General features: G+C 35.3%; 63 protein-coding genes and 10 non-coding genes across 118 annotated transcripts; 36 read left to right on the top strand and 37 right to left on the bottom strand.

The window, feature by feature from the left end:
* Positions 1-4,212: 4,212 nt before the first annotated feature.
* On the bottom strand, positions 4,213-4,996 carry LOC142980085 (uncharacterized). Its single transcript, XM_076125384.1, has 2 exons — positions 4,817-4,996; positions 4,213-4,617 (listed from the first exon to the last, which is right to left on the bottom strand). Exons 1-2 carry the CDS (start codon positions 4,830-4,832, stop codon positions 4,313-4,315), a joined length of 321 nt encoding a protein of 106 aa, XP_075981499.1. The 5' UTR covers positions 4,833-4,996; the 3' UTR covers positions 4,213-4,312.
* Positions 4,997-5,310: 314 nt separating this feature from the next.
* LOC142980117 (uncharacterized) lies at positions 5,311-6,820 on the bottom strand. The gene is made up of 3 exons (XM_076125425.1): positions 6,685-6,820; positions 6,264-6,303; positions 5,311-5,865 (listed from the first exon to the last, which is right to left on the bottom strand). Exons 1-3 carry the CDS (start codon positions 6,697-6,699, stop codon positions 5,390-5,392), a joined length of 531 nt encoding a protein of 176 aa, XP_075981540.1. The 5' UTR covers positions 6,700-6,820; the 3' UTR covers positions 5,311-5,389.
* Positions 6,821-15,341: 8,521 nt separating this feature from the next.
* Positions 15,342-17,728, top strand: LOC142979925 (uncharacterized). Its single transcript, XM_076125161.1, has 5 exons — positions 15,342-15,400; positions 15,780-15,969; positions 16,330-16,619; positions 16,925-17,145; positions 17,567-17,728. Exons 1-5 carry the CDS (start codon positions 15,374-15,376, stop codon positions 17,631-17,633), a joined length of 795 nt encoding a protein of 264 aa, XP_075981276.1. The 5' UTR covers positions 15,342-15,373; the 3' UTR covers positions 17,634-17,728.
* Positions 17,729-18,892: 1,164 nt separating this feature from the next.
* On the top strand, positions 18,893-20,620 carry LOC142979916 (uncharacterized). Its single transcript, XM_076125146.1, has 3 exons — positions 18,893-19,007; positions 19,291-19,333; positions 19,503-20,620. The coding sequence occupies exons 1-3, from the start codon at positions 18,993-18,995 to the stop codon at positions 20,423-20,425; spliced, it is 981 nt and encodes a 326-aa protein (XP_075981261.1). The 5' UTR covers positions 18,893-18,992; the 3' UTR covers positions 20,426-20,620.
* A 442-nt stretch (positions 20,621-21,062) lies between these two features.
* Positions 21,063-22,977, top strand: LOC142979918 (uncharacterized). 2 transcript variants are annotated; one of them, XM_076125148.1, is made up of 4 exons: positions 21,063-21,381; positions 22,096-22,135; positions 22,540-22,818; positions 22,855-22,977. In XM_076125148.1, exons 1-4 carry the CDS (start codon positions 21,370-21,372, stop codon positions 22,917-22,919), a joined length of 396 nt encoding a protein of 131 aa, XP_075981263.1. In that variant the 5' UTR covers positions 21,063-21,369; the 3' UTR covers positions 22,920-22,977. The 2 variants fall into 2 exon arrangements, with proteins under 2 accessions (XP_075981263.1, XP_075981262.1); XM_076125147.1 differs by having other exon boundaries at positions 21,064-21,381; positions 22,540-22,977.
* A 1,073-nt stretch (positions 22,978-24,050) lies between these two features.
* LOC142979853 (uncharacterized) lies at positions 24,051-25,597 on the top strand. Its single transcript, XM_076125060.1, has 3 exons — positions 24,051-24,169; positions 24,603-24,642; positions 25,149-25,597. The coding sequence occupies exons 1-3, from the start codon at positions 24,158-24,160 to the stop codon at positions 25,523-25,525; spliced, it is 429 nt and encodes a 142-aa protein (XP_075981175.1). The 5' UTR covers positions 24,051-24,157; the 3' UTR covers positions 25,526-25,597.
* Positions 25,598-34,069: 8,472 nt separating this feature from the next.
* Positions 34,070-39,019, top strand: LOC142979854 (uncharacterized). Of its 5 annotated transcripts, XM_076125061.1 has the most exons (12): positions 34,087-34,214; positions 34,902-34,944; positions 35,219-35,230; positions 36,620-36,658; positions 36,768-36,797; positions 36,970-37,002; positions 37,388-37,423; positions 37,992-38,024; positions 38,209-38,229; positions 38,475-38,495; positions 38,580-38,612; positions 38,898-39,019. In XM_076125061.1, exons 1-12 carry the CDS (start codon positions 34,194-34,196, stop codon positions 38,927-38,929), a joined length of 354 nt encoding a protein of 117 aa, XP_075981176.1. In that variant the 5' UTR covers positions 34,087-34,193; the 3' UTR covers positions 38,930-39,019. The 5 variants fall into 5 exon arrangements, with proteins under 5 accessions (XP_075981181.1, XP_075981179.1, XP_075981180.1 ...); XM_076125064.1 differs by lacking the exon at positions 36,970-37,002 and having other exon boundaries at positions 34,074-34,214; XM_076125063.1 differs by lacking the exon at positions 35,219-35,230 and having other exon boundaries at positions 34,088-34,214.
* A 1,735-nt stretch (positions 39,020-40,754) lies between these two features.
* On the bottom strand, positions 40,755-47,601 carry LOC142979846 (uncharacterized). Of its 18 annotated transcripts, XM_076125037.1 has the most exons (16): positions 47,444-47,599; positions 46,145-46,187; positions 45,767-45,796; positions 45,649-45,681; positions 45,376-45,411; positions 44,519-44,554; positions 44,235-44,270; positions 43,993-44,028; positions 43,489-43,524; positions 42,917-42,952; positions 42,803-42,832; positions 42,626-42,661; positions 42,059-42,073; positions 41,270-41,779; positions 41,148-41,183; positions 40,755-40,848 (listed from the first exon to the last, which is right to left on the bottom strand). In XM_076125037.1, exons 1-14 carry the CDS (start codon positions 47,456-47,458, stop codon positions 41,670-41,672), a joined length of 528 nt encoding a protein of 175 aa, XP_075981152.1. In that variant the 5' UTR covers positions 47,459-47,599; the 3' UTR covers positions 40,755-40,848; positions 41,148-41,183; positions 41,270-41,669. The 18 variants fall into 18 exon arrangements, with proteins under 18 accessions (XP_075981152.1, XP_075981158.1, XP_075981156.1 ...); XM_076125043.1 differs by lacking the exon at positions 42,917-42,952 and having other exon boundaries at positions 47,444-47,600; XM_076125041.1 differs by lacking the exon at positions 43,489-43,524 and having other exon boundaries at positions 47,444-47,600.
* Positions 47,602-49,091: 1,490 nt separating this feature from the next.
* On the top strand, positions 49,092-50,593 carry Ufsp1 (UFM1 specific peptidase 1). Its single transcript, XM_076125127.1, has 4 exons — positions 49,092-49,245; positions 49,347-49,517; positions 49,702-49,911; positions 50,251-50,593. The coding sequence occupies exons 1-4, from the start codon at positions 49,123-49,125 to the stop codon at positions 50,392-50,394; spliced, it is 648 nt and encodes a 215-aa protein (XP_075981242.1). The 5' UTR covers positions 49,092-49,122; the 3' UTR covers positions 50,395-50,593.
* A 2-nt stretch (positions 50,594-50,595) lies between these two features.
* On the bottom strand, positions 50,596-114,814 carry Dhc98D (Dynein heavy chain at 89D). Its single transcript, XM_076125512.1, has 91 exons — positions 114,523-114,814; positions 113,940-114,143; positions 113,665-113,697; positions 113,120-113,248; positions 112,614-112,669; positions 112,067-112,297; positions 111,621-111,752; positions 111,363-111,433; positions 111,070-111,145; positions 110,670-110,776; positions 110,084-110,267; positions 109,628-109,774; positions 109,439-109,531; positions 106,755-106,945; positions 106,191-106,389; positions 105,499-105,746; positions 104,988-105,132; positions 104,592-104,705; positions 104,104-104,284; positions 103,536-103,688; positions 102,409-102,491; positions 102,209-102,335; positions 101,777-102,019; positions 101,202-101,371; positions 100,648-100,835; positions 100,198-100,359; positions 99,681-99,881; positions 99,082-99,373; positions 98,483-98,641; positions 97,891-98,127; positions 97,301-97,554; positions 95,782-95,930; positions 95,469-95,578; positions 94,961-95,139; positions 93,952-94,147; positions 93,607-93,704; positions 93,350-93,485; positions 93,026-93,112; positions 92,684-92,826; positions 92,207-92,385; positions 90,766-90,948; positions 90,092-90,217; positions 89,539-89,792; positions 88,996-89,184; positions 88,488-88,660; positions 87,986-88,151; positions 87,278-87,436; positions 86,947-87,041; positions 86,421-86,678; positions 84,806-84,965; positions 84,186-84,284; positions 83,209-83,332; positions 82,401-82,585; positions 81,995-82,087; positions 80,408-80,560; positions 78,503-78,658; positions 77,873-78,043; positions 76,500-76,688; positions 76,156-76,291; positions 75,465-75,562; positions 74,920-75,045; positions 74,271-74,448; positions 73,093-73,223; positions 72,539-72,681; positions 72,035-72,127; positions 71,853-71,955; positions 71,196-71,393; positions 70,432-70,576; positions 69,664-69,881; positions 68,909-69,114; positions 67,827-68,345; positions 67,416-67,563; positions 66,971-67,106; positions 66,520-66,674; positions 65,853-66,071; positions 65,287-65,451; positions 64,816-64,924; positions 64,252-64,415; positions 63,465-63,560; positions 62,912-63,090; positions 62,364-62,523; positions 61,685-61,886; positions 60,296-60,438; positions 59,884-60,042; positions 59,345-59,516; positions 58,855-58,986; positions 57,582-57,741; positions 54,018-54,237; positions 52,859-53,038; positions 52,367-52,513; positions 50,596-51,369 (listed from the first exon to the last, which is right to left on the bottom strand). Exons 1-91 carry the CDS (start codon positions 114,812-114,814, stop codon positions 51,223-51,225), a joined length of 14,799 nt encoding a protein of 4,932 aa, XP_075981627.1. The 3' UTR covers positions 50,596-51,222.
* Positions 73,331-73,403, bottom strand: TRNAA-AGC (transfer RNA alanine (anticodon AGC)). The gene has a single exon. It is a non-coding gene; the product is annotated as a tRNA-Ala (tRNA).
* TRNAA-AGC (transfer RNA alanine (anticodon AGC)) lies at positions 77,208-77,280 on the top strand. The gene has a single exon. It is a non-coding gene; the product is annotated as a tRNA-Ala (tRNA).
* TRNAA-AGC (transfer RNA alanine (anticodon AGC)) lies at positions 77,377-77,449 on the top strand. Its single transcript has one exon. It is a non-coding gene; the product is annotated as a tRNA-Ala (tRNA).
* On the bottom strand, positions 79,107-79,179 carry TRNAA-AGC (transfer RNA alanine (anticodon AGC)). The gene has a single exon. It is a non-coding gene; the product is annotated as a tRNA-Ala (tRNA).
* Positions 79,812-79,884, top strand: TRNAA-AGC (transfer RNA alanine (anticodon AGC)). The gene has a single exon. It is a non-coding gene; the product is annotated as a tRNA-Ala (tRNA).
* On the top strand, positions 79,982-80,054 carry TRNAA-AGC (transfer RNA alanine (anticodon AGC)). Its single transcript has one exon. It is a non-coding gene; the product is annotated as a tRNA-Ala (tRNA).
* On the bottom strand, positions 81,329-81,401 carry TRNAA-AGC (transfer RNA alanine (anticodon AGC)). Its single transcript has one exon. It is a non-coding gene; the product is annotated as a tRNA-Ala (tRNA).
* Positions 81,737-81,855, bottom strand: LOC142980310 (5S ribosomal RNA). Its single transcript, XR_012959865.1, has one exon. It is a non-coding gene; the product is annotated as a 5S ribosomal RNA (ribosomal RNA).
* On the top strand, positions 83,049-83,167 carry LOC142980322 (5S ribosomal RNA). Its single transcript, XR_012959876.1, has one exon. It is a non-coding gene; the product is annotated as a 5S ribosomal RNA (ribosomal RNA).
* Positions 83,572-83,644, bottom strand: TRNAA-AGC (transfer RNA alanine (anticodon AGC)). Its single transcript has one exon. It is a non-coding gene; the product is annotated as a tRNA-Ala (tRNA).
* Positions 114,815-115,663: 849 nt separating the features above from the next.
* On the bottom strand, positions 115,664-134,278 carry LOC142980028 (uncharacterized). Its single transcript, XM_076125299.1, has 3 exons — positions 134,101-134,278; positions 119,761-119,934; positions 115,664-119,648 (listed from the first exon to the last, which is right to left on the bottom strand). Exons 1-3 carry the CDS (start codon positions 134,120-134,122, stop codon positions 116,029-116,031), a joined length of 3,816 nt encoding a protein of 1,271 aa, XP_075981414.1. The 5' UTR covers positions 134,123-134,278; the 3' UTR covers positions 115,664-116,028.
* A 13,057-nt stretch (positions 134,279-147,335) lies between these two features.
* On the bottom strand, positions 147,336-149,414 carry LOC142979827 (uncharacterized). Its single transcript, XM_076125015.1, has 3 exons — positions 148,941-149,414; positions 148,269-148,498; positions 147,336-147,768 (listed from the first exon to the last, which is right to left on the bottom strand). Exons 1-3 carry the CDS (start codon positions 149,154-149,156, stop codon positions 147,366-147,368), a joined length of 849 nt encoding a protein of 282 aa, XP_075981130.1. The 5' UTR covers positions 149,157-149,414; the 3' UTR covers positions 147,336-147,365.
* A 645-nt stretch (positions 149,415-150,059) lies between these two features.
* Positions 150,060-151,933, bottom strand: LOC142979978 (uncharacterized). The gene is made up of 3 exons (XM_076125227.1): positions 151,564-151,933; positions 150,843-151,081; positions 150,060-150,518 (listed from the first exon to the last, which is right to left on the bottom strand). Exons 1-3 carry the CDS (start codon positions 151,792-151,794, stop codon positions 150,104-150,106), a joined length of 885 nt encoding a protein of 294 aa, XP_075981342.1. The 5' UTR covers positions 151,795-151,933; the 3' UTR covers positions 150,060-150,103.
* Positions 151,934-220,305: 68,372 nt separating this feature from the next.
* LOC142980178 (uncharacterized) lies at positions 220,306-235,220 on the bottom strand. Its single transcript, XM_076125511.1, has 3 exons — positions 232,859-235,220; positions 230,795-231,628; positions 220,306-220,454 (listed from the first exon to the last, which is right to left on the bottom strand). Exons 1-3 carry the CDS (start codon positions 235,218-235,220, stop codon positions 220,306-220,308), a joined length of 3,345 nt encoding a protein of 1,114 aa, XP_075981626.1.
* A 35,614-nt stretch (positions 235,221-270,834) lies between these two features.
* On the top strand, positions 270,835-354,202 carry Ptp36E (protein tyrosine phosphatase 36E). Of its 3 annotated transcripts, none has more exons than XM_076125309.1 (16): positions 270,835-271,360; positions 316,483-316,506; positions 336,699-336,817; positions 342,988-343,075; positions 346,220-346,296; positions 348,672-348,806; positions 350,720-350,857; positions 351,473-351,639; positions 351,925-352,060; positions 352,391-352,637; positions 352,849-352,925; positions 353,002-353,133; positions 353,247-353,375; positions 353,456-353,643; positions 353,727-353,862; positions 353,951-354,202. In XM_076125309.1, exons 1-16 carry the CDS (start codon positions 271,165-271,167, stop codon positions 354,029-354,031), a joined length of 2,070 nt encoding a protein of 689 aa, XP_075981424.1. In that variant the 5' UTR covers positions 270,835-271,164; the 3' UTR covers positions 354,032-354,202. The 3 variants fall into 3 exon arrangements, with proteins under 3 accessions (XP_075981424.1, XP_075981423.1, XP_075981425.1); XM_076125308.1 differs by having other exon boundaries at positions 352,388-352,637; positions 353,951-354,201; XM_076125310.1 differs by lacking the exon at positions 316,483-316,506 and having other exon boundaries at positions 352,388-352,637; positions 353,951-354,201.
* An 8,503-nt stretch (positions 354,203-362,705) lies between these two features.
* LOC142980106 (uncharacterized) lies at positions 362,706-363,846 on the bottom strand. Its single transcript, XM_076125414.1, has 2 exons — positions 363,709-363,846; positions 362,706-363,183 (listed from the first exon to the last, which is right to left on the bottom strand). The coding sequence occupies exons 1-2, from the start codon at positions 363,829-363,831 to the stop codon at positions 362,761-362,763; spliced, it is 546 nt and encodes a 181-aa protein (XP_075981529.1). The 5' UTR covers positions 363,832-363,846; the 3' UTR covers positions 362,706-362,760.
* A 16,636-nt stretch (positions 363,847-380,482) lies between these two features.
* On the top strand, positions 380,483-385,439 carry LOC142979879 (putative inorganic phosphate cotransporter). Its single transcript, XM_076125097.1, has 11 exons — positions 380,483-380,594; positions 381,011-381,312; positions 381,577-381,756; positions 381,980-382,118; positions 382,354-382,571; positions 383,266-383,415; positions 383,671-383,803; positions 383,981-384,099; positions 384,520-384,639; positions 384,917-385,040; positions 385,332-385,439. The coding sequence occupies exons 1-11, from the start codon at positions 380,528-380,530 to the stop codon at positions 385,394-385,396; spliced, it is 1,617 nt and encodes a 538-aa protein (XP_075981212.1). The 5' UTR covers positions 380,483-380,527; the 3' UTR covers positions 385,397-385,439.
* Positions 385,440-387,827: 2,388 nt separating this feature from the next.
* LOC142979839 (putative inorganic phosphate cotransporter) lies at positions 387,828-394,686 on the top strand. Its single transcript, XM_076125030.1, has 11 exons — positions 387,828-387,956; positions 388,269-388,576; positions 388,863-389,042; positions 389,662-389,800; positions 390,778-390,995; positions 391,410-391,559; positions 391,906-392,038; positions 392,849-392,967; positions 393,448-393,567; positions 394,191-394,314; positions 394,565-394,686. The coding sequence occupies exons 1-11, from the start codon at positions 387,890-387,892 to the stop codon at positions 394,621-394,623; spliced, it is 1,617 nt and encodes a 538-aa protein (XP_075981145.1). The 5' UTR covers positions 387,828-387,889; the 3' UTR covers positions 394,624-394,686.
* A 17,390-nt stretch (positions 394,687-412,076) lies between these two features.
* On the bottom strand, positions 412,077-415,106 carry LOC142980019 (carboxylic ester hydrolase-like). The gene is made up of 3 exons (XM_076125285.1): positions 414,826-415,106; positions 412,983-414,265; positions 412,077-412,437 (listed from the first exon to the last, which is right to left on the bottom strand). Exons 1-3 carry the CDS (start codon positions 415,021-415,023, stop codon positions 412,239-412,241), a joined length of 1,680 nt encoding a protein of 559 aa, XP_075981400.1. The 5' UTR covers positions 415,024-415,106; the 3' UTR covers positions 412,077-412,238.
* A 556-nt stretch (positions 415,107-415,662) lies between these two features.
* LOC142980177 (uncharacterized) lies at positions 415,663-423,027 on the top strand. The gene is made up of 6 exons (XM_076125510.1): positions 415,663-415,901; positions 416,228-417,567; positions 418,103-418,315; positions 420,038-420,236; positions 420,865-422,228; positions 422,495-423,027. Exons 1-6 carry the CDS (start codon positions 415,701-415,703, stop codon positions 422,691-422,693), a joined length of 3,516 nt encoding a protein of 1,171 aa, XP_075981625.1. The 5' UTR covers positions 415,663-415,700; the 3' UTR covers positions 422,694-423,027.
* A 640-nt stretch (positions 423,028-423,667) lies between these two features.
* On the top strand, positions 423,668-426,064 carry LOC142979801 (venom carboxylesterase-6-like). Its single transcript, XM_076124978.1, has 3 exons — positions 423,668-423,939; positions 424,188-425,521; positions 425,731-426,064. Exons 1-3 carry the CDS (start codon positions 423,748-423,750, stop codon positions 425,951-425,953), a joined length of 1,749 nt encoding a protein of 582 aa, XP_075981093.1. The 5' UTR covers positions 423,668-423,747; the 3' UTR covers positions 425,954-426,064.
* A 10,199-nt stretch (positions 426,065-436,263) lies between these two features.
* On the top strand, positions 436,264-483,265 carry Aldh-III (Aldehyde dehydrogenase type III). Of its 5 annotated transcripts, XM_076124761.1 has the most exons (12): positions 436,264-436,275; positions 437,116-437,299; positions 459,040-459,080; positions 462,271-462,510; positions 470,776-470,997; positions 473,388-473,551; positions 474,307-474,537; positions 475,007-475,210; positions 476,503-476,618; positions 478,926-479,061; positions 479,520-479,670; positions 482,028-483,265. In XM_076124761.1, exons 2-12 carry the CDS (start codon positions 437,125-437,127, stop codon positions 482,046-482,048), a joined length of 1,701 nt encoding a protein of 566 aa, XP_075980876.1. In that variant the 5' UTR covers positions 436,264-436,275; positions 437,116-437,124; the 3' UTR covers positions 482,049-483,265. The 5 variants fall into 5 exon arrangements, with proteins under 5 accessions (XP_075980876.1, XP_075980877.1, XP_075980875.1 ...); XM_076124762.1 differs by lacking the exons at positions 436,264-436,275; positions 476,503-476,618 and adding an exon at positions 478,121-478,236; XM_076124760.1 differs by lacking the exon at positions 436,264-436,275.
* A 2,208-nt stretch (positions 483,266-485,473) lies between these two features.
* Rho1 (ras-like GTP-binding protein Rho1) lies at positions 485,474-486,883 on the top strand. Of its 2 annotated transcripts, none has more exons than XM_076125545.1 (2): positions 485,474-485,630; positions 485,843-486,883. In XM_076125545.1, the coding sequence occupies exon 2, from the start codon at positions 485,848-485,850 to the stop codon at positions 486,424-486,426; it is 579 nt and encodes a 192-aa protein (XP_075981660.1). In that variant the 5' UTR covers positions 485,474-485,630; positions 485,843-485,847; the 3' UTR covers positions 486,427-486,883. The 2 variants fall into 2 exon arrangements, with proteins under 2 accessions (XP_075981660.1, XP_075981659.1); XM_076125544.1 differs by having other exon boundaries at positions 485,552-485,710.
* Positions 486,884-487,023: 140 nt separating this feature from the next.
* Positions 487,024-493,071, bottom strand: LOC142980208 (polynucleotide 5'-hydroxyl-kinase nol9). The gene is made up of 6 exons (XM_076125543.1): positions 492,979-493,071; positions 491,161-492,877; positions 490,788-491,004; positions 489,942-490,415; positions 488,156-488,322; positions 487,024-487,572 (listed from the first exon to the last, which is right to left on the bottom strand). Exons 2-6 carry the CDS (start codon positions 492,854-492,856, stop codon positions 487,316-487,318), a joined length of 2,811 nt encoding a protein of 936 aa, XP_075981658.1. The 5' UTR covers positions 492,857-492,877; positions 492,979-493,071; the 3' UTR covers positions 487,024-487,315.
* Positions 493,072-493,878: 807 nt separating this feature from the next.
* Positions 493,879-498,212, bottom strand: blw (ATP synthase subunit alpha blw, mitochondrial). The gene is made up of 9 exons (XM_076125596.1): positions 498,050-498,212; positions 497,527-497,658; positions 496,871-496,984; positions 496,166-496,430; positions 495,723-495,947; positions 495,189-495,453; positions 494,828-495,047; positions 494,482-494,649; positions 493,879-494,379 (listed from the first exon to the last, which is right to left on the bottom strand). Exons 1-9 carry the CDS (start codon positions 498,113-498,115, stop codon positions 494,164-494,166), a joined length of 1,671 nt encoding a protein of 556 aa, XP_075981711.1. The 5' UTR covers positions 498,116-498,212; the 3' UTR covers positions 493,879-494,163.
* Positions 498,213-498,818: 606 nt separating this feature from the next.
* LOC142980065 (PX domain-containing protein kinase-like protein) lies at positions 498,819-510,096 on the top strand. Its single transcript, XM_076125347.1, has 11 exons — positions 498,819-499,058; positions 499,341-499,529; positions 499,901-499,997; positions 502,654-502,760; positions 503,726-503,842; positions 504,211-504,454; positions 504,959-505,201; positions 505,581-505,804; positions 506,134-506,214; positions 506,323-506,422; positions 506,915-510,096. The coding sequence occupies exons 1-11, from the start codon at positions 498,957-498,959 to the stop codon at positions 507,082-507,084; spliced, it is 1,674 nt and encodes a 557-aa protein (XP_075981462.1). The 5' UTR covers positions 498,819-498,956; the 3' UTR covers positions 507,085-510,096.
* Positions 510,097-510,101: 5 nt separating this feature from the next.
* Positions 510,102-536,058, bottom strand: LOC142980064 (uncharacterized). 2 transcript variants are annotated; one of them, XM_076125345.1, is made up of 23 exons: positions 530,704-536,058; positions 530,172-530,376; positions 529,512-529,802; positions 528,063-528,196; positions 527,574-527,711; positions 527,152-527,248; positions 526,823-526,918; positions 526,322-526,459; positions 525,537-525,677; positions 525,088-525,207; positions 524,661-524,687; positions 523,945-524,333; positions 523,232-523,581; positions 522,413-522,596; positions 521,628-521,798; positions 518,674-518,845; positions 518,205-518,326; positions 517,487-517,686; positions 516,058-517,406; positions 515,576-515,823; positions 513,906-515,246; positions 513,426-513,544; positions 510,102-512,515 (listed from the first exon to the last, which is right to left on the bottom strand). In XM_076125345.1, exons 1-23 carry the CDS (start codon positions 535,911-535,913, stop codon positions 512,457-512,459), a joined length of 11,301 nt encoding a protein of 3,766 aa, XP_075981460.1. In that variant the 5' UTR covers positions 535,914-536,058; the 3' UTR covers positions 510,102-512,456. The 2 variants fall into 2 exon arrangements, with proteins under 2 accessions (XP_075981460.1, XP_075981461.1); XM_076125346.1 differs by lacking the exon at positions 524,661-524,687.
* A 338-nt stretch (positions 536,059-536,396) lies between these two features.
* Rich (Guanine nucleotide exchange factor subunit Rich) lies at positions 536,397-569,049 on the top strand. 2 transcript variants are annotated; one of them, XM_076125628.1, is made up of 26 exons: positions 536,397-536,689; positions 537,216-537,323; positions 538,491-538,640; positions 540,783-540,966; positions 541,478-541,611; positions 542,776-542,867; positions 543,159-543,275; positions 543,789-543,945; positions 544,189-544,302; positions 544,564-544,827; positions 545,294-545,462; positions 545,858-546,049; positions 546,486-546,640; positions 547,102-547,173; positions 558,987-559,230; positions 559,480-559,589; positions 559,804-560,031; positions 560,800-560,943; positions 561,820-561,934; positions 562,341-562,465; positions 562,666-562,841; positions 563,146-563,426; positions 563,696-563,816; positions 563,980-564,126; positions 564,553-564,741; positions 565,103-569,049. In XM_076125628.1, the coding sequence occupies exons 1-26, from the start codon at positions 536,549-536,551 to the stop codon at positions 565,422-565,424; spliced, it is 4,251 nt and encodes a 1,416-aa protein (XP_075981743.1). In that variant the 5' UTR covers positions 536,397-536,548; the 3' UTR covers positions 565,425-569,049. The 2 variants fall into 2 exon arrangements, with proteins under 2 accessions (XP_075981743.1, XP_075981742.1); XM_076125627.1 differs by having other exon boundaries at positions 540,762-540,966.
* LOC142980271 (uncharacterized) lies at positions 548,439-550,606 on the bottom strand. The gene is made up of 3 exons (XM_076125630.1): positions 550,456-550,606; positions 549,544-549,639; positions 548,439-549,300 (listed from the first exon to the last, which is right to left on the bottom strand). Exons 1-3 carry the CDS (start codon positions 550,471-550,473, stop codon positions 548,635-548,637), a joined length of 780 nt encoding a protein of 259 aa, XP_075981745.1. The 5' UTR covers positions 550,474-550,606; the 3' UTR covers positions 548,439-548,634.
* LOC142980272 (larval cuticle protein A3A-like) lies at positions 552,728-554,060 on the bottom strand. 2 transcript variants are annotated; one of them, XM_076125633.1, is made up of 3 exons: positions 553,976-554,060; positions 553,570-553,644; positions 552,728-553,482 (listed from the first exon to the last, which is right to left on the bottom strand). In XM_076125633.1, exons 1-3 carry the CDS (start codon positions 553,991-553,993, stop codon positions 552,964-552,966), a joined length of 612 nt encoding a protein of 203 aa, XP_075981748.1. In that variant the 5' UTR covers positions 553,994-554,060; the 3' UTR covers positions 552,728-552,963. The 2 variants fall into 2 exon arrangements, with proteins under 2 accessions (XP_075981748.1, XP_075981746.1); XM_076125631.1 differs by having other exon boundaries at positions 553,567-553,644; positions 553,976-554,054.
* On the bottom strand, positions 554,501-556,497 carry LOC142980270 (uncharacterized). The gene is made up of 4 exons (XM_076125629.1): positions 556,338-556,497; positions 556,149-556,256; positions 555,977-556,073; positions 554,501-555,898 (listed from the first exon to the last, which is right to left on the bottom strand). Exons 1-4 carry the CDS (start codon positions 556,416-556,418, stop codon positions 554,691-554,693), a joined length of 1,494 nt encoding a protein of 497 aa, XP_075981744.1. The 5' UTR covers positions 556,419-556,497; the 3' UTR covers positions 554,501-554,690.
* Positions 569,050-569,916: 867 nt separating the features above from the next.
* Positions 569,917-587,744, top strand: BicD (Microtubule-associated protein Bicaudal D). 2 transcript variants are annotated; one of them, XM_076124789.1, is made up of 12 exons: positions 569,917-570,288; positions 571,878-572,018; positions 577,367-577,591; positions 578,723-578,960; positions 580,192-580,355; positions 581,132-581,275; positions 581,644-581,908; positions 582,184-582,324; positions 582,545-582,724; positions 583,961-584,218; positions 584,457-584,623; positions 584,696-587,744. In XM_076124789.1, exons 1-12 carry the CDS (start codon positions 570,073-570,075, stop codon positions 584,768-584,770), a joined length of 2,214 nt encoding a protein of 737 aa, XP_075980904.1. In that variant the 5' UTR covers positions 569,917-570,072; the 3' UTR covers positions 584,771-587,744. The 2 variants fall into 2 exon arrangements, with proteins under 2 accessions (XP_075980904.1, XP_075980905.1); XM_076124790.1 differs by lacking the exons at positions 569,917-570,288; positions 571,878-572,018 and adding an exon at positions 573,146-573,598.
* A 147-nt stretch (positions 587,745-587,891) lies between these two features.
* On the bottom strand, positions 587,892-608,126 carry muskelin (muskelin 1). Of its 3 annotated transcripts, none has more exons than XM_076125204.1 (15): positions 607,991-608,126; positions 607,569-607,781; positions 604,414-604,615; positions 602,270-602,462; positions 601,763-601,938; positions 601,175-601,346; positions 600,590-600,776; positions 600,272-600,311; positions 599,611-599,774; positions 599,023-599,161; positions 598,527-598,718; positions 597,753-597,911; positions 597,154-597,408; positions 595,642-595,797; positions 587,892-595,363 (listed from the first exon to the last, which is right to left on the bottom strand). In XM_076125204.1, the coding sequence occupies exons 1-15, from the start codon at positions 608,068-608,070 to the stop codon at positions 595,124-595,126; spliced, it is 2,568 nt and encodes an 855-aa protein (XP_075981319.1). In that variant the 5' UTR covers positions 608,071-608,126; the 3' UTR covers positions 587,892-595,123. The 3 variants fall into 3 exon arrangements, with proteins under 3 accessions (XP_075981319.1, XP_075981320.1, XP_075981321.1); XM_076125205.1 differs by having other exon boundaries at positions 601,175-601,295; XM_076125206.1 differs by having other exon boundaries at positions 601,175-601,280.
* A 300-nt stretch (positions 608,127-608,426) lies between these two features.
* Positions 608,427-609,755, top strand: LOC142979798 (ATP-dependent (S)-NAD(P)H-hydrate dehydratase-like). Its single transcript, XM_076124974.1, has 2 exons — positions 608,427-608,873; positions 608,978-609,755. The coding sequence occupies exons 1-2, from the start codon at positions 608,616-608,618 to the stop codon at positions 609,716-609,718; spliced, it is 999 nt and encodes a 332-aa protein (XP_075981089.1). The 5' UTR covers positions 608,427-608,615; the 3' UTR covers positions 609,719-609,755.
* An 897-nt stretch (positions 609,756-610,652) lies between these two features.
* On the top strand, positions 610,653-625,750 carry LOC142979779 (protein FAM91A1). Its single transcript, XM_076124943.1, has 19 exons — positions 610,653-610,844; positions 610,996-611,080; positions 611,668-611,775; positions 612,181-612,282; positions 613,267-613,448; positions 613,977-614,077; positions 614,554-614,731; positions 615,455-615,588; positions 615,971-616,070; positions 616,189-616,296; positions 616,693-616,779; positions 617,801-617,979; positions 619,169-619,335; positions 619,719-619,964; positions 620,299-620,445; positions 620,660-621,288; positions 621,521-621,624; positions 621,779-621,848; positions 622,127-625,750. Exons 1-19 carry the CDS (start codon positions 610,773-610,775, stop codon positions 622,235-622,237), a joined length of 2,910 nt encoding a protein of 969 aa, XP_075981058.1. The 5' UTR covers positions 610,653-610,772; the 3' UTR covers positions 622,238-625,750.
* Positions 625,751-626,942: 1,192 nt separating this feature from the next.
* On the top strand, positions 626,943-639,055 carry LOC142979940 (BAG family molecular chaperone regulator 2). Its single transcript, XM_076125179.1, has 4 exons — positions 626,943-627,341; positions 628,114-628,256; positions 628,645-628,757; positions 635,291-639,055. The coding sequence occupies exons 1-4, from the start codon at positions 627,238-627,240 to the stop codon at positions 635,528-635,530; spliced, it is 600 nt and encodes a 199-aa protein (XP_075981294.1). The 5' UTR covers positions 626,943-627,237; the 3' UTR covers positions 635,531-639,055.
* A 316-nt stretch (positions 639,056-639,371) lies between these two features.
* Rab23 (RAS oncogene family member Rab23) lies at positions 639,372-684,155 on the bottom strand. 2 transcript variants are annotated; one of them, XM_076124992.1, is made up of 7 exons: positions 683,867-684,155; positions 671,632-671,679; positions 645,992-646,189; positions 643,278-643,440; positions 641,595-641,674; positions 640,819-640,997; positions 639,372-640,384 (listed from the first exon to the last, which is right to left on the bottom strand). In XM_076124992.1, exons 2-7 carry the CDS (start codon positions 671,655-671,657, stop codon positions 640,275-640,277), a joined length of 756 nt encoding a protein of 251 aa, XP_075981107.1. In that variant the 5' UTR covers positions 671,658-671,679; positions 683,867-684,155; the 3' UTR covers positions 639,372-640,274. The 2 variants fall into 2 exon arrangements, with proteins under 2 accessions (XP_075981107.1, XP_075981109.1); XM_076124994.1 differs by lacking the exon at positions 671,632-671,679 and having other exon boundaries at positions 683,867-684,152.
* Positions 641,788-642,588, bottom strand: LOC142979809 (uncharacterized). The gene has a single exon (XM_076124995.1). The coding sequence runs from the start codon at positions 642,438-642,440 to the stop codon at positions 641,862-641,864; it is 579 nt and encodes a 192-aa protein (XP_075981110.1). The 5' UTR covers positions 642,441-642,588; the 3' UTR covers positions 641,788-641,861.
* A 481-nt stretch (positions 684,156-684,636) lies between the features above and the next one.
* On the top strand, positions 684,637-700,024 carry Usp14 (ubiquitin specific protease 14). The gene is made up of 11 exons (XM_076124947.1): positions 684,637-684,776; positions 686,733-686,911; positions 688,410-688,517; positions 688,839-688,953; positions 689,361-689,616; positions 690,424-690,580; positions 696,231-696,296; positions 696,707-696,889; positions 697,310-697,421; positions 697,910-698,089; positions 698,665-700,024. The coding sequence occupies exons 1-11, from the start codon at positions 684,761-684,763 to the stop codon at positions 698,793-698,795; spliced, it is 1,503 nt and encodes a 500-aa protein (XP_075981062.1). The 5' UTR covers positions 684,637-684,760; the 3' UTR covers positions 698,796-700,024.
* snky (ubiquitin protein ligase sneaky) lies at positions 699,360-709,928 on the top strand. Its single transcript, XM_076125509.1, has 11 exons — positions 699,360-699,387; positions 701,123-701,242; positions 701,613-701,784; positions 705,290-705,430; positions 705,952-706,213; positions 706,487-706,609; positions 707,158-707,409; positions 707,854-708,066; positions 708,775-708,983; positions 709,250-709,354; positions 709,599-709,928. Exons 1-11 carry the CDS (start codon positions 699,360-699,362, stop codon positions 709,906-709,908), a joined length of 1,935 nt encoding a protein of 644 aa, XP_075981624.1. The 3' UTR covers positions 709,909-709,928.
* Positions 709,929-710,091: 163 nt separating this feature from the next.
* Positions 710,092-713,151, bottom strand: LOC142980129 (uncharacterized). Its single transcript, XM_076125438.1, has 5 exons — positions 712,968-713,151; positions 712,323-712,432; positions 711,903-712,048; positions 711,353-711,467; positions 710,092-710,431 (listed from the first exon to the last, which is right to left on the bottom strand). The coding sequence occupies exons 1-5, from the start codon at positions 713,074-713,076 to the stop codon at positions 710,282-710,284; spliced, it is 630 nt and encodes a 209-aa protein (XP_075981553.1). The 5' UTR covers positions 713,077-713,151; the 3' UTR covers positions 710,092-710,281.
* A 198-nt stretch (positions 713,152-713,349) lies between these two features.
* wech (tripartite motif containing 71 protein wech) lies at positions 713,350-733,312 on the bottom strand. Its single transcript, XM_076124933.1, has 2 exons — positions 732,959-733,312; positions 713,350-721,259 (listed from the first exon to the last, which is right to left on the bottom strand). The coding sequence occupies exon 2, from the start codon at positions 721,228-721,230 to the stop codon at positions 718,900-718,902; it is 2,331 nt and encodes a 776-aa protein (XP_075981048.1). The 5' UTR covers positions 721,231-721,259; positions 732,959-733,312; the 3' UTR covers positions 713,350-718,899.
* A 278-nt stretch (positions 733,313-733,590) lies between these two features.
* dpa (disc proliferation abnormal) lies at positions 733,591-743,443 on the top strand. Its single transcript, XM_076125301.1, has 16 exons — positions 733,591-733,857; positions 734,140-734,265; positions 734,623-734,786; positions 736,783-736,950; positions 737,431-737,529; positions 737,670-737,802; positions 738,334-738,576; positions 738,928-739,156; positions 739,454-739,648; positions 739,942-740,118; positions 740,326-740,413; positions 740,639-740,799; positions 741,298-741,421; positions 742,040-742,281; positions 742,645-742,855; positions 743,247-743,443. Exons 1-16 carry the CDS (start codon positions 733,725-733,727, stop codon positions 743,340-743,342), a joined length of 2,589 nt encoding a protein of 862 aa, XP_075981416.1. The 5' UTR covers positions 733,591-733,724; the 3' UTR covers positions 743,343-743,443.
* LOC142980031 (uncharacterized) lies at positions 735,518-736,650 on the bottom strand. The gene is made up of 2 exons (XM_076125302.1): positions 736,063-736,650; positions 735,518-735,728 (listed from the first exon to the last, which is right to left on the bottom strand). Exons 1-2 carry the CDS (start codon positions 736,348-736,350, stop codon positions 735,528-735,530), a joined length of 489 nt encoding a protein of 162 aa, XP_075981417.1. The 5' UTR covers positions 736,351-736,650; the 3' UTR covers positions 735,518-735,527.
* A 729-nt stretch (positions 743,444-744,172) lies between the features above and the next one.
* Positions 744,173-757,330, bottom strand: puml (pummelig). Of its 6 annotated transcripts, none has more exons than XM_076124948.1 (9): positions 757,133-757,311; positions 756,873-756,992; positions 755,583-755,630; positions 753,632-753,708; positions 749,166-749,372; positions 747,709-747,883; positions 746,644-746,916; positions 745,911-746,097; positions 744,173-744,854 (listed from the first exon to the last, which is right to left on the bottom strand). In XM_076124948.1, the coding sequence occupies exons 2-9, from the start codon at positions 756,956-756,958 to the stop codon at positions 744,660-744,662; spliced, it is 1,248 nt and encodes a 415-aa protein (XP_075981063.1). In that variant the 5' UTR covers positions 756,959-756,992; positions 757,133-757,311; the 3' UTR covers positions 744,173-744,659. The 6 variants fall into 6 exon arrangements, with proteins under 6 accessions (XP_075981063.1, XP_075981067.1, XP_075981066.1 ...); XM_076124952.1 differs by lacking the exon at positions 756,873-756,992 and adding an exon at positions 756,168-756,206; XM_076124951.1 differs by lacking the exon at positions 756,873-756,992 and having other exon boundaries at positions 757,133-757,330.
* Positions 757,331-757,760: 430 nt separating this feature from the next.
* LOC142979822 (BBSome complex member BBS2-like) lies at positions 757,761-762,844 on the top strand. The gene is made up of 11 exons (XM_076125011.1): positions 757,761-757,930; positions 758,109-758,286; positions 758,506-758,735; positions 758,867-759,049; positions 759,143-759,347; positions 759,519-759,766; positions 759,905-760,090; positions 760,272-760,649; positions 762,250-762,413; positions 762,494-762,642; positions 762,707-762,844. The coding sequence occupies exons 1-11, from the start codon at positions 757,802-757,804 to the stop codon at positions 762,805-762,807; spliced, it is 2,151 nt and encodes a 716-aa protein (XP_075981126.1). The 5' UTR covers positions 757,761-757,801; the 3' UTR covers positions 762,808-762,844.
* On the bottom strand, positions 760,943-762,116 carry Aos1 (SUMO1 activating enzyme subunit 1). Its single transcript, XM_076125012.1, has one exon. It carries the CDS (start codon positions 762,031-762,033, stop codon positions 761,011-761,013), a length of 1,023 nt encoding a protein of 340 aa, XP_075981127.1. The 5' UTR covers positions 762,034-762,116; the 3' UTR covers positions 760,943-761,010.
* Positions 762,845-763,080: 236 nt separating the features above from the next.
* Positions 763,081-767,058, bottom strand: Orc1 (origin recognition complex subunit 1). The gene is made up of 9 exons (XM_076125010.1): positions 766,880-767,058; positions 766,563-766,803; positions 765,457-766,369; positions 765,243-765,339; positions 764,796-764,968; positions 764,574-764,671; positions 764,123-764,385; positions 763,648-763,846; positions 763,081-763,338 (listed from the first exon to the last, which is right to left on the bottom strand). The coding sequence occupies exons 1-9, from the start codon at positions 766,972-766,974 to the stop codon at positions 763,081-763,083; spliced, it is 2,337 nt and encodes a 778-aa protein (XP_075981125.1). The 5' UTR covers positions 766,975-767,058.
* A 453-nt stretch (positions 767,059-767,511) lies between these two features.
* On the top strand, positions 767,512-769,565 carry Aatf (Apoptosis antagonizing transcription factor). Its single transcript, XM_076125305.1, has 2 exons — positions 767,512-768,423; positions 768,643-769,565. The coding sequence occupies exons 1-2, from the start codon at positions 767,585-767,587 to the stop codon at positions 769,535-769,537; spliced, it is 1,734 nt and encodes a 577-aa protein (XP_075981420.1). The 5' UTR covers positions 767,512-767,584; the 3' UTR covers positions 769,538-769,565.
* A 7,402-nt stretch (positions 769,566-776,967) lies between these two features.
* AkhR (Adipokinetic hormone receptor) lies at positions 776,968-883,824 on the top strand. Of its 3 annotated transcripts, none has more exons than XM_076124817.1 (9): positions 776,968-777,226; positions 833,586-833,628; positions 865,164-865,478; positions 869,176-869,324; positions 871,751-871,894; positions 880,347-880,507; positions 881,539-881,659; positions 882,053-882,197; positions 882,643-883,824. In XM_076124817.1, the coding sequence occupies exons 3-9, from the start codon at positions 865,218-865,220 to the stop codon at positions 882,853-882,855; spliced, it is 1,194 nt and encodes a 397-aa protein (XP_075980932.1). In that variant the 5' UTR covers positions 776,968-777,226; positions 833,586-833,628; positions 865,164-865,217; the 3' UTR covers positions 882,856-883,824. The 3 variants fall into 3 exon arrangements, with proteins under 3 accessions (XP_075980932.1, XP_075980930.1, XP_075980931.1); XM_076124815.1 differs by having other exon boundaries at positions 882,053-882,209; XM_076124816.1 differs by lacking the exon at positions 833,586-833,628 and having other exon boundaries at positions 882,053-882,209.
* Positions 883,825-883,844: 20 nt separating this feature from the next.
* Positions 883,845-911,218, bottom strand: Eaat1 (Excitatory amino acid transporter 1). Its single transcript, XM_076124814.1, has 9 exons — positions 911,076-911,218; positions 901,359-901,641; positions 900,945-901,124; positions 892,014-892,105; positions 891,420-891,603; positions 890,767-891,000; positions 889,276-889,467; positions 888,536-888,670; positions 883,845-886,827 (listed from the first exon to the last, which is right to left on the bottom strand). Exons 2-9 carry the CDS (start codon positions 901,622-901,624, stop codon positions 886,665-886,667), a joined length of 1,446 nt encoding a protein of 481 aa, XP_075980929.1. The 5' UTR covers positions 901,625-901,641; positions 911,076-911,218; the 3' UTR covers positions 883,845-886,664.
* A 2,765-nt stretch (positions 911,219-913,983) lies between these two features.
* LOC142980236 (STAGA complex 65 subunit gamma-like) lies at positions 913,984-915,372 on the top strand. Its single transcript, XM_076125573.1, has one exon. It carries the CDS (start codon positions 914,193-914,195, stop codon positions 915,252-915,254), a length of 1,062 nt encoding a protein of 353 aa, XP_075981688.1. The 5' UTR covers positions 913,984-914,192; the 3' UTR covers positions 915,255-915,372.
* A 377-nt stretch (positions 915,373-915,749) lies between these two features.
* On the bottom strand, positions 915,750-918,790 carry Cks30A (Cyclin-dependent kinase subunit 30A). Its single transcript, XM_076125578.1, has 3 exons — positions 918,519-918,790; positions 917,581-917,708; positions 915,750-916,896 (listed from the first exon to the last, which is right to left on the bottom strand). The coding sequence occupies exons 1-3, from the start codon at positions 918,575-918,577 to the stop codon at positions 916,841-916,843; spliced, it is 243 nt and encodes an 80-aa protein (XP_075981693.1). The 5' UTR covers positions 918,578-918,790; the 3' UTR covers positions 915,750-916,840.
* Positions 918,791-919,174: 384 nt separating this feature from the next.
* LOC142980235 (uncharacterized) lies at positions 919,175-921,310 on the bottom strand. Its single transcript, XM_076125572.1, has 5 exons — positions 920,987-921,310; positions 920,521-920,918; positions 920,199-920,316; positions 919,835-919,992; positions 919,175-919,598 (listed from the first exon to the last, which is right to left on the bottom strand). The coding sequence occupies exons 1-5, from the start codon at positions 921,098-921,100 to the stop codon at positions 919,304-919,306; spliced, it is 1,083 nt and encodes a 360-aa protein (XP_075981687.1). The 5' UTR covers positions 921,101-921,310; the 3' UTR covers positions 919,175-919,303.
* A 136-nt stretch (positions 921,311-921,446) lies between these two features.
* LOC142980237 (glutathione S-transferase 1-like) lies at positions 921,447-923,249 on the top strand. The gene is made up of 3 exons (XM_076125575.1): positions 921,447-921,910; positions 922,077-922,244; positions 922,470-923,249. The coding sequence occupies exons 1-3, from the start codon at positions 921,569-921,571 to the stop codon at positions 922,602-922,604; spliced, it is 645 nt and encodes a 214-aa protein (XP_075981690.1). The 5' UTR covers positions 921,447-921,568; the 3' UTR covers positions 922,605-923,249.
* Positions 923,250-924,342: 1,093 nt separating this feature from the next.
* HemK2 (HemK methyltransferase 2) lies at positions 924,343-926,052 on the bottom strand. Its single transcript, XM_076125576.1, has one exon. It carries the CDS (start codon positions 926,050-926,052, stop codon positions 925,432-925,434), a length of 621 nt encoding a protein of 206 aa, XP_075981691.1. The 3' UTR covers positions 924,343-925,431.
* A 4-nt stretch (positions 926,053-926,056) lies between these two features.
* Snapin (SNAP associated protein) lies at positions 926,057-927,177 on the bottom strand. The gene is made up of 3 exons (XM_076125577.1): positions 926,901-927,177; positions 926,520-926,685; positions 926,057-926,191 (listed from the first exon to the last, which is right to left on the bottom strand). Exons 1-3 carry the CDS (start codon positions 927,047-927,049, stop codon positions 926,057-926,059), a joined length of 450 nt encoding a protein of 149 aa, XP_075981692.1. The 5' UTR covers positions 927,050-927,177.
* Positions 927,178-927,704: 527 nt separating this feature from the next.
* LOC142980281 (uncharacterized) lies at positions 927,705-932,445 on the bottom strand. The gene is made up of 12 exons (XM_076125649.1): positions 932,235-932,445; positions 931,953-932,125; positions 931,429-931,560; positions 931,115-931,324; positions 930,753-931,031; positions 930,523-930,676; positions 930,302-930,441; positions 929,267-930,228; positions 929,015-929,189; positions 928,733-928,931; positions 928,441-928,665; positions 927,705-928,362 (listed from the first exon to the last, which is right to left on the bottom strand). Exons 1-12 carry the CDS (start codon positions 932,259-932,261, stop codon positions 928,159-928,161), a joined length of 2,880 nt encoding a protein of 959 aa, XP_075981764.1. The 5' UTR covers positions 932,262-932,445; the 3' UTR covers positions 927,705-928,158.
* On the top strand, positions 932,441-934,133 carry LOC142980280 (lanC-like protein 3 homolog). Its single transcript, XM_076125648.1, has 2 exons — positions 932,441-932,532; positions 932,830-934,133. The coding sequence occupies exon 2, from the start codon at positions 932,847-932,849 to the stop codon at positions 934,068-934,070; it is 1,224 nt and encodes a 407-aa protein (XP_075981763.1). The 5' UTR covers positions 932,441-932,532; positions 932,830-932,846; the 3' UTR covers positions 934,071-934,133.
* A 133-nt stretch (positions 934,134-934,266) lies between these two features.
* On the top strand, positions 934,267-938,692 carry LOC142980279 (ionotropic receptor 75a-like). The gene is made up of 6 exons (XM_076125647.1): positions 934,267-935,394; positions 935,619-935,786; positions 936,095-936,315; positions 936,665-936,876; positions 937,290-937,561; positions 937,960-938,692. Exons 1-6 carry the CDS (start codon positions 934,697-934,699, stop codon positions 938,195-938,197), a joined length of 1,809 nt encoding a protein of 602 aa, XP_075981762.1. The 5' UTR covers positions 934,267-934,696; the 3' UTR covers positions 938,198-938,692.
* casp (Fas associated factor casp) lies at positions 938,688-952,191 on the bottom strand. 2 transcript variants are annotated; one of them, XM_076125645.1, is made up of 17 exons: positions 952,063-952,191; positions 951,586-951,654; positions 949,990-950,116; positions 949,007-949,132; positions 948,328-948,499; positions 947,795-947,939; positions 947,417-947,542; positions 946,734-946,769; positions 946,096-946,216; positions 945,659-945,804; positions 945,144-945,298; positions 944,465-944,601; positions 941,943-942,105; positions 941,740-941,836; positions 941,304-941,438; positions 940,712-940,789; positions 938,688-940,514 (listed from the first exon to the last, which is right to left on the bottom strand). In XM_076125645.1, exons 1-17 carry the CDS (start codon positions 952,099-952,101, stop codon positions 940,434-940,436), a joined length of 1,953 nt encoding a protein of 650 aa, XP_075981760.1. In that variant the 5' UTR covers positions 952,102-952,191; the 3' UTR covers positions 938,688-940,433. The 2 variants fall into 2 exon arrangements, with proteins under 2 accessions (XP_075981760.1, XP_075981761.1); XM_076125646.1 differs by lacking the exon at positions 946,734-946,769.
* A 988-nt stretch (positions 952,192-953,179) lies between these two features.
* Tsp (Thrombospondin) lies at positions 953,180-986,152 on the top strand. 2 transcript variants are annotated; one of them, XM_076124806.1, is made up of 21 exons: positions 953,180-953,338; positions 953,583-953,666; positions 970,325-970,495; positions 971,604-971,800; positions 973,152-973,437; positions 973,780-973,956; positions 975,493-975,609; positions 975,865-975,981; positions 976,363-976,482; positions 976,800-976,988; positions 977,308-977,543; positions 977,892-978,044; positions 978,328-978,534; positions 979,832-980,000; positions 980,372-980,549; positions 981,382-981,557; positions 981,883-981,988; positions 982,501-982,710; positions 983,171-983,354; positions 985,322-985,559; positions 985,888-986,152. In XM_076124806.1, the coding sequence occupies exons 2-21, from the start codon at positions 953,585-953,587 to the stop codon at positions 985,965-985,967; spliced, it is 3,393 nt and encodes a 1,130-aa protein (XP_075980921.1). In that variant the 5' UTR covers positions 953,180-953,338; positions 953,583-953,584; the 3' UTR covers positions 985,968-986,152. The 2 variants fall into 2 exon arrangements, with proteins under 2 accessions (XP_075980921.1, XP_075980922.1); XM_076124807.1 differs by having other exon boundaries at positions 953,202-953,338; positions 953,580-953,666.
* Positions 986,153-986,452: 300 nt separating this feature from the next.
* Positions 986,453-987,045, top strand: LOC142980187 (uncharacterized). The gene has a single exon (XM_076125521.1). It carries the CDS (start codon positions 986,500-986,502, stop codon positions 987,025-987,027), a length of 528 nt encoding a protein of 175 aa, XP_075981636.1. The 5' UTR covers positions 986,453-986,499; the 3' UTR covers positions 987,028-987,045.
* The last annotated feature ends 851 nt before the right edge of the window (positions 987,046-987,896 follow it).

Below are 987,896 nucleotides of genomic sequence, written 5' to 3'. Positions count from 1 at the left end.
TTATCCCTGTCATATATGCATTATTACCGTATAAACTTTTATTGCATTTGATTAAAAGCCAAGTGCCTAAATTTCAGCCAGATACTTTTATCACGGATTTCGAAATAAGTGCCATATCAGCTACCCGCTGTGTATTTCCTGAATCGAAAACTCGTGGTTGTTTATTTCATTTTGCACAGGCAGTTTGGAGAAAGGCTAAGAAGCTTCATTTGACAAAATCGAATGTAAATAAAGGTCATATTAAGAGATGCATCGCGCTGGCATATTTGCCCAAACAATATCAATTGGATGGTTGGTTGTACATTTTGGGGGAATGTTTGAATAAAAAAGACCAGAATATAGCAAATTTCAACCATTATTTTGAGGCCACATGGCTAAAAAATAGTGCTTGCTTATCAGATACTTGGTGTTTCCATAATCATACCTATAAAACGAATAATGTCACGGAATCCTGGAACTCACGTTTGAATAAAAAAATTAGACCAAAGCCAAACATTGCAGTACTCTTGAAGGCTTTGATTAAAGACGCAAATTACTACTTAGCATTGTGGGAAAAAAATATGTGCGTGTGCTCTGAGGGCCACTCTCTCGAATTTCTTTGAAAACATGTTCAGGATTTAGTGAACATTCCCAAAGAATTGTGAAAGTTGGAACCAGATTTTGTGAAAATCAAATAAGGGAATTATGGGCTTTAAAGTTGGACCCTCAATCCGCACATAGAGGATTGAGGGTCCACTTGTACCGGATAAACTAAGGGCACTAAAGAAAAAGTCTTTACGCCAAAATGTAAGATAATGCCAAGCAAAAATTGCGGACACAAGAAATTACAAGAAAAACATTGTATTATTTTCCATACCTGCGTTCAAAATGGACCCTCACGTGGAAAGATTATTACGCTTATAATAACAAAACCATTAACTTTTGGCTACTCTTTGAAACCCTATATTATAGTATATAAATTGTGACATTTTGTGAAAGAAATAACAGATCACGATATCATGTTGGTTAGGAAAATTATCACCTAGTTAAAATTCGGACCCTCAGTCGTCCACTTTTTGGTTTTCGTTTTGTTTCGCTTAACGTATGATAGCTAACAAAAACACAAAATTATCTCCTTTTGTAGAGAAAAAAATGTGCTACAAATACAGTACCATTGGTTAATAAAAACATCTTTTATTGTATAAGAAAATCAATTTTAATTTAGTATGAAAATAATGAAATAGGGTGACAACATTTTGCATAACTTACTAAAAATTATTACTAAAAATAGCTTTTTCAGAATGTTTTTTTTTAAATGTCTAAAATTTGTAATGGAAGCAGCGTTGGACTTCATTTTCATTTATTTTGAGTTTGATTTCCTTGAACGCGAGTGTCTTGCTTGTACAAAGATACGATTGCACACAGTGGCGGATTTGCCCTAAGGCCCAGTAGGCCCAGGCCTAGGGCGGCACTTCGTGACAAACAATCGGGCAACTGCGAGTCGGACTCGCGCACGATGGGTTCGGAGAAACGTAGAAGCCCACCAGATTTAGAAATAATGTATAGAGCATTGAGGCAATTCCGACAGGCGGACAACACACAACGAAACGGCCCTCATGGTTGTTTTTTGGGGATTTTTACTGGATCGCATTAACGCCACAAGTAAAAAACTTCAGAGTGTGGATATTGACATTACCATTGTCATAGAACTGTACATTTTGTTGGAGAAACAAGAGAAAAATTCGATTATTTCGAGTTAAAAGCCAGTAAACTGTCCTTCGTGCAGGAATATGAAAAAGATTTTCGACGCGTTCGAAAGCGTAAGCTGCTTCCTGGTGAAATAAATACAGGTGAAGAGACGGAACACAAAAGTGGCCGAGAAAATTTTAGAATAAATACCTTTTTGGTAATAATTGACACATTGTCAGAAGAACTAAAAAGGCGCCGGGATGCATATAAACTGCTCTATGATAAATTTTACTTTATTATTAACCTGACGAATCTAAGCATCTCAGAAGTCGAAGAGAAGGCCAAAGCATTGAAAATAATTTATCCTACTAACTTAGAAGAAAATTTTACAGAAGAATGTCTTCATTTTCGTTCTCACTGCAGCATAAAAAATGAGGAGCGAAAGCGTGCAGTCAGTTTATTGAAATGGTTACGAACTGAAGGTCTTGAAATCATTTACCCAAACGTGGACGTTGCTCTTCGTATGTGTGTGTGTACACCTGCCAGTAACTGTACAGGAGAAAGATCGTTTTCTTGTTTGCGCAGAGTCAAAAACTATTTACGCACCACAATGACGGAGCAGAGGTTAAACGATCTTGCCCTGCTTAACATAGAAGCTGATTTTTTAACCTAATTAGATTGCGAAGATTTGATAAATAATTTTGCTGCGCTTAAGTGCAGACGAGTTGTGTAACATTACGTAATACAACTAAGTAAACAATTAAGTAATAAATCCTATGACCTTTTCAAATGTTTTATTGATGTAAGTATCTAATCATCCCTAAAACCTCGGAAAATACTTATTATAAACTAGCAGCTTATAGTTAACATTAATTAATTTGTTTAAACAATTAAAAGACTGGATATAGTTAGTCAATTCTTTATCGTCAATAAAGAACTATGTGTCCAGTCTACATGTATGATGGGTTCTGAAAAAGGGGCGGCACAGGGCATGGGGCCTATAGCGGCTAGGACTGCAAATCCGCCACTGATTGCACATTAAATATTTATAAATGCATTAACGTAATTATCACTGTTACATAGAACTCGCAACAAATCCTTATCACCAATCACTTCCGATGCACTCACATAAACGATATTGCTTACTAAACTAATAGCGACTATCGTGCACCACAAAAACATCACTCAGAATTAACACTACATTAAAAATTAAAGGTGGGCAAAAACAAAATTAATGTCACCCTACCCACATACATTAATAGTCAATTCAGTGTAAATTAAAATTTGTTGTTTTAACGTAATTATTATTATTAACAAATTATATCAATTTGTTGCACATTTTTTTCCACAAAAGGAGACAATTTTGTGTTTTTGTTAGCTATCATACGTTAAGCGAAACAAAACGAAAACCAAAAAGTGGACGACTGAGGGTCCGAATTTTAACTAGGTGATAATTTTTAACCAACATGATATCGTGATCTGTTATTTCTTTCACAAAATGTCACAATTTATATACTATAATATAGGGTTTCAAAGAGTAGCCAAAAGTTAATGGTTTTGTTATTATAAGCGTAATAATCTTTCCACGTGAGGGCCCATTTTGAACGCAGGTATGGAAAATAATACAATGTTTTTCTTGTAATTTCTTGTGTCCGCAATTTTTGCTTGGCATTATCTTACATTTTGGCGTAAAGACTTTTTCTTTACTGCCCTTAGTTTATCCGGTACAAGTGGACCCTCAATCCTCTATGTGCGGATTGAGGGTCCAACTTTAAAGCCCATAATTCCCTTATTTGATTTTCACAAAATCTGGTTCCAACTTTCACAATTCTTTGGGAATGTTCACTAAATCCTGAACATGTTTTTAAAGAAATTCGAGAGAGTGGCCCTCAGAGCACACGCACATAAAAAAATAAATATATCACAAAGCGAACAAATGAGGCTTTCCTGCAACAGAAAGTTATCGAATATGCAATCCGGGAGTTAGTCGATTCTGAAATTTCGATAGGACACTGCATTGAAAAACTGAAAAGATAAAATCGTCCTTTTAATTTTAACAATAATTCGATGAAGTACTTGATTAAATTAAACTTAAATAATTAGCAAATTTGCAGCCGACTGTGCAATTTATTTTATTGTTATTATGTTAAATTATGTTTTTATATGTCGCAATGATATTTGATGATAATAAGAAATAAAACGTTATGTTCAAGTTAATTATTATTAATCAGGTGATTCAACCACCTCTAAAATGTATGAGTAGTAGTAAACTCACACATTCACCGAGTGAAACTTCCATTGAAAATAAAGGTCCGTAGTTAACTCACTCATGTGTGAGATTCTTAGCATGTGAGTAGACTCCTAAGTCTTCTGCAACGGGACAACTGGCACCAAAACAGTGTCACTTGTACCGCCACGAGACAAGTGAGACAAAATAGCGCCAGTTGTCACTTAAGGGGACTATTTAGTGGGAAAGACCCGATTTGTGCATAGAAGTGCGATTTGCTCAATGTGTAAATAAAACATTCAATAGATACAATAGTTTATTCAAAAGGGACCAACGCTACCTTGATTGTACATGACGCTCTATATTCCACGGGACAATAATCACAAATTAAACATTCAATTTCAGACTATTGCGAGATCACTGGCCATAGCTCTGCTGGTAACCCTGGCCTTGTTGATAGCCTTGTTGTCCTCCGTACCCACTCTGGCCTTGACTTTGGGTGTAACCTCCTTGGCTCTGGCTCATTCCACTTGTTTGCATTCCATTATGAGGTTGGGCGAACCCACCCTGGGCGCCGGCGAAACCACCTTGCATGCCAGGGTTTTGGCTAAATCCTTGCATTCCTGCGCCGAATCCTGCTCCTCCAAAGTTACCGCCACCGAAACCGCCAAAGTTACCACCGAAGCCGCCTGGGCCACCAAATCCTTGGCTACCGCCGAAACCTGTGACAAAAGAAACAGTCATTGTCATAATGCCACAAATGAGTTTTACACTTTTTGGCACTATACACATACCTCAGAACTGTGTAGAATGAAATAGACGCAGCCAATATAGCAACAATATAATACGTGATACGCTGCGTCTATTTGACAGGGCTCTAGAAATACAGCTTACTGTAAAATAAATATGCTTATTTCTTACCTCCGAATCCAAACATGTTTGCAGGAAAAGAATATTACTCCGATATTAAAATACTTATGAAAATTGACACTAAGCTTGGCTTATACTTATTTTTCTAGAATAATACAATATTTTATTTTTATAGATTTTATGCAAATTAAGTGACTTGTTTTTCTCGCGAATTTTGAAATAATACTGAATTGAAAACCGTTCTGACTGTATTGTTGAAAATTTGAAATTTGTATTGAGAAGAACGTTTTAGTTTTTATTTATATGCCGTTGTTGTGCCTACCAGCTCTATCTTTTGGGTAAAAGAAGATTTTAACTATTGTATTTTTATTATTATTTGGCTTTTAGGTAAGTAACAAAGATTTAAATGTCCATTCTTCCCTACTTTTTGGTACTCATCCCTTGTAAGTTTAGAGGCGGCCTTTTTCAGAACGCAGTAGGTACTCAAAACCAACTTATCATAGATTATACTTAGATATAACGTAGGATACAATAAACAACACAAGTTTTATTAAAATTATTTAATTCTAACAGAACTATAAATAATGTAGTCTTCAGTACTTTTTAAATTTACTCTTAATAAGTTTAATAGTGTCCGCCGTATCCTCCGTGGTGGCTGCCGCCGTGTCCTCCGTAGCCGCCATGGCCGCCCTTGTTTCCATGGCTTCCATGACCTTGGCTTTCGTGGCTGTCATATTCACTTTCGCTGCTATCGTATCCACCTTGACCATGGTGACCTTGGTTACCGCCGTAGCCGCCATGACTTCCACCATGTGTGTTGCCGAATCCAGAACCGTGTGTGCTGAAAGCTCCTCCTTGACTGAAGCCAGTTTGACCGTGTCCATGGCCATGTTGTTGCCCGTGCTGTTGTCCGTGTTGTTGCCCATGTTGTTGTCCATGTTGTTGCCCATGTTGTTGCCCGTGTTGTTGTCCATGCTGCTCATGTTTGTTGTAACTGTCATGATGTTCCGGCTTCTTGTGGTGGTCATAGTCGTGTTGTTCATAGTCGTGGTGGTCGTGACCGCCGCCGTGGCCGTAACCTCCGTAGCCGCCCGCGGAAGCTGAGGAATTATTGACAGATTAGTTTTGATACCGCTGAGTAATTTTCGTACTTTACAAAGATTTAATTGTTCGTGCTAAACTTCTACAGATTTATAGATTTTGTAATTGAAGTGGGTTTGTACATTTGTAATCAGCTGTACAATTGTGCAATATCATGCAATATAATATCCTACCTAAAGGCGTATTCGATAACACAAAATTTTAGTTGTTCTAATAGAATTTTTTTAATAACTAGGTAAGTTTGACGAAAAAATTGAAATTTGGGAATCGTTATGAGCATTTCTAAGGGTGGGTAACTGTCCGAAGAGGTTATAATAGATAGGGCCTTCGCTGATACTCCAGACTTACGCCTAAAGCTGGAAGAATAATCTGTATAGAATAAAGAATATCTATTTACCTGTAGATGCCATCACGGCAACTAGCGCCAAAGAGACAATCTGAAAAATAATAAAAAACAGTTTTTGAATTGGATTAATAAGTTGAGTTTTTGGATTAATAATACAAAATTTAAGCCGTTAGCTTTTATGCTCCTGATGTAACTGTAAAATATTGTAATACAATGTATATTTAGCGCTATAAAACACATAAAACAGAAATTTGATGTTTTCTATTTGGGGAAAAAATCTTTGTTGCAAGTTAAATAACTTTATTATTAGTTACTTAAACGTAAATTAATTGCGAGATAATTCGTGAATATTAAATTGATCCCACATAAAACAAAAACATTTGATTTAAGATGAAATAGACAAAGCATCTAGCTCACTCAAGAGATTTTTTAATAAACAAAATATACGGAAATAATCTTTAAGAATACTTACAATAATCTTGTTCATGTTTAAAGCTTAATATCACAATACGAACGCACGCACCACCTCCTCAAGACTGTGTCCTTGGTGGACCAGCCATTACTTATATACGAAGGTTCAAACTGACCACAAACCACCTCTGCTGACCCCACATGACACCGAATTGTTATAATCCTGTTGCCAATATATGTTACGGTTTTATGGTAAATCAGTATTTTGGTTAAACGGCACGTTAAAGAAGGAAAAGTTTAGAGCAGCCTCGAGAGGTTTTATCTCGACAAAAGAAAAGGCAGTCATATCGTTACCCGTATTGTTATCCGAAGGTGCAGGTATAGGTGTATGAAATACGCTCACATATTTTTATCCTTAATAACGTTAGTCACATGCAATAGAGGGCGAGCCTATTGCCATTCATCGGGCAGTGGGCAGTGGGCACGTTATCATACTCCGGGAGTCCGGGTAGTTTAAGTTGGCACCTTGCAGGTTCAAACCTGAGGCAACACACTCATGACTTTTTTGTGTGGTGGACTCAGGACCTAACCCCTTAACTTTTGTTTTTTGGCGTTTGGGAAAAGACCCTTACCCTGCAGTGGGACAGTAATGGGTTAAAAAAAGAGCTCCTAGAGGTAGACAAGATACTACCCTTAGAAGCGGTCAAATGTCAGAGCAGTCAGTGTTTATGAATAGTAAAACATTAATAGCAGTCTTTGTATTAATTTACTAAATTAATTTTGTACCGTAACACCAAATAGTTAACATCATAGTCTGGTTATGCAAATGAATTAATAAATATAAAAAAGTGATACCTAGGAGTTATACAGGTTCTTCACATCAGCGGTTACGGAAAATAAGTCAAAACATGAATTTTGTTTGTTGTTTTTGATTTCTGATGATCGCCGTATCTGATTTTGAATTAGTGACGTAAATTTATGTATAAAACTTCTCTTCTATTTTATAAATCTGGGAGGTAAAAGGGGAACTACAAGTGGAAAAGATTTGCTTCTTCAATCCACTTGGTAACAACATAAGATTTTACTTCCAGGTACTGTTTTATTGCTGCTGAGATACAAGCTATGAGCTTAGCGCAGGGACTGCTGCAAACACTACCTTACCTGTACGTGTTCAAGAAAGACTTGAATGAATATTTTTTTTTATATTTCACCCAGTAATCTAAGTTTGTGAGCACCCAAAAATAGTTTTTTTAAACCCACTGCAGGGCTAGGACTCCCCCAAGGGAACGAGAGAGGATTTGGCTCTTAAATCTACCACGTTGCTGGCTAATTGCGGGTCGAGGACCTTACATATTTTACTCTTTGTTAATAAATAAATACATACAGTTTTTAGCACTTTTACATTATAAGTACTTATTTAAGGAATGTATGTTGACTTACTATTGTTTACGTTACAGCTATCCATTCAATACTACATTGTTTTTGTTTTGCACATACCTCAACTAGTTATATACTATATCGGTATCGGTACCTACAAGTGACTTTTAAATGTCATACACGAGAAAATAATTCCTGAATTCTGTTATTTCCAGACTTGGTTAAATAACATAAATAAATAAGTACTATTTATTATTTTATTTTATGTAGCAAAATATAATTATCCACAAGCGTGCTTTATTACCTTCTATAAAATATCGGCTGTCCAGTTTTAGATTAGATTATCGCAGGCTTCCTTTAATCTTTTTAGATCATTTTCTTTACCGAATAGGTTTGTGATACACCCTAATATGTTCCTGTCCCGACATAAGCTTAAATATTTTTAAAAGATAAGGTCAAAAGTTCACATAAAATACTTATGTTGTTTATGACAGTTTTATTTTGCTCAAAATTAAAAAAAATGCGGTCTTTTTTTAACGTGTAATCATAATATTCCAAATTAATAAATCAAATTATATCTTCTTAATTGTTATATTATAGAAAAAGTATTTTGTATCGTAATTTAACATCTTTTAGTTAATCGAATAATTCGACTCTTATAATGATTGCCTCATTGCGTGACCTTAGAATTGATTCCGTGATCTAGTGATTATGGCGGCTCACATAAATTAATATAGCTATAATTAAATATACAATTACCAAAACAAATCTTATAAAAACATAGGTCGTTGCGGTTGTATCGTTTCCTCTTCTACCTTTGAAATCAGACGTGTCTTACACTGGAAGGTGTATATGTTTAGGAATCCAGATTATTAAAATAAGGACGTTTTATAACCCATAACCTAAATTGAATAATACATTTTAAACTTACCTAAGTGTCATCGAGATACATAAAAACATGAGTTTCCCAAAACTCGATGTTGTCTTGTTTATTGTATTGTTTTATTGCTGTTTTCTGAGAATTCTTTGCAGTTTTAGAAATGAACTGTTACGGAAAATTACAGAAAGTGTGTTTCTAACATATCCCGAGATAATGACAAAAGTATTTAAGTCAAGAACTTGCCTATTAAAGCAGAGTGTGTGTTTCTTACCTATAAGTTTCCTGAACGTACCTACCGGTATACGTTGAATAGTGGCTTTAAAAAATATTGTCTCATATGTCATGTCCGTTTCAAAACTTATCAACTACGGGTTATTTTATTGTATTACAATAAATATTTTTCAATGAAACTAAAAATTACACTGTCACAAAGAAGGAGTGTGGTTTCAGATAACCTTCATGCAAATAAAAATTGTGCAAAATACAAAATCTGGTAAAATGTCGGTAGGTAGGTATATATATAATATATCTCTCGACTGGTATGTTCTATTTGGCTACAATATCGATATAATATCGACCCTAATAACCACAATTTATAAAACAATGTCAATGATGTTTAGAATACAAAAGTCAAGGATAAGTACCTTGTTTATCGATTTTTAACTAAATGTGTGTCAGTTTAAGTCGGTTGTATTATATACCTACTCGTGCTTAAAGGGTTGATGATGATAATTTCTGCCGCATAATGTTGTTGTTCTTTTTCGTTTGATTAGTCCATTACTGCCTCACTGCTGGACAAGGGTCTCCTTCCGAACAATGGAGGGATTCGGCGTAGAGCTCACCACGCTGGCCGAGTGCGGGTTGAGGACTTTGCATGCATCAAAGGCATGCAAGGTTTCAGTATATTTTCCTTCACCAAGAATGAAATTAATCGTTTATTGGACCATTATGTGTAATACAAGATTTAAAATATTTACTTATTTATTTAAATATATATGTTAAAATATAGGTATATTTATGAAAACGTGATTAAACTCGATGGACGAGTTGTACCGGTAATCGTAGCCGGCCTATTACGCAAGGGTTCAGAGGGTAAGCATATTTATGATAATAAATAAACAATCAATACAAATAGTTTGTTTTAAATTTATTTACTAGATTCAGTCATTGTCTCACTCAAATAATAAAGCCAGCTTCTGACGATGTACTGTATATTACATCTTGAATTACAGTGTAAACATCAATCGCGGGATGTCATTGTATATATTATATCTCAAGATGTAATATACTATCTGACCCGCGCAACTTCGCTTGCGTCACATAAGAGAGAATGGGTCATATTTTTTTCCTCGTCTTTGTAACATTTTTTACTGGTACTCTGCTCCTGTTGGTCGTATCGTGATGTTATATAGCCTTCCTCAATAAATAGCCTATCCAACAGTAAAAGATTTTTTCAATTTGCATCTGTAGTTCCTGAGCTTAGCGCGTTCAAACAAAAAAAACTCTTCAGCTTAATAATAATTAGTATATTAGTATAGATATCCCATGCTTATGTTAATGTTTGCATATGAAAAATGAATGTAGAAATTCAGATTAAATAAAATTAAATGTTTGAGCAAAAATATCTTTCAGGTATGTGTCACATAGTAAAATAATATATTTACAAAAATACTTAAGGATGTATTAATACAACTATACCTAACATATGTCGTTTATGCAATAACTATGAGCTTCTATCTAGGTTTAACAAAAATTAAATACTCTTTGGAGTAAGTTCTTAAGTGTGAAGCATTAGACTTCAAAGCGTTGCAGTCCATTTAGAAGTTGTTCAAAATCTAGTTTCACCAAACTTGTTATTGATGATTCATTAATCACTGTTTTTTTTATTTCATTATAATATTACAAGCAACAAATTAATCTTTTGCTTGATATTTTTTTCTTTTTGCACATTTTGTAGCCATTACACAACCTAGCAGACAAAATATGACATTCAATCATGATCAATATGAATTCGTCAGCCATGAAATAAAACTTTTGCGGACTCACGAATGGTATAGTAGAATCAACATGTCTCCATTTTCGTTAGCTTAAATTCCCTGGTAGCGTGGAGTATCTGTTCGTACTGTACTGCTTGGCCATTTTCCTCATATTCCTTCTAACACTATTCTCAGGGTATTTAAAATATGGATAATATGCTCCCAACTTCCTATTGTAAACTAAATAAGGTGGTAAATTATAGTTTCCATAAGCAGCTTTAGTCCAACCACGGGAATAAGCACTTCTTTTTATTTTCTTGTTGTGGTTTTCTATGTGGCCATGTTTATTCGCTCTGTCTATGGATGATGTGTGCTTTTTTATTTTTCTAGCGTCCACTGTACTGGCCGATAATATGGCGATTATGACTGTGATTAGTAAAATCTGAAAAATAAATTAATTGCATATTTAAATTTGAAGAATATAATTTTAATAGATGCAATTTTACGTTCGAAAAAACAACTGCATGGAATAAAAATACAAAAAAATATATTGGTAGAATACTCCTTCTAAAGAGGGGTTACAATGAATACTAAATTATCGTGTGGTTTTTGCTTTATTTATCTCACGTTTCAGAAAATCCATATTTGTTACGGCAAAAATTGATAGGCAAATTAAAAATTATAAGTATAACAAACTAAAAGATTATAAATATGCATTCGTTCCTTCTAATAATATTAAGTCTCGATTTTACCACTTGATAAGCAGCTGATAGCTTATCAAATGAATTTTTGACAGGTTCTATACATTTGATGTCACTTTAACAAGCAGATAGGTTATCCGACACTTATAAGAGAAATGTGAAACTGTTACTAAGCGTAATTACGATTAAGTTTGCCTACCTTTATCAAAAAGAGCCTTAGATTATCCATTACTTGGTGTCTTATCAACAATAGTAAATTAAACTGTTCTATCACACAAGATACTTGGCTACTGACACTAAAGTAGGTACTTTCTTCCGACGTCTGTGTTGTGAAAATATATTGAACTTGACTTTCTTATTTATAGCTAGACGTGCAAAGTTGCTCTGCAGGACACAAGATATATTGAGTCGATGTTAGAGCTAATAAAATTTGAACACAGTTATCTCGTATAGATTTTTTTCAGCTGTCTTCTTGTTAAAATACTTGCTTGAATGATTGCGAACAAGTACCTATGTACTATAGTTGATATTAAACTTACAAACCAACGACCAACAATGATCTGTCCAACAACGATGTTCGGATTGTGTTAGAGGTAAAACGTCTGGATGTTATCAATTAAGATAAGAAAGAGATACATCAAAGACCTTACCAGGGATTAGAACAGCTTTGACACTAGGTTGACCATACGATAAAATAAAAAATATAGATCGGCCAATTTTAATTGAAATTGGCAATGGTGTAGCAGGTTTATTATGTCATACATATCGTACATATTATATCTACGTACTAAATACGGTCCTTATACCAAAAATCTCGTTATACCATTATTATATTATACTGAAAAAACATTAATATATCAAGGTTTTTATTAAAACACCTGTTACCAAACCGGTTGAATTTTGCACATAAGCAAATTGACGATTATCATTAATGAACTACTGTAATTATGATTAGAGATTAGTTTACATCATAATAATGTAATTTATAAGTGATTTTATATTCATTTATGTTTTAGTTTTAATTAAGGGATATTTTGAATATCAAAATATTCGTAAAACAATATGGCAAATTAGTAGAATAGTCCCCGATTATAATATTTTGCCTCATTTTGGACATGCGCTTGGTCTTGATTTTTTATTTTTGATCTCGCTTTTTTATTGCTCTCTAATCCCTATCCTATTAGTTATAGCGTGACGTTATGTAGCCTATAAAAGAAAATAATGATAAGGACATTATAACATAAGACATTTTCTAATTGTAACTTATTAGGAAATAAATGTAAATTATAATGAAGAGTACTCTTTACTCACTCTGCTCACTCTTCTTTATAAATTTTAGAATTATTTAGTATTATTTAGCAATATATGATTTAGTAATAGTTGATTACTATATGTATAAAATCACAAAATAATAGTAAAATATCCTTAATAAAGTAGGCAGTTAGTAGGCATAGATATCTATCAGTTTAATAGGTATTTTATTCAACGTTCTCATTACAAAATAGATTATAATAATAAAACACTCAATGCTATGATTGTTTAATGTAAATAAACACGAGGCGTCAATTGACTTCTGACATCATTTATCAAGAATTTGAGAATGTTTATAAACAAATTATAGATTATTGGAATTGTTTATAAGATCGTGTTATCAATTTTCTTCCTATTTATTTATTTAATACCTATTGAATTACTACTATTGGTTATTAAAAATGACAATCTTAAGGCGATTATCATACAATCCATGAGGTTCATATACAAAAAGGGTTGTCATAAAATTAAATAACAAGCGTTATATAGGTAGAGGTGCATTTAAAATGTTCGTGTCACGAAATAGGGGGGCGAGCCTATTGCCCTATACCGGGCACCTTACCAGACTGCTGACTACTATTGAGAATAATTTCATATGAATTAGAAAAATACCAATAGAACTGTTCGACCAGGGAATTAAACTCGAAAGCACCTCAGCATTGCATATACTACCGTCTACGCCACTAAGGATGTAACAATATCAGTGCAGCGGGGACCTAGCCGGTGGGTCGAACGTTTTCATCGACTCCAATGGGTTTTCCTGGAGAAAAAAAAAGGATGTAACAATTTTTTGTACCCGGATTAGAATCATGAGTGAGCAGTCTTGGGAGATTAATATTAATAAACGAGAAGCTACAAATTTTGTTGCGACTCTACGCCTTTTCACGGTAACAGTTGAACAATTAGCGTATACCTGCGAGTTCCATGACTAACCCACTGCCACGGTTACACCAATAAAAAGATGCATGACACGATTATTTAGACAAACATAACATCTAGTTTTATATCTGCACTTGTATTCCGTTGTATGGTTCAATTTGACATGAGACTCCCTCATTGAGGTGAGTAATAAGAAAAGGGCTCTAATATTGAAAAAAGAAACAGAAAGAATGGTTTCTACTCCATGGTTTGTGAATAGAATTAGGTATGGTCATGTGTATACTGTCACAGAAGCATTTTTATTACGAAAAATTGTTAAATTACTACTCTACGTTAACTTCAAAGCAATTTTATAGTCACAGCGTTTTGATTGTTGACCAATAGCAAATACACGTGAATTTTTACATGTTTGAAGTTGCATACGAAGTTTGACAAAATAAATTTACTCTCTGGAAGTAAAAAACTGCGGTTGAGCGATCTTATACCATTGCGAATGGTTAACAAGGCCCTTAACCTCCTATACCTGTACAGAAATTTCGTATTTATCTAAGATCATAAAATAAATCGCCGTCCAGCTTCAAGATCATGGGTGGATTACAAAATCAGGAGAAGAGGCATTTTCTCTATATTAATTAGCTTTGGTAACTCATCTTTTGGTGCGTTATTCTGATCGAGTATCACGAGTAGATTATGTCAAATTTTATGCACAAGAAACTGCAATGTCATCACACCTTTTAACTCATCTCACAAACTGATGCCTAAATCATAATCTCTTATACTTACTTAAGATACAAGTACATGTTTGGTACATTGTTCACCAACATCCAACGTTTCGGTATCGACTCGGCACTGAACTCCATATCGGCGAGTTAAGCTAAACAATAACATAATATCCGTGTTTACAGATAAAAAATATAGCGATAGGTTTGTACCTACATGAGGTGCTATTGTAAGTTAAATGCATGTGAAAGTATGTTTGTTTGTCCTTCCACATGAAAACTGCTGAATTTATTTGGATAAAATTTGGCAGCTGAGTGCTTTAGGTACTCTGTGGGCGGATTTGCAAGCATAAATTTATTAGATTTAAGATTTCATAGATTGTTTTTTTATCCTAAACAAAGTCCTGATTATGTCTTACATAGAGTATCGCAATAATATTGTAGAATCATACATAGTATAGATCACCTGCTCCATTTTGTACAAAAAAGGCTCATCGAGCTAAGAACCCAGTTAAATTTTCCCGGCAATTCGGAGAGACTAATAAAATCACAGATAATCACGAGAGAGCACATTTCTGAGATGAGATGTGAGGTATATTATATCAGACTAGCAAGGACTATTTTAGCGGAAAAAATCGTCCCAAGTCAAATAATTCAACTTGTCTTCGAAAATTCCGCTATAGCCGAAAGACCACGTGGACGCCTAATGGCATTATTGTCATTAAAATATTTGCACTTATTACGTAAACTGTACAACATAGTTCAGGCATAATCCTAATTACCTGGACTCATTTACTAAGTATCTCGTTATTTTTGCAATAGTTTTGTATAAAATAGCTTTTTTGATGGCAGACAGTATCAGTTACCATCAGCTGTTCTATTACATCGTTACTACTTCTCATTGAAGATGGATTTCAAACTTTTGTTTGTTTCGGTAAGTCTTTAATTTCCATTTATTTCATTACTTCTATCAATCTAGTGTAAAGTCTTCCTTCTTTATATTCTTTTTGGTGTTTTAAAGACACTTGAGAGAAACTAAACGTGTCCTTGTTTCCTTTGAAAGACATTTATAATTACTTTTAACCACCGCTGAATAAATATCGGTTAGCTTATCAAATGAAATATTGACTGATTCTGTGCTACATTAACTGTCACTTAATCTACGCTTTATCTAATGAATAGTTTATTCAATAAGCCGTGAAACTGGCCACTTGTACTACTTGATTACAGGTCATACACTACTTAATTTTAGTATTTATATTAAGCAACCAGCAGTTCATAAAATATTCTACATCATTACTTTCTTTCTCCAGGTCGCTTGCCTTGCGTTCCTCATCCCACAAAGCAATGCAGGACAGATCGGGACCATCAAGTCAGCAGCAAAGAACACTGTGTCGGATATCGTCTCAATTGTACCTAAGATGGTGAAGGCAAAGAGCGCCGCTGTTGTGAAAGCTGCTGCTGACATCGCTTCTATCATTACTACTGGAATGGGACTTAAAAGTATGTATCTTTTCAAAATTTATAAAAATCCTGTGGATAGATGACTATCACCTATCATTTATTATCATTTATTTATACATTAAGCATCATTTGACCAAACAGTAAAGGATATTTATTTGAGCATAACGTGTCCTTGTTGTCAGTAAAGAGGGTTTGAGTAATGATTCAAAGGGTTCCAGGGATAAATAAAGATTAACACGGAAAAAAAAGATTTTACAATATTGATTTACTGCAATATTACTATTTTCGATATATTAAGTATATCGACTTAGCAACCATAATCAATTTGCCTACTCATTGCTTTAAGACACATTCGTTCCCATATTTCTGGGCCCTACTTAATTTTTTTTTCTCCCGCAGTTCGAGCGCTAGCACAAGCCTCTTCCTCCGTCAAAGGCGCCATGGCTGACGGGGTAATCGCCATCGGTGATAGCATATCTAATGCCGGCAACTCGATCGTGGCAGCTAAGCTCGGTGCTGGCTCCACTAACGGTAGAATCACGGTCAAGACTCCCGTCGTCGAGGAGGTCAAAGTAGAACGTCCTGTCATCGTGGAAGAGGTGCAGGTGAAGAACCCGACCGTGGTTGAAGAGATCGAGGTCATGAGCCCGGTGCTGCAAGAAGAGGTTGTTGCTGTGCCTTGTGAACAGGTCAGTTTAAACCTTTCGAAACTAAATGTCTTTGATATGGGTGACTAAGAACGTTTTAATTGAAATTTCTGTTATACTCAAAATATTTTCACTCAAAATGCTTGATTTCAAATCCGTTATCGTGTGATCGGTGATCAAAGGAATAAACCAGTTAACTATTTGTACATAACTGAAAATACTAGACTAAATTCAAGAAAAAAGAAAACAAAAATGTTACAAGAAAAAAAAGAAAATTACTGTTTAATTAACTTAAAGTGGCATATAAATCCCCAAGAAACAATACTTTATTTTGAATATGTTTCCAGGAGGTCATCGAAGTGGATTCCTTCCCCATCAGCTCGGTCCAGCTCCGTGTTCAGCCTCCCCGCGTGCCAGTGATCGAGCCTTCCCCCCGGTTCTCCTTCGTGGCCAACAAGGCGTCTTCCGTGTGGAACTTGCTCATGAACGCAGCCAGATCGAAGGTCAACTCTGTAGGAAACCTCTTCAATGTTTTCAACGCGCCTATTCGTTCTGGACCTGTTTATGAGTAAGTATCGAAGAAAGCTGTTCTTTAAAATTATATTAGTCAAATTTCAAGGTTTAAAATGTATTTTTTTTATTTCTGGTAGAACAATCTCCACAGCACACATTGTGGTTGCTGGCTTAATAAGAATGTTTCACTTCAATATTGAATTCAGATTCATCTCATAGCTAACCCTTTTTCAATGAGCTATATTGTTAGATTATGTTGTCTGGATGTCCGAACGTCTGAACCAGTTGATTGATTACAGTTATGTAGGTAATATTGACTGTGCTTCAATGAGCACGTAAAGCCGTCGTCGGGCTTGGTTGTCAATCAGCGGACTAATTACACGCTGAGTACACCTTCAATTAGCGTATTATACAAGAACCACTACTCATACTCCACTTTGTAGCAAACTAACGTGTTGGTGTTTGTTCTTCTGCAGGATCGTAGAGAGACCGCGTGTGTACGAAGGACCACTGATCGAGACATTCAAAATCGAGAAAAAGTGAATATCAACTGGCCACCTGTAAATAACAATTGTATTTAATAAAAAAATATAAAATACTTTTTTTTCTTATTGCTACGTTTTATGAACACACTCCCCAAGTACCTACAGGCCTACATATTGCGTTGAACTGTTTTTATTGATCTACTTTTTATACCGCCGATATTCCTACAATGTGTCTATAAATATGTATTATTTTTACTAATCCGTGTCTATCGATACGGTAGATCAGCTCACTCAACAATAACATGAAAAAATACAATATTGATTTACAGCCCACTCAGGCCACTTATCAACTAATCGTTTTGTAAAATCACATTGCTCAACTGAATACAAATGACACGCAATGGGAACGACTACTGACTTTTTACAGACACTGGCGGGTACTGGCATTTTATTAACATCCACTACGACGTAATCCTAGCTATATGCTGTTTGATATGTAGTTCTTGAACGAATACGTCGCACGTGACGACGAGTCAAGCCTGTTTACTTAAAGTCCAAGATGTCTGAACGTAGCACGAAGTTTCATGCAACAGTAACAATGTTTACATCAGTAAATCGATAATTGGGGCTCTCATTAGCATATGAATTAACGAAGAATTGTTCGATTTGTAGATGAACTGAAATCATTTGACACGTAAATTGGTATTAAAATGAATCCGGGAATCAATTGCGTAATCTTATTTTCTGTTTTGGTATAGGAAAGGATGTGATCGTAATCCTGAGTTTCTCTTGTAATATACATATGTATAGATCTTAAGTCTCAAGGAGCAGGAGCGGCGATCATGTTACGACGGCATGCTTTTTGTAATAAATAATAAACAACATGCTAGTTCGAGCAAAGACATAATGTAATTTTATAATGGATGTTTCAAGAACAGAATTATTTTTTCACAAACTTCTTCGATTTGCTTGAATAGTCCTACTGTAACAGGATAGGTGTGTACGGACTACAATGTAATAGAACTGGTAGTTCATAAATAAGCATTTGTGAACATTATTCATGATATTATTTTAATAACTTCTTTACAAAAATATGCCATGTCTTCTTATAGTTGTTATGAAGATATTGTAGCACGCGTTGTGGGCAAGGGAAACGCCGCGCATCCGACATGGTCTGATATCTCCCCGAGTGGGTACGATTGTGTACTAACATGTACCAACCGACGCACATTGTAGTTTTTGCAAAGTACCTAATGATATTCAAATAGAGCGGCTTCGACCGACTATTTAGCATTGTTAATTCGATGTTAATAATTTTCGGTGCAGTATAAAAGTGCACGCAATTCAGCAATAGGCACTAATTACAGTTTACAGTCCATTTGGTGGTGTCGAAGCAGCAGCAAACAATATTGTAGCGATGTCTCCACTTACGGTAAGATGAGAAGTCATCAAATAAATAATAATATTACGATACATAATAATAAGATTTGACAATAAAATAATGGCTTAACAACATAAATAATTGTTCATCAGATATATAAAAATAAAACAGACGCAATAGTTGGTGAAATCTTACAAAAAAAATCTATCAAATCCTGCTCGAAGGTTTTTTCTGGACATCTCCTGAGAATAAACCTATAAAGAAGTCCTAAAATGATTCAATTGAAAAATATATTTCAAGTAAATGTGAGACAAATACATCTTCATCGTTTCAGATTCTCTTTGTCATCGCCGTGGCGTATGAAGTTGTTGGAGAGGGTAAGATATCGATTCTTTATTTAATGGTATATTATAATTTAATAGGAAAATTATGAATACATAGGAAAGAGAGAATATCTCTCTGACCGAATCTGAGATCTTCATTTACGTGAAATATTATAGAATATTGAATCAAAATGATCACTAATTTGAACTATATCTTAAATAGGAAAAGTAGCAGATTCGCGTGCCGAACAGTCTGGCATCATCGCACCAGTGATCGCAGGAGGCCATCTCGGAGGCCATCTCGGAGGCCACCTCGGAGGTTACGGTGGTCTGGCGGGCGCTGGCCTCGCGGGCGCTGCCATCGCAGCTGGCCCAGGTGTCATCGGCGGCGGCGGCCTCATCGGTGGACCTGGAATCGTCGCCGGCCCCGGCATCGTCGCTGGCCCCGCTATTGTCGGCCCGGCTATCGGCTCCGCCACTGCTCTTAACAATGCCGGATCCGTCGGCGCCGCTCAACTGAGTGCCATCCAGAACGCTCAAGCCGTCCAGGTCGCCCAGATCGCTAACTCCGCCGCCGCCGCCATCCAGGGTGCTCGTGTAACAGAGGCTGCGGCCCGCGCTGGTCAGGCTCACGCCATTAACAACGCTGCGGCTCTGGACGCCGCTCGTGTCGCCAACATCCAGCGCGCTCAGGCCGCCGCCTGGGAAAACGCGAGAGCCGCCGAAGCCGCCAGACGCGCCGCCGCCGCCAGTGCTTCTGAAGTAGCCCGCGCCGTCGAGGCCGAACGTTTGGCCAACGCCGCCCGTGTGCAGGCCATCGCTATCGCCAACACTCGCGCCGTTGAAGCAGCGCGCATCGCCAACGCTGCCCGCGCCCAGGCCGCCGCCGTCGCCACTAGCGCCGCTCAAGCTCAAGCCGTTGCCGACGCAGTCGCCAGGAACGCTCAGGATGGTGCTCTTCTCCTCGGAGGTGGCGGTGCCCTGGTCGGCACTGGTGGCGCTGTTGTTGCGGCCGGTCCCGCGGTAGCTGTCGGAGGTCTCGGTCTCGGAGGTCTGGGCGGTCTCGGGCTCGGCGGTCTCGGCTACGCCGGCGGCTACGGCTACGGTGGTCTGGGACTCGGAGGCGGCAAGTTGATCCACCACTAGACAACGGTGAATCGACCAAGTGATGATACCCCATTGTCTTAGACAAATAGATATCTACATCCATTTCGCTTTCTTCAATAGAAATGGTTAGCGGCAGATCTTATGAGATTTTGGACTGATCAAAACATAATGTAAATATTGTAAATTCGCAATTAAGTCTGTCTTATAATAAAACGTTAGCAAGAATCGAGATAATTCTTTTATTAATTCAACCAACATAAATAAATCCTTCACACAATCGATACACCTCACCAGCTCACATCCGATCCCTGGTTTCAATCGTTATTCGTGCTTTCATGACCTCACCTTTAATGCAGGAAATAAGTAATAAAAGTGATGCAATTGTAATTACAATCATAATTATAAATATTATAATTTATGTTAAACAGATTTCGAGTTGCATCCAACAACCGTTCTATCGTCGCTGTACTAACCAAGATATGGCATAAATTACGTAATTATTCCCGATGCCCAACTAAAAACATAATGAAACTGAAATTATATAGGTAACCATCACCATATTGCATGAATTCATTTATTCAGTTTTTCTAAATAACTACATTCGTCTAGATATTTATGATCTATACCTTAGTGATGAATGTACGTTTGATTTTCTTTATCCAAATAACTATAAAATTATTTTATTTTATACACTGCAATAAAATCAGTCGTGTAAAAAGAACTATTTTAAACAACACCTTCGGTTTCTAAGTTTCCATGAATTTCTTACCGCAAAAATATACTATGAATGTAAACAAATTAGATTATTTCTAAGAATATTGATGATATAATTATATTTATTGTTTATTTTTTAACTATCGTTTGGACGAAATATCTCAACGAAAAGAAAAAAAAACGCGATAACAATTTGGTATATAAGTCGTTACGTCCATCTTTCAGGCATACATTTACTCGTCAACTGTGATATTCTGCATATTAGCAAAATGGCATTTAAGGTAAGAGTTACATTTATATTATTTCATGTTATGTTTTATCATTTTAAAACCATGCTCTTATTGCTAGAACTAAAGATATTATCACTCAATTCTTCACTACCCAATAGGGAATGCCTTAAAAATGATTATGTGTCAATTTTTTTTCTATAACTGATTAATGAAAAAATTAAAACTCTGTTTGAAACAATGAAAACATCTCTACTCTCTGGTCGTAGTATTTTATTGGAAAGAGTTCGTTCTGTTTCCATTCTTGTAGATTACTTCACCACCAAAGAACCAGATTTAAATTAATTTTATTCCGGAGTCCACCAACAGACACCACTGGTTAAACCACCTTTGAAATATTTAGTTTCTTATTTTTTTGATGGCCATGACCAGGAAATTCCTAAGTCTACATTTATGTAGTCTATTATAATTATATCCTTCCCTAACTTCTTCTTGACAATTTCTTAACCGTTTTGTTAACTATTTAATAAGTTCAGTTGAATATAACCCAACCCTTACTTAATTCCTTCTATTTATTCTTATTTAGATGTTGCTGTGTAGCTCGGTGTTAAAAGTTCAAAATTCATATGCTAGATAGCATATTTTATGGCATCTTACTCATAAACTTTGAATGATCTTTACACTCATAGTCAAACATCAGTGAAACAAATCAGGCAACAATAGCATAACATTATAATATAAGATATTAAAAATATATATTTTCTACAGATTGCTTGCGTGGTGCTGGTTTTGGTTGTAGCCTGCTACGGTAAGTCATTAATTAACGTTATTCCTAGGACTAGTAATTTATTATAAGCTCGGCACTCGCATAGAAATCTGCTATTCTCAGCGGCTCCTTAGATTACCATCAGAAAGGTCTTAGATTTACATTATACAAGAGAAAGCGTTAATGAGAAGGTATAAGTTATCTTCAATTTCTGTATAATCAGTTTTTAATTTAATTTAATAACACTAAAATCTACTACGAGTACCGTTGGTATCTATAATTTTCTCATAAAAAAACGTAATATAACAAGAAACCTATTATGAACGTTTATAATCTTTTCAAAATTTGGAAAGATGTAATGAGTTAAGCATTATATTCCTGTATTTTTTGTAATAGGTTGAAATTGAATTAAACTGATTTACTTAATTAATGTCTATTTAAACCAGGTATACCTCAGTACGGTAGCCAGGGAGGCTATGGCGGTGGTCACGGCGGCGGTCAGGGCGGCTTTGGAGGCGGTCAAGGCGGTCAGGGTGGCTTCGGTGGTGGTCAAGGTGGTCAGGGTGGCTTCGGTGGTGGTCACGGCGGTCAGGGAGGCTTTGGAGGCGGCCACGGTGACCAAGGTGGTCAGGGCGGTTTCGGAGGAGGTCACGGTGGGCAAGGCGGATACGGAGGCCAGGGTGGATTTGGGGGCGGCCAGGGCGGTGGTCAAGGAGGCCAGGGAGGTTACGGAGGCCAGGGAGGGTATGGAGGCCAAGGAGGGTACGGAGGCGGCCATGGTCATGGGCAAGGAGGACAGGGCGGCTACCAACAACACGGATACTAAATTTGACTGGACTAGATGATGAGAACTCTTTCCTAATATACCTAATGTTTTTTTTTTACTTAAGACTTTTATTGATCCTGGTCTTTTATGTCTGTCTGTTATCTGCATCGCCTATTTAAGACATTGCTGTAGATATAAAAGGTTATTTTCTCCTATATTAGCTATATTAAAACTACGGTATAGTTAAAGGGGTATTTAACAAGGTATTTGACTAGCTTCCGAAGCTTTGAAACATTTCCTTTTAAATAGAAATGTGTTACATAAAGAAACAACATATGGGGCCAGCAATACTAAATAACATAGGTATTTGAAGCAAAGTCAAATAAATTGCCTTTGACATAGAGTCTGTCATGTTTTTAATCTAGGCGTGTCCCTAAATACATTATCAGATAATCAAAGAGAACACATAGTCGCTATAGTTCTTTGTGACAATGAGAGATTTTGCCGAAGCCATATTTATTTTCTACTCATCGGAATGGTTCTACCTACTATATACAAATTATTTAATTATAGACCATATATCATATTATTCATTCGCATGTTGCATGTTACATACTCTAGTAAAAACGCAACTTGCAGATAAATTGTTGAAGGCGCTACGGTATTGTTCCACAAAATAACCGTAGGCGCTTTTTTCATGTGATGAAATGTTTTCTTTATTTTATTTTTATTATTTATTAACAATTGATTACGATTACGTAAACAGTTGTATTTATTTCCTCTCGCCAAAATTTAAAGACACTCGGCTCAATCCAAGCTCAATTTAGTCCACAATTGGTTAAAATTAATAATTATATAAATAGGTACGAAGTATACGAAAATTGGCAATATACAAGATATTGCCAATTTTCAAATAAATTTTAAAGCTAAAGATAAATATTAATATATTTCACATAATATACCCTATTGTACATTTTTGTAAATGGTAACGCTGGCAGTGGAAAGCTATGTGTGTGGCCTTTGCCCAGTAGTGGGACGAAACAGGCTCATATTAATTATTTTATTAGATCTTGGTTTTTATGTGTTTAGAAATATAACGCGCAAGTAAATAAATTAGATGGATTCGTAGAAGATCGATAACATAATATTATTGTTTATATTAGAAGCTATTTCCATAACGATAGGGTCAGATGCATACACTACATGTTACAGATAAGTGTTTGTATATAAGTTAGGTCTCTGCAGTTGTTATGCACTTAGACTTCAAGTGTGGAATCTTATACTGAAAGAGGAAAGTCATGGCGATTAAGGTGAGTGATTCTTTCTAATTTTTTTTCCCGACTTCAAAAAAGAAGGAAGTACAATATTCGAATTATTGTTTTTTATGTTTGCTAACTTTATCAAAAATGGTGCCATTCTTTATCAAAGACTAATGTAGATTTTATTGTACGAATAGGTTCTAGGATCTATCAGTTCAAGGACCTTACAATTATTTAATATAGTTCGTATTCGTACTCGTTATTCTGAGCCGAGGTCTGAGTCTGAGTGAGTCTGATTCTTTTAAGAAACAAATGTTTGTGTGGCCTTCAGGTAGTCCAAGATTATTTTAGACCTAGTTATTCATTAAGTCTATAATTTTTGCGAAGCTTCAGTCTCAAAAAATACATTTTTTTTCAATAACATTACGAATATAAATCAGAAAATACATTTTTTGATGTAATATAATAATATTGTGTTTATCAGATCCTGTGTTTGGTTGTGGCTCTGGCTGTAGTCTGCTACGGTGAGTTTGACATCTCTATATCTACTTATTTGTAGTCTTTAGCATCGTAATTCCTATTATATTTAGTAAGGGCATTTTTAAATTTGTATTTGCTTAATGTGGAGTTGGTGGTTAATCTAGGGTCAAAGTTCTTTAAGCCGTCCAAAAGCGTTTGTAACGGTTTAATATCTGGTATCTTATTAGACAACAATGTCTGTAGGTACTAACTATTGCTAAACTCATAGTTTACCGACCGCTGACAACAAATTGCTATAAACCCTTTATAATTTCAGTAACATTACAAATTCCGGCTGTCGTTAATTTAATACCCTCTATTTATTGACTACTCAAATAAATGTGACTACAATTTTTCTGTAAACCCAAAAAGATTAAGAAAGGTTTATAAAAAAATATTATTTATGTGGTAATCGTAATTTCAAGTACCACCTTAAATGCACCACCGAGTAAGACGCGACGAAGATAACTTAATTGTAAAAGAAAAACTGACAGTTTAACTCTACATTCAGGTCATCCAGGGTACGGAGGTCACAGTGACCAGGGTTCCTTCGGCGGCGGCCACGGTGGCCAGGGTGGGTACGGTGACCAGGGCTCTTTTGGTGGTGGCCACGGAAGCCAGGGGGGATATGGCAGTGCTGGGGGACCAAGTGGATTCGGCAGCAGTAGCGGCGGAGGTCGTGGCGGTCCAGGAGGATTCGGAAGTAGTGGGGGTCAAAGCGGTTTCGGCAGCAATGGGGGTCATGGCGGATACGGCGGCAGCGGGGGTCAAAACGGATTCGGCAGCAATGGGGGTCATGGCTCATTTGGCAGCAGTGGAGGAGATAATGGATTCGGCAGAACTGGGGGTCAGGAGCACCGCGGTGGATACCAGCAACACGGATACTAACTATTAAGACGTATGTACATATCAAGATTATGACTTAGAAATAAATTCGTCCTATTTATACATACAGACATATTTATTGACGTACTTATTTATTTTTTAACCAACTTCGAAAAAAGAGGTTTTCAGTTTGACCAGTATGAATGGCTAAATCCGATGCACACGATTATCACGCGTTTGACTGAACCTATTTTGATACGGTTTCAGTATTTATACATACATTTGTAATAACAGAGGCTAAAGGCTCCGACTGGTTACGCGGCTTGTCTGCGACAGTTCGTTCCTGGTATTCGAGCGGTAGTGGTGTGGTATTGGCGGCTATGCGCGGCACTGTGTGCTGTCCCTTTAAGTAGATATTCCCGACGTATGTTTAGCAAAATCACTTTCTTCATAAACTTTATAATATTCTAATCTTAAGAACTAGTTACGGTTAAGTGTCAAATAGCCATGATAGTTAAAGTAACAGCAAATGTGCGTAATCAGATAAAATAATGTTTAAACGTTGTAGAAGTTATCTACTAAAGGTTATAACTTGCTCTAAAATTTATGAGACTCTAATGACCTCTTGTCACGCGAGTATAAGTTATAGATGCTTATTTATATACATATAGTCGTGTATACAATACAAGCTATACCTACCTACAGAATATAAAATGTAGCAACTACAAAAGGGTTCTTAGAGACAATTGACGGCAGGCAGGCGAGGTGTAGAAAAAACCAGCCAAATACCCGTTGTCCAATAAACACAAAATAAAACAAGTGAACATTTTCTTAAACTACTTTAATGCTAAATCAACGTCCGCCACGAGCCCAGCTGGGGTCGATGCCCTGGCTGGGCATGCCACCGCCGTGGGGACCAGCGAAGCCACTGTCGGGTACGAAGCCTCCTTGGCTGGGCACGCCACCACCGTTGGGACCAGCGAAGCCACTGTCATAATGGAAGCCACCCTGGTCGGGCATGCCACCTCCTTGCTCGCTGGCGAAACCACTGTCAGGTACGAAGTCTTGAGGAAAAGCTGTCAAAAAATAGGTTTTTACGTTATTTATGACATTCTCTTACTTCTACAAGCTACTTACCCCCAGTTTCTGAGCACACTTAGCGGTAGTTTATCTATTCTATAGCGTTTAAACTCATATAAAAAGAAACGCTATTGAATAGATAAACTACCGCTAAATGTGCTCAGAAACCGGGGGTGAGTAATAGAGTTTGATGAGTTTCGTAAGCCTCGGGGGCCCTTGGCACTATCATTGGGTTCGGACGGTATCTTTGTGACTCATAATAGGTCAGGTGCTTTCTTTTCTTCTTCATTTGATCGATTTATCAACCTGTAGTTACGCCTTTGGTCACCTTGCAATGCAAGGATTTAACAAACATAGGTAATGAATGGTCACCAAATACAATTTTTTGTGGAATAGACAAATATTTGTTTTGTGTAGAAATCATATTTCGAGGTCTTACTTCACCATGAAAATTTATTTAATTTATTCTATAATAACAAAAAACTGAGTTCATGTAATAAATAAAGAATTCAGTACCGGGTGTTATCATAAGCAAATGTAACTTACCGGAGCAGACCACGGCGAGGGCCAGGACCAAGCAAGTCACCTGAAAAGTCACAAGTAAACAGTTAAGTCATGTCAAAAGCATGGTAGCTTGAACATCTTTGACGATTGAATTATTTATACAAAAGAAGTAAAACAAATAACCAAAACAGAATAAGGAAAAGCTACCTAATAAAATCATAAATACGCTACGAGTACTTTTTACATAATAGAATTAAAATTGGCATAGAGGTTTTATTATTAACGCCGTAATAAAAACAATGGACACATATTATAAGTATAGGATACACAAAGTATAAAAAACGACAACAGCAAACGAATAAAAAATACACAATCGAGACAAAACATACCTTGAGAGACATCTTGTGTTGATTTTGTTAAGCGTCGCGTTCAAACAACTAATAATATTTGTGTTCGAAAATTCGGCGAGCTCGCTTATATAAGTATTCGGCAGATATATTATGTGTATATGTACTTGTATTACTAGATAGGAGGGAATCTTATCAGTCCGGTTTGTGCGTCTGACCCTGCGCAGATGATCCGTGCACACACGCCACATAAAGATGACAGATACCACAAAAAAAAAACAAACTAGATTATCTTTTCGCTGGAAAAGCGAGAAATTGTATCTATGGTGGCTTGTGTTTTGCGCGGGAAAAGTTACAAGTAAGAGGTGGCGAGCGATATTTAGTGTCTCTATTGCCATATAGTTTGGTTGGTATATTCCCAGTTGTCCCTTCTACGCTGTCACTCCGGTGTGACAACTGGAAATAAAAGTAGGAAGAAAATTAGAGAATCGTTGTTGGAGTTGGAAGAAAAATAGGTTCTTAGATAAATCTGGACTTAACAAACTGCAATTACAAAGTGTGAATGTTGTAAATATAATAATAGATATTAAACTGAAGTAAAATTGCTGTAATCATAAATTTGTGAATTTTCTGTGAACTGATTCAGTGAGCAGGAATGTTATCTGGATTTTTATCATTTGACTGACGTTAAGAACAATTTTAGGTATCTATTTGTTAGTCATCAGAAGAACAACAATAATTTTCAAATGGTCAAACTATTAGGTATTGTCTTTTAATACAGATATATTGTAAGAAATAAAGGAAAATATAGAGTTTTAAATAGAAGCAGATCCTGAAACATTGAAGTAAGAAGAGATAAAGCATCGATTCTTGGAAGAAAACAAACACGATATCAGTATTTTGGCCGTAAGACCAAATTACCAAATAAATATTCATGATAACCTTTAAAAAAAAACAAAGTTGTTATGCTATTAAGATATTTCGGAATAGATGACCAGATAAAACTATTTTGGTCTGTTAAAGTAACTTTAATGAAAGCTGCAGATGTTTGGTAGTGGATCGCCCTTTGATACAAACTTTCTGATTAATGCTATTTAAATCGTAACTCCAAGTCCGAATCCAACTTCAACATACATATGTAGAAGAAAAGCTAAGCTGATGATGTCACGCAAGACCGATGACAATTCACTTGCACAGATTTTTTTTGATAAAAAATGCAAACACAAACTTATCTTGAGAAGAGATGATTTCAATTTTTAAGATATTATTCCGATCATTGATAAAATTGTGGGCTGAGAATAGGTACGTAGAGTATAAGTCAGGTTTCTTTTACGAAGAATAAAAATAAACTAGCCACAGATGAAATAAAAATGTTAACAATAAATAATGATAACTATCAAAAACGCAAAGGTAAACAGTTGCAACTGAATTTATTAACTTAAAATTACAATAATGTTATTACATCATTCAAATAATATGGCGTATCGTGCTTTTGGAAACCGTAGACTTTTTATTAGTTCTTCGGTTCTTGAGGGGGTTTAGCGTCAGGTTTGTCTCCCTTTGGTGGTTGGCCTCCAGGTTGTGGGCCGTCGGCGTGAGGTCCGTCTGGATGCTGTGCGTCAGGGTGCTGAGGGTGGCCGGGAGGAGGCATCTGAGGGTGCTGGCCCTCCTTCTGCTCCGTACCCTTCATGTTCTGCGGTATCTCGGCACAGGCAGCCATTGCTACCAGCACCACAAGGCATGCGAATATCTGTAATTGGGATTTGTATGAAATATATTCACATACTAAACTTATAAGCTTATGCCTGCGCGTATTTTTGAAAAACAAAGCGGTAAGAAGTGTTTATAACAGAAATTTTCGCAATATTTATAAATAAATGACCAAGTCGATCTATTTGTTTTAAAGGTATTTTTTTTAAATTGGCATGATAATAACATACGTAATAACTTAAGACAGAAGGTCCTTTAAGTAGAGACTAAATAGATTAATCGACTTGGTATTATATAGATCTCACAACTTTTTACGGCGAGACTTGAGGTTTTTACAGAAATGTTTTTGATGGCATCTCACTTCTTTTTGTAGAGCGAACATAAGTTCAATTTGTATAGAAAGACGTTTTTTTTTCATAATTCAACATATTTTCTTATGGGAATGTTGTTCAGTTTCATGGACTAAACACCCTTACCCACCCTTTACCCCCTCCCGTTATGCCTCATATAGTAGGTACCTATTTACACCTATTTATTTTATTTTCTACAGTAATAATAATTCATTAACTGCAAATGTAACCTTGTAATCTTATACATTTATATGGGATTACAAAGTTATTGTTGCAGTTGGTGTATTTAGAAAACTGGACCGAAATTAGAAAATATTAGATTTTTCCCATGATTAAGACACTAAAGCCTATTTGTATTCTAAATTTTAGGCTTCTTAGTCTGCTAGAAGTACCTTAGACTTTTGATGATCGGTGAGTCAGTGAGTCAGTGAATCAGTGAGTGACAAAAATCAAAATTTTAACAAGTTGTCATTCTTAAACTACTGGTTCAAATTGACTGAAATTTTAAATATACCGTGTTTATACAATGACTGATTAGTTGCTGAAAATCCAGGCTTCTTGTTTTATCCACAACGAAATTATAGGGGTGTCAAAAATAGCCCGAATTGCTTCGAGAAAAGGATGTTACGGCCGTGCCGCTTTTTTTTTGCTCGACTTGCGGGGGCACTTCCGTGCCCCCAGATTTCCTCGAAGTAAGTAGTTTAATTAATACTATAGAAGTTCCTGTACATTCTACCAGCAATAGACCAGTAAAAGACGTTCTTTAAAATTAAATTAAATTTCGCTCATGATTATAAATATTATAAGCTGACAAGTTTACAGAAATTTCATTCGAAATTGCAGAAATTAAATCAATAATTCTCAAGGTATCTTAATAACAAAATGACGGAAAAAGGAACTTACCCCAAGGCGAGACATTTTCCAATATTATTTTTACACGTTTAACCGATGACTAACTTCTGGAGCGTATCTCGTCTTCTTATATCAGCTTTCTACAGATGCTGGAGTCATCAATCGTGGGATAATCTGCTAATAATTACATTCATGAAAGGAAAAAAGCCGTCGACATTGAAACTACAATAGCAAGTTCTAGGATACAAGCAACAATTAACAATCTAGATGTCAATCAGAATTCCTATAATAAGCAATTATTTAATTTACGCGTAAGTACGTTATACATATTTATTGGTGAACAATAGATGAGGAAAATATACGAGAAAAACTTCTTAAAACTACTTGAGAAAATGTCTATGCTAAGTGATTTTTTGCTGGTGGTAATGTGTAATACAAGTGCGTCATAGCACTTATAACAGTAGTGCATAGGAATCGCTCGAGATCCGTTTGTTGAACAAGTTGAGTTATCACGCGATACGGATACAATTAGCGTGTCGCATGTGACTGTGGTAATATTGAATTGGAACATGATACATCCATATTCACAATGAAATTAAAATTATTCTTGTAACTTGTTAGCTTCACTTGGATCCCAGCGCTAAGTTTTGAGATCCTCTAAAATCCACCTCAAAGGCATCATGATTTACTACAAGAGGATATTTCTAGAGGTTCATGTTTCAAAGACTTTTAGGCATTGTTTTCATCTGCATTATCAGAAAAATCATTGCAGAGTATTTGTCGTTTCTTTACTGAATCATGAGCTCTGCGTTTGAAGAATTTTCGCGGCTTCTTTATAACATCAATTTACCTATTATCATTTTTACTCCGACAATATAGAGCAACTCCGAGATGAGGAAGGGTGACTACCCCCTAGAGCGTTCAGGTACTGACCGTCACCTCACCTTGAGGTGCCCTGCAGGTTTATTAATGCTTGGTACATTTCACTTCATCACCAGTCAATGCCTATTGCAGCTGATTTTGGGGCATTTAGTAAACAATACTTTTTGACAATACTTACCTACTTGTGTCTAAATTGGGTAAACTTGTATATGAACAAAGTAACCGTTATGGAAATTATTTGTGCTCGCCAAATCATATGTATCTGTTATGGTTTTCAGTTAGGTAATTACTTTAAACAAAAGAAATGGAACTGAACGAGACCGTCACTAAAGTGCATATACTTTACAATACTTAACTTTGATCGTGTTATTCATTTGTTTACTTGTCCTATTTTTTACAGGTTTTATCATTTTAATATTTCGGAGAAAAAGAGTAGGTATACTGCTCGAGAAAGGCGTAATTACTGTTTGCCTCAAATGTTTATTCTCAATCAAGGAAAAACCTGAAATAATCAGAACACATTTAAATAACTAGCTACGTACTTAACTGCAAAAATATCATGAAAGTTAAATAGCTTCTAAGAAAACAAGAAATGCGATAACATGTTTTTCGTATTAACAAATAAGTACACCGAATACATAATATTTCGTGGTAAAGTGTTCGGTTTGGTGCCGAACATTTGTGTCAATACAATACGAGCTCGGCATAAATCAATATTGGAATAGGTTAATTGTTTTAGATCATCGTTTATATGACCTTTACATAGCATTTCGTCTTCATAGAAACGCACCTTCGTTGGTTGGAACAGAGACGTATAAACACACTCTGTTACTCCTGTTATTAGGTACTTAAGTAGGTAAGTAGGACTTAAGTAGGTTTTATAATTATGACTACTTAAAGGATTTAATGCTGATAATGCGGTTTACGGTACAATTAGTATTTTGTAATTTATATAAGTATGAAATATGTCTCTGCTTGGAGTTTGGTAACGTGTCCAGTAAATGGCAATAGGGTAAGCGAAACATAGATTTATTTCATACACTTGTCTATCTAGCTTCGATTATGACGCGTTCGATTATGGTTGAACATACGAGTATATATTATGTACGCTGCAACTGAAATATTATACATGTAGAAGCTTAAATGACAACCTTAATCTTTACCTATCAATTCCGATACGTTACTGAGATCCGGCGTCGTCATAAATAAATAAGGAAAACTTAATAACTATTACAAAATCTCTACCAGGAATCTACAATTGTATTTGTATGTGCAAAAACATTAAAAGTATTATTCTTTTGAATGACTTAGCATTTATTTTGGCAACGGATATTTAAACACACGTCTAATATGAAGATAGGAGGACCTTGTTATGATCTCTGAGAGCCAGTTCTCAAATGTTCAAATGTTTGTTTATGTTATTTCAATGCTGTAATACCTAGCGAGTGTTGTTCACGGAGTTTCAGGAAACTGCAATAGGCAATCGCTGGCCCATTTAGGAATCTATATTATAATGAATATTATAAAGCTGTAGAGTTTGTTTGAACGAGCTACTGCTCCGATATGAAAAATTATGTCAGTGTTAGATAGTCCATTTATCGCGTAAGGCACTAGACTATATATCATCACGCTACGACCACGAGGAGCCGAGTACCAGTAAAAAATGTTACAAAAACGGGGAAAATTTTGACCCATTCTCTCTTATGTGACGCCAGCGAAGTTGCGCGGGTCAGCTGGTGGATGATATTTTGGTAGCTACCTAAAAACATTTGCCTAAGCGAATTAGTGATTTTTTATTATAAAGACATATATCCGAAACACTCAAGACAATGATAACAAATGTAGAGATGAATGATGTGTTTGTGAAATGAATAACAGGTAAGAAATAACAAAAGTCTTTAAAGTTTTGAAATTTTGCATTCCTTCAGTAACATAAAGGATTTCATGCAGTTAGTTTACACAAAGTCTATATTTCACATAAAACACATTGAACAATTTAATTCAGGCATGCGTAAGTAAACTTTTTTTATTAATGAAAAAGTTGATAGATTTCAAGGTTGAGGTTATTCACGTGTACAGCCCATGAAAACGTCTGGTCATCACGGCACGTGTCGTAGAGGACAATGACAGGATGGTGTGCTCTAACCAAACATCCTTTGAACACATTTGAACATCATTCTAACATACAGACGCTAAACTAATGAAGTAAGACAAATTGCTTTGTTTTCTACTGCAACTAATGTTCTTATTTACATATTTTACTCTTTGTATTATTGTTATTTCAAAGATGTTTTGGAAATATTGAAAATATAAGTTGTTTGTAAGACAAAATATATTTTTTAAGAATGAGGAATACTACTTCATTTCATTTTTCTGGAGGGACTGTGAATTTTTCAGTATTCATATTCAGGGTCACTCATGTGTACTTGCTAAGTAGTCAAATCAGCACTTCTTTGAAATGTCAAAAACACATCATGTTAGTACAGTTATAAAAATACAACAATATAATATTTCAGTTTATGATTCATTAAATTGCAAAGAGCATTTTGGATGACCCTTTTCCGAGTACAAGTTTTTTACTTTTTGTTGACTAGGTCAACTACACTATTACTACTATACTAGACAATAAAAATAATATAATTAGGTACGTACATTGTTTAACGTTGTCTCACGTAGTTATAAATTCCGGTATAATGTCCGCGTCATTAGAAAATTGTATTTCACGGAAACTCCGAAATAAATCAAAGCAGTACTCAGGGATTACCCGTTCATAATATGGCCCGAAAAAACAGTCTGTGCAATCATTATCACCTCATGAACACAATGAGTCATGTTTCACGTTTATTTCTTTGCTGTTTTTGTTCAACGAAACCGCGAATATTACAATATTTGTTCAGTTCGAAATAGTTATCGTCGTCTCGGTATATAAGCTAGGACCAAAAAAAATCTTCAATTACGCAAGTGGTTCCATAGATTACGGTCGTCTGTGATCATTTCGTGTGCAATATGAAGATTGTATTTGTTTTGGTAAGATGACCATTACTATTTACGTATATTAAGTAACAGCTCAGTGGGAAAACCACTGACTCTACATCAAATACACAAAAGCCTAAGAGGCAATTATGTGAATGAAAGTACAAATAGAGACCTTGAATAATAGATTTTAATAATATCGTTCAGAACCAACAAAAAATAAACACAATATTTACGACGAAAACAAATAATTCCTAAAATATTTCGTTAAAGGGTCACTTCTTCTTCTTCTTATCGTATGGTTAGTGGTCAACTTAATGTCTAAGTTGTTCAAGCCGCCCGAAGGCTTTACACATGGCTTAATGATTGTTATCTTAATTGATATAAACCGACTTTTTACGTGCCCTCCGAAGCATGACATGACGCCCAGATCCAATACCACTATGCGGTCGCCCATCTATGGAATGACCGCGCTAAATGTGCCACTATCACAAATCAATATATGTAAAGGACATATCCTGTTATCCGGATGATAAAAGCATTTCACGGTTTATCATGAATCATACACAGATTTAGTCTATCATGACACGATAACAACACAGACATACAAAGAAAGTGTTATCTTATCAATGCGATTATTATTGAAATCCAATCACATCGAAGTATTTAATAAATGTATTTGTTGAGGTATTTATAAGTCTGTTTACTTGTTTTTTAATTATTTTTTTGTGTTTCTTGCAGATTTTCGTGTGTGCGTTCATCGCAATGGCAGCTCCTCAAAGACGTAAGTTTTTAATTAAGTTTTTCCTTAATTAGACGTATAAAAGAGTGTGAAAAACACAAAAGAAAAGTAGAGTAGTTGAATAGTTTAAGAGTTGAAAACATATCCGATAAAACGAAAAATGTAGCAAACTATATATGCCTGCTATCTGTCTAAATCCAATTTCTAAGAGTGATAATTTTTATTTACTTTCTTTCTTACTTCCCATAATTACAAATCCCACAATACAAAGCCCTTTAACATGTTTTTCTAACAAATACTTTTCTTTTTGTTACAGTTAACATCGCACGTAAGTAATACCTACCTACATATGTACTATCGAACAAACTGAATCATGACCCACCATGTGCTCATTTTCTAAAACGCGTCTATATACGCGTAGGTCGAAATTGGCTTGAACCTTTCGTATTCTTGGTAATGAATTTGTTATCTGTCATTATTGCGACAAATATTTGTGCGCCAATACAATAATGCTTTGCTACCGTTTTCAACAGGCTCCGTGGCGTAGTTGGTTGATGTTACGACTGCGACGCGTCAGGATTGGGTTCGATACCCACTCAGGGCATGGTTTATTCGGCCATTATAGGAAATAATGTAACTATAAAAATTAAATAATATAGGGTAACCAGCATAGTTATTACCCGGTTAAGGAATTGATACACAATTTTGGTCAATAGTGTCTTTATTTAGTAAAACATTGACATAAACTCTATTATAAACGCAACTTAAATATTCTTTCTAAAAGAACATCAGTCCTTTGTTTCAATAACTTTATACTAATTCAATATAAAACACTTAAAAACCATAAATACTAGCGAATACTGTTAATTCTAATGTGTTATCCTTAACAAATATTGCAACAAACTTTTACTTTTTCTTTTCGAACTACACGCCTGTCGCACAAACGTCGGACATGAGTTCTATAAATTAAAAATGTTACCAATATTCTAAAAATGATATATTGATATCGCAATTAATTTGAACTGGTTACTTTAGAAATTAAAATAAAAGTATTATTCCTTAACATTGGCAATAACTGTATGATGGGCAATGACTGTAATGGTTACCCTAATCGTTCCACAGATTTCTAAATGACGTGCTATTTGATATTTGACACAAATAGGTTTTTTCGTAGTGAAAAGAGTTTAGACTATTTGCATTCTACATTCAAATTAAGAGTGATTTATCGAAAACGTATCTACGCACTGTAATAACAAAGGTCAAAGTTGTATGTAGTCGTAGATACATCATAACACAATCGTATGCATGTTTAAAATGTCCTAAGTGCAACTTTGACGATAGAGACGAAATTCTTACTGCTTTGACGGTGTCAAGCGAATTATCGGCAAAATGGGTCATGAATCAGTTGGTTCGATAGTACATAAATATTAAATATCTAGTTAAATATTTTCAAATTTGAATGGATTATTTAGATAAGCGATCTCTCGATCTGTCGCGTCACTGTTACCACTACATCACTGCTTAATAATTATATTATGGTATCCATTAATTAATTATAATATTTACTAATAATACTTAATATAGTTTTAATATTGATATTTATAAAACGATTAAATAAAAAAAAAAACAAATAAAATTCTTAAAAAAAAAAAAAATACTATAAGTAAGTAAAAGATTCAAACAACATATTAATCAATATTTAATTTATTTATTTCAGCCGATGCAGCCTTCTACCGTCCTACAGTTAATAATCGACGTAAGTACTTACCACACGAGTGCATTGTTTGTTTATTATTAAAATTGTAACTGTAAAATATAATTACAGCAAAACATAAAATAAATAATGTATATTTTCTCTTTTTCAGCCAACAATAATAGACCAATAGTCACCGCACGTGAGTATAACAACAATTTATAAGTTATAAAATTTTTTTTTTGGTATTTGCGGTACTGATGATAGTATTCCTTTGACTCAGAGGGAAGGTTTTCCACTTGTTAGACGATCAGCTCTAAGCGCCGATAATAATTTCTCAAGTATAAGATAACTTATTTGTTTTGTTCTTACAGCGGATTCGGCTTTCTACCGGCCATCAGTTAACCGTAAGTATTGAAGTATTGTCAATTTTTTTATAACTTTATATCTTCTTAGATGGCTATATGCTATACTTATAAGACTGTTTAATATAAAAGCTGACTAAGTTAATTTATAAAAAACTAGCCAACCCGTCGAACAGTAGTCGATAGTATTTAAAAAAAAAATGAAAATCAGTAGCTCAATTCTCTATTACTATCGACTACCGACAACCGACCTGTCATCGAGAAATTTTGTATGAAAATCTGATCAGCGTCTCTGACGGGTGTCGTAGGAAACATTTTGGCAGTACATTCTAAATGTCAAAATTTCGATAGCTAGCCGGTTGTCGGTAGTCGATAGTAGTAGAGAATCGAGGTACAGTAAATCACAATTGTTTTTTTTCTCTTTCAGCTGGCTCAAACAACAACAGACCTATAGTCATCGAACGTGAGTTCACATACTGTTCAAAACTAAATAAATTGTTTTTGAATTAACTTTGGGGAGAAAATTATACTTTTAAGCTGCGTTTTCATTAAAGACTAGCTGACCCGGCGAACTTCGTACCGCCTAAAATATGCAAAATTTAATGTCTATTTTTCAATATTTCTGAGAGATTTTCTTGATATTTTTTTAAGTAAGAACCTTCTCCTAATAATAACAAATACAATACAAAAAGAATTAGTAAAATCGGTCCAACCATTCACGCGTGATGCCGTGACCAAGGAAAGCGGGTTTCATTTATATAACTAGATGTCTGAAGTAGCGAGGCGGTGTGGTAAAAGGAATCTTACACATAGGATTTCGTAGAAATAGTTTTATCAGGCACAACTTGATGGTGGATAGCTTATGACAGCTTTTTCTTCAAGTGCCGCCTAGCTGCCTAGCAATCTATTGTGAAAACGCAGCCGTAATCAAAATACCTAATTCCGGCATTTATGTATTTAGTTCTTACTTGGCTCTTTAAAAGTTTGTTTAAACAGAAATAGTTATATTTACGATGTATTTGTTCTTACAGCTGATTCGGCTTTCTACCGGCCATCAGCCAACTGTGAGTATAAAGCAAAATACCTACGCCATTTCTGTTTTTGAATATTATATTAATAAAATTCTGTCATGACTGTTAAAACATGGTAACCATTCCTAATCGACTTCATAAAAATGAGGTTCTTAGTTTTCCTTATTTATGTTTTCTTACTGAACCCTTCTTGAAGTTATTCGTCTTTTTTTTTCAGCTAACAACGGATACAGGCCTCGTAAGTTATAGTACCTATTATTAATTTAGGGATTCTAAGTTAAGGTTTGTTAAAATGTTATGATTTTGGATAGGTAAGTAATAAGTAACAGATTTACGTATTTTCGAAATCAAGTACCTACCTTTCAATGAATTGTGAATAGGAAATATAATAATACAAAATAAATAAATAAGTATTTTTTTATTTTCTTCTTCAAAGTTTAAAAAAAGAAATACTTTATCTAATCATATTTCATTTATTTCCAGCCGCCGGTGGTGAGCCTGTGCGTAAGTATAACCTGATAATTTAATACCTATTAGTATGTAATTCTTTATTCGCCAATAGCAAAATTTTTTTTTTTGTTTCAACAGACATTGGACCAGCTTTCGTGAACAGACCAGGCTGTGAGTATAAAAACACCTTAGCATATTATAAAGAAGTATTAGTCCCCTATAAAAAAAACGCATGGAATACAAATCGTAGGACTTCAATGGATGAGACAAGCGCAGGATCGTAATAAAATGGCGTATTGAGGGGGAGGCCTATACTCAACAGTGGGTAGACATATGGGTTGAACAGATAGAATGATAGATAGGTAGTAGGAAAACGTCCTTTCTTTGTGAAATCTGCTGCAATAGCTACTTTGACAATGAGCCAACTTCCTAAATATTTTTTCCTCTTATTTTCAGACAACAACCCCTATCTCCGTTCTGGCAAGTAAGCAGTACGAAGATACGACGCAGTAGTGATACGTGTTAACAATTAAACAAACGAACATAATAAAACAATAAATATATTTTAGAATATAAAATTCTGTGTATTTTATTTCCCGAAAAGTCCTTGAAAATTAAGGAGATAGCGAGGGTTCTTTGTTATTCATTAATTTCAAAGCATTTCACATAATATATTCAAAGCATATTGAATAGCAAATAGACTTCAGCAGTGACCCCAAAAAATAATTGAATTACTTGCTGGTGATGAATAAAAAAACTAGGAAGCTCAGTGAAGGATATTTCAAAACTATTTACGTCTTTCATTATCGTCTGTCAGTATCATCTGAATCGGGCTGTCAAAATTAATAATGTAGATTAATATATTTTTTTTATTTATATACTGCTCATATTCTTTGTTGTATATTTATCATGTTGCGATAAACAGCCACATGCAAGCAAGAAATTAAGACCATTCTTTACAACTTTTTTAATCTAGAGCTTGTATAAAAATATATTATCGATGATTTTTTGGAACAGTGACAATATGACACTATTTGTTTATGCAATTATGAATATAATTATATTTTAATGTATGTATGTTATTCAAGTATGCACAACTGTCTTAAAAAAGTGCAAAACATTGACATTCGTTAATTTATAAATGGTAACAAATAGGTAAGTTGCCACACGAAAAATTGTATCACGTGTAGTTTAAAAGTTCTCTACAAATAAGTAGGTACTTTCATTTTTATTATATTACCACCTGAATACATAATTTAATATTTACAATAAATTTTTCGGAAGTAACCAGCTACTTTGTTATAAAATAGGTAATTACACATCTTATGTTTGCACACCTGTATTTCCATAGAAGCATGTCATTCGATATGTGCATAGTCCCAAGCTCATTATATACCTATCTTAAATCCTAAGTACAAAAGTTGCTGAGCTAGAATAAGTTCAAATCAATTAAGTAAATAGGTTATATTTGTACAACAAATATGTATATCTACATAACTATTCAGACTGTCTCTGTGGCGCGATCGGTAAAGTATTCGACCGCTGACCTCAAGGTTCCGTTTTCGATTCCCGGGTTGGACAAAATGCTATAGGTAATTTTCTACTTTGTTTTAGCTTATTCTCAATAGTAGTCCAGAGTTTGTTTACGTGCCTGGTATATGACAATAGGCTCGCCCTCTATTATATGGGATGGGTGTATTTCTTCTGCCTACACCTTTGGGTAAAAAAGCGTGATATTATGTATGTATTTTAGTATACAGGACACAAAAACGTCGTTTTTTGCTTTGCAATAACAATCAAATTACTGTACCGGTAATTTTCACGCTAAGTTTCATTGTGTTATCCAAGTGCGTTCTATGTAATTGTAAACAACTTTTTTGTGTAATTATAGCAGTGCCTAATAACATTATCAAAGCGATTGAGGAAGTGTACATTAATAAAAACTTACACATTAATATATAATACGTTTTATAATAACGTATTACAGGTCTTGGCGCAGAGGTTAACGTGGTCACCTAGCCGAAATAAACGTTATATATTAAAAAGTATATAAGCTGTCTGGTACAAGATAAGCTTGGTTTGGAATAAGATGTTTTTAAAATTTTAATTAAGAATCAAATATTTAGGTATGATTTTTTAATAGCCTTCCTTATTATTTTATTATGCATCATTAATATTTCATTGTTGGTAGGGTTAAACCGTGTGTGCTTCATTTATTACCTATATTCCACAGAACTTATGGCTTATAAGGTATACGTGTACGCCGTACGGAACAGCCCCATATTACTGGTAAAATATTAATAAATACAAGGCTTATTCTTAAACTAACTTTATTTCATACTATTTATTTGACTGATAGTTTCGCTGAAAGTCCTCTAACCGCCGCGAGCGTAGGGGTTGTGTTGCTCTGAAACAAATAACAGTATTGTTAATTATTAGCCCACCAGTAATATTTTTCATCTAAGCTAGCTAGAATAAGAAACAATATATACAATCACGTAGGCATATAATTATGCATAACATATCTTTTTCATGTTTGATAAAATAACTTTCGGTCAAGAAGCTTACAATGTAGCATATCTCATCCAAGATATGAATAGGGTGGCATTTTAAAATATTTAGGTAGGTAAAGTACATTTAACGAAAATATTTGAAAATTTAGGTATTACGGCATCAATTTAGTAGTTTTTTGAGTTTTATACTCACGTTTGTAGGGGTAGGGTGGATTTGCGAAAGTGGGTCCTGCAAAGAAAGTAATGTTCAATAAGTGAATCGTTCTGCAAGTATTTACAATATAAAATTACTTAAAAATTCTGAAGGATCCTTACCAACTGTTTTAACATCACCGAGTGGAAAACATGAAAAAAATAAGAAAATAAAATTAATGAGTTTAGCGACATAGTAGACATTACAGTATAGTAATGTAATTAATTTACTTTGACCCATCATATCACAGTTTAAAAGTTCTGGGTAGGTATGAGACTTGAGTAATGTAGAATTATAACCTACTGGCTTCTACCGCGACTACGCTTGCATGTGTAGGTATCCAAAAGCATTACAAATATTTTTAGATCATTTAATGGATAAAATGTTCCTATGAACATCATATTACGTTTTTTTATCGACAAACTAATTATAATTATCGACAAATTATTCGTGTGAACAGTTTTTTGTAGTTTGTTGATTACAAAGTTGTTTTATCTACTCGAAGTTTAGTGACGCTTATAGTTAATGTACGAGTAAACCTACGTTCAATGAATTATCAGTCATAATTATTTGTGTAATGAAAAGAAGAATTTGCTTACCGTCTGGTCTTGGCCGGTTGAAGAATGGATCAGCTGTGACATACAATAAGAGACATTCATTAAAAATACTCTATAACACACCTAGATCATAATAATATAATTTTTATTCCTTATCAATATTTTTTTTTTCTAAGTATAAAAATGAATTGCCAAATTCTATAGATGCGTCTTAAAAGTGATGACGTTTTATTTTTTATCTGGAGAAAGTTCTTGAAAGATAGGTAGATGTCATCGGGAGATAAATTCAATAGATTTATCTAATGTTCAGATTGAGTAGGAAGCAGATATAGATCTATGATAGTGAGTACTCACGGTTGTTGATCACAACTGAAACAAAAGAAAATACGCAGTTAGACATCTATACTAATATTATAAAGCTGAAGAGTTTGTTTGTTTGTTTGTTTGAACGCGCTAATCTCAGGAACTACTAACTTGCTTACACGCTATATATTTAAACTAGCTCACCCGCGCAACTTCGCTTGCGTCACATAAGAGAGAATGGATGAAATTTTTCCCCGTTTTTGTAACATTTTTTTCTGGGACTCTGCCCCTATTGGTCGTAGCGTGATGATATATAGCCTATAGCCTTCCTCGATAAATGGGCTATCTAACACTGAAATCAAAGAATTTTCCAAATCGGACCAGTAGTTCCTGACATTAGCGCTTCAAACAAACAAACAAACTCTTCAGCTTTATAATATTAGTATAGATATTCGGTTTTGTCGCCTTCCTCCTTTTCATACCCCATACAGATTATGTGTACGGTGTGATAATACGTCATATTTTTCGATAAAATATATTCCTTAAGGAAAATTCAAAGAAAACTGTTGCTTACACGCTACATATACTTAAATAGTAATTATCTGTGTTGGTACTTACATCCACCTTGATTCGGGTTGTTGTCGACAACGTGTACTGAAAGAGAAAAAAAAAATGATACATGTATATCTACTTACATTAGTGTACGTAATTAGTTATAAAATGATTACGTGCTTTAGTCTTAAAATTATTATATTACAAGAACAAATATTTAATTATATTATTTTAATAACTTACCTCCATAGTTGTTGTTGTCTACAACGTGAACTGCAATAAACAAACATTTTATTAGTAACGCGTCGCACTAAATATTACACTTTTAGCAATGAACATATCAAAATGTTATTTTACCTGGGTCTACTCCAGAATTGTTGTCAACCACATGGACTGTTAACAAATTATATTGATATGACATTAGTTTCGTTAGAGGAAATGTATACGAGCTTTGTCTTTATTGTAGTACATTTTGAAATATTATCTTAGTAGGTATTTACCCTCTTATTCATAAACACTCTATAAACCTATTTTAGTTAAAAGCTACTAAAATATGTTTTCTCTTTTTCATTTCGCTAAGGAGTGAAAGAAACAAAACTCTTTATAAGCCTTTCATAACTTCATATATTTGTATGAATTAGAATCTTTACGGAGTCTTCGGAACTTTGCTGTTACTTTAGAACGGCAGCACCACGTAATATGTTGTCTCCCTATTCCGTGGGTAAGACCGATTTGGTGGAATAAAAGTTTCCAAGTTCTATAGTTTAAAGAATCATGCGACACCTGTACGGCCATAGTATTTGTTAGTACTTGAATTAAAATAAGCGACCATTTTGTTAATAACGCATCGCAGTAATCACATTAATCACTTCACGTATATTATTTACTTTTTTAATTACTAAGTACGTATAATAAAAATGTTGCTATACCTGGATCTACGCCAGAGTTGTTGTCAACGACATGAACTGAAACAACGATAATGAAATAAACATTATTTACACGATTTTTTTTGTAATGTTACTCAGTTTTCATGAATAAAATACCAAATTAATATTTTCGGGACAACTCACATACGGTCATTTGATTCCAAACTAAACAAATCTTGTACTATGGTAACCAAATTATTGATAATTAATACATACATAATACATTCAGAACAAATACTCGTGCTAATCACACAAATATTTCTCCCGGGTGGGATTCGAACCCGTCACGCGCAGCGCTAAGGTTATTGCGGCGAGGTGACCACGTTAACCACTGCACCAAAATGCAGTTTAACATTAAATACACTAAACTCAAATGTAATATATATTATTATACTCGTACGCAAAATAAATTACTGTTCTTTCTTTCTATAACCTAAGAACAGTTGGACCGAATTGACTCATAGTTTTAAAGTAAGTATTTTTTTATTCCTAGTTTTAACTATTTACCTGGGTCTACGCCAGAGTTGTTGTCAACCACATGAACTGCAACAAACAGCAGTACTTATAGCTTTAAACACTATTTGTAGTAAAATAGCATTTAACATACGAGCTCGTATATAAAAATAAACTGCTGTTATGTCTTACTATATCCCAGAACAGCTATACCAAATTGACTCATGGTTGTAAATTATTTGTAGAAGATTTTATTCCTCGGCTTAATCATTAACATGATTATAAAGTTGCCTCACCTGGGTCTACGCCGGAGTTGTTGTCAACCACGTGTACTGTAACAAAGAGCATAAAATAAATATATTTTTTTTACCACCATCTTTTACACTATGTAAATCAGATATAGCTTTGTACATTGATTGTACTAAAATCAAATTTAAGATACTCGTATATCGATAGAAACTGCTGTTTTGTCTTACTATAACTCGATAACAGCTGAACCGAAACTATTCATGATCTTAAATTATTTTTAGAAGTTTTACTTCTACTTTTAAGTATTTTTGTGGTTATAATGAGACCTCACCTGGGTCTACACCGGAGTTGTTGTCAACTACGTGTACTGAAAACAAAAATAAAAAATTAATATTGTTGGAGATAATATATGAAGCTTTTGTATTATTTACTATGTAATTATTGTACTTGATGACAATTATAATGTTATTTGAGTCTTAACGAGGTTTATCGTTGTTCACTCCACATTTTGCTATGCATGTTTTCTACCGGGAACTATCGTTGGTTAGTTATGAATATAAATTACTAGCTGACCCGCGCAACTTCGCTTGCGTCACATCTATACTAATATTATGAAGCTAAAGAGTTTGTTTGTTTGTTTGTTTGAACGCGCTAATCTCAGGAACTACTGGTCCGATTTGAAAAATTCTTTCAGTGTAAGATAGCCAAGTTATCGAGGATGGCTATTGGCTATATAACATCACGCTACAGTCATTAGGAGCGGAGTAGCAACGAAAAATGTTACAAAAACGGGAAAAAATTTTGACTCATTCTCTTAAGTGACGCAAGCGAAGTTGCGCGGGTCAGCTAGTACTAAATAATATTATAAAGCTGAGGAGTTTGTTTGTTTGATTGTATGTTTGTTTGTTTGAACGCGCTAATCTCGGGAACTACTGGTAGTCCACTCAAAAAAGTAAGTGTAGAGTGCGTGAGAGGGATCCTAGGTAATTTCTTCAGAAATTGGTTTAGTATGAGCGGTATAGTATAGTTTTGAGCGGACTATGGTCCGATTTGAAAAAATATTTCAGTGTTAGATAGCCCATTTATCACGGAAGGCTATAGGCTATATATCATCACGCTACGACCAATAAGAGCAGAGTACCAGTGAAACTGTCATTTTTTGTAATAATAAAGCGAGTTCATGTTTACCTCCATGACTTCCGGGGTTATTGTCCACAACATGAACTGTAAACAAAAACGAAGCGCTAATTAAGCAGTACGCCTATGTGTTTAAAGCTTAGTAAGAGAGAAATAACACAGCGGTGAACTAGAATAGCCTACTATGTTGGTATGTCAACTCGCACCCCATGAAAAACGCTTAAGTGCGAACATTTTCTAATGACTAACCATAAAAATTAAGCAAAAGTTTTTACCACCTATGTATTTTGTAGAGACAAATAAGGTGTTTAGTGCAATGCTTACCTCCGTGGTGATTAGGGTTGTTCACAACGTGCACTGTAAATAACAGTTTGTGTCGTTAATAAGAAGCAATCAATAATAATGTGCTAATAAATAATATATGTGCGCTTATTGTGCTTACCTCCGAGGTAGTTCTTGTCCACTACCTTAACTGCAAACAATATTTCTTAATAAATAATAGAAGAAATTGGTGCTTCAAAATGTTTTGAAGTGCTTTAAGAAAGCTTGCAATGTGTTCTTTGCATTTTGTGTTATTGTGCAAAAACATAGTTCAAATAATTGTTCTTTTATCCCAGTTACTTACATTTAATCTAATTTAATTTAACTACTATAACAAATATATTTATATTGTCATTCTTCACAACCAGCACTACAGTGAGAATGGGATCTATCAATCTAGAGCAGGGGTTCCCAACCTTTTTTTAGTCCGGGACCACCACGCGGCCCACTGGTTGGGAACCACTGATCTAGAGTTAAAAATACACATGTAGGTACTTACCTCTGTCAGCAGACGCGATGGCGAGGACCGCCAGCGCGAAGACCTGGGAAACGAAGAATATCTTCATTGTTGGAGTTGTTTGAAGACAATACTTTCAATAATATACAGGACACTACTCAGATGAATTAAATCGGATATCTGACGCACAAATATGAATATTGATTCTTGTTATCTTCGCGATAAGATTAATCTAACATTGAATGTCTCTTATTTATATTTAAACTTCCTTTTATATGACAAATACTTAGCTTTTGGAAATCAGCAGATATCTTAAATTATAATAACTTAAATTTCAAGAACTGGCTCTTTTTAATGATAAATTAAATTGCTGTTCAAAAATTGATATTCATATTCTTTAATAATAGAGCGCTGTTTAAATTAATGGTAGGTACCTATGTGTTAAGTTCCAGACAAACATTATCATAATAGCTTATGTTAATATTCATATATTGACAAAAACAACAAATGGGTCCGAGTCAAGGACTTGTATTGTGCCGACTAGTTTCTTAATACTAAACAAATATACTCGTCTCCGGGCTTGTGTGTTTTGTTGTTTAAACAATTTAAGTAATTTTGATTTTATTGTGAGTTGAGTATTATTTGTTTATATACCTTTCAGTCGGGGTAAATGTAACGAAAGTGGGTTAAGGAAGCAAGATGATTGTTTCATTATTATTTAGCATCCTTATGAATTTAAAGCTTACGTGAATACCTAATTCACGATGTATAAGATACAAGCAATATGTTTACTTAATTCCGGATATAAAATTAGCTAGTACCTACTTTCGCTTCGGTAAGTAAGTAGGTATAAGTAAGCAAACGTTTAATATCAATGGGGAATAAGGTATAAGATTCAAGTAATTTGAACTTTTGAAGAAAACTTATGCAGATTTCTAGCATTGAAGAAAAAAACCTTGTTTTACTAACATTCATTATGATTGTTTGAGTTTGATCATCCTACATATAAAGAGTTCACAAGTATTTAATAGGTAGGTACTAATCTCTACTTTCTCCAGTATTAGACATTTCTGAAAAATAAACTTTCTCTAGTTTATGTTTTTCTTCTTATAATTTAGTTTATCTGGGAAATGGCTTCATTGCACAATTCTCACAATGGGTCTTTAAATCTATATTTTTTAACACAAAAGTGTATTGATTGAAACTGATAAAGGCATTTTATTTTGGTACTGGAGGCTGCCATAGTGGCTGACGCAATTACACAATATATATTTTTATTTATCACCAAGACGTTTATTAATCTCGCTTCTAGGTAAAGGCTAATAGATATTTTTGACTCACCAAAAACGCCTTCATCTTAGATTAAATTATCACAGGTGACTGTATAACAACAAAACTCAATGGTGATTGTACGAATATTTAGAGTTCCCAGTCTTATATACGAGTTGCGAGGTGACGATAACCTGCCGACCTGTCCAAATATTGTAACCTATCTAAACATCTTTGAAGTAAATTCAATGTGTTTTCCGCTAGCAATTCTGATAATTTCGTTGTTGTTAAACTGTTATGTCTATTGCTAAATCACTTGTAACACTGTTTTCTTGTGTCGTTGTTTTTTTACTGCAATTAAATTGGGTTATTTGTTTTTGAGCGAGATTCTAAGCAATTTCTTCAGAAATTGGTTCAGGATGTTTAGAGTGTAAACATACTAACGGGGGGGCGCCGGAGTTAGGGGAGGGGGTTAGAGTTCCCATTTTTAAGTTTTTCACTATTATCTTTAAAACGGTTCATCGTAGAGAAAAAGTGTTTGCTATATAATGAAAGACGATAAAATTGTCTACAACTTTTGTTATACAATAAGCTTTGTGTTTAAAAAAAATACCATTTTATTTACAAAAGCATACACGCAATGGAACAGGTTTTCGTGGAATACCTACCTACACGGTTATTTATTTTATAAATTCGCGAGACTATTGGTATATAGCATTTTTTGAAACGCGCGTTTAATAATACAAGTCGACAACAGCTATTAATGATAATTTTATGTCAACATTAGATAGGTACACACCTACGCATGTAGGTAGGTATCTACCTAGGCGCTTATATTTTGAAATTAATGTTATGACTATGATTCATTATACATATAGTGGTCAACCTAGTGTCAAAGTTGTTCAAGCCGCCCGAAGGGCCTTCGACGTGGTTTAACGACTTATCTTAGTAGACAACAACCAATCAACTTCGTACGTGCCCTCCGAAGCACGGAAACGTTCAGTTCATATTTGCCAAGGATTGCTTAACCCACTGCTCGTTTAGTAACCGGCGACCGCAACTGGCTATGAGCGCCGGTGGCAGCCTATCCTTCAGGAACAAAACAGGCAAATGTAGAAATAATACTTTGAACTGGGTCAGTCTACGCTTCGTTACAAAACCAGAACCGTTATATTTGTTGTTTACCTATCGATGTTATTAGCAGGTAGGTAGTTCCCCTAAATACGAGAACAATGATTAAATCTGTCTAGTAAGTGAGGGCGTATTTGCAGCATTTTTTGCTATTGTATTTACAAATAAATGAATAGCTATTGATAATAATTCACGGAAATACTACTCAACAATGGATCAAACAAACATTGCGGTAACGTAAGTTCATTTTAAGGTCATTGGCTTAATTTGGCACGGACGCGCGGACGTTGTTACTCTGACGATTAGCAGGCATATACCTGGAGTGCAGTAATTGATAGTTCTTTGAAGACTTGCAGCGCTCGATTATTACTTAGCTTTTTGAGCAAAAGGCGAACGGTTTAACCATTGACCTTGAAATCAGCTGTTTTCAGTTTTCAGCTACATGGCCTTGAACTTTAGTGATCCTAATAATAATAATTCAAAATATTCATTTATGTTAGGTAAATTATATAATAATATTATGGTTGCTTTTACGTTAGTTTTTAAATTATGTGAAAAAATGATAGATTTTTTTTTCTGGTATTACATACGTATCACTGTAGCAACACTAAATATCGAAAATGTCAAGTTTGTTGACAAATATCCACGAAACAGCTGGGACCAGAAAAGAGACCGGCAGAACTTACCTTGTATCTGGAAATTATGAATATTATCACTACCTCTGCGATGGTTTTGACGACAGAGTAAGCTTTTTCAACATTCTTCCTGTATTGAATAATTTTCTAAAAGTATAAGTTTTGAGGTTAAGTTGCAATTTGGCAAAAACTAAACTTGTATTTTCTAGGGTTGGGGTTGCGGTTACCGAACACTACAAACAATATGCTCCTGGATGAGAACTAATGTAAACAACGACGTGCAAGTTCCTTCCATAAGAGAAATACAAGACATTTCGGTGAAGCTCGAAGATAAACCTCAGAACTTCTCTGGCTCCAGGCAATGGATTGGTAGCTTTGAGGTGAGAATTTAACACTTAATTTTGTAAGAATACTGCTCTTTTAATATATTTTATTCATCCCTAATTAAACTTACCTATAATACTTATTGATATACTCAATTTATTGAATAACTACCCAGGAATTTAACAGAATATTGAACCTATAATAACATTTTCTAACATAATTTTCTTGCTTGGTTTCCAGGTTTGTCTAGTCATAGACAAGCTCTTTGACATTCCATGTAAGATAATCCATGTAAACAAAGGAGATGAACTAAACAGCATAGTGGAGAAGCTGGTGGAACATTTTGACAAGTTCGGCAGTCCTGTGATGATGGGAGGCGATGTGGACTGTGCTTCTAAAGGCATCATGGGTGTCCATGTTGGCTCTAAAGATGCTAGCTTGTTGATTGTGGTGAGTTACTAAGATGATCTAACAGTTAAATAAGTTTTTATTGTCTACATCAATTAATCAGCCCACAGATATTTTAAATACACTTACTAGTAAAAAATAAAAAGTAAAGCCTCTTTAATTTTCAATAAAAATTAAACCCTTATTTACAAGTAATAAAATCAAATCCTGATTTTATGGTCTAATCTAAACATATAAAATAGATAAACGTCCCAAGTCATTAATTTTAAATAATGTAGAAAAAAAGGCCTTACCATGAGGTGCCAATCACATAATTATTTCTGTCAATATATTATACAAATTGCATTTTTATATATATATCCTTCATCTCTTACCTTTCAGGATCCCCACTATGTTGGCAAGGAGAACACAAAAGAATTTCTGTTCAACAAAGGCTGGGTCAAATGGCAAAAGCTATCAGACTTTTTAAACTCATCATTTTACAACCTATGTCTACCACAAGTGAAGGCAAAGTCCAAACAATGAACAAAACCTGATTGATAGCTTATATTATGTAAATACTATATATTATTGACATTGTATGTTGAGTTTATATACAACTACTTGAAAAGGTGGGTCATGGTCAAATTATTGATAAATAACCTTCACAAATGTTAAAGCAAAGTTCACTTGTATAATATATTTTTATAAAATTGTGACATCATCGAAAATAAACAACAATTTAAATTAATCAGTCTTTATTTGAAATATTAAAAACTAAGTAAGAATCTTAAAATGAGTTCAATACATGATACTGTGATAAATGACTAGGAATAATACTAAAAGTAGTCAAAATCAGAATATACTTTTTTGACATAATCATTGCATTTATACTCCTCTTTTGAAAGGACATTTTTACCAAGACAGGCTGTCTGTTAGAAACGATCATTAGTTCCTCGTTTCGACAAGCATGTGGCAAGTAACTACTGAGTGTGAGATAGACCTCAGCTAATATTTAGATGAAATTGTGTTTGTTCTCCAGTCAGGTCAATGATTTATCATTAAGGACACGCGCCTACTTCACATAACGGTTGATTTATTTTGTCGTAAGACTAATATTGTCTATGCCTGTTAGTCTAGCTGTGCATAAATCATAACTTCACAATCATAAGTCAGTCAAAAAAATTAAGGAGACGATAAATCTAAAGCCTATTTGTATGTATGTAAATATTACATTAATTATAAATTGTACGACTGCTCGTCGTCATGACAAACTGGAAGCGCGTCCTTATCGATAAGAAGTCTTTCCGTGAATCTTGTATGTATTTGACTTGTAGTCAGTCCAGGTTTACTGTGTTTCTGTCCAGTTTTAATTTAGTCTGTGTTTAGAGTCAAACAGACGCCCTGTAAGATCCAGTGACTGATGTGTTCAGCGGTCCACAAATCAGACTCGAACACCAGACCCACGCCCATTGCGTTGCGTCGTTGAGACGTCGTATACACTGGTGTACGTAGTGTATTCTGAAACGAATTGGAAACATTTACTTTGCTACCTTTATTATGATCATAATTTGATTAGCAACATTTTAACCTCATCCTTTTTTACCTAAATTATATATAACCATCTTAAAATGCGAAACTGCCTTTAATTAATAGGAATAGGAAATACAGAGTAGACAAGCAGTTGAAAAAAATCGAGAAACCTTTGCCCAGCAGCGGGACAGTATAAAAGAGTAAAACAATAATGAGGTCCTTATTCCGTCATGTAGATATGGTACCTACCTATATTGTTATATACGTGACATTACCAAACACATTATGAAGCTTCGATCTGATTAATTTTCTAAAGTAAAAGTCATTTAAATATAATTTCCTTATACATGAATCTCTCAATAAACATTACCTCGTATTCGTAAATTGTGGTCAAATAAAGTAAATCTAGATAAAATGGTTCAAAGAACTAAAACAGTAACAAAATACAATAATCATCTTTGTAAATATTATGGAGTTGAAAACACAAACGATTTCAACGAATTAATCATATTTTTAGCGTATAAACAAGCTATTTATTATTGTATTTACACACGAACACCGTGGTCGTAGCGATAAACTCTGACCATGAATAAGTTTTAAATATAGGTTATCAGTGCAAAGGTCTTTAACGTGCGCGTCTCACGAGATTTCATCAACTCCGTAGGTAAGTTTGTCATTTGAAGAAATGTATCATTGCTTTGATTATAATTTAGATAGATATTCTGAATTTGTGACTAGTCATCTGACGCGTTATATAATATTTTTATGTTCTGACGCTATTCAGATCGACTGCGATGTTATTTAATGGTTTTCACCTCCTATTTTACAATCGTATAGCACTTTGAAACATAGTATATTATAATGTGCGTATTACATTTCTTAGGGCGACTATCGCTCGGTAGGTAAGTGCATGCATATAGCGTATACGTGCGTATACGTATACCTATATGCATACCTATATGCATATGCTGTAGTACGTATTTACCTGTAGCTTCAGTTTATGAAACTCGATAGGTATGATGTACATGATGGGTAGCTCTGTGACTAGCACTTTAGGATGCGAGCGTCGCAAGCAACCGTCTTCAACGTCCCACCGACAACCTTCCAGGTACAGCCCTCTCACGTAACATCCCTGGAAACGCGCATTATTAGTTACGTTTTCGATTGGAAAAAACTTTTTGTGCGCCTTCCTCAATGAATTTTACAAAAAAGGAGCCCGAAGCAGCACAGCTGGACAAGCTAGTAAGAAGTCATTGATTTTAAGTCACGCAAGCAAAGGTTTTCAACCAGGAGGCCACCTTCAAAAATTTCCTGGGATATAGTAATAATAAAGGGGGTCTTTTATTGATTTAGTAGGTACTATCGCCAGGTCGGGACTAAGAATTGCCACCAAACTTTGTGGAAGACTTTTACTTTGGGTCAAACACAAAGTAATCTCTAAAAAATCGTGAGATAATGTAGTTAAATAAAGTCGTACTGTGACGGGTCGTTCTTCGATCTCATCAGCGGAGAGCCACTTGGTGACGCGCGTGAACTGCGTGGAGCGGTCGAGCGGCCACGTGTACAGGCGGCACGCGATCTGCACGTGCGCGATCAGGTACGACTCCGGGATGTGCAGCCCTGACAGCCAGATCACTACCGGCTCCTCGATCGTAGCCTGCACAAATAATACTATGCATTAAATACATGACGTTGGCGAGAAATAAGGGTTACGTAATGTCCACAGCGTCCGCAGTTCCCCGCCTCACGTTGTTTGGAGGTGAGGAAGTAGCTGTATCCATATGAAATTAGTGTTTTGAATTACGACAGCCATTAATTCGGGGATATGATAATGGTGAGTGTCATTATAGTCTCGAGCATTGGCACTCACGTCTACCATAGTTCAGGTATGTCCACTCCAATACTCAATTTCGGTAATATTTTTCAGCTACTGGTTTCTTCTATCTATACTAATATTATAAAGCTGAAGAGTTAGTTTGTTTGCTTGAACGCACTAATCTCAGGAACTACTGGTCCGATTTGAAAAAAAACTTTCAGTGTTAGATAATCCATTTATCGAGGAAGGCTATATATCATCACGCTACGACCTATAGGAGCAGAGTACTAGTAAAAAATGTTACAAAAACGGGGGAAATTATGACCCCATTCTCTCTTATGTGACGCAAGCGAAGTTGCGCGGGTCAGCTAGTCAAAAATATAATGAATATACATTTTGTATTCGAAGCTAACTAGCGCTATTCTGAAGCAGTATTATTGTGAATTTTGACCATCAGAGCTGATAAACTACAATTTTGACTCAAATATTAGTTTCCTTCCAGTCTTCTTCTTGTCTTATGGTTAGTGGTCAACCTAGTGTCAAAGTTGTTCAAGCCGCCCAAAGGCCTTTGACGTGGCTTAACGACTGTTATCTTAATTGACAATAACCGGGACCGACTTTTTACGTGCCTTCCGAAGCACGGAGACGCCCTGTTCAAATACCACTATGCGGTCACCCATCTATGGAATGACCGCGCCAAGGTTTGCTTAACCCACAGATCGTTTACTGACCGGTGAGCGCAACTGGCTAGGTACGGGCGCCTCAAATTCCTTCCAGTAATTTTATCGTAACCGTAATTTTAATATCACAAATGTCTTACCCAATCAGTGTACTGTTTAGTCCTAGTGATAAAGTGGTCCATCCAGCCGCCGAGTCCCTTGCAGGTGGCGGGTGCGAGCGCGCGCCACACCTGCGGCAGTTGTCCGTTAAACAGACTGTACGACACGTTGTCCAGCACCGCGTCCATGCCGATCTCGCCCGCTAGAGCTTTGCGCAACATTGATAATGTTGTGCCCATGCGTTTTATTAGACGATTGAATCTGAAAAAATATTAATATTATAATATAAAATTAATTTTTGAACCCTCGTTAATGCTAAATCGGTTTTCAGCATTAAGTTGAGTCTTTAGAGATTTGCAAGTAGCAATGTAGGTAAAACTAGTAAGATTATAAACCTTACAATAATCATACACCATATTGTAATACTACCACTTATTTATGTACTAGCTGACCCGTGCGGCTCCGCTCGCGTGAATTTCGTACTGTTGCTTATTCCTTTGAGCACGCGAATTGCGAAGCACTCGATACACCTACACATAAAAATGCTAACAACTCTTTTGTCATCTAATGGTTATTTACGAAAGGGACCCGAAGGGCACACATGACACAGGCTCAGGTAGGCCTGATTTCCTGTGGTTACCTTCTTTTCCGCTCTCGTCTGTATCCGTACCAGTTTACAGTGTAAAATATAATACCTTATTATAGACTGACAATTGCTTACCCGTCTGGATTCAGAATATTATTATAGGTACAGACCAGTGGCGAAGGGTGAGTTTTGTTAAAAGGCAAGCCGGAGCTAAAACTGCTAAAGCTAAAGTTAAGCAACTCTTGGTGCGGTCATTCCATAGGTGGGTGACCGACGCGATGGCGGGCGGCGGCTTGAACAAATTTGACACTAGGTTGACCACTTACCATACGTTAACAGAACAGAATCGTTGTATTGCGATCCGATTTACCAAACTACTTTCATAGTAGGTAAGAACTAAGTAGGTAGGTACCTACCTACCTATCTATGAACGAAATTATTGATGAGGAATGATTCTATCCTATTACTTCAAATTTCATGTTAAAATAAGTGTTTTAATTTTTAAATACAACTTTGATTGACTCCAAATGCTATCTACTAGAAACAATCGGAGAAATAATAAAAACACTTTACAGCTAGGTACCAATAAGCCATTGATAAATATATAAAGTTATATCGTAGCGAATAACTTAAGGGAATTATTAAAATACTAATTACCTATATCCTTTGCATTCTGTATTATTTATTTTGGTAGATAGGTACATGTTGGCACTAGGAGCATTTTGAAAACAATGTCACAGAATAATAAGTACTAAAGTAACAAAGTCATATATATACTAATACAATACTAAATACAATACTAAAGTGACAATGTCTACACTCTACAACATTAATTTACTGATTAATAACTAATTTAACAATATTTATTGCTTCTACTTCTACCTACTTGTTATCCCTGATCGCAATACTCAAACAATAACAATGAAAGTAATAAGTACTTACAAATACATGTAAGATACGACCAGTACATTCACACAATCACCACGATTTTACACTAAATAATAACATTCATAGATAATTTAACACAATTTAACTCATCCAAATATAATAAACATAATAATCCAAAATAACCTAAAATAGGCGCGCAAAATGAAAACAAAACTAAATCTAAAATCATAAATGTCATCACAACAATTGCATTCATTGTCTCTCTCTCATTAAATATCATTACATCTCACTCACACATTCGCTAGTTGCCGCGCCGCCCGCGCCGCTGCGCCTGTTGTACCTACTAGTCGCCCAATAAGCCGATGAATTCCGGGTTACCTCGCCGGCAAAACGCGCCATAGAAAAGTACGTCCGCGTGACGTCATCGACATCTTTTTCGCTTTACGCGATTCCTGCGCGCGCCGTCGAGTTGTTTGACGGCAATTTTCGGTATGCAACTTTTGCAATGAGAAATAGAACAGGCGTTTATTCATTTATTTATTTTTAATTAGTCGTATTGAAAATATTGATGAATGTCGTAATAAATATAGAATTTAAATTAAATAAACGATCTTTTCTTGAGAATAATACACATTTATGTGACGCATTTTAAGGAGTGTTCCGAAGGTAAAGCCGGTAGGAATCGGGTTATAGGGAGCCTTCGCCACTGCTAGATGGCAAACCGAGTAATTTCGTGTAACTATTATTTAGTGTAAAATCGTGGTGTTTGTGTGAATGTACTGGTCGTAGGTATCTAACGTGTATTTGTAAGTATTACTTTCATTGTTATTGTTTGTGTATTGCGATCATGGACAACAAGTAGGTAGAAGTAGAAGCAATAAATATTGTTAAATTAGTTATTAATCAGTAAATTAATGTTGTAGAGTGTAGACATTGTTTTCAAAATGCTCCTAGTGCCAACATGTACCTATCTACCAAAATAAATAATACAGAATGCAAAGGACATGATAAGTATTTTAAACATTCCCATAAGTTATTCTCTACGATATAACTTTATAAATTTATCAATGGCTTATCGGTACCTAGCTGTAGTGTTTTTATTATTTCTCCGATTCCTCATCAATAATTTCGTTCATAGGTACTTAGTTCTTACCTATTATGAAAGTAATTCGGTAGATCGGATCGCAATACAACGATTTATTCTGTTTACGTATGGTTAGTGGTCGACCTAGTGTCAAATTTGTTCAAGCCGCCATCGCGTCGGTCACCCACCTATGGAATGACCGCACTAAGAGTTGCTTAACCTTAGCTTAAGCAGTTTTAGCTCCGGCTTGCCTTTTAACAAAACTCACTCTTCGCCACTGCCATCTAGGATATCCAGAGCGCACCGGACCCACGTAAACCGACATTTTTGTGTAATATATCATACATTTATGTTTGAAAATCTTAGAAATGTATAGCATGTTTCAAAGGTATTTTTTTACAATAAAGCCATCAAAATAAATTAATTAGAAAAAACATGCTTTGTTGCGGACTATAACGCCATCTATTGGTTGGTGCGAACAACAGGTATCGATACGGCAGGCGCCGCGTTAACTTTATGCGAATGTTGTGAAATGGATTGTAACGCCATCTATGGTCTCTATAGGGAAACGCAGGTTCAAACGATTTCTACGTATTTTTTTCAAATTTCTAAAAATCTTTGAAATTTTATGCTATAAAAAGTATCCTAGAAGTTGCTCCACTACTTCTTCTATGCATATACCAAATTTCAGTGCATTCTATTCGGTAGTTTTTACGTGATAGCGACACATACAGACGGAGGACAGACAGACAGACAGAAAAGAAAATTATAAATTGCAGATTCGGTATCAGTATCCGTTACTAAACCTCCCCCATTGGTTTTTTTTAAATATATTCAATGTACAGAATTGACCTCTCTACAGATTTATTATAAGTATAGATTTTCTAAACAACTTGTGCAATTTGGTGACGTCGACACATTTGTTCGCAGTCAGTAAATATATTTCTTTGCAAATATTTAATGAAAGCAACGGATAAAATTTCGTAAGGAAGACCTAATGCTTAGCCGAAAAGGTCTTATTGTTAAGCCTGGTATAAAGTGTCAAACCTTTCAAGTTCCTGCAGCAGTACGACGAGCGTGGGAGTGATGTTCATCTCGAACTGTTTGCGCACGCGCCAGATCTCGAACTCCACGGGCAGCTTGGACATCACGTCCACCGCCGTCAGGTCGATGAACTCCTCGCGGGACATGGCGCCGCCACCCTCACCTTAACACCAGAAACACTAGGTTACCAAATAATATCTACATTATATGTACATGTACACCGTACACAGTTCCACGCCTTTTATCCAATCGGGTTGTAGAGAACAGGGAATTGCTACTTAAAAACTTCCTGCACTTGCGTTTTGGGAATAGTATTTAAACTTTTAACAAAACAGTACAAAACCTTATAATAAAGATCTTGTGGAAGTGTCACTTAATAAACATACTTAGTTAAAATCTGGATACATAAGGCTTGAATGAAATCTAACAAGTATGACTTATAAGATATATTGTAATATTATAAGTAACTTACCCTTTTTCCCATCTAGCAGCAAATAAAACATGAAATGGTATGAGTGAAAATACAACACATTTGTAAAAAACTAATGATATTGCACTAATTACTACAAAATTACTCACTTCTATAGACAGGGCCTAAAGCAGCGTAGAATAAATAATAATTTAATTATTAGTAATACATTATTTACTTAGTAGGTACATATAAATAAAGCGATGTCACAAAAAGAGCTGAGTTATATCTAAAATAACGTTATACTCCATTATGTAACGCCTGTGAGCATATAATGTTGTAACGGTTCTAAATTAATGCAACACTTTATACTCGAGATATTACAAACGTGCGAACTACTTCATATCATTTTATAGCACTCTCGCTCTCACTCACACATTGACAACACATTTGAAAGTTTTGATTGTCTCGTAGTAAGCACGTCTGTTATGCCCTAAGTTTAATCAATAGATAAATTACACACATAATACTACGCCTGATATACTAGAAAGTGTAGGCAGAGAAGTATGAAAATACACCCACACCACTACCACACCCAGTTAGTCCCATGTAACAGGGGGTGAGCCCATTGTCATTTACCGGGCACGTTATTAAACTCCACGCTACTATTGAGAAATATATAAATATCATTAATAACTATAAATTTGATATATAATACCAATAGCACTTTTCCCGACCTGGGAATTGAACTAGAAGCTTCATCATCAACAGCCGGATACATTACCGATTGCGCCACAGGAGCAGAGAGATATTATTATTAATTAAAGGCATATAATATACTAATGTTAGTTTGAATGTTGTTCATACTGGTTTGCGGTTGTAGCTCGATGAGATGTCCCCACATCTCGCGCACGGCCTGGCTGAAGTAGCCGATCTCTGCGTTGGGGTGTAGTCCGAATACCTCTGGTGAGTTCGCTAATGGCAGTAGGTCCAAGAACTCTGTACGAATAATATTGTTTTAATTAATATTATGTATACGCAGGCGCGTGTACGTACACGCACGTATACGTACAAGCAATATCCATCTGGTTAAGCATTATTAAAGTGAAAGATATTTGTCCTTGTGCACATATTGTGCAGTAAGAATGGAAACTATTTTTTGTGATATTGATGATTCTATAAACGTTGTACTAACTTTTTGTTGATTTGCTGGAAACATTTAGCTAATTTCAATACTAGGATTTTTTGTCCCTCCAAGCATATTTTTCAACAGAAAATGACCGAGCAACATTCCGTTGATGGTAGTGTGACACAGATCGAATGGCGTATATTAGATTAGACAAGGATATCACTATACCAAAGTACTCCTCCTTCTCTCCATCAGGCGGTATGACGTAATCAAACACATAGTCTTTGTAGAAGTGGAAGGGCTGGAACTTGTCGAACAGGAACTCGCCCATGTACTCCTCCATGTAAGTGCGTACTACACGACGGTCGAAGTCGTCTATCACTCGACCGCCGTACATCACCTAACAAACAACAATTAAGATTTCACTGTTCATTAGCCTTTCTTTTTAGTCTAATATTAAAATTTAAAATCAAATTAAGTGAAGACCCTTACACTCTCGAAAATCTACCACATCTCGAGAATAAACTATTGACCGTGGAGATTTCGCTAACAACGGTTAGAAAGGTCATTTTAAAAAGCGCAGCATTTGATGAGCTATTTTTTAATTTTAAAGTTTTATCTTACTCGATTCTGTCAGGAGTAAGACACCAGGCCGATTTTTTTCCATTTAGGTGTAAAATTGCAGACGTCATGCGCTATGGTAGCAGTTTTGTGATCACCTCAACCACTATGCCATAAAAGCCAATTAATAAGTCTTCCATATTTACCTCTCCAAACAGATACTTGAGCGTGGCCCACGGTATAGGTCCGCTGGCGGCGTAGCAGCGCTCGAGGTAGCACTGTAGGATCTGCATACACACCGTGAAGTCCGACTCGCTGAAGTCGTACGATATGTTCCAGCCTATCTTGTCGTACTTACGACGTTCCTGTATGGATAAACGAACAAGAATCATACCGAATTTCAACTATTATTTTCCATAATACAAATAAATTTTATGCTGATTACGATATATCAAACAGGATAGATTTCCACCGTCCGCCGTCGGTCTTCTGATTCCTATGGTTAGATTTGACGCTGCCTACACTCCGCCGCATCGGTATTTTCGTATACACTGTACATAACGGAGACGTAACTACTGCGAAGTCTAATATTTTAATATAATATACAGAATAGATTACCTGCACGACAGCGTGGAAGAATGCAAGTACGTATACGAGTTTCTTGAACTGCGGGTGCGGACACTCGTCGAGCGCGTGTGCACGCATCTTGAAGTATGTGTTACGAAGGTTCAGCTTCAGGCCGTTTGGCGGCTCCGTTACCACTGGAAAACCAAATCATATGACAGAAAAGATATACAAGTAGGTGCTAAAATGTTAGTCAGTTACTAAAACATTTTTTTAAGACAATTCTCGCACTAACAATTGCTCTTGTGTCGCGGGCAATTATACAAACATACACAACAACGGACACAAAGTACAACCAGACCGTGGGATCGAACCCCTTGAAAGCGACCTCCCGACTAGGGTTTGCAATCCGGTATAATCTTCAATCCGGCCGGATTTTACCGGATTGACGCCAATCCGGATTTGACCGGATCCGGCCGGATTAGAGAATGCTTAGTGCTTATACATAGTTCGCCATTTTTGATGAATGGGAGGTATGGGCAAATGAATTTGAGGGTAAATTTACATTGATTTAAAAAAAATAATAGGTATAAAACATTTTATCATGAAGAATAATATCATTTTTAATTATAACATTTTAGTATTTATTACTATTTTGTTTTCACCGAATGAAATTGAGATTGAACTACATATTCTATATAATTAAATTATCAGTCTTAGTTATTAATGTAATTATCTGTAAGTATTTACTACCTACTAGACTAGAGCTTTATATTTTTTGGATTTTACTTAACGAAAATATGAAACTATTTTGAATAACAGAACAATCAGTTTAATTATTGACAACAATCAACAACATGATAATTAGTTTAACAGACTTAACAATCACACATTTCTAATATGTGCTTATAAAATCAACTTTAGTCATTCATAGAAAAAGCATTTATTTGATGCAGTGTGCAGTGTAAAGTTCAAGTACTTGAATCAGTAAAACAATAATTTTTGTGTCTGAAAAAAAGATCTAAGGTAACATAATATAGATAGTTCTATCCCCTAATCTGCTTCTGATGGAACTACAAATATAACCCGTGGCTGAAAAGGCTCTTTCTGCCTTAAAATATGATATTATGCATTATCTTTTCGCGATTTTGAGGTTTATCGGATCCGGCCCCGGATCCGTTGCGTCAGTGCCGGATCCGATAGGTCTAGAAACACGCCGGATCCGCCGGACCGGATTGCAATCCCTACTCCCGACACAATGGTGATTATATTACTTAACAGGGACCGTCAGTTTTGAGCTGTGAGTATGCTTGAAAGTCTAGTCCTGACATCAATTGACTAATAGTTTAAAACGAAACCTCCCTTATATAAAAGGTAAGCAATGTAGCAGAACAAATAGCTATTAAACTGTGTAGTACAAAATAATACTCAAGTTCCATTGACCTTTGAGCGACCTCTGCAGTATCCCAATAGGGAAGGTAGGCGTGGGGTCGGTGGTGAGCCAGAGCCGGTATTCAGGGTGAGGCTTCACCATCAGCTCCAGTTGTTTCTCCAGCTCGCGGAGGAACGACACTAGCAAGTGGCAGTTCTGAAGGATCAGCCACTGACCGTGGGAGATTGCACCTTCTAGTAGCGCTAATGCGGCCTAGAAGATAAAGGATAAACTTAATATAATTATGTTTGTCATGTGTTTATTTTATTTTAAATCATTGTCTGATGACTCACATACTATAAAAGTGCTTCAGTGAAACGAAAAAAACATTTGATTTAGGTACAATAATATACAATAGCTATACAAATAGTTGTAAATAATGAGATGTCTTTACATTTTTAAATTATAAATTGTACACTCTGATGACAAATCTGCCGAGGTCCCTATACTAGGCAAGCCTACATATATCGTGGCGATGCCTAGTGTGATGCTGATGCTTAGTGGGAATACCTAAATATAGTTTAGAAACAAATAATTTCTGTTCTGAGGGCTCTACCAGCTACGCCTATTGATGTTCAATGTTGTCGCGGCATCAGAATTATTACTTTATCTTTAGAAATTAGTTAAATCATGGTGAATCGTGTTAGCCTACACCTTAATACACTGAAAACTGTTATGAAAGTAATTTACCCCTTCTTGTCCTTGTCCCAGGGATAAGTACTTGAACTTGCCGCCACCAAAACCGCACCTGTCCGCTAGTTTCATCAGGTCAGCTGTGGGATCAGAGCCAGGACTCAAGATGAACACCACTGGCGTGAACGGAGTCGTCTGCTCGAATATCATGTCCAAACTGAGGAAAAAAATACTTGAGATAATGCTACTTTTAACAAAATTCTAGCTATTGGTAGAGTTTCATTAAATTTATGTGCTAAAATGATAGAAAACAGGGGCGATAACAATCTTGAAATGTGATTGATTAAAGCAAGATATATGGATGTCCATGAAGCAAGGCAAGTCTGCAATGATTGTACCAAATGGCGTTCTTTGGTCTCACTGCCTTAGTGATTTAAAATAAATTGTGTATTAAATTATTGTGTAAGTATGATTGTTAAGGATACAATTGTTGACAACCAGTTTATTATATTTGGGAATGTATGCGAGAATACAACAGGAATATACAATTCAGACTAAACGAATGACACAGTGTTTTACGAATGAAAACAAAAAATATCCCGTACCTGATGACGGGCGGGGTGATGTACTCCTCGCCCATGGTGACGGTGATGTAGTCGGTGAGCGCGCGGTAGATGCGGTCCACGCGGAAGCAGCGCAGCAGCATCAGCATCTCGAACGGCTCCACCTTCTGACGATACCCGTTGGGGATCTCCGACGATTCCGGCGTGTCGCCGTCGAACCACTACCACGATATGTATGAATTTGGTCATTTATATTTTGTGTGTGAGAGGCAATTGGACTACTACTTTTATTTAAATGAGTAAAATATGTTGTTTTTATTTCAATATAACATGAAAAATAAATTGTCGTTTTATAAAACTTTGCGGAATCCAAGTTATCGCTGAACGCACGATTTCGCGTGTTCGTGCGAATGTGAATGACCGGTTTAAAACAAAGTTTGTTTATACAGAAGTTGATACACAATGTATGTATATTATATGTCAGCGTTTAGTAATAAAAGATTAATAATATAAAAGGTTCATAGGTATAGTGATCAATTCCTTATAATTAGGGAATGGACGAATATGAATTTTAAACAGCTAGTGATGCGTTTACCTCTTGCCAAATATCTAGTCCATAAGTGATATGGTCGGGTAGCTGTTCGAACCGTTCGGGGAAATCCACGCTTAACTTCATGATATCTTGCCAACCCTGTGTAATATTGTACATTATTTATTAGAATATAATAATAACATATTAAGGTACTTTCTCCGTGGCGCAGTGGTTTAGGTCGCCACGCCGATACCACTGCACCGGGAGGTCGTGGGTTCGATTCCCACACGGAACACTTATTTGTGCGATCGAGAAATGATTGTTTCGGGTCTGGTTGTACTTTGTGTCCGTTGTTTGTATGTTTGTAAAAGTCCCCGCGGCACAAGAGAAATTCTTAGTGCGGGAGTTGTCTTTTTTTTAAAAAAAAGGAGGTCTGAAGATTGTACAGTAGTCAAGGCGGCCTCTGCTGTCCCACTAGCTACACCATGTCACGCCTTTCGTGCGTCACGTGTTCCATAGGATATATTTCTGTAATCCCGTCCGTTTCTGTATGAATATGAAAATTCTCAGTCCCCACGATTTAATTCCTAGACCGAGAATTAGTTACTAATGAAAATAATAGGAAAGAAAAAATGCCAACACCGGCTGTGCCTTTTTTTTGTTATTAAGACATTGAACTTTGGTCAAGGTGTTTTGGTTTTTTTTTTTTTTATTTATTTATTTATTTCAGGCAACTGAGGCCCATAGTAATACAATAAACAAAATACAACTTAAAAATATAAATAGACTAGATAAATAGACTAGTTTAAAGCATGCCTGAACCATATTTAGTTCTACAGTGCTTATATACCTGTGGCGGTATCCAGCCGGCGGGGCAGGCTCTGGCGGCCTTCTCCAGCGACACGTTGCCTTTGATGAAGAAGTCCAGCTGTCCCTGAGACACGCGCTCCTCGCTCTGCTCCAGCTTGATGTCCATTTGGAACGAGAACAACAGCTTGTGCCGCTCGAATATACCTACAACATTTATTATAAAAAAAATTAACAGATATCTTGACTGACCCTGTGATCTGAGCCAAGATGTCTCGGGTTTGATTCCCAGGTTGAGCAAAGTGCTTATTTAGTTTCAACTAAAAAAAATCATGATTTTCGAATAAGATTTAGTGTGCCCAGTTTTAGGCAATACGCTCACTCAACAAAACATGGGACTTACATTGATAGATAAATCATCTATATCAAAAACGTGTATTCACACATAGTTGGATATAACAGGTATGAAAAAAAGAACACTTTTCTAATAAATACAAAAATACAAAATTTCCTTTTGTAATTGTCAAAATCAAATCATCAACCAATAATATTTTTCAGGTTTCAGTTACATAAGATATAAGACTTATTAAAACGTATGTAAGTGTACCTGTACATCCGTAGTCGTATACGTTCTTAGTGAGCATGTCTATGATGTTGCGTAGGCGCTTCGACAAGATCACGTTCGGCATCGCCTTGCGCAGTGAGAACGAAAACACCTGCGAGCGAAATCTAATTAGTTATCAGTCAGGCGTATACAAAGATAATCTTTGAGATTTTTGAAGCAAAGTTCTTGCAAGACATAGGAATACCTCCATATTCAACGACAGTACTGAAACATAAATTTTTGAAATAGAGCAATGCATCAATTTGCATTGCCCGATAATATAAGGGCTTAAATTAGAGACGATTATACGCAAATGAGATTTCCTATTACATTTACTAAAAAAAAAAATAGTTCAAAATACTGATCAGCGCCCCTAGCGTATTTTACAAGAACTATTTTTTTCAAGTAATTAATGTCCAATACTCGCTAATCGACTAGTAAATAGCGCTATAATAAATTAAAAGTAATACTAACGTCTAAATACGAAGACAGTGAGTACTGGTACATAGAGTTGACGCCAGCCATGTCGGACAACACGAAGAACAATATAGAACCACGCTTCGCCACCGGACGGTACCCGTCACGGAATATCTCGATATCCTTCGTTGTTCGTTCTGCTAGGTCCAGTTTTTCCATTACCTGTAAGAAAGTAATTGGTTAAAGAACATTTTTTTAACTAAGGAATAGCAATTTTACACATCGTTTGATAGTCATTAATGATCGATAAATAATCACTTTAAAATAAAATAAAATAAAGTACTTTGATTTTATCAGGCTAATGCCAAATAGCAACCTTAGACATTATTAGGTGCTTTCAAAGATAATTATAGCTACAAAATGCCATCTCTTGGTTTTGAAAAGTATATTACCGTTTTAATATTTAATAGGACGCGGAAATTAACGTGAACATGCATAGCTTAGAATGCCTATCGTTTCGGCGCAGGTTACATTCGATGACTGACTAGAGTAGCGATGATACACATATGCTACAAAAACATGGAACTTTCAAACAAAAATCAACGCATATAATCTTCAAATACCTCAGCAGCTTTAGACTTGGTGTTCTCGAGCGTGTTGACGAGCTCGACGTTGTCCAGCATGTTGCCGGTGGACGTGGCCAGCTCGCGCAGCAGAGAGTCCTCGAGCCCCGACAACAGACTCTTGTTGGCGCTCGTCTCCAAGATCAAAGACTCGCGCTGTTCTTCTAGGTCAGCACGCTCGGCTCGGACTACTACTGATAGTAGCTGATCTTCCAAACCCTGGGAGAAAATGCATATGGTATGGTACATAATGCTGTTATGGAAGTCATTATGACATTGTTACGTAATTTAACGCCTGTTTTAAAGTACCACATTGTATTAATGCCCATACACACAATACCGGGAGCAGGGCCCTTGGGCAAGGCCGCCAGGTTACGCGGCTAATCTGCATCAGTTCAGTTCATACAATCAGTCGGTAGTGGTGAGCTATTGGCGGTTTTACGCGGCTTGTGCCGGCAGCATTGCCTCCGGTGCTGTGTGTTGTAGCCTCTACTTGACAGGATCATATACGTGCGTATACGAACAAGCTCGTATACGTTCGTGTATTCGCATACATAGATGTTATTTGACAGATGTCGACAGAATAGCAAAAGAATGACAAACTTACGAATGACGACTTAAGAGAACATGACACTTTGATAGATTAATGGTAAAATGGTTACATTACCTGCACAGTGACAGTGTAATTGATGACCACAGCCTTGGCGTAAGCAGCGGGGTTGAACTGCGGGTTGGACAGCTTGGTGGTGAGGTACATGCGGAACCCGGGGTCGTAGTCTACCTCACTGCTGCCCAACATCACGAATGTACGACCACTTTCGACTGTAAAGATAATATTATTATTATTAATATGTTTGTTAGAACTATGAGAAAGATCAGAGAACGTAACGACTACTAATATAGTGGAACTCCATGACTAGCGATTCTCAAAGCATTTCCGTCGACCTAGACTCCACGTTCCTCTTTAGATGCTAGTGCAAGTTTCAACGCAACTTCATTAATTTGGAATTCTTCAGCTGTCAGATAAAGACACAAACTGATATCTTCTAGGTAATATCGATTTGTCCTACAATGATAACTATTATTCCTAGAACATTAATAATATTTCTTATTCTTACTTTTGATATTCTTCTCGAGCACGTTGTCGACGACGGGGTCAATGTACTCGTTGACGTCTTGGAACAACACCGGCATGCCGTACTTGATGGCCATCTCTAGCTGACGGAGGAACTGCGGGTCGTTGAATGACAGCACCTGACAACAACAAACAAAATGTTGTGTAAGAATTTATATAATAAGGGTAAGCACTATTCAGTCGCGGATAAACACTTGAGGGTGGTCATATTGATGACGTTTCAATAGTAAGCAATTATTGAATGAAATTAAAACCAAACTCAAAGCATTCCTGGCGATTTGATGATATAAAAATGATTATTGATAATATAAAAATGACTATTAAGGAAACATTTATATTATATTAGGGTCCGTAGCGTACGCCGTATACATCCAGATTACGATTCTTTTTAGTAACTTTTTGCCAAAGCATTTTTGTCTCATGTTTACCTTGAGATTATTCTTAGCCTCTTTCTTCTTAATCCAAGTGAGCGCCTGAGTCTGTGGGTCGATACACAGCGGGAACCGCGACGCTCTTGTTGTTAAGATACCATTCTGTACTGACAACTCATCAGGTGGTAGACCTTCGGAGTTCCAACTGTAGAACACATATTATTTGTTTTACCAACACATATTAAAATATAAGCTACGAATAACAACAATATGAGTTTAAGATTGTGATTTTAGTTCGTATTCAATTTAAAAAAGCGTATACGCACGTGTACATATACGTTAAATGCAACATCAACCGTACACAAAAAATAAACATTCAGGTAATGGTAAACTAAAGGCCAAATCCTTTCCTAGCCCAGCAGAGGGACAGTAACGGGATAAAAAAAACAAGATTTTCTAAGAACTCACCCACTAATCTCAACTTCATTAGTCAAGTTCCTTTCAATAGTGAACGGCAGCGTCAACGGTATCCCCTTATCAAGCACATCACCCAACCAGTCATCATAAATCATCGTCTGTCTGAATGAAAACGAGAACGGTCCCGAGTAACTCAAGAACGACGCCGCGAGTAAACAGTTGCCGATCAATCGCGATTGTTCAACATACAATGCTGCTAAGTCTATCGTCCAACGTTTCTGTTCACTTGATAAGCCAGACATGAGTTTGTCGGCAGCGACTAATCGTCGCATCATGATGTCTGTTTCTTCTTGCAGTTCTTGTCTTCGCAACATTGCTGTGTCGTATTTATTATTAAGGCCGTCTAAAGTTCTTTGCAAACGGTCGATTTCTCTGTTCAATGATGCTAAGTAGTTGCAAGCTTCAGTGTATTCTCGTTCCAGGTTCTCCACTTTGTCTTTCTTAGGTTTGACTTCCTTGTATACTGCGCAGTAGCCAAGTACGGCGATCACGAATTTCAGTAGGCCGTATCTGGGAGATAAAATGTTTGTGTTAGAACAATACTTACTTTTAGATTTAAGCCTTAAATTACCGTGTAATTGTTAAGCATAGATTACGTGGCTCTTTTAACTGTTTTAAATCAACGAGAGTGTTAGGTGGTTTTGGACCCTTACAAGCGACATGGTCTTGGTCTTTTTCAATGGAGAAAAATGCAAGCTTAATATCGTTTCGACTCGTCGTATGTCTACTACCAGGCTTTAAGGCGTAGATAGTGTACTGTTCCCTTATATGTGGTTTACTTCAAAAAGTATACATAAAAGGAAGATTTCATTAAGTTTTAACTCTCCTCATGAGATATGAGTACAAAAATATTTTCGTTTGTATAATTACGCAATCGCAGGTTCGAACTCGAGGCAACACACCAATGACTTTTCGAAGTTATGTGTGTATTAGAAATAATTATCACATGCTCCAACGGTGAAGGAAAACATCGTGAGGGCATGCAAAGTCCCCAACGCGCACTTGGCCAGCGTGGTGGACTTAAGGCAGTGGGACACTAATGGGTTAAATTTATTTATTATTATTATAATTACCCAGCTTTACTAATATTCTGCATAGTATCAAGTTTCTTGCTCTTCTTCATGTGTGCCTTGACCGCTTTGACCTGGTTCTGTGTGATGAGGTCGCAGTTCATCTCCTGCAGGTTGCGCAGGAAGTTGGGGTCCGCCATCATGCCCTTGGCGCCCTTCCAGCTCACGTCTTTTATACCACGAATGATAACCACGCATTCGCATACAACCTAAATAAATAATATGTTGAAATAATAGTAGAAGTGAGTAAATTACGAGCACGTCCCGTTTCTTTGCCTCTGAAGCAAGAAAGGTAAAACCTATTTTAGTGACTAACTCTTTTTCTGGAGATGTAGCTTTAAGTGTGTCTTACAATTTAGCTTTATGTCCTTCTGTCGTTCAACTTATTAGAGAAATTGGTCTATTTTGAACTACATTAAATACCATATTAAGTATAATATCACTGATCATCACACAGGGTTACGGGAAGTGACTATTATTTAAACACACGCTTCTTCACATACGATTTTTGTTTCACCCGCGATAGAATAACTGGATAGAGTCAGATATTGTCTGGATTTGTACATTGATAAATTATGCCTATGAGTGTCTAAGAAATAAACATTCTCTTCATCTTTGTCTAGACTCTAGTTAGTTGGTAATCTTATAGCATTATATACCTGCATGATGTTCATTCATTACTAATATTCGTCTATCTGACGCCACCTGAATCATTTGGATTAAATGGACACAGGCCAATGATGATGATGATGATATACCTGCACAGCTTCCGGCGGGGTAGCAAAAGACCTGATCTCCGTGATGTCGTTCTTGTCGAGGTCGGCGAGCGCCAGGCGGGCGGCCTCGAGCGCCGGCATGGCGGCCGACAGCGCCTCCTCGGCCTCCGCCTTCTCCTCCTGGATCACCACGCTCTGCTCCGTGATCTCCGTCGACTTCACTGACGCTACCGTCTGTTTGGCTACTGCGGCTTCCGTCGCTGAAAAACAACGATAGAAAAAAATTAATATTAGGTCGGGGAAAAAGTCTTTTCGCATTATATTATGTATGAACTTGTAATAAAATCTTTTCTCTACACAAAAAGCTCGATATTTAGGTACTTCACGAGCTCACTGAAAGAAACGTAATGAACCGTGTACTCATTTGTGATTCTTGAAGCCAAAGAGATTTTATTACAAGTTCATAAATACTATAATGCGAAAAGACTTTTTCGCCGACCTAATATTATTAAATTATTCAGCCTCTTTCCTAGAAAGAAAAAGTTAAAAAAATATTTCTCAATAAATGCAAATGATGTAAAGGAGCATATTAATAAAATTAGTGAAGCGGAAAGACGACAGAAGCGGAGATGCACTTGCGTGTCTTAGCACGAAACGTGTACGATAAGCACGGTGACATATCAAATAGTTTGTTTTATTTTTTACGTTTACTTTTATGATAAATAGTACATATACTTTCAGTGATGTATAAGTTAACAAACAATGTCTCAAAATTAACAAGTTTTGCCTGTTTTATAAGAGGTATCTTACCAGTAGAGATTTCTTTGAGCAACACTTCGCACTCTTTGGTCTGCTCAGCGACGATGACCTTCTGTACAGCGAGCTTCTCGTTCAAGTCAGCTAGCTGAACGTTCGCCTCCTCGATCTTAGCCAGTCCACCTATCAGACGCTCGCACTAACACGTAAGGAAAAATATATTAATTTGTAAGTATTAGTTTTAAAAAGCAGATTTGACAGCACACAAGCGACATTTTATTCTAATACTAGCTGACCCGCGCAACTTCGCTTGCGTCACATAAGATAGAATGGGTCAAAATTTTCCCCGTTTTTGTAACATTTTTTATTGCTACTCTGCTCCTATTGGTCGTAGCGTGATGATATATAGCCTATAGCCTTCCTCGATAAATGGGCTATCTAACACTGTAAGAATTTTTCAAATCGGACCAGTAGTTCCTGAGATTAGTGCGTTCAAACAAACAAACAAACAAACTCTTCAGCTTTATAATATTAGTATAGATTATAAAAATGATTATTACGCGGTTTCGAAAGGTACACGATTTAGGAAGTTGCCTCATGGTAAATAGATATTTTGGGACAGCTCTAGACAAGGTGTTCGCATATTTGTCCGTATATGAACCAAAAAGAGACAATAATACAGAAACTTCCTTAAAAATATGTGTCAGCAAAGAAAAAGAGAAACTGAATAGTTCAGATGTTGGCTTCAAAATTGGCTGATGATGGCAGGCTATTATGAATGGCAGAAGGAATGTTTTTTTTTGCATAAAACTACTTACTTGAGCAGTAATAAACGCATCTTTCTCATTAAGCAATGACAGGTAATTAGTGAGATAGTCCATGTAATGTTTGGGCGTGACGTAGTTGTTGCGACGCAGACGCAGTAAGAACTCCAGCGAGTAGTGCGCGATAGACATGTGTACGTGCACCACGTGCTCCACTATTATTGAACGAAACTCTTCCGGGATTTTTTGCACCTGAAAGTATAAGATACAGTGGCAATTATCTATATTTATAAAAATTGATTGCTGTACGTTAGTCTCGCTAAAACTCGAGAACGGCTGGACCGATTTGGCTAATTTTGGTCTTGAATAATTTGTGGAAGTCCAGAGAAGGTGTAAAAGGTGAAAATATTTGAAAATGCGCGGTATTAAATAAAAACAAGAATGCGTGAGCGGAGCTGCGCGGGTCAGCTAGTTATAAGATAAAAATATCATAAGATAAAAGAATAACGAAAATTAGTCAATGTGAGTATTGACAGAAATACTCAACGATGGTCATATCAAAAATGGGAACATGAAAATGAACAAATTTGACATTGCACAGTTTCGCCATACATAGTCGTAATTTTCAAAAATTTACATTAGCAAACTGCTCAATTAAAAATTTTGCAAAGATAACAAGTAAGAGGTGAGGACAGTTAAATAAATACTTACATCGGCAAGGAATACATTAGCGACGGCCAGCAAAGCCTGTTTTGGCCACGGGAACTGCCAATCTATTGTAGTGTTATTCACAAGACCGGGGAAACTTCGACACCTGATAAACAGAATAACATAAAACAGTTTACATGATTTTCAGAAACTATTTGCTTCTATATCAATTGATGTTAGTTTACCGGTTCCTCAATATATCACCGCTGGGAGACATAGATAATACGACGTGAAGGTTGTCAGCGCATCTGTTGCAGAAGAAGTTCCACACAGCATCTCTGTAAGGGAAAAATTCGCGAAATGTTAGGTGTGTACAAATCGCAAGTTCGAAAGTTTGTGAGGGATATGGATTAAACTTTACAGTAATAGAAGTTAGACAGCAGAATAAGAAATGGAGTTAATCCAATATATAAAATTCTCGCGTCACAGTTTTCATTACCATACTCCTCTGAAACGACTTGACCGATTCTCATGAAATTTTGTGAGCATATTGAGTAGGTCTGAGAATCGGCCAACATTTATTTTTCATACCCCTAAGTGACATTTTTTTTTTCTATTTATATGGCAAAACAATGTTTGCCGGATCAGCTAGTATTTTCAGAAAATTTATTTTTCTTTAATTTTACGCAAATATCAGGAACTGTTCGCTATGTAAGTCTCCGGCTGACAATTATAAGTGCTATACAAACTTGGCAACTCCATATCCTGCCTCAGCGCTGTCATTGCGCACTGCGTTGATGATGCCGTCCTTCTCGTCATCTCCGAACAGCGCCGGAATCATGCCGATCATCAGGATGTTGTTGATGAACTCCAGGAAACCCTCCTCCACTATCTGTTTAAAACAATATTATGATTTATTTATATCACTTAGTAATATTTATCACTAGCTAACCCGTGCAGCTACGAAATTTTCTCTACTCTTATATACTCCCATATACCTTTCCCGTGTCTCAAAGGCAATTTTACAAAAACCAATAAGTCGAATTGGTTGGCCCGTTCTTGTATATTGCAGCAACACATTTTGGTGATAAGATAATTGAATAACTAAGTACTACACAAATGTTCGAAAAAAAAGTGTCTGCAAAGTTTCTCGAGAAATTCCTTCGTATTAAAAAAAGTTCAAATGAAATTTTGTCTATAATAATAGCCATTTCCTGAACCGTACAAACGCTTATTCAATCTTGGACTTCGTTGATTATTACGCGTAGAGCGTAATGAGATATGATAAGTAAATATTATTTACCTGAGATGCCGTGAAAAGGAACACATTCTTCTTATTATCACATCCGAGTGAATTATACAACCTCTTCATATCGTCCTTGAATGAGTTCTCGTTGTAGTTTCGCATTATCGTAATCTCAAACATATCGCAACCTGAAAATAAATTATTGCAATTATAAAACAAGTAATATTACAAATTAACTTATGTTTATATTTGTGGAATTCTGTATAATAAATATTAAAGTGCAAAAAAGTATCATTGGAGGCGCCGGGTATCGATCCCGGTACCTCTCGCATGCTAAGCGAGCGCTCTACCATCTGAGCTACGCCCCCGATACGTCTTAAGAACGTAATATCGCATGTAATGTCAACTGTCCTTAAAAAACTTGCTTGCCTTTCACTCAACAGATAGTTAAATCTCTTATTAATCACGTAGCAATTTAAAATACCTATTTGTCTTTGTAATACTTATCACGACGAATGCTTTAATCTCAAAGGTATCTCTAGCGTCAAATAACATTGTGGGTATGATTGTGAGTATGATAGGTGTAGAAGCAGATAACGAAACGCATGGTCCTTGGCGTGCGTAGGCCGTTAGGCAGTTAAGTCTTCAGGCGTTAAGGACTTCTTACTAGGCAACCGATGCGTGCACGCAAATATTACACGCACGTCACGAGCACGTGTACATGTATGTCTATGTACGTACGGGAATACGTACGACAATACCAATCTGTAATCTGTACCATGTATTTTTTTGGTTGAACACGCTAATCTCAGGCACTGTTAGTTAGAATTGAAAAATTCGTTTGTGTTGTAAAGTCCATTAAGTTCCAAGCTATAGACCACTGTACCACCACGCTTTGACTAACATAATTAATGGAATATCTATACTAATATTATACTAATATTATAAAGCTGAAGAGTTTGTTTGTTTGTTTGTTTGTTTGAACGCGCTAATCTCAGGAACTACTGGCCGATTTGAAATATTCTTTCACTGTTAGATAGCCCATTTATCGAGGAAGGCTATAGGCTATATATCATCACGCTACGATCATTAGGAGCGGAGTAGTAACGAAAAATTTTACAAAAACGGGGAAAATTATACCATTCTCTCTTACGTGACGCAAGCGAAGTTGCGCGGGTCAGCTAGTTACGAATATAATTAATATACTTGGTAATATTGTACTGTACTGTACTGACCTGCAGCAAAAGCAGAAAGCCTACAGATAGACTTCTTCCCGGAGCCTCCAACGCCGATGATCATGGCATTACCGCGGTCCATGCGCAAGATACGCTGTGTCCGCGTCATGTGTTCTAGACAATCCTCGAACAGTACTACCGACATTTTGCCGATACGCTCGTTGTATTCGTCCAGAATCTATGAAAACAATACATTAACTTAATCTCGATTGTATATATTGTAAGTAAATCTTTGTATAGTATTAGAACTCTGGCTCGACACATTCTCGATTAGAATTTATAGTAGACTAGCTGACCCGCGCAACTTCGCTTGCGTCACACACATAAGAGAGAATGGGTCATAATTTTCCCCGTTTTTGTAACATTTCTCGTTGCTACTCTGCTCCTATTGGTCGTAGCGTGATGATATATAGCCTATAACCTTCCTCGATAAATGGACTATCTAACACTGAAAGAATTTTTCAAATCGGACCAGTCGTTCCTGAGATTAGCGCGTTCAAACAAACAAACAAACAAACTCTTCAGCTTTATAATATTAGTATAGATAGATTCGGTAAAGTTAAAGTAAAGATAATGGCGAAAACGACTGTCGTATCTACGAACATTATAATGCACAGACTTCAGAAGAATGAAAACAAATAATGTTTACCTCTTGGAACAAAAAGTATACAGCTTCATAGTCGAGCAGGTCTTCGTAGTATCTGATTTCCTCTTCATCGAGCGCGTTGCGGTAATCGCCAAACAGTAGCGGGTCGCGGAGAACGTACTCTTCCAACTACAAGTACGAAAATTAATTATTAATCACTAGCTTTTACCCGCGACTTCGTCCGCTATCTGAATTTTCCCATGGGGATGCGTCATTTTTCCGGGGTAAAAAGTAGCCTATGTCCTTTCTCGGGTATCGAAATATCTCCGTACCAAATTTCATGCAAATTGGTTCAGTAGTTTAGGCGTGATTGAGTAACAGACAGACAGACAGAGTTACTTTCGCATTTATAATATTAGTATGGGTAATATTTGATATTAAAGCAGTGGTTCTCGTGAGAAAGGGTAATAGTAGAGTAAAGTAAAGTATTTCTTATTAGAGCGCGAATTCTTAATTACGCACGCTTGTATGCTCGTAGTAAATAAATATTCTTTTGTATAGACTAGTTCGTTAGCAAAAAGAAAGACAATAAAACAAACAGAACTGACCGTAAGTTCCTTCTCCACTTCAATTTCTTCTTCTTCGACCTCAGGCTCTGGAGGTACTTCATCTGCTGGCGCCGGTGCTGGAGTTTCTGTCATGAACTCTGAAATATATACAAAAGGGTCTCATAGTAATCGTTGGATAATATTATTCAAGGTTTATACCTGATGACTTCTCACAGAGAATCGAGCTACTTATCTACGCAGCAAATGAAAGTTTAAATAAATTAATACCTTATAACTCGTATGTACTAATATTGTAAACTATATGTCATAGTAGTTTTAGTAAATGATGTGTTCACCTGTCACAGGTATACATATTAGGAATAGCTGACCCGCGCAACTTTGCTTGCGTCACATAAGAGAGAATAGGTCAGAATTTTCCCCGTTTTTGTAACATTTCTTACTGGTACTCTGCTCCTATTGGTCGTAGCGTGATGATATATAGCCTATAGCCTTCTTCGATAAATGAGCTATCTTACACCGAAAGAATTTTTAAAATCGGACCAATAGTTCCTGGGATTAGCGCGTTTAAACAAACAAACAAACTCTTCAGCTTTATAATATTAGTATAGATGTCTTTTTAAGTTGCTGTAGCTTTTAACAGAATGTAATAATATGTCTACAGTTCGTGATCCAATAAATAAATAAATAACTATTTGAGTCACTTTTATTCTACTAGTTGAAAGTGTGCTACCGTCAAGGTCGTCTTCGTCCCTGGCTATTTCCACGTCCTCCTCAGCAACGACTATCTCCTCGAGCACGACCGGCTCGTCTTCAGGGAAGAACTTCGCCACTTGCTCTTGTATGTGATGCCGCATGAGCTCGTTATCCTGACAAAAATACCATACATCATTATCAGCCTAACATTTTTCCAACTATATTTGTATCCAGTCTCACCAAATACAGCTGGATACCAGTATTTAACATGAAGCGACTTTGCGACAGCAGTTCCGGAGATTAGCGCGTTCAAACAGACAAACCAACAATGAAATAAACTGTACAATTTTATAATATTAGTATAGATTTGATTCACAATACCTGCATATTAATAAGTCTGTCACATATAACTCTGGTGAACTCGTTCCTCCAGCAGCGCACGACACTGCGCTTCTCGCTGAAGTAGTTTGGGTGCGTGAGGCACATGCCCGCCGCGATGCGGGACAAGTCGCGCAGGTTGAATATGTAGTGGAACTTGGCGGGCGTTGGTGGCAGCTCCACTATTATTATCTAAGAGAAAAAAGACTGATTGAATTCTGATAGATATTCTAGTTTATTAGCAACTTCCCGGTTCCTTAACTAATTGACAACTGGCAAGGATGCTTAATTTCGAAAGTAGTCTGGCTGTGAACGGTTGCTTAAAGAAGCCCCTCATATGAACTGGACTAAAAGCGTTGATAGGATGAAGTATAATATGTACTTCGGATTATTGGCTGAAAATATGCATGGCCAAGAAAGTATTAGAGCTGAAGTTTCTGCTTTCCATCAGTGAGACGTGACTTTGGTTTTGAACAAAAGTTTTACTATTCACGAAAAAGGTTCTTGTACAGATCCTAGGTTTTTAATATAATATACTTAAGTATTATTAAAAACCTACTAATTATAGACGAATCAAGGCAAGAACAGTAGCATAATTGAAATTAATGGTTCGTGCTCAGTGTCAAGTATTACTGTCTTGTGAAAGGTGCAAGTGAGTTAAGGTCACTTTATATTACATTGTATAATACTATTATAGTGTTAAGACATATCGGGGGCGTAGCTCAGATGGTAGAGCGCTCGCTTAGCATGCGAGAGGTACCGGGATCGATACCCGGCGCCTCCAGTGATATTTTTTGTTTTGAGGGTATTTCAATATTTTGTATTACAATGTCACGTATCTAGTCACTATGTAGTGCAGTATATAGTATTATAACGTATCGGGGGCGTAGCTCAGATGGTAGAGCGCTCGCTTAGCATGCGAGAGGTACCGGGATCGATACCCGGCGCCTCCAAATTTATAAGATATTTTTTTGTCAATTACTACCTTCTTTTATTTATTTTACATATTAAGTGTTCTAAGCTGTCCAAGCATACGCATTTGTCTTGATTCGGTAAAGTAATTATCTGCCCCCCCTTCCACTTTTACATGAGTCAAAATCATTACCACCGAATTGTCAACATAATGAAAACACCTCTTCTTTCATTGTGTGTTATTGGTGGGATGTATGTTATGAATGGGATAAAAAGAGGTGTTATAAACATCGCTTTTTATCCCATTATTGTCCCATTGCTGGGCTAGGATCTCCTCCCAAACTAGGAGGGAGCCTTAAGTCGACCACGCTGGCCAAATGCGTGGGAACTTTGCATCCCTCAATAAATTTATTAAACCAAAGACATAACTAAACATTTCAACTCAAAATACTTCTTATAATTACCTTGTACAAATCGAGTGTCATCTGCACAATCTTGTCGACAATGCCCTGTATTTCATCAGGGAAGGTGGAGAAGTGTCCCTGCAGGATCGACGTGTAAATGTGACGGAGAGTGTTCTCTGATGGGAACTGTAGGTTGTATACCGAGAACATCGAGATGAAGCGCGGGTCCACCTGTGATGGAAGAAAATGTTAGAGTACAACTATTATCTGAACTACAAGATGTAGAAAAAGTATGCTGTTTTAACGTAAAATGGTCTGCTTTGTCAAGAAACACCCACTAAAAAAATTGTTAAGAACATTAAAGCTTTATTTTGGAGGTATATAGTATAAGTATACAATTACACCACTGTTATGACAATAAAAATTCCAGTTACTTAAAAAAAATAGTACATTGGCCACATTTATTTATACAAGTTATTTTATTTTTCTTTTCTACTACAATTTAAATAACAAGAATTTGCCCTTCTGACTTTATCTACACAAACCAGTAACTAGTCAGATCAGAGGCCTTTTGTGGTGTCTATGTAACAGAATAATTAGTTAAAACATATCACACATTCAGTAATCGAACCTACGACCACCACGCGCATCAGAAGTCCTACCTTAACTTAATAGAATTTTATTACTTACATCGTTTCTTCCACCGCCAGCTTTGCCCATAGCAGCCAAGAAGCCTATATCTTTTAAGTTCTTCCAGTTGAGATCCTTGCCTCTGTCGTAGAAGCCTTTTCTTTCGAACAACAGTTTCAGAAGAGCTATAGGTTGTTGTGTGCCATAAGTGTCCACCTAAACAAGAATATTATTTTGTTAAATTTTATTCTTAGACCCGATACAGTTATTTTTTTGCCAATGAAAAAGGCCAAAACATTGCAATTATTTGATTAGCAGAGGGGAGAGCCATTATTTCACATTGGAAGTTTACATAAGGGAAATGGGTCTAAATAGTATCATTTCTCAAGGTGAAGGATTAGGAAACAATTGAATGCTTTTTTTAAAGTTAATAGTAAACTATTTTCCCAATCAGAAACATGGAAGTTAATTTGATAAGAAATTGAAATAGCATATAGTTATTGTACAGTAGTTCGTAACACATGATCATCATTTATCCATTAACCATTAGTAAGCGAGAGTAGTAGCTTTTGGCAACAGTCCAAAATGTCAGTTTAAATTAGCTGTACATCGGGATATATTTACTAGGGAATAAGGAAGTTCAAAAATAAAAAAAGAATATCACTGGAGGCGCCGGGTATCGATCCCGGTACCTCTCGCATGCTAAGCGAGCGCTCTACCATCTGAGCTACGCCCCCGATACGTCAAAAAACAAAATCTAGCCATAACATTTATTTCAATACTTAACAGTTATTAAGAAAATTCGTCATATTTCAAGGTTTAGAAGAAAAGTTTGTAGGAATATCAAGAGAGAATCACCTTTTACGCCTTTCTTTCAAAGAATAATATTCCTGAAAGCTGTGTAGACTTGTATTTTGAACCTATTTAATATTTCCATTATAAATGCGTTACCGTTACATAATCCTAATTAATAGCAATATTAGTAACTGAGGTAAACGTATGTATAAAAATAGGACGTCAATTCCCTATTCACTGACTAGACATAACGATGATAGATTAAAGCATAGGTATTTAAAAGAGTGCAATATTCAAGTGAAGAGATTTGGCGCTGCATTTCTATTTCCTAGGAAAAAATGGGAATCTTAGATTTCTTCAAGAAATGATTTAGAATTGGCCGTCATTCATAGTACTTTTGCTCAGAATCAAATAGTTGTATGACCAGTTTGTTTAATACGATTAACTCGGTGTTGCTTGATAAGCAACTTTCGTCAAGGCTTGTCGTTGCGTAAGGACAGTGCGTTTGTGCAGGGTCAGTAATAATTACATAATAACTATGTACTGGTCGCAATATACAACTACTGTATATATCGGGGGCGTAGCTCAGATGGTAGAGCGCTCGCTTAGCATGCGAGAGGTACCGGGATCGATACCCGGCGCCTCCAATGATACTTTTTTGATTTGAGGGTATTTCAATATTATGTTTTACCATGTCACGTACTTAGACATTGTCTTGTGCAGTATTTAGTATATTCATGTATCGGGGGCGTAGCTCAGATGGTAGAGCGCTCGCTTAGCATGCGAGAGGTACCGGGATCGATACCCGGCGCCTCCAGTATATATTTTTATTCAATTGTACATTCTTTATTTTGAAAAACGTTATGGAAACATTATTCTATGTTTATTCTATAGACATTTTATCTCTAATTAAGCCAATTTATCTTTAAAGAGATATAATAAAAACACTGTACGGACTACATTTACTATAGTTATCATTTTTAACTGAACACTCATTAGGTATCATAATAATAATAATTATGATATAAAAATAATACCAATAACAATGAGATTATTGTCAAAACTAATTAGAAGTATGTTTTTATACTTTACAATTATACAAACACGTTTATAATAATCCACATAATCTGCCGATAAATAATAAGAAGTAAAATAATATCAAATACTCACAATAGGCATATTCATATCATCAATGAAGACCAGCATCTTCTTGCCGACGGGCGGTCCGAAGGTGTCCTTAGTCCTCTTCTCCACAACGGACTCCAAGTTACGCTGCACGTCCATCGATGACGTGCGAGATGAGAAGTTCATCTGCTGGATTAACTAGAATAAATAGTTAATTTATTAGATATAATCAGACAAGGAGGTCAAACTTGGAACACCCCATCCTAATAAACAGACAGACACATATTACAGGGGTCCAACTAATAATACCAGTCTTATTCAACAGGGGTAAAAACTTAGGTAGCTGCTGGATTACTAATAAATCTTATAGTATAAGAGATTTATTTAAGGTATAATGAGCGTAGACTATGAATAGATCAAAAATAATTGTTATGTTCTTTGTGGAATCGAACCCGCGATATTTATGAATGTGGTGTCTTGGCGACTACGATAGCTATTGTGTCCCAAACTCGTCCAATATTTGGTAATTTACTTGTGTACCTAATTATAGGAATTAGTAGTCATCATAATATTGAATATTATACTGGAGTTCCTCCAGTATAATATTTTTTTAAGTGTATTTTATCAACATGCTATCATAATTTTGTATTTCATTGTGGCTATGATCTTAACTGACAAAGGACAACCAAAAAAGTTTTCGGTTATTCAACAAATCAATAGAATTATTTAGTTAGAGTATTGTTGTTTTTATAATTTTCAATAAAATAATAATAAAATCAATTTGATACATCAATAAAAAATACAATCAATCAGGCGGCGGAGTTACCGCATTTTATTCACGGAATAATACATCTGTATAACGATAAATAACAAAACATTTCTTACAAAACTAGAATAAAAACGATCCAAAGAACATTTTTATCAAAACATCAAATTAGATTAAAAAAAAACAAATGCAAAAAGAACTGGAGGCGCCGGGTATCGATCCCGGTACCTCTCGCATGCTAAGCGAGCGCTCTACCATCTGAGCTACGCCCCCGATACAGAGAGTTTGTGAAATTAACAGCCGCGTTCGCCGTCATTTGGGCCGTTCTTATTATGGAACCAGTTGTATTTCGAAACACAGTACACTTTCGTCAGCGTAACACGTTCCAAAATAACTAAACGTGCTTTAGTTTCGTTCTCGAAGAATACAAATCAGATAGAATATGTAAGTAAAACTAATGTATAGGTGTATGAAATTCAAATCCTCACAATAATGTAGGCAAAATATGGTATTGTTTTACTATAGTAAACAACATGCAGCTAATAATTTAATTATGGTTAAAAAATAACCAATCATTATGTATCATGAGTGAGTACAAAATAGCAAAAAGCCAACGTCACGCGGTATTCCCAGGCGGTCACCCATCCAAGTACTAACCGCGCCCGACGTTGCTTAACTTCGGTGATCGGACGAGAACCGGTGTGTTCAACGTGGTATGGACGTTGGCGACAGTAGAAGCAAAATAGATAATCATTATCTATAGGTACATATCATTAGTACTATTTTATTTATTGATCTATTTTTCTTTCCTAAATTAATGACATATGTTTTGAACAGCTTATGAAGTAAAACATAGATATACTTACATATTTATCAGCCGGTAGTCCTCTTAGATAGTTCGAGATGATCGCAGTTTTGGACGTTCCTGTCTCGCCGACTAGGACCACTGGCCTTTCAACCTGAACAAAATTAGGCACATGAGAGTTTAGACCACAAATATGTACATATGCAAACTAAGATAGTTCGAATCCATAGGTAATATTATAAGTTGTCATCTATTCAATAGCATTTTTTTTATTAAAATAGCTGGTACCCTAATTTTGAATGATTATAAGAATAATTTTATAAGAATTAAGATTTATTTTAAGAATTAAGATAAATAAAACGCACTTTTACGTATTCCTACTAACTGTACCTAGATTTGATCAATCTTTATCGTTATCCAAGCAACTAAGCGTCTAGTTTTTTCTAGTAATAATAAAATCATCTTACACTCTCCATAATCTTGATAAGCCAAGTAAGCCGTAGCGTGTCTACAGTGGGCACGAGTATAGCCGGGAACTTCATGTCTCTGTCGTGTTCATACGTTGGCACGAGCCACTCCCACGCTTCCCATGTCTTCGTGTCCAACTCCAGGCAGTAGTCGTATAGTGTCTCGTAGCCCATTGGGAAGTGCTCTGTAGGATAAGTGAAAGAAGTCGTATTAATGGTGTTTTAAGCTCAATGAACAGATTCAATAAAGGACAGGTAGTCGTAGTCGTAACTAACGATCCTGTATGACAAGATGTATGGATGGAGAAGTTTGTAAGGATCGTGCCATAAGGCGTTCTTTGGTCTCTGCGTACTTCTATAAGAGCAAGGCAGTGTATATTAATAAGTATGTATGTATTTTAATAAGAATAAAATACAAATATAACAGTATTATCATGTTAGCCAAAAGATACCCAATGCTGGACATTAACATAATAATATAAGTGAAAATCGGAATCAGTACATCCTAAGATAAGTATTTTAGCAAAATCTATCAATTAAACAAAATATTTATCTAAGATTAAAAATAAAGTGCAAATTTATACACAAATAAGCCAATAATTTCTTAACAAAAAAAGAATTGTGAAACTACGTTTCAAGAACTCTTTCGCCAACGTCCATACCACGTTGAACACACCGGTTCTCGTCCGATCACCGAAGTTAAGCAACGTCGGGCGCGGTTAGTACTTGGATGGGTGACCGCCTGGGAATACCGCGTGCCGTTGGCTTTTTGTTTTGGCTTATTTTATACATGTAATAATATATTTACTTGTAGTAGCTTTTTTCTCTGGGCTGTCCTCGACCAGCATCATCGGGCATGCCTTCTTTACGTAGTTGTCAAAGTCCAGCCTGCCATGATCCACTATGGAGGCACCGAGACTATTGTACATGGACTGAAATACAAAATATTTATTAGTATTTTAAAAGAAAACTTAGATTTGCAAGAAATTCATTCAATAATATTTTATTGACGAGGCCTTACAAAAAAAATGCTCTACAAAAAGTGCAAAATAAAATATGTATATATCCAAAAACATGTTTTAAGCATTTATTCAAAGAATTTAAAGCTCATATTTAATTGATTTATTCCGTAAAAAACACAAAAAGGGCAATAAATGATCCCAAATTTCATTGGAGGCGCCGGGTATCGATCCCGGTACCTCTCGCATGCTAAGCGAGCGCTCTACCATCTGAGCTACGCCCCCGGTGATTATGTGGCTCGAAATACCTCACTACATAAGAGACAAAAAGTGAAAAGTGAACGTTTATATATAATTCGCGGCACATACAGAGATAGCGTTACCTTGAAGATAATCTTATGTCATAGTATAATGTTAACAATAATATTATCTGATAAAATGAACGTGTTGATTGCAGATTCAAATATTTTGTTATTTACATATTATTTTCAGTACCTATTTTAACTCAGAAAAAGTGTACTCAGTATTATTATTTTTATATAATATGTATATGCGAATAATGTTTTCATCTATGGTAATTATTGTTATTTCACTGCAGATCACGGAGTCTCGTGTTTGACTTCCTAATAGAGAAAAACGTATCGGGTTTATCTCTTTCTATGAGGACTTTTTCCGATAATTTTTCACGTGCTTGTGATGAACATGGGACAACATTACAACATTAGAGCTACATGTGTGATAGGTCATAAAAATAAGTAGCATAAAAATAAATCTATCGGCTTTGATCAAATTTTATAAGAAAAGTAGTTTTGTAATGAATACCTACCACCATGAACACACACTCGACGACAGTCCTGTCAATCTCTTCGTTGCTGTCTTCTCTGTTCGGCAAGAGGCCGCTGATCATATAACATAGTTGTACCACCTGTACAAAGTAATTGATTAGCTTCTGAATAATATGCCTAACAAATACTGAACTACAATATTTTGGCCTATTTTGAATAGTACCAAAAAGTATCGGACGAATCTTCATGCGTATTTTAACAAATGAAAGATTGTCTATAGTAATTATTGTCGAGTTGAATTTTTTATATATTTTTGACTAATGATCCGATTTGCGCTGAAAATGTGATAATTTCTGATGATATAAAAAAAAACATTACAATTGATCGAAATATCGAAATGTAGGTAAACAAATAAATCGTGAAGACACATACTGAATAATTATGTAGCATAACTATCCTTTGCTCGCGACTTTGTTATCTTAATAAAGGTGAAATTCTTTGTTTTTATCTCGTTTATGAATAACTGTGTACCAAAATCATCAAAATCCATTAAGTAGCTCTACCACGATTGAGTAATATATCAGCAAACATAGATTGGATTGACATTGGATAGACCAAATCCAAACCTTAGCCTTAGCATTAGTAAGACAGTGATTCTGACCAAATTAAGTGGTGTCTGCGGTACAATGGTCTTGAGTGGGGTTTGTTGCTGCAGTCCGAACATGCCGAACACGATGTAGTTGATAGCGCCGGCCACGTAGTGGTCGAACAGACCCGCCATCTGTTCGCGCTCCTCCTCGTTGTTGCGACCGCGGAGCCATCTAGTAGGTTTAGAGAGAAATAATAGGGCGGCTTGTGAATGATGCAAGTGTGTTTCGCTTCGAAGTAGTACCAGTAGACCCTAATAGAATAGTCAGCTAAGTTTGTATATGCAATGTATTGACGATGAACGATAGTAGTTAGTAATTTTCTTAGAGCCTGTTTGATTGTCTGAATACTCGGCTAAGACTCGCCTTTATACTATAAATATATTTATGACTTGGATAAATATTTGGGTGGTAGACAGGAAATGTCGGAGGATAGAAGCTATTGTACAAGTTTGTAGCAGGGCTTTGCCCAATAGTGGGCGGTATTTATTAAGAAAAAAATTATGACTACTGTTGAGTTTCAGACACGCCTAGTTCAAATACCACTATGCGGTCACCCATCAATGGAATGACCGCGCCAAGGTTTGCTTAACCCACAGATCGTTTAGTGACGAGTGAGCGCAACTGGCTATGGGCGCCTCAAAACTCACTTTTAGTGTCAGTAATATGACATAAATCCATACTAATATTATAAATGCGAAAGTAACTCTGTCTGTCTGTCTGTCTGTCTGTCTGCTACTCAATCACGCCCAAAGTACCGAACCAGTTTGCATGAAATTTGGTATGGAGATAGTTTGATACCCGAGAAAGGACATAGGCTACTTTTTACCCCGGGAAAATCACGCATTTCCCGGGAAAATTCAGGTTTCGCCACCAAAGTCGCGAATTATCAATATTATAATGACATTGAATTAACAAAATTCCGTTGTCATGGCAACAGTTTTAATGGCGGATATGCTTTTGCGCGAGTTATATGAGATATAAATAATTTTGAGAATATTTTTCGTGAAAAAAAGCATATTTTGTTGTTAAGGAATAATAATTAAGCTTTGTATTAGTAAAAAAAAAATCATTCACGCGCACGATCGAGCCGCACGGGTCAGCAGAGTACCAGTAATTAATGTCACAAAATTCTCTCACATTCTCTCTTATTGGAGAGAGAGGAGTTCGTGGCTTAGTTGACAACAGCCGCACGGATCGATCTCTGAGGTTAAGCTGCGCTTGCCGAGGTTGTTCCGTGGATGGGTGACCATCTTATACATATCGAGTTCCTCCGTGTTTCGGAAGGCACGTCAAATTGTGGGTCCCGGCTGTCATTTTCGTAGATCTTTGACAGTCGTTAACAGTAGTCAGAACCTTGAAAGTCTGACAACCATTAGTCTTACCGAAGGGTATCGTGTTAATACCCAAGTAAATGGGTTGTGGAGGTCAGATAGGCAGTCACTCCATGTAAAACACTGGTATCCAGCTGCATCCGGTGAGACTGGAAGCCGACTCCGACATAGTTTGGAACAAAGGCTAAGCTAATATATATATATATATATATTCTCTCTTATTGGACGCAAGCGAAGTTGCGCGGGTCAGCTAGTCTATAATAATTGACTTTCACGTTGACCAGATAACACATACCTGTCCCAATAAGGTTGGTATCCCAAATTCTTGGGATCGACAAACACCATGCCTGCCCTAGACACGGTAGCCGGTGACGCATAGTTCAGGTCCCCTACTTCGAACAGCAAGGCACAGTATGGAGCTAATCGTATTCTCTCTCCGTTAGCGAGTGTTAGCAGTTTGTTATCGTCCATCACAGAGTTCATGTTCTCTATCCATAGGGCGTCTACGTCGCCGTCGAATAGGGAGTAGCGACGCTCGTCTTTTTCTGCTGGTCTGTATGAAAGAAAGTCCGGTACTTATATTATGAAGAGTGTTAGGGCCAACGGTAACTACATTTTAATAAACGCGTCATTACGGATTTATTCGAGTTTTGTAACTTTTTTAGATTAATAAATTGTATAGAGTCACTCTGTTACGTCTAAACTTTCCATAAGCTCTTATTAGTTATGCAGTATTTTGTCACTTTCAATCAATTTTACAACACTAAACCCATGTTTAGTGTTAATTATAACGATTACATAGTCGTTTCAATTTCTATTACCTGTTCATTTCACGGAATATCTTCGAGTACAATCCATCTGTCCAGTCTCGAGTGACTGGATCTAAAATTCCATATAATTCAATAACAGAACAAGCCTGAAACAACATTGAATTATTTAAATCTCATACTGATGGTAGCTCATAGTCTAGACTACAAATACCAAATAAGCCAATTATACCTCTACTTCAAAATTAAAAGTTTTATAGTATACTTATTACTTTCAATATAATAATATGCTAAAAATCTAGCAACAAATGCATGCAAAGGTTAACAAATGTTACTTAGAAAAAGCAACTAATATATTTCAAGGCAAACATTGATTTTACTATACCTTAGGATTAACAATAGTAAGTTTAGTGGACAGGCCGAGATTCGTCTGCGCTTTGACTAAAGTCTGCAATATAACAGTCTTGCCGCCACCTGTCGGTCCCACCAGCATAGAGCAATGACGCGTCATCATCGTCTCGTACAACTGAACTATTTTGTCCACCTATAGAAATAATACAAAATAGTTGAACTACCTTTTCAATTTATTAAAAACAGTCTTAATACTAAAAGTTTTAGTATTAAGTTAGGCATTTTTTTGGATTTCAAATTACACGCAGTTTTTTTTCATTTCGTTTCAGTACTGGATGCATGTGTTTAAATTGTAATAACGTCTAAGGAATGCCCACATACGGGGCTAAGGCTGAGGATGTTTCTTAAAACGAGTAAAGATATACAACCGATTTCAGAAACATTATTGAGGGATCGTTGAAAGTATTTTGTCACAATGATACACTTGCATTTAGTTGATAAATACTTAAAGTATTTGGCGCTAGATACACTACACCGTTTCTGCATTTAGTCAAAGAACTAAACAATAATAAATAGATAAATATCATTGGACAACTCACACACGGTCATTTGATTCCAAACTAAGCTGAGCTTGTACTATGGTAACCAAATAACTGATAAACATACTTATATACCTTCTAAATACATACTTATATAGATAAATTACCACATTCAAGAGGTTTACGACTATGAAAGTGAATACCTGATGAGCCAGCACGATATAGCCATCCTTCTCTAGCACTTCAGTGACCGCTACGTTGAAATCCGGGTACCCGACGCGTGGACACTCCAGTCCGGGGAACAGGTCCTTGATCTGACCCAGGAATAGCGGTACGTCTTCAAACACGAATTTGGGGTAGTTCATATCTCTGCCAGATGAAGATAGAATGTTAGGCCAAGAGCATAATAATGCAGAGTTTGAAGAAATTAATATTTATTGACATTTAGGTGCAAAACTTTTGTAAGAAAATAAGTTCATTCATTCATTCATACTTAAGCTTTAGTTTAAGTTTCAACAAAGAGTAGCCTGTTAATTGTACGCTCTCAAGACCCTTATTCGAACGTGTAGTCTATGACGTCAAATGTTAAGGTAATAATATAAATATAGTACAGAAGAAGAGCGGTCAACAGCATCAAAATCTCGCTAAGTCAAAAATGTACTGTTAGGAGTCATAAGCCTTAAAATATAAGTACTAAGTGCTTACCGAAGAGCCCTCATCAGCACCATAATCTCGCTAAGTCCAGGCGAGTCTCGCCTCAGCTTGCCGGCCATACGCAACACCGCAGTAAGAGCTCGAAGCCCCCAGTCGTAATGAGACTGCTTCGATAGCTGTTCACGAGCTACCTTGTATAGCACTGTCATCTTCTTGGCTAACACCTGTTACAAAACAAATGGATAGTTCAAATCTCGTAATTATTTTACTTGATAACTACTTGATTTTGAGGGATTAATTCTGTTCTCGGCGGTATGATGGCTAAATGTCTTCCCTTTATGTTTCGTATAGCTATTATATATTTCTTTAGAGTACAGAGAATCAATGGCCCACAGCTGATCTCATACAGTCTCTCTATAACATGTAAATCGGAAATATGTGCGAAAGAGCGTCAGTGTGAGTATCACTTCGCCTTCAATATCTGTTCAATCTTGAACGCACTTGAAAAGACTGTATAAATGCGGTTAAATTACTTAGAAGTGCTTGAAATGTGTGTTACCTTAGCAGTTAGGAATCCGTCAGAGAACAGCGAGATCATGCAGATCATCTCAAGGTCAGGTAGAATGCACACGACGGGTCTGAACAGCGCCTTCACGGACTCGGGCAGTTCTGTACGGCCTGCGTATCCAGGGTTCATCGTTATGAAGATACCCACTTTACTGTCCATCGCTATTTCTTGACCTTCGAACTGGGGGATAAATGTATTTTTAAAGAACACTGAATGTTGTTTGCTAGCAATTGTTTCGTTCCTTCATGCTTTGACAATAACAATTTTCTTTTGTACATTGTGTAGATATCATCAAACTATAAAAAAATCATGAAAATACACTGTTTTTTGTCATTGTCTTACCCTTATCCCGCGTTAAGTAAAGCTTTCTAATGTTTATAAAATCGTGTATAAACGAAACAAGAGTTTTTCTAATATAAATGTTTAAGAGGCAAAACCATTGTGCTGTGAAGAAACATAAAAAGAAAAAAAAATCTAAATAAAAAACAGTCATAAAGTATTGTAGACTTTAAAACCAAAAATCTAAGTACTAACCGTAAACCGCTTGAGCTTCATAAGCAAGGCACTCCTAATACACTGTAGTTGCGTAGATATGACGGACAACACAGACACATCGATACGGTTGAACTCGTCGAAGCAGCCCCACGCGCCGCACTGACACAGTCCGGCGAGGATCTGGCCCACCGCGCGGAAGTCCATGCCTTCGCCGCAGTTGGTCACCACGCACAGCAGACCGAGGCACTTTGCTAAGTCTTTTGTTGTTTCTGTTTTGCCTGTACCGGCGGGACCTGAGAACAAATATTATTACATAAGTAGGCTGGCTTATTCTTATTATACACAGCCATTTAGAATATTTTAGAAGTTTCTAAATACGTTATTGCTTTTTTACGTAACATGACGTGCAAGATCTTTGTAGGCGGACACACAAGAAAAATATCTAGAATAAGATTGAGTGACTGTACTAGTCCTACCGTTGTACTGCCTTTGAATACATAGTTTGAAGGTCGAATAAGACATCGCACAGAGAGTATGCCTTGCAAGAAGTAAAAAGAACGATGGATTTATTTATTAGAGAAAGGGTTTTTACCAGCAGGTGCTCCTCCAAGCTGCATTGTGAGAGCTTGCGTGATGGTCAGGTAGATGCGATCTGTGAGCGGAGTAATCACTAGACGCCCGTTCAAACCCATGTACTCGTAGCCGTACTCGAATATACCTGCCAAAGAATGGTAATTATAGTTTGTTAAAAAAGTTATAAAATTAAATGCAAATTGTTCAAAACTAATTTATTAACTTATAAGACTACGTTTAAATTCTTGGCATGCCGAATAAACAAACTATGTATTTCCCAATACTAGGTCCCCGCCAAAAGATATCTACGATCAAATTTGGTGACTCAACTGTAGCATTTTCATGACCAACATGAACCTGTCTACATATCCATATAGACAGCAAGAATCTATCTAAGCTTATTTCTAATGAAATTAAAACAATACGATAACATAAGTGCTACACAATTTTATATCAGACTAGCTGACCCGGCACACGTTGTTGTGCCATATAATAAAAAAAAATATTGTCATTTAGGTATGAAAAATAGATGTTGGGCGATTGTCATATATACCGGATAAGCACAAAAAATTTCATCAAAATCGGTCAAGCAGTTTCGGAGGAGTATGGCAACGAAAACTGTGACGCGAGAATTTTATATATTAGAAAGGTTTATTATTATGTTGGCTAGAGTTAACAAATACAATAAATTACCAGTGCACTGTTTATTCCACAGATTATCATCCTTCTTGAGCCAGTAGAAGCGCAGCTGGCTCTCCCACTCGAACTCGCTGGCCTCCGTCACGTTGTCGCGCACGAACCCCTCGATGATGTCGCGCGCGTGCACGTCGATCGTCGTGATCGTACGGAACTTTAGACGATCGTTTGATGATAGATCTGTATTGTACAATGTTGGTTTACAAATGATAGTTGGTATGGTAGACTGTGGATGATTTTTGAATCCAACCGGAGATCTTCTTCTTCTTATCGTATGGTTAGTGGTCGACCTAGTGTCAAAGTTGTTCAAGCCGCCCGAAGGCCTTTGACGTGGCTTAACAACTGTTATCTTAATCGACAACAACCGGGACTGAATTTTTACGTGCCCTCCGAAGCACGGAGACGCCCAGTTCAAATACCACTATGCGGTCACCCATCTAAGGAATGACCGCGCTAACGGTCGCTTAACCCACAGATCGTTTACCGACCGGTGAGCGCAACTGGCTATGGGGCCGGAGATAAATAAAAGCAATTATAAAATATCGTTGATTCATAAGATTTTTGAAATTTCGTTCAAACCTAAACTAAGGCAATGGGTGCGGTAATGTGCTTCGTTACATACCTAAATTTATCTTACACCTATAAGATAAGATACATAAATACATAGAAAATATCACGCCTGTTATACCTGAAGGTGTGTAGGCAGTAGTGTATGAAATACATCTGCGTTTCGCTATTTACTATCATATTTTACCGGACACACGTTATCAACTATGGGCTATTATTGAGGATAAACTAATACAGTACAATAAATAACAATATCATCAGTTGCATAACATAATCTACTAGGGTTTTATATGTCTTTAATACAGTAAGAACTAATTAAATCGTGTTATAAGTTAAGCTCACCAAGTTCCTGTTTCAAACTGCTCCGAAGTTGTAATTCCGGCGCGCTCTACGCTTCTTCACAGCCCGCTTTGATACTAACAAGCGAGCTATGAAGGAGCATACAGCGCGACGAACACAATCTTCACACATCACCATCTTCTTTTTAACAATATTTTATTTAATATATGAGACAGGAACGGCAGGAATTTGCTTGATAGAAGGCGCTTGTTTAGTTCCCGGGTTGAACCATAAAGATTTTTGTGTTTTAATAAGATATTTTTAGTATTGTATAGATTGTATAATGCATGAAAGGTGATATCCGATATGCGAGAGAAGTATAGACATCGGTTCAGCGCTTGATTCTCAGCATTCCTGTTGGCACCTTCAATACTATTATGAGCTAAGAGAAATACATAAATAATGTACCTACAGCTTCCCTGTGTAATTTCTCACGCTTCGCCACCACCAACAACGAAATTCTAACAATTGGTTAGTCAGAACAAAACTAACCACTATAATCAATCAAAGAGATTTCAATAAGCCCACTTACCCTGTCTCACTTTAACCACAAGTCCATCAAGTTGTTCGTTCTGTTGAGCCAAGTGCTCCTTCATAGCACGTTTGTTTCCCTTACGAATGCGTATGAAGGTCTCCTCGGTCTCTGCTGTCCACCACACACCGTTGGCCGCTAGGCACACCATGCCTTGGTACTCCAGAATCCATTCAGTTCTAGACACACATTTAATAAGTAAGTAACAATCTAAAAGAAATGGGACAAACACTTCGAATATTTCAAATATCTTTATGTATCATCAGGAAACCGTCGCATAAACTTGAATATTATTTATTTTGAGATCTCCAATTCAATCAATAAGGGTAAGAAACCGTAAGAGAACCTTGTAAATAAGACCAATAAGACAATACTGTGTCTAACGATAAAGGCAAAAAATATTCGTTCGTGTTAAAAAGCTCAAAATCGGTGTACGTTCTGTGTATAAAATTAAGTTTCAATAGTACTTTGCCTTACCTGGGTACTTTCCAGTTCTTCCCATAATAGAATATAGCCTTTTTAGAAAGGAACTTGTTGGAGTTTCGCATCTCTATAAGCACTAGATTCATCCAGTCTTCTACGCGACCCTCTGTGTATACCACGTTGCGGAATTCCATTATCTATAAAGATATAATCAAAAATTATTGAATAATTACTATTGCTTCTTCAGGCGATTCGAACCGGTTACGTTATTGACTTATCCTTATCTAAAATCATTAAAGAGTCGGCAAACCAGTGGCATTTTCTCGTAATGGAAGGCTCACTTTTTCTCGATGCAATTCCGATTAATCTTTCATTTGACTGAATTATTTATTTTACCTCTCCTTCAGCGGATATCATTTTCGCAGCGACTGGTCGATTAGTGTGATCAACGTATAGATCCAGCGCGCGAATGTTGTCAAACATCTGAAATGTAAAACGACATGTTATGGAATTTATAAACTATTGACAATACTTTTTGTAATAGTCCTCTTTAAATATTATTGGACAACTCACACACGGTCATTTGATTCCAAACTAAGCAGAGCTTGTACTATGGTAACCAAATAACTGATAAACATACTTATATACTTCTAAATACATACTTATATAAATATTAGAGTGGAAATACAATGTTTATTGTTTTAATTTACTACTCCTTACTTTGATCATATGCTCCTGCACACAACTACACTCGCTGCTGCCGAGAATGGACAGCAATTCGTCTGTAGATATGAAGAAGAACCGCGGGAATATACGTCTTTTGGAATCCAAGTAGTCGTTCAGTGACTTTTGACACCTAAAAAAGTAAGAATTGGTTAGAAAGATGGATAAAATTTATCAATGTGTTTTCAAACCATCGCATGTCATATTTCCTTAAGATAAGTATTCTTTAAAAATATTATTTTACGATACATTACTTTTGTAAACCAAGTCCCAGGTTAATGAACTCTTCCAGTCGTCCGCCGATAGTACAGCAATCCACAGCGTTCAGCCTCTTTGCTGTGTCCAACATAATCTACAAAAAAATAATAGAAATTAGTTAGCAATAGTCTTGCGACTTAAATCCTATTTTCAAAACACGCAACTCCGTGTATCAAAAATTTGTTTAAGTTTAACTTTTGGTACGCTTGTCCGTAGTTTCTATACTTTAGCACCCATAAAATATGGATTAAAATCACATAATATGAATGTAACGAAAATATAACACGATAAAAATCTGAATACTCTGTTTGTCAATTAAATAAACAGCCGTAAATACGAACCTTTCTAAATACTTTATCGATATCATCAAACTTCTTAGCCTCCTCGGGCAGTTGTACGCGTATATCGCCGCCAACGAATATGCCCTCCAAGTAGAGCCACTTGCGCTGCGTCGCCATCCACTCCTCTATCACTTCAGACATAAGGGACAAGGTCTTCTCCCATCGGTGCACCACGGATAGGAAGGGACCGATGAACCTGGAGAACAAATAGATTTAGATGAATTTACTGGTTTTCACAAGTCGATTCACCCAGTAATCGCTTTACATGCATACATATTATATAAAACTAGACCTTCTTCGTTCATAGGGAAGACAAAGATCAAAGAGTCGTATTTATTGAAGCAATAATCGTGTTATTAAATATAATAAAGTAACTATTCTTGATAAAAGTTATTTAAATATCAAAACTTCAGCTTTTAAACAAGCTTCGTAAGTATCTACCGATACATGACGAGCTTCGATCTCATTATATAACATGTTGAGTTTTGAACATGACGTTGAACATGTTTTAACAACTTCGAAGAATACAAGTAAGAAATCCCTTCATAGAACAAATACGTATACAAATTATTTGATAAACATTATTTCTTGTGATTCTCTCTCTCTCTTTCTAGTGATTATATTGATACACTCAGACTATACATACAACAAACCTCATCACTTCCTGCCAAGCTGGCTAGTTTAACAGAAACTGGCCATGATGGCCCAATTTTTATGAAAATACTATGAACAACCAAATTAATTCCCATCACTTACTGTGAAAAGGCGCCCATAGCCAGTTGCGCTCACCGGGTGGTAAATGATCTGTGGGTTAAGCAAACCTTGGCGCGGTCATTCCATAGATGGGTGACCGCATAGCGGTATTTGAACTAAACGTCTCCGTGCTTCGGAGGGCACGTAAAGAGTCGGTCCCGGTTGTTGTCAATTAAGATAACAGTCGTTAAGCCACGTCAAAGGCCTTTGACATCAACTTTGACCACTAACCATACGATATGAATGACTGACTTACTGTGAAGCAGCCATGCTCTGCAGTGTCATGGCGTCATCATCCAGCTTGACCTGGATCTCGTCGCAAGGGTTGAGCGTGTAGCCGCGGTCCTCGCCGCGGTTGAAGTGTCGCGTCACACTGAATGCTATGTTCGCCCAAGTCTCTTGTACGTCGCGGACGCCGCGCTCGATTGCCAACTCCTGGAAGATGAGAGGTGTTATAGAAGGTGAATATCATGCACGGGACATTTAACAGGCAGGTTAAACCAACTAACGGTATACTTTATTTAAGAAAAAAATGCATTTTTGTGTTTAATAAATATTCAAAGAATCAAACAATAGTCTCCATAATCTTTAGTTTTATTAAACGGATACGAGGCTAAGAATATTTGACAGACCTTCTGTTTAACTAAGTAAGGTAAGGTTAACGTATACGTATACATGCACGTGCACGTTAGCTTCTCGAACTATAATTCGCTTTCGAAAAAATCTGTCGTTAAAGAGTCATGGGAATCGTTTCTATAACTCACTTTGATGGCATGGTTGACAATCGTCTCGGCGACTTCTTGGTACTTGTGCAACTCCATAGCGAACATGTTCTCAAGCGTAAACCGCTCCGGGGACATGTCGAAGTCCTGACCTGTGAAAAAGTGCCGCAAGCGGTATAAGATAACTTCAAGGGGTAACGTAGGCAGAGCTAGGATAAGTCGATCAAGATTCTGATAATATTATTTAAAATTGGGTATTTTTTTTAAATTTAAATTGTTGCTTAAATTCCGAGATAGATATCTCTGGAGACTCATAATACAATTATTATGTTACAGTAGATGCTGGTTGACTCACCAGTCTTGTGCATAAGTTCTTTCCAATGCCGCTCGCGCATAGCCTCGTTCTTGAGCGACACCATGAGAGGCACCACACCTTTGAACTGCTTCATTTTCAAGTCTAGCATTAATCCCGTAGGCGATAGGCGCACTGCTTTTGGTAATTTCCTACCAAAGTGAAAAGATTGTTATGAATGTAGTTGATACAATATAAAATATGCTGAATTTCAACGTCATATAGTATTGTAAAAAAAGACAGGATTACAAAAAAAAGAAGAGAATAAAAAGTAAGATAAGAACATTAAAATAAAGACTCACGTCACAAAAAAATTGTATTGAACTTTTCACGAAAAACAATTCTTATGAAATCAAATTCTATTTTTTTTTTTAATCTATAAGCTTTGTATTTAGTACTTTTAAAATGGTTGTTACGTAACGTCATCATTGCAAATTTTTTTAAACCTTTCTATACTATAAGCAGTTTCATCTCTTTTATAACAATACGCACAATAAAGTAATAATAATAATAATAAGCCCGCAGGGCACCTCGAGGCGAGGTGACGGGGAGTAGCGACCCCGCGGTACCTGAGTGCTCCAGGGGGAAGTCACCCTTCCTCATCTCCGGCTTGCCTTAGTTGGCTGGTCAGAGTGAAAACTGACGAGGAAGCGGTCCCCCGCCTCTGGCTTGCCTTCATTGGCCGTCCAGAGTGGAGTCGCAAGAGCAGAGCTCCCACTCTGTTCGGAGGACGGATGCTGAGCGTAAGTGGCTAGTGGGCCAGTGATGCCGGACCCTCAGGGAGCAAATGATCTGAGTTTAACGTCCAGCGAGGCCTCTCCGTCCTTCAGCCGCTCACGTCCCTGTTGCCCTCTTGTTGCATTTTCAGCGACTAGTTTAGGGGGCCCAGTTTGTGAGTTGGCAAGTCTCCGTCTGCCACTTTTACATGTTTTTAACATAGTTATCGGCAGGCGCCATAGTCCCTATAGATCACCAACACTCCAGTCCACAAGCAACCCATCCCAATAGCCCAAGTAGTTTTTTCCATTAGTTTTGCCATAGTTCCACACAGTCCGGTAATTGTCCTTGGGTGCATTTTATAGTGTAAACAGGGATAATCACCGGATTGTGACATCATACATTTTTGAAATATTAAAGCAGTCGAAAAGGGCCTCTACGTGTTGGCTTCGGCCCCACGCACGCCTACCAAAAATCCGGGACTCCATAGTCCCGAGATGAGGTACAGACTTACATAATAATAATAAATATTATTGGACAACTCACACACGGTCATTTGATTCCAAACTAAGCAGAGCTTGTACTATGGTAACCAAATAACTGATAAACATACTTATATACTTCTAAATACATACTTATATAGATAAATTGACAACCAGGCTCAGAACAAATACTCGTGCTCATCACACAAAGATTTGTCCCGGGTAGGATTCGAACCCACCACACGCGGCACTACGGTTGTTACGGCGAGGTGACCGCTTAAACCACTGCGCCAAACGTGCAGTTCAGTAATCTATCATCTTACCTGTATTCTTTGAAGAACTGTTCAATACCGTCCACAAGGGCCTGCGGGTTTAGATTCACCCACAATGTCTTAGCCCACAGTTCTCTGGCATTCTTCTGTGCCTTGTATATCTTATAGATCTGTTCCATAGCAGCGTAGTCCGTCCTCGCGCGGTTGAAGTTTGAAAAGTCGGCCAAAGGATTGTCGAATAGCTGTTCGGCTGCTTGAAGCATTTTCTTACGGGATTCTAGTTCATCGAAGTATTTGCCATATTCCTGATAAGATAAAATTAAATGACATTATTGTTCTACGTTCAAGGTGCTTTGATGTATCTACCTATAAAAACTGCTATTTGTCAGGATATCTAGGTCCACTTCATACACTTATCAAAAATTTTTTTCATTGTTACTATATTTGCTTCTTTTCTGTTTACAGTCCGGCCTAATTTATTCCTAAGTTAGTTTTTTAAGTAATATGCAACAAGTAATTCACTTAAAGGTAACCTGCTAATACACCAACGAAATACTTTTTGATACTACAGTAAAACTTATTCATATCATTTCAGATATAGACTAGAGCTGTATTTTCAAAAGTACAAAGTATTTGTCTACCTCCATAAGCAGCAAGCCCCTATCCATATCATCACCAACAGTGACAGGTCCCTCCGCATCGAACTTCTCCACGAAATCGTCCAGCTCTTTGAGAAAGTTGGCTATTTCCACCACATTCATCTTAGAGAACTTCTCTTTGGTCTGTTCTAGCGTGTTGCCACGGAATAAGCACGCCTGGTATAATGTACCCCAAGACGCTTCCAGGTTCTTCGCGAAGTGCAGGTCTTCGTCTTCAACCTGCATAACGGATTAAGGTGTAGATTATTATTTAGTGTTGTATTTTCGGTCACGTAATGAGCTTAAGTGTATAAATTACATAAGATTAATTGACATACGATTTGAAAGTAATCCAAGCACTTATTTATTTTGAATAAACATGCAGATTCTAGGCAGTAGTAAAATATTACAATATTATTTAAACAGATGAAACAAATTATTACAAGCATTGAATTTCTGATAGTAAAAAAATTATGACTAGCCTCAATTTGTATTATTGATCGAAACGAATTTGGATTAATTCATAAACAAACTCTTAGACTACAGAAGACTACATGCGAAATCTTAATGACAGTGGGTTAATAGTATTATTTACCTCAAGCCCATGTTGTCTTAGCATATGAAATATTTCCTGCATATTACGGTAGCGGCACTCCGCAGTGATGGTGAACTGTTGCACTTGCGCGATGGTGGCCATCACCAGCTTGAAGTCTTCCAGCCCTTTGATGTTCATGTTCACCGTTGTGCGGAACGTCTAAACATAAATCATTTAAAACATACCTATAGACGGTTTAATATTATTCTCTTTGTCATCGTTATCTTAAACTATTTCTACATTACATATTTTGAAAATGTCTACCGTGACAGTAACCATATGATAATGATACACAATACTGCGTTTTAAAATAGCTTTTGTTGGAAATAAGGCAGAGAATTCAAATTTAGGTTTATCTTTTTATGATATTTACTAGTTGATTATCATCCTATAAATATAAAAAAAAAATATTTAAAAATAGTTGATAGAGTAAAAGACAGAACGTTGCTATATTCACTTTTGTAAAAACAAAAGGTGTGCACAAATATCGCATTAATAACATATTTGAATACGATATCAAAATATATAGGTTTTCCTTTTATTTTTTACAAGGAGTTTTGAGTCTACTAAAACCTAATTATGCATAATAAACCACTAACCTCAACCATATTTTTAAGTTCATGCATATTCATCCTCGTCTTAGTAGAGATGCAATGTCCTAGAATGTTCTTCCACTCTTGCGCATGGTCCTGTATCTGTTTTATAATAGGCCTGAGGTTTACTCGTATGGCACCAACATCGACGAATTTCACGTGTTCGTTCAAATCTGCGATAATGTCTTCGAAGAAGAAGAACTTCTCGTCGTATTTGTGAATTTGGTCGTATTTTTGTACGTATTTCTCGCATGATAGGTTCTTGTCGAAGGCCCAGAGGTGGTTGTATTTCAGCCACCTGAGGAAGAAGTATGGGGTAATATTAATTTGTTTTTTTTTGCTGATGAGATTGATTGAGGAGTTAAATTAAAGTTTTTACAGGTAGGCCAGTTTCACAACTATCTGAGAGATCGCGAAGGCTACAGGATAGCTAGGAAACTAGCCAATCATGATAAGTCAAGCTGTAAACGGTTGAGGCTCTAATTTGACAGCCCCTTTATTTTTTACTATAAGGTACGGATGTTCTTAACTTAGATTATAAATGTACGCGTTGAAAATTCAATCCATAGAAAGCTATCCCAAATCGTTAACAAGTATTTACTTACTTCTGTATATAACTATTGATGTCCAAAGTCAGCCTATAAATAGTATCCTGGATGAGCAGCGTGATATCGTTTATAGCCGTCACTCGTAAGATATCTTCGAAATAGGAGAACACATAGAACTCATTGCCGGTCGCTTCAGTTATTGGCTGTGGAGCGCACGGAAGACATGTCTTCTTCATCCAACGGGGAAAAGATGTCAATCTGAAATAACATATGATTGGAGCAGTTTAGCATTTCCAACGATATTCCTATGAATTAATATAATCTGTTCAGGCTGGTTTTACAGCTGTCGCTGAGATTTACACAGGCTGCTTGTATGAGCTCCCAAAAAAAGACAGAAAAATCGTTTCACAATTACCCAAATGGGTCTAAATGAGATCTGCTTCGGGTCGCTGTGAAATGTTTTTCGAACGTCTCACAGCTGTCCAGAAAACTTGTTCATGGCGCCCACATGGTGGGTCTCTCGGACATCTGTGAAGCCAGTGTCGTAATATATGTATAGTACAGAAAAGCTTACCTGTTGAGGAAGTGTTTGACGTTATACCCAAGTATGTTACAGACTTCAGACTGTGTGGGTCTCATGGTTATATCCGGCGGGACGAGTACCGCGTCCACTTGGAACAACGGCATCTTCTCGCTCAGCATCTGCTGGAAGTCTTGCATGTTTTCTAGTGTTAAACTGAAAATGAATTAAAAGGTTTAAAGGTCTATATTTCTATATATTATGAGCTGTCACGATTGTTCAAACGACAGTATGTACTGAAAAGAGCAAAAGGATGTTAATAGGATCGTCTGATGTTATTAGTTCTAAAATACGTCTGGCTTTTCTTATTTTTTCTTTCTCATTATTATTAATACATGTCATATAATTATTGGAGGAGTTGAGTTGAGATAAAGAGGTCACTAACATTTAAAGACTATTCGTACTCGTATTCGTTAAAATAAGCTGAGGTAAAAAAGTACTAACTTAACTAGACACTTAAATATCTTCTTCTCCCAGTGAGCGTAGTAGGCCGTCATGACGTTAGAGCGGCCGGTGCTGGAGCCCAAGATCAAGTACTCCAACTTCATCAGGATCGGACCGATGCGGTCGTAGATACGGGATAAGTACGCAACGCGGTCTAAGCGCTCGTTCTCAATCTCTACGAAGTATGCCTGAAATGTTTCACAACATTAATATGCCCGTTATTTAGTCATTTACACATATTTACAATAATTAAACGCAAGAAAGCATCATATGTTGATTCTACTTTGGGTGAAATCAGAACAGGACAAACAAGAAGCACATTTAATCAGGAACTACTGCTGGTTCAGTAATCGCTTAACAAAATTTAAATAGCACAGTTTATGATCTCTATAGAAGAACTCAAACTGAAATACAGCGTATTCTTTAAGCAAACCACTGTGGATTAAGAAGGCATAGCCATTTAATAAAAAAAAGTCTTATAGTTAAGTATAAAGTCGATGGCACATCTTCTACGCAGTGCCAAAACACTAATAATATCTTATATTCTTTTTTACCTTGCACGGATACAGCCACGTGTCATCAGGTTCACCAGTGATTGGGTCCACGTAGTTCTCAGGTCGCATGACAGGGAATAAGTTGAACGCTTCTAACTGGTCGATGAGGAACTGCACTTCTTTTTCTACCATCTTCAGCTGTTTGTATACAGCTCGGAGAGAATTCTCACCTGTGATAGATAGAAAAGTTATGTTTTTTCTATTTTACAACTACAAAAAAGTATGATTTGGTAAAATACAGTAGTATAGGGAAGGAGTTTATCAATATAATATTTCGACCAAATTAACAAGACGTATAAAGTAATATAACATAAAATGTATCTGACTGCCTTTATAACACTTCGGTAGCTAACAGGCATGCAGTCAGCCTGATGGTTAGCAGTTACCATAGCCTATGGACACCTGCAACACCAGGGGTATTACAAGCGCGTTGCCGACCCTGAGAAAACTTATTCATCGCCTATTTTTCTGAAAAGGCACGCAAAGGAACCGATTACGGTTCCTCGTTTTTAGCTCTACAAATCTTAGCACTGTAAATCACATTTTTATATTTTTATTATGTTCGTAATATGTACCTTTAGTAATGTCCTTGATGTACTCTCCAATACCGAGCGCGGTCCACGTGACGCGAGTGAGTCCGGGCAGTATGTGTCGCTCCATGTCCAGCAGATGGCGCTTCATGAGATGTGTCTCTGACGGACTGAGTGCGTTCGTGCTTTCGTTGTACTTGATGATGACGCTAGTTAACGCTTCTAGCTCGTAGTACAGTCGGGCCTTTTGCATGGCCACGTCGCGGATATTTGAGGGTAGATCGAAACCTAGAGTATAAGGAATTTGATACAAATCGTTACTGACGATAGATATTGACGTACTTTTGGCTCCTTACAGATTTATATGACTGGTAAAGAAAGTACAAAGAAAAAATGTGTCAGCATTTTTAATCGTGACTACGAAATAACAGGGCAATAGTCGGTAATATAAATACAAATACTGAAACTGATACTGACCGAGCTGTTCCATTAATTCTGCCTCGTGGATGACCAGGAAAATCATTTTGTCGAAGTTCGGATGGAACTCCAGTTCGTATTCCTGCATCAGTTTATGGACTGTCAGGTCACGCCATGTCACGTCCGTCTATAGACAAAAGAAAAGTCATGAAACGTGATACATAGTCCTGTGCTGAATTTAAACTGTAAGCAATACGTACCAGTCCTTCTTTAGCTAGAAGAGATATTGAGCTAGGAGATCTAACGTTCACGTAGTGCTGGCCAGGTATTCTCATCAACATCACTGGAATAAATCAAAATATAAGTGTATGATAGACGTGTGAGTAAGTCACATGTCTATCATATATTTATATCTATACACTTAAAAAACCGCGACACCGAAGACATGATTATTTTAAATGTCGATAAACTAAGACTTGAATGCCTTGGAAAAATAATATAAATGAATTTAATTACCAGACAATAGCTAAGTATGGAGATTTCATTAGAATAGTTTGGCATATAATAGTGGAACAAAATAACGATAATTTATTATTAAAACTTCATATACAAAGTTACAATAGACATAATGCCACAGGCAGTTTCTACCAGTCTACCTCAGGGTGACGCAGAGATTGACGGAAGTAAGTTTTTAAAAGGAGAAGAAGAATAAGTGGAGAAATCGGGTTGCAAATATGGGAGGGATGGGAGGCGTGTACCTGGAATTCTTTCCAATATCAAATCAAACGCAATCTGTTTTTATACAGAAAGTCATTATCAATGCAAAAAAAGCATAACCGAAAAATAATGGTTAATCAAAACATTGTACATATATCACAAGCGATGTTTGTTTGTACAACAAAAACATTACTCGTGCAATATAAAAGTTGAAATTAATTTATTACGATGCGAGTTTGTTACAACTTTGAACATTTGTGCAGAGGCTTTTCGTGAATATCTCTTGGTTAAGTTTAACGTGAGTCATAATAATGTTGAGGAATTTATTCTCTTTTTGGATTAGTTGATGTTAATAAGATTCTATTTCCTCGAACTATATTGCATAGGCCAAACAGTCGTAGAAAAAATCCTCATAACGGTTTGAGAGTCTAGTTCAATATCATCTGTCATAGATGTAATATTTTTATGTATGTTTAAATTGGGTTAGGCAATCTAAATTGACAACGGGTACTTGATACATATAAGCCCGTATATGAAATATAAGCGTACAAGAGCGTACACGTATACGCAAGATCTAGGTGCATAACAAAGATACTTGACGGACAATATTGTAATTTTACAAGAGACAGTTGTTAAATCTAAAGACAGGATTATATTGTAATGTACTCACATGCTTTATCTCTGCGTCGTTTATCAGCAAGTTCTTTATTGACGACGTCGGTGGGCGTGACGTTGAACGACATGATGGACGCCTTGTTCTTAGCCACGTGCGCCTGACCCGCCGGCGTCAGCGTCATACCACGAGCTGCTGGCTTTGGTAACTCTGATAGGACATGTTAATTTGTTTAGAGAATGTTATTAAATGTACTAGTTGATTGCTGAGCAAGAATCTCTTTCTGGAATGAGGGAGCGATAAGGCCTTTGCATGATGGTTAAATACGGTAAGGAAATCTCACATTGACATATCTTGAAGAGCTTTTTAAGTATGTAAAGTTTCAATGTTTTCCTTAACCCTTTACTGTGATTGTCAGATTAATAATATAGACAACATTCCCGTCTCCGTACTGGCGACGGTTAATAAATTTTTCTTACAGAATACGCTAGTGATGTTAATAAATTTTTGCAAGACAAGAACGAACACATGTAAGGTATAGGTACATTATAACGTTTTTATTATTTTTTATTTATTGAAGATACTACTTTATCTATCCATAAATGAAGTTTATGTAACGACGTACCGACTTCAGTCTTGAACTCAACCTTGAGCACGTTCTTCTTCATCATATTGTCTACGAAGTCAGCGGCGCTGTACACCCACTCCTTGTACTTGGAGTCTTCGTACTCCTTGATCACTTTAGAGAACGCCTTGTATTGGAGAAACGCTTCTTTCTTTTGTTCGCAGTCGTTTAACTCTGGCACCTATAGTACAAATACTTATTTGAAAAAAAAACAATAAATACAAATATACGTAATATCACGCCTGTTATGTCTGAAAATGTAGGCAGATGTGTATGAATTTACCCGCGAAGTCAGGACCATGAAATATGGGGCAAAGCAAAGCAAATACATTTAAAACTTCGTAGAATTCTAAATCATATGAAATAGGTGTTTACGGATCAATGATGAATAATATATGTATGATGACCGTGCAAAAGTGGTATTTGTCATACTATTTTAAATATGGGTGTTTCCAGTTTAAAAAGAATAATAAAATGGATGCAAATACCTTTTGAAACCTCATGATAGGTTGTTTCATTTTGTTGAAGAGCGCTCTTGCCCAGTAGATGGCGCCAGCAACAGGCGGATGGTTTCGCAGTAAAGGCGGATTTTTGCGGAAACGCTGCAATAGACGCAAAATGTGAAAACTGCCAAACAAAGCAATAACAAAAAAGAGCATTTGAAAGCAGATAATAATATGATGTTCTTTAAAATAATTTTACACTAGCAAGCACGCAGCTTGATCCCTGTAAAAAATACATCCTGGGATAAAACCGTATTGGTTAGAAACTATGTTTTGGCAAGTTTGAGTAACAAACAATTTGTATCTATCATCCATTCAAAAGCAATCATGCGTACATTTTAATTTTAAATTTATTTTATAACAAAAAAGATGCAAACTAACAGTGAATTTATCCTCAACAGCGGTGATCTCCTTGATGAACTGCCTCATGACGAGGTCGAACTTGGACGACAGCTGGTTCCTGATCGACGGCCGCGTGTCGAACTCGAGAAACTTCAGCAGTACCGTCAGCGCTTCTTCTGATGACCTACGAGTTTAAATAGGTATTAACAATATTGGAAGAAAAAATCAAGTTATAGGAAGCAGGTCTATGCCGATTGCCATTATTCAGTATTTAACTCCGCACTACGGCCTATAATACTACTATAGACTAATATTGCGAATATTTGTATATAAATCAGAAAATTAAAATTACACTTGGCTCGATCCAAAAATCGAACCCCAGACTTCGTGATCAGCAGTCGTCGAACACACATTCACCCACTGAAGCAGTCAACAAATATTCCCTCAACAATACTTTGGTACAAAGTTAAAAATACTTACAGCAAGGCTGTTCTAGTTACAACAGTAACTAAGCTTCATAGAACATACAGCTGCATTTTACCCCACTTACCTCAAATTTCCAAAGCTAGAATTAATATAATTCTTAGCCTCTTCCTCTAGATATCTGACTTCGCTCCAGAAGTCTCCCATGATAACATCCCAGTTCTCCTTGTTGTCGAACACGAACACGCTAAAGTCGATCGTACGTATCGGATATACGAGGTTCTTGACGCGTTTGCGTACGTCGTCGATTTGAGTTGGGTCACTTATGATTGATTTGAGCTCTAGACCGAAGATACGCTCGAAGTCTATTAGCACCTGTGAAAATTTTTATATACAACTTTATACGGTAAAAATTAAAAGGTTTGTGTTTGTACCTTGCATATATTTTTGGTATTGCATAAAATAAAAGTTATTAGTTCATTAATCGTATGGTTAGTGGTCAACCTGGAGTCATAGTTGTTCAAGACAGCCGAAGGCCTTGGACATGGCTTAACGATTGTTATCGTAATTGACGTCTTTGACTTGCCCTCTGAAACGCGGTACATTCAGCTAATACTATTCTCACCCACCCGTCTATGGAATGTTATTTAAGGGTATTAAATAGCAAATACGTGGGTAAGCAGCAACAAACTGAAAAACTCCATATTTTGCTAAAACATCCACAATTCATTTCGTCAAATCTGGTGGACTAAATGCCAAAAAATCTTTTTGGCCCATTCAGAGAGGGCATTGCCTGTGCAAAATACGTCGTAATTTTACCTGGACCACATCTCCCAGGTCTTTAGCAACAGAGCCTATATAGTCAGTAGTGGTGAAGAGAAGCGGTTGGCTGAACTCCCATCGTGCACCTTTGCCACTAATTTCAATTTGTCGCCGCGTCTCCTTGTATAGATCATGCCACAGTTCCATTATCTTCTGACCGGCGCGGGCCAGAGATAGGACGTCTTCGTTTGGTTTACTGTGGATAATATAAACAACTTCATAATGATGTTGTTAAGTATGAGTCAGGTTTTTATACAAAGAGGATCAGGAAGGGTAATTTGATTTTAAAGGAATGTTTATTTATAAAAAAATCGTAAAAAGTGCGTCTTTCTAAGATCAACACTATCGAATATCGAGAGCTTGGTATTTGTACATTATATTTACTTAAAAATCAGTACCTACGGCGTCTGCTATGGGCGCCAAACAAGTTTTCAAACGAAAATTGTCGATAGCTAGCCGGTTGTAGATAGTCTATAGTGGTAGAAAATTGCTCTAAAGGCATCCTAGCTCTTTAGAACAGTATCTTTGAATGAGCGATAAAATATTAATGAATTCACTTACTCAAATAGTTTGTGAACATTCAGAAACTTCTCCAGCTTGTTGCAGAGCGCCCACGAGATGCGAGACATGAGCGGCACCATGGTCTCGTCGCTCCGGTACCCCTTGGACAGCACCCACATCATGTAGATACTCTCCACCAACTCCGGCAGGATCTCTATCACTTGGTGTAATGGAGAGTCGTCTTCTATTACCTAGGGTCGAAAAATTATTATACTTTAAGAACGTATTTGAGAATTGATACAAAATATTATCACTATTTATTTATTTATTATTAAAGGCATGTCAACAGTATGAACAAAGACATTTGAAAAAACATAAAAAATGAAATAAATGGGCGTGTGCTATACCTATTAGAGACATGCACAGCATTCAATATAACTGACATACATATACACTCACCGGCACGGAAACTTGGCCACATACGAATTTGGCGATATTTTTTATATTATTATATTTTTATTACTAAATCAATGGTAGATTGATTGATTAAGTGTTTGTTAGGATATTTAAAGTGGTAATTAAAAGATTAACTCACCAATAATAAAGTTTTTAAGTTTTTTACTTTCACGAATAAAAGTTTCATCACTTTCCACAAAAACAAAAACACTGTAACTGGAAACTAAGCGAAATGTCTTTAAAGTTTTTACATTTTAGTATAGTGTGTTTCCTCCTCGCGCCCTTATAACCGCTTGCATCCTATCAGGCATGCTTTGAATGATGTTTCTGACGTCAACTTGCGGTATACTGTTCCAAGCGGATACTGCTGCACTTCGAAGTTCGTTTAAAGTTAGGGGAGGGTTGGATACCGACTTAATCTTTCTTTTAAGCATATCTCAGATATGCTCTATTGGATTTAGGTCTGGACTTTGCGCTGGCCATATCAGTTTTTGAATACCGACCTCTTCCAGGTATTCTTCAACGCAATTTGCGACGTGGGGGCGTGCATTATCGTGCATTAATCTGAATTGCTCGTGTCCAATGAATCTATACTAATATTATAAAGCTGAAGAGTTTGTTTGTTTGATTGTTTGTTTGTTTGTTTGTTTGAACGCGCTAATCTCAGGGACTACTGGTCCGATTTAAAAAAATATTTCAGTGTTAGATAGTCCATTTATCGAGGAAGGCTATAGGCTATATTATGTCATCACGCTACGACCAATAGGAGCAGAGTAGCAATAAAAAATGTGACAAAAACGGGGAAATTTTTGACCCATTCTATCTTATGTGACGCAAGCGAAGTTGCGCGGGTCAGCTAGTCCGGAATAAGGCACAACATGTTCCTGAAGAACCTCCTCGATGTATCGCACAGCTGTAAGGCGATTATCGACAACAACCAGCTCCGTGCGTGCATCGGAACTAATGCCTCCCCAAACCATTATTGAGCCTCCATAAAAACTCACTGTTTGTGTGGTGGTGATTGGTAGAAATCGCTCTCCTCTTCTTCTCCACAATCGTTCCCGACCGTCAGGAGCACGTAAAGCTATCCTACACTCATCTGTGAACAATACGTTTGCCCATTGCTCATGCGTCCAGTTAGCGTGTTCTCGAGCGAAGCGAAGTCGAGCTACTCGATGTTGTCTGAGGAGTTGTGGACCTCGCACTGGCCTACGAGCTTTTAAATTAACTTCCTCCATTCGTCTTCTCACCGTACGCTCACTCACATTCACACCTCTTGAAATTTGAAGTCGCTGGCGTATCTCAACTGCGGTGAGGTAGCGGTTTCTCAGAATTTCTAAGATAATAAAGCGATCGTCTCGAGCCGATGTGCACCTTTGGCCTCCACTACTTGGTCTGCGGGTGTGCCCGCCCGTCTCTCGGTATCGTTTCAGGGCATACTGCATTGATGACCGAGGTACATTAAGTGCAGCAGCAACTTCACGCTGTGACATCCCTTGGTCAATCAGTGCTACAGCTTGTGCAACTTTTGCAGGTGTTAGGGGCATCTTTTATTGGTTAAAAGCACGCCTACTTACGAAATAACACACAGGAAATCACAAAAGTAAAAAAATGTAACAGAAAACCTTCAACATCACACAAAATCAAACTTGCAACTTAGTCGCTCAAATGACCCGAACCAACTAAAGCTCAGAACTAACGTCATAGTGCACTCAATCGTTATGAATTACCCTCTTGAGCTGAAGCAAACATTTTTTTGACCTACCTGCACTACAAACCGTCAACTGAAACACTTAAAATTTTTGTTATCGCGAGATAAGTGATTGGCCAAGATTCCGTGCCGCTGAGTGTATTACAAACTAAATATTAAAAAACTTAAATCTAAAACTTAATTTGGTTTCCCTAATGAGATCCATTAACAATTAACTTAAATTAAATAAGAATATTATTTTATAAATATTGGAAGAGAGTTATTTTTTAAGGTTATTAATTATTTTAGACCGTAAACGTGTGGGATGGTCGTGAAAGAGGTCTAGGTCGAGTAAACGTCAATATTCGTTGTATGTCGATGTCAATCTAGCAATTGGTGCACGGGAACCAAGGTTTGTTCTGCATGCGGGGACTTGGAAGTAATGTTGACACTTTGTTACTGCTTAAGTTTAAATCTTATATTCAAGTCAGTTACTAGGACACAGACTGTGTTGTAAAAACAATTACCAGTCACACTCTCGTACGAACGATTATAATAATATATCAAGCGGGGTAAGATTGCTACACACTTTACATACCGTAAAGAATCGCATCAATGTTGAAAGGAATTTCAAGTTGTCGTTTGCCATATTATATTGTTCCAGAAGCCTCTCTTTGTAGTTCTTGAAGCCCTGTTATACGGAATCAATGATTAAACAGTCTGATATTTTATACAATAATACACTTAAAAAGAAAATAATCAAGAACTAAAATATACATTTAATTACCTCTAGGTATGTGGAGCCGGCTTTTTGCAGCAAGTAAAGTATCTTGACAACCATCGGTTGTTTCAGTTGCTCCACCAATAACGATATCTCTGCATCTCGTTCACGCCAGTACTTGTATTCTGCCACAGGACCTTCGCCTTCACGAGTCTATATGCCAGTCAATCATCAAAAAATATTAAAACTTTTTTGTCATAAATTGTGGATCCTAGATAGAACAATCGAAGATATTCTAAGACACTTTCAAGTCTTACCTTCATGTTGAATATCACTTCAAGTTCAAGTCTCTAACAAAAAGACCTTAAATTCAATGCATTTACCAGAGCTAGATTCTTTAGATCAAATTGTCTACCTATAAGCTTTTGGTATGAGTTAAAATCAGTAACAAAAGTGAAATACCACCCACCCTAACAATTTCAAACCCATATGGTATACAAGAAACAAGGTAATTCTATTTACCTTTCCCAAACAAACAGCAATAGTGCTATCGATGTGCTGTTGCCACATCATCACGGCTTCCTCCAGCTGTCTGATAAGCTCAGGGTCTATGATCTCGACCCCTCCCGTGTGTGCTGACGCGTCGGTCAATGATGGGATGTTCGGCATCGGCAAGTGGATTTCACCTTCTATGTGTTCTATTGTCCTGGTACATAGAATAGTATTATTTTAGAGCAGTGGTATTTTTTGTGGTACTTTTACTGTCCTGTCCTACTGTCGGGCTAGGGTCTCTTTAAGGAACGATAGTGGGGTTAGAACCACCATGCTAGGCTTAATCAAGGTTGATAATTATCTTGCTACCATTCAAGAATTGAGAAGTTTTGGAAGTCTCTGGTATGCAAGGATTTCTCACGATGTTTTTCTTCACCGGAACAATCATTGATAACCTTAGGTTTGTACACTCGACCGCTGGGAGGCGTACGTTTATACTATACCACTCAGCTGATACTGCTCATTAAATATTTTTAAATATCCTTTTGCGTAAAAAGTAACAAGAAGAATCGTTACGTCGTCTTAATTATTATCGGCATTATTCTAAAATACATACCATTCAACAATAGCGACGAGATCCTTAATATCTGAAGTAACTTCATCTGCCGTCGATTTCTTTTCAGTAGGACGCAGTTTGAATGAAGTATTTGAGAAACCAGTTTCCTAAATAAAATATAATTTTAGTTTTTACATAATAACACTTTCACCAAGCAATATTCTATACTCGAGTCATTACAAACGTGCCAACTACGTCATATAATAACAATGTGTAAGTGCAAGTGAGAGCCCGATAAAATTATTTTATCGGGCTCTCACTTGCACTTACACATTGTAATATTCCTATGTCTCTTGATGATGACGTAGTTCGTACATTTGTAATCATTCAGTATGATAAAATTATACCAAAAGTCGTGTCATAAGGTGTTATATTTTCTGCTTGAATGTTAAGTACTAACCGATAACGGAGCTCTCATGTGTTTCTGCACTTTTTCAGCAGCTTCCTCTTTGCTGGCAGCGCGCATGTTTTTTATTCTAAAAAATAAGGGGCACATGTTTTGCAGCGTTCATATTTTTGGTTTTTTGCAATAGGGCGAGAGCCTACTACTTCTATTAAAATATTCCAAGAAAGGTAATTTGAAATATTGAAAAATTCCAACGCGGTTTGCTGATACCGGGACTCATATCCAAGGTCTTCTGGAGAGCATGTGTGAAAATAAAAGGCAACAATTAAAATCAGAACGTTATCTACCTTTTCTCTGCATTTTCTCCTCTTGCTATATTGGACATTCTTCTATAATCTGACGGCCGAAGGTAGTTCACCTGCAATAATATGTCTTGTGATTACACACAGTATACATTTTTATTATGTCTTACAGTTAGTCAAAAACTAAAGTTAACCTTTTAATCTCCCACTGCTGGACAAAGATCTTTTCCCGAAATAAGAGGGAGAGGCTTGAGTCTTCTGTCCATCACACTGGAATGGAAAAAAAATCCTATTCTTAGGTACCTGTGAACCAGTCTCCTCCATCTGGTGATGTCCCCCTGCGTACGACACTTGTCTGGGTAACACTGCCTGGCTCGACTCCAGGGTCGACATCGCTACCTCACGGAACTGCTTCTCGAATAATGGGATAAATGCCTGGACGAAAAAAAGTTGGCATTAGACGAAAGTACATATTAACTCTCGAGAAAATTTATGTTAAGAAGAGATTCGAAGTAACGGATACAATTTTAATGTTATATTAAAAGTAATTCATGTGACTGGCGTTTATAACGCCACGACTTTCAATCCTGATTTCTGTGTTATAGTTTTACCCCAAAATTTACAGCAGCAACTTAAATGGCAGTTGATTATTGTATTCGTAGAACAGTTTTTGAAGTCAACATTCGCTCCCCAAAGCATGACGATACAATAAAGCTTAATTTAATAATAGTTAGTCTTAAGTGACCTACCTCCCTCAACTGCACTCCAAGGCTCACAAGCACCCTCCCACTAGTGATCCCAGAGAGCATAAAATCCGGCATCCTTAGCTTCGTGATCCTGGAGTTAGCGAACAGTGGCACGCCGTCCTGCGTATGACGTATGAAGTACACGTAGCGACGGTTGCGTAGTGTTGATTGTGGAGTGAAGTCGCCGAAAGACGGGATCAGCTTCGGGTATTGAATCACTCGGGGGACTGCACGCTGTTAATGACAAGCAATAACGTAAGGTAATAAAAGTTCGATAGTTCTTCAGGTATTGAATTAATCAATTTTTCAGGAATGCTGCACAATTGTGGTAATATATATCAACTTTTCCGGTTGAATGATAAAAGCCCCATAAAAACCTGTATTTTATTAGTGTAGGATTCCATTGGACGCTATAAACGCAGCGCGTATCTACGCTATAGAGCCTTCCAAACTCTCAGATAGAATCTATTAAGTCTTGGAACTAAAGAATCTATAAAACATATCATCTGAAATAACTAAAAACCACACAATATTGTTGGAGTATTCTTACGGTTATAGTATAGAACTCCAAAGTTCCGTCGACGTCAGGATCAAGATCCTCGGGCGCTGCAAGAAATCATCAAGTGACTATGGTGCATAACTAAAGATCAAATACTTCATAATCATTTGAATGACCTTGAAGACTTTATTTAGCCAATCATTAGCCTTTACACACACGCTCTTTCGCGCGTGAAACATCAACGGAAAGAGCGCGCGATGCGGTCATCTGTCAAGCCCGCGAAGAAAACGTTCGCGGGCTTGGCGGGTGTGTAAGGCACCTATTAATTATCTGACTAACATTGGGTATCATGGTTCAGATTTAATCTGCATTACAATCCATAAGTTGTTATTTTGAGCGAATAATGAGTCTGTAGACTTTTCCAAGAGATCCATTTACAGTGCAGGTGCTTATTTACAAAATATTTACTATCACAAAAAGCTCGCTATACAGCAGTACAACATGAATTGAATTTAGTTAAACAGGTATTTGATTATTCTTAAGTGTAGTTTACTCACGCGGCGGGAAGTAGTAATGGTCCTCAGCGACAATGCGCGGTTCGACTTGTTCAATCACATACGTGGAGACGGCAGCCGTGTCGTCTTCCAGTCCTCTCACTGTGCTCGCAGCAGTTTCTATATCTATGTCTATGAAAGGAAAATAAAAATTCGATAGAATAGAGATATTTTGAAGAGACTATAGCGAAACTGACTTTTATTCAAAGCCACCTTAGGGTTTGAAGTAGAGTTGCCAGATCCAGGCTGACCATTTCCGGGGCATTTCTGGGGTCACGAACAGATCAGAGTTTTCTGTACGAGACTACATTAAGTAGGAATGACGAAAAAAATTACGTCGTAGCATCGTAGCTAAATAAAAAAAAGATTTTTTATTCCGGGACAGCATAGTTAAATTACGGGACAATCTCGGCCATCAGGCAACCCTAGTTTGAAGGCTTAAAACACAAGACCTCCTAAATCATCACTCTCACAATATGATACTAAGGTCAAGATTAAAGCTTGAAAACTTTTAGATTTTTAAAAATAGATTAAGTGGCTGGGTGTACCTTGATCCAAAGATGCCTCTTCTTCTTCGAAATCTGTAAATAAGAAATTAGGTAACTAGTTTGTTACTTTGTGTAATAATGAACAAGCATATTTTGTTACAGAAAAACTTAGCTGATATGGGTTATACAATAAATTAATAAGTTTCTTATTCGTGCGGTACTCAAAAGTTGGGCACTGTCAAGGCCGACAAAGAACAGGTAGCGTTACGAAAGAGAGATTCGGAAGATCTAGTACCTATCAATTTCATTTCTTCTAAGAATCATTAACTACTTACCTCTCTTTGATTTGATCATACTTTTAGCGCTTTTCATGCTTTTAACGCTTTTCAAACTCTTAACACTTTTGGCGCTCTTCTTGCTCAATTGATCTGCATCACCTTCAGGCTCTGGAGGTGGTTCTGGAGGGGGGGCTGCCTTGCCTTTACCTTTCTTACCCTTCTTTTCCTTTGGCGGAGAGGGGGGAGGCGGTGGTATGATCCCTGAAGTTATTTGTAATTGTTATTTGGATGATAGAGTTAGGTGTCAAGAAAGCTATGATTTTATCTATTTAACATTAACTTGCTGATTATTTTAAGCAACTAAATTTGTTATAATAGCTCATTGGCTTGTAAGCATCACTTTTTTGGTAGATATTTAAAAGCATCCTATGAAAGAGTGTTGATCTCATAGACTGCCTATCACTTATTGACACTACTAGATATCTATATGCTATACCAAAGTTACAACACTTTATACAACCTGGGAATCAAACCCAAGTACTCCAATTAAGCAATTGACCCACTAATGATCTAACAGTAACTTCTAACCACTTGTTTGTTAAAAGCAAACTTGATTTACGTAGGCAGGTAATATACTTACTCCATTCAGTAAACTCTTTATCTTCATGTATAAGTTTATCCACAATAATCTTAGACACATAGAAAGCTTTCTTTTCCAGACACTGTTCATGCGGTTTCAAAGGAGCTGTTAAGAACCGTACAAACTTTTCCTTCGTATCTCCTGATTCCATCATGCCGTAGAATAAGTCGGCATCCTCTATACCGCAAAATGCCATTATACGTTCTTTGAACCATTGAAGTCTTGGGTCGGTATGTGGGTTTATTAGTTCCGGTTCATCAGACCTTATTGACTGACCTTCTGCGTCAGACATGGTTGGTCTTGTTTAAGTTGGCAACTGAAAAAGTTTGAATTTATCCTTGGTCTATAGATGGTAAGGTAAAGTTATCTGATGTAAAATAAACCTATTTTCTTAAATGTAGGGTTCAAATTAGTTGGTAGTGTAGTCTTTAGCTTTGCATGGACTAGTGACTAGGACTGCTAGCTGGTAGCAGTTGATTTAAAACACCTCCTACCGTATGTGTAGATCAAAATGATCCTCTAATCTTAATATCACTTTAACAGAGTTATACTGTTTCAGAAACCAGTCATAATTTTTTATTTCCTCAAATTTCAATACTGAGAGGTATATCTTCCTATTTTCCTGAGTACGTGCAATTGGATAGGTGAGGGCTTATAATATTTATCATGCAACGGGTCTGAAACGCGATTGGAAAAGTTTAAGACCTGTTGCATTATAATATTTTGTGTTCATGTCGCGAGATTTTAAAATCGTTAAAGGACCTAACACTTTACTTGTTATACGAAGTATCTCCAGATTTCAGCTTTGTGTAAAACTCCATATTGAATAGAATAAATCAGTTTCAAGATTCAACATACCTTATTTCAATAACAACAGGAATCTGAGAAGGGAATCCATTTGGAAGTAATAAACCACTTTAATATAGCCCTAAACAATTTTATTGAAATTGATCAATAATATTATTGTTGTCGGTATCCAAGGAGTAAATAAAACAATGAAATAACAACAACTTTTTGCAGCCATGGAAACTATTTGACAGCGATTTGATTTTTCGCGCCGTTTTATCGACGTTTTATTCTTTCGTTCGGAAATTAGTACTGTATGTTTAGTTAGGGATAACAGGTGTAAAAAAATAATAGGTACATTAATTATAAACTTTATTAAGTATCACACATCTTGCGTAACAACATCATACAAGTAAAATAATCACTTACTTCTATTTACAACACTTAGAAATACCTAAATCATACAATGTTTTTGGTAGACAGTCAATTAAATAATTATTATTTTTGATATGTTTCTAATTTGTTAAGAACCAAGTTAGGGTACCTTCTCTTTAATATATGTTTTTTTATTTACACCAAGTATTACACAAGTCTCTATTTTCCGGAATAACAGAATTTGTTACTGCGTATTTAATTATATACACTGTTATTTTTAACGAAGATTTACATTAACTAGACATAGGTTAATCATCTGCACAATCTTGCATTTAATTTTTCTATTTAAAAAACAAACTGGCGCGCAGGCCTGTCTTTAGGGTAACCGTTTTCATTATTACTCTCAAAATCTTCTAACCTAGAATTAAAATTATTTTGTGAGATTTGTCTACTTTCTAAACTACCTACTGAAGATTGAGGTGCTGTATACGAAGAGGGACCCGAATATAACGCGTCTATTCTAAATTGATCTGATCGTCTTATCGACGTTGGATGTTCTACAGTGAAATCAACATTAGATGCCATTATTTGTCTCTCATTATTACTTTCTGAAACTCCTGCTGGTTTTGTTATTTCTCTAGGAGCACCAAACTCGTCTATTCGAAAAGCATTAAGAAATTTTTGCTGTTCTTTCTCGTCTTCCAATTCATAATTTACGGAAGGTATAAGTTGGAATGTTACTTGCCCTGGCATGATGTCATTTTGTATTAACTTTGCACTTTGTTGAATGTTTGTATTTGACTGTAAGTTTTTAGGATTCTGATCTATTGTATTATCATCTAGTTTTGTGTACAGAAAATATGATTGATCTTTCTTGTATGTGACAAGTTTGTTATCTTCGAGCGGATGTGTTATTGTACCTACAACTTTATCTTGTACATGTGCCGATATTCCGTTTTCACTGTTTAGCAAGTTAGCGAGGCTCTCTTGACTATTAAATTGTTCGGGTTCGTTAGGTGGTTCCAGTTGCAGTTTAGCGGGAGCAAAAGGTAGAGTTTGTGCCTTAATGATTTCAATTTCAGGACTTGATTGTTGTGAACTGTCCGCTGCGTTGTTTTGATTTGTGTTGCGCTGTAAAGTTAACATTTGTGTAGTCTGTTGCTGAATGTTAGGACTAATTAGTTTTGCAGAAACCGGTCTATTGTATATTTGATTAGTTACCTCTGGAACTGGCCACTGGTATAATTGTCCGCTGTAAATGTTTTGGCTGTTTAGTAGATTTTGTTGACTGTTCGGTACTTGGAATCGAGAAGAATAGAGTTCTTGAGTCTGTTGTGAAGGTGCAATATTGTATTGTGCTGTCTGTATCTGATTCTGTCGAGCTTGGGTTTGTTCATTTGAGTATTGTAAATTACCTGTAAATGGAATTGGTTGATTAGTACGAGTTGATTGTGTTGCAATAAGTTTCGCACTTTTTCCTAGATTATTAAAATTGTTACTTGAGAATTGAGATGATGTCAGTTGTGATACTGTATTTGAGATTTTGGAAATGTCTTCGTTGTTCATGTTTTGCAACTGTGGTGGTGTTGATGTCGGTGAGAGTACTTCTTGTTGTGCGATGTTGTTGTATTCTCTCGCAACGTTGATAGAGTCAGTCAAGAATGAGTACACGAGTGCCTGTGAATTAGAAACGTTTTTATGGTTGTTGTTGCCTGATAGTTTAGCGATTGGTATAAAATTGAAAGAATTCTTCTTACTTAACAAGTTGTTACTTAACACTAAATAATTACTACTGCCAGTGTTTAAAATTTCTAGTTTGTCGTAGTCAGCTTCGCTTTGGTTTTTGAAAAGATACATAGCGATTCTTTCTGGTATAGTTATTTTAATAGAAACTGTTCTTTCTATTGTATTGGGGAAGCCAGATTCCTTGTAATAGGGCAATTTAGAGAGTTGGTTACTGTTTTGGTAAATAAAACTTTCATCAGGAGGGACCAAGCTTGTAGCAGGCGTCGCTATAAGACGCGAGCTTTTCATAAAGGACGTTGTTGATTGTAAGGGAGACTGGGATGTTAACCTTTCACCACTGTCGACAGTTGTTTTCGTCGGAACATAGTCGCTCTCACGGTAATCCAGGGATTTAAAATTCTTTCGATATTGTTGTGGGGGAGAAGCAGTTTTCAAAATATTATCTGTATCTTTAACAATGTCGTTCACCGTAATATCTAGTTTTTCTTTTGTCAATATATCGGCAAACGTTAAATTGTTATGGTTAGCATTAATGCGAGAGTGTTTGGTTAATGTAAATGATGGTTGATTCACATTTTCATTAAAAGGCACACGGGTAGAAGAAGGTATAGTAGGGCTAGCTCTCAACTGCGCGCTCTGATAGTATACTGGTTGAGGTATAGCATTTGGAGACAAGTAAAGACGAGGTAGGGTTGTAGGGTTCCGTGGAGGAGGCAGATAGAGTCGGTCGGTGGCTTTAAAAGGCGCTGGTGTAAGATAATAACGGGAAGATTTAGTAGGGACTGGAGACGATGACGGTATACTTAAGCGACCTGAGAGTGTGGGACGTGTTGGAACCGTCGTCGGAGCGATGAATATACGGGTCGTTTCTACTTCTGTTGTACGAATTTGTTTTGCAGCTGGTGTAGGTTTTGTGTAAACGTAAGGTTCCTCGGAATCTAGCTCCGTTGAAACAAATTTCTCAGTTTGAGATGAGGTTGTAGGCTTCTCGTACACATAGGTAGTGGAATCTTCGATAAGCTTTTCTGTAGGTGATGGAGAAGGTGGAGACGGTCTCGCATAAGTGTAAGGAGTTGGATCTACTAGTAATTGACGAGCGGATTTAGTAGGTTTTACTATCCAAGTTTTAATCGTTACTCGAGATTTCGGTTTAGCAACCTTATTCTCTTGAACGACTCTACTGAATGTTTTTGTTACAACTGTAGTCGGGATGTCTTTTATAGTACTTACCAAATTTTCTTTTAATTCTCTACCAGCTTTACCATTTACATTACCAGTAATTTGTGGTACTTTAGTTGACGGTGTATTGTAAGCGTATGGCTTGTCTTGGTTTGTATTGAAGTTGAGGTTGTTTTGTGATTTTGAAAATGTTACTCCGAAGTCAGTTTGTCTTTCACTGTTCGTCTGTGGTAGTCTTCTAGGGTCTGTGTATTGTGCACGTTGCCTGTTTGACTGTCCTCTCTGATTGTTCTGCGTGTTGTCTACTTGATTACTTTGAACGCTATTTATTTGCCTTTGCGAGAATGTAGAAATTTGTGTTGGTCGAGAAGCAAGTGAATAACCATTGTTACTTAGGTCTGAATTTGAATTTTGTATAAATCTTCCTGCATGACTGTTGGAAATGAGGTTATTATTTTGCAAATTTTGACCAGCTTGGAGCCTACCACTTCGTGGGTCATTTTGTCTCTGTCTTTGGAAATAGTCATCTTCATTGAACGAACCAAAATTATTTACAGACGCTGGTAAGTACCGCGGATCTGGCGTCGATGCAGAGTAAGCGAAATCGTTAGGATTATTCTGATAGAAGTTTTGTTGTATTTGCTTTGCAGGCACATAAACATTGTTCGGAGGACGTTCTGGCCCCGCTAAAAGTGCACCGTTTGGAAACAATTGTCCCAATGGCGGTTTATAGTCTTGCATAACGATCAGATTGCTTTTCATTGCAGTTTTATCGTATGGGTTCAGCATAGGATGCGTAAGCATTTTCTTAATATCCTTCATAAGTTGTGGTCCTAGTCTGAGATTTTCGAATTTGTCATTGTTGTTGTTGATGAACTGTTGAGAGTTTTGGCAGTCGACGTTCATCCACCAGTCGCATACGAAGACTGCTTGATTGAACAAGGTGCCGTTTGGACAGAGGAAAGATTGAAAGCCGTAGGTTGATCCTACGGTGCAGACTCTGAATACTTGACAATTTGTTTCCAAGTCAGCATAGTAACCTGGAATTAGAACAACAAACTAATTTATAATGTGATTAAGGTACCTTTTTGCATATTAAATTCTTTGAAAACGTTAGAAAGTACTTTTGTAGATGTAGTTTAATTCAGGTACCTGGTTCTTTCCCGGCGCAAGTAAACGATGTTCTGGGTATCGCGCCGAGGGTGGGGTAATCGTTGCCAGGTTCTCCCGGAACTGCCAGTCTGATGTCCCACCCATGGCCGTTGTGGTCCTGGTGCTGTGGGCCTCGACCATTTTGAGCTTCAGCCCAAGTAATGGTGAGGCATACTGGAATGAACAGAAACAATGCGGCTAATTTAGTTTGGAAATTACTTATGTAAGTGATATGTTGAAGAAATACATTTTATTTTGTGAAGATTTTCTTTGGTCTAGTTACTTTTTAAAATGTGGTTTACAATTTACAAACAATGGACGCAAAGTTCAACTGATAGTATACAAAAATTGCTTATACAGCTAGCAGTATATATACCTGTACATAACCATCGAAAACAAAACAAGACATCCACACAATAGCGAGTACAAACTAAACATTTTATTTTATGAGTCTTCACAATTCATTTACTCGATACCTTCACTCCGAACCAATACTGCAGATTGAATTGAAATAGAATCGGTATTGTTCGATGATCGTTGCACTGTTATGTTTTATAGCGGCCAGTAACTTTCAAATCCAATTTAGTTAAGTGCTTCTGAACAAACTCATCTGAATAAATCCTCGTGGGGAGATAGGGCGTGCCAGACCTGGCCCCGTCAGATGAAATGAACACTAATGAATGAATTACAGCCAAAAAATATAGGCCATGTTTTCTGTGTAACGGTGGAAATTCGGCTGTGTGAGCATTTTTGCTGGGGGCGCTTTTGTAACTTTAACATTTACGCTTTTCAGCGTTTGGGTACTTACTTACATGACTTAATTTTATAATTTTGTATCGTGTACGATATGTTTACGGAGGTAACAACAGACAAAGGAAATGAAGATACTTATTAGAACAACACGGAAATAAAAAAAAACATACGCTTATGTGTACGATGTTTTAAAAGTTAAGTTGCTTGTTAGCCAATGTAAAGGACCCAAAACATTGCATGCCAACTCAATTCCATATTCATAACTCTTAAAAAATAAACTCCTAGCTGATATGAAAATAAAATTTTGTTTGCAAACTTTTCTTTACGGTTGATGGAGGCTGTTCAAACTGTTCAGAGTAGGTCGTAACTACATTAAAATTATGGCCGCCGTTATTAAGCTTCATTCGTTTCGGTCCCGTTTTTATTCCCAAATCGAGCCGAGCACGTAAACGTCTCTTTTATTTTATTTGGGGGAAGTTTTAAATGATTATTACTGTTTACTTTTAATGAGGTTTTTTATAATATTTTACCGTAAAATTATATTAAACGTTTTTATTTAGGCCAGTTTGTTAGAGATTGTGTATTTTGAACAAAATTTAACAATCCTTGCTTCCTTACTTTTTTGTTCATACGAACATCTACCTTCTACTATTAGACATCAGTACTTTTTTTATACATATTTAATATACAGTTCTACTATTAGATACGTGGCACAAACGATGAAAGTTATACAAAGATAAAAAAAAAATAGTGAGACCGGGTTCCACACACGTTTTTTAAAATGAAACCAGTAGACGGCAAGAAAAAGGGATAACTTTTACGCCGTGGCTAGTTGTAAAATTAACTAAGGATAACAAAGCAATAACTAGTTTACGTATAAATACGTAAGTTACATATCTGTGGTCACGAAATGGGAATGTAATTAAAATAGAATACCTTATAACATCGCAGAATACAGATACAGCAACAATTTACTTCCATTACCGACAACAAGGGACAAATTCATCAAGGCAGATTGAGTACTACTCATAACAAACCATAACTGTGTCAGCTTATGAGATATAAGCACCATCCAATAAAACGATGAGAGTACTCATCAATGACGTAACATGTGCCGTAAAGTGACGTCATACGTGCTCGGATATGAACATTAAACATGTTTGAATTTGCACGGAGCGACAATAAATACCATCATATCCATATTAACTAAAGTGAAAATGTTCTAGTTCTTCGTTCAAGATAAAACTGTAGAACCTGTTTGTATAAAATCAGACAGTTATAGATAAAACTATATAACCTATAGCATATCCCACACGCATGTGAAGGTATCATATAAAATAATGTAATAATATGTCGTGTTTGTTTTTCTGTACAGCAATGTCAAAACGGCTAAACCGAATTCAAACAGAGTTTGTAGTACGAGAGATTACATCCTAGGGAAGGCCATAGGTTATATTAAACCAAATGACATAGCAGGCGGAGCCGCGGACATAATCTAGTAGCTCATATTACATTCTCAGCAGTTGAACACCAAGTTTCTTCGACAATAGTGTCGCAAACTTAAATACTATGGAGACAGTTCTCATAGTTTCTTATGGTGTAGTGTAATGGACGCGCAAAAACAAGATCTATGACGGATATCTCACGGTAAGTTATTATATTGGCACAAGGACATAGAGGACTCGTATGCGTATCACGTGTCTATCTCAGTTTACAACTAGTGTACGTCAAATTGATGGTCACTATTCAATACATTGCTGCTGTGGCTTAACGTGGTAATCACTATAATCTAAGGGAGAAAACAATGTACAGCATAGTTACTTTCAAATAGTTATCAACTGAGATACCTCTCCGGCAATTAAGTGACGTTAATATGAATAGTAATAGTAGAATGTAATGATAGAGAATCAATTACGCATTGACCCACTATTTCGAAAAAGCACATCTTATTTCGCCAAGATGTGCCCTTTTTTTTAAACTTGCACTTGTTACGATCCTTACAAACTTCCCCTGCCTCATTCACGTCAATGCATTTCGCATACATGTATTGTATGTATGCGAAATGATATTAAGTCGATTAATTAATCAATTAAGAGTAATGAAGACATTTAGGATTGTAAGGTTTGTGGATGAATGAAGAGGAAACGTGATTTTAAAAATGTGATACAAAATATCCGTGCTACAAAATTTCTTAGACACTCACGCACTTACCTCTGACTATAGACTATTAAGTAAAAGCTCTTTTGAGTATTATTTAGCTTATTATATAGGTTTGAGGAAAATCAAAGCGTAGGTGGCTGAGATCCAATGTTTCGAAGTAAATTGCTTTCAAGAGAATAAGTGTCAAACTAATGTTTTATTTCAATAGGATATTATTTACGTTCTTTGTATATGTCCAAAACAATGTAGAAGTAAGATCGCTTTCGCAGTAAATCCTTATTGATGACTAGTGTAGATTTATTGCTGGAGTAAAATCTAGGGATTCTATTTCTTTTCTATTGTGATTGGACTATAAGATCTAGTAGTAACACTTTTATTTGTTTCATATGACGTCGGTAGAACTACGTGTTTATACGTCAAACGTAAAAGGTATAAGTGAGTTACGAAATCGTAAATCAAGTTTCAGAATTATTCTGTTAACTACTATCATTTTTCGATTGTTTGTTTAGACGGAAATAGGAATAATCCATTTATACAGGTATAATAGCACTTGTCAGCGTCAACAGAATTTATTTGGGTTTCATGTCAAGTAGGTATTATTGTTACACATTTATAAAACCGTATAAAACAGCAGATATATTCCGTTTTCCGAGACGAAACTCGCTACCGTCGTAATTACCTACTCGTTATAGACTTTTTTCTTTAATCCCATTCGTACAATAATTAATGTGAATTTTAACATGTAATTCATATGAATTCAGGAAAAAAAAGTCGGTAACTTCAAACCCTTGTAAAATAATGGTTGCTGAAGTTCCGTGCCATTAAACTTTGATGAACCTCATAAGTAAATTATATAAGTCACTAGCTGACCCGCGCAACTTCGCTTGCGTCACATAAGAGAATCACAATTTTCTCCGTTTTTGTAACATTTTTCACTGGTAGTCTGCTCCTATTGGTTGTAGCGTGATGATAGCCTATAGCCTTCCTCGATAAATGGGCTATCTAACACTGAAAGAATTTTTCAAATCGGACCTGTAGTTCCCGAGATTAGCGCGTTCAAACAAAGAAACAAACAAACAAACTCTTCAGCTTTATAATATTAGTATAGATACAGGTGCAATCTAAGTAAATTCATGGACCGCAAAATTGAGGTGTAATCCACCCCATAAAGTACATAAAATATTACGGTAATACAATTCTTAATATTGTAGTGTTCGCCCACACAAAGTACCTAGGTCCCTAAAAAGGTAATCTTTTCCTTGATCTATCCAGATTCGAATATTTAGATATAAATAGGATACCTTATACCTTAGTTAGTCATACTCGTGCAATAACACACGTTTTTCTCGATATTTTGTTGCCTATTATATAATCGACATTTGTCTTACATAGCAGGATACAATTTGATAATATTGTAATGAAAATAAAAATATGGACAGGAAAAGATCTCAGCTATAGGGTACCACAAAGAAGGAAACACCGTTACAACATCCAACTGGAAATATGCTTTTAGACGTGTGTATAACGTGTGTGTATAATAAAATGTCGATGACTACACCCCTCAGTAACTTTTGACCCATTTGCTATATTCGTGGAGCTGCTGCATGTACCATTTCAAACTATCGCACCGTCAAACCTTTTGAATGCAAGTTTTACTTTGACATGTGCAAAACGAATGTGTTGCAGTCCTCAAGTGCCAGTCAGCAATGGAATGCCCTCTGTCCGAGTTTAAAGCAAATAAAACTATTCCCTTTATCAAAATTGCTTGTGCATACTTCGTGTTGTTTAAGTTTAGGTTCCACATCAATAGCTGTTTGATGGAGCTATTTTTAATAGCTAACTGAGTGCCAAAGGTATTTTTACAGATCATATAATGTAATTGATTTAATTTATGCAGTATTTTATGTTAATTTAAAATAGGCGTTTATAACATTGACTAAAACGAAAAAAAAAAACAAAAAAACGCATAACGCGCATAGCCGATGTAGGCAAAAAACCGCTAGGCTAAAGTGGGATTGGGCCGGACATGTTCACCGAATGCACACCGAAAGATGGGCTAACATTGCCACGAAGTGGACGCCACAAGATGGTCGGCGGTGAAGAGGAAGGCCTAAACGGAGATGGCGGGATGACCTAGATGCGTTCCTGGATGAATGGCCACTGGCCAGACGCAACAATCGACCGAGGGGACTGGAAACTCAGGGGAGAGGCCTTTGCTCAGCAGTGGGACATAGAAACAGGCTAAATAAATAAAAAAAAAACATTGACTAATTTAACCTGTATAAAGCTGATAGGTAATAAAATTTCAAATCGTAAAATCGTATTTTTATATTCTACGACTGATAAAATCTATACGGCTTTCGAGATTTCAATAAAATAGGCTCATAAATGCCTGCCTAATAAGCCCTGATTATTCAAAAGTGAAACGGCCTGTGGAACATAACAAGGCATGTCGAAGTGACCAGTCAATCATACCATTTTAAGTTAATTTAAATCATTAATCATAGTACAGCACATTAAGCATAATGGGTCCATGTCAGAGTAGTTCTCAATATACATTACTTAAAAAAAAAGTTACGAACTGTCAGGGATCTGTCACATAGAAAGAATATCATTAGGCAAAGACACAATACGTAACAGCCTCTTGAATGAGACCAAGTTTAGGAATACATTATAATAAATTGACCGAGTGTCCGGTAGGCCGTACATCTATGGTGCATTCTTATAGTAGAAAGTTGACAATATATTATTATTAGGTAATCGTTACCTATTTGGTCTAATTTTAGGTGTGACACCAGAGGTCAGTGGGCGATGAGAAAATTTCTTTAGTGTTTGTTAGCGATTTCGTATGTTTTGAATAGACATCTTTTATTGGCGATTATGTCAATCGTTTGATGTGTTGTTAGATCATAGTGCTTTGATAAAGTTAGCACAGACGCGGTTATGTGTGAGTGATGCACTCATGAGGAAAAATGCATGAAAAGCTATTTTCCGATAAGAATTTATTGTTAGAGCCGAGCATTAAAGCTTCGTGCCAAAATTTCTATTCTGCTTTACAATGATTTTATATGTTTGAGAGTCTCAGGATGTTTGTAAATAGGGACTTTATATTTGTACCTAATCTATTACTTATTAGTTGACTTTGAAGTTGTACCGCGGCGTTCCTAATACTCATTTCTGATGCGTGTATCGACGTCAAAATATATCCCTCAGAAATAAAAATGGATCTCGTAAATAACTATCTATTTATCGCCATAATCATTTACAAAATTACGTAAGTCCATACTACACAATGTAATATTATGTGCATTTTTCGAAATTGTATGTTCAATTACCTACTTAAACATATACTTAATCCTGTTTTCCTACGTCTGTTATTTCATAACTAACTCGGGGTACACAAGAGCCAATTACCCACCGGTCCATTGTTGAACAGCATTGTATCAATTACAATCTTATTGTACGAGTCAATATTGAACATAATAATGAGTAGTTCATTCATTCATCGTTCAATGAAATGATCGCATCGAAATACAATTCACATTGAATGAATTATGTTTCTGAAGAGAAATATTTTATTTTAATGATTAATTTGCATTGAAATTAATTAATACCTTATTAATTCAGTGGAATGTACGAGTGTTGTATGAACAATCAATTATGTATATGTACTGTGGAATTTAAAGTCTCTGTTTGCCTTTTTCATTACATAAATTGATGGATTGAAATTTTATAGTGCTTCTGTTTCTCCTGAACAATTATTATTTACTAGCTGACCCGCGCAACTTCGCTTGCGTCACATAAGAGAGAATGGGTCAAAATTTCCCCCGTTTTTGTAACATTTTTCACTGGTACTTTTTAAATTGGTAGTAGCGTGATGATATATAGCCTATAACCTTCCTCGATAAATGGACTATCTCACACTGAAAGAATTTATCAAATCGGACCAGTAGTTCCTGAGATTAGCGCGTTCAAACAAACAAACAAACAAACAATCAAACAAACAAACAAACTCTTCAGCTTTATAATATTAGTATAGATTATAGGTACTGAAACTTTTCACTTTTTAGTTGGTATCGGTATGAAAGTTCACCTAATTCAAAGTAACCTTTAGCTGGTCGTATACAATTTACTTTTGTATGCTATGTTTAAAATATAATTAGACGTAAATTCTAGTATTTTGTTTGATAAATTAGAGATTACGGAATCAATCTAAATGCAGAACATAAAATATTGTACGAAGTTGTTAAACACCTCCTGCAAAATTTTATCCCAAAGTTTCCGTTTTCAGTAATTCTGATTGGTAATACATTGCTTTATTCATAAATTATATCTATAAATAACAAGAGCATCCATAAACTTAAAATTTAAATACGAATTTGTAACTTAATGAACACTTCCAATAACGCGAATTATTTATGTATTCGTAACTTATAACTCAATAGGCATATTTAATTAGTTTTCAAAGCAAGTATTATTAGTGTAACTAAGTCAAAAGATTAATTTATATGCTGCTCTTTATGCTAATTTTGTTTTGCAAATATTTATATTCGGAATCTTTAATGGGATTTATGGTTTAGTATAGTAAATTCGTTAGTGTGATTTAAAACGCCTGAGTTAGGGAAGGTTCATATCTGACGGAAGATGCGTCGGGCGTAACTTAATTAGTATGGGCTTTGCATCGATGCATCATCGGTTGAGTGGGAACAGTCGAGTGTTTTTCTATACATTTGTCTGTTCTGGCGTTGCGCGACCGATAATATGCGACATGTTTCGTCATATATGAACCTTCCCTTATAGGCATAGGTAGTGGATAGAAGTAATTTCCCTCTAACGTCTTTATAACCGAAACCGATGGAGGGATTTGGGGGAGGTCTTTGCCCAACAGTACAGGCTAAGAAAAAATTGAATGTTTCCTTGAAAAATGGTTAATTATTACTATCTATGGTTAATTATCTTTCTTATCAAAATGCCTGGTGACGACCTAAATTGTTATGAATGAAAAGCTTATTTTTTTAAACAATGTTTATAGTGGTCATTCTGAACTAGAATCTATTGTCCAAAGAGATATACAATTACCCTGTTTACCTGTGTGAAGTTGAGTTACCGTGTAAACAATATCAACATAACAGTACAAACCTAAATTGCAACTCATATGGAGACAAACCCTCGAAGCGTCTATAGCTATACAAATACCCAAGAATCTATACTAATATTATAGAGCTGAAGAGTTTGTTTGTTTGTTTGTTTGTTTGTTTGTTTGTTTGTTTGAACGCGCTAATCTCAGAAACTACTGATCCGATTTGAAAAATTCTTTCAGTGTTAGATAGCCCATTTATCGAGAAAGGTTATAGGCTATATATCATCACGCCACGACCAGTAGGAGCAGAGTTCCAGTAAAAAATGTTACAAAAACGGGGAAAAGGTTGACCCATTCTCTCTTATGTGACGCAAGCGAAGTTGCGCGGGTCAGCTTGTGTAAAAATAAGAGTCCTAAGTAAATAAATTAAACATGTAAAACGTCACGGTCCGGCGACATTCGGACATCGTGGACTGTTCCATTTATATTTTTAATAAAATTCAGAGAGATCCATTACGCAAGTGCAAACACACCATGTGGAGTTCCACTCTGTTATTCTCCAATATGCTTTTTTTAGGAATACGTCACAGCCATCCATATTTTCTGATTCAAATTCTCGCCATGAATAAATAAATACAGGAAGGCCAGTTTCCTGCTAGGTCCATGACTGTTCTATCATGGAATTATGTTACTGAGAAAATAAATAAGTCCTATTTTTTTACCTAAATGTATCCTTAGTTTGTTTTATTAGTCTTTTAATTCACAGTTTTGTACAGTATTTATTAAATGTCTCATTCAAATTGCGCTCTGAATAATATTTGGAATCAAAGCCAAAGCCTAACCTTTCTCTGATTTTGAGAGAAGACCCGTGCCCGTAGTTCAATAAGGACATTTGTATTTACGGTATATTAATTACTAGCTGACCCGCGCAACTTCGCTTGCGTCACATAAGAGAGAATGGGTCAGGATTTTCCATGTTTTTGTAACACTTTTTACTGTTACCTACTTTGCTCCTATTGGTCGTAGTGTGATGATATAAAATATGCTTTTTTTCACGAAAAATATTCTCAAAATTATTTATATCTCTTAGTATAACGAAGTCGCGCTAAGGCATATCCGCCATTAAAACAGTTGCCATGGCAACGGAATTTTGTTAATTCAATGTCATTATAATATTGATTTTTCGCGACTTCGTTGAATTTTCTGAATTTTCCCGGGAAATGCGTCATTTTCCCGGGTAAAAAGTAGCCTATGTCCTTTCTCGGGTATCAAAATATCTCCATACCAAATTTCATGCAAATTGGTTCAGTAGTTTAGACGTGATTGAGTAGCAGACAGACAGACAGACAGACAGACAGACAGACAGACAGACAGAGTTACTTTCGCATTTATAATATTAGTATGGATATTTTACTTTAAATAATCGAGAGGAAAAATCAATGGGCCTTGCAAGTACAAGTACTTGTTAAATAAAAACTGTTATATTGTTCTCTCGTTATAATAACACAGCTGTTAACAATAGACGTCTCGTAACGTGTAGAACGACTGACTTTTTAACTTCTCCAGTGCAAAGACCTTTAAGAATAAATTGTCACTAGTGATAAGTGTGCCGGAGTTTGATTCAAGGGATTTGTAGTCTAATTTGTAAAGTTCAAAACGCAACAGTAATTAGAATATTTAAAATTTCAAAACGTAATAGTAGATTTTTTTTACTTTACTTTAAATTGTAGGTGTAAACATGCTCCAAAGGAGGACAAACAAGAAGACAGACAGACCGCTATCTAAATAATTTATAACGTAAACTATTGCTTCTTAATCTAACTTGCGTATACTTTATTCAATCTTTACCAGTAACCTAGTGTTCAGTACGCCGTACACGTGGTACTCATATTAATTTAGTTGGGAGATAACAACTAACCCAATGCAGTTTAAAATTTTAGACATTCGTAAGCGAGGTCATTAATTGTTGCTGCTGAAAATGAAATAAAGCCAAACCGAACTGCCTCAATAGTCTGTAATCGCGTGCATAATCCGACCTTTATTTTGATACAAATTTTAAATGTACCGAAGATCTAAATAAAGATAGTACAATGCATTTCCGAACAGCATAGTCATATCGCTTCCCATTTGAGCACCCGCAATGGACTGCATCATGCACAATATTCTGTCGCCGTTAATATCGGCCATAACAGTTCTAGATAATACCAGTCCCGGGTCATTGACCTCAATGCTACAGGAATTAATCGTCATGAAACTACCCTTACAACTGTCCAATTAAGAGATAAGAATGGCCTATTTAGTCCGTCAAATTGATACTTGATGCGAGGGACCTCATTAACGTTGATGTTATGGTAGTGTTTTATTAATTTTCGTGCTTTTTTCAGGCTGTTCTGTAAATTGTAAAATCGCTTTTTAGTACAGTCAGTGGTATCTAAGTTAAAATTTTAGGATCATCAAGTATTGATTTCAAAATCTGATATTTTAATTGTTTACTTAATTTTGTTTTGGGTTTTCTCTGGTGTAAACAGTACAATAGACTGGACGAATATATTAGTAGCTAACAAAGAGATAGATAGATAGCCTTTGAAATTTTGTGGTTCTATATCACTATAACTAATACTACGGTAGGTACAATCTCATTTAAACTGTGACGTAATAATGCCCTACAAATGCCCTAATATTAGATAATGCTATGCAAACGCATTTTTTAGATTAAATTCTAGGAGATCAATTATTCCTTGGTTCTAGTAAGCTTTTTCACAGCTTAAGTTTGTTTTAAGTTGTAACTAGCTGACCCGTGCGGCTCCGCTCGCGTGAATGTCGTGCTGTTGCATTCGTTGCAGCTCACTTAGACCTAGATACTTTCAAAATAATATACCTACCTACATGCAAATGCTTTAAAAACTTTTCGTTTTGACCTATCCTTCTGTCCGTACCCGTCTTCTCTCATGTTCCTGTCGGCGCCCGCGTACCTACCTGCTATGTAGCGTACGCGTATGGAACCGCGCTAAAGTTCTTCACTCGCGAAATCATGTAGGGATCTACGATGATACGGCCGGCGCGAGCGCCGCGTTAACCATAATTTTATATTCATAAGACATTGTAGATAATTTAATTTTACCTATCATCCCGTCATATGATACATAATGCATAAAAATGTTGATTGACATTAAATTAAAAAATAAATAAAACAAAAACCAATAAGGTTGGTGCATGTTGTAAAATTGATTGCAACGCCATCTATGATGTATATGTGTAAACTCAGGTTCATATGAAATAATGCACTATGAAATAAAATTGATGTTAAATTATACAAAAATCTACCCAAAATGTTTAAAAAATGCTAAAAAAAGTATTTTTAATCGTAAAACAGTCACAAAAAGTCATTGTATACGATGAGGTTTTATCCCAAATAAAATAATGCACTATGAAATAAAATTTATATCAATTTCCACAAAAATCTTAACAAAATCCATAGAAAATGTTTAAAAAGTACTTTGAAACGTAAAACAGTCACAAAAAGTACTGTCTCCGATGAGGTTCGATCGCACACCAAAACGATTGTTTACGGTACAATATACCAATACGCCACAGCGACGCTTAAGCGGAGTGCCAAAATTATCGCTTATATTTGTATGTTACCTGTGTACGATTTTTACTACATATTTGCAATTTTCTAGAAAATTAAACAATTTTATGAGGTAAAAAGTATCTTAAAAGATGCTCCACTACTTATTCTATGGATATACCAAATTTCAGTGCATTCTATCCGGTAGTTTTTACGTGATAGTGACACATACAGACGGAGGACAGACAGACAGACAGACAGACAGGCAGACAGACAGAAAAGAAAATTATAAATTGCAGATTCGGTATCAGTATCCGTTACTAAACATCCCCCATTGATTTTTTTTTAAATATATTCAATGTACAGAATTGACCTCTCTACAGATTTATTATAAGTATAGATGAGTGCAGTGTTGCTGCATAATTCATAATACCTGCAACATTATTTTAAGTACTTATCAAGCCTTTGATTATATTCTTCTGGTTTCTAATATTACTTTAATACGAGTTTATTTTTGCATATTAAAAGGAAAGAACATAATACAAAAACGTTTTAAAAGTTAAGGATTAGCAAGGTGTACCTACTTACTACACTAAACTTACTTCTGAAAAGTGAACAACAGATGTGCCTATATATTACTTGATCGAAGAAAGAAATGTTCACACATTTTTGCGAAGTAAACAAAAGAATAACCTACATTTTAAAGCGAAGGAGTAGGACTGGTGAGTAATCAGTAAAGTGATTTATTTTGGCGAACAAATCAAGTTCGGTTCGACTTACTTACCGTCCGAGAAGGTATAATTTTAACTCCAAGATTTTCTCAACAAAGGCTTAACTAAGATATAGAATTAGCCAATTTACCCGTAGCCAATCCTTGGGTCTGCTGCTAGGGGTCTACTCTTGTTCATTTAATAAGGACTATACGATAGAAAGTTGTGTCACAATACCATTAATTACGAAAATTTATTTAAATAATGGTGCAATAACCAAACATAATATGATTATTCAGTGCTGACCGGAAACAAAAAAGTAAGTATTTTCTATTTTCAAAGTTAATAATTTAATAATAGGATTAAATAAAAATAATAACTTTCAAATACTAATGTAAACTAAAAATGATGTATCGAACGAAATAAAATAGCTTTGAGTAGAGTCATTATAAACACAATGTCACCAAATTCATCTACAAAATTTAGTTTCGAAAAACAAGAGTAGGCCTACAACGTTGATGAAACCTTTACCCTAATTCTACTTATGCAAATTGTACCGCTATCCGTTATCTCATAGTGGTTTAGCGACACTCCGATAATAACAAATCACCGTTTACATAACCACGACATATTGTTTAGATGAAAGTACCGCGGAAATTGGAAAATGGCTTTCGTTTGTTTTGATTGATCATAATTAGTTATGCTTTTGTGTGCCTTTTTATTTGGCGGTTCCGATGGTTAATTGTGTGAATGGGATATTTAGACGCTTGGTGTTTTTGATGGTCACGCACTGGATACAAAGAAAGTATACGTCATCATTAATTATACACTGGTACGATAATGTATTGGTATTGTATTCTTAGCTTAGTAAATTATTACTGTCATTGTCCTGGTGAGCTTGCAACGTAACGGCTTACGATAAATACATCTCACCTATTATAAATATACGAGGAAATGGTGTGGCTAAGTAGGAAAAAAGGCAGTCTTTATAAAATCGAATTTACTAGCTAGCTAATTGACTTAAATTGAAGCTCTATTTTGTACTATTGTAAAGTAAGTATATCACATTATTTAACAATGCTTAAATAGCTGTCAGTCGGATTAGTACATGTAAAGTTACAGACATAAGATAGTTTTATAATCTAGTTTAGCACAACTTTAACAGATCTCAGCTGTAGTATGAATAGTATGATTTACTGTATAATACGTATTATGTTAATCTCTCCCGGTGCGAACTATAATCCGAGACTAAGTAATGCTATTCCGTTTGACATTATGTAGGCATAAGCTTAAATGTAATGCCAAATAACTAAGTAGGTGATAGTGTTATTACCTACACTTACTATAGTGGTATCACCCCTTATTTCTAGGGGAGTAGGCAGAGGCCAAAGAGTCAAACCAAGTTGTTGGGGTCCTCAGAATCCTATCCTATCCTATTTTGCGTTACTCCCACTCGTGCTTTCTGTTAATTACCGCTGGTTATGAATTTACCTTTTATCTACTTTCTTTGTGAAGAATCAAGGAAGCAGTCATCGGTAGAAGTATTTGCCTAAGCAGTTTTTTAAGACTTATGTTAAGATATCCTAACTATAGGGATTTGTGAATAGGCTAGTATTCGCATAAGTATTTGTAGCGAAAGCTCAAGTTAGTTACGGGCAGTTATCTTTATTTATTTATTTGCATAAATGTAGTTTCAGCGCGAATTTTATATCTTCATTCATAAACATGTGTCAGTTAAAATGACAGTGCATTCATATTGATATTTAAGCTCGTGACTGTACATAGATATATTGTCGTTTATGTTGTCATGTAATGTAGGATAGTGGTAAAAAGTTATTAAATAAAATTCTAAAGTTTACTTACAACAAAGACTCATTCCTGTATTCTTGTTAGTCTGTCTTACATGCAAAAACAACTGAATCGATTTCGAAGAAAATTATTTACAAGATATTATTATTTCTCGAGAAGTACACAGCTTAGTATTATTCCTAAAATAAATATTAGCCGTCGACCCCGAGTATTTTGAAAACCTAGTATTAGAAAAACGTAAATTAAAAAAAATAACTTACAAAAAATCACCAAGCTCCACATTTCAGTAAATCATCCACACACTTACACTAAACCTATAAGAGTCGTTTCACAAAACAATTATAATTAAATTATACAAAAATCCTCACTCGGGCACCGACCGTGGGGCACTACGTCTTGAACGACGTATGAAAGCACATTGTGTGGCTTGTACCACTACCACTCATAGAACTAACCCCTACCACGAACCCTTCTCGTGTTTCTCACGCAACAACTCGATATACCCATTGTTTATTCGTTCATTGGTTACGAATACAGTTTTTACTATTAATACTTTATTGTGAATGAGATGATGGATAACTGTAGATTGTTTCGTTTATAGTTTCGGGTGTTAGATTATGTGCGTAATGTGACAAATTGTGGGAAGCTAACAACAGTGTTGCAGTAGTAGTAGCTGTAGTAGAGAACTTGTAAAACTATATTGAATCGGCTATCCATATAGTTGGGTATCTACTCGTGAATATATGAGCTTATTTAGACTAGTTTGATTGATGCATATTCCCCGACAATAATTATTTAACTAGCCAATAGATTCTGATCAATCTGTTTATCTCGATCAAATGAAGGAGATCCTGTTGCATTCTAATTTGAAAAGGCTTTTTAAGGGCCAGGGACATTCCGTCCTCAATTCCTCAAATACTCGTTGCCAAATTGTCCTACATTATTATGTAAATGTGAAGAATACTATAATATTCATTCAAATGTTATCACCGTACACAATATTTCAACAGTTAACAGACTTCATTCCTATTTTCTAAAATTCCCACTCTTAGCTATATCATTATATCGAATCACAAAGATATAAGTGATAAATACAGCGGTTACTTAACTAGGAGCAATGTAACGTGCAACAAAAACATACGATTTTGATTGTCATGTGAATGAAGGCAAAAAGTTTTGTGTCTTGCCAATAGGCGCGTGGTGAACAAACAAACGTAATTGCCACTGTGTGATATTAGATGTAATAAGGCGATATGTAACTTGGTATATTGGACAATAAATGCAAGGAAAAACGGTAATAATTGCTTGTCAACTCGGATAGGTGAGGTTGTTAGAAGCCTGTTAGCTTGTTGAACCGTGAGCCGCTTGAACTCGAGTTACTCGCCTCTGTTGATATTTAACACGACGCTCGTTAAGTTTCCAACTGTGATGTGCAGTGAAGGATTTATTTGTAGTTTCCGTTCAACTTTGTATGTTATATTTTTTTCTTTTGTAAGGAGTCAGAACTGAAGTAAATTAAATAAGTGTTGCGTATTGCAATATATGGTTGAATAATATAACGATACTAGGTTTAATTGCAAGGTTTAAAAAACAGGTACTTTAACTTTTAAATAATTAAAAGGTCTGCGACAGAATAAAATTATTATTTTAATTATTTAAACGTGTAAAAATTTAAGGACAGTTTAATAAAAAAGTATCTTTCGAAAATACTGTCACATTATTTTCAAATCTACGTTATTCCCATTCTGTTCACGATACTGGCTGGTTGCACCGAGAAAATTCTATCCTGGCAACACAAACTGACGCTGACACTGCTATTATTCTCAGCAAGGATACACCGAGTTACACTCACATCTCGTAATATGTAGGTTAATATAAAATAAATTAAATGTCGTGGCACATACACGTAGCGACAGGTGTCTACGATCATATAGATATTGGATTCTAAAAGAACGCTATAAAATACCAATACTGAACGGAACGCGTTACCATTTACATTAACTTTATTGAAAATATTTCAGCGAGGAAAGCGCTCGTATTGAAAATCTCGATCCACATGATTAAAAGGATCATGTTAGATTTATACAGTTGCGATCAGATTGGAAACTGGGTTGCGTTACTTTTACACATTTTATGGTTTTATATTCGGGTTATCCAAGAACTGTTGGGTTACGGCTTTAACCCTTTTAAAATTTAACGGTTGGGAGTATATTTGATGTCGTATTTATTTTCTGGCAACATTTGAAAAATATAGGTTCGAAACCAATGAATCACAGCCAATTTTCAGATTTCGGCTAGTGTTAGATTTTACGTGATTATTTGCATTTAAATTTATGCTCTAAAACTATAATAGAATTAGTAGGATGGTTTCATTAAAGTTCTAATAAGTCAAAGAAATATATCAGTTCCTATATTATTATATTGAAACTATACCTTAGATTTGAAAAAAAAATACGTTTTAAGACTTCGCAGTACATATTATTATTTTTATGCCTATATCGTAACCAAAGAAAACTGGTCGTAACCGCCTCAGCTGCCATAAAGTCATCAATACCGAGCCCATCAATTGATGGATCAGATTATTCAGTTCCCATAAACCTGCAACACCGCAGACTACAAAAAAAACTGTATAATTTACTCTTACTGCCATTCCAGACGTACCACTACCACGCGACAACCACAACAACACCACAACGAAAACCCGTGGTCGAGTGTATATTTTCCTATTGATATGCAATTCACATTTTGCCGCCGTTATGGACCACATCCTACTAATATTATAAATGCGAAAGTTTGTGAGAATGTATGTACGTATGTATGGATGTTTGTTACTCTTTCGCGCAAATACTACTGAACCGATTACGATGAAATTTGGTATATACGTAGCTGAAGATCTAGAATAATATATATACTACTTTTTATCCCGGAATTCGTGACGGATCGGGATTTACACAGGAAGGGTTTCAACACGGACGAATTTGTAGGCGGCCATATTTGTGTTTTATACTACCAAATAGCGACCACATCGCAATCACATTTTGCCGCTGCGTCGTGGTATGGTTGTGGTACGTGTAAAACAAGCCTTTTACTCGAAACGTGAAGATTGAGTCATAAAATAACATACAAACATACTTCCTCGTTCATATTTGACAGTACGTTTTATGAACGAAACAATTCGACTCGTTAAAACAACTCATCCAGTAAAGATATGAAGAAGTTATTGTCGCCTTTTACGATTCGGTTTCACGATTTGACCAGTTTACTGAGATATATATAATAAGCGCCATCTTAATATAAACGAGCTTACCTTCCTTATTATATTATATTATAGTTTAGTTTAGTATAATACTTTATTAATGTTAAAATTATGTAAATGTTTTAATTTCATTGCAATATAGATTCATTAGTTTCTCTACTGATCACTAGATGGTATTAGTAGTATTTTTGTGAACCGTTTTGGCTTATTTTAATATAGACTTGTTTTATTGTATCTTTATAATATAATTTATTATCAAACTATAATGATAAATACCAACAACAAATAAATACATTTTTCTTATAAAGAAAAAAATCTTCAGTACCATTGATATGACTGCCTCTGAGGCGCGATCGGTAGTGTATGCTGCTGAACATTAGATTGCAGGTTCAATTCCGAGTTGGGCAAAGTACTATTCATTTCTTAGTTATATAGGAATATTTCCCAGAATTTGGTGTCGTGGTAGTATATGATGATAGGCTTTCTTGGAGGACTTTGTTAATGGTGAAACGTAGGCATTTTCTTATTTTTTTTGCAGATGTTCATTATTCGTAGCTTTCCAGCGGCAAGGCTGGTCTATTCAGTAATCAATCCTAATAAAGTGTCCTTCAATTTATGAAGAGTAATCAATCAGTATAACAGTTTAGTTTAAAATTCCAATGAACACTTTCTTTAATCAATATTCTGTCATCCATTGCATCGTCACTTGTTCATAGTAGAAAACTACAGGTAATTTGTACTCTTATCTCAAGCATTGTCTTATTTATAAATTGATATATACAATATTCTTGTGAGAAAAATGTTTGACAAAAAATATAATTATTCAAGCAACAATTAGTGACTGTAGAAGTGTGGATAATATATAATATTGTTAACTATTATATCTTATATCTAGCCGTTCAATTGAAGAATACGTTTCGTAATTCGTAATAACTGTCATAATATGTAAAAATAGCTGACCCGCGCAACTTCGCTTGCGTCACATAGGAGATAATTTTCCCCGTTTTTTAAACATTTTTTACTGCTGCTTTGCTCGTATTGGTCATAGCGTGATGTTATATAGCCTTTAGCCTTATCTAATCTTTAATCTAACTCTGAAAGAATTTTTCAAATCGGACCTTATGTTCCTGAGATTAGCGCATTCAAACAAACAAACAAACTCTTCAGCTTTATAATATGATGATGAGTATAGATGAATAGATGTACGTTGTTCAATTTTATTTGAACTTCCAATATTGAAGTATTTACTATCGTATTCCTGACGAAAACAAAGCCTCAAAATCAAACATCATTAAGCTTGGTACAACCGTTCTTGAGTTAAAAATGTTGTAACAAACACGACTTTGTTTCATAAATATGATTTTATTATCGTGTAAAAGATACGTTTTCTTCATTGATCATGCATGAGATGTCAGGCTTCATGGTTTTTGTTGTAAATATTTACAACATTGTATTGCATTAAGATTAGACGAGGCGTTTGCTAATCGCATTGCAGCCTACATATTCAATATTGATCAATAACTGCATGTATGTGCACAGCTCTGTACGTCATTCATGTTTTTTTCTTGCGTCTGTTGCATTTTATAAAATGTGGATATCAAAGGCTATATTATCTTCGTAAAATGTATTTGTCAGGTTTTTGTTACGTTGAGTTAACATGTAGATGCAAAATCAAACGTCTTAACATTATAATTCATTGGGTCTTAAATGCGATTGAAAATTGAAGGGTAAGATGATGGGATGCAATTCGATCGAAATGTCGGGTCGCGGGTTTGATTCCCATACGGATAAATAATTTGTGCGATTTACAAGGTGTGGTTCTGGTCTGGTTGTACTTTGTATCTGTTGTTTGTAATTTTATAAAAGTCGCGAAACAAGAGCAATTCTATGTGCGGGAGCTATCTTTTTATGCCGGCTCCACATTATTGCCGTGAATTCACGCGCGTATTCTCGCCGTGAATTCACGGACCGACTCCATGCCCTCCACATTCACGGAATGCTCACAATAGTTCGAAGCCCTCCGCGAAATGGACGTAGAAGCTGCTGCTGCGATAACTTTATTTGCTGTGTCCCTAATGTCCCTATACCACTATATAGATGTCAAAAACAAGAAAGTTGTTGTTCCTCACACCATTTTTCTATAATCTGAAAAGCTGAACGCATTATACGGTCCGTACCCCTTTATAGTCCAGAGTAAACTGCGCCGGGGCCGTGAATGTGTATGTGTATACGTGAACGCCGCGCGAACCCTTTGTCACGGGACTGAAATACCGACTCTGATCGGGGAACAGGCGTGAACGCGCGTGGACCCCGTGAAAACCGTCCACACTCACGTTCGCGTCTGTTCACGGAGCTTCACGGCAATAATGTGGAGCCGGCATTATAAGAAAGAACTATGCTCCGACTAACGCACAATACTACATATCAATTTATTGAAAGAAGGAACATAATATACATCACAAATACATCATAAGTTCTATAATACATTCTACAGAGCCTCACAAGCTAAATATCTTAGCGAATCTACATTTAAGTTAAACGATGGTCGTATTACTCGTATATTCAGTATTTGAGCTGAGACTTAGCATAACCTCAAGGCAAGCTCGGCTCCCAAGTGAATTGATAACTTTATTGCTATGTACAGTTAACGTCAAGAATATGTATACACTGTCACATTTTGGAAAGCATTTCTATGGATGAAAATAGTGGAACTACTACTGTGTGTTAACTTAAATTTTATTGACTAATAACAATTTTTTTTCATACAAATGCGTATACGGAAATTTCCTTTAAAAGGTACGTAGTACTCCTAACCGGCCAGTACCGTATGAATATGATTGATCCTGTGTAATGTATAGATGTGAATGAAACAAGGGAAATTTGTAAGGATCGTACCAAGTGACGTTCTTCGGTCTCTACCTACCCCTATGGGAAGCATGGGCTGAGGGGTGGATGATGATGAGGATGGATTTAATTTTGATGTATGTTTGTAAAAACGTATGCATATTTTTGCCGCCGACTGTACTTACCTGCTACCTTTGAGTTGTGAATATTGTTGCGTTCAAGTTATTACCAGTCTGTTTGTTATCTGTTTACAACTTGCTCCCAAGATGATAGTTGTACGATTTAGATTGCTTGAATAATAAAATGCGTTTTTTTTTGTTTTGTAAATGTATTTTGGGGGAATAGTGAGTTGATAGACTTGCCAAATATCATAAAAGAATAAATACTTATAGAAGAAATATATGATTCCTTTAAAGTTTAGGACTTGCATAAAAGTTAATTAAAAGAAGGGATGGTAGGTGTAAACGGGAACAGCTTATGTTCTTCACTCCGCAAAGAAAAGCTGTCGATGATGAAGATGATGATTATAATCTATACTAATATTATAAAGCTGAAGAGTTTGTTTGTTTGGTTGTTTGTTTGTTTGTTTGTTTGAACGCCCCAATCTCGGGAACTTCTAATCCGATTTGAAAAATTCTTTCAATGTTAGATAGCCCATTTATCGAGGAAGGCTATAGGCTATATATCATCACGCTACGACCAATAGGAGCAGAGCACCAGTGAAAAATGTTACAAAAACGGGGAAAATTATGATTCTCTTAAGCGAAGTTGCGCGGGTCAGCTAGTGAATTATAAATGTAATTAAAGAAAAATGTGTCAATAATAAGGCACATTCCCAATAGCAATCGCTGAGGATTTAACATTGAAGGGTAGAATTAGTTTCGATTAACCCATTACCTACAGCAGACTATAAACCTTAAACAACAGTTATAGCATAGTAAAATAATCATATACTGTTCGTTTAAAATAGTGTTTAGTAGCTAACGTATCTATAAGTATGTATCACTCATTCGTTCATTCGATGAACCATACTTCTTTACTTGAGTTCAGTGTCCAATAAACATTCAAACTGTCAACACGCACTTTTATTTCTAACAAGCCGGCGCATAGCAAATATCGACCTTAACACTACAAACATATACAGTAGACTGATCCCAGACAATATGTTACCGAAACTGATCTCTTTCAAGATTTTCACAACAGTACCAATCTGACGTGACATGTCTCTCCCAGGAGTTCGATTTCACAAGTTGTACAACTACAACGTAAGTATTGATACGAGATATATCTCTCAAGTACTTTGTTGTTGGTACCGGTGTTGCAGACCACCTGTGCGATGCAGGTGCTTGTTTTAAATTGCAGCTCTACGGCGAGATTTGAATGTTTGTCGTACCTTTTATGAAATAGTACGACTTCTTTTTTCTTGTCTGTGGTGGTAGTGTTAGTCTAGACCATTAATATAATTTAAATCATGTCTGTGCCCGCCGTGTTAATAGAAACCGCACTTTCAGTGTTTTGAAAACATAACTTAACACTTTTTCCTTTTAAAAAACGGACCGCTAAAAATTATAATGAAAAAAAAACTTAGCAATATTGGTCTTGGTCAATCTAATATTTTGAATCTTCAAATATATTTTTTTAAAACTTGTCTAATGGATCTTATATCTTCAAATTTTTTTTTAAACTTATCCAATGGACTTGCTCCAGCTGCTTTTGTTGCTAGTTAAAATGTTTATTTCAATTGAAGTCTAGAAAATATTTTTACAATTTGTAACATTTCAAACAAAAGTGTAATGTGTTGTTTCAATCAACATTTTTGCGAGGGAAAAACAGTGTCGATTAAAAACATACAGTTGTAGAAACATGTTGTACATAGTATAAAACAATAGGCAATGTACTTGCACTGTTCAATTTAAAACAATAGGCAATGTACTTGCACTGTTCAATTTAAAACTTTTGTTTATATTTTTGGGTGTGATCAAAAAGAGCGGGCAAGATATTTGCTATAAATAAATAAATACATTTAAAACCTGTAGTGCAATTCTTTAAAGTCGGTACTATCGAGTAACGAGAGTTGGAGTGGAAAAATAGTTTCTACGACCCGTTGGAGGCGCTCATCAATTTTTTGTACAAAATTTATCCATAGCTAGTCGGTTGTCGATAGTCGATAGTAGTAGAGAATCTAGCTGCTGATCCATATTATTAAAACGTATGCTTTGGCCCTTATTTTTTGTCTGTCTGTACATGAAGTAATTAGGTACAAAATGACGAAAAAGCGCAGTAAGCATTTGATTTTCGAAAATCGCACTTCTTAATACACAAGTGTTTAAAGTCTATCATGTTTTCTTATATTCGCTAAACGTACCAGACCTTTTTGCCACTTAAGTAGTGTTGTCGCGATTTCAATATTTCAATATCACAGTTACCATATCAGCTGTTGTCACTGCAATCCCATTGTATGATAATAATTATTAAATTTATCCGGTTTTTCCTTGCCCTATGTAAAACAGTTGCGTGTGAACCAATTTATTCCAAAAACGCATACATATATCACCGTGTGAGAAAATAGATAACATATAGAAGTGAATACATACGTTATGTTTCATAGTGTGTTGAAAGATTTATTAGTTGTCTGTAAATAAAGACAGTTTATCTATGAAATGATTTGAAACTGACTTATTGATATTAATCGTTTGTTGTATGTAGTGCAAGTCAATCGATTATGAGTGATATGAGTGACACGTCATTGTACTCAGTGATAATAAACAGTAAATTCACTTGCTGTATTTTTGACTATCTTATGATCTAAATGAATAAATTATTTGATTTTGTAACAAGATGAGCTTACCGATTTGATGCAAATTGTAACCCCTAATTGTAAATTGGGTAAAATAAGATCATCTTAACGGCATACTACTTTACTTTTCTTACAAAGTAGATTTCTAATAGGTTTATTTATTTGATCTATCAAAGCAATAGTCAGAAAACAAACGAAAATCCAATCCATTTCCACCTGGAGAATTCCTACAGAATTGTATATTTTCCTTTCGAAAACGTTAGAGAAACAAACAGTAAAGATTTATACCTTCTTCTTTGTTCCCGATAAAGCGGCGCATTTACTTTTATCTGCGATTTGCACATGAAAGCTGGTGAGTTTGTCGCCGTCGGTGGCAACAAGCGACAGCGGGCAACAAGGCAACAAGGTCGTGTGTTTTATTGCCGTCGATGTTGCTCGACTTCGCAGATTGTATCGTAAAACTGACGGACTGCGATTACGGGACCAGCCTGGCTTTAGAGAAAAGTGTGTGCAACAACTTTGGGAAAATTGTGTCTGTTTACGGCGAAGGATGACTATGACATCAGTTTATGAAAGTCTTAGGGGGATTATAAATTTATGATTCTTGAATTTCCTTTCAAGTTTTTTTCATTTTTCTTTCTTACTTAAATACACGTTACATTCTTTTAGCATAGCCTAGCACTTTAAGGATTCCATATGATTTGGCTTTTTGTTAATAATTTAATCAGCCACTAATACATAGTTCCTTTTTAAGGAATACATTACGCTGTCTAGATTTTTTAGCACAAATACGTTCGTATATTGAAGCACGATTAGCGTAATTACTCCTCAGTTTAATTACTCAATTATCATGATACCTATACTAGTCATATTCTGAATGACACAAACATTCATATTGGAACAACTAGACCCTGGCTTGTTCCATCATCAGTTTAACATGAGGAACTACAATGAACACATAAATTTTCATTAGTGCATTTAAAGTAGATCGTTTATCACAATACAATATGCTATTATCATTATTATACATAATGTGATTCATTATAGAACATAAAAGTTACCAAATTGAATACCAACATCGATCATTAAACGAATAAAACGAAACAAATGGATATTAATAGATAAATTAGGTCACTGCCGCCATTTTTGCTGTCTCATAGTTATGTAATTTACTGACTGTTGCTCATTTTTTGTTTATCATTTGTACATCTTAAAGTGTTGTTTTTAAGCGAAATTGGTAATTATAAAGTAACAAGTCTTCATGAAAAGTTTAATCGTAGATCTTTGATAGGTATACGGAAGTGTTAATTTCTTTTTGTCTTGCCAAATTCTTTATAATGACAGTAGTTTGCTAGTTTTTCACAGACTTAATTTAATTTTTTTGTTAGCTTTTATATTTCTGTTACACCTTCAGGGCTTTTTCGAAACTTATGCATTTTGGGGCTACATATTATGTATTTATTGGTTAGTAGTAAAAACTATTAGTAATGCAAAATTTGATTATAAAATTGTATATGTACTACCTTTATACAGACATAGATGCAGAAACGATACACGACAAGAGCAATTAACAACTTCAGGAGGATCGCATATAGTGCTTTTCTCTTTCCTTATGCTATGAAGAAAAGTATCAAACAATAAATTGAGTAGAGGTTAGTTATATAGCTTAAGAGCTTCAAATACCTACATTAAGTTGAATAAATTACACAGTTTTAGGGGAATAATATACGAAGATATATAGCCAACATTTTCAACAGTAAATAGAATTAGTAGGTACATTAGACACCATTTCCTCTGAACATCTGTCTATGTAAACAATTTGGCATATTACCGTTAATTTGGTTGACGTGAGCCGAGCATTAGGGCAAAGGTTTCGTTAATTATGCACCGAATGTATCGTGAAAGCGATAGGAATGTCTCGTGTGGGCGTCGTTATGTAATGTTACGTCATTTGCAGGGTACGTGAGAGTACTTACCCTAATCGGTTGAAGTATGTTCAGTGGTAGTATTTCTATTTGCTATACATTTCTGGCATATTTGCTATATGTTTCTTGATTTAATTATTTACTGTGAGATATTATCTGAGCAATAGACGTATGCTCGCAGTGTGGATTAAACAGTCATTTTAAATCGATAAGTTCAATATAGACAGAAAGTTTAAGAAACACTTTTACTGCCTAGACAAACGCTCTAATTAATGTAAATTGTGTAAAATTGCCGATAAGATGAAGTGCGGTTGGTGAGTTTTATAATTCGCATTGACTATCAGCAGTTTTGGTCGTAGTACTTCGTCTACTTTGTAGTATAAAAATTGGAGTAATAACCGTATACCAGATGCCGCACATTTTTTGGATCAATCATTAGAATGATGCAATGTCAAGCTCATATGCAAAAATACTCGTAAAATTATGTAAGAACAATAAAATTATGTAAAACCGCAAAAAACTAGATCAATTTAGTCGTTTCTTGCTTTACAGGTTCTTTATAACAAATAAAACGGCTACAGTAGCAATTAGTTTACATTTAACTGAATAATATCGTAGTAATTCTTATGCAGAATTACTGATTTACATACAAGTGTAGGGTTGCCAGGTTAAACTCAAAAGTCGGACAAAGTAATCAGCTGGACTTGAGGGACATGTTGGGCATCAAACAGGGGAGAAGGGTGACCGGCCTAGATTAGCAAGGATAGCATATTTTTTTAAAGTTTAAAGAAAAACAACCAACAAATTAGTTTATTTTCTTACCTTTTTAGTTTTTTCTGCCGACTGCTAAGGGAGGAAGATTTTGTGTATGTGATTTGTGTTTGTTTGTGATCTTTGTTATTGTACTGCTTAATATTTTGTAATACGTTTAGGGGGCTAATTGTGAGGTGACCGATAATACTTCGCACTACTATATTTTTTAAACCGAGGCAATGTTTTTTAATTATGCCAGGGACACACATATAATTTCACTCCCTCACACTTTGGTGGACAGAGCTAAAACAAATTGGTGACAATTAAAAAAAGATGCAAAATTTAAGAAGCATGATAAATATGCCGAACTCTGTATACTTTGGCCTGACCTGCCACTAAAAAACAACTTACTGTCCGGCTTTACCCGGACATCTGGCCACATTATACATACTATAGTCTTTGTATATGCATAATATGCTAATAATATTAGCTATAAATGTATACAGCACACATAATCACGTGGAATTGGGTTACTATAGCCATTCATATCGTTAGGAGCGTTATTGACAGCCGTTAGAGATGACTCGGTGATGTAAGAGATTTTTTCTTTTGATTGTTGTAAAACTAGGTTATACCTTTAGGGTGACAAATCAACATCGAGCTATGCTGCGCTGTGCTATGTTTGTGCTTGATGTTGTTTTAAACAGAGCTTAGCCTCACACAGCGCAGCACAGCATGGTTTGTTTGTATCCTCATTAAAATATAAGACGAGCGAGTTGACCACACATAGTACAGCGCAGCATAGCTCGATGTTGGTTTGTCACCCTTAGGGTCAGAGTTATTGTCATATTATTATGTATGTTAGCAGTTGACAATAATGCGGCTGTCGAAAGTGTGATTTATTAATTACACAAATTGTTTATGTAATGTTGTAATTGTGGTAAGTATTGCTTAGTGCGATGAGTGTCAAGTAAAACAAATATTTATGGAGCGACCTCCATTTTTCTTTCGGGTTTGCTGTAATCTCGTGCTTGTAATTTTTTTCTTATCAAAAGATAGATTTTTATTTTCTTTTTTTCTTTAAAAAAATAAGTCAACTCCACTAAGAATTGCTCTTAAGTCGCGGGGAATGTTACAAACATCAAACAACGGACACAAAGTGCAACAAGGCTCGAAATAACTATTAAGATTATGTGGATCGCACAAATATTTATTCCGTGTGGGAATCGAGCCCACGACCCCTCGGTACACTGGCAGTGGCGTGGTGACCAACTTATAAAACGAAAAAAATCGCTTGATACTCCACGGTTGTCCGTTTGCATTCAGTGCTGAGGGTTTGATTCCAATTGAGACCAATCAATATCTATTTTCAATTTATAAAGACACTAGTGCCATCCATTAGCTATTCCAGTTAAACTTAGAACAATCATTTACGCTTGTGAACACGAGAGGGCGTATTAATTGAAATCGTTAACGTAGTTGTAGTGAACAAGGACAACAGAATCTGGCTGATACAAGCTCTTTACACTATTACAGAACAAATATTGCTTCTAATTTGTACTTGTTTGTCTATTATTACTAAACCTACATACGATAATGTTTCTAGGAATAAAGATACAGAATACATTAACTAAGTGTGCCTTACAGCTTTATTTGCGTTAGTAGAGATTATAAATTTGCACTTTGTATCAAGGCAATAACCTAATAAACGAATATGAGTGCAATTAACACATGTATTTCGTATTTTATATTTGTTGATTCACGTTGATAAGATAGAAAGCATACAATTTGTACACTATAAAAGTGGTATCATGACCTGAAGAGAATAATTTTAGAGTTTTCAATTTGTTTACGCACTCGCACTCATTGTTTATAACTTTGAAATATACCACAGGTAATATTAATCAAAAAACAATAAGGCACAGTTTAACTACAAAAAAACAGTAGCTATTATTTATTTTCCTTTTCATTCAAGTAACACCACGCAACAGGATCGGATTTAAAAAATCCAAGTTTTTCATACAATTTACAGGCATTCACATTGTCTTTGAAGCAGAAAGAAATCACTTGTTTCCCTTCCTTCATCCAAATATTACTGGCCAGTTTCATCAACAGTTCAGCGTAACCTTTCTTCCTATGTTCTTCTAAAGTGTAAAGATGCTGTAAAGGTCCTACTTCCTTGAAGAATACCCAGCAGATGAGGGTGTTGTTATGGAACAGGCCGAAGCCGGAGTTCGTCTTGATTAGGAGTTCAAAGTGCCATGGAGAATTTGGGTAGCGATTCGGCCATGTTGAGTCTACTAGGTCGAGGTGTTCCATTGTAACTGGACCGAAGGTAAGGCTTGGTGGGAGACTGAAATATTAAAAACAAAATGTTAAGTAGGTACTCGTGGACCCAATAGATTAGGCTTGGGTTTACATAAAATTGAAGGTTTTTTTAAGCCATTCCTGCCCCACTTCTCGTCCTCACCTCTCCTCCTAAATGAGGGAGAGTTTCAGACTATCACGTTGGCCAAGTGCGGGTTCGGATTTTCAAAATGTAAGTAGCAGCTTGTTATTAGGTAAGTTATCTCTCTTCGCGGTATTATTGTGATTTTCTCTCTATAGGAAGACTGAACTGTTTAAAAAGTCGTCTACATTTCACCAATTTTGTTTTACGATACCAAATAGCAGAATTTACATAAGTTTATAGAATTATCATGCATATTGTCTGACAAGAAACTGCGACAGAGGATTCTGACATTCATTTAATACTGTTGAAAGACAATTTTAGCCAATATTTTGGCGATCACTGCCAGGCTACCTTGCAGCCATAACCAATATGAGTCAACAACTCTTAAAGACGATATTTACCTGACATCTTCGAACAATTCCTCCCGTACATATGTTTCTAACAGCCTATGTACAGTCAACTCTACGTCTATATCTTTTACAGCACTCTGAAGACAATCGATCACATTTCTTGGTGCATAAGGTACTACGACTGTTTGGTTCCAATCTATTAGCTTTGTTTTTGTCAACGCTTTCCTCAGCTTGTCTGTGTTGTCGCTTGGACATTGGATTATTACTTCATAGAATTGATCCTGAAAAAAATAGATGCGATCATTTAGAGGCGGTATAGTACAGCTATTGTTGGAAGTGACATTGTCCTATGCTGAGCATGTCAGTTCCGTGGAGATGTGTCTTCGTACGTCTTGGAATGGAAACCACTAAAGGTTCATGAAGGTTTGAGACGTATTTTACAAGATCGGCAAATACTAAGTATCTAGGAAATCGAAATTAGTTTAAAATACAGAGCATTGACCTCAGAAGAAACCAAACAAAAGGTATTCATTCAATTTACGATGACTTCTTATGAACAATTTTATTAGTTAGGTATAAATACGAAAAAAAAACAAGCACCACACAGCTGTGCGTTTGTCAGTCAAGGTCAGTAAAAAACCTTGACCTAAACAATAAACAAGAAATGCTTCTTAATCATAAAAACAATAAAAAACTGTAGATCATCAAAACAAAACACAATACCTTTACATTAAGAGCGACCATGCCATTCGTCACATCTCCGAAAGGGCAATAAACTTTGAAGTCGTAATCGATGCGTGGTTCCACCCACCGGCTCTGTGTGTCAAGTGCAGTGAATCCCGCCACGCCTCGCGGCCAGTCTGACTTGAATGCACTCTGGAGTTCGCTCCAACGTTCCCGGGGCAGGTAATGTAAGGGATCCTGATCTTCACACATCATAACCCCAAAATTTTAACCCTCGAGAGATAAAATTGTAGGTTATAAACTGGGTTTTAACTTATAAAGTATTCCGAGGTAAGTATAACATATAAAAATACAGTTGAGTTGAATTCTTTATGCTGTTTAGAGCCGGTGAAAAGTGTGGCCGTACGTTTCTTAAAATTGACTTCCGTTTAATTAAACTAATTTGTTTTTATAAATTACTTTTCAGAGTTGAGAGTGATTTTAAATTGATGCGCACGACCGATTCACTGTGCAGTGAAGTAAGAACTGCTTATAATGTCGGTATTTGTTTTGTATCTGTAAGAGGAAAAAGATACGTCAGATGTATTTTTATTATGAATTGTATTTCCCCAATGAAATAAGCTGATAGCTCAGCTGGCAAGTATCTAACGCTCATATAATTTGGTACGTGCATTAATAGTTATGAGTTATGACTAATCCTTGCACGCTTAAGATAAAAAATTGATAGTTGACTGACGTGTGATAAGACACTGGCAGTCCCAGAATATGTGAGATAAGTCATGTACAGGTTAACCTAATAATTAGGTAATATGAGTTATTTGTTGTGTTAGATATGTCATTACTTATTATAATATTATTATTATAATGTTATGCATATGAACTTTGAACAAAGCTACTCTAAGTACTTACATGTACCTATGTGCTATTAGTATACGGACCTGTTAAAATAAATAACCCGACTTATATTATAAGCGTATTTAGAATATTTAGAACAAGTTTTAAAGCTTATAAATAAGTGTCAGATAATCTATCGGATAAACAAAGTGACAGCCAATGTATGAAAACAACTGTAATTATTTTTTTATAATCCATACTTATTCAGAAATGGTGAATATAGAGCTTAGTTTGCACAATGTATTTGCGGGTAGTAACTATTACTAGAATCCTCAGGACTAAATTATAAAAAAAAAAAAACAGAAAAATCAATCAACCTTTTTATTTAAATAACACCACGCAGCCGCCTTCACGGGAAAAGACTGCTCAAAATTAAGTTTCCTATACAACTGGCAAGCTTTTTGATTAGTGAGCAGACAATACGCGCACACAGGATCACCTTTCTCCATCGAAATATTACAAACTAACTTCAAAAGGAGTTCAGCAAAGCCTTTTTTTCTGTGACTCTCTATAGTATACATGTGAAGGAGATTTCCAGACTCGTTGAAAAAGACCCATGAGATCAGCTTGTTGTCTTCGAAGAGTCCGTAGCCAGATTTGGTGCTGATGAGCATTTCGAAGTACCGGGGAGAGTTGGGGTACCGGTGTGGCCATGTGGAGTCTATGAAGTCGATGTCATTGTGTTCTGTTGTTATGAGGTCGAATGTGATGTTGGGTGGAAGGCTGAAAACAATATATTAGTTCGTAGAAATGTATTATAACTTAGAATCATCGATCTTAATTATGTGTGTCATTCGGCAAAGATAAACTGTATTACAAACCATTTCGAATATTCAATTATTCAAAATTTTGGTTGAATAAAAAACTAAATATTTTTCAAGATATGAGCGCTATTTTTTTTGCGTGGCAGAGATTGCTATTTGGTTGGTTTAATCAAACTATGACCAAAATGGTAGAGTAATAACAATATCGTGAGTAAAAAATATGAGGAATAGTAATATTTTTACGAATACAAATTCTTTAAAAAATGCTTTATAATATATTTACCTCACATCCTCATACATCTTCGCTTTATCCAACACAAACTTCTTTGAAGGCAATAACTCCATACGAACGTTATTGTCTAAGCAGTCCAAGGCCCTCTGCACACACTCTATCACGTGGTAGGGGGCAAATGGTATTATAATAGATCTCTCCCAGTCTATTACTTTGGTCCTTTTTAGAGCGTCCTCAAGCTTTTGGGTATCGTCTCGTGGACATTGAATTATTATTTCGTAAAATTGATCCTGTAAAAAAAAGTATGAGAACTTCCTTGAACATATCCAGATTAGGAAAACATTACAGCTACTTGCCTGATGTTTTCCTAATCTGCATATTTGGTAAAGAAAAGTATGTGCTTTGGTCTCTGCCTACCCCTATTGAAACAAGGCGTTATCTATGTATCGCAAACATTATCAATTTTAAAAAAAGAGTTTGTTCTAATAATACGCACACTAGCGCCACCTCGAGTAATAGGATAAAGTTAACTATAAGAATTAGTTACTATTTGTGTCACTAGATGGCAGTAAATTGATTTGTTTATTTTCACTGTTCTACGAGACCGGTTTTCATTTAATTCAATGCAGATGCACAACGCGTTCATTAGAATAAATTAGCTTAAAATAACAAAACACTAGCCTTTAGCGAACTGATTGGGATGAATTCATTAGCTTGCAATCAAAATGACCACAATGTTTGCACAGAAACTGACTAAAGTAGAGCAACTTACCTTGTCATTGATAGCTACCATTCCGTTCCACACATCGCCGAAAGGGCAATACACTTTAAAACCATAACCAAATCCCTTTTCTATTAAATTCTTTTGAGTTTTTAACGCAGTGTATCCCGTAACACTACGTGGCCAGTCTTGTTTGAACGCAGATTGGAGTTCGCTCCATCTTTCCACAGGAAAAAACTGCAATGGGTCTTGAGACATAGCACTAGAACTAACACAACTCATTACACAAGCGTCTCACACAGTATTTATAAATAATCTGAACCGGCCGTCATTTTATCTGTCCTTTTAATACGTATCGTACAAGCGAATGCAGTTGCGTCTGTTCTTTTTGTTGTAAATTATATTCACTATAGTACTATGATTGTATGCAAGTCTTAATGATAATGTATTTAGTGACGGTGCAATGACATAACGTAGCAGCAAGATAACAAATGTAAATAAAATTTATTCGGTCGTCTAGGACACTTTGGACCCGTTCCTCGTATTGTCATTTAATTTGTATTTGTTCAACCTACAAAATAAATGGTGCAGGTATGTTTCATATCGGTAGTAATATACTTGGATATAATTTATGCAAACTACATTTTAGAATATGAAGTAAACATTTGTTATTAAACAATCATAATTTAGCTACAAACATAAGCCTGAAACCGTCTTCTTAACTTCAGTTAACGTATCAAATTGTATTTTTACAGCAACTTTCATCTTTTTTAAGTCAATTTATCTCTCGGTTAGATTATCCGACACTTCTTTATCCATGAATATAAAAAAAACGCTTTTAATCATGCCTTAATCCGTATTTTTATTACTACTCCTCACTAAACATCACAGTAATAAGCAGTCACCGGTATAAGTAGCTCAATGCAATATTGTTCAAGATTTTAATAACGAGCTCTTTCTACAGATATCAATGAACTCTTATCAGAGCGATATTGAATTAAACGTCAACGCTTATTGCGTTATTGCTATGCACTTCTGTTAATAAAATTATATTTATATTTTCAGAAGGAAATGAAGAAGGAAAATTTATTATGAGATATTTGCAGCAATACTTTGAATGTAATTAAATTTTAACTGGAATTGTTAGTTATTTATATTTTACACTAGCTTTTGTTCGCGGCTTCACGTGTCTTCTTTTTGTAAAATACGGGATATAGTCTAATATTCTGCTATACCTACTAATTATGTAAGTGCAACAGATAAAAATAAAGGTCGTAACTTTCACATTAGTACCTAATGATATTGAAATAGACTACACACTGGAATTACTTGTATTAGACTATTTAATTAGCTTTTTCCAGGGATAGTCATTACCCATCGTAATTATATGTTAATCCAGGTTAACTGCTATCCAAACCGCATCAAAATTCATTAAATAGTTTTTGCATTAAAGAGCACCTAACATCCATACTTCCATCATCATAAAATACTTTCGCATTCTTTATTTTTAGGATAGCCTGCTTACCCAGGTTATAAATAATATTATGATTATGTTTATATCATAGCTTTAAGTATATATTTTATATCAATATTATTACAAATAATTTTAATACACATCTGGGGGCACGGAAGTGCCCCCGCAAGTCGAGCAAAAAAAAAGCGGCACGGCCGTAACATCCTTTTCTCGAAGCAATTCGGGCTATTTTTGACATCCCTATAATTTCGTTGTGGATAAAACAAGAAGCCTGGATTTTCAGCAACTAATCAGTCATTGTATAAACACGATATATTTAAAATTTCAGTGAATTTGAACCAGTAGTTTAAGAATGACAACTTGTTAAAATTTTGAATTTTGTCACTCACTGATTCACTGACTCACTGACTCACTGACTCACCGATCATCAAAAGTCTAAGGTACTTCTAGCAGACTTAGAAGCTTAAAATTTAGAATACAAATAGGGTTTAGTGTCTTAATCATGGGAAAAATTTAATATTTTCTAATTTCGGTTCAGTTTTCTAAATACACCAACTGCAACAATAACTTTGTAATCCCATATAAATGTATAAGATTACAAGGTTACATTTGCAGTTAATGAATTAATATTACTGTAGAAAATAAAATAAATAGGTACCTACTATATGAGGCATAACGGGAGGGGGTATAAGGTGGGTAAGGGTGTTTAGCCCATGAAACTGAACAACATTCCCATAGGAAAATATGTTGAATTATGAAAATAAACGTCTTTCCATACAAATTGGACTTATGTTCGCTCTACAAAAAGAAGTGAGATCCCATCAAAAACATTCTGTAAAAAACCTCAAGTCTCGCCGTAAAAAGTTGTGAGATCTATATAATACCAAGTCGATTAATCTATTTAGTCTCTACTTAAAGGACCTTCTGTCTTAAGTTATTACGTATGTTATTATCATGCCAATTTTAAAAAAATACCTTTAAAACAAATCGATCGACTTGGTCATCGCAAGAAAACACAAATTCGCCATTATTAACATTTCAGGAGCATTAACTTCTTGTCGTGCTGTGTAGTGTGATACATACTAATAATCAAATCATGCGATGGCCAGGTCGGTCTATTTGTTTTAAAGGTATTTCTTTAAAATTGGCATGATAATAACATACGTAATAACTTAAGACAGAAGGTCCTTTAAGTAGAGACTAAATAGATTAATCGACTTGGTATTATATAGATCTCACAACTTTTTACGGCGAGACTTGAGGTTTTTTACAGAATGTTTTTGATGGGATTTAATTTTACAGTTTTAGTGAAATCCGAACGCATTCACGTATGCATATAAGCTTAATTTATTCAATCAATTATCAACTCTATCACCTTTTAATAAAGTTTATATTGCATTAAACCAGATAGTTTATTAGTTAGTATCTTCATAAATGTGTACAATTATCTGTGTCATTTGTATTGGAGAAATGCAGCGAGGTTATACGTTATGAAGAGTCCTTAATGAACTGTTTTATGAATATGATGATGATAAATGCAGCGAATGGAAATTATTGCTGGAATTCTGCGGGTAAATAAGGTGCATTGTTTTTACGTAATTTATATTGATAAATTTTAGTAGTTAATGTCATTGATTTAATTTATTTTGCCGTGGTAATAATAATAGCAAAATAATTAATCATAGTTTATGTTGTAGAATTAGATAATGGTTTTGAATTTGAATTATTTGTAATTTTTGGGTCCGAAAAGTTGAAGGTACAAGATTTATTACTAGTGTGATTGTTTTTAGCAAATCATTTATGTTAACTAGCAGTTTTACAGCGCTTTTGTAATAATGATTTTTGGGTACGATAAGACTCGTTATATCTTTTTATCTGCGAATTACACTTCAAATATGAATAACATGCTACAACAGAGAATATTCAAATTATGATCTTGTGCAAAACTTTACAAGGGTTCCATACCAAAAAATACGAAAGAAAAAGTTTTAGTGTATGGGAGCCCCCTTAATTTTTCGTATTTGTTGTAATAGTGGCAAAGTGGCAACGGAAATACATAAAAAAATGTGAAAATTTCAACTTCCTAGATATTATGGTTTATGAGAAACCGCTTGGTGACAGACGGACAGGCGGACAGCGGAGGCTTAGTAATAGGGCCAATTTATCATTTGGTACGGAACCCTAAAAAGCGAACAAAAATGTTTTTGTTTTATCTAAAATAGCTAAATATCAAATAGTGTAAACGTCAGTCAATAAACCCAGCGTCATGTCTGCGGCCGGGGCTGCTGGTCTTTGCATTTAAATGTTCCATTAGTGAGTAATCGTGACGGTCCACCGACTGAATCACAAGTAGGACCGATCGGTGCACTGTACTGAAGAAATTTCTAAATGGTATATCGCTTATGCTTTTCAATTTTCTTATTGGCTGCTCTAGTTTCGATAGTATTGTAGTAATGTGTTTACCGGTAAAAGGGTTGTAAAGAACCACTTATTGATATGACTGTGAAATGCATGCTCCTTTGTAAATCTACTACTTTTATGACTGAAAAGCAGGCTGCTGTGTTAAGGCTTGTAAAGTGAAGCGATTGTGAAAGAGGCAACTTTCTCTAAGAATTAAGTATTAGAATTTTGTTACATTGGTTATTGCAGCATATACATAATAGCACAGTCGACGAGACAACCAAATCAAGAAGAAATCTTTTTGATCAGTGTAGCAAGATGCTTAATAAAGCACAGATTTATGCAGCAAAATTTGATAAGCAAGAATAACTCGATTTGAAAACAGCACTTTTTTGTTCATTTGTACAGCTAGCTAAGTGCCTTGCATGACAAATTTCTCTATCAAAGAATAAATTCAAGGACAGCAAAGAGTATATTATTCTTTATCTCGCCGCATATATTATTATAAAAATGTGATGTTGTCTCATAGTACGTTGTCCAGATGTCATTGTCCTTTGTACGCTGCCTGGAGAGGCCTAGTGAGTTCCTTCACCCTCTACTACCAACTATTGGAACAGTTCCAACTATTCATTCAGTAGCAAAAAGATAAACTACAAGTGTACACTCAGAAATATATACTGATTTAACAAATATACCTAAAAGTATGTCTGTCTGCCTGTCTATAACGCTTCTTCGGCTACATCTCCACACCGATTCTGATGAAATTTTGTTTAGGGATAGTTCAAAACCCAGAACCAATAAAGGCCCTACTTTTTAAGTATGGATTGATTCCTTCGGTTACTTTTCTCAAGCTATTTTAATATCTTTGATGATTAAATCTCGTACTTTTACTTCCATCATTATATATTAATATTTATAGTGCGCTGGCCATTACACCAGCGCACTTATCACGTATCTCAGTTGACAACTAGTGTACGTCAAATTGATGGTCAATATTTAAAAGATTGCTGCTTTGACGTAACGTGTTAGTAATCACTATATTCTAAGAGAGAAAATAATCTACAGCATAGTGGCGTTCAAATAGTTGTCAACTAAGTTACCTATGTGATAGCCTCCCCGTTTTTAATTCATTCAGCATTAAAATAAAGTAAAAAAAAGAGAAAGTTGACCATAAACGTTGGTAATAAAGTGAATATGATTTAGTTGACGGAATGAGGGAATAAATGGGTTATTGCGAGGCTCGGAGATGGTGCGTGGGATTGCGTGGTGCGTGGTGTGTGGGCGTGCAACGAGAGCCACAGATATGTGACGCGATTGTTTAACGTACTGAAAGTCTTACCATTAACTAAAGAGTAAGGTTTACTAAGCTTTTTAATATTTGAATTACAGCAACATAAATTGTAGATGCTGTTTTAGAAGATCAGAGGCCGCGCGCCTATACTTTGCTGTAGCTTACATACTGATTGGTATAAAATGTTAACAAAATTAGTGGAAACTAGTCTGTATATGTCGCCAACTACATAGGTATAAATATCTATTTTTTTTTAAATCATGGTTTAAACGTGCAATTGGGGTCGAGCGGTTGGTCGCTGTTAATTAAGAAATTTGTAAAGTCCTCCATAAGAGCAATAATAGATTTATCTCTAAAATAACTATTAAGAAGACCTTCGCGACAATAACCAAATCCGTGAAAATACAAACTAAGAAATCAACCTTCTAAAACGATCTTACAGCACGAATAAAACGAGGCAAAGTTGTACCTCAAAACATGAGTTAAATTCGCGACATTTTATCACCATGTAACGTAAATGTGTTGCAAGCTTTACATCACATTAGGCTTATTCTGTAAAGTCATTGAGAGTAACGTAGAACATTATTTTCTCGAGTTAATTATGTTAAATGGAGCGTCCGTGACTTGTGATTTGTGACTTATTTGATTTAGTTTGTAATTATATTATGCATGTACCTATGTGTTTAAGCTTGTAGAGCAATTACGTTTTGTTGCAAAGCTTTAAGTTACCATAAAAGTGCACACGTTTAAATTTTACATTTTGTTTTGGTAATTTTCATTCTAGAACAAAGTGATATATACTACCTTACTCACTACGCACAACATAAATTATAATCAAATGATTTACCTCATGAAACGATGAAAATATTATTGAGAACCTACTTATTTATAAAGGAATACCAAATCGAATGCATCATCTCCTTATTGATTTTAAGTGAAAACAATACCTCTTACTGTATAACACCAATTTCTTAAGTTTTCCAATCTCACAATTGACTTTACTCAATAAGAGAAAAACCTCAAGATATTTCAGCCTTCTCTCCTGATTTTTTCCTAAGTTTTTGTTGCGAAGGGCGCGCGTCATAATGCAAAGGGCTATCCATCACGGAGAGCTTGAAGGGCGAGGTCACGCGGTCGACGCACCGATACCTATTGTTCTCTACCAGACTTTACAAGCATTTGGGCTATATATTTATTTATTGGGACTAGCCGATTCTCTCGGATCTGCTCGCTACAGATTTAATAACCCCTTTAAGCCTCATAAGAGTTGATTTTTGAAACAGTTCTTCGTTTTATATTTTGTTTGTCTTCAACTGTCTTACCCCGGGTTTCTCAGTACATTTAGCGGTAGTTCATCTATTCAATAGCGTTTTTTTATATGAGTTTTAACGCTATCGAGTTAGTGCTATATTTTATCAAAATCGGTGGAGCAGTTTAGTTACAAAACAACGTTGTAACGACAGACTTTTACATTTTGGAATTCAAGCATTCATTCATCTATACTAATATTATAAAGCTGAAGAGTTTGTTTGTTTGTTTATTTGTTTATTTGTTTGTTTGTTTGAACGCGCTAATCTCAGGAACTACTGCGCCGATTTGAAAAATTCTTTCAGTGTTAGATAGTCCATTTATCGAGGAAGGCTATAGGCTATATATCATCACGCTACGACCAATAGGAGCAGAGTAGCAATAAAAAATGTTACTAAAACGGGGAAAATTTTAACCCATTTTAACTTATGTGACGCAAGCGAAGTTGCTCGGGTCAGCTAGTTATAGATAACCTTTCAACGGATCAATCAAGTGAATCAGTTATGAAAAAGTCTTAAGAATAAATTTAATATTTTAAGAAGTATAATATTTTTATGAGCGACGTCTTATCATGTTGCAGTCGTATATTTTATTTTCGAATAAAACATTTTTTTGTATGACTCACAATGAGTCTTGAAGATCAAAGCATTTTTTTGCCAATTTTGTTGTGTAAGTACTTATTTAAATTTGAATATATACTTATTAGGAATAATGTTTGCAGCTTAAATACATCTATACTAATATTATAAAGCTGAAGAGTTTGTTTGTTTGAACGCGCTAATCTCAGGAACTACTGGTCCGATTTGAAAAATTCAGTGTTAGATAGACCATTTATCGAGGAAGGCTTTAGGCTATATAACATCACGCTACGGCCATAAGGAGCGGAGTAGCAACGAAAAATGTTACAAAAACGGGGATTTTTTTTTCATTCTTTCTTATGTGACGCAAGCGAAGTTGCGCGGGTCAGCTAGTCTTTTATAAAACAAAATTGACAATACTGTGTAAGTTTACTCAGCATGTTGTCTAATCAAGTCTCAGGTCCACAATAAATAAAAATTTTCTAAAAATCTTCAACAACACTTAAAATTTAGTTGAGCTGCAAGAAATTTTGATAACTTTGAATTGGCCCTTAGTTCTCTACACTAAAGAGTACTTTTACGTAGGTACCTAATATATTTATATCAAACTTGTATTTTTATGTACCATTGATCACTAAAAACAATTACACAGCACTTCACAAATTAAACATCTCGCAAGTAACAAACTACAAACTTTCACACGACTCATAAAACAAAGAATTTCTGCTGCGGCCTTAAGAGCTAATAGGCAATATGTACTTAAATTCCCAAATCCCTAATGAAAGAGGCACATTTGAAGGCGGGGTCATTAATTACATTATTATGTTTTGCTCGTTAGCATGGCGGGTGGGGTCGGAGGGGGGGGGGGGTACCTTGAGCATTGAGGAGACTGAAATGATCCCAGTGACCCGCACTTATGAGAGGGTATGGAATGTAAAGGACAATAAAGTGGGACAATTTGATATACAACGGAATATTTTGTATTTTATGATTTTGTACGACTATTGCGACTGCTAATCTCGATGTTTCGTGTTCGATTGCTGGGCCAAGAAAAAGTGTTCTTGGTCTTGGTTTTCATTTATATGTATTTGATTGTTTCCAATTGCAGCCCGGAGTTTGGTAACGTGCTCGGTAGGTATATGGTAAGAATCTGGTCTTACATTGCAAATTGCGAATCCTAACATTATTTGTTGCTAAAACAAACGATCAATCAATTCATTTTTATTATATGCATAAAGATATATAATGAAACGTTAAAGAAAAATCTTATCATAACAGATATCTATGATAATAAATGGAAAAGAAGCAGAATAATCGCGTTATAGAGATTTTGGATGCATTTTTCTCGCCCTGAAAACAAAAGACAGATGCAATGTCAAAAATGACACTTGTCTTGACTTTTCTTATCTAACATGTGCCCTTCTGGAAATTGCATAGACTTGTAAGATGGTTATATTTTGTTTTAAGATAATACTGTGGTATACCGAGTGGTTTGAACACGGCATTATCCAGCCCTTAACCTGTACATCGGCTAAATGTTTTATGTGTTGAATATCTAAACATCGTTGCTTTCGATAACGGGTAACGATGTATTAGACGCCTGGGAGGGGGGTCAAGGGGAGGGGTAAAAGGGTCTGTTATCATACTTTTTGCGAGGAAGTGGAACTTTTAGCGACGACGCCTATTTTTAGTCAAGCGATGTCATAAGATATTGATTTTTACTCCAATAACTGGAAGGATATGAATCGTATTATTATTGTTTTTTGTATCTACCTTTGTAACAAGAAGCTGGAAAAATTTAGGAATGGATATTCCAACAGCTACCGACATGGTACCTACATTCTGTAAAAAGATTATTAAATTAGGTTTAAAAAAAGGTAAAATATTAAATTAAATAGTGCATCTATACTTCAGTAGCCCGCGTATGGGTACTCTAGATAAAATATGAATACACTTGACATTACATCTGTCTAAAGCTTAACTATAAAACTTTTATAGCGTCAACAATGTATTTATTAAGACAACAATTATTAACTCTAAAGAACTTGACAAAAAAGGTATATTATCTCAAGAGCGGGTGACGCAGAAAGGCGCTTCAAACAATATTTCATTGTGATGTCTACAAATGTTTGCACTTGCGGGGAATTACTCGAATATCATCTCACGTTATGTGTGTTCCCCTCTTGAGGATCACACCCACGCGGAAAGTGCCTTCTACGAGTTAGGAAGCATTCTCATTGTACTGACTGTGAAATAACTACTACCTCGCAAGTCTTTAAAAAAGGTATTGTATTCATAATATAACGACTACCAAAAGTAGTTTAAGTGTAACCCAAATATCTAATTTAGAGGGGAGATTGTAGTTTTTGAGACAGACGTCTCTGTCTCTGGCCATTAAAATGGATACTAAGTAGGTCTGATAGTGTGTAAAAATAGCTTATCTATCTACTATTTTATTGCCAACCCCTTAGCCGGTTTAAGAATTAGGTCGGGGAAAAAGTCTTTTCGCATTATAGTATGTATGAACTTGTAATAAAATCTTTTCTCTACACAATAAAGCACGATATTTGGGCACCTCACGAGCTCACTGAAAGAAACCTAATGAACCGTGTACTCATTTGTGATTCTTGAAGCCAAAGAGATTTTATTACAAGTTCATACATAATTTAATGCGAAAAGACTTTTTCCCCAACCTAATATTTTAAATGGAAAGCTTGTCTTTTAAGTTATACGGCTATATAGCTACACCGTTTGTGACGAAATTTAAAATGAAGCTGAAGACCGACATTTAAATAAATAATAATGTGTAATGGTGGTGCTCTTCAATGCTTATTTTATTTATCCAAGGAACGACTTGGTTTGACGCGCTAAGTGTAATGGGTACACCCCTTTACTTCGCCATGAAAATGGTTTTATAGCTGATGTCTGATTGGTTGGCTGTGAATTTGTGAATCAGTGATTATAAACACGTTTATAGTCTAATAACTATACACTGTGATTGAATCTTAACCAAAAGCATAATTTAAGTACGGTTTTAAAGCGCTTTCAACCTGTCTTACCTTTCATAACTATTTTATTATCCTATCATGAGTTACGAGAAGAAAATGCATAAAATAGGATATACCCGCCAAAATAGCCCTACGTCAAGAAAACTAAGATTTTTTAGTTTTTTAAGTTTTCTGTGAATACAATACTGCTTCGTTCAACACCTTCAAAACAAAACGTAATGAATTCAAATATGTTAGAATACGAGCTGTCATTTCAGTGCTCATCAAGGGAAGGTACGGCGTCAAACACAAAACTACGGTCATAACGACACAACTATTAATATTACAGCATAAAGCCTTCTTTGACACGCCTACGGGAGAACTTTACGGTTGCTAATTATATGTACAGTGAAGGGTAGTTACTGGAAAATATGTTCTGTGTTATTTATTTTAAGTTTTAAATAAACGTTTTAGTTCAAATCTAGTATCATTTTATCCATATTAGAGTTACTAGCTCTTGTCTGTCGTCACAGACAAAACCACGGGCAAAAGTTAGTGTTTTTCTTGTACGTATAAACTACACAATACTGTCAATTTTCGCTAATATTAGTACTAATTAATTGCTGAGAAATACAGCGTGGAAGTAGTTATGAGAAAGCTGAAATTCTGGCATCGGAGGTAATTGTTATCATTGCTTGCAACTACCCTTTCGCTAAGGTTGTGGACACTGATCGAACTGCATAAATGTGAATGAAGCAGGACTAACTCCAGATTAATTCTCCAAATAACTCCCCACTCACACTATACTATACTAAGAATTATGCATTATATTATGTCTGAACTCTAAAGTTTAAAATTAAAAAATAAACTCTAGTAATAAGACCGTCACCTCACTAGCGCCCTCTACGTAAAGCTTATTCCCCGTTGACCGCGACATCTCTTTGAGCGTTATTCGTCACCTGTTTTAACAACGACGTACTAAGGTCGCTTCGGCCGCCATCTTTTAATTTTATGGCGGGAAATATTAAATGAGTGTCAACCCTTTGAAGTGTTTTACGTTTTCATGAATAGTGTGTGATGTTCATGTGTTGTTTTATTTAGGGAAAGGTTAATTTAATAAAGCGGTTGTAGGTGGAGGTCGGGGAATGGATGCATGTATGAATTGTAAAAACCCAAGTTGGGCGCCATCTGAGTTTTTGAAGGACTTTTTATAGCTAAATATTGAAAATATATTTATTAAGAATGTTTTTGATTTTGTCCACCAACCATATTCAATAAAAAATATCAACCTTTAGTAATAGTTTCGCAGTTTTGTTTTATTTAGGGAAAGGTTAATTTAATAAAGCGGTTTTAGGTGGAGGTCGGGGAATGGATGCATGTATGAATTGTAAAAACCCAAGTTGGGCGCCATCTGAGTTTTTGAAGGACTTTTTTATAGCTAAATATTGAAAATATATTTATTAAAATGTTTTTGATTTTTACCACCAACCATATTCACTGAAAAATAACAACCTTTAGTAATAGTTTCGCAGGATTGAGCAAAACTTAGTGAAAAGTTTCTTTTATTAAACCATTTTCAATATAGGGAACGTATTTATTTATCTGTATTATCACTTCTGTTTATGACGTTTACACATTTACTTTGACTATATCTAGCTACCTTGATTCTAGGTAAAACCCTACATATTACAAGTACGGAACTTACAGAAGTACATTCGAGTGCAAAAGTCTTGGAACAGAGACGCTCCGCTTTTGTCGTAGTGTCAGTGGGTCTTTGTGTGAAGTTGGCAAGTTCACGATACTTGCACCTCGGTGTTAAGCGGGCTCACACTTGTTCTTATTACTCATTCTGTACTACTTTTGCTCTAGTTTTGCATTTGATTGTGGATGAATGGCGTTTGCAGCTTGACTTTTTAATTTGGTACATATTTCAGGTAAGGTGTAGGTACATATTGAAAACATAGGCGGACTTTTTGCAATCAGATAGATACCTACTTAAAATTTTGTAGGTGGTATTCGATATGATGATAAAGAGAAATGCGGCTAGCTATTAATCAAGTTGGTAAGAAATCAAGATAGCGCCCCCAGCGGGTGCCGTAAGAACTAATTGCTAAGTACATTTTACATGTCAAATTCTCGATATTCGTTAGTGCTGTAGAAAATTGTGTCAGAGAAAGGTTCTTGTGAATACATTTTAAAAACATGCAGACAATTTCTGTAAATTATTTTTAATTTTGATGCTTCAATACCACATCATAAAGGCTTACGCGAAATTGTCTCCATCATTACATAACTGAAATTAAAAAAATGATGAACATTACCGCACAAAATTTTTTTTTCAATCATTACATCATCTTTTATATCGTTATGATACCTTTGACTGGTTGGAATCACACACATATGCAAGCCCCACCATCTTATCCTTAGCTAAAACACATTTTACATTTCACAAGCAACACAAGCCAGCATCCCCGTCATCTTCTTCCATTCAATTGAGCTTCACACAAAAACCAATGAAACGGTCCCCACGAGCGGTATCGTAACAAGATTACATTGAGATGAGACGATTCATAACGAACGGAGAAACGACATCAAACACACGCTCCTACTTTGATACTTTGTATTTTATAGTTCGGTTATAACGAGCTCGCAAATTGTTATGTGCATTGTATAGAACTGTAGATTGTGTAGTTGTTCTTCTGTATTCTTTGCTTTCTTTCTTTTTAGACTGCTGCTTTGGAGATCATTTGTTTAATTTCCAATTGTCACTCGAAATCGAAGATCCTATATGCAGTAATTACATGTCTATTAAATATAAGAAATTGTAACGACTTTAATAAATAATACGATGTTACTTATTCTGTATAACTAGTTCGTCGTTACGTGCATAAAGTATAATTACTACACAGAAATATACATATTTTATAACAAAACATCCCTAGTTAATATTCCACTTTCTGTTTAAAGCTCACTTGAATAGGAGCACGATGCGATTGTAACACAAACTGCACTGTATCAACTGTATCGTGCACAAACACTCCGGCGATCTAATTAAAATTAAACCTCCATATCGCAATATCGTAGTGCCTTCTCAGTTCTCACACGTCCCCGCTCTCTCGCGGTCCGTTTATTATTCACTGCATGTATCACCATGTTTATCGAACTAATACCTACGTGTATCTGTGCCTAGATCTAAGTAATGTGACCTACTTGCAGTTCATCACCTACGAGACACCCAGCAATATGTTACGCTTTATATCAATACTACCGAGTCGAATCTTCTGGTTGGGCGCTACACTCTTCTTGAAAGAAAAAAGGCGTGACTTTATCATCCATCTAATTCGCAAATATAATTCAAACGTTTACGATAATCGTAAATGTGCAACGATCCGGCAACAATATGCCAAACGCAATTTAAGTCATTAATAATCGCATCGTAAAACGGGAAAATTTCAATGGGCATCCCATCGTCGGGCCGGTTATCCATTAAATAAATTTTATTCGTGTGATAAGGCGCGGGGCGGGCGGCGCGGCGGCGGCTAGGCGGGCGCCGGCGAGACGCCCCAGTCGCCGCCCGCCGCTCGCCCAGCGACGACGCACCGCCGCTCAGTGCCCAGCCGCGCTAATTTTACACGCCACTAACTCTCCACTGGTACACATAACAGTTGACCCAGTGATAGTGAAGTGTTCACGGCACAGTGTTTGTGAGTCAGCAGCCCGCCCTCGGCCGCTCGCGCCCGCCGCTTGCCACAGTCGCCAGTGAGTACTGCCACATACCTCTCCGCAAACTTTGACGGCGACTTATCTCAATCATCCGTCGAGCTTACGGCCATTTTATACGAACGCTCAACCTTGAGTCGTTGTCAGTATTTTGGTCATTGTGACTCGCAGCTGATCTGTGATTTTTTCTCACTCGTCGCTCCCGATGGTATTCAGCTATAGTATCATACAGAAATAGCGCGAGAGGAATTTCATTAATGTATCGGGCCGTGAGATTTATTTGGATTAGCTCGCCCGAACGATTCGTATTCTGGAAGTTGTATGAAAACAAGAACGATATTCATGTCAAGGTTCTGACACCTTGTTATATTCACGGTTTAATGTTCGCTCTCGGTGCCATAAACGTAACGAAAAATGAAGAGATGGCTCGTTGAAGCCATTACAAGATCGTAAACTTTGTCTATTTATAATCTCGTGTTCTTAACGTACAGGTATGAAAAGAAACGTAGCGATGTGATGGAAACTTGATTACTCTCATAGTTGAGTGCATACACACACACACACACTAGAGTGTTGTGTGTGTACGTAGTGTGAATACACATGTAGTAGGTATGTACTCACGACGTTGTTACTCGGGGTCAAAAAAATGTTGGCAATGTTTTAGTCTGCGATTCAGTCAGTAATATCAATTATGTTGTACACATTATTTTTATTATGAGTTAACAGGCAGCTGTTGTAAAGTTCCGCTGTACGAAGGTGTTGTTGTCACGAACAGCCGTTTGTTTTACGTTTTATTGCGTATTAATTGTTTGATCCAAATGTGTTTGGAAATACCAATAGTTGTAGATGCCAATGACGATCTGCCAACGTCGTGAGAGAGAGTTATACTTTCGTTTGAATGCATTAAATTATTTTAATTACCCACCATAGTACAAGCTACGACTTATTTGAAAGTACCTCCATAATTGATCTTTGTTGTAATATAAATATCAAATATATCAAGTCAATGTCTTCAATATAAAAATATTATTTAATTAAGGGACCACTTCCAAATTACTTCACAGTGTCACTAATTACATAGCAAATGAGTGCTATTGGTTCCGTTCTATCAATTCTAGTTATATCCTTCTATGAATTGTAAATCCATTCTTCTCTAAAATTGTATTTGATTAATTGGTACGAATAAAAACGTAACAATACAGCCAATAACCAAGGAATAACATTGTTAAGAATATTACTTAAAAATCTACTCTTAACGGTAAAAGTCCGAACAATTCTTTTATTTCGAACTTTTACCTCTATTCACTTGATTATGTCGAGATGTCGCCGGAGCTCCATCTTAAGTCAAATCTTAAGTTTTACCGGTAAATCTTAGGATTTACCACAGTTCGTGCTTTTACAGTAACATAAATATACACTCATTAATCTTCATTCTACCCACTAACAAAATAAATCAATACATTCCTTCAATAAAAGTTTTAGTTAATTCATCTGTAATTTGATTGGTTCAGAGTTCAACCGTTTTGAACCGAATTAATGATCCCTTTCATACATTGAATCGACGCGTTTTGTTTCACGTGTCCCACAAACTATACACGTATCAAATAGAATTTAAAGCTTGAATCGTGATAATATTTGAAATTCGCTGTGCAAAATACTCATTATGATTTGAACTGAAACTGAAAATTAATTTACATGAAATTGATGTTAATTTATATTGTGTTATGAATATTGCTATTATATTTGGTTTAAATGTTTCAATAAGATAATTGTACTTAATTTTCGGTAGAGAATTCGAGATAATATCGTGTAGTAATAACCTCAATTGTATCTACATTAATACTCATTCATATTGTTATATGTGGATTAATTTATTACTGCCTAGGTCGAAATTATTTTTTGTGTTACTACACAAAGGCACTCAAATTTAAGATTTTTTATTCTTATAAAAATGTTAATAAAGCTACATTATAAATATTGAGACTTTGAGTACTTTTCCGGAAAATCTTTGACAAACTCTTTCTTGAAATTACTGTTCGCTATTCTGTTTAACGTAACACTGAGTAAATATTCAGATTACTGTTCAATTATTACAAGAAATAGCAATATTTTTGCAGTAAAATTTTGCGGTAAAGGAATGTAGACACAATAACTTACGTACCTACTAAATAATAGTTCACACCTAGACACATTAATGCTAGTATTTACAAGCATTTCAACCCTTTTATTCATTCATTGTTCTTGCGTACTGACTGTACTATACACAAAACTTTGTGTTTTCATTAATATGCCTGAAAACCGCAATTTTTTTGTCTATACTCCTTGATAAACATAATGCTACATAGTATCATAAAAAATACACAAGCAAACCCGTAATTATCGACCAATAAGATAAAATTAGCTCCAAAGAATCCTTGTCACAGTGACACCGGGTTTGACACAGCAGTTGCCAAGGGTCGTCACCAGTCGGAAGTGTTTTGTATCTCGATTCTCTACTACTATCGTCTACTGACAACCGGCTTGTCATCGAGAAATTTTGTATGAAAATCTGATCAGCGCCACTGGTGGGCGTCGTAGGAACTATTTTGGCAGTGCATTCTAAATGTCAAACTTTCAATACTCGACAGTACCGAGTGTACAGAATCGAGCTACTGTAGTTCGATTCTCTACTACTATCGACTACCGACAACCGGTTTGTCACCGAGAAATGTTGTGAAAATCTGATCAGCGCCTCTAACGGGCGTCGTAGGAACTATTTTGGTAGTGCAGTCTAAATGTCAAACTTTCGATACTCAACAGGACAGTTTATACAGAATTGCGCTAGTGGTACTTTTGTCTCTTAATGCTGTAGGGTATCAGTGAGAAAGAAACAAACAAACAGAACTGTTCTACAACGTTATTGATGGCAGGCGGATATTATGTGCCGGACCCGCACGGGTATCGGGTAAGGATGACGCCACATGAAATGCAGGAATGCTGGGGTTTTTAGCTGAGTATTACGCTTTTTGCCACTTAATTATGGTAAAATAATTGAATAGGAGTGTTTTAAGAACGGTTTATTATCTGTATTCTGTTTTTTTGTTGTATACCGTAAGATTCATGACATTCTACGGATGCTCCTTATCCACGAAATAATAAAATTTCCTAAAAATCTAATTTCCAATGTACCAACCACTAAAAGACCATAGGTGTTATTATCAGTTGGCCATTTTAATTCGGCTTAGGTGACGAACAGAGCAATAACTAAGTAGATAGACTTCTTTTAAGATTGTACCAGTTTCCATAGATTCCTTATTTTAATTTTAGTTTGAGGTGGTTTTTAAAAGTAAAAATGACAGAAATAGACCAAAATGCGTAATAACTAATCCTGAAATCCTTACACATGCGTTCCTTCGTGTTTATAATATAATCCACTTCTTAAATACACACGATACCAAAAGATCGGTTTTCGTATCATCACGTCAACTCCTAAAATGCCTTCACCTCGTCACGTAGATAATCTCATAAAACGTTAGATCGATAACTCCGGTACCTACACATGTTATCTTTGTAATTTTCGCTCACTTCAAACACCCATTAAGTTAGTGATAACGACCTGTCACTTCAGATAATGTTTCGCTAAAATATTGTATATTTAGCTCTTTTGAATAATTATAATAGTAAAATGTACTGTCTATTCAGTATATAATAAAACAAGCTCTAATATTTGGCTGTCTGTCACTGTGCCGGCTTATCATAAAATTTATAGAATATTAATGTGTAATTTTAGTCAAAATTGAGCCTGAACGAGGCATTTCTAGATAAAAAAGAGAACAATAAAATAATTATAATTATTATGATTAATACGAATTACTGAAAGCTTGCAGTATTATACATATAATAAATCAATGTTTCTGATGCAAAATATCGAAAACTTTGTATTTATAACAACAGTATGATTTTATGTACCTAATATATTTAACAAGCCCTACGATTACACAGTAGAAATTATTCTTCAACAAAAGCGTCTACCCAAAACGTTTCTTCTTTAGTAACCGTCAGCAAAACCTCGATGCTTTTAAAGCGATATCTTCTAGCAGACAATAGCAGTGCATTTCTGTAACAGTGTGAACAGAACTTTATCTCGTTTGTACAATACATCTAGTTCTCACCGTGAACACTTTTAATTAACGCATTGGATTGTATCTCCTGATAAACATTTAATTAAAACTGCGATACGAGTGTCGGCGCTGTTTCCTTGCAACTGTTTGATAAGCTTTAAATCGAATGTTTTGTCTTTGTCTTTTTTTATGAATGAGAAAAAGATGGGTGTTATACTTTAAGAATTAAGGTTTTGTGCATAAAAAAGTAGTTCACAACTATCTATCATTATAAGCTTCTTACTCTTATACCGAATGTAGTTATGTCTTTATTTTTCTTTACGGGTTAGAAAGGGATGCGCGGGTTGGTTTATATGTTTTGTGCAGAAAGATGTTTTAAATTATAGTAATTCATCGTAACCAATCAGTCTTTGGAACTAAAGACGTGAAGTCATACTAATTTGTATAGAGTACCGAACGATGCATCAAAAGCAAGTAGCTATTTTTGCGACATAATTATTATCAAATATTTGATGTTTAAAAGATAAGACTTGTGAAAAGTGAAATTGTTAAGGTCGTGTTAGTCGATCATTTTGAAGTGGGCGTGATGATGTGTATGACCTTGGATATTACAAAGATTATTTATCTAATTACTTTCAAGAAAGTGGGAGTTCTAATTGTTGTAGAAAAATATTTTCCGGCTTGCATGTATCAATATATATATAAATGCCTAACAATTGGACTGTTTCAAGTGTCAACAATCTGGAGCTCAATAAAAGGCAAATAAGTTTTTTTTTATGTCAATGATTGTTCAAAAGGGTTCAGAGAAATGTATAATCAGCAACCTTTAATACCGATACTATGGCGATATTTAAACGACATACGCATTCAGCCAATCGCAATAACACCGAAAATTTTTTTTTTTTTTTTAATAGACAACTCCCGCACTAAGAATTTCTCTAGTGTCGCGGGGACTTTTACAAACATACAAACAACGGACACAAAGCACAACCAGACCCGAAACAATTATTTGTGGATCGCACAAATATTTGTCCCGTGTGGGAATCGAACCCACGACCTCCCGTTGCAGTGGTATTGGCGAGGCGACCTAAACCACTGCGCCACGAAGCCAGTCGATATCATACGTAATAATGAGCTGATGACGTTACAAATAAAATACCAAACCAATACCCAATTTAATGAGGTCCTTTCAACCGAAATGTAAAGTTCACAAGTACTAAATTGTTTTAAAAACAGAGATTAATTAACGACAGTGTGTGACCAACACCGACCGTACACAATGAATCACGAAAGTAATTAACTTTTTACGTGGAAATTTGCTATGTTTACCTCAATATATATCTAGTTCAAACACGTACAATGTGTTCATCCTCGGCGTAAATTGAAATTAATGTGACCCGACATTGTTGGACGGTGATTTTTGTAAAAAATGTTTCATGAATGTTAGTTGATGACGCGTTAGTGACCCGCTGTATGAATATGCCTTATGCTACAGTCATTTTTAGGAACAAAGCGTCTTGTAGATTAGGTCATTTAGGGTTTGGTGATTAGGTATTGAGGTTTTCAGTAAATAACTTATTTGTCAATTTTGCGGCAAACATGTAAAAGCGACGTGCTGATTGGGAGACCTTAAAGTAAAGGTTTGATCCATGTGTGAGTATACAATATCCAATGATGATAATAATGATCACTTGCATAGACTCTCTGGCAAGCCCAAGTCGTCAGCCGAAGACGGCAATCGATTTGGTGCAGAGTATAATATAAAACACCTTCACGGTATAGATATATTTATACATATACAGGATTACGTTACTCAAGCTCATTTCCTATTAAATTTTCGAAGAAGAAGAAAAAGAACGCTTGAACTCATTTTAATTTGTAGTATCCATTCAAATATCTAAAGCCGTTCAATACCTTGAAAATCCGAGAAAAGAAAATATCGGCCGCCATTTAATCAGAGTAAAATGTCAATCAGTTTGCAGAAGCCTTCTAATTTGACTCAATGGTTTGTGGTTGAGGAGCGTTTTCTTTGAATGTTTATTAGACTATCAGGTTTCAGTTATACAGTGGAGTACTTCAAATTAGGGTCGGCGATGTTATTCGGGTACTGTTGGAGCTTCTATTGATTTGATAGAAAGTTTATTGGAGGTATCCCGGTGTTTGATTGCTAGGGAATGGAAGGAAAGTGTTCGGTGGGTTAAAACTTTATGTTATCTTGTGAAATTGATTTATTATAGTGAGTATTTGGTGTGAGTTTTGATGTTGAGTGTGTAATCGAAGGTGTACTATGCTTTTGACGAATTGAGCTAGAGATTGGTTTCTCCATACAGATGATAATCATCGTCATCAGCGTACCCTTTCGTTTTAATTATGTGGAAGACGGCTTCCAGTCACACCGAATGCAGCCTAATACAAGTATTTTACAGGGAGCGACTGCATATCAGACCTCCACAACCCAGCTATCTAGGTTATAACATGATACCCCTCGGTATGACAGGTTGTCAGACTTTCAAGCTACTTGTAATAACTGTCAAACATATCATCCAGTATCTATTTACAGTTCCTAATATAATTTCGGATACATTTTCATTATTAAATTAAATATTGAATATCGACAAAGTGCGTTCCGAAACCAGACAACATAAGCTGATTAATTCCCGAATATCCACGGTGCGTTCGGAAACCTGATGAAATAATTGTATTATTCCGTGGTTGCGAACATACTCCATCATATTTACCCTGTGCCTGCGTCAAGTCATGTTAGTTGATAATTACAAGGGCCTTACCTTACTCCATATAACTTATAATTACATTGTTTCAAACATAGAATACTTTACGTGTCTTGCGAGTTGATGGGAAGCTTTCAAGACCACTTTTCTTGTATGAAATTAACTTTGTATACTGGCTGGAATAAATAGCTATTGACTTTCAAAGTTATTACAATAAAATTGCGTAGGTATACTAAGTAATTTGAATTCTATTATACAGTAAGGATATTTGTGATTTGTGATAAATAATATTACTATAGTTAGAAAATTAGTTAGTTTAAAAACTTTCTGACTGAGTATAAAAACATTAGCACAAATCTTTTCTATCATTTGGAAAATGTGTCCTATATAATTTAGGCCTAAATTCTCATGTCAGCAATTACTACCGGGATACTACTCGTATCCCGGTAGTAAAAGTATTCGGTGATAATCCAGGATGTATAGTATGTCGTCCCACATTCAAATCCGTTTCACTGACTGCCTCGTGCCAAACTTTCATATATGCTCTATGTATTTAGTACTGACTTCTATGTTCATATAACAACTGTATGTGGGGAATTAGTTCATTACTGTGTAGTTGACACACTATTACTATCAGTTAGTATTAATTTTGTAATACGATTTTCGTGTTGATTTTCCGTGTTAGTTGTAGTTAAGCCAGTAAAACCAGTAAAGATGCATAATTATTTTAGATATTTTATTTAAAATACCTAATAATTTTAAGAGTTATCATTTTGATCAAGATTGATTTCGGATATATAATATAAAAATCGTATAACAAATAAGGTATCGTAAACTTTCAATATTAATTACCTATAAGATCTACCTACAGATGAATTCCGAGTATCGTGATTAATTCACCCAAATCTGTGCTACTTGTATCTCACCACAATATTGGTAACAACATCATTAGATTTGCACCGTTAAGTAAAATTTACAAAGAGACCGCAGACCGCAATCCACGGCAATTTGGTCTAATCACAGCGGCCGTAATCCGTGCCATGCTGACAGTTTGATGACGTACGATTAACCGATTGTCCCTGAACATTTCAATTACAAGAATACTTAAAACGAATTAAAATATATTAGGTCGGGGAAAAAGTATTTTCGTATTATAGTATGTATGAACTTGTAACTTAATCTCTTTGGCTTCAAGAATCACAAGTGAGTACACGGTTCATTCCGTTTCTTTCAGTGAGCTCGTGAGGTATCCTAATATCGAGCTTTTTTGTGTAAAATATTAATTTTAGCAGCACTTTATCATTAAACTTAACATATTTCTATAGGTAAAGTTACTATGACAAAGTACAGATGTCACAGCTGACTATACTTAAATAGGTACAATAATTAGGTCGGAGTGTCGGACGGTACTTGTTTGAAATGGACCCGACAGAGAGGTTTTCTTACGTGTTTTTATTGTGTCGCACTTACAACCGGCAGAGCGCCATGTTAGTTTTAATTCCGCCCAGCTTTTGGAAACGTTACGACGGACATTTCAATTAAGTTTTTAAGTTCCGTTGTTCTAAGGATGCTTTTATGTTGTTCAGAATTTTCACAATAATTACGTCGTGTATATGGTGCACTGTTCATGGGATAAATTACCCCGAATCGAATTAGTAGTTTTGATGTCCACTGATAGGACTGGACTGGACTGAAAAGGACTGATTATTTATTGGTTTGTTTTAAAATCTATGAAATCAGTTCTTAAAATAAAAAAAAAACTTTGAACATTCAGTTTGTTGTCAACTATCTTAAAAAAAACAATTAGCGCGATTAACCATTTTTTAAATGAATGTAAAGGTAATTTCATCTTAATTCACGTTTATTTTAAGATCATTTGAAAAAAGCACAAACAGTCGAATTGATAACCTCTTTCTTTTTTCTTCTAGTAGTTCATGTTGGAAGCAAAAGCTACATCACTAGCGTTCAAAGGCATGTCGATGTAATAGACTCGAAATAATCTAATTCTTGTTGTACCGTCATTTGGAGTTGCCGTTCAATTTGACTAATGTGTCTCGATGGCCACTACGGCGAGGCTTTGTCAAATTAACCCACTTATATGTATGAGATGAGACAAATAAGATTTAAGGACCCCTCGACTTGATACAAGACTAATTTCTTTCGAGGTCGAGTTCTAAGAATTGTAGCGCACTGATCAGTACAGAGTGTATGCGTTCATATAAGAATTTAATTCAGGAGAATACAATTATGAAGAGACATATTGTTTGAAATAAGCATTCATAGTTTGCAGGAAAATGGCTTGGAAAATTAGCTGTAAAAATATATTTAAATTAAAATCTCAAACTTTATCATAAAATTGTTAGTAAAATATTACAAGGGCTCACATATTAATAATTCGCAAACATCATGCAAGAGGTAAAGCTTTATGAAATAATTTGTCAAAGACCATAAAATATAAAATTCTATGCTGAGACGATAATAAAAGCGCTAAAACTGACGACACGTTAGAAAAGAAAAATCTAGCCAAAAACATGTGAGAGTCACCAAAGCGAGCACAAAACGATGACGTCATCTAATGTAGAAGAACAATAAAGGAAATCCTTTACATAAACAGTGTAACAGGACTCCCAAACAAAGCACAATACACCATCTAAAACGTCCTCTAAAAACCATTCCCAGGTTTTCCTACTTAAAGTATTTACTTCCATTCCGTCTAACTGCTAAACAAATACTTGAATGTACGACAACTAGGTCGCTAGCTGAGTCACAGCACACATATCAACTGGGAAACACTTTTGAACCACTCATACTTCTCAGCTGTTGGTAAAGGTGCAGTGGGTGGAGTTAGCAACCTCAGAATATTCTATAGATAGGTGGCCGTGGTATGAGCTGTGTCTTCGCTTTGGAGGCCACGTAAAAAGTTATTCCCCTTTTCATTCTCAGTTGGTAAATAAGATGTTATACTTGACAAACCATGTCGTCACTGAACTTCTCTTAAACGACTGGACCGATTTTGGTGAAATTTTTTGTGTGTGTACAAGGGGATCTGTGAATGGTTTAGATTCACAATTTTGTCCGCTGGACAATGTTTTTATAATTAATTTTTAATTTATTAGACAGGACAACGTCTGTCGGGTCCGCTAGTATTCCTCTAAAATTCTCTGTTGAAAAGGACACTTATTGTATTAGCAACGTAAACGATTCATCTCGGTATCAACACTGTCTGGGGTGTGACGTACGGTCAGCCATGTTTTAAAATCATTCGACGAGCAGTAAGCGTGGCGTCGCCTAGCTTAAGCCGAGTCAACGTATTTGCTGATCCACTTACCCCCAGTTTCTGAGGTACATTATCTATTCAATAGCGTTTTTTTAATATGAGTTTTGCCGCTATTGAATAGATAAACTACCGCTTAATGTAATTAGAAAAGGGGGGTATTAATGTGCTTACGTTTCGTTGACGCCTTTATCACAGCGTGGTAAAACGCGATACGGCGACGATTTTTTCCGAGCTACGTGTGCTATAACCCTAAATAGGTTAGTCCGAAAACGATTTGTAACGTGGTCCGGCGATTTAGCTGGTATACAGTTGCAAAATGGTTAATCCAGCTTCACATTTGTCAATGTAAAGAATGATTTTAAACGGGCGCGGTTTGTTCTACTCGTCGCTGAGTTATTGCCGCTATTTGCAATTCTGACGGAATTGAACGGACTTTATGCTTTGGTTTATGGCTAATACGTTGTGTTTGTGTGGCAAATAAGCTCGTGGTATATAAATACTGCTTAGGTGTTAAATTGGCTGGTTTTTCATAAAACTATTTTTTTTTTCGATGAAATAGATAAATTTTTCATTGCTGGTTATATTTCCCTTGTCGAATTATAGTTGTACTTATATTTTTATCATCCCATTACGAGGTGCTTAATAGGGGTTAGGATCAGTTTAACAACTCAGATAACCTACACGGTTGAAAAATTGACAACAATACTATGAAAAAAATGCCAAATCAGCGCCTCTGACGGGCGTCGCAGAAACTTTTTTGGCGGGACATGCTAAATGTCAAAATTTCAATAGCTAGCCAGTTGTCGGTAGTCGATAGTGGTAGAGAATCGAGGTACAGGCAGGTATATGTTAAACCCAAAAAACTACACAGTTTAAGTCGTAACTGTCATAATACAAATGTCACCATCATGCCTTTAAATCCTAGTTCTCAAATTACAATACCATTTGCATCCAATTAAAGCACCGATATCAAACGCAGGAACCTAATCCCTAACGTTTTATAGCTAACGTTTAATTAGCACCACTAAGCAATTTATTCTGACCGACTTAATTGCATCTAACCATGGATTAATCCGACTTCTAAACATCAAACGAACTCGTTGCACAAAAAAGAAGGTAATTAATAAAATAAACGTATTATTTATCGTAAAATTATACTCCGACAACTTAAAAGAAAACATTGTACGTGTAGACAAGGATAAAAAAAGCATAATTAGCATAGCATAAATTAGGAATTCATGGTATCAGTAACCCACAGACTTATGCGGTTGATGGTGGCCTGTCTGATACAGTTTCCGATCTAGATAAATTGTGCGTCTCAAGACTTTTTACTAAGTTGTCAAACTATAGTTGATCTAGTGTCAAAATTGAAACCCATCTGAAGGCTTTTCATATATGTTAGCGTTCGTGATCTTAATTGATAATCTAGAATTGCTTTTAACAAGCCTTCTGTGGCAAACAACTGCAACAAAATACTTCTTAACGGCTACCCATCTATAAACAATCCTCACCAAAGATTGCTTAACATACTAATCGTTTACCAACAGCTGTACGCAACTGGCTACAAGTGCCTCAAGTTAATTACAGTCCAGACTTTAAGACTAGGTTTAAGTCTCAGGCTAAAATACTTGCATAGTTTAAGCAAGGGTTAAGTTAAACAAGCTGATGTCTTCACATACTCGCAAGTCGTGTGTGAATAAATAATGTGAAACTGTCTGTTTGTACGTTGCAGTTCATTGTGACTGATTCCCTAATGTGTTTTATTTAATTTTTGAACGATTCCGTATGTCGTTCATGCGCTTTCATATTTTAGTGTTACTGACATCATTATTACAAATTGTTCCTGTTTAGATTTCTTTTTATAGCAAGAGATACCTACGCAAGTGGTCGCAGGTTCGAATCCCGAAGCAAAACACCAATGACTTTTCGAAGTTATGTATGTATTGGAAATAATTATCACTTGCTCTAACGGTGAAGGAAAACATTGCATGCCTAAAATATGTTTAATACATTTATTGAGGGCATGCAAAGTCCCCAACCCGCACTTGGCCAGCGTGGTGGACTCAAGACCCAAGCCCTCCCACTCTTTTGGGAGGATATCCTTGCCCTGCAGTGGGACAGTAAATGGGTTAAAAAAAATCTCCCGGCGTATATTTTTTTCATTCAGTTTTGTCACTTTTACTCAATTTTGTATCTGATACTAATTAAACGCGTAGCGCTTTCCGTCTTTTATATTTTTATACTAATAATTTATTTAATATAATAGCTACACTATCAGAGTTTACACAACGTTTATTAGTAAGACAGTGAGTCGGGAAAGGCAATGTAGATATGAATGAAGCATACATGGCTTCATAATATTCCGAGTATGTTTAGCCTAAAATATGTAAGTCAGTGTCAGTGAAATCCCCAGTGCATTTCTCCCGGAGCCGGGACTGACAAAGTTATTTAGCTTATGTTGAATTAGACGATGTTTGTACCGACTTACATTAGTATATGGAGTTTATATGTATGTTTAGGGCAATGACCTACTTAGAGCAGGATGTCTAGGAAAATGGCGACGGTTTTTTAGGTTGCTGTAAAGGTGTGGTATTTTGTTATGATTTTTTTTTTTGGGTTTGTGCATTGGAAATATACTTATATTGATTTTATCTGATTGTCTCCTCAAAAATTTTAGGGTTGTGTCTTTTTAAGAAGATTAATGTCTGGTTATCCCAATCACAACTTTGGATGATTTGTAATACTTTCGTAATTAAATGAAAAATACTACCAATGACCGAGGAAACTTAACGCCAAAAACAAAAATGAAAATTATAGAATTCGTGATGAACAGTTCTCTGAAAAATGTTTGAAAAAAAGCCCGAAAGTCTAGTTGAAACTTAAGTCTCTTTACCTTTTTACACCGTATTTATGCGATTACAAGCTTTTTACTTGCACACTAGCACTCAATAAACAAAGAGTCAACAGTCCTCTGCTTTAACTATTCAGAGAATCTGTTGCAAGCGCACACACAAACATACAAACATACACACGTTGACAGTACGTATTAAACACATAGTAACAAGCCGAGAGAAAGACAAATTAAGGTATTCATAAGTTCATAACATGAAAATTCGCGTGGCTCGACTGTTATCCTAAGTTTATGTTGAAGGTGACGTCATCGTGTATTTTTGTACTTGGTTTGCCTGACGTTTTGGCTAATTTGCAGTCACCATCATTACTAGTTGCCAGTTTTGTTTAATTCATAAAATGTGAAAGTGTATTTGTTCACTTATCTTTGTTTTACTGTAAACAACTAAACTGTAGTGCGATTGTTTTACTTAGTATCAAAAGTTTGTCATTTAAATTGTAATGCAACAAATAGTCCCTTAGGCGCTGAACAGATTTACATACACAATTTTGCTATAGCCGGTTTTTGATAGTAGAAAAAAATTAGTCATCCGATTGACAAAAATTTGGCAGGATGATACATTTTATCTCTCGAAGACCAACATCAGCTACTATTTAAATGAACATACGAGTGAAATCCCAGGCATAAGTTAGTATTAGATAAACTAAAATATTTCTTTAAAAGTCCTCGTCTCCACGTGAAGAGTTTATGTAGCTTTTAGAAGTACTCTCGTGAAATTAGGATTGCTTTTACTTGGAAATAGCCTTTACATCTTCAGTGGAACGTGGACGGGAGTTAAGTCGCTCGGTTGAGCAAAAAGTACGCCTAGTTGAGGGATTCTAGATAAGTTAGCTTGTATTCAGATGCAGACCGCCGAAGCTGATGAGTTTTCACCTCGTAAATGCTTTTGAGATGAATATCTAGTGCGTTCTGTGAATGATTCTAAGTTAGCATGTTTTAGTACTCATATTGAGGGTAGTAATTAGAAAATGACTGTGTTTTGAACAAACTTTAAATATCTTTGCAGTTTTAAATAAGAACGAGAAAACATTAAGTTTTCGTATGTGTTCCTCAGTACACCAATTATTCCCGATGGACCGGTGTAATCTGTTGCAGTTGTTCAAGTTTAATAATGTCACTGATGATAAGCCAGTTGGTGAAATTCCTATGTACCTTATTCCTACCTACCTTTTAACGTAAATTTCACCAGTCGTTCACTATTTTGATCAAATCTAAACATAAATCTTACATTTTGATTCACATGTCTAAAGTTTAATCTGATTATAATCACTGATAATTTATTTAGTTCATAGTAAATGACTACTTTCCACCATTCGATGTTTTAATTCGTAAACATAAGTTTGAAAGTGGGACAGCGTATTTATAAATGTGTTTGTCCGCTGTCAAAGCACTCGTATATTGTACAGATGTATTGAAAACCGCAATAGCTGCGGACGTGTGAATCGGCCCATAGCAAATCAATCAATTTCAGACCAAAATCCGCTTCCCAAACTAGATTTTCAAACATTTTTTTATAGATATGTTCCCTCTTTGTATTTCATAGCACAAAGGGGTGGCTCAACTGTGAATTTTATAGTTTTTTTTACAATAGAATTTATTCATATTCTAATAAATATTGTTTTTTATTAAATCCATCTTTGATATATGTGCCTAATAGATTTAAAACAACGCCAACATGAACGCTATAGGATTTGCGGCATTGCTAAATGCCATAGTCAGTGTGTTTTTGTCAGTAGAGTACCTAAATTGTAGGCCAGAAGACTTTTTTGCCTCCTATAGAGACTAATTTACTAGACTAAAACTAGTAGTGGGGATTGTTAGTAGTAAAGAAATCTTTTTACTTTTCAGTGTAGCTGGGTTTATTCTACCTACTAATTATAATTATTATAAATGAGAAAGTTTGTTAGGATGGATGTATATTTGTTACTCTTTCTTGAAAGAACTACTCGGCAGATAGATTCCAATAAAATGGAGATATACCTACTATCACGAGGATTAGCACATAAGATACTTTTTACCCGGGATATGTTTTCACGCGGTCGAAGTTGCGGGCATTAGCTAGTCGTTATAAATAATGTTGATTCTAAAACAATAAATAGTGCGGTTATTTGCCTATATTCGTGATTTGTAATATTAATAATTAAATTGAACATAATCCTACATACGGAATTATCGGCAATACGTTTCTAGTTTTTGTGGTTAGTCGCGGTTTTACTGAATTAACAATAGCAGTAAATTGTGTTTAAAATAACGTGTTGTTTGGTAAGCTTATTAATGTTAGTGGATTATTTTAGTAGTACATATTGTATTTGATTTGCAGTTATTAGGTTGTTATCCTGGTTTAAAATAAATCGATTTGTTATGATTTATTTTTATCTTTTTACGGCAAAGGACAAGAAACCTTTCGATATATTGAAAAAAAAATGTAATTAGGTAGACTGTACTAAAATCATTTTTTAAATTTTCATGTTTTTATTTTTGGGAACACGCAAAAGTACTATCGAACATTAAATACAAAATTGGTCCCAAAATAATATATGCAGACTACAAAAAGTAATTTTTAACAACACACACTAAAACTAGAGAGAGCTTGTTATACAAAAATGACTGAGTCAAAATATTAGCATATTGTGCAACGGCTAACGACCTTAGTGTTTCCTCTACGAAATGAAGTCATTAACTTGAACATAGCCTTAAAGTTTAATGTAGTCGTTACAAACATTTAGCTAGCTGTAGCGCTATCCTACACTCGGTATTATCAAGTAGCTAGTTAGACAATTAAAATATATTTGGAATGAATCTTGCAAAATGTAAGAGGTGATTTTCTACTACTATCGATAGCTAGCGACGAATTTCGTATGAACATCTGATCAGGGCCTCTAGCGGACGCCGTGGGAACTAATTATGGAGTATATATTAAACGTTGAATTGATAGTACCGGCTGATTAAGATCGTGCTCCTGTAGCGCTTTCCTAATTTCGGTAATTATAGTAGCAAGCAGCAAGCGTGTGACAATCAACATTAAAATACTTGCCCAAATTAGTTCTTGTGGAATACTGTAAGATTGCTGGCCAATTTCCTAGTCATCTTTATCTCGTTTGTTATTTAATAGTGTCCAGTTATTCTGTACCACTATCGAATTTGACAACCGGTTAGCCATCGAGAAATTGGCGCCTCTAGTGGCCGCGGTAAGTACTATTTTGCAGTACATGTTAAATGTCTAACTCTCGGCCCTCGATGGTACCGACGGTACAGACTCGCGCTACTGCATAATTAGATTATTCTAGCTGTAGTTTTGCAATGACATCGGAACTGCGTTTGACGTGCGAAATGAGGAAGACTTAATGGTGCTATTTATGTCTTTATTGTTTGTAAGAAATTTTATTAAGGGACGTTGAACTTCGTATAAAGTAGGAACAAGATAGAACAATCTTTTTTAGTTATTACGTGTTATTGGTCACGAATAAGGCAGTGATGTAGCAGTGATGATCTGAGTCATTATTCTCTCTATTACAATATACTAGTTTGCATATAATATCTTTCAATGTAATCAATGTACTGGCAAGTAAATTAAATCGAAAATCTGTTTTATCGTTAACCACTGTCAAAATAGTGTTACAAGATCAGTAGTGGCGCAGTTTAATCCACAGCTTTCGATTTCGAAATACTTCTTGTATGTTAAGAATATATTGAGCTTTATATATATTTATATAAGTTTAATCACAGCTTTCATAAAAAAAAAAGTCTTCACCAATTCTGTACCAAGTAAGTCTTTTGCTCTTAGTTTCAGTAGTGGATAAACAATGATAATGATATTAGAAGACGTTAACGCAATTATCTCACATGTTGTTTGTTTGTCCAACTAGTTTGGAGCCCACGAAGCTCCCTGTCACCTTAATCTTAACTGCTGACAAGGAACTCTCTGAACTCTGACTTGGCAAGTTTTGCCAAGTCTTGCTTGGTAACAATACGAGAAGATAGGAATAAGATCTTAATAATGATTACTCGTATGACTGATCCAAAATATAAAAAAACGATCCTATTTCTTTCAGTAGTAACTAAGCCTAATTATGTTATATAGAAACAATACATGGTTTAGTTTATCTAGCTATGTATCTATCACACAGTAAGGCTTTCAAGGCTATAATATTAAATTGATTGAAATAAAATTTGGTAAAAGTTTTTATGGACTTAAAGCCTAATCCCTCTCCCTTTGAGGGAGATCCTTACCCGGTAATGAGACAGTAAAAAAATGTTTATTTTCACAATGTGTGCTAGTGAAGTCTTGTTTCCATATAAATATGTACCTATAATATACCACCACACTATAAAACCTATAAAAATGTCTTCAATACAAAAGTTTATTTTATAGCAAATCTCAATTGACCATTAAAATTCTGCATCCATCGCAACTTATAACCCTAAGTACGTAGCACGTGACGTGTCGTAGCTCTCGTAGCACACCACACTGTAGCACATTGTAGCACAGGCGTAGAACTAACTTAGAGCTTAGCCGCTAAAGTGGGGACGTGCGGGACAAAGTTTGGACAACCAATAGGATATCGACCGGTGAGGATGAAGGAAATAACGATGTTTGAAATTTTGTTATCGTGCAATGAATTTATTTGTAGTTAGTACGTGTAACGTATAGTAACTTATTTTGCTTGATCATAAAAAAGTTTACTTCTTAGTACCTATCAAGGTTCCATGTGTGTGTTCGTAAAGACATAAATATATTTCGGCAACCTTCATTGTCTCATTACAATTCAAAGGTCTTCTCCAAATTCCTTCAAAGATTATTCGGAAATTTAATTTTATCAGTAGTTGGTATCAGTAATAATGATTTTTCTAGTTTAATGAAAAAAAAACAATCCAAAAAACTAATTTAACTGCTATAGAAACCGATGCAAAAAGGCCAATTTATCGAACATTCAACCAGAGTAAATCTTTAACCAAAAGAACTAGAAGCAACTACTCTAAGTAATGCATTTATAACCGTTAAGTACCCCTGATGGATGGACCAACAAGCGGACGGTTAGTAGCCAGACGTTCTCAACATCTGGCTGTCACTGCAATCCTTGTAAAATGCGGCCCGTGATTAATGACGTGTGCCGACCTTACTTTATCCTTGTCTTTTGACGTAACTGATCTGCTATCCCACTCTATATTAATGGATAGAGGGAGATGGAGATAGTGATGCTTTGTTGGGATGTCGAATCTTGTAAAGTGGCTTTAGATTTATGTAATTTTGTAAGTTAGTATGCTTATAATCGAAAAATATTTTATGTTTAAAATACTCTTGCATTGATGTTTCAAATATTTTAATATCGAAAAATAAGATTACGTAAATTATTCTTGATACGTATCAGCAACGTTTAATTTCTAATTATATCTCAGATATTTAAATAAGACATATTTGTTTAAGCTTTATATTGAAAATATTTGATCAATAACGGAAAACTTCGTTAATATAAAAGATTATGGACTTGTACAATTACAATTCTAACACGAAAATCATAATCGACACTCTTTACTACTCACACATGATCCTCATATTCATAACTTAATAACAACATATTCAAGAGGCTCTTCTTATCAAACATGCTCATACTAGCAACCAGTCTATAGAGCCTTAACTTGCAAGCAAGAGCCAACAATGGGTGGATTTGTGGTGTACAAAGCGGATAGTGTATAATAGGCACCGAACGTCTCAATAGAAAGGATCCCAGATTGGGAGCGATGAAGGACGGTGTTTGCCACTCACCTTTGTCTCGGATGACAGTAAACTAATTGCATTTGTAGTAAACCCTCTAGGAAATGCACGTCGCTTCGGTATTGATGCGATTATATTAATAGCTTCTGTTTTAGCCGTGTGTGAGAGAGATGGAGGTATTAATGTCGACTGCTTTTAAAGAGAGATGCTGTACTTGAAACGGTACTTGAATTAACGATTTTGGAATAAGAATGAGATTTCTTCATGATTTTATTTGTCAATAATATCGTTATTTGTTGAAGTACTGACTAACATTACTTTGTTTTCTGGTTTAAAACCATCACCATATTTTTAGTAGAGAAAAATCCAAAAATCCAAAAGGTCTCGTTAGGTACTTTACACAGTACAAGGCAAAGAATTACGAGATAATATTTCTAGCAAAGCATATATAATGCTTACTAGTCTTCACTTAGGGATAAAGTATTTTTTCACGGTAGTCGAGTACAGCACACACGGACACCATACGTCCTCGCGACACAATCGTAAATCATGCTTGAAATATTTTCGACATTTATGACTGTCGTTTCAAATATGGGATCGTCGGAACACAAATGTCAAAGTATTTTTGTCACAGCAATTTTTCATAGCTTAGGAAATATGCTTTTGGACCAACTTTTTCAACTTTCTACTTCGAATGAATGTGTTGTTTGAAGAATGTTTTGACAAATTGAATGAGCCTTGTGTTTGACGGCATACCTGCTTCAAGTGCCAAAATTGTAAATGCTTTATTTAGATGAGGTAATAGTCAGTCTACAGCAATGAAAAATCGATACTTATCTTGAAAGTGTATTATTAAATACATCAATTAATTACTTATTTGGCTACTAAAAATCGGACACCGCACAATGTATAAACCCAGATAGATTATAGTACAACATGAAAATAATTTTCATATGCAGCGATTTGTATATCCCAAACTTTCTCTTTCCATTGCATTCAAAAGCTATGCGAGCAAAACTTTCCTATTCTAAAAGGTCACAAACGACTCAAATTAATTCCAGCTTTTTTACTCGCACTATCAAACCTATGGAGTTTGAACAAGAGAATAATTAATAACGAAGTTAGTCCGTGAACTTCGTTAGAGTGAGAGTGTCGGCAAATACAAATGATCTGGTATTCACGAAGTTGTATGTGAATGTTTCAAGAGAAACTTGTCAGCGGGTAATTGGCGACCCTTCGCCCTTCACTTTCCTATCAATATGTTAATTGTGCAATGTTTCAATTAGACCCGTTATATCGTATAAGTTTGATATTGTTATTGTTTCGAAATATTGATGGGTTCTCAGAATAAAATGTAATCTGAAACGTCAGGTTAAATGTGTGTTCGCGTTAATTTCCGTATCCTATTATAATATAAGCATGCAACGCGAAAATTTAAAAGTTATAATTTGAAGAGGCTTCAATTTCCAGTTAGATTATTGATACTGATTTCTAATAATAATATGATCATAATCGGGCCACGATTTCCGTGTCACAGTATGTGTAAAATAAAATCGTTAGAAATAGCCCAAATATTTTTTAGTATTATCACTTTTTGATGAGGTACCTACTTTATAGAAACTGTTATCTACTAGTTACGATTCCAACATAGTTACGTCAGTGGTAAGTGTACGGTACATTGCAAAAGTATCTCACTCAATTTTAAAGTATCAATATTTAAATGAGTAGGCAAGTAAGCGTAAGGTTGCAAAAATATGCAAGGTAACGTAGAATCAAGAATGTAATTAATAATCCATACTTCCATACTAATATTATAAATGCGAAAGTAACTCTGTCTGTCTGTCTATTACTTACTCAATTTGAATGAAATTTGGTATGGAGATATTTTGATACCCGAGAAAGGACATAGGCTATATATCATCACGCTACGACCAATAAGAGCAGAGGAGCAATAAAAAAATGTTACAAAAACGGGAAAAATTTCACCCATTCTCTCTTATTGGACGCAAGCGAAGTTGCGCGGGTCAGCTAGTTATAAATAAAACACTTTGATAACACAATTAATTTGTGTTACATCTTGTTATTTACACCACGAATGTACATCAAATATCAATCGGCATATGAAAGCAAACTTTGCAGGATTACGTTCAATTTCTTTCATCAAGTCATTTACTCGTTTCCCTTTTTCGTTCAAGTCGAATATATTTATGATCGGATTATTTTTATGTAGCGGCCATTTTAGAAAGACGACATTTGTTTGATAATGTAATATCTACGGTGTGGGAGTATTTTTGAAAGGTGATTGCTTTGCGTCTCTTATTGCTTTTATGATTTGAATAATGGTATCTATGAATTAGAGCTTAATATGTAATTATATTAGCAATATAATTACGTATTTTTGACTGCCGTATTTTACGAAATTGTGAAGCATTCTGACAATATTAGTTAGTGCTAAGGTATCGCTGTACAAGGCTGGAACGCTCAATACGCCATACTCAATTGTATACAAAATAATTCCAAGCGTGTGTTTACAATTTCGTTAGGGAAATACTGTGAAGCATTCCTTAAAAATCCTAGCAAAAAATCCGAGTTTACATTATAATAACCACGAAACCTAATAAGCAACGCCCACAAATTTAGATCAAACCACCCCAATAACTACGTGCGGTATAAGCATACTGCTAATTAACACCAGATATTGAAAATACAAGAGCTTTCTAACACTAATTAGCGTGATTTATTCAAATTACAAACACATTAATGCCTTTATGATAGTCCCGTACAAATTGGTGTGTGTAGCGGCAAATCTGTGGTATAAATAATATGGTTTATTTGCCGACTCGCCCCCGGCGACCTATTATGTTGATATTGATTTAGTTTTAAGCTTGTGTGCTCTGAAAACGGAGTATCGTTATGAGATGGAATAATTAATGAGTCGTTTTACTTTCGTTGCTTTCAATATTGTTATTGCTTTTAGGAAAATGAAGACTGTTTTTTGGGAACACTCTACTTTGACACACCTATATTTTGCCTGACTGCTTGAAGTATATTTTAGGCTTTATAGCAGGTAAGATTGTTCGAATTAATTAGACCTAAGAGATTCGTTGAATAAACATAGATCTGAATATGTTGCGTCCTCATTTAGTCCTGAATAATACCTATTTCTAATTGTCTCTTAAGTGTTTTTATCAAAGTTAATCAAATGTATACTTGTAGGACAAGGATTTAAATTTTAAATGAACTATAAACTGACTAAATATATTTAAACTAGGATCATAAATATCAGGATAAAGATCGATTTGGATCAAACGTTTTATTCTCTAAAAGGCAATAAACTATGGCAATATTTTATCAATCCGAAAGATAAATATTTTTCTCAGTTTTATAAAGTTGGTTCTACTTCTTACATCTTACAAACTAGCAATTAAGTGGAAGCTAGAAATCTAAATACTAGCAGAATGGTTGACTAACAAACAATTAGTATTGTTTCAACAAGTTTCGTATTTCGTTTGTTCCTATCACTCGTCGCTACCGGCTATTTGTTAATACCTTTGTTAACTTTTATTTATTTAAGTGAATAAATACAAGGTATTATTTAATTTCACGAACGTTTGACGGGTTGGTCATCTGTTTGAGTTGAAAGGCGAAACACGTTTGGGGGTTTTGAGGTCCATGTGAACTCAATCTGTGAATTTCAAAATACATTATTTCACATACATTATGTGAAATACTTTTTATAACCTGTTGCTATCGTACTGCTGGGCAAGGGTCTCTAGAGGGAGGGGTTAGGCCTTGAGTCCACTACGTTGGACAAATGCGTGTTGGGGACTTTTATGCGGTTTACAAAAAAGTTATCTTAAGTATCGTAACCTTCCATTTTCATTCATGCTTAGGAGTGTAGACGTACGAGTCGCGAGAGTTTAAAATTGTTGACAAAAATGTTTGGCCACACCTACTTTTACAATGTTAATGTTAAGCCAAGTTAAAATAAATGATTTTGATAGTTCCTGTGTCATGTAATGTAGGTATTGCGAATGTTTCTGAGTAAATAAATTCTGATTATTTGGTAGCCTGTATCTATCTAATTATCCACAGTTTACTTACCAATATTAACTTTAAAGTTTCACTAAGTTATTAAATTAAAAAAGAAACGTTAACATTATCAAATTTCACAAGAAATTCATTATTAATTTTCAGATAAGATCTTGATTACGAAATATAAAATTAATTTCTCGTTAAAATTTTCGTTACCGATCTTCCAGGAATTACTATCAAGCATCTTTTGCGAAAATTATGATATTATTTATCAAACCCTCTATCTGAACTGCCTGAGCGATTTCCTACTACTATCGAATATCATCAGATTTTAAGTCTCATCAGTGCCTCTAGCGGGTCTTTATACAAAACCTGATGAAATACACGTACACTAGAGATATGAATAGTGTAAAAAAATGTGTAGTTTTGGAAGTTAAAAGATTTCCACGTATTTGAAAGCTTAGTGTGCCGCTACCTTTCTAAAAATTTCATGGTACAACCATTACCTACCTCGATTCTCTACCACTATCGACTACCGACTACCGGCTAGCTATTGACATTTAGAATGTACTGCCAAAATATTTCCTACGACGCCCGTCATAGGCGCTGATAAGATTTTCATACAAAATGACAGGTCGGTCGTCGGTAGTCGATAGTAGTAGAGAATCGAGCTACATGTTTATCCAACTTGCAATCTCAATGCTTGAAAATGTTACACAATATCATTGCATCTGAACTCAATGAACAACTTTGTTGGAGCTCTTAACCAGCGTATCAAAAATCATCTGAAAACTTTGCAACTAGGCTTCATTTCTTGTAGTACATTGTAAGTACTGAAATGTTATAACTGTAGTTCGAGAACTGCATGCTCGTTCCATTTCGCTAATTTGGAAGAGAATTCATTGTTTTAAGTTTAAGTGAGTTCAGCTCTTGTTTGGGCATGATGGACAGTATAGATGAACTTGGTGTTTGAATAATTGTTCTTCATATTTTAACAATAGTTTTTGATGTTTATTATATATTCGTATATGACAGAACGAGATAGCTTATAATGTAGGCCTATAGCTTTTTTAATGTGCGTATTGATATAAACCCTGACTAAAATTTCCAGTACTTCGCGTTCGAACGAAAAACTACTCAACTTTCTTAACCCTTGGTTTCTGAAGTACATTTAGCAGTAGTTTATCTATTCAATAACGTTTTTTTACATGAATATAAACGCTATTGTATAGATAAACTACAGCTAAATGTACTCAGAAACCGGGGGTAAATCTACTATCCTACCCGTACCTAAAAGTTAGGTTAGGTGCCTATTGAGAAATAGCTTAGGTACATAAACCATACGTGTTATACTTTGGAACTGAATAAGAAATACTACGTAAACTGTAGTTAGAATAAGATTATCTGTACTACCACTCTATATTTATAGATATATCGTTTTATTTGCTTTATTTTTTGTACTCCTTCAACACACGTTCGCACTCACATCGCTAATTAATATGGTTTCCCTATTTGTTTTCAAACAAATTGTTAGCTTTTATAAATAGGTTCATTGTTAATGAAACTTGAACCAAGTCGCGCTTAGAGACTTCATAACATCGTTAATTAGTTGTTGTCAAATAGAAGCCAACTCAATTACGAAAGTCGATATTTTCTACCCCAATGAAGTTTAGAATAAAAGTACGAAATACTTTTAGGTACTTAATAATCTATTTTGCTATTATATACAGTCATGCTTAAGACTATAGCAATATACGTTAACAATGTATATAGAACTCTGACTGACTGATGGACAACGCACAACCGCAACTACTGAGCTTAAAAAGTCGAATTTCAGCATGAAGATTCCTTAGAAAGTGTAGAGGAGGATTTTTCGGTGGAGATCCAAAAGCCAAGAATAAACCCAAAATATTTCGGATAAGACTGCTAGTGACGAAGACTTAAAAGCTACGGCGTCTATCCGTTCCGTCACCTACATAATACTCTGTTTTTGAAGCTATATTCAGAGACGCAAAAATTTTTGGCACGTGTTATACGTACGTAAGAAAGAAAACTGTATTAGCCTTTAAACTTGTGTTACATTGTGCAAACCCGTGGCTTTTCCTCAGACATCTCGTGAATAAAGTTCAAAGATAAAGTTCTTATCTCCAGTTACGTGGTCGCATTTTGTAGAAACTCATAAAAAGTACGGACGTGAGCCGTGTTTGTGCGGAGGGTGCAACTCATTTACATATCTATCAAATAAAATATGTTACGAAGGAGGAAAACTGACTTATGAATAATTTTTATTGTACCCTTTTTCATTCTTCAAGGAATTTTAACCAAGGAGTTGAAGAGATTGCTCTCACAATAAAGAATGCTATGCCATACTAAGGTGAATTCGCGAAGTATTTTTATTTTGTTTTCGTTTCAGTTCATAAGCTATTCCTTCATTCCTATAGCTGCTGAAACTGTAGGTGCTAAAAAAGGTTCTGAAAAAGGGAGAGAGTATACTAGAAATCTGCCACGCACTTTTTATCAACGATAGCTGACCCGCGCAACTTCGCTTACGTCACATAAGAGAATCATAATTTTCTTAGTTTTTGTAACATTTTTCCATGGTACTCTGCTCCTATTGGTCGTAGCGTGATCATGTATAGCGTATAACCTTCCTCGATAAATGGTCTATCTAACACTGAAAGAATTTTTCAAATCGGACTATCAGTTCCTGAGATTAGCGCGTTCAAACAAATAAACAAACAAATAAACTCTTCAGCTTTATAATATTAGTCTAGATAACGAATACATCAAATCTTCTTGCTATAATTATACTATGCTTTCGTATATTGGACTTTTAGACAAAATCAAACACATTTTTCTAGTTTGTGAGTAAATTACTTATTCTGCTGAATAACCTAAGCTGTTGATATTTATTTTTGTTTAATGCTTTTAGGCTAGGCTGGAATAGTTTTCATTTATATTTTAAAGTCTTAATGAATAGTATTAATGAAAAGTCTATAGTGTCGAAATAATTTAATTAAGTCACAAAAAGCTACAATATAGTTTTAGATCGAAAGTTTCCAATATCAATATGGCTACACTCTACAATAACTAATTTAGTAAAACTTTCTTAATCTTAAGTAACTATAAGTTATTGAAGCTAATATTTCTCTATTATAGTTTACTAAAGGTTTTATAAAATTTTCTGCTTTGTCCGCAATGAACGTTGGTTGCAAGTTGTGAGAAATATAGAACGTTCGAGAAGCACCGCCAAAGCTTTCAGGTTCTGTTTGACGGTATATAAACGTCTAATTCAATTACCTTTAGAAGAGGTTAACATAGTTTTAATTCTGTCGGGGTAATGTTTATTTTGTGCGTACAATAAGATACTAAGTGATCACTGTGTATATTTTAAGGGAGTGAAAAATTTTCCCCTTGATTATGACTGTGATTTTTGACTTTATTTCTAGTCCTGTACGGCTTAATAAAATCATCATCAATCATTCGTGTCAGGCTAAAAAGAATGAAGAATGTGTATTTTTATTTTGTTGAGGTAAATTAAATGCGCAAAGGTAACCTTAAGCAAAAAATATATCTGAAAATGCAATTATTTATTAGTATTTATTTCAAAAAACAGTAAAACGCGATGCCACTTGATTATTTAAAAGGATTATGTTTCAAACTAAACTCTGGATGTCCACTTTACGATTACAACTCCCTGATGTTCCATCGAGACATGTTTATAGCTATCGTTTCGTTTCCAAACAGTTTTGCCAAAAAGCGTTCCCAATACTTTGTTGCAACGTGCTGTTAGCGTCCAGTTTGCTGTTTTGTTTCCAAACTCATATTTATTTCAGAGTTGCTTTTTGTACAAGTCTGTGTTGCTAAAAGCGACAACGACAGTGGATTCTAGTAATTTTATTCTAATATGTAGTTTTCCGTTTTGGTAAATTTTTTCACCTAAACTATTCTGAATTCTAATACTTGCTGTAAAATTGGTACTGAAAACAGCTGAAAGAATAATATTTTCAACTGTCCTGGCGGCGCCCGGATAATCTATACATAATATGCTAGGATCATATTGCATCACAAGATCATTAATTGAACCTTTATGTTCAACGCTCAAAGTGCATTTAACTGAACGTATCAAAAACGAAATAAAAACTATTTCATTTGTTACGTATTTTCGGGTAAAGCGCATATTTATATCTCCCTAGCCTTTCTTCCAACTATGTGATAGTCGGCTTCCAGTCTCATAACAAAATGTAATTCATAACACTTATATTGATCTCTAAAATTCTTTCAGGTAACTTTCAGGGCTTCCTTAAAGGCGCGTGAAAGTAGTATTGCCATTAGATTATCCTATTAGTTTGTCAGGAACAAATGGCCGGCCTACGGTATCGGCTTATTTAGTTTTCGTGTTTCGTGCCACACTATAAATAGACGCCATATTAGATTGGCCCGAAATAGAAACATTCAGTATTTCTTGTTGGCTGTTGAGATTCTGGTTCAAAAGTAAATATGGATTAGTTTTGTTAATATTTGTGCTGGAATAATAAGAGAATAATTATATTATAAACATCGAGAATAGTCGCTGGTAGATATTTGAAGGAAAACTAAAAAAGCTATTAGCAGCAGAAAGTCTAATTTATTTTTGAATTGCTCATTGGTTATTCGAATTTTTTTGTCTTTAAACTGTGTTTGGGTGTGGGTTTAAAGTCTGTAATCTATATGAGACCTAACAATTTTGGAGTGTGAGCATTCAATTTGGTCAAAACGTAAGTAGTACATATATGTAAAGTTATTTGAGTAAGTATAGTATTATTAAGTTACTAGCTGACCCGCGCAACTTCGCTTGCGTCACTGAAGAGAATGGGTCAAAATTTTCCCCGTTTTTGTAACATTTTTCGTTGCTATAGCCTTCCTCGATAAATAGGCTATCTAACACTGAATTTTTCAAATCCGCCCAGTAGTTCCTGAGATTAGTGCGTTCAAACAAACAAACAAACAAACAAACAAACTCTTCAGCTTTATAATATTAGTATAGATATAGATTAAGACAACAGTGGTATGTAATATTACTTTAATCCTTATCAAGCATAAACCAGTGTTCAGTGTTCCACACAGATTTCTTCGTATTAAAGGATTCCTTTTATATAATAAAAGTAGTAAGCAGTAAACATTCCGAAGAGCGTAAATTGCATCCCATATTTCATATTAAACGATCTCCTGAACGAATATAACACTAATGAGAAAAACCACAAACTAAAATAAAACTATTACGTATAAAATAAACAATGCTTTACTCACGTTCACCGTTTGGCAAAAGATCTGTGGGTTAAGCAACACTCATCGCGGTCATTAAACAGATGGGTGGCCACTTAGTGGTATTTGAACCGAACGTCTTGGTGCTTCGGGATGCACGTATTTTGGTCCCGGTTGTTCATAATTAAGATAACAGTCGTTACGCTATGTCAAAGGCCTTTCAGATTGCTTGAACAACTTTGATACTAGGTTGACCACTAACCATACGAAAAAATAAAATAAAAACTTAGCTTTAGTATTTTGTATTCAGAAACTGCTTTCATATCTTTCCGAGTAATTCCTTTGAGAGAAGTAAAAAATAGAAAAATGCTTGTATATAGGTCTGTCGTGTACGTGTTTGGAGTGAACACCTTTTTGTAAAAGTTATAGTACATAGCTGTTCTTAGATTTTAATCACACGGTTAATTTATTTGTTTAGCTTTACTGTGACACAGGATAAAAATCTTGAAATGTATATTTTTTGCTGGCAAAACTAGTTGGGCTGATCAAAGATAGGTGGCCTTTTTCGTAATCGGTTTTTAGATAGAAGTGACTGTTTAGTGTGAGAATCCTTTTGTATTCTGAATGTAGATTTATACATAATATTGAGGAGCTCGTGGCAACAGTAACATTAGCCGCGCGAACCAATCTTTTGAGTTAAGCTACGCTTGCCGAGGTTGAACAGTGGATGAGTAACTATATTATACATATCGAATTCCTCAATGTTTCAGAAGGCACGTTAAAAAAGTCAGTTTTTTACAATAGGTTTAAAATACTTTTTTTGCTTCAGAGATTTTATACGTTAGCCTTCTTCAATGTTACATAGGGGGAAGAACCCTCTGGTATTCAATAAGTACGAAAATATTTACCGAATGAAAATAAACCACGAAACTTTGAAAGAGTAATGTGCAATTTAAACACATTTGCAACATCACAATCAGCGCTTCATTTGTTTTCCTTAAATGTTTGTTAAAACATTTAATAGAAACAGTGAGATATATTTATTTATCGGCTATTTTCCAACCGGATGGAGCTGAATTCCAATCAATAGAGCAAAGTCTGCCCGTGACCACGATCGAGGTAACTTTGTCGAAACGTCGGGCAAACAAATTATTATAATCTTCAATTCTCAATCGCACTAAACTACCCATTGCAATAAAATATTATGAATGTTGCAAAGGTTATGCCAAAATAAGCCTTTTTTGTCTAGAAACTAGAATAGATTTTTGAGATGCATCACACATTCAAACTTCATACGGCTGTTTTAGCCCCTTCGTACTCATACATACATATGTCGTTACATGGCCCTCTTTAAGGATTGTTGCTTACGAACAGCCTTAAAGTTACGAATATTTACATGTCCTATACATGTATCATACATGTATGCAGCCATCGAAACTGATTCTATTCATCGAAAGTCCTATCACACTGTTATGACATTTGCATCACGTAAAGTAATTACAAAAGAACCATTAAAATATATAGCAGAAATTCATATCAGTTTATCCCCAGAGAAATAAAGGTGTTTACTGTTTACGTAAAAAAGGGAAGAAAATATAAATAAAGGATATTTACGAGATTACTCCGTGTAAGTGATAATTTATGAAAATATTCTAAGCAATAAAAAGACGGGATACCGCAACGCAGTACCTAATATGTAACGATACGAGGTTGTATTTAAGAAGGTTCTGTGTTTATAACGCTTATATCGCTTTATGTGTACAGTATCAGACGTAGTGATAGTTAATTTTCACGATGCGACTATAAAAATGTAACGATTTTTAGTCGCAAAGTCTCGGTTTCTTGGTTGTGGAATATTGTTTGACTGCAAGCATTTTATGTTACGCGATAGTGTTTGTGTATGGTAGAATTCAAAATCTGGAATCTAATGCAATTTTGGTTCGCAGTACACTAGTTACTACAATAATGTCTACAATATGTTATATTTGTATCATAAGTTTGTTCATTAGCGTTTAGATTCTGCATGTTTAATCCTTTGTGGGCAATATACAAAAGTAACAAATATATAAAATAAATTTATTAATTAAACCTATAACTGTCCCATTGCTAAGCATGGGTCACCTCCCAGAATGACGAAAGAGTTATGCCTTAAATCCTCCACGATCTACTAGGTGGTCCAAGCGTCTCTAAACAAATTGTTTAAAATAATTCTTAGACATGAAAGGTCACGGTATTTTCCCCTACTATAGAAGTGGCATCAGACACAACAAGATACAAAATAAAAACAATAATGTTTTCTAAGATATCAATGACGTCTAAGTATCCATTCGCAGAAGTCTGGAGAGCATCCCACTATGCAATACACTTAGATAAAATGGCACGATTGTTTCTTCGTAATTTCTTTTTATTTTCTAACAGGTCAATGACATTGAACAAAGACATTGTAACAAATATGTTGCAAGTAGTTTAGTTTTTTTTTAAGTCTACTAATGAGTGTATGCTTTGATGCTTAATGCCTGTTTGAAAGCCTTTTATAAAATTGTACTGCTTGCGACGGCATTTTATCAAATAATATTGCATTCAGATGGATTCTAGTGAGTAAGGTTTTAAAAAGTATCACGTATTTTTAAAGCACTCTAAACGGGTTTTCTTTTGATGTTATCACAAGATAAAATAGCGTATAATATAAAATATATGAAGAGAAAGAAAGTGGAGACTTAAGTAGTTAACGTACCTTCGCTCGGGAGAAGACCCTTGGCCAGCAGTAAGACTGCTATTAGTTAAAAAAATGTAGAACAGTTGTCAATAAAAACATACGTTACATTATGACTTAACAGATTTAAAAAGCGATATTCATGCTCATTATTAAGTTATATTCTAATGGAATTCAAGCCTACGGCATGCAGAGCGACTGCAATAGTCAGATGACTTAAATCATTGGTCCGAATACGCCAAGCAATAGCGTTTCAAAGAATTGGGATTATAAAAACAAATATAAAAAAAAAGTTATGATAATATAGTCCAACTATTTCAGCCAGATCTTTTAAATATTTCTCTTATTTGTTTTGGCAGTGCGTTTCAAAAGATATCGTTCATGTGATGTCTAAATATAGAAGGAACCACATCTGGAGCTCGTAGTAGAGATATTTGATTGACCAGACCCACCGGTTATGTGCAAATTAAGTCTGCCACAAATATGTGAATGTATTTTCTATTCCTGGATTATTATATGCTGCATTATGTAGGATACTATAATAACATCTTGATAGTCAGTATGAAAAATGGAGACGACTTCTGTTCCATTCGGGAGTTTCGTTATGAAGCCCAAGTTTCTTAGATTATCAAAGCCATGCGCTCATAAAATGTTCATTTTCATTTGTTTAGATAAATAAGAGAAATTTTTAACGGTCTTTGTTATCGAGAAACGAGTTAGTCATTTAAATTGTTCTTACAAATAGTTTTTACGGCATCCATCCTACGCTGATCCAGTTTTCATACAAAAGACGATCGTTAGCCTGTCGTTGGCAGTCGATAGTGTTAGAGTATCATGGTAGTGCAGTAAAACCTGCCTTTTTCAAAAAGTTATTCACACAGTTATGTTGGAGTAAAGTCGTAAAGACACTCCTAAATATGACATGTTTCATATACAAAGAGTACTTGTACCTATTAGTCCTTTTCTCTACTTATATCACCTTCAGTTTCACAGTCTCATTAATTGCGGCTCCGAAAAGCTTATGACTCGGCGAGATCCCAGACTGGCTGGAATTCGAAAGGAATTTAACCAAAAATAAATTAGAGGGATTCTACAAACTGCTCGTCATTCCAGCAACAATTGTTTTAGTAAATCCTCTTTACTTTAACATGTTGTAAAGTGGATCCTCGAATTGCGTACTTTAGTCTCGATAAAAGAAAAAAATGTAAGCCGAGAATATTCAAAGTTAGTGTTACAGCGTTTAAATAAGTATCAGATAATGTATCTGATTGATAAATTGACAGCAAAAGTATGAAAACAACTGTCGAAATTCCATAAAATAGGCTACCCGACACCTTTTTATAGCGCTTAAACAGAGTTTATGCTCTTTTTTTCATACAACGCTGTAGTAGATAATCAGATATGCAATTGTTCTATGCCATTTCAAAGTAACGAGTCATTTAGTAACTAAACAACGCTTATACTGACATTAGGTTAGGTTGGAAGCCTTTTTTGAGCTTGAAATTATCGACTAAAGTATTTATGTTGTAAGATTCAGTTTTTATATTAACTTTATACAAGAAACAACAAGTACTCTACTCGAAAATGTTCCGCCAAACCACAGGAAACAAATTACGCAAAATTACTGAATCTTCCCCTTTAATTTCGAGTCTAACCGGTCCCTTGCAACATAAAACCTAAATATAAACCAGTAAAATGTACAGATAACAGTGTAAAACGATAAATACGACACACGGCTCTTTATCTCACTTTTACAACTGAAATTAAAACGACAATGTTGCACAAAAGTCCTAAAGAGACGGTTTTCATATGACCGTAAAGTGAAACAGCCCAGGCGACACCAATGTACTGGTCAGTTAATGCCTTTTAGAATTATGATACAGTTCGACGTAGCCTTCCTGTGTTCTCCGAATGGCTCAATTTAGGTTTACTGCTTTGTTTTAAAGATGAGGTTTGATAAAAGGAAATTGCAGACATTTTGATTATAAGCGATTCTTTTTACAATGAATTGGTGCTGCTTTATGCGCACGAAGCTATTGGTTCTTCTGTAAATATAAAAAATAAAAGTAGACCTCATACTATGCATGTTACCGAATACATCAACAAGCATTTAGTAAAAGCTAAAAGCAATCCACACGTTTTTTAGTATGTCTGTAATTTGGATAACATTTATTTATTTACTAGCTGACACGCGCAACTTCGCTTGCGTCACATAAGAGAGAATGGATCATAATTTTCCCCGTTTTTGTAACATTTTTCGTTGCTACTCCGCTCCTAATGACCGTAGCGTGATGTTATATAGCCTATATATAGCCTTCCTCGATAAATGGTCTATCTGATACTGAAAGTTTTTTTTCAATTGGACCAGTAGTTCCTGAGATTAGCGCGTTCAAACAAACAAACAAACTCTTCAGCTTTATAATATTAGTATAGATATATTTATACATTCTTCGCATGTACTCTACAGTATGCAGTCTGCAATTTTAATTGTGTACACATATTTTTGCTACTAACTGTATATTGAACAACGAACTTGCAAACGGTGTTAATGTGGCAAAAGGATAACACGCAACTTAAGAGCTTTTCATCTATTTTATATACTTAAAATCTTCGAAATAAAACAAGCAGTTACAATCTCGTATACGATAAAATGAATTTTAAGCCGTTAAGTAAATTACAAATAAACTATGTTTTCTCAGAGATGAGAATCCTCTACGTAACACTACCGAGTAATGAGAATAAATGTTCTCGGTGTAAAGTAAGATGAAGTTTCAAAATTATGAGTGCTTTTAACATACTTCTACTGTTATCGCCTTGTCTAGAGTGGTTAATTGTGTTGGAGAAGAAAATTGTAACCTAAAGGTGTTGAAATCGTTACCATATTACATACAATCATAATTATAAAAACGCGCCGAAATTCTGAAAGCACGGGCAGCTTAATGCTGCCACAACCTTTCTTCAACTATTTGTTTAGGGAAATTCTCTTACAAATTTGAAATTTACAATTACAATTTAAAAATATAGCAGACAGTGTCAGAACATCCAGGATGAAAAGAAAATGGAAATGAGTGAGAAAAAAAGAGGAACAGAAGACGTAGAAGAAGAGTAGGTAATTTTGTGTATGCATACAAATATTGAAGGATATAATACCGTTTTCGTTGGGTAATCACATCGAAATGAAATCATGATATAAAAGCAACACCTTCAAAACACGAATCCAGTGGCAATTATATCAGGTATAAGGGAATTAGCATAAAGGTATCGAAGGGACAGCGAGCAATCAGTTGGTAATCCCGGTCTATCGCATACTATTATATGGATTTACCTATGTTACTTGTGTACGAATACATTATGGAAGAGTTTCTTATACTACCTTTTTCGCACATATTTTTCTGATGTTTATAGTAGATATTAAGCTAGTTTTAGAGTGAGTTCCGATTGATTTGTAAATATTAGTTTCCAACCCGCACTTGGCCAGCATGGTGGACTAAAAGCCGAACCTCTCCTTCATTCGGGAGGAGACCCTTGTCCACCTGTGGGCCAGTAACTGAAAACAAACGTGCACGTCATTAAAAATATACCTATGGCAACGGATACTACAGCGAGTATTGAAAGGAGAATTAGATTTGACCCTATTGAAATTTTGTATATCTTATCATTTGATTAGTTTTTAAATAAAATACACAAAATATGCAAGATAATTAGAGGTATTATGTTTATGCAATAGGCCTATACTATGTGTAATTGAGTTAGTGCAGTACACATTTGAGAATTCGAGTTTACTTATAATATTTTTTTGCCGTAGTAACTCACAGTATGCTTCTCAGAATATCGCTATATCGTAACCTAGTAAAGAATTAATCTCTCGGTAAAAAAATACACCTTCGATTTATATATTTTCATAGTAAACGATTTCAAACGAAATGCTTCCGCCTTTTAAGTAGACAGCGGTGTTTTACCACATCAAAGTGTTTTGTGTAAATGCACAAATATATAAACTTTTTATATCAAAACGTTTGCCGATAACTCAAAGAAACTGAGAACTTTTATACCTCTGGGGAGATTCTTTTGCAGAGAACTTTAACAATTGTTTAATATTTTCTTTACTTGACTGCCTCTGTTGCGCTGTCGGTAGTTCGCATTTCGAGCAAATAATTATTGGTTTTTCTAATTTTAATGTAAGAGAATTTCTCAATAGTAGCTGTGAGTTTGGTAACGTGTCCGGTAAATGGCATAAGGCTCGCTCCCTAAAGGACTAACATTGCTAATGGCGAAACTAGGGTGTGTTTATTATACCTCTGCCTACACCTTGGGCAGAATAGGCGTGATATTATGCATAAGAATAAATAGAAGGTCACGGTTGATTTTAAACTAGTATTTTTCTACCACTCCCTGTATTATTTCATCTAATTTGGTTCTGCAGTTTAGCCGAAACAAACAGACAGATTATATTGGTATCAGTAATAGAAGTATGGATATAGACTCAATAATCTATTCTGATAGCTTCTTGCTGCGTAGGTTTTGATAAAATTAACTTTTGTGGGCGTATTGTCAGATACAGTCTTGGCCTTTCTACAGTAATTGGTTTTGAATTACTTCATTTGAACATTTACATGCAGATTTTCTGCCCACTATTCTAAAAGCTCTCTTAAAAATATATTACTATGGAATCATCTTTGTAAGTATTATCAAAAAAACTGATTTAAAAATATTTGATGATGATAATCTACTGATCAATAAACCTCTTCTTTTTGTTATCTTCATCTTTATATTATTATTATTACAATCCAAATGAATGGAACAAAAAAATAACTCGTTACTGTGTTCCTGGGTAAGGGTATATACACACTGACCAAATCTAAGCTCAAAAGTAAGCTGAGAAGTTTGCATTCCTTCAAAAACTGTGCTAAACAACTCTCAAACACGGGACACCAAATAAGATAAAATCAAAAACATGTCATGAAGCATTAGAACATTAGCCTAAAACCTTTCCAGATATCTCATAAAACTCACACTAGGTATGTGTTTCTCGACCTTGCGTGTCCGACGTGCCTCGCTGGTAATACAAGAGACGTTATGGCAATGTCTTTATTACATAGCTCGTACATAAATTAATCTTTTCGCCCTTTCTATGGCTTTATTGCTGGATGCCGGAGGGGGAATGTGCAATCTTTTTGCGAACGTGTGTTGGTTGTCTTACTTCAGTTTTATGTTTTAGGAAATATATATTTGTAAAAAGTTACGTTCTGTAAAATGTAGTTTTGGTTTTAAGGCTTATTTTTGCAGCTGAACAAAAGTATTAATATTAGTCTAAAGTGAAGAGCTAAAATAGTGTAAAATCGAAGCTTAATACGTTCGCCTTTGTCTTTGACTCTATCAAACTAGGTATTGAACCTGTGTGTATACTGCGGTGTAGTTTTGTTTTAATAAAACACTAACTTGCGTTATAACTTTTACTTGCGTTATAATAAGTCAGTATCTAGTACAAAATTATATTATATAAAAACAAATCATCTATTAAGAAAAAATGGTGCCTCTAGGGACACAAACAGAAATCACAGTCACAAAGCCCAATCAAAAGCAACAATAACAAAATAATGGGAAGCACAAAACAGAATATCCGTTTCCGTATTATAACAATATCTATAAACATATCCTTCAATAAGCAAAACTCTGTATTTTGAATATCGAACAAGGTCGGCGGCCTCGGAGGGTACATGGAAATCTTTGTAAAAGTAGCGACTTGTAAATATATCTTTGGGCAATGCGGAAATTATGTAAACGTGGGATTATGGTGAGTTACATGGAAGGTTTTACGGCTTAGAGCATTGATTGTGGTTTTATTCCCTCGTGTGCATTCAGGATATATGGCGGGTATGTTCGGGTGTGGGTACTGTTGATGGTAACAGCTTTACTCACTCGTGTAGGCCTATAGATGTGAAGAGATGAGTTGTGTATAACAATCTTTTTAAGAGTATGCTTCTGGTGAGATTTCATGCCGCAGTATGGGTGTAGGATGTAAAGTATGTTAATGCTCTGCGTCTTTTGTTGTTTGATCGTACTGAATAATTTAAGGATTTTTGTTTTAATAGTGTTTGAACAGAACATGTACGTTTAACATGATATCATTGACATCAAATTTTAGGATTTATCGGACATTATCTTTAAGTATACAGAATAGTATAACAAACTTTTATTGATTATTTTCTGACCAAAGACTTTTTGTTTAGTATGGCATCGATAATACTTCCACAAATTATAATCATCATACATGGTCAGGCATGTGCCTACATATCGGAATTTCAAGTAAAAAGTCCTAATATCCACTAGAAACGTGAATAAAAAAGTTTATATCCACTTTTATGGATGCCCGGTATTGGGCCATCCTCTTAAATAACACGTACAACTTCCGAAATATGTTTATGAGCGATATTTATGAGACTGTCAAGTACACCATTTATGTTCAAACGTACCATTTTAGGATGTCGTGGGGAATTAGACACGAGACTCTTTACAAGATAGGCTGGTAATTGAGGTCGGTTTTTCGCGTGGTAAAGCGTTGTAATAAGAGTATTTTCGAGTGTTAATAGGCGTTGTAAAGTACCTCTTTATAAAATTTTACCAGATGTTAAAAAGTATATAATATATATTTTTAGTCCAATGTTGCAGGAAGTCTGTCTTATCCTATTGCTATATACCTGCTTACTAGGCATGTTACTCCGGGCTTGTAAAAAGAATATTCGAAAGGAATAGAAAAACCGAATATATTTTTATCCCTTTTCAAGAATGGAACAACATGGTTTAGACAACAGAAGAAGACATAGAATTGTGTTCATGTTAGTTTTATTATATTAGTATTGAAACAAAAATTTTAAGTAAAGTACTTACTTAACATTTTTAGCTTAAACACTTTCTAAAATAGATCTAAAACAGCGCATTAACTTTTATTTTGTATAGAACTTTCCTAAGTTAAATTAGATATTAGAAGAGTCCCCAGCGGCACAAGATTAATCTTTAAGTGCGCGAGTTGTCTTGAAAAAAGTCCACGGTTCGGTTCCTGGCAATGTGGTGGAAAACTTTGTGAAAGTTTCATTACAATAAATCTTTAGTTGGACTACTTTCAAAGTGAATTTTTAAGCCAAATGAAATTTTCAAACGGATTTCCAAACTTACTTGATTAAATGCACTTTCTTTCATGGGTTTATTTTTATTTGCGGATTAAATGTATTGCTTATGAATTGATTTTATGTTCTTCTGACCGTTTCTTACGGTAATGTTTGTCATGCAACTCTACTTATGTCAAAGGTCCCAAGTCTAAATTACATACAGGTCGGAATAAAATATATTTCCTAAGCTTTCTCTCAAAAGCTTCAAATATTACGTTGCACGGAAAAACTATGGAACAGATTTGATGCAATTTGCCAGTATTGTAGCTTATTTACCAATAACATATTAAATGTAAAGTCTGTACGGACAGAGTCGCGGGTTTGACCTAATATACAATATTAAAATGTAAAATAAATAAATTATAAATTTAACCCATTAATGTCCCACTGCTGGGCAAGGGTCTTCTCCCGTAATGAGGGAGGGGTTAGGCCTTGAGTCCACCACGCTGGCCAAGTGCGGGTTGGGGACTTTGCATGCCCTCAATAAATGTATTAAACAAATTTTAAGCATGCAAGGTTTCCTCACGATGTTTTCCTTCACCGTTGGAGCATGTGATATTAAAATATACTCTTACATAATTACCCTGGTCAATACATAACTGCTCAAATATTTATTAATAAGTTAAAATATTACATCCACTATAACGCTTTACCGATAATGTATATGATTTACGAATTACATTTTAATCTGATTGGCAGTCAGATTAATTAACACTTTGCCAATGAAATAAAGTAATCCCTCGTACACGTGGCAATGTATTACTGATTTATTGAGCCAAAAGCAATATATTGTACTGAAAGATGGATGGAGAAATAATTTCCTGTACTGATATTAGATATGACTATATATTTCATCATAGAATGTTATGATTAATTCAATTACATCAGTCTAAGATTTAAAACTAGTTCATGAATGCTGTTTGATGGTATGTTTCTTTTCTTGATCGTTTTATTGACAAAAATCATACCGTATATTGGTTAGTTACAAGTCGGTAATAATTTAGCACTATTTATGAATGAATAGTTTTATATATTTTAGTAAAACCTAAAAAAAAAATAACTAACCCAAGCGATATGCCACAAAAAGTAAAAAAGCTATCGAAATTACGACACCGTATTAACAAACCGCATTTGTACAAACTCAGTACAAATATAGTTTTCGTGACTAAAACCGGTCTGTTTAGTCGGAAAATTCACACCAAACTCATATTCATAGTAAACACATTACTTATTTACCTAAATACAAGGAATATAGTCTTAACTTACTTAACTCTTCATGAACAAACTTTAGTTAAGTGTAAGATAATGTCGTAGAAAGCCGCGACAGATCATGAATTCTCTACAATACGGCTGAAAGTCGGCTTGATAACGCCGGGGACATCATAAAATGTGAAAACGGTGTTCGAGTTTTGTCGTTACCTTCTTACTAGTGGTTTTTTAAGACGCTTAGATCTCGAGTTGTGGTTTTTTTAAGGTGCTTTTTATGGGCATATCACGTGATGAGTTTTAAATGTATTTTTATCATCCTTTGTTTGAATTTTGTAGTTGTCCAACTAGGACAAATAACTTTTTTGTCAAACGATTGTCAGGCATCATTTTTCGACAGCTAGTTGTCGGTAGTCAATAGTGGTAGAAAGTCGAGCTAATGTATAGCGCGTGGCAGCCGATCACAAGTGCAATATGCCATACGGTTTTTTAATTATTTTTAGAAACATTCTGAATAAATGCCTTTAGCTTAGTAACGTGACGTGCCCAGTATAAGGCAACTAACAATATATTCAATGAATTGTTTTATATTTATACCAAATATATTTTTATTTCAATATTTGAATAACGTTTCTAAGACGAATCTAATTAAACAACGATGAAAAAGACATAACACACCTTTTAAAGTAAATTTACCAACAGAATAATTTTCAGCTCTGATTAACACAAGAGGCGACACCCATTCTCGGGAACAAACGGTTTACCATTTACCCTCCAAGTTTACCCTAAAGGAACCTCTTAAGGCTCCAATTTGTGTACACTTTATTAGTCCTACTATATATGCGAAAGTTTGTGCGAATGTATGTATGGATGTTTGTAACTCTTTCACGAAAATACTACTTAACCGATTACGATGAAATTTAGTATACAAGTAGCTGAAGATCCAGAATAACACATAGGCTATTTATCCCGGAGTTCCCGACGGATCGGGATTTACACGGGAAGGGTTTCCACGCGGACGAAGTCGCGGGCGGCTTTTAGTTTATAATACAAGGGACGGCACAGAGGATAGAACAAAGACATTTATACCTTGCGTGTGAGCTGGCTGAATATACAACCTCTTTGTTCAACGTCTTGAACCTCTTAATCGTCCTCGTTGAAATTTCTAAGGGTAGGGAATTTTGAGCATTTGAATGTTTTTGTAAGTGTGATATTTGTGGACATTGTTATGATGTTTAGTGGACGTAGTATTTGTTAGAAAGTGTAATTTCATGTGAATGTGGACATCCAAAGTTATGCAAAACTCGGAAGGAATGCTATTAGTAATGTTTTGTTAAACTTTTCGCGCATATCTAGTTCAAATTATAATACGATATCTACTCAGAAATTGATATTGTGCTATAAAAAAGCATATTTTTTATCACAAGCACAAAACTTTATAATTTTCGTATTGTAGAACGTACAATTTTAATCCAAGCATTAAATAAATCGAGTACCTAGCCAAAGAACCCTTGCTTAAAAAAAGGACCAATATTCAAAGTAAAGTATGTAATTTTATGAAAGGTACAGCTGTACTAGCAAATCTAATTAGGAATCAAAATAACCTTCAGAATATCCACGTGGGAGTATTATTTAGAAACCAATCGTATTTGGGCAAGTAGGTAAAATAAACAAGGTTACCTTAATTGCCAATATTTAGATAAGGTACCCCGAAAGTTCGTTCAAGGAACCTGATTATATTTTAAACTATGTATTACTAGCTATTGCCCGCGACTTCGTTCGCGTAGTTTGGACTATGACTTAGGACAGCATTTTCTACCCTTTTTTCGCAATTTATTTGATTAAATCAGTTCTGTAGATTAAGACAGTATAATTATAACAGGAAAATTAAAACCCTTTCTTCGTATTACATGCGGATAACGTATTGTGATGATCTCTAGAAAAAAATCGAATAACTGAAGTTGCTATAAAAACAAATTCAATCACATAAACTTGTAAAGCAACAATATGGCAATATTGTTCATAAAACCCGATAAAATACACAAAGCCCTGCAAACAAGGTTAAAAAATCGCTCAAAAATAATATCCTGCACTTTGGTACACAGACAATTTAGTGCAGCCAGCCTTTGTGCCGTAGAGCTATCAAATATGCATCAATTTATAAATAATAGCGGTGCATACAAAAGGCGCGCGCAGGGTACGGCGCTGGGGCCAGCCTTGCGGAAATATTTGTAACATTCCTAAACGCAAAAATCACGCTTTGAATTTTGTGCATTTAGTCTGTAACACGTGTTGTTTAGGAGAGTAGGTCAGACTGGACTTTTTACTAGCCCAGTTTGAACCTAGAGATATTTTTTCCGATGCTAGTAGAGCACATGTTTTTTGTGCCTTAATTTTGCTTTGGTTTTGCTAGTTAACATTTAGTTTGGCGTAGTCTATTTCGGTCATGAAATCTAGGTTAATCAGTTTTATGTGTGTCGTAATTAAAATTTATTTTATTTCTAAAAATCCTTAAAATAAGTGTTCCCTGGATGAAAAGTAGAATCGTTGAAAAACCGATGAAGTAATAAAGACAATATAAAACATTGTTCCTACTAGAACAAAAGGCATAATTCTGTAAGATAATCTACTAAATTTCATCCAAAATAGTTGATCCATTACGGAAAGCTCCGTAATAATCGTACACTCATATTCCCATTGTTTGCTCCTTTACACCATATAAACTAGCCTCCTCAGGGGTATTTTATGGCGGGACCGGTGGAGTATGACAGGAATGGCTCCTAACAGCCGCATTAACAATGGATGGGATAATTCCCGTTCATTGCTGATGACGTCACGGGCTGGTCACGTGACCCTTGTTAATCGCTGCGGTTATGGCAGTATCATGATGTTCCGCTGTGGAAACATGAGTTATGAGTTTGGAGTTCGAAGTAATGTTAACATGATGGTGTTTTGGCAATTAAAAACAGGATTTTGAAGAAATGGGAATATTTTACTTAAGAGTTGCGTTTTAATTTTCTGTTCAGTGATATTGATAGACGTCAGTAGAGTCTTAATTAGGCAATAAAAAGCGTACTTTTGATTTTTTTGAATAATTACGTAGGTACCTCGGCTTCCTAAAAAGTTTTCGCAAATTCTTAAGCAGAATACCGACAGAATAGACGTAAGGACGTGCGTCAGGTGGACGCGGCGTATTTTAAGAAAGCTGTGCCTGCGCTCCATATTCTCCTAAAAAGTTAGAATTTGTACATACAATAAACTTATTATATTATTGAATTAAGATATTAACAATCTACTCACAACAAAATAAATTATGACACAAAACTATATCAAAGTTGACCAGACCATCGACCATTTAATTAACTTACACAAAGCCTTAATACATAATAGTGGAGAGATGTTCCGAGATTCCGTGGATTTCTTTTGTTTCACGATACCCTCGAGAGCAACTTTGATAACGATATTACGCTCGTGACTCTAATAATAAATAGAAATTGGAACGAGGATTCTTTACTAATATAACAACAAGTTTACGCATCTTTTGGGGTTTACACACTTGATTTTGGAAAATAATTGAGTGAGGAATTATGGTTTGTAATAAAGTGTGGGGATATGATTCGTGATTGTTTTGGGGATTGAAACAACTTGGTTGATTATATTGGAGTATTTATGAACTTGGGAATTTGTACCACGTTGTCAAGTTTGTTTGGTATTTTATCGTCTGTCGTTCAAATAAATCAAAGCATAATATCCGAAGTCCAAGCTTTTTGAATATACTGCAAAAGAGAAGGCCTTTGTCTTGTGATTGTCAATTCCACATCTTAGATTTTAGTATAGAAGCATCGAAACAAAATGAAATAAGCCTACTTTTATTTCGCGTAGTTTAAAAGAAACAAACACACAAATAAGCAGACGGGACTAGTTATCTCCGAAGATAGACTTTGTAATATACTTTTAGTTACACATTTAGTTTCTCCACTCAGCTCAAGGAAACCAGTAAAATCAAACACCAATTAGTTTGAAATCGAATTCCTCCCGGCTCGTTCAGAAACTCATTTCAAGAGTAAACAATGCATTAGTTGTCTATTTTCGATATACCCACTTCGTTAGTGACGTCATCGTATTGATCTGCGAGAAAAATATGGCTGAGATATAAGCGTTGTCATGGCAACCGGTAAACAATGACGACATCTTTTTATGATATAAATAGGTTTATGTGAGGGTCGATCACGATTCACTTGCGATTTATAGTAGGTTTTTATTTTGTTGTAAACTGAACAGCACTTTTTTTGCATGTTGAAAGAGTGAATATTGTGTGACGTCTAAGTGTCAATATTTTGACATTTTGAATTCGATATTTGCGTTGTATGAAAGGAATTTATAGCTACATGCATGTTGCTTTGAATAGATAATGTATTCATTAGTGTTTCAAGTTTTATTTCACGTAAGAATATCAACATTAAACTAATTCACGACAATACGAGAACCCAGAATTTCCTTGAACTAACATACTTTCTGTGATTACTTACTTTGTGTACTTATTACGCATAACACGATTCCGAGAATACCAGAGATATATCAAAAAATATGACTCGCATAATAGAAATACTCATCCACTGTAATGTAGTTCCGAGAAACCACTAACCTTAAATAATTTGACAGCAAAGCACTTAAGAGTATTCTATATAAATACGTTACTTTTCCTTGAAGATAGAGCTTACTTATGTATTTATAAAATATACTTATTTATGTTAACGAAAACTGAAGTAAGCCAAGCTCGGAACGTTTCGAATTTAAAATTAAAATTGTTAGACTGACCCAGTGTTGCATCCTCTAGGGTACGAATAATAATAACTCTTTTATAAAAGTACTGCGCAAGAATCGTACCTACATAAGTGTAAAGTAACTTGAAATATTTTGATGTTATCATCACAAGAAAAGTATGTTCAAAGCCTATAATGATTTAATACCATCAGTTGCTGATAGTCGATAATGTAAGACGATTGGCTATCGAGTTTTAAATAAAAACCATATAATAACCATAATTTTAGTCGTCAATCGAATCTCACAATAGTCGATAATACTGAGTGTAGGCGATAGTAGGAAATTCTAAAATCTGAATATAAAAGTTTTTGAAGGCATGCATTACTCCGTACTTAGCCAGCATTGTGATCACAAAGCCTCCCTTTTTTCTACCTCCCTAACACAGCAGTATGTCAAATGTTTTTTTTTATTTTGCTAGACGTTTCAGCATAAGTTACACTGACCGTAGTCGTAGCTGTTTTATTTTATTCCAGCCAGTGTAGCCAAACTATACATTATGAAACTGTTCATATTTAAGCTTAAATAATATTTGCTTTCGTATTAAAGCCTAAATCCCGTCTGATATTTAGTGAGCACAATAAACTAAGTAAACTTGTGTATAAATTCAATTTGTATCGGAATATTCTATTGTAATTGTATTAATGAATGTATGAAGCAGTTGCTTTTAGTCAAGGATAAGTCGCGGTTAGACCCGATATAGTTTAGTTTCAGAAGATATTTATAGAATGCTTTATAGATTGTTACTAACATTATAAATGGGAAGTCAAATTGTCTGTCTGTTACGTTTTCTAGGCTATATAGCTCGCCTAAAAGTCGGTTAGTAATACATACTGAAAATTCATTTTATAGACGAACTCAAATTATATTTTTGGCTTCACCGTAAATAAAAGCAATAATACAAAGTTTGAGCAATCTGTCTTTCTTTTTTTGCGATAAATTCAAAATATACAAAACGGGTTTCCATAAGGAATTCATCAATAACTAGAGTTCCCAGGAAATTTTTAATGTACTACTACTTATATTACATTTTTTAGTGTAGACCGATCCGCTAGTTTTTTATAAAAGAAATGAATCGATGAACAGACAAAGACCCATGCCCTCTTCGGTCTTTTCGTTAATACCACGACACTGACAAACGTTCCGCACCGCCCTTTAATTTTGTTCGTAAGTTTTCGCTCGGAACTCGTTTAATGAGGCTCTCTAGTTAATTAGCACTCGTATTTGATGCTCCGTCGAATCGATTCTGTTGATGGCATTTATTGCGGTTTTATTTGTCTGGCTTTGGAAAATAAAATCTTTATATTTTGTCATAACGGGGTATGACATTGGACAGACAGATTTGAAAGGAAAGATGGGGCTTTTGACCAGCAGTGGGACACATAAAGGGCTAACAGAAAATAAATAAAACAAGAAACGGTTTTTAAATCGAATTAGATAGTTAGTATAATGCACAGCTTGAATATTTGGAAGTTCATTATACAATCACGCAAAACGGTTTACCAGTTACGAATGAAGTTTCATAATATATTACGCGCAAACATTACATTATAATTTGTCTGTCTGTTCGCAATTTATGAGGTTCCCACTAATAGACAGAACCATTCCCAAAGAAGGTTTTAGTGTATAATTTAGTTAACTCTATGTAACCCGAGCGAAGCCAGGGCGGATAGACAATTTTAATATAATTATTATCAGTCCATTAGAATTGTATCCGTATTATGCGGGATTTTAATAGGTTTAAATGAACCATATTAAATAGAGTGCACCAATAAACGGCTTATGCCGCCAGAGTGCAGGGATCTGTAATCTGACATGGTCGGTCGTTATTAGAGTAATGTAGAAGCTTGCTATGTGAGTATAAAGATACAAACTACATAGCAGGTTGTTCAACTGAAATAAATATTTAAGCACTATTCGTATAAAGACCACAAAGTATGTATGCGTGTTACAAATATTATTAGGTGGGGGAAAAAGTCTTTTCGCGTTATAGTATGTATGAACTTGTAATAAAATCTTTTCTCTACACAAAAAAGCTCGATATTTGGGTACTTCATGAGCTCACTGAAAGAAACCTAACGAACCGTGTAGTCATTTGTGATTCTTGAAGCCAAGATTTTATTACAAGTTTATACATACTACAATGCGAAAAGACTTTTTCCCCGACCTAATAATATTAGTGTTTGTGTGTGTCAAGTGCATGGTAGTGAGTGTGACATTTTGTTTATTGATTCAATGTACTTTATAAGCATTTTTATTGAAAAATGTTAGCGTTCTCTACTTCTCCTATACTAAACTATAAGTGTGCCAAATATCATACCCCTCCGTTCACGCACCTTTCATAATAATGCGTCCAAATGTTTTGCTAAACGTATTAATATATAGATTTGAAGCTAACTGTACAATACGAATAAGCCACCAAAGGAAGTGAAAAGCAAACAAAGACTTAACACTTGAACATATTTATCTTTTGTATTCAAATGTTCCCCTCAACCCAGTTTATTGTACAGCGATTAAATTTTCAAATGAACTGCATACGTTTAACAAGTGGCTCCGGAGTCTTGGGTAACCAAAGGGAATCCCAATGAGCTGAAATATTTGCATGACAACCGACCGATATTGGCGCAGCGGGCCGATGGGCCGCCTATCACAACGTATGCCAAACTATTTGCCAAACATGGGAATATCTGCAAATAATGTCCGGTTGTGACGTCAGCTTGTTTGTCCAATGTTTGTACAAATGTTTGGTTTGTGTTCACATGTCACTATTTCCTTTATGGTGGGCGTGAAATGCGTGGATGGATTATGGTCAAGGTTTTGTTTGTTACATTGATTGACAGTTGGTATTTAGTTGTGTTTGCTATCTAGTTATTTTTTCTGTGCAAACAATTATGTTTGCGGTGACGAGATTGACCTTTGTCGTAACGGATATCGCGAATTTAAGTAAGGTAGATTTTGGTAAGAATCGAATAGTTGTAATAAAGGTGCAAATGAATATAGCCTTTACGAAGATTGATTATGACTTTTAACATAAATAACTTATTCAATACTTTTAAGTTAAAAACTATCAAATAAATTCTCAATAACATCAACATTATTGTGAAAGTTTTATTAAACAACTTCACAAGTTACACAAGGCCTGATAGTCCCAAGTGTAAAATAAAATAACGCTCAATATATTGCTAAAACATCTAAACCTTTTTACAACAAATAAAGAAGCAATAAATAATAAAGCAGTAGGTATCTTTCTATCTAAATGGAGTAAATAATCTAGATTTATAAGTCTTCAGAAATTCTTGTAATAATAAATGAGACTCTCAGAGTAAATGACATGTAACATAAGTTGAATTGTTCATGAAGTCTCGTTACGGTTCGGTGTGACGCGCGGCTGTTCGTAAAACGTTACCTACCCGCAAAATACGGGGTTCGCGAACTCCGTTGATTTAATTTGAGCTAACAAGAGCCTTCAAAAGAGAAAATTTTTTCTATGTGGATTTTTAATTTAATTTGTGATGTGGGGTACGGACAACGGGTACTGGGCTCCTGGTAATAAAGGGCCTATTTTTTAAAAAGAATTCACCGACGTGTGTTGCACGTAGCGGATAATGTTATAAATCAGACGACGAACGTCCGCTAGTTACCTGGTTTTGCATTTTTAAACGTATCAAGGAATTCTTCAATTTTTTTACAGTATGCAGTAGATAGTTATAGAAATATGAGTTATTTCAAAAGACCCTTTTTAATACTTTCGCTCATACTCATTTTAGTTTCTAAATATACGACAAATAGTTTAAACGGCGAAATATTGTGTTTCTTAGAGTGTAATGTGCTAGATAGTGAATTCAATTTTTGATCACTCATGAAGTGAAGAGATAAAACATTAATACCTTTTAAAATAACTTAAGACCCGTTCCTATTTTATCTGTTTTAATAGGTCCATACTACGTTGATTTATTGAATACCCTCTGTATTTTTGCTACGAATGTTAGTCAGCAAGTATTGTAAATCTCAATGACCGTAACCAGAGACAATGTAACTGGAACACTTTTGCGAGTCCTAACGAACGAACGCCACGAAAAATTTACTATTTTTGCAGTAACGCGATTCTCTTCAGTCAGTACATTCGAGTATCGAGAGTTTTACATTTAAAATGTACTATAAAAATAGTATTTACGGCTCCCGCTAGAGGCGCTCATTAAAGTTTTCTAAAAAAAACGATAACTGGCAGCCTGTCGATAGTATAAGATGAGATTATGTTAGAAACGTCTTAGTCATGGGTGGAGTTGAGTAAAATATTATATTCATTTCTACTTTTTTTAAGGCAATATAATGTATCTGGAAAGAGGGGAGGCCTTTGCCCAGCAGTGGGACACGTCATAAAGGGCTAACAAAAAAAAATAATAATAATGTATCTGAGCAGCCCAAATAAAAACTGTAGTTATCAAGTAATTTTATCAAATACTATCCTTTTTGTAACCCAGTGTGTTTCATTTTATATGAAATGTTAACTTGAATCCATTACGTAATTAATAAACTTAACTATTTGAATATGACAGACGATGTCGCGGCATTGTTTGCGTTTCATTACACTAAAATTATTTATAAGGACTTTCAACATCGTTCACATTATTGTATGAAGAATACAACATTTATAGTTTTCAACATTAAATAATAATTGGATTCTAGTTCTTTTTTAGTAAAGGATTTGCTAGATATTTAATAATTCGGTAGTGTTAGTCAACTTTAGTGTAGGGATGTAAATTTGTCGTGGATAGGATTTTAAAAATGAACGTGCCTTACCGTGACAATCGGCTGTAATAGCGGAAATAACTAGGCAATCACTACATTAATAGGACTTTAAGACAACTTTAACTTTTGAGAGAAAATCCTACGCATGACACATATCATTTGAATAATGTAATTTGCACATAGACAACTCTCTTATTTATATTACAGCTCGATAATCATTCTCATGGCAAGTTTTGGTTTGACCACTCCAACTTTATGTCCCTTCATAATACATAAGAATAAAATCATTTGTTTTTATATACAGTATTTTTTGTAAGAACCAATACGGAGGTCAATGAACCGCGGCCGTTGGCGTTCGCTCTTGAACCCACTCTGACTGTCTATCGGACTTGCCTTTCTCGAGTATCGACAATAACAACCAAATTGGTTTTCTTTTATACATTACATATTTATATGCTGTTTTAAACAAGGTTTCAGTACCTCGATTCTCTACTACTATCGACTACCGACAACCGATCTGTCAAAAATTCTAAATGTCAAAATTTCGATAGCTAGCCGGTTGTCGGTAGTCGATAGTGGTAGAGAATGAAGGTACAGAAATACTTGATCAGATTTACCGCATTATTTGAACTGTAATATCATTTCCATTTTAAGCTGTATATTTATTATGCGTTTATTATTATTTACAGCAGGGTTTAAATACTATTTTTCTTTTGTTGCAGGGTAAGCAGAGTTTTTAGGAATTAATAAGAAGATTAAAGCAGTTTAAATTCTGGGTAAGTAAGTAATCATTGTAGATACACTTGTAAGTATAGGTTTTCAAGGATAATGCACACTTAAAAAGCAAAGTACTAAACGGGTTCTCAAAATCTCAACGCGATAAGAATCTTAAGATATGCGGACACCTTATTTGCTGCCTGACGTTTCGATCGAATGAATGTATGTATCAACGGTTATCACGGAGTGACTCCCGTGCTTATTTATTCAGTAAAACAAAAAAAAGTACATACAACGAATGTACGAGTATAGAAAGATATGTTATGATATAGATTGAGAGATCAACAGGTGTTTAATTAAAATAACATTCTCAAAATTCCTTCATGCGTCAAGACTATTCATTCTTATTATAATTCCATAGAAGTTTTACTCGAGTCACGCTTAGATGGCGTTACAAAAATGTGCATCGTTGCCCTCTACCATCTATCATCGTAACCTTCGTGTTACGGAACGTTAAACAACATGTTATATTATCTGATAACATTAAATATAACATATATGGAAATATGGAAATAACGAACTTAAAAGGGCAGCTTTAAAAGCATATTTGGATTCTGACTCGAAGTATTTTTAGAGACTATTTTCTTTATTTTATAAGTGAAATGGTAGATTTCTTATTATTTTAACAAAAAAGATGTACATTAAATTTTGTTTATATATATTGTTTACATTTAAAGTCAATGTCTAGTTCCATGTAGTATGAGTGTATTCTTACTACATTAAACTAGAGATTTATCAAAAAAGTGCCTAGAAATATATCCGGCAAAGCAAGCAAAAATATACTAAACACATCCTCTTACAATTCCCATCCATTAAACTTACCAATACCTAACTACAGTACGTACTAAAACAGATACACAAAATCATTGCAAAACAGCCTTGATTCCAAGTCGGCACAATATCCGTGCGAGGCGGTGTAGGGTTATTGTTTTGTTTCCAACCCACCGGCTGCTCGCTAATTCCCGCGAGCCACTCGGCTGGAACAAACGATTGGGTAATTGGGCCGAGCAACGCTGTAAAAGTTGCCGTTTAAGGGTTAATATGAGCCGAGAATGCGATGGTAAAATGTACTTGCGGGCGAAAACGTAATTTTGTCATCATATAATTATGTTTAGAGCTGTGTTATGGAAGTGTATTTTCGTTTTAAGTTTGTTTAGTTTATTTTAGGGTTAATTTTTAGTCTTTTGTATTTAATTTGGGATTTGTTTGGGCTGAAAGTACCATGTTTAGTTAATAGTCGATGTAATGAAATAATAAATATAAGTTTATTTAAGTTAAGGAAGAGCGGCATCTCCTAATACAGGTGTTTTTGACTCTTAAAAGGAGAAGTCAGCCTTAAGTATATTGTAAACCGTTTTTGAAAAAGAATAAAACCTTTTTTTTTTTATTTTTCATTGTAGCAGATTTTTGTCTATAGCTGTGAATACAGTTTTATCTTTATTTATGAATTCATAACAGAATATAAGACGGTATAAATTCTAAAGAAAGAATATGTCTTGCTATTTTGTACTGTACACAATAAAACCAAGCAGAAATCAGCTTGCGTCTGTTAGCTTAATTAGCGCCGTAGCACGGCTACGGTTACAATCAATAAGACTGTACCTGCTACGCGTACTGTCTACAAATGCTACGAGGCTACATCAGCTACGCTAGTTAAGTAGCACTCCGCTTGCAAGTACAAACTTACTTGATACTTCCAGTTTGCAACAAAAATACCTCACGTATGTTGTGTTTTTAAATTCGTAGTTTTTTTTTCAGTAACTAGCAATTGTTTATCAAATTAATTAATTATCTGTTGATGGCCACTACTGTACTCTCTAATTCTCTACAATCGGTACAGTCGAGTATCGAGAGTATGACATATAAAATGTACTGCCAAAATAGTTCTTATGGAGTCCGGTAGAGGCGCTAAACAGGCTTTCGTGTAAAATTGTTGGATAGGTAGTCGATAGTGGTAAAGAATCGAACTACTGACGGTGAGTTGCCATCGATGAACCTTAAAGTTACCAAACTCCCTGTTACTGACACATAAATAGGTTTGACAGCTAATACACGCTGTTAACCAACATTTAATAACATGAAATAACGCGAAACATGGCCGAAACTCGACAGGCACCCGGCCGACATAGCTCGTGACGTCACAACCACGCATAGCGCACATTAACTGTAATTGACACTTGGTTAAGGCCCCGTCTCACCAATTACTGTGATATAATTGGGAATAATAATACGCTGAAACAAGGATTAAAGTTTATTAGGTTGACTATAATCTTGTAGAGTTACTTTGGTAAGGTGTCGTTATCCTCTCGAGCGCCCCACGTCAAAATTCAAATATACCGTTAAGCGTCCAGGCCAAAAATGGCGCGCGAAATTGAATTGGCGGTTGGCGTTTAAGCGCCGATTCCGTCATATTTTGATACTAACACCCTAGTCATACCTTATATATTTGAAATCTACATAAAATTTGCTATATATTAAAAAAATAAACCACAAATAATATTTGATAGTGGTGGTACAATAGTCGGTTTAATCTGAATATTGTGTGCTTTAGGCATGTGTTTGAAGAAAGTCTAAAAAATATTTTTAGGCATAAAAAATAATATGACGGAAGGTCTTATCGTGTAGTTAATGAATAATGACATTAAAATCCAACTGTAAAATATACTCAAATCTTTAAAATTAGTTAAAAAAAGTATTTACAATATTGGTCATAAAGGAACATGTCGTTGGGTCAGATGTTGTTTAAGGTGCTCTCTGGCCTATATCAACCACTTATTCAAGTGTGTGCATTAGATCGTCGTCTCGTTTCATCAGCTTCAATGTCAAATATGTTTGAAAGGGATAAACATAGTTTTAGCATTTAATTTCTACGTTTTTTTAATGTAAGATCGTTTTGCCGTACCACGGTGGCGGGACGCTTGACGGGGGTAGCACATTCAACCGTGACACGGTGGCCGGGCGCTTGAGAGGTTATATTATAATTTGAAGGAAATTTGAGATGATTTTCCTTCCGTGCTTCCACTGAAATCACATTTGCAGAGTATGTCTCAAATGTATTTGTCTCAGAATAAAATATTTATAGGTGTTTCTTGAAGGATATAAAATAAAACAGTGAAATGAGCTAATATTTACTACATTAAATAAAATTTACTTTAATATAGTAAATTGCCTTAATTTCTAAATATACCTCATACATCAATTGTTTTAACTTAATTTCTCAAAAAAGGTAATTTAAAATAAAGCAGGCTGAACTAGTGATTAACTGCTGTCGTGAGTACCTGATTCGGACAGAACTACTATTTAGTTTCATTATTGTTAGTAAAATAATTCTATTTCTGGAACAAAGTTTAACATCCTAAATCCTAAAGTAATATGGTATCAAAGTTTTTATAACAAGTATAATATTTGTGTAAGAACGGTTCCCGGGAGACATGCTCTGATGTTTGAAACATTTTATTTGGAGTTGAGATGTCAGACATTTATCTTATATGTGGGATATCTATACTAATATTATAAAGCTGAAGAGTTTGTTTGTTTGTTTGAACGCGCTAATCTCAGGAACTACTGGTCCGATTTGAAAAATCTTTCAGTGTTAGATAGTCCATTTATCGAGGAAGTATCATCACGCTACGACCAATAGGAGCAGAGTAGCAACGAAAAATGTTACAAAAACGGGGAAAATTTTTACTCATTCTTAAGTGTGCGTCACTTAAGAATGAGTAAAAATTTTCCCCGTTTAGCGAAGTTGCGCGGGTCAGCTAGTATTACCTATAGCTTGAGTAATGAACACGTTTGAGATTAATTTCACTATATTAAATTGCTGCTATATTTTTTAAACCTATTAGTGTCCCACTGGGGGGTTAGGACTTAAGTCCACTGCGAAAGCCAAGTGCAGGTTGGGGACTTTGAATGCCAGCAAGAAATGTCTTTAATAGATTTTAGGCCGAGGGGACTGGAAGTCTAGGGGAGAGGCCTTTGCTCAGCAGTGGGACACAGAAATAGGCTAGATAAAAAAAAATAGGCATGCAAGATTTCAATACGATGTTTTCCTTCACAGTTACAGCCAGTGATAATAATTCCTAATACACACATAACATCATCTATTTTTAATGTCTAACATTATCAACAAATGTTTTTATACAGAGTCAGGCGAAATATCAATCTTTTCCCTACATATATTATGTAATAGGTATCTATAAAAAAGGATGTTCATTACGCGACCCTGAGACCCATCGATGTTGATAAACGATGTGTCATTCGATCCATCATGGCCGAAACACGCTGAGAGCATTACATTCACCTGATTTTACCAGTATTATATTATTTTGAGGGATTTTATTTTACCTTAAGTAAGAGAAGATAAATATATTGGTGTATGTAAGTTAATATCTTAATAGGGACGTCTAAATTTTATTTGATTTAGGTACTTAATTTGCGTAGTTTCTTTAAAGTGTGTGTTTCTGTGATAGTGCGCTTGACATTTTTTTTATTAAAATATGACTGTCATAGCTGGGCAAGTGTCTCTTACTTAACTAGAATCGGGTTAAGCTTTGCGTCCACTACGATGGCCAGGTGATTTTAACATATTAGTGCAGTTGTAGTGAAGAAAAAAGAAAGCTACGCTCTTTTATCTTGATATATTTATTTGAGAAAAGATGTTTCGAAAGACCAAAGATCTTACGGAAATCTTTCAGAACTTAATCGGTACACTTAATATAACATAACTTGAACATTAACCAGAGTGACGGGAAACTTAACTAGTAAAGTCCAGTAAGCGAATGCCTTAGTTTGCCTGTTGACGTGTATCTTAAGCCTTTTACCCAAGTTCGGGGACTTGCCGGTAGTTTTACGAGCTCGCAGTAAAAGCTTTTCAGCATCGTCACCATTTTTATGATGGCATATTTACTTTACTATTTTTGTCCGTTTTAATGCCTGCTTCAGTTTCCTAGTCCCATTTTATGTTTTAGAATTTAAAGGAATAATTTTATTTGTAGTACTCGTAACAAGGCGTAGCCCCTCCCTCATTACGGGAGAACCGTGCCCAGCAATGGGACAGTAATGGGTTAAATTTATTTATTTTACTCGTAACTCCGTCTTGTATGACAACATGTATAAATTTGAATGAAGCATGAGAAGTTTGTTAGGATCGTACTAAGTGGCGTACTTTGATCTAAGCCTACCTTTATGAAAAGAAGGTGTCATTTTATGTATGTATGCGTTATTATTATTTTCGTCAGCATGCAAGATTGATTACCTAATAATTTTAGTTACTAAAGTTATACATGTTTACGAAAAGCCCATCGTAGACAAAGTAAAGCGACAAGAAGTAAGAAAGAAACTCACACATCCCATACAAAATAAGGCAGTACTGTTTTGGTTGATAGTATACACAAAACTTCATGCAGTATAAATGATTATCTCAATTCGTAAATAAAACCTTATAGCCTGGCACAACATGCACACTGTTGACTATAATACAAAAAAATTAAAGGTAACTTATATACACGTAAATGAATACGACTACAACTAACAATCTCGGTAAAATACAACCAAAATTACAAACAAAACCCATTAAGTGTGTAACTAGTGCGACGTTACATCTGTGTAGGGCGCGGTCGGCGACACTCGGCGGCGCTCGGCGACGGAACTCGACGGATGGCGACTAAAGCCCCCTCTTCCGGCGACACAATGCCGCCGATGTCGCCAGCATTGTCGCTGAAACATTCCTTCCCCATGTCTGCTCCTGTTTAATACCAGTTTGAGCTTAAGTTACGTGTTTTATATGTGGATTTAACAAACTTTTAGGTTATAATAATGGGTAATATACTCGTATAGGCTATTTGAGGAGCTCGTGGCTTAGTTTACAACAGCCGCACGGATCGATCTCTGAGGTTAAGCTACGCTTGCCGAGGTTGTTACGTGGATGGGTGACCATCTTATACATATCGAGTTCCTCCGTGTTTCGGAAGGCACGTTAAATTGTGGGTCCCGGCTGTCATTTTCGAAGATCTTTGACAGTCGTTAACAGTAGTCAGAAGCTTGAAAGTCTGACAACCAGTCTTACCGAAGGGTATCATGTTATCCCATGTAACTGGGTTGTGGAGGTCAGATAGGCAGTCGCTCCATGTAAAACACTGGTACTCAGCTGCATCCGGTGAGACTGGAAGCCGACTCCAACATAGTTTGGAACAAAGGCTAAGCGAATATATATATATACTCGTATAGGCTATTTACATTTATAGAAAATAATTAAAAAAGGGGTTTTATAGAACAGTATGCGTGTGTTCATATACCATCTTCCGATAGACGGAGCACTAGTTGTGAAGACATATTGTAAAGATTTTTTAACTTAATTTTTTTTCGATTAATACAGTAAAGTTTAACTTTTATTCAAATGGGTCAATGTTATTTCTACAGTTCTTTTGTTTTGTTTCAATTACGCTCCATTATTTAAAAAAAAATGGTCTTGAAGAGTATCACATATTACATTTAAAAAGCTTTAGATAGATACCTTAAATTACTATCTACGGTATACTTTCATAATTCCCTAGTAATAGATGTTTACGAGCTAGTTCCTGAAAATATTCTCTTAAATATACATAACTCCTTTGAGAAATTAGGTTGCTTTCGGAGCGCACCCCGGTATATTTAGGTGAAGCATAATCTATGCAGCGCTCCCTCGAAACGGTGCATAATTTTGAAAAAATAAACGCATGCATCTCCGATACGGACTTTACCACACTTCTACATAGTACATTCTATATTGACCAAATCCTGCATTACCAATCAAGTTTCTAAAGTAAGATACTAAAGAATAAAATACTTTAATTACTTTGCAGTAATACTTAACAAATATACAAATAACGAAGTAAAAGCACGTCACATTTAGAACAACAATTAAAGTCTTTTGACCACTTATAAATATTTTTAAATATTTCCTGTATAATTCTGCCGTCGTAAATCTAAACACAGTAACTTCAAAATATGCGTTTTGAGAAAAACGCGGTTGAAGTTTAATGGTTAATTTTTGCTCTCATCAAGATACTAATTATTGTATATTATTTCATGCAACTTTTAATGTTAGTATATAGTTAAATCTTTGATTCTGTATATATATATCTAGTATATTATTATTGTATAAATAATAAAATTAGATAATGTGTTTTAAGCTAGGGTAATAATATAATATTTTTTTCTTTTTTAAGTTACAACACGGTAACTCAACGGTTACTGTGTTGTAACCAAGTTTTACCTATTACTGTGTTGTAACTTTGTAAAGATATTAACATTAGGGGAATTACGACACAGTAAGTATGTACATACTGTGTTATAACTATGTTTCTTAGAAATACGTATAAAATCAGTAATACAGTAAATGAGATACTGTGATTTATTCAAGTATTTGTTGTTTATCTTTGAACAATATTTTATACGCAATCACAGTAACTGAAGAAGCCGTGTTATAATCAAGCAAAATAAAAAAAAAGTAAATCTATTCACGTTAAAAAAACACAGTTAGTAGTGAGATACTGTTATTTAATTTAAAATAACACAGATACTGTATTTTTTATTAAAAAAAATGTTTTTTTTGTAAAAATACTGTGTTTTTATTTAATGTATTTCGGTAACTATCCATCGTACAAACAAACCGAAAACTTTCTCAAATAGCCCGCGGTCTCCTGATTCCAAAGAACTAAACAAACTATAAACACAGTAACTTAAGTTACTGTGTTTACATTTACGACGGCAGAATTTGATTCCTTAACACCTATCGGAATCATAGTCTATTCTGCATTAAAATTGCTTCAATAATACCTACAGCTAAATATTATGGTAAACCTACTGGTTAATAATTTCCGATCAAACTTGAAAGAAACATTATCTCTTACTTAAACTAGTTGTGCTATATCAGGCAGGTCACTGACCTAGAAGTAAATATATACTTACAAGAATCTCCTTTTTCATCACTATAACGAACACAACCAGTGCTCTACTCTAGTTTTATACCGTAAATAGCGAAGCTTTTAGCATATTTCCTTACATTAAGAAAAATACGTCATAGCACAGAAATGTACCTACTGATAACGAAAGCAAACACGTTCTTGTCAACATAAATCACGGGGAAGGTGAAAATATTCGCTAAGCTTTCAAAATGTAAGATAAATTACTGAATTAAATACACTCTGCTGTGCTTGCGCAAATCTAATCAATTAGTCGACAGCTACGGAGACTGTTTTTGAGGAGTATCACGTATTTTGGACAATTTCGAGACGAGAGCGCTGGAATAATATTTGATGTGAGAAGTTTGGAACGAAGTCTCGGAGGGTACACTAGTGTGTACTTGCGTTGCGAGTACAAGCTTTTGCGGATGAAGGTAACTTTTAGGCATTTTATCTTTGAGTATTTATTGCCATAGCTTGTGTGAAAGTAAGCGTCAATTTTAAAAAGGCTTTTCATTTTAATTTCTTCACAGCATTTTACTTAATACGCTTAGTACCTACTCAAAAGTGATTGAAAAAGCCAAAAACTATGATTAGACTTTGATGTAATGATGTTGAAGACGTAAATACGAAGTATACATACATGGTTTATGTGTAACTCTCATCTCATTATTTTTACCTATATCGGCAGAGAAAAGTCTTATTATTAAAAATACTACAACAGAACATAAAAAATATACCATTATGTATGCCGTCTTTGAAATTGCAGTGTCACGGACATACAAACATAATGAGAAGTACTCATTTATGTACAACATACGAATACTCTGAAACCACTATAATGTGTGGGTAGTACGCAGATAACAAGGTCAGCTGTATAGACATAATATACGCCTCGGACTAGACCCATTGTCTGAGGTTGTTGACCTTTGGACGTTTTACGATCGTGCGTATCTTAGAGCGGGGAACTAATTTTAATCTATACTAATATTATAAAGCTGAAGAGTTTGTTTGTTTGTTTGTTTGTTTGTTTGAACGCGCTAATCTCAGGAACTACTGGTCCGATTTGAAAAATTCTTTCAGTGTTAGATAGCCCATTTATCGAGGAAGGTTATAGGCTATATATCATCACGCTACGACCAATAGGAGCAGAGTACGAGTGAAAAATGTTACAAAAACGGGGAAAATTTTCACCATTCTCTCTTATGTGACGCAAGCGAAGTTGCGCGGGTCAGCTAGTCCTATTATAACATTGTACAATGTCTGGTACGCAATTTCTAAGTCTCGATGTTCTTAGAATAGTAAGTACTCTGAATATACGTAACGTAACGTATGCCTAACTGATCGTTCGTTCGTCGTATGGTTAGTGGTCAACCTAGTGTCAAAGTTGTTCAAGCCGCCCGAGAGGCCTTTGACATGGCTTAACGACTGTTATCTTATTGACAACAGCCGGGACCGACTTTTTACGTGCCCTCCGAAGCACGGAGACGCCCAGCTCAAATACCACTATGCGGTCACCCATCTATGGAATGACCGCGCCAGGGGTTGCTTAACCCACACATCGTTTACCAACCGGTGAGCGCAACTGGCTATGGCCGCCTAACTGATAATAGAGAGGCAATCTTCTACTTATATCAACTGTCGATCAACCGGCTAGCTATAGTATAACAAGTTTTATAAAAAAAAACTTATCAGTATTGCGATTCTCTCTACTACAATCAACTATCGGCAAGTTATTTAAACATTTAGAAAGAAAATGTGATCAGCGCCACAAGCGAGCATCGTAGGAACCATTTTTGCAGGACATTTAAAATGTTAAACTCTCGATACTCGATACTACCGACGGTGAAAATCGCGCTACTGATAGTGGTACACAACGCTTCAGAAAAAAAATCTGATGTTTATGTAAATACTTATTTAGTCTCTCCACAAATAAACCTTAGAGAGAGCATTTTTGCGTGTTCGTGCTTAACATGATTATGTTATAGAGTCCGTAATAATCCACATAAGACTAAAAAGCGTTGTTTACAAAACAATTAAGAAGTACGCTATAAAACCATTTCTAAAATAATTTACTGCTAAAGCGATTGCAAGTTCATATAACTAATGCAAACTTTATTTAATTTAAACCGGTTAAAGGAACGGGACCCCACATAGCTGGTATTCTTTACATAGATGGGAAAAAACAAATTTACAAACGCGATGTGGAACCTTCCCGACATTTTACACGCCAAGAAATTCCTCGTCTACGTGAACCGGTCGCTCGTTGAAACGTCTTTTTCTAAAAGTCCTCACATTTATTTGCTCTTTCTCGGCAAATACTGTTTCTTTTGACTTCTGTAATGAAAATATTCGTGAAAAGGCTAAGGCGTTTTGTTAAGCAGATTTTTTTGGTTTAAATTACTTTACGATGGTAGATTAGGTTTTTAGAAGAGATTAAATGGCATGGTATGTTTTGGGAGACTAGAAAAAGATTATTCGAAATAGAGAAAATGTTTAGGGAGGGCTGACTATCACATTTTATAGGATGGTTAGTCAAAAAGTTACAAAGATAAACTAGGTATAAATATAAACATGTTTTTTAAAAGAAAATAAAATTGAATATAATATTTTATTTTTTTGTCAAAGTCACTGAATATACAGCAGAATTTTAAAGCCTTTTATTTTTTTCCTAGAAATTCAGTACATTTTACAAAAATATTTAAATCTGAAAAGACAACATTTTGCTGCTCCTGTAACAATGTTATCCATATTGTGAAAATAATATTCAAAAATGATTATGACGAGCTCATTCGATATCCATTTATAATATTGAATATGAAAGAGTCGTTTAAAAACAATTTACTCAATGTTTCCGACCACATTGTTGTTCGACCACATCGTTAAATGATAATAGTATTTTGATTACCAAATAATCATCAAAGGGATATTTTACTAACAAGTTGTTTCGTTTCCAATATTTTATAGATATTATGACATATTCTCTTTTACGATAACATTAGCGTCTGCCGGAGATTTCGTCCACTGAATGATTGCCCAGGGTAAAAATTATCCTATGTGTTTATTCAGGTTACAAGCTATTAGTGTACTTAATTTCATTAAAACCCGTCCAAGAGATTTTTCATGAAAGAGTAACCAACATACATACATCCATCCTCACAAACATTCGCATTCATAATATAAGTAGTATTCATAAAATTAATGTCTCAACCTAACAAGGTCCTAAAATGTATGCAACATTTAAATTACAACAACATTTTCTCGTCGCCAACCATATTTCAGAGCACCCACATTGACCAATTCTTACACACCCTTACAGAGTAATTTATTCTTCGTTAAAAAGATTCTGCGAGCTCACCGCCCTCCAGCGAACCAAAAATTAACGTACACCTAATATCATTAATCAGAATAACGTTACACAATTTATTACTCAGCATCTCATCGAGAGTGGGACATCGATCAATCCGGGGGCAATGACCTGCTTTCTATACCTTATTTATAACTTAATCTGCGTCGCTCCTTAACGAAAGACCCACATAAATCTGCGACCTGCCCTAAGGCGAACACCGTGAGAGCACTTTTGATCTGCCATCGCGGCCATTTTGTGAGTTCATTATAATTTTGTTAATATTCCCCTTTTGCTTTATTTTGCTGTGTATGGTTTTAATTAGCGTGGATATTTTTTCATTAAAACGTTTCGTTTGCGTTTATTTATAGTAACTATTCGTTCTAGATCCTTTGATTCAGTTTCATTTTATTGAATGAACACAGTTTTAATTAGGTTTCGTGCAGTCACGCTGGTGTTTGTTTTTATTAGTTACAGTTTTGATATACTAGTAAAAAGGAAAAGAGACCGACGTTGTGCTGCATAGAAAATACACAGTGAAACCTACTTAAAGTAAAACTATAGTCTTTTATCATGAAAATACAACAGTAGCTCAATTCTCATCTACTATACCGACAACCGGCTTGTCATCGAGAAATTTTATATGAATCTGATCAGTACATCTAACGGGCGACGTAGGAACTATTTTGGCAGTACATTCTAAATGTCAAATTTTCGATACTCGACAGTACCGACTGTACAGAAGTGCTACTGATCTTCATACAAACTTAAGATATTGACACTGACTAAAAAGGCACTGTCGCAAAAATAATGTGTATTTCCGCTACGTCTTCGCTTTGTTTTGCTTCAGTAAGCTTTTAAATTACTACGAGCATTTGTACTAGTCAATAACCATACAGTAGCTCAAGTCTCGTTAATTTTGTTGTGAAATGGCAAATAAATGTGTGTTCTATTTCAGGGTGCTTACTTGCTCGTTTGAGGAAAACTTGTGACAAATGAAATGGGTAATGTGCTGAAAGATCCCTAAATAATACATGTAGGGGCTTTATTTATTGTTTGTGACATCGATCCGGAGTTCACCGGTTTTTTGTCTCTTTACAAAACCTGTTTATAAATCAGCTTTTGCTTTGGAAATGCGTTGTGCAGGTACTTTATTATGTAAATATATATGCATACTATTGCATACGTATTTGTAAGCAGTGGTATTTAAAATAATATATAAAATAAGCCGAGGTTTTTTCATTAACAATTATTAGTCTAATGTATTTATGTTATTGTTTTATGTATTTCAGAAATATTAGAGTGTCGCTTACGTCGTTTCAAATCCAGTTGTCTTGTTTGCTGTGATTTTCTGGATTGCAAAGATCAAATGTCAATTCCAACTTTCGTTTTCCAAAAGCATTCTTCCTAACTTATTCATCAAACGTTTGCATAAATATATCTGACAACAGTGTATCACAACAAAGCGACTTTACTCCGAAATCTAATAAGAAAGCAGGAAAGATAAGATTATTCAATTGTTCAGGAGACAATGCCATTGCTCTCTCGTACTAGAAATTTTGAGGTAACATACACTTTTATTTTGACCGACGTTTACAAGATAGAAGTTAACATTTCTGATAAAAAGCTACAATTAATTAAATAATTTAACAAAAAATTAAACATTCATGCTAAATACTAAACCAAATAAGAGTTCGGATTAATCTGAAAATAAAACTATTAAATATTTATTAAAATTAGTACGTATGAGCGAATTCAAATTACAGGTCCCAAATACCTGGCGCAAATCTTATACAATTAATATTCAATATCAGTTAGTGAAGTAATTTGCAGAACATAATACGTTTTGATTGGAACCCGTTTACGAAACCCTGGTGCGAAGTTCGTCAATTAAACAGACGTAACGACGTGTCCTGTTCCCTGATCCGACAATTTGTGAATTTCCATGGATTACTGCCGCGTGACGTCACATTTTGTGACCTTCGCAAGTCCAAAGAACGATTACGATGCGGATTAATACTTGTTGAACGGTAGATCACGCGCTTGGGTTTCATCAAATATGTATAACTAATAGGAAGTTATGCCCACTCATATTATAGGCCTATGTTTGTTTTAACGAGTTTCATTATGAAACTATAACGTATTAAACGCAGATTTTGCTTGAATGGAGGAAAATAATGAGTTTTCTTCTACGATGTGTAGTTTGGTAACTTACCTCGATGATGTTATTATTTTCACTATAACTTTCTACTCTTGAGCAATTTTCTCTAGCGTTGTTCCATGTAAATAGAAAATCTATTTTCATATATTTTTATTTGTACCTCAAGAACAAACATTCCAATTCTGTAACAATGTGGGTCCGTACAAAAAGTCTTTCATATTGAAATATGGTCAGGTTTCCAATCAAGTTTTCGCTCCAGCGCGCGAACGAGTTTCAATGGTGAATGTGTAACAATGTAATCCGTTTATCGCAGCAGTCATCCGCCGACAGGTCGATACGTGGCTCGCACATAATTTATTACTCATCTATGGATAGATAGATGGATGGAATTCGATTATCGCTACCAACAAGGTTAATACTGAAGGTAATGAGATATGAAAGTGCTACCATGTTTGAGGTTGGCGGTTTTTTGACATGGATCTGCTGTATCCGATATACATTTGATGATGAATTTGCTTCTCCAGGAACATAATTACTTAAAGTTAAGTGCTTAATGATGTGACTATTATAAGATATCATATATATTTAAATGTTTTTTTCAGCAATGTATGAAGTATTTTATTTGATATGATTAGTTTAAAGAAAATTGCAAATACTGTTCTGTCCAAACTTAAAACAAACTAACAAAACACTTTATTATCTAAATTACTCAGCAAGGACAAAGAACAAATAGAGTACAATAAAGGAAATGCTTTAAAACGTTTATATCTCCAGTGGTTAGTTGCAACAATTTAATTTAAGTACAAAATGGTGAAAACGTGTAAGTTTTACCGCAGGATGTCGCTTTACTTTTAACATCTTTTCCTGTTAGGTAGGTGTTATTACTGCTAATAAACATACTTATGGAGAGAATAACTTCAATTTTAAAAGCCGGTAATAGAAAAGGTGCCTTAAAAATACAAAACATCGTAGAAATTTTGTATTTTTAAGCTACCTTTACTTTACCGTTTTGGTTACTGCAATTTCTCTATCTAGATTTTTTAAGCGCGTAAAAAAATATATTGTTAATAGCTTAAACATGGAATCACCATCAATATAAAATATGTAAAAAAAAGTTTTATCCAGAAATTATGAAGTTTACTTTTGGCGACTTGCGATGTTCATGCAGAAGAAGTCTGTGATAAGGATACAAAAATCGGTTTTAGCTTCAGTTCAAGCTGTAAAAGCATACTCACTTGGTTTCCGTTACCGAAGGTAGCGAATATCATCTATTATCTGAATGAGGTTTAAATATGACAGATATTAGCACGTGCCGACGCCGCGGGCAAGATGGTTGCGGTACAAAACGACCTTCTACCATATTGATTTGTATAAAGACTGTGAAATTCAACAGCCTATTACAGTCTATATAAATCCCTCGGAGGTATCGCCATTTGCAATATTTATTGAGGGGTGTTCGAGGACACCTGCCAAAGCAATTTTTGAAGGTAATCTCACTTAAAATACGCTCAAATGAGAACGTTTCAATACTAAGAAATCGTTCTTTATAAGTGATCAGAATAAAACGTTGTTAATAAAAAAATACGTGATTCTCGATTTCATTGGAGACATGCTTTCAAGAAAATGTAAAAGAAATATGAGTTTTATACATACTTTTTAATACGTACTATTATTTATATGTTAACAAAGTACTCTACGTTTATAGTTGGACAGTATCGAGAAGTTCTTAAAGAGTCCTTTTTTCCTACAAATAAGTATTTCCGTCGTGACTTTTTCAAAGCTAAAACTATAAGAAAAACACTCACCTGTTACTTAAATACAATCTTCCGCCCATAAAAAAGTGGCATACATATTTTATTGTAATAAAGTGGAGAGCGTTCTTACAATATTCATGTTTTCGTATTTTAGCCGCATCGTGGATAGTAGCGGAGTACTGTTTTCCTACTACAACATTATAAATGTGAAAGTTTGCAAGGATGGATGTATAGAAGTTTGTTAAACTTTCACGCAAAAACTAATGAACAAATGATGTTGCAATCTAGCAAACATACAGTTCATAACAGGTAAAGCATCTACAATTGATAATTTTGAGGTTTGACATTATAAGAATTTGGTTAGCGTGGTGGACTCAGGGTCTAACCCCTTCCTGGTTCGGGAGGAGACCCTTGCCCAGCAGTGGGACAGTGGTGGGTCAAAAAAAAGATGTCGTTAACTGTCCGGTTGTCGATAGGGGGTAGTAGTAGAGAATTGCGGGATTAGGTCGTCACATAACATAATTTTTACCACGGTGGTGAGGTGTTAAGGTTGAAGTTTGCTTGACTCGATTGTCGGTGAATGAAAAACGTGCGTGCTCTGCTAATACTTTAATGCGACTGAGTTACGTTTAGATCGACACCTCTTAATATTCAACATACCGGCCCCCAAAGGACTACTTATGTCCTTTCAAAGAAAAAACTTAAGAAATTACAGTACATTGCCGGTGCAAATTGGTTACAATTCAATTTAACAGCAAATTATTCTACATCTTATACATGCAAATAAAATATAAATCATCAAGACTTGTTTGAATAACAATCATCATTACAGTCTACATATAGGTAAGTAACATAATTTTGTAATGCATCTTTTAATAATACTGTCTCCGCTCTTGACACTATAGACCCTGGTCAGGCCGTCAGGGCCTGGGTGTTTTTCAGTAATTCTTCCTAAATGCCATTTTCCAGGCGGTAAGTTATCAGTTTTTATTAATACTATTTGTCCCTTTTCTAATTCCTTTTCTTTTTTCTGCCACTTAGGTCTTTGCTGCAGGCGTGATATATACTCCATCTGCCATCTTTTCCAGAAATTCATCAGGAGCTTTTGTGAGTTCTGCCAGCGGGAAAGGTAAGTTGCTTTTACGTTTTCCAGACTCGGATGTGGCACTACAATTGGAGATTCTCCTATGAGGAAGTGGCCAGGTGTAAGTACTTCTAATGCTTCATTGTCTGATTCATCTACTGGAGTGAGAGGCCGGGAGTTCAGGCAAGCCTCGATCTGGCACAGCAAAGTAGTTAATTCTTCGAACGTTAAGATGGTCGTAAGTATTCTTTTCAAATGGTATTTGACTGATTTTACATTTGCTTCCCAGAGGCCTCCGAAGTGTGGACTGTATGCTGGTATGTAGTGCCACTGGGTACCATCCTTTGCTAACAACATTGCTACATCATTGGGAAGATCAAGCTTTGCGTCCTGCCACGCTGCCCTCAACTCTTTGTTAGCGCCAATAAAATTTCTTCCCTGGTCACTCCATAAGTGGGCACATTTACCTCGTCTTGATACGAACCTTTTAAAAGCATTGACAAACGCTTCAGATGTCATGTTACCGACCAGTTCGAGATGAATCGCCTTAACAGCCATACATATGAAGATGGCAATGTAGGCCTTGTCAGTTCTGGCTCCTCTGCCTCGTGAGATTGACACTAGAAATGGGCCTGCAAAGTCGACACCACAGTGTAGAAATGGTCTGGCCGCGGTAACACGTTCCTTGGGGAGGTCACCCATTAGTTGGGTTTTGCTTGTGGTACTATGTCTGGCACATACGATACAATTGCGTATGCATCCTTTCACAACGTCTCTTGCGCGTATGATCCAATATCTGGATCTTAGGTAGGCTAACATCATCTGCACACCACCATGAAGTGTCTCTGCATGCGCGTTCTTTACAATCAATCGACTCAATTCGTTTTTGTTTCCAAGAATGATAGGGTGTTTAGTTTCCAGTCCAATGTCTGCGTTTCTCAACCTTCCTCCTACACGTATGAGACCACTAGAATCTACATACGGATTCAATGATTTTAAGATGCTTGTTTTCTTTACTTCATTCCCTTTTTTCAGTGATTGCATTTCCTCTTTAAAATCATTTTCTTGTACTAGCTTTATACATTTATGTAGTGATTCTTCTAATTCTATAGTTGTTATATATTTCTCTTCTTCTGAGTTGATTTTGTTTCTTTTGAAATTTAGAAATCTTCGACAGTAACAAATAGATGTAAGTAGCTCTTTCAGATTATCGAAATTATTAAATTTGTCTATAAATTTTGTCTTATCTTGATTGGCGTAGCTTATGGTTAGATGTGCTTGTATCTCTTTCTTTGCTTCTTCTTCTGTGTCCATGTTATTTAGTCTATTATATTGTATTTCATTATCGTTCAACCAACTTGGCCCCTTCCACCACAGGTTACAATTCCTCAGGTCTTGTATTGACATTCCTCGCGAGGCAATGTCGGCAGGGTTATCTTGAGACTGCACGTGATACCATTTATTGCTGTTTACATTTTCCAATATTTCAACGACCCGGTTCGCGACAAACGTCTTCCATCTGCATGGTTCGCCAGATAGCCAAGCCAGGACTATAGAAGAATCTGTCCAGGCAAAGGTTTGTGATTTGGGTATATTCATGGCTCGTCCCACATGCTTTAGCAGTTGTGACAGTAGCCGTGCTCCAGACAATTCAAGGCGAGGTACGGAAATTTGTTTCAAAGGAGCCACGCGCGTTTTCGCTGCCACTAAATCGGTATGAACATCGCCATTGGGACTAATCACTCTCACATACACTACTGATGCATAAGCACGTGTAGATGCATCGCTGAACCCATGTAGTTGAATGTTTGTCTTGTCTTTATTGTATGTTTGTAACCATCTGTTAACGTAAACGCAATTGCCTTTCTCGAAATTTGATCTTATGTGCAACCATTCATTAGCTAGATCTGTATTAATTTTATCATCCCAGTTAACTCTTTCTAGCCATAGCTTCTGAATGAGTATTTTGGCGAGGATTATGCTTGGTGCAATCCATCCGAGTGGATCATATAGTTTCTGTACGTCTGATAAAATGCTTCGTTTGGTTACATCACGGTCGATTGGTTCTAAATTGAAGTTATATTCAATTTTATCTGTTTTCAAGTTCCACAGTATACCTAATGCCTTGACTTTTCCCTCTTTGTTCAAATCAAAATGTGCATTTGAAGATCTTTCGTCGAATGATACAGACTTCATAAACTCCGCGTTATTCGAAGCCCACTTCTTCAGTGTAAAACCACCCCTTTTCATCATCTCTTTCAGCTGCTGACTGGCTTCGATGGCGTCTTCTAATGTATCTTTTCCGGACAACAGGTCATCAACATAGTAATCAGACACCATTGATGCGGCGATAGGATAATTTTGACCTTCATCGTGTGCTAGTTGTGTCAAGGTTCTACAAGCCAAAAAGGGAGCTGGAGCTGTACCGAAGGTTACGGTAAGTAAACGATAGTCTTTGATACCTTCAGACGGATCCTTTCTCCACAGAATACGTTGAAAGTCTACGTCTTCTTTGGTAAGTAGCACCATTCGGTACATCTTCTCGATGTCGGTTACAAAGCATATAGCGTGCATTCGCCATCTCATGAGGATGCTGCGGAGGTCGTCTTGTATTAAAGGCCCAACCAACAGTTCATCGTTGAGTGATATCCCGTTGGTGCCCTTACAGGAAGCGTCGTAAACGACTCGAACCTTCGTGGACTCTTTGTCACTACGGACAACGGCGTGGTGTGGTAAGTAGACTGCCCTTTTTGTATTTATTTCTTCAACAGGTACCGCCTCCATATGATTTAGTGTTTCATATTCATCCATAACCTTCTTGTAGTCTTTCTTCAAATCTGGTTGTTTAGTAAATTTTCTTTCTAATTGTAGTAGTCTTCGCAAAGCTATTTCTCTTGTGTTTCCATCTGGTGATTTAGGGTTTTCTGTTTTGAAAGGTAGTTTAACAGTGTATCGTCCATCTTCATTTCTTGAATGTGTTGTTTTGTATATATTTTCACATAATTGTTCATCTTGTGTATATCTCCTATTGTTTTCTGTGTCTATTTCCCAGAATCTTTTTAACATGTCTTCTACATCAATCTGATGGTGCATTACTAGGAAAGAGTCTTCGTTGTTTTTGTTCTGTATTTCTCCAAAAAGAATCCAACCAAGACTGGTTCGTTGTGCACAAGGAGTACCCGGTGGACCTTTGATTAAATCTTCTTGTATAAGTATTCCATATTCCTTCACACCCAGCAGGATATCGATAGACCCAGGTGTATTATAACTAGGATCGGCCAGGTCTAACCCTTGTAGGTGTTGAAGGTTATTGTTTACAGCGATAGCGTGTTGCGGTATTTTAGCGGTCAGCTGTTTACTCATCACATAGGCTTGTATTTTAAGACAGAAGTTGTCTTCTTTTCTAGATAAAACCTCTAACTGAACCACTTGCTTCACATCTGTTTTTGTAGACGCTATGCCGATCACGGTGCCTCTCGCTGTTCGTCTTTTAAGTCTTAGGAGTTGAGCCGCCTTCTCGCTTATAAAGCACGCCTCTGAGCCTTGATCTAATAGCGCTCTTAAAACAATGGCGTGTCCTTCTTCGCTCCTAGCTGTCACCATTGCGGTCGCTAATAGTGCCGTTGTGTATCTGTTGTTATAATGTGCTGTCATTGTTAATGTTGTCTCCTTCTCCTCTTCAATAGAATGATTGACAGACACATCCGAAGTTGTAGCAGTTGCTTCTTGTTGTGTTTTCAAAGTGTTTTCTTTCTTTTGTTCGTGAAGTAAAGAATGATGACGTTTGTTGCAAATTCGGCAGTTAATCGGGACTCGGCATTTGACTACCGAGTGTCCAGCCAACAAACAATTGTAACATAATCTATTCTGCTTCACATAATCATTTCTGTCCTTCACGTTCATATCTGTAAATTGTTTACAATGGCATAGAGTATGACTTCCTTCGCACTTGAAACATGTTTTCTCAGTAGAAGTAGTAGCAATAGCAGCGAATGATTTCTCTTTGGTCTTCTCTCTTGCAGGTGTAGCAATAGTACCAGGTGATACGAGCTCGAGTGTGCGGAACTTCGATTCAAGAAACTTCTTCAGGCTGCCCCAGGTAGGTAGTTCCTCAGAATCTTCTCTGTATGAATATTCCTCCCAGTCTTTGTGAGTATCTTGGTCCAATTTCTGTACAGACAGAAATATCAATAAAGGATCCCAAGACTCCGTACTAACTGCCATATTTTTTAAATTGTTAAGGCACTCGTTAGTCGTGTCTAACAATGACTTTATTAGACTGGCACTCTGTGTGTTTATTTTTCGTTGATTAAATAAACGTTTGAGAACAGCGTTCACTATAAGTCGTTTATTCCCGTATCTCTGTTTTAATACTGACCAGGCTTGAGTGTAATTACTGTCCGTAATTTGTATGTGCCGCAGTAAGGCTTGTGCTTCGCCACCAATACTAGACTTCAAGTAGTGTAACTTTTGGACGTCACTAATCGATGTGTTTTTGTGAACTAATGAGGTAAACAAGTCGTGAAAAGTAGCCCAATCTTCATATCTTCCCATAAATTTTGGCAGTTCAATTTTGGGTAATCTAAGACGCGACGTAAACATCTCATTAGTGCTTAGATTACAATCCGCCGCCGACGCCGTCGCAGGACTACATGACGTCAGGAGTAAGTCCTTAAGGTCCGCTTGCAACGATAGGTAAAGTTCCTCACACATGTAATAATCTTCGTTCGCAAAATAACTCATATTTTTCCTACTTTCACGTGTTGTACATTTGATCAATTCTTGATGCGTGTTACTGAAGTTCTTCCAATAGTCTTCTATACATTTTGCTCGTGCTTCAATATATCCGCGTGTTAATCTTTGTTTTGGACATTTTTTCAAATTTATTTGTGTTTTTTGCAGTAGTTTTGCAGTTTCTTCTAACGTTCCGAGCAGTTGTTCCGGTGTAGACATGTTAAACGAATATAAATAGTCACTTCACGAACTTAGCTTTCTTCAAGTGCAAAGGTTATTATAACGTTACGTAGTTATAATAATGCAAACAAATCGCCATTCGTATAAAAACACATTAACCAACGATGCACACACTTCTTATCTAAGGAATGCGGCTGTCTATTGTTCTCGACGCTCGGGTCCGATCGCTTCTATTCACTGATGTATCCGGCTCGATATAGGCCATATGGTGAGGTGTTAAGGTTGAAGTTTGCTTGACTCGATTGTCGGTGAATGAAAAACGTGCGTGCTCTGCTAATACTTTAATGCGACTGAGTTACGTTTAGATCGACACCTCTTAATATTCAACACACGGTAATTCTTTTCATGCGGCCAAAGTTGCGGGCAGATTCTAGTAGGAAATAACGTGGATTCAGCGGTATCTCACATCGGTTATATGTTCAGAGATATCCCGGCAACTTGTTTATTGTTGTAACGAATCTCGCTCGCAATTTCACTCGTATTGTTGATTTCCAATTGGAAACTGCTGCGTCGTATGTAATGAATATTTAGATTTGTTTATGCGATGAGATTAATATTTGGATATGTAGTCCAATTAAAATGATGTGTGTGCTTGGATTGGAATATATAATCTCGCATTTTTTCTGCATATCCTAATTATAGTCATTATCACATTCATAAAACGGTTATATACTTTACTTTTAGACTAGGTTTAAGCTTTTCCATAAAACAAAAAAGGTATGACAAAATATATTTATAAAGGCACTATACATGGACATAAAGCAAACACATTCATGACTTTTCAACGTAGCAAATATAATATTCAGTTGATTATAAAATTTTCAGTTTGCAAAGAATAATGTTATAAAACTTACCTACTTCATTTTCATAGAGAGTTTCCAACATTTACCCGTTAATCTACAAGTTTTATAATCCAGAACTTTAAAATGCGGAAGGCATTTTAATTCAATCCATCCGCTGTGCATCACGCTTGCTTGGACTGAATCTCATTACCGTAGCAGTTGTTCCACGCTGGTGCCTCCATACCCGTGTGTGAATTTTACTTTAAAACCCTTTTATTCGTTGGTAAAATACGTGGTTAAAATTATATTATGAAAATTCCTATGGATTTTTTTTAAGCATACTTGCAATTTAAGTCATTTATTCCCGGTATCTTAGGTACCTTTAGCTGTGTTTTATCTATTCAATAGCGTGTTTTTATATGAGTTTGAACGCTATTGACTAGATAAATTATCGCTATATGTACCTCAGAAACCAAGGGCTAATCCTCTAGTAATACAATTGACATCTCTAGATTCATAAAATTCTATGATTGTAGTGTAATGGGCGTGATTTAAATCTACATTTACTTAATTATTGATGGACCCTAGGAGCTGGAAGCATAACGTGTTAAATCCTATTCCACATTCTGTGTTCAATATTTCCATAATCGTATGAGAGTAATAAAACCCGGTTATAGTCTCTATCATTCAAAATTGTCGATCAGCAGCTGCTCTCGACAGGAAAGTTTGTCGGGTAATTTGACTATTGGGCTTTCAGAGCAGAATTCTAGAACAAAATACCTGTTTATTTTACCTCACCGGTAAATAATATCTTTAGTAGGTAACATGAAAATATCAGTGAAAATAGTGGAACAAAACATATTATTCGTTCCACGAGTTCAATGACCTCAAGAAGTATATTATGATTGTCTTCTCAGAATTTATCGGATTCTTGATATTGTATATTTGATTAATATTGAGCTGTATAAAGTTTTGCCTAATAACTACTAAGTAACAAGCAAATTATATTTAATTAGATTGGTTTCTTAGTAAATTAAGTTTTAGGTAAGTAAGTTTAGTCTTCTACATCAACTAATTACATTAATTATTGCTGATCAATAAATAGCAAAATAGTTTTATTAAACGATAATGAGGAAAATATATCGTTGTGGTTTTGTCCCAACTAGTGAAAAGCGGGGAGTTGTAGTGTTTTGCGAGGGTTTTACAAACGTACAAATTATAACATAATAATGACTTACAATTATTGCATACATACATTTATAATATCACGTCTGTAATACCAGAGGGAGCAAGCAGAGGTGTATAAAATTTACCCAGGTTTCGCCATTAACAATGTTAGTCGGCGAGCCTATTGTCATATTCAAGGCATGTTATCAAACTCTGGAATACTAATGAGAATAATCTAATATAAATAACAAAAAGACCACTAACACTTTCTTTGACTTGGGAATTGAACCCGAGACCGCTGTTTATTGCACTAATGTTAAAATAAACAATGGTAGAAATAAGAAATAATCTACAATGCTGAACAACATTGAAGCTGTAGGAAGTTGGCTAATTAACACTAGCTCAAAGCGAGAGCCATGCTATCAAGAGAACAGCGCCTAGAAATACTTAGTAGTGCAATAATAATGGAAATAAAACTCTATTGTTTGAAAACAAATACTCGTCTACGGATCACGTTCAGTGCTTCTTTGAAATAATAAAATTGTAGTACCTAGAATGAGGCGTTGTTTTAACTCCTACGCGAGCAACGCGACGAATGCAAAATGTCGGTGTGTCTGCCTATCGTACATGCATCTCGTGTTAGTCTGCCACAAGACGATACGTAAAGTAATGTGTATATGGTTAAAATGATTACGCTGCTAAAATATTTTTTCCCATACAATATTTGTTACCCGATATTTTGGCCGCTTTGCTTGACTTCGGTGTTACTTGCCGGCGAACTAAAAGAAATAAGGAAAAATTATGTCCTCCAGAATGCAATTAATACAAGATAACAATGCGATTGTCATTTGTTTGCAAGGATCAAACTTGGCTTGGTGCTTATAAAGTGTCTTAACTATGTACTACACATATACTCCATCGCATCACATGCAAATAATTAAAGACGTTTCTTGTCTTTGTAAAAAACACACTAAATGGTGCGAAAGTTGTCTAAATAGATATACTACTCACAATATGGCGAATTCGTATGATTATAAAAGTCCGCAAATAAATATCTCTGAACGCGGCGATCGCATAATAGCGTTGAATTAGAACGACGCTTTACTCCATTTCATTTAATTTCTTCTAGTAACAGAGACGAGAATAAAAGATTGTTGAAACTCATTTCTTTCTAATGCAACGTGAAGACGTCGAAACGCTGACAGTGCATCGTCAGCACTAGTCAAAATACTGCAGTAAAGATGGTAGCAGAAATGCACACAATTTTCGGAGATTTATTTGAGTAAATGGAACAGAATTCAATTTTTTTGCTATTTTAAATAATAGGCGGATTTAATTCTACACAATTGATGACGTGATTATACAATTTAGGAATTATCTATACGTAAAAATTAAATATCAAACACATACTGCTGAATTTCTAAAAGGCCCTTATTTGAACTAATTTATTATAATTCCGGAGGAACCCTTGTCCAGCAGTGGGCCAGTAGTGGGTAAATATGTTAACTAATGGTAACAAAGTGTAATCACTGGTACCGGTGACAAAGTATTGATACATCCATATCATACCAATTACGAAATCTTACGACCACTTTAACAATATATACTCGTATTTTCAAGTTATTGTTCAACAAAACAATATAAAAATACAAAGTAAAGCCATAATGGAAAGGCGATAAGCCGTCACGTCAACACTTGCAAATAAAAACTGTATGAAACACGCTTCTCATACGTTTGGGCGCTTTTCCCCTCTGTCACCAGGTGGCGCCACATCCTTTGTGGTAGAAAACGACAAATAAAAGCTATTACGCGTTAAAGTGTATGAAGCCCTGTATGTATTAGTTAGTGAGCCTCTGTACCACTATTATAATTACTTTTTACGACAACTGTAGATCCATTGTAGATCCAATGTAGAGCTATAAGCTGGACAGTATGGGCCTATTTAACGCTACAAGAGATCTGTAGCCGCTTATAGAACCACTATACTTCTTACTAAAGGAGCCAAAGCCGTTATAAAAATCCTTTAACCGGCCATTGTGCAGCTTGTTATAGCGCTTGTGGGCTAGTTGGGCTCTTACCTTTTTAGAAGTGTTAAAGCAGAAAGCGTGGAAACTAAATCGGTAATTATGTGATTTATTATATTTGTCAGTTGGTCCTGGTTACTGACTTTCCTTTAACATAAAATTACGTGTGTGTGTTTAATATGACATAGTTGCAAGCTAGCTGAACGAATACCCGTAAAACGGATTTTAACTAATATGCATTACAAAGATATAAAATTAATTATTTTTAGTATTTTTTTTGTTACAAAATATTTGTTATAGCGATTAAACAATTAGTAGTATAGTAGTGATTCTGATAATTTTACCAGCAGGATACTGAGGAATCTGTCTAAAGCAATGCCTCAAACAATGTAACGTAGGATTTGCAACGGTCGGCATCGACCCTTTTTTGTTGAGACTAATCCCAATAAACTCTCGCTGCCGTGACTCCTGTAAGCCAGGATCAACGACAGTTACAGAAACTGAAACCCCTAACAAATTTAATCAGCAGTAAATTACAATAGTTGGAAGTAAATACAGTAAATCTTATTTCCTGACTTGAAGTCGTCTGGGGTTCGGTAGTTAGTAAAAAATGATAAATAAAATGATGATTACGCCTCTATAAATCCACGCAGAATGTCATGGGTAAATACACTAAACTTACGTGTGTGAAATAAGAAAATCGTTCCAAGAATTATAAGAACGATCAAAGAATAGAAGAACGACACTGCTCTTTCCATTTCATTAAAGTTACTAAATACTAGATTTTTATTATTTTGAGATTACTTAAAAAAGAGCAGTTGATACAAACTCACGATAAATCAAAACTTCAAAAAAAAATCACATTACTCCACGTACAATGCAGTTATTGTGAAGTTTAATCTATGCAGAAATGACAGTACGAATTATATCCCCATACCAACATGCATACAATAACAAAATAGATGAAATACAAACTAACCAACATACAAACATTTTTCTATTTCATAACTGCAGACGCGGCTTCCCAAGTCCTATCTACATATCTATCCCTTTTCCCATATTGCATTCGCAATATACAAAAATTCCTTGCAAATTTGTCTCCTTGCAATGTTATAGTTTGTAGCGTTTGTTATCCAACATTGTTGAGTTCTCAACATTCGTCCACGAGATTGTATTTGTTGTTTAAAATATTAGGTTTCTAGCTTTGATGTAATCCGTTCGTCTGTATCCAGTGACTGAACAATTTAAGTGGATTGTTTATGTACTATGTAAAGTGGAGATCAAGTATATTGTTAGTGCATCGCTTTGTAATGAAGTAATTCTTGAAGCTTTTGCTATCAAGTCTTCTCGTCATCTCTTGTGTAGTAATATCTCAGCTATATTACAATAACAAGATATAAGATAAATTACTATGACGTAGAACCCTATTTTTAGGCAGATATTTCACACATATTATGTGAAACCGCTGGTTTAATTTTAATTCCGAGACTTATAAGTATTTCTATAATTACTAGTGCGATTCGAGAACAGTTCTATGAATTTCTTATCATAAGGTAAAATAATTGATACTTTCACGACGTCTTTTCACAGTCGTTGAATTTATGAAATAACAGACCCTTAAAACAATTAAATCAAATGAACAGACCCATTAATCAGCTACGGCATCTGTAGTCCACAGATATTCAATAATTTAAACGACATTATTTATAGATTTACTAGTGAATGAACGAACAAAATAGACAATAATTCATTCTGAATCTCCGAGACTTATTCCATTGACATAAAGAATGGGGGGGACGTATTTAAAGTGACGTGAAATACTCCATCGAGATCATCAGGATTGACAATCCTTGAATGTTTATTGTTTACAAAACGAATACAATAAGCGTTATTTCATAATTGTTATCTCAATAAAACCCAGTTTCACCACTTTCAATAATACCTATCATATTTCTTCTTTGGTATCTGCCTGACTCTATGAGAATGGGTGTCAGTTTAAGTATCCATGCATAGCTTTTTAAATGCTATTTTGATACTTGTTTTCACATATTTACTGTAATTTTATTTTACAGATAGGTAATCTGACGCTATATAAACTGTAAAACTGGCGCTAAATATTCTCCTAATAGTAACAAGCCTACGAGCGATTAATTGTCGCTAATAGCTTTGGCGCTTCTAACTTTTTTAAAGGAATTAATTTCGGTTTGCAATCATAAATATGAATTGTACACAAGTATGATTGTATTGAGTATAAGCATCTTACTATTATATACTATATTTTACAAACAAAGAGTTTAAAAACTTTGATTACAATCCACTTTTATCCATACATTTTTTGACAATATTATTTGCATCAATAACTATTTTATTTCATGTAATTTTAGCGTGCACATACATAGTTTGCGGCTTCACTGTTTGATAGTCAACCACATAATTTGCTATTCCAATATTTGGACTCAATCGAGCTAATATTTTCTCATACAATAAACGTTAATAGTACCGAGAGGTTCGCCATTTATTTGGTTACATAAATAACTAAGTGTTTACTATGATAATTCTATTAAACTAGTTACAAATGAGGCTTGAATCACACGATTTAATTTATCACATTAATGTCTTCCTGAATTTCATTCGGTTTATTTTACAAACTAAAGAATAAAGACAGTGTGTTCCTTGGAAGTAAGAGAAGACTTGTTTGTGTTTCTGTATGTATGTTTGTGTAAAACAATATAACAATTATCTCCAAAAGCGTAAGTCCAATTTTATTTTATTGCCTTGATTTTGATCACTTTTAGAAATTCAGCGGGTCTCTTAGTTATTGCTTTACACAAGACATCGCTATTACATATTCCAACACTATTAGTTCACAGCAAAATGCCTTGAATTTACTTTCTAAATTTCTAAAATATATATAATTCTTAATAGGTCCTGAAAAATGAACATACACTAAATTCACGAGAAGCCTCAAAAATCCAAAGTAACAGGGACTTGTGGTTGATAAAAATCCCAGTGCATAATGCTCCCAGCATACTTAGCAGACTTTATTTATATTCGACTCGGTACGTTTTCGAGTCAGCACAAGTTCGAGCATTTTGCAAAAGGAAATAGCCATTCGGACTCGACAACTCCACAGAAGTCTGTTGACGACTTTTTCCGACTTAAACTCCTGCCTTAGAGGTAAATATTTACAATGAAGTCGGAAGCCTGTTTTGCAACAATACCATGTTTTCAACTGAAGGTAATTTCGTAACTTTTGTAAAGGTTTTTTTACAAACGGAATGGTTGCAAAACAGTCGACAACAGGTACTTTAAAACACGATTTTTTTCCATGCTAACGTTGTTTTTCTCTTTAACCAATTACACTTACGTCACTTAAGTTTAAAGAGTCCTTTTCTCTTATTCGGCTGCTTGTTAGGTAATTATTATCGTATTAAACATTACGTATAAAGCTTGTTAAGTAGCCACACTAGTTTTGCGTGATGATAGGCATTTTAAGTTTAAAGACCCATTTCGGGACTCATAAAATTATAATATTATAATGCAACGGGTCCTAAAAGCGATTGAAAATTAAAGGTTAGGATACCTTATTTGTTCACCCGACGTTTCGATCGAATTACATCGCCCGTGACTACGGGCCACGAATAATATTAGCGCAGACATACAAATATACCAAAATTTCATGTCATTGTTATAAAGTCATATTTCACAGCAGCAACAACGGTAGTTTTAGTTGAGAGTAAAAGTATGTTCCTATTACTGTTAACAGTACTCACGCTACCACAGGCACATTTAACGTTGAAATTCACTTACGTCCGAACTAAATTGAATGAGTTGTTTCCGTACATAGGAATAGGGATGTTTTCAGGGGAACAAAACAAATTTTAATGATGTACCGACAACTTAGTATAGAGTCTTGGAATGCAGGATTTATCTAGATTATCTTTAAATAAAGATATATAAATAAAGATATTAAAGTAAAAAGTTAAGTTAAATTAAGTCAAGATTAAAGCTTTAAAGTTACGGAATGCGGGTTAATGATTTTCCTATACACGGGACTGTGACGTCATGCGGCTATTCAACTCAATGTACCCTTGTAATTGATAATTACGATAAAAAAATAGTTTTTTTTCCTAATTTACCGAACAGATTAAAAAATTAGGTAACATCCCTATTCTATTGTAACACTCACTCACACAGACACAAACAAACACACACTTACACATAAACCCACACTCACACACCAACGTAAACTTACACACACACATCGACAATACACATGAGTATAAGTTGTGTGAAACTAATTTCAGTGGGTAGTGATGCGGTAACTTTTCTCCTGTAATCCATCAAAAAGCTCCGTTTCCACTATTAAGACCGTTGTACACTAAACCATTTGGATATAATGGATTCTGAACCGTTCTGTAAGGTTTTTATTCTATACTAGCTGACCCACGCAACTTCGCTTGCGTCACATAAGAGAGAATGGGTCATAATTTTCCCCGTTTTTGTGACATTTTTCACTGGTACTCTGCTCGTTTTGGTCGTAGCGTGATGATACATAACCTATAGCCTTTCTCGATAAATGGGCTATCTAACACTGAAATATTTTTTCAAATCGGACCAGTAGCTTCTGATTAGCGCGTTAAAACAAACAAACAAACAAACAAAAAAAACTCTTCAGCTTTATAATATTAGTATAGATTCTTATAGCACAAGTAACATGCGGGATGTCCACTGTCTGAAGTAAAAATTACAAGCGCATATAATATCGTATTTGTTCTTGTAATAATCGTTTAGGAGATCCTTATGAGCTGTACAGAAAACGCTATACACGTAGCTGAATACTGGGCTGGCAGTGTATAGCAAGACAGAAAGTGTTATACACTATTTTAAATTAATATTATAATTTGTTTGCCATCGACACGCTAAGAAGAAGAAGAAGGAGATCCTTAGCCAGCAGTGCGACAGTAACTAGTGAAAAAAAAAGGTTGGTTTCAGTAGTCCTTTGTAGCTTCATACCTTCCTATTCATATTACACTTAAACCTGTATCATACCACTATTAAGGGTATTATTGACTATTTCACCCTTTTGGAACCGAATCTACAACTATCGTGAAAAGTTGTATGTCAAAATAGTATTTATTTATTATTTAAAATAAACTTTTTGACTTTCCAAGTTAAACCTTTAACGTAGTTTGTAAGCTTTCGTTCGGACTTTCACATAAAGTTTCTTAATTTGCTTGCATTTCTTAGGTTTCCAGTGCAATACGAGAAAATGTCCTTTGCTAAAACTAAATTAAATACTAAGTCGGAAATTTAATTAAATCTGGACTACATTCGTGCTGGCCAGACATATAAAATAGTTTATTTTTATAACCGAAAATTTACTTTATAGAATTCGACGAGCTGAGGAACCACTTTCATACACTCTCCGAATATCGAGTATTGGATATTTATTGCCAAGAATTTTCTATAGAGACAAACGTTTAAAGTCATTTTAAAGATTGTCTTGGCGGATCTACGAATGGGTCAACCGGTGACCTAAACATCAGAAAATCAAAACTGTTTTACTTTTGCATCGTAAGTAATAATAATATCATTTATGAGACACAGGCTAAAGGCCAGAACTACTAGTTACAAATTCTGTATTGAAACATTCTGATTAGCGCGTCTTCTATGACAAGATGTATGGATGAACGAAGCAAAAGAAGTTTGTAAAGATCTCTTCTTGCCTATGGGAAGAAAGCGTGATTTAATGTATGAATGTTTGTTTGCATGAATGTATGTATGTGTGTCTGCATGTATGTATGTATGTATGTATGTATGCATGTGTGTATATATGTTAACTAATTTTGTTAACCAAGGGTCAAACAGTATAAAATTATATTCCATATTAACATGAACTGACCCTGCAACCGAATACGTTGTAACCAATATATTGTAACCAGTGAATCCTAAAAAGGTCGGAGCCTATCAATATTGAGGGTATTCATAACCGGAGTTAAAACAAGGGATCCGTTGTTGATCTTTAGTTTAAGATTATCCTTCCGTGTTTGCGATATTAACCCGTGTATTTTATCATAGAGTTTTTATTTTACTTTTGTAAAGTAGGTGGTATTTTGAGTGGCCTTATATTTTTTAAGCTTGTGTAAATGTGATGATAGGCTATAATATTTACAGTATTTAAAATCGGTACATCTATGGAATGATTTATCTATGAAAATAATTTAAGTATTGTGGAGTTAATTTTGCGACATTTGAATTTCTAAATATAATAATCTTATATTATGATTTAGGAATTGTTTTATAAGACATTTTGTTCCATTAAACACATTACATCTTTTTTATAGGCACCGGTCCCACATTGTAAGTTAAGCTTAGACTTTTATAAATAAATACCAGTACAAGGTACTGATATTGATTTAGTTTTTATGTTATTTTAACAAAAATATATATAAAGGATGCTTTAAATACGTACTTCTGTATAATATTTAAATATAAAAATAAATTGTTAGTTCACAACATAAGAGGAAAAGCAAACTGCACTGCAAAAAGCATTTTACTTATTTGCTTATTTGACTGTAAAGCGCTAACTATATTTAATCCACGTACACATATTTCAAAAACATTTGACGTATTTACTTATTTGACTGTAAAACGCTAACTAATCCCCAAATGGAAAATACTTGTCTATCAATTCAAAATTCATAATTCAGTGCAAATGTTAACATCTCTGCAAAACAAATTGTTGGCACATCGAATAAGCCTTTTATCAATAATACGTGGAACTCCAATTGAAGTTAACAATAATATTATCTGTTTTTATTATTAATTAATACTGAATTTTTTGTATTACTACTTCACTAACGTATATTTTTGCTATCGACCTTATGAAACTCATGTTTTTGTCAAATATACGTAGTTTTCGAAAATAGGTATTTTAGCCTGCTTAACATCGTAAATTTTATCTGGAATCAGCTGGATACAGCACAGGTACCTCAACTTTGAGAGCCAAAATTGCTGATTGGGAAGCTTATGCAAATGTTACGTTTGCGGTTGCCTCAAAAAAGCTTCAGAAAGCGGAAACACGAAAGGCTATTATTATTATTTATATATCCATATTGTTATTTTTTTCCGGAATTAAATCAAACCACTAAAAACACCTTAAACATAGTTAACTTTTTTATTCATCACAAATTACCAGAATTATTAAAGGCTTAAACATAATAATTTGAATGATTTTCCTGTCGCATCCGCCATTTTAAAATTTATCTTCAATGTCCGTTCCTTTAATTAAATGTGATTAAGTAAAATTCCCGTGCAATCACTAGGAACGGTGCAAAGGTAATTAGGTATTCAATCTTTTTCTTCCTTCGAGTCTTATTAATCGAGAGTTATTAAGTTTAAATCTCCTCTATAAATTATTAGTCTTTGGACGATTTACTTCATAAAGCATAGCTTGGTGTAATGAAAGATTTTATGTTAGTGAAATTAAATGAACTAATATCTTGGCTATTAGAACTTACATGCTTTCGTAACTCCCCTCGCCTGTTTTGTTTGGATAAATAACAAAATATTTTAGAGAAATTGATTGCATATCTAGCATCGAATCTTTCGCTGCTATCTGTGTGGTAATTCCGGGAAAAGCTAGTTATTAATGTGTTTTTTTATTTGTTACAGGTATGTATCGTCGTCTCAGACAACATGTAAGCTGATTATTCACGTAAGAACATTATAACATTCCATTGCAGAAGAGAAATGAAAATGAAACATTTTCAAAATATAGGGAGATGCCTCACAATTATATTTAGAATCGAATGCATTCTATATTTTCCTATCGACCTGATACGATAAAATTATATTTGTCCTAGAGCTGTATTTCCCCCATATATAGACTCTCTAGTATGACTGCATAAAGGCACGTAACACCTTAAGAAAGGCTTCATCAAACTCATTTTTTACGTGAAATATCAAATTTTCTTCATAAAATATCGTTTTTCCTCTAGATTCAGTGCCCAGTGCACCATTACCCTAACAGTTAGGCATCGTGTTCGATCTTCGTCTCGTTCATCGTGGACCTTGATTAGTTTAGCGGACCGTTGTCCGATGAATTCCACTTGTATTTTACTACCCGCCATCGAGACTATCTCGATTGATAGGGGAGCAGTTTGATGGAACTTTCTACCCCTTTTTGTAGAACGTTTACTTTTAATTTCGGACCGAGTGGTAGATTCAGTATAATTGTACCACACGACTATCATAATTTTGACTTGAATGAATAAATTAGTAGATTTTGATATGGTATGTGAAAAGGCAATGACAAGTAATGCCGGGATAACTATCGTCTATGAATTTAAGCCAGGCCAATAAAAATACATACATATTTTTTATTGTTATTGCATAACATCACGCTTATTATACACTTTTGTCCGACTCGGGGATCGAAACCGAGACTTCGTGATCAGCAAGCGTTAAAATTCATCAGGTCGAGGCACGGAAGCACTCGATAAATAATTTTCAGACACTCGTAGACAGTTGCGTTCATCTTACGGCAAACGATAAGTAGGTTCAATAACCTTTACCAAGGACACGGATAGGTGTGGTGGTGGAAATTAAACTAAAAGACAATTGTTTCCTCGTACTTCGGAGGTCATGTTCAAGTTTAAAAGTCGATCCCTGTGGTTGTCACTTAGGAAATGTAGGTTAAATTACTTTAATTTGTTTCGAAAACGTGGGAAGAAACTTGTGTGTTCTTATACATGTTATTTATCCTAGATCTCTACTTTCTTCTCCACAAGTTAAAACTTTAATTGCAACTTGAACAAGCAAAATGACAGTAAAATTCCACGTCGCACCAAAGTTTAAAAGATCCGGGTGATCTCGGTATTATCCGTAATTTATCCCCGGATTACCCGGGATCGTGATTGTTGCGGATTACTTAACTGATCCCTGTCCAAGGATAACATACATAAACCTTGGATAGGTAGATTTTGAGCTTTGAAACTTGCGTAATGGAAATGACCGCTTGATTGAAATATAAGTGGTCGCTTCCTTAATGGTAATAACATAAGTATTGTATTCAATCATGAAGAGTTTTTTTAACTTCGCTGGTATTATGTTATAGATGTTCTTGGAGCTAAATAGTAAGTAGAAAACTGCGGTTTAGGAGATCATTGTTCTGTTCTGATGTAATGTAAAACATGAATACTACTAGAGGCCGCCCGCGACTTCGTCCGCACGGAAACCCTTCCCGTGTAAATCCCGATCTCTCGGAAACTCCGGGATAAAAAGTAGCCTGTGTGTTATTCTGGGTTTTAAGCTACCTACATACAAATTGCATCGTTATTGGATCAATAGTATTTGCGTGAAAGAGTTACAAACATCCATACATACATATGTACTCACAAACTTTCGCATTTATAATATTAGTAGGATTACCGGTGAAATGTTGGGCATGGCCGTAGGGCGCTGTTCCTCCTCTCCTGAGAAAAAATTACAGAAAATAAAACCAAATATTAAAGAACAATCGGAATATAAAATAAAGTTCTATAATAAAAGTAATAATTTTCCAATAACATTTAAAAAGACAGACATCGGAAATTGTTTTTCCAATAGCAGGTAATCAACATTTCCAATACTATTAAAAATAAAAACTTCTCGAGATATTACTTGAAGCTTTTGTAGTACAATAAAATAAGATTTCCTTCGTACTTCGTGATAATCGCAATCGACGGATAAATACAGCGTTTTAAAACTGTAAAGAATGAAAACATAAAGGTATTCGTTAAAATATTCCCACTTAGTTTTTCACCATTTTTGGCTTTTGCTTGGAGCTCATTTTTGTACCGTCAAATACTTGTATTTGACGGTATTGTATTATTACTGAATTCGAGGAATAATTTTTAGATTCTTCGTAGATACTGATCATATGTTAACAGATTCTCTATACATACCTACATTATTGCTCAAATAAGTGTGTTATAATCGAAACCACATGGTCAAAAAAGTAACAATATATCTTAGCGTCCTTTGTAACCAGCAAAAGCTCTCTCAAGCGCAAAAGCCAGCTGATCAAACATTCTCCCAGCAGTTATTGAAACGTGCGCCCTTAAACATCATTGGAATTCAACTGCCATACAAAACTTATTGAATACGCCAGTTTTTTATGAACAATAACGTCAAACATACTGTCATATTACGTTTGCAACGTTAAAACGTTCTAGCAATAAATTATATCACTCGTTCGAACCCTTGCGACACGAGTGTTTTTTCACATCGCGTTACATGGATCGGGTGTTACGAGACCGGGATTTTAATAACGAACTGACGACGCAATGTATTTGTGATTTGAATAAATTATTTTATAACTTTTCAATGGTTAAGGCTCTGTGGTAGAGATTCCGATACTTGATTTAGGAAACTGAGCAATTTTTTCAAATTAATTAGAAAATTGTAAAACTGAGCTATATTTTTCTATATTTATGGGTTAGGTTAGAATCAAACTTTATTAATTTATAAAAATACTTAGTCAGCCCTTATCTGTTCAGACAGGCCTTTAAAAAAGCCTTTGTAGATGCTATTAAAAGCTGCTTTGTGATGTCAGGAAAAAGCTTATTTATTTTCTTCCTAAAGAGATTTCCTATTTTGTCGAAAATAATTCATATACTTTATTAATAAATACCAGTCCGTAATAAAGTTCGAAATAAACATATTTCCAATAATAGTAAACTCATTTTAGAATTAATGCAAAACTTCCGATTCAAATATTTAATTACAAAACCAAAGCAAATTCAAAATCACGGTTCAATTCATTTATCAAATTATATTTGAAGCGAACAAAAGAGAATTAATTGTTTTCGAATATTGTACGCGATCTGCTACTCATTGATTTTAATATTCAATTATTTTGTATACATTTTCAAAGGGAAATTTTCAATTAGCAAGACGGAAAGGCTAAGGTAAGTCGTGAAAGTTACATCTTCATTATCCCCTCCAGCGGGTAGAGAATCATGGAGGATTTCAATTATCTCAAGGCTTTTAATATTAAAGTAAAACGCAAGCGACCGCACCCACGACGGGAAAAATGTACCCTTTAAAATGATGTAGCAAGCACGGCTAATGGAATTCTTGACCCCTGAATTTTCGCTTTTCATGCGATCTACGTATATAGATGAGATTTTATATAAGTTGGATGCAATAATACGAGCCTATAGCCAGTTGCACTCAGCGGTTGGGAAACGATCTGTGGGTTAAGCGACCGTTGGCGCGGTCATTCCATAGATGGGTGACCGCGTATTGGTATTTGAGCGGGGCATCTCCTCGCTTCGGAGTTGCCTACTAAGATAACAGTCGTTAAGCCATGTAAAAGGCCTCTCGGGCGGCTTGAACAAATTTGACACTAGGTTGACCACTAACCATACGACAAACAAACAACAATAACTCGAGGGATGTTTTGACAACTCATTACGAATCTAATGCGCCGTATAACAGTCAGTTATAGTCTAATTGTTTCTAAAAAATATAATTCAGTGCCGTTTTTAAATCGCTTACAGAGGGCAACGACCTTTAAATATTTTAAATACGAAATGCTACCGATTTTTTAAATAATTCGGATTGTTTATTAAATTCTGTCAACTGATTATAAACAAGTGTAAATCATATTATAAATATGAATATTAAAGTTCATTCATTCAGTGAGTGAGTGAGTATTTGGTAGCGAGCATTAAATCGTTTGCATTATTGATTGTGCCTAATGGAATGATGGAATGTGGAGTTCGCACTAACAACAATTTCACTCTATTTCAAATCAATGTTGTAGCGATTATACATAAGGCACGTTAGGAACGTTACTGTTGAATTTGTGAAGGGATTTCGTTAATAAAATAGAATTATGCTTACGCTTTTTAAATTACGCACATGTAATTCTCAATATTAATGAAAGTTGTAGTTTGACACGGCTAGATCGATCACTTTTATGACCGATTTCATTACCTTTGGCGAAGTAAGTTAGGTTAAGCTAAGCTTAGCTGAGTTTGGCTAAGAGAATGCATTTATTTGGTACTATTTCATGATTTTTTTTGTCCCCTTCATGTGTTCATGACTAAGGGGGAAAAGTTTAGGTAAGTTACAAATAGTTGAAAAAATACATCCACGCAAGCTTTTAAAAATAATAGCCGCTCTAACTTCGCGCTAAACAATAGGTCCTATCCAAATGTTGCTGTATCGTATACATCGCTCCAAAAGCAGAAAAAAAACACTACAAAGGCACTTAAAAGCCAGAAATACGATCACATGTATCACCAAACTCATTCCAACAAACACAGAACAGCTGTTAAAATTCAGTGCAACTAAACAAATTGTCGTTGTAACTTCATACGGGGTACAGACAAACGTTTAGTTTTTCTCACGGTTCGTGCTCAAAGCAGTAACGAAACGAAGGCTTGCGACGCTTGAATATTTTATATCTATTCTCGTGGCCGTTCCACTAGCTAATTGGATATCTTTTTTGCTCGCGATTCTGTGAAGCCGAGCTTTTTATAGCCTTACAAGATCTCTTTGGCGTTGAAGAAAATTATGTGGAATCTTACTCGACAGTTTGCAATATTGATCTAATTGACAAGATGGTTTGTTGCTCATTTGTGGTTTTACGACAATTGAGTTTTCAATTAAATGTTGGCAGTTTCTTTTTTAATTCTGTTCGTCTTTATAAGATGATTCGCTTTGAGTTTAATCTGTAGTTATGATGTTAAGCGCTTTTGTGTTTCTTTATAAAAGAACGAACGAACAAATATCTTGTAGCTAAATAGGAGCCTTATTTGTATCTACATAGATCGTACGGCATGTAATTAGTTCATAGTAAGTAACTATACATTGATGTGTGAGAGTGCTGGTAGTCCGCGAATGTTTCACGAACAATCATAAATTGGTAGGAATCCTGTACTTTTGAAAGCGTCAATTCTCAATTAATCTATCATCGCCACGTGGGTGATAGTCTAGCTTTCGCAACAAGTATTCCAATATTTCGCAGTTCTATAAATTTTAGACATGCAGTTGGTTAAGTGAATTTATCAGAATTTCTGGTAGCTGCAGACGTGCCTGCGCTTAATCAGTTTCAGTTGAATCTCTATCCAGAGGAGAGCAGGCTACGAGGATTGGCTGTTCAAATAATAATGTTATCAATCACTACTAGACGTTTCCATACAATTCCATTCAATGCAGATCTATCCTCCGGTGAACTGAGGCTTTATTCTATTTCCCTGTTCATGCATTTTAAGCGGTCAGTCTCTAGTGTACCTATTCTTTATTTCTTAGTAAGTTTAAATATTTAGCATTATCTTTATAATGAAAAATTATGACACTAGCTTTATCTCGACACCCGGTAGCGTTGAGCTAAGATCAGGAAAAGGGAACCGGCGCGCAACACCGTGTGATTTCTTTCATTTTTCTTTTTACGTTTACATACCACTAATTATTGTGGATTGAATTAGAACTGTGTTCAAGCTTATGCCTCTACTAGAATCTGCTTAGTAATTTCAAAGAGTATTGTGTCTGTTTTTCCTGACTATTTACAATTGCTATGATAACAAAGAATTCTGTAATGATTAAGTAACGAATATTTTTTGCATTTTGAAATGAGATTTATATCGATAAAATGTCGTACCAACAAATCAAAATTATAACAACTAGAAATTGTCTCAAATGAGACGAGAGCGACGTTCCATGTACAGTCGGAATACAGATGCAATGGCAGAGTGTAAATCAATGTAGAACCTGATCTCCAATTAGTGAGTGCTAATGGCTGGAAATGTCCTTTATGTGTTGCCAGTCAGATAACAAGACTAGTTTTTAGTTCAGTAACTGGTTAACTGTAGTGGAAGAAGGTATATTTATTGACTTTATAAATAAAATAAATATTGAATTAGACATTGTTATAAATAGTTTATTGTTTTTTTTTAGTTGTTAGTAGGTACGATTTACTGGTAAAGAGAACTGCAGAAAAAATATGTAACGTGTTGGTTGCAAACTTGCAAATGGACTAATTTCTGTCAGATTTTTTTAGAATACGATGTCGTTTGTTTTTCAGTCAACTTTCCAAATAGTATCAGTTGTTTACTTAAATGTAATTAAAATATACAGTTTCTTACGCTTCTTGTGACAAGAGTGACTTAGATGTAATCAATTAATATGGACTAGTTTAGAAGAACAAGTCGAACCCCCTACCTCATTCCGGGAGGAGGAGACCCTTGCCTAGCAGTGGAACATTACGGTGCAGAACTGGGTTTAACTTATAGGTCGGCAGTATCCACAAAAAACTATGGTTAAAAGAAATATAGGCAAAAGTAGGAATACAAAAGTCCCGCAAATGGTAATAATATTTATTCATTTCATACTTTGCGGCGGTCCGATGCCAGAAGTGGGCATTAAAAATTCATGAAATTATAAATATGCCCAAATTGAATGGACGAATTTTGAATACCAATGCGCGGGCCACTTATGAAATAATTCAAGTACCGTTTGTACTTGATTTCTTTTCTTCTTTTGTTGTATTTGAGGTATTGTGACGTCATTAGTGCTGGAAGTTTTATGAATATAAACTTAGAAGTTACGGAATAAAAAAAAAATTGTTCCCTTTTTTAGGAAAGAATGGACATTTTTTTTTAAACAAAACTTTTGTTTAATTCAAAGCAATTGTAGTAACTAAATGAAAAGTAACTGTAAAAGTAGCTTTCAACTATAGTGACTTTTCAAACCATAAGCATATTTAAAAAACATTATTAAAATAAATAGAGCTCTTAAAAAATAAGCTTTTTTATTAAAGAACTAAGCCTCTATATCCTACCTATCCTTTCAAATTATATCTAAATTCGTTCAGCAATTAAACGGGTTTGGATATAATTTGACGTGAAAAAGAGAAAATCAAACACAAATTTGTTTCCAATGCTAAACGTATTTTGGCTTTTAATCATGTCATCATGCAACGTCAAAGTCAGGCGATTGGTCCGTTTAGTTCCGCTAATGTGACGCTGTTTGTGGCTGACATTAGACCCAATAACGTGTCATATTCTGTGTGTATACGAGTGTATACAACGTGTATATAACGTGTAAATAACGTGTATACAACGTGTATATAACGTGTATATAACGTGTATATAACGTGTATATAACGTGTATATAACGTGTATATGACGTGTATACAAAGTGTATACAGAACGTATACGGTGTGTTAACGATGAGGTTGACTGACTTGTAGCGATTAATCTCTGAGCCTAATGATATTGAGTTGAACCACAGTTAATGTACATGTGTTGTGTGTGTTTAACTGTCAGATAAGCGTCAGTTATGAGCTCGTATCTATCAATGGAACGTTTTCAAGATATTGAAAATAATCATTTCTTACAATAATTTGAAAATAGCTATGTATTCATAATTAGAAATCTGTGAGGAAGTCTATAAAAATCAATAAGTTTAAAGAAGTTTTCCGCTCTACATGGGTTTCAGTTTACGTTTTATGTTTAATTTCATCTATCGGTCTATTTATCTATCTGTATTTTTGAAGACTCAAATCTTTGACTGATTGTCAAAGATTCGAGTCTTCAAAACTGTGTTTTTAAGATCGTTTACTTTATTTAAAACAAACGCCTATTAATACCCTAGATTTTTTGGAAAAAGATTATAAGTATATAGCATTATGGTAAAGTACCATGGTGATCCAGGAACCTATGGCTGTATGCCGTAGCGTAGATGATCACTGTATTCCTCTTTGAATACAGTGATCATCTGTGAAGTACATTTGAAACGGACTGAAAGCAGTTTCACAATACAGACTTTAACAAAATAATCAAGGAATATTAATAGTTAGAAGCACAATTTTAGTATCTTCGGCTAAGCGTAACTGAGTGAAGGGCTACATTAAGATCTTAGAGGAATCATCCTTAAGTAATCCTGCTTGAACCAGGGTTTAATCCTTCCTTGCTAGGGATTAATACATCCGTCTTAGCCCCACATGCCGTTACTATTTATTTATTTAAACCTTAGATTAAGGCGAAATGCCACCTACTGAAGGATAGAAACTTCATATACGTGTGTTACAATATAGGTACGTTCTGTAGTGCTTTTCTCTACAGTCGGTACTTGCAATCAAATAGATATCGAGAGTTTTGACATTTAAAATGTACTTCAAAATAATTCCTTCGGCGCCCGCTAGAGGCGTTGATTTTCATACAAAAGCTATGTGCTAGTCAGTTGTCTGTAGTAATAGTAAATAGCCAATATAGTTTTGTGAATTAAAATTCTAGTTGCTTTGTCAAAAGCTGTTTAAACTTGACCGTATATTCCACTTAGCTAGCGGTTTCTTTAGCTCATATGAGAAATGTTGATTGAATGATCCAGTAATTTTTCTCTTGTAAGAGAATGATCAGCAGTAGCTTCACAAAGAAGACATAAAAATAAAAAGAAGACTTGTTTCTCTCCTACTCTCGTTACTTATTTGTACTAGCTATTGTGAGCTTCATTTTAGAAAACAAAAGATCCATCTAGTTTTCTATCCAACTATTTCTTTCTCAGAACACAATATTATCAGAATTTTAAACGCAAAAGCAGCCGAACAAGCCTACAGCAGGCTACGGCCCATCTGCATAATTCTGATACCCGCTACAGAATTGCATAAATAAAGCCTCATATTACGTAGTTCTCGCAATAGTGGCGCGTTTTCCTCTCACGCTACAAGTTACGGCATAGAACGTATTTCCCAGGGGATCTACGTCTATATTAAGAAATAAAGGCCACTTGTGGGATCCCACACGATTGCCTTTCGTGATTCCCAGCAATTTCGACGAAATAATATATGAACGCCATGACAAGGGTGTGAATGTAGTGCCGAGTCTTACTGCTTTGAATAATTTGTTTATAAATACGAGTTATGTACAATTGAGGTATGGTGGCTTTTGAGAGAATTATATCTGCGGCGTGTACCATTTACAACAGATTTTAGCGTGTGTAGAATAAGTATCGATGCGAAAAATGTAACTAAATAATCTCGCTGTCTATCTATCCTAAGTATCCATAGTATTCTCATAGATGGCTTTCATATCATATATGGTCAGCTGGTTAACAAACATGGTAGTGATTTGTTAAAACTTTGGGTGTATTTCATACACCTCTCAACCTCTGCCCTTACCTTGGTGTATAACAAACGCATTAAGCATGTATGTAAAAACATATCTAGTTAAAACCAAATTACATGTTATTTTGTATACTAATAATATAAAGCTGAAGAGTTTGTTTGTTTGAACGTGCTAATCTCAGGAACCACTAGACCGATTTGAAAAATGCTTCCAGTGTTAGATAGTCCATTTATCGAGGAAGGCTATATACTATATATCATCACGCTACGACCAAAAGGAGCAGAATAGCAATAAAAATGTTACAAAAACGGGGAGAATTATGTCCCATTCTCTCTTATGTGACGCAAGCGAAGTTGCGCGGGTCAGCTAGTTTTGTATAAAACCCATATATCCAGTGACAGTCAGTTTATTGAATAAGAAGACGATCCTCCGACTAGGAAAACTGATCTTACCTGCAAATTGAGGCGTGACCTTTGACATCAAGGTCATGGATTAATAATATCGCGAGCAAACGATTGCGTCATTCGCCGATAATTTATTGATAAGCATTTGAAAAGGTCACAGGCATTTTCACTATATTTTCTCGTTTTTGCAATACACTATTTTGATAATGTTTTATGTTACCAACGTTTACAAACTTTTTCGTTTTTGAGTGACTGATGGAAAACGCACAGCCGAAACTTATGAGCGTAGAAAGTTAAAATTTGGTATCAAGATTCCTTAGAAAGTGTAGAGGAGCACTAAAAGAAGATTTTAGGAAATTTCACCCTGAAGGAGTGAATGAGAAAGAAATTCCAGGCAGGAAAAGCCGCGGCAGATAGCTCATTTCCATATACAGTTTTGTGCTGAATAAAAGGTTGTTATGATTGTAAAGTACAATTCAAGGACCTCTACATGTATACAAAACCACGCTCCGTTCTCATGCGGGTATCGTCTTACCGTTCCCTTTGGCACAGGGCGACATTACAATTATGAAGAACGTGACTTCTTTTGATCCATGCCAAATTCTTTTACTTATACTGCATCTTTATTTACGAATGCATCTTATTAAACAAGGAAAATTTGGTAAGACTAAGTACCTATCAAAGCCACAGACTGTCAAGGTTTTCTTCTCAACTCTTCCTAACTGCAAAGCAATGAAAAATCTATCCAATTTTTAAGAACCAATAAAAATCGAAGAGTTGAATGAACTCATATTTCAGAATGCCAGCGTTCACTTTTAAACTCAAACACAAACCTTCTTTAGAATATTTTCCAAGAATTGTCCTATATACAGACTTTAATAAGATATCTTTAAAAGAAAAATACTAGTAGTAGTAAAATATACTTTCTTATTACGCTGATAGTAACATGAAAATATCTTAAACAAGCTAATATATAAGTAGGTATTTTTCCCGCATAAAATTATGTTTGATTGTTTACCGATAATAATGTAATGTAATTTGCTAATTCACATATTTCTTTCTTCTTGAATGTGGTTTTTACTTAAATTGTGCCAAAGTGCTAGTTTGGTTAGAGTTTAGGGTCCCTTGTCCTATGAATCATATGCCATTATTGTGTCTTTATACGGAACAGCGATTAGGCTAAATCCAAGACACCTTATATTAAACAAACTCAAAAAACGATTACAAACACATACAACTTTAGGAGAAGCTAGTGAGTAGATCTGTATTTATAGAGACTAAAAAACGCTGCTAGCTATGATCACTAGAAACTTTCACTACAAATCTATACTAATATTATAAAGCTGAAGAATTTGTTTGTTTGTTAGTTTGAACGCGCTAATCTCAGGAACTAATGGTCCGAATTGAAAAATTATTTTCAGTGTTAGATAGCCCATTTATTGAGGAAGGCTATATGCTATATATCATCACGCTACGACCAATAGGAGCAGAGTAGCACTAAAAAATGTTACAAAAACGGGGAACATTTTGAACCATTCTCTCTTATGTGACGCAAGCGAAGTTGCGCGGGTCAGCTAGTTACTAATACACATCTAGACATACATAATGTTATGTAAAATCATAACAGCCTATGTACATACGTCTGAAGGCAGGCGTCGACTTGACAAGGGAACAGAAATATTGAAATAACCTTACTCCAGTAATATTAAGTTTCTGTCTGCTATTATTATATACGCAGACTTGTATTTTATCTTAGTAATGTTATGAATATTTTGTTCGCCATTGTTATTTGAAATCTTTATTTGGATTCATGAAATTAAATCTGCTGAAAATGACATGTGAGAAATTTATATAATTTTGGCTGGTTGTGGCCGTTTATTTCTATTCCTCGACTGTACAATGTGAGAGAACTCTGTAGAGGCGCCCGTGGCTAGTTGCGCTCACCGGTCGGTACACGATCTGTGGGTTAAGCAAACCTTGGCGCGGTCAATCCATAGATGGGTGACCGCATAGTGGTATTTGAACAGGGCGTCTCCGTGCTTCGGAGGGCACGTAAAAAGTCGGTACTGGTTGTTGTCAATTAAGATAACAGTCGTTAAGCCATGTCAAACGCCTTTGGGCGGCTTGAACAACTTTGACACTAGGTTGACCACTAACCATACGACAAGAAGAAGAAGACTGTACAATGTGTGTGTTTTTCTCAATATTAGCCCGGAGTTTGGTTACGTGCCGCTTATAGAGCAATACGCTCGCCCCTTATTTGATGGAACTAAAATTGCTAATAGTAAAACTTAGATGTATTTAATACACCTCTGCATTAATCTTCGGGTATAACAGGCTTGGTATAATGTATGTAAGAATGTACATTACATAACTAAGATACAGCCAAGTTTTCACGTCTTGTACATTATTAAAAACTAAACAGCAGTCACGATGCCTACTTCTTCTGTCTTAAAATAACTTAAAGCAACTAAAGTTATAGTTTATTTTCCATTAAAATCTCTATTTTAAAGTTTCACAAAGCATTCCAAAAACGCAATCAACATCGAAACAATCAACCAAACTCATTCGATAAACAATCAAGTCATAACCTCAAAATTCAAAGCAAAACGAATGCAATTAAGTTTCTCTCACAACATTAATCAGTCCATCGAGGTCGCTTCAAATTTATTAAAGATAAAGACCTATAAAGACCCCTTTACTGGGTGTCGTCGTGATTCCGCGTCAAATTGTGTTTCAAAGTCAATCTCGATTTTAATCACGGCTGGAGGCGCAGTGATTATGCCAAGTATAGGTGCTCAAACTACTAACGTTTTGTCTACTAATTACCGTTTAAACTAGACACTGAGTTGAGTTTTGAGTGGAGCCAAGGAATCTTGGACGTAGTGCTTTTGTTAATTGAGCAGTGATAATGGCTATGCTAGTGTTAAAAGCAAAATAATAAGTTAAAACTACTATTATTACAAAATGGAAGGCTAGTTGGTAACATGTATGATAGAAATAAATTAAGTTTCAGAAAAATCTGATATTATTATCTAAGATTCAAGTACTTATGTATTTTTTTCCGATCTTCCACTGACTTAAACGATTTACTATGATCAAAAGTGAATATCAGATAGAATACAGTAGACAGTATATCATACAAAAGTTTTAAAGAATATCTCTTATTGCTATTGAATTCTCTTTTAAATGGAAATTGTATACACATATCTTTCAACATCTACCAAAGATGAAAATAATGATCTAGCTAAACAGTTTTTCTATAACGTTCCCGTTCAAGCGATTCACGTTATATTGAATTGTCATTATTGTACATGACGCGGCTGATTTCCGATGCGATTGAAAATTGATGAGTATTTAATCCACATTACGTAAATTGTGTTGCCATGATTGAAAATGATTTGCGAAAGCTCATCACTTTATAGGAGTAAAAGATACTTTATTCGTGATGGCAATAATATATTTAAAGGTTTTTGACTATAAAATATTATCACTAAAGATGATGTTATAATATCTAATAGAAAATAACTAGTTAATCAGTAGACTGTTCTAATATTGGAGAAAAAAGAGAGAAGAAAGAGTAATCAGTATTAAATATGAGCACTTTTTACCATAATTAATCATTTATTAAGTATCTCCTACAAATAATAAATATTTAATGCAAAACTGAATCGTAAATCTTTGGAGCAGATCTTAAAGAATCGTGCATGTATCTGTATGTTAAATTGTACATGTATATTACTCGAAGCTCTCTCCAGCAATCAAAAGAAACCCCTTTACAAGTAAAACACAATCGTTGAACGAAAAAAAATCGTAGTCTACATATAAAATTGAATTTTCTCTTTGAATGTAAACAATGAAATTTCCAGATTGTACCTGTTCGAACCGGTTAACGGCGGATACCGGCGGGAACGATATAAATGTAAGGATAATCCTTTGCTTACTCCGTGTAATTGTACCTACGTGAGAATTGTAAGGCACACTTCACTATTGCTGAAACATTTTAAAAAAGTTTACACGGGACAATCGACTGTCTTTTGTTGAAAATAAGGACTGTTTTTGGTTGTAGGTATTGTGTTCCCAATGGATTAGCTCGTTCTGTAACTATTTAGATTTCGGCTTGATTTAAGGTCTCAATTTATAGAAAGCGGATTTAGTGTTGCTCGAAAGCCACTTAAAAACTAACGAATTGTTGTACATTCATAGGTTACGCTATTTATTCAGTTTAAGACGGTGCATGCTAATACTATAGCTCGTTCGTCGTCATCATTTTTAAATCACCGCTGTAGCCCTATTTCAGTCGGTGCTATTGATTATCGATAGTTTGACATTTAAAATGTACCGCCAAAATAGTTCTTACGGAACCCTACATTCCCTACCACCATCGACTATCGACTACTAGCTATTGAGAAATGTTGTCTGAAAATCGGATCAGCGCCGCTAGCGGGCGCCGTAGAAACTAATTGTTCAGTACATTTTAAATGTCATATTCTCGATACACGTTTGTAACGACTGTAGAGAATGACGCTACTAAATAGGCTACTAAGCTTTTTCATAAAATCATTTATGTGAACAAAGTCTAAGCTAGACTTTCACACGATACTTTTTCTTTTTTATCTAAATCTGTTTTAACAAAGACTCGTATTGTGGAACTTAGCCGCCTTTGAGACACCTTCGCATAAATATTTTCATACTGTTCACTACTACACGTACTCAGTAATGCGTTTGAGATATTTATAAATAAAATATAGGTTTATTCTCCTTTGTGGCAAGTGTGGGGACTTAAATGCGGTTCTTTTGCTAAGTTTAACTACAAAGAGAAACTTGGTAAAGAAAAGTACGAGAGACATGCCGTTCATTGCACATGTTGTTAGTTTGCACGTTCTGAGAGAAAGTTACTAACTAGTGGGTTTCAGATAATTGAAGGTGTATTTGCACGATTCTACTTTCAAAAGGATATTTTAAATAGAAAAAGGATTTTTCATCGAACTTGCTAATAGTATAATTTTACCTGCTGCGTAGCAAACATTATAATTTGATTTTTATTTTCTAGACTTTGCTACCCCAGTTTCTATGGCTGATTAGCGAAAAAGATGTGAACAAGGTGTCAAATCACCATTACATATCATAAGTGCGTGACTTGGGCAAATTTTGCGAAACCAAGGGTCAGGCGTACTCACCAGTTGTAAACAAGCATAATTTTTAACAGCATACACCAAAGTCAACAAGGATCCTATCCTTCAATAATACATAAAAAGTTATACCTCTTTACAGTGTTACCATAGACACACCCAAATCTCCCCACTTTACACACAAACCTTAAAATTTCAACACAAAATGAGGTTGAAACTCTTTAAATCAAATATAGCACTTGGCAACCCAATTAACTCGCTCCCATGAGTGTATAGTTTCACGTCGAACACACGCGCTTAAATAATTGTTAATCCAAACGTTCAATTAACGAGAATACCTGCGTAATTTGAGTTACTTTCAACCCAATTTAAATATTGTATTACGTAAATTAAGAAGCTAAGAGCAAAGTTAATTTACTTAATAAAAACAAAGTTAATGAAGAAAGACTAAAAGCTAAAAGCATTTGGTAAATACCTAGACAATTATGATTACTATTTGACAGGTGAATTATGTCAAAAGGTCATTCAACTCTATCGTTTGACATTTAAAAATTAAAAAATATATTTTGGTTCTCGCTTGACCATAAATTGTTGCAATATTCTCAGATTCATTATTACGCTCGGTGCCTTCTTGACTTTTCTGTAACCACAGTTAATAAATTAGGTCACGCTCATTGAAAATCAAACAGCGATTCACTTTGACGACTCGAGTTAATCCGACAAAGTTCCGTAAAAGTTACCGCGATGCGGAATTTAAAAATCGAATTATAAGCCGCCAAAATACTAAACGGATTTGACAAATTATTTGCGACCTCATCGTCTTCATGAATGCTTTTTACTAATCTAATTTTCTTTATAAGTTAAGCCCTTTATGAAAAGTCTTTTAGTATGTCATTAAATCAATTCTAATTGCATCTTAATTTTAAGCTGCGCGAATCTTTTTTGATGGGTAATGCCATACTCAAATTGCTTTTCCTTATTATGTCATTATAATCCTCTTTGCTCTTGAGACTCAGGAAATAATAAATTATTTTTTTACTGATTTAAATTTAGAAGGTTTCGAAAGAACCATGAAAATATCCATAGAACACTACATTTTTTTAGGTGCTAATCCTTGAAGCTCTTTTTGTTTTATCATTAGGGTTTATGCGATACATTAAAATAAACAGGATTTCTATCCATAAATGATAAATTATATGCTTTGATAAATGATTAGGTCTGAGTCAAACCACTAATTAAAGCTAGTTTTAAAAAAAGTATACAACTAACAACATCGTACTTACGTTATCATTTATTCCGCTGCGCGACTCACGCATATTTCAGCGAATCGTAATATTGCCAGAGGTGTACGAATCGAAAGAGTTTTTAATCAGCAGAGTACATTTTTAGATTACGAGCAGGTGCCATAAGATTAATCCCGTGATTTCAAAAGTAATGTGTATATTTCAAATGTATCTACACATTTACGAAATTTCTTAACGCTATTTTTATAATTACTGGAAAAATTAATTACGAATACAGAAATTATCGGTGTAGTTTCTTATATTATCGTTCCTGTACCAATACCTTTCAATCAGTTTCAAAACAAACTAAACACACAGTTTAATATCGATAAAAAACAAAACTAAAACACTCCATTTAAATTATAACTATAAAAGACAAGGATAAAGAGAGCAACTAGACAACACTCGACTTATTCACTTCCACGGTAATATTGGCGGGAAAGCCAAGACGGCAGCGGCGGCCATATTAGCGTCACAGAGATTATCCCATGGCTTCTGATACAATGAAACGAAATTGGATAAAAGGGGATTCTATTTTGTATCCCGGATCCATTGTAGTGCTTTATTGTTCGTCAAGATTATGCGACAGTAGTTTTTACAAAGAGTATAAGCTCATTGTCGTTGTAAATAATGTAGTCTTAATACAAGATGAAAGGACGCCATTTTGACAGGCCCTTTTTGTTGGACTTTAGCTTTAAGTATTCATTAGAATTTTCTTATTAGGTACTCTTTAACTGTCTGGGGAATCGGTAGATTTTTTTAGGAGAGTTCCGTAATGGTAATGATCTTTGAGCCTCGGTAAAGAATAAAAAAGTGTTTTTTTATTGAAATATTTAATTACATATTATTATGTATGTTTTGTTTTTAAGTTCTTTGACCCTTAGCTACATGATCAAAGCTGTTTAATCAATATGCGTAAATTATCGTGAAACTATGAGACGACCAGCAGTGGGCTCATAAATAAAAAAATATGTCATGTACTCTGCATTATTTATTGCTAATAAATCAAAAAAATCTTTGATAGCAAACTTTTTTGTGTACTACAGTCCGCCAAGAGGTTGAGTCACTCATTCACGGCGTGTCACTCCATAGCCATGATTTATTTCGATAACAACAGCCGCCCTTGAGTGAACTCAACCGGTTCATTCAATAACGAGCATGACTCAGTCAACTGTTTACTCGTTCATTCGTTCACTCGTTCATTCAACAAACTGCGCGTCGACCGGAAATGATTTTCTTTTATATTTCCTCTTGTTCACATTAAGGTGGCCGAACAATTTTCGGCGGCTCTCGTATTATATTTATTAAAAATGATCAGGAAACTCTGTAACGTTATTACGTTGTGTAGGTGGCCACGGTTGAGCCGGTATCTATTGCAATAGCTTATCGAAAGCGATATTAAATTGTGCTTTGTATTTATCCGCACTTTTTGATGCGTACTGGAATATAAAAATGTGTATAGATTATTTCTTGGTCTCTGAAGATGTAAATGGTTTATGAAACTAGTGTCAGCTTGAAATTATATCTTATGAACTTTTTACATAACTGACTGCTCCTTTGATTGCAAAACCACACTGTTTATTTGTTCACAGTGACATGTTTGAGCTGAATTGATGACAGTTAGACAAAACAAACTTTTCTTCACCCATCACTGACAACGTGTTTTCAAAACAGTTATCATAACTGGGTATTTTCCATTTCTACGAAAAAAAAATTGTTTACAAATACAACTGGATACATCAGATGTTTAACCAAAAATATTAGTATTATTTTCTCATAGTGACAGATAGAAAACTTGTTTACGTCTGACAGTGAGTTCCCGCGGTTTGTACATCACGCGGGAAAATGCCGCGGGACCACGCGAAATGCCGCGAAAATTTATGAGATCTCCTTCACGGCTTGTGGTGTTTTTATTAATGGTTCACAATATATCGGCTAATGGCGTTACATATTATTTGTTTGTATACACTAATCGTAGTAAAATTTTTGAAGAGATATTATATTTGAATATGTTACTTTTCTGATAATTTTGTCAACGCTACGCTGAAAAATTTTCCGAGGAAAATATTCGGACTCATAATTGGCTTAACTTATCAAAATTAGAGGCTGCACGTCGTCCCACTTTGTTAGCAATCATGGCAATAATTACAATAAAATTCGGTGTTAACATTTAATTTATACATACAGATTTTATTTTTAGCAATATGTTAAAGTTATAATTCATCGATTTTCAAAAGATTTTAAAGTCACAGGAAACGACATTTTGGCTTCATTGTTTTTAAACGTACGTAAATCGAAATGCAATAGGCAGAATTACAATTTCCTTGTCTATGTAAACAGCTCACGTAGGTACTTTAAGGAAGGATCATGGGCTCAGCAATGCATTTCAGTTTACCGCCAGCTCTATCCATATGGTTTTATAAATTCTATTTTAAATTTACATCATGTCCGACATGTAAATCGTATTGATGAAAAATATTTGTATGCAAATGTCAGAGATACAGTAATAAAATATTTTTTTTACAAAAGGATGCAAATGGACTTTTTTCATTCAGAAAAACAATGTTTGTTGGAGTTGTTTAATATTTATCGAGGATTATATAATAAATACACAATACAACCATGTACAGTGAGTTAAAATAGTTTTTATTTTTTATCGGATTAAGGGAGAGTTTCACAGTTTATATTTCAGTGTTAGATAAGCTATCTGCTAAATAAAATGACAGCAAACGTTTGACAACAACTGTCATAATTCCTTCTGATAAATGTAGTTAAACTGGGTTAAGCATTGAACTTTATATCGTCTTACCTGTCCTTTAAACATCATTGATTATAATAATAATAGAGAATAATTAAAGTGCCTATTGAAAATTAATCCTAATTTCCAACCGTGTAACCATAGCTAATGAAATTTGACTTTGCGCGTTCGTATCTATTGAAAAAGTAATTTCTCGCCTATTCTTCTTCTTATTATTTCAGAAGCTCAAAGAAAAAGCAACACAAAATTCTATGCAGCCAGTCTATTCTCGTGTATTCCACGTTTATAATTGTTTTGTTATTGGAAAATAATAAAAGTTTTATGTCGTGGTATCATTGGAATTCCACACCCACACACGCAAACACTCACCCACACAGGCACGCGTCACTGACACTTACGTCATTATGTTCTGGCAAGATGAAACTGATTGTTATTGTGTTGCGGCCATATTAGCTTTGTACAGGATAGTGTCGTTTTTAATTTATTTAAGTGGAGTTGAGAGAAATGAAGTTGTTAGTGGTGTTTTACTTCAAGTTTAGTTTACAGTTAGTATTAAATAAAATTGCAGAGGATATGTTTTATTGGCAAGCATACAATTACTATTCTAGTTACAACCAAAGTACTGAGTTCAATTATCGATGTATAAAATTATTATATAAAACTCTTCAATTACTGAGTGACTGATTTCCAGACAATTCACAGCCGAAACTACTAAATGCGTGAAACTGGAATTGACATGTAAATTCCTTGGAAAATGTTGGAGAGCAAAATGAGAGAATTTTTGAAAGTGTCGCCCGAAGAGAGTGAAATTTCACACAGGCATAGCCGCCGGCGGAAAGTTAGTTGATTATGAAAAGCTTTGTTCTATTAGGTATTTAGGTATTTCAAAAACAATATGCAGCTTGGCGTCTGTACCGTTCCTGAACAACATAAAATACACCTTTTTTTTTACTAGACAATGACTGTGTTTCTCATTTCAAAGTTTTAGCCAGTAGTTTTAGTATTCTTAGCCATTATTTGTAAAGGATTACCTGCCTCACTAATTTGTTGTAACGAACTGAAAAACTCATCTGAAAATATCTTCGACGTCATAGTACATTATGCCAATGACATTGAGGCTAACTACATTCCTGTTAAAAATGTAAAAACATAAATAAAATCAGCTGCAAAGCTAAAACTGTATCGTTAACACTATTACCGGGCGTAATTATTAATTTTATATAGTGGCAACACATCGCGTGCCTGCCATATCGAAATAATTAATTGAAATTTATATTTATAGCGGAAGTGACATCATGGTCAATTGAAGCCTAACGTTATTATGAAAATTAAAAATGATTAATGTAGTAACTAAAGACCTTAACCCTTCCTCGTTACGAAAGAGCCTCTTGCCCAACAGTAGGACATTATGTTGAGGGTCAAAATAAAGTTACGATAAATGTCTGAAATTGTTTATTATTTCTTTGTTACTTTTAATAGAAATTGAAAAAAAAAACAAAATTAAAACCGCATCACAGGTGTGCGTAGTGAAGAACATAATATTATATTTATATTTACGCTCCATGAATTCACTCATTAGTTTTGACTTATATCAGCCAAAATTTAAAATGATGAGTTTTCAGTCTACTACTAGAATAATAATAGTCAGTTACGTTTTAAAATCTTCAATGAAATAATTTCTCTCGCACGTCATACATTTTCATGCCAACTTTTGCAGTTAGAAAACAGTTTAGATCAATTTTTAAAATGTTCCTAATACATCAGCCAAAGAGAGACAACCATTCATAAATAAAAAAATAATATTTAAAAATGGAATGACTTAAATTTTAAAAATAAATTAAAACGCCATTTTAAAATTCATTCATGAAAGTCACATGTGTAAACGTATTCGAAATTCAAACGCGACTGACACATGGCATTTCTTCAGAATATTTTGATGATATTGTGCCGAGGGCAATTTCTTCGAATCGATTTTATTTTTGGAGGAGTGACAACAGATCGAAAAGTTTTGTCATTCGCTCGGAATCTACTTTCCCCGCGATTTATCAGGAATGTCGAGTTTTCCAAGTATTCGGCGCGCTATTTGCAGAGTACCGACTAAGTCAGACGTGTAAAATGTTCCTATATTCTGCGAGAAGGTGCATCATTGAAGATATAAACAAGTTAATAGTATCCGATCTCTAAATACTTTCAATGAATACACAAGCCACTGGATTTTAGATTTAATTTTGAAAGCATTCCACTTATAAACAAATTGAAATCGGATTGTTTTGTGTTAGCTTTCAATCGTGAAAAACAAAAAAAAAACATGGGTACAAATTAAAATCCAATTATTTTTTAATAAAACATACTCCGTGTTTGTCCGGGAAACATAACAGTATAGAATATAATCCATTAGAGGTAAAAAAAATCCTAATTCACTTTCGGATCTTAAAAAAATCTAAATATCGTTAATGAATCTTATCGAAACGTTATTTCAGACCTCAAAAAAATTGCAATCTGTTATCAGACAAATCTGTCAATCGATTTCCGCCATTTTGATTGGAAAATGTTGTCTAACATACATTGTTTAGATTGAGTATTACATGTAATTTATATGTAAACCAAGTCTCGTACACTATCTTGAAAGCAATTAACCTTCGAGTGACCCTTTCCTATAATATGTAAGTTTAGCATTGCATCTCGCTCACACTCTCCACATTTGTGTATGAGAGACTGAGATACAAGATCAATAAGACTTTGAATGTGTATCGTACGTGTTTTGACAGAAGATAGAGTTTGGAACTAATTAAAAATAGAGCTACAATATTATAAAAATAGATCATTACTATATTGAAAGAGTATGAAGGAAAGTAACTTATCAGCTATAATTATATCACGTAAAATATTTTAAGGAAACATGGCTTAATGTTAATTACTGAATACTATTTGTAGCCGATTCGCACAAAAGTCATAATTGTGTAATGAGATTTAGAATCATACATGCAGACTTAATATCACGACTATAATTATACCCGACGGTGTAGGCAGAGATGTATGAAAATAAATATAGTCATGTTTCTTCATTTACAATGTTCAGTTAGAAAAGAACATTAACACTTTGTCCGACTCAGGAATCTAACCTGAAACCTCTGCGCAACAGTCGCAGTAACAGAGAGAGTTTTGGTTTTCAGGATTATTTATTACAGCCTAACAAATAAATCTATTTCAACAAAACATAACATTTTACCAAGTAAAAAACCGTCAAAAAGCAAAATGAAGCTAAAACGTAAGACATTCCATGTTAGTTGTGGCACGTTCTTCCCGGACCCATTTCTGCTTGCGAATTATATGAATGAATGGGTTTAAACACTAGTTCCTGCGTCATTCGTTCAGAATGTATTTGATGCACCAGATGTTCTTGTTACGGACATACGTATGTATTTACATGTATATGGATATTGGCAAGTCATCAACATTTCAATTTCAATTTACGTTTGCTGTGATGATGTTTAGTTGGGTTTCTATGGGATGTAAAGGAAAGTAGGCGTTTTGTAGTCAGAGTTTCGGTGACCTTTATCCCATGTATATGTTGTTATTTTACGGTATTAAGTATGTTGCAGTACGGTGGTTGACTACCAGTCAAATCAGCTCCTCTTTATGAAATGTCAAAAACGCATTTTAGTATAGAAATACGACATAGTGACGTCACAGTCTCTTATTTCCGTTGGTGTCAAATGAGTGCCTAATAAAATCTTTCGGTCTGCAATAATTAGAATTTCAACATTATAGAACACCTTTTAAGAGTACAAGTTTAATATTTTTTTGTTAACCACCCAATAATTGATATATACTGATTATATTTTACTATATTTTTTTAATATAAGTATGCATAAAACGTTTAAACAAAATTCCTATAGCAATTTTCATTTTCAAAGTAAATCAATTACGTTATAATAACATAACACTATGAATATTTTAATATACGCTGACCACAGTTTCCATAACCATAACATTATATATTAAATTACAATAAAGCCTGTTTAATTAGGACGCTAATTATATTACGCTTCCATGTTGCGTGTTACTTAATTTGATTTACATACCAATTTGTTTCCCGATAAAATCAAACATAAAGCTCTTTCGCCATTTTACTTTCCCCAATTTCCTTCTCATGCGTTTTATTAACGTGTTTGTTTTCTCTTTGTTCCAGGCGACGACTGGACAGCTACAATGACAGGGCCTTTATGATATCCCAAGTGGCGCCATTTTCCTATCACATCAACATCTTAGTAATAATGTGTCAAATTCTAGGGTAACTTGTAAAGTAAATGTTTTGATATAATATATAATTACGCTTATATAAATAGTAAAGCTTATAGCACTGAAACGCATACATTTTTATACCACAATAACTAAGTAAATATAGTGTTTGTGTGTGAAGTTTTTCGTGTAATAAAATGACGGTGCGCTATTAATTGCGCCAGATACTTCCGTTCATATCCGACTGAATATATATCGGGGGGAATCGTTTAGTAAGCCAAAATGTCGTCGCGAACGGGCCAGCGCGGAACTTCGGTGGCGACGAGCCAGCGGAAGCACCGGTCGAGGTCTACCACCAGGTACGACATGGAGAAGAAGCCGAAGAAGAAGGACTTCAGGACCTCGGGGACCACTAGCCTGGTGTCTATACCCAACAGTATCAAGCTGCCGATGCTCAACAGCGGCCTCATCTCTCTGGGTGAGTAAATAGCTTATATACACATACAATATACTGACCAGCAAAAGTATGTTTACACTGCCAGCTTTTCGATCGCACTTTGATCACTGAAACAGTAAAATTACTATCGTTTATTGGCTTTACAATAAAATTGTCACAGTTAAATTTTAGCGATGATTATTTTAAGTTATCATACACAACACAAACTTTGAGTGACGCGGTATACATATTTTTACTTCACAATATACCTAAGTACGTATTTTTTCTCATTCATACTATTTTCTATTTGTTTCTGAACAGTAATAAAAACAAACAAGAACAGTTATGTTAATTATATTATATTGTCGTAAGGTTTCCAAACACACTAGGAGGTAGATAAATCAAATTCGTATTTTTCTTTATGTTTTCCTTGTCCATTAATTAGATAATTGCTTTGAATTTTTTTCCTCGTAATTGTATTGCTAAAGCTTTACAAGTGACGATTTATTTTTAGGATGAACTTATTTGTTCAACGTTTAAATAAAAAAATGGGGTTGTTTTTCATTATTTTTGTCATTGAACACGCTTAAATAACTAAAAATTTCGTTTAATATATTATGCGTAATACTATATAAGAAGTAAAAAGGAAGCATAAACTATTTTATAGTTTATAATAAGATATTAAAACGTAAATAATAAACTGCGTCAGTAAATTCCACACCCAATTCTCTCCAAGGCTCCCAACACAGACCTAGAAACCTAGAGCGTACTAAATAATAATTAATAGCTAGTAAAGCCTCACAAACGTCTAGAGAAGTAATAACTATTGTCTGACAACTCCTACTTTACGAACCTTCGCAGTCGAGACGGCTTAGTAAGCTTAGGCTTGTCAGTTCCCACCGAAACTCATTAATATAAATTAAAAACATTCAAAATGCGTGATTCATAATGACATTCGGTTTTCCTCTGGAAAATACCAGTGAAAAACAATTCGAGGTAATAATCGAGATGAAACGATGAAAGAAACTGTCTCCGTTTATATTTGAATGAAGGACTTTGTGAATTAAACCGATACGCTTCGGTTTTTGACGCTTTTCGGCCATCTTGATAAAAGATGAAATGAACTGATAATATCTACGTTATCGCAATGATCTTTTTATGGGAAAGGTTATGATGATAATTATAGTATCGTGAAATTTAAAAGTATGTTTTCGGTATAAAACGACACGGATTCTCGGAAAACGGAATTGTTTATTTGAAAGCACATTTCAAAACTCTGAAAAGTTTTACATTAACCAGAAAAATACGCCCCACGCTTTCTACAATGGTGGATTTACAATTTTAAAAACAACACAATACAAAAGTCGACTAGGTCATTGTCTCAACCAAAACTGAAGCAATAATAAAACGCGGAACACGTGTCACCTAAAACCTACTAAAAACTGGCCACTGAGAATATCCGAACACGCTGTCCAAACGCAACAGAGCAAATGATACGCGTCTATAGTTCACCGCAGTTCGGATACACATTTAAAAATAGCATATGTAGAGCGAATTTTCCACTGCGATACATCCGCCTTTGAGCGTGAGCTTCAAGTGTTAGAACAATAAAGATAAGTCGTGCAATGTGCAGTTTTAGTTCTATTTGCAGATCCATCCGGATCTGGACTGTTTGTTTCATTTTGTATGTTTAAAATTGAGTTATATTGCTGCTGCGTAATTTTGTTTAGGAAATGGTATTCAAAACTAGTTTAAATAGTGCTTTTGCTGTTTGTTGGCAGAAAGTAACCTTTAGCTATCGAAGCTAGTAGAAAAATGTTTCAAATTTGTTTATAATGGATGGTTTGTAAGATATAGATCGGATATGATCACTAGAATTTGGTTATAGTAAGGAGTTTATTCAGTGATATATAAAGCTGTAAAAACTGAATTGAGACTGAAAAAAGGCTTGGTTTTAAGCCAGTACTAGATTTGGTTTTTAATACATATATAGGCACAAAAATTGTTTTAATATACATATAAATATGCATTAAGTATGTCTTTATAAATCCAATGGTTGTCAAAATATTTTCTGACTACCTATCTATTCAGCCTATTTCTAGCCTATATTAAGTTGCATTCTGCAGCTTTATTTTCTATTGCAGCTTTACAATATCACACTTAACGATATCATCCGACCACCAAGATAACATTTTACCTCAGTATAATCTTCGCCACTAAGATAAAATTGTATCTCAGTATAATCTTACCCCAGTACCTCGATTCTCTACCACTATCGACTACCGACAGCCGGCTAGCTATCAAAATTTTGACATTTAGAATGTACTGCCAAAATGTTTCCTAGGACACCCGTCAGAGGCGCTGATCAGATTTTCATACAAGATTTCTCGATGACAGTTCGGTTGTCGGTAGTCGATAGTAGTAGAGAATCGAGGCACAGTTCTTAACATAGTTCATAACTCAGGTAATACTATAGCATAAAAGTTTTCTTTTCAAGTATAAACTGAAAATGCTTAGTTTAAATATCAATTTACTCAACTCTCTTGGATAAAGTGAAATTTTTAATTACTGTAAAATTCGTAGCTCGCTAAACATTTGCATTTGTTCTCAGTCGTTTTAAATTGAATAAATTTACTTTGGCTACGCATAGGCATGTAATTTATACAATTTACTAGGTGGAAAATAAATGGTAATGTCATTCTCTTTTTGACTGAAACGAATTAAACTTTCACTGCAAATTGTCTGGGAAAATCTAAACTCTAGTATAATGCCCAGTTTTTGAGTGCATTTAACGGTAGTTTATCTATTCAATAGCGTTTTTTTTACAAATATGTGCTTAAGCTTTTTTATTGAACTCTATTGAATAGATAAACTACCGCTAAATGTACCTCAGAAATGTATAAAATAATGAGCGATTGTTACGGGTACCTTGTTACTACGTAATAAAAGGAGTAGGTGTTTATTTATCTAAAATTTTAACGCTTTAAGGAGCAGCTAAAATAGGTCTCGTCAGGTAGGTGTCAATTTAGGAAAACTTATTGTGCGTAATATACGAATACGTTTATAAATCCTTCGAACGGGTTTAATACATATTATTTCTATGGGATAAACTATTAAAGATTGGAAGAAAAAAGTTTCCGACCAAAATACACCGCTCTCCTTACTTTTTTTTATTTTAATACAAAACCATCAATAACAATAAGAAGGTGTAAAACCAAATCCTGAATTATTGAAAATTCTCCTCAAATACGGTACTTAGTGTCAAATTTTGATCGGTTATTACAGCAACGAAGATTAATATCTGGAGGTGAATGATAAATTGTCCTGATCCCGAACAAAGTACAACAGAGTGCCAACTATGATTTATAATAGACATTTACTTGAAATATGGCGTTTCGTAATTTATTTTTCATCATTATAATTAAATAAATGTAACAAATTATATTGTAATTTGTAGGGTAGGCGTAAATCTGGCGCGATTAAATCTTAGATTAGCCTTACACCTTTTTGCCGGAGGGGAATCTGAGAATGTTCGAAGTTACGAGACGATTATGTTAATTTTTACATACTTAAATGTCTTTGGACGACTGCAGGGTGTGAATTGTCGTAATATACTATGTTTATTGCTGAATCAAAAGACTGAAGTATATCTACTCAGTAATTTTATAAATGCTGTACACGAATAATAGTGAAATATTTAATAGAAATAGAGAAAAATAGCTAAAATATTTAATTCTAAGGTTAAGGGCATACAATGAAAAAAATAGGTTATGCAAATATCTTGCTTTGAAATTAAAGAATTACGAAACCCAAAATTAAAAATAATTAATAAGCTATATATGTATCATTGGTTTTTTGAATCAGTAAAAACAAAACAGATTTTCCCAAATTTTCTTTCAATGACAGACCGTCAGATTTCCAATCATGCTTTTTAAACATTGTCTTTTGTCTCTTTGAGACCACAAACACACTTCTCCACTACTCAAAAGGTATAATAAGCATTGAGACTTCATAACCTATCAAGTACTATAAACTAAACCCGATTGTCATAGAAACGTGTACGTGCAGATCACGTAAACAGTTGTGTCTTCTCAGCAGTACAGAAATAGTTCTGTTAGGCTGTTGGCCGCTAGGTCAAGTCTTAGCCGCACTGACGCGATGTGTTTACAAACTAACAAATAGCTGCCTTGTTCCACCGTTTTAGGTGTGTGTCATAGCATTTTTGGGAAGAGAGACGTAGTTTCTTTGTATGCAAAACGGATATTTCATTGATTGTGTTTTTGTTTTATGTGCTTACGTCTGTGATTTGGCGTGCATGATGCATATTTTTATTACTGGGAATCTCAGCTATCATCTTATATGATTTTTTAGATACAAGGGGTTAAACTAAATCTCTGCCTGTCTATCCTTCACTATCTATAAACTAATGCCTGTCTGTCTGTTCGCGTTAAAATCTAAAATCCACTAAACGGATTTTCATGTGGTTTCCACCTATAGCTAGACTGATTCTTAAGAAAGGTCTAAGAACACATTTTAACGTGTGTATTCCGAGTATAGCTGGTGCGGGCTGCTAGTTCATTATAAAATATTTAACATTATTCGTTAAGTTTGTTAGTTTTACACTTTAAGCTTAATAAAAATTATAACGTTATTCCCTGTTCAGGTTCTGATATTTTAAAAAGTAAATTATTTTCTCGCTACATTTTGTTAATTATAAAGATTAATATGTTATTTAAAATATTATGGTTTTAAGCTTAGGATTGTAAACAGAAACTTGGATTCATAATATTTATGTCGGAGTTAACTTAGTAAACGCGGTACTATCATAATTTTACTTTGAATTTTAATAAATTCATTGAACTGAAAAATTGAGGTAGAGGTTACGACTTTTACCGTATTCGTTAATGGCTTTAAGTAAACTGGAAAGTATTCTGAATTTCTTTATTATAATACAAAAAAAATATTATTGATGATTATTCTAGGTAAATATTTTTTTTAAATACCACTCTCATAATCAACAATATTTTTTATTTCGATGGTATAGAATTTGTACTGTGTGTTCAAAAAAACATTAACGTGTGATTTGACATACAAGTGTACTTTATTGGTGCTCATATATGTCATAACCCATATAGAAATGAAATTATCTTTGGGATAACAGGATAAATTGCTACTGATTCGTGATAATCTATTTATATTCAAATTATTAATAAGACTGTTAGTTCTTTCTTTCTTTCTTTTTTCTTTTTAAAAAAGACAACTCCCGCACTAAGAATTGCTCTTGTGACGCGGGGACTTTTACAAACATACAAACAACGGACACAAATCACAACCAGACCCCAAACAATTATTTGTGGATCGCACAAATAATTGCTCCGTGTGGGAATCGAACCCACGACCTCCCATGGCAGTGGTATCGGCGTGGCGACCTAAACCACTGCGCCACGGAGGCAGTCAGTCTAAATCGAAGTATTTTTAAAGACTGTTTTTTATTCTTTATACATGACATAACGAAACATAACAAACGTATATTTTGTCATTTCCATTTTAATGGCGGCACACAATCCTATAAGCATTGACAGATAATCGTGTTTTATTATCGTATTACGTATTCGCATTGTAGCCAGCGTAGTGGAATACCGAGAAATATGGAATAATACAGATATTTATGTTATTTGTGGGGTAAATAAACAGTTTTGATATAAACATTTCGGTTTTCTCGATAACAAATGAAAGAAAACTATTAATAATAACAAAATAAACTACTATTTATTATTTAATTATTTTTACAACATAGTGATTATACACCTTAGTGATAGCAGAGATAAGTTTATATATGCATATATTAGAGTCACTTTCAATCTTATTGGTCACAGAAATAATGCCAGCAGGCAGACCTGCAAATGGTATTGAGGAATAAAGATACATTTTCTGTTTTCAGTACAATCACTGTGTAAAGTATTTGATGCCACTAAACATGCTTGCTTCGACCACTCTTCACAATTTCCATTGTAACGTACTGACTATATTAAAAATAAAAACTGCAAGATTTTAAAATACGACAATATTCACCCGACTTTCATTGTACATTTCTCAAAAGAGCGAGTGCCCACAAGATGTTTTTTAAATTCTCAGAAATTGATATAGAGGCCTGTGATGATAACAGTATGTCCCGTAAAAGAATGATAACAATAAACCATTCATTTCATCTCAAGTCCACAGCTTTTATTATCATGCGATCTCTTTTATATCGCCTTCTTAAAATCACAAAGCCAAAGGAACTCCCAATAAATGTAAACGTAATTAAGTCGGAGAAATTACGGCAAAAATAAATAGTTTTAACGAAAACGTATTTATTTGGAAACAAAGTTAATCCTATTAGCTTTTGAAAAAACAAAAGAGGAAAATATAAAATCTGACAATAGGCAGAAATATTTTTAAAAGAAAATGTTCGATTGCTCTATGGTTTTTCTTTTTTTTACATCATGGCGGAATGAAAAATGATTCGATTTGCAATAGGCGATGGCGGTTTGGCTTTTAATCCGTTTGTCGAGGGATCGGTTATCCCTTTTCGGGAAGTAATATTATTGGTAGTTGGGGACCGCCACTTGCTTTTATGTTGTATTAAAAGTCATAAAAGGTTATTGGAAAATGGTTGACAAGATAATGTTTTGATGGAAGGATAATAATAGTTTTATCTTGTTTCGTGTACAGGCTATTTATATTTCATTTTTAATGTTTATGGAAAGTATAAATCACATTTTCAATACTTTTAAACAGTTTTATGGTTTAATAATAAGCATACTTTACCTACACTAATAATATTAAAATCTAACATAGACTTCTGGGAGAACTTAAAAAAATATATGTCGCCAACATTTTCAAAATCTCTGGTGATGTTTTTGAAAATTTAGGGGTTCTATTATTTCTTATAATATTTCTAATTTTGATATTATAATCAGTAACGAAAACATTGATCAATTTATTTTTCATCTCAACAAATCAAATTGGAGTTCATTAAATCCCGAAATGTTGTAACTTGTAATTTATTGCGAGAGTTATAATTACGATGCCTCATAATCGTGAAGGAGAACACAAAATAATTGGATTCTCAACAAGCTTCGGCTCTCTTATAATAATATTTGAATTGTTCAAACAATTTTCGAAGTGACGCGATTACGTCATTGTCGTCCTCTCGGTACCTACAAAGGGCGCAGGGACATCTAAGATATAAAATATTTTCCTGTAAATAGTAGAAGTTCAACAGAACCAGTATTCGCTGACCAGATCAATTGATTACACTGGTTGTATCTTCTTTTGCTAAAAATGTGTAATGATAAAATCATTTTCGTTGACTATGTTTTGTTGGCCATTATTTTCTAATTATAATAAGTCTAAAACTAAAATCAATCTTCTATAACTTTAAAATAAACATTAAAATGTATCATTCTTGATTTTTAAGAAGAATTTAGCTCTTTAAAATATATAAATTCCGGAAAATATTCCTAACGAAGCAAACATTTGGAAACGGTCCAGTAATTTCCGAGTTTACTTCAAATCAAACAAACATAATATAAACAAACTCATGTTTTCGCTTTGTTTTATTAGTGGGAGTGAAATATTCATCATTGGTTTTTTGAATCTGTAAAAACAAAACAGATTTTCCAACAATTTCTCTCAATGACAGGCCGTCAGATTTCCAATCATGCCTTTTTAACATTGTCGTTTGCCTCTTTGAGACCAAAAAGCACACCTTTCCACTACTCGAAAGAATATTAAGACCCAGCATTAAAACATAGCCAACCAAATACCATAAACTAAAACCCGATTGTCATAGAAACGTGTACGTACAGATCACGTAAACAGTTGTTTCTCCTCAGCAGTACAGAAATAGTTCTGTTAGGCTGTTGGCCGCTAGGTCAAGTCTTAGCCGCACTGACGCGGTGTGTTTATTTACAAACTAACAAATAGCTGCCTTGTTCCACCGTTTTAGGTGTGTGTCATACAATTTTTGGGAAGAGAGACGTAGTTTCTTTGTATGCAAAACGGATATTTCATTGATTGTGTTTTTGTTTTATGTGCTTACGTCCGTGATTTGGCGTGCGTGATGCATAATTTATTATTGTGGGTTTAAATGATCTTATGATATTGATATTTAGATACTGGGGGTTAAACTAAATCAAAATAAAATCACAACATAATACGAAAGTCCCCTCAGTGCGTCTGCCTGTCTGTCTTCGCCATAAACTCTAAAATCTACTAAATTGACTTTCATGTGGTTTCCAACTATAGCTAAACTGATTCTTAAGGAAGGTTTAAGTATACAATATTAGCGTGTGTATTCCGGGTATAGCCGGTGCAAACTGCTAGTTCAATATAAAATATTAAACATTATTCGTTTAGTTTATTAGTTGCACACTTTAAGCTTAATAAAAATTATAACCTTATTCCCTGTTCAGGTTCTGATATTTTAAAAAGTAAATTATTTTCTCGCTACATTTTGTTAATTATAAAGTTTAATATGTTATTTAAAATATTATGGTTTTAAGCTAAGGATAGTAAACAGAAACTTGGATTCATAATATTTATGTCGGAGTAAACTTAGTAAACGCGGTACTATCATAATTTTACTTTGAATTTTAATAAATTCACTGAACTGAAAAATTGAGGTTGAGGTTACGACTTTTACCGTATTCGTTAATGGCTTTGAGTAAACTGAAAAGTATTCTGAATTTCTTTATTATAATACAAAAAAAATATTATTGATGATTATTATAGTAAATATTTTTTTAAATACCACTCTCTCATAATCAACAATATTTTTTATTTCGATGGTATCGAGTTTGTGTCATTCAAAAAAAACATTAACGTGTGATCTAACATACAAGTGTACATTATTGAGCAGTGATAGCCGAGTGGTATAAGTTGACACCTCCCACGCAAGTGGTCTGGATGACTTTTCGAAGTTATGTGTGTGTTAGAAATAATTATCACATGCTCCAACGGTAAAGGAAAACATCGTGAGGAAACCTTGCATGCCTAAAATTTGTTTAATACATTTATTGAGGGCATGCAAAGTCCCCAACCCGCACTTGGCCGCGTGGTGGACTCAAGGCCTAACCCCTCCCTCATTACGGGAGGAGACCCTTGCCCAGCAGTGGGACATTAATGGGTTAAATTTATTTATTTATTATATGTAATTACCCATATAGAAATGAAATTATCTTTGGGATAACAGGATAAATTGCTACTGATTCGTGATAATCTATTCATCTTCAAATTATTCTTAAGACTGTTAGTTCTAAATCGAAGTATTTTTAAAGACTGGGACTTTATGCATGACATAACGAAACATAACAAACGTATATTTTGTCATCTTCATTTTAATGGCGGCACACAATCCTATAAGCATTGACAGATAATCGTGTTTTATTATCGTATTACGTATCCGCATTATGTAGCCAGCGTAGTGGAATACCGAGAAATATGGAATAATACAGATATTTATGTTATTTGTTGGGTAAATAAACAGTTTTGATATAAACATTTCGGTTTTTTTCGATAACAAATGAAAGAAAACTATTAATAATAACCAAATAGACTGCAATTTATTATTTAACTATTTTTTACAACATAGTGATTATACACCTTAGTGATGGCAGAGATAAGTTTATATATACATATATTAGAGTCGCTTTTAATCTCATTGGTCACAGAAATAATGCCAGCAGGCAGACCTGCAAATGGTACTGAGGAATAAGGATACGTTTTCTGTTTTCAGTACAATCACTGTGTAAAGTATTTGATGTCACTAAACATGTTTGCTTCGACCACACTTCACAATTTACATTGTAATTTAACTTACTGACTGTATTAAAAATAAAAACTGCAAGATTTTAAAATACGACAATAGTCACCCGACAATCATTGTACATTTCTCAAAAGAACGAGTGCCCACAAAATGTTTTTTAAATTTCCAGAAATTGAAATAGAGGCCTGTGATGATAACATTATGTTCCGTAAAAGAATGATAACAATAAACCATTCATTTCATCTCAAGTCCACAGCTTTTATTATCAAGCGATCTCTTTTATATCGCCTTCTTAAAATCACAAAGCCAAAGGAACTCCCAATAAATGTAAACGTAATTAAGTCGGAGAAATTACGGCAAAAATAAATAGTTTTAACGTAAACGTATTTATTTGGAAACAAAGTTAATCCTATTAGCTTTACAAAAAACAAAAGAGGAAAAAATAAAATCTGACAATAGGCAGAAATATTTTTAAAAGAAAATGTTCGATTGCTCTATGGTTTTCTTTTTTTTTTACATCATGGTGGAATGAAAAATGATTCGATTTGCAATAGGCGATGGCGGTTAGGCTTTTAATCCGTTTGTCGAGGGATCAGTTATCCCTTTTTGGGAAGTATTATTATTGGTAGTTGGGGACCGCCACTTGCTTTTATGTTGTATTAAAAATCATAAAAGGTTATTGGAAAATGGTTGACAAGATAATGTTTTGATGGAAGGATAATAATAGTTTTATCTTATTTCGTGTGAAGGCTATTTATATTTTATTTTAAACTAGCTGACCCGGTAAACGTTGTTTTGCCATCAAAATTATATAAAAAAACATTGTCCAGCAGACAAAATTGTGAATCTAAACCATTCTCAGATCCCCTTGAATACACACAAAAAATTTCATCAAAATCGGTCCAGTCGTTTAAGAGAAGTTCAGTGACATACACACTTACAGAAGAATTATATATATAAAGATGTTTATGGAAAGTATAAATCACATTTTCAATACTTTCAAGCAGTTTATGGTTTAATAATAAGCATACTTTACCTACACTAATAATATTAAAATCTAACATAGACTTCTGGGAGAACTTAAAAAAATATATGTCGCCAACATTTTCAAAATCTCTGGTGATGTTTCTGAAAATTTAGAGGTTCTATTTTTTCTTATTATATTACTAATTTTGATATTATAATCAGTAACGAAAACATTGATCAATTTATTTTTCATCTCAACAAATCAAATTGGAGTTCATTAAATCCCGAAATGTTGTAACTTGTAATTTATTGCGAGAGTTATAATTACGATGCCTCATAATCGTGAAGGAGAACACAAAATAATTGGATTCTCAACAAGCTTCGGCTCTCTTATAATAATATTTGAATTGTTCAAACAATTTTCGAAGTGACGCGATTACGTCATTGTCGTCCTTTTGGTACCTACGAAGGGCAAAGACATCTAAAATATAAAATATTATTTCCTGTAAATAGTGGAAATTGTACAAAATCGGTGCGGGTCGGCCATCGGCCAAACAATAATATAATTTATACTGCTTGTAGCTGTATTTTCGATTGATGTTCGTTGTCTATTATTTTCTAATCTGATTGTTATACAACGGGGCAATTCTGCCAGCGTAATACTTTGACGCATGACATTCTCTCCCAATCTCCCTTTTTAAATTTTTATTACGTATTCTGGTATAGTTTAGCGTAGCTTTTTGTGTATTTATTCACGTCCATTGTAAATATATTTGCATAAATAATATTCATAATTTATCAATAACAAATATTAATAAAAAAATATTTTTGATGTTTTATGTGGCACTTAACAATTGTAACATATTAAATTTAATCTATTAAAATATATAAATTCCGGAAAATATTCCTAACAAAGCAACTATTTGGAAACGGTCCAGTAATTTCCGAGTTTGCTTCAAATCAAACAAACATAATATAAACAAACTCATGTTTTGGCTTTGTTTTATTAGTGGGAGTGAAATAATAACGGAATGGGGAAGGAAAGGGATTTAAACAATCTCTGTTTTGCAATTTTAGTTACGACAACATGGATTTGTGGTACGCAATCTAAGGAATGTAAATGTAATCTTTATACAATATACATATATACATAAAAGCACGCCTTTTTCCCATCACTGTGATGCAACCTTGCTGCCTGAGATTTCTTTAGAACAGTTCTTGAAGGCATAGCGGCAGGCAGAGACCAAAGTTGTTACGATCATTACTAACTTTCCTGGCTTCATTCACATCCTAACATCTTGTCATACAGGACTGGACTGGCTGGTATCTAGTAATATCATCTTATCTTTATTAACTCAGAAAACCGTCCTAATATTTTTGACAAATCACCAAATAACTTCTGATGTAAGTAAAATAGGCAAAAATAGAAACCTAAATACATGATAGCACTGTTATGTAAACCCAGCTAAGTTTTTTAAGTATCAGGTTATTGTATTTTTAGTCAACTAATATTCTACTGGCACTCGATGTCCATCCGTTCGATCCAAATATTGCCCGAAGTCCGCTCCGGAAAGGTCTAACATCGAGCTCGTATTATTAAGTTATACATAATTTTCGGAGGTCCCGAATTGAAATGGCCACTTTAGCAGTAGATAAAGCGGACCTCTACAGAGAGCCAATGCTCTGTTAAAACCAAGACACAAATTTAGATCCTATCTGAACAGGAAATGTTTGTACTGAGGTCTTATTAACATTGTGCTGATTACGCGTTATATTTTAGGTAAAAAAATTGCAAGAAGGAGGAATATAATATTCATTTTAACACGTAATAAAACATGAAAATCCTTTTTACTGCCGCAGAAACAGATTTTTGATCCATCACGTCGGTATTTTTATAGATTTTTGTAAAGAAAACATGTCGGAAAATGGCGTTGTTTGTCATCCCGCTCACGTTAAAAACGTGGCGGTGAAAAATGTTTTCACATTGTGCTCATCGGCAAAGGCAACGCGTTCAGCCATCTAAGACGTTTAAAAGAATATCCATTTAAACCACATCATCGCTGTGCTATAAAATAATAACAATATACTTCAAAATATTTAGCTTCATTCACCTGCAAAGTTCTTCGAACACTATAAGAGATAACTAGGAAAATACATTCGGCAATATTTGTTCCATGCTCAATCACGCGGGTACATAAATCCATCCGCCCAACGAATTTGGTCCGAGCATTCGTACTCCCCGATATTGAGATTGATAGATTATCAATCATTTTTATGTACTGGCCTCGCAGTGTAGTGCTCCGGGGTTGGGCGACCGAAATCTAATAAAGTACGCCATTTGTTAGAGCGGCTCCATTTTCAGGGTATCCCGTTTCGTACCGTGTAGTGTTGACGTTTATAGATAACTCCATTATGTGACACACCAGAAAGGAACCGAGGTTTGGATTTCACAAGTTACTCGGGTGACTATTGTGTTAGGTATTTTCCCTTTTTTAAGGCTTTTGCAAGGACTAGGTATATTTTCTTCGTGAATTTTCCGTCACCTTTCGTACATTTTTTACAAACCCTTTCAGAATTCAAATTGTATAACGGAACCTAGTCACGTTGTGATTTATAGCAGTGGATGTTTTTCTGAAAAGAACTTTAAAATATGTGTTTTTCCTACGTCAGTAGGTTAATAAATCAAACCATTAGTATATCTCATCTTCAAACAATCGCGGAACACTAAAATGTTTGCAGAATTATCACCTCATAAATCTGTCACAGTTTCCGTAAAGCGATACTACAATAGTTCGTATGATACATCAAACGAAAGTTTAGCAATAAAACCGAATGGCTGTCAAATTTCCCGCGCGAATGAGAACTGTCAATGCAGATTTGCGAGACTCGCGCCAATGACGAATGTTACCGAAATAATCCCACTTGTCTATGGCGGGATGTCGCGAGTGACACCCAGTGACGTCATCAAGGTGTCAATTTAAATAACTCGTTCTATTGACAGGTCTATTGTTTCACATTGTTACTGATATTGCGGATAGAAAATGCCCTATTTTTTAAATACTATTCAAATGGCAAACTCCGTTCGAGAATGATTTATGTGATTATCTATAAACTCTTTATTTCTGTGCTAGTTTAAATGTTCTAGGTAATAAAACAGAAAACATTGTTAGCAACTTCAATTATACGAGGAATATAGTAAAATATTGACGTACAATATCGGTTAAAATAGCCTGCGGGAAATACATAACATGCGCATAATTTTACCGGATTTTATTATTTATATATTTTGTTTAAAAATTTTCAACATGGCACGTGCTTGTTATAACTAAAACTATACATTTTATTATTATTTTAGCCGCAGTGACCTAATTGTTTTTATTAAACGATATTTAATTATATCAAGCAGTGATAGCCGAGTGGTATAAGTTGACACCTCCCACGCAAGTGGTCGCAGGTTCGAACCCGAAGCAACACACCAATGACTTTTCGAAGTTATGTGTGTATTAGAATTAATTGTCACATGCTCCAACGGTGAAGGAAAACATAGTGAGGAAACCTTGCATGCCTCAAATTTGTTTAATACATTTATTGAGGCATGCAAAGTCCCCAACCCGCACTTGGCCAGCGTGGTGGACTCAAGGCCTAACCCCTCCCTCATTAGGGGAGGAGACCCTTGCCCAGCAGTGGGACATTATGGGACATTTTTATTTATTTATTTAATTATATTCTTTTTTTATATATCGAGGCAATTAGATAATTATTTGATATTACCTTCGATATCAAAAATTCTTTGTTTTGTTTAATCCTAACCTCAGCACAAAAAAACATATGATACTATAAATGTAGAATTCCTCGCGGTTAAACTAAATAAACAGATCATTATTATAAATCTTAAAACTCTTATTTTGCATTTTTAGCTCAATGTTGGCTTTTTCAACTGGCTACGTTTTATTTACATTAACCATCGATATTCAACCTGCTTTTTATTTCCGCATCAAATTTGAAATCTGACATTTGATATAAAAAATATGGATCGTTTTGACAACTGCCTTAGTATACTCTATGGTTCTTTTAATTTTATAGCTTTTTCACCAGTCATAAAGTTGGGAAATAATGGCATAATAATATAAGTGCATTAAATATTTAAATAGTTATGATATTACTATTTCCTACGAAGAAAATATATAAACAAAAAAATAGTAAGGTTCTAAACCATGTCACAACACTAGTTTGTTTTTACTAGATCAAACCAATAAAAGTTACATTGCCCCCATACAAATCTGATAAATGTCCTTCACGGGGGCCTTGAGCCGACAATTTTCATACAAGATTTACGGTACACAATGCTTCTAGCCACATTTTTTGTCCAACCATATCCATCTCAAGGATAACGGAAACAGTAGTAGTGCGGTGACAGAGAAAATAAAAAGGGGGAAATAGAGGGGGGGTAGTGCGGTGGAGGGGGCGGAAGAGCACGTCCTTGAGTCGGCACGCGTGATGGGATTTCCTGTTTCCCTCCAGATAAGAGTGGGGAACGCTTTATGTTTTTCTTATTGCCCGAATATTTGACTTTCCCGTCGAGTAAATACAAAATTAGTTTGTAAATAGCTCCTCGCAGTTCGTGCTGAATATTTATTCGTCGTCATTTTTAGATTCGATTGTCTGACTTTCGTGTTAACTGAGTTAATTGTGGTTGTTTTGGAACGCGTTCAATATAAGCTGACTGATTTGTTCTTGATTATGTTTGCTCGACGTTGATAGAAATAACGTACTATCAATTTAGTATATAAGATAAGCTAATTTGCAAAACGTTAAATAACCTTGAATAAAAGCAATTTCTTGAGACTGAACGGTTTCTTAAGCTAACAAATGATGTAACTAAAAACACGCAAAGAAATCGCAAACCGCAATTTTCCCGAATGCTTCCTTTCAATCAATGCCGAAGTAAGTTGGGCGAAGTTCCCGACAGTTCCCGTGGAAAGGTCTGGAGAACAAAGGGAGTAAACACGATCAAGAGTAAGTAATACAGTTATAGGCCAAAGTTGAGGCAACTACGCGTGCTACAGCCGCTCTCACAGATCAAACGATGTACGAGGGGATTTCACTTTACGTTGAATGCGCTTACGGTGAAAGAGGATTATTTTCAAATATTGGGAAGATAAAGAAGGTTCTAGTATCAAGTAGCTTTCAATACTGACTTCTAAGGCGATCATGGCTCACTTGCAACTCGATTTTTGATTGTTTACGAACATGATAATGACAAATTCAAAGCCAAAGGTTTATAAAAGTATTATTTATCAAATACAGCCTTTTTTTTGCAAATAGATCTATATAGAAGTGTTTATGACAAATTTAGATTAATCTATTAGAAGATTTTAAAAGAATAATGCGATTAAAATGTTGTTTTTTCACTTTATTAAATAAGGGCTTTTAACTTTACGAACTTAAGTCAGTCCCAGAATAACAAGACCACGTATAAAAATTTAATTGTGCTATGTTTATTATGATTTGTGAATTTTAATTACGTACAGTTCAGGTATAGTTTTTAACTTATCCTTTTTCGGTATCAGGTTCTTAAAGAGACAAGAAGTTCGCTTCAAACTCCTGACAACTATTCAAAAGTTCACGCTTTGAGAATTCAGACCTGAAATTTAGTACGTTTACAGGAACTAGGGAGAACACGTAGGAACTAAACTTCAAAATGTTTTTGCTGTATCTATGTCGAACATTGTAGTATTTAGCTAATTATTTATTGATTCTTGGTACTGATGTTGACGAATATGCTTGCTTCCTTAAGGAATAATATACAATGAGGAAGCAATAGTAAACTATTGCATTAACACAAGTACGGAGTAAATCATCGTGTCAATTGTTATGTAGAAACCGTAGCGTAGCAGATAAGGTATTAAAAAAATATAATGATTTTTGAAAAATAATTGGCGAGAAGCGTAATAATGATGTAATGACAGTATATTGACATAAAAATTTAAAACCAGTCGCTAAATTGTCTTCTATGGCTCTATCAAACATAAACAACGCAGCTTTTGTTTTGCTCGATGGATTCATATAACTACCAATACTCTTGGTAGTTTGATATTTCTCAAGGAGAAAATACTATAGAGAATCCTATGCTGGTACTATTGTTTTCACCTTAAAAAAATACAAAATAAAGCCAAAATTTTCCTCACCAATACCTCCAGGGATTTCCCACTCATGTTTTAAGCACCCAGTTTTGAAACAGGCCGTTCTCACAGTTCACTTGTCGTTTCATACTCGCTGGCTGAGTACATACCCGCCTAAAATTATACGAATGAACGCTCACTACCCACGTTTTGAAATAGATCGTAACTTTAAAAATATTCCAATTTCCCTTTTTTAAATATTCTTTTTTTATTAAAAAGGTTATGATGTTTTAGAGTAAACTAACGGAGGTAAAATGTAGTTTTTGAAATTGGAACGTATTGCTTTTAATTTTTTTTTGGTAAATGTTGCTCTTACAAAAAAATGTTTTGAGTATTCAGTGTTGCAAGTTTAATTGCATGTATTATAATGAATGTTGAAAGGTTAAAATCATATTTTTTACTGTATAAAATTTCACTCTAAAATTAAAGTCAGTGTTGTTAGCACTATTTTATGATTTTCGTGAAATATCCAGTTTTATGCACGCATTCTACACAGAGATCACTAGTGTAGATACTAGTCACTAGTCAACAACTCAAAAACGACGCAAAGTCAATAGAAATATCAGTTTTTGCATCAAAACATGTCGCAACAGTTGCAAAATCCAATAGCAAACTCAAAAACCGGCTACATCCAGCTAACACCGTCGCGATCCAGATGAAACCGGTATACGTCGGTACAAGCCGGTCTAATTGGCGGTGCCTCGCCGGAACCGACCGCTCGGCCGCCTTCCGCCCGCGCTGAAAGCACACTTTGCTATGCATTACGGTTCAAAGGATAAATGCTAGCTTTTAGGATACGGAGACAGATACAATTTGAATTGATGTATTATATTTATATTTTGTATTTTATATGCGTTTGTTTACTTTAGGTTAGTGTAAAAATATATTTATTATCCACGGGTACTTTTTAACGTAAATTGCAAATGTTAGAAATTGTTAACGTAACAAAAGCTTTAGAATTAAGTTATCAGTTCTCTATTCAGTATTCTCTTTTACTAAACCTGAACTACTAAGCTAAGTTGGGAAAATAAACGCTGGCATTTTTAACCTGCTAAACATGCTAGAGTCCGTGTCATTTCCTTTTAAAATGGTAAACGATACGTCCGATTACCCTGTATTGATATTGTATTCTAATAACAACAACTGCGATTGTTTTTGAAATTCTTTCTCTGATAGGTCCTGAAATAATAGAAATGATATGTTAGTATCGATTACATACGTGCAGAACAAAACAACAATGTGTGGCCGTTATGAGCATACAAATTATTCTATTCTACCTACTGTGTGAATTATAGTTTTATTTACGAGGACTTTACGGGTAGAGCCTTTTGTCACATGTCAGTTTCACTTCTAATCGGTTGCCATAATCAACTAAATCTTGGAAGATTTTGTTTACTCGATTAACTAAAAATGTGGGCTGTCCATGGGGCAAATAATGAAATTCTGCTTTATATAGTCTTTGAATGACTTGTATTCATACTGAAGTTTTGTCGGCACTTATGCATATTTTTGTTATATTGCGGATTTCCTGTCAAATGCTGGTTCCTTGTTCCAGTTTTGGTTTAACCAAATGATATTTTTAACACACGCAGTGGGAAGAAGAACAGCTACCTACCACTGGCACATAGGCATTTTGTTGCCAAAATCTATACAATATGACTTTAGAAAACACGTTCTCCTCGCCCTCCTCAACTAATAAGTAATAACAAAATTATATTTTGCAATTATAACAATCAAAACTTCGCACATTTCAATCTCCTTCAGAAAACTTTTTAACAATAGACAAGAAGTCGAGGAAAATAGCTTTATTTCACTTGACGTTACCAATTTCCTTATTCCCGAGACAATCTTCTGAGATCTTGTGATTGTCCCAACTGAGACTGGCCGCGAAAACAACAGTTTTCAAAAAACGAATAAGAATCGGTAGCCATCATTGTTCGTATTTTAAAACTTGACAAATGAAATATCGATTAAATAGTTCCACTACTAATAGGTTTTATTTGCGCATTCTGTTCGTTTTTAATTGGCCACCCAAACTTTCGGATTGAATTTCGAAATCAATTTGAACTATTTGGCTTTAAAACTTTGTTTATGTACGTACTTACTAAGTAAATAGCTATTTATTTATGCATTATGTCGATGTTTCAAGCACTTGAACCTGTGTTATGTACAGATTCAATTCTACCCACTGCTTAGCATAAGCTATAGTCGTAGAAAACTGAAGTTATCTATACTAATATTATAAAGCTGAAGAGTTTGTTTGTTTGTTTGTATGAACGAGCAAATCTCTGGAACTACGGGTTCGATTTGAAAAATTATTTCAGTGTTAGATAGCCCATTTATCGAGGAAGGCTATAGGCTATATATCATCACGCTACAACCAATAGGAGCAGAGCAGCAGTAAAAAACGTTACAAAAACGGGGAAAATTTAGATTCATTCTCTCTTATGTGACGCAAGCGAAGTTGCGCGGGTCAGCTAGTAGTGCATAAGTTACTTATGAACACGATTGTAAATAAAGTAAAAGCTGTTTCTTAATATAATAATTATTCACAAACGACCTTGAGAATTTTTAGTAACAAATTCAAATTATTCCTACAATTAACTGATCAGCGGAACAATTATTGTTTGTCTCGGTTGTCAACTGCCTGATAAACAATATGCTGTACATTGTTTCTTTCATATACCTAGATACCACTCATGATTATCACATTATGTCAAAGCAGCAATGTACTGCATAACAATCAAATTGACGTAGTGAGTGTACGTCTATAGCTATCAAATGCGATACACAATACGCATACAGACGATGGAAAAATATCACACGTCGACTGAAACACCAATCACCATAATAATAGTGCCACTAAATCTATAAGTCCTTGCAAATCACCATCAAACAGTCGGTCTTAAACATTCCATTAGCTAAATACAAGCAATAAACAGGGCAGGCTATAATCTTGTAATAAATGGGCCACTAATGCCTGTTTCAATCGAATGTTCGTTCAGACGGTCACGGTCACCTTAGCCGGTGATTGAACTTCGTATAGCTTTTATAATTAGTGTTGATTGTTTTAGTGGCGTTCTATTGTGTGATTTCACGAGCATTTAGAGATGGCTAAATGAATTAGGAGAATTTTCTACAAGGTGACGAAAAGATTGTTAAAGAATGGATTGTTTGTAATAAGCCAATGCAAGAGCATTATGTCCACGGGGTTGTAGTAAAATTAAACATGCGTAAATATGTACATAAAATCACGCCTTCTTCCCACAGGGGTAGGCAGAGGTCTACTCCTGTGGGAAGAAAACGTGATTTAACAGTGTAATTTAATTATCTCTGGTCTCTACCAGAGAGAGTTAAATTACACTGTTAATCAAAGTTTAATTCATATATTTTTGAAAATGGAGCAATAAAGTTATGATATTACAAGTCACAGTACACAATTACCTAAGTCAACAATTAAATAATGCCTACCGTATACAATTACATATAATTATTAGGAAAATAAAATAATAAAAAATCGGAAACATAGTGTAGGTTACGATTTACGTTTACAGTAGATACTGTGCCCTTGCAAAGGACAAAGACATAACATTACGTAACATGAGTAAATAACTTTTACGGCAGCGCAATATTGTGTGTACAACAAACATAAAAAACAAGCGATGTCAGTTGTTTCCTCCTACTAATGTAGTTCAAACATACAAGGTTCCTTAGTTAGTATGTAATGAAATGACATTTCATTCAAATTTGCCTAAGTTATCTGTGGTTTTCAATGGCAGATGATTGTCAGATAATTTTGTGCAATTTATTGATATAAAACTTTTGATTGTATAGATTCTATTTAAGAAACGATATAATTCAGGAAGTGATATTAGTAAACTTTAATTGTCGTTTCTTTGTGTTTTCAGGTGAGATAATTGTTATAGTGTTAGAAATTGATAATTGTTTTGTTATTGTAAAGACGTGTTAAATAAAACAAACCTTTGTGTTTTCAGAGAAACAAATTATGGTTTATTTTTGAAAATCCTGAATAATATATCTTGTAAAACGACAATTATATATACTAATATATATACTAATGTAAACGTATTATTTCTTAAAATGCAATTAAAATAACAATGTAAATTCATAGAATATCTCTTCTTTATTACATCTACCACTATCGCGTAGGTAACTTGACTTATAATATTTTTTGACGCACCATACTTGTAAAAAATGTAAGCCTATTTTAATTACCAGGAAAACTAGCTTTATCTTAATAACATAGAATGCTTTTCCCAGTCTTTGAAAAGTTGATGAGTAAAACTAACTTACCATTAGAGATCAAATCCGCTACAATATACTTTGAACAATAAATATTTTTACATGGTTAACGAATAAATTTGCTAGCTATGAAGTTTTTCCTCATAATATTTAAATATTAAATTATTGAAGGCAAAACAACATATTAATCACTTTCTGACGAAAATATTATTATAAATAGTATTTATTTACTAAAAACCATTTTCACGTTTAATCAACAGTAATTGACTTGACTGGAAATAAAGTACCTTATTGCCTTAAAAAACTAAGTTACACACACTATAATTACTCACGCACATGCCACATATCATACCCACTCTTCACGATGTTTACAAACCCGCAACTTAAAGGTTCAAAGGCTCACCGGCCCGCGGCAAGAAATTCACTCAACTCTGTACAGATGTGCTACAGATGCAACCAACACGCTTGTTCCGCTAACTTTGTAGGAAAACTGCAATTATTTAAATGTATGACTTTAATGGGTTGTGTTACGATATTAGTTTTGAGAACTTGTGGGTGTTACGTAAGTTTTACGGGAGCAACATTTTAACCTAAATGTACGTTGTATCGTAGAGTATGTAAATGTGTAACAGCTGATATCTCTCACGTTTAATTTGTAAAAAAATAGTCTACGTTTGACCTCCGTTCGTAACTCATTAACCCCCGGTTTCTAAGGTACATTTATTGTAGCCGTAGTTTATCTATTGAATAGCCTTTAAACTCAAATAAAAAAACGCTATTGAATAGATAAACTACCGCTAAATGTAAAACGGTTTTTAAAAGTTTTTATTGGGAGCTCTTCTGAGTTTATTTGCAGATTATACGGAAGACTACGTTTTGCGATATTAATGTTTGTAAAATTAAGATTTTTCGAAAATCAGTTAAGGCGTGTTTGAGATAACTTCCCCCAAAATTCCCCTAATTTTACAATTACTAGATGTAACAGCGCACAATATCTAATTAAATATATATTACGATAATATCTAGTTATTAAACTACCCCACACTCATCTAAAATCAAATCCATCTTGTCGTCAGTTTAATCTCTTAAAACAAGGAGTAAAAGGGAGTGCAGTATATTTCTCAGGTCACGTCTGGCACTGAGTAATGTTCGCCGCGACAGTTCCCTGACTGCCAGTATCCTGGACCTTCTCATACTGCAGTTATTAAACTTCTGCTATTTACTTTTGTTATTTACTAGGGCTATTTATAAACGTCTTTGTGGTCATTGTGTTAATAGAGCTGGTTTACTTTAATCCAGCAGCAAACTAGCAACTCAAATGTGCAATTTTTCTGGTTATATCTATACTGTAAGTTTCTGTTTGTAAAAACAGATATAAAACTTTGCTAATGTCTTGATAACGGTCAATGAACGCTTTGACAAGATGTGCTCTTCATGCGGCTACTTTAAGCAGGTGTGGTGAGTTTAATTCATACGGTACCTATATAATTAATTTCGAGTCTAGTAATTCTTTGACTCCACTGTTTTTATGTTTGTTATAATCTACACGATATGAGCCGAGCCCTTAATGAGTAAGTTGCCCTAAATAAGTATTTCGAAAGCCTGATAAATTGCTATAAAACAAATAACCAATAGAAAAACGTTTACGCAAATAGACGTAATTCATTTCAAATGACAATATTCCCCGCAACAATACCTGTTACTGTCTCTTAAAAAACAATCGCCCTACATTTTGTGATAGGCTGTACTTTTTACGATGTCCCCGAAAGGTCCAAGGCCGCAAGCTTTACCCTCCAACTTTACTACGAAATGAACCCCTGCAAATCTTACTTTGATTGGAAATTGTACGCTAATAAAACTGTGGTAATCCTGTGGAGTATTTTCGGGGAAGAGGAAATTATTACCCGGTTTTATGGGAACAATTTTCTAGGGTGTTGTAAAAAACTCATCGGTTTTTTTCCGTTGTAACAAATTAAGAAAAGAAAAGAAGCTATCAGCGAATATTGTTTTTTGCTATTTGAAACATAATTGTTGGTTCTCTCTAATTCTCACTAATATTTCTGTATAACAGGTGCGGATTAGAATTAACTATTCAATCTGCTATTTAGCTTAAAATATGAAGCAATAACAAAAACCTTGAACTCTTTTAAAATACTCCTTCTTCAACATTAAACATTACATATTTTGCTTGAAGGCTTAAAAATATTTAGTAGTTCATTGACCTTTGTTATAATAATAACAAAACAAGGCACAGAAGAGAAAATCCTTAGGCTTAAGTTTCATTCAATTTAAACAATTCAAAGAATAAGGTTCCTTGTGTTTCGCTTTCTGTGAAATAAGTGAGGAAGAGAAAAACATAGTTTGTTATTTTTTAGTTCAAATTGTTTTTGTTTATTGCTGGCCTGAAGTCTGGACAGCCTTCAATTGTGACTTTTCTTTAGTGAGGTTTTTGTTTGTTCCTAAATTGCGTTTTGTTAGAATTCCCGGTGTTTGACCTTTCGTACTATTATCAAATGCTCGCTTATGATCTAATATGTATTGATGTTGTTTAAGTATAGATAAACAAACTCACGATATAAATACACGGAAGAATAAAGAGAAACGGAACAGTTTATATAGTATCGTGGTTAGAGCCATCCAATATTTCGTCAGTTCACAAGTTACACACACTAAAATAAATTTTAACGCGACGCTTGAAATATGTAGAGAGAGTGCCGTAGACGTAAGCCGTTTTCTACGGTCGATTTTCTCGGATTGAAAGCTTTGAAATTTAAGTTTTATATTCATGTCTGTAGAATTCACAGCAAAAATATTTCGAAAGGGAATATAACTTGAATACAGTTAATTGTCCCTATTTTTTAACAACGAGATCTTGTTACGGCGTTCATTGCATTCTTTATAATCACCTCAGTACCTAACTGTCTATATTGAAATAGAGAAAAGGTTAACCAATAGAAGTAAAAGAGCGATCTTAACGTTTTTCCTGTTTAAGAAACTTTCACTTGCAAGGCAGCCTTAAGTAAAAGTCACGGACACAAAGTAAATAGCCTCTAGGCCTCTCAGTTACCTTAACGACTGCCGGCTGATCACCACAAAGAGGCTACGTGCTTCTTACAGAACGGGTAATGTATGCTTCAGTGAATTTTACACGTGGATGTGGATTAAGGAAGCTATAGTTTAAGCGTGTATTTTTGATTACACTTTTATTTTAGTGCAGAGCATTGTTTAAAAAGGTATTTTTTTAAACGTTATAAGTGTTTCATACGCATTTTTGATGAGGCACGATGCGCTGTTTACAAAATTGATCTGTTTAAATTTATATACTATTAAGTAACTTTACGCCATTAAACATAAATGCTAAGATACATAAAACACAAGAAAAATCATTTTCCACATCATTTAGTCTTACAACAAGCTTATTCATAACGCGCGGATTTTATTAGATTTTTTTCAAAGAAAAGTTTCAAATATGCGCTGCTAGAATCACTGAGGCGACTTATCGCGGTCCACCAATTTGTTCCTCAACTTCCATCCCTTATAAAATGAATATTCCGGCAATTTATATTTCTTCTTCATGTCAAATGGAACGCGTGCTTAATCGGCTTTATTGCCATTATTTTGTTTGAGTTTTAAAAGTACGTTTTTCGTTGTCTACTAATTGTAGACTCGTGTATACGGATTTAGAGCATTGTTTTTTGTACAGTCTAATTTGATATTGTTGTTTTGTAAATTAATATTTTATTTATTTGCCTTTTTTTATTAATTCAGTAATGTAACTTATATCACTTTGACTCTTTTGAAAGCTTTAAAGATATTTTAAGGTATACTTCTGTTTGTTTGGTTACTCTTTGATTACAACTTAACAACATATTGTATACCAATATAATTTTTTTTGACAGCTTACCCGTGTAAAGTGACTAAATGTCAAAAAAAAACGAGATATTCAATGAACAATTGCGGTAAATGCCGTAAACTATTCAAAATCTACCGTTCAAAAACTGTACTAAGCAATTATTCAATCAAAATCAATTAAACAGAACATCAAAACGTTTCCAGTACATATTTCTGGTTAATTCCTCCTAATCGTGTCTCACCGACACTTATCTGAACAGCCATCAACAGCACACCACGACCACATTAAATGGATACCGATATACGTGCCTTTTGTATAACTAATAAATGTTATAGCCAAATGTAGGTAAGCTAATAAAATACGGAATGTTCTTGAATATACAGTGATCAATAATTCTAATATTAGATTTGAAAATATTGCTTGTACGTACAGAGATTTCTGTAAAAAAAAATCTGATAATTCCTTTTTTTGTCACTTCATTTTACGACTACAGTATGATATCTTTACCGATTTCAGTAAAAATATGGTACAGTAATATGATATTGTCTCAGTAAAATATTTAAAAGAAATAGTTAAAAGATCACGGTCTATTATCCCTTGGACACCCGAATACAAAATATTAATGTATTTCAAAGCAGGTAGCCTATGATATCTATACTTATAAAAATCTGTAGAGAGGTCAATTCTGTACATTGAATATATTTAAAAAAAAACCAATGGGGGATGTTTAGTAACGGATACTGATACCGAATCTGCAATTTATAATTTTCTTTTCTGTCTGTCTGTCCTCCGTCTGTATGTTACGCTATCACGTAAAAACTACCGGATAGAATGCACTGACATTTGTTATATGCATAGAATAAGTAGTGGATCAAGTATTGGGATACTTTTTATCGCATAAAATTTCATAGATTTTTAGAAAATTGAATAAAATACGTAGAAATCGTTTGAACCCGCGTTTCCCTAAAGAGACCATAGATGGCATTGCAATTCATTTCACAACATTCGCATATGGTTAACGCGGTGCCTGCCGTATCGATACCTGTTGTTAGCACCAACCAATAGATGGCGTTATGGTCAGCAACACAGCATGTTTTTCCTAATTAATTTATTTTGATTGCTTTATTGTAAAAAAAATACCTTTAAAACAGGCTATACATTTATAAGATTTTCAAACATAAATGTTGTATGATATATTACATAAAAATGTTGGTTTACGTGGTTCCGGTGCGGTTGGGATATCCTAGATGGCAAACCGAGTAATTTCGTTTGTTGTCGTTGTTCGCCGCAACTAACAGATAACGTTGTAGTTCGTAACACGTAACCAAATTAATTGCTTGCATTAAGGAAATAAATTGGATAGCTATGAAACAGACTATGTGGTAAGTTTTAAAAAATAAACGACGGATGATATATAAAAAATAATTACGGGTTACGCGGTTTCGGACGTATCAACGCAAGTATACCTACATTATTACGCGTGTGAAGAGCTGCGGCACAGATAGGTCTGTCTGTACCTATAATAATATTCTGAATCCAGACGGGTAAGCAATGGTCAGTCTATAATAAGGTATTATATTTTACACTGTAAACTGGTACGGATACAGACGAGAGCGGAAAAGAAGGTAACCACAGGAAATCAGGCCTGCCTGAGCCTGTGTCACATTGTGTGCTCTTCGGGTCCCTTTCGTAAATAACCATTAGATGACAAAAGAGTTGTTAGCATTTTTATGTGTAGGTGTGTAGGTAGTGCTTCGCAATTCGTGTGCTCAAACGAATAAGCAACAGTACGAAATTCACGCGAGCAGAGCCGCACGGGTCAGCTAGTTAGTAATAAAAGGATGATTTCTTGCAACGACCAAACCGATTCTAAAGAAAGCTGTAATTTACTCACGAATAAGTGGGAAGGTCAAATAAACCCTAGTAACACGAGTAAAGTCACAGCAAAATATCTAGTGACGCTATAAAACGCTGATTGCGACCTTGCATGTTTCCGCTGAACAAACACGAAGCCATCAAACTGAGGTCTGGCGATATGTTTAAACGACAAGCTATTGACAATATCAATATACCGTGCCCTTGTGCTTTAGGCAGCTTTGACACAACATCGAATACTTTATGATTACCTTAGAAGCCTACTACATTGTTAAAATCAATTCGTTTCTATTTATAATTAACTAGCTGACCCGCGCAATTTCGCTTGCGTCACATAAGAGAGAATGGGTCAATTTTTACTGGTACTCTGCTCCTATTGGTCGTAGCGTGATGATATATAGCCTATAGCCTTCCTCGATAAATGGGCTATCAACACTGAAAGAATCTTTGAAATCGGACCCGCAGTTTCTGAGATTAGCGCGTTGAAACAAACAAACTCTTCAGCTTTATAATATTAAGTATAGATTATAATATTAAGTATAGATTAGTTTAATGGGCGCTTAAAAGTTGCATGTCAGGTTCATGAAAGAATATGTGATATGAAACTAATTTGTTTTCTGATCTCTTGTACTATATTAAAAAGAATTTGAATTGAAATATCTGCTTAGGTAAGTAGGTATTGTTTCTAATAAAAATATATGACGAACTTTTCTGAACCATTAAAAAATTGTTAGTTATAAGTGTTTCAATTAGCATACTACAGACTAACTTTTAACTAAAGAAAAGCACACATAGTAGAAACTTGCAAAAACAATATATCTTCTTACTGGTTACTTAGCGGTACTTACGTGAGCGGTAGGCACCGCCTTTGATTCCAAACCGTAAGAAATTAAGGACTTACTATTTTTATCAGCAAACCCTTTTGTCAATCATTATATTATCAAACCCTCCCACATTTTAAAGTACCTAAAATCCACAATAATAACTCTTTAAAATCACTTAAGCATAATTTCACGACACCCTATAAATCGTATCATGAATCTCTGGCCTACATACGGAGATGGCCACTTGTTGCTACGCGACGAACCGTGAGCGCCGCGCATGCGCACACGACACCGGCTTCAGGCAAACACCCCGGGATATTATTCTTTTATACCCTAGACTTCAGACAACGTGCTGAATTATTCTTATGTTCAATTCACTGTTGAATTTCATAGTGTAGTAATGCAATTAGATAGTAGATAATATGAAGTACAATATAAAAACTACGTATTTTGTTATTACGGTCACCGAAGACACAAAACTTTTACGATTGTAAACAATTTTTAAGCACGGTCTGTGAAAATCTCGATAAAAAAATCAATGCTTCAGCTAACTAGGTAACAAACTATAACTATCAAAAACTGTTTTTTGAAAGTCTAAGTTCTTACCTTTGTAGTCATTAACTTGAACTTGCCTTTCCTTGTTAATTACTTCCTTTATTAACGTCCAAACGCGAACAGCGGTATCCTATTAATAAGCATGCAACGTGAAAGTTTAAAAGTTATACCTACAGTGTTCTTACACTGGCTACAACAAAGCTTATAAGATCTCGTACACATAAAATATTCTTTACAATCTGTAGCTCGATTCTCTACTACTATCGACTACCGACAACCGGCTTGTCATCGAAAATTTTTGTATGAAAACCTAATCAGCGCCTCTGACGGGCGCCGTAAAAACTGTTTTGGCAGTACATTCTAAATGTCAAACTTTCGATACTCAACAGTTCCGATTGTACAGAATCGCGCTACTGCTTCAACATTCCCAAGCGAGCAGTCCACTGTCAACCCAAAAATAATTTGGTACCAAAGATAACAGTAATAAAGGATTTACAATCGTATAAACCGCATCTAAATCTCGTTGAGCCAGCCTTGTAATTATGGCATACCTTCGGGAGATACCCAATATACCCATGTCTAGCGGGGTTCTATCTAAATAAAACATAAACTAGCGAATTATTTCGTTACCGTTAGGGTTTTTGGAAGAACCCCTTTTGGAAGAACTCAAAACCCCTTTTAAATTATTCTTAGGGATGGGATTAATCAAATTTGGTTTTCTTTGCAAAATGCAAATCTTTGATTCAATACAAGTCCGTTTGTTTACTGTTTAAACGCATCACTATATAATATTATACCTGTAATAAACCCGATTTATTTTTTTGGATTTCCTTGACGTTAAAGCACAAAACAAGCTTATATTAATTTTGTAAAGAACGAATTAACTGATATTCCAGTTTCGGTCGAATAGGCTGAACGTTCGTTTAGATTTTCATATGTTAGGTACCCTCACGATTATTTACAGTTACAACTGTCGTAAAAAATAACTTCCCTTACTCAATTTCCCCTACAAAGTCAGAAGGAATTACACAGTTGCGGTCATCATGACTATTTTCACGCTACTTTGTGTGGTTTGAAACAAACGAGCAATGCATCACAGGGGATGCCACAGTAATATCATTCCCTCATTTACATACATATCCTGCTCATTCCCATAGGGTCAGCATGAATACGCTTGTGTGATTATTATCTCATATCGTGTTATGCATCGAGCCATGCAATTACTGAAACATTGCAGAGTATTTATGATGAATGGATATTAACGATCTGTACCGCGATTCTGTACAACTATCGAGTAACGAGTAGCTATCGAAAAATTTTGTATGAAAAATTGATCAGCCCCTAGCGGATTTTCGCAACAACTATGTTCTTCAATGGCGCCATTTTTCACCAAACATTAAAATAAAATAAAATTAAATAAATCTTTTTTTTGCTGGAGCGCACTTAGGGGCAATTCGAAATTCGAATTTCGAAATAAAATATTCTTTCCATTTTTAATTTTAATAAATTATTTTAATAATCTTTATTGGATATTTTTAGGAAGACGAGGCCAACGAGGCTGAAAAGATATTGTCTCCTTTGCCTGCTTTAACGTAGAAAAAAAAAGACGCTGATTCTTTTTTTGTGTAGATAATGTTCCGTTGAACAACATTAATTATGATATTTTTATGTTATTGATTTATTTTTACTAATACCGTTTAAAGTAGACTATAATTATTATTTATGAGAATAATACCTTTCATGATTATTTTTTATCCACTATATAATATATTTAAAATTAGTTTATACACAATTATTACCAATAAAATTTTATTTAAAGAACCAATTTTCAGAACGAAACTTTTTCTCACTTTAAATGTCAAGTTTTCGATACTCGATAGGTCGCGATTCTCTGCCGGATTGCTGCCGGTTTCCTAACGAGTAGCTCGATAGTAATGTATGGTATTCGCTAGCGTGACGTTAGTATCGAATGTACAGAATCGAGGTACTGGGGACTTTTAATACCAATAATTGTTCAATATTGTTTACAAGTTTTGACAACGGCAAGTTTAAAGTAAAGAAAAAAGGAAAAAGGCATTATTTCTCCATAAAAGAATAGTTGAAAAATAATTCATTAAAATGCTAGTCCAAATAATGAATAGGATATTATAAGTTAAGTATTATAAAAAATACCAAGCGTATTTTTTATTGTGTTCGTTTAATATTTGCAACCGTAAATATTATATACATACGTCATGGTTGTTAATTACAATCATCACTGCTCACATGTTTCTCTTCCTCGCTTTCCAAATATAGATAAAGATGAATATTTATTCATATTCATGCAGTTAATTATCCTATTAGAACCTAATTATTTAAAAAAAATCTCTACCAAACAAATAACCAAAACGACAAACACACATAGCACACGTTATAACAAGCTTACAATTTACAGAACGCTAATTGTCGAATCGTCATCCAGTCGCTGAACAATGTCGGCTGTAATCCGCGTCAAGTTACACGCTGCTGTGTAAACAGTGTGATTAATGCCTAATGACGTCATGTGCCGTACAGTGTACACTAAGTATGGCAAATATAGGTCTTTGCTACAAGTGTAACTACAATACGACGCTTAGTTAATTAGTTAGCTTGAATGGGTTGGTAGTTTTCGGGTGTGCTTAGAAATGAGGAAAGTTTAACAATTTTTCTTTGTTTTGTCACAATAATAAACTGTCATAAAATAACTTGTTTGAAAGTATATTCTGCTATTGAATGAAAGATGCAGTGAATTCTAAAATTATCTTGGATAGATATATAATCTAATAATATTTATTTATTTAAGTAAGCTGCAACTTATGTAATTATAGGAAAATTTCTAAATTATTTATCTATACTATATAATAATATCTATACTAATATAATAAAGCTGAAGAGTTTGTTTGTTTGATTGTTTGTTTGTTTGTTTGTTTGTTTGTTTGAACGCGCTAATCTCAGGAACTACTGGTCTGATTTGAAAAATTCTTTCAGTGTTAGATAGCCCATTTATCGAGGAAGGCTTTAGGCTATATAACATCACGCTACGGTTATTAGGAGCGGAGTAGCAACGAAAAATGTTACAAAAACGGGGAAAATTTTGACCCATTGTCTTAGGTGACGCAAGCGAAGTTGCGCGGGTCAGCTAGTAATATTATAAAGCTGAAGAGTTTGTTTGTTTGTTTGAACGCGCTAATCTCAGGAACTACTGGTTCGATTTGAAAAATTCTTTCAGTGTTAGATAGCCCATTTATCGAGGAAGGTTATAGGCTATATATCATCACGCTATGACCAATAGGAGCAGAGTACCAGTAAAAAATGTTACAAAAACGGGGAAGCGCGGGTCAGCTAGTCTAAAAATAACATTTATCACGATAAATTCAATTGAGCTTTTTCAATTCAGTAACCACCCATTCAAATATGTTTTTATTCCTGAATGGTACACAAGCGATGTAGTTACGTAGACACGGACAGCTCAAAGCTGCAAATTCTGCTTTTGATATGCGTCAAGTTAGCCTATTCAAAGGTTGCCCTCAGGTTTCTAGTATCCGAACGTTGGCCTTTCACTCAGTCACAATTACCGGTGCACACACACACACACAAACACATGCACAAACATGCACACAAACACTTGTAAATATTTATGTGTGTGTGTTTGTGTGTATGTGTGTGTGTGTGTGTTCGTAAAGGTGTTCGTGCTTGGAATTAACTGAAAATTGTTTGTGGCTAAAGCTTGGTTAGGTGAAGACACATATTTTACGTGTACTTTCTGCTCGAGTCGTAAGGTCTATATGGTATTAAGGTTACTTGTTTATTTTGTGAATTTGTGTCAGAGGTCTTTTTAACAAAGTACAAGCTATCTTGGGACCAAAATTTATCTTGATGGGTCCATAAATTTAGACCTGACAGCGTCTCAAGCAGGCAAGTATGCAGAAAAACATTTGCACTATTTACAAACATAAAACAAGTCATCGTTTATTTATTTTATTTATTTTTAAAAGACAACTCCCGCACTAAGAATTGCTCTTGTGTCGCGGGGACTTTTACAAACATACAAGCAACGGACACAAAGCACAACCAGACCCGAAACAATTATTTGTGGATCGCACAAATAATTGTCCCGTGTGGGAATCGAACCCACGACCTCCCGTCGCAATGGCTGCGGCGTGGTGACCTAAACCACTGCGCCACGGAGGCAGTCATGTATGCGAATATGTTTTGCAGTCACAATATACATACATGAAGCCTTAATTACGCGATACTTTTACATCTCACATAACACGTACACTTCCCCAATGTTTGTACTCACATAATCGAACATGACGCGCGTAATTCACGTAATTTACGCAAAATTACGCGAATTCGCGTAAGAAAAGCGCTTTGCTCACATTAATTGTGTCGTGTAAAGAGATTGCAATGTGTGATATTGTGGTATCGTATTGCGAATACTCATACGATTGTGATTAGGGATTGTCTGGTGTTTTCAAATGCAATTATTTTGGTCTATATCTTTACCTACCATGTAAAATATATATATGACATTCGTGTTTTGTGCGTTCCTCCGTGTTTCGGAAGGCACGTTAAATTGTGAGTGCCGGCTGTCATTTTCGAAGATCTTTGACAGTCGTTAACAGTAGTCAGAAGCTTGAAAGTCTGACAACCAAGTCTTACCGAAGGGTATCGTGTTATCCCAGGTAACTGGGTTGCGGAGGTCAGATAGGCAGTCGCTTCGTGTAAAACACTGGTATTCAGCTGCATCCGGTGAGACTGGAAGCCGACTCCAACATAGCTTGGAAGAAAGGCTAAGCTGATATATACGTGTTTTGTTCGTGGCGTGCATCTCGCTGTTTAACTTAACAATGCAGTCATTCATAAAACCACGCAGTTTCGTATCGGGATAGGCAGGGATCTAAAATCTCTTCTTGTTACAACCCATACAAACTTCTATTGCTACATCTTCGGTAAATAAACCGTTACTGAATCTTCTTCAAAAAGAAAAACCAACAAAAAACCTAAGATTCCCGATTCCATTTGTATAAATTACTTGCTTCTAAATCATCGTTTGAGTAAGAAATAAATAAAGGTATATTATCAAATAATGATCCACTGGCAGAAGTAACTGGTAAGAAAACCGCTAAACCCTATGTCCAAAGTAAACATCCAAAGCAATTAAAAACTAAAAATCACTCACACATCACCAAACACACCAGAAATCCTTTCATAATTACTTTCATTACTTGCACACATAAATCACGGGCTCCATTCACCACAATATTACGTGTAAACATTTCTTTTATGTGGCCGGCTAATCAGCGTGTGACGTCATCAAACGTGACGACTATGACGGCCAAGGCGTAACGTATGCTTCATACAACCTAATCCTTTTACGGAAAATGGGATGTTTATTATGAAACGGTAAATTAATTTTGGTTAATAGATTTCTGTTGGTTTATGATTTGATGTTTACACTTACACATTATTACTAACTAGGATACTATAATAATAAAGAAGCCTAGTAACAATAGCCATGTGTACATTACACGCAGTTAAATTAAAAAAAAAGGTTATCTAAAGGCAAAACTTAAACTAACTAAAACTATATCTTCGACCTACGTTCGGAGATATTATTAAACCTGCATATTAGACCCACTTCAAAATCCATCTTATCAATTTCATCTTTAAAGCTCTAGTTTAATCTCCTTCCATGCACTATGCTCACAAAAATAAGCTGCACTCACAGAAATAAAAAAGTATAACCATCGTCGTCTGTAAAAAAAGCAAGCCAAATTCGAACTACTTGTAAGCACTAGTGGGTGAGAGCACTCGGGTGGGTCATCACTGAACCTCGAGAGCACTCCTCTGGTCATCTCCACGAGCTTGTCAAACAAATTAATTGCTTTGTTCCGATTTTATTTTCACAAGTTTTTATGTAAAGACGTCCATAAAATGTATAGTGTCTCAATAAAATTAGACTTCCGTGAAACAACTGTTACATAAGATTACTCCGATTTATAAAAATGCAGCATTAATCAAAAGATGTTATAATTATTAAAGTGCACCCTTATTGAGACACTAGCTGACCCGCGCAACTTCGCTTGCGTCACATTAGAGAAAATGGGTGAAATTCTTCCTTGTTTTGGTAACATTTTTTACTGGTCCTCTGCTCCTATTGGTCGTAGCGTGATGATATATAGCCTATAGCCTTCCTCGATAAATGGGCTATCTAACACTGAAATAATTTTTCAAATCGGACTAGTAATTCTTGAGATTAGCGCGTTCAAACAGACAAACAAACAAACAAACAAACTCTTCAGCTTTATAATATTAGTATAGATTTATACTTTTTTACCCGGTAAAAAACTCAGGCTAATTATCATGAAATAAAACAATATACATTTCAGTTAACGAAAATTATAAAACGTCAATTATCCTTTCTAGGAACGAATTGCCAGTGGGAGAATATTTCAATCGGATATTACTTATTAAGAACTAGCTGACCCGTGCAGCTCCGCCCGCGCGAATTGTGAAGCACTCGATACACCTACACATAAAAATGCTAACAACTCTTTTGTCATCTAATGGTTATTTACGAAAGAGACCTGAAGGGCACACAATGTGACACAGGCTCAGGCAGGCTTGATTTCCTGTGGTTACCTTCTTTTCCGCTCTCGTCTGTATCCGTACCAGTTTACAGTGTAAAATATAATACCTTATTATAGACTGACCATTGCTTACCCGTCTGATTCAGAATATTATTATAGGTACAGACAAACCTATCTGCGCCGGAGCTCTTCACACGCGTAATAATGTATACTTGCGATGATACGTCCGAAACCGCGTAACCCGTAATAATTTTTTATATATCATCCGTTGTTTATTTTTTTAAACTTACCACATAGTCTGTTTCATAGCTATCCAATTTATTTCCTTAATGCAACCAATTAATTTGGTAATGTATTTCGAACAACAACGCCATCCATTAGTTGCGGCGAACAACGACAACAAACGAAATTACTCGATTTGCCATCTAGGATATCCCGATCGCACCGGACCCACGTAAACCAACATTTTTGTGTAATATATCATACAACATTTATGTTTGAAAATCTTATAAATGTATAGCATGTTTCAAAGGTATTTTTTTATTAATAAAGCCATCAAATAAATTAATTAGAAAAAACATGCTTTGTTGTGGACTATAACGCCATCTATTGGTTGGTGCGAACAACAGGTATCGATACGGCAGGCGCCGCGTTACTTTATGCTCGGAATGTTGTGAAATGGATTGCACGCCATCTATGGTCTCTATAGGGAAACGCAGGTTCAAACGAATTCTACGTATTTTTTTCAATTTTCTAAAAATCTTTGAAATTTTATGCTATAAAAAGTATCCTAGAAATTGCTCCACTACTTATTCTATGCATATACCAAATTTCAGCTCATTCTATTCGGTAGTTTTTAAGTGATAGCGACACATACAGACGGAGGACAGACAGACAGACAGACAGACAGACAGACAGACAGACAGAAAAGAAAATTATAAATTGCAGATTCGGTATCAGTAACCGTTACTAAACATTCCCCATTGGTTTTTTTTTAAATATATTCAATGTACAGAATTGACCTCTCTACAGATTTATTATAAGTATAGATTTCTCGGTAAAATCCAACACAATCAACGTATGGCAATTGTATATGAATTAAAGTAAATATAACTCAAAACTTAAAGGTGACTGACTGACAAAGTGACCTATCAACGCACGCAATTTGGCATGCAGGTATATGTTATGACGAAAGCATCCGCTAAGAAAGGATTTTGCTAAATTCTGTCCCTAAAGGGATAAAATAGCGGATTGATGATTGTCGTATGGTTAGTGGTCTACTTAGTGTCAAAGTTGTTCAAACCGCCCGAGAGGCCTTTGACATGGCTTTACGACTGTTATCTTAGTAGATAACAGTCGGGATCGACTTTTTACGTGCCCTCCAAAGCACGGAAACGCCCTGCTCAAACACCACTGTGCGGTCACCCATCTATGGAGTGACCGCGCCAAGGGTTGCTTAACCCACAGATCGTTTACCGACTGGTGAGCGCAATTGGCTATGGGCGCCACAAAATAGCGGATGAAAGTTTGTATGAAAATTCTGTCCTAAATTAGATACTAAAAGCTAGTTCATAGTATACATTTAATACTTTCTAACCATATTTTCATCACCTAACGATGGACCGACTGCCTAGACCGCGAGCTTCTCACGCCTATACATAAACGTATTATATGTACTCGTAAGTATATAAAAAGCTAGTTAGTCGCTAATTACATCGTACAAAATTGTCACAGACCTACCAGGCGCTCATAACACGCGAAGAGATGTTTCTACTCGAATATTTTGCTTCACCTAGTAACAGCACCATTTATTATCTTTATTGCTTTATACGCGGGACAGGAGGAGCGCCTAAGGAGAAAACATACGCACTTATCGTAAGGACCCTCAGTGAGGTTGGGTGCGTAGTACTCGTGAGCTTGTATGAAAACACACCGGTATACTTTATGAAATGATATTTTATGATAAAACTCAGATGACGAGGCTGTGGTTGTTATGAAATTAATTTATGACCAAATTCTGAATACCATCAAAAACATCCTGTAAAAATACCCAAGTCTCCCAGCTCAGTCTCCCTCTACTGTAAAAAGTTGTGAGATCAATGTAATACCAAGTCGGTAATCTATTTAGTCTCTACTTAGAGGACTTTCTGTCTTAAGTTGTTACATAAGTTATTATCATGCCAATATCCGGGTTATTTTAGTGGCACTCTCTTACTATTGTAAAGTAAAAAGTAATTGCCATATTGAAGGACACGCCACATAAAAATAAATTTAATTGCACACAACACAAAATATTATCTTTTAATACCCCATTAGCAGTAATAACATTATTTAATCGAGCCACACTGGCTTAATTTGATAACGTACACAGCCTTGCACGCACAGCGGTAATACATTAACTGAAGCACCACAAATTACAATAACAATACCACTTGACTATATTGCTAGTACTCCCTTGAAACTGCGCTATATCATACATACCTATAAGTGCTAAAGATGCAGGTATATGAAATACACTCATGTTCCGATATTAACAATGTTAATCCCATGTAATAGCAAGTAAATCTCAATAAATAAGTTGGTCAATCGATGCATAGTACTGTATATATTATGAGCACTTGACTGCGTTTGTAGGGTTGATAGTGTATGCGACTTGTCTTGGGTTCGAATATTGCGTCGGGCCAAAAAGTATTTTTTGAGTTTTCGGTAAAAAAAAATCTTGGAGATTGCCCGGAGTGAGAAGTTTGAGGTCGTAGACCTCTGTGCCTCGGAAAGCATGTAAAGCCGTCAGCTGTCAGTCGGTCCTGTGCCTGATCTCTCTTTCGTCATGACGGTTATCTATCCAGACTGTGATAGTGAAGGAAAAGAGTCCGTACCTTTGTATGATGCACGCACTTGAACACTTTAAAAAGTCTTGCACCATTGGCCGCTTTCTATAAATTGGTCGCTGAATCCGAACATTGGCTGTTAGGGGATTATAAGAGAACTATTTTCATACTAAAATAGTAGTATATCCGACACAGATGTCGAACGAACAGCCTTAGAGCACACGTGACATCAATTACATATCTACCAAGTCTAGCGACACTAGGGCATTGTTATTAGTAGGCGAACTTCATCCATATGCAAAACTTACACATACATACATGATACAGTGTAACGGATACTGTACAACTATGTTCATTTCAGTGCAAGTCGGAACATGTGGCGCAGTGAGGATAGTTATTGGAATGTCGTTACCGTGCTGTGTGTGTTTGGTTCGATTTCCTTAGTGTAAAGATTTAAGTTAAAATGTTGGTCTGACGGCTTTGTATATTTAACTCGGTGTAAGCTCAAATCGGGCGAACAGTTTTTTCTCTATGTTGATTTTAAAATGGTTATCTTTTGCGTCATATTTTTTTTTTAGCTGCATAGAGGAATATAAGATTAAATATTTTGCCATAGAGAACGCCACTTGGGACGATTCCTGCAAACTTCCTTACCTCCATTTGAATTATTTTTATATACATTTCAGGGGGGCTATCACGTATCTCAGCTGTCAAATATTTAAAAGACACTGTACATTGTTTTCTCCCTTAGACTACTGTGGTTAGCACGTTACGTCAAAGCAGCAATGTACTGAATAATGACCATCAATTTGACGTACACTAGCTGTCAACTCAGATACGTGATAAGCCTGCTGGTGGGCAATATCGATTTTGACCTTAGACTTTCTTTCTCCCACAACAAATACTATTTAATTTCTTACAACAATACATTGCATTCCTTTCATAACAACACACGTCCATTATTCCCACATAGAAACAAAAGATAAACACACATAGTACTCACAGGGTAACCTAACTGGGTTGATTTTAACCCATCAGTGAGTAACACGCTATGAACGCTTTGAAAAATATTTGCATTATTGAGCCGCCGCCCGTTATATTGGCAACACTGTGGGGCTCGTAAAATAAACAAGAAAAAACGGCTACAGTATATTCAGGACACCTTTCACGCGAATTTTACGATAGAGCTCGTTGTACTTTAGTATGTAAAATATTGGAGTTTGTTTTTCACTCAAAATCATAAATGGTAGTATGTAAAATTACTCTCTGACGAAATAATATAACAACGACACTTAGGTATACTTATCATAATAAATTACCCTTAATTTAAAAAAGAAAAACACGGCTCAAATTAAACTTAATTGAGGTACCTAACACCCGTTTAAAACTGCACTCTATATCTCCTGCAGAAAGAAAACTCGAAATAGACATCATCATAATCACGTGGGCTGCTTGGGTGTATAAGATTTATAAAGTGGCTTAGGTAGGTAGACCACTACCTGTTTGTTACTTATTTTGAACATGCATCAGAATCTCAATTATATTCTTGTTATGTAATGCGTCCAGTGCTCTTTATTATATTGTCAGAATATATACTTAGTCACGAGCAGTTCTGTCGTAACATGATCACTTTTACTATAAAACAGATGTTACAGGAAGCTCCCTAAACCAATTCAAACAATTTACACAAAAGCGAAATCCTCACACGTCCAAACTGATAGCAATTGTACAATGTTTTCATAAAATATGTATACGGGCTACAGCCGAAAGCCAGGGAAGGTTGTGGCTACACTTAGGTTTAGCCCGACTTAGACTAAGCCGCATTTTGGTTTGAAACCACAACACGGACCTACATCAAACACTTACGACCTTACTGATTAAACCCCTACAAAGTGCAAATGAATTTCAAGTGTTATGAAATCTGTGTATTTCCTCATAGGGATAAAATTAAGGCATAACTTTTGTTCATTTACTATCTGGGTTAGATGGATTTTGGTTTAGATTGTCCCTATCTGGATAGATATTCAGCATTTGCTATCGAAATAACGTACAACAACACATCTTTTCATAGACTTAGATTTGTTCCAATTTCTATGTGATTTATATGTGAAAAAAGAGAATCATATTCTAATACTCTACTGCACTTCTATAATACATAATAAGTACGTGTTGATCCCATGATTGCCGGTTAGATGTCTAAACCACCACATCTAATACAAATGATAAAAGTATAGCTAGCCGTGTCGTCGTCAAAATTATCAAAACACAGACTCATTCTTTTTAATCTCTACAAAAAGCATACTATTTGACTTTATCACGTTTAAGGAAAAAGGTATATTTTTAATATTCAATGCACAGACACGGTTCGGGACAGTTACCTTTATTGTATAATAGACTTTGTGTGAGTGCTCCCTTTGCGGTCATTTGTAAAAAAAAACGTGCCAAAGCCTCTCCCTTTAATTATACCCGCGTTTAATTTTACTAATTTAAGCACTCGCTTTGTTTACAGTATGTACGTGGGTGTACAATTAAAACATTTCAATAGTCTCTTGACATTTTGGGATGACAATATCACTTTTACGAGGTTACCATATTGATATTTTTTTATCTTATATCCATGGGGAGAAACCGTGAGCGCGATCATCTATACTAATATTATAAAGCTGAAGAGTTTGTTTGTTTGTTTGAACGCGCTAATCTCAGGAACTACTGGTGCGATTTGAAAAATTATTTCAGTGTTAGATAGCCCATTTATCGAGGAAGTCTATATACCATCACGCTACGACCAATAGGAGCAGAGAACAAGAAAAAAATGTTACAAAAGCGGGACCCATAAAATTACGACCCATTCTCTCTTATGTGACGCAAGCGAAGTTGCGCGAGTCAGCTAGTGCTTTATATACTTGACGTTTCGATACAATTTGCAGTAGCCATGGTCACAAGTTACAACTTGAAATGACACGATCGGTCAACAGTCAACTTATTCACATATGTATTTTGACCCATTGGCTTATGTTTAGGAAACTATTGTGACTCAGTAAGGGCAACACCATGAATGTCAAAATAGTTTTAAGAACTCTCAGTTATCCAGATGTCCTAATAATATTTCCGAGCACGATTTTTAGTCTAAAACTGAATAATAAATCTACTGTCAGTTTATCTTCCGTTCAGAACACATCTATAACTACGACACATATGAAAACATACCGCGAACAGCTCTATCCACTATTCAGTCAAACGGAAAAACGTATTTTATTTTTCAAATATTTTCCACATTGATACCTGATATTCCGTGCGACATTTTCAAAGAATTGATTGTAGTGTGCCGGCGTGATGTGCGAGGTCTTTGTATACAATATTTTCACCCCCCTTTTCCACCCCCTACTAGATGCACCTCACCCCCTCTTTCGTAATATGCAAAGGACCAACGCTCCGTAGATTTCCGAGAAAAATCCTCACTTTCACAGAAAAACCTTTGCCTCTAGTTTTTTACTTTTAATTTCCAGTGAATTTTCTATTCCCTTTACTTAATCATTGTAAAATGTTTTATTGCTGTTGTCCGGTGTTATGAATAGGATATGGTTTTCATTTCTAGGAATAAATTTTTTACAAAAGCTAAGTTTTATTGCTCTTTTTATTAAATAGTGATAATATCTATATCAGACTTCAAAGTATTTGTATACGAATATAAAGAAAATAAAGGCTATCCTTAGCACTCTATTTTTGCAGAATCAACACCAAATATTTAACGTAAAGGGATAAGAAAGAGGAAAATATCAGTTCCTTAACTGACCCAATTCTCCCGTCACTTCGCAACCCTAACCCAAAACACAGCGGAAAATTCCTGCGCAAAATTGACCTTCGACAACAATGAATCAAGTTATTTTCCGCTCGTAAAACGTACCTTACATCACTGAATCCACAATGATAATTTTGTGAAAACCACAAATTTACAACGGCACACAATTTTTCCATTTGATCCCTTCAACACAGTAATGTGTGTTGAAAATTGTAAGATATTTAACATGTGTCGCGGAGAGCTCGGTACTTCTCGGTGAGTACTTCAGTGTGTACGTAAAATCGCTATTTACATGGTAACTGGGTGTTTATTCGGGGAGGCACCGGCAGGCTCGCCGGGAGACTACTTAGGTGAGCATATAAGGCATAGAAGGAAGCGAGTCAGTTAGTTATTTTATTTTGATAACAATTTGATATTAATTTTGCTATGCCATCTTCTTTAAACTTGACAAGGTAATTGAAATTATTAAAAGTAAAACTAGGTCGCAAATAATGTGCTCATGTAGCTCTAAAAGTGAGCCTTACTAAAAATAAGAGGCTGTAAAACCTATTCAAAACATATTTTTGAAACTAAACCTAACCTAATACTTTATTGTTAATTTATAAAAGAAGCTTTCAGCGGTAGATATATTAGTAATAAATAGTACAAAATAATTTAATCGTCGTGTTTCCTATGACTTGCAACCCTCTCCAGGGGTAGATACAAAGGGGGTCGAGCTCGGCGCCACCGCGGCGCGTCGTCGTCCGCAAAAACACTCGCATCAAACTCCAAGATTTGAAAACGCAATAAAAATAATTGTTATGTTTCTGTACTACACCTTTTTGTTACTTACTTTTACCTGTTTTTACATTTCTTCTGTATTTGAAGATTGCATGAATAATTTATTTAGGTTTATTATCTTACAACTTAGTAGCGAGCCTTGCTATGCCTGATTTATTTAGAAAAGCTAATTCTAAATCGAGGCCACACACCGATGACTTTTTGAAGAGGTGTCCATTAGAAATAAATACCACTTGCTCTGACGATAAAGGAAAAACTTCGTGATGAAATCTTGCCTTCCTAAAATGTATTTAATACATTTCTTGAGGGCATGCAGTTCCCAACCCAATTTGACCATCGTGGTGAACTGAAGACTTAACCCCTCCCTCGTTCGGGAGAAGACCTCTGCCCAGCAGGAAGACCATAACGCAAAAAAACAATAATTCCGTGTATGTCTAAAATTAAGTAGCTGTAGGAAATTGGCCAGCGTTTACTGAATAAGCCTAGGAATTACTGACGTGGTCAAATCAGAATTTTGAACACCTCCGACAGTCGCGTACCTTGCATACAAGGCTCTCTACAAAGTTATTGGGCTATAATCGAAGTTTTTGGGATGATGTTACGAAGTATATTTTTGCTTTAGTTTTCTAGGTCATGTCAATGAACTGTGACTTCGATTTAGGATCTGAATTCTAGATACATTAGTTGGCAAAGCAATATGCGATTGATCAAAGTCATATTTGTCGTTGCATTGTATGTGACAACTTTACATTTTCGCTACGACTTAGAGTAACAGTTTCCAAACTAACTTAGTTAGGTGCATAACATTAAAAGCTTTTCTGCTTACTATAGAACTATAGTTAAGTAGAGTGGTTTTGTCATTGGAAAGCTGATAATTTTACGTTATTCATTTTATAATAAGTATTATATTTGTGTTATGAAAACGTTACTTACCGTTTATAGAGTTGTCTTTTTCTCTTATCTTTACTGTTTGCCAACAAATATAACAGTAATCTATACATACAATGTCATACATAAGTATTATGTATTCTTCAGTCTTTGCCTAATCCCAAATTGGGAAAAAAGCGTGATTTCATGTATGTTTAGTCCTGTACAGCAAGAGAAGTTTGCAAGGATCGTACCAAGAGGCGTTCTTTGGTTATTTCCCTACATCTATGAAAAAATGCATAATTTAATGTATATTACATAAGAGTAATAATATGATTATACAAAACCCTTCGTAACAATAGAAATACATATTATTATATCACAAATATTTTGATTACGTACTTTAATAACAGTAGTTGCACGTAGTAAAGATATAATAGCACAGCGATTACGAGGAAGCAACCACGGAACATGAACAAACAAACAAACCGCGCTTAGCTCTTTATTAGTGTGTATTTATCTGGTTCATATTACATAACTTTGCAGCTTCCATCGCACGGGAACTCATACGTTTGAATTAAACTAGTTTATTATTTACTTTTACACAGTTTACAGTCAAGTTTTTCGAGTAATAACGGCTTATGTAAGTGAAGGCAACTTTAGTTTTTTCTGTAGAATGTTCTTTTAGTATCATTTCATGCATGTTACCTAAGGATTTCAACAAAAATTTTCTTTTCAGTAATTTTTTTAATGACGAATCTTGTTTTATTATAAATCTTGCCACGCTGGTACCTAATATTATTAGCAAAGAATATACAGAATAACCTGAATTGTAATAAAATTATAATTCACATTCATATTTATTTGTTTCATGTAAAAATCGTATCGATGACCTCCTAGTGCTGTAACTATTCTGTAACTTAACCATAGTGCTCTAAACATTTAGTAGAACATTATAACAATAAATACACACTATATCACTTTTCCACAGATATTGTAGAATATGTAACAATGAACAAATATAATCAAGTGAAGATTTCTGTCCACAAAACTAATGTATACTTATCTTTTGTTCCATGTATCGCTGATCGGCAACACAGGTAAGTGAAAACTAACAACAACACTCGATGTCTTCGAGAAAAGTGTGCGGCGTACACCGCCCGCTACTTGCCGGCAAAACTTTGTATAAGACGTGCACAACACGACTTGTGTACGTTAGTTAAGTGGAATTGAAGTGAATGGGCATGATACACCTTCTGATTGAGCGAAATATTTTATTTAAAACAGAAAACGTCAGTTTACTTTCGCTTGTTTTTTCAGGTTTATTATTTCGTGCCTACTATTTGATCTTATACTGACTGGTGTTTCATCAGCTATTGCCATAATCTGAAAAATTGTATACAGATGATTAAATGCAAGATGCAGGCTACGGCTGTTAACATTGAGTCTCAGGTCGCTGTTAGACCCTGTACATTATCTAATTGAATTTCTAATTCTAGTTCAAGTTAAATATTACTACTATGTAGTGACGATCACAAGGTGTAGCATGCCCAATAGATTTATTCTTTTAATAGCATAGATATAAAAGAAAATTGTTACAGAAAAATAGTTATAGGTATTATTATTAGAGATTGACGTTAGATAGTTGTTATAACGTAGACGGCGGGTTGTATGAAATATGAGCCAGTTTCGTACATTTTCCAAAAAATTGCGGCTGAAAATGTACAACGCTCTAGTAATACACCGCTTTTTTATAACGCGGCATTAGAAAAAATCAATATAACTAGAAATAAAATTAGTTCTAGATTTATTCTAGGCTTTAGAGTAATTAACTTCGTTTATATTATAAACAGTTACTTAAGCGTGCAGATGTTTAAGCAATAACTTGATAATAACGGGCAACGAATAGCAATAACTAAGAATTAACGGACTATTTTGTTATTTCAGAACGAGTCACGTTTAAACCGGAGAGTAAGTTAAAGGTTTTGAAAAATATTTGTGTTTAGAAGGCCTTAGGCTTACTTTGGATATACAAATTCGCCATTTTACTACATCAGCCATGAAATTATATACAGTTTTACAACTTGTGGATAAGTGCTGGATAAGTTATGTCATAGATACAGCAAATGTATGAACACAACTGTGAGAATCCACCTGGTAAGCTAGCCAATGCTTATCTAAAAGTTGGGAAACACGAGTTAGAAGTAAAAAATGTGATTTTTTTTAAAGTAAAATGGCGAATTTTCGAGAAAGATCCAAAAAAAGCCAAAGCTTACAATCGCTAGAATAGCAGCACTAATGCTTCCATTTGTTGCCTTCGTAGATAAAATATGTTCTACATTAAATCACAAAGTTTCAATACTATTATGTAAGAAGAAATTAAATTGAATTTAAGTACATTCCATAAATATTACGGCTTTTCAGCCATCATAAAGGACTTTAAAATACTAGTTATTATAAAATCAAAAAGCTATTAAAGTTTTTACTTCAATAACATAATTATAAAATAAAAATTTGATGTTGCTATTTCGGCAACTTCTCTCCCGAATATGAGAATATAATGGAACACTATGTGTAAATTTATGCAATACACAAAAAAACTGAACATCGTTTTATTAAAAAAATCGAGATTTTTAAACAAAGCCTACATTCACTGCCAGGTGATTTGATTTCATCATTCACATCCATTCAACAGAAATATCTACGTGAAATCATAATATAAACATATTTCATACATCGATGAAAAGAGAAATATAATCCTCGAAATATGAAAATATGTAGATGGAATCTGTCTCTCTCATATTTTATATTAACGATGTTTTTTCATATAAATTTATATTCAGTTATAAACTATCGAATAAATACAGTTTCAGGAAAAGCAGAATAGCTTCAGAACTTTTAATAACTATAACTGAAAGTTATTCTAACTACGAGTATATGACCAATGTAACAAATTAAAACTACACAGTGAATAATTCAATAAAAACTAAAGTAAACATAATTTTAACTAACATTAACAAAATCTACACAACTGATTTTCAAAACACCTATAAAAATAGGGCCGTTTTATAAGCAATAAATATTTTAAAACGCTATTTTAAAATAACATGTTAAAATTTTTTAACAAGCTAATACAATAACACATCAAATAAAATAACAGTGGAACAAAACGCCGTTAAGAACGCGAAGGCAACATTTAACAACTGTTTTCCAATGCAAATTAGTTAGAAGCTTCGGATAACGGACTTATGGCTACTAACACAGATATATCGCGGTCAGAACTAGGTCAAAGATGCAGACTGGACACTTTTTGTTGCGCGATTTACAGAATGACTACTGAAATACTGTTTTGTAGAATCTGTCTATCTATGTATCTATGTATGTATCGTATGGTTATTATCTTATCTTAGGGGTGGGGGTGCCAGTTAATGCCTGCCTGACTTCGACCATTTCTGATCCTTTGTGTCACCCTCCTTTGCTACTCTAGACGTTGGGGGGCAGGGCAAAACTTATCAGTTTTGCTATGCACCCCACCGAAAGCAGCCTGTAGTCTTCTGGTTTAGGGTATCGTATGGTTAATCGTCAACCTAGTGTCTAAGTTGTTCAAGCCATTGACATGGCTAGAAACTATAGTTTTGCCATCTCTTGTACTGTAATAGATCATGTTGTTAGTGGAATTATGAAAATATATCGTCAATTTAACTGCTAACTGTCCCATTACTAGACAAAGGTTTTCTTCAGCAATAAGAAGAGGGGTTAGAAAACTACTTAAATGATAAAAATGCTATGAGTTTAAAGTGTTATTGCTGAAATAATTTGCACTCATTTTACAATAATTCTCAATTTTCTTGACTTAAAGTGGTAGCAAATTCATATACTATTTGTATTTTAAATATTATATTCTAAATAAATTGTGATACCTTTCGCGATAATCGGTAAGACTTTAATCAAAGAAGTGGTCGGGTTCGTCGCGCGACATAAAGTTGCCAGTCTGCATCTACCTTACATAGTTTCCCATATAACATGTCAAAACATACGCGACTACATTTTTATGTAAGAGAAAAGTTCTCAATAGTATTCAGGTCAATTCTCCGTAAGATATTTTATTCTGTTTGTTTATATCGCTTTATTAGGGAACCGTAGTTGAGTTATGAGATATACTTTTCATATGAGTTGAGTTTGTCGGAATTTTAAATGTACTTTCATATTTATTTCAAATGTTCCTACGACAAATCGTAAGATTTTTCCTCATTCTCATTAGGTTTTTTTGATAAAATGGAACATGTTTGTAATTAAAATTGTTACATTTTTGTTAAAGTAGTGGTTTGTATATTTGTTAATAAGAATAAGATTTTAAATTCTGGAATAGTAACATTGTAGTTCGTATCTCAAATATGAATACATTTAGTTGTTGTGAACTGTAAACTGAATACATGATATTTGCATATTGACGTTAAAATACATGTGGAATTTATAGAAGAATAGAAAATTTAAGTGTTAGTTTAACATTATGTATTGAACTATATGTCATAACATTTACACTTATAGTATTAAAAAAAAGTTTTCCTGTCTCTAAATGTAACAAAAAATACTTATCAAACTATAAAATATAGCTCATATGAAACAAATTGAGCAATCAACGCCATCATACGCCTCATTCCGAAACGTCATATAAACCACAGATTGAAAAGCAAAATGCGTCGTTTCAATATAATTTATTGACATTTCTTTACACATGTAACCAAGTTTAACGCCCGCTCTGTAGCAGTTTCACAGCATGATTTTTCCCGAGGCGCAAAAACTTTGAACAACTTATCGGGAATTGGTATCTTTGACTAAAAAAGAGTTTGGCAAATATTTAAGATTTATTAGACTTTTTATCAACGTATTTTTTGTGAGCAAACATATTTTTTTAGTGTTCATGTTTTATGAAGTACGTGTGACGTGACGTAGCATAAATGTATTTAATATCGTTGTATTAGTCTTCGCAAAGGTTATAGATTTATTTGTAGTTGATGCATTAGAGCCTGTTCACATGAGAAGCGTTTAAGACGCGTTTTGATAACTCTCGTTTACAACTACAAACATTTTATTCAAGCTAACGCTAGCATTACGGCCTGAATAAAATGTAGTAGTTGTAAATGTGCGTTCAACATTTGTCATGTGAACAGGCTCATAAACGCACCTTCAACTTAAAAGATTTTGAAGTTCTACGTCTAAGACGTTCAAAATAGAGGTAGGAAATTGATGACTATCCCGTAATTTTAGGAAACATGGTAGAATTCAAAATACTTTTTGAAGTACTTGATAAAATTTCGGATGAAACTATTGTAGTAGACACTCATAAACGTGAGAGAGGTAGTAATAGTCCTAGTGGCAAAGCTTCGCTTCTTGTGAAAGTCTGTTTTAGTATGATTTCGATTCTAACAACAAACGCTTCGTAGACCGCTCATAACAGTTTTCAAACAAACATCAATAAAATTAACAGCTTCTAGATTGTAGTTTCAAATAATTTCACGTTTTTTATTCCGTAAGTAGTTTTTAGATAACTAAAACCGCTTAAAATTACAATTAGTAAGTCTTTAATAAGAATAGATATTATATTTCTAACATTAGAATTAAGTATTTTTATATCGAAAATATTTTTACGACATTTAGGAAAATAAGTTTTATTACAACTCTATTTTTATCTTACTTCTTTTCTACGATTATTTTGATCTCCATTTTAATATTGGTGCCAACAATAATAGCGTGAATGATCTCGTCTCAAATTCGCTTTTTAATATTGACTTAAGCGTTTTCACATTAAGTATCATCGCTTCGGCGTTTATAAGCTTGTATTTCGACACTCGTATGAGATAAATATACATCTACGGTAATAAGATAGAGTAGTGTTTCTCAGAAAAATACGTCTGCAGGAATAAGAGCTTATTATGCTGAAAAAAAATGTGAAAAACGTAAAGCAGTACTTCAATTCATGATCGCCATTTAAGCCACACCACATGACCCGTTAGTAGGTCAAACCTGAACGACCTATTATACCATTGAAATCGTGAACTACTGGGACTGAATCGAATTTTCCGTTTGAATACAAATCAAACCTTTGATGTTTTCGTAAATAATTTCGTAGTCTTTCAGTCAAGAGTTTTTGAGACTATTTATAGATATCTTGACTGCCACTTGACTGTGGTCGGTGAGGTATTGTATCGATTGCCGATGACTGGGACCTGAGTCGAATTTCCTCGCCGGACAGAATGCTATTGGGTTTCTGGAATATGTGCATATATTTTGAAGATTTTGATTTTTTTTCTAAAAGCCCGGAATTTGGTAACGAGATGTATATTGCAACAGTTTCGTTCATAGGTACATGGAATTAACAAACAAACGACAAAATAATAATATGTGTATTCAAAGGCCTCACATTTTTTTGTAAACTTAACTATCTCAAGGCTAATACAAAGACTGCAAACGGGAAAATCAACAAACAAGCCAATTATTCCCACATACATACAAAATAATAAACACATTCACCAATTCCTCCTCTATTAACAAAACACTTTCTCCAGCAAGTTTCTCCCTACTTCCTGAACTAGGTGATGCCGTCAAGCTACATTAAGTTCCACTGGCTCGGATCCAATATTCCGCTGCTGTCAGCACTGCTACCGTCCCTCCGGACCTCCAGCAGTCTGCTTACTCCATTGTCGTCTGTTGACGCGATTTATATACTGTCAACAGGAATTTGTATTATTGGCATGTTTTCAATCTTTTATTTATTTGTTGTTTAAAGTCTATTCGAACATTACTGCAGTGTCATTACGTTTGGTTTACACAACAAATCTACAATAATAAATATTAGGATGATGAAATATTTGTTTGAACGCACTTATCTCAGGAACTACTGGTTGGAGTTTTTATTGATACAAATTAAAATTAATTATAGGGTTTCTTCAATCATTCCCATTAAAGAAAAAGCTAATGTCATTCGTTATCGAATAAATTTAATATAGTGTTACAAGTTTATTTCCCTAAAATAAAATTGAATGTGTCACATAGACAGTCAGTAAGATACTATTAACTATCACGTAACCCAGTTTATTTTGTGACTATGCATTCATAAAATAATTCTACTTGTGAAGTCTTTATTTTCTCTTTTGTCTTTCGCTTACTCAGGTTTCCATTGATTTTATGCAGATAACGAAGTCATGATTTTGTTATTTTCTCAATGTTTCCTTCCTTATATCGTTTTGTTATGTCATTGTTAACGTTATCTTTCGCTTTTTCATTTCGGAAAAAGATTCTAGTGTAATTAAATGATTTTAAAGTACTAAACTATCCTTCTAAGGCAGACTGATTAGGTATTACATTAGGACATTAAGTACTAGGTAACAAATTAATAAATTTAAAATCTTGATTGTTTTCTGACAAAATAAACTAGCAAAGAACGCCATGAGTAATTTTAAATGAAATAGAATGGCACAGTCCGAATGAATTCTTAGAATTATAAACTTAGATTTAGGGATGCCATTTAAAGAAAGCAAAAGGTTTGGGTTTTTGATGAATACATTATATTTTCAGCTCCCAATATCAAAGGTAATAACTAGCTCTATATATCATGGAAATTGCATGAAAACAGATTTATCTAGTTTTGCAGTTTTCAAAAAATCTTTTAAGAAAATTGATTTTTTATAACCACCTGTTGACTGCACGAATATGTAAACGTATCTATCTAGAACGTAACGATTTTCATCAAACAAATTCAGTGTCATTTATTTGACTTATGAACTCTAAAAACCGTCACAGTTTAAAAAGTCTCTCTACAAAATGTGCCCTGAATATTTGTCCTATAAAAAATAAACACAAAGCGAAAACAAGCCCTCATTAATATCAATCCAGCGGCATGGAAAATGTTATTTATTTGATATAAACATAATTTATCAGCAGTCAGCGGCCCAGTTCTCGGTTGCAATATCCCCAGTGGCTGTCAAAACGACGACACGTCGGACATTACGCGTCGTCGCCATGTTGGCCGCCATTTTCTCCCTGCGACGTGTAGCGACATCTCTCCCTGCGGACACAACTTGAGAGTTAGAGTTCCATTCTCAAAGTTTCGAATCGCAAGTGGAACATTGGCGCGAATGACGTTTCAATTTCAGGTTTTGAATTCGGAATCGGATTTTAATGGCTTTTAAACTGAATTTAAAGTTGCTAGCTTTGTGTTTTTAATTCTTATTTTTGTCCTAGGTTAGTTCGGAATTCGTCTATTGATTTTTATTTATTTATTTTGTCTTTGCTCATAAGCCTAAACATAGTAGTATTCCCAATACAAATAAATTATTCTTGGAACCACAGTTATTATTCTCAGCATCTGAACAAAATAGCTAGCTTCCAAACAAGTTCTAGGGCAAAATCAATCGATATCTATCTAAAGATAGCTTGCTTATCCGTCATTAGCTGTGGCGGCACGTCCTCTTGTTTACCCAAGAGTTCGGATAGCGAAGTTAATCAGAACCGCACCGTAATTGGACTATGTTTTATCTATGATTTGATATCTTGCGTGCAACGGAATGTTTATAAAGGATTTAACCTCTTTGGTATTACGCAACCTTAGTTTGAAAATACCGGGACGGCTTACAGTATTTTGATATTGGTTTTCAATTATTTCTGATAGTTTAAGTTGAGATAGGGAACCCATAAACCCACGGTCGCAGAACTTTTAAAATTAGTTTTGCAAAAAGTCACTTATCATTTAAATGTATTCATTATGATTGCAACACGTTAATTCTTTAAAATTCAGGTATTAAGGTCAGAGCTACTTTTTTATTGTTCTCTCTTGGTCTCTTCTGTTATTTTCCTGAACGAAGTTTTCCCCTCGTTTTGTTTCAACTCATTCGAATTCAAACAGAACTTGACAGCTATTAGGTTCCACTGTAACCTAGTTCGACACAAACTACCAACTACTAAGTTAAACGGAGCGTAATACTTGGCTTATACATTCTAATACAAACTCCTTGGATTTCAAATTAGTTAATTTCCTCCTTTGAATTCGAATATCGTGTTAATTCTGAATTCAAAAAGTTTATGAATAAAGATTTGAATTATTTTTAATAATTTGAATTTAGAGTGAAAAATGTAAACAATGCTGTCACAATGTTTCAGTGATTAAAAAAACAACATGTCAATTTTGCCGCGAATTTCGAGTGCACATGTCATTACATATTTTCATAACTACACAATAAGCATTTTACGCTATACAATTAGGTGAATTGCACTAATTTATATTAAGATTATGTAAAAACGTGAGAGATAGTGAATCTTTTAATGATAATTTCATCAGCTGTCAAAGATACACGTTTTCCTCCTATTTTGCGCATGAATTTCGTCATAGTGATGTAGACAACATCTTCTCTACATAAATACATGAAACTGCAAACTCATTTTAGTCCATAAAGTTTAGATTGTGCAACAAAGTTCCATTATCACTTAGATAACAGGTACATTGACTACATAGTACATACAAACATAGGTAGTACAGGTACTATTTTCAGCTCTCGAGTACGTTCATGTGAAACAATTTAACATATTTAAAAGTATATAAAAGTTGTTTATTTGACTGCCCATGTAATCTGAGTGGTAGTGTATAAGACTACTGATCTCAAAGTCTCGGGTCTTCATTTTCTGACTTGGTAATATCTCCAATAGGTATATGGCTAAAATCACCGTCTATTAGTACTGTAAACGGCATAACGCGAATAACTGACGTAATTTGATGTATGTTAATATTTTTAGTTAATGTATCTGTTTCAAAATCGTACAGTAGTATTTGCGTGAAAGAGTAACAAACATCTATACCTACATACATACTCACAAACTTTCGCATTTATAATATTAATAGGATGTACGTTATAAGAATCCTGTTCTTAAATAAAAGCAGAGTTTATGAAGTTTCATTTGATATGTAATTCCCATACGTAATAATAACAATCTATGAATGTGACACAGCTTTGTACGGTTTCCTTTGTAGATAACCTAGTGAGCTTCCTAAAGGCAGACCTAGTGGATGTGGCGCACGGAAACGTATAATTACATGAACTAAAAGCTTTAGCTATGAGGGAGATTAGCTTGTCATTGCAGTTCTGTCACTGTCACATTGGGACTTTCAAATAGGAGGAATTATAAATAGTTTATTAGTAGATAGTGTAATCTTTATTATTTGATTTTCATTAGGATATAACCTATCCCTTGAAACGCAGATAATTTTTATTTTATTTTATATTATTATAGAAGCAGTGATAGCCGAGTGGTATAAGTTGGGACCTCCCACGCAAGTGGTCGCAAGTTCGAACCCGAGGCAACACACCAACGACTTTTCGAAGTTATGTGTGGATTAGAAATAATTATCACATGCTCCAACGGTGAAGGAAAACATCGTGAGGAAACCTTGCATGCCTAAAATTTGTTCAATACATTTATTGAGGGCATGCAAAGTCCCCAACCCGCACTTGGCCAGCGTAGTGGACTCAAGCCTAACCCCTCCTTCATTATGGGAGGAGACCCTTGCCTAGCAGTGGGGCAGTAATGGGTTAAATTTATTTATTTTATTATATTATTATGAGACTATATATCCAACTGGAACGCATTCGTGGTTAAACTGCGAAACTGATTGATTATTATGTTAAAAAGTTCTTTGTGATAAAAAAATAAATCTGAGTCGCGCCGATCTATTACATAATGTGTGAAACTTTCTTAAGGCTGTTTCTTAAAACTAAAACGTATACCTGTAGTAAGTCTTATTTATCTCTTAGCTAAATATCTGTGTGTATATTAGTACGCTACTCTTCATTAGGTGTGAATTCTCCAGTTCGGGTGAAGGTCATCGACCTCGTACCCTCGTAATTTAAGGGAAATTTATCGGATCCCGACCAGACCTTAGACTATTGTAACAATATTTACTTAGAGGTATTTAAGTGATTACTGAATTAAAGCAAGCATTTATTTAGGAGAGCTTATTACTCTCACTTCCGTGTATTTTTTAGTTCACAGTTTAATACGGCTTTCCTCGGAACAAAACAATCTATCAAATCGAAATTTATTCATTATTAAAGCCTTGAAATCATACAAACCGACAAATAAGCCTGGAAAGATGTGTATGATGATAGCTCTCTAGTACTGAGATGACGAACTTTGAATACAATAGCAATCAAATGGTACGTCCCATACTCATTCCTTATAGTTTTTTACCAGCTTCGCAGCAGCATAAACAAAAAAACCGGCCAACTGCGAGTTGGAATCACGCAAGTAGGATTCAGTACTAAAAAAATCGAATTAAACACATTTATTGTATGGAGACGCCCAGAAAGCGGCAACGGATGTTAATAATATCTGAAAATTTCAGCTTTATTATAACTATTATGAGATACAGACGGGTGACAGAAGGACAGACGGAAAGACAGACAAGACAGCAGAAGCTTAGTAATAGGATTCCGTTTTTACCCTTTCGGAACAGAACCCTAAAAAGGCAAATGGTTTGAAATACCTTTATTCGTGTCTATAATCTCTACCTACTCCCATATGTTAAACTACACCAACCTAGTCGACGAAAACGCCCTTACATCTGGTTTACTTAGAATTCGCTTATAACAATCACGTAACAGGCATAGTTGTCTAATCTAAGTTACGCGAGCACTTTCAGCGCTAGTGATTACGGCGCCAAAATTAAACAACACCTCGTTTATACGAAACTTAGTATAAATGTGTATGTTTTGTACTGGTTTTAAGAGATTTTAGAATCCGTTTACAGTGATACAAGTTGAGAGAAAATGTTTTTGTTGTAGTGCACTATGAAGGATTAGCGCGACTTTCAGGTTTCAACATTCAATATCGAAATCAATTTTTTTATTAATTTAGGTCAAATGCTGACTCATGAAGATAGAGAAAGTGAATTTATACTATATAGTAGGTTTGTCTAGTATTAGCAATTGACTTGAAAGCACGCTTTGAAAGCCTATTTGCATAAGTTAGCCATGTGAATTTAAGCCAATAGCTCATGATTGAGCAACGTGTCGATTACATGACTACATGTAAGTTCTATAAGATACACGAACAAAATATAGAATAAGCAAACCCATTAATAGATACAAACGAAATCACGCGATAGACAACAATTGTCACATTTAAGTCCTGAATACTTAGTCAGGAACTTAGTAGTAAAATAGTTTAAATTACCTCACACAAAGCACATTATCCAATGAATATAAACTTTAAAATACACCAAAAAGTTAATTAACCCGTTTGAACTTCACAAGCAATTTCGAATTTTGCAATTACAACGAAATTAAGCAGAGGTGGACCAGTTGTGTGCCAAAGATATTTTAAAACGTTGTTATTGTGAAAATGGCACTTAAGGCTGAAACACATATTCGGATCGGCAATAATCCGCCTAGCCGGGCGGGAAAACCGAATATGTGTTGATAAACGTATGGGAAAAAGACATCACCGCGCCTGATTGTTTAAATCGAATTGTGACGATCGGACCCGAAGGAACTATCCGATCGGCACAAGCCGAACAAGTGCAGTGAGGCTTCTTACACATATTCGGTGCGACACCATTCGGCATAGTCGGCCGAATATTATTATGTGTAGATTGTTCGGGGAAAATGCGGAAAGCAAGCCGAACAAGTGCAGTATCTAATTGCTTCAATACAGTTGTGTTGTTTGGTAAATACTCAACGAATCAACGAATATGTGTGTAGCAAGCCTTATTCGTCCGCCATTGCCCACTGACCGAACGGGATTTCTGAATGGAACAAATATTTCGCACTCAATTTCAGTAACGCGCTGTCGATTTTAATTCGATCTGTGATCCGATATTGTTTTAACTTTTTAACGAAAGAAGTAATCTCTGTATCGAATGGTTTAATATTGGAATCGTTTTTCAGTTTTTTGGAATTTTTGTACAATGTGCCAGTCTTACAATTATTATTCTTAATTCGATTGAGAGCAATACAACGTATAATACTATGATATGGACTTAGAAGGGTATTTCAGATGAATTTCTAAATCTCTAAACCAATTTTGACTCAAGATCCACTGGCAAGGAGTTAAGACTAATAACCTGCACCTGGGTAAAAGTAATTGCCTTTAATAACTCGGTTTGACCATACCAATCAAACATACCAGCAATATATTTATAGTCCACCTATCTACGTATTATTATATTTATATTATATATATGTTACTGTAAAAGCCCGAACTGTGGTAAATCCTAAGATTTTCCGGTAAAACCTAAGATTTACCAACTCTCAATGGTAAAAGTCCGAACGTTCTTTTATTTCGAACTTTTACCACCATTTAATTGGCAAATCTTAGGATTTACATACTGACACGGTAAAAGTTGATAAAGTCATATTGTAATGTGTTTGAGCCGTAATATAATGATATTGCTAGGGATATAATTATATGCCGTAACATAATTATAATGAGAGTTTGAAGATGTCGCCGGAGCCCCGCTTCGCGGGGCTCCTCCTTCTGGGTGGTTTAAAAAAAAATAACCACGAAGGCTGAGGTGGGAGCTTCGCTTCGCTCGCTCCCACCTCAGCCTTCTAACCTAACCTACCCATGTCGGTTTGCCGAAAACTCCTTCTTTATAACTATTAAATTATTTTATATTAGCTACATTTACCTGCCCTTGAGGTATATCCTAAGATTTACCAAGTGAATAGGGGTAAAAGTTCGAAATAATAGAGTTATTCGGACTTTTACCGTTGAGAGTTGGTAAATCTTAGGTTTAACCGGAAAATCTTAGGATTGACCACAGTCCGGGCTTTTACAGTAACATATATAGCAATACCAATAATAAACACCTAGTCCACCCTTCTACTTACTATTATAGATATCTCATTACAAAAACCAATAAAATGTGTAGTAAAAAAAACTAATCCCGATTTCTATCTTTTAATTGCTGTGAAATTAAAATAACAGAAAGAAAATATAGAAAATAAAATAAACATTACCCTGAACAGCGTTTCGTCCGAATATAGATTGTTTTAACTTTTAAAATCTTGTATTGCAGCGGTATCGTGACTCTACTGTTTCGAACGTAATGTACACTAAGCACTTTCTCTATACTTTGCTACATATGGCAGTTATTTTTATTGATGATACAGTTAGAATAAAGTGTATAAAAGATATTTCTAACTGGGTTATACTTGTAGCGTCACCACAATATTTATTTATTCTGTTTTAATGACACTATGGACTATAAGCAGCATTAATTTCTTTAACGTTTTTTTATCTTCTGGTCACCGGCTACGGCTGCCGGTTTCAATGAAACTGGCCTCCGTAGCCAGCATTTGTCATTAATTATTGCCTCCGTAGCGCAGTGGTTTAGGTCACCACGTCTCTGCGATTCGAAGGTCGTGGGTTCGATTCCCACACGGGACAATTATTTATGCGATCCATAAATAATCGTTTCGGGTCTGGTTGTACTTCGTGTCCGTTGTTTTTATTAATGTTTTTAAACTCTCGCGACTAGTACACATAATATTATAATGCAACGGGTCTTATACGCGATTGACACATCAGTCAGCTCGTGACCACGGTCGTTGTAATGCGATCGAAACATCGGGCAGCAAATAAGGTATCCTAACCTTTAAATTTTCAATCGCGTATAAGACCCGTTGCATTATAATATTACGTTGTTTTTATGTTTGTAAAAATCTCCGCGACATAAGAGCAATTCTTAATGCGGGAGTAGTTTATTAAAAAAATCATAATGGGGTCTTTTTGTTTAAAAGTGCCATTCTAAAATTGTATCATTGATAGTATAGAATTGGAAATAATAACCAACAGTTACAATATACTCACAAATATTCCAGGCTATTCCGTTTCTCAGTAAAACGCATTCAAACGTTTCTAACATACATGTTCTCCCAGCACACATGTTCCATATGCAAGCGGTTCCGGGAAAATAAATGATGGACTCGCAGACAATCGTACTGTGTCTATCACTTGAATTTCAATTTTCGGTAACCATCTCTCCTACTGCTACATTTGAAACCTTTCGGTTCAATGTCCCTTTTAACTGGGAACCACCAACTTGATTTAGAATAGAAGTAAGAGGTTTGTTACTTTCAAATTGTTACCTTCTTCTTTTTAGTTTAGGGGCTCCGAAAATTAAAAATTAAACATGTGAAAACTTAATTTTTTTGGAGAGTCGGACAAAATCTGCCGAGTACTTTTCTACAGTTTCATTCATATGAAATAATGAAACTAAGTTACAATGTCTTTTGAACTTCAAACGCAATGCAGTCTTCCGTCACGTCGTCATTTGTTGACGTAGTTCTACAATGTAAAGTCCAGTGTCAACATTCATTCACTATCGTACGTCATAACATCTCGTAAACAGCAACCAATCATCTCCCAAACATTTTCACGTACAACCATTTATGGCAAACGTATTTATCACAAACATCATCAATGAATCTCATAACAATATAACGTACGCAGCGACCTCGCATATCTCTTATGTTACTCATACAACAGTCAATGAAACGAAATCGTCTTTTGGAATCCTTCCAAATGATGGCCAACGCAATCATTTGGCTCCATCGCTCCGTCGCACGTAAAAGGCAGACCGTGTTAATGTAAGGCGTATACCTTTTAACGGAAAAATACGAAACTGATACACGACGTATCGGATTTCTCCATTAGGATGAGAATAATGGGCCGTCAGTACGAAAGATTGTCGTTACGTCGGACCTATTTTTTTTGTTGTTGCTAAGTAGTTTTCAGTATTTGATTGTACAGTATATGTTTTCTTATACATATAACCAAAGAACTAAAATGTGAAAGATTGAGAAGTGAAATATTAAAAGTGTTAGTATATTGTGGGTTTTTCTTAGTTAGCAAAGCTGTGATCAAACACAACTGTGATCTTTCATGTTTATTGGCTATGACAAAGTTCACTTACCTCACTTTTAGTCCATCTTAAATTGTAATACAATTGTCGAGAATCTTCAAAGAATTATTCGCTATCTCAATGAAAACATTTTCATAATGTAAGTCTTTGAACACATTGCCGAGTTCATAGCCGTATCTCAAAGGGTCATAATTTATGTCTTACTCTGGCCTAAAAGTCGACTGGACATTACGCTTTCTCGTCATCAGCATTTTGTCTAAAATATGGTCTTTCTGCCCCAAATTACGGAAGATTTCATACGAGATCGGACGAGGTAGGTAGACATCTTTTCGTAGTCGCTCTTTCTTTGCGTTAGTTATTCAATTTGGCTAAAATGTAACGTACATTTTTAGGTATCAAGTCACGATTTGGTTCATGTTTTTATTCTTGTTGATATCACTATTGTAGAATGTTTCTTAAGCGTTCAGTCCAGTTGTGTAGTACATTAGAAAATAGTATGTAATGTGAATATTATTATGCTCATTACTGGCATGGATAGTATTAATTAGTACATACTTTATACGATGAATGACGAAGAAGAAGCATATCAAAATCAATGTTAATTAATTTCGCAATAATCAAAATATTCTTTTCTACAAATCCCAGTACGTGAAAACAGTAAAATCTCCATCAAATTTTCCGAATCAAATAAAATATATTGGTCATTCCAAAACAGCCGAAAATCTTAACATTTAAAAAAGATAGATAGCAAACAATATTTTACAAAAAGCACATTAACTTAACAGGGCATTAAGAGATCGCAATCGTCATTGTTTTCAAACACCATTAATACAAATGGCGGTTCCGATATCCATGGCTATTGATCTATGGGTTCTCGAGTCATTTGAGGAAACGATCGCGGGATTAAAGATTCCTTTTATCTTTTGTAAAGCAATTTTCAGGTTTCTTCGTGTAACAGACGTAAAATATGCGAAACTTGAATTAATGTTGTTTTTTTTTTATTTTATTTTTAAGGTTCAATTGTTTTTCTTTTTTTATTTAATGGCTTTTTTGGGATATTATTCTTTTCCATGCTATAGTCTTACATTACAAGTTAATAAAGTTTTATAGTTCTAATACTATATCAAAAAAATTATGTCGACTTTTTCTCTATTTGATTCTATTGACTATTTAGGTGGCTAAATAAGCACTAAGGATGTACATATATGTGAGAGATATTTTAAGGTATAATAAGATATTATGATTATGATGATAGATATTTTAATAAAGGATAAGTCTTCATAATTCATCTATACTAATATTATAAAGCTGAAGAGTTTGTTTGTTTGTTTGTTTGTTTGAACGCGCTAATCTCAGGAACTACTGGTCCGATTTGAAAAATTCTTTCAGTGTTAGATAGTCCATTTATCGAGGAAGGCTACAGGCTATATTTCATCACGCTACGACCAATAGGAGCGAAGTAGCAACGAAAAATGTTACAAAAACGGGGAATATTTTGACCCATTCTCTCTTATGTGACGCAAGCGAAGTTGCGCGGGTCAGCTAGTATTTTAATAAAGGATAAGTCTTCATAATTCAGACCTAATAAAGCTACACTTAATACATTACAAATAGTAAGGACATCTGTTAGCCCAAGATTTAGCCGAAACGGACGAGGTGCAAGACATTAATCTGAACTTATGCTAAAGTTTAAATTAAATTCTAGTTTTAATTAGTAAATGCAAGAACTGCTACTTTTAAAGTACTTACTTAAGTTGTTAAATCTGAAATACCAACGGTTGATGTTCAATCTTTAAAAAAAGATTAAAGCACTGTCAAACACCTAACAAGATTTTGTTAACGGTATACTTTGTGGTACGCTTCAGAGCTAAAAAACTAGATTCAGAGCATATAACATATTATTTTATTTAATATTTATGGGGTTCACGGGTTGATACGAGATACGCATTTTATCTTAATAGGAAAAGAATTACTAATACTTCCATCGCCGTTTCGTAGTAATTTTGTATTTTGCTAAAGACTCCAAAATTCTAATACCTATACTGTTCGACTTTAATAAGATACAAAAAGCCAATAAATCTTACAAGTTACTTAGTGATATTAACGTATATTGATATATACGTGCCTTTAAATGCAATTCGAGCGTGCATAGTCGGCTCCGGCGGGAAATGGGGCCGCCTCTCGGAATGAACCAACTTGAGCAATACATTTATAGTTTAATGTGTGCCAAATTTCATGTTTTACAATATGAACTCGTGTTGGTCGCTTGACAGTTAGTAAATTACTATTTCTGTTTGCTGTTGGCAATGTTTTCGTTTAATATTTAGTGTATTTTATCACAATTGTAAGTTAATAGTACATTGATATGGTGTATTATATTGTTAAACGGTGAATATCGAAGTTAAATTTAATTTATAAAGTGGGTCTTTTCTCAGAATTATCGTGATTCTAGCAATGGCGTCGTTTTAGAAATTGAGTAAATTTTGCCACGTTTTGATTTTTACTTTTATAGCGACTAAGAGCATAATGCATAGTTATATTGACAAAATTTTACCATAGATGTCTTTGGGAAAAGAGTGCGATTTTCTTAAGGCAGAGACCGAAAAACGCCACTTGATACTATCCTTACTAACTTCCCTTGCCTCATTCACATCCATACATCTTGTCATACAGGACCAAACTACTAATACCAAGAACATCGTCATTGTGTAATACATAATGCTTTTTGTTTTGTTAATTAGAGTAACTAATTAGGTAGTGTCAATCATTGTGACTTGACAGTTGACATTTTTGTGTCGTAGTCTCGTAGTGTTGGGTTACGTGATCACTTGCCATTTAAAATTAATTAATTACACATTTGAATATCCATTAGCTACCATTTTAAAATGTCCAAAAAAATAGGCACCTAAAAAGTTTTTCTCGAAATATTTTTGTCGCGAAATTGTTTTTTATCCTACTAATATTATAAATACACAAGTTTTTATGTATGATGAGATAGACGTATGTTTGTTACGCTTTCACGAAAAAACTACTAGACGGAATTTAAGGAAATTTGGTTCACTGATAGCTTTTAGCGCGGGAAACCTTTTTACGTTTACAAAGTCGCGGGCATAAGCTAGCAACTTATATTATTGTTGTAACGTCAACAAATACCCAAAACAACAAATCACAACACTCCATCTGCAATTTTGACACAAACGAAAATCCAACCCTTTTAATCTCTTAAGCGCGTAAATTCAAAAATACAACAGGATTAAGGGCTTCCAAGGGATCGCAACAGCAATGGCTTTAGAAGGGATAAGGCAGCTTTTGTGATGGCCCTGATAAGCCACGATCGAAAGATGGATGCTCAGTATCTCTTAGATGGCGGGAAGTGACGATGCCGGCGCCATGTTGCGTACCACTAAACGCCTGCGAAGTTTGAAGATGTTGCTTTTTGTCGCAAGGGTTTTATCCGTCTTTTTTGTTTTGGAAAGATTTGAAAACACGTGTTTTGCTTGTGGAATAATACATTTCTTAGAGCGGTGGCTACTTTTTTTTCGGTGGTTGCCATTATTAGTTGAAGATTTCGTTGACCTTTACTTAAAGGAACTTTCCCGTAGTACCTATAGTTTGATAACTTAGTAGAAATCCTTGTAAACAAGGGTATACAAAATTAAGAATGTACTGCTTAAGTGTCTCGTAGATTTATGCAGTTGACTGTGACATGCTAAATACAGCTACTTTACTTAGGACATACACAGATGTTTATAGCATGTACATAAATACATACATAAAATCATGTCTTATTCCCATAGGGGTAGGCAGAGACCAAAGAACATCACTTGGTACGATCCATAAGTTGTCGGACTAAGTCTGGAGTTAGAACATTCCATTTTATACAAGAGGTACAATAAGTATTTCTAACAAAAGCACTGAATCTGAATGTATAATAATAAGAAACCCTTTTTAAAATGACGCTTAGTAAGAGAACAGCTCTCGACATGAATGTCTAATACATCCGTCATCGTATGAAGAGCTGGCACTCAACCCTGCGTGTTTAGTGAGCTCACAATAACGACGCCATTGCCTCTTCAAATGGGTTAGTCGTTATATTGTGCGGTTATTCGTCGCGGAAGGGTTAAGGTTTTTTGTTTATTGTCGTATTGGAAAGTGGTCTTGTTACCTACTTTCTGAAGCATGCAAAGATACATAACTGGAGTATACTTCGATAGATATAGTCCAATAACTTAGTAGCAATACTTCAAATTTTGAACTTCAAGCTGCAGCGACAGGCTTATGCAACTGGCGGTGGCATTTACTATATCTTATTTTGGAAAAACATAGATTCATAATCTGGTTAAATAATGCTTGTCAAGACACTCTACTAATTTCTGGACTACAGTGATTTCGTAACTAGATGTTCTATTATTCATGAATAAACCTTGGATTTCGGAGCCTATAACCACTTTAGAGAAAATACCATATTCTTCGAATGGTATCATAATTTAGATTTCACATTTCAATCAGTAGCTTATATCAAAGTCAATAACAAATACATTACAAATCATAAAAATATATTGCTATTTCGACACGACATGAAATTTCAGTTGAAACTATTCAAATCGTTAGTAGATTTCGCGAACACAAAATCGTTGGAGATGAGGCGCTCGCAAGGGAATCATAGACATAACCGTCGAGACGAAAGTCAATATAAAACTAAAATTGTATTCCTTTTTTGTCTAAAACAATGTAACGTATGCATCTCTAGGGTATCGAATTATTTCAGCTGAGGGAGTTTCGTCTCAGACTAATCAAACAATAGATTCGTCGACAAGATCACAGGTCGTTGACCTTTGAACTCATTCAGCAACGGGTCATTTATCATTTGCAGCGTCGAGATGTTTCATTCACTCGTTCCTTACTTAAGTGGGCACAGTTCTGTGCCATTCACCCCCAATCCGAATTTTGGCCGATAAATCTTCGTTTGGTGCGTTTCACTCGGCAAAATACTTGCTAGCTAATTTTTCGAGAATAATTTATCGTATTTTCTATGTTTTCGACTGCAATAAATAATGTTTGTTGGATTTATAGGACTGAAATGATACAAACATTTCGAATAACATTACAGCGAATTCGTATTTTATTAATTATTTATTCGGTTGTAATAAATTCAAATTTCAATACTCACGAAGCATATCATTGCATACTTTTAAAATACTTACTTATACTTACTTTAAAATACTTAGAAGCAAAAATACATTTTTACTTCAATAAAGAGCATAGCTATAAGTAGAAACGTGATAACAATAATATTAAGTTTAGATGTGTTAAATACAGTAGATGATTAGTAACTGGAGTCAAGTAATTAACAAAGAGTGGTGTGGCTTAGAAATATAACATTAACACTTAGACGATCGCACACAATAGAATGCTTCATTTAGAACATAATTATGTACTAGACTTTATAAGAAAGAAAGAATTTTAGTAACTTCTGAGACTAGCAACAATGGATTGGTATAATCTAGAAAAAGTTCCATATATACTATTACTTTGACTGTAATTTTGGTAGTTATAAGCAAATTCAAGAGACTACTAATGCAGTGATAAACTTAAGGGAGATTTAGTTCAAGTTACTTTGATCGGTCGATATAAAAATCACATTATATATTTAATGTCTTAGCTTAAACTGTAATTCGGATAACATTATTTAGATGTAAAATAAAAGTAAAAAATAAAAGAGTTCATATAACATGCTGTGATAACGTAAGTACGATTCCCATAACAAAATTGCATATTGATTGTTGTATGCCTCCGTAACTCTCAGATGCTCACCAAGAGAATGATAAATTACATGATATTTTCTTAAGGTACAAAGTATTTATACCAATCCGCAGTTGCTAGTCTTTACATAGTAATATAACTATGTGAAACTTTAAAACAGACTCGAACTATACCGTAGGACAAAGCTTACAAAGTAAGCATGTGACCGATGCGGGCTGACACTGATTATATGCTCCTTTGTAGGTCTGTCCAAACCATTATACGGTATTATTTCAACTTGAATACACTAGAAAATTCTTGAACATTCTCAAGAATAAATAGAAAACTAAATTCTAAAAGCAATGAAGTATAAATCAAAAAATATTTGATACAGAGGAAATCATAAATTTTAATGTTGTTCCAATCCGATTCGAGAATGTTCTATAATTTTCTTTAAAGTAATATTTTGCTATGATTTATGTACTAATGTTGTTATGTTCTGCAGCCGACGAGAACGGTTCCATATCGGAGACGATACCGGACCGGCCCGTCGAACTGAAGAACTTTCCGAAACTCTGCGACCAAAGAAGAAAGTATCCAGTACTATACAAACTAGAATTTCAAGTAAGTATCAATGTCATTCCTTCTAATAGATAATTATTGTGTCTATGTTTATGAGAGTAGACCTCTACATACCTGTTTTATGACTTACGAAAGTTAAAAAAGTGACCAATGCTGTATGAAAACAGTTATGAAAGCCAAAACTTATCTAAAGCTGGTGAAAGTTATGGTCATTCAGAATTCAAAATTCATTATATTTGTACTAATTTGTATTGAACAATGTCCAGTTAAAGTTTTCAAACATACGGTGACAGTTTACCAATGATTATATTTTTCTAAAAAATGTACAAAATCTAGATTTTCTGAACTCCTATAAAGTCTTAATCAACCTTATAATTACTTCAAATGATAATACGTTCCAATTGATATAACACCTAACCATCTGACTCCATTTAATTTCCGAAGAACGTTTATCAATGAACAAAACAAGTACTAAGGAGAGGTACACAGAAACGTCCGAATCGGCAGTTACAGTGACTTATTATCTTCCCGTAATGGAGAATTGTTGGCGTTGAACCAAAAGCGCGGAGTAATCCGGGGTGCCACCGATTATCTGTGTCAAACCTTGCACTACGTTGAAAGAGGTCATCTTAATTTAAAACTGTCTACACAATAAGGTAAAATAAAGTATGTGCTGTTTGTTTTAAGACAAAGAATTGGGTCAGGATATAAAAATTACTTAAATTGTCAGGTTACTCTCTACACGGACATGGATCGCGTTCCCACACAGAAAATACGTTTTTACGATTCACTTAGTTGTTTGTACTTCAAGTCTGCAATAATTTTTATGTTTGTTTGAAATTATCTAAGAGAAATGTTTGAACAAAATTTGTGCGAAGAATAAATAAAATAAAAGTAAAGACAACGTTTTGATGACAAGACAAATAATAAGCGATATTATAATTAACGAGAAAAGAAATCTAAATGAACATGATTAAATTGTCAATTTTCGGAACGAGCATCAAAGAAAATTGTCCGCTGGAGTAGACATACTTCCAAAATTATTCTACAGAACAAATTGTAATTTGGAATTGTAATTTTCAAGAGAAAAAAGCGGATTGCGTTAAGACTTTTGTATCATAATACTTCAGTCTTTCTTTAGACTTGGAAAAAACAGCTCGCGATAATAAATGAAGCCCCCTTCGGGAAAGTTAGGCTTCATAATTCTGATGTTTTGAATACGAAATCCTTATTGTAACTTGCTTATCTTGAGTTCCATTTTCTTTGAGTTATGGGGTCGAGATATCTACTCAATTTGTTTATCAGCATTGTCCAAGCTTGTGTTAAGCTTTTTACTGTAGAAAATATTTGACATCAAAATTAATAACTCCCAAACCGACCCTAAAAGTTGTTATACGAAATCATAAGCTTTTCAAAGTATTACATCATCTATAATACTCTGAAACTGAAAGTAAAAATTAAATGACCCGAGACTCGAAACTTGAACAATAAACTATACAAATTGAATCATAGTAGAAGAGTTTTACGAAATAGATTATGAAGTTGTGGCTTAATCCAGTTTCTCAAGTTAATCTTCTGGTTGAGTTTTAAAAAGAAATATTATTTTCTTTGTAGCTCGCTCGTGCTCCCAATAGCGGGTTAGTTCCAAACTACCTGATATTTTTCATTCTTATTGTGTTCGTGGTAGAAAAGAAATGAAGAAAAAGTGTTGCTGTGTTTATTAGTAGTACTATGGAGTGAGAATACAGTCTTATCTTTTCCTTTGGGAGCGATGCGAGAGTATCTTTTGAATGGCGGTCATCAGTCACTTTTTATTGCCTGTTGGCTTATTATTCAAGAAAGGTAGTCCGTTGTCTAGTTTATATTTCGAAATGATAGTGGTCAGTATTTGCTTTCAAGTACAACTATATCTATAATTTATCGGATATTTATTCTTATTGCAATGCTAATGTATACTTAGGGTCCCGTAGCTCGATTCTTTACAACTATCGACTACCGACAACTGGCCTGTCATCGAAAAATATTGTATAAAATCGGATCAAATAATTCCTACGACATCCGTCAGAGGCGCTCCTCTGACGGACGTCGTGGGAATTATTTTAGCAGTACATTCTAAATGTTTAACTTTCGATACTCGACAGTACCGACTGTACAGAATCGCGCTACCATAAAAGGTATTTAACATAGATGTAGTGTAGGTAGCGCCTTATTTAGTACTGTTTGCTAGATCCAGACCCATTATTTACGTAACCTTCTACCTCAACACTGCCAACTTAAGAAATACTATTTTGTAAATAACAATACCTTGTTACCATGTAGAAATATGCAGCCTTGACCTAAAAGATGCAATAGAAGCAGGTTACATACATTGCGTGATTTGGAAACGTGACAATTTCAAAGAATATATCGATGCATAAGTACATGTATGTGATATACGATGTGGAATCGAAGCCAAGCTGAAAGTTATATGTGCATTGGTATAAAATTGAAATAGTTTTGAGGATTACGTACACACCGCATCGCATTGTTTCAAATACATTTTCTATTTGAATTGAATATTCTGTGTTAGTGTTATTTATTTTTGTTTGGCTATTATGCGGTTCGATTTGGAACTATTGTTTTCGAAAGGTATTAGAATCAAAATTTATGTAGGTACTATATATTGATATATGATATTGGATTTATAAATGATTAAGTATGGCAGAAAATAAATAGCGATCCCAGTAACAGTGCAAATGATTTTCGAAATTTTCTTGACATTTCAGCTTCAAGTTAAGGGAATTTAAATTTTGTTCTTCTAAAAAGTTTATGAAATATTATAGCTTCCGCCCGCGACTTAGACCGCGTAAAGAGATTACCCGTGGTTAAAGTGTCCTATGTTTTTATCTAGATTATAAACTATCCGTGTATAAAACTTCATTAAAATCTGTTCAACAGTTTTTTCGTAACTTAATAACAAAAATATCTACCTATCTACATTCATCCCCACAAACTTTCCATTTATAATATCAATAGTAAGTACATTAACGAATTTAACAAAAATGGGAATAAAGTTAGTCTGTCTAAACCAAAACAAACAAATTCATCTCAACTACTTAGTGGGAGTAAATTAAAAGTATTTAGCGACATGCAGCGAGGTGGCGCCCGCTCGCTCAGAGCCTGGCCGGTAAGTATCTAGGTTAAGCTTGGTCTGACGCGACCTACTTGTGCGCTGTGCACTTTTATTTGGCACACAATGTATTAAGCGTTTTTCCGATGGCGACTTAGAACGATTGATAGATTGTGGCGTTACATTTTAAGTTAAAGACACGTTAGAGGTTTGTTTCATTTAAAACTTTAAAGAACGTAGTTCTAAGGTTTTCTTATAATCATATATGTGGAAGCTTTTCTATCCAAGACCATAGATTTATTGTGTATCTGCTACAGCAATAGTTCAAACCATTTCAAACTTTAACAATTATCCAAATATCTTAAGATACTAACTCTATATACTAAAGGATTATTCAGTCACAAAAACAATCGGTTTTTTATGCATACGTAAATACAACTCAAATTTGACTAAGCCTAACTAAGGCGTAGTTTTTTCGACCATCTCAATACTATAACCAACAACGAATGTAAAGGGAAAATAATCGTCAAATCGTAAAAATTCTCTTATTCCTTGCACATTTCTTCTCCCTTTCATGAAGACATCACGGAAGTGATACATCCATATCAGCGACCTTCCGAACTTTTCCAAGAGCTGACAATCGAAACTTATAGTTGACGTGTTCGAACAGCAAGAAAATAACTCGCAAGTCTTTTGTCAACTTTATCTGAACATGGATCTGTGAAGTTCTGTACGTCTTACTTCAGCGAAAGATAACGCGTGTAATGGGAAATATATTGGTGTATTGACTTCTATCTTTTTCGCTTTTGGTTTGTAGTTTTCTTAGTGTATTTCGGAAGGAAAATTGTTTGCGTTTAAAATTGAGTCTTATTATTGAGAGTTATTATTAATTACGTTTAGGATTTCACCACTTCTGGCTAAGTATCAGATGGCTTTTCAGGTGGAGAATATTGACAACTTACACTTATTCGTAAATTGTAAAACTTAGCCTTGATAGTGCAAACTGATAACTGTTAGCTTCAGAGACTTAGAATATTTGTTAACCGTCATAATAATACGTGGGCCACTACTTATATTTTGAGCCTAACTATGAAAAACGGTAAATATGTGAGTGAAAACTACTTTATCGTGTTCTCGGGTATTCTTATGCGTGATCTAGATAGATTTTTATCTAATCGAAATATTTTTTAAATATTTTTTTTCTTTCGCGAAGACCCCTCAAAAACAGGGTGTTTAAAAGCATAACCTGTTTCTTGTGCCGATGAAATATCAAGGTTAATGTTATTTATTCTCGACGTTTTGGAACTAAATAAAGTCATTTGATATCAAACTGTAGTGTATGGCGAGAAACTAATTTATTCGATTATTTTCGTGCACATAACAGCCGGTTGTTTAGCGAGATGCGTTACGGCCGGCATTGTTTTTATTTAGCTCGACCTGTAGGATTTTGAGATTTTTCCATATTTTAAACCAGTCTTTTGGTAAATTTTTGGTTATAAATCAATAAGAATTAACCATTCTGCATTTTTCTAAAGGTACTTTTCACCGTAACACAGTTTTTATAATAAATCAAGGGACTACTTGTTCCGAAGTGCTTCAAGCGCGAATATTTTTATCTGTATTTGGTTCATCTTAAAGTTTCTATAAATTCAACTGATGTTTATTTTTGGGCTCATGCGCATTATATCCTAGATCCCTGTTTTATCACAATTTGATACACGTATTTTGAAGCCAAACGATGGACTTTTCAAGCATTTGTTTGCACTAATCGGCGCAAGGACCTTATCGAACGGTAGTAAAAAAAAAATTGGTTCATTTAGAAAAAATCTTCTAATCGGAAATGTTGTTCCCTAATATTTTATATCTAAGAGTGGAAATAATGTTTAGGATTGTGTCATTCTTTTCTTGTACCAGGAAACTAAAATGCATAATTAATTTTCGCACAGCATCAATTTTTCCGGAGACAACTGGTGACCTTGGACGACCTTCAGGAATTTCATTGGTGATGGAAAAATAATAATGATAGAACTCTATTTATTAGCGTTTTAAATTTTCAAAGGATCAGACTTTATCAACAAAATAATAAATAAGTCGATATAGACACGACTGTTTCTATAAGTCACGTCAAAAGTCGTAAAAAATATTTGCACGAAAATGTTAACATCCTAATGCCTTTTTCCCGCACACTTACAATTTTCGATCGACGATATTGAAAATATTTTCAACGCAGATTTCAAAACTTTTTTAGGAATGTAGTAGTCAAAAAGGTCGAACTTTACGATGAAAACACCAAATGGGGTCTAAAACAATCAGATTCGTCAAGGCTCAAAATATAAGTAGTGACCTAAGTATTATATACTAGAAGCAGAGATATCGCGTTTTTTAACTTACCCATACATGTTTCTGAAAGTCTCTTTGAAACATAAGTGGATTCACAGAAATGAAAATACCATAGCATAAATAAATACGAGAAAGCCAACGAAATATTACATCATTGGTAAACTGTGTACTTCAAAAACGTCAGCAAATACATACAAAGTAAAAACGAAGCTCATTTAACATTCTCAAAAAGCAGACACGTAGAAATAAAGAATGAATGACACGTACTCACTCCAAGTTATTTTCATACACAAAATTAAGTGTATGAAAAGGGTAATGTGTTATACAAGCTTCTATCCGCGACTTCATCCGCGTGAAAATAATTGCCGGGACTAAAAAAACGTATAGATAAGAATTATTAGTATTCTATGTGGATTAAAAAGTTATAGACAGTCCAACAACTTAATAGAGAGCCTAGGTACGCTAGATTAGTCTAGTTTTCTGAACTAAGATTCTGTGTATTTCGAAAATATACTAGCTGTATTAAACTTCACCGTCAGCCGCAAAAGCCTGCGTGTCAATGATGTTCTAAATTCTGGATTTAGTATACCTTCGTCAGCCGCGAACCTTGCATACAAGACTCTTTACTAAGCTGTTGGACTATATCTACGAACAAATTTTCAGCAAAACCCTTTCGGCACTCTTCGTGTGAGAAACAAACTTCCAGCCATACATCCCTTGCATGTATAATATAAGTAAGATAATGTATGTCTCTCTGTTCCAGACTGCGGTCAAAGTGGAGACACACTCCTGCCGACACGCTACGAAGAAATCAAATTCACATAAAAACCAGAACCAAAAAGTCATACCTTGTGAGTATTTGCTTTCAATATTATGTGCGTTAATCCCTTTTGGATATAAGTACATATTGTTTAGATGTACGACATCCTTTTGTTTTCTTTTATACGAATTTTTACTTAGAATAGGTCAATTATTTTGCACGCAAGTGTTTAAACACAAAAATATATGTTACAAGTAGACGTGTTTAACTATGCGAAATACAGGTTTACTATTATTGTGTCAAGTATCTACCTAATCTATTCAGCCATGATTGCTTGATTTCAGAACAATCATCCATACATATTGTTAAGAATTTTACAGCTTCTAATTTTCAATAGAAAATTTCCCTAAAAAATATATTTCTACTAGACTAAAATTTCGTGTTTGCTAACTAAAATTCCATATTCAGTTAGTCGGTCGTTTCATTTGCGTTGCACAGAGTTTTGCACTGACGCTCAAATTGAAAGGTGTGAGCCCACTTCAGCCAATTAATGTGCACCTGTGTGTATTGACTTGTATTTCATAGTGGTTTCCAACAACATCGTGCTTAAATACACTCGAGCTATATTTCGGGTGGAGAAACGGGGTCTGAAGCTTTCCTAACTTAGTTTTAGGTATACGAGTAACTACTACATTTTCAGTTGTCAATGGGATTTATAATGAATAGGAATGGAGGGAGACTTATGTGTTTTTTTTTGTGAAAAAACTTTATTGAAAGACAAAAATAAAGTTCAGCGCAGTAGGTTTGATTTTGAAAGAAGGTTACCGGAAGGAGTTAGTTTTATTAATACAAAATTCTTCTATTCTTATAAGCCCATACCTAGTCTCGTTTCGAAACCATATTTTACAGCAACAAGTGCTAGTAGTACAAAGTATAATAAAACATAATATTTATCTCGATTTAACCTCAACGCAGCCAAGTGTATCTCCCACCCAATAACAACATCCAGAATTTTCCACAACCGTTTTTATTTGGCTCGCACATAAAGCTGGTCATAAAAGTGAAATCTTTTTTACGAGTTCATTGTGGCTTAACACATTAAACTTAGATCTGAGTCTATTCAAGTCGAGACAAGTCGTTTGTGAGTGCCGAACTTTATTCCAATGCTGATTTTGACACGCTCGTTTTTAACTGTAAATTGCTCCATTGAAAATGTCAAGAAGATGTAAAACCACGATTAAGATAAAAGGAAATGAGTTTTTTCGTTTAATTTGCATAATTTTGATGGATATTTTTCAAGAGTTTTCTTGAGAATGATTACGGAATACTTAATTTTGTGGAATGTCAAAATGTCGTTTCCGATTTTGGTTGATTAAGATTTAAATGGCTTTATCTTGTATGGCAGGCGTAAAGAAAACCTTACTAGGACACAATAGAACGGTTGTAAAGATAAACGTTATCAAAATGTAATAAGGATCGATATCGTTCGTCAAACATTGACAAGTCTACTAATTTAAATGAATTTACACATCAAATAACTATTTTCTTTCTACTATTTATGCCATTTAGTTCATTCAAAGCGTAATTTCAATCGAGATCCTTGTTTTTTCCTGTCATTCAACGCAACCACCATCCTACACAACCACATCCAACAATCTCATTCCAATTCCCCATTCTCCATAACACAAACAAAACAATTTCCATCAAAAGTGTCGATAAAGTAAATGCACTCCCTTTACAACGTCTCACGGCGCGACAGTTTTCAATAGAACAACATCCATTGCGGCGTTTTACTCGGTTATCTCGGGTCACACCGCCGGTAACGTTCAGTCTACATCGTGCAATTTGTCCTTATACAGGTACAAAGGGAGGTAGAGACAAGTTGGTGGGACAAAAGCTTTGTTACCCTGCGGTTTGGTCTAGTTGTATTGTTTAAGAAACATCTGATAATTTACTAAAGGGCGTGTTCATTTAAAAGCTTAAATTCGTTTTCTTAGTTTCCGTTTATTTTGGGGAGATCTTGTATTGATTCTTTTGAATGAATGTGATTTTCGACTACGTTTCTTACGGTATTCTTTATGCAAAGCTTAAGGGTTAGTGAATCAGAAGAGATACGGAATGGATTATGTTCGGATTTTTCAAATGCTCTTGTAGCGCACGTAGTAAGATATTAGTAAAAAGTCAATCATACAATTTGAAGTAGATTTCATAAAATTGAAGAGCACGTAGGACTAGTCTTAATAGTACTTATTTATACAACTGTTTAGAAGAGCTGACCACTGCGGCTCTAGCACTGCATATATGTATATTTATTTATGTATATAGATGATATAGGCAAACTACTATCAAAAATATTGAAATTACATTTCATTTATGAAAATACGAATCGCAATGCAGTTATATTAATTATATTACTGTTTTGACATCAATTTTAGATCAATTCTAATTTGTTTTATAACGCTTAGCCTATTGCCTGACATGATCAAACAATGGTTTTGTTACATACTAATTATGAAACATTTTACATGCCAACCGTTTAAACTGAAATGTTTTGTTAAATGATGTTTGTACGATAGTTGAAAATGTTATATTAAATTTTGAAAGCATTTAATAATTTAATTCTTCTTATCGTCTGGTTAGTGGTCTACCATCGTGTCAAAGTTGTTCAAGCCGCCCAAAGGCCTTTGACATGGCTTAACGCCTGTTATCATAGTAGATAACAACCGGGACCGACTTTTAACGTGCCCTCCGAAGCACGGAGACGCCCAGTTCAAATACCACTTTGCGCTCACCCATCAATGGAGTGACCGTGCGAAGGGTTGCTTAACCCACAGATCGTTTACCGACCGGTGAGCGAAAATGGCTATGGGCGCCTCATAATCAATAATTTAATGAAATTGCATTATGTTTTTGTTTTTTTACGCCACCCGGCTGGCATACAACGACGCGGTCCTGATGATAAGCACTTGCTTACCTTGGCTTTTAGATTCTTGCAACACCATGGACAAATTGGACATAATTTCTTTATTGGATTCCCTTCCCTTACTTTTTATATACTGCATATTATTGTACTTAGTGCCTTGAAGCTTGTCTAATCATCGAATCTTATTGGGAGGTTCGTTTTAGTTCCAGTCATTCATCATGTACGATATTTTTCCATGTACATTACTTACTATTAATTGCGTGAAAATATGTTTTATAGTGTATTGTATTAATGTTTTATTTCTATCAACAGATGACTACAACAGAGTGGTGCTAGAAACTGTGGACCGAGAGCCAGACTCCGACTATATTAATGCTTCCTACATAGATGTGAGTATTACACACATACGAGTATTTACCATATACGCTATTTTTGCTTTACAATAGCGTATACATGTAGTAAAAGTGTCGATTATTTCCACTATATTTTTAAAGAAGAGCATTAAGGCGGTAACGGCATCTTGATATGGGCAACCAGTGAAAATGTTCTATTAATGTATTATTTATGATTAACTCATATACAACGTTGATGAAAGCCAGAGGCATTAATTGACACTACATATAAGTGCCCACTGTCAATCCGAAACTATTTAAAAACAGTTTACGAGAAGTATACGAAAAATCATTTTTCAAAGAAATGATTGAGTAAAATGTAAACTCCCTATGTAAAGATTTGGACTGACCGTGACCTACGTAACAAAACGGTCGTTTCGCGGCGAATGATTTGTAAATAAATATACCTATAGTACTTAATGATCTGACCGGGAATTAAAAATGGTTCTTGAACTAACATTAAACTACACAATATTCCTGTGACTAAATTATTGCTTACATAGATCTGATTTTTGTTGTATAGCCTTATAATGATACAAGAAATATGTAGATAGTATCAATTAATGCCTTTCGCTTTTATCAACGTTGTATAATGTTGGTATAATGTCTATCAAAACATGAATTCAAGCTTCAGCGATTTGAAGATGACTAGCAATATCCTTGATATAGAATCTCTACTGTCATGCTCATTAATTAAACACGTAGGTTTACTTTCAAATTATAATTAATTGAACATTATTAATTTGTTATCTTTGGAGGTATCATATTCATAATTATGGGAAAGACAGGATAACAATATTTTACTTCAAACGAATGTTGATTATGTAAATTTTGTATCGTTATGGGTAAAATAGACACCTACATACAGTAGTGTTTGCATATTATATTAACACGCCTATAGTGTTATTTTTATTATATTTGTGAACTGCAACCTATAATCTGCGTGAAAAGTTTAGAGATCTAAAGACCAATTTTGATAAGTCAGAAATACGAAACATAACAACAAAACATTATGCCTGCTCAATATCTGTAAAACTTCAAAACACGACAATCATATTCTAAAATCCAACCATATCTACGAATCAAATATCCCCACGTTCTTTCAAATAGTTTCCAAATATAACGTAGTGGAACACAAAGGCTTTATACTTCAAAAAAAAGAAGTTGGGCCATTACAAACTCAGTCACGTCTACATATAATGAGTGTAGGAATTGTACGTTCAATGTGCGTAGACGGCTGAAAGACCCTCAAGTGAACGAACCTTTGCGCGAAGTATATATTGTGTCAAATTGAAAACGGTTCAAAGATTTTCTGATAAGTGCCCAGACTGACCAATTTGGGCACAAAGGATGGACTGCGCGAGGAAACATTTGCTTTATTAGAGGGTTCGTGTGAATTTATTTTGTGTTTCGTTTATGTGTTTTCGATTGGGGTACTGTTGAATGAAGCTTTTCGGACATATGCTTTGTGTTTTTTTTTCTAGCCGTAGTAAGTACTGATTATAGATAATAAAGACTTGGATTCAATTTCTAACTCGGACGAAATGTAAAATTATTGAAATCCAATTTTAGGGCTATGTTTCTGGACGAAATTCCGCTAAAGTAGTTATATTTCGACAAGGGAAAGAAAAGTAATTGTATATTCTAGAGATAGTTATTTCATGCCAGGTCAGTATTGTATGTTTTCAAAGTACTCTGTGGCACAGATCCACGTGATCTGCACTTCTCAGAATCAAGAGGAGTTAAGTATTTCACAATATATAAAAAAAGAACAATATTATTTCACATTGTACTTAATGCCTCCAGATTTAATACAGTGGCCAGAAAAATATCATTAAACGTTATCTTCTCATAAAAGTGACGTTTAATATCCAACGCAGCTTCCGCTGTGTTATTGCCATATTAAGATACGGGAGCTGTGCTCATGTTGTTTTGCACATAAGACACATACCTACGATATATTATTACATTATGAAACGATTCTATTCTTTAAGTAAACAACAGGGATGTAAAAACATCCATGACTAAGTATCTTTGAAATATATTTTGATAACTTAAAACAGTATCTGAAACATATTTATGTTCCGCGGAATAATCAGACTAATAATAAATAGTAGTAGAACTTATTTTTACGTACTAGAAAATAAGTTTATGACCTGTGGCGTGATTATCCAAATTCGGTAGGTAACAGATTAGCGAGCGTTAGACACGTAAAACTACTCGATAAAATACTTTCTTTAAAATATGTTAGGGGCAGAGTTTCTCGATTACTACTTGGTTGTCTATGTTGGTAGAAAATCACTTCACAAGTAAATTCCTTACAATACTAAGAAGCACATGGATTTAAATGTGTATATTTGTTTTGTCCACAGAGTATATTAAAACCAAACGCGTACATAGTAACTCAGGGTCCAACTGAAGACACGGTGGTGGACTTCTGGCGCATGATCTGGCAGGAGCGCGCCGCCGCCATCGTCATGCTCACCAAGACCTTCGACTTCATCAAGGTAACAACAATAAACACTTACCAATATCTATGGGGATTTTTATGGACTAAAAATAAACCAGTAGCACCACCAACTTTGGTAGACAATTGACAGTTGAGTAGTATTCTTCTGAGATAGTACCAAAAAAGCCGCGTAAAGGGAAAAAGATGCTAAGTTATATTTTATTTATTTCAAATCTGTGTTGGTCAATACAAAAGCAATCTCCTCTTATATATTTTTGTTGCATTTTAAGAAAATCTACGTATTCTTAAAACCTTTTATTAGCAAGCCGTCTTTGCAGTAAAATTACTTAAAATAAGTAGGTACGTCGACATTTTAGAAACAATTTAGTATGCAAAACTTGAAAACATTACCACAAAAATATCCAACGAAAAATCCCGGAATTACGCAAATCACCAGAAAAATACTAAAAATCAAAGGTAAAGTCCACTTTCTTAGATCATTTATATCTATGTCACAATTCTGATAACGGGAACACGGTGGCCACCTGCATTCTGACAAATAAACGAGAGATATACCTCATTCGTGCCCGTGGCTTCCTCGCGGTCCCGGCGGTAAAGTATGTCAATGTCGTACTTACACTGTGAGAGAATCTTACAACATTCTGTGGAGTAAAATCGTTAGATTTCTACAAGAAAAGTGGGAGTGTTAGATTGAATTTACTGTGGGTTTAGTTTTAATCTGATTTGAAATAAAATTTAGAGAGTAAAGCATCAATTTTGTGGTTAGAACTAGAAATTGCAGTAACGCACTTATCAAAAGTGGGATGAACTATGGGATTTTCCTGGACTAATGTTTATCAAAAATAATTGCTCATTGAAAAATTTTGGCAACTGTGTGCTTTAAGAGACAGGGCTATATTTTGAAAACAATGCTCGGAAGTAATAGGCTACAATTCTGTGTTCATTGAGTCCAATAAATCATTTAGAACAAACTTCAACCGACGGTAATAAACACTCGCATGAAATCATAATATTGTATTGCCTACTTTAAAAATAAAAATAAATAAATATCATTGGCCAACTCACACATGGTCATTTGATTCCAAACTAAGAAGAGCTTGTACTACGGTAACCAAATAACTGATAAACTTAACTTACCCTTTCATAAAAATGATAATCCATTACAAAATTTACTCAATATGATGAAGTAAACTTAAAATACATTCCCTAAATAACTCTACCTTCATCATAAGGTACACTTAGACATGGTAACGTAACACGAAGCCGTCAAGGTACGTAGACCCGAATGTTTTACATATTTGTACAAGTGATGGACGATGTAAAGCTAAACAATTTGCTTGCGGAAAACTTTATATTGCGTTAGAAGAGAAGGGTGGATGATCTATGTGTTTTTATGAGTTCTATGGGGTCTTATGTCATGTATCATGGATTGTAAGCGAAGAGGAAGAATGGGAAAAGGGCCATATACGATGCTATGAGGTTAACGTGAGGCTTATGAATTTCTGCAGGAAGTTTTCCTAGAAAAACCGTTTAAATAGGCTAATAAAATGTCACAGAAAGGTTTTCTTAAAAAAAGTATGCTTAAACACTCGTTTGTGACAAATGCTGGTAATTAAGTAAAAAAATAAAAATAATTTTTGCCTTATCATGCTATGGTTTCCATAAGTTAAATTGTGCATGATTAAAAGTACAATACGACCGTTAACGTTAATTATTTGGGAAACATCGGAATATCGTAAAACCAACCGGTTTGCATATTATGTAAAGCTCAGCTCACTAGAGCGCGCGACGGACAGAATAGCAATTCAAAAGGATTTTAGATCAAAAATTGTGCTTCTTATTTTAAAATCTGTGTATCTAGTATAGAAGAAAACACAACAGACATTGAGAACTCAAACAAAAATAAGGTGAAACAACACTGTCTGCATTTTTTATCTTTTTTTTCACTAGGTGATGTGCGTCCAGTACTGGCCGCCGAACAAAGAAAAGGACGAAACATATGGAGACATCAGCGTAGGTATTGTCCAAGAGGAAGAGCTCGCCAACTTCCACATACGAACATTCAGACTGTACAAGAGCGAGAGAGACGTAAGTATACCCTTCCTTTTCTAGCAAGGTGTATGAAACCCAACAAGTTCCATTAAAAAGGAAACTTGTAAGCTGAGCACTAGCAAATGAAGTTTCTAAATCCCGACGTACTAAGTTGGATTATTTAGTTCGGGGAAATGCAAAAGCTTTGCTTTTTCCTAGGGTCACATTGCCTGCTGAAAAGGCTTTTCATTGCTTCCGTAATCTAGGACTCTTTCGTAGTTTTCGCGGTGTAATTTCCTAACATTTTTAAAAAAAGTAAAATAAAACCTGCGAGAGACGAGAACTGAGACCGCTAATAAGACATTAATGAGTTTGTGTCATTTATTCTGAAATACATTTTCACGGCATTATATTGTGCTGAGTACTCATATTTGATATTGCGCGAAAGTTTGTATTGCGTTGCGAATACGTATACTGCAAACTCAAAAAATCGTTAAGAATTTAACTTAATGGAGAAATGACGGTTCGTTTAAGTAAAACTACGTGTAAGGTTTGAATATCATAGATATTCCGTAACAAGAATTCAATCGACATTGCCTTTTGACAGAAACACAGCATCCCTCTTTACTTTTAGAAATGTTGGAAAATTCCTTCATAATGTTTATCTTCTAGGTGGTGGTAGAAGAACGCTTCATCCTTCAGTTCCACTACACGCAGTGGCACTCACACACGTGTCCGTTCAGTAATGCCCTGCTGGAGTTCAGGCGGAGGGTCCGCGCTGTTGTCGGAAGGAGGCTCGCTACGAACCCTGCTGCTGGACCCATGGTCGTACATTGCAAGTAAGTTGACACCCCAGGGCAGGACTCTTACTAAAACTCTCGTGGGCAGAGATTTGTATATTCAGATATGAGAGAAAAATGTTGACGAAACCTACATGTTCAGACCAAAACAACAAGAAAATAATGAAACTAGGTCTTTTAAGGAATAGAATACACTGTCTTTTACTTAAACTACAAAGACAAAGACTGACTAACAAAGACAGTATGCAGCGAATGTAAAACTCTTAAAGCTAAAAAGCCTTACATTTTATAATAAACGGTTTTTAATATAAACTTTCGTTCCAGTGATGGAGGAGGTCGGTCAGGAGTATACCTAGCTATCGACGCAAACCTCGAGCTAGCCGAGGAAGAAGACTGCTTTGATGTTTTCGGATTTTTGAAGAAACTCAGACAATCGAGGAAAGGCCTTATAGAAAACGAGGTGAGAAAAGTTTTGAAACTTATCCATTCCCATTTAGTTTTTGTGCACCGCATTTTAAGGGTAAGCAGCACTTTAAAAGAGGTATCTTTCTATCGTAGGAGACCTTTTCCCTAAGCACTCAAACCGATCTGGGATTCTTTTTCAAAATATTGGATAAAAATTATAAAATTACAGATTTGATTGTACCTCGAAGTAACTTTTAAATTCACACTGGAATTTGACCATTTCCATGATGTTGATTTTTCATCAAATATGTGTAAAATTTTCATCAAATCATCAGTATGTTGGTATCAAAGAACAGTATCAACAGTGGCCATTTTCTTTTAGGAGCAATACAAATTTGTGTACGACACTTTAGAAGAGCACGTAGTATGCGGGGTCTCGTGGTTCCCGGTGTCGGAACTATCACAAAGACTGAAGCAGAAGTCCCAGCGAGACCCCGTGTCGAAGCTCAATGAGTACCAGAAGGAGTACCAGCAGATCTGCAAGCAGACTCCGAGGTTCACGATAGGAGACTGCGCGGGGGGACACAGAGGAGACAATAGGGAGAAGAATCGAGATGTCTTGGTCGTTCCACGTAAGTTATCACCTAGAAAGTTACTTCTGTCCTGAGTCTAGTACCCACCCATAAAGGGAGTAAGGATAAACTGACATTTTGATTGTACCGCGAGACTAATTTGTGTTGACTAGTTTCAATAACTGTGTTCTAGAAGTATTAGTTATTAGGCTGTTATAAACATTTTTGCTTCCATTTTAACTAGTGATTTGATATTTCTGTTTTCTTGCAGCCGACAACTTTCGCCCATATCTAACGTCTTTCCAAGGAAACAGTTTCACGGATTATATCAACGCAGTGTTTGTAGACGTAAGTTCAGTTAATATAATTGATTAACTTTATGTTTCTTTCCTAAGCAGATAGTAATTACAGTGTTACGTTACAGGGTTATACAAAACCTCGTGAGTACATCGTGACAGAGTGGCCATTGGTGAGAACGCAAGGAGAGTTCTGGTCGCTTGTGTACGACTACGAATGTGCGGCGGTCGTAGTCTTATGCGTGCCACCTAAGAATTCTGTAAGTTTCTATTCTGATGCCCTTATTTGCTAAGAGTTTAGTATTCTCTTCAACTCTGTCTTCTTTTGTATATTAGTAAGCAAATATAATTCTTAATTTCTTATTTCTTCCAGCAACAATTCCCGCCATTCTGGCCGGAGGGTCGACATTCAAAGAAATACGGACCAGTGTTCACGATAGATCATGTTTCACACAACCATTACACCAATATCAAGACATGGATATTTAGAATCAATAAGAAGGTAACTCCTCGTTTTAATAATGACATGTTCAAAATGTGCATGTGTAATGACTTTTCTAATAACCGGCTAAATCCTTGCAGATCATCTCTCTGACTGAGTTGATGGCCGGCGTCAAAGCTCCCACAAAGACAGTACAGCTGTTCCAACTGACATGCTGGCCCATGGGTCACAAGGTGCCTTCCTCTACCAACTCGCTGGTCGAGCTCATGAACATGGTCGAGCGGTGGCGGCAGCGCACTGACTATGGACCCGTCTGTGTCGTGTCGCCGTAAGTATCAAATTAATGTTCCACATTACCGACACAAGCCGGGCGAATAAGATCGGGTAAACAATTTTTCGTTTTCGATACAGTGACGGCCGAAGTCGTGCTGGAGTGTACTGCGCAGCCAACGCCTGCATCGAGCAAGTAATCCAGCACGGAGAAGTTGATGTGTTCCAAGCCGTGAAGACCGTCCGACGACACCGACCGCAGCTCGTCGAGAACATGGTACGTGACTGTTCTTTAACAGCGATTGTCAACACAATCACTATATAAAAAATGGAGAACCGGTTCTAATTAGTATTATTTTCCCCAGACCGAGTACAAGTACTGCTACGATCTAGTCCTTCACTACGTCCTTCACTATTTAAATAAGGACATGAATGAAAAGAAGTGAGAGTGCGAACTTAAGGACGAACTCTGGTTCATCGAGTTCGGTCGCGGCGCGGCGCTGCCCACCACGCCCGAGGAGACCAGCCCCGCGGCGGCGCCGCGCGACGCCAAGCGCCAGCAGCAGCGCGGCGCGCGGCCCAAGCGCGGCCTGTCGCTGGACCGCCTGCTGCCCGCCGCGCGCCCGCCCCTGCCGCACGCCTCCACCGTGGCCGTGGAGGCGCCGCGCCGCCCGCGCCGCGACCGCCCGCCCCTGCGCCGCTCCTTCCGCCTCGAGGACGACGACGCCGCCGCCGACGAGCGGCGCCGCGCCTTCGGCCGAGGGCCCCGCGCGCCGTCCTTCGACGAGGGCGACGTGAGCGACGAGCGCGACGAGCGCGACGACTGCGAGTGCGCGCGCGGCTCGCTCGAGCGCTCCGGGCCCTCCGCCGACGCCGACGAGGACGACTACGAACCGGAGTTCGCCACCTCCCCCCCGTGCGCGCCCGCCCCGCGCGCGGGCTCCACGGACCGCGCGCTGGCCGACGCGCACCCGCGCGGGCCCGCGCGCGCCCACTCCCAGGGCGTGTTCGAACGTCGCTTACCTAGGATATATAAGTTCGGTCTGGACAAGTCTAAACGGGCGAGCTCGAGTGCCCTTTACGAGCGAGCCGAGCGCTCGCCGACCGAGGCGTTCTACAACGCGACCGGCTCGACGAGGCTCAGCTCGCAGGAGCTCTTCGAAAAGTTCTGTTCGGAGGATTTCACTTCGCTGTACGGAAGAGAGGACGACCGCCGTCGCCGGCCCCCGCACTCAAAGTCGACCGGCAGCAGCGGCTCCGACGTGAGGCACGAGCGCACGTGCTGTCGGCGGCCGCCGCTGGGTTCGCAGCCGGCGCTGGGCCGGCGCCACGTGTGCCACGCACCGCGCTCCGAGCGCTCCACGGACTCGGAGGACACGTCGCCGCGCCGAACTGCGCTGCGTCCTTTACCCCTCGACTCGGATGCGGATCAACATCCGCCGGACGATTGCTCTCGATCGGCCCCACTTTTGAGTCCCGATCGTTTCGAGGCTCGCTTCACCTTTGATATTTCGGAAAGAAGCGAGGTTACGTCGAACCGTGATGAGACTCCCTCCGACGCGACCGAGACGCGAAATCTGACTCTATACGAGGAACCGCACTCCGACCGTACGAGCCTGTGCGAGCTATATGATGCAGCCTTCTCGTCTCACCGGCCTTCGTTCCGACGAGACGGATCCCGGCGGCGCACCGGCCCCGTCGACCTTAGCGCCCTCGATTTCAGGGCCATCGACGACGAGAGTCCACGGAACAGTAGACGCACCTCTCAGCGAAGCGTGGACGACACGATACGGCAAAATTCAGAATCGCGAAGTTGGGCTTCCGACTCGGTGTTCACTACGCCTGAGCGTCGCGCCGCCGACTTATCTCCATCTTCGAGTGGCACGCAACACTCTCTCACCGTGCCCGGGGACTCCCCGCCCCGAGCCGACTCGGCCGCCGCCGACTCCACCGTCGCCGACACTACTTTAGCGGACACCACCGTCGTCGAGGAGGAGCCGGCCAGCGTCATCGAGAGAGCAGAATACGCGCTGGCGCTCAGACTCGGTCGCATAGAGCTCGACGACGAGATGTCCGAGCGCGCCGCGTCCACGCCGGCGGGCGGCAGCGCGCGGCTGTCGAGTAGGCCCTCGATGCACAAGTTGGAACCGATCGAACCGGAGAGACTGTGGGGCGGGGGCCCGCGCGGCAGCTGCAGCGAGGGAGACGCGGCGAGCGTGCGCGGCTCGGCGGCCACGCGGCGGCGGCGCGGCGCGTCCGAGCCGCGGCGCTCGTCGCGCTGCTTCCCGCTCTGACTGCGCGCGGCGGCGCCGGCCGGCCTGCAGCGCCGCAGCCGGCGCCGCGCCGCCCCGCCCCCCCTCGTGCCTTCCCGCGTGGCGCGGCGCCGGCGCCGGCGGGCGGCGTCCCCGTACCGCGCCCTGCGCGCGCTGCGCCGCTGGCCGCGCCCTCCCCCGCGCCTCCCCGCTCCCGGCGCCGCTCCCCTTCCCCTGTACGTTAGCTCCTTTTAGTCTTCGACGGTCGCCGGACCGTAACTGCCAAAATTTCTAAATGGATCATATTTAATTACTTCGGCTAGGTGAGTAGTTTAGCGCCGTCTTTTTCGGTATCGTTAGGTAGGCAGTGCCTAAGTCGACTACGTGCGTAGAGCGTAGATTCTAAATCTCGTAGATAGAAATTGTTCCCGAGGGACGCCGCGAGCGCCTCGGTCGCAGTCCACGACTGACACAGGGTCATCGTTTAGCTAATTACACGTTATCGTGTCGCCCGCCCTGACGCGCTCCTATCCATTAATGTCACTCCATTACCATTATTGACATTTTTTAAATCTGTCGGTGCAGGCACGCTTGTGCACGACCTCCCCGCATCTTACATTAACTTAAGGTACATATTATACAGAGTAAGTAGGAGCACGGGCGAGGTGAGCGCGGGCGACACGCTACACATCGCGCATGTAACAAGCGATGTTCTAGCTAGTATTATAGTTATTTAAAAATATTACTTTAGGTAATTTATGTGCTTTTAAAACGAGCTGAATTGACATCCTTGTGATGACGTCACTGGGCACAGCGTCGACTCCCGCAGTTAGACTGATGCAGGTATTGTTATGTAAAAAAGTGTTTCAATATATTATAATATTTTGTATTCTCGATACGTTTAGTTAAAATATTTTGGTGTTGTATATGTCGATGTTATTCAATGTTCGTCTGGTTTATTCCAATGTGTTAACTATTTTATGTCATTATATTACACGAACCTATATAATATGATTACTATTATGGATTATTGTAGCTTGTAATCTGAAGTGCGGTGATACGCCAATATTAAATATTTGCTATATCGTACTATGTTAGTTTTGTATTTAAAATGTGCCAATTGTTCCATATTATAAATATGTGTTTTGCTCTATACATATATTAAATAATTATATATTGTTTCTTGTAAAATACATAATTCTGCTAAGTGAGAATTGTTTTGCTGTAATATTACAGTTTATACACCAATAATATTTCGTGTATATTTCAATATTATTTTGTTTTACGTGGTTGATGTTTTATATTTTGTACCAACCTACTTTCATATACTGTAATATATAAGATAATATTATAAAATTGAATTAAACTAATTTTGAATTTATATTTTATGGACTGTGAGTCCACGTTTGATGTTTAGGTGCATAAGATACTTCCATATATTTATTTTAGTGGTCGTATAAGTAATTAATAGCTCATGTTATTGTTGTCCTTCCATTATTTATCTATTAAAATATTTAATATTTTAAATATTATATGTCTATTAAAGTAAACCTTTGAAATATTTTTCAAAACGATGTTCGTATATCGTCGCTTGAAATTCGCAGAGTTCAATATAATTTCCAATATGGAAAGTGTAGCAAAAAATCTAAATTTGCTTTTAAATGTTCTTATTTTTATAAGCACGGCTATTATAATATTTTCTTAAGCCTTTTGATATGGAGGATGTAATATAAATATTTAGTTAATAGTTCGTCTACAAGATATATTTACGCAAAACGTATAATTAATTTATCGAATATAACGCACAACCTTGAGCCAATCCTAATATTTACTAATATATAAACTACTGTATATTGTCCCCCGACAGTTTGACTACGACGTTTTGATAGTGCAATTTTTTGAACAAGTATACGCTTTTCAATGATCCTAGCAGCTAAAATTAGTAAGAGATAATGTCAATAGATGACACGGTGAATAGAATTTTGTATCCGTACCTCTATTCTCTACCACTATCGACTACCGACAACCGGCTAGCTATCGAAATTTTGACATTTAGAATGTACTGTCAAAATATTTCCTACGACATCCGTCAGAGGCGCTGATCAGATTTTCATACAATTTTTTTCGATGACAGGTCGGTTGTCGGTAGTCGATAGTAGTAGAGAATTGAGCTACCGTAATATATTTACAATCGTCAAAACAGCTTTTGTAATGTCGTACTTAGGAACTGCTGTAATGAGGGAGCCACGGTACCTTTCTTCATAATCTGGTATTTATCTACCAGATAAAATTGTATAAAGTTTAAAGTAATGTGTAGTTTTTCTCATTACAGTAGTGATTAGGTACAATGGACGCGCTTCGCAAAATTTTCCACGTTTGTGCTATTTACAATGAACATTTTGATAGACGATATCAACTGTGTTGGCGACTGTACAACGTTTTTAAAAGACATTATTGAGTGTTTTATTAGTTTAATGTTCTATTTTGTAATAATGCTGAGAAGATGGGAAATACATTTTTGTTTTTCAAAGATTTTTATGCTCAGTTGTAATTTTACTATTCTGCAACTTATCTAGTTTTTAATTAAAAGTTTCTCATGCTTTAACTGACATTGCTTGTTTTCAATGTCAACAAAGAAACTAAACTAACCGTTAGTTTTTTTTGCGAAATATTAAGCAAAACCACAATGTCTGACAAAACAAACATAAGGCATTGATAGTAATGATGCAACCAAGAAGATCTGATAAAAGAAAATTGATGGACAATCTTTACACAGCCGCTGTGAACTAAACTACTTAATAAGTGAAACAGGTATGAAAGATACAAATGTATTTCCTATCATTTCGAGCATTTTTCTGTTGTTTTTTGTACAATTTAAACAATTTATTTATTACGTAGGTATGTAGTTATGGTGTTGTAAATGCTTTATAGTAAGTTAAAATTTCATGTGGACCATATTCGATGTTTGTTTAGTATAGTGTTTAACAATGTGAACTACTTTCTTTAAAATTAAGTAACTTTTTTAATATAACAAAGTAACTCGCCGCACCGACCATCTTTATGTAAATAAATTAGTAAAAAAAAAACTAATTATGTAGTCAAAAGTACCTACTTATACCAAATTATGAAAATATTGTATACCATATTATACATAATAAATTTGATTATTTATTATATAGATCGGGGAGAATGTAACTTAACTATTACATACATTATATAGAAAAATTGTGATTTAAAGTTTCAACTTCCAGGATACTGTAAAATAAACTTATTGAGATATTGTTGTCATGAATGTTATTTAAAAAGGTAATTTTAAAATTTATACATGGAACTTAATGGAAAATATATTTATTTGTTGTATAATCACGTGTTTTATTTAGAAACTCTGCATTTTAATTACTCGAACATTTTAAAATTTTAATTCCCTTTTCATATAAACTTATCACAGATTTAAGTCAAGCTAAAAAATTTTGCTCCTACGGTTTTTTAAAACGGTAATTATGCAAATATACCGGTTCTTAAAAAATATGAAGATTTTTCATTATTGCTTCATCAAAATTTAATTAAGTGAGGTAACTTTTGTAACCTTATTCCTCAACTGAAACCCCGAAATTACAACATAAGTCGGTAAAATAATATGCCTAAGAAAAAATTTAAGATCTACAACAGCTACGAACATCTACAAAATACGAAACTTGTAATCCGCAATAACTAGTAACCACTGCACTCAATTAACCATTAGGTAGGTAGATAATACACCTTTAATCACTCTGATCAGACCCTACAGGATCACATTGTTTTCATATTATTTTAAGAAAATTGCACTACCTGTACCTACCTAAATTATGTTGAAAATGAACGAAATTTCAATATTTGATTAGGCACTAAAAACTTTCATTCATCCTTTAGAATTATTAAAGAGAATTGCACTAGCCTAACATAAAATTGTACGGACGTCATAAATTTTACAAAACTAGCCGTAGAAAGGAAAATACGGGGAGAGCTAACAGCATTTTCAAAAAGTGCTAAATGTGCCCAAACGGCCACATTGCAGTGTTAACATAGCGTTGTATATCGCACATCGTCGCTTCCTAGTTAGGTAATTGTGCGAAACGAATTGCTACTTAGTGTTCAAGCTGCGATATTTCAGCGCTTTATATTCGCGTAGAATTTGATGTTGCTATGAATCTGGTTGTGTTATGTCTAATTATATGTTTTGTAAAAAAGTGTCTTTGTTCTTCTCATCCAATCATAATACTACTGATTAATTCGACTATATTTTTTAAACTATATAGGTAGTAACGCATATTGATATACCTATGTAAATGAAAATGAATTAAAACGCTACCGGAGTTCTACATTACTGCAAAAACAAATCGATATAGGTCGATATACATAACTACCAACTACCGTTCATAACATCCAATATTCGTTAGTACATAAAATATTTTTTATCTTATTAGTAGGTTCTTGTTCGTTAGTAGGTTGTGGGAAGATTTGATGAATATGGGACTAGTAAACGTCTGGTAATCTGACAAGAAGGGCTCAACCGATTAAGTTTGAAATTTGTGGATAGATAATGTACGCACGGTAGATCAGCAATTAAATAAGAAGCGCAGTTGTTACTGCAATGTACAGTAGTATTTCAAACACAGGATCAAATTATGAAAAAAAAACGGCTGATCAGAGCTGCGCGGATCGGCGAGTCTAAAATAACACGTGTGTCTGTTTGACCAGCATTAGTGCAATTACGCAATTATATTGCTCTCCGCTGGAATCGAATAGATTAATGCGTTGATTGGGCATAACATAATTAGCTTTGATAATTATCTTAACATTCAATAATTATGGCGTTTCTAGTTCAGTTTCAGCATCGATGTAGATCATCTCATGTTGATGAAAATGGGTTGAGGGCTATGACACTTTATCTTGATTTTAAGTAATGATTTGTGTATTTGCAAAATAAATGAACTGTATCAAACAGGCTACCGTCAGCAGTATAATGCCCGCCTTCCACTGCGAGCGGAGCGGGCTTCGTACGGACTCCGTTTAACTCGCAACGGCAATCTTCATAGAAGTGCTTCCACTGTGAATGAGCGAACGGAGCGGAGCAAAAGAGTAAAAAGAGTTACAAAAGTGGTGACAGAGTTGAGCGGATTTCTAACGGACTCCGCTCGACTCGCAACGCAAAATTTCATAGAAATGCTTCCATCGTGAACGAGTAAGCGAAGCGGACTGAGCGAGTTAAAATGGGTCCGCTGTGTCATTGTGTTGCGCGCTAGTTTTGAACGGACTAGAGTGATCGCAAGTTTTTCTCTTGGTGAAACAGCTTTTCTAAAGTTTGTGTCTTGTTTTGTAATATCTTCTTTTATAAGTGATAGTAATTCTTCAAACTGTTTTCTATCGACTCTAAAATAATTTTTGAAATATTCGTCTTGCAAATCGTAGAACATCCGCAACAATTCACCCTTGTTAGGTCTCTCTCTAATATGGTTGCTCATCCAAAATCTTGGTTTGTTACGCTTCTTTTTCTTGTTATAATGGTAGAGCAGCAAGCATTTATTTATTGTATTTACGTAGTCCTCTTCACTAGAATCGTCGGACATCATTTTCGTAAAATTTATCGCGCGACTTGCTTCCTCTGCGGACTACCCGGCACTGAGATATTTTTTCTGCGCCTCTTCGCTCATGGCTGCTGACAATGGAAGGCAAACAACTCGCTCATCTGACTCCACTCATTTCCCGCCTAGCTCACTCCTCGAAACTCGCCGGCAATGGAAGGCAAAACCCATTTTTCACTGAAACTCTTTCTTAATGGATGGTGAGAACTATTTACTCCTTTCCGCTCAGCTTTTTCCTACTCATTACCCTTTCGCAGTGGAAGGCGGGCATAAAGCTGCGGAATAACCCATGATCAAAATTCACATTTTTGTATACATTACATCCACCAGCCGCGAACCTTGCATACAAGACTCTCTACTAAGTTGTTGGACTATATCACCTTACCAAGCTAAATCTCAATCGGTCGAGCAGATAAACCACAAAAGCATAACAGACAGACAGGCAGACAGAGCTACTTTCATGTTAACAGTACCTAAGCTTGAAATTTCCATCGAAACCGTATCCCTAGATTCCCTAGAGCCTAGACCAACTCACAACGCAGCTCAACACAATCTAGAATATTTCCCGTATAAAAGCTTCAGGAACGAAGATTATTCTACTTTTTCACTCCACTCGCTTTTCCGCGCACGTAGTGTATAAACTATTTATTTGAATTAGTCACCCCAGCGACGAGCAAACGTGTTTCAAACAGGATTGTCAGCAGAGCAATGCATACTAGAACGAATACAAACACAACCAGTGTAACAAGAGCTCTGGAAAATTCTTCTAGTTTCGTACGACCAGTTTGAACTCATAACTGAAGGACAGAGGTCTAGTTACGTTGGTTACTTTGTATACTAGTACACTGTTAGTTCGTGCATTACATTGCTAACAATGTTGTTACAAAGATAAACTGTCATTTGGTTTGATTTAATGCTTTTTTTGTATCTTTTTAAGACTTTCTTTGTGATATGTAATATTGTTGAATAAACAAGCTTCTCTACAGTAAAAAATAAAACATAGTAAAACAGGGCCTATGGTTTTGACTGATCCTCTAAACGTAATCTGCCAAGAATACTAAAATTAGGAACAAAGTTCAAGTAGATAAATAATTGGATAAATCTGCTTTCAAGCAATAGAATTGACTTAACAGTAAAAATGACCCGTTATCATGTGAGGCGACTAAAAGCCGATGGACGTAAAAATAGACGTTTGACCTAACTATGTACTTAATAACGAAATATCAATCATAAATAATAACAAAAAGTATGATAAAATTCAATTTAATACTTAAAATGTTATCACAGTATCAGCAGTTTAATTCAGTAACCATGTTCTTTGTATCCTCCATGACCACCTTGTCCGGGGAAGCTACCCTGACTAAATCCACCTGGGCCAGAGTTACCTGGGCCAAAGTTTCCTGGTCCAGATTGGCCCGGACCAAATTGCCCGGGGCCAGAGTTACCTGGACCGAACTGACCGGGACCATATCCAAAAGGAATAGACTGGCCTGGTCCATAGCCTTGAGGTCCCGACTGTCCGGGCCCGTAGCCATAAGGAATCGATTGACTTGGTCCAAAACCTGCTGGCATTCTGACCATTAGGAATGGACTGGCTTGGGCCAAAGTTTTGTTGATATGAGTTTCCGGGACCAAATCTTTCGGGGCCGCCACCTGGACCGTATCCACCGTTGCCTGATCCTTGGTGATGATGTCCGTATCCTCCGTAGCCTCCATATGGTACACCTGAGAGGAAAACGAATAAATTAACAATTTTAGCAAAAAATACGTTATAGACGAAAATGTCAAATATGTTACCAAAATTGAGGGAGGTTTACAGTGGAATTCATCTGAGTTGGCAATCAATTCGTGGCAATTATTATTACTTGACTTTTCGGTCAGCCATAGCATTTAATCAGCGTCCTCTGCCAATGTAAAGTCTGGCATTCCAAGGTAAATTTCACGTTGATTCCCGTATTCTATATAAATTTTGCGATAACTCAAACAAGCCAAGGAATTTTAATAAGAAACGGTATGATATTTGACAAAAAAAAATACATATCCATGACTATTTAGTCCATTTCTATGCAACAATACACACTGCAATCGGTACATCATACGAGTACCTAATTTTAGTCACTACTTCACACCAACATAGACTAGAGAAAAGTTACGATTTCACAACATGATGCAACTCTATACAAATAAAACTCTTTGCGTCGTCGACTAGCGAAAATAATTATTGATATTACACTATCTTTGTTTAATTACCTGACATGATAGTTTTGAAATAAAACTCTGCCAATATAAATAGGTAGAACAAACACAAGTGATCCGATGGAATCCCGAACCAAACTGAGGGAATACTTGAGATAATATTGTTATCAAATACATAATAATATAGGTAGTTACTCTAGACTGCATTGGCCGCAATGAAATCACTTGTTTTGGTTCAACTTTGATATTGTTTCGGGTTAATAGATCATGATGTAATCCAGGAAAAGTGTTATGGAAACTTTGATGTTTTTTAGGGTAATTAATAAAATATTGTTATATAGGTGCATGATAGGAGCCTCCCCGCGGCGCACTCTGGAAGCAGCTAGGTTCGGTAACGCAGAACCTAGGCTGACTAATCCTTTCACCACAATGGTACAAACTCGCTCAAGTACTAGGCAAAACACCCAGCCTCTACCTCCAGATACCAACAACTCGCCTCAGAGTCAAAACGGCCCTTCTGAGGGCCAAAACAGGTTTTTACACCCTCAAAACCGTATTTCACGGCACCGACATGGTACAATAAACCCACTTCCACCCGCTGTAACTGTCGTGTCTATAAACATTGAAGGTTTCTCTATAGAAAAATCGAAAATACTTACAACGCTCTGCAAAAACATGCAATACGACATTCTTTGCGTTCAGGAAACTCACAGGGGTCCAGAACAAAGCAGACCTATGATACAAGGGATGTCACTTATAGCTGAAATCCCTCACGCAAAACACGGCAGTGCAATATTTGCAAACCCATCTCTCACAATACAATCAGTGTCATGCAGCGCAGTAAACGAAATTGAAATAATCACAGTCGATATTGGGAATTGCACCATAACTTCAATATACAAACCACCAAATATACCCTTTCAATTTACCAATACAGCAAATTTCAACAACCACCCCATAAAAATTATCATCGGAGACTTTAACAGCCACAGCTCAGCTTGGGGCTACGCCGAAACGAACTCGGACGGTGTTGCTGTTGAATCATGGGCAGAAACTATGGACTTCACACTGATACACGACCCTAAGCTCCCAACATCCTTTAATAGTAGGAGATGGCAACGAGGATACAACCCTGATCTCATATTTGTTAGCGATAATATCAGTCATCTCTGTGAAAAAACCGTCTCTGGCCCCATCCCACACACCCAACATCGGCCGATAGCCTGCCGAATCCAAGCCGCTGTTAAACCTACTACTGTACCCTTCCGTCGTCGTTTTAACTTTCACAAAGCCAACTGGGAGCTTTTCTCCGACAACATAGACACAAAACTAAGTGACTTGCCCCCTGTACCCAATAATTACGATGAATTTGTAGACATTATATGGAAAACCTCCCGTAAGTGTATCCCTCGAGGCTGTCGTACTCTTTACATACCCGGCTTAAATGGCGATTCTGCAAAAATGCTTTCCCATTACCAATCTCTCTATGAGAGGGACCCCTTCTCGGAGGAGACGCTCGCGACAGGGGAGGAGCTGATGCGCTTAGTAAGCGAGAGCCGCAAGCAGAGCTGGATGAAGCTCGTTGATAGCGTCGATATGACACATAACAGCAAAAAAGCCTGGACCACTATCAGGAAACTCACGGGAGACCCACCACAGCCCACAAACCCTGGAAAGGTGTCGGCAAATCAAATTGCCCATCAACTATTGTTAAATGGAAAACCGCCGCGACGATTGACCAGAACCAAAACACCTTTAACAATAGGTCCAGAAAATGACAACCATAACAATATTAGCAAACCATTTACACTAGATGAATTAGCTACTGGAACACACGCCCTAAAATATGGTAAAGCTGCTGGCATAGATGACATAACAACGGAACAAATCAAGCGACTAGGCCCCGTGGCGACGTCATGGCTTTTGGAAATGTTTAACTCGTGTCTCAAAGACCTAAAGATCCCAAAACTGTGGAGACGAACCAAAGTCATCGCACTCCTTAAGCCCGGTAAGTGCCCATCGGACCCGAAAAGCTATCGTCCCATTTCGTTGCTATGTCACACGTACAAGCTCTTTGAAAGACTGCTACTTAATCGCCTCACACCCGTCCTAGAACCAAGACTGATACCCGAGCAAGCCGGTTTCCGCCCAGGCAAATCATGCACAAGCCAGACTCTTAATCTGGTACAGCACATCGAGGATGGTTTCGAAAATAGAAGCATAACTGGTGTCGTCTTTGTCGACTTGACCGCTGCATACGACACTGTCAACGTAAGAAAGCTTCTGGGGAAAGCTCATGCTATGACCGGTGATCTAGGTTTTGTCAACATACTGCGGGAAGTTCTGAGTAATCGGCGTTTTCAAGTACACATAAATAATGACAAAAGCAGGTGGCGATTTCAAAAAAATGGGCTCCCACAAGGTAGTGTACTGGCTCCTGCACTCTTCAACATATATACAAACGACCAACCTAGCACACCAGGCACCAAACGCTTTCTCTACGCAGACGACCTTGCGCTAGCTGCCCAGACGTCGAGCTTTGAAGAGTCTGAATCACTGCTTACAGTAGCTCTGGATAGACTTGGCGACTACTACGATGCAAACGCTCTAAAGCCAAATCCATCCAAGACACAAGCATGCGTCTTCCATCTGCGTAACCGTGAGGCAAAAAGGACTCTAAACGTATCGTGGAGAGGTGTAAACATAGAACACTGCAATCATCCGCGCTACCTGGGCATTTACTTGGACCGTGCTCTGACTTTTAAGGCTCACTGCTTTAACACAAAGCAGAAAGTCGGAGCACGAAACAACCTGCTGCGACGTCTCACATCTTCGTCCTGGGGGGCAGCGCCACATGTACTCCGAACCACAGGCCTCGCACTCTCTTTCTCGGCTGGCGAATACGCGTGCCCAGTGTGGCACCGTTCCGCCCATGCTAAGGAAGTCGACATAGCACTTAATGAGACATGTCGCATCATAACGGGCTGCCTTAAACCTACCCCGCTCCACTTACTTTATCCCCTAGCAGGTATAGCTCCGCCCGAAATACGTCGGGAAGTAGCTTGTGCAGTGGAGAAACATAAACAAGAGACAGATACTCGCCACCCACTGTACAACTACGAAATGTGTCGCGCACGACTTAAAAGCCGAAAGTGCTTCTTAAGAACTGAGTCTACAAACGCCAACCCACAAGTAGTTAGAGAGAGCATGTGGGCTAACAAACGACCAGTACCCGCAGATTTTCCTAAACCTGCAGAGACCCTGCCACCGGGACATCAACTGCCCTGGCCAACCTGGAGATCCTTAAATCGCCTGAGATCCCAGGTTGGCCGGTGCAGAGAGAATATGGCAAAGTGGGGCTTCATTGATCCATCCCTATCGGGCTGTGACTGTGGGGCTCCATTGCAGACAATGGCCCACCTGCTCTCCTGCCCCAAGTGCCCTCAAACCTGCACGAGAAAAGAGTTATCGGATGCAAGCCGTGACGCCGTGGCCGTAGCCAATTTTTGGGCAAAACATATATAGTTATTTTAATATATATACATATACATATATCCGTATTTATCTTTTACTAAGTAGAAACTGGAGGTAATTAAGTACGACAAAAAAAAAAAAACCATTGACACGAAGAAGAAGAAGAATATAATATATTTCTTATGGAACTAAATAGACGCAAAAATAGCTATATAATAATCTCGACTCACATATTATGTATTACTCCAGAATGAAAACGCTTAATAGCTAAATAGTATTGTAGCATGCTAAATATGTCATTATGAAAATACTTGCTGTTTTCCAACTTACCATTTGAGGCTACGGCTAGAGCCAGAACAAGGCACGCAATCTGTAAATTAATAAAATAGAATTACCTTTAAAGCCATTATTATTTGCAAGTTTCATACAACTGACATAAAGAACTAAAATAAGTTACAATGCTATATTTGTTAATTGATTTCCAATCACTTTTTCAAATGATATCAAGCTATTAGTTAAATTTCCAGATGCCTAAGCCATAGGCATGAATATAATATGAGTCTAAACCGCTACTGAGGACAGTAGTGTCAAACTATAGTGTCACAGAAAAAAAGTATCGCTTGACAACACTACTAGTGCCACTTAATATCATATCAAGGGAAATAACCAGATAAAAGAAATAACTCACCTTAAACGCCATTTTTCAAACTAAATACTACACAAAATAATTAACCAAACAGTTGTATCGTAACTGTATGTCGAAGTATTGAGATCAGTATATATACAAAGCGTTATCACATATTTGAGCGTTGACCTCTCACATACGACCGGACAAACAATCAACAAATATATCGTCATCTTCGCGGAATTACTTAGATCATCTCACTAAAGTCAACATTCCTATCAAACTCTCAGAAAATGGCCGAATTTATGCGATATTCCAAATAATTAATTGTAAACAAAAATATTTATGATTAGTGATAAGTTATACTAAGTATTTGTGTTAGTTCTGCGAATTGTAAATATTAGGGAAGTTAGAAGAAGAATATTTCTTAACTGCATTGTTAATTTGCTCAATATCATACTTATACATGAAGGACAAGCTGAGAGCTTACAGTGAGTTGCGCTAAACGTTGGAAATGCATTGAGAGTGATTGGAACCTAAGCCCCGGCTAGTCCGGAGATGGGCTACCACAAACTGTAACCCACAGCGACTCTATGTCAAAGGTTCCAAAAACCTTTGAACTCAAGAACACCTTCACTGGTCTTCTCAAAAGTATAATATAAACAACTTACAAAAATGACCAATTCTTCAGTTCTTCGTTCCAATTCTCAATATAATTTCCAGTGTCGTTTTCTCCGAGTTTAAAGACTCCCGAAGATAATGAAAGCTCTAGTAAATCTACTTTGGCTGGGATAATGTCGTTATTTCATTCCTACAGGCGGCTGGAGGCTTGAAGCGGCTGCATTCTTTGACCCGGCGATTCTTTTTACAATGAATTCAATTTAAACTGGACCGTTTTATTTCACATGGTAACAGGATTTTTGTTAAAGTTTCGAGAGAATGCGGAACGATTTAAACGGATATGGAACGTGACCAATGAAATGTGTTGCGTGTTGTATACGACGGGTACATCTTTACTGAAGAAATGAGCGCATATTTCATGTGCAGGTTAAATTCTTGTTGAAGGACATTGAACTTCTATTGAAAGGTCCTAGATTTCCAATCGTAATTGCTTTGAAATATACATAAACCTACACCTTTGTTAAATTGTGAACTCAGTAAGCTCACTATTACACTTATACTGTAGTTCGATTCTCTACTACTATCGACTACCGACAACCGACCTGTCATCGAGAAATTTTGTATGAAAATCTGATCAGTGCCTCTGACGGGTGTCGTAGGAAACATTTTGGCAGTACATCCTAAATGTCGAAATTTCGGTAGCTAGCCGGTTGTCGGTAGTCGCTAGTGGTAGAGAATCGAGGTACTGATCTATTTTATTACATTTACAATCAAAAATAAAATTACTAGCCCTCTTTTAGATAAGTTCTAATAAACGTATCTATACTTCAAACTGTTTTTTTCTACCGTAAAGTAGCGTATTGAAACACCAAATTGAGTTGTTATTTCGTCATCGTCTTACTGTAGTACCGCTTCCCAAGTAAGTGTAGTTTGCATACAGGTCAGGACGCCCGGCGACGTCTCCGATGTCAACAAAGACTTAATTAACTCGTCTCCTGCCTTGAGAGCCCTCTCTGAAGCCATTTCACACAAACCTAATATGAGCGTATATTTTACACATGTTGAGTTTTAATATGTAATATTTTTTAAACAAATTTTGGACTAGCGAAGTTGGTAAGTTTATAATTTTGTGATATTTTTCTATCTTAAGAGTGTGTTGCGTTTCAGTGCATCCGATTTCGTTAGTTCGATTCCCAAACGAAAACAGGACTCAATATTTTTTAGGCAGTCTTAAATAAAATCTTGTTTGTAGTCTGGTCGTGATTTATATGTTTGCAATATTTTCTGTGAAGCAAGATTAGTATTTGTGCGAGAATCGTCTCAAATATTACGAAAACCCTATAAATTAAAACTTATCAACTTTCAAGACATCTTGTAACAGTTATCAAAATTTTAGAAATGTATTTATTTATCTTTTCCTGTTTCGAGGTTTGGAAGTGAAAATTCTGTTATCGGTAGAAAATTTTCCCTGAAGACTTTATGTTTCCTGTTGGCTACACTGTGAACTAAATAAAATAACATTTTGTTGTTTCAATATGGAAGAGGTCACTCTTGAAATTTTTCTTTAAAAAACAAACTGCGCCTTCGTTCTTATACATTCACAATTTTATCGCCAAAAATCATAGTTATTACAATATTTTACACATAAAATAACCACACATAAATTAATTTAGAAATAGAACCATATCTTTCAAATTCATATTCCACAGACGCCGCGGAATGGCCGTTCTGTGTTGCCAGTGCTAATAAAAGCAGTTATTACCAAGATTATGAAACGTTAGCCTCTTTGTTGCGTCGTCACCTCCTTACTTGCGTTTTATTAAGAATACTGGCATATTACTCGTGTTTCCTTTGCTATAAAACTCCGTATGTAACAGAGTACCTAGTTAATGTTGTCGTTTATTCTCGTACACCGAATTTCGGGTTGAAAATTGCTCTCTCATTAGTCCCATACATGGAATTTCCTCATGTTTTAATATTGTATAAAATATTTCTTTGTTGTCTTTAATTTTCGAAACAAAATTGCATGTATTATTTTTTTATTAAGCGTCAGTTGAATACAGGCGATTCGTTTGTGCACGGTACAATTAATTTTAATTGACTAAAATGGCCGGCACTGCGAAAACATTACGCGTCAAAGGAGTTTTTAATTTCACATAGCCTTTGCCGGCGCAAGCAACTGAAAGAAATTATGACCGTTTTCCCTTTGACAAAGAATGAAACTATATTTTAATATTCACTTGATACCAAGTGTATATTACAAGCGTAATTGAAAAGTGAGAATTCATAAAGCATTTTTCCGAAGTGTTTCGTAATAAATTGCGAACAGTAATATTATTCAGCTTTCATCAATGTTTCCAATTAGCTCTTGTACACGGTATTTCTTTTAATTTATGTTTTTATTTAATGACAAAGTATTCTTATTAAGTGCAAGACAAATTTGCATTTTTTGTCCTTTGATCTAATGGTGGATCTAGGTTACGAACATACTTTAGTATATCTAAACGTTTCAACCTACCACCTCCAACGCTACCAATGCATTGGGAAGTCGTGGGTTCGATTCCCACACGGAACAAATATTTGTGCGATCCACAGATAGTTATTTTGAGTCTGATTGTACTTTGTGTCCCTTGTTCATAAGTTTGTAGGAGTCACCGCGACACTAGAGTAGTACATAACGCAAGAGTTGTCTTTTTAAACAGAAAAAGAAAGAGAAAATATCTTAATATTTTGGCAAAGGTTAAATGTGATTAAATTAGTACTTATCGACTTCGCAAACTTTAATGCATTTCTAAATGACACTTATTAATTACATTTCGTTATTAAAAGCTTTTATATCTAATCAAGAAGATGTTCTAAGCATCAGTTTCAATGTAATTAGTATTCATTAGCAATTAAAATGCAAAGCAGACTTTTACTATTAAAAGTACAGCCATTAATAGATAGATTTCAACTGCTGTCTGCTATTCAGCATTTTCTAAGAAAAGCGGATCGCGAACATTTGCAATGAAGAAAGAAAATTCTTGCTTCAATGCAAATTATTTTCTTTCAATTCTCAGAAAAGAGGCAAATGATGAATAAGATTTATAGTTTCTGAGAAAAAAATAGGGAGGTTTTAATAACATTTGCTACTTACTTAAGTAATTAAAATGATTACGGATTTTTTTAAAAGTTTTATGTTCTTATATAGCTCATCATTGTAATAATTATTCATGTACACACAAAGGTACACAATAATTAAAATAAAAATATAAATAAATCAAGTAATATTTTATGCCTGTGATGTCTTTTCTTCTTTACATATCTCAGTGGCACGACTCAGTACAGGCAGTACTTTCGAATACCGAGAGGTTGACATTTAAAGTTTACTGCAAAAATAGTTTCTACGACGCTCACCAGAGGCGCTGAACCGATTGTCATACAACATTTTTCGATAGCTAGCCGGTTGTCGATAGTCGGTAGTGGTCGAGAATCGCGGCACTAAAGAGCCACATAAAACTGTTTCGACACAAATTATGACAGTCTGTAAAGTCCCTTTATTGCAGGTATTTTTACAACAAAGAGAATTATCGTTCTAAAAATTCAATTCGAACGCTTATACAAGCAATTTATTTGCTATATAATAAGAAATTAGATAGAAGCTCCACCCATATATTTGTGGTAAAAATCCTCAACTAACAACACCGATTCCCCTAACGACATAACTATCAAGTTGTAACAAAACGTAGTGGAGGTCGCGTGCACAAGCTAGTTCGTCGTAATGAGTGGCAATCTGTTTGAGTGTCGGCGCCCACATCCCGGCAACTCCTTATTACTTTGCTTAATGATGATTATATGAGAATAATTGTCGTCGTCACTTTAATCTTAGGTGATTATTTCTGGCTCTGTGACTTTGGAGGTACAATTATATTGTCGTTGGTGTTAGTGGTTCGTTCTAAATCGATGTTAGGATAAATCGGACCATTAGTTTTGTCTAAGAATATATTGGCACTCTATGGTTTCATACATAGCTGAAAATTGCATTGATATGTTAAGAATCAATGAAAGAAAGATGAATTACTGTTGCACCTGGTATCGTCTCGATCTGCATGCATGTACTGCGAGTATAACTATGCTAATAGAAAATATTTTGTGGCATCATTAACTGAAATGTTAACTTCGATACATGATGATAAAACAAAACAAACTTAATACTGGTCAATAAAAACGCATTCAATCATCTCACATCTCAAGCGCGATTTAAAATTTAACATCATTAAAAAGAAATAGTTCTTATCGAACACGCTAAAGATGCCTATCGGATTTCCATAACAAAATTTCTCGACATCTACTCGGTTCGCGCTATTCGATAGCAATTCGCCCCCAAGTTCAAACAATACTCAAAATGGAATCCACCAAACATCAACAAATGCACTAATAAATACGTATCAATCACTTTACTCTCAATCCCATAAAAGCTGATCAAACCACATCGTTTCATTTCAATTTAGATTGCGTTTTACGCTTATTAAACTGCATATAATAGGAATATGTTCATAGGAATTAACGAAAATGGATCACTACTTCATACGGTTATTATTGTGACGAATTTATTGCTCTATTCATCATCATTATGAGCTCATGCATTATGATATTATTAGAGTCGCATATTTTCTTGAAAAGGTGACACGCAGTTGATAAGACGTAAAACACGTAAGTACTTTATTATGAAGAAAAACAATAGTTTTTAGAAAAATGGGGTTTCTAAGGTTTTCAAACTGTTGTTGCCCAACGTCCATGGCTAGAGAATCTTCCGCCGAAGATATCCATGAAAGATTTAGCAGTGAACATATGGGTACTGTTAGCAGCTACAGTTAGGTACTGTTCTGCCAATAAATACTTAAGTACTTATAAAAGTTATAGTCTGGCCTTTTCTCTAACATAAATATCTAGGTCTACCTGCGTAAGTCACGCTCATACAGCTATTCTGAAAATAAGAAACATGAATTTTTCTTATCGTTTTGTTCATTCGGCCTCTACAGTGCATCGTATCATAACATACTTTAGCTTGATTTAAAAGTCATAATTAAAAAAATATAGTTTGGAGGTTTAAATAATCAAATAAAAAGTCAAAGACAGATGTGTTTTATTTTAAAAACTTTAACAAGTATTTGAAATAGTCATAGAGTTTTAAATCTACCACCGTTTCGGAAAAGCTGTTGCTCGTGAGAAGAAACGGCAAGAAAGTCACAGCTTGCCTATAATAGCTATGTAATGCTTTTACTGAGTTTTAAAAAAACTAACGCCAAAAAATATTGATTGCTCTAAAATTTGCCAGAATAACGCTGTAGAAATATTGAAAAATCGCCGCAACTGACATTTATTTAAACAAACTATTGAGAAGCGAGGAAGAAGGGCGGTAGAATAGCCTCGAGGATAGCCGACGACGTTTATAGCCGCCATTTGTCTATCCATTTGTCAAGCACGCGCGTGTTTGTGTGCTGGTCCTTCTGACCTAGATACGTGGAGTTACGATACGTACAATAAATAGACTTGATTTGATACTTACATAGTATCTGTTTCAGGGCCGATGTTTAGGTTTTTAGGGTCTCAAAGGCCTAATGGGAGTCTGTCAACAATAGCCCTACTTGTACTAATTTGACGATAGGAAAATGGGCCCTTACTTTAGTTAATACACTAGTTTCACTTTGTGAGAAAATTGGAAGCATTTCAAAAAAAATCGATGCATCGATTTTTTCCTTTTTTAATTGCATCAAGGGCCGAAACCTTACCATCGGTACCGGTAATTTCTTACAATACTATGAAAATGACTGAAGATGGGAAAGGCAAATAATTTACGCTCAAACCTAACAAAAACAGTACCAACCCTTCCATCCTAACAAAAAAGTAGCCAACATATTTCCAAAGCCACTCGAACGAGCTACGAGTCTTCAATCGATCTCCACTTACAAAGCAACAACAATACAGCAATACAGCAGCTATCTCGCCGTGACCCGCACTCAGCGCATAATCGCCCGCCGGGGTCCAATTACGGACCGCAGGGAAACGCGGGAAAAATTTCAAGTCATTTTTCTTCGTCGAACGGATTGACGCGGCTGTCATACGACTGGTCCTGTGCGGAAGCTTTTAACGAAAATATGTATTTTTATTTCATGACGTAGTGCATATTTAAATTGATTTTCTGTTTCACGGCGCATGGATAAGCGCCGGGTAACCTAGTCGATTGATAACAAGACAGTTATCGTGTGAAAATAATTGACAAAATTGTACCTGTTTAAATGATACTCATCTGGGAGTAATGAAACCGAGGGTTATTGTAAATATGTCCTGTTTAAAAGATGTCAATTAAGTATCTTCAGAACCACTAAAAAAGAATTTCCATTACACCTGCTTTCTTCAATCATATTTATATTTTGAAGGCATTTAGTAAGTATTCTAGGTACTTTTATGTGTCCTCCAAAGCACTTTGACTAGAATTCTTAATTTACATCCCTTATAATCATAGTATGGGTCAGATTCACTGCTTATGGATAAGTATCGGCTAAACTATTCCATTTATAATGTGGCAGCAAACCTACGAAGCGATCTGTTAATATTCCACTAAATGAGCTATCCTTTGCTTATTCAGAAGTGATGAAACCCGCTGTTTTCCATATAAAATCAAATCAAATAATTAACTCGCTCAAATATAGTTATACATTACTATACATAAATGATATACATACATGCATGATAATAAATAAAAGTCCGCATGTTCTGCCATTGGTAACTAAAAACATGACAACTTACTAGGTAGGTATAAAATAACTACACACAATGTACGTAACCAATATTACAGCTGTAAGTGCACTATACAAAACTATGACACGTAAACTAAAAACTTCTGACAGGTCTAGAGCTGGCGGCAATCTGCAAATGGAAGTCACCGGACATCTGCCGGCTGCGCCGCGACAACCGCCTGACACTTAGTACCTGAACTTTTAGACGTCTACCCAATATGTACTCACTTTGCGACCAACAGCAAGAGTATACTTTTTGACATTTAGAAATAGACAAGCTATTAGGAAATATATTATTTTGAAATTGTCGAAGTGCATTTCAAAAGAATCTAATCATTTTAACGGCACGTGTTGCGTGGTATTTAGTGCAATGAAATAGTGTATGTAATGGAACGTAAAACAAATGTGCACTATTTTCTAATTCGACATTAACAAAAAGCCACTCAGTCGTCTTTCTCAAGCCTAAAATATCTACTCAGTTATTGGGTTTTACCTACCTAATATCTTAAAGTTAGACATTAAACTTCATATCTTAAAGATTGAAATTCTTAAACAACATTGCTAACCTTTTTATCATAGAAAAATACTTAAGTAAATAGGAGTTATTGATTATTAGGCCGTAAAACGACTTTGTAAGACCAAACACCAAGCCTTATTCCTTATAACCAGAAATAACTAATACTATCAAAACCTTGCAATCTACGAACAGCCTTTTATCACAGGAAAATACTCAACGAAATAGGTAGACTATTTGTAAAAGAGTTTCAAAAAGTTAATCTCTCAAGCTTGGTAAATGTAAGATCCTTTTAATGCTATTAACTCGTTGATGTCAGACTTCAAGATGGTGGACGGCGTCAGCCAGAATTTGTAAGCCGGCGTGAGTTAATGGACCAACCCTGCACACTCCACTTTATTACGGAAAAGGATTCAAATTTATTCGCTTCTCAATCTACCGAATAAAAATGCATAGTCTGGATTTAAAATTCACGGTGCACAAGTTTATAGACGGGGAGTTATAGTGTAACTTCAAATATTATATATGCATCACGGTTTCCCACCAGTATTGATAGACACGGTTTTAAAGGGCATTAGACCATATTGTAGCATGTTGACCGCGTGTGTGCCGGAGACTTTGCATCGCACCTAGACATACTTTCAGAATTTTAAAACATGGATAAGATAATATTATAAAGCTGAAGAGTTTGTTTGTTTGAACGCGCTAATCTCAGGAACTACTTTTCAGTGTTAGATAGCCCAATTATCGAGGAAGGCTATAGGCTATATCATCACGCTACGACTAATAGGAGCAGAGCAGCAGTAAAAAATGTTACAAAAACGGGGAAAATTATGATTCATTCTCTCTTATGTGACGCAAGTAGGGTTTCTCATTTCTCGACTAATTTTTGTTCCCGGATACCGAGACTTCTCGAGCCCCTATTCCCGGGAATTCCCGGGAAATCGAGAATTCGGTAAAACCTATTAAATACATATTGGAAACATAATAAAATTGATTAAATCACATTTTCGCAAACAACAATTAGTGAATGTTAATGAGTCTTAATCAAACAGCTCAATCAAAGCTCAAGCTCTTATTTTTTTAGGAATTTGGTAACTAGACTGGCTAACCATCAAACATGCACTTTTAAAATTTACAATTTACATATAAATAGTACTTTAATACGATACCGGGTAAATTAAAGAACCGAATTACAAAGGTCGTAGTACAATTTTTTTTGTATTTGAGGTATACCTGGGATTTTTTAGGTAGTATATTATTCAGATCCAATGGATATAACAGTCAAAATGTTTTATTAAAATACTAATTATCTTGGTTGTTGACGAAAATATAATTTTAGTAATAATAAAATCTGGAATCAGCTCGTAACTACTAATTTTGTAGCTTCTTTTATATTTCTCGACTTCCCGGGTACTCTACCAATTTTTTCACGTCTCGACATAGACCAAATTTCCCGGGAATTCCCGGATCAAGACTTCTCGATGAGAAATACCCTAGACGCAAGCGAAGTTGCGCGGGTCAGCTAGTCAACTATAAAGATATAGTAAATTCTTAGTCATAAATATGGTGTATCATCAAATCAAATACCGTTTCAAAATTTATTGAAAGTGACAGAACACTGTATAGCTAGACGTTTATTAATTTACTTAAACCCCTCATGCTTCTCTTAGATAAGAACGTGACCGAGTCGTATCATATATTAAATATTTGTAATATAAACATCTTAAATATGCAGAGGATGATAGTCTTTTCTGTCTAATTACTAAGTAAACGATAGACTGATATCATCATCGTGACTCAAAATGGTCATTATCCTCATGCATTGATTAAAATCAACCATTTTAGTCAAGACAGATTTTGAAAACATTATTTTTTATACAACTACCATTATCCGATTCAATATCGACGTTTAAAATAACTGGAATTTATGTACAGAAGATATCGTATTTAATTTTTTTTTTTATCCCAAAAAGAGTATGTTCAACAAGTAGCCCCATAGTCTACAGTCCAAAAGTGTTTAGTTTAATTACACAGAACTAACATAACCACCAAATAATTTACGTACACCCATTTTTAGTCCCTTTAAAGTCGCATAAATCTCTTTCCCAGGAAAAACACGTAGTAAAATTCCTAAAAATTACCATCTATTATGACATCATTCCTCCTTATATTCGGATTCGGAAGCTGGGAAGATCCGCCATCAATCTTGAAGGCTTTAGCGGAAACTCGCGGTATCTAATCACTGCACGCGGGAAGAAGCCGCAGAATTACTAATGTCGGTGATCCATCTTTACAACCATCTGTCTGTATCAATGAGCTGTAATGACGTTAAATGTAAAGGAATGATTGAACGAATGCTGATAAACCATAGCCTTGATAAAATTGCCACAATTGATAAGGTTGCCAATCCCGCATAGGCCTTTTCAGCCACGAACGAAAGTGCACGAATTCTACCTGATGCCACCTTAATCATCTGCAATAGATGTATTCAGGCCAATGATGATGATGATGATAAAGTTACCGAAATGTCAGATTTTATGTTGGAAAAACCTGCCTACCTAAATCTATTTGTAAACCAAAACTACTACTAGATCTAACATGCAGATCACATAAAAATGTGCCACAAGTGGGAATAGAACTTGTGTAGGACCTCAGGTCAATTATTTCAGCCTAAGACACATATTTATGCAAATATCCATTCTTGCAAGATATGCATGCACATCCATTTCTTTTTCACCAACTTTCAGTTTGACTAGAAAGCTAAAATTTTCCTTTCCGACAGACCTAATTTGCTTTTAGACATCTGAATATCAAATAAAATCATATTTACTCACGAATGTTGTTTATAACGCCATAATATCTCAAGCTTATCTTAACCAACGGTTTCCAGGTCCTACCTCAATAAAAGCATTATAATACAGCTCCATAAAATTATTAAGCAATCTTTTGTCAAATAAACATTAAGTCATGTGTTAGGTATATTGTCGAAGACTCGGACGGAAGTCTCGACATTCCATCACTATGTGTGTTCATACTTCCAAGATTTAAGACATTAGGATAGTCTTTAAGTGAGCAGTGAATTGCTTAATTTATCTTATTTTAATTTCTCGTGGTTTAGTTTACAACAGCCGCACGGATCGATCTCTGAGGTTAAGCTACGCTTGCCGAGGTTGTTCCGTGGATGGGTGACCATCTTATACATATCGAGTTCCTCCGTGTTTCGGAAGGCACGTTAAATTGTGGGTCCCGGCTGTCATTTTCGAAGATCTTTGACAGTCGTTAACAGTAGTCAGAAGCTTGAAAGTCTGACAACCAGTCTTACCGAAAGGTATCGTGTTAATACCCAAGTAACTGGGTTGTGGAGGTCAGATAGGCGGTCGCTCCATGTAAAACGCTGGTATCCGGCTGCATCCGGTGGGACTGGAAGCCGACTCCAACATAGTTTGGAACAAAGGCTAAGCGAATATATATATATCTTATTTTAATTTGAACTGTAGCATGCACGGTTTAAGATTCACGCATGATATAAGACCCATATTTCTTTACGATGGGTAAAGTAATAACGGGTAAAGGGATAACTCAACATAGTATAAAATTAAAGTTGTAACTTGTACTTGCACATTTCATAAACTTTTTTATCTGTTTTTACCTTATTTGTCTCTATGTAAAGATAAATCATATTAAACCAATACTGTCCCGCTGGGCAAGGGTCTCCTCCCGTAGTAAGGGAGGGATTAGGCCTTGAGTCCACCACGCTGGCCAATTGTGGGCTTTGCGTACCTTCAAGAACTGCTCTAAAGAACTCTCAGGCAATTAATGTTGCATCACGATGTTTTCCTTCACCGTTGAAACAAGTGATAATTATTTCTAATACACACATAGGTAACTATAAGTTAGTAAAATGGTCATACGGAAAAATGTATAAGAACCACACGAAGAATGTCATACTACATACATACCTAATGCCACGCCTGTTATGACTGAAGGTGTAGGCAGAGGCGCACGAAATATACCTGGGTTTCGCCATTTAACAACGTACATAAGTCTGTTATAGGGGGCTAGTTTATTTACTTATAACATCTTATTCGTTTAGATGACAGTGTAAGATTTACAACGTTATAATGACTTGCGGACTGTCTGATACATGATCTTTGCACAGTTTATTCTAAAGATTAGAAACAGCAGCCGAGACAATAATTAATATTTGATTTTGATAACAAACTAAGCCTTGATAAAAAGATGAAGGAGGCTGCAGAAGAGACAATTTAAGTGTGTGGTCGAGCACTATCACGATATTTTCTGACGGCGAGGAAAATTAATATAAGAGCAGGTTTTGTTCTTGGACAACTTTAAGGCAGTATGATTGAATATAGCAACCAAAACCCTAGAAAGATAATGATATTTTGAAGTAGTGAAAAGATACTCATGCGTAAAATTGGCTTACGCGGTCATTATATTTCAAAATGGGTGTAACTTACTTCATTGACACCTACGTACGCCACACAGTACTCTCCCAGCGACCAGTGAAATGTCCGAACGGACAGCGATGCATTCGCGCTATTAAAAAAGATATTTCGCAAACGCATGCGTTAATTTTACGCAGACTATCTTTCTAGGATTAATATAAAGAAATACATACTTCAGAAAAACAAACATGAAATTAAGACTCAAACAAATAAATTTTTCAAGAAAAAAATGCTGTTTGATTGTGTAAAAATATTTTTAACTGGCATGTCTGTTTCAAATAATCTTTGACTCTAAAATAATTTACTAAACATATAACCAAAGATTTTGCGTAATACATCATTTGATTTCATAACGTGTTTTGATGTACTAGTCACTAACAATTATTTCAAAATGGGTACCAACGAAAAATTAGCACAATATGAATATGACAAGGTTCCTAACAAAGAAGGCTTTTCAGGTAAGTTCCTTTAAGTCTGTGGTACTAACTTTCTGTGGAGAAACGTTTTAAGGGTTATTAGGCAACACTCAATAACAAAAAGTTAATTGTTAAGAATACAGTGAGGAACATTACACAAGAAGCTCAGTAGTCACAAAAGTAAAAGAATATTGCAAAATGTTGCTTTGTTAATTTGTTCCGAACCAAAATAAAATGTTTCCTAAAAACAATCCGCATCAACTTTAGAGACTACTGTATTTTCTATTATAAAATAGATTTTTGCTACGACGAATAAGATTCGACCCGTGACAAAGACCGGACCATTAAAATAGAAAATCTCTTAAGTTTTCTAGCGCAATCATTTGAATCCCCTGTTGCTACGAATAAATATGTTTCTTTTGTTGGGTATATTAACTCATCGTCAAACTTATTTTCAGAGAAAACTGATAGTCCTGCCAAATATGGATACGGCGTGCGTCATATCCAGCTAGTGATATTTCTCCTATGTCTTACTGTAAACATAATAGGGAGAGCACACATGGGAGTGACCATCGTAGCTATGATGAGCCACCCTAAAGAAGACACAGTTATTTTGAACACGACGCAAGTGGAAAGACAAAATTATACTTACGAATTTAATTCTACGGGTATAGCAGAAGATGGAGTAAATGACATGGCATTAAGAAATGGAAGTATTGAGAAGGTTGCTCTAGCAAATACTACTGAGAAAAGACATCAAGTAAGTACAAAACTTTTCAGATACCGTTTCCTGCAAAGCCTAACTAGCTCTAGATTCCCAATAAATGTAATGTTAGTGAAATGCTAACTAATCTTAATAAGGTGAAGAAAACTCTAGTCTACGTCTATCTAAATACTTTACCAGATAAATGAAAATACTTGACATTTATTTATGCTATTCTAACGCCGTGAATTGTTTAAATAATTCAGATGCATCTGCTAGAGATCAGATATTTACTATTACGATTTTCACCATTTCTTTCAGACTTACCAGTGGCCAAAATACGTTCAAGAGATGGTGCTGAACGCGTTTTTCCTAGGCTACATGATCATGATGTTCCCCATGGGGATGGTTTGTCAACGGTTCGGTGGTAAACTGCCTCTGCAGATCGCCCTCCTTGTTAACGCTGTCGTGTCTATTGTCACTCCTTGGGTTACTATTTGGGTATGTAATAATTCTACCAATAATTAAGTGCACTTACTACCAGATTTTAGACTTCATTTTGCAAATTGTCAACAGCTCAAATATCGCTCACCTCACACCTACCACAATTTCGTTGATTAATATAAAAGTATTTTATGAAGATTACCTAAAATATATGCGTATACAAGTCGGAAAATGTTGTTTGATTCCCACTTTTATTGTTGATATTCATGCTTTATTATAGGGAGGTTGGAAGGCGGTCTGTGGTTGTCGCATTCTACAAGGTCTCTCTCAAGCCGGCACTTACCCTGGCGTTCAAGCTTTACTAGCAAAATGGGTGCCTCCGAATGAACGAGCTAGTCTAAGCAGTTATGTTTACACAGGTACATTTTTACTATCGGTATTACCATACAGTAGTACTTCATCTAAAAAAGCTTTTTTCTTTACTATATCATTACTTTTTGTGCCCTTGATCTATCAATAATAAAACTTAATAGGTTTTTTACTTTCCTCTTATCATCCAAAAGATAGATTGCGATTTTGATAATCCTTATTTTCAAACCAAGTCCCACTTCTATTGTAATCGATACAATAATCTTATACCCTTATCATTGCCAGGACTAACAGTCGGTACCGTCGTAGCCTTCCAAATGGCAGGTTTCCTTGGAGCAAGCAGATGGGGCTGGCCCTCCACCTTCTGGGCTGTTGGCGGCATATTCTTCCTCTGCTTTATTTTACTCACTGTGTTTGGATCTGCTACTCCATCGGACCACAAGTCTATTAGCGAAGAAGAAAAGAATTATATCATGGGGCATGCTAATAGCGGGGGTACTAAGGTAAATACTAAAATTATGACTGATAATGTAAGATTATTGCAAAACTTCTGATTTCTGTAGCTTAACGAGTTTTTAAAGAATAAATCAAAGAAATATCAGCTCTGATCAATGGTTGACAGATTAGTTATAAGGTTTCACTACACAGTACATAAATGTACTATTTGATTGTCAATTAAAAACAACACAGGCATCCATTATCGATTATTTAATAGTAACAAAGAAATAAAAGATTTTCTGAGATTTCTTAGCTGAAAAAATGCTTTTCAGCTATCAAATCCCAGAAAATCTTTTTCAGTATTATCGTATATTTTCTTGTATATTCCTTTAAAAATACCATCAAAATACACCATCACCGTATTTTGTATTCAAGATAAGCATAGACTTCAGATGACTACTGTACTACTGTAGTTTGCACACGGTTTGCGTCGCAAATTTTCAGTTCCTGCCACTGACAAATATTTATTTGTTTGTCACCTGAAATTTTCATAATATAGTGTAGTAATATCTTATATTTTTCTATATTTTGGTCAGAGTTCTCCTAAATGTATTAAACAAATTTTAAGCATGCTCAAGTTCGAACCCGAGGCAATGACTTTTCGAAGTTATTTGTGTATTAGAAATAATCATCACTTGCTCTAAAGGTGAAGGAAAATATCGTTATAAATTATGTACCTATGCTTTATAAATTTTACAGAGAGTAAAGACACCGTGGCGAGGAATCATGACGTCACGTCCGTATTGGGGCACTCTGATCACTCACATCGGTAGTACTGCATGCTTCGTTTTCTTCTTCAACGAAGTACCGTCCTACATCCATTATATTTTGAACATTAATGTTAAAAATGTAAGTACATGCTAAAAAAATGTAATTGAGCGGACCACAATTTCCTACACCCGGTCATACCTGCAAAGGAGCCAGCGTTTATAATTTACATATAAAAATTAGTTCCGCCGGAACACGCTTGAGCCGCTGATTCGTTGTTCTTACAGTTTTCGATGGCTACCATGGACGAGTCTTGATTGATTATGTTACTTATTGCATGAGTTGTCCTTAAAGAATCAGTATGTTTTATAAACTTTATTTTTTATTATTTTTCAGAGCGGTGTCCTATCGTCTCTCCCCTACGTCGCTAGCTTCTTCACCAGCCTTGCGTTTGGTACGCTATCTGATTACTTGACCAACAAAAATGTTATCAGTGTGAAGAATGCTAGGAGAATTTTTAACTCTATTGGTAAGTAACTAGTGTCTTGTTTAAAACTATACTCTGAATTAAAAACTTATATTAGCACAACGTTTGAAAAAAATCGCAGAAGCTGAATAACACTAATATGGGACTAATTACTGCTAGATTAATTTTCTTTTCACGTATCTAATCCAAAGACTTACGTACGTTTTAACTTTTTTTCAGCACAATTCGGCATTGCATTCTGCCTGCTACTAACATCCTACACAGGCAACACTGCCGTCGCCGTTTCTTGTCTAGTCGTCGCCATGGCTGCTTATATGGGCATACATACTGGATGGATGGTAATATTTTTCTTCTACATGCTTAATGGTCAACTTGGAGTCAAAGTTTTATAAAACGTTCAAGAGCCTGTAGCACGACAGTAACTTAATTTACTAAAACCGACTTCCTATAATATATGTTCTTCAAAGTACGAAAAGCTCAGATCAAATTACTTATGTCCGGTTTTTGAGTATTTTTTTATATGACTTTAAACGGTATTGAATAAATAAACTACCGCTAAATGTACCTTAGAAACCGGGGGTAAGTGCCTAAGTGGCCACCCATCTACAGCGTCTCTGCACAGTACGCTACTTATCCTTTTGATTTATTACTGCAACTTGCATTGGTCGACCCGGCAAACTTGAGGTGAAAAAAATATATTCAACGATCCTCAATATTTATATGAATTCTTATGTTTAATTGTTATATTTTGTTTACAGTTAAATCACATAGATTTGGCGCCAAACTTCAGCGGTACTTTGATGGCTACTGGGAACACTATGGCTAACTTCGTCGTGGTTTTAACTCCTATCGTCGTTTCCTTCGTTGTTACTGACACGGTATGTACTTACCTACGTTTATGCGAATTGAAAAACGTAAAAACTATCCCGTGAAACAAACTTGAGTTGGATAAATTGGGATAATTATTTCTGTGACAAAATTTTCAGGAAGTCCCTGAAATTCAAAACTCAGCAAAAGTGTACTGAATCCTATCAAATGCCTTGACTTACGTGACAAAACATGAATTTGTTTCAAAATTCTTTACCAAACTTAACTTCGACTGAAAATAAGTTATTTAAATGATTTATTAATCCCGTTATTTTTGTTTGTTTCTAGACCAACCTGGTCCAGTGGCGTATAATGTTCTTCATAGTGGCTGGCGTGTCTGTGGTCAGTAATGTTATATTCTTGGTGTTCATGTCAGCCGACATACAGCCATGGAACTACGCACATTGGAATGGTAAACAAGACATGTCATATTTTTTTTTAATATAAACATTAGCCCCCTTTACACACACTATCGCGCATGAAACAACAATCGCGCGTGAAAAAGCACGCGTGTAAAGGAAAGGAAAGACAACGCGCCGCGCTCTTCTGTCAAGGCCGCGAAGAAGATTGCAAGCGAAGAGCGCGCTGCTTTCCCGTGCGTAATCCTATACGCTCCTAAGAACGTGCGACAGAGGGTGTGTGTAAAGGTGGATATTAGTACAAAAGTAATAGTTAAAAATTAAATTATTTTTTATTTTTTCAGAACCTATTCTAGAAGAAGTCAAGCTAGAAACAAAAGAAGAAAAAGAAAAAACATTGACAAACTAAAGTATTTTATTATTAATAAATTATATTATTTATATTACTATAATTATGTATTTTTAATACCCTTGTCCTATTCTATCTATCGTATGATTAGTGGTCAACCTAATATCAAAGTTGTTAAAGCCGCCCGTAAGGCCTTTGAGGTGGCTTAACGACTGTTGTCTTATTTGACAACAACTGGGACAACACTGATGTTCTAATTTCAGAAATTTTCATACCACAGCCAACCGCGATTCTTGCATACAATGTTCTCTATTGAGTTGTTGGACTATAGCCTCAACGACTCTGCCATATGCCTCTGTGTAATCGGTATAAAAGTAAATTTTAGAATTCCCGTCACGCAAATTTTATACTCGCAACGAAACTATCAAAATCATCAGATACAACTTAGAGGTGTTTTGTCAAAGACATCTAAATGTGCACATAATACTAAATCATCATCAGCCTAGCCTTTCTTCCAACTAAGTTTTAGTCGGCGTCCAGTCTCACCGGGTGCAGCTGGATACCTGTCGCCAATCGGACCTCCACATCCCAGCTACCTAGGTTATAATACGATATCCTTCGACAAGGCTGATTGTCAGACTTTCAAGTTTCTGACTTACTGCGGCTGTCAAAGCCTTTGAAAATGACGGCCGGAACCCACAAGTTAACGTGCCTTCTGGCACACGGAGGAACTTGATACGATGGTCATCCATCCACAGAATGACCTAGGTTAGCGTAACTTAACCTCAAAGAATGATCTTCGCAGCTGATATTAATTAAATTATCAAAATGTATACTCGTATTTTTGAAACACTAGCTCATTAATTATCAGAACCAAAATGAAAATAAACTGTTGATTTAAGAGGCTTGTTTTTACCCGACTATAAACTCGTTGGACCGCTACCTCGCTTTATTTAATATTTATTTATGACCGCGTTAACAGATTACCGCCGGTGTAACCGAGCCTTTATCTCATTAGCGTGATCAATCACTTGCGGGAACACTGGTGCCTGGACACCGACGAGTGGAATTAGGGCTTAAAATGCGATGGTCTAATTGATTGGTCAAAATGATTAGGAATGCAATTGTGTAGTCACAACATTGTAAGATCGTAACTGTAGCTCGATTCTCTACTACTATCGACTAGCGACAACCGACCTGTCAACGAGTAATTTTGTATGAAAATCTGATCAGCGCCTCTGACGGATGTCGTTGGAACTATTTTAGCAGTACATTTTAAACGTCAAACTTTCGATACTCGACATAGTGATGTGTGAGTGATTGACATATCAATGCACAGCCCAAACTATTGGACGGATCGGGCTTAAATTTTGCATGCAGGTAGATGTTATGACTTAGACATCCGCTTAGAAAGGATTTTGTCCAATTCTACCCCCAAGGGGATAAAATAGGGGATGAAAATTTGTATGAAAATACTGGCCTAAGTCACAAACCAGGCGGATGCAGTCTCCAATCCCAAGTAAGTATAGATTAAATATACAATTTGCGTCTCACCATGTGAAAATCTTAAAATTGCACCATATTTTTCTAGAGCAGACGCAGGTTGATATTTCCTCATAAATATTTGATATTGTTAGCACAATAGGACGACGACTCTTGCGCTAAAACTTAACAGTTGTCTTTGTACATGTTATACAATAAATAAGAACCGCTACTGTGTATATTTAGTTTAGATAAGAAAATATGTGAGTAAAGATTAAATAGGGAACAGATATGGCATTTAAATGTTAAGTGCCTACTACCTTATGGCTACTTAACAGTAACAAAAAAGATGTATATGCATGATTCCAATACGTATTATAGGCTAAAAACTTGGTCCAGGAGGGAGCAATTTTGTAGCTAAGCCTACTAATATTATAGTAGTAGTTGTAATATTGTAGTGTTTGTGAGTATGTATGCATTTGTGGATGTTTGTTACTCTTTCACACAAATACTACGGAATCGATTACGATGAAATTTGATATGTAGGTAGTTGAAGATCCAGAATAAAACATAGGCTACTTTTTATTCCGGAGTTCCCAAGGGAACGTGATTTACACGGGAAGGCTTTCCACGCGGACGAAGTCGCGGGCGGTCTCTTGTAAATATATATAACTCGAAGTTGATCAGTCACGAGATCATTATATCAGCATAATGATCTATCAACGTCCAACTCAATCCAATGGACGGACCAAGCTTAAATTTGGCGTGCACGTAGATTTCAATGACTTGAGCATCCGCTAAGGATTCTGAACAATTCTGCCCCCAAGGGGATAAAATAGACGATGAAAGTTTGTATGAAAATTCCGTCCTAAGTCACAAACCACGGGGACGAAGTAAACTAGTTACTGATAAAAGTAAAGTTAACAAGGTCAATAAACTTATTTGAAATGTCATTCTTATATTTAAAATAGTCTTTGATAGTATAATATTGCACCACGCATTATACATAGTGTCACTTCTCTGTTATACGTGAATCAATTAACTGCTTACGACAAAAATAAAGTTATTAAAATGAATGAAAATGAAAAATTGCCGCCTTATGTTTATGATAAAGTTCCTTGTGATGAAATTATACCGGGTAAGATTTTTATTGACATTCAAAATCTAATCAAGACTCATAAAATTATAAAGAGATTCCACTTAGAACTCGTATTTGGTTTTAAAGTGCAAGAAAACATATGATATTAAATTAAATTTCAAAATCAAAATTTGTACACAAAATGTTATCCTTCCATCAAATTCTCTATTTTAGTTTAACGAACTCCGATACCGTCCATATTTATATTTAACTTGCTGTACAATCAAAAAATAAACTGATTGCTGGTCACAGCTTAAGTAGTGTTAAGTATTCTACAACACTGTTTTTTTCCAATTCAACTTTTTGTTCCAGAAAAAATAGACAGCCTTCCAAAATATGGATACGGAGTGAGACACGTCCAATTAGTTATATTTCTTTTAAGTTTGACCGTCAATATCATAGCAAGAGCTCACATGGGGGTCACTATCGTAGCTATGATGAGCCACCCCAAAGAAAATACAGTAATTTTGAATACAACTGTACCACTGATACATAGAAATGATTCGAATATTGTAAGAAGTTTAAATGTTAATAATACTGGAAGTGTTTTGGATGTTCTATCAAGAAGTCAAAGTATTGATAAGGCTGCTTTAATAAATACAACTGAAAAAAGACATAAGGTAAGTGCAATCATTTTATATTTTACACTTTTCTAAATTTATAGAGGCCTTTAAAAAAATGTTACACACTTGAGATACATTAGCCCCAACGGAAGAAGATTTAAGTTTAAGTTTAAGAAGAACGAAAACCTGTAAGTGTTGATGATTTGAGATTTATAATCCTAAGCTAAGCTAAGCTTCCAACAATCCCGGCAACAAAATTTCATTCGTATTTACAACATTTTTAACCAACTGTTCCGTAACTAGATGCTTATCGTCCTAATACACTTAAACCTTTTTTTCACAGACCTACACATGGCCGAAGTCAGTTCAAGAGATGGTGTTGAACGCCTTCTTCCTCGGGTACATGATCATGATGTTCCCCATGGGCCTGGTGTGTCAGCGGTATGGAGGGAAACTGCCTCTACAGATCGCTCTCTTCATCAGTGCCGTTTCGAGTATTGTGTCGCCTTGGTTAACTATATGGGTAAGAACTTTGACTTTGGTTACTATATTATAATCATATTTTATAGTTACTTGTTTATTTTACTTAAAATTTTCATCTAAGTATGATATTTTGTCATGGAAATCGTCTAAGTGTGATCGTGAATTATTTATTTCGGACAAGTATTCAACACTCTGTTGTGTATTATATTTAGATTTCCATTAACTAACCTAGCTCTATGACCTATCCCATCTCTTCTTGCCATTTCTTCAGAGAAGGGAATAAACACAACTCGTTGTAAAATTGCGTGTTATTAGCTTTAATAAGACATCAGACAATATTCAGAATATGCTCCTTAAGCCTGCGCGACTTTTGAAAAATTAATTGATGTTGTCAAATATTGTTTCATGCATTTGCAGTCACTTAATCTTCTAAATATTACGTTATGTGAAACTGGTCCATATTCTTATTTTCGAACTAGAGGCCGCTTCTATGTGTTATTCTGGGTCTTCAGCTACCTGTATACCAAATTTCATCGTAATCGCTTAAGTAGTATTTGCTTGAAAGAGTTACAAACATCCATACATACATACATTCTCACAAACTTTCGCATTTATAATATTAGTAGAATATACAGTAACATCATTAACCCTTCTTCCAGGGAGATTGGAAAGCAGTATGTGGCTGCAGGATCCTGCAAGGTATGGCTCAGGCAGGTACATATCCTGGAGTTCAAGCTTTACTGGCCAAGTGGGTGCCTGCCAGTGAACGTGCTACTCTTAGCAGTTATGTTTATACAGGTAAGGATAGACTGATCACACTAGTAGCCGCCCGCAACTTCGTGCGCGTGGTCTTTAGTATCCATATATTAGTTTTACCCCCCTTTACCCCGCCCGGGAGAGAATTTTCAAAAATCCTCTCTTAGTGCTTCTCTACACTTCTTAACCCCTCGTATGCGGAAAGGGGGTTCGCACTAATACCGTTCATCTTCATACCAAATTTTAGCTTTTTACGCTCAGTAGTTTTGGCTGCACGTTGTCCATCAGTGAAATAGTCACTCAGTAACCGCAGAGTTTTGTATTTAAAGATTAAATCGGTCTCTTGTAACTCTGGAATGCGATCGATAAATAGACAGGAAGATTATCAATGTCCACTTATTTGAAAACAAATTGCCGTTCATTTACTTGTTGCACTGTTAGTGCAGAAGAATATATCATTTGAAAAACAGATAACAATATTTGTTCTCATCTTTTTACCTCCATCTATTCAAAATGTAAATGTGTTTGTTAAACAAATTTAAATATGTATCAGTTATTTCAATAATTACTTGGCGCTTATTGATAACGGTATGCTATAAGATAACAACTCACACTGCTTCCATTGTCGTAATGAGGTATGAGAACAATATGTTTGTGAAAGACAACATTGCACAATGACGCCATTATAGAAAGTAAATAAATACATTATGTAACCACAAATATCTCCACAGAGCACAAATAGTACAAAATAAATTAAAAGTAATTTACGTACTTATAGAAAAAACATACCTAAAGTAAAAGATTTCAAAAACGACAATTTCAAAAACGAGAAAATGGTTTGTGACAAATTAACGTAGAGGCTTTTAAAACTAGCTCTTCAGTGGGATCAAGCTGTGGTACACTGGATACATGTAGTTCAGATAAAAATCAAAAAGAAAACTTATATATTGCATGACAATATCAACTGTCAAGCAATGGCAAAAACACCTTACAAAATGCATTATGTTTTTATTTCACAGGTGTTACAGTAGGAACCGTGGTCGCCTTCCAAATGTCGGGTTTCCTTGGAGCAAGCAGTTGGGGCTGGCCTTCCACCTTCTACACTGTCGGAGTCATATGCTTCGCCTGTTTTGTAATACTCACTATTTTCGGTTCAGCGACCCCGCTGCACCACAAGAATATTAGTGAGGAAGAAAAGAATTATATTCTGGGAGGAATCAGTAAGAAAAGTACTAAGGTATTAATGATTTCAAACATGGTACATACTATATTCAATATCCGTGAACAAGATGCCAAAACTAAGGTTAAACATGGTACATACCAAAATTCGACATCCGTAAACATGATTCCAAAACTAAGATACCTTTTCAGAAGTCCGTTCCGTAAGCGTAAAAACGGTATTCTATTACTAAAATCTTGCTGTCCATTTGCCCATCTATCCGTCTGCATATCACCAGGCTGTATCTCATGAACAAGCATGTACTCGGCTGGTTTCTTTACTCACTTTAGCAACGAGCTAGCCCCAGCTACAGATCGACCGATGTAACTGCTAAACGTCGTCTCCTCGCTCTTTATCTACAATCTTTATTATGTATTTAGTGCAAATACATGCATATTGCTGTTTTTGTATGTAATGTTTTATTTTCATCAGAAACAAAAGACGCCATGGAAAGCGATCCTAACGTCCAAACCGTATTGGGGAACGATTGCCACACACACCGGAAGTAATGTCAGCTTCGTGTTCTTCTTCAACCAAGTGCCTTCCTACATACATTATATTCTTGGAATTAATGTTAAGAACGTAAGTATTATTGCCAAATAAAAATCTGCTTTAAAAAACATCGAACAATGTTTGTATTAATATTTCAAAAATATATGTACAATATTTATAATAGCGGCGATCGTCTTTATTGTATTTATTACCCCTTGAGAAAAACACATGATAAATTCGAAGAGTTGGTTAAGAGATAACGATAAAAAAAGGTCAGCTTTTTCAAGCAATAATATTTTCTTTTAATTATGGATAAAATAGTTAGAGCTTGTAATAAGAAAACTAAAATGTTATGTACTTAAATCTAATCTAATAAAAATTTTCAACTCTCTAGACGACTCTAGCTGACCAGTCACTTAATCTTATTACTTTTCAGAGTGGTCTCCTATCATCATTACCCTACGTGGCAAGTTTCTTCACCAGTCTTAGTTTCGGTTGGATATCGGATTACCTCACAAATAAAAACATTATCAGTGCAAAAAACGCCAGAAGAATATTCAACTCATTAGGTAAGAAGACTCATAGAGCCTAGCTTTTCTTTCAACTATGTTGGAGTCGGCTTCCCGCCTCCCCGGGTGCAGCTGATTTCCAGTATTTAACATGAAGCGACTGCCTATCAGACCTCCTCAACCAAGACTCAAATACATCTCATCAAAAAAATAGCAAGCACGACTTACGGCACACCAAGGACTACTTTGTGAACCCTCGTCAACAAAATAGGCGTCCCAAAGGCCCAAGTACCGGCCCTGTGCTACTCCAAAAAGGTTAAATAAGGTTAAAAACGATGATATTATGCAGTCAAAAGTTAAATGTTCTTAATCTTAAATATTCTTTTGAATATCTTTCTGGATTTATGTTATAATAATAATATAATTAATAATCTATTTTTTCTTATATATCCTTATTTATTCTGCTGGACAAGGGTCTCCTCCTTGAATGAGGGAGAAGCCTTGTCCACCACGCTGACCAAGTGCGGGTTCGGAGCTTGTATTCCTTCACGAATTGTGTTGAGGACCTCTTAAGCATACGAGGATGCATTCTGGCTATGTTTTTCTTCACCATTAGAACAAGTGATATTTATTTCTTATACACACATAACTACAAAAAGTCAGTGTTGCCTCGGGTTCGAACTCTAGTACTTACGAGGGAGGTGTATGCTTAAACCACGGGTATCAATGTTTTTCAAGATTCATTTAATGGATTAATTGGTTAATTGTTTATCTTTATGTTTTATTATTTGTGTTTTTTATGTTTTATTAATGAACCACGTTTGTTGCAATAAATAAATTTCAATTTGAATTTGTATGGTATATTTGCAGCTCAATGTGGCATAGCCTTCGCATTAGTGTGTACATCTTACACGAGCAACAGTGCAGTGGCCGTGACGTGCCTGGTCGTTGCCATGGCCATGCATATGGGCGTACATTGCGGGTGGATGGTAAGACAAAATTTGAACTTTCTTCTGATGCAATGATTTACTTTAGCTTGGTAAAGTCAGTATTACCGACTATGACTAACAATTAAAGAAAAATATCATAATATATATACAATAAAATTGCCATAATAAATGAGTAGACTATAATAATAAAATATTGATAATATAACAAACAAACGAAATACTACGACGCGTGGCGCACAGAGAGTGTGTCACGCGTCGTAGTATTTCGTTTGGTAATAAATCTACTGATATTTTGAAAATACTGTATTTCACCAAGCCCTTAGTGAACACAAAAAACTACTATTTTTAATATAAAATAAAAAAGCAAAGCTTATTGCAATTTTTTTTGTTCATTTTAAAAGCTACTCTGAAACAACTCTTTTAGCAATTCAATTTCGAACCTAAACTACACCCGAATTAAATAACACTTATACAAATTTCAACAAAACTCCTTTTTAATAACATGTTTCTAATCAACAGGTAAATCACATAGATATGGCGCCAAACTTCGGCGGTATATTAATGGCTACTGGCAACACTATAGGGAACGTCTTCGTAGTGTTGACTCCTGTCGTCGTGTCGCATATTGTTACCGATACGGTAAACATCTCAGATTCATTTATCATTTTTAGCATTGAAATCAAAGTAATAAGTTTCTTTTAAAAGCAGTAAAATACAACATCATGTCGCAAAATGATGAATTCTTTAGAATAGTTCCTAAAGGTCTGCAAAGTCCCCAACTCGCAATTAGTCGGTGGCGGACTGAAGGCCTAACCCCTTCCACATTCACGGGAGGAGACCCTTGCCCAGCAGTGGGACAGTAACGGGATAAATAAAAAAATAAAAAATAATAATTTAACCCATTACTGTCCCACTGCTGGGCTAGGGTCTCCTCCCGTAATGAGGGAGGGGTTAGGCCTTGAGTCCACCTCGCTGGCCAAGTGCGGGTTGGGGACTTTGCATGCCCCCAATAAATGTATTAAACAAATTTTTAGGCATGCAAGGTTTCCTCACGATGTTTTCCTTCACCGTTGGAGCACGTGATAATTATTTCTAATACACACATAACTTCGAAAAGTCATTGGTGTGTTGCCTCGGGTTCGAACCTGCGACCACTTGAGTGGGAGGTGTCAACTTATACCACTCGGCTATCACTGCTCTTAGTTAAAGCTGAATTAAATTTAAAATCTTGTTAGTAAGGTTATGAGTTTGTTTTGTTACAGGGTAATTTGATACAGTGGCGAATAATGTTCTTCATAATAGCAGCGATCTCGTTTGTAACCAACGCTATCTTCGTACTACTTGTGTCTACTAAAGTACAACCATGGAACTTCACTGATTTTAATGGTAAGTTACTAACTTTACATAGACGTTTATTATTCTTTATGTACCTACTAAAAATATTTTCCCTAGTTCCGAAGTAGATAATATGGTCATCGATACTATGGCACGCAGAAGCCGTATGTTCGATTACGAAAAAAATGTTTTTTTTTAATTATTTTTTATTGTCCACTGATTGTTGCCTCGGATGGAGTAGTAATTTTTTTTTTGTCTTGTGAGCGTTTTCTATCTTTAACATCTCGTTTTAATATTTCAGAATCCACTATAGAAAATGTGGAAGAAGATCTCAAAGAGGAAGCAAAAGAAAAACTATAATAAATAATAATTTGTAAGCTTAGATTTAAATACTTGTAGGAATAAATACTCTTATAACCGTAACATCAGTTTTATTTCAATAACAGTGGAATGACCCGACTTCATCCGGGTATAGTACAATGAAGCCCGTTGATTTCATTCGCGTGGGAATTTGACCCCGTCGATCCCATACAAATCTTGTCCGGACAGTTACAAACCATATTATTAAAAAAAACAATTATCTGACGTGGTCACGGGCTGACTTTGCTTTTGCTGATTGCCTTTAATGGTCTACGGTCGATGCAGCTCGATCGAAATGTCGATTGAAAAAATAAGGCACCCTAACCTTTAATTTTCAATCGCGTTTAAGATCCGTTGCATTATATATTATGTGTCGATTCGCGAGAGTTTAAAATCGTCTATATAAAAATACAGTCACAATTTTGGTGGTTCTTTATCTAAAGACTTTCATGTGTACACTCCTTTAAACACCCAAGTTGTTTCTCCCACACAAAACACAATGACAAACTACTTAATCACAATTTTCCTTTCCGCTATTTAAGCAAGTTTCCCTCAAGGGTACTCGCGGAAATCACAGTACACGACAAGGGTTTTAACCCTGCGTCCGGCGACTTAATTAATTTTGAGGCATCACTTGCAATTTGTCGGGAACTCCCACTTAACTCTTACATTCTAGAGATCATCGATAACATTGTTCTTTGTTCATTTGCATATTTGTATTGCCTTTTCACGGGTTGGTAGTGGATGGGAAAAGTTTTGATATAAGTTATTCGACTTGAACCCTAAGTTTAAAACATTATTTTCTTATATCTTATTTTTCTTTGTAGCACAGCATACTTCCTTTTACTATCTCTCTCTCTCTCTCTCACTCTCTCACGGAGCTCTTAGAATTTTAATAAGCTAACCTAGGAAAATTAGGTCATAGTAACAAATTCGATACAACTAAAACACTTTAAGTATCCCAACTCAACTTATTTGTCAAAACTCTATAATAGTAACAAACATACACCTACTTTTTTGTTATCATTATTCAAATAGTAAACTTATTCGTTCTATCAAATTAATCAACTATCTATTTTAACAAACATTGTACTACAAATCTTTCCTAATAATTATGTTGTCATTTGAAATTAAACGCCCAGTTTAATGAAACGTCAATGAGATTCAGACAGGTTCAATGCCCAGTGTTTTAGTGACCACACAATACACTTTCCTACACAATCATAGCAAACAGTACATTTTCGCTTCACTAATCTCGCTAATGAGCTAAGGCTTTCATTGCATTTGATGGCTTATTAATAAACTAATTAATGATAATCGCCCCGACGTGTCATGTCGTACTAATAATAATACTACTAATTAATTACCAATGCAATAAATAGCTACGTCTGTTTGTTTGTTACACTTTCAGGGTGGTTCGACTGTACTGATTTTGATGATATTTGACAGTCTAATCTCATATACACGATTGTTCTTCAGCGGGTTATAATATATTAAAACCTGCTGGAGAACAATCTAGACTAGACTGTTAAAATAAACAAGTAAACTAAGAAACTCACCTGTTGTCTGCAAAAAAAAATAGGTTAGAAAGTACTAAGTCGAACATTTTTTACGTTACAATACGTTATACTGAAAATACACATCAATAAAATCTAAATCATTGTCCAACTGACAAGAATCAAACTCAAGACCAAGATTTGCAGGCTTAGAACTCACCACTGAACAGCTCCTTTGATTGATCATGCTAACGAGATAAGGAATCAGTTACACAGACATGGTATTAGTCGTAATAATATACAAAAAGGCTACGAACCAAAAATAGGCCAGCACTTTGTGGTTACAAAACTGACAAGTGACTGTACATTAACTTGAACTATAGGAAATACAATTTTTTTGTGTTTTATGTAAAATATCACTAGAAAACCATCGTCATCGCTGCTCCAGTCAGCCTGCGACCACGGCGAGTGCAACCTGCGCCGAAACGTTAGGCATTTTAAGGTAAATTGCGTGTTCGCGTTAATTCTCGTATTCTATTTTACATTAAACATGCTACGCGAGAGTTTAAAAGCTATGACTGGAACACCATATTTCAAAACCCAAAAAAAAAACCACCCACCATTATTATGGTCATTGGTCACATCTTTTCAAATGCGACGGCACACAACAACAAATTCTTACAGATAATTTAAATAAAATTATTATTCGTACAATATAACAGTCTCCTTACATATTGACAGTTATTGGCATTGGACAGACATAATGAGATGGATTGTGTTTGTACACCTGCCGCAATTAATATAACGTACTGAGAATTCGATGCACTAATGTGTATTAAACAGACATTAATTCTAGGAATTAGGCAATAATCATAGTTGCTATGTACTAGAAGTTTATGGCATCGCCTGTATTTGGCTGATTTGGATAAATAAACAGTTATATATTTTTATTTTCGTTAAAGGATTTCGGCTTGGAAATAAAAATAGTCTTTAAATTTTTAAATAGTTGAGGCGTCGACAAAGGTTCTTGTGAAAGGTACTACATAAGGTTTAATTCAACGAGACGGGATGGAGTGTACAAACGGGGCAAATAAATTGCGTGTTATATTCTGAGATAAGTGACACCACTTGCACTGCTGTTCTACTAAATCATTGAACATATTTGACAAGAACAATTTCAACCCATTTTGGAATCCTAATCAAGACCATCAGCGTCCTAGCACCCAATTTTTTTGCAAATCTCGCAACACCAATAAATAAAAACTCCCACAAAATAATACATATTTATTTTCTCAATAACCACATTATTACATAAAACACGAGCTCAAACACACAGAGTCGTCTAAGTGTCTCCCGGCAGCTGCGTCAATACTCTACCGTCTCTACCGACTCTCCTAGAGCGCCACTCTCGAGCGTCAACACTGTGACGTCACCACTTAACCTTACATCCGGCTAAAAGGATTTTTCCAGTTTAGATTATATTAATATATTTATGAGGAAGAGCAGTTTTATACCCAATTTCTGCAAATTATTTGCAATTATGGATGCTGGCGCATACAAACAGACAGAAAGGCAGACAAAAATGTATAAATTGCAGATTCAGTATCATTATCCGTAACTTAACATCCCACACGATCTTTTATTGCTAAGGAAACTTTGAAGTGATAAGGCTGTGCTCAATATGGAAAATAACTACGCTAATTTAGTGCCTACAATAATTGCACTGTACTACGCCCGTAGGCAACGTTCTACAAACCTCTACGAAATTCGTAGCACATGCTACAGCCTCTACGCGCGGAACCTTTTCGATGTATATGCGTTGATTACACTCATAGCATCATACAAAGGCCTGGTTCGATTGCCATTAGCCGTGTCCGAATTAATGCGAACGATATTAATACCGGAAATGATTGGCCACCATCTTGCAATAGCGGAACTATTGTATCGAGTGGATTATGATTAATAACATTATATTGGGAAAAGATGATGGGTGTTTTTGCTCGACTACGATGGAAAGGAACGTATTACCGTATTGACAAAATATTACCTTCTTATTGCAACAACTATCAGCTTTAAAGAACACAGATTAAGTATACTTCTATCGATTGATGCTTCTAATAATATTTCCTAAACGAGACATTATTTCCACCTATTACGTGGGCCACTACTTATATTTTGAGCCTAACTATGAAAAACGGTAAATATGTGAGTGAAAACTACTTTATCGTGTTCTCGGGTATTCTTATGCATGATTTAGATAGATTTTGATCCGACCGAAATATTTTTTTAATATTTTTTTTCTTTCCCGAAGACCCCTTAAAAACAGGGTGTTGAAAAGCATAACCTGGTACTAGAGGCGATGGAAAATCAATGTTTACGGTATTTATTGTTGGCGTTTTTGATTAAAATAAAGTCATTTGATGTCAAACTGTAACGGTATGGCGAGAAAGTCATTCATTCGATTTTTTCGTGCACATAATAGCCGGTTGTTTAACAAGATGCGTTAAGGCTGACATTGTTTTTATGGAACTCGACCTGTAGGATTTTGTGGTTTTTCCATATTTTAAACAAGACTTTGGGCAAACTTTTGATTGTAAATCAATAAAAATTAACCATTCTAAATTTTTTCGAAGGCACTTTGTGCAGTGATAAAGTTTTTATAAAAAATCAAGGGACAGTTTGATTCGAAATGCTTCGAGCGTGAATAACTTTTTCTGGATTTGGTTCATCTTAAAGCACCCATAAAGTCGACTGGTGTTTATTTTTCGGCTCATGCGCATAGATCCTAGATCCGTGTTCTATCACGATTTGATACATGTATTTTGAAGCAAAACGATAGATTTTTCAAGCATTTATTTGCGCTAATCGGCTCGAGGACCTTATCTAAATGTTGTGAAAAAAAAATTGGTTCATTTAGAAAAAATATTCTAATCGGAAATGTTGTTACCTAATATTTTATACCTAAGAGTGGAAATAATGTTTAAGATTGTGTCATTCTTTTCATGTATCAGGAAACTAAAATGCATAATTAATTTTCGCACAGCATCAATTTTTCCGGAGACAACTCGTGACCTTGGACGATCTTCAGGAATTTCATTGGTGATGGAAAAATAATCATGATAGAACTCTATTTATCAGCGTTTTAAATTTTCGAAGGATCAGAATTCATCACCGAAACAATAAATAAGTCGATATAGACACGACTGTTTCTATATGTCACGTCGAAAGTCGTAAAAAATATTTGCACGAAAATGTTAACATCCTAATGTCATTTTCCCGCACACTTACAATTTTCGATCGACGATATTGAAAATATTTTCAGCGCAGATTTCAAAACTTTCTTAGGAATGTGGTAGTCAAAAAGATCAAACTTTACGATAAAAACGCCAAATGGGGTCTAAAACAATCAGATTCGTCAAGGCTCAAAATATAAGTAGTGACCTAAGTATTACAACTGCAATAAAATGTGCTAATAAAAAAGTTGTTAATCTATTTAAACCGATTCCAGCAACAGAGACATACCTGCATAATATACGCTAGTCGAAATGCGTGATACCGCTCTTTTGCAACCAATTTTTGACCCCTGTTGCACCGAACAACGAAACTTAGCATGCGTGAGGCATGCTAAGTTTCGTTCTTTAAAACAGTTCTTAATATTACCAGTTCATACATACTATAATGCGAAAAGAGTATTTCCCCGACCTAATAGACAGGTATACAAACACACTTTTCTATAGTATTAGTATATGTATATTGAACAAAGGGTATTTAATTAAACATACGTTGGTCTAGACTGTGTTACGATTTATAGTTGATCGGATAACCTCCGTGAAACCTATTCGTGTTTATCTACGAACATTTGTTACGGGAATTATTATTTATTATCTATTACTAGTTGGCGTAGTGAAATGTGGCCTTTGTGGGAATATGCGCTAGTTTTGATTATGTGGATAAAAATGCTACGTATTATAGGTAATTGTTACTAGATAATAATGCGAATACACTATAGTGTTATATATTGTAATGTAGCTTAAAATTTTAGTCAATATAAAATTAAGAGTCCCCAATCCGCACTTGGCCAGCGTGGCGGTCTCGAAACCTAACCCCTCCCTCGTTCGTAAGGAGATTTTTGCCCAGCAGTGGGACAGGAACGGGTAAAAAAAGATTCAAAAATTTAAATTAATTTGAAAACCGCCTAAAGTACTTTTTTTGTATAATCGTGACCATTAGATAATTATTTTTATCAATGTGTAAAAGAATATAAAACACCTTAAACCTTTTGCGTACATAATATCATCATGTTACCCAGCTCAACAATTTTATAAAAAAATACAAGAATCACCATGACTTTCAAATACGAGAGCGATAAATTAAAAAGGGCGGAAAGATTAATTGCCCACAGATAAGAGGAACATCTAAGTTAAAGTAAAAAAGAAATGAATCTTCCTCTAAATTGAAGCTGGTCATAAATTAAGGGCCTGATTACGACATGGGCCACATTTGAGCTACATTGATAAGTAAGTAAATGTCGCTCTTGCAAAGGCTTGGCAGCTTTCAGATTAATGTTTCGTATACGATGATTAAACAAAAAAATTTTTTTTTTCTCGCTTTTTACCTATACATTCCGTCTTACAAAAAATGTTTCATAGATAAACTTGCATACTCGACTATAGTCGGCTTTTCAAATCAAGACTGTCATTAGACAGGTGCCAATGACAAAAACCTTCGTAATAATACGAGTAAATTTAAAATCACTATTTACTTTTTCTACCAGATTTGTGTTAGAGTTCCGTCAGTATTGATTTCTTAATAAGGAATCATTAAGCCCAGGGCTTAGGAATATCAAAGAAAAGGTCTAAAAATATATCAAAACACAAGCAAAGAGTTACCTTCAGTTTTGCGAGGAAAACGGTCACTTCATCACAAAAAAAGCTACATACTCACAATATGTATAGGTATTTCACCGTAATTTTGAATAAGAACTTACTATGTAAGGAAACAAGCGCCCTTTACAGTAACAAATTCGCGTAGACCACGTCCAAATGATTGTAGTTTATGTCTTTACTTAGGCATCCCTTAATCCTGCCTACAATGTATAGAGCACGAAGCAAGCCAGTTTACTATGTGGGCTAATACTGCTTTCTTTACCTAGCTATCTTATTCTAAGATTGATTTAAGAGATAAAGAAACTATACACTAAACTATATATTTTATACAAGCGCAACTTTGCTTGCGTCACATAAGAGAGAATGGGTCAAGATTTTCCCCGTTTTTTGTAACATTTTTGTTGCTACTCTGCTTCTATTTGTCGTGGCGTAGCCTTTCTAGATAAATGGACTATCTAACATCGAAATATTTTTTCAAATAGGACCATTAGTTCCTCAGATTAACGCGTTCAAACAAACAAACTCTTCAGCTTTATAATATTATACTAATACTATATACTATAGAGGCATATATAATATCAAAAAAATACTTCTAGTATATTTATAATTGGTTAGAGAGAAAAAAAATATTTTTATATCTATATACGAATGTTGCCTATTAATTGTTTCAAGGGAAAATTTATTACAATCTTACATCGCTATATCATATTTTCAATCCGTACTTCCTCTCACCCAAATAATTTGATGAAACACAATTACTTTTGTAACCTTTACAAAAAATATGTAACGCCCAAACTTGGCAAATAGTACGCCATTTTTTGACGTCAACGCTTACGTATTTATCATCCAGAAATATCCTGAAAAATATATTTCATATTTCTTAGAAACGGTAGATACGCTTCCGTGAAGACGAAAGCAATATTATCTTAGAGGAACTTATCTTGAATATAAAGATGTAGAAGAGAATAAAGCACGATGATATTTTTCTCGCCATTGTTTACGTTGAAGTTGTGGAGAATTTTAATTAAACTACGTAGTATTGTTATTTAGTTGGTTTCCGCGAGTTGGTTTACGTTGATCTCTTGGCAGCCGAGGATTGTTCACGGTCTGTGTGTTTTCTGCGCGTGTACTGGCTAAATGACACTGATATAAATAAAACAAAAGATGGGCTTTAAAGATAAATACGGCTGTTTAATAGTGTTCTTCTTAACGTATGGTAAGTGGTCAAACTAGTGTCAAAAGTTGTTAGTAACAAAACGCCTTTGGCCTTTGACGTAACGTAATTGACCCCAACCGCGATAGACTTCATACGTGCCCTCCAAAGCACGAAGACGCCAGGTTCTAATTCCACAATAGGTTTCTACGACCATCATCGTAGGTCATGCAATTATTAACAAGCACCTTCTATTTAATCATGGTGTCCTATATAAGAATGGTAAGTAAAGTAAATAACAAAGATAACATTTCTATGCCCTTTATAAGAGAGACGCAATTAGTTCAAGGGTTTGACGTAGCCGTGACTGCAAGGATAAATAAACGTCTTTAATGGATAAAGTTTACAGTAAACAGTCACTTCACTTCAGGGTTTTCTCAGTACTATCTTATTTTTCTCTTTAAGGGCAGTTTACATTAGTGTTAAGGTTATACAGATCTAACCCCTAGTTTCTGAGGTACATTTAGCGGTAGTTTATCTATTCAATAGCGTTAAAACTCATATGAAAAAACGCTATTGAACAGATAAACTACCGCTAAATGTACTCAGACACCGGGCATTAGTGATTTATCAAAAAATCTCGATTACACCGAAATTATATGCAAAGGCATAGGTATTTAATGTTCAATCATTTTGAAGTCACGTTTATGTTTGAACTAGTTTCTGATTTATGACACACGTACGTAAAATATTTTTGGTTTCAACCCTAATTTACGCCCCTAACTTTATTTGCAAGAACTCATTTCTTCAAGCAATTTAAATGTTAACGTTCACTTGTCGATAGCATCTACCGATTGCAAAACCTTACTACCGCTATAAAACACTGCATTCTTCAACGTTTATAAAATTAGTACCTAGTATATTTAGTTCACTGCTTTCAGAACTATCTATCCACATAAAAGTCAGCCGACTAACCACTTGAAAGACTACAATTTATATCCTAATATTTTGATAAAGCGTAATGTTATAAAATATGTTGGTATAGAGGCGGGCAGTCCATTACATCGTCAATGAGACGTTGGGGGCTTGCACGCAATTTATTGCCTTGTTCATGACCCGCCCGACGCGGCCGACACTAAACGCAATACCAACATTATTTATATATGACGGTGAGTGGTCGGGCACGAGGCAGGGAAGAAAGCGGGCTAGAACATGTGCTCATCTAATAAACAAAATAATTGCTGATTAATTGATAGCCGCCTTTTTTAAATTGGTTAAAAAGAAGAACAACTAGACATTTCAATAGTTTTTTGACTCCGATGGCAGCCAAATTTCAAAACATGAGATTGATTCTAAATAACATCTGACGCTTGAATTTCTAATTATCTTAAGTGAAACTTAAAGTTTCGTTTTAAATCAATTCAATATCCCTTTATCTATCAAAAACTAACTGAAATTAAGGGCCACAACTAACAGCAAACTACCCAAAAGTACTGAGCTGTAATTCTTTTTATTTATCAACCGAATCGAAGTTGTGCACATTCAAGAGTAATTCTGACAGTATGAACTACCTATCATCTCTTTCGGCCAGCAATCATCAGCTTATATCCTCGCCACTCGCTTCTCTCTTCCACTCGCAGGTATGGGCGTCGACAGGCGCCACAGGCCGCACTATCCAGCTGTGTTTGATGCCGCGCCAGCAACGCTCAGGGCTACGTCGCGCTTTCATTGCTAACTACATTTTTATACCAAAGGGTAAATAACTGAGCTCTCTTATATTTTCTTACAAGTTTTATGAGACTTCTAAGTTATTATCGATGAGATATTGCATTCTAAATACAGTAAAAGGACTCAAAGGTTTTGTATGAAAAAGGGAATAACCATTGAGGGAAACCATTTATGAGCTCAAAGGACGATCTGCAGTCTCTTATAAATAGGAGTTGATTAGCATAACAGAGCAAGAGAGATATTATAGGAATAAAGTAATTGTCTTACCACACATATAATATTTAAGAGTTCGTTAACTGAGACTAGACCGCGTAAATGGCCTACATAAACATAAACACGAAATACTTTTGCCTCCAGATACAGATTTATTGTAAAAAAAATCCTTAATTAAAAGCTCGACAAAATCACTAACCCTAGTCTCCAATTTTGTTCACAAATTCGCAGTTCGTGTATTAATTCTCGGCTATCGAATGTCGACAGCCCTCGTCGCATCCCTTTGATCAGTGCGCGGAAGGCGGGCCGACAGCTCGCCGCTCGCAAAATGTCCACGAAGCGCCAGTTTCATGTGTCTGTAGTACGAGCTAGCGAGCGGCACGAGGTGCGGGTTTCAATCATTCGTTATTTTGAGTGCAGGGACACTGTTGATATAATTGGACACGGGTACACCTTTTATTCATATTAAAAAATAGTAAAAATAACATTCATACAAAATAATGTCATGCCTTTGTCCCATTGTTGCAGGTTGTTATATGTTTTCAAAAAGATTTTGTTGTCTTATTCATAATTCTTCAATTACTTATATGTTGACATGGCACCCTAAATAACAGAACGTTACAAGAGAAATGTCTTGAAAATATGAACACGACCTCACCCACGTCTGTACAAAACCGAAGTACCAAATAGTTTGAAACCAAGATTAGTAAACCTTAAAGCTTTGTTTAGCTGGTACTGAATACACGACATGTAAAGCGAAGAAAACCATTTAATAACGAGTATGTTCGAAAGTCTTCTGACTAAGTTTGTTAAATAAAAGAAGTCTAAGATTCGTTCAAATAACAACTAATATAAGAGATTGACCTTTACACCGATTAACCACAAGTAATGTAGGTATGTTCATGTACTGCAGACAAAGTTGTAGCTCCCAACTATTCCCAACTAAGTTCACTCACTCGATCATTTAAGTCCAAGTGCGCTACCACGAGTTTAATGAGAAGGATACTATAGTTACCTAATCAGCATTCAAGCAGTTATTTTAGAGAATTTATAAGATTTTACGGATTTAAGCGAAATTATTACGAGTGTTATTTATTTTCAAAGCGCTACCACTATCGACGAAATATTTGTGCAGTACATTTTTTTTAATAACAGACTCTCGATACATGATAGTACCCACTGTACCTACAAAGTCATGCTACCGATTTTATGGATAAAATATAACCCATGACTTTTAAGCTTTTGCGCTGCATCTTATTATAGTATGCGGGCATAAACACAAACATGCATTTTATACCTATTAGAATGCTTGAAGTTTCGGTGCACATTACACTGGCCGTAGTGTCATTCTGACTAGTCCACTCAGCCAATATACCACCGAACAAAAAAAGAAATTAAAGTGCCACTATCATTTTATTGCCAGGGTTCGCTTTTAACGCATTACGCTACAGGCGTAGGCTTTTCATGGACTGAAACCTTTTTCAGCTTTTGTATTTATTAATCTGCAAAGAGTCTAAAATCCAACCGTAGTAGGACTTAAAATTTTAAATGTGAAAATTTGTTTAGTTACCTTTCTTTTTCTAGGGAACGACTGAACTGATTTCGATATAATTTGACAGATTCGTAAATTATAACCTAAAGTAAATAAATTATAGGCTACTTATTTGCAGGGTAATATGCCGTAGACAATACAATTTACATATTTTTCCGCGGGTGAAACCACGGGATAGTCTTTCAGCTTAGAGAATTATGTTAAATAACTATTCTACACTCGTTCTCGTATCTCCACACGATAGTCCCTAAGTAACCGGACTAAGATCAATAAATACCTAGTATTAGTACATCAGATCGGAACAGCTCCCCAGCCAACTTACAAGTTCGCCAGCACCCTCGATGACCATACACAACTTGCTTTATAACTTCACAAGTTCCGCTCTGCTTGGTTCTATGAGATTAGTCGCACTTTGAATTGCCCTTGGTAGCGAGAACTTGTGAGAGCTATCTGTATAATATTATTAAGTTTTGTAAGATTATAGATACGTGTATAAGTGTGACCGAAATAAAATTTTACATTAAGTCGCGCTCCGTTTTCTCTATGAAGCTCTAAAATAAGTTAAGAAAATATTTGGAAAGATTAAGATTTATTGCGATATTCTGGGGTCGAGTGGCAGTTCCATACGTTTAATTCCAATTTAAATGTTTCGGTTTGCTTTTTAGTTTATTTTTAGCCCGGAATCTGACCTTATACTACATAACACGAAAAATATGGCAACTGGTAACCCACACACAACCTTACCTTTCAAAGAAAAGAGTGGATAAAAAACTACTATAAATACTTGGTAAAAAAAAATTGCACACACTTTATTAAATTAAGAATAGAGCTAAACTTTTGTAATTACTTGGTATAAAATTAAAAATTATACATTATTCAATTTCCTCCTATAAAATGAGCTATTATGTAATACCTAGTAAGTTGTTCATCACAGGAACGGACGCCGCTCGCATATTCAACTGAGAACAAGCACGATGTAATTCCACCACTCTATATTATGTACGAGGTTCGCTAGGATTTCATATGTGTACGTTTTACGCTGGGTTTAAGCCACCGTCTACGGCAGATATATGTACAGAAACATAATATTTATTAATTGTATACAAAAATGATGGAGAAAATCAATGTCCTATTGTAAAACCTATAAAATAAAAATGGACTACTAAAATGAATATACGCGCATAGTTTTATAACAACTACACTAAATTGAGTAGTAATTATCTTTTTAGTACGTTTGGATCAACGGATGCCAATTCCCACGGGAATACGTACAATAACGAAGTCAGACCGGGCCGTTGTTACTAAAACAAATAATAATGGTACCCAATAACGCTCAGTTGTCGGATAGTGTCAGCGATTAAAGAGTTATGCAACTTTTGGCGCAGACACACCTTGATCCCCAAGAAACTTCTTGCCCCCGGTTTCTGAGGTACAACAAATGTGGTTGGTGTTTTTGTACATAAAACCCCCGGTTCCTGAACACATTTAGCGGTAGTTTATCTATTCAATAGCGTTTTTTATATGAGTTTTGACACAATTGAATAGATAAACTACCGCTAAATGTACTCAGGGACCGGGGGTTAGTCTTCTAAGTATGTACAACTTTAAAAACACCAACCACATTTGTTGCCAATAAATATATCAGTTGTTAAGAATTGTAAACCGTTATCGGCTTAACAGAACTTTGTCATTTAATTACAAGCCATTCGAAAAAGATTGAAATTTAAAAAAATCACAACCATTTTTCTGGATAAAAAGAAACTCATTTTATCTCCCTTTTTTCCAAAGAAGCCATGATTTTCAACCAAGCAGATTGATTACTCCAAACATCAGTTGAAGTGCTTCAACACAATAGACACTGGAGTGTCTTCACTCATCAATATTTAGGGCAGAGCCTTCAACCCTTTGTCGAGGGATGATTTATGTTGTTTACCATCAACGGCTTTGTTACACCTTCCGCCCTCGAAGGTGAGGGATGGGGAGGTAATGTTGCATCTTCGTTATTGATGGCCTTTCGACACTTAATGCAGTGTACCACAGATCATTGTTGGTCTCAATGGACTCTGTGTTCATAGTTTGTGTGTATATAAAAAAGTGATACTTTTTGACGATGTGATTAATTTTTACCGTCCTTTAGGGTCCCACTGTTGGATCGCAGTTATGGACTAGAGATCCTTGGATTGCTCGCTTTCTTTGTTCGTTCATTTGAGAATGCGTCCGCATCATGAACAAGTATAATACAGACTTTGTAAAACTAAAAACAGCGTGAAACATTTTTATGTAGAGAGTTTTTTATTACACTACCTACTATGTACCTACACATACTACTACTATGTACATATCATACATGTATACAATTACATGCTAGTGAATTCAAAACGAAAGCAGCATACGTATTTATACGTCTGAACCACTTTACAGACATAACAATATTATATGTACATCTAACAATACATAGAGCTACTATTTCCAAAATGTTATCAATTTGAAAACATGCATTGCATTGTATTAAATTCTGATAGCCAAAGCTCCTAGGCAGCTTACGGTATTATGGTATGTAGTGTACATACAAGGGGTGTTCTCAAAATAATCCATGAATGCAACAATGGAGTCCCTATACATCGCTTCGTAAGACTAGTTGATCCACCGTGAGATTGCCTTTAGTTGGCAAATAGTGACGCTTGCAGCTTACAATACATGATGAATAGATTGTGTGATATAAGTTGCTATTGGTATTATTATTAAGAAAACAGTTGATAATCCATGTCAAAGCCCTTTCAATCAGCTTGAACTACCTTGTCACTAGGTTGACAACTTACCATTTAGTAAAATAAAAATCAATTCGGCCACAATCATAAGCTACTCCTAGCGTAAGAGAGTATAGGAGAACTAATAAGTCTCGCAGTGTACCTCTGAGGGGCAAAAAAGTGGCACAAAATGTTAACTGTGGTCGAAGTGTCAGCTATATAGCTTCTAAAGATTGGCTTTCAAAATAGTAAAATACACATTACAGAATAGTGGAACTATTGTTAGACTACAGAATTTTGCCAATCAGCGTCTCCAGCTAAATATTTTGAAAATAGTTTTAATAGTCAATACAAAGACGATGAAGATGTGATAGCATTAATTTGACTAAACAAGAGAACATATAACAGTACCTCGATTCTCTACCACTATCGACTACCGACAACCGGCTAGCTATCGAAATTTTGACATTTAGAATGCTAAAATGTTTCCTACGACACCCGTCAGAGGCGCTGATCAGATTTTCATACAAAATTTCTCGATGACAGGTCGGTTGTCGGTAGTCGATTGTAGTTGTGCATTGAGCTACAGAACAAAGAAAAAGTAACGTATAACGTACGAACCTCGTAACTACTTGAACACATATCACTGACTATCAAAGATATAAACAAAATGACAGTATCCGTCTGTTCATTTACGTGTCTGCAACGTACCGTATATATATTCGGAACTACGTCGAAGTCAGTCGCTTCAGCTGAACCAGTTAATTATCTTACAAACGTTCGGTACTAATAAACTTTGACAATTAACACTCTGTACAGTGCAGACGTTTCACAGAATCTTAATAGAGAATAGCTAACTATGCTGTGTATTTATTTTGAAGATCCATTGATTTTAGCATTTGTATTTGTTCAAAGTTATTAGCAAGTTATAAAAGTCTTAAGAACTTATTATCTTATTGATTGGTCTCTTCAAAATTCACTTATACCTACGTAATTAGGTACATAAAAGACGCCTGTTATACCCGAAAATGTAAGCAGACGTATGAAATACACCCACGTTTCGCCATTTATGATGTCAGTCCCATTTAATAGAAGGCAAGTCTATTGCCGCTTTACAAGGCGCGTTACCAAACTCCCGACTAATATAGAGGTGGTCTAACATAAATGAAAATAGTGTAATAGCACTTTGCACGGACCCGAAATCGAACCCGCGACCTGATGATCACCCGTCATTTTACCTAGACTGCAGACAGCCGTCAAGCAAAATTGAATTGATACCATTATACACTATAGCTCCAGCCCCTTACAATATAAGACAATATACACGCAAAGTGCCTTTAAAAGTTATGAAAATGTCAAAAATCTAAAAAATAAAGACATTTAAATGCTGTCGTCCTTGTAGAAAATGACTTGCAAATCTCAGACCTCAATTTCACAAGTAATATTCGAGTATTTTAACGTAGCAACGTACTTTTACAACATAACAAAGTGCTCCCGAGCCCATGAAATAAAGAAACCGGCAAAAAGTAAAAAGCCGCTATGAAAATTTCATTTGCGAACATAAAACGCAAAGTCGCGGGAACAATTACAATTTACAATCACAACGAACTGAAATTCTTTGAAACAAAATAAACAAGCTGCTCCCCTTCTTCGCAACCCCATTAAGTCTTTTAACTGGCGACGACACCGGCGCGACCACGATTATTGTAAGAAACTTGTTACTTCGTCGTTGCCTTATGTGTAATTAGTAAATTAGTACATTTTCCAACTTAATCCTAGTTTTCCTGTAACATAGGGAGATCTCAACCTTTAAATCCTTGTTGTGCTCCTTCGAAACTTATCATGATTATTTAGAACCTTTTTTCTCAAGCATATAAAGAATCTATTTAACCAATGTGGACCTTGAAATTCAAGAGAAATGCAGATTGTATTGTGTGATATTTTAATGCCAAAATAAAGTTTAATATGTTTATCAGTTGTCTGGTTACTATAGTACAAGCTCTCCTTAGTTTGGAATCAGATGACCGTGTGTCCAAAAATATTTATTTATTTATTTAATAAGTAACATCGTATATAATAAAACAGTTCATTTCCCCGTCCGTATTATTCACAACCTCAGTATATGACATGATTTATCTGACGCGATGACTGGATATTTCACCCTATTTCATACACCACATTATTTGCAGGTTATCTTTGATCTGGGACGGGTCACGGTGAGATAAGAATGCCCTTTATGAGGTAGCGTAGTTAGTTATTTAGTGGCGTTTTTGGCTGACTGTAGGTAATACTTTATGGACTATTTTATTTTTGTTCTATTTGTAACTATTTTTTTTATGTTACTATTATAAAATATGGTCTTGTAGCCTAAATGTCAAAGGATTTATGAGTAAAGTATAGTTTTTACTATACTAACCTGTCAGCATTTACCGTGGTTCAAAGTGACCTTATCTATTCCACACCACCACCCATATGTTATTTTTTAGTTTAGGTACTGCTTATAATATTCCTGAAAAAATGCCATATCATCTTACCCACAGAAAATAACGCTGTTTCAAATTATAATCACATAAATCAGCTAAGCCGTTTAGCCGAAAGCCGAAGCCTTCAATAGACAAATAAATTCTGGCACTTATAATATAATACCACAGATCCTTATAACATAAAAATCACTCGCCTACAAAAGTTAAAACTGCATTCAATTTGGTAGAAAAATATGTCGGAGAGAAACACGGTCGGAATACGACTCGCGGCATATTTAAATGATATCTGATACATTCAGAGTGGCCCAGTTCACTGCTCCACCGTCCTGCTCCAGGTACATTTGCAAACAGTCGGCGTATTCACGGTTGTTTAGTTACTTAATACTGAATATAAGTTATTTAACATATTTGTAGTCCTTATTTTCTTTATTTTTTTTATCTGTAGTCTACTTTAGTTACCGTTTAACGGGTTTCTGTACAGCTAATAACACAATAGATATTTAGATTTTCAGATAAGCCGTAGTTAATCTTACAAGGTGATAGATTTAATCAGCCACAATCCATATTTATTTCATGCAATATGAAAAAAAATACAAATATTGTTCAATTGCTTTCTTAAAACACCTTTTGTGAATACACAATAACCTGTGTCAATCGGCTTTTGCAGTACATTTTTAAAAATCTACAGAAAATTTAAAAGATATGACGTTAAGAAATCTTTTTGTATCGTTAACTAACAGATAAAATTCATGTGCAGCATAACAAGCCTCACAAATATCTAGAAATTTGTAAAAAACAGTTCTGCCCGATGTTACACGAATAAAATAACGCAGAGGCACTCAAATTTAATTACATAGGTACTATCAAAACGCGGTCGTTCATAAAATTGGCCGGCAGTACGGTAACCTGAAACATACATTAGTTGATTGCTATAAGCTTTTAATGAACCGAACAGAAAACACTCCGCTTTGAAATAACCATTTATGTGTTTTCAAAAGCTTGTAAGGCTCAATGGGCAACTGAAATGTAGAATTTTGTTATTTGTCTAAATGTGTGCTTTAAAAAGCCTGATATCAGACGGTGCCGAGTTATGAAAGCAGTTAAACTTTTATAGTATATAGGGTTAAAGGGAAATCCTTAAAAAGCATCGTTCGGTGTGATATAATACGCGAATAATCAAAACATATTAATTACAAATTATGTTATTTATAAATTACTTTTTTAAGGCAGTCATGAGTTAAGAGCGCTGTGCATTTTTTGCAATTCATGAATATTTTTGTAAAATGTGTATTGTAAATTAAATGTCTTCAAAAACAGAAAAATATGTTCACGCTTTTGTTTTAACGGATTAAGTACATTAAAACTCATCATTTATTTTACCATCAGGAAAGAAATCTTTGCGCAATTGATCCCAAAACGTCATTCTTTTCTCTTCCGGTACATTAGTCATTTTGATAGTTTTTCCAAAAGTTAGTGCTCTCATACGCTTATGCGGTACTAACGGTGTCCACTGCAGATTTTCTAGAATGTCGTCAGTAGGGTCAGGAGTTGGATTTCTGGAAACAAATAGAAGTATTGTATGAGTAATTACAGCAGTGGACTAACATATTACCAATCTGATTGCCGTACTAAATATAATTTTAATATTAACGCTTTGAAGCTAACTACAGTCCAATCCTAATCTGTATAAACCTACAACGTATGCTTAATTATGTATAACAATATTATATTTCGTTTACATTTGAAAATTAAATTCAATATTCAAATCCTCTATCTTTAGAAGGACTAAAGATAAGTAAAAACTCCTGAGCCCAAAGGCAGATGGACGCGAAAACAAATGAGCTTATTTGTCATTCAAAACAAATTTTAATTTCAAAATACGGCTCAGACCCGATTCCACAAATTAAATACCTTTGTATAATACTCAGGTTGCGTTTAACTTTACAATCTTTTAATACCATCAAAGCTTACCGTAAACTGACAAAACAATTAGAAAATAACTCGGCATTAAGAATTTAAACCTCAGCCACTCAAATTAAAATTCATTACTTCGAGGAAAGAGCAGATATTCGGGCAAATATTTAATCAGTATTAACCTTACCCGTGTTTAGCGAAATTCGCCAATAACCTCGCAATCTTCTTAATGAGGAGCCTTTCAGTGGGAGCCGCCGCTTCATAGGCACGGTTAAGAGATTTACATCTGAATTGATAACAGATTTGGTCGCCCTCAGTCGCACCACTCCAGTTTAAATTGGCGAGTAATGTGTTCCACACGACGTTGAAGGGCCCTCTCGAGGTGAAACGGTACAAGTAAACATTATTACAAGACACTCGGGCGTGGAGGCGCGCCTGCCGCAGCGCCGGGTAAATCACTTGGTCCGACACGTATTTCGCGTAACGCCTCAGACTCCTTTCCCCGACCGTCCCATTAACGAAATAGAAATCCATTATGTTCCTCCTTATCTTCCTGTACAGTTTCGATCCGTACTCGTCTCGCCTCCCTCCGAATGGTAATAAATACTGAAAGTTATAATTTAAATACTTTAGAAGTTTCTTGTTTCTCACGAAACCTTCCAGTTTGTAAAGAGAATTTAAGTTGGTGTATCCTATCATAACTTCAACGGCGTTATTGGTGATTTTTCGTTTGTACACTTGCAAAGGGAATTTGTTCATGAAAGCGGCTTTCCCCGAGGTTTCGACGGTGGGTCCGAACGAATGGATTAACCTCTGATTGTCTCTGACTTCGGTGCTATCGAATAGGCCCCTACTGGCTAATAACAATTGTTTTATTGAACTCTCCCTGAGCAATTCGTAGAAATTGGTTCGATTAAACTTTTCGAACGGTCCGTGCAGATTCCAGTACAATTTGTTTGAGATTTCGAAGTTGTAACTTCGGTAATCGGCAGGTGATAAAGCACTTCCGTCTTGAATAATAACTCTGTTGAATAAATCTTCGCTGTTTGCTGATAATAGAAGGGAAGCTACTATATTAGTGTTGATTCCGGAGCCGAACACTGTGACTCTGTTAATATCACCATTAAAGTAACTGATATTATCTCTTATCCATTTCAAAGCAGCTAGTATATCTTTGGCTCCCATATTACCTTCAGCGAAGGTATCACCTGTGTTCAGAAATCCAAATATGGAAGTACGAAACGAAACAGTTACTACAGCGACATTTTCATCAATCAGAAAATCGGGACCATGTGTATCTGAATATTCATGTATCCCGACAATAACAGGAAAGTAGACTAGTTTCTCAGTGGTCGGGGTAAAGACGTTTAAATATAAACAATCTTCAGTGTAGCCATATGCACAGGTATTATTGTACGGAGTACTGTAGTTGTAATAAGGTTTGCCGAACCAAGGACCAATTCGTGGCGGCTGGAAATAACCAAAAACATAAGATTACACCGAAGCAAGGTTGACAGCTTACGATATATTATTTACTAGCTGACCCGCGCAACTTCGCTTGCGTCACATAAGAGAGAATGGGTCAATTTTTTCCCCGTTATTGTAACATTTTTTACTGGTACTCTGCTCCTACTGGTCTTAGCATGATAATATGTAGCCTATAACCTTCCTCGATAAATGGGCTATCTAACACTGAAAGAATTTTTCAAATCGGACCAGTAGTTTCTGAGATTAGCGCGTTCAAACAAACAAACAAACAAACAAACAAACAATCAAACAAACAAACAAACTCTTCAGCTTTATAATATTAGTATAGATAGTACAGATAAAACAAATAATGATTGTTGGAAAATTCTACCACATTTGGATATTATAGAAAATAATTATAGCAAAACTGCAATTTAATAGAAGTCAAACGTTTGTTTTACATTTGCTTCTTCACATTATCTATCAGATAATCTATCCGTGAGTTTGGGACTGGCACTTCACCTCGTTCACAAGAACTAAATAAGATGCAGTAAATAACTTACCTTAAATCTAAGGCCTCCAAGAGGAGGATCAGCATAAGGAATTTTCCAAAACGCTGCATAAGGTTTCTTTTCAAAAACCGTATACAATTTCGTTCCGATAATCACAGTGCCATTGGTCTCAATAGCATGTAACTCACTTTTAACAATACAAATGTTTAAAAATATCAAGATTATAAAGAATATTATTTTAAATATCATAATTTTAATGAAAACTTAAGATTTTTAACTTCAGTCGTCTGTGTAACGCGATTTTTGATTGACTATTCTTATTAGTTGATGTAAAGACACGTCAATGTTTAACTTAATTAAAATCCGTGAATATGTTTTGAAAATACTTTATACATTTATTGCTACTTATGGACAGCCACAGTGTAGGTTAAGTGTCTCGGAGAATAGTTTCCTTTAAGAAAGGTATAATAAAACGCCATAAATACTATGATTATAAGTCAGTTAACGGGAAAAAAAACTAAAATGCTTTACTTATTACCGAAAAAAAAGAAAATATATAAGTAAGAGAAATGTTTTCTTTATTGCAAAACAGATCACCAAAACTAAATCCGTATTAAATTAATCATAAAATCAGTTGCTAAATGCATGATGGTGGTAAGGTAGAATTTCTTGATTCTCCTACAACGTCACGCTTCCTAACCATCGTTACCTGACGTGGCCCAAACATTCACAATCTCATAGGCTTAATTATTTATTAACCATTATCTCCATTTCCCCAGCTGCTATTACTGATCCATTACTAACATATTTTATACACACAATAAAGATAAATACGTGTGTTGATAATCTGATAGCATTACCTGCCGATATTTCAGTAACCGCCGATAATTCACCTAATTTAGGTGGAACGAAATATATCACTCATAATGTTTAATAGAAATGTTTTAATTTCCATTGCTGTTTTAGTTTGCGTGAATTATGTAGTGTGCACTGAAAAACCGGTAGTGGATACCACACATGGGAAAATATCAGGGAAAGTGTTAAAGACTTTATTCAAAAATGTAGATTATTATGGTTTTATGGGAATACCTTTTGCCGAACCACCTGTTGGCGAGCTCAGATTTCTGGTAAATATTATTAATTCTGTACCTACCTCAACCTGTATAAAACCAACTTGAAATTCACATTAAAAATACACTATTAAATAAACTTTGAACTGAAAACTAATATCTATTAGGTATAAGGTCAATTTGGGTAACTTTGAATCATATAAATGTTTGCAAAACTAAGATAAACCTTTATCAATTGTGTTGGTTTCATATGAAAAAATAATCGAAACTAGTTGAAATTCCCACAGTCAATGATACCCAAATGATTCAACGTTACCCAGGTTGACTGTACAGAAGAGTGATAAATTACGAGAAATATTGATTTTACCTTTTACTAATTTCAGCCGCCAAAACCAATAGAACCATGGGAAGGAATTCTCAGTGCCACAAAAGAAAAACCAGCTTGCGTCCAATTCAACAACAACATCAAGAAAAAACAACCTCTAGGACAATATGGCTCCGAAGACTGCTTATACCTCGATATCTTCACTCCAGGAACGGACAAGGAACAGAGAACAGTCATAGTGTTCTTATTCAACGATCATTTCCTCAATTCTTATAATAAAACAAAAGACTACGCTCCAGATTTCTTTATTGAAGAAGATGTTGTTGTCGTGACAATCGCTCACAGACTTTCCGCATTTGGATTTTTGTCTTTAGAGAACGAAATCCTCCCAGGAAATGCAGGTTTGAAAGACATAGTAGTAGGTCTAGAATGGGTGAAAGCAAACATAGAACAGTTTGGTGGAGATCCTGACAAAATTACTCTGATGGGTCTGCAAGGCGGTGCGGCTGGTATTGATTTACTTATACATTCTAAAGCAAAACATCTATTCAGAGCAGCTATTCTACAAAGTGGTACTTCGTGGACTTCGGCTTATCTACAAGAAGATGTTAAAGAGAGAGCATTTAAACTTGGCGAAATGATGAACATAACGACATCTAGTGGAACAACGTTACTAAAAGAACTTACAAAAATTTCGGCAGAGAATTTGCTTTCCAGAGATTTGCATTCAAGTCCCGACGATTATTTTAAGACTACTCAAAAAAGTGTCATTGCTTTCGCTCCTGTAGTAGAAAAGCAACCAGACGGTCTTATAACCGAATACCCAGAAGATTCTAATGAAAAAATAAATATACCGATAATGTTAGGTTCTAATTCAAGAGATGGACTAGAAACTACATTACATTACCTCATAGAGCCAAGATATATCGCGTTTTTAAAGAAAGACTTCCCTGTGTTACTTCCAAGGCGTTTGAAATTCCAATTCGATCCTCGAGAACAGGTATTTGATGACATTACTGAAGAAATAAAAGAATTTTACTTCCCTCGTGGAGAAATTAATTTGAAGAGCTTGCCATACTTGATCACTATGATGGGCGATGCACTCACTAACTATGCCGTTGATTATACAGCCAAAGTTTATGCTGAAAGATCTACGAAACCTGTTTATTACTACCATTTTGATTACTACAGTGACCTGAGTGAGAATAAGAAGAATATAATGAAATATTCTACAATAGAAGATGGTACAGGAGGGGCGGCAACGGGAGATGAAATGTGCTATCTGTTCAAGTGTCCCGATCTTGAAGACGATTATCTAAGATTCGAAGAGGCGAAGACTGAAGAAAGTGTTATGCAGAAGAAAATGGTTAAATTGTGGACCAATTTTGCAAAATATGGGTATGTAGAAAGTTTATCTTATTTATGTTCAGCTTAGAGATAATGGCTCTCTTACACACACACTATCGAGCATGAAACAACAATCGCGCGTGAAAGGGGAAAGGAAAGACCACACGCCGGACGTGCGATAGAGTGTGTTTGTGAAGGCGGCTATTCTAAATTTTACATAGAATCTAAAATGTCAACGATTTGGGCCTGTAGCATATTATTATAGAGGTATTCATTTTGCTATCATGTTAAGTTTACTAATAGTTACTAATTTCAAAGTTGCTATCATTTTAAGTTTACTAATAGTTACTAATTTTATACATTTACCACTCTCCTTGTATTGGAAAAATAAAAATTATAAATACTATGATACAAAACACAGAACAAATTGAAACAAATAAAACTAATATAGAGCTATAAATAATATGGGTCTGACCTACAAATTATAATCCAACCGCCAAATTTCCCACATTAATCTTCCCGTACTAAAACATAATTCCTCATTTCTCATTAACACAATAGTTACTAATGAATCTCATTATTTCAGAAACCCTACACCTGATGACGACGCAGTACTCGAAGGGTTGAGATGGCCTTCATACACGATCGAGAACCAACAGTACCTACACATCGACAAACATATGAGAATAAAGACAGATTTGTACAAAAACAGATTCGAATTCTGGGACAATTTTATTGGTAAATGGGAAAAACGAGCTGTCAATGGGATTGTCAGTGAATCTGTAAATAAAAAAGATGAGTTATGATGACATTTGCCGTTTGTTTTTTATATTTTTTGAATGTTGAAATGTTAATTAAAGTTGCCTGTACCTCGATTCTGTACCACTATCGGCTACCGACAACCGGCTAGCTATCGAAATTTTGACATTTAGAATGTATTGCCAAAATGTTTCCTACGACATCCGCCAGAGGCGCTGATCAGATTTTCATACAAAATTTCTCGATGACAGTTCGGTTGTCGGTAGTCGATAGTAGTAGAGAATCGAGGCACTGATACCTAGGTACTCGTATATAAGTTTTAAAATATATTTTGTTTGAATATAGAAACTTCTCATTATATAATCAATTTTATTTTAACTTCGTGTCACTTTATTTAATTAAATATTGTAAGGCAAAGTAACATGTAATACATTGAGAGCATTATTGTTCATGTCCAACTACGTGATATTATATAAACTATATTTTTAATTATAACGTAGTTCGCCCGTTTGTAACTGCCTGAGTATAGTATTGATATTTAATTACTTCAGTGACGAACTTTTATATTTAGCTTAAATTACCTAATGATAAATAATACACAGACTATTTAAATATTGACCTAAGTATAGAGTTAATTCTTGTTTTTTTCTTTGAGTTTTCATTCTCGATACATTAGTTATACTGCAAGTAAATCCGAGATATTTACCTCATTGCTTAAATGTTAACCGCTCAGTATTTATGCATGAGTACGAGCATCAAATCCAATACGTTATTGGTGTACGTGACTTCCTACTCAAGTGCCTTCTACATTTTAATACTGTAAATACTTCTTAAATTGTATTAGCGAATTTCTTATTTCGAGATGAAAATAAATAAGCAAGGTACATTTTTAAGTTTTCTTTTAAACGAGTCGAATTAGACTAATACATTTCAATTGTTCCCGAGTTATTTTGACAACAAAATTATAAATGACTATTGACTAGACCTCTAAGAACACATTATACATCATAGTAGCTAAAACGTGCAACTTCGCTTGCGTCACATAAGAGAGAATGTGCCAAAATTTTCCCTGTTTTTGTAACATTTTTACCTGGTACTCTGCTCCTATTGGTCGTAGCGTTATAATACATAGCCTATAGCCTTCCTCAATAAATGAGCTATCTGACACTGAAAGAATTTTTCAAATAGGACTATTAGTTCCTGAGATTAGCGGGTTCAAACAAACAAACAAAGAAACAAACTCTTCAGCTTTATGATATTAAGTATAGATTATGCACCTGTATTACTTCTTACCTTATAGTGAGTTAACTCTAAGAATCACATATTAATTAATATAATTACCCGCAATAGTTCTGCACGGGCTTTGTAGCGATTATAAATATTTCTTTCTGAATAATAAATGTGTCAAATAAATAATTATGTCAAGGTAATATCGCCAAATTCGACTTCATCTAGATAGAATATGAAACAAAAAATATTGCAAGCTAATCGCAACGTAATGCAACCGCGGAAACGCTGATGTGTCCTTACAAAATTATCAATAAGCATGTAAGATTTATAAAATCCCAATAGACACGATAAATAAATTCTTATAAAAAAATCTAGTAGTCAGTTGTATTAACCGATAACACAGTACATAAGTGGACCACAGTATCAGTAGATAATATATAAAACCCACGATTAAAAGTTATCATTAGGACACGTCAGTGCGAACAAATAATATGTACACTAACAAATAATTAAATTATTGACTGAAAACCGCCACGATGGGTGGTACCAAACACTTCATAGTAATATGTGTTCTTTACTTAGTTGATATTAACTTAGCTGATATTATCGTAGAGACTGATCTAGGTAAAGTAGCTGGTATAGAAGTGAAATCGATCATTCCTAATGAAAAGTATCATTCGTTTATGGGAATCCCTTATGGGAAAGCGCCGGTCGGCCCGCTGAGATTCAAGGTAAGAGGTTTTTAATGTATTGCCGTTACAATATTGTTGTATTTAAGTCAAGTTTCTGAGAGAATGTTGTGATTCTATAGACTAGTGAATTAATTGTGTCGTTGTAGACGTTTGTACTTTTAAAATATTCGTTGATATAAAGAGGAATAATGTTATATATGTTAATGATCTGCATTATAATCTTTTAATTCCCATATTGTCCAGATACGTCAGCATTACCCGCCATTGTCATCACTGTAAATTAATAAATAAATGCACATGAAAATTAAAACAAAAGCCCGCATATTTGATGTGAAATTTTAATAACAAAAGATGCTTCCGCTCATCAATGTGGACAGCATAATAAATGTAAAAGTATTACGAAATCCAATATTTGCATCGGACGAGGTATATATTAAAAGTTGTGGCCGCAGTCACAAAGTTATAATGATATTCGCTGACGACGGCGACGCGCCGGCGACCGCGCGCTACTATTTCATATTCTATTATTGACACCGCGAAACTTGGCTTCAATCTTCTTATAGTTCGAAAGAATGGCCACGTCTAAATAAGATGCAGAATAGCAAGACAAACAGACTAAACTCAGACCACAATTGTTTCTTTAAACTATAACTTTTCTTCATTTCAGGCCCCACAACCTCACGAAGGATGGTCCGACGTGTTAAGTGCAAAGAAAGAGAAGCAACACTGTACACAATTCTATTTGCCGATTAGAAATGTAGATCGTTACGGAACTTGCGGCAGTGATGACTGTCTACATCTCAGTATATACACACCTCCAAAGCAACCTACTAAAGAAGAACCTCTTAACTACCCCGTTGTAATCTTTCTTTACAATGAACATTTCCGAGTAAGTCACAACGCATCGAGAGATTATGGACCCGATTTCTTTGTGAAAGAAGAAGTTATCGTAGTTTCAATCAGCCACAGACTTGGAGCCGGTGGCTTCTTGTCATTCGAAGATGAGTTACTACCAGGAAATAATGGTTTAAGAGATGTTATATTGGCACTGAAATGGGTGCAGAGAAACATTGCCAAGTTTGGCGGTAACCCTGGTAGTGTGACACTGTTAGGAGCCGACGGAGGTGCAGTACTAGCGGATCTACTCCTTCATTCTCCTAAAGCCAAAGGATTATTCCACAGAATAATAATGCAAAGTGGCACATCTTGGAACTCAATGTATATAACACGAACACCTAAAGAAAAAGCAAAGGCTCTTGCGAAAATCTTAGAAAAATCAGCAGCAACGAGTACCAGTTTACTTGCTGAACTAGCTGATGTGCCTTCAGAAAGGATTGCTTACGCAGAACCTGAATCTGTTGACGCTGATGAAGGAAGGATTACACAAAGACCAACCATTCAATTCGGACCGGTCATTGAACCCGATCACCCTGATGCTATCCTCACCAAGTATCCTGAGGATGGACCTTTAGACATTGATATACCAATAATGATCGGTTATAATTCTAGAGAGAGTTTGGAATTGTTAGACCGGTACTTGAGCAAGCCTCAGTACCTAACATTCGCTGACAGAGACTTCCTCCTTGCATTCCCCACGAGAGACGATTTCCGTTTCGTCCTCAATACTAACACATACAATGATGCCATTCAGGAGATCAAAGACTTCTACTTAGAAGAGGGATATGTAAAGATCAGTAAGCCTGGTGAATACATCACTTATATCACCGATATGATGTACTTCTTCCCGATCGATTATACTGTGAGGAAATATACGAATGCGTCAAAATCCCAGATTTATTACTACAGTTTTGATTACAGTGGGGAATTGAATATGAGAAAGAATCACGCTCTGAAAGGTGCTATGACGATTGAAGGTACTTGGGGTGCGAGCGCTGGTGATGAACTTTGCTACCTGTTTGTCTGCAAACCAATTAAAAAGGCATATCAAAAAGTACTGGCCGATGAAGACAGTGAAGAGTTTACAGTACTACGGAATATGGTTAAGATGTGGACTAACTTTGCTAAAGCTGGGTACGTATTAAAAATAACTATGACTATTTTTAATGTTTATCAAACTTAAGTATGAGGAAATACACAAGTTTAATAAAAATTACTAAGTCACACAAATAACACAAAGATCTCTTAGAGTATTCTATCTATCATAAATAAATATAATCCATTACTGTCGCACTGCTGGGCAAGGGTCTCCTCCGGTAATAAGGGAGGGCTAATGTCTTGATTCAAGTGCGCATGGGATCTATCGTAACCTAATATAATACTTTGTCTTCGTTTTACAGAAACCCTACACCACCCGGCAGCGACTTCACCTGGACACCAGCAACTAAAGAGAACAAGGAATGCCTGGTCATCAGCGACGAGCTACAAATCAAGAACAACCTCCACGGAGACAGGATCGAGTGGTGGGATAACTTCACAGCTAAATACAAAGCGAAAGCAGTCGACGGCGTCATCAAGGGCTCCAAAGACGAATTGTAAAACCTGGGGGGCTATCACGTATCTCGGTTGACAACCATGTGAAAGCCACTATGCTGACCATTATTTTCTTCCTTAGATTATTATAGTGATAAGTACGTTACGTCAAAGCAGCAATGTACTGAATAGTGACCTTAGATTTGACGTATACTAGCTGTCAACTGAGATATGTGATAAGCCAGCTGGTTTCAACACTTTGGCATGTGTCAGATAACTTATAAAATTTTGACAACAGTTTTCATACATTTGTTGTAATTTTATTTAGTAGATAGGATATCTGACACATTTCTAAACTGAGAAACTAGCTCGTAAAGAGTAAATACGTGTTATTGTAAATAATAAAAATAGTTTTAATAAAATATTTTTGTACATAATTTTGTGTTTAATATAACCATTTTACACCCTATAAGAACTATTAAATGTTATTTATTATTTAACAAACACTTACGTTTGTTTGTGTAACATTTCGCGATATGAATTCCTCGTAACCGTTTACTTGAACGCTCTAAACAGTCAGTAAACCAAAACTACTAAATATCAACTGGTTCTCGGAAACGTCTAATGCAACAGTAGTTCAACAAATCAGTGTTTATTGTACAAAGCAAATAAATAAATGAAGGAAGAAATACTATGATCTTTGTAATCAGAGAACTGCAGCTATATCAATATTACATTAGCTTGCACTACTTATTACTTGAATTTCTTGCAGGAGAGAAAATGTCGAACATTATTTATAAGAACATTATATTTAAAAGAATAATGTCTATAAAATATGTTGTTGTTTCTGAAGCTAATTAGACATATTTTCCGACACCTCAGTTCTTACGCTGGGTTTTCGGACCTATCTACTATCAGGAAATTTGGCTATAATTAATGCCCGTTAATTCTTGATAATTGGGTTTTAGTCACATTATCTTTAAAAGATAACGCGAGGACCACGTATGTGTACACCTTTCCTTATCTATTAAGTAAGCACAGTTGTCAGTATCGATCGAAATGTGTTAACTATTATTCTCCTCCAATATAAATAAAAAACTGTAGATTTACAACATAAAAAATGAATTTCTTACAAGTTTTATTCACAGTTTTTATAATAAAACAGTGTCTTTGTGATGAAAATGTCGAAGTTAATTTAAAACAAGGTGTTTTGATAGGCAAAATCGAAAGGACTCTTTACAAAAAGCAAGATTATTTTTCCTTTAGAGGTGTTCCTTTTGCGGAAACGCCTACAGGAGAATTGCGATTCCAAGTAAGTATTAAGAAAAGAATTTGGCTCAACCAAAGCTGTGAAAACACTTAAATATTTGAACGACTCCCTTGGATTAATAGTTAAAAGGGAACGACGAGAGGAAGAAAAATACTTTCGATTTTATTCTTAGTTATGTTGACGTTAATACTTTTAATGGACTACTTCTTTGACCCTATTTCTTTTATGTACGATTACTCCTTAAATAACTACAAAATACTTTTTATAATTTATTTTTATCCTTCTTTCAGCCACCAAAACCTTTACAAAGCTGGGATGGAAAGTTAGAAGCCTTTGAAAACAAGCCAACATGTATGCAGTTCAACACGAGAGGTCGTCTCCGCGAACCTGCTGGTATGTCGGGCTCCGAGGACTGCCTCTTCATCAACGTCTTCACTCCAAGCATCGAAGGAACCGCCCCAGTCATAGTATTTGATTTCAACGATAACTTCAAGACCGGTTTCAATGGCACTGACACTTATTCACCAGACTTTTTCATTGAAGAAGGAGTAATCGTTGTGACGATTGCTAACAGACTTGGAATATTCGGTTATCTTACTACCGAAGATCATGTTATTCCAGGAAATAATGGTCTTAAAGATTACATACTAGGTCTGGAGTGGATCAAGAACAATATTGAACGATTTGGTGGAGACCCTTCAAGAGTAACGCTAATGGGCAGTCGCGGTGGAGCGGCCATTGCTGATGTACTTTTATACTCAGAAAAAGCTAAAGGTTTATTCTCCGGTGCTATCCTACAAAGTGGAACAGCTATGGAATCCATGTACTTCTTTGACAACCCCAGGACTAAAGCGTTTGAAGTTGGAGAGTTTTTAAATCTTACAGTTTCTAATAGTGATGAATTGTTGCAAGAATTAAGGAACGTAGACGCAGAGAAATTACTCGATGCTGAGATCAGTATACTGGTTAATCTTGACAATAAAGGACAAACGACTAGAATTCCTTTTGCACCAAACCTCGACGATGAAGTAATCACCGAGTTGCCAGAAATAGGGAAAATAGTGAACGATGTTCCAGTCATAATTGGATTCAACTCTCGGGAAGGCCTTGATTTAATTTCACACTACATCATAGAACCTAGGCTACTGACTACTGATGCTGAAGAAACTATCTTGCAGTTACCAATAAGGACAGACTTTAGATTTGAACATAAGAGTCCAAAATACAAGGAAGCTAACTCAGCCATACTGAAGTTTTATCTAAAAGATGGTTCTCTTCATTATGGCAATCTGTTAGAACACGCAGTCTATGTCGCAGACCATTTACAAAACTATGCCTTGAATTTAGCAGCAGAGCATTTATCGAAACGTCTGTCTTCTTCAGTCTTTTATTATATTTTTGACTTCAGGGGTTTGTGGAATGAAAACAGCGAGGTTTTAGCAACCCGTTCAAGGTTCCCTGTAGGCAACCATGGGGCGTCAGTGTTGGATGAACTTTGTTATCTGTTTGTATGCTCTCGGTTGAAGAAGACTTATGAACAACTGCTCAACCTTCCTAGCGAACAACCTGAGTTGAAAGTTCTAAAGAAACTGGTGCGATTGTGGAGTAATTTTGCTAAGACTGGGTAAGTGATAAGTTCTTTTGTACTTCTAATTAATAAAATTAGTCGAGTACAAACTTAGTTAGTGAGTTTAAAAAACTACATGTTTGTATTTTTGGACTGTTTGTCTTGAAAAATATGAAAACACGATTTTAACTTTAGGTAACATAAAAATATAATAAAATAGTAGTAAAAATGCTGAAAACCTTATGCGTATTTCTTTTCTATTTCAGAAACCCCACACCAAACAAAGACGATCAGGTCCTAAAGAAAATCTCCTGGGAACCGTTCAGCAACGAGACTGACTTCAAATACTTACACATTACCAAGGTACTGAAGATGAAGAGCAATCCTCTTGGCGAGAGAAGGAAATTCTGGCAAGATTTCTTAGAGAAGTACTCTCAAGAGGCGATAGATGGCGTTGTGAAGGGTGAAGAAAGCCACGATGAACTTTAAGATGTATTTTTTATGACAAGTAGTTCCTCTTCCTATATTTTTAAATGAGAATATTTTTTGTAAAGCGTTTTGAGAATTGTTATTACTTCGATTGGTATACATATTAAAAAGTTTTTTACAAATTTTGTTGTATTTTTTTTTTATTCATCTAGAAAAAACATTGGAATTCCACTTATTCTGCCATACAATTACAAATTCTTTTAAAATTTTAAGTTTTTTATTTTACATTTTCTTCAACAGAAAACAGTAAAACATACTAACCCTAAAATCATATCAATGTTATGTCTTTAAAACTCTAAAGTTTGTAATAATTACTTCACGTCCAAACATACAGAATCCAGGTACTAATTATTCTAACATGACTAAACCAACAAAGCAAGCAACAAAATATGTATTGAAAATAAACTTTGTTCTAATAACAAACTAATTATGTAGGTACTGTCTACATAGCTTTGCCAACATACTTAGTACATTGTTCCAAGTTTACCGTCTGCCGAGCAAGCCAAAGTTATTCCGTATTTACCTATAATACCAGAGACTTTCTGATCGAAACCTTGTCTTATCTCCAAGAAAATTAATTTTACCTTAGAATGTTAACGTATTAAAACATTTTCTGTTACTTGCTTTCTTATGAAACAGAAACATTGTAGTTTTTGTTATAATAATTCTTTGAACGCTGTCTAGTATGAATTTTGTGTCGTTGTCAGTATTCAAAATATTAATTTAAACTATTCAAAGTACCACTAGCGACATCTGCCGAAAATTAGTAGAACTACAATATTTATTAGTCATATTAATAAAACACAGATGGCATTACTCGTCACATTTCTCAATAATATTTATTTTTATTTTATTTTATTTTTGCTTCAGGCGGTATAGAAATTAACTTTAGAATTTTTCCCGCTAAAATAAAGAGATTCTATTATAAATTTATCATTGACTACCACGTAAAAATCAACATAATATTACAGTTAAATACATTGTAACAAGATTAATTATTATTGTTATGATACATTAAAAGAAAGCGTTACATATTGTATAGTCTGTTTATCAGTGATATTAAGTGAAAGTTTTTATGCAAGTTGCAATGTTGCACATGCTATATAATAAAAGTAATCATAAGTCTCGAGTCCAACAACTTGTTAACTATCAAGTGCTGTATATTATATCAATCAATACGTAAAACGCATGAAATACTAATTATCAAAGTGAAAAAGTCATCAAAGTTGTCGTCTAATCTTTAAAAAGGCTTGACCAATTTTGAGACAGCTGATAATGTAAATTATTAAGAATTTTTAAAGCCTCAAATATGACACAAAATATAGAATGGTGGAACAATACCTACTAAATTTATCCCTAAAATGCAAAAATATGACTAAAAATAAATTTAGAACATGAGTGGGTTTGCCCGTACAAAGACATTGGTTGGTGATCGTGACAAATTACGTTTCCATACTTAATCGCTTAGCTGTGCATAGCGTAGCATATTAACTAGTATAGCGTTAACTTAAAGGCTTCCAGTTTAATATAATCTATACTAATATTATAAAGCTGAAGAGTTTGTTTGTTTGTTTGATTGTTTGTTTGTTTGAACGCGCTAAACTCAGGAACTACTGGTCCGATTTGAAAAATTCTTTCAGTATTAGATTGCCCATGTATCGAGAAAGGTTATAGGCTATATATCATCACGCTACAACCAAAAAGAGCAGAGTAGCAATAAAAAATGTTACAAAAACGGGGAAAATGTTGATCCATTCTCTCTTATGTGACGCAAGCGAAGTTGCGCGGGTCAGCTAGTCAGTTATATAACTCTAGGTTACTTCTCGGTATCCGTCGGAACCGGTCTTTAACGAGATAACGACTAAAATACACACGCACTGCCGGTTTTTGTAAACAAACCGACTTAGGAAAATCTTATAAAGCTGATTTTCTTGCTGATAACATAAAGTTATCACCGTACCAGTAACTAGTATTTGTTCGCGGCTTCGTCCGCGTGGAAGTGTTTTCCGTAGTAAGTACATTTTAGGTAATTTTAAGGTTCAGGATTTTTTTATATTTCCTATATTTATTAAAGGTTTACAAATGCCCCGACCTGCACTCGTTTACCGTAATGGTAGTCATAACTCCTTTTTTTCTACAGAAAGACCCTTGCCATAGACAAATGTTAAGACTAGGTACCTACTTGTTAAATGATCATTTCATATGGTACGCCACGTTTTGATCTATGATATAATATTTGCGGACTTATACATACAAAGGAGAGACTTAAGTAAACATTTTTGACCTATGATTAAGATCTTGCCAGTCATAATTACCCTTCATTGTGTCGATTTTACTAACTACTCGAAACAAGCTCGACCGGGGTTCTTTTAACAAGAATCACTAAAATTTTGCACTTCTGAAGCTGTCAGTGAAGGACTTACTTTGCTTTATATGAAAGAAGGTCGTGATGGTTTCCAAGAGAGACTTGGTCTGCACTATGCACTAAATAATAAATCCTAGGTCAAACAATGGCTACTTTGGACATCGAACCTCGTGCTTGGAGCACTTAGAGATTAGGACGGCTTCTATTCTGACCAAAAAAACGAACAAAAATTCACTTAAAATGGTTGTTAATTAAAGTGCTTAGATCTCTAATCAGCTGTCTCGAATAAGGCTTAAACTAATACATTCCATACATTTATAATACTACGACATTGGCATACGAATTATTTATACGATATACTATTAGGTGATCCACGATAATTCGCAAAATAAAGTTTAAGACGGAGCATTGTGCGAAAACCGCAAGGCGTTTTAACGTCTGTAATACGGTACTACTAAGTATTAGCTTTGTCATTATAACTAATTATTGGGTGTTTCTTCCTACTTCTGTGCTCTTTGTACTTCTATAGAAAACTTGAGGAAAACACTTGAAACTATAATTATGAAATAGGTGCTTATTTTCTATGACTTCATTACAATGTAAAGAACATTTAGAATGTAAATGCAGGTGAAGCCAAGCAGTACCGAATAGCGACTAATGAAGGGCTAACGGCAGCCGCATTGAAAGGACGATATTGAGAGACACAGGACACGCTTGGATGAAATTGGCATAGAAAAATCGGGAAGCATGACTTACTTAGGTCATAGAAAAGGCCTATACTCTGCATAAAAAGCAGTGATAGCCGAGTGGTTTAAGTTGGCACCTCCCCAGTAAGTGGTTGCAGATTCGAACCCGAGGCATCACACCAATGACTTTTCGAAGTTATGTGTGTATTAGAAATAATGATCACTTGCTCTAACGGAGAAGCAAAACATCGTAAGGAAACCTTGGAAGAAGACCCTTGCTACAGTGGGACAGAAATGGGTTCAAAAAAAAATACTAAACTTTGTGGCACGGTGGAGAGGGTATGCAGTTACCGATCAGAGGTCTCAGGATCGAATCTTTTCAAAAACTTGCTTACGAGATTTTCTGTTAAGAATTTCCAAATATAATGTTCAAAATTGTTTAAAAGACACAACTAGCATGCAAAACTAACGGAATTGAAACGTCCTTCCTAATATCACGGTTTAATCGTGTTAAAACTTAATAGTTTGCATAACTTGTGTTTTGAGGTGAGAGGAGATGTTATTGTTTGATCGATCCGATTGTTATAAACATACTTGAAGCACCGTTGTGAATAGAACGGCGAATATCAATTACCAAAAAAAACTATGTCATTTGATTCCTATGGTGTGATTTACCGGGTCGGAAGAAATTTACGAGGACAAAATAGGATTTATTATGAAGCTTTTGATTGATAGTGTATTGAAAATCTGTCAGTAATTTCTAAATCATATGAAAATAATAATAAATTGGTTATACTGAAGGTCTGACACATGACAAAATACACACTTAGGTGTATCTATGTAAATGTAGAAAGTGATTTGGTGCTTACCTACTTTTACGTATAATGTTGTTTATTGTACTACTTATTAGATATTGACACAATTTTATCAGCTGTATCTAAACGTCCTTGTCAAAGGCATCCCTTTGTGATTTTTAAAAACAAAACCTACCTAGCAGAGGTCATTGTACTAACTATAAAACTGCAACAAAGGTCATTGTAGATTTTTTTACACTTTTTTCTACTCATTTTATTGTTTCAATCAATTTTATAAATGAATGACGCATTCTGCATCCCTAATCATAATATTTCAATAGATTAAATTTTTTTTACCTGCGTAGCACGAGTCCATGCAAAATTCTTAAAATTTATAACCTAAAAACAAGGTCTTGCAAATGTCAATGACTGATTAATTTTATTCGTTCTTAAAACTGAGGAAAAATAGTATCGAGTAAATTCATTCGTTTTTATACTTCGTCGATTAACAATAATATAGGCTAAGCAACAGCTGGCGTAAGCACAATTAAGATGGGTAGTCACTCTAAAGTTGGAACAGACGTCTTCGTGCTTTGAAGAACACGTAAAATATCGGTCCGTGAGTTCTCAGAAAAAAAACCCCGTAGTTAATTATGTAATTTTTTAACCTTTACTGTCCCATTGTTAGGCAAAGGTCTCCCCCAAAATCTTCCACCGGTTTCTGTCATTGGCTATGTCTCGCCAATCCTCCAGTATCATGTTATAGTTTAAGCCATGTCAAAGGTCTTTCGGGTGGCTTGAACAACTTTGGCACTAGGTTGACCATTAACCATACGATAAGAAGAAGGAGTAAGTTATGCGCTAATCGTAAGAAAATACTAAAATTAGTAGAGGATAGATACGCTACATATAAGACACCTACAACAGGCCTACATTGTTTTTACTGTGTATTCCTAAGGTTATAAATACAATCTAATAACAATGTTTTGACATACACGACACACAAATACAAAACCATATTAATTAAATGTATCTATTCAAAACTGTAATAAAACTAAAAGCAATTGGAACCTACGCAATCAAATTAATTTTATAAGTTAACTACTATTAAAACTTAAACGATCATCAGAGGGCAACACTAGAATATTAATTAAATTTTTAAACAGAGATGAAAAAAAAAAGATTGGGAAATACGGCATATTTTGGCAGAATATACTCGTACCACAAAGTGGGTGTCATTGACCGTATTGTGAGTCGATGAAGGGCTGAAGACACAATACATACAACCTTATTAAACCTGTCAAGCATGCCACATGTCGCCCTTAAAATGTATTTTTAACCTTTAAACGTATTTTAATTTATAATTCAGATACAATGAGTCGCAGATTAAAAATAAAGATCAATTTCTTCTTTGCCGTCTTGTCATGTCATTGTTGGCAATTACTCAGAATAGTCAGTTTGTACGATTAACCATAGGTAAGGAAATTAGATCGTGTTTAAACTAACCACAGATTAGCTCTGTAGCTAAACCTGCTTGTGATATTATTTATTGTGTCGTAATTAACAGTAATTCTTCCTAATTTTGAAGATCAATGTACGATGCCTGAAATTCTGTCAAATAAGCGTTTGTCATCACGTCATCACCTGTGTCAAGCCCAACCCGCAATTGGTCAGCGTGGTGAAGTCAAGACCTAAGGTCTCCTCCCTCGTTCCGTTAGGAGACCCTTGCCCAACAGTTGGATAGTAATGGGTTAAAATTTATATATAATCTTCAAGACGAAAAAACAATACATGAATGCTCGATACATCTTCAGCCATAAAATATATTTCATAATCACATACAAAATATCATTTTATTACTATTCATTCCTCTTGATATAAAATAACAGTTGTATTACTTCAAGTATTGGCACGTCATAACAATATCTTCTGGTGGTAATGATCGAATGGATTATGCATCCACGTATGCAAGGGCGCAATATGAGACCAAGGTGAGCAGTACGACGACTTGCTTAGTACCTAGTGACGGTGAGGGGCGTAAATAATATCCTTTCATAGGACTTATGTATTTAATTGATTAACAAAATAGCTATATTTAGTAAAGAAAATTTAATTTTAATTGAAAATCAGTACCAAAAAACATTTATATTATTATTTGTTACTTATTTTGGGGAATTTGTTGGTGTTTTGACAAAAGGTTTGGCTTTATTGTAGATATCGTTTTCTGGAACTTTACCTGGAACCAATACTGAGGGATAATATATTAACCCGCTGAATCCTTAATACCTTTTCTAATAATTGTTAAATCCATATTATATGACTTAATAAACGTCAAACTTTTGAAGTAATCTAAAACTCTTAAATCAAAAGGGCCACTGCGTAGAGTATGACACGAAATAAAGATGAATAAAAGAGTAACAAAAGTTAAATAAGAAATTGTACATCCGAAATACGGTTCGCGTCCCCGAAACTGAAGTTCTGAATTCCTTCAGACTCATACATGAAAAATGCATCTAAGAAAGTTTTATAAGAGAGTAAAAAAGTTTATGACACTCGTGAGGTGTCAGATTTTTACATTCGGAATACCTCTATTTTAAAACAGAAGAATAATTTATAGATCACCTTTTTGGTACTGTAATGAGATGCCATTACAAGTTACTAAAAATTGAAACAATAGCTTGTGTGTTGGATAAAACGCATGCTGGGAACAAATGATCTCTTTAAAAATATTTTGACAACTGAATCCTTATACTGGTCCTCCAAAAAAACTTCGTGTTCTATTACAATTTCACGCATTGCTCTATTTTTAAAATCTCTCAGCGGTATTTTATCTATTCAATAGCATTTTTTTGTATGAATTTTGACGCTATTGAATAGATAAACTACCGCTAAATGTACTCAGAAACCGGGGGTCAGACTGTATAAAATCAGTCTTCCATAAAAACACGCATTTTAAATGTTTAGTAAAATATTAAATATTGAACTTAATTTATCCTTAACATAGTTATTGAAATAGCCATCAAATATGTACCTAAGTACTAGTAATCACAGTAGAAGTCTAGAACGTTCAAGGCAATCTTGTACAGCACGGTATTTGAACACATCGTTCAATGGTAATGACATGACTATAAATATTACGGCTTATAGAATAGTAAACATTCAAGAGTTAGTTGAAGAACTGTTTGAAGGAAACGGTTCAAACAATACCAACTTTGGATAAAATTCGATAGTTCAAGGTTTAAAAGAACAATGTATAGAAAATAAAGCATGTAGACTTTATTCTTATACAATTTCTTTTTCTATATCCTTGTTAAGCGTCCTAGTGGTGGCCAAAAACTGGTTGGAACTTGCCGCCAATAGGGTGATTGTTACATTTCTTTCAATGATATTCTTAATCACATTAAATATCTAATCACAATAAATCTCAAATAAAAACGATTTTCGAGTATAAACATTCAAAATTTAAAAATGCCGAGGACCTAACAAGACCTGGTTTATTCAAACAAAACTGGAGTAAAACCGTGATTCCTGTAAAGAGAACGCCCACATATTATAGCAATTAATCACTAAGCTGCGTTGTTAATTGATTTCAGATTGATCTAGTCATTATGTATTTATATAATAAAATGGGCCAGATAAGTCACACGTGCACGAAGCTTCTCATTGGCCTTACCTTCCGATCTGTGTGTCAACAAGTGTCAACACTTGGCCTAAATAATTTAATGATTTGATTTGGTTTTTGAGACCCTCAGTTTGTGTACTATATGTCATACATTAATAAGAAAAACATATTTGCAACATTACTGGTATTAAATTGTAATAATTGAACAAAAAGTACCTATTCAAGGTAACGAAAATCATTTGCGATGATTTTTCAAAACATCAGCTTAAGCATTTCCTTATCCAAATATTAGTTTTTTGGCTGTTTACTTTTTTATTTAAATCATTTGTGTATTTTTTGTTATTTATGGTTTTATAATCGCGTTATAAAGACATTATTACTCGGTCTGGATTATTTTTAATGGCGGAACTAATATGTATTACAACGGCATTTTGGCTCCCAAATTACACATGGTCAATAAGAATGGATGGTTAATGGACTTTAGGCTTCTAACAAAAGAATATCGAGCAGCAAGGCACAAACACATCATATTATATACAAAATGAAAGAATTAGTTAGGTCTTGCATAATTTTACCGACTTAAAAAACCTAATGGCTTTAAAAAATATATTTTATGCTATTAATGGCTAAACGAACATACAATTCCTTTAATCCAAACTCTAAGTTTGCAACCGGCATCTACACTCTATAGGTACCTGTAGAATTTTATTCAAAAGATGCCAAATCAAAAAATGTTTCTTATAGTGCCGGTTTCGTTCGTCCCAATCTGTTTACAAACTTTAACGCTATGCAGACTATGCACCATTAACTGTGAAAACCAAACAAATTCCTACCACCACCGATCTTACTGAACATAACAGAAAACAAATCATTTTACGCGCTAGTGATAAACCTTATACTCCAACTACTTTAGTCACCTGAAAATGTTTCATGTAGGTAACTCAGAAACTTCGCGAGCGGTGTTGCGGTGGTTATCTAGTAACAAATAGTTTACCTGAACCTATTTCTAGCCACTTTGCCGTCAAGTGAATGAAAAATTCCATAGGATAAACAAGTACTTTAACTACCTATGTTTTTCAACAGTAAAAAATGTTTGACGTTAGGACGATAGAGCTCGATACAGTTCGATACTATCGTAAATAGTGTCGGGCGTTTGACAATAAGATGTACCATTTTTTTCTTTTCCAAGTATTGTATGTTGTATTTAACGTCTTGTAGAGTCATCTCGTTGTAATTTATACATAATTACAAACCTTACTTCTGGTGTCTGTATTAACCGACTTAAAGAAAAAGGAGGTCGGTGAAGGAAAACATCGTAAGGAAAACTTATATATCAGCTTAGCCTTTCTTCCAAGCTATGTTGGAGTCGGCTTCCAGTCTTATCGGATGAAACCTTGCATGCCTAAAATTTGTTTAATACATTTATTGAGGGCATGCAAAGACCCCAACCCGCACTTGGCCAGCGTGGTGGACTCAAGGCCTAAACCTTCCTACATTACGGGAGGAGACCCTTGCCCAGGAGTGGGACATTAATGGGTTAAATTTATTTATTTATAGTCAATTCGACCGTATATTTAACTTAATATAAAACTATCGTAATAATAAATATTGTTTATATAGTAATTTATTGACAACAACTCATATCGAGTTAATCAATGTACTTGGTCATTGGAAATAGTTATTTGATGTTATGTAACGCTCTCGTAACCGGTGGTCGCACTGGAACGGCGGCGTAACTTGAGTTTCCTTATTCCTCGTACAATTATCCGCAGTTTAGTATCACAGCTTATGTCTACGTATACTAGGGTTGATAAGAAGGTTGCTAGTACGAAAAAAAATGACACATTAATGTCCCACTGCTGGGCAAGAGTCTCCTCCCGTAATGAGGGAGTGATTAGGCCTTAAGTCCACCACGCTGACCAACTGCGGGTAGGGGACTTTGCAGACCTTCAAGAACTGTCCTAAAGAACTCTCAGGCAAGCAAGGTTGCATCACGATGTTATCCTCACAAGTGATAAATATTTCTTAAATACACACATAACTTCGAAAAATCGTTGGTGTGTTGTCCACCCGGCTAAATATACTACTTCAAAGTAAAGGCAATTGCTATGAACATACACAATTCATTTTATGGGTACTTAGAAAAATCAATTTTCATAATCTTACTGTATGTGCTACGCTGAACATTTTGTTCTCAAATGCTGTAGAAATTTGTCTAGTAATAGACTCCAATATTAGTAATAGATTTAAATTAACCTTTGAAAGCGAGATAAATGGCGACTAAAACTAAGTAGAGTCACGCATGTCGGCTACTTAAACAATAATTTCCCGAATTTCAATACAGCAGTAGAGTATCGAAAATTTGACGTTTAAAATATACTGCCAAAATAGTTCCTCCCGATCCCGCTAGAGGCGCTGATCAGATTTTCGTGCCAAATTTCTCGGTTGTCGGTAGTTGATAGTGGTAGAGAATTATGGTGACCGCTGAAGAAACACCGTCAGATTTTTAGTCGGTATGCCCAAGTCAGCCGGACCGCCTTGCCGGCGGGAGAGCCCGACAGACCCCTGCTTTCCTCCCTGGGGCGGGACATGCAGTAATGCATTTTCCTAACGCAAAAAAAAAAGAAAAAATGTTAGAGAATTAAGTTTCAGTCTTGTCGTATGTCGAAGCAATCTATTAAAATGTGTGCCATATTTTTCAAGATTATTATACGTAGCATGAGAAGCAAAATTGCAAGCGTGTGTGAAACAGCCAGCCCTGTATAACTAATAACATATTACGCACTATTATCCAATATCGCGCGTTAACAGTGAAACAATCACTCGTTAGTGCTACTCGCGACGCTACCGAGACGGTACATACCTTTGTACCTGCTAATTAATTAATCTTATAACTACTCCCGTATTCCAAAAGTAGTTCTACGTAGGGAAAATCAGATAGTTGTTTATAAAATAAATAAAATACAGTAAGCGACGATTTGAGAATTTCGTTTGTTTTTAGCCAGTTATAAACACGAATTAATCGAATTAATTAAAAAAAATAAAACGTAAATTATATCGCACTAATAATGCAATATTGTCGTAGCTCAAAAAAATATTTTAGAAATCTTGGAAGAATTATTTACTTGCTTCCAATTCCAATCCTTTTCAAACTACTGATATCAATATGATTTCGTTCTAAGAGGTAAACTGTATTTTTAAAACAAAATATTTTCAGTTGTGAAAAAAAGTCAGTTAGCTCCGACACATATTACATGTTTTTTTACATTTCTAACTTTTTATATGATACGTAAATAAATTGTTTGGTTGCATATGAAGCTGTCAGTTACGACATAACTGTATTATGAATAGTGCGATATGTTACATACATAACAAGTCATAATTTCATCAACTAAAATGATGTAAAATATTAAACAACTTAAAAAATGTTAACAAATTAAAATAATTTTATCCCAGAAAAAACATACAACTTTTGCAATCAATGCTATCTTGTAATTATAATATTATCATAAATACCTATATTCATCGATACCTAATTTGGAACACGATAAATATTAGATTATACGAACGAAAATTCTAACCTATTGTCATAATTTTCCCGCCACTGCGTATAAACAACATTCTGCCCTATCGTAACCGAATTCAGGCACAAGTATTTCGGTATACAGCCAGTTGTAAACATTCATTTGTAAGAGTTAGTTGAAATGCCGGCGCCGACGGGGCAAGACGCGAGTGATAACGCCAGTGACGTCACAGTCATTGATATTGATGCCGATATAGATAATATAATAGCTAGTACGGACAAAATAGCAGAAGATTCTGATATACCAGTGATACATATTGATAAACCAAAGGAGGTCAAAGCCATGAACGGAAACGGTGAGTTTGTTTATGTTTTTTATTTTGTGTTGTGATTCTGAAAGTATAGAGAAATTACTGTACTTTCTGTAGAGACAATTACGTGATATTAATTCAAAACCAAATGTAAATTTTTAAACAAGTTTAATATCAAGTGCTCAACGAAATCTATTTATTAACTCAAAATGCAAAAGTACGCATCGAATATCATACGTATTTGCGAACTGTTCACGCTGAACTGTAATAAAAGCATTTTGTAATTCCAATTAATCCTAAATTGCTAACTTTTCATGTTACACTAAACAGTAGAATATTCTCGTAAATCAGTAATTACATTGATATCATAAAAAAACAAGTTAAAATAAAAATAACTCTTACATAAAACAGCAATTTCTTAATTGTTTTCAAGTTCGTAAATAATTATTACTGCAATTGGAAATGTCTATTTTTAAACGATAAACTGGTTTTTGGAGAGTTTAACAAGATATTGACCAAACTCTTACATTAGCGGTGAATTCAATGATGTAACTGGTTGCAAGACAAAATAAACAAAATCTTGTACGTGCTCTACCGCTGCCATTGTTTGTTTAAAAAATGTAAAAATTATCTGCTCTAAATCCAACCTTTTTACGTTTTCACTGGCCACTCGCGGTTGAAATAATTCGGTGATGCCATTAATGTTTATTTTTATTGTTTACTTTTTCTTTTTACATGTCATTTGAATATTTTTTTCGTGAATAATGGCCATGTAATTTATGCTTTAGAATTAAAACTTTTTAGTTAGAAAGTCAAATATTTAATGAAATGAAAAATATTTAGATATGCGTAGAGTATATTTATTGTTATAAAATGCATATCCTAAATGACTACAATAGTAAAGACAGGCACAACTAATAGTTTTGTAGAGTCCAGTCCACGAATTACATTTCACAAAGAAATTATTTAAACATGTGACAACTAAATAATAAAACATAATCTGTGCTCTACTTAATATGAGTCGATCTGTAGACAAAACATCCACGTCATAAATAATCCGTTTTGAACCGTATCTCCTAATCAGGGTTTGTTTCTATATATGTATATTATATCCTAAAATATCTGACAAGGTTAAAATTCAGGAAAGCATTTATTTATTTCTGTGACAATAAGGAAAATATGTAATTTTAGATCATGTCACACTCTAAAATTATAATTTCGCGTATCTACCTGTGTAGTTATGTTGTAAGTAGATACTTGTATAGTGTCAAATGTGGCATCATTACTTCGCCATATATTAACTTAACCAACTGAAAAATAAAGTTATTTTCACTGGTATTTGTATTTGGTAAATGTATAATTTAACATAAGTCTTATTTTTGAATAAATGTCTTGGTTTATTAGCATTTTATCATTAAACTTAAACACATTTGTAATAACATAAGGTATAGATAAAGTTACTATGACAAAGTAAATATCATTATACTACCAAGTTCAAGTTCATCAGAATCGCGAAGAATTTGCATATTAATGTTTAAGTGCTAACAATTTTAATTACTTTGTTAAGTCACCTTACAAACACGAACAGTTCAAATTCTTAGAAACTGCTAACTTCTTTGTAAGGACCAAGTTACATAAGAGGTTATAATTACAATTCTTTAGTTCATTTTGTTTCCTCATTCCTGGACATTGATTGTTACTATCACTTCCTCTGGTTAAGTATTAGTTTGCTTAATTGCTACCATTTTAACTATCAGATAGGTTATCAGGCACTTTGTCATAAACTGTGAAACTGGCCCAGGGTCTCCTAGGACGAAAAAGCAGCATCTCTTTTCAAAATGAACTAAAGATTAAATCACAAATATTTACTTTTCAAATAAAATATAACACTCATAATGCAAAATAATCTAACCTGCAGCTATCCATAATCCAAACGAATTTAAACTGCCGTTCCAGCTATTGGTATAACTACAAAAGATGGCAAAAAGTAACAAATTAATCTATATAAAAAAAGAAAACTGTAACGCCATTGCGTAATTTTACAGATGACCAGATCCAATTTAACAAGATTATGTAGACATTTCGTAATTTCTGTTAAAAACCTAACCAAAGATGTCGCCATTCAAGTAAACAAAATCCGATACCGTATAAATTGCATTTACCGAAGAGACGATTAGACTATTCAATACCTATCATAAAACGGTATTTTTTATTGCTGTTTCCCTCCTATTGGGAATTAACCCTTAGTTACTAGTAAATGAACTGTTCAACACAAAACTATTGTTTATATAATAATATTATGATAAATAAAGCCCCCTCGCCGCGTCTCTCTGCCTGAAATGGATTTTCATGCTGTTTTCACCAATATATGACAGATTCTCCAAGAAGGTTTAAATGTACGACCTTGCATACCCTATTATAATAAATAAACTAACTCTTACAGTTTTTTTCCGAGAAAAATATAATAATATTTACTACCAAAAGCGTCGTAAAGTTGCTTTTACGTCCAAATTAACTTGATTAGATCGATTTAATTTTATTGTTTTAAGTGAATACAATACCTATAATACCCTTTAGCCCTGTGGGACGGCTCAAACAACAGGTCAATACTCTAATTCCGACATGAATAACGAACGATCTAGAATCATTCAATTTACAAACTGTTCAATTTGACATGAATGACGAATAATGTAAAATCATTCAATTTACCAAATTGAGTTCAATCACTTGTTCATCGTTCACCAAGACCTGCAATTTTACAATTATTTACAACCAACAATTTAAAATTACTAGTAATTTGGATACTAAGTAAGTATTTATTTATTTTTTGTATGCAATTATGTTGAATGATTCTTAACCGTTTAAGCCGTAATGATATGATTATTGGCTTAAATAGGAGGTTATTATAGTGCTACTAAAATGCATTGTGTACTTAAATAATAGCTAATTAAGCATGTGAACTTTATGGTGTATAGTAATCTAGTTAATAGCATTGGTGATCATTTAATTGTACGTCAATAAGACACTCTTACTTACGATTATCTAATTGAATGAAAACTAGTAATTATTTATAACGCTATTTATCTAATAGCTATTAAAAAGGGACTTTGTTTTTTTTCCGAAGAAACCTATACCTACAATGAATGAATGATGTTTCATGTATTTTTCTGTGGGAGCGGGACAATTTCCCGTGATAAACTATCTTTACATGAAAATTCGCGTCAATCTCTTACTCTATTTGCACAGAAAATAAAAATAAAATAACATAAACAAATAACTAAACACACTTTACATTTTTATATCGTTTTATTACCTAAATAATGATTAACACAGTTTGTGAAAACAATTACTCTAAAATAACTTTATGAATTCTTTATGTATTTATCCGCGTCTTTTCGTCAAGGTCACGAAGATTTGTCCGAAAGTGTCACGAATTCTCGATTATAATAATATGTGGGGCGACAGTTCATTGAACTCTCATCGACCCAGACAAACTTTCAACCGAGTATCTTCGGTCATTCTTACGACTCAAGCTTGTCAATGGAGTCTGCGCAAAGTTGGAAGACTTTTATAATTCGTTTTGTAGACAAATATGCCGTGGTTTTAGTTCTTGACGACCTTTATAATTTATTTATTTATTTATAACCACCTTACACTAACAGTATCTACTACGCATGTACCTAAGTTATAGGTACTACATTAGAATTTTTTTAGTTGTCATTTGTAACTTGAGAGAATTTGCAAGAGCAAATAAATAGTTCATAATGATTATTCTGACTAACTTATGTCTACTTGCTATGCTTTGAGTTGTGTTTAATGTTTTATCTCGACGCTTCATATATCTTAAGTTTACTTACATAAAAGTCTTTTTGGGACTTAGCCATTAAGCGTTTATGATTCACAATTGATTTAATTTACATTTTGCATCAATTGTTTTTTTAAGTTAGTTCTTCTGTAAGTGTCATATCTTCGTAGTCAAAAACCAGCTATATAGCTGGTTTTTTACTACGAAGATATGACATATATTTATTAAAGGGAAGATGAGAATGGTTGTTAAAATGGACATTTCCTGATACCTAATCGATAAGTTTTAATAACTCAGACATATCTTGAGCCTAATCAAAGGTCCTGCGTGGGAGGAACATTAATTACATTATTAATCAATAAAAACATGAAATGTGGGCCAAATGTTGATCCAAAGTCTCAGCTCTTTTATAACAGTTTAGTTGGTTACTACTCAATAATAAACGAAATGATATAATTACGCGTTATTGTTACAAAATATGACTACTAATTTCATTAATTTTATTTGCTTTCAATGCCATTAGTTTATGTGTCGTCTAGACTGGGTTTTTGGGTTTCGGGTTAAATATTTATTTGAATAGAGATGTTAAATGTTTTGGTGAAAATAATTAAATGTCTTCTAAACAGAGGTAAGGCGAAATTGCTAAAATTATTAGTTTTTACTGCCATTTCGGAAAGTAGAGCTTATTAGGGCTTACCAGAACGCATAGGTCTCTTTTTTTAATCGCAGAAAATATTTTTACGGTCATGATAAGCTACATACGGCTCTTAAATGGTTTATATAAAAAATAAATGTTATTTTACTACAAAGCCCACAATAATCTAATATTAAATTAAACTTAACATCCGACTGATAAATAAATAAAAAATAAGTACAAAAGTCAACAGTATATAAGCGTAAGTAACGTCATACACATGGTAAAAATATTTACACAGGAACTTGAGGTTTAACACTTTTTTTACATTTTCCGAAATAAAAAATAACAACTTGATGTGTCACGTACATTTGCAAAAACGTCATCACGTTAGTTCGTGAATTTGAACATTTAAAAAGAAGATTCACAAACATACAAAATCAGCCTAGCCTTTCTTCCAACTATGTTGGAGTCGGCTTCCAGTCTTACCTGATGCTGCTGGATACCAGTATTTAGCAGTATTTTTTTTCAGGCGCCCATAGCCAGTTGCGCTCACCGGTCGGTAAACGATCTGTGGGTTAAGCAACCATTGGCGTGGTCATTCCATAGATGGGTGTCCGCATAGTGGTATTTGAACTGGGCGTCTCTGTGCTTCGGAGGGCACGTTAAAAGTCGGTACCGGTTGTTGTTTACTAAGATAACAGTCGCTAAGCCACGTCAAACGGCTTGAACAACTTCGACCGAAACGTCGGGTAAACGAATAAGTTAACCATCTTAAATTTTAATTTCGTTTAAGATTACATTTTATTATAAAGTGTACAAGTCAAGAGTTTAAAATCGTTTATATTTATTACAATAAATAAAATAGAGATATTATTATATATTTTTTTCGACAGTCATTCGCTCGCCTTGTCTCAGTAAAAATTAAATAAAGTATGATTCCAAACAAACAATTAATTAGTTTCCTAACGACAATAACTATTAGTAGTTAGTTGAAATGTGACACCAACTCATATTTAGGGTAATTATTTTAATTAATCTATTAAACAAATACGATTTTATAAAAATAATAACGCCCTAACACTATAACAAAAAAAGTTGTTACGAGAGTTATAAAGAATAAACAATGTGCTTGTTTTATTATATAAAGGTATCATGTCATGGGATTGTAGCAACCGAAGGTCATTTAATAAATAATACAAACTAGTTTAAATTGTTTGTTCAAAGATTCGTCAAGCGTCAAATTAATTGCGGATATGACGTCCTTATAAGGTACCTCTTTAGCCCTACATAAGGAATACATTCGTTGTTATATTGATGAACTTAATCCTTATAAAAAGACGTGTGTTAATGTCCAATTACACTATGTCCATTATCTATACTAATATTATAAAGCTGAAGAGTTTGTTTGTTTGTTTGTTTGAACGCGCTAATCTCAGGAACTACGGGTCCGATTTGAAAAATTCTTTCAGTGTTTGATAGCCCATTTATCGAGGAAGGCTATAGGCTATATATCATCACGCTACGACCAATAGGAGCAGAGTACCAGTGAAAAATGTTACAAAAACGGGGAAAATTATGTTTCTCTTATGTGACGCAAGCGAAGTTGCGCGGGTCAGCTAGTGTATTATAAGTCTTTTGACAGCTTGACGATTGACGTATTTAGTAATGTCCTAAAGATTCTCGAATAAAATTCTATACCATTCCGATTATAGTACTATCAATAATTGGATAACATACCTACCTATACCTATAATGCCTACATGAACTAATAACAGGCATAGAAATTTACATTCTGATTTAATATTGTCTTAGTTTTTTGAAAATGATTTTTAATCCGTGTGATAATATAATGCTATTATATTATTATGAAGTCTTGTCTTCGTCTGTCGTCGTCTTGATAACATTATTATAGAGTATTTCTTTAGCAGATTTAAAACTCGTAGCATTGTGTTTTACCGATTATTTTTTAATCGGTGGCACAGTCGTAGTAATCACTATGTGTAACACATCACTAACCCCCGGTTTCTGAGTACATTTAGCGGTAGTTTATCTATTCAATAGCTGTTTTTTTTTTTATCAGTTTAAACGCTATTGAATAGATAAACTACCGCTACATGTACCTCAGAAACCGGGGGTAGGTGGGCGGTACCCGGCCATGAAGTACAAATATTATTTGTATGACATTTTCACGTCAGCAGTACAAAACTTTATGAGCGTGAGCTGTCAAAGGCTGATAATATAATGGACAGAGAATAGTTGTTTATGCACTGTAATGTCTACCTTTAAAATAATATATGATACAATAGTTTTTTTATTTATTTAATCATATAAATAAATTAATGACAGTAATAAGAACGTGGAATAGTTAATTGCTTTAACAATCGTGTGGTAGAATCTCTCGTAACAAGATTCTGAACTGGATATTGAGTATTTCGTGTATTTTTAAATATTCTTGAAGACGAACGACATCGGTAGCCTAGTAAATGGCAATGGGATTGCTGCTTTAAACACTGAACTAGCAGGTGAAAATTTCTCAGACAATTTTCTTTTAACTAGAAGCACAATATTGCTACTAGTTAGAAGAAAATTGTAACTGGCTACCCCTATGGGAAGAAAGCGTGTGTCAATGGTTATGTGTGTATTATTATGCTAAAAATATTTTCGCTAAACATAAAACATGTACATAATGTTATAATAAAACGGGTCTTAAACGCGATTGAAAATTTAAAGATACCCTAATGGCTTACTCGATGTTTTGATCCAATTGTATCGACCGTAGTCTCAGTAGTCTGGCAGTCAGTAACTGCGTTTTAGACCCGTTCTCCCTCTTCCATGCTATGAATTCCATATTATTATAGTAGTGTGATCAGCCTTCCTGATCCTTCTTTTTCACTTTGCTCTATCCTGGACATCGTCTTCGGAAACCTCACACTCACTAATGTCTTTTTGCACTACACGTTTAGCTACAAGTCGCGAGAGTTAAAAATCGTTAATGAAATATTAGGTCGGGGAAAAAGTCTTTTCGCATTATAGTATGTCTTTTTCCCCGACCTAATATTTTCTTTTATAAATAATAATAAAATTTAGCTAGGTATTAGACCTTGATAGATGAAACATCAGCGTCAACAAACAAGCAATCTCAATCCATCTTCCACAACCTCCTGAATTCTATAAATAAACCAATTTCTTTCCAAACTCGAACCCGCGATCTTTCAAATCGTTGAATAGTAAAACCTATTTCCATAATGTAAAACGTGGCAGTTCAAACATTGGACTAGAACTACGTTATTCTAGGCACGATGGATGCCTTTTAAGTTATAAATAAAAGTCACAAATAAAATAGTTTTTTTCATAGCGAGATAATGAAAGAACGTTAGGCATTTTAAGGTAAACTGCGTGTTCGCGTTAATGCCTATAATAAATAATATTATACATAATAAAAGAGCATACATAAGCAAAAGTTAAACCTGGTTATATAGGTACTGGTTACATACAAACAAAAATTTACAACCACTTCATCACAATTAAGAATTTGAAATAATAATATAACTTAACATTTTGAGGAAAACCCAATGGGTTGACCTTTTAAAACCAAAATGTCGAAGAAGAAAATAACAAAATAAACATTCTCTATATTTTACACGTGTAAAACTCGTACATATAATAAAATAAAACATAGTATTGTAATAAAATTGCCTTTTTTCTTAGCAAAGAAAATTAAATCATAAGTTTATTATTAACTAGTCACCAGTTAAAATATAACAAATGTGACCTTTATAATAACCGAAATAGTCTTTTTTTACTTTATTTCTAAAAAAGATTTGATAAATTCTTTGCTTTTTTACTACCTGGGGGGCTATCACGTATCTCAGTTGACACCCATTTGAAAGCCACTATGCTGTCCATTGCTTACTCCCTTAGATGATAGTGATTAATACGTTACGTCAACGCAGCAATGTACTGAATAGTGACCATAGATTTGACGTATACTAGCTGTCAATTGAGATACGTGATAAGCCCGCTGAGTGCCTCAAACGTCAGAAATAAAATAGTATTTGTTTCTGTTTTTGGTAAGCGTTTAACCTAGTATCAATCAATGCCTCGAACTATCTGAAGGTCTTTTACCAAACAGTCTTCAAAATATCCAAAGTTTAACAAATTTATACCCAAAATTATTGTAATAGCGGCAAAATCGTGAATAATCAGAAACCAATGTTACCGTTGCTTAGTGATGGTTATGTAAACAGTATAGGTAACTTCGTGATATATAGTTAAGATCAAGTTCAAAGAACCTTGCCTTCTGTAGTGGGGTGAACAGACTTATTAGCACTACGATATGAACTCGACAATACATTGCTGCTTTATGATAAATAAATTTGATAAATAAATGGACATCGCTCACATCGCATTGCGCACATGAGTTTTCTGCTAAAATTGGCTACAAACCAACTCCGGGCGCATCAGTGCTAATCTGATTAGGAGTCGAAGTGGTAGATCATCATTATCATCTTCAAACTTTGCTTTTGTTATATTTCCACCAAGACTGTGATTTTCTTAAATTACCTAGTCAAAGATGTTTATGTCCAACAGTGAGATTATTAACCTAACTGATAAAAGAAAAGTAGTGAAAAGTTTGGCGGATGGAGGGCCTAATGGATGTTATTTTATTCTACAACTAGCTGACCCGCGCAGCTTCGCTTGCGTCACTTAAAATAATGAGTCATACGCTCCTAATGACTGTACCGTGATGTTATATGGCCTATAGCCTTCCTCGATAACTGAGCTATCTACCACTGAAAGAATTTTTCAAATCCGACCAGTAGTTCCTGAGATTAGCGAGTTCAAACAAACAAACAAACTCTTCAGCTTTATAATATTAGTATAGAAAAGACTACACGGATTTGGAAAATATCTTTCACATGGCTTAGCACTTTTTTTGTTTCGGGACGCGAACGAAATCGCGGACAAAAAATACCAACCCACTAATAGTTTTCATTTATCTATAAAGGACATCATTCGAAATAATGATGATGAATGGATGTAATCGGTGCGTCTGATTTCATAGAAAACAAACGATTATTATAAATTATTATGATATGGGAAATGCTCGAGGGATTAGTAAAAATAGTTTTTGATACTATCTAAATCAGTCCAATCGTAATGTACTGAAAAAAATAATAACAGGAAAACACACTTTCACTTTTTTATTCGTGTTATGAATAAAATATAACCAAACCTATTTGATGATGTGAATGACAATTGCATCAAAATTAAAAAAAAGAACAACTAACCAACTTCTTTTTAAACTGTTCATTCGAAACAATAATCGCACAATCATTAATACTGGCCGCACGTCCTCGATTACCTAAATCGTTAACACCAAACAATTAAAAATCGAATCGTCTGTCAAATTATCTATGGATGTAATTCAATCAGCTATTGGCCGATGGGTTAGTTTAGTAAGGTTTTGGTTTGTATGGTTTAGTAGTCATGAGCCCACCGGCCGGGGAACACGCAGGCGCGAACGAATGCGCAAGCGACGGGCGTGTGTTCGAACATATTGTAAACATTGACTTAAATAAATGTGCTGAAGTGACTGTTGTGAATATGGAAATCAAAGAAGACGGTACTTGTTTTAGTTTTTATTATTAGAACGAGTTTTTCTGTGTGATTTTTTTATAGGGTTTCTATATTCACCATTTCTTACTCGATGTTCATGGACTGGACACTGGATGGTAGGGCATACTAAAAGAGAAAATAGACACCATATCCCAAAGTGGCAACTAATTTAGTCTTTGCATCCGGTTTTCCCAGGTCTGAAACTTAATAAACAGATGAAAATAATAAGATTTTGTTTTGGTCTTAAGATTTCATTTGAATGCAGTTATTATCAATTATTTTAAAGTTGCCTTAACTAAATATAACTATCTATCTATCTAATCAGCCCGTATCCACCTACTGTTGAGTATAGGCCTCCCCCTAAATATAACTACTGGGATAAAACTGTGGTCAATACATTTTGGCGTGTACAGTGTACGTTCCTAACAAAATTATTTGCTCAGAGTTAAATAAATTTCTTGCTGCACTTTACGTAATTTGCACACAATGTTTCTATTTACTATTCAAAATCATTTGAACACAATTGAATTCTCATCATAGACATAAATCACTGTAATATTAATATGTCACCTTCATTCACTTGTTGTCATTTGTCTGTCAATGTGAGGATGACGAACAACACTGCCTGTGTCGAAACTAATAACAGCTTATTATGTGACCACGGGGTAATTACTTAATTAGTGTGTAAGGCAATATCCTGGACACACGTGTTGTACTAGTTTTCATGTACGATAATTACACCATTGACAATAGAGTACTGGCCTATAAAAAGGCAACATGATAAGTTTGTTTTTATTTTTTTCGGAGTCGGCATTTGACAGTTTGTTTTTTTTTAACCTACCTAAAAAGCAATTTATGATCTATGCTTGAGTAAGCATTTCACGACTTCGTTAAAAACATTTATTTGCATTTTCTTTTGTTTTTATTCTTGTGACATGAATCTCAGTTACCAAATTATTATGCACCACAATAACCAATTTCTTTAATCAAAAATCAGCTATAGCATATCCTAGATACCATCGTTACGAGCCAATCAATTCCGAATTTTACCCCATATGAAAAACACATAGATTCATTTATTAAGTCGTATTGCTCAACATAAATGTCAACGCATCGATAAACCAAACGCTTGTTCGATTCAAGCAGGTCCTTTGTTTTCAAACAATGGCGGAACATGGCCAGGACTTTATTGTTCAAATTATTACCAACGCACACACTTCTTACAATGAAATAACTATTAAATTATAAATAAACAGTCCTGTGCGAAAATACATGTTTCTATGGACAAAGTAAACAAGCAAACATTATGAAAATAATACTTAAGAAATTGGTATTATAGAATTAGTCACGCGTGGTCTTAGTAATAGGCTTTTCATTTATTACCTTTGATAGACCAATCAATCATTTTATTAGATTATTTGTAGGCACTCTTACTTGCGTGGGTTTAGTAATAAAACTTAGTTTCTTTGCGAAACAATGTTTTATTATAAGGTTCTTAAATATAAAAGATGATAGATTATTAAACTGCGATTCAAAATAAAATTTTATAACTCATTACGTTGGTAACTTTGTAGCTACAGTATTACATTACAAATATATTCCTTTAACTTAAATACGTATAGTATTATAAACTTAAAATTTTGATATAAATACAGGCACATACATAAGTAGCTTACAATAGCGTATTATTGTAATATTCTTTTCGGCAATTTTTTCTTTTTCGAAATATGGTCATGTTTTTGTCTATACTTCAAAATATGACCATGCAGGGCATAATGACAAATGTTTTAAATGAATATTCACATTGTAACCTCGTCCTAGTAATGAACAAAAGTGTAAAGTAAGAAAAAATGCTAATGACATATTGACAATTATGGCTACCTACATATTTTATGGTGAGGAAGAAAACCTAGGTTTACAATAAACGGTACATTAACATAGAAAATCTTTACTTTTTCTTAGTCACCAATTTATGAGAACTAAAAGTTTCTTTTATTATTTGATTGATGATACAATAATATGAAGTATAAAGAAAAAAGCGAGAGTCAGCGTTCCTAAATATCCGTAAAAATGGTAGCCTCATTTACACTTTTGTAAAGCCGATGAAGTATAAAGTATGTCGGACACACCTCATAACTTGTTGGTCAATGAAATTCATGAAATCTATCATTATTTAGTACACTTAACAGTTAGATCAGTGATAGTAAGGTATTGGAAAAAAATACTAATAGTGTACCTAGACCGTATCGGATTGCTTTCCGTACCCGACATGTTTCTAGCATGGTATGCTACGGGATAGTGGGCAGAGACCTTAACTCGGAAAATACTATTATGATTGATGGTTTTCCCATGTTAAAATTCTGTTAAATTCGCTGTTCAACTGCTAGTAATTAATGTCCTCCTAGCCGATATACAGCTACGGCGGTCAGTTTCATTGAAACTGGCCATCTGTGCAGGACTTTGTTTATAGTGTCTAAGTGTGTGCACAATACACAGGTACACTCTCTATTCCATCACTCTCATAGTCCGGTGGGACGGATAACCGACACGACCAGTGAGAGGTCATGCGCAGGACCGACGGCTTTACGTGCCCTTCGAGGCACGGAGAGCTCGGACGGCTAGTAATTAGTTGATCATGGACGTTTACATTGCGTGTTAATAACTTGACAATGTCAATTCAGCTGTATGTTCACAGAGTTATCTACTTAGTAACTAAGTAGTGGGTATATTTGTTCTTCGACATTAGCATTATACATACTTACATATATCTGAGTAATATCTGCTGTGAGCAAACTTACGCGTGACGTAAAACTTTCGTGTCTCCTAGAATTATCTAGGTTTTCTAAAATATAGTCATTATCTTATTGTGTAAGGATATTGCTCTCGTAGTCCTGTATGTAGCAAGAGTTAGGAAACGGAAACCATCATTCGGTTATCCTGGCACATTACTGCAATGCTTGTAGTCTGCCCTTGATATTGGGGACGGAAATTTCGTTAACCTTTGATTGTTCTTTTACCACCTTTTATTCTCAAACGTGCTGTAAAGACTTGGTGATATGAGTAAGCCTTATATTATTGTCTCACGATTCACAGCATAAATATCGGCTGTCATAATTCCGCTGACAAACACACAACATTTCATAGCTTAAAAAATTAATTGTGTCTCTTCGTTGACAACAAGTGTACGTCAAATTAATGGTCACTATTCAGTTCATTGCTGCCTTGACGTAAAGTGTTAGTCACTATAATCTGAGGGAGAAGACTAGTACCTCCCCGTGTAAATCCCGATCCCTCGGGAACTCCGGAATAAAAATAAAGTAGCCTATGTGTTATTCTGGATCTTCAGCTACCTATATACCAAATTTCATCGTAATCGGTTCAGTAGCATTTGCGTGAAAGAGTAACAAACATCCATACATACATACTCACAAACTCTCGCATTTACAATATTTGTAGGATTATAAGCAGAATCTTTTTATATTTAGAAGATATAAAAAGATTTTTTATTCAACGTACAAACGTATAAAACTAAATCTACTGTGTAATTAAACTTTATTTTTAGCGTACGATTTGTTTAATTATCTATTTATATTTATAGAGCTTTGAATAATTTATAGGCCTCGTCGCTAACTGAGGCTCTTCCGCGAAATAGCGAATACCTACATAATCTAATAACATATTCTAGTAACGTAGAGCGTTTGTCACGTTAAAGAAATGCTAAAGAACTTTGTGTCAACGGAATTTTCATTGAATAGATATTATTTTGTCACTAGTGTATTCGTTTATTGTTTAAAAGATTTCCTACCAAATATTTTTTATTGGTTATTACTGGTTATTACAGGTTTTCAACTAGCAATTTGCCATATGTGTAAAGAGAAGTATACAAACGGAAATGATGGAAATTGGAATCGTCAAAAAGTAAAAAACGTTTATTAGTCGAAATTTCACTGCTTTTAGAGCTTGAAATATCGATCAATCCTCCACTAATATTATAATTCCGAAGGTATATAATTTACTTACTTTATCTTTTACGCTATTGTGGATATACTGCTGAACTAATGTAGAACAATTATTGTCGGACAATAAGTCAGGGACATCATCATTTTACTTCTGTTATTCATTCTATCATAATTAAGCTGTGCTAAGTTAAGCTGTGCATTCGAATATTTGTTAGTCAATCACGCTAAAACTAAGAAATTTGAGTGAAATTTGGTACAAAGATAGTTCTTCTAGATTTACACATATAATACTTTTTACCTCAGGAAATCAAATCACGCAAACGAAGTAAGAGCAGAAGCTAATCCCGCTTAAACAATTTCAAAGTCAAGGCCATCATCAATTTCTCATAATTTCTGCAACAACTTGCGTAGTTACGACATTATCCTCCATCAGCCCCCATCATTGTCAATGTCAAATGAGCATTATTTAACTTTACATAACTCAGTACAAGACTAGTGTTTGAATATGTAGATGTGTGAATTTTCACGTCCGGTCATCAAATAAATGATGAACGATGTCAAAGTGATTATAGCATTATAGGATTTTTTGTATTCATATCATACTCGGGCTTTATAAACGTGCTAACTACGTCATGTCATTTTATCGGACTATTTCGCTCGCACTTACGCATCGTCACTGTCCTTAAATTCATTTGATTATGTCGTAGTTAGTACGTTTGTAATGGAACGAGTATAACATTTTCTTTTTTTTATGCGTTGAGATGTTTCTTTATAATTAGAGGTATAAATGGTTTCATTGCCATAGCTACTTTCCTGTGTGTCATAGCAACACTGTTTACACTCGGAGGATTTGCAAAATATTTTGGACGAGAGCAGTTTAAGGGTTAGGGCTTCAGTTTTCTTCGGAAAAACGAGTGATCTATTGGGTATTCCAGAAAATTACCTTCTAAATGACATTTTGCTTTTACTTCGTCTAAGGTTTTTTAGTATGCCTTTTTTGTGTATTCCAGAATATCAATCCCGCCCTGGACAACTACTTGATTGTTCTGAGTCTGATTTAGAAACTAGGTAATATTCCACCCCGGACAAGTACTTGATTATTCTGAGACTGATTTAGAATCTAGATCATCATCTGAAATTTTTTCACAATATTTGTTCTTAGAAAAAATTTTAAGCATAAAGTTTTTTAAATTAAAATTGAGCTATAAAATTTGACATAGCTCCAACGGAACTCCTATGAGTCAACATTAATAAGTCCAAGATAATGACTGCGTTTTTTTACGAACACGAACTTACTTAATCACATAATAAAATTTACATATTTCTATAAATAAACTCAACGTGGTCATGATTTAAATACTACGTTATAAATAACTTTATGTAACGTAGGCATAGGCGTAATTCTGTTGTGTAGCGGTCGAATTGGTCTCTTTACTACGTCAGCGCCAGAATATCGTGAGTTCAGTGCCTCGATTCTCTACTACTATCGACTACCGACAACCGAACTGTCATCGAGAAATTTTGTATGAAAATCTGATCAGCGCCTCTGACGGGTGTCGTAGGAAATATTTTGGCAGTACATTCTAAATGTCAAAATATCGATAGCTAGCCGGTTGTCGGTAGTCGATAGTGGTACAGAATCGAGGTACAGTTCCAACCTTCCATCTCGGGTCAAAAATTAATTTTGTTCCATAAATAGATATTTCGGGTCTAGCTGAAATTATTGTCTGTTATGTGTATGTTTATAAAGTCCCCGCGACGTAAAGAACCTTAACTAATCTTATATGAAACAATTCAATGACTTTTCTTGTTTTAAGAGTATTCATTTATATTAGTTAACTTATATAACTTGAAAATATATTTCACGAATTTATTCGGTAAATACCTTAAAAATAACGCAGTTATTTTCCTTATTACCAAAAGTCCGTTTTAATGGTTAAAGAGTGGATGACTTTGAAACATGGCCTTTGTCGTCGCCATAAGATAACGGCAACCGGGCTACATAAAATATTATGAGTTCGAGATTGAACCATGCGGTTGAAATATTAAGTCTATTAGCATAAATATTACGTGTCGAAGTTATTCGAATAACAGTTACCTATAATATAATTAATACGATGACTAAAATTATCGCAAAGTAATTTTTTGCTTTTGTATTTTTTCTAGAAGCCTTGTTGTTGGCATAGCTATAAATAGTAGTCTCACTTTTCAGTAGCCCTTCAAGAGGCGGACAAACAGCAAAGCCTTTGCTAATGGGTCCTACTAACCTTATTTTGAAAAAACTTTTTAAGTACAATTTCTTTACGCCTTTTTTCCTTAACTTTTTAAGACAGTAACAAGCAGTTTCACGTCCAAGATTCTTGGTCGTTTCACTGCCTGTTAGAAGATCTTTCAGAGTTGACTAATTGGTCTTTTTAGCCTTTTGGCTTTATATTTCAAGTTCTCGTAGAGCTAGAGTACCCAATGCAACCCACTATTCTGATTCTTAGCCGATATCAACTTGATTTCAAGACCGTTTTAGACGGGAAATTCGTTCATTGGTATGTAAACAACTTTACAACAAAGAAATAGACAATGGGATATTTGTCAAATAGCTAAGCTGTTTTAACGTTAAATTTCTTTGTTACGACAGTGATAGCCCTACACGCAGAATGGATAAACACACACATTTTATGACTCGTAAATAGATGTGGAGATATTTGAAAGGAGTCCACAATTGTAAAAAACTTTTTTAAAATATCTATTTCCTATTTTTTGTATTTTACCCCAATTACAGATGAGTCAGCAATTCAGAAGACAGTGTAATTTTGTATTTTGTTAAATGTATATTAATAACAAAACTATAAATTTTTCATGAATGCCATGAACAATAATCGCAAAAGCACATTTAAGCCGACATAATTGTCTCTAAGGTGGGAACCACCACTTGGTAACAGATAACCATAATGAAATATATATTCCTTCATAATAATTGCATGAATGACATGCAACTAGCAGTAAATTATAGAAAATTGACTTTATCACCTATAATCAGACTCAATTCACATTGATGATGAACATGGAAAATTACTGAAGAACAATGTATATGTCTCTTATTGGCTGAATAGATTATGAACTTATAATAAAAATTACCTACTAAATTCCACTCTTAACAATGCCCTGCTGGGCAAGGGTCTACTTCCAAAAGAGGAAAGAGATAGGCCTCGAGTCTCGCTGGCCTAGTCTGGCTTGGAGACTTCGTATTCTTTCAAGAACTGTGTTAAAGAACTTTCGTTACAGATAATGTCATTTTTCGTTAACCTAGGTACCTATACTCTTAAAATCATTGGTGTGTTGTTTTAGATTTCATATCTCGACATCTAGCGCAACGCGAATGCCTATATCTCTTAGTGCTAGTAGCAAAAATACGATCAATATAGGTTTCACGCGTCGTCCTAGAAGAAAAGCCAAGAAAAACCTATTCAATATTTAACGGTTAACATATTCTAGGAGTTTCCTAGGCAAATCGATAAGACCTCAACAAAGTAGTTATTAAAAATAAACATAGTTCCGTGCAAGTTCTTGTTTTACAAACTAATATAGAATTATATTGACGGCTGACAGCTCTGATACTAGGTATTTACGCAAAGTTGGAAAACACATTCAGTATTCATGTGACATGTTGGAAGTTAGAAGCTTTATTTATTGTTACATTGTGAAAGGCGTGGCAGATCAGGAATAGAGGCGAGACTTTACTAATTAACGTTCACAATGTTTTGAACAATACAAAAGATAAATTATATGTAACGATTTTTGACTCTGCTAGCAAGGGTTTACTCCTAGATAATGGAAATGAGCACGCGATTAGTCACAGGCCACCACACTGGTAAATGCGGTTTGGGGACTGCGTCCCTATAAGATCTGTTTTTAAAGAACGCTCACGGGTGCAAGTTTCATCACGATGTTTTCCCCATTTCTTAGAAGTGGCTCCCTCATTGCATAAAAAATTATGTATATTTTTATCTATTTCTGTATGTTATAAGATCGGCTCATCATTTTCGATGACCTACATACGTACATACAAAAATCATGCCTTCTTCCTATAGTAGTAGGTAGAGACCAGATGAGAACGCACATCACGATCCTTTCAAACTTCCCTTGCGTCACTCACATTCACACATTTTTTTCATACAGGACATTATATATTATTATGCACGAGTAAATGTAATTATTTCATCGTAATAAACGTTAATATTTGTCCGGAACTTAAAGTTTAAGTTGGACAGTAAACAAAGGTGTCCTTGAGCTTGAAATGTTAATTTATTCATAGCTACTAATCAGAATAGTAGGCCGATAATATAATAAGTTACGCAATATCCATGATGGGTGTAAATATGTATTCCTACCTCGCATAAAAATGTATTTAATTTTATTGTAGTTGATACCCACTAAGTAAATAAAGATAAATAACGTTTGCAGTGCCTTTCTTGCGAAGATAGCTCTTTGCCTGCCTCAAAAACATAGAATTGTTTAATAATATCTGACAATAAGGCTTGTTAAATCGGCTTTACCTAGTGAAAATAATGTTTATTTTGGCAAAGAAAATTATGAAAATATATCTATGGTGTCTAGCCATGCATTTGGAACAATTTGCAATCCAATAAGTCCTTTTAAAATGTAATAGTTTTTATTTTCAGACATTTAACTATCCGGACATGTCTTGTTTATGTTATTTGAATGCAATAAGCGTCGTCGGTGTGTTCAATCTGCGGTAGATCTATATAATTAATTCATGTCATGGACCCTATAAAACGATTATTTCGACAGTACCAATTTTGCTTACATAACAGACCTACTAGTTACAAGCCGATGAAAATCGCTGACCTAGTCGCCCTTTGTTAGCAATAAGATTGATGTTTAACACGCTCTTATTATTTTTAAGTGTAATAAATTGCGAATAACAACGGAGCAAATTAATTGTTAAAATTAATCCTCCGATATGAACATAATGATAACTAATCTTATTTAATTTTAAATGCGTACAATCCAGGTTGAACGAACCTTCGTTGTATCAGTTGTATAATTCTTTCTAAAACTTGTGGGATACTAAAGTTCAAAATAAATCTTCGTACTAATTTTAAACACATTTTGTAATATAATTTTAGTTTTGTACGAACGTAATTCGTCATTAAATATACTAAATAATATTTTTTGTTTATTGCGACATCTAGCGTTGAAATGTTGGACTAGAATGAGATTAAAAATGGTCATACACCAAGTAGTTATCGTATTGACCGCGAATTCAATTTGGCGCTAGTGTAACAACCATTCATTCGTTTTACGTCATACCTCAATGTCATTCAATATTAACCCGTGTCAATTTTGACATTTCTTCATTCACTTAATTCAGTTGTCAAACAGCTGATGAAGTTCAGCTACGCATTGCACGTAGCAAACAATTAATTTTCTTCAAATTGCTTCTAAAGTTATAATAATATAGATAGATATAATCCGACCGACATCGGCGTTGGTAGTGTCGTGTGTATCGCTAGCGGGATTATAGAAGGATAATTGATATATTATCGCGTAATTACATGTAATCAGCGATACTTCGTGTGAAAACAAATTGGTAGCACTTTGAACTTGTCCAGATTGTGTTTTCTTGTGTTTTAAATTACCTTAAAATCTTACAAGATGACGATGGGTGAGTTTTTTGCGTACCATTATTAATTATTAAAAAAAATATTGTCTGTATTAGTAGTAGTAATAGCTAGTAGCATGTTTGCTTTATTTGGTAACCGGTTTTATTATGTAAACGTATTAGTTATTACCAAATAGAGACTTTCTTGTGGTAAAGAAACGATGAAGTAATAGCTGAGCGCTAACATAGTATTTGCCTTTTCACGGAATTAGGCTAATATTTGTTTTATATACCTACCTACTTACTTTTATGCATGTGATATTAAATTTTGTGTCTTTTTCGTAAAAATGTTTGAGTTAAATTGTTTAGACTATGTGTTAGTATAAAGTTTAACAAAGAATTGCATTATTGATTCTTAAATTAAGATTATATCATGTAATATTTTGAATAATTAACATCAAATAAATTTATGTTAAATAAAACAGTTTTTTTTGTCATTTGACATGTAAAAGAGAATAAATTAAAATAGGATTTATATTGAAAATAATACAAGCGTAATTATTTGACTATACATACACTATAAACTATTATATTTATTTTCTTACAATTTCTCTTAAGTAAAATTTGTCTACATAAAACTTTTCTATATGAGAGTGACTTGCTAGAAATAGAAAAATACTTAGCTTCGTAACTCTATTTTCCTTAACATATTGTAGTTTGCCCTGTGACTATGTAAATTGTAGATATATACTTGCATAAATTAAGCTATGCATGACTGTATCCACTACTGTGTGCAGTATTTGAATACATTTCATGATTGCTGGAGTTTACCACCTTAGAAGTATAGTTCTAATTTTGAAAGAGGTTTGACCACAGGCCGGGTTTACGGCATACCTTATTACATGAGGCTAACATCGTTAATAGTCATAGTCATTTCAAGTCATTAATAAGTTACAAATTGTACAAAAAGTATTTTGAGTACATAATTAAGAAAGTAATTTATTACCTTAACTTTTTAATAAATAAAATAGCTAATGAAAATGTATAAATTTTCGTTATTACGCACAGGAATAAAGTTATGCTTTAGGAGTGTCATTTAAAGAAAAAAACAAGTAATCTCAGAATTTTTGCCACCGTAAACCAGTTTTAAACAAATAAGAAAAAGAACTGCCTAAAAACCTGTTGTTTATTACGCTTAACTCATGGATATGTAAATGGGCTTTAAAAATATATTTTAAGCATTGTATGAACTATGTAATGTGTTAAATAATTTTTAAGATGCATGAGATAGTGTGAATTTATAGTTAGATTTACAAATATTTATTGTGTGGGAATCTCTAACTACAGTCGAGATTATTACATAGCTGTAGCTCGAATCACTATAACTATCGGCTATCGACAAAGATATCTTAGAAAGAAAACAATGAAATAGGAGGAATTGTGTATGAAACTCTGATCAAGGCCATAAGACACCAGAGGATCATTTTTTTTTAGTACACTTTGAATATCAAAATAGTACCGTCTGCAAAAAATCGCTCTACTGCGTCAATCTTCATGAATTAACTTGCTTAAACGTAATTGAGGGATAAAAAGTACAAGGCGTAATTAATTTTAAGTAAAATCGTACTTATTACTGCATTTTTTTATAAATTTCTTAATACAAAAGGTGAAATACGTGTTAAAAAAAATTAATTTCCAATCAATACATCAATCTTTTATTATTATTTTTACAGTAAAGAGGTATTCCACAGGGTCCTATTCTGGGTCCTTAAAAGTTGTTTAGCTTACATAAAGCTTTACGAGAGAAAAAATCACATGACAACTGCATGCAACATTTATCACTTTCCTTGCGTCCAACGCTTGCCACGCAAAAACCAGTCTAATTTCTAAAGTAAAAGTCCTAATATCGCACAAATAGACACATTGGCATTGGAAACTTCCGTAACACAGTGTCATTGACCTCGTGATGCATATTCATACATAATTTACAAAGTACTATTAAGCTATTACAATAACAAAGCTGGTCTGCAACCGCGCTTTCAAATGTTTATTGAAAGAATCGAAAGTCTGCTTCTTCCATACGTTTTAAATTGAATTTCAGCGATGAATAATAAGTTCGTTGTATAATGTATTCTTTTGTTACAGGTATAACGAAATTGAATAACAAATCGAGTGGCATAGCTGAGGTGAGTTGTTTTTAATATGTTTATATGCAAATAACCTTTACTTTATCATTATTGAAAATTATAAACCTTACCACGAATAAAACCAATATGTACGTACAACGTAGGTATCTGTCCCACGCGACTGATTTTGCAACCTTTGGTTAACCTGCTTATTAAGCTTTTTTAAACTTGTTTTTTATTCGTCCTTAACATAAATACTTAATACCTAAATGCAATGCAGAGAACAGAGGATGATAGGCAAGTGTGTATAAGTAAATAGGTACATCAACGAAATCAAGTTTATATCAGGGAATATTTATGGTCTGACCAGGAAAGTACCCTTAATTAGTCACTTACGTAATTAGAGAAGAGAAAGTTGACGTGATTTTAGAAGTCAATACAATAGATTAGATAGGTTAGTTTACATGCAGTCAGTATTCAACATCGCCGATTGACCTTTTTCTTAGCGTCTTAAGATATAACTTAACTAAGTGCTCTGATCAAGTATAACAACATTGTTAAGCAACGGCCTTCGAGCAGTAGCACGACTTTGACACATACTCATAATACGGCGGCTAACAACAAACCCTAATTCTAATGTTGCAGTACATTTCCTTCTGTGCCAAGTATTTACTTCTTCGTCTTCTATTCAACCGACTTCTATACCCTCTAGGTATCTTAGTAATGTATACTGGAAGCCAGTACCTAAACTCTTGTACCAAGTAACAAAATAATCCTTAATTGATATTACACGTGTTTCTTAAGTCAGCTCCTCCATAGGCTTATTCACATTACTGTTAATCGCCAAGATAATGACATAAAGCATTAATAGCATACCTACCTAGTCTCAGACTCTAGTTTTGACTGTTTCCGCGATGAGATCATCTCGTTCTTGTTTTTGAATATGCGTTTGAAAACCCTTGATAAATTAATTTATATGTAGATCTTATCTTTTCGAGTCATGTGTCCGCACATCGGCATTAAATTACCCTTTTTACATTTTAGTATTATACCAGTTTAATTGCATTGACGGCATGATATGCTGTTTATTTTTAAACAAAAAGGAAAATTATCATATTTTCCGACTACCATCCAACCTCGTGTAGTTGACCGAGGACAATCAGATAAGCCGCTATAGGTACTGGCTGACGCATCTTTCATCTCGTATGACGTTTTCCCTCATACGCATTTAAAGTTTGCTCCATATTCTAAATAGTAAAGTTTAGACTGAACGCGATAGGTAAAGCATCAAACAGCTATCTGCTAGAAGGACATGTTATAAGCTCCAGTTTCCTGTGCCAACAGATCGCGACAAATTCTTTACTTTACTCAGTGTCAAAATACTTGCTAATCCCAAATTTTCGTAGATGGTGTGATCTTCTGTTGAGACTATATTTTAAAGATGACAAAATAGAATAGAATCATGTCATGGGTTTTACAAGAAACGTCGGTTCGATGCAATATTATTTATCAATACAATGTCACCCTAGCCTGGTAGGCCACGGGACCCCGGTAATCTACTGATCTATCAGTAGTATAAACCGATTTGGCCATGTGTTCTTCATTCACCCCCGGTTTCTGAGGGCATAAATCGGCCTGGAGCATGATATTACGATACTCCTCCATAAACCAAAGTAAAAGCAAGAGTATGTAATCGTTTTAATATCAGTTGTTTATAAACGTATTACACATCCTTAACGAGTAGGTACATTGGCACCAATATAGCATACAAGCGCACGACTGATAACAGCCACTGTATAAGGCCAACCTTCCTGATAATAGTTATTACTAAGCGATTTGTTTGTGTGTATTTTTATAACCTGGCTAGCAACGAAATACATAATTAAACCACAAATGATAGATTGTTCTTTAACTAGACACCTGAAAACCTAGTTTTACCATGAAACCATTCTACGTTTGATACATTACATCTTTTAGTAAATAATATTGAACCATACCTAATTACGTATATCTATTCAAATTATGCATTTTCAAAGGCGTCCCATAGTTTATTTGATTACTAAAAAGGTAGAGTTTTATAATATAGAAGAATTTAATATTAAAGTATTAATTTTCATTTATCGGACTTAATATTAAAGTGTACCAAATTTTTGTAATAAAAACCTACCTATTTTGCATATTTTTTGTGTGTGCAACGACCGTAGAGGCACGGTAGTAGTGCTGGTTTTTAGATACCTAAATAATCATGTATGTTTTTGTGTAGATGGTACAAAGATCAGTATTATATTTGCATAAAAACTGATTTATCTGAATACCTAACCGTTTAATATTCCGTTAGTGTTATTTAAAAAACTAGTCACTCGGACTTTATTCCTTGCTACATTTTAAATGTAATTTCATCAGCAAGTTTTAATGGCTTAAATATGATTCATTATATCAGTTGGTACTAAATCAAGGTGTAACAAATCGTTCTCTTTTTCCTTGTTTTGTTGGGATACTTCCATTTTCCTTTAATAAAAGCCCTGAAAATAGAAAATTCACCTTTTTCTTCAGAAGCACATCTCGACAATAACAGCTGAATTCATAATGAAAACATGAATTAGTACAGGTTATATTTTTTCTACGGACAGAGCATTTTCATTACAACCAGTTTCTTCCTTTTAAACTAATGATGCTATTTTCTACTAGCAGTGTTATGTAAAAATATCCTGGCATTAACTAATAAATTGTTAATTGCCCGTTCCGCTAATCTTACACGCGAAATCGACGATGATTCCATTTTTTTGTACATAGACCTTATGTATGTTTTACCTCGATTATGCGTTCATTCACGCTTAGGTTTTTTTTTTGCAAAATTCGTAGACTTTATTTGCAGTCACAGTTGAAGTGTTTTTGATTTTTTAATTCGGGTTCACCTTGAAGTATCTAAAGGTTACCAGTAGGTGTAAATCCTCAACTAAACATTGCCTGTAATCTTGATACATTTTGAAAATTTTAAACGGAAACCGGATACGTTTGTGACCTATTTCGTCTAACTTCAACCAAGGATACTTACATAAGGCACAAGTTGTGAGATTGCGATGGCCAGACAAGACTAAATATAGTTGTCTTACTGTCTTAGATAGGTCAATATCTTTGATATAACAAACCTGGATCACTGCCTATATATTATCCAATCCACTATCAACGTTCAAACCAAGCTAAAACGATCAATATTCCATCGATAACTAAAAGCCTTTCTTCCTTCCAGGCTGTGCAAACAGTTCGGGACACATTCAACCGAGGAGTGACCCGCCCTATAGAATGGCGCCGTCAGCAGCTCAAGAACCTCCTCAGGATGTACGAGGAGAACCGCAACGCGATGGTGGAGGCCCTCCGCAAGGACCTCAGGAGGAGCAAGATGGAAGCCATACTGCTGGAGGTGGACTACCTCATCAATGACTTGAAGAGTACTTTGCACCATCTGGATGACTGGAGCAAGCCTGAAAAGGTCAGTACTGTATTGTACGTGTCGGGCTAGATGCCAAGATTGATGATGATTATTTTAACCAGTACGTCAGAGAACAAAAAATTACCAAATTTAAATTCACTCTCTAAATCCTATTGGTATAGAATCTGGAGTAATCTGGACTATACCAAAAAAATATTTAAGACCTTCTTTATGGATCCATATTTTTATTGCTTGCGACTCATGTTGTAACAATATTTTTTTGCAGTCAAAAATTTAATTACCTAGAACGCTATAGTAAAAATAACAATAAATTCTAGATCTATTGTTCATCGCGTCTCTATGAGATGCAATTATTGTCATGTTTACGTAACCGATCTTAGACTGCCGTGTGATTATAAACAATAATAGTAGCTTAGAGGGCAAGGTTGACGAGTTACGCTCGTGCCATTGATTTCTTCAAGTTCCGTATTTTTACTATAGCCATGCTTCTTACGAACTTAACCTTGTCGATTATTGAGACGCTAGCTCAGCTGCTCGGTTAACGATCAGTGAGTAAAACAACCGTCAGCGCGGACACTTCATAGATGAAGAACCGTGTATATTTGAGTTAAAGATGCCTATGTGAAAAGTCTATGTATTTCTAAGGTATCGTAAGCATGTGAAAGGCCCTATGGTAGCTTCTAAAACTCAGACACTATGTTGACGAAACTGACGAAGTTACAATATAATAATGGTATATTTAAGCAGCCGTTTTTTGACTAACGTTATGTTTAAGAAGTCACCTGCCTGCAAGGCCAACAGCATTATAAAAACTCAAAATGTTTATTATAAACTAGCACTATGTATCTGTCAAACTATTATATTTTCCGTTAATTACGACACGCTGTACAAACGAAACGACAACTGCCTGTTTTTTTTTTTCAATCAACTTTGGTTTAAAGAAGCCGTGCCAGTGGATTATTCGGATCATCCGTCATGGTTGTCTGTTGTACAAACAAAGATTATATTATTGGTTTATTAAATTAAAGACCCGTGATTTCTTTAAAAGTCGCAAATGCTTAGGTCTTATATCTTATGGATTTAATTAATTCAAATAATGCTTATCTCATTTAATTTGACAGCAGCAACATGAGATCTGAATATGATTTCAATCAAAATACAAACATAATCCTTTGTTTCAAATAAACTGTGTAAAATGCATAATTATTTATACATTAAAATCATATAAGATGTTGAAATTATAATGAGATCTTAATCGTTTAGTGTTATAACATCGACTTTTGCTGTTAGATAAAATAGAAATAATATTATGCAAATAACTGTCTGAGAAATCGCACTAGAACGTCTAGAACATGCATCACACTTCCTTTATGCATCTGTCCTATTTGCATAAGTAATCAACGATGTAGAATTAGATAAAGCAATTACTAAAGCAGCTATTTGTCTTTTACATAAGAACAAGGTGCAGCTTGTTTTAAACTGCGCGTCTACTGCGTCGAAATCAGTACGGGCCGTAAAGATTTCTTGCTTTGAATTAATTGAATTCTATAGTATTTCGTCCACTGGATAGGTCCACTTCAGCGCCATAGAAATAATACAAAGTGACAGATTCTTACGGCCTGTACGGTCCATACGTTCCAATTCCGACACAGTGGACGTAAAGGTTGATAGCATAATTTTGATCAATTATCAATTATTAAAATAAAACTAAAAGTTATTCGTAAATTCAAACATCAAACTGACAAAAAGACATCAAAGTGAAATAAATCGAAGTTAATGTATTTTTACAACCAAATAAAAGGCATGCTAAACTTCAATTGTTAAAAATCTCTACAAAGTAGATTAGATACACTAACATTGTTGCAGAAAAACGTGCGAATATGATCACAAAAACTCGTTCACTGCAATTAATTATCTAACAATTAGAACTCTGGTTTATGAACTCATAACAAGATATAATAGAGGCGACCATAAAAACTAGCTTCGCACCAAAACAAGTTACGGATTATAAGCTAAGTTAGTATGCAATAAATCTCTGTAGAAATATCTAGCTGACCCGCGCAGCTTATGTGCAAAATTTCATCCCGTTTCAGACGTCTAGAGTCCAATTTTTTATAAATAAGTATCTTGTTTTGGTTGCCGAGTCTTTAACTATCTTAACACTTAATATTCTGAAATTAGGTTCTTAGGTTTTATCTTTCGTATTTGTAATGTATTAGTGTACATTCAATAAGTCTATTAATATTTTTCGTGGAAGTCGAGAACATTTTAATCTTCCATTATCCAGTCCATTATCTGAAACCTGATAAGCGGTTTTATTCGGATTTTAATCGGTCTTACTTTATAATATTCTTTTTTAAATATTCATTAGCCAAAGTCCACAGTAGATACTTATGAAGAAATGAGAAAAGATACCTAAACATATTTACCATCTTTAGAGTAAGATTTTCTTAGAGAAAACCTGCACAAAGTCTTACGAAGCAAGGCCTGATTATTTATTCTTTTCGTTTCTACCTCTACTCTTTCTGACTCAAATGGTCTATCTGCTATTTTGCTTAAGTAAGCAAAAAGGCAGCCCAAATTTCAACGCAATAAAAACATGACACTACAAAATATTGCAAAAATCGGGAATGAATTTGTGTCAATCATTTAATATAAACTTAAAGTGGATTATCAAGTCATTGAACTACAAAACAGCAATAACTCTGAGAAAAAAAGAAAACATTAATTCAAAATTAATTTGTGTCTACTATCCACACAATTAATGAATCCTAGTTGTCTACGCAATAAATTAATTTTCAACACAATATTCAAATTTTTCTCGAAGATTCTATGAAACATACACAAAATAATAGATTTTTTATGTTCCTAACATTACCTACACAAATGATATAATTTCTTCTATTGTTATTCTAATATGTATGACGCAGACTATTGTTATTCGTGACCTTGACCTCACATATTGAATAGCGCGTGTATTACATTATTTACATCTTGAATACTAACTTTTATTCTGTACCCATATAAATATTAGGTCGGCGAAAAAGTCTACGCTACACAAAAAAGCTCGATATTTGGGTACCTCACGAGCTCACTGAAACAAAGCTAATGAACCGTGTACTCATTTGTGATTCTTGAAGCCAAGAGATTTTATTACAAGTTCATACATTCGTCATACATGCGAAAAGACTTTTTCCCCGACCTTATATAATAAAATTTTAACCCATTTCTGACCCATTGATAGGCTAGGGTCTCCTCCCGTAATGAGGGAGAGGTTAAGCCTTGAGTCCACTACGCTGGCTACACATTTACACATTTTTTTGTATTCTTATATAATCATAAGTATACAAAGCAAAATACTATGTAATATGGATCGTATGACCTCTATGTAATAAAATAATAATTGTATTTTGCAAAAAAAATACAAATAAGTAGTTTGATTTTGTTACTAACTCAATCAAGGCCAAAATAAGTATACCTAGTATTCTACAAATAAACGAAGAACAGTATCGAGGGTCCCTACGTACATTCCCTCAAGTGGTACTTACGGGATTTGCCTTTTTTGTTTTCGTGACCTTCCGGTTGTCATACACTATCGATTGATTAAAAAAAAATTAGTAAAAATGCTTTAATTCTACCCTAAATCAACACTCGACAAACCCCAGAACTACAACACTTCCAATGTAAAATGTCACTAGTGAGAGTTAAGACATTTTACATTGGCAAGACAACAAAAACCCCGCGCGCCTCCCCCGTAACTCCCACATGCGGGTTTGTTGCGCTCGCGCAAAAAAGAAAATGAAATATGTAAAAGATAAAGGTAAAAGCATCAAAATATCATCAGGTAAGCTGAATTTGACGTTTTATTTTATTGTATCTTCTTCAACTTTAATTATTAGTCAGTAAAAAGTATATTTTTAATTACATTATCAACTTAAATTACTTTTTTGGTAATCTAAACAAGCTTTATTCAATTCCGACGTAATTAGTCGCTTTTGGTTGTTACGTTATTTTACTTGGGAATGTTTTGAATCAAAAAGTCTTAAGTGTTACATAAGTGTTTTTACGTGGGAGAACATATACTACTGTTTTAAGTAACTGCCACTTAAGTTATTTTACATCGGGAATATTTAATTTAAAATGTAAGTAATTACCATTTCTGTTATTTTACGTTGTTTTTTGTTATTTTTTTCGGGTCCATTTTCGCTAGCATCAAAAGATGAACACTAAGATCTGGCTCAAATCCATGCAAAAATGAGTCCTACGCCACCCTCGGCTCCATTAGTTTCAAATTTGCTCGGTGATAAAATACTGTCAGATTCAAGTATAGCAGAAATATTGGAATCGCCACAACCGACGTCTTCTCTTTGGCTCCAGGGGGTTTCTCAATCACCTTCCGAACATCGTGTTCCTTCATGGACTCCAACTCCCGCTTCATCGCTGCTATCCACTCATGGCTATCAGGTCTTCGAATGACTTTTTTGTACGAACGTGGTCCTTCCTCTAACTTGCATGTACTGTTGTAGCAATATAGTCCACTTTGTACGCTACGGAGCCTATTCCTCAAAGGATACCTAGGCTCTTCCTCGATATTCACACTTACTGTTCTGACTCTTGTATCACAATGTTCAGCATCAGATTCATTTGAATTCACAGGCTCCACAGATTCAACACAAGGATCTGTATCCACATCTGCTGAGTCTGAGCTCTCCTCCGCATCTTCAATACTGTCTGGGTCTGTCAGACGTGTTTCGTTCTCCACATGCCTCACGAAGTCTTTGAAAAAGTTCAAAGCTTGAGACTTCTCCCTGAGAAAGAAATTAACTAGTGAAATCGTCTACTATTACGAACATGTTACGAGCTCCACCATAAGAACGTTCCGACATGGGACCACACAAATCAGCATGTAATAAACTGAGTTTGTCTTTCGCTCGCCTTGCTTCACCCTTTGGAAAAGGTAATCTATGTGCCTTACCTCTTATACAAGCAGCACGAGGTTCCATTACACTTTTACCTCCAACCTCGATGTTAGGCAACTTCCGTAAATCATTCAAGTTAACATGCGGTAATCTACGATGCCAAAGTGCCAACGAGTCTTCAACTAGAACCGTAGCCAAAGCACCATCTACAATAGCAAAACAACAACCTGAGACTTCACTAGCAGTAACCACAAGTTTACTTGTTATCTCGCTTATCGATTGGTGAAACATCCTACAGCCATTAGAATCAAAAATAACTCTCTATCCATTCTGTACCAACTTAGATACCGACAAAAGATTAACTTTCAAGCCAGGCACAAAGGAACAATCTTTTACAGTTAACAAAACTTCTTTCACATTAACTATAATATCACCTTTGCCTTCACTTGACATTCTATCATCATTTGCACACGTCACAACATTCTTATCAGTAACTTTAAAGTCTCTAAACCACTGCTTCTGAAAACTCATGTGTGTCGAGGCTCCACTATCGAGATAAAACGTCGAGGGGCTGAAGGATGACTGTGTGCACCGACAGTGAACACTTGAACAGCATAACGCAACTTTCTTCGACTTCGAGGAAACCGTTGGTAAGCGTGCACCATCCACATCCTTGTCCAGCATCGGGCAATCGGACTTCTTATGACCTTTCTTTCCACATTAAAAGCAGTTGTTTGTTTTGTTTTGTTTCTTCACTACTAAAGCCGAGTTCGACGAGGATTCATTTGAAGAGCTCTGAGCGCTATCTTCTTGTAGAAGCTTTTGCCGAACATTTTGAGAAGTAATCTTCATTCTTGAATGCTCTAGTGCTATCCGTAATGGTCGGTAAACATCAGGTATACCTCGCAAAAGTACCATGGCAACCAAATCGTCATCGAAACTTTGATTGATTTCTTTACGCTTTTGAGCGTGACTCATGACAGCAGATCGGTGGTTTTCCAGCTTCTCATCCTAGAGACAATTCATCAGAGTTATGCGCCTATTTATTCCCTTGTCTTCAAAAATTATTGTCAATGCATCCCACACTTCTTTTGCGTAAGTAAGATTTTGAACATACGGATACAGATGAGATTCTAAGTAAAGGCATATTAACGTGTATGCTTCTTGATCCTTCTCGATCTCGGCTTCATCATCCTTCTTTGGAAGTGTTGATGTATACTTGAAACATTTTTCTCGAGCAACCATATTCAACAAGTACCTAATTATGATTGCTCAATATTATTACTATGTAATATTTTATATCTTTATGATGAAGAAAAAGGTTGCCTATTGTGAATTTAATAAAAAAAGTTTATAAAATATTTCTTTTTATTTTATTATCAGCCCTTACCTCATGGCTTCCAGTATGAAAACACCGTAATTCAATATTATACTCAACGTAAAATTTAGTAAAAGGCAGTTACAATTTAGATCGTTATTCAATCCCCCATGTAAAGATCAGTAAGTACCACTTAGGTAAATGCTAGTCAGAATGTTTCCGATCTAAAACGACGGTTGTGACCAATGGAACATAAAATGAATATATTTTAACGTTTTTATTTTATTTTCTCATAAAAGACAACAAATAAAGACTTCGTGCAAAATTTCATAGCTCTGCGATTGATAGAACTTGAGATACAAGTGTTTGAAACTTCAAACCGCTCTCCTGTAAAATTTGCGTTTTGCAATTAGGTTATTGTACGTAGGGACCGTCGGTATACAAAAATGATATTTTAATATATTCTGACATACTTTTTGCTTTTTAATTATAAAAATATACCTACTTTATGATTCTTAAACTTCATATTTTCGGAAATAAAATTGCTTTACTCGTTGTTGAAGAATAAATGTATTTCTATTATAAGAACCACTATATATGTACATATTCAAAAGAAGCTTTCGAACGACTAACGCATAGCATAATATAGTATATTTTACTGATTATACGAATAATATTATAATACTAGACAGAATATATTTATCTAAAATTAGCACTCAATTTTACATTCTGCATTCATTTATTTTTATTTGAAATATATTTACATATCGTGTTATGCCGCAGGGAGGTAGTCTGGGGTCATTATAAGTATGCATTTTCCGCTGTTATTTGTATGAGTAGCTTAAAGAATGATTGTGAATAGTATGTTTATTTTATTATGCAGTCTCGCAGATGAGATAGATCAACACTTTAAACTATAATATAAAGTGTTAGTAGTTTCGGCTACTTAAACACGCTGTATAGTTGTTAATTTTAGTTTTAGATATTCAATCATTTGCTTAAACCGAGAACACTAAATACATTGACACAAATCTAAACTATGATGCCTTTTAAAAATGGGACATTTTCAAAAATATTATGATTTGCATTTTTGGTTAGTTTTTCCTCTATTTTAAACTTGTAAATATTCTATAAGTAGATATTGTTTGAATTATCTATAGACAAATGGATTATTTATTTATATACGTGTCTATAGATAACAAATCAGTTATGTCATCGGTTGACGATTGTAATTATGCTATCAGAGTATTAGAACAAGCTTAATAATATTTGTCTATTAAATAATCTGTATTATTTGACTAATATCTTTTGAATATACGTCTATTATTCCCAATAAAAAAAGTACGCAAGTACATTTTTATGACTCAAAACACTAGAAAAATACTAAAAGACTATCTAAAAGAAATATCACTTATTTTCTTTTTAGTTTGCGAAATCATTTTACACCAAAAGCCCTGTGATTTCGGTATCCCGATCTTTCCAAACAGTATATTGTTGTTATAAGTTAACGTGCCGTGTTGTGAACGTTTGTTACCAAAATAGAGTGTTTCAATTCGGTATCTGAGTCAACATAGCGTTTATGTCGATATGCGTCAATGGAAATTTACTGAGATGAATACATGCACATACTTTGCATAACTAATGTCATAAAATATAACTTTACTCTCGTCGACCTCCTTTTTCTTATTGCTACTAAAATGCAAGAATACCTGTTTCTAAATGTGTGAGGACTGAGGATTAAATTGCGCAGTATCCAATATTACTTTACCTATAGGTACATATATGCTGGTACCCATTTTAGACTCCGAATATGGAACAAGTTGGTTTCAAGTCCTAAGCATTGTACCACCGACTTAAATCAGCCTTTAACACAGGGATATGTATGGAAGACGAAATTTTGGAATAACCTACCCTAAGATTATATAATTTAATTAGTCATATTGCATCCAATGTAACCTATAATAATAATTATGACAGTCCAAATTCATCATTATAATCTGCAGTAGTCAAACATGCAAATTTAAAAGTCACAATATTGAATATATTAATTTTATTTATCTTTTACAGCCACCAAAAGGCTTCGTGAACATGCTCGACGAGGTCGTGATCTACAACGACCCGTACGGCGTGGTCCTCGTCATCGGCGCGTGGAACTACCCCCTGCAACTGCTGCTGCTGCCAATGTCTGGAGCCATTGCTGCCGGCAACACCGTCATCGTCAAGCCCAGTGAACTGTCCGTCGCTTGCGCACAGTTCGTCGTTGAGACTCTGCCTAAATATCTTGATAATGTAAGTATTTTTTACTGATGATAAAAGCAGTAGGTCTTTGGTCAACTGGACACTCTCGATATCTAGACCCAAAGGAACTTACAAGCTCACCCACAATAACATTTTGAAAAGTCAAATGGACTTACTATTGAACTCGTTCATAAATTAGACAAGTCACGCATAAAGCTAAATCTTTCAAACAAGTGAATAATCATGAGCACTAAACTGGTTTCAATTCAAAAGATTCAGATTGAAAGTCTGACTTAGACTTGTCAGAATTAAGTATGTGTATATTTGTCTAGAACTGTCTGCTGAGAATAAGAAAAATAGGTAGCTAAAGAAACCGAAAATGTTTCAAGAAACTATCAAGATTTTTTAAACAAAACTTACCTAAACTTGTAGTCTCTATGGCATTATCACTCACGTTTTTTTTAAAATAAATGTTTCCAAAAATAGAATATAATTATTCAAGGCAAAACAGTAGTAGTATACCTAGTTTTTGTGCCGCAAATCCTTTTATATTGTGCCTAAGGCTGAATTTTCTCCTACGCTCACGTCGGTCGAACGCACCGTCGAACAGTCGCAAGTAAAAATATCTGCTGCACACATCACCGTCGCTGTGTTCTGTCTCATACAACATTGTTTTAATATATACGTTCGAACGACGTCAGCAAAGGAAGAAATCAAGCTTTAGTGTAGTTTTTGTAGAAATAGCTGACCCTGAATTACATAAACAGACTCTACCTACGTAAGTACTAAGTTTGACAGCATTATACATTACGATGACATTCTGTAACTTGATCTTGATTGATATAACTATGTACAAGTTCACATTAACGTACATTACTGTTATTAATGTTTTTGTATAAAAATAATAAATGAGGAAAATTAATGGCTGGTCAAAAAAATATTTAATTGCTCGTTATTCTAAGGTCAACGCGTGTACTGTATACCAATACTTTTAATGAATATACTTAACATAAATTTTAAGAAATATTTCATTTGAAAATATTTTTGAAATAATTAGCTTACGCTTCTTCCATTATATTTATTAGAATATCACACACTTGTTACTTGTTAGGGATCTTAAAAACTACGTTGCAATTTACTTTTATCCTATCTTTGCCATAACTCATTTAAATCGATTCAGAAGTTTAGCCGTGAAAGCATGACAGACATAGTAACTTTCGCTTTTATAATATCACGAAAGCATTATACAGATAGCAAGGCTATTTGTTTTAGAGCAAGTTGTATCGAATATTTATTAAAAGTATTAAATTCACACAGTATAACAGGCAATTCGGTCATCAAGTCACGATCATCGATTCAAAGTTCAACCACAATGGTTGAACTTTGAACTGTACGCAGTACTTTGTACCGATGACTAGTTGGTAATCTCGTGCTGTCCAATGTCCGTTCTCAATGCGGAAGTTTGTCTACAAAATTACCTATGACGTCTTTTTTAAGGGAAAAACTAGAATCTTACTATACACTTATGAATGAAAGAGTATGGATGGATGTTTGTTAAGTTAATCAAAAAGTACTGATTGGACTTTATTACGCAAAAGCTACTGAATTTGTCTTTGTAAAATTTGTCACAAAGATACTTTATAAGCAGGTTTACTAGATAGGATAATCTTTGTCTCAAGATCTTTTTTGAACGTGAATAAGTCGAAGGCAGAAACTGGTATTGCATAATAGGCCCAAAAATATTTTTTCAAGGGTAATACGTAGTAAGTACCACGTTGGAGTGCTTACAGCTCCTTTCACCATTTTTACAGAATGTCAAAATCATTAATTTACTTGTTTACCTACTTACTTCGTTTAACCCAAATATTGACTCGACCTTCATGCTTCGAAGTCCAAATTCTTTTGGTTTTTTGCTTCAACTGCACTCAAAGGTAGGGTTACATTATACGTACCACACAAATTTGGAGTGTAATTATAAATGTTAAATCAATTATTCGGTTTCGCTTTATTGCCTAAAAGCAGAAAAAATAAGGACTAATATTTATAATTAATTCATAATTTACGGACTTTTAGCTGTTAATTACTAGGGAAATTGTAATATAATTAAATGTTGCTACAACAAATCCTAATAGACGGGATATTTGATACAAGCGTATGCACGTAAAACATCCGGCCTAGTCCGGTCCCGACTGATTTTTAACACAGCGACTCTTGAAATAATCTGAGGAAAATAAATAGGATAAGAACTAAATGATAAATATGTGAAATCAAAACAGTTCATTAACTATTTTTCAAACATACACTCTTCTGGCCTATCAGCACGATCCAAAAGTATTTTTTTCAACTCATAGAAAAGTTGACACGTAGAATGGGTCTCCAGCATTATGTCCATTAGAGGCATATTTTAAAACACAAATCTGATGCATAACTTATTGTGGTAGGACGCCGTGATTGTCGTGGAGGGTGGTCCGCAAGAGACCACGGAGCTGCTGCAGCAGAAGTTCGACTACATCTTCTTCACCGGCGGTACTAGCATCGGCAAGATCGTGTACGAGGCCGCCACCAAGAACCTGACGCCTGTCACATTGGAACTCGGTGGAAAGAGGTATGACTCTACGAAATGGGTTGGAAATGTAGCATTCGATTGTTTTACGAACGAAACCGGTCATTGTCTGTTTCAAAATTCACGTACATACATCCATTTTGAATAACCTGTTCTTCTATGCATAGAAATCCGTCGTTTCCTTGAGTCTCTTGAACTAGTTTTGAGTTTCTTCCTCGTTCCGTTTCTTGACTGTAAATTATTATTTTATCGGCATTATATTATAAGTGATAAACAACGAGTACATACATTTTGAGGTGCAAAACCAATGGTACCTTTTTTGTTAAATCCAAAGTTATGCGTATAAGAAGTTAAATATCACTTGCTTGCTTTAACAAAAAAGTAATCGTGGCGAGTTTGTATACACGTCAGTGTACAAACTCAGCATTCCTAAAAGCTTAAGATACTTGAAGCATCCACACTTGATGGACTATGAACTAATGTTTCTCATGATACTTCTATAAACGACTTCGTATCTATAGATTTCCTACACCTTCATTTGTGACCCGACATTTCGACCGACCATTTTATTCATTAAATAGTACATACAGCCATACATAAAATCACGCATTTTTCCCAAAGCATTAGGCAGAGACCAAAGAACATTACTTGGTACAATCCTTACAACCTTCGTATTAAATATTAATTAATAATAAGTCCAGCCTATAGTAGTACTGTATCAACTCTCATACTAAAAAAAGTGCCCAAAACCGCCAAAATAATGCGCAAATAATAATATGTTATTCTATAATCCCCAGCCCCGTATACATCGACAACACAGTAGACATAATGGTGACAGCTAAACGTATCCTTTGGGGTAAGTTCATCAATGTGGGTCAGACGTGCATAGCGCCCGACTACGTGCTCTGCACCAAGGAGGTCCAGGATAAATTCGTTGAAGCCGCCAAGAAAGTCCTCAGGGAGTGGTACGGAGATGAACCTCAGAAGTCACCTGATCTATGCAGGATTGTTAATAACAGGCATTTTAGGTATGTTTTAAAATCTTAGCTATAAATAAAACTTATTTTTATGAAGGCCAATGAAAATATTTTTAAAGATAATTATTAATTAATTTAAAATCTACGTGTCCATAACTTATCATAGATGGCGTTAATGTGACGTAAGGTAGTCGAAGATATATATTTCTGTTTCCTTTTTGATCAAATTGAAATTGTTAGTCTAAATAATTGGTCTAGAGTCTAGAAAAACAAAGATTCCCACTATACAGTAAGAGAATATTAGTTTAAAATTTTATTGATGAAACAAAATCGAGTGCCCCAAAGCAATTATACTCCTTAATTAATAAAACTAAATAAGCATTTATATTAAAATATTAACTGAAAATTATATTATTATGAAACGTTTGCAAATTTAAAATGTGTCCGTAAAACTAATACGCAGATTTGAGAACACATTGTAAATGCATAACACTAACAAAAATTATAATTATTATTTCAGCCGTCTCCAAGCGCTAGTCGACGCGAGCAGAGACAAGGTCGCCATTGGCGGTTCATACGATGCCAACGACAAATTCATAGAGCCAACCATAGTCACAAACGTCACAGCCACAGATAAAATAATGCAGGATGAGATCTTCGGACCTATTCTGCCTATTGTACCTATTGAGAATGCTTTTGAAGCCATACAGTTTATCAATGAAAGGTAAGATTGGAACTGAAGCTTCTTCAAAGAGTCACACTGAATGAAGTGTTGGATTGACATAGCATTTTGAATCTTATTGTGATCTTAGAAAGTTGAAACTGCTTTGCATTTGATGCGAAATTTAAGTTGCATTTATTGCTAGCCACTTTTAAACACAGGATAAGATTCTTATTGCTATTTCTTAGACAGCTTTTCCACAACAGATGTGCGAGTTATCTAGGCGGTACACGAGGAAAATCTCTACCAATAGGATTACACCGCTAAATCCTAAAGTAATCCTATTCGTGGAAATTGTTTTCGAGCACTGCCTAGCTATTTCGCACATCTTTTAAGGAAACGAAGACTTATATGCACTGAAATCGTGTTTTTTTTTATGTGTGTTGCAAGAGGTCGACTTTTTAATTGTGTCATCTGAGTGTTGTTTTTTCTTTTCTCTTTTGTTTGTTGCCGTGAATTTGTTTTGTTTGAAGCCAGGACGCGTGACCAATCGACCAACATTTATATTACTTTTTTGGTCACGGGCCGGTTCCTTTCTTGTTCATTGTTTTACTCCTTCAGTTGGTCTATCTCAAGATTTTACAGGATCTACAGGGTACTGTGTGTCTGTGTGATTGTTGGGCATCATTCCAATACTTGGGAAATCATTGATAGTTACATTCTACCGTCCTTCAAACTCAGTCAGAGGTCACAGAATGCATATCACGTTTATTTAAAAGTATTTTAGAATATCAATTGAAGTTTAATACCTAAGTATTTGTATTTCCGACGAACAAGTAATTTATTAAAACTAATGATTAAATATAATTTATATTCTAAATTGTTGATTTGCGTTGCATTATGTATTGTGACCTCTGTACTGTTGGATTTTATTCTTATTGTTTGTTTGCGTGTGTGTGCGTGTGTTATCAAATTCACTACGAAGCAGAACATTGATGAGGTTAAAACGTACATCCGAAGATTAACTTATATCCAATAAGTTACATTAATCACAATAAACCTCATTAAGTCTACGAATCAAATATTTTGGTACTTACATAATTAGAGTCGACCCATTACTACCATATGGACATTAATAACTAATTGATCCATACCATCAACAATTCGTGAAACAATTTTTACATTGGCAATACCAACTGTCAAACTATTGAAATTGGCAACACACTGTCAATAGACACGAAATTTCGAATGTCGAATGTAGAAAAGAGGTTGATAGAGGCGAAATAACGATGGTTTTATGAGCTACCATTGATGGCTGTACGAAAGCCAGATAGTGAAAAGTGAACAATTTTCAGGGACCATCCGTTAGTGCTATACGTGTTCAGCAAACAAAACAACATACAAAAGTTGTTTACTGAACAGACTCGTTCGGGCAGTATCAGTATGAACGACACAATCATGTTCTATGGCGGTAAGGAGATCACATTACCATTTGTCGTTTGTACAAACATACATACAAAGAAAATGTGAATATTAGTCGATTTATCGACCATCGAATTCGATACGATAATAATAGATTACCCATTTTCATGTTTAATTTTGTGGAATAAATCTATTACTTGAACATTTTGCTACTTTTTAAGTAATTATAGAAAAGCGAAATTAATATAACTAAACATTCGTCAAAACTGCGCACATCATGGCACTTGAAAAGTCTTGAAACAAATCGACTTACCGACTTACCCAATTAGAGTATAAAAATTATGTATTATTATTCCATTGTAATGAAATTTAAATAATGCAAAATAATTGTTCATTGGTTGGTGAGGCACTGGCGGTCATAAGATCACAAAACACATTTTTATTTGCACGCAGATGAGTTTAATACTACAAATATACAAGTCTGAACGAGTGCACGACGGAAAATATAAACAATAGTCTTTATGAATTACACAGAAATGTCACTTCTGTGTAAAGAAATATAAATAATTTATGCAGAACTGAATGCCATTTATCATAATATTTAATTATGCAATGCACATTTCATATAAAAGTCACAATCGCAATAAACGTGGTCAAGACGAATGTTTAGTTATTAAAAAGAACAAAACATTATATAAAGAAAATATTCTAGAAAGAATATTAATTAAAATAATTCTTCAACGATATAGTTTGAATATAATAAAACACAAATATTATTGTTCTTCAATTCATTAAATTCAAATAATAGTCCATAGTGTATTTCTTTTCGTAATATTTTTTGTATGTTTTTACAAACGTCCTTACGAGGTGTCGGTAAACTGGGTGTGTCTCCTTCTTCATTAAAGAATTGACGCATTCGAACACAAACAACTGTTCTCATAGAAAAAAAACATTTTAAAAATGTATAAAAACATTGAGAACAAACCAGTGTGTTCGTTGTTACAATTCTATTCATGTTCTTTGGATGGTAAACGGTGAGGGTGGTGGACGGTGATGGCAACGATGAGAATGTTCCTTGTTATATGTTAATTTAATTTAATATTTCAGCGTATAATACTGTCTTTTGCAATTTTAATTAACTATTGTGTCTGAAAAAGTTATACAGTGTATAATTTTATATGAATAATTGACTAAGACTTATCTTCGACTTCGATTCGACTAAATTTCGGTATTAAAATATCTATATAGTTTACTATTTGTAGACAAATACCCCCTGTCCGACAAAAGGGCTCTAAAACAAAATTGTTAACTGAGTTTTCTATTGAAAAACAGTTTCATGTAAATCTGCATCTACTGGGTATAAAAAAAATAAGTCTGCCCCTGCAATTATTTAACATACTGTATAACTTTGTCAGCTCAACTACTCCAAAAAAGTGTAATTTGAACAAATCCTTCAATCTTCTTATATAATTCTTCTAATATATGTAATTCTTGTATGTAATACAAACTGTCTGCTCGGTGGAGGTCTTATGATTGCTCTGTTGTATATAGAGAGAAGCCGCTAGTGCTGTACGTGTTCAGCCGGAGCGACTCTGTCGTATCGAGTATCGTTAACAACACTAGTAGCGGAGGGATGTGCGTTAACGATACCGTCATGCATATGGGAGGTTTGGACGCTTTTTTTATTAATTATTACGGATTTTTCGTTGTCGATTTAGGCGAGTAATATCGATTACTAAGCGAATAATCAGTGTTCTGATTTTCGATCGGTAATATTTGTTTTCTACCTGTCTACTTAAATGAATGCTTAGGTATTTATGTGAGAAAACAATGACTGACGTAACGATTGTTAAATAAAAATATTCAAAGCATGTTAATCTTTATGATGATTTTGGTTGTAAAGTATGTTAGGCATGTTTTACTAGTTTAATGTTATGTTATGTCTTTCTTGTATTATAAACTAACTTACTTTAAAGTTACTTTTCTTTAACAAATTGCTTGAAGCTCTATCCTTTCTTACTCTTAATTAGAATACTCTTTCTCTAAACTAAATTGCACGTAAAAGCATGTTTATGTAAATGTGCTAGTACAGTTAACCAAAAATATTTCAATTGTTAACTCACTTTTAGTCGATTTTGTGGTAAGATTCTTCTATTACCAAAAAGTCGACTAAGTATGACTCTGTTCTGTACAAAATTTATGTCATTTAAACCCCTTTTGTTGCAGGACAATTTAAATTTAATTGTTTTTATTTACCCTTTTTGATTTGTCTAAACTTAGGCATATTTTTGGTCGACTTTACAAGTACAACGAAAATAGTGCCATAATCCTATACTAATAAGGCTCACAATCGCAGTTGATACGCTACCGTTCGGCGGAGTGGGCGCTAGTGGTATCGGCGCGTACCACGGCAAGGCCACCTTCGACACGTTCACCCACAAGAAGAGCTGTCTCATCAAGAACTTCGCAGCTATTGGAGAGAAGCTGGCTTCGTAAGTACCATTACCCACTTTGATTTATATAGAAATTATCAAATCACATGCATTATTGGAGATAAGCAAAAAAAGACCGCGAAATGTTATGAGGAAGCAAAATTAACTTCCGCTGGGCTAAGGAGCGTATTTATCTTGGGAGCGCATTTTTGATAAAAAAAATAAATTGGAAATGCATGTAAAATAACACATAAAAACTCTTTTTTGAATTAACAATTTCTTCTACCTATACGAATGATTCATACGTACAAAATATTTCGGGCTATACCCAAGAGGTAAGGCAGAGGTATATAAAATACACCCACACTTCGCTATTAACAATGTCAGTCCCATGTAGTAGGTCGCGAGCTTATTGTCAAATACCGGACACGTTACCAATCTGGATACTATTGAAAATGTTCGTCTGTGCCTAAGAAAGTACTAATATCTTACCTAATCTCTCATATTTAAACTTCCAGTGGTCGCTACCCGCCGTACACGGACGGCAACCTGAACTTCATCAGCGCGTTGATGCGCAAGCGCTTCGGTCCGTCGCTCAAGTGCGTGCCCTACTTGCTCGCGTTCGCTCTCGGCGCCGGACTCTCGTACGGAATCGTCACTTGGCAGAAGGTAAAGAAGTAAACAACATTATAATTTATATTATACGGGCTAGGGTTATTTGTACAAAATATGTATCACAAAACCACTGAGGTCAATTTGGGTAACTTTTAATCATTTGGCTAACATGGACAGTGGAAATACGAACTTGTTCCGATTATTTTTTCGTATGAATCCAATTGATAAAGGTTTATTTTAGTTTTGCAAACTTTCATCAATTGTGTTTGTTTTATATGAAAAAATAATTGAAACTCGTTCAAATTCTCACTATCAATGTTACTAAAATGATTCAAAGTTACCCAGGTTGACTGTAAGTAAGGACCTTTTATTCCAATTTAGAACTATAAAGTAGTATTTTTCTTAAACCGTTACTTTCCCACTGGTGGGCAAGGGAACGAGAGAGGGGTTAGGCTTTGAGCCCGCCACGATGGCCAATGGCGGTTCGGGATTTTGCATGCATCGAAAAATGTGTTAATCGAATTTTGGGCATGCCAGGTTTTTCATAATCAAAGTAGTAAATAGTTTTATTTTTAATTATTTTTGTTTTATCTTTGTCTTTAATCTTTGTCTTTTCGTATTCTATCCTGAAGTATACAGATGACTATTAAGGACAGATAATAATTAAGAATGTGATTAGGGTCTACGACCTAGCCATTAGTTACCAATTTGAACATACTATTTTGGAGGAAGTGTTCAGAAATATTGAGATTAGTTTGTGTTTTATAAAAAATATTGTTAGTTACACTAAATTCGACCTTAAATTACAAGCAATGTGCATGCTCTTTTTTCTCAATGGTGTATTAGTTATCAACGAGAAGCAAAGTTGTCACAAAAGCAAATGAAAATGGTCCAAACTTTAAGAATGATTAAGTTAAGCACCAGTAACTGTAAATTTAGCAAAAAATGGTTAATACTAAATATAATACTTTCTTTAATCAATATAACTTCTAGCCTATTGTTAAATTGGAGCTCATCTTACCATAATTTCATCGAAAAATCTGTCTTAACTGTAAAACGATCACGTAAAATATAAAATTAGTATAACACATTTCTAACAACAATGTTATTTAAAAAACTGGTTACTATCAAATCAATAGCTAGTAATGAAATATATAATAGTGATGTAATAGTTAATATCATGTTGATAATTATCGCTAGATGGCGCTAGGCCAGTGCTGCCAACCTTTACCTTTTTAATTTGGATGAATAAATATTATTTATATGCGTTTAACATATGGCTATTTATATAAAGTTACCATTGTATTTAATATTTAATTATTATATACTTAAAGTAGATACGAATAATTACTAAATTTCTGTTAATTTAGCACATTTTTTTTATTAATTTGTCATTAGCATAAAATATAAATGTGAAAACTTTTGTCTAAAAAAACTTTTGAAATGAATAGCTTGTTTTATTTTACACAAAGTAGTAACCAACCGTAGATATATTTAGCACAATAATTTCAAATGCTAAATAAATTACACCTACATTTTCTCAGTTCAAAAATGTCTAGCATGAAATATATTTAAACAAATTATTGTAAATTTCCTTAAATAATCACAACAGAATACTTAGAAGAAATACTGACACAATCAAATAAAAATATTAGTCAGTACCAACTAAAACTAAAATTTAATATTTTTTATTATGAAACAGTTTTTTACCTGCTGTAATTTTTAATCTATAGAGCCAATAGTTTGATACCGAAAGTAAAAGTATCTGATAAGATATGCGATTGCCTAATTTGTTAATACATTGCTAAGCCACGATTACTTACATCATTTTATGCATATAAATTGCTTATTAATAGTCTATCGCTCTACAAAGGAATATCTTTCAAGAATAAAAGATTTAATTTTAATAATCAGTTAAGTAGGTAAACGTGGCAAATTAATGGCAAATAAATACATGTTATAACTCAATTGTGGCGGGAAATTGACTAGAGTTATAGAGTAGACCTTACCATAGATAACATCTTTTAAAGAGTTTAGATCTGTCATGTTATATTTTAGTGTCAGCCTTATTCACATTAGTCGATTTGTTACAACGTTCCGCGAGATTAGCTAGAGTTTATCGCCTAATAGCTCAAGTCCACAGATAACTTAAAAGTTAGTGATATAGATGTTTTTACTTATCTTATGACCTATGATAACGATTTTGCTTATACAGATATTGCTAAGATAAAATAATCAGGCGGTTTTTACGGTGGATTAATTATAACAGGTTTCGAAATAATCATGGATATCTCAGTTTTTTATTGAACAAAAGTAGATTTTTTGTAAGGATATCAAAGATGTTTTGAAAAAGTAGATAGTGAGACTTTTCGAAAGAATGTGTGTTTAATTATTTTAATTTTTATTTTCAGATGTCATCAGATGAGTTGTAAGCAGACTGACATGAAATGGAGTACTACTAAATTATTGTGATAATGTTCTAAATATCTGCAGGCAGAGTTTTATAAGTAATTGTATATGCCTAGGGAGAAACACTTTCTTAACCCCACCGTATAAAAAAGACGCAACATAATTGAAAATATTTTATGGCATTCTGTAAACCGAATGTGGAGAAAATAATAGTTTTTAAATTCCGCAATGCTAGTGGAAAATCAACAGGGTATTGTAATGGCAACTTTATTTGCGTTAAATAAAAAGTTTGTGATGTAGGTACTCTGTAAAACTCTGCCTGCAGACTTTTAAGTGCCTTAAAATTAAATATCAATGCACTTTTATTATTGTGATTTAAAAACAGAGCAATATTAGACTTATATTTTCTGTCATAGGCACTCTAAATACAACTTGATACTATTTATTTTAAATTCTATAACTATCTAGTTTTTATTGAAAATAGTAAGAGATAGACTATAGTTATAGTGGATAATATATAAATTGTTTCGAAATGCCATGACTTTACTACTTTATTACTGCGCAATGTTAAGTTTTTATAGGTTTATTGCAAACAGTGTAATGCATTTACTTTTTATTATTTTTTACATATTTTTTTTTCTCAATAAACTTAAAACCTTAAAGAAACGTTCCATTTTTACATGTTTTATATTTATAGACTTTTTTATTCTATTGTGCTTTTATCTGTGATCTTTTGCACATTTATATTTTGATACATTTTCGTAGACTTTAGTTGATATACAGTGCAATATTTACTTATTACTTATATCTTGTAAAGTGTTTAACATCATTGTAGACTCGAACAAAGTAACCTAAATAACATTTGGCGTAATTTTTCAATTTAGAGCACTTCTGAGATCATTGTCAAATGCCAGTAATCGTAAGAAAATAGAACTCATTTTACCATAACAATATACAATTAAACTGTTTTTAATTTACGTTATTATAATCGTTATCCCAAGTCAATGTTATACACTTAGTTTTCTATAAACATTCAATATCTGTGCGTGTATTATAGCACTGTTTTCACCCTCAAATGAGTAACAATACTTGGTAGGTAATAATGATTTTATATTCGGTAACTTATTTAAATTGTTTCGTGTTATTAAGTCAACATTATTATTACTTTTCAGCACTGTTATACTGTAAGGTTGTTGGATAATATTCTTGTAAATATATGGGAATAAATGGATAGAATAAATATGTGTTTCTTTAAAACCTTACAAACAATATCCGAACCGATATTTTAATGAGCGAATTCCTTGGTCAAGCCGCTCGCAGGCAGGTTAACTGGAAAGGATGCTCTGCAAATAATAACTTAGTTGTTTATACGGTTGTCAAAACACATCCTGAAATAAACACGTAGGCACGTAGGTATTTATTGTAATTCAATTAACACACTACTTAATTATAATTTCGTTCCACCTGCTTAGTTATAATCGGATTAGATTTTGTGTAGGTAAGTTCATTTGAAAAGGCAGCACAATGTTCAGAAGAGAATCAATGTTGTTGTTATTTGTGGGAGCGGGTATTTTTTGTACAACTGCTAACCAAAAACGACTTACAATAATAATAATTATGTACTGTAGGAATCGGATGTAAAGATCGTATGGCTGATAATTTTAATGGATCCCTGCCCATATAGGCATCTTCGTGAAAGAACTACCTAAGTACCTACATAGATGAGGAATTGAATATTAAAAGTGCTGTACTTTTAAGATGTTGTAAGTAATCGTTATTTGATACAAATGTAGAAAAAATACAAGACAAAATATTAGGTAGGTTACGTCGCGGATAGACCTTAGTTTCTACAGGTTCCGTTATTTCGGATAGTAGGTAATCATATAACAACTAAAGCGCCCGTTTTCAACGACAGGGAACTCTCGACGATCACGGAGGAAAAAGAAAATACGAAGGCACTAACTGATGAACACGCAAGCGCATCTCAAGCTAATTTAAAATATTTACTCAAGCAGGTATATAAATTATTGTTCTGGTAGGTAGGTACTAGCTACGCCTAAGTGGAGTTCCAGTCCCAGATACGTAACAAATACTGATATTTCATTTATATATTTTATTTGATATTAGTGGGACAATAATTTATAGTTGTATTTTGGTGTCAGTGGTCGTACTCGGCATCTGTTCATAAAGGTGTATGTTCGTTAGTTCGTTTCATTCAGTAACATGAAATGAGTATATCAAAACATTGCACCTTCCACAAAAGGTAGAAGATTTTTTTTATTAAAAGAAATGCGGAACACTATGGCAATAAAAAAGCTTAATTTGGTATGTACCGAATACCGCCTGCCTATGATTCATAAATTACACCATTCGGTAAATAAGTATCTATGTTTCCTTTTCGTGGGCAAGTCTCAGACGTTGAACTTTATCCAGCGGCATCAAAAACACACCAACATAATATTATAAGAGATAGTTATCTCGTTAGTTGTTAGTTAAAATGTGCTTCGGTTTCTATGGTATTCAAGTGGATGATAAAATTCATTGCGCAGAAACTCAACATACGAGTAGATCTATAGATAATTATGTACTAGATACTTGAACAGGTACCTAGTTTTTTTTATATAATATATTATGCTGTTACCAATCATAGACCATCTGATTTAACCATACACGTCATAGTGTAATATAGTGATACCGGCCTTGCATGACGTTTTTTTGACCTCATGAACACCGTTAACTATACCTACATTTGTATGACCTCATAGTCCGTACTGATGGTGTCAACAGTTTATTTATATCTATGCAGTCATTTTCACGCAAAGCAATGATTATAAGAATGCAGTGCGTCTTAAGCTCAACTGAAAATTACATCACTAATGAACTGCTAAAACTAACATTGCCGAGAATTATCTTCCTATAGGTATGGTTAAAGGCAAGTAGAAAATGGAAATATAGACCACATCAAAGATAACATTTATCTAGACAAAATAATTACCCAGTAAAAATACGTTTTGCTTAGTTTAAAAATGCATGAAAATAAACTAAGGAAGTCATTAATTAATGTTTCGTTTATAAAACATTGTTATATTATACGTCTATTAAATTTAATGCTCGACTTTAAAGAACTTGGTGTTATGTGTGATATAATAAATAATAGTAAAATCTTCAAATGTGTAAGTGTTGGATAAAACCTATGGTGAATTCTAAAATATAACTTTATCATCTGTCTTTCATTCATTAGTCTTTAAATATGTTAATCGTTTTTGTATTTGTACGCGTATCCGAACTTTTGTCAACTGTCAGATGGGTATATTTTGTGCTATGGCAAGTAACGTTTGAAATGTATTTCAATTTAATGCAGATAATACACTTATTTTCGTTTGTAAAATATCCTCAAAAGCTATCACGTTATTAATGAATCAATACGCGTCTTGCTTTCAATATATTTGACTTGTTCTAACAATATTTTCAAGTATCTTATAATAGGGTAATTTTTCAGATATTGCAACATTAGTGACTTACGAACGAAAGTGCTTGTGATGAGCAAAGACGATTAAAAAGTGTCGATAAGCCAATATTCTGCAGAAATTAGCCACAATCTTCAGGTATCTACAAAATATAATAAATAACACCCTCGCATGTGAGGGTACTATGTGGTGGTGCTGTTCTTCTTCCGCTAGTTCAGGTGCTTATTCACATTTGAGGGCTTGTCTGACTACTCCCTACCCATAATCCTATACGGCGGCCATATTTATAAGTCATGAAAGGCGTTGACGCTCGACACCATCATAATTATTTGCGTTGTATTGTTTCACAGGACCGATGGCTGCGATACGCAAAAAATTAGTGATCGTCGGTGACGGTGCGTGTGGTAAAACATGTCTCCTCATCGTATTCAGCAAAGATCAGTTTCCGGAAGTGTACGTGCCGACAGTGTTTGAGAACTACGTCGCCGACATCGAGGTGGACGGTAAACAGGTGGAGCTCGCGCTATGGGATACAGCCGGCCAGGAAGATTATGACAGATTGCGACCACTGTCATATCCTGACACCGATGTTATCCTCATGTGCTTCTCGGTGGACTCGCCCGACTCGCTCGAGAACATCCCAGAGAAGTGGACGCCTGAGGTAAAGCACTTCTGCCCCAATGTACCTATCATCTTGGTGGGCAACAAGAAGGATCTGCGTAACGACCCGGCCACCATCAACGAGCTTCGCAAGATGAAGCAGGAGCCGGTGAAGCCGCAGGAAGGCCGCGCCATGGCGGAGAAGATCAACGCGTTCGCGTACCTCGAGTGCTCTGCTAAAAGCAAGGAGGGTGTGCGTGAGGTGTTCGAGACGGCGACCCGTGCCGCGTTACAGGTCAAGAAGAAGAAGAAGACTAGGTGTTCCCTGCTGTAATTGTGCTGTTGTCGGGAGAACTCTGATTTATGAATCGTTCGCATACTGCCTGATAACTTACGTTTGAAACGACTCGGACTGTGCAGCAGTCGCGACGTCGGCCACACAGTGCTTCCTTCCGATACTGACTGCTGACGCGATGTCGCGGCCCGCGTCGCACGCACACCCACTCAGTATTCGTGTGGCTACTCTTCACAATTGGTACTTTGTATATTTTATAGATTATCTATAAAGAGTAAGCGTAAATGCCTTAACAAAAGTAGTCGGGGGCATATGTGGACCTCCCGTCTCCGGCAGGGCCACTGGAATTTTTCATGCTATAATATCACGTTATATAATCGAGTAGCATTTCTTCTACATATAGAATATTCCTCGACCGGTGGCATCTCACCGAGACTTGTTTAGTTCGGTATTTTGTATTTTAATTTTTCAATAAAATAGTGGTGTATAAATTGTGTAGGATGTTTATTTGACACGGAGCGTGAGCCCCACTCTCATCTAAGTGCCTGTCAGCTAGACGCGTCTCTGAGACGTCCAATCTGATTCTGTAGGGCAGTTGTGTTGTAATCTATTGTTTGTGTGAAATCATAACTTCCTAATATAATTTATTAGTAATAAACGAACCCCATGTCAAGAATTCTTTTCTAGACTCTTTTTGACTTTTTATAAAATTTTAATGCAGCATTTATAAAGCAAAGGTGTTTAGGATGGGGGATATTTAAGTTAATATGATCATTTATGTTATGTTTCATTAGCCTTGTAAGTACAAAATTATCGTCAAATATAATTAACAAAATAATTATTAGATTTCCTTTTATATAATTTAAGATTTATTATTTTGGATTTATTCCAATTACAAATTTATTAACCAATAATTGAAAGTTTCAATTTAGGCACTCCTTGACATTTTTAAGAGTTGTAGTGGGTTGAAACGGCGGCGGGGCGCGATCAAGTGTTGTTTGTGCGAGTGATGCGCGGCGCCTCGGTACGGGACAGGCAGGTGCGTCGGCAACTGCTGTTCTGTGCCCTGCAGCTCAGGCGTCCAGTCCAAATACATAAGAGTGTTCACGTCGCGCAGTCGCTCCGCCGCCACAGGTGTCAACATGTACACCATATTATTTTCCAAGTCCACACCACGGACCAGACCTGCAATTTTCCACTCATGAGTACATGCTCAGCACATCACGTTCATAGTTATCAAACAACAAGTTTAATCAGCACTTTATTACACTTATTGATAACACATTTTATGATGTTAATTGTATTTGTGCATATCTTTTGAATTACACAATATTTAGTTTGGTGCATATATATTTTACTGCAAAAGTTTTGTTTGCACTAAGGATACAATTTCATCTTTGTTATTGGAACTTATTTATAATCAATATAGAATAATTTTATCATATTCCACTTTGCGAAACGAGTTTTTTTTTAGAATAAGCTCAAAGTAGAGCACCTGCTTTATAGAGAAGTTTGAAAACACTAATACCAGTTTTTGTCTATTTAGAATTATCAATAAGAGTTATTATTTCCTGTTTAAATAATGTTAAACCAGTTTCCATTAAAATCAAATATTTCGCCAAAACTTTACTCGATATCGATCGAGATGGCCCAATAACAAGTTCCTATGTAAATTAAACAGGTTGTTCAATGTTCATCCTTAAAATTTTTTCAAAGTTTCTTTTGCATGAAAACTTGACTACAATAACTGATAATACGATATAGTTACCGTGTCCGTGGCATAGCGGTGCGTTATCTTGCAGGATAAACACTTTCCCCTTATCTATCGTAGCAAGTTGACAAAGTGCTACTATTTTTCCGTTGATCACCTTCAGTACTGCTTCTCTCGGCACTGCCACGTTTGTCACTATATTTACATCAGACGACAAGTTTATTCTGAAACAAAATTCACACCATTACAAAACTTTATATTATAATAATATTTAAAGACAGTGTAATGTGTAATAATAGTGTTTCGGTCTGTTTATAAATACTTAGACCAGCCAGTACCTTGCGAATCAGCTGACATTTCAAAACATTGATCAGCTGATTGTCCCTATAGTCAGTTTTCGATTCGTTACAAGACAATACATCAGTACAGCACTGTAATTACAAACTTTCATAGAAGTTAAAATGATAACAGCGGTTGACGATTGATTAACGAGCCATTGTTGGTGTTAGCGTGAATCACGCGCGATTCCGGGAGCCAAACATTATCTTATTACTCATAACTCTAGTGCACCGTTGTTTTGATAATACTGTACATGTCATTTGTAATGAATACGCTAAATTGGAGCATGTAGGATCACTATTAATATGAAAGGAAAAATACTAAGTTGATGACATCATTCTTATTCTGGAACTTTGAAATTGATGGTTTAAAATCAGGAATATTTTAACCTTAGTGATTCTTACATTACTGCTTCGAGAAAACAATAATAACGACTTTATGATATAGCTACACATAATTCTAAGAATGTACGTTATTTCCAATGACTATAGGCCAAGGCGCTATGAATCATAAGTGATAAAGGCACGGCAGACAGGTCCGAGATTCAAACAGCATTCAACTCATTCAAGTGTTGCCGGAAATAGGACGGATCGTGAAATCAACGAAACAGATGGAGGTATTTATCAAGAATGTAATGGTAAATGTATTGTTTCTCGCTCACGCGTATGGTAATATATGAATAAGGAGACATTTTCATTATGTGATCACTATGTGTGACTTGGCAAGTAGTTGTAACTTCTCAAGATCATTCTAAGAAACAACATACATATTATTACGTTCTTAATAGACCCGCTCGGTCTACTGAGCGTGTGAACCTGAGACATGCTTACATTGGCTTGCATTTACTGAGTCCATAAAATAAAAGCACCAGCTACCTAGTACTTTTTCAATGGAAGAAACTGAAACCAGTCAGTTTTCATGAAGTTTTTCTAACATTCTTTAGTCTTTTCAAAAAGACTTGGCAGTCCATAATATAATCTACGTGTGTATAAAAAACTATACTAACTGCGACCAGCGCTGAGAAATATATTATATCGTGTTCTGATACTAGATAAAATTATTCTGTGAATTTTATGAGAAGTAGGTGCTAGTTGAAAACGGCTTACTGTGCATATCGCCAGGATAACAAGCGGCTATTTATTTTACAGCGTTTATCTGACGATCAGCAGTGTATTTTCTTCCTAATCTATACCTAAATGAAACGTAACATCATAGAAAGGGAAATAGGTTTTAATTTTTAGTTTAGTGGGTGGTCTGTTTTATGCAATGAGGGTCAACCTATTGCCGTTTACTGGGCATGTTGCCTAAATATTCTGATATAGGTAAATTAGAAAAGATCAAAAGTATTTTGCACGGCAAGAGAATCGAACCTGAAACCTCATGATCAGCAGTCGGTTACAATAGCGGCCACGCAGAGGCAGTTAACAAACTTATAGGTAGGTATCTAGTCACCAGCCCTTATAATAGCAAAGCTTAAGGAACAGTGAGTTAAAATAATACTTACGAATAGGGAATAATCCCGAGAAAATTATCATAGGTGTTCATCAGCTCGCCAAAATACGCTATAAAGCTCAAATATCTCTCATCTTTAGGCGATTGTGACGTATCGTGCTTATTTGAACCTTCTACGTGCTTCGTTAGAATAAAATTGTAGTCCAAGTCATCTGGTAGTTCTATGCCTTTGAATAATCGATCGTATTTGTTGTTATCATATAAGACTCGGATCGCATCTGGGTGTAGAGGGACTTCGAAGCGTTTCTTCATTACTTTTGCGTCTATTTGTACTAAGAACGTTGGTTGTGTATGTATTATTGTGAGAAGGAGGAATTTAAGTCCCATGTGATTGGTCATGCCCATGGTGTTGACGATCCACGGCATGGTGGGATATTTGGCGCGGCACTCCCCGATTAGTTTGGCGATGGCTTGCGCGTAACGGAATGTGTTGTCCATTGTGTTGATCATGCCTACGTTGTAGGATCTGAAAACAACAAAAAATAGGTTCTTTAGTAGTTAGTTTGCAAATAAAGTTTCTCGAGTTAATGACAGGAGATCTTGATCACGGCCATAGAAAAAAAAGGAGGTAGCATATCACTTGATTTACGGTCTCCTTTCTTTAGAAGTAAGGAAACTTGCGTACTAATACGTATTTGTTTAATGTGGGACTCGAATTATAATTCACTCGTATAGGGGTAGTCTCGTTAATACACACGGGTGCAGCGACAGTGATGACTGATCAACTAATTAGTAAGTGCTTAGGATGGGGGCCATATATGCCATAATTATCATGAAAAATTATTTGGTACTATACTGACACTATAAATAAACCATGCATCTCAAAAATGAAACATACATATCTGGAGTCCTCAAATGTGTGAAGTTTGGACCAATTAGAGGTTCATTTATTATAGTAGCAGAAATATTCCCGGCGACAGTGAACTCAGCCTGGCCAGGATCTAAATCTATGACGAGCAGTGGTCCCTTTCTCTCCAGCCTGTTGATGTAGTAACGAAGGAAGGTCGACTTGCCCAACCCTTTGCCGCCGCAAACTATACCTCGGCTGAGGGGCTCTGAAATTAGAAATGTACAAATTAGTTTGTAGAATATTATGGCCGTGTATTTGGTCTGAGGTTGGAGTTTTATATTTCATACATTAATGTTGACAGAGGCTTCTTATAATTCTACCCTAAACTTTGTGTATTTTATACAAAAATGTTAATACTCACTTACTCCACACCCAACTGCTTCATTCCATTCAAAACTCTCTTCAAAACTTCTTGCAGGTTTATTCACATAGAGACTGCAACTCAGTTTGTTGGCTGCCTCACTTAGGCCATTTACAGTAGAGTCACTGGTCACCTTTGTGAACAAATGAAATGGGTAAAGGTTGTCAGTAAACTCCATCTTCCTATCCTTGAGTGGAGACAGGCATATCACACCATCATACTTTCCCAGCGATGTAACAATTTCTTCTGTCAAACTCACAGCCAAATATGCTGATAGCTTCTTAAACAATCCATAGTATTCATTATCACATTCCACAGTCTTCAAACACTGAGCAAAGCTGTTATTTGGAGCATACAGGTTTACTGCCTCTCTCAAAGTGTGGCCGAACACTTCCACAGTACCAGCTAATGGAGCTATTTTAACTTTACCATGGATGTATAATTTTGCAGGATGTTTTAATATAATAATTATACAGGAATCATTTCCATGATACACTTTGACTGAATGTGTATTTTCTGATGTGTGGGATGAAATCTCATTGTCATTGCTTTCTATCTGAGGTTCAGACTCTTCAACATCTACATTCTCCTTGTTCTCTAGGAATTCACTGTCTGCCGTTGCATCTAGATCTATTTCCAGGTCTTTGTCAATTGTGTCATCACCTAATTCTGGTACTAAACTGTCCGTATCTTCAACCTGCATTTCATCGTCTACTGAGAATAGACTAGAGTTGTTTCCGCTTATAACAATATTTTGTTTTTCAGATGGTATTTTCTTTATGGTAGAGTGCTTATAACATCCTATAATATCACTTAAACTTTGGTCTGGCATATCTGTTGCTTTGATTTCTATAAATGGTGAAGACACATTTGTTGATACAGAATCTTGGGTGTTGCTGTCTGATTTCTCTAAAATTTCATCATCACTTTCATTTATTTTTAAATTAACTATTTCAATAGGAGAATCATCTGTATAAGCTTTTTTGTCCACTTTCTTATTCTTAGCAACTTTAATCTGAGAGAGTTCATTTTTGGAGTCGGAGGTCTGAGCTTGATTCAATTTTCTCTTTTTACATACAGGACTAGATTTATCTGGACTTTTTCCAAGCTTTTCCATTATTTTGCTTGCTAATAATCCATCGGCATCAAAGGTTTCAGAACCTGAATCACTAATTGTAGATAGTGACGTAGTGTCCTCAAAATCAGATGATAGAAAACCTCCACTTGTAGAAGGCTTTGTTCTATCTTCTAAGTCATCAGAAAAAGATTCTATGTCCTCATCACCTTCAGAGATAGGTTCGAGGAAGTCGCTTGTATGTTCCAGATCTTGTTCAACTCTATCTGTAACATCTTGACTGGTATCTTCTGTTGAATGCAAACTGATTATATTATCCTCACTACTGCTAGAGATATCGCCACCTATTTCTGTGGCAACGTCTGCAGGGATTTCTTCCTCATCGTCAGATTTTGTAAGATCTAAGTCAGAAAATCCACTAACGGACGTAGAATCGTCATGGATTGTGTGCACTTCAGAAACATCTTCGAACATTTCCCCGCTAGTTCTGATCAGGTCATTGTCATTTTTTTTATATCCATGTAACATTTGTTTTAAGTTCTTCTTCATCTTCTCAACTGATTTAGTGTCGTTTTTCGGAGGGCTCTTCTTGGAAACGTGCGCTTTCTCAAAGAACTCCATTTATCATGTCAATTTCTCAAACTGTAATTCAAAATAAACAATTCATGTTATTTAACATAATGTACTGAGAATATTCGCAGCGTTAAGCGGACTTTAGTTCAAATAATTTGTTAATTTCTCACATTATTTTTGAAATCCGGCGACTTGAGAAAAACAATGTGTTCAATATTTGTCTTCGATTGATCCGATAGTCGGCTCAGCTGTCACGAATGTCATTTATGTCATACAAATCAACAAATGTCAAAACTAAGCGACGCGTTCATAAAGGGTAATTTCGTAATTATTCTAGTAAAGAAAGGGTTACATTATACAATTGCTGGGTTATAAATCAACTAATTATTATTGTCTTCAGGAAAAAGATAAATATAAAGAACTCTCAATAGTTTAATATCTACGTATGATGACGAAGTACCTCCGTTGCAATCGAGCTATATCAAAATAATCATACAAATGTGACGTGTTGTAAGCGTGCGAGTGAGACTCCGAAAAAAATTACGACTTAGTTAGCATGTTTGAAATGACTCGATCATAACTATCTAGGTTTCCTACATTAAATACTAAAACAGTCGTGCTACATTAAACAATAATGTACAAGCGCTGATTAGTTTGGAATAAAATGACCGTGTATGAGTTGTCCAATGATATTTATTTTATATCCTGTTTATGTATTTTTCAAGCTCTTTACATTATCTTTTTGTTTCAATGAATAAGCTTACAAACGAGCAATTTAAATATTGTAATAGAGAAAAAAATCGAAGCGGGATAAAGTATGACGAGTGATGTAGGTACGGCCGCGTTGGCACCGGAAGACATTTTTGGGAAAGAGCCAATTTTATTTTTTTGCGTCAAACTGAATAATTAAGTATGAAAATGATTTTCCCACTAAGGTATACTTTATAATGATACAAGTTAAGTTTCGCATATGCGATCACACGTTAGTCTCCGAATATGACGAACGTTTGCATTGCACTCATTTCGAGACAAAGCTCTGTAGCGCGAAAGGATAAAATAAAACACAAAAATAATTACGTCTGATGTTTATTAATATATAACCGCTCCTGACTTCGAGATAAATACATTCCATGATTGTATCAACATTCAATACAGTCCATACGAATGAATAACTACTACAAGGCGACTAGTGGAAGCATTGCGACAATAGATGTGGAAATGCTTCCACGAGCTGCCGATAATGTACTGTGGGGTTTGACATGAGACTGCGCTACGAGGAAGTGCCTTAGATGATCTGTCCTAAATGCTTCGGTTCACAATCTCCTGTCAAAGCCAAAGTTCGTAACACTAGGAATCTAAGCCGCCTGGGTGAAGGTAGCGAGGAAGTCTGATACGATCTTCTTCAGCTGGGTGTCAGACTCGGGGGTGATCTGACCATCCTTGGCGATGGTGGTCAACAGGCCCTGGTGGCTGGTCTTGATGTGCTGGGTGAACTCCTTCTCGAAAGCAGTGATCTTGGTGGGGTCCAGCTTGTCAAGGTGACCACGCACACCGCAGTAGATGATGGCGACCTGAGGATCACGTCATGGTTTATTAGTTACGAAAATATTACGCACAACGTCACAAAGTTAACTCTTTCCGTGAAAGTTGTTAAAAAAAAACGAAATAATTACCTGTTCCTCAATAGCCATGGGCACATACTGTCCCTGCTTCAGCAGCTCAGTAAGACGCATACCACGGTTCAGCAGCTGCTGGGTAGCAGCGTCCAAGTCAGAACCGAACTGAGCGAAAGCGGCGACCTCACGGTACTGGGCCAGCTCCAGCTTCATGGAACCAGCCACCTAGGACACACACATGTAACTATTTTAGGCATATTATTTAAATCTTACTACCTAAGCCTACCAGTATGACGTTATCAGCAAGAATAAATTGCAATACATGTTACATTACATACTTACTTAAACCAACTACTGTAACAGTATAAATAAATAATTTAATATAAAATGAGTTATAACCAACCTGCTTCATGGCCTTGGTCTGGGCAGCAGATCCTACACGGGATACAGACAGACCGACGTTGATGGCGGGACGGATACCCTTGTAGAACAACTCAGTCTCCAAGAAGATCTGGCCGTCAGTGATGGAGATCACGTTGGTGGGAATGTAGGCAGATACGTCACCGGCCTGGGTCTCGATGACGGGCAGAGCAGTCAGAGAGCCACCGCCCATCTTGTCGGACCTGGGAACAAACCACACATTTATGTTTAATAAGGGCAAAACATGTAATAGCCAAAGGAGAAAAGGTTTGAGGGTGTTTAAAATTGAAACAAATGGAGCTGCCTAATAAATAAATATTTTTGTGGTGAGTGTGGTGACTTACATCTTGGCGGCACGCTCAAGCAGACGGGAGTGGAGGTAGAACACATCACCGGGGTAGGCCTCACGACCCGGGGGACGACGCAGCAGCAGAGACATTTGACGGTAGGCGACGGCCTGCTTGGACAAATCGTCGTAGATGATCAGGGCGTGCTTGCCGTTGTCACGGAAGAACTCTCCCATGGCGCAGCCGGAGTAAGGCGCCAAGTATTGCAGGGGAGCGGCGTCCGAGGCGGTGGCAGACACGATGATGGTGTAGTTGATGGCACCTGTGCAACCAAATATATTTAATTGTAATCATTTTCATGCCATTATAGTAACTTTATAATTAGCTACATATTTTGGTATTGATAATGGATGGTTATTATAGATGTAGACACTGTTTTTAGCTCTCTAATAATCTGCCAAGAATATGATAAGAATCTCACATAATGCCAATAGTTAGTCTCACAACAGGAGATGTTAAATGTATTACACTTATGTCGAAATCACGCCATTGAGATAAGATAAAGGCAATTATTATAGTGGTTGAACTTACCGGCATCAGTCAGCCTCTTCACGATCTGGGCGACGGTGGACCTCTTCTGTCCGATGGCGACGTAGATGCAGTACAGCTTCTTCTTCTCATCCTCGCCCTTGTTGAAACGCTGCTGGTTGATGATGGTGTCGATAGCCAGGGCAGTCTTGCCGGTCTGACGGTCACCAATGATCAACTCACGCTGACCACGACCGATGGGTACCAGAGAGTCGACGGCCTTGATACCTGGCGAAATTTAAATGATATTTTGAAAAATATTTTGCAATATTTGTGTCATGGTTGAAAAAGGAGGAATTGCCTTAAAGAGTTGTTTTATGTATGATGTCAAGGCATAATACGGAAGTACAAGATAATATAACATCTTCAATATTATTGCTACATTGTTGAAATTTCTAATATTTTTTCTAGTGGTAAAACTTATGTAAGCAATATGATCAACTCACCAGTCTGCATAGGCTCGCGCACAGACACACGGGGGATGATACCGGGAGCCTTGATACCGACACGCATGCGGCTCTTGGTGTCAATGGGGCCCTTGCCGTCGATGGCGTTACCCAGAGCGTCGACGACGCGACCGAGCAGCTGCTCGCCGACGGGCACGTCTACGATAGCGCCGGTACGCTTGACGATGTCGCCTTCCTTGATGAGCTTGTCGTTACCGAACACTACCACACCCACGTTGTCGGGCTCCAAGTTAAGAGCCATACCCTGGAGAAATATGTTGATGTTATGTCAAAGTTCCTGATTACATTTAAAATCATGTGAAAAAAACTAAGCTCCTGATGAAATTGCCTTGTTTGCAATCCTTCTTTTTATTTTCATATTGTGATTTGGAGTGTTGCATTATGACTAGGTACTAGGTCTACTAGGAATGCTGTAAGAATGGTTAGCCACACACAGTACAGTTGGCTTTTTCTGCTTGAGATGTTATCATTAATCAATATTCAATTATAAGAATAGACTGCAGAGGATTACATAACCTTATTGAAGATCATTTTGGAATCCTTTCAAAAAATATTGTTCTGAACAAGGAAGATATTTCAAGTATGGTTCCAATTAGTCTGATAAGAAGTTTCTGAAGAATGAACATTTTCAACATCAAACAGTCCTTGGTAGAAAAATTCATGATGAATAATTGATAGACAAACCTTAAGGCCGGAGGAGAACTCCACCATCTCCTCAGCCTGGATGTTCTTGAGGCCATAGACACGGGCAATACCGTCACCAATGCTCAATACACGGCCAGTCTCCTCCAAGTCAGCCTAAAGAAAAAAACAAGCAGATGAAAAAAAAATCTTCATTATGAGGTATATGGATCAGGAAGAGGTCAAGGGTCAGGTCTCTATGTTGCCAGATTTAAAGTTTAATATCTAATTTTTAATAAAAAGTTTTATACTATAGTCTAAACCTTCATGTATTTATGTCATTTATTTTGGAAATTAAATAGTTGTCATAGTATTGAAGGTTATGGTCATCAAATCTATAAGCTGGAAATTTTGGTATTTCTCTGTTACATAATTGTTATTTCCTGAAATAATCCATACAATTACATCCATATATTTTATAGTAAGATGAATCCCACATCCTAGGATGTCCTGACAATTAAGGATACATCAATATCTTATAAGGAATCACAAGTGAATGAACTGCTGAAATAGGTCATGGATCAATATCATCTTGATGGCTTTCCTATTATATGCAATTCAATTCATAAAATTATAATTACTGTGGTAATCAGAGTGCATAACTGTCAAAGAACTGATACTAGTTGATAAGGATGAGTTTATGTAACAGCAAAACTAACCTTAGGAGCAGCACCCAGGATCCTTTCCTCCAAAATAGTGGAGATTTCGGCGGCTTTCTGGGTGCGGGAGACATGGAAGTTGCGCGCGGCAACAGTCACGGCGGGGGCCGCGGCTCCAGCGACCTTCGACACCTGTACGACATAACCAATATCAACACATCACACTTTACGATACTTCACTAATTCTACACATTATCACTCATTTCCGCTTGACACTTATAATAATTAGACGTTAACGGCACCGAATCCATGTTTCCGAACCTCAAAAATTCGGATCGCCCTATATTACATAACACCGATCATACACAACAGAATTATACAATTATGTACATTTCATGGAAAAATTGCCCAGAATGCTAAATTAGAGAATCTAAAGATCACATATGTCGTGAAATATCATTATTATTGGGCAAGTTATCAATAAAATTATACCCGTGGACATTCCTCGAGACATGGGAACCGGGTACTTTTATCATGTAACAGTATTTATACACTTCAAATAAATGGTTTCTAGGATAATTACCTGCGAGGCGGCATTGGGTAAACGCCTGGCTACTGAGCCGGCGATACGAGCGGAGATGAGAGACATGTTTCACTAATTCTTATAACTATGGCAGACGAATAGAAGGCCCGTGGTAGATCGTAGTTCTCCGCTCACGACTCGTTGCGGTAGAACAGGAAGTGAGATAATCGATAATACTCTATGGTCTAGTCTACTGCAGAACGTGCGTTTAGAAGTATTAAAATAAACGTTATGTTTTATTTAGCAATTTAATAACTTCATATTTACAAATCAAGTAGACATAAACATACTTGCAATGTTACGATAATAAGAGGTGAAAGTTACTGAAGGAATTAATTTATTTATTGTAAACATGTTATTAGGCCGAAATTTTAACTAAACATTACTTAGGTATTAGGTTTTTGAGCATGCCCGGTGTGACGGAAGTAATCAATATGAAACCATAGACTTCATCATTAAAAATAATTTTAAAATATCTTTTGTTTTAATAAGAAATGTAATATTTCTTAAAATCTCAAAATCAGAATATTCTTCTCAGTTAATTGCTTTTATAATTACATAATTTTTACAGTACTTGCAAGCAAGTGCATTTGACAGTTTATCACCAACAAATATGACAGTTGTGAACAGCTGTCAGACAGATGTTTCTTTGGATACGTACAGGCTATTTACATATTTAGCATTACTGTTATGCTTACTCGTTCGTTTACTAAATGAAGAAGAGTATAACCGATAGAGATGAGTATGACGATGATTAATGACGACAAATGTTATCTTGGAACACAACTGACTAAATTGTGTGATTGATACGACCGTAGTTTCTTTTCTCAATAATTAGTGATAACAAAATGTTTAGTGTTGTTTGAGCGCTGTAAAATCGATAAATGTATTTAAAATACCCGGTGTGATGGCTATATTTGAAAAAACATCTCAAACCAAGGCGCTCATTGATGATACTGAGAAACTAAGTTGTACAGTGGAAAATGCACAAAACATTAACAAACACACAGTAAGTATTTTTTATAATATCACGAGATCTAGTCTTTCCTTTTTATTGTAATTGAGCGGAAATTTTAAGGAGTATTAAATGGGACTAGCAACCCATATTATAATAAAAATTTTAATGCAAAAATCTAACTATCTAATAAAATAATCCTTTATAAACAAGAATGTCGGCTCGGCCGTGTAAACATAAATAACCTGGTTAATTTGCTTCTGTACCGCTATTTACAGAACAAAATTTTCTTGGTGAGGTTTTCAGAAACAGGCTTCTAATTTTGATGTTTTTCAGGAATACATATTGCGAGTCCAGCGCGGTGTTTCGAAAGAAACCAAGTGGAATGTTTCGCGTAGGTACAGGGACTTTGCAGCCCTACACTCGAGCCTGCAGCAGGCCAACATTGAGCTGCCGCTACCACCAAAGAAACTTATTGGCAACATGCAACCATCTTTTATTGCAGAACGGCAGATTGCGTTACAGGTATCTTAATCCTAATATCATTATGCAGATTAACTGGCCTAGAATTAGCTAACGTGATATTAGATTATCAATTGTCTTTTAAACAAAGGACTTGTTCATATTTCATTGTATTAAAAAAAAAAATGGGATTTATTTTATAATTATTTTTTTTTCTAATAAGAGTAAAGTTTTAAACGTAAATAATTTGTATCAGATTTATAGCAATCTTATAACAATCCAGTTGGAAATATTACAGCTGTTTTAAGTTACAATGGCCTTGTGTAAATAACTGTTGGTCTCATGCATATTCATGTACTTTTGAATAACATCATACAATTCACGAAAATATTCACCTCTTGTTATGAAATCTTAAGCCTTGTTTTATTTTTCAGAACTACATAAATGAGGTTTTGAAACATGAAGTCTTGGCTTTGTCTTTGCAAGTGAGAAGCTTCTTAGATCCAACCAATTACTCACTGGATATAGCAGGTAAAGTGATTTAAAAATTACTTTTTCTAATAATATTTATTTGTTATTTAGGTTCCTATACAATTCATTTGCATATTCATTATTTAATTTTATCTATCATTTATTCTTGTTCTTATGGTACTACTTTATTGCTAGGTAAATGCAATTATAATTTGTTTTCATAAAATTAAACTTATGGCATCCAATTTATTATTCCCATACATTGTCTTACTAATAAATACTAATAACACATATATTTGAATTCAGGTCTTGTTCGTTAATGTATAATATAATTATTTGGTGTTCCTTACAGTGTATGACTCATACTTGCTATCATAATTTCCATGAAATATTATTATTTTTATGCCCATATTTTATGTGAATAACAAGTATGTATTAAGTATATTATTGTACAATTTCCTTAAGTTATAATATAATTACAATATACCTTAAGTTATATTCAAGCAATTGGATGGGAATAGATTTCCTATTTCAATTCATAAGCATGAGCAGTTATGAATAGTAAATACTCTGGGTTGCGACTTAGAATTTGCTTATGTAATGCCATTTCTGATTATTCAATGTAATATGCACATTATTTGCACATTTGCAAATTACTCACTCTGCTGAACCATCTGTCGTATCTTTAATTACTTTTTACAACTAAATAATAATGCTACATTCTATACTAAAATAATGTAAATGCGAAAGTAACCACCTGATGTTAAATTCTCGTCCCCATTCCGCACTTGGCCAGCGTGGTGGACTCAAGGCCCCTCCCTTTTGTTTGGGAGGAGACTCTTGGCCTGCAGTGGGACAGTGATGGGTTAAAAAAATGTATATATCCTGGGAAGGAGAAAAGCATTTTTTTAATTAGCATAGTGCATATTTAAAAAATAACAACTTTTTTATGAACATAAATGCTAATGGCCTTTTGTTAGAAAACTGTTTACAAACAAATTAGCACTATCACAATTGAGGTTTAAATTAAATTCTGGTGCAGTAGGATGTTTGAGGTCAGTGAGGCATCAGGCTTATCACCAGTCATTTGTAGGAGTTGAGTGACACACAGGTTCATTGTCACGCTAGTTGATAAGACCTATCTATTTGCTATGCTTGCGATCCGTGATAGGTGCGTTTATGACCTCATTAACCGCAAATTAGTAAACATTATTTATGTATGGGTTAAGAGTGGAAACGCTCGTTCACTCACGAAAGGTGACCTATGTTTAACAGTGATGTTGCATAGCAGCTGTTCACATGCGGTAAATTAGTATAATAGCTTAGGCCTTTGAGTGGTGACATTTCAGGCAGTACAAAATAAATTATTACTTGCACTGATCAGTACTTCATTATTTCATAAAAATCCTATTCATTGGGTGCCGCAATTTTCTATGATCAAGATGAGCATAACTTTATTGGTAACAGTATGTGCAGTATAGAAATGTTTCGATCGGTTTGTGGTTTGGTAACGTACACCCTTCTTAATAGATAGGGTGACTTCGCAACGGTGTTGGGTTTCAACTTACGACGCTTATTAGAGTGTCTACAAAAACCTTAGCATCGCTATATGTCTTAGTTAAGGATAAGCCTATTAGTTTGCTGTTACTAGCACTGAAAGTAAGATGGCCAATTGCTTGAATGCTATCCTGTTAGAATTTTTAGCGGTGAAATCTTTTATATTATGCTAAAGTCTGGGGTAAAGTGAACTGATATTTTTTTGTTACTCTAAAACGGCTTAACTGATTTCGATGAGAAGATCATACAAATTTTTCCTCGAAAACCTTTTCACTTGCGGACAGAATATAGTTATTTCATAATCTATTAAGTAGTGCATCCCAATTGACGTCTGAATAACGATTACCTTGACAAATATGAGCACAGAGCAGGTGTAAAGTAAAGTGACACTTATTGGTCAAGGCCGAACCCGATCCTTCGGCCTGTAGTCGTATTGCACACTAGCTGACCCGCGCAACTTCGCTTGCGTCACATAAGAGAGAATGGGTCAAAATTGTCCCCGTTTTTGTAACATATTTCACCCGTACTCTGCTCCTATTGGTAGTAGCGTGATGATATATAGCCTATAACCTTCCTCGATAAATGGACTATCTAACACTGAAAGAATTTTTCAAATCGGACCAGTAGTTCCTGAGATTAGCGCGTTCAAACAAACAAACAAACAAACAATCAAACAAACAAACAAACTCTTCAGCTTTATAATATTAGTATAGATTACTACAGAATGGCTCAATTGATTTATTGTTGAGAACACGTGTATAGTTCGCACAAGGTGGCCTTTAAGATAAAAAAGAGAAATTGATAATGTTCTATTGCAGGTGAATGAACTCAAAACGATTGATTGCTTAAGTATTTAGTTTTTGAATCATTCAAACCCGTCCGTAATGAAGGATTTCCCCGCATGTTTGTAATATCATTAAACAGTTCTTAATATAAGAGTCCAGCTCTAGCAAGTCAGGCCCTGTAAGCCCTTTTGATTCCAGAGATAAACCATGTCCAGTAATAACGATTTAAATGCACATTATCAGGCTTAGCAATTCTAAGAACATCAATAAAAGAGACGGATGATTTTTCTTATTTGCTCACTGATTTGTATCTCCAATATAAAAAAAACCTTTATGAGAGAATACTAAACTTATTTACTGCCTTCTTGTTTCAGAGCATGCTCTTCAGACGGTGTCAATCGCGCTGCGAGGTGATGGCCGGTACGAGCTGAAAGGACCCCTACCAGACATAGGGTGGAGAATAAGAAAGCATTATTTTTTAGTAAGTTTCACTTAAATTATTTACAAAATAGTAACAGTAGGTCTAGACCAATATTACCTAGTTATTTGGGATCTAGTTAATAAGACGCCATGTTTAAAATAAGTCGTTTAAGTAGTCTCCTTTCACGCAAGTATATACGGAAATCTGCAGCATACCAAGAACTTTTTTGAAATAATTTACTGAGAGGAAGACCAGTGCTCAACAGTAGAACAGAAAGAAGGATATTGTCAAATCTCTCTATGATATTGTCTCCTTTTCGAAAGGCAATTCAATTCATTTTTATTGTTCAGTTATCTGGCCTACATTTCAATAGGATTTGGAATAATTTGGAGTATGCCAGATACAGGCAGACGTACGTAGAATAATAAACGAATGTGACGGTACAAGCCACTGTCATGAATCACGGTTTTATCGGCCGACTGATAAAAATACACCTAAACCCATGTATCTACTACACAATGAAGTTACAAGCACTTTTATATTGTTTTATTAATGTGATAACAATAAAAATACAATGTAGAAGGATACGAGGATTATTTTTAGAATTTAAACTGTTTTGCTTTCCTTGTAAGAGCGATTTTTATAAGGAGGTTGTAAAGAAGGAAAAAATATTTACGTTTTCACTGAAATTTATGGCTTTCAATTGAATTAATTGCACTGAAACGAGGTCCTCGTCTCGTGGAATTGTTCGGCTTTAGTTTCTTTCTTACATACCTACATAGGAATGTTTAATTTCCTCTAAGTACTATTCTTGTTTGTTTAAATAAGTATACTCATCAAAGGAGGCCATAAACCTATTATTATAAAGAAGCTTGCTTCACGCTAAATCCAAATCATATGCTTTAAAAATTATAGTCAACAAATCTGCTAAATAAATAAAGGAATTCAAAAGTAACTAATTGCGGTTTTGATCAAAGGTTTAAGTTCGTAATGAAATATACCTATTATTGTTATATTTGTTGCAGGTAACAGACACAGAGAGTCGAACAAACTGTCTGCTGTCGTGGCAGAGCTACGGCGCAGACAGGTACCTCAGCGATAAGGACCTACAAACCGCTTTCAAGAGCTTATTAAATCTTTCTGTAAGTAATTTTTGAGAATGCCTTGTCGTTTTAACGGCGTTCTTTTTATGTTAAGTAGTAAGACTTGAGATTTTGCCGACTTTGTTATGCAGTTTCAAAATAGCAAATGTTTTCTACTAAAACACCTTTGTTCGAATATATGCCTCGTGATGGTTGATACTGATAAAAAAATAGACTATCATTACCGAACAAATTATCTCGCCACATCTTGCGAAACCAATTTAAAATACATAATAAGAACATAAATAAATTCGGACCCACAGTAGGTACGCGTTACTTCCCGACAGGTCGAAAAAATCAATGTGAACAATCTATGGCCGCCGTGCCATATTAGGTAATAAATAACTCCTATTATATAATTGTTCCAGCATCCCTACATAGACCAAGTATTAGCTATACACAACTTAGAGACGGGCGTGTTCGTGGTGCGGCGGATACACGAGTGCGGCAGTTTGCGGGACATGCTGTACGGCACCGAGTACAACAAGAACCACCTCGCTAAGTACGCCAACCCTAGGATTAGGAAGCCGCTGACGATGGGACAGATAGCGCACTATGGATACCAGATATTGCAGGCCTTGAAGTTTCTACATGAGAAGGGAATACCACATGGTACGTATAATTGTTCGGTAGCACAGCGAATGTCGAAAGTTTTCAAAGAGTCCTAAAAAAGAGTACGACTAATGAGATAACGGCTAACAAGATACATAATCTCTATAATAAGTTATAAAAATATATTTAACTCATTTAATGTCCCATTGCGAGGCAAGTGTCTCCTCCTGAAATGAGGGTTAGGATAATCGTTAAAAGCATCAACATATTTATGCTTTCTCTGGTAAATTCTACCATATGGTGACAAAATAGATATTATCCAAATTTTCTGGTGACCACGAAAAAAAAACATTTTCAGCCTCAATTGCTACATTGTAATAGGCGGTCAAACAAATTTAACCTAATTGAGACGTGAAGAAAAGGGTCCGTTATCATTACTAAGAAAGCCCCTCAGAGTCTCCTAAATACACTTTTTATGATCATCATAATATACAATTACTAACCCTATTTTGAGCACGATTGCTATGATTCGTTAAATAATGTACTTAAACCATGAATTTGCAGGCCACATCCACCCAGGTAACATAGCAATAGACAACCAGCGCGCGGTGCTGCTGGACCTCGAGAACGTGTTGGTGGGCGTGCCGTCGCTGCACCGGCCGCACCTGCTGCAGCTGCGCCGCGCCGCCGCCGCCGAGGCGATAGACGTCTACTGCTTCGGACGCACGCTCTATGAGATGGCCTTCGGAACCACGCTCAATGATTACTATTGTGATTATTATCCAGAGGGTATTAGTGAGGATTTAGGTGTGTTACAAAGTTTATCTATTAATGCCGTTTTAGATAATTTTTGGTAGCCTTCTTAAAAAATGATATTTTTTTTGTAACTTCCCCGATCTTGTGCAATCTCTTTCCATCGTAATCCAACGAAAGCGTCTCATATTGCCTTAAAATATTATGATTTAAAATCAATGTCCTTAAAAGATGAATTAAAAAGATGAAGGAAAAAAGGATTTTTCTTCGTTCACCCATTATAAGCCACATTTTTCTGGTTCTGCGCTTTAGTTACATACATTTTCACTTACTCACAGTTTCTCTTAACAAAATCAAGGCAAAATATTATAATAGATAAATATAGCCAAATATCGAACCCAATTACTTGAAAAAAAGTTGTTCTTTTTTCCAGAATCTGTACTCCGTCTATGTCTATCAAGTACATCGTGTAAGCACGGCGGTCCGTCACTGGATCACTTGCTACTTCACCCGCTGTTCGTCCGCGCGCCACTCAACGGTCTCTCCATGAGCCACAACGACGCGCGGACGCATCTCAAGTTCCCCCTCGCCTTGAAGGAGGAGCTGAAAGCAGCTGTCGCCGGCATCGAGGCTAGATTAAAATCTGAACAGAAAATGGTACGTGGTTATAACTAAACTATCAACTTGAGTTTTTAATACTTTTTAAGTATGAAAAACTAGTAAATACGCAGTTTTGCATATGTACAATAAATTAATAGTACTTATTGAAGATCTGTAAGATATAAAAGAATATTTGTATTAAAATATCATATTGCAGTTGTTATCGAAAGATTGTAACTTATACACCAGCTGAGATTATGTATGATTATATTAAATATGTCTGCCTGTCCAACTGTTTATTATCGCTTTCGGATGTGTTATCGACATCCGCGCTCCTCATTTGGTCTGAAAGATTAAAAAAGTATATTCAAACATGTTATTTTTAGGTTCGTAGTGCTAAAAGAGAGGTGCGTATTCAAGAAATTCTTAGTTCCGAAGAAGAAATCAAGAAACAAAAACGAAGAGCGGTAAGTTTCATTTATTTACGCATTCTTTTGTTCTTATAAGAGAATGCGAGACTATTATTATACTATTTACTTATTTATTTACATTGTAATGTTATTCTTATTGTATAGAAAAAGCGCGACAGTCTTTGGAAGTCGACGTCCTCACTGGCTGAGACAGTACGGTCACAGAGTGCGAGCACGGCCTCCTCTCCCACTCCTCCTGCTATGTGTAAGTGTTTCTATTCTTACTGTAATAATCCTTAGAGTTAGATTCTCTCATCAGAGGCTATACAAAATAATGATTAGTTTTTAAAAGTACAATAATGTTATTTCTGAAATCTAGTAAAAATATCGATCATATAAAATGTGGCAACTAAATTCGACGTCTACAAACATTTCTCCCGTATTTATCGAAAACCGACCAAATAGATAAAAAAATCAAATTTCATTCGGTGTGTTATTGCTAGTTATGCATGAACTAATAGGTCGGGGCAAAATCGTTTCGTATTATGGTATGTATGAACTTGTAATAAAATCTTTTCTCTACACAATAAAGCTTGATATTTGGGTACCTCACGAGCTCACTGAAAGAAACCTTATGAACCGTGTGATGATGTTTGTGATTCTTGAAGCCAAAGATATTTTATTACAAGTTAATACATACTGTAATGCGAAAAGATTTTTCCCCGACCTAATATTTAACCGTATTAATGATCTCCAGCGGCAGACACAAGCGCAACATGCGGGCCAGGCGCGGGCACGAGTCCGGGGCCGGGCACAGGCACTCGCTCCACGCCGGCCGCCAGCCCGTGTGCGGCGCGCTCGTCGCTGCTGGCCGCCATCTGCGCCTTCGACAAGACGCGCCTCGCCAGGGTCGTGGACTCGCGGTGAGAACACCACGTGCTTCTAATACTCCTACAAACTGCTACAGCATTCGTGTGATGCATTTGTTATTTACCGTTACGTGTATCATTAGCCCCCTTTACACACACACACTCTATCTCGCATGAAACAACAATCGCGCATGAAAGAGCGTACGTATAAAGGGTGTGCAAAGTGAAAGGAAAGACCACGCGCCGCGCTCATCTGTCAAACCTGCGAAGACAATCGCGAGCGAAGAGCGCGCTGCTTTACAGCGCGTAATCCTGCACGCTCCTAAGAACGCGCTATAGAACATGTGTGTTAAAGTGGCCATTGTGACGATTGATGCAATTCCTATCTAAAACTATCAATTAATAACATGATCAAACAGGTTGCTATTTTTCAGTTTGATATCATTGGAATTGTAAACTACAATTTTGATTCCATTCATGATATCCATTGCTGGCATTAATAATATATTTTTTACCTTAAGTAACAATAAAATCCTTAGCTTAAGTTAAGACCTGATCTACTCAAGTTAGGTTATAAATATGTGAAACGGTAAATAATAAAAGCGTCTTTCTTGAAAATCAAAGGGATTAAAATTAGCATAGTCTACACCATTTAGCCAGAACATTGAAATCATAGTTAAATGGCAGCCCTTACATAGTTAGATGACATCAGTACTTTGAGATAAAAAGTCTATGAATAGAGCGCCTACCTATTTTAATACTTTTTGTATTACGTATTTTTAAATCTCTATGTAAATTAATGCATTTTTTTCTGAAATTGCTTATGAATAATGGATTGAGTAATTGACTTTACTATATAGCCATCAAAATTATATTTTATGATAAATTATGAAAACAAGTATTCTATAAATTGGACGGTATTTTATTTTCTTATTTTTGTTTCTACTACAACTTATATAATGTTATATTTTCTTTTAAAAAGTTTAAATGACTCTAAATAACGAGTACTCATGTGATAAAGATAATTATAATCATTGACATTTTTGTTTTACTCCAAAAATTTATTAAAAATGGTGCATTTTGTTCGGATGGAGTTTCTATCGTCTCGGTTATAGCGCATTGGAGGCCAAAATAGTTATCTATATACTTTCATAGTAATACCTTATGTAAATAACTTACCAGTATTAAATTGTCATATCTCAAAACCCAGTGATTTGATTTTCAATCTTAATACTACTTAGTAAGGTTAATTTAGATTATGATGTTTGTTTGGTCCACCACCGCGCTATTGAGCTGCGTGCCCACTACGTCGGAATCATAATCAAATCATAAGAATTTGATAATCGGATAGTTGACTGGGTTAACGAAAAAATATTAAACTTGTACTCTTAAAAGGTTCATCCAAAATAGTTCACGCTGTGTAATTTTTTTCGTAAATAATGTTGAAATTGTAATGATTTGCAAACTGAAACATTTTATTACGCATTCATTTGATACCACAATAAGACACTGTGACGTCATTATATAATATTTCTATACTAAAATGTGTTTTTGATATTTCATAAAGAGTAGCTGATTTGACTGGTAGTCAACTACCGTATTCTTAATTTCTGTGGCACTGAAATGCCGATCCAATGGACCTGGTACCATATAAATGAATACAAAGCAACAAATCCTTACGGTCCGTAACCTCCGAATTCGACGCAGTGGATGCGTAGCTATGATTGGATATTATGCGAAAGATCTCCGATATTAGTTTTATATTTTATTGGTGTTTTGTATAATATATTCTAGGCCTGTTTCACGATTGGCCAGTTGTATTAAGTTAAATATTATGCCGTCTTTGTCTTTTTAAAGAAAATGGAAAAGGATAGCGTGATTTTTGTTTTATTTAGATACTTGGCCACTTTGAAACGGGCCTTAAACGTAGCCAAATATGAACCTTTCTGAATTGAAATGTAGTGGTAGTGTCAATCTATACGTGATAAATTGTATTAATGCATCTATAACTTGTAAATTCTAAGATATATTTTTTTTATAATTCTTGTAAACTAATGTGGTGCACTTTTTGTAATATTATGGATTATACTATACTTTTTTTTATGAAACTGATATTTACTTACACGAGTAAGTTATCTTTTCTCACCTTTATGTTTGGATTAAACCTACCACTACATAATATAATTATTTAGTACAATAATAATAATTCATACAAATATTTTCAATGCAATGTATTAGTATAACTTAGAATATTGATTTGTAACGAACAAAATCATTATAACACAAACACTTAGATATTAAGTTTCACTGAGATCTTTTAGTATGAAAGCGGGATGCAGAGTTAATGATGAGGGTTCATTAGTAATTACTGCTTTATTAGTAAACGTGGCGTAAGCTCGAAGCTTGGACTCTTCGTTGCGCAGTGGTTAAGGTGATCACCACGCCACCAGTGCGTCGGGAGGTCGTGAGTTCGATTCCCACACGAAACAAATATTTGTGTAATCCAAAAATTGTTGTTTTGAGCCTAGTTGTACTTTGTGTCCGTTGTTTGTATGTTTGTAAAAGTCCCCGCGACGTAACTGCAATTACTAGTCCTGGAGTTGCCGTTTAAAAAAGAATTTTTTTTTGTTACTATTTTTATTTTTATATGTAGTAGTGTTTCAAAATAACTTGTTTTTTTAAAACACTGTAACATACCAAGTTAACTGCTTATGTTTAAGTCTCTAATAGATAAAGCGGCAGATAAATAAAAACAATTTTAGAACTATCACAACTGGGGCAGAGCTTACGTTACGTTTATTAGTGACGTAGTATCCAGTGATGTGTGGGGTCCATGTTAGTAGCTACCTGGTATATACCTGGTATACTAGTATGAAAGTTCGCAAGTGTACCCGCCATAGCGTGTGTTAGTTTAAGATATCGAAGTGATAAGCGACTGGTCAGCATTGTTATTGGTTTATTATGAAATTATTTTTGGAATTATATCTATGTAGAAGCTTTAATGTTTTAGTATAAGGTACATAAATTATAAAATGTTTAATATATTTTGTTGTAAGTAAGAAAATATACAGTTGCTATAGTTATTTGGCGTTTATTTCTCATGAAACAAGACATAAGACACGTCGAACATAAACACTATGAACGTTTCTATTTATTCGTAAACTTATGCTAGTTTTACAAAATAATATTTACCTTGCATATTTTGGATAACAAATAATGTGATTACCACTAAAATAAATCTATAGTATTATCTCGCATACTGAAGTTACAGTAATAGTCTCCATATTCATTCATTTAAATATTATTATAACTATTTTACTCTTCATATCCAAAATGAAAAAGACATAAAATATGAAGCACTCGACATATTGCTTGTTGTGTGACTAAGCAGTCGGTTAAAAGATCATGTCACACAATAACTTTACCACCATAATGAACAAATCAAAGCGAGACTTTCGAAATTATTTCAACTGAACATTTATACGCCTACAGCATTACTTATACTAATTTACATTGGCATTAAGATAATTGTGATGTAAAACTGCGCGTGACCAATCAGATCTATTATTATATGCAGGTTGAAATCTTATTGGCCGGGGGGCGGGGCTAAATAAAAAAAACCACCATTATCTTAATTCCAATGCTTTTAAGATATGATACATAACTATATACTCTGCCATTAATTGGAAACACTAAAAAAATCTAAATAGGACACGAATTTCCACATTTTAAAACAAAAAAAATACACTCATTATCACAATCATAACATAGTCAACTGTACTTTACTTTCATAAAGTAAAAAACGGAAAATAATTAAAAACTTATATAACTAATATAATGAAATACTTTAAAAGACGTTGGAACTAACCGTCCCTAATATAAATTACACAATTCAATTCAAGTTTCAAGTCAAATTTTCAAACACCACACACAATTTAATGGCTAAATTTCACTTGGTTATTTGTTTGCATATTCATTCGTGTTGTCTCGTTACTCATAATATAACAAATTATAGATAGAACTATAAAATCTGACATATGTGTACGAAAGGACTAAAACCAAGCGTAATTTTACCACAAGAGATAAGGTTATTGAAACCGAAAAAATGGAAGAGTAAGGTTATCCCTCGTGGCGGGTAGTTTGAAAATTTGTGAAAAAGACAAGCTTAGCACTTTCTCTGCTGTTCATTCATATACTAGAAGCAGTAAGTATACCATGGCAGTTCAAATAGCCCTTAGTAACCATTTTATTCACGTTTTAAGAAGATTCACCTAAAAACTGTCTTACTAATAGTCGCGTCAGCTCTGATTAGTTATATGTTTTGTCACGTTCAATCAATTTTGAAACTGTGTATGAGTGACAAAGACAAAACACTACTAATCAGAGCTTATAAAACGTTTATTACTAAGACGGTTAAAGCATATCTTAAGAGAAATACAATAATAGTTTGCCTTTCTTTCGAATGCGATATTTTTATAACGTTTGAATCTTATCTTTACAGAGTATTTATCAATCGTAGAACAATGTTTGATCATATATTATACATAAAAATATGCCAACAAAATTGGCAACATATCTATGTGCGGGCCGTGTTAAGAATATGTCTACACTGTTACATTTTCAAAAGCATATTTATCAATGAAAAATACTGAAATTACTGTTGTATATTAACTTCATAGTAATTTTACAATCACTATGTACTGTTCGTTGACCAATAGTAAAAATTAAATTGGTATTTTTATACTAAAAAGTACGATTGAAAATGAGACAGTGTTAACATATTTCTGACGTATAAATAGCTCTTCTATGCATTTGCGTTCGGCGCTTGTTTGCGCCAGTACGCTTAATTTCATTCCTCAATAGCCGGATCCTGACTGAGCGAGCACCGTCGCGAGGCAATATCTCGGTCCCGCTCATTTCGCTCTGAAAGAAAAGAGACATAGATATGCCTCGCGAGGCGGCTCGCTCATTCAGAACCCGGCTAATGGCGGAAAAAACCGAGCGTACCTGCATATACGTCGCACATATACGCAAGTATTATAAGACAATTACAGTGGAATTACGGGTAAATAGATACGTACTCATCACTAATGTGAAGTGCTCAGCAGTCGCGTTCACCGGTTGGTAAACGATCTATAGCCACGCTTGGCGCTGCCATTCCATAGATGGTTGACTTCTTAGTGGTATTAGAGCTGGGCCTGGCGGAAGGTACGTAAAAGTCCTAATTTTTGTCAAATAAGTTAGTAGACGTTAAACCAAACCGAAGGCCTTTCTGGCGAACAACTTTAACACTTGGTTGAACATTTACATTGAAACAATGTAATTTCTTATAGTTGCGAAATATAAATGTTAGTAAATTTTGTGACTAGATGGAAGATGTTGGTATAGGAAGTAGAACGTTCTTCTTTCTTCAAACATGTGGTTTAATACTCAGTCCAGTTCGATTATATCATCTATATCATCAAGGTCGAAGTCCTTTAGCGTCATTGCTGTAAATAAGAAAATGGTCGTTAGTTTTCATCTATGTATATAAATTGTATATATAAATGCATTCAAAATGTCCAGCTTCATATAATGTACTATTCGAAGCAGAATATCAAACAAAATTGCAATAGTTAATTAAATAACATCCCATAGATTGGAGTAAATAATTAAGGACACGCATGTTGTTATGACGTAAATTGAAAGTGAATAAGTATTATCTATTCGATCAGTATTTATATTATACTAGCGGACCCGACAGACGTTGTCCTGTCTAATAAATTAATTAAAAAAACATTGTCCAGCGGACAAAATTGTGAATCTAAACCATTCTCAGATCCCCTCGAACACAGACAAAAAATTTCATCAAAATCGGTCCAGTCGTTTAAAAGAAGTTCAGTGACATTACACACTTACAGAAGAATTATATATATAAAGATTACTATTATTTTCTGACCGCCACTTCGGTCGTCAAAGATTTGCCAGGGTAAAAATTATTCTATGTAATAATCTAGGTAATAAGCTTCGTACCAAATTTTATTAAAATCCGTCCAGGAGATTTTTGTGAAAGACTAACAAACATCCATCCATGCTTTTCAAACTTTTGCATTCATAAGTAGCTCCCTGTATCTGAGGTACATTTTGCTGTAGTATATCTATTCAATAGTGCTTAAGCTCATATAAAAATGACGGCTTGAATAGATAAACTACCGATAAATATGCCTCAGATATCGAGGATTGCCACCAGTCAGCTCCTGACCACGGTCGATGTAATTCGATCGAAACGTCGGGTGAACATATAAGGTATTCTAACCTTGAATTTTAAATCGCGATTAAGACCCGTTACAATAATATTATGTGTACAAGTCGCGACAGTTTAAAATCGTTAATAGGCATGTTTATCCGTTAAACACTTACGTGCTGTTTTCTTTTTCTTAGGTGGTGGTGTTTCTTTGACTAGCGAAGTTCTCTTCTTAGCCTCGATTCTAGTGTTCAACATAGTGGTCCCGCTGCCGGCCATCACTGTCGGCAAGTCGCTGTTGACATACATATTAATTTTATCACTGTTTTCAAACTTAAAATAAGTAAAGCTAAATGTACCAACAAAGTAAAACAATAAGAGATAAATGTAAATATATATTACTTGATATCTTACGTTGTAACAATTAGCCCCTTAGCAAGCGTACCGCGCGATATGGAATATCGTTCCAATGATTGAAGTCGGTGTGTTGCATAGTAAATTGAGGGTCAATCCCCGTAATTGAAAATATTCAAATAAATAAAAATCCAAATTGAAAAAACACCAAATCACATTACAGTTAACAGTAATTTCAAACAAAAATTACAAGAATTGGCCCTTTTAGTATAATAACTAAAATAAACTTTTATAATACGTACGTGAGATCTACAGTGGTGATACTTTTGCTAGTTGACGTCGAAGGCTTCTTATCTACTATAATTGTCTTCAACTCGCCCCTAAAGGGTCCCGGCTTACTGCCACTCGCTTTACTAGCCTTCAGTGAAAGAGACTTTTTGTTAATCAGATCTTGCATGGATTTGGCCGAAGACTCTGACCAAAAATCTTTAGATTTTGCATCTATCAGCTGTTTCAGTAGAGCATCCTTCTTTTGCAAGACAGCAGGCTTCGACGGAACAACTTTAGCTGTGCTCTTACCAGCGTTCTTGTTGACATTAGTGCTATTACTTTTACTTGGTGTATCCTGCTTCGAACCACTTTTCGCGTCATCGGCAGCTTGGATATGAACTACATTCTTAAGAATTGACAAAGGATTGCTATCTACTGGACTCGAAGGCCTAGAGTCACTGCTGCTACTCGATATGCTGGTACGTGGAGTGACTTGGCGTGATGTTTTCGATTTGACGACATCGTTAATCTTAACTTCGACCGGCTTGCAGCGCGTTTGTTTTATTGTGATGCCATCTGGAAGAGTTGGCGTCGGAGTAGTAGTCTTTTCTTGCGTACTTTGTGTTGGCGCTATTATTTTAAGAGACAAATAGGTCGGTTTAGCTTTAACAGACGTCGTAGGGGCCGATTCTTCGGGAGCGCTTTTGACAAATCCTGATGTACCTTTGGGTGTAAATTTAAGTGGTATCTTAGCTTCAGTGTTTCCAGACGGTAATAACACGAATTTAGGTGCGGGCCCTACTCCAACGTGGCGAAGTACTATTGGCTTTTCTGGGGTTCCTACCGATGAAGTGACCGACGTCGTAGTTGACGGTGACGACGGTTTGGTGGTGGATGAAGAGTCCTCAGTAATGAAGTTGGATGCAGACACGATGGTGACGGGTATGACGGTAGCAGTCCCCGATACGATATTTTCCTCATCGTCGCTGTCTAAGCATATGGTGGCGGGGTCGTGCGCGGTCGTAGGCGCCTTCGGAGGCTGAGGACTAGCGCCGCTCGTTGCAGTCGTAAGTGCCGACGATTTCCTTTTGGAACCTTTAACGTTTTGAGTCTGTTGTGTTGGAGTTGAGGACGGGGCAGGTTTAGTGTCAGCGGTGGTTTGAGGTTTTCTCTTGAGTTTGGGTAATGTCGGTTGAGTTTTAGATGATGTGTTTGCAGTAATATTGTTTTTGCTAGGTGTGGGGTCAGGGCGCGGCGCGAGGCTGGGCGGGGCGGCGGCCATGTCGTGCGGCACGATGTGCACGTCGTCGTCCGGCAGAATACACTCGCTCGACGAAAATGGCGATGTGCCGTTATTTATCGATGCAGATACACTAAAAATAAATAATAAATATTATTGGACAACTCACACACAGTATTTCGGAGATAACGAACTAAACCGAGCTTGTACTACTGGTAACCGGACAACTAATAAACATACTTATAAACCTTTAAATACACACTTATAGATAAATTTATAACCAGACTCAACACGAATATTCGTGCTCATCACACAAATATTTGTTCCGGGTGAGATTCGAACCCGCCACACGCGGCGCTACGTGTATTGTGGCGAGGTGACCATGTTAACCACTGCGCCTAAAATAATTATTTAGATTTATATTTTAACCAAATATGCAGTAACTAATAGTTAAATACTTACATTCCGACGGGTACAACACCGCGTTTCGTTCGACTTGTTTGAGGAGTCTGTTCATTATCATCTATCTCGATCAAGTCTACCATTGCACAGTTCTTTGCTAGTTTGTTAGCCTTTGTTTCTGTGTTAGGCTTTTGTTTGGACTGGTTCTCGATCAGGCGCATCTTTGCCTTCAGTTGCAACGCGACGTTGACAGTCGAAGCGATAGCGCCCACGTTGTTCATTTGTTTGAAGACGTGTTTGCCGATAACCTGGAGAAATAATATGTAAAATAAATCTTTTTGAACGAATAACACGGAATTATTATTGTGCACGTTTGGTTGAGTTAACGTCGGGGTTTTATGTTTAATTCAAAATTTGCGTAGCAATATATTGTTGATTTCGTTTTAGTTTCACAAAATCCAATGCACTTGTAATGAGAGTTAACAACGATGGATTCTGATTCTCAGGAAAAATTTATACTTTACTAATATTAAAAAGCTAACCTTTACAGCGATGTCGTAGATAGGTCCACTGACGATATCCTTGCCAGTCTCCTGCGCTTCCTTCAGCGACTTGAACGTGCTGTACTGCGCAGCCAACGTGGCCGCGTCGGCGTCCAGCATCGGGTTACCGTCCGAGTACGTGTGAGCTACTATCTTTATAAAGTTCTCATTAGACAGTAACGACAGAGGCAATGGTATCACTTCATCGTCCTTCGGCTGCTTCGCGGGAACTACGCTACTCGGTCTCTCCGCAACAGACGGTGTCGGCTCATCCTCATCACTCAACAATATACTATTCGATTCCTCAACGGTTTGCCGTTTGCTAGTCAATTCCCGATATTTCTTTTGCAATTTCTCTTTAAACGTTTTCGGGCCAGGTTTTTGTTTGAGTTTAGCTGTTTCCGATGATCTCGACCCCGACGGGACGGCAGTCTCTACCACATCTTCAAGGATGCAGGTATTGTCCTCAGTATTAGAATTTATGACATTCGTTTTCGTTAGATTTGTAACGGATTCCTTTTTATTTGATTTAATTTCCTTATGCAGTGGCGTCGCATCCACTGTATTGGATTTTCTTTTATTACTCTGTGATTTTTCAGGCCTTTCTCTCGTCACGTCGGGGACAAAATCAGCGTCTTTGGGATCAGGATCGTCGTCTAAATTGATGATTACGTCTTGAGCTATGGAATCGATGTGTTTCTCAGCGGCGATGGCCGCTTTCCTCTTCGGTTTAGCATCGTTTCTAGTGTCGCTAGCGTCGTGCTCCGCGACGCAGGGAGCCGCCGAGTTGTTGATGGACTCGCACATGATGCCCGTGGCCGCGGGGACCGACATCTGCAGCGGCAGCAGCACCCTGGCGATGCTCGCCGTCAGCTCGTCCGCCGCGTCGTGCTTCAGCATGCCACCTTGATGAACTATTCTCCTCACTTTTCTGACAAGACTAGCGATCTCATGATTACCGTCTTTAGCTTGGAACTTGTGTTTGACTAATAAGTGGCTAATTTTTTGCACTAATATCTGTTCGTCGTATTGTTTGCTCGTATTCGAGCTCGTATCGCCACTAGGTCCGGGAACCTCGACGTATATCTCTTTAGCCGGATCCGGGTCCGTCGCGTCGTCGTCGTTCTGCGCGCTGGGACCGGGCGTCGCCGCGGGTACTTCGATCGTAATCTTTTTAACTTTTCTCCCTCTCTTCGGTCTAGGCGCAGGCGGCGGAGCGAAGTCGTCGTCGGCGTTTTCGACTTTGACGTTCGGGAGGCGGCTCGTCTCGGGACTCGACGCCGAAGCCTTCTCTCCCAACCGTTTTAATGAAATTTTGGGTATGTTAGCGAACAGTTTGTTTTCGAGTTCTGCAAGAAACGAAATGGAAACATTTAGCATATTCAATAAACTCGGCGTATACGTATATAGAGGCGGGCGGGGCACGTACGCTCGTGCGCCTGCTCCTGCTGGAACTGGCGCCAGGCGGCGGCGCGCTCGTGCTCGGGCAGGCCCTGCTCGGACGAGCGCAGCAGCGAGTCGTGCTCGTGCACGGCGTGCAGCGCCACGTCGCGCGCCACGCGCAGCAGCGCCACGTCGCGCACGCCCACGGCCACGCCGCCCGCCACCGACGACCCCGCCTCGTCGTACCTGCGCACCGACCGACACTGTCTCAATTCATACTTTGCCCTAAAAGTTGGTTAAACGCGAACGCTTTTGCGCTATTCTGGGTGACGTGATATTTTCAGACGAATTTGCGAGGCATAATATAATATAATACAGCCCTATAACAATTTTTTGACACTGATTTTATAATGAACTAGCTGACCCGCGCAACTTCGCTTGCGTCACATAAGAGAGAATGAATCAAAATTTTCCCTGTTTTTGTATCATTTTTTACTGCTGCTCTGCTCCTATTGGTCGTAGCGTGATGATACATAGCCTATAGCCTTCCTTGATAAATGGGCTATCTAACACTGAAAGAATTTTTCAAATCGGACCAGTAGTTCCCGAGATTAGCGCGTTCAAACAAACAAACAAACAAACAAACAAACAAACAAACTCTTCAGCTTTATAATATTAGTATAGATAAACATTGGGTACTATTGAAACTAGCTAGTGGAACGAGAAGGTAACAATTAAACGATTGTGACGTGATATGTACTGACTTGTATAACTCGGTGAGTTCGTCCATATTGTAGTGTCTGTCGATTTGTTGCTCGTCGACCACGCGGCACGCCACCGCCTGCTTGGTCACTGAGCGCTCGTATATCTTCTGTTCCATTGTACCCTTGAGGAAAAATAACGTTTACTTAGTAGCCAAAGAATTATAAGGGTATATTTTTTTAAAACATCTTCGGAACTAGTTATGTAAGGGCTTTTTTCTACAAGATTTATAAAGAACAATTAAGTTGATGTAACCTAGGTCAAAAAGGTTAGTTATGATAAACTGCCAATAATAAAGTAACTGAAAGGCTTAGTTTTTAAGTAAATTACATATATAAACATTATTTTAAGTCGAAAAATTTATAGAATTGGAGCCGCAAATGCCTTCTGGTGCTCCGTGTGCAACTGTGCAATGTGCAATCATAATATCAGCGTCAAGTCAAAGGGCCTGTATATCAAAAGTATGGTTACCATAGCAACAAGGCGGTATATGAAGCAGTCCTTCTTCTGTCCGAAGCGATAGACGCGGAAGATGCTCTGTATGTCGTGTGCGGGGTTCCACGAGGTGTCCATGATGATGACGCGGTTGGCCGCCGTCATGTTCAGGCCCAAGCAGCCCGCGCGGGTCGACACCAGGAACAATCTAACAACAAATTTACCTTACCTGCGGTTTCTGAGGTACATTTAGCGGGATTATCTGTTCCAAAGGGTTTAAACTCATATAATTTTTTTTGTAAAGACAAACCACCCCCAAATGTGCCTCAGAAACCAGGGTTAAAGGTTTACTTGTATGCTCATTACAAACGACCCCTCAAATTCTAAACAAGTATTTAAAGAAATACTATGACCTACTAACGTAGCTGATGTTATGTCAGTAAGATATAATAATATTAAAGTCCTGTTAGCACGTCATGAGATTCCAACATGGGTATGTAGGGGAACCTGTTGTAACTTGGCACTATGTGTACCTAGGCCACTGGGCTTGTTTTCAAATATTCGCGCGATACTAAATTCTACTGTTTACGGTATTCGATACGTCACTACAGACTATTCAATGTGCAGTTAGTCGCATACCCCCATTAAGCCGGTGTTTGGTGTTATCGACGCTGAAACATTTTTGTGTGAAAAAGTAAGTATTTCTAATATATTTTGAAGTCTAATAGTTTTAAAAGTTTTCTAATAGTCACTTAACTGTTATATGCTATCGGTTCTTTGATTTTACAAGTCTCAACACAATAAAAAACTTACGAGATACTTAATCTCTAAACTATATAAAATCCACCGTTTTAGTGAAGTTGGAGTAGTGTTGTACCTCGGTCACTGTCGATCAGCTGTACCTTGGCCACTGGCCAAGGTACAACCTGGATGTTATACTTCGGCCAGGAGAATGTTTTATTAAATTATTTCACATTTACGTAATAATATTCCTAATTAAATATCTTTTTTATTTCAGAAATCGATGCAAAAATCACTTAAAAACTGGAAATGGCGTAAAAAAGAGGAGATTAAAACCCCGCAAAAAGTTAACAAGAACAGAGAAATTTATTATGTTCCAGAGATACAGAAGTACTGGGATTTCTACTAAATGCTTAAGGCTGAATAATATATCTACATTATTGATAGTGTTTTTATAATAGCTAGTCCAAATGACTGATTAAAATTTAAGAGAGAAATAATCTAAGTATACTAATATTATAAAGCTGAAGAGTTTGTTTGATTGTTTGTTTGTTTGAACGCGCTAATCTCAGGAACTACTGGTCCGATTTGAAAAATTCTTTCAGTTTTAGATAGCCCATTTATCGAGGAAGGCTATAGGCTATATATTTATCATCACGCTATGACCAATAGGAGCAGAGTACCAGTAAAAAATGTTACAAAAACGGGGAAAATTATGACCCATTCTTTCTTATGTGACGCAAGGGAAGTTGCGCGGGTCAGCTAGTTGTTTCAATATTTTGTTTTCCTTTGCTATGCTATATAGGTATATTGATTTGTTACATTATATTATGTGATATCGTCGCTGCGCCTGCCAAGTTCCACATGTGTCTTTTGTGAGATTTTGGAAAACTTTTTTTTTATTTGGGACACAATATTCATTTTTTTTAACATCAAAATACACATATGGAATTTTGCAGGCGCAGTGATGTGATGTAACGAAACGGTGGCCAAAGTTAGTTGTTTTTGTTTAAATATTTTGTTTGAAAAGCATAAAAAAAGCTATGAATATTATTTTAATTTTTATCATTTTTAAATTTTGATCATTTGAGAATTTTTTAAATGTTTTGTTAAATACTGTATACTGTAATAATACTGTGTACTGTAATAAATCAAATAAAATTATTTTAGTTAATAAAACTTGATAATTTGCTTAAATTACCCCCAAATTTCAATGTGGCCTAGGTACAACGTACTACTGGCCTAGGTACATAGGGTATGTTGTACCTTGGCCACATTTCCCATTTTTTTTTAAATCTAAAAATATTATGTAAATATTAAATATACATTTCTGATATTTTTTTGGTGAGTACCCAAATAATTGACATTTCAAACTATGCAAATATGATTTGTGTGCTGCACGTCAAATCACAATAAAAAATATATTTCTAAAAAACCGGCCTAGGTACAACAGGTTCCCTTACTACATAACGGAAACGTTAGGCACTTCAGACGTGCCCGTCCATAAAAGTCCCTCTGGGTGAGCTAATGACTTAATTTCAGTAGAGCGGCTTGCTACACGAAATCGAACTCAGGTCTTCTACTATAGTACGGCCGCTGAGTTATTACCGATATGACAGATTATTCTTTAAATTAATCGATATAACCTTGCACGAGCGACACATTTGCCGAATGATTTAGAATACCTCTTTAATATAAAATTTTATGTCAAAATATCAGAATTAAGTAATTTTCCAATAAACACTGTTTCAAAACTCAAAATAGTTTGTAAATAATATGAAAACATTTATTTTTTGTTCTCTGGCGCGCTTCTATAAAGTTACATGTTGCGGATTCGTGCGTCTAATTTTCATAGTGATGTGCTTAATAGTATTCGATCCGAATTCATTGGAATAGGTATGATATTTATTTCAAGGAATATTGATGGAATAAAGGAATAAGGAATATGGATATTTATTTTATTTCATCAAGGATACTCCACCTAATGAAGAACCTGTGTCTTTAACTATTATTGGTTTTGATTTTGTTTAATTACACACTATACAAGAATATTTAAAAACAAACTGTTCCAAAATGATATTAGGGTTACTGGTTCAGTCACTTCACTGGTATTGTCAATTTGTCATGTGTCAAATCGGTAATAACTCAGCGGCTGAACTATAATGATATTTTACCTAAAAAAAATTCTGCCTAAGACCGAAACCTAGATAAAACATTAACAAAATCGCAGAGTAAATCTGTCAACTTACTTGGTATTAACATTGTTCTCAGCGTTGAACTCCCGGCACCACTTCTGGCGCACTTCAGCGGGCACGGAACCGTCCAGCCGGTAGTACTCCTGCCCAAGGCTCCACTTATTGATCTTCTTTAGGAAATACTCCATAGCGTCCAGGCAGAATAGAGATGTTGAGAATATCAACCTGAAGATATTATACACAATAAATACCTTTTTTTTTGCCTTAAAGTTTATATAAATATAAAAGCAACGAAAATAAAATAGTTTGTATGGGTTTAAATTCGTATAATTAATAAATATTGCAAGAAACAGATTTACCAAAGATTTAATATGATTCCTATTGTGTTTGATATGGCGGTAGTCAATAGGTTAAAATAATAACGTTTGACTTAAATTAGACAACTTTGACGGAGCGTTTTGACACCACGTGTCATGGCCTGGCCTAGCAAGATGCATGCATACATGCTCGTGTACGCACATCTATGAATATGAATTTTGTTATAGCTTGACACGTGAGAAATCAAAAAATGAATGACAAAATTACTTTAAGAATATATATACTAACTAGCTTTTACCCGCGACTTCGTCCGCCACCAGAATTTTCCCATGGAAATATGTCATTTTCTCGGGGTAAAAAGTAGCCTATGTCCTTTCTCGGGTATTAAAATATCTCCATACCAAATTTCATGCAAATTGGTTCAGTAGTTTAGGCGTGACTGAGTTACAGACAGAGTTACTTTCGCATTTATAATATTAGTATGGATATATTGTCAATAAAACTGCATAGAACTGACTCACACTTTATCACCGAGCGCGACACACTCGTCCAGTATGCGGAACACGACGACGAACTTGTTGGAGGTCTCCAGCGAGTCCAGCATGTTGCCGTCCTCCAGGTACTGCAGCCACCACAGCTCGGTCGTCACGTCCTTTATATCCTCCTGGTCTTCTGTTGCTAGGTCATCTTCTATTCTTTCTCGTTCTAAAATATAATACCCTTATTACATAATGAATGATTCGTGGAATTAATTCTAGAATATTATTTAGTAAAGCAGATTTTACAATGTTTTTGGTTATAAACATACTGGTTTTATAGATTTATGTACGTATATATAATACGTACGGGCACATGTGTGCACGCACTAGTTTTGATAGGTGTGAAGTTCGAATTATTGGAAAATTGCTAATTAAGAAAGCTTTTGTATTATATTTTATAATATCTATAACGACTACCGCGTGCATCGAAGCCGTAATGTCAAGAAACTTCAAGTTAATCTAATTTTATCTTCGAAAAATTTACAAATACAATATTACAACTGCACGTTTGGCGCAGTGGTTTAAGCGGTCACAACCGTGGCGCCGCGTGTGGTGGGTTCGAATCCCACCCGGGACAAATCTTTGTGTGATGAGCACGAGTATTTGTTCCGAGCCTGGATGTTAATGTATCTATATAAGTATGTATTTAGAAGTATATAAGTATGTTTATCAGTTATTTGGTTACCATAGTACAAGCTCTGCTTAGTTTGGAATCAAATGACCGTGTGTGAGTTGTCCATTAATATTTATTTATTTATTTATTTATCTAAATCTAACCTACAAAAAGAACACATAACTCACCCTTTTGCTTAGTCCTATTTTCCTGCGCCTTAGTCTGAAAGTTATGCAACACTTGCGGATGCGACCAGATCTTCTGTAGTATGTGGAAGTCTTTCAAAATACTAGTCTTGCTCATATGCCGGCTGTAGTTATTCAAGTAATGTTTGTACAAATCCCACTGGCACTTCGTAAGGGTTATGAAGACCGTATATTCGTGTTTCTTTGGCAGGTAAGGGTATAGGACAGAGGCTTCCTGTCTTTGTAGACACCCTTCTAGCACTTTGTGTAGAATATGTGTTCGAGCTTTCATTAGCTTTATGTCTTCCTCGCGTGAGTCTCGGTGCTGGCCGTTCATTATTGGATTTTCGAATCTGTTGTAAAGACGTTACAGGTTATTTTTGATTTAAGGTTATATGAAGAGATGAATCGAGGCTAAATCATGTTTTAAATCGTAAATATGAAAATAAGTAAGCCACAAAGCATGCTTTTTGGTTTGTCTAGGAATAATATCCTCGTATTTTTATTATTTTCCTCGTGAAATTAAGTTTCGAGATACCTTACTTGTCAGAATACATAATCGATTATTTACTTAAGTAATATAATAATATAAATAAATTGAAGAACTATATGGTTAAAGATTCATCCCCGTTCTCAAGACTATAATAATCAAATTATTCTATACTATTACTTATTAAATAACAAGTACTATAAACTACCACAGTTAAAACACTCACCTATTAGAATACTCCGCATAAGTCCCCAACAAATTAGGCTTTACAAAATTGACCATACAGTAATACTCTCTCAAGTTATTCTGCATCGGCGTGCCCGTTAGTACTATTCTTCTTTTAGTCACTACCCGACTCATAGCCACGGCAAGTACGGAACAATCGTTCTTTAGTAAATGTCCTTCGTCACATACGACTATATCTGGTCCAGGGTCTAACAATGCTGTACGTATTTTGTTCACGATGGTGGGTCGTATGTCGTCGAGTTCCGCGTCTAATGTGGAAAGACTGCGGAACAGCTCGTAGCCGATGATGAATATACCGCCGCCGTTGTACCAGTCTTCCAGTTGGTATGCGCGTTCGTATGTTTTCTTCAGTTTTGATAGTTCGAATACCTGCAAATTGAATTTGTTTATAGGTCTTACTGTGTAAGTAATGATTCGCTTTTGTTTGTTAATTTTAACTCATTTCATAAAAACTGCGATGTATACGTAATACATCGCAGTTTTTATAATACTCAGTTTATAACTGACCCTGGAAATCATTATGTCGATTCTGTATATTTTTTACAAGAATTGTATCAAATCAATTTAATGGTAAATGGTCTAATACATTTTTTATCACAGAAAATAGAAGGTAAAAATATCTCACAAAAACAAACTAATTCGTACGCAAAACCTATACTACTATAATATGAAGTATAGCTAATAATAAATGAATACCTGAAGTTTCCTTTTAATCTTATGTTGCTTGAAAAGTAAACACAAGATAACTAAATTATCCATCAAATTTATATGAACACATTTTTGTATATAAGGGCTAGTTACATGCACCAAATGTAAGGAATATACGGTACAAAATCCATTGAATAAGCAAACCGATAAACTTATTCAGAAGTTATTAAACCGGTAAGTAAATATTAGGTCGGGGAAAAGGTCTTTTCGCATTATAGTATGTATGAACTTGTAATAAAATCTCTTTGGCTGCAAGAATCACAAATGAGTACACGGTTCATTAGGTTTTTTTCAGTGAGCTCGTGAGGTACCCAAATATAGAGCTTTTTTGTGTAGAGAAAAGATTTTATTACAAGTTCATACATACTATAATGCGAAAAGACCTTTTCCCCGACCTAATATAAATAGTAATTACCTTTATCTGGTTGGTGACAGGTCCTATCCACTTGTGAATCTCGTCTACCCAGTTGAGCACTGTCGATAGAGGGCAGCACACTAGCACACGGTGCATACCCACGCGCGGGTGTGTCAGTACCTGAGTATACAAGCAATATAATTAATTTTATTGTAAGGAATGTAATAGATTTCAATTAAATAAACGAATAATAAATAAGTAATATACATCGCAAGATTTCATTTTTTTTCTTGTTTCTTGGTATTGTTCCCACTCAGCCACGTATTTCTTTTCAGAATTGGAAAGTAAGACATTTAGTCCAAGCGTGAAAATGGATTGGGAAAAATATTTTCAGACTCTACTAATATAATTTGAAATGCAAATTCATCTGTCTGTAACGCACTTCTGGCAACAACAAAACCAATATTGGATGTTTTTTTTTTTATCTATTAAAATACAGTGTTATTTACCGTGTGCAATAAAGCCAGCACTTGCAGCGTCTTGCCGAGCCCCATACAATGTGCGAGGATACAGCCTCCGCCGCTGTGTCCCGCCTCGATGTCCGCCAGGCTCTCGAAACACGCGTCCCACATGAACTTCACACCTTCGTACTAAACAACAAGAAATAAATTGAAATATTATCAGTCAAACGGTACGGTAGCAGTACAACGTTGATAGTGATAAGGTGACCACGACGTTACCCATTAGGTGCCTTTACACACACACTCTTTAAGAAAGAGAAAAGAGAAAGGAGCGCACCGCGCGCTCTTTCCATTGTTTTTCAGGCGCAAAAGAGCGTGTGTGTAAAGGCACCTATTGAGAGATTATGTGAATGTTTGATACGAATAATACAACTAAATAAGTGTCACTTTGTTCAGGAACAAACATGCTGTGTAATCTAGGCACCGTGAAACTAACCCCAGAAGCGAATTTCAAGCGGGATTATGCGCTGGGTGATATTTTGTCGTAGCGTATACGTGCACGCAATGACTAATAGCATTGAAAGAGATACGGGTTCGCAAAATAAATGTGTTGCGGTGACTTTTGCAATCATACAAACAATGGACACAAAGTATAACCAGAACCGAAACAACTATTTGTAGATCGCACAAACATTTGATCCGTGAAGGAATCGAACCAACGACCTTCCTAGGCACATGGCGACAACCTTAACCACTGGCTTCCTTAGATTACATTTTTTTGTAATGGGCTAAAATTCGAATAGATAAAATGAACAGCGGAAAATGGTACATACCTGATGTGCCTTCATAACTTTGGTGAAGAACGGGTGTATGGTGACGACGGGCCGGTGCTCTTCAAAGTCGTACTCCAGGCACACCTCGTCATTTATGACTAGAACATTCACGCCTTCCTCACAGCCAAGCAGCTCCCTCTAAAATACACACAGACGCAATATAAATCTCTTACAAACAGAGGCTTTAAGACAAATTAATAAAAATGATTCGCCGTTAGAAAGCGATAGTAATATACATGCTTTATAGTGCTATCCTCTTTTCAGGGTAGAAAATTGGCCACTTTAATGATAGATGGCTTACGTATTCTTCAAATTGAACCCAAGTTTCAAGCTGGGATCCATCCCAGCTTGATACTCCAGTAAGAATATTTATTTATTCTGAAATTATCACTGACTGCATAATAAATATGTTACAGGTAAAGTCTACGCCCCCAAACGTACACTTGTAGTAGTTTTAAGTAAGTCTGCCTAAACGCGTATACCTATAGTGGTAGTACTTACCAGTTTGGTTTGTCTTGCGTTCAGTCTTCTTTTTCTCTCGAACTCTTCCATGTTCGCTATAACAGTACTTCTAGCTAGGGATTTTTTGTCCAATACCTAAAAAATATAATAAGGAATTAGTTATAATAGTCACCTATAAGAAATACCGTTTGATTATTAACGATTTAGCATGTATAATTTCCTGACTTAGCGTGTAAACAGAAAAATCCAATAGATTCTAAACTTTAGTTCCCTGGAAATCGAACATGTTATGTGAAATCTACACGGTTTTGTTAAACCTCTGAACTGGTTCGAGAAAACATAGCACGTTCTATTTGTGTATAACTCACTTTTCTAATATTACGACGACCTTTCCACGCCGCCGCCGATCTTTTGCTAACAGTTGGATCATTGGACATCTCACCAAATAGCTCCCTGTGTAACACCCTGCGGATAACAAAAAATATTATATTATAACACGTAGTCGACGTCCCGGTTTTAGAAATAATTATAAATTGTTTCAATATTTACACACCAATGACTTTTCCATGTTATGCGTGTATTAGAAATAATTACCACTTGTTCCAACGATGATGGAATCATCGTGATGCAACGATGAAGTTGTGCAAAGTTATAGCGTGGTGGACTCTAGGCCTAAACCCCTGCCTCATTCCGGGAAGAGACCCTTGCCCAGCAGTGAGACATTTATGGGTTAAATTGTTTTTTATGTCTTTTTTTATATATGATATAGAAGGATAACTTAAATATTTACCTGAGTTGTTTCTCTCTCTCAAGGAACTTCTTGCCGGAGCGTCGTGGCCGCGTGCCTCTCCTGCTCCCCGTGTTAGGATTACCCTCGCGTCGTTCGATGAACTCGCTTACCAGCTTCGCGCGTTTTGCATCATCCGCACTGTAGGAAAAATAATTTTAATGTAAACTTGTGCTATTGAATAATTTAACATTTTGAAAATCTCTTTATTTCGTAGTATTTCTGATAATTATAAAATTTAAAAGCAATTAAGGTGTTAATATTTTCCTGGTGGTATAGTTTATGTGCTTCGGAAAGGGTTTTGAATGTTTCCGCCTTTTGTCGTTGACTGTACGTATAGAATTTTTTAGAGCCGTTTTAATCGTAATTGGTATAATCTTATATATAACTTCGAAATCATTGGTATGACGCAACGACCAAAAATTGTCGTGGGAAAAGTCGAAAGCTTATTCTGGAATATTAGTGGTCAGCATAAAAATATAGTTCTAATACCTGGTACTCTCCTTCTTTCCCATTCGTTTAAGAAGCTTCTCCTTAGTGGAGACCCATTGTTTCTCCTCCTCCGACGATGAGTCTTCTTCCGTCTTGATCTTGGAGCTTGATGTCGATGCCTTTGAGCCACTTTTCTAGTAATAACAATAAATTGTAAATATTAATTACAATTTCTTCATAATATCCCATTGCTGGGTGTTGGTCTAAAAATAGGATTTTAATTTAGAGACAGTTTTGAAAACTATACATTTATTTTATTATTAAAGAAACTGCTTATTTCTGTCAAATTTGGTTACATAAATATTCGAAATATGCGTAAAAAAAAAAATTTGAGTCTTCAATTATGGTTCACTCGATAATGATTTTAATAGACTCATAGTACATCATAATTTATTACTATTTTCAATAATATTTTTGCATAAAAGGTAAATAAAAATGCATAATAATGCAAAAAAAAACATTTATTCGTGTTCACTAAACATTGTTTATTACAGAAATTAAACTTAAGAATATTAATATCATGCAGATCAACCATGAGACGGATTTTCTTCCAGGTAATATCAATTACAAACTATTCTTACATATTAAAAAGCGTTAATACGCTTCGCAGTAATGTACTGTTCCCTCTACTAAAACTAGGAAAAAAATATGAAGATTGTTCTATACTCAATTATAGAACATAATGATAAACGATATTCTTGTATTAAACGATGCTTCTCGGGTACAATTATTTGAACATAGCTGGTTTAACAGCTATCTAAAATGTTGTAATTATCCTACGCTTATAATTAATAATATTATGCTTGCAATTACTAAGACTGCTTTTTCCCTCTCAAGCGTTTTTATCCACGCGCCCGCTGTAACAAAATATAAACAGTTAAGAGTTAAAATGAAATCTGTTTAATTTTAATAATAACTACCTAAACAATTATAGTTTTATGATTCATATAATTTGGTGCGAAATAGTGATAGTTATTTTAATTACTTACTACAAATTTTTCACTTCAACTTGCTCTTTTCTTTTTTCTCAGCTATATGTTCCACTATTAGGTGTTAAGAGTGTACTCTCTATTGCGCTATGCACACATATTGGTACAAACATACAAGCTCGTATACGCTTGATTAAGTCCGTGCTGACAAGCGCGACTGAGCGTCTACGCGAGAGTATGCGCTGTGTAAAAGCTTAAATCAAGTGTGATATATGCTTAATTAACTTAATATGAAAGCTTTTTAAGGTATAGTCTAAAGTATCGACTTACCATTTTTGATGTGATCAATTGGAATCGATTATTAGAACTTAATCAAACACAAATAACTCTTAATGTGAAACCATTCTGAAAATTAGACATTATAACCCGAAACCTGTATCCATCTATTGAGTCCTGACGACTGCCCGACTGATACTACGAAAAACCAGTATATTATTGTATACAACAGGATTATATTTACCTTGCTCTGCTTAGCGGCAGGGCCTTTGCTAGTCGAGTCTTGCACTTTATCATCCAAAACGACGGGAGCGTGTAGCAAGGTCAGTTCTTTATTCATCATCTTATCAGCCGTCAGCATAAGGCCTGAGGGATCTTCAGGCTCGGTCTTAACAGCTATTTTCTTCGAAGATCTGGTTCTCTTATTCTCCTCACCCGGTTCTTCTTTGATAGTTCTGCCGCCAGCTTCTTCATCGCTTTCGTTGTCGTTCATGAGCAAATCTTTTGCGAGTTTATTTTCTGTTTGTCTTACAACCTGTAAATAAGGTAAGTTTAGGATAATTTGACTATTATATTACTGATTAACTAGTGGTAATGCAAATTAACTGGTCAAAATAGTATGTAACAGAAATAATAACGACTCGATATTTTTAAATTAATATAAGTTTTAAGATATCTGTGAGGATCGCAAGAGGGCTTTCGCATCGGCTTTTATCGACAGTACGATAAAACCTTATTTTACTAGGGGCTATGTTAATTATTATGCCACAATATAGGCTTTTTTGCAAACGGTAATATAACAAGAACTAGTATTACAAGTTCTATCATTGCTGATAAGCCAATTGAAAGTAATCTACTTTTCATCATTCAATCGCAAGCATAAAATAGTGGAATACACACGTACCGGTTGAGGGACTTCATCCTCGACCCTCGGGGCTTCATCATCAGACGGTAACAGTTCGTCATAATGGTCAGAGTCTCCCGCGTTCACGGCTTGACCGTCGTCATCACTTGCATGGTCTAATACACCGGTCTTCGTGTCTCGTTTGTTAATACGTTTCCTTTCCTTCAAATTAGTACATCTATTCAATGAATTCAAATTGGTTAACCTGAAAATAATTGCATATTGTGTATTAAAGAAAAATTGTACACAAAAGACTGATTTTCAAAAAAAAGATTGGCTAAATAATACTTGATTTAAATTATTTCAGTGGCATGTAAGGGGTTGCGCAACTTTTAGTTAATTTCTAATCATTACTATCAGACACTCATTATTTAATGTAAAGTTATAAAAATTGTAATGGTAGTAAAATATTTTGAAGTATCTATTCTATCGATTTAGATGTGTCTGTAATGGTGGATGTGTGTGTATAAACAAATAAATGAATATTTTGAAGTTAAATTATAAGAAAATAGTAGGAATCTTTGCAACATACCTGTTGAATTCTTTGTCAAATTTATCCGCGTTTGTTATATTCTGATACTTGAAATATGTTTGTACAAATGATTCGGGCAATCGTTCCAAGTTTACGGAAGCATTTTGATATAACTTGGGATCATTCGAATCAACTGGGTAACAGTGCCAGCCATGGCGATCTGTGAATGAGGGTAATTCTGTAGAGACATTCCCGAGGGCTTCCACAGGTTTCACCTTTATTTTGGTCTTCTTGGATAAAACATTGTCGTCATCATCAAAGAACGGCAAAGTCGGTTCACATTCTAATTGTTCTACTGGCTCATTAGTACTAACTATTGCTGAGTCAGCTGTCGCTGTGCCCTCTGCCGATTTATTCTCTTCTAGTCTCTTACTTTCTTCCTCTGTTAAAACTTTATTGTATACCAATTTCATGTATTTCTCGTAATTCGTCATTTCGTTACTCTCTGTAGGTGTAAAACCAGTGAAAGTGCTGTCTTCATCTATTTGGTCGGTTGAATCAACATTGTTACATTGTATTTCATTGTTTTTGCTTTTACTACTTGGTACTGGCTTTGCTTTGTCGCTGTTGTCCTTCTTCTCTCGTCGACTTAAGTGTACTGCTAAACTTTCACTTTCAGAATCTGATGAATCATCCTTTTTCTCCTCTTGTCTTATCTTTTCTTTCATTCTTTTAGTTAGTACAGCAACTTCATTGCCAGTCATTTTCTCACTGTGTCTATCTTTCTCTTTTGATAAAACAGATATATCTTTGGCTGTCCTCTGCTCTGTTTTTTTTGGTCTACCTCTACCACGTTTACCGCCTACTTTTCTAGGCACATGTCTTGAGTTTACAGTACTTTCATCAGAACTGCTCTCCATTAAACTGCCTTTAGCAGTTTGTACATGTAAAGGCTCGTATGCATGTGGAACAAGTAAGCCGAGCATATCCGGATTTTCGTCATAATAATCTGGTTCATGTTGCATTCGAACTCTTTCAGAACTCTGACTATACACTTGGTCTTGTATCATTTTATTTCCAGACATAAACTGTTCAAACGTGCCTTCATCATAGCTATTACTGTCATGTCCCTGTATACCAGCAGGGATCAGATCTTCGTCGAATTCTGGCTTCACGTCAGGTATAATAGTCATTTCGTCAAGTCCTGGGCCAGGTTCAGATTTCACCTGCACCATGCCCATGGTATTGTCTATGATATCATCTAGAGGTTCTATCTTTATTTGAGTAATGCTTGTTTCCATCGTAACTTCTTCTGAATTTTGAACATTTACACACGACCTGGGTTCTTCCATTTGCACTTGAGATACCCAGGACGGTTCAGTTTGGTCAGGTTCATAACTATCTCCATTGTCATAATCGTCGTAATAGTCTGGACTGTTCGGAGCATCCGTGTGTTGCTCGAGATTCAAAAAAGCTTCTTCCGACAATGTATTAACACAATTTATTAAGCCCAACCCTTCTACAGCAACTTCACTCTCATTCAATTGTGTTTCAGTGTTATTGGTGAATAACAATTGGTTCACATTATCTAAAGCAATAGTTTGTAATGTTTTCGGTATCACAATTGCATTATCATTTGTCTCATAATCATCTCTGTACAGTAATTGTCTTACATTGTTAAAGGCAATAGATTTTAAAGAATTCGGAGTTACTTCACAATTATTATTTGTTTCAGAAGCAAGTAATTTATTAATATGTTCCACACATAGAATAAAAAGCGACTTTACTCCGTTCTTAGTTCTTTCTGACCAAGATTCTTTTAGTTCTAAATTAGTGAGATCAAAATCATTTGATGAATGTGAACTTACTTCTATATGTACAATTTTTTTTTGATCATGTTTTTTATTGTTGTTAGGTGAATCTGCCAGAAGTTCTACTAATCTTCTGTGACACAATAATTTTAAGGGCAAGGGTACTTGATTGCTCACAACAGAATTACATGGTATATGAATGTCATCAGTAGATGGTTCATGCTTAGAACTTGTTGTATGTTCTATGTTGTTAACTGTACTGTCATTTAGGGCATTCAAAGACAGCCGAGATAAAGTTACTGGTTGATGTTTCCCATCTGTAAGGTCATGTCTTATCTTGTTAGTTACTTGTTTTAAAGTGGTCACCCTGTTATGGCTAATTAGTTTTTTCAAAACATGGAAGCAGAGTACGAATAGTGGTTCTGGAGAAGAGTTTACAGTGTTCATCACTAAAGTCATTACATTATTTAAATTGCGACTTGGTTCTGATACACTGGTGCCACTTTCAGTAGTGCTGTTATTGAATCCAGCATTCCTAGTATAGTTAGCATCTGTATCAAATTGCAGTGGCTTGGCAACAAAATAATTGCATACAATTTCTTTTCTCACTTTAAGCCAGTCCATGGTAACATATGGAGCACAAACAGATAATGCTTTCTGACGATAGTAATTCTTAAAAAAATTACTTACCATCTCAGTGGTGATGCAATTATCAGGTGGTTTTTTATTTCGGCTGTCCTGGGCTAAAAAAGACTGCGTAGGTTTAACTTTTTTTACCATTACAGTATCATTTATCCATACAGTGTGTCTTCCCTTTATGTCAAGTTTTTTATTATCACTTGGTTTTTTAGCAATTTTAATAGATAGCTCCTTGTTGAGGAAGACAGTTTTTGGATTAAAGGCAGGTTTAGCTGGTGATTTTGGTGAAGGCTTAGATGGAGGAACTGACTTGACTTCTACAATTTCACAATCACTGTCACTATTAGATTCTTTAACAGTAGGCAGTACTTGTTTTGGCTGTTCTCTAAATTTGGATAAATTGTTTTCTCTAAGAAATTCATCATATTGTTTTGCTAGGTCTTCCTCCATTTGCATCAAATTATGTTTTGCCAGTTTGAATAACAAAAATGACTTTCTGACACAGTAATCCATTTTCATCGTATCAGTGACGAGGCTGGTATTTATTTTCTTTTTTATAAAATCTTCCGACTTCTGTGTCATAAGTGATCCTAGCTCAGCTGTAGTTTTGACAATACTATTAAGAAAATAGCAAGCTTTTTGTGATTGTTCTGATGTTAACTTAACATTCTCTTTCATTGGAATGTCATAAGGTGTACCAGTTTGAACAGCCTTTGAAGTTGTAGCTACTGCATTTGTTTGGGTACACATTTCAATAGTCCTTTTAGCCTCTGGATCGATTACAGGTATATCAATTTTATTAGTCTCAGATGGTACACTTGAGGAAACTTTCTTAATTTTTAAACTAGTACCTATCTTCTTGGCTAAGAAATTTTCAAATTCAGTAGTATTCCCCCAAGCTTGTGACGGCTGTGATTCAGTATCACTATTTTTTATGACAGAAGGTGTCAAGCATATTTCTACATCATCACTATTGTCAAGATTTTCTTTTTTCTCACTATTTGCCGCATTAGTAGCCTCATCCTTTTTACTCCGCTTTCTTGGTGACTGAGTGTCGGACTTTTTACGAGGCTTTCTCCGTTTCTGTTTTTTAACATCATCAGTTATCTCAAGTTTCTCACTATCAGATACTTCAGTGTCCGTTGAATCAAGAGCAGCATTTCCTCTTTTTCCTGGAATATATTCATCATCGGAATAATATTTATTGCCTTTCCTACCTCTCCGTGGTTCATCATCATCAGATAGCTCCACATTAGCAAATGGATCTTCATCGGATTCTTCTTCATATTTTTGTTTTTTCGTTTTCTGGCGTGTTGGCCTTTTAGAAGTGTCTTCAACAAGCAACGAATTGTCACCACTAAGCTCATTTGTGTTATTTTCGAACACGCTGTCAATATTATATTCAAAGTCGGCCATTACAGGTACTTTGGGGTTACGTTTAGATGTAGTTCCATTGATTTCACTTTGTATTTGAGGAATATCAGATACTTTTACATCACTGTTCAAGTCTTTACTTGTATTATCAAAATCAAGCACAGAGCTTGTTTCACCATCAGTAATAGTTTTAAGTCTACTCAAACTTATATTTTCTGCCTCCTCATTATCAACAGACAATTCAGTTCCAAATACAGATTTTTCAATCGCCTGAGACAGTGATTCTGTTACAACCTTTTTAGGTCTTCCTCTTCGTTTTTTATTACTTTGCTGTTCACCTTGTAAGTCAGGACTAGGTTTGTCATCAGTAGATACATCGGGAATACTTTTTAGTTTACTTAGACATACATCATCAAGATCCTCACTTTCAGAGACACCACCACTTGACAGTTTATTATCCAATTCTGATTTTGATGGGTTATCTGTAGTTGGTTGTTCCACTTTTTCTGCTACAGACTTTCTTGCATATGTCCTTTTATATCTTTTAGATGTTTCATCAGTATAACTTGTGTCTACATCTTTAGAAGCTTCAGTTTTGGTGTCATTTTTGTGTTTTAAAACTGAAGATCCTCCTCTACTGTGACTATTGGGATATACCTTAAGTTGACGTTGACGCCTGGCTTTACCATTACTTGCACCACTTTGGTCATTTGATGAATCATAAGCTCTATTATCTGAACTACTTAATTCACTTGATTGGTCTCTATCTCTTATAGTCGCAGTTTCTGTATCAGTGTATTTAGTTGATACTTTTCGAGGGCGCCCACGTCTCTTTTGTACCGCAGATACTTTATCTGAGTGTTCAGGGTCAGGACTAAAGGGAGTTGAAGATATTTCTGGGTTTTGAATATTTTTTGGAGTACTAATTGACTCGTTCATAGAGGTCAATGAATTTTTAGGTTTTCTTCCTCTTCTTCGAGGTGCTTTATTATTATCTAATAATGGTGATTCAAGAACACTACTCTCTCGGTCATTTACACTTTCACTGTTACTTACAACCATATCTGAATCATTTCCTAAGATGTTTAGCAATTGTGCGGTGCTTTTACTATTCTCTAGAGACTTATCAGCTGGGGCGATTGAGTTTGTTTCACCTCCCAAGCTAGCATTCGGCTCTAAGGTCATACTATTAACAGATTCTTCCTCCAAATACTCCACCTCCATGTAACTTCCAGGACTATCCACATTGTTGTCTGAACTTGATACAAGCTTGTTGACATCAGACTTTGTCATTGTTCTGTTAGGTTCCGGAGGTTTTGACTTTGGCTGGGTCTGCGGCAACATAATGCATTCTTCTTCTTGGTACATCGACACCGCTTGAAACTTTTCAAATGCATCTTCAGGAATACAGAGGTTGTTCGCTTCCAGATCTATCTCTTCCGACATGTTTTTCACGAATTGTTGTTGATAGCACTATTTATGAAACATGGTATTTATTTATACGATGAACCAAATTAAGCACTCGTGTATTATCTGTTTTATTTTCATATTATTGAATCAAGATTTTTTAGCAATACGATTTTTTTTTGTTGTTAGCGTCGAATTGCCAAGTTCAAAATATTAATGTTTACGAATGAAAGGTGAAACTGGGAACTACTTAATCTGATCACACTGCTAAACTTGTGATGGGCTACTTAGGCCGTTAAAATATCGCAATGTAATGGATTACGGAGAGTATACAATTATAACAATAAATTTTATTATTAAAATGAAATCTGTACATGACTTATATATTTCTAATTATAATTTTAGCACAAAGTTAAATATTTCCCAACGCCATAATTTGGAATTATAGAATTATGAAGATGCCGATTATTGCCGATTACTGAACGAGAACTTCGCTGTCTTAAATGACAATCTCGTAAAGTATTGTGTTGACGTTTTTGGGAAGCATAATTTTTGATATCAATTCATATCATAATTTCGTAATTAAACACCGAAAATATTCGAAATAATTAATTATAAGCTTAAAGTGTGTGTAGCTATATCACTATCAAAGTGGCAAATGTTGTGGAATCAAAATGTATTTTCCAATAGGATGGCCCAAAGTTCTGAAAAATCTGGGTGCAGATAATCAAATTATAAAACAAATCGTGTCCAACAGAGACAAAATATTGTTTGCTTCGTTGAGCGATGACTGCCTAACAGTGTGGTTTTGTAAGGTAAGCAATAATTATGTTAGTACTGTAGTAATTATGTCAAGTCATAAGTTGCAATTATGTCCAGTGTTGATTACGGCTGTCGATAAAACTAACAGAATATTACTTGTACTTTTACTTCGTTTGATGCTTTAGGTCTTGGCATACATGAATGATGTGAAAACCATTAACATTTACATTGTATTTTAATTTCAAACAGACTATTGTAACTGCAGTAATTCAGATATCTAGAGTTAACACAATTTCTGTTTATGTTGTTATAATGGTTAAGTAAATAAATTAGTCATGAATAATTATTGTACAAGGTTTGGTAGTACATGTACAATATGCTTTGTTTACATATTAAATCATCATCAGTATGTTTATTACAGTAGTAGTATTAACTTAAATAAAAGCAGTAGTATTAACTTAAATAAAAGCAGTATTTTTATGTATCTTTTCATTTATCTCAGTAGTTTAGAAAATAAAACACAGATAGTCTTTTTCTTTTCTTGTTCTTTTTTTATTTTATTTAATGTCTTTGTTCCAGCCAACTGTGCCCATAGTGCATCATAAAAGGAGTACAGAATCTCTCCAAAGATTAGGAGTCAATGTTGGTGTTGAATGGAAACCTGACTCTTCTATGATATGTGTTTCTGTAAGTTTAAACAACAATATTATACAGTTGACTGAATATACTAGATATTGTATAGTTTTATCTTTTGATATATTGTAGTTTTCTTATTGTATCAACCACATTGCAAATCATTTGGCCTCTGAATAGACTGCTCTGAATAAAGTATGTATAGTCTGAATAAAGCTATACCTGCCTTCCAAACTAGAGTTAGATTCAGCAATTGTAAGGACTATCATAAGTGTTAACATTAGACCCAAATAATAATATTGGTAGGCTTATTGTGCCATAAAGAAAGAAATTATAGAAAATATTTGTGGTAGCAGCCTCTTTTGAAGCATTTAATAAAAGAATAAACCATTTGATTTTGATTTATTTGACACTAAGTTTTGTTTTCAACTCTGAGTGGGCTATATTTCTATAGCCTATTTGTTATTCTATTACATAACAAACAACAATACCAAGTTTTATCAAAACTAGTTCAAAAGTGATTGATTAACAAACATCCACCCTAACATCCCAACTTTCACATTAATGATATAAAAAAGTAAAAAGCAAGAGTATTTAACTCTCATTTATATGAGTATGCCTTCTTCCTATAATTGTTTGAATAAAACTTTAAAGTATTACTTAGTGAATACAATAGCAGTATATAACAAGTATATAACATGTACATGCTATTAAAACTAAACAATGTACTGAGTTAGTTTTTATCAGTATTGTATTCTTAACATTGTGATTGTTGCTGATAATATAATAATTTACAAATACTTTTTATTACAATAACTTGTTGCTACATTATCTTGAAGTTTTATCACAGATATTAATAGTATATTACATTGAAAAAACAAAAAATATGTGTGAAGAAAAGTTACAATATAATGCATACCCACATTTTACCTTGGAATGCCTGATATTTCATCTCAAAGTTAAAAGTATGGAAGATAAGTTACTAATAATAATTACATGGTTTCTTTTCTTGCTCTGGGACAATATAGCTGTCCCAATATACATACTTTATTGACAATATCAATCACTATTTATACTTTGATATTAAGGTTAAGCAATCTTAATTCTGCTATTAGAAAAGAGCAGCACTTTACAGATTCTACTAATACCTTCCTTATACTAGAAAAAAAGTCTATTCATCTTTTCAACTTTTGTTCTAAATGCTTCCTACTTGTGTTTCAGACATCAGAAGGTCATCTAATACTGTACAATGTGGAGGCGCACAGTGAACAGACAGCATACCAGCAGTATGATCCACCCACAGCCAGTTTACGGAGAGACTCCGCTGAACTGTTTGTTAAAGAAGTCATACCATCACTTAAGATAACACAGGTAAATTAGATGAGACTTTTTTGTTCACTGTCTTGAGAACATTGGGAAGGAGGTCTACTGTTAAATGTGATTTAATTATATGTTTAAAAGAACTACTGATTAAACTGATTAGTTGTTGAAATGGTTGACTAGGGTGACATTGGTTAGAGAGATCATTATTATATAATTTCTTCACTCCTTTTCTTAAAATGGGAGTGAAAATTCTTTAATTGATGATAATGATTTATACAAGATACATCCATTATAGCCTGTATGTATGTATAGCCCATAATGCCAAAGGCCATTTAGGCTGGCTATGTAGCATCAAACTTTTTGAGTCGACATAGAAGTGCTCTAGGGAGTTGCTTGTCACATAATTGTCCACAAAACAATGTTGGTTGGCCCACAGGAAATATGGCCTTATTTTAAATTCTCAGTGATATTTTATAAATAACTAGCTGACCCGCGCAACTTCGCTTGCGTCAACTAAGAGAATGAGTCAAAATTTTCCCCGTTTTTGTAACATTTTTCGTTGCTACTCGGCTCCTAATGACCGTAGCGTGATGTTATATAGCCTATAGCCTTCCTCGATAAATGGGCTATCTAACACTGAAAGAATTTTTCAAATCGGACCAGTAGTTCCTGAGATTAGCGCGTTCAAACAAACAAACAAACAAACAAACAAACAAACTCTTCAGCTTTATTATATTAGTATAGATAAATTGCTCAATGTTCTTAGTAATTTGCCCTACATATCCAGTAGTTGTAGCTAATTATTCATACTTTTGTGTAATTATGTTAATACATTCAACACCATGCAATTTGAATATTTACTCGGAGGAGGTAATTGATGATGTTTCCTGATATTATCTTTTTAAATAGGCAAACTGAGAATAGATTAAAAGTTTCACTTTATATTGCCACTATAAAGAATATTTTTAACACAAGCTTACTACTCCCTAAGGCTAAAAATATTTAGCTGTTATGTTTCAAGGCATGGAGGTTAAAGTAATCGACATGCCAATACCACGGCAGTGGCATAGGCAGCGGTGTCTGTTTGTACTTTACGTCCGATATTATGTTGTATGTTCGTAAAAGACGCGACACAAGAATTATTCTTAGTAGATTCAAAACCTATGATTATATAGGACCTGCTTAATATATCATTCACACATGCAAAAAAATTAGTAGGGAGCTTTATTTCCTACCAGCTGACCCGCGCAACTTCGCTTGCGTCACATAAGAGAGAATGGGTCGTAATTTTCCACGTTTTTGTAACATTTTTTACTGCTACTCTGCTTCCTTTGGTCTTACCGTGATGTCATATAGCTCTATAGCCTTCCTCATTAAATAGGCTGTTCATCACTAATAGAATTTATGAATTACGAAAATGACGATATGCGCCAGTAGTTCCTGATATTAGTGTGTTCAACCATCAAACAAACAAACTACAATTTTATAATATTGGTATAGGTGTATTGTTCCTATGGGATTTTAATAGGAAGTCTCATTTGACCGAATACAGTATGATTAGTTTTAATATGAATGATCGATATACGATTGATGACGCCGTAGGAAACGTGCCAAGTATTATTTATTAAATGACAACTTCATACAGGTCAAGGTGAGGTGTCATAGGCCACCTTTGAACTTCCATTCCGATATGATTAATTAGATATTGATCCATTGAAATTACTGCTGTCACCTATAATCATTAGACTGTTACTATCTTACTAATAGACGTCGTGTAAGCTCTGTTTAATTATGCAGTGTTTTGTCGCTTTCAATCAATTTTGAAACTGTATATGAGTGAAAAAGACATAACACTGTTTAACTAATCAGAGTTTATACTGTTTATTAGTAAGACAGTTGGAGAAGACTAATTATTTGTAGTTTTAGTTGTTTGGTTTTCAATCTTTATAAAGTCCCCAAAGACTGACTTCAAATAAGTAACAGAGTTAAGTCAAGTGCAAAAGAAAAAGAGTATGGTTTGCACTTTAATGTGCATGCAAATTGATGTACCCAACCCGTATACGTACGTCCATAACAAAAAAATAATATATATATATACCAACACAAATCTTACCTTTCATTTGACATTAAACACATTTTTTATTTCATCATCTTTCTCTAATTTATTAGAACGAGAAATTTACTCCGCAGTTCAAAGAAGTGTTAGTATGGGACGGTCAGATCACTCGGATGTGCTGTATATCTGGCACGGAGATCTTGGTGTGTACCACCAGGGCTCACTTGCTGCGGTACCGGTGGGACGGCACACAGAACAGGGACTACTGCCTCGATCTTGGACGAATACCATTCTCGATTAACCAACAGGTTTCAAAAGGTGGGTACTATTACCGGTCTTACATTGTTGTGATAGAACTCGGCTAGTCGAGATTAAGTTCAATATTACGTATAATTCGTGCCTTGCATGTGATCCTTCATTATTATGAAGATTATAATATGACTAGCTTTCCACACACAGCTTTGCCCGCGTGAAATTCCACACCGAAGGGGTGGAATTTCCAAAAATCCTCTCATAGTGCTCCTCTACACTTCCTAAGGAATCTTCGTACCAAATTTTAACTTTCTACGCTCAGTAGCTTCGGCTGTGTTTTATCTATCACTTAGTCAGTCAGTAACAGAAGAGTTTTATATAAATAGATTCCAAATCATTCCTTTATTGTGCCCCGAAACATGACGTCACAATTGGTATCACATAATATGTGGCGAACATAGAAATATCTTTGGATAACTTAATTTCTTTTTTAAACTTAGCCTGTCTTAACTTACATAGGTCGCAACTTCTCTCATTATTATTAGCTATAAGCTAAAATACATAACTATGTTTTCAGCGGAGCCGATCTTAGAAGACAACACACACGTGAACGACATAGAATACTCACCGTTGGTGTGTGGGTTCGGTATAACGCTCAACGATGGACGGGCAGCTTACCTTACCGCGCCTAACCTTAAGTTTGATCCCAATGTAAGTACTGTACTATTAAATAACTTTAATAATTCGAAGTAGTCTATTCAGCGAGGTTTGAAACCATTTATTAGCGTTATGGTAAAATTACAATTGGTCGTGATCTGACTAAATCAGGTTCAATTGCGCCATAGATAGTATTCGGAGGTTGTCCAGAAAACCGTTCTGTGTTCGTACCACAAAACTTGGGATACACTGTTTAGTACAACTTTTTTTATAGACAAATATCAGTACGGTGTCGTAATACTTATCTTGCTGAATAGACTATAGCTTTCTTAAGTTTTATAATAGAACTCAATAATACATATTTTGATTGAAACATACTTTTGAAATCCCAGATATTATTGGACACAGATTTAGCGGTAAGAAACCATAATGCGAGACACCGTGTGTTAATCCTTTAGCACGTTTGTTTGTGGCCCGAAACATCTTTTGTATAGTCCAGTAATCTATAGAACAACTATTCTCAATTTTAAGATAACCATACATTTTAGCTTAAGCAAAATCTTCGGCTTTTAATAATATTGTGACAAGAAAACGGTTTAATATATAATAGGATACGGAAATTACCGCGAACACGCATTTTATCTTGAAATGCCTAACGTTTCGGCGCCGATTGCAGTCGCCGTGGTCGCAGGCTGACTAAGACTGGCTCGTCATGCAACGCGAGAGTTTAAAAGTTATGAAGAAAACGGTTCACAAGAAATATCCATGATAAGAGGGCGTAATAAGGTTTAATCGCATATAAGCTTATTTTCATATTCGCTTCTATTACAGAAGTTGCTTGCTCTAAATCAGTAGTTCCCAAGTCAAAATGTGGTCCGCGAATGACTATAAAATTTAAAAAAATCAGGATTTTTAATACACTTTATCTTTAATATACTAACATAGTGGTCCCTGATAACAAGAATAATATAAAAGTGGTCTCAAACTAAGAAAAGGTTGGGAACCCCTGCTCTAAATGATATAATTGAGGATAGTTGTTCTGTAACACTTCGTATGGTAATGCCAGTTGTCCCATAAAGTAGTTTTAAAGGCTAGGATTATCCACTTAATTTACAAACATTTATCCAAAATGGTTGTTGTTTTTGTCTTTTAAACCTGATGCACAGTATCGCTAGGTTTTTGTTAGAATATGTTGTTGATAATTATGTAATGTTTCAGGCGGTACAAGGTATTTGGGCGCCAGGGATCGACGACGCGACCTGCGCCAGAGTCAATCATAAGTTTAGGTTAATTGCTATTGGCAGGAAAAAGTAAGTATAGAACTTAAATCTTTTTTTTGTAATTTGTGTATCAAAGAAAGTTACTTCATCTTTTTTCTTTCTAACCCCTTAAGGTATGTTCAAAGGCTTTATAATGTTTGAAAAGCCCTTAAATCTTTGAAGAAAAAAATATTTTTTGTTACTTTTGATTGGATTTAAAGCAAGCATTAACTAGATGTCTATAATAAAACCATTTGTATATAGATATTGATCTAAGACATTTTTTGATTATATGTATACTGGTTAAAAAAATAAATAACTCATATAAAATGTTGTTTACAGTTCTCAAGTGGACGTATTCACGATAGACGAGGCGACGGGCGGCTTGGAATTATCTCACACAATGGTGCTCAGCTCGAAAGACTTCCCCGGCGACCCTGGACCAGTCAAGTGTATGAGGTAATGACTTAACAATAGTTTTGATAGATTGTCTAGTTTTTTAAAGTAATGATAACATGTATACTTTTTACTTAAAAGGAGGTCTCTATGTAACATTTATTGTAAAAGTTGTACGAGATAACGAAATAAACATTTTTGATTTTTTTGAATGGAAAGCTTAGAAAGCTTCTGATGTCTCTGTTAATTTTCCTACGTATGTAATCAATGCGTAGAAAAATTAACAGGTCAATCTTAGTGTACACTAGAATAAAGTTTGTACCCGCGCACGAACTTTACCTTCGCACTATATAGCAAGAGGACAATATAAACCCGTGTTTGTTGATAACTTTTTATTCGTACAATTTATACACAATTTTACCAATATCAAATTACAAATTCTGTTTCAGTTGATTTTTAATGTAGCATAAATCATTTCAAAATATATGTAATACAGTAAAATATAATAATATATTATTGCCACAATGGACACAATCTTTTGTATATAATTAAAAATAATAATTAATGTTTTATCAGATGGACGGCGGACGGTCGCGCGGTGGCAGTGAGTTGGGAGCGCGGCGGTGTGTCAGTATGGAGCACGTTTGGCGCCCTACTGATGTGCTCACTGGCCTGGGACTACGGCCTCAACCAGGAGCTTAGTAAAAACAACCCGCTTGTTGTTAGCAGTTTAGTAAGTACTATGTTTTATACAAGTTATTCTTGCTACTTCTTTCCTGTTAGCGCATCAATGTATCTCAACATATCGATCATTAAGGCTGATAATGTTTCCTACCTTTGAAATTGAGTTCTTAAGCGACTTCTTGCCCTATAACGGCATGACAATAGTTGGGCTAAATCTCCATAACGTAGACTATTTTACAGTTTTGAAAATTAATACGTTACGATAGCTTATAAATTGTGATTTGTGTTTAAGGAATGGGCGACAGAAGGCTACCAGCTATGGATGGTGAAAGTCGAAGGAGATTCAAGTACGAATCTAATTCAATTGGATTTCGTCAAAAGTCCTCTAAGCGTCAACCCTTGTATGGTAAGTACGAAATAATGTAAGCAGAAATTACATATTACTACCTTATCTGATCTTAACGACAATACTGTACTTCTGACGTCATATTATTATGAACCTATCAAATATAATATACTTGTGACGTCTTGAAAGTATTTCCATAAAAGAAAATATATTTGGCATTTCATATGCTTTGATTATTACTTCATTGTACGATTTTTGTCGCGATATTCTTTCATCCTACATAAAAGAGTATAACAATGTAATTAATCATTTCTATTACAGAGCAACCAAAGACACCTATACCTGCAAGCGGACGACAAACTATACGTGAATTTAGAAGATAACCTAACAAAACGTACAAAAATCTCAATCATAGACTCGTCATCAGAGATGTACCAATCAGAGAACGGGCTGCAAGACCAGCCGACGCTTGAGTACGAGAACAGCACTAATTATAGAGAGTTTGTCGATGATAATGAGTGCAGGAAACAGTGGATTGTATTGCCGTTACCCGCTACTTATATTGCTACTAATTGGCCTTTGAGGGTAAGTTAATTCTTGTATATTTTACGTTGAATTTATTCCTTATGCCGATTTTTACTGTTATATGCTGATTTTGCTCATATATTATTTATTATTTACTGACAATTAACTGACCGACATGCATTTTTAACATATTTTTCACTCTTTACTACCCAAGTTAGCTTCAATTCAGACGATTTATTTTTGAGTGTAAAAGAATATTAGTTTATTTTGTAGTTATCCTTACAGACAAAACACATTTATCAAGCAAACAAACTGCCTTGTATTCTAATAACACGCATATTCACACGTCGTAGACGTGCGTGTACGTATACGCTATTGACGACAGAGCTATAGCTCTTTCACAACATTGCTTTTATCCAAAAATCATAATAATCTTCATTCAAATTAAACTAATTTTTCATAAGGTGAATATATGTACAGTACAGCGTGAAATGATTGTATAAAATTGTTTTTATGTAATGTACAGTACAGTGCAATAGACTCGGGCGGCATGAACGTGTGCGTGGCGGGGCGGGCGGGGCTCGCGCACTACAACTGCGCCTCGAGACGATGGAAGCTGTTCGGCAACGAGGCGCAGGAGAAAGACTTCGTCGTCACCGGCGGCATGCTGTGGTGGAACGAGTATATTGTTATAGGTAAGACAAGTACATACTTCATCTCAAGTAAAGTGTGTATAATGAAAAGTAAATGTTTGAATGTTAATTGTTTTTATGTAAGAACCATTTACCATATAGAACAAGAACCTCTCAAACCTGCGATTTAGAGATTTCATAAAACTAGATACAAGGAATTAGAGATCCCTTCTTCTGTATAAATGCAGTAGTTTGCCGATATTTTGAGTCCACTCTGAATGATTTCCTTAGAAAATATTTAAACGGCAACACAGAAATTACACTGTGATTTGAACATTTATTAAAAAAAGATGACGTAATATTGCTCACGGATTGGTAATCAGTACTAATTTTTTAAAGACATAAGCCATAGTTCACCGGCTTAATAACGTCAATAAAACTCACTTTGTGTCCACCAGGTTGCTACAGTATTCTCGACGGGCACGACGAGATCCGCTTCTACCCGCGCGAGGCGAAGTTGGACAACAAGTTCGCCAAGATTGTTCGCGTGCAGTCTCAAGTGTTTGTCCTCGACATATTGGATGACCAACTCGTCGTGTTTGGTGCTGATGCGCTTGTCACTATTTATGAGCTCACGGCTTTAGATGATGGTGAGTTGTTTTACATTATTGGCGTAATTTTCGAGTGTAAAAAGTATGCTCACCGGTTTGCTTGTATTTTTGATCGTTTCAATCACGTGGAACTTACGTAAGCCCTTATAATATCTATTTTCTTGTAGTGCCCATCTGAAAAAGTGAATACCATTTTTTCAGATGGACACTACAATAAATTTTTTATCGGAATATATGCGTATATATTTTTACATTTTTATTTATCCTATGCCTTAGTTATCATGCGTTAAAATTAGTCATAACATTCAATTTCTGGTTTAAATTATGTCGATTATTAAAGGCTTTGATTGCTTTATGCTACACACACGCTATTTATGTGTGATGAAAGCATTTTCTTTGCACTTATTAGGGATTTTTTCTTCGAAATTCTTTTTTCGAGAAATGACTTAAGTATAGATTGCGTGTTTTGTTCCAGCGGGCAACATCGAGATGCGGTGCGTGCAGGCGGTGGACGTGTCGGCGCTGTCGCACCCCGCGTGCGTGGTGTCGGCGTCGCTGTGCCGCCTGCAGGACCCGCCGTCGCGCCCGCGCGCCTCCGTCACCGTCACCGTGCGACACCCGGACTCACTCGTATGTACACCACTTTATTGTTACGCCTAGTCTTATACTCTCACTATACGTATACTATGAAAATACGATGAGAAGAATACTATGAAGTATAAATACTATGAATATTTCATAGTATTTATACTTCATAGTATGATGAGTGAGTATAGATAATAGTTATAGTCAGGGAGGAAATAATGCGATATTGATGTTTAAATCATAAGCAGATAAAATGTACGTACACTATTGAACTCGTGTTTTAAAGTGTCTTGCAAACAACTTTATTGTTGTAGTGGAGTTGCAAGTACGCTCAGAAACTTGAACATTGTCGCCTAATAGTTCCTCTACTGTTAGTTTTTTTAGCATTTGGAAATGATTGTTTACTATACGTAGTAATAATCATAAGTTCTTAGTTTTAAGAGTGCATAAGTTAAGTTATAACTACTTATTGACATATAAAATTAATCGTTGTAAATTATTTACAGGTGATCAACGCCAGCGGTAAACTGATGATGGTACAAAGAGAAGAATATGATGTTGATGAAGACAATAATCCGGTAAGTTCAGACTGCTAATAAATTCTTGTTAAGCTAAATTATATTACGTTGTTAATGATCTTCATGACAACTAGAATACACAGTACAGAAATCTGCCTTATTAATATCAAAGTGTCGCCGTGAATTATTGTAGAACGGACAAACACTTCAATCGGCAATGATGAATCTTACTGTCACCAGTTGTAATTTGTTTTCATTTTTTGATTTTGTGAAAACAAATGGGATAGCAAGTATAGGTAGCGCATAACAACATAAACGCAATTTCCTGTAGAAAGAAAACAAAAGGTAGACGCAGTGCAAAGGATACTCGGTTGACTGGTCTATCAATCAAACGAACGAAGCGCAATAACCATCGCGACCTACATTTCTTTCCTACCTATCCTAAAAATTGTTTACTAAGCCGTAGAATAATTGTTCAAGTAGTTTGGTGGCACTATTAATAACTATAAATCTTTTTTTTGTCTTGTCCCTATCCTATGCTAAGTGGGGTCGGCACTACATGTTTACTCAAAAAAATACAGTCGAATTGAGAACCTCCTCCTTTCTTGAAGTCGTTTAAAATCATACTGTCAACGGAGTTGGCTGGTGTTTTTCATCCATCCTTCTTGGAGGTAAAATAAGCACTGATTCACATCTACTTTTGTAGGTTTATCATCGATTACATAAATACGGTTTAGTTACCGTAATTGATAATTAACCAATTAAACAGTTTATGCAACGAAAGCGCATACATTACAGTATAATTTGCGTGTCATTGAATGCTCGGCACGCATAGCTAAATGCGCCTATTTTACGCAGCACTACCCACATATGTAGTACACTGGATCAACCGTCATTTAGAATTAGTCATATCCATTGATTGCCGTTTAAAGACTCAATTTCTTTACCGAAGTATGTAACAAATGAAATGAGTTGCAACATTGTTTACACATTTATACAGAAGTCTTCAGTGAACAATAACAATAATTCGTGTAAAGGCAATAGAGTATTGAGGTGAACTCAAGGCCTTACTCCCCTCTCCCTATTCCTAGAGGAAACAATGCCAACAGTAGGATAGGAATAATGATTGTGGTTTACTATTGTAATGGATGGTTTAGTTGCTGTGGTATTAGATGCGTTATATCATTGTTTTTTAAAGAGGGATCTTGAACTAAAGTATTTTTTGAAAAAATCCCTTACTTTAATTTAAGGTTTAAAACGCTGGTTGTAACCCGTTTTATTTCGTGTCCGGAAGTCAAAGTTCATGGTTGACTAAAAAAACAAAATTCGTTTGTAAAATATTTATTTAATCAGGTACACTTCGTTGCTTATGGATATACCATTCGAACTTAACTTCTAAATCGACCTATGTGTATTTTTGCACATCATCATATGCAAGAACACACTAGCGCCGTGAGTAACTAAATAGGTTACCTATACACGGAGAAGTAAGTTATTTACATTTGAAAATTATTTAATAGTTTAATGATGTTTGGTTCTAATAGTGAGGGTCTTGCCGTCCAATGAAATGGGGCCGGCTGCCCAGCGACGAACGATATTACCTTTATGGCCGTACGAACTACCAGATAGATGTACCCATGGGTTCGGTGCACTTATAGGGAAATATGGTAGTAGATCCAATGCGGGAGCGATTGGGGCGATGACTGGCGGAGTGTCAATCACCGGAGTTATAACCGGCCGGTGTACGACATCCACTACAGGCGTGATTGGAGCTATGTTAACTGGAGCAATGGGACCAATCGGGCCGATGGGACCAATAGGACCGATTGGTCCAATGGGTCCGATAGGTCCAGTAGGGCCAATAGGTCCAATGGGACCAGCTATCGGTCCAGCATGTAAAAATGGGCTAGCGACTGCCTTCGTTAATATAGGAGTAATGGGCTTGGAAACGATAGGTGCCGCTACTGGTACAGAGAGTGAGTGAATGTTCGCGCCGGTTCGTTTAACGACTGCGTTAAAGCCTGATATTGGGTCAGCGTGGTACTCCACAACGCGGACATTGCCATCGGGCTCTACCAAGGAGTATGCTCCTCTCACTACGTCACCGTGACGGGTCTCCCATTGAGCTTTGTTGTCACCGGTCGATGGATCGTTTACAGCGTAGTTGAAGCCGTAGTTTGAGCTTGGCTGGAAACAAAGAAAAGTTAATAATATAGTGTCAAAAAGATCACATCTTTACGTAGAAAGAAATAAGACATGTGCCCTTTTCGAAATGAATATCCAAGCCTGACAATATAATGGCTTCAGTTAGCAATTAGTCAGCTGGCCATAACTACTAGACCTGTTACAGTTTAGTTGCTTAAGTGCCTACTTACTGATGATATAATTATTGACTAAATAAAAATTAAAGCGTATGGATGTGTTACTCACGATCTTTTCAATAGTGCTGATCGGGACATATGACAGTGTTGCGGCGGGAATTGCCGAACCGAAGGCAACCGCAACTGATGCCAACAGGCAAGTGACCTGAAAATACAACAAAAATATAATTATTTCATTAATACTGCTTCTAACCACCGGTTTTTGAGTACATTTAGCCGTAGTTTATCTATTCAATTGCGTTTTTTTATGAATTTTAACGTTATTGAAAAGATAAACTGCCGCTAAATGTACCTCGGAAACCGGGGGTTAGCGAACTATGAACACAGTCAACTGGTTTATATTATACCTAGTACTAATATACAATCGCCAAAGCAGGATTTTTATTAGATTTATGGATGAGTACACAAACGACGCTCAATTTTAGGTTACACCTAAGTTTCGTCCTGTTACGTGTGTTGTAACGTAGTATCGGTATATTTTGCATCACTTAAAAATTGAGTGAGTATTGAAAATTGATCTTACTAGGCAAAAAGTCTCTCTGGCAAAAAGGAGGGTAGACTTTGAATCTAGACCAGACTGGACCTCTTACAAGAGATACTAGTTGACTTTTTTTGGTCTTCTTCTTCTTATCGTATGGTTAGTGGTCAACCTAGTGTCAAAGTTGTTCAAGCCGCCCGAAGGCCTTTGACATGGCTTAACGACTGTTATCGTAGTAGATAACAACCGGGACCGACTTTTAACGTGCCCTCCGAAGCACGGAGACGCCCAGTTCAAATACCACTATGCGGTCACCCATCTATGGAATGACCGCGCCAAGGGTTGCTTAACCCACAGATCGTATACCGACCGGTGAGCGCAACTGGCTATGGGCGCCTCTTTTTTTGGTTATTTTCTGGTTCTTTTTTCCACCACAACATGCCTTTTTATAAAAAATATTTTAGGAAAACCCGGAAGAATTACCGTAATATACGTATTCATGATGCCACAAGGTATTCTAGTGAGCCAACGAAGTGCACTGTGTACTTTGTCATTTGCGCTATGCTTATTTATACTACACTAATTATACGACCCGGCTGCGCCCCGCTTTGTCCACACAAACCCGGTTCGATTCACCGCCTTTACACCTTTTTAAGTATTCATTTATACCTATAGTTATACATAACCCGTTGTTATGTAAACTGTTATTAGCGAATAATAGATTAATTAATAACACTTGATTGTGAGTGTGAGTGACTTTTATTGGGTGTTATCGCATCTATTTGGATATTTCGCGCCTAACTGATGTTAATGTATTACTTAGATGTTTATCAAAGATTTGTAGCCTCTGTGATCGGCGGTAGAGTATAGGATTCCTAATTATGTGCTCCCGGATTCTATACCCGGGTCCGATAAAGTGCTATTAGTGTTTTCTAATTTATATAAAAATATTTTAAATCGTAGTCCGGAGTTCAGTAACGTGCCCGAGATATATGGCAATAGACTCGCCTCCTGTTACATGAGACTGAAATTGTGAATTCCGAAACATAGTCAGGTGTCCCGTAACATAAACAAAAGTAGTAAAAAATTGTGGTACGGGTCTGAGTTTTTAAGTGATTAATCTGAGCAATGTACATCCATGTTTCAGATAGACTGAATAACATTTAACCAACCCGATAGGTCCAGGGGTACTTCAAGATAAATACATCTAATACTTAGCTAAAATAACGTATTCTAGCAACACTGTACTCTTCTTTAATTTTTTGTGTTTGGTCTTTTCAATGGTAAAGTTCTTCGAACCATTTCGAAAGGCTCTACACACGAGTTGATCTCCAAGAATGAAAACACTATGACGTTGTTTAGTTACCAGTTTCTTCCACCATAATTGATCGGATGGCAGTATTAAATTGTATTCTTCAGTAACTTTACTAGCTAACCCGTCAAACGTTGTTTTGCCATATAATTAAAAAAAAGAAAAGTGTCACTTAGGGGTTTGAAAAATTGATGTTGGCCGATTCTCTCTCTCTCTCTATCGCTCTCTCTCCCTCTCTCTCTCCCTCTCTCTCTCGCTCTCGCTCTCGCTCTCGCTCTCGCTCTCGCTCTCGCTCTCGCTCTCTCTCGCTCTCTCTCTCTCGCTCTCTCTCACTCTCTCAATATGATCACGTGATTTCTTTAGAATCGATCAAGCCGTTTCGGAGGAGTACGGTAACATTATGACATGGAAATTTTAAATACAGTTATGTTTAAACATTAAAATATTTATTGTTGCTTAACACGTGCCTGATTTCGTTGCATTTCTTCGAACATTTTGAAGAGGTTGTTCTGGATAGTAATTTTTGATTTGCGCAGTAAGTATCCTTATTATTTTTTCGCACAAGAACTGCTGTGTAAAACTGCAACCAAGGCAACTGGTAATGGAGTATTTAAAAGTAAATTCAACATAATGTTCACATATTATTCTTCTTCTTATTCAGATAGCCGTTTATTAAATTATATTAATCATATTTATTTAGGGCAACAAAGGAAATGAATCGTATATTGTTAAAATGTAATACTCGAAACTAAATTCGTAAACTTTATACCCTAAGTACTCATCTTTTTATTCAATTTTTTTTGTCATTTGTTCTGTAGATACAAAACGTAAAAGTCGTTTTTTTAGCAGAACAGAGAAAGATGACAATCAGTTAAAAAAGACAAACCCTTGAAAAAAGAGCCAAATCTAAAAATTTTGGAATATTCATCGTACCAAATAATTAGCATGGAACAAAGTAATTTTGTTCCGGTTATACCGATGTTTCACATGTGGGTTAATTTTCAAGCAGGTATTTGTGCATTCCGTGCTATAATGCTAACTAGAACTCAACCGGTAGCAGCACATAATGTATTAGTTACTGTAGTGTAGGTGATATATTTGTCTGTGTAACTGAAATTAATATCTACATCCTTGCTATTGTGTGTATCTTGCATGTTTCGATTGCGTAAACTAGTATTTGCGTGTAGAAAGATGGTAAAGGATCTAGAATTTTCACGAATATCAATTTATGTTGTAAGGTAATTTCCTCGTCTTCGAGTAGATATAGATATTGTCATATATCTTGTAATTACTGATAAATAATACCATAATGACTCATGTGGTAATGAGTTCCCAGATCTGACCAGAGGGCCGAGTTAATTTGTTATTCCTAAAAACTGTTTCAATTTATTTCTAATATTTTTTATTGTTGACACATGGTTTGGTAGAAAATAATACAAAAAATCGATCAAAATGCTTTTATTTATCTACAGGTTTCCTGTATTCACAAAGCATTCGTAGACTAGTCGTTTTAACCTGTAATAAATCAGGCTAAATTATATTTACAAGGGAAATAACCCGGACAGAAAGTACCCTAATACCTAGTATATGGCTTTATTTACATCGTGTATTTGACATGACACTTTGGTTTAAAATTGTTATTAAATTGATAGAGTTATACACTTTGTCAAGTTTCTATCTCAATGTTTCTTCCTGATGACTAACGTACTTCCAGCCAATGGTATAGGTCCGGATATCCACTTGTGTAGAGTGCCATGGCCGTCTACTTGCTTAGTCGAGATAGTCAGGAACGGTTTCTCGATTAAAGGAGCACCGGCAAGTGGAACCCAACCTCCGTATGAATGAGTGAAGGGATCCCAAGGCAGGCTCCACTGTCCGAGTGAAGTTAGCTTCGGTAGATTGGCTACAATCGGCGCAGCGCCGAATCCGTAGCTCACAGGACCTGCGATGGTAGTGAGAGGTGCTATCGTTTTTGATAGCAGCGGTAGCCCGTGTACCGCGGGGCCGATTTTCTTGACTACAGCGTTGAAACCGCTGTGGTCATCGGCGTGGTAGTCTACGACTCGTAGCGTGCCGTCAGGCTCTACGAGCGAGTAGGAGCCTTTAACGACGTCGCCGTTCCTCGTCTCCCATTGCGCTTTGCTGTCTCTCGTGTGGGGATCACTGACTGCGTAGTTGAACGCATATCTTGGGTGATCCTGCAAATAAAAGGCACAGGTGTAATTAGTATAATACAATAACAATGATGAATTATGTTCAAGGTTTTACAATTATATACTTACAACGTTTTCGATTACTGGTACTATTCTCACGGGATTTGCTGAAGCAATGCTTACGGCTGCCGCCAATACGCACGCTATCTGAAATGTCAGATACTACAGTTTAGTTTAAGAACTTATTTAATTTTACTTTTGAAATTATATTGTTTTTTTTATATATTTTTAGTTGTAGGAAAATTAAATTATGTTTCCATATTCTGGATTACTTCGCTATGTTGACGGGTAGTAATTTGGATGACGTAGACTTTATAAATTGTTAAAAAATATAGGTTTTGTAGTAATTACGCCTGTCCAGTGCAATCACAATCTTTCAACTTTTTCTAAGTTTCTCTATTAAGCTTTATAAAAAAGATATATTTTTTTCAACTTAAAACAATTATAAGTACTATCAATTTCTGTCAACAAATATTACCATTAGATACTGATTCATTTTGCTAGTGGACTTATTGGTATACAATGTAGAATGTAAGCTATCCGTCAATACAATCCTTTTATAAGTAAGCCTCGGTGTATAGTGTGGTGGTGTCCAACAGGTGGGACCCGTTCTTACTACCAGTTCCTTATTCACATGTAACATTAATTATAGGGGACAAAAACTATCATTATTTGTTTATCACACGTTACATTTGTAGGCTTTTGTGATATTGGATTTGGTGCTTATATTCTTAGTCTGTGTCTAAGGTATAAATTTATTAACGTTGGATTAAAGGCTGCACGATATTGGTGTCTAATCTCATGTCGATATTAAGATTCTCAAAGATAAAATATAAAAAAAATATCCTCAAATATTCAGGTCTATATTGTCTTTCTTTCGTCCTGTATTAGTTAGTGTCCAGATTAGTTCTTACGGAGATTTGCTTTCTCATACTTTCCAACTGCTTTTACATGATTTTATATGGATTATTTTTTCGGTCAAGGTCAAATGAAACAACACAACTAACTACCACACGGTGGTATATGCTTTATTAGTGCTAGTCTGACTTACTCTACATAAATATTAAATAAATAATATTTCTTTGACTCTTCTCATCTTTAAATTAAAGGGGTAGGTACTTACTAAGATAACTTTAAATACTATAGTAATGGGCAGCGGCAATTACTTGAATGTTATTCTTCACAGCTTTTTGTTAGTGTTTGTCAAGGTACGGGAGATTTAATCCTATTGAGTTTGATAGTAGACCGTGGCCGATATCACCCAAGTATCCTCCTCCTAAGATAGGTCCTTTGTTGTAACCATCGCCAATGCCGTAGCCAGGTCCGACGATAGGGCCTTTATTATAACCGTCACCAATTCCGTATCCAGGTCCGACGATAGGTCCTTTGTTGTAGCCATCCCCAATACCCAATCCAGGCCCGACGATAGGTCCCTTGTTGTAACCATCTCCGATTCCTAATCCAGGTCCGACGATAGGTCCCTTGTTGTAACCATCTCCGATTCCATACCCAGCTCCAATGATCCCTCCTTTATTGTAACCGTCCCCGATGCCGTAGCCAGGCCCGACGATAGGTCCCTTGTTGTAGCCGTCTCCGATACCATACCCGGGGCCAATGACAGGTGCTTTAACGTAACCGCCGCCAACACCGCCGCCGTATCCAAGACCAAGGCCGAGTCCTAAAGGTCCCTTCAACAAATTAGCCGGTCCTATAGGTAACTGTCCCGAATATCCTGACAGTATTGGTCCAGATTTAAGAATAGGTGCAGGAAGAGCGGCCGGATATATCGGTCCCGATTTATACAAAGGTCCTGGGAGTCCAGCTGCTAAAAGTCCAGATCCTGCAAGACCCGTTCCAGCGAGTCCTATTCCACCGTAGGATTTGCCAACTCCGCCAATAGGGCCGTAACCGATAGGTCCAATTGGTCCCTTAATTGCTGGCGCAAGAGTTGGGCCGAGCAGGCCAAGTCCTAATGGACCCTTGATGACTGGTGCATAGGTTGGACCAATTGGAGCAAGGGGAGCAATTGGAGTCTTGATTATGGGCGCAATAGTTGGTCCGATAGGTACAATCGGAGTCTTGATTACAGGAGCGATTGGTGCAACAGGAATAGATGCCTTCACAACATTAGCTGTTGATATCGGTCCTGCGACGATCGGTCCCGATATAAGAGGAGCGCTTGCTAAATGTCCGAGTTGTGCAACTGGTCCCACGGATATCGGGGAAATAGCTGACGCATGTCCCAGCACTGGTATAGGCGCCTTGTAGATAGATGCAGGTATCGTCACTGGGTGAAGACTTGGACCGAACCTCTTCACTACTGCATTAAATCCTGATTTGTCATCTGCCCAATACTCTACTACTCTCAAATTACCGTCCGGTTCTACCAACGAGTAAGCCCCTGCAAATAATAAAAAAGAAAAAAGATTATAGATTTTTACGTATTAAATTTAATCAAAATAGTTTTCACAATGATTACCTTTAACTACGTCTCCGTCCCGTTTCTCCCATTGCGCCTTGTTATCTCCGGTGTGTGGGTCTTTCACAGCGTATTCAAAGGCGTATCTGGGATATGACTATAATAAAATACACTTTATTAATAACCGATCTTAACAACAAACTGTAACTTTACACTGTTATCAATAACTCACATAATAATCAACAGAAGCGTGTCCAGGTGCATACACAAGACCTCCTCCCAAACCTAATCCTAATCCATCAGCGTTGACGGACACCGCTAACGCGAGGAGGCATGTAATCTGCAACATTCAAAACAAACACTTCACACATATTTCTCTTGTAACGTCACAATATCGAAATACTAAACTTTTTACACTGACCGCAAACATTTTCATGTTGCCGGAGACGTACTGACGAGATGTCAAAAACGCACTGCTTAGTACTAAGCACTTTAGAGGCATTTATAGGCGATTGGGTTAGACCTTCATGTCCTGCGGCGCAGCGGATGTGGAATGTTCGGCGCGTGCTCGACCGAGTTAGCTTTAACAACAATCACCAGGAGTTGCATCAGGCTTCCTCATTTTCGTAGAACAGCCTTCAGTTTGTGAAAATGTGCGTTAATATGTAACGAGGGCTCGACGCGCAGGACGTTCAGCGTGCGTGGTTGTTGGTATTTTTAGTTAGGTTCACATCGGAAACGTCGTTGATTTATAATGTTTATCATCCGTAAAATATATTTAAAAAAAATCTTTTATAATGAGCGGTAATAATCACATAGGTTCTTTGAACCGTGTCTGTATTGACGCAATATAATTAGTGCATTAATAATCTGTCGTGTTGGTCTAGTTGCGCATGCGCCGGAGCCGCGCACGGTGTCTGGTGGCAGTAAACGAGTTGTAGAATTGCACGCTCCACTGACGGATGTCGGTCAGCGCTCATTATCAAATATTTATTGTATAACGTTACGCGTTAGTTTTTTGCACTGTATTGTTGCTTAAGGGGGGTCTTGAACTTGATGCGAATGATCGTTGCCAAGGTAACGATGTTATACGATTGTATAATATACTTCAACAAGAATGCAATCAAATAGATACCTAACCGATATAGATTTACTTGAACTGAATCAAGTTTGTCGTGCACTAGATTAATCTGCATTAGATAAATAGAATATTCACCTCAATTTGAGATATCACTGCCATGAGTCATAGTTTATTATGAACTGAAACGACATTCTCTAGCAACTTAGCTGCAGATAAAATCTTATATCTGCACAAATATCTGACAGGAAATTATTAAGTTTCCAACACTAAAAGTTTGTACTCCTAAGTAATTACAACACAAATGGTTTACTTATTGCCGTAAGAAATATTTTAGTGCAAGATTGTTTAATTAGTATTCTGTATTTCTACTTGCGTTGTTAATCTGGGTGGACTACTATCAGTCAGTGCAACCTTGAACAAAACAACTGTTTGATAGTGTTATAACTTAGACCGTGTCCAGGAGGTGCGAATTCGCCGCGAATCAATCACTCGGGCCATTTCAAACGTGCGAACTAAGTCATGTCATTTTATCGGAGTTTCTCGCTCGCACTTACACATTGTCACATTCCTATGACTCCTTTGATTATAACGTGGCTCGCACGTTTGTAACAGCCTGAATAAAGATAGGTGTAGACAGTTAGATACTGAATACATCGCGTCCACAAGCTTAGCTCAAGTTCAAAACACGTGCGAAGCTCACGCTCCTTGTGGACAGAACGTTCGCCCGTAATATTAGGTCGGGAAAGTCTTTCCACATTATAGTATGTATGAACTTGTAATAAAATTTCATTGGCTTCAAGAATCACAAATGAGTACACGGTTCATTAGGTTTCTTTCAGTGAGCTCGTGAGGTACACAAATATCAATTTTTTTTGTGTAGAGAAAAGATATTATTACAAGTTCATACATACTATAATGCGAAAAGACTTTTTCCCCGACCTAATACATGCGTAAGTATCGCGGCGAATTCGCCTCTTCTGGACAAGGTCTTAATAGCAATACTTTTGAATAGAGAGATCTTTTCCTTTCCGATGTGTAAATATTCATGATAGTTATTATACTAGTTAGTTTGTTATCGAAGCGCCGGAAGTGTTGTCGACAGACTGCTGTTAGTATCGGCATTCCTGTGTTAAACTAATTTAGTTTAATTATGATCGTGATAACCGGTAATATCCTTCAATCATTATGTCATGATTGCAGTTTGATAGGCACACTGTATAATGTATTAGAATTTAAAAGTATAATGGTATCCACAGTAGTTAATGTATGATTGGGTTGTGTGGGTTCGATTTCTACTAGAAAATAATCTGTCTTCTAAAATAAGAATGCTTCAACAAAAAAGTGCTTCTGGTCTAGATGTATATTATTAGAAGCAATGTTTATTATTTTGAAAGAACGTGAAAAAAACAATCTTGTTCTAGTGTGCCTGGGTGGTTTCGAATCCCAAACGAGTTAAATTTCGTAAACTAGAAAAGTCTTCGTTCAGTAATAACGTTAGACACGCACGTCGCATAGTTTACAATGTAATGACAGATGATTATCGTTACGGAATAATCCTCATTCAGGTGTCGATGTCCCAATAATTACAGCTACTGGCCTAAAGTCAAGTTTGCAAGTACTAACGTTAAGCGAATACTAGATCGGGAACACCGAATTTGTTTAACTGTCAGAGCCTATGTAACAGCCATAAACTGCAATAAAGAAATAAATGCGTTCCTATGCACGATTAATAGTTTTAAAATACAACAGCTATGCTTCCTAATTTCGCTCGCGTTTATTGTTTTATTTTTTTTGTTAGCCTATATCAATGTCCCACTGCTGAGCAAAAGCCTCTCCCTTAAATTTTCAGTTCCCTCGGTATTTTTATGTATAGGTACCTAGATGATTTTTTTAAATCCATTCACGAAATCGACAGCAGGATAAACACATACTTAAACGAAAGTCCCTTCTTCCATACCACTCTATTAAAGAGATAATCTTTGTTCACAGGCATACAGCTGCCTACCCGCTACCGTCTTAGCATCTTGCGTGGAGAGCGTCTGGTCTTGCGGCAGCGTGTCCGGCTCCCAAACACAACTGTCCCGGGCCCTATGGCTCTGGTGCGGGGCGCTCGGTGCGAGGGTGTGGCTGCCTTTGTTACCACGAGACGCGACGAGACACCCTGACTCCGGACGACACACCTTCATGGCTAAGAGGATTATGTTGCCGTTTCATCTTAATATTTATCCGTTGAGTAAGTTGATGCTGTAATTTCTATTGTAGAAGAAGGTAACACGTCTTATTTTTCTGTTTTATTAGGAAATTCTAGTCATGTGAGACTGACTTTTTTCTTCCCGCAAAAAGTGAGATTAGTCTATAAATTCATATTTTCTGTAAAAGCGTTAGAATATAAGTCCAGAAACCTTATTCTATAAAACGGCTGTAAGTCCGTCTAGAAGTAAGATGTGTGCTGTTATTTTTAATGTTTTATGTTTGTCCGCAGCAATTCTATTCGACGACGCGATCCTACTAGGAGCCGAGAACGACACCACGCTCTACGCTTCAGACTCCAATTCTGTATTCTCGCTACCTTTCTGTGTTGTCAATAGAACTGTAAGTATAGTCTTAGTACTATTGCATTTATTATTTCAAGCTACAATAAGTAAAAAATATCGCTCGTAACACCTTATGTTTTGATTACCATTATAGGTACAGCTTAATTGATGCTTAAAACACTAATAATAAAACCACATAAGCTGACCTTTAAAAGAAATACATCTCAAAACAATCCATCCCAAGCATATTATCAATCAATTTTTCTTCGCAGAGTCAAGTATACCTCCACCAAATCCTACGTCAGCTGTTACGACGTAACTTGGGCTACCACGCGTGGGAGATCGCTCGCTCCTGCTCTCAGCTGGCCTACTTCCCCCACTCCTTAGAACTGCTCCTCCACGAGGTGTTGGAGGAAGAGGCGACCAGTAAAGAACCGATACCAGACGCGCAGCTACCTTCTATCATCGAGTTTGTACATGAGTTCCCCGTTTATTTGCAGGTGAGTTTATGAACTCCATTTTTACTTCGCATCTCCTGTCTATGATGTTGTATTCATTTCCAATTGATGTATTTTAACCTCTCACGCACCATCTTATGCTGATATAGACTAAGACTGTACGTACTTAGGCGTCAGAGCTAGAAAAGTACTAAACTCTCTTATAATATTTTATATGGTTCTAAATACATGCATATGTACATAAACAGATTTACACCCAAACGCAGAATAAATAAGTACCTACTCATGCTTTTTTAGCGAAATGTTTACCGGGTTCCAGTCTATTCATTGTGAGAGTATAATTTCTGGATATAAAGGGGACACAGATATAGGTATTGAATACGATACTCATAAAATCATTTGTTGAATAAAATTAATGTTGTTGTTGATTTGAAACACTCTAGTTATTCTTTGTGTAAAAACTTGATGAATGATTGATATCGTTATCGGGCGTGGGTTTTCCGGGGCAGGGCTATAATTTAACATAAATATTTGATTCATGCAGCTGCTACAAAAACTCGCATAGACAATTCACGATTGTTGCCAAATCGGCATACTATGTGTTTTGTGAACTACTTCGGGTCAAAACTAGCTTCGGAAAATCAAGTTTCAAATCAATATCTGTTAATGCTCCGGAAACTTAAATAAATTGCTATATTAAGATTAGAGAAATACTGCATCGATGCAGAGGTCTAAAATAATGAATTTCACAGACTTTCTTTTAGAGATACCTTATTTTTTGTTAAAGGCTAATCATATTTTCTCTTTCAGACAGTGGTCCAATGCGCAAGAAAGACAGAGATAGCGCTATGGGCGTACCTATTCTCAGCAGCTGGAAAACCAAAGGAATTGTTTCAAGAATGCCTACAACGCAAAATGTTGGATACTGCCGCTTCATACCTTATTATATTACAGGTAACTTAATAACATAAGCGAAGGACTAACGGACTGTGTACAGCCACGAGCAAAAATATGTATTCACTGTCACATTTTCAATCGTACATTTTTGTATAAAAACATCAATTAAATTATTGCTTTCAGTTAACAATAAATACATAGTGATTATAAAATTATGTTGAAGTTAGTAAATAGCAGAAGTTTTAAATAGATTTTCATTGATTAAAATGCTGTTGAAAATGTGTCAACGTATACATATTTGTGCCTTTGACTGGACGTGATAAGGAATAATGTTTCAAATAATTGTGTTTTCTTCTTGCAGCTATTAAAGGTATTATATTACTGTACGCTTCTTAACACTATCTAGGCGGAGACTAAAGTAGAAAGGATCAAAATTGTATTTAGTTAATGTAGTACACTAATTCTTGATACTTTTAACTAACCATAGTATGACGTAGTTATTAGATGGTACTTTTCTCTGATAGTTTAGTAAGCGTTCTGTACGTACCACTTGAATTCACAGAATGCCTGGAGCTTAAAGTCAGAGATGAAAATATCGAATTATCTAATACTTTTCAAGCAGAACTAAACTTAAGTTCATAGCCCCCTTTTCAAAGAAAAAAAAATCCAGTCCCTCTCTCACATAAAACATTTATTTATATTTTTTTACTTATCATTTTAAGTTTGGACTACTGCCCCAACCGAAAGCCGCAGCGTCCCCTAGGGGTTGGTATCGCCCTTTTTGGGAATCTATGCTTTAGCTGCTTACAATTAAAATTAATTTTCAAAAGATATTATCTGATACTTCGATATTTTCGTCTTTGCACCTCACAGACCACTCGTTGATTATATAAAGTATATAAGTAGTAATGTGTATGTATGTTGTACCGATAGAACTTGGAAAGTTCGACGGTTAGCCGACAATTGGCGACGCAACTCCTCGACACAGCGTTACAACAAGAGCGGTGGGATCTCGCTAGGGATCTTGTCAGATTCCTTAGAGCTATAGGTAATTATAACATTCACTTCTAACTGTTAATATAATAGTCAACTATAAGTACCGGATTCTCTATGTAGGTATTAGTGTGTCGCATCCGATGAATAAAGTGACAGATGTTTTTTGAAGAGATCTTTTTTAATCCGCGCATTAAACTATCTCATGCCCGATGTGGTAAAATCAACTTATTGCTAGTATTCTTACAAAATGAGGTATATAGTCCTAGTTTCTTATTAATAATAGTCCCGTAAGCTCCGATTTGTAAACTAATGTTTTGTCACATTCAATCAATTTTGAAATTGTATATCTATGAGTCAAACAAACATTGCATAATGAATCCAAGCTTACATAACGGTTATTAGTAAGACAGATAAAGTATTAAGCGTATAGTCCTTAAATATGTTTCCTTTTTGTACAGATCCCAACGACGTCGATTCACCACGGAACTCGGTGAACGTGCAAGCGAAATACGGACAAGTGGTGCAGTCGCAGACTGTCAGTCCGAACGCCGAGGACTTGTCCGTCATACTCGGGAACATGCAGGTAAGGACTGAGCACTTAACTAACGGTCTATTATATTATCAAGTGTGTGAAGTAACCTGTACTGACAATTACTAATTCATACCTATAGCATCAAAGAAGCACTAAACCCTATTCTTTTTTCATCGTTTTTTGTCTTGGAAGTGATATAAAGCGTATATTTTTTGTGATCAGTACATTTTTAAAACCACAATGTTTATCAGCTGGCAGGAGGTCGCGGGCGCAGTTTCAGCACGACGGTATCTCCCCGCGAGCCGTCCCCGCCCGCTCACGCGCACGCTCCCGCGCCCGCTCCCGCCGCGCCGCCGCCACATGCGCCGCCCTCGCGGGCCACTGCTGCTGTTAAACGGAAGAAGTCTGTACCTGCTCGAGCTGATAGGTAAATTACATATCGATGGGGATGACATGCCATCGTTAAGCTTACTATATAGGATAGAAAATAAAAATACTTGTAGTAAATCGTAGATATGTCTTGTACACCTCAGTCAGTTTGGAAAAAAGTCATCTTAAATCCCGTAGAAGATTCTCGTTTTAGGTGTAGTTAGCTACAATTGAGAAGATTTTTAGTAACAAGAGACACTTTATTTCGGATTTTTTCACTCAACAAGACTTCCAATTTATTTACCATTAAATTGTTCTATATTATAAAAAAAAATATCTTAACTTTCATTCATTTTCTACAGAGATTCATATAGCGGAACAGCCGAAGAATTCTTCATCGACATGATGATACAAAGACACGCGCGCCTGCTTCTATCGACCGCGCGCTTATACGCACTGGGCAAGATGGCGGCCGCATTAGACGTGCACCTCGTCGCGTGGCTCGCGGGTGAACGGGAACGAGCCGCGAGGGTGGACAGTGCAGTACTCTGTGTTAAGAGACTGCATGAGGACTTCGCGTGGCCCTACCCTGTGATCAATGATGCTGAACAATATCTACAGAGGAAAGGCAGTACTGTTACTAGTAAGTTTTAAAGACGTTGGTGAAAGGAAGACGGTGATAAGGCGGTTGTTGCAGCAAATAGTATCTGTCTTTGTCTTTATCAGCTAGTTTAAAGAAGGGAATCGTCTTTTATATACCTGTGTCAGCACAGCTATTGCACGATCTCGCTATTAAAAACAGATGGCTAGCGAGCAGTAAAGAAACCCCGATCTCCCACCTCTATAAAAATTCTTATAGTCGTAATCCTTACTGACGGTTTTATATATTTTTAATCTATATTTGTATTGCAGGTTCATACACGCCGTCAGCGGAATCAGACAGTTTATGCGGTGATAGTGGCTACATGAGCTTACCGCTACGAGCCGCGTTACCGCTAATGTCTGGCGTGCCCGTTTCGCCTGGTCCCGTCAGGTAAGCACACTATAATAATAATTAATATCTTGAACATACTCTTAAACCTAATTAAGGTAATTCGATGAAGAATGATGTATAAAAACAGCAAACCCATGATGATTATTCATCGCGGACATTTATTTAATTTCGTCCCGCTACTTATTGTCATTGTGTTTTTTAGTTCTGCGGGTGAGGGCAGCGTGGCAGAAGGCGGTGGTGTAGCGTGGGGCAGCGAGGCGGGGGAGGAACGGAGGTACGCGGCACTCATGGAACGGTTGCACCATCATCAAGCAGAGCGGGGGTCGCACACTTCACATGTGCAGCTTAGGTGAGCGACCTTTTGTACTATATAAATTGTAGTTGTAAAAGTATCGTTTATATCAGCGCGAAAAAATGCTTCAAGGTTTTTTCTTTCAACTATACCGTACTATAAAAAGCTTTTTAATTAAGTATTCTTGAGCAGTGACTATGCCTATGGGCCTAAAAGAAACAATTGAAAATTAAGTAAACGAATGGAGATATCAAATAAAACTACACACATACATAAAAGCGCGCCTTTTCCTAGGGGGTAGACGAAGAGCAAAGAACGGGCGTTCTTTGCTCTTCTTGCTTAAAAACTTTATTTGCTTTATTTACATTATACGTTTTACCATACAGCATAAAAAAAACTAGTGTATATGATTAATTTATTGAGTCCATTTAAAGCGTTTCAATGTCTTCCTTAATAAACAATAAATGCTACATTTCCCTTCAGATACTACCTGCAACTAATGACGGAAGCGAGTTGTGTGGAGTGGGCGCTAGTGGTAGCCGTGGTGCTGCGAGACGCGCTCGCGGTACTGCGGACCACTAACGCGGCGCGAGGGAACGACGTCAGTCTGGACGCCGTGCGCAGACTGCGCCGCGCGCTGCAGGATATATGCGCGTGGACTGATGCCGAGTGGTACGTAGAACAAGTAACATTCTGCCCTTAATGTCTTGGAAAACATTACAAAACACCTTGAAGTTCGTTATCTGAAGTTAAAGTTGTCGTAAGTTATCGTGGTTTGAAGTTAGTTTGGTATACAACCAGGGCATGCATTATACGGCGGTGATAGATATATATCATATAAGTCGTTACTCCTAGCTCTGATAGCACCATAAAGTTCCAAAGTTGTTGTGTATGTGCAGTGTGATATGTGTTTATGAAACCTTAGCATATATTAACGATTCGCTTTTACTTATTTTTCGGTCTAATTCTATCATAGAGGTCCTTATACATTTTAAGCAAAAAAGCTATATAAAATCTTTTTTTACTTTTTCAGTCTTGGCTACAAACCTTTCATGATGGCAATCAGCAACCAGATCCCATTCCTAACATCGATCATCAACTCAAGAGAACGTCGGATATCAATGTCGAAAACACGAGTGAGAACACCAAGTACCAGTTCATTAGGACAAGAGACTAAACCAAAGCCACAAACACAAGAGGCGAAGCTCCCGCCGCCGCAGAAAGCAGAAGTATCTAAACAAGGAAGGAAGGAATCCGGCGGTGTGACCGAGCCCTTACCAAACGTGGTAGTCCCCCCTCCCCGGCCGCCGCCCCCACCCCGCGATGACGTCACCACAGGTTGTGCCATAATGTAAAATATTTCAACTTTCGAATTCGGTTCAACTTGCGTTTGATATTCTCTAGGGTTGGTAGACGTCGATTAGACTATGGTTAAAAAGTTTTAGCTAGTTATAACTTTAACTCTCTTGTAAAATAAAGTTTTTCACTATCGTCTCGACATGTTTCCTAATCAATTCTATCTTGTTTTAATTGTAAATACATTAGGTAAAATTAAACGAATCTTTATTGTAAGTGACTTTTTCAAACTTATGAAAATATGAATTAAAATATTATGATCATTTTGGTGCTGACTACTAATGTATACAAATTATCTCAATATTTCATTTATACAAATGTTTCATTATTTACTTCTCTATCTCTAGTCTTTAAACTAACTAACTAACTTATTTTCTTAAACAGTTTAACTGAGTTTTAGGTCTAGAGTTTTAAGAGATTATTAGAGGGTATTATTGCATGAGTAAATTATATTAATTATTCCCTTTAAACTATTTATATCAGCTACTTTATTTAAGTAAAAAATACAAATATCCTCACGAATCCTACCTTCTTACTCTAAACCTAATCTCAACAGATTATTTTTCCATATTTATTATGTATTTGAATTTATCAATAAAATGTAATTATTTATAAATATATTAGTAATTTAGTAGTTAATATAGAACTATCTCATATGAATTTATTTGTGAGTTAAATTGATACTGCGTTCGTAGATGATGTCTATGAACTTGTCTTCCTGGCGATATTAGTGTGAATTTATTATTTAGTATTACATCGTTTTATGTATAAGTAGTTATTAAAGGGGTGGTTTCTACTGCACTGAAGGCTAAGTTAAAGTACCTCCCAACGTTTGCTTTTCTTGAATTCATATTTCGCTCGCCCCATACATCTCAAAGAATTCAAATGATATAAAAAATTTGCTACAAGTGGTTGACGATTCGTCTCGAAGTTGCGGCACAGGCCAGATCTCAGTGCAGTAAGAATCAATCTTAATTTCCTAGAAAATATTTAGCTAATATTAGGTCATAATCCAAATGCGAGAATACTCATATAAAAACTGCATTAAATTTCGTGATTTTGTTAAAAATTCCGTTCAATAAGTTGAGACAGACTTTGCATAAATTTATCGAAATTATTACAGACATTTTCTTATTCAAAAATTATCGGTGTATTTTTTGTGAATATTCTCGCATAAGATATGGTAATAAAAATAATAAAATGGCAACTCTAGGACGGTCCACTGCCATAAACAGCGGATTTATTTATAAAGTTATAGAAGAGTTTCAACATACTTAGTTGTTAAATTAAAACAGTAACTATCAATTTCCTACTAACTATATTAAGAAATAACTAAATTAAATCTGATTCAAATTAGCATTTAAAATTTTCTTATATTACAGATTTTAGGTTTCCTTTTGACTCTATTGTTTATAAATTATGCTGACTTTGAGTGTTCAGGAATCATTTCTAAAGATATTTAAAGAACAAGTACTTATCCTTCTTGTCACGTTATGGCTCACTGACTGACACAGACACATAATCCAGTATTTTGAGGTTGTAGACCTCTGTACCTACCGTAGAAGGCACGTAAAACCATCAGTCCTGGGCCTGACCTCTAGAGAGAGGTGATGGTTTGGTCTGATCGTGACGGTTATTTGTCTTGCCGGCTATGCGAGTGAAAGATATGGTTTCAATTAAACTGGCCACCTTGAACAAATAGCGGCATGATAATCCAATATTCACGTATACGATATGTACGTACACAGTCGTGCACGCATATATTATTCTACATTTCAAAATCTTTAATCCTTAGTTTCTACTTCTTCTTATTTCTAAGTTTCTAAGTTTCTACTGCAACTTCATCAAACGTCTTGGCACTCAAAGCTTCAGCAACAACTCAGATTAAACATTCATACTAACAGTACAACTAGAATAGTTTTAACAATTAATATAGTTGAATAATCACATTCAAAGCGTCCGCTGCAGCAATAACTTCTTCATTTAGTATTCTAGTGTAGTTTGCTCATTGATTAATGCAATTTATTTATTTTTGTGTTGCTCAACAGGCAATCTCATTTTATTTATTAACACTTATATTTACGTTATACTGGGTACATTACTTAAAGGGTAATTTTAACCGTCATCTTATGTACTAAGACTAACTTTATTTAGTTTATTATAGACTATTTTAAAGTAACGTCTCAACAGCGAAGTTGAATACTCTAAAAAATATTCTGTCAATGATACCCGGGTAATATCGAAGCTAGTATGTTCTACATAGTGTTTACTGTAGCTGCAGTTAGAATACGAACTTTCTGCTCAATTAAGGTAAAATAGTTATTTGTAATGCGTAGAGGTATGTTATTAATTCTTTATATTAACTAGTCTTGATATTCTGCAATGTTTTCAACACCTCCGACGTAGAATCAGTACGGATTTATTCATTTGTTAGTCACAGCACCGTTCACATGTTACAACCTCGCGCTACTCACAGTAGATGCCAGCTTTAATTCGTTTCCCGCCATCTCGGTGCCAATTTTTTTTTTTCATAATAGTATTCTGCAAATCATTATGTAATTAAATTATTTTCATATTATGTATTATTAATATTTAAATGCCGATTAGTACAAAATATTTGATTTTGTTGTGACCATAATAAAATTTTACAAATTTTATTTTATAAGTATAACATCTTCATAGTCATCTTTGTGGTGTTTAAGTTTTGTTTTTCTTCTAATGATATTAATTAGTAAGATAATTATTTTTTCTTGTTGGAAACGCTATGAGTATGAGCTGTTTACGACTGAGAAAGGTAAAAAAGACCTCAAACGAAAATGACCGAAAACTTTGTAGTCCGTAAAGTAATAGTAGTCGTAATATGGTTCAGCTCACAAAATTTAATTGAATAGAAAATTGATAATTAAAAGTTAACGTTAAGTTCTGAACGTGACTTAACACGAAATTAAACAATATCATTCCAAATGAACGTGAGTTATAATAGCAATAATATTCAGCATTCCTTATTGTAAGTTTAGTTGTATAATTAGGTCAATTATTAAATGAGTGTAAGTGAGTTTTACTGGTGAATTATTTTTCCAAGTCATCTCTTATTCATACCGGTGCTAACATAGTCTATAGAGCCAAATATTTTGTTTGGTAACATTACTTACGTCAATGTATTAGCTAGGTTTGAACTTAACAAATAAATATTTTAATCCATCTTTGTAACTTTTGGTTACTATTTTAAACCGCACGCACAATATGCGTACGCGCGCTTTTATTGTTAAATAGACGTTCAAAAGTCAAGATGCTAATGTTGGCTTTTGGTATTACCCATTTGGATCAAAATTGCGTTTGTTATGTTCAAACTTCAGGTCATGTTAATTCCTATTCGTTATGATGCCATTTTACGCTGTTACGATATTTATTAAACGCAGTGATAAAAGTTATTCGAAGCAATATTTTATAGAAAAATGTCTTTTCTAAAAATGAAATAACTCTACAATAGAATTCGCATTATAGCGAATGGGATAGAACCTAACTTTTATTTAATTTGAATGTTTGTCGTTGTAATTTTTATAACAAAATTTGTAATTACTTATTGTCAATTTGGTGTTTAAAAAATATAAAAGTAAATAATACGTGGTATGGTTTTATTTTAAACTTGTTTCAAGCATTCGATAGCTATTTTTTTTATTTTTTTTTTATTTAGCCTGTTGTTCTATGTCCCACTGCTGAGCAAAGGCCTCTCCCCTGAGTTTCCAGTCCCCTCGGTCGATTGTTGCGTCTGGCTATCTATCCAGGAACGCATCCAGGTCATCCCGCCATCTCCGTTTAGGCGATAGCAATTAGCTAACTAAAAAAATAGATGAATATAATGCGTGAAATAAAACTTAAGCTGTGAGTTTGACTCTCACACTAAATTCTGGCACACGGAAAGTTTAGAAGTACGGTACCACAAAGGCAAACAAAACTTTGTAAAGAAGTCGCCTTTAACTAACAAGCGCAGGTGAAGGAACCGGTGAGGGTCAAAGAAGATTGCTTTATTGTCAAGGACTTAATTCTTTAGTTTGTTTTTTATGGCTCCATGTAAGGAATGTCAGTTTTTCAATCCAGCTTTTTGTGGAATTCTTCGTAGTCCTTTTATTTATAGAACATAAAGTAGCTTAAATATGCTGGGTACTTTTTATACCAGTTTTTTTAGAAGGAATGCATGTCTAGTTTTTTGTGTTGTCTGTATCGCAGAATCCGCCAGGTTAATTTTATTGCCAGCGCAAAAAAAAAGATAAGTTCTGGTATTGTCTATTTGACTTTATTCTTTTCTTGCGTTTAATTCGTCTAATCTTTACACACTTTTAGCTAATCAACCTATAGTTCAATCCATTTCAGCATTATTTTGAATAGATTACCCATTTCTAAACATAAATAATATTATTCCAGGTGTTAATGATTGGTTCATGAACGAATTATTCTCTGTGGTAGTTTACGTGACATCAGTGGTCAAGTCAAACAAATACGTTGACAACACTGAAATGAACTGTCAAGACGTTTTACCTTTGAGAGAATGTAGAAACAATTGATTTTACACGTTTTATATAGTTGTTTTTCTGAGATTATTTACTTTGTTTATGAAGATAAAATAACTAGCCGTCTAACTGTCACACGATGGCAGCCGCGGCTCAAAGCGATTTATCGATCGCGGAGCTGAAGGCGGAGATCGAGAGGCTTGGCCGCGAGCTCGACCAGGCCAGCAGCGAGAAGATCCAGTCGGCGCAGCTGGGCCTGGTGCTGCTCGAGGAGAAGAGTTCCCTGCAGCAACGATGCGACGAACTCGAGAGCCTCTACGAGAACACCAAGCACGAGCTGGAAATCACACAAGAGGTTAGTGGCCTACATTCTGTTCATTTCACTCTTCATGCATTAATGGGTACATTAAAACGTGCCGAAACGGACGCTTTAATCCGTTTTTATAAAATTCATATTGTGCACTACTTTCAAAAGTCATAAGTGGAAATTATTAGTATAACCTACATAGACTTTACAGTTTTTCTATTATTCTTCTTTCCTTTCAGAATGTTTAGTTTATTTGAAGTGTGCAATAAGTTGAATAGTATTGAACTTGAACTTGATACGCTATTATGCACTATTCATGATCTATGTAACAAACTTTCAAAAGTAGTTTCTGTTAACTTTCTGTAAATTGTAAAAGTTACTTTGTGAAAAACTTTCCAATACGCATTTTTCACATACATTTAGCTACATATTTTTTGTTAATGTCCAAGGTCATTGGTTGACACATTCAGGCATAAAATTAAACAATAAATAACTTTATTAAACAATTTTTTGTTTTTAAGTTTTCTCTCTTATGAAATGTTAAGTAGTTTTAGTCATAAAAAGGAATGTTTAAGTACATGTACATACAAAATCTAATCTCATACCATACACATTTCAATTATGATAAAAAGTAATGAAGTTTATGAAGTAGATTTCTATTAAAATTTCACAAACTTTCATATTGCACAAGGTAAACTCACCATATCTAATTATTTATTCATTACTTAGTGCATATAATTATAAATAAATTACTCTTGAGTAATTCTTACTACTTTTTCCTTATAGAACAGCAATATCATGTAATTTAATAAAGTTAATCTTATTGATATACGAAACTGTGCATGCCTAAAGTTGTTTGATACATTTCTTGAGGCCATGAAATTGAACAATCCCCAACCTATTTTTTGCCAGTGTGGTGGACTCAAGACTAACCCCTCCCTTATTCAGGACGAGACTGTTGCCCAGCAGTGGGACAGTAATGGGTTTAAAAAATCTTATTGGAATTATTATTTTGTTATTTAGCAAATGCATCTGGGCACATTATTGAATTAAAATTGATTTCAAATAAGGCTTTAACTTTTTATTTATGGTATTTGAACAGCTACAAGAACACCCATTACATGAATATTGGTTTTTCACTAATATCCTGGCTTCTTTAACACAACTTCAGCTAGCATAGATGTCGGGATGTATGAAAATTGTAACAGATATTTTTATGTCATTAAAGATTTTGATCCATTTAAAAAATTCAATGATCTCCTTGAACTAGGGATGGCCCCATAGCCATAACACTTTCTTTTCCTTCAAGAAATTATGAGTTGAGTGGTTTTATATACTGGATAATATCTAGGATGGAGCCAAATATTTGTTCATTCTTTTGTCAAATCTTCAAGAGATTGGCTGGAGTATAGAAGTTTGAAGGGTTGAACACCATACGTCCAATCCGAGAGCACATACAGCCATCAGTTGCTCTGCCAATCTAATTCATCACTTATAATTTACTTCAGGATATTAAAAATATACTTGTATACTCTAGAGAAATTATATCAAAACGACCATATTGCGGTTTTACCAAATCTAACATTTTCAAAATCTAGTATTGTTTTATAATAATCTTCTTTATTGTTTGTTAACAGGCGCTTATGAAATTAGACACAACTCAGAAGGTAACAACGCGCAGTGGAATAGAACAGGAAAATGCTCTCCTCAACGAGTCGGCTGCTATGGAGAGCTCGCTCACACTACAGATATTGGAACTGGAGAGTGAAAGCAAACAGGTAACACGGACATATAACTATCACACTCGTTTTGACATTTATCTAATACTAAGTTCTACCTGTGAGATTGTCAGTGTGAAAAGACTTCCCAGGGTAAAAAGTATTCTACCTATGTGGTAATCCAGGTTATAAACTATCTGTATACTAAACTGCATCCAATCCCATCCTGTCGTTTTTTCGTTTCTCACCAACTTTCTGATTTACAACAAGAGTATGATCATAGCATAATTATTTTGTTCCACTTCTAAATACGAATTTCAATATTTAATAACTGTATTGCTGTGGTTGAATGTTTTAGTATTCCCAACTCTGACATCTCTAAACAAGAATTTTACAAGATTTATTCATTTGTATTGCTCTTGGAGACTTATTTAATTATGTATGGATTAGAAAGCTAAAAACGAAGATCTAGATAGAAATCGTATTAGCAAGTTCTAAGCAGTTCATCAAGTCATCTTTAATAATAAAGTACAATAATAAGGAAGAAACACATCAAAGTACATTTTACTCGTGTGAGTTTTCAACAAAAAACTTTGTTTATAATTGTCAAGTAATAAAAAAAATCGTAAACCTCAAGAAGAATAGGTTTATTTCTCGTACGTCATGGTTGTGTAATTGCAAGTACGTGAATCATTCGCTACGACTGATAAGAGGAAACGATTAACAACCTGAGATTACAGCACTAATATTAATACTTGGTTTTGAACGAAATATTGTCGAGGAATTTAAAGCATGCGGAAGATTAGAACAACACAGTTTATTACTATCGTAAGGGATACTGGATACATATTATTAATTATTTTGTTGTTATTCTATAATATGAATTTCACTTATTTCAATTCTATCATGCATGCAAATTTTAGCATTTTACGCGAATAAACTTATTTCTATCTTATAACTAACTTTATGGGTTGGTATTTTTTCGGATTTTAATACACCATCACTTAGTCTGGTAGTTTTTAAACTGTCGCAGAGCCACACATTACTTGTATAATTCGTAATAATACCGGCGTCGCATTATCTTATTAAACAATTTTACCAATACACATCTGACACAAATGCCTACGCTCAGTTTAATGAAATGGGAGCAATTGGCGTGAATCATCCGCGGACCCTCGGAGCAGTGCGCGCGAGACGCCTCTACTCAACACACTCCACACACTCCACACTACATCTCTTTAAATATTTCTTCAGTTTCTAAAACTATAATTTTGTTGGAGTAAGTGCGGGTAATCCGCTATCCGTGATTGATTTAAAGTAAACCAGCGTGATATTCCCGCGTGTCGCTCAGACCTCTGTCGTCCGTGATGTAATGCTCGGAGTGGCGTAAGCGCAGCCGTCGTCGGGAATCCATAACACTGGTCCAGAAATACATTTTTATTTGCCCGGCCTTGATTCGCGTATTCACGCATTACTCAATGGTGTGTAGATTTTTAGCAATGCACGCGCGTTCTGTGCATTAGTGTCTGTGGAATTATGCGGGATATTTAGTGCGTGTGCCAAGTGTATGTGTGTAAATATGTTATAGTTTAGTGCATGCGGGCTACCGGCGACACTACAAAATGAATGACGAAGGAGAGGTACTGTGTTATTATTCTATGTTTATATAGCGCTTATGTAGCGTCTCGCTAAGAGGGAGTTGTTGGACATTACTCGTGTTTCATGTCAGAAAGTGTTTACACTAATAATGGAATACTGTTGACACTTGTTCAGTTACTGGCAGCCCGCCAGGGGAATAAATACGGCTAGATTTTATCTCCATTTATAGGTTTATTGGTATAAAGTTGTCGCACGACGAACTTTACGATTCGCTAATACATAATTTATGAATTCATTCAATACGGTCTTTTATGCTTTGAAATATTACCCGATGGGGAGTTATTTGGACAACTATGTTTTCAAAAGACATTATTAACTTTATTATGTCATTCGTATTCATGGAATAACGAAGTACTGAACAAAGTACGGGCGTAATTTGAACTTAACGACCTCGTTTCCAACTTTGGACGCCACACCTAAAATACAATTTGGTTTTAAATGTCACTTTTGACTACACAACGTAGGACACTGTAATATAAAACTAATTAGTTACAAAGAAAACGAAGAGTAATTAATTTCCAGTGTTAATTTTGTAAATGAATCGATCACGTACAAGTACATAGCATACAGTGTCGATGACTATACGCGTGAGTGATGCAAGGCCAGGTCGGTGCTGTTATCACCACCGTCCAAGGCGGATTTGTGTACAATACCTGACTCATTGATACCGACGCATGTTGTATCGACACTGCACTAATTGTATTCAGAGATCGCACTTGACTGAACTGAGTAATGGCTAATCGTATAATGAAGTATGCACAATACAGTTAAAATCATATTTCGCTGCAGCCGTAGGTCCCTTTCATTTTAGCCAGACAAAATAAATATTTTTTTTCCATTTGAGTAATAATATGACCCTTATCTCGTATTAAATTGTTAATGGCTTTAAGAAAAGTGTCAAATTACATATTCGATAGATAAATGTATGAAAAGTCTGTTAAAATTCCGCCTAGTAAGCTAACCGATACTTATTCAAAAGTGCTGGAACCGAGTCCAAATATATCAGAGAGTTAACTAGGACCTGACAGAAGTCCCCGAGACGGTCCGAGTGAGTCACTGATATTGTTAGCAGCATGCATCATTACTTATTCAGACACACGTGTTGCATGTCTCATAGAATGCGATAATCCATCTTCATGATTAAATGTCGGAAACGAAAATTCAAGCAAAACGTGAACATATCTCAGGCAAGTAAAAGAAAGGAATTACGTAGTCTGGCCGAGCAAACTAAGCTGCAAGCTGCAACGCGAGGGACGACTTCATGATATTCGGAAATCTTAACCATACTGTAGGACCCCCGTGACAAAAAAGAACCATGACTTAACAAGAATCTATCTAATCTAAAATTTGCATAAAACAAGAAAAGAACGATAGGCCTACGACCTCAAGTGGGTTGACAGAAATATAAATTAGTATAATTATTATATAGCGTGATAAAACATTTCTTGAAAACGATTTCTAGAAAAACATGGTTTTCGCTGAAACTAAATGCCAACACGCGAATTTTTCTCCATATAATTATGTTATATTACAAAGACCTATTAAATCGTTTGACCCCGTAGACAGGGCAAATTATAAACTAAACGACGCTGAAACCCAACCCTCAAACGGTAGTCTATATTGATTCAATACGTAAAGTTTATTAAGGGAAGTTACCTAGGCACGTTTTGTTAACTTACTGCCCCGAACGAAGGCTCGCCTTGCAATTTACGAGCGCGGGCCACTCCCCGACGTTTCACTTACTCGCTAAATAGGCGAGACCTAATCATTGTACTTATTCGAACGTATTTCTGTATCCAGGTCAATATGAATTGAATTATGCCTTTATTCCGTGAAATTTGATTGTATGAAAACCGACAGTATTCGGGAAAATCTATTGGAAATATAGGCGGGAACTGCCTAGGGAATATTGGCGGAGTATCGAGCATTGACAAGTGAATTTGCGAGACGGGCTATTGGGACATTACTAAGCAATTCGATGCTCAGTCAAGTGCTATTGCCAGGGGAAAAGATGTCGTTGTCGCGACGACTGGCAAATGCTGATCACCGTATAAATTAAGCGATTAGACTAGACTTTAGGGAGTGGTTGGAAAAAACTTGTCTGGTTTTATAGAAAAATACATTTTACGAGCGCTTTTTAAAACGAGGGTACGTCAACTTGCTGAAACAATTCTAAAAATGTATTTTATTTTTGTAAGAGTCACGCTCTCTGATCCAAAAGCTATAATTAGACTCGATGAAGACATAAAAAGGGTTGTTTCGAATTCGAAACTTGAGGGACTTCGACTTTCAACAAAACATTATTAATAGATCACTCTTCAAGTTTGAGGAAATATTGCGAAAGAAAGTTATTTTGATTTCCTATTGCACAATTTGAAAGGCTCCGTTATTTTCCTCGAATATATTTTTTTCGTCATGCCTCATTCATTTTCTATATTTTAACCTATATTCGATTTCCCAATGTTTTTCTCCTAGCGTATTTCAGCATTGTGTGTTTTTTACTTATCACACAAAATCAGGAAGAACGAAACTAACTACTTTAATATAGGAATATATTTTGAACACGTGAATCATAAATTAGAGAAACTAAGGCAGATTTATTTTAGTAAAATGGTCTCAACTCTCAGATTAATTGCGTACCCTTTTCTAAATAGTAAAAGTCTACCCTTAGTTAAGTTCATAGAATATTCCAAGTTATAAAACCGAATAATTCCCAGTTCCGTGTAGAACTGTATAATTCGACACGTGATGGGTGCGGCGGCGGCTAGTAATTGGACAATGTTCCGATGCCACTTAGATTTAGTGCTAATTACTTTAATGTATGACCGTGCTAGATATTCAAGGTAGCCTAATTTAATAAACCACTAAGTTTTGAGTTACTCTTACACTATTTAAGAATTAATAGGAATTTAGCTCTCTTACTTACCATTAGCTGCTTGTCTAATGTCTTTACTAAATAATGGATTTAGATTAATTATAAGGAGTAGGAAGTACTCAAGACCTAACCCCTCCCTTAATCCAGGAAGAGACCCTTGCCCAGCATTGGGATATTAATGGCTAAAATTTATTTATTCAAGATGAAAATGATTACTGCATTTTTTTATAATAAAAATAGTTCAGTCGTGAAAACGTAACGTTTAAACTCACAGATCATCAGATAAGTCAGGATGTTTCGTGTAATATAGTGAGACCAAGTGAGAAATACAAAAAACAACAGTAGTATTACATTGATTTATATATTGTAGTGTCTTAATATTAGATAATATCGTATTCATTCTGAATTAATCCGTCGTAAGCTATAAAAAACCTATATATAATGTTGACATCGTGTTTTGTTGATACACACCTGGCCGCGTGTATTTATAACTAGTACTCGTAACGTTCGCAAATGGTTTTCAGTTAACTAAGTAAATAACACGCTTTTACCCTTTACATTGTATTATGTATATTGTATGTCTTGTTTATGAAACTAATATCGCTTCAAAGAAGAATTATTCATGGAATTCAAAAAGGCCACACCAAATTGACAGATAGGTACGATTAATCTTACTATTTAAATAATAGATATTTACTCCAGTTTCCTTGCGAGAGAAAATTTCCTGGAAAAATACCCTGTCTTTCCATACTCCCAAATTGTATCTTTATCGATTTAGCAGTTTCGCTATGAAAGCGACACAAATATGTTTCCTTTACATATAGAACATCAATACATATAGATTTCTCAAGTAGTTTTTAATTTTTTTTTCTAGTTACGTCACGAGCTAGACCGTGTAGTGAGCGAGAGGGATCGACTCTTGGCCGAGAGCTCAGAGCTCGGTGCCGACAAAGCGACCCGCGAGTCTGAGCGCGCGGCGTTGCGGGCCGAGCTCAGGGAAGCCAGGCAAAGGGAGCAGAGACTACTGGTGGACATCGGAGACCTCGAGGACGAGAACATCTCCCTACAGAAACAAGTCTCCGCGCTAAGATCCTCACAGGTAAGATTTATAATTACTAATATATTTTATACATTCGGTCCTGTGTGAGAAGATGTGTGGATGTGAATGAAGCAAAAGAATTTTGGAAGTACCAAGTGGCGTTTTCTGATCTCTGCCTATCCCTACGGGAAGAAGGGGTGATTTGATGTATGCATGTAATAACTTTGGATTAAACAGGGTCATTCCTTCATTTTACAATTTTGCTTCACGTGTCTTCTTTCATAAAGTCTTGCTTATAATATTCGTATTACGTTAATGCGACAGTTAAAATGGCCAGTATGAAACGCCCTGTTCTTAGTTAAGATTATTCTTTTTTTATATGCCAGCTTTTTTTTACCATAGATTTCATAATAGTCGATGCGTGCCAGATTCTCTAACTAGCCAGACACCACGGTCAATCTAATTTTCTGGATGAGTTATCAAAGAATCTTTTGTAATAGAGATTTTATTCATTCGTTTTACGACAGCAAAAATTTTACGAAAATGTCACAACATTAAAATTTTTTTCTTTTCTTTCTTTAAAACTCGATATTGGCAGACGGTTTGGTTCGTTGACATCATAGTGTAAACGACGTAAATATATGAGTGCGAAGTTATCCAGCAATATTGACATCGCAAGTGTGTTTTATACCCAGTACCTATCGTTATACGGGGTGATGTTGATATTTTACGTGAAAGTTTGGAGCCGTGCCCACTGCGAGCTAATTGATCGCTCCATATGTTATGTGCATGCGAGCCCGTCTGCAAACTATCGGCTATTGAATTTTCCAAACTGTTTGACTACAAAGGATTGAGTTTCGCAAGTGTTATGAATGCGTTTCTGTGCATGTTGCTGTGTAAGATGATTGTTTTAAAGATGTATGTAGCGGAATATATTTGGATCTTTATACAGATATGAAATATTGTATAAATATATTGTTTCAACATTTTGGTAATTATTTAAACAGTTATTTTAGCGTAACCATATTTTAACCCTACAGCATGTATTGGAATAAGTGACATGAGTGAAATTGTTTTCAGTTTTTTTTCTAGGATGAGTTTTTTAGATTAGTCGCAATGTAGGTGTTATTATTTTACAATTAAATTTTGAGCAAAATTACTACAAATATTAACCAAATCACTTCTCCTCAGGTTGAATTCGAAGGTCTAAAACATGAAGTGCGGCAACTGCGCGAGGAGGCGGAGAACGCGCGCGCCACGGCCGAGGAGACGGCGGCGTTGCGGCGCATCGCCGAGCGACAGCTGGCCGAGGCGCTGGAGGCCCTGCAGGCCGAGCGCGAGGCCAAGTTCGCCGCCAAGAAGGAACTCGACGCACACCTTAGCAGAGAAGCCGCGTACAATATCACTAACTTGGCTTATAGTATACGAGGTAAGGAGCTTCATACATTAATGTATTTCTTTGTCCTTTTTTAAAAAAACTAACTTTTGCGCTAGGAATTATTAACAACGGACACGATGTACAACCAGACCCAATGCGACAATTCGTGGATCGCACAAATAATTGTTCCGTGTTGGAATCGAAGCCTCCCGGCGGAATGGTAGCAGCGTGGCGATCTTAGCCACGGAGGCAGTCAGTATGCGTAGCATTTTTTTTTTCGGTCTGGGATAGCTGCAATTACTTTTCGGAGCATACAGACTCAGTGTAATGTTGCTATCCTTTGGCCATATTGTTATTACATTTTATTATAGATCTATCTGGTGAAAACACACACTCATGGTAAAAGGATCGATTTGATATTACACTCGATGTTACATTTAAATTCTATTCGATTCAGCTCCGTTTTACTTAATTTCATAATGTTAAAATAGAATAACAATGTGAAGACAACATTTTTGTAATTTACAAAAACATAGAAGGCACTTTGAATACCACCTTTCTTCCAAAATCAAGAACAACGATTCATTGTTCTAAATAAAAGAATGCAATGAATTCTGACGAATCTGTATTATATTCTAATCCACGCAAAAGGATACAAGTGTTTGACTTTAGTCATTTTCATAACATTACGAGGTGTTGGTCATACGTGCTGCAGTTGTGTGTTCAGTTTCATTTTGAATACTTACTTATACTCGTTAGAAACAGTTTTTAGTATAGAAGTATAGAATTGTGAAGTGTCTGTGTCCCGACATCGGTAGTTACAATGCCTCCATCAATAAAAATCAATGCATCTAAAGGTAGGCAAATAATTTACATTTACATCATCGATTTTCCATTTTTGCTTCATTTCTAAAAAAATTAAAGTTTTTGATAATAATATCAGGTTTGATAAGGGGTGGACCCTTATCAAATCTGATATTATTAACACACTTACCCCTAAAAGCCCGGTCGCCACTTTTAAATAACTATCAGATAGCCTAACAGATGGTCAAAATTCCATCGTTCAAATCAGTTGTTTTCATATATTTTCTGTCATTTTATTTAGCAGTTCGGTTATGTGACACTCAAACATCTACTGTGAAACTGGACCTTACCATTCAATAACCTATTCTTTAACCCAATTCTATCCACTAAATAAAATAATGAAGTAAACGTGTGAATGTCTTACTCATATAAAAATATCACTTGTACAAAATTTTACGTAATGATTTGTTCTTCGCAGGTATGCCAGAAGACGGTACAGAGGATGAAGGTGAGCCGGGCGGTTCGTCATCAGCCGAGCTGGCGACGGCGATGGGAGACCACCACGCCGACCTGTTCTCCGAAGTACACCTCCACGAGATCACTAGACTAGAGAAACAATTGGAACAAGCGCACAATGAAAACGTGAGTTGGAAACTTTTTATTATAATCTATTTAATTTATAATCCATTTGAGCATACAACTATGGGTCTAACTTTAATATAAAGAAAATATATTATTGAAAAAACCAATTTAATACGTCTGATAAGGATTGACAACCAAATCGCTGTCTTTGCATTCTACGGAATGCTGAAAAAAAGTAATGCGTCCTTGTGTTTGTATTGCTTGTGGGAGACGTAAAAATCCTTCATATTATTTCACAAAAAAAATAGAAAAAAAAATATCTTGCATTATTGTCATTAGAATAAAATTTGCATGTTATACTTCCTAATTTTGTATGACCTTCTAAGATGAGATTGACCTCTAGAAGGATAAATAAGTGGAGTGGATATTCGGTAATGTATACTAATTAGATAAACGAGACTTAAGTAGGGTAGGTAATATGTCTGTTAAAATGTTATGAGGTAAGGATGTGAGTCAAAATCTTGCCGACAAATTGACTCATCTGTTCAAACAATGTCAAATTGAGATTGTTGAATCTTGACACATTTTTTACGAAGCGGGCAAAATTGGTTTATTTTGGTTATGGAAAGTAACTGTAAATCTAATAAGATTTAATCAAGTTTGAAGTTATCTAGTTACGTTTAATAATCGGGTAAAGAACTTTTCTTGGCAATGCAGGAATTTGATGTCAAAATACAAAAATAAAAATGTTGAGTGACTATCATATTGTATAGCTTTTTTTGTCAAATTTTTATTTCATATAGGTATTTCATTAATGTGTTTTATTTATTTTGCAGAGTCAGCTACAAGCGTCGATGCGCAATGCGCAGGCGACAGCGGAGAACGAGAGCGCGGCGGCCGCGCTGCTGCGCGCCGGCCTCACGCGGGCCGCCTCCCGCGTCACCGCGCTACATGCGCTACACGCCGACTGCGCACCACTCGTTAGTATACACTCGTTTTAAATACAGTTAGTAGATCTGAGCGACTTCGCATGATTGTTTTGAGTTAATATAAAAAATTGGGACGGATTTTTGAAGAAAAGAGACTTTAATGAATACGACTTTGTGTTGATGTTTACGTAATTAGTATTTAAGGACTACAATTGAAATTAAACGTATAACAAAATCCACTGATACAATATGTCGACGATTCGATATCGACAATTTTATTTCACAGGGCGTCAAGTCGTCGATGTAAATCTTTTGAAATAGACTAATGCGTTTAATGAACATCATAGTTTTTCGAGTCAAACGTCGATCTAGTTAGTAGTAATGAAAAAGTGTTTAAATCAAATATTGGTCCATTGCAGGAGGAAGAGAAGGTGGAGGCGGGTGGAGTATCAGCGCGCGCGGCCAAGTGGCTGACGTGGTGGCGCGTGTCGGGCGGCGAGCTGTCGGGGCTGGGCGCGCTGCTGCAGGAGCTGCAGGCGGGCGCCGCCGCCAACACGGACGGAGCAGGCCCGGCCGCGCTGCAGCGGGCCGCGCTGGCGCAGCTCGCCGACAGGGTGGCCGAGGCCGAGGTGCGCGCCGCCGCGCTGCAGGCCGACGCCGACCTGCTCAGGACACTGGCTGGAGGTAACCTACTGATAAGAATAATACTCTAAACACGTTTGTTTCCAAGAAAATGCATTGAATTTGTCGAATACAATATTGTTAAAATATACTTAACTGTGGTTATCCTTTAGACAACATAATTTACTTTTTTTTGCATTTAAATTTCATTAGGAGAAATACATTTTGATGTATTATGATCATTGTTTTTGTAAGTCTATACTAAACATTTTAGAAACGTTTATTTGCATCTGTATTCTTTTCATTATTTACTAATATTTTGTAACGTGTTATTTCAGGAGCGGGCCGCGCGCTATCCACGGCGGCGCCGGCCCTGCTGTCGGCGGCGGACACGCTGGCACAGATCTACCACCACGTGTGTGCCGTCAACGGCACGCAGCCAGAGAGACTGCTGCTCGAACATGCCGGACACAACGACGGTATGTATTACAAATTGTTCATATCTATTCAAGTTTCCACCTTACTGATGAGTTTAGGCCTCCCTTCCGGTACGCCACTTGATACGGACACCTGCATTGCATTTCCTGTTTGGATACAAACAACGTTACACCATTCCACGCTTAACACTCAATGATTTAAGCATCTAAAAAATATGTTGATAATATAATATGAATGTATAATTATTCGTGTGTGTTCCAGCGTCAGGCGCAGAGGGTCGGTCGGCAGAGGCGGAGGCGCTGGCGCTGGCGGCGGGCGAGCTGGAGGGCCTGCGGGCCGCGGGCGGCGTGGCGCGCTCGGCCGACACGCTGCTGGACCAGCTCACACACCTGCGCGCCGCGCTCGACACCGCGCTCGACTCCCGGAACAGGCACCAACCTGGTATGTACCACCTAGCTTACTACTGTCAAGTTCACCTTCAACATTTCCTTCCTATCCTAACAGTTGTTCGGCGACTTTTTGTTACAAATCAAAGTTTAGTATTCAAATGACTATATCAGCCGTCCGTATCCAAGGATATAATACCGGGACTGAAATTAGCATTTTGTAATTTTTAATACTCTTATTTCTAACGCCGTTAATTCCAGTTAGTAACTTATACGTCAATTATATATAACTCTTAATATGAACGAATTCATCTTCCACTAATCATGAATATAATGCAATGGTTTTCATAGATCACTTACCTTACCTATATTCCACCTCCAGGCATCCTAATCGACTCCAAACCTAAAGCCCTGAATCCTATAAAGAAACAAAAAGAGCTAACAAACTGTAAGCTTAAAATCGCCTATACAAAGCGAAAGTTACACAACCTTGTCACGCACCTACAATCATTAGACATAGATACTAATGAAGCACAAACTATATGCTCTAAGAAAACTGTCAAAGAAATCACTCACTACTTTGAAAACATATCTAAATATAAAACAGAGGGAAAAGAACTGTATAAGACTTTGAATAGAAGCAGTAACTATAAGAATTCTTATGTACCTTTCCCGAGTCCAAAAATCCCATTCCCAAGTACCACAAATACAGTTTTACCAAATAATAGAAGTGCAAATGTTCATATGTTGTGGAAGAAATCTGTATTGAATGCTAGAAGCGTGTACTGTACTAATGTATCCGGCAATAATAGTGAGAATATCGTGGCTAATATAAGGACTTCTTTGAGAAGTATGATGCTACAGTATATTATATGATTGACAAATTTTATGAAGAAAGGAAATAAGGTTTTTTCCATTTTGCTTTAGTATACGATAGGTCTAAACTAAGTTTAGTATTTGTAATGTTGAGCTTTTGATAAAAACGTTAGTCTAAAGTTAAGTAGTAGTAATTTATGTTAATGGTTGGTTAGCGATTAAAGTCAGCTATAAAATTATAATTATTGTAGAATAGTATTCCAACATTATTGTAGGTAGCTGTTTCTTACAATAGATATTGCTAACCTTATGTATAAATAGGTAAAGTAGACTTTATTCTGTCAAAGATATTCTCCGAAAATACTGAACCCATATCAGAACGACGTGTCAATAAGATTTGTAGAAGTAATATGAGAAATATCGCGAAAAATACATACTTAAAGTGAGAAATACTAATAATGTAATGTTATTCTAGTTATGGAGACAGAGGAACGCGGCGCGGAGATGGCCGAGCTTCAAGAGCAAGTGATCAAGCTGAAGTCTTTGTTGTCGACGAAGCGGGAGCAGATCGCGACGCTGCGCACCGTGCTCAAGTCCAACAAGAACACGGCCGAGGTGGCGCTCGCCAACCTCAAGTCCAAGTACGAGACCGAGAAGACCATCGTCACCGAGACCATGCTCAAGCTCAGGAACGAGCTGCGCCTGCTCAAGGAAGACGCTGCTACCTTCTCAAGTAAGATATTTGTTTTAATAGTTCGATGAACTTATTAGTGTTTAGTTTATATTCAGGTAAGCTTTTAAAGTAATGTCGTGTTTTAAAAGTATTTCATAATCGTTAAGTAATAATGTGACAGGTTTTGTGAGCGACTTATGGCTGACTTACACAATGTAAGTCAGCCATTCAGTCGAAATGAATCGGTTGGAAATGTCAAGTCAAGAGTAAAATTGTAATTTACACATTTGTGGTGCAGGTCTCCGCGCTATGTTCGCGGCTCGCTGCGAGGAGTACGTGACGCAAGTGGATGAGCTGACGCAGGCGCTGGCCGGCGCCGAGGAGGAGAAGAAGACCCTCAACCAGCTGCTGCGCCTCGCCGTGCAGCAGAAACTTACCCTCACACAGCGCCTAGAGGAACTAGAGGTACGCTCGTTCTCTGACATTTATTCTGTGGCTCGTTCTGTTCGATCGTCACTAAAGACTATTCCCCGGCAGGTGGACCGCGAGATGCGCACCCGGCGCGTGCCCAAGGCGGGCGGCACGACGCGGGCGCGCGGCCGCGACTTCTAGCGCCTGGTGCTGGCGCTCAAGGCGGCGGCCGCGGCGCTGCGGGCCCTGCTGGCGCCCGCCGCCCGCTGACCGCCGCCCGCTGACCGCCCCGCGCCCGCCGCCAGCGCCACGAATTTATAGTGATAGTGTCGGCGGGGGCCCGCCTGCGGGCTCCCCGGGACTCGGTTATTTGTACGTTTTATAAAATTTTAATCTAATTATCGGTACGGGTGCGGGCCGGGGCTCCGGCGCCGGAGGGCCGGCGGGGGGCGGCGCCGCCTTCGCCTCGCGAGTGAACCGTCAAACTGTGCGGCGGCTCCGCCCCCCGCGGGCCCGCGGTCGCGGGGCCCGCGCTTAGACTTAATTAAATTAAACGAAGCCCCTCTCGCGCCGGGGCCCCGCAGTCGGCCGGTCGCGTTGTAATATTAAAGTTGACTGATTTTTACGTGAGGCCCGGTGCGGGGCCGCGTCGTCGTCACCCTCCCCGACGCTCGTCTCGTCGCGTACTTCACACCTACTATTTTGATATCGAATTTCCTCATATATCTATCTGTCTATTGCACGTCGTAAATTGATGTTTATCGAGTATTTTTGTAATAGGATCGGTGTATTTTATTACGCAAATGAATTTATCGCCGTTGTTACGATATCTCGGATGAGCTGTACCTGCGTGAGTGTCGTGAGTGTGGGGGATCGACCGGGGTTACGATGAAACAGTGCGACGTTATTTTTTATGATATATTTATTGTTCGAGTCTTATTATAATTATAGAATCCTCTACTCGATACGAAGTTTAGTACGTCCAGTTAAAAATTTCTAAAAAGAATATTCGTCGACGTCCATCCATTGTGTGCGCAAAAGACTATGTAATCTGTTCTGTAGTGGATACGTTCGTTGTGTTGTTGTGGCCCTCCGCCGAATACTTTCGTCCATCTTGTTCTAGTTGTACTCGTAGTGTTTCAGTATGTTTCGTTAGTGACGTTAGATAGAGCCGGGCCGGCCGCCGTGGCAGCCGCCGGCCCGGCGAGTTGTGTTACTCTGCCGTCCTGTGGCGTCGCCACTCGCGTCCATTCTTGTCCATGAGCTGGTCGCGCCCACTGAACTTGTCAACGATGTCGCGCTCTACCGAACATAGCCCCTCTGTCTCCGTTTCATTTGTGTACAAAATACGTTTAACGAATAACTCTCGGCTCTCGTCTCTGTTGCTCAAAACTTTGCTCACGGGCGTCGACCAGCGAATCTATTGATAAGACAAAATTTACAAAAAGAAAAAAAGATTTTATTAAGTGTTACGATTTAATTGTTTACGTTATCGGATGTGATATTGGCAGCTTCCCGTGGTAAGGTCGAGTTCGACCGCTCGGTGACATAGTCGTTGACCTTTCCTAGCGTCTCGCTGACCTTAGGCTAGTTGGACCGTTCCATGTAGCGGGGCACTCGCCCCTCGTAGGTATTTTTACTGGTTTAGGTATAGTGCTAGATACATTAACCTTCAAGTATACTTAGTAGGTAATCTAGCGAGGATCTCCTCGTGTAGTGAAATTAATTTGCAATATTAACTCTCGTAGCGTAATTGATTTGCATAGCTCAAAGGGCGGTTCGGTCGCGGGCGACTGAGAGTCGCGCGCGCCCGCGCCGCAGGACCATCGCCTTGCATTTATTGTTTATAGATAATAATAATATATTGACTAGCTTTTATCGTAGAGCGTTCTTCATGTACTTAAACGATGGACTTACCGATTGTTAGCTTTACTATATATTTTTCTTTTCTAAGTATTATTTTTTGTATTAGCTTAGCAGCAGACATCGTTTATGTATTCTTATGTCTAGTCACCGATAACTCCGCGCTAGTGCCTGTTTCATCAACGATATCATTTGACCATGAAACGCGTACTAGAGTCGGTTTGCATCGACATAATGATATTTTTATATGCTATTTGTTATAAGAGCAGTATGTTTTTCTATGATTATTGATTGAAGCATTTGATTGAAGATTTAGTGAGGTGTCACTCGCGCCAGTGAGTACACTCGAGACATTGTTGAGTTTCACTCGTTCCGTCGACATGATTGATTTGATTCATGTTTATTGTTGTTTGTTAAACGTGACTACATATTATTATTATGTGTTACAAGTTGCCGCGTTCGTATATGAGTTTACATAAAGTATTAGTGCAATTAAATTTTGGTTGTTCATGTTCATAAATATATAATATTATGTTCAGTGTATTATATTCAGTATTTTTATATACGGAGGGCATCGCTAGATGTCTGCTGCCACTGACCGGTGGTGGTGTTCACAGCGATTAACCAAATAATATTTTTCTTTATACATACATTATATAACATTTAGATGATTATTTTGCTTAGGCATAGATATTACGTTATAATAGAGTAACTATTAATTATGAGTTATATTATTTAAAGATGAAAGTTTTGTTATAAACGCCCGCTACTTTATTATGTATTGCGACATGATCTAGGTGTTGGACAACTCGAAGCATGTATGTTCCCACTTCACGTGGTGTCATTTATATCTGTAGCTGAGTACGACGTCAATTAACGAGCGGGACGGCGAGGCCGGGCCGCGCTTAGACCAACAGTGTAATGTAATGTGAGTAGTGTTGTTGCACAGTAAGTACAGTTAGTACAGTACCGCAGCGGTCCCGGCCTCGGCGCGCGCTCGGAGGCACTGAACATTGCACAGTTTGATGGTTCACTCTGGACACAGAACATTCGTAATCACGCCGCTTATTTCAGGCCACTTATTTATTTGCTTGTGTAATCGATCAGATTACAAGTCTTTTAGAATCTCCAACGAGCTTGTACCAGTATAAGTACGGTGTTGTGTGTATTATTCAACGACAGATGGAATGAACCAGCGCCGGGAACATATCATGACAGAGCGTATTTATTTTCACATATAAGGCACACCGTGTTGTCACAATGACTGATTTGAATCATGTATGAGAATAATAAATGATATATTTAAAACATTTGCTGTCGTTTTATTTATTACTGATTAACAGATTATGATTATAAATTATTCAGTGCTGATATGGTATCTATTATAATAGACTTTTAGCTATAAGACTGTGTAGCGATATTTTCGGTTGGAATTGGAATAAATGAATAAAACACCATCTATTATTATACGCAAATATTTATGTACATACAGAGTGAGAATGCATCATGTTACAAATTGAAAACAAATAATTTATTCTTACACGAATACAAATGCATATTTACACGTCCACGGTCGATGCGCACGCGCACGCACGCAACAATGTCACTTAGTTATGGATACAACATTATTTACAGTTACACCTCGAGTATTTAGGTTATATGTACAGTTCGTCTCGACGACTGCTCACGACGCCATTACAGTCGAGAGCAACAATATTTTACACACAATCTAACATTCAATAAACTGCATTAAAGTTTCAGTATATTTTCTCCAAGTGTTTTATCTCTGAATATCTTTACAACGTATACTTTTAATTGCTTGCGAATGTACAAATGCAAAGTATTGAAAAATAGTACGGCTAAAATATAATTTGCTGGAATTATTTCCATAATTTAAAAAAAGATTCGCCTTCATACGAACTACTGATAAAGAACACCGAACTGAAAATATTACGAATTTCTAAAGGTCAACTTGTCTTTTAAACAAATATGGGTACAATAAAATTGTTACGAACACTTGAAAATAATAAATATACTATTCTAGTTTCCATTGTAAATACTGTTACAACTATAAGCAACACTACTGCACTTAAATATACGTTTATACATAAGTATTTATATTAAAACTGTGAAATCAAATGCAATCCAGCTGCCATTTATGTATGGCTTTAACTACTATTAAATGTTACGTGATAAATGCTGACAATGAATGATTAATTATGTCATTTGTAAATTGTGATATAATTACACAATATCTCAAAAACTTTGAGACTTGCAACACACATATTCGGCAGTATTTATCGAACAACAAAACCGACTAGCGATGACTGCCCTTGTTCGGCTTGTGCCAATTGGGTAGTTCATTAATTCGTGCGGCACTTTTCCCGAAAATTCATCTAGATATACCTTTTAGTCCAGTCAATTAAGCTTAAATTAGGTAAGAATCTCGGAATTCGAGATACCCAGCTGTAAGTCTGTAAATACTTGTATATTGACACCCTAAAAGTTGTCTCAAAACCTACATATGGTAGGGTGTACGCAACTATAAAATTTCAAGGTCCAAAGTCCCAAAAACTAGTTTTTTGAGCTTTTTTGTAAATATCTCATTTCCTATGGAATTTTTGCATTCGTATTCATTACCAATATTGTACAGTATAAAATTCTCTACAAATTTTGTTTGAATTTTTTTTTTACGGTGAACCGTTTTCGATATAGAGGGCGGAGAGCGCGCGGTCACAGGATCATTTCAAGTCAACCGGTGCCTCCGGTCAAAGATGCGCCATATATATTATAGTTGATGAACTATCGATAAATCAATGATTAATAAATATTTGTCAATTTCTATTAACTATTAAATTATTTTTTATCATTTTTTTCATAACCTATCCACTTTTTATTCAGTATTAATTAACTTATCAACACTTACCTGCCCTGTAATTGCAGAATTTTTCATGAAAATATAGGCACTATATTTGAATTTTAACCTAATTAATATTAATAACTTCTTACATGATGAAAAAAAAAACAAATAAATCAGTATTATTGAAAAGATATAGATTTAATATAATTATGAAGAAAATGATGACACCAATGACTTTTCGAAGTTATGTGTGTATTAGAAATAATTGTCACATGCTCCAACGGTGAAGGAAAACATCGTGAGGAAACCTTGCATGAATAAAATTTGTTAAATACATTTATTGAGGGCATGCAAAGTCCCCAACCCGCACTTGGCCAGCGTGGTGGACTCAAAGCCTAACCCCTCCCTCATTACGGGAGAAGACCCTTGCTCAGCAGTGGGACAGTAATGGGTTAAATTTATTAATTATTATAATCATTGATTTATCGATAGTTCATCAACTATATATGGCGCATCTTCGACCGGAGGCACCGGTTGACTTGAAATGATCCTGTGACCGCGCGCTCTCCGCCCTCTATCTCGAAAACGGTTCACCGTAAAAAAAAATTCACCCAAAATTTGTAGAGAATTTTATACTGTACAATATTGGTAATGAATACGAATGCAAAAATTCCATAGGAAATGAGATATTTACAAAAAAAGCTCAAAAAACCGGTTTTTGGGACTTTGGACCTTGAAATTTTATAGTTGCGTACACCCTACCATATGTAGGTTTTGAGACAACTTTTAGGGTGTCAATATATAAGTATTTACAGACTTACAGCTGGGTATCTTGAATTCCGAGGTGAACTTACTATAATGACTGGACTATTTTTGATTTTACCAACAGACTAGACTGATTTATGCCGCCGGTGCGAATATGTGTGTAGCAACCCTTACTATAAAACGTCATATTTTTTGCATTACTTGGTAATGATCAAATACATCAACACACATCTGGCTAAATCGTACAGAATTATTTACTTTCGCATTGTTTATTCACTTTAGAGGGCTTAAATATTTCCGTATTCAAAGTTCTATTGAAAACTCGGGTCTAACTCAACAAAGATGCGCTCAGCGCTTGAGAAGTAAGGCAGTTTTTTCGTCATCAGTTACCAAATACAATTTACAGAGCTTTAAACTAAAGTTAAATATACAGACTAAACTGGATAACATCGTAGTTCTAACCTTTAAAAGTTCTAGACCATTAGCTCCCAACCTTTTAAGAATTACTGCCTCCTTTATAAGGACATTCTTTTACTATCGTTTTTGCGCCCTCCCCTAACAAAAGATTTTTTTTTGTTACCTTTACTGCTCTTAGAAAAAGCTCCAGCGCCCACTAAGTTGTGTGCCCTTGGGAACCTACGATCTAGAGATTATATAGTATCCACTTGTTTGAGCCCTATTCATTTGGCAACGTTTACCACAACAATATGTCCACCGCATTTAATTTATTAAATAACATTCACAGATTACAGCTTCTCTTATCACAGTCTGTAAATACAACCTACCTTCTCTCGAGATATAGAGCTCATAACGCGTTTTATCTTCATTATGTACAAATATTCAACAAAATCTTAAGGTTAGCCAATATAACCTGATACATCTATGAAATAAAATAATTATCGACTTTACGACGTATAAAAATACAATGTTAGTGAATTTGATAAACGTGTTTTTATATGAACACGGTATGACTAGACCACTACAGAGAACCGAGAGCGTATCTTTTAGTGCGACGTTCGTTTTACGATATCGCGATCGACGTATTTCTAGCATTCGGTCCCTTTAATTTGGTTACTGTAGCACGATTGTGTACACTCGAGTCCCAAGAGTTTGACATTTAAAATGTACAGTCAGCCCCAAAAGTAGCTGATCATACTCAATCTTTTGAAACCTCTGTGCTACGTAACTTTGATAAATAACTGATCAAAATCAAATAGGATGAGTTAGAATTAAACATTTCAATCAATAGCAAATGTTTTTTGCATGGAATAATGTGCACACTTCAGTATATAGGGTTTGAAAAGATTGAGTATGATCAGCTACTTTTGGGGCTGACTGTACTTCAAAAATTGTTCAGAGCAATGATTGCTGAACAAGTGATCTTAACCCAAAGTCAGTACGTTTCACGCGCAGTACATGGACTGTATAAGATTAGCTATTTAAAGAGCCAGAGCGGTAAACCTCTTGATCGCGTTGACGTAGAAGAAACTCGCACTACGCCTTCTATAAAATATACATTCCTATTTCTTATTCTTTCCTTCTCCGTTCAAAACTGAAGCCTATACAATAATTTCCGTATCCGCTCTCGTATAAATCTACATTATATATCGGATTTATTTCCAGTTTTGTATTTACTTAATGGATACAAAGTTTCGAGTTCTTAATAACATATTTACAAATTTTAAATAAAATAAGCCTCTGTTATAACTGGCTGCCAAAACGAGGTGCATACTGGATATACGAATTTCTAAACTTGGATTCTTGTAACTTTGGACTTGAAAGTAAAGTAGCTCTTACTAATGTCACAGAAACCATATAAATTCTAATAACATCAGTAGGTGTCAAACACATAGATCCACAAATTAGTTTTACTGTATTTCCAGTATGCAACCCCAACTAACCTACATTATAAATATCATGTGCGTATATACAAACGTTTTCAAGCGACATACACAAAACAAAGTATTATTTCTAAACTGGCAACAAAACATTTTCGGTCTTTCATAAATAACCGAAAACATTTTTTTGACAAATAATTACTTATTTTAATAGTCACAACTAAACTTATTGTGACTGAGAACTGAATACCGATTGACACTGCATTAAACAAAAATAAGAAGACACTGGAGAGCTAAGAAAATAGAAATGAAATCCTTGTACCTTAAAAGCCTTTCTTACAAATTGTATTGATACAAACACTTTTGTATTCTACGTGCCTTAGAGAGCACGTAAAGCCATCGGCCCTGCGACTGACCTCTCACTAGTCGGGTCGGTTATTCATCCCCCGGGCAATGAGAGCGATAGAATAGAGGGTCTAGGTATACCTATGTATTGTGCACACACTTGGCCAATATAAACAAAGTCCTGCACAGTTGGCTGGTTTCAATGAAACTGGCTGCCATAGTAAAATGCCACTAACGAGGAGGACATCATTATTGGTAGAAAGAAATAGCGCTATAGAGTCCCAATAGAGATATCATTTCAAACGGAGAAACTTCAGTCGCTTTAGCATTAAAACTTCAGTTTTCTTATGATTTCAATCGACCAGCGTTCCATACCGTACTTGTTATTAATGCAGTGTCAATCGGCGTTTATCTTAAAAACTAAATAACTTTACAAAGGCCATACAAAACATAAAACATGTCTTTACTTCATTATATTTCGATAAAGAATCGCTACAATTAAATTAAACATAAAAATGCTCATACAATGTTGTCCATAATGTAAATAAATTATTTTTCACACTTAAAAATAAAAAATATGTCAGCGGCGAAAAATAAAATAATTGCCATATTAGAAATGCGTATTTTTGTAAAAAAAAAAAAACAATGAATCAATGTTATTTGAAGATTATTTCACAATAGTCGTACAAATCTAACTAAACATGTATCTCTTTCTTTCATAGACTGTAGAAAAAGGATAGAAGTAATATTTTAGAATTGCAATTGATTAAATACCTATCTATATTGTATTTAAAACTGTCGTATTAAATCTAAAGCGTATATATTTCACACAGAGACTTTGAAAGACTACGATATCGGCAGTATTATTGTAATAATATATTTTAAACGTCATATAACTTTATGCGTCTGAGTATAGCAACAAGCAACAGAAGGCGAAGAATAAATGCAAGAGATGTATAAAACCAGTGCAAGCGACGAAAGGAAACGCCGTCGTAATTACGTCTTTGACTTGTTGGTTAATTCCGACACATAAAGTTAAATGGCGCGTCTTTTACGACTGAGTGAACACCAATTACCTAATGCAATATTTAATTATTAAGCTCAGTTTAGACTAAGTACGACTCTTACCCTTATCATAGGATATGAGTAAAATAGAGCAGATGTTATAGTCCAACAACCGATTTTGTCGACAGTCTTGTGTGCAACAAGACTAAATCGGGTAGCGGATGGTGGAAAAATACAACATTTTGAACCTAGACCCATCTGACGGCAGTCTGTTTGATACATCTACTTTGAATGGGGAATACAAACATTTTTATTTAATTCATGTATGCTAAGGTGCACTAAGTTGTCGGACTATAATGCCTGACATTTATATCGTAGTCTAAACTAAGCTTTAGTATAGACGCATAACTACGTATATAAGATATGCAGCATTATTATATTACGTAATAAATATTGAATTAAATCAGGCGGAAAAACCATTCTCAATTACGTAAGTTTCTTAAAAACATGTAATTAGTTAGTTACTACTTAGTTTAGGCGCAATTGATATTCTTACAATACTTCATATATATGAAGACAATTATATTGAATATAGATAAATTACAAAGTGATATACGTACAGTAAAACGTTAAGAAATCAGTGCTTGATACATGACTAAAATTTTTGTTTGAACTTTGTCACTTACAATTATGTTTTTATTGGTTATAAAAATGATAGTTGTATTGTGGTGCGTACAGATTCACACAATGGAACATTTTGACAGATTGTATTAAGTTGGAAATTGCTCATTTACTAGAAACATGCGCATCTCTACGAAATAGCCAAAACAAATGAAAAAATATAAAAATCAGGTTACTACGGAATAAGTTATACGAGGTTAATCATAAAAAAATTAGGCGTAGACCTGAGAACCTCTTTCTTTTTATTTGTCGGTCAAAATTAACTCACAAGTGACTTTTTCGCTCGCAGCGTTTACGTGAGATACGGGCACGATAGGTATTATGTTACGTTCCAACCATATTTATAGCAAATTATTGCAATACATGTAACATTGCGTGTTTCTGTACGCACCATTAATTTACGTACTATGAAAAAGCGGTTACAGATACAATTTTGAGCAGTTAACATTTAAGAAGAATGCGACAGTACATTTTGGTTTATAAATAATGACTTACATTCGGTGACAAGCATATTGTCTTTTTAGAGCCTTACAATAAGGAGTTAAACTTAATATTTAATGTGTACTCAACATTTACAGCGATACAAAATGCTACGAGCTTATTACAGTAACTTTAACTATGAAAAGACAGCAAAAGGGGGTTTTATAAAACAGCGAGAGCTTTGTAATTCTTAGAAGCGATGACGGCAGATTATCGTAGTCCTGATAATACACTCTAGACATCATTCCCTTGAAGCCTTTCTTACACCTTTGAACTAAATCACACGATCCATTTCTACACGCTGTCCATTAGAACAAATACACATTCAAGTATATTACACCACAATTAAAACTTTATTTTTTAGCTTCTGTCACATGTCCACTACATAACTTTAGAATCGAATATTGAGCGACTACCATTCGGTCTCAAACATCACACATCGATCTTTACACGCTCACAAAACACTGCAACATTCCGTTTTTATAATATAGTAAACTAGTATTTTCACTTTTTACTTTCTTTTGTCGTATCTTTTGGTACGGAACCCTTCGTCCGCGAGTCCGATTCGCACTTGGCTGGTTTTTATTATTCACTTTACACAAAGTTGTCCAAAGACGACCGCAGTTTAGTTAGAATGTGTGGAGCTCAAGTCCAGGCGACGGTGCTGCAGTGGAACCGTCCGACGTGCTGCGTGCGCGGCGCGGGCGCGGGCGCGGCCTAGAGCGTGACGAGGTCGGCGATGTCGCTGGCGGGCGGCACGCGGCGCGGCGGGAAGTACGCGCACAGCTCGTCGTACAGCGCGATGCGGGCCGCGCGCGCCGCCCACGCCGCCGCGCCCTCCCCCTCCGCCTCCGCCCCGCACTCGTCCTGCTCCACGTCCCAGCTCTCCGGACTCGACTCTGATATCTCTTCGTATGGCTGTATCGGCTCTGGGAGGTTTTCGTCTGCGCCTAATACCTGCGGAAATAAATAGTAGAATTAATCACAATAACGACAGTGACAAAATAGTTATATAGACAAAAAAATTAAAAATAGTCGTCATTTTAAATTGAAAACTAAATTTACGAAGATAGAATTTTTACAACATATTTAAAATACCTTTTGGAAATTGTTCTATGGAAAAATTATGCAAATATAATATCACCAAATATTACCGGTGGGATGGTTTGTAATCTCTCAATCAGTTATAATATCAATATTTGCATAACGAGTGAGATGAGATATCATTAATTTACCTGTGCAAGTGCATGTGCCAAGTCAGCGGGCGCAGGTTGCGTGTGCCTGCGACGTGCGAGAGCACGGGTACGACGCGGGGTCAGCGCACAAGGACCCGCCTCGGGCTGACCCACGCCCGCGAACAACACTGTCGCTAACTTTTGGAAACGTGATACCTGTTGAACAAATTAAATGCATAAGTATGTGAAAAATTAATTACATTGTTTTGTAATATTAATTCCATACTAGCTGACCCAGTGTAATTTGTACCGACTAACGTCTACTCCTAAATTTGATTTTTTTAATGGTTTGCATTTTTTTCTTCGTATGAATCATCTTCATACTTCAAGCAATATTATAAAAAAAAATATTTGGCATATACCTATATATAAAAAAAAATATAAAATGTTTTGCGGTTTAACTGCTCAAAGAACGTAAATATATAATAAACTAGCTGACCCGCGCAACTTCGCTTGCGTCTAGGGAATGCAATCCCGACTCGAGATCGTCAACTCGAGATCCCTCGCGATCAGAAATATCAATCCCGCGGGATCCCGAGATTTTCGGGATCCCGTCTAGTTAGTAAAAATAATACAATTCGAACGGTTTGTTTTATGTAATATGTGTGTGATAGTGTGGTGAATGCAATAAATTATTATTTGAAAGAAAATAAAAGCCTTTATTTTTCAATATTACTAACAACGTAACATAATTAACAGGTGTAATAACATGAACATAATCAAAAAAGTAGGTGTAGTTCCAGGAGATCAAAATAAAAAGTAATCACATGGCATTTTGAAAGTAGCCTCTTAAAATACAAAGTGTATCAATAGTACGAGCTTCTAATCGGCATCTTAAGTCTATTGCAATGTAGCCAGCTGCTGAAAATGCCCTCTCCGACAATCCCGAACGGGATCTCGTCATATTATGCTTCGGGATTGATCCCGAAAAAATACACGGGATCTCGCGAGATCGGGATCCCGCGAGATCGGGATTGCATTCACTACTTGCGTCACATAAGAGAGAATGGGTCAGAATTTTCCATGTTTTTGTAACACTTTTTACTGTTAGGTACTCTGCTCCTATTGGTCGTAGCGTGATGATATAAAATATGCTTTTTTTTCACGAAAAATATTCTCAAAATTATTTATATCTCTTAGTATAACGAAGTCGCGCTAAGGCATATCCGCCATTAAAACAGTTGCCATGGCAACGGAATTTTGTTAATTCAATGTCATTAAAATATTGATATTTCGCGACTTCGCTGAATTTTCTGAATTTTCCCGGGAAATGCGTCATTTTCCCGGGGTAAAAAGTAGCCTATGTCCTTTCTCGGGTATCAAAATATCTCCATGGCAAATTTCATGCAAATTGGTTCAGTAGTTTAGACGTGATTGAGTAGCAGACAGACAGACAGACAGACAGACAGAGTTACTTTCGCATTTATAATATTAGTATGGATACAGTGGCCGTTCGGCATTTTATTCACATCGTCAATTTACAATTTGAAACTTATAGAGCATAACAGTAACCTGTATCGGATCGGAGTGGTCGAGCGCGTCGTACAGGTCGTGGCGCAGGTAGTGCAGCGCCTGCGCCGCGGCCGGCCCGGGCTCGGCGTGGGCGCGCGCGGCCAGCGCCCGGTAGCGCGCCTCGCGCAGCGCCGCCCGCGCCGCGCGCCCGCAGGCGGCGCCCGAGGGCCGCGCCAGGCGCAGCGCCCACAGGTCGTCCAGCCGGACCCGCGGGGACGACTGGTTGCCCGGGTTGCCGCCGAACAGGTAGTGGATCTGAACGAAACATTTATTGGTATCAAATAATGTATATATAAATACGTCACGATGAAATAGTAAATACATAATATAATGTAAACAAATACAAAAAACGAATGTTTAGTTTGGTTGAGGACTGACTGAGGACTTTAATATTATCCTAACTAAAATACAGTTAAAATGCCGACCAAATAGAAGTATCATTCGATTTTTATTATGCCTAAAGACACGATTGCTACGGTAAATTCAGAAAACATCAAGAACGACCAATACCTTTTATTTTGAAATTCGATGAATAATTTTATGTGAGAAACTACACACTTCTATGTACTTTAAAATCTTGCTATAAATTGTGTCATTACCTTAGTGACGGGATCGTAGACGAGTTGGTGCGCGAACCTGGGCCGCGGCTCGTTGGGCGCCACGCTGTCGTTGCGGTACACGCACGTCCACGTCAGCCGCCGCAGCGAGAACACCCACAGCGTGTTGTACACGCGCTTGTCCTTCTCTTTACTCATACCCTGCGACAATCATAATCTTTATATATATAATTCTTCTGTAAGTGTGTATGTCATTGAACTTCTCTTAAACGACTGGACTCTTAAACGATTTTGATGAATTTTTTTGTGTGTGTTCAAGGGGATCTGAGAATGGTTTAGATTATTAAAAAAAGTTTAAAATTTTCAAATTAAAGACGTGTACTCAGGACAACGTCTGTCGGGTCCGCTAGCAGTTATATGAAGTAACAACTGATAAATGAGTGTCGAAATAAATGACTTATCGTAACAACTTAATACTCAATCGAATCACACTACGAAAGTCTTCGATTTTACACTACCCAAGAAAATGAGGTACAAATACAAAAAAGAATCAAGCTCGTAAATATAAATAGATTATATTTATAATATGATTCTTTTATTTGTTTGTTTCAGGTACTTTTATAAATAGCCAGCGGCACAACCCATAATAATCTTTTTCAACAGATACAATATTTTACTTGAAAAAAAAGTTTAAAGCAAAGTGGAAGTAAAGGGAGGTTTTCCCGCCTACTGCTGCCTTGATCCTTCATCTATTGAGCTTAACAAAGTATACTTCAGAGAACATAAACTTTAACGAATGTAGTAGCAGTAACTTACGGAGAGCACGAACATCTCGTCAGTGTCGGGGTCGATGGTGGCGCGCTGCGTGAACCCCGCGGCGGGCGGCGGCGGCGCGGCGCGGGCCCGGCACAGCGCGGCGCAGGCGCCGGAGCGCACGTCCCACCACCACAGGTCCACCAGGTGCTCCTTGTTGCGCTGCCCCGCGAAGATGTACAGCCGCCGCTGGACCTGGACATCCACATTGACTGGTATTACATCACACGCACAAAATCAATCGAAGCAGGTAAAAAAACGTAGTAGACCTTATACAAGAAAACACAAGACTGAAAAACAATGCAAATAATAGTTAGCACATGCGAAGACACAATCGTCCCGAATTTACACAAGCGTATAAATTCGTATACGCTCAAATCGTCCGTGCGTACACTACATATACTATTTAATTTTAAATATACAGTACCAAAACAAGTCTATCGGACAAATGTTTTAGACCAATAAACACAGCAAAATTGTACAAGTAATGAATACATACGGGGTGAAATAGCATGGAGTGCGACACACGTGGTTGTGGCGCGTGTAATTCATGTCGGTCTGGTAACAATAGCTGCCATGTGTTCGTCGATATGTAGTACGCGTATAGTCCGGAGTACTGCGGGCTCACCACCTCCTCGCTACAACAATTCAATTAAAATATTACCTTCAGTAAAGACGTACCTCGATCGTCAGGTTTTTATTGAATTGTGTTATGGTCAATTCGCTTAATCTATATAAATAATTAATTTTATGTACTACCGAGTATGCCCTGAATATCGTGCACAGCAGCGCGATTCTCTACTACTGTTGAGTATCGACAACCGGCTCTAGAGGGCACTGTAGTAACTACGTACTTTTGCAGTAAATTTTAAATCGAATCCACTGTACAGAATTAAAACTACAGGAGTCTTCGACTTTACACTACCTAAAAAATGACCGATGAAAATGTCCGAAAATTTTCATGAACTACTCTAAAATGCTTGGTCCTAAAATCAGACACTTCCGTACATTACTATTTTTCTTGTACACATGTACAGTGTAACTCTTAAGTGCTATATTAAAAGCTTTATTTGAGAATGTTACTAACGTGTTAGCAGGCAGTACTCTCCCGCCGAACACGTAGATGGTCTGCGTGTCGGGGTCGATGCACATCTGGTGGTCGAACACGAGGCGCGGCCCGCCCGCCGCCGCCGTGTCGCTGCTGATCAGCGACCACGCGCCGCTCACCACGCAGTACATGTACAGGTCACTCTGGAAAACATAAGTTTATTGTAGACTAGCTGACCCGCGCAACTTCACTTGCGTCACATATTTGCATTCACACACATTATAATTTTTATTGCTTCTCTGCTCCTATTGGTCGTAGCGTGTTGATATATAGCCTATAGCCTTCCTCGATAAATGGACTATCTAACACTGAAAGAATTTTTCAAATCGGACCTGTAGTTCCTGAGATTAGCGCGTTCAAACAAACAAACAAACAAACTCTTCAGCTTCATAATATTAGTATAGATAAGTAACGTTTTTAAATAATCGCGACTACACTTCATAAAGTCTACTACAGTCACGACAATTTATTGATTACCAAGGTTTTAATGACATGGCTGAATCCGCGTGGAAAAATTGTATAGTGTCTATAAAATTATCGCTGTATTTAAGAAATTTTCAATAAATAAAACACGAAGACTGCCTAATTATATATGATGGCATTAGTTTAAATAATATAATATTAACAAAAAATAACTTACGTTCATGTTACTGGCAACTCTTTGTGCGTTATCGAGGTACCTGCAAAGATATAACATTTTATACAATAAACCTAGATCAAAATAGGTAAAATTTATGCTAAAGTCCTATACAATATTAATGTTGTGAATGAAGCAAGGGAGGCTGTAAGGATAGCACCAAGTGGCGTTCTCTGGTCTCTGCCTACCCCTATGGAAAAGAGGTCTGATTTTATGTACCTATGTACGTATTCCACACAATAATTATTTCCTGTAATCTTTTCATATGGTAAAAATACACATCTACAGATATTCTTTATTATTTTTCGTGAGTGCACGTACCTGCCGAGCGTATAAAGTCGCCTGTGCACGGGATCGAACACGCACTTGTGGCAGGAGCGCGGCGAGGGCCCGCCCACCTGCCCGCTGTGCCGGCACAGCAGCGACCAGCGCTCCGAGCGCGTGCAGAACGACCACAAGTCGTCCAGGTCCTCCGTGCCGTTCCAGCCGCCGAACAGGTAGAGTGTACCTGGAGAACAAAATATTCTTTTATATTAAAACTCTCAAACTACGAATTGCTCTTGTGTCGCAGACTTTTACAGACATAGAATATAACGGACACAGTGCAATGCGTCTGGAAACAATTGTATTATTATGAGGATCTTACAAATTTCGCCCATTTCAAGCCCATGACCTCTCGAGACGGGTAGTTGCTTGTTTTATGAAACTTGCCTGTTTTATGAACAAACATTGGTTAAACAATCGCCGACCCATATTGACTTTTGTTTTCTTACAAAACCAAATATTAGGATGCAATTTTGCCAAATTGTTGATACCAAAACAACAAATAACTCTACAATTTTCTCTACATTTCACATATTAGTAACAAGACGGACAGAAAGTTCAAATAAATAGCTACTAATATACCTGTAGTGGAGTCAACGACTAGCTGATGTCCCCCGCGGGGCCCGGGCTTGGCGCAGCTGGCGCCGCAAGCCAGCTCCTCGGCGTCGGGCCCGTTGAGCGGCGCCTCCTGCGACCCGACACGCTTTAAACTCACACCGTTAGTACATATACTATGGCATCGAGTCTCAATCCCCTAGAACATTCGTCATAAACATACCGTTATACATTTTGATTATTTTTTTTATAATAATGGATATTTTTGTTTGTTTTGTGTTAATAGATAAAGAGTTATAGTGGTGATTATTTTTATTAGTTGTTTAGGTTATTAATAAGGGAGTTAAAAACAGTTAGCAATAGCTAAGTATAGTTGATGTTTTTAGTCAGTTAGGAAGAAACCGAATTACAGAACGAAAATAGACAGAGCTAATAAATAAAATATCAAGAATGTTTCTAAAGTAATTTATCATTTATACTCATAATAATATGAAGAAAGTTTCTAAAGTAATTTATCCCATATCACCTTAAAAAAAAATATCCCTCCACCAGACCGACCCACGTTTCTCCACTCATTTGCCATAAACTATTAAACAAATTGTGTAGTATACTCACCGAGGTGTCAGGTCGTGGGTCTCTGTCAGTGCAGAGCAGGTCGTGTTGGCGGGCGGGGGGCGGCGGGGGGGAGTCCCCACTCCACAGGCGGGCTTCAACCTGCGAGGAGCACGCCGACATCTGCCGCCACGACGGCGTGTACGGCTGCCATGACATGTACCAGTCTAGCTCACCCTCTGACAAACAGATTGTTATTATTGATAGTGAAGATTTTGGATTTTTTACCTTAAAATTCTTTAAGGTAAGGTTTGTAGTATAAACAAATTGTTCCAACACATATCAGGCTCAACGAATGTTTCCCATAATTGTAATACGAGCGGACACGTTCTCGCACGTATACGATGTTTATGCGTGCATAACCCAGAAATTATACATAATATGCGCTGGAAATACAAGTTGCTTAAAACTGATTTTTAACTACAGGATTTACAATATCCAAAGATTTTAATGCGTGTATTAAAATCAAAACACCCAATTTGTTCAACTGTAGTTTAAATAGTAAGTCACCATTGACAGCCTCGTCAAAGATCTCCTCAGCGAGCTTGTAGTCTCCGTTCTCGACGAGCGCGTTCCACAGGCGCGCCTGCAGCGGGCCCTCGAGCCGCACGCCGCTCTCCCGCGACAACGCCTCGAACGCGTCCTTGTAGCGGCGCCGACGCAGGTGCTTCAACAACATGCGCACCGCTTCTTCTTCTTTACGCTATTGATAATAAAAAAAACATAATTATTATAATTATCTGTTGTTTTTAAAAGGCAAATTAAATTATTACATTTTGTACATTATAAATAGGTAGGTACCTAAGGGCCCAGTTTCACTATTCTTTTCCTATGCTGTCACTCTATCTAGTAGGTAGGTTATCTGACATTTATTCATAAGCTTTGAAACTGGTTCTAATGGTCCCTGGCTCTTTTAATTGAGTTCAATATGGACTATTTCTACTCTATGTTCTATATGCTACTTTTTTGTTTGGTTGAAGAAAATTGTGTTACAATTAAAATTCTGCCTATTACTGTTCGTAATTAGCAGTCATATAGACTTGTATTATAAAAAATGAAACCGTTACAAAATGTAAATAAGTATATAAAAATGTCTAATTCGAATGCTAATAGATGTAAACAAATTCAAATGACACATTAACACTAATTACAATTTGTACATCAGAAATTAGTTCAAAAGTAATTGAAACTAAATTGAACTGTCTGCAAATGATCGCAAAGAACTGACTTCAGTGTTATCTAAACTTTGCCATGACCTTATTTGACACTTTCTTTTTCTTTTTATTAACTATGCATACTTATGTAGGCGTGGTTGTAAAACTGTACAATTTTAAAGAGACTGTCTTGCAATTGTACTCACATTTTTGGTGGTTATGCTTGTTACAGGGATATTCGGTTCGGCATTATCCGGACGAGCCGGGCGACAAAACTAAACATTATGTATGTAGCGAGTCGAGTTGGTTTTGTTGTTCGATAAGGGTCGGCGCAAACGGGCCACCGACCACAACCACTGGTGGCCAGCGACACCCACTTAACACGTTTTTCCATATATTTTGTATAGACACACCGCACACGTGTAGCCGGTGGCGGCCACTCGCTACAGGATAATTAAGATAATTGGGTGTCGCTGGCCACCAGTGGCTGTGGTCGGTGGCCCGTTTGCGCCGACCCTAAATATTGCCAAACGGAATATACCTATCTCACGAATATGGTTACGATAAACACATTTGTAAGCTTTCTATTTATTCGGTTGGACAAAGTGCTGTTCTTCTTTTCTAATTTACACTAGATTATTCTCGATAGTAGTTCAACGTTTAGTAACGTTTCCGGTAAAAGCGTTAAAGGCGAAACGCCGAAAATACCTACATCTCCGGGTACAACATTCATGATATTATATCTTTAAGAGCAAGAATATATCGAAGTAACTGTCAGACGATTTGTAGACTTAAATTTTAAACAGATCCTAAAGGCTATAGTAAATAATGAACATCAATCACACTTTCATAACCTCGGTATTGTCCACAATAGTAGATTGCAAAACAAATACAACACTTTCTATGTCATTTAGAAATCGAACTTACAACACCCAACGCAATAACTACGCAGTCACCACTTTAGCTACTACACTATACTTAAACTCGATAGAAACGCATGACTTTTAAACTTTTGTGTTGCATGTTTATTATATAATACGATATGGGAATTAACGCGATCATGCATTTTTCCTTGGAACTTGAGTGAAACCTGCGCCGAAACATCAGGTATTGGCGTCAAGCCGGGTCCAAACGAGTATAACGTGTAATGTAACGGAACTTCGAAACGCCCGTAGTGCCGTTCACATATCTATTTTTTTTTTTGTTTTGACTCCCTCACTAAGAATTGCTCTTGTGTCGCGGGGACTTTTACAAACATACAAACAACGGACACAAAGTACTACCAGACCATCGCACAAATAATTGTTCTGTGTGGGAATCGAACCCACGCCCTCGATCGTAGGACGTAGCGGCATTGCGATCTAAACCACTCACCACTGAGGCAATCACGAACGTTACGCAGTGGATTACATTACACGTTACAATCGTCTAGACCCGGCTTCAGCATTCGTGTTGGCGTTAATTCCCATATACTATTACACATAAACGAAAGGTACTCACCAAATTGATAGTCTCCATAGCATCAGTGATCAGTTCCTCTTGATTCTTGCCTTGTAATTCCACATACCATATAGTGAAATTATAAGCGGGCCCCCACGACTGCACCGGTACTATCTTTATATACCTGACCGGCAAGTACAGACCCTCGCCCGTCCGGTGGCGCAGTCTGAACGTTTCTGATGCACTGTCCTTCTTCAAACCACTGGAAGAAGGTAGTAAGTAGTTTTAATGAGATGTGATTAAGGATGTTTAATGAGCACCTTTTGTTGTTAAAGAGGTATCAGGTGATTAAATAATTTGGTAATTATATTTTTACTGGTGAACAAACAATAAATACTGGATAATAATGCATGTTTTTGAGTAGAAATCCCTAATCTGTGATCACTAGGTACAAGAACACAGTACATCCTGTGTATAGTAAGGAGGTTGTAGTAGGGATTACTGGTGTAAACAGAGACCTGACCTGAGATGAATAAGTACTTTTGACAGAATCAGATGGTTTTGTATAATCTATTTGACTAACAATCTAAGCCAATATAAAAGATTACCAAAATACATAATTTTTTTAATATAACTGAGCTCAAACCAGATGTTTTTCAACAGCAACAATAATAAATTATGATTAACAATAGATTATAATTTGTATCAGATAACATGTTACTGTCTAGAGGTGAATAAATGTGACTAATATCTGTAACTGTCTGCCCTTTACAGTACAGTCAAAAGCAAATTATGTATACATTACTATGTGTAGTGTGTTTTTAATGCAGTTAATTTTGGTAGTGAAAATGGCAAAAATATTGTATGAAATTTGCTGCACCCTTTCAGTTCATGTTGATACTACAACGGTATCTGTTACTCATATATCAAACACATGAGTGCAATATTAAGTTTAATTATAACTACTATTTATAGACTCTATCTTAAACTTATTGTAAATTATAGTATTTTAATAGCAGTAATTTAATTTGCCTTTCTACTAGTGTCAGCTCACAACTCATTTTGTGAAAAACGATATACTGGGGTAAAAAATACTAAATGCTGATCTGTTTCATCAGTTTAGTAGTTTGGTGAGTAATTCGTTCAAACTTTAACAATTACAGTATTAGCATAGCTACATAATACAATGTTTGAAAGTGTGACAATATATGCACATTGTTGCTTGTAACTGTAACTCAGTCACTATGCTATTTATAAACAAATTAGCATACTAAAATAATCAGACCTAATAAGGAAACAAATGTTTTATGATGTGGGTGTGGTTTGTCACCCATAATCTTTATATGAGATAATATAGCTAGGTGTATGTCATTTTTGGTCCTGTGATGACATAAAATGAATAAGAAGATACCATTAAAATGCTTCAAAATCCTCTAATTTCTGAAGGTTAAATCAACTTTTGTTGTTCTCAATGTTTACTTCCACATACATACATAAAAAATGCCTTGTTCCCATAGGGATAGGTAGAAATTGACTCTAATAAGTTACATTTATTATCCTTTAGCTCTACTAAAAATTTTCATTACATATACTTAAATACCTACTTATTAAAAAACCTTTTTCAATAGACTTTATAACAGAAACCTAGAATAATTAGCAATTTGAGCATGCAATATAATTACTTAATCCTCTCCTAATTATGAGAGTACCTTTTATCTCCATCATAGATAATGACAATAATTAATTAATTAGGGTGATTAACCTTTGATCAAGTATTAAATCTTAAACATCTAGAAGAAATAGTATCCCATTGTTTAGTTATATGACTCCAAGCAAAAGCAGTTAAACAAATCTAAATGACTTTATTCCCAGGTTAGACAAAGTCTTATTGGTCTATTTTTACTTATATACAAATATTTTCTATATAAAATTCTGTATTCCGCTTATACTAAAGTTTGGTCACATGCCTAGTATAGGACAATAGGCTCACCCTTTTACATAGGACTGACATTGAAAATGGCGAAATGTGGATATATTTTATGGTGTTATATTATTATGTATCAAGAATGTAAAATGTAAAAAAAGTAAGCAGGTTTTATGTTTTATTTGTAACCATCGCCAGCCATGAATGTGCCTTAGAAATACCTACTATGTGCCTAAACCATTTTTCTATACCTATAACAGTGATATGAATCAATAAGGCCAAGTAGACTACAACTCTGTATCAACTTACATGCATAATGCATACATAATGAGGCAACTTTGTTCTCATAAGATGTAGGTACATAAGTACTTTAATATATACCTAACTTCTTATGAGAACACACTCATATTGCATTAATTATATGCCCACATATTATTAAATTTTGTAAATACTTGCTAAAGATGAAATCAGAGACAAATACTACCTAATAATTTGATTAATATATCATAAAATAGTTAATATTTATTTTATCTTAACACGTTCCCTGCCCGCGACGCGTATGTGCGTTCTACAAAACGCACATACGCGTCAGGGGCAGCGAACGTGTTAAATGTATTTAACAGTATAGCTTGGCTAATCCTAAATATATTGACTGGAATGGACTTGGCTATTTTGCACTCTAATTAAAATAGCAAAATTTAGATATATAAACACAATGACATATTACTCTAGTGTAACTAAGACATAGGATACTTTTTACCCCAGGAAATCCTATTGTGTAGACAAAGTTGCAGGCAGAAACTAGTAAACAATTTTTTTTGATCTAATCAAATGCAATTAGACTGTAGCAATAGTTTTTAAATAAAAAGTATGCAATGCAACCTAGTTACAGACTTTACCATAATTTGTTGCCAAACAATTCAGTCCTTTTGTTGCTGAAGTTCTTTACGCCTCAGAAAATGTACTTTTAGCTTTGAGCTAATTATTCATTGTTTTAATTACTGTGTGGTCGAAAATGTTGACGATTCTATTATTATTTAATAGGAATAATATGTACAATTGTAATAATTATTACAAAGATTCAGCTACTTTAAAATACCATATACCTAACATATAAATAAATTGAAATCAAGTGCATATTTGCATAAGTAATCTGCTTAGAACATTATCTAAATTACAATCATCTAATAAAATATCTTACAGTACATTATGATACCTTGATACCTTTGATAAAACACAAATATTAGTCATGATTATTTAATATTTAATAGGCGTATTGTATAATACTCACGCAGATAGCAACAGAGATAAGTTATTTTCATCTGTGCCTCCAAAAACTTGAAACTTCTTCAGGTCACTGACATGGGCCTTTATGTACTTCCCAAATTTTATGCTCTCCACTATTGATGGTGACTTCAATTTTAATATAATGAACTGTGACTGTGTAGAGCTGTCTGTGAACCATCTGGATAACTGGTCCGAAGGGTTATTTACCATAATATTCCTGAAAAACCACAAATAATTCTCATTTACCCGGCGAAAACACTCATACTTCTTTGGTAATAACACTAAAACACCGGAGAAAAGCACTGTACACAAAATAAATAACACGCTCGATTGTCGAACACAGTGCGCAGAAATAAAATAACACACCGGGAATAACTCAAGAACAACAAGGATAAAAGCACATATCACACGAAATATCACACGTACTCTGGTATGTAGTTTGCAGAATAACTCGAGTATTTATGTATTGTGTAACATAGTTTAACTGTTTCATATTTTTCATCCATTTTGGTGTAATTCAATACCAAAATAGCTGCAAAGAAATTTTTGTTATTATTTCAGAGCTACGGCTGATTGAGTTTGACAGACAATAAAAAATGTTGCCATTTGTATAATTAAAAAAATCGAGGTTTGAATCGATTTGTTTTATTTAAAATTATTTGTTCTAAAAATTCCCAGTTTCACGTGATATTATCCTTTTATTTTATATTTTACTATACATCATTTATTCTGTCATCTTAAATCCCTAAGTAAGGAGAACGGACTTAACATGTTACAATAAGATGATAAATAAATGATAACAAAGACTTTGCCTTCATTCAATAGGAACACAATCGTTTCTTTAATTCGCGAGCATGACCTTCATTCAGATAATCATTCATAACCATTCCGGTTTGTTGTGAATATACCTAGGCATAGGTCAACAGTCCGTCAACTTTAATAAAAACAAAGTAAGAAACTTGTGAGTGTGTTGTAGAATTTATATCATTAAAACCATATTAATTAATTGTTTAACGCATGTGAATAGTGAATATTTATATTACTAATCATCATGACGATATTATATGCCCTATATTCATTTTTTATAACATTTAATTATATGGTTGTTAATTGTGAGCAAGTATTGGTGGAAGAAAAATGTAATTTTTTTGATAGTAGTCTCCAACCTAATACATTTCGGCTTTTGAGTAGTACAATTATTCCAAAATTGGAAGGTAAATCAAAAGGTGAAGCTGGAAAAATAGTAGTTATCGGCGGCTCAATACAATATTCGGGAGCACCGTACTTTGCAGCGATAACAGCGTTGAAGGTTTGTTTCGTATTTATGATTCGACATCTAGTTTCTTTGTTATTATTATGCTTTTTCCATTTCAATATTTCAATTTAATGAAAAATTATATTTTCTGTTTTCAGGTGGGAGCGGATTTGGTTCATGTAATAACAACAGAGGATGCATCACCAGTTATTAAATCTTATAGCCCCGATCTCATAGTTCATCCTTACTTGAGCGCAAAACATGCCTCTAAGATAAGAGCACTGTTGCCGAAAATGCACGTCGTAATTATTGGGCCTGGATTAGGACGAGAAGACGCTACGTTGCATCTGATACATGATATAATAGAAGAATGCAAAACATTGCGTAAACCACTAATCCTCGACGCGGATAGTCTATTTGCAATTTACAAAGATCCATCTGTGTTGAAAAATTACCCTTGTCCAGGAGCCATCCTCACACCAAATCAACGCGAAGCCGCAAAATTAATTGAATCTGTTTCAAATAACTCTAGTAATTGGTATACTTACTGGGGCGATTGTGTCTCTGTTTTAGTGAAAGGTGAAAAAGATGCTTTTCACTCTAACGCTTCTAACTTCGTGTGGACAGCTACTGGTGGTGGTTCTGGGCGGCGTGCTGGTGGCCAAGGAGACATACTATCTGGCGCATTAGGTACTTTTTACAACTGGGCTTTAAATACAGATTTATGTCAGAATGAAAATAATACCCAACTGGCTCAAAGTGTAGCGTCATATGCAGCTGCAAAATTGACCAGATTATGTAACTTTAGGGCTTTTACTCAGCATGGTCGCAGTATGACTGCTTCGGATATGATTCAAGAAATTCACGCTGCGTTTGATTCGATGTTTCCCGGACTTTAATAAAGACATGGATAAAATTAAGAGATTCTTTTTTTCCTAAGCCTAAAATCATATTCACCGTACGACCCCCTAAAAGTTATTTAACTATCCTTTCCATTCCTTCAACACTATTTTATTTTTCGCTGTATAGAGAAAACTGATCGAATGTGGAAATCTGTTGGCTATATCAGTCATATATATCCAAAACAGTGGATCAGGCTTGTGAGTACCTATACGTAATGGTGTAGTGGACACCACACCATTTGAATTGATTTCCTGAGCAGCAAATACGAAATGGCAAAGAATACAGGGATTCGAAAGTAAAGAGGGGCCGACGGCGACGTATTTTCCCCCCATAACCAGATATCAAGGCTACTGAGTTCTACTGTATTATACTGTAAACGAACTAGGTAGAAGAGCATTCTCCAAAGGTTTTTTAAATCAGTGTTTTATTGAAGATAGTTTTTTCTGGATTCCATTCTATTTGGCGATGATAGAACCCGCGGTACAAATAGCATAGCATAAATTTAACTATGCAGTGCAGCTTTACAAAAAAGGTTACTGCTTTCAGAGATATATTGTCTCTAAAAGTATTTAGATATCTTTTGCGTTTAATGTACCTAGGAACACTGCTTACCATACCAAATTAACAATCGATCAACATGCTCATTTATTTAATTCATGATAATGGCAACTTTCAATTGTCATATGGACACGACATTTGGCCGTTCGAAAACTTGATATAGTTCTACAATTTTATGTCACTTTAATTTGAGTACATCGAAGAATACTTTATTCCAACAGAATAAGAATATATCTTTATATTATATGCATTACGGATTTCCAGTTCATTCAATTTTAAAATTTTCCCAAACATTTAAATTGTCTTGCCTAATCAAGACTTAAAATTTTACAAAAACGAATATTTATAAAGACTAAACACTCTGAACGCAATACTGTGTTTGCTTTTACTTATCAAAAATATTTTGTGCAGTTTATCCATATTATCCAAGGCCGTGCAAAGTTATTCGCTATCAATGTAATTATTTAATCGTTAATTAAATGGTCAAGTACCATGGAAGACGAAATTGAGGAATGTATTAGGAAAAAGATACAATGGTCGCAACTACCTGCGACCGTAAAAAAGGTAAACTTCTTGATAATGTTATTGTTTTATGATATTAGCAGTAATTGTGTTTATCACTGATGACTGTATGAACGTGGTTATTAAGTCAATTAGTATTTTAAGCCGTCGCGTAGGCTGTGTTATGTTTTAAACCTAGTGTTTATTGTTACAGCTTTTGGGTGACTCTCCCAAAGAATATGAGAGATATATATTTGAATTCAGTATTAAAAATCAATTGAGATATAGAGGCAGTCTCGGTAAGTCTATTAATTCCTAATTAAATAAAAGAAATAGTAGATAAAATTGAAAATAATGATTATTGTATAATAATTCCTGTTAGCTGTCATGAATAAACAGAATATAAGCTACTTAATAACTAGAGATTTGTGCTTACACATAACCTTAGATAATTGATACTTATGTACTGCCTGATATGAAGAAAGTGTGATGAACTCATTATCCCCACTTTCACTTTCTACTGCATGCTTACATTACAAGTTTGGTAACTGTGACAATATGTAGAAAGTAAAAGGGATATAACAATAATATAAAGATTGGTTTAATTTCTTGATAAATTCATTACAAAATGCCTTATTAAAAAAAAGATCATGATGATCATGTTTTTCTTTTGGAGTATAGCTCAAAATCTGATACTTAGATAACTAACTTTGGAATCAACAAACAATCTGGACTTATGTACCTTTGAAAAGGTGAACATAACAAATACATTTTGTGCTTTAAGAAGTCACCCCCCATGAATATGCAATATAGAAGTATTAAAATATTCACATAAATTGAGATAGGGTTATTTGACTCTATTTAAGTGTGTATTTGTTATTTATAGTGAGATCAATCCGTAAAGATGAGAAGAAATACTATGAAACCCTTGTGCAGAACAGCATACAGAGACTCATGCTCTACCCCTATCACTTAGCTGACATGATTGTAAAAGGTAAGTACAAGAATATTGATCAAATTTTAACATTGTCAATTGCTGGCTTTGCCAGATTTAGAGGCCCTCAACAGTAACTAAATGTAATTAATTTTGGCAATATATTATTTTACCTGTTTATTTACTGAGAAATATATTCACATCATTGTGTGGGAACATCAAACATCATCTATGTTATAGCCATCATGTTATATAGTTGAAAACACATTGAACCAGTTTTATGGTTTAACCATAAGTGTTGGAAAACCATTCCAATGGATAATGTAACTACAAATGTTTGAGTAAACTATCAAAATTTCACCTAATATGCTAACTAATACATCTTATATGTGTGTCATCATATTACATTATCTAAGTTCTAATTCCAATAAGACAAGTAGTTTTGATGTCACTTGTATGTTATAGGATTGAGGATAACACCATTCATCTATTATGTGGAGGTCGTGGCCCTGCTCATAGAGATGGAGAAGAGCTATGACACCATGCCTAATTTCACAGCAGCTGATTGTGAGTACCATTCAAAATAATTGTTGTCATTTCATTTGTTTTGCAAATATATTATGTGAAGTACATGTTTAGTTTTCCTGAGAGTTTCCTACAAGGAAAGGCTACTAGAAATTCTATCGGGTTTTTTAACTGTAAATACTCTTTATTTTATTAAATTATTAATTCAAAATAGCATTGATTTATAGTTACTCTATCTCTGCTACTGTTATTGTCTCTAGAGTACTAAAGAAGTCAGTTTCACTGACCCAAAGAATTGTTTTCATGTCAATATGATGATAAAAGAAATAAGTCAGTTACATTTGTACATAAAGCACAGCCTTGATGTTTATTTAAACATTATATATTATGTATGATGAACTACTTAACATATTGCACATATAGTTATTCTAATGTTTATTCATTAATCTTCTCAATTTGCAACCAGCTGTGATGTTAATTTTGCTTTGAATACAGATCACAAGTCTGTTGTTAGTTGTTGATACTTTAGTAATGGATAAGGGCAAGATAAGAGTATTTTTTTCCTTAAAGGTACATTTTTTAAACAATCTCACGCACTAAAGACAGGTCTTGTCTTACGGAGATTTTATAAATAATTGCTACAATGTTCTACGACATACGAAATCATTACTTATTTTGGTCCAATTGTATAATCACACCCACGACGTCTCCGTACGTCGCAAGCCTCCTATTCGACTTTAACCACTACGTAGTCGTATTATGTTATTGAAATATCTAAATGAAGGAAATAGGTACTTTGTGTCCGTTGTTTGTATGTTTATCAGTGGTCTTAAAAATAAAAATGGGGCCAATTAAGAATCACTTACTCTGAACGCCTTTAACCCTTTGACGTGCTCACAACGCTATATTTTTGTCGACATTTGGCGTGACTTTTTGATTTGTCGAGTATAGCCGACCGTGGCGGTCAAAGGGTTAAAAGTAAGGCACCATAGATTTAACTATAACATGATGTAAAAAATTTCCCAGGTCTAAGATTACTAGGCATCGGTCGTAACGAGTACTTAGAACTGGTAGCGAAGGCTCGCTCGCTGGGCCGGCGGGGGCGGTCCAAAGCGATCCGCGCGCTACTACCCCGCGTCCCACTGAACATACCGATGCAGCCGTGGTGGAGGATCGAACTTGGTTATGTGCTCGAAGATGATGTTAAGGTATACTTGAATTTAGGTCTCTCTTTTACTCTTATGATTAATTATTTAGGTTGGTAAGAGATAGAGGTAATCTGAAGAGAACTGAGGCCTTACTAAAATAAACGAAAATTCGTGGAATTTTTGTTTGTTGTCACAATTCTATTTGATGTAAAATGACGGTCGAACTTATGTTACAAGACTATTATTTTCTTTCTTTTATCCGATACTACATAGCAGTGTCGAAGGGTCAATAATTGTAAAAGGAATAGTGATTCCTCAGATTCAAATTCTAATTGCAAAAAAATGGGGCAAGACTTTGATAAATAATGCACTGCAAGTGTGACTCATTTAGTAAATAAAAAAGTGGTGTGTATACATGTATTATTATTTCAAATTAGCAAATGTTGAAATAGCTTTCAGTCTCAAGATGCATATCTAAGATTTGCTTACTAATTTAGTGTTTAGAATTGCAACTTTCTATCTAGAATAACATTATGTAAATATATTCTATTAACAGACTGTTTAAACCTATATTCTGTCTCTTTCCAGCCGTTGAACGAGAGTGAGAGGGCGCTAATAGATATGTTAATCGACCGCGGCTCGCAGACGGCCGGCACGCTGGATTACAATGTTGTTAAGACTCTGTACAGGTACCTAACATTGCATAATATACATGTCTAATTTGCAAAATAATAGCACCTATGGATTTATTAATATTTACGTTGACTCTCTTTAAGGCGCAGTGAATGCGGCTGCTTGGGTAGGCCTAGTCCTTCTGGTTAGGAGAGCCTGCATACCCCTGCGCTCCCCCGGGCGTAGGGGATGCAATTTCATGCATTCGCCAAGTAAAAAAAAGGGCCTGGGTGTTACAAGTTGTTCCTAAGGTTTTCTGCCAAAATGTTGGATTATAGAAGTTAGGTTTTGTGTGTCTCAAAAATCACGTTAAGTCGCACTGTATCCGACCTCCTTTAGGTCAATGACTGGTCGGTGATCGGTTAGCAATTTCGCCTGATTATTAGGGTGTACTTTAGCATTGACATCTGTACAAACAAATTTAAAGTCTTGAGGTTCTGGAAAAGGTTAGATATAATTTATTACTTAATCAACGCAACTTTTCTCTCCTCAGACGTGGTCTAATCTACCTGGACGTGCCGATCACCGCCGCAGACAAAGTATCAGTGCCGCCACTGAAAGGCTTCGTGATGAACCGTATAGCGGGTGATTACTTCGAGACGCTACTGTACAAAGTATTCGTCTCTATTGATGAACACACCAGTGTGGCTGACTTAGCGGCTGTGTTGCAGGTAAATGTTTAAACCAACTATTGTTTGTAACTTTGTTATAAAGAAATAATGTTTGTTAAGTTAGTAGTTAGTAGTTAGGATGGATTGTAGTAATCGGAGATTTTTGATCACGGGAAAGATCGTGATGGAAAAAAAAACTTTTATACTAAATGAAACTACTAGGTCCAACAAATTATGATTCTACATTAGAAACAACACAATAACATTCGGAAATGTAACAATTACTGCTATAAATTGAACTAATTGAACAATGAGTATAATTAACAGATGACCTTTGAGCTCATGAAAATATTACTATTCGCAATATTACTTGTCACCACGCAAGGTCATATATATTACTTCGAATATTAACGAAAATCGAGTTTTACGTTATAAAATATAACTATCCCATTTCGCTACATATAGCTTCCATTACACCGTATAAAGGCGGTTCGCGCCTCTACGGGGACCGCGACCGGAAACTGCGACCATAATTTTATTATAATTAACATCACGGTCTCTAGTTTCGGTCTCGTTTGCAAGCTGTTTGATATGAATTACCTAAAGTCATGTAACGGCTTCCTGTCTCTGTCGCGTGTCTGTCTTTACACATTTCTATGTAAGCTACATCAGTTCAGTACGAATTCTTTCTTCTTAAATAGATGAAGGAACTCTCTCAATTTTCCTCAGTTAGTACAGAAAAAAAGCTTTAGACAATACTAACCTCTAATTACAATTTCGCAGGTGGAATGTGAGCTAGTAAAACAAGCAGTATCTCTGTACTGTCGGCTCGGGTTCGCTAAGAACTTACAACCTCCGCCCGTGGCGCCGCAACACTCGTCCTGGAGGGACGCTGTCACCACACACAATCATCAACCGTACGTATGCCCATTACAAAGCTACTAACACTGATATATCGGCTACGTGGCTGAAAATAAAAACTGAGATCTCTGCTTTTAACGATATCCAGGTGAAGATTAATGAGAAATTAAGATACGAGTAGTTAATAGTTAGAAGACTACCCTTTCCTCCCCCCGTGCTTCTCGAACGTCTCAAGCACCCACAAAGGAAATTCTTGTGTTTACTACTACAGTATCGTATCATTGACTAGTAGTTTAGAAAGATTTGTGGATAAAAACTATTTAATTTTGCCATTGAAATAAAAATTGTGCTTCTTTGAAATGTTGACTGCCATTATTTAACATACCTCTATATTACATTGAATCACGTTAAATTATTAATGATTTTCTGTTCTTCTAGGTACAGTCAGATATCCCCACTAACATTTGACCCCAACATGGACGACGATATACAAATGGAACCTGTCATCATCAAGCAGGTGCCATCTACATCTAAACAGGTGAAATATACCAACAACACTTTTTTTGTATAGACGAAAAAGGACCTTACACTTTGCAAGATAAGGTTAAAATTTGCGAAGCTTGAATGGTAGTGATGGTTAAATATGTTGTTTGCAGAGTCAGGAAGAGTCAATGGAGTCGACAAACATCGCGGCTGGTCGTAGAGTAGCTGTGTTGTTTGATTCTACTTTAGCTGCGTATCTTATGATGGGCAATTTGTCACCGGTTTGTATATAATTATTATGTTAATTTGTTAATCAATGGACTGCCTCAGTGGCGCAGTGGTTTAGGTCACCACGCCAACACTACTGCGTCGTGAGGTCGTGGGTTCAATTCCCAGACGGAGCAATTATTTGTGCGATCCACAAATAATTGTTTCGGGTCTGGTTGTGCTTTGTGTCCGTTGTTTGTATGTTTGTAAAAGTCCCCGCGACACAAGAGCAATTATTAGTGCGGGAGTTGCCTTAAAAAAAAAAGGTCACCCATCTATGGAATGACCGCGCCAAGGTTTGCTTAACCTACAGATCGTTTACTAAATGGTGAGCGCAACTGGCTATGGGCGCCTCAACGTAGTAAAATAGTATGTGAAATATTTAAAGTTTGAAATTGTATTTGTTTCAGGACTTGAAAAGTCACGCGGTAACGTTGTTCGAAGTGGGAAAGTTACCAGACGAAAGCCTCGATAGTTTACTCATGGAGTTAGATAAGGTACGTGCATTTTTATTATCATTTCCATGTATGTTGTGTTTGTGTCACACGTCTGGTTTTAATCCATACTTCCATACTAATACTTAATACTATAATACTTAATACTATAATACTTAATACTATAATACTTAATACTAATATTATAAATGCGAAAGTAACTGTCTGTCTGTCTGTCTATCTGTTTGTCTGTCTGTCTGTCTGCTACTCAATCACGCCTAAACTACTGAACCAATTTGCATGAAATTTGGTATGGAGATATTTTGATACCCGAGAAAGGACATAGGCTACTTTTTACCCCGGGAAAATGACGCATTTCCCGGGAAAATTCAGGTGGCGAACGAAGTCGCGAATAATCAATATTATAATGACATTGAACTAACAAAATTCCGTTGTCATGGCAACTGTTTTAATGGCGGATATGCCTTAGCGCGAGTTCGTTATATTATGAGATATAAATAATTTTGAGAATATTTTTCGTGAAAAAAAAGGGTATATTTTGTATCATCACGCTACGACCAATAGGAGCAGAGTAACAGTAAAAAGTGTTACAAAAACGAGGAAAATTCTGACCCATTCTCTCTTAAGTGACGCAAGCGAAGTTGCGCGGGTCAGCTAGTACTACAGTATTTTTAAACTTTACGTCTGTTTGCTCCTTTGCTAGTGGTACGGTCATTTTGACAAACAATTTTATCCATTTTTTGTTTCTTTATCTGTCGTGTAGTTTACATTTGTAAGTGAAACTAACTGACATTTTCGACTGAATAAAAAAAATAATAAGCAGTGATAGCCGAGTGGTTTAAGTAAAATAATTATCACTTGCTGTTACAGTCAAGGAAAACAATGTGATGAAACCTAGCATGCCTAAAATTTGTTTAATACATTTCTTGAGGGCATGCAAAGTCTCCAACCCGCACCTGGTCAGCGTTGCGAACAAAAGCCTAAGCCCATCCTCGTTCGGGAGGAGACTCTTGCCCAGCAGTGGGACGTTAATGGGTTAGAAAAAAATGATAATGTGTTGTAGGTGGTAGCAGACCCCGAGATAGAAGGCGAAGCCCGGCGGTACCTGGCGGCGGCGGCGTGCCTGCGCGCGGCGCTGCGCTCGCTGCGGCCGCGCCTGCGCCCGCTGGACCTGCTGCGCTGCGAGGCGCTGCACGCGCTGGGCGCCGCCGCCAGGACGCGCCTGCTCAACACTAAGTACAGGTAACAATATTGTAGGTGGTAGCAGACCCCGAGATAGAAGGCGAAGCCCGGCGGTACCTGGCGGCGGCGGCGTGCCTGCGCGCGGCGCTGCGCTCGCTGCGGCCGCGCCTGCGCCCGCTGGACCTGCTGCGCTGCGAGGCGCTGCACGCGCTGGGCGCCGCCGCCAGGACGCGCCTGCTCAACACTAAGTACAGGTAACAATATTGTAGGTGGTAGCAGACCCCGAGATAGAAGGCGAAGCCCGGCGGTACCTGGCGGCGGCGGCGTGCCTGCGCGCGGCGCTGCGCTCGCTGCGGCCGCGCCTGCGCCCGCTGGACCTGCTGCGCTGCGAGGCGCTGCACGCGCTGGGCGCCGCCGCCAGGACGCGCCTGCTCAACACTAAGTACAGGTAACAATATTGTAGGTGGTAGCAGACCCCGAGATAGAAGGCGAAGCCCGGCGGTACCTGGCGGCGGCGGCGTGCCTGCGCGCGGCGCTGCGCTCGCTGCGGCCGCGCCTGCGCCCGCTGGACCTGCTGCGCTGCGAGGCGCTGCACGCGCTGGGCGCCGCCGCCAGGACGCGCCTGCTCAACACTAAGTACAGGTAACAATATTGTAGGTGGTAGCAGACCCCGAGATAGAAGGCGAAGCCCGGCGGTACCTGGCGGCGGCGGCGTGCCTGCGCGCGGCGCTGCGCTCGCTGCGGCCGCGCCTGCGCCCGCTGGACCTGCTGCGCTGCGAGGCGCTGCACGCGCTGGGCGCCGCCGCCAGGACGCGCCTGCTCAACACTAAGTACCGGTATAATGTAGACTAGTATTTCCTGAGATTAGCGCGTTCAAACAAACAAACAAACTCCTTAGCTTTATAATATTAGTATAGATTTATTTTAATTCATGCGTACGTCATAACATTTAAAATAATTTCAACCTGATCGGTCCAGTGGTTTAGGCTGTCCGTTGATAAATCACAATGTTAGTCAGTCAGTCAGTCACCTTTGAGTTATAAATATTTATTTAGATAACAATAAGAAAGAAGTGTGAACAGTTTTTGTTATTCATTGATTTTTTTATTTACCTACGTATTCGTTTAAGGGGCCCACTAACTTTTTTTTAACTGTTTTTTTTTATGTATGGTTTTAATCGATGATCGGCATTTGTTCACACATTGTTACATGTATACATAAACATAGTAATATAATGTTGTCGTTCCAGGCTAGCGATCTCGACGGCTCCGCTGTGTCGCGAGGCGCGCGCGGGGCTGGCGGCGGGCGCGCTGCCGCACGTGGGGCCCGCGCCGCCCGAGGCCGCCACGCCCTGGATGCGGCTCTACCTGTACCACGTGGCCGGCTACGGACCGCCCACCTTGCTGCTCACTAAAGGTACTATATACAAATTGATTTTTAAATTTTACGATTTAAATTTTTTTGCAACTTGTTAACATAATATTATAATGCAACGGATCTTAAACGCAATTGAAAATGTCTTAAACGCGATTGAAAATTAAAGGTTAAGATACGCCCGTAGTCTCGAGCTGACGCTCAGCTCGTGAGGACGGTCGCATCTTAACCTCGGTCGATATAATTCGATCGAAACTTAGATCATTTATTCCCCAAAACAATACTACATTCTAATAATTTAATAATCTTTTATATTTTGTACAAAATTAAAGCATTGAAAATTTGTATCAATATTGAATGCAACATTAAAAACGTTAAAAAAAAAAGAATCTTTAAAATTCTAAACTTATCTTTATCCTCCACAGGCACTCAGCTCCGTAGCGTCCCTCGCCTACTCCTCGGTTACTCACGCCTGACAGTCTCCTGGTGGGGGGCCGAAGCGGCGCTAGAAGGTGCAGGAGCGGCGGCCGGAGCCCTGGCGGCGGCACCAGCTCTGCTAGCCGCCAACACGGCGCTGCGCCGCGGACCTGTGTTGCTCCAGGCATTAGGCGTCAGGCACCCTGCCCCATTGAGGCACCTTATGTTCCCGCCTGAAGCTGATACTTGCCCTGGTATGTAGGTTTATAAAACTTAGATATTATCACGTCAAAAACTTATTTTATAGAAAAATTACAGGCTCAAATAATTATTGATAGGAATTTGCACAGAATGAAAAACTAAAATTATAATCTATCCTATAATCTTACCGGACCTACTAATAGGAAAGATATCACTGGTATAGCCAAAAGTTTTGTAGAACGTAACGCTCAAAATGTAATTCGATAGTTTATCTAATAGAAATCCCCATTTTTTTTAAAGTTCAATAAGTTTCTCACATTATTGTAAATACAAAATAGTACAATGAATTTTTCCAGAATTTCTATCAATGTAATCTATACATTTTAGAATCACAAGCAATGTGGTCCCGTCACGCGGGTCTGCGTCGATTACTCAAGCGACTGCGACTAACACGCTCCGTGGGATACGTCACGTTAGCTGATATCGGAGTACCTGACCTTGGCTGTGCCAGACCACCGGCTACTGTACAATTAGGTATAGTATCATATTTATCGATTATTTGATTTGAAACCACTTTGAAAAGTGCCGTAGTAAAATCTCCTGAGTTGCTTCGGTAAGTTCGGTAAAAAGCTCATTAAAAAATGCGTTTATTCGCTAGTATCTTTGAAAAGCGTATACTACGTTGTAGGCTAGAGCAATCAAAATGTTATTACTGACTTTAAATCAACTATATTTACTTTTGTTACAGTGCAACCCCGAAAGAAAAAAGACATATGCGGCATAGCGAAACCCGTCTCCGAAGTGTCATTATCATCAACAGAATCCGCGGAGAAATACAATGAAGAGTACACCAAGTCTATCGCGCGGCTGCAGTCTCCCATCGAGTCGCACTTCGCAGTCACACCGACCACTGAGAGCAAGAACAGCTCCCCGGCCAACGGCTTCACCACCGTCGAAGGAGGCCAGCTACTATGCGACGAACTCGATAACCTAGCTTTAGACGATCAAAAACATGCACAAAGCAAAGAATCCATTGCCTGCAGCGACGATTTAGTACCAATCCATTCCTCCTCAACCAGCATTGAAGACTTAAAATCAGATAAAAAACATTCCAAGGAGAAATCTACGAGTAAAGATTCCATATCTACTATCGAAGACCTCGTTCCAATACATTCTAGTTCAGTGAGTAGTGAGAATTTGAGTAAGAAGGGAGACAGATGTATGAACCAGTTGAACGATTTGTTGAGTCCGGCCGAGGAATCGATATCGATGTTCACTCAGTTGAGCGACAAGTTGACGGAGATGTCGGCCGCGGAGGGCGACAGCGGGGTTGATACTGCGCACAATATATCTGATGATGAAACTTGTAAACCTGAGGTATGATTATCACAATATTATTCGATTATTTAATTCAAAACTGAATCCCCATTAATCACGTGGGTTTCAAAAGGGAGGAGTCTATATAAAATGACGAAATATCACAGGGGGGTGGAGGGCTTGTAAATACGGTAATACTGTACAATAAACTTTTCTAGTTATAATAGAGGCGGTAAATTGTATTTGTATTGGGATAAGGCTGTAGTTGTGAAACTACTTTTATTTGTTTCAGAGGTGGACGATACTCGACTTACAGTTTGGTATACCATTGTTTGATGAGGCTTTGTGCGAAAAAATATGCAAATGCGTTGTAGAAAGGATAGCTAAGCCAGAAATGTAAGTATTTATGACACTATTCTACTGATCATGTGGAATCCTGGGTTTTGTTTTGTAGTTAAATAAATAAGTTTTTATTCACAAATTAATTTCGACTGTTTGTTTGCTTAATAAACTTTATGTTCACGTACTTATTTAAAAATTCTCTTTTCAGATTGGAAAAAGTGAAAGAGGACAATGAATTCATTCGTTCAGATATATTGAAATTTGTATCACAATGTCAGGTGAGTCGAAACATTTCTATGTGATTACTTAATGTCCTAGCACTGGGCTAAAAAACTCACAAATACTATTCTTACGACGACCGAAGCAAAAATTAGTTAGCAAACAGTTTAAATAACCAAAACTCATGGACAACAAGTCAGTACTGTCCCATTGTTGGGCAAGGGTCTCCCGGAATGAGGACATCACTAGGCCTTAAGTCCGCCTCGCTGGTCTAGTGTGACCTGCCTTCAAAAACTTTCATTAAGTACTTTATTATTTTGCGTTACGTTTTTTCCAGTACTATCCCGGCGAAGACATGGGCATAGTGAAGCGCGGTACACTAGTGCCTCTGCCTAGAAAGAGCCTGGCGTTCGAGAACGGCAGGATCAGCGAGTGGACCGGCAAGTGACGTCCCTCTCGCACACGCCATATCTAACGTTAGAGCGATAGAGACAGCATGTCGTTCAGGATTTGAGCTTTACTAGACGTTATGTAGGATGTTTCGTTTATGTGATGTATTGACAGTGGATGACAAAGAAATACGTGTGACTGTACAAGCAAGTCATTGGAATTTTAACTTTATGTGACATGAATTAGAAGTCACATTTCAACGTTCTATCTGCGAGGTTAGTAACATATCGGGAATAAAGTGTTCACCATTTTGTGCTGTAAAAACACAGTAATCAAGTCATATCAAGGCAGTATCGAATGAAAATAATAGGATCCATTCATATCAAAGATAGGTATAGTTATATTTCATGAATTTGGAAAGGTACAATTTATTGTGTTCAAACAAGGACCAGCTTTACAATGTTTTAGGTCTTATCAGTATCACTCATTGGCCGTTAGAAGAGTATACCTTGACATACACCTCATATAAATAGGAGACCGATGCTACAACGGCAGCATCGGCCGATCTTAAAATCTATCTCTTATAGCTTAGTGTCCTTAAAGACAGTCGGAGTTTTAAAAAAAAAGAGCCCTGCCTCTCTGGGACGCCGCGCCGGGGCGGCGTCGCTGGCTACGTATCCAAGCAGCTAGTATTGAAATGTCACGTTGCCACACCGTTGCCACGTGAGTTAGGTGACATACATTTCAATATTAACTGCTTGGATACGTAGCCAGCGACGCCGCCATGGCTCTAATGCAAAAAAAAAACGATTCATTTAAAAGTCCATTCCAGGGCAGTTTTTCAACAACTAATACGACCCTAGTTGAAAGCTAATAAATAACATGTTATACTTTAGCTTTTTCAAACGCATTAATTTGTTATCCACTGTCGAATACATCTTCAGTATTGCGACTAAACGACGCTTAACATTTAATTTATAAAGATTCATATAGAATGTATGAGTTACTCAAACATTAGTGTTTCTATAGAATTCTATTCATGTGAGATATAATATTGTAAGACGGTTTCACCATTACAAAGTAATAACGTGTTTTCATAACATATTATAAAACTGGTCAATGTACGCGTGTCATGCAAAGACTCACGGCATGGAATTTGTTGCGATGCTAAAACAATCAGAGAAACGATTACTAAAATCTTCCGACACCAGCGCCCCTAGCGTTTATTGTAAGAACTATTTTTCATGACAAGCTTTCAATAATATCGAAAGTTCAGAATCGTGCGAGTGTTGTATTACTAACCACGTTTTTTTATATGAATTTAAACGCTATTAAATAGATAAACTACCGCTAAATGTACCTCAGAAACCGGGCATTACTGTTATAGTTCTTAAAATCCTCAATCAGGAGTATCAGCTTTATTAGAGTTTGAAACATGTGAAACCGTACTGGCCAGTTTTTTTTAATAAATTATGTAATGGATATTCTAATATTACTTTGTAATTGTAAAACAAGTTCTTCTACTTAACAACTCGATGTCCTAATGGCCTGTAAAGTCTATGGCTGTTATAAATATGTACTAGATAAAAAATAATATCATTTTATATAAATTAGTTACCACAGATTGCTTATAAATGGACGCCATTTTAATATGTACCTAAATGTATATTGTAAAAAAAATATTATATTATTACATGATTTTAATAAGGTATTCAAACTATACTGACAAATCGTACGAGAAGAGATTCTGTATAGACCTGCCGGTTCAATCTTGATAGAATCGAATTTGAATTCGATTTAATCAAATTCGAGTTTATGTAAAATCGAACTCTTAAATTCCAAACTAGGGCATGATTGAACGCTAGTTTAAAGTAAAACTTATTGGATTGTTTGATATTCATCATTTTTATTATAAACCAGTGTTTGATGACGCACTAAAAGTACGTTTTGACATAAGCTCGAATCTGATTCAATCAAATCCGGATTTGATTCTATCAGGAGTAAGTCCAATGTGTTAATAAATTGCTACAATATGTGAGACCGTTATTAAGTTCATAATTATACAGTAAAAGGTTTGAGTTACGTTTTGAAAGCGATTTATTAATAGGGGTTTAACGGCCGATGGCTGAAATGACTATCAATTTTAAACCGTAATAGGCCATTTCGTCGCTAGAATATCCACGAAATTAGTGTTAATAGTTGCGATTTATTGTATTGTAATTATTTAGCCTTCGTCCCATTTATAATTAAAACTAATAAAATCATAATTTTATATTAAAATTGTTTAACAAGTTGCCATTTCTAAGAATTTACCAGATTGATTATGACATATGGCAACTTTTCATTAAAACGGTATCGTTTAAACATCACAAAATTAAAAGTGTGCTAGGTGATGATATATTGTCGTTTAAATTATCTTATATTCTAATATTATTATGATCGTATATAATTTTATTTTTAATTACTTTTCCATGTAAATTGTCAGTATTGTATTTGTTATGTGTTCATCGTGAAACAGAGATTTATTTGTTGTTACATTTGTACTTATTCAAAGTTTTTATCATTCCTTTAATAAACATAATGAGATTTAGTGCCGATCTTTCCTACGCCACAGAAATTGTTTTCACGAATCATTTTAAAATTTGGAGAGATTAAAGATGTATTGAGTGTAGATTCATTATCTGACTAAAGTGTCCATCGGATAAAGTTAACTGGCGAAGAAAAATCGGCGGTTATTGCCAGTTTCACTATCCAATAATTAATGCAATGACAGCAAACCATCGGATAAAAATGCGAAATAGTCTGTCAAATTCCTCTTGATATTTACGCCGTGGTAGTGAAACTGGCCATTGCTATTGTATTATTTATCTGACCTTACAGTTACCTTATATAAACTGAGTTAAGACTTGCATGACTTGATTATGAATAGTATGCTACTCAAGGGATATCCAGGTCTTGCTTACTCCATTGACTGTACGCTGGTGAGTGAGCGGGACATTCAAGAGACTGACAGAATTGAAACAGACATAGAAAATCAACAATCAATATTCAGATATAGCAATACGAGTATGATGAAGTCGAACTGTAGCGTACTGTATAGGCATAGCATTATTTCGAAGACGAACAGGAGGTCTACAGTAACTCAAAGATTAATAAATGTTAAATAAAATTGCACATGGTTCTTCTTTCACAATTCAGTTCAATTTTAGTGTGAAAATGTAAAATATAACTGCGATACATAAAGATCGACAGCGGTCAAAATAGAGTAGTTTTTATTTTTAATTAATTCCGTTTCTATTTTTAAGATAGACCACCTGTTCTAAATATCTTGCTATATACAGCACTACATATTACTAAAATAAACGTCCGTCCCTGTTTAGACCACATTCTGTAATGATTTCCGTCAATTAGGAAGAGACAAACTTGTTTTCTTTTATTTGTTTACTTGTGTGGTAAGTGTGGTTCAGCCATGTAACGAGTAGTTCAGTTTGTGCTACTTATTGAATCATCATTTCTGTTTCGTAGCTTCAGTTTTGTTAATGTAAGATACAAATAAAGTATTTGTAAATAATTTTGCTGTTTTATTTTTTATATCCGTGCTTAACTAGGAACCTTAAAATTCCCTACATCTATATCAGTAGTTAAAGTTATAATAAATACGTAGGTATATTATTCACAGGCAGATTTTGTAGAGACAATCCTATTCTATAAAATAATGACAATAAATATTATGAATGAGAAAATAGGTGTGTTGATGCAAGCCTTGTGAATACGTAAAAACGACCTGAAACTTGTTAAAGTGCACGTTTTGGATGGCTCATTAATTATATTCGTGTTAGATTTCATTGTTGCGATTCTGAAGTGTGTGAAAATCCTTTATCACTGTTGCCTAGCAATTATCTGAGGATGTCAATGCACCGTTATATCATATAAATTGATAAGAAGTTACCGTCCCAATCAATATTTTATCAGCTTAAGTACTTGCTGAAAGAATCACACCGACGAGCGGCATCAAAATACAGGTACCGTAAAACGGGGTGAATAGAATTCGCGGGGTGAATAGAAAAAAAATCAAGAAAGTTTTCAAGCCCAATGTTTGAGTACTCCTCGTTTAAGAATTTTGTTCAAATTTGAAATGATTACACGTCGATATTACTTCTCTGCGGTGTCATAATTGTTTAAATGTTTAAATTGATATTTATACCCAAAAAATTGCTTCAAAGTCAACCGTCCTCGAATGCCTTAATGGTCCATACATTTTTTTCAAAACTTTGGATTTAAAGTGGAATTTCTTTTCTAATGAGTTGTTTGGAGTGTTTATCTCTTTAGGTGTATATTTATCTATAAAGATACAATATTGTTAACTGAAAAAAGGTTTTAAAACACAATTTTTCCATTCACCCCTTTGGTCGTTTTGATTCACCCCTATCGCTGGGTGAATAGAAATTGACCATTTTTTTAATGAAATATCGTAAAACTATGCATATTTTTGGACAAATATGGTTTTAACTCTTTCTTCATGGCGCCGGACATGATATAAAACAACCTGACAATAAAAATAACAAGTTATTCGCTACAAATTTTTAGGACAAAGTTGAAAATTGTTTCTATTCACCCCGTTTTACGGTACCTAGCTTATTATATTTCTATGGAATAAAAATAGTTTGTTTTTATCTGTGCAAATTAATATTAAGCTATTGTCTATGGTGGTGAACTTTGTCAATGGTCAGCGCAAAACATCGTAGGTGGGGTTACAAAAATGTAAACTATTTTGAGCCTTATATCATCTGATTAAAATCGATATTTCAATATTAAATAATGAACTACGGTCCTAACCATTGTCATTATCTATTGTCGGTCCATGACAGTTGTTCTTTTTTTCGGAAAAGTTCAAGAGAATTGGAGAAACGTCATTCAATTTGTTTTGGTTAGTTTGATTTTGACGTCTCGGTGAAAATTGTACCCTACTGTTTGTTTTATCATTGTTCTATAGTGATAAATCTTTGGGATTATAAAGAATTAACACTGGCACATTCGAGGGGACACGATTTAGAAAGTATGGAAGTGGATCAGTTCGCAGTGGAGTTGTATGCCGGTGAGGGGTCACGGCTGCCTCTCATCGACGAGTCGTCGGCTTTTGGAACTCAGGCGCCGAAAGACAGGTAACCTTAGACCAAAAACTACACGAAAAAGGATGTACTTGAGTAGTTTTTCATAGATTATCAGGTGGTGCCGTGTGCTGCTGCTGTCCAAAAATGGTCAACGCCTAAGCGTTCTAGTTATAAAAAAAGTTTCACTATTCGCGCCCACGCACCAGTTATATTTCTATGGCTTGTAATTAATTATTTTTATGTGGTTTTGACAACGTAACGTATGTTCCGGCTTTTTTGTTTATTGCTAAATTACTTGGACCTATATAAGGAAAGGCTTATGGCCGGCGCTAGAGGCCTCATAAACCTGATATTTTAATGTAAATAATCTACTTTTGTATGCTAATACAAGTGTTATGCTACTATTTCTGACTGTGGTTACAAACTTATGATAATAACCACAGTATGGTTGATAAACAATAGTCATGATACAAAAAAGATAATTCCTTTCATATTGTATGATTTTAAACTATATAAATAATACTACTTCACCTAACTCCACTTATAATTGCTGTAAATTTGCCTTAGTATATCATGCCATAGTATACAAAAGTTCAAAGATTTATGAAGTCAAAATTACTTTGTAGAATCCTTTGAGAATATATTTGTACTTTCAGTTTCATCAGTCTACCTCATACCTCAACATTTGTGCCCCCTATTAAGCTTTGGAAAGGCTTAAGAATCACCTTAAAATTAATACCAAGTGCAAATACATATTTCGAATCTTTATTTGTAGAAAAGGAAGTTTGTTTGTAACTAATAGGTCTGTTTGTTTTGTAAACAGATTGATAGCAATACTAGACCAAGTAGAGATGAGAGTGGAGCGACTGAGGCGAGACACAGTGCGCATTGAAGAAGAACGAGACTCCTTGCTCTCCACCTTAGATAGTATCAAGCACTCTGAACTTCTCAATGATGTTTCTGAATGTAAGTCACTTTAATTTCATTATAAATTGTTGAAGTATTGGCTTAGGAAGCATAATAGGCAGTAGAGCACATACTGATAAACCTGAATAGGTTTGATCTAATGGTGTTAGGCATAAGAACACGATAGATAAATGCAGAACAGGATCTGGTCATTGCTGCTGTTAAAACAATAATGTTTATTTGATGTTATTTATGTGCTTGCATTGAGACTTTCTATGTCTGTTGTGGACTATTCCATAGGAATTTTATCCTGAGTGTTCAAATAATACCTAATGCATTTCTTACTTATTGTTCTAATGGTATCTGAATATGTTTATCAGACAACAATTCTCATGTAGTTTAGAGTTTATAAGTGTGAGAACTGATATAAATTGTTGCAATGGTACAGGTGATAAAGACGATATAACTCGGTACGCTGAGCGGATCCTGGCGCGCGCCATGACAGTGGAAGTCGCCGTGCGCACCGACAGAGACGCACAACAGGAGGAAGCCTTACACCAGGTAGGAAACCCTATTAACTAGTCCTACCCCCTGTTTCTGAGTACATTTAGCGGTAGTTTATCTATTCAATAGTATTTTTTTTAAGAGTAAAAATGCTAATGAGTAGATAAAGTACTGCTAAATATACCTCAGAAACCGGGGGTTACTTGTTTAATACTTTACTAGTTTGTAAAACTCAAGGTGTCTTTTAAAGCCAGTTTCGCTTTGACATGAGTAGCTAGCTACAGTTTAAAATTAAATAGTTTCGGGTGTCGGATAGCGTGTTAAAAGTTCGTCTCGATTGTTGTTGAATAAAATGGTACACATGATTGACTACTATCTACACAGTAGAAGGAAAGAAAGTTTAAAGTTCTATTGTGAGTCTGTTAAGACAGGGCGTTTTTACGGTTCATTTGGTTTTTGAACTCGATTCTCATAACATTAGTTTATTATCGTAAAACTTCTTCTTCGTGTCAATGGTTTTTAACGTTTTAGATACCTCCAGTTTTATATTAACAGTAAATAAATACGAGTATATGTATTATTATGTATATGTTATAATAATAATTGGATATATATTCAGATATATTTCGACCAAAAGTCGGCAAAGGCAACGGCAAAATCGTGAAACAGAAATATTATAAACGCATGTAGGTATGGTGTGCAATTCCTCTAACTCGTAATGTCGCACGAGGAAAATTCCCAAAGTTGATCAGTGATAGCATATAGCGGTAATTTATATACTTACCCTAACAAATGCATGTCATATAGCTTATGTAAAATTAATATTGAAAGTTAGTATGATTCAGTGATTGTCACAAAACGGGTATTTAACAGATTTCAATGCATAATGATTATGAATCAAAAACGTCAGAAAAACACAATTTTTGTCTGCATTATCAACGTTTTATTAGAAAAAAAACCTGTTTAGAGAAGTCTGATTCATATTGCATAATCGGGGAAACCCCATTATCATATTATTAATCGCACTAAGCCGTTTTTAATAGGCACTATGACGTCTTTCATAAGTGTTTCGGAAGACACGTTAAATTGTGAGTCCCGGCTGTCGTTTTCTAAGATCTTTGATAGTAGTTAACAATAGTCAGAAGCTTGAAAGTCTGACAACCAGTCTTACCGCAGGGTATCGTGTTATAACCCAGGTAACTGGGTTGTGGAGTTCCGATAGGCAGTCGCTGTTTGTAAAGAACTGATATCCAGCTGCATCTGGTGAGACTGAAAGCCGACTCCAATATAGCTTGGAAGAAAGGCTAGGCTGATGGTGACGTCATTCATAAGCTTTGAGCGCCAAGATCGTATGTAGATGGCTATCACTAGATCTACATTTATTGTGGCGTGGGACTATTTCGTTGAACTTACTTGCAAAAACTAGCGGTCTTAATGTTCTATCTCTGTTTTATTGTATCGCAATTAGTAATCAATTTTTGAATAAATGAGTCATGCTGATGGTGGATATTCATCGTCAAAAAATTTAGTACTTCATACTAATATTATAAATGCGTATGTTTGTTTGTTACTCTTGCACGAAAAACGACCGGTTGGTTTTAATTAAATTATGGTACACTGATAGCTTATAGCCTGTATTAATACGTAGAGTTATTTTGACCCCGGGAAATCTTTTCACGTAGACAATGTCGCGGGCAGAATCTAGATTAACATCATAACAAGCATCTAATTTCATACTAGCACGATGGTCGTTTCGTGAATGCAAAAAACCCAGGTCCCCTAAGCCATGCTCTCATTTTTTTTATAACTGAATACCTGTCTGCAAATTAGCCTTTGTGTCTAACTTACAGTTATTCCAGGAAATCGATAGCGGAAACATTGCAACATAAACAATCGCACTAATCAATGTTTCTTTAACAGGAAAATGATTAAACTAAATGTACATTGCCAAAGTACTTTTAATTAATAGAGCGCCAACTAATAAACCTCTTCACTTCGCTTTAAAATGTGTGAAGAAAAAGGTTTCCTTAGATATACGCTTCTACGGGCTATAACCGACAGCCAAAATTAACCAAATCGATTCAATCGTATTACCAATAACAAGGCAAAGAAACACAGTCATAATATCGATAAGTAGTTTTTTTAAAGTGCCCATGTATTGTGTTTTACTTCAACTTAATGCATGCGTGAGTTGAAATGATATTCGACAATATGCGGCCCTGACTTACTGGCCGGGTGTAAAATGTCAATGTTATGTGCGCTAAAGGAAAAATAAAGCGGGCTGCATCGACCTAGTAGCGTGTTTTTGACGTGCTGCAGTAGTCGTGGCCGAAGGACAAATGCTTTGTTGTCTTTGCAACGTGCAACTTGTACAATAAAAAAGCGTTCTTTGTATTATCAATAAAGTTTACTAGAGCGACATACATTATTGGTCTTGAATTTACGAGAAAGTTCGTAGTTCGACAGCTGTGATTTCAATTAACATTTTATTTATGAAGGCCCACTGAATATTGATTAAAGGCAATTATTAGTCATACAATTACTTTATGTATTGTTAAAACGTATTTTATGTAGGTAAATAGTTTTCGACAACAACTGTTTCTTAGAGCATGTGGTAAACAAAGGTATAAAAATGATTAATTTGAATTAAAGGTGATATGCCACAATGCATCATATCATTTGTACATAGGTTTTACAGCTCTTACTGTAGTGTCGAAAACAGCATAAGAAACCGATATTAAATAAAAAAAAGACTAAACTAAACGTAACGACCGCGACCTAACGATGTCGATAGAAATTGAGGAGGAAAACACAACAAGGAAAATATGATTGTATCAGTAGCACACGCAAAATCTTTCTTTGTCACCTGCGATATTTGTATGACTATAATTCAGTAGAAGATAAAAATAAAGAATGCGTGTATTTATTTAGAATATCTGACGAATACCTCTTTCTGTGTCACAAATGAAGATCGAAGTGCAGAAATTACATATGACGCAAAAATAGCACTGTACCAGGTATTTATACTCAAGATAATGATTCAATATAAAATGTACGGCGCGTCTCAATTAATCTAATTGTGACGTCACTGGAGCCTGCAATGCGATGCGTTGCGTAACATCAATTAAATGCATCGTCTGGCGCATTCAACGACGCTAATTACACACTTGTTTCGCGCAATCGTCCCTGCGTATGGATGTCATGTTTAACATAAATTATTAACCCCCAGTTTCTGAGGTACATTTAGCGGCAGTTTATCTATTCAATAGCGTTAAAACTCATACAAAAACAACGCTACTGAATAGATAAACTACCGCTTAATGTACCTCAGAAACCGGGGGTAAGTGATTCTACGAAGATCTTGCGTTGATATTGGTGTTATACTCTAGTCATAATCGGCATAACATTGTGGTAGAAAATATTTATCTTATAAGAGAGCTGCAAACGTTCGAATAACAACTTGAGCTGAACTTCTCCGAAATTGTTGGCACCTGAAATTTAAATTTATTTGATTTGTAATCTCATGAATAATGTAATGATTCATAATTATCGCGGATGTGATGGTTCTTTATTGTAAAAGCATGTCATATAGTAAGTGATACGTTCTGTGTTGTGAGTGTGGTAGTCGTTTAACGAAAAGAAAATGTTTTTCTCTCTTATTCATTACATTTCTCGTTTTATCTGCTCTGAAATAAAATGTCCAGCACAGAGCGTTACCTGGATAGAGAGGTGGAAATCCGTGACTGTATGAATGTTTAAAGTGCTAAAAGTCTTTGTCTAAAAAGATCAGATAAATAGAGTCTGTTGCTAGACTCGGCTGAGACTGAAGCGCCTAAAGTTGATGATATAATTGCTTAAGCGACATTTTCAAATATTGTAAATTATGCGTAACTCGTCACGTTGCCAGAAATATGTCAAGTATCTCCCGTCTTAATTATACAGTGAAACAGTCCGCAGTCAAATATTCTAGTCTAAAACTCAGGTTACCGGCGTTTCCGCATTTCGACTAATCACTTCTTAAAGGTCAACCTGCGGTTACATGCAATAAATAGACCGTGTTTATGTTCGAATAGTTTTTGTTACATGATTTATTTGACATGCATTTATTAAGATAACAAATATTTCGATGTTGTAAATTACTAGCTGACACGCGCAACTTCGCTTGCGTCATATAAGAGAGTATGGGTGCAATTTTTCTCCATATTTGTAACATTTTTTACTGGTACTCTGCTCCTATTAGTCGTAGCGTGATGATATTTAGCCTGTAGCCTTCCTCGATAAATGGGATATCTAACACTGAAAGAGCTTTTCAAATCGGACCAGTAGTTCCTGAGATTAGCGCGTTCAAACAAACAAACAAACAAACAAACAAACTCTTCAGCTTTATAATATTAGTATTGATTTGGTTGGATAGAACTCCAGACTTCAAATATTGAAGAGATAGTAGGTCAGTCGTTCCAGTGAGTAAGTAGTTGACGTTACGAAGTGCTTGCAGCCAGATGCACTCATTGACCGGTAAACAGGCATAGCTCAGACAATTTGCAGTGCAACCGTGTGTGACATGCTTAGCGAACTAATGTTTTGCTTTATCTTGAGAAGACGAAATAGATTGATTCTTGTGTTCTGCATCATTGCTAAAATTATTTATGGGAAAATGTGTGTTTGTATGATCAATTTTGTCACAAAAATGGCTGTGTCAATAAAGATGAAATAAGGTAGGGTCTTGATAGATTACATCTCGGAAAAAGTATACTGATAAAGGGAAAGAAGAATCCAGTCGCGCGGAACTGAGAGCTAAAGCTAGTCTTAATAACTTTAATGCTTCAAGAAATCTGCCAAGATAAAATATCAGCAATTAATTAAACTACACATCGAATAAATGTTACATTACGCCTGGGAATCGGTTTGCATGAAAAGAGCGATGGCAATAAAACATAGGAACGTTTTGAACAATGACATAATACATTTTAATGAGTGCGTTGTCCCCTCGACTTGGCATTGTTTACAACTTGTTGACGTTTGTCATCGAGATTGGCACCAAAATACAAGATATGAAACAAACGCTTTATTTTATGTTGGTTTTAGTACATACTTACATTTCTCTAATTATATCGATGTCGTTTGATCATTGCGGTCCAATTTTGGGTAATAAGTACAATCTCTGGCCAGGTAATTTTGGCTCAATAATTATTTCATTGTATTGTAGTCATAGTCGTAAATCTACTGGAATAGGAGGGAAATGCAGTTAGATGCTTATAAGCTCATCTAATAGTCCATCTTTAAAATGAGTGCATTTTTAAATATGTTTTATGGGCATCTTCATATCAAATCCTTCTATCCTACTAATACTATAAATGCGAAAGTTTGTGAGTATGTATGAATGTTTGTTAATCTTTCACGCAAATACTACTGATCCGATTACGATGAAATTTGGTATGTAGGTAGCTGAAGACCCAGAATAACTCATAGGATAGGCTACTTTTTATTCCGGAGTATCCAAGGGATCGGGATTTACATGGGAAGGGTGTCCCACGGACGGAGTCGCAGGCCTCTAGTTCTTTATAAAGACGACTATCAAGTAAGAGTTAGTTTTACGCCTACAAACACAAGTTTAACTGTATACTCTTTTATCTGTAAAATAATGACTTCAATTTGTTGTTAGGCTTTTATGGTAAATGACTTAGTGGGTGTTGTAATAGAGCTTTGTAGGCATTTGTAAGAACCGTTGCTCTTATTATATTTGTATCAATTTCTGCCCACAATAAAAAAATGCGCAAAATGATTTCAAGACATTGAACGCAACGTTGGAGCCTATATTTATTTGGTAAAAAAACGAGTTTTTTTGCCAGAATCATATTTCGTATTTGCTTCACATTATGGTCTGTGTTTATTTATAGAAGGGTATAAAAGGGAAATAGGTTCTAGGTCTTCAAATTGGATACTAGTCCATTAAGTTAAGACGGACATGTATTTCGTTTCGGCTTCGTACACTTAGGTCCCCGTCTTAGTAATTTTTTTCCAATAAAAAATGTAGAAGCAAGTAAATACGAATCAATATTAACGTTATTGCATACATGTTCAGTAGTGTGGGACGGGTCGCGAATAGTAATTAAAAGAACGCGTTAATTATTATTCTACAGTACGTTCCACTACGAATATTTGTAATACTTTATAACAACTCGATTGTTTTTTCTATGATTGTGTGGGAATGTTATAATTGATATTATTACTTTTTCATGTCTCTGGTTTTTTCCACTGACTTATTTATTTCCGTTAATGGAAACGCGTTCCTTCTCAACGTCTTGCGAGACTTGATTGTTTTTTTGGGCTGCTTGTTGGTATTTTTTTTATTGCTCCTGATTCTTGATTATCATAATAATTTTGTTACTATTTATGGTACTTTAAGGGAATGATTGGTTAACTTTGCATCTTCTGATACACTTAGAAGACGCTTGAGTATCCAGAATAAATAGTTCTTCGCTTTGTTTGTCAAGACAGTAGAATGAAGACCAGTTAGACAACCTTCGGCTCCGAATAAAAAAACAAATCTATACCCTCTTATTCATAAAAAAAACACTCTTTATTTCCAGGTAAACATGTACATAGACCAGTTGGTAATCTCAGTGCACGACGACGCAGTGGTGGCGCACACCCGGTGCCAGACCTTCATGAACGCCTGCACCTCTCAGCCGGACCCCTCCACCGGCACCGACAAGAACTTCGAGACCGCCATCTTGGGCTGCACCCTCGACGACCAGAAACGAGTCAAGAAACGTCTCCAAGGCCTACTCGACTATTTCGCAAAGCTTAACGTCACTACCTGTTCGTGAGTTACCAACATTTTTGACAGTTAACTTGTCAAACGCTGAGTTGTCTACTGCCAGCTTGTTTTTTTTTAATTTGTATAGTGCGGAGCTGCAGACCGACTGTGGGCGGGCGTGGCTGTTCTACATATTACTTTTATACAGTTTCTCTGCCTCATTGTGATTTTAAAAACATCACATTTTATTTTGTAAACAATTTTGGCGAGTGATTGAGAAATTTGAAGACTTGTAAGCGCCTAAGTATAGCTTTAGAATTGTAATTAATCGAAGTACATTATACCATTTAATTGTAGGTAAATTACTATACATTTAACGTCCGTTACATTGTCATATTAATGCATAAATCTCCTTTCAAACACTACCTCCTATTAAATACGCAAACCAGAGCTTCATAATATTTGTTTAAGTTTTGAACTATCCGATTGTAGTTACTGCGCTGTGGTTTGCTACCACTCGCAATACTTAATACTGTTTATGAATCCCGGAATATTTATGTACAATTCAAAAGCGAAAATTATTCGAACGTAGCGCCCACCGAATTGTATCTATGTGTGCAATAGTGTGTGTGAGTAGGAAGGTTGAGAGAGACTTTGACATTCGTCTAATTTTCGCTTATGAATGCACAAATATCACATTTTAAATTAACAAACCCAAGCATATTTTCCTATCTATCTCCTTCTAGTAATTTGACAGTTTGTACACTGACAGCTGTCAAAAATCGATATGTTGACGCCGTAGGAGTGTGCGTATCAGCTGGTCTGTGATTGGTGGATTCATTTGACAGCTGTCAGTGAACTGTCAATAGAAATTTGAATTAAGAACGGTCGCCTCCACTCGTTGGTCGGTCCAATGCAGTGTTGTAAGCTTTGGCAAATGTGATAATGTACATGTATACTTAGTAGTTTCGTTTATATTATTTCCATTATTTTCTTGATGGAATTTTACTTAGCATTTGTTCATGCGAATGGACCTCTAGATATAGATTTTGTACGAATACCCTACTTCCTTTTACTGTAGTTAGAAAGAGGAAAATTCTGAAGCCTTTTTTGTACTAAATTATTTTAATTCGGCGACAAATTATATTATTTATTTATTGCTACGTAGAGTCAATTTAATTCTCATATACGGGACAATTTAAGTTCGGCAACACTTATAGTTGTAAACGAGTGAAGTTTGAAATATGCAGAATAATAAATTAGCAGTCGTAGTTAAAAACTAGCCCTTAACTTGTCCCACGTGTGAACAAAATCAAAACTAATAAGATAAACATTACTCTTTTTAAAATTTTCGTTGCAATGATTATTATAAGAGGCTTGGCTCACTGTACGTTTCTCAGTATGTGCGGCATTCGTATATGTGTATTATACGCTCTCCAAAACGTGAAATATTTATAGGTATTTTTAGTTATTTTTTATATTGTACAAGCACTTTAGTTTACTTTGTTTAATAAAATATATAGAATATTGAAGATTGAAGATTCTTATATCTTATATGTTTATTACTATAGTGCCACAACTTGGTAGAGAACCTTGGAATGTTCGATATCTAAGGTATAAGTGGGATTAAGATGTATTTCCAAAAAGAAGTAGCCGCTACAAACAGACAACTGTCTGCGGGTGAATATGTTTCGAGTTCAAAATTTTGTATACCCACATCTTATGGGATAACTGCTCCGAAGGAACCGTTTCATTAAAAACGTGGGGTTAAAAATATTGACATTTTCACCGTATCTGAAAAAGTATCGGTTTGCTTTTTAAATTGAGTATTTATCGATTTAGTCTTATTTTAAATTTGCTGTCGTATTATCTATCGAATAACGAATTGGTTATGCAACAATTATCCATAATTCGTGGAACAGATCCTTTACAACGGGCATAACCATGGGTGAAATTGGGATTAAGTATTTTTCTGCTTAAGAAATAATCTCCTCAACTAAAATATTCAGTCGATTTATTTATTTACTCAAAGTAAACTAAAGTGTTTTGTTAAAGTGTGAAATTACACTAGTGATCTTAATTTTTTTATATGTACATGTTTTCATTATTAAATAAAATTTTTATTTATGTGCGCACCAAAAATATTATACGGAATCCACATTTAAAATGTATACTAAAGTCCAGTATTTGAAACTAATAAATTATATCTAAAATATTGTACTTATAACTTATTCAAATTTTAGGCGATGCTCAATAAAAATTATACATTTTATCGAATTATAGAATAAAATATTTAGACATTATAAAATTGGAAAACATTGTCTTAACAATAAACTTATTATTTATTTTTATTGTAAAAATACTTTCATTTAGTTCTGCATTCTCCCTCTCATGAAAGAGAGGTCCGATTTGTGACGTCATTTGACAGGTAAATGTAACATTTTCTAATTAATACTTAAAATCAGTCAATTTATTAAAATTGTATCTAACATTAGTAATTGTATCAGCTAGGGGAACATATTTTTAGACAAATATTCTACGGTGTAACTCACTTTCACTATAATTTATTTATTTTTATTGTACTTAAGAAGAAAGAGACAACGCTATCTAACTTATTTATCGCTGCATATCGAATAAATGTGCTTTAAAACATCCAAATATACTGCTTGTTTAAGATTGATCCAATAATACTAAGCAGTTATATCAAATGTTTTTGAGAATGCATACATAATCATAATAACTGCCTAATAAATAACTAAATAAATGATGTGTAGAGAAAATAAGCTATCGACATTTTATGATTCATTTGACAGTTGATAATAATATGACAAAACATATTATTATAGTAAGAGAGTATGAAAACGCGAAATCATTTAAAATTGTTTGTGTCATTATCGCCTTAATCGTCTTAACAAAATAGGTGACAGCCGTGTTGTAAAATTAATTTTATTTATGTATTGTAAATCTATACTATCATTTGCGTTCCCCCAAAAAGTGCCTAAGACACGGCTGTCAACTTAGTTTCTCAAAGCTCAAACTCAAAACTGCGATCATTGGTCCACAACTTAGCAATATCATTCAACCAGCGATCAAAAAGGTGTAATTTGGCCAAAATATCAAGAAATGAACAGATTTTGTAAAAAAGTAACACCTATTTTAGTTGTAATTTGTGTACAAGTCTAAACACAAATACAACTACCGTGTTATAACGTGGTAAGCGAAGTAAAAACCTTCACATAAGTACACGTTAAAATGAAATTCAGTTCTCTGTTACCCGAAACAGTAGCGTACTGCTACTGTTTCGGGTAACTTGCTTTGCAGTTTAAGCCATACATATCATATGTCTTGCTTATGGTACATGCAATATGTATGTATTGTGGTGCGCTACTAAGCGTTGACTCCTTTTCCTAAATAAATTACGTATTGCGGGTTTTAAACTGCATCAGAGTTTTGGGTTTGGGCTTAATTTCTTGCATTTAAAACAAGCTTGTTGTGTTTGTGTCCATATTATTGTCACTACTCTAGCTGTTACACAATACTGTAATTTCAAATTGTCTTATGACGTCGTTTCAAATACATACTATGATGTATAATCTTATAACTTGTTTTATTAAACCGTTTCCCTTTACGATGGGCAAACTGCGCGGTAATTCCTTGGCTATAGGCTCTCGTTTTACAAATAATGTGTATAATTTTCGTCGTAATATTAACAAAAGGTAACAAATTTCGTATTATAAGCTGATTTATATTAATTTATAATTATATTAATTAAAAAGTATTCATTAGTATTATAAGCTGCCGTATCTTTTAGAATTTACTTTTGCGTAGTTTGGTAGTTCTGTTTGGTCTGAATATGGTTGGTACCTACTTAATATGTAATTAGTGCGTAGATGTGAAATGAAATGCAACAATATTCGCAAAATAATTTATTTCTGCATAATTGAATAGGGTAAGTACAAAATATTTACATAGTTTTGTTATTTTAAATCAACTAACTAAATATTAAAATATGACTAAACAGTTTCTTAAATCGACTAAATAGTCATAAATATAACTACAAATTCGGTATTGAGAGTTTTAAATATTTTAACATAGAGGCTCTATGCAAAAGTATAAATTAAAGATTCTACAATGATTAAATTGCTTTACATTTGATAACTTTACTTGTATCTACACGAAATATAGATAATTGACATAAGTTAGTTCAATAAAAATAACTACTGTTCAGTGTTCAGGCTAATAAAGTAGATAAAAGAAATCCCAGAAAATTGTATCGGTCTGTGTATTTAAGCACATAGTTGTTCATGATGATTTCTTTTATGTCGTTTGAACTCCATCGAAAGTCCTTTAATCTTTATACAAAATGTATTTAACCTAAGCTTATAATAATATTTATAATTTACAGATATTTGAAACAATATCGATGCCAACATGAGCAACCTCAGAGAACCGTTATCTCTCCTAGTATTGGGTTTTGGCACTGACGATAAAGAGGTTCCATCAAAAGTACAGCTCCGATAAAATAAGTTTATGCGGGTTTTGGAGAGGAAGAAACGACGGCATGTTTTCTTTCAGGCGCCTGCACTTCTTGTCTACTTATTTTTCAACTGTTAGACCAGTGGGTAGTTGCGGGTATATTCAGAGTATTCAGACACACAAATTAAATTGCGCGTTCTTTATAAGTTCAAAAGGTTTTAAGTAGATACCTTTCCAGTTTATAGTATATCGTGGCAGTATCCGGGAGAACTCTAAGGTAAATAATGTTCCTATTAACATATTGTTAACTGTATAACATAAACTTAAGTAGGGAGTGATCACAGTATCCTGCATGCGTTTCTGAGCACGTTTTTCTTCTTGCCGCCCGGCCTGTGCTTCGTCGGCCGCAGCAGGATTGTACCGTTGCTGTTGTGGTTTGTAAACGTACCTGGAAATAGAAGGTAAGGATTTTTGGTTAAAATTTCAACATATATATCTCTATGATTTTCTTCCTATGTCTGTAATTGTGTGGCGCTATTATCGTACTCGTGTCGTTGATTATTTAGATTAAGTTAATTTTTTTTCTAATCCTAATACCTTACCTTAATACCTTTTTTAAAATCTGAAAGCTGAGTCAAATTGACAGAGCTTTTTATTTGGCTATTCTAGATAATTGCAACCCTTTCATAATTTATTTATCTAGGTATAACCTTTACTTTAATATATCGACGTGTCGCTATAGATAAGTCTTCTATTTGGACGATGTTTAAAAGAAAATATCCCTTTTGTATAGCCGCAGCCGATTCAGATCCTCCTATCGCAGAGTTAAACAGAATATCAGTTACAAATTTCATGCATTTTCTTAAATAATAAATGACTTACCTATGACTGGTGCGACACATGGTGGCAGTGAGTTGTCAGCGGCGGCATCATCCCGCCTCATGTCGGACAGACAGCGGGCGGCCAGCGCGCGGAACACGGCGCCCACGTTCACGTCCTCCTTCACCGATGCACGCATCAGTCGACAGCCTAGTGCCCGCGCTACTAACTCTGCTTCATCACTGAAATATGGAGACAAGAACGAAGAACGTTTACAACATGTTAGTCCTGATTCTGTATGAAAATCCATGTAAAAAGATTCCCTTGATCATACGAATCGATGTGGTATTTGGTTTTGCAATTGTTGATATAAGGTGTTTAAATCTCAGTAATCCCCTATCTGCATTTCTTTAAGCGGAGTCTTATGTCCCTCTTGTCTTATGTAAACTTGGTTTGATTTACTAGAGATATGTGGGCAAAAATGTATATCCATATTATAATCAGACGGACATTTTTAATGCAATAAAGGAACATAAAACAGTGATATAACAGGAAGTATGTGGATGCTATCAACTTATGACTCACAGAGTCCCACTAGTGGTATGTAGTTCAGTGACGTCATTCGAGCCTTAATCAGTCATGTTCTAGAACAGATACTTACTTATTATTATTTAATTAAATTCATGTTTAATTTTCGCATTTGTCATAATTACTCAGTTGAATTTAGGTATCATACACCCCATATCGTCCATATCACTATATTTCCTTTCGGTATCACTGTCACAGGCTTAATCACTATATTCTAGTACATTCTAGACAGAAAATAATCAGTTACTTACGGTCCCACGACGCACTGGTCCATCAAATCAATTTTATTTTGAACTATAATGGTCGGGATCTCTCCACATTCATTCTCCACCTGAAAATAAATCGACGTGACCTTTAACCTCTGAACCCATCATACTAAGATAAATCAATTGCAATTTTAATTACCTCCTCCTTATCTAGTTTGGAATAAATAACAAGTCACGATTTTATAAGTTGACGTAATTTTATTAAGTAGGAAACTTAAAGTAACAAAAAGTATCGAAATCTATTTATACGCTTTAATAGTTAGGGAGAGGACAGTCGGGGCTTCCTTCGCGACCCGACATGATGCCGATGTTCTCCACCACAGAGTGCACCTCCGTCGAGCTTGCCATGAACCTCGAGAACAGCATGCCTCTGCCACCCGCCGAACAGTTGATACCCAAGATGTAATTATCGTTCACTTTCTTGAAGATATACTTGGATATATTCTTGTCACACGCGCGGTACATCTCCTTCACTTCATCTTGGCCGTAGAACAGCAGGTTGACGTGTTTGCCGCGGTTGTTGATGTAGGACGCTTTCATCACAGTCTCGTTCGACGGCAAAGTCAGGTTACCGCACTGGAAACGAGCTTCAGCTGTCTCTTCATGTGTTAGTTTCTTGAAATTGATGAATTCGCAAGTGTCCCGTTGCCGCTGGTTCGGTGGCCAGTAGTACACCACGTACATTTGTGCCGGCAGCTCATCCAAATTGTAGTTTTCGTCCGTCGCGTAGTAATCCATACATTGCGTCTCCCATTGAGAATATCCCGCGGCATTCACTCCGCACAGCAAAAAAGCTGCGATCACGACAAGCGCGCTCATATTCCCGTGCATGTTTGCGAATGATTGTGATTTTACAAAATAATGTGCTGCCACTGCGTCCGAATATAGTAGCGGGAATGTAAACAATACGCTTTACATGTATGTGTGTATTAGATAGTGGGGCTGGTACATGGGACAGTTGTGTGGGACGAGCCGGACGAGTCACGACCTCATGCGCCTTATCTGAATGTTGTGCTTCAATTAACGAAATGCCTAGGAACTGACTGAATTTTGAGAGCTAAATTTAATGTCCATATTTTTTGTTGTTATGACTTTGATAAGCTTCATAATGAAAAGCATATATTTATCAATTTGTGAACAAAAGATCATTCTAAGAATCTATTATCGTGCCACACAATGAAAACAAATGTATGTTGTACACGCTTCTGAATGAATAAGCTGTAGTTAAGTGAATTCTGTTTTAATTGACACCGAGTATGAATTAAAGAGAGTTTTTAGCGCTCCTATTCACATAAAATTTAATAAAAAGTGTTCCCCATGATTAGCAGAACGGATCATTAACATGTATAACGATGTGCGCGAACATGATTGTGTTCGATCTAAGAGGGTCACATGCGGCCAACGACCAACTATGAGTTGTTTATATTTGCTTTGTTTTTCATTGTTTTATTTTCTACTTTTGTGACGCTTTCGGAAATTAGGCCGAGTTGTCGTAAAATAATACTTACCTTTTTTTCTTAAATTTAAACAAGTATAATTTGTGTATTCTGGCAGAAAGGTTGACTAGTTTAACTTTTGGGACCGTTAGGTTGATTAAAGGGTAAGAAAATCAAACTTCGGGTATTAAATCTCCAGGAACATTATTACTTTTCCAAGCTTTAAATGTACCTTTAGTTTCCATGAGTGTAGTGACAAGAAAGAGTCTCTGTCTGTTGTGGAGAAGGCGAGAACGCAGGCGTGTGCGCCGCGGTAGTACGCCTTCGTGATGGCATCGAACTCCTCCTGGCCCGCCGTGTCCCATAGCATCAGCCGGACTTCCTCGCCGTCGATCCTGGAAGCATATCCAACGTAAACTTTTAAATGTATACTAAAGTAGGACTCTGTACAGGTAAACTTTTGGAGTCGGTACGTAGATTGATTTTTTTTGCATGTTTCAGTTGCAATATGGTAACTTAAAAAAAATATGTTTTATGTCAAGGTTTTATAATATAGGACAACATAATTAAACCCATTATTATTAGCAGTATAAAACGCACAGAGTTATGGGCGTTACGACACCGGATAACCGATAAAATTCTGCGATAATGATTAATTAATATGTCTGTCATAAACCCTACATACTATTATTATAACTAGTGGACATCACGAGATTCGCCTATCTCTATTGACACAAACGTAGAAAACTGTTTCCTATGGACACAAGTAATAATAGATATCTTTATTGACTTCCCAAATCTTGAATTACACAAGTTCACTGTTTTTAGCATTATTCTAACCGAACAAACGCTTATTGAAAACATGCTCCAAGGTTATATTTTAATAAAATAGTCAATATGCTGCTGCTAGCATTATGTTTCCTTATTTTCTCCTACAAATGTTCATCTAACCAGAGCCTATTTAGTAGCATCATTAAGAGACCACACTAACAGCTCGACAGGAACATCTTGATACTACAATTGATTGCTATAATTAAGAAGTACCCACATTTCTCTTCAGCGTGGATCGAGTACGAATCAGTATTTAATTAGAAGTCCGGTAATCATGACTGCGTCTATGGCAGTATATACGACTGTCCTGCTGTTCATGAGGTCTCAGCTTCGATTTAGTACAATACGATTTACAAAGTAGGTACTATCGGGCTTTTCTAATTCATATTTTGGATTATTTCTCAATAGTAGTCTGAAGATTGGTAACGTGCCCGGAAATGGCAATGGGTTCGCTCCCTTTTCCATGCGACTAACCTGCATTGTTATGGAGAAAACCCCGGTCTCTTTTATACATTTCCACCTTCAGATAATTAATGTTTGTATTTCGCTTCGAATGGGATCAAAACATGCCTTAGTATTTCATTAGAAGACAGCAATCAAATCAATTTCCTCTCGTTAAACTACAGGCCGCCATGTTTTGCTAGTGATTTGATATCCGGACGATCTACAGCTCGTTATAAATCAATCAATTCAAGTAGCCATTGATAAAGAACTAGTGTGATTTCCGCACGGAAGTAATCGTATTTTCTACTTTTGGGAAAACAGCTTGTGAATGAATGATTAAGTACTGGCAAATATTTCGAGCTTTATTATTTTTGAACTTGTGATGTATTCTGCTTACATTAGTTTCTAACTTTGGCAGGGTTTTAATAGAGTTAGTACCTATATAAATATGGAAGACGCAGTCTATAAAAACATTGTTTTAATTCTGAGAGTATCATAAAATGAGTAGACAGGGTTGGAAGCCGTATTATAAGTCCAACAACAGTTACTAGAGAGCCTTGGCGTGCACGATTTATTTATCAATTTTAATGTACACTAGCTGACCCGCGCAACTTCGCTTGCGTCACATAAGAGAGAATGGGTCAAAATTTTCCTCGTTTTTGTAACATTTTTCATTCGTACTCTGCTCCTATTCGTAGTAGCGTGATGATAACCTTCCCATAACCTTCCTCGATAAATGAACTATCTAACACTGAAAGAATTTTTCAAATCGGACTAGTAGTTCCTGAGATTAGCGCGTTCAAACAAACAAACAAACAAACATTAGTATAGATTATAGTTAATAGTTTTGGTTATTTCCAAAATAATGTAGCTGTACCAAACAGGCTACCAACAGCTACATAAGCTTGCGGGTCACTGAAGTTCTAAATTCCGGATTTTGTATGACTTCATCAGTTCCAAATCTTGCATTCAAGGGACTCTAGTCTCTACTAATTGCACTATAGTACCTACGTAGGTAGCCGGTTAAAAATAAGGTTAAAATAGTGTTCGTGCTAGATTTTAATTAACTTTATAATGCCAGTGGCGGTGGCTTCCAGAGATAATTAATTTTCTACGTCGCGTTTTAATACGATCTAGATTTTGTTTCTTATTTTTGTAATCAAAACAACGGGGTTAGGTCATACAGACTACAGGATGAGATATAACGACCCAGTTTAATGTGTTTACGATTCTCGAATAATTTAGCGCATAAAAGTTGTGAATTATCTGTCAAAATAACACGTCATTGCATATTTAATTACACGTTTTTTTCGTTCATAATGTGACATCGAACAAACGATCAGTCAAATTATAAATTATCAGTCAGATAAAACAAGAGCAGATTTAGAAAAAATTAAGATTGAAGACTTGCAGATATTAGATGTACCTATTATTCAATATTTCGATGCAGTGCGACCACAATACCTTTAACCAGGCGACCCTTTGGAAGCAGCTCCAATTGTCCGAAACGATAACTAATAATATATTATAACAACTTGGGAACTATAGAACGTATCCAATTTCTGAAATTCATCATATTTTCATCTCTCTCATCATCTATAAATATGATTTCAATCGCTGCATACAATAAAACCGCCGAGGCAGATATAAAAAAGGGGAATGATGACTTACTCAATCTGTCTCTCAAGAAAGTCAACGCCTATAGTCTTCTTATAGTCCCTGGTGAAGGTGCCGCGGCAGTACCGCTGGATCATGCTGGACTTGCCCACGCCGCCGTCGCCCACGATCACCACCTTGAGCGCCACCTCCAGCTCCTCCTCGCGCATCGCGACACCCCCTCCCCACACATTAGTGGACACTGTGTTGATGCTGCAAACGTGAGAAAGATCAGTATTTTGAGATCAAAAGCTAATGATTGTTGATGTTAGACACATGACCGAAATGTCAAGAAAACCATTATAAACACCAACCCTGTTCTCTAGTCAATGTTTGGTAAAGGAGAGAGATAGTTATCGACAACACTGACTGAATTTTAGATCTAGACTACTTCTGAAGTAAATATATCTGCATTATTTTATAATCCCCAACATACAGCACACGCTAGTTTGGGATTCAGGGACCAAATAGTAAACTAAACTAGTAAACACATTTTTGTTACAATAAAGATTATTTATTTATTTTACAGAATAAAAATTATACTAAGGCAAAACATCATTTGTGTATGCAATAGCTATTAAATCATTTATTAATAATTTACTTGGTGTTCATAAAATTAAGTGAAATCTTGAAAATGTTACTATCAAAGATAGTACCTACCAAAATAAACTTGTTATTATTTATACCCGATTACAAACTTCGGTTATTGCCCTTAATATTCTAACTCGATCAATTAACTTTGTTATTAATATGATAAACGATTCGCATACATATGAACCAATTAATATAAGATGACGTAAATACAAGTGAAATCAAGAGTACCCAGTGTAGAAACTGTTTATAATTATAATCGAGACCGGTTGCCTCGGTAAAATTACCAGGCGCTTGTACTATGAGTATCTTCATAATATATTATGTATCCATTTACTTTAATAACTAAGCTATTTAATATTTATCACGACCATGTTTGTCACATACAAACTAGTAGAGTAAGTTTAAAAAAGGAAAGTAATAAATAAATAGGCCTTACGCTGGTGGTGGAGCCGCAAAGGGTTTAAAATCTAGACTTTTGAAGCTCTTTAAATCATGATCTATAGACACACACACATACTTACATAATAATATGAAAAAGGACTGCATTTGAAATATAAACTAAAGTTCTAAACTTAAACTTATGACCTTTCAAACAGCTATCATCAACAAATTCCAATAAAAGATTGGAGAAGACGCCGAAAAAAACTTATAGATTGGGCTCTCAGTTCGGGGAGATGAATGCCAGGTCCACTGGTATAATTATCATATCAATGACTTTTATTGTAAGTGTAAAAGTGAAGATAGTTTTAATAGGCAGTTATTTCAAAAGCCATATTATTATATCATAATTGATCTGTGACCTTCCACGCTATAATTTATACCTCAAAGGCGCCTTAAATAGTAAAATCCAATATGAAATTATTCTTTACCATCATAAAGTTAACATACTTAATAGGTGCACAGATTGGACGTTAATGTTGCCATATATTAACATAATTTATTGTTTAAATGCTAATAGACTTTATTTTTAGTGGCAATCCTGCTTTTTTTAAAATAAGTTTTACACCAAACAAAAATGTAATCATATTTAATTTGTTTCTTTTTCCATAATTGTAATTGGTGCTCAAAATATTTGGAATGCATGTCCATATTTTATCTAATCAACGCCCCATAAGTTCCATGTAAGTTATTTCTAAATCAAAAATAACTTAATCAACAGAACTAATTGGCATTGATTCGGAAACATCGTCTTATGTGTACAATTTAAATTCCAAATACGGTGTGGCTTCGAAAGTATTTGATTCACTCAATTATTCAACACTTCCCAGTCGACAACACTCGGCAATACTCGACAATTATATCTATAAATGGCAAACAAACGCAATCGAAGCTGTAAGAGCCTTTGCACAATATTTTTTTAACGCACTGACATTGCTTGTAAAAGTAAATAAACGAGGGGCCTAGGGAACGCAGGGCCGTCGTCGACCAACGTTTAGTAAAGATATCCGACAATATGCATATTGTTTTGTTTTAATATAAATGCGAATATGGGGGACGTTCTACTTACAATCACCGATTACGATAATACGCATAGTACGTGCTCAATCTATACTAATTTTATAAAGCTGAAGAGTTTGTTTGTTTGAACGCGCTAATCTCAGGAACTACTGGTCCGAATTCTTTCAGTGTTAGATAGCCCATTTATCGAGGAAGGCTATAGGCTATATATCATCACGCTACGACCAACAGGAGTAGAGTACCAGTAAAAAATGTTACAAAAACGGGCAAAAGTAAGACCCATTCTCTCTTATGTGATGCAAGCGAAGTTGCGCGGGTCAGCTAGTGTTCTAATAAAAAACGGTGCGATAAAAATAACTTCATGTGCAAAGGCTCTAAACTCGTAAGTTCCGACTGTTCCGAGCATGACGGACTATCATTGAAATTTTACTTTCGAAGCATTCCGGGTTTCTCTGTACATTCCGCACCGTCATGCAATGTGATGAGCACCACAGATTATGTCAATGTTTGCAGAATACCAGTTTGTCGAGGCTCGAGGCGATTCTATCAGGTACGATGATGTACTTGTTTGTTAACGTCAGTGAAGAAAGGATGAGTAATGAAGCTGTTTTAATAATTAATGCCGGTCGTACAATAAAGTGTTGGAACTTTATATCATTTTATTACAATTAAAATGGCGAGAAATGTACTCATCCTGTCTTTAATGAGCCTGGCTGAAGATACGTTGGTCAGTATAGTCATTAAATCGCACCTCCGATTCATTTATAATCGATTAATATTGAATTACATGTGTACAAATACGCGAAGATGTAATAAAGCGATAAAAAATAACTACGATGTTAAGTATATGAGTATTATGAGTAAGAATAAACATCGCAGAAAGCACTGCAATGCATTTAACCCATGACTGTCCCACTGCTGGGCAAGGGTCTCCTTCCAACGAGGGAGGGAGTTAGGCTTTTAGAACGGGTTGGGGACTTTGAATGACAATTAATGTATTAAACAAATTTAAGGTTGTGGCAGGTTTCATCACGATGTTTTCCTTCACCGTTTGAGCAAGTGATAATTATTTCTAATACGCACATAACTTCGAAAACTCATTGGTGTGTTGCCTCGGATTTTTATGGTTATACACTTATATCGCTATGTAATTAGTTACGAATCGTAATTAATGTTTTCTCAGCAGTAGCGAATAAGATTAATAACATTTTATAATTTTATAACTAATAACAGTCATAAATCATGTATGTATTTGAAAGTGTTTGTTTATTAGGAGATTAGAGTCGGAACGGCTTATCCGATAGTTATGTGTCCATTAGATTTAACGACACCACTGTGAGAGACGGTAACAATGTTTGAATAAACTATCGATTTTAATAGTTTTTTTTGTGTTTATTTAAGTAAGATAGCGTTTTAAATCTTGCGTTAAGGTATTTATTTTTATTTCGTTAATGTAAATATTAAATTGTTATCTGTAAAACAAATTTTTCTACTAATCAGTTATTTATGCTGGGGATGCATGAAGATTGAAGAAGGATTGAAAAAATACATATGGATAGGTTCAACCGAACCGATTTTTTTAGAAAACAAGCAATTCAATGCGCTGTATCCTGTAGTTCCTAAACTTAGTACAAAAACATAATAAGGACATTTTTGACCGGCTCGGAAAAGGTGGTTGCTTGTGAGCAGGAGACGCAATGGAAGATCGCTTGAAATCAGATAAAAACAATGTCAACCAACAATCACACTAGATTCAACCCATTCTAGACTATCAACATTGGGTGTCCACAAAGCAGTTCAAAGTCTTAACTTAAACTTTTTACACCACAATTTATTGGTCTACATCTATGGTCTAACAAGGGGATAGAGAACAGAGATCTGTTTCTGTAAGCGATGGTATTCGTACGTATCTATGGTATCGGGTGAAATACTTCCGCATACCGCATGTTAGTTGTTACTTATTGTAAGATGGTATCACGCGGTAACGACAACCGTTTTGCCGAGCTCTATTATAAGGGCTTTAAGTTTAGACCACTTTTTGTTTTGTGGCCTATTTAGTAAATAATATTTAGAGAGGTTGTGAGAATTGGAGAATTAAAAATTTTACTAGGAACAAAATTAATTTCTGAAATATAAATTCACTTGAGGTAAACCTACTGAAAGAAAAGCAGGCTATTAAGATTTATTTCCAAAATGTACCCTCGTTCTCTTAAGTGAATAAAATCAGATTTCTGAAGACAAGGAAAAGCTGAAGCTCCTTGTTTCCTTAAAACCACAAAGAAAGAGTTTTTAATTCATTTAGTTATTTCGCATCAGCGCACAATTTCTGCGAAACATATTTTTATGAGAATAGTTAGTTTATTTGATTATCTAGATCCAATTATCACACAATTTAAGTCTGTAATAATTAATTTATAATGTGTAAGATAATCTGCACATTTTCCCATGCATCATATAATAATTAGAGCGTAAGTGTTCAAGTAGGTTGATTGCATTACGATTATAATCTGTGGCGGGTAAAAAAAGTGCGATGGCCGGTGCAATTTTTTATGTTTGTTTTACATACTGAATGTGTGAGGATGCTTGAATAATTACACACTTTAATGTCTCTCGCATAACTAATCTAAAATGTACGCAAATGTACGATATGGTACAGAAATAATAATATACAAAAAACACGAAGACCTATTAATGAGTGCTCTACCTTTTTGGAAACTCGGTCAATGATTTTGAATATCAAAAGCATTTAGCCATCAGTTGTTCTATTCTATCGCTTATGTTCGTCATTCTGGATGTGAAACAAAACCGTAATTATGTATATCAACTATTCGCCGTCAACCATCATTATTATTGTAGTTTTTAAACCGTAAGTTAGATCCTACAGAATTCCTAACAAAAAAAATGGTAACTCGTATTGTTGCAGACACACTTAACAACAACAACGCAGTTTTTACATCATTTTTAGTCATAACTTAATTTACATAAAAACGAATATTTTATCCTCAATTGTGATGAAAAGCTCTTAAAACGCGTGCGTCACAAGTCAAGCGAGTCAAAACATTTTTAATTTGTACAAAAATAATTTGACATTTATTTTATAGCTCTGCAGTTAAGTTGTTTAACTTGTTCCAACATTGTTTTGCTAACTTATTCGTTTTTGGTTTTGATGCATGTGACTTTGCATCAAATACATACTCAAGTATTCCTGTTTTTAAGAGAAATTCTTAAAAATATTTTTTGGCCTCATCAAATAAGCTTATCTGGATCTTAGCATAACTTATGGAAGTTAATGATGAGGGCTAGGTTAGTATCTCGGTGCGGTAAAATATCTTCAGCTTTACTTTTCCAAGTATTTTGATTCTTTGAGGGATTACATTTGTCGGTACAAGCTAATATAAAACAAGATTACCGATAAAAATTCACACGTAACATACATTAAATCTAGCTGCCTGTGTACTTAAATTCGTTATGTGAATACGTACTCAAGAAGGCAAACTTTCGATTTCAAGATAGTTTAAGGGCGCAGTCGTTAAATTCAGTCGTCTACCATAAAAGTTACGTTATACTTCCGACAATGCGTTAACTCTTTAACCGTAGTTAACACAGGTGTTGGTCTCGTGACGGCCGTTAATTTATCATTTGTAGGACAGAAAACTTTCGCTTTTGAACTGCAATGATTATAGGATAATAGACGTAATTAGTCATTAGAATGTGAAGTATGCAAACAAATCTTGTATTATGAAAGTGAGTCTGTTTGTAAGTCTTTTTATTTGTTTTGTTTTGTAAAACTGTCTTATTAGAAGGGACTTTACCACGTGAAAAGAATTTTTGCATAAACCGTGGTAGAATGTCTACTGCGTCATACCTACTCATGACTATTTCAAATCATAATCAAGAGCAAAACAAGACTAAAGATTTACTTTCTATCCTTCTGTAACTTATAACGAGCTCATTAAATTATGGCGTTTCAGAAGAGAAACTGAGCTTTCGACAGAGCAAAACATATGTCATTATCATAGTTTACTATTGCCTATAAGTAATACATAGTTATTACTTTACTACAGGAATAAATACGATGCTGTGGCTGAGAAAGTGCGACCCACTTTGAGACTGGTCTTGCGTGCGATAGGCGCAAGATCTGATCAATGATATACTATAATTAAGTTTATATCACTGACAACAGATAATTGGTGTTATGCAATGTAGGAAGCAAGCAAATATACTCATGACTTCGACACGCGATATTGTTTGCTTTCCAAATGTGTTGTGATGAGGTAATGTACAGTAATGTCATGAAAAAGAGTTTCGTATTATTTAATTTTGCAGTTTAAACAAAAATTTAAATTAGTTCTTCTTTGTTGAGTGTAAGCTTCCTAAAGAAACATTGAATACATAAAGCTATCTTTTATTGAGTATTTCTAAGAGATAAAATAGACTGTAAAACTTTATGGTGCATGATAAAAATACTTCTATCAAGCTTGACAGTTGTGCTCAAGTGTAATATGTAAGTACAAAAAAAATATGTTACATTAAAATGGCTTCTAAAGAGTATGCAAATTAATTATGCAATAAAAAGCGCATTCAAGATTTGAATTAGATTTATAGAAATATTTTAGAACAGCTGTATTTTTATTTTTTGTTGGAGTTAGTTGTTCGGTCTTTCGATTTATGAACGAAACGAATCGTTTTTCATTTATTTATTGTTGTTTTAACATATTTTATCGCTGCCATTTTGTTGTTACGGTCATCATATAAAATTTATAGATAAACAATCGTGGATTTCAAACGGCGCGCTTGAAAAGATCTCTGGGAATTTTTATTTTTTTGTTATCATTTCGTGTTTTAGGTAAATATTTATATATTTGATTGGTGAATCACGACAACGTTAGATCGTATAATGGATTCCGTTTAGAAAAAATCTACATCTTGAACTTTAAAACAAATATGGATGATTGAATCATAGATTTATATGTCGTAAGTTAAGATTATATTTATAAATACTACTAAAACTGTTTTTTCTAGTGTAGTATGAGAAAAATCTCATAATTCCCTAGATTCTATTTGTACTTTCATAAGACCAAGATTCCTTACCCGTCGTTCATACAACAAAAGACCGATAACAAGCGAAGTTGACCGGTTCTCAATAAACAGTAATTATTTGCGAAGTATACCTTCTCCCAATTAACGCATACTGTTTGACTTGCTTGTTATTGCACGCTTAATGAATACGCATTCCGATCAATGAAATATTAAATACGTGTGAAATAAATATTGTGCTGTTTACAAAAGCCTTAAAGGTTTTATAGGTGTGATCAAATAGGTATGCATTGAAGTATGAGTGATCAGTTGAAGAGGTGTTTGATATAATTTTAGAACAATAAAGTATGAGAGGTCGCGGCGCTACGTGGTCTTATTAAAATTATTAAAAAAGATTATGCTTTGTTACACAATTTACGGGTTTTTCAGTTATCACTTTAACTATAACTAAAGTAAGTTATCATATGCTAGAAAACTGTGAATATTATTATAACGAAAACGAAAAAGGAGATATTTTTTATATCACATCATATGTCATGATTCACACTTCGGTATAAGAAAATAAATAATTGTAAAGAATCCACAAGTTTAAAGTTCTATGCTCAGATAAAGCGAGGCTTTCTTCACATAATAAACCCATCAGTCCAGCGCCCACGGCATTGACTAATGGTAGCCAACGCTTTCCATCTCGATCGATCATGTGTGCATGGGTTCACCATACGTGTAGAAAGTGTGCTAATGTGTAACAAATCAAAGTTAAAATTCTACTGCTTTTGTATGAGAAAAAATGGCATTTAGTTTCGTGGTAGTATGAGAGACACTTAAGTTTAACATGAGACATCTTTTCTATTAATATGTTTGATTCAGATCTCGGATTAAGCAGGTACTACGATTTTTTTTTAATTTTAATATACCTACATACATATATTTTATCATGTTTAGTACGTACATATACTTACCTACATAGAATATAGACCACCAAAACACATACCCGAAGGTATAGAAAAACGGCCATAAACGACTAAAACAAACAAAAATAAATCTATGTTCTATCTGTGATGTTATTATGTTAATCGAAAGTAAAGTTTTCTTTATTACATACATTTAAAATATCACATCTTTTTTCCCATAGGAGTAGGCAGAGACTATAGAACGCCACTTGGTACGATCCTTACAAACTTCCCTCGCCTCATTCATATCCATACATCTTGTCAATTTCTTTATTAGCCCACATACATATATCATATTTTTATTGAATAATGCTCACAGAACACGTAAACCTGTCGAATTTTGATGAATAGAGAATTCAAAAGTTTAGAAATTGAAATAATTTATCGATCCATTTCTTGACTTCTTCATCAAGACTTCTTTGTTGCTGTTTTTATTGACTGCATAAAAGTTTGTACAAAGTACAATACGCAATAAAACTATACAAAAAGAAATGACAAACTAACTGCACATTATTTTTGAAATAAGTATATTATAAAGACGTATTTCGCAGTTTTAATGAACCAATTTGACACGCTATTCGAGTGTCGAAATCTATAATGTAGAAATAAATATTTCGACTGATATTTTTGCTGAATCATTACATCGTTCTATAAGCACTAGATGCCTAGGCACGTAATTATAGACTTTCTAAATATCATTAAAGATATCGTATAGCTCTACTTATGCTTGTGTGATGTATTGCTATAAGACAATAGGTGTAAAATTCACTTCTCGGAAAAAAAGTGACTGTGTGTGATCCATGCCGACTAACCGATTTCAATAGTTTTTATTAAAATTATTGTTTTATCGTATATTTTCCAAAGTTTTTAACTTTTTATGCATAATATCACGTCTGTTATACCCGATGGTGTAGGCAGAGGTGTATGAAAAACAACCTCTTTTCGCTATTAGTAATGTTAGTCTCTTGTTATAGGGTTTGAGCCTAGCGCCATTTACCGGACACGTTACTACACTTCGGGCTATTATTGAATTTGAAACGTACTTGACTCGGGAATCGAACCCGAGTCAAATATGCTACCGACCGTGCCACAGAGGCAATCTTTATTTTTAGTCATAAAAAACTAAAAATAAAAGCATACTAAATATTTATTTATTTATTTATTAATAAAGTAAAAAGTAGCCTTAGACTTAGGCTAGCCTTTAGTCTTGTGAACCTCCTGAAAAGCTTTATATAAAAAAATTGAGGTACAGAACGCGTGTTCTAGTTATTAATTATTAAAACTAGAAAGTCGTACAAACTACAATAAAAAGACATTCGTCATCATTGTTTTTTTATAATACAAACATGTATAGAAAATAAAATTGGAGCACATCAATTTAAAAGTCTAGTTTCGATCATTGGAGCCTTTGCTCCTCTAACTGTAATAATTTGAGAGCATTTAAAAGAGTTTACCTACTATAGTCCGACAACTTAGTAGAGAGCCTTAGCTTGCTCGATTTATCTTGCACTAGCTGACCCGCGCAACTTCGCTTGCGTCATATAAGAGAGAATGGGCCATAGTTTTCCCCGTTTTTGTAACATTTTTTACTGATACTCTACTCCTATTGGTCGTAGCGTGATGATAAACAAACTCTTCAGCTTTATAATATTAGTATAGATTACATTAATAATAGCCGACCCGCGCAACTTCGCTTGCGTCATATAAGAGAGAATGGGCCATAGTTTTCCCCGTTTTTGTAACATTTTTTACTGATACTCTTCTCCTATTGGTCGTAGCCTATAGCCTTTCTCAATAAATGGGCTATCTAAAATTGAAAGAATTTTTCAAATCGGACCAGTAGTTCCTGAGATTAGCGCGTTCAAACAATCAAACTCTTCAGCTTTATAATATTAGTATAGATTAGTATAGATAACATTAATAATTCTATGTATTTCCATAATTAACTAACTGTATCAAACGACGACGACCGAGTGAATTCCTCGAATATTGACCATGTGTGCGTGCGGCCGAGTCGCGGACAGGCGCTCGATGCTAACTTGCACCTTATCGGATCACTATATGGTTGGAATTGGCATAACATCAGCTGGTAGTGTACACAAAAATAATAATATCATTTGTGGATCGCAAACTATTATTGACGAAAAAATGTTAAGTGATAGTTTAAAAAATATTGATTGGTCTTATTTAATGCAAACAAATTGTCCTATGTTATTGTATGATAAACTATATAGTGTTTTTGATGATATATATGAGAAATGTAAAGTACAGAAATTACCTAAGAAAAAGAGAATTACACAACCGTGGGTAGATAGCGAATTAAGAAATAAGATGGAACAAAGAGACTTACTGTTTAGAATTTGGAAATCTTCGCCTAATAACATGAATAATAGATTAATATATACTAAATATAGAAATAAAGTTAACAAGTTAATAGAGAAAGCAAAGAATAAATACAGGCAAATAGAAATAGAAAAATGTAATAATGATTATAGAAAAATATGGGCTTATATAAATAAATGGATAGGTAACCAAAAAATGAGTTTAGATGATGTAATACTCAAACATTTAGGTCAAAATAACTGTGTACAGGATATCTGCAATAACTTTTCTGAAACGTTTACAGGTGAAATACACAAAATTAAACATAACTGTGATAATAACTTTTTAGTAAGGAGTTCCTATGTAAAACCGAGTGATAAATCGTTCTATTTTCAGAAGGTAGATGCTAGTACAATAGAAAAATACATTAATCAATTAGACTGTAATAAATCGCCCGGATTAGACAAAATAAGAGTACAGGATATCAAACACGTAAAAAAAGACATCAGCCCAGTGTTAGCTAAATTTATAAACATGTGTGTGAGTGAAGGAGTTTACCCGGATTTATTAAAAAAATCAATTATACGACCCATATATAAACAAGGCAGTCATATAGACTATAGTAATTACAGACCCATTGCCATATTATCCGTAATAAATAAAATAGTGGAAAAGGTAATAGTGAATCAGGTAAGTGGCTACTTGGAACGGCACGGCATAATATCCGACGCGCAGCACGGGTTCAGGCGCGGGCGCAGCACCACCACCGCGCTCACGGACTTCACCGACCACGTCAACAACAGCCTCAACGACGGTAAGTTTGTCCTTGCTCTGTTCATTGACTATAAAAAGGCATTTGACACCCTGGACCACGACATACTACTGCGGGCGATGGACGAGTGTGGCATAAGGGGTCCCATCAGTAGATGGTTTAAATGTTATTTGCACAATAGAACTCTACGCACTTCAATAGATGGAACCCTCGGTGACGAGGTAAGTGTGAGCCTCGGAGTGCCGACTGGCTCAGTCTATGGCCCGGTCGGGTATATAATGCATGTAAACAGCGTCATTAACGTAATAAAACATTGCAAGACCTTCATGTACGCAGATGACATGTGCCTGCTGTACCCATCCAATAACATGACGGATGCATTAAGGTATATGCAAGAGGACTTTGAAAATATCATTAAATGGGCTCACGACAATGGTATTATCATAAATTTTGCTAAAACGAAAGCAATGTGCATAAATTCACCGTATAACACCTACATAAAACAGCGAAAGGATGACATGCACATGCACAACAATCAAGCTGGCTGCCGCTGCGCACACATAGAGCTCGTGGATAAATATAGGTACTTGGGTTTGACAGTGGATTGTAATTTTAATTGGAAACCACACATTAATGAAATATGTAATAAACTGCAATCAGTCTTGGGTAAATTCTTCCATCTCAATAGCTTTGTTAATAAAAAAGTCTTGTTTGTATTGTATCATGCACTTGCTGATTCATTAATTAATTATGGATTAAGTAGTTATGGGCTTACATTCAAAACACACCTAGATCGTATAAAACAACTTCAAATTAGAATAATTAAATATCTTGTCAATCAAAAAGTTAAACAGAAATGTAAACCTAACTATGAAAAATTGTTTAATATATGTAAAATATTACCAGTACATATTAAAGTAGAATACCTAATAGCTTTAGAACAATATAATAATGAGAAATATAAGGAACCAATAGTACATATATATAACACCAGACAAAAAGAACAGGGTAAATTAGTGATACCACCTGTAAGGAACTACTATGGCAAAAGAACAAGAAAATATATAACTCCGATAATATTTAATAAGATAGATTATATAAGAAATACGTCCAAAGATACAAGTAGAATAACATTTAAAAAAAGACTGAAAGAAAAATTACTTTTAGAACTATAGATATAAATACATAATTAACACAATAATAACATAAGTAAGTTAATAGCTATAAATTAGTAATATAATAATTGTAAAGAGTTGTTTGTATAACTATATATAATATAATGTAATTAAAACAGAGCGCCATTGTCGCCAACAAACTGTTATGCAGTTTGGCGATTTTTTGTGAAAATTAAAATTTTATTGTTAAACTTGAATAAATGATTTAAAAAAAAAAAAAAAAAAAAAAAAAAAAAACAGGCCATCGTCAACTGCATAAACTTGCGGGTTACTTATGATCTAAATTCAGAATTTTCTATACATATGCTAGCAACGAACCATGCATGTAAGGCTACTCTACTAAGTTGTAGGCCTATAGACGACTTGCAAATATTTTTTTCTTTATACAGATTAAAAACATAGGCCGTAATCTCAATTCTTTATCATATAATTGATCGATCAGTCTTTAATCTCATCTGCCGTACAATTACTTTGAAACGGTATCTACAATTATAACCCAGTTGGTGATATAAAGTACTTCAAGGTGGCTTCCTGACGCCTGTTTTAATTAAAACACTTATGTTTTTCTTATTCACAGCTTTTATTAAATAGGTACTTACCTATGTATTACTGTACATTTGTTGCAATTTATAAGGAGTGCGAGATACAGAAAATTATTGGTATACAAATGATCCAAATAATTCGGAAAAGTACCAGAGAAGACGTTTAAATAAACAAATTTCAGTCCAGATTGTCAAATATTTCAACCCTTTGTAAAATTACTATGTTATCCAAAGATATAGTGGTATCGAAAAAGTAATAGGGACCTTTAGACGGATATTTAAAAGGTCACGTTTTGGTGTCACTAATGTTATTTATAAATGCTTATTGAATTTATAAATATTAAACATAACTCATTCTCGAAACACATGTGACCGTTGTCATCGTTATAGATCGATGTTCATTAGTAAAGCTGTCCCTTTTAAGTTATATAACACGATATTTATCATTTTAGGTAAAGTGATTTATTCACACACAGTGAGGAGTGGCACTTTTTTACTAATTCTCTACATTCGCAAAAGATTTTGAGGATGATTGTTCATGTTACACACTAATTTGGATGTAATGAAGATCTTTATAACCTTGTTTAACATATAATATAGGTACTTTTATTTCGAGATTATTATCTGTATTAAAGAAAAGTTGTCAGATTCCAGTTGAATAATAATACTAAAAGTCAAGATTTCTAATTAACGCCTTATTTAAATAAACGCTCTTACTTTTAACAATATTCGTCCAAGTGTAAAGTCCACAGACAATATTTAATCTTTATTATTTGTACAACAGTTCAAATATTAGTGAGCCGTGGGTTTGGTCAAATGGACCGAGAAGGAAACCGCTTCACTGACTCCAACGATCACCAACAACTATTTGAAAGTGATGACACTGTCAAAACCTAAATATTACTAAAATAACACTGCAACTTTCAACTGCACTTTTCAAATTTTGTTTTGAAAATGTTATAGAAAGTGCAATTAATTTTTGAGGTTAGTTTTTATCGCGATTCAGACAATTGATGCAAACTTACAAAGTCTGAAACTGTAATGCAGATTCGAAATTAATTTAGATGAGTTTCAAATACTTTTTTAATGAATGACTTTTGTATTTTACTAGGACGATCTTTCTTTATTTCTAGCAAATTTTTCTAGCAGTTTCAAAAACTTAGGTAGGTATAATGTGTCATACTTTACTTGCAATAATATTTACATTTCTAACACTAATTAGGGTTTCTCTGAAAGGTTTGAAAGATCCTTTCATTACTTTACTTTATAAAAACCGGCTATGTAGCGCTACTATTTCCAATCAAAACTAATAAAAAAAAACATTTAACACATTAGTTTTATCTGTCAATAAATCGAATCATTAAACAAAATGGCGAACTTTTTTTTTCTCTTTAAACCTAAGTCTATTTTCCTCAAGAATGGAAAAAGGAATGTACAGAAATATATTACTTTTCGTTCGACAAAGCCGCAAGCAAAAGCTAGTTACCGATATTGCGGTCTATGAGATTCGAATAACTGATACAGTTACGTATAAAGTATTGAATGTCTAGACAAGGCTCATGTTTTGAATACCTTTGCCGTGATGTAGTGTGGTTGCCGAACGGTAACATTATGTACGTTTACAGTTTCATTCGCTTGGTACGATGTTCTTTTCATGAATATTTTATTTGAAATTGTAGATTTCGAAGCAGTGTTTAGCATTATTTTAAATTTTATTACAGTTGTTGAGTTTCAGTTATATTTGCTGTATTTCGGAGATTTCATACTGACGAGTGGTCTTAAAATCGATTGTATTTCTATTATTGAAAAGTACATAGTAAAACTATGACACTATACAAGTAACTAGACTAACTACTAACTAGTGAAAAAAAACGTAAAGTTGTACGGATAAAATTGGGTTTCTTTCTGTTTAAGATTTGAATTGAATTATGTATATTGTATGTATGTATTTAGTCAAAAGATACTACAAGTGAATACTTTGACTCATTTTCCTCAAACATATCTACTAACAGGAATCGTGAGACGCATCAAAGTGCGATTGTCAACTGGTTTTTGAACAAAATATGTAGCTTTATGACTTTAAAGAAATGTTAACAAGTCAGATTATTTTGCAAATAAAAAATATGCCTATGATACCAACCGAGCCGTACAGCCTCTGTTTGGTCTGCGTAATAATATTCGCAGAAAAAGGCTGAATATTCGGTAATAGTTTAAAGCAATAGATCATCGATATTTATGAAAGAATACACGAAATAAGAAATAGTTGTCGTGTCTTAAAATCTATTTAAGAAAAAAGTCAAATTGGCCAAGCTTTAATTAACCATTATCTCATTATTCTTCTTTATATCTCAACAACATTATAATTAGCAAACAGCTGGTTCACAAGTTCATTGCGAGTGGAACTCATGATTGAAATCTCCCGTTGAGTGCTAACTGCTGTAATCTGAGGTATTTTAGATCTAATCACCAAACACGCATTCGCGGTTCATATTTACAATTATTCGTTTAATGTGCTTTTGCCCCACCTTTAAACTTTAGATTGTTTTACAAGATAGCATACCTACACTGCTCTGCCAAACCAAAACGCTGAAACTTTCAAAAGCCAGCAATGAGATAATTGACAAAATATGCTTTCGCATTACCCTTAAAGGATAATGCAAAAGAGTCTAAACCCTCACTTAATCAGTGTGGTCTATCTATGCCCTTATCCCTCCCTCGACCCGGAGACTCATGTTTAGCAGTGGGACAATAATGGTTTAAAAAAATGGTTATATCGTGATTAAGCCTAAGTATTTTCAGATTACAGTATGCAGCTTGCCGAAACGTCAAGAAAAAACCGAGGAAATTATGCTTGATTACTATCTTATGTGTAATCATTTCCTTGAATAATTTCCAAAGATTAAATCTTTAAAAGCAAGTGCTTTTAAACGTTTTAGATAAAATCTTGAATCGATAGAAGGAAAGCAAAACACGGAGCGTATCAATTGACTAACAGAGTCTAACACGGCGTGCAATTTGTAAAGAACTGGTTACTAGATATAGCACCTCGGAGCACTTGAGACGTTTACCTTATTTGTGTATTACTATGTTACACTTGCATTCTAGGAGAAATTTATTTGAAGCAAGAGATATATTTTACACCCCTTGTAAAATACGTTACTGAAAATGTTGTGCGTAGAGTAGGATTGAATTGACCGAAATCGACTACTACATTGACAGATAACTTTATTTCAGGGGTAATTAAGTAATTAAGGAAAATCATTTTAAAGATTTTGACAAAATCTCTAAATATTTGCTGCCAAAAACGGAATAACTGTGTGAAGGTTGATTAACTTAACTCCATTTAACATAACACGGTAACGTTAAGATCGTAAATTAAACGTTAACATCTTACGAAGCCCTAGTTAAAGTATAAGTATAAAAGTGAATGAGAACAAAGTAGCGTGTGATCAAAATTCGATCTCGAACCTTCAAGACTTGTTTCTGTTTAGCAACATCGTGCTGAAATACCAAGAAGTACTCCACATAAAATTTACGACTGGCCGTTTCCCTTCCAACTCGAAATATTGCTATTAATACACATTTTCCGGTACTTAACGTATGACGGCTGGCTTTCTAAACCAGTTCGAGTTCGATAGTAATTGCAAGTCTTCCTGAATCAGTCGGCACCGCAAATACACCATGAAATAATGTTATAAATCACTAGCAATGAGGTACCGATGTAGGTCGTGACAGGCCATTAATGATGTTCTGTCTTGTACTGGATTAGGTTGGCCAATAGCCAGTGTTGGTTGTCATGGAATGTGGACATTCTTGTATAATGGGTAGGGATTGATGCCCTGAGTGACTCTAGATTAAGGCTTCTTTAACATGGTTTCATAAGATTGTTATGCAAGATAATTACAGTTTGTAAGATTCAAAACGTTTAGAGGGTCTTTTTAAAAAAAGCAATATTAGGTAGGTATTTTCAAAGTATTAAACACGATTTTAACAATATGTCTGTCAACCTTTAAAAATCAAATAAACAAAAATTGATGTCATCAGGCGCAAACAGGAAAATTGGTACACGATCGACCACGAATGCTTTCCTATTACTTGTTTATTATAATCTATACTAATATTATAAAACTGAAGAGTTTGTTTGTTTGATTGTTTGTTTGTTTGAACGCGCTAATCTCAGGAACTACTGGTCCGATTTGAAAAATTCTTTCAGTGTTATATAGCCCATTTATCGAGGAAGGTTATAAGCTGTATATCATCACGCTACTACTAATAGGAGCAGAGTACCAGTGAAAAATGTTACAAAAACGAGGAAAATTTTAACCCATTCCACTTATGTGACGCAAGCGAAGTTGCGCGGGTCAGCTAGTAAACAATAAAACTGCCATGATATCAACATAAAATCAAAGGGGATCAAGTCGACGCACCCATTACTGGTAACGGATCAGTAATGCAGAGGCATTACAATTAAACCGATACGCCGCGACACCCATTGTTTCGTACCGAGAACTGTACTCACGAGACATTCTTCATAACCATGTACTCCACTCGGATTCGAAATTATCTGCGGAAGTGTATTGTTTCCAATCATTTGAGATAAGCTTTTGTTGTGCTCATCATACTACAGCTACTGTATTACGCATGTATTTCTGTATTTATATGTTGCGTCTGACAGTGTGTAGGAACTCTTGCGATCGAATATAACGTAACATTATACTAGATGTTGCTTTATCCACAAAATATAGAGTAGATGTTACTTCTAGCGATAAAAGCTTATGTCTCTCTGCTTTTGCGTGCAAAACTAGGTAGGTAGAATACCTACCCAGTTGTGCACGCAAAAACATCTCAGTCTATTGCTCTATCTATTTAGACGTTAAAGAAGGACAAAGCCACTCAAAATAGTATTCTTAGTATGAACTTACGGGCGTAATCAATAACTTAATCTACTAAATGCAAAACCATGTGTTCTGTTCTTTATTCAACGTACTAACGAAGTCGCATTTTGGCACTAAAATACTCTAAAATGCACGAAAATTGCTCAATCCTTCTGTTGTAGTTGTTCGTTATTCCATAAGTCAGTTAATCTTTACAATTTTAACTTTGAATGTAAATGAAAATCGCTTAAATTTCCCGTTGCATACTTGTAGTTACAGATACTAACTCGTTTGTAATCCTTTAGTTTCCCAAGGCGAGCAACAAAAGGCGATGGCAGTGGACTCGCGGCATGGTGTAAAGGCTCCTATAACAATAATGTGCAGCACTTAACGAGCAGTAGTTCAGATCTACGACAGATTGCAGCATCGCCGGCCCACGCACACCGCTAACCCGTTTGTATTGCTGATTTTATTGTTTACACGAATGGACTATGTCGTTTGAGCATAAAATACTTTATATTATCTGTTAATATATAATTATTTCTCTCCTTATTCGGAACAGTAACAGAAATTGAGTCTTGTGATTATAAGGTGCATGGGAAATCGCATCCAAGAGAGACGTAACATGGTAATATGTGAAGTCAAATGATTTGGTGACTTTCTTTAATTTAGGTTCACATAATTTTACATAATTACTTTAAAATTGATTCTAATTGATTATAAAATAATTTGTGAAATTTTTAAAGGGCACTTAATTCTCATAATTTCACAATAACAAGACAAGACAATGTCACAGCGACCTCTTTTCCAAACTCAATCTTATTTTTTAAATCAAGAATGATAATTATATGTCACGGCCAACCCATAGACGAGAAAATAAAACCCACTTTTGTTATTTCTAAAATTATCTCAAATGTCAAATCCCATGGAAATCTTGGCATTTGTCATTTCATGGAGAATAACGTATGGTATTTTAATGTGTGAGTTATTCCAATTATGTTTGTATTCACGGTGCTTAGACGCGGGTGACGCGACACATTTTGTTAGTGAGAACATAGCGAAACACGGTGATACAATAACTAAGCATACTTATTTATTAGTTACGCTACTTTGTTATTAGATATACGACATATTCTTTAAAGCGATGCGATCTTTTAAAGTCGAGTATTTCTGAATTAGTACTGCTGAAACTTTAGTTCTTTGAAAGTTTTGAAATTAGTCTTACACTTCAAGGAACCTACTTAAAAAATCGATCTATCAAATATTCGTTTCCCAACCCGGGAATCGAAACTGGGCATTGTGATCAAAAGTGACTCCATCAAAAGATTAACAAGCGTAATTACATTAGGTAAAATCATTTTATGTTAATAAAGAAATAAAAACACATATAACGTAAACCAGAAGCAAATAGATTTTTGTATAAACCCAGAACAGTGAACAGAAACACGTCTGTCTCTCATAAAAACAGTATACTTTAACATGGATTAACATAAAACAAAACCCTTTACCGACCTGTCATGAATAATTCAAAGACCACAGATTGTTTAGGCTGAACAGGAATGTATGCCACGATCTTATTAAAAAAAAGATGAACAATGGCTGGCCTCGACACGTAAACCGACATCCGCGAACCATAGCGTTTATTTTATGTTTTATTTTAAACCAATTTGATGGCGTCGTATTTTGATTGAGCCATCCGTGATCGTATTGTTGTTGGTTTTTGTTCGAAAACATCTTGGATTAGGTACCTATATTTTTTTGATTGAAGATTTCCGTTACGAAATGTATTCTTGATTTTATTTATCGATTATGAATCGATTTTATTTTCGCACATAAATAAAGCGATACGATCGGAAATATCTTGTTCGCGTTACATATTAACATGAGAAGTCAATAATTTATTTTATCTACCGGCTATAAAAAAGAATTGTGTAATAAGTTTAATAAATAAATCCTACACAATTAATCACCACAGAACGAAACATGAATACAAAAGTAAAAGCAAACAAAAACTCGATAAGAAGTTGTTAGCAAAGCCATCATGTCGGCAACGAGTTATTTTATAATCTATCACATAAGCGTTGATTATGGCGGGTTTGTAAGGATGTGATTACATGAGCGGTGGCGACGACGTCGAGGTGTCGGCATGCGGATGGTCATTCAACCTGTAACGGAACGCGACGATTGTTCCCTCCCGACACCCGATCGCAGATCGCACATAATTGTCGTAATTTCATTATCAACGCATTACTGTTAGCTGGTAATATTTCCTGTGTGGTAACAATAAACCTGTGAAGAATGTGAAGCTTTAACATAGGCTGAACGTGCGTTCCTTTGCCACGAGTATTCGCGTCAAACAAATTATAAGTAAACTGTTGGAATAATTGGCGGCAAATTAACTTTGGCGCTCTAAAAGTTTACGACTCATACTCTGATACTCATAACGTTCTAAAATAAGAACCTGTTTTGATACAAATTACATTAAAATCAAGGAAAAACGGAAAATGTCGATCGCCTTGCTCCACTTACGACCGCCATCTTTAAAACTCAATACTTCGTTCGCGAGCGACAAGTTGTCTAGTAATTGGAATTCTGTTCACCACGTACAGAAACTTCGTGATGATATGCGACTAGCGTATTACTTATTAACATTTATAGACGTTTTAAATACTGTCGTAATGCTAACTTAAGTAGTTAAAGGTATTACGATATTTTCCGTAGCCATAGACAACTCATTTATATTTTATGTTAGGACTTAAATTACTGCCTACCATTTCGTAAGTCAGGTTTTATGATGCGTTAGTTTATGGGTATTGCTTTCTATTGCTCAAGGAATTGCTCAAGCAAGTCTCTTAAAAAGCTTACATTATTTTGCAAAATATGTCACAACTCTGTTGTGTAAATGTACAACGTTGAAAACCCCAATTAGTTTTCTGAATAGTGTCAGCTATAATCATCTACTTAAAAAGGTATAAAACTTTAATTTTTATTTAACAACTGCGTTGTAAAAAATATTTTTAATAACATTAACGAGCTGTGCAACAATGACAACGAAACGTCAAAACAACACGATGAGAACCTACACACGACTCACGTGTAAAGGTCACACGAATTTATCACATCACTGTTATTCAACTACGCCGAATTAAGCAATTAAACCACTTTTAAGCTAAGCGAATGCATTTGTGTCTCACATGCGGTAACTAACGTAATTTATAACATAACCCAAAGAATAAATTTCCATTTTAATGAACTTAATTTATATGTTTATGTAACCGGGTGACAAATAAGCTTGTCCGACATCTAATTAAAAGTATTTTTTATCTGTGGATGTTGTTTTGTTCCTTCCTTTTTCCTCGAAATCCGTCATATTTAATTTATTCAACACATAAATCAAACGATTAACACAGATATTAATTCATATTAAATAAGAGCAATAAACAAAAACATTTTAAAATGTGAATAAATTATCAATAAATTGCTGTTATAAAACATAATTAAACTTGTTTTCAATTGATATCGGTTGGAAATAAAAGTAAAAGGATTACATTATGGAAATTTATATAATTTAATGCCGGACGTGTATGTAGACATAATGTAATTATTGCTCGCGAATTTTAATTTATGCCTAGTGGTCGAGCCTAATACAATTTTGACAAATACAAGTTTTAAAGTAACATCCACAGATATAACAAGCTTTTAATTAGTTTATACGTAGTTTATTACATCTGAGAAATTTAATTATTACGAAAGCAATCTCGTTATCTGTTCGTAATAGGTATGAAATGGTAAAGTAAAATATAGATAAACACTGTGGATCGTGCGAATAGAAGAACAATAGGTCTTAAGATTAGTTCTAGAAATCACCATTATTTAACTGTAGGGTCAAGTAGACATCAGTGGCTCAGTCGGGTACTATGACTCATGCGTAGATTTCCTACAAGGAACAACAATATCTATCCAATTTCTTTCACGCATCGTAAGCGATCGACACCCGAACACGTACAAGCCAATCATCCGCCACCTCTGACGCCGCATGGAAGTGATGCAGATAGTTTTGTGTTTCGGTGCTTCAAAAATTACCTACTTATTAATGTTTTGTTTAGTACAGCAGATTTACAGCTTTTCTACAAAAATGTCGTGTGAGCATCTTAGACCTTTGCATATTACATCCAGGCACTGAAATGTTTTCTGATTTTGCCTGTAGGTGTAAAGTGCGCACAATTTAACTATCAACGTACGAGCTTTTAATAAGTTTCTTATTATTATTGTTCTTAGTATTCCATTAGGAACATGATGGTGGTGTTTAAGCTTAAGTTGAAAATGTTGCAATATACTCTTGTATTACCGATCATAAGCCGATTGCGCTATAAGTTCAATTAGCTTCTAAGATCTGCTTATCTCAAAAATAATCTTTAAAACATGCTAAGCCGTATTAAAGTCAGTTCACGTTGGATATATTTTATTGAGTACTAGTTTAACAGCACGGCTCTGATTGCCTTAAAAGTTTATATAATGAGCGAATATTATATTTACCCAAGATATAATTTAAAATTTCCTGTAAAATTTTATACATCAGTTCAGCCGTTTTGACGTAAAAACACTAATTTTATCTAATAATCTTACTATTTTTATCCATGCGAATATAAATGCGAAAGTAACTCTGTCTGTTACTCAATCACGCCTAAACTACTGAACCATTTTGCATGAAAAGTATGGAGATATTTTGATACCCGAGAAAGGACATCGACTACTTTTGGGAAAATTCAGGTTTCGGACGAAGTCGCGGGTAAAAGCTATATATTTATAAAACGTATTTTGTTGTTACTACGCTTTACAATCGTACTAGTAAGACATTTTTAAGTTGGATTTACTTAATTAAATTACATATTTGCGTGTGTAGACTTCAAGTAGTTGTTTAAATAAGAAGGCCACCTACATCGTTACAATTATCTTACTGGCCTTGTATTTTTTAACCCATTGTTTCATATAAATGTAAAATATTATAGATGAACAAATTTTAAGGCTATTTAAGGCATAGAAACGTAAGATGGCTATTTAATTAAATGTTATCACCATATAAATAAACTGTAATAAAAAAATATGAAAGTTATATTTTTAAAGAAGTTTTGACGCGAATTACCCTATGACTACTTTTAATTTAAATTCTGGAGTATAAGCTAAAGAAGTCACGGACAAAAACTGGTAGAAAACATAAAATAACAAATACGCAAGTACCTACTTCAATTACCTGTATTTCATTTTTTTATAACTTTGAACTCATATTCTTGAAAAAAAAGAGACACCTATGTCCAGGAGCCCGAATTCACAAGTAAAGAGGTCGGTCCACTTACATTTTATTTCAAGTAGCGGTTATTTGGTTTGTACGAGTACTTAAACGGTACTGCCACGGTGTCTTGGCCATCTTCGGAACGGTCCAGCACTTTGTCACTCATATACCTACCTAATTCTTCTTACACGAGAGATTAAGCGCTAATCTTGATAAATGGCGCTCAATTAACAGTATTTTAAACGATTATTGAGTTAGTCATAAACATGTTTCGAGCGCGTTCACTAAGCAGCTAGTGTAAGTAATGGGTAAACATTAATTTATGTCAATATGTAATTTGCAATAAATAATATGTTCAATAAAGTTTACAATTCCGTTTATTTTTTAATACGTACCCACGTAAATATCTACGCCATGCTTTTTCAAACACAACAATCATGTCAGACACAGGTCCTCTTTTAATTACATATTTTCACAGATTTCATCCCTCATTAATAATGTACGCGTACGAAATCAGTTTATTGTATGAATTCAACCAAACACTTCAAACCTCATTTACTTTTCGAGGACTTGAATAACTGTAAAGGCAACTCTCTTGAACACTTGGCCGTTCAAGGCGTTCCTCGAACAAAAAAAGTAAGTAGAATTTATGGAAAGCAAACATTCGGTTTTCAAAACTGGATTGGAGCGAACAAAAGTTTCATTGACATTGTAAGATGTTAAGAGGTGTCTCCACGACACTTACTTTAACACTTTTTATTGAGTGGAATATTTTAAGGATCGGCATTCGCGTCATTAACGTAGTTTATTGTGCGATATAAATTTTATCCTAGTGTAGTGAGTTGTGTTTTAATGACAAGCCGATAAATAAAAGTCAAAGAAAAGAGTAAGAAATAAGATACTATTCCACAAAGTACCTAACCTTTAAGACCTAGAAATTGCAGAAACGTATACACATTCCGACGCAATCATTATTAATAATCACACTTTAACCAGTAATTACATTATAATTTGCAGTAAACTCAGCAATGTGAAGGTGTAAAGTAAACTCGTTTGCAATAATCCTGACCCAGTGAAAACACAGTTATTCCCGCTGCGTCCGTTCGCACATCATTGGTGAAAACGAACTTCTCGAAAACATGTCTTAATGTTTTTCAACACGCAAAACTTGGCATAGAAACGTCAAAAATATTTGGAAAATTGTTTGACTTGACGAAATACGGAGAATGAAAGTGAATGGTAAAGATGGGCATGTCATAGCTTTGTGAGAAATATCGTGCTGTAGTTAGGTAAATAAAAGGTGTGCCCCGAAATACGTTTGCTTTAGATTTTTGTTTCAATGTTTATGAAATAGATACCTATGGATTATCAAACTATAATTAAACACTTAAAATCGATATCTTAATTTAAAACTTAGAAAAAATAGTTAAGTATATTTTAATGGAAATCGTCACTAGTGATTAAAAAGTAAGGGTCGCTCGAAGAAAACGGAACTTTAAATAACTGTCATCATTTTCTTACATTACACAAAATATTTGCAAGAAACCTGACATAATGACACAGAATTGGAAACTGTTCGAACAAAGAGTTATAACGTGAAACGTTCAGTTAACTACCAATAACTCATAGTGACTGATGTTTTAGAATGCAATGCTGAAAGTCGCTGTAACGGTATGCTTTCAGTCCTGTTTCTGAACGGTAGCTCAATTCACTACTACTATTGAGTATCGACAACCGGCCAGCTTTCGAAAAATTGTGTATGAAAATCTGATCAGCGCCTCTAGCGGACGTCGTAGAAACTATCTTGGCAGTACATTTTAAATGTCCTACTCTCGATACTTAATGGTTCCAATTGTTAAGAAACACGGTACGGAGCAATACATATTGGTTTCATTCATACCCAAAGTTCAAACCGGTAGTCTTAACTTGTGATTCAAAGTTTTAAAGGAACCTCATGAAATTGTATTACCTACAGTTAGACACATTAAAGGGATAGGCAGACCAAAGCACGCCTTTTGCTGCTAATCTATTTATCTTGGAGATAATCTATTTACTATTATAATCTATCTTCTTCTTGATCTAATTCTTATCCCACGTCACGTGGGGTCGGCACAACATATGTACGTATTTTCTCCTAAAAACATCCTGTTAAGGGAATTTGGCAGATTTGTTTCACAATCTGCCGCAGTCTTCCACCTTCCCTGGAATTCATACGTTTAACTGAAAAGTGGAAGGGAAATTCAGGCAGAGTTAAGAACGCGACTTAATACTACAACTGTGCTATCTGATCGAGGCGAAGATCCGCGCAAAGAAGAGGACAGTAAAATTACATCGTTTCTCTAAGATAGTTTAATAGAAACAATTAAAGAACACAGTCTACTCTGTACTAAGGTGTTGACTAAATTGCTCATAAATTACCCTAGTGCTATAATGAAATATGTGGAAGCCCATTTTGATATTGTATTTACATCAATTTATCAGACTCCCGAAGCAATATGTAAACGATAGCTGTGATATACGATTTATCACGAAAATATTTATACAAATGCAAAGCCAATTTGTTAGTTTCATCTCCCAATTAGTTCAATAGTGTAAAAGATACCAGAAAAAGAATAAATTATGATAATTCATTTGGACGTACCTCGTGAACGTAACCGCGGGCGTCATCGTCTAGTCGACCACGAGTCACCTACACATAAAACGTTAAATTATTTACTATTCACGATGTCTATCTCAGTTATTATGTGCACACTGTCGCATACTGGCATATTGAACTGCTTTCGATATTAGTGGTTCTGTGAACGGTAGTGGGAGGTTCAGTTTTAACTTTGGTTTATTGCTACTGTGTTTCTTTCCGTCTATGTATTATTAGACTAGAGATTATTTCTTGAACACATTTTGGGGCTTTCTTTGTGTACGAGATGAAAATAAAAATACAAACGTGATTTCTCGTTTCTCATACTTGCTCTAGAAATATAATATGCAAGATATGAAACAAAAAAGCTTGTGTTTTTATATTGGCCGATTTAATGAAAGGCTTTCTTCTAATACTTGGTATCCAGTCACAGTCAATCAATTTCCAAATACGTTGCACGGTTAACTGATTCAAATGGGAAAAATACGTATATTAAACAAATAGGCTACAGATATTTTTTTATAAGCCTACTACGTTGCTGTTTATTGCAAAGATTTCCAGTTTCGCTTAGTTTTTATTTAATCTACGACTAACTAGACTGAACATTCTACAGATATATTGAAATATCCTTAATCCTAAGTGCGTAGATGTCGCAAGGAACTTGTTTATGAATGGCGCGCGTCCTTGCAGCGCCCTCGCACCGCCGCAGCCACAGGTGACTGCCCTACGACAGCGTGCGACTACAGACCTAATGACATCTGCATCTTTCATCATCTGCCGACAGATCTGCCTTTATTCAGACTCTGTACGTTCCTAGAATTGTAATGTGGTAATTAGCTACTTTGAATGCACCTGGCTACTAAGGTATAGGCTGTTTTAAATAAGCTTCTTCGGTGTAGAGATGTTTTAAACAGTAACAGGCTGTATATAAAGTATGAAACTTAAATCCTAGTTTAACAACATTTATGGATTCGGATTTTGGATAACGTTTCGGTTTTTCGCAATTTGATATAATTTTTCAGACGTGTCTGAACAATTCTATTTGAATATAATCTAAATGGGGCTATTACAAAGCGATATAATGAAGAGAATAGCGGCGTTTTTTGGTCTCTACCTACCCCTATCTGAAGAAAGCTTGATTTTATATATGTATGGAGATAATACATTTATATATTGTAAATCAAAATACCCTACACCACACACCTATACTAGACCAGGGCTAAAAACGTATTAAAACAGTTATGTATATTACATTGCATACTTGATTTTGTTAAGTGCAGTAAGAGAAACGGTATAACAAAACGATGTGGACTCACGTTTGCCAGTCAATATTAGAAGTCGTTACCGTAACTATTTGTATTGTTTTTGAAACCGTATAACTGAACTAGCTGTTTTAGAAATGTTATCAGCATTGCGTTTAGCAATACTCCCGTGTGGATCACACGTGTATAAAATCTTCCGCTTGTGTCGTGTATTTATGCAGCTCGCTCATTCCACAAGTAGAAACATCTCAGAAATCTAAAGAGAACTTTAAAAGCTTTTCTCTAAAGGACACTTAATTTTCTTTAAAAAATTAAACAGCAAAGAAGTTATTAGTGCGTCAATTTTTATTCTACAAAAGATATCTGTTATCTGTTTTGTTGGACAACTGAGTTTGATCATAATAATAATACACTTGAAAAGTCCTGCTGTTATCCCCCGAAATTCGTATAACGCTAACCCAATCCCTTTACGTCCCTAAACCTGGTCCTAAACAGGATGAGCGCAGTGCGTGGTGTCGACGACAGGTGCGCACGCGCATCTGTCCACGACGATGCGACGCGGGCCGATCCTGTTCCGTTCAGCTTTGTGCTCGAAAAGTGTATATTTGATTTCTGTTTTTTGTTGAATTTTGTGAGAAGATACATTTTGTTCGATTTACGTGTAGTTCAGGTCCTACTTAACGTGGGTCAAATAACGACATGTTTTAGCTCGATACGTTAACGATGAAGGTTAGTTAGCTACAGTAAATTAGTGGTTTAAGGGTTTTAACTACGGTGATGGAGATTTTTTGTGTATAAGTGTTTTCCGAAAATGCTCTAATTTACTTATAATTTTAACTTTTTTTACTCTTTATATTCAGCTTTAATATAAGCTTGAGATATGAAAGCAGCAAAATCTTGTAGAATAAAGCATAATTCTATCTACACAAAGAATTAAAGTATTCGTGCGATTTCCAATTATCAATTATCTATAATTTACACGAATAAAAACAACACAACTAGTATTAAAAGACTAAACAGAGTACACGATTGATTGAGTTGTCAGCGTATTGACCACAGAGCGTGACTGACGAGGAGTGACGAGTGGCAGCGAGTGACGGTGCACGATGTAATCCGAAGTATATCGGTGTAATTAATAGCTAAAGGTCAATGAAATTTGAGGTGTTAGAAGCGTTTAAATATTGAAACAGGATTGATAAATTGAATACATAGGCGCCGTGATCGTTAAAGGTGAAATAGGAAGCTCTATTTCATAAAATAATTACTAATTAACTACGACTAGACCCCAAAATAGCTATCTTAGAATGACACAATTATTTTTCTCTGCAGCCTTACTACATGTATACTAATCTATACTAATATACTAATATCATAAAGCTGAAGAGTTTGTTTGTTTGTTTGTTTGAACGCGCTAATCTCGGGAACTACTGGTCCGATTTGAAAAATTCTTTCAGTGTTAGATAGCCCACTTATCGAGGAAGGCTATAGGCTATATATCATCACGCTACGACCAATAGGAGCAGAGTAACAGTGAAAAATGTTACAAAAACGGGAAAAATTATGATTCTCTTATGTGACGCAAGCGAAATTGCGCGGGTCAGCTAGTACTTAATAAAGCTCTTCAAATCCATTGTAAAAATACTAATACATCAATTCGACGTAGTATTGTAACAAGGTTTAAAACTTAAATCTTTAATTAACTATCTAAGATTTTTCAAAACTGGTATGAATTGTTTTAACTTTCGTATCTGATAAATTGGACAGGCCCACACGCTCGTTGTAACCATGTAACACTATAAAGCGTAAGTTATTCTCACACTTATAAAGTGAAGGTGTATCATAAATATTTGGAAATCAATTAATCAACGGTAGTAACAAACTAGTCAAGCTCAATGAGACAGCATTCCGAACTGAATCGAAAGTTTACTCTTATTATAACTTATCTATACTAATATTATAAAGCTAAAGAGTTTGTTCGTTTGTTTGAACGCGCTAATCTCGGGAACTACTGGTCCGATTTGAAAAATTATTTCAGTATTAGATAGTCCATTTGTCGAGGAAGGCTACGTAACATTACGCTACGACTAATAGCAGCAGAGTACCAGTAAAAAATGTTACTAAAACGGGGAAAATTATGACCCATTCTCTCTTATGTGACCCAAGCGAAGTTGCGCGGATCAGCTAGTCACTCATAACCGGCCCTTTACACCATAAATGTTGTTGTTCAATACAACCTACTTTTACTCCATAGAGTAAAGAGTGGAGTCATAAACAACGAAATTGACGGCTTCCGGTGTGATCTTGTTTCCGCTTTACATAATCTTTGTGTCACATTTTAACATTTTTGGAGGTAAATTAAGTGAATATTACACCATTGTAACATGCTTGTGATGTAATTTTAATGAACACTTGTATTTTATGTAACGAAATGGTTGTTAAAACGTTTCTTTGTAAGTACTTTTAAGGCTTTGTCGATACGGAAGCGGAACAATGATAAGAATACATCATGGCGATTTTATGAAATTATTTCTGAAAGAGGGCACGTTGAAGGAGTTATGTTTGTAATTAATGTATTAATTAAACCTTAACATAAAGACCTACAAAAGTGCATTCATTGTATACAGGGTATTGTAAAACTATATATAAAGAGTAACTAATGTTACCAACTAAAGAAGGATTGGGAGTGCTTCTAACAGCCGACGTAAAAAAGTGCCTTGGTAATTTTTTTGTAACATTTCGATTTTAAATGCACATATAAACATGAAATCACGCTTTCTTTCCATATGGGTACGATTACACTTGGTACGATCCTTATAAACTTCCCTTGTTTCATTCATATCAATGCTTCTTGTCTTAAAGGACTGACTTTCGTCCCGAATAAAAATATTTAAGCCGATAATATAATATAAATAGTTTTGTTTAATAATACACTCGCGTCCGCTTTCGCTTATCACTTAGCTCGCAGCCTTAAATGCCATGCTACTATATAATATACAAGTAATGTATAATTAATAATATGAGCTGTTATTTTGACGTGCCGCGGTATAAAAATAACATATTAATCACGATACTCACTGCAAGTACTGACTGAGACGATAAATCAATATAAATTTCTAATCTGAAGAATTTCTTTTATATTTGCTCGCTAAATGTTAGTTACATCAGTTCGATGCTATTGATTTAAACTTGGGTATGGGTAAATAGTAATATACTTTTAACGTGAATATGAAATATTTAGTTCTAAATAGTCAGAACTAAGTATTCGTTTTTTTGGAGGATAGATTCAAAAAAAAATTAAAACTTATAAAAATATAAGTACTCTGTTCAGAAGTTACAATTAACTTGATAAAATTATAGAAAACTACCCAAACAGGGGCTATTTAAGCAACACCACACGAAAACCTACCTAAAAATAGACACCGAGCGCGTTGATGTCTTTTGTTCCACGACGAACATTTAATAAAACGACTATTTCTACATCTATGATTACAATACAAGGTGCACATAGACACCGAATATGATATAATTGCTGAAGGAGCCGGCGCCGTGAAGCGTGAACCGTGACGGAGTGGACAACGACCCAGTGGGCGGCCGAAATAAAGCCGAAAAACTCTCTTGTCTTTACCAAAGTTGGTTTCTCTACGTGCGTGCCAGTGTTGCCAACTCTACGTCTTTTTACGTAGATCTACGTATTTTAAGCCTTCCACGCAAACCTACGAACTTTAGTCCCAGAATCTACGTATTTTCTATCAAAATTATTCAATTGCAAAATAACATATCCCGTTGTTTTCGCTGTTTTCAAGAGGATCAGCTAATCAAAGCAGATGAGTTTTGGCGTCATATTTCAAAAATAAGAAAAGGCGACTCGTCTCAAATGTTTCCTTTACTGGCCCAATTTGCGCAAAATTTATAAGTATTGCCACATAGCAGTGCAAATGTCGAGCGTCTGTTTTCTGCGATCAATTTGATGAAAACTAGCATAAGAAACAGACTTTCCACAGAAACGCTAACAGGCTTACTTTTCACGAAAAGTGGCTTAAAAATAAACCGCGAGCCTTCGCAGGAACACATTAAACATTTTAATAAATATATGTATAAATTTAATTTGTCTGGAAATGATAATAAAAATTGAATAATTTAAATAAATCGATGACCCTGAAAGTAGCGAACTTTTTTAAATTATCTGTAAGTGGTGGTTTCACATGTAGAATGTAGATATTGTAAAAACTAACCGGCTACTGGAATATTTATTTATTTATTATTATTTTTGTTCACGGAGATATCTCTCTAACCAGTTTTATCTATCTGCTGTCTGTCTGCAACTTTTAGGGTCTTATGAATTGTCGTTTTATTCACTTTTACCTACCCTACTGTCTTAATTTCAATAAAAAAAAAAAGTACGTAGATCTACGTATTTCTCATATGGAAATTTTACTATTTCTACGTAATTTTCTAATCTGGCCTACGCCTTTTTCAAAATCCAAGTTGGCAACACTGGTGCGTGCTTCAAACAACGGTAGTTTGCCTCCTCTTGTTGTTTATGAAGTAATGAGTTAAACAAAATTGGATTAACTTTTTTGGCAGGTATAAAGTGTCGCAGTAATTGGAAAAAAGAAAAAAGTTTGCTGTTAGGGAAATATTTGTGATAAAAATGTATGGTCTATGGTTCGAAACAGGTTTTTTCATTTATAATTCCATAGTGATGGGAACTTAGGGCATTACTTTTTTGTGCTTTTTTAATATTTGATGAGTTAAAAAAACCTTTCAAATAGCTATTTTTTTTAAGCAAAATAGCTACGAATTTGTGACTGTTATCTTGCGTTGCAAGATTTGTCCCATGATTTTCCCTGTGACGAAATAGGTACATAAACTAGCGCCTATGTCTTGTAATCAGGAAATACCTACTACCTCAAAGTACCATTACATACCAACTTATTATTGTTCTTGCACCTAATAAAAACTGTAATTAAACCAGTTTATTTGAATTATTCTCACATTTCACTCGTAAAATTGAGTTACGATGTATTTATGTGACAATTACGCGTTAGGCTTGCTACACACATATGGGGGTCATTATGCTCGATTCGGCAGTATTTATCCAACTACAAAACAGTTTTGAAACAATTACTACACAGTACACACTGATTCCTTCGGGTCAAATCGTCACAATTCGGTTTAAAGTTTAAACATTCAGACCCGGGGCGATGTCGAGCGGTATTTTTTTCGAACACTACATAATATTCGATTTTACCGCCCGGTTGGACCGATTTATGCCGACCTGAATATGTGTGAAGCAAGCCTTAGTAAAGTTAGTAGTATAATTGTATCAGGAAGAACAACACATAATTGCTTCATTATACATTAAATGTGACGCTTTTCTTTAGTTACGTTATTTATGTGCGTTTCAAGTGTTTTTCTTTTGTTTTCCATTTGTTTCTCATACATATAGATAGTACTTAATTCATTTCAGTGGGAGTACCAGTATTGGGATGGCTAACGTGAAAATGCTACGATTTAAGGTTTGTTTTGAAGTTTTGTTGTAATCGTCCCTTACATGCGATATTCATCATTTCTTTTCCAGGGTTACTGCTACATACTTACTAATTAACTGACTTATTTCTAAAAGCACATTGTCGGAATAAAAATCTTATAAATAGATCCTTATTACAAATTGTAAGCGAATAAAGGAAGATAATTTTGAAGAGATCATAACAAATGGCGTTCTTTGTCTACCGCTATGGAAAAAGGCGTGATTGTATTTATGTATGTAGTTAATACTCAACTTAATGAATTTAATACGTGTAGTAAAAAAGTCTAATCTAATTACTTACAACCACCGTCATAAATTACTTACAAAGTTTCAAACGCGAAAGCTCTCGGATTACTTAGAACATCTAATAAAAACAATGATTTATAGTTTCACTGCCCATTAAAATGTAATCTCAGGCATGAGATATAAAATTATCGATAGTTAATAAAAACTAGACGGCTTTGCATATTGACCTTCTTTGCTATACAATATGTGAAATGAAAGTAAAAAAAAAACTCTATACTGTATTGTTACAATGTCAATATGTCGATACGAGGTGCCATTTGGCTCATTAACTTAGTGCCTTTGCTTGTTAGGCTAATAAAAAACATTGCTGATCTTTGACTTAAAAAAAAAACAATTCCCGCGCTGTCAAATCGATTTTGTGCAGAACTTGCGGGTTACAAAAACGAATCGGCAATTGTAAATAAAAAAAAAATATTATTGTTGATTTGCTAGCCTTATTCTTTTCTATTTGCCCGACCACCTGATTTATGTATTCGTTGCCATATTAAAAACATAGTTTAAAATATTTATTATCTGTTTTTATTTTAATAGAGATGTACAAACATATGATCACAATGTCGATCTATAATGTCATCAATAAAATTAAACTTTAATTTATTACGACTTAAACAAATTTAATTTAATACGACTTTGAAAAATGCATTTGAATCTTTCAAACACATTTCCAATTAAATTATATAACAAAAAAATTGTGTTATAAAATTCGAACACTAATTTATGGCCTTTCAAGAAGTAAACATCGGAACTAGTTCAAACTAATAAGTTATGAATATTTATCAGGTGCGCTCAATACATATTTTAAAACTTCACGAATCTAGACTGCCAATAAATTCACATAATTTACAACATGTCAAATATTACGTAAAGGATATTTTTATAGTTATTTTCCTCTAACATTATTATCTCGTAAATGTCCATTTTAGATTTTAAATCCGGTAGTAAAATGAAGACGTTAGTTATAATAAAGGACACTGGCTGGTTGTCGTCGATGTCTATAAAAAAATATTTTATTGCTTAGTACCTATTCCCAATTTATAATAATATTTTAACGTGGTCGAATAAGTTCGCTATGATATTTTTATCTTACAGATTTAAAACACACTTCATATAACAATGTTAGATTTTATTACTTTATTTAAAAAAAAAACCTGTAAATTGATAAAAAAAAGGGTTAAGTGCCACAACATAATTTATTCAGTATCTTTTATCCTTTGTCCCCAAGCTTTTACGAGCAAAATCACGACACTATTAATTTGTAAACAGCAAATCAGTTAATAAAAGACTTTAGAGCCACTTAAAGGCCGGGAAATGACCATAAATAAGTATAGACAAGTACCTACACATTAGCACATCACCGTCATCTAGCGTACGTTTGCACCTAGGCATAATCATGAATGCCATTGCTTCCCATGCACCACCATTATGATAACCTCTACCTTGGGAACTGCACATGGCAACTGTATATTGCCGGTACTGTAATAGACACGCTTTTGTGCTGATAAGTCAATAGTTAAGTAGATAATAATAATCATTAGACCTATCTACTTCTGCGAAGAGACTATTTTTCTAACAACTGATCTTTTCTAGCGATTCCGTTTATTACGAATACGATTTTAATCCAAGAGACACATAAACTTTAAGTGATCCATCCAAATCCTTATAGTTTTTAGCGACTACGGAAAAATAATAATGAGGTGAAAAAGAGCATGCCACAAGATTTCCATTTTTAAAACTGACAAGAGTGGACAATGGCTATTATTCTATTAAATCCAATTATATTATTTAACGTTTTTGCAAAAAAATAAAATAATTAGCAGGCACTGACATGTTAACATGATTAAAAACAATAAACAAAAGGCTGGAAAAGTGCGAACTGCGTAGAAAAGCACTTAGAAAGACAATCGTACGAGTATTGTGCACTTGTCACGAGCTAACAGTTAAATAAAATCGAGAAAGTTATTGTTGCGTGTTTACCACTTTGAAACGTGTTAATTAGTATACTTTTCCGAGTGTTATAAAGTATAAGCTAGTCTAAGGCCGGCCGCAGACGTTTGGTTTCCGGATTAGGTTTCCAGATCATGAATTCAGATTCGAAAACCTGAATGCTGAACTTACAAACTTGTTTTTTTTTTTTAAATATTCAACAGGGCGCATATTATTCTTATCTTTTAAACCTAACGTTCGGTTCGATGCGTTCGGATAAAAAAAAACGTGACATTTGCGCTAGTCTTATGGAATTTCGAATCTGACGAATTCCTGATCTGGAAAGCTAATTCGGAAATCGAACGTTTCGCCGGCCTTATGAGTAAACTGGTTGAAGAGGAAACAATGACAGGTGGCGCGTCCTTCATATACAGGCTTTATATCTTTATATCTGCGTTTGACTAGTTTTTTTTTCAACGGCATGAGTTCATGCCGTTAGGTTGGTATTACATTTAATTTTAAATTACCTACGATTCTTTGTGTTGCCGTATTGTACAAGCTTGTTTTTTTTGTTGCTAATGTCATTATCTAATTTAAGAAATGAAATGTTTGTTTGTGGTAGTTATTTTGGTGTAAATCAATAATATTAGCTGTGACCATTACTAATAGAGATTTTATAATCCTTTTCCTTCTTTATTTAAAATTTTGTATTTATTAAAACATATCTTAATCCTATGATTAATGATGTTGCATTACGAATGTTTCCGTTTGCCACTGAGTAAAGTTTTTTACTAACCACCACATTTTAATTATCTCTATTTCTTCATGTCTCGCCACAAAATAACGTTTATTTTTTATCGTATTTCTTGTTTTTCATCATCATCGTAATATTTAACAGTACTAATATACAAAAATATTTATCTCAAGAATCCAGAAATAATCTAAATATCCATTAATAAAGTAAGTCAGTTACAGCTGATCTCTTTCGATGTAGTTTGGTCTACTTCGCCTTGAGAGAGTCTATAATTTACATGCAAGGAACTGTGAAGTGCGTAACGAATTAAAACGATTAATTAATAGCAAACCGGCTTTCTATGAATCATGCATATTCGTTGCACGCTGCATTATAACCGCTATTTCTATCGAGCAGAAAAACTACTAGAAAATAACCCATATATAAAATAATAACTAGCGAAAGAGACTGCTTTGTCCCAATTTGGAGTCTGAAGACTCTACATTTTTCGACATACTCCGAACTATTAACTATAATCTAGATAAATCGTGCAAGTCAAGGCTTAGTTTTCCACTTAGTTGTAGACCTAATGAGCGACTCTCAAAGTTTTTTGAAAACCGCTCTACAATCGATGCGATTCTTGAAAAGATTTGGGTAGGTCTTAAGTACGACCGTTGCAAGTATTAAGTAAGTTTTATCAATCGGATAGAAGAAAACTGTTAAATGCAGATTATTTTGACGTCATAATCAGAGATTAATTATTCATCTGCAACCTTTGACAGAACATTGAACGTTGGTTTACATCAGTCAATCCATTTAACTTAACATTGCTTCTCACATTTTTCTATTACATTTTTGCGTCATTCAACGATCGACAGTTTAGCTGATTTCGCATCAATTTTAAACAATATCATTGATTATTGTTCGAGGGTAAAGACACAACAGCGAAAGTGGAAACTAATAAAAACAGCAATGGATGCTCAGCACGTAATTAATCATAGCTAAGCCTTTTTACGACATAAATACTTAACGTTGAAGAACAATTGGTTAACGAACTCCATTTATGAGAATCGGACTGCTCATGCATTGCGTCACTATTCAATTACAGTTTTTGAATTAGGCTTATGATACAGTTATATTACAAGCTGTAAAATATCAGTAATTATTAATTTAGGACTATTCTTCAGATAGATTTTGTTGTAGAACAAAAACTAGCTGTGTTGATTCTTTAACTTTGAACATTTCTAAATAATACTATTCGAAGCATTGTTCATTGATACCAATAACAATGAACGGAATTAATAACAAAGTCTGTATCGTTACTGTATCGAACAACAAATTTACTTTCGAAACAACAGAGATATCAATAAGCCTGGATAACAATTCTAACCTATCTATCTATACTTCTTACTAATTACTATGGTGCGATATATCAAAACCTAATGAAAATGTGTAAACAATGTGCTACAAAATCACAATGATACATATTTCATACCATTTCTATTCTGTCCTACTCTTCAAACACAATTTTTATAGCAGGCAACTTCCCGCGGCGTGCAAATGATCTTAAACAAAGTTGTTTTTACATAAACTGCAGCGAAAACATAAATACACGAGCAAGAACGAGTAGTAAAGCGAAATGTTATCATTATGGCATCTGCGCGGGCGCTGCCTGGACCCACTAGGCTATTAACGTCAGGTAAATGAAACGTAAAATCCTCAAGCTGCATTATAAATTCCTCACGTTAAAGCAAAAACATCTTGTGGAGCCTCCGTTGCCTCCGTTTGCAAATGCCTAAACCTTTTTTTGTATTCACAATGAGTAGATGCTAATACGAAGGTAAACTTGAGAACTCTTGTTTGGCCGAGTGACTTTGTGTTATGGTAATCAAGGATTGGCAAATAAATACTGCTTTGAGTGGGCTGGGACTGGCTGTTTATTTTAGATGGAGTTCGAGTAGGTAGGTAAATTAGAATTTAAGAGGGTTTGATAGAACTGCCTTTAGATGGGGTTGACTACCTGCGTACGTTGCAACAAAGTTGAGGGATAATTTTAATTTCAAACTTTACTGTTTCTTACATTTTTTTTTATCAAAATCTTACGTAATTTTCTTCTTTCCTTTTTTTGGGTGTTTATTAAGTACGTAAATTTTTTTTTAAATTAGGCTAAGCATTAGAAATCCTCAAATATTCTCATCTTCTGAGTTAAGTCACTGAACTATAACTACCTTATGTAGTAAAGCAGCTTATTGGCATATGTATAGTGGTTTCTAATCAGTATCTAACACTTACATTTATTAGTCTGCTTATTGATACAAAATTGGTAACGTATTACCTCTTTAACAATATTAGTAACATTTAGATTACAAACTTTATTAACATATTTTAAATGGAGAGCGGTTTATTGCCACCTGCCGGGTGGGTACATGTAAAGCCGACAATAAACGTAATACACTTTAATCTAACCACAAAAGCTTGCAAACTTACAGTAGGCTCCGGCAGTCGATGTTCCTTTACAGCTTCGATTACCATCCCATAAAGATTTTTATTGCATGAAATTTTTATAAGCACTATACTATCCACTTCAAGATCACTTCACAGCACTCCTCGGGTTAGATTATTTACTGATGTCGTCGTGAGAAAATCACGAAATCACGACTAAATTGTTGTATCAACGTCCTACACGCAATAAGATTATGTAGAGACTGGCGGACTGGCGTGCGCTTGTCGCGCCTGGAGGCGTTTGCGCAGCCTTCACCAGTGGAAAGTTCATCGAACGAGTAGCTCCCGCGTGAAGTGAGACGTGCGATCACATGAGAAAAGCCTTTGAGAAATTTTACTCACCTCCGCGTGCCATTGAGCAGCTTTGTGTACTTACTCGTGTATTGTATGTTCTACTATTCGATGCTTAAGTTATTCATGGAACTTACAACTCCAGCTACAAAAGCCTATTATTCAGCAACTGAAACAAATTTAAAAATAGCGCACATATAGAACCAAACTGTATAGACAGTCATATTTGAATGTAGATTTAAGGCACTGGGACAGTTTTTAAAACATTTACTTCTCCTGTTTAATTATGTTAGTAAATATTAACCATTGACTGGAATGTATACTTGCTTTATAGTTAAATTAAATATTAAATATATACTCTTGATTAGATTACCCATTTAGTTAAACATATTATTTTTTTGTTCAGTTATGATGCTTCGCCAACGCGAGTAACGAAACGTAACCTTTTTTATCTATGAAAATAAGTGATAACTGTCTGTCATCTGTCAACAGTCCGGATACGAATCGTGACTTTCAATTTCTCCGAAGTTTATGTGAATTTACATTTGTTTTCTGTACACCAGTGTTGATTATTGGACATACGCAACAATGCCTAAAGTTTCAGGTAATTTTTTAATTTAACTATTCATTATTTTGGCAAAATGCAACATCATTCTCGCGTCGTTGAGGTTATAGCTTTCTTTGCAACTGTCATTTATTTGAGTTTTATTGGAGCTATATTAGATATTAGACCATTTATTTGTATGAAATTTCATTATTATTAATATAAGAAACCTTCAATGTGTCAGTATATTGTAAGCGTAAAAGTGCCGCGTCACTCAGTTGCCTTGTTGTCTTCCTGGAGCTACCGGCACTGTCGATGTTTTCTTGCATACATTTGTTTAAAATGACACAAAACAAATGCAAACTAATCAGAAACAGCGTCGTCTTGACCTGAATTAACTTCATCAAGTTGTTTTCACCATAAAAGGACTCTTCAATGTCAATTTACACATCTGTTAAAACAATGAACCTAATAACTTATTCTCTGCTATATTTTGACAACAAAATGCACTGTCACAATTTTCTGTACACATAGTTTATGAAATCATCGTTATTTGACTATTAATAAAAAAACTTATGATCATGAGTTGCAAAATTAACTTACCTACTTTGTTTTAATATTGTTGTCAAAAGTTTCACCAATATATCTGTTTGTGTTACTATTCCTTATTTAAATATTGTGGAGAACTCCAGACATTTTGCCACTTTAATTGGGTAATCTGTTATAGAATAGATTGTTTCATCAAATATTTTAAATAATACTAGCTGACCCGCGCAACTTCGTTTGCGTGTATCCCGCTACTTCGACAAATACAGCCAACGCACCAACACATATTGGATACTAATTTTCAATTCACAATAACTTCTCTTTCCCTTAACCGCGTTTAAAATATTAAAATGTTTTTTGGTTTCTGTGACTCTTCTTTGATCGCCCCCCCTATCAGTTTTTGGAAAAAATATTTAAGTAATGTACAGATTTTTTTTGTCTTATATGTATAGATCAAAGTCGTAGTACCTACTTTTTAATATTATTTATTTTTTATGTACCGTTTTTTTATATTTTTTGTTTTTTTTTTATGTACTTACCTACTTTTGCTCCCGACGCGCTATTTATAGGGACGCTGCCCCCGCCGCCGCGGCCGGCCCGTACCGTGCCGCAATACTAATATCGTGATATCTCCTAAACTATATGTCTAAATAACACACTGTAAACTGAAAAAATAATCTAAATTAAATGCTCGTGATGATGAACTTACTTATTTTGATAAGGATATATGTATTATTGGTGATATCACCAGTTAAACATCACCCAACGAATTAAATGTTTTTTTAATACAGAAAAGTAGTTTTTGTGACTTAAATAAAAAAGCTGGATATATGTCATCGCGGACTTTTTTGTAGAACTAATAAAGACCAATGTTTTTGCTATACATTGTTCTTACTTGTATCCAACGGTATAAGCGGCGCACGCACAAATGCAATCTTCAATTAGATTTTTTTTCTGACTTCTTGGACATAAATCGCTATAACTCAGCTAATATAGTTTCAATGTATTTCAATTATATATAAAAACCTGTCGGAGAAAATACTCTTTCTATTAGTGAAAACCGCATCAAAATCCGTTGCGTAGTTTTAAAGTTTTATGCATACGAAGGGACTACAGACAAAATGGGCGACTTTGTTTTATACTATGTAGTGATTCCTAGCTTTATAATATATGAGGAATAACGATGGATGAATAATTGTTTATTACTCTTTCACATAAGAATTACCAAAAGCACTGGGATAAGATATTGCACACAGATTGTGACACCAGATACTTTTATTATCTCATGAAACCTTCTATCAGACAAAGTCACAGCAAATTAGAGTTTTTGAACTATCTTCATACCCATGATACTTCTACTTCATACCAGATTGCTAAACTGGTCTTAAATGCAATTCAAATTCAAAGTTGCAATTACATATAGTATTTAAAAGTCACAATAGTTACAAATATATGTTATATTTTTTACAGTAAAGGTAAAGTGGGGCAAGGAGATGTACCCCGATGTGGAAGTGAACACGGATGATGAGCCAGTGGTGTTCAAAGCACAGATCTTTGCCCTCACGGGGGTGCAGCCCGAGAGACAGAAGGTGGTCTGTAAGGGAGTCACACTTAGGGACGACTCGTGGGCTAACTTCAAGTTGGTTAATGTGAGTAGTACATATATTACCTCCTTTTATAAATAAGAAAGTGTGTCTGTTTGTTTATATCAGCAGTTCCCAACCGGTGGTCCGCGGGAGTCAAAATGTGGTCCGCAAATGACTTTAAAATTTAAAACTTTCAGGATTTTTAATACACTTTATCTTTAATATACTAACATAGTGGTCCTTGATAACAGGAATAATATAAAAGTGGTCCCTTGTAACAAGAATAATATAAAAGTGGTCCCAGACTAAGAAAAGGTTGGGAAACCCTGGTTTGTATGAAAGATACTGCTCTAAATTTTATGATATTTGGCAAAGCGATAAACCAGGCAGGGAAGGCATTAGGCTAGTACATGTACACAAAACATGAGCAAATTTCATACAATGTAAGGTAATAAAGTGTTCAAAAATGTTTAAAGTTTCATACAATGTAAGGTATCTAATCTAGTGATTAATAATTCTTAAGTTTGAATTTTAGGCCTAAGAAGTTGTTGTAATATTTTCACAATGATACCTGAAATGACTTCTCACTGTAGGTCTGTGTGATCACACAAGATAATCCAACCTTTGCCACTTTATTGTAGGATAAGTAGATAATGGAACAAAAACAAAATTATCAACAACATTGAAATCAATATTTTGTTATCTATATAATTTAGTTTATTGCAATTAGTTTCAGTATTTGAGTAGATTGAAACTTTCTTTGTAAATACATAGATTTCTGGATACAAAGATTTATTTGTATATTACACTGTATCATAAAATTCTAGTAAGCAGTAGGAGCTATGACTCATTTGGCCTTTAGGTAGTTTAAAGCAGAGTTTTTATCTTATTTCCCAGAAGTATCTAATTAAATGATGTCAATCTATTTGTTGAACCAAATTTTGTTTTTCACAAAAATATATTTGCAAAGTATAAAGTTAAAATATGTTATATATTTCATTAATGGGCGACAATTAATAATATAATTAATTTTATGATTTGAGACAAAATACAACACAACACTAGAAAAAAAATACTTATATTGTCACTCTACAATTCTACTACATCAACAAAATCGTCTTCTTCATTGTTTTTTATTATATACCAAAATCACAATGTCAAATGTATGCCCTTGAATATAATGTAAACAAGTTGTAAATATAGATGTGTCGTTCACTAATTTTGTTTTAATGTCACAATATTTTTTGTTATGCAAACAAAGAGAAGCATTTGTTCAACCAGGACTTTTGCAATTATAAAATGTATGCTTGATGATTTTTTTTTTAAGGATTTTTTAAGAAGCTGATGTTGAAGTAAACATAAATCGAGTAGACTTTATAAACAGCAAATTCTGTAATAATGAATAATACAAAACTACTGACACTATGCATACTACCCCAACTATTGGGCTAGATTTGCTTAGTATTTAGACGAGAAGTACTTTTGTTATTGCATTGTTATCTGCCTACCTCTATGGGAGTAAGTGTTTGTTTTTGTATTGATATAAATGTGTTTGTTTCAGAATGCATTGGTGCTGGTGATGGGCAGTAAAGAGGAGGACGTGCCCGCGGCGCCTGTGGAACAGACACGCTTTGTTGAAGACATGAATGAGTCTGAGCTTGCCACAGCTGTGAGTATCACTTCATATTTTAATGTACATATTTTAAAGATGTTTTACTCACCTTTTTTCCATCTGACAATAGAACAGCATGAGGCCTAACTCCCGTCTCACTCTTGAAAGTAACACTAGCATAGCAATGGGACAGAAATGGGCTATGTTTGTTATTGTTGTGTAATCAGTTCAAGAACAGTCCTAATTAAAAAATAATTATGTTTTCTGAAAGCATACAAAGACTAACTTTTTATTTACAATTACACAAAGGTTAAATGTTTTTCGACATTTATAGTGCTCTGAAAGAAGGAGTTTTAATTAAATTTACTTTTGTTACAGTTGGATCTTCCTGAAGGTCTGATCAACTTGGGCAACACATGCTACATGAATGCTACAGTACAGTGCCTCAAAACAGTCCCTGAACTCAAGAATGCCTTACTTAGTTATGATAAGAGTAAGTACTCAATCTAATATATCATAGTATTGACTTCTCCCACAAACTTTTGTCACTCAATTCACTAACTGCTTTTTCTTTGCACTATCATTTTCGCAAACAAATGACTGGACTTCACAATACAGCAGCAGGTTAGTTTTATTACAAGCTTTACTTTTCTATTATCACGCAATCATTCCGATTTTGCTTTTAAACTAAGGGGAGACGTATAGACGTCTTCCTGTTTTCAGATCTGTAGATTCATGAGGAAATTGATATTCATTAAAATGTTACTACATTTTAATGATTTTTTGAACATAAAAGCATTTTTCTAGTATTCAAGTAGATATGTATTTTTTGTTTTGTTTTGGCATCAATCGTGTTAAGTAAGAATCTTGGACATCGTTACCAACTTTTTCGATGGTCAGGGTCGGGCGGCGGCACGGCGGGCGAGCTGACGTCGGCGCTGAGCGACACGATGTCGGCGCTGGAGGGCGGCGGGGCCGGGGCCTGCGCGGGCGCGGCCGCCAAGCTGCTGCGCGCGCTGCACGCCACGGCGCCGCGCTTCGCCGAGCGCGGGCCGGGCGGCGGCCTGGCGCAGCAGGACGCGTCCGAGTGCTGGACCGAGATCGTGCGCGCGCTGCAGGCCCGCCTGCCGCCCGCGCCCGAGCCCGCCGCGCACAGGTAATCAATATTTCTATGCGGAATGTCAAATGGCCTGGTCTGACTCTACCTCTGAGGGATGTTTCTTCTATAGTTTTCATTAAAGCGAGATCGTCGGGAATAGCACATAGAAATTAAAATTTATTCGGATAGCCTTTGTTTAATGTTAGTTATGAATTTAATTATAATGCTAAAAACGAAAACAGAGAGTATAAGATTATCGCTTCGATTAATATTGATTGATTCCTTTCTCTTCTGCAAGCACTCCACCTATGGATGCCGCCGGTGACTTAAGGTATGTCATTAGCAAGTTTTTAGTCAAGTGGAACTACGTCAGAACAATCTCAAGACTTTGACATGCAAACCTAAACATTTTTCGAAAGACCTATAAAATTATTAAATTCTATACAAAGAAGACAGACTTTTAGAACTTGCCTTCCGAAAGAAATAAGCACTCAGCTGGAATACCGACAAAAAACCTTCTTCTTCTCTTCTCAGTCGTACACTCTTGACAGAGTGGTCGTGGTTGTGGTTGATGTCAGGGTCATGGAGTGTCGGTTGTCTGTCTCGGTTCGCGCCGCCTCTTTTGCGATCTTTCTCCACTTAGTTCGGTGAGCAGCATTACGCGAGGTGCTACGCGATTTGGGTTTCTGATTTTTAATGAGATCCGTCCATCGGGTAGGTGGTCTTCCTATGGATCTCTTCGCTTCCACTTGGCCTTGCACTACTAGCTGTTCAAAAGAGCCTTCGTTGCGAGATAAGATACAAAATACCACCTATTTATAAAAAGTTCGTACCAAACATTTACCAACTAATGAAACTTCGCAGGCCGTCAATAATCGAGCAGTACTTCGGCGGCACGCTGGACGTGGAGCTGGTGTGCTCGGAGGCGGAGGAGGCGCCCACGCGCACCTCCGAGTCCTTCCTGCAGCTGTCCTGCTTCATCTCGCAGGACGTCAAGTATCTGCAGTCCGGACTTAGATCTGTTAGTATTTACAACATATGCTACTTTTGTTTTAATAATATAATTTAAATTAATGTCGAAAGTATATTAAGTTATTACAATGTTTCGGTTATATGCAACAGAAAGCCTTGGCATACACTCAGGTTATTAAGATCCAAGCTAAATAAAGAGAGAACTTGAAAATCCTAATAGTACTTAGTTGCTTGCCTCAAGAGTAGTCAAGAGTATTTTGGCATACTTCTCTTACTTAAGTATTTTTTTTTTTTTTTTTTTTAAATCTTTATTTAAAGGGAGATGGTTCAAATTTGAACATGTAACCCCCATAGTTCCAACAAAAGTAACAAACACATTAACAACAAAAAAATAACAATTAAATTGCCCTATTTTTGACCCCAATTTGGGTCAATTTACAAAGTAATTTGGCCCCCTTGGAGAGGGGAAAAGCTAAAATAGTATTACACCAGCCAACGTTAAGGTGTTCTATGTTTTCAGAAGCCACAACATGTCTTCTGAAGACCTCGTTCCGCACACATTCCACCAATATATGGTGTACGTCCTCAACTCTGTCACATTCACTACAATTAGTGGATCTTTCTCTGCCCATCATGTATCCGAACTTATTTAGTGGAATGTGCCCGGCTCGTAGTCGAAAGCTGGTTACAATGTGATACCTTCCCAAACCGCTCCCATGGAACCAAAGGTCGTGAGGCAGCGATGGCTGTATAGTTTTGTACCATATGCCCTTATAACGTGATCTTTCGTCAAAGTACTCGGACCACAATTTGGTACAGTATAATTTCAGATGACGCAACAGGCTTGTGTAGTATGGCACACAGTTGAAAACCACACCCTCAGTCAACGCCTCCCCTGCAAGTTTGTCTACTGCCTCATTTCCTAGTAAGCCAATGTGGGAAGGTATCCACTGAAGAATTACTATTGTATTATCTGAATTTAATTTATGTAAACTATTAAGAACATCATATGCCAATGGAATGCCTCGTTTTGTGGACGTACACAGTTCTAAATGTTGGAGAGCACTTTTAGAGTCAGTGAATATCACAAACTTACAATGATTTGCTACTGATCTGATATATGATAATGCTTCAGCAATCGCGATGAGCTCAGCATGCATAATAGAAATACTGGATTCCTTTATAGACACTTTCAGCGAATCATTTGTCTGTATATCTAAGAAGGCAGCCCCTGCACCTTGACTATCTTTGGATCCATCCGTGTAGATTTTATAAAATTCAGCATACTCCTCATGTATATATTTGTTGCAAATTAACAGTAAATTTTGAGTGCTACACTTACGTTTGGGTGTGTTTAAATTCTTAACATTCGGGTTTATAAAACTTTTAGTGTTAATATTACTGATCCAGGTATCCAAACCAAACATCTCGAGTTGCTCACTAGAATCCACCGATATATTCCTAAATCTGTCAAATGTAGTGACCAGTAATGGTTGTTTCCTGCGTCTCCAGTATAAACCCTGACACAAACTTGACAGTTCCTCTAATATTGAACACAAATCATTATCTCTTAGGGATCTAGTCTTAAGGATAAATTTGCCAGCTAAGTATGTTCTTCTTACAACCAATGGTTGAAGTAGCAGTTCCGATTCCATAACATGGATAGGGGTGCTTTTTATAAATCCTCCTATCGCACGCATATACTGGTTCTGCACTCTGTCTAGCTTAACATAGTGAGTTGCACAACTAGAGTCATATAAAAAACTGGCATAATCTAAACGACTACGAACTACAGATATATAGAGGGTCCTCAGGTGACTAGGGTGTATTCCCCATCCGGGACCGGTAAGGACTTTGAATATATTTATAAATTTTAAGGCTCTCTCTCTGACCTCGTTTATATGTTTTGCCCATCTCAAGTTTCGATCTAACCACACTCCTAAATATTTGACAAAAGGTACACATTCTAAGGACAGACCATCGATACATAAATTTACAGTTTGTCTTCTATAACCATTCTGAAAAATGCATACTTGACTCTTACTTGCAGATATATTCAGACCTAACTTTAATAGCAGTTCATGAAGAATATTTAAGTTATATTGTAGTTTAGATACACACTGAGTGATAGAAGAACCGGTATAATATAATACGAAATCATCCGCATATTGAGAAATAAATATATCGGTTTCTATAGTTCTACATATCTCAATGGTGGCCACATTAAATAACAAGGGACTTAACGGGTCTCCCTGCGCTAAACCTCGCCCTGATGTTCTACATATATAACCATCTTCAGTACGTATTTTAAGTTGTCTTTCTGTTAAAAAATTCCATAAGTATTGACAAATTTTGACCCCCACTCCAAAGTTATGTAAGATAGTAATTAACATTTGGATATCGACATTATTATAAGCACTGTCTATATCAACAAAACAAGCAATGGTGGAGTGCCTTACCGAAAACCCTTTTTGTATTCGTGCTACTAAACAACTTAGACTGTCCAAACAACCTCTAGTTTTTCTGAAACCAACCGTATTGACAGAGAATAGGTTGTTTTTTTCAAAATACCATTCTAATCTCCTATTGATTATTACATGGAAAATTTTGCAGAGACAGCACATCAAGGATATAGGCCTAATTGACGTCACTAAGTTAGGGTCTCTTCCCGGTTTAGGGATTGGTATTAAATTAATATTACGCCATTGGGTGGGTACAAAGCTATGAGATAAAAATAAATTATATAAGTGAAGTAAAAAAAGTTTCCCATTCCTCGGCAAGTACTTGATCATTGAGTACGATATATCATCGCATCCAGGAGATGTATCCTTACATTTAATACATTTATCAAGCTCCTGTATGGAGATACTCCTCTCGAGATCTACATTGTGATTCGATAACATAGGCATCTTAGGTGATACATAATCTGGAGTGAGGGACAAAAGTAGGTTATTAGCTGCAGTACTGTCTACGACTAATCTAGGTGACCTGTGACCCTTTATCCATCGCATTTGCCGCCACATATGGGATGCCGAAGTTTGTTCATCAATTGATGAACAAAACTCGATCCAAGACTGATGTTTAGCTTGCCGAATCAGTTTCTGCGCTATTCTAATTTTATCATTTAAGAGATCCAGGTTAAGTGGTGTCGGATTTTTCCGGAAATTTGATAAGGCCAACCGTCGAACGGCTACGGCCTTAGATAAGGACGGATTCCAGTATGATTTTGGGGTAAACTTTGTGTCTGGATTTTGTGAAATTTTAATAAGGGGTATGTGAATATCTGCGGCTAAATAAATAACGTCAACAAATTTGTCATACGCCAGTTGGGGGTCTTCAGGAAGAATTAAGCATGAAAAGAGTTTCTCTAGACAGGTTTCATAACCGACCCAGTCGGCTTTTTTTAAATTTCTTTTGATTTCCAAATGGTTGTTCATGTTACATTCAGAGGAAATGTGTATTATCAAATGATCACTTCCTAAAGTTTCTTTTGATACAGACCAATTGAATCTCATAGCGATGTCCAACGTAGCAAGTGTAATGTCAGGGGCTGACTTTTGCAAATGACCACTAACTAACTTAATACGCGTATCACTGCAGTCATTCAATATAGCATAACTATTATCGATCATGGCATCTAATATTTGTATCCCTCTGGAATCTGTTTTAATTGACCAATTAGTGTGATGTGCGTTAAAGTCACCAAGTATAATAGTTTTTGTATTAAAGCTAGACAATATATCATACCAGTCTGAATAATTAGTTCGTACCGACGAAGGACAATATATTGCAATTATATTTTCTATAAAGGAACAATTAAATATTTTAACATGAAGACATTCTATACCCCTATTCGTAATTTGGTAGTTAGTAAGTTGAGCTCTAATTGATTTGTGTGTGAGAATGGCCACTCCTCCGTATGAGTCAGCTCTATCGCGCCGAAATGTATTAAAATCCCTGACTCTTAATGCACTATCGGGCTCCAGCCATGTTTCAGAAATTACTGCTATATGAATATTACTTGTAAATAATAAATGTGTAAATGATGTTAACTTAGGCTTGAGACTTTGTGCATTCCATTGCATAATGTTCAGTTTAATACGTTTACTATTACTATCCATTAAAAACACTTAATGCTAACTGTAACAAAGGACTATCTGACACATTTTCTACCACCACCGATAATACCCACTCATTAAATAATTTAAAAATACTTTTGATTTTCGCCATCAACGAAAGTCTTTTAAGGAAAATAATTTCCTTCACCCGCACTAATAAGTCCATAAACTGATGCGACTGGTCATCGGTATTTTCCTCTGCGTGTGTTTGTGGCGTGTTCTCCTCCGCTGGGTGCTCCGACTCATCCTTGAACAGGTCGCTCCATGTCTTATATTGTGTCTTATTTCTTTTCTTGCCGTTTCTGGTTTTCTTATGTGTTGTCCCAGTTTCCGCTGAATCTTCTTGCCTTTCTTCTGTACTCAAAGTTATGGGTGGGTGGTCCTCTGTTACATCCAAGGACTTACTGTCTTTAGATGTGGTGTTAACAATCACTCTGTTTTGTCTGGGGGGTTCGGTTGCCACAGCCGCCGCGTGCAAGTTTAAGGCTCTCTTGTAGGTGCAGTTTTGATCAGCCATTATGTCACGAATTTCTTTCTCTCTAATAAATGACGGACATGTCCTTGATAGTGCCATATGACGACCTGAGCAGTTTGCACATTTATAACTTTTGGTCTCACAGTTGGCGTGCGGCCCGCTGCACTTAGGACATACAATTCTGGTAGACGGGCACATTTTATTTGTATGTCCTAGTCTCCAGCACCGCGAGCATTGAGAGACGGGAAAGATATAGGGTTCCACTCTGATTCTCAGTCCGTCGGCATGTACATACTCCGGTAGACAATCCCCCTTAAAACATAACCTTACAACTTCGCTAGGTGTCCAACCGCCATTCTCCTTATCTCGTCGGTTCAGCCTTCTCACCGATATCAATTCTAGGTTTTCTGGACAAGTTATGCTTTGTTGGACGGTTGTATCCTCTAGTTCCAGGTCCACGTCTTTGATCACACCGTATGAGTAGCCCACTTCTAGGTCTTTGCTAAAGCGCCAACCTTTTGCCACGAGTGATTCACACGAACAAAGTTTGTTCATATCGGTGACCTCTCTGAATTGGATACGAACGCGATATGCGTTTACATACTTCACCCTAAGTATGTTATTTATTGACAGAGCTTTCAACATCTTAGCCAATGCGAACGACTTAGGTAACTTATCTTTACAAGATATAGTTACTTCCCACTTCGGTGGCTCGTGTTCAGATTCCTGCTTTCGCTTTCTCTTTTCGGTTCCTACAACTGTCCACTCTTCATCCGATTCCCTAGCTTCCCGATTCCTTTTCCTTGTCCCATCCCGACCCTCTTCCTCTTGCACCAAGATGTAATACTGGTTGCCCACCATAGCATCCACCTCCACATCTACATCCTCATTTGAAGATTGAGAACATTCCATAATTCGTTCGTAATAATGTTATAAACAATATCACGAAGTAAGTGCCTGCGCACTGGCTCAGGTAGCCGGCCGCCCGGCGCGGCCACTTGGCAACCGTGAGAACAAAAGAATTGCGATAAGAGCTAACGAGTTCTGCGAAACGACTCGACCGTACGCGTGCCGATACGAGACTGACTTAAGTATTTTGTTTTCAGAAAATGTCAGAGCAAATTACAAAACTGTCACAAACATTAGGAAGGGATGCTATCTACACAAAAACCGTAAGTATATTTAGACGTTATCAGAACATAGTCTTATTTAAATCACGCGGAATCGCTACTTGTAACTGACTTAAGCCACATACGTCCATTACGTCGTAAAAATGCTTCATAATTTTCATTGTCATTAGCCACCTTTACAGACACACACTCTATCGCACGTTCTTAGGAGCGTGCAGGATGACGCGCGGGGAAGCAGCGCGCTCTTCGCTCGCGATTTTCTTCGTGGGTTTGACAGATGAGCGCGGCGCGTGGTCTTTCCTTTCCCCTTGCACACCCTTTATACGCGCGCTCTTTTAACCGCGATTGTTGTTTCATGCGCGATAGAATGTGTGTAAAGGTGGCTATTGCACCAAAAAATAATCAAGGTATAACTTTGGTAGCACATACAGAATCTGTAATTGTATTTGCAGAGTAAAATCAGCCGCCTGCCCGCGTACCTGACGGTGCAGTTCGTGCGCTTCTACTACAAGGAGAAGGAGTCCATCAACGCCAAGATCCTGAAGGACGTGAAGTTCCCGCTCGAGCTCGACGTGTACGAGCTGTGCTCGCCCGAGCTGCAGGAGCGACTCACGCCCATGAGGAACAAGTTCAAGGTAACAATAAGAAGTAGACTCACTAGATAACAATAACAAGGGACTGCCGAGTGACTTAAATATTCGCCTTCTACTCAAATGCTCAATAGCCGCGTTTACACACACACTCTATCGCACGTTCTATGGAGCATGCAGGATTACGCGCGGGAAAGCAGCCCGGTCTTAGCTCGCGATTTTCTTCGCGAGAGATAAACGCGGCGCGTGGTCTTCCTTTTCCTTTTACACACGCGTTCTTTCATACGCGATAGAGTGTGTGTGTAAAGGGGGCTATTAGCTTTTCCAAAAAATCCAAAGCAACAAGCCCTCTCTTAGAAACATTATCTCTTTCTATGACAGTACTGTATTAAAGACTCTATGACTTCAGTACGCACACAATAATTGTAATTGTTGTGGTTTAATGAAATATTAATTTTGTTTCAGGAATTAGAAGATGCTAAAGTAGAATCGTCTCTAAATTCAAAAAACAAAAACCACGGCGACAGCAGTAAAGAAATCAAGAAAAAAGCTAGCCTGCCTTATTGGTTTGAAGATGGTAAGTCAAATTAACTTATACTGTTATGAGAGGTATTATGTACACACTAGCTCTAGAAGCAAAACAGATATAATAGTAAATGTGTTAATTTAACTCACAAATGAAATAAAAGTCTATAACAATAGACGGATTAAATATGTGAAGGCAGTACCGTATTTTTGCTTAAAATCTGTCGACTGCTGGTTAACTTATACAAATACTAAGTCTTCAATTTTAGGCTAATAATCGGGACGCTGGATTGTAATCATTACGTTTCAGTTCGTTATACTTCCACGTAAAATCTTACACCAATCGACGAACGTTTGGTTTGGATCAATTGGTGTGGTTACACCATAAAAATGTTGCAGACGTCAATTGCCTATATAGTTCTATAGTATAGTAACTATAATAAGTACTAGAACTATCAAATATTATAGTTTCCTTAATACCTACTCCTATAAAATTACCCTAATATTGTATTTAATATCATATAATATGTTCGTATTCAGACGTAGGCAGCAACAACAGCGGCTACTACCGGCTGCAGGCGGTGCTGACTCACCGCGGCCGCTCGTCGTCGTCCGGCCACTACGTGGCGTGGGTGGCGCGCGGCAACACGTGGCTGCGCTGCGACGATGACAACGTCACACCCGTCGCTGAAGACGAGGTGCTCAAGCTTAGTGGCGGCGGTATGTGTACTGAACTAGTTGCTTTATTTACTAGGTTAATGGGTGAGTCTGAGTGTGTATGATTTGGTATATGAACTGGCACGGTGACGGCCCAGTCAACGTATGAAAACCGAGCCATACGGCGCATTTTCATTGGTCGATAAGTCGGTCGTTAATCGAATCCATATGCTTGCGGCCGTGCTATAATGGCCATGGAATTCGAGCTAACGACCGACTTATCGACCGATGAAAATGCGCCCTTACGTTAAGATGTTTGACAAGTTTTACATTTCACGTTTTAATAGGGTCGCTTCATTATAAGTCCTTTCAAAAATCTGGTTTCTTTACGACTAAAGTTAGTAGGATATTGAATGTAGCATTCATTAGAAAGGACAGACCTGATCACGCCCAAGAAAATACTCATATCATCAAAAATTGATGTTGTCTCCTTATTTTCTTTCCCTTACGCAAAGTTAAATTTATGTCGGTAAATCGCGATTAATAAAGTATTATCAATAAAAGCATACCAACATCCTAATTCACTAACACAAGAGTTATATGATAATGCTTTTGCTAAAAAATAATTGTGATTACAGGTGACTGGCACTGCGCGTACTTACTGCTCTACGGGCCCAAGATCCTTGAACTGCCGGAAGAGGAGGAGGAGCCCATGGTGACGGACGTGACGGACGAGCCCGCCGGCGCCCCGCCCACCGCGCTCGCGTAACCGCCCCGCCCCGCCCCCCGCCACGCCCCCCGCGACACACCAGCACAATACCTGTGTACTGTATAGAGCAGGGATGGGGGTTCACTTCATATAACCAGTACCAGTGAATATAAAAATATCTATCTATCTATTCAGTCAATTTCTATCAACTGTTGAGAGGTCTCCCCTTAGTACGCCATTTTTTACATACAGAAGCATATTTAAAATCATCAGCATATAATATTTGTGTTTCAAGGACTTTTTTTTTCAGAGTGCGCTTTTAACTGCCTCGCTTCTATACATCCTCCAACTGAAATATTAAGCATTAATTGCGCGTTATAAAGACGTAAACACCTATTTTCCAGCTTCAGAAGTTGTTTCAATCAACGCTAACGTACTTATATACAGTTAACGCCGTTACTTAGATCTAATGGTTGTGCTCGGTCGGCTGTCAAAAAATGCACGTATACGCACAAACTATTGCGAGTACGTACTGAAACAAGAAGTTACAAATTACATACATACATAATATCACGACTTTTACCCATAGGCAGAGCATGTTTCTACTTGTACCATTTGTGAATAATGCATGGAAAATACGCTTTGAGTCATGGTAACAACCAATTTTGTGCAAAGCTGTCTAAATGGTCACTTGGTACTGGTTGATGAGTAAACACGATGGCTTATAACTTAATAAGTGTTAAAGACTTTTGCTATAAAGCTTGTCTGAGCGTGCAATACTTTCTTCGTCTTAGGAATCTCTTGAAGCATGTTGTCTCTATCCCTCTTAAGACATTCAACATAGGGAAGAGAGAGAGAAAACAAGTGATATAAGTGAACCCTTTAAAACCAGCATTTATGTAGTTATAAACAGCAGCTTATAGTAAGAAAATAAGCCGTAGATTCACTTCTTATGAATAAGTCATGGTTAATTTATTTGATGATATTTCGGCAGGTGTCACTTTATCCATCGAATAGGTTATCTAATACTTATCCATGAGCTGTGATATTGTCGGTTTAGCATTTAAATGATTTTTTCTATAATTCGGTTATTGTGGTTAGTGAAAGTCGCGGGTTAGACTTGTTAATTTATTCTTGTGAATTGGCATTCAGAATGCTGCTGTTAACTGCTTAAGGCACTTTTGTTGAACTCGTCTCAGTAAACCCTAAGTTCTCTATACAAAACGTATTGAATTTTATAAGACTAATTATACTAAACAATGATCGATAATAAATTTGATTATACATTTTTTATTTGTTTTATTCTGTGCTTATCCACTCGGTACCGCCTGCGAAAAAGTAACACAACTTTTTCTAGAGATACTATCTGTTAATTCTATCCAAATCGGTTCAGCATGTTTCATAAAAAAAGGACTTACAACACATATTCACCTTTATGATATGACCTTAAAATTAAAATTATTTTAGACGCACAACTCTGATTTCTGGTTGTCATATTTGAGGTAATTGGGTTGTGGATGTCCGATAGGCAGTCGCTCTATCTAAAATACTGGTATTCAGCTGCAGCCGGTGAGACTGGAAGCCGACTCCAACATAGCTGGAAAAAAGGCTAGGCTGATCAACTTTTCAAAATCCTAGCTAGGAAAGAGTATACAAACATCGTCTATGACAACCAATGATAACTTCACAAAGGCATAAGTAAATATGTTTGCTCTTTGGTTAAATGTCAAATTATCAAAATATTATTGATGTACTTGTAATTTCTGATATTTCAGTAAAATAATGTGTATAGGTGTAATCTTTATTTTATGTCAAGTTCTAACAACTTTCCTACATACGTGTATATGTTGCTTGTGTCCGCCGCTGTATCGGTTCTTCTTCTCCGATTGTAATCAAATACGACACCTAAAGCTTACTAATTTTGTGTGTGGATTCGCGTTAGGAATAGCCTATTATTATTACTTTCTAAGGATCATACCCTTTCCGTATCATTTAGGATTTATTGTACCTTTAATTTCAAGTATACTACTCGGTACGTTCATATTTTATTAATTACTTTTATTCATTTTGCAATATTACAGTAAAAAATGCATCTAGAATCATTAAACGATCCCTACGATCCTAGATTTTCGTTCAGGCATCTGGTCATTTTCATAAAGTACAAACGATTAAGCATTAATAAAATGTAGAAAGCACATTTAAAAATCTATGCCTGCATAAAGTACGCGGCGCTTAACATTGTGTATATTAATGTAGCTACAAGCCGTTGCGAAGAAACCAAAAAAGCAATAAAAGAGACGTAGACGTCTTTCAGTGATGTGACCCACACTCCTTGCCTACGTCTGTACCTAGTAGTTATACCTACCTAGTTATAGTTTTCATTTCAGGTTTAAGTAACGCTACGTCAATACAAGTAAGATGTATATGTCTGCTTTTACTGCCGAAATACTGCGGCAGAGCGGGTCGAGGAGTTCTGAAGATTATCGTGTTGACTTATGTTGTAGCCGGTGAGTAATAGACCAGTAGACCAGTCGAATGTCCATATCGGAGCCAGTGGAGCCTCGTTAGACGTCCCAAGAAAAGCCTATGAGTCATCAAATATCTTAAAGTTCAAACACCGAACGATTCCGCAACTAAAACTCTGGATGTGCTACTGCTAAAATTAATCCGCTTAAAGAGCGACACTATAATAATATGTTGATACTTTGAAAGTTTTATTGAGTCTTTGTTATTACGCGAGTCACTATCCTAAATGCTGAGAATAGGTAATTGAAACCTCTACCGAAATTTCGAAATAGATGTTTTTCTTTAGACGTGCCATTATTTATATTTCACAAATAACGAAACAACGGCGACATTTCCTGGTTTCCCGGTCAGGTCCAATAACAAACATGGGTAAGAACGCGCGTGAAGTGGTCCGCGTTTTCGCGTGCAGTACGCAGCTGTCTTACAATCTGTCAAAAGACCAGCACAGTCTGATGGCCGAGCCGCTCAAGAAGACCGCGCTCAGTCTACGCAACGAAATGGATCAGATAAAGGATGCTTTAGAGTGAGATATACCATCAATATTTTATTAATTCAAGTAGTTTTGATAATTAACTCCTATCATTGAAAGTGTTGACAAAGGCAGTCAGATGGACTCTGTCTATACTGACTTTGCAAGTGCGTTTGATCGGGTTGATCATCAAATCCTTATTTATAAGCTAAGAGTTCAATATGGAATCGGGGGGTTGATATTGAGCTGGTTTGAGTCGTATCTTGTTGATCGCAAATATGTGGTTGTAGTAAATGGAAGCGAATCGAGCAGTTACGTCGCTAACTCTGGTGTGCCGCAGGGCTCCCACCTTGGTCCTATATTATTTCTACTGTTCATCAACGATATTGTCAACGAAATCTTATACTGTAGGTGTTCACTCTTTGCTGACGACATGAAGATATCAAGGCAAATCGATTCAGATGTTGATATCGCGTTAATGCAGGCTGATCTTGATCGCGTTCAAGAGTGGTGTACAACAAATAACATGCAGCTGAATGCGTCGAAATGTCAACATATTCGTTTCACCAGAAAGAAGAAATATATACCGACCCAATTTCACATCGATGGGGAAGTAATAGAGGTTACGCCGACATTGAGAGATCTAGGATTGATAGTGGATTCTGAGCTCAGTTTTGTACCCCACTTTGCAAACATGGTTAATCGAGCTGCTAAAATGTTAGGTTTCATTTTACGGAACACAAAAGCTTTCCACACTCCTGCATCCAAAATTATACTTTTTAATTCACTTGTTCGGAGTATTCTCGAGTTTGGTAGTGTTATTTGGAATCCCCAGTATGCCGTCCATTCACAGCGCATTGAGTCAATCCAGCGAGCGTTTACTAGACATTTAGCATTTATTAGCCCAGGTATCAGCGCCAGGTGCTCTTATAATGACAGGTTGGAGCACTTTCAAATGAAAACGCTTGAGCATAGGCGAAGGATGTTAGACTTGCTCTTCCTCCAAAAAATAATTAAGGGTTCATCACAATGTGAAGACATCTTGGACCGCATAGGAATATCTGTTCCCAGGATGAATGCCAGGAGAAAATGTCCGACCTTTTTTAGTGTGCCTCAACACAAGACCAACTTAGGATCGCGTGCTCCTGTAGTGAGATTGACATCCACATACAACCAGTACTGGCGATTACTGGATTTAGATATATTTTTTGATCATCCCACAAAATTCCGGTCTAAATTAATAAAATAAATAAATATATATATACAGGGTGTCCCGAAACTCAACGATAATCCGAGACAGGATGAAAGGCCAAGTCATACCGGTTCTAGGAAAAATAAAAAAAAAATTCCATATCACTTAGTTCAGCAATAATAGACACTTTTCAAAAAAGTTGAAATTCCACACCCTTGGTCGCATTTTCAAGTCCTGTGATCACCAATGTCACAATTTCGCTGTGTTTTTTTCAATTTCCTGATCTTCATTAAATATGCTATTAATCGTAAAACAAATTAATGCACAAAACATTGTTAATTTAATAAAAAAAGTTAAGTTTTAGTGAGTCATGGTTCACAAAAATATCGTTAGTTAACTTTGACGCTTCATATTGAAAAAAAAATGTACTACACTACCCTTGGCAAGTTATTTCAAAAGTTGGCGCATTTAATCAAGATTTCAAAATGGTGCAACACTTGCCACTTTTCTTGCCATTAAAAATGTTATTTTTATTTGAACGACGAGTATCCCCGAAAATGGATCGGACGGAGTGGTACAATTGTATGGCCTCCTCGTTCCCCCGATCTAAATCCAGTAGATATTTTTTACTGGGAACGCATAAAAGAAAAAGTCTATTCGAAATCAATACAAAATCTATCAAAACTGCGCCGGAAAATTGACACAGCGTCAAAAGATATAAATGCAAAGAATTTTGTTTGACTGGTGCAAAGGTATTTTGTAAGGCGTTGCAGAGCCTGTATTCGTGCTAGAGGAAAGCAATTATTTTTAGTAAAGAGGTAATTGAGTCAGTGCATAACCAATATTTAATGTAATAAACATAATAGGTAAAAATAATTAAAAAAAAAAGAATGAACAAACCATCGTTCTTTTTTAATTATTCTCCTTAAACTAATGTAATTCCGAATTGATTTCCTCTGGCACGAATACAGGCTCTGCAACGCCTTACAAAAGACCTTTGCACCAGTCAAGCAAAATTCCTTGCATTTATTTCTTCTGACGCTGTGTCAATTTTCTGGCGCAGTTTTGATAGATTTTGTATTGATTTCGAATAGACTTTTTCTTTTATGCATTCCCAGTAAAAAATATCTACTGGATTTAGATCGGGGGAACGAGGAGGCCATTCAATTGTACCACTCCGTCCGATCCATTTTCGGGGATACTCGTCGTTCAAATAAAAATAACATTTTTAATGGCAAGAAAAGTGGCAAGTGTTGCACCATTTTGAAATCTTGATTAAATGCGCCAACTTTTGAAATAACTTGCCAAGGGTAGTGTAGTACATTTTTTTTTCAATATGAAGCGTCAAAGTTAACTAACGATATTTTTGTGAACCATGACTCACTAAAACTTAACTTTTTTTATTAAATTAACAATGTTTTGTGCATTAATTTGTTTTACGATTAATAGCATATTTAATGAAGATCAGGAAATTGAAAAAAACACAGCGAAATTGTGACATTGGTGATCACAGGACTTGAAAATGCGACCAAGGGTGTGGAATTTCAACTTTTTTGAAAAGTGTCTATTATTGCTGAACTAAGTGATATGGAATTTTTTTTTTATTTTTCCTAGAACCGGTATGACTTGGCCTTTCATCCTGTCTCGGATTATCGTTGAGTTTTGGGACACCCTGTATAACAATACTTACATAATTTTTTTTTTTTTTAAACAATAATCCCCGCTGAACTACACACTTGTATTCAATTAAGTTTTTTACAGTTCCTATTAGATATAAGGTATAGTTTATAAGTTACATTTTATATTTTTGTATGTTGTTTCTATGTTACTTACATATAAATGTTGTGCATGTCTATAATTGGCGTGAGCACAAGACTTGGCCTTTACTATAATATTTTTGTATACTTTTGTGTTTATGCTGTTGATATGCCAAATAAATAAATAAATAAATAAATAATTCTTAATAGGCACTCTTCTACTGAAAAGGCTTATTCCTTGTCGATTTGGTCTTGCTGGAAACACCCAAGATTTAACTCAATATTAAACAGATACGAATTCGGAAACCACGTAAAGCCGTCGGGCCTGAACTCTCTCTGGTCGTGTCGGTTTAGCCGTCCCACCAGGGCAGGCTATGAGAGTAAAAGAATAGAGAGTGTATCCGTGTATTTTGCATACACTTGACAACTATGAACAAAGTCCTACACAGTTGGCTGGTTTCAATGGAACTGACCGCCGTAGCCGAAATTGGCCAGGACGACATTACAACCAATCTCATCCAAATGCTATCTTTACCTATCTTAGCTTCACACGCGAGAACAACGAATACCTATGCAAAAGCCATTCCAAGCTTAATGTTTCCACTTTCAGGTCGATCAGTGACATAGTAGCTCCTATAGAACACGAGGTTGAGGGTTTAGAAGAAGTACAATTTAAGCAGGTGGAAAACGACTTTATTGATAAACTGCTTTGCTTTCGATGCCGGTCGAATAGAATTGAGAGGGATTTTCGGTTAGAATGGTTTACCTTTCCACAACTTAAGTACCTAGTTTTGTAAATTTTCTTTTAAATCGTTCGACACAGATCATGGTCTGCCGCGAAGTTGCTTTGAAATAATTATTTTAGAATTAATAAAGATATTAACTACTATACCAATTAAGAATTTCAGAATCCAAAATCTCCTATTTAGCTAAAACGCTGAAGCCTAGAATCTATACTAATATTATAAAGCTGAAGAGTTTGTTTGTTTGTTTGTTTGTTTGTTTGTTTGAACGCGCTAATCTCAAGAACTACTGGTCCGATTTGAAAAATTCTTTCAGTGTTAGTTAGCCCATTTATCGAGGAAGGCTATAGGCTATATATCATTACGCTACGACCAATAGGAGCAGAGTACCAGTGAAAAATGTTACAAAAACGGGGAAAATTATGACTCTCTTATGTGACGCAAGCGAAGTTGCGCGGGTCAGCTAGTCCAATGTAAAATTACTGCAAATGTCACAAATTATTCTATAACAAAAATAATCACTGCTCAGATCCCAAGCGCGGACATTCCGTCGTCACGACAATATCATCTACCAGGAAATGTACAAGAAAAAGCTGGCGTATCGTTGTGAGAATCAATTGTCGCATGCCGTGGAGAAGTGCGCTCAAGCGTTTGAAGACGCCTATCGAGAATGTACAGAGATACTGCCGCACAGCGCCGCGTGGCTCATGTGCTGGCCGCTGAAACTGAACGTCGCTTGCAACATCCTGCATGTTATACGAGGAAATGGTACCTGTGATACTAGAAACCTGGTAAGCTGGTTGATTTTATAGTAGTAGTAGTAGTTTGGAATTATGCCTCCGTAATAAGTATCAAATTAGGAACAAATTTTGTCGTGTTGTGTACTTTATAAAAATACAAATTATTGTACGACTGGGCCCCAAATAAGGCCCAAGACTTGATCAGTGTGGGGAAAAAACATAATTATAACACACGCTGCAATGGTAAACTTGGTAACTTAACCTTAGTCATTGTTCAGATACTGTGGAAACGAAATGTGAATCTGAGAATAATTAAGTTTTCAGGTAAATCCAGGCTTTGGCGAAGCTTACTTAGCTCTACAAAGAGCAAAACATGAATTGACTGACACTAGCGATGTCAAATTACAATATAAAGTAACATATGAACGCGAACTGCTTGATATTCAGGTATAACTCTGAGCTACAGTAGCCACCTTTAATTGCATTTAACAATTTAAGTATTTTACTTACTTTAATTGAATAGTCTTCAGAAGATTTGTAGAGATCTTTCCAGTTGATGTAGGACATAAGGCACCCTTCACACACACTATCGCGCGTTCGTAAGAGGGTACAGGATTTCGCACGGGAAGGACGACACGATCTTAGCTCGCGATTTTGCTTGGCGGGCTTGACAGATGAGCGCGCGGTTTTTCCTTTCTCCTTGTACACCATTTCAACGCGCGCTTTTCTCGCGCGATTTTGTATCTTGCGTGATAGTGTATGTGTAAGGGCGGCCATTATTAATGAACTTTTCATAACCACTAATGTATGAAGAAACTCCGGACTAACTACCTTAAATGAGCCAGATAAATGAAACAGAAAACGGAACTTTATGCCTACCTACCCTCAAAATTTCAACGCATGACATTACTAACTTTATAATATTTCTAATATTTATGAACAAGTATCTAAAATCAGTCACAAAAACCTGAAACAGGATTTACTTATTTATCCAGGACGCCAAAGAAACAGGTGAACGAGTGATCCACGCATTTGAAGAAAAGACCACAATAATGGGCACTGTCACCATTGCCTTAAACCTCTATGTAGCATTCCTGTTCCTACGTATTGCGGTAGCAGCCGTCGTTTATCACGACAAGTATTTAACGAGTATCGAATACGATAATATTTATATAACGAGGTATTTCAAACGGCTGGATATGAGGCGAAAGAAGAAAGGAGAGATGACGCTGTTGCCGCTGAAAAAGGTGAGGGAAGTTTGTTAAAAAAATATTTTTAGAGGGTTTATTGGTTTTAGATGGAAGGCGTTAAGGAACTCAGACAACTATATTTATTGCCTAATTGACTTAACCCTAAGTTATTAAGGAGTTTACTTTGATCAACCCAAAATCCATCAGGTTTAAAAATTATTTCGAATACATACCTAAATTCTAGCTTGATTTGACGTATGCCTGCTGAACCTGATACTAGCCTACTGTCTAACCCGTACACAAAAGTTTTATTCGATCTAGCTGTGATTAATACTTACTTTTAAAATTACTTGATACTTAAACTATTTTTTTTTTCGATTCCGACATTCGGATTTGTCCCTACATTGATTATGACTTGTCTTCGAGAAAACCTATCGCGCAATACTCTTAACAGTTAACGACCGATCTTGTTTAAAGTAAAACACATTTCTGTACCCATAGATGGAAAGAATCAAATACATAGACGTGCACTCGATGTCGTACAAAGTGATAGAGCATAGCAAGCTGTTGACGCAGATGTTGAAGGTGATGCTGGAAGTTGTCACGGCGACCACGTTCGTGATGTTGGACAGACTGTTCTACGAAGCGTTGGATGTAGTGCGACAACATGCACAGGCTGATAGTGTGCGGGCTGCTGGAGACTTGAATATTGAGGTGAAGAAGTTATTATGTTTAGACACCTGTAGGAAATAGGACATAATATAGTCCGAAGACGATATACTTATGTATGTTTTAGACAGCTTGGTTAGGTTCTTTTCTCTTAGTTAGTTGACTATTTTAATTCTAGCCTTACATGTCTAAATGTTATTTATACAGAACTTACAGGATAAATATTCTAAACTCCTTACGCACCTCTCATTCTGAAAGGAAACTCGAAAAAATTGGTGCCTGTTAGTAGTGAGACAGGAATAGTTATTTTTTCAATAGCTGCTGTTTGAATTGGAATGAAATTAAAATGTTTTCTTTGTACCGCTAGTGTCTACAGCATTGGTGTCCGACAATGGCGTCTCAATAAATCTTGTGTAGTATATTTAAGTACGTTAAAGCGTAACGTACGTGCGCTTAACTATGTCTATAGGATAACGAAAGAGTTCGAGTTCCAATGGTAACGTTCATTGCATTTCTTTCTTGACAGAAAATTCCATTGGACTACTACGAATCTATTACTAGTATATGATTAATAAGCTAGATATAAAAAGGTATGCACAATCTACACCTCGGGTCAGGAACGTTTTATATTAGCAAAAAACCGTACAAGTAGTAATCAGATAATGCCTTTGCCCAGTAGAGGGACAGTACCGATACCTTAAAAGGATTTTGGCAGTAATACATTTTTCATTTGTAAAGGCTTCTCTATTCTAGGTGGAAGGTACAGGAATGCTAGCGACGTTGTTCCGCAAGTTGCTGTCAAACATATCATCGTACAAGGTGCACCACTCGCTGGTCTCCAACGAGGAGTGTGTTCCGCGTCCTCACGCCATGTCTACTTACTACTACTTCAAGATCTACGGCGGATATCTGTGGATACTGCTGCTGCTTTATATCAACCCGTACACGCTGAGGTTGAGGAGGTAATAGAAGCTAAGCAAGCGCTTTGATTATGTCAGTATGCACTCCTAAGTTTTATTCAGACCGCATTTTAGCTTTTGATTATTTAATACATTCAAAAAATTCAGTTATTTATCTTGTACTTTTGTTGATATTTTCCTACCATAGGTAATATTCTTAACAAGAAATAAACAGCAATGCATTAACACAATTTTTACTAGACTCTACCTTTTATTTTCAAGATCTATCGAGTAGGTACTAGAGTTTAATTAGTTGTATTTCTTACCAGATTAACCTGCAGCTACTTCTACCCGAGAAGAGAGAAGCAACGCATTTTACATCTGTACAACGACATCCTCAAGAAACGCATGAAAATGAACAATACTTTGCACAGGTGCGGAACCCAATAAAAAACTCGTAGGATTTACAGATTCTTTTACTTTTCTTCTTCCTTTTACAAAGTATAGTACTGATACCTGCTAGTAGTCTAATCGTAAACAAATTCGTGCTCGAGGATTTTCCTCTTCTCTTGAAACTGTTAAAATGTAGTACCTGTACCAAACGCCGATCTAATAAATTCCGCCCTTCTTTTTCTCTAGTTACAAAGAAAATAAACTCACGCTTAATTTTAAACACAGGAAAGCAGTACAAGTGGTCCGAGCACACTATCTATCAGGAGAAAACCTTCTCAGTCTTCGTATGAAGTTCCCTCACGTACTAGGCTGGCTGCGAATCTTACCTGCTGCTAGAATGACGTGCCTCATCTGCGGGGAGACGGAACCTCGGTCCAGGGACGCTTGGCATCCGTGCCGAGTGACCAAGTGCCCGTTTATACTCTGTGGTGAATGCTGGCGCGAGGCTGGCGGTCGATGTCTCGCGTGTGATCCCAGTCTGACTGAGTTTAGTGATGGAGACTCGCTCAGTGATGATGAACATTTAAAGTATTAATAGGAATAAATATAAGATTGATGAATGATTTGTTTCATTTATCCAGTCTTTTTTTGTGATGTATCTTGAGGTACAACCATACAGAACCTTTCGGAAATTCAACGACATCGAATTTCCAAAAATCTATTAATGACATTACCAGAACTCTATTGAAAATCCAACAAATCTGGTATAAGTCCCAAGTCTATCTGCCGCCTGTGTTTGATTCTATAGGCGACTGCATCGACTGTATTATGTGGCAAAGATGATCAGCCTATCTTACCGGATGATTAAAGGTAAGGTAATGAAAATGTTGTTGTTCCAAAAAATGAGACACATCACACAATACTCTAGTTACATATGAAACTAAGTCATTAGCTATAAATTATTTAATTCAGAACAGTCCATATTCGAGTTGTTCGCCAACAGTGAGGTTGCTGACGAACTGAATGTTCTCAGCCACTTCGTTCACCATCGCGGCAAGGCCTGACACTTCTATACTACCATCATCCGTCGCCTCTTGAGGGTGGAAGTTGTACACCAGCTTGACAAAACAAAATATTATTGCTATAGAAATTGTATACAAATCTATCAAGGTTGACGTCCATCGTAGGAAGTGGCGTTTTTTTATAGACGTTGATTGTGATTGTAAGAATCACAATCAACGTCTATAAAAAACTTTGCTTGCACTTGCTTTACTTCTTACTACACAATTTAAGAGTTTTCTTTTTCAATTTCAGTCAGAAGTTGCTTTTTTTTGTTATGTACTGCGTTTAAAATGACCGTTGTTAAATCAAATCAATCAAAAACAAACCCTACATTTTTTGTAACGTTTGTGGGTTCTCTATCAAAAATGGAAATTTTATTCTATAGCACAAATTGACTTGATAGATATCTAACATAAAAGGTGGTAAATTTCAACTTTAATAAATGGATAAATACTTATTGATTTCCAATGATGAATGAAAAACCAATTTGTTTAAAGATATATTAACATAATCTGATACTTCGAATGCATGATAGATTACTATCAATTTGCTACTGTGGTTGTCCTATCAATCATTGCAATAACTGGTCACCATCAACTTCTTAAACGTATCAAATGCGAGCCATTAAATTAGGAGAGAGTTCCGCGTTTAGATTTATGATAAAATCAACGAAATATTTAAAGCTTAAGTACTAGGAACTGATAAGAGAAAGCCTCTTGTTAGCACTTAATCAAAAGCACTTAAATCATTGCGGTATTTCGTACGATGGCGCATATAAATAATAATCAGAGACATTAATTTTAATCTAGTTTTGTAACATTATAATAGCTCAACACTGCTAACTAGAAATTAATGAACTACCCGTGTAAATATTTACTGGTACGGAAAATAACTTAGTCCAAAAAGTCATAAACAACACCTTCAGCTTTAAAACTTTTCTTAAGAATAACCTAAATAAATAGAAGTTATAAACTTACGGACAAGAATTCGTCATAAGTAATCCAGCCATCATTGTCAGTGTCAGCCGCGTTGAACTTCTCTTTGCGGACATCCATGGAAGTCTCGTCTCCCAAGCTCTCTAACACTGCACCACTTAAAGACGAAATAAACGTTCGAGATTTACATTCCATTTCAGATTAATAGATTACTTTCAGTGTTCTATCATCGTTATCACCACTCAATAAGAAGAACTTTATAGAATCCGTGATTATTTCGACTAATTTTACCAAAGTAGGATATTATTCCGCAAGTACCTACCTACCCTCACAATAATTATGTACTCTAAAGTTAATGCCTACTTACTATCTATTCTAAAGGTAAATTTGATGTTTATACAATGAATTCACAGAGAGTTTCAATCCGACAGATTTCGGCCATGGCGACCACTTCGACTCCAAATTAAATCGGCGCCGATGCGCACGCAAATGGTTTATATAGCCAATTTTATTAGAAACATACTATTTTATTAAAGGAACGCTATTGTGCTAGTCATCATTATAACTTATTTTAAATCATCAAGTTACTAACAAGTCATCAAAGCTAAGCATGCCGTTGGACTGGTTGTCGAACAATAGGAACAAACTGTGCAGATTGGCGATGGCCACTTCGTTCCAACCCGGAAACCGTTTCACCATCTTCTGCATGCTCCATCTGCGATCTTTCTCCTTCATCTCCTAACATAGTAAAACAATTAACATGATTTAACTGCGAATAAAAATTTTGATAAGGATCTAGCAAATAGGTACATATTAGTAATCTAACCATATTGAGCCAGGCTCGAATTGTAGCAAGCCAGCAAGTCTAAGGGAGCTTTGTAAAACTGCACCCAAATATTTTTTTAGATTCTAGTTCTACACTAACCAGTTCATGAGATAACTTTCTGTTCACGAAAGGAAGGTCTACGGATAAAATTAAATTCCTTGAGTAAAATATGTAATTACAACTTACTTGGTTATACTGCCTTTGTTCAGCAAGTCTCGTGTAAAACAAATCGACTAATTTGTCGTACTCGGTCATTGACATCTTCTGTATTTCTGGTAACTTTTTGTTAGGTTCACCTACGGTCGGAGAAATGAAGAGCTTTACCTTATTCTTTTCAGAACTAGTCTCTACATTTTAGTGCGAGCAGCTGTTATACTAGGTCGGGGAAAAAGTGTTTTCGCATTATAGTATCTATGAACTTGTAATAAAATGTCTTTGGCTTCAAGAATCACAAATGAGTATAGGTTTCTTTCAGTGACCTCGTGAGGTACCCAAATATCGAGCTTTTTTGTGTAGAGAAAAGATTATATTAAAAGTTCATATATAATAAGAAAAGACTTTTTTATTTTTTTTATACAGTTGATACATCAGGTATGTCTTCCACGCTTTTATTTTGCTGACTCTACCCACATTAAGTAATTTGCTAAGATTTCTCGGCATCGAATCTTTCCATTCATACTAACTTAAAGTCGTCCATTTTGTTTAAACAAGTGACCTCAAAACCGGGATTGGAACCCGAAATTAGGTGTAATTGAGCTATTTACGAAGGCTGGTTTATGTATTTTTTACAATACAGGTCGGAATGCATTCGTTTCTTTGTTATTTCGTTACCTGTAGCGGTAAAATCTTCTTGTCGGTAAAAGCAGATAGGTTTTCTTTTCACTGGATACTCGAAGAATCTTCCAATGCCAGAAAAAAACGTACTCAGATGTGAACCCATCCCGTGTATTTAGATATTTTGCAAAATTATTTGATTGTTTATTTGCAATATTTCAAAATATAAACAAACTTTGACGTTTACCTGACATTACATTCCAATTGCTGTAGAAAACTAAAACAAAATACACATTTTTGCAATAGGTTTAACACTGGTAGAGTTGATAATATCAAAAGATCTACTTTTGTGAATTTTAACAGGTTGTAATATAAGGTAAACGCGTGTATGCCTGAAAATGAAAAAGGTGATGGATGTCGAAATAAAAGACCATTTTCTATCAATCACTTGATTAATTTCTCATACAAAATTCATTTAAAAATTTCAAAAATTTGACATTATATAGCGTCGTACATAAATTGATAAGATTATAAGAATCAATGCAATGATTACCGACAAGGTAAAAATAATGTAAATGAAATACAGGTAGGCAGTAAATTATTCTAAATTAAAATATAGGAACATTTTATAAAATTTTCAGTCTCATAAACATTTACTGATTCAGACGAGTAACACAAGATACATAAATGAAAAAGGCTGTTGTCCACTCGCGCTATCAAGTGAATATATGTACTATGTAAGCTGGATTGCAATAATATGATATATGAAAAGAGTTAGAGACGCGGCCCGGGCCGAACACAACAGAAACTACGATCAGACAAAGGCTGGACGCTTCCATCATTAGTTACACGCTAGACAAACTAATATATTACATTAAATAGTAGACAACAGACTTGTTGCGCAATGGTTACACCACGTTCCTACATCAATTACTTGAATTAATTACTTCAGTCTTAAAATTATTATTTATACAAAAATTGAGGTAGAAGTGGTTTACATGAACACAAATTAGCCTGGCAGGGGGTTAGGGCGGGTGGAAGCCTCGTCCCGACGCCCGGCCACGCTCATGTACAAAAATACTACTTATTTGATACACATTGATATTGACAATAGCATTCATCCTCCCTGCGCTCGCGACACTACACGACACCACACACGTCACGGTCAGATACAACTACGTCTTCAAGTCAAGTCCACAGTATCCGGAGCAGATACTCGCAGGGAGCATGAATGAACAAACATACGCTAAAACTACAACACAACACAAGCACTAATCGAAATTACAAAAATAGCACAAAAATGGCTCAATACATTCGCTAAAATCTCATAATTGTATCATTATTATGTAGATAAGTGTTGCGTCTCACTTCGCTCACACAAATTCACACAACATTGTGACCTACAATATCTCAAGTACCTCACTGCTGAAATGTTTCCAATACTTGTTTATAATCGACGTGATAAACATCAAAAACTTGTACAAAAATTATCATTAAGTTTCGAATATTATTTAGTTCTCAATTTTATTGTATTTATCACAAAACCACAATTTTACTGCTAGCAACTAGCAGATCTCACAAATTACGCATCGCTTTACGACAAAATATATCTTTCATTCTGTGAACGTATCTAAAGTGCATTTACTTCTACTGCGCTTCAACTCATCTATGACTTGAATGGTACAAATTCTTCTACGTTCTACGAATTTTCACCAATATTTATATGACCGAGGCGCAGTTTTCTATGAGGTTTATTATTAAAATATACGAAAAAGTAAACGCACTTTAGAAACATCCGCAAAGATTTTCGAGCAACAAAATAATTTTAAATAAACATAACCAAATCATATCAAAATTAAATGCAGTTATAATAAAAATTAAGTAATGTTTCAGCAGCTTTCAGCTCTCTACAATTACGACGTGAGGTCTCGATGGTACCACACTCGACCTCCGAGCAAGTGTTCTAACTCGCTGTTGATACAAGGGTAACTTTCAAGTTATACATCGGAGCCAGGATTGTGACGTGACACTTGCTCAGAGAGTCGAGGGCTATCTGTCAAGCTTGTTGTAAGAACATCGAGACGACACTCGAATGGCCATTCTTATTTCGATCTACCGATAGCACTCTAAGAATGCTCAAGACGCAGGATGGAGAGAATTTGCTTTGCAAATCCGTTTGTAGTTTCCAACGACAATAGAATCAGTTTTCACTAAAATTATGAGATTCGTTGTCGGCTAAAAAACATACTGTACGTTGATCTGAAGAAAAATAATTTTGGAAGTATAATATGATAAACAAAATGCATTTCATGCAACACATTATTTTAAAAATAACGTAATACTTTAATAATGGCACTGAACAAAAGTAAACGTTAAATTCCATGACTTATTTACTGGAAAAGATAAATATTTAAATATTAATTCATATGCGGAATTCGTCAACACCGTTGAGACGCAAGACTGCACGAACCTACCTAGAACGCACATACTTGGCACGGTTTTCGCTTCGACTATTTTAACTAGCGCTGTCATACAATATATCGTTAATTTTATTAAGATAAACAATTCACACGTTATTCACTCTTAAGTTACGTTAAGTGCTAGGTACCGTGCTATACTGTACTATACTGTGCCACACGTAAACACGTCGAACGCAGCGTGATGCCGTGTTGCACTTCTACTTAGCATTCAATCACTATGTATTCTCTATATATGTATGAGGCGACGTGCATTATATGAATTATTATATGTATTATATTATTAAGATGAAAATGCTGCGACACCGATTCCAAGAAGTTCCACATGGTGGATTTTCCGGGTTCTTGCAGAAGCACTTTTTTATTAGACAAGGCTTGAGGCGGTGCCGACGCAATCAATTGTGTTACATTATATCGCATATCATAAAGGGAGTAAGTGCGTTATATATTTGCGAAAACCGTACCTTTCGTTAGCGTTTATAAATCACGAATAAATAAAAGGTATCTATCGTTTTCATCTACCCATGTCGTGTGCTACACGTAGCTGACTTCAAACAATAATTTTCCCATCTTAAGTAATTAATTTCAGACTCATATTCCAGTCAACGTTATCTATAATAATCAGTACCTTAACTACGCCTACTGTCCACTCCGTTTCTAGAAAATTTTTGTTTGAAGCGACTTATGTATACAGCAGTATACGCTATAGGAATACCACGTAACGTTTAGAAGTCCTACGCTAATTTAACCTAAGTACAAACGTGAAAATTTATGTCTAACCGTATCGTAAGTTACCAAGTATATTATGCTTTAGTTTATTGGGAGAAAGTGTAGCGTTGATTACGCAATATATACGAGCTAAATATTACCGCCGAAGTGATTACAAGGCTCTCCGGACAAACTGTGCTTGCGCTAAATTTACACGCTACAAAATAGGAGCATAAGAATTGAATTAAGTGCCCATATTGAAGCAATAATGGGATTACAAGTCCGAGCTGTCTGCAACACAACCGAGGCTTTGTGAGCGCTGGCCCGACTTACAACTAACTGCCAAATACAATTTACGATAATAACTACCAAATAGTACAGCGCCAAGTACAGCTCGCTCCCGGAGACCCCTACAATACATAAGAACCTAATTTATTTAATTTACTATAAGTTTAGTTATCTAAATTTATTGACATCTAAGAAGCCGTAATATTATAATACGCAAACCTAACGCTGAGCCGAGGAAAAGTCCACAATGAAACCGAGATCAGAGGCGGTGAGAGATACTGCTCACACCATCTTGTTTCATACAAGTTGTTGCTCATTTCGAGGCTCCTCCGAAAAAGCAAACAGGCTCAAAGGTAACTCGCCTGGAGGTGCGGGAGGGACGCGCGGAATTAAACATCGGATGCCTCGACCCGAGAGCAGCTTATTAACGTACATGATTAAATCGCGAACAAACGTTTTCCCCTACTTAGCTAACGATTACGATATTAGATATTATACAATAGATTTCCCGAACTCTATATACATGGTTTTCATACAAATTGTGTTTAATTCTCTAACTACATTTCAACAAGAACAGCGCGGAGGAGCGCGGACCATTTGCAAGTTTGAAGCTGCATAAACATTAGGTTACTAGGTTCTATAGTTTGATGAGACTGCGTTAAATACGACTAGGTCATAACAATAACATAAATTCAATAATGCGGATTTTGAAAACCATGCCGGGAGGAGTACACACAAGTCTAATGATACTTTATCCAAAGTGTCGATACATATAATGCCTCGCATGCAACTAAACTTAACTTTAAATTATTTAGGTACCTAAGAGATAATTATATCAAGTGAACACATACTGACTGAACACATAGTATTTTATATCTATAACATACACTTTGAAAAATATATTGATTTATAATTTATTTTTCCAAAAGAAAAAGAATTTCACTATATATATTTGAACTAAAACGAAAAATTTCGTATAAACCACGCGAATTATAAGTAATTGAAAATTAAATTTAGTTTATTACCTATGAATTAACTAATCGAGGAGGGAAGTGCGAGGAGCTGTCGCGCTCGCCGCACTCGCCGCGCTCGCGACTACACCGTGCACCGTGCACGTACACGACACCATGTGTACGCTCCACGCGCGGCGCTACCGACACTACTGACACTACTGACAGAGCTGACAGTCTGCCACTACGAGTCGACGCACACACGACTGTCATCATGTCATACAGTAAACAATACATATAAATACTTCGCCACATCGTCATCACTCACTCACTTCATTACATTACAATTTTACTAAATCCGATCAAGCCGGCAGTGACATAATTTGCGACACGATTACTAATTACGAAATAATAATAAAAAAAAATCTTTCACATTTTACGTAAGAAAATAAAAATATCACGTCTCAAGCAAATACGACGAAAAATCATCAGAGACCAAACGGGATACGTTCGTATATTTGCCCAAGTGTTACAATAATACTAAAATTTTGGTTAGAATCGCGTGAGAAGACCGCGGGCCGCCGCCGCCGGCCGGCGCCTCGACATCAACGTTTAAGACAGTCTTCTAAAGTCAGTCTTAAAGTTTTATTGCATTGATTATTTGCTTATCCATACTCATTCACATCCCATCGTATCAAGCCGCGAGCGAAACAGATAGAAGCCGTCGAGCGATAAGAAGTCAACTAATACGAACATAGTCTAGTGGTGCGCGCGCGCTTGTGCATGTGCCCCTCGCAGCGTCACGGGGAGGGGACAGGGCACCGGCGCCGCGCATACATAACTACAATAAAAATATCATATGCACCTAAATCATTATGCAAATAATAACTTATCATAAAAATACATATCAACGTCTGCATTAATTAATGAATTAACCAAGTTAAAAAACGCAAAAATGTAACATTTTGGAAAAATACTTTTCAAGTTATCCTTTAATTTATCTCACATAAAAACATCTTTTACATCACATTGTGATCGTCTATAATAGTTTATCTTTACGACTTTCTATATTCGATTATATTTGCGATAAATCGCTGGGGATCGGACCGGACAGTATATTATTTATTCTATTATGTATAAGTAATCGACATTAAATATTAGTGCACCGTCTATGAGTTTGGTGTTGCGCTAAAGTTATACAGATACTATTGACAGCTATATATAATTGCGGCTACGTTATATCGTAAATTACACTGCAAACAAAGTTTGGTCCTTAGAGACTAGTCAAATACGGAAACGAAAATCAAATTGTTACTGGTAACGAAAAACTAATCAGGACTTATGAAGAACAGCGCTTGCACATCACCGCGGCGTCACTCGCAGTTCGCTCAGGCGATGGGCAAGCGCACGCTCCTCATGCAAGCTATGCTCGATTGAATCTTTCCAAAAGTTAATAATAAAATTGGCACATTGTCAAATAAATCACAAATAAACGAAACAAAATAAAATACGGCGGACCTTAGGTCCACGAACTTAGTTTGCCTTAATATTAGAATAATTAATTATTTAATATACTTTGATGTATTGCTTGCCGTGGGAGGAGATGTCGCGGGCGGTGTCGGGCAGGGTCTCGAACAGCACGACCAAGTACCCCTCCGGCGTGAGCGCCACGTCACTCGGCCGATCTTTATCGTCCAGGCCCGGACTCTTGAGGTCCACGGCCCACAATATACGCAGTTCAGAAGTAAACACTAACACACGATGGTTCTTGGAATCGGCCACTATAATCCGACCGTCGTCGTCAGTCACTATACCTGAGGGACGATTCAGCTCGCCGATTCCAGAACCTTCACGACCGACACAGTGCAACACTTTGGATAAAGTTGGGTCCACCATTAACAGACGATGGTTCTCAAAATCCGACACTATAATGTTGCCTGATGTTGTGAAACACACTCCCCTAGGAGTCGTAGGTCCTTTAAGCATTTTGGCCGGATTAGCGCCTTCAAATACGTACTTAGTAATATAAGTGCCGTCACTGGTAAACAGCTGGATGCGATGATTGCGCGTGTCTGTGACTACTATGTTCCCTAGTGTGTTGACAGCAACATCCCACGGATATTGGAATTGGCCACACTCTTTGCCAAAAGAACCAAACTTGAGAATAAAATTGCCCGAAGTAGTGAAAATTTGAACTCTATGATTATCTTTGTCAATAACTATAATTCTACCGTAAGTGTCTGTAGTAATTCCCGCGGGAAGGTCAAATTCTCCAGGCCCGGTGCCTTTGGAACCGAACATTGTTTTGAATTCACCTCTACTGGTAAATATTTGAATGCGATTGTTTCTTCTATCGGCAACTATTATATTTCCTTCTCTATCTACACAAAGACCCCAAGGTCTGGATACCTGACCTTCGTCTTGTCCCTCGCGAGCAAAAGAGAACATCGGGACTCCGGGAACGGGGCTTCTAGTTGGCCTGACTGTAACGGACATCCAATATCCGGGTATGGCTTGCCCTATCCCACGCGAGGGATTCGAGTCCATGGCTATGCTCGATGAAATACTGTGGTCATAGTAGTTAGTAGACCTCGTGTGTGAACTAGTGTAATCAGGTAGAGAACGCAGACTGCTTGCGCCTGACATGTTGTAACTCATGTGAGGGAAAGTCTGAGACTGCAGCGACTGCAGTGACAACAGCGACTGACGCTGTAGTGAACTAGAATTAAGAGAATGTAAAGCATTTGCCGCCGCCGACTGGACGTCACACTGACGCTTCAGCTGATCGACTAAATCATAATTGGGAGGTATGAACATGATTCTTTCCTCGGTTATGTACATGTTTTTAAACATGCAAGAGAAGTAATCTACTTGAGCTCTACCTTTTTCTTTAGCCATAAACAAATCAATTCCCTCAGAATCCATACTACGTACTAAAGTTTCATTTGTGTGTGCTAATCCGGCCAATATACCTCTAAGCGTATTCATATGGTCCGTCAATTCGTTCATTTTAGCTTGACGCATTTTTTCCACTTTATCTAACAAATATTTTTCACGATCTTCGATAGCTTGCGCGTAACACCGCATCGCCTTCCTGATCTTCATATTCGCCTCGGCCGTTTCTTTCTCGTAAGCCTTCGAAAGTGCCACGGCGCGATCTATTGCAGTTTTAATGGCTTTAGTACCCGTCTTGGTGTCCTCTATCGCTCTGAACACACCGATACGACACATGTCAAGGGCACCTTTAATGGGCGAGTAGTTGTGATCTTTGTGTACCCATAAAGTGCACTCCTGACAAATGAACACGATACATGCGTCACAATAATATCTAACTGGATCTCCGTGTATTTCACAAAACATAATTTCCTTCTCATTGTTGACAGAGTTAGGTCTGGCGCCTATCGGTGATATCTGGTGTATGGGGAGCAGCGTGTGCTCTCTCAGCTGGCAGTCAGATGTAACTTTGTGACAGCACTCGTGACAAAATAGATCGTTGCACTCGAGGCAGCGCGTCGTCGGCGTGCGTTCCTCGCAGCGGAAGCAGGTGATGGACACCGACGAGGAGGTGCCGGGCGATCCGCTCGAGTTGTCTTCTTTGGATTGATGCTGATGGTTGTTATTAGAGGTGACGCTGTACTCACGACCTATCGGCCCGATAGGGTTCTGGAGCGAGCTGCTCGACGGTATCGCCCAGATGTCGTACGGCATGGTGGAGGAGGAGGAGGCCGACGGTCCGGAAGGCTTGTTCATGTTCTCGAGGAGGTTGCACAGGATGTGCGTCATGGCGAGCGGGTCCTCGGGATCGTTGGCGCCGTGGTTAGCGCCCCCGGCGCCCGACGCCGATGTCGACGGTAGGGTCGATGTAAGCGACTGCGTCAGATTTGCGAACGACGTCATTCTTCGACGCGATCGCTACGTCATTAGAACTGTAACAAACAAACAAACGCGGTGTTATTTTTATAAAACACTGGGAGGTATTAATAATTCATGATCGATTCAGAGTCTGGGAGGTGAAGTGGCGGACAAATGGATCGTAAGCTATAAAGTTGTGTACACTCAACACCACATGTCAGGGGATTTCTAGCCAGAATAAAATAATACGCAATAATATAATTTGTCAAATATTGTTTAAAAGAAATCCTTTTCAAAGTTATATCGCGAAATATTCGTAAAATATCTACAAATGTATATAAAGACGCTGCCTTTTTGCCTCAAATAATTTTAAATGGCTAATTACTCACATAAAATAACACCAAAAACATAATATCCGTATAAATCACAAACGTAAATAAGCACAACTGTCGTCACTATTACTAATTCACAACAACTGAGAATTACATAAAATAAATAAATGAAATAATAACAAAATGGACGCTGAAGCGCGCCCCACCGATGCTTCTGTGATCAACTGATGGTTGCACTGAATCTTTTCATATGGTGCAGTTTGCGAAAAAAAATCCATCCCAAAATCTTTTGTGCGCTCCCTACCACTACCCCTTGTGATATTGTAGGTAGTGAGTGAAAGAGATAGCAACACTTTATACACGAGGGTGCGATAGGGACCCTGACGCATTCCAAAATTTTCCATAATTTAGATAAGGAGGTTTGCTATGATTAGGGTTGGCAAAGAGCATAGATAATTTGAAAGAGAATTTGCAAGTGTTCGAGATTTGACCTGATCCTTGCTTTTAAGTTGAATACTCTGGATGTGTAATGTTGATGATTAAAATGATTCTGACAGAAGACTATTCCAGGAAATATTTCAAATATTATATGTGTGGAATATCGTTGTAATACATCGAGGTATTATTATAGAGACAATTGAAGTAATAGCTGTCATCAACCCTAAATGTATCTATCATTATCGAATAGAACAACCCACCAGTTTGGGCACGGACGGATGTTAGAGAGAGACAACTGCTAGATATCATAGAAAAGACAGGGACAGAAACTATTTCCTACTAGAGATTTTGTATTTCGGGAGGCGCAGCGGTGGCAACACATGCGTTTGTGACCTTGGGAGGCGAATGCGCGTGAGGCAGGTCCGGGCGAGACCCCAGGCGGCCATCTTGCCGCGCCCCCGCGTACCCTAGCACGTAGGGTGCCGAAAATCGATGCTTTCCCTAGCTGCCCTTACGTCCCACGAAGAGCGAAACCGCGGATAAAAATCCTATAATAATATAACGATAGCAACGTTTCTGAAACTTCCAATTTTAGACCGAACCGGCATAATTTGATTAGAAACGATATATTACACGCTCATTACACCCAAAGAGAACTCAAATTCTCTGGCAACGGTTCCGTCGACAAACGACTTTGTAAAATTAGATAGGCTATACAGTATCTAGAACATTTATGCTTGCGCTTGCAATCTACCAGCACTCGTAACACCATCAATTGCGTTACCAGAGAGTGCGGCCATGAGAAACATACCTCAAACTAGAATTCATGAACGAGAATTTAAATACATATTATACTCGGCAGGGAAAGGAATGGTGAAATGTAGATATCCGCGCAGAAGGGATCTACATTCGTCCCTTTGGGGTGCAAAGGGGTAAGATATTTTCACGGGCAATATTGTAGAAGGGCAGGATAAAGACGTAATAAAGCTAAAAGCAGCTCTCCTTAGACTCAATAAATTTGAAGCAAACCAAGAACGTAAACATACTAATTATGTTGCTACCAAGAATGCCATTGTTATTTTATTTTCGCTTTTAATGACAAATAGTTTATGTATTGTTTGTGATTTTATCTTAATTTGGAGAATTTTGTCAACAATGCTCATAAACTTTCCGCTGTTCGTTTTGGTACAACGTGTAAACAATTTTTGCATCGAATTATATCTAAGTAAATTAAGTTGCGATAGTTATTTAGCACACTCCCAATCTCTACCAGATTAGTAGTTGCTAGGCTTAGAATAGCGGACAAACTGCCTTTATTAACCATATCTGTAAAGAATGCTTTACGGCACTTAGAAACATGACACGCAAATCTGAAGCGTTGTTAATGGGAATAGTCAACCTAGGCTACAATTACAGGCCACTCAATTAACTTTCCTAACATTGTTCTCGATATCAATGATAACATTCTCTGAGAAATCAGCATCGCACAACAAAATCGACCATTGATATCTGAAATCGCAGTAACAATGAGAAAGCAATTAAACACCGGGCATTTACCTGCGCATAAAACCTAAGTAATCAACAAGTACAATAACAACTGGCCGTAATAAAATAAGTACAGGTGAAAAGAGAAAAGAATCTATGGAAAATGGAGGTAGTTTTATCTCTGTACTTAGCGCAGGTAAGGTTCTTTGTACATTATGAGTAGAAAAAGTTAAAGCTGATGTGTTTTTTGTTGGGGTATGTGTAGAAACAATAGGTTTGCGCAGGTCGCATGTATCGACGGTGCACCGCACCCGCCCTTCCTAGTCGCAGCAGTGGCACTCAACATTGTCGCTACGATTCTTTTTCTTGTAAAATTGTGACAACGTCAACTGTACTGTTAGTGGCTAGTGTGATGGCATTTCTCTATTTTAAACTATTAAAATTGAAAGTTTTAAGGTTCAAAAGAAATATTAATCTCTACAATAAAGTGGAATTAAGGCCAATCCCTGTGTGTTATTCCGGAAGGAGACGGAGAGAGGAGAGTGTCTAAAAACGACGAATAATCCCTTAACAGCTCGCTAAAAGTTGCCTAGAAAGAATTCGTATCCAGTTAATTTGTGTTGACGTCACTGATAAAAATACGCTTTAGGTTGCTACGAGTATTATGCTTTTAAATAAATTTAATTAGCTTAGCTAACAGTCAATCAATACCAAGTGGTAAGATGATTTAATAATGCATTATTTTTACAGACAATAAAGAAAATATTAAACTTGTTTTTTTTTTCTTATTTTATTTTCAAATATGTGTGTGTCTCTATTAAAGATCAAAAGGTTTCTGATGCTTTACATTTTTCAAATAATTCAGAAGCGAGTATAAAATGTCGTAATGCTCGCAATGTAAAATGTTGAGCACCTCTGTGCTAAGTTGGAGAAATCTACCTGAATGGCGGACCAGTTGTGCGCGGCTACGTCGCCGACGACTCTCCACTAAGTTTCATTGAACATTACACAAATGAATACATAATAATAAGTATTACTATCCAACAAAACTCTTTGTCTCTAAACTATTGTCATCTACTCTTTGGTTAGGTTTTGTTTTTAAGAGTTTTGTTCAAACTTCCGCAGTTCCGCTTTGTTGTACCTTTCTCTAAAATAAATTGTTAAAATATCCTTTTTCGGTGATGAATTAACAATTTTCTGTATTCATTTAAAACACAGTATTTTGCTTTCCAAATAAAAACTCTTGTAAAAATTGCTCCCATCAAATAAATATGAGTTTTAATTACGGGCAAGAATTTTTATCATAATTACGGCTAATGAACGTTGCTACGTAAGCACTAAAATGCATGATGGATCAACAATTTAAAATTCTAAGAAATCACTTTTTTATATAAACATGGGTTAAATGCAGAACAAGATATAAACAAAGTAATTAACTGACTATTAACGCCATGGAAGTTATTTTTACATTACAAAATGCAAATAAACTAGTCCCAAAAATTAAGGGATACAAAAAACAATCCAAATTTTTGGGTGATTTTCAACAAGCTGTAACTCTGAGGAAAATGGTTGTACAGAAAAAATAAAAAAATCTAATTGTAGCTCCAAGTGTCTAGTTTTCAGATATGACCATGAAATTTTTTTGTCATGGCCAGGTCTGGAGAAATCCTACGAAAACTACCGAAAAAAAAATTTACAAATTTTTTCCCGTCTAAAAAAAGGTCCACGGGCTTCAAAAAATTTTTTTTGACTGTTTCGTTCAAAAGCTCTTTTAGAAAATTTAATCTTCTTTAATTTGCCGTATTCAAAAATCCTGTACGACGATTTGTCGCGGAGTTATCGTCAATCAAAGCAAAAAAGTTCTTTTTGACTTCGATATTCAATAACGCCAGAAATAATAATCGTACAGGAAATCAAAGAAGGGTTTTGAAAACTGCACAATATTCTCTATAAGAAAATGTAAACATCTTTGAGAAAAAAAAAATTTTTGAATTGAAAACTCGGACTGAAAGAAAGACAAAAATTCGCAAAATTAAGGATATTTGGATAACTTGGTATAACTTTGGATAAAATGGATGAACGAAGGATATCGTCGGTAATTTTTCAACCTTAAAGTGTCCCCTAGAATCCCTCAAAAATTCAAAGCGCTGCGACTTTTTTTTCATTGTGCCCCGAAGCTTCAAATTCTTTGTTTTTGCAAAAATCACCATTATGAGCAATTTTGTGGTTTTTATTCAATTTTTAATAAAAAAAAAAATTCTTTCTAAAATCTTTATTTTTTCGATTAAAAAGATTGTCTCACCACAATGGACGCCCAAACATGTCCCAAACATGCGCAATTGGGTTCAAATCAGGACTCATAGCTGGATGATTAAGCGTTGTTACGTTGTTTGCGCGGAGAAAAGTTCGCGTGCGAACTGCAGTATGAGGATGAGGATGAGCATAGGCACGCGATTTGCTTTTTAAGAGCAAAAAATAAAGATTTTAGAGAGAAAAAAAATTTTTTTATTAAAAAAATGAATAAAAAGCACAAATTTGCTCATAATGGTGATTTTTGCAAAAACAAAGAATTTGAAGCTTCGGGGCACAATGAATAAAAAATCGCAGCGCTTTGAATTTTTGAGGGATTCTAGGGGACACTTTGAGGTTGAAAAATTACCGACGATATCCTTCATTCATCCATTTTATCCAAAGTTATACCAAGTTATCCAAATATCCTTAATTTTGCGAATTTTTGTCTTTCTTTCAGTCCGAGTTTTCAATTCAAAAAAAATTTTTTTTCTCAAAGATGTTTACATTTTCTTATAGAGAATATTGTGCAGTTTTCAAAACCCTTCTTTGATTTGCTGTACGATCATTATTTCCGGCATTATTGAATATCAAAGTCAAACAGAACTTTTTTGCTTTGATTGACGATAACTCCGCGGCAAATCGTCGTACAGGGTTTTTGAATACGGCAAATTAAAGAGGATTAAATTTTCTAAAAGAGCTTTTGAACGAAACAATCAAAAAAAATTTTTTGATGCCCGTAGACCTTTTTTTAGACGGGAAAAAAATAGAAAATTTTTTTTTCGGTAGTTTTCGTAGGATTTCTCCAGACCTAGCCATGACAAAAAATTTTCATGGTCATATCTGAAAACTAGACACTTGGAGCTACAATTTGATTTTTTTATTTTTTCTGTACAACCATTTTCCTCAGAGTTACAGCTTGCTGAAAATCACCCAAAAATTTGGATTGTTTTTTATATCCCTTAATTTTTGGGACTAGTGTATCTATCGGTTAAAGAATTTTATTATTTTTTATTTCTCAGATTACATCGCGTTACTTGTTCCATATGACATGTTATTTTTACTTGACAATCTAAAGTACGCAAATGCTAAGCTACAATAAACTATTTTAAACCTAAATATCTAATTATCCTTTGAAAATTCAGATAAATAGTCGAAGATAGTTGAAAGACACAACCTGAGGCTTCATTAAAACAAGCTTCTGTCAATGACACCCAAATGTTGTCACCGTCAAAATGTAGAGCCAAGTAAATACATACAGAAATCCAAAAGTATATTCCACAAATGAATGCTAGATCGAAAATCATAAGTCCGAGTAAGTATCGCAAGAAAAACAGTGGTCGTAACTCGTTAGGTTACACAAAAGAGTTCGCCTTGCTTGGCTTTCTCCTTTTCCTATTATACTTGTGACCTATTTCTACAACAAGTAAAAAACTTTTGAAAGTTTCTAAAGGAAACCCAAGAAAATTGTTTACAGTTCACCAAACAATGAAAGACCTCGAGTTCAACGGTATTGTAACAATTTTTTCCATTCCTTCCTTTAAAAGGTGAAGGTTGTCGGTTTCTAAGGATAATCTTGCAAAATTGGTAAACCAATTATAAGAAAATATTTTGGATGTTAAATGCTTCGTAGGATATTGACATAAGATACTAATCATGAAAATAATCGAACAATACTATGGTACATCTTTTTATGCAAATCATGTTCAGAGACAAAAATACACTAGGAATTTTTGCATCTATTTATGAGAAAGAAAGTACACAACATACTATACTTCAATCGCTACGCATAGATTTGTGTCGTCTACAAGCCCGTCGCGAATGCTAAGCACCTGTTATTTTTTCTAAAGGAAATATTGCATTCCAAGACACAAATAAACCGATAGACAGATGAGGACGAATCTTCACACAGCGGAAGCTTGCTCCGGATACGATATGACTACTTTCATCCCGATACGAGCCAGCCCTCTGGGAGATACCCACCATTGAGTCACGAAGCACGACAGATCAATAATTCTGTGTCGGTAAACTTTTTGTTCTTAGATACGTACACAGGATTCCACCAGCTAAATATTCCCTTTTTTTACAAATGCGGTTCTCCGTAGTCCATTGGGACAATGTTATGCGCTTAAGCGACTCAATATCGATTGCCACTGGTGTCTGTGGCAGCCGGCTCGGCTTCACGTACTCGACGACACACGAAGGGGTGCGACTTCTATAAATTATCACCAATCTTTTCAATAGCTACGTAATTGAACTGCGCTACATGCTACCCTGCTTTTAGAAATTGTCTACTGAAATTCGAAATAACTAAAAATAAAACCAAAAACAATAATAAAAGTGGAGTCGCCAAATCTCCGGGAAATCCGGCAGCGCCCCGGCATCCCCTAAATTAAAACAATCTTCCGTACTTCGGAGCGGATACGTAATCTCTCGCTATAGCATTCCAAATTGTAAAACTGAAGACCCCGTCAAAAGAAATGTTGTTTATAAAGCTATTATAAATTCATGTATTTCGAGTTCCTCGCGAATTATCAAAGCTAAAAGTTCTGTAGGATGAAAGAGGGATTCTGAGGTAATTATGAAAGTACTTGGAATAAGTTAATTGTAATCGATTAACGGAACAAATACATAAGTTTCAAATTCCAGTAAAAAAAATGGATTTACTATATTTAGAAGCCACGCAAAAATACCAGTTTTAATTCCTATTTCTGGCTACTTAGTCACGATAGTTCCCCGAAACATCGTCAGCAATCATACAACTTCAAAACAATTGATAATACAGATAAAGAATGTAATCATTATGAAACAAATAGAGGTATTTATGACGCAGGTTCTTTCCTGATTAGGGTCGACTACGGATCTGTGAGTGACAAGCATCCGGGTAACAAAACTTCATCGTTATGTAATAGCAATATATGAATATATTATATGATCTTTATTTGTAGAGACTACTGATTTTAATAGAGCTCTCTTTATTCATCGTGCTCTATCTATTTCTGTGATAAAATGTCCAGGGATCTACGACCGACTGCACTTATTAATCGCCATATTGAAATTTCTTCTTCGTGTTCTTTTGCTATCTGAGATTCTATCGAGTTATTTGACTTCTTTTACTCGTTGTGGAAATCTAGGAATAAACTTTACTTAGGAATCTTGTCAATTTATTCAAATGCACATATAATTTTCCATAACCCATAAGTTACGGAAATTACTTTATCTTGTCTGAAGAAAATAGACTTTAAAGCTAGCTTACATTACTAATACTAATCTGTGCCTAAAAGTCTAAAGATTAATTAATCTCTCAAGACGTCAACAACGAGGAGCCCCGTTCCTACCTAATTTGAGGGTATTTTCCAGGGTGTGACGTCACATGTGTATGATTGATACTATTTAAAATTACCCCCGCTATCACTTAGATACCTACTTATTTATTTAGATCAAAGAACCAACGAAATTTCGAATCAAAACGAAAGCATCCCTTACCTAATTCTGGGGTCCAGTTGAAGATACCGTCAATAAAATCGTTTTGCCCAATACTTAACCCTACTAATGCCTTAAATACGAAAGTTTGAATTGATGTTTGTAACTCAATCACTCTGTAACCGCTGAACGGGTTTGGATGAAATTAAGTGGATAGCACGCAGGGTTTTCATCCCGGAAATAGGCACAGTTAGAGGGTGCAGGATAAATCGAACGTTATAGAGGAGAGCCCCGGGCATTGTAAAACGATTCCTTGTGACGCGTCTTGCGAACGTCTTTTATATAAAAGATAGCAAACGAACTTATAAATAATATTATTGCATTATATATCTAGACTTTGCAGTGGGATATTCTCGACAGACTGCTAAGATGTAGATTAACCTTTCTTTGCATTTCTCAGAAGGTTAAGGAACTTTCTTATTATACGCAGTAAATAATAGGATTTAGATCCAATAATATGAACACGATAACATTGGCAGCGTAGCCTAACCAACGATTTATTCTCAGAATTTAATTGCAAAGGATTAAGTGATTACCGCTCCGAACAGCGGAAGCCCATTGGCATCGCAAGTGCGAAGTCTCTCACGTTTTTAGCCAAACATCGCTAACAAAAGCCAAACCACTAAGGTTTCTGAGCCCTAGGTAAGGTTTCTGTGTACAACGAACATTTCTGTGAGCCCACACCCGCTTTCAGCTTAATTGGAAGGGTCAACAGTTACATTAGTAACGCACAAGCAACATGCGTGACCGGCATTGTTAAAAAGAAATTTGGCTTTGCGATATTAGTGGTGTTCGGTATTCGTCAGAAATATTAGTCGATTATTTACTATATTGTATTATATTTGGGGGACTCTTATATTTAACACCCTGGCACAGTTGTAGCTACTGATTAACTCATTGTTTTCTTTCGAACAAAGGCGGAGAGTAAAAGTATAGAATAACTTGACGAATTCAATATTATCTTGAATTTCTTGTACTTCAGTCGTCAAAGTTTATGTTTAGTTTATTTCAACGTCTAACGCGATTACACTGCTCGTATTTCCTAAGCTTTAACAACAGCTAAAAGTTTTATTATCGATCGTACAAGCTCGCGCTTGAATTTATACAAACGACTATTCAACCATCAAGGTAATCACCTAATCGTTACGCCGTAATCCACGTACATTAATCTACAACCTCAGTAATGACAAAGTTCACAGGTACTATAGGACTCGGAACACGAAAGTAACAGCCCTAATCAGGTAACCTAGTGAACTAATTACGCGCAAAATATTAGTGAGCTAAGAAGCCTTTGATAATCCAAACTTATAACGGAATTTCGACAGCGATACTACGCAACCACGAACTTTATTCCACGTTGAAAACGTAATACAAATTATACGAACGAACCCAAGCATCGGCTAGATATTGTGGATGATTGTATACGTATAGTTGTATATAAATAATTGCGGAGCGCTTTCGAGGGGGCGAACAGAGCTCGGCGCATGCGATCTCGGACCCCACAGGGTAACGCCAAGATTACCTTACTGGAGATTACGACAAATATGTTCCCCACTGTTACAGAAATCAATAGTTTTCCTTAATCAACACTTCAAAGGTTCAATCATCCCCTTGAACTCGAAAACATGCTGGGGAGGTTTCTTATTGATCAACAAAATAGTAATAGTATATTTTATTGCTAAAAAGCGTTTACAATAGCGCTTATTCGACAAAATACTCAATAGTAATACGTTAAAGTAATGCAAGAAACAGCGCAAATAAAAAAATAACGATTGTACTGAACACTTTTCATCAAAACAGTACTGCAACAAAGGAACATTCCCAGTCATAAAATCATAATTGGCATGTATTAAAATTACGAGTCTGTGGAGATTATGACGTCATAACAATTACACTGTAATGACATCATTGTTGTGGCAGTTTATCAAAGTTTATCACCAAAACTACTAAGTTTGTATTAACTTTAGTTGGCAGTAGCACAGATTAGAGGCTAAAGTATGAGTAAGAAAACTAACTTTGATAAAATAATATGGTTTAATAACATTGCTGGTCGCAAAAAACATTGCTTTTTACCTCTTAAAGCTAAATAGTCTTTGCTTTCAAAGTAAAATTGTGTTCATTATGACCTCTGCAAAGGATAATGGCAACTAATCAATGACAACAGTGTTCCAAACATAAATATACTACCCAGTAAATAGTCATACTTATCTAAAAAAAATATAGATCTACATTCTTATTTGTTGTATTACCTGCCAGTAAGTTACTTACTAAATTGTCTGTGAAAATATAATTGTAACTGTTCCAAAGACATTATTTTTAAACTAACTGAATCTTATGCTTTTGTTTACTGTTTAAATAAATAATTATACTTTATAATTAGGTTTGTACACTCAATTATAAATGCAAATTAATTAAACATTTACTATGTAAGTAAGAGAGACTGTTTCCATAAAACATGTTATCACAATTTTATGAAATATTTTTAGTATATATATAGTGAATGCATATAATATATTTTATGACATAAGATATAGACCCGGTAGGTACATTTTCATAAGTCTATTTTAATCTTGTGTTATTGGACATCATAGTATTTCAATAATTTTGTACATAAATAAAGTTTACTTTTAGAAAACTAGAGTAGGGTGTGAGGTATAGTTTAAACATTTACCTCTAGTAATCAATACTTTACATCAATGCAACCATCAATTGCAGAAAACACAATGGAAAGTACAAAGCATCACATACTTTAGCAAACAAAGCACTTCTACTATCAATCTACAATATAATCCTACAACACATGTGTTGGGAAATCAAAACAATATATTGCTTTAATCAAATAGCAGCTCAATACATTCAACAATAAAATACTAAATGGCACATCAATAAAATAGCAGTGAGGTATCATTGACCAAAAATTTGTGCAGTGACATGCATCAGAGGTCAACAACCTCTCACCTTAACAACCTGAGATCATTAAATAGGTATATATTGTGCAAGATATCATTGCAAAATCCTATTACTAAATAAAAAATATAAATATTCAAACACATTTACACTCTGTGCCTTTTATTTAATTATTTAAAAAAAACAGGTAAACATTGTCCATGATACATATTTAAAAATAGAATAATGTTGCTAAAAGTATTATAATGTCTGTGGATGATTAAATTTGATGACTTGTTTGTTCATTACATTATTTAAAAATGGAAGCTAAGCATAAACATCACATTTTGTTTTACCTTGACCTTTGTGTTAGTGGAAAATTTCTGAGGTCAAATTACAAGAAAATTCCCTTAACAAGAGCAATAGGATCTTTTTATGAGTAACCTTTTATCTACTACAACAAAAGAACATGTGTATTACAGAAATAAAACTTTTGCACTATCTAAAAACTATAATAATGTGTATGAAAATTCGATATTTTATTCCACTATAGAATTTTTAAATTACTTACCCACCCTATTATTTAAATTATTACTTTTCTTACCTGTCCAGGGTAGACCACCGGCAGAAATCACGAAAGAAAAAATAGATGCCACTACCCTACCAAGCCTTGTTTATCATAAATTTTTAAAGAGTTTTAACATAGATTCATTCATGTAACAAGATATATATTGCACGTATAGTAAAATAAAAGCATGCACTATGTAATTAGCTATATCGTGAACATCGTATCCAGGACCTTTACAATGGGAATGCACGCAGAGATAAAATGATTCATCACCGTGCCGACCGATACTTACCAAAATATCTTCAGTCCTTGTGGGAGAACTGCTGAATCACAAGTAAACATACGTACTACGCATTAAATGCGTACACACTTAACATTGTCTTTAAAACGTATGTTATTTGTCCCGTCAAAGATAATTATTCACGAAAATATTTTCTACGATGCAGGTAGATTGCACAAAGATAGCTTTTACATTAGCAATCAATATTTTAGCGTACAGCATTGATTCCGATAATTTTATTGCACTAATTTTGAATACTGCTGAACATCACAATAGCTTATATTTCGCAATTATCGTTTATATTTATTTATTATCATAAAATAACACCGTAAAAACATCAGCGGTGAATGAACGATCAATTGATTTAAAAAAGTCATTTGACTTGTTTATGGTAAGTTGACAACAATAGAGATGCTACCAAATTCATAGACAAGTATTTAGTGAGAAGATTGGTTTATTTTAAAGTAGGTATTCTTTCCAATATAAAAATCGTATTTATGTAAAAAGAAAGCTATTAATTACTGTATTTGGCTGGATAACCAATAAACATCTTACAATTATTTCAAAATAATTCATTTTTAAATCCAACTAATATTTTTGAACACTCTCCTTGTCCGGCCCTTTTGAACATCAACAGATTTAATGTTGACAGTTGCTGTCAAATTTGGCGCCAAAAGAAAAGTTAACCTATTGTGCGGGCACAGCGTTTGTTTACAGAATTTTGTTAATTTGTGTTTAGTATTTGTGTGTATCACTGTGACTGGTGCTAAAAGTTAAAATGTCGACGCCATCTAAACGCCCTTCATCTCAAGCATCTTCGGATGCTCCGACACCGTCGAGAAGAACACGATCGTCGCAACAAGTTGTTGTTCCCGAAACGCCACAGCGTTCCTCCGGTACTCCTTCCAAAGGTTATTACTGTACCTTATTATAAATTATCATAAAAATTAAAGTTGTTTGTTTATGCCCAACTATTAAATCACTATTCGACTGGGTTTTGTTATTCGTCGATGCTGAAAACCACTTGTTATGAGTCCACTTGTGACATCAACTTTGATACATTTCCAGGAATATCTCATTATCTAAATTTAGTACAATGTTTACAACGGAGATTGAAATGCGAACTAGGAAAATAGATAAACATTAAAAATACTTCACTTAATTAATTTGAGCTTTTATCGTGTATGTTACAGATGGCACTCCCGGTACTCCTCGTGGTACGCCACAGACCCCCGGCACTCCGAGGAGGACCCCTCGTACTCCTGGTGATCAGATTCCTGGTACTTCACCAGCCAGAGCCTTTGCTTCAAGTCCATTGGGTAAGTGTGAATGATTGTCAATTTATATAAAGAATAAGTTTTAGCTAAGTTGAAAAAAAAAAATTACCTTAAGGGTTAAGATTTTGCGAAATATTGTATGGAAAACAGTCACCTTCAGTATGAAATTTTCTAATATTAAAATAATCTAATATTAGATGTTTACTCCATCGAAACCTCCACCTCTGGTATTCATGCTTAACATTTTTTTTAATAAAGAGTTATGAGGTACACAGGTTTATGTTACTTATAAACAAAAACTACAGATAACTTAAGAACCTTATCCTTGCTTAATTTGTTTCAAAATAGCAATATGGCATTACCAGAACTGAATACTAGCAATAAAACATAATTTTGCAGGAACAGACATAGACATGAGTTCTCCACTCAATTATGGTACTCCAAGCTCTCTCAGCACTCCTCGGTCCATGATGCGAGGAGTCATGACGCCGGCGCGACAGAGAGCAGACCTGAGATCCAATCAGCTTGGCCGCAATGTACCTGCACCTACACCTACTAGAACAGTAAGTTCATTGTTCATCACAATTCATAGGAGTTCTGCTAAAATATAAAGGAAATGGAAGCAGGACTTGCTCATTTGGCTAAAAATGCTAAAATTTGCTCACCATCCAGTGCTAAACCTAAGATTTTTTAGGCTGAACTATATGCTCATGGCATTGTATAGAATAGTAATAAAATTGTACTTAACTGTTTTTGAACAGGGACACATAGCCCAGAAACTATTGATATGCTCAAGTGCAGAAAAACACATGACCTGCCCTTGATCTTTGGTTTGATTTGAGTCAAAGTCAAAGTCAAAGTCAAATATTCTTTATTTCATAAACTTTAACAAGTATTTGAAATCGTCAAAATATTTTTTATCTACCACCGTTTCGGAAAAGCTGTTGCTCGTGAGAAGAAACGGCAAGAAACTCACGGCTTGCTCTTTTTAAATGTCAATATTTCCAAATTAATAACAATGTCATAATAATGAGATATAACAAATTAAGAACAATGTCATAATAAATTAATAACAATGTCATAATATCAAATTGTAATACATTATTTTGAAATAGACTTGGTAGAAGCAGCACAGTCCCAAGCTTTGTTATCATCTAAATAATCTTTAATAGTATAATATCCCTTACGACATAAATTACTTAGTATAGTAGAGTATCAATCACATTTAAGAATAAATAAAACCAGTAACTAATTTAAAATTTTGCTTATTTATTATTTGTTAACACACCAAAACTAATCAAAATTTACAACTGCTGAGCCAACTTCAAATTAATAGCTGTGAATAACTGGACAATGTTGGGTTTGAGCCACTTGAGCAGGAAGTATATGACGGGCATCACGGCACTGATCTTGAGACACCAAATAATTGCATTGTTCACGTCTGTCTGGTTCAGGACAATGGGATTGAACATGCGGCGGAACTCTTCTGTCGATGGCTTCTCTTTCTGAAATAAATCCCAAATAAGTATAACTTAACTGTATGTAATTATGTAGGTATACAATATACTGTGGCAGTGTTCATTATGCAGTGCAAAAACTGATATTCAGCCCATTGTAAGTGATATACAAAGATCTTTCACTATATGACCACATGGATTAAGCCTTACCCTTGCTGGACTTATTTGTGTACTGTACTGTTTAATATGAATAATATTTAAATAAGCTTTTGTTCTTATGTCTCGTAAAAGCCGAGAGCCCTGTCCTCAAGGCTGATGAAATCCTCTACCTAAAAATGTACCTATAAAATACCATATGTGTTAAAACATAAAAAAGCTGTACCTTCGCAAACCTCACGTTAAATGCGCTAGCACGGCACAAGGGACACACTATGCAATCAGGCTTATCCTTGACCCTCCAGTACTTGTCTAAACATCCCTCACAGAACCTATGGCCGCACGTCAGCGCCGCCGGATCAAACATAGACGACAAACATATCCTACAACTGCTCATCAGAGTGGACACCTTCGCGTTCAGAGTGTTCATACTCGACTCCGACTCAATATTCTTTCCTATAGTACTCGCATACGACGGCCGCCGCACCGACAAGTCCATGCTCGAATCCCGCATTTTTTGTATATTTTTTTCTTACTTTTTCATATTTTTTTTGAGATTTTGTTGATGACAATTGATTTATTTTTTCTTGTTTTGACGGCTTTGGTTATTGTTACTTCCATTTTTCTTTCGTAGAGTATTTTAATAGAGGTTTTGTTTCGAAAGCGCAAGTACAAAATGTCCTTCTGTCGCTATATCTGTAGACAGACAAGCCCCGTGCCGTGGCTAATGCGTTACTATAGAAAGAATACTTTCAGAAGCAGCAAATTACCATGGCATTCTTTTTCATCTTTATTTTATTTTATTTCTTTACTTCACAAAATTCAACCATCTTGGCAATTAAACCTTCTGCCGATCTAGCCTGAACCGGTATTTTACGAAGCTAAAGATCTTTCAACAAATCTCTTACAAGCAAAAGCTTAAATTCCGTATTTTCTGACTCCACAGGTTGAAGAAGGCACAACAGATGTTCCCTCCAGTGAGCCACAGCTAGTAGTGTGGGGTACAGACGTGGCCATCGCGGAATGTCGTGACAAATTCGTAAAATTTATACAAAGATTCGTCGAGCCCACCGCTCTTACGAACGAACCGTTGTATGAACAAAAACTGGAAGAGGTAAGTGTTGTATTTTAGTGAGAAATTTTACATTACAATCAGTCTAATATGCGAATATTGGGTGCTCCCAGTCTATTTTGATTACCTTTGTAGATATTAACACTATTTTATGCACGGCGCATAATATATAACACAGACTCGCAGAAGACTTTAGTTGTATTAGAAATATAGGTGTTTACTGGAATGTACTTCTTCTTGTCGTATGGTTAGTGGTCAACCTAGTGTCAAAGTTGTTCAAGCCGCCCAAAGGCCTTTGACGTGACTTAACGACTGTTATCTTAATTGACAACAACCGGGACCGACTTTTTACGTGCCCTCCGAAGCACGGAGACGCCCAGTTCAAATACCACTATGCGGTCACCCATCTATGGAATGACCGCGCCAAGGTTTGCTTAACCCACAGATCGTTTACCGACCGGTGAGTGCAACTGGCTACGGGCGCCTCTGTAGGAATGTACTGAAAACGTGTTTTTTTTCTAGATAAACACATTGGAGGAGCCTTTCCTGGATGTAGACTGTGAACATGTCAAAATATTTGATGCTAAACTACATCGTCAACTTGTGTGCTACCCACAAGAGGTACGTATCTACATAAACCCTTTTAAGAATATGATACGAAAACATTAATTGATTAAGTATATAATATAACATAGAACACACCTAAAATTATTTCGCCCGTGCTTGCCGAGATTCTTAATAATATCGAAAATTATTACTAGGTGGTACCAGCATTCGACGCGGCAGTCAACGAGTTGTTCTTTGAGAGATACCCGGCTGCAGTGCTCGAGCATCAGATACAAGTGCGACCATTCAACGCGCCGCAACGGAACATGAGAGATTTGAACCCTGAAGGTACGTTGTAACAGTTCTGCACATGGTTGGATGCACCACATTTTGTACGGGTTAATGGGCATGATATAAAACACGTTAGTCCCATCCATTGTAGTCTTGAAAGACTTGACGACGTAATCCATCCACCTCTTTATGAATCTTCCCTTTGATTACGTCCATACCATGAGGGTATGAGGGTCACTGCATTTGTTTCCTATATTCTTTTAATTTGGGACCGAATCAGTCTTATAACTGCTACACACATGCTGCGCGGGCTGTCAATACCTATCAATGCCGTTCGAATGCTAGAAACAAATGACGCCGGCAAGCCGCATAACCCGCTGGCACACCCGGAGGCTATGGCCAGCGGCACTGTGTTTAGGAGCCCTAACCCCCGGTCTCTGAGGTACACTTATATAACAAACGCTATTGAATAGATAAACTACCGCTAAATGTACACAGAAACCGATGGTTAGTGATGCAGAAGTGAAGAAAGACTGTTCCATGCTTGTCTACATAAAGAGAATTTCATTAAATATCTTCTATTCCCAGACATCGACCAGCTGGTGACACTGTCGGGCATGGTGATCCGCACCTCCAGCATAGTCCCGGAGATGCGCGAGGCGTACTTCCGCTGCGCGGTGTGCGGCGCGGCCGCCAGCGCCGAGCTGGAGCGCGGCCGCGTGCCCGAGCCCGCACACTGCAGCCACTGCAACACGGCTCATTCGTACCATCTCATACATAACAGGTCGCACTTCAGTGATAAACAACTGGTTAAGCTGCAGGAGTCGCCCGGTAAGATTCCTTTATTTTCGAAGATTTTTTTGTTGTACAATGTCGATGTAAAGTTGATAAGATGATCAAAACAATCAACCATCGTTGATTCTGTATCCCAAATAGATCTGCGATTTTTAAATCACGTTAGATTTAGCAGTCATATCATTCGCTAAAATCGTTATAATGACTTCACATAATATCTTACTACCCGTTAAGTTAGGTGGTATAATAATTATCTATACTTATAGGTGTTATCAGTAAAGTATTGTCGGTGAAAATTGGCTCTTTCTGAAGTGAAACTATTAATGAAATGCAGCCTTGATTCGTTTTAAAATACCCTCATCTAATTAAACATTATTGTATCGTCAGACGACATGCCGGCGGGCCGCACCCCGGCCACGGTGAGCGTGCTGGCGCACGGCGCGCTGGTGGAGGCGGTGGCGGCGGGCGAGCGCGTGAGCGTGACGGGCGTGTTCCGCGCCGCGCCCGCCACAGTACACCCGCGCAAGGCCACGCTCAAGGCGCTGCACAAGACGCACATCGACGCGCTGCACTACAGGAAGGTGCACAACGACCGCCTGCTGGAGACTGAGGATGGGTGAGTCAGCGAAATAGTTAGCTTTTACTACCAATCTGACACTTTAATAATTATAATGCTCTTTGTGAACTTAGGGCTAAAAATACTGGCCAAAATCACTAACATACTATACGGACCGATTGTATTAAGTGCATGCTTTCTTTAGCACAAATAGATTTTCTCGATTGGATAGCGAAACTGCTATTTGTTAGCGAAATTATCGATACAGGATTTCTTTTTAGCAAGCTATAAGGTAACTTTTGGTACCACGTTATAGGTCTCAAAGTTCTACAATAAGTTTTTGTTTTTATCCTACAGCAAGGAGCATCGCTTCCCGCCGGAGCGTGTGGAAATGTTCAAAGCTCTGGCCGCTCAGTCGGACTGCTATGAACGTCTAGCGCGAGCCATCGCTCCCTCTATCTATGAGAACTTGGACATCAAGAAGGGATGTCTGCTGCAGTTGCTTGGTGGAACTAAGAAGAACTTTAACGCTGCGGGAAGGACGCATTTCAGGTGAACAGAAAATTAATTTCTCTCTAAGCCCCTGTTCTGGGATATACAAGCTATTGTGCGGAAGAGGAAATATTTATTCTCCTAAACACTTTTATTAAGATTAACTGTTCTTAGTTGCTTTGAGATATCCCTCAAATTGGAAGGAGATATTTGCCCAACAGTGGGACAGCAATGGTTATTGTGTAACAACATATGTTTCACTAACACATGACACGTGTGAGTGAGAGCTTCAAAAGTCGTACAAACATTTATTTAATTCACTAATACTCAAAGATCTATTATTTTACCTTCAGGTCAGAGATCAACATCCTTCTCTGCGGTGACCCGGGTACATCAAAGTCTCAACTCTTACGCTGGGTGCACGGACTCGTACCACGCGCGCAGTACACATCAGGCCGAGGATCTTCCGCCGTCGGTCTGACCGCTTACGTCACTAAGGACCCTGATACTAGGCAGCTTGTGTTGCAGACGTGAGTATACTATCTACTCTAAGTTGCAAGCTGGCTCGTTGCTTAACCGAAGATATTTCTCTCAAAACTGGATTATTTTCTATTCATAAAATTAATTTATTATAATTTGTACTTAGTTTAAATGAGCGTCTTTGTGCTGAATGTACAGTATTATACTCGACAGAACTCGACCTATATAAAATTTAAATCAATATATTTATTTTGCAGTGGTGCATTAGTCCTGGCCGACAACGGTATCTGCTGCATTGACGAGTTTGACAAAATGAATGATTCTACGCGCAGTGTGTTGCATGAAGTAAGTAAAGTTGGAAACATAAACAATATATACACAGTACTTTGAGGGTCTGATACCGATGACTCGTTGTAAAAGCAACCTTTTTATTTTTCCTCTCTGTGAACATCAGAATAATTCAAAAGTTAGACAAAGGTAGTAGGACTCAGACAGCCAAAATACAGACAAAGAAATTGTAAGTGGTTAACCAAACAAACAAATAGAAAATATGATCTGGTTTTCTTCTAGGTCATGGAGCAACAAACCCTGTCGATAGCTAAAGCGGGTATAATCTGTCAGCTCAACGCCCGCACGTCTATACTCGCGGCCGCCAACCCTGCAGAATCTCAGTGGAACAAAAATAAAACTATTGTTGAAAATGTACAACTACCACATACACTTATGTCCAGGTGAACTTAATCATATAAAAAAACATAATAATGTAAATATAAGGTCGGGGAAAAAGTCTTTTCGCATTATAGTATGTATGAACTTGTGATAAAATCTTTTCTCTACACAAAAAAGCTCGATATTTGGGTACCTCACGAGCTCACTGAAGAAACCTAACGAATGAACCGTGTACTCATTTGTGATTCTTGAAGCCAAAGAGATTTGATTACAAGTTCATGCATTCTATAATGCGAAAAGACTTTTTCCCCGACCTAATATTACATTTTTTTAACCCTGATCGATCTTAGCCAAGTGCCGAATTTCTTTCAAACTTTGCGGCGATGTTGTTTTGTGTATCAATGTAAGCTTTATTAACCGATATCATATGAGAAAATCAAAGATTTGAAGCACGTATCATAAATTACAATATTAAGATAATAATCTTAGGGAAAACAATTTTTGTTATTGTTGAAAATCTTCAGGAGTATATAATTATAAATTTGTTGTTATCTTATCAGATTCGATCTAATTTTCCTTGTGCTGGACCCACAAGACGAAGTGTTCGACCGGCGGCTGGCTTCGCATCTCGTATCACTTTACTACAAAGATCCCGCCGTTGCACAAGACGATGAAGATATGGTTGTAAGTATTATACCGATCTTATTTATTTTTTTAATAACCCATAACTGTCCCACTGCAGGGCAAAGGTCTCCCAAACGAGGGGGAGGGGTTAGGCCTTGAGTCCACCACGCTGGCCAAGTGCGGGTTGGGGACTTTGCATGCCCTCAATAAATGTATTAAACAAATTTTAGGCATGCAAGGTTTACTCACGATGTTTTCCTTCACCGTTAGAGCAAGTGATAATTATTTCTAATACACACATAACTTCGAAAAGTCATTGGTGTGTTGCCTCGGATTCGAACCTGCGACCACTTGCGTGGGAGGTGCCAACTTAAACTTATTTATTACTTTAACAATATTTACTGATACTCATAACAGATGAAAAGATCAATTTTAAGTTGAAACCACGACGTTTTTCTCGGAAAACCTGATATACAATATACAGAGCTGTTCACTGCTTTACTTCCACTCTTAAAATTGAAATTGTATTGTATTAATAACAGAAAGTACGTTAATGAGTTTAATATGAAAAAATTAAATGTGCGTGCTGTTTCCAATAGATCAGTAGATTTTACATTGCAAAGACTAAAGCCCTATTTGTAAGTATTTGTACATTAAAATAATCTTGTTTGTTTCTAGGATATGTCACTAATGCGTGACTACATAGCGTTCGCGAAGGAGCACGTACAGCCGACCCTCAGCGAGGCGGCACAACAGAGACTTATTGACTCTTATGTCGACATGAGGCGCGTGGGCAGCGGTCGTGGACAGATCTCCGCCTACCCGCGACAGCTAGAATCTCTTATACGACTAGCTGAAGCACATGCGAGGCTACGACTGTCGCCTGTAGTCGAAATATTGGATGTGGATGAAGCTGCAAGGTAAGATAACTATTACTTTAACTTACTATCAGCTGATGACTGAAAAAAAATCAAAGAAAATAGTAACATAAAAACAGCTCGTTATGTCAAAGTTACACTGAACGCAGTTTCATGTAGTTGTGTTTTTTGCGTATACGCGCATAGATGTGTACAGCATATTTATGTATTGCTTAAAACCACAATTAAATGAAAGATATTTTAAATGTGACGCAAAAGTAACGATACTCTTCTATTGTATAAAAATGTTGATTTAGTTGAATTACCGCAAATATTCTCTATCTTATAATAGCAATGTTTATTGCAAGTTATCTTCTATTATTACGCAGAACTTATGCTTAATTATTTGTTAATCTTCTTCCACAGACTGCACCGTGAAGCCCTCAAGCAGTCGGCCACAGACCCTGCCTCAGGTCGCATCGACGTGGGCATCCTCACCACGGGGCTGGGCGCGGCCGCTCGTCGTCGCCGCGCCGACCTCGTGGCAGCACTGAAGCAGCTCATACAACCCTTCTCCAAGCCTCATACCATCACACATGCCAAGATCTTGCAAGAGATTAATGCTAATTCACAGACTGTGAGTTTATATTATCCTGTAGTTTTCATATTTTAAAATTAATTATTTAACTTTATTAGTACGAAATGTTACTGATTTGATTCTTTATTTATTCTTACAAGTTTAATGCTGTCTTTAACACACAAAATGTTGTACAAAATTGACCAAAATTATTGCTATCTTTGCAATGATTTTAATAAATGTGTTCATTTAACTTTTAAAGCTTGTGTAGTGAAGTTTTTTTAAATATAAAACTATTATATGACTATTTCTAGTCACGATTGAAAATCTAAATAATGACTGAAGTACATTATGGCTTCTATAAGTTCTATACAAACTATGTAACTTATAGTCTATTTTGATCTTTTGTGGGGTTATAATGTGAGGTTTTATATTAAATTCTCTATTCCAGACGGTATCGCGAGAGCAGTTAGATGAAGCGCTGCGAGATTTACAAGATGAAGGCAAAGTGACTATCGTCAGTCACACCCACCTGCGACTGTGTTGATCTGATTCGTTGATAATATTGTTTAATCTGTTCATTATAATTAGTAATTAAGATTCCATTACCTGTTACTTTAATTAAATATAAGATTTTTTTTCTACAAAGGTTATTTTTAATTCTTTTGCATCCAACTAACTGTAAAACATTTATTTAGACAATGTCGCAGGGCCAATTAAATATATATAATAATAAAATGCAACAATTTCAATAAATTATCTTTATTTACACAATATTTCAATCCGTGTATCAAAAAGCCTGTGGCTAAATAACAATACAGTAACGAACTCGCATTATATCTAACTATAGTCAAAGAACACCCTTGTGCTTCGATGCAAAAATAATCTCAGACAAAATGTTCCGTGAGCCTTCCACTCGACTAAATACGTAAACTCGATGTAAAAATCGACTAAACACTGGAAGAGATGATTAAAAAGTACGAGTAGAATAGACAAACAAAATCATTTTGTGATTAAAACTAAATAATTTCACAGATTATATAACAATTTCATAAGATGTTTAAATAGAAAATAAATAAATCAATTTAATTTAACCCGTGAAATTATTTAGTTCATTATTTGCAGTTCAGTTTGTGTTATGAAGTAGTTACGTTAGTCTTAACAGTGATAAAATCTGGATACAGTTTGTCAGTTTGTGTTCCCTATCTGTTCAAAGCAGGTACTCCGTAGCTTGGCTAGTCTACAAGAATTTCATTCATAAGAGGCGACGCCGAAACAATCAGAACAGTGAAATGTGAATTACGTAATGGAGAAGCCCAAAAATAACTAACACAAAAGGTATTCGTTACAAAAAATGAAAAATAAAATTACCTCTAATATTCTGTAATTTGTATATTATTGGTCGTTAACAAAACTATTAGAAATAAAATATAGTACTTAAAAACATAATAAGACGTTCTATTCAAACAACTTTCACAAGTCGTAGTACAACAAAATCATTCTCTTTACCCGTAACCAATACAACACACAAAAATAAAATCATTTAGATTCGTCATCGGATGACTTGTGTCCGTTCGCAATGGAATAAAGCAAACGTGTGAGAGAGAGAGAGAGAGAAGGACCTAATGAGTCAACGAAACAGAACCTAAAAAGGTTCGAAAGCATTAAGTAGTTTTAGAAAGGTCGATAAGATTCTTCAATAATAATACTTCACTTCATGCGCAAGCAGAAATCCAACACGTTCACCGTGAGATCATGATTAGTCGATTATACGGAATCGACTAATTCACCAACAGAACAATGGGACTGATCCTCATAGCTTTGAACCGAATGTGCGTAACAATGTGAGTGAGTTAGGCGATTATCAAGAGGTAGTGTTTTGCGCGGTGTTGGTGGCTTCGTTCGCCTCTGCCTCGCCCTCGGCCGGTGTGGGCGCGGCGGCGATGGCGGCAGGCTTACGTTCAGGGCTCTCGTCGGCGCGGGAACACGCTTCGAGCACGAATTTGTTAAATTGTTCTGGCTTGTCTAGGTATACGTGATGGCCGGCACCGTTTATAACCTGAAAATATAACGCAAATTTTAGGTAAATTACATCATCAAAACTATTATTGTGATAAATAATTGCTAATCATTGTGACCAATGATTAGTTGGATGTTATGAAAAGTTGAATATATATTATTTGTGCTGGTTCTACAATCATGTTACATCACATAGTCGCGAAAAGACGAACAAAACAACAATTTAATTTGTCATCATTAGTCGACTCAGTTTAAATCTATGACAGACGAGTGTTACTCATCTCTCATAGTTTGTGCAATCAGCGTGAGTAGCTTAGTTTAAATGGTTATCAATCCATATGGGTGATCGTTTTTACTATTTGATGACCACGATAAGCATTACGAAAAATACGGTCCAGGTCGATTTTGGTAGTAATGTAATTCGAGGAAGAAATCATTTAATTAACCATTCTCATTAAGCATCTCATCTCAAGACCCATTAAGCAGTCATCTTAGAGCCGATTCTTATAAATGAACTAGCTGACCCGCGCAACTTCGCTTGCGTCACATAAGAGAATCATAATTTCCCCCGTTTTTGTAACATTTTTCACTGGTACTCTGCTCCTATTGGTCGTAGCGTGATGATATAATAATAGCCTATAGCCTTCCTCGATAAATGGGCTATCTAACACTGAAAGAATTTTTCAAATCGGACCAGTAGTTCCCGAGATTAGCGCGTTCAAACAAACAATCAATCAAACAAACTCTTTAGCTTTATAATATTAGTATAGATAACAATATTATTCTCAATCCATTTGCTAAAAGAAAAATTACAATATTATGCGGGTAGTGGCCATAAAGTAACAATCAACACTTATCTATACTAATATTATAGAGCTGAAGAGTTTGTTAGTTTGTTTGAACGCGCTAATCTCAGGAACTACTAGTCCGATTTAAAAAATTCTTTCAGGTAGATATCACATTTATCGAGGAAGGCTATAGGCTATATATCATCACGCTACGACTACGGGAAAATTTTGACCCATTCTATCTTATGCGACGCAAGCGAAGTTGCGCGGGTCAGTTAGTTGAAAACATTATGCATAAATGTTTTTACCTGTACAAAAGTGTTATTCGAAGCCCTATGTTCGGTGAGCACTTGTCCGGTGCTGTTGTCGACCCAGGACCGGGAGCCGTACAGCACGGTGATGGGCAGCGCCGGGTCCAGCTGGTCGATGCGCCGCACCATCGGGTTCTTCGCCCAACCGAAACCCGTCATCAGAGTGTGGAAGGCACTTTCGCCACTGTGAACAAGTAGAAATAAATATATTGAACTACTGTTAATCTGTTGAACATTAATGGTAAGTTTTACTATAACTTTAATAAAGTTTTTAAAAGTCACCTAATTACTAATATGAAAAGATAATTAACTGGCGACCAAAGTCTGTTTGGCCAAAACGTCGAGAAATAAAATGTTATTATGCATTTTTTTTTTACGTTCTCTGATCCATACGCATATGTGGTCATCCATAGTGACCCCGGCGTGATTTATAATAATAACATCATGCTGTTATATTGTGAGAATGTTACAATTGTTTAGTTTAGTTTCGATTCACTATTACACTTACGAGGTACCAAAAAGCCACGTCAAAGGCGTCAAAGGCGGCTTGAACAACTTTGACACTAGGTTGACCACTAACCATACGACAAGAAGAAGAAGAGGTACCAAAAAGCGTTAACTACTAAAGCAAATAATTATAATGTTACTAGCACTAAAACACGTGTTTTAGCTATTAGAGAAAGAAAGAAACAACCAATATTCTCTTCGAAATACAACTAATAATCCTCACCTAGGCGTCTGAGAGTTACACTGGTAGATATACTCCGGTATAACCTTCTCAGCATCAGGCACATAGTTCAAGTACTTCCTGGAGATATCGGGGCGGGTCTTGCTGACGAGCCACTTGCCGGCGGGTCCCGCGGCGCGGACGGCCCACAGCGGGTTGAGCGGCTGCACGGCGGTGGCCACGGCGCGGACCCACAGCGGCAGCTGGGCTTTCTCGTACGCGTTCGTTGGTCGCTCCGGGAAGCCCCAAGGATCTGCTAGGATTAGGTGACGGACTCTGAAAGAGAATGGTAAATTTAGAAGGTAGGCTTAGAATTGAATGCTTAGAATTTTGTTATGGAAAGTTGAATAAGGTAAGTCTTTGCAGTCAGGTTTGACTACGTTGCCTTATCTATACTTATATTATAAAGCTAAAGAGTTTGTTTGTTTGAACGCGCTAATCTCAGGAACTACTGGTCCGATTTGAAAAATTCTTTCAGTGTTAGGTAGCCCATTTATCGCGTCGACCAATAGGAGCAGAGTACCAGTAAAAATGTTCCAAAAACGGGGATAATTATGACCCATTCTCTCTTATGTGACGCAAGCGAAGATGCGCGGGTCAGCTAGTCTATACTAATATTATAAAGCTGAAGAGTTTGTTTGTTTGTTTATTTGAACGCGCTAATCTCAGGAACTACTGGTCCGATTTTAAAAAATCTTTCAGTGTTAGACAGCCCATTTATCGAGGAAGGCTATATATCATCACGCTACGACCAATAGGAGCAGAAAACAAGTGAAAAATGTTAGAAAAACGGGGAAAATTATGATTCTCTTATGTGACGCTAGCGAAGTTGCGCGGGTCAGCTAGTGAATCATGTACTTATACTAAAAGAAAATAAGAATATCGCAAAGTAAACCTAAAACAACTTTTTGGAATTCTGTTTTTTAATTAAGATCACAAAAGTTTACATTCAAAATTAAACAAAAGGCAAACAAAAAAATACGTTTAATAAATCGCACCTGTGCAAGACAAGCCTTCTCTCGGCAGTAGAGAGATCCGTTTTCAACCCAGTTATTAAATGATTCTTACCTATCAGGGTACTTGAGCGCGTACGCAGTGGCGATGTACCCGCCGAGACTGTGTCCGAGCAGTATGAACCGCGGCAGGTTCACCTCGCGCCGCCACTCCTCCACTGACTCCACCCATTGAGCCTCTGCCTTCGCCGCGTCTGTCGCGAACTTCGGGCGGGAACTACGCCCAAAACCTGGGTAATAGGTTACAAATGAATAACTTGTAAGACTTGAAATCAGAATATCCTATTAGGTTCCAGGGGCGAAAGGGGATCAAAATAGGTATTTAAAATTTACTATTTTTTGTCACAAATAGTCCGAAATCGGATAACATTTAGATATACTGTAATGATTTGCTATGCCGCATATTCTGCAATCGAAGATATGGATAGATGTTAATAAATCACGCTATAACGGGTGAACGGATTAGGAAAAATTTACACACAAATATTTTCGACTTCTACGCGGACGAAGTCGCGGGCAGAAGCTATTTTAGAACAAATAATACTACAGTCGTTATAATAGAAATTGCAAAGTTTGATGACATAGATCTATAAAAAATCAAAACCAGCAAAAAATACATATTTACAAGAAAGACTTTAGTTCAAAGAAAAGTAATCCAGCCCCAAAATATATTTCACTAAAAAGCACATGCAATATTCAATATCCATAAAACTTAAACTTTGTAGAACGGGGTTAAGTGCGAAATACGAAGTACGATAACATGTATAACGACTAAGGTCTGATAACGTGATGTAAGTAGGCTGTAGGCGCTAGGGGCTCGGTTGGCGCGCCTCCAACGACAGAGCCAGTCTAGCTCGTAGACTGTACGGCGACTACGTGCAAGCGTCACTGGACCACGCCCTCCAATACGGAAATGTTGTATATTGATTTAGTTGTAGATGCGGACAATGGTATGTTGTTTTAAGGTATTCAGATGAAATTGGGCAGTTGAAACTGATATCAAGACCGTTGAAAAAAGTTAAAAAATTTAGCTTTTTAATCATACATCGCGTAAAATAAACATTGCTTTCTTACAAAATGATCCATATTTCGCACATAAAAAATGTATAACGCAGCAGCTCAATAATTAAAACTAAGTGTTTGAGATTATTTTAGAGCAGTTAATTTCTAGTAATTACGTCTTGTTTTATTACCAAATAATTCCAATTAAAAGCCCTAGTCGTGACAAATTTAGCACTAAGATAATACAAGCTACAATCTCGTCGCTGATATCCTCTTTAAACAAATACTGATTAAATTTAACCCATTAACTGCTTGGTAAAGTCTCCTCCCGGAATGAGGGAGGGGTTAGGCCTCGAGTCCACCACACTGGCCAACTTTGCATACCTTCAAGAACGAACAGTTCTTGAAGGTATGCAAGGTAAAGAACTCTCAGGCATGCAAGGTTGCATCACGACGTTTTCATTGTTCATCATGATGGTCTTTAAAATAATAACAGAGAAACATATTTACCTAACAAATCAATGGCATAAACCGGCCTGGTGGCTGCAAAGGCGTCAAGGTTGGGGCACCACAGCGCGAGCCCTGCGCCCATTCCGTGCAGCAACACGAGCGGGGTCTTCTCCGACTCGTCGTTCAGCGACACCGTCCATATCTTGTCGCTTTGCCCCACCACGCTGCCGATGTCCACGTAGAAACGCTTGTACGCTGTTTTTAAACCTGAAGAAATAGATTTTGTTAGGTTTTGCCACTAGTTAGACCTCTGAGGCTAAGATAGAATTGGTTTCGAGACAGTTTTATGCATGTTAGGTGCAGTCACCAATGGAAGTAAAGGATTTTTTTTTAAACTGCAATCGTAGCTAAGTGGTTCAACAAAAATAAAAATAGCTGATAGCTAGCTAGATTATTAGAGAAGTATATACATAGGTCGTAATATTTTTATTACACTTAATTTGGAATCAGCTAAGTTTTTCTTTGTGTCGTCACTCGTCATCGCTACTGTGTTGGCCCCAGCTATTGTATGCTGATGAATTTAGCGCATACAACATTAACATACCTAGGTTCTAGCATTTATCAAATAATGTGTATTGTATTCATATTATTATTGTCTCAAAACATTTGAACTAGATTTTTTATTCTGCTATTTTTAAGCAAAAAAATATTGGCAGTTTGAAAATACGAATATTTTACAATACCATTGAAACATTTTGCACCACGTGTATAAAATTATTTTTGTACATAATTAAAGCTTTTTGTCTACAATTTCAGCTTAAAACTCGCCTGTATTAGACTTATCATTAAAATTCCTATCCTTTTACGCATATTTAGCGCAGTTGAACGAGTCCCGCAGTCACTATCTGCAGACACGTAACGGAATCCTTAATAGATAGCGAGCCGCCGTTGAATCGATATCGTTCACTAAAAACCTTCCTGTTTTAATGTAAAACGAAGCATGTGGAAGTCCTTTTACTTACTTATTTTAATGTAATTACAGCAAAATATCGTAAAAATTGATACGAAAGGAAAAGCAAAAAATTAATCATGTTATAATTAATTTAGCTCGTCCCGATTTCTTCAAATGTATGCAATTTGGCGCGCTTTTATTCGCGGGTTAAATCTCAGAGGTCAAGGACCTTTTGAGTAAGAACTGTGGTACCTATCATTACTTTAGAGTTCGAATTTTAAATTATCAGATTATAGACTGCCATTCATTTTTTCGTTCAAAAATCAATTATATTGATTGATTCTATAACAAAGTGACAGAAAACTAACGATGCACTAAAAAGGCGCCTTAGATATAAAAGTTAAGTATCTAGCCTACTCCCAATAAAAGGGAGAAACGCGTCCGCCTCTACAAGAATGTAGGTCGGAATCTTTTTCCTTACCCGGACATCATAGCGGGTCACTGGTTCATCAAACTCCAAGGCAATGTGGTATTATAATCTTAGCGATAACAAAATCGGCAAAAGTAGGAAGGTCACAGCTGGTTAAGCAGATAATACGAATCTTATCATTTGCATTAACAAATTATAAGGAACTTGATACATAATTCCTAGATACTTACGAAGATTAAGGAGACTCAATGAGTGGAATTGCAAAATGACCAAGAGTATAGACAACGAAAATATATCTACAGGGTGCGAATGCAGGTTTTGCTTTTCATTTGCATGGAATACGAAATTATAGGCTCATTAATATTTATTTTTATATCTACGATAAAGGCTTTATCTATCTATAAGTAGTTTACGATCGTGGATATAAATTGTAATTATTTCTAAATGAGTTCCGCATGACAACCAAATTCCCGTCAGAATAAGTTTTTGAAATAAGTTCTTATCTAATCCATACTTTTTAGATCTACTCAAATAAAAACTGCTAAGAACCTACTGGTTGATTTTGCTCAAAAAATTGGTCCAGATGCCATTAAATATTCTTTTTTTTTTATTTTCCTCTTATTAAATGGATCTAATGCTGAATTACATGTCAGCCAGCAAACTCATAGTTATGAGTGCAAACTTTTTAGTAGGCAATTTAAATCGCACGTACCTATTACAATTATTATTATTTACTATTGTGATAATGTAGATTTCTAAGATACAATATAAAAGTTTGATGTTGTGATGATTATGTGATAGCACATCGGGTCAAAGGTTTTTTTAACTAGTTACTAGCACACAAAAATCATCGTCTAACAAATTACATTTATAAGTAGTTTCTACAAAACCAAATTTCAAAAAGACAATGACTAACCAAAAAGGTTATCTTGCAGACCATTTTCGTAACTTCTAGAAAAGAAAAACAAAATTGCGTCGCGAAAGTGGGGGAAAGGTCATTAGACTCGCCGCACCGTACTCCGTACTACGCTTTATCGGTGCAGATAACGAGAATGCCGTACTCTTGAAACTTTATCAAAGGACTAGTGCATTGTTATTATCACGTTACATCCCGGAAAATAATTATATTGATAAGTGTTTGGACTGTGCACTTGGGTTTTATTTGCTAATTTTCACAGGCTTTGTGATAAAAACCAGCTGTCCATTTTCTTTTATTGGTTAGTTAGCATATTAATATGTACCTATTCTTATAGTGCTAGAGGTACAGTCGGAGAGAATCGATCCATATAAATGAGCCTAACAAAAAAAATTAAATATCCGTTTTTTTTCATATATTACAATGGTATCTACCGCTTTTCAAAACATGCATCCTACGCCTTTGTTACACTGTTTTACTACAACTACAATCACGATATTTTAGCGTTTAAAATCGTAGAGTTTTATACCTAGCATTATGTAGGTATATTTTCCTTTTTATAGGCATACAATACATCCACACGAAGCAAAGCGTAAAATAAAAGTACAAACATATGCTAATAAATAAATCTTACAGCTGCTCATATAACGTCTACTAAACTCTTTTACTGCTGTACTAAAATTATTTCAACTTCATAATGACGTAACTAAACTGTAAATTCAAGGGTTGCGTGTCATTGCGTAATGTGTACTGTAATAACGCCAAGTTCACGGTGAACAAGCGGCAATGGAGCAGGATCTGTGCAATTATCTTTAATTGAGATACCCCTCATAGACCTCTCACTATCAACTACTAGACGGGTTAGTCATATGTCTCAGTAGGGCTGGGACCTGACTTTCAGGTCAAAGGAATGAAAATTAAATCGTAAGAAAAAGTGCTGTCCATTTCATACGATTTACTAGCATATGTACTTATTTTCTTTTCTGTGCTATCTCTTTCTGACGACGAACATGATCCTTAGTCTGAGGCCCGACGTTCCATAGTTGGATTACTTCTTTGACGGCCAATTGAATTTTTTAGCCCAACCTTGACACCATATTTGTCATGAGTGAAGAAAGGACCTCGTGGCTAGGGTTTGGAAAGTAAACAGTAGTATTTTGACTCCAGAAATGTTAAAAGATCAAAACCTTCAAATCAAAGCAGCGAAACGTCAAGCTATTACAAATGCAGGAGTGGTTTGTCTAAAACTTGTACTGTAAAGTTTGGCTTTATAAGTATGCCTGGCAGACGTGGTAGCCCTACATTTAAGCAATGAACGAGCACACGCTATTGACGCTATAAAGGATAGGGTAATCACTGCTTGATGTACATGATAATAGTAACTGCTATAGAGTTCAGACGGTACCTAATCGCACGAAGCTAATATTACATGAGAATTAACGCGATCATTCATACATTTAAATTATTACTTTGGTTTGCTTGCCGATTCGGCCATGGACCAGGGTTTTAATTCCCGTGTATTAAAATACACCCGAACTACTAAAACAACGCAAAAGATTACAAAAAGTTACAACGCTTGGCAGGAAATCTTTGTTAGTCGGAAGAAATCGATCCAGTATTTTATTTAGGCTGAAGAAACGGATTATTGTGATCGCACCGACAATCATGTTAAGGCTTTTTTGCAGAAACAATCAGTGTGTTTATTATATTTTTAACTATACTTGCAGCCAATCGTTCAACAAATTTTAACACTGTTTTATCAGGTAGCTACTAATCAAGGCCTGTTTTCAGTGCTTAAACAAAATAAAAATGCGCGCCGGCAGTACAAGGTAATACACTTTATTTATGTTCCACGGCAATGCAGGTATTCAGGCGAGAGGCTAACTTATTGTATCCGTTGTATAATATAGGCGCCTCCTACAATTTTTCAGTGAAACAAGTTTGGAAATTAAACTTTATGTTCTTGAAAGTGTGCTTATAAATACGGGCGATAGTTAATGTATGATACAGCTGATTACATAGTTCTGAAGTCTTATTCCCGCGTCGGATAGTTTCGTCTGCTTTTTTTTAAATTGAAAAGTTGCGTGTTGACAGTAATAATAATTGCTAGAGGCTCATGCATGGAAGAAATAGCTATACTTGGTAGCACGTGAACCGATCTCATACACGTAAGAAGTCAGGTCATCTATCTTAAAAAATAACATAAAGAAATAATGAAACCTCCTTACATGATAATATGGTCTTCTCAACATTACGTAGCATCACATCTGACTGGCGTGTCCAGCTGAACCAACCACCGGTCCAACTAGAAAAAAAAAACATAAAATAAAGTTACACACACGAACATTTTAAAGAAATATACACAATATTATGAACTGAGTCACCGATGTACTTTGATAACGAATGCATGAATTACAATACATTTTCATAATAAAGAACATTATTATATCAGATATTACGAAAAGATACGTACGTGAGGAGGAATTTGTCAATCTAGAAATATCTATTGACACGACAGTGGAAGTATTATTTATTTTGATAGAGGTGACGGGAAATTTAGCTTTTGGATGGTTTGTTGTTTTGAATAATGATGAAACGTAAGGATTTAACCTATTAGTGATATTTAGGTGATAAAGCAGTCTCTGTTCTGCTTGAATTTACTTAGTGTTAAGGCGATTTAATTGGTTGGCACGGGGACTCCTAAAAGCTATAGTAGTATATCCTTACACATCAAAGGAGATAGACTGACCTTCTTATGGTCTTCAGATAGGCAAGCTCAACATATTTACGTAAACGAATAAATAAAATGTTAGGACCTTTGCAGTTCTCTTAGATCAGGATCTGCTTTTAAACGGGGTCACACTTTTTGGTATCTTGCAGCTGTTTTACTGGTCAATGACTATCAAGTTAAAAAGTCTTACGTATCTTCTATTTACTTGAACAATATTTACAAATAAATACTTAAATAAATAATGTATTATGTTAACGAGTACATCGATGGCTCAGTAAACAGTTATACAACAAACGTTCACACTTCAAACATAAAGACAAGAATAAAATTAATCTAATGCAAATAAAAACAATGTTAATTTGTTAGTATAATCTATTTAGTTAGGTTGTAGACAAGGCATTGCATTAGTTACGGAGGTAATTTTAGAATTAGGCAAAACAATTGTTTTTACGTAGACTTAATGTTCTTCTTCTGCGTATTTATAAATAAACGACTTTTTTGGTGACCAGCTTCCGGTCCCTGCGGCTCTCTTTAAGGTAAAGAAATATGCCTAAAGCGTAGAATTAGTACATTCACATACTTAGTATTGGGTAAAAAAAAATAGTAGAGATGGAATAAATAGGTTTATATCAGGTGTATATTATTGTATTGGGTAAAAATTTTATAAATTATTTGATTTGAAAAACATTTTGATGATTTTGGATGTCAAGATAAACTCAGATTTTGGGTAAAATGACTCTTTTTTCAGTAAATATTTTGAATAGGTATTAATTTTCAAATCTATACAAGTAATGTTACGATTAGTCAGTGCGCCATCTTCGATAAATATAACGTCCTACATGAACTAGCGTAATTACAATATAATGAATCAAAAATTCGTCATTATTGTTACAATTGCCTTTGTTGGTCGATCGTCCGGAAGGTCAGAGTGGTAGAGTCCAAGGCCACGTCTTGAAAATAGTGGAAGTGTGACTATGAATCATGTTAGGTACTAAGTTTGAAAACGCTATGTAATAGAGCTGATTACTTTTTTGTTATTAAAACCTGTTTTCGGGGCAATTTGATCGTAGACAGTCTGTGGGTGAAGAGGCAATTTGCATTTTATTATTATGTTTAGCGTTTTTATTGTATATCGCGTTTGTCATGACGTGTGTAAAATATATTCTAAGGCAAAATATTTCCGTTTTTTTTTGGCACAATTTTGGCGTAAAACGTACTGTGTCGCGTCCTGATACAATTCGTCTCTTCTCATAAATTACTGAAATCTTGTTCCTAAGTTATACCTGTATAAAACCAGGTTCCTACCAGTTTAAGGAATAGACTTTTTTCTTTCAGTTCTCATTTGTTATATTCAAGAGAATAAATTAATGTTAAAAAAAGCTTGTAATAAACAAGAAAAAATAAGCTTTTAAATTAAAATGTTGACATCAACTGGAATGATATCTTACTTCCATATTATTGATATTACAGTTCCAATCCATGTCCTGCTAACTGTACTGAAATTTAAAAAGAAAAAACCATAGACTTTTTAATTTAAATCATACACAATTAAGTGACACACAAAAATGTTAAAAAAACACATGCTTTGTCATCATTGCAGAGACATTTTACAATCTAATATAATATACACAACACTGTAGTTTTTCTAAGAAAACCTTTTATTCTAGTTTCTTCTATAGAAACTCAGTTGTCAATTTTCTTAAGCGATTCTGCTAAGAAATTCTCTAACTTGTAACATTGACTACTTGGAGGGGTAATAACTACAGGATTCTAATTTAAACAGGGTAATGGAGTACATCAATATTTCAACAACAGATGCACACATCTAACACAAATAACAAACAAGTCTCTTTGTATCATCAATAAAGAGCATATTGTTGTATCAAAGATAACAGACTATTTAAGTATTTCTCTAGTATCATAGAGTATTGCCTATTAACAACTGGCTGAAAACATGCAGTTCAAACAAAGAACACAAGCACCACAGATAAAACACAGAAAATGACACAAATTAAAAAGCTAGTGTAACTTGCTTGTCGAACACCATTGAGGTTGTAGTGATAACTATTTATCTGAAAAAATATCAATCATGTATTGATATTTACTAACACACAATAAAAAAACAATTGATATATCAAAATTCAAGATTGTAATATAAATAATCTATTTTATGACCTAATGATCTCATTACCCATTTTTTGTACATCATATTATTCATACTTAAAATACAAAGTCATGCTTACTCTTTAAGTAATTAGATAATAAGATGTTTTCAAACATTTCAATTAACAAAAATAAGACATGCCTTTGTAAAAATATATTCTAGAAAGATTTAGATAAGATGTTAATAAACTGATATTACCAGTAATAGTTATAAAATTGTTGTAGTATTATTAAAGAAGTAAAGCTATTGATTTACATGCAAATATGAATGATTAAGGCTTCAATCTCATAGGTAGTTGATTAGATTCCACCTAATATTAAAAAAACAGCTCATTTAAGTATTAATGAGTGTTTTAATAAAAATATCAAGAAGTAAAATTATCAACAAATAGATTTTCAATTGAAACCATCACCACCACTACACACATCAGCACCACTACAAAATGAATTACGAAATAAAATGTAATATGAAGAATAAAATAAATAAATATATTAAAATATGGTGCTACTAAGTATGTTAAAGCAATGAAAATGTGCAGGTAGTGAATGATAAAATAAAATGTTACGAAAATTACCTCAAGAAGCCAATAATGACATGATAAATTAGCGGCATAAGATACTGAGTCCAAATATAACAACACGGAATGTGAAATCTTGGCATAACAGTGAGACATCAAGTGTAGACAGATGAAAACCTAAAATGATTAGTAACTAAATAATAACATCAAATAAAATTAAACTAACTTCATACTGAATGATAATAATTATGGAACAATTGCGCAATAATGATACACATTTTTCAAAAGGTAGTAACAAAAATATTTTTTCTAAATACCTGGATTCAGTTGTCTCAAGATTTAATTCACTACCCATTTGGTCACTGATGCTAATCCAATTAACACATATCACGTCCGCGTTTAAATAATTTTAAACTGTTATCAGTTCACACAATAAACGTAATAACCATGTTATTCTTCAAAATGCGTAAAACAAAATGCCAAAAATTAATTGACTGGCGCATGAATTTGACAGTCACTGGTTGTCACAATGACATTTGTTAGCGACGTTCAGAACCTTTCTTTAAACAAAACTTGGAACGTTATCAATAATTTATTTTATGAAATCAGTCCGTATGAAACTATACTTGATTTATAATCTAATAAGAAAATAATGTCTTGAAAAAACTAATTCGTAGTATTTAACATTAAAACCACCCGTTGATGTTATCAACAAAAGGTTTCGGAACGCAGCTCCTATCTTATTACGCATTTTCGTGCAAAATTCAAAATAAATGTGTTTTGTCTTTACTAATATGTATATCGATTTTAATTAAGTTTGAATAGGCTGGCACGTAACAGCATACAAACAGTAATATTAAAATATTTCGTAAATCTCCTGTTGCAATTAATTATTAAAAATAAACTATGTTACTATGACAACTGTTAAGAAAACAACCAGCAGATAAACATTGTTAACCAAAACAAAACACATTCGTGCCGATAAAATGCAGTTGTCTACAGTCCAGCCAGTTTTTAAATTGGAATTAAATCATAAAGTTACCCCTGGTGTGGTGACTATTGCAAAATATGATGGGACTCATCCTTGTCTTACTGCTTCAGCTGGATACGACAAAGTACATACAAAGACTTAAATTTGTACATAATGTCTTATTTCACATTCCCTTTTAAAACCGTACGAAATCGCGGAAGTCTGCAGACACAGACCATTTTTTTTGGAAAAGAAGAGACAGAGTTTTCATAGATCACAGGACATGGCCTCAAAACTAATATTAATATTTCTCGTCTCTTCAGATAATAATTCACCATCCTCATGGCGGTATTGTCAGCGGTCGAGCTCAGCAGTCGCAAGCACACGGAGAAGTATCGGAAATGAATCTCAGCCAGGCTGTTATAGCACTTGCAGCTGGCCCCCTCAAGCCTGACACTAGTCGGGATATGCTACTCATTGGATCTCCTACTCAGATATTAGGTAGCGTCATAAACATATTTTTAAGAATTCTTACCCAAACCAATAATATGAATCCTTAGGAAAGTATGGAGGATACCACAAACCCTAATAATACCTAGGTACCGTAGGAATTTACCGCCAGTTCGGAAGGTAGGGCCAATGAGAAGAACTGGCAAGAAACTCCAGGCTCCTCCTTTTTAGTAAATGTGCAAGTATGTAACTCTACTGGGGGTTTTTCAGCATACGACGTGCACGACAACACGGACTTGTTCTTCAAAGAAGCACCTGACGGAGTGAATGTTATTATTGCTGGCAGCTTCGGCAAATATACCGAATTGTTGGCCATTGTTGGTGGCAATAGTTCTGTGCAAGCCATCGACTGGGAAGGGAATGAGGTATTCTGGAATGTCGTCAGCGGAAAAGTCTGTGCTATGATCACTTTTGATTTCGATAAGGACGGAGAAAATGAGGTAAGATGCACTGACGAATTTTCTACATTATTTGGAAGTGAAAAAGTGAACTCTATCATAGAATGACATGACCGACCATATTTCTCATTTTAGTCGTTACTTCGTATTGATTTATCTTCTCCTCTCACCAGCTCCTCATTGGCTGTGATGATTCATTCATAAGAGTGCTAAAGAACAACCAGTTCATAGCAGAAATATCTGAGACTGGACCAATACTATGCCTGTCTCCCATCACCGAAGTGAGGTTCGCGTATGGTTTGGCCAACGGCACTATTGGGATCTATGAAGAAGGGATTCGTTTGTGGCGAGTTAAGGTAACAAGTTCTTGATATGTCAAAATTAATATGAAGGATTGCTCTTTCGGTATTGCTGATCCCTTTTATGAACAAGGTCTCCATTTTTCGTAGTCAAAACAAAACGCTCTAGCTCTTCAATGGTCTGGCGAGACCTTAGCATGCTGCTGGTCAAACGGCCGCGTGGACTGGCGGGAAGGAACCACCGGACGGGTGCTGAGGCGTGTTCAAATGCGAGCCAATGCTGCCGCAATGTTACTAGCTGACTATCGGTCTGTCGGTGCTCCAGACTTAGTTTGTGTGTCTGACCGAGGGGAAGGTAAGTGCTTAACTTTAGCTTATTGTTATACCTACCAAAGCAAAAAATGGCGTAAAACATTAAAGAAAAGGAATGGAAGAAAAAAGAACTAAATTAAACGACGTGGTTGGAAACACGACCAATTTGGTAACGAATTAGCAAAAGTGCACAAATTTATCTTTGAAATTACAGTTTTAGGCTACCCGCCTTACCAAGAAGCCACAGGTTTCAACGCTGCATCGAAGAATGTGCCGTCCGAAGAAGACCGCATAGCCATCACTGAGTTGTTCAATAAGAAGCAAGCTCTGATGGTGGAACTTCAGCATTACGAAGCGAACGCAGCCAGTGGAAGTGCTAGCTTAGAGAGTTTGGAAAGACCGGCTACTGCAATGCCGACGAATACTCGTTTACAGGTCGCTGTTATGCATGCTCCTGATGAGGTACGACCTTCTTTATTGAAATTGGTAGGAACAGTAAATGTGGTTTTATATACTTCCTATTTGATGTCCGTATGGCTGTTTTAATAGAGATACGAGCGTAATAGAATTTTACTTTCTCTGAAGTTATCGAATTTTTAGGGTTGTATACAGCTAGCGATATCAACAAACAACGAGACAATAGTGCGAGCGGCTCTCGTTTTAGCTGAGGGAATATTCGAGAGCGGTGAGACCTTTGCCCGCCACCCACCGCCGTCACAACTCCGGTCGCTATTGCACGTGCCACTCAAACCACCGAGAGATGTGCCTGTAGATGTTCACATAAAGGTAATAACTATTTACTGTATTCATGATAAGTCTTTCCTCAAGTAATCAATTGAAGTCTCCTGAAGACAAATAAAATAAGGAAAATAAATTCGGAACCTGAATGCAATTAACAACTTGCCAAACCTATAAAGGCTTATTTACTTCAGAATCAAAAGAGGTAATAAAGAAAGATTTGTTCCAGGCTCTCATAGGATACCCAGACAGTGAGCAGTTCCATATTTTCGAGCTGACGAAGCAGCTGCCACGATTCTCCATGTACCTGCTTGTGCCCAACAATTTAGCCAGCAAGGGGAACAACTACGTCACTTTTCGCATCACAGAAAGAGTACAAAGAATCTGTATTTGGGTGAATCAAAACTTTCTATTAGATGAAGAGTTGGAGCTTGAGAATGAGGAAACCAAGGAGCTGCATATCCACCTCATCTGTCTAAGAGATCAGTCTCATTTGCATCTTGATTTTGGGGCTGATGGTCAAGTGAAGTTCAGCACTCATGATATCAGGCTGGCTGGAGACCTGATACAAAGTCTGGGTGTTTATTTGAACTTGAGTGATTTGCAGGTAAGTTGATGACAAATTGGTAAGACAATAAAGGTGGTGAATTGTCTAAATATGGAGGACATGCGAATACACTCACTTAGACAAATAAAAATCGAATATGGTCCTATTTTGACTGCCTCCGTGACGCAGTGGTTTAGGTCGCCACGCCGATACCACTGCAACGGGAGGTCGTGGGTTCGATTCCCACACGGGACAATTATTTGTGTGATCCACAAATAATTGTTTCGGGTCTGGTTGTCCTTTGTGTCCGTTGTTATAAAATAATTTAAGTAGGGCTAAGTAAACCACAGGTGTGTACTTAAATATTATATTATTGAACTTATAGGGATACATCTTACATACTACACAGACACTTTGAATCTCACTGGCCATACAGTTCAACGAACCCAACACACTTCACAGGATTGAAGAAGAACATGTTGTTATGTGGAGGCTCTCTCTGGCTCACAGCTTTTACTACTTCTTGACCGATCACTCCTCCGATAACAGCAGCCGCACCGGACACTGTACCAAAGACATCTACAAATAAGGCATCAACAACAAAGTTATCCACTAGCTCGTTCAACTCCTTCACTAGCTCGTTCCTCATGCGTAATAGAATAGCAGTGTCATCTTTCCTCTTAGCTGGGTCAGGATTTCTGTTGTACTCGTCTTTGAACCTCAGCAGAATCTTCATCACAAAGTATGACGGGTCGCCGCGACGTAGCCTCGAACGCATTTCCGGGTTCATCCAATCCACCGATAGAGCATTCTGCAGCGGAACGTAAATAGCTCTGCGCTTCACAGTGATACTGACTGTCTCACGGGCATTTTTCTCTGAGTCGTCGGGTCCGCGTTTCACAGCTTTGTGTTGCACTATCTCCTCAGAGTATTCATGATCGACGAGGTCCGCGAACATGTAACCGAACGCACCCCACACATCACCACACAGGAACTTCTTGTTACTGTCACGACAGGCGTTGTTGATGCGCTCAAGTTGCTCTTGTTTTAGCCCCGTGGCACACACAATGTCGAACTCTGTGAAGAAACTGTCAGGCAAGTTGTCGACTGACTTAGTTTCCGTTGTTATTTCTACCATAGGGTTCAAAGCCTTCGCCCTCTGCACTGAAGCCTCGGCTCTGTTCTCGCCGATCTTGTCAGGTGGGGCCAAAAACTGAGAGTACAGATCAATTTCCTTTAGTTTCTCATTATCCAACAAACAGACACTTTTTACACCGGATAAAATAATATTCTTTGCTATCTCAGCACCAAGACCCGCTATTCCGATGATTAACACTTTTGATGCACGTAACCTTTTCTGAGATTCCAAGCCCCACAGACGAATTTGGCGATCGTACTGTTCTGCTTCGGCCTCAGACAACTCAATATCGTTGTTTTCAACCATTTTTAGTTAGTATTTTGTATGGAAAATCTCCGAAGTTGGGCTCTAACGAATAGCAATTTATGACAGTTCCCCACGCCGGCAAATGACGCGGCGCCATGTTTTTTTAGAGATGCGCGTCTTGTGTACTAAAGTCGACTAAAAGTTTTTATCATAAGCATAAAATTCAAAATTGTATTGGTCAGAATTTATGAATAAATCATTTTTATTACATTTTAGTCAGTAGCACAGTTTCCTGAGGCAGAGAAGAAACTTCGTGAAGAAATGGAACATGTTTCACAAGTTGGAGAAATGCGATCTCGTTTGGCAGCCGAAACTGCTGAGCGAGCTCAATTAATTACTGCTCTTTTGCCTGCAGCTCAAGATGCTGCTTCGTATGATTTGTATGTATTAGCAATAATAGCTGTGCATTAATAGCATTATAAAAATATATTTCTCATCCTTAAAATTCATTATCTCGTAGGAAAGAAATGTTGAATCGTTACAAAGAGGTGGTTATGTTGAATGAAGAACTTCTCACAGGATGTTATATAAGACGCGCTACACAAGAGCAGGCAGTCACTTCTTTGAAGAGTTTACATACTATTTTACAACAAGCTGCTAGACTAAGAGGTGAGCCCTTAATACTTGTGACGGTCAAGCGTGAATTGTAGCTGATCCTAATTCTTTATTTCAGTGGGAAAATACAGCAAAGCAGTGGTAGCAGCGAGCAGGAAAGCAGTTCAAGACAACAATATCGAAGCACTTATCAAGATCATTCAAGTGGGAGATTCATAATTAAAATAAGAGTGATCAAAAATAAATTATATTATTTATTAATACTTAAAGCTGATCAGTCATTCAACATTTTTCAATTCCAACAGTTCATAATACTTACACAGTTTAATTCAATCGCAATAATAATAATCATAACATATAATTATTTATAAATGGCATAGTTAATTGAGCTTCATACTGTATCCAGATCTTTTGTACTTTGATGGTAGGTGGATATTTCATGAACAAAATCCTTAACCTAATTTACGAAATAATCAATACATTATTCTTAGTCTACACAGTAATCTGCTTCGTCGCATAATGTACATCGTCAGCACTAACATTTAATAATAACCTAGGTTCTGAAGGTTTGGGCTCCATGAGTAATAGTCGTAGTGACGCGAGTCTAGCACATATGGCTTGCGCTTGCGACGATGTCGGTGCGCGGATGTTCGGCGCAGATCTGTATGGACGACCGTCGAGGGATACTATAGCGGCGGCGGTTGCTAATGCACGGGATAGCGTTGTTTCGTCTGTGCCGGTGCGCTCGACCTGAGAAAATGATAATAAATACATAAATATTTTTGGGGAACTCACTCACCATCATTTGATTCTAAACTAAGCAGAGCCATGAACCATGATGCATTTAAAGAGGGGGAATAACTGATTTTGTTTGTCTCACGGCGATTTAAACGGTCAAGAAGCAAATAAACCCTAGTGACTCGACTTCCTCTAGCTAGCTTTAATCACAACAAAAGCATTATTGGTCTTCGCAAACGTATAAGCACCGACAACATATTGCCCAGCAACTTGGCGGCAACGCGTAATGACTCCCAAGTCTAAAGTTATGACTGATCTCACCTCAGCAGCCACAGCTCTTAACATAAGTCTTTCAGCGGGTGAACATTGCTTGATGGCGCGGACGGCGGCACTCGAAGCCGCTTCACCTAATGCTTGCTGTACCTCCTTCAAGCCAGCTCCCTCTGGCCCTGCCAGTTCTAACGCTCGCGTACACAGTGCGAGAGCGCGGCGTGCGTCACCTGATACAGCGGCTACTTTCCTGAAAAATATTGCAAATACTTTAATAACAACATACAAGTCTTGCGAGGTGTATCAGAACAAAGCATGAGATGAGACGCTAAAGGGAGAAAAGGGTAAAAAGATTGACAAAACATTTTCATAGTTCAAACTCAGTACACATGTAATAAGGAGTCTCTTTAGGTAGCTTAGAGACTCCTTATCACACTTTTACCGTTTGCTTATGAAAAGGTCGTACTAGATTGTAAAGAAATTCGTTACTCTGCTTCTTCCAAATGAACCATTTGTTGTTACAAACCTGGCAATAAGCTGCACAGCATCAGCGGTAACATTAGCGCCCGCGAGTCTCATGGCCACAATCTTCTGTAGCTGCGTGTGGGTATACGGCGGGAACGTGAGCCGCGTGAGACCGAGACGAGAGGCCACGCGGGCGGCGAGAGCTCTCTCTGGTAAGTCCATGGTATTAGCTACTGCTAGTACAGTGAGGAGAGCTGTGTTGTGTGCCGCCCATTCCATGATGCTGTAGAGTACGTCTTGACGCCGTGTGCAGAGGGCATCTAACTGTGAAGAGAAAATTAACATTTAAGACAATGGGGCAACATGTCTAGAGCACTGCCTGTGATTTTGATTCCCAGATGGGATAAACATTTTGTTCCTTCAAATGTATCACTGTTAGTATTTTTTTAAAGGACCCACAATTATTTAATATTTTAACAGTGTTAATATAAAGGTAATAATATAATATTTACCTCATCTACTAGCAACACAGTTGGTGTCCTCCTTGGTCCAGGGTTTGTGAATCTCTTTTCTAACAGAGCACATGCTTGTTCCCATACAACTGATTTACCTGAAGCAAAGAAAACAAAATATATTATTATTAGTATTATATTCCGCAAGCCTAGGCATAGTTCAAATTATTTTTTTTAGGATAAAAGCAGCAACTGATGAATATTTTTTTATTTGCCACTTACCAGTAAGTTGTTTATAAATCTGTACGTAAGCTTGCCGTGGTTCTGCGATCCTCATGCCATTGACTTCAACCAGCTGGAAGTCAGGTAAATCCTGCTCTTCTTTCAAGAATTTAAGTGCAGAGCACACTGTTGCTGTCTTGCCTGTCCCTGGCACTCCTGATATGTACATACACCTGGAAATTACCAACAACTTTGTAATGTAAACTGACTTTTAAGCCAAGATGTGGAGGACTTCAAAGTAAAGAGATATGCTTGTTTATTTAGTTCTTATCAACAAAATTTAAATCAAGATTACACACAGTTCTGAACACAAAAGTACAATTTAAATACAAGGAATCAGCATGTTTGAAAAATAATAGGTACTCCAGTTCTTATCCCTATGTTATAGACTGAACTTTGATTAAAAAAAAACTAAGGTAAGACATACATTGGTGAGATATAACTTACCCACTACTTCCATCATATAGTTTAGATCTCACAAATGACAATATTTCATCCATTTGAGATTCTCTGCCTGGTAAAGCTTTATTTTCTTTGAGGAAATCTACAAAAATACAAAATAAATAAAATAATAAATCAATATTCTACTAACACCATGAACAAAACTCAAACAGAACATTTATTTTTATGTGGAGATCATAACCTATTCTAAGGGACTTACCATCAATATTATCTATAGAATGTGCCCTATTCTTCAAAGTGGGAGTCAACTGGCTAGTCATTATTCGCCTACTAACGCTGCGTTTAGGTGTCTGGGCAGGAGTCCTGGATCTAGGTGTCTTTGGCGTTTTCGGAGTCTTAGGAGTCGCTACAGGCTTGAACTCATCATCACTCTCAGTAACTTTCCGAACAGCCTTCCTAGGTGTCCTCTTCACCGGTGATAAGTCCTGCTCCATATAACTAACAGGAACCTTCTTTCTCCCAGACCTAGTTACAGGTACCATCTCATCATCTTCAAAAACTAAAACCTTCTTAGGTGTCTCCTCATTAGTTTTAGAAATGGATTGCTTTCTTTTAGGTGTTGCTGGCACATGCTGCCTTATAATCAAAGTTGGGAGTTCATCATCAGAATTCTCCTTCAACTCCATAGACAACACTTCTTCTAAATTACTCCTGGGTATTTTTTTAGAACTCTTTGGTGTTTCCATAACTTTTTTCGGTGTTGTTTTTGGTGTGGCTTTTTTAGGTGAGTCTTTTTCATTCTTGTCAGCCAGTATTGCTCTTTTTAGTAGTAATTTTGTTCCATCATTTTTTGTTACACTCCAATTCTTTTCTGTTATTGATACTCTGCTCATTCTTTTAACTAAACTGCTTGGGGTTTTTGGTGTGGGAGTCTTAGATGGTGTTTTATGTGGAGTACTGAGTAATGCTAAAGCCTTCCGTTCCTGTTCCAGGACAGGTTCAATTTGCACTTTGCGTTTTGTAAGAGCCATTAGGCGATATCTACAAATATAGTGATAAGGCTCACTTTTGGTTTCATCTATATCTTTTGTGAACTTAAGTGTTATGTAGCATAGTTTGAAGAATGTTTCTATAGACACATCTGCATCAAAGGGCCTGTGATCTTCTACTACCTGTGAAAATAATAAATTGATAGAATTTTTCAATTGAATATCCATATACATGCCCAAATAATGAATATTATAAATTCATCATCTTATCACACTTGACTGAAACTGTTGTTTAGGGTAGGTAAGGGTCTGATATGACACAAAATATTAATATAGAACAGCTTGTAAACAAAGATTAAACTTAATGAAGTCTCACCTCATTTTCGAAAAAGCTTATGGGCTCCATGTTACTAAAACAAGAGTTAGGCAAGTCCCCAGGCCTCGAGTACCACTGGACTTTCGCTCTGAACGGATTGCTATTGTTCGTCTTGTCTTCATACAGTGAAAGAATACGAGCTGCATCGCATCCGCCCTCCGTATCTGGTTCTGCCGCATCAGCATTAGATACAAGCACAAAGTCACCAATCCCAGCAACTATGTTCCCAAATTGAAACTTCCTGGCAAATTATCACGAAAATAAACAATTACAGATGTTCAAAATAACGTTACTTTTTCCTTTGCAGGTTAACTTACTCGTAAAAGTGAAATGATGGTGTTTGACTCTGCGGTTCGTAAAATTCTTCGCTCAACCAAGTTACAGTTTTATTCACAACTCTTCTTCGGGGCATTTTGTTAGATTTTTAAGTAATAACTAGAAAAACAAACTGTAAAGTTCTCTGCAAGTTAATTTGCTCCTGTCAATTTTTCGCGCTCCCCTGCCGAATGATGTTTCAATTTATTCAATAACATCTGTAATCATTTAAATCAAAATTTTTATAACAATATTTTATGTCATTGTTCATAAATAAAACGACATTTATTGGCTGTATTTTTTTAAGGTATCGTAATATTTTTTTGTATTATTAATATCTATATGTATGAAACTGAATCCACATGACAATTCATGGCATTGCGTACAAAGGAACATGTGGCTCAGTGTACAAAGCTAGTTTTTTTGACTAAAAATTAAATTTAAATATTTTTGGGAATTTTATAAATTGATTTTCTCTTTTACTGGTCCCCATATGCGTATATTATCAGGTTTTGAACATAAAATGATAAAGTTATTCAAATAAGAGTATTACGACATTTTTGTTGTTTAAAGTAAGTAGAGGAATACCACCCCACTAAACGCTTATCACAGTGTCAAACTAACTAAAGCCTGTCAATTGTCAGATTTAAATGTCGTAAACACGTGAACTTATTTTCTTGGTTAGTTTATTGTATAAAACATTAAAAATGAAGATAAAGCAAAAGAAATCGACCAAGAAACTGCTATCAGATAAAATAGCTGATGCCCTGACTGTCAAACCACGGGCAGACATCGAAGATGATCAGGTTTTTGGGACAAAACCCAAGACTGTTTCAAAAGATGACATAGGATCTTCCGATAGCGAGGTAGAGGCCGCTATCAGTGATTTTCGCAAACGAAACGTTAATTTACTTAGTGAGGTTAGTAAAAAATACGAAGGGCAAGTCGTATCCCGGAAAGATTTGAAGAAATCGGATGAAGACGAGAGTGAGGATGAAGAAATCACTTCGGAAGAAGAACTGTCAGATACGAACAAAGAACAGATTTCTTTGCATTCCGAAGGCTCAGACTCCGAAGAGGAAGTACCGACATTAAAATCTACAACCAAGGATTCAGAGGAATCGGATGATTCAGGGTCTGATGCTGAGAGCGAAGACTACAGCATAACACAGTTTAAAAAACAGTTGTATGACAATTCTGATGATGATGCTGAAGACGGAAGTGAAGAAGAAGACGGAGAGGAAGACGAAGAAGACGATGATGAAGGTGAAGGGTATGATATCAGTCAGATGGATGAACCAATGAAAGAAACCTTTGAACATGTGAAAAAACAAAACATCTCGGAAGAAGCTAAGAAAGGCAATGCAGTAAGAAACCAGCTGTTGTTATGGGAAGGCCTTTTGGAGATGAGAATACACCTTCAGAGGTGTATGAATACAGCCAATCAGATGCCCATGCCTGAAGTATATAATGAACTGAAAGAAAATGAGAGTTTTCAGGAAGATACAAATGCTACTAAAGCTAATATTGCTAATGTACTGGACAAGTAAGTTACTATTTTTGTATAATATTCCATCCTTTATTTTTCTTGTAATATAATGCTGTAGCAATAAATAACTATCAATTTTCTAAAAATAATATACATTAGTTTTAATAATCCTAGTTGAGGAAGCAATACCTACATTTTTTACATGGGTATATTTAACTACATAATTACAAATAGCTTTATTATGGCATTCACTAACCATGCCTTTTTCAATTACAGATTGCTCACACTACAAAATCTATTGCTAACCAAGTATCCAGAAACGAAAGGAATCTGCAGTAAGAAACAATCAAAACAAGCAGAAGCACAACAGACAGCAAAAGAAGAAAGTGACGAGGAGATCCCCAGTGACACGGACAATGAGGAGATTCCATCAGACACTGACGCAGAGGACGAAGCACCAACTAAAACAAAAACTCCTACAAAAACAATCCCTACTAAGAAACGTAAACTTGAAGAGTATGAAAGTGAAATTTCAACCACACATAAAGCTTTCAAATCATTCCGAGATACATCTATACAGAAATGGAATGACAAAACACGTCTTGCTACAGCCACTAATATCAAAAACGCACCAACAAATACTGTATTACAACAAATATCTTATATTTTGTCAGATAGAGAGAAGTTGGTAAGACGTACACAGTTAAAACGATCTGAATATGACATTATTGGTTACAAAAAGGAGGTAACGGAGGAAAATAATGATAATAATGGAACAGAAGTGAATCCAATAACAAGAGACCGTAAAGACAATGACGAATATATTCCAGAGATATTCGATGACAGTGACTTTTATCACCAGTTGTTAAGGGAATTGATTGAATGTAAGTCTGCTGATATATCGGACCCCGTACAGTTGAGTCGTCAGTGGATAGCGTTACAACAAATGAGAAGCAAAATGAAAAGGAAGGTAGATACGAAAGCAACTAAAGGAAGAAAGATTAAATATGTTGTTCATAATCAGCTTGTAAATTTTATGGCTCCGGAAAAAAGTGTGTCGTGGACCGATGAGAGTAAGAATGAGTTGTATAGTTCTTTGTTTGGAAAGTTGTTTGAACAGAATAATGTAGGTTTGAATGCTAATGTAAATGGGTTCAAGTTAAAAGATTAATGTAAATAAAATGTAATATTACTTCTTACTTTGATTTGTATTATTTGTTTTCCTGATAGCTATGGTATTAACTCTACTTGCAACTGATATAGCTAAATATATTGCCTAAAATTGGAGCTAGGATCACCTTGGGACTGTTTTACTAACTAAAATAGAACTACATACATATTCTTTATTTCAATGCATTATTATTTCAAAATCTATGCCTTTGCTAATGTTTTATGAATTTGGAGGTACTTAATAATAGGTCTAAAACTTAGATACTTTTAAGTGGAAACTTGCAACTTGTATCGATACAAACTTAAAGTCACGCCTTGATAGAGAGGGAGACAGACCAGAAAACGTCATTTTATCTGTATCAAATTAAAAACAGTAAATGTGACAAATATGTATCACACAGGACCATACAATGGATAAAACTACCAACAAAAGTAGTTAGCATAATATTATATGTATAATAATAATATGTGTTAGTAGATACCTACCAGGTAAATAATAATTATAAAATAATGATTTGCAAATAAACGTCAAGGTCTCATTTCGTTATAGTTATTTACTTGTTTGTGTCTATATCAGTTTGAACTTTTGAACCGAGATAAATTTGAGGTGGGTCGTATCGCAAAGAACTGAAGAGTAAACAAAAATCAACAAATATAAGGTATTCACCTATACTGAGAAAGGATACATTTTTCTAGATAAAATTATGGAAAATAATGGCTACTACATGAACATGTTTTTTTTTTTAATTAGCTAAAAACCTATCTTTACACAAATATACCCATTCTTGTTACCTACAGTAACACGTGTCGTAGACCTTTTTATTATCCGAACATTATCCTTCAGGCTACGCTTGCTACGATGTAGCCTTTACCGCGTAGAACGTCACTCGTTAACCTTGAACGAATACGCTACGTAGTACTACGTATTCGTAGCACCTGTCGTAGCAGGTAAATTTGTCAACAATAACACCGTAGCGCAAAACGTAGGCTTCTACAATACAAAGATGAAGTAATCCAAATATAAAGAGTCTTACATCAAAGTAGGCACGTAATATTAAGAAATATCATTGGATATTTTCATTGAATTATATTAATTTTTATCTAACTTAGCTGAGTTTGTACTATGGTAACCAGACATCTGATAAACATACCTACTTGTAAATACATATCTGAGTTCTTATACAGATACATTTACACCCAGACTTAAAACAAATACTTTACCTCATCATACGAATATTTCTTCTGGGTGATATTTCATGAAACCTACTACACGGAGCGCAGGGGTTATTTCGGCGAGGTGACCGCGTTAACCATTGCTGATTGTGCAGTTCTTTAAGTAAAATATTGTGTGAATACAGATTTCAAAATAACAAGTAAATATTGGGAATATTTCCTGGCTAGTTGCGTAATGATGCGTATTATTGTGTTGACATCGTGTTGTTTGTGTATGCGTGTTGGGCACGTGAATGCGCCGCGCGAGGTGCGCGCATGCCGCAGTCGCGTGCGCAGCGGTGATACTTCCCATCTGACCGGACCTGTAGAACATTTCATGATTCATCTTAGACTCTGAACTGCAGAATTGCTTTTGAAATTGTTCCTTTGTTTTTCACACGTGTCGGTATAGTTGATAAAATAATCTATTGCTGCCTCATAATAATTGCATTATAAAAAGTTCATCTTCCTTAGATCAGTAGTCGGTACTAATCGGTAGTCGGTAGTCTTTAATTAGTTTGTCAAGTACAGGTTGATCTTGAATACACTAGTAGGCTTGTTATTCATATAATAATATTTTATTTATATGCATGCGGTACCTACACATGTGCACGTGTCTATTTGTCAAAATAAATAATGAGTGTAGATAAAATCAATAATTGGATGATGCAATTAAATAAGATATCGATTCACAAGAAAATATACTTACCTACTATTATACTACCTTCGGCTCTCGACTAGAGAATACTTGTTGTACCTACCTATTTTAGATATGAAATGATGGCATTCTGAGAAAATGTACCATTTGACTAAGGTGTAATGAAATTTCTTGGAAAATTGAATCGAGTTTAGCTTTGGAGATTCACAAACGCAATGGTAAGTAATACCTATACCAAAGTAACAAGTTTTACAACTTAACATGCAATTTAACGTAAAGCTGTCAATAAAAAAAATATAACAATACAGCCTCGAGTTTGGTAACGTGCCTGGTAAATGACAATGGACTTGCCCCCTATTAGATATATGGGGCTAAAATTGTAAATTGCGAAACGTAGGTGCTTTTTCAATGCACCAACACCTTCAGGTGTAACAGGCGTGATATATGAATGTATTAAATAATTTAAAAAGAAGTCAACAAAAAGAAGGAAAACTACCTTCTCATGTATATTTCCCAGCAGTTAAAATCTTCCAGACGTATGCGTGTTCGTCGTGTTTCCCGAGCGCTCTCTACATCATTATCGGCTCAAAGGCCGGGTCAGGTTTAGGTTATCAAGAACCACATAAACAGCTCACACCGCTATCAACTATAAGCTGTGTCTTATTTTTTAACATTTCATAACAAAATCACGGATATAATTAAAGAATATGAGTTGTGAACTTTCGAGCCCACGCGGTCTGCTTGTGGATCAACAAACTTTCCATCGTGTAATACTTATAGGTACATATAAATAGCAACAATACGAGATAAGTAAAGTAGACTGTAAGGTAGACCGGCAGAAAATGCCTTTAGCATTAAGTCCGCCTTTATACTCTTTTGTATAAGAAGTTAAAATAAATAAATAAATAAAGTTAGTCAATAATGAAGTAGAGATGAATTGTACACTATACAATACCTACCATTCATTCTTTTAGATTGTATTATGATGCGTAAACATCTGTAGTAGTATGCAGTTATAAGGTTCAAATCCTCAAAATACCTAGGTATTGGTCTCTATAACTTTGCCTGGACTGTCGCGTACTCTCGATTTCTCATTCATTTCATTTTCTTCGTAAAATAGGCAATATTATGAACTACTATCGTTGTTAAAATATTGTCTCTAGGGCTGATATTTTCCACCAAAATTGATGTCAAATAGCAACAAAATCAAAATCCTGTTGCGTAAAAGAAAACTTTACAGAAATTCTGAGTAAATATTTATGCTTACCTATAAATGTTGTTTAAATCAGTATTTCCATTGAACTGTGCATGTCTCAAATTCGTGGGAATTTATTTCTCACTTGAGCTTATAATTGAGGACTTGAGGAGAATCGAGACGTTCCCGTGACTTTGTATATTTTGTGATGTTTGTTTCTGATGTTTTTCTCACCTTCAGTCAAGGTGTCAGTCTTGTATATTACGTACTAGAGAATTATGATTATGAATGACAGTATGAATAGGCGATTTTTTTTATTCATGTGGCTTACAAGTGCTTGACTCAAGTGAAAACTGAATGTAATATATCAAAAGTATATGACTGGCTATTACGAAAGATAGAAATATCGTTGGAAGTAAGCATAATACCAAAATTAAATTATTGAATTGAAAAAGAAACCGCTACAACTATTTACGAGTATTGTAACTTTTCCTTTATTCACATCTCTTTTATCACTCTATATTACATAATATATCTAGTAAAAAATCAAGATGTCTTAAAACGTCCTAAAACCATCTTATACATAAGAATCAAATGAATAATCCGGGCATTGCGATCTGAAACCCTCTGGAGCATCGAGATGTCACCGCCAGACGCACGCGACAAATTTAAGTGGTGCCGAACGATTAGATGACGCCGTAACATCGACGTTTTGCGGCTTTTCCTGTACCTTGGTATATGGTTATAATGATATAGGATTTTAAAATACCGATAATGGGTTAAACATATTCATTAGTAGGTACTAACCGATGATATTGTAATTATCATTGTATATTATTGGTATTCACACAGCGCTAAAACAGTGCATACGTACTATAAAATGTTATTTGACTTTTGCTTTATGGTTCCTAGGAGTAAGGAGAAAAGTATACAGGGTTTCTTTCCTGTAAATAAATTGGAATTTTAATTATGTTTGCCAGAAAAATATCCCCTATTTAGTCCCGTATTAAAAGTAACAAATGCCTAATCTAATGCCATAGATTGTCAATATTTGCAATAAAATATAATTCAATCGCATCAAAACATACTTCGCTGAAATAATTGTCATGTGTACAAAAAATACAAGTATTCAAATTGAATTTATTAAGACGTTGCTTGCAATTTGATAGTAAATAAAATGTGATGACACAATTTATAAATAAGTAGGTTATTATTGTTAGATAAGAATTTAATAAGACTTCAATATAAAATTAAAATGTTTTATGTTAATATTGTGACGTGCGTTGAGAATTTTAATGACAAACAAATGCAAATGGCTTTCATTTAATAAATAGCTAGAGCCTTCAATGGCATATTTTTTAAATTATGTTATACTAAACCCAAGTTATAACCCTTCCGAATAAGTATCGGTTAGTTTTTCAAACGGAATTGTGACAGTTGTTTTCAAACATTTACTGCCACTAACTATGAGATACCTATCATGTCAGGTATCAATCAAAGAGTCGTGATACTGGCCCTATGTTTATGTGCATGTTTATTTAAATTTTATCTGATGAAATATTAAGTTGTTTTTAACGCTGATTACAGTTATTAGGTAATGGTTATTGCATAATGGGGTGACGTAGGTACGAATAAAAAGGAAAAAAAAAGAGATTTAAAAAACTCAGATATGAAATCTATGATACCCCTGACCTGTTTCGTAACTCGTAAGGTTTTTTTAAAAGTAAAACGTCCATACGACTAAAGCGGCTAATATTTAGTCTATTAATAAAATTACTTTTCAGACAGAGTTATATTGATAACTTTGCTAAATTGAATGTAAAATGTGAATATATTTTATTGAGGTCCATTGTTTCTCAATTATTTCATGTCAGCGACAAGGGTACGGACTGATTTGACAGTTCCCAAAATGGTATGTCTGTGATTCAGTAATGTCCTATTTTCTATTTATATTTGATATAGATAAAATATGTGTTATTCAAAAGTTAATAATTTTAGAAATTTCACCCTACAGCCCAGAAACCCCATTTTTGAAAAATAAGTCAAAAAATATAAAGCTTCAGGTTTCTAGTAGTGCAATTAAGAAAGGTAGATAATTATAAAAGTACTACAAAACTAATTTACATAAAGTCGCGAAAGTTAATGGCAACGTCTCTTAAGGAATAAATTGGTTATACTTTTTCTTAGTTACAAATTATAAAGCGACTAGTTTCTGTCTGCGATTTGGTCCACGTTTAACAATTATCCCTGATTTTCCGACAGTTATTTAAGTCCATAGACTGTAGAAGTATAGCTTTTAATTTTTAAAAGACTATTGTTTTTGTTAATTGTTTACAATGATTTGAATTCATCATTTTTAAAATCAAGCACTAGTTTAAAGTATTTTTGTATTTGTTACAAAAAATATACTATATATTTTACTTTACGTTGTATTGATACTTATATCGCTGCTTATTACTTTTGTAAGGATCGCATAAGTTGGCGGTTTTTGGTCTCTGCCTACGCCTATAAGGAAAACAGCGTGATTTTAAGTGCCATGACTGTATGTTACTTAACTTTTAAGCTACAAAACTATACGTTTCGAATAAACGAACAATTCTAACTTTTTTATAAATAGGTTGTATAGCTACATAGCTACAGTCGGGGTAATTGCAGTGTCGTGTTCAGTATTTACCTAAGTGCGTCCCTCGGGGGGGCGGCGGGAGTTTTAAGTGGCCAGCAACAAGAGCTCCTCTGTTGAATTATGTAGATAACTTACTGGAACGAGATTGGGATCTCAATTGTATGTGATTCAAGACGATTATGCGTTTTTGATTGTTTTGCTCCAAAACGCTGTTTGGAAATGAAATGATTTAAAATTCGATTGGACTTGAAATTGAACTGTGAAAATTTTGTAAAATGTTTTTGAATGGTTCTTAGAAGTGTAAAACATTTTATCTTAGCTTTTTTTAAAATTCCATCCAAACATACCTCATGTCTTGGCCTTTTATATTATTACGATATCATTTGGATTACATTTCGATCTTGTTTGGTTCTTATTTAGATTTTATCACGATATCTTCAACTCTTTTCGAGACAATTCGTTTCATAATTCGATCAAAATGTGATCGGAATAAGACTGAAATGTGACACAAAGATATCTACTAATAAAGCAGAATACCAACACGGTAAGAAAACTAAGCCATATGTTTTAAATTTCTCATCCATAGCCATTAAAAAGCACAGACAACAAATCGCATAATCCCTAGAAAAAAGATAAACAGTACTTGAGGGCTGTTTACGCCCTTAACCCTCACCTACCTTGCGATAGAACAACAAACACTTCTAGAAATAAAAAGTGCAGATACCTTTGCAGCCGCCATCATTAAAGCGACGTGTTTACGCGCGCTTAACGAGTGAAACAATTGACGACTACGGGGTGTCCTGTGGGACGAGCGGGCTGGTGTATGAGCGGCAGCGGGGAAAGGGTTAAGATCTGCGTCTTATGTTTCTGTTGTCGTGTTTTAAAAAAGAAAGGTTAATATTTTTTTTAATAAGCGTTAAGATTTGTGTTGATGTTGTGACAGTTGTGTCTACATTTTCGTAGCCGTATTCTCGATTCTTATTTTACATTTCTGTTGTCGTCTTTCTGAAAACAAAAAGGTTTGCGTCTTATGTTTCAAAAATATGTACTTACTATTGGCTGAAAGGTTAAGTAATAATATTAAAATTAACAATTTCGAATGATTAAAACGCCGACCATAGTTTTTATATACATTTTTTAAAGTGTTATGAAAATTCTGAAATGACTTTGACCTTTCATTTAAGTACCTACTTAACTTTATTTTCAGACACATTTTGATCGAAACTATTTTAAATAAATTATGAGCAGAACCCACATTCAAATCTCTTATAAGTGTTTTTGGACATTTAAGTATTAATAGTATAAGTTATGTGTCGACAATATTTGTAAAAGTTCCTAAAATACTTCATATTTGTTTTCTTTGAAGACGTATTTTAACTATTTATAAACGTTTGATTTGGTATTCAATAGTGCTTGTCATTCCAAATGTCCGAGCAAGCGTATAAAAATTATAGATTAGAAATAGGTTTGGAAAAAATAATAGAATAAAGAAAAACGATATGTCTTGTATAGGTACATTTTTCATTTCTTAATTTAAGTCTGTATTAAAACAGAATTCATTTTATGTTTAAGTGCTATTGAAAAATTACGTAAATCGTGCTTTAAAAACGTTACAAACAAGACTTGAGAGACATACATTACAAGTCTTTAATCGTTTAAAAAAACATCTTTATCATACATTATAATAACAAAACAATCCGATACGTCTAGAACACACGATCACGCTGGCACTTGTGTCTCGCGTCGCGGTACAATCGTACTTTCCGAGATAACATCTGGGCGGGCCGCCCGCCCGCCAACCGAGCCCAGTAGCAATAGTGCGCGCGAACGAACCAAACGCATCAGCCATCACTTGTCGATATCGATAACATCACTATCTAAACAAACACAACACTAGTGCAACATCGACTAGCGAAATATAAAAGTAAAAAGTGGTGATGTGTCTATGGTGAGTGAAAGTGAAGTGTTGTTTTAAAAAGTTTGGATGCAACAAAACTTTTTTGTAAGTATTTTTTTGTTTGTTTTTGATTTTAGGGGATTGTTTTTATTGATAGAAGCCAGGAACTTTTTAAATTGCATTAAGCTATTGTTTAGTAATACATAAAATAGAGATGATATACATATCGCAAATGAAAAATTTAAAATTAAATAAATAGGAGAACTTTTCTAAAAACCGTTTTTTACAATGTAGACTTTTGTGTAAATTGTTGTATGCGTATAAAACATTAAATGAAGAAATTAACTATCAATTTATTGACCCCAGCGGAAAATTTAAAAATGTTTTATCAATGTAAAAATAAACAGAATCTAACAAAGTTATATTTTTTAAAATATTTCCAAGTACGTGCATTCCTATTAATAATATCTAAACAGATCACGTTTTAGACGTAGATGTTCTTATTACCTTGCGACCGTCTGTATCGAGTATAGCAAATTATCAATAATTCAATTGTCATACACTTGGCACATATTCTGCGCGCTGTTAATTAAATGGTCAGTGATATTTAAAGAGACGCGATGCCATAACATTCAATTTGTTACCGACGCTACTGATGAACTGTTATTTAATAGACTTTGTATTAAAACGGAATGCATTGGAACATAACTTTGCCTGAAATATTTTTGATTTATAAATGAGTGCTAAAGATTTATCAGCGTAGCCTTTCTTCGGCTTACAGTTTCGCCGGAGGTTCAAATTCGAAATATTCTTAATTTTTTTCAAAGTATTTGATACAGTCTTTTTTTTGTCCGTTTCGGAAAAGCTGGTTGCTCGTTAGAAGAAACGGCAAGAAACTCACGGCTACCTATTTTAAAGTGTCAACATATTTATAGCTTACAGCTGAATTCCAGTATTTTATATAGAGCGACTGCCTACCAGACCTCCACAACCAGTTACCTGGGTTATTTCGGACTGTTTTAGTTATATCCAAAGGGTTGTAATAAAATGGTTTTCTATCATTTTTTGTAATTGGTAATTCTCGTCATAATATTAAAAAGATAAAGTTAAAAAACACGCAGTAAGTTAGTAATTAACACAAAGTAACAAACAAATTAATAAGTTATGATAAACGTACGTTAATAATATTATGTTTTGTAATCATTGTGCTCGAAGATTTGGTGATGTGACCCTGATCCCCGGTTACAATTCTTCATGATTACTTTGACAATAGCAATAAGGAAGTAATTTGTTTCGTTATATGCATAGGTGTTTTTTACCAAAACAATATTACGTATGTTATATTAACTATATGGGGTATGTAGAGCTTTAAAAAATCAAGTGTTTGGCGATAACAATAATGCAGGAAATGTTTGTCTAAAACCAATATAACCTTTTTTATTTATGTGACGATGAAATATGTTATGAAAACTGAATAATCTGTGGCGAGGTTTTGATGATCGAAAAAACAATATTGATAATTTGAAGACTCAATTTTTTTGTGAATTGGTAATTATTGTACCTACTCAAAACACTATTAACTTTAAAGTCGTACACAAAGATTGGAAAACAATATCTATAATTTGTAGTCTTTATTTTTTAGTGGGATCGATAATTATTAAAATATTATAAATATAAAATTTTACATTATTAACTTTAGGTCGTACACAAAGGTTTTATTGATCTGCTTATATTATAAATGTAAAAACGTTTCAGCTAATGTAAAAAGAAACATCGTATTATATTTTTTAATTACATTTTAAAACGCAAAAAGAATAAAAATCCACTGTTCTTTTTACCCCTAATGTGTTTGCTCAATTTAAATTACGTTCGTCGATCATGTCCATTTTCCTCATTCTCGGTTTCAACTTGGTGAAATATATTGCTTAAATTCGCAGACATTTCATTATGAACCAAAAGCTCCCTGTTTTATACGAACCTATTCAATTTTGTTATTAGTCTAGCCTAGTCTGGCTATATCTCGTAAAAATCTATTCAAGAAGATACTATTGATATTCCGAACACAGTTTAATAATGTTTTATGTACTAATTTATTTAATTTTAGAAGGTAATTAATAATATGTTAAAATGGCATAAACGAAAATTGTATTCTGAAGAAAACATCATTATCTTATGTATGTGCCAAATTATGTCGTGCGTTCTGCATCTGTTATCGTAAGTTCGCAAAACTGATAGGTTTTTGTTGTTTAACTTTATTTACGTATGCAATAAGAATAAAAAGATAATAAAATAATATAGGTTCTGGTTTTTATTCATGTATTTTTGCTAATAAAATGATTGTATAACCTAAGTAGTAGACCGGACATCAAAAGAGAAATTGCAATGTTAAAAAAACTTCACCCTTAAGAGTATTTCACAAACTAAAATATATTTGGCCACGAGTTTGCATAAACATTTTTGTACAAATTGTTTATTTATCTTTGTGATGAAAAATGTTTTAATTTAGAGTGTGGAGAGGCGTTTCTACCTGTCGGTCCTTGGCGAGGGATTACTTACAGTAAACCTTTTCGAATAAATGCCACGCAAATTATTATCCCTTTTAAAAATATGGAAATAGGAAACTCTGTATTTTATCTGATGGGAGAAAGAAAATGGCGAGTAGGTGTATTTGAGGAGTATTCTTAACTTTTAATACGTGTTTATGGACGGCATTATAAACACATTTCTCGGAATATTGAACTGTTGCCACATTGACATCTTTGTATTTACTGATAAGCACGTTTCTGGTTGAATGCCTTTTGGGATTTGATTAAGATTTGTTTTGGTATGCCATATTTTATGCCGATTTTAACATTGTTATAAAATTGTTTAAATTAAAAGCTTTCCTATTTGCCTAGACATAACTTTAAACGGAGAATTTACATATTTTGGCGTCTGTCATTTTTTTAAGCATTATCTAAATATCTGGAAAAGTCAACTGGAAAAGTGTAAAATAACTAAAGAAAAAGTAAAATGAAAGGTTTATTACTTACCACACAATCGAAAAAAGAAGAAAATCAGTTTTAATGAAGACGTATAAGCACAAGAAACTCCCAACAGTACTTTAAGTACAAATACTCGATAGGTTCGTAGTTAAAAGTAATTAAACTCGACAATAGCGCAACTCATTGAGTAAACTTGTAATCACACTTAAGCTCTGGGCTTAAGATCGAACAATTAATCGGTTTAGCTGACAATTTGATCCATCTCATCATCTCTGATATCATTTGGGGATCTGTTGATGACCTTTATCCTAAATACAAGGCAGAGATGGAAAGACAGGAAGGACTCAAGCGAAAAAGTCATGAGCGCACTTGCGTGTATGAATATTATTATGAGAACATCAAGCTACGACATTCATGCGAGAGGAGCCGCAGGGGTCAGCTAGTCCTGAATATAATTATCGTGGTATATCTTTCAAACAAAGCATGTTCATCAAATGTTATTCCGGGATTTTGGCATTAACGTAATCATGCCTTAGCATATAGATGTGCACAATGCAATGACTTTCACATTAGATGCTAGTTGAGTCTAACCAGTAGTAGCACTCTGTAGCAGTAATGTTCTAATTGTAGTATTCTCCAACAATACAGAAAAATGTCTCAGTAAAGAGTATTCACACATCACACTTAAAATAAACAGTTACTAAGTGAATAATAAAACTATCCGAACACAACAAACCTCTGAATTAACGCTTTTTACCCCAAATACCTAGTGAGGTAATATTTACCCTACAATTTAACGCCAAAACAAATAATAAGCTTCACATATCCCTAAAGCCGACATTGAATTACTAAATAAATTAAATAACGTACAAATTTCATTATACCTTTTCGAGCCACTTTGATGTTTTGTATACACGTATACATTTACGTGTATATTGATTGATTGGGAAATTGAAAAAGTTGTTAAATTCGTGGCCGTATAATAGAGCTGTCACGGTAGGGATGTTCTCGAGGCAACAAAACAGAATTTATAATTATTTCATCGTTCAAATAATAGAAAAATAGACACGTACTGTTTCTTTAAAAAATACTTCGTTAAAAAGTGTTAAAGAAACAGAATTGTGGTAAATAACACTTTCTATATAATACGTATGAAACTGTGATGTCATGTGACTTTTCAACTTAATGTATCGCCGTATTATTTTGATTACTTACGTATAGAAGTTATATTACCTCTAAATTGGCATTGTACTAAAAAGTAGTTTAGTTTATTTAAATTTTATTTTTAAAAGCTTTGACATGGTCTGTTGGTGAGGGTGAACGGTGTGGTTTCACAAAAACATAAATTTGTTAGCACATAGTAGAAATAATTTAAGTCCGTCTGGGACAGATGGACTAAAATTATTCGTTTGCGAGGATCTATGCAAAGTAGTACAAAAAAAAGCTTCGTTTTGCCTACAAACGTTAAAAAGTTGTACCTACTACATGATATAATTGTGCCTGCTAGGTAACTGTACTACAAAGTTGTGTTAAAATTGAGTTGAAAACTGTTTAGACGCGGCGTGCGGCGGAAGTCTGGTGTGTTTATTAGTATCGCTTGTAATTTTAGATGTTCAATTAAAAACCGTTAATGTTTGTTTATAATTTCTAAATGTGTGGTGTGCCAGTGACTATGTTATGGAAAATTCTTGGTTTCTATTAGTAGATTCACTTAAATTTACATAATCTGTTTATCTAAGCTTGATTAAGCTTCAAAGTTACGTATGAAACTTAATGATGGAGGAGTTATTTATATCGACTCTATTAAATCATAGCTCAATTTCATATTATTTGAGCGTCTGTATTATATTATGAGTTCTGCAGTGAAAGAAAGGAAAGGCCATTTTATTTGTCTTTTGAAAAACAATCTCAGAACGCACATCAGTGCGGTTGCAGGGCTTTTTTAATAACGTGGTGCATTCAAGGCCTTTTTTTTTTTTCGTCAGGAAAATGCATTACTGCATGTCCCGCTCCAGGGAGGTAGCGGGGGTCTGTCGGGCTCTCCCGCCGGCTAGGCGTTCCGACTTTTAAATTTGGGCATACCGACTAAAAATCTGACGGTGTTCCTTCAACTGTCACCATAAAGTGGCCAGGACGCGGTACCTCCAATTGGATACTCTGCGTCCCATGCATTCAAGGCCTAATCCTTCCCTCATACCTTGCCCTTGCCCAGCAGTGGGGATCATGGTAAAAAAATTTAAGATGTAATCCTAAGTTTCGTATATGGGTCAATGTCTGACCAAATTTTTAAATATCTTGATTATTCGACGTCAAAGAAAAACATTTTCAATAATACTACCAATAAATTATCTAGACTTTCTGTTTAAATAGGCATAATAAGCATATTAATGATTTTACGACAAGATCATGTCAAAACATCATAAGATGCGATTGTGCCAACTGACCTTGTTAGCGGGGAGATAAGACGACGAATTGATACACTTTACGTGCCCACTACCCACCCTGGTCATATCTCGAGTTAAGTATAAACATCGCTGATTTGTTATTAATACGGACTAACTTAGCGCATCTTGTCAAATGGTCATTGGTACTAAAGGTCGCGATAAATAAGACACTATCAAATCATATGTTTGTGATAGCAATACGGAAAAATGCTGAAGTATTTACATTATTTCATTTATTAATTTAGGTGAAATTATTATTTACATTATTATTTTTGAAGTATTTGGATCAAAATCTAAGCAATTAAGGTCTTAATCTTAGAATTAGTTTTACGTGACGGGAACTTATTTGATTTATTGCTTATTTGAAAATTATAATAAACCAGAACAGTCAGGCGGACACCAGTTAATACAATCTTTATAACAGTGATTAAAATTACGCCACAGGTAGGCAAGGCATCTACTTTCATGATTAAATAACGTTCACATAAAGCTCATCTCTATATCTACATCTTTGTCTCTAGAATACTTCACGATCCCGCGTTCTACAAAACGTAAGAAAATATTTTCTTTAGATCCAGGTTGTTAAATATGCAATATGATGAATATGATGATACCTGAGTTCAAGTAGGTACCAACTTCGTTAAGAAGTTTTTGGAGTTAAAAATATTTATAAATAAGTAATAATGATCTAAAAATAAGTTATAAATCGATTGAACCACACTGTAGTGTACGATTTATATATAGATTCTTTATCTTAGAAGCAGGTAATGTTCTTAGACAGCACTTACGATATTAGACTTCAGGAATAGAAGTTAGGAACCGGCCCAATCTAGAGAAAGGCTATCAAAAATGAAATAATTACTTGTGAGACACGCTCGGTAATTTTGTTCTAATCAAGAAATGGGGTAACATTACTTTACCTCCATTATTTATTTATGTTAATGAACTTTCTTATATAAAGTATTGAAATAAGATGGCTTCTATATATATTTCGACGTGTCGAAAATGTTTTAAATGAAAGACCACTTGAATCTCTTACGTAGATAATTTTAACTTTTATGACTTTTGATTTGAACTGAACAAAACATTGCGAAAAGATTTACTAAGTTTTACTTCTGTGTTAAATGGTTTATAAACAATACGAACTATAACGTCCGGTCCAATACGAACCCTAAAAAAATATTGTGACATTTTTTAATTACCACAAAATAGCGGGAAAATTATTCTCATACTTAGATAGTCTTTTTCAAAATGTCATCTTGCATCTTGGAAACCTACTAGTAAAACCTGAAATATACTGATATTTTTACGTCTGTAATGCGGAAGTTATTAACCGCATTACGCATCAATAAGCATAGAGTTTTACGAGTCATGTAAAACGAATCGAGACTTTGCACGCGAAGAGTTCTGTCAAATTGAGATCACAACCCGGTCGATGAACCCCACAAATGTTTGCCAGAAATGTAATTAGCACATGATAAATACTCTCTACTCATTTAATATTTCAATACTTTCATATCTAGTTTAGTGAAGAACGTTTCGCTTTTATCTTTTGATTTGCGTTTCCATAAACATATTATTATGAAAGCAAAAAGGAGATATTGGTTTTTAAACTGGCCTTATTTGGACTTCCAGGAAAATAAGGCTCATTTAAAAATTGTATTCAGAACATTTTGGTTTAACAAAAACAAAATAATGATGCTGGCCAGTTTGGTTTGTAATATCCAAAAAGGTTTTATTCATTTTATGTACTCAGCTTGCCCTTTTTTTCCACAGACTATATCGTCGATTTATAGAATTTTATAAGGTATAAACAGTTCGTAACATACTTATCGAATAATATTATGAGCACGAATAAATTTCCGTAATTCCAAGAAGTGACTTTTATTCAAGCTAAGAATGTAATTTCTGTTTATTGATAAATAACAAACGTATTTACTCTATACCTGTTAGCGAACAAATGTATGTTTTTTATTTAGTTTCGATAAATTGTATGAGGTATTCATGGAATATATTTTATAACGAGGACTGACTATGAAGTAAATATTTCTCTGGAAAATGAATTCTATAGACTAGGTATCTTCAAAGCAGGAGTAGTAAGAAATTTAATAACAATTTGAAAGTAAGTAAGAATATAATATTTGTCGCTATGGTATATTAATTGAATTTGAAATATACGTACTTACCATCACGCGTGTTATACTCGAGGCGCAGAAGCGTATGAAATACACCCACGATTAACAATGAACAATATCAGTCCCATGTAATAAAGGGCGAGCTGATTGTCATGTCACAAATTCTGGGCTGCTATTGAGAATATTTATTTTGTCCGACCCGGGACTTGAAACCGGGACCTTGTGTCAGCACTCATAACCGCTACCACCCGGACCATATAGGCAGTCAGTACCTATTCTTTTATATAAATGATTAAATAATATTTTTTCATGATAATCGTTTAAACTTTAATACAGCACTTAACTCAAGCTTCTACTTAAATCTTGGGGCAAAAGGGTTTGACATACAAATTCGCAGAATCACTGGCAGCTTAGTACAAATCTGTTCAAATATCGAATACATTAACCCATAAATCTCTTGTCACATAATCAGGGATAAGACAAGGTTGTCTTGTCTTGTCTTGTCTTGTCTTGGGGAGGTCATTGACATCAGGTCACGGTGTTCGTTGTTAAAAGTTAAAATGTCTTACATGATTTTAATTGCGGTTGTAATCAAAAGTTTACGTGTAGTAACTACTAAAAAAGAGGAATGTTTTACAATCTTCTGTTTCAGCGAAGTTAATTTTTTTTTCTATGAAATTGAGAATGAGTTACCTGGTGTAGTAAGTGGTGAAATAGATTTAGCGTCTTTTTAATTAATGTATAAAAGAGGAAATTTCGTATTATAGTTAGCATATTAGCAAGGAGAAATACGCAAATCTTACGTAATCGTAGTGCAAGGGAATCCCACACTTTAATGTCCTTATTATTGTAATAATATGACGCTTTATGGCTTCAAGTTGTTTGATGGTGGACCAAAACATGTTCAAATTGTTGTGAGATGTTTCATACTGATGCTAAAGTGGACAGCCGGGTTATAAACGATATTTTGGAGAGGTAAAAGAGCCACATACATAGAAAGACTTCACGTTTATAGCTGCCAGCAAAAACTATGACACTAATTGTGGTGAAACCTCAAATATCTTATATATCTTATATAATATGAAATCTTTATTTTTTACTTTTGATTTGGAGTTTATGTAAATGACTGTTTTTCTGTTCGTTCGTTGATGTTAATATTTCATTTAAGTATATGTACTCATCAATCAACACGAGCTGTACTTATATTTGATTCCGAAAACCTTGACATTCTGTTAATGTCGATAAGTATGGTTGAAGAACCGTATTATTAGTGATAGAATAACAATTGATTAATTAATAAACCCTTAATAATAGTGTCACATTTATTTTTATAAGAAATTTGAATAGTTAGTTGATTGTTAGGTCTCGAGGTATTTTAATACATACTTAACAATCACGCCTTTTTTCCGTAGGCAGCCAGATACCAAAGAACGCTATTTGCTACGACCCTCACAAACTTTTTTTGTCTTAGTCATGTCATTATTTTTTACTATAAATTAATTAGGATTCATCACTGGAAATGCAATGTAATTGTCTGAACTTTTATCTAAAATCTATAAAAGGAATAATGATATATTATGTAAATTTAAATTTTCTTCTTAACCTATTTGTATAAAATAAAGTTAACAAGTATGACCTATTTATCACCGCCATAATGCTAACAAATCCACGAATGGCAGACATAAAGGAATAAATAAATAAAAATAATAAAACATTTGTTTCAACGAAGGTTGTATTAATTTAAGACTTACAATCAATACTCCGTTACTACGTTACATTTTCTTTTGAACGCATCAAAAGGAAAAAACATGGCGTCGCATTTCGCGCTCAATCTGTGAAGAAAAATAATTTCCTGCTATGCGACGATAGGTGATAACAAACCGGTTATTTGTACCTTTGATATGATATATGAATGTAATTCAACATAATATTGATACGTTTTATTTTAAAACATAATATTTATCTATTAACTGTTGTGTGTAAAATTAAAAAAGAATTATTTAAAATTAGGTATGTTTTGCATTCAATTTTTGTTAAAGATATATATTGATTTTTGTACATAATTATCCAAACAACGGCTCTATTTTAAAGGTAGGTAAATATTAGCAATAGAAAAAGAGTTAACATTTAATTGTAAATAAAGAATCTATATCGTCACCATCAGACTCCGTTGCCTACTTAAATCACAATATATTTATAAGTAAATATTAATAAAACTCGGAACTAAAGTTTCAAGTTAGTTTTCAAAGGTCGTAACTACCGCAGTCAAAACTTGGCTTACTGACATAATTCCACAGACTATACTCGTACCTCCGCCCACGGCTTGCGAGTTCTATTCTGAGCGGAACATCTTGAAGGCAATTACGCTACTATTCAAATGAAAATCAATTTGATTGGAGGAATAATTTTAAGATTAATCCAAAGATTTCGCAGCGGTTTGTGTTGTAGTTATCTTAGTGTGTTAACCCAGATTTTAAGAATGGATTTATGAGAAAAAAGGAAGCTAAGTATTTCTAAAGAAAAGTAAAAAATCTGTCTTTGAATTACTTATTTTTGCTGGTGGTTTAGGAAAATTAAAGAGTCCCTGATTGTTTTAATTTATATTTAGGTGGTAATTGCACCATTCAATGCACCCCTAAATTAGCTAATTGTTTGAAAACTTCATGTCTATAATGTGCTCTCAAAATTTTTTAAATTATCTCATGAATACAATACTACGGAATACTTTTGATTACCAAAATTGGCCGATTATAAGCTTGCTTCTTTTACAATAATCATTTCAAACCTAAAGCAAAGAAATGATACCTCGCAACAGTCGCAACTAATTATAAGACTTAAAACATGTAAAGAATATTAAGACAGTTTTAGTCTATCTAGACTTATTTCATCGTCCACAGTAGACAGATGTTCGAAGTTACGTTATCATAAAATCTAAATTTTAAATAAGAATACTGAGCTGTCTTACTTTCACGTTTAATGTCGGAACAAGACAAGTCTAGTCTCATGAAAGTCAAACAGTTTAACTTAAAACTTTACTCGTCTCGTCTTTATTAAAATCTCGTCATTATTTGTAACCACTACAGATAAACTGTTTGTAAATTCCGTGATATTCAACATTAGAAAAATCCATCGTATTTGAATACAAATACGAGCATATTAGAGCGATGGATTTTTCGGAGCGATGGATGGATCGAGAAATTTAGACGGTCGATAATCTTTGTAAAAATACAAAGATTATCGACCGTCTAAATTTTAAATTAGTCAGACGAAAGCTAATAGAGCTCTCATTTCTAATTTATTGATAAAATTCTGACTCATAGTTCAAAGTAGGCTCATTACCGAACGGTTTATCCATGGAACAGGTAATTTGGTACTTACTATCAAGTAAGTTTTTATTTCGTAGGCCTACGACGTCTACGAAATATCGTAGCAGGCTACGAGTGCTACAAGAATTTTAAAGTAGTGATTAAAGGGACACGTGTTGTCAAATTATTAATGTAATTACCAAGGACCCTGTAATTTAGGTATTAAATAATCTTTTATTGGGAAATAATAAGATTGGTAATACAATTCTCTAACTTTGAAAAGGGTTTATTTCTTTGAACTACGACCAAAAACTGTTTTTTTATCGTCAAAGTAATTATGTAAAGTTTATCATTGACACGTAGTACACAAAATTCAGATAACTATTGAATATTCAGTTCTGTTTAATTAAACAAACTATTCATAAAGCTCTCTAATAAAGTTTATCATAAATATCTCACTCTCAACACCACACTAATTTAATATTCATTGTTCTTATTTCGGGTATACCCTCCACGGAATTTCTCGCAAACCACTTTACAATATTTTTAATATACATTGAAACTTTACTTCAGATACATTCTTGGTATTATCGAACATCCCACGCAATGTATGGGAAATTAATCGATAGCATCTGAACTTCAATTTTAATAACACATCCGTCATCTCTTTGATATCAAAAACCATTGCAAATAAGATCAAAGTACATTGCACGTTTTAAACTACGACCCTTACTTCAACATAGTACAAAACCCCCATTGTATACGCAACAACGCGATATATGCTACATTTTTATTTGAAAGATAGGTTGGTAGTAAAGGCTCTGATTGATTACGTGTCAAATCAGTGAACTTTGGTGTTTGGCGTTACTTTTCCGATACAACGCTTCTACGGACATCGTATGAACGGGTGAAATGACCTCGACATGAGGAAAAAGGAAAATTTGATAACATCAAGTAATCCCTTTTAGTTTAGTATACGTTAGCAGTGATAAATGACCATTAATTTTGTTAAATAAATAGGTTGTTATTAGTTTTGGTAGTTTAAAGTTATTGTGAAGGGATGACATTTTGGTAGATAATAATATATGTTTAATAATATAATTATAGTGATTGATGACTTCGTCCTTTGTTAGTACGATTAGTTCGGTATTTTGAAGGAATAGCTTTTCTAATAAAATATAATATGGTCAGCGTCGTTATACTATGTAGGTATTGTAATTACAAAACAAAGCGAATAATAATGTCTATATAACATCACTTTCGCCTTTTTTCCACTGAAAGTGTAACACGCTAAAGAAACATGTTACACTCTCAGAAGAACAGCTTATAATGCTTTAGTACAATGCAACTTAAGACGTTTTTGAACTGAAGAGTTCTATAATAATACATGTTCTTAGTTTTATTCTATTTTGAGTAAGCAAAGGCATGTATTTAAACAGCCAAATTCAATATCTTCCAAATACCTGCGGTCACGTTACAACCAGGATATGACGTAGATAGTATCAAATTATGTAAACCAAGTTTAAGTTTAGAATTAGATCGAGTTATTGTCTCACTGGGAATATATTGTACTTGTGTATTCGTTACGTGAAACTATAATTAATAACAGTATTTTGGTAATCACAGACTTATTATTTGCCTATTTGTTATGTAAAATTAAATTACATTAATTCTATTTTAGTTTTCAATATAGTAGTCTCAGGGCTGTATATTAAAGATTTTAAACTATCGCGATTTTCAAGCGTTATACTAAATTGCTAAACAGGTTTTCAACGCGATGGAAATTCGAAGGTTCACAATGTTTGCATTGACCGTGGTCACGGGCTGATAAGACCTGTGCCTGTACCGGTACCTGTAAGACCTGTAAGATGGGCCAGATATGATGTGCAACATTTAATAACGTAGTGTTGCAAACGTATCGAAGTTAAAAAATATTATTAGAATTTATTTTCATTTTTCTTTTTTTTTTAAATATTTATATATAAATTACTTTGTGCCATACAAACAAACGTGGAAATTCGAATGAAAAATCGTCCTCAGTAAGTCCAATATACACGTGTAAGCGGAAATACTTAACAACGGTTTATAAGCTTTAATAAGATTACAATGAATAAACTCGTTTATTGAACTCGAATATAATCGATACGAACAGATATTACGTATGTTGTTCTGTCATCTCAGTAGACGGATGTAAGACTACACTGGCTTGTTAGGTGCTCTCAAAGGCCTTTGTTACTTTGTATCCCTTTGTAGGCATCTCAAGATTCCCTTTAGCCGTATCTTAAGCCGAATCCACTTTTAATCTCAAAAGGTTCGATTCTATTTATAAATTAATTAGTTAGTCGAATACGATGTGTTTGGCAATGTTGTGTTCGCAACACTAGTTCGATAATCAAAATTGTTTTTGTTATTTGCAGTCTATGATTTTGTTTTTTTTTAACCATAAACAAATCGTGAGACAGTAGAATATTTTTTTAAACATTGCACAATATGAGGTAACATTTTATAAAGCCTTGTCTTTATTATGGATGTTATTACAAAATATATTCAATAATATTTTACTAATAGCGCGTATATTGTTATGATATCCTCTACAATAACATATTATTACGCAGTTAGTAAGTTTAAGTCACAACAAGTCTCACGTGAGGTTTTGTTCACTATGAGTAAGTACTAGTTACTAAAGTCCGAGATTACCAAACCACGTGTTACATTTAAACTAAGTAACTTAGTTTTAACAACTAAAGCCTTATGCTTAGTACATACTAGAAACTACTTCATCCCGTATTACAAAGATTTGTTTCTTTAGATAAAGTGGTAATTTTACTATTACTACGGGGTAGTTTATTCTTAAATAAATTTTCCATCCAACTTGACCAACTCGAAAAGAGAACCCGAGACCGCTTTGTCGGCAGTCTTATACAGACCCTACTGCACTAACTTTCTTTTTTAAATTAACTAATACATACGGCCTAACCCCTCCGTCGTTTTGGAGGAGACCCTTGTTCAGTAGTGGGACAGTAATGGGTTAAAAAATAGTATTGTTAACTTCATATAATGTGTCGGGAAACGTTTGTAAAAGAGTCCCAAATAATATAAAACCAATTGTGGGTTAACGTTTCAGTAAGGTTTTCGTATCACTGGGTGACATTTTAATATATCGACGTGTCATGTCGTCGGGCGGCAATTTCGTTTGACAACAATGCCAATGGCGTAGGGCATTGTCCCCACATGATGGTTTTAACCGGTTGTTATGTGTTGCTATAGCTCTTATGAAGATTTGAAAAGATTATATATGATTATAAAAACATATTATTCAGTAATTTTATATTTTTACTGATTTCCGTATATTTAAGATTGTTGCAGTTTAATATTACTGATGATACTTAGGTACATAAAACTTAAACTATAAATTCCTAATGTTATATACATACATATCAAATACGACTTTAGAAAAAAATCATGCTCCCGCGTACAAGGCCATTTTAAAAATACTCTTAATGTTTCATTAAAAAAAGTAAAAAAAAATCGTAGATAATTTAATTCACTGTTATTTAATCTTATTTCAGATCTCTAATTTATCAAAGGAGCTCTTTTATATGCCCGTATAACAACTTGACCGCAAACCGCGACCACAGACAGCCACGTCTGCTAAAATTTTAAGCGCGAAAAATGTTCACGAATTTTTTATTTTATTTTTAAAAGTTATTGATAAAAGCGAGACAACTTATTTGTTTCAGAAGTTAAAGTAATTAGTGTTATTTTTAACAACGTATTCAGCTTGTGTAACATTGTTTGAAAAAAGGGCTTTATATAAGACGACCTCGGGCAATAATTGATGAGTTTTCAGATAGGGAAAACTCTTTTTATACGACATTCTAATTATTGTGATATAAAATGTATTTTTTGGACACACGCAAATATTTTTAAACAAAAAACAAGACTCGTTACGAACATATCTTTTTTAAGTAAATTAGTTTCATGCCGTGTAAAGTGTATTTAAACGGAACACATTCAAACGGAAGACATTTTATGTTTTGGTTCTTAAATTAAATAATATTGTTTAAAAATCATTGTCTTGTGGCGACCTGCCTAACTACATTTACTAACTTTATATTAACAAGTACTAATAATTATTTACTATATACTTTTTCTATTCCTGTATTCTGTGCTTGACTTTCTGTGCCTTACTTCTAAGCTGTACTTTCTTCTGTGTTTCTGTGTGCCTGTGAACCCTTCTTGTACCTTCTTCTGTGTGTTCGTGAATATATGTTGTGAGTACCAACTGCTTATTTCTTTTACTCGCCTACACGCCGTGAACACACGTAACTAATTATAGTGATAGTTCTAAATAGATTCCTAGTCCCTATCACTAAAGTCTTCTTTCAATAAAGCCGATACATTGTATCAAGAGTTTGTATTGGTATGCAAAAAGTCCTATTGTGTAAGACCAAGCACGTGTGTCTCCGTCACATTTATAATTAATAATTTCAGAACGGAATGAAAGGCACTGCCGTTATTACGGGAGGATTGCTTTTCATTTTTGGAACCATTGTTACATGTTATACCTACACATATTTTGAATTTCCATAAAAGATTCGTATGACTGTTTTGTCCCTTTTACGATGAGTCACATGAACTAAAAGAGTTTGAATCACTGAATTTTCCCCGTTCTTATTGTTTACGGACTGAATAGGTTATTATTCAGTCAAATAAGATTTTTATTTCAACACTTTTTTGTAAGTACGAAGTTTGAACCTATTGTGCCTGTTTCATAAAAACAACTGATCTTATTTTAAAAAAAATAGATTTTTATAAATATAAAATATCATGTTCTTGATTTATTCAAGCGAAAGATTTTTCAAGCAACTTCTTTCAAGCAGAAATTAGCGGGAGGTAATACAAGGTTACTTATTGCGTTGTACTAAATCAATAAGACAAATTGTTGCTAATTTACAATATATGTTCATACATTCCATGTGGGACGATTGATAGGTCCAAATAAATATGATGTTCCAATATCATTTAACTAGTGCCCTTCTAAGAAGCACAGCCTCGATGCTGTATAAATATAGAACGCTCAGCACGTGCCCACAAGTATTATTAGTTTTGTATAAATAGTTGTGTGAATATTAATTAAATCTGTAAGGCACTGTACGTAACGCTTAGTTGAATACTTAATGGAAATTATCAGGAAAAATGTGAGAGCCTTTTTAAAACGGATTACTAAATCATTTTGATATTCTGCATTTTTTCTGAGATGGCTCTTTTGTTAAGTCGGCAATGTTGGGTACTTAATGCAGTAATAGTAAAAAAACAAATTACAACACTATAATAAATAGTAAGAACATTTAGGCGGCTTCAATTCAAAATACTTTCCAATTTTGAAAATTTCCACAAAAAAAGAGAATTTATGCATCTTATTTTTATAAACGAAGTAATCAGGTTAACACCGCTATTGCCTATAAGTTAAAACAGAAACATGACCTCTTTTTTTAAGCCGTTTATAGTTCCACATGGCTTTACAATAACTGTGTCTTATTATTCGCTATCCAACTATCCTCTATGTCAAACCGCATCGATCCTTAGCAAGCCACTCAACAGATACCGGATAGTTGTAATAGTTATCACGTAACACTGTTATATCTCAAGAACATCTACAGTAAAAGGGTGTATCGACGTTTTAAGGTCCATTAGCGTTCACTTTGGACAATTTGAGAGCGAACCGACCCCCAGGACACGTTTAATGCGTCTACTTAAATTGAAGAATGTAAGGCGAATTAAAAATATCGAAAGGGAAATGATTTTAAAGGAAACTGCGCAATAACTGTTTTTGGAATCAATCTTTTAATTAAGAATTAGCCTGGAGTTTGTTTTTTACTATAAATAGCCGAGTGGTTTAACAATAGACTTCCTACGCAAGTTTTAGAGTTTTGAAAAGAATACAGACATTTTGGCTGTCGAGGTTTATAGACTTTGAATGTAGCGTATGTGAAAAAAAGCAACCAACAGAGATCATCTCAATATTATAAAAATACTAACTAATTAATACACAATGGAAAGAATAATGGACCACGGAGGTAAATTACTTAAAATTTCCTATCCATATTGAAGACCTTAATTCACTGATTGGAAACTTGTTACCCTGTTTGGCCCATTTTTTTCCACCCTTTATCCCTATTATAGTTCGTATGCTTTTTTTATAAAAAATAAAGCTTGCTTGGAACATGGATATAATTCTTACGTGCGATTTGATCACATATTTCCATCGTTATCCTCATTACCGTGGGTTGTGAACATCACACGTCATTTCCGGAGTATTTCCCATCATGGCGATCAAATTTTACTCTTCCGGGATGCGTTAAACCCATGTTCAAGAGTCTTTTTCCTTATATCAAAGAAAAAGCTAAAATTAATAAAAATCTACTTGGTAAATACACAAAAGTATGGCTAAACTGAAAAAACTAGTTTATAGCTGAAGTATTTTTGGTATGAATACATAAATTCATGATTCGTAACTTTTAAATTAGACTGAATGTTTACATAATTCATGCTTCATAACTTTTAAATGAATCAAAATAAATCTGTTACGAGTATTATATGAATATTTGAGTTAAAATTAGTTCAAATAAAGTAATAATCTCAATTTGTTTAACTTTGGTAAGCGCAGAGAATGGCTGAGCTGTCAAATTAAAATTAAAATTATATTTTTGTTACCTCTGTTTTCATGATAAACAATTAAATGTTGTGTATTGTTTCATGATCAATTGTTGTTTAGCTGTTATAGTGTTACTCTTTTTGTTTATCTATATGTATAAATTAACTGCTGTTCGTTAGTCTCGCTGAAACTCGTGAACGGCTGGATCGATGTGGCTAATTTTGGTCTTGAATTATTTGTGGAAGTCCAGAGAAGGTGTAAAAGGTGAATAAAAATAAAAATGCTCGGAATTAAATCAAAACAAGAAAGCGAGAGCGGAGTAGCGCTCGTAAGCTAGTGTTTCAAATAAATAAATTTAATTCTGACCTATTTTATACATTAAGCACAATATAATGGAGCAATAATTTTTGCGTCCACAAATAGTTTCAGGTCTGGTCGTGCTTTGTGTCCGTTGTTTGTTTATTTGTAAAAGTTCCCGTGACACAAGAGCAATTCTTAGTGAGGGAGATGTCTTTTTTTTAACAATAAATAATAAAATATACAAAACTTATGCGGGAATATCTAAAAGTTTGACCTAGATACTTATTTGTCTACGGTGGGTTTTCTACTAAATGACTACGGAACAATATACCTTATAATCCTCTTCAATCCATGTAACTATAGTATAATAACAATCAATAAGACATTTGCCTAATATAATGGCACATATTAAGTCAGCGCTTACAAACCACAAACTAAGCTGACGTCGTTATATTAAACGTGGATAACACGGGTATTATATGACGATTTAATATTAACTCACACTGGTTTTGATATAGTCATGTAATAATTATTTAATAGTTTCATTGATACTTTAATTAATATATTAAATAGCAGAAGTAAAAGTGACATTAATCTGTCCCGGTCTGACATAAAATATTTTTCATCCATTAAATTTATAAATAAAGGTCGTTTTTTTACGTATCTCTTACTATAACAAATTCATATTATTTCACACATAGTCATACATAAATCATATCTTTCTCCCATAGTGGTAGACAGTGATTAAATAACGCCACTAGTACACATAATATTATAAAGCAACGTCGGTCAGCAAATAAGGTATCCTAACCTTTAAATCTTCAATCGCGTATAAGACCCGTTGCATTATAATATTATAAATAACGCCACTTACAATACTTACAAACTTCTCCTGCTTCTTCTAATTCATGCTGTTTTATAATCATAGTAAACACAGTAGTAGTTTTCAAAATCTTAGTTTTCAGATATTTATTTTGTTTTTGTTTTGTTTGTTTGTTTGTCTACATATTACTACATAATAAAAACATTAAATGAAACCTATTTTTACGTAATAACATAATACGTAAAAACTGAATTTGTTTTTCCAATAAATCTTTGTTGGTGTATCTGGTAATAAAATGTTCTACGCAGTGCAAAGTACGTACGCATCACATAAACAATATTTTATAGTTTCCCTTATGTTAATAAATAACTGATCGAAAATAATCTTTAGAAAGATTATGAACTTTCAATACCATCTTGTCGCTTCTATATAAGAACTTCGTATAGAGCATTGTATGCAAGGTTCGCGGCTAGCGAATGTGTAAAAAAACACAAATTAAAACATCAATGATCTGCTGGATTTTGCTGACGGTGGCCTGTTCGATAAAGCTACTTTATTATGGAAGTACACAGAATTGTTAATTACGACCTTGATAAAATAATGAAGACCAAGTCTAACATCCAAGTCCTCCGTCTGTATTTTCACGTGTTTTTCATAGATTTATAAGAATATTACGACGCGGGAATGAAAACAATAAGTTCTTGGTATCGCTGAAGACAAGTCTATTTTTTTTATATTTTCATTCAGTCAACTCTAACTAAACAAGTTTTACATTTATATAACCGTATAATGAATCAATCAAGTCTGTCTAACAAGCCTTTTTGTAAATACAACCTTTTTTCAACAACATTCATTTACGAGTCGAATATAAAAATAATTCCATTACATATTATTTTCGTCTTTTGCAAATAAATATTTTTAGTTCAAAGGGATTATTGTATGAAAGAATGTATTTGTATGGAATTGGAGGGTAATGTGAGGATGACAAAGACATTTCATACATACTTTAGTTGGAGGTCGGTAGGAATGTGGGTACATGGCTCAGGCTTGGCCTTAGAATGATGATACGACTGTAGGTTGAAGAACAACGGATTCCTTTTAAGATACGATTTATAATGTATGAAATAGGTTACTTTGGAGTTTAAATTTATGTGTTTTATTTTAACAATGCTTGAATGGAAAGTAAATGTTTATTTATATCATTTGGTCGACAATTTCGATACTCATTTTGTCAATTTAAGAGTTTTTAAACCTTTTCTACAGTTTGAAAGCTAGTGTCTCTTTATTCTACTTGGACTATTTTTACGCTGTAATCTAGGTATAATATAAAAAATAATCTAAAAATAATATAAGAGCCCGTCTTCAAATATAAAAGGATTCTATTTGCTGTAAGAAAGCCTACAAAAGAGCATCTTTGTAAATATTTCTAATATAGCACAAAGATGTTATAAATGGTCAATGATTATATTCTCTCAATTGTAAAGTACTCTAAGTATTAATATTAATGTCTACGGCTTCAATTTACTTCGTTAACAGATTTGAGGGGTTCACTCTTTACGTAATTTGATTGTTTAAAGATGCCAGTTGAGAGTTGGAAATCAGCGAACGAAAGAGTTTTCATTAACTAAAAGTTGTTAACGATGTATTGGCGTTGAGTTATTGGTCTTAACTAAGCAGTTAAATTAATGCCTTATATTTTATGCACTAGGAAACAAATATATAGGTTTAAATAACGTGTCCTGTGACCTGAAATTGGAGAAGCCATTGTTGCAATGAATTTATTAAAATTCCTGCTAGAGCTTTTATAATCATTCCTAAGATTAATATCAAACTTTGCCACTTTCGCAATCTCATATTTTACCTATAACTGTACGGCGTTTTATTTCCATAAGACAATACACATGTTTGGGATCCTACTTCGACTCTCAACACAGTTTCTCTCCCTTTTCGCCTCAGGCTACAACAATACTTTACACTTTTGCATAAATATGTCCATTTACATAACAGATCCCGGATCACGTCAAAACCAAAAGAATTTTCACCCAATCTTTATTTTAAAAATTATTCCGTTTAAACAGCCCCTTGAAAAACTGATTCCTGATAGATAGATGTTCATCTGCAAAAACTAGTCTTAAAAATTAAAAGTTCTTGAGTATTTTTTTAAATAACTCACAAAGTAAAGGTTTTGCCATAGTAATATAATATTAATAAATATCATACCACGGAATATTTAAATATTATTTTTAATTGCCCCAATGAAATGTGAATGAAGCACAACATATTTATTACACCTTTTTTAAGGCTCTATGAACTATTCTCTTAAATGCAATGATTGTGCTGCTATAAATAAATATTTGCATCGCAATATCCTCACAATTACAAGAGATAAGATTAACCGAAACTTATCAGTGATTACGTTACTATCTTATCAATACAGGTCAAATGGGCTTGGAATAGACACGAAAATGCAACCAGGCATATCAAGCTTACAGCTTATTGCAGACAGATTTTGTAAATACGCAACATTGGTTGGAAAATGAGTGTAGTGGAACTAGTCTAACCTATGTGTTTCTTTACCGAGTTCTGAACTATGTTATTTGTTTTTCGACTCAATGGATTTATCAATCGTATCATATGCCTTTATTTTGAAATCAAAGCCCTATTACAATTTTTTTTATTTTTGGCGATTATAAGAAGTAGTAGCCGTGAGTGTCTATTTCTTTCATAGGCTATAAACACTACACCCCTTGCCGAATTATTAGTCATTCATTATTAGCATCTTTGAAAAATACAAATGTAAAAGTTTAACCTAAACAAAATATTATGAACAAACCAAATAACGACTAACTATGAGATTTTGTGATAGTATAAATAAACGTCTATGGCATACACAGTTCAAGTTCAGTCAGTCAGTGTGCTAGTCAGTCAGAATATATACAAAGCTAAACAAACCGAGCAATTTGCTAAGTAAATAACTGTGTTCAGTAGTCAGTTAGTAAAGTTAATGTCTTTACAGTACATTCATAAATACTTCGCTATTTATAGTTACTTTGTAAAGAAATTAGAACAGAATGTATAAGACATGAAACCAAGTAAGGATTGTTCAGCTTTGAAGTTATAACCAATAAATATAATTAGTAGAATATTGGTATCTATTCAGGCTTTGTGATATCGATAATTAGTTGGTAGGCTTGCTTTATTTAGCGTTATTTAGTGTATGTCTTTTGTTTTTAGTCTTTACATTGTCAGTCTCATTCAGAACAGATACACAATTGTAATTTCTACTTTCTATACAATGATTTAATATCGCATTTATTTTGTACTATAGAGATGTGCCATATTATAGAGTCTGTTAGTTGCAAATTCAAAAAAGTTGAAGGAGTCTTTTTCATGCCCAACTTACTAAATTGAGTTAAAATAAGATGAAAATTAGTCACACAGTACACACAGCTCTTATTCAAATGGAAATTGTAATTGGTTACAATGTGTCATCAGTTGTCAATGTTTACATTAGTTGACTAAGCTAAATAACAAACTATTCGACATGTTCCTTTACAAACCATTCAAAATTTGATTAAGGATACTACATCCTTAATTTAAATGGCAGCCTTCAACATATTTGCTTACACAAATTGTTGTAAATAACGATACTTTGAAATAGTTTCACAAATACTGTAAGTTATTCCGTAGGTGGGATTCAGTTGAAACACCTACTTAATACATAAATGTAGAAACAATATTGAAGGAAAACTTCCGCTTACAGTTCCTTAATGTACTAAAAATGAGATAAAGTTAATATTTAGGGCAATAACTACGTCCCGGTTAGTCCGCGTGAGCGTTAGATGAAAAACAAATAAATTAATGAGTGGCAGTTTCACAAGCGATGTGTCATGAAAATAATGATGATTTATTGTGAAATCGTTCTTATTATAAGTATTACTTATCCGGATGAAGGTAGACATTTGAGGCAAGTGATTGACCCTATACGCATGCTAAAGATTATGTTCTTATTGTTATTTACGTCCGATTTTGAAAAGTCTTTTAAGTAGAATTATAATGAAAGACAATCCCGAAGAACAGTACACATGTATAAAGAAAAACCTGAATGCCAATTTCCAATTAATAGTTTTTGAATATGAAATCAACACGGATACTTAAGGGTCGAATACTTTTTATATGAAAGGCTTTCAGACACAAAAAAAGGTTTCCCATGTATCGGTAATACAGTTTTATGTAACTTAGTTTTATCTATTTAGTAAAATGTTGAAGTCTAAATTGTTTTGTGTAAAATTATATAGTAATTTCGAAACTTGTGTACAAGTTTGTTAAGGTTAATAGTGGTATTGTTCGATATTTATTCAGTGAAACTAACTGCGTAGAAGATTATATGTTTACGAGTAACTGCACAAAGTTCAAACTTTATCTATTAAGAAACAGTCGGGTAATTTGTACCGTGTTTGTTACCAATAACACTAAGTTTAAATAACTGTTTGTATTTTATACGTATGACTCACTAAGTTTAAGTATCGTTTTCAGCACTTACCGATACACTATGCGGTAGACGGTGAAGACAAATGGTAGGAAAATTAAGGTCATGATTGATGAATGATGAAACTGGCTGTTATTTTAATTTAATGATAATAATATGATACTGAGAGTACCTAGAAGTTTAACTGACTAAATTATAACTTTTTAAATTAGTTTAATACATTTATTGAGAGCATGCAAAGTCCCCAACCCACACTTGGCCAGGCCGTGGTGGACCTTACCCCTCCCACGTTTGGGAGGAGACCAAAAAAAAAAAAAAAACAATAAATATTATAAATCTGTTCTAAGAGTGTCATGAAAGCGTAAAAAAATATAAACCTATTTTCATTAGCATTCAATATTAATAAAGGTTTCTTAGAAATTCATATTTTCTTTTTTAAAAATAACTATCATACTTGAATCAATTTCAGTCCGTCGTGGGATGACCTTCATAAATTGCTAAGAACAGTAATAAATTAATGGAAAAATAGATTTTTTTCTCCTTGTACAATTAGTTTGAACTTTTAATAAAGAATTTCTTATTGACCTTCGAGCAACAAGTAGTTACTAACGGTTTATTATATAGGTATTTATTGTTGTTAGTATAATCGTCTAAATTACAGTGTATTTACTTCAAACAGTAGATAAAAGTATTGTAACAAAATTTTGTTATTTAAAGACCATAGTATCTGACGAAATATTACATTGTTTTCATAATAAAGTACTCAGATTTACATTTAAATTACTTAAAAGAAACGTTTCATGCTGTTTACTTCTTGCCGATTGGAATGATATATGGACCGTGGAATATTGTTTATTCGTTTCGGCATTTCACTGATGTCGACGCATCTTCTTCTAATTAGTCTATTGCAGCAGTAGAAGAATTTCCCTCAGTATAATTCAAAAGGATTATTTGTTTTCCTAGTACTGCGAAGATTACTATTGATTTACAATGATGTTCACTAGTTTTAGTAGAGGCTTATCAAAGAGGTTGTTACGCGAGTACTCGTAGATTTGAGGCGAGCTGTCAAAACGTCTGTTAATTAGATTAATATTAATCTGCGGTACGACAGGCCGAAGGTTTTGCGTGAATTGTTTACTACATGTAGGGAAATAGTTGAGGATAATATGTAAGCTTGTGTGAAAGATTAATTGATAAAGTTTTTCGGGCTTTCCCTTTGGATTGCTCTTCGATTATTGTTACCATTAATAATTTATTAATTAATGTTTATTTATTATTAATGGATTAAGGATTATTATTATTAAGGATTCTTATTATGGAAATGAATACCATATTTGATTATTTCTATATGTACAATACATACTTTCTGGTTTCCTCCGTAATTGTCTAATTGATCTTCATTTTACTTAGCTAATATGAAAAGAATGTGTGCCGAAAACGTAATAAATGTTAATAAGGTCCTATTGTTTGGCATGTTGAGTGCCTGGGGCGGACATTAAACAAACTGTCCGTATTTATACCTAATATATTGCGTACGCAAGATATCGTGGGAACATTTTTTCTACTACAAGCCAACAATTTAATAGAGAGACAAGGTGCATGCAAGGTTTGTGACTAATAGAGTCATACAAAATTCGGACTTTAGAATATCAGTGACATGCAAGCGTATGCAGTTGACGGTGGTCTGTTTGATAGAGCAATTTTTTTCAGGAATACACATCCATACTAATATTATAAAGCTGAAGAGTTTGTTTGTTTGATTGTTTGTTTGTTTGTTTGAACGCGCTAATCTCAGGAACTACTGGACTGATTTGAAAAATTATTTTAGTGTTAGATAGTCCTTTAATCGAGAAAGGCTATGGGCTATATAATATGACGCTACGGCCATTAGGAGCGGAGTAGCAACGAAAAATGTTACAAAAACGGGGAAAATCATGACCCGTTCGAATTATCTATACTAATATTATAAAGCTGAAGAGTTTGTTTGTTTGTTTGAACGCGCTAATGTCGGTAACTACTGGTCCGATTTGAAAAAAAAATTCAGTGTTAGATAGCCCATTTATCGAGGAAGGCTAGGCTATACATATCATCCCGCTACGACCAATAGGTGCAGAGTACCAGTAAAAAATGTTACAAAATCGGGGAAAATTATGACCCATTCTCTCTTATGTGGCGCAAGCGAAGTTGCGCGGGTCAGCTAGTAATTAATCATTAAAATTGCGATACACCGTGGATGCGGAGGCTTTCTAGTAAATGTTCGGACAATAACAATAAAATGTAAGGTTCAATGAACAGATTCTGTTGTCGCATACTTGCGTATTTTCGTATTGTTAGGACGTTTTTCTGCGACTCGTTTTTACAAGAAAAATATCTGCTGAAATAATATTTAGTTATAATAAGTTTGCGAGGTATTATTTCAGATCATTAACTCTGTGAATAAGAAAACAAACATGAAGCTTTTGAGCAAAACATCATTGAAATAAATTTAACTATCATCATCATCATCATCATCTTAGCCGGGAATCGTCCACTGCTGGACAAAGGCCTCCCCCATCGAGCGCCAATAGGACCGGTCCTGGGCCGCCCTCATCCATCGGACTCCGGCAACCCTTACCTTAATTTAAGTATAGAATGTACTAATGTAATTGTAGTTTCATTTTATCATCTTAGGACTACGGCCAGTAGAATTAAGTTGAAACGTGAATCAAATCATACATAAACCCATACCATCTAAGAGACGCAAATGTTTTAAATATTAGACAGCCAACTTAAGAATTTGCGAAGAAAATTTTAGAACAGAATTTTCTAGAACATTAAGGCTTTCACGGCTTTTATCTCTAGACCTCGCCCCGGCTTAAATCCGTGACGACGACATAATATAACAGTTTACCGAACATATTAGTGGGTCGGAATTGTCTCTGCCTCTATGCCAAGCCGTGGACCGTCGGCTTAAGTCGGCATTAGGTGCGTTTAGCTTAAGCCCAGCGGCTTAACGAGGATTATACTCTCGCCATATTCCAGCCCCTTTGGACGTTCAACTTTGACAGTCATTGTTAGCAAGTATTTTGTCAATTCGGCGTGTTTTGGGTCCATTGAAATGGCATATAAGATGGTGAACAGTGTAAATGATTTAGGGTCAAAAATTTCCCGATTTTGTAGTTTAAATATCATTGTACTTGAGATTTTTTAATACATTTTGATAGATCTACTCATTGATTAATGTTCATGCCTATTTCTTTTTCCACATATTTTATGAAAGGGACGCTATGTTCCAAACTTAGCAAACCGAATATGTTTCAGTCTTAATTAGTCCGAGGTTCGAAAGGTAGATGGACTTTGCTTGTATTAGTCACGAATAATATATGTGTAGTGCTATTCTGAGATCCATAATAATAGATTTATCCAACTATAAGTGGTAAACTTAGTTAGAACTTGCCACCATAGATGTTTCGAAGCGTGGATGTGATGTTCGAAGTTTTGTTCTGACAGATAAACTCTCTGTCTTTGTAGTTCTTTTATTTTTTGATGTGAACAATGGTTAATAGAAGTATTAATAAAAGATCTTTCGTTCAAGTCGTTTAATTTCGTTACCTTTTTAAACGTGAGACCATGTTTGCTGCTGAAATTATTTGAACACCGTTTATACACAAATTTGAATGAGACTCAAGGCCTAACCCCTCCCTCAAAATAATAGATTAAAAGTACTATACTGAACTATTTTTGGTAGTTTTGTGATATTTATATCTGTGCTCTTCATTTGTTCTAAGAACCGATAGCGGCAGTGATTTTGACTCCACGATTTCCATTGTCCAAGTTTTAGTCAAGTACTTCGTTGATTAATATCGTCGCTACCTACTTGTATTGTCTGATTATATTGTGAAGGATTCAGCTTGATGCCACAAATAAAGGGTTCATCTATAGTGATTAGACATTGTTCAAGATAATTTCTTGGTATTTTTACTTTGTGAGTCGTAAGTAAAGTGGGTAAAGAAGCCTTCTTCATTGAACTCAAAAGTATTGTGTTTTTAAAAACCTTTGTATGACTATATTTTCTTATTGTATGATTTATTTGTTCAAATACATGTAGAGTTTCTTCTAAGAAATGTTGGTTTTGACTGAAAATGACATATTTCACTTAAAATTCTGCTTAAATTCTTAAAATAAATGTTATATCGGCCATCGACATGCGAAATACATGAGTTCGATTGGTCTAGATGTGACTTTCACTATGGCTATGATATTATAATCTTTACATGTTTTTTTGATGATGATGCTGAATAATGATAAACATATTTATAACGAAATTATGTAATAGGAGCAATATGGAATTTGTGGATACAGAAAATACAAAATTTTACGTTAAATCTTACTTCATAAAACATAACACAGTTACGATTATTCCTGCAATATAAATAGAACCTTCAAATCATATAAACATTATTCTTAATAAAGTGGATGAGTGGACACTCCGATAATATTAAATAACACTCCATAATAATGGAGAGAAGATTCCAGAAGACTAAAATAAACAAGACGTGGAGAAAAGTAGTGTTTTTCTTTAATTTCCGTAGCGACTCTGTGTAAATGAAGTGGTTTTAATATACACTTGTTCCTTTGATCTGTTAGTAAATAACGTTGTGGAAGATTATGTTATTTTGCCTGATGAAGGTTGCGCTTCAAATTGTGTTAGACGAAATCTTATGAGATGGCATGTATATTTGGAGGCTTTTAAAATCTCATTTTACATTTTTATTTTGTTTGATAAACTTATGCTTTCCCATTGTTGAGCAAAAGTCATTTCATAAATCCTTTGTTTGTCCGTCCTGTCGTCTGCTGTGTTGTCTCCTGTGTTTTAGTTGTGTCAAAACTTTTTATAGATGTCCGCGCCTTCGCACCAACGCAACGTCCACTTTTCACGACACTTACCCACTTGATATATGAGAAAATGTATATTCATTTATTTAAATAATCTTGTAGGTATTTATAGTCATCAAGCAGTGATAGCCGAATGGTATAAGTTGACACCTCCCACGCAAGTGGTCGCAGGTTCGAACCCGAGGCAACACACCAATGACTTTTCGAAGTTATGTGTGTATTAGAATTAATTGTCACATGCTCCAACGGTGAAGGAAAACATCGTGAGGAAACCTTGCATGCCTCAAATTTGTTTAATACATTTATTGAGGCATGCAAAGTCCCCAACCCGCACTTGGCCAGCGTGGTGGACTCAAGGCCTAACCCCTCCCTCATTACGGGAGGAGACCCTTGCCCAGCAGTGGGACATCAATGGGTTAAATTTATTTAAATTTATTATAGTATTTAAGTATAGTATATGTTTTATTCTTATTTGACCTCTAGTCAAGTCAGAGTAGAATTAATATATTTACTCCCTTTTTTCTAAATCTTCGAAAATACTTTTTGTGTGATCGAGTTATTTACAGAATAATACGTATTGTATTCGTTCACAACAAACTATAGCTTTCATCTACATCAATAGAGAACTAGAATTAGCTCTACATTTTTGCGTATTTCGAGGTACAATAAAATAAAGTGGTACGTATTATAAGGCTGTATTATGAATATCGATTTAAGAGGAAAGGGTTAACAAAGACTATTGACTATCGAGTTTGAATGCACGTTCTTAAAGAGTAGTCCCACGATTTACTATACAACTTATTGTAGAGTAGTATAGTCTATTATTAGTAGTATTGTGGGAGTATTTTGTTTACGTCTATGGAATAAATAATTGATAGTAAACATCTGATTCATTGATGATACGTGGACAGTAGTGGTGACGTTTTAGATCGATTCTTTCTATGAGCGGTTATGACATTGTCAGATAACTGAAGATAAACAATTTTAATGTTTTTGAGGGACAATATAATAAGTATCTAATGTTTTTCTGTTTTTGTAAGGCGATCTAAAACCATTTCGATACCCATTGACGTTATCGTCGTAGCTTTTAAGTAAAACTTGTAAAAAAATCCAAAGTTCCGGAACAATTGAAGACAAGGTTAAATTTTCTATTGTTAATCCTTTTCAAAATTAATTTAAGTTTTATCTGTTAAGACTTATATGGAAAATAGAATATTTACGATACGCAGTCAATAGTGAGTAATCAATATGATGAAACTCAATGTCAATCGTCTATCGTAATCAGTGAAAGTGGACGTCAAATAGAAACCGTTGTTTAACCAGACCGAGGTTCCTCTCCCGTACCGAGAATTTAACGTCTATTTATTTTACTATAATACAAACAAGATAAGGTCGGAATTCTGTAGTAAACGCCATTTAAATACGAATATTGCTTAGTACGAATCGGATTAATTCTTGGAATTTACGACGCTCTTTCGTTGTCACCGCGGAGGTTTGGAATGAAATGTGGGAAGGGTAGCATCAAAGTGATGTATCTAGAATGTTGATACGATCTTTTTAGTTCGATATAGTTATTTTTTCAGGCTTAGTGGTCGTTTCTCTGAAGAAAAACTGTGTAGAAACAGCCTACGTGTTTACAGATCATCTAAAAAGTTATTAAAATAGACAACTTTGACTTCATATCTACCTAAAAGCTTTATATAAAAGTCTAATAAGACTTACCGTATTTGATATTTGTGTGACACATATATCCTTAAATGGTTACTTTATTTAAAACGTTTTAATTAATATCTCAACTCTATATTTCCAAGCTCTCCTGCTATGTTAATAAAATTGCTTGTTTTATGTTCGCTTTAGACAAACGATCACAGTATTTTCTTTCAGTAAATCCTGTACGAAATATAACATAAGATTTAGAAGTTCGGTCAGACGAATGGCAAATTAGTTTACGGTACTCGAGGAGTTATTTACGAAACTCTGACAGTAATATAAAGAAAGATTTGTCGTGCGAGTTGTCGATCGGCCTCCAAAGATATAGTGACTTTTAAGTCTGAAGGTACCCCCTCTCTTGGAGCATTTACCTGTAATGTAACACTACAGTGTCGAGCATTGCATCAGTGAGAGGGGAAAGCACAAGTAAGCATTACCAAATTACAATCATGACAACTTATATCTAAAACTTCACAAAACGAATGTTCCCAGTCAGGAATGTATTAGTCAGGGAGACAATACTGCAATCAAATGCTTAAATTAGAATCAGATGATAACGTTATAGATGAGTGCTCCAAGTGAGGGCACACCTTTAAATAAAACAAATAAATAAATTTATTGGACAACTCACACACATTCATTTGATTTCAAACTAAGCAGAGCTTGTACTATGGCAACCAAATAACTGATAAACATATTTATATACTTTTAAATACATACGTATATTGATAAATTGTCAATTTTATTTACAGTACTTTATTTCTCAAGCAAAGAAAAGTGTAGTTTTAAAAGGTAAAATAAACTTATATAATCATCAGAGGGTTACAAATTTTCCTTTGATTCCAAAGTTTTTATATCGTTTTACTTTACTTCATTCAAAGAGTTTAAAATTCTTTTTCTAACCGTTAACTTTTAAAGGAGTTCCTTTAACATTTTGATACGTAAAAGATTTGTTATTTTATTTTTATTGAAATCAAAAGTAGTACCAATAATTTTACTAAAAGTAAAACGAGTTCTTATAAAAAATATTGATCATGACAATTGTATCGCTAAAAAAGACTTAGGTACCCCCAGTTTCTGAGTACATTTAACGGTAATTTATCTACTCAATAGTGGTTTTTTATATGAGTTAAGACACTATTGAATAGATAAACTACCGCTTAATATACCTGAGAAACCGGGGGTACCTAAATAAAACAGCTTCGCAAAGATTTTAGTTTTGGTTTAGGGTGACCTTGATTACCGGATACTTAAGTTGCCCAACTGACAATAAATCCCTACGATCTAATATATTCATCGAGACGTAAGGGTTTTATCTATAAATAGTGGCCATTTATAGCCTCATATTTGACTATTAACTGTGTCCAATTCAAACAACTACCTACGCAGTAGCCGCTAGTTTATTAAGTTAAGAACTTAGTGACGTCGTTGTGTAAAACTGCGTTTGACCATTCAGTAGAGAGATGACGTACAAACGTTACTATCGAGTATCAACAGTTTGACATTTAGAATGTACTGAAAAAAAATACCACGGTCTGTACAGATTTTCATAACAATATCTCAATAGCTAGCCATTTGTCGACAGCTGATATTGTTAGAAAGGGCTTCAGTAGTGCGCTAATGAACTTTTATGTGATACCGTTGTATTACTCCAACTTTAGGAAGAGTTAGAAACAATACATTTTTTAATGTCATTTGGCATAATAAATTACCGGTGCTCTAATGTTTCTGGTGCTGGATAAAAATGTCGATAAGGTCTTGATAATAGAGGTGTGGATAGTTTTTATTGACGCCTCTAGTAACTAGTCCGAAAAAAAGTGTTTAAATTTTAAATTGTCTTGTTTCAGCCTTGATTTATTTGTCAACGTCTCTGTTAACTTAACCTTCAACTATTCTTAAGCTCTTAATGAAGTTACAAATTAAGTTCAAAAGTTTCTTCTTGTTTATTTCTTAGTAGTAAACGATATAACTACTGGGCTAATTTTATCAGAATTTGTTAAAGTTAAAAAATATTGGAAAATGACAAGAGATACTTTGGTATATTTTCACCGAAATAGTAGTTTGCATTGGAAAATATAATATTTTTAAGCCTTTTTAACAAAAAACAATCATTTTAACTTTTGCTTAAATACATACAATTTTTGTGACATTAGAATGGGACTGTCTAAGTACCATACGGCAGAAATATTTTCGTATTAACATGTAAAAGTAACATTTTTGCGCGCACCTCGCATAATGTATTCAGTTGTCTGCTCTTTCACAATGGGCCTCAACCTTTCCTAAATACACAAAAGTCCCGTGTATTTTACAACTAAATCGTACGTTATTTTACACGTATATTCTATTTTTATCATAACGTGACACGCGGGGTTTGTTTAGCTGATATTAATGCGTTATATCTGACAGCCGTGATATTGCAAGCACGTTAAGATAATAGTTTGTGACTAATTGTTTGCTACTTCCTATACAAAAAAAAATATTAATCGTATTGATATCAGTGTCTTGCCCTTTTCGCTACAGTCTCTTATTTATTTCCATGTTAAAGGTTTGGAGGTCCTATTACAGTATTTCAGTCTCCAAACGTAATTGTTACAGTTCCGAATTTGATAACACAAAAATACGAACTACTCATTGCTTGATCCGGTGAGAGGACATAATGGTAAGTTGAATACTTATGATTAAGATACAGTCATTAAACCATGTTAAAGCCGTTTTGGTCGTCTAAACCACTTTGACACTAAGGACCACTAACCCCCGGTTTCTGAGGTACATTTAGCGGTAGTTTATCCATTCAATAGCGTTAAAACTCATATAAAAAATGCTATTCAATGGATAAACTACCGCTAAATGTACTCAGAAACCGGGCATAACCAGTTACTTACTTTTGTACTACTAAAGCAGTCAATGACTGTAAGTGATAAATATCCGCAGACAGTCGATTAGCCGCAAATTATCTGCCTAATGGGAATCTCCAAATAACCGTATCATGCGTTACGTGCGTCAGTCAAACGTTCTCTTATGAATTACGTCATCTAAATGCGTGTAAGCGTAGCGTGGTTACACGCAGTATTTATCAATACGAACATATAACTGTCCCTGTTTACATAACGCGTGTGAAAGAGATATCCGATTTTCAAGAGGGTGTGTTTTTGACTCAAACTTTTCACTTTGGAATTTTATTTACACTTATTGTTGATAAGATTTCAGGGAAAATGTGCACTCAAGTGTATTTTTATTTGTGCTTTGGTTACTTTAAAATTGTAGAAATGTACATATTTGCTTGTTCTTGTAAAAAAGTAAATATTGTATTCATGGTGTTAAGACTTTGCTTGAAATAAATTTCTCTTTAAATCTGAAGAGCGTGATGAAGAAATACATGCGACAATTTCAAATTTTTTATGCCAAAGAGTTTTGTAAGTAAAAATATTATTACGGAAGGTAAATAACTAAGTATTCACTCAAGGAACACGCATTAATCACGATGTTTTGTAAAGCTCGAATTTATCTTATCATACAATAAACTAGTAGTAAACAAACTACGCATCTCGGAAACCATTCCCAAACTATTTTGAGAAACTATTATTTACAGAAATTGGATCCTATACAACAAAGCCAGCAAAAATTTCATTCACAAAATTCGCATACGAGTATAGTAAATAAAGGAAACAATCATAGTTCTGTCTTCTTCTTATATACTAGAGAAAAAGAGACGAAAGCAGTCTGCATTTAGTGCTTTTCCGTCTAAGAATAAGGGATGTAAAAATAGAGTTATTGTTTTTTATCGTTAATGACTTGGGAAAGGAATGCGATGCCCTTCATAGATATAAGTTATATTTACTGGGTTTCTAATTGTGGACCGTATTGCGTTTTGTTTACTCCTCGTAAGGTTGTTGATAGATTTGTTGCGATATTATCTAGTGTGTTGACAATATTGTTGTTTATTTTTGAGGTCAATGCCTGCGCATTATTTGGCTAGACAGTTACGAAGTATTCAGCAAATGCTGTTGAGCGATAGAGGTTATGAAATGGAAGTTTATGAAGACTTACCTTTGCTTTATTTAAAGTTTATTAAACTTAGTAGACATTAGTATCTTAGAGAATAGAAGGTTGCCATATAATGGCCATGTTATGAGAAGAGAAGAAAGCCAAGACTAATTATGAGTGAATGTAAATGGAAATGTAAGTACCCGAAGAGTTAGGAAGGATTGTGTGAAAGATTATTTAAACAAGAAAGCGGTAAGGACAGAGTTAACAGCTGATAGAGATGAGTGAAAGAGGAAAACATGTTGTGACGACGTCATCTAGCGTGGGAGAAAGGTTAGCGACATACATATAAGTATCTAATCTTAGCAAACATTAGAGAATTTTTAATCCTCGCGATACATATAATTCTGCAAGTGTTTACCTCTGCAAAGTTCACCAGATGAAAATACCATCCATAAATTTTGAATAAACCATTTCAACATTTAAAAAAATCTTTTAATATAAAATCTACTACGAAGAACTTTATCATACAATAGCGTTTTTTACTCTAAATAAGTTATGACGCCCAAATATTCGGCGTATCTTATTGTTTTCATAACAATCAGTTCGTACGCACTGAACTAAGATGGGAAGTGAATGTGACAATGTATCATTGTGTCAACAATTGAGGCAATAACGTGTCGTCACGCGAAGTTTATTGCACTAAGTGCACTTGAAGGCCGCAGGGAATGGTAGGAATTGGTTTAAAGTTCATCGCTGGCGTAATATGTGGGTGTGTGCTCGTAATGAGACGTATAGATTGATGTGTCGATCTTTGTTTGAACACGATTGTTATATAACGATGATTGATGTATGCTTCTTACAGTTGTTATGAACTTGTCTAGCCTTGCTAGTGAAAAAGGCTTCATAAAAATAGTGGAAGTATATATTTGGAATAGAATTAGGTGTATTTTTCAAGAACACAAGAAAAAATGATTACTTAATATAGGATATTACTCTTAATTTATTCTTAATGTTAACATGTTCGATGCAGTTTTGGTCATATGAGAACTTGAAATGAAAATTAAAAAAATGTGCATTGAATAAACAAAAGCCTGATTTCAGCGATGAAAGGGTACTTATTATATCATGTTACTCGCGCGCTTGTACTTCATCTGTTACCGTATTACTTGTATTGATTTGTTGACTAATTCGATAGCTTTAATAATATTTCGTTACTTTACAATCCGTTAACACCGTTGTTTAAAGCATTTTTATCACACTGCCCTTTTCACGGGGGCGTGTATCTGTTGTCCGGTGTCGGTCACGTGTCATTATATTGTCAGTCTTTGTTTACCGTGTGAAAAACATGGACAATATTGAGGCGGGCGAATTGTGAGGTCAGCCCTGACGCGGATATATATCGCCCGTGATTTACTGCTGTTTGAAGTGTACCACGACGTGTTGTTGTTTACAAAATACTAACAGTACCTACTTACTATGGCCCTGTTACATATAGTGTTACTGTAAGTAACCTAATATGTATCACAATAAAAATATGAGATCCTGAAAATTTTATGTCAAAAAATAATAATATTCAGCCTTTATTTGTTGTTTTTCACCAAATACTCTGGTACCATTTTTCTTCATGCTCGTCACTTAGGTATTCATTTTCATTATCAAATACTCTTCTGTCACATTTGGACATGGGTTTGATCCTAAATATGTATGATATTATATCTTTTATCATTCTCGCTTTTCGTATCGATTGTTATATGTTCGAGTCTTTTTAAACAGTCGAGCTTTTGCTTTCTTCAACTTTTCTTCTAAATGCAATCACGGTTTGTGCAATTGATCAACGCACAGTGTTACTTTATACTCTGATTTCAGGAAATATCACTCAGTTCATTGACGTTCTGCGAAACTTTTCAATTTCCGATGCCGAAATTAAATTAAATTCGAATTAAATCGATATTCAATTTGAAGTAAGTTGTTTATTTCGTAGATTTCTTGAGAATCACCGTGTTGGTAAGGAAGGGTATTAGATTTGATCCAATACTTATGAAATATAAGAATAACAGAGAATTATCTCCGCTTGACATACGTTCTGAAGAGCAAAGGTTAATCAAGAAAGTATTTTTAAATTGTCTGATTTCGCTGACGTCGTAGGTTATCGACGAGGGCTGAATGTTTGAAAGGTTGAATGCTGAAATAAAAAAGTAAATGTTAGTATACTTTTCTATTATAAAACGCCAAAGCCTATAATATTTTGTATTGTCAAGTATTTGAAGTGACTTATTATTTCTATTATTATATTCTCTATTTCTAATTAGGTAAAAATATATATTATTTGGCACCAACAGCGCCGATGAAGCCTGTAAACGACATGACCTATTACGAATAAAATGTTGCCTGTCGTTTTAGCCGTTTTAGTTTAACATATCAAAACAATACTATTGTCCTTTACATACAAGATGTGAGAGCCATAACAAATTCCTCATTAGCAAAAATATTTCGTTTGAACCCAGTTATCGGGTTTCCTAATGCGATTTAATTTTTTACATCGCCGAACTTTGAGCGCTCTTTATAATCCCATTGGGCTCTTATATTCTGGCGGTTTTTGCTCGTTAATTCATAAATAAAAATACGCAAGTAAGCACCTGAATAATGAACATTTTTCCCAGAAACGTTGCTTTGAGTCCACATTATGTAAGGTGGATTAAACAAATCACAATGTCCGTACGTCGGACGGTTTTTCAATGAACCGAAATCGACTCCCTAACTGCAAATAATTGTTATTTAAAATGCACTTGACCATCACACTGACATGAGTGATATGTATGTATATTTACAACAATACAAGATAGTTGATCTTTCAATCTGGCCACGCGTAAGCGTTTCGAACTAAAGTTCAGAGAACTGGCAAGCTTCACCGTTAGCTGTTTTACAGCAAACGGACATATAACACAGAATAATAAAGCCTAAAGGAAAAATTCACTGATGTAAAATCCTAGTCTCTTAAACTAGACTTAAAGTGACACTATGTACATTTATTATCATTGTTGTAAATGAATACATTTTAACTTTTATTACTCATGACTCAGAACACGGCAAGGATGACATGCTACCAGATACCTATTACTCTTGTTTTATTGCTTTTATATCAAGCGTAAACACATTGAACATACATTAATTAGCAGAAAGATAAGCGGAGTCGGGGTGAGGTCATGTATGCGGATTTGGAAACAGATATGTACCTTCAATGAGTAATGTTCGAGGAAAAATAGAAGAAAAATAATGATGTTGCAAGTTATTATGTTGAGTTCGTAATGTTATTTGCGCAGTGATTCATTAGATTGGTTGATAAGCTCGTAATTGAAGTAGAAGATAGCTTTGTGGGAATGTTTCTTGAGGAAAACCCAGGATTACTTTAGCAAAGTGGAAATATCTCGGAGCTTATACCTACTACTCTAGCTGACGTGACCACTTAAGTACTTATTTCTCGTATATTTAATAGAAACATCAGGAAAACTTTAAGGATTTTCTTAGAAATATTGTATCCAGGAGGGCTTTTCAGAAGCAAAAAACTGTGTCGCGATACGTTTTAGTGGTGCAATGCAGAATGTAATCCTTACACCAAATTTAAACAGTTTTTGTATCGGCTGACACTGGTCCCGTAAGTAACAAAATTGTACCTAAAGTGATGTGACACTTGATCCACTTTAAGTCGTTGCAAGTTTCCGATAAAGTGAGTAAAAATAAACCAGAAATAGTACTACACGGTAGTTGTCTTTTTCTAATATCCTTAGTATCTTCTATATCAATCTATACCAATCGTTTTCTCTATACATTTAAGTATGTTTCTATGAAATCAGTTGTAGACGATACGCATCGGTCGTAATCCTTTTACACGCAATACTCCGTGAGACCGTCACTGTACTCATGTGTTGGCGAAGGAATCAAATTCCGTGAATCTCCTCACCGGCAGAAAGCGATACTTTATTGGAAATGCCACCGTTGATCAGGTTACTTTGCCATACGATTATAGCCCCTATTTTTTGAAAATTAAAGTCTTTATTTTCGTGGTGAATTTTAGGTAATGCGAATTAAGATTCATTTGATCCCTTACAATTAATTCGCGGATTTTGTTTTGTGAGAGTTTCGGAAATATATTATTCAGTTACTTCTGAATTGACTATAATGGAATGTTCTGGTCTAAATAATTTTATAAACTAGAAGGTAAACAGTTTCAAATTGTCATAACATGGAATATCAATTATTGTATTAAATGTTTGGCAATTGTTAGTTAGTTATAACTTCAACTTTCAAAACTCTGTTCTAAACACAACTTTAGGCACTATATTTTACATTTGAAACCACAAACAAACTAGTAAGTTCTTATATTGGACAATACAAGCGCTGTTATTCATCTATATAGAGCTCATGACAGTTTATAAATATTATAAAATAAATAAGAAAAGACCAATAGTACTTTGCCTTATCCCGGAATCGAACTCAAGACATCATGATCAACAGTCAGATACAGTACCGACTGCGTCAGAGGCAAACAAAAATATCACTATTTTATTCAAAAATTTGTACAAAATATTAACGTGCCCCATATGTAAATCTACACTACATAAATATAAATACCACATATTTACCAAGGAATGGTATATGTATGTAGGTACAGCAAATTCCCCGTTCCCAGATACTTTCAAAGGCTATACTAGGAAAAGCGAGAGCCTTAAACTGTTTTGTCAGCTGACTTGTCACATCAACAAGCTCACGATCCTTCACGATTTACAGTATCAGTAGAGCGAAACTAAAGGAAAATAGGCAGCTGTTCGAAATCGTTTAGTTAGTAGCTATATATCTTTATTTTAAAGCTAGATAAGTTCTTCTTATGAGCCTAGATTTCGAGAGCTTTTAGTCGAATTTAAACAGCAATTTTGTTTTAAACTTATATGTAAGTAATGGCCGCATTTTATCTTATTTAAAATGTATGCTAAGATAATTAGTGCAATATTTAAGATGGTCGCCACGTCACTACCAAATTGTCGTCGTTGGTTCAATCCCCACACGGAACAATTATTTGTGCGATTAACAAATAGTTTTTTCGGGTCTCGCTGGACTCTTGTGTTCATTGTTTGTATGTTTGTAATATATATTCCCCGCGACACAAAAGCGATTCTTAGTGCGGGAGTTGTCTTTTAAAAGAAAAAAAAGTTGCATATTTATAGCCTTTACTGAAATAACAAGTGAACCTAGGTAAAAAGATAAATTCCTACTATTTTTTGCAATGGTGGGAAATGTTTTGCACATTCTTTGACCTTATTTAACACCTTTTCAAAGTGAATATAACGATGAATTATAAGTCGTGTCTTTCAAGCAAAAGTTCTTCTGTACAAGTGTTGTTCAAAGCCTTTTATGTTTCAAACGAGCGGCAGACATGAGCGGACAGCGAGTAATTTTGTAAAATATGAACAAACGTTAATATATTAAAATTTAAAGTATAAAATGTAACTGAAATGTTTCGGTCGTTGGGAGTTAATCCTTTAGACTAAGTGCGGGTTTAAAGCATTTCGCACTCCTTTAAGAACTGTTTAAGAACTTTAGCCTTAAATACAAAATCTGTGCTTAGCTTAAGCTGGTCTCAAGAGACTAACCTGCTGTAGCCATAAAGTAGGTTCTTTTTTTTGGGCCACAATAATCGTTCATTCATTCTTCGATCAATATCGCGACTTTAGTATTCTCTTTTTTAAAATTCGAATAAAGAACGTCAAGTATTTGCGCTCGCCAAGCTCAATTTATGGATGCTCACGTTTTGTACAAGTCAACATTTTTTAAGATTTTTTTTAGATTGCTTACGCGGCAAAACATTTTCTGAAATTTTCCGGACACTAGTAAAACCGACATTTTAATGTAAGATGAATTAGTTTCTCTCATGAAAACCATGTTAATCTAAATAATTTTTGTGGTCCTAAGTGTCTCTAAAATTATTAGAGTTTTCTAAATCATATTTTTTTGAAGTTATTTGATATTGATCCGTTACAGTCCAGCAAAAATCTTTTTCAAATGCGAGAGGGGTTAGGTCCTGTACATATATTCTTAAAATCTATATTAAATAAATAAATACTTTAATTTATTTCGGCAGATGTCTAAACGACAATTTTCGATAGCGGTATTAGGTCTTAATGCGATAAGGGATGAGATTGTCGCCATTATTGGCTCTAATTTCAATTTCCAGAAGAAATTTGTCGTCGTTTATATCTAAGGAACGTAGTTACAAGCGAAATAGATAGAGCAAGGAGGAAGATTAGAGCGTGGGAAATATTGTCACAATCGAAACGATATCACATGAGCATCGATTGGAATCTGAAAGGTTGCGATCGATATGTCAACTCGATTTTCAAACTTTCTATAAAATAATATTAAGTGAACGCATAAAAGAAAAATACTCTTTTTTATTTTGTCTTTTTTAATTCAGTCTTAATCTCATTACTATTATTATGTACCTATTGATGTTCTATTTTTTAAACACTGATTTATTTTTAAAAAAGTTATGTGCCATATTGAATTCCAATATGGCGTACCAACACGACTTTTTAACGATAATTTTAGACGAAAATAGAAAAGCAACAATACCAATCACTTCAAAACATTCGATACTTCAATAAAATCAAACGACTCGTACAAATCAGATTTGTGTTTATTAATTTAACATAGCTTACTAAATATTCAATTTTCTGGTGAACAAAAAGAAGCATTGTTCTGTCGAACTGAGGGAGACAAGGGTTCTTCAGAAGGGATTATATAATAATAAAAGGGATAATACATAATAATATATAACGGTATTGTTTGTCACTTAAGACTGTCCGCTTCTGACGACCTTTATGCTCTGTTGTCAACTTTTTATGTACAGTCGTAAGCATATACATGTGTATACTTTTACCGTTTCTGTTACCATGATGATACCGACAGAATTGAGAAATATTGACTTTAAAATTTAAAAGGTTATTACAATAAATTGATAAATCTTATTATGTTTTAGCTACCAATACTTTCATTTGACTGTAATTTGATCGCCTGTAGCAATATTTTGTTAAACAAGATGTAACAAATTTTACACTTTTCACTGAGGAAAAGGGGCTTGGAAGTATAACTATGTATGTTCACGTACTTTTGCTCACGACTGTACATAATACTATAGTGTACGCTTCGTTGGTTATTCATATAAGGAAAATTGATACGCGATATGAATTATGTAATTTGTTGTGTAAGACAATGTTATGTAACAAAATATGGAGTTTGGTTATATAAAAAAAAAATATATATATATAAAATTTTGGTTGTTTTGATAATTCCTTTATTTTGGAATTCTTGACGTTACACTAGTCGTGCTTGCAAGCTGACTGGCTGTACCCACTAAAGGTCGTCTGCTTCTTACCGTTCACATTATTCACTCTTGTCTCGCACTACTCTAGTCCTGGTTTTACTAAGACCTTCGACTCATATGACGCTTCCCAATACCTCTGGTTTGAATATAAACGTTTATGGTTTAAAACGATATCTAACTATGAGGTGTATTTAGCAAACCAAATAAGAGGCTCAAACCGACTTAATGCAGAAAGTCTTATATCAAAAATCCAATTTTAATGGAACTTTTATAGATTTAAAGTCGAAAATGATTGTGTCGATTACACTGATCTACCCTACCTATGCTGTGTATCTACATACATATACCATGTATTTCAAGTAGATTTTAACGTAGAGGTATAGCACAGGTTCATCTTGTCGGTAAATATTCCTCGCTTGAGCTCTTAAAGGCATCCCTTTCAATTACTATAATCATATATCTCCTCCATTTCATTAATATCATGAAAATACTTAATGTAGAGATCTTCTATGCTGTAATGGATATTTTCTTGTGTATCCAGCATCACAACAGTTTTTTATTTATTTTATGTTACGTGAAAGGTAAAGAGAAAAGATTTCCCGGGGAAAAAGTATCCTTTATGTTAATCCAGGTTATAAGTAATCAGTTTTTCAAATTTTATTATAATCCATTTATTAGCTTTTTGGGAATAGTTATAGCAGTTATAATATTGGAAAGATTGAATAGTGAAAATTATAAGGACAATTACTAATAACACAATATAGCTAAAGCTGTTGTGACCCGTTGCGAAGTGAAAACTCTGCCAATCAACACTGGACCAATATTGAGTTATTAGGGAAAGTATCGTTTTTCTACCTTATAAAATTCTCTATAGGAGAAACCCTCTAATTTTGAGACTTATATTAAAATTAACAAATTTTTGGGATACTAAACGTGAATCAGACAGAATTGACAAAGGAACAACTTGGTTCGAACTCAAGTACTTAATAAAAGGCCTCAACAAGAACTAAACCACATCCTTCTTGTCAATATGTCATGATTCTAGCTTGTATGAATCGGTAACATCAGCTTCTTGGTATCCAGTTATGTAGAACAGTTGTCTGAAACACTCGTCACGTGTCTTGAAGTAACGAGTAACCTTTATATCTTAGCTTTACTGTCAGCCGAGAGTGACATGAACGAATTTAGATGATTTATTTCGAAGTACACGTGTATTACACGGATTATTTCTGAATTTATCTTTTATTTATGTTGTAAACTGCCAATCTTTCTTGTAACTTTCACTGGTAAACATTTGATTCCAAAAAAAAACCACAGAAATAATTCTATAACACAAAATACTTTTATCGGAGTAGGGAACACCGTATGCGGCAGTATGGTACGGTACGGGTAATCCTATACTTCAAGTGTTTCGTACACGTACGAAGCTACTGTAGATTTCACAGAGAAAGCTCGATGACAATATGGCGAGCTTTAGGATATTTTAACATTGACATAATCAATTGTAATCATCATTATTGAATGTATATATATGAATATACATTCAATAATGATGATGATGACAATATTTGTGAATCAACAGCATCTTTATTTGTGCCTAAATCATACTATATCCACATGTTTATAACCTTTACTTTTAATCTAACACACATATTTGACGCACAACATCTTTACATATAAGTTGATTGAGTATTATTCGTTGCTGCTTGGTGTTTCAAAAGGGCAAAGTAATCCTGAGGTCCCTCGAGATGAGCCGAGCCACTGCGGTTGAGTGCTCCATTTAACCGTTAGTGTGCTTAGGACTAGAAATATCGCCCATGTAAATCTGATTTATTTCTACGTTTATTCAATATTTATTCAATTTGAATCATTGTTGTAAAATTCGCTCTTCATGAGGCCTTACGATAATTTTTAGTTGTCTTCTTTATTTCTTTGAACGTTTAACGTCTGTAAAATGAAATTTGGCCGTAATTTTTGGCTGAAGATTGTTCGGTTTACAATCAAAATTTCCTTTGTCAAAAAAAAAACTGTATCTTTGAAGTAGTCTCAGAGATTCATAATAGAAGAATATGTAAGTAATTTCAGTTTCCCTAAACCAATTGCGGAAAAAAATGTCATAGGATAAGCTGCTTAAACAAATTTACTGTTTGTTCAACAACAAAGCGTCGTAACAGTATTTTTTAAAAGGAATCATGTTTAATCTCCCGTGGTTCTCTCTAAATGAGGAAAGGACTAGTAAAAAGCTTCGCAAACTTCTCTAGATAGATAGCAAAATAAAATAAAAATCACATTACTGAGTCGCAGGAGGTTAAAAACGGATTAGGGAGACAAATTGGACGTCTTTTGAATGTACCGTCTCATACGTGTTTGATACATTATTCATCAAAGATGTTTATTCTACTGGGAACTTTGGCATGTTGCTGTTATTTTACATGGTGGTTCGTACTCTTACTGCGTCGCTATCTAGTATCTCCATAAGATGATGGAGCAGGCATAAAAGCATTTATTCTGATAATAGAGATTGATGTATTCTATTTGAGTGATGCTTACTGCATTTTAACCAACGAAATACTGCGTTGGTAGTCGCTTTTAGTACGCGAGCAAAGTAGATCGTGTTAAGACTTTATTATAATTATATAATACGTATTTCTATTTCCTTATAAATAAAAGCGTATTGCCAAATGGGTTGCTAAGCGTAGAACTCAAGAACGGCTCAACCAATTCAACTTATGGTTTGTGGAAAATTGTTCTTAAGACATGGGAAAGGATTTTATGGACGGATAAAAAAATGCAAAGGCTATTCGTCAGCGGAGCTGCGCAGGTCAGCTAGGTAGCTAAAGTCTATCTTTACGAAAAATGCTATATTAAACAGTTATTTTCCAGTAAAAAACTATTACTGAAATACAAAGAATCCGTATATTAAATCGTAAAGCCTCCACACAGCGTCGACCAATTTCCGTTAGCAACACAACCGGAATAATTCAATAAAGGAAATTATGAATACATAGAGGAAAATAAGATGGAAAAGAAAATGTCTATTGTTGAGTAAATGTTAATATTTCCTGGAAAAAAGTTTTCACCGAGTACAGTCACCGGCATTATATTCTGATCACGTGTTTTTTTGTAAACACGTTTGTAGTGTGATATCGAACCCAGTTTCTGAAGTTTTCAGAGAAATGTCGTTTAATGCTGCTCACGTGAGATTATTACAGAATTCTGTTTTTGTGAGATTTCTGTTATGATATTTGAAGTAATATCTCTCAATGTTTACATCAATCCGTTGGGTATTAAAAGAAAAAGATTTTTTGTGTTTGACTTTGGTAAAGTCTATCTGTTACGCTTTCCCGATTAAATCACTGAATGTATTTTGATCAATTCAGCATGGATACATCTATAGCTTCGTGATCACCTAAAAGAAGCGTTTTTTAAATCGACTCCTAATTGGTTAAAATTGGGTTTGGGACTATGCGTGAATGGAACCGCAGGGTCAGTCAGTATATTTCAAAAAAAAAACTAGATATCCCTAATATCTCCATTTTCCCGTCATGACCTTACTTTTATTTTCTATTATTACCCACACATAATTCACATCTAGCCTACTTTTGCCACACATTATATTACACCTGTCCGCCAATCTGCTAAGTTTGGTACTGTCGAGCACACGTGTACTCTATGTTACGTCGCGTGACAGTCTAATGAGAACCGTGTGAGATTGTACTTTTTTCGCACGTTTCATTACTCGGGCAAATTGTTTTTGACCACTGTTAAATGCGTTTGAGTGTACCTTAATTATGTTTGAGATTTATTTTGTTTTACTCCTCTTCTTCTTCTCTATTCTTTTGGATGTGAATGTCTAAGTATGAATTGTTTATAAGATTGTTTCACGTACATAGTATCTTTTAAAGTTCCAATAAATAATGGGTTCTCGCAAGCTTACAGTTATTTTATGAATATTGCATACAAGTATCGCTGTGTATCGAACTTTGGCCTAAGAAAGAGACAAAGGCGTGATTGTATGTACATATATGTATATGTAAGTGTCACTGTAAAATTGTATTATTTTACATAACTTATTTCATAAAATGTCGTCCATATTATTTTAGTTTGAAAACGTGTCTGACACAGTGTCTCCTTTATTTCGTAACATCTTTTGAATAAACGTTACTTGGACATTTTGACACAGGCTTTTAGTAACTTTGTACGAACATTACTTAGTTCGTTACATTTCATTGTGTTATCTACGTGGTAACTTTATAAATAATAGTTTTTTTCCTAGTAAGCTATTCTTGGGACTAGTGATTATTGACCAGAAAGTATTATATCGTTGCCTGAAAACCTTACTAAAGTTACGTATGTATACTCTTTACGACAACAATCATATTCATAATCAAATCAAATTAAATTCTGCGAATGTCCTTGGGTATTTGGTTATCACTTTAGAACGCTATAACTTATAAGTAACTTCCCTGAGATATTATAGCTCCACCAAAATTCATATAAATGAGTACAGCCTGTAAATTCTGAAAGCGTAATAGACAGACCTGACAGACCCGAGTTACTTCCTGCTTAATAAAACTAAATAATAAATAAATATTTTGGGACAACTCACACACGGTCATTTGATTCCAAACTAAGCAGAGCTTGTACTATGGTAACCAAATAACTGATAAATATACTTATATACTTCTAAATATATACTTATATAGATAAATTGACAACAAATTAGTAACAATCAGGTTTCTATGTTCATCTTTACTCTTATATAAACTAACTCATAACATAACTGGAAAGCTGAACAAAACACCTGAACATTTCTTCAACAATTTACCTTACTTTTAATCAAGAGAGTTATTTGTGAATTGTATTAGCTAACAGACTCCGGCCTTGACAATGTCTTGTGCTACTCGTGCCTCGAAACGTGATGATACGAATATGTGTCAAATAAATACTGACAATTACATCATTTCATTGAAGATTGATTGAGGCGCCCATAGCCAGTTGCGCTCACCGGTCGGTAAACGATCTGTGGGTTAATTGGCGCGGTCATTCCATAGATGGGTGACCGCATAGTGGTATTTGAACTGGGCGTCTCCGTGCTTCGGAGGGCACGTTAAAAGTCGGTCCCGGTTGTTGTCTACTAAGATAACAGTCGTTAAGCCACGTCAAAGGCCTCTCGGGCGCTTTGAACAACTTTGACACTAGGTTGACCACTAACCATACGACAAACAAACAAACAAACAAACATTGAAGATTGATGGCGAAGACACTGTCCTTTGTACGTCACTTATCATTGATGCTTTTCAATTGATGCTTATTATCAATCTGGGCTAGACATGCAATATTGTTATGCAAGTTTGTATGATTTGATGTTTCCGTCAATGGTTCTTGTTTTGCAGTTATTTTTATGTTTGTTTTTACATTGGATTGCTTGATGTTTCGGCACAAGATACACTAACTGTGGTCACCTACAAGGGAAATGTCAAGAATGGTATTAGATTATAAACATTGAATGCGGAAGATTAATAGCTAAGATGGTAATACTCACGTTTTAAATAAGTATCTCTGGGGTTCTAATATTGCTTTTTCCTGAAAAAAATCAAATGAAGCCTTCAGTTTGTGTAATTGCCAATTCATCACTAAATATTACGACTTTTAATTGAAACTTCACGTTTTTTCAAACGGTCTAGTCAAATAGTCGAAACACGTGTATATCGCAAAGACCAGAATTTGTACCCTGTCATGATATAACAATTGAAGTTCTATTGTTAGAACGGGATGCTGCTATACGGATCCTATATCGTTATCCCTCTCTCACGCCAGATTTTGTTTTATATAATTTTTCCGTGTGGGAATCAAACCCACGACCTCCCGACGCAATGGTAGCGGAGTGGCGACCTGAACCACTGCGCCCCGGAGGCAGTCTGAGATTGCACCACGACATCACGACCCCAGGTCAGTTCCTGATGACGTCACGCCCCGCCCACTGATATGTGACGTCACGAGCCGACGCAAACACTTCAACAATCAATCGAATTGTTACTATTTTATCTGACACTTAATAAACAATGTAGTTCAGACTGCAGTTTGTATTGATTTTGTTATAAGTTACAAGTGGCGATATAAAACCAGTAGGACTTAGGCTTATAAAATAAGTAGATACTCATAGAAGCTAGCCTGTCATGGAGTCAGCCTGTGACCACGGCGAATGCAACCTGCGCCGAAACGTTAAGCATTTCAAGGTAAAATGCGTGTTCGCGTTCATTCCTGGCTACTGTTATATATTAAATAAATAAATAAATTTAACCCATTAATGTCCCACTGCTGGGCAAGGGTCTCCTCCCGTAATGAGGGAAGGGTTAGGCCTTGAGTCCACCACGCTGGCCAAGTGCGGGTTGGGGACTTTGCATGCCCTCAATAAATGTATTAAACAAATTTTAGGCATGCAAGGTTTCCTCACGATGTTTTCCTTCACCGTTGGAGCATGTGATAATTATTTCTAATACACACATAACTTCGAAAAGTCATTGGTGTGTTGCCTCGGGTTCGAACCTGCGACCACTTGCGTGGGAGGTGTCAACTTATACCACTCGGCTATCACCGCTCTAAATTTGATATATTAAATATACAACGCAAAAGTTTTAAAGTTATGTAGATAATACACAAAAATATATTATAATGTTCGATGTGTCTGTCTATTCGCAATAGACTCTTGAATAGGTTGTCAAGCAATTTTCACCTATAATGAAAGTAGTTTATAAGAGAGAACGAATTATTTAATTCGTTTTCTAAATCAATTGGCTTAAAAATTATGAGCATGGTTGAAAATGTCGAAAAAAAAAAAAAAAACTAAAATTTTACTTAAATATTATTATCGAGCTACAAAAAGCCTAAAGCCACAAACTCAAAAGTCACTGCCAAATACCGATATTATTCCCAAACAGCTGTTATCCACACAAAGCCGAGTACCAGGAATTCATATCATTACAGAGGTGTAATTCAGTCCATGGGAACATCCATCCCGGGGCTCTTTCATCGCCAGCTGAACGCGTTAAGTGGTGTCCGATATCCGTGGCGGGTCCATTTGTCGTTTATTCAATATTTTATGTACTATATCCTTGTTAAATTGGATAAAAAGGAAATATAAACCCTTTAGGTTATAACGCTCGAATAAAAATATAATAGAAACCGCATTTAATATTTCAGTTTCTACCGCAGTTTTTTTAACTGCTTTAATTTCCAGATCCTAAACTGTTAATCTGGAAAATTTTATAAAAATCGGTACAGCTATTTTAAAGTGAGAGAAGGACAAACAAACACTCTTATATTTATTCTAGTTTTATACCCTAATGTCTTTTGTAGAAACGTTGACTGAACTTTTAGTAATTTTATTAGTTTATATAATTTTAAAATTCATACAATTTTCTTTGTACTCTAGTAAATTTATCAGTTAATGTAATAATTTTGCTATTTGGACTGCAAATGTTATTATTTACGAGTTAGTAGAAATGAAATCGAAATTGAGTGAAGTTTGTGTTTGTTAAATAAAATAATATTAAATATTGTGTTTCGTTGAATGAGTTCAATGTTTTATTTGGGTTCTCGTGTGACGCGGTGCGTTTTAGCGGTGCCTTTCTTTTGGCAATTGTTAAATATTACCAATCAAAATCATTTTAATGACGATATGATTTGAATGCAATTGCTTAAATAGTTAATAGCGCAAAAGTCCATAATAATTTAAATAAGTTTGTAATTCATATAAAATTTTATTAAAAGTTTAGTAATAGTAAATAAATATTCGTTAGTTCTTGCGTGAAGGCTGTGTAATGTTCTAAAATCGTATTAACGTGGTTATTTACCGTCACGTGGTAGACATTTATCGCGCTGTATTTACATAATAAAGTTATAGTTATTAAATATTTACACTGTGTTAACTTATGTTAACATTATTCTTAATTACCGTTACATGTTTAACTTAGCTCATAATTTGGTATAGTTGATACATAATCTGAAGCTTATTAAACAACTTTAAACGCTTTTCAGGACTTCTTTTTCTCGTACTATAAAGCGTTTTTAAATCGAAGTTATTTATTTGATATAACTTGTGTACTATTGTGTAGTGCATACCTTATAAAGATTTTTTGACACAGAGCTCTAGAAGACAGAATTACTTATAAAAACTCGAAAAGTAGTATCTTCTTTTGTTTTCACTTTGACTACTTTCCAATGCTTGCAATTTACTGGAGTCATTTTATGACTCCTAATGAGTGCAACTTGGACACAACATAACAATCCTACTGTATTCAACATTTTCTATTTATTGCATGAAAAGTTCAAAAGTCACGGTTCTGCAAAAGTAGCTACATAGCGATTACCAAGTTTTAAAAGGTTTCTTCTCCTTTTAATTGAGAACATGTCAGCAACTCTCGTCATAACTTCAGTTGTGAAAGAACCTCCACGTGTTTATAAGACAAAGACTTATTAAATGTACCTACTGAATGTTATGAAGCGGGGAAATTAACTCCTTAAACTAAACATAGAGAAGAGTGGCTATCTACTTTACATTCATATCCATTGAGCTACACTAAGACTTGGCGTAAACAATTATTTGAAGTATAACCCTCTTATTCATAAACACACTATAAACCGATTTTAGTTTAAAAAAATCTAAAATATGTTTTCTCTTTTTCATTTCGCTAAGGAGTGAAAGAAACAAAATACTTCAAAAGCCTTTCATAACTTGATATATTTTTATGAATAAAAGGGTAAATGTTCAGTACCTAGATAATCTGCATTTGATAGCTGCGTTCAGCGTATCTTGAGAGTAAAAACTGTCATTTCAATTAACCATCAATCATCATAAAGAAGTTTACAAAACTTTGTTGGTTTAAACAAAGAAAATATGGCTTCAAATCATTATTTAATAACCTTTACAATCAATTTCAAACTAGAATAAATGCGAAAATGAATATCCAATCACAATTTTGTCCTTAATTATCTGTACGAAGTCACCTTATTCTTATGATAATTAAGATTAAATCTTAAGTACAAAGTTTGTACGTGATTACTTTACGTCTTACGATTCACTTGTGTAAACTTTTCTTATTATTTTATGCTTAAAATATTACACGAAGTCTCCTGTAATTTGTTAAGTATAAATTATGTAATGTTTTCGTGTAAAGGTTACAGCACACATTCCACAACGAATCATAATGCTTTTAACTTCGCTATGAATTAAGAGTTAAGTATAGCGTATTTGAAGCGGACTAACAGCTTTGATACGCTGCCTTGACTATATAAGATAATGGTACGCTTACAGCTTGCCGTCTAGCTGCTGAAAACCATGAACCACATGACAATGATGCTAGGGAATTCACCCAAGAGGTAACATTTGGAGGTGACAGGATATTCGTATACTATCGTGTGTTACATACTGATACGTGTGCTTCCAGTCTCAATATGAGTTTGAACCGAACACGGGAATGTTGACGCGTTGTCGACTGCTTCAGTTTATTGACGTTTAACTTTGAGACATGTGTCATTAGACAAGTTTATTGGCTTGCACTGTTGATCCCCGATTAAACGAGCGCATGGGGTATAAACTTTTATTGAATTTGTCTTCATAGATATAATTTTGGCGAAGAAATATAATTATTGTAAGACGAAATATAGCTTTAACTTGTTGATGTGTTTCCAAATTATAACGTTCAAGTCTAAATATAAAAAAACAAGAGGAATGACTTTAAGAATTAATGTCTTTATAAGTACACTTAAAAAAATCTTCATTATCATGCACCAATTTTTCAACTCACTGCGTAAATTTCCTCTCACATTTAGAGATCACAACTTACAAACCCGGAGAAGCCTCTTCAAAGACTAATTGCATCAAAACATTAAATACAAATCTACAACGACTTTGTTTACTACAAATCCCACAACGCTTTAAAACACAAACATCTCGATTAGCAACAGTATTTCCCTTAGCAACGATCTAATGAGACGATATAATTAATTTCCTAATGACTGTCACAACAGTTGAACTGCGGCATCTCGCAATTGACTGTACGAAGCAGATTGAATCTGTAATCATTCGGACATCAACCTCACTGTGTTTTGTTTAGGGAAATACTCGCTTAAATTTGTGAGAAATACTTGTCTTAGAAGTATCTTTATAAAGGAAATAAATTCCTACTTTTACCTATCTTAGAAACTTCTGTTGAATTTTAGGACTGATTTTAATATTATTTAATGTACAATTAATGAAACAGAAATGAACTAACATTGTTTATGGCGAAACGTATATATATTTCATACTTTTATCAAGACTTTCGGGTTTAACTAGCGCTGAAATTTGTATGTATATGTATGTATTTTCTGTAAAAAAAACCTTGATATCATCAAACTATTCCAAGCCGTAAGTTATTCTTATAATGATGAATGTACAGCAATGGATGCCTTTTTCTAATAATTTTCAAGTTATACCCTTTTTCTTTAGATCCAAAACTAAACTTTGATGGTGTTTTAGCTGTTTAATTTAAAATTCTATCAATCTTACTTTGAATCTTAACCCTATTCTCCTTCCGTTCTTGAAGAATTAGTTAGCCGTTGTTAACTATATATCAAGGGACTCTTTAAGCCATGACAAGGGATATGTGGGTGTTATCTGTCATCCATCCGACCTTCCATTATAAACCATGAAACGAAATAAGTATAAAAACAACATGCAATCGTAGTTTGAAAGATAAGGTCACAGTTGACCCAGCACCCACGTCTCGTCGTATTTGATCGTGCCCTTAAAATTATATTACGTCACTACGCACTATAACATAATAAAGGGTTTGTATACAAACAATAACAAACATGTTGTTTACTTGTCAAATAAATATATTTGCTTTTTTGTTTGCATATTTTTATCATCTCGTAATATGGGACGAGTATGGAGTTTGTTATATAAATCCGATTTATTTACAAACATGTTGTTATTGCAATTCGGACACAAAGAACTAGAGATCCTATACATTTTTTATTCACATAAGTAAATAATCCTCATAAGAATCGCATACATTGGTTGGCAACTTCTACTAAGTTATAAGTCGTTATTGTTTTAGTCTAACACGCAAAAGGGTATAATTTTTTTTTATAAAAACTTCCAACACTTCGAAGTTTACAAAACTTAAGTTTATCGTAAAGAAATCCTCGACGACCCTATCACGAATCTCTACCATTATCGACTACTGACAACCGGTTAGCCATCGAAAAAATTTTTATGAAAATCGGTTCAGCGCCTCTAGCGGACGTCGTAGAAAATATTTTGATAGTACATATTTATACTAATATTATAAAGCTGAAGAGTGTTTGTTTGAACGCGCTAATCATCGCTCAGGAACTACTGGTGCGTATTGAAAAATACTTTTACTGTTGGATAGCCTATTTATTGAGGAAAAGTATAGGGTATATAACATCACGCTACGACCAACAGAAGCAGAGTATCAATAAAAATTGTTACAAAAATGGGGAAAATTATGACCCATTCTCTCTTATGTCACGCAAGTGAAATTGCGCGGGTCAGCTAGTTAAATGTAAAACTCGATGGTTCCAAGTGTAGAGAATCGTGCTACTGATCTGAGTTTATAGAGATTCGAACAAAAGAATATCAGTAATTTTCCTTTATTTTCTGATTATATCGCCAACTAGGCTGTCCATCACTTGTCCTTTGCCATCACATATGACCTGCATCTGTCAACGGGTCGTGTGACGTCACGTGTCAGATCCTTGAGGTAACAAAAGGTAGCCGGGAACACAAAGGGTGACATTGTAATGTAGTTATTGTGTTTGTGTTGCGAATTGTTTACGTCATTATTTGACCTACATGTAGGTAGAAAGGATTACCTGTATGTCTGTGAAGGAAGGAAATTTTCCAACCAGGAGAAATTTTTCAGAGTGCATTTTATGCTATAATTGATGCAATCTCTTTGGTAATAGAAAAACTGTGAGAGTTTGAAGGGAAATAGATTGAAAGATTTACTGTTCAGGAGTTACATGAAATTTCTATATATTCTGTGTTTAAGTAACTGTCAAGAAGTGTCCATTTTAATCTCTTAATTGGTTCCGATATTTTTTTCCTGTAGTTTTAGTGCCGTCCCGTCTCCCGTGCGAAGCTATTTATAATAACATTAAGTTTGTTTATGAAGGCTTTGTTTCCTTAAAAGCCTGAAAGGTACGGTACTCATTTAAATTTCTGTATAATTAGAAACTTATATGACGTTTCTTACTCATTGGAAAAGAAAGAGAGAGCAAGCATTTTTTAACTTTGTGAAAGAGAGAGGGCACGCTTTCCTTCGGCTATGTAAAGAGTAAAGACATAAACAATAATATTATGACACAATTTGATAGAGTTTACGATATTTAGGAAGTTAATAGCTCGGTTAGGCAATACAATAGCGTAATGATCAAAGAGGAACATAAAAGTTACAAGGCAGGATTATGAGAGGCCAGGACATAAAGCATCTAGCTATTAAGTTTAACACGAATTAAGCCTAAGGACAAGCGAAATATGGAGGCTTCATTTTCTAATTAAAATTGTTATAATGTATTTTAATTTATATTGTCCTGGTTTTTATATTTTTGTATTTTGTATGAGCTCTCCATTATATAATTCTTGCCCCTTTGCGAAGTTCTACCAATGCGCTTCACTATCTATAAGACTAAAACTAATGATCAATGCGTTATAAATCTTAAAACATTCCACTAGCAAAATCCATTCCTATACTATATCCATGCCATCCATCCACTGACAATGCATTCACCTCTCTCTACTAAAACATTGTGCTGAAAGTATGTTAATGAGCAATAAGTTCCTAAAATATTCCGCTACCAAAATCTGCCCACAATATGATCATGCGTTCACCATGTCTACCTTTGCAATAAAAGTATGAAAGCAATAATCAATGTGCAATAATTCCTAAAATATTCCACTACCTAACCTGCTCACACGATCATGCATTCACCATGACATAACATCACATAATTCCTCATATCATTTGGATAAGAGCAAGCCAAAATTTCCACAATAATATTTCATATCGCATCATAAACGTACAATAATGTTGTTAAAAGCTTTCCCGACGTCAAATCAAGTAGTCTCGCCAGTGATATTGTCTTGTTGTGACTGATGGCAACATGTGGGTGTATCTGAATAACTGTTATCTACGAATATCTGTAACCTTTACCTGTCCTCATGTAACACGCTTAGTAACAACGGATTGTGGTTGTTGTCAGCCTGTGCCGAAACGTCAGGCATTCGAAAGTAAAATGCGTGTTCGTGTTAATCGCGTATTCTATAATGCAATAAATATGCCACGCAAAGAAAAATTTATGGCCAAATTATGTCGTTTAAGTGTTGCGAAAAAATCAAATTTAGATTGACAAGGACTGTTACGTTATCTTTTAATGCTAATAAAATCTTAGCAATATTATTGAAATAAGATTGTTCTTCTCCTTTGTTGATATAAATCGTAATTTTAGTTTAGATTCTGCTATCAACTTCGGATATGTAGAGAGATTTCTCGGGTTTCAAAATAGCGTATGTTGCAATAATTGTGTTATCTGTGTGATAAAATCTGAAGCTATACAAATGTCTTTGTTTGAAAAAGTAACAAATATAAATCCATGTAAGTACCTAAATTCTCTCAAACTTTCACGTTTATAACAGTTATAGAACTATTGAACTATCCTAAAGTATTTCTAATCAATAAGAATTATCCCAAAAGTTTATTTCAAAATAAATATAATAGATATATTTCATAATTTAAATATTTTGGGCCACACAGTTCGTAAACACGTGGCTATCAAATATAATAAGTTTTATATGTTTACGCGATATCCAGCGCTGGCCCAATTAACCGTGGGGTTAACGGCGCGGCCATATTGGTGATACAACCTCTGACCCCCGGATACGCTCGTTATTTATGTTTTTTAAACTTTATAGTATTATTAATGAGATTTAATTTATTTAGTAGTTATCTCTAGTCCTGATTTCTAGAGAAGCCAGATATGTTTATGCAATAAATAAGTTTGATACATTGTGAGATAATGTATAGAAAGATGGTTATAACTACAATTAATTATTTAAAATCCTCACTTTTGTTTACAAGGCATATACTCATATTTTGTTATTATCTATTCTAATTATATACTATTTCACTATTCTAAGTACCTACTACATATAAATAATTATAAGAAGATAACGTTTGTTATTTCTAAGATAGGTGACTTCCGCGCTAAGGTTATCCCTTGTGTCGTCTCTTTGAATCGATTGAGATTTTACGACACACCAAACTATCTGTACGTCAAAGTAAACCCAAGTTAAGAATTATAAGAATTGTTAGGAAAACGAATTGTCTCACACTACCAACATTTTCAAAAACATACGTCTTATATTTCAAATACTGCATATTCACTCGCGGTTATAGTGAATTCTCCACTCGTAGACATATAGCATAGCATTATGTTAGATTTTCTCATTACGCTATGATACGAATTAGACCCAATGAGTAACAGATACCCTATTCTATAGATAAAGTGGCTGTCAAAATTATACCTGATGGTGAAACTAGAGCTTGTACTTTAACCCGACTATGGTAGCTCCAAAGATTAAGGCGTTAAAAGATTTTAAAAAGACCTGTGACTCTTTTATATTAGTCTAAACCTATTAATAGAACCACTTAAACCGTTCAAAAATAAAATATCCTTTTAAAAGTCTAATCTGAAGCACAAATAGACAGAAACACTTCAAATAGTTTCACTAAAAAGTTTCCTCTTGTAAAATAAAACGAAAATACACATATAGAAATATAGTTTTATATTTATATTATCAGTAGTCAGTAGCAGATGAGCGATCATAGTTTTAATTGACGGACATGTTAATTAGAAAATTGATTAGTATCCCGCGTGTGACTGTCGGCGAATCAACTTTGAGAACGTTTTGTTTATATATACTGTTAATTAAAATGAATATATTACCTAGCTGTGGTGTTTGTTAGTTTGTCTGTGGAGTATTGAAGCTTCACTTCAGCTTTCAGACTTTCGAAGAACTAAGATTGAAGTTGTGAACGTAGAAAAAAATCGGGAGGGGTCATTTTGCAAGTCCGAGTTGGTCCGTTTGGCAAGAAAACTTAATTATACGAACAGGACTAGACGTAAATATTTTTTATTTGTATTCTCTCGTTTTGTGATAACTAGACCACGCTTAACAGAAATGTTGTAGAGGCAGTTTGTTTATTACTCTGTAATAAAACTTTTATTAGGCGAGATTGGATTTACTAACGTTTGTGCTTAATATCATATTATTTTCTTGATTTAATCGTTTGTTTTCTTGTTTCAGCATCAAGAGGCTGCGGTTTTGCTGAATACAGAAAAACTAACTGGTAAGCGTTTCTTACGATTATTGAGTGTTAAACATATGATAAATATGGTTCAAATATTTAGTGGCAGGAATATAAAGTACAAGTATTCCATTCCTTAGAAGCAATACTTACATACATACATAAAAGCACGCCTTTTTCCCATAACGGCAGGCACAGACCTGAATTGAGACCGACATTATTGGGTAAGTAATGCATTAAACTATCAGAAAAAAAAAACTCTACTCTATCATAATCGACATTACCTTTTTCCTAATACCGTGTTTTGCAAGCTGTTACATAAAAATAAAGTTTAACCTTGAAACTACCTTCCGTAATAAATGATCCGATTTACTTTCCTAGAGGAAAATGTGGTTAGCTCCGGAATTACGAACCTCCGGCATTGAGGGGTTGCATACGAGGTCAGGCAAGGCTTAACATTAAGAAAACATTTATACAAAGTACAAAAGGCCGGAAAAAAGATTTAATGCAAACATTTGATCTAATTAAATTTAGGCAAGTGTAGGATAATTTTGCACTCATTAAATTACTATGAAAAGAAGCAAGGAAACGTTTTTAAACTTTTGCGACTAGTAAACATAATATTATAATGCAGCGGGTCTTAAACGCGATTGTAAATGTCGTTGTATTATTAATATTATGAAGCAAGGGAAGTTTGTAAGGATCGTTATTCGTTCGACAGCTAGTTCACTCTAAAATCTAAAACGTATACACTCAACGTACATAAACCACTCTGTCCATTCGTGAAATACGTTCGTGGTGTTTGGGTATATGGCTAACAAGCAGTTTGATTATAAACCAACAGTTAACTAGTAAGTACTGAGTTAGTTAACAGTTCGTTTGTTAGCCGTGGTTATACAGTAATATTCTTACTAAGTAAGACTTTTCACGTAGTTTTTTAAAATAAAATATTATTTTCTATAGGTTCTTATTTAGTTTCATAATAATGGTTGTAAAGAGAATAATTTACTCGTTTCTTTATTACATTCATTGAAAAACACTTTTTCAGCAATGTTTATGAATTTTCAAATAGTTTTATTTGTGTGTAAATAAGGTGGGTCATAAATATTCATTATTTTATTATTCGTTTCGTTATTTTAAGCATTTATTTTGCTTTTAATTCCAGTAATCTGCTAGTTTAGGTATAATAAAGAGTTCTTTCAAATTGCGATTATTGTGTTGTACAGCACTTTTAAGCAACTTATAGATAATCAAAATATGCATAATATACATAAGATTTAAAGTTTGTATCGTAAAAAATAATGTTAAGTCTACATATTTAAAAAATAGCCAAGAGTATCTTGCCAGCTCTTTTTACTGGTTCTACTTTCCGAACTGGCCAATTCACTCTCTGTATCAAATCATAAGTGCTGCCTAGGTGCTTGACAAAAATGAATAAATGATTTGATTTTTATATTATACAAAGTGACGTATATTTTTATTGTGCAAACTTATGTAAAATATTTACTACAAACTGCACAGGCAATCTCCAGTGATCAATTGTCAAAAACTTAGTTTGGAAAAGTGCTTAACTTTTCATAACACCACAGTAAGCCTATCAATGACATTTTAATATAACACTCTCAGCTGATTGCTTTCATATCGCTATCATCGTAAAGCTTAGCTGGTAGACAGCCTTGAAATTTTGTTCATACACTTATCAAACAATATGTCTGAAAGCATTTGCTTTGTTTACTAAGTAACCACTAAGTACACGCTGTATCAAAAAGAGAATAGCAATTTAGAACTTTATTACTCGCGATAAACAAATGAAGACGTTGTTTTATTGAATTCAGATGTATTGTTGGCTTTGTGGTTAATTTAAATGTCAGACGGTATGATATGTTAAGAGGGAGCATATTTATTACAATGAAGAGGAATCGTATTGTAATTTGTGTAATTTGTTTGGTCTATTTCTTTAGAATAAGGCTTAGTCATCAAAAAGTTTTTATCATTGTTGAACTACCGAACAGATAAGCACCTTGACCACTACGCTATAGTTGACGTAAACATGACACTTTTATTTATCTTTAATTCGAGGATTTATGCATAAAATATATCAGCCTTAACATGACACATAAAATCATAGTTACTATACCACGAGCACTCTCAATGAAATACATTTTTACATGAAACGCAACTATAAACTCTTGCCACTTTCGTGGGCCCACGAAGGAAATAGCACAGGACCAAGAGTTTTGGAACGGTAAAAGGAGGCCTTTGCTCAGTAGTGGGACAATTTTTTTTTACTCATTTCTGCCCCACTGCTGGGCAAGTGAGGGACTAGTACAAAATATAGACGTAACCTATGTAAATGATACATGACAGACTGACAAACAATGAGTTATAACCAATAACAAGTGTAAAACACACGGGTTACATGTTCCGAGCCGTGAAATAACAACATTATTATCAGTTATCATGTTTAGGAAGGTTCACTTGTGACCCCACTTATCTGCTGTACTCGTTGCAGGTCGAGTGACACTCTCAAATGGATTTATTTCTTTCTTGTATTTGTATCAAATTATTAAATGCTTTAATATGTGTATTATGTGTTTTTTAAAGCAAAGTAATATAGGGATTTACTCTGTTGCATATTGCACTGGGTTGTAGAGATCCGATATGTAGTCGCTCCATGTAAAATACTGGTATTCGACTGCATCCAGTAAGACTGGAAGCCGACTCCAACATAGTTTGGAAGAAAGGCCTGGCTGATATATACTCGCAAGTCAGGCATTTCATAAAGTGTCACTTGATCGGACCTCTACAATCCTGTTACCTGGGTTATGACACGATACTCTTCGGTAAGACTGATTGTCAGACCTATAAGCTTGGTAACGACTGTTAAAAAACTTAAAAAATGACAGCCGGGACAAACAATTTAACGTGCCTTCCGAATGAAATCTTAATCACATGGTCTAATTTAAATTACGATTTGGAAAGACGGTAATTTTACGTGGAACTAATACTAAACTATTCAAGCGTTTCTCTACTGAGTAAATCTCTGGGCTTAATCCAAAATATCTTTCGGTCTACCTATTAACAGTTCATAGTCCAATATTTGTACATATTACACTATCACATGCTCAAAATCCTTTCGGCCCTCAGTGAGTGAAAGTTAAATAATAGTACTACGAACTGGGTAGAGTTAATTACTGTAGTTCGACTAGCACTCGACATTGAAGCAATTAAACTTGTGTTGTTACTGGAATTTCATCTCAGATTGTGTTATGGGTATGTCTGTTTCGTGCTAGAAGGCATTTTCATTTCAAGGGTTTTATGTTTTCAAAGTGCAATGCTGCATGCAATGCTGTTGGTTTTGATTAACGTGTGTTTATATGCTATATTTTTTTATAACGTTGTTTTTTGTAACGCGATAATTTCAATACAGGTACAGATTTATAAAAAAATACTATTGTACTTGTTTATTTTGAAAAAGAAAACGTTACACACGAACGTATTTTTCATCACATCTCGCATCACACTGCACGCTTTAACTTTTAGACAGCGGCATAGCGGACGGATTTATGGTTTAGATAATAAAAATATTTGATAGACAATTAATACGATAAAATGACCCAATATCTCGTTCAAACTATCCAAAAAAGAAAAAAGGTTTCATCAATTACCTCTCACGATTTTCCTTTGTAACAAATTGAATCCAAGTGTCGCAGCTGTCATAGTACAGTGTACTGCGCAAATCGGTCAGTTAGTGTGGAGCAGCTCGCCGTTATCGGCTGCCCACCGCGGAGGTCGCCGGGTCGATCCACTGGCTCCGTGTCAGCGCTGATTACATTGTTTATCACCCGCATCTAGGAATGTCACCTTTGTTATACCGGACACACAGAAATGGGACCAAAATACTGAAGAATCATTTAGTAGATTGGATTAATGCGGTGAGATTTCTCTCGTAATTTGATTTATTCTTTACGGACTAATAATACATTTTAAGTCACGGTTCATTGCCGATATTGCGATCTATGGAAATAAAATTACGATCAGAGCTAAAGTAATGTGTAATTCACTCAATTACTATGTTTCATATAGGTTCTAAACATCTTTCTAGTAGACACTAAGTAAACAATTGCGTTAACCATCCTCAAATTAACAAATTCACCTCTCGATTATCTCGATAGAACTGAAATTACGGATTCTGAAAAACATTTTCTTTGTATCATTGAATCAAAAAACAAAACTTCAAACGCGAATAAAAATCAAGTTTCCAGTTACTGAAATGACCTCTATTCACCCAAACTGTTTTGTGATTCGATCCTTCGGAGGTCGATTTCGTATGCAATAAAACGGATCGGCGAATTCTTTGCTTGTAGGTCAAGTGGATTACGGGCTGGATTTGCATAGTGTCACACAAGATTGCAATATGGGAAACCCTCTTCTTAAGGGGCAAAGAACCTTGTCGTTAAGAATGGTTTCAAGTTTCCATGTGGCTTTGCAACTTCAATTGAAAGAGAACTACTATTAACTAAAAAAATAAATTTCACTAGACAATTCACAGACGGTCTTTTGATTCCAAACTAAGTAGAGTTTGTACTATAACTTAAGCTTGTAACCAAATAACTGATAAATATCCTTACATACTTCTAAACGCATACTTTTATGCGTTTACAACCAGGCTCAGAACTCAGAACAAATATTTATCCAAGGTGGGTTTGAACCCACTATACATGGTGCTAAGGTTATTGCAGCGAGGTGACAAGTATTTATTCAAACTATAACACAATGGAACGCTGAACACACTAAAAAAAACCGAGGGCATTCAAACATCCTTCTAAGTATTGATTAACTCCATTAAATACATTGAGAACGTTAATATCTACAGAATATCACAGTCCATATAGATCACTGGTTCTAATTGGAGTGGAAAAACTGATATTCAGCTTTCTAGGCCTAAACGCCGACCCTAATATAATTGGGAATAAGGCTTGAACAGCAACTTATTAAATACGTCCATTTCTCTGTGATATCAACCGAATGATGACATAACCTATATTCCTTTCAAGAAAGAAATATATTTTCGTGAAAGTCAGAAACGATTTTGACTTGCAGCACACATATCATTTTGTAAACGGATTTTTATCCGTATTATTTACATATATACTCACTGCAACACTCAACTTTTAGCCGTAATAGTAACGGCATTGCCTCACCAGCCAGTTTTTGGCGTCCACTAAACGAGCTTTAAAAAATCAGTCAAGGCAAAGTGTCGGTCCTGTTTTTTTTTTGCAAAGTGTCTACGCTGAGTTCAGCTTACGGTGACAAGAAGCTAAAATACGAAGCTTTTTCAAATGAATACCTATGTGTGCTCTATGTAGAAGACAGTACTTTGTAGAAGATGCTGAAGATGTCTGGATTCTTAGAAAAACTTTTCACTAGATACTTGACTAGACTTTGTTAAATTACTGAGTCTGAAATAAATAATAAAAGGTACATACATTATTTAATATAATTTGATTTCATTAGATGGTCTTATTTTTAGTACTTCAATTTATCGTAATATTACTCTATGTATGTTGTTATATATAATGAAAATTGAGAATAATAATTATCAAATTAATAGGTAATTCTAAGAGATATTTCTAAAGATTACACCAAATAGCATCCAAGTAATCATGTTTTTTAGTTAAGTTTATGTATAAAAACTGAAAATGGGTAACTTCCTAAGATAAGCTTTTTTGACGCTCCATTTTAAGGTAGTACCTTAGAATATACCCTGTTAAAATATATACATCTATACAGGCTTTCCTCGTGGTCTCAAGAAAGGCGTAGTATGCAGACACATGTTGCGTCAAGATATGACGATAACAACTAACAAGCAGACATAGTTGACAAGCGACCTTTGAGGACAGCGCGACCTCTGCAGTAATTGTCCCTCCGATATCTCAAACTGATAGAACTATCTGATTGTTGCTCGCTCAAACTGTACACGTTGTAGAGGAAATTTCTTCGCAATGCTTTAATTGACGAAAGGGTAACGACCTCCCATGTCGTGGTTCGAAGTATTTTCTGGAGCAGGATTTGGTATTGCGAAGATTTTGTGTATTAGAAGATATCATACTTAAAAGTGTAAAAGAACATTGTAAGTTAGAACCAATCAAACATTTTACAGTCCTTGAAGTGGTAGGAAGTTTTCAATACCTATTAAGTGATTGAACTACTAAGTGTCGATACTAAGAGGAGACACCATAAGTAAAAGATAATGTGCCTTAAGATAGCAAACATCTGTAGGGAGTTTTTCACCCTAACTTATTGAGAAGCGCTCTTAGCGCATCCTGCAAAAACTATAGAAAAACGAGTACTCAAGAACGAAACTATGTAGAAAAATATTGTTTATGTTGTTGCCATGAAAACCGTTCACTCTTTGACAATACCAAGAGCGAACCGTCAGACGATGCAGTGTAGCATTTACTAGAAACAATTATAAAAATCACCCCCTGTGGGGTTTTTATCGGATGGCAGTAATTGATTTGATGCTTGGGTCTAATACGTTATGTGAAAAAAAAGTAGCGTCAAAATGACTGCCTCCGTGGCGCAGTAGGTTAGGTTTTCCCGTACGGGACAATTATTTCACAAATAATTGTTTCGGGTCTGGTTGTAGTTTGTGTCCGTTGTTTGAATGTTTGTAAAACTCTCCGCGATACAAGAGCAATTCTTAATGCGGCAGTTGTCTTTAACAAAAAGAAAAAAAATGCTTTCTCTAAACGATGCAAAGGTAAAAACTTACTTTATATTTTAGTATAACATAAGTAAGTAGTATGTAGCAGTTTTTATGATTTACATACTGCTGGAGCAAGGACTACCATCCTTGCTCCACTTATAAAATCTGAAGCTATCTTAAACATCATCAAGTCTATGACGTACGTCATCAACTATCAAGGGAGCCACCAATCGATGTCCTTGCTCCACATTACCAAGAAACACCCAATATTTTACTAATAATTGGCCTCAGACCTTAAGAAGGGAAGGTCATAACATGTATAAATAGTGAGAACATAAGTTATTGGGAAGTAGGACTTCTCTCAAGAGAATGAATTTCCGAGAAACCGGCCATTGAACTGCGGACGTTACATACATTATTCTTCATCGATAAGTTAATAGGCTTTCAGTTTTTGTTGTTGATATAATTAGTATGGATGGGAATGAGGCAAGGGAAGTTTGTAAGGATCGTACCGAGTGGCAATCTTTGGTCTCTGCCTACCTCTTTGGGAAAAAGGCTTGATTATTATGTATAGAGAATATGTATAAACACTGCATTGGAAATATTCTGACTTTCATATCGTAAGCCATGAAACGAAAAGCTACAAGGAACTTCAGTATGATGTACCACGAAAACAATAAACATTCTCTAGAATAATTTACAAAGTACCACTCAAATTAAGTCCGCTTATTATAATGGACGTTAGGCCTGGAAAAGAAGATATTTTATCTTCTTGTGGGAGCGGTCCTAGACAACTTGAACACTATTTTACATCTCTTCCTGAAAACACTTAAGGAGAACCTCTCCATTAGTAGACAAATGTATTCAGTGGAAACAAATAATGAATCAACTCAAAGCTCTTGAACTATTAACTATCATTAAGGTTAATCGTTGCTTTCCCAGCTGCTATGAACTTAATGAACAACTATTTTGTTAATACGGAAACCTTGGAGTGGGACATTAGTTTCTTGAAGTGAAAGAAGTTTAAGATTGTATTACATCCTGCGGGCTTATCACGTATCTCAGTTGACAATTAGTGTACTTCAAATGGATAGCTACAATGCTATACATTGCTGTTGTGATGTAACATATTAATCACTATAATCTAAGAGAGAGAAAAATGTAAAGCATGGTGAATTTCCTGGTGATATGGGTACTAGACAAGCCGTTCCTTTTCATTCTTTTGTAGGATCATAAGATTAAATCCTAATCATGTTTATAAAGTACTAGCTTTTGCCCGCGACTGCGTCCGCCATTTTCCCTCCGTAATGCGTCATTTTCCCGGGGTAAAAAGTAATTTTCATGCAAATTGGTTCAGTAGTTTAGGCGTGATTGAGTAACAGACAGGCAGACAGAGTTACTTTCGCATTAATAATATTAGTATGGATAGTTGTGAGCTTGTATAGTTATGTGCATTTTAATATTATTATTTGTGCCCCAAACAATTACAGCGTGGTGAAGTAAAAGATCACATAAAACTTATGACAATTGTTTCCACATTTTTGATAAAAGTGTCTCCAAAGTTTTTGTCTTTACTTTCCTATAGTCATATTTTTGCAATATATTTAGATTTCAAGGCTTTGTTTACGACTTCTAGAGCATTATAGTAGTATGACAACATTACTATGTCCGTTATATCTAGTTATAATGCCTAGAGTACGTCATAGATATACGCTAATCAATTCAAGTAGTATACATATTAAGGCTCTGCGTTGTCATAACACAGTTTGTATTATGTCATTGAAGGTTCCACGCAAAATACTTTGTGGGAGTGAAATGAATCGGAAAGTGCAATGAGAGACTGCATTGAAACAAATAGATGTTTGAGTTTTGGGATTACTATGATATTGGTTTTCAAGAATGTGTGGCATTAAAGTGACAGTAAAAGTAAAGCGGTTTAATTTGGGGTGTGTGGCAACTATGATTGGTGATTAAGTAAGTATAGTTATGCTTTCATATTTTTTGCATAGTTTATCTTTAATTACGTTCATAAAAAGGTCCCTAACGAAGTAATTCTTTAATATTCTTTCATAATACACTAATAACGTTTATACTTACGGTAAATCTTGTATCGTAGTTATCTAACCATGGACAATTAATCTAGTTTATAATGAGGAAGATCACAGAAATATAAGACGGAACAACAAAAATAAGTTATCAAAATTACGGTGTATTAGAAATTACACCAATCACTCTTCGTACAACGGAATCAACCTCTTAAATCCCACATGGGGTTACACATGGTGTTACACGTGTAGTCAAACTCTTTCAAGAATGTCTACAACGGCCCACAGAAGATACTTGCACACCACAAGTCATCCCTTCACCACAGGGAGGGATGTTGGAGGGCGTTCAACAATTCTCGTGTAATTCGAGCCGGACTTTGATCGCAACATCTATTGACTCACGAAACTTTCCCGTGCCGCACCAACAATTTATCCTTAAGACCCTTTTTTTAACGTTTTTGCTAGTTAGGGTTGTACGAAATAGTACATTTAAAAAAATAAAAAATAAATTTAACCCATTACTGTCCCTTTGCTGGACAAGGGTCTCCTCCCGTAATAAAAAATTGTAACTGTAATTATTTTCGAAAATTTGAAGTAATAGTAAAAAAAAATAGGAAATGTAACAAGCGGTATCTTTTTTATGTAATATAATTTAATTTGCAATAAAATAACTTCTACGCTAGATTTAGTAATCACATAATCAAATTATAATAATTATAACAGGGTAAGACATTTATAATTTGGTACAGATAGTGCTTTATTTAGTAAATGATGGTAAATCACTTTCCTACCTAAGTTTTTTAGCGTTATCAACTTGTTGATGTTTATTGTTCCTTATTGCAATAATATTTGAATAAGGAATTTAGTTATTATGCAGTTGCATTTACATAGTAGTTGTAAATAGCTCCAGATGCAACGACACAGTGTAACTACTTGAGTAAATAAACATTTATATAAGTCAATAATGTGTTTGTTCACTTTAAAGGCCATTTTGCTAAATAGTGCTAACGAGACTGACAAATCTACTTATTGTAAATACACAACAATGGACTTATTTTATATACGACATTTAATTCGCTTCGTATAAAATCATACTAACATAATAATAATAATATGTATTGTTTGCGTTATTTATGATTCAACTTTGGTAATTTACCAGACGTAATAACTACTCATAAAGTTAACGCTTTAAAACTATCGCAGCTTGTACACAGATGCACATAGGGTCAAGGACAATGGTTTAACTCGGTCGAAACATCGAGAAATAATTTTTAAGCCGATTCTTGTCCCACTGCTAGGGAAGGATCTCCTCTCAAACGAGAGAGGGGTTGGGCCTTGAGTCCTGAAATTAAACCTTACAGCCTGGAAATGGTTTAAAACATTTCTTAAGGGCGTGCAACAATAAAAGTAGATTTTAAATTTTCATTGCATATAAGACTTCTTGTGCATCTTAGTATTATACTCAAAGCGATTGTGACAGCCCTGTTGACTTAAGCCGGAGTTGAAAAGATGATTAATCGCCAATAGACAAGTTAAGGTAAACTTGTAGGAATCTTTTATTTCATTTGAATTTTAAGATACTCGATATCTTTGACGGCCAATATTGTTTAATCTCTTTTATATTCGAAGAATTTTGCTCTGTGAGCAGTAATCAACCCCTTATAAGAATCAGGTTTACAAGGAGAAACTTATTTGGTGAGTTATACCTATTAGGTTGTTTAAATCGCGGTTGTACCAAATGATAATATTCGTTACTACATAACATTAGACGGGCTATAACGCAATTATGCAGTTTTCTTATTTAACTGGACCTTGCTCGATAATTTTAATGATTAATCAATTCTGCCCACTTCGATTTGTATAACAACTACCTGAATTAGCAAGAATTAAAATAAGCTCCTCTTTTTATAATAAGCTAGTAACAAAAGTATCGATTTCATTACCATTTTCTTTTCTACTTTCTTCTTACTTTAAATAAAGGTTGTACTCACAATAATAAAGTAAAATTTTAAGGTTAATTAACTGTCACACGTTTCAATCATGCCCTATTACATACATGAACGCTTTCATATCAGAGCTTATTAATTTTATTGCCATTTCGCTTATCATTCATTAGACCTTAAGTGTACACCTTACATGCACTATATAATCAACTTTATCACGTTGTTATAAGGTGTATATTTGTGTGGCAACCGGCGGTAATGGTGTAAAAAGACTGATAGTTGTGTTTAATCGTGCAATTATGCAGATGAGGTCGTAAGGTCCAGTTGTTTGTTACTTGCATATTGTTCTAAATGCATCTCGGATTTCTATTTTAGTAGCGAGACTCGAGATTCTTTCCATTTATTTTGATCTTTCGTATACATTGCAACTTATGGTCTTGGAGACTAGATTTACGAACGAAGGTAGCTACAATGGCTAACAAAATTGTTAAGTTATGAGGAAATATGATAACATTCACCTGGCAATGGTAGACTGGCAGAGATGTCTCGGGCATTAAATTCGCCTATATAAATAAGTATAAATGATGATCTTCCGACAACAATCAGCCAACCTAACTAGAACAACGAGTTAATTGAAGTTCAATTTGCTTTGATCCGCCGATTCTTATATATAATAAAAAAAATAGTCAATTATATGTTTATAGCTGACTGTACTTTCTACGTCACCGTTTTTCCAAGAAAAGTGGCTCTATTAATTAAGTACAATTCAATAAAGAACCAAAAGGGTATGTTGTTTGGATCGCCATTGTGATCGGAAAAACAAAATTCTAAGAAAAGCCGTCATTAAAGGATCTTTCTTTGATAATCTTATGACATTTCCGATAATAGGACGTAATTACTCTGAGTTGAAAATGGTGGAAAAAATGCGAAAAATGTCGCCTTAATTATTGTAATTTAATTCTTAGAAAGGGAAGTTTCAGCTATCTTAGGAATTTAGAATTGTTAAAGAAATGTTTAAAATATTTTCATTAATATTTTAATTTACATTTTTGTCCTTGAATTTACAATGAGTCTGATCACAGCGGTATCGTCTTTTTCTCTTTAAAATAAATAATTTCATTAAAACAAATTAACATCAATCCTTGGCAAATTAATAGACTATTAACATTCTATACGAATCACGCCGTTAATTAGTGAAAATTGTAGAAACTTGCTCAGTAGTTTTAAGGTTTACGCGAACATACAGACAAGCAACGCGGTGGAGAGCATTGTTTTATTACACGAGTAATAGTATAGTGATGTTTTGCGGAAGTTTGGTGAAAATACAACCTTAAGCATTAACTGAGGTACATAATTTGAATTTTCACAATAGCGACGTGAATATTTTACGTGTTTAGTACATATTAATTGATATCTGTTTACATTAATTATCATAAATGCGGGTGAACACGAAAATTAGAGTTATAATTTGTATATAAATTTACATACTACAACCAACTGTGGACTATTTCCTACTACAGGTTATTATTTTTCCATAACTTTTAAATTTCACATCCCGAGAGGTCTTTGACATGGCTTAACGACCGTTATCTTTATTTACAACAGACGCGACTGGCTTTTTACGTGCCCTCAAAAGCTCAAATACCCACCCATCTATGGAAGGTCTGCGCAAAGATCGCTTAACCGACTGATCGCTTGGTCAGTCTGATCACTTACCCCCGGTTTTTGAGGTACATTTAGAGGTAGTTTATCTATTCAATAGCGTTTAGGCTCATATAAAAACACGCTATTGAATAGATAAACTACCGCTAAATCTACTTAGAAATCGGGAGGTAGTCGCTTAGCTGTAAATGACTCAAAGGGAATGTATAGGTATATAATATAGGTATGCCACGGCTTCGTTTGTAGTCACAATAACAGAGTCATTAGCGCTGCTTGCATTGTTTATGTTTTTGTCAACTGATAACCTTTACAACACATATTTGCTGAGTAACTACATAAGAGCATTCAATACATTTATTTGAAGAAGCCACCTGCAGGGTATTTTACTACCATTTTCAAATACAAACAACCCGGTTGTTTGTATTTGACTTTAACTATCGAGAAAATGTATGTGAGAAACTGACCAGCGCCCCTGGCGTATTTCACAAGAACTATTTTTAAAACAATTTGCGTGTCGAATGCACGTTTCTCAATAACGTAACAAACCCAACCTGCCAAAGTTAAAAATGCGAATATGTCTGAGGATGTACATTGTACATGTATATTTCTTACTTATACGCGTGAAAACTGCTTAACGAATTTTTAGTTATTTGGGAGACAGAAAGTTTTTAACCTAGATACACAGGATACATTTTACTAGAGGAAATCTTTTGAGACGGACAAAAACGCGGGAGGAAGCCAGCTTTCCAATATCTGTAACATGTATAATCCGTATAATTTAGTTGTCAACTAGCGGCAGTCGTCAATAGCTTGTGTTTGTTACAAACGTTACCAAAGCGTATTATAAGACAAGAGGCGGATTTGCACGTTCCAAGTTGTGTGCAAAGTCAATACGGGTGTAGTTTGTGTTTCGAAACATTCAGTTATAGAGGCTTTACCTATTGAGGAATTAATGGTGTGAGAAATTAAGACAATTGAATAATAACGCTAGTATTACGTTGGGAGGTCGTGGGTTCGATTTCCACACGGAACAATTATTTGTGCGACCCACAAATTGTTTTGGGTCTGGTTGTACTTTCTGTCCATTGTTTGAATGTTATTTGTATTTCCCCGCGACACAAGAGCATCTACTAGTGTAGCAGATGTCTTTAAAAAATTATAAATAAACTTTTGTCATAATCATTAAACAATGTATAGAGGTACATCTTATTATAAAAGTGTGAAACAATCTTTCACTGCTTTAAAATATCCTTCTTTTAGCATTGGTTAGGTATATATTTAGGTTTTCCAGGGAGATAATAATATAAAACAATCTAGGGAAGGGGATAAAATATTATAGTTTTATTCATCACAATTTTTGTAAGACAAGATTGTTTAGTAACGAACATTTTCGTACTAAATTAAGTGGCATTTATGCTCTCAAATTCATTTTTCTACATAAACGATTAAATCTCGCATAAAACTCCTTAGGCGATACAAATAAATAACATATTCCCGGAAACATATACTTCATAATAACGCTTATTTTCCGGAAAAAACATGCTTATTTTGATATTCCACTAAATATTGAGGATTTAAAAGGAAAATGATATGAGAAAGATTTATTTCAATATGTTTTTCTATGTTTAATTCGCATGGGAAATAATATATGTTCCCATTCGTAAAAGCAATTAATCGACTTTTCTTTTTGAAAGGTAAGGGACCTCAGACTTTGGGTTGATGACATACCTACATGTTTAACGACTTATAAATATTATTTGTATTATTTTTTTAATGAAAATATTAATGTACCTTTAATGTTTATTTTTAGTTTTTCTTATTATTTATACGTCTCGTTTTCAATAAAGAAAAGTTTTTTTATGCAAAATGAAATACGTACGTCTTGATATTCTATAATGATGTTATTTGACAACGAACTACCGAATCAATAATTAAATCATTTACTTTAAATTTAATATTGGCATACATGATTTGCAAACTTACAATTAGTGAATCACCGAAAGTAATGCCACGAAGAAAACCTGAAAAAAAACGCTAACCATGCACTCACCAGCATATTTTTCGTCAACATTATACTCAAAATCACTAACTTACCTACCTTTCCCGAAGCAGTTATCCCGAGGGTATTGAGCCTCACAAATATTCTCTTTCCACAAAACTCTCATAGTAATCGTTCCTAGAACATGTGGTCTCTAGCTGGTTAAATATATTTCTTCACTTGATAAGCAGAATTTCATACGTTTGACTCTCAAAGCTCACAGTAACTGGTTCCCGGAATTAATTATTGTGTTCCTTCTACGTTATAAGTGAAAATACTGTGAAATGGTTTATTATAATTCTTTAATACAGTTTTTCCTTTATCGTGTTATACTCGTAGTTAAATATGGCGTTTCAATATGAATGAAACTAAAAACCTAAAACTGGATTGGTACAAAGGTTTACGCATATCGCCTTTTTCACATAAATAATAAATATACTTGATTCTATAACTCTTTGCTGTTTTTTTTTACTATTCGCTAAATAATTATAATATTAAACAGTGAAAATAAATATATTATGTTCAATGCTCTGTGGTATATAAAAATATCAACCGCTGCGATTATAATATTAAGGCTGCAAGCAAACTTTATAAAGTTATTTGTAAGTTGTAAAATAGTTTATGATCTTAACAATACGTTGAACAATAAGTAACAACACTGCAAAAGTTTTATTCAACTAACTAAATACAGTTGGTAACTAACTAGTAGTTTACTAACTAGTAAAAACCGTTCGTTAACCTTAAATCAACACAAGCCTGAAAAGATTAATTGTGAAATTTGATACGATTACATTACACAAACAAAACACAACAGAAAGTTATTGTATGGTCTGAGTAAGCATTTTTTAAAATTTGTTTCTATGCTTCTTGTATCTATGCAAATTGTATTTTCAATTGCAACCGAAAATATTTACGATTGAGGCATCGATCTGCCATTTCCTGAACTCTTCCTTATCCTATGTAAAAAAGACGTGATGTATGTGTGTATAAATTATAATATACATGTGTATGTATATTGAAGAGGAAGCCTGTGAAGTCCCCTTAAGTTGACAACCCCATATTTCAGTTGAAAAGGGTGTGCAAACCAAAATCCTATGCAAGGTTGAAAAAGGACCTTAAGGGCTTACCAACTTGCAATAATGACATACAGTGATACAATCGATTTACCTCCCAAAATATCGCAGGATTTATGTATGGTATATGGCCGTAGGAAAATATGATAAGTGTAACCTGTGTCGCGATTTTCCACCACCGTAGACTCTCGCTGACCAAATACCAGATCAATGCCCCTAGTGGCAAAGTAGAAACAAATTTTTGAGTTCTTTTTAAACGTAAAACTCTGAATACGCGATAATACTGGCTGTAAGAAATCGCGCTATTACGCCGCTACTTAAACATTATGATAGCGTTAATTTTCCATGTGACAGAAAGTTCCTATGAAAGATAATAAAGTAATGGTGCAACGAAACAGTTTGAAAAGTTAAAATCTGATTTCTTTAAACATTTTAAACTTTAACCGTTAAAATTGAAGTGATGCTTGACAATTTGTTTACCAACATTATTAATTAAAAGGGAGCTCGTAATGAAGGCAAACATTTTATTATCGAATAAAAAACCTTTCATCTACGCTTAATGACGTATCTACGCGTCAAACGAGCATGTGACGTCACACGTCAAACACATCCCTCGTGTGGGCGTATTTTAACGAACACTCGTACGAACTTATATTTTAAGGAGGGAAATCGGAAAAGTACAGGCAGCTTGCTCTTGACAGAATCGATTTTGAATTCGATTGAATCAGATTCGAAGTAATGTCAAATCGAACTCTTAAATTCGAACTAGCGCGTGATCGAACGCTAGTTTAAAGTGAAAACTAATTGCATTGTTTGATTTAGTTTTTTTTATATTTTAAACCACTGTTTGATTACAACACGCTAGGAGTTCTTTAGAAGATCGTTCATGATCTTGTTCCCGGTAATTGGCAAACGGATAATCGCATTGAAATTAGATTATTTCCAACAGAAGCTAATTCTCACAACTATTTTTTTTTAATACTATGATATCCTCAAACAAAAATATAAGTATTTATTTAGTTTTACGTGGTCTATAAAACATATTCAAAACACTCATATTATGTATGTATATTATTTCTCCTTCAAACTTGTCATTCAATGCTACTATTCCCTTTCCATTCAAATTATTATTCCCAACTGTTTTTCGTCATAACTAATTACGCAAATAGATATTAATTATATCATAATTATTGGTTGTAACGGCATAAGTCGTTTGAAGGCACATCACGCCTCTATAATCAAAAAGCTTCTGGGAAAGGAGGGTACGTCTTCAGAAATGCCTTTATATTGAAAATAGATTGAGTAAATCAGCTGAAAACAGGCATAAATATGTAGAAAAGCTGAAAATAAGTCTTAATTTAGAAGTACTTACACGTTTGCTTTTATAAGATTGGAATTTGGATAAAATTAGATGATTATTTTCGGTAGAATATTAAAAAAAGCTACCTAGAAATAATTAAGTTTCTTTGCGTTTTAATTTTATTCTTTGTGCTAACTTAAATTGTCAGAATTAAGTAAGATATTCAGCTACTTACGGTATTGTGCATAAATATTTCAGTGACTAAAAACTTATGAAGTAATTTTGAGTCTCAACGACTTCTTTAGTGGTCGTCACAAAATTACCACAGAGCAAGATTAATTTCTAAGTGCAAGAGCTTAAAGAGAGATTGTTTGTGTAACCTTTCAATAAATATAAGATAAGAATTAAATAAATTTTTTACCTTTAAATCTAAATAAACCGTTTTTAATCGCTTTCAGTCGGTTTTTCGTCACTTTAAATGTAATTTGCGTCACATTACGAATAAAACGTCGCAGAATCTTTTGACGCGTTTATATTATGCATTAGTTAGAACTTTAATGCCTTTTGATGTTTAATTTATTTAGCCTTTAAAAGGTGTTATTGCTGGTGATTATATTTTTACTAAATAGCAATTCGTAGCGTAGTTTTTGAGCATAACTGCTCTTTGATCCTTCGTTTATGTTAACCCTGACTCACAGGGAGAGGAGTATGCTAGTCTGTGATATCGTAACACCTAAATGTATTCCTAATAGACTTTAAGTATTAAAGCTCTTGTCAATTTGAAATAAAATACTTAGAAATAGACATCTTAACTCTTTACATAATTGGAAATCGCCCTAACCGTTCCCTAAAAAGTATATTTCGAAGAAATCACAAGTTTATTTTTAAAACATCTGTGACCAAATAGATTGTCAAGATATGACTTTGTAAGACTTGCCACATAGTTACCAAACAGACTGATACTTTAAATAGAATTCTTTATAATTTTTCTTTGAGAACTCCAACACAGAATTATTGAATTCCCCAACACACTTGTGTTTTGTTTATCAATATCTAATATCGTCAACTTGCGTAGATAGTTTCTACGATGTCCACTAGAGGCGCTGATTAGATATTCATTATTTTTTTTTCGATAGCTAGTCCGTTGTCGATACCCGATAGTATTAAGAGAATAGGGCCACTGAACTGCACCTTATTGTTTTATGACCCTAATCTTTTACCAATGTTTACTTATAACAGTCGTTGGGAAATGGAGTTCCTACCCGACAGCAGACAAATACATTGACTCGAAAACTACCGATCTAAAATACTCTATGAACGATAAGATAGTTGATTTTATTAACTTTTTAATTATATCCAGCTTTCTTATTCTTTATAGACTTTATAGCCAGTTTCATCTTCCAACAAAATAATTATAATAATAAATAATGTTGGAGTATCAGATATTTGAATAATTGCTGTAATCTGCCTGCCGTCAAGTCTTCTTGTTATAAATCATGTTTCAACTTGAGATATTCAGGGCCTTAAATCTTTGAAATTACATTCTGTAAATGTTATTTACTCGTGGACTGGCTACTTTGGACGGCTATTGTAAATTAGTTTAGTAAAGTTACGGTTGAGGTGTTGCTAAATTATCTTTAACACAATGAATGAAAAGGTGCAAGTAATTTGAGGATATGGAATGTACTCCCTCATATTGCGGAATGACGATTTACACCGGTAATAATAATTATACATATTTGATTGATTTATTTTTTAATTTGATTCATAAACTAAGGTTATCCTATTCACTTCTACTTAATTACGATATTAATGATATCGTAGAATGTATGTATGAATGTAGTCAAAGATCTGTCCACATTATATTATTTAACATACATATTAGGTCGGGGAAAAAGACTTTTCGCATTATAGTATGTATGAACTTGTAATAAAATCTCTTTGGCATCAAGAATCACAAATGAATACATGGTTCATGAGGTTTGTTTCAGTCAACTCGTGAGGTACCCAAATATCGAGCTTTTTTGTGTAGAGCAAAGATTTTATTACAAATTCATACATATTATAATGCGAAAAGACTTTTCCCCGACCTAATATGTATGTTAAATAATATAGTGTGGACAGATCTTTGACTACATTATCAGAATACGGTACAATATCTTAGCTCTGCTCGCGTGTACATTTTGTAACAAAGACAGTAACCTATTCCGTAAAAGATACAGCTAGATTTACAGCTACCTTATAAACTAGTAGATAGCCTTCGTAAAATTTGTGAAATCTTTAAAAAATTCCGGCTCTACGTTATCTTATAAACCTCTCAAAGTGGTTTACACCCGGCACATAAGTGGTTCATCGATTAGCTCGTCTCAAGGCGATTCGGCCGACAATTACAAAGGGTTATTACTCGGAATTAATGCCTATATCTCCTTATAGATAACGTTTGATAAAGCTCTGAGAATTCGTAGACGTCGTATGAATATTTGTGTGGATAATTACTAAGTATTTGGCTTTAATAATTGGGTAGCAACGTAAATCCACGTTTTAAAGGTTATGTACAAACTAAATGTTTATTATAGTTTCTAATGTATCTAAAAACGCCTTTTGTTTACGTCACCCAATTTAGTTTACTACGGACTAAAAAGTTTGTCTTTTCGAAGCTATCAAAAAACTCCTAAAAGCTACTTCGTCTAACATCACACTTTTTATTGTAACAGCTACAAACATACATACACCTACACCTTTAGTAATAGGCGCTCCCAATAAATCTTGACACCAGATTTTAATGCTGTTTACCTTTTTTTGAGACGGAGTTTATATTTGGACGTCACCAATTATTGACTACACTCTATATTCACATCGTTTGGCTCTACAATTTTCTCCAAACTTTCAAAGAAATCGATATTCAATCTATCCGGAATTGAACATGTGCACTAAAACATGCAAAATCCCACACCCAAGGCAATTACGTCGCACTTTTTTATCGCTAAACGATCCTATTTCTCGGGAATAATTTGCTCCAGTGGGCTTAAAAGGTCGATAAAAAGATTTGGCTCAATCCCGGCCGTCGTTGGGACATCCATGAACATTGTGTGAACACAAAATACCTAATTTACGAGAAATTTGAATCAAAGATTTGTGTTAAGTTTGGTTTATTGATGTAATCATCTTTCCCGGACCTTATGTAGGTGAGAAAAATATACTAGATTCCAAGATATTATAAGAGAATATATGTAGGTAGTAATTATAATTTGATAGGTACTATCAAGGTGATAATACTTATATGTTACGTTACACGAACAACATAATGCAATTATGCATTACTATCATCAAGAGTATTTTATTTGTTATCGATTTCAAAGGATAAATTTTTGAATGACAATTGTCCCGGTGTCAATAAATATATAATGTCTATTTAATATTTATGTTTAGTAAAGAAACACAATCGTTTTAATAACTAGGTGACATTAAAATTATGCCGTCAGTCTTACCTAGTTAATATCTAGACTCTAGACACAAATACATATCATCCGACCCAAATTACGCAGGAACAGACAATCCTTTTCATATTATTATTTACCCTTTCATTAACGAAATGTTGCTTTTCTTTTCTTTCTTAATAAGAACGTAATCAGTTTATTATTTCAGCTTTTATTATGAAAGAATATCGGGTTAGGATACGGACATGTAATGAGTTAGCGAGATAACAAAATTAGATAAATGTGTACAGAATATAAAGATGTTTTTTGTAGATATTTATTTGTTTGTATTTCTAATACATATGGGCCTAGATTATGTTTTGCCTGAGGTTATACCTTTTCATAGCTACATAGATTAAGAGAAAAGAAAACGAAATACATGTAGGTATTTATTTTTATATGAATGATCATTTGGAGTTTTCTTTCGTTGCTATTTTCTTTGCTCAAGAAGCAAATTAATTTCAATGTAGTCGAACCTGGCTACCGAAAATAACCAAGGCTTTATTCAGGTTTTTAAAAAAATACAGCTAGTAAAACCTAATTGTCTGATACATATCTAAGTACAGTTTTCTTGAACCTTAGCTCATAGCTAGTTCATGCATGAACACGCATTTCAAAGCACCTTCAAGCATGCAAGATTTCCTCTCGCGGTTCCTTTCGCCATTACAGCAAGTGACAATTAATACGATAGGTATTATACAAAGAGTATTATCTCGATCTAATTGTAGCGTGACCAGAAATATAACTCCATTTAGTTCAATAATACGTTATTTACATAACGAATTAAACGGTAATAAAAGTTTAGATTGCCTATAATTCTCGGGGATATTTCAAGTGGGGCAAATGGATTCTCAAACGTAAGCGATTTTAAGAATATTGATCGTCGCTCCGAATGTAGTAATGAAGGAACAAATGGAACTAATTTTGGTGAAAACTATGGGGAGAATATTGGGAAAAGATGTAAGTTTAAATGAAAATCCCTGGGGTGGAAAGTTGGGTTTTATTGCTGGCATGTATCTTAAGTATTTAACTCTAATAGAGACATAATGTTTGTCTCTATTAATATCATATCATCTATACTAATATTATAAAGCTGAAGAGTTTGTTTATTTGTTTGAACTCGCTAATCGCTCAAGAAATACTGGTCCGATTTGAAAAATTCTTTCAGTGTTAGATAGCCCATTTATCGAGGAAGGTTATAGGCTATATGTCATCACGCTACTACTAATAGAAGCAGAGTACCAGAAAAAAGTGTTACAAAAACGGGGAAACTTGTGACCCATTCTCATGTGACGCAAACGAAGTTGCGCGTGTCAGCTAGTTTATTTATAAATGTAGTTTTAATTCAATTACTATATGTATACTTGGATACACACAACTCTACTAATTTATAAAGTGTCACAGAATATAAGATTTTTCAAAACCCGTTACTGTCCCACTGCTAGGCAAGAGTCTATGCGCGAAAGAAGGACGGGTTAGGACTTGAGTTCACCACGCTGGCCAAATGCGAGGGGATTTGTAATGGGATTAGTTACCAAAATTATATTGTTTTTAAAACCCTCGTTAAAAAGGTTAACGTCCATGTTTTTGAACTTTAATATAATTTAAATATATATTTATGCGTTTATTTTAATGAGGTATGCATTTCCTTATAATTGTTTCAACGAATGTAAAATAAACAATTTTGAAATTCAAGTTTATAACGAAATTTACCTAACATTTCGTTTCAACGAAAACATTTTCTTAAATAATAAGTTTGATATTAAATTTACTATAATTGAAAAGGTGTATTAATTTTAAGTTATTTAAAAAACTATTTTTCTCTCTTTCTTTATTTCAGAACATTTTACCAAGATTGCTGAAGGCTGAAATTTATGAGGCCTTGAAGTAGATTTAAATTGAAATGATGTTTTTTCTAGACTAATGTCGTTCGGTAACTGAAAAACATTGGCTTCTTCTTATAACTATTGAGTTGGAAATATAATAAACTATCTTTTAGGATAATTAATATTTTACTATATGCCTGCTTGCCAGACCGTTTATAAGATTATGTTTCGAACAGAGACATATTATGTACATTCCAACAACTGTATGAGGCATTTACACTGATAATGCACGCAATAACTATTGTTATTGGGTGCATTACCATTATCGCTAACCTCCAGTTTCTGAGGTAAATTTATTATCTATTCAAACTGTAATTTTATATGGGCATTAACACTGTTGAATAGATAAACTACCGCTAAATGTACCTTAAAAACCAGGGGTACCTAAGTCATTTAACTATACATATATTCGGGTATGTTCTAACTAGACGTAATATACATATATTCATCACTGTATGTGTGTATTTGTGAAGACTTGTAATCTAAATGCAAAGTACAACCACTATTTACTCACATTATTGTATCATACTATTACGTCACACATGCCGAAATGGTCTAGGTCTAGGCTTAAACTAAGAATAGACTAAAACCTCGTGTAGGTTGTTACAGGTGTCTTTACACCTATACTCAATAGTGGGAATAAATGGCTTGGTAAATAGAAAGCACTTTCGTAAATTCGTTATATATCATCACTATATTGGTAAACAAAGTCCCCCGCAACACCTGTTTGCCTGCAACAATGTCAAAAACTACTGAATGTATTTTCATGCGATATTACTAACATCGTGATTCGTGATGTAATCTTGCATACCTAAAAATCGTTTAACAGATTTCCTGCAACAAAAGTCCCCAATCCGCATTTGGCCGCCGTGGTTGACTCAAGGAATAACCTATTCCTGGTTTGGGAGGAGACCTTTGCCTAACAGTAAGACACTCGGGGGTTAAAATAAGTACTAACGGGTGGATTGATTTATGTCAATAATTTAAATTCATAGGGGTAAATTAGCTAAAAAAAGATGATAATGATAAAAAGCTGTAACTGCGCTGTAAAAACATAGATCGTTCTAAAAATGCCTGATATAGCCAAAAAATAAACAAAGCTTTTTCAAATCTGCAATTCCATCTGTCTCTGCCATAAAAAACCGTATGCCAAGATTTCATTTCGACTGGTGAAATGAACGGGCATAATTTTGCATCCATTAACTCGTATATAGACGTAGCTATATACATATACATAATACCTAATATAGACGTAGCGTAAAACGTGTCTGTCGTTCACTCGTCTCTTTGAAAATCGTCTACACTTGGGCTCTGAAGTAATGGCTGTATTTACGTCGCATGTACGCACCCTTTATGGCACGGTTTTTCAGCGCGCAATAAAGAAACGCTTTTACTTTTTTAGGAGTGTCATATATGCCAGTTTTAGCAGTGGTTTCAGAAGAAAAAATCTCTCGATACGGTATGGTGTAAAAAGCAATGTAATATCTTGATCTATATTGGCATTGAGACAAACAAACCGTAAAATATTTTTAGCATAACTTTTTCTAATATCAGTAGTATAGATACTGCTATATTTTAACCTAAAACAACAAGCTTTTAGGGTATACATAAATATAGGCAGGTAAAAGGTGGATAAAAAAGAAAACATCTGCAATAAACTTCTTCGTAAAACTTCGCTTCGTTATATTTTTCTCAGAAGAATACTTAAACTGTTTCTACAGGTGTACCGGCAGTATATTGTAATAATGTTAAGAAATGTTCTTAATACATTATACGAATAGCATCATATTCTTAAGAACGTCGCCATTACAAGCGGTGGTGAAAGACTGCCATCATCACGTAACTGATTGCCAAGCGCGAAAATTGCGAACATAATTTATACAAAATGGCATATTACGCTTAGTGTACACTTTCTGAACAAGCTAATATTGTCACTCTTACTAATCTATACTAATCTGTACTAATATTATAAAGCTGAAGAGTTTGTTTGTTTGATTGTTTGTTTGATTGTTTGTTTGTTTGATTGTTTGTTTGTTTGTTTGTTTGAACGCGCTAATCTCAGAAACTACTGGTCTGATTTGAAAAATTATTTGACTATTAGATAGCCCATTTATCGAGGAAGGCTATAGGCTATATATCATCATGCTACGACCAATAGGAGCAGAGTACCAGTAAAAAATGTTACAAAAACGGGGAAAATTATGACCCATTCTCTCTTATGTGACGCAAGCGAAGTTGCGCGGGTCAGCTAGTTGTCAAAATAAAATTAGTTGACTATGAACCTTTTAAAACACTGTATTTGAAGCTTTCACGTCGCACGCACTCACATCTATTTTTTTTAATGTCTATCAATTTGTTTCATTTTTTTTGTAATTGTTTCAATTCCCACTAAAATCAAAATAACGGTTGCGGATAGTATGTTACAAAGCAAAAATAAAGCCTAGGAAGATACTCGGAAATAGTCGACGACTGCAAGGGAAGCAAGAAAAGTAATTTTATTTAAAAAATACATTTTCATCTTCCCGTTACCTGACTTTTCCAGTTATTCGAAGATATCTCTTGGAACAGATAATAAATTATGCACCACGTGGACCTGACGATGGTATACAATTGTTATTGTTTAATTCTGGACCGCCACGAGCAGAAGGATTCTTTGAAGAGGTTCCTTCAAGGAATCCTTCACTTGAGTCAGCTCCCTTTCGCTGAATATTACTGCTCCTTACCGCATTTGTTTTTAATACAAATATACATTATCAAAATATATATCTCCATTATACTAGGAAATAGCAAAATACTGGTTGTCTACACTCATGATCTCCTGATTGTCACGATCCCCACGTCAATTTTCCTGCTCCTGATCAATTGCTGATCTTGGCATTTATAATTTTCTATAAGAATGTGATGTTTTGAAAATATATGTATATGCTCTGAGTCTTCAGGCAGCCTGTAAGCTTACCTTATGTCCGACTTAAGGTTACAATAACAATATGTATGTATCTTAAATGTAAAGCATTAGTCCCAAGTAAGCTGTAACCCAAATACTTGGGGTTTAGTTGCGGTCTTCATTTGCCTAATATTAGGCTCAACGGTAATGGGATCTTAGGCCAAGATGTTGTAAATAATAAACCACAGCCCTTAGAATCTTAAACTATTAAATTTGGACAATGTTAATAGAGTCTATGTTCAGAAACACTAAACAACATGTGGGGTTTGTAAGGTTTTTCTTCATTTTAAGTACCTAGTTCTGTCCGTGTGGATTTCCGAAACTGCTATTTTATTCAAGTAAAAACAGGAGAACCTTATCACGTTTATGTTGTTTTTTTGTTTATACATTTATGTGACCGGTCTATAAATTAATTGTGCACATAATTTGAGGTTGATTTTGATTATAACATAAGTTTCTCGACGCAAGGCACAACATCGCAATATTGCCCCAAGACAATTGCCTTAATAGCAAAAATGCCTGTATTATCATTGGTGGCATGTAGTAGTAAATTGGCAGGGAGGTAATGTTTGCTTGTCATCGCAGCACCCGAGCACTCGAGCACTCGAGCGAGGCATTACATACTGTGCATACTTGACAAGTGTTTGTCTTACGACGAGGCATTTTTGGACTATTTCTCGAGTAGGGAGGAAATTCTATAGCTTTTTGTGGTACGGCTATTACATTACAAGGTTCTGTGTAATATTGATTTTATGGGTACAATGTTCCACTTTGTCCACCTTTATGAAAAACAGTTTGTAAGGGAGAAGTGTTGTCTATCGAAGGGGACTTTCTGATATATATTCATGTAAGTTTTATACGTACAATCACAGCTATGTGATTGCCAATATTCAGAACAGACTATAAGTACATTTCAATTTGTGTCGATAAAACTATATGTATTAAAATTGCTAATTAAAACGTGAGCGACTAAGCCTAATTTTGTGTGCCCATAACCGAAATTCGTTGATCACTGAAAACGCAATTTCGGACGGAACAATAAGTACAGATGTTTTATCAATGTAGTTCAAAACGGAAAAGGTAATCACAAAAATTATTAAAAATAATGTACCTACACTAAAAACAAAATATAAATTTTCTTTATCTTTGTTTAACCAGTCATTTGAGCGTTTGAAAACCGGCGGATAACCGTCAAACGCGGGTCCATAACTAAACAAACTGAAGGTATAACGTGGCCAGTTCGTAGAATTGAAGCCTAGCCCTTGATCAGTTAACTCGGAACAAATTTAATCTAATAGTATGGATTAAATGTCGGATTGTTTGATTGCTGTGAAGTGGCTCTCTGGTGAGCTTTTAAGGTTTGATAGCGAGGATTTTAAAATTTATTTTCCTATTGCCAACTGATTTTTTATTATTATTTACGGTTAGAAATGATGGTCAGACTTTTGGCTTAGAAAACGTGTCATATTCGTTCTCAAGAGTCGTTGACAAAAACAGCGGATGAAAACGTTATTACTTTATGAAATTACTATTATTTCAATCTGCTACGATTACTGATAAGGCTTTTTACAAGTCTTCTTCTTATCTTCTTATCGTATGGTCAGTGGTCAACCTAGTGTCAAAGTTGTTCAAGCCGCCCGAAGGCCTTTGACATGGCTTAACGACTGTTACCTTAGTAGATAATAGCCGGGACCGACTTTTTACGTGCCCTCCGAAGCACGGAGACGCCCAGTTCAAATACCACTATGCGGTCACCCATCTATGGAATGACCGCGCCAACGGCTGCTTAACCCACAGATCGTTTACCGACCGATGAGCACAACTGGCTATGGGCGCCTCTCAACAAGGGCGACAAGTTGTAACTTTCATGACACTGTAACAGTCCCTATCTTAAAATATATTTACAGAAAACGTAGAAGGCAGTTAGTTGTCTTACTAAATTTCCTAAAAGCTCAGTACTCATACACAGTGTTTTGTCACTTTCAATAAATTTTGAAACTGTATGTGAGTGAAAAAGACAAAACACTATAACTAATAAGATCTCACACTACGTTTATTAGTAAGACAGTGGAAATAAAGACATTTTAGTACAATTGACAGTTGAGTCTTGCTTCACGTCTGTGTTTGACAGCTGGTAAATTAACTGGTTTCTTTTAATGCAAAGCGACAGAGGAACTCATTAAAAGTTAAACAACTTTGTTCTTGAGAAGAAAGAGTGCAGTGATTGTAAAAAGTTTTAAATATGAAGAATTTTTGTGTATTTCCTTTTGTTGAATTTAATATAATTATTATGATAACGAAAAAGAATATTATTAGAGAAATTTGATTTGACAGAAAAGATACTTTGGTAATTCCTGATTTAAAAAAAATAGTATTTGATGACATTCGTTTCGAGAGCTTTTAGTTCAAAACAAAAACTTCTTATGTGTTCCTTTGATAACTTATGTACTTATTAACATTCATCTCTGATTTTCTAAATAACTATAACACCTATTCATTGCTTAACTGAAAATAATAAACTATTCCACTATTTTTAGTAACATTCTTCAACACATTACGATCGAAACAATATCACGGCAATTCTAAAGACACTTACGATATTACTTATATAACTTACGAGAATACACAAGAACCCAAGATACATCTTTCACCATCGTCTAAGCACATACTATGTAGGTCAGTGGAACCACAAAGCACTCACTCACTATATTTTCAGAGTAAACACATCGTTTCCTTAGAAATGGTAAATTACACGATTCTGCAGGAAACTTCCTTTCCACCGACGATTTAACTCTACCCATAGGGTAATGGGGAAGATTGCTGTAATTTGTACAGAATCGAACGTGTTCACGTACTGTTAAGATTTTCTTTTCACTGTTTTACTAACGTATTCATGTATAAATGATTTACTATAAAAATTATGCGCACTCAGTACTTATAATAAAAACTATTCAACCTCTTTGAATTATGTAATCTATATATAAGTATAGCGTCGTAAATTTTTGTTCACATAAGGACTTTTAGAATATCAGACAATTGCTGAGAAAATAATAAAATATTTTTTATCATTTTCCTTATGATTCTAAACAATCTATAGACCATGAAAATATAAATAATACCGACCTTTCTGCCCCAATTTCCTATAAAAGCGACATTACAAAATTCCTTGCCAACAATCTGACACAAATCTTCTATTACTCGTAAATTCGTAATCCCCATCTCTCGATTAAAGTTGCGTCAGCGTCCCCAATCGGTTTAATTTCTGAAATGGTTGGCTTGCAATCATTCGACCCTTGTCCATTCATTTATTATCTCGATAACAGACTTGTCAAGTGGCAAATTAAGATGCCGCTGGAGTACTGAGAGGGGGGAGGAGTGGGGACAAGGTCAGGCTAGTTTGGACCCTTTGTTCTTCCCAATCAGGGAAATTAAAAAGTGGTGAAGTTATTTCTGGGTTGACCGTGGGAGTTTCTCAAGTAGGCTAGCAAGGAATTTGTGTTTGTGACGCATAAACGGGTGATTGATTTTATTTGTTGTCATTTTTAATCAAAACGCAGTATAATCTTAAGCGTCTGTGTAAATCCTATCAGCTGATAAAAAGTCAGGTTAGCTGCAGTTCTATACATCATGGCTTAATGGCAACATTAACTTGAACTTTACCGTTGCTGAAATCAGAAGCTTCCTCAGTTATTCAAATATGTCGATTGTCGAATGTTCCCGAAGACCTTACGTAACAAGCTCGCAATATTATGTAATCTTAACATCTTAATCCCTGAAGACTTTAAACTTATACAACTATTAGTACGTCACCTTCGGCGATACAAATTACACGTAGATACTACTAACACACATACCTACTATGAAAATTAAACGGTTTGGTTTGGAATCGGATGACCGTGTGTGAGTTAAAGAAACACTGATTAAAACATTTGCAACCTGGAACCAAGTAACGGAGACTCTTTTTTAAATTATGCAAGGCTTTCCGTAGTATGATGCCTTTAAGATATAATATTTTTCAATAATAAAAGGATTTCTAAATTATAAAATAAGTGGTTGAAATTCTCACAGTCAAGAATTGCAAAAAGTCGGACAAGACATTTCAAAGCCCCAGGCTTTTGAATTTCTGTGCCAGTTTATCTTAAGTTTGAAAGAATCTAAAGTAAAATACAATAGATTGCTAACTTAATATTTTTTGTTCTCCTATCTCAATATGATTAAATTGGAGCATCATAAAAAGATTTAAATTTTTTTTTTTGTGTCTTATATGGCTGCTACACACATGCCGCGCAGAGCTGTCAAATGCTCGAATTGATCGAATGTTAGGAACAAGTAACTCCGGCAAGGCACGTAGCCCGCGCGGCAAACCCGGTGGCCATGGCTGGGGGCACTGCCACCGGCACTGTATGAAGGCGCCCTTACAGTTTAGGTATAGAGGGCCCTAGTTTATTTTTTACTCTATAGCCCCACACTACCTAGCTACTTCACTGTAGATACCCTACACTCGTTAGTACATAAGTCAATATGAGGCCGTATTTCGTAAATTTCTCAGCCTCGTGTTATCTAACAAGCTCATTGATTTAGAAACTCAGTCGCTTTGTTCCGACATCTGTGTTAGACAGATGGTACCGTAAATACGACTAAATAGCTTCTACTTCAATACAAGACCCATTTGTATAGATTATACCGATCATTCGTTGACAATGAACGGCTTTATAGAGTAGACATGTTAAACAGAATTGGTTTTATCTTGTCAATGTATGGTGTTTAGTATAAGATTGAAATAGTTATTATAGGCCGACAATTTAGTAGAGAGCCTTGGTCTGCACGCTTCAACTGGATTATAATGAATGTATGAATCTGTGCATTTTCAAAATAATATAACCAGTAGTATCAAATAGATAGAAAATATGAAAGCTATACCACCGTCAGCTAAATAAGGCTGTAGATCAACGTGGTTCAAAATTCTGAATTTTCTGTACCTTCAACAGCCATGAAGCTTGTTTACAAGGCTCGCAACTGAAAGTTTACGTTGAATATCAATAATACGTTTTGATAGGGACCCGTACATACAATGTTTAAATCGTCTTAAGCCATTTGTAGACGTTGAAGTTGACCGCAAAGCTTAAACCTAGAAGTTTCTGTGGACTATCAAATCCTTAGAGGCATCCTTCAATATTATTTAATCAATTACTTTACCGCTCAAAAAATTTACCTTCCGATAATAAATCAGACATTTTCTTCTAAATATCTAGGAAAAGAAAACTTTTATCTAGAATTATCTAGAAAAGAAGTAATGATTTTTATGAAATCTTTACAAATACCTCTACAATAATAGAATACTTATAATATTGTGGGTAAAAATACTCGTATAAATGTTATTGTTTCTGGAAGGTAAGTAAGCTACAATATATTGGACTATTTAACTTCATTATAGTGTAAGCTTTTAGCCATCGTACATTCATATCCTTTGATAAATAGATATGAAAATTGTTTTAAATGGTTGGAGAAGTTTTAGGTACGAATATTATTTCAAATTAGGCTTTCAATTTCTAAAAATTTTGATTACGCCAGAATATTCCCGTGATAAAAAGTTAAATTATCCTTTATTAATGCAAAATACTCTTTATTTCGGAAAATAGACGAACAAAAGTTTTTATTACTGATTACCAGTAGGACTAAAGTAAAAAGCTACAGAAATAATTTGTTTTAAGGACAGAAGTATAAAGCTACATCGTTATTTATAAGCCTATTCGTGTCTAAATTGATATTAGAGTATATTAAAAATCCAAGGTAATTAGTTTCGTAGAAGGCCTGAGCAAAGTATTTTTCACTGTCCCTAAAAATAATGACCATTATTATAGGGGCAGAGAAAATTTCCATAGCTCAAATTACAGGCTGGCTGTAAAAAAAACATTAGTATCATTTATGGTTTCCCCCCAAAATGTAAGAGTATTTTCATGTCGTCTTCATGAAATTATAGAAATTATTTACTATTTCTATTGTCGTTAGTTCTATGTTGTATTAAGGCCAAACTTTAATGATAAGAGTTAAAAACACTTTAGTTTTCAGTTAAAGTCTAAGTGACAGTGCTAAGGAAAAATGTTGCCATTTGTTATTTGAGATTTTATTATGAAGAAATCATTTACAGAGCAATTTTCTTGATTAAAATTCGTAACGGTCGTTCTGAATGCGAAAACAGTACGAATTGGTTTTCTTGTTTCTTTATTTTTTGTGTATATTTATGTTTTGAATATTCTCTTTATATTTCCTTTAACGAAAAGTCTGTTTATTAAAACAAATGCAGTTTCGCTTTAGATATACTAACATCATCGCTACAATGTAAGTACCAGGCAGGTCACCAAAAAAAATCCCGAGTATCAAACATTTAATTTTAATCGGTCAACACTATAAACTACTTCTTGAATCGCCATTTAAAAACCAAAAATATGCACACTAACGAAATTCAAAGCCTAACAATCCTCATTTCTTTCGTTCCAGACAACATGACAACGAAAATGCCATCACGTAAATTAACAACAAAATAGTTGCACAATGGACATAGATGAGAAGGTCTCGGGGCCCGGCGGGGCCTCGCAGAAGAACTGGTCGCACCTGAACACGAGTGATGAGCTGCCTCTAGACATGAGGTTCAACCACGGTCACATGGTGTCAATGACCGTGTACAGTGTGCTGATGGTGGTGTCAGCCACTGGGAACCTCACGGTACTGTCTCAGCTGGTGAAGAGGAAACGCGCCGGCAGAGCGAGCCGGCTTGATGTTTTGTTGATGCATTTAGCTGTTGCTGATCTTATGGTGAGTTGCTGTTTTTGAGTACTAATGTTACTATTTTTAGGTTAGCCCTTCTTCCAAGCTATGTTGGAGTCGGCTTCCAATCTTACCGGATGGATCTAAATACCAGTATTTTACATAGAGCGACTGCCTATTTGACCTCTACAACCCAGTTACCTGGGATTAACACGATACCCTTCGGTAAGACTGGTTATCAGACTTTCAAGCTTCTGAATACTGTTAACGACTTTCAAAGATCTTCGAAAATAAGCCGGGACCCACAATTTTACGTGCCTTCCGAAACATGGAGGAACTCGATATGTATAAAATGGTCACCCATCCACAAATCAAGCTCGGCAAGCATGGCTTAACCTCAGTGATTGATCCGCGCGGCTGTTGTTAACTGAGCCACGAGCTCCTCGAGTAGTAATATTACTGATTTATAAATAGTTTGTTTGTTAATTTTGTATGAAGTACCTAATGTTTAGAAAAAAGAACATTGTCTCCGATGCAAGGATATGTGAGGGAGGTATGTGAAGCGTCCTCAAAAAAATATTCTTTGATACAAATCTTTGCCTAAGTGCCTCATTGATGTCTCAGAAATAATTTTATTCGATGTAAGTAGGAATTAATACGGGTTAAGTGCTTCTTATTGTGATCAATATTCATAAGAGCAAGGAAGTGAGTACATATATACATTTATATGAACAGATTTAATAATAATGTAGATAGTAGATAGATTTGCACATAAGCTGGTATCAAAAATAAGCACATTTTTATTGAACTCAGCAGTGCTCGTAGTGTTGCGGAAAGTTTCGCTAACTTCCACAAACTATGTCCGTTGTTGTACAAAACTAAAGTAATGTCCGATAAAAGTTTGCCCTCGATTCCCGTCAAGATGCTTCCTCCTACATAGTTACGTATATAATAATATATATCTTAGAAAATACTTAGCAACATTGTGGTCACGGAATCTTTCAAATACTTCTCGATTCTTGCCCATTTTGATGTCCTAAGGATATTATACTTCTTAGAATATAGGAGCACTAAGGAATTAAGATGTATCGCGAGCTATTTCTAACTGACTGCCCTAAAACAACAAACATATACCCTATAGTCATACCAAAAACACATACCTACTCTAAATTGACGTAAATATTGGTTTTGTATCGAATAAAAACTACGATTGTTGCACGAATATCTGATAAAATTAGACGTAGTGACCATCTTAAGTATAGCGTCATAGATGTCGAAATATTTCATTTTAAACAGATTACTTTTGCTGATCCTAACAGCAAGTTTTGTAATAATTTTCCTCGCAATATCTGAAGCTCAGCCGAGCGATCTGATCCATCGTTCCGGACACCGATCCCGAGACAGATTATAATCTCGTAAAATTGCAATTTTAACAATTCTCCAAGTCGTATCGTCGGAAAACGGTGTAAGTTAGGAATATACATAAAACATGAGTTTGTAACAGACTCTTCGGAACACGCCAATTGTTCACAAGTATTGGATATTCAAATGCTGTTGAAATGATGTCGAGAACATAAAGTTGGTACAACTCCGTCATACTAAAATCTTGAGGAACTTTTTTTAATTACTTGTTAATTTGTTTTTGCGGTCGTTATAAAAGATAACGCTCGTGGCTGTTTTATTAACTGACTAACATTTTTAGTATTCTTGTAACGAGTCAGATAATTTGATAAAACATAAAAGTAATTTAATTTAGTAATATATTAACGTTTATTTGTGTAAACAAAACTCGTTAGTGGTTTGATAGATTTGACTACTTTTGGTTTCGAAATATTTTTAGGAAGTCCATAGAATGTATGTATATGCAAAGGAGATAATATGGAAAATTACTAAAATCGAGTTATATGTGAGCAAAGCTGGGTACCTTAAATAGTACTACATAAAACCCTTTTCTCTTCTAATAAAGTAGTAGATAAGTCGACATTATCGTATAAACAGGAGGTTAATTAAAACAAACTTGTTAAGTAATTCGCACAATTTACAACAAACGTGGAGTTCTTAGTAATCGCTTAACAAACATAAAGTATTTGCTATTATTATACTCGTACAATAATAAAGCGAAAATTTGCTTGTATCGACAGTAAAACAAACCAAATTAATTAATGTTGTAAACATACTTAATTACTTTAACAAAGTAAAGAGGCACTTTCAAGTCCATAGATGGTCAGCAATATGAACGATAACTTAGAATTTAAATGTAAACCTTAATTTTTCGGTAATCGAAAACCTATTTTAATAGCTACCAATTTAATAACTAAAGTAAAAAAACTGAAGTAAACTTAACAAATATTTTTTAAGAGTAATTTTTATTTAATGTATGGTTTATGTTAAAAAAAATACTTGCAACAAGAGTTCTCTAGTAACTGTAGAATAAGTAATAGATTTAACGAAAAACACACAAATTATACAAATTATTTTGATAAATATTATCCTCTATACGTTCTTAATGACATTCGCACAACTTATACTAATGTCTCTGATAAAACTCAACAAATTATAAAGTCTAGAGAGTAAAATTCTAAATTTGTTCGTTAATTTTAGGAATACGATACAAATTAAAAAGATTATATGAGATAATCTTTCAATGACGTCTGGTACATAATCGCTCTTGCGTCACGATTTAAGGCGATATTAAAATTATGATATTAATCGTCCCTAGGGCTGAAATCCTTCAAAATAATACTAATTGTACCCCGCGGTTTCTCTGACTTTTGTACTGAATATTCTAATCCAGGAAATAAGAAAGATAGCTCATACCTTCCCTCATTGTGTGTGTGTAGGTATAATAATATGTATATGGCTATAAAAGACAGTTATGGTTTTCCAAATCGGTCAGCTATTTCCAAAGAATGTGTTCAACGAAAGTAACGAAAAACCTGTCTATTCTATTAAGTAGGTAAATTAGTAGAAAAATTGAATTAGTACATAAAATGAATAATGACAATAGACTATCGGAAAATAAGATCCTCTTCTATTTACTCCACTAAATTTACTAGTATTATGTCATTATTCATTATAACAATCAATCAAGGCTTACATGTAATGCATCATCATCATTATATTTGACCTTTCATAAAATTGTCACAGGGACATTGAATTCAAAGAAAACATTATAAATAGATACGAGTTATTAATACGTCTTATATGTAATGGGTAATTTATTTTTGGGGTCGTATGATCTGAATGAACCGGGAGAAATGATTTTGTAGAGATTGGTAGAATGGTATTTTCCTTCCTCGTTGTATTAATAAACGTATCATTTCGAAGTCGGCTTAAAAAAAATGAAATTAAAACCTCTGTAGAGAAATCTAGGAAAAGCAAGCAAATAAGCCTTCCGGAGACTCTTTGCTACACCAAACACCACTTTCAGTCACAAATGAAAGTGCAGCTGATAAATTTTGTGTTTTTTAACAAGGTGAATCACTTATCTAGATCTAAACCGAAACTCGCGTAGAACAATTCCGTTGCCTTCAAAGATAATTGACAAAATCAATCAAAATGAAATTATCATTTAGGTTAATTCTTCACACTTGTGATTGACATACTTACAATATATGACCAATATTCCGAAGGTAAAACCAAAAAGTAAGAGCTGACAAGAAAGTCTAGCCCACTCTTTTAATCAGCTATTAGTTTTTCCCATTACTTTTCAACAGTTGTGTAACAGTAGCTAATTTTGTTGCAGGTAACATTCCTAATGATGCCGCTGGAGATAGCGTGGGCGGGCACGGTGCAGTGGCTGGCCGGGGACCTCATGTGCCGCGTGATGATGTTCACCAGAACCTTCGGCCTCTACCTCTCCAGCTTCGTGCTTATTTGTATCGCTGTTGATAGGTGAGTTTACACTATTGTATTTTATATGGCTAAAGAAGAATAAATATAAATGAACACCCTGGTAAACTTAAATTAACATCAATAAGTGACTGCTGCACCACCATCTATCTATCTATCGCGGTGACTATAATATAAGTCCCAGTTTTTCAAAAAAAAACGTTTTTTAATGCGTAAACGTAATAATGTATAAAAACTTACTCTTGAGTTATTATACATTTCAATTTACCTACGTTATCTTTAAGGAAAATAAATCATCAATTTATTTTGATTGATTGATCGGTTATTTCATTGGTTAATTTGTTGCGATCATATTTTTTATAAAATTTTCGATTTTCCTTGCACGTAATCAATCAAAGTAATTTGCAAGAGCTTAAAATAAAATATGGAAAGCTACAAATGTCTATAATATTGAACTGATTTTCAAAGACTATTTTTCACATTTACTTTACTAGCTATCGAGATTTCTCTTCACAATGAAATGACCGGTGTTCAGAAACACTTTTATATTTCACAATTCAAAAATATGCCCAGTGATAGTACAGAACAGAGAATTCAATTAAAGACACAAAATCTTCATATTTTGTCCTTTGACAATAACAAGAGCTCAAAATCATACAAGTACTGTAACCTGACTTACCTTCCTTTTGCCAAGAAAGTACCACCGAGTGCCAAGATTCAACCAAGTACTTGGCAATACTTGGCAGGACCTTGAGTGCTCTCCACTCGCTTTAAACCATAAGAGCCAGGACCGCGACAAAGAGAAATTATTCGTCGGTAACTTGAGGACTATTGTTAAAATTATTTGAATCTGAGTAGATAATTACTTGAAATTCGCGTATAATAGTCTCAATTGAAGCTTATAGATGTAATAGATTCTATGAGTATTCTGTTCATTAGCAAATATAAAGTTGAAGATGATATTTTATCGTAGAGAATAGTGAGGTAAAATTTTTTATGTTACACTTCATTCAATATAAAAAAATAAAAAAAATTACGAGGTTTTACTTTATGGTAAAGGACCGTGCTGTTTTTAATTTATAAAAAATGAAGGAAAAATTTATCTCTTTCTCTTTTGGTGTCGCCATACAACAAAATAAAGAAAAAAATCGTAATACAATCTTAAACCTGTGAGAGTTCTTTAGAACAGTTCTTGAAGGAATAGAAGGTATATTTAGTAAAGTCGTAGCATTGTGTTTTCTTAATCTACACGTTTCTACAACCATAACAATTGCAAATCAAGAGCAGGTCACTAATTTTTCAATGTCACCGACCACTAAATACAAAATTTTCGCTAAAACAATAAATTCGGCTCTATAAACGAGTTGAAATCTTAAAGGTTCAAACTACATCAATCACTAAGAACGACATACATTCGACAGGACAACGACCTATTGACAACAAGTGCTTCGGAAAGGTCCAGAAACGTGAAGGATAAGGGTTTAGGGTTATTCAATGTATTAGCATAATATATTTATTAAATCTCCTTTCTTAGAACTATTGCGAATATCAAAATACGTAAAGGTACTGACTACTTCAAGAACACGGGCCATTTAAAATAAAGAAGTTGCAGATTTTCATATTTGAATTTCGAATCATTTCTGTTTTTGTTACTCAAGTACTATTTTTTTTTAATAATGTTTTGTACACCTAGGTACATTATTTCAGTTGCTTATGGTTTGTTTACTTTTTTTAGAGCAACATATTTTTTTTTATTGAAAAAGTTTGGTTACATTCTTAATCCCGCGAAATAATTGTTGCTATGCTCAACGCATACTGCAAATTTATTGATTGTAGTTGTGAAAGGAACAATAACAAACAGAAGAGAGAATTCCTTACGGATATTAAGTGTAGTAGCAAATATTGATAATAGGTCGAAGGTAAGGCGGGTCAATGACCGAGATGATCAATCATGCGCCTCTGCCCTACTTCATTTGTAAAGTGCCCGTAATGTTATAGGTTATGATTAGGTGTTCCCGCTGTGTGAAGATATTGTTAAGCTTATAAATCGTTATAATAAAATATACCAAGGTTATATAGGTCACTTGCAATCAATGCAAAGGACTTTGAAAAGGGATTCGTGGAATAAGCCAAATGGATTTGTTTTTTTATTTTTCGTCCTTTCGTAATTATTTAATTTATTGAATCACCATAATGATGCAAAATCATTTGGAAATAAGTGAATCATATTTATATAAAAAAAATAAGTACCACTCAAAAAAAATACTTTTAAGCAGCTAGCCCCTCGTATGAGATGTAAGGTACTTAAATTTAAATGCCATTTTAGTGTTTGGCCAGTAGAGTTTTCTGATTCTACATAATATAGTAGACTTGAACAAGCCAAGCCAACAAAACTTTAATTTTCAAAACGACCTAAAACCCTTGTTTTTCTAACTTCATCAAACTAATTATGTTCTTCTCAATTTCAGATACTATGCCATCCTAAAACCCTTGAACGTGACGTGGGAGTCTCGCGTGCGCAGAGCTCTCACAGTGGCGTGGGTCTGCGCCGGCCTCGCCAGCCTGCCGCAGAGCTTCATCTTCCACCTCGAAGAACACCCTGATGTCAAAGGGTACGTACAATATACTGTTATATTCTGCATATAAGCAATAATTGTTACTTGTTGAAGGAAAATATCGTCATACAATCTTGCACGTCTGAGAGTTCTTTAGAACAGTTCTTGAAGGAATGATAAGTCCCCAACCCGCATTTTGCCAGCCCGGTGGACTCATGGCCCGATCTCTCCCTCAGTACGGGTTCTCACATTTATGGGTTAAATTCATCTTATATAGTGAAAACGTTTATCAACACCAATGATTTGTTTTAAAAACTGTATGTTATTAATCTAAACTGACACCTGAAAACCGTGGTCAGCGTAGGCTTAATTCTATCCCTTTATTATATTAGCCAAAACTAAAAATAACTCACAAAAGTTCCTCGATATTTCTAAACGACATTGTGAATTATAAATGATATGATATTGTTCTATTTCTGTTATATTTTCATCGGATAATATCGTGAGTTTCGCGACACGTGATAAAGGGCAGCCATTTATATGGTTAGGCTCAGAGGCTCGGGACCTAATATCTACTAAAAATATACAACCTCCGTTACCTCTTTTGACGACAGGATTATTGTTATTTTGTTGTATTATTTGATAAAAATGTGATGTTATGAAAACTTTAATATTCTTTAAGCCAATTGTATCTTAAGTGACTCTTACACTCTTGCGTACAGACAAACGTGGAGTATTTGAATATTCATAATTATATTAATAAAAATATTGAATGATATAATCTATCAGTAATGCTATAAAATATAGTTCAACACTTGCAAGCGTCACTATTACCTAATATTATAACTTATTCACACGGGTCTCCTAGCCAGTGTGGGAAGTACTTAAGTCTAACTTACACCGTATTTAAACTGTTTGCCTATTGAGACAACTATTTTCATTACATAAAACTATTCATATTCTAGAACTTGCGTATTTATTTGTCTACAACATTATTTCTTATATAGTCCAGTCATTATAGTAAGTTCACCTCGGAATTCGAGATACCCAGCTGTAAGTCTGTAAATACTTGTATATTGACACCCTAAAAGTTGTCTCAAAACCTACATATGGTAGGGTGTACGCAACTATAAAATTTCAAGGTCCAAAGTCCCAAAAACCGGTTTTTTGAGCTTTTTTTATAAATATCTCATTTCCTACGGAATTTTTGCATTCGTATTCATTACCAATATTGTACAGTATAAAATTCTCTACAAATTTTGTTTGAATTTTTTTTTACGGTGAACCGTTTTCGAGATAGAGGGCGGAGAGCGCGCGGTCACAGGATCATTTCAAGTCAACCGGTGCCTCCGGTCGAAGATGCGCCATATATAGTTGATGAACTATCGATAAATCAATGATTATAATAATAAATAAATTTAACCCATTACTGTCCCACTGCTGAGCAAGGGTCTTCTCCCGTAATGAGGGAGGGGTTAGGCCTTGAGTCCACCACGCTGGCCAAGTGCGGGTTGGGGACTTTGCATGCCCTCAATAAATGTATTTAACTAATTTTATTCATGCAAGGTTTCCTCACGATGTTTTCCTTCACCGTTGGAGCATGTGACAATTATTTCTAATACACACATAACTTCGAAAAGTCATTGATGTCATCATTTTCTTCATAATTATATTAAATCTATATCTTTTCAATAATACTGATTTATTTGTTTTTTTTCATCATGTAAGAAGTTATTAATATTAATTAGGTTAAAATTCAAATATAGTGCCTATATTTTCATGAAAAATTCTGCAATTACATGGGCAGGTAAGTGTTGATAAGTTAATTAATACTGAATAAAAAGTGGATAGGTTATGAAAAAAATGATAAAAAAGAATGTAATAGAAATTGACAAATATTTATTAATCATTAATTTATCGATAGTTCATCAACTATAATATATATGGCGCATCTTCGACCGGAGGCACCGGTTGACTTGAAATGATCCTGTGACCGCGCGCTCTCCCCCCTCTATCTCGAAAACGGTTCACCGTAAAAAAAAAAATTCAAACGAAATTTGTAGAGAATTTTATACTGTACAATATTGGTAATGAATACGAATGCAAAAATTCCATAGGAAATGAGATATTTACAAAAAAAGCTCAAAAAACCGGTTTTTGGGACTTTGGACCTTGAAATTTTATAGTTGCGTACACCCTACCATATGTAGGTTTTGAGACAACTTTTAGGGTGTCAATATACAAGTATTTACAAACTTACAGCTGGGTATCTCGAATTCCGAGATTCTTACCTAATTTAAGCTTAATTGACTGCACTAATAGCTTCAAGACGTCGTTAGATTTTACGACCAAAATACAGTTGTCTATAATTCCTAATTCTCTTGAGAGTCGCAAAACGTCAAACTTTCAGGAGCAGCATTACTTCTTTTTACGACTTTTTTTGTAAGTCCTTTAAGACTAGGGCGTGGAAAAGTTTATGCCTATTTTTGTTCGGTACTGTGCTAGTTTTAATACTTTATAGAAGCTATTGTTTACATCGTATTAATATTAGAAATGTTATTCGAGTGACTAAATATTAAGTGCGTTGATATTATTAATAAGAAATCTTTTTGTCTTTATGTTATAATGATTTTTTACTACTGCTCCAAGTGACCCAGTTTCAGAAATATTTTCCGCAAACATGATACAGTTTCCGTCCTTGAAAGATCTTTGATTACACAATATTATCTTACACTTATAAATCATTGAAACGAAATTGTTTGTAGTTACATAAAATACACATAATATAATCGTCTAAAAAAATACTGACCATAAATGTTGAAGAATATTTAATCTGAAATGGAAATTGATGTTTTCATTCTGAAATTTGTTAGTTTCATCGAATTAATGTCTAGTATCTGCAACATGAGATTAACAAAGCAATTATACAAGTAGTTAATTACTTATTAATATCTATTTAAATTACTCTATAAGTAAGTTTCATACATCGTTGACTCATTACTTACATAGAGCTAATAAACTCATAGTTCAAAACTGATGAAACCCATCAAGTTGTTTTAGGTCAACTCATACAACTTTAAATTGGAACAAGGTTGTTGACCTTACAGCTGTTGAGGTCAATTTCTCTTCTCTTGGGGTCACCAAACAACACTAACTCATTAACACGATGAAAGTCAAAGAGTTACCAAACTTATTCGATTTACCTCCTTTCAAACCATAGAGAAGAATAATAACCTCGCCGTGTTTTTGTTAAATACTGGCTGGCAACTTCCGCGTTCCTTTTTTATTAAATAAAAAAGATTGTGAATTTTAGAATGCTTTGATTCCTGCCAAATTTTGGGTCCAATGAGCACCTAATTAGCTGTTTTTTTTCTTTTTAATCAATATTACAGAAACCTTAAAATGTATTAAAATGCCTTGAGGAAACATCAAAGCTACAAAGTATAAAGATGCCGATATTTTATTAAATAAATTCGGGATTTTAGAAGATATGAACGAGGAAAATCCGACATAATAAATTACTTAAATCGTTTAACTGAATTTTTTGTAAATGAATAGTCATTTAAGAAGATTTAACATTGCGTCTACGAAGTATAAACTTTATTATTATGTTTCTATTGTAAAATAATGTTTAAAAGGGCAGTGATAAACTACCACATACATTAATGTGTTAGTAGTAGTCACAACAAACTGAATCGTAGTATGTTATATTTAACTCACTACAAAACGTGGGTAAATTATAAACACAAAAGCTTTGCGTAAACACTATCTTATTTAGGATGCGGGGAAATATGCAAATCTAATCATTGTATAAGAAGATTGTTGTATATATTAAATTAGTATTTCCTGTTATGTTTATTTTTTAATTATTAAAATTATTTTTACGAGATAGCACTGGAATATTTTAACATTAGTTTATCAGCTTTTAATAGACCTTTATCATCGTGTCATTCTATAGACTACCCCAAATGATCATCTCACTACGTTTACCACAGCCAGTTTTCACGGCTCATGAATATGTGTCAGATCTATCTGCAAGGCAAAGGGACAAGGAATCTGATTCTTATCTAGAAATAGTCTAACCGAGACTTAATATAAGGTACCCGCGGGTATTAAGGCCTAGCTAAGGGAGATTTGTAATAAAATGAAGAATATCCAATATAATCAACCAGTTTTTATAATAATCAGTCATGTACTTATATTACTACCGAGTTTAAACAAAAAAAAGCTTCTAAAGCTTAAAACTAAAACATTATATCACTTTAAAAAAACGCTGTCTTTAGGCCTTATTATAATAGGGTAGGGTAAAAAGGCCTATACTATAAACTATTCAAAAATCAACTTAAACTAAGTAAATTAGTATTCTTGACATCAATAATCATTAACATAAGGCAATAGAAAGCATAGTAGTCTTAATAAATTAAATAAATTGTCCTTATTCGCATCCATCAGGACATTGAAAATCATCAGTATATTCTGCAGTCAAACCGACACATTCTTCGTGGTACCACTTGAAGCATCGCGAACATTGCCTCATTGCATCATCCATTCTATCTTCTTTGCAGGCATGACCGTACCGATAATTTTTTTTTTGTGATTTATTTTTGTCAGATCGCCTTCTAACCACAATGCTTGTTTGGGAGACATCGTGACTGTAAGTTTAAATTGAAAATATAAACTACGTATATACTACCCACTAACAAACATTTTTAAAACACGCTCCTACTTATATAGCAGTTAAAAAAGTAGGAGTATAATAAGGCCTATTGTAAAATTTTATAGGCCTTAATATCCGCCAACCACCTATTTACAGAAAATAATAATAATATATTTTTTATAACTACAAGTCTCTTAAAACGGTAATCTACGGACAAGCATACGTTAATTAATAAGCGGACAGTCAATACAGGTTTGTAAATGTGATATTTTCTAAACAACTTACGTTTTACTGGAGTCAATTTTTATAATTCGTGCTGCTGAACCGCACTTCTGAATGATTTCGACGATATTTGCGGGGGGAGAAGTGCAAGAGTGCGTCCGCCACTTTGCAGCGACTCGTATACGCTCTGAGCTTGTGTGACTGTAATCTTGATCGTCTACTACTGTATTTCGTACGTTTTTTGTTATTTAGGCCTTATTACCCGACAGGCCTTAATACCCGCAGGTACCTTACAACGCAAAAAAAAAATCTAATCGAATCCCTTACTCTAACCGTGGCAATCAATAATCTGAATATTTGCATCTGTTCGCAAGGAAATATAAGAAAGTTGAATAAACCTCGATTAAAGACGTAAAAATTGTTTTATTTCGATCTCTATAAATCGATTAATCTTTCAATATCGATATGCAGCGCGTGTCTCCGTATCTTTTGATGTTGCTACCTACAGTGATAAAAGTGAAAGGTGTCCATTCGTTTATTGCAACAAACTTTATTAAAATCCACCCAGTAGTTTTTAGGCAAAGAGTAACAAACATACATGCATACATCCGACCTCATGAACTATCGCATTTATAATATTAAGTCAGTAGGATTTACATATGTAAGTGTTCCCAACCTTCTATTAGCCAGCATGGTGGACTATAGGCCTAATCTCCTCCTTGCGGGAGGAGACATTTGCCCAGTAGTGGGACAGTAATGAGTTATGTTTATTTATTTATGTAAATGAATGCAAAACTTAACATCAATAAGACAATAATACGCCAAGTAAACCCTGCATCATAATAATATTAAGGCCAATAATGTTACAATGTATTCATTTCATTATTATTTACAACTTATTTTGAATAGACAATCAAATCCTCAGTATTTATTAAAATGGGTTATACTTACGATATAAATCAAACAAAGCCGCGGTTCAAACATAAATAAAGAGCTAAGGAATGTTTCAGTTTTGGCACAGATTTCGACAGATTGTTCTAATGTACTGAGAGTTCATCGCATCAATGGAGTAATACTCTCATGTTTGATCTTTATGTACTTTGTGTGGTGTTCATGCAAATATAATAATATAGAGGATTCACTTAATGTTATTATAGTTAGCTGAAATGTATTCAGATCCTTTGAAACTAGTTTAGATATAGAATCAAGACTATAATGTTTTTAGGTTCAAATATAATATATTTAGACTGATACATCCAACTTTTGTTATTTTTTTATTCTTCCTCAGCGATATTGTGATCTTTTTGTTAGATGAATACAGGCAAATTGACAAAGTTATTCTGCCCTTAAAAATGTGAAAATGCTTTGCTGAATTACCTCCAAAGCAAAAGGTCATAACAATGATCTATAAACAAAATTGTAAATAACAATAACGCCTTAAAATAACCGGCAGTTACCTTGTAGTCCATTCTTTTACATTATCTTTATTACCTGAAATGTTTACAATGGTAAATGGTAAAAAGGGATCAATGGAAAATTCTTTTATTTTGATGCTCAACGTTTTTACGATTCATATTCATACATTATCATCTATACTTTATACTATATATACTATAATCTATACTAATATTATAAAGCTGAAGAGTTTGTTTGTTTGTTTGATTGTTTGTTTGTTTGTTTGTTTGAACGCGCTAATCTCGGGAACTACTGATCCGATTTGAAAAATTCTTTCAGTGTTAGATAGCCCATTTATCGAGGAAGGCTATAGGCTATATATCATTACGCTACGACCAATAGGAGCAGAGTAACAGTGAAAAATGGTACAAAAACGGGGAAAATTATGATTATCTTAAGTAACGCAAGCGAAGTTGCGCGGGTCAGCTAGTAATACTATAAAGCTAAAGAGTTTGTTTGTTTGTTTGTTTGTTTGAACGCGCTAATCTCAGGAACTACTGGTCCGATTTGAAAAATTCTTTCACTTTTAGATAGCCCATTTATTGAGGAAGGCTATAAGCTATATAAATATCATCACGCTACGACGATAAGGAGCGGAGTAGTAACGAAAAATGTTACAAAAACGGGGAAAATTATGACCCGTTCTCTCTTACGTGACGCAAGCGAAGTTGCGCGGGTCAGCTAGTTTTAGATACAATAATAAAATTGATGCGTTCAAATATTTAGTTCAATATTGTGCTGAACATATGGTTTACTTTCAGTAGTTCGTTCAAGGTTAAGAAAGTTCATTGCAAAGATACGATGAAAAAGCTTGCCTGTCTGTTTTTAGACTAGTTCTAAAACCACTTTATGTTCGCCTTATTATGAAGCTAGTTTATTTCTTCCTTGATTTGACTTTAAAGCGATCTTACTTCTCTATTCCTTCTTTATTATGACTAATAGATATCCTTCTTAATCTATTTTTAATTGATAACAAAAATGTATTTAAATGAATTGAACTGTCGGTACAATTGGGTAGTTGACTGGGTTGACTATTAAAGGCGTACTCGTAAAAGGTTTATCTAAAATGCTCAGACTTTCAGCTTTTTTCATACATAATGTTGAAATTGTAACTGTTACGGACTGAAACATTTTATTAGACACTCAGTTTAAGTAGTTAAGTAGTTTAAAATATGACATAGTGGCGTCACTACGACGTATTTCTATACTAATATGTGTTTTTGACATTTCATAAAGAGTAGCTGATTTGACTTTATATAAATACAAAATAACACACACATATTATTTTAACTATCCCAACAGAAACTTTCAAACAAGTCGACGCATTTATCTACACCTAATCCTAAATTGTAACACAGTACTTTAACAAGTCCATTAGAACGAAACCTCTAAAAGCTTAACGTAACCTAATACAGAATCCAATTGGCAATATAAGATTTATTGGCTCAGATTAAACCCTTTAAATTGATTGTTCCGTATCTCAATTCGGATTATCGTAATTATCTCCTATGCTAATGCGGGCAATATATTACTGACGGTAATAAAAAGCAATATAAATGAAGTCTACGGTGGTTTCATAATGCCTAACGTATATGATTCATTTGAAAATTTTGCTGTATATAGATTATAGATACAAGCTGACCCGCGCAACTTCGTTTCCGTCACATAAGAGAGAATGTGTGATATTTTTCCCCGTTTTTGTAACATTTTTTACTGTTACTCTGCTCCTATTGATCGTAGCGTGATGATATATAGCCTGTAGCCTTCCTCGATAAATTTAACAGTGAAATAATTTTTCAATTGGACCAGTAGTTCTTGAGATTAGCGTGTTCAAACAAACAAACAAACAAACTCTTCAGTTTAATAATATTAGTATAGATTAGTTTATCTTATTTTATATTTCAGTTATTATATAACTGTATGAGGACCATATTTAGGTATCTACCTAAAAAAATGATATGTAAGGATGAATCACTTCTGAAAAATTTCAATACAATTTCCCATACTTTAAACTGGGATGCAAGATGGTTACACAAAATGGTAAAATTAACGAATTTCACTTGAGAGAAGTATCCTCTTCTTCTCAGAGAAATGCTAAAGATTACCAATCATGACCTCTTTACTATCACAACCGTATAAATCAGTACTAACAACACAATATTTCCTCTTTCACAGGTACTACCAGTGTGTATCGTACGGTTCATTACCGACAGAGTCTCACGAGTTCGCGTACTTCCTCGTGAATATGATCTTAATGTACGTGATCCCGCTGCTGTCCACGCTGTACTGCTCCTCCGCGGCGCTGCTCGAGATTATACGCAGAGCTAACCAGAATGGTAAGGATATGCCATCACACTGTTGGTCTTTAAGTTATGGGACTTATGCCCGGTTTCTGAGGCACGTTTAGCGGTAGTTTAACTATTCAAACTGTTTTTTTTATATAAGTTTAAATGCTGTTGAATAGATAAACTACCGCTAAATGTGCCTTAGAAACCGGGCATTAATAACTTACCTAATAATAATTAGTAGAAGTATTACAATCACGATAAGGCACCATTAGTCCGCTCAAAAAAGCAAGTGTAGAGTGCGTGAGAGGGATCCTAAGCAATTTCTTTAGAAATTGGTTCAGGATGCTTAGAGGATATAAAATTTAGTTATCCAGTAAGCAATAACCACATAATTAAAATCCAAAATTTTAAGTCTGTAGGTAATTTAGTTCCGTAGTTAAGCGAAAGCAAAGTTTCGCATTTATGACACTCACTCATGATCTGAAAAACATTCATTTTAACTATTACGGAGCGTGATGCTCGAGAACTGATGAGAATTTCGATAAAGTGTGTATAACAAAAGTTGTAGACAATTTTATCATCTTTCATTATGTAGAAGACACTTTTGCTCTACGACGAACCGTTTTCAAGATATTAGTGAAAAACTAAAAAATGGGAACTTTAACCCCCTCTCCCCACTCCGGCGCCCCCCCTAGAGGCGGGGATTTTAGTATGTTTATCATCTAAGCATCCTGAACCAATTTCTGAAGAAATTGCTTAGGATCCCTCTCACGCACTCTACACCCGCTTTTGGAGTATTCTTTGAGCGGACTACATTGGGACGCCTAAAAAAGATGATTTACTCGTCAAAGTTGCAACTTATTATATCAGATAATAGCGGCTAAAAGTTGTTTGCACAAACAACGATGAGGTTACAAAGACCTCACCAAAGTTTTTAGTATAACATAGTACAAAGCATGATCTATAGCTGCAAAAACAGATAATTTAGATTTCTGTAATGCACAAAATTTTCCATCAGCAAATTGATTTGTTAAAATATGCTGCTAAATAATTAAATGTGTATTGTTTTGTGTGTACAGCGATGCGTCGCAGCGGCGTGGGTATCTTGGGGCGAGCGCGAGCGCGCACGCTCAAGATGACAGTCACTATAGTTCTAGTCTTCTTCACCTGTTGGTCTCCTTACTACTGTTATTGTTTATGGTGAGTACAAACCTACTGCTATTATTTTATTATAAAGTTACGTATCTATCTATACTGACGAATTTCTCCCAAGGGTATTGAAAAAGTCAAATTGCCAGACTAGGCAGCGTTCCCGAGTAGTAACTCGGTAAAGCTGCCTAGTTTTGCCTAGTTTGGTTTTAGATAGTAATCTAAATCAAGGTAGAATGTCTTATTCATTAAAGTGAACAGTCTGTCGGATTGCTTCACTGTCGTTTAATGAAAGGCTGCTTGGTCTCTATATTCGATATGTGTCAGCCACGCAAAGTTTAATAAAAAGTCGCTTTTAAAAAGTGTTTCTAAAGTGAGTTCCATATTATTATTTCTTCAGGTTCAGTTCTGTTCTACCATTAACTTACATTCATACAATTGCAGGTATTGGATAGACAAAGACTCGTTAAAGAGCCTAGACCCGGCGATCCAGAAGGCCATGTGGTTGTTCTCGTGCACGAACTCGTGCGCGAACCCCATAGTGTACGGCGTGTTCAACCGCAACCGCTGGACGTGGCGCGCGGGACGGGTGAGTTACTTCGTAAGTCACACGCTGCACTTATTTATATGTGTTGTGCTAGTACCCTTGAACCTGATAGAACCCTAGATGTTGTGTTTTGTGTGTAACTTAGGCTTAAGATGTTGTGGGTTCGTAATCCATATGAACCACTTCCTTTAAGCTTACAAGCGAAGTTGGAGCGCTAACGGAATTCTAGCTAGTGCTTCTATTGTGATTGTAACCCACAATGCTTAAAATCTTTCAAAAGGATTGATCTAAAATTCTTAAGGATAGTTGTTTGAATAGCATAACGATCCTATATATCGAATATAGAATTACATAAAGCAACTCGTAATTAATAATTAAAATGAAATTGGAAAACGTCTTATGTGTCTAAATTTATTTGTAGTGCAGATATTTTTGTTACCAACGATATGTTTTACTTAAAACTAACTATACAATTCGTAAATTCCAGAACGTTCGATGTAAAAGCGGCAGTATGAGACGTGGTTCAAGACTACCGTACGGTGAATCTATGGAAATCTCAGCAGCAACTCTAGCAAGAGCGAGAAGTTCTCTAGGAAGCGACAGAAATGGCCGGAGGGACTCCGCATACGGCACACAGAACGGAACACAGAAACATTGGAACACAATCAACAATAACCACGTCAGTAATGGCATGGTGTAGCACTCGGTTTTATTTCTAGCCTTAAAATTGTGTTACGAAACGACTGCTAGAAGTCTGAAGGTGCTTGAAAGTCTCGACTTTCTTTATAGGGAATATTTTAGGCTGATGAACGATATTTGTGCACTTATGCTAGTCTCATGTTCATTTGTAACTTACAATCGATTATTTCTCACTTTTTAGTCGATTCGCCACAGACTATAAACTTTTATTATCTGTGACTGACATTTAGTGATGTGCGTGGAATAACAGTTAGCTAATAACGTTATTTTTCTGAGCTGCTAGCTCATGAAATGAGATTGTAAATTGTTACTGAATTCCTAAGTGTGTAAAAGAAAGCTTTAAGGAGGAGTCTTGAAACATATCTAGGATGCGATAGGTTTAACGAAGACTATGGTTCGTGCGGTTTGTGCCATGCCTTGAGAGTAGATATAATTATTGAGTGTTACGCACTGATATGTAACATTCCTATAAGTGAGTTAGTTGTAATTAGTCCTTATTAGCTGATAGCTAGTATAATGAGGTTGCATCAATTGAAGTTGTTATTCTTATTGATGTCTGTCATGATTGACAATCGCAATTGATAGTGTGGTGCCTCGACTCGACTAGGATACTCATAGCTTTCCAGCAAGTTGATACATTCCAATGAGAACACGCTTAAGTTATTACGTATATATTTATTCAATAAGACTGACTGACAGACGATAAGTCCTTAGTAGGTATTTTGATACCAGACATTAATTGTTATTTCTTTGAAGGTTGTTTTTGTTTAAAGTATAGTTTTAATATAAAGATTTTTTTATTATTATTTTGTTTAGTAGTATAAAGTGTACCTTGGCTGTGAGGTGTTAGAGACTCGGCTCTATACATACAAAGAGATATGAAATTTTGTACCAAATCTTAATCCTAAGTTAATGCAAGAGCTAATTTTTTAAATAAAAAGTCAAAACAAATGGTTTCCTTATTTACACCCGCTTCATTAAAAAGATTGCTTTCACACAAATATTTATTTAAAATAACATCCATTTATGTAAAATCAGGGGATCGACGTCGATACATACATTTGTACTTACATTACGATATTTTGGTATGATTTTATTTTATAAATAATACATAATAATACTTGGTGCGATAATGAATCACAATTTAAATTTTCTAACACTGTTATATAAAAATACTCATAATTACAGACTGAGTAGTCTATATAATCGTAAGCACTAAAAATATAACGTTGTGAAAATTATAATTTGTGATGAAATTATCGCTCTAAGCTCATAACAGACTAAAGATTAAAGTGAGGACTAGAAACTATTATAAACATTAATCTACATAAATATGGTTATACAATACCATTTATTATTAAAATATCTTAATATAACGCTTACAGCTACATTTGGCCACTAAACAATGACTTTCCCTCTGCTGTGCTCGATAAAATAAATTATTTAATACAAGTTATTATGTCGTAACTAATTCGAACTATAATATTACTAAATTAAATTGCTTTGGATAATTTTAATAATAACACACTACTTAGAGTCTGTTTCACCAATACCGAGGCAAAAGAAACCAATAAAAATCTAGAAAAATCTAGAAAATATATAGAAAATATAAAAATGAGACATTTAGGCCTATAATAATACATAGTTCCACATAGTCCGGTGATTGTCCTTGGGTGCATTTTAATGCAATGCCGGAATTACCACGAATTTCCGGGACTGTAGTTCCGAGATACACAAAAGACGTACAAATAATAAAATATTCTCTTAATTTTGACATAATACCCAAAAAAAACATAATAACCAATAAATGATCAGCAGTTTCAAGTAAAAAATATAGTCTGGACAATTTTACCGAAATATATTAAGATTTTGAATTCAATTTTACGAATAGTCAGATGTTGGTGAAACAGTGAAGAAATAGTTCAATAATTTTCGAATGAACAATAACAAATTTTATATCGTTTGGAACGATGAAACAATGATACATGTTCAACAAATGTGAATAAAACACTAAGTGCTCACCGACTCACTCGTACGACTGGAATGCAGACTGTCTTTAACATTACATCATGAAATATCATCATTATATTTAACAATTATTTTATATGTTTGATTTTACTACAAAAACATCGTCATAATTTCCAAAAAAAAAGCAATTCAAAAATCAATAATTACAAAAATATCCAATAAAGTTAAAAACACAATGTCGAATAAATATATATTATTCTGTCATGATTTTAATACATCCAAGAAAATAATATAATTCATTTTAAGGTTAAAAAGTAGATTGTCACTACTGAAGTATTTATCAGTAGTGAAAAAACTGTTGGTAAAATCAAACATATTTGTACGTATATGGCACATAATTATATTTATAGTACTTAATACATTAAACATCCACTACACACCGACAAAATGTACATTCATACAAAAATAGATGAAGAGTTTCCAGCTACAGAAGGTTTAAATCTTTACCTACAAATGTTTCTTATGCGTCCCTTTTGTTATGTAAATAGTCCCTCTTTAAATACTTCAGAATTTTCAAATCTTTAGAAAATGGCAGGAAATTTTGTCATAGCAAAATAGCTGTTTCTATGAAATCTAATTTTCTAAATAGTAGTCCAAAATTTGAAGCGAAAGAGTCACAGTTTGTAAATCCGGATAATTCTTATTTAACATTTAGTAGACAACTACAACATTTAATTGAAGTATTACACACTCAGTTCGAAAAAAGCATAAGTATTTGTAGAACAACTTTGACTTAGGCCTTTCTTCCACTGCAATTACACCTTCGTAGATGATCTTGCGGAGCAAAAGGGCCTAAGTGCTACTAAGTTGGTATTAACTTATGCCTTTATAGCACTGATGGTTAAATATAAATTGGCTCATAGAATACTTCACAATGCATACAGACAATAGAGAGTCGAAAAATTCTAAACATTTTCACAAATAGCTACTTTAAAGCTACATAAATGGCACATATAGAACACACCGACACATTATAATATAAGCTCCCCTAACATTATATTAAATTAATATTCGGATACTTTAACGGTAAATATTTATACATTGCATCTTAGATACAAAACTACACTGTTTTTTTGTTTTTGATATGAAAAATAAATAGCTTGAATACAAGAGGTTTTAACAACTTTATTATACAGAAATTAATTATACATTAACATCACAAAATAACAGGTTAAGCAACTTGTACTATAAATACCGTTATAACGTTATTTGAACACGAAACAGTTATTAATAACTGCTATTTGCTGATATTTTACTGAACAACACTTTCAGAGCTATATTTTTAATTCAAAAAGTTAACATCCAAAATGTATTTAATATATTTTATTTTTTATTTTTAAACCAACAAATATTTAAAAATCTTAAATTTAAAAACGATATGATTTGATTTCAGATAAATTTAGCCAACATGCTCCGATCGAATTGCAAGCAAATTCAAAAGTTGTTTTCCTCAAATGTCTTTTCGAACATATTTCTGAGCTTATGTTCGTTTTAGAACATGATAATAACTTGTTCTATAAACAACGGTGATATAATATGTTTTAGAACAGGGGTTCCCAACCTTTTCTTAGTCCGGGACCACTTTTATATAATTCTGGTTAGTACCACTATGTAAGAATATTAAAAATAAAGTGTCATAATCGTCCTGAAAAATGTAAATTTTAAAGTCTTTCGCGGACCATATTTTGACTTCCACGGACTGTTGGGAACCACTGTTTTAGAACATTATATTTACGAGTTGTTCTATAAAGAACAATGTTTTATTAGGTAATTTTATAATGTTCAATGGTCACCTTTCTCTAACTCGGTGAGTTCGTGTGAGGGTGCTCCGTCCCGCTCGTTGGTGACGGCGCGGGTCTTCTCAATGTCACCCTGGGATAGTGACGTCACGATGATAGCGCCTAGAGCGTCGCACACCACGTTGATCGTGGTTCGGAAGCGGTCGCTGGAATATACATAAATAAATTATTTTAAATGTTTTAAAAATAAAAAGCAATGGCTATGATTCTTAAGGTTCCGCACCCAAAGGGTAAAACGAGACCCTGTTACTAAGCCTCCGCTGTCTGTCTGTATGTCTTCAGACTATACCGCATAAACCGTGATAGATAGAAAGCTGAAATTTTCACTTCCGCGACAATTACTTCAAAATAATAAAGTAAGCTGTGATACTCAGCTATATGAATACTAATAATTTTGATAGAGAATTAAAAAAATCATAATTTTATAAGCTTATCGTTTTATATCTGGGAAATTATAGTGTTACTAGCTGACCCGCGCAACTTCGCTTGCGTCACATATATGCGTCGCTATATAATTTTCCACGTTTTTGTAACACTTTTTACTGTTACTCTGCTCCTATTGGTCGTAGCGTGATGATACAAAATATGCTTTTTTTCACAAAAAATATTCTCAAAATTATTTATATCTCAAAACAAAGTTGCGCTAAGGCATATCCGTCACTAAAACAGTTGCCATGACAACGGAATTTTGTTGATTCAATGTCATTATAATATTGATTATACGACTTCGTTCGCCAACTGAATTTTTCCGGGAAATGCGTCATTTTCCCGGGATAAAAAGTAGCCTATGTCCTTTCTCGAGTATCAAAATATCTCCATACCAAATTTCATGCAAATTGGTTCAGTAGTTTAGGCGTGATTGAGTAGCAGACAGACAGACAGACAGACAGACAGACAGAGTTACTTTCGCATTTATAATATTAGTATGGATTTTAATCTCATAAAGCATAAAAATAAAACAAAACTCTACTACGAAATAGTTTGCGTTATTCGTACAACAAATGTATAAACACATGATGGATTAATGTGTTGCTCATCATCATCCATTACAGGAAACTTAATCTTCATTGAGTCGAGTCCTAAGGGACAGCTCTACTAATCTATTAGTGGCTGTATTTAACCTTTATGTGTTGTGCTAATCATACACGCGTTCAGAGAAACACAATGACGTATTATAAAAATAAATTTGTAAACAACAGGAAAAAATAAGCCCGACTTATAACGTACAGTACCAAACGGAGGAAAAAGGGGGTAAATCTTATCTCAAGCTTAAAACTCACGGAATTGGGCAATCCCGTGTCAGGGCTAAATACTGTTCATGTTTTATAATAAACTAGCTGACCCGCGCAACTTCGCTTGCGTCACATAAGAGAGAATGGTGATTTTTTCCCCCGTTTTTGTAACATTTTTTACTCATACTCTGCTCCTATTGGTTGTAGCGTGATGATATATAGCCTATAACCTTCCTCGATAAATGGGCTATCTAACACTGAAAGAATTTTTCAAATCGGATCAGTAGTTCCTGAGATTAGCGCGTTCAAACAAACAAACAAACAAACTCTTCAGCTTTATAATATTAGTATAGATTGTACAGATTCAAATACCCACAAACAAGCCATCCATCTAAATTATAAATTCTGTGTGCACTTTAATAATAGTCATTCTGGCGAATATGACTAGCAAAATTAATGCTAAGATCAAAACACTTTTATCAGTTTCAAGGAACACGTTCGTTTAAAAGAACCATATACGAGTATAATCATGAAAAGACCCATGCTTTTTTGCAAATAACAATAATTGAGAACTTCATTATAACAATAAAGAAATGAGAACAGCTATGGTGTAAGTACTCACAGAAGCCAGTCCACGGCGAGGATGATGGAGACGTCCTCTGCGGGCAGGTTGACGGTGTCCAGCACCATGACCATGGTCACCAGCCCCGCCTGCGGGATGCCCGCCGCGCCTATACTAGCCGCCGTGGCCGTCACACTGGAACACAAACGTACTTAGATATATAGGTCGACTTAAAATTAAATGCTGAAGGAGGTAAACTGCTGGATTGAAGTTTTCAATGAAATTTGTTTTAGTTTCAATTTGTACTTACGGACTATTTGGATTCGTTTATTGGTTAGTTTGTAACCTTCGTATGATTAATGACAGAATTTTCGTATCTGATTGTAGTGTATTGAGAAGTAATTGGCAAATGTTAAATGTCTATATAAGGCGTGGACCTTCAGAACTAAGATACGTACTAGCGCAGCTTAATTGAAAACTATTCAGAAGGAATCATCCCACAGACAGAGAAAACTAATAAGTGACTTTTTATATGCTTTTTAGGCTAATAGTTTTTACCAGCTCTTCTCATTGGCCGAACTTTCTAAACTGGCCGTAGTAAATACACTTACTTTGAAAATCATACAAATTAAGTTCCAGATTAAAATTTTTAATTAGTTAGTAATATTTCTATGTCACTTATATTGAATGCTGTGCATAGCACACGCCCATTTATTTCATTTTTCATGATTTATTTAAATGTTTGTGTTTATACTATTGACAAGCATTTAATATTAAACCATTCGTTGGTTTTATCTCACCTGACAGCAATAATCTTTCCAAAGGACATCTCGACTCTTCTGAGCTGTGCTATGAAGATGGCGGCGACGGCCTCGTACAGCGCCGTGCCGTCCATGTTGATGGTGGCGCCGATGGGGATCACGAACCGAGTGATGCGCGGGTCCAGGCCCATGTCGTCGCAGCAACCGATCGTTATTGGCATTGTTGCTGAACTGGAAATCAGGAAAAATTACAATAGCACTTTATTGAGTAGATAAACTTTAGTTACAGCTTAGGATCCAATGTACCTACACATGATTGACAAATAAATTATGTTTATCTTTATTTTTATCTTAGGATAGAATCCACAATACTTTAAATGAGAAAATACTATGTGGGTACCAGAATGGCACAAATTTCATAAAGTGTAATAAGAATGAAATGTTTATAAAAGCTCCAATGTTTGTCGTTTCCTAAAACTAGCTAAACCAGCTAAATACTAGTAAATATTTTTAGTTAAAATAATAACACCTTAACTGCTGTCTGTAAACTATGATAACCCATCATAGTTTACAGACAGTTTAGGAAATTAACTTGGTATTATGAATGAAAACCGGTCGATAGATTACTAATTCAAGTATATGGGCATAAGCGACAAATCTTTTCATAGACTATGGGACCTTACGCACTAGCGGTTGGCCGCTAGGCGGTTAGACTCGAGCGGTCCAACCGCTTAACGCGGTTTCGTCGCGGTTAGCCGCCATAGCGGTCAGCCGCGATGAAACCGCGTTAAGCGGTTGGACCGCTCGAAGGCGCGTGGCTCATAAACAAAATGGACGCCGTCGAGATAGCTTGTGTTATTTATATTTACTCCCGAAAACAACGAAAGAAAAATAAAAAAAGATACTGGACTCATCCTTTACTAGAAACACGCAACGAATTTGGCCAGTTCGCAAGTTGTTTTCAAGAACTGAAGAAGCACCAAGATAATTTTTTCGGCTATGTTAGAATGAGTGTTTCGTCATTTGAAGAACTACTAACAGTTTTATATGACAGCATCAAAGGACAAGATACTAAATTTCGTGACTGTATCCAACCAAATTTAAATTTAAATCTCTATTCTTATAAACTGCTCCTTCACAATTCCAAATAGCTTCTCGTTGTTGAATTTCAACAATGAATTTCTCTGTGTCGAAGTTCATGGCTGCGCAACTGAAAATACGTGCATACTTCACCGGCGGCTCGCCGCAAACTAACCGCCAGTGCGTATACACAAGATGGCGGCTAGCCGCGAAGCGGGCCGCGACACTCCATTGAACCGCCGCGGTTGAAATTTTGTGGCGGTTTAGTGCGTACAATCATAAGCGGTTGCATATTAAACTGGAAAAGCGGCTAACCGCGCGGCTAGCCGCTTCCGCGGTTAACCGCTAGTGCGTAAGGGGGCTAACTACACAATATAACAAAACGATATCGCACATTCTTAAAATTCATGTGCGTGTGCTCTGATCAAGTACTATTACCCAAATTCTTACCTGGAAGCAGTACCAAACGCAGTAGCCATGACCTGTCCCATCTTGGCGATGTACCGGCAGGGCAGCTTCTTAGTGGCGAGTATGAACAGAATGCTCAAGGTGCCGAAGCCGTGGAGGAACAGCCCCAGCAGCACAGTCATGAAGTACAGACCCAGGCGACCCACCAGGTCTGCGAATGATGCGATCTCCATGATCTTCGCTGTCACCAGGAAGAACACGCCGAGGGGAGATAACCTGGAAACGATGAAACATGAAGTTTATGAAAACTGCCGGTTATTACGCTAAATGGTATTCTCAATCTCTTTTTTTAAGCCTTTTTGGCTCATAGTAATAAAAAAGAAGAAACATGCAATGGAAGTAAAACATGAAATTATATTTTTTTGTCATATCATAAGAAATTCATACGAGGAATAATGTAGCATGATGACGTTAAAGTAGAATTAAGCCGATACCATCTCACTCCTGGGTACAGACTCTCGCCCCGTGGAAGATAGAGGAAACTTGTTGTTGGTTAGGCAACAACGTACAGAATAATAAAAAACTAAAAGTATTTGTCACCAAAGACAAGACAAGACTATAAAAAATAATCTCTCTCCTGACATCAGTTGTATTTAATAATTTGTGATTTAAAAATGTTATACTATATCCCTTACCAAATAACCCATCCAGTGATAATCATCATGGCCTCGGAGAGCGTGTGGAAGAAGTCCTGCAGCGGTTTGCTCTTGTCTCCCATCTTGCCCATGGTGATGCCGAGGATGATGCTGAAGCACACCAGGCCCAGCACGTTGCTGCCGCTTTGGTACTCGCCCTTGATCTCGTAAGTCTCCAGTGCCCCTGGAATAAAGGACGATTTAAGGCAATACGGATAGTGTAGCAGCTGACCATAGTTAGCAATTTCTCATCAGTGATCAGAATTTAATAGTTTGCCATGTATTAATAAACTAATCTAGTTGATTTAGAAGCAATGAAGCCTGTTTAGGTAAGTACTAAAGGTGAACTGCTTAAAATTCTCAATCTCTATTCCGCTAATTCGTTTTGGCGCCTATCACACTACGTATTAAGCTTAGCTTTCGGTGAAAATACAGAAGGTATAGCCATACCCAAAAAAAGTACCATTAGACCGCAGGCATCGATCCCATAACCTTTGGTATTTTTCCAAACCTAGAATATTTCTTTACCCTATTTTGCTAGACTCATAGCACAAAGAGTTATTTACTTCCTAGTGTATAAATCATATGACTCACCTTCACGACTCCTATTATCGTTCTTATCGTAGATGAGCCGAGTGCGGTACGAAGCGATTGTCGCCTGAGCGATGTTTTCCGGGAACACATTTCTGTAACAAATACAATCATTATAATTCACTATATCAAATTACTCCAAGTTAAATGAAATTTTAAATAATTACTTCTATATGTTTACATTTAGTAACATTTTTTTTTAATTTACATTTCAAATCGAAATAATGATAATTGCGGTTTGTAAGTAATTAGACCTGTCGTACTCCAGTTTCGACCCGCGCCCGCTTTCTATGTAAATTTTGGTTTATTGTGCCTCTTTTGAAGCAATAAGATGATGTAAACATAAAGGGAAAACACTCTTCGATAATAGAAGTCAATGTCTATTCTTCGAATCCAATGCAAAACTGCATAATGTATAAATAGAACGAAGGACGAATCTCTTAAAGTTATTAAAAACGTGTTCTGTATTCATCGTGGCAGAGAATGGCAGAGGCCGCATGACTTCCGACAGACTATTGTACTGACTTGATAGAACTGCTATTCAGGTGCACCTCTCTCAATGAATTCATATTTATTGCTTCTTGTTTGTTTGACTAAATTTAATTATCATACTCACATAATATGCTACATGGATCTTAATTATTGGATAGTGTTGTTTTACTACTTTAACGATAATTTTATAAGACTTAGAAATCTGACAGAACCTAGAATACTTACGTTCTGTTAAAAAAAACAATCATGTGACAGATCAAATTATAAAAACTTTCAGTGCTATTATGACTAATGCTATTATAATATAAAAGCAAGAATCTCGTTTAAAAAACTTTAAGTGACTTCTAACGAGTAGAGCACCCATAAGCTAGGAACTTGCTACACAGTTAATGAGTTTCTACGGCCAATTTTCATACGAAAGAGAGATTTCCACTTTCTATATTATTACATAAAGTAATAAACATGTATCGAAGAACATCATCGCACTACAAATGTGAAGAACAATAACGAAAAGCTTTTGTTTTACACATGTTCCTATGTTGAGTATGAGACCAGCAATAGATGGCCGCTATTACACAAGCCATGTAAAGGATCCTTGAACCGCATTCGCAATAACAATGACACCGGCTGACACCGGGAAGATTGCACCGACTAAGTGGCGACAGATTGATGCTTGTACGTTCCTCAGTCGTCCACCAGCCAGCGATCATTAACCCATTTTACTATTACGATTTTTCTTTGTTTCTTTTACATAACTGTATCGTAGAGCCGAACATGCGGCTTTAAATCGGGCTAGTTCCGTAATTCTGGTTATACCTCTTCAGGCACTTAAAATAACACTAAAATAAGTTATAGGTTAAGGTAGAAACTTGGTCTATATAAAATTAATACCGACTTTATTCGTCCGTTTTCTTTTATTTACCTTTCTATTCAGCATATTTCAATCCACTGTTTGGTGGAGTGTAGGTTTTTCTTTAGCAGGATAAAACATTGGAGTAGTTCAATGAGAACTCAATATCCTAAAGAGATCATTTTCATACACGTCATAGTAACTTGTGGGGTCAGCAATAAAATTCACGTATAAAATATTCAGTTTATTAAATTTACAGTGGCCTAATTCTTAAAATTATTAATAACGGGATAACCCAGATTTTTGGATGTAGCGGGAAAGCGAAAAAAATTCGTTGGAAAATTATTAGGCTAACTGAATTTGTGGTAAATCGAATCAGTCCATTAAATGAACGAGAGTGAAGAGGCAGCGTAATGTCGTTAGAGGAGGAGCACAGAACCCGCGGACTTAACGGGGTTACTCACTATGAAAACATTGGGTTAACTAGTTGATTCAGGTGCGCAATTCGAACAAAAAAATATATAGACAACACCTAAATGCGTAAGCCACACTAGAGCGCAAAGAAACAGCTTTCTGCTTTATACAGGTTTTTCAAATAAGTATTATTATTTACCTTCCTTATTTTGTTATGTAGATATGTAACTGAAAGTAATATAATATACTGTGCATTAACGTTTCTACAAGTGCGTTTCTCAAAAGACTCTCTATCTTCTTGGTATAAGTATATAATAATAATCCACTATAGAAATTCTCAGACCTATAAATTAACAAACGGGAAACAAAATCTGCCAAATTTGCACAAGTTCTAAGAATCGAAAGTGCATACACGTGTCGCGTATAGAAAACAAACCATTGCACTAATCTCCTAGCTGCTATAATTAGACGTAGCTTGGGTTCTGATAGACTGCGGCCAAAAATACATTAGTTTATTAGTCACGGACTTTATAAGCCACTACGTATAAATATATTTAGGTATATCACAAGAGTTTAAGGTCATAGGTAGGCCAAAACTAAGGCACACTTTGGGGTGGTCAGCCAGATTATGAATAAGTAATAAAACTATATTCTACAGGACTCAAGACTTTTGCCCTGTCACAGGAGAAGATCCTTACCCAGCAGAGGGACACTAATTGTATATTTTTTAACAGGACTTTAAGTGTTAGCCACGGTTGCTGTATGACTCAGTAAAGAACTTCGAGTAAGCAAAAATCATAAATGTAACTAATTATTTTGTCTCAATAATCATAGAAATTCGATCCCAATTACAATTTCCTATACTAAAATTCTAGCTAAATCTTGCTATTGTATACAGACACGCCCAAATCTTCACTTCGTATGTTTTCGTCGAGATCGTTGTATCTCAGTATTCGGCACAGTGTGACGTAGCGACACCTGTCGGCCGCCACCATCGCTCGCGTGCAACTATATTGTCTCATTGATTGATGAATACTGTAGGGCTGACAACTTAGAGTAATATGGTTTACTTTTATGTAAAACGTATGCTCTAATACCTAATGAAGAAAAGTAATTTACTTAATTTTGTAACAGATATGAAGTGTATCAAAACCTACGACACTGAGGCAATAGCATACACACTCTAATAACGACATTTGGGCACTACAATACACGCGCTTACAGTGACCATTGATGATAAAATGCGAGATAGGGCACGTAACATTCATATCACTAAAGTTTTTTATAGTAAGAAATATACAATTTTTTTACATGACCTCACTTCACCCTTCTTTTAGGTCGACAAAGTCAACATTTCCACAAAGTATCCCTTGAGAAATAAGGTTATTTACAAATGAATGATGACGTATGTCGTACGCTAGTCGTGTAACATGCTTTACTATTATTTTAAAAAACAAAGTTGTTTATTACTCTAAAAGGAGACTAGTTGTTTTGCCTTCTTTATATTTAGCTTTTTGCTAAGTAGTTATTCTTTCGCAAAAATCATTTGTTTAATTTTTATAAATACAAACTCCTGCATAATTTTTAGTTTGAGTTAGATCCACTTGTCCACCAACATAAATTATATAGTGTCACTTTCAACAAACATGTAAAAAAATGTGAGCTAGTCGTAAATAAAATAGTGTCAATTCACAAACGACGTTTGATTAAAGACTTTGCACTGATTGTAAACAATTTGCAGTTCCCTTATAATACCGCTATAATATTACAGAGTAATTCAATCGTATATTGAAATTTCTTTTTCAGTAGCAATATTTTTATATTTATCGTTAGCTGTTTAAGTTATTGCAATGCTGGATGCCTTAATATCTAAATCACGTCTTGAACTTTATATAATCTATTTTATAAGATTAAGATTTGTAAGAAACTGAACTGAAAACACGTGTTTGTCATAATATATAGCCAAAGAAAAAAAACACGTGAGTATTCTAGTGTTAAATGTTTTATAGTCTACAAGTCTAGTGCCCGCGTATCCGCATTGTACTATCTATAAATAAAACTAGTAATAGGGAAAGCATACTCGATGCGATCACATTAATTTCTTTCGTCTGGTCCGACGACCACACATAATATAAAAGAAAACATTGCTTGAATTCATATGAAAGTGTTGACACGGATAAACTGTTGAATGGGTTCAATTAGGATTTTGTGAGATAAATATTTTATTTGATTGTTGAAAAGTAAGTAGTAAAAATGAGTTTGAATATTGTGAGAAAAGTATTGTGTTTGGATTGTTGAAAAGCTAGTAGTAAAACGAAAAATAAGCTAAAATACGTGTAGGAAAACATTGTCATGTAACTAGCATGTGTAATGTTCTGTAAAACAATTTTTCTAGGTATTTGAATACACCAACCCGTAGTAGCTTATGCGTTATGAACTCAAGGCCAAAGCCCTTCCTTAATCCGGATAGAAACCTTTGCCCAGGAATGGGACAATAATAGGTTACATTAATTTATTTTATTTTAGTTTACCTCCAGATACTTAAACAAACACGATTATAATTCTAAAACAATAACTTCAGATGATCGTTTACAATCTATCCCTTCTTAAAAACATATCATTCACATCATCGCCCAAGTTCACACACTGTCTTCATATCTTGCGAAATCTTACAACAGTCTCAAGCAAATTAAAAGTGACATCTATCATACAGCGGGATTAACACATACATCATCGCGTCGCCAGCCCTAATAAGAGGTGTATATAGGGCGCTACAATGGGCCAATGATGAAGACTGACTAGTCGCTAGGCCAGGGGCTCTCCAACCTTTTCTTAGTCTGGGACCACGTTTATATTATTCTTGTAAGCAAGGATCACTATGTAAGTATATTAAAAATAAAGTGTTATATTATCGTCCTGAAAATTTAAAATTTATAATCATTCGCGGACCATATTTTGACTTCCACGGACCACGGGTGGTCCGCGGACCACTGGTTGGGAACCACTGCGCTAGGCTAAAGGAACTCACGCCCGCGCCGCTTCGACATTATGAACGATCTGCAATTGACAATTACTCTGTCACTAGTGTTTCAACATGTTACTTGTGTGAGTTATGACTGTTTTTTATGTGACGAGATGATTCTGGAGCTGATTACTTGATTCACTTATTTTATTATAGGTTCTAATTTGTTATGGGAATCACACTTAGAGGTTATAATTTACATTTCTGAAATCGAAGCTGATACTAAAAATGATTTGAAAGTTGCTCTCAGCCCAGTTTAAAACCAGATGTTGCAGTTATTGGGATAAAATGTCTTTACAATGTGTTTCGTTAGATGGTTATGGAAGATCCCACAATATTTTGTTTGTATTTGTGTAATAAACTTATGAAAAAACTAAAATTTCAGTAAAATCAAAGTGTCTTTTTTTGTTTATCAGTTTTCGAAAGGTTAAAAGCTATACAAGATTTGGCGGAAATAACACGGCTCTTACAAGAAATCTCTAAACGAAACTGGAGTAATATTTGTTTTTCGTAATCATGTATTTCATGCTCAACTTACTCTTATCATGTTATCAGAAGATTTTCCTCCGCTTTTAATGAGCAAAGTTATTTATCAAGTTATCAAACTTGAGCCCCGGATTCCAGGGGAAATTAAGTGCTGACAGCGGAAAAATTATCTTGGAGATAATAATTTGTATAATCTTGTTCCGCATTTCGACAATCTTTGAAGGAACGGAAATCTTTTTCCGAACGGTGATTTTACTATGAATAAAGGTAAGGTAATGAAGAAGATCTTAAAGGAAACTGCAAGCTTAATGCACTTAAAATTATAGTCTAAATATTACGAGTCTTACTACAAAAAAAATTAACAATAATTATAGTTAAGCGTCTCCTAGTTCCCAATACAAAAATATGCCTTAATTCTTTCTTCCTTAATCTTTAATTTAACATTTTGTAAGAGCGATAATACACAGGAATATATTCCCAAGGTCTGACTATCAATAAATCAGGTGGGGCCCAATTACAGCACGATTGGTGTGGCCTCTCACACGCAGGTCTACACGCCAGCCGGGCCGAGCGAACGGTAAGTGGACCACGTGAGGTACGACCACTACCAAGATAACTCGCATTGTCTTTGACAAGTGACTGATCGCTTTTTAAAAGGAATTTTAGAGGTCGTCTTCGGACATAGCTTGTAACAGAATTTAAATTGAATTGGCAGAAAAGAACAGTATAAATCGGACATACTTTTGTAAATAGTTTATTGGTACACAACATTTTCACCGAGCTTAATTATCTTATTTTCTACAAAAAGTAAAATTTTCGGGATTCAATACGCAACCCGTTATTATAATTTGAAAGGTAAATATAAATATCAAACAATTTCAACCAAGGTATTAAGTGAATATAGACGTTTTCATTTAGTAGCTCATCAATCGCGTCAAGAATCCATTTCCGCTACGGAAGGAACATCAACCAATTTCCACGCAATCTGCGTTTAACTGACTACCAATATATAAATAGTTGATCATATAATAAGAGAGTGACTTTATAAAGTACATAATAATTGAAAGTTTTATATTTTACCGAATAAAAACCATTATTGACTCAGTTTTTGAGATGCTATCGACCTTTAAAACTATGAATAACATGAAACTTCTTGAAGTTAGATGGTTTTTGCCCCTAAATTGTATATTATAAACAAAATCAGCCGTCCCTCTGCAGACGACTGTAGGTAAAGGCTACAATTATAAACAATCATTTTCAATATCATGTTAAAGGTTACACATAGAGTACAGATAGAATCCTATCATTGATTATGTCAAAATGATCTATGATTTCCTGATTTCGGTAGGAATTACTATCCACGTATAGATTATAGTAAGTGAAGTAAGAATCGTCTTTAGCAATTTAACAGTAGATAGATAGTTTATTGAAAACGACCGTGAGTATAAATATCTGCCTACTTCCTTTACATAACCCACATGCCTCCTTTTACTTTTTAGATTTTGTTTTAGCGCGGCATCGTTTGACATTCCGACAACACAGAAGCAAAATCATATGATTATCATGCAAATTCATGTCGGGTCAGGGCGGATGGCAGAATTACAAGCTATGTGCCACCTATTAAGAGCATTAAGGCAATCATCCCGCGTCATGTAACTCGTATGCATGACGCTACTCAATTACACTGTACTGATACGTTCTAGAAATGCATATATATTTGGAGCAGTTTCATTAAAATTGGCCGAAACTGATATGATTTATGAATCTGGAAAAATACTGCAGAGAATTGTCCGTTTCTTATATGAGTCTTTATTTTTTAAGACATCTCCCGCTCTATAAATTGCTCTTGTGTTACGAAGACTTACAAACATACAAATAATGGACACAAAGTACGACCAGACCCGACAACTTATTATTTGTGGATCGCATGAATAACTTGTTCCATGTGAGAATCGAAACCTCTCGACGCAATGGTATTGGCATGGCGACCTTAACACTTGTATGTAACGCATAATGAGAAGGTTTAAAATTGTAGTTTAAAGAGAGAGCTTAGTATCACGAGGATAGTATGATGCGGGCTTATTTAGTAGAAAAATTCCCGAGTTCTATCAAGGTAGTGTAAGTGAGTTTTTTTGTTATAAATTTTAGTTATTACCCGATACTTTATTTCACTGGTAAATATCGCTAAACATTTTGTATAAGATATTTATGCGTGCATGGCTTAATTTCCAATCCATGACGTTACCCGTTCGGGTAGTACAAAGGATTATAGGGCTTTGTCCTGAAATTCTCTATAGTAATCCGAAGCTTGGTAGTTCAATCAGTAAATGGAATAGAACGACAATATTGAAACAGTAAAAGGGTATATTATATATCCAAACATACAAGAGAAAGTCTTTTCAATCTCGACTAATGATTATTAACCTTTTAACAATACAGAATATCACAATAAGTCAGCATTCGATAACAAAATATAATGACAAAAGAATCTTACGTCCATAAAAAATATAAGCGGCTGTTCGGCTCCTTGTCGTCAAGGAGACTGCCTACAATAATTTGATTTACCTTGGAAAATACCGGGAAAATGTCGTAATACCACCTACTACTTACATCGCCATGGAAACCATAGATATTCTGTACTAATAAGATTTTTTGAACAGAATGTTTAGAGACCTTATTTGGTATTCGTTAAGAAATGTTTTGCGAAACTATTGTTGGGAAAGGTTTTTTTCATATTTAATAATGTTATATTATAAGCTACTTTTACATCAAATAAAGTTCACTGTTTGTATGTATTCTTAGATTCTTCATATGGATTATTACGGCTTATCAATCATGTTACTATTTCCTAACGAATGCTGTCGAAACAAAAGATTTATCTACTCATTGTTCCTAGTACCAAAATACAGTTTCACATTCATATAATTATTGACGTACATATTCAGCACCAAAAGAGAAATTAAGATTTGTTCACAGTTCAAACTGTACTCTGCTCAGCTGTAGTGAAGAATTTTGAACCTACAATAATTTTAAAGGTCATTTCATTCAGCATTTTTTACAAGATACATTCTGTTCTCTATAGTTTAACTGCTGGGTTAATTTAAACCAGGTCAAAATGTCGCGATGGTGTTGTAACAAAAAGTTTGAACTAAAAGACGAAAATGCATCATCTAAAAATAAACATGAACTAACAAAAATACAACGCTGCCCTATATCAAAGATCACGTTCTACTTTCATCTAACTGACCTTAAAAATGCAACATTCAGATAATATTAATAGGATAGATTTGCTTATTAAATTCAGGAGCGATATTTCCATCGTCAGTCCTGTTTATTTGCAGAATAATATTGACGTTTTTTATATTTCTGTCGGTTAAATAAGAAGGCGTAAACGAAAATGGTAGCTAAGGCTGGGTGTCTGTGAACTCTGCACTATAAATTAGTTTAAAGCTACTGCATTTTGTTATATATACATACTGTTGAAATGTATTGCAACAAGGCTACCTAAGTAAAGGTGTATCTATTGGCCAAAAAGACATGTTTTGTTAATATTTCCCCTTAAACAAGGAAATAAAAATTTATAAGAACATGTTAATTTTAGAAAAATAGTTAATCGTAATTCAAGAACAACGTCCATTGTCGTTTCACAAACATAATCACTAGAACTTACCTTAACAAATCCAGCAACGTATCAGAAGTGAGGGTGTCCTTGAGGATGGGCTTGGTGGCGGTGGGCTGCTGGAACTGCTCCGGGTCCTTCCCTGGCTTGATGGTGGTGACGAGCGCGATGCCCAGCATCACCGCGCATATCGTCGTCGTCATGTAGTATATGATCGCTCGCAGACCGACCCTGGAAGTTGGCAGTCATTACTTAATGGATTACATGTGAAATCTCAAAAATACGTTGTTGTAGTTTTGACTGTAAATAGGTATTTAGGGCTTTTATTGTCAGTTATTTATTGAAAGTAACACTGTGCACTTTACCTCTAAAAAACACATTCACTTGTTGTTTCAATTACATTTAGCGGCGATTGAACCTTTAATGACGATACTTCTTATAAATATAATATGAAAGCCAACTCACTTGCCAGAAAGACTAAGATCCAGGGAACCAATAGCAGACACAATTGAAGACACTAGCAGCGGCACGATCAAGCACTTGAGCATCCTAAGGAACAGCTCTCCAGGGTACTGGAAGTACATGACGTCACGCCTAGACCACTCGTGGCCTGAAGCCCGGAGACCACAGCCCAGCAGGGTCCCGGAGACCACGCCAATCACCGTCATGATGGTCAGCAAATTTTCCCGAAGGAAGTTTGGAAAACGACTTCTTCGAATTTGGAGCGGCATTTTTGAGTTCGATGTTTCTGTAAAAGAAAGAAAATGTTATAGCTGACTTTTAAATTATAACAGACTCTTCTTTCTTTCTCAGGTCTTTTAAAGTTGGAGGGCATGTAAAACTAACAATAAAAATCACAAAACAGAAAACAGATTAGTTTTATCCATATTATTAAAGAGTTAAATTAAATTACGATATAATAGTGACCTTTCGCGATTTTAATCGAAATACATTCATTCCATAATAATGTACGACCACCCACAGAGTTTTATTCATAATTTTCATTACTCCATTCATTACTTGATCGTAAAACAACAATTAAAAAGCTAGACGGTACTAGAGCCACAGTGTTACAAATACTGAGAACTTTACTGTCATGTGATCATAAATCACAATAATGATAGTCTGATCAAACATACAGACAATGAGTGTAGCTTTGCGAAAAATCGGGTCGAATAGGAGCAGTATATTTTGAGATACTAAAAGGAAAGATGAGACATATGTAGAAGAAAAACTTTAGGTATACTTTTATACATTTTAAGGAAGACTACCTACCTATATATATTCTAATGCATATTCAATTTTAATACTGTAGTAATATTATGAAAATTTATTTAATGATACACCTAACTAAAACTATGATCCATACAATAGTAAATCCCAACTGAATTTCGCTAACGCCTAGAATTTTCTGATATTCCTTACACAGTATGTTAATAATAAATAAATTTCTAAATAAAGCTTATACATATTACTTTAGGAAATGAGTGAAACCGCAGTTTTAGATTCATAAGTTCAAGGAAACTATAGAAGATTCAATTACTGGACCACTTGAACAATAAAAACCTCAAACACCTTTCTTACTTCAAGATTAACTTGAAACGAACACTACTTTTTTAAATACTGGTCACGCCAAGCAATAAAAAAATCGCCTCAAATCCGTAAATACCGTTATCCACGTGGTCATAGTAAGATGCGCTGCATGCCTCAGTTAATTTTGTAGTAGGTCTTGGCAGTCGCGACAGACTATTGTGGTCGACACACCACGTGGATGATTATAGTTTTTATATCGAGACGTCTGCACTGATACTACGGTATACTACGCTTATCGTAAAGATGATCTCACGATGTTGTACAAAATTCAGTGCCGAATGAGTTTGGAAATTAAGGAGAAATGTCTTTACTCAGCTTTAACAAATATTGCCAAAAGCAGTTATTGAAACATCGAAAAGACAAATACAGCTCATAAAAACTAACAGCATTTTTTTAGCGCTATTTTGTCTCTATGCGAAGTTAATTGCACTAGTGATAGAATTATTTTTTAAGGCCTGTATTACGTACCGAATTGTATATAAATCGAAGTACGATATTTATTTTTATACTTTGGGCATATAAAAAGTACTACAAGTAACCTTACTATAATAGTCAACTAGATAGCTAATTAGGTGTTGTACTAATAAATGAATGGCGACGTGCCAAAAACACCGTTTTGATCTACTGTTAACTCATAAAATTAGTTCTACCTATAGTAGCCAAAGTACAACACCAAATAAATGACTCACACGCGACGAAACCCATATGTAACATGAATAATAAATACCTCAATATTAACTCAAACATGAATAAATATAGAATAAAGTAACTTTTATTTACCAAAGATTTTTTCAGTTTGGAGCATTGCGCCCATGACTGAGTCCTTTCTCTATCAGAAGCCAACAAAACGAAAATCCCTGTAAGAAATGTACCCACACCCAATACCGATATGACAAAAAATCCACACAACCACTTTTAAAACCGCAAAAAGGCGCAAATTTTCGTGGAATCGGATCTATAGTGTCGATATTGGCGGGGAATGCGCGGGCGCACGTGGGACCGCGGCAGACCCCCGCGGATCCGCGGATGCCGAGCCGGAAGTCTTACTTAGCGTATCGCGATCAATCCGCGCTCCCCTAACGCTCACACGCACGGCATTTCATCAACTACCTATGTACTTCATTTGTTGGTTTGTTTATGTAATGATTGTTGCGTATTTGCTTTGTATCATCAGCCTAGTCTTTCTTTCAAATATGTTGGAGTTGGCTGCCAGTTTCACCGGATGCAGCGGATACCAGTATTTTACATCTACTGCGATCGGACCTCCACAACCCAGTTACCTGGATTATAGCACGATACCCTTCGGTAAGACTGGTTGTCAGACTTTCAAGTTTCTGACTACTGTTACATATTGTATTTATAGGCACAATAGTGATACAAGATAATAGGAAGTACGTCGTACATACAACTATAAACAGTTAAAATATCAATCTAAATCAATCACTAAGGAAACTAGGGATATTCGCATCAATATTTGCGCAAATTATTCAAGCAAGACAAATTAAGTACAACTATATCACGCGCCAAATATCAAAGATATTTGTATATTAGAATAGCCGCAAGCTGTTCCGAAAAAGTGAAATAATTAGAAGTATAGCTAATAAAATTCTAAACTATCCTTGTGTGTAGATGGTTAATACCGTAATCGACTGTAACGTCTATGCGCGGTCAAGGCCGGCTTGATTTTATTACGCTCATTTCTTTATGATTGTTAGCACAGACGAGATGCCTGTGATCTTCCATACGTTCAATGGCATAGCGAACAAATTTCTTCCACAAATTTATAGATACACCCTAATTTAGTGCAGGTCACTTTTTAATGAAAAGGAACACTCGGAACTGTATTTTCGCAAGTAGTAGCAAGTCTATTGAAACAAAATTAAAGTGAATAAAACACAACAAATGGTCAGCTTAAAAATCCGTGAAAATTTTACGCAAAAGAAAAAGATATAAAAGAAACATTAATTCTAAGAAATGCCATTTCTCTGAAGATTACTTTCGAAGGCAACTTGAAAACAAAGTCGATAATGGCTCTCACTTATTTTAAATTACTTTTTTTTTTCAGTCTCCGTTGAGTAAGTATACGTAATTATGTTTCTTTCGAAGGCAGTGGTTTCATTGGTCAATGGGCAAAATAAAAATGTTTTCTTTCTTAGCCATATTTGGTAGAGCTTTTGTTCGGCGTTTGTAACCCTTGTGTCATTGGGCACAATGTAGTCTATTTCTTTATTACAGAAAGGGCACAATACCTATGCTAAGTGTGAATTAACGGCAGTTGCAATGTTGCATACAACTCGAACGAAACGTAGGGTAAACAATAAGGTATATCATAACCATTATTTTCAATCGCGTTTAAGACCCGTTGCAGCATATCCTAATCTAACAATAACAAGACCTCCACATAAGAAACAAATCCGAGTGTACTGCTGCACTACACAAATCGTTTACAATATCGAATACTATATTTTACCTCGCCGCAACAACCGTAGCCGCGTGTGGTGGGTTCGAATCCTACCCGGGACAAATCTTTGTGTGATGAGCACGAGAATTTGTTCTGAGCCTGGTTGTCAATTTATTTATATAAGTATGTATTTAGAAGTATATAAGTATGTTTATCAGTTATTTGGTTACCATAGTACAAGCTCTGCTTAGTTTGGAATCAAATGACCGTGTGTGAGTTGTCCAACAATATTTATTTATTTATTTATTTATTTATTTCTTATGAACGGTAGTTTTAATTCAAGTGTATAGTATTTCACAATGATTATGTACAACAAGACCTTTGTTGACAATTTATTTATATGCTACGTATAGGAAAAATATAAACTACATGTAAACAACTTATTTTATTACGCTTTTCGTTTGCAGCACTTAAATCACATGCATAGTGCATGTTTATGCCATGACCCTGGTCTTTAGAGACTCGATAATAGACACGCGATTTTACATGCGCAAATGCGGTCAAAGACAGCAATTATTTAATTTTTGTTTTCATATTAACGAGTAGTTTAAACTTTAAATACGAGTTCTTCAATTCGCAATTTCACCCGCTCAAAATAATTTCCCGGGGATAAAGGTATACGACACCAATTTCTGGCGTAGTTCTTAAAGTAGTCAACAGGGCGCTATCATTGCACGTACATATGGATAAGAGCCCAACCCATTTCTAATACAAGTTCCACATCAGGGCACGGGTTTTTCCCACAAAGAGAAGTGTTGAAATACCTATTCGAGCTTTAAGCAGGCAAAAGAACTACTCAACTACTACAAGCAAGACTATAGACAATACTTTAATATTTACAAAACCAGAACAAAAATGTCTAAAACGCAATATTTCGCGGCACAGAGCTTAGCCGCACTTGTCCCTGTTTCTGTGGCTCTACAAAGCGGTCGACCCGCATTCTGAGCGGGATTAACAGCTAATAACTCTGCCTTAAGAATCTACCTGCTCTCATAAAAGACGGTGGATTTTTCACCAAGGATTATACGGTAACAGGAAACTCGAAAATTAGGTAATTAATTTCGAGAAGTCTCGGGTTTTCATTTAGAACGGATTATAAACAACGATAAGGTTACTCACTGTTGCTGGCTAATGAAATATTTTTGTGAGACTGTGAAATTTATTGTGACTTGATTGATAGTACCAATAGAAAATGTAGCTTTGATTTATGAGGCTTCCTGAAGCTTTCTGAAGTTTCCTAATAATATCTTATTTTTAGTTTATTAACAAGAACTATACGTGCGCCCTCTTTGGCACTGAAAATCCTACATAAGCACATTTATGCGATCTTTTTAGCATCTAATGCGACACAAACACAACATAACAAACCTTAAAATGTACACAAACATTCAAATTCATCCCATTCACCAAAATACCTAGACAATCTGTTACGTACAACTTAGTACATACGTAATATATACTAGCTAGTAAAGTATAAAAGGCAAGGCTCGAGCACACTTGTTGATCCGCCGCCCTCTCGTCCCCGCGAGAGGCTGTGCGGGAAATGCCCACTCAGTCTCGCCCACTAAGTACCTTATTAAAGCCCTTTGTTGCCACCGACGTTCTACATAAAATATATGCGCCGCGACTAATTAGAGGCACGGCTTGTTACACGACGTATTTAAGATGAAAGGTTACTCTGATTTGAGTGAGCTAATTATTAGGATTTTTTTGGAGAAAAGTGGACTGTTGTAAAGGTTTTGACCTACTGTTTACGGACTTTTTGAGATTTTGCGTGAAGTGCACTTTACATCTGTACAATATACATTTATGGAATCTCAATCAAATCTCATCTACGAGTAGCTTAAAATGCTGGCTTATCACGAAAAAGCTCGCAATACGAAACTGCAATGCCCAGTATATAAAATGCTGTCAATAAATGCTAGTTACAAAATTCTCTGAACTCCTTTCTTACAAAAGTCCGACGACAAAAAATCGTACATGATATTGCGAATGCAACATAAGGACGGGACTCATTTAATCGGTACGCATATTAATGCAGTAAAAAACAAAAATAAGTTGTTATTGTCCTCAACAGGTAAAACAAGGACTAAAGCTTTCATTTATCATCAGTAAGTACATCAGAGGCGGCGACGTAACAAAGTGTGGCGAATGCAATTTGCGCCAACAAGCGCTTCCGCCCACCGTGAACGCATCAACACGTTGTACTCTGTGGTCAAGGCAAAGACAACTACTCCACTTGTATAGATCTAGCCACCTGTTGCCGAGTTATTACAACTTTGTAGAGGTTCATCGGCCGCGAAACTAACTTCATAGTGTTTACTTCCTAGTATCTACTGCTATTTTCTTTAGAAATGGTAAGTTTCAGTAGTGTAGTCACGGACGTGTAAGTTGCGTTATTCTTCTTATCGACCTGTGCGTACTCTGTAGCGGTTTATTAGGTATAACAGTCATGGTATCCCTAGAAATACAGCTCGCGTATTACGAATACGCACAAAAAACATACCAGCGGTTTCTAGACAATTTCTGAACTTTGTTTATCTGTTATACTTTTACAGCTTAACTGTTATGGGCGGGTGAACTACGAGGAAACTATTTATTTCGCTGCAAAATTCATGATGTGTCAGCAAAGTGACCACCACTAATCGTGAAATATTCATATGTTGTTGTGATATTCCAATGAAATATTGTCTACAATTTGGCATCTATTGAAATGAGTCCCTGAAAACACTTCAATCGACCACTACGTGACATATTTTAGCATCATTTAAAAGTCTCTCGACTTTTAAGTAGAGGTAGATGTAGAGGTATGACTGATAAGCTAACCGATACTTATTGCAGTGAAACCTTGTAGCTTAAGCACGAGCAATTCGCCGATTGCCCGCTTTAGAATTTTACAATACAGTATGTCAAATCAAAGGTGTGTACTGCCGATTAACAACATTTGTTACGAAATACTGTCAAACTGATAAAAGTTTTCGATTCGAAGGATAAAAGAACTATTCGTGTTACCAAAAGTAGAGCGCTTTTTCAAATCCGATATGAATTGGTATGAAATTCGTTAAAAAACTATGTTGCAAGATTTCGTGCTAGATATATAACTGGTTCCAAAGTAAAACATCTATACGAAAGTGTACGGATAGTTTTAAAAGTTCATAATAGTCTCTAGGATTGCTCATAAATTACAATGACTAGGAATAACACAGAGAGATCGATGACAACGCTGCATACAATGTAGTTAGGTGCTGGTGGCAAATAACACAGTAACCTATTTCTATCAATTGACACTTACAATTCGCGGGGGGACTCAGCTTACATTATAAATGTACTACTTCCCATATTAGTTGTGCTACAAAGTGTGAACAATGATCACGGATTTGATCACCTATTGAAGTTGGTAACTTCAGTTAACCAATATTTTCTTAGTTTTATATTTTTTTCCGTCAATTTTCATACCCATATTTGTTTAAAACGAAGTTCGCCAATACTGACTTCGCGAATGCTGGCCAATAAGGTATGCAATTTTTGCAGTATTCATAATTTTGTTAGATACTTCATGTTTATCTTGATACTAGAAATACAAAACTATAAACAATACCTTTCTGTGAAGTCGGTGCTACTGTGAAACTTATGCATTTGATTAAACTACTACTTAAATAGTGACACAAAATATTATCCCTAGTAAAACTAGACAGAACAATTTTACAATATTTCTTCACGTTGGTCTACGTTCCCGCATTAGAAGCAAACATTATTTGCCTCCAAGTATTTGCATGTGACACAAATCTTTGACCCCTCCGACCCTTCGTGTAATCCCAAAAGCCCTGAAGCAAATACAAATTTTACAATAGAAACTCAGACAGAAAATTGAAAAAAAAAATTATAAATTAGTCTTCGTGGACTGCGTCTTTCCTTTTTTCACAACGTAAAGATTTTCCTCCTTTTTATCCCCCCCAAAAATCCTCTGTTAGTGCTCCTCTACACTTCATAAGGAAACTTCGTAACAAATTTCAACTTAGACGCTCAGCATTTTCGGCTGTGTGTTGTCCATCAGTCAGTCAGTCACTCAGTAACGGAAAAGTTTCATATATCAATATATGTATAGGTATGTAGATAGATGAATAGATGAAAGAACAGTAACGTCCCGTATCAAAACCTGATCATTGCAAAAGAGGGGACATCGAAAATAGTCACAATTCAGGTCCCTCTCACCGCCTGCCTGGCGATTGATAAAAATAGACAGGGGGATTGAATTTGTCAATCTATCCGGTAGTGAAATAACCCGCGTTATTGATATTCATAGCCTGGAGTGCGCGAATCAGAAGGTGAGTGGGTCATATCTACTTCCGTCTTCATGTTTCAATCATTTTTTCGGTTGCGTTTGTCAGTCGCTCTCATTTTTTGTTTTCATAGCTGTCATGTTTTATGTCTCGCAAATATTTTTAAAACGGCTCTTAAAATGAATAATTGTTTTTCTATGACGGTAGTCAGAATACAGCTTTACATACATATAATGTGTGCACAATGTCTACTACGTGAGTTTACACGGTTTAGCAGCTTAAGCAAAATGAACGTAACATTGAAGGAGATGAAAAAGTAAAGTTAAATATTTTTCTTTTATCAATGATTCAATAGACGCTTTTAAAACCCGGAAAGTCATTTTTAAATGAGATAAAAGTAAATTATTATAGGGAGGATCCGTATGATCCTCCTTATTATAATCTTCTGTAAGTGTCGCATTTTAAAATCTAACAAAAAAATCTACTAACTATTTCAGGAACACAGTTAAAATCAGTCTAAAGATAATACAAGTAATTTCCTTTGTCATCAATTTATATTTGATCAGCCCAGATAGGTGTTGTTCGGAAGCGTCCCAATTAATTGGAGTGGAAACCATAGAGTTTAGCGCTGGTATCATTAATACTCATCATATTCCTGTCGTTTGTAGCGACGTATCTTATACACTGATGATGGATGATGCTGAGGTTGAAGGTTCCAATCCTAATCGTTGTTCAGTCATTTATGAAGTAGGGATAACAATTGTGGGTCTAACGATTGTCGCGTAATTACATGGGTCTAAAAGGGCAAAAATTATTTAAAAAATAGCTAAGGCATTAACGTTTAGGCTTATAAATTTAGTAAATAAGAAAATAATTTATTTAGAAAATAATGTATTGCGTTTTTCGTCAGATTTTATTATTTCGTAACTTAAAAAAAAAGTTAAGTACGTAGATACGTAGCGCTTGGCGTTCTTTGGTATAATAAATTTAGGTATTGGTGACAGTTAAAATAGTAAAAATAAGACTAGATAGATAGAAAACTCGTTTTAAAATAATATAGAGAAGTAAAGTAACCATTAAACATAGGAATAAATAATCTTTACACATTATTCGAATAATGTTTTCACAAAAAACAAATTAGTTTTTCAAAAATACCTGAAAATTTTCTTATGATCCATTTCCACCATTTTATACTATTCATAAATTCACGATGTATTTTCGATTTCTTAATATATTTCATAAAAAACAATTAAGACCTGAAAATCACTAGAAAAATGAAACAAAAGAATGCAATAACCGCTGTCAGTTTTCCCGCGTAACTCGTCATGTCTGTGCTCTACGGCCAATGTCTTTATAAACATAGACAATCTGTTACCTTCGAATGATCATTGCACTCAGACAGCCTGTAGATCTTAGTAGCTCGATTGTGCCAAAATATAAGAACAAAAATATAAAATTACTTATAGTCTTGCCCAGATTATAAATTAATTAAGATTCAATTTTTTTATTTTCTTTTTAATAATACAATATTCGTTAGCAAAATAATAGTGATTTATTAAATTACTGCTAATAGGCTGAACAGCGGCAAGACGACGACGCCTAAACAAAAAAGTTTGATCTTGTGACAACAGACATCCTGCCTATTCCTCTTGATTGTCGAGATTCGCTAATCTATTCATCCATTTACGACAACGCAAGTCGAGTTTTCTCATACTGCGGTTCATATTTCATTTATTACGCATTTTCATTCAAGAAATCCGAGCGTAATTGTTAATTTCGCGGTATTCCTTTGTTACTTACTTCTTATTTATTTTAATTATAAAAAAATATATTAAATTGTTTACTTACCGCATACAATAAAAACAGTTGAACAGTATTTATCACAATTCACTAGTACGTATTAATATTACACCGCATCACTTCGTGTTGTCGTTGAGCGGGTCGGCACGCCCGTCGCGGTCGACTGCCAGAGAGCAACTGCCATACAGTCTGGATATCCTCCACTCGAGAGATCGGAGTGGGGGGACGTGAGGATTGATCTGTGCTTCCATCTTCCATGTCCTGAATGAAAGCCGCCCTATCCCATACGCCCTACGGCGGCCGTCACGGACAACCGCGTACACTTGAAATCGACGCACGCTTTAAGCATGACAGGGAATTATTAGCATGCAATGATTTATTGACTCTGGCTTTTTAACATTATAGTAACTGAATAATGTACACACATAGGTACTTCCAAGTTTACTAAAACAAAACAAAAATTTTACTTTGATTACAACATGAACATTATCATTTAAATAATATATTTTTATTAGGTAGGTATAGGTATATTGTTATGTTCTATGCCCCAATGACTAAGGTGATTCTACCCGTCAATTCTGGCACCTAGTTTTGAGGGTTTGAATTCAATATAACTAATTAACATTGTTTTTTATGTTCAAAATGTATCAAACCATCAACAGAATTTAATATACTTATTACCTTCTAGAAAGCTGATATAAATCATCCAGTTTATTAAAAAACGGAATGTTGTAAAACAAAATAAAAAGCTAACGCTAAAAGTTTAAATGACTTGTGCAACAGAACGGAAATATAAATATTTTAGTGTACTTTAAATATTCCCACCGCTACAAGTTTCGTAGCTTTATCGTAGCCTTAACTTAATACGTCGCGTCGTAGACGTTAGTAGCCGTCGTAGCCTTCGTAGACATACCTTAGAATAAAGATAAAGATTTAGTATGTAAGACATATTATTGTTACTTATTGTTGTTTTCATCAAGATTTTGATACATTTAACTTCTTTCTTTTGTTTTGGATAAGTAGTGAAAAAGAACATGGCCTTGACAAGACGGCCAGTACCACCGACTCGTAAAACAGGCCAGAAACATCATAATATTAAGTTAATAATCAGTACTGAGTTAAATGTTGAAACAATATTTATTACAATATATTCCAGTTATTCCGATATAACGTAAGTGAAACTTTGACTTAACTTTTATCGTAGGCCCTGTAGCTTAACGCTACGAAATCTACGCATCTACGGAAACAAGTAAGAAAAAACGTAGCCTTCCGTCTATGCTCACAATATTTAGTATTTTTGTATGTTTTTTTATAATACTGCTTCTTCTTTATTATTTACTACACAGTAAATTCATACAAAAATATATACTTTAGGTTATTTTTTAAGAAAAATACAGTTCTTGTCTACTAAACTTTTTCCTTTTATGGATAAAAACCAGAGCGAATATCGTTAAAATTAACTTCATCATCCGAAGGCCACTGCTCTCACTAACGAGGATAAACAAGTTTCAAGTAACGTCGCAACCCTCTCATGTTATTTTCTTCCCGATGGGTTACACCTTGTTATACATACGTACCACACGTTTATTGCGGGTATGTGAGGTCCTTGAGAACGTAATCCGACCTTATTTCTTCCGTAAGCTTTTTGTTACACGTTGGTTTGTTTGTTTAAGAATATTTTGTTGGCTTACGAGTATCTTACAAGTCGAAATCTATGTACAATGTACATAGACTTGGGACTTTGCCGCTTCGCGGCTATTAAAAAACAGTTTCTATGATATTAATATTAATTGCATTTTAAAAAACATCTATGGCAGATTCAATTGAATAACTTTCAATAAATTTAATCTATAATAAAATAATTTGATAAAAAGATATATGGACTACAAACCGCCGCAGCAGAATAATATACAACCATTATAATAATAATATAATAAATATAGGTGAAAGATCGTAAATAATTTGCGACTATCCATAACATCAAGCTTTTATTGCTATACATTAACCATAAGATTTTTTCCTCGACCACCTAACATTGGCATCCACTAGATATCAAATTATACATCCTATTCCTCGTATATATGCTAACACTCATTCATCCCAGTATTATATAACAACCTCGCTCTAAATATCTATATAAACATAATGCCGCATCTCTATTAAACATAATCAACACTAATTACACGACCTTAACCGCCATAATTAGTACATCCGACTTATTTTAATTATATTCAATGTCGGATCTAGTTCATAAAACTATTTGTCCCGTTTCCGGAAATATGGAATTTTGGCAACTGTTAATTGTCGCTTTATGTCATTTCGTGCTCATTCAAACTGCCAACAATGTACTTTAGAATAAAACTTAAAATTTTGGAGAATAAGAAAGATCTGCCTCTCACAAAGCTTTAACATCAGAAATCTTAACACCTTAAGGTTAGATACCTACAACATTTTTAGACTTATAAGTAACGACGGCGACGGTATAACCGTGGCATCAAAAAAAACATACAGTCGAATTGAGAACCCCCTCCTTTTTTTGAAGTCGGTTAAAAAGGCACCTACCTGTCATTAGATCCTACTATCCTATTCCCTTTGCAATATTACTTATAAATGAATAAATTAGGCATTATTATGTTACGATAGAGTAATATTAAACATTAAATGTGTAAGCTTATGCTAGGTACTTTAATCATACAAAATATGATGAAGAATAATAGCAAAATCTTTCTCCGAAAACGTGAATGTAGTTTTGAATTACCGCTCTGAGGAAGACGAATCAATACATCTTTCCCCGAATACATATTTAATCTGCGCTAAAAAACATATTTCAAGCTTAAGTAGCCCATTAAACTTAAAAATACCTAATAAGACCGACCAAAAAGACTAGTATTCAAAATTCGTTAACGCGGAATGATTAACTGCGAATGACAGCAATCAATTTACGTCAAAACAAAAATGAAGCCGCGCGCAGGTTTCCGCAAATAAAGTTATTTTTGTCTACAGATATAATTATCTGTATAAATGATAAATATAATTTTTGATATTGTATTCGTGCCACATTATATCATCTAAAAAATTATATCTGTCCAGCAGTTCTTACAACGGACAGACTAACTTCTGAAATAAAATCGCATCTGATATTGTTTATCAACAAATCAAGTAAAGATGAACTGTCGAAGACCTCGAAGAGCGCGTAAGCTTTGGGGAGAAATAGAAGAAGAAGAATTTGATGAGTCTATAATGCGTGGTGTTAATTTTAGTCCTATCATAGAATTGGGTATGCAAAACATCCCGGAAATATCTATCACCGCTAAATCGTCGCCTATTGAACTACCGAAAGCAAACTTGATCACTCACACTATACAGCTTCATGCTTATTCGAGGCAGTTGTCAACTATACTGGAGCAAGCTGAGAGTCCTATGTTCGAGGGTGCTCGGCTGGACCTCTCGAGTCTACCAGCGCCGCCACCTGAACCCTGTATGAAATCAGAACATGAACCGAACGCACCAATAAACTTTCTAGAGAAACTTTACTGTAATTTTTCTCTCGGCATAGGTCCAGTTGTGAGGCCTTTCACTCCAGAAAGTCATAAGCGAGCCTTACGACAATGTGCTGCGATTAGCATAGGCCATGTTGGGATCCCTACTTGCACGAACACAGCTCTCACTGCCCTAGCAGATGCCTTAGACATATACATGACAAACTTCTGCAAATTAATGAGGAGTGTCGCAGATAAGGAAGCAAGTGGCTTAAAGTCTGGATTCCCTGATGTAATAACAAAAGTACTTGCAGACTTGAATGTTGGAGATTTACATGAATTCTATGACACTCGAGTAGTGAAGTATCATTCTAAGACTAAGAAGAGGAGTGAGGAACTGAGGGCACGTCTTGAAACCTTAGCTGTAAGAGAAATGGCTCCACAGTTGAAACTTGAAGAAGTACCAGAGCTACACTTTCCAGCGGCTCTAGATGGTGCATTTACACCATCACTGGAGCCTGGGTTCCAAATGCTGCACAGTTTAGAACAAGAACAGTTGCAGGGCTTGGAGCTCCTTGATACTGTATCAACAGAGGATATTAAATTAGAGCCTATGGAGTTTGCTCAACCGGAGTCATCAATCAAACTGCCATCTTTGTCACCCAGCTTGGGTGTTGGCCCCAGTACAAGCGCTGGCGTTGGTCCAGGGACTAGTGGTATACCAAGTGCGAAAAAGAAGAGAAAATAATTGTAGTTATTTAGCTAGTACCTATTGTAGTTGTATTTTTCTTAGTATTGTAAGCTCTAGACTTTGTAACGTAAATTGTACCTTGGTGTATAAATATATAATATTGTCTACCTACTAAGTTATAAAGTTTTATTCTACCTCTGAAACTAATCATAGGCAATGTAAATTAACTGTCAACATTATCATCCAATAATTTTAATTCGTTATTTTAATTATATGTAGCTTTCATCTGTTTCAATGGAATAATGTAAAGAGAAAGATGTGATGACGAATGTTTTGTAGACTTATTATAACTACGCAAGATCTCCAGGCTATAATGTGTCTAAATTATGATATTAACGTAGATATTACTCAGTGCAGAAGGAAACTTAGTAGCATTTCATCCTCTCTGTAATTTTTTAGCATCACACTAGTTATGACCAGATGCATTGCATGCAACAAGAGTTCAGACAGATCGATATCTAATGGACTAAAGGGATAACTAAAGTAAACAATGAAACCACATTCGTAACATAGCACCAAATAATTTATTTCAAATACTGTGTTTAACAAAAAGTGCTGCCGAAAACCAATAGTTACATCAGTGTATTTACAACATGCAGATAAAATGATTGTCTGAATTATATACTAGTCAAAAATCAAAAATTATATGGTCAACTATTAACCAGATTTCATTTACAATAACATGTCAAATTACTATTTTATCACAAGTTTTTTAATCTAATTACTAAAAGGCACTATGTGATTATTTATGAAAGTACAAAATAATGGGTTACTGATAGTGAAATGACGCCTTGATGTTATTTACACAAAATGTATGACTGCAACAAAGCAGAAGGCTGCAAGGCAAGTTCGCCTTGAAGCAACAGTTGGTGCTCATAAGAAGTGACAACCATAGATTCTTAAACAATTAATGACTAAGGAAAAAGCTAACATAGATCTGGAACAGACATTTAAAAAATAAAAAAGTATTCATAAAAAGTTAATAATGGAATTGACTTCAATTGTAATTTCAAAGTAGCGTTCCAGATCTATGCTTCTTTAGAAAAAACTTAAAAATTACGGAATGAAGATCAGTAAAGCCCATAAAATAATATTGATAGTAGATTACTATGATACAATGTCAATTGCTAGTGCCAGACAACAATTTCAATGAGACATGAACCTGTAAGACTGTCCTAAGTAAAAATAACATGTTAAAACTTACTGCCTTTTTTATTTACTTTAACTTTTTTATAAACTGTTATAACCTATCCTAAGTTTTGAGCAAAAAGAAGAATCTCATTATCATTTCATGTCTCTACTCTTGCCCTAATGAAACACTATTCTAAAAAGTAAGGACTTCTTTGACTAACTCAATAATAGTCAATAGAGGAAACAAGATTTCTCCCACTCAAGAATCAGGTCTTTAGAATTTATGTAGCTTTTAGAAGTACTACTTAAGCAGTAAGTTTTTACATTTTGTATTAACTTTGGACAGAAACACAATATTAGAACGAGGGTTAATATCTGGTAAGTAATTATGGGCAGAATTAAAACTAAACTAAATCTAAACTATACATTTACACCTCAACTTGATTGTTTCTTTACTTTTTCTCTGGTGGAGTTGTCTTCCTTCGTCTGAATAACAGGATGTGAGGCTCTGGAAGATAGAATGAAACAAATTAGTAACACAATCTACCACATTTACTGTAATAATAATATGTAATAAATGTAACCCATTACTGTCCCACTGCTGGGCAAGGGTCTCCTCCCGTAATGAGGGAGGGGTTAGGCCTTGAATCCACCATGCTGGCCAAGTGCGGGTTGGGGACTTTGCATGCCTTCAATAAATGTATTAAACAAATTTTTAGGATGACGATGTTTTCCATCACCATTGGAGCATGTGACAATTATTTCTAATACACACATAACTTCGAAAAGTCATTGGTGTGTTGCCTTGGGTTCGAACCTGCGACCACTTGCATGGGAGGTGCCAATTTATACCACTGTTTACTGTCTGATTTAAAATTTGTAGCAGTTAATATTCAATCTATGACTAAACAAACATATTATTATGTATATATGGACATAGTTTGCTGGTGCAATACCTGCTTTATGTGTAAATGACAAATGACATCAACACTGAATCCTGACCATCAATAATAATACAACCTTAGTGCGAGTTCATTTAACCAATAATTATAAAATATATTAGTTTTACTTCATTATGTCTTATTAAAAGAACTGAATATAGTCGAAGAACTCACTAATCAGCAAACTTTCGAGAAAGATTTCATATTTAACTAGCCAAATATACAAATAATTCAACAGTTAATCAACTTACCAGGTTGGTGTGTCATGTAATGCACCCATCCTTGACTCTGTTGCACTCCAATACCTCGCCACTCCTGCTCCGACATCAAGTGGTTCTTGGGCACCAACTTCACCATCTCTTTAGGTAACACCACATGTCTGCAATTGACAAACAACCAAATATTATTGGGATTACCGAAGGAAATATTTAGGATTTTTATAATCTTTAGACATCTTGCAGATATTAAAGATTATACATTTCAACTTAACTTAAATAATGTTTAATTCACATGGTATTCAATTTAATTTAGGAGACTGAATTAATTATAACAATGTAAAGTTAATATGTTGCAATGATTCATTGGAGCTTTCAAAATTAAGATAGAGGTACTTGGTTAAGGCTTAACCCCTTTTATTCTCTCACTGTTTCTGTATCTTGAAACAAAAAACCTCTTTTGTTCTAGAAATTATTTTACCATGATATTGCCAATATAAAACGACAAAGGGAAAAAGACTAATCTTATGTATGTATCAGTTAAAGGAAAAACATATTTCTAATTGCCAAAGAACAAACTTTGATGAGTCAAAGTGTATCCAATGTGGCAGGTGCATGTTAGTAAACAATAATATAATAATCATCATGAAGAAAGACTCATACACCAGTAATTGTCAGTTCTTGAAGGGACCGGCAGTCAAGGCAGTTTTGTTCATGTTAACTTTTTAATTACAAACATTTATCAAAGTTACTCTATTGTTTGCTATAATAATACCATTTTCCCAAATACATCTCCCAATATATTCTTAAAACTATTCATACTGATGATAGGATTCTACAACGTTCGAGAATCCTTTACATGTTGAGGAAACCAACATTCATACTAAGTTTATTGGTTATAATTGAATGTAGTAACAAACTGAACTTGTAATACCAAAAGATTATATAAATTAGTATCCACCATAGCTATTTACCTGTATTCGTGTTCTTCATCGTAGTATTTCTCTGAATAATAAATTTCTCTGGAAGACATGGTGACAGTCAGAAACTTTCCAAGTACCGGTGCAGAATCTCCTTTTCTTGGGAAACGCAATGCTTCTCAGAAATTATTCGACCTTAGGTTTAAATTGACGCCTCTTCAAAATCAATCACAGTTCAGAGTTTTGGAAAATCACAAAGAAATCTTGCACTTGTAACAAACACGACGAGGAATCGTTAACGATTTCAAAATTCGAAAAACGACAGTGTTGCCAGTTGCTAAAAACAAAAACAAACTGTCGAAACGTCCAGAAACAGTAAGATGAAAATGTTTGGACTAACATTCTGAACTATGTTACAGAAAACCGAAGAATCAATTTATTTTATTATAATTTATCGCAAACGAGAAAAGTGTGTTTAATACTGACTTTTTTAATGTAATTAAAACATGAGACTGGTTATGTCCAAATTCAAACGAGGATTGTGACCATTCTTATAATATTTTATACTAACTAAAAAACAGTTTTTCGGTAGACGATCGATGGCGTAGGAACTAGGATACGAAGAGACTATTTTCCGAATTCACCAAACTGCGGCAATATTACACATAGACTAAAATCGGAAAAAAACCGAAAGAAAAAGAACACAACCATGTCTTTAAATATTTTTTTATTATTGTAGTATATCACAGAAGTTAATAAAATAATACCTTACACATATAATATAATATTTACATTTACAGTATGAAAATAAAAAAGTAGCTTGAATAAAAAAGTAAGAGCTATGTTTTATCAGCACTTTCTCTGGAGCCTTCATGTTTTTTCACAGTATGTCTTTCTAAATCGACTTTTTTGGTGAACTTGGCGGGACAACTAGCGCACGAAAACGCTTTGCCAGTATGAGTGAGTTGTATATGGCGTTTTAAATGAGACGCGCGGGTAAGTCTGAGGCCACAAATACAACAAACATGTGGTCTATCGCCCGTGTGCGTGAGTAGATGTTGTTTTAAATCGCTGCGAGTAATAAATGCGCGGCCGCAAGTGTCGCATTCAAAATTCTTCTCGCCAGTATGTCGTCTGAAAGAAAAAAAAATATTTAAAAAAAATGTAAAATTTAAAAAATATTGACCCTTGACACTACTATTCACTAACAAAGCCAATTAAAAATTTAAACATAATAACTCTGCTCATTAATTACTTAAATTAAAAAAAAATACACTGCACATTAATTACTTTGGTTTACACCTTGCTGAAGGCATGGTATGGTACTCCTTGAAATAGCGTTACTACTACATTTTAAATAATGTTATTACTTTGTATGATACTGCAGGTGTCCAACAGTCCGGAATGAGCGAGGGCACAACATACACTGGTATGGAGTTTGTCCAGTGTGCTTTCTTCTATGAGCGGCCAGACCTGCTGACTGGGCAAATGATTCACCACAAATTGAACATTGCAGAGGTTTCTCACCCTGAAAACACAAAGAATACAATATTATTAAGATAAAGAATATATAATATGGACACTTTGAATCTTTGAAATGAAATATTAACTGGTAAATTATTAATAATTCTTAAATGCTTTAGGAGCACTTGTGAAAATGCTGTAAAAATTCTTATTATGTCGTACTATGTCTAAGCTTCATAATATCAATGAGTATGTAAGAAAATTACTTACAGTATGAATTCTAATATGAACTTTAAGATTTTGTTCCAATGAGAAGTTTTTGTTACAATGTGGACAGGAGTATGGTCTCTCTCCCGTATGTGTTCTTAAATGAGTCTTCAGTCTAAATCTGCAAAATTAAATAAAAACCAAAACAAATTAGTACATTTCAAACTCTTTGTTTTACAGATTATTTTATCATATAGTTTAATTTATATGTCATAGGTTAATAATTAGGTTTTTAAGCTCTAAGTCACAAGATATTTATAAATAATTAGATAAAATTATTTTCATTTTAATTTTACAAATTACTTTGTAACTACAAGTTACTTGCCTGGACGACATAACTTTTCCGCAAGTAAAACATTGCTGTTTTCTAGTATCTTTTCGATTATTTTTATCTTTTATTATTAATTTAGTATCATTATCTATAAAATCATCAGTCAAGACTGCTTGTATACTGTGATCAACACTTTCATCTATCAATAGTACCTTCTCTGCTTCACTCTTTGGTGATAAAGTATTCTCATTGTCAAATGTAAACTTTTCATTGTCCAAAAGTATATTTTTATCGTCATCTATAATTAATTTCTCATCATCGCACTGCTTAGTCAATAAGGCTCTAAGTTTAATATCAGTGCTTTCACATAACTCTATAAAATCGAGGCACTCGTCTAATTTTTGAACACATTTTGAACATATCGTTTTTGGCAGATCATCGTCAGGAGTTATCTAGAATAAATAAAACGCATATTAATAAAAATAAACACAATTCTTGTCGGCGTTTTCGTACTACTTACATGTATTTTCGCTAGCGACATTATCTTTGTAGATATCATTATATGGTCATTCTTTTTAAAAATACTAGTCAATGGTCCGTGATTCAAACATATCCTGCATATGTTAGTAGTCATTTTACGTATTATTATTCGTAGTATTTTACATTTACAGTTTTTTTACTACAAACAAAAAGTAAATAAATGTTGAATGACAGTCGACTGACATAAACTTTTTAATAAGTGTCACCTAGTGAAGCGATCATAATCAAACAAAAACAAAGCATTGACAAAAAGCGTATTTATTTCAACTAAATATTTTAATCTAGTTGAATATGAAAGAGCTTAAATAGTGCAAACAATGAAACATTATTTCTGATGATAAGTACATATAATTTTAAGAAAGTTCTCTAAGTACCCAGTGTGACCTTTGTTTATGGTTGCTTATCGACATTGTATATTGACCCCATGACCCCAATGTTGACAGATAGATAGTAAGCGGTTCGCTTTCACTCGCCTCACTAGTGTCGCCCAGTCGGACACTTGACGTTCCGCTGAAACTTGTTTTGAATTTTGCGTCCTCATTATATACGATTTGTTAATAAAATGGCACCGAAATTGTATCATTACGGTATAAGTGGACCGTCACGTGGAGCTTTATTTTCTGCAAGAGTTATCGGGGCACCGATAGAGATTGAAATTATAAATTTATTCAAAAAGGAGCAGTTCAGTGAAAGTTTCTTGAAAATAAATCCACAACATTGCTTGCCTACTTTGGATGACGATGGTTTCGTTATTTGGGAGAGCCGGGCTATTGCGTGCTACTTGGCTGATAAATATGGAAAGGATGATCAGTTATATCCGAGAGATTTAAAACGGCGCGCTGTTGTCAACCAGAGATTGTTCTTTGATAGTTCGTCATTGTACGTGAAGATCCGAGCTATTTGTGTAAGTGGCTTATAATCTTTAAGTACCTATTAACGTAATTTTCAACTCACTTCTATTTGATAATAATATAATTTAGAAGCCACCTATAGATACTTCTGGGCAACAGTACAACAGTAATTAATTGTTTTAAGCCATTCATCAAACTTTAAAAAACTTTTTTTTTCAGTTCCCAATATTATTTTTGGGCGAGACAGAGATCAAGAAGGCACTGAAGGATGATTTGAACACAACCATAGGTTTCTTAGAAACTTTCCTGACTGGCAGTGAATGGGTGGCTGGAGACCAGCCAACTATTGCCGACACATGCATTTATGCTTCTCTGACTAGTATACTGGTAAAGTCTTTAAAATTTTTCTTTTCGTTTTTTGAACTTGTAAATGTATGTTTGGAACTTGACATATAATTTTATTTCAGAAATAGAATATGATATTTTGACCCGACTCAATTTCCACTCACATTATTTGCTTCTTTTTTTATGAGCAGTGGCCTTAATTTTACCTAGCAATTCTTCACTGCAAATTGAAAAATTAGTATAGGTAGATACATGTTTATATTTCAGGAGGTTGGGTGGGACATCTCAAGTTTCCCAAACATACAAAGATGGCTCAAACAGTGTGCTAAACTGCCTGGAGCATCAGAAAACGATGAAGGTGCAAAATCATTTGGAGAAGCAGTCAAGAAAAATCTAAAATAAAATACATATTATCTTACATAGGGTCATTTCGCCTGTTCGCGTCCATTTAGTGCAGTTAGCAAGTTTGAGGGAGAAAACAAAAATGTTGCAGCACTAGTTTCAATTAAAAAAATTATGTAATGTGGTGACTATATAGTCTAGTTTAATATTAACTTTCAATTTCGTTTGTAACATCATGAGTTTTTTTTAAGAAAAGGCAAACCACAGAATTAGGCTTTTCACCTACTTTGCGTCCACAAAATCCAAATTGCGTCCACCCTGGGACTATTTCGCGTCCACTAGCTAAGAAAAGGTATGAGGGGGTGATATTATTAAAGAAATGTAAAGAAACACTAGATCTTATTAATTTATTTATTTAAGAATATATCTAATTATTAAAAAAATCTCTTGGACCTAAAACTTTTCCTGTTTTTGGACAGAAAGCAAAACCGCTTTCGTCTCCATTGAAAACTCATTTTGGATCACTTAAAATATCTTTCTGATTCATACTTTCCAAATATTATTCAAGTTCTCTAAACCACAATCTGATTGATTCTTCTGTTACTAGGGCTCTAGCTTTATTAATGCCCTCCGCATTCTTAAGCGATTATTCTTTATTTCTGGCCAAAAAAATTTCAATCCACTTTGACCTGGACGGTCATCTTTGAATTTATTTTTAATCTCCCCGTCTCGAATGATTTTCTGAACAGTATCCAATAATTCCTGTTTTTTCACTGGGAATCCACATTTGGATGTGTTGAGAAGCCATTCAACTACCTTTTTTTCACCATCTACACTTAGCGTTGGTTCTGGTCCCGGTTTCTTTACTCCATCTGGTCAGCGCCCACTGATTTTATCCAATATTGTGGTCTTGGGAATTCCATAATCTTTACATACTTGACTTACAGATTTCTTTTTCTCTCGAATGTCGCTTAGAGCTTTCTTCAAATCTTCTTCTGTATAAGTTTCCTTTTCCTTCTTCTTGTTTGACTCTAAAGAACTCATCTTAAACAGAAAAAAGAATTATAGAAAACATTTAATGGACCTACTAGATTTAAAATACTGAATAAAATAAAATATTAATATTCATCCTATTATCAGTATTTTACAAAAAATAAAGCGATTATTTAATAAAGACGGACGCGATTTGTTACAAGATTATAGCCTATAGGAATAGTGTGCGTCCACGTTTCGATCTATCTTTGTTACTTTTTCTACAATCGTAATAATGTGGACGCAAATTGGGTATTACAATTGTGTAACTTTAATGACAAAATGAACGAAAACCCAATTTGTTTTAATATTTTAATCACTCAAAAATTAACAACGAACTAAAACGTAAATGGATGAGTTCGCGTCCATCGTGGACGCAAAGTGGTAGTTTAATAAATTCAGTGTAGCACTTCGCGTCCACCCTGTTTTAACTATTTAATAGATAAAAAAAAGCAAATTAGTAATTAATATAATTAGTTTATGTTATGATTCATGTCTCGAAACATCTATGTGTCCTCAAGTTCACATAAAACATAAAGAGACTTACCGCCAAACGCACCGTTGCACACTATTTTTTTTACTAAAATCCCACACGTCCGCACTCCGTTGTTGAACAACCAAAATTAACTTTTTTTTTACAGAGATTAATTAGGCACTCGGAGCTTTTGTCTATATGTGCGTGCTTCGTACAAATTGAGCTATTGACAGTTATAAAATTCACGTTCTTCAGTGTGATATTACATTTATTTGCAAGTATTTTTATAGGCAGGTTCGAAAATTGGACGCGATTTGGGTGATGGACGCGATAGGGCGAACTTACCCTATAAAATATATTTTTGTTACATAATATATTAAATGTTAAACTTAAAATATACAACAGACAGCAATAAAAATAAACCAGTTTCATTTGACCTTGAATGTTGGTTTGTTCATCTATTGTACAGAAAAAACGCAACATCATTACATATTCATTTTGTGACTTGATATTGCCATGACCCATGGGTCGCACTAGGTAAATATAACAATATAGAATTTGCATCAAAATGGAATTAATTATGTGTCTTTATATGGTGCAACATAATGTGACCATTTAATTTTAGGCACAATTTTTTTTGTAGAACTCTAGCGCGACTACTATGGCAGCCCATTCTAGAGATTACCATCAAGAAAGTCTAACGTTGAATAGTTTATGCCAAAAAAAGTAAAAAAAAAAAGAAAGCAGGAAATCCCGCCGAAAGCGCGACGTATGGTCACATTGCGCAATAATAATAATTTGTAAATAGACTACTGTCGAAATTAGCGTAGTGATTTTAAATTATTATTTTGCATAGTCATCACATTGACGTTGCATGAAATACATTATCAAAACAGATAGTTTTATCTGTTTCGTACTTATTTTTACATACACGCATCATAATAATTATTACAGCTTGCATATATCCATAGCAGATGTGAATGGTTAGATAAAAGAATTGATAATATTCAAAAAGTAATAATCTGCACTAGGTAGTTATAACCAATTTAAAAATAAGTTGAATATGATTCAGTTCAAAGAATTTTCCAACAATACTTGCAAAGATATTGAACAATATTATAGAGCCAACTTGCGAACACGGTCAATGTAACCCGCAAAGAAACATAAGTAATTCCAAGAAAATGCATGTTTTCGTTAATTCCCATACATAATAAACATGTAACGCAAAAGTATAATATGATATGAATATTTTATAGCAACAAATATTTGTTGTACATGGCTGATTTAATAATAATTCAACTTATTCATTCCCAGTATTAATATTTTGTGGTTATAGAATACATTATTTCAATATAAAATCCTACTAGCCATGTTTCATAACTACATATAAAACTTTAAAACTAATTGGTGCTCATTCCTAACTTGCCTTTTAATAACTGTCTCACACTTATATCCATAGTTGGACATAATTTGGATGACTTCATCCGGAATGTTCTCTCTGATAAGCAAGAGGTAGAAGACTCCATTATCTGCTAGTTTCTTTGGTATCATTTCCAGCAGTCTGTCAGTTACCTCTCGGCCCTTCGCCCCTCCGGCCCAACTAGCGGTTATGTCTGTCCCCCCACACTCTTCACTCTCCGTCACAACATATGGAGGATTAAATATAATTACGTCAAACTTTTTATTGATAAAGGAACTAGCTAAATCCATATTACACGCATCTAAAAGAACCTTGTTATATGCCGCAGTTTGCTTAGACATGACACAAGCTTTCAAATTGATATCAGTACTAATACAAAATGTTTGGGGAAAGGCCATACCAAAAGCGGAGACAACTACACCACTACCCGAGCCAACTTCTAAACAAAATGTGGGGTTTTTTGCTTTCAAGTATTCTAGATCTTTCTCTAAAGCATCAATGAGTAGAAAGCTGTCTTCAGCAGGTTCATACACATGGTCAAAGTCAGCCTTGTTGATGTGGTTTTGGTATGGAGTCTCCATATTGTTAGTTTATGCTTCCTCTCTCCGATACAACTCCACTAGTCCCCTGTTCTGGTTCTTGAGGCGGTGGTTCTGGCAACACAGCTGTACGTACACTCTTTTCTTTGTTTACCATTCGTCGAATTTCATTTAACCTATCCTGGAATTAAATATACATGTTATTCTATATAAAGGTGTGATTGTCAAAACTTAGCTAGTATAATTTACTAAATTTATTAACAGAATGATCTATTTTTATCTTAATTTCTAACTGCCATTTTCAATGATCTGAGGTAGATAACAGATAGGTTGCTATTTTTGAAAATGTCTATAAATGGACTTCATATAAAATAGAATAACTTTGACATTAGGCTGACAACTAACCATACAATAGATAGAAAGATATAAAATAGAAGAAAAATATGCTTTAACAGTAAAGGGAAACATAAAAATTGGATGTAAACTAACAAATTTTAAGATCAACTAACCTGTGAGGCCTGTAAAACATTAAGTACTACAGTAACTTTGTGTTTACAAGAGATAAGTTTCTTCACATAAGGATCTAAGTCTGGGTGGTTGTTCAGAGCCTCGCGGACGTTCTGCAGCTCTTCGTTCAGTGATTCCACTTGTTGTTTTAGTTCTAGCTGGGATATCCTGAAAAAACAATAAAAAAAATGGCGTATAACCATATTTTTCTGGATTTCTAAATAAATTGATAGCTGTTCTGAGCACAATTAACTCGACTTAACTTTTAATTTCTGATTTGTACGTAAAATCAACAGAAACTAGTTACGAAAAGGTGAGATAATGACAGCAAAATGTGCAATAGAAATATGAAAGACAATATCAAAATTTATAGTTTTCTCTACCTCGTAGCTCTAACCCTGTCGTCTAGCTGATCAACAGTGGGCTTCAGGAGCCCTAACAAGCCCTCAGCAAGTGTATCCCTCGTTGGATTGTCCAATAGGTTACCAGTATTCTCATCGGCCGATGTAGTAGTACTCTCAGTGTCATCCATTGCGTACTTACTAGAATCACTGCTTCATCTTAATTAGGATTTCAATAAGAAATAATCTACTTAGAACAGTCTACAAAAAATATTCGTAATTATTTAGTTCATCAGTGTTGTCAATCTTCATGTGACAAGTTGACATGACAACTGACAACTTTTATTTCATTATGTTGGCAGTTCGTACTATTTTTGGACGCGTTCCGAATTAATTAGTTGTACTTGCTATGGGGTTATTAAGCTTATTTGATCCTATACAATACTATACTTTATCATTTAACTTAAGAAAGATATTTTCTAACAGGTAATTTTAGCCCTTCTAGAACTATTTTCGTCAACTAGGGATCCCTATTCTTGATAAGAGGTTTTTGTATCGTTGATTGGAAAACAATGTTTTATAGTTCTAAACTAAGTACTCTTTGATAGCGTATACCTACCCGGACAGTACCTAAATCACTATCACCATCATTTTGTTCCTCATTCACGATAAAATTCTGCGCCCCAAAATGCCAACTTTGCTACAAACCTCATGTACATAAGTACTCCTCGTGTACATACTATGACGAAAGCTATTAATGTCACCAAATTATCAACCATTTGTAAATTAATAAAACAAGTATAAAAAGATCTATAAATTCTTTATTAATAAAATTAAAGAGGCACATGCAGGGCAGTTCATTATCTAGTACTATTGACTATTGTTACTTATCCTAAGTAACTTAGCATTAAAATACCTACTGTTTAGACAACTACCATCGCATCTACGAACTACAAATACTACACAATTTAATAATTGATCAGTTAATCCTATCTAGATTGAGCAAGTTAACACTGTTCAGTCAAAGTTGCTGGTTTGTTTAAAATTGATGGTTTAATATTTTGCATCTAAAAATAATTCAAAATAGTTTCGTGACAAAAATAAATTCTCCATGATTTAACGATTTGCTATTATTGTTGTTTATTATTGTTATGTTTATTTTGTGTTCCGGTGCTTAGTTATGAGCGGTACATAATATTGGTTTATCTAAAATTCTCTATTTTAGGTTTTGGCGGCGCGACGTTTGACACTAATTCTAATCTATATAAAGCTAGTTTCATAATCATAGTGGTTACTTTATCTACATACTATCCATAAGCATTTTCATTTGATCCTTTACATGTGCATCCATGTCTGAAAAATCTTTTAAAATGTCTTCAATCATTTCGACTAAAATTGTTGGCCATTGTACTTCGAGAGCTCGAAGTCTTTGTGCGGCTCCACACGCTAATTCGATTGCATGTGACAACTGACCGCGCCCACGTACACGCCAGCTCATATCCTCCTATAAAATAAAAAACTACATAAATAAATACACATAAAAACGAATAAATTAACTAATCGATGTCGCAATGAAACACACCTGAGAAACATGTCCTTTCTTATACTGTAATGCTTCTTTAGCTATAACGTCTCGTAATGCTGGGTCTGCTGCTCGTAACCAAGCTTTAGCGCTCACTGTACTATTACCACTTCTCCCCAATCGAGATAATAAGGGCTGTAGTGGAGCATCGGGTAATGCTCTCAACACTATATCACTCAGACCTCCGTACGTTTTATTTGCTGATTTTATCTCTTCATCTGTAACCTGCAGTTATAAAACAAATTAGAAAGAAAAGTCACTAACAATATAAACTTTATGTTTTCGTACTTACCGGTTCATCATTAATTTCTTTTAAGCCCCAGTGAGCAAGTCTATACACCGCATATTCTCTCCATATTTTGGAGTGGATTGGATTTCCTTCTGGTAGGACAGTTAAGCCGGTGACTCCACGCAACTCAGCCAATGCATGCAACTGTCCAAGCCATTGCAAGCCTGTAGCTCGAACGGAGATGTGACATACATTTGGAAACCTAAAAACAGCAATTTACCTTTGTCAGAAAAAAATTGTGATGTGGTGCCAGAATAACAAGTAACTAAAATTGTGACTTCTTACTTGGTCTTCAATTCTGGCAAAGATTGCGCTACTGCATTGTAATGGACGTAGTGAAACGCAGCGCGAGTGACTGTACGTGCACGTTCCCAATCCCAATCACGAGCCAGCCGACGTACGGCACCGGCACCCCAGGCACTCACCACACCATCACACACTTCTACCAAGTAATCAACTCCTGGAAAGTAAGTAAACGATGAAAACATTTAATCATATTATTATGAGTTAGTTGATTTGAACGTTTGAGGTACAAACCTTGTTCTCTATCCTTAGATGCAGGCATTGATTTCGGCACCGGCTCAGAAGATTTGAAATTAGCTAAATTGATGTTCTTCACTGTTTTCGATCGCGCTGTTGACGCTCTGTTCGCTGATGATGCTCTCTCACTTCTGCGCGATATTGTAGCACTTCTTATATTCCTACTAGTTCTACTGTTCAGGGAACCTTCACGTCGAAGCATCTTGCTGTTATGATCGCTGCCCGAAGTAGACGAGTTAGTAACCGAGCCAATATTAGTGCTACTTGATATATTGCTTGCGTTTTCACTGATATCAGAATTCTTAGATTTGCATCTGCGACTTTCAGGATCGCATACCGATTTGGATCGCATTGTACTAAAGTTTTCTCGACGTCTCATAGCTGTTGGTACACGTCGAACAGGACGCTTAGCAGTTTCCTCCTCACTTTCACTACTGGAAGACGGAAGTGAGCTAAATGAGGAATCAACAACTGGTTCTACACTCGAGATACTCTCCCAACGTTTTAGTATTGGCTCGGAACTGTCTGAAAGCTTAACATTTTCCAAAGAGGAAATAATCGGGAGTAGTATCGGTGGTAGCCTCAAATCACTGCTCGTAGACGTAGAATGAGATGCATCTGTATCCTGGGAGGCACTACGATCTGAGAAGTTGACTCGCCTCTCAGAAGGTTTCCGCGCAGTAGCAGTTGAGCTTCTCTGTAACTTCCTCATGGGCGAAGCTCGTGGAGGATTTTCTACCACTGGTTTTACATTAATATCGCTGTTGTTATTCCTGCAATCCGAGTCCTCGGTTTCAACCTGTTGTAATGAGACGACAACGTCTGGAAGTCCAGCTACATCCATAGTTTGAGTGCCGCCAGTTTGTGTGACCGTAGTAGTTGCGTCTATTGCGAATTCTTTATCTACGTCAACATTTTTAGTGGGACTGGTGGCGGTAACGAAGCACTTATTTTCAGACCTGAAGAAAGAAACATGGAAATTGAAACAGGTAATCGTAAATGAACACTTGAAACCTAGAAAGAAATAGCTACCTGAGTAATTCCCAATTAGTGCGAGCATTATTGATAATTTGATCGCGTCTTGCCTCCTGTTGAGCGGCTCCGCCCAAAGCGCAGTAGGCTGCGTGTGCAGCTTCCTTATTACTCCGCCAAGCCATAGCAGCCCTGCGAACCTGAGCACAGCAAATATTATGATAATCTCACTTGAAGAACAGTTTCAAGAACTAGTTAATTACAAAAAAAGTGTATCTTACCTGTTCAGTGACGTGCATATTGCTAAGTGTAAGTAAATTCGGGAGATAGGACACTAGAAATGGTGTACAATCACCACCTAAAGCTACCGGATTTGCGTCCAAAGAAACATCAATAAGAGAAACAGCTTCAGCCAGGGAGGACATGTCTTCTACACTGTAAATAAAAGAACTTGATTATTACAGAATAAGTTTCGAAATTGCTGTTGTTTCGTATAAAATAAATGCCTTACCTTTGCAAGTCGTTGTTACCAAGATACAACTTCTGCAGTTTAGGTGTGTTTTGGAATCCAAGTAGCTTCCTCAAGCGATTTCTTTTCAAATTCAGCTCCCTTAAAGACACTAAACCCTGCAGATCCGTTTGCCCGATACATTTGATCTGATTACCAGCTAAATTGAGCACTTTCAGTTCGTTTAAGTTAGATAAACCGCAGACTTTACCTATCCTATTTCCATGTAAATCCAATACTTCTAATTTTAAAAGATTTGTGAGGCCTTCGATTCGTTTTATCCTGTGAAACATCAAATATCAATCCAGTAACTTTAAGCGCTTATATTAAGACGAAAATTTCAAATGTTTGACTAAGAGCTATACCTGTTTTTCCCCATCAAGAGTACTCTCAAGCTAAACAGTCTTTCCAGAGACGAAATCTTGTCGATTTGGTTATCGTAGACATCTAAGAACACTAGTTTACCCAAGTCTAACGGAGATAGACCTGTTAAACTATTAATCAAGTTATGCTGTAAAGATAGCAGCCTCAAACCAGGTTCTCCAACTATGTGCGGGATTGATGATAGTCCTCTCCTGAAATATAATTTACTGATTTAGTACAAAACGTTTTGGACAAGTCTTTTTTGTAATATAATATAATAATATAATGTGCTGTTATAAACCTAGTTCGTATCTACCTATCGAGACTAATCCTGTCCGGCAATCGATCTTTCTCCTGTGGTGTTCGAGAAAGTTGTACTTTTCCTTCCCCCACAGCTTGTAAGTTGACTGCTTCATCTTTGACCTCTTCTTTGTGCAGGAAATCATTGCTGTGACACAAACAATGTTAGAGTTTTTATTGGTTTAAGTGATTTTAGTAAACACATCCATTTCATTTTAGTGAAACGGATCAATAAGGTATAGCTTTAAAAAAATACATTATATTTTAATAAAACTCCGTTTTACAAGTGGTTTTATTGCTTTTTTTGATATATTTATTGCAGTTTGGCAGTAATACATTTTTCAGTTGCAATTGGCTCATTACGTGAACGCTATTGCATTATTTCTTGAAGTTAGTGAAAAATAGAAGATTCTCACGATAGATGTTGTTAACCTTTGACTGAACTCTCAAGTACTTTAGTATCGAGATTGTTAGAGAAATCAAGCACTGTTTGTATTTGTTCGATAAATACTTGGGTGAGCGAAATTTGCATCAACTTACCCAGACAGAGTAGTATGGGACCGCTGTGCTAGTGCTGCTCTGGGGTCCGGTAAAGCTGGCCTTATCTGGAGAAATAAGCGACCGTCTCCACCAGCGCCAGGGTCTACTCGAGGACCACCAGCATCCAGGGACTGTGCTGACCTACCCCTCGTGCGAAAAGCGATCTTCCTTACCTAAATGCAACAAGATTAACAAATAGATAACACAATACACCAATCGATAGCTGAAAACAATTTAATTTACATATTTATGTAATTTTAAATCGTTGTCTTAGTAACTCACATTTCCACGATTATACGTAATAGGCATTATTCTATAAAATGATATAATAACAATGGTACAAAACGATTAAGAAACAATTGGCCCCATTTGATACAATTTTATTTTATGAAAATAAATTCGTACAAAAGGCAGTTTTGGTCCATTTTATCACCACAAAAACTGGTTGCTTAGTAACATTAATAACGACCTTGATCTAATTTTGTATACATGGTTACAGTCAGGTGTCAATAGTTTCATTTGAACACAAATTTTAGTCGTAGTAAATAAATTATAGTAAATTCACGAATTAAAACTTAAGGTAAGGTAATAACAAAGCATTATTATTTAATTAGAGTTCATTGTCCTGTACTTTAAATTATGAACGCTATCATACCCACTTCAATTTGCATGTTGTAGTTGGTAGCAGTGACAGAATGTCATAAATTGACAAATTACGCGACAAGAAGAAAACAAAACAACATCGAAAATTTTAAAGAGGAAAGATCTGCTAGAATTAATAAAAAATACTTTTATCACCTTCATAGCTAATAAATGATTAGAAATTTTCGTAAAGTAATATCGTCAATAAATAATATTAAGTGTTTCCTTGCTACAGTTCCCCTTGGATTTAAAATGGTTCGCTTTTTCCCGAACCCGTATGACGATTACAAGCCAGGAGCTATTAACGTGATCGATAAAGATGCTATATCTGATCAGATCAGTGAGTACGTACAGAACATATCTAAGCGGCTGCAGGCGACACGGAAGAATGTAGACGGAGGTCTTTACGTCGGCGTAACCGGCGTCTCCTTCATGTTCTTGTATCTCGCGAAAAATTCCTTACTATCAGCTAATAAGAGTATGTATCTTGAGAAGAGCTTAGAGTACCTCAAACCCGCACTGGAAGTCTCAGCCGGAGAAAAAACATCGTTTCTGCTCGGCGATGCGGGCACTTACGCATTGGCTACTGTTTTATACAAAGAATTATCTTCCGATAATTACACTGAGAGCCTTAAGATGTACAAGTCGCTGTACCCTTATTATCTTAACCCAAAATTCATGAAGTCTGGTGGAGACGAATTTTTCGTAGGACGATCTGGCTATCTTGCTGGAGCACTGTGGATTAGTCGGGAGCTCAAAACATCAGTATTTACTAATGAAGAATTGTACAAAATTTGTGATTTGATTGTAGCATCAGGGCGGGACTATTCCGCTAAACACAAGAGCCCTTGTCCTTTGATGTATCATTACTATAATACAGAGTACTTAGGTGCAGCTCATGGCATTAGTTTTATCTTACAAATGCTTCTTACTGTACCTGGTTACTTGAAACACAATAAATCAGCTGCCCAAGACATAAAGGCTACAGTAGAATTTGTTGCAACCCTGCAAACTGCGGAAGGTAACTGGCCTTGTTGCATGGAGGAAGTAGGCCTGACTGATCACAAGCTTGTGCACTGGTGTCATGGTGCACCTGGCACAGTGTACCTCATGGCCAAAGCATACCAGACTTATAAAGACAAGAGATACTTGGAAGCTTGTATTAAAGCTGCAGATTTTGTTTGGGGCAAAGGTCTGTTACGCAAAGGCCCTGGAATATGCCATGGAGTGGCTGGAAATGGTTATGTATTCCTTCTCTTACATAGAATGACTGGAGACGAGAAGTATTTGCACAGGGCTAAGATGTTTGCTGAGTTTCTAACTGATGATGAGTTTATTAGGGATGCAAGGCTTCCGGACAATCCAGAGAGTTTGTACGAAGGAACAGCCGGAACTGTGTGCTTTTTGGCAGATCTATTAGTACCTGATAAGGCAGAGTTTCCTTTCCAAGATGTGTTTTCTACTTACAATTTCTAATTATCTCCCTCCTGTGTTGTTTTGAGTAGTGTACTTGTTTATTAAACTGTTTTGCGAAACGAACTGCGTCTTTCAGTTGTACCAAATAGTACTAGACTACTGAGCTGTAGTAGTTCAGTTTCTTATAGTAATTTAATATTGCATGATATAATGATATTTGTCAGTATCGAGGAATTATTTACATTGAAAATGTTACACGGAGTGCTCTATAAACTGGCTTTGTATTAACAGTAAAAAGCACAAACAAAAATCTCTGATTTCTTTATGAAGCTCGTCGTTTAGTAGATTACGATTGTTTAGGGAAGTTAATATGGTCAAATGTTTGTCAAACCTTCAACGGCGTAAAACGGTGTGTACTTTACGACGCGGCGTAGTATCGTATTTTTAGAACACCCTGTAGTTATTCCTTCTTGTCAATACAATGCTGACATTAATTTGATGGCTATTAGCAATAGATACCGGGTTCAATGCGTTCATTTAATATTCAAATCGACTGTTGACAGTAATAAGAGTAATTTTATTAGAATTGCTCCCATTTTGTTGTCAGTTATATTTCTAAAAGCGTAAACGCTTTGTTTTTAACCAGAACTCATTTATTGAATAACTACTAGACTGTTCTGTTCAATATGAATTTGCTTTATAATATTTTGATCACGTTCTCAATAGCAGAAATTCCCTTCGTCATCGATATTTTGAACCACAAATATTTAAACTATGTAGTAATGTTTCATTGCTACGATAATAAAGTTACTAATAATATACACAGGTTGTTCAATGAACATGATATTCGGATTTCGACAGTTAAGATTGGCAAATCGAAAAACAACGTGTCGCCGTATTTTCGTACAAGAAGTGCGATTATAATAGATAGTGCTTGTGAAGGATGGAGCACAGTCTTAAATTCTAGTACGATATCCTTTCAAAACTATTCGTTCATTGTTTTCTCTGAAATGCTGCCTACAACTACGGAAATCTTATCTCACTACCCGATTCAGGTTGACTCAGAAGTAACAGTAGCGTACAAGACGAATTATTCAAGGATCGATTTGTATGAAGTCTACAATACTGGTTTTCATTTTAATGGGACGTTCAACGTCGTAAAAGTGGGCTTCTGGAAAGGAGGTTCCCTGTTTCTTAAAGCAAGTAATAGAAAAAACTTGCAAGGCCTAAGAATCAGACTGGCTACGGTCATATTACCGACACCGAAGGTCGTCAATGAAACAGTTGAACAGCATTTGGAAAAGGCACGCACCAAAGTCGATACTGTGCATAGAATAAAGTTTTTTATTTTACTGAAATATATGCGTGACATGTATAATATTAGGTAAGTAATAATAGATACCTAAATCTGTTTTCTGATTCTTAAGATACACCTCATGTCGTAATGATGGATAGGGGAACATAATACATTGTAATTATCAAACTTGGATTTCGGCCATCTAGAAATAGTCCTACAGTAAGTCCCAATGATGGCTTGATTGATCTGGGAAGCGAAAACAGAACAATTGAAGTGGTAAGATGTCCATCTCATTGGTTTTTTTCTTGTAGTTATGATATGCACCGCTCAAGTTCTTGGGGCTATCAGCGCAACGGCTCGTTCGATGGTATGGTGGGCGCGTTGAGACACGGGATGGCTGACATCGGAGGTGCACCCTGCTTCTTCCGAATTGATAGAGCGGAGAATGTCCATTACATATCGGAAGTTTGGATGTCTAGGTAACATTTATTAGCTAGCGATAGTTTTTACGTATGTAAATAATGAGACTCATTTATATTATCTATAGAGAGTTGTAAAACACCAAAAAGCTCGCAGGACTATAACTAGCTAACATTATAAGCAATAAATTTTGTTCTTAGCCATGCAGACTAGTGGTTTTTCATAAAGAACTTAAACACTATTTCAGGAATTTAAACACTCCAAATTTATTCTGATTTTAATACAGACTGGACTCAATGTTTTTAAATTGCATCTTTACCTTATAATTAAGCGGAAACGTGTGTCTATAAGTTGCGCATTTCCTCAGGCATTGTTTCATATTCCGTCACCCGAAGCATCCAGGCGGTTTCTACAAGATATACACGCGACCACTGAGCAACATAGTGTGGTGTTGCGTGGTCGCGCTGCTGGTGGTGACGGCCGTGGTCACGTGGCTCATGCTGCGGATGCAGGGCAACCGGGTGAATGGACAGGACTCCTCGTTTAGTCTCGCTGGACTGGTCATTTGGGGAGCGGTTTGTCAGCAAGGTATGTTGATCATTATATAAAAATTACACAACATTTTTCATCACTAGCCATAGTTATTTACTAATAAATACTTACCTATTTGTTTTTCTTGCTTACTTTTACAAAGTATGTAGGGATAGTCAGTGGGGTTCTATAGCCTCTGTCAGCATCTATCGTCTTCGCAACAAGTCATGGAACCTCTTTTGTGTGTCGGTGAAACATGAATTTGCGCATTTCATCGCGCCTTACGGTTAGGTTTTATTGTTTGCTTAGCCACTAATTAGGTAGGTATATATTAAAACCTCCTTCAATTCAATGGTCTTCGACATATTATTATTCCCATCAAGACCATAGCCTCGTCTTCCTACAGGTATGTTCATCCGTCGAGAGTCAACATCTGTAAAGTTAGCAACATTCGTCACATTTGTATACGCGGTCACTCTGTACCAGTACTACAACGCTACCATCGTGTCGTCTCTGTTGATGGAGCCGCCCAGGAACATCAGGACTTTGAAGGATCTGCTTGATAGTGACCTGAAGGTCGGAGCAGATGAAATTGTGTACAATATGGACTATTTCAAGGTAGGTTGTAGGGATTTAAATAATATTTGACTGTACGCTTAGCCTACTTTGATCGGTGTATTTACATAGTTATAAATCTTATTAAGTTTCTTAGTAACAGACTTAATCGGAGTGGCCATAAAATACGAAAGTACTTACTCATTAAAAGGTATAATAGAAGTACTTACGTATCAGGGATAGGGCTCATTTTAAAAGCTTCCTTCACAGTGCGATTCTTTATCCACAGAAATACTAAATTCAATCAGGTAGGTAACTATCTAAAGCAATCTTAGGCCGGTAGTAGGAAACTAGAAGAAACTGATACGAGTCTTGATGGTAATATTGCCCCTAAAATAAAAATGCTACAGAATTTTTTGTGATGAACAAATCCTAACTTATCTACGTACTAAAACCAAGTTATTCTTATTTTCTAGCGTACAACAGACCCAGTAGCGATAGAACTGTACAAACGTAAGATCCACACATCCACTCACTACAACTTCTTCACGCCCGAGACCGGCATGGCTCTCGTCAAGAAGGGAGGGTTCGCCCTCCATATAGACACCTCTGTGGCCTTCCCCGTCATCAAGGAGACGTTCAAAGAGAGGGAGATCTGTGAGACGCAAATGGTTCAGATGTATCCGTTGCAGAAGTGTGGAGTTGTTATAAGGAAGAATGCGCCTTATAAGGAACATATTTCTTACGGGTAAGATGTCAAAGCTATGTGTAGCAAAAGCATGTGATTATAGAAGTGATGTTTAAATTTTGACAAATAGTGGAGGTTTATTTTTAAAATATAATTGATACCTACTCTTAAGAAATTAAAATATCTTTATTGCTAAAATTGCGGCAATACAGAAAATACCTACTAAGAATTTTCGAATTCAAATATGCTCGACGCAGAAGCCAAACCCCAGTCTTTATAATACTTAATCGTGACATAAGTACTTTACTTTGTTTTCTCTTAAAAAACCTAAGAGGAGGAACGTAGCTGATACTACAGTTGTTGGACTGATCTAAAAATTCATCTACGACACCTAACCAAATTCATACCAGATTTTTAGTTATTAAAAAAAAACTATAATAAGTTCCCTTATGTTCTAGTATCCGTAAGATGTACGAGGCCGGTCTCCTGCACCGCATAAGGGCGGTGACAGACGTGCCGATGCCGGAGTGCGCGCACACGCCCGACGCGAGCGTGTTCAGCGTCAACATCCGCGAGTTCTCCACGCCACTGCTCGCGCTGACCTTCGGCATTCTGTGCTCTTTGATCATATTCCTAGGCGAAGTCTTACTTAGCAGGATTTTGAAGAATAGAGCGCTTTTGCAGTTTAGACTTTAGATATTTTAGGTGGATTTGTCAATCGAATCTTAGTAAGGTTAAACTAAAAAATATTTTTAGTAAAACATTGTGTGCCTATTAATAAATATTTTATTACGATGAAAAATAAGATAGCGACTTAGCTTTATTATTTACTATAGGACTAATTTGATTTTATTAAGTCCAATTTCTAGTAAAGTAGAAGAAAGCAAGAATGGCTCTATTAAGTCGGTTTTTCAATTTGGCATCAGCACAGACTAGCATATTACTATCTTTATATATATATAATTCTTCTGTAAGTGTGTATGTCACTGAACTTCTCTTAAACGACTGGACCGATTTTGATAATTTTTTTTGTGTGTGTTCAAGGGGATCTGAGAATGGTTTAGATTCACAATTTTGTCCGCTGGACAATGTTTTTTGACGTGTAGACAGGACAACGGTTACGTCTGTCGGGTCCGCTAGTAAATTTTATAATACTTAATTATATTATTGTAGTGAATAAAAAAGCTTATCATCTTCCATCTGTTTATTTATTTGGGTACATAAGTTCCTCGCGTACACTGTTACATACCTGTGTGGATTCGTGAAAAAAATACAAACGTCCAAAACCGTCCGGATATCCACGTTCATAATAATTTATACTAATAATCAGTATATAATACACCGTACTGCGCTCGGCCGGGCTACCTGCCGGCCGGCCGCAGCACTCAGCAGTACATAACATCAGTACATGACCACACACGACTCGTTTTCAACACAACGTACAGATAAGTGCTTCATAATATTCCTTTAGAAATATTCTCATGTTTTGTGACAAATTGTGATGTTTTACAGCATTGTGTTCAAAACTTCGCCTGCGTCCCAGTCAATCAATGTACATTATTAAGCTAATAGCCATTTATATATCAATATAAATGAGAATACGCTGCACTGATACAACGTCAGTCTAAGACCTGTCGAAGCAGCTAGAACTCCTTCCGCAACGCATCATAAACACATTTTGTACATCGAGAATCAAATTTCAATAAAATAATAACAGCAAACAATACAAAACATCGACATGAATGGAAGAAATTTCACAAAACATTTGAGACCAGACCGATCCTTGTCGTCAACAAAAATCAACTACATATTTGTAAAGACAATTTTAAAATATAAACACCTTATTTATAGATAAAATACATGTACTAACGGTGGTTATTATTGTTTATAATAACTAATACTTACTTACGCGTAAATATTCACGTTCCGAGGCGCACGACGCATCGGTCTGGAGGTACAAGTATGTTGTATATAATTTAGCTAACAAATAAACCACAACGTGGACACGTGAGTGAACGTTTGGCGTCGTTTGGTTACTCCGGACGAGGCAGCCTGGCCCTCATTAAATGCCTCGTGTCGCGGAATATTTGTGCATAACCCTACGTGTTGTGGGAGGGAGAGGTCGCCTCGCCGGGAGTAAGTCATTGAAAGTCGCCTCGAGGCACTATCTAACGGAACTTGTTATTTATATTTAGTCTTATGTATATACTAGCGCCGAGCATCCGCAGACTATGTGGACTCGACGCGAGTTTTTTAGATAAAAGTCTTAAATATTTTCTATTGCAGATTGTAATGTACTACAGGATTTAAACTTCGTGTTTTACGCACACAAAGAAAAACATACAATTCACATCAAAATTTAATACATTACATAAGGGCTAGCACACACATGTTGAAGAGTAGCCAAGAGCATTTTAACTGCTATTATGGTCTTTGGATGAACTACAGAAAAACAAGCTATGCCCTAACATAGCTATATATGTACCAGCCCTTACGAAATAGTCACACGAAGTTTATTCACTGTAGTATATTCAATTTGCGTATCTATGAATGCGTGTATATCGAAAAAGTATTGCTTAAATCCAATAAGTAGAAATACCTATGAAGTTATTGGATTACAGCATTCAGTCACTCACAGGGAACTTTCGCATGTAATATAGGACCAGTAGAAATACGCACAGTGCATCTGTCAACGTGAAATTTGACATGACTGTTACATGTTAAGAAAAATCTACATTAAAATCTTTTTATTGCTACATTATATACGAATATTCTCAGCGATAGACTCCCTATATACTTATAAATAGAGATTACAATACAGCCACGTAGTCTGCGGAGGTCGAGGGTAGCCGGGGGGCGGGGGTGTGTTGCGTCGCGGGGGAGGGGAGGTGAGGGGGCGGGGCGAGCGCGGGGCGCGGGGGGCGGGGCTCTTTCACCGCTCCTCCAGCATCACCGTCTCTTGCGGGTATAGCTTTAACGCCTTCAGTGTACTGCTCGGAGATTCCGTTGTGAGCTGTTGATAAACACATGATTATGTGAATCGTCTATGACGTCCTATATCTATAAAGTTAGCAAGTGAAAACAAGACATAAGTAAATAAATAAGTTGAGACAAAAATAATAATGACTTTATACGATGATAAACTAATCTTAATTTGGTAAGAGTTCATCATTATGTGGAGGGTACGCATGTAGTTTGAAGTATACTTACGTCTCTTCTAGGCCAGCTAGCGATGACCTTATACTGTTCCTGAGGATAACCTTTGGACGCGAGGAAGTCTAATAACGCCTGCAACAAACATTATGTACCTATTAATATTAATATTACGATCGAGTTAGTTAATATTTCAGTCAATGTTAGTAATTTTTTAATTGTGAAAGTTAATTATAATATAATCGATATGTTTCGTTTCCAGCGATAGTTTCACGTAGAATATTACGTTAGTTTCGTTTTATTGTTATTATTATTTAAGGGTAGCTTCAAGGTAACGTGGGTAACAAGTCTTCTTCTTCTTCTTAGCGTATGGTTAGTGGTCAACCTAGTGTCAAAATTGTTCAAGCCGCCCGAAGGCCTTTGACGTGGCTTAACGACTGTTATCTTACAACAACCGGGCGGGACCGACTTTTTACGTGCCCTCCGAAGCACGGAGACGCCCAGTTTAAATATCACTATGCAGTCACCCATCTATGGAATGACCGCGCCAAGGTTTGCTTAACCCACAGATCGTTTACCGACCGGAGAGCGCAACTGGCTATGGGCGCCTCGGGTAATAAGTGAGTAGTGTTGAATGAGCAGTACGTACGGCGAGTGTGTCGTGTGCGTGGAAGCGTCTCTCCAGACAGTCGTGGTGCGGCGGCGGCAGGCGCACGCGGATCCTCGCTACATCTCCACCGCACGGCTCGGCCGGCACGCGCCGCGCCGCTGTCTCGCGCTCCGCCTGCAGAAAAGAACATACTATATTCGTACAAATGTAACAACACTCAATACAAGTTCGTATATATCCGTGTACGTATACGTCATATAGACATGTACAATGTACATGCCAGGTTAACGAACATCTTTAGGCAGCTTCTTCAGCTATCGGTAGAATGACATGTGGGTGATATTTTGTAACCTGTTTAACAGATACTTTTTCCGAGGCAAACCTTATCACGAAGAAAATTTGCAAACAGTAATAAGTGTTTTCTTAGAATAAAATATTTTGTTAAAAACGAGTACAAAAATCATAATTGACTTACCTCCTTTTTCGCTTCCTCCATAAGTCTTTCCGACTCTGCTCTCTCTAACTCTTGATTTCTTTCTAATTCTTGTTGTTTCTTTATTTCTTCTTTAGCTCTTAAGAACAAAACAACAAATTTAATACAAAAAATACGCATAAACACCACAAATAATCAAGAATAATACAAATCTGTACAAAAAATGCCATTTTGTTTGTACCCACCTGTCAGCCTCAAGACTCCTCTGGTAGGCCTCATCCTGTTCCCTCTTGACCCTCTGCCTGGCATCCCTCTCCCTCTCCATTCTTGCCTCGTCGTCCCGCGCCGCGCTGAACCGCTCCAGGGCCTCCACGAGCCCGCCCAGCAGCTCCGACACGCCAACGTTGCCTATACCAGTACTTTACGATATTATCTAACCCTACAAACTTAATTGCTGGCCTGGGTAGCTCACAACACAGGATAATAAGCTTACGAGTAGAATATAAACTACGTAAAAACTTTGGAAATAAATCAAACTCATTTTGCGTCCCAATTTTCTTAATTAAAGAATTTGTAGAGACTGCCGCCTATTGAATGCAGCAAACATTCTAAAGTTTGCACGCTTGCATTCGTGCCTTCTACGTGCCTGCTAACAGCGTTATTTACCAGTCATACATTTAGACAGCTTTTTAGCAGGCCACGCTAACTTTTAGTAAATGAGTTGTGTGTACGGGAGATGTGCCATAATTGGGCACACTCGATTAATGTTATATTATGGAGATGCATGTATCAATTAGAGCTCTAAACGGACTCTGTCCGATAGCACTGCCACCTCAACTTTAAGCTTATTGTGCAATGCATCTTTGTAAGTGTGACTTTACGAACGTTTGTAAGCAGTTATCATACATATTTTTATTTATTTATTTATCTATTTTTGCTACTTGTAAGCTTATATTAAGGCCCTGTGTTTGAGGAAAGAGGCCTTGACTCGCAAAGTGCGAGATAATATATTTTTTTTATAAATGTAAGGTTATTTGATGTTGTATGTGAATGATAGTTAGGTGATACACACAAAATGATAGCACACGCGTGATAGAAACGTGAGAGGCGTGTGTCAAGGGTTCGAACCCGAATTGTTAGGGGGTGAGTAAAATCAGCTGGTAGGGTTGCTATATTCGTTTTCAAATTGAGACATAAAAACATTTAATTCTTTGAAAAATTCTGATTCCACCACAGCAGAGAAGCTTTTTATAGTGAGTTTCTGTGCTCAAAGTATCTTATACCGTGAAAACTTTTACAAACAACGAATACAAAGACACCCGGAACGACCACACAATATTTGCCCCACGTTGAAATTGATAGCAAACTCCGTGCATAATGGTCTGGTCATGACCTTAAGAACAAAAGAGAAGAAGTATTTGGTGTTAGAGAAATTATTGTATGTTCTAATTTATACGTTAAAAATGAATTAAATTTGTATAAAATACCAACAACTAATAGACGATTTTTGTTATCTTAATATAATTTTATAAAATAATAATTTGTACAATGACTCCATATAGCAACCTTAACCACTTTCTACAATGAACATTAACAAGAATACAAACTTTAAATAAAACAATAAATATAAAATGAGTATGCAAAAAAATACTTAGCATTTCGAAATGATGAGGTTATTAACTTACCGTTGGCAGCTTTAAAATACACAGTTAAAAGTTAAAATGATTTATCAACAACAAGTAGTCATTGTTATGAATTATATGTTATTTTTATAGACATGTTATTCTGTTTTGAAAAGGTTAAGGATTTTATTAAGCGACTATAAGCGCCATAGCACACGCGATTGTGTATCGCGATATTTGGCGATTGATAGCATTTGATTGCGTTGTAATCGCGAAGTTAAGCGATTGCGTTGCGATTTGAAAGAGCATTTACCATTGTAAGGTATCTTTAGGAAGAAATAATGTTAATGTCTTCTATAGATTTTTACACGTCAATATTTTAAAGCGTTTAGTGATCGGGACTAGGCTTCTATTTAGAGTGTAAGTTCACGTGTGCACGTGGCTTAAAGCTATAAAATTGCATGATTGTGCGTTATCGTGTGTGCTACAGCCCTTAGTGGTTGAAATCATAAAATGATGTTAAAAATGGACTTGATGCAATTTATGTGGGTTTCTTATAAAAATGACCAAACACAAAATCGCGGTGCATTTTGTAAAATGAAGCGATACGCGGTGTTAAGGCTGTGCGTGGAAACACTGACACAAGCAATTCACATGACAAAAATATGTTCTTATAGACTACATTTAAAGTGTTTTAGCAGTTATTTCTGGCAAAAGTAAATTTTATAGAGGACTCATATTGTTGAAAACTGGAAAATGCATTCTTGCAGAAAGGTGCAGAATGTATTTATGCCACATTAGAATAAAGCGAACTTTTTAACTAAAATAAAATCCGAGTTTCACATCGTTAGACAACTTGATTCGAATGAAAATTTCCATATTTAACAGATGATGCCAATAATGCATAAATATTTATTCAAAAACAGTTATCTGACGAAGTAAAAATAGATCCTAAATGTAACTTGAATGACTAACAAATAATAAAACTAAAACACGCATAATACGAACCGGGACAATGACTGCAAAATATATCGCGACAAACAGCATTAAATCGCGAAAAAAAGCGTGAAAACATCGCGATTTTGTTTTTGGACTGAATCACTTGACGAATGATCTAGTGAAGTGAGTGATAATGTCAGACTGACCATTGATAACGGAGTATATCTCGGTGTTAGATCTGACGCGCATGATGATCACGAGGGCTGGTAACCGGTCCACTGGGATGCTGCGTATCGTCATACTAGCGACCGGTCCTAGCGCGTTCGTGACTGATGTTAGTAACCTGCAACAAAGGATTTTGGGAATAAATTATATTTATTCGTAAAAACATGAAGACATTTTTGAGTTGTTATTGTAAATTAAGTCTTGTTGACGCTCAGGCTACCCAGTTTTTCAAGATAAAATTAAGATTATAATATTTATGATTAAAATAAATTGATTATTGGAATACAAAATATAGATCAATTTCATCAATAAAACATTTTATGGCCGAAAAAATATGAATTTGTTGTATTTGTTGTGAAAGGAATCTGTCTGAAATATGTATTTGTTTTACTAGTCGTAGTGTAATATTCAACTTTAAACAAAAAACAACATGCTAAAAGTAACTAAGAAACAGTTTTTTCATTTATTCGCTCAAAATGTTAGTAATCCCAGTGAATGAATCTTAATCCCAGTTTCCACCTCGAGCGAAACGGACCCATTAATAACTTCGTTAACTCGCAAGTGCAAACTGCAAACTTGTTTTTCCACCAGAATAGAATTACAGGCTAGTAAAATCCGGTTTTATTATAATGTGTACAATTAGTATAAAGGTAAACGTACATATTATTATTATCGGGGTTAGTGAGGTCCCAGCCGTAGACGACGAAGTTGGCCTGCAGCGTCTGCAGCACGGCCTCGCAGCCCAGCAGCTGAGCGCAGAACACGTTGGACAGCACCGACTGCTCGTGGTGCAGGTACACGCCTAGTAACTTTCTCTGGAACAATACACGCGTTTAGCAATATTGTACAGGAATTAGTAATAGCGTATTTGAGGATATAAAGTATTTTTAAGAAAACAATTAAGGTGTTTTAGTGACCTACAAAGCAATGATATGGAGACATTTTGGACGATTTTATTCAGAATGTAAGGTGACACCAACTTTTAAATAACAAAGCCCATCCTCCATATACTCACTATTTCTTATAGTAAACATACTTGAAATGAAGCACTGGGTTCGGATTTTACAATGCCATAATATTAAGATTTAAAAAAATAATTGCGTTATTTGGTCTTTACCTAGCCCTATCGGAAAAAAGGTCTTTATTTTATGTATGTAATTTTGTTGTCATGTTACCTCTTTGGCAGGTTTGAGACAGGACTCCTTGATGGCGTCGTGCAGCGTGCCCTCGAAGAAGTTGGGCGTGTTGGGTCCGTAGCGCGCGCGGAACCGCGACGCGAACTCGATGCAGCCCAGCGCCTCGTCCTCCACGTGCTCCGACACTAGACCACGACAAATATTAGTTATCACAGATATTACGGTAGAACGGTAAACTTTCTGCTCTTAAATAAACAATTTATGACTTCTATAAGACAGCGTTTTTACACACACGTACATATATGCGCTTAGCTAATTAAGAGCATATGGGCAATCAGGAGTATAATATATTTGACATCATTGTACTGCGAGTCTAACTTTCGTGAAATCGTTTGTGATTCAGATTCGCATGAATATTGTCGACTCCCTACAGATACAGAATATTTTGTGAATACACACGTAAAGTAAGTACTTACTTAGTGGCTGCAGTCTCTCAGACTGCACAACGTCGAACATATCATGTTCTCCTGTGAAATCATCCGTTATATCCTCTATCTCCTCCACCGAACTCTCGTCGTCCGAACTCTCCACTATTATCTGTAACAAATACACACAACTTTTACTACTAAATCACCGAATAATTGTGTAACAATAATATAAAAACACAGTTATAAGCGGGCAGGTTTCATACGGCCAGTTTCTTCATAGATATCTAATGTAAAGGCATTTTTTTTAATTCATGGGAGAATCAAATTTGGCTGACTTTTTGTACACTTTCCCTATACTTTGGTTGTTACTTTTGATGAAGAAACTGGCCTTTAACGTCATTCCACTGCCGTTTAAGCATTTTTAAGTACACAAGCATCGTTTTACCTTCGATTGAAGGTATATGCGATTGAAACAAGATCTATTTAAGATCTAGATTACATCATTGATCACATTTAAAATTAGATTAAAATAAAAACAAAACCAGACTGAAATGGGACCTTGATCTATTTTCTTATAAGTATAGCATGCGCCAATTGACTCTGTGGGTCTGAATATAGCTGCAAGCCACACATAAAGTTACTAGCATGTGTTCAAGTGTTTGTTAGTGAAAGCAAGCAACACATACCGATTCAGATCCGGGCCGTGTGCTCGGTCCAGGTACCTGAAGGTTAGAACAACGTGCTTAGTAAACAACCACCACATACATACATACAAGCAAGCAAACACGAACATTCTGAGCATGGGAGGTCTTTTACCATAAAAATAAGACTGACGATAATATGAGATCTTTGGATGATCAAGAGATGATTGATAAATGTAAATACTGATGTTAGTTTGACGTTCAAGCAAAGATTATTTTAAGCTTATAAAGTACAATATGGACTAAGTTAAGGAGAAATATGTATATTTGTAGAGTGCTTATTGACAATAAAAGAATATGAAATATAGATAAAACTTCTCTGTAGTCATCAATATATATAAATTCTTTCGTTACTGAGTGACTGATATTGACCACGCACAGCCGAAACTACTGAGCGTAGAAAATTTAAATTTGGTATGAAGATTTTTTAGGAAATGTAGAGGAGCACTAAGAGAAGATTTAGGAAATTCTCCCCTAAAACCCCCCATAAATTTTGATTTTGAATAAAAATGTGGAAACGGAAAAACTAAAGTCTATGCGGACAAAATCGCGTGCGGCCGATCGTTAATATTATAAAGGGTTAATATACTACTAAAACATTTTCCTCTCCACCTCAATAAGACAAAAATATATATTTGCATGCACATCCATTCTGCTTAAAAACTCACCCTCTTGTATTCCTTCTGCTTGGTGGTAGATCGTTTGACTGAGAGCTCGTGCTGCGGCAGGTCGAGCCCCACCATCGCTAGCACTGTGTCGTCCAGCCCCGTCACTGTGGGCCAGCCTGTCCATGACTGGCGGGAGAAGAGACAATTATATTCTGATGAATTTGTTATTGATAAGGTGAAAACCAAGACGGGGCCCCTCAGGTTGCAATATGGTACTGTTTGTGATCCTCTCTTAATACTTTTTTCCCCGTTAATGATAAACTCACGGCCAAGTGCGAGTTGGACTCGCGCACGATGTATCTTATCCCCTTAAATAAAATAATACATCAAGTTACTATCAGTGAGTAAAAAATGTATGGTTTTTTACTAGAGCTGTACCTGATGCCTGACGGGTATGTCTGTGAGCGCGTAGATGTCGTTCTTGACCTCCTGCACGGTCTTGGTGCCCGGGTACTTGAGCGTGTACTCCTCGTCCTCGCACTTCACGTGCAACGCGTACGTCAGTGTTAAACGTTCTGCCACTCTGGAAATGATACAAGGCTGTTAAGTTAAGCAGCATGTATGAAAACCAGGTCAATATGTTTTGATAAGTTCCAAAAAAGCATTAGGATAAAGAAAAAAAAAATGTTGCAGGTGCATTGTATTACACACCTAATACATAACACAAATCTCGTTCTCGACAAGACTCCTGTATAAAACACGCGTGTGCTTCGGAGAGTAAATGTTTGTTATACGTATTTTTTTCGATCATTAAAAACAGTATATTGGGTAGAAAATGTGTTATAGAAAGCTCATTGTAAATAAAACAGTTAAGTGAAGTTTTTCATTCTAGTCAATTTGTATGTTAGTTAAAATTTATGGTGTAAGGCGTATCATAGTGTAGAAGAATCTATTTTGCGTAATAAACTCACTCATCATCAGCCATAACCGTATCAGCGGCTTTGAGCCTGAGCACGGCGTTGTGCGGCAGCGCCAGCGTGTGTAGCTGTGCGGTGGGCACGGCGCGCGACCCGCCCAGACCTGAGATCTGTTGCCGACATACTGGCACGCCGCAGATCACCTCCAACTGCTTCTTTAAATCACCTGTGGAGAAAACAGAGTTATAATCAGCGCGAGTTATAATAGAATAAGAAGTGAAATAATCACGTAAGTATTGTTGTCACAATATAATCCTCTTCACTATATCCGATGATAGCGACCCGGACTATGTATGTTGCCTGGCGTTAGCTCTTTGATGACTAGCAAAACCAAACTTTGTTTTGAATAGGCAACTGCAGTCAGGAGAGACAAGTTGACCGTTGTCATCATAGCTGTAGACGTAAGTGTCACAATACTGTCACCGTAACCGCGACAGCCTTGCTTTGTATTCTACGCTACGTACGGTTCAAAGAGAGAAGAGGGTCTCCATTTTCTCAAATCAGTAACAAACAGGGCAGAGTGGATAGTGTATGCATTAGTGTTACACTTATAGCAATAAATCCTGTTTGGTAAATGTCTATGATGAAGGCATTCATGATTATCTTTGACCTATTTAAATCTATTTCTGATTACTTACGAAGAAAGGTGTTAGAGTAAAAGTATAATACTTACTGACTGTAGCTGCTCCAGATATTTTGATTTCATGTATCTTATTATTACAGTGAACTTGTAGTTCTACCAAATCAATGGAATTATATTTAGGCGATGAGGTTGATGCTTGTGTACCATCTTCTCGGTCTGCCAAACAACAAAATATAACATCAATATGTAAATTATTATCTCAAATATGGGTATATTATACACATAGCGAATGTCGGTTCGGTTGAGTATTTTCATGATCCACAAATCACAATGATCTTTAAATATAAATTAAAATATTAAGTTTCTTATATTTGGCCACTGATATACACTAATAGGCCTTTTACAGTTTGAGTGTTTTAAATTAGAAAAACACATTTATGAATTAAACTGGGCGATTGATTCATATGGTAGTATATAAAATGAATAAGGACAAAAATAATTATAGAAAATTTAATTGATATAGCAGTCTACTAAAAGCTTGTTATATTCATTAGTAGACTGCTACATACATATTTCTCTGTATAATCCATTAACTATGATTCACAGTAGAAAGTAATATCTAAATCTTGTGCTGATTCATTAATTTCACAGAAGACCATTACAACCAGTTGGGGCTTTGACAAATAAGCGAGTTACCGCGCCGACTAAGGAGATGTCGCCAGCAATTTTAAAAGCTAATTTTCTATTTGTATTTAATTATAGCGAAGTATCGACTAGATATCGTTTAGTCTACAAATTCTAGTAGTGTCTTAAATAGTAGGACATACATATAAAATCCATACTAATATTATAATTGCGAAAGTAACTCTGTCTGTCTGTTACTCAATCACGCCTAAACTACTGAACCAATTTGCATGAAATTTGGTTTGGAGATATTTTGATACTCGAGAAAGGACATAGGCTACTTTTTACCCCGGGAAAATGACGCATTCTCAAGGGAAAATAGCGGACGAGGTCGCGGATAAAAACTAGTACATATATAAAATCTAGTCAAAAATGTAATTGTTTCATACCTGGTGGGTGAGTTTTTGGAGTTATCACAGATATATCATCGTCGATCATCTCAATGTCGTGAGTGTCATTGCTGGCCGCCGCCGCCGATGAGTTGCCGTCCTGCGGCATCACTCGGTTGATGGCTCCCTACGCACACAACAATCTATCAGCAAAAATGTCAGAGCTTTCAAGTAATATGGGCTTACAGAAAATTATTTGATACAATTCAAATGTCACTGTAGCAGGAATAACCTAGGTGGTTTCGGTTTGTAAAAGTGATGAACTCATTGCTTCATACTGGGGTATCCCAGAAGACTCTCTCTCTGATTATGTTCCTCTTAAATATAGTATGTGTGATTATGAAATATGAATAGGCATTTTTTTTAATAGATAGAGCTACATATTCCTTAGTATTAGATGAATAAGAGGACTTTGACAATTAAAAAGCCTGAAATGTAGTCAATCATTGTAGTGTTTGGTAAATGATAACTAAGATAAAAATTATCTATAGGTAAGTCTTGAATGCCTAATCATCAAAAAAGACAATTTGAAACCCTAACTAAGACATTATGATGATGATCAATACAGCTTATATTGCACAATTTCATGAATATTTCTTCTTAATTTTTTTTTAATTTGATGACTAATGTAAGATTACTCATTACAATTCCGAAAACTTTTTTGATCACAGTTTTTGTAACAGCCTTTGTCTGAAAAAGGTTAAAGGATGACCTCTTAAAGCATAAGTGTTTTATAATATAATAGATTTATAGAGGCACTAGCTGGCAGAGAAGCATTTACAACATAGGGATAGATTTAAAAAAAAAGTTTGTATATACCTAACTGACTTTGAATATCTCAATATAAATTTTTTTCAAAATATGAACAGCGGTTTAGCAGAGTAAGCTTAGCCAAAGCTAATGTACAATAAATCGGTTTTTATGTTTATAATACAAGTATAGATTGACTGTCTAGATTAAACAATCTCATTATGAACATGCAAGACAATTTTAAGTAATTACTTGAGTTTAATGAGTAATGATGATTAATGTAGCTCATTTTCATTATAATTTTGATCTTGGTGGCTAATAATCATTTATAGAAAATACATTTACAGTAGAGTTATTTGCACATTGTTCAAATTTAAGATAAAGATGACTTGGTATGTAGTTGCTAACTCAAATTGATTTTATTTTTCAATATCACAATGACTGTACTGAATGTATGAGCAGAATAGTTTTTTAATGCATAATAATGTTGTGAAATAATAGATCCTTGTACATGTGTAGAGAATGACATGCAGTTTTGTATACACAAAGCCATTAAACTTTATAAATACAACTATTAAAATCAAGTTTATGTTAGATTCTAATCTAATCAGTGTGTTTAGATCCAATCCTGTTTTATAGGCAGAAGTTAACAAAGGAGTTTTGTTATTATTTGAAAAAAAAAAGTAATTACACATAGACAACACACACATAAACAAAATATGAGCACAGACAATAATATCATTTCTATACACAATATTTTTTATAAAATACATTTTATATTTATATTTTTAACAATATGAATACTGCAGAATTTTTTTAGCAATAAGAAAGTACAATAATACTTACAAGTAAATCCCAATTTGCTTCTTCTAGGTGATATATAGCTTCTGCAACATTTTCTATGGCTGTTATACCCTAAAACATTTTTACTCATAAATATACACATAGTAATAGTTGCTATTGCCCTAATTAGATATACTATGCATTTGTGGAACGCAGTAAACATCGACCACAAGGTTTACCTTGTAGCTTAGTAGCTTCAAGGAAGTTACACTCACAAGGCACAAAGAAACAATGAAGACTAAACTTCTATCGTAAAACACGTGTCATCAGCATGATTCACATTCAAAAGACTCATGTAGATGTATCAAATAGCCGAAGAAAATTTGAGAAAAACTTGAAATACTTCGATAAGACCACAGCACAAAGAGATAAAGAAGAAATAAGAGTCACTGTTGTTATTCTCTACATAACCTTTTCTACACTCTATTGAGTGATGCTAAACACTATCTTTATAATATTCATTGATAATTGCACTCTTACCTGAAAATTTGCTAGAATTTCTTCTCTATTTTCTGCCATCCCGATATTATTGAGCTCAAAAAATACTATGACATTTGCGATTGCGACAAATCACTCAAACATTGGCCATAGACATACTATGACGAAATTAATTGCCAGCGTTAAAAATAAAATCGTGTTTTACCACAGATTATAATCTTCATTTAATTAGAGTCTATGAAGGAAATCAAAACGAGATAAGAAAATATTCTTGAATCGTATAAATATATAATAATATCTGCTCTAAAGAGTTAACTGTATTGGAGATTAAGGTTTTAGAGTCGACTGAAAGGACATTTAATATTTTTAACTGAGTTGAAAGGTTTTGCAGATGAAGATTTTCGGAGCTGCTCGTAAATTATTAATACATCATAAAAACTGTTTGGAGATGCATAGTATCTGGTACAGTCATTATGATATTTTATTGGTGAATTTCAAACTGTATACACTCGCTCGCACTTTCATTACATGGGACTAAACTAAATGACGAAACTCGGGTGTATTTAGAACACCTCTGTCTACACCTTCATGTATAAATAAGGAGTGATATTATGTATGTAGGTATGTTATAGGCAATCTAGTACAAACCTAGTAGGTAACTATCTATAAGTAATGTGGTGTGTGTGAGTAGTGTGAGCATCCTTATACATCCATCCTAGATAGAAAAGAAAGATAGAAACCTACCTATACCATTATTCTACCTACATATGTTAAAAGGTTTAGGTAATAAAAGAATAGGAATGAAGTAATCGATTGGATTCGAACTGGCGAACATTCGACTTGAAGATCAATACATTAACCATCGAGCCATCCATAAATGACAAAATAAACGTATTCTCTAGCGATTTCTAATGTTTATTAGTTTTAAGATGTTTAAAGGTTTATTTTAAAATTAATTACCATAAACCGGCTTTTAAAACATGAATTTTTAAAACCGGCTTTTAAAACCGGCTTTTAAAGCTTTCTGAATATCAATTCTCACTTCTTTCGCTGAGTACCTACTCTTTGAGATTAATGTGACCGAAGAAAGCTAAATAAAGTACAGTGCCGTATATAACAACACTTTAAAAATAGCTTATGATAACATTTAATATAAGATGCGATAAATATGGTCGTAAGGCGACGGTCTTTGCCTTGCCTGTTGAGTCAGTTGAAAAGTGCGTAAGCGGCTCGCGCACGCGCACTTCGCACTCCTCCCAAGAGCTCATGCGCGATATTTTACGCGGGAAATTAGTGTCATAATTTCAACAAAAACGCGGTAAATAATAATATTTAAATAAATAGACCCTTAAAAATATTATTATCTTTATTATTTATAATACGAGTGATTTTTTAAATTAATTTATAGAAACAGTTTTACTTTGTTTTTTTTTTAGTACACTATTGATTTAAAATTAAAAAAAAATGTTAAAAAATGAATCCGAAATTGTAATCATAAACGCATCGATGTCGCTTTTGTAATTTAAATTTTGTGAAATGTAAAAAGTATGGTGTTTCAGCAGACATGGCTCATTCAGCCATGTTCGCGCAGCTCCTCTCGCTGTTCGCCCTGGTGGTGGTCACACAGTCGCTTATCCTAGACGAAGGTATGTTAAATAATAATTAAATTAATATGAACGTCTAACTACGTACTTGGACATATTTTTTTATATGCGACTTGGTTTCCATTTGCAATTATGTTTTTAAGAAAAGATATTATAATGTTTTCATTTAAATTAGCTTGTTACTATGTTATTCGTAGGTATGTGTATCTATTTAGCAACAAGAGTAATTCAATGAACTCACATTATTTATAATATTACGATAAACTTTAAATGATAGCGATAATTAAGCAATTTTAGGTACTGATAGATACGCGAGTTACGTTTCTCCTTGACAATAATTACGAAAGCTTTTATCATGAACATTTGAACTTAAAAACATCATAGTTGATATCTCGCTATAAAATAGATCACTGACATTACAAGATTTTTATTGAAATAGGTCAAGGCACTATTAGAAATACACAATTACAATTTCAATTTAATAGCGAATATTTAAAATATTATGTTCACATAATTCGATAGAAATGGTAGTGGAACTTGCAGAAAATAAAATGCGCCCGCGCCAATGAACGGAAAAAAATGGTCTTTGATAAGGATACGTAACAAGTAATAAGTAATTTCGGAAGGCTGGACAGGGTTTCGTCAATCGAATCTTAAGCAAAGTTATTACAAATAATTTAGTAGACAAAATAAATAGATTTGAAAAACTTCACCGGCTTGTATATAATGAAGTAATAATGTATTGTGTTTCTATTTCTACATAAACAATGACGTGAATGGAGTAAACAAACAAAACGTATGCAATTACGTACGACAGACTTTCTATTGAATAATGCCTAATGCTCATACAAATATCTAATTGACAGAATAGTAAGAATGAGAAACTACGTACCGTACTGCATTTTCTTTGACCATTACCAAGAACTGCTGCCCTATATGCCGTTTGCATGAGATTTGTTATTTAGAGGAACCAATGTTTTATCCCAAATCTCTAACTTTATTGATCGTCCTTCATAAATATTTTTCACTAGCTGACCCGCGCAACTTCGCTTGCGTCACATAAGAGAGAATGGGTCAAAATTGTCCCCGTTTTTGTAACATTTTTCACCCGTACTCTGCTCCTATTGGTAGTAGCGTGATGATATATATATAGCCTATAACCTTCCTCGATAAATGGACTATCTAACACTGAAAGAATTTTTCAAATCGGACCAGTAGTTCCTGAGATTAGCGCGTTCAAACAAACAAACAAACAAACAAACAAACAAACAAACAAACAAACTCTTCAGCTTTATAATATTATAGTATATAGTATAGATAACTGATTTATTTTCAAGTAAGATAAAAAACATTTAAAACTCTAAACCAGCCTAACCAACTCATATTATAGAAGTTGAGATCCTGTGTAGGCTGGTAAAATGAAGTAGGTAGCAAATTACTTAGAATTAATCAGCCTAGAATCAGTAAATAAACACAATACGTGGGAGTTGGTAAATGAGATTATGCGCTTACGTCAATTAAGTTTGTCTTCGACTATAATAAATGGACAATAGCTATAATTTGATTGTTATTTTCTGCTACTGTTTCGTTTAAAATCGCTGATTACTCATGCGGAATATCTCTGATTGAAATGCCCTTTAGTTTGTCCCGTCTGCGCGACTCCAAAATGAAGAAATTGAATGAAAATAACCCGAGTTCACCCTCATTTTCAGAAAGCCGTCAGTCAAACTAAACATAAATTCCCATTAGAACGCAAAGATACTATTTACGGGCTCATTAGCAACACAAACGGAGAGAAATAGAATTTCTGGATGCACGTACGTAATTATTAGGAACGGAAGTGCAGGAATTCTGGTAGAATTGTGGAAGTTCATTGACTGAGTGTGCAAATTGGGTGTAGGAATTAGAATTGGATTACTGAGTTAACGAGAGTGCAGACGCAGAGATACGTCTTGCAAGCTGAACCGTCTGCACTTTATTTAGAAATGGAGAGGACGGGGTTTAGAAATCGAAGAATTCTTTGTTTTTTCACTAAACAGATTATTAGACTACTTTCCTTTTCCTATGTCGGAAGTGATTTTGCAAACATACAAATGTTAATATTGGACTAACACGTCAAAGAAACTAACTTACTTGTGCATGTCCGTACTGCGTGTAGTAATTACTTCGTTACCCTACAAACCTATGGCTAGTTTTACAAAGGCCCATTCGTTCCCAAAAATTCAAGCATTTCAAAATAGTAGGCATAAATATTCCGTGGATCCAGCAATCAGCTAAAACTGTGTGCGCTTATTAACTTGAAAGCCGGGCTCTTAGCGAGTGAATCCAAACAATAAACAGTAAGCAAAGTTGACGAGCTCTACTGAAGACAAACGCCATATTAATTCTCGTATTTAGCTAGTTGGGATTGTGTTTAGAAACTCTACATGTTTGGAATCTTAATCGCTAGTAATTTCAGCATTTTGATCACACTACAAAGTCTAGAATCTTATCTTAATTTTGTTTTCTCTGTAAGGGCAAAGACCCTAGTGTCTGGCTTTTCAGTGCCTTGGATGAACTGTAAATGAGTTATGATGATGCTCTCTGTTTTACACATCTACAGTAATATTAAGTTCTTAGTTACTATATAGTCAGGCAGGTACTTAGACCAAGGCTAGAAAACCTTTTATTTCAACAGTCCTTTCAGACACCCACTATTTCTGGAAGCAGGGTGGCATGCTGAGTAGCATGACCAATTAAAACACACACACAGTAGCCATCTATTAGACGCATAAATAGAAGAACTCTTGTTCTTAAAAAAGTCTTTGGCTCCCGATGACAACATAACTGTATGGCAAATGATATAATTAACATCATGGGCATCCTAGACGGCGTTTCTATCCCATTCATCAAGAGACTGAATGTCTCATACAAAAACTACGGAATGATTGTTACTTTGTAGCAATTGAATGACGGTTCCATAAGGACTTGTGAACATTACGCCATACCTTAATGTAATCTCTAAGGTTTTCTACATCCTGCGATTAAGTAAAACTGTATTTTCTTGATTCCGGTCCATCTAACACATAGGTGCTATCATACGGTACTGCAGGATAGTTTTACTCGAACGCGAGTAAAAATCAAATGTGAACTGCTTACAAACCAAAAATTTAAGGTGCCAGTTGCAAAGTACTTTGCTCGAAAGAGCCGGCTCTTCGAAAAAAACTCACGGCTTGATAAAAATGAGAATTTATACTGTGTACGAAGCATAAGAAATAGTTTAAGCCACATTACACTTACTCATCTAAGATACAAGATGCAGATATACGCACAGTACCCACTAGAGGTGACTAAAGTCAATAAACACAGGTACCCAATTTGCTCGGTCTTGTTGCAAGCGGTCTAGTAATCTATTTGTCACACCTAGTTACTGCAGTACGTTAGTGTCCTCGTGTTAGACGACAGGATTATATGAATTAACACGATTGAGACATCCAATTGAATATTAGAGGCAAATTAATATCTGTGTCTCGAGTGAAAAAGATTTGGTCTGATTTGGTCAAAAATTAGTTAAAAAATTAGATAGCACTTATATCCTACTTTCGCAATATTTTTAGTGTAAGTTTTACCTCTTTTGCACATTGCTATCTTTCTCATTTTGAAAGATAAACTATATTTCTTTCCACCAAACGATAGAGCATTTTTTTCTGTGCATTTTGGTATACTTATCTCATTTTCGAATCGGACTTATGTCATTTTTCAGTAGAGACACAGATATACGTCTATTAATAGTCGACTCTGAAGCTTTAATAATAGTTAATGAGTATATTAACGGCATCAAAATAATGGGTATTTTTAAAGTGTTAAGAGCTCACAGATGGTGGAATCTTACGTCATATTAAAATTGCGGTTTAGTCTTAAAGGCTATCTAAATTCTATGAATCAAATATATAGCTAGTTGTATTAAGCTAATATAACCACAATGTGGTCAAAATGCTGATCTAAATATCCAAATAAGAATATGAATAGAAAATAACGATGACACGATGCAGCGCTAAGTCATATTTTATAATTAAACTTTCTATAAAAATATGGCAACAGTCTTATAAGGCTACACTGGTTTCAAAGTATAAATCTTCTTTAATGAATGTGTACAGCAGAGAAGAGCTTTATACATTTGGGTCAAGGGACATATGGCAAGCCATATTTGGATATGGCTTTATACAATGTGCAAGCGCATCATGTTTACCGATTTATAAACAAGATTTTTGATGGCGTAATTCTGTTATGGTCTTGTGAATGAGTAAACAGTTTCTGGAATAAGTGGTTTGAGAAGGAAAATAGCTCGTATTAATGAAGGACATGACATTATTCCGAATGATGATATAATAAAGACAATTGTAAACAAAGTATTACAAAACTGAATTGAACCAAAGAACATAATTTTATATAGAAAAAATATACCTAGCTTTCTTCCGTTTTTTACACCAACAAACAAAATTTGCAGTATGGTTATTTATCTCGTGTACAGAAAGGAAAGGATATCACAAAATTCTTGGCAAAATTTAAGGCTCTACATGCCTACTGCGTGTAAAACAAGTGGGTAGATAGACAATCTTAAGTATCGTGTAGGTTTAGGATAAGTATTTTCGGCGCGTGACTATAACAAACAACAATTTCTACCTCCGAGTTTTATACAACCTAAATCTAAATCTTTTTGTGTCCCGACAACATGAAAAATAAATACGAATATTCTCAGAAATATTGACGTTCAAAAACATTCCGATATTAATAAAAGCATTAATTATTCGTGGAAAAGAAAATATCAGAAGTCGAAAGGTATTCAAAGTAACGGAATGATCGCGGAGATGACGAATTTGTGGGCTCTCTTTGCCTGAGGCCACTTAATGTAAAGCTTGTGACTTCAAAGGATATTGGGAACCTGATACTTAATGATTTTGAAATTAAGCTTGTGAAAACAAAAACATAAATAACGTTTGAAGGTGAGTCAAGGACGTGAGCACTGTTGATTTTAAGAAGTTACAAGATCCTTAGTATAGAATTAAGATAATACGATTCCTTGCTCAGAAATTGGATAAGCAAAAGGAAAAAGTTCAAGTTCGTATGTAAGACTGACCTTCAGATCTACCCCGTCGGATACCCAACAGTAATGAGTTAATGATGTGAGTAAAGGATGAAAAAGGTGTCCAAGAAAATGGTTTCGGGTTTCGGCAAAATCATTTAACTACTAAATAAACATTAGCTTTACAAACATTAGGCATGAACAAAGCAAGTACATTAATTTGTTCCATATTTGTTATTCAAAATTGTCCCACTTCTAGCCCATTTACATCGTAAATTTATATTAATAAAGCCCGCTTGAATTATAATGGAGGTTGAACGAGGAATTATGTATTTTCCCTCGCGCGTTCACGAAAAAAAATATTTTGTGATGGCGGTATTAACTTCCTTATTCCGGGGATTCGTCGTTCATGCTTGTAATATATCAGCGTAATTTTCTGTGTAAAATATTCCGTAGTCATATTTAGGAGTGATTGTGCTTGTTTCTTAGAGATAAGTGGCTTGAGGAAAATGCCTAAGCTTCTTAAATTGTCACATATTGCGATGTAGACAAAATTACAGCCATAAGTCGTGTTACTTAATAACCAACAACTAGATTCATATATTTTAAACTCTAGCGACTTGTACATATAATATTCTAATGCATTTGGTAATAAGGTACACTTACCTTTAATTTTCAATCGCGTTTATGACCATTACAATATTAGATTCATATATAACAAAATATGTTATGTAAACCTTTTTATAAATGAACACTCAGGTAACTCTAGCAATCTGTCTCATTTAGACCCTTGGTTTTCGTTTAATGTTGCCTAATTGTTGGCGGATGAAGGTCCATTCCCTGCATCCCTAAATGTAACAAATTAAAACCACAAAGCCGCTTCACAACGGTTAGTAGCTCACATCTGGTACCTACATTATAAATTAATCGGCCATGTTTTGTTTACGAAGCCACATGAAGTAGGACTAACGAAATATTAATAGTGTACTGTTCTGTGTGAACTATTATTTGATTAGGTTCACAGATGTCTGCTTTATTAATTAGACGTTGTTATTTATGGGACTAGGCTCCGTTTTTTATGTTCATCGTGTTCTAAAATTATTAGGGATTTTGCCACAATACTGATTATAATCTCAATTCTTGTTTGTGAACTCTAGTCTTGATAAAAACTATGCAACTATGTACCGATCAATACTGATTAAACGAATCCTAGCTTTCATTAGCTACGTAGATACTAAGTACCAAATTTAAATAGTTTTCAGTCACACGTGAGCAATACGTACTCATGTCTTGCTTTAATAAAGTACGTAAGAGATGAGTATTGTCACACAGCAATATTAAAAACGCACTCAAGTGTAAATCTCTCTACAGAATAGTTCAAGTATTACCTTGTACCTAAGTGAAATCTTATAAAAGTACTTCACGAAATGAGAAACGTGAGATTTCCTCGCAAGGATGGGATGTAAACACTTTGTTGGAGTATATTTATTAGGTACCTACCTATCTTATTTATATGCGTACCTTCGTAAGCCCTTTGCCAAAGATTTAATTTGGTTCCTAAAATCATGAACACTGGCTATATACATAGAATATTTTTCTTTAAAAGAAATATAATTTGAAAAAAGATGTTTTTAAAATTTCATTAACTTTTTCGTCTCAACTATGAACTACGAAAAGATTTTTTTTTTTCTAAAATATAGAATGTTGAACAGCCGGGCTCCAAAATGCAATTCCACTTCAGTTCAACATTTCGTACATCAAAATATATTTTTGGCAAAGGTAAGCGAACTTTGAATAGCTGTAGCAAGCAAGTTATTTCAGCAATTTTAAATTCGTAGCCGGAGTAAGTACAATTTGATAAGAAATACTTCCAACAGAGTATTTCTTGATGTATCCTTGATGCCCCCAACGAAGAATGACGATTAAATTACTGGTTGGGAAGGGAAATAAATTACTCTCTGCAAATTCAATATTTACAATAAAATAAAAGTTGCTGAGATATTCGGAATACTGTTTATTATGCTTGCATCGAAACTTTTTTTAAAGCGGTGTAATAAATAATATGATTATATCAGGCAATAGGTAAACATAAAAATCGTAAACGCGAAAAAAGAAAAGTACCTACTTGCAAGTGACAAGGAACTCTGGATGCAGAAAAGGGAAAAAAATATAATCGAGGACTATTTTTCATCGCCTTTAAGATTTGCGGCAACTTGAGTCAGTTGAGGTAAATTGTATGACTTAGTAATTGTGAGTGATTGTGATTCAATAATTCTGGAAGACGATGAGCTAACTTATCAGTGTTAAGTCACCAACTATAATATATTGATGACTTGATGCGGTCAATTGACCGCTATTTTCCTTGAAGTTGTGATTCTGAACCTTTGAGGTGGTCAATGTGGTCGTTGGGAACAATTGGTTGATCCACAGATAGATTGTTTCGGTTTCTATTATCAAACTGTGTCTGAGATGGCTATGTGTTCTAAACTTCTTGCTATAATCTAAAGTGTGAATTGCTTTTTAATACATGGATGTTGATACTTATACGCCTCTGCGTTACTCTCGCAGAAACAAGGTGCGAACGTGTTGTTCATTCAGTAATGCTCGCCGCTTGTGTAACTATTGTAACTGGACTATAAATAAACAAGAGATTTATTACGAGTATTGTGACTGTCCTCACCAAGCTATTACGTTTTCAAACACGAGTATCTTCATGATATCACAATGTTAAGGTGTCCATTAGTTCAGACTTATTAAGAAAACCGTTAATTGTAAAGACCCAATTTGCTTGGAACTGTGAAAACCAGGATCGTTAGTTGAGTTAGCGAGTTAAAATTAGTTAGTTTACACGTGAAGTGAAAGCATGTAGCAATGAATACCGTTATTTACAACCTGTATAGAATATTATCTTATAAGTAAATAAAGAAATTCATTAAATGACATTTAAAAAAAATTTATTTTCAATAGAGGCGTTAAGCAGCCAATCTGATTAAGGGCACAACGCCGATAATTATTGCTCTCTGCATATAACAGATCTTAAACACCCTATACCAACAGCAAAACAATCTTAAATGAAAATGCAAATGACCAAATAAGTAACACTAATAAAATGCAGCAGGTTGCAAGAGTGACCTCACCGTGTCTATGGCACGTTTATAACAAGTCACACCCACGGGTCCCACGGCACGCCGAGAATTGGGTCCCAATGTATATGATTTATCTTTGCCTACATAGTTATTGATGAGGTTTGTTACTTATTTGAAATGGTAGGACGTCAAATGTTATGGTATTTTAGACATATACATGAACATTGTTTTTAGTATCTGACCGAAATCATAGGAAGGTTGTTTAAGTGTATCTTATTCTATTGTTTTCCCTTTTCGTCTAGCTGCTATTCAAGTCATGATGAAGAACGGTTCGCGATGATTAAATTTGCTCTTACTGTATTATGTAATAACGTAATTCTTCTTCCTGAGATGCCATTCCAAATCCTTACTATTGAATGCTAAAAGACTCTGTAATATCTATTCTTGTGTATTCATTACACTGTCTTCCACATCTTCCACTCGCAAATATCTGAAAACAAATGAACGCGAGTTTATTTCCGTTCATCTATATGCTACGCTCATGTATTGAGCACTATAGATACATCTTATTAGTATCTTTATGTACATACATATGTCTATGTATCTTTTTTCTCAAGGAACACACGAAAACCTGTCTAGCATATTAAGGTTAAATGAAGTAGTAATATACCCTATTGAATATGACATCATAATCAAATTAGCCATTTTACACTGTACAGTGAGTGATCATGAATACAATGAACTATTACGAAATTGGAATGAAATCATCCGTGTAGTGTAGGCAGACAGTTATGACTGGTATTTAGACGATCTACACGAACATTTACGGGTTGCTCTTAATTACAATAGATAATTTTGCACCACACATTTTCTTTGTTTTCAATGCTTCTTCATATTTTCTTTCAAGCTTTCCAGGTAACCGTTCCGCGTTCCCCTTCATTTCTCAGAATTTTAATTAAGTTAAATTTCTTTCCTAATAATCCTACCTCGAGAAAATTGGGTAGAAAATTAAGATTAAAGAATGATTAGCTTTTTTTTGTTAGAAAATGAAACTTTTTCGTAATTACTTACGTATTCACTTCGTTTTTTACTTTCAGATTATTTCCATAATCTTTGCCGTTAAAAATACACTTTTGGGCCGAAACTCTCGATAAAATCTGTTATTATAATGCCTTTGGAACTTTGGTAGGAGGTATTTGAAAGGAGGCTTTTGAAATAAGCTTGTATTGAACAAAATATTTATTAATAAGGAAATCGTATCGCTGACACCGTTTGATTGAGCCCACGTTCCTTCTTGTTTATGAGATTGTTAAGATAATGTTGCGATATTTGAATAAACAGACAATTTTCTTTTGTGCTAATATTCTTTTTAAATTGTCGAAAACATCTTGAGATTAAAGTGGTTTCTTTGATAAGCTTATTTCCTAGATACTTGATATTCCTTAACGGAAATTGTTTCCTTGTGAATCCGTTTTATTCGCCCACTTCAGAATTAAATGGAAGCTAAGTCTCTATCAGAGGAAAGGACATAAAAGATACGATGAAATGGGAAATTTTGTATAAATCGACACCACGTTTGCGTCTCTTTTCCTCTTACTTATTTTCTACCTTGCCTTAAGAAACTCTTCTATAAACAGATTTTTCAATTCCAAACCTTTTATGTCCTGCTGCTATACCGGATCTGCTTGAAGGGAATATCATTAGTACTTTACCAATAAAAAAACGTGTCATTGTCAAACAGGCGGTATAAACAGCTGATTATGAATTCGGCAAGCCTCGTTACTGTATTAGGCAAGGACCGTCGCCCACGCGCGCCTTTGATAGCCCAATTTGTACACTCACTGTCCAGCTGCTGTCAATAACTATACGAGCTTTTGTTGGGCTCAGGCTTTGTATGATTCTGTTGAATTTTGTGCTATAATACCTTACAATCCCGATTTGTTGATGAAATTATACAAAAATAAATAATTTCCAGATTTGACTTGATGCCCGTGTCGGATAAAGTTATGTAAATCTGTTAATATAAGCTGATTTCGTGGATATATGGATCCATAATCTAGATTTTTTCCTTTAGACCCTAAATATAACCTTTATCGATAAGATATAAACTTTTTATTAGTCTGCTTATATTTTTGGTGAAATATTTTATCTTTAACGACAAATCGAATACGACAGTGTTCAGTTACCGATTTTCTACTAGATCCAATCCCACTACATAATTATTAATCCATCCAGGTAATAACTCACTTCGCCAAACAAACACTAGTAAATAACATTATCACAGGTATACATAATCATAAGTTACAATATCCAAACACAGTGATATACTAATTCGAACCGCAGATCATTAAACACTGGATACATACATGTACATTGTCTGTACACAACATTAACATAAATTATTGCGTTTGGTTATCACCGTGTAATCTTATTAGTGCATAGAAACAGTACTTACCTTACTATATAGTAAGTATATAGTAGTAAAAGTTTATTTAATAATAATCTATAAGATAAACTATCGCTAAAAGTACTCAGAAACCAGACCTACTCCCTGGTTTCTGAGCACGTTTAGCGATAGTTTATCTATTCAATAGCTTTTTTTGATTTAAGTTTCAACACTATTGAATAGATAAACTACCGCTAAATGTACCTCAGAAACCGGGGGTAGGTAAGTTTTCACACAACATTAATCTATCAATGTATGTCTTTTGCTTGTTCAGAGCATCTTTAAAAAACTAATTCATTCTGTTTGAAATGTTTCAATATTTCGTGATAATTAAAAGACGTTATTGTAGGACTCTTTGTCACTGACTGTTCTTCTAGCATAAAGACTTCTGTTGGGAAATAGTGTGTTAAGCTTGGTCGAAAGCTTAGTTGTCTACTGTAGTTACGCAGTAACTAAATTATGTGAAATTTTCGTTTCTCTCTAAGGTCAACAGCAGAAGGCTTTTTCTTACTTATAATTTATAAAATACATACTAGACTTATCCTGAACGTGCTGATGACAGCACTACTGCGAATATATTTTAAGCTTACATCCTGACCCTATCGCTTTTTTGAATATTTTAGCATTCATAAAAAAAAGTGTGGCCACAAAACCAGCGTCACACGGAAGCGTATAAACAATATCTATGACTGTGTACAGCCTACACAGAAAGTACATACATACATACTATCATGCTTATTTTAACCAAAGGTGTAGGACGAGGTGTATGAGATACACCAGCGTTTCGCCATTAACAATGTCAGTCTCATGTAATAGGGGGCAAACCTATTGCCATATACGGGGCACGTTACCAGATTCGGACAACTATCGAGTATAATGTAATATAAATTAGAAAGAGACGAAAAGCTCTTTGTCCGTCCTAGGAATCGGACCTGGGACCTCGTAGTAGTCAGCAGTCAGGATAGAGGCTGTTTACAGTACTACACAGAAAGTATTTGATATAAAGACGTAGGTATTAACATTGGGGTCAGGATCGCCAAGCTCGCTCACCAGGAAGGCCCTACATGGCAATGCGAGTTAACTTTTTATCTCGTACCGTTACGTCGTCTCCGTGATATCACTATGTCGCCATTACTAGCTGCGTACGGGTTTAACGTCAGCGGACAAAGTAGCGGAACATCACTAGTATCTATATAAATAAAAATAAATCACCTAAATGTATGTACGCGCATAACTTTTGAACAACTAAACCAAATTGGATAATTATTTTATTGCGTTTGTAACTGTCTGGACAAGGTTTGTATGGATGATCGATGGGATCAAAAATTTTAATGAGAATGGAATCAACGGGGTAAAATTGTACTATACCCAAACAAAGTCGGGACAGTCCGCTAGTTTGTAATAAAAGATCGATAAATGTTAGACAATACAGTAAAATTTTATATAGAATTTTATCGCTAGCGGATCTTATTAGGTGATAAAAAAGACAGTACCTGAACTTAAAGTCAAACCTGTGTATTTTTTCTAACCAATAATGTCTCAGTAATTATGTGAAGTATAAATTACTTATGAAATGTATACTTCACATAAATAAAAAATAGTACTTACTTGTACCAAACTTCTGTTGCTCCCAGACTACCGTAATAAATTGCTAACCAATTCACTAGGGAGAACCTTCGCTAAGTCAACGATATCATCATATCTAAAGGCACTTACTTACTGAAGACGCGGCACGTCTAGGCACAGGCACGTTCTTCTCATAACGCATACTTTATGGCCACAACATCCACTGGTATTCCACGTTGCGGGACATTTGTTATTTGTAGCAAATTCTTAGGAATAATTGAAGACTTATGTATTACGAAGTGCTTTTATTTATATGCTTAATGTTATATGTTTTGAAGGGTCAAAGGGAAGCTCTCGAACGATAAAGTTATGCGAATATGTAAAATAATTTTATTTCAGGTTAGAAAACCAATAGATAAATAGGTAACTTGAATACATATTTAAACTTAAAAGACAATTATACTATAATTTATATAATATACAATATATTTATATAAAAGAAAAACTACTATATTTAATCGAATGCAACAACAACTAATACAAGTACCAAGATCGGTCCCATAAAATTCATTCATCACAGGGCTGGGTACAGGGTACTTTTCGCGAGTGCTAGAATACTTGTATGTATCATAAATCATGGAAATTTATTTAAGGATTTTCTAAAGAGATCTAAAACACCCTTAACCTGCCAAGTGTCATTACGAGTACTTAGTATAATAGTATTCTGAAAGGTTTCAAAAAGAAAGCTTTAAAATTATAAACATGCACTTCAAATAATGAGAACATATCAAACATCGGGTAAATAACCTAGAGATGTATAAGACTGTATCACTTTCGATACACAAGAAAGTATTTTTATCATTAAAGTGATATGTTTCTTTAAAATACGAAGGGTAGAAAGGCGAGCTCAATATTAAATGTTCCATCAGCTTTGAGCACTGAAGGGTGAAGAGATCGGGTAAAGGACAAGCCAACTGTGGAACAGAAAGAAAATAATACATAACTATCTTAGAATATCTTAAGTTCTTTCGTTTGTGATATTGGCAATGAAAAGTGTTATTCAAATGCTTTAAAACAATTCTTTGAAGATTTGAACTTTTGTAATCCTTTTAAAATTTTGTTTTTTCTCTGATTTATGTTAAGATGGAAGAGTACAGATTTAACTTAATGTTAACTTTTCATAGAGTGCTGTTGTTTTCGCAAGCAATTCTATTCAGTACATAGGCTCTACGAAAATAAAAAAGCTTGTAGTGCGTAGTTTTAGTTAAATAATTTACACTACCTACTTAGTAGTGCTACCGTAATAAAATTTGTAAATGCAATTTCAAAGGACAGTGTGTAAATAAAATATTAGTTCCTGCTTGTACCAATCTTCACTGTTAGTGAATATACCTGTGTATATTGTAAATATTACGTCGGTAAATAAGTATTCAAATACATATTTCATTCATCAATTAGTTTACAAGCTATAACCAAATCCATCAATCGAATCTACTTGTTATTTGTCTGTTGCAATACAAGTAAAAAGACGTTGCACATCGCAATGAGTCAACCGTTGTGTCATACAGGTCTAGAATAACTTTACCGCTTCACACAGCTGGAGTTAGTTTGTTTACTTGTTTTACTTTACACTGTGTAGCGATTAGTGTACTGTTTAATGTAATACGTATGTTAACGTGTTAGAGTTGTTTGTTAATAGAACAATATAGGAATTTGAAGTTCATGAAGAGTTTGTAAATGTTTTAAATATATTTATTATGATTTCTTGTGGCTATTGTATGTAAAAAACTTTGAATGCTCCATACTAACATGTGTTTTGATTGATCAAATATGAGCATAATCAATGTGTTGACCGCGAAAGCTATTACGTGAATTTGTTCATCTTAAGGAATTTTAATCCCTCTAGTCGCCACTTCGAGTAAAACTCAATGCTCGTTTAAGTAAAAGGAATATAACGTTTTCTATAGGAATGATTACCATTCAATCTCATCATTTCATATTAAAAATACATACTTTACTCTGCAAATCGTCTTGAAAAAAAATCTCGTACTTATGTTAATTAAAATCAAAACAAGTTACTAAACGATAAAAATATAAATCGAAGCTCTTAGTTACTTAATTAACATGAAACATTTAGCAACAGTATTTGACATTTGACTGGGTTGACGAGCTCTTATCAAACTATTCACGAATTCAATATAATACAACAGTTATCTGCTGAACTAACGACCTTTGTAACAATTGTTCTCGAGAAATTCTGTTACGAGTGAAACGATTCTTCGTAAAAATAGTCTGTTATTTTCTCTAATCTCACACCGCTGAGATTTACTATCATGTTTTAAAAGAAAAGTTTTATCATTCTAAATTATTATATCAAACCCTTTTCTTAGAATTTTCTTTTACATTCTTAAGAATTAAAGCCATACTGTTATCTAAGTTTTATGTGGGAGTTATTATCTTTAAAGGCACTAAATAAAATAATAAAAAATGATTTTAGGGCTTCGCACACAAAAGGTGAGTAGTGAGGGCAAAATATAAATCAAGATTTTTACTACATTCTTTCAATATTTTTATAAGAGACTTCTTTCTCACAAAATTCTATCAAACATAGTGGATTATACACTGGTTGACTCCATCAAAAGTTGACAATTACAACACGAGTGACATTTACAACCACAAAGCGTGGTTTGGTTTAGTTGAAAGCATTTGATTAAAAAATACCCATCTTCCAAGAAATAGTCCTCCAGCTCCCTCATTAAATATAGAAAAGTACTTGTATCTATAATCACTTTTAAGAAAAGAAGCAAAAATCTACCTATTAAAGTCATAACAAAAACACTTGCATAGATAATGTCACTCTTTCCTATTAAAATCCAAAGTTCTGACAGTATCTCGTCTCTATTAATTTAGACATTAAGCCATCACACAAACAGCTTAATATCTCCGCATCCAATTTACGTTTATCCCTAATTTGAATGCTAAAACAAACTTAGTCCAACCTTTCTGTTTACTTAGTATAATACCTATTGGTATGGTCATTATTTCTTTGTTTATATGCGAATGTGTGAGCTTTAATAAGTGTTGTTGCTTAATTTGTTGAAATCTATGGTTTGAGTACAAGGTAAACTTTAAATGATTGTGTGAATTGGTTTTGCCTTCGTTTTAACATCGTATATTACGCGTAATGTAATTTTCAGTGCTATGCTATGTCCATAGCAACAGGTCGCTGCGGAAGAGTGTAAAACAAAAACGTAGGAGAGGCATGCATTCGACGTAAAAGTAAGATTGACAGCGTCTTTTCGTTGGTAACCGACACAATGACGTGATACATATCAATTAAAAGGAACTATGTTTATGTACTTACTGAGTGCTATACAAAAAGAAACGAAATAAACCAATACTTTTCGAAAAAAAAGTCCAACTAAAAATACAAAAAACAATAACACAACCCGAATCAAAACTCGAAAGCTGGGATTAATTCTCCAATAATTCAATTACTTAGCCAGCGAAACGTGGCTGGAAAGCCCATTAGGCATCAATACTGCTGTCGTAGAACTTTTATAAACGTTTTCTTAAGGGTTTTCACTCGAATAAGGATTTATTTTTAGTTATATCAAGCGATACAAGTACTTGATGCTTTGATCCTGTACACTGGATCTTTGGGGTCATTAACCCTAAGTTTTCAAAGGTTATACGAAGGTGTTTTTGACATTTTCGGTATTTATCTCCGCTTCGAGTATTCTAATAAATTGGGTTGGAGATTGTATGGATCACTGGTTCCAGAATTCATGAAAGGATTGCGTTAAGATTTATCTTATAAAAAGATTCTAAGAATTATTGAAGATATTTTGGGTCCCGCTTAATACCTAATATAAATAGAATTAAATATAATAGTTTATTTGAAATAAATAAATTTATTAACTTAGTTATAATTCATTAATTTTTGGAAGTACAAGCTCGCGCTGAAATTTCAATTCGTTGCCTTTTTCACGTACAAATATTTGCATGTTATTAAAACTTAGGTTTGTTAATTGCAACTGACTGCGCGGCTGCGGTGCAAACTGTACGTATACACAAAACTAGATGTGGTTTGAAAACTTTTATTATATATCAAAATGATGGTTTAAAGTGCAGTTTCCTACGGTCCTCTGTCCACCAACTTCTGGAATGCTGTTTTATGCAACTTTAAAACGTTCTAATGAAATGTGGTGTCCGAATTGAACGTAGTATTTGTAACGTGCATTTAGAAACAGTTTCAGGTAAACTTCGATAAATTAGTAGTAATAGCATAACGACTAAGAGTTATGAGAATAACAAATTTCACAAACACATACATATATTTTACAAGCAAATTATTTGTTTAGTATACAACGACATGCTGTATCCATATAATAACTTTGCTATAAAATTTCTCGATAGCTAGCCAGTTGGCGATAGTCGATAGAAGTAGAGAATCGCGCTACAGTAATTTCGATTTGACGAAACACGTGCGTCGTGCACGTTATTTTTCAGTATTCAAAAATATCCATCTTCTTTTCAGGTGCAACAGAAACGTTAAGAAAAGTAGCATCAACATCTTTGGAGGATGGTGAGGTGGCCATCGTGGTCACTGGACCTCACAGGAAAGGCTACAGGAGGGAAGAACTGCTGCACGCCAAGGGAGGCGACGATCTGTCCATCTCACTTTACTATAATAGGAAAAGTAATAAGGGTGAGTGAGATGAAATAACTTCGTTTGTAAGAAGTGATTACAAAATATGAGTAGTATAAGTTTGAACCTTCCACTTAAGTGGTTAATGAGGTAAGTCAACACACCTATGACTTTTTTAAGTAAGGTGTGTATTAGAAATATTTATCACTTGTAGACGTAAACTTTGTAATGAAACCTAGCCTAAAAGTTGTTCAAAGCATCTCTTGAGCGCATGCATAGTCCGCAATCCACACTTGGCCAGCGTGGTGGACTCAAGGCCTAACTCCGTCCTCGTTCGGGAGGAGACTATAACCCAGTAGTGAGCAGCATTGGGTTAAAAAAATGTAGCTTCTGATAGATTTTCTTGTAAAGTTAACTATCCCTTTATCTATTGTATCGGTTGTCAGTCATTAGATACAAGTTGTGTAACCAAACTCTCGCTTTGACTCAAGGCACTATTTAAAAACTTTCTTGTATAGTAGTTGTAAGTACTGCAAGGGCAGTGTGTTCTTGATACCGCGTAGGTATTTCCAATAACGCTGCTCTAATCGATTTTTAAAGTGCGGAGATGCTTAGGTTTTACAACGATGCAGCTAAAGTTATATATAGTGCTTTCTATCGAGATAATATACTCTTTATCCCAATCGTTTAGTGGAAAAAAGATTTCGAGAGCTTAGCTCGAACTTATTTGTAAATGTACTTAAGATAAGATTTTTATACTTTGTGCACGTAGTCATCTATTCATTTATTTTACTTTTATTTGATTTTAGGCTATGCTAGGTTTAGGCTGTGCTATTTTCGATGATAATTATTGCATTTCTAGGGCTGAAGGGTACAAAAAAGGGAAACGCGAGTTCTATAATTAAGACCTCACTGTCTATCTCTCACCAGCTATATATCACGAACCGTGAAAGTGGGACTCTCTGTTTTAATTTTCGCAGATAATGTATTTTCATTGCAGCTTCAATAACAACTACTAAAAGCCAGAATAAAACAAATATTTAAAGGGGGTCCTATTTACCTTTTTGCATTTGCAATATATTCAAGTGTTTTTCGATTAGAACAAATACTTTAATATATGTAATAGCGATGTAAATATCTACGTTATAATTATCATTTCATTCCCCAGTTTCTCTTGAAAGTCTTCACGGAGATCACATAAAATCAGTATCATGGAACTTGGGTGATCATCCCCGTGACACCCTCATTCTCCTGATGACTTCTACCAAAGTGATGCTGTTGATCGGCTGCAAGCAAATGCACTGGCATTCCATGACTGGCAACCACAATCTGTTGGCTATGCTGTCTAGTCACAAGATGAGACTGGTAAGGTTCTTTTTATTCATTTTTCAATAAATAATTATAGATTTTTATGGCATTTAATTATGATTGATATTATATGTTGTTGAACCGAATGTCCTTGCATGTGTGCGTAGTATGTTTGTTTATAAAAATATTTCCTTTCTTTCTAAGTAATGAAATAGTTATAAAACTCTGTAAGACAATCTAAAATTGTATGTCCATACTGAACAAAACGCAAATGTTTGTGTATTGAGCTTCCACGGCAAAAACTTTATACTTATTTTGAAGAAATTTAAAATAAATATAGTTGAATACCCCGGAGCAAACATGAGCCATTTTTAGGGATCCGTACCCAAAAGGTAAAAACCCTATCACTGAAACTTTGGTCTCTGTCAGTCTGTCACTAGGCTGTAATTTTAAATTAACTCCTGAGCGTTGAAGTTTTGAACGCGAGTGGAACCGCGGGGTTTAGCTAGTTTAACATAATGAGGAGCCTTGGGAGTCATAGTAATGAATGGACCGGGTTTTTAAATAATACGAATGGGGTATGAACTAATTGTCTATTTTTTTAAAGAATTTCCCCAGTGATTTCTAAAACGATGAAATTTTAATTTGATTGTGATTTTAATATGATGATTTTTGAATATAAAATAACTTGTTTTGCTGTTCATTACTTTCTACTAGCCTATTTAATTTAGGACGCCAGTAAAACATTGCAAATTGACATTAATATAAATTGTTTTTTCATCAGAGACCACAAAACACGTCTGAATTTTATATGTTGACGTAAAAGTTATTCAGTACTTTTCATGAATTACTAGGCTTGAAGTTTAATTAAAAAACCTAATTATATAAAACAGAATACAGCTTTATTTATTTATTTTATCGCACACAAAGAGCTAGGCCCAGATAAATTTTAATTTACGTATTAAAAGAAAACCTTAATTTTATTTTATACTTGAATTAACTTTGTAGAACCTAAATTAATTATTTTTAGTGTTTTGCGAAGATTAAAACATCTAAGTTTAGATTTCTTTCTACTTAAAGCTTTCAAACATTCAGTAGGGACCGACATGCGTAAACTAAGATATTTTTGAGATCTCTTCAACAGGTTTAAACTTAAGTAAAGAACACTGAATAAACTTGATTAAAGGAGTTATTTATTATTAATCATTGTAAAATAAAGATCCCTCCTAGAATCTGTTTGGCTATTCGTTATAAACTCAAAATCTACTGAATGTATTTTCATGCTGTTTTCACTAATACATACACTGTTTCTCGAGGAAGGTTTTGAAGCTTAGTTTGTTAAGGATAATCCGGCGTAACCCGAGCAAAACTGGGACTGATAATACTAAACGAAAAAACTAAATTGCAGTACCATGAAGAAAACGCCCCAATAGAAATATTCAACAATGAACAGGCAGCACTTGACTCTCTCAATTGTGGCGTCACTGAAGTCCCGCTGGTACCAGCCCAGGCATCACCCGTAGTCTCTGATTACGAAGAAGTGAAAGACTTTGTGGCTAAGAGCAAGCAGGAGGAGGAACGGATGTTAGGAGATGAGTACAGAGGGAACTATGTTGATCCTAATGCGGCGCTGTTGCCGCAGCCGACCGCGCAGAGGGGTGATATTCCGTCGAATGCTATTGAGTCTTGTGATGGTAAGAATTATATCATTTTTGGCGGTTCTTTTGATAATTTTTATTGAGTTTTAATTGATACATTAAGAATTGAAATTCTTTTATAAATTACTGTGTCTTTATGAAGTCCCAATAATATTATTGACAAAATTGATCTCCATCGACAAGACTTGGGGAGGAATAAGGACGATAGAAATTGTTGAATCCCCTTTTTAATGTGTTAGGATCAAACATTTAACTGAACAACATTTATAAACGTTACATGATAAATACACTTAAAATTCAAAGAATCGGGTTTTTTTATACGTACACCTCATATCATTTATCTGATACTGCAGAAACTTAGCTTTCCTTCTTCTCTAGATGAGGTAATCCGTCAGTTGACTCTTCTCCGTCACACTATCGACTCTCTTCGTACGGAGGTGAGTGAGCAGAAGGGCATAATAGACGGACTCCGCAACCAGCTGCGTCAGTGCTGCAACCGACCACAACCCACGCCGCCACCCATTGAGCGATGCACCGGAAATTCCTGCTATCCTGGTTATTAAAACATTTATATCCGAGGCGTTGTTGTCAAATTAATATCTCTTGTTTACTAATTATATTTTTCACTGATATAATTATGATTGTGGGAAATACGGAAAACAGTAGTGCGATTGTCTACAGTCGGTACTGTTGAGTATCAAAAGTTTCACATTTAAATTGTACAGCCAAAATAGTACCCACGACGCCCGTTGGAGGCGCTGATCAATTTTTCATTCAAAATTTATCGATAGTTAGCTAGTAAGTAGTCGGCTGTCGATAGTGGCAGAGAATCGCGGTACTGAGGGTGCATAAAAAACAGACGCGTGTTCGAGTATGAGCTGATTGTTTGTAGACAGTTTACACTCTGTAAGGATCATCATAGTCACATACTTAGTTGGTCAGAAGAATCCTTTATTAAATATATCAAGGTTATACTTTTTCCTCATAGCAAATGTTAATTAGACAATGACGATATACACTTGCATTAATTACCATTAAGACTAGTTGTTCTTTTCAAAATTATTCTTTCTTTTTTAATCATTTTAGTCTTTAGGTTTAAATATTGTTTAGCATCTATATTGTGACATAATGATCATTTGCTATGCTACAAAATTTTCTTATTCATCATTAAGATAATGTTACGTACTTAACGTAACATTAAAGACTGTCATTAACTTTTAAAGCCAACATTTAAAGTCCGATTTTTAACTTTATTTAACAAAATAGTACACGAAAGATCGGTTCATAATTTAATTTACAAACATTATTTTTTAGAACATAATTTTAATTTTTTTAAATGTAATTTTGTCGTAATTCTAACATTTAGATTTAAGAAAAAATGTTCATCAAGTGCTTTAACATAATTAACTAATTCTTGCCATTTACAATGTAAGGTAGATCAAGCAACTATAATCGTGTGGGTTTTCATTAAATCTGTTGTTGTAAAAAGTTGGTTTTATTTCATATCACCAGTTATAAGCAAGATGTCTGCCTACAGAGTTGTAACTCACCCACACAGTTGCTTGATTAACCTTATTCATATTTGTGAATGAATTAGTTCTGTCGATGTTCATTGTGTGGTGATTTGTGACTCTGTAGACATTACACCTACGTTTAATACCTTGTGTGAGAAAAAGTAGCACAATTTATCAGAAATATGACCAAAAATATAAGAATGTATAAGTTACACTGTTCCAGAAGGTATTATACAAACATTAATTTTTACAAATAATTCAGTTTCTATCTCGAAAACAAAAAATAAAAATGTCAGCATAAATAGACAATTATAGATTTTCTATATTCGCGTTAAAAATTTTCATGTGACATAACGATAGTACCTTTTTTGTTTACTGCTAGAATGTTGCAAAGAGCGATACAATTTTGAAAGAGGTAAGGACAATGAAACGGAATATAATATTCTACGGAATATTATTATGCAAGATATAATATTATTGTTCATTTAAGTCACACCAATTAACATCGACATGAACTAAACAAAGGTTTAATAAAGAGAGTAATAAATCTAAAAGATCTATGAACACAACAACACAGGCGTGGAGTGTCACAACACGGCCGCCGGTCCTGAGTGCGGCCGCTGTCCTCACGGTATGGAAGGAGATGGGAGAAGGTGCCGACCAATCTTGTGTAATAGGAAACCTTGCTCTAGGGGTAAGTTTTACGCAAAATTGAGAGAAACAACAGTTTGATAATTTGAAAACCCGGTTTCACAAATTCTGGATTAGTATTAGATAGCTTAGAATGCTTCATTTAAATGAATTCAACTATGTACTACAATTTTCATATGATTCATTGCCAAAACAAAAAAAGTTTCTAATAAAAAATGAACTTCAAAGCCTATTTGTTCTTTTTCAATTATCAATCGTAACTTCAAACAATACTACGATAAGTTTTGTGGTTACTTAGCGGAGCGTTGCGAGGATACGGAGCAGGGCTTCAGGTGTCACAGATGTCCAGGCAGACAGACCAGCGATGGACAGAACTGTCACTCCGCCTGTGAAAGTAATCCATGCTTTGGAGGACGTAAGTATTATTATTAGTAATTAATTAAATTAATTATACATTTTTGTGACTCCAGAACTAGGGTCTAGTTTTCAAAAGTAACTATTACAAACATACAAACAACGGTACAAAGTACAATCAGATTACAAAAAATAAGTGTGGATTGCAAAAACAATAGTTCCGTATGAGACTTTGCATTAGTGTGTTCTGGTAGACAATTCTTTAAAGTATGCAAATTCCTTAATCCGCACTTGCCAAGAGCGTGGGGGATTGTAGGCATACCCTTTTCTTCATACCGCGAGGAGACCCTTACCCAGCAGTGGGAAAATAATTAAAACAAAAAATATATCATCGTCTTTCTGAAAAAAATGTGCCATGTCGTCAATTGTTTGGTATTCGTAGGTGTTGAATGTCGAGACATGCCTGACGGCAGCTTCCGCTGTGGTCCATGTCCTGAGGGCTTCCACGGCAACGGCGAGAAGTGCTACAGGATCAGCTGCCAGCAGAATACTTGCTTCCAAGGTAAAATACACTATGTCTATAATGTCTATTCTCCTCTGAGCTTTGAAATTAAGTTTAAGTAGTGACGCTTATTGACAGTTTAAACGTCTCTATCTAAACTATTGCAAATGTCCATTGCCTTATTGTAGGTTACCATCGTTGTGTTTTTTTAAGGTTTATCTAGGGAAAAGTGCTTTCTTCCCTTTTTTGTCTATGTAAGACGTTTTTTCAGAGTTCATCGAGTGTTTAAAAACTAAATAGCTATATTTGTGCAACGTTTATACGTTATTTTTTATTTCAGTTTCTTGAATACCTAACAATTTAAAGTCTTTTCCCAGGTGTACAATGTCAGGAGACAGCATCAGGTCCTCACTGCGGTCCGTGCCCGGCCGGTTACCATGGCAACGGCAGACAATGCCAGCACGTGTGTGAGACACACCGACCATGTGACAAGAGACAATGTTCACCAATTGCTTCCTCTCCGTACTACCAGTGTCAAGGCTGCCCTGATGGCTTCGAGTGGAATGGTAAGAGCTTTATATGCTAAAAAAGACTATGCTTTTATTTTCTTCGTGCTGTTAGTTTTTCCAGGTACGAAAGAAATGGTAGTTATAATGGCATCTAGAGTATCTTTGCAATATAATGTGATATTAAAACCGAACCTAAGGTCTTGTGTTCTGAATAGCTTGCTAGCTCGAACTGACCCCGAGTTTAACAAGCATATTATAACTCTCAGTTCTGTCATTTCCCAATAGTCTTATATCAGGTTATTATAAAAAAATACAAGCCAAAAGTTCTCCAAAAACTATAACTTGATTAAAAGCGTCTATCTCTTTTTCCATACAGGTTATTCTTGCGTCGACATAGACGAATGTGACTTAATCCGCCCATGTGACGAGGTAGTGTCATGTCGTAACGAAGAGGGCGGGTTCGTCTGCGGCCCCTGTCCTCCGGGGTACGAGGGCAGCTCTGGGTGGAGAGGCTCCGGCAATGAGCGCCGCAGAGAACAGTGCGTGGATATCGATGAGTGCGTGGAGGGTAGGGCTAATTGCCCGAGGGGACGACTTTGTGTTAATACTCCGGTAAGACTTCCTAATGTCTCATATTGATATACTGATAGCTCTTAGGTATTTTTTTTGACTACGTTAAGATTTAACAGCGTTCCTCCAGGTTTTGAATTTTCTTATGATATAATGCATCAAAAAGTTATTTAATATCTTTTTATCTTACTGTTAGCTTTACTCCTCGTTATATTGCCATAACGTCTGTTTAGTTTCCGCAAATTTTATTGTACTTACTTGCTTTAAACAATTTTTCTGAGATTTTCTGGACGGATCCGGAATTCGAGGAAAAATTTTGTCCTCTATTTGTGTGATGCTATTCAGAAGTTCTAAGCTAGACGAAGTTTATTACTATTGTTACTACCGTAGGGATCATTTATCTGCGTACAATGCGGTGGTGCGTACTACGAGAACACGACTCGTCCGTGCTTTGGTCCCAGCGAGCTGAGGCAGCGCTGCGATCCTGACCGCTGTCGCCGGTTCAACGCCGTCTGCGGGTTTGGACAGAAGTGTGTGTGCGCGGTACGTATCTATATCCACTTAGTAATATTAACTTTGTTGGTCAAGTTGACGTTTATGTAACTGATACAGTTAAAGATGCTTTTTCAGCTGAATTACAAAGATACGATCTGTTTTGAATGTAATTTTTTTTTATTACATTAACACCAGATTCTGGTGAAACTAATAAAACTTAGATTATCGCTATACGTATTAATTCCCATAGATATTTTTTTGGCACAACTTCGGCGACAATAATACCAAAGGAGTAAAAACCAACTCACTACAATAAAGCATTTCATTGCAGACCGGTTGGGCCGGCAACGGTACAGTCTGCGGGCACGACAAAGACTTAGACGGCTACCCAGACCAGCAGCTTCCATGTTCAGAGATCCACTGTAAAGCTGACAACTGTCCCGAAGTCTCCAACTCTGGGCAGGAAGACGCCGACGGCGACGGTATAGGCGACTCTTGCGACGGAGACGCGGACGGCGACGACATCCCAAACTTGCCGGTAAATATCATCAGAAAGTTCAACTTTACGGCTTTAAGTGAAGAATATAAAGCCAATAAGTCCAAACGAATGTTTAAGAATACGGGAGATGCACGCTATTTTTATTTTTAGTCTAAGTTTACAGTTGAGTTTGCATGTAAGTATGATAGGAATTAATATTGTCTGAAAACTTTTTTACATAAATCGTTTATCTTTTTCTCCAACACTTACAGAAGGTCACCACACTATTTAATGTTTAAAAAAACTCACCGAAAATAAAAAACAGCAGCAACAAATGTTTGAGAGTCGAGTAGTCGTTAATTAATTCCAAACTAATAAACTTTTACAATTTCAATATTTTTATGAGCCATAAATTATTCTTGAACTGTGAACATTTAAAAATGTCTGTACAATTTGGTTCCTTTGTAATTTTATTTGATGTTGTTAATTATAATTGGTAGTTCCTTTTTTAATAAAGTTTATGTTATTTTATTTACCTTTCTTTTTAAGCAGTCTCCATTTATTTTTTACGGAGGTACATATAAAAAGGTAATTATTTGCGGGACCGGGACAGGAATGTCTGAATTGGGACCGAGAATGCACCCTTGTTCAATTCAAATTACAAGTAAAAAATTCTCTCACTACTTCAAATATTAATATTGTTTTCCGATTCTTCAATGTTACTTTTTTTCTTAACGGATTTGAATTAAGAGAATAGTCTAATAGACAATGTTTTTATAGCCTACTTAATAAAGAGCTTTAAAGAAAACTACCCGTCTTGTAAAAGTGCATCGGTATTTTTACTATGGACCAAGGTAATTGTAAGGATTTTTTACATTATGTATTACAGTAGATTTAGCAGCCCGTAGATAGAGACACACGATTTGTAAGAACACTGAAAAGCCTAATATGTATGTAGAAGTAAATTAACTATAAAAAGTACAAAATAAGGGAAGTAGTATATTAAAATAATAATAAACTGTTGTTATTATATTAGGATATTGTAGACATTATGTGATTAATTTATTGTTTTGTGTGACCTATAAAATTATCAATATCTGGTTTTACTGTTTTTAAAGTGTAGTTAGCAGTCAGTGTTCTAATTGTATATGCTTGTAGTAACTTTGTATTGGTAATAAATAGACCAGGGATACACTAGGGGATTTCGTTTTATATATGTAGTGGTGCCACATATGTCCTTAGTGAAATCCGACAATATTGTACCACCGCAATCACTGACGGAACGACAATATTGTCATCTAGTGTATCCCTTCATAAGCCATTATATCGTTTCATCACCTATATAATTTACATATAGGACAACTGCCCGCTAACTCCGAACCCGGACCAGCTAGACCGTGATGAGGATAGAAGCGACAAGCGCGGTGACGCGTGTGACAACTGTCCTCGCAAGTACAACCCTGGACAAGAAGACACTGATGGTGACGGCTTCGGAGATGCTTGCGATCCTGATATTGACAATGATCGTAAGATACATTTTATTATTTTTAGTTTTAAATGTTGGATATGATCCGGAAAGTAGGGAATAATATGCTATTAGTCCTGTGTTTGATATCATAGTCCGATAAATAGTGGATGCATCTTTCAAATAAACTTTGAGATTACATCTTAGTTTAAGGTGAACATTCTGTCGTTAATTGTTGTTATTTTTCTATTACACATTCTTATGTTACAATAACATTACTTTAGGAACTATTTAAAGCATCTTTAAAATATTTAATACTCGACATCCAGACGCCACAATAAACAAAAGTTGAAACTGTAGTACAGAAATAATTCAAGTATTTTCTCACAACTTTTTCAACTACTTGTCGACTGACAACAATATTTTCGTCAGACATAATCAACGATCGAGACAACTGTCCCCGGCACTACAACCCGGGCCAGGAGGACTTGGACAACGACGGCATCGGCGACGCGTGCGACAACTGTCCTCGCATCAGGAACCCGCAGCAAGAGGACGCCGATAGAGACAGTGTGGGGGACGCTTGTGACAGCGATGTCGATAGAGACACGTGAGTACCACGAAAAACAGCATTTTTTCAAATTTATGTTAAACTATGTTAGAGATTAATGTATACCTAATAAATGTCATCATTTGGTCAGTAGTTTTTGTGTGATTAGTAACATTATAGAAATATTATATTCAGTATAATATTTGCATAGATGCGAACCATACATCGCCGCATAACTAAAAATAAGTCTTCAGACGTCCCAGTTAAAGATAATTAAGATACCATTCTAGAAATAGTTAGTGAGCTAAAAAGTTCTTTCCTTTCAAGACAATAAGATGCTCGTTAAAGTAATAAAAAAACATTCTTCAAAAATAATCCGATGTCGATATAACAATATTAGTAAATTCCTTTTGATTCTCACAAAATATCCGAAGATATTTATAAATATTATATTTTATTTTGTGTCCGAACAATTAATTCTCACATCTGTGACTTTTATACGTTTCTTTTACCTTCCGCTACACAGAAGTAATCAATATTGCAATTGTTCGTATTTAACAATTTCGTATGAAGTAAATTATATTAAAAGTAAGTCAAAAAAATAGACTGACTGTGGACTTGGCTGTAGTACACGAGCTTTCGGATTCAGTTCCCGGGTGGAGCAAACTGCGATAAGTCTTTCCCAATTTATATGAAGATAGTTCACAATAGTAGCGCGGAGATCGGTAACGAGCCCAGTATATAAGCAAAAGGCTCGCCACCTCTAACATGCAACATTGATATTACGAAATACTGGTGTGTGTCATACACCTCTCCCTATACATTTGGAGATAATGAGCTTGATGTTATATTATATTAACCTGTGGTATAAAGTCGATCTCCTATATTCCAGCGACGGTGTGCAAGACAGTATAGACAACTGTCCGACAATACCGAACAGCGACCAGCTGGACGTGGACGAGGACGGCAAGGGCGACGCGTGTGACGACGACGATGATGACGACGGCATCCTGGACGGAGACGACAACTGTCAGCTCATACCTAATAGAGATCAGAAGGATTCTAATCGTATGTGCACTTTATTACCACAGCTTTTAAAAACAAGAGGGATGGTAGGATTTTATTTTTTATAAAAATGTCTAATGAAATCGCATGACGTCACATGCCATGGTATAGCCAATGAGAATATGACGTCATTAGCCTCCACCCCGTAACTTTAATGCTTTTTAACGAAATCTTTGATGATAAAAAATACCTTTTTTAACATGTTCATGAGAAGATCGTTGTTTCCGTAATTCAAATTTCTCTGATTGTACGGAAAACAGCTTGAGTGCATTGTGACTTGTTTAAAATACATTTTCTTTTACTAATGGATCATATTATTCTAACCTAGATAACGGTGTGGGTGACGCGTGTGAGAACGACAACGACGGTGACAAGGTTATCAACGAATTGGACAACTGTCCCAACAACTCCAAGATATTCCGTACTGACTTCAGGTAAGCTATAATATCTAATTGCTTCAATTGTCTGTCTTATCCCTTGTTAGATGAAGATAGCTATTCTTCAACTTGTTTTAGGACTAGTTCACAATCCTCTAGATCAATAAGCCTATGTGTATTTTTCATAATGAATTTTTGGTTGTTCAAACATTTTCGGGGCAACCTGACATGATATTATCAGTTTCTCTATTATAAAATAATATATTATTGGCGAATGTTGAAAATTGGCCTGTTATTGTTGCCTTGATATTTTCACCCTCTGCCATATATATTTCAAACAGAATTATTAAACTTTTAAACTCTCGCGTTGCATGTTTAATGTATAATAGAATACGGGAATTAACGCGAACACGCATTTTACCTTAAAATGCCTAACGTTTCGGCGCAGGTTCCACTCATCGTGGCTGACTGACAGTCAGCCTGCGACTGCGGTAAAATGCGTGTTCGCGTTAATTCCCGTATTCTATTATACATTACAATTATTAAACTTATAACTGTAAATCTTTCAGGAACTACATGACAGTTCGCCTAGACCCAGAAGGCGAGTCCCAGCAGGACCCTAACTGGGAGATAGCAAACCAGGGCGCGGAGATACTCCAGACCTTGAACTCAGACCCTGGGCTCGCCGTCGGCTTCGAGAGATTCAACGGAGTGGACTTTGAGGGCACACTGTTTGTGGACACGCAGATTGATGATGATTATGTTGGGTTTATATTTGGGTAAGTGATTACACGAAGTTCAGGGGAAAATTACGTTATGACTGTAAGATCACTAAAGGTCACGTAAGACCTTCTTTCCTCGTGTCAAAAGTATGTGAACATTATAAGTTTTGTGCATCTTAGATTTGTCGTGTTTGTCTCTTGAACGATTTTGATACTGATGACTTGACTTTTATGTATTCACGAAGTGATTTAATTACCCTCGGACTGAAAATTGTCTAACACATATAAAATCAGGTTACCATTATTTAATATACTCGTAATGGGGAGCGGTAAAATTGTAAATAATTATGTGGATGAATAATACAAATTATGAAACAATGACCAATTGACCACTCATCTTCGTAACTATCAACCTATACCGATAATTTATTGTGTCGGAGTTTTGTTGGACAAAATTGAATAGTGCCGGCTTATTTATATATGAGTAGCTACAAGTACTAACATAGTATATCTACAGTTACCAGAACAACAAGCGTTTCTACGTGGTGATGTGGAAGAAGAATACACAGACATACTGGCAGACGACTCCGTTCAGAGCCGTGGCCGAGCCCGGGATACAACTGAAGCTCGTCAACTCTAAGACTGGACCTGGCAAGACGCTGAGGAACGCGCTCTGGAACACCGAGTCCACGCCTGATCAGGTATCAAATATATTGGGAACTAGATGTTTATTTATTCTTTTTACCTAGTTAATTTAAAGATACCTACGGCGATGCTGTAATGCTTAATTTTATCGAATTCTAATAAATAACCCATGACGTCCAGAAGCGGTTATAATATTCATTAGTTGTAGTCATTTTACTTACTGGCCAAGTGCGGGTCATCATGTTAAAATGTTAACATTTTGAAAATAAAAATGATGTGGGGTTGTGGAGGTCAGATAGGCAGTTGCTCCATTTAGAACACTGGTATTCAGCTGCATCCGGTGAGACTGGAAGCCGTGTCCAACTGACGGCTCCAACATAGCTTGGAAAGAAGGCTAAGCTGGTATATAGATTTGGTTGACGTTGTGTGATGGTGAGGCACGTGCTCAGTACAGGATTTTCTTATTCCCATGAAAATCAAAAGAGTAAAGTAAAGTATATCCCTAAGTGCGTAAAAATTAATAGAAAGGCTACAATGAGTATTTAAAGGATTAATATGAATGACTAGTTCTTAAACCTCATTGCTTGATTGAACTACTTTCATTTCATTCGGTTGCACATTTTAGAAATAAAATCATGTACGGCCGATTAAATAACGTTCGCTCTAAACCAGACTTCAAATAATAAGAACTCAGAATCAGAGAGCAAATCTCGAGAACCAATGAAGGGTAAAATAGAATTTAATTTGATGGATAAACGAAAACCCTTGCAGGATTTTGTGCGAAGCTTGCAAAATAAGCCGTTCAAGTTTATTTTAGAATAGGTCATTTCGATAAATTGCAATTCTTTCATCATAATTAACATTGCTTCGATTTTTTTTTATATTCTGATTTCTTACAAAAATATATATGAGACTTCAGACTATCTCTGTGGCCTCGACGGTAGAGTATGTAAGTGATCATTAGGTCTCGGATTTGATGCCTAGAACGAGCAAAGCGATGACGGTTTTTATGAATATCATTAATAGTTATGCCACCAATTGGCTCAAAATTCTATGATCCTCATATGTGAATAATTAATTTTTATTTTGCTTTAACCACACAAAATACGAAACTTTTTGGTATCAACCTAGTTTTTCTTTACTCACATAAATATTATTTTCGCTACTCACCGTGCCGCTACAACACGACATCACGAAAATAGCGATACACAAACTAGCATTAATTAGTCCTACATCAAACTTATGTATAAACGTTCGTACTCGGTCACGTGTCTTGTACAATGCAATTTGCGTCCCATTCAACTAGCAGTACTAGGTAATTGGTTTAGCTAGCTTTACGTGGAACATGTCTGGAGATAGTCTGTCTTTATTGAATGAAGATGATGTCAACGTTTAATTTAATAGAAAGACTGAATGATGATTGAAGGTTATCAGTCCTTCAAGTCCTTCAATCAGTTCCTTAAAGACATAGTTCTTTGGGGTAATATGACTTGGATTCTTGTAAAAAATTGTGGTATTTTGTACAATATATTATTATGTTTGTAGCACATGAACTTAATCCTTATTTAATTATTTAACAACAAAAAATATGATTCTAATTAGGTAACATACTATAACATGATTTTGTGTGTAATAAGCAGACTACAAACTCGACAATTCTCAACACTACAAGTGACTTTTGTACGAAATTATTCTGGAATCTTCTTTGAGGAAAAACCCTCATATCACGATGTTTTCGTTCACCGTTTGAGCAAGAGCTAATTATTTCTAATACACACATAACTTCGAAAAGTAATAAGTGTGTTGCCTCGGGTACTTTAGTACTTATTATTCTGTGCCTCGGGTTCGAACCTGCAACCACCTGCGTGGGAGATGCCTACTTAAACCACTCGGCTCTTAGCTTTAGCCTTCCTTTTATGGAAAGTAAAGGCGAAGTGGAGGGAGATTATACTGTCCACTTCGCCCTATCCTTGACGTCGTCTCCTCAACCAAAATATAACTACCAATTCAAATTCCTTACTAGGTGACTCTCCTATGGAAAGACCCTCGCAACGTGGGCTGGCGCGAGAAGACCGCGTACCGCTGGCGTCTGCTCCACCGTCCTAAGATCGGTCTCATCCGCCTCAAGGTCTATGAGAACAACCGCCTGGTGGCTGACTCCGGCAACGTGTATGACTTCACGCTCAAGGGTGGCAGACTTGGGGTCTTCTGCTTCTCTCAGGAGATGATTATTTGGTCTAACTTGGTGTATAGGTGCAATGGTAAGTTGTGTAGTTTTCCTTGAATTTAGTACCAATTTGTTGATTATTATATTTTATCAATAAAGAGTAAAGGAAAAAGGTTCAGATTGAATAAAATCAGTATGTTTCGACTTGTCTAGAAAGACCAAGAATGTCAAGTGTGATTGCTGTTTCATTACATTTTTATAAACATGCAAATACTTGTCAGTTACGTTTTGATATGTAAAGTCAAATACTTTTAAAACTGTTGTTTTTCATTGCTAGGTCTATTTTAATTTTATAAAATATTGCAGATTAAATCAATAATACTATATTTAACGAAACATACTAATATATTTTTTTGTTTCAGATAAAATCCCACTGAACATCGCATCAGAAGTATCAACGAGAAACAGTTTCGAAATAGACCACGACTTCTTCTACGTGTAAATAACAATAACATTTCCATTTTCACACAAAATTATAATAAAAACATTAACTTTTTAGCTTTAACCTCTTAAATAAACGAGTGATCTGTTGTTAAGAAGTACAGTGAATTTTGTGTGATGAATGTTCTATGTTCATAGTTTAAGTGCTAACATTTATTTGCAATAAAGTTTATAATATTTTATATATTGCTGGTGTATTTATTTCACCAATGACACGAATTTTAGTCGTTTTTAACTAGGTTACCTTTTACCACAAACAAACTGGCTACTGCAACTTTGTGTTTATTTAACAAATTATAAGAAAAATCTCGAAAATCTTAATAGTTTTTCTAGACCTAGACGAATGCAAGCTTAAAATATTTTTTGCACCACGAATTTGTTATTACTATATACTTGCAAACTTTTTGTATAAAAACGAAACAAATTCTTTGACATAGAGTAATTATCCAAAGAGTACAAACCTTGATGAATTTTGACACTGTCTAATAAATATAATTTTGTAGTCAATATTATTTTATACATTTTCGACAACAATGGATTTTCAAGAAATGGAGGACCAAGTTCTACCAGATGTGAATGTAGGGAACATTATCAATCAGCTATCACAACCGAACATTACTGAAGAACAGCCAAAAGATGCAGAACCAGTTGAAAGTACTGAACCGGTAGCCAACAGCGGGGATGGAATGGTGAAGGAACCTCTAGCAACTACTAGCAGCTCCAAAAAAATCACAGCGTCGACGAAACCAAGGGGAATACAGGAATTTATCAGGATTCTTAGACCAAACTTGCCTCGTAAGTCGAAAAGTAAGGCTCATAAGTTATTGCAGCAGTTTGCGAAGGGTATTATCGTTGAAGGGACTTTTCAACGCACGTTTCCGAAGAAAAAGCCGTCGAAAAGAGGTGTTCGTAAGCCACCAGCTAAGAATTCAAAGTCGAAATCAAAACACATAAGTGGTAGTCGCCGGAGTGCTCACAGCATGTTCGAGTCTTCCGATTCTTGTTCTTCAGACCCATGTCCTCGGTGTGGACACTCTTGCTGCAGAATTTCAAGATACTGATCCTTTTTGACGTTAAATATTTTAAATGTAATTTTTATAACTTGTATTGAGATTTGAGTATAGTTTTATTTCCAAATATTACGGTTATTTTATTTGACATAGACATTTAGCAATGTATGTGGTCAGGTACCATTAAAAAAGGGCCAATCCATTTATCGGCGTTTACCCTTTAGGGTGATTCTTCTCAGAATCATGAAATCGAGCCTACGTTTAAAATAATAATGTACTGGGTCTTAAAACGCGATTGTAAATTAAAGGTTAGAATATCTTATTTTTCTTTTGTGTACAAGTTGCGAGAATAAGTAACAAGCCTAAGTATACCGATTTTGAACACTCTAAACTACCGGACAAATTCACACAAAAAACAGGTAATGCTTACCTTTAAGATCTATTTTCAGTACTTCACACTAAAATGGCGATAAAATAGCATTGAACAAGAAAATATTGAACACAACAATCGCATCTGTATTTGTGGCAAGTAGATCCCTTGTATAGGGGAGGCGAGTCACGCGAGCATTGTAAATACATTTACCGCTCTTTTACAGGTAGAAATGGATGTTTAAACAATGTATTTTTGGTGGGTACTTAAGATATCTGTAAAATGAAGGTTATGCATAATTAATGACATGTTTTAATAAAGTAAAAATCTTTGTCTGTGTAAAAATAATACATGCATTTATGTTTTGTTATTGCAAAATTTTATGTTTTATGCTTTTTGTGATTATCTATGGCCAAGATTTTCTAGTCAAAATTGTCTTATGATCCTAAAACAATTTCTGGATAAACAAGAGAAATTAAATAGTCATAGCCATATTTGTTTTCTGAAATATAGACTGTAGTCACGCCAAACTAATATTAGCTGAGAATTG

This window comes from Anticarsia gemmatalis, chromosome 17 (genome assembly GCF_050436995.1).
Source record: "Anticarsia gemmatalis isolate Benzon Research Colony breed Stoneville strain chromosome 17, ilAntGemm2 primary, whole genome shotgun sequence".
In the NCBI taxonomy this organism is placed as follows: domain Eukaryota; kingdom Metazoa; phylum Arthropoda; class Insecta; order Lepidoptera; family Erebidae; genus Anticarsia; species Anticarsia gemmatalis.
This window is presented reverse-complemented; position numbering and strand designations above follow the sequence as displayed.

Excerpts from the sequence above, each read along its gene's own strand:
- Tsp (XM_076124806.1), top strand. The coding sequence starts at position 953,585 with ATGGCTCATTCAGCCATGTTCGCGCAGCTCCTCTCGCTGTTCGCCCTG. Across the intron at positions 978,535-979,831 it reads ACGACATCCCAAACTTGCCG|GACAACTGCCCGCTAACTCC; the intron begins GTAAATATCATC and ends ATTTACATATAG. Across the intron at positions 980,550-981,381 it reads AGCGATGTCGATAGAGACAC|CGACGGTGTGCAAGACAGTA; the intron begins GTGAGTACCACG and ends CCTATATTCCAG.
- LOC142980065 (XM_076125347.1), top strand. The coding sequence starts at position 498,957 with ATGGCTATATTTGAAAAAACATCTCAAACCAAGGCGCTCATTGATGAT. Across the intron at positions 499,059-499,340 it reads AAAACATTAACAAACACACA|GAATACATATTGCGAGTCCA; the intron begins GTAAGTATTTTT and ends GATGTTTTTCAG. Across the intron at positions 506,423-506,914 it reads TCCCACTCCTCCTGCTATGT|CGGCAGACACAAGCGCAACA; the intron begins GTAAGTGTTTCT and ends AATGATCTCCAG.
- LOC142980236 (XM_076125573.1), top strand. The coding sequence starts at position 914,193 with ATGAACTGTCGAAGACCTCGAAGAGCGCGTAAGCTTTGGGGAGAAATA.
- LOC142979918 (XM_076125147.1), top strand. Across the intron at positions 22,136-22,539 it reads TTTGGTTGTAGCCTGCTACG|GTATACCTCAGTACGGTAGC; the intron begins GTAAGTCATTAA and ends TATTTAAACCAG.
- Rab23 (XM_076124992.1), bottom strand. The coding sequence starts at position 671,657 with ATGACGCCCGCGGTTACGTTCACGAG. Across the intron at positions 646,190-671,631 it reads CCCGCGGTTACGTTCACGAG|CATCAACACAGTGTCCACTA; the intron begins GTACGTCCAAAT and ends TCACGTTTGCAG. Across the intron at positions 641,675-643,277 it reads TACACTCATGGAAACTAAAG|GTGGAGAATGAATGTGGAGA; the intron begins GTACATTTAAAG and ends ATTTATTTTCAG.
- Aldh-III (XM_076124761.1), top strand. The coding sequence starts at position 437,125 with ATGCCGGCGCCGACGGGGCAAGACGCGAGTGATAACGCCAGTGACGTC. Across the intron at positions 479,062-479,519 it reads ATTGGAGAGAAGCTGGCTTC|TGGTCGCTACCCGCCGTACA; the intron begins GTAAGTACCATT and ends TTAAACTTCCAG. Across the intron at positions 479,671-482,027 it reads GAATCGTCACTTGGCAGAAG|ATGTCATCAGATGAGTTGTA; the intron begins GTAAAGAAGTAA and ends TTTTATTTTCAG.
- snky (XM_076125509.1), top strand. The coding sequence starts at position 699,360 with ATGCATGGAAAATACGCTTTGAGTCATG. Across the intron at positions 705,431-705,951 it reads AGAATTGAGAGGGATTTTCG|ATCCCAAGCGCGGACATTCC; the intron begins GTTAGAATGGTT and ends ATCACTGCTCAG. Across the intron at positions 708,067-708,774 it reads CTGGAGACTTGAATATTGAG|GTGGAAGGTACAGGAATGCT; the intron begins GTGAAGAAGTTA and ends TCTCTATTCTAG.
- LOC142979839 (XM_076125030.1), top strand. The coding sequence starts at position 387,890 with ATGAATGAAAATGAAAAATTGCCGCCTTATGTTTATGATAAAGTTCCT. Across the intron at positions 389,801-390,777 it reads TAGCAGTTATGTTTATACAG|GTGTTACAGTAGGAACCGTG; the intron begins GTAAGGATAGAC and ends TTTATTTCACAG. Across the intron at positions 392,039-392,848 it reads AAGAATATTCAACTCATTAG|CTCAATGTGGCATAGCCTTC; the intron begins GTAAGAAGACTC and ends GTATATTTGCAG.
- LOC142979925 (XM_076125161.1), top strand. The coding sequence starts at position 15,374 with ATGGATTTCAAACTTTTGTTTGTTTCG. Across the intron at positions 15,970-16,329 it reads TACTGGAATGGGACTTAAAA|TTCGAGCGCTAGCACAAGCC; the intron begins GTATGTATCTTT and ends TTTCTCCCGCAG. Across the intron at positions 16,620-16,924 it reads TTGCTGTGCCTTGTGAACAG|GAGGTCATCGAAGTGGATTC; the intron begins GTCAGTTTAAAC and ends ATATGTTTCCAG.
- dpa (XM_076125301.1), top strand. The coding sequence starts at position 733,725 with ATGTCGACGCCATCTAAACGCCCTTCATCTCAAGCATCTTCGGATGCT. Across the intron at positions 736,951-737,430 it reads ATGAACAAAAACTGGAAGAG|ATAAACACATTGGAGGAGCC; the intron begins GTAAGTGTTGTA and ends TTTTTTTTCTAG. Across the intron at positions 740,800-741,297 it reads CCACATACACTTATGTCCAG|ATTCGATCTAATTTTCCTTG; the intron begins GTGAACTTAATC and ends TTATCTTATCAG.
- LOC142980031 (XM_076125302.1), bottom strand. The coding sequence starts at position 736,350 with ATGCGGGATTCGAGCATGGACTTGTCGGTGCGGCGGCCGTCGTATGCG. Across the intron at positions 735,729-736,062 it reads TTAACGTGAGGTTTGCGAAG|AAAGAGAAGCCATCGACAGA; the intron begins GTACAGCTTTTT and ends GATTTATTTCAG.
- Dhc98D (XM_076125512.1), bottom strand. The coding sequence starts at position 114,814 with ATGTCTGACGCAGAAGGTCAGTCAATAAGGTCTGATGAACCGGAACTA. Across the intron at positions 59,517-59,883 it reads TCAAGTATCTGTTTGGAGAG|GTGATGTACGGCGGTCGAGT; the intron begins GTAAATATGGAA and ends GTTGTTTGTTAG. Across the intron at positions 53,039-54,017 it reads CTAAACAGTACACTGATTGG|GCTACGATCGAGGAGCCGGT; the intron begins GTAAGACATTTG and ends TTATTTGTGCAG.
- LOC142980106 (XM_076125414.1), bottom strand. The coding sequence starts at position 363,831 with ATGTATTTGATAACAATATTATCTCAAGTATTCCCTCAGTTTGGTTCG. Across the intron at positions 363,184-363,708 it reads TTTCAAAACTATCATGTCAG|GTGTACCATATGGAGGCTAC; the intron begins GTAATTAAACAA and ends TTTTCCTCTCAG.
- LOC142980187 (XM_076125521.1), top strand. The coding sequence starts at position 986,500 with ATGGATTTTCAAGAAATGGAGGACCAAGTTCTACCAGATGTGAATGTA.
- Ufsp1 (XM_076125127.1), top strand. The coding sequence starts at position 49,123 with ATGTCAAGTTTGTTGACAAATATCCACGAAACAGCTGGGACCAGAAAA. Across the intron at positions 49,518-49,701 it reads AATGGATTGGTAGCTTTGAG|GTTTGTCTAGTCATAGACAA; the intron begins GTGAGAATTTAA and ends CTTGGTTTCCAG. Across the intron at positions 49,912-50,250 it reads ATGCTAGCTTGTTGATTGTG|GATCCCCACTATGTTGGCAA; the intron begins GTGAGTTACTAA and ends CTTACCTTTCAG.
- LOC142980281 (XM_076125649.1), bottom strand. The coding sequence starts at position 932,261 with ATGCCTATTACGTATAATCGTGGAAAT. Across the intron at positions 931,325-931,428 it reads GACAGGATTAGTCTCGATAG|GAGAGGACTATCATCAATCC; the intron begins GTAGATACGAAC and ends ATTATATTTCAG. Across the intron at positions 928,363-928,440 it reads AGAAAGGACATGTTTCTCAG|GAGGATATGAGCTGGCGTGT; the intron begins GTGTGTTTCATT and ends TTTATTTTATAG.
- LOC142980272 (XM_076125631.1), bottom strand. Across the intron at positions 553,483-553,566 it reads TACCAGTAATCGAAAACGTT|GATCACCCAAGATATGCGTT; the intron begins GTAAGTATATAA and ends TTTTATTTGCAG.
- LOC142980270 (XM_076125629.1), bottom strand. The coding sequence starts at position 556,418 with ATGCCTCTAAAGTGCTTAGTACTAAGCAGTGCGTTTTTGACATCTCGT. Across the intron at positions 556,074-556,148 it reads ACGCTTCTGTTGATTATTAT|TCATATCCCAGATACGCCTT; the intron begins GTGAGTTATTGA and ends ATTTTATTATAG. Across the intron at positions 555,899-555,976 it reads GGACGGAGACGTAGTTAAAG|GGGCTTACTCGTTGGTAGAA; the intron begins GTAATCATTGTG and ends TATTATTTGCAG.
- BicD (XM_076124789.1), top strand. The coding sequence starts at position 570,073 with ATGGCAGCCGCGGCTCAAAGCGATTTATCGATCGCGGAGCTGAAGGCG. Across the intron at positions 581,909-582,183 it reads GCTCAGGACACTGGCTGGAG|GAGCGGGCCGCGCGCTATCC; the intron begins GTAACCTACTGA and ends GTGTTATTTCAG. Across the intron at positions 582,325-582,544 it reads ACATGCCGGACACAACGACG|CGTCAGGCGCAGAGGGTCGG; the intron begins GTATGTATTACA and ends TGTGTGTTCCAG.
- LOC142980271 (XM_076125630.1), bottom strand. Across the intron at positions 549,301-549,543 it reads TCAGCACTATTGAAAAGATC|CCAAGCTCAAACTACGGCTT; the intron begins GTGAGTAACACA and ends CTTTGTTTCCAG.
- LOC142979779 (XM_076124943.1), top strand. The coding sequence starts at position 610,773 with ATGGAAGACGAAATTGAGGAATGTATTAGGAAAAAGATACAATGGTCG. Across the intron at positions 611,081-611,667 it reads GAGATATAGAGGCAGTCTCG|TGAGATCAATCCGTAAAGAT; the intron begins GTAAGTCTATTA and ends TGTTATTTATAG. Across the intron at positions 615,589-615,970 it reads ACCACACACAATCATCAACC|GTACAGTCAGATATCCCCAC; the intron begins GTACGTATGCCC and ends CTGTTCTTCTAG.
- LOC142979827 (XM_076125015.1), bottom strand. The coding sequence starts at position 149,156 with ATGATGTGTGAAGATCAGGATCCCTTACATTACCTGCCCCGGGAACGT. Across the intron at positions 148,499-148,940 it reads TGGTCGCTCTTAATGTAAAG|GATCAATTCTATGAAGTAAT; the intron begins GTATTGTGTTTT and ends TATTTTTTTCAG. Across the intron at positions 147,769-148,268 it reads GAATTGTTCGAAGATGTCAG|TCTCCCACCAAGCCTTACCT; the intron begins GTAAATATCGTC and ends TTAATATTTCAG.
- LOC142979801 (XM_076124978.1), top strand. The coding sequence starts at position 423,748 with ATGAATTTCTTACAAGTTTTATTCACAGTTTTTATAATAAAACAGTGT. Across the intron at positions 423,940-424,187 it reads CAGGAGAATTGCGATTCCAA|CCACCAAAACCTTTACAAAG; the intron begins GTAAGTATTAAG and ends TCCTTCTTTCAG. Across the intron at positions 425,522-425,730 it reads AGTAATTTTGCTAAGACTGG|AAACCCCACACCAAACAAAG; the intron begins GTAAGTGATAAG and ends TTTCTATTTCAG.
- blw (XM_076125596.1), bottom strand. The coding sequence starts at position 498,115 with ATGTCTCTCATCTCCGCTCGTATCGCCGGCTCAGTAGCCAGGCGTTTA. Across the intron at positions 496,985-497,526 it reads TCCTGGGTGCTGCTCCTAAG|GCTGACTTGGAGGAGACTGG; the intron begins GTTAGTTTTGCT and ends TTTTTTCTTTAG. Across the intron at positions 494,380-494,481 it reads CCATGGCTATTGAGGAACAG|GTCGCCATCATCTACTGCGG; the intron begins GTAATTATTTCG and ends CGTGATCCTCAG.
- LOC142979879 (XM_076125097.1), top strand. The coding sequence starts at position 380,528 with ATGGGTACCAACGAAAAATTAGCACAATATGAATATGACAAGGTTCCT. Across the intron at positions 382,572-383,265 it reads CTAATAGCGGGGGTACTAAG|AGAGTAAAGACACCGTGGCG; the intron begins GTAAATACTAAA and ends TAAATTTTACAG. Across the intron at positions 383,804-383,980 it reads GAGAATTTTTAACTCTATTG|CACAATTCGGCATTGCATTC; the intron begins GTAAGTAACTAG and ends ACTTTTTTTCAG.
- LOC142980178 (XM_076125511.1), bottom strand. The coding sequence starts at position 235,220 with ATGGCAGTTAGTACGGAGTCTTGGGATCCTTTATTGATATTTCTGTCT. Across the intron at positions 231,629-232,858 it reads AAGATCAAATTTCGAGAAAG|GCCCATTTCTAGTGTCAATC; the intron begins GCAATTGCGTTT and ends TCGACTTTGCAG. Across the intron at positions 220,455-230,794 it reads TAGTGTCAAGAGCGGAGACA|GAGCAGACATGGGGAAGGAA; the intron begins GTATTATTAAAA and ends GGTATTAAACAG.
- LOC142980064 (XM_076125345.1), bottom strand. The coding sequence starts at position 535,913 with ATGTCGGAAGAGATAGATCTGGAAGCGAACAACCTCTGTATTCCTGAA. Across the intron at positions 527,249-527,573 it reads GAGAGAGAGAAACAACTCAG|GGTGTTACACAGGGAGCTAT; the intron begins GTAAATATTTAA and ends TGTTATCCGCAG. Across the intron at positions 515,247-515,575 it reads GGTGTTGTACCCGTCGGAAT|TGTATCTGCATCGATAAATA; the intron begins GTAAGTATTTAA and ends ATTTATTTTTAG.
- LOC142980235 (XM_076125572.1), bottom strand. The coding sequence starts at position 921,100 with ATGACTACTAACATATGCAGGATATGTTTGAATCACGGACCATTGACT. Across the intron at positions 920,919-920,986 it reads TGTCGCTAGCGAAAATACAT|ATAACTCCTGACGATGATCT; the intron begins GTAAGTAGTACG and ends TATTTATTCTAG. Across the intron at positions 919,993-920,198 it reads TTCATATTAGAATTCATACT|GGTGAGAAACCTCTGCAATG; the intron begins GTAAGTAATTTT and ends TTGTGTTTTCAG.
- LOC142980028 (XM_076125299.1), bottom strand. The coding sequence starts at position 134,122 with ATGTGGAGCTTGGTGATTTTTT. Across the intron at positions 119,935-134,100 it reads GTGGAGCTTGGTGATTTTTT|TATGCCTCACCATTACTTGG; the intron begins GTAAGTTATTTT and ends TGTTCATTCCAG. Across the intron at positions 119,649-119,760 it reads TTGCGCCGGGAAAGAACCAG|GTTACTATGCTGACTTGGAA; the intron begins GTACCTGAATTA and ends TTCTAATTCCAG.
- LOC142980177 (XM_076125510.1), top strand. The coding sequence starts at position 415,701 with ATGTTTAATAGAAATGTTTTAATTTCCATTGCTGTTTTAGTTTGCGTG. Across the intron at positions 417,568-418,102 it reads ACCAATTTTGCAAAATATGG|AAACCCTACACCTGATGACG; the intron begins GTATGTAGAAAG and ends TCATTATTTCAG. Across the intron at positions 418,316-420,037 it reads TCTGTAAATAAAAAAGATGA|CACGATGGGTGGTACCAAAC; the intron begins GTTATGATGACA and ends ACTGAAAACCGC.
- LOC142980019 (XM_076125285.1), bottom strand. The coding sequence starts at position 415,023 with ATGATATTTAAAATAATATTCTTTATAATCTTGATATTTTTAAACATT. Across the intron at positions 414,266-414,825 it reads TTGGAGGCCTTAGATTTAAG|CCGCCACGAATTGGTCCTTG; the intron begins GTAAGTTATTTA and ends GGTTATTTCCAG. Across the intron at positions 412,438-412,982 it reads GCGAATTTCGCTAAACACGG|AAATCCAACTCCTGACCCTA; the intron begins GTAAGGTTAATA and ends ATTTGTTTCCAG.
- Eaat1 (XM_076124814.1), bottom strand. The coding sequence starts at position 901,624 with ATGCCGCTCCAAATTCGAAGAAGTCGTTTTCCAAACTTCCTTCGGGAA. Across the intron at positions 891,001-891,419 it reads ATCACTGGATGGGTTATTTG|GTTATCTCCCCTCGGCGTGT; the intron begins GTAAGGGATATA and ends CATCGTTTCCAG. Across the intron at positions 888,671-889,275 it reads GGAAAGATTATTGCTGTCAG|TGTGACGGCCACGGCGGCTA; the intron begins GTGAGATAAAAC and ends TTTGTGTTCCAG.
- LOC142979853 (XM_076125060.1), top strand. Across the intron at positions 24,643-25,148 it reads TCTGGCTGTAGTCTGCTACG|GTCATCCAGGGTACGGAGGT; the intron begins GTGAGTTTGACA and ends CTCTACATTCAG.
- Aatf (XM_076125305.1), top strand. The coding sequence starts at position 767,585 with ATGAAGATAAAGCAAAAGAAATCGACCAAGAAACTGCTATCAGATAAA. Across the intron at positions 768,424-768,642 it reads ATTGCTAATGTACTGGACAA|ATTGCTCACACTACAAAATC; the intron begins GTAAGTTACTAT and ends TTTCAATTACAG.
- LOC142979978 (XM_076125227.1), bottom strand. The coding sequence starts at position 151,794 with ATGAGTTGTGTTAGTTCTAGTGCTATGTCTCAAGACCCATTGCAGTTT. Across the intron at positions 151,082-151,563 it reads TGGTAGCTATCAATGACAAG|GATCAATTTTACGAAATAAT; the intron begins GTAAGTTGCTCT and ends TTTTTTTTACAG. Across the intron at positions 150,519-150,842 it reads AAGATGTATGAGGATGTGAG|CCTTCCACCCAACATCACAT; the intron begins GTAAATATATTA and ends TATTGTTTTCAG.
- LOC142980279 (XM_076125647.1), top strand. The coding sequence starts at position 934,697 with ATGAATTTGCTTTATAATATTTTGATCACGTTCTCAATAGCAGAAATT. Across the intron at positions 935,787-936,094 it reads TCGGAAGTTTGGATGTCTAG|GCATTGTTTCATATTCCGTC; the intron begins GTAACATTTATT and ends GCATTTCCTCAG. Across the intron at positions 936,877-937,289 it reads ACAATATGGACTATTTCAAG|CGTACAACAGACCCAGTAGC; the intron begins GTAGGTTGTAGG and ends CTTATTTTCTAG.
- puml (XM_076124948.1), bottom strand. The coding sequence starts at position 756,958 with ATGCCAAGATTTCACATTCCGTGTTGTTATATTTGGACTCAGTATCTT. Across the intron at positions 747,884-749,165 it reads TTATGCCATTGATTTGTTAG|GTTTTGGGCGTAGTTCCCGC; the intron begins GTAAATATGTTT and ends CCTATTACCCAG. Across the intron at positions 744,855-745,910 it reads CGAATAACACTTTTGTACAG|GTTATAAACGGTGCCGGCCA; the intron begins GTAAAAACATTT and ends TTATATTTTCAG.
- HemK2 (XM_076125576.1), bottom strand. The coding sequence starts at position 926,052 with ATGGAGACTCCATACCAAAACCACATCAACAAGGCTGACTTTGACCAT.
- wech (XM_076124933.1), bottom strand. The coding sequence starts at position 721,230 with ATGACGTCGTTCGCAAATCTGACGCAGTCGCTTACATCGACCCTACCG.
- Usp14 (XM_076124947.1), top strand. Across the intron at positions 686,912-688,409 it reads CTAACTTCAAGTTGGTTAAT|AATGCATTGGTGCTGGTGAT; the intron begins GTGAGTAGTACA and ends TGTTTGTTTCAG. Across the intron at positions 688,954-689,360 it reads CTTACTTAGTTATGATAAGA|GGTCGGGCGGCGGCACGGCG; the intron begins GTAAGTACTCAA and ends TTCGATGGTCAG.
- LOC142979822 (XM_076125011.1), top strand. The coding sequence starts at position 757,802 with ATGCAGTTGTCTACAGTCCAGCCAGTTTTTAAATTGGAATTAAATCAT. Across the intron at positions 759,050-759,142 it reads TTCGTTTGTGGCGAGTTAAG|TCAAAACAAAACGCTCTAGC; the intron begins GTAACAAGTTCT and ends CATTTTTCGTAG. Across the intron at positions 762,643-762,706 it reads ACAAGCTGCTAGACTAAGAG|TGGGAAAATACAGCAAAGCA; the intron begins GTGAGCCCTTAA and ends TCTTTATTTCAG.
- LOC142980280 (XM_076125648.1), top strand. The coding sequence starts at position 932,847 with ATGGTTCGCTTTTTCCCGAACCCGTATGACGATTACAAGCCAGGAGCT.
- LOC142979809 (XM_076124995.1), bottom strand. The coding sequence starts at position 642,440 with ATGCACGGGAATATGAGCGCGCTTGTCGTGATCGCAGCTTTTTTGCTG.
- LOC142980208 (XM_076125543.1), bottom strand. The coding sequence starts at position 492,856 with ATGGAGTTCTTTGAGAAAGCGCACGTTTCCAAGAAGAGCCCTCCGAAA. Across the intron at positions 490,416-490,787 it reads CATTTGAGGACTCCAGATAT|ATCCTACAACGTAGGCATGA; the intron begins GTATGTTTCATT and ends TGTTGTTTTCAG. Across the intron at positions 487,573-488,155 it reads ACCGCTATGCCACGGACACG|GTCTGGTCCGTGGTGTGGAC; the intron begins GTAACTATATCG and ends GGAAAATTGCAG.
- Snapin (XM_076125577.1), bottom strand. The coding sequence starts at position 927,049 with ATGGATGACACTGAGAGTACTACTACATCGGCCGATGAGAATACTGGT. Across the intron at positions 926,686-926,900 it reads GACAGGGTTAGAGCTACGAG|GATATCCCAGCTAGAACTAA; the intron begins GTAGAGAAAACT and ends TTGTTTTTTCAG. Across the intron at positions 926,192-926,519 it reads ATGTTTTACAGGCCTCACAG|GATAGGTTAAATGAAATTCG; the intron begins GTTAGTTGATCT and ends ATTTAATTCCAG.
- Aos1 (XM_076125012.1), bottom strand. The coding sequence starts at position 762,033 with ATGGTTGAAAACAACGATATTGAGTTGTCTGAGGCCGAAGCAGAACAG.
- LOC142980237 (XM_076125575.1), top strand. The coding sequence starts at position 921,569 with ATGGCACCGAAATTGTATCATTACGGTATAAGTGGACCGTCACGTGGA. Across the intron at positions 921,911-922,076 it reads TGAAGATCCGAGCTATTTGT|TTCCCAATATTATTTTTGGG; the intron begins GTAAGTGGCTTA and ends TTTTTTTTTCAG. Across the intron at positions 922,245-922,469 it reads CTTCTCTGACTAGTATACTG|GAGGTTGGGTGGGACATCTC; the intron begins GTAAAGTCTTTA and ends TTTATATTTCAG.
- LOC142979940 (XM_076125179.1), top strand. The coding sequence starts at position 627,238 with ATGGAAGTGGATCAGTTCGCAGTGGAGTTGTATGCCGGTGAGGGGTCA. Across the intron at positions 627,342-628,113 it reads ACTCAGGCGCCGAAAGACAG|ATTGATAGCAATACTAGACC; the intron begins GTAACCTTAGAC and ends TTTTGTAAACAG. Across the intron at positions 628,758-635,290 it reads AGGAGGAAGCCTTACACCAG|GTAAACATGTACATAGACCA; the intron begins GTAGGAAACCCT and ends CTTTATTTCCAG.
- muskelin (XM_076125204.1), bottom strand. The coding sequence starts at position 608,070 with ATGGATGAAAAATATGAAACAGTTAAACTATGTTACACAATACATAAA. Across the intron at positions 602,463-604,413 it reads CTATGGAGACTATCAATTTG|CGTAAAGAAGAAGAAGCGGT; the intron begins GTGAGTACCTTT and ends TATTATCAATAG. Across the intron at positions 600,312-600,589 it reads CGACTTTATACGCTCGGCAG|GTACCTCGATAACGCACAAA; the intron begins GTACGTGCACTC and ends ATATCTTTGCAG.
- Cks30A (XM_076125578.1), bottom strand. The coding sequence starts at position 918,577 with ATGTCTTCCAGAGAAATTTATTATTCAGAGAAATACTACGATGAAGAA. Across the intron at positions 917,709-918,518 it reads GATGAAGAACACGAATACAG|ACATGTGGTGTTACCTAAAG; the intron begins GTAAATAGCTAT and ends TGTCAATTGCAG. Across the intron at positions 916,897-917,580 it reads TTACATGACACACCAACCTG|AGCCTCACATCCTGTTATTC; the intron begins GTAAGTTGATTA and ends TCTATCTTCCAG.
- Ptp36E (XM_076125308.1), top strand. The coding sequence starts at position 271,165 with ATGTCGTCGCGAACGGGCCAGCGCGGAACTTCGGTGGCGACGAGCCAG. Across the intron at positions 348,807-350,719 it reads AGACCTTCGACTTCATCAAG|GTGATGTGCGTCCAGTACTG; the intron begins GTAACAACAATA and ends TTTTTTCACTAG. Across the intron at positions 353,644-353,726 it reads CCCGTCTGTGTCGTGTCGCC|TGACGGCCGAAGTCGTGCTG; the intron begins GTAAGTATCAAA and ends TTTTCGATACAG.
- LOC142980117 (XM_076125425.1), bottom strand. Across the intron at positions 5,866-6,263 it reads TGCCGTGATGGCATCTACAG|CTTCCGCGGGCGGCTACGGA; the intron begins GTAAATAGATAT and ends ATAATTCCTCAG.
- LOC142979798 (XM_076124974.1), top strand. The coding sequence starts at position 608,616 with ATGACGATATTATATGCCCTATATTCATTTTTTATAACATTTAATTAT. Across the intron at positions 608,874-608,977 it reads CAGCGATAACAGCGTTGAAG|GTGGGAGCGGATTTGGTTCA; the intron begins GTTTGTTTCGTA and ends TTCTGTTTTCAG.
- Orc1 (XM_076125010.1), bottom strand. The coding sequence starts at position 766,974 with ATGCCCCGAAGAAGAGTTGTGAATAAAACTGTAACTTGGTTGAGCGAA. Across the intron at positions 764,969-765,242 it reads CTATATGATGGAAGTAGTGG|GTGTATGTACATATCAGGAG; the intron begins GTAAGTTATATC and ends GGTAATTTCCAG. Across the intron at positions 764,386-764,573 it reads CTGTGTTGCTAGTAGATGAG|TTAGATGCCCTCTGCACACG; the intron begins GTAAATATTATA and ends TTCTCTTCACAG.
- LOC142980129 (XM_076125438.1), bottom strand. The coding sequence starts at position 713,076 with ATGGGTTCACATCTGAGTACGTTTTTTTCTGGCATTGGAAGATTCTTC. Across the intron at positions 712,049-712,322 it reads AACAAAGGCAGTATAACCAA|GAGATGAAGGAGAAAGATCG; the intron begins GTAAGTTGTAAT and ends TTACTATGTTAG. Across the intron at positions 710,432-711,352 it reads CTTATGACGAATTCTTGTCC|CTGGTGTACAACTTCCACCC; the intron begins GTAAGTTTATAA and ends TGTTTTGTCAAG.
- LOC142979846 (XM_076125037.1), bottom strand. Across the intron at positions 44,029-44,234 it reads CAACTCCGGCGTAGACCCAG|TTCATGTGGTTGACAACAAC; the intron begins GTGAGGCAACTT and ends TGTTTGTTGCAG. Across the intron at positions 43,525-43,992 it reads CAACTCTGGCGTAGACCCAG|TTCATGTCGTTGACAACAAC; the intron begins GTAAATAGTTAA and ends TCGTTGTTTCAG.
- casp (XM_076125645.1), bottom strand. The coding sequence starts at position 952,101 with ATGGCAGAAAATAGAGAAGAAATTCTAGCAAATTTTCAG. Across the intron at positions 947,940-948,327 it reads ACGGTTATGGCTGATGATGA|AGTGGCAGAACGTTTAACAC; the intron begins GTGAGTTTATTA and ends TATCATTTCCAG. Across the intron at positions 942,106-944,464 it reads GATATACTCCGTTATCAATG|GCAACGTTGGCGTGTCGGAG; the intron begins GTCAGTCTGACA and ends GTACTGGTATAG.
- LOC142979854 (XM_076125061.1), top strand. The coding sequence starts at position 34,194 with ATGAAGATTGTATTTGTTTTG. Across the intron at positions 36,798-36,969 it reads TAGACCAATAGTCACCGCAC|CGGATTCGGCTTTCTACCGG; the intron begins GTGAGTATAACA and ends TTGTTCTTACAG. Across the intron at positions 38,613-38,897 it reads TTTCGTGAACAGACCAGGCT|ACAACAACCCCTATCTCCGT; the intron begins GTGAGTATAAAA and ends TCTTATTTTCAG.
- Rich (XM_076125627.1), top strand. The coding sequence starts at position 536,549 with ATGTATTTTCCAATAGGATGGCCCAAAGTTCTGAAAAATCTGGGTGCA. Across the intron at positions 537,324-538,490 it reads CTTCTATGATATGTGTTTCT|ACATCAGAAGGTCATCTAAT; the intron begins GTAAGTTTAAAC and ends CTTGTGTTTCAG. Across the intron at positions 564,127-564,552 it reads ACTTCACATGTGCAGCTTAG|ATACTACCTGCAACTAATGA; the intron begins GTGAGCGACCTT and ends ATTTCCCTTCAG.
- Rho1 (XM_076125544.1), top strand. The coding sequence starts at position 485,677 with ATGTGGTGGTGCTGTTCTTCTTCCGCTAGTTCAG. Across the intron at positions 485,711-485,842 it reads TTCTTCTTCCGCTAGTTCAG|GACCGATGGCTGCGATACGC; the intron begins GTGCTTATTCAC and ends ATTGTTTCACAG.
- LOC142979916 (XM_076125146.1), top strand. Across the intron at positions 19,334-19,502 it reads GTATGAAGTTGTTGGAGAGG|GAAAAGTAGCAGATTCGCGT; the intron begins GTAAGATATCGA and ends TATCTTAAATAG.
- AkhR (XM_076124816.1), top strand. The coding sequence starts at position 865,218 with ATGGACATAGATGAGAAGGTCTCGGGGCCCGGCGGGGCCTCGCAGAAG. Across the intron at positions 871,895-880,346 it reads GAACACCCTGATGTCAAAGG|GTACTACCAGTGTGTATCGT; the intron begins GTACGTACAATA and ends CCTCTTTCACAG. Across the intron at positions 881,660-882,052 it reads TACTACTGTTATTGTTTATG|GTATTGGATAGACAAAGACT; the intron begins GTGAGTACAAAC and ends ATACAATTGCAG.